This window comes from Balaenoptera ricei, chromosome X (genome assembly GCF_028023285.1).
Source record: "Balaenoptera ricei isolate mBalRic1 chromosome X, mBalRic1.hap2, whole genome shotgun sequence".
Classification (NCBI taxonomy): domain Eukaryota; kingdom Metazoa; phylum Chordata; class Mammalia; order Artiodactyla; family Balaenopteridae; genus Balaenoptera; species Balaenoptera ricei.
The window spans coordinates 32,847,492-34,000,924 of NC_082660.1; the positions used below are offsets into that span (position 1 = coordinate 32,847,492).

At 37.1% G+C, this 1,153,433-nt stretch overlaps 5 protein-coding genes and 4 pseudogenes across 5 annotated transcripts; 4 read left to right on the plus strand and 5 right to left on the minus strand.

The window, feature by feature from the left end:
- Positions 1–12,560: 12,560 nt before the first annotated feature.
- LOC132357037 (ubiquitin-conjugating enzyme E2 variant 1-like) lies at positions 12,561–13,039 on the minus strand (annotated as a pseudogene).
- Positions 13,040–178,756: 165,717 nt separating this feature from the next.
- Positions 178,757–179,134, plus strand: LOC132357546 (small integral membrane protein 12-like). The gene has a single exon (XM_059911094.1). It carries the CDS (start codon positions 178,775–178,777, stop codon positions 179,051–179,053), a length of 279 nt encoding a protein of 92 aa, XP_059767077.1. The 5' UTR covers positions 178,757–178,774; the 3' UTR covers positions 179,054–179,134.
- Positions 179,135–240,091: 60,957 nt separating this feature from the next.
- Positions 240,092–242,104, plus strand: LOC132357038 (melanoma-associated antigen B16-like). The gene is made up of 2 exons (XM_059910361.1): positions 240,092–240,202; positions 241,010–242,104. The coding sequence occupies exons 1-2, from the start codon at positions 240,092–240,094 to the stop codon at positions 242,102–242,104; spliced, it is 1,206 nt and encodes a 401-aa protein (XP_059766344.1).
- A 5,568-nt stretch (positions 242,105–247,672) lies between these two features.
- LOC132357039 (melanoma-associated antigen B16-like) lies at positions 247,673–250,222 on the plus strand (annotated as a pseudogene).
- A 71,247-nt stretch (positions 250,223–321,469) lies between these two features.
- On the minus strand, positions 321,470–337,503 carry LOC132357040 (serine/threonine-protein kinase MRCK beta-like; annotated as a pseudogene).
- Positions 337,504–429,980: 92,477 nt separating this feature from the next.
- CFAP47 (cilia and flagella associated protein 47) lies at positions 429,981–916,984 on the plus strand. The gene is given in 70 exon segments (XM_059910362.1): positions 429,981–430,175; positions 433,905–434,056; positions 437,452–437,567; positions 443,399–443,537; positions 445,714–445,942; positions 446,299–446,459; positions 448,491–448,535; positions 448,537–448,613; positions 451,211–451,446; positions 465,910–466,099; positions 466,837–467,050; positions 469,684–469,836; positions 470,471–470,654; positions 470,755–470,851; positions 478,575–478,791; positions 479,095–479,336; positions 489,650–489,780; positions 492,820–492,942; positions 494,222–494,371; positions 498,318–498,395; positions 501,402–501,461; positions 501,464–501,548; positions 506,050–506,144; positions 518,740–518,881; positions 530,078–530,172; positions 541,475–541,634; positions 550,687–550,882; positions 556,924–556,959; positions 557,239–557,293; positions 557,296–557,417; positions 584,403–584,503; positions 585,381–585,432; positions 588,108–588,232; positions 589,381–589,609; positions 600,172–600,393; positions 614,181–614,262; positions 615,168–615,296; positions 631,526–631,718; positions 647,215–647,312; positions 647,599–647,715; positions 654,205–654,339; positions 658,138–658,250; positions 665,806–665,956; positions 668,551–668,639; positions 680,678–680,764; positions 689,528–689,598; positions 690,873–691,018; positions 704,979–705,090; positions 705,834–706,060; positions 711,755–711,929; positions 741,451–741,507; positions 741,510–741,646; positions 742,129–742,272; positions 743,025–743,198; positions 750,877–750,988; positions 772,094–772,234; positions 778,686–778,783; positions 794,538–794,713; positions 796,271–796,378; positions 798,601–798,709; positions 805,731–805,887; positions 816,360–816,437; positions 847,028–847,187; positions 848,238–848,326; positions 848,863–848,955; positions 852,320–852,469; positions 864,258–864,429; positions 876,099–876,260; positions 909,948–910,116; positions 916,772–916,984. Coding segments are annotated over 70 exon segments (9,528 nt in total).
- LOC132357836 (leucine repeat adapter protein 25-like) lies at positions 452,152–452,633 on the minus strand (annotated as a pseudogene).
- Positions 916,985–1,040,488: 123,504 nt separating the features above from the next.
- Positions 1,040,489–1,042,111, minus strand: LOC132357387 (T-complex protein 1 subunit zeta-like). Its single transcript, XM_059910799.1, is given in 2 exon segments — positions 1,040,489–1,041,366; positions 1,041,368–1,042,111. Coding segments are annotated over 2 exon segments (1,599 nt in total). The 3' UTR covers positions 1,040,489–1,040,511.
- Positions 1,042,112–1,109,430: 67,319 nt separating this feature from the next.
- On the minus strand, positions 1,109,431–1,110,357 carry LOC132357271 (RNA-binding protein with serine-rich domain 1-like). The gene has a single exon (XM_059910586.1). The coding sequence runs from the start codon at positions 1,110,337–1,110,339 to the stop codon at positions 1,109,503–1,109,505; it is 837 nt and encodes a 278-aa protein (XP_059766569.1). The 5' UTR covers positions 1,110,340–1,110,357; the 3' UTR covers positions 1,109,431–1,109,502.
- Positions 1,110,358–1,153,433: the final 43,076 nt, after the last annotated feature.

Sequence of the window (1,153,433 nt, forward strand, 5' to 3'; positions counted from 1 at the left end):
GCCACTTTCTGATCTAGAGATTTCTGAAGATGAGAGTCCCATTGCAGGGGTCAAGACCAGCAAGGCTTTAAGAGATCATGGTGTAGGAGGGCTTGGAAAAAGTTTGGAGGCATCTTCACCTCACCCCAGTTTCCACAGTCCTTGGAGAAGGAGACAACACAGTTCCTATGGTTCCAAGAGGAGCTCCAGGGTTTCTCAAGCCACTGACAGGCCAAGCATTGGGATATTCAGCCCAGAGAAGGGATTGGGAGTATGGAGTATTGGCAGGAGGCCAGGGGGAGATAAGGGACTACTGCTCTCTAGGGGTCCTCAGCGATGGAGTGATCCTGGGTAAGGATCACTGATAACCTGAGTATCACCATTCCACCTACATACCAGTAACCACAGAAAGAATTAGACCAAATCAAAGTGAGAAATGGGGCTCCAAAAGGCAGCAGTTACATACAAACATCACTACATCCTGACTCTCCTCCCTGTTTCCAAACCTGGAGGAGCTATATGCTTAGGAGGGAAGTAGAGAGAATATCCCACCAACATACACACACACACACACACACACACACACACACACGGTGTCACATTGAGGGAAAGAAGTACGAGAAGGGGAACAGATCACAACCTCTACAACTCCAGTCCTTTTTAGATACAAACCCAGCATTAACTATAATATCTTTAGAATAACAACTGTGATATTAGAGTTTGAAAGAGGACTAGAGAAAAATTTTACTATTCAAAAATAAAGGATTTGCCCAATATTATATTATAAAGGAGAATTTGAGATTTCATGGTTGAGAGTAGTTAAAATAAAGACCATTTCACATTTACAATTTAAACAGTTCATATCAGAATATCAAGGTGGGGAGTGGGCGATAGGGGTGCAGTCTGCCTAGACAGGGCAAGCGATTTTATTACTGACGTTGTTTAAAATTACTGGACCCAGGCTGATAATAAAAAGCATACCTACTTTTCATTGGCTTAGTTATTGTTTTGTTTTCTCCTCCAGGGACAATGCACTCCTTGACTGCTTGGTCTTGGAGCAGGCCCTACCACACCTCCCTTGATACAGGAAGCCAGTTGAGACTCCCCAAAAATTCATTTGCACTGTGACCAGCCCAAAGAAATAAAACTTCTTTTCCTAGCAAAAGAAAATGTATTAAAGGTGGAGAATTTTGTAGACATTTTATAATTTCTGGCTTTGATTTAAAATCATTTGTATTTTTCTTTAAATTAGTTACAGGTTGAGGCAGATACAGTGGATCATTGGGGAAGCAAACATGGAGACAGAGTTGTGAGCACAGATGATTACTGTGGAATAATGCCTGAGAAAGATAAGGAGGGGGCAGGACTGGGCAGAGAGAGCCTTAGTTTACAATGCAGATCTGACAAAGTCTCAGCCAACCCAGTAGGGAGCTGGGAACAAGGATTACTTGTTAGTCCCCTGCATTGGGCAGAAATGGCCAGGTTCTAGTAATACTACTGCCCAGCCATTGACTGGGGGCTACCCAGGAAGACCATGGCATTTTCTGGAAAGCTGAGGCGGATCCTGAAGGCAGTGCAGCTAGAGGCTGTCAGCCAAGTGCATCCCTTGCAGCTGAACAGCACTTCTCTCTTGAAAGGAGATCTAAGTAGTGCATATCCCTGGCTGCCACACCTGATCTCAAGTTAAATATCTGCATCCCCAGCTTTTCTGTTAATTTTACAAGTGTAATAAGTGCTTTGTGATGCCTCATTAGATATTCATCCACCACTTCTATACAGCCAAGTACCATTTGGACACCCAGCATGTTCAAGTGTTAAGAAGAGTCAATTTAGTAAACATGGAACTGGAGGCACTGTGTGACTTGGCTCGATTCTGTGTCACATTTCAGCTTCTTTTTGGTCAAATAAAGTGCTGATTCTCTGACAACAAAGGAATATCTTTTATTCATATTTATATCTTCTCACCCCCTACACAAAAAAATACAGGGCCTGACAGGGCATCTGTTGCCCAGGAGGATGACAGTAAATGTTGTATGTAATAGAATGACTGATTACAGAATGTTTTCCCTTCTTTCCTTTACTCCATGTCCATATAAACAGTCTTTGTGTGACTTGGTATTGCTGGTGGTTCTGAATCTGGTTTTGAAATCAATATATTTTGTCAGTCTTCTTCTTTATGAAAGAAGGAATAAAAATCCCCAATGGTAAGAGATAATTCAAATAAAACCATGCTAAGAAGAAGAAATGCTGTATATAAAAAAGACAGAAGAGCCATTTTCCGGGACCTGCCACTCCAGTGACATCTCCAGCAAGCTAACCTTCCTCCCACCACACTGGAGAGCAAGGCTGGGAGCAAGATATGTTACAGATTGAGGGAGCCAAGCCCTCATATGTCAACACAAATTCAGAAAAGAAGGAAGGGAAGAAAGAAGGAAGAAAAGGAGGACGGTTATAGAAAATAATTATTTAGAAAAATATGAAGGTTGGAAGGCTCCTTTGTGTAAATTTAATAACAACTTTCATTTTATCAGTGGACTGAGGACAGTTTTATGATTGGGGGAAGCTTACTTCCATGATGAGGACATCTAACCACAACAGGGAGGTCCAGGTGGTAGCTAGGATGAAACGTGAATGTCAGAACCTTTAGCAGCCGCCAAGGAAGAACCTGTCCTTTTCAAGTCTGGCGAGTCATGAGGCTGCCATTAAACCTAAATAAGTGAACAGAAACAGTTGTTTCAGAGGATGTGGCTTCATCTGCAAAGGTGTCCACTGATGGATGCCCTTCTGTGCCAGGAGACAGCCGTTGACTCCTGACTTCCCGAGGGGAGCCGTGGAGAGCTGCCAATGGGGAAGCTGAAACAGAGCCACACGGGGGCTTCCTGGAAGGCTCTTTGGTGCAACTGATTATGATGTTCTGCGGGATAATTCACTTGTTTCAAGTGCATGATGAATGGGATTATTATTCATAATTAGGAATTGCCCAGAGAGCAAAGAACACAAAACAATGTCCTGACTAGCTGTCAGTAATTGTCAGGCACACACGGATAATGCCCAGGAAATGAAAAGGCTCCGGCATTTTCCTTTAATTTTGTTTAGGAATGTGATTTCCTAACAGCAGTCGAGTGCTGTGGGCAGTGTATGTCCTGCCAGTTATGCCGCCTCCAAGCACCACTGCTCACGGCATCCCTTGCAGCATACGCAGAGGAGGCCCGTCGGGTAGTCTTCCTTCCTTCCTGCATTGTGGCCTTTCTTGTAGGCGCCTTTGTAAACGATATCCCCTCTTCTCCTTCCCCATCTCCTCCGAAAATTGCACGTGCTGCCGGTCCCTTTAGGAGACACACTATATTGGAGAAACTGAATTCTGTTAGCTACCAGCTTAGCCTGTAATGAGAAAGCTTTATAAGGCCAATCAACTCGGTTTGTATGAAATGTCTTCTCGTGTAGTTGGGGAAAAAAAAAAATCTTAGAGCAGAAAGCTGTTATTTCTTTTGTTTTCTTTACCACAAGTGATCAAGATACTGTCATGCTCACCATTGCAAATTACTGCAAATTGCAATGAGCTGTAGAAAGACCACAGTCAGACTGAAGGACCATTTGTAGAGGCAGTTGCCAACTTCTCCAGTGGCATATCTTTGGGACTACAGTGATCAGAAAAGCCTGGGCTCCCCTGCGCAAGTGTCCAAAGAAAATAAACAGCGATGAGAGGGAGGAGATAACGGGCCTCAAACACATTTCACAACTCGCTTCTCATTTTGAGTGTGTTCTGTTGGATTTTCAGAAGAATGTATAGCTGCTGTGCTGGGTGCAGCTGTTTGAGTTCTTACAGTTCTAGGAGCAAGACAGGGAGGAGGCAGAGTGCATTAGCGAGGACCAATTCAAAGCAAGCTAAGTGCAAAAAGCTAAATGTGGCCATTTGGGCAGCAGGAAGCGAGAGCCCAAACTCTCTGCACAGTTCACACACGCACACAAAAGATTATATTTGGTTCTGCCTCAGAGCACCTAAAGCTATAGTTGAACTGCACAATTTTATCCCCAAATGGGTCACTTTTGCCCATGCCAAGCTGAAACAGAAAATGGAACGGGAGAAGGGTTAAGGTAGCTGGTTCCTACCGGGGCTCTGGGCACAATATTTGTCCCTTCAGCGTATCTAGCCGCTCGCTACTCAAACTATGGTGCATGGTCCAGCATCACCTGGGAGCTTGATAGAAATGCAGAATCTTGGACCCCACCACAGACGCACTGAATTAGAATCTGCATGTTAACAAGATACCCAGGGGATTTCTATGCATATGGCACTTTGGAAAGCCCTGGCCTAGGGCACTTGCTGAAGTTACCTCTGCAGTTTAGAAGGGAGGAAGGTCCATACTGAACTTCATGAAAAATCAGAATAAATCTGTTCAATATCTTATTTAACTTTCTTTCTATAGGAACTTGATTTCCTTTTTAAAACAACTCGATTCCCAAATTTTTAAAAACATAAGATGTACCGTGGCGATGACAAGCATTAGATTTTCCATAACTGGGGAAAAGTTTTAGTGAACAATGGGCTATTTTTAGAGCAGATTTTATATTGTTAGCCCCAGAATTACTATAAATAGTGGGATTCCTCTTCTATGCAGTTGTGGCAGCAGACAAATTCATGGGTACTGCATACTTTATCTCCCAAGGTGCTGAAAATTCTTTTGATCACGTTAAGAATAAATGGCCAGCAGTCTGTTCTCTTTACCTCACTTGAAGTTTTACTATTTTCCATAATATTTATCACCAGAAATTTACTTACTCTATTTAGTGTTTGTTTTATGTCTACCATACCTCCCACTGCTCGAAGAATGTTAACTCCAAATAAGTAGATATCTTGCCTGTGACAGCACTTGGCATATCATAGATGCTCAATCAACTTGTGTTGAATGAGTGAGACTCTGTTGTAGGATAGAGATATTTCTTGGGTCCTTCCAATTATTAGGCATAAATCCCCCTAAACTGTTTTACTCACATTGTTCTAGGTTTATCCTCACAAAGCAAATTCATGTATACTTTGTCTTCCAGGATGTCTGGAGAGTGAAAAAGGAATCTTTGGATTGGATAGTGTTGTTGTTGTGTGTGTGTGTTTTTTTTCCTTTGGCTGCGCCACACGGCATGTGGGATCTTAGTTCCCAGGCCAGGGATTGAACCCGTGCCACCTGCAGTGGAAGCACGGAGTCTTAACCACTAGACCGCCAGGGAAGTCCTGAATCTATGGACTGTTGTTGAATACATCCCTCTTTGGCTTTATTAGACATGATGGTCTCTGGGGAAACTATTGCCCATTAACATTAACAAATTGGCTTCTCTTTCACATAATAGTTTTGTGTGATTTAGTGTGAATCCATTGCAGTGACTAGTCTTTGGGTATATTTTTTTTTTTTTTTAAGATTTTTTTTAAATTAATTTATTTATTTATGGCTGTGTTGGGTCTTCGTTTCTGTGCGAGGGCTTTCTCCAGTTGAGGCAAGTGGGGGCCACTCCTCATCGCGGTGCACGGGCCTCTCACTATCGCAGCCTCTCTCGCTGCGGAGCACAGGCTCCAGACGCGCAGGCTCAGCAGTTGTGGCTCACGGGCCCAGTTGCTCCGCGGCATGTGGGATCTTCCCAGACCAGGGCTCGAACCCATGTCCCCTGCATTGGCAGGCAGACTCTCACCCACTGCGCCACCAGGGAAGCCCAGTCTTTGGGTATATTAATTGCATTCATTTCTATGCCCGAAAAGCTGAGACCAGATGCCAGCACAACATGACTTACACAAGGTGATAATCCTGAGAGGGTGACCAGTTTGCAGCTTTATATGACATCCACCTCTGCTCCTCACCTCTCCCTGGCCCCCACAGGCATGGCAGACACTGTATGCAAAGGGACTTAAGATTTCTTATTCTGCAGTGTAACCGAATGTTGGGAGGTTAAGCATCCCTTATTGTAATTAATGGCACAGACCCACAGAGCATGCTGACACACTGAACAGGTTTAGAAAGTACCATGCAACCACGACGGGGTTCATGCTATACAGTCCTTTTCTGTTTCTTTCTCTTCTTTCTGCCCCTTAGCCTTGGATTGCCCCAGGGTTCAGTCCTTGGTCCCAACTTTATATTCAATGTTATACTCAACTCCTTCCCTGTCCCTGCCCCTGGTGAACTTAACTCCCATGGCTTTAAATACTATCTAACTACACTGACTACACTGAAATGTATATCCTAGCTTTGAACTCCATCCTGGACTTCATAGTTATATATACAAGTTGTACATCCAACAGTTCTACTTGTTTAACATACATTTCAAATTGAGTGTGTTCTTTTTTAATTTTAATTTTGTTATTGAGTTATGATTAACATACAATATTATATTAGTTTCAAGTGTGCCACACAGTGATTCAGTATTTTTCATACATTATGAAATGATCACTGCAACAAGACCAGTTACCATCTCTCATTCCTTGTTAAAAATTTCACTCCCCAAACATACTTTACTCACCATCTCAGTTGAGGGCAATTCTGTTATTTCACTTGTTCAAGCCAAAAACCTTAGAGTTGCTCTTGGCTCTTCTTTTTCCTTCCCAAGCCTCATCAAAACTGCCAAGAAATTCTGTTGACTCTAACATCAAAATACATCTGCTATATGCCCACTTTTCTCCAGCTTTACTGCTATCCTGGTTGGAGCCACGGTTATTATCTCTTGCCTGGATTATAGTAACAACCTCCTAATTGGCCTCTCTGCTTCCAATCTCAGGCCCCAATAGATGATTTTCAACAAAACAGCCAGAGATATCCTTTAAAAATTATAGATTACATCACTCTGCTTATCCCCTCCAATGCCTCCCTAGTCCATTCTGAGTCAAAACCAAAGTTCTTACGGGGTCTGGCCCTCTGTGACTACTCCAACTTCATCTCCTTCTCCTCATCCTCTCTTACTCCACTCCTGTTGCCCTGGCTTCTGCATTGTTCTTGGAACACACCAAGCACACTCCTGCCTTGGGGTTTCGCTCAGTGGTTTCTTCTGCTTCGAACATTCCTCATCCCAGACATCCACACGACTTGCTTCCTCACCTCCTTCATATCTTTGTACAAAGTTTACCTTTACATTGACCACCCCTTTTTGAGTTGCAACTCACTTTTCCCATGTGGTACTCCCATTGATTCTCTCTGCCCTCATTTTTAAAAATTATTTTTTACTGAGGTAACATTGGTTTATAACATCATATAAGTTTCACGTGTACATTATATTTCTCCTGTTTATACTACAGCATGCTCACTACCAAAAATTTAGTTTCCATTTATCACCATACAGTAGACTCCCCTTTACCCATTTCACTTTCCCCCTGCCCCTTCCCTTCTGGTAATCACTATTCTGTTCTCTGTACCTATGTGTTTGTTTTTGTTTGTTTTTTTCATTTATTTTGTTTCGTTGTTTGTTGTATTCCACATGTGAGTGAAATCATAATTTGTCTTTCTCCATCTGACTTATTTAGCATAATACCCTCAAGGTCCATCTATCATGTTGCAAATGGCAGGATTTCATCTTTTTTTACGGTTGAATAGTATTTCATTGTATATATATATACATCATTCATTGATGGGCACTTAGGTTGTTTCCATATCTTGGCTATTGTAAATAATGCTGCAATGAACAGAAGTGTGCATATACTTTTTCAAATTAGTGTTTTTGTATCTTCGGATAAGTACCCAGAAGTGGGATAGCTTGATCATATGGTAGTTCTGTTTGTAATTTTTGAGGTATCTGCATACTGTTTTCCACAGTGGCTGCATCAATTTACATTCCCACCAACAGTGTATGACGGTTCCCTTTTCTCCATATCCTTGCCAACACTTGTTATTTATTACATTTTTGATAACAGCCATTCTAACAGGTGTGATGTGATGTCTCACTGTGGTTTTAATTTGCATTTCCCTAATAATTAGTAATGTTGAACACCTTTTCATGTGCCTGTTGGCCATCTGTATGTCTTTTTGGGAAAAAATGCCTATTCAGCTCCTCTGCCCATTTTTAATCAGGTTGTTTGTTTTTCTGTGGCTGAGTTATATGCATTCTTTATTCTCTGCATTCCTTTTATCATTGTTTAATTGTACTTAGCACTCCCTAGCATGCTACATAGTTTAGTTATTATCTTTATCGTTTATCGTTCGTGTTTCGAAACCGAAAATGAAGCCTCATGAAATGCAGATTTTGTCTATTTGGTTCACTAATAAATGACAAGCATCTATAATGGGCTGGGTTACTTAGCAGGTGCTTAATAAATTTGTTAAAGGTGTTAATATTTACTAAGTTCCACTTTTACACTGATTGAGAATTTGCCTCCCTGCTATCCTGAAAAACTGACTCCTATTTTGCCCTCTAAAAGAACACAGGGAAAGCTTGCTCTGAGTTTCTCAGGATAACCCCTGGCCAGAGAGTGTACGTGGCTTTTCCCACATACAAATCAGATGCATTTTGCCTGGAACTTTTCATTTATTCCAATGGTGTCTATAATTTTATCCCAGGCCTACCTTGCCATACTTAAGGTAAGCAGTGATGTTTTCCTAACTTTATGATCAATACACAGGCTTGTGTTCATGAATATGATTATGATTTTTGATCCATTAATCTCTGGTCATTATCACCAAAGCCAGGAAGGACTGAACTATTTGAATAGTTTTGCCCAATTGTTGAGGCCATCAGAGACAAGTAGGCCCCAAATAACATTAAATCCAAGGGCATTTGCAAAAACCTTGTGAGTCAATATTTTACAGCTCATATTTCCTTCTTCTCCTTCTGTAACTGATTTATGTAGTCAAGTTCCCTGTGAGTTGAAAGCTTACACCTAGCTGAAAATGACCCACGTGTAGAATCTTGGGCTTTGCCCAGAATATCTCAAGAGAACATAGAGGTTGAGTTGAAATACCAGAAACAATTTAACTCATTATCAACTCAACCAGTAACAGGCATGTCTGGGAAGGAAGCCGCCTAAACTGCATGTGGCCTGTACCAGACCATTAAAGGCTGTTCATGCCCAGAATGTGTTTGCATCCCCAATATGTCAAAGGTCCCTTTGAGGAACTTAACTATTTGAAATATTATTTATATGTCACACATCCCAGTGTCTTAATTTGGGAATACAGGATAGAGTTCTGAAGGAGAAGTAACTGAAAGCTCTTGCTAGAGAAAATGATGGTGCTAACTCTATTGCATCAAATATATATTTACAAATATTTACAAATTATAAACCTCAAAGTAGCCTGGATAGTCATACTATCTATGAAGAAATAATTGCTTAATATAGACTGAAGAGTGTTCTATCATATTATATCAGACTCATAGAAAGAGCAATGCCATTTCCACCTCTGAGCATTGTGAACTTATTTCCAGAATATTCTTATAACAAAAATCATTTAAGTTTTAGAGGTCTTTTACTTTTCAGTTGACACAGTATTTCCAAATATATAGTTTCAGTAGTCTCATGGAGATGATTTCATCTTTGTTTTGCGGCTGAAGATAATGAAAGTTACAAAGTGAAAGAACTTGCCTAAGACCAAATACCCAGTCTGTAGCACACACAGTCTTGTTGTTCTTGGTCCAGTATGCCTTCCTCCATACCCAGGTGCCTTCATATGCAAGTCTACAGTAGAGTTCTGGAGGGAAGAGGTTTCTGGAAGTTCTTGCTAAAGGAGGTGAAGATGATAAACTCTACTACAGCAAATAATACTTATTTCCATATCTGCCTTTCCTATTAGATGGTAATTCTTCTTAAAGACAATACATTAAATCTGCGTTCCCCCATACCTTGCACAGTATCTAGAATGTAGTCAGTACTAGAAAGATTGAATTTAAAAAGGCTTAATGAGTACAAATGTCATACTCTCTCAGGTACACCGTGTCCTGTCACTAAGAGCAGAGACCCGTCTCCAGACCTGGGAAAATGTTACAAGGTACATGGGAACTGAGTTCATTCATTTAAAAATAAACTACTTACTGAGCATCTACTGTGTGCCAGGCACTGTGTTAGGCAAAAGGCATAGTACTGCAGAAGACAGACATGGTGCCTATACTCATAAGAGCATCCAGAGACTTGGAGCTGAGCCTTTAACTCTTGTTATAAAGTATGGACCAGTGATTCTCAAACTTGAATGTGTGTACGAATTGCCCAGGGACCTGGCATTCTGATTCAGTAGGTCTGGGGTGGGCCCAAGAGTCTACATTGCTCACAGACTTCCAGTTGATGCTGATTATGCTGGTCCCAGGCTCACCCCTTGAGTAGCAAGGACCAATGTTATAAAATTTTATTCTCTTGAAACTCTGTCCTGTATTACTTTCCCTGCAAGATTTCCCCAGTATTACTTGTTCATGTGTGTGTGTTTAGTTCTATGCAATTTTGTCACATATGTAGGTTTGTAGATTCACCATCACAGTAAACATACAGAACAGTCTTATCACTGCCAACACCCCATCCCACAACATTGCTCACCTCTGGCAACCGCTAATCTGTCATCTATCTCTACAATTTTGTCATTTCGAAAATGTTATATAAATAGAATCATACAGCACATAACCTTTTGAGATTGGTGCTTTCACTCTGTGTACTTTTCTTTTTGCCTGTATCGATAGGTCATTCCTTTCTATTTGAGAGAAGTGTTCCATGGGATGAAAGTACCACAGTTAGTTTAACCCGTCACCACTTGAAGGATATCTGGGTTTTGTCCATTTTCAATTATTACAAATAAAACTGCTCTGAACCTTTCTGTACAGATTTTTGTGTGAACATAAGTTTTCATTTCTTTGGGATGAATAACCAAGATTGCAACTGCAGGGCAATATGGCAGTCTCATGTTTAGATTTATAAGAAAGTGCCAAATTGTTGCCCAGAGGGGCTGTAAAATTTTATATTCCCACTAGCAAAGTTTGAGTGTTCCAGTTTCTTTTCATCATTGTCAGCATTTGGTGCTGTCACTATTTTTTTTTAATATTAATGCACACTTCTTTTTATTGTATTAAAATCAGGCAATGGTCTGAAAAATGAAAAGGCTGCTTATGGAATACTGTTATGTTCAACTTTACTTACAGGACGTTAAGTCCTTAGAACTAAGGTTTTCCCCAGAAAAAAGATTAATGGCAACATCAGCTGCTTTTCAGACTTGATGGTTGCTGCTTCTAAAGGTGGTTTTACACAAACACTAAAAAAAAAACCAAACAAACCCTTAGAATACAATGAATTGCTTTTATTTTGGTATGCATCCACATCTCAGCATTTAGTGGTCCTGAACAGAAAAGTGGAAAAACGCAGCAATTTGCCAGGAAGTCAAGCCCACCAATTTTGGGGATCCACTTGGGGTGCAAACAAGTTCTTTCTTATCCCTGCTGAGGGCCGTGAGAAGCAGCAGCACTGAAACCAAAGTATGCACTGAATCTAAGGTTCTTTTTGTTCCAGTTGTCAGATTCCAAACTAGACCCAAATGGATTGCAAGGATGATCCAATGAGAGCCCTGTTTAAAACTTCTTCAAATTTTAACAGCAAAAGCAATTACAGGAAAAGAAAACAATTCATTCAGAGGGATTGTGTGTGCCTACAAGTGTCTTCTGTGGCCTTTCTCCAAGTTTAACCACCAAGGACTTCGAGAGCTGGCAGGTCTGTGACCCTGGTGACTGTTCTTTTCACCTTATCAAAACCTGAGCTAAAAAAATGCATCAGCTGATGACGACAGCAGAGGGTGGCAGGGCTGAGCACCCAACATTCATTTCCCAGGCTGGTGGAGAGTAAAAAGTGTGGTTCCAAAACTAAATGAGGGAGGTCAGAGACACTTTCCAACCTTACCTGATGGCTTCTGGCCAAAGCAAGGAAGTGTCATGGAAAGTGCTGGGTGGTGATGGTGCAAAAAGGGACTTGAGGAGGAGGAAGGACAAAGCAGCACCCTCGATTAAGGTGGAGGGAGAAGATATGGGGAAAGCCCTGAATTCCTCACCGAAGGCCAATTTCAGAGGGGAGCCGAGGGGGTTACAATCTATGCTTCACCAAGGGTGGTAGTGGAGAGTGGGAAGAGGATGGTGGCTTGGAAGGGGGGCACCATTTAAGACTTAAAGAAAGAAACCAGGGGTGCAGACGAAGCACCCCACACACACCCAGCAGTAGTCCCACAGGCTGTGACCTGAAACCCTCACATCTACTCTAAGAAGCCACCCCCAGCTGGAGGGCTGTTGCAGGGAGGGAGGAGGCAGGGGGAGGGAAAGGGGAGAAGGCAGAGATCCCAGGCCATGTAATCAGCAGCAAGGTGATGGCGTGATGTGTCTTTTCACAGTTGAGTTAGATGTGCCCCACCGGTTATGATGGGAATCGATTTAAATACACTTTCTTGACCCCAGAAGTTCATATGTGGATAGTGGTTACACTTGACAGGATGATTTGTTATGGCACAACTTATATATTTCAAATGGACAAAAAAATTAGTATCACATTTACAGTATCTTAAGATAAACTGCCTTTGAATGGGAGTTTCCTTTCCAGTACTTTGAGGTATACAAGATGTATCTAGAAAATTTACTACTGTGGAAAATGAAGACTGTTTAAATCAAATGGGGGTTAAGGGAGGGCTGGTGGTTTTTCTTTTTGAATCACTGCTGTAACACTGTCCTTCAGGCGGCTGAGGGAGTTTCATATTATCTTTAGACATCATTAGGCACTGAAGCTCTTGCAGGACAACTTTGATGCTATATGAATTCTGCCATTCTGCTAGCACTGATTTGGCTCTTGGGTCCACCACTCCATTAGAACTATTAACTCCATTCATATTAATTTTTGTTACAAATCTTACAAAGGGGGGTGCTTCTAGGTATTTAGCTCCACATTCTATTTTAAGGCTGTATATTTGGTTTTCATAAATTGTTCTTGGGGGCTCAATTATCACCCCTGTCCATCTTGTGTCATGTCTTCATCTTCTAGACCCCAGATAATTGTACCATCTCCTACTCCTTTCTGGCCTTTGCTGAGTTCTTCCAGCAGTTGGAGATTGCAAGGGACTTTTAGTCGCGAGCCTGCAGTGGCTGCCATCTTGTGTTGCTGTCGCTCCTTCACTATCTTTTTTTTTAATTTTAGGAATTCTAATAGACATGTAGTGATATCTCAGAGTGGTTTTAATTTGCATTTCCCTAATGGCTAATGACGTCAAACATCTTTTTTATGCTTCTTTGTCATCTGAATATTATCTTTGGTTAAGTGTCTGTTTATGTTTTATCCCAGTTTCTAATTGGATTTTTCCTTTGTTGTTTCCATTGAGTTTTAAGAGTTCTTCATATGTTCTGGATACTACTACTTTGTCATATTCTTCTTTAGAAATATTTTCTCCAAGTCTTAAGCTTGTATTTTATCTTCTTCACAGGGTCTTTTGCAGAGCAAAAGTTTATAATTTTAGTGAGGTCCAATTTATCATTTTTTCCTTTTATGGATTATGCTTTGGTTATCAAGTTTAACAACTGTTCACCTAGACCTGATCCCAAAGATTTTCTCCTAGTATTTCTTTTCTCATAAAGGTTTTATAGTTTTAAGTTTTACATTTAAATGCATGAACATTTTGACTTTTTTTTTTTTTTTTGGTATAAGGTGTGAGATTTAGATCGGAGTTTATTACACCTGTTGAGGTGTAGCATGAGGTCCAGGTGGGGGTTATGTTCAGTTTCCCACTGGACCCGACCAGCATCACCCTTACAAAAGAAGAAGAGAGCACTTACACCTCACTGCAGACAGTTGAGGTGGAAGTTCAGCCAGCCCTTCCCTCTGCTGACATCTTCCCAGCAGATGTGTGACACTGACTTTCACTGCCTCGTTGATGCTGAGTGAATGTGGAAGCTCAGCTTCCCGCTGGACCCCACTGACACTACATGAGGAGAGGGAAACAGAGTGTCTCCCAGCTCCACCTCTCATCACCTCATCTACCTCATTGCTCCTGGTGGGGGGAGTTGAGAATCTGCTCCCCACTGTGTTCCACAGACACAGGGAAAGGACTGCAAAGCCTAGTGGGGACTAGCTCTGCCTCATACCACCTCATTTCTTCCAGGAAGATGTGGAGAGTCTGTTCACTGCTGGATCCCACTGACACCATCCTGGGGGGGAGGGAGAATGGTAATAACGCCTGCTTCTGGCCGGTGGGGGAATGGAAGATCAGATCTCCACTCAGCTTCGCCAGTACTCTTCCTGTAGGGGAATTGGTGCACAGCCTGCCTATGCTGGGCAGAGGATAGATGACCAGCACCCACCTCAGCCCTGCCAACTCCACTGGGCAGGGGAATCAGAGGGCTGCCACCTCTCTGTGGTGCAGGGGGGAGTGGCAGAGTGAAAAATCTGCTTGTGCTTGGCTTCAGTGGAACTTTGGGGAAGGGGTACAGTTTTTCCAATGTTGCATTTATTCTGCGCTGGCTTCAGTGGAACTTTGGGGAAGGGGTACAGTTTTTCCAATGTTCCATTTATTTTGCACTGGAGTAGGGTAGCTATTGCCGAAATGGATTCTGTTGTTAAGGTACCCATTTTCTGGGCCTTTAGCTAGGGAAAGCAGGTTTTTGTTTTGTTTTGATTTGTTTTAATCTGTGCTTGTTGGCAGTTCTGTGTTGGAAGCTTTTGTAGCATCCTGTCACAAAGATGTATGGAAGTGATAAAAAAAACCCAGGAAACTCACTGCCATGTTGTTCCTCAAGCCCCCTGCAATCTAAACCTACAAATAACAGACCGCTCTGGGAAGGAATTGGCTTCCTCTGGATTGTGACTGAGGACTGACCCCTTTTCTCAGCCCTGGATATTACGTTCTCTGAACCCTGAGGGCCCAGTCACATGACGCTTTCTTGGTTTCCCATTAAATTGCTCTTTAATAATGATTGAAAGGAACAAGGCTTCAATTCTGAGAGCGACCCTGGTGGCTTCAAGTCTCAAGAAGTGCTATCGGCATCTGGGGGGTTACATGGGATGACAGCAAAGGAAGCTCTGGCCTTCCTCCTTGTAGCTTGATCACATCTGGAAAAAAAAAAAAAGAGACCTCCTGGCTTCTCTCTCTGCTTCTGAATGTGGTCTTTGCTTATACCCTTCCAAGTCTAACATGCCTCATGTTCCTAATTACTTAGCTTATATTTTCAAATGCTCAGCTCCAGAAAGGTCCTGGCAATTGATGGTGGGACTTCATAGAATTTATTCCTAACTTCTGCCCCTCAGTTCATGTCCTCTCTGCCCACCCTAAGGATAACTCAGAGTGCCCCAAGTTTCATGACACTGTGCATTTTTAACATCTTTTCATGAAATAGAGGAATGTGGCAGACTTGCAGAAATATGTGACAAGCTTTGGTGTTTAAAACACCTTTAAAAACACTTTTAAGATTCATACTAAGACTTTATTAATAAATAGTTATAACTCAGAGCTTACATGTAAATTTCTCAAATGTATTTTAGTTATAGAAAGTATAAGTTCTCACTCTGTATCAAATATAATGCAGAATCATTAAAGACACAAGTAAATCAACCCAAGTCATCTAGACTTAATAGTAAAATCCAAACACCAATGCCCTTTATAATGGGAAATCTGAAATATTTTCTGTTTATGAAATGATATTATATTTTCTAACTGCACTTGGAGATGAGGGCCCAAAAGGTCACACAATCCAGACTTCATTTGGAGATGAGGAAGCAGGCTCAGAGACGGTAAGTGGCTTGTCCAAGATCACAAACCCAATTAATTCTGAATTACAATTCATATCTCTTAACTCTTGGACCAATATTATTTTCATTACATCAGTGGTTCTTACATTTTAGGGTGCATTAGAATCACCTAGAGGGCATGTTTTAAAACAGACTGCTGGGTCCCACCCTCAGAGTTTCTGATTGAGTTTTCAGAGTGGGACCTGAAGATTTGCATTTCATACCAGATCCCACAAAGCTGCTCATGCTGCTGGTCTCAGGGACCACTTTTGAGAACCACTGAATTGCAGCATTTTCCTCTATTTCTATTCTATTTTACTTCAATGAACATCTTTAACTTTATATTTTGGATAATTTTGAAAATACACAAAAGTGGACCCAAGACTATGTATAAGGAACTCATAAATCCATTGAACACCAACAACCATCCAACAATAGCCAATCTAAAGAACTTCTTAACATACCACTTTATTTTTTATGCATTCTTCTCTTGGGGACAGGTATTCTTAGATGTCCAAAATGTCTAATGAGAACAAGGTCTTGTATTGTTACTCTAGTATTTTTCATTTTGTGGTTTTATTTAATGTAGATTATCTTTACAACTTTACGAAAAGGTAGAGACAGTTGTTTACCAGCTTCTTTATTACAATGAAGGAAAAGGAGGCTCACATGCTTCTTAAGTGATTCACCCAGGACTCATACGGAAGTCTGACTCCAGAATTTACCTTGTTGATCATCATCATTCAGTTGCATTAATTAAAGCCAAACTCATCTGATTTAAGGCAAAAGCACTCTCTTAGTCCATTCAGGCTGCTGTAACAGAATGCCATATGCTGGGTGGTTTAAACAACATTTATTCTCACAGTTCTGGAGACTGGAAGGTCCCAGATCAAGGCTCTGGCAGATTCGTTGTCTTGTGAGAGCCTATTTCTTGGCTCATAGACAGCCATTTTGCTGTCTCAAATGGTAGAAGGATGAGGGATCCCTCTAGAATCTCTTTTATAAGGGTACTAATCCCATTCATGAGGGTTCTACCCTCACGACCTAATCACCTCCCAAAGGCCCTACTTCCAAATACCATCATACTGGGGATTAGGATTTCAACATACGAATTTTGGGAGGATGCAAACATTCAGTCTTTAGCAAGCACAAAACTGGCTGCACTTATTTCTATATATGTAGCCAGTAACAGTGACACAATGTTAGTACTTGTGGGCAAATGTTAAGTGGTTAGTGGCCCAGTAAGATTCAGACCTTCTGGTGGAGTGGAGGTGGCTGTATTTTCAGTCAAACTTCCAGTGACATTAATTGCCATAAGGATTTCAACATCACCACCTGATTCAATGTTCATGCTAGAGGATGGAGTTCTTCATTTATGACCTAAGTCTCACTGAGACTGTCTCTTGCTTTCAGAAATGTGGATAGTCTTTGCCATTTATGTGCCTCCAACAAACTGTGAAGTTTAATGAACTATCAAGAGCTTTTTAGATGAATATTCATATATAGTACCATGTGTCTCTAAATAGTTCTCTATATTATACATTTATGAGTAATTCATATGCAGTTATGATCCAGTACTCAGAAATATAAAAGTATAAAATACCTACATGTGTCAAATAAAATGCCACTTAACATTGGCATCTTATGAAATTTTATCCTAAACTCTAAACCCTTACACTGCTCTAACAGTTATCACCTTTTGAGATATAACTGATATACGTAGTGTGATAATGTACCTCTCTGATTATTTGTGACAGACATTATACCCTGGACTTTCTATGATTAGCACAGAATAAAAAACAAAAAGAGAAAAGCTACCTGAGATGAAACTTGGCAGTTATAGTACTTTCTTATCACTGACCTGTGGCTTTTTAAAATGTGATTCTGGTTTCTTTTGTTCAAGTTTATTAATTTGGGATAATAATGAATAGTTTTAGGAAATTTTGTGAGTTGACAGCTGTTTTTATCTAAGATCTAGAAGAAAAATAAAAACATCTACTTTATGGTACTTTTTATATTAAAAGATTTGCATCCAACACAGATTGATTAGCATATGAAAAGTTGCTCAATATTATTAATCATCAGAATTGCAACTGCAAACCTCAATGAGATATCACCAGAATAGTTAAAATTAAAAGGACTGACAATGCCAAGTGTTGGCAAGGATGTAGAGTAACTGGAATTCTTTCACACTGCTGGTTGGAAATAAATTGGTAAAACCACTTTGGAAAAATGTTTAACAGCAATTGGCAAGGCTAAAATACAAATACCCTAGGATCCAGTAATTCCACTCTTGGCCACATACACAAACATAAATGTGTACACATGTACCAAAATGCATGGACAAAAAATGATCTTCCCAGCCAAAACCTGAGAACGACACAAACGTGCAACCATGGATGAATGGATAAATACATATGATATATTCATACAATGGGATATAACTCAGCAATAAAAAGAATACACTACCGATATATGCAAATACATGGATGAAACTCACATACATAGTATTGAGCAAAAGAAAGTCAAACACAAAAGAGGACAAACTGTATAATTCCTTTCATATCAAGTTCAAAAAAACAGCCAAAACTTTTGGGAGTATTAGCTAGGAGAGGGCACAAGGGAGCTTCCTGGAGTGCTAGATATGTTCTATATCTTGATGTCAGGTGCTGGTTTCATGGGTGTAAAAATCCATCAAGCTTACTATTATCTACCTGGAAAGGACTATCCTACAAAGGTACACAAGATAGGATGGTGCTCTTGACCTGAAGAGATTCCGGCTATGAAGACATCTGCTGAGGTGTTGCATTTTGCTTTTGCTAAAGTACTGCACCAGCCTCTGTTGCCCCAGATACAAAATGACACAGGGAATTAATTCCCAGGAATGAAGCTTAAGTCATGGGTTTTGTTTGTCTTTGGAATGCTTTTTCAGCACTGCCTTTCTGATCTTTGAAATGGAGCAAACCCTTGTTTCCTGGAATTAATTTTTACACCAGAGGACATTCTTGAATATCATTTTTCTTTTGAGAGGGGTCTGTCCTTCATATTGTGGTCATGACATCTTACTAAATGTATCATCTCTCCCAGTTAGAACAGACTGTTACAAGCCAGGTGCTACTCTTAGGATAGAGAGAGTAGCTGAATGGCTGAAACAAGGTAGAATATAAAAGATGTTTCATGTCCATGGAAGTGGTAGAGGCAGAAAATGAATTGGATTCCTTTAAGATGAATCTTTTATGGATCAGCAGATCTATTTGGAGTTACTTAAAAAGGAGTTATTTCATTAGCAACTAAATCTGATCTATGTCAGCAATAAGGCATCCTTAGGTCATTTATTTCAGTATAAGAAGTCACTGCAGAAGAAATGTGATTATTGACTATCTAAGATGGAGATAAATATTGAGGCAAAACTAAGACTTTTTTTACAGAATTATGGATATTACACTTGATTTTAAGCTTCATTTAATCAAAGCATTTGGCTATTATACTTTGGTGAGTAAGTTTATGATCAGGAAAGATGAAATAATTATTTTTTAAAGAACACTAAAGCTAACACATTTTTGCAAAGTTTTTAGCAATGATTTAAGTACATTGCTTAGAGCTATTATATAAGGAGTATGGGAAATGCTGGTTGCTCAACTGATTTTTGACAAAGATGCAAAAGCAATTAAATGGAGAAAAAGTTACCTTTTCAACAAATGATGCTGGAGCAATTGGACATCTACAGGCAAATATATAAAATGAACTTCAGCCTAAATCTCATACCATATACAAAAATTAACTCAAAATGGATTACAAATTTAAATATAAAATTTAAAACTATAAAACTTTTAGAAAAAACAAAGGAGAAAGCCTTTGGGATCTAAGGCTAAGCAAAGAGTTCCTAGACTTGACATGCTCAAGGACAGTCCATTAAAGAAATTCATTAAAGAAAATACTAATAGCAGATTTCATCAAATTTAGAAACTTTTGTTTTATAAAAACACTGTGTTAAGTGGATGAAAACACAAGCTACAGACTGAAAGAAAATAGTTGTAACCAAACCACATATCTGCCCACAGGATTACTATCTACAATATATTAAAACTCTCAAAACTCAACAGTAGGGCTTCCCTGGTGGCCCAGTGGTTAAGAATCCGCCTGCCAATGCAGGGGACATGAGTTCGATCCCTGGTCTGGGAAGATCCCACATGCCGCGGAGCAGCAAAGCCCGTGCGCCACAACTACTGAGCCTGCGCTCTAGAGCCCATGAGCCACAACTACTGAGCCCGCGTGCCACAACCACTGAAGCCCGTGTGCCTAGAGCCCGTGCTCCACAACAAGAGAAGCCACCACAATGAGAAGCCCGCACACCGCAACAAAGAGTAGCCCCCACTTGCCACAACTAGAGAAAGCCCGTGTGCAGCAACGAAAACCCAACGCAGCCAAAAGTAAATAAATAAATTTATTAAAAAAAACACAAACTCAACAGTAAAACAACAACCAGAAAAAAAAAATCTGACTAGAAAATGTTAAAAAGATATGAAGAGGCACTTCATGAAGAGGATATATAGAGGGAAAACAAGCATATGAAAAGATGTTCATCATGAGATGTTACAACAATGCAAATTAAAACCACAATGAGATACCACCATGCCTCGATCAGAATAGTTACAATTAAAAATATTGGCAACGATATTTCTAGAGAGGCTGTGGAGAAACCTGCTCATACAGATGTTGCTGGAGGAAATGTAAAACGGCACAGCCTTTCTGGAATCAATTTGGCAGTTTCCTATAAAACTAAACATACAACTGCCATACAGCTCAGCATTTGCACTGTTGGCTATTCATCCTAGAGAAATGAAAATTTTTGTTTTGCACACAAAAACCTATACATGAAAGTTCATAGTAGCTTTATTTGTAAGTCAAAACTGGAAACAACTCAGATGTTCTTCAACAGGAGAATGGTTACACAAACTATGGCACATCCCTACCATGGACTGCTACTCAACAATAAAAAGGAACAAATTGTTGATACAGTAGTCTGGATGAATCTCCAGAGAATTGTTCTGAGTGAAAAAAGCCAATACCCAAAGGTCACATACTGTATGATTCCATTTATATAATCTTCTTGAAAAGATGTAATTGTAGAAATAAATGGAGAATAGAATAGTGGTTGTCGAGTTTAAAAGAGATGGTAAGAATGAGAATGAGGTAAGCTTGGCCACTGAAGAGCAGCATGAGACATCTTTGTAATGATGGGATTAGTCTGTATCGATGTCAGTATCCTGGTTATGATATCATACTATAATTTTGTAAGATGTTACTGTTGGGGAAACTAAGCAAAATGTATATGTAATCTCTTCATTTTTACCACTACATGCGAATCTACCATTTCCTTAAAATCTTTTTTAAAGTTTATTTAAAAAAATCATATTCACAATGTGTCTGTAAATTGTGTCAGAAATTGCATTCAGAAATATTATGAATGAGTAATACTGAGATTCTCTTGGACGAAGATACCATAAATCTCCACTAAAAAGCATTTCTCTCATATATAGAAAAAGGACATTACATAGGTATTTGTTCTCTCTATGTCTGGTTTCACCACCTCACCCCAGATTGTCTGACCCTGGTGTGGTAAAAGTGGAGGCCATGAACCTTCTGTATCCCTTATCCATATCCTAGTATTCTTGTGCTTCTTCTTTAAACAGATTCAGAAGGAAATCCATCTGGTAAGCTCATTCAGAGTAAAGAATTAGTGCCTGAATTTTAAATGTAAAGAAGAAATCTGTCAGAAGGATCCAGGTATAATACATTAAACCCAAAGATATGCAATACAGACAGACATCCCCAGTGATACGAACAAGCCACTGGAATGGTATTAGTAAGCAACACACATCATAGCAGCTGCAATTTGTCTCTCTCTGTACAGTTACCTTATCTCTCTGTCTGAAGGCGGGACTTATTGATGGTTGTCATCATTTATTGATGCATACATTGCCGTCTCACAACTCCCAAATTTACCTAACTGAATATTTGGTACCAAAATAGATTCTCCCATCACAGTGCCAAATTCCTACGAAAGAATCTTATGGTTTTTTCCAAGGTCAGTTCCCTGCCCTTTATCCAGTTAACTATGGGGTCATGCAGGAGGATGAACATGGATATTGAGGACTTAGATCTAGAGTCCAGTGGCATTTAGCTTTTGAAAGCTATGATGCACTACACAAACAAATTGGTAAGAAGAGAATCACAGGCATGAATGAGGCACATAACTATAGATGAACCCTTTCTTGGAGTCTGAAAAATACCACTGCCTGGATAGCTTATACATGGAGTGGGGATGCCCTCACTATGTGTTGTATAGATGGCAAACGTTTCTGTATCAGTAGTAGGGGAAGAAAGTCATTCATCAGCCTCTGTTAGTATCTCCCCTGTACTCCCTCAACAGTCAATGTCAAGCACCTGACAACCATGCCTCACTGCAAACTTCTGCCTAAAGACTTTCTTTCACACAAGTGTAAGTTAATGCCCCTAGAAAGATAATGCTACTAGGGAACAGCCCTAAGCCATGACAAATGAGAAGCGGAGGATAAATACCAGACCTAACTCAAAGGAGGGGGGCAACTCTGAGATGTGTTCTGTTCTGGCTTCCAGACACATCCCCTACCCCCAGCAAAACTGAGCCACACTCGTACATATTACTAACCTCTAATAGCATGTATTTCCTGTGGCTTCCTCCCCTTCCTGTCTCCTGTCTCATTCCCCCAATGGCGCTTCCTGTCATCAATTACCAAATAAACTACCTGCCCTCAAGTTCCTAAGGTTTTCTTCTTTGGTATGCAATGTAAGACAGGGGCATAGGACATAAGTTGCCAAATGCTCATCTTCAGGGCTGGCATGATGGAGGGAAACAGGAGAGGCCAATAGTTGGCAAAGGTAAGAGAGAGAAGCAGGAGCCGTGAGAAAGCTTCAGGTCTACCATGGACCTGGCTGAGTTGAGTCAGGGTGCACAGTGTGAATACAGCTTGAACACTGGAGGAAGATCTGATCTTTGCAGAGAAGGAAAAAAGAAGCATTGGAGAAGAGGGGGCAACGTCCTCAGCTAGATCATGGCGCAAGATCAGTAACAGACAAGCTAAGTAAGACTCATCCCCTTGAAATCTTAGCAGATGGGAACACAAAGGGAGCAGGGCCTTGTTAGCTTCCGGGAGACACTGGATTCATGTGGTCAGTGACCTGAGGTCAGGGGAACCTTTGAGGTCCAGGGGTGTGAATTAATCCATCAATCATACAGTCATCCCTCCTCTCAGTATCCATAGGGGATTGGTTCTAGGACCCATTCCAGACACGAAAATCCAGGGATGCTCAAGTCCCAGAGATGGCCCTCCGGCCAGCCCTCCATATCTGCAGGTTCTGCATCCACAGATTCAACCAGCCATGAATCATAAACGTAGTAGAACCCGTGGGTGCAGAATGCCCAGAGGGCCGACTGTAGTCTTAGTTCATTTGACTAATTGCTAACCTCTCTAAGCATTAAAATGCAGCCATACCCACAGCCACATTAGATTACTGGCTAATGTTTTGCTTTAGATTAATGAGCTTTTTATAATACAGAAGAACTGTCTCCCTGTAGATATAATTTTAAATAAGGCCCTCAGTTTAAAAGCTCTATAAAACACAATATTTTAAGTCTTCACAACAGAGTTTTACTCAGGAACGTGTTAATTTATAAGCAGAGATATGAAGATCCAACAATTTGATATTCAGTGAGGATATGCTAACCCTGGCAGAAAAGGGCATAGCAAATTACTTAGCTAATCCTAAAATGTGGAGACCAAGTCTCTTCTCAGTGATAGCTGATGAGGAGGAACCAGTTCCAATATCCTTAACTAGTTGATTGAATTGGAAAATTTTACATAGCTCTTTAAATGTTAAGCATCTCCTAAAACAGAGCAAAATAATTTTAGTAACTGATTATCATCTATATGTGTAAAATTCTGGAAACTCCACAGCCATTTTCACTTGAAAGTGGTTGGATTTCCTTCATCAATTAATTTGGCAAAACTCGAATAGAATGTGTAGTTTAAAATTACCCCAGAAACACCAGGAAAAATGGCACACATTCTGTCATTGATGTATCCCCTTTTACTCTACAAACTTGTCAATGAAAGATAAATTATAAAAATAAAAAAAGAATCGAAGAACCTTAGATAAGATAAACATCTTCACAGACCAGAGACAAAACAGAAAGCTGGAATTATAAAGTGAGGCTGAAGATCCATATTCCGAAGCAGGCAGTGGGAGGTATAAATTCACCTCCTTTGGGAAAAGAAGGACTAGCGGTCTTCCATGTGAAATGGAAAAACAGAGTCAGCTTCACTGCATAAATGCAGGGGCTATAAGTCATAAAAGTAAGGTGAGAAAAATACTGACAACTGCTGCCTGGGGCTACAACTACATGAGGCTGCCAGGTAATGTAACCCTGAGGATATGGACATAGCCTCAGGACAGAGCTGCCTGTGGCTCACTAACCATTTCTGTATATTCTTCATACCCCTACCAGGGAGGAGGCCCAAGCCTTCATTATGAGAGCTGTTTCTCAACTAATGGCCCCAGGACATTCATGGAAGTAGCCTCACAACTTCTTGTCAGTGAGGAAGGAACCTAGAGAGAGAAAGAGAAAACAATGCAAAGCAAAAAAAAAAAAAAAAAAGAAAGTTTCCCTTAGATAAGCCTGTGATCTGGAACTCTAAAATGCATGAAGAAATCTAATGTTAAGGAAGAGCCAAAAAAAATAAACCTTAGAACAGGAGTTATTTTCTAATGATGTAAATGTTATGAAATAGACAAATGTTTTAAAATAAGCATGGTTGGGATACTCAAAGGTGTGAGGACCTAACATCCATAAAAAGAACAAGAAAATATTACACAAAAATTTACATACATAAAAGAAGGTGGGTGTAAAAAAGAATTAAATTGAAATATGGGAAACAAAAATATAATAAAAATAAAATTAATAGACAGGATAAACTCTAAACAGAACACCACTGAAAAGATTAATCCTGAATGATAGCACTGAACACTTCACCTACCACATAGTAAAAAGATAAAAGAGATACATGCAAGAGCAGTTAATATTCCCACAAGATCTATTGAGTTCTTTTACACTTAAACTTCACTAATCTCTTTGAAAACATGTCCTAGCATACAGACAATACAGACAATGGCATGAAAAGAATATTTGATATTAGCTGAGAATTTTCTGACATTGAAGAGAGACAAAAGTGTTCAAATCAGTAATGCACTTTGAGTACCAAGCAGAAGAGTAACAATAAAATAATAATAACAGAGACTTCCCTGGTGGCGCAGTGGTTAAGAATCCGCCTGCCAATGCAGGGGGACACGGGTTTGAGCCCTGGTCCGGGAAGATCCCACATGCCGTGGAGCAACTAAGCCCGTGTGCCTCAACTACTGAGCCTCTGCGCTCTAGAGCCCGTGAGCCACAACTACTGAGCCCACATGCCACAACTACTGAAGCCCATGCACCTAGAGCCCGTGCTCTGCAAGAAGAGAAGCCACCGCAATGAGAAGCCCAGGCACTGCAATGAAGAGTAGCCCCCGCTCTCCGCAACTAGAGAAAGCCCACGTGCAGTAACGAAGACCCAACACAGCCAAAAATAAATTAATTAAAAATAAATAAATGAATAAATGTTTAAAAAAATAATAATAATAGATCCACAGGTAGATACATAATAGAGAAATTTCAAGAAATCAAGGATAAAAGAAAAAATTTAAAAGCTAGAATAAAGAAAAATCAGTTTATCTAAATGGTAATGGCAATTTGACAGACAGTGTATTTCTCATTATCAACAAGAAAGGACAGAGAAAATGGAATAATAGCCTCAAAGTTCTGAGAGGAAAAACAATTACTATATGAACCCAGAGTTCTATACCCAGCAAATTGTAATTCAAAAGTAAGGGCAAAATGAAGACCTTTTTAGAAATAAAAAGACTAAATGATGTTGCCATAAACAAACCTTATAATATTGACTTTGGTTAGAAGGAAGACCCTAAATAAATGCCATTTTTTTCTTACTGCAAGTAAATTTCAGTAAGATATTTACAGGGAGATTAGATAAGTCTCAAAACTTTCCCCAGACTCTTTATAATCCCCTCTTAACCTTTTCCTTCCCGGGGTGGGGGAGGGTTGGGGGGGCAGGGAATACTCCATGTTGTCCAGTCTGTTCAGGATCTATGCCTTGCTGTGGTTGGCTTAGTGGGGACAGGACCCCTGACTGATGTACCCTCACCCCAGAAGCAGAATCTAGATATTTCTCATTCTAACCAGTTTCTTCTCAGTTTACACCACTGCCTCTTTTTCTGTCTGTTCACTGCTCTTTAAATGTCTGTTTTTCAGGGTTGTATTCGTGCCCTATTTCTCTCATTGAATATTTTGTCCCAACGTGAACTTTTGAATCACCTGGAGAACTTGTTAAAATATAGATTCTTTAATCTAGCCCCACATACACTGAATCGCAATGAAAGAGAGTGAACCTTATACCTGCATTTTTAGCAATCAACTCAGATCATTCTAATGCATACTAGAGTTTAAGAACCACCACTTTTATAAACTTTCTGTAAGCATTATCATGTATAGCTTTGCTTTTGACTCATAACAATTCACCAGTAAGTCACAAAATTTATGTCAGAATCAAAGCCATGTTCTAAGTTCCACCTGCTAACTGGCCATTTCAATATAAATGTCCTATATTTACCTCTCTTCTAACCCCTTTATTTCCTGAGCTAAGAATGTGAATTACCTTAAACTCCTCTGTTCCCACCTACATTTGTTCCCATGTTTTCTGTCAATCCCCAACCCATTTATCCTGAGCTCCAACCATTGCTTTACTGGTTCCCGGACATGCCAGTCTGAGAGTTCACATGGAAGACTTCACATCCAGGAATATTCTTTTCAAAAGTAATCTTTTCCTTGAAGTCTTTTCTCATTCCCCAGTCAAGCCCCCACCTCCATGTTTCCACACCAAGGTCTCAATCACAGCACTTTCTATATGATCTGGAAACTACTTGCTTGCACCTGTCTTCCCCACCAGTCAGGGAGCACTTGCAGGAAAGGTTTGATCAGGGCTCACTTGTTTTTATATCTCAAGGTTGAGTACAGAACCTAGCTTGGAGTAGTACTTAACACCTGTTTTTTAAGTAAGGGTATAAACACATGAGCAAACTGATAGATACCTGACTAAGGTGCACTGAATCTACAAATTCCAAATCAGCATATGTATTTTCTTAAAGGATAGCGTACGTTTCATGTGGATAAGATTCCCAGAAAACTCGTATCTTCCATTCTGCAGGAAATTCACATAGTAATGAACAAATTGGTGACCCTCAAAGAAGAAACTCCAAGTAAAACCTTTTATTGCTTTTTCAGATTCCTTTTTCAATATGAAGCAACGAACATCAACACAATATAGTGTTTTCCTTGTCCTCTTAAGAAGAAGTTTGTGGACATGGGTAGACCTCTTCCTGGTTACTCCCCCTACTCCCCAGTGTAACTGCTCTAATCTCTGAATTGATCTGATGCCCTTTGATTTTAAGAGCCATTGATATTCACAAGTGTTGGACAAAGAAATAGTGAAAATATACAATGCAAAGCTTTCCTCTCCCTGAATCATTTCCCAACACCGCTGGATTCTTAAAGTAAAAACAAGGACTGGTCGTGCTTGAAGACTCTTTAAAGTTTTACTGATCTCATGTTGCTCCATAGGTTATCATAAGAACTAGGACCATAGCTATATAAAGACAGACATTCTGAACAACATTTCTATAGGAAACTGAAAAAAGTAAAACTGCCAAAGGAACATTTTAAACTCCTGATCTAATTTCAAATCCCTTACAATATTAAAATAATCCACAAATGATGGGTGAGCAGAGAGCATTTGACACTATGACCTTGCCTCTTATGTCTTCGTGACACTTTTTGTGCCTTGTGACATAGATCCATAAGTCTTGAGGATTCAGATATTTCTTGCTGTCTGGCTACACTGGGGACCATTTCAGATATTCAGATAAATATCAAATTTATAAACTAGGCAAAATATGAAGCCCAAATATCATAAAACAAATAAAGATTGAGAGTTATTTGCTATATGGTTCTGACAGTGACTAGGACTTTGGGAGATCACTTGACAATAAATATTAACTAGAATAGCTTGTACTTCAGATGCCTGCCAGTGGAGAGAGGAATCCAGAATCACCCTCCAAGTCCAAGAGAAGTTCCCACATTTTAAAAATTATGGTATTGATTTACTTCTCTCCCTTACTGCTAGATGCTATTTACATTGACATAGGCCAAATCTCCCCACACCAGTCATCTCAATGGACTGTTCTGGGATTCAAGAACAACTCTTGCATGTTACCTTTTAGAAAACAGCAAAGAAGTAAAAAAAAAATATATATATATACATATATATATACACACACACACACACATATATATAGTATATTGAATATGTAGCAACAGTGTGTGACTGTTTATTCATCTTCTTGATGAATACCTTGAAAATCCCACGTACACATGTACCAAAATCACTTTTACAAGATATACATCACAACCAATTAAACTACCCTGACATCCTATGTTCTTCTCAATGCAACATGACTAAAAATTGATTGATCATCTCGTGTCTATATAATAATCACTCCCTAGTGTATGCATAGAAGGGTTCATTAGTGTCAGATCAAAATTCAAAGACCACCATTGCTGATAAAAACAAGCAGAATTAACTGCCCTCCAGGCCAGTGCCTTGAGAGCCAGGAATATCACTCAAGAGACAGGTTCACAGGGTCTCACCAAGTTAAAAGCAAGGCTGGATACAGCGTAAAAACAGAAAGATTTTCACAAACTAAGGTTCTGAAGGTCATGATTTGAATGAATAAGGAGAGGATGGTAAAGTCTCTTTGGGACTGGTCATGGCACCGGTTTACATCACAAAAGTGTGGGCCCAGAGATCATACATTTACATTAGCAGAGATAATCATTTTCCACTTGCATGGCAGACTACAAGCTCATGGGCCCGGACTTTGTTTCAATTGGTTCTGCACACCAACACCATACCCCTTGTGTCATGCTGGGCGCGTAATGACTGTAAAAAATAATTTTTGAGTAAATGAATGCATGCACATAGGTTATGCAGATGCCACAGCTTTGTATCATCCTCAGAAATATTTGCCTCCATGAATGATTATTTCCAAGTTGAGCACAGTGCTACGCTTTTCCATGTCAACGCTTTCTCTCCAGGAGATTTTCTACTTTGTTATGGGTCTTTGCATGGTTTATAACTGATTCTTTGTCTTCACTTTATTTTCACACTGTGTTCTCTCTGGACCCATATATAAATACAGTACAAAAAGGCCTTTTAAATGAAAATGATGTCAAACACTGAGAGAGTGTCCCCTGAGGACATACATTCTAGTCCACTGGATTAAGGCTAGAATTTCACTCTGTTTTTATCTCTTTTTCTCAATTCCCATCTTGTTTCTGTTTTTAGTCAAGGATGTTAAGGCTTCTTCATCTTTCTCTCACGTGTTCATATAGCAAACTAAATTAAATACCCACTATTAATCCTTTTCTCTCAGCAGTTTGTCTATCGAAGAGCTGCTTAAGCAATCCAATAAATACTTTTAGGGTGCAGGGCTAAGTACAGGTCTGACTGATGCTCTTTGGCTTAATAAGCACTTCTGATACATCAATAATTCTTATCTAGGTCTCTAATAATCATATCATCCCTGCATATGATAAGAAGTTAAGATTCCTCCCTCTTTTGAATGTGTCATCTCTCATCCTAAAGAAGCATGGGTGTGTGGGGAGTAAACCACAGTGTGGCATAAAGGAACAGTGAAAAATGGGGGATGATGTCAGAAGGAGAAATAAAATCAAGAGCCAGGTGGAATATCAAGGTGTCAGTTGGAAGAGGCTATTCAGAGGGCAGAACAGGTGAGGCCTGACAGCAACAAAAGCATCAGAGAATCCAGACAAGAGCGGCTACTTGAATTCCTTGCACGGGTGAGCGTGCGAGCGGCTGGGAGTTGGATAAAGGCGGTCATTCTCAGAGAACTGCCTGAACCCCTGAGGCAGAGCTGTGGACTCATCTCATATTGTGATTGTAGCCCAACCAAGGAAAAGTGAGGGTGGACAAAGAACCGAACTATGGAGGGCACTGTCCCGAGCTGTATTACGAATGGTGCTTTTGATAAACATATTTAAATCCATGGTAATGTCTTGGAAACTGCTTTTACTGGTCCCAAATGTATGGCAGGTAGAAAAAGCCCTGAACTACTAATAGGGAGACAGATTCCAGGACTGCCTCTCCTACTCACTTAAGACTTTTGATGCAAATGTTAAATTCACTTCAAATAACAAGACAATTAATGAACGCTATGCATAACGAATAGCAGTAGGTAATGTGGCAGATACAAAGATGATTAAGTTCCTATCTTCTAAGGGCTCAGAAATAAAGTGAGGGAAACATTCACCCCCAAGTGATAATGAGGCACAGTGTGACAAGAACTGCAATGGTATAAAGCACAGAAAGAAAGAACTCGGATAGAAAACAAGTTAATTCAGATGGAAAACATCTGACATCTAAAAAACTTTATGCTGGAAGAAGAATTTGAGCAGAGTTTTGAAAGACGGAACATATGTTGCTGGGCAGGTATGAGACAGAAGTGTACTTTAAGCAAAAGAAACTGCACAAGCTAAGTTACTGGGCAAGAGATTCACTGTGACCTAAGCTCTGGCTTTGAGGCAGAAGAGGGCACAACATTGTGGAGATAAGACAGTGCAGGGAATGGGGGAAGACTGTTGAATGATTTGGATTTCAAGCTGAGGAAGATGATCTACACTGTAAGTGATGAGAAAACCTTCACAAGTTTGTGAATATGACGAATATTATAAACAAAAACTGTGAATGCATTGGAAAGTGACAAGCTATAGCAATCTAGACACGCTATGGTGTCTGACCAAGGCAGGTGCAATGAGCCTAGGAAGAAAGGGATCGTTACTCATGATGCTAAAAAGGATGAATCAACAGGATCTGGAAAAGAAAAAAAAAAATCAGAAAAGAGAAAAAGGAACTTTTTGGACCAGTTATTAAGTCTGTGGCTTTTAAATCACCTTTGGAGGGCTAGGTTCCATCTCTAGTCTCATGAGTCAGGTTGGCTTGAAGAAGAGGCTGAGAGGCGGGCTTCCTGCTGGAGTGCAGAATGCAGTCAGCAGGTAGTGGGTCCCTTTAATGCTCTCAGATATTGTTATCTGCCTCTTTCCAGATCTCACCCACCCCTGAGCCATGGAGGTCCCACCTCAATACCCTGGGTGCTGCAGTAGTGAAATGGGTTTCTCCAGCAGCATGGCACACAGCTGGGGAAGCAGGGCACCCTCTCACCCCCTCACCAACTTCTCTTTCCTCCCCCCCAGGAGAGGTCAAGGTGGGCAAGTTCAATCACGTTGTGCCACCTTGAGGGAGGGGCGGTGCTGTCAAAATTCCACTTACCTTGTCTAATGCGTCCAAACTCGTTACTTTTTTTTTTTTGCTGCAACGAAGTGCTGGAATCTCTTTTCAGGAAACCAGGACTTCTACGATGCTCTCTCGTCGTCCATAAGTCAGTGCCCTCCAGGTATTCCGGGACCACAGCCAAGAGGGGCTGAAGTGGGTTCACAAGGCTCCTGCTGGTTCCACAGCCTCTGTCAAGGTCTGTCTGCCTGTTACCCGATTCCCCCCCCCCACCGCCCCCGCCGAGTCTATGGCCGTATGGTCTGCATCTCACAGCTCCCACAGAGGCACTTTTGTTCGTAGATGGATGTCGTTTTAGTTGCTAAAAGGTGGGAGGGGGGCAAAAAGCTGGACGTTTTACACCACCATCGCTGCTGACGTCACTCCACAGTTCCTGTTTTAAATTTTTTATTGGGGCTTGACCTTTCTTTGACCTCAAATAAGTACTGTGAAAAGATTTCGATCTAAAACGGACGGAACCGGAGAACCTCACGCATGCGCCCTCAAAAGAATGGAACTTAACTGAGACTGGCTTTCTGGAAATGACTGATTTACCCAAGACCGAGACTTATGTCCTGACCAATGATCATCCGCCGTGAATCTCTCCCCATCCTCAAGCCAATGAACTTACAGCTTACTGGCTGGACTTCCTGCTCTTTGTGCTCCTTCGCGATAAATACAGCCCATCCTGAACTCTTCACGGACTGGCCTGTAACTTGCAACATTGTGTCTTCTGGAGTTCTGGTTCCTCTGCTCTTTCCGAGTGAACTCAAGTTCAGGTAATTGGAGCTTGCTTCAGTTTACCTCTTTATTTAGGTTGACAGTACCTTATATTCCCTTAAACAAGTTAATTTTTAAGTAGTGGTCGTGTGACAAAAGTAAAAGCAGATCTCCGGAGTTTTGTAGGAAAGGCTAGGAAAAAAGGAATGTTCCTTTTAGACATTAATCATGATTTTATTTTCTGTATTTTATGATGTTTCGATATCTTAAAAATCTTGCTGGCTGGAGAGTGACTCCCCCTCCCAGGGTTAGCCCTTTCTTGGAGATAGCAAAGCACTCTAGCCAGGAGAATATCTTTTATATACAAACCAGCCAGCCCTGAGTCTGTAGCCCGAAACACCTCCTTATCTGACTCCCACTGCCAAGCCGGTATTTCCTCTGCCTCATCCTAGGGCCAAGTACAGATAGCTAGAGACCACCCTATAGCCCAGATGCTGCCATAATTACTCAAAGTAGCCAATTCTAAACAACTTTCTCTGCTTTCTCTCACTTTTCCTTCAGAAACCCCATTAAAGGCTCTGGCCTCGAGTTTCCTCTTGCTCCTGTCTTTGCCACCCGACCGAAACCTGGAGCTTCCTCTTTGGCCCTGCACGGCATGCAGTGACTCCCCTCTGGAATCTGTGAGTTTTATAAACTTTTTCCTTTCAAGCCTGGTTCTCATTTCCTCCTGTGGCCACACTCACTTTTCCGTACCATAGCCAACATTTACGTTCTTAGAATGCTTTACCCATCTACTTGAAGCTGAAAGGATGGAACAGGTGTACTGAAATGCCCCATGAAGGAAGAAACTGGAACTGCTAGGCAGTCGCGTGTAACCTTGAAATGGAGCTTACACGGAGCAGGAGATGAAAAGAGATTCAGTCTTAATGACTTTGTTTTTATTCTAAATCTAACCGTGGTTGAAGCTGCTTCTTGAGTTTTCAGTAATGTGAGCGAAAAATTCACTTTGTTATTTAATCCAGTCTGAGTTGGGTCTGTTGCCAATTGCACCACAAACAAACCCAGCTGAGGGAGTGCTGAATGTGATGGATCCTACATTATTCAATTAGCTAAGCAGAAGTTAGGTGGAAGCCATTAGGAACTGATATTTTGCTTTGGTATTTGGTACTTTTAAAAACTAATAGTAAGATAGTAGGTTAACGTGTTACTTGTTTTATTTGGCACTAAAACCATGCCAGTGAGGCTGCAGCATCTGGGGTTTGGAAGTAAAAATTCAGGATACACCTTGGAAAATGTTGCGTAGGTTTTTTTTTTTAAATCAGTTTCATGTGGAATGTACAGTGAACATTCAAGCTGTAAATATATGCATACATATATATCTCAATGTAAAACTTTAGTTCTCACTTGTTGTTTGAGCCCAAGCCTGCCAGATATATTCTCCTGGATATATCTCTCCAAAAATGATGTGAACAAACTCTAGATGAACAGAAACAAAATCATTATCTACTTCTCTGTTTCCAGTCTTTATTAATGGTACCAGCACTTTACAACTAACCTGGCTCAGAAATGTAGAGACAGGTTTGACTGATGCCTCATATTGCCTCGAATGGCCTATAAGATGAAATCTCCATCTTTATTTGCTGTCTTTTTCTTACATTGATAATATCCTCATGTCGTAGCCATATTAAAATTCCCTAATGCACAATTGCTTTAATTGCTCTCCTGTTCAAACATCTTTTGATATCTCCCCACAGCCAATAACACCAAAAAATCAAATATGTACATTGTAGTCTGCCAGTTGAGCTTTTGCATAATATGACCATATTTGAACTGAATTGTCTCCTACTACTCTTCCATGCATACCCCCGAAGAGAACTATTCACGGTTTGACAAAATCACCCCAGACTTTTCCTGCTTCTGTGTACACTGTTCCTTCTGTCTCAAATGTGTCCCCTTTCATCAGTCTTTTATCCTTCAATGTCTAATTCATGTTTTATCTCCACTAGGAACCCTGTTCCATTTCTGTCTCAACTTTTTTTTTTTCTTAAAGAATCTGAGAGGGGAACAGCATTGATTTGTTTTTCTTTTTAATTAATTAATTAATTTATTTATTTTTTGGCTGCATTGGGTCTTCGTTGCTGTGCACGGGCTTTCTCTAGTTGCGGCGAGTGGGGGCTACTCTTCCTTGCGGTGCTTCTCATTGCAGTGGCTTCTCTTTGTTGTGGAGCACAGGCTCTAGGCACGCAGGCTCAGTAGTTGTGGCTTGCAGGCTGTAGAGCACAGGCTCAGTAGTTGTGGCACACGGGCTTAGTTGCTCCGCGGCATGTGGGATCTTCCCGGACCAGGGCTCGAACCCATGTCCCCTGCATTGGCAGGCGGATTCTTAACCACTGTGCCACCGGGGAAGTCCCTCTGTCTCAACTATTAATGGCAATTTGTACCTCTCCCAATGTTGGTTGTCACATTCTGATTTGTAATTAATGTTATTTTTTATTTTACTCCCCCAAACTATAAATACCTATAGGATAAGAACTATAGGAGCTATGTCTTTAAATATGCTTCCCAACTCCAAATTAATGCTTTAGAATTTTAACGAGTTGTTTCCATAATATTTTATAGGCATATTTAAATAATGTAGGCTCTTGACAATTTCAAAAATAAGTTAGGACTATAGCATACTCAGTTTAATGTGTGAGTGTGTGTGTGTTTATATGCGTATGTGTGTCATAAACTGATTCTGAATGTCAATTCAAAAAGTGAAGCTACATATAGTGTTTTGAACAATTGAAATATTACTGTATGTATTATTTCTGAGTGTATAGCAAATGCAGTGTCAAGAAGATAAAATGATTTGCAGCAAAGCTTCAAAATTAGAGTACTCAAACAAGGCTTCATTGCTGAGGTGAGCCTTGAAAAATCAGTAGGCTTTGGATAGGTAGAGCAGAAATTGGAGAAAAAGTCAGGGGAAAAAGGAAAGGCATGAGCAAAAGTACAGAAATGAAAATAAATGACGATGGTCATTTTGAAAAGGAATAGGAGGAGCCTTGTCTGCTGACAACAGAGACTAAATGTGAAGGAGGAGGCGTGGTAAATAATGCTGGATGAATAGCATGACGTCACGTTTTAGAGGGCTTTGAAAAATGGTAGAGAGATTTGGACTTGATGTAATAATAATTTGTTATGCTTGTAAAATGACTTATAGTTTACAGTGCACAATAGATTTTTTTCCATTTAAACTTTAATTTGTGACAGGCATTTTTGTTTGTTTGTTTTGGATTAACTTTTTTTTAATACTTTTTTTTTGCTTTTAAAAAGAGTTTTATTGAGATATTTTACATAGCATAGAATTTACCCATTTTAAGTGTACAACACAATGAATTTTAGTATATTTACAAAGTTATACAATCATCTACCAGAATCTAATTTTAGAACAACTCCATTACTCTAAAAAGAAGTTTGTGCCCATCTAATCACTCCCTATTCCCACCTCTAGCCCTAGGCAGCTACTAATTTTCTTTCTTTCTTTCTCTATATATTTTCCTTTTAGGATATTTCACATATGTATTATAGATGAGGAACTAGAACCAGAGCAGTTAAGAACTGCTGAAAATCACGCAGCTAATAAAATGCAGGACACCTGACTTACTACTCAATGTTATTTTTGTGTCTGCACCATGTTATCTTCTGCATTTTTAGGGAACAGATAGAAATAACTGGTATTTTAGGAAATGTGTTCTCTCTATATTGGAGGTAACTCTATTGGAAATATCCAGTTTACAGTATAGAGGCTAAAGATATTTTCTATGTCTAAAACAAAATAGAGGTTAATGGGGCAGGAGAGTGAACACAAAGATGGTAGAAGTTGATGAATGAGATTTTCGTAGGGGGTATCATTTGGAAACAAGAAACAGTTTCTTGTGGTGGCTACTTCCGTGGTTATAGCAAAGCAACATTCCTCTGCATATCACAGTCAGAATGTGTAACTACGTTTCCTTTCTAGAATAGTGATTAATATCAAAAAGATAAACCCTGTCCTGTTAAGAAAGCAGATATCAGCACTTAGGAGAGGAAGAAGGCATTCCATAAAATCTGTAAGTCAGATATCAGTGTGGCTTTGGTGTAGCATTGATAGAAAAAATAAAGGAAAATATTCCTAAAAGTTTATGAGACTTTTGCTGGGGTAAAATGTGTTCCTCTATATTGGAAAAGACAAATGAATTCTTCCATCAAACACTGAATCAAATGCAGGTAATGAGCAGTTGAAATATGAAGAGAGGGCAAAAGGGAGACAGGGTGCTCTGGGGAGCATAGATGAGTCAACTTTTTCACAGCAATAACATTGCTACCAGTGGCAATAAGCAGAATGTGTCAGAGGACTGAAATGGCAGCCTGATATTGACAGTCCCTATCAGAGAGTTATAGCAATAAAATGGATTAAATAAATAAAAGTAAACAAGATAAAAAGATATTTTAGTGCCTCTAGAATCAATGAGTGGGCTTGTTTGGTAACTTTTTTTTTTTGGTTTTTTTACTTGTTAGTTTTTTAAAACTTTTAAAAATGAAAATACATGTCTAGAGAATAAAATAAATGAGTATTAAAATGATTATAGGGAATACGGAATTTAAAGTTACTCTTACAAGCCAATTTTTAAGGAAGAAAGAACGTAACAATAGGGGTGCACTGTTTTCAGATCAATAATTTTATTTTCTAATTTCTTATTTAAAAGATGGGACTCGCATAAAATACCAGTAGCTGAAACTTTCTGAGGCTATTATCAAAAGTGACAGCAATAATAAAGTCACTTCTGATACATTTTAATAGAAGAAGAGTCACAGTTGGAAAAACTGTCAGGCAATTTTGAGATCCTGCTTTTTTTTTTTTTTTTTAATTATTTATTTATTATTTTAATTTTTGGCTGTGTTGGGGCTTCGTTTCTGTGTGAGGGCTTTCTCCAGTTGCGGCGAGTGGGGGCCACTCTTCATCGCGGTGCGCGGGCCTCTCACTATGGCGGCCTCTCTTGTTGAGGAGCAGAGGCTCCAGACGCTCAGGCTCAGTAGTTGTGGCTCACGGGCCCAGTTGCTCCGCGGCATGTGGGATCCTCCCAGACCAGGGCTCGAACCCGTGTCCCCTGCATTGGCAGGCAGATTCTCAACCACTGCGCCACCAGGGAAGCCCGAGATCCTGGTTTTTAAAGCATAATCCTTGACCTGAAATTCTATGAATTAACTACTTTTCAGCAGCTATGCACCAAGTTACTAAGCATTTAAAGCATATTGCACAATTTCACTGAAAATCAATCCAGTTTATCAGTAACCTTTCTTCATTGATTATTTTGACTGATAATGACTAGAAACAGTGTTAATATGTGATAGCATAAAGAAAGATAATTTTCATTATTTGATACAAACATGTCAAAAAGCATCAATAACTATAATCTCTGAATGAGTTCATGTACTTTTTCCCCCCCTGGATCCTGAAGTGTGTGCTAAGATAATCAATTCCATGATTACATCTTTTGTATCCTAGATGCCAGACGTTGGCAATTTAAAAGGCAGATCCTAAAATATGATGAATTACTGACCTCTGACATGGCATTTTCGTTGTCTCAAGATAAACAGTATCTAATAGGGATACTAAAAATTTGTTATTTAGAGGAATAATCTCTGATCCATCTTTCAGAAATCACTATCAGCATATAAGGAAAAATGGTAGGCTACAGTTTCTAACCTAATATAAAGTTTTTTTGATGAACTACATTTTGGGAGAAGATGAATACATTCAGAGTTACTGACATAAAACTAGTAATAGCTTACATCTCAGTAGTATAGATGTGGGGAACATTGCTGTGTGCACTCAGATACCACCTCAATGAAGGACTTAATGCCCCAACTGGTAAAAGTGCTGTAGAAAGAATGTCTTTGGCTGTTAGTCCCTTAAGGAACTGCCTCAACTGCAGAGAACGACCTCCTCTAAGGTTGCATCCCTTTCCAGATTGATCTACATCAAATATCAGGTCAATATAAGGGTGTAAATTCCTGGCCATATCAGCCCTACTCCAGACAACTCTAAAGGTATATTCTAGCAGCAGAGATCCTCATGAGGTTGGTCAAAGTTGTCTTTGGGACTGCGTTGCAGCCTAACTTCTTCCTTTATCTGGTCCTGCTTCCTTACCTTTACTTACACGTGTCTTGAGTCTAAAGGTACTCCTTACTATCTCCTGCACGGTAAACCCCATCTCAGTATCTGCTTTCCACAGGACTCAACTCACAGCAATTGTCATTAAAAAATAAACCTTATCTTCCTCAAGAATTAGCTAATTACCTTAATAACTCAAGCACAAATTGAAATACTTTTTTCTTTCTTCTATATGTGAGAAAAAATTTATGTGATTAAAAGTTTAAACCTGAGAGGACCTTCAAGATGGCGGAGGAGTAAGACATGGAGATCACCTTCCACCCCACAAATACATCAAAAATACATCTACATGTGAAACAATTCCTACAGAACACCTACTGAATGCTGACAGAAGACCTCAGACTTCCCAAAAGATATATATATATTTTTTTCCTTTTTCTCTTTTTGTGAGTGTGTATGTGTATGCTTCTTTCTGTGATTTTGTGTGTATAGCTTTGCTTTTACCACCATTTGTCCTAGGGTTCTGTCTGTCCAGTTTTTTGTGTTTTTTTTTTTTAGTGTAGTTTTTAGTGCTTGTTATCATTGGTGGATTTTTTTTTTTGGTTTGGTTGCTCTCTCCTTCTTTCTTTTTTTAATGACTTTAATTTTTTTATTTTTAATAATTTTTTTATTTTAATTATTTTATTTTTTATATTTTTTTGTTCTTTTTTCTCCCTTTTCTTCTGAACCATGTGGCTGACAGGGTCTTGGTGCTCCAGCTGGCTGTCAGGCCTGAGCCTCTGAGGTGGGAGAGCCAAGTTCAGGGCGTTGGACCACCAGAGACCTCCCGGCCCCATGTAATATCAATTGGCAGGAGCTCTCCCAGAGATCTCCATCTCAACACTAAAACCCAGCTCCAATTAACGACCAGCAAGATCCAGTGCTGGGCACCCCATGCCAAACAACTAGCAAGACAGGAACACAACCCCACCCATTAGCAGAGAGGCTGCCTAAAATCATAATAAGGCCACAGACATCCCAAAACACACCACCAGACATGGTCCTGCCCACCAGAAAGACAAGATCCAGCCTCATCCACCACAACACAGGCACCAGTCCCCTCCACCAGGGAGCCTACACAACCCACTGAACCAACCTTACCCACTGGGGGCAGACACAAAAACAACGGGAACTATGAACCTGCAGCCTGAGAAAAGGAGACCCCAAACACAGTAAGTTAAGCAAAATGAGAAGACAGAGAAATACGCAGCAGATGAAGGAGCAGAGTAAAAACCCACCAGAGCAAACAAATGAAGGGGAAATAGGCAGTCTACCTGAAAAGGAATTCAGAATAATGATAGTAAAAATGATTGAAAATCCTGGAAATAGAATGGAGAAAATACAAGAAACGTTTAACAAGGACCTAGAAGAACTAAAGAGCAAACAAACAATGAAGAACGACACAATAAATGAAATTAAAAATTCTCTAGAAGGAATTAATAGCAGAATATCTGAGGCAGAAGAACAGATAAGTGACCTGGAAGATAAAATGGTGGAAATAACTGCCACAGAGCAGAATAAAGAAAAAAGAATGAAAAGAATTGAGGACAGTCTCAGAAACCTCTAGGACAATGTTAAATGCACAACATTCGAATTATAGGGGTCCCAGAAGAAGAAGAGAAAAAGAAAGGAACTGAGAAAATATTTGAAGAGATTATAGTGAAAACTTCCCTAATGTGGGAAAGGAAATAGTCAAGTCCTGGAAGCACAGAGAGTCCCATACAGGATAAATCCAAGGAGAAACATACCAAGACATGTATTATTCAAACTATCAAAAATTAAATACAAAGAAAAAATATTAAAAGCAGCAAGGGGAAAGCAACAAATAAACTACAAGGGAATCCCCATAAGGTTAACAGCTGAACTTTCAGCAGAAACTCTGCAAGCCAGAAGGGAGTGACAGGACATATTTAAAGTGATGAAAGGGAAAAACCTACAACCAAGATTACCCAGCAAGGATCTCATTCAGATTCGACAGAGAAATTAACACATTTCCAGACAAGCAAAAGCTAAGAGAATTCAGCACCACCAAACCAGCTCTGTAACAAATGTTAAAGGAACTTCTTTAAGTGGGAAACACAAGAGAAGAAAAGGACCTACGAAAACAAACCCAAAACAATTAAGACAAGGGTAATAGAAACATACATATAGATAATTACCTTAAATGTGAATGGATTAAATGCACCAATCGAAAGACACAGGCTTGCTAAATGGATACAAAAGCAAGACCCGTATATATGCTGTCTACAAGAGACCCACTTCAGACCTAGGGACACATACAGACTGAAAGTGAGGGTATGGAAAAAGATATTCCATGCAAATGGAAATCAAAAGAAAGCTGGAGTAGCAATACTCATATCAGACAACATAGACTTTTAAAAGACTGTTACAGGAGACAAGGAAAGACATTACACAATGATCAAGGGATCAATCCAAGAAGAAGATATAACAATTGTAAGTATTTATGCACCCGACATAAGAGCTCCTCAGTACATAATGCAAATGCTAACAGCCATAAAAGGAGAAATTGACCGTAACACAATAATAATAGGGGACGTTAACACCCCACTTTCACCACTGGACAGATCATCTAAAATGAACATAAATAAGGAAACACAAGCTTTAAATGGCACATTAAATAAGATGGACTTAATTGATATTTATAGGAAATTCCATCCAAAAACAACAGAATACACTTTCTTCTCAAGTGCTCATGAAACATCCTCTAGGATTATATCTTGGGTCACAAATCATGCGTCGGTGAATTTAAGAAAATTTAAATCGTATCAAGTATGTTTTCCAAACACAATGCTATGAGACTGGATATCAATTATAGGAAAAAAACTGTAAAAAATGCAAACACATGGAGGCTAAACCATACAGTACTAAATAACCAAGAGATCACTGAAGAAATCAAAGAGGAAATTAAAAATACCTAGAAACAAATGACAATGAAAACACGATGACCTAAAACCTATGGGATGCAGCAAAAGCAGTTCTAAGAGGGAAGTTTATAGCAATACAGTCCTACCTCAAAAAACAAGAAACATCTGAAGTAAACAACCTAACCTTACAACTAAAGCAATTAGAGAAAGAAGAACAAAAAATACCCAGAGTTAGCAGAAGGAAAGAAATCATAAAAATCAGATCAGAAATAAATGAAAAAGAAATGAAGGAAACAATAGCAAAGATCAATAAAACTAAAAGCTGGTTCTTGAGAAGATAAACAAAATTGTTAAACCATTAGCCAGACTCATCAAGAAAAAAAAGGAAAAGACTCAAATCAACAGAATTTGAAATGAAAAAGAAGTAACAACTGACACTGCAGAAATACAAAGGATCATGAGAGATTACTACAAGCAACTATATGCCAATAAAATGGACAACCTGGAAGAAATGGACAAATTCTTAGAAATGCACAACCTTCGAAGACTGAACCAGGAAGAAGTAGAAAATATAAACAGGCCAATCACAAGCACTGAAATTGAACCTATAATTAAAAATCTTCCAACAAACAAAAGCCCAGGACAAGATGGCTTCACAGGTTAATTGTATCAAACATTTAGAGAAGAGCTAACACCTATCCTTCTCAACCTCTTCCAAAATATAGCAGAGGGAGGAACACTCCCAAACTCATTCTACGAGGCCACCATCACCCTGATACCAAAACCAGACAAAGATGTCCCAAAGAAAGAAAACTACAGGCCAGTATCACTGATGAACATAGATGCAAAAATCATCAATAAAATACTAGCAAACAGAATCCAACAACACAATAAAAGGATTATACACCATGGTCAAGTGGGGTTTATCCCAGGAACGCAAGGATTCTTCAATATACGCAAATCAATCAATGTGATACACCATAGTAACAAATTGAACAATAAAAACCAAAACCATATGGTAGTCTCAGTAGATGCAGAAAAAGCTTTTGACAAAATTCAACACCCATTTATGATAAAAACTCTACAGAAAGTAGGCATAGAGGGAACCTACCTCAACATAATAAAGGCCATATATAACAAACCCACAGCCAACATTGTCCTCAATGGTGAAAAACTGAAACCATTTCCACTAAGATCAGGAATAAGACAAGGTTGCCCACTCACCGCTGTTATTCAACATAGTTTTGGAAGTTTTAGCCACAGCAATCAGAGAAGAAAAAGAAATAAAAGGAATCCAAATCGGAAAAGAAGTAAAACTGTTACTTTTTGCAGATGACATGATACTATATATAGAGAATCCTAAAGATGCTATCAGAAAACTAGTAGAGCTAATCAGTGAATTTGGTAAAGTAGCATGATACAAAATTAATGCACAGAAATCTCTTACATTCCTATACACTAACGATGAATAATCTGAAAGAGAAATTAAGGAAACACTCCCATTTACCATTGCCACAAAAAAGAATAAAATACCGAGGAATAAACCTACCTAAGGAGACAAAAGACCTGTATGCCGAAAACTATAAGACACTGATGAAAGCAATTAAAGATGATACAAACAGATGGAGAGATAGACCATGTTCTTGGATTGGAAGAATCAACATTGTGAAAATGACTCTACTACCCAAAGCAATCTACAGATTCAGTGCAATCCCTGTCAAACTACCAATGACATTTTTCACAGAATTAGAACAAAAAATTTCACAGTTTGTATGTAAACACAAAAGACCCCAAATAGCCAAAGCAATCTTGAGAAGGAAAAACGGAGCTGGAGAAAGAAAAATCAGGCTCCCTGGCTTCAGACTGTACTACAAAGCTACAGTAATCAAGACAGTCTGGTACTGGCACAAAAACAGAAATATAGATCAATGGAACAGGATAGAAAGCCCAGAGATAAACCCATGCACAGATGGTCACCTTATTTTTGATAAAGGAGGCAAGAATATACAATGGAGAAAAGACAGCCTCTTCAATAAGTGGTGCTGGGGAAACTGGACAGCTACATGTAAAAGAATGAAATTAGAACACTCCCTAACACCATACACAAAAACAAACTCAAAATGGATTAAAGACCTAAATGTAAGGCCAGACACTATAAAACTCTTAGAGGAAAACATAGGCAGAACAGTCTATTACATAAATCACAGCAAGATCCTTTGTTATCCACCTCCTAGAGTAATGGAAAGAAAAACAAAAATAAACAAATGGGATCTAATGAAAATTAAAAAGCTTTTGCACAGCAAAAGAAACCATAAATTAGACTAAAAGACAACCCTCAGAATGGGAGAAAATATTTGCAAATGAAGCAACTGACAAAGTTTTAATCTCCAAAATTTGCAAGCAGCTCGTGCAGCTCAGTATCAAAAAAACAAACAACCCAATCCAAAAATGGGCAGAAGACCTAAATAGACATTTCTCCAAAGAAGATATACAGATTGCCAGCAAACGCATGAAAAGATGCTCAACATCACTAATCATTAGAGTAAAGCAAATCAAAACGACAATGAGGTATCACCTCACACTGGTTAGAATGGCCATCATGAAAAAAATCTACAAACAGTAAATGCTGGAGAGGGTGTGGAGAAAAGGGAACCCTCTTGCACTGTTGGTGGGAATGTAAATTGATACAGCCACTATGGAGAACAGTGTGGAGGTTCCTTAAAAAACTAAAAATAGAACTACCATACAACCCAGCAATCCCACTACTGGGCATATACCCTGAGAAAACCATAATTCAAAAAGAGTCATGTACCAAAATGTTCATTGCAGCTCTATTTACAATAGCCAGGACATGGAAGCAACCTAAGTGTCCATCAACAGATGAATGGATAAAGAAGATGTGGCACACATATATAAAATGGAATATTACTCAGCCATAAAAAGAAACGAAATTGAGTTATTTGTAGTGAGGTGGATGGACCTAGAGTCTGTCATACAGAGTGAAGCAAGTCAGAAAGAGAAAAACAAATACCGTATGCTAACACATGTATATGGAATCTAAAAAAAAACAAAAAAATGGTTCTGGCGAACCTAGGGGCAGGACAAGAATAAAGACGGAGACGTAGAGAATGGACTTGAGGACAGGGAGGGGGAAGGGTAAGCTGGGACGAAGTGAGAGAGTGGCATGGACATATATACACTACCAAATGTAAAATAGATAGCTAGTGGGAACCAGCTGCATAGCACAGGGAGAGCAGCTCGGTGCTTTGTGACCACCTAGAGGAGTGGGATAGGGAGGGTGGGAGGGAGACGCAAGAGGGAGGAGATACAGGGATATATGTATATGTATAGCTGATTCACTTTGTTATAAAGCAGAAACTAACACACCATTGTAAAGCAATTATACTCCAATAAAGGTGTTAAAAAACAAGCAAACAAACAAAAAGGGCTCCAGTATTAAGTCAAGCTCAGCCAGGAAAACCTCACTTTTGATTAACTCAAGGACAATTTATTAGGAGCCTTTATTACATCTGCAAAATCGCTTCACCTTTGTGATACCAGGTAACCTAATCAAGGAGAGACATCTCACTATATAAGTCCTGCACACACATTCAAGTGGAAGGGATTATAGAGGGTCTGTGTACATAGTGCAGGAAGGGGAATTTCAGAGTCCATATTAGAATTCTGCCTACCACAAATTGGTTTTGTGTTTGGAAACGCCACATTTTCACATAAATTAAATAACTACACATATCTACTTGTCTCAACCCAGGCTTTAGAGCTTTGCAGGGTACTTGACATACATTTTATCTGGTGTGTATATATGTGTGTATGTGTGTGTGTGTGTGTGTGTGTATGTGTGTGTATGAATTATCCAAAATTAGAGGAAAAATGTGTGTGTGTGTGTCTTGGCAGGTATTTAATGTCCTTTGAATATTATAGGAGTCACAGGTCCATCTAAAGATTATTTAGAAGAATGAACTTTGACTCACTGTTTACCATTGATTAAGGTTCCCAGACATCATGATGATCCATGTTAAATTATAGATTTTCTTTTAGTATAGGTTCAAATAATTGGTAGAAAAGATAACCCAGAAGTTATAGTTTATAACCATTTGAGTCAATAACCAATTGTATATGTAATCTAGCAATTTTTATATTCCTTTATTAAATTATTTCTATATAGTTCCTCAATTTCTCTTTTAAATGAGTCTCAAAATTGTATTGGTCCCCTCATTCATAAACTACTTAAATAAAGCTTTGACCTCATATATTTACATGAAGGTTATCACAATTACAAGAACTATTTATATAATCCAGCTATTCACCTGAGACTTGGATATGTTTTACACTCTCGCTGCCAAAGTCAACCTGAGTTTGAGCAACATCAGTAATGGGGATCTATTTCCCCATGCTTCCTTTTAATTTTAAGTTGACAGAAAGTCCTTCCTAGAATGAGGGATGATTTCAAAATAAGATGGATTGATGGATAGATGAGTGTGATAAGCAATGGTAAATGTTAATTATAGATTAAGTGATAGGTATATGTATATTCCCTGTATAATTATTTCAATTTTTCTACTTCCTTGAAAATATAATGCAGAAAAAATTTTAATATGGACCCAAATTCAAATTTCTTATACTATATATGTTTTTCTACAAAAATAACAGCTATTCCTTACTAAAATTACTTTAGTGGAATAGTCTTATGACACATCAGAAATGTGCAGTGTAAAAAGCAATATTTTCGGGCTTCCCTGGTGGCTCAGTGGTTAAGAATCCGCCTGCCAATGCAGGGGTCACGGGTTCGAGCCCTGGTCTGGGATGATCCCACATGCCTCAGGGCAACAAAGCCCGTGTGCCACAACTACTGAGCCTGCGCTCTAGAGCCCGTGAGCCACAGCTACTGAAGCCCATGTACCTAGAGCCCGTGCTCTGCAGCAAGAGAAGCCACTGCAATGAGAAGCCACTTTACTATGAATAATAAATATGAAGGCAAAAGTAGTTCAAGTACACTTGGAAAAGTATGCTTAATAACATTGTCAGACCAAAGCTTATAAATAACCAATAAGCAAAAAATCTAAAAGAGATTGTACAGATCCTACTGTAGGCCCAGAACTATGCAGTTGTAAGGCATGCAAAAAATCTTTAAGGAAAAGACTCTGCCTTCCTGAATTTTGTCACCTGATTGAGAGAAATTGGAAGTGATAACATAAGACACTTGGATGTTGGTACAACCACAATAGAATTTGTATGATTTATTTAAAATAGCCCCCGAATTAAGTGGGCTCTTAAACACACTGAGCATGATACAGATAATAAAGTTTCTGTTTTTTTAGTTACTTTAAAATTTTTATGTTTTCTTTTATTTAAATAGAGCTATAATATTTCCTGTTAAGGTCAATTCTCTGATTTAGTAATTCACCAGAATAAATAGATGTTCAGAATAAGAAGGCAAGGAGAGCTCTGAAACAACCTTTGAAAATACACATCCGTGTTACTTTGCATGGTGTTTGTGAAGCAATAACACTAGTTGGGTCTACCAGACGTTCTAACACTTGATCTTAGATTGATGAATACCCTGTATATTGTAATAAACTCTGACTTAACAGTCACATAAGCCTCAGTTAAAATTCCTGCTCTGCCACTCACAAGCTATGTGATCATAGAAAAACTACTTTATGTCTTTGAGTTGGCTCTTTCTCTCAGGGTAAATCACATCTATTTTTCAGAGTGAATAAATAAGAAAATATGTCTGTCATAGAACAATTCAAGTACTTATTAAATGGTAGTTCTTTTCCTTATGCCTGCTTCATCAGAATTAGGTTTAAAACACATTTAGTTTTTTCCATCAATATGGCAGAGTAGATGCCCTGGAAAAAGAAAGAAAATAAAAATTATTAGCTAAGTATCTATCAATACTTGGTTAAAAAAAATGTAACAAATGCAGAGATGAACATGTTAAATAAAGAGATAAAAGAATCTCATAGGAAATGTCAGAAATAAACATAAAAATGAAGGTTAGAAAAAACAGAGATAAGCTAGGGCAGATGCTAAGTCTATGTTGGGGGCTTTTTGCTGATCTTAGTAACCAGATTTTAACAGCTGTGTCAGTAGAGAAGCAAGTCTCCACACGGCAGGGAGTCAAAGATGAGCCTCTAATTTAAAGCCAAGGGCCTTGGAGGGCTATACCCTCAGTGAAAGTGTAGACTAGATACAGTCTATATGCCAGAAAAGTATGATTAGGAAAATTGAGAATTTATAACCACATGCAAATCCTCATGTTGTACTGTTGCTTGAATGTACAATATCACTAGGATTTGAGAAGTGCCCAAACTAAGATAGTACCATAGATTTGACTCAGGTTAACAATGTTAAAAGCAAATTCTTTATAATGGGACACATCTTCAACCAAGGTCATGCAGTATTCCCACAGTTAGAGTCCCGCTAAACACCAGATCACAAACAAAAATTATAAACAAATGAAAAAATAAGCCATAAGCACAAAAGTTAGAAAAATTTTAAACAGCAGAAATAAAATTTCAGGAACTACAATTAGTTGAACGTAGCTAGATTTCAAGATATGGCATAGAAGTCACCCAGTTGAAAGCTGGCGATGTGGAATTATGTTTATTTTTATTATAAACAAGGCATGAGCAAAGCTCAGAGAAGATAAACAGGATGTTCAGTTTTGCTGAAAATAAAAGGTATAATGTGTGTCAGTTATCATTATTGACATCACCCTGATAGTATTCTATAATATAGTAAGTACTGGGACTCAGTGTGAAATCCTGGCTGTGTCAAACACTAACTCTATGGCCTTGGGAAAGCTACTTTTACTATCTGTGTCATTGTTTCCTCACTTGTAAAATGAGGATAATAGAATATCTGAGATTAGTGTTTTTATGAAGAAAGAAAGAGATTATGAAAGCATACAATTAGTTCTTCAGTACATATCAGTAAATATTCAACAGGGATATTTCAGTGTATTCATATTATTCAAGTGTGCATTCAAAACATTTTACTATGTGATAAAGTGTTAAGCATTGGTGAACAAAGCTGGTTAAGAAAAAAATAAATGGTCAGGTGGGAAAACTATGCATATAAACTAGCAGTTACAATGCAGTGATTTTTTTTGCATTATTACAGATGCATATAAATTGAAACTAAAATATGGAAGAGTGAAAAGACTTTATCATGATATAGTCAGCTTCACATGGAAGGAAATACTCAAGCTGAATCAAAAATGGTAAATAAGATGCAAACTATTATATATAGAATAAATAAACAACAAGGTCCTACTGTATAGCACAGGGAACTATATTCAATACCCTGTGGAAAACCATAATGGAAAAGAATATAAAAGAATATAAAAAAGCATATATATATGTATAACTGAATTACTTTGCTATACAGCAGAAATTAACACAACATTGTAAATCAGCTATACTTCAATTTAAAAAAAATGGTTAATAAGAGGAATGGAGACAACAATGTGGGCAAAGTAAAAAAAAAAAAAAAAAAAAAATGTGGGGCATACAAGATTGTACTCCAAAAATGGCAAGTAGTGCCTTGAGGGTCAAGTTTACTATATTAAAGGGAATATGGAAGAAAATAAAGAAAGTAGACTAAAACTAGATTGATATGGCTTTGTATGTGAATCTTAGGAGACTACAACCAATATTAAGCATTAGGGGATTTTAATTCATTTTTTAAATTATTTTTCATTTTTTTTGAATTTTTGAATTTTATTTTATTAATTTTTTATATAGCAGGTTCTTATTAGTTATCCATTTTATACATATTAGTGTATACATGTCAATCCCAATCTCCCAATTCATCACGCCACCACCCCCACCCCCGCCACTTTCCCCCCTTGGTGTCCATATGTCTGTTCTCTACATCTGTGTCTCAATTTCTGCCCTGCAAACCGGTTCATCGATACCATTTTTCTAGGTTCTACATATGTGCATTAATATACGATATTTGTTTTTCTCTTTCTGACTTACTTCACTCTGTATGACAGTCTCTACAAATGACCCAATTTCGTTCCCTTTTATGGCTGAGTAATATTCCATTGTATATATGTACCACATCTTCTTTATCCATTCATCTGTCGATGGGCATTTAGGTTGCTTCCGTGACCTGGCTATTGTAAATAGTGCTGCATTGAACATTGCGGTGCATGTGTCTTTTTGAATTATGGTTTTCTCTGGGTATATGACCAGTAGTGGGATTGCTGGGTCATGTGGTAATTTTATTTTTAGTTTTTTAAGGAACCTCCATACTGTTCTCCATAGTGGCTGTATCAATTTACATTCCCACCAACAGTGCAAGAGGGTTCCCTTTTCTCCACACCCTCTCCAGCATTTGTTGTTTGTAGATTTTCTGATGACGCCCATTCTAACTGGTGTGAGGTGATACCTCACTGTAGTTTTGATTTGCATTTCTCTAATAATTAGTGATGTTGAGCAGCTTTTCATGTGCTTCTTGGCCATCTGTATGTCTTCTTTGGAGAAATGTCTATTTAGGTCTTCTGCCCATTTTTGGATTGGGTTGTTTGTTTTTTTAATATTGAGCTGCATGAGCTATTTATATATTTTGGAGATTAATCCTTTGTCTGTTGATCCGTTTGCAAATATTTTCTCCCATTCTGAGGGTGGTCTTTTCATCTTGTTTGTAGTTTCCTTTGCTTTGCAGAAGCTTTTAAGTTTAATTAGGTCCCATTTGTTTATTTCTGTTTTTATTTCCTTTACTCTAGGAGGTGGATCAAAAAAGATCTTGCTGTGATTTATGTCAAAGAGTGTTCTTCCTATGTTTTCCTCTAAGAGTTTTATAGTGTCCGGTCTTACATTTAGGTCTCTAATCCATTTTGAGTTTATTTTTGTGTATGGTGTTAGGGAGTGTTCTAATTTCATTCTTTTACATGTAGCTGTCCAGTTTTCCCAGCACCACTTATTGAAGAGACTGTCTTTTCTCCATTCTATATCCTTGCCTCCTTTGTCATAGATTAGTTGACCATAGGTGCGTTGGTTTATCTCTGGACTTTCTATTGTGTTCCATCGATCTATATTTCTGTTTTTGTGCCAGTACCACATTGTCTTGATTACTGTAGCTTTGTAGTATAGTCTGAAGTCAGGGAGTCTGATTCCTCCAGCTCTGTTGTTTTCCCTCAAGACTGCTTTGGCTATTTGGGGTATTTTGTGTCTCCATACAAATTTTAAGATTTTTTTGTTCTAGTTCTGTAAAAAATGCCATTGGTAATTTGATAGGGATTGCATTGAATCTGTAGATTGCTTTGGGTAGTATAGTTATTTTCACAGTATTGATTCTTCCAGTCCAAGAACATGGTGTATCTCTCCATCTGTTGGTATCATCTTTAATTGCTTTCATCAGTGTCTTATAGTTTTTTGCATACAGGTCTTTTGTCTCTCTAGGTAGGTTTATTCCTAGATATTTTATTCTTTTTGTTGCAATGGTAAATAGGAGTGTTTCCTAATTTCTCTGTCAGATTTTTCATCATTAGTGTATAGGAATGCAAGAGATTTCTGTGCATTAACTTTGTATCCTGCAACTTTACCAAATTCATTGATTAGCTCTAGTAGTTTTCTGGTGGCATTTTTAGGATTGTCTATGTATAGTATCATGTCATCTGCAAACCGCGACAGCTTTACTTCTTCTTTTCCAATTTGTATTCCTTTTATTTCTTTTTCTTCTCTGATTGCCGTGGCTAGGACTTCCAAAACTATGTTGAATAATAGTGGCGAGAGTGGACATCCTTGTCTTGTCCCTGATCTTAGAGGAACTGCTTTCAGTTTTTCACCATTGAGAATGATGTTTGCTGTGGGTTTGTCATATACGGTCTTTAGTATGTTGAGGTAAGTTCCCTCTATGCCTACTTTCTGAGGGGTTTTTATCATAAATGGGTATTGAATTTTGTCAAAAGTTTTTTCTGCCTCTATTGAGATGATCATATGGTTTTTATTCTTCTACTTGTTAATATGGTGTATCACATTGATTGATTTGTGTATATTGAAGAATCCTTGCATTCCTGGGATAAACCTCACTTGATCATGGTGTATTACCCCTTTAGTGTGCTGTTGGATTCTGTTTTCTAGTATTTTGTTGAGGATTTTTGCATCTATGTTCATCAGTGATATTGGCCTGTAGTTTTCTTTCTTTGTGACATCTTTGTGTGATTTTGGTATCAGGGTGATGGTGGCCTCATAGAATGAGTTTGGGAGTGTTCTTTCCTCTGCAGTTTTTTGGACGAGTTTGAGAAGGATGGGTATTACCTCTTCTCTAAATGATTGATAGAATTCACCTGTGAAGACATCTGGTCCTGGACTTTTGTTTGTTGGAAGACTTTTAATCACAGTTTTAATTTTATTCCTTGTGATTGGTCTGTTCATATTTTCTATTTCTTCCTGGTTCAGTCTTGGAAGATTATACCTTCCTAAGAATTTTCCCATTTCTTCCAGGCTGTCCATTTTATTGGCAAAGAGTTGCTTGTAGTAGTCTCTTATGATGCTTTGTATTTCTGTGGTGTCCTTTGTAACTTTTCATTTTTCATTTCTAATTTTATTGATTTGAGTCCTCTCCCTCTTTTTCTTGATGAGTCTGGCTAATGGTTTATCAATTTTGTTTATCTTCTCAAAGAACCAGGTTTTAGTTTTACTGATCTTTGCTATTGTTCTCTTTGTTTCTATTTCATTTATTTCTGCTCTGATCTTATGATTTCTTTCCTTCTGCTAACTTTGGGTTTTGTTTGTTCTTCTTTCTCTAGTTCCTTTAGGTGTAAGGTTAGATTGTTTATTTGAGATTTTTCTTGTTTCTTGAGGTAGGCTTGTACTGCTATAAACTTCCTTCTTAGAACTGTTTTTGCTGAATCCCATAGGTTTTGGACCATTGTGTTTTCATTGTCATTTGTCTCTAGGTTATTTTTGATTTCCTCTTTGATTCATTCAGTGATCTCTTGGTTATTTAGTAACGTATTGTTTAGCCTCCACGTGTTTGTGTCTTTTACATTTTTTTCCTTGTAATTGATTTCTAATCTCATAGCCTTGTTTTCAGAAAAGATGCTTGATATGATTTCAATTTTCTTAAATTTACTGAGGCTTGATTTGTGCCCCAAGGTGTGATCTATTCTAGAGAATGTTCCGTGCACACTTGAGATGAAAGTGTAATCTGCTGTTTTTTGGATGGAATGTCCTATAAATATCAATTAAATTTATCTGGTCTATTGTGTCATTTAAAGCTTGTTTTTCCTTATTAATTTTCTGTCTGGATGATCTGTCCATTGCTGTAAGTGAGGCGTTAAAGTTCCCCACTATTATTTTGTTACAGTCGATTTCCTCTTTTATAGCTGTTAGCAATTGCCTTATGTATTGAGATGCTCCTGTGTTGGGTGCATATATATTTATAATTTTTATATCTTCTTCTTGGATTGATTCATTGATCATTATGTAGTGTCCTTCCTTGTCTCTTGTAACATTGTTTATTTTAAAGTCTATTTAATCTGATATGAGTATTGGTACTCCAGCTTTCTTTTGATTTCCATTTGCATGGAATATCTTTTTCCATCCCCTCACTTTCAGTCTGTATGTGTCCCTGGGTCTGAAGTGGGTCTCCTGTAGACAGCATATGTATGGGTCTTGTTTTTGTATCCATTCAGCGAGCCTGTGTCTTTTGGTTGGAGCATTTCATCCATTCACGTTTAAGGTAATTATCGATATGTATGTTCCTATGACCATTTTCTTAATTGTCTTGGGTTTGTGTTTGTAGGTCCTTTTCTTCTCTTGTGTTTCCCACTTAGAGAAGTTCCTTTAGCATTTGTTGTAGAGCTGGTTTGGTGCTCCTTAATTCTCTTAGCTTTTGCTTGTCTGTAAAGCTTTTGATTTCTTCGTTGAATCTGAATGAGATCCTTGCCAGGTAGAGTAATCTTGGTTGTAGGATCTTCCCTTTCATCACTTTCAATATGTCCTGCTACTCCCTTCTGGCTTGTAGAGTTTCTGCTGAGAAATCAGCTGTTAACCTTATGGGAGTTCCCTTGTATGTTATTTGTCATTTTTCCCTTGTTGCTTTCAATAATTTTTCTTTGTCTTTAATTTTTGTCAGTTTGATTACTATGTGTCTCGGCGTGTTACTCCTTGGGTTTATCCTGCCTGAGACTCTCTGCATTTCCTGGACTTGGGTGGCTATTTCCTCTCCCATGTTAGGGAAATTTTTGACTATAATCTCTTCAAATATTTTCTCGTGTCCTTTTTCTCTCTCTTCTCCTTCTGGGACCCCTATAATGCGAATGTTGTTGCGTTTAATTTGTCCCAGAGGTCTCTTAGGCTGTCTTCATTTCTTTTCATTCTTTTTTCTTTATTCTGTTCTGTGGCAGTGAATTCCACCATTCTGTCTTCCAGGTCACTCATCCATTCTTCTGCCTCAGTTATTCTGCTATTGATTCCTTCTAGTGTATTTTTCATTTCAGTTACTGTATTGTTCGTCTCTGTTTGCTCGTTCTTTAATTCTTCTAGGTCTGCGTTAAACATTTCTTGCATCTTCTCAATCTTTGCCTCCATTCTTTTTCCGAGGTCCTGGATCATCTTCACTATCATTATTCTGAATTCTTTTTCTGGAAGGTTGCCTATCTCCACTTCATTTAGTTGTTTTTCTGGGGTTTTGTCTTGTTCCTTCATCTGGTGAATAGCCCTCTGCCTTTTCATCTTGTCTGTCTTTCTCTGAATGTGGTTTTTGTTACACAGCCTGCAGGATTGTAGTTCTTCTTGCTTCTGCTGTCTGCCCTCTGGTGGATGAGGCTATCTATGAGGCTTGTGTAAGTTTCCCTGATGGGATGGACTGGTGGTGGGTAGAGCTGGTTGTTGCTCTGGTGGGCAGAGCTCAGTAAAACTTTAATCCACTTGTCTGCTGATGGGTGGGGCTGGGTTCCCTCCCAGTTGGTTGTTTGGCCTGAGGCGACCCAACTCTGGAGCCTACTGGGCTCTTTGGTGGGGCTAATGGCGTACTCTGGGAGTGCTCATGCCAATGAATACTTCCCAGAACTTCTGCTGCCAGTGTCCATGTCCTCACGGTGAGACACAGCCACTCCACGCCTCTGCAGGAGACCCTCCAACACTAACAGGTAGGTGTGGTTCAGTCTCCTATGGGGTCACTGCTCCTTCCTTTGGGTCATGATGCACACACTGCTTTGTGTGTGCCCTCCAAGAGTGGAGTCTTTGTTTCCCCCAGTCCTGTCGAAGTCCTACAGTCAAATCCCACTATCCTTCAAAGTCTGATTCTCTAGGAATTCCTCCTCCTGTTGACGGACCCCCAGGGTGGGAAGCTTGACGTGGGGCTCAGAACCTTCACTCCAGTGGGTGGACTTCTGTGGTATAATTGTTCTCCAGTTTGTGAGTCGCCCACCCAGCAGTTATGGGATTTGGTTTTATTGTGATTGCACCCCTCCTACCGTCTCATTGTGGCTTCTCCTTTGTCTTTCGATGTGGGGTATCTTTTTTTGGTGAGTTCCAGTGTCTTCCTGTTGATGATTGTTCAGCAGTTAGTTGTGATTCCAGTGCCCTTGCAAGAGGGAGTGGGAGCATGTCCTTCTACTCTGCCACATTGAACTAAAATCTCTCTTATTTTTCATATAGACTTCAGTTTTTAGAGTTCAGAGCAAAGTTGAATGGAAGATATAGAAACTTCCCACATATCCCCTGCCCACTACACATGCATGGCCTTCCCACCATCAACATTCTGTATCAAGGTGGTACCTTTGTTACAATCAGTGAATCAACATTGACACATCATTGTCAGCCAAAATCCATAGTTTATACATTAGCATTCACTCTTGGTGTTATACATTCCTTGGGCATGGGAAAATATATAATGACATGTATCCACCATTATAGTATCAAACAGGATAGTTTCACTGCCCTAAAAAATCTCTGTGCTTTATCTAGTCATTCCTCCCTCTCTTCCTAACCCCTGGAAAATGCTGACCTTTTTACTGTCTCTTTATTTTTGCTTCTTTTCCAAATGCCATACAGATGGAACCAATTATTTCAGATTGATTTCTTTTACTTAGTATTAGGCATTAAAGTTCCCTGCATGTTTTTTCTCGGCTTGATAGCTCATTTCTTTTTAGCACTTAATAATCCATTCTTGGACTTCCCTGGTTGCGCAGTGGTTAAGAATCCGCCTGCTAATGCAGGGGGACACGGGTTCAATCCCTAGTCTGGGAAGATCCCACATGCCACGGAGCAGCTAAACCCATGAGCCACAACTACTGGGCCAGTGCTCTAGAGCCCACAAGCCACAACTACTGAGCCCATGTGCCACAACTACTGAAGCCTGTGTACCTAGAGCCTGTGCTCTGCAACAAGAGAAGCCACCACAATGAGAAGCCCGTGTACCACAACGAAGAATAGCCGCCACTCACTGCAACTAGAGAAAGCCCGTGCGCAGCAACAAAGACCCAACGCAGCCAAAAATAAATTAATTAATTTTTTAAAAAAGAGTATACACAATTATTTTTAAAAAAATTATCCATTCTCTTGATGTACCACAGTTTATTTATCCGTTCACCTACTGAAAGACAGCTTGGTTGCTTCTAAGGTTTGGCAATTATGAATAAAGCTACTTTAAACATCCATGTGCAGGTTTTGTGTGTGGACATAAGTTTTCACCTCCTTTGGGTAAATACCAAGGAGCACAATTGGTGGATCATATGGTAAGAGTATGTTTAGTTTTGTGAGAAACTGCCAACTGTATTCCAACGTGGCTGTACCATTTCGCATTCCCACCAGCAATGAATGAGCGTTCTCTTTGCCCCACATCCCTGGCCAGCATTTGGTGTTGTCAGTGTTATGAATTTTGGCCGTTCTAGTTGGTGTATACTAATATCTCATTGTTGCTTTATTTTTCCCCAGCTTTATTGAGATATAATAGAAATATAACATGTATAAGTTTAAAATGTACGACGTGATGATTTGATACCTATATATATGTGTGTATATATATACATATATATATATATTAGTGAAATGATTACTACAGTAAGATTAGTAAACGCCTCTATAAACTCACATAATCATCTTTTTTGCTGTTATTTGAGGGAGTGAGAACATTTAAGATCTATTCCCTTAGCAAATTTCAAGTATATAATACAGCATTGTTAACTATAGTCATCCATGCTGTATATTAGATCCCTAGAATGTATTCATCTTATAAGTGGAAGTTTGTACCCTTTGATCAACATGTCTGCATTAACCCTACCCCCTAGCCTCTGACAACCACCATACTGCTCTCTATTTCAATGAGTTGGCTTTTATAGATTCCTCATTATAGGTGAGATCATACCCTATTTGTCTTTCTTTGTCTAATGTATTTTACTTAGCATTAATATACTCAAGGTCCATTCATGTTGTCACAAATGGCAAAATCTTTTTTTTTTTTTTTTTTTTTTTTTTTTTTTTTAAATTATTTTATTTTATTATTTTATGGCTGTGTTGGGTCTTCGTTTCTGTGCGAGGGCCCTCTCTAGTTGCGGCAAGCGGGGGCCACTCTTCATCGCGGTGCGCGGGCCTCCCACCATCGCGGCCTCTCCTGCTGCAGAGCACAGGCTCCAGACGCGCAGGCTCAGCAACTGTGGCTCACGGGCCCAGTCGCTCCGCGGCATGTGGGATCCTCCCAGACCAGGGCTCGAACCCGTGTGCCCTGCATTAGCAGGCAGACTCTCAACCACTGTGCCACCAGGGAAGCCCGCAAAATCTTTTTTATGGCTGAATAAAAGTGCATTTTATTATTACATTATTATTATATATCTACTATATTTTCTTTATTCATTCATATATTGATGAACAGTTAAGTTGTTTCCATGTCTTGGCTATTGTGAATAATGCTGCAATGAAAATGGGAGTGCAGGTATCTGTCCAAGATAGTGATTTCAATTCCTTTAGATGTATATGCAAAAGTGAGATCGCTGGATCATATAATAGTTCTATTTTTAATTTTTTGAGGAACCTCCATACAGTTTTCCATAATAGCTGTACCAATTTGTATTACCACCAACAGTATACAAAGGTTCTCTTTTCTCAACCTTCACCAACACTCGTTATCACTTCTCTTTTTGATAATAGCTATCCTAAGAGGTATAAGGTGATATCTTACTGTGATTTTGACTTGAAATTCCCTCGTTATTAGTGATGTTGAGCATCTTCTCATGTACCTTTTGGTCATTTGAATATCTTCCTTGGAAAAATCCCCATTTAAGTCCTTGGCCCACTTTTTAAATTGGCTTATTATTCTTTGTTGTTGTTGTTGTTACTGCATTGTGTGAATGCACCTTATGTATTTTGGATATTAACCTCTTATCAGACATATGGTTTGCAAATAATTTCTCCAATTCTGTAGGTTGCCTTTTCATTTTATTGATTGTTTCTTTTGCCATGCAGAAGCATTTTAGTTTGATGTAGTCCCACTTGTGGATTTTTGTTTTTGTTACTTGTGCTTTGGGTATCATATCCAAAAAAAATCATTACCAAGATCAGTGTCAAGTTGTTTTCCCCTGTAATTTCTTTTAGGGGTTTTGTGGTTTCAGGTCTTAAGTTTAAGTCTTTAATCTATTCAGAGTTAATTTTTGTGAGTTGTGTAAGATAGGGGTCCAATTTCATTCTTTTGCATGTGATTATCCAGTTTTCCCAGCACCATTTATTGAAGAGATTATCCTTTCCCCATTGAGTATTCTTTGCTCCTTTGTCATATGTTAGGTGACTGAATATGCTTGGGTTATTTTGTGGCTCTCAATTCCGTCCCATTGGTCTATGTGTCTGCTAATTCTTTTGTCTGATGTTTCATATTTGCTGTTGAATGCCTGTAGTGAAACTTTCATTTTAGTTACTGTATTTTTCAACTCCAGAATTTCTGTTTGCTTCTTTCTTATAATGTTCACCTCTTTATTAATTTTCTCTATTTGATAAAACATGGTTATCATACCATTCTTTACTTCTTTAATGATGGTTTTCCTTAGTTCTTTGAAATGTATAATGGCTACTTTAAAGTCTTTGTTAAATCTAACATCTGGTTGCTCTCACAGGTAGTTTCTGTTGCATACTTTTTTTTTCCCCCAGTAGATGAGTTATACTTTCCAGTTTCTTTGTTTTGGGGATCAAGGCGGGGCTGCCCCAAAATATGCCGAAGAAGCATATTGATTATTTTGAACTAAATTTTCTTAAGAAACAACCAATACAAGAGGAATACTCTGACCCTCTTCTCTGTCTCCCTGAAAGCAGGAGTTAAATCTCTCATGTAAAAGGTGCTCTCCCTGTATCGGGAGGTAGAAGGATACCCGTATCGCCAAAGACAGGGAATTCAGGGCCAAGAAGCCTCTATAAACAAACTTTGTTACTTCTTTACTGGTGACTGCCCAAGCCCAAACTTTGCTTAAATTCTTTACTAATTAAGTACCCAAACCTAAATTTCTTTGTCCTATCAATTCTTCTCAAATTTATTGTTTCTTTGCCAAAAATGTATAAAAGCTGCCCCTCCTAGGACTAGGAAGTAAAGCTGCCCCTCCTAGGACTAGGAAGTACTGGGGCGTGAGGAAGCTGTGTTTTCTTCCTTACTCCAGTCTAAAGTGGAGTGTCCATCTCATTGACCTTGACCAGGGGAGGGAAGACATGGATCTTGGTTCAGATACCAAAGACTCTCATAATTTTTACCATGCTGTAGTAGATTTTCTTGGATAAGTGTTCTTTATTTGTAGTTCGCCCTTAGGGCCATTTTCTGAGATATTAAACGGTTGTCTTTTTAAGTAATTTTTTGCAGTTTCAATGGCAGGTGGGTCTGTGGAGCTCCTCACACTGCCATGCCAGATGTGGAACCTCAGTTCTTTTTTTATCATGACCTAATTTAATAATGTATTTTATGTCATAATCCAATCCAGTAAACACACACACACACACACACACACACACACACACACACACACACACAAAATCAGATTTTACAGAACAATACTTTTCCTTACCAAGTGTGATTCTTGTCAATATTTTTCTATTCTATTTTGCTTAATTAAAAACTGTACCAGTTGGCAATATCTAGATTGATTTTCCACCCACTAACAGATTGAAAAATACTGTTCAAGTTGATTTGCAGTCTTTGTTTATTTGCCCACTCATTCATTCTTTTAATTCAATCTATAATAATTTAGAACAGTAGTTCAATTTTTATTTTTGAAAGACCCACTATGAATGAAATACGATTATTTATTCAGAGGAGCTTAAAATCTACTTGGGGAGCATGTTAAGTGTGAAAATGCTATTGACAAGAGACATACTGTTGGAAGTTTTTGTAACAGGAAAGAGCTAAATCAGACTCCACATTGGATCTGTTTCTTTGACTTTAACTTTGCTTTTCATTGCTTTGGTTATTCTAATCATACATAATGGCCTGCCTCAGGGAACCCTGCCCCTCTGCTGCTCAGCTCACAGGGAGACAGTCTGACCCTGACCACCTGTGAATGGCTGCAAGAAAGAAGAAACTAACATATCCCCTCATGGAGGCTGGCCATTCCAGGGAATATTTGCAAGACTGATGGCCCTTTTTACTTTACTTCTTCACCGCCTCTCCCTCTCTGAGTCTGTAAAAGAAACTGGCATCCAAACCCCGATAAGATGGTTTTTCAGAGACACTAGTCTGCCATCTTCTCAGTCTGCCAGCTTTCCGAATAAACTTGTGTTCCTTGCCTCAACACCTCATCTCCAGTTTATTGGCCTGTCATGCAGCAAGCAGAGCGAGCTTGGATTCTGTAACATTTTTAACCAGAGGAGTAATGTAATCATGGCAATGTTTCAGTAAGTTAAATCTGGTGGTGGTGTAGAGGTTGGATGGGGACGGGTGATGGGGAGAAACCACAATCTGTTATATTGGTTTGGAGGCTTTTGCATTAAGTCAGTAAACATGGTGTGAGGACTTCCCTGATGGTCCAGTGGTTAAGATGCCATACTTCCACTGCAGGAGGCATGGGTTCGATCCCTGGATGGGGAGCTAGGATCCTGCATGCCCTGTGATGCAGCCAAAAAAGAAAAAAAAAAAATAGTAAACATTGTGTGAACCCAAATTTAAATATTATGGTAGAATCAGATAAGAGAAAGTTGACGGATGGGAATATAAGAGATATGTAGCAGATAGAGCCAATTAAATGCAGTCATAGGTGGACTTTAGAATAAAGAAGTTTCTTGTACAGTGGAGGGTGCATGCGGCCTTATTAACTTGAGGTGGGAATAGGAGGAAGGAGGAATATGTTTCGAGGAAGTGGAAAAGAAAGTTTCCTTTTGTGCTGATAATTTCTTCATAATTGAGAAAATATGAACTGTTGTTACCAAGTCCAAGCTCACTCTGCTTTTTGCAGCACGACAGGCCAATGAATAGGAGATGAGGTGTTGAGGCAAGGAACGCGACTTTATTCGGAAAGCTGGCAGACCGAGGAGATGGCAGACTAGTGTCTCTGAAAAACCATCTTATCGGGGTTTGGATGCCAGTTTCTTTTATAGCACAGAGAGGGAGAGGAGATGAGGAAGTAAAGTAAAAAGGCCATAAGTTTTGCAAATATCCCCTGGAATGGCCAGCCTCCATGAGGGCATGTGTTAGTTTCTTCTTTCTTGCAGCCATCCACAGGTGGTCAGGGTCAGATTGTCTCCCTGTGAGCTGAGCAGCAGAGGGGCAGGGTTCCCTGAGGCAGGACATGATGTATGATTAGAATAACAAAAGCAACGAAAATCAAAGGTTAAAGTCAAAGAAACAGATCCAATGTGGAGTCTGATTTAGCTCTTGCCTGTTACACTGTGAGGAAAACATTAACTAAAAAGTCCAGTAGAAATTGTAGGAATTTAACAGAAAGTGATCCACCACTGAGTGAAAATAAAAATTATTCAGTAACCCTGATATTTATGGAATTAAAGAATTTTGACTTAATATGTATTATGTAAATGTTTGGTATTATTGTTTTTGTGTCTTTTAGTATAGTGCATATTGTCACTTTCATTTTAGTGAAGAGTAGTAATTTATTTAAAAAGAAAGCATTAATTTAAAGAGTTAAGGTAAATTATCTAAAGTACAATGATTACATTTGAAATCATTTATGAACTAAAAAAATAATTTGCAAGAAAAGACCATGATATCAATACATTTTGACTTTAGAATAATAATAGTGAACTATTTTAAAATAAAGTAAGGGACTAAGTTTAGACATTTACTACAGTGCTCTTGATGCTTCTGGGTCCATTAAAAGCAGCAAAAAATAATATTCATTTGTACTTGTTTACTGTAACAAAAATAACATCTCCTTTTTTTTTTTAACGTTTTTATTGGAGTATAAATGCTTTACAATGGTGTGTTAGTTTCTGCTTTATAACAAAGTGAATCAGTTATACATATATCCCCATATCTCTTCCCTGTTGGGTCTCCCTCCCTCCCACCCTCCCTATCCCACCCTTCTAGCTGGTTACAAAGCACCAAGCTGATCTCCCTGTGCTATGTGACTGCTTCCCACTAGCTATCTATTTTACATTTGGTATTGTATATATGTCCATATATACACTACCACTCTCTCACTTTGTCCCAGCTTACCCTTCCCCCTCCCCGTGTCCTCAAGTGCATTCTCTAAATCTGCATCTTTATTCCTGTCCTGCCCCTAGGTTCGCCAGAACCATTTTTTTCTTTTATTTTTAGATTCCATATGTATGTGTTAGCATATGGTATTTGTTTTTCTCTTTCTGACTTACTTCACTCTGTATGACAGACTCGAGGTCCATCCAACTCACTACAAATAAGTCAATTTCGTTTCTTTTTATGGCTGAGTAATATTCCATTGTATATATGTGCCACATCTTCTTTATCCATTCATCTGTCAGTGGACACTTAGGTTGCTTCCATGTCTTGGCTATTGTAAATACAGCTGCAATGAACATTGTGGTACATGACTCTGTTTGAATTATGGTTTTTTCAGGGTATATGACCAGTAGTGCGATTGCTGGGTCGTATGGTAGTTCTATTTTTAGTTTTTTAAGGAACCTCCATACTGTTCTCCATAGTGGCTGTATCAATTTAAATTCCCACCAACAGTGTATGAGAGTCCCCTTTTCTCCACACCCTCTCCAGCAATTATTGTTTGTAGATTTTTTGATGATGGCCATTCTGACCGGTGTGAGATGATATCGCATTGTAGTTTTGATTTGCATTTCTCTAATGATTAATGATGTTGAGCATTCTTTCATGTGTTTGTTGGCAATCTGTATATCTTCTTTGGATAAATGTCTATTTAGGTCTTCTGCCCATTTTTGGATTGGGCTGTTTGTTTTTTTAACATCTGCTCTTGATCACATAGTTAAGAACCAGTTTCAGATTCCCACACAGTCACTTACTACATGAAAATGAAAAGTAATCTTTTCTTTAAACTCTGTTTCTTCATATAAAAGCGAAAAGTAATACTAGCTCCCTCCTAGAGTTGTTGTGAGGATTTAATGCAGGAGCTAAGTAAAGGGATCAGCACCCACACCTGGCATTTAGTAGGTACAAATGAATGAGATACAAAGAAAGACCTGCATCCACACCACAAAGTTAGTACAAATGAGTGACCTGCTACATCTGACTGCACACAGGATTTCTGGAAGCAATGCAAGAGAAGCAGTATTCCTCCAGTTTAATAGCTATGTTATGGTGCCGAATGACTAATGTCTTTGATGTGAATAATATTATTGCTCAAGTCATGTCATTTTTAGTTAACAGTAATGGCTATAATGCACAAAATTTGAGGATGAAGATAACTACATTAGAAACTACTGCCCAGTTGAATGTTTAACCATTAAAGTGGTTTATATATTCCTATATTTTCAGTAATTCTAAGCATTCCAAATAGCTCATATCCTTAGGAACTGCTTCATAATTAGCAGTTACTAAAAAGGGTCAATTTTTGTTAAATGATTACATGTGGTGGTACTAATATATACAGAACAAATTCTCAAATGCAAATTTCTATTAAATTAGTTGTGTGTATGTTAAAAGTGAGAGCAGAAGCAAGAAGAACTATAATTCTGCAGCCTGTGGAAGGAAAACCACATTCACAGAAAGATAGACAAAATGAAAAGGCAGAGGACTTTGTACCAGATGAATGAACAAGATAAAACCCCAGAAAAACAACTAAATGAAGTGGAGATAGGCAACCTTCCAGAAAAAGAATTCAGAATAATGATAGTGAAGATGATCCAGGACCTCGGAAAAAGAATGGAGGCAAAGATTGAGAAGATGCAAGAAATGTTTAACGCAGACCTAGAAGAATTAAAGAACGAGCAAACAGAGACGAACAATACAGTAACTGAAATGAAAAATACACTAGAAGGAATCAATAGCAGAATAACTGAGGCAGAAGAATGGATGAGTGACCTGGAAGACAGAATGGTGGAATTCACTGCCACAGAACAGAATAAAGAAAAAAGAATGAAAAGAAATGAAGACAGCCTAAGAGACCTCTGGGACAAATTAAACGCAACAACATTCGCATTATAGGGGTCCCAGAAGGAGAAGAGAGAGAAAAAGGACGCGAGAAAATATTTGAAGAGATTATAGTCAAAAATTTCCCTAACATGGGAGAGGAAATAGCCACCCAAGTCCAGGAAATGCAGAGAGTCTCAGGCAGGATAAACCCAAGGAGTAACACGCCGAGACACATAGTAATCAAACTGACAAAAATTAAAGACAAAGAAAAATTATTGAAAGCAACAAGGGAAAAATGACAAATAACATACAAGGGAACTCCCATAAGGTTAACAGCTGATTTCTCAGCAGAAACTCTACAAGCCAGAAGGGAGTAGCAGGACATATTGAAAGTGATGAAAGGGAAGATCCTACAACCAAGATTACTCTACCTGGCAAGGATCTCATTCAGATTCAACGAAGAAATCAAAAGCTTTACAGACAAGCAAAAGCTAAGAGAATTCAGCACCACCAAACCAGCTGTACAACAAATGCTAAAGGAACTTCTCTAAGTGGGAAACACAAGAGAAGAAAAGGACCTACAAAAACAAACCCATAACAATTAAGACAATGGTAATAGGAACATACATATCGATAATTACTTTAAATGTGAATGGATTAAATGCTCCAACCAAAAGACACAGGTGCAGTGAATGGATACAAAAACAAGACCCATATATATGCTATCTACAGGAGACCCACTTCGGACCTAGGGACACATACAGACTGGAAGTGAGAGGATGGAAAATGATACTCCATGCAAATGGAAATCAAAGAAAGCTGGAGTACCAATACTCATATCAGATTAAATAGACTTTAAAATAAAGAATGGTACAAGAGACAAATAAGGACAAAATGATCCAGGGATCAATCCAAGAAGAAGATATAAGTATTATAAATATATATGCACCCAACATAGGAGCACCTCAATACATAAGGCAACTGCTAACAGCTAAAAAAGAGGAAATTGAACGTAACACAATAATAATGGGGAACTGTAACACCTCACTTACAGCAATGGACAGATCATCCAGACAGAGAATTAATAGGGAAACACAAGCTTTAAATGACACAATAGACCAGTTAAATTTAATTGATATTTATAGGGTATTCCATCCAAAAACAGCAGATTACACTTTCTTCTCAAGTGCACACGGAACATTCTCCAGGATAGATCTCATCTTGGGTCACAAACCAAGCCTCAGTAAAGTTAAGAAAGTTGAAATCATATCCAGCATCTTTTCTGGCCACAACGCTATGAGATTAGAAATGAATTACAGGGAAAAAAATGTAAAAAACACAAACACATGGAGGCTAAACAATACGTTACTAAATAACCAAGAGATCACTGAAGAAATAAAAGAGGAGATCAAAAAATACCTAGAGACAAATTACAACAAAAACACAATGATCCAAAACCTATGGCATGCAGCAAAAGCAGTTCTAAGAGGGAAGTTTATAGCAATACAAGCCTACCTCAAGAAATAAGAAAAATCTAAAATAAACAATCTAACTTTACACCTAAAGGAACCAGAGAAAGAAGAACAAACAAAACCCAAAGTTAATAGAGAAGAAATCATAAAGATCAGAGCAGAAATAAATGAAATAGAAACAAAGAGAACAATAGCAAAGATCAATAAAACTAAAAGCTGCTTCTTTGAGAAGATAAACAAAATTGATAAACCATTAGCCAGACTCATCAAGAAAAAGAGGGAGAGGACTCAAATCAATAAAATTAGAAATGAAAAATGAAAAGTTACAAAGGACACCGCAGAAATACAAAGCATCATAAGAGACTGCTACAAGCAACTCTTTGCCAATAAAATGGACAGCCTGGAAGAAATGGGAAAATTCTTAGAAAGGTATAATCTTCCAAAACTGAACCAGGAAGAAATAGAAAATATGAACAGACCAATCACAAGGAATGAAATTAAAACTGTGATTTAAAATCTTCCAAGAAACAAAAGTCCAGGGCCAGATGGCTTCACAGGTGAATTCCATCAAACATTTAGAGAAGAGCTAACACCTATCCTTCTCAAACTCATCCAAATAATTACAGAGGAAGGAACACTCCCAAACTCATTCTATGAGGCCACCATCACCCTGATACCAAAACCAGACAAAGATACTACAAAAAAAAGAAAATTACACCAATATCATTGATGAATATAGATGCAAAAATCCTCAACAAAATACTAGCAAACAGAATCCAACAACACATTAAAAGGAACTTATACCATGACCAAGTGGGATTTATCCCAGGGATGCGAAGATTCTTCAATATGTGCAAATCAATCAATGTGTTACACCATATTAACAAATTGAAGACTAAAAACCATATGATCATCTCAATAGATGCAGAAAAAGCTTTTGACAAAATTCAGCACCCGTTTATGATAAAAACTCTCCAGAAAGTAGGTATAGAGGGAACCTACCTCAACATAATAAAGGCCATATATGAGAAACCCACAGCAAACATCATTCTCAATGGTGAAAAACTGAAAGCATTTCCTCTAAGATCAGGGACAAGACAAGGATGTCCACTCTCACCACTATTATTCAACATAGCTTTGGAAGTCCTAGCCACGGCAATCAGAGGCGTAAAAGAACTAAAAGGAATACAAATTGGAAAAGAAGAAGTAAAACTGTCACTGTTTGCAGATGACACGATACCATACATAGAGAATCCTAAAAATGCCACCAGAAAACTACTAGAGGTAATCAATGAATTTGGTAAAGTTGCAGGGTACCAAATTAATGCACAGAAATCTCTTGCATTCCTATACACTAATGATGAAAAATCTGAAAGAGAAATTAAGGAAACACTCCCCATTTACCATTGTAGCAAAAAGAATAAAATACCTAGGAGTAAACCTACCTAGAAAGACAAAAGACCTGTGTGCAGAAAACTATGAGACACTGATGAAAGAAATCAAAGGTGACACAAACAGATGGAGAGATATACCATGTTCTTGGATTGGAAGAATCACTATTGTGAAAATGACTATACTACCCAAAGCAATCTACAGATTCAGTGCAATCCCTATCAAGTTAACGGTGGCATTTTTTACAGAACTGGAACAGAAGATCTTAAAATTTGTATGGAGACACAAAAGACCCCGAATAGCCAAAGCAGTCTTGAAGGAAAAAAATGGAGCAGGAGGAATCACGCTCCTGGAATTCAAACTATACTACAAAGCTACAGTAATCAAGACAATGTGGTACTGGCACAAAAACAGAAATGTAGATCAATGGAACAGGATAGAAAGCCCAGAGATAAACCCACGCACCTATGGTCAACTAACCTATGACAAAGGAGGCAAGGATATATGGTGGAGAAAAGACAGTCTCTTCAGTAAGTGCTGCTGGGAAAACTACACAGCTACATGTAAAAGAATGAAATTACAACACTCCCTAACACCATACACAAAAATAAACTGAGAATGGATTAGAGACTTAAATGTAAGACAGGACACTATAGAACTCTTAGAGGAAAACATAGGAAGAACACTCTTTGACATAAATCACAGCAAGATCTTTTTTGATCCACCTCCTAGAGTAATGGAAATAAAAACAAAAATAAACAAATGGAACCTAATGAAACTTAATAGCTTTTGCAAAGCAAAGGAAACTACAAAGAAGATGAAAAGACCACCCTCAGAATGGGAGAAAATATTTGCAAACGAATCAACGGACAAAGGATTAATCTCCAAAATATATAAACATCTCATGCAGCTCAATATTAAAGAAAAACAACCCAATCAAAAAATGGGCAGAAGACCTAAATACACATTTCTCTGTAGAAGACCTACAGATGGCCAAGAAGCACATGAAAAGCTGCTCAACATCACTAATTATTAGAGAAATGCAAATCAAAACTACAGTGAGGTATCACCTCACACCAGTTAGAATGGGCATCATTAGAAAATCTACTAACAACAAATGCTGGAGAGGGTGTGGAGAGAAGGGAACCCTCTTGCACTGTTGGTGGGAATGTAAATTGATACAGCCACTATGGAGAACAGTATGGAGGTTCCTTAAGAAACTAAAAATTGAATTACCATATGACCCAGCAATCCCACTACTGGTCATATACCCAGAGAAAACCATAATTTAAAAAGACACATGCACTGCAATGTTCATTGCAGCACTATTTACAGTAGCCAGGTCACGGAAGCAACCTAAATGCCCATCGACAGACGCATGGGTAAAGAAGATGTGGTACATATATGCAATGGAATATTACTCAGCTGTAAAAAGGAATGAAATTGAGTCATTTGTTGAGACGTGTATGGATCTAGAGACTGTCATACACAGTGAAGTAAGTCAGAAAGAGAAAAACAAATATTGTATATTAACGCATATATGTGGAACCTAGAAAAATGATACAGATGAACCAGTTTGCAGGGCAGAAATAGAGACACAGATGTAGAGAACAAACGTATGGATACCAAGGGGTGAAACTGGCGGGGGTGTAGTGGTGGTGGGATGAACTGGGAGATTGGGATTGACATATACACACTAATATGTATAAAATAGATATCTAATAAGAACCTTCTGTAAAGAAAAATAAATAAAATTAAAAAAAATAAAAAAATAATAAAAGTGAGATCATTATGTATATGGAGTTGTGGATGCCAAAATTTTTAATATATTAGTATCTTAACATAAAGTATGTTGCTGCATAGAATATTTCCTGATAAATTTGAATAATATACTTTTGGGGATTAATATATGAAACTATCTGCAAGGGCCCATTGGAAATAATAACCTGTAAATATTCTAATTTTAAAGCCTGAATTGTGTGCATTTCAATTAAGTTTCAACTGATTTTACATTAAGAGAACTATATTTTACATCTATATATATTTATCTTTCTATTTATATGATATGATGTGCTAGATATGGTAGTAGATGACGCTAAGCATAAAATGTAGTTCAAAATAGACCAGGGGTATTTCATTTTCTCATATTATTAGAAGGAATGACTTACAGTGGTGGAGTCACAAAATCAGTTAGTAGAAAGTTGACCATATCATTAATCCAATACACTATGTGCTAATAAGCAATACAAGGTTTACTTTATAAAAATAAAGTTAAAAAAATGAAATAAAACGTCTTATATGCCTTTCAGCTAGTTATCAGAGAGATTCACCTTTCCCACCACTTCACCTATAGGGTTTTAAATGTAATCCTGTTACTCATAAACACTTCTCCAAGCCCTCTGAGATGTCAGTTGGACAGACAACTGTGGGCAGTGACAACCAAGCAGCCTGTTGCCAGAGAAGAAGAATGATACTCCTGCTCTAGGGGTTCCTGGTGTGGTGCCCTTGGAGCAGTATCACTGTGTAATTTCCCTTTTCGTTAGCCCTGGTCCTGGAGCAAAATGACTATGGGAGAGGAAAAGAGATAGGGAATATATAAATAACTTGTGTGATATAGAAGTGTGGTAAATAAATATGTATACTTACTTGACCTCTATTATGCCCTTTTTTAGTCTGTGCTTTTGGAAGGGGGTAGGGGGCAGAAGATAAAGACATAACACTTGGGATTTTCAGACATGTCCATGGCAGCAGGCAGGGCTTCCAGCAGAGCTTCAGGTCCTCTGGCCCGTCCAATGCTCTGGGGCCTAGCCAGTCACTGTGAATCTCACCCATGCACACACACACACACACACACACACACACACACACACACACACGGGGATGATGCCAGCCACTCCCTACTTTTATTAACCCCTCCAAATCATAGTTCTTATACTGATATTTAACATTCTTTAATCAAATTATAAATAAAAAACAATCACTCCCACGCATGCATTTTGGGGAAGGAAATATTTTCCTCTACCATGTTTGGCTGAAATAGTTGGGAGCCTGAGGACAAACTGACCATAGAGAGATTAACAGGAGAAAAGACAAGGTTCATAAGGTTCATTTACATGTGCACATAGGGGTTGCTCAGTAATGAGCAATTTTGATGAACAATGAGAGATAAAGTTCCATATGCCAGTTTAACAAAACTCTGAGGTAGGGCTTCAGTGGGAAATGTAAAAGCTTCTGTTGGGCTTTTTGAGGCTAATGCCCAGCTTAATTCGCACTTCCCAGTGCTAAAAGTCAGTCTTTGCCCAATCAGGAAACTGCCTTGGGGTCAGTGGGGAGGGATATGGCAATAGCAGCTGCATTTTGGGGAGACTCTCCTTAAGTTTAGATGATGCTTCTTTAGTGGCTGATGATGATTTAGATATTTTCAGTTTAAAGTAATTTTTGTACCACTTTGGTGGACTATGAATCCCAATATTTCCCCCATCTGAAATTTCTCTAAAAGTCTCAAAACAAGTTGCTGGATGGATTGCTGTGGAGAGAGGAATTGGGTTGGAAGTTAGGAAGTAAGAGATCTATAAAGGGCAAGATGAATAGAAATTAGAACAAGGAAATAGGAAGAAAAACAAAGATTAATGATTGGAATCGACTGTAAAACAAGTTTCTGAGTCCATATATTGCAGGAAAGAGTGGGGCATGAGAGGATGGTCACATCCCAGGGCTCAGGTAAGTCCCTGGGACAGGCCAACAGGTGTGGGTTCTTGGCTTCATGCAGGAAAGAATTCAAGAGCTAGCCATAGTAAAGTGAAAGCAGGTTTATTTAGAGAGATGCACATTCCATAGACAGAATGCGGTCCATCTCAGAAAGTGAGAACAGCCCTGGGAGAAGCACGCTCCACAGACCGAGTGTGGGCCAACTCAAAAGGCAAGAGGCCCCAAAATATGGGGTGGTTAGTTTTTATGGGCAGGGTAATTTCATTGGCTAATGAGTGGGAGGATTGTTCCAACTATTTGGGGGAATGGGAAGAGATTTCCAGGAATTGGGTCAGCACCCACTTTTTGGCCTTTTATGGTTAGCCTCGGAACTGTCATGGCGCCTGTGGGTGTGTCATTTAGCATATGCTAATATATTCCAATGAGCATATAATGAGGCTCAAGCTCTACTGGAAGTTGAATGTTCCTCCATCTTAGACCTGGTTATTTCTGACCAGTTTATGTTGTGTCCTCAAAAACTATGTCATTCTTTTAAAGATTGTGCCCTGCCTCCTTCCTGTCTCACGTAGGGAAGCCAGTTGAGAAGATATCTAGATGTTGGGCTTGAAACATCTTTAAATGGTGGAGTGAGGCATCAGTGTCACAGTCATGGTTATTTCCCAGAACAGAGCATGGAAGATGTGGATGATCTGGTGAACTTCTTAAGTGGCCCGAACTGTTGTGCTGGGAAGTCATTTGAAGTCTAGATTGCCTTGTAGCTGCCCTTTGCCTGAAGGCCTACAAACTGAAGCTACATGACTTGATATAAACTTCAAATGACTCAGTAAGGATCTGGGCAGTTAGATTTCAGTTTTTAGTGACACCAAGTCAGGAGAGTGGGAGGAAAAATTAGAATCAATTAATTACTGGCAAAATGTTGCTGAACGCAAGTTCATGGGCTCTATGCACAGTGAGGCCAAACAAACAGAAATGTCGGAATTTGGAGCAGAGAAAGGATTATTGCAGCCCAAGCAAGGAGAACGGATGGTTCGTGCTCAAGAGACCTGAGCTACCAGATGGTTTTCAGGGAGAAGTTTTTATAGGCAAAATTTGGGGTGCGGGCTGCAGGGTGTGTGACTTTCTTCCGATTGGTTGGTGGTGAGGTAACAGGGTGGTGCTCCAGGAATCTCATGCTCAGCCTGAAGTTACCATCCTCCACCTGGGTGGGGTCCTTAGTTCCTGCAGAAGAACTCAAAGATATTATGTGTATCCCTTGAGGAGGAATCAGGACCCTGCCCCATCTCTGCACTATTGTTTCTTGTCTGCTCCTCCTTTGCTTCTGTGTCCCCTCCCTTCCCTAATTAGCAACTGTTTGAATCTGCATAGGGAAGGTCTAGGAGGCTGAAGCCTTCTTCCTGCAAACCAAAAAAATGGGGACACGGAAAGGCTTTTGTACCTAGGAGGGCCCCACAGGGTCTTGCTTAGTTTCAAAACTGCAGAAGACAGCAAGATTAAAATGAAAGATTGTGGTGATCATTTTGTAATGTATTGAAATATTGAATCACTATGTTGTGCACCAGGAACTAACATAGTGTTATAAGTCAATTATACTTCAAAAACGAACAAACAAACAAACTCATAGAAAAAGAGATAAGATTTGTGGTTACCAGAGGCAGGGTGGAGGAGGGGGAATTGGAAGAAGGTGATCAAAAGGTACAAACTTCCAGTTATAAGATAAATAATGCCAGGGATGTCATGTACAACATGATACATATAATTAACACTGCTGTATGTTATGTATGGAAATAGTTAAGGATAAATACTGAAAGTTCTTATCACAATGAAAAGTTTTTTTTCCTTTATTATGTATCTATATGAGATCATGGATTTTCACTAAACTTATTGTGATAATCATTTCATGATGTATCTACAACAAATCATTATGCTGAACACCTTAAACTTATACAGTGCTGTATGTCAATTATATCTCAATAAAATTAGAAGAAAAATAAGGATTATAATATTACAGTAATACTCATTAGATAGTGATTTAGTTTTTAAATGTGTGTTCTTATTTGTCTTCTGAGACAGCATGGTATTGTTGTTAAGACCAGGCTTTAGGGTCAGACAGACAAACTTTGAACCCTCATTTTTATGATTCTTGGTTTTGATATACATAATAACTTGAATGAATCTCAAGGGTGGTATGTTTAGTTGTAAAAAGCTAATCTTAAAAGGTTACATAGTATATGATTCCATTTATATGACCTTCTCAAAAAGACAAGAGTATAGAGATAGAGAATAGATTAATAGTTTCTAGGGATAGGTAGGCAGTTACTGGGTTGGATTGGACTGTAAAGAGTAAGCACGAGAGAATTCCTCTGTGGTAATAAAATAGTTCAGTTACTGAACCAAAAACTTGGGTCTGCTTGCCCTCGTGCAGTAAAGCTAATCTGCTGACACCGGGTTGTGGTGAAGGAAAGTGCAGTGTTTATTGTAAGGCATCATACAAGGAATCCAGGACAGCTAATGCTCAAAAAGCCCAAACTCCCCAATGAGTTTTAGGGAGGCCTTTTTAAAGGCGAGGTGAGGGAGGGAAGTCACTAGTATGCAATCACCTCATACACAATTCTCTGATTGGTTGATGGTAAGGTAACAGGGTGGTGTCACAGGGGTTTGGGGGCTAGGTCCTCATGGTCATCAAATAGTTAACTTCTTCCATTTTGTGGGGGTTTTAGCATCTGTAAAACAACTCAGGAAATGTGCATCAGATACTATTATCTAGGTACTTCAGAGAGGAACTAAAGCAGAGGACATGGAGGGGCCGGAAGGTCCCATAGGGTCCTGCTCTGTTACAGTTCTGTATCTCTGTTGTGGTTGTCATGAAACAAATCCATATGTGAGTTCAAATTGACTAGAAACACACATATACACTCACAAACAAATGCGTGTAAAAAATGATGAAAATGGGATGAAGTCTGTAGTCCAGTTAATGGTATTTTACCAATGTAAATTTCCTTGTTTTGGTATTGTACTACAGTTATACAACATGTCACCATTGGGGACAACATTAGGGTAAGAGTTCACAGGACTCTACTATTTTTGCAACTTCCTATGAGTCTATACTTATTCTAAAATGAAGCTTAAATAATGTGAGAATTATAAAACAATTGAAAATTTGAACACTAAATGTGTATTTTATGTGTTAATATTAAGTAATTATTGTTAATTTTTAGATGTGATATTGGTTATGGTTGTGATTTTTGACTTTTAGAGATTAGGAAATATTTGCAGGTGATAGGATGTCTGGGATGTTCTTCAAAATAGTATGGAAGGTAGGGAAGGGAGTGGGTATCTGAAGCAGGATTGGCCATGAGTTCATAAGTATTCATACTGGATGATGAGTGTTTGGAGATTAATTATTCTATTTCTGCACATATTTGGTTTTCCATAAAAAAATAGAATCAACAAAATAGTAATTCCTTAAGCATGTTTCAGTCTCAATTTTCCCCACGTAAGCTTTTTTCAAATTGTTCAACTTCAGACTAACTGCAAACGTCATGTTCTCAGTCAATGCCATATACCAACTTATTGTCTCACAGGAAACCTTCAGTTCTGCTGCCTGTGATTTAATTGTCATATCAATACAGGGAAGCCAGGAACATATTTTATTAATAAATCCTCATAAGTAGTTAATTTTAGATATGTCCATTGTGTGTTAGATAAAATAAACGTCATTTTAGTTTGCAAATCTATCTTTAAGAGATTATTTACGCTCCTTAGAAGGAAAGTATATCCTCTTTTCTTAACCAGCAAGTACAACATGATCACTTTAAATCAAGTATCAGTGCAGGCAAAGGGCTATTTGCAACAAGGCTCCAGAAGTTTTATATTTTTATTACCTGGTTTGTAAGAACTCTTAGAAAGATGAAAAACAGCAATAATTTTCTCAAGCTATATTCAACATTTTTCTTTCCTCTGTTCATGAAAACAGTAACAACATATTTTTCTGCACATGACACTGCCTAATTAGTGTCTAACAGTTTGGTAATCACTTTGGCACCAAGAGTTATATCTTGAAACATGTCTTTTGTGCCTATGCTACTGAAAGTAGACACAGGCAATAGGCATCTTTTCAGAATTAATTTGAAAGTTATCTTTAACCTAAAAGTTCTTAGTAGAATATATGTGGGAAATTTTATACAGAAATTTTGCCCACTTGTGGAATCTGCAAAACTGTATTTTCCTTTGCTATTAATGTAATGATAGTTTAGCAGACTTTTATATTAATGGCTCATTTTATACTTATTATTTCAATTCAAAAAAATTTAATCTTATATTTAATTTTCCTCAACATTTCAGACTCAATTTTTTGCTTACAATACCCTATGCCTTAAAAAAAGATTCCAAAATCTATATCTCAAATCACCTATACTTTAAAAAGTCCTTGGGGCTTCCCTGGTGGCGCAGTGGTTGAGAATCTGCCTGCTAATGCAGGGGACACGGGTTCGAGCCCTGGTCTGGGAGGATCCCACATGCCGCGGAGCAACTGGGCCCGTGAGCCACAACTACTGAGCCTGCGCGTCTGGAGCCTGTGCTCCGCAACAAGAGAGGCCGTGATACTGAGAGGCCCGCGCACTGCGATGACGAGTGGCCCCCGCTTGCCACAACTAGAGGAAGCCCTCGCACAGAAACGAAGACCCAACACAGCCAAATAAATAAATAAATAATAATTTTAAAAAAGGTGCTAAAGAAAAAATAAAAAAATAAAACAATAAAAAGTCCTTGAGAACATATGTTATAGAAAGATAATATTTTAATATTAAACCTTTCCCCCCTAGTTTGTTTAATGCTTTTAGTGACATCAAACATCCTTGACTATTGCCTTTATAGAAGTCCCCTGTATTACTAATGTTGCTTTGTATTTTCTATTGTACATTCAAGGTTTAAAACCCACATTGATGAGCATTCCTTCAGTGTCAAATGGAAGAAGTTCCCCAACCTGAGGCTTTACCAAAACTCCAGATCGCTACCAGGTAGGAAGTTTGTGGTGAATTGCTCAGCAAGTCTAGAAAAAAAGTGTAAATATTGACCTGTTAGATTTGGTCATTACCCCATTCTCTTTGTGAGACCTTGATGACTGGAGACTGTATCCTGCTGCAATAGCACTTAGCAGCTGTGAGCCTGATACTTGTTACTGATGCCGAAAATTCAGCCTCTGTGCATCAGTGCCAAGTTGAATATTGGAGACAGAGTTTTGGGTGAAGTAGAAAAGAATAGCTGTATTGCTGTGCCAGGCAAAGGGGACCACAGCAGGCTTGTGCCCTCAAAACTGTGTGTCACAGCCCAGGGGGATTTGGTGAGGAGTTTTATAGCAGTGGTTCAAGGGCACGGTTACTGATAAAGATCAGTGTGTGCAGGGCCTACATTCCTTTAATCTGGCCTCAGGTGGTCTCCTGATGAGCTTCTGTGGTTCTTGAGGTTATCCAACTGTGACCTTCTCTCTGGAATGAACAATGCTTCATCAAGTAGTTAACATCTTCCATTTGTTGGGGGTTATAGTTCTGCAGAAGAGCTCAAAGATATTGTTATGTGTATCCCTTGAGGTGGAACCAGGATCGTGTCCCAAGGCTGCACTATAGTTTCTTGACTGTTCCTCCCTTGTCTCTGCATCCCCTCCTTTCCCTGATTAGCACCTGTTCAAACATGCCCTTTGGAACTCAGGAAAGGTCATGGAGGCTGGAGTCTATTCCCTACACACAAGACATAGGGGATAAAGAAAGGCTTCCATGCCCAGGAGCCCCACAGGGTCCTGCTTGGTTTCATACTTTATGGGATACTTACAGAATAACAGTCAAGAGGCATTTTTTAAATTACTGAAAGGTGTTATTCTTCCCAGAGTAACAAAATGGAATCCTAAAGATTTTTTCACGTATTTATAGTGTACAGAGAAAAAATGTCCCTGTAAAAGAGGGAAGAACTCAATGTCCTATATGAAAATTCAGTCATTTGTGAATTCATATATAAAATGACTGACCACAACAGCTATCGTAGTGTTGCCAAACACAAGTTCCTGTGCCCGACACACGGTGAGGCCAAACAAACGGAAACATTCAAGTTTGGAGCAGAGAAAGATTTATGGTAGGGCCGAGCAAGGAGAATGGGTGGCTCATGCTCCAAAATCCTGAACTCCAGGATGGTTTTGAGGGAGAAGTTTTTATAGTCAAAATCTGGGGAGAGGGCTGCAGGGTGTGTGACTTTGTTCTGATTTGTGGGTGGTGAGGTAACAGGGCAGTGCTCTAGGACTCTTGTGCTCAGCCTGAAGTTACCATCTTCCACCTGGGTGGGGGCCTTAGTTCCTGTAGAAGAACTCAAAGATGTATCTGTCATGTATATTCCTTGAGGAGGAACCAGGATCCTGCTTTAATGGCTGCACTATTGTTTCTTGACTGCTCCTCCTTTGTTTCTGCATTCCCTCCCTTCCCTGATTAGCAACTGTTTGAATCTGCCCTTTGGAATTCAGGGAAGGTCAAGGAGACTGGATGAAGCCTGTTTCCTACAAACAAGAAATGGGACCATGGAAAGGATTGGTACCCAAGAAGGCCCCACAGGGCCCTGCTCAGTTTCAATAAGTTTTTTGTTTTAACTACTATTCCATTGTGATATTTACTCACTTCCCTTTAGCTCTCCATTTGCTAACTGAGATGGAAGCACTTTACAGGCTACTTGAGAATTCTTGGGCCTGAAGATGGGTTAAAGTGATCTGAAGTGAAGTGAGTGACACTTAAGACTCAAGTGACCATCTTCATGCCAAGGTTAATTACATTTGGGATGAAGACTGTGAAAGAAGTTGAGGAACTTCTTTGTCGAATAAAGCAGGGGAGGAGCATACTGTGTGGGAGGTTGTACACAAAGGAATTTAAAATTCAAACTGATGGGAGATGTAGGTAGAAGGTAAAGTGCAGCCTTCAAGAATGGGTACAACAGTAAAACAAAGAAAAAGAGACAGGGGACATTTATGTTTGGACTCTCTGATCCATTGAGCAAATGTGTGTTGAGTATTATGGCAGAGGTTTTGATAGTGGACTGTGGATATGGATGGCCTGGATTGGAACCCTAGTTCTGTCAAGAGGCATGACTTCAGGTCATTTACTTAATGTGTGCCTCAGTTTTCTCATCCGTTAAATGAACTTAACAACCCATGTAAAGCCATCACATTAGTGCTTGATGTGAAAAGTATCGAGGATTAACCAATATTACTATGGTCATTATTGTTGTTATTGTTTTAACATTTCATTACCAGTGCTAGGCAATGATGCATGATCTAATAAATGAGAGATGAATAAGACAGAGTGTCCATTCTCAAGAAGCTCAATCTAGTGCAGTATTTTAAATCATTGATTTAAAAGCAAAAAATTTCTTACATACATTTCTAAAATGTAAAAGATAAATGTAAGGTATGTAAAATATAAGTGAATTGTTGCCATTAAAGTTGTAATAGGGATCCAATTAGGAGATGTTGTTGTAATGTTTATTTGTTTTCTAGTTATCTAGTCATTAAGAATAGAGTTTGTGGCTTGGGGTAACCCAGTGCTTCCTAGTATTTTGCTGAGATGTTTTCATAATCACGGTGTAAGAAGTTTCCTGTCTCTGAACTAATTTCATTATGTGTGATTTCCAATCTTTTACAGTCCAACAGAAAAATATGCAAAATATCCAAGAAACTTAAACAAATAAAATCTTAACTACAAAAAATTAGGAACTGAGAAGTCCCATAGATCTAGTACATAAGTATTAGTGACATAAGAATTACTGATATCAGAACTATATTCATATACCCATGGGCTCTATAGCGCATCTCTATAATAGGTTCATGAATAATAAGGCTTCTTTATTAACAGTTTTAAAAATTAACATGTTAACGTGCAGGAGGAAAAGTAATTTTCCCTCTACCCTTCTAGGTTATTGGCTGAGATACCCTGTAATAAAAGATTAAAAAGAGAAAAACAGAAGTTTAATAACATGTATACCTCCTGAATACATGGGAGAGCCCTAGGAAAACTGGGTAACTCTGAAATGGCCCAGGCCACCACCTTAAATACCATCTTTAGCTAAAGACAAAGAAGATGGTGGCGGGAGGTGGGGAGTGGGGGGTGGGGAGCCAGTTTGGGGAGGTAACCGGGAAAAGCACAGTAAACAAGGGTAAGAGTCACCCTTTTCTTCCTGGTACAGAGGAGGAGACACCCTTACAAATGGACATTTCCCTTATAAATGTAAATGTCTCTTACAAAATGGGAACTTGTACTCAGTTTTCATATCTTATCCTGTATCTGCTATTTTTTTTTTAAAAAGTAATCAAATTACCTAAAGTAATCCTCATGCCAAAAAGGCATATTTTGGAGTGATATAGTTTCTTCCCCTTCATTAATAAGGAAGCTTTGTGTTATTTATAGCAGAAACTTAAAATTCGGTATAATTCTAAAAAGCAACTGTTTTTAGAAAACTATGACCCATTTTTCTGTATTTCTTAAAGTTGAGGCACAGAAACCAAGTCCGGGATCTTCAGGAAAAAAATGTTTATGGTGTTAAAAAACAAAATTCACCTGAGTAAATCTGAAGATCTAATTTGCTTTATTCAACAATATGTGAATCAGGAAGCATTACATCTAGCAAGTAGAAACATGCTCCAAGGAGCTGTACAAAATGAAGATTTTTAAAGGCAGAAAGGGAATGGGGCAAGAAAGTAAAAACAAAAGAAAGGACTATTTCAGGCAAGGTCACCTTCCTTTGGGGGAAGGGTGGGAGTCTGTCATGTAGATTACCTCACTAGTGTTGATCAGGAAATTCCAGACTGGTTTAAAATTTCAGTTGTGTAAAGACTAAAACTGCAATTATGTTAGGTATTAAGTTGTGGTTTGCTGACATGGGGCTTAGCACAAGTGACTCCATTTGGGCCCTGTGGTTTCTTTTTTTAAACAATGGACATCAGTGAGCTATGCAGTTTGTTCTTCTTCAATACATTCTGCTATTTTTTTTTAAAACAAAATCCAAGCAGAACATTAAGGCTATGCCTGGAACTGAGGAAAAAACATCATTGATGAATGGCTCTATGCATGGATAATAAAAGTAATAGCCATCATTTATTAAACTTCTGTCACATCAGATTTCAATCACATCTCTTAAATGAACTTGGAAGAAAGCTTTAACCAGAAATGGGGACAATTTAGACTGGTTTTCAGGAGGGAGAAGGTCAGACAGAAGCCTGGGGTCTAGAACTATACTTCCTAGGGAAATAGAAGAAACTACAAGTATACTCTCTTGATAATGAGTGAGATGGGCTGATGGATTGGGAGATTTAGTCCCAGGCCAGATGTGGTTGTCTGCCCTTGACACACAATAGCACGTGCTGGTTGTGAAAGCAGTCATCACCACTTGGGGAGAAGTCATTACCTAACAGTGGTAGCACAGTGTTCCATTACTCTCTCCATTATTGAACTGAGGTTCGGCTGCTTACTGCTGGAAAGTCAATACTCAAGAGACAAGTGTTGCTTGTAAAAGAATGTTTGCTTTGTTTAGGAGGTCAGCAACCAGGGAGAAGGTAGACTCATGTCCAAAACCCAACTCTGAAGATTCTGCTTGACCGTGGAAGTTTTTAAAAGGGAGAAAGGGGAAGTTAATTGCAGTTAATCATTTGGGGAGGGGGTCAGAATCTTTGTTATCTTACACTGTATGCAGACTTTCTTCTGACTGGTTGGTGGTGAGGTAACAGGGCGGTGCTCTAGGGATCTTGTGCTCAGCCTGAAGTTACCTTCCTCCACCTGGGTAGGGGCCTTAGTTGCTGCAGAAGAGCTCAAAGATATTGTTATGTATATTCCTTGAGGAGGAACCAGGATCCTGCTTTAATTACTGCACTATTGTTTCTTGACTGCTCTTCCCTTGTTTCTGCTTTCCCTCCCTTCCTTGATTAGCAACTGTTTGAATCTGCCCTTTGGAACTCAGGGAAGTTCGAGGAGGCTGAATGAAGCCTATTTCCTACAAACAAGAAACAGGGGACGTGGAAAGGATTTGTACGTGGGAGGGCCCCACAGGGTCCTGCTTGGTTTCATCTCCTCTGTGGTTATGCATGTATGCAAGCTTCTCCAGGCTCCACTGGAATCCTTGGCCCCTGTCAAATGAGGAGAAAGCCTGAGCAGGGGTGGCATTGGCCTTGAGGAAGGCAGAAATATGAACAGACAAAGGACTCTTCAGGAAGCTCACAGGGCCTCAGAGCCATGTCCATCCCCCAAAGGCAGCATGGGAAGGGGAAGAGGATGGCAAATATGAGACACCTCAAAAATCCCCTCCCTTTTAGAGCTAGAGAGAAGAAACAGGAGGAGCCCAGACTCAGGAAAATAGATGTGGTATAAATATATATCCAGCCTATAATCTTAAATTCAGGTTTTACACAGATCCCTGTCACACAGACAGCTACTAGCATATTAGTTATTATTATAGTTTTGCCATTATGATGTTCAGACCTAATTGCTTAATGATAGAATTATCTAGATTTCCTTTGTGAGACAAATCTTTTTAAATACCTGCTTTTAAACTGACTTCCCAGTTTACACACGTTTGTTCCCTAGTACTGACAGATATGGTTTGTGTAGTCTCAGGGATTCATGAGCAGCACTGACATTGTACTAGCAGAGTGATCTGAATAGAGACAAACATTTGAATTATACAGACTGAGGGAGAAGTAACAAGTCACTGAGCCTGTCCTATCCTTGAGCAACCCTAGCGAAATAATGTTCTGTCTTAGTCGTCCCATATGCAATAATAAATCAGTGTTTTATTTTGAAAGTACGTCAAAAATTAAAGATGTCAGCTATTGCCGATGATGGGCGAGGATAAAAATTGAAGCAATTAGTCAAATTTGACTTTTAGAAGAAATACAGAAATGCTGGTTGCATTAGATAATGCGGTGTTGAAGCAGTAGCTTCAACTTGTTATATATGATGTGAATGGGCCTCCTGCAGTTATAGTGAGGAAACAAAAAAATAGGGGGTTTTCTGAAATGACTTTGGTGGATGCTCTGGTCTATGCAAAATATGCTCATCCAATTAAAAAAAACAAAGCATTAAAGAAAATTGGAGAGTCGTTTTAATTGAAGTTCGGGAAATGTATAACTTTTCAAGAGAAGTACAATTCCAGAGACACTCAGCAGGTATTCCTCTATCATCATTACTTCCATTTCATTACAATCAGCTAAGTTCATCTTTAACCTCACTAGAGTTATAATATGCTATAAGATTGGGTATGAGAGTGGCAAAATTCGTTTCAATCGATTTACAGAAAATGTATCCTATATTTATAGAATCATTGAGAGTTTTCAGAGATTGATTTTTGTTTGTTTGTTTTCCTTACAATGTACCATACTTTATGGGGGAAATGATATGCTGGAGTTATGGTCACAATATTGGAAATGCAAGAGCTTAAGACATCCCCATCTAGAATATTAAGGGCATGTATTACCTCTAGTTATTTCATTTATTGCCAAATATACTGAGTCCCTATGTTTGTTACATATCCCTAATGGGGGATAGTAACAAATAGAAGTGTAACAAATAGTTCCTGTATTCAAGTAGCTTGGACTCTACTTGGGAAAATGAGCCATGTAGACAAATACCTGTAAAAAAAAGAACCAATTAAAATTTGAAAAGATACCATATATCAACAACTAAATAAATGCTGTAGAAAATAAGGATTTTAGGAACTCACAGGAGAAAGGAATCTATGAGGTGGACTGGTCAAAGAAATAGTAGAAACTTATACTTTAAAAGAATCACTCTGGCTATTCCAAGAATAGACTAGGTAGAAAAAGAACAGTGAAGAAACTTTGCAGTAATACAGGCTGAAGATGTTGGTTGTTAGATCAAGATGGCAGTAGTGGTAGTGGTCAAAAGTACTTGGATTTTGTTTCTATTTTGTAGCTTACGTCGACAAATTTGCTAATGGATCAGATGGGGAGTATCAAAGTTTGCTCAAAGTTTCTTGGCCTGAAAGAATGCAATAATAAAATTGCCATTTACTGAGATGGGAGGACTTTTTTAAAAAATCACTTTGGGGAAAAATTCAAGAATCTGTTTTTGGCCATATTATTGATAAAGATGAATATTAGCATACAAATAGTGATGTTGAATAGGTAATTGGTTATATGAGCCTGAAGTTCAGGGAAGAGGCCTAGACTGCAAGTAGGATTTTTGGTTTCTCCAGAGTACAGATGGTAAAGTCATTAGAATGGTGAAATCACCTAGAGAGGGAATGTGGATAAAACAAAAGTCTAAAATTAAGCCGTGGGGCATTACAATGTTACAAAATTAGGGAAACAAGAAAGGATAACTGATGGAATCTGAGAAAGAGTGGCAGTAACAGAGGAGGAAATACAAGAAAGTGTGATGCTTTGAGGGTGGTATGAGCACAGTGGTTCAAGAAAGAAGGAGTGGTGAACGGTACCAGATGATGGACACAAGTTAAGTGAGATGAGGAGTAAGAATTGATCTTTTATTGAAAGCATGGAGAGAGTACAACAGCCCAAGAGGCAATGGTACTTGGATGCCTCATCTCAGGGGATGTTGAAGTCATGGAGAGCCATGCCAGGGATGGTACAGGGGAGTGACATTGAACTAGGTGCTAAGAGGGAGTTATTACAGTGTCTTTAAAATGACAGTATCAAGAAAGAGTAGAGGTGGCAGACAACATAGAGTGAAGTTACCTGCCCAACACCAGGCCCAGTGATCTCGGAGTCATGGGGATGGGAGGTTTAGTACTCCTCCTCCAAGGCTTTAAATGTCTGTAATACCCAACCAAACACTCCCCCATGAATTTTTAAGTACCCTCTAAGACGGGTATTATGACCCCTGGTTGAAAACCACTGGACCTAGTTCCAAAGCTCATTTGCTCGCTTTTTGTTGGCGCTGCCTCAGCTCTGTGACCTTTTCAAACTTGTAAAGTTCTGTGCACATCTACACCAAGATTATTTTTACATAGCAGCAACAGTCTGTTTTAATTGGGGTTGGCATGGTTTCTGGGAGATTCTCCTTTTTTCACCTGGTGTTTTGCAAGACTTCTGTTTTATTGATTTACATTTTTAGCCATGGACTCCTTTGTTCAAACAAGTTATATAGAAGACAAATGAATAAAACAGATGAAATAGAGCTTTTATTTTTAAATACTAATGGTTTGTGTGTGTTTTGGTGGCGGGGGTGTTGGTTGGGGGAGAGAATAGGGTAGCAGTTTTTTAAAATAACAACCTTAATACAAAAGATTACACTCCGAAAGAAGAATTGCAGACCCAGTATGTGATGACAGATATTTATAGAAATTATCCCTTCCTCTATGTGATATTCCTTAAATTATACTGCTCAGCAGGATACCTATTCTGCCAACATCTGCCAAAGCTAATGCTGGAGATACCTCTAATGGAACAGAGATGCTTAATAGCTTTCTCGGTGATTTTGGTATTGAAAAGATAGCTGGCAGATCTCCTGTGTTCTTTAGTCTACTACAGATCAGAATGGTCTGAATCTGAAATTCACAGAACACTAAGCTAGAGTAGGGATGTGAATAAGGGTGTTTCTATTGAAATGGAGCTGGAGGGAGGTGACAAAGACAATCCTTGACCAAACTTTAGACAGGTTCCTCTGTGCCCTCTTCTCAGCTAGGACTTGACCTTGGGCTTCCCCATCCATCCTTGCTGAGTCCAATCCTAGCAAGAATCCTGCTAAGTTGGTTTAGAGAGAATCTTCCACCCTTGCTATCTCATCACCTTGGCCTGCCTTCAGTAAGAATCCTGTTAAGTCAATTTAGCAAAAATCTCCCTACCCTTGATGTCTCCTCTTAGTAATTCTTCATCCGCTGATCCTGTCACCTTGCTCTTTGTCTATAAATTCCCACTTGTATTTGTAATTGAGCTCATTTCTATACCGAATTATCTTTTTCCCTATTGCAATAGTTTCTGAATAAAATTGGTCTTTACCACTTTAACTAGTATCTAGCTCTGGTTCTCTTTAACAATTTCTTGGTGTTGTGTCTCGGATCTGGATTGGAACCACCATCGGATCCTCAGACATGACACCCAGACCTCTCAGCATGCACCAAGGCCTTTTGTCTCCAGTCTGCTTGCTTATTTTGGTATCCAGTGGTGAATCTGATTCCAAATCCCAGTGCTCCAGATAAATATCCATTCAAGCATGGTGAGAACAGATTGATTTTAAGAATCAAATATACTCTAGAAGTTGCATTAGAGTCTCAGGCAAATAAAAGCTAGTCCTAGGCCTCTCTGTCCATAAGTATAAAGATATCATTAGTCAAGAACATGGAATATTCTTAAATTATTAAAAACCACCACCCCCCCCTTCTCAAACTCTTGCTGACTATATGCTTAACCACTACACTCTAATACTATCCACTTTCTTTCTCCCTGGCAAAGTTTACTAGACACTCATTTGAGCTGCAGTGGCCCCTCTGGGGTTTCTGGGATATCCCCAAATTAATCCACCTGAAAGGAGCCCTAGAGTAAAAGGTACAAAAATCTTGGACACAAAGTGGTCTGCTTATTTCTCTTGGTATGAAGAAGCTGAAAAATGGCTAAATAATTCAAGCCTCCCTCAAACTATTGAAATTTCTACAGAAAAAGTTTTTCTGACCCAGTAAGCTGTCTAGACTCCCTTCCCCTTGGCACCCAAATATTTCCCTCCTAGTTCTCCTCTGAATCCTTTTCCCCAGAATATCCTCCATCGTTCACACCCCAGCCCTTCAACTCCCTGTAACCATGAAGTTCACAAGGCCCCCATCTTTTGCACATGAAGCCTAGGGACCTTGGTTTTGCTTTGAATTACATGCCATCACCAAGGGCTTCTCTGACTTCCGAAAGGAAAGGGAAAGATTTACTGAACAATTTAGAATTGTTCTAGGAACATGTTCTCCTGGATTCCCCAATTTATATCAACTTATACACCTATTGGTTGGACCTGGAGATGCCTCCCTTTGGTTTAAAAAGCCAAAAGGCCCACCTTTAAAGACCTTCAGAGGTCTCAGACTACTCGATTCCCATTGGAAACTGAGGGAAGTAAAAGAAAAATTACTAGGGGGCATTCCACAACAAAGAGATAAAACTATGGCTATCACCATTGATTGAAGAGAACATGGAAAGGCATTCAGAGCTAGAAATGACTTCCCAAACAGCCTCTGACCACAAACTTCATAAATGGTGTCAGACCAGAGCTCCATGACACATTATAGGAAAATATTAACTGGCAAAATGCAAACACATCTGAGGTCCAGACATTAGCCCAGCATTACGAAAACAGTGTTTCTGAAAACGGAGAATACACAATGCAACCTTATGGCCTTGCAATTAAAACAGTCAGAAAAACCTGAAAAATTTCATCTATGGCAAGCTGCAAAATCACAGTTTCTCACTCATCAAGACACTTGCCAAAATTTTAAGGAAAAAAGACACTGGGTCTGGGATTGTCTAGACCTCAAGAGGAGGGGGAAGCCCGAGTCTTTTTCTCATCAGAGCATGACTGACTATCCTCGGAGGAAGTAAGTGCCCGCTGCCCTCAACTATCACTAAACTTGCAAGAGAAAAATAACCCTGCAAGTTGAAGGGCACCCCGCCAAGTTTCTCATTGATATAGGAGCAGCATGTTCCACTTTTAACATCACTTCATTTCCTGTCCCCCTTCCTCAGAGTCCAAAACTTTAACAGTGATGGGTTTGATAATTTACCTCATGATTTCTTCTGTTGCAACCTCTTAATGTTTCTACAGGACCTTTTAAAGCTCAAAACAACTTCCTTCTCAGTTCTACCACCCAAGTAAATCTGTTAGGGAGGGATCGTCTCATGAATTATGGTATCAAAATTTATTGTGCCTCTAAAAGACTCCTTCCTACAGGTCCTCAACTCCTCCCCTTCATGTGTATGTCCCCTAAGGGCTTTGTCCAACTTGCCTGAGTTTCTTTGCCCCCTTCAGCCTAACACTTATTTGAGCGAAGATTTAAATCAACTGTTAGATAAAATTCTTTCTTATTTATGGGCAACAAATTCCACTAATATTGGACACATGCAGGATGCAGAATCCCTCAAAGTGGAAATATATTCTTTCACACTCTTCCCCAGGATTCCTCAATATCATCTAAAACCAGAAGGACTTGAGAGGCTTTGCCCAATATTCCAGACTTTATTAGACAAAAAACTTTGTCTTCACTTTTGGTCCATGCAATACTTCCATTTTGGCTATTAAGAAAACTAATGGGAAAGGATATCAGTTCAGGGTCTAACATCTGTCAATAAAACTGTCAAATTTAGATTTTCCTTGTTGCCTAATCCTAACACTATCCTCTCTGCTATCCCTTACAGCACCCAATATTTCACAGTCGTTGATTATGTTCAGCATTTTTGTATTCCCTTTCACAAGGAATCCTAACACTTGCTTGCCTTCACTGGGGAAACCAACAATATACCTGGCCTGTTATGCCTCAAGAATTTACTGAGGCCTCTACCTTCTCTTGCATACCCTGAGTGTCAATTTGAAAGACTTAAAAAAAATCCCAGGAGACTCCACAGTAATCCAGTACATAAATGACTCCCTTATATGTTCTGACAGTTATGACAGGTCCCTTGTGGACACTGAATACCTTCTTAAGACATTAGCAAGAATGGGTCACACAATGTCTAGAGACAAAATTCAGTTATGCTCTCTGTATGTCTGATATCTTGGTCATGACATCTCAGCCACAGGAAAAACTATCTCCGCAGACCAAGAATTTACCATCCAACATTTTTTTTCTCCCTGAAACAAAATGACATCTGAGAGATTTTGGGGGTCTTGTGGGATATTATAAGGTGTAGATACCTAATTTTCCTATGATTGCTTCACCTCTCTATGCTGTGACTAGGGAGTCATCCCCAGACCCAATAATCTCGAATCTCCTATCCGAAGATGCTTGTGAGAACCTTATGGGATCTCTGCTTTCACCTCCCACCCTTGGACTTCCCAATTGCTCTCTGCCTTTTCCCTTGTTTGTTGATGAATGAGAGGGTCATGCCATTGTAGTATTATCCCAGAGGACTAATGGATACCAGAGACCCATGGGGTATTATAGCTTGGCCTTAGACCCAGTAGCTGAGGCAGCCCTCTTGCCTGTGAGCTGTGGCCACAACTGCCAAAATTGTCCATGCTACCTCTGATTTAGTATTAGGTCATCTGCTTGACATAAGTGTTCCTCATGGTATATAAACCCAATTTCTTAATGAATATACACAGTACTATTCCACATCTTGACTTACTATTTCTTCTTCTCTCTCATCACCATACATTCCTGTTAGAAACTTAACCTTGCCACCCTGTTTGCTTTATCCACTGACAGAATCTCCATGATTGCTTCACTAATACCAGATAATTATCTTATTGTAGGCTAGATTTATCAGAAAACTTCCCCCAAGTTGATCTCATTATTTATGTTCATGGTACCTCCCTCCAGAAGGAATATGGGACCTTCCAGGTTGGGTATGCCCTCAATGATCAACACAAATCTCTTGAATATAAAGCCCTGCTAAATGTTAAGTCAGCTCGGATGGCTGAATGAATTGATATCACTCAGACTTGCATAAAAGCAGAGGGAAAGAAGGTTAACATTTATACTGACAGCCGCTATGCCTTTAGGGTAGTTTATGATTTTGGTATGTTATGGAAACAAAGGATTCATGACAACAGCTGGTATCCCAGTCAAAAATAGACCCGAAGTAATAGAACTTTTAGAAGCATTGTTATTACCCCAGCATATTGCTATGGTTAAAACTGAGGGGCATAGTATAAAAAACTTAAGCAAGACCCAGGAAAACAAATTGTCTGATAAATATGCTAAACTAGCAGCCTCTTCCCATACCACCTAAGATATTCAAGTGGCTTCCGACTTGGGGCTATGCCCCTGGAGTCTGTTTCAAGGCCCTGCCTGGTGGAATTATTCACTTTTCCTTGAGGGAAACAAATTCTTTAGAATGACTCCCAAGGAAATAATAACAGATATCTGCATGACTCATATAACAGCTTCAGCCTCAAAAAGAACTGGATGGGAAAAGTGGGATGTTCAGTCTACTTGGATAGGCTTTGGAAACACCAAGATGGCCACTGGATGGCTCTTAAGTCTACTGCCCAAGTCATTGTGTATAGTTTACATGATATGACTCACCACGGAAAGGACAAAATGCTGGATATATTAGACAAACAATAGTTTGGGCCATTTAGCTTTTATTTGAACCAAGTAGTTGCCACTTGCTTCATATGACAGAAACATAATCCTGGAAAAACTGTGTGTCCTTTGTGGAGCAAGGAAGGGAAGTAGATCTTCCCCCACCAGACTTTCCTTCATTTGCAAATGGATTACATCAAATTACGAAAAGCACAAGGCTATCCATGTATACTACTCTAATCTGCATGTTTTCTAAATAGTTAGAGGCTGTCCCCTGCCACATACCTCAGCAACATCAGTTGCCAAAGTTTTTGTAGAATGAATCTTCCCCTCTACTATATCTAGTGACAGAAGATCACATTTCATTGACAGAATTATACAGGAAATTGAAAAGGCAACACGCATTAGTCAAAATCTCCACTGCTCTTACCATTCTCAGTAATCAGTCACCATAGAAAGAGCCAACAGTACCTCGAGACCAAACTAGCTAAAATATCTGAAGAATGGGACTTACTATGGCCATGAGAGCTTCCTATTGCTCTTATGACTCTCAGAATTTCACCCCTATCTATGCATAAACTATCTCCTTTCGAAATTATCATGGGAAGGCCCATGAGGATGCCTTATTCATTTTGGACTGCAGAAGATTCTATCCTGACACAGTCTGTCATCCTTAGATACTCTCAAGGGTTAATAAAATATACTCAATCCTATATCAGCAAATGAAGGCTGCCTTCCCCTTAGAATTTCCTGATTATCCTTTACATGACTTACAAATAGGTGATCTGGTATTCTTGAAATGCCACCACTGGAAAACCCACCTTGAGCCCAGATGGAAGGGATCTTATTCCAGTTTACTCTGCTAAAACTCCTGTCAAATTATCAATTGTTCAACCTTGCATTCATGTTTCACAATTAAAGAAATACAAGAGCTATTCAGACTGGAGAAGTATTTTAACCGGAGACCTGAAACTGAGGCTATATCAGGAGTTCCAGAAGCAGACAACAGCCAGAAGCAGACAGTCATCCCAAGAACCTCCGAATAAGTAGACTGATATCATAAGGTAGTCAGCTTCTGCCCAAGGGTCACAGAACAAGACTCACCTGGATTCCCCTTCCTTATCCCCTGCTTCTTTTTCCTTGTCATTTGCCTAGAGACTCTCCTGCTCTTTCCAACTCTTTTATCAAGATGTGTTTCTACCCACAATAACTTTCTACCTTCAACATGACCTTTCCTCACCTTAAACTTCATTTTTCTGCCCCTAAATTTAAGATTTTCTCCTCCTCCCTCTACTCCTTCCCCTTTTCCTACCTCTCAGTAAGACTTTTTCACCCACAGAACCTTTGGCAACCCTGGGCCAAACTTCACTAAAGTGAACATTACTCCATTGTAGCAGGCCTGCATATCCTTAACTCTTTTCTCATTGAAAGGTGGACCCTATGTTCCTTCTCTTCACTGTAACTAATAGAATGTGGCTGAAGTGATGCTGCCTAACTTCTGTGTCTAGGTCAGACAATGTCCTGTGTCTTCTGCCTGGTTCTCTTGGGATACATACTCTATGGGAAACCAGTCATCATGTAGAAAATGCATCTACCTGAAGGATGAATACATATTAGACTATATGTAGGCATTTTTGTTGACAGTCCCAGCTGAGCTGGCAGCCAACGACCAGCATAAACTGCCATTCATGAGAGTTAGCCAGTCAAACCTTAACATAACTGTGGACATGACCAACAAGGGATTGCAACCCTAATTATGAAAGAACCTCAATAATTAAAATGCACCAAAAATGCACCCCAAGCCTACACATTGAATGTAGTTAAAGGAGGAAAATCCCATTTGCTACTGAATATTTTTTAGTCTACCAGTATCAGTATGTATAAGGCTTGCATTATTACATTCTCAGAGCCAAAGTTATACAAAATTAAAGTCTTTATAAAATATTCTGCTGGCACTCTGGATTACTTGGTAATTCTAAGTAATTCACTCAGTATAAAAGGATTATCAGAGTTCAGGGCAGAAGAAACAGTTTTCTTTCATATTTTGAATTCCTTTGACATATATGATTTGATATCATAGAATTCCTGATAAATGCATTCTTTCCCTAGGAAAATGTTTATTGAAAATTAATGAAGTAGGTCTATTTCATATTTCTTTTGAGAGTGTTTTTAAAATTAGTACTTGCATAAATACCCCAGAATAAAAGATAAAAGTTGCTTCTAATTTGAAACAAACACCTCACAGTATATTAGGAATATTACTTAAAAATGAACTCAGCCATTAAGTATGAAACAAAATTATTGCTTTCTTTTTGTTTCTTCCATACAAATATTTTGTCATACTTGCTTCTTTTATTCTCTTAAAAAGATACCAAGGGCATAAGGAAGCAGACGTTATTACATAAGAAACTGAATCTTGTGTCATATATTTTCCAGTGGTACCCATAACTAAGTTACCACAAGGACATTAAAAACATGAAGATGTTCAGTGAAAATATGAAATTAAACCAAATGCCAATCTGAAGAAATTAATTTGTAATTGTCTTAGTGTTCTCTTAAAGGCCTAGGGAATGTAGAAATGTAATCTGAAAATCAACTTGGAATTGGATTGAGAAGAAATGAATAAATGTAGGAGAATAAAGAAAGCAAAAGTTGAGCTTCTAATTTATTACTCTGAAAAAACTGATCAAGACATGGATTCAAAATTATCACTTTTATCATAGAAAATAATATGTTCAGCATATCTGTAAAATATTAACATTAGTATTATTACTACTACAGTAGAGTCTATCAAAATTAGGATGATACCCCCCAAATTGAAAGCAAGTCTTACTGGCATCTGAATTAAATTATATATTCAGTAGGATGTGATATGCCCCCGTTCTTCCTCATCTTCTTTCTGAACCTAAATATGGGCCTGTGTTCTATGTCTCCAGTTAACTAACTCCAGGCAGAGTTCCCAGTCACATTTAAAGACAAATTAGACTAATGAATTTTTTTCAACTTAAAAATAATCACGATAGCATTCTTGCAGAAAAAAGCATTTCATTTCAAATCTTTATTGAGAGTTTTCCTTTGTGTCAACCAGAATTTTGAGACTTGTGTTGATTTCAATCTCTTATCACTGATGATTGAGTTACTTAGTTTTATCTGTCAAAAGCAATCACAAGGAGGCAATAGAGGATGGAACTTGTGTTATTTTAATAGAAATTATTTGGTTGCTCTGTTTTCATCAAATTACATGCAGTATACTATTACAGGATGATTAATTAACAAGGGCACAATATAATAGCTCAGTTACTCTGAACTCTATGGATTATTTTCTACAACCAGGAAAGAATAAAGAAAATTTTACTTGTTAAAGACCCATAAAAGTTATGAAATCAGTTTATTTTATTATATTTTAGGTAGAATACATCTGGTATATGTTTAGTTTATTTTCACCTACACTAGAAACTTGTGATGTAGAACATCTAAAATACACTCCTACTAGCAAACGCTCTGAACAAAATCCCAAGTGTTATGTAGGCCAGATGAACATACAGAACTGAATGAAGGAAAATCGATTTCCTACCCAAGAGGCAAATTTCTCAGAGTAAACAAGTATAGTACAATCTACTGACTGCCAAATAAGTAGAAATTCATTTTTGCACTCCTGATTGCAAAGGGAATATTTTCAACCTGAACAAACTGGGAAAGTTATGCAGAACATTTCATCAATTAGTGAAGGAGCAGAGCTCTCATTCATGCCCATAGCTGTGTTTCTTTGGCGCTGATTAACCCATTGAAAAATCCTGTTGTTTATGATAAACAATATACTTTGAAAAGACTTCATATATATAGATGTACTGGCTTTATCTAGTAAATAAGGATAAGGGTTGCCACAACATAAAACAAACATACAACTTCTTTTTTAAAAATACTTGAAGTTTTTCAAAATCTCTGATTAGAAAAAGTCATTAATTATATATGTCAATAAATTCCCAGAAACCCAAGAAATATACCAAGGCTCTCTTTTCTCCCAAGAGTACTTCAAGGCAGATTTATATTCAAGGCAGATTTATATTTAACAACAGTTAGCATCACCAACTTGTTTGTTAGTTATTGTGGAAACCAAAGTGCTTGGGAATTTTCATTCTTTCTAGGTATACTTATTAAGCATCTCTTACATGCTTCGCACTGTGTTGGTTGTTGGGGATACAGTGGGTGAACAGGGTGACCATGGTTCCTACCCTCATCGAACCCAGGCGCATGATGATAGCAGACATTGCACAAGTAAGGGCAACAACATGGATCATTACGAAAGAGAATGATGGTGTGGTGGTGTTATAGGAACATACTTCTAGCTCTCCAGTATGCTTCCAGAAAGAAACAACATTTAGGTTGAGACCTGAGAAATGAGTAGAAATCAGTAGGTGCCGGGGACACTGATGTTCTGCCCGGGTCACCTTTCATGAATGAAGGACCTACTCCCCCAGCTGATGAGAATGTAGCACAAAGCTGTCAGGCCTCTCCAGGAAGTACCCTCATCTGAAGAGAGCTACGTTATCCAAAGACACCCCTCCTTCCTTGGGGGACTACCTGTTAGTGACTAGCCAAGGGAGAAAGAGAAAAACGAGGCCTTCTTACTCCAAACTGGGATAAATTAGAAGAGTTAAGAGCTTGGATGAATCTTTGTTGGGTTTGCATCACAGAGCAATTTCTCCCTCTGCTAAATCCTGCATTTTTTTCTTTCTCCAATGTGTGTTGATTCCCGAGAACACTCTTTACACCATCTGGCTCTGACTGGCCTCTCCAGCAACTTGCTGCCTTTGACGTTTCCTTAGCTTCGTTTTCTCAGTCACACTGGCCTTCAGTGGTCCCATGTCCATGTCCTGCTCTCTCCCCACCAAAGGACCTTTGCCCATGTGGCTTTTTCTGCCTGCAGTCTTCTCCTCTTCCTTCGCCTTCTTACCTCTCTACAACCCTCAAATCTCTCTTCCTGGTAGAGTTTACCTGACCTACACGGAGGAACCAAATTTCCTTATTATATGTATTCAGAGCACTGTTTACTTCTTGTCTTAGTTATCACAGTTAAACTTTCACATTTTTTGTATGATATGTAGTTAATACCTTGATTGACTAAATTAATGAATGATAAAATAATTAATGGCTCACACAGGACAATTTTTAAAAACTTTTTCTTCTGCCGAACCTGGGTGAGATGATTTTAAATCTCCTTATTCTGCTTTTGACGTGTTTCTAGATGCCTTAGAACTTTTCAGTGACCTTCTTACAATGCACAATTCAGAATGAATCAATTATTGATATGTCTCTGAGCAGCAGTGTTGAAGCTACATGCTTCAAAATATCCAGATTTTTCTTCCTTATTGTTATGGCCATTTTTTCCAAATACTTGTGATTTCTACATAATTAAGTTCTTCCTTATGGGATAGAACTAACTGCAGAGGGTAGTAACCATTCTGAGTATAAACCCATCAGCGAGACAGTTAATTTAAGCAATGTGGCTAATAGTTGTTACTGCTCTGTCTTGCTTCCTGCCATTTTTTATTATCAGCACAAGGGAGTTACCTCCCATGGCTTATGTCCTGCCAAGTGACCTATAATGTAATTGCTTTTCTCATTTCTTAACCCAAACAAGTTGAGACCTGTTACCACACACAAAAAAAGTTATGCCTTATTACCTATTCATATATATTTGCCTGTTCTAAATATTACCCATTATTTTTGAGAAAAATCTTATGGTTTGAGGTTCTGTTTGTCACATGTGGTATAAATTGATCCAAAGTATTTTTTTGAAAAAAATTAACATAATCCCTACTATAATCTAAATTAATATTTATATCCTGTTCTTTAATAATGACAAAGACTAATAACTTTAAATACTTCTCAAATAGATGAATGATTTTTTTAACCTAAGAAATGACAGTCTTCCACCATGGTCTCTCTTTTCTCAGGTAACCACAATGATTCAGACTTGATTATACTTTTTTGGGGGAATATTAAGGTTCCACACAGCTGTCAAATGTCTACCAGCAAATTACATCCCACCAGTGAAACTGCCTCATTTTTGTTGCTCTCCTCTAAAAACACACAGAAAGTTGATCACATGTTCATTTTGCTATGAAGATTTTTAAGGTGCAGAGAAATCTTACCCACTTACAGCCTTCTCACAGTTCCAAATAGCCATTTTTAATTTACAATTTATAAAATAGTTTTTAAAAAATGAACAAGTACCCAGATAGATACTGAACCTATAAAGCAGAAAGAATTGAAATATATGAAAAAAGTTATAAACTGTGTGTAAATATAGGATATATGTATGTTTTCTTCCTCTTGTGATTTTTAAATACCTGATTAGGTTGATCCTCAAGAATGATCTCTTCATTCTAATTTCATAATTTTATTTGTGAATTGACTAATCAGTATTTCCCAAATCTTAATATGAGTCATTTATTCTACTAGGTGTTACGTCTTGTGCTCTAGGAACTCATATTCTTGTCAGTGAGAGAAATAAATATGATAACAGGTAATATTTGCTGTAGCTGTAACAAAGATCTTATGGGCACAGAGGACTAGAACAGGAGTGTGCATAATAGTTCTTTATCGAATAAATGAATGAAGAATATTGCCAAAATCAGTTGCCTTCTTACCAGGCCTGAAAAGTGAACTAATCATAGACTCTGGGGGCCCATATACTCATGTTTTTAAGGACTTCTCAATGAAAACTTATCCAGGCTCATCTGCTCCCAGTTTCATTGTGGTAAATAAATTCCAATAATTCGAACTCTTTGTGATTCTTCAAATAGAACATATTGTTTCATGTATCTTATGTCATATGTACACACTGTTCTCTCATCCTGAAATTCCTTCATCATCCTCCTATATATGCCTTGCAAGCAACTGTTTAATCTTCAAACCTGAGCTTTAAATGTCTGTTGACTGAAAGAATATATTGAGAAAGTAGGTGGTGAGTTTGCAAATATGAACAATATATAAACCCAGTGGAGCTCACATTCTATGGAGTTGTGGCAGATTATTTTTGCCAAAGCTGGCTGTAATAATCTTTCAACATGCTCTTGCACAGTACGATTTGGGCACCTCATCCTTTGAGAAGAAGAGTCTAAGACTACATCCCTTGAATCTGGGCAACCTTGTGACTATTTTGACAAAGTATGGTAAAATGATGCTGTGTGATTTCTGAGGCTGAGTAGTAAAAGGAGATTCAATCCTGAGATATTCATAGAACTCTGATACACTATGTAAGAAGTCTGGCTACCTCAAGGCTTCCATGCTTTGAGGAAGCCTGGGTCACATGGGGAGGCCACAGGTGATGATGTGGTAGATGCTAAAATCCCAGCTGACAGCTAGAATCAGCCACCAGATATGTGAGTAAACAAACATCCAGATGACTTCAGCCCCAATCATCAAGTCACTGCCAGCCTTTCAGTCTTCCCAGTTGAAACCCCAGACATGGTGGATGGGAGATGAGCCATCTGCACTCTCTGTTCAAACTCCTGACAGAATAAATAAACATAATAGAACAATTCTTTTTAAGGCACAAAGTTTTTAGTGGTCTGTTATACAACAATAGTGATATCACAAAGAGTAATACATATAATTATTATTTTTCCTTCTTGTTGTCTGATTTTCACAAAGCTTCATCTTCTTTGTATTTGTCTTTAGTAACTAGCATAGTACCTCAACTAAATTAACATCTATTGATTACCCACTATAAGTCAATAACTTACAGACATTTTTTAAAACATAAAAAATTGCATAGTTCTTTAAATTAATGGCCATATCACAGTTTTGATTTTGGTTTATTTTCTGATATTAAAGGAGAGTGACATCTTGTGTTTCTTATACATAAATATAGCAAATTTTTCTAATATTAAAATTATATCCTATTTGACTAAGTAGAACTTTTATCTTGGAATTTTGTTGAATAAATCAAAGAATGAATTATTTCTAAATTATTTTTCATGTATTGATTTCAAATACTAGATGATCTAAGATTACAAAAGATAGTGATAATTACAAAGAGAAATTGTATCTGTTGCCTAAGGAATGTTTCTAACTGGCTGAGGATATAAGTTATAGTCATTAAAAGAAAAGAAAGAAGTTTTCGTTTCAGTTATAATGAAATAAGTAGATTCAAACCTGTATTCCAACTGAATGCAACTAAAAACCCTGAGTTCATTAAGAAGTTATTGAAATAATCTGAAAAGTAATCATAGCAGGTAAATTGGGGTAGGAAACCCAAACTCAAAGTAATATGATTTAGTGGTGAGTTTGCTATTTGTTTTTTGACTCCATTAGGCTTAGCCCTGGAGCCAAAGACAACCAAAAACCCAGAAGTAAGCAGCACTTCTGAACAGAAATAGCTCCAAGGAATCCTCTCTTTTGCTTGTCCAAGAAATGAGCAAGAGTGCCACTGAGGGTTAGAAAAAGTAGAGAAGATGTGAAGTTTTATTTTAGTTTTTTTACCACTCTTTTCTATCACCCATGCAATCCCAAGGCAGCAAAGGAGGTGGCAATGGTGAAATCATTGGCACAAGACAGGCCTTACAACTCAGAAGGAAGGGAACCTTTTTCTGTGACCAGAGGAAATGTGATACCAAGACTGTGGGGAAAATCCCCATTGCTTTTCCCTCACTCTCCCCTCCCATTCCTTGGAAACAGAGGTAGACACAACCATAGAAGTGTATGAAAGAGCCCCAGTTTCTAACTAGACAGCCACACAAGATGGCCACTTTGAGCTGGGAAATGATAGTGAGGAAGGAGTTCAACAAAGCAGTGACACAAAGTTTGGTATAAACTCAAGGACTCACTACAGAAATGCTATCATTTCAGTATGATTATAAACAGTATATGAAAGGCTTTTAGATTGTACTGTGGGATAGATGACCAGCCAGGTCCAGACTGTCCATTGGGTGGTATATAGAACTGAAGATCACTGCAGACACTTTGAAAAAATGAACTGACCTAAGACTATCAGTCCATAGAATACAGTTTGGAAGTTGCAGTCTATACTGAAATAAAACGTCCTACTAAAATGGCAACAATAACAACAAACAATTTCTATAGAAATTAAACTAGACCTATAGACTGTGATAACATAGTATTCAAAATGTCCAGGATAAAAACTAAAATGACTTAACATAAAAGAAACAGGAAAATTTCAAAAACTTTCAAGGGAAAAGACAATTAACAGAAACCAATACTGACATGAAACAAATGCTGAAATTAATAAAGAGTTTAAAGCAACCATTATAACTGTACTATAAGTAAGAGAAGATACTTTTGAAATGAATTTAAAGGCAAGACATCTCAACATGCAAGTAGGTGTAAAGCAAGAGAACAGTAACAACAATTCACTCGAAGTCCTCAAGAACAGGATGGAAATGACAGAGTAAAGAACCAGTGAACTTGAAGATACATCAATAATAATCGTCCAGTCTGAATAACAAGCAGAAATAAATTGACAAACAAAAACCAGAGCTTCCAAAACATGCGGGGCAACACAAAAACGTCTAACATTTGTGTCATTGAAGTCCTAGGAGGAAAGGAGAAAGAGTTTGCTTCATAAAACATATTTGAAGAAGTAATGCCTGAAAATTTTACAAATTGGGAGGAATACAAAAACTTACAGGCTCCAAAACTCAACAAATCTTAAGCAGAATTAACCCACAGAAGCCTATGCCCAGGAAAATTTATAATCAAACGGCTGAAAACTAAATGGAAATAAAAAGTCTTAAATGTAGCCATAGAAAACTGATGCATTGCATGTAGGGGAATAACAATTTGAAGGACTGTAAACTTTTCATCAGAAACCATGGAGGTCAAAAGGCAGTGCAGATATATTTATGAAGTGCTGAGTGAAAATAAATGTTAACTCATAATTCTGTATCCATAAAATATAAATGCCAGGAATTAAGCTCAATTAAAGACATTCTCAGATGAAGGAAACTAAGGGAATGCTATAAGAAATTTTTCAAAAGAGAAGGAAAAAGATACAGGAGAGAAAATTGGGACATTATGAATGAAGGAAAAGTGACAGAAATGGTATATATCTGGGTAAATGTAATAGACAGTTCTTCTCCTTCTGAGTTCTTTAAAGCATGTATTATTGTTAAAAGCAGAAGTTACCACTGTGCTTGATGTAGGGTTAAATGTCTGTAGATGTAATTTATATGACAGCTCCAATATAAAGGGGAAGAGTGAAGGGATGTATATTGTGGTAAGGGATCTATATTTCAGTTGAAGTCGTAAACTATTCTATGGAGATTATGAAAAGTAAAATGCATAAAGTAATCTCTAGAGAAACTAGTAGTGTTTTCTTCAAAAATATATAGTGAAAAGGATTATATATTTTTATATATAATATAAAAGGATATGCTAAAATATTCAACTAATCTAAAAGAAGGCAAGAAATGGGAAACACAGAAAGAAGAAAAGAAGAGGGGTAGAAGGAGGAGGGGGAAGAGGAAGAGAGAGGAGAAGAACAAAGAAAAGGAGAAGAAGGAGGAGGAGGAGGGGAGGGGAGGGGAAGGGAAGGAGAAGAAGACCACCAATTCCATGACCACCACAACCAGTAGCACCTGAGGGATCAAACAAAATAACTATTAAAATGCTAGACCTAAGTTCAAATATTGTGATTATATAAATGTAAAATGTCTAAACAGACCAATTAAAAGACAGAAATTGTTGGAATTAATTCTAAAACATGTTATCTATAAGAAATCCACTTTAAACATAATGCTATATGTAGGATCAGATTAAAACGATAGAAAGAGAATGTAGCACGCAAAAGCTAAAAACTAATTAAATTAAACTTGGTTGGAATAGCTATATTAAAATCAGACAAAGTAGCCAAAGGCATTGCATAACAAAAAAGGGTTAATTCACCAAGGACATAATAATATAAAATGTGTATACATCTAAAAACAGAGCTTCAAAATACATGAAACAAAAATTGATAAAATGGAAAGGAGACTTGGACAAATTCACATTATATTTGGGGAATATATCAACGCCCTCTCAGTAATCAATATAGTAAACAGAAAATCAAGGATATATTCGAACTAAAAAAGATTATAAAACACTAACAATGAATCATCCTAAAAGGAAATGAAAAAAAAAATCCTTAACAGTAGCATCAAAAATAATAAAATATTAACAACGAATTTAGCAAGGAGGTAAGAGACTTGTACATTGAAAACTACAAAACATCCGTGAAAGAATTTAAAAAGACATAGTAAAATGGAAACATATTCTGTTATCAACAAACTCCAACTAGAAAAAACACAAAGAAATCTACACCTAGACATATCACAATCAAGTTGTGAGAAGATAAAACAGAATCTTGAAAGCAGCAAGAGAGAATTGACTCATCAGATACAGGGGTTTTAACATAAGATGAATAGCTAATGTTTCACCAGAAATAGTAGAGGCCAAAATGCAATGGGATGATGTATTCAAAGTGATAAAAGAAAAAAAAGATTGTAAACCAGGAATTCTATTTCCAGAAAATCTACCCTGCAAAAATGAAGAATTTAAGATATCCCCAGATATACAAAAACAGAGACCCATCACTAGCAGGCATGTCCTATAAGAAATACTAATGGCCTGGGGGGTGGGGGGGGTTCCATGCAGGCTGAAATGAAAGGACATTGAACAGTACCTTGAATCCACAGGAAGAAATAAAGAACACTGGTAAAGGTACATACACAGTCAAATATAAGATGCTGTATAAATGTATTTTGTATTTTAATGTTTTCTCCTATCTCATTTAAAAGACACCACATAAAGCAATTATAAATATTTGCTAATGGGCACACAATCTATAAATTTTTATTACAATAACAGCAGAAAGGAGGGGAAATGGAGGTACACAGAAGAAATTTTTTTGTACAATATTGAAATTAAATTGGTATTAATCCAAACTACATTGATAAAGGTTAAGATGTTGATAGTAATCCCTAGGGCAACCACTAAGAAAATAGCTCAAAAATACATAGTAGGATAAACAACATTTAAATGGCACACTAGAAAATATCTATTTAACACAAAACAGAACAGTATGGAAGAATGGAGGGTAAAGAGATACTAATCATACAAAAAACAAATAGCAAAATGACACATATAAACTCTAACTTATCAGTAATTAAATTTAAAGGATTTAAACACACCGATTAAAAGGCAGATAGAATTGATTTTAAAAAGGATGATCCAATGGAGCAGAATAGAAAGCCCTGAAATAAATACACTCATTTGCAGTCAACTGATCTTCAACGATGGTGCCAAGAACACACAACTGGGAAAGAAATAGTCTCTTTAGCAAGTGGTACTGAGACAACTAGATATCCACAGGTAAAAGAATGAAGTTGGACCCTTTTTCTATTACAGCCATTTAATTTCTAGTAATAAAAACGTCCTTCCCCACCCCCAGAATACTTAAGGCTAGATAGTTTCACTAGTGAACTCGTCAGACTCGAAGAAGAAATAACACAGATTCTACAAAATCTCTTCCAGAAAAAAAGAAGAGGAGGGAAAACTTTCCAACTCATTTTATGAGGCCATAATTATCCTGATACTAAAACCAAAGACAGTATAAGAAAAGTAAAATAAATACCAATATCATTCATGAACGTTGACACAAAAATCATCAAAAATATATTACCAATGAAAATATATGAATGGCAAATAATCACATCAAATGAAGTTCACCGTCATTAACAATTAGGGAAGATACAAAGTAAAACCACAAGGAATAACCCCTACATACCTATTAGACTGCCTAAAATCACCACCACCATCATCATCTAAATAACTGACAATACCAAGTACTGGGAATTATGTGGAGCAACTGGAATTCCCACACTTAATGGTGAGAATGCAAAATGATAAAGCCACTCTGGATAACAGTTTTTTTATAAAATTAAATGTAAACTTACCCAGAAATAGGGTCAAAACTAGAGTGAAACAAGTGAGGCATTCATCTGAAGAACAAAATTTAAGGGCATGTCAAAAAACTCAGTAATTGCAATAAATATTATTTTAATATAATATTTTAAAATATCAAAATTAATGCCAAAATACATAAAGAACAAAACAGCAAAATTTGAATTAGAGAAAGGATCAGTGTTACTGATTATCCCTTAGGCCTCTGGCTCCAGTGTGTCTCAGCATAGCCCTGCCCAGCAGTCTCACACCCAGGTAATTATCCCAGAAAAATGAAAATATGTTTACACATAAACCTGTATACAAATGTTTATAGCAACTCTAGTCATAATTGCCAAAACCTGGAGACAATACAAAAGTCCTTTAAAGAGTGAATGGATAAATAAACCATGGTAAATCCATGTACTGGAATACTACTCACAAATAAAAAGAAGCAAGCCATTAATGCACGTGACAATTTAGATGAATCTTAAAGGCATTATGATGAGTGAAAGAAGACAGTCTGAAAAGACTACATGCTATATAATTTCATTTATATGACCTTCTAAGCAAAGCAAAACTATAGGGATTGAGAACAGGTTGGTGGCTACCAGATATTAAGGATAGGAAGAGTGTTTACAAATGTGCAACAGGAAGGAGTTTTTAGCAGTGATGGGATTTTTCTGTATCTTTATTCTGGTGGCAGTTACAGGAATATATACCTTTGTGAAACTCAGAACAAAGCAACCAATAGTAAATAAGTGAGCTATTCAGTAAGTAAATACATACATACATACATACATACATACATACATAAAACAAGTTAACACTATATTGGCATCATAAAGTGAAGTGTGAAACTTGAAAAATAGAATTTAAGTATCAATAGATGGAAAGGAGGTAAGAAGGAAATTTTAGGAGCCTAAAGAAATGAAGGCAGCTGAGAGGTAGTGATGCATGAAAGAGGCTCTGGAAATAGTGACCCTTTGCATAGATTGAAGCAGAGGATCTGTATTAAACATTGGAGAGGAAACCTGGCAAGTCTGAGTAGCCTGGTACTATAGACAGCATTTATAAGTGGAATACTACTCTGCATAAGTGACAGGGAAACTTTGAATGATTTTGATAAGGGAAGTGACATGTTATAACAATGTACCTATAAGGGAGATTAGTTTTATGACACTCTGTAAGGTGGATTAGAGGTGAAAGAGACTAATTGTATTAGCTCAAACATGAGAAAAACATCCAAGCTAAAATGATATAATTGTGATTGAATTTTTTTTTTTAATTAGTGTAACAAATAGTTTCAACATCGGATATAATTTTAAAAATATAATTTCTTGTGACCTGTTTCAACTGTTCTTTGTTAATATTGATATTGCAAAATGTTTCTAACATTTGTTCTGGGGATCACAATGATTATTGGTAAAACCAGTTGAAAATATTTCCCTAAGCCTGAAAAACTCTTTTGAAGGTAGTAAATATATTTGGATTAAAAAAACTAATAATTTGCAATATTTGTAGTTAATTGAAAGAAAATGGTTTAATGACAATACTGTAACATATTCAAAATGGCTAACTGAGAGCCTTTGCTATCAAAGATGAGAACTCCAGTTATAATATTGATAGGCGATCAGACATTTCACTGCTCATTATTTTTGACTTAAGTCCATAGAATGCATTCATACCTACCCAGTGCCTTTGTAAAGTTCATTTCTATGGTAGATAGAGACCATCCTGAGATACCACAAAGCACAGACAGGCAAGTCATGCCAAAACCATTCTCTGGCAGTTGTAAAATGAAGAAAATCAATAAATTAGGTACTTCCCTCCCAAATTCGTACATCTCCCACCTTGTCTGGCACCAATGAGGGAAGTATTCAATATGACTTGGGAACATGAACCTCTTATTTCTCCACCCACTAAAGTTTAGCAGTCTGTGTTCAGTGGACACAATTAAACCTCATTAGGGAAAAATCAGCCTTATTCAAACAAAATACCATTTCTCTAGCATGCGGTGAAGAAACTTAAAATAATTAATACCAGTTCCTAGTCAGCATTTCAAATATAAAATAACAGGGAACATTTGTAGTCAACCAAAGTGTACTTAAAATATACTGTACATGTGCATGTGAGACAGGCTGAAATGTTGTCACGTAGCATATGATATTACAAGTACAATAAGGACAGTTATAGTAAAACAGGAAAATAAGATAGAAAATGGAATTAACGTGTCACCCAATCATCTCCACTTAGTTAAAGCATTTCGTAAGATAGCACTTTTTTTTTTAATCAGTCATCAATTTTATACACATCACTGTATACATGTCAATCCCAATCGCCCAATTCAGCAAACCACCATCCCCACCCCACCGCAGTTTTCCCCCCTTGGTGTCCATACATTTGTTCTCTACGTCTGTGTCTCAACCTCTGCCCTGCAAACCGGTTCATCTGTACCATTTTTCTAGGTTCCACATTCATGCATTAATATACGATATTTGTTTTTCTCTTTCGGACTTACTTCACTCTGTATGACAGTCTCTAGGTCCATCCACGTCTCAACAAATGACTCAATTTCGTTCCTTTTTATGGCTGAGTAATATTCCATTGTATATATGTACCACATCTTCTTTATCCATTCGTCTGTCGATGGGCATTTAGGTTGCTTCCATGACCTGGCTATTGTAAATAGTGCTGCAATGAACATTGGGGTGCATGTGTCTTTTTGAATTATGGTTTTCTCTGGGTATATGCCCAGTAGTGGGATTGCTGGGTCACATGGTAATTCTATTTTTAGTTTCTTAAGGAACCTCCATATTGTTCTCCATTGTGGCTGTATCAATTTACATTCCCACCAACAGTGCAAGAGTGTTCCCTTTTCTCCACACCCTCTCCAGCATTTGTTGTTTGTAGATTTTCGGATGATGCCCATTCTAACTGGTGTGAGGTGATACCTCATTGTAGTTTTGATTTGCATTTCTCTAATAATTAGTGATGTTGAGCATCTTTTCATGTGCTTCTTGGCCATCTGTATGTCTTCTTTGGAGAAATGTCTATTTAGGTCTTCTGCCCATTTTTGGATTGGGTTGTTTGTTTCTTTAATATTGAGCTGAATGAGCTGTTTATATATTTTGGAGATTAATCCTTTGTCTGTTGATTGGTTTGCAAATATTTTCTCCCATTCTGAGGGTTGTCTTTTCATCTTGTTTATGGTTTCCTTTGCTGTGCAAAAGCTTTGAGGTTTCATTAGGTCCCATTTGTTTATTTTTGTTATTTCCATTACTCTAGGAGGTGGATCAAAAAAGATCTTGCTGTGATTTATGTCAAAGAGTGTTCTTCCTATGCTTTCCTCTAAGAGTTTTATAGTGTCCGGTCTTACATTTAGGTCTCAAATCCATTTTGAGTTTATTTTTGTGTATGGTGTTAGGGAGTATTCTAATTTCATTCTTTCACATGTAGCTGTCCAGTTTTCCCAGCACCACTTATTGAAGAGACTGTCTTTTCTCCATTGTATATCTTTGCCTCCTTTGTCATAGATTAGTTGACCATAGGTGCGTGGGTTTATCTCTGGGCTTTCTATCTTGTTCCATTGATCTATGTTTCTGTTTTTGTGCCAGTACCATATTGTCTTGATTACTGTAGCTTTGTAGTATAGTCTGAAGTCAGGGAGTCTGAAGTCAGGGAGTCTGATTCCTCCAGCTCTGTTTTTTTCCCTCAAGACTGCTTTGGCTATTCGGGGTCTTTTGTGTCTCCATACAAATTTTAAGATGATTTGTTCTAGTTCCGTAAAAAATGCCATTGGTAATTTGATAGGGATTGCATTGAATCTGTAGATTGCTTTGGGTAGTATAGTCATTTTCACAATATTGATTCTTCCAATCCAAGAACATGGTATATCTCTCCATCTGTTGGTATCATCTTTAATTGCTTTCATCAGTGTCTTATAGTTTTCTGCATACAGGTCTTTTGTCTCCCTAGGTAGGTTTATTCCTAGGTATTTTATTCTTTTTGTTGCAGTGGTAAATGGGAGTGTTTCCATAATTTCTCTTTCAGATTTTTCATCATTAGTGTATAGGAATGCAAGAGATTTCTGTATATTAATTTTGTATCCTGCAACTTTACCAAATTCATTGATTAGCTCCAGTAGTTTTCTGGTGGCATTTTTAGGATTCTCTATGTATAGTATCATGACATCTGCAAACAGTGACAGTTTTACTTCTTCTTTTCCAATTTGTATTCCTTTTATTTCTTTTTCTTCTCTGATTGCCGTGGCTAGGACTTCCAAAACTATGTTGAATAATAGTGGTGAGAGTGGACATCCTTGTCTTGTTCCTGATCTTAGAGGAAATGCTTTCAGTTTTTCACCGTTGAGAATGATGTTTGCTGTGGGTTTGTCGCATATGGCCTTTATTATGTTGAGGTAGGTTCCCTCTATGCCCACTTTCTGGAGAGTTTTTATCATAAATGGGTGTTGAATTTTGTCAAAAGCCTTTTCTGCCTCTATTGAGACGATCATATGGTTTTTATTCTTCAATTTGTTAATATGGTGTATCACATTGATTCATTTGCGTATATTGAAGAATCCTTGCATCCCTGGGATAAATCCCACTTGATCGTGGTGTATGATCCTTTTAATGTGTTGTTGGATTCTGTTTGCTAGTATTTTGTTGAGGATTTTTGCATCTATATTCATCAGTGATATTGGTCTGTAATTTTCTTTTTTAGTAGTATCTTTGTGTGGTTTTGGTATCAGGGTGATGGTGGCCTCATAGAATGAGTTTGGGAGTGTTCCTTCCTCTGCAATTTTTTGGAAGAGTTTGAGAAGGATGGGTGTTAGCTCTTCTCTAAATGTTTGATAGAATTCACCTGTGAAGCCATAAGATCGCACTTTTAATTCTTACTGGAAAAAACCCCACATATGTTAAAAAATAAAATGCATTGGGTTGCCCATTGAAAACCAATAGAAAAATTTTCCTAAAGAATCAATATCTAGTTATTTCCTTTTGCCTCCAACTTTCTTTGGTCTTTACTTTGCAGACACTATATTTTAACAAATATACTAAATGTATAAAGTTTGAGCATAGAAGCCATGCTGCTCTGGCTTAAGCAGGAAAAGAAGGCATAATAGGATTTTCCATCTTAAATTTTGTTTCACAGTTGAGTGTAAATTGCATTAGCAAAAATGAGCCACATACTTTTTCTTGATATATTACCTTCTCTGACTTGTCAGCCTAGAGCCAGTACTAGATTACTTAAAGAAACCAAGCCTTTCAGTGTCAATGACACTATCCACTTCAAGTTCAGTGATGACCAACATTATGGGAAACTTCCAGATCCTATCATGCCCTCTATTATCAGTGTGACCTGAGACACTGAATAAAATAAGAGATGTGTAAAAAATGCTTGTGAGGAAAACAAAGAAAACCATAGCATGTTAAATCAATATCCACGGTGAAAATGTAAACCTTGAGATTTTGGCAAAGCCATTGTGGGTTTTCTTTAAAAGATGCAGGTGGCTATAAACTTGATTTCAGAAATAATTTTTATGCTACAGTTTAAATTGTTATGTTCCCTTCAGGGTAATCATTTTGTAGGGTATCTTATCTAGGCTCCATTTGTTTACTAAGAGCTGGTAGCTTGTATCTAATGGGTGCCACAGATATAATCAGCAGAAACTTTTATAAAGAATACAAGGAAAGATTTGGTAAATAAGCCCAAGTATTTGGATAATAGGCAGGATACATGAGGGTTTTTTGTTTAAAATGGCTAATTGTAAAATAGTCATTTTAACTCTTTCATCTCTTCACATAGAAAATGCATATTTTCTGTGAATACTTGCAAAACCTCGTGACATTACCTAAGAAAGATTTCTATTTTTTAAGTTAAATTACAATGACTGATGACCACAGACACATACCAGCATAACACCCTATTGTTAATATCACTTCAATGTGTTAAGGGAACTGAGAGTAGAGCCCACTGTACAGTAGGGCAAAACATTGTTTAGTTAAATTCGGCGGTTATGAAAAAGGGAGAAGAAGAAATTTGTTTGTTGACTGTTACCAGCAATTGAACTGATGGCTTTCTGCAACATCTTTTTAGGGACAGCATTCTTTTCCTAAGTTCACATTCCTTTGTGGACTTTCATACACATACTACTGAGACACACATCCCCAAACATGGACAGTAATTTGTGATGTCAAAGCCTAAGGACATGAGGGGAAGCTGCAAACAACATGTTTGGCCTCAGATGCAAACAGTACTTTCCCTACTGATCTGTCTGCCGTGGAAAATTGCCCCAAGAACTCTCATCAGTGTGGCAGGTTGGGTTTTGTGTAAAGTAAGTGCTTCAAGTGCTGGCTTAGCCTAACCAGGTATTTAAGGTTTGCCAAGATCTCCCATCACATCTTTTAAGCCACGCTTAAAGGAGAATCCCTTTTATAGTGACAATTTGTGGTCGTCCTTGTAACTTCTCTGTGTCTTCTGTGGGTGAACTGCTAGTCATGTCAAGGTTGGGAGGAACTAGAATTTGAAATTAGACAAAGATGGATTCTATAGTTTTGTGACCTACTGTATGCACCCTTAGAAAAGTTACATAATTCCATGCAGTCTTGGTTTACTCATATTTATATCAGAGATTTGTATGCAATTAAGTGGCATATGTAACACACACAGTGTTTGGCATATCATGAATTCTCTAGATATGTTAGCTTTCTTCTCTTTCTCATATCTTTTCTAGTGACAAAAAACAAAATACATCAAATTGTAAGTAAATGTGAAACTTAATTTCTGAATATGTAAATGAGTACCATCTGTGTATCTGTGAATCAGATTATGAATTGGACCTCAATCCCAGGTTATTGACATTCCTGATATAATTAGAATGGCTTTGGCAAATGGATGCCTTCCTTAGCTACCTTTCACTTTCTTTCTTTCTTTCTTTCTTTCTTCTTTACTTTTAAAAAATGAGGTACATTTTGCATCCACTGAAATAAGTTTCCTCATGCCCCTTCCCAGTCAATCACTCCATCCACAGGCAACCTCTCTTCTGATTTCAATTATCATGAGTTAGTTTTGCCTGTTTTACAGCCTCATATGAATGGAACCATACTCTTCTCTATTTTTTTCACACAGCATGAAATGTTTGAGATTCATCCATGTTGATCCACATAACACTAAGTTATTGCTTTTTATTGGAGAGTGGTATTCAATTGCATAAATATATCAGAGTTGTTTATCCATTCCCCTCCATTTTTGCCCTTATTTCTTTGTGTTTCAGTTTGGAAAGTACAGTTGATCATTTGAGCAGGTAAAAAGTTACAGGGGTTGTTAAGATAACTAGTATTTCAGAATATATTCCAAGATAGATGATATGTATGGGTCAAATCTGGCGCACCACCTGTTTTTATAAATAAAGTTTTATTGGAACACAGCTATGCTTATTCACTTATATATTATTTATACCTGCTTCCATGCTACCATGGAAGCATCCACAAAGTCTAAAGTATTTCTATTTGACTCTTTACGGAAAAAGTTTGCTGATCCCTGTTCTAGAATGATTATCAGACTGATTAATGCTATATGCATCTGCACCTAATCAAAATGTTTTCACTGACTTAAGTTATAATATTACGTCTTTGATTTTTATTTAAAATCAATATAAAATGACCAAAGGCCATGGAAATAATATTCCTCCATCTTTAATTAAAAAACATAATTTTAGGTCATTGACCATTATTATGTAGTACAATGTATCTTAAAATATTCAAACTAAAAGTTACCTAGAATTTATCAAAGAGATACATTGTTCTGAAGCAATGGTACATTTTCCTTTACCAAACCATGAAAATATGTAATGCATAGTATTTTCTACTTTGCCATTCAAGAAGAGTTAAATTTAATACTTTATGCTGAGGTTTTATTATAATTATTTATTCTGATTTTTTCATAATTTTGAACTATCGCTTTTATATTTACTGGTGTTATTTATGTGTATCTCTTCCAGTGAAGCAAATCAAATACATTTGCAACAAGGAATGACAGAAATCAATTAATATGTAAATATATGCATAAAATAGAATTGTTAAAATACATCAAAACGTCACACAACACTCATAGAAAATTATGAACCTCATGCACACAAATTGTCCTAACTTGGTTTCCAAATTCTTACCAAGAAGCTGTAAATCCAAAAAATTTGACTGAGTATAAATATGGGCATTGACTCTGCCCATATTTACCAATATTATCTCCTTCTCTTCTAGTATTTGCTGGTATTTTTTCATATCACTAAATTAACACAATTTTTAAAAGTGTGAACAAATACTAAAAGTTAAGCACAGAAAACTATGAAAATCAAAGATAAAATGGGGGTAATATTTCAGGTGTAGAGCAAAGTGATTCAGTTTTTTGTTTTTTTGTTTTTTACATCTTTATTGGAGTATAATTGCTTTACAGTGGTGTGTTAGTTTCTGCTTTATAACAAAGTGAATCAGCTATACATACATATATCCCCATATCTCCTCCCTCATGCGTCTCCCTCTCACCCTCCCTATCCCGCACAACATTGTAAATCAACTGTACCCCAATTAAAAAAACATATTTCAAACTTAAAAATAAATTAATTAAATAAAAATAAAATTTAAAAAATAGGGGTAATATTGATATTTATAGCTTAAGTTCTTTGTGTGTGTGTGTTTGAATTACCTATTTTCTGAAAGAGCATGATTCACAGAGTGTTAGAACAGAAAGACATGTTAGAAATTCTGCAGTTAATCCCCTCATTCTATTAGACGAAGAAGACAAAGCCCGGCAGATGTTCCCTGGCGCACCAAAGTCAGTGGGAACACCAGGGGCAGAATTAGAGCCAGTTTGTACTGTAATAGTTTATTATCATATCTTGTTGCCTTACCCTTCCTTCCTTCCTCCCTGAAGTATAGTTGAGTTACAGTGTTTCAGATGTACAGCAAAGTGATTGTTATACATATATATATGTGTAACATTCTTTTTCAGATTCTTTTCCATTATAGGTTATTACAAGATATTGAATGTAGTTCCCTATGCTATACAGTAGGTCCTTGTTGGTTATCTATTTTATATTTAGTAGTGTATATGTGTTACTTCCAAATTCCCAATTTGTCCCTCTCCTGTCTTTCCCCCTTTGGTAACTACAAGTTGGTTTTCTATGTCTGTGAGTCTATTTTTGTTTTGTAAATAAGTTCATTTGTATCATTTTTTTTAGATACACATATAAGTGATATCATATGATATTTGTCTTTTTCTGTCTGACTTACTTCACTTAGTATGATAATCTCTAGGTTCATCCATGTTGCTGCAAATGGCATTATTTCATTCTTTTTTATGGCTGAGTAATATTCCATTGTATGTATGTATGTGTGTGTGTGTGTATATATATATATATATATACACCACATCTTCTTTATCAATTCATCTGTGGATGGACACTTAGGTTGCTTCCATGTCTTGGCTATTGTAAATAGTGCTGCTATGAACATTGGGGTACATGTATCTTTTCAAATTGGAATTTTCATCTTTTCCAGAAATATGTACAGGAGTGGGATTGCTGGGTCGTATGGTAGTTCTATTTTTAGTTTTTTAATGAACCTCCATACTCTTTTCCATAGTGGCTGTACCAGCTTACATTCCCACCAACAGTGTAGGAGAGTTCCCTTTTCTCCACAACCTCTCCAGCATTTATTATTTGTAGACTTTTTAATGCTGGCCATTCTGACTGGTGTGAGGTGATACCTCATTGTGTTTTGGTTTTTTTTTTAAATATTTACTTATTTATTTATTTCGCTGTGTTGGGTCTTAGTTGCGGCATGCAGGATCTTTAGTTGTGGCATGCAAACTTTTAGTTGCGGCATGTGGGATCTAGTTCTCTGACCAGGGATCGAACCCAGGCCCCCTGCATTGGGAGTGCAGGTCCAGTGGCAGTGGGAGTCTCAGCACTGGACCACCGGGGAAGTCCCCTCATTGTAGTTTTTGATTTGCATTTCTCTAATAATTAGCAATGTTGAACATCTTTTCATGTGCCTGTTGGTCCTCTGTATGTGTAGGTCCTCTGCCCATTTTTTGATGGGGTTGTTTGTTTTTTTGATATTGAGCTGTAAGAGTTGTTTATATACTTTGGAAATTAATCCCTTGTCAGTTGCATCCTTTGCAAATATTTTCTTCCAGTCCATAGGTTGTCTTTTCATTTTGTTTATGGTTTCCTTTGCCTTAAAATCTTTTAAGTGTAGCCCATTTGTTTATTTTTGCTTTTGTTTTCATATAACTTATGTTCTTCTTGAAACTTGATTTTATTGCTGCTTTCTAAATATTATTCTGGTATCATTTAGTAATTAGGCATATATATTCAAGGCCATTTTGAGTACATTCATGACCACATTAATAGATACTTTATAGTCATAATTGAAAAACACAATAGATACTTTTGATGTTTTAGGGGATAGGAAAGCTCTTGCCCACCAATCCTACCACTTACTTTTCAGGAAAGATAAAATACCATATCACAAAATATATGAGGGCATTATGCTTAGTGAGATAAGTCAGACAGAGAGAGACAAATACTGCATGTTTTCACTTATATGGGGAATCTAAAAAATGAAACAAATGAACAAATATAACAAAACAGAAACATATCACAAATAAAGAGAACAAACTAGGGGTTACCAGAGGAGAGAGGGGTAGGGGTAGAGACAAAATAGGTGAATGGGATTAGGAGGTACAAACTACTAGTTATAAAATAGCTGAGTTATAAGAATATAATGTACAACACAGAAAATATAGTTAATATTTTATAATAACTTTGTATAATGTGTAATCTATAAAAATATCTAATTATTTTGTATACCTGAAACTAATTTTATATTGTAAGTCAACTATACTTAAATTAGAGAAAAAAAAATAGTACAGGTGAGAATGAGTTCCCTCCATTGAACAGGTCAGGACAGGTCACATATCCCTGAGCCTGGGGGACAAAGCTACCAGAAATTCTTCTGCTCTTGGAGGAGGAGGGTTCTGAGAAGAAAGGACTTAGACATACATGATAATTTTGCACCCAAAGAAGGCCAGATGCGTGCATGGATCTTTTCATGAGACCTAAAGTGATAGAATGGCTCAGTAATGGAGGGCAGCTTGCCATATCCTGTGACACTCTGTAGGAAAGGCAAAGGAAATCACACAAGTATCTTCCTTAACAGTCCCATATTCATGTTGTCTGTGGTGATTAAGTGTTCACAGTGTATCATTGGCCATATTAAATTAGCGTTCTTAATTTGAATGTTTTGGTTTGGTTGTTTTCTTTTTATTGAATTCATAAACTGATTATAGCCGCATAAAAGCTGTAAGCTAAAGATATGCTTTTTTAATATATTTGTTTGAACAAATTTAGTAATTGGCTAGTAAAAATAATTGAAGCCCACAGAGGGAGAAGAAAATAACTTTATTCTTTTCCTTAAATTGTCTGAACAGTGACCAAATTTGAGAAGCATGGCTTTCAAAAAGTAACAAATGCTATTAAGATGGTTCCCTTGACAACAGAATAATAAAAAATTGTCCTGCCAAAACAAGCTTGAAAATACAAATAAAAATAACACTGAGACATTTTCCCTCACCTATCAGATTGGCAAAAAAAAAAATCAAAGTTTGACCATTCACCTTTCTGTGACATTATGAAGTACTAGGCACTGTCGTACACTGCTAGTGTCAGTGCAAAATGGTACATCCCTATGGAAGAAAATCTGTCAATATCTATCAAAACTACCATTTGAGGGCTTCCCTGGTGGCGCAGTGGTTGAGAGTCTGCCTGCCAATGCAGGGGACACGGGTTCGAGCCCTGGTCTGGGAGGATCCCACATGCCGCGGAGCAACTAGGCCCGTGAGCCACAACTACTGAGCCTGCGCGTCTGGAGCCTGTGCTCCGCAACGGGAGAGGCCGCGATGGTGAGAGGCCCGCGCACCGCGATGAGGAGTGGCCCCCGCTCGCCGCAACTAGAGAAAGCTCTTGCACAGAAACGAAGACCCAACACAGCTAAAAATAAATAAATAAATTTATTAAAAAAAAAAAAAAACTACCATTTGATCCAGCAATCCTACTTCTAAAAATCTACACCTGCATATGCACCAGTTGACAGGCTTTTAGCTAGATCAATAATTCTGAAAGGAGGGGGAGGTGATTTTTGCCTTCCCCCAGGGGATATTTGGTGAAGAGTGGAGACTTTTTTGGCTGCTACAAATAGGGGAGGGGGTGCTATTCGTATCTAGTGGGCAGAGGCCAGGGCTGCTGCTAAACATCGTACAATGCATAAGCTAGGCCCCCGAACAAAGAATTATCTGTCCCAAATATCAGTAGTGCCAAAGTTGAGAAACCCTGGTATAGATCAGTTCTTTTATTTATATGATAAACTATGCTACTTTGTATAATTCATATCTTCTGTTTTGCTTTCAGATTTTAGGGACAGCTTTTACAGTTCTAGTCAGCATTTATGGTTTAGGTTTGTTTTGCTATGATTCCTCTGTGATAACAATGAACTTAGATTAGAAATATCTAGTAAGGGACTTCCCTGGTGGTCCAGTGGTTAAGACTTCACCTTCCAATGCAGGGGGTGCAGGTTCAGTCCCTGCTCAGGGAGCTAAGATCCCATATGCCTCAGGGCCAAAAAAACCCAAAACATAAAGCAGAAGAAATATCTAGTAAGTTAAAATATTTTAATAATTACAGCATCTCAAGGGGGAAGAAAGTCTACGTGCCAAAACAAAAGCAATTGTAAGCATTTACTTGCTGCCTCTTACTTAGCTTTTTGTATCCCTGCACTGAAAATCTAATGTAGAGCTTTGAAATCAGCAAAATACAATTAGATTTTCATCAGATACAAAAAGTCTAAAGGGTACTGTGTTACTATATCAGAGTTTCCTTTCTGTGAATATTTAAAAATTTCTGGAGGGTTCCTTGACACAAATGCTGCCTAAACAAAGTGACAGCAGCTTGAGGCAAAGAGGTCATGTACCTTCACTGAAAATTGTGAGCTGTATGATTTGCGCATGTGATCGCTGTACTTGGAGCCCAAAATCTTTTCAAATGTTTATGAAAAACAGCTAACACATAAAACATCAGAAAAATATAAACTGTTTTATGAAAGTACTGTGCTATGATAACTAACGCATAAAGTTTACATCTCTGCTTCTCAAAAAATGTGTATATATTTTATACCTGAAAAAATTTTAAGATCCTTTATCTTTGTTTCTCCAAAAATGGATTGTACAAAATCCTGTTTTTAGGAGATAACTTTCTCTCTCACTCTCTATAGAAAAAATATTTTGAAATTGAGAAAACCTCCACAAAAATTCAACCACTCCCTCATTTTCTTCTTCTCTCTTACTTCTGGATCTTTCCATTTCCCTTCAGCCTAATATTTCTACTGGATATACTAATCTACTTCCAGAGACATAAGTACTGTATATAGTTGATATCTGCATGTATTTCTGTTTAATTATTGAAGCCTTTATGAGCAGTGTCAAAATGAAGCTAAGAAATGAGAAGCTAATTTTAGTTTCAGAAGTATTGAACCTCCTGTGGGGATCTGTCTCTATGGCTGTAATAATTCTGATTATAAGAATATCCACTGGCAAAAGTAGAGATGTGATTGTCAGCTGTGGGCAGAGGGTGAGGCAAGTAATAACCAAGCGAGTATATTTTCATGATACATACATCCCCCTTGTATATAACTCAAATATATTGGATATAAGCCCCTAAGGAAGAAGGACAGCATCACAATTGACAAAAATTATGATAAACTGACATTTCACATTATGTTTTAAAATTGATCTGTTAGAGTTTCAGTATTTTATTTGAAAAGTCATATTCTTAATTAAGAAATATGCCATTCACTGTATTTCTAATTTGGCAGAATCTATATAGTGTGTGGATTGGGTTGATAACAGCTGTCATTGAATTATCATCTGGTTGTTAGATAAAATCAATCTTTTATGATAAACATAGCTGACAACTTTAAGAGAATAAATGTAGGTTTCTAAAATAGTACTTTTAAAATTCAAAGTTACAAGTCAACAGTCCTTAGTGCTACTGTTAACGAACCTTTTAATATTGGAGAAAATTTCTGCCCATCTTTAGCAAATCCTTAGAAAGACACTTCGTGAATATGTACTCAGAATAAGTATATATTTAACCTCAGTTGTGTTTGAACAGGGTTGTAAATATTTAGTAACTTCTTTGTTTTTCTATCTTACAATATAGAATGATTAGCACTGGTTTCTCTCCTCAAAGCACCTCCCATTGTCAGTTGTCTCCCATTCTCTGAAGAGCTTCAGGAACCACTGACTAAGACCTATAGATTCCACCACAGTTAAACTTTCTTATTGTGGCTAAATTCATAAATATGGGATAGATAATTTTTTCTACAGCCAATATCTAAACATACTTTAAAAATATATTTCTTATGATTTATATTTTCATTCCTTTATTCATTCAGCAAATAGTAATTGAGGGCTTTCATTGAAATGAGAAGTATCATTCTTGTCCTCATGGAGCTTATGATCACTAGAAAAGAAGTGACAAACTGCCAATAACACAACTTGTTTTAGAATGATTACTGTGGAAATAAATAAATAAATAAATAAATAAGATTACTGTGATAACTGTTACCATGAACAAGTCAAGGAGGCTATGAGAGCATAGCATAGGGTCCTGGGACCCTGACTACTAAAGATCCACCATGAGAAGACCAATACACCAAACCTGAAGGGTGAGTCAGAGTTAGCTGGACATGGAGACGGAAAAAATGGCCTTCTAGGCCTCAGAGAAGCATGCGGGAATTTTTCATGGTGGAAACCAGCTTGGCCCGTTTGAGCAAGAACTTATGTGGGTGGAGCAGAGGGAATAGAAAGAACTTGTCAAGAGATAAAGTAAGCAGGGACTTCCCTGGTGGTGTAGTGGTTAAGAATCCGCCTGCCAATGCAGGGCACACGGGTTCAAGCCCTGGTCTGGGAAGATCCCACATGCCGCGGAGCAACTAAGCCTGTGCGCCACAACTACTGAGCCTGTGCACCACAACTACTGAAGCCCACCTGCCTAGAGCCTGTGCTCCACAACAAAGAGAAGCCACTGCAATGAGAAGCCCGTGCACCGCAACGAACAGTAGCCCCTGCTCGCCGCAACTAGAGAGAAAGCCTGCACACAGCAACAAAGACCCAATGCAGCCATAAATAAATAAATTTATTTTTTTAAAAAAGAGAGAGATAAGTAGGCAAAGTTGGCAAGACCATGCAGGGTATGGTGAAGATTTGGGACTTCTAATAATAGTGGGGGCCACAGAATGTTTTAAATATGAAAATAAGAGGTTCTTTTAATGGTAAATTGAGTAAAGGAGATTCAAGGAGAAAAGTTAATGAGGTTTCCACAGTAGTTCAGGCCAGGTAGTGACTTGCACAAGGGTGAAAGGAACATGTTAATTAAGATCAAGTAATGCCCTGCTATGTATGAAGCAGGTGCTATGTGAGCAGTCATGACCGGTAACTAGAATCATCAATCATCATGAACTTACCACTTCAGTACTGAATTCACACCCTTTATATATATATATGTATATATATATTTTTTTTATTTAATCAAACAGGTTTCAGAGAATTGCAGAGTTATCTATCTACCTATCTATCTAACAAAATAGTGTCATAAAACAATAATGGTAATAATCATTTGGATGTGCCAGCAAACTCATTATACTGCACAAAAGGGGTAAGTCTCCTATCCAGGTATTGTCCCTGCATAATTAGTATTCAACCTAATGTGTATATTATAGTGCCAGCATATCGTGCAGTAGGAGCTATATTGGCCAAGAGTGCCTGTTATTTGGGTGAATCAGGAAGTGTGATTGAGTTTTAATCAATACAGTAAAATATTAGTAATTTTAAAAAACAGAGTACTTGATCAAACATGATAAATTTGTTAACTTTATGTATTTTAAATTTATTTTTGGCTGCTTTGGATCTTCATTGCTGCGCGCTCTAGTTGTGGCAAGCGGGGGCTACTCTTCGTTGTGGTGTGTGGGCTTCTCATTGCGGTGGCTTCTCTTGTTGTGGAGCATGGGCTCTAGGTGCGTGGGCTTCAGTAGTTGTGGCACCTGGGCTCAGTAGTTGTGGTGCACAGGCTTAGTTGCTCCGCAGCATGTGGGATCTTCCCAGACCAGGGATCAAACCCGTGTCCCCTGCATTGGCAGGCGGATTCTTAACCACTGCGCCACCAGGGAAGTCCCTGTGATGAATAATTTAAAATTCTACTGAATTATAAAAAATTATTTACAAAATCACTAAACATTTTAATCTATAAGAAATATTTTTTATGGCAAACAACAAAAATATCTCAATGATGGAGAAATAAATGTCAAGGTATAATGGAAATTGTTATCCACGTAATTTCCATGAATTTCTGTTGTTTTCTATGCTGTAATATAAAGCATATACATTTGTTTAACAGGAGAACTTAATAGGCATATAAGAAATTAATGGAATCACTGAAGGCACATTTGAAATAAGATAAAGATTACAAGGTACTCAGAGAAAATAGAGGATGATGGATGAACTACAAGAAGTTATTTTCTTTGAATATATAATTAAGTAATGCCACCTATATACTCTTATTATCTTTACAAAGTTGTGTATCTTTTTCAAGAGGTATTTCATTTACATGTTTTTACTTCACTTTCATAAGGTCATTTGAAAGACCAGACATTTTGATTAACTTAAAATAACTACATTTTCCTCTGCTATGGCTGCAAGAACAGTAAACAACAAAATAAAAATTCAGAGAGAAAAGTTGCTGCACATCTAATGCTCTTCTTACATGTTTTCTTCTAAAAAATGATACTAGAAATGAAAGATACGGGGACTTCTGAAACATAAATATTTCATCTGAGCTTTTAGCGATTAGCATCCAATTTCAGACTCTATCCACGACTTAGGCTTCATGTTTTGTACTTAATTTCATAGAGTATTCTTTTGTGTAATTCTGAGAAAACTTACCAAAATTAGAAGATGGGCACTCTAGTACATCACTGTCACAGAATACCAAACTAGAGCTTAAATGATAATAATGGTAATGTGTAACACTTATGGAACAGTCACTGGGAACCAGGACTTGCTAAGGATTCCATATGCATTTGCACCTTGAATATCCAAAACTAATCTTTGTAACAGATACTATCATCATCTCCCCGTTACAGTTGAAGAAACTGAGTTTATAGTGAAGAAATTTTCTCAAGGTCCTACAGAGACCAAATGGAAGAACCCAAGGCGTCTGACTTCAGATGTCACAACCTAGGATACCAGGCCTGTCATATGGCACAACTACTAAGAAGATGCCATCAGCATCATTAAATGTGCAGGATGTAACCTGTAACCTGTGCAATGGAGTATGGTGGCCCTCAGGGTCAGAGATCAGAGGAAGAGGTCAGAGATCAGAGGAAGAGGAATAGAAATGGAGAAGGGACAGCCAGGGTGATAATTAATAAAGCTAGTCATGAAAGCCAAGAACAGAAAGAACTTCAGCTGGTCAAACAGTAAATACTGCTGATGGGTTGAGTGAGCTCAGAACACAAATCTGACCCTTGGATTAGAGGCATAATAGACAAAGTTGGCAGTCTTGTCAAGGGCAGTCCTACTAAAATGAGGAGGACGGGAGCCTTAACAAAGTGAATTGATGAGAGGAAACAACGTGAGGGGGAGTGGAGCAAAGGGTCACAGTCTGGGAGCCAATGTGGGGTCATGGGAGGACCAATGACAGGTTTCTCAGGAGCTGTTTGTGATTACAGACCAAACCCGATGTTGGAGATTACATTCAGCTTGCAAACAAAGCACAACAAGATGACTGGCCTTCAGTGAAATGAGACCAGCATGACTCATAAATCAGCAAATCAGACGCAAAAAAAGACAAATTAGTCAAAGAACAACGTCCTCGAGCTACAGAACACCTGGGAAATGAAAGAAGAGTCATGAATCTGACATACAGTTAAACAGTAAAACCACTCCCACAGAGAACATCCCACAGAGAAAAGTAACTGAACTAATCCCCAGGGAGGCACAAAGAACACCTGGACCAAGAGTTACTTAGGAAGAAGAAATACAAGTATAGGGGAAATTTTGCCTGCAGAGAATGATTTGTAATCTTAAAGAAGTGACATGGCGAAACAAAGTCTAAATGTCTACTGAGAATAATATCCTGGCAAGGAAATACCAACTGATTTAAATAGAATGGACGCATAAATAAAACATGTTGGAAAGATGTTCATCAAACCTCTTGACAACGGAGTCTGTGTTTTGTTCATTTTAGCACCTGAGACTGAGCATACTATCTGGCAGCAAAGATGCACACTCAACTGTTGTTGAATGATAACAGTGTTAAAATGATCTATCCTGGTTAGTGCGAGCACATGTGTGTGAGGAGTGGGGATGGAGAGAGAAGAGGGGTCCTAGCATTTTCATTAAATGAGGCTTGATAGTTTTACTGGACAGATGGAACAAAGATAATGAAGATAAAGGGAGGCTGATGGAAAAGGAGTGGTGAGGATTCTTATCTCCTACTTACCACATTTACATATAAGAGCCTGTTCGCTCAGGAGGGGGAAAAGTATAGGAGAAAAAAAAAATCCCAGCTTCAACCTGCCTCCTCCCTCATGATTCCCCATGGGAGAAAAAGCAACGTATCAGTTCAGTGAATTTGGGTGAAGGAATGAAACATGAGCGGATGATTGGAGCCTTCTCTTTCTTTCCCAGTAACCTGAATCCAGGAATCCATCTTTTCTCCTCCTCCTCCTTCATGTGCAGGTTTTGTTTTGTTTTTTTTTTCCTGCAAGAAGTCTACAACTGGCCAGTTTGGTGTGAATACTTTCAATTTTGGTGGAAAGTATTAATAAGCCAGTTGTGTCCAAAGTGCCAAACCACCGTCCAATTCATCTTTATAAATAATTAGCTGACATTTTAATCTTCCTCTGCCTTATTTCTACATCTACTTCTCAGTTGGTTTTACACTCAGATGAGGTAAGGGTGTCATTAGTTAGTCCTAACACCTAATCACAGTCCAAGCCACAGAGTGAAGTATTTTCATTTCTACCATAAGGCATTTAAGAGACTATAAAAAGTACAAAATTGCACAGACAACATTACCCTTTTGGACACTATTTAATGTGCTGAGTAAACTGTAATTAAGTTATACTCAAGGGGGAGTATAGCTGGTTTGCCTCTGCATATGCTAAAGAATAAAATCCTATTCAGAGTTGTGACCAAACTCGTCCCTTCATACAAAAAATAGGTATTTTAGTTTCCACATCTAAGCAAAAATATACAGTATTTGTCTTTCTCTGTCTGACTTATTTCTCTTAGCATAATATCCTCCAGGTCCATCTGTGTTGTTGCAAATGGCAAAATTTCATTCTTTTTATGGTGCATGGGTTTATTCCATTGTGTGTGTGTGTGTGTGTGTGTGTGTGTGTGTGTATATATATATATATATATATATATATATATATATATATATATACATACACACCATATCTTCTTTGATACATTCATCTCTTGATGCACACTGAGATTGCGTCTATATCTTAGCTATAGTAAATAATGACGCTATGAATATTGGAGTGCATATATCTTTTCTAATTAGTGTTTATGGTTTTTGGGGTTTTTTTTTTGATATATACCCAGGAGTGGAATTGCTGGGTCATATGATAGTTCTATTTTTAGTTTGTTGAGGAACCTCCATAGTGTTTTCCACAGTGGCTGCACCAATTTACATTCCCACCAATAGTGTAGGAGAGTTCTCTTTTCTCCACATCCTCGCAGTGTTTGTTATTTGTGTTCTTTTTGGCAATAGCCATTCTGACAGGTGTGAGGTCATATCTCACTGTGGTTTTGATTTGCATTTCCCTGATGGTTAGTGATGTTGAGCATCTTTTCATGTGCCTGTTGGCCATCTGCATTTCCTCTTTGGAAAAATGTTTATTCAGTTCTTCTACCCATTTTTAAATCAGGTTGTTTGGTTTTTTGATGTTGAGTTGTATGAGCTGTTTATATATTTTGGATGTGAACCCCTTATCAGTCATATCATCTACCAATATTTTCTCCCATTCTGTAGGTTGTCTTTTCATTTTGTTTATGGTTTCCTTTGCTGTGCAAAAGCTTTTAAGTTTAATTAGGTCCCATTTGTTTATTTTTGCTTTTATTTCCATTATTCTAGGAGACAGATCCAAAAAAATATTGCTGCGATTTATGTCAAAGAGTGTTCTGCCTATGTTTTCCTCTAGGAGTTTTATAGTGTCTGGTCTTACGTTTAGGTCTTTAATCCATTTTGAGTTTATTTTTCTGTATGGTGTTAAGGAGTGTTCTAATTTCATTCTTTTACATGTAACTGTCCAGTTTTCCCAGCACCACTTGTTGAAGAGACTGTATTTTTTCCATCGTATATTCTTGCCTCCTTTGTTGTAGATTAATTGACCATAAGTGCGTGGGTTTATTTCTAGGCTGTCTCCTGTTCCATTGATCTATGTCTCTGTTTTTGTGCCAGTACCATACTGTTCTGATTACTGTAGCTTTGTAGAATAGTCTGAAGTCAGGGAGCGTGATTCCTCCTGCTCTGTTCTTCCTTCTCAAGATTGTTTTGGCTAGTTGGGGTCTTTTGTATTTCCATACAAATTTTTAAATTATTTGTTCTAGTTCTGTGAAAAATATGATTGGTATTTTGATAGGCATTTCCCTGACAACGTGAATGGACCTGGAGGGTATTATACTTAGTGACATAAGGCAGACAGAGAAAGATAAATACTGTATGTTTCCACTTATATGTGGAATCTAAAAAACAAAAAATTTGACAAAATAGAAACAGACTCACAGATACAGAGAACAAAAGAGTGGTTACCAGAGGGGAGAGCAGTGGGGGGTAAGGGAGAAATAGGTGAAGGGGATTATTAAGAGGTACAGACTACGAGTTACAAAATAAATAATTTACAAGATGTAATGCACAGCACAGGGAATATGGTCAGTATTTTATAATAACTTTGTATGGAGTGTAATCCATAAAAATATCAAATTACTCTGTTGTACACCTGAAACTAATATAACATTGTATGTCAACTATACTTTAATTGAAAGAAAAAGTAGGGCTTCCCTGGTGGCACAGTGGTTAAGAATCTGCCTGCTAATGCAGGGGACATGGGTTCAAGCCCTGGTCCGGGAAGATCCCTCATACCGTGGAGCAACTAAGCCTGTGCACCACAGCTACTGAGCCTGTGCTCTAGAGCCCGGGAGCCACAACTACTGAAGCCCGCGTGCCTAGAGCCTGTGCTCCACAACAAGAGAAGCCACCACAATGAGAAGCCCATGCACCACAACAAAGAGTAGCCCCTGCTCGAGAAAGCCTGCGCGCAGCAACGAAGACCCAATGCAGCCAAAAGTAAATAAATAAATAAATCTATAAAAAAAAAAAAGAAAGAAAAAGTAAACCAGTTGGTGGGGGGGGGGGGAGATCATAAGGGAAGGGTAGCAGGGGGACTTATTAAGAGTGCAGGCAAGTTGATCACACCCTTAGAATAAGGGTAGGGAAAGGAATCACATTATTGCCAAGTGCCTTTACGGAACCCAGACGAGGCAGAGGTCAGCTGATTTATCAAATATTCAGGTACCATAAAGACAGAGAAAAATATTAAAGTCAGGTGGGGACTGATCAAATCTACTTCCATATGGCAAGACATAGTTCCGGAGAACAAAAACGTTCACAAATTAAAGTGTCTTTAGCCATAAAATAATGAGCTTGTTGAATTTGGTAGCACCAAGCAGAGAAAGAAGTATTTCAGAGGGAATTATGGGTGAAGATATGCCTGTACTCTTTCCATATAGTTATTTTTAGCATTTAGTATTATTTTTCAGTATGAAAAGCAATGAAGCAGTAAAATTAGGACCATATCAAAACATGTATTTTCAAGAGCTATTTGAGAGAGATTATTTTTCTGTTTTGCCTTTCAAATTTTCAAAAATGATATTGGAATTTTCCTTATAGATCCTGTTATCTAGGAGAAAGTACAGCGTTTTTTAGGTAGTAACATAAAAAAAAAATTTTGTTTAAGTTTTATTGAGATTGCTGGGGAGGAGAAAATTTCCCCATTTCCCCTCTTGAGTTTTTGTGGTTGGACTAATAATAAAATTGACACAAGACAGATTAACAGGAGAAAAAGAAACAAATTTTAACTCATGCGCATGGAGGTCCGATAAAAATTGGACCAAAGAAGTGACCAAAGCAAACAGTTTTTATACTTTTTAGACAAAAGAGTTTGTGATGAATTGACCAGACAAAGAAACTTAGGTTTTGGGTGCTTAATTAGTGAAGAATCTAAACAGAGTTTGGATTTGGGGTAGTCAATTAAAGAAGTAACAAGGTTTGTATATATAGACTTCTCAGCCCGAATTCCCCATCTCTGGCGATAAGGATGTTCTTTTACCTGCAGATGCAGGGAGTGCATCGTCACATGAGAGATTTTGTTTCCTGCTTTCAGGGAGACAGAAGTGTCAGAGTGTCCCTCTTGCATTGGCCGTTTCTTCAGTAACTGTAATTCAAAATAGTAAATATGCCCTTGAGGTACATTCGGGGGTGGCCTACCATGGGCCCCAACAGAATATAATTGACATACAGTACTGTATAAGTTTAAGGTGCACAGCATAATGACTTGAGTTAAATATATTTGCAAAATGATTACCACAGTAACTTTAGCTAACATCTATCATCTTATATAGTTACAATTTTTTTTTCCTTTTGATGAGCACTTTCAGGATCCTACTACTCTCTTAGCAACTTTCAAATATTTTAGGTAGTATCTTTTAATCAATTTATCAGATTTAATATTTCTTTAGTTTACAACCTGAAAGCGTACAAGGCAGTAGTGAGTTACAATGGTTCCTACGTAAAAACATTCATTCGACCTTCCTTTATATATAGAACTGTTTTCCTTCCTCAGGATAGGTTTCCAATAGAAATAAAGCCTTAAACACTTAACCCCAGTTAAGTTTCTACAATGAAATTTAATCAACCATTAAACTTCACTTAGGTGTAGCAGGATGACACAAAACAATCTTTTCACATCTGAATGAGACTGGTCATTCCTGGGGTACTATAAATGTCGTTTGTCTGCTTATTAAAATTCGTTCCATTTTAATCATGAAATACTTAAATTTGTTTTAGCCCGTAAAATTGGCAGTCCAGTGTTACACATTTGAACTCGGAGGCAATCCACTCTAATATCTGCTTCCCTGATTTGCTTATTAATCCGTTTTTGCTGTTAGTTGAAGAAAGGAAGGCTTACAGGGTTCCATTTATTAAATATTGTATTTCTAAAATTTCTCTAATTATTTTACTAAAGCCAGTTCTGGATCCAGGTTATAATATTTCCAAGATAGGAGGGATTGGTTTCTATCTGTCCAATTTTAATTTGAGGAAATAATTCCATACATTAAAGAGTAAGTGAGAAAGTTGGCAATAGAATAGTCTGTACTTTCCATCTGGATATAGTCCAATTTTATTTATAAATTTAAGCCCTATGTGATTAATTTGGCCCTATTTACTCAAACAGATTAAAAGAAATAACAGCTATTAAAATTTAATTGTACAGCCTAACAATACTGTTTCCTTTTGCATAATGTGTATTACTATTATCTAGTTGGTAAATAAAAAGAATGTAATTTGTGTGAGTTATCAAACTTTTTGTGAAATTTCTAAGAACCTATGGGTTATAATTGAGTGCATATAATAGGAGATTTTCATTTCATAATTCTCTACTTTTAAGAAAAAATAATTATCTGTTTCAGTAAAGATGGGAGGAGAATTATTCTGACAACTTTTTTCATTTATTTACTTAATGAAATTTAATAGTTCCTAAACTCTACCATGTGTTTTTTCAAGACTATAGTTTGCAAGAGACAGCACCCACTGAAAGTTCTGTGTCCTGGGAAACGTTTTAGTCACGAGGAAACTGGGATTACTAGTCACCCTATTCCTATTCCAGTACACTGGAGCTTAGAAAAGATTTCTCATCTCAGTAGGGGATTTGACATACTGACCAGAAACTGACTGGGGCTCTATCCTAAAGAATGGGGACACCAACTTTGATGGTTGGAACGAGGTGGGAGTTTGTGAAGGCAAAAGCTTCCCTCACCATCATGTCACCAGGCACAGAAAAATACTTCATGTATAATAGCTTCTTAATAAGTACTTTTGGACAGATATATAGATTTTATAAATCCATAGTAAATAAAGTATGACAGATTCTGCTAAATGTTTCCCCAATATTTATTTCCTTCCTTCCCCTTTTTAAATATAGAGGGTCCCTCAATTCTATGAGGGCATGCCGAGAGACAACATTTCCCAGCCTCAGTTGCAGCTGGGAGCATCCATATGACTGAGTTCAGACCAATGGGATGCAGGTAGAAATGATGTATGCTTCTTCAGGTCATAGTTTAAAGGGAACCAGCTTGCTCTTCACTGCAGATGTGACTGTACAATTGACCATGTAGATGAGGACAACTTAGTAGGTGGTGGAGCAATAAGAAAAAAGGAACTAGAATCCCTGAAAATCTCAAGGGGCATAGGCACTACATTCCCTAACCCATGCACAAGTCCAGGCTTTCGTGTGAAAAAGAAATAAGCCTGTCTTATTTGTCACTGGTTTTTGGTCACTTAAAATAGCTGAAGTGCATTCCTAACCAACATGTACCGTGACTTATTTGTTTTCTGTTTAAAAAATGTTCCTGCCTCTCAAGTATTCATGGAAGCATGGAAGATCATGTGCCTAATTATTTATGGTATAACATTATCTGAGTTGGATTGGATTGAGTTGTGGGAGGAGGGAGCTATCCATATTACTTCAGCAACTTCTTGAATTGTTAAAAATGAAAATTTTAGTAAAGTAATAGAAGTAGCAATTATTATAAAATATTAAAACTACTATCTCTCTCTCATAACTCCTTCAGTTATGTCTCATTTATTTTCTTTTATCATTGAAATACTTAGAGACAGTGTTAATAAAACTAAGGTCAAAGTAAAACAAAATAGATATAAGTGAAGCAAAGTAGGGAAGATAGTTGTGTTCTTGCAAGGAATTGTATGTTCAATTTTGTGGTCCGCTTGCTTTTTACATAATATATAACCATAGATTTTTTTCCCCTTGAATTTAATGAAATACTGCTATAGGAATATCCCTTTTGATGTGGATTAGGCTCATTCCAATGTAGTTCATCTGGAAATCAATTGAAAAATAAAATTTGCATCATTGGGATTTGATTTTGCCAGATGATTATATTAACTTTTTGAGAAGTCTTAAGACTAAATGTCAGAGGGATTATGGGGGACCAAGTTCACTGTCTGAAATTCAAATCAAGATGGTTTTGTCTTTCTGTACTCGTGTGTGGTTTCTGTCCTTACTAAATTCACTTTTAGTCAAGTTTGGCCAAAAAACCTGAATCCTAAAGCTGAATTTGTTTAAAACAGACCTTTCACTAATTAGTAGCTTCTATCTGTGCTTAAAAACAAATGCTGCTTGCTGAGCACTGTACAGACCTCAGAAGAATGATCACTTTAGATACCAGAGGGAGAAAGTGATTGCCTTGCTGGTATCTTAGCACTTTGACTTTTATTTACTTTTTTACTGGTATTATACTAAACACAAACATTATGGTATTAAGCTTGACTTCCTAGCAGGCATCAGATACATCTAGCAATAATGACTTCCACAAACATAAATCACTCCACTACTACCAGGGTCAAAACATTTCATTACCAAAATGCTTACCTGAAAAGATGAAGTGCCCCAAATCAGTATCTTGATATATATTCAAAAGTACAAAACTTATAAGAGCAATCAGTAGCTTGTTCAAAATGCTGTGTCTTCCGTGTGGTTGGTGGTATATTTTTTTATTTCAAGTGAAAAATCTCATATTTGGAAAATTAGGTAAAGTATTTCAAATTATTTAGAGTCAAAATTAGATATCAACTTTATGAGTAAAAAGCTGTAATTTAAATGTAATGTATGCCTTATACTTAATTATAAAAAATGTTTGGGCATTATATCTAATTTGTGTCCATTTTTCTATTTCGTTAAACAAGAGGCATTTTATCCAAGCTTGTATTTCTAAAATTAAGGCTGTGACACATGGCCTCAATCATGTTCCTTAAAATCAAAAGGAAATCACAAAGAGAAAGGAAGAAATTAAAGTAGGCTGGAAGTAGAAATTGCAGTTATTAGATTTTCCTCTTTTCACTGCTGACAGAATCACAGTCTGTGTCTTATAAACCTGTTAATAATTTTAATTGCCGTCATTTGGGGGTGTTACCATGAAGTGAAGACAGCAAATGTAAGAACTGAGCACTCATTAAACACTACTCAAATGATGTATTATATTAAAAAAGTAAATGGACAGCACTCTGCAACTCAAGCAAACTGTGTTTTTAATGGCTTAAAGGAAGATTCATGATTGTGATTCTCTTACCCTTGACATCTTCATTACAGTTATCTGAACTCCTTTATAAAACACTGCACAGTCTGTCAGTTTGAGATAAAATTGTTCAAAAAAAAAATTCACCAGTGTGACTTCTACAGTATTCTCCACCTGATTCCTAGAGAGAAATTTTTCCAGTTACTTTGACTCTTAGTTTATATGATCATACTTGAGATATCAGAAAATAAACTATGTCATGAAATATAAAACTTCCTTGGTTTGTATTATCTGGTCATTTCCTGTGGTATTTATACATAAATACACAAATAACTATTATACAAGTATAATAGTGGGCCAAAAGGTTCGTTCAGTGTTTTCTGTAAGATGGCTCCAGTAGTACTTTGTCTTTAACTTCATTCAAAACAATTTTGTTAGATTGTGTGTGACAGCTGTCATATCAGCATGCATTTAAAAAAAGACTTATCAAAATTGGTGAATCTTTGTGTAGCCATTTTAATATTGAAGTTGGAAGAAAAAAAGCAACATTTTTGGCATATTATGCTTTATTATTTCAAGAAAGGTGAAAATGCAACCGAAATGCAAAAAAAAGATTTGTGCAGTGTATGGAGAAGGTGCTGTGACTGATCAAACCTGTCAAAAGTGGTTTGCGAAGTTTCGTGCTGGAGATTTCCTGCTGGACGATGCTCCACGGTCGGGTAGACCAGTTGAAGTTGACAGCAGTCAAATCAAGACATTAATTGACACCAATCAACATTATACCACGCGGGAGACAGCTGACATACTCAAAATATCCAAATCAAGTGCTGAAAATCATTTGCACCAGCTTGGTTATGTCAGTCGCTTTGTTGTTTGGGTTCCACGTAAGTTAAGCGAAAAAAATCTTCGTATTTCCGCACGCGATTCTCCACTTAAACGTAATGAAAACGTTCCGTTTTTAAAACAAATTGTGACGGGCGATGAAAAGTGGATACTGTACAACAATGTGGAACGGAAGAGATCGTGGGGCAAGCAAAATGAACAACCACCAACCACACCAAAGGCCCGTCTTCATCCAAAGAAGGTGATGTTGTGTATATGGTGGGATTGGAAGGGAGTCCTCTATTATGAGCTCCTTCCAGAAAACCAGACGATTAAATCCAACAAGCACTGCTCCCAATTAGACCAACTGAAAGCAGCACTCGACAAAAAGCGTCCAGAATTAATCCATAGAAAACGCATAATCTTCCATCAGGATAACGCAAGACCGCATGTTTCTTTGATGACCAGGCAAAAACTGTTACAGCTTGGCTGTGAAGTTCTGATTCATCTACCGTATTCATCAGATATTGCACCTTCAGATTTCCATTTATTTTAGTCTTAACAAAATTCTCTTAATGGAAAAAATTTCAATTCCCTGGAAGACTGTTTAGCACCTGGAACAGTTCTTTGCTCAAAAAGATAAAATGTTTTGGGAAGATGGAATTATGAAGTTGCCTGAAAAATGGCAGAAGGTAGTAGAACAAAAGGGTGACTGTGTTGTTCAATAAAGTTCTTGGTCAAAATGAAAAATGTGTCTTTTATTTTTACTTAAAAACCGAAGGCACTTTTTGGCCCACCCAATATATATATAAATATAAATTTATATATAAATATATGAACACACACACACATTCTGCCTGCAAAAAAAGGGATAACTGGTAACTGGTAAAGAATATACAGGATTATGGAGATGAATACTAAATAATATATAAAAAAGATGCTACTACAAAAAATATGTATGAAAGATATGGACTAGATTAAAGAAGACCAGATTAGTACATAGGAAATCTGCTCCAAAAATATAATTATATGACTAATTCAACTGCTCACTGTGAACATATGAATTTTGTCATTGTGACAGTAATAACCTCTATTTTTATAATAACTTTGTATTACTTAGTGTGACACTATAACAAATGTGCTTTATGTTTTTATGCTTTAAATATTTTTCTTATTCAAATAATTCCTTACTCAAACTACTTATTCAAATGTACCTTATTAATGTTTATTTAAACTAATTTTGTAAAATATTTTAAATTTTTATTTTTTGAATTGCTCTTCCATTTATAAAATTAACAGACTATTATGTTTTTAATTGTGAAGAAACAAATATAGTTGTAATTAATTATCTCAAAAATAAGCTTACATACAAGATTACATTTTCTGTTTTTTGATTTGTCTTGTTTTGTGGCTGTACCTTGCAGCATGCGGGATCTTCCCTGACCAGGGATTGAACCCATACCCCCTGCAGTGGAGGCACGGAGTCTTAACCACTGGACCGCCAGGGAGATCCACAAGATTACATTTTTATGGAATGCATATATATATTTCTATGTAGATGGAGGAGAAATTGTCAGTGATCTTGTGAGAAATAAAAACATAATTTATCTGGACAGACAGTAATTACGCAAAGACATGGTATTAATATTTTCCTTGTGCCTTAGCTCTCAAGTATTCTGGAGACATGTTAGAGTTCAAATAAATACGAATATGGTTCCTCACCAATATGTCAGGTATTATACTTTTATTAAGTCAGATGCACAGAAAATATAAATTCATTCTGTGGGAAAAGGGGAATTATAATACAGATAAGAGATTTTGAATTTATTATACTATGTTTTGTGGCGTAAATAATCATATATCCATCTAAACTGCAAAATTGCTAAGTGTGCTCAAATTTATGTGTATTTTCAATATAATATGTAGCACATTTGTAATATAATATCTAAAATTTATATTTATTCTAAAATTTACAGGTTGATATAGAACACTCTAGACCTAGATTAAATATGTGAAATAAACAATAAAGATACAGTTAGATGTAATTTGTGAGGATTGGAATGGCTGAGAATATGTATAAGCTTTTCTGATTATAATTAGCTTCACTGGCTTTTAAAGCATTAAATTGAAAATTAGTGTGATGAAAGTTACAGTATCATGTCACTGATCTTTTCCTATAAGTCCTTAAGAAATTAGTGCCCTGACAGTGGAAGCACCCACTCAGTCATAATGAATTCATGTTTCATTGTATTTCCACTGTGACAGGGAATAAGTCCTTTTCCAATAATCTCTCCCAGTGGGCAGAAGATAAGAGTGCACAAAGAGAAAAGGTGGCTCACAAAATAAAACCAAAAAAGGACCTTGGACCCCGTGTTTGCAGATAACATAGGTGATAGATACATAGAAATAAATAAATAAATAAAAGTAAAATATCAACAGATGATCCAGTTGAAAAGGAGAAGTACACAGCTAATCTCCAGTGATCTACTAAGTAAATACTGGGGACTGGGCTCTACAGAATGTCTATGATACATATCTGTACAATTACATCAATGTGCTTCTTAAGGACATTTATAGATTAAAAATTACTAATATATCTTTCAGTTCTTTGATAAAATGATTTAGTATCTAGTATACAATCTATTTCACAACACTGCCATTAATGCTTGTTTTTGCTACTATAATCCAGCATAGCCTTGATAAAGACCTCACATTTAATTTTATAATCAAGTAATTGCCAAGCCAAGTGAGTAAAGGGAACATGTCTACATCACCTATAACTTTCTGGACCTTGTGCTGAAACTTTCATGTAAAATGATGTGCAAGAAATTTATACTTTTGTGTTCTCATTGGCCTTGTTTTAGATGGAAATTTTCTCTTTTCATTTTTAATATGGGAAAAACAGTGTCTCCAGAAGACACAAGCAACATTACTGTTAAAATTCCAGTAGAGCAATAGCTAGGCTCTATTATATCACTTTGATTAGATGACTCAGTATTATAAATTTAAAACTTCTTCTCTGTGGAAACTATACAATCAGTTATCTTCTAGAGAAAAAAAAAAAACAAAAACATTTTGACCTGTTTCTGAAACATCTCGAAAATAATCTAGTAGTTAATGAAATATTTATATATGCTATATGTTTTTTTTGCCCAAAAGTAAGAGTACTACAAGTAAAAAAAGTGATATTATTGTCAAAAGTACTGCTAGAAATGTGGATTTTCACTCCATTTGTTAAAATTAAAACTGTATAAGCAATGGTTTGGGCTTCCATCCACGCTGGCTTTTAGAGAAGTTGAAAGGAGTTCTGCTTCCACCCTTACAGTAAAAAAGAGCCAGAACAACTTCAAATTGCATGGCATTTCTTGAGCTACCAGAAAGCTGAGGTCACTGGTCGCAAATCCAAGGAAAGACCATGACTGCAGGGAAAGATAAGAGATGCACATGCGCTCACCTGGGGGAGACATAATCAGGTCCCGATAAGAAGAGTTCAGCTACGAGCAAGGACAATTGGTGAAGACCAAGTGTGGCCTGTTGAGACAGTGTGAAACCCCTGAGAGCATTGGAAATTGGAGGAGTCCATGTCCCCTTGCATGTCCTTTCTCAGCAAACCCCAACAGGTGCTTGCAGAAAAGATTGGAAAGAGCCCTGAGGAATAGCCACTGCAGTGCAGGCCCTAGAGGGAAGCAACAGCCATATGGGAGGGGCAAGAAACTCTACCAGTGTTCTTTTCCTGGAGCTCCTATACAGAACAGTAGCCTGCCTCTGTGAGGAGAAGGGCAACAAGCACTGTTGATCTTAAAGAATTGGCGGACAGTCATGACATGTGGGATAACTGAATAGGTGTAAAAACCCTACTCATGGAGAAGAGGAATGATTACACATTCAACTTATGGCTGCAATTTGGAGAGAGGCAGGATAACCAAGAAACCACATCCCTGGCACTCGAGTAAGTTGTACATGCCTCTGACCCTTAGTCACAACAGCACCACCCCCATTGCCACAGTAAGACATTTTAAGTAACAAGTGACAGCGGACTACAGCTGGAATAGGACAGGAGAGGAATAAGTGTGCAAAGAAACTCTCTGAGTCACAAAGTGACACAGTATCCCCTAGTCATGTCAGTGTTTCATTAGGATTTCCATCACTTGGTGAATGCCAGCATCAGAAGTCTTATACTTTTCCCAGACATACCTGTTTGAGGTTGTTCTCTGGATACTGATTATTTATTGTCTTAGTAGACACTAATATCCCAATTTAAAAGGAATCTTCTTGCATGTCTCTGACTATGATTTATTGGGAATGATACTGACAGTTGAACTTGTTCATCACTTCAAACTTCAAATCAGCAATGGAATATACTATACTCAAAATAACATATTTTCCCCTTCTGATAATATAAATCTCATCATTTAAGACATCATGAAATAAATTCATCACCACAGAATCATGAATTTTATATTGTATATGCATAGCATGTAAAAGAAACCAATCAGATCAGTGTTAGTTAAAATAATTTCACCTCGATATTCTTATTTAAATGTTTTATCTCTATATCCAGTTCATCACAATCGTAAATTTACCATTTGCACTCATCATCTGAATAACTACCAGTGTTTTGTGTAATTTCATAAAGCTGGAGCTAAATAGTAACAGAGTATCTGTATTCTTAGAGGTAGTACATTTACATCTGTAAAGCATTAAAAATTAATTTTAATGTGATAAATATTTGCAGAATACAAATCTAGCAGCAGTAGTAAGTAATCTACTTCCTTTAGAGATTATCAATGTATCAAAATCACTTTTAGATTCATCTGGATATTTATCCAAAAGAATAGAAATCAGGATCTTGAAGAGATATTAGCATGACTATGTTCATTGTGGCACTATTCACTGTAGCCAAGGTATAGAAACAATCTAAATGTCCATTGATGGATGATTGGATAGAGAAACTGGGCTATATACAACAATGGAATACTATTCAGCCTTAAAAAAGTAGGAAATTATGCCATGTGCACCAACATGGAGGAACGTTGAGGACATTATGCTAAGTAAAATGAGACAGTCACAGAAAGACAAATACTGCACAATTCCACTTATATAAGGTATCTAAAATAGATTCATAGAACCAAAGTGTGAAATGGTTGCCAGGTGCTGGGAGAAGGGGGAAATGGGGAGTTACTAGTCCATGGGCATAAAATTTCACTTAAGCAAGATGAATAAGCTCTAGAGATTTTCCATACAATAATGCAACTATAGTCAACAATAATAATGTGTTGTGCACTTAAAAATTGGTTAAGAAGGTAGATCTCATATTAAGTATCCTTACCATAATAAAATAATATTTTTTAAGAAATTGGTTTTAAACAAAAATTACAGTATGATAAATTGCAGGTGTTCTGTTACCATTTTATCTCAAAAGATATCAATCAGCCCTATTAGAAAACAGTCAACCCTTACTTCTCTGGGAAATGTCATAAGGGACAGCTGGGGTTTCTGAGATAAGGAACCGTAAAACTCATGAGTCTATCTTGCTTCACAGAAAGAGAAATTACATCCAAATGCATTAGTTAAAGAAAAAACTTTCGTTTCTGGTGTATGTATTTCCACTGTAAAACAGGTCTGGGTCTCCATTTGAAGCCTCAAAATTGCTGCCAGTAATCACTGTTCATTTCCTTGACTGATCCAAGATGGAGATCAAAGCTTATTTGTAAAAGAAAGAGGAAAATTCTCACTCTTGTGAAAGCCAGAAGGCAGAATGATTGATAGCAGTTTCTTATGTCATACTAGATTAGGGTTTCTTAAACTTTAGTATGTATAAAAATCACCTATGGAGCTTGCTAAAAAGAAAGCCTGATGAGTCCCACCTCCTGAGATTCCGATTCATTCAATCTGGCTGGTGTCCAGGAAGCTGCCTTTTTTTTTTTTTTTAATTTATTTACTTATTTGGTTTTGGCTGTGTTGGGTCTTGTTTTGCTGCGCGCGGGCTTTCTCTAGTTGTGGAGAGCAGGAGCTTCTCATTGCGGTGGCTTCTCTTGTTGTGGAGCACGGGCTCTAGGCGTGCAGGTTTCAGTAGTTGTGGCACACGGGCTCAGTAGTTGTGGCTTGTGGGCTCTAGAGCGCAGGCTCAGTAGTTGTGGCGCACGGACTTAGTTGCTCCGTGGCACGTGGGATCTTCCCGGACCAGGGCTCTAACCTGTGTCCCCTGCGTTGGCAGGCGGATTCTTAACCACTGTGCCACCAGGGAAGTCCCGAAGCTGCCATTTTAAGGCACAGCTTTAATTACACACTAAGAGATTCAGAATCAAATGATCATGGGGGCATACTTTGAAAAACAACATGTTTGTGACAGGTATTTAGAGGTTGCAGAAGTTAGGAGTTTTTTTACTGTCAGTAACAGTGGGAAATTAAAAAAGAATGACATCTTCCTTCATGATACTAAAGTACTGTTGGCTGTATTTTTCTCTTATTCTTTCTAATAAGACATACGGTATTCAGAGACATTTCACCAAAGGTGATACTTTTTACTAAGCCATTAATAAAGTCAAAAAAAGAAAGAGAAATTTTCCCCAAATTAACATTCTTATAATCCCCCTAAATGTTAACTTTATTCCTTAATAAATGCGAATTTATCAAGTTCACTATTACTAAATATACCACAGACAGTAATTAATAGTAACTAATTATTAAGTCCTTAATATGTGCTGGTCTCTGTTCTAGGTATTTGGCTTATATCATCTCATTTAATCATCAGAAAACTTCATATGAGTTAAGTGCTATAATTATTCCCATTTTATAAATAGGAAATTGAGATAGTAAGATTAAAACATTTGCATAATGTCACAAATCTTGTAAGATACAGTAATTATATATTTTTTCAGAGATATCAATAAAAGAGTATGAGGTTAACTAGCATATCTATATAAGGCTTTTTATCTTCCAATTTGTCTTTATAAGCTCTATATTTTTCATGAATCATTGTTTTGTGAGATACCATACAGTTAATAAAAAGGGAACATTTTTTCTGAAAAATAAACATAGTATAAAATATTATGTTTGTCATTAAATTATACATGCACTAAAATCTTGGTATAGATCTGTAAGACCCACTTGACTCTTAAACCTTTTTTTTCCATTCTAATCAACATTTTACTTATGATTCTTGATCATTCATAGCAAAATAAGAAAGACCTTTTGTTAATAATTTAAAGTCTATAAATTCCCTTGCAGGGTTATGAAAGAATAATGTAGTTGACTTCATATTTCAAAGGTCACAAGTACAAATCTGATGAAGTATATAGTTTGTGAAAAAATCTGCCTCTTCTTTTTTCATTATACTACAATAATAGATCGGTTCTTTTAAAAATATTTTTGGAACACAAAACAGCAAGAGCTGATTCAAGTAAACCATGCATCTCAAAATAATCAAGTTTAGGAAATATCATTTAAACTGACAAGAGCTATTTTTCACTAAAAACATACTTTGACATTTATGTAATCTAAGGAGACAAAGCATAGATAAGGTTATCCATTCTTTATACCATGCTTGCTTATAATATTTTAATTAAAAAGCAGGATATGATGATGTCAAGACAAATAAGCTCATTTAAGTAAAAATCCAGTAACATGTTTGTGCCTATATCTATTTGCCACATCTAAAAGGAGAATCATAGTTTTCCCCTGAATTTACCATAAGACTTCTTTAGTTTTAATTATACTCTTAAAGGGTAAGAGTCAGTGTTCTTGCTAACCTGTGAAACTGTAGTGCAATGTTCACAACTTCTGAGAAATAATAAAGTCTTGAAATTGAAGATAACTTTGAGATTTTATCAAATTCATTTAATATCTCACTAATAATAAATATTCCATAACATCTGTGTATTTTCTGTTCTTCTTGGCAACATTCTGAACAGGAAAGTGGAGATGGGGATAATTTTGATGTAATATAAATGGAAGAAGTCAGTAGGCATGCATGTGTTCTAACAGTGAATAAAAAAAGCAACAGGACAACATGGAGATCCTGAAATGCTATTTGAAAGACATTGAAAATTGTAAATCAAAGAGATTGCAAACTAAAAAAGAGTTGAAAGAATTAATCTGAGAAGTGTTATGAGTTTTTTTCAAAGTAAAATATGCTTTTTCAAGGGAAAGCATGTCTTCTTAGCCGTTTTAAAGTCTTTCAGTTCAGAGCATGGCACATAGTATGCCCTGAAAGAATAAATGGATGAATGAATTCATGAGAGCTCTGCCTATGTGAGAGCAACCTGATACTGGCAGAGTTTGGAGAAAGAAATTGGAATAGTATTTGGAAATTTCAGAATGCTTTTGAGATCTTTCATTATCTCATCTTCATCATTATGAACATCATTTAGATTGTACTCCTAAGAAGACAGGTGCATAAAAACTAATTAAGACCTGGTAAAATAGCAAATAAACTTCCTAAATTATAAATATATATATATGTATTAATGTAACGTGGGAATGGAGGATGTAGATCACCACACAGTAATTACACAGGCAAAATTCTCATAATAAGTGATGTTTATATTCTAGCTGGCTTGAAAGTCACACTAAAATAAATAAACTCACTGTTGAGCATGGTTATTATCTCCAGAAAACCAGGGTCACAATGAGAATTACAGGAGTGAATGAAGATCCTGAAAAGTGTCTCCTCCTGTAACTTTTACTTTAAATATGAATGTATTTAAGTTGTTTCACCTTAAGAATCTCAATAAAACTGGAAGAAAAAAAAAGAATCCTTCGGTGGAGAAGACAGCAACCAGAAGTAAGGGAGGCTCACCTACATTTGGGATAATGAACATTAACCTACCTACAGTAATACTGTATGCCTGGCTTTATAATTCCAGGCTTGGGAAGGAGACTTCAGGGAATTGAGGAAGTACTATTGGATAGGAAAGTATTCTGTATGCTGCATGCAAACTGTGGAAATCGGAATGAAGAAATTAAATGGAAAGAGATGAAATGAACAAATCAAAATGAAGATTGTCAGATGGGATTTAAAAAAACACAATGTATATACTGTTTACAAGAGACACATCTAACATATATGGATACAGAAAAGTTGAAAGTCAATGTATAGGTTAAAAAATTCTCTGTAAATATGAACCAAAAAGAGTTTGTAAAGTTAAATTTATAGAAAACAAAGTAGACTTTAAGGAAAAATGATTACTGGAAATAAATGGGACTATTTTATAGTTATTAAAGATTAAATTGATGAGGAAGATATAATTCTAATTTATTAAAAAATCAATATCTATAAAAAACTTAACAAAACCATCAGGATACATAGATACATACATAATGAGGTTGGAATATATTAACAAAACCCTCTCAGCAGGCTTCCCTGGTGGCGCAGTGGATAAGAATCCGCCTGCCAATGCAGGAGACACGGGTTCGAGCCCTGGTCTGGGAAGATCCCACATGCCGCGGAGCAACTAAGCCTGTGGGCCACAACTACTGAGCCTACGCTCTAGAGCCCGCAACTCACAACTACTGAGCCCACGTGCCACAACTACTGAAGCCTGTGTGCCTAGAGCCCATGCTCCGCAACAAGAGAAGCCACAGCAATAAGCCCGTGCACCACAACAAAGAGTAGCCCCCTCTCACCACAACTAGAGAAAAGTCCACATGCAGCAACGAAGACCCAATGCAACCAAAATAAATTAAATAAATAAATAAATAAAATAAATTTATTAAAAAAAAAAAACCCTCTCAGTAGCACATACAACCAGCAAGTTAAACATTACTAAGGGTTGGGACTTCCCTCGTAGCACAGTGGTTAAGAATCTGCCTTCCAATGCAGGGGACATGGGTTTGATCCCTGGTCAGGGAACTAGATCCCACATGCATGCCGCAACTAAGAGTTCGCCTGCCGCAACTAAGGAGCACATGAGCCGCAACTAAGGAGCCCACCAGCTGCAACTAAGAAGCACATGTGTCACAAGTAAAGGAGCCGGCGAGCCACAACTAAAGGAGCCGGTGAGCCGCAAATAAAAGAGCCGGTGAGCCATAACTAAGAAGCCCGCCTGCCGCAACTAAGACCACTGGCGCAACCAAAATAAATAATAAAATAAAAATTTTTTTTAAATTACTAAGTGTTTACAAGATATAAGCAATGGTATTAAGAAATATAACCTAATATATCTGTATGGAATACCATACCCAACAATTCCTGAATTCATACTTTATAAGCACATAGGCAGCATTAACAAAAATTTGTCATATATGTCTCCATATAGCAAGTCTCAAACAATTTCAATTGATAAAACTCAGAGTAATTTTCTGATTGCAGTGCAATTGCAGTAAGAATCAATAACAAAAATAGAGGCAAAAATCTCCAAATGGTGATTATCAGGGGCTAGAGGGAGAGCGAAAAGAGGAATTGTTTTTAGTTGGGTATAGAGTTTCAGATTTGCCAGATGAAAAAGTTCTGAGGATATGTTTCATAACACTGTGAATATATTTAATGTTAAAGAACTTAAAAATGGTTAAGGTGATAACTTTTATATTGTATTTTTTACCACAGTAAAAAAAATTTGTGGGATAAAATTAAATCATAAATTAAAGAGTATTAATTTTATGTGAGAAAAGGAAGGCTGGATATTTTTTTAAAAATCTGTTGCCACAGGACAGGAATAAAGATGCAGACAGAGAGAATGGACTTGAGGACACAGGGAGGGGAAAGGGTAAGCTGGGATGAAGTGAGAGAGTGGCGTGGACATACTTACACTACCAAATGTAAAATAGATAGCTAGTGGGAAGCACCTGCACAGTACAGGGAGATCAGCTTGGTGCTTTGTGTCTACCTAGAGGGGTGGGATAGGGAGGGTAGGAGGGAGATGCAAGAGGGAGGAGATGTGGGGATATATGTATATGTATAGCTGATTCACTTTGTTATACAGCAGAGACTAACACACCATTGTAAAACAATTATACTCCAATAAAGTTGTTTAAAAAAAAGAATCTATTGCCAAATCTAAGGTCTTGAAAATTTACCCCTATATTTTCTTATAAGACATTTGCAGCTTTAGCTAGTTCATTTGGGTCTTTGTTCCATTTTGAATTAATATTTGTACATAGTGTGAGCTAGAGATCCCACTTTATTCTTTTTCATGTGGATATCCTGTTCCAGTGCCATTTGTTGAAGAGACTATTTTTCCCCCATTGAATGGTCTTGGCAGTATTGTCAAAAATCATTGTATGTATGGATTTATTTCTGGACTCAATTCTATTCTGTTGGTCAATAGGTCTATCCTTATGACAGTATGAAGCTGTTTTTGTTACTGTAGCTTTGTAGTAAGTTTAGAAGTCTGGGAGTGTGAGCCCTCCAAATTTTTTCTTTTTCAAGACAGTTTTGGATATTTAGGATTCCTTATGAATTCCATATGAATTTTAGGATCAAGTTTTCCGTTTCTGAAAAAAGATCATTAGGATTTTATGGGAATTGCAAAGAATCTGAAGATAACTGTGAGGAGTATTGCTATCTTAACAATATTAAGTTTTCAGTCCGTGAACCCAGGGTGTCTTTCAGTTTATTTAGGTCTTCTTTAATTTCTTTCCCAATTTTTTGTAATTTTCAGTGTATAAGTCTTACATCTACTTGGCTAAGTTTATTTCTAAGTACTGTATTTTTTTGCATGCTGTTATAAATAGAACTGTTTTGTTACCTTCCTTTTCAGATAGTTCATTGACGGTATACAGAAATGCAACTGAGTTTTTACATGCTGCTCTTATATCCTGCAACTTCACTGAATTTATTTATTAGCTCTAACGGGTTTTTTTGTGTGTGTGCATTCTTTAGGATTTTCTATATATATGGTCATATCATCTGTGAATAGAAATAGTTTTCCTACTTCCTTTCCAACTTGGATGCCTTTGACTACTTTTTTTTTCCTAATTGCTCTGTCTTGAACTTCCAGTATAATACTGAATAGAAGTGATGAGGTGAATTTCCTCATCTTGATCTTAGAGGAGAAGCTTTCACCATTAAGTATGATGTTAGCTGTATGTTTTTCATAAATGCACTTTATCATTTTGAGGAAGTTCCCTTCTATTCCTAGTTTGTGGACTGTTTTTATCAAGAAAGAGTGTTGGAGTTAGTCAAATACGCTTTCTGCATCAATCTAGAACATCATGGGTTATTTTTTCCCCTTCATTTCACTAATGTAGCTCCAGAGTAAAAGAGATGATCATCTGTGAAGTAAGATAAGTATGATTTAATAATTGAATTTGCCAACATGGGAATCATAGTGACCTGAACAATAGTTGGTTTGATGAAATGTAACAAATCTTGACTGAATCCAGGCTCAACAGGAAATGAGAGGTGAGAAATTAGAGCTCTCAGCTCTTGAGGTCTCTTCAGCTCTTTTGAGGAACTTTGCTATAAATGAGGGGTTAGGAAATGAGGAGGTATCTTGAAGGAGATGCAGTGGGTATGAGTTCTTTTTAAAGATAGGAGAAATTATAGCATTTTATATGCAAATAAGAATGATTTAGAAGGGGGGGAAATTGATGAAGCTAGTGTTAAAGGAGAATCACTGGAGCCAGTAAGGATGGTATCTAGTGGACAGGTCGAGAGAGTGACCTAAACAGAAGTTCTGACAGTTTCTCCACCATAAAAGGAGAAAGACCATATGGTCACAGGTACACGTGTCTGAGTTACTGAGATGTTGAGGGTTTTTAGATGTTCTCATTTGATTGCCTCTGTATTCTCAGTAAGTTAGAACTATCAACTGTTGAGACTGAGGATGTGGGAAGAGGTTTTAGCTGTATGAGGAGAGAGGAAAAGGTGTGAAATGGTCAGAGGGAGAAAGCTCAGGAAATGTGATATGATTGTAAGGTGTCATATGGGACCTGATATATATTATATAATATATACAAATATATATTATATACTTTATAGATTTCTATATATTATGTATATAAAAGTCTATATAAAAATTATATACATATAGAGAAATATGTGTATATATACTTATATATTATGTAATTATTAATGGTTCTATATTATATATATATATATATATATATATATATATGTATGTGGAGAGTTTGCAAATATACCCAGGAATTGAGTGCTTGGTACAAGATGAATGTCTCACCATTTGCCCTTTTCCTCCTATCAATTTTCCTTATGATAGAATTTGTGGTAAATATCAGCACATCATTTACATGTGATAAAAAGATAAATATAACTCAATGATTACTCTGTCTACTTCTAACAAGGAGGCAGTTGTCCCAGTACCTGCCCGGTTTCTATAGGAAAGGACATCTATTTTAGCTACCATAATTAAGGAAGAATAAACAGGAACAAAAAGTCATGAGTCGTTGTGCCCAAAGGAGGGAAATCTGAGAATAGATTTTTAAAAAATAAAATGTATTCACTATTTCCCTTATATGAGATGGCTAAAAAAATGTGAAACTAATCCATTCTGTAAGACTAAATTGACTTGCTCACAGAGCTGGTGATGGTAGAATTTTTAATTTGTGTGAATTCTTAGATATGACACAAAAAGCCAAACCTCTGTTATCTAAACCCCAGCTAACCCACACATATGGGTTAAAGTCTTGTTGTTGTAAATCACAGTTTTAAGGTGTTTTTAAATTTTTTTGTAGCACATTTGTAGCAATAACTGATGGAGCCACTGGGGGGACATGATCTTACTATTGAGATACCTACAGTATTCCACACACTTCTGTAGAGGCCTGATGACTAAATGAATGAACAATTAAAAAATTAAAACTTAGCTTCCACATTTAACTAACACCAATTGTGATTCCAGGAATCACATCTCTAATATAAATAATGCCCTTGAATTGTACCCCAGCTACAATGTTCCTTAATTAAATACTATTCATGTCCATTATATAAGTATCTGAGTTAGAAAATGTTACCCTTTTTTATCTGATAGTTTTGTACATATATTACTGGCTAACTTTATTTTTTGTTTTATTTAATAAACATTTATATTGAGCTTATATGTTAGATACTCTTCTAAGTAACCATAAAAATATTGATTTCCTCCTCATAGAATTGTCTGTGTTAGGTGTTGTTATCAGTTTTATTCTAAAGATAATTAAACTGAGGCTCATAAGTTTAAGCAGTTTGTCTAAAGTAATCAGATATTAAGTATTGAAGCTGGGTTTGAATACAGGCAGTCTGGCTTCAGGATCTGGGCTCTTACCCAATAAACAATACTGTTATAAATAAAATATAACAGTAAAAGTGGATAAATAACTAATAAAATGAAAATGTAAAACATTTGTCTGTATATCACTCAGAATTATCTTAATTAACACTGTTCAATGTCAGGGAGCATGCACTGAAAAGGAGATTAGTTTCCAAGAAGTTTATTAAGGAGTGCTTTCAGGAGCAGCACCTGTTGGGGAAGAGAATGAAACATGATTAAGCAGAAGGTGGGCTGTGATTCAGTCACACGCAGAAAAGTCTTAGCTGACCTCACGTGAAGAAGCTCTGAACGTAGAAAGACTCTTCAAAGTAGTCCTAAATTGAGGTGTTGGAATCAAGATTTTATATCCCTGCCTCAACCAGTCCTTGGATACAGTCTGCCGGCAGAAAAAAGGCCTAACCTTGTGCAAGGCTACTCTCTTCAATCAAGGGCAATTCTCCAAAAGGGCTGACAGCTGCAAGTTCTCTCTCAACAGATAGTACTTCCCACTAGCTGGGTTTCCATTTTGAAGCGTTTGCTGGGTGGTATATAATAGCCTCCACTACAATTTCCACAGGTATAGGAAACACAGTTTGGGTAGCATTGGCCTAAGCCATGATCTTTTAGAACACTTTACATCACACCAGGTCAAGAGTAATCTGTATTTTGTTAACTACCCTTTTTTACACAGGGGTAGTGAGCTTGAGGGATTTCGAGGCTGATCGAAAAGGATCTGATCAATAGGTAGCATACAAGGAGCTGTATTCAGGCAGCATTTGGATAGGTTGGATTCAAGGGGAAGTCCCTTACTGCAGGCCACCTTCCAGAGGCAGCAGCTCACGGGCTGCCCCCACAAGGGGAAAAGGACATGGGAACTCCTGGGGGAGATGGGGCATCAGGAGGTTTATGTGTGTAGGTGATATTGATTGCTCAGCAGCAAGGTGGGGAGTCTTTCAGTCAGAGAACTCTGAAGGGCAACAGTGACTAGGGTCTTTTAGAGCTACAGAGTTTATCTAGATTTAACAGATGTTGGGTGCAGTTTTGTGGAGGTATGCAAAACAGGAAAGGTCTCAATGGCTAACAATCTGCTTTATTTGTGGTATTTTAAAAATAATCAGATATATAAAAATTTAAGTTTGGTGCCGATAGGCTTTTGGCTACTGTAAGAAGTAAACAATGTAGAGCCAAGGCACATAAGCCATCTGACTCATTTATATAATACCTGCTTTGGCCTTTATCCAGGTACTAAAGCCTATATAACAAGACCACCATATGTATGACATTCAACTTAGTGGAATACAATTCCTGTATTTTAAAATTTAATATGAAAATACAACCAATGTAATGACATCAGAATATTTTTTTAAATGCTACAAATGAATATTCCATGTGGCTTAAGTTGTATTCTTTATTATAAAGTGTAAATTTTGCTATGTATCCATATGATCTACATTATTAATTTGGTATTTCATGTACTAGAGCCTTACTGAAGTATTAAAGTATCATAATATTAGTGTGTTTTTATCTTTTATTTTCTCCTCGTATCCCTTGTGGTTGCTCTGTTTTTATTTATTTATTTATTTATTTTTGGCTGTGTTGGGTCTTCATTTCTGTGTGAGGGCTTTCTCTAGTTGTGGCAAGCGGGGGCCACTCTTCATCGCGGTGCGCGGGCCTCTCACTATCGCGGCCTCTCTTGTTGCGGAGCACAGGTTCCAGACGTGCAAGCTCAGTAGTTGTGGCTCACGGGCCTAGTTGCTCCGCGGCATGTGGGATCTTCCCAGACCAGGGCTCGAACCCGTGTCCCTTGCATTAGCAGGCAGATTCTCAACCACTGCGCCACCAGGGAAGCCCGGTTGCTCTGTTTTTAGTGCATAGTTATTCGTAACTATTATATATACAATTTGATTATGACTTCAGTATTAAAAAGTGCCATTCTTTCCCATGAATAATGCTTTTGGCTCAAATTATACTTTATTTGATATCAGGTATTAAATCTTTGATTGCTTATTGTTTCCTTTTGCCTAGTACATCTTGGCATATTCCTTTATTTTAGCCTTTATGAATCACTTTGTTTAATACAGAATATACTTGTATCTTAGATTGTAAGTCAGATTGGATATTATTTTTAATACATGTGTTAAGCCCATAGTGTTTCTGACAGGGTTGAATTTGAACATTTTTTTGACTCCTAGTCAAGTGCTCCTTGTAACTCTATCAGTGGCTTCCAACCCTGGATCCTTAGAACCCTGGATGTCTAGGGATACTTGAAGGAAGAAATATGGGCATTATTTTAAAAGCTCAAGTAGAAATCAGTTATCCATTTCCCCATAAAAAGGCCATGTGGGTAAATGAAAAGGTGAAGTGTGGTAGCTGGAATTACAGGAACTCAGTGAGGAACATAGCTATTCCCTTACTCTTGAGAGAAACTCTATTGAATGATTTCATATTTTAATAAGAATAGGTAAATGAGGATTAATCAGTAAACACAACTTTTTTGAAAGCCAGCATCTTTCAGAACACCAGGAAAAATCAAAATAAAGGTCATCTTGGTTGAAAAAGGGTTGTGAACTGTTACACTGAAATATGCAGACCATTTTATACATTTTATTTTTACTGTCATGATATATATATATAACATGAAATTTGCCATTTTATCCATTTTTAATGTACAGTTCAGTGGCATTAATTACATTCACAATGTTGCATATTTATTATAACTATTTTCACCTCAAACATAAATTATGTAACCATTAATCAATAATTCTGATTCCCCCTCCACCCAGCTCCTGGTAACCTCTAATCTACATTCTGATTATATGATTTTTTTTCTTTTCCAGATATTTCATATAAATGAATCATATAATATTTATATCTTTGTGTTTGGCTTCACTTAGCATAATATTTTCAATATTTGTCCATGTTATAGCATGTATCAGAACTTCATTTTTTTATTATTTAGGGCTGAGTAATATTCCATTGTATGTATATCCATTTGTTTATCCTTTCATCTGTGGATGAACACTTAGGGTTTTTCTACCTTTGCCTATTATGAATGATGGTACAATGAACAATGGTACACAGTGTATGAGTGTTTTTAGTGATTTTGTGTATATAACTAAAAATGGAATTTATAGGTAGTATAATAATACTATGTTTACGTTTTAAGTATTCAAGTCCTTTGCACATTTTTTTAGTTGAGTTGTTTGTCTTTTTGTTGAGTTGTAATATTTTTTGTGTATATATATATTATAAAGCTATAGATATACACACACAAAAATATATGTTCTAGATATTAAAACTTTATCCAATACATGATTTATAAGAATTTTCTCTCATTTTGTGGGTATTTTCACTTCCTTAATAATGTCTTTCGAGGGACAAAAGCTTTTAATGAAGTCCAGTTATCACTTTTTTCACCTTGTGCTTCATGCAGATTTCAAAAATAGTTCAGCAGATTCAATGACAGAACTTTAGTTAGCAATACTGTTGGAATTCTGAAGTTGCCCAGGACTAATAATGCTATCTTAGGCTTTTAATTGATGTTCAAATCCTGACTTTTCCAGTGCCAGATTATTTCTGTGGGCCCTAAGGGCCTATGTCACTGTGAATCAGCATGATTGGCATGCCATAATTAAGCACAAAATATGACAAATAACTGTCATTCATTTTTACCAAAATATTTTTCTGCATACTGCTGACTTCATAAATGGGGATACATTTAAAAACCCAGGAAGGCAATTACAGAGAAACGTAAAGTGATAAAGTTGTGATGGAAGTATTAGCTAGTTTAAAAGTAATATCTTGTACTCTGATAGGCACCCTGTACATTACATCTGTTAAAATCAGACTGGCAGTTAGAATTTAAGAAAATAGGTTTGACAGCATAGCCAAATGCTCACCGATTACACAGATGACTCAATATGTAACTTCCTGGCATTTTGATAATTGCTGAGATTAATAAAGCACATCAGTGATTACCATAAATAATATAAGAATGTATTTTGAGCACTTATAGCTAGCTAGATTATCAAAAATTATTATACAGCTATTATAAACAAAGTTCTATGCTGTCTACCCAGCCTATTTTCGGGCCTGTAAGTAGGCACACCCTTATAACTTGATGTATCCACACAAACGCACATGCACACACACACACACCCCGCACTAAGAACATACTTCAATAACATAAGATAAAATGAGGTTTATGCACTTAAATGATTACACCTAGTGGCCATCCAAGAGCAAGAAGCTTTGCGTGCATTCTGTCATGCTTCAGCACCACAACCAGCTTGGAAGCGAAATTCCCCAAATGGATAGTCCAGAAGATAAATATTTGGTTATGGCTTATTGATGCGTCCTTGAATCTCCATCCAGGCACCCCATCCCATTCATGTTTTTTTTTGTTTGTTTGTTTGTTTGTTTGTTTTTCCATTCATGTTTTGTAGTTGGTAGGCATTAAGACATGTGTGGACCCCTGAAACATAATCTTTTCTCTACATTGCCTTGCATAATGCTCAACTGAAATTTCTTTCAAGAGCTTGCTATGTTTCTTTTGCTTTAGTTTGTACGTGTCCTTGCCTGGAGTCTTCTGTTCCTAAAGTGAATAAGACAGGAAAAATCCAAAAGAAGTTGAAAACTGCAGTCCTCTCCTATTGGTTTATCACGTCATGGGTAGGATATTTCCGCAGCAATCAAAAGTTTTGAAATAAACTATGGTGCTTCTTGGCTCATATGTGCATTTACTTATGCTTCATCTGTTACAGAAACTTTTAAAGGTATCACAAAGATACAAAACACAAGAAAAAATGAATTACAAGTAATTTTTTAGGAAGTTGAAACAAGATTAGAGACATCACGTGCAGTCAGGGATGAGATATAGTATGGTCATGTCACTTGCTCTGGAGAAGCCAAAATGTTTTTCTAGCAGCCAGTGTATGGAGGAAAAATGAAGAGTGGCACAATCATGCTCCATGGGATAAAAACCAACTAATTGCTTCAAAGAGTCAACTACTCCTGATACTAACATCTGAAAGCCATTTCTCCCTAAGTTTTCATTGAAAAGACTGGAAAGCCTTTGATAACATCCTTACCTAAACATCAAGATGAATCCCTTAGAATATTTCTGTGTCATCTGAAGTTGTGGGTAGATGACATCACAACACAGTATTCACTGAATGAAATCTTAGTGTGGTTGGGAGAAGACATAGTAGATTTTAGGTACAGGGCTCTTGGCTCAGTGATTTAATCATTGAGTAGATTTTAGAGCACCTAGAGGAATAGATAGATTGCAGGACTTTCCCCTAATCATTTACTAGTATTACTTTTTCAGTAGAGATTTTAGGTTTTGTGTATACCTAGGTGAGCAGTTAGTGAGATAGTGTTCTGTCTGTTTACTGAGAGACCATGTGCAAAGTGATTCAGAGACCCAGCTTTGCAGTCTTGGGTTTTTATGCCAGCAACATCACTTAATACCTCTGTGATCTTGAGCAAGTTGTTAAGCCTCGCTATGCCTCAGTTTTCTTATCTGTAAAAACAGAGATATTGCCTATTTGAAAGGGTTCGTGCCCTGGGTAGGCTGAGCAGGCTTTGACATCCTGAGAAAGCTCCTAGGAAATGAGTTGTGGTTCTTGGCAGTTGGAAGATGGCCCAGATAAATTCCATGCAGGAAACCAAAAATGTCCTGGGATAAAAATGAAGGGCTCTGTAGAGTGCCTGTCATAATTCCCATCTTAAATATCAGCTATTGTATATCACCTAAATTACAGCCGTTCAGTTACAAGTAAACAATATATACCGTAACTAACAGTTGAGTTAGAGGTTGAGTTCACATCCTCCTGTGGAAATTGAGGAGCATAATAAGGATTTATGCCTAAGTGGAAGGCAACCCACCCCACTCAGGAAGTTCTTGTGAATGGGGTCAAAATTCTCCTTAGGACATAGTTGTGAGCCTGCTTTAATGCACAGACCAGTGTGTAACCAAGGTCTCCAATTTCTGCTCCAAAAGCACAGCCAGGAAAATTTTTAACTTGGGATATTTTTTTTAAATTGTGGTGAAATTGACGTAACATAAAATTAACAATTTTTAAAGTGTACATCTGGTTGGTATTTAGCACATTCACAATGTAGTACAACCACCATCTCTATCTAACTCCAAAACTGTCACTTCTACAAAAGGAGATCTTGTACCCATTAAGCAGTTACTCCCTAAGGTCCTCTCCTCCAGCTTCTGGCAAGCACCAGTATGCTTTCTGTACTATGGATTTACCTCTGCTGGACATTTCATATAAATGGAATCATACAGTATCTGATCTTTTATATCTGGCTTCCTTCACTTAATGTTTTCAAGGCACGTTTATGTTGTAGCATTTATCAGTACTTCTTTTCCTTCTATGGCTGCAAAGTAATGCCACAGTTTATTTATCCATTGATGGGCATTTGGGCTGTTTCTACCTTTTGACTACTGTGAATAGTGCTATGTGAACATGTGTATCAAGTATTTGTTTGTGTATCCTTTTTCAATTCTTTTGTATTTAAACCTGGAAGTGGAATTCTTGGGTCATATGGCATTCTATGTTTAGGTTTATAAGAGCAGCTAAACTGTTTTCCAGAGTGGCTGCTGCATTTTACATTTCCACCATCTATTTACAAGGGTTCCAATCTCTCCACATCCTCACCAATACTTGTTATATTCTGTTCTTTTTAAATTACATGAAGTGGCATATCATTGTGTTTTTGATTTGCATTTCCCTAATGGCAGTTGACATCAATCATCTTTTCATGTGCTTGTTGGCCATTTGTATATCTTATCACATATATGATTTGCAGATATTTTCTTCTATTCTTTAGGTTGCCTTTTCACCTTCTTGATAATATCTTGTGATATACAATTTTTAAACATTTTTGTTAAGGTCCAGTTTATCTATTTTTTTCTTTTTTTGCTCATGTTTTAAGGTCTTATCTAATAATCCATCACCAAATCTGTAGTCACTAGGATTTCTTCTAATATTTTTATATTTTTAGCTCTAATACTTAGGTTACTGGTCCATTTTGAGTTATTTTTTTGTATATACAGTACTGTAAGGTAGAGTTCCAAATTCATTCTGTTGCATGTGGACATCCTTTTTTCTCAGCACCATTTGTTGAAAAGACTACCTCTTCCCCCATTGAATGGTAAATTCTCTCTTTCTCTCTCTCTTTTCCCCAAATGACCTGTGCATCTTTCTCATATACCTATGCATGCTCTTCTTCTGCCTTCAGTTCTTTTCCCCACATTTTCATCTGCCTAACTTTAGTCACCCTGTCTTCAGGTACCATCCTGTCTTCAGGTACCATCCTGTCTTAAGGTACATGACACCTCTCTCCAGATCTTCTCTGCATCTGCTAAGCCTGGAATGATTACTTCCCTTACTGGAATCATGTGGCAGCTGATACACACCTTTATTGCAATATTTGTCACTGTTATTATAGTTAATGTTTGTCTTTCCCACCATATTGTGAGATCTTTTGAAGGCAGGGTTTGTGTATTAGGCACTTGTATAGCAAATGGGAGAGAGCAGTCCTTCAGTGCTTCTCTGCTGGATGACTGGACCATGAATAAAGTATTATAAATATCTAGAAGTTAGAGTTAACAAAATAGAAATAAAGTGAAAAAGATTACTTGATTTTCAAAGGGCAATATTTCTGGGACAGGTGGTAAAAGTGGAAATAGCCAAGATGTCAGGAGGAAAAAAGATGTTAGAGAAATAAGGAATCTAAAAGTTTGATAATGAGTTTGCAACTCCAAAAATTATTTTCTTGGAAAAATAGTGGTGTGTGTGTGTGTGTGTGTGTGTGTGTGTGTGTGTGTGTGTGTAGAAGGGGGGCAGCCAGGCAAGATGCAGGATCTGAAATACTGTGAGATCACTAACATCCACAAATTTCCCATTTGCTGATATATCATGAACCTTACTCTCAACCTGCCACTAACAGAGATCCTGTGATTTCTGTACCATCTAAAGGCACATTCATATTGTCTGTTGAAAGACAGCAAGAGAGAACATAGTCCTCTCTTGAAATAATGTTAAGACATTTACAAGTATTTAAATGAGAAGTGATTAGTACCTTTTGTAATGAGTACATTTGGCATATATGTTAAACATGTTTATTCTTCCTGGCATCATGTTTCTCTATAGCCCTTTGACAATGCAGGCCACGTTATGAGGCTTTGTCACCAAGGAATATGAATACAACAAGATATGTAGTTGGTGCCTAAAGAAAAAACGAAAGACAGATAGTAAGTTATTAGAGAGAGGGAGATATCATTACCAAGAAAAGTTAAGGAAGATCCTTTTCATATAGAAGAGAGAGAGAAGATATCGGAGGTTGGTGTCTTTCTTTACTCCCATTCCTTATAGTGCATTTCAGAGGGGGAAGGCAAATGAGATTAGAAAAAAAGATAATTGTTGCAGAAAAACAGACCTCAGAGGCAATTTTGTGCCACATCGAGTTTGCGAATCTAGGTGAGGAGCACCTGACGGTGAGCAGCCTGTGAACACATGGTACCCACATCAGAGTGAAAGTAAAGTGTGAAAAGTAGAATTTCAGGCAGAAGGAAGATGAAATAGAACCGAAGGGTCTCCTGTGGCAGCTGTGTGCAATTGATCCATGAGTTCCTTATTGCCCTATTGAGGTCATATAAAATAACTGATGGTTTAGGCTAGAGGTGCAAGGAGATCAACAGAGTGCGTCAAAGAGCCCATCTGTTTGAAAGCTACTGGGCCAGTTCATGACTGTTCAGTGGTTCCGATGGGCGTTACAGTCAACCTCATGGGATTTCTCATGCTGAGATAAAGCCTGCTCAGCCCTTAGAACTTGTCTATGACAAGGGAATAACTCAAACCTTTCACCAGCCTTGGATTTAAAGAGAGAAGACCACCAAGGACCACAAGAATAGTAAGAGGATTCAGCTGTGAATGTAGAGCTACCTCTCCCATCACCAGAAAAGCACTCCAGCAGTACACTGTTCATTCCTACCCACACCACTATATGAAGAAAAAGGGAGAAGAAACTCTGAGAGTCTGAACATTTACCCTAGAGATAGTGAGTTTACTGGAAAGAAACTTTTGAACTTGAAACACATTGGTATTCTTTTGATTGGCAAGTTTACTGTTTTTTCTAGCTATGGAGTAGAAAGCAGTTTAAACCAATTGTGAGATATTAAAAAGAAAAACTATTTCCCAATTTATTTTTAATGTTAACATACTGATCCAACTGTATTTTCATAAATTTCATATTCATATAATGCTTTATTAAGTATTTGATCTCTTTGTTAAAAGTTTCCCCACAAAACATCTAAAACATTTAAGATAATAAATCATATTTGGTTACTATCAGATAGTTTAAATTATTTGTGTATATGATGCTAAGTGTGCATTTATAAAGTAACATGTATAAGTGAGATGTCCACCATCAACAGAATAAGGAAGGAGCTGGCACACTAGGGCCCAGGGGTCAAATGCAGCCCACTGCTTGTTTTTGTAAATAAAGTTTTATTGGAATGTAGTCATGATCATCTGTTTAAATATTGTCTATGTCTGCTTTTGCACTAAAACAGCAGAGTGGTTGCAACAGAGACCATGTGGGCTGCAAAGCCAAAAATATTTACTATCTGTCCCTTTACAGATAAAGTTTGTTGAGCCCTGGCATGAGGAATCAGTCATTGCAGATATTTGACATATTTTTATTTTATTGCAATACCAACAGTCTGTCTCTGCAGCTTCTATTTGTTAAGGAGCTTAACTCACAAATATGTGAAGATATTTTTAGAAGCACACTGAGTATCTGCATAATTATGTAAAGGCTTAGGTATAATTAGATAACAAATGGTTGCTTACTTTTGGGGTATTTTATGAAATAAATCCTGTATAACAGAAATCACGTAACTTGAAACCATCACGATGACAAGCTACAAAAAGAAGAAAGTCATGTTTTCTTGTTTCCCCAAGTGTCCTGGTATAATGGAGTTTTTCTGTGCTTCTCTGCTAAGACACATTCTGCAATTGAACACAATAAGCAGTGGAACACTAATATCCACTAATGCCCTAGCCATTGCTTAAATTATCCACTTGGGTGTAGAGAAGAAAATTAAAAAGTAACCTGGTGAGCATGTGCATTTTTAAAAAAACAAGTAACATTTTTAGCCCATCTTAATTGCAGTCTTCTAAAGGAGAGGCAGTAAAATCTTTAAAGCTTCAATTCCATTGTTTCTAAAAGATAAAACAAGTAGAGGCAGAGAGAGCAAATCTGGCTTACACATTGAGCAGAGCTCCAGGATGTCAAAACGTGCTGAAAATCAACAGAGCTTTGCATGGACACAGGCTGTGAGGACCATAGACTCAAGCTGGGTTATCAAAACACTTTGATTGTATATCTTCTTCCCTCATTTTTGCTATTCTGACCTTTAGGTGAAGAGAGTCAAACAATCAAGTAAGAATCAAATAAATAATGCCAACTCTTTGAAAATTAAAAATGGAACAACTGAAGACCAAGAAAGAAAATATCAGAATATAGTGTTTCAGACCAAAGAGAGCCCCCAATTCCCACATTTGTTGTTTATTACTGTTCCTTTTATCCTGTTATGCAGTAATGCAGTCTCATTTAGAGACTCTGGTAGCATAATAAGAGTTCATGATATTTGCACTTGTGGTATCTTAACCAAATTAATTTCAAGATTCAAAATCTACACAAAACAACTCTAGCCTAAAGATTTTGCAATGCAGAGATCTTTACATGAATCCAAGCCAGAAACAAATGAAGCGAATAGTAATCCATAGCCATTTTCCCTAGTTCAGGCAAGCGGCGTAATCAGAAATAGTTAAAGCTTATCCTATAAGCACTGCCATTTGTTGATTTTAGATTAGTCAGCAATTCAGATGTATGTGTCAGTTCAGATACATTTAATCAGTGAAATCAAGAGAAGAAATACAATCTGAATGAGGTTTTTTTTCATAATGGCTAAAAGTTATTTCAGACTCTTAGATCTAGAAAAATAAACCCTGAAATTTTATTTTAAAAAGCTCCATTAGATGTCTGCACTTACCTGATATATACTATATTTTCAAAAGTTCATTCAATTAACACTTTGCAATGAACTGCTTTTTGTTTGAAAAGAATGCCAACTAAATGAATTAAATAAAAGAAGAAGACCAGAATGATTCAGGGATGAAAAGGGCAGGACAGATTGCAAAGGTTAGAGCAATACATTGAAAAGGTTGAAGGAGTTTGGATCCAGCAGCTGAAAGGATGAGTTATTGATTCAAGTCTAGCTTCAGATGAATTGTTGGAGATTTGTTACATCTCATGAGAAGATACTCAGAATGAAATCAAGTACCAGTACTCAACTGGTCCACAAAAGATTTGAGTTGATTATTTACTTGTTTGATTTCTTTTGTGTTTGGTAGAGAATTTCAGCTTCCAGACTAGGATCTCCTAGTGCTATTAATATTCAGAACTGATAATCACCCTGCTGATCTATTTGTATAAAAAAGTAATCTCTTCTATATTTTCCCTTCTGTATGAGGATTACTGTTTTATTTATTTATTTATTTATTTATTTATTTTTTGGACAATCAAGAATATTTCTAAAATATTTGGTTGAGGTCATGTATAAATCAGTTACCTGTTAGTCTCAAAACAATTCTTTAAAACATAATTACATTTGGAAAAGGCAACATTTCAATTACCCACAAGCTATGCACTGATTTTAGGACTCCTGTATTATATTTGATTGCACTGCCTCTCAGATGGCAGAGTTATTAGAGTTCTTTGGTGTTCTCCAAGATATAAAGTGCATTCCTCCATTGACTTTCTTCCCCATCAAGATTTAAAGAAAAAAATGAATAATAATACCTTTAAGTACCGTCTACATTTTTCATTGGCAGTAAGAGAGTTACAATCGCTTGGCAAACTGTAGGTACCTGTGAAAAGTAGTCGTGAAGACAAACTTAAGTCAGATATCCTGGGTTCAGGTCTTGGCTCAGCCTCTTACTTGCTGCCTGATCTTAATTTCTCTGTGTCTCAGTTTCCTGATCTATAAAATGGGGTTGAAAACAATACTTCCAGTATAGGATTACAGTGAGAATGCACTGAGAAAATTCTTAGGCTGGTAGGTAGCACCTTTAGAGATGCTCAAAAACTGATTAACTATTGTTGTTTTTAAAAATTATTATTCAAGCATACTGTGCAGATGAAATGGAGTGAAAAATAACACATATGCAAAATCACACTCTCTACATTTTTATATTTATGTTCGTAAAAAGTTGAATAGTAAAAACCCAAGCCAGAAAATTAACATAAATGCCAGCAATTTGGCATTTACATTATAATACCTATCTTTTAAATCTGAGTATAGATTCTGGTTGATTCAAGCAATCTAGTGATACAAATATTTATTGATTTTAAAATTTAATTAATTGACTTGGTCTAAGAATACATTATCATATCTTAGCATAGTGGAAGTTGATTGGAGCCTGATGAATAACCTTCCTGAGTACAGAAGGATGAAACTGAACATATACCTCTACAGTGAAGTGAAGAGGTATGACCAACTGTGCAAATATGGAGAGAAGCAAAAGAGAACAAAAATCAATACTATTGTTTGAGTCAGCATCTTTGTGTACTAGGTATAGGCAAGGTTGATGTTCATGTGATTAATGTCTTGCCTTGCACACATTCTTCATTCTCAGCAGGCCTGCTCAGGATATTGGTAAAGCAGCCCTTGGTAAACAGTGTTTAGTGGTGTTCGAAGCACACTGACCACCCGGAATTACTGGATATATAAAAGGAAGTCAGGATTAATTTTTTAAGCTGATTCAGAGGCCCCAATAGAAATGTACCTTTTATTTTGAAGCCCATAGTGCACACCTGGTTCTTCATATCCATGGGTTCTATGTCTGTGGATTCAATCAACAGTGGGTTGAAACTATTAAGAAAAAAAAATTCCAGAAAGTTCCAAAAAAGCAAAACTTGAGTTTACAGCTATTTATATAGCAGTTACATTGTATTCACAGCTATTTACATAGCATTTACATTTTATTAGGTATTCTAAGTTATCTAGAGATGATTTAAAGTATACAGAAAGAAGAGCATAGGTTATATGCAAATGCTACAGCATATTATATAAGGGATTTGAGTATCTGCAGATTTTGGTATCCTTGGGGGTCCTGGAACCAATCCCCTGTGGATACCAAGGGATGACTGCATCATTCATCCAATGGTACATATCAAAGCACTGGGAACCAAAGGCTTGATGAAGTCAAAAGATTCTAAGCATAGATATGACTTTTTTTTTTTTACTATGCAATGAAGTTTTCCTTATTCTCCTATCACATACACATTCAGGGTACAAATATGATCAGCTGGAATAAATTGAGACTGTATGGTGTTAAATTAAGTTACCACTTTAGAAGTTGTGAAAGAAGCCAGCAACTCCATCACAACATAATGAGAGTGAGAGTATCTTCTGTCATCAAAATGCTACAGTGGGCATAATGTAATATTTAATATGAACATTTACAGAATGAGTGATACATGTTTGAAAAGTAAGCCAATTATTTTTCACTAATGTGTTTTGTCAGATAATGTTTCAAAAAATAAAATTACAATTTAGCAGTATAATTCAGTCTTTGTAAAATATAGCACTTGATACTCAAGAAACTTTGATAATTATCATGAAATACAAAGAAAACTAAATTTTTTATTTATAGCAGTGTCATTATGTATATGAGTGGTTTATCTACAGCAAGTATTTTTACCTCGTGCTGGCCTCCCTCTGACACCTCAAATATTACAGGGTTATCAGTTAGTATACACTTCAGGAATATAAATTAATTTTTATATCAGTCTTAGCCAAAAAAAAGTAAATAAGAAAATAATTGCACTCCATATATTCTTGCAGCTTAGCTAATATGAAAAAGAAAGTGGTGTGTGTAGGTATCTTTCTCTGTCTCTATCTCTGTCTCTTTGTTTTTCTGTCCATATCTATCTATATTTACTTATAGGGAGCCATCTATTTCATTGCAAAGAAGATAAATTACTACATGAACCTGTATTTTATTCTCGTTCTGCCACTTGTCAACCATGCAGTTTAAGTACTTTACCCTCTATGGCCTCAAGTGCCTCCTCTATAACTGTATGTGAGAGGCCTATGGTGTAGATTAACTGAAGTAGTGTAAATAACTAATCAGTAGTTCAATCAAAATCCTTTATTTTTGCTAAAAATTCATTGAAATTCACTGAAAATATATCTTCCATGGTTTCAAGGAAAGAAAGATAAATACCATTGACAGCAAACTACTGGATTATGGAAATGGGCTATATTTAAGATGCTAAATGTAGGAAATTTTCAAACCTTTAAAAATATTTTATTAAAAATAAGTGTCAAGAAGTGACATCAAAAGATGGTAGAGTAAGAAGACCTGGACCCTCCTTCCTCCCACAAACATACCAATTCATGGACAGTTCCCTTTGGAACTTTTTCCCTTCTGGAAAAATCCAGAAACTAATTGAAAGGACCCTGCATCCCAAGTGAATGCAAAACCAGTCTTCAAAGCCAGTAGAGAGATTCAGGACACCCATTCACTGGAGTCCTTTCCCCTGGCATAGTACCATACAATCAGGAAGAGACTCCCTATCTCCCAGATTCACCAGGGGAGGAGGGGAGTTGGTTCACATGTCCAGTACCCCAGCTATTCCCAGAGGGCTCCCTAGAGGACTGCTTAGCAAAGAAAGAAAAGATGAAAACTCCCAGCTCTCAGCTTTTCCCTTGGGGGGGAAAGGGTTGATCTAGATGTCCTGTGTCCCAATTTCTCCAGAGCTGCCCAAAGAATTGTCTGCTGGCCTGCATCTGAACTGGCATCTTGGAACTCTGATAAATATGGCAAAATCTAGACACCTGGGGAGAACATAGATGATGGTTTGGACAGGTAGATGCCATCAGTCCCCAACCACTGGATCAGCACAGAGTGAATAAGACATGACCACAGCTACCTGCTTCCTCCTGGAGAGGGAAGGATTTTGGAGGGGGTGGGCAGAATCTCTGGCTGGACTGATTGGTGAGGATCTTCTCCTGTATGAGGCCAGGACGGCTAGGAGAGGTGCCTGTTTTGTCTAATTTGCAGACATCAATACAGAAAGTCAAGGAAATTGAAGAATCAGGCAAAAATGTTCCAAACAAAGGAACAAGATAAATCTCCAGAAACCAATCCAATGAAAGTTATGATGTACCTGGCAGAGAATTCAAAATAACTGTCATAAAGATGCTCACTGAGGTCAAGAGAACAATGCATGAACATTGTAAAAATGTCAGCAAAGATATAGAAAATATTAAAAGGTACCAAACAGAAACCATGGAGCTGAACACGATAATTGAACTGAAAAATTTACTAGAGGGGTTGAGCAGAACACTAGACCAAGCAGAAAAAAAAATATCACTGGAATCAAAGACAGGTCATTGGAAATAATTCAGTCAGAAGCACCAAAACAAAACAGAATGAAAGAGTAAAGAACACTTAAAGGACTTATGGGGTCTAATAAAGCAGACCAATATACACATATGGGAGTCCCAGAAGGAGAAGAGAGAGAGAGAAAGGACAGAAAGCTTACTCAAAGAAGTAATGGCTGAAAACTTACCAAATCTGGGTAAGGAAATGGACATCCAGACCCAAGAATCTCAAAAAAACCCACTAAATTATATGACTCTAAAGAAATCCACACCATGACACATTATAATCAAATTTTCAAAAGTCAAAGACAAAGTTTAATTTGTGAAAACAGCAAGAGAAAGGCAACTTGTCATACATAAGGAACTCCCATAAAACTGAGCTGAATTTTCATCAGAAACCTTGTAGGCCACCAGGTAGAGGGATGATATATTAAATGTGCTTAAAGAAAAAAAAACCTACCAGACAAAAATACTATACCTGGCAAAAGCGTCCTCCAAAAATGAAGACTTTCCCAGACAAACAAAAACTCTACCAATGGACCTACCTTACATGAAATGCTAAAGGTTCTTCAGGTTGAAAAGGAAAGGGCGCCAAACAGCAACATGATAGTGTAAATGAGTATAAAACTCACTGATAAAAGTAAATATATAGACAGACACATAATACTGTACTACTGTAACTGTAATCAGTAAATAAGTTTGAATTTAAAGTTAAAACACAAAAGTATTAAACATTACTATAACTAAAAAAATATATTAAAAGATAATATGAATAGTGTAAATGGTGCCAACAGTAAGATAAAATATAGATGGGGGGAGAAGTTAAATGCAGAATTTGTATACAAGATTGAACTTGAACTTGTTTTTTTCAACTTAAAGTAGATTGTTATAACTGTAAAGTATTTTATGTAAGCTCCAAGGTGACCACACACACACACACACTCACTCACTCACTCTTATACATCTGGTAAATGAGAAAATACCCACATCACCCACCTCAAAATGGAGAAAAAAGCCTGAGACACTCACCGTAAAACCCTTTCTCAGCATAGTGCCATACAATTGACAGAAGACTCCCAACTCCAAGTGTCTCCCCAGGGAGTGAAGAATTTTGGGCACCACATCTAGAGAGGCCCAACTTTTAAAACTCCCATCTTAGGGACAGGACCCCAAAACAGTTAGCTCTGAAAGCCCATAGGGCTTGTGTCCATGAGGCCCACAAGGGTATAGCAAACAAAGAAACAGTTCCTAAAAGGGCTCATGAGGGCTTGCTGGGGCTATTACCTCAAGGCTCATGAGGACTTGCTGGGGCTATTACCTCAAGGCTCGGAGCAGCAGGAGCAGGCAAAGAAGCCTGCCTCCCAGTCTCCCTGAGAGAGGCCTGCTTACATACCTTAACAGCTACTGCCTGACGGTTACACTTCTACTTTAATATGCATCTAGGGACTAAGTGTGATTCTCCCAAGAAACCGGGGAAGACAGCGAACTCCACCTCTGCCTTCTCCCTTGAACCTGCCCCAGGTCTCCAATATCTTTCTGGAAGGAGCTTGCACACATCTGGCAGCCCAGCTTTTGTACCTGCTGCCCAAGGGATGGACCCCTAGATCACCTGGCTCTGATAGCCAATGGGGCTTGCATTCACCAGTCCCATAGGACTATGGCAAACAAAGAAACAGTTCTTAATCAGCTATCCTCACAGGGCTCCGGAGAGGGAACAGACAGTCTTTCCCTGAAAGAGGCCTATTTGCATACCTTAAACTGAAACTTCACTCCTAAGGCGGGACTCAATCTAGCCCAAACTCAGTTTGGGGCTGGGACTTGAACCCACCTGCACCTCAGATTGGGATTTGAACCCAGGATCCTGACTTAGGAGGGGACTCAAACCCACTGTCTTTCTTTTTCTTTCTTTCTTTCTTTCTTTCTTTCTTTCTTTCTTGATTGCTGCATTGGGTCTTGTTGCTGTGCCTGGGTTGCGGTGCTCGGGCTTCTCAGTGTGGTGGCTTCTCTTGTGGAGCACAGGCTCTAGGCACACGGACTTCAGTAGTTGTAGCAGACAGGCTCAGTAGTTGTGGCTTGCAGGCTCTAGAGCACAGGCTCAGTAGTTGTGGCACATGGGCTTAGTTGCTCTGCAGCATGTGAAACCCGCTGTCTTTTAATGGAAACTGCTCATCTGGTGTCAGGGCTTACTGAAGCTCAGGTACTTTTTGTCTAATTGCAGAAAGAATTCAGCATGAGGCAAAGTGGCAGGCAAAGAGTGAGTTTATTAGCATAGGACACTAGTGAGAGATACAAACGGACAGCTCTGCCCTGAAGACTGAGAGGACTTTATTTTTTGTATCTTTTTTTTTTAGATTTCGCATATAAGCAATATCATATGATATTTGTCTTTCTCTGACTTACTTCGCTTAGTATGATAATCTCCAGGTTCATCCATGTTGCTGCAAATGGCATTATTTCATTCTTTTTAATGACTGATATTCCATTGTATATATGTATCACATCTTTTTTATCCATTCCTCTGTCAATGGACATTTAGGTTGCTTCCATATCTTAGCTATTGTGAACAGCACTGCAATGAACATTGGGGTGCATGTATCCTTTCGAACCATGTTTTTCTCTGGATATATGCCCAGGAGTAGGATTGCTGGATCATATGGTAGCTGTATTTTTAGTTTCTTAAGGAACCTCCATACTGTTCTTCATAGTGGCTGTACCAATTTACATTCCCACCAACAGTGTAGGAGGGTTCCCATTTCTCTACACCCTCTCCAACATTTATTGTTTGTAGATTTTTTTGATGATGGCCATTCTGATGAGTGTGAGGTGATATCTCATTATAGTTTTGATTTGTATTTCTCTAATAATTAGCGATGTTGAGCATCTTTTCATGTGCTTCTTGGCCATCTGTATGTCTTCTTTGGAGAAATGTCTATTTAGGTCTTCTGCCCATTTTTTGATTGCATTGTTTGTTTTTTTGATATTGAGCTGCATGAACTATTTGTAAATTTTGGAGACTAAATCCCTTGTCGGTCGCATTGTTTGCAAATATTTTCTCCCATTCTGAGGGCTGTCTTTTCATTTTGTCTATGGTTTCCTTTGCTGTGCAAAGGCTTTTGAGTTTAATTAGGTCCCATTTGTTTATTTTTGTTTTTATTTCCATTGCTCTAGGAAGCGGCTTGAAAAAGATATTGCTGCAATTTATGTCAAAGAGTGTTCTGTGTTTTCCTCTAAGAGTTTTATAGTGTCTGGTCTTACATTTAGGTCTTTAATCCATTCTGAGTTTATTTTTGTGTATGGTGTTAAAAGAGTGTTCTAATTTCATTTTTTTACATGTAGCTGACCAGTTTCCCCAGCACCATTTATTGAAGAGACTGTCTTTCCTCCATTGTGTAGAGAGAGGACTTTATAAACAAAATAAAAATGGAGAGGGGGAGAAGACCACTTTCTTCCTTGTTCTTGGGTAAATGTCAAGGCTTATATCGTTAGTTCCTCCTTTGACCCTATATGGTTTAGCCAGGACTGTCTTGTCGCTATTTAAATCATATGTATATTAGCAGAAGGGTGGTACCATATACTAAAATATGGTAATTCATCCCAGGTTTTGGTATAATGTCCCCTTTCACCTAATTTTTTTCCCCTTTCACCTATATTTTTGTCTTGGCTACATGCAGATATGCTGCTCTTCAAGGGCTATTAACTCCCTGACTTCATGTAACAAGAATCAGACCCCATATCTATTGTCTTGTGTTTTAACTGTCAGGGTTTGTGGCTTGAATGTGTCTGGCACTTGGATGCACCTGGTCTTCCTTCAAGGTAGTATAGATTGTTGCTAGGTTACTGGATTCTTTTCTTGAGTGGTCATTAGCTTACAACAGTCTCCCAAACTCCCTTAAAATTCCCTTTTTGTCTTTAATCCCCTAGTGTGATTTCTAAACTGACTATTTAATTATCCTACTCTATCCCTATCAAAACTGCTAACTGAGGGCTTGGCTTCTAATTTAGCATACATCTACTGGCCCACTGTGATACTCCCCTGCGCTCTCTATCTAGCCTGGTCCAAGTCACCATTTTCTCCCTGAAAGGAGCTTATACATGCCTCTGGTGCCCCAGCTTTTGTGGATATATACCCAGAAGTGGAATTGCTGAATCATTATGCTAAACGAAATAAGCCAGTGACAGAAGGACAAATACTGCCTGACTCCATTTATATGAGGAATCTAAAATAGTCAAATTCATAGATGCAGAGAGTAGAATGGTGGTTGCCAGGGGCTGAGGGAAAGGGAAAATGGGAAGTTGTTGCTCAAAGTGTATACAGTTTCAGTTATACAAGATGAGTAAATTCTGGAAATCTGCTGTAGCACATTGTGCCTATAGTTAACAATAGTGTATTGTACCCTTAAAAATTTAAGAGGGTAGACCTTATTTTAAGTGTTACCACCACAATAAAAAAAAAAAAATGAAAGTAAAAAGTCACTTGCTCAGAGAATACTGATTGTCTCATTGGCTAATAAATAAAGAAAAATCCTTTATTCACATTTCTTTGAGAAACTTGATTAAAGAAATGAAAGTAACATTTTAAGCCATTTTTCCTTTTCATGTTTTTATTGATCCTGAAAGTAGCAACTGGAAGACTGAAGTTCAGTGGAACTCTAAGCTAACTCATAAGTCTGCAGCATAGGGGAAGGCATGATTTCAGGGTCAATCATGGAGGATGAGTCCTAGAAGAGACTTCAGACTTTCCACTGGAACCATGAAATAATCCCCTCTGAGATTAACAGTATAAACTTCAAGCATCTCAATTCCTGATTGGATTTATGTGATTTGGACTGCTGGCTCACCTCTCTTAGCTGATTGCTCTGTTGCATTATTATTATTTTTTTAATTAATTAATTAATTTATTTATTTTTGGCTGTGTTGGGTCTTCGTTTCTGTGCGAGGGCTTTCTCTAGTTGCGGCAAGCGAGGGCCACTCTTCATTGCGGTGCGTGGGCCTCTCACTGTCGTGGCCTCTCTTGTTGCGGAGCATAGGCTCCAGACGCGCAGGCTCAGTAGTTGTGGCTCACGGGCCCAGTTGTTCCGCGGCATGTGGGATCCTCCCAGACCAGGGCCCAAACCCGTGTCCCCTGCATTGGCAGCCAGATTCTCAACCACTGCACCACCAGGGGAGCCCTATTTTTTTTTTTTTTATGGCATGAAAAGAAACTATTCTCCAAGGTCACAAGTTACTTCTGGTATTGTGGTTGGTTGTGGTATTTCAGTAGTCAATCTCAGTAAATATCTCAACTCTAAACCTTTATCAGGCTGAAAACAAAACTAGAGGAGATACATGTATATAATCTTGTCATTACATGTAGTTTTCATAATAATTTTGATATAAAAGTGCAAAATTGTTAGAATTATATGGTTTAAGGTGCCCTGTTGGTAAATGCACTGTGACACGGTGCTCATTGTGATGTATTTTTTAACATTTTTTTTTTTTATGGTGAGGAGATTACTTCATCATTTCTTACTTAAGAAAAATAGTGAACTTGGCATTAACACTTGTTAAACTTAAGGAATTTTAATGTATTGTCTGAACTAACACAGGAAATGTAATTAAATCAAATTTGGTTTCTTGAATTGAATGCATGTATATTTTTATGTGAATGTTATCAAGTGACATATATTTCTGGAGGGCTCCGTTTATAATCAACATGTGTTCAGCTCCAGTGGAGAGAGCCTGTGACACACTAATATCTTAACTGTGCTGGTATCCCAGCTCCATCACTATTTATTTGTACAAATTTGGACAAGTAAATTAAGATCTACAAGCCTCAGTTCCATCATCTATAAAATGGGATGATGCATTCATACCTCTTATGAGTGCTGTGGGAATTTTCTGTGTGTATGTGTAAAATACGTGCCACAATGAAGATAACAGAGTAGACAGTTAATAAGTATTAGGTAAAACTATATCTTAATGTAGGCTGATAAAGAAAATACAAGATTTGGTCTTTGCTCACAAAGTTCATACAATCACATTGGGGAGATGCAGTTGAAAGCCACCCCCCCCCCAAATGATATATCTGTGTCAAATTCCTGGAACCTGTGAATGTTACCTTATTTGGAAAAAGGATATTTACAGATGTAATTAATTTAAGGTCTTAAGATAAGGAGATCTTCTTGAATTATCCCTCTAGGCCTTTAATACTATAAGAGTCCTTATAAGAGAAAGGCAGAGGGATATTTGAGATAGAAGGGAAAACAGAGAGAAAAGAGGTTGAGGCAGTGTGACCATGAGACAGATTGGAGTGCTGGAGATGCAAGCCAAGAAATGCCTGCAGCTAACAGAAGCCAGAAGCAGTAGACTCTCCCATAGTGCCTTCTGAGGGAGTGTGACCCTGCTGACACCTTGATTTCAGACTGTTGGCCTCCAGAACTGGGAGAAAATAATTTTTTTAATTAAAATTTTTATTTTGAGATAATTGTTGATTTCCATGCAATTGTAAGAAATAATACAGAAGGATCCTATGTACCCTTCACCCAATCTCCCCCGATGGTAACATGTTGCAAAACTTTAGTATAATATCACAACCAGGAAACTGACACTGATACAGTCAAAATATAGACCATTTCATCATTCCACATTCCATCACCATGAGGACCCCTCATTGGGAGACAATGAATTTCAGTTCTTTTGAGCCACCCAGTTTGTAGCAGCTCTAGGAAACTAATATGGGAGATGAGACAAGGCTATATATATTTCTAGTGGCAGTTTATCAAAGAGTGCCCATTATAATAAGTTATATACTTTTTTTTTTTTTTGCTTCAAATTACAAGATAGTTTTAGCCTTTAAAACTTGGCAAATTAAGTCATTTATTAGTGCATTTAAGTGGTAATTACTTGGTTCTGATAATATGACAGATCAGTGCTAGGGGAATAGATATGAATTATTATTACTCTGAAAGAGCTTATAAACTAACAAAGGGTGTTTTCATGGAATAAAATTAAATTCAATGTACAAATCATACCTAAGTCACTTGTGGACTTTAAAATAGCAGTAAATAATTTAGAGATTAATTTTGAAACACATATCATAAAGTTGATTTTATTAAAGTAATTGAATTACTCACGTGTATATACACACATACACACATATATATGTGTGTGTGTGTGTGTTTTCACAAGTAAATTTTTCACAAACAAATTAAATGCTAAAAGATCACCTGCTAACATTTTTTATTTAAATTTTTTCTTGTTCTCTAAACGGGCACTGTCTGATTACTGGAGAATTTAAGTGGAAATTAATTTTTATTAAGGGAATTGAATAGTCTGATCCTTCTCATATAATAATTTTCATTTGGTTCTATTTTTTGTTCTCAGAAAGTGAAATGGAAAAAAGAGGGGGGGGCATAAAGAGAAATTTAGGAATTATTTAATTCAGTATTCCATGAGGCTATTATTAGGCAGAAATCATTTTAATTTTAAGAAAGACCAGTTGTTCATAAAGAACATTTTAACGTAAGAAATAAAGAAGAGTGGCACTTTGGATATAAATCAGAAGTGGTAATGGATATAATTTAGAACAAAGAGATATTTTGACATTTATCAAATAACATTACAGAGGTGACAAGACAACTTTGATAATAAGGCGGTGACAGAAGAGATATTCACAAAGCACATCTTCAAAATGACCATTACAGCTTGGTCCGTAGGCATTTCAGAAGGCCCAACTCCCAGAAAGTATGCTTGGTTACCTCTGCAAATAAATAAGTGGGGGAATAATATGTTTTAGGAGATTAGAGACAAAATTTAGGGCAGTGAATAACATCTGGCGAGGAAAGATGGAAATCAAGAATATACACAAGTTTACAATTTAACTTGAGCAATTATAATTTATTATAAATAAGTTTTAATTGTAAAAACAATGGAAAAGTGCTTTCTACAATAGTTACAGGTGATGTTAGAATCATGGGTTCATAAGATAAATGGGCGCTCAAAGAACTACAGTAAAATATTCAATGCTTATAATTATAAAGAAGCAAAAATAAAACTATAAAAGGCAAAACACTGGACAATGACTAATTTCCTCGTCAACATGGCATATTTTATAAAATTGGTATAGGATTAGGCCTCCAAGGAATGTTTCAATGGTCAAGCAAATCAACAACTAAAGCAAAGGAATATGCCAGAATAACAAACACCATCAACCATATATTGCCCTAGAAACTTTGCCTAGGGTTTAAGAGAGAAAATGAGAAAATTAAAATGATATATTTGTGCCTAGGCATTTGTTCTGATCTAATATTCAGATATTTATTAGAGAAGAACAGTGTCAGTTCAAGAGAATGCTACAGCTTCTTCACGGAAGTGAAAATGCCAATGATTTTCAAAATGTTTTCACCCCAGAAGTATCACAGAATAATTCCTACCCTTACCACATGTGATGTTCTCTGATATTTTCTATTCTCTTTTACTGTAGTCTATTTCTTCAAAAATAATGCTACTTTTGATTCACTCATGGATTGACACGTGCATATTGTAAAATCCTCGTCGAAAGAGGAATAAAATACTGGAATATAGAATTGACTTAGGTCTTATCGTCACTTATAAGCCTTGAACACAAAATAAAACCACTAAAACCTACTCTTTTCTCTGTGAGCTGCAACCTATTTAATAGGAGCATGCCCTCATGTTACAAAGGTGTGAGCTGCAACCTATTTAATAGGAGCATGCCCTCACGTTACAAAGATGTTATAACATTCTATGGTTGGCTGAATCTTAAGAGTAGGAAATGGGGATAGCAGCTGTGGGGCTTATGTCACAGCTGTTCCTTGGCATCCTTGCCACATCCATGGCAAACATCACTAACTGATCACTCTAATCAGTAGGTCTGGTTACCCCTTCAAAATCCTTCACACAGCAACCCTTCAGATAGCCAGTGTTGATTGATTAGAGCTGCCAGCACAGCAATCTCTTGGGAATCCCTGGAATCTAATTCTCTAGGTTTTCTAAATAAGAAAGAGACTCACTAGAAAGAAAATTTTTCATTATAATTAAATGTTTAAGCTTCTAATTACAGTGACATCAGCATTTGGTAGAATAGGAAGCTCTCTCCCCATGGAAACAACAATTTAACAACAATGCTAATCGCCTTTAGGAGAAATCCAGAAACCAGTTACGAAGTTCCTGCACCTCAGGTGACACGTAGACAAGAAGAACCATATTGAGTCCAGTAGGAAAAGTTGTGGCATTTACTCTCTATAGTGCCTCACCACAGGACAGCACTACATGATTGGGAAGAAATTCCCAATTCCCAGCTTCTCACTGGAGAGGGAAAGAGAAGAGTGGAACATATATCCAACATTCAACATTCTTACTTTTTGAGTGGCTGCCTAAGGGACTAGTTTCAGTCTTGCCTGAACCTAAGTGCTGACAAGAACATGCAACTGGTTGGAGGCTTCTGAGAAATAAGATCATTGCACCTTAGACTAGCACCAGAGAGCCTGCAGTACCACAGACACACACTAGCCAAAACAAGTTTGAAAAAGATGATAGTCAGAGCCCTCACACTTCCTGTTTTGAAAACATACTACAAAATAACAGTAATCAAGATGGTGTGCTACTGGCACAGATAGGCCAATGGAACAAAACAGTTCAGAAATAAACCCTTGTGCCATGTGGTTAAATGATCTTCAACAGGGGTGCTACACAATGGGGAAGGACAAATGGTGTTAGGAAAAATGGATATCTACATGCAAAAGAATGAAGATAGACCCTTATCTTACACCACATACAAAAATTAACTCAAAATTTTACATCATATGCAAAAAGTTAACTCAAAATGAATTAAAAACCTAAACAGAAGACCCCAAACTGTTAAATTCGTAGAAAAAAAGCATAAGGAAGAAGCTTCACAATATTGGATTTAGCAAGGATTTCTTGGATATGACATCAAAAGCATAGGCAACCAAAGTAAAAATAGACAAATAAGACTACATTGAACTTAAAACCGAATTGCATCAAAGGAACAATTGATAAAATGAAAAGGCTCCCTGTGGAATGGGAGAAAATATTTGCAAATCATAATCTGATAAGGGGTTAATAACCAGAGTATGTAAGGAACTCCTACAGCTCAACAAAAATTTAAATAACCCAATTAAAAAATTGACAAATGATTTTAATAGACATTTCTCCAAAGATGATATACAAATGACCAAAGAGCATATAAAAAGATGCTCAACATGACTAATTGTATGAGGAAAGCAAATCAGAACTGCAGTGAATGTCACCTCATACCCATTAGGATAGCTACTATCAAAGGAAGAGACAATAACAAGTATTGGCAAGGATGTGGAGAAATTGGAACCCGTGTGTACTGTTCCTGGGAATGTAAAATGGTGCAGCCACTATGGAAAAAATTAAGGAGTTTCCTCAAAAAATTAAAACTAGAATTACCATATGATCCAGCAATCCTACTTCTGGGTACATATCCAAAAGAATTTGAAGGAGGATCTCGAAAAGATGTTTACACACCCATGTTTTCTGCAGCATTATTCACCATGGCCAAGAGGCGAAAGTAACCCATCAACCCTTGATGTCCATCAAGGAACAAATGGATAAAGAAAATGTGGTATAAACATACAATGAAATATTATGCAGCATTTAAAAAAGATGAAAATAATGTTACATGCTGCGACATGAGTGAACCACGAGGACATTATGCTAAGTGAAGTAATAAGCCAGTCATGAAAGGACATAGACTATATGATTCCACTCATGTGAAGTATCTAAAAGTCAAAATGATAGAAACAGAAAGTAGAAAGGTGGGTGGGTGCCAAGGGCTGGGAGAAAAGGAGAATTAGTGTTCAATTAGAGCTTCAGTTTTATAAGATGAAAAATTCTAGAGATCTGTTGCACAACAATGTGAATATACTTAACACTACTGAACTGTACACTTGAAAATGTTTAAGATGGTTGTTGTGATTTTGTCAAATTAGCACTTATTATTATGTGGAGCATAGGGTACCAGATGGTGAGCTGTAGTTCAGTAATAGACCACAAGAGGAATTGAAATAAAGAAATTTACTATTCACAGTACCTGGCAACCTCTAGGGCCCACACAGGGAAGTCAAGACAGAGTGCAGACAGAGAGAGGCAGGACCTGGAGCATATGCTTTTATTAAGGTCCATGGGTGGAGTGCTCTGAGGTTTCTTGGCTAAGGCTGGACTAGTCAATTCAAACCAAAAGAGCAGGGTTTTGGTAAGACCCACAGGGCTCTTATCTTAGGGATGCATAAGGCATATAGGTGCTAGAAGGCTGGGGAGACTCAATCACAGTGGTTGTTGGGGAAGTCATATCAGAAACTTATATTTACTTGTGACTCTTCTGGCTGCTACATAGGGCATGTGCTTGCATGAGGGGCTAGTGCCAGCTTAAGGCCATTGTAGGCCTCTTGACCAAACAAAATGGATGCTGAAGCAGCAATACCATGGCGTAGTTTAGCTAAACTCTTGACAATGGTAAATTTGTAATGCGTTTTCTACAATTGGAAAAAAAAAGTTTATACCTTCTAATTAACCACAATGAATCTCTATGAGGCTAAAAAAAAAAGTCAAACTTAACTATAATATTATAAAAATAATTTCTAAATTTAATTATGGTTTGAATATTATTTTCTTCCAAGTTTGAATATATAAACATATCTAAATCACACTTCTAAGCAATGTTATTATACTAATAACTTTTATAATAAATATCCATCTGCCAAAACGTTGTCACATCAAAACTAATTTAGGCAATGTTAGTTTCCTAACCAACAATATTTTTAATTCTAAAAAAATAGACCCTTTAGTTTAATGTATTTATTAGACTCAGTAAGTAAATGAGAATGACATTTTGTTATTCATCATTTTATGAGATGGCCAAAATACATATAAATTCATTCTTGGAACGTCTCCCTTATGTCAACTATATCATTCCAGAAATGCAGAAGTATCTTGAGCAAACACCATGCAAAATAAAATTTATAAAGAAAATTCCATATATAAAAGCAGTTTATCTTGTTGTCTAAGGTATCCTGCCCCCATCCCATTTAAGAGAAATGGGTCTCACACAGGAAGTACACCAAGTACAGTCTTTTGAATTTCTGTGAAAAGTTTAATATGTTTGGATATTTGGCTAGTATCTTGGCTTACTTTGATGAGTGGGCTTTTATTCTTCCACTTTGATGAGTGGGCTTTTATTGTTAATTTATGTTTATGACTGTTAGACCAATTTTTTTTAATACAGGTAAAATAATAATGACTGTACATGGTGACTTCAGAAAGTGTATTTCATCTTCATATGGACTCTTTTAGGTTCAATGATAGAGAATGTTGGGGCTCAGGGTGGGCTGCCCCAAAATATGCTGCAATGACATATTGATTATTTTGAATTAAAGTTACTTAAGAAATGGCCAGTGCAGAAGGAGCACGCTGATTCTCCTTTGTCTCCCTGAAAGCAGGAAATAAATCTCCATGTGAAAGGTGCACTCCCTGCATCTGGAGGTAGAAGGACACCCTTATTGCCAGAGATGGGGAATTCAGGCAGAGAAGCCTGTATAAACAAACCTTGCTACTTCTTTAATTGACTACCCCAAGTTCACACTCTGTTTAGATTCTTCACTAATTGAACACCCAAAACCTAAGTTTCTTTTTCCTGTCAATTCCTCATAAATTTTTTGTTTCTTTGTTTGATAAGTATAAAAGCTGTCTACTTTGGCCACTTCTTAAGTCCTATTTCTATGAGACCTCCATGAGTTTGAATTAAAATTTGTTTCTTTTTCTCCTGTTAATCTGTCTTGTATCAATTTTATTATCAGTCCAGCTACAAGAACTCAAGAGGAGTAGAGGGGGAAATTTCCCGCTCCTCATCATGAACATTCCTTTATAAAGCGGTTTTTCTCTTACATGTACTTAAAGAATAGATTAACCAGCATAATGACTTAACATTCTATGCGAAAGAATTTCTGCTTGTTCAAAGAAATTGCCTCCATTTCTCATAATCTTTTATTAAAGGACTATACCATGTATATTCAATCTTGTGGCATAGAAGGGCAGATTTTAAAACAAGGACATTCAAAAGATGTTGAAATTTAGAAAATTGAAAAAAAATTCAAGTAATCAGAAAAGATTGGGATACTATTTTAAAATATGAACAGACATATATCAAACTTTGCAAGTTATAAACCTTTTCAGTAGAAATTTTAATACCTTTAATACCTTTAATACATTTTTAAATAGATGTAAGGTATTTGCAGCAATTAAAATAGTATAATTTTTGTTATTATTTTCTTAAAGACAAGAAACATTTGAGAGGTAGTAGACTCTAGACACATATTGAATTAAATTATCCAGCTACAATTCCAGGGAACACAGTTAAGGAAATCCTGTGCTAGGATTTTTTTTTTTTTTTTAAGTTGAGTTCATTTTAATAGAAGTAAATGTGACTTCTTGATTATGCAGGTTTTTTGTACCACAGCCAGATTAAAACCCAGGTTCCTATATTCCCAGGCCAGGGATCTTCCTGTTACTCCACATTGTTTAAAAGTTTTAACAAAGAAGAGCAAATTGGAATTTTCATCTGTGGCAAAACTGCTTTTGGTATTTCACCTTTATTTTCTGCCATTTTATCACTTTGCTAATTACATGTAATTGCTCTTTGATGCATGATGATAAATAGTTACATAACCATGGTTATGTGGACATATAAATTATAATTGTGTTATTTTAAATATATTATCATATTTCATTTATTCATTTGTTTAGTCAGTAAATATTTATTGAATTCTGCTCTGTGCAAGGTGTTGTGATAGACACTCAGAATAGAGCAAATCAACTGGACAGTAATGACCCTGTGTTAGTGGCACTTACATACTAGCAAGGGAAACATTAAATATAATGATTAGTTTAATTATAATTGGAATTATTTAACTAGAGCAGTGATAAATTACAAAGGAAAAGTGCAGGCTGGTATGATGGCATACAACAGGGGACACTGAATAAGCTGGAGAGTTAGGAACGGCCTCTTTGAGGAACCGACCTCTAGAGGATGAATAGTAGACAAAAAAGTAGTAGGGAGCAGGGAAAATTAGAGCAGAGGTAAGAAGAACATTCATTTCTAGGAGAAGCTCTGTAAAGGTGCTGTGGCTAGAGTTGGAGACTAGGGGGAATGATCACAAGATTTTATGTTGGTGAGATGGGCAGGGGCTTTTAGGATATATTAAAGAGTTTGATGTTTATCCCAAGAACAATGCAAAGTCATTGCAGTGTTTTAAGGAGGAGACCCTCATCATTAGATGGATTATTTTGAAGCAGTGTAATGAATGCTACAGGGAAGATGAGTTGGAAGGAGGCAAGACTGATTTGATTGGATGTAGATGGTCAGGACAAGGGTCCAATTCAAAATATTTAATGATTGGTCCGTGGGTGCTACCAATCAGAACAGATGTCACCAATAAACAATAATCATGGCAGCATAAGTATGAACCTCCTGGATATAAGACCAGGCTGGTGAACTTCAGTGCATAGCTGTAACTCTTGCCGAGATGGGAATAGTGTGAATAATTTTGAAGAAACAGGTAAGGCTTAGAATAATGACTATTTTAAAAGCAAGTTAAAGAGACAAAGTAAAGGTATAACTGATTTCCCTTTATTCATTCTGCTATGAAAATTCCAATCAAGGAGGACACTGAAAGGCTGAATAAACCATATTCCATAATAATCTTATTTTTAAAAGGAGAACCTTCTTCTGAAAATTTCTGCTTGCTTAATATTCACTTCAACTAATTAAGCCTCTTGAGAGGGGATATTTTTCCTAAAAAAGAACTTAATCATTTTTGCACTAAAAATATTATGTCTATTATTGTTATAAAATTAAACAAAGCTATATGAAGCCATATTAACGCTGAGTTTAACAATGACTTTAGAGGTCACTGAAGAAGTCATTTCTGATGAAAAATTACAAGTTTAAAAATGACAGCATAGGATCCAAAGAAAAGTTAAAGTAAATTTTCAAAATACTTTGCTTTAAAAAATTAATATCCCAATATTATATCACTTATAGTTCCATGAAGTTTTCTCTCCCTTTCTAAACATTTGTTTTCCTTAAAAATTCTATTGTATGTTCAGATGAATTCATGTTATCCCTAAAATAGCCAATTTGGTACTCTATAAACATTTGACAAACAAATAAATGAAGCAAATGTGTTTTTTACACTATTTTTTTCTCCCTCTAATAAAAACAACATAGAACTCAAAGCATAGAAATCACAGTCAGAAAGCCTGGGTAACAGTAGTTGCACAGTATATGTGAACCACAGTTTCCTGATTTGAACACAATACCTACCTTTAAGGGATATTAAGCTGTACAGATCTTTACAGAATATTAATTTTTGTTATTATCCCTCCAGATGATTGAAAGAAATTATATTTACTGGTGTTAGTACTAAGCTCTCAAAGAACCATTGTTCCCACTCCAAATTGTTACCCAGAAACTTGTATAGCCCTCAAAAAAGGTAGTTACATGTTCAAGTTGGAACAGTAGAAAAATCACTTTGAGTTTTTGCATGTGGACATTGGTAGAGAGAGTAGAGCCAATAAAATAAACAAACACACACATTCAGGGATTGTTTTACCTTTTTTAAATTGTTGGTAAAGATCATAAATTCTGAGGATGTGCTATCCACTACTGTAGCCATATGCTCTGTTAAAATTGAGACAACAGGCACAAAATGGAGTCACTTATGCTAAGCCCCATATAACCAAACCCAGACAGCTTAATTACAGTTTCAGCTTTCCCAGAAATGGAATCTTAAACCAGTCAATCAGGAATAGCCTGATCAGCACTAGTTAGGTAATCTGCCTCATAGACACCTGCCATCCCCTAAAGGAAAGTAAGCTTGCAATAACTGACCTGCTTTTTTTCCTAGTGTAGCTTCCCTGTTTTTGCTCCCTTCTGTCTATAAAAGCTTTTCATTTTGTATAGCTCCTCTGAGCTCCTTTCTGCTGTACTAGCTGCTGCCCAATTTGGATTGATTTTTGCTCAAATAAACTCTTAAAATTTTTAATATGCCTCAGTTTATCTTTTAATTCTTAGCATTTGAGACATGACTAAATTGAGATGTATCATAAGTCCAAATACACACTGAATTTCAAAGACTTAGTATGAAATAGGAATGTAAACCATCTGCTGAATAATTTTAATGTAATCAACATCATATTGGATTATATTATTAATATATATTAATATTATAGTGAAATTATTGCAATGTTATATTGAAATTATAATATTTTGGTTATGTTGGGGTAAAGTGTTTTTTGAAATTAATTTCACTTGTTAATTTTTACTTTTTAATTGTAGCTACTAGAAAATTTAAAATTACATATTAAATTATATTTTTATTGGGTAATACTGTTCTAGAAGGCACAAAGGATAAAAAAAGAGGCCCCTACTTTTCTTCAAGCTGTGCCTTATACACCATCATGCCCAATTGTTGGTTTACACTAATGCTCTTACAATGTTTATATACATACATGAAGCATAATAAATGCATCTACATGAATTATGTTAATACCTAGAGATATTTTTCATGAATATGTCCTCTTCAGAATTATGTATTTTTTAATTCTGATAATAATCCCAAGAGTTTACCATCTTATCTTCAAATATCTCCTTGATTCGAGGTGAGAAGAATATGTGTGCAAACAGAAGAAAATGCATATTTTAGTTAATAAATTGTTCACACAGATATTTTAATTAGGAAACTTTGTCATAGCTTTCCCAATGCTGAAGACTTTGTGTACTTTTCATTCTGACTGTTGGGTAAATACTCTAACAAAGAATGTGATAGTAGAAATTATATCTCGTAACATAGCTGTCTCTATGTTGCTGTGATGGTAGAGAAGACAGTCTGATCCTGACATCAGAACTCCTTTGACAGATGTATGATCTTACCACATATTAATAAAATGACCTTGGTCAGCTCATCTCACCATCTGATACATGTTGATACATTAAGCTTGGTAACTTCTCTACCTTTGAGTATATATGGCCCACTCCTATGCAGAAGTAAGGGAGTTTTTCATGCAGGTAGTAACGTTATCTGGGCATCTCAATTTTCATAATAGAATGTCAACCCTACACCTGGCATAAAATTCTTCAGTAGAAGCCCCCATCAAGAAGTACAATCTCAAATTCTCTGCTATTCAGCCCCCATCAAAAGTTTGATACAGGAAAGTAAAACTTAGGCAACTTTATATAAAGCACTAGTTCTCAACTGCATATATTTTATGAAAAAAGTATAGGAATTATTATCGTTCATTGATAATAGCATACACCAATACTGCTGATAATAATATTTATTGCTAGAGTTGTTAAACATAAAATAATGTTGTTGACAAGGAAGTTTTTTTAAGAAAATCCATATCCTGTAGTTCTGTTTTACTCAATCTACTACCCAAGGCTATTGCTAATACGCCATGATGTACCATGATAGGGTATGTATGAGAATTGTTTGAGTTAGTAAATGTGTGAATAATTTGTACATAAGATCAAACTGTAGTAATGACAAGTATAAAAATAGTTTGTCATGGTAATTCTTGTTTTTTTGTTTGAATTCTAAGGATTTTTGCTTCAGACCAATGCTTTTAATGTCAGTCAGGTGATCCATGAGTATATAATGAGACAAGAGAGAGGGACTTGGTGAGCTGAACAGAGACAGAGGGAATTATGTCATAGTAAAATTTCTAGTTCTATTAAAATATAATCAGTTGAACCTATACAGTAACATTTTATGTTTCTGTTTCCATCTCTGTTTCTTAGAAATATCTCCGAATTAATACAACAGTACCTAAACCTGTATTTCATTTCCAGTTAGAATTTGATAGAGTGAATTGAATGATCTCCAAGATTTCTTTAATGACTATGATTCTAAGATTTTTCTCTAAAGATTTGATTCTCCATTCCCATTGCTACCCAATGCATAAAGTGTCTCCAGAGAATTCTTGCTGATGGCCCTTCCTCTGTATTTCTCCTTCCCCTTCTATTGTCCAATTTTTGACATATAATGTAGTGAGGATTTTACCTTGATGTCATTTTGAGCTTTTCACTTAAAATTACTCCAGGTATTCCTGTTGCCAGAAACTCTTCCCTTAACCAAAGGGCCTCTTATTCTACTTGATTTGGGACCATCCAGCTCTTACTGTATTTGGCAGTACTGCAAGCCAACCCCCATATAAACTGTCCTCTCTTTGGCCTCTATATCACTAAATATGCCACTTAATTTGCCTAGAAGTTGTCCCCATTTTGCAGTGTCAAATCATCTGCCTCACTCATTAAAAACTTTCTCAAGGCCAGTGATCCTAATTATACAATGAAACCTCTTTATCCAGCCTTTCACCAGTCTAAACACTTAAGCACTTAATGGGAACATCTATAATTGGCTGTATAAATGTTTTCTACATATGCATAATTTTCTTTGGTTCTTGTATCTCTCTCATTAAGCCAAACAACTGACTTCAGGAAACTTATCTTTTATTTCCCTTGAAACTCTTCACTGCATCCAGCAAAGGGTTCAGCATTCAGAAGATGTCTAACAAATATGTTGCCTAAGAAAATCAGCACTAGACCTTGATAAACTATTGCTCTCTGTGCTTCAGTTTTTTTGCAGTTTACAAAAAAGAATACTGTGAAGGTAATTTACCATTAGAAAAGTGTTTTGAAATCCTTGAACAGAGAGTACTCTTCAGCAATTGCACGAAATACTGCTGCAATTACAATGATTTCTGGATGCCACTCTGCTACAAATCTGCCACCTCAGAACAAAAGAAAATGCCGCTTGAAGAAAACTGGTTAACAAAGTGCTGTGCAAGGCCAAATGCCACCTCCTCCACCCTACATCAAAAGTAGACTTTGCTTTAGTTTCCTGATCCTAGAAAAAAATAATTTTAAGAAAATTTTAGCTAAGGAAAAACTCTTTGAAAAAAACAAAAGGATTATCTACAAAGAACAGCTTCATTCCAGCCTGGAATGCCTATTTTCTTTTTTTCTAGGTAATCTGATAGAATTTAAAAATTTCTAACAGATGGACTCTCTACTGTAAACCAGTTTAAATAAGTGGTCACTTAACACTATAAAAGTCTGTAAAATTTTTTGAATGAGTAGCTAGGAAAACATTCTACTAATCTAATGACAAGGAAGTAATTAGAAGAGAAGATTTCAAGGGCTTCCCTGGTGGCGCAGTGGTTAAGAATCCACCTGCCAATGCAGGAGACATGGGTTTGAGCCCTGGTCTGGGAAGACCCACATGCTGCGGAGCAACTAAGCCCGTGCGCCACAACTACTGAGCCTGCACTCTAGAGCCCATGAGCCACAACTACTGAGCCCATGTGCTGCATCTACTGAAGCCCGTCTGCTCTAGAGCCTATGCTCCGCAACAAGAGAAGCCACTGCAATGAGAAGCCTGCACACCGCAATGAAGAGTAGCCCCCGCTCGTGGCAACTAGAGAAAGCCCGCACGCAGCAACGAAGACCCAACACAGACTAAAATAATAAATAAATAAAAATAAATATTAAAAAAAGAAGATTTCAGTATTAAATGCTAACTCAAAATTGAGCAAATGATACAGTCAATTCATTACAATAAAAAAGGCCTGATTCTTGAAAGATTTTATAAAGAATACTTTAAATAATATGATGGTTTAATAATAAAAAAATGTTGACAGATTCTTGAAAAAAACTACTGATTTCCATTATTTAAAACAATTCTAATGCCCTGTAATGAAAAATATTTGGATAATACCTCTGAATTGCTCTTATTATCAAATTGCTTTTTTTTCTTTCTGGAAGGTTCCATATGTTTCACTCTTCCCCAGTTTAACTCCTTCTCATCTTTCTGATCTCAACCTGTTGTCACTTTCTCAAATTGGCATTTTTCTTAGCCCCCAAATATAACCATTTTTTTCCTGATCTCCTCTTCCATTGCATCTTTGTATATTCTTTCAAAACACTTATTGCAATTTATGATTCTGTATTTATTTTGTATTTATTTCCTTATTGAATTTCTCTCTGACTAAACCTTAACTTCCATGAAGGTAAGGTATCTGTCTCGCTTTTTTTTTTTTTTTTTTTTTTTTTTTGACGTTCCAGACCAGCATCTAGCACAATGCTCGGCTCTTAGTATGTGATCAGTAAATACTTGTTGAATGAACTGAAGAATAAAAAAGTGATAATCCCTCATCATGTTATCTGATATTTCCAAAACACTAATTCATTTTGAGAGATAAAAATGTAAATTAAAAGCACTGTCACATGATCCGGCAATTCCACCTCTGGGAGTATATCCAAAAGAAACAAAAACACTAACTGGAAAAGATATCTGTACCTCCATGTTCACAGCAGCATTATTTACAATAGCCAAGATCCCGGGCGCCAGTGGGCGGGGTCTGGGGCGAGGCCCCGAGGGCCGCTGGGACTGGCGGCTTCGGTGCTCCGGGAGTGGGAGCACAGGTGGCGGGTGGGGGCCAGACAGCGAGGTGTGAGCTGCGGCGCACATGTCATGTGGCCTGTGCTTTGGACCGTGGTGCGTACCTATGCTCCCTATGTCATCTTTCCCGTGGCCTTCGTGGTTGGGGCTGTGGGCTACCACCTGGAATGGTTCATCCGGGGGAAGGATCCCCAGCTTGTGGAGGAGGAGAAGAGCATCTCGGAGCGCCGGGAGGACCGCAAGCTGGATGAGCTGCTAGGCAAGGACCACATCCAGGTCGTGAGCCTTAAGGACAAGCTGGAATTTGCCCCTAAAGCTGTCCTGAACAGAAACCGCCCGGAGAAGAATTAATGGAGGACACAGGGCCCTATGGGTCCTTCTGGGGGCCAAGACTGGTCCTGCCACCATGTCGACTCAGCAACCAGAACCCACATCTGATTTGCTTTATTGTTTCTTCTGGCCCCTACCGCCCCACACAGCCACACACATACTGGCTGCTCTGCTATGGCCAGGCAGACACACTATTAGCTGAGGGGCCAGTGAAGAAGAAGGCCCATGAGGATTCTGGCCTGAAAGCTGCCTCTGCTGGATGGTGGCCACAACTGCTCAGGCTTCTGTGCTGCTAGGTGCACCACTGGGAGGACAGTGATGAAATGAACATTGGCTGTCAGTCCCTGTGGGGAGGCAGTTTGGCCTCAGGTGGGAGTGGCTGGGATTGGGGTGATACCTTTAGGAGGGGTACCTACATGCCTAGTTCTAGTTTGCACTGGGAAGAGTTCAGAAATCTACCTGGCTCCCTTAACTAGCTTGCTTTGTCCTTTGTGCTCATTTTCCCTGAAATCCTGTCCTGTCAGCTCAGGAAGGGGATTCCCCTGGGAAGGAAAGCAGTCTTCTGTTCTTGGGATCCCCGGCTGTTCACCTTGGGGCAGGTGAATTTGCTTGAAAACAATCACCGTCTTTCACCCCCACCCCGTCACTGTGTAGTGCAAAACTTGATTAAAGTGGCGTCTGAGAACCATTTTGATCTAATCCTATCTTCCAGGTGGTGCTGTGGTCTCCTAGGAGTTAGGCAAAGCAGTCATCTCCGGGTAGTATATAAAATTGGCCTTTAACTAAGGACTCTGGGGCCCTGGAAGCTTTGTTTTACTAGCGTGGCTGCATTGGATCCTGGAGGCCATGAGTCCTGGAGGCGCAGGTTCCCAAGGGCCTTTTTATCATGATGACATGAGGCTTATATACTTTCAAAGTCTACATTAAGAGTAGACCAGGGAGCTTAACAATTGCTATCAAATTTTCCAACTTCATACACACATGCACACATACTTTTCCCTATAAAAGTAGTATATGTACGTTAAATTTGGTAGGGGTTTAAAAAAGGTTACCCACACTCTGAGGGCTCTAGTACAGATAAAATGTTAACATTTTGGTATCTTTCAGTAATTCTTGGACTAGTTTTTTTAGATATTTATTACTGTACATTTAATTTTATATTCTTTTTTTTACATAGTGTTTCATATCATAATCACTTTCCTATCTTATCACATGGTCTTCATAATCCTGATTTGTTTTCATTAGCTGTATAATTGCCCATCAAGTGGGAATATAGCATAGTTTGTTTTTAACAGTTTCCCTATTGCTGGACATTTGGGTTGTTTCTGGTTTTTCACTAGGAGAAATAATGCAAAGAGTATCTTATATAAGGATTTTCCTGCATTTTTGGACTAAATGGTAGGAACAGTAAATGGCATTTTGGACGAAATGGGACGAACGGTTTTAAGGGCTTCAATGCATAATACTAAATGTCTTTCCTGAAGGGCAGTAGGAACTTATACTAAATGCTACCACTAAAGATGTTGTCGGTGAGGTTGGAAGGGGTGAGAGCAGAGAGCAGACCTGTTGCCTCACGAAGTCAACTGACCTTTAACCTGAGGGAGCAAAGGCAAGTAATGAGCATTTGATGAAGAATGAACCTGCTTTAAAAGGGGGAGGGTGTTTGCCTGCCTCTTACCTCAGGATCTGAGGTCCAGTGGTGTTAACAGGGGGTGAAGGTAGAATTCCTGAACAGATAGAGATGCCGGCTGTGGAGTGGGAGGAGCGGGGGGATGTGGAACGTGGTAGGCAGAGAAGGAGGGGGCAGGTCGAGTCGTGGCTCCCCGTCCGTCGCCGAGGCCTGGTGGGAATGTGGAGTTGCTGTTGCTTCTCAGGGCATAAATCCGATGGGGGGCGTGGGGAAGCAGGGTCTGCTGCTGAAGTGAGGATGACGTTTCTGGTTCTGAAAGGATGTGCTAATAAGCTCAGCTTGGTTACAGGCTCAGGCTGACGCAGGCCTCATGGGCAGACCAGTGCTGCCCCCCTGTGGCAGTCCTGAGGGCGACCAAGCCTGGGATCCCTTCACTGGGCTAAACCACCAGTAGCAAACTCTCTTGCCTACAGGGGTCAGTCAGGTGGCTTAAATGAGTGGCCAGGCCAGGTACTAGAAAGCACAGGCCTGCCTAAAGGGGGCAGTGGCTGTGCAGCTTCTTCCAGTTTGTGCTGCTTGCCCAGAGATACCAGATTGAACTTCTGATTTTTAAATGTTGACAATTTATTTTTTTAAAAATTCTAAGCATGCTAACATACCCATAGGGTTAATTTGACCCAGTGGCGGCCAATATGCCACCTGTCAAGCTGCCCCTTGCCTTCTAATGAAATCTGAGAGATACGCTTTGTTTTTAAGCAATCTAACAACTGTGGCAAACATTAGATCCCAGGGTTGGTTTCCCTCGAAACACTTTTGGGCATCCTGCACATATGTAGTTTAATATCAGCCTAAGCAAAACATTACAAGACAGAAAACCTACAGAAATAACACACAAAAAGTTTTCCCACAGACTAAGACATATTTGGGTTTTCAGATATTTTGGAATAACCCTGCCACCACTGATGTACGTCCTCCCAGTGCCTGATGGAAGAAGCACTATCTTTGGAAGTCCAAGTTGCTCCCTTTTTCTAGTCTCACTTTGTGCCCCTTTTAAATAATTTTATTTCCTCGGGCTTGCCCTCGCTGAATTTTTGCCTCCAGCAAGTCTATTAGTATTCTCAGCTGGCTCTTTCTTTCCCAGGGCTGGCTGAGCTCTGCTGCTACCGTGGGGCTGTGAAATCGTGCGTGCTTTCTTGCCTCTGCTCAGGTGTCATCAGGCAGCGGGGTTTCTGTGGATGGGGCAAAGGTGGGCCAGGCTTGCTGGGACCAACCAGGGCGTGGACTGCTTTTCTTCCACTCTTGCTGATTCACCTCGGAGGCGCGTGACCCTCTTTTGGATTGGCCCAGCAGTCACGATTCACTGAAACACAGTAGTAAGTAGATGTGCTTGGGGCTTTTACCCACCCCTCCTGGCCCCCGCCCTGGGTCTCTTCCCAGCCTGGTGATAGTGGTGGCTTTAGAGCTGCGTTATCCCGTCTGAGCATGGCAGGGATCACTTCTCTGCCCTCAGCGGCCCAGGGTCTGGTGCTTTTCCACTCTCTCTCGAGCCTTTCCTGTGCCTGTTGCTGTGTTAGCTCAAGTCAGCTGGGCAGCTGCCAGGACAAGCCTGCCAGGGGGCCCTTTGACTCCTGTCAGCTTCCCAGGGCCCCGGGCTGGTGAGGCCGTCGGCCGAGTGAAACACCAGGGGATTAGCCTCCCCAGAGTCACTTGGGAGCCAGACAGTGAAAATGAAAAGGCTCGTGCCTTGCCTCACTTTTCCTTTTCCACTCTGGTGTGGGTCTCTAGGCACTTGTAGAGTGGTGAGCCAGGGCGGTGTGGTACAGTGAAAATAAAGTGGATTCTCGAGTCTGACAGACTTATGAGTACTGCCTCAACCACTAGCTGAATGACCTTGGGCAAGTCACGTAGCCTTTCTGAGCCTCAGGTATCAGTTATCGTCATCTGTAAAAGAGGGATAAGAGTACCAATTTTTGCTGGGTTGTTGCAAAGTTAAGGTAACACATGTAAAGTTCTTAGCAGAGTCCATGGCAACAAGTAGGTGCTCAATAAATGTTGGCTGCTGTGGTTTTATTGCAGGAAAAACAGTTCCATGTAGCCTGTGATCCTAGTGAGCTAGGGATCTGGAGGGGAGAGCAGCCTTGGTTGGGAGGGTGATCACAGGGACCCACCCTCACAGGGACCCTCTCAGGCCTGGTGGTTGAGGGCTTCTTAGGAGTATCTTACAGGAAAGACTGCCTTGTCCAAGAACCAGGCTGGCCACGGGGATGCAGGCTTCAACCTGTGTTGCTAAGTAGTAGCCGCATCGGTGCCGTCTCAAGGTCAGAGTCAAGACGGGCGGAGCGAGGTGTGGGGGAATGCCTGAGAGTAGCATGCGTCAGGATGGGTAGAGGTGAGAGCCCTAGACTTAGAGGCAAGAGACTGGGGTGGCCTGGGACATGCCCCTTCACCTCTTCTGGCCTTGGAAGAATAGGGGTGCTGATATCCTTCCTGCTGTAGTGTAAAAAGAGTGAGAAGCCAGCTTAGAGCTTCGAAAACGTGCAAGTGCTGTTCTATCCCAGTAAAATCTCCCTTTTATCGAATCAGGATGGCAACCAGTCTGAATAATGGAATAGACATAAATGCTCCTTTATTCTTTTTCTGAACAGTCTCTTAAAGTATTTGCTAAGTAGAAGTCTTTGGGGAATCAGCTTTAAGAGTAAAGAGGAGTAATTAGTAATTAGTGTGTATCATTTTGCATCCTGTTCCAGTGGTACCTTGATGTACTTAAAAACAGTCTATTCTTTTTTAATTAAATTTGTTAACATTAGTTATCTGTTTATCAAATCCCTTTTACACAATGCAGAGATGAACCTTGGCTTTGTTTTTTTTTGTTTAAAAGTTCCAAATGGGTCCTCCAAATCTTTTTGAGATTTTTAAACATCTTTACTGGTGTCCCAGAAAGGGCAGTTCTTTCTCTAGAAGAGTCCAAAGTCCCTTGTACCCTTATTTCCCTCTCCACTGCCCCTTTTCCTTCACTTCCAACCCCAGGTCCACTGTCCATTTCTGTTTGCTTCTGGGCCTGAACTGTCCAGTGCAGCTAGAGAATTTTGCATAACCGTGTGGCCTGACACTCTCCATATATGGGTTCAGATGCAACCTTCAAGGTGATTTCTTACTTATTTGTCTTTTTTGGCTGTGCTGTGCGGCACGCGGGATCTTAGTTCCCCAACCAGGGATCAAACCTGTGCCTCCTGCATTGGGAGCGTGGAGTCTTAACCACTGGACCACCAGGGAAGTCCCTGATTTCTTTTTTCAACCAAACTTGTCAAGCCCTCAGCCCCATCCCTACACTCCTCTTAGCCCTTGCTGCTTGCTCTCAGCTTCCACCACTAAAGTGGTGAAACCAGTTTGGCTAAAAGCCTTTGTGATTTGCACTTGTGGTGTCCATTCCCAGTCATACTAATGCTTTGCAGTGTCCGGCACTCTTCAGTGAATTCTGTCTTGACTTCACCACCGCCTCTGTTTCCTTTTCCAGCCGTCTCCTCTGCCACTGGCTCCTCCTGTTCTCCTAACTGTGAGTGTTCTTCCAGTTTCATCCTTGGCTTTTTTCTTGCTGCACAGTTTTAGCCTCACCTGTGGCTTCAACCACCTGCTGATCTACCTTGAGGACTCCCAGATGCCTTATCTGTAGTCGTGAATTTCCCCCCAAGCTCTAGATCATTCTCTGAAACAGCTCACTATACATCTCTGTCTAGATTTGTATGACAGTTAAAGGTGTTGACCTGGGTTTGAAGCTTAACTCTGTAATCTAGTTTTGTGATCAGAAAAGTCACTTAACTTCTCTAAGCGGTCATCTGTACAATGGGGACGATTCTTGTGAAGATGGAGAGTGTTTGTAAAACACCTGGCCTGGTGTTTGGCATGGATTCCATCTCCTATCTCCTGTTGCTCAACTTGGTTCTGACTCCCCCTTCCCCCAACCTGTGGTGACCCACTTCTTCATCTGGAATTCATCCTCTGTTCTCCATCTCACTTCCCTGCCCTCATAATCTCTTTTCTAAACTTTTGGTCTCTTCCTGAAAATTCTTCCCGTTTCTGGCAGCATTTTCTCTCTAAAACACATCTTTAATGAGGTCACTCCTTAAAGACCTCCATGGCTTCTCTCACCAAAGGCCCTTGTGTGCCATGCAGATTCTTTCATCATCTTGCCCTAGCCTCCCTCCCGTCATCCCCAGGACAGAACATGCTTTGTATTGATACCATTTCCTGAACGTGTTATGCTCGTTCAGGTCCTGATGCCTCCGGGTGCACTATGCATCGGGCCTCCTTGGCTGCCTGGTGAACTCATTACACCACAGGACAGCCTAGGTAGCTAAGCAGAGACTGCCGTTCCCTCTGCCTCTCTAACCCTGTGTCCGCTCTCCTACTGCAGCATTTACACAAGGCACTGTGACGGTCGTGTGTCTGTTTCCCTAGACTGTGAGTTCCTTGAGGGCAGGGACCAAGCCTTGCACAGAGTCATTTCCAATAAATGTTGAATGAATTAAGAGAAGAAAAAAAATTAGCCAAGGTGTGCAAAAAACCTAAGTGTCTATAGATGCATAAATTCTTCAAGAAATTGATATCGATATATGTAATTCAGCCATAAAAAATTGAGAAAATCGTACCATTTGTGACAACGTGGATGGACCTTTAAGGTATTGTGCTAAGTGAAATAAGTCAGACAGAGAAAGACAAATATTGTATGATCTCACTAATATGTGGAATCTAAAAAAAAACAAACAAACATAGAAAAAAGACCAGACTTGTGGTTACTAGAGGTGGACGGTGGGGGGAAGGGGAATTGGAGAAAGATGATCAAAAGATACAAACTTCCAGTTGTAAGATAAATAAGTACTAGGGATGCAATGTACAATATGATGACTGTAGCTACCACTGCTATACAATATATAGGAAAGTTGTTGAGAGTAAATCTTGAGTTCTCAACACAAGGGGAATTTTTTTCCCTTTTTTCTCTTCTTTTTTCTTTTCTTTTTATTGTATCTATGTGAGAAAATGAATGTTAGCTGCACCTATTGTGGTAATCATTTCACAATGTGTAGATCAAACTATCATTCCTTAAACTTATAGATGAGGTGTGCCACTTATTTTTCAATAACACTGGGAAAAAAATGTATAATTCGAACCCTGTTTCTGATTTAGGAAGGATTATTCAGGCCCTAAGATACTCTCCAGTGAATGGTACCAATTAGATGGGCAATCTGTTTCACTTTCCCTTCTCATTCTTTTCAAGCCTGTCATAAATTGCATCATAAATTGGTTTATAGGGTGACAATTTTAGCTATGCATTTTTTATATAAACCTTCAGAAGCTGGATTTTATTTATCAGAAAAATTTTCCTCTGGGAACAGGTAATGCAGTATTCTTACTGACAATTTCCTACCCTCCTCCTGGGTACTCCTGCAAAAATAGGAAAAATGGATTTCAAGGTTGAGTGAAGCCACTACAGTACTATCTAGGCATTGCATCTCGTGGTTTGCACTTTTGTAATTGGCACTATAGCAGTTGCTATGTAGATTCCAGAGTTAAGTAATCAGTGATATTCTGGGAAGCTTCAATATTATGCAACTCAGTTCTCTCAATCTAGTATATACCAGTTCAGTCCAACCTTTCAAGTTTAGCCTATTTTTTCTCTCCTCTAATACCTGGCTCATCTAACTAGGAAGAAAAAACAAGCAGGGGAAATAAACATATAGTTTCTAATTTCCTACCGTCTCCTCACTTTTGCTGTTTATTTTGTTCACATTTTTATTTAGAAGCCTGTGGGATCAAAACATTTGCAAAAATGGCTAGGATTTACCATATATAAATACACACATTGACATTTAGCATGTAGAAGATAGTTTTTTTAAAAAATCATCAGGATTATAACATATATATATAGAGAGAGAGAGAGAAGGAGATATTATTCGATATTATGTTACGTTGGGTAATGGGAAGCCCTTTCACTTAATATAGTTGGTAATCATCAACAACGTTTTCTAGATTCCTAACAAAAATTCTATACACCATGAAGAGATTAGGAAATATAATTTAAGTTTTAAAACATAATTTTAGTTGACAGAGATCCCCATGATTAATATAACAAATGATTGAAAAGTAATATAAGAAGTAATGAATGCTATCTTTTCAAAATAAAGGAGTACCAAAACTAGACATTTATAGTACTTAAACTTAAGACAGTTTCAATTAATGAAACATATAGTTTGATATCTGTAAGGATTTCACTCAGTTGTTTACAAACGCACATTAGTTCTAACTTGCTCACTTTTTTTTCTTAAAATTAATCAGTACATTTATAAGACAAAATTCTAGTCTCCCTATATGTACTATAGAGCTGTGCTGTCTAATACTGGAGCCCCTAGCCACATATAACACTATACATTTAAATTAATAAAAATAAGTAAAATTTAAAATTCAGTTATTCTGTTGCCTTAGCCACATTTCAGGTGCTCAATAGTGATAAGTAGCTAGGGCAACCATTTTGGTGATACTGTATTTTTGTTGTTGTTTTATATTTTTTATACAATTTTAAAGGTTACTTTCCATTTACAGTTATTACAAAATATTGGCTATATTCCCCATGTTGTATAATACATCCTTGTAGCCCATCTTACACCCAATAGTTTGTGCCTCCCACTCCCCCACCCTATCTTGCACCTCCCTCCCCTCCCCACTGATAACCACTAGTTTGTTCTCTATATCTGTGAGTCTGCTTGTTTTGTGTTATATTCACCAGTTTGTTGTACTTTTTAGATTCCACATATAAGTGAGATCATACAGTATTTGTCTTTCTCTGTCTGACTTATTTCACTTAGCATAATGCCCTCCAAGTCCATCCATGGTGCTGCAGATGGCAAAATTTTGTTCTTTTTTATGACTGAGTAATATTCCATTGTGTATATATACCACTTCTTTATCCATTCATCTGTTGTTGATGGACACTTAGGTTGCTTCCATATCTTGGCAATTGTAAATAATGCTGCTATGAACATCGTGGTGCGTGTATCTTTTCAAATCAGTGTTTTTGGTTTTTTTCGGATGTATGCCCAGAAGTGGAATTGCTGGGTCATATAACAGTTCTATTTTTAGTTTTTTAAGAAACCTCCATACTGTTTTCCACAGTGGCTGTACCAGTTTATATTCCCACCAACAGTATACAAGGGGTTCCCTTTTCTCCACATCCTCACCAGCATTTGCTATTTGTGTTCTTTTTGATGATAGCCATTCTGACAGGTGTGAGGTGATATCTCATTGTGGTTTTGATTTGCATTTCCCTGATCATTAGTGATGTTGAGTATCTTTTCATGTGCCTATTGGCCATCTGCATTTCCTCTTTGGAAAAATGTCTCTTCAGTTCTTCTGCCCATTTTTTAATCAGGTTGTTTGGTTTTTTGATGTTGAGTTGTATGAGCTGTTTATATATTTTGGATATTAATACCTTATCTGTCATATTATTTGCAAATATTTCCTCCCATTCTGTGGGTTGTCTTTTCATTTTGACAATGGTTTCCTTTCGTGTGCAGAAGCTTTTAAGTCCCATTTGTTTATTTTTGTTTTCATTTCCTTTACTTTAGGAGATGGATCCAAAAAGTAATTGCTGTGATTTATGTCAGAGAGCATTCTGCATATGTTTTCCTCTAGCAGTTTTTTAGTATTTGGTCTTACATTTAGGTCTTTAATCCATTTTGAGTTTATTTTTGTATATGGTGTTAAAGAATGTTGTAATTTCATTCTTTTACATGTAGCTGTCCAGTTTTCCCAGCACCACTTAACAAAGAGACTGTCTTTTCTCCATTGTATATTTTTGCCTCCTTTGTCAAAGATAAGGTGACCATATGTGCGTGGGCTTATATCTGGGCTCTCTGTCCTGTTCCATTGATCTGTGTGTTTGTTTTTGTGCCAGTACCATACTGTTTTGATGACTGTAGTTTTATAGTATAGTCTGACATCAGGGAGCCTGATTCCTCCAGCTCTGTTCTTTCTCAAGATTGTTTTGGTTATTCAGTGTCTTTTGTGTTTCCATATAAATTTTAAAATTATTTCTTCCAGTTCTTTGAAAAATGCCATTGGTATTTTGATAGGAATTGCGTTGAATCTGTTGATTGCCTTAGATAGTATGGTGATTTTAACAATATTGATTCCTCCAATCCAAGAACACCATATATCTTTCCATCTGTTTGTGTCATCTTCGATTTCTTTCATCAGCATCTTATACTTTTTGGAGTACTGGTCTTTTGCCTCTGTAGGTGGGTTTATTCCTAGGTATTTTATTCTTTTTGATGTGAAGGTAAATGGGATTGTTTCCTTAATTTCTCCTTATAATACTTTGTTGTTGGTGATAGAAATGCAACAGATTTCTGTATATTAATTTTGTATCCTGCGACTGTACCAAATTCATTAAAGAGCCCTAGTAGTTCGCTGGTAGCATCCTTAGGTGATACAATGTTTTATGTGAACATTTTCATTGTCACAGAAACTTCTGTTAGAAAGTGATGCTATACCCCCAGAGATCCTGAGGTAACTGGCTCGGAGTTCAGCTTCCCTGGGCATGGTATTTTTAAAAGCTTCCCAAGTGATACTAACGTGCAGCTGAGGTTGAAAATCACCGCACTAATTAATAGAATAATAATGAATTGCCTAATCACAGAGAACACCACACGGATAAGATTATGGTTATAATTGGAAACCTATTAGTTCTGTGGAAAAGATATTTCTAAAGGATTGAAAAAATAATAAATTTGAAGTTTGTGTAATTGTAAAAAAAAAAAAAAAAAAAGAAAGTGATGCTATAGAGTTGATTTAGTGATAATCTAGGCATATGAACAATACGTTTTAATGCATGTTTATAGCTATTAATAACAATGTAAGATTTTTCTGATGTATTGCTGTTTGGATCAGTACTCAATTCTGATGTGTGGGGGGGGTGCCCTCACACCACCAAACAACTCAATTCTGACACTGTTTACCCAGAGATAGCATCAGATTCCACAGGTTAAGTGCTCAGTCCCAGCAGACTGCCTCCGCTCGCGTGCATTTGCATGCATACAAACACACACACACACACACACACACACACACACTTCAGACACACTTGCAAATCCAGGTTGTTATCTGTACTTCTGACTGGCTGTAAACCTGAGGTTCCCACAACCCCCTCCTTGGGTTTGATTAATTTGCTAGAGTGGCTCACAGAACTCAGAGAAACCTTGTACTCACTAAATCACTGATTTATTATGGTTTATTATAAAAAGATATAACTCAGAAACAGCCAGGGGGAAGAGAGGAGTACAGCAAGGTAAGGGAAAGAGCACGAAGCTTCCATGCTCTCTCTGAGCACCACTCTCCTCAAATCTCCATGTGTTCACTAACTGGAAGCTCTGGGCTCAGTCCTTCTGGGTTTTTGTGGAGGCTTCATTATATAGGCATGAATGATTAAATCATTGGCTATTGGTAATTGATTCAACCTCCAGCCCTTCTCCCCTCCCCAGAAATCAGGGGGTGGGACTGAAAGTTCCACCCCTCTATTTGTGGTTGGTTCCTCTGGCAACCAGCCTCCATCCTTAGGTGCTTTCCAAAAGTCATTTCACTAATATAAACCCAGTTGTGGTAGAAAGGGACTTGTTATGAATGATAACACACCTATTTCACTTTTATGGCTCGGAAGGGATTTTAGGAACTGAGGGCAAGAGACCAAATATTATAACAAAAGATATTCCATTGCTATTTTCTCAGGAAATTCCAAGGATTTTGAGAGCCGTGAGGCAGGAACTGTGGATGAAGACCAAATATATATGAGAAATAGATTTTGGTCATCTGAATGACCAAATATATATTTCTTATCAGTCACAATATTACAGTTGTAGAGTATAGAATACACAGATTTCCATTACTTGGGAACATAATTTAATTTTACAAGTAAAGTTTTATACAAGCTCTTAATTGGACATCAGATATACGAGAGTCTTGACAAAATATATTCACTCTTATAAATACATTGATTCTTTCCTCCAAAGGAAGTTTAAGAAACTAGTTGTGATCCATCAAAAAAAAAAAAAAAAGGTATTATATCCATTTTTAGGTCCTGTGTCTACCTACCAAGGACAACATCTCAGGTAACCAGAACCTCCAAGATACTAGTAAATCTCAAACTTGGAAGTTTTCCAACAGTCCAAAGCTTTCAGCTATAAGTAACATAGTGTCAAACATTAATTTGGATGATTTTACACAATTGTAGGCATAAAACCATAGTGATAAATATAGTGGTGGTGTACTTATGAATTAGTAATATAGATCTGAAGAACAAAAGCATACTTAAAAATAGAATAAGTATCTATTCTGGAAACCTGAAAGTAAAATAGTTGAAAAGCTTTCTTTGCCCATGAAGAAAGGTAGATGTCCAGTTTCCAAAATGCCTCATGATATATCTTTATCTTGGTGAATTAACTACAGTATTACCTATGCCCCCTGGTTTTACAACATATAAATATTTAGACTCACTATAGAAATATTTAAAATCACAAAGACTAAATTTGCTAGGTCAACTCACAAGACTCTGATGGCAATGAAGGGGAACAGAATTTTTCCACTCCAAAATATGCCACATCCCACATCAGCATGAGATTTGTTAACGCAAGTTCGTGTGCCCGACGCACAGTGAGGCCAAACAAACTGAAACGTCGGAGTTTAGAGCAGAGGAAGGTTTATTTCAGGGCCATGCAAGGAGATGGATGGCTCATGCCCTGAAAAGCCTCAAGCTCCCCTAAGCGTTTCAGCAAAACATTTTTAAAGGCCAGGAGGCGTGTCGCAGGGTATGTGATCAGCTTGTGCACAGTTCTCTGATTGGCTGATGGTGCGGTAACAGGGTGGTGTCACAGGGGTTAACATTACCAGTCCTTAGGTTCCAGGAGGCCTGGGGCTATGTGCTCATGGTTGTCAAGTAGTTAACATCTCCCATTTGGTGGTGGGGTTTTCACATCTGCAAAACAACTCAGGAAATGTGCATCAAATACTGTTATCTAGGTACTTCAGAGAGGAGCTAAAGCAGAGGATATGGCGGAAGCCCTGTCTCGGGAAGGCCCCATAGGGTCCTGCTCAGTTACAGATTATTTTGCGCTAAAGACAATGAAAACCCAGCAGATTCAGGAAAAATCCTTTACCTCCCCATCCTGAACTGCCAAAATTTGCATTGGAAAGGGGGCCTATACCAGGAAGAGAATTATTAGAAATACCTTTTTACTTACGAAACTTATCTGCATAACAGGGCAACCTTTGTTTTCCAGACATCTCCTCTGCCTTCCTGTGAATGGCCTTCTTTTCTTTGTATCCCCAGACCCCACTCCTTTCCTTATTAGCTCAGGATGTTATATAAGCTTCAATCACCTGGCTGCCTTTTGGGTCTCTTATTTTTATGGGAATCCCATGTGTATGAAATTACATTTGTTTTTTTCCTGTTAATAACATTTTAACTGTTTGACCTGCCACAGAACCTGGAAAGGTAAAAAGAAAAATTTTCCTCCCCAGCAACAAATCATGAGGAAAAATAACCTGTCCAGTGAAACAGAGATTTGCACTGAGTGATAAGATTAGCACATCCCCTTTCTTTAGATGGAAGGCAAATTGTCTGAAGTCTGCTTGATCAATACAAGATCAAGTTCAAGAGAAGATAGTGGCTTGATACAGGCATTTGATGACATCAGTCTCTGATAGATTAATATGCACATCTTTAGCCAAGCCAGTTGGGATTCTGTATCCACTTGCTGGAGGGGGCGGGGAGGGGCATCACCTTGTGCTTTGATAGACACTGTGACCATCTGATTCTCGTCAGAATTCTCTGCCTTTTGAGTGGAATAGTCCTTCTCTGTGCAAGCAACTTTGTTATTTTGGTTTTCACCACAAACACATTATCTTTCTTTCATTGAACTTTTTCTATCTCTAATTTGTTTTATGTTGCCTTTATGCTACCTCTCAGAACGAATGCGTGGTTGCTTATAAAACTCCTCCACTTCTGCTCTACATACACATATATCCAAATAACTTCTCCAGTGGAAAGTATAATAAAAGTGTCAATGCTGCCCAAAAGAGGGATGTATTTATAAAATCAGTATCAAATTATAAAATAGACACTTCTGAAAAATTTCCTTGAGATCCGGTATTTCAACTAAGATCAACAGTCTGTGTTTCTTAATAAGTCAAATATAAAACTACTTTACTGATGTTTATTCCATCAACACCATAATTAATTAACATTTGTGAATATTTTATTTCTGCATATATTTTTGAAACACACACTTCCTCTCACCAAGGAGTTTATGTTTGAAGATAAACATGTCATGATTAATGAGAGATGTTTACTGGACAGAGCACTGGATTGGAAGCAAGGGCTTTTGTTTCATTAGATGTAAAATGAGGAAGCTGGGCTGTGTTATTCTTGTCACAGCTTCTAACATTATGATGTTATATCCTTAATAAGAAAATGAGACAATCACAAGACACAGGGTTAGAAAATCAAATCAAAGTCAAATCAATAAAATGAGTGTTATTGTACCATCACATAATTCTGTTACATCTTGAGGATTTTAGTCTTTATAGTATCTTCTAAGTAAATCCTAATGAGTAAATAATCAGACTCCCTTGTGAGCTAAGGTGTTCTGTTCAGTGTGTTAATCTTCTTTCACAACTCTAGGGAATCATTTATTCAGGAAAATAATGTTCTAGAAGGGTAAATGGTATTCTAGTGGCCTTAATTTGTACAATCAAATTTCTTTAAGTGTGGAGAAATGTTATTGAGGCTTATGAAAACAGCAAGAATATTTAAGGAGGAAAGCAATTTTTTTTTCTTAAAATAATGTATAGAAAAACTGTTGATAAAACAATAAAATAGCTAGATAATTTATTTTAGAAAATCTAAGCCTTTTAATAAGAACTTTTTGGGGCTTCCCTGGTGGCACAGTGGTTGAGAGTCTGCCTGCCAATGCAGGGGACACGGGTTCGAGCCCTGGTCTGGGAAGATCCCACATGCCGCGGAGCAATTAGGCCCGTGAGCCACAGTTACTGAGCCTGCGCGTCTGGAGCCTGTGCTCCGCAACAAGAGAGGCCGCGATAGTGAGAGGCCTGCGCACCGCGATGAAGAGTGGCCCCCACTTGCCGCAATTAGAGAAAGCCCTCGCACAGAAACGAAGACCCAACACAGCCATAAAATAATAAATAAATAAACTGTGAAAAAAATAAGAACTTTTGCAAATAAGAACACTGACATGTGAAGGGAAACAGAATACACCACCCCCAAAATGTGCCACTTTGGCATGGGGATTATTTTGAGCTGAAAGCAATCAAGACACTGCAGGTTCATGAAGAGGTTTTTAGCTCTCCTTTAACATCCTAAAAGCATTTAAATAGGTGGCCTATACCAGAAAGAGAACTATTACCAGAGATATTTTTTTTTTTTTTTAGAAATACTTACCTGCATGGCATGGCAAATATTTGTATACCAAACATTTACTCCTCTCATCTTCTCGTGAATTGTCTTCCTCTCCTTTGAAGTTCTAAAACCCTACCCCCCTTCTCCTTAGCTCAGGATGTATGTAGGCTTCAATTACCAGACTGCCTGGGGGTCTTATATCTTTGTGGGACTCCCATAGGTACATAATTAAATTTATTTTTCTCCTGTTAACCTTTCTTATGTCAATTTCATTATTAGACCAGCCAATGAACCTAGAAGGGAAGAAGGGAAAATATTTCCTCCCCAACACATGTTATAAAATCCACAGAAGCATTTTGGGGCAAGGGGAGTTAGTCTGGAAAATAACTCCTTTCAGTTTGACAGTTCTCCTAGCTCAGCTCTAGAAACAACTGCAAAATTCTTCTCTCTCTGACTGGCTCTACCAAATCCTTATACTGGTGGAAATTTTGACTAACCTATGAAGGCCTAATATTTACACATGATTTGAATGGGCAAATGCTATTGAATCTGCTGGCTTTCCCTTCTTTGTCATTCATTTTTCAGATGAAGAACACTCCAAAACCTCTTAGTAGTTCTTATCCATTCTCTTTGTTGTTACAAAAGCCTTTCTTGGTCACGATGTTTCCTCATCAGAGGGCTGTGACATGGACTTAAAAAGTCTTAAAAGGCACATGAAGGCATCTAGAAGCAACTGGTACCTAAATAACTGAACTACTTTTGTGGAATTAGGACTCAAGAGCATCCCAGAAAAGTGTACTTTAAAACCCTCCTCTTCAGCTTTTCCTTACAAAGGACTGCTTATTGTGGAATGTGAGTTGTCATGGTGACTGAATGAGGTAGGATTTAAAGATTTTCAAGGCATTGTTAGTAGCTAAGAGCACTGACTTCTGACTTCAGAGCCAAGTTCCCTGAGTTTGAATCCAGGCTTAGCCATTTACTAGTTGTGCGACACTGGTCAAATCACTTAATTTCCCTGTGCCCCAGTTTTCTCATCTGTAAAATGAGGATAACGGTATTACCTCAAAGGGTTATTGTAAGAATTAAATGAGTTACTATTTGTAAAACATTTAGAATAGTGTTTGGCATATAGTTAGTGCTGTATAAATACATATTAAATATTGATAAAAACTAAAAATTGGAAAAAACATACAAATATACAAAATAAATTGGAAAAAATATACAAAACTAAAAATTGGAAAAAATATACAAAGTTATATTCCTTCTCTGAATATAACTTGAAATGGGGCAGAGCTTGATTTCATGGTCCTGGAGAGCATTATGAGAGCAATGAAGAATCCTAAAATTCAGTGTGCCTAATGTCTGTTGTTTTTTTATTGGATATCATAGAACATTAAATGATGATGGCAAGGTGGGGATTGAGGAAATGATTTGGTCTTATTAAAAATTTATATCTTAGATTAGATAATAATATTTTTACAGAGAACATAAATTTCACTCCTACATTTACAAGTTATCACAAAGCATAAATTAATGGAGTCCAAATTAATGAGGTTTAGCTGAAATACTTTAAGCTAGCAAGATCTGACACATTAAATTGAAATTATACATAAAATTAAAGCACGCAGAACTCCTTTGGGAAATGATTCATTCTTTTTTGTGTGTTGCCAAGGTTCTATTTAGCACATCAAAGAAGACTTTGCCAATTATTATTAGCTGTGTGACTTTGGGAGAATTACTCAGATTATCTAAAGTCCTTTTTTCTTCATCAGTAAAATGGAGTTGACAACAACTCCAGAGCTTGTCCCTCAATCCCCACCACATCCTACATCTCTCAGAGGGCAATTAGGAGCATAAAACAGTTTTGTATACAGTAGAACTACATGCATTAAATTGAGTGTGTATCTTAGTTTGGATCTTCCTAACAGCAGAGCATGCAGCAATTTGAGGGAATAGGATATTTATTTGGCAGGTTATCCATGGAAGGATAAAGGAAAGAGCAGGGAATGTAATGTCAGACTGGAAAACCAATAAGGAGCTGGTTTTCCCCATGAACAAATATGCTGTCTCCCTGTGTACCTTATGAGGAATTATATAGAATTCCCTATGGAATTGGCTTCCCGCATAGGAGAGGAGGCTGGAGCATTTCACTACAGACTCCCATCCTACACTGGTTGATGTGTTTCCTTGAGAGCACTAAAACTCTGATTGGACTTATCATCAGTCAGGAGGAAGCCTTGAGGCAGAAAAGCAGAGAGACAATGGTGCCCTTAAATTGGCATCCTGGGAGTTTGTAAAGTGTAGTCCACTATAGCTTTAGATGAGGTGAGAGGTGAGCAAAGGAGATGTGGTCCAGACAGTAACAGTATCTGCCACAGTGTGTATTACTATGCCCTTGTGAGTAGAATTAAATTTGAGGTATGGCATAGGGGGTAATAATTCACTCTGGTCCATCAGTGCCTTTTTGTTTGCTGGGTTGTATTGCAACAAAGTACTTACCCACTCTATTCTTCAGAGCAAGGCCAGGCGTCCCTCATCAGTTCTATGATCCTTTAATTCCTCTAACTTCTCAAGACAGATTCTTCCACCCTCACATGCAGGACGCCGAATTTAACAAGTCCACGTCCGCTAGCATCTGCCTTGCCCTGGCCACCATTATTAAAACTGGGATTCGGCATTATGTATTTACCTAGCTTTCCTCTGTTTTCATGATATTTATCATATTCTACTGTAGAAAGATATTTGAATTTCTACTTTTTCTTTCCCAACCTCGATCCATATTAGACTGTGAACTATTAGAAAGCAGTATCAATTAATTTTAAATGCAAACAACTAAATTTTCTACAATCTTCAGAATATTTTAAAAATCTATGTGGTGGTTAATTTTAGCTGTCAACTTAACTGAGCCACAAGGTGCCCAGATAGTAGATTAAACATTATTTCTGTGTGTGTCTGTGAGGGGGTTTCTGGATGGGATTAACATTTAAATCAGTAGGCTGAGCAAAGCAGATTGCCCTCCCCAATGTGGGTGGGACTCATCCAATCATTTTAAGGCCTGAATAGAATAAAAGGCTAAGTAAGGAAGAATTCTCTCCCTCTGCCTGGCTGTTTTTGAGCTGTAATATCAATCTTCTCTTGCCTTGGGACTCAGTCTTGAACTCAGCTTGGAATTTGCACTATCAGCTCTTCTGGGTCTGGACTTCTCTGCTTCCATAATCAAGTTAGCCAATTGCTTTAAAAAAAAATAAAATAAAATAATGCACTCACACACATTCTATAGGTACTGTTCCTCTGGAGAACCCTGACACATGCAGTCTACTTTAATTTCCAATAAGATTGAATAAGTTCCTCACCGACCTATAGTCTTCTATGGTCCTAGTTTTATTTTGTGAAAAATACCTATGGGACTCTAAGTAATTCTGCTTTATACCAAAAGAAAAAATATATATATATCTCCTAAATACTCTTTGATTTTATGTTCTTTTTTACCCACAAAATAGCCCATTCAAAATAAATGGAGTGTTAGAGCTGCTCTTACATATTGGCTAAAATTCCCAGCCAACAACTTCATTTCTTTAAATAAACAAAGACCTCTGGGACCTTTAGCAGGAAGATGGAGAATATTTTTCTTCTTTTAATATTTTCATAGCACAATATTCTGTTAAAAAGGCATGATAAATATTCAAACAAATATTCTGAAGTTATAAAACTCATGATGTAAGTGTAGAAAGAATTAAAATTTGGAAAATTACTAAATAAAATACAGTCATTAGTTGAAATTATTAGTGGACATCTACATAAAAGCAGGGATGCTATTTCGTGTTTCATAAAAAACAAGAGATATCTGGCTGGTGACTAAATAAACTGAAGGTGAATTATAGATGACCAGTGTCTTCTTTGTCTAATTTCAATATTCATGTTGTATATTTCAAAGTATTACAGAGAAGTGAAACACTTGGGATCAAAATTGTAAATACTTACCTGGAAATCAAATATTAATTTTTAAAAAATAACAAATATCATATTTTAAAAGTATCTTCAAGACGTATGGTAATGATTAAGATCACAGTGTTAGCTGCATCCAGTCAATAATTTTTCCTTTGAAAGATTACCAAATATTTCATCATTAAAATATATTTAAAGGTAGCGTCTATCTTTTTGTATGCTATATTACCCTCCAACAGTTATGCAAAGTTTATAAACACTATAAAGTTTAGATTTATTACTCTTATCATACCATAAACTCTGATAATTTTAAGCATATAAACATGAGTGAAAAGATGGATTATAAAACCATTCAAATACTATTATCCTGGATGGTGTGGCAAGTGGAGTAATATTCCCCCAAAGATGCCTATGACTTAATCCCCCAAACCTGTGAATATGTTCCTTTATGTGGCATATTTTTCAGATATGATTAAGTAGAGGATTCTGAGATGGGAAGATTATCCTGAATTATCTGACTGGACCCAATTTGATCACAAGTTTCCTTGTAAGAGAGAAGCAGAAGAATCAGAGTTAGGGAAGGAGATGTGATGATGGAAGTAGAGACTGAGATGATGCTGCCCAGGCCAGGGAATGCAGGCAGCCTCTTGAAACTGGGGGAGGCAAGGGATGGATTCTCCAGAAGGAATGCAGCCCTGCTGACACCTTAATCTTAGCGCTATGAGACCTGTTCTGATTTCTGACCTCCTGAATTGTAAGATAATAAATTTCTGTTGTTTTAAGTAACAAAATTTGTGATAATTTGTTACAGCAGCAATAGCAAACTACTATAGATAGAGGAATTAAACCTTCCATATTACAGTAGCAGTTTTTTATATTTCTAAAGATATCTTGCTTAGCTTGATTCAGACCCTGTACAGATATGAAATATATAATTGTTAGAATTCTAATTAGCAATCACATGGTTATAAAAAACACTCACTCAAACTACTTAAAATAAATAGGGGATTTATTTTACTCTCTAGTAGGAGGAGAATCTTACAAGGCCCAATATTTGGAAGTGTAGCTGAATTTTACAGAAACTAAAAAATCATCAGGCATATAGTCTTACACTTACTCTTTCACTCTCTGGCTCTTTTTCTTGCTCACACTCCCTTATCATCTTCCCTCTCTCTCATCCACAGTGTGCCATACCTTTGTTTTTATTCTGCAAGCCTACCCCAGCCTCCTTTCTGAACACTGACTTGCCCTGAAAATACTTAGGATTTGCTACCCCATTACTTTGGTTTGTATAGAGTTTTAAACTTCTATACTGCCAAATCTAGTCTTGATTCATTATGGCAGGTCTGATATCTGCAGACACAGCCTAAAATGTTATTCCAAATTCCCCAGAGAGGTATTCCGGTTGTCAAGTGTCCACTCTTGATCTAATCAGCTGTAGCCACAGAGATAGAATCATTTACCCCAAATATGGCTAAGACAGAATCTTTTATAAGAAGGGATGACAGTTGAGCCAATGGTATAAGCTTGACCTACAGATATTTTATAAGCGTATTTACATGGTGAGTATATTTTTATAGGTACAATGTGTATTGTGTTACTCAGCTACAGCTAATTCATTGAACCTTAATTATGTGAATTGATGCTAAGCTGTTGTGAATAGCACCAAGCACTGGCCTGCCAAGAATAGGACAGTAGTACATACCATAAATCTTTTAGTATAGAAGCTAGGCATCAAAACAATGGTGCAACTTTAATTGCTTATCATGTTACAAGTTATTCTAGTTAGATGATCCTCTCACAATGTCTGCTTCACTGGTAACTTAACATAAAACTATTTTCCAGGACAAAGTTAAAAGAATTATTTGGTAGCCTACAGTAAGCAAACCTTTGCTTCTGCCTGTAAAGTAGGGACATCCCCTGCAGATACAGACTAATAATAAAATGACTCAATAATTCCATGATGGAAAGAATCTTTGATAATAGTAACACCCAGAACGTATTACATCAATGCCTATCATGGGTCACAACCAAGCACAATGGAATCATTTACAAAATCTCTTTTAACATTCTCAACCATTCTTTAAGATAGCTATTTTTTAGTTCACATTTTATAGAGGATAAAACAAAGGCTCGGGAATAAAACAACTTACTCAAAGCAAAATGAGTAAGAGATATAACCCAGTTCTGAACAAGATCTGCCTGATTCAAAGCTAATATTCTATCCCCTATATTAAACTACTCAATGTTTGTCACTGTACTGATGAGAACATAATAGATTCTCCTTGTTGGTTATAAATAATAACTTATACACAGCTTAAAATGTACAGATTGTCATTCAGTGCTACTATAAACGTATTACAAAATGGACTTAAAGAAAAAGTAAAATCAAGATCAACATTTTTACAAGATTTACTATGGTATATTTACGCTACTCTCAAGTCACTTACTTAAATTACAGACTTAACTACACCATCTCTCTTTGCTTTCAGCCTAGTTCCATCCTTGTCCCAGCAGTGGCAATGAAATGGCTACGAGATAAAAGCACAGTATGTATCTGGAAAATTGGCAGTTCTGTTTAGGAGCTTAACTATGCAGCGGATGTTATAACAAAGGTAAGTAAGCCTGTAATCAGGCGCACTCGGGGAGAAATTCAGGTTTTGTGGCGCTTGAAACTTGTATGATATGCACAGCTTCTTTAAGAGAAGAGAATATAAAATTGAAACTAAAAAATTAGGTATTAAAAGGACTATGAAAATGGGAAAAGAAATCACAACGAATTATAAATTTTGAAAGGTGATAAATACTGTAAGCACCACAAAGTCCAGAAAAATAATATAACTTGATCAACTACTTGAGATACCTGTGAAATGCTTTTATATTTGTTATTTCTTGTCTATGTACTTTTTGATTCCCATGGCAATGGTTTTGTGGTATCATTTTCTAAACATATTCCACTTGTGCTGGTTAATTTTATATGTCAACTTGAATGGACTAAGAGATGCCTAGATAGCTGTGTCTGTGAGGGTGTTTCTAGAAGAGATTAGCATTTGAATTGGTAGCCTGAATGAAAGAGATTGCTTTCACCTTTCTATGTGGGCATCATCCAATCCACTGAGGGCCTGAATAGAACTAAAATTTGGAGGAAGGGTGACTTTGCTCTCTGCTTGAGCTGGAACGCCCATCTTTCCTGCCCTCAGAAATTGGTGCTCCTTGTTCTCTGGCATTCCTGGAACTGAGGCATACACCACTGGCTCCTCTGGTTCTCAGGTCTTCGGGTTTGGACTGGAACTACACCGCCAGCCTTCCTGAGTCTCCATTTTGCAGATGGCAGATTGTGGGACTTCTCAGCCTTCATAACTGCATGAGCCAATCCCTCATAATAAATTTCTTTCTGTATATCTATCTACCTACCTACCTACCTATCTATCTATCTATCTGTCTATCTATGTATATCCTATTTGTTCTGTTTCTCTAGAGGATCCTGTCTAATACACCAGTCATTCCACTAGCATGACTAACTTGTCAAATATGTCTTAGTCAGGTATATTTCATGAGTATTGAATGCAATTGTGCTCCTCTCTTTGGAGCCCCACTGCACTGTGGTGATAGCTTCCTAAGCTTCCATGTAAAGTTTTAAAGTTTCAAAATTGTTGAAGAATCTTCCAACCCTACTGATTCCAATAGGCTATATATAATTTCTCACATATTAGGAAAGCATTTTTGAAGAGTGCTTTGAATTTGAAAGAGTATCTAAAAAAAGGATGATGTATGAATAAAATAGTTTATAATAAACCCCTATATCTGAGATTCTTAAGTAAATGCTTTACATCAGAAATGTTTATCAAATCACATTTTCATTTAACTGTAAATAACTGGTCACAACATATAAAAATTCTTTTTTTTTTTCAGATTGTTTTATTTTATAGGTTATTACAAGATATTGAATATAGTTCCTTGGGCTACACAGTAAATCCTTGATGCTTATCTGTTTTATGCACAGTAGTTTGTATCTGTTAATCCCATACTCCTAATTTTTCCTCCCCCCTTCCTCGTTGATAACCATAAGTTTGTTTTCTATGTCTGTGAGTCTGTTTCTGTTTTGTATAGAGATTCATTTGTATTATTTATTAGATTCCACACATAACTACTTTCATATAATATTTGTCTTTCTCTGACTTCCTTCACTTAGTATAATATAATCTAAATCTAGCCATATTGCTGCAAATGATAATATTTCATATTTTTATGGCTGAATAATATTCCATTGTGTATATATATATATATTCTCCGTAAACCAGTCACCTGTTGATCGGCACTTAGGGTTATTTTCATGTCTTGGCTATTGTAAACAATGCTGCTATGAACATTGGGGGTGCATGTATCTTTTCAAATTAGAGGTTTTGTTTTTTCTGGTTACATACCCAGGAGTGGGATTGCTGGATCATATAGTATCTCTATTTTTAGTTTTTTAAGGAACCTCCATACTGTTTTACATAGTGGCTGCACCAATTTACATTGCTACCAACAGTGTAGAAATGTAACAGAAGGTTTCCTTTTCTCCACACCGTCTCCAGCATTTATTATTTGTAAAGTTTCTGATGATGGCCATTCTGACCAGTGTGAGGTGATACTTCATTGCAGTTTTGATTTGCATTTCTCTAACAATTAGTGATGTTGAGCATCTTTTCATGAGCCTGTTGGCCATCTGTATGCCTTATTTAGAGAAATGTCTATTTAGGTCTTCTGCCCATTTTTTGATTGGGTTGTTTGTTTGTTTGATATTGAGTTGTATGAGCTGATTATATATTTTGGAAATTAACGCCTAGTTGGTTGTATCGTTTGCAGATATTTTCTCCCGGTACATAGGTTGTCTTTTTGTTTTGTTGATGGTTTCCTTTGCTGTGCAAAAGCTTGTAAGTTTAATTAGGTCCCATTTGTTTATTTCTTGCTTTTATTTCCATTGCCTTGGGAGACTGACCTAAGAAAACATTGCTATGATTTATGTCAGAAAATGTTTGGCCTATGTTCTCTTCTAGGAGTTTTATGGCATATTGTCTTATATTTAAGTTTTTAAACCATTTTGAGTTTATTTTTGTATATGGTATGAGGGAGTGTTCTAACTTCATTTGTTTCTATGAGGCTGTCCAGCTTTCCCAACACCACTTGCTGAAGAGACCGCCTTTTCTCCATTGTATATTCTTGCCTCCATTGTCGTAGATTGATTGACTGTAGGCGTATGGGTTTATTTCTGGGCTCTCTATTCTGTTCCATTGATCTGTATGTCTGCTTTTGTGCCAATGTCATGCTGTTTTTTTTGTTTGTTTTTTTAATTTTATTTTTACATTTTTATTGGAGTATAATTGCTTTACAATGGTGTGTTAGTTTCTGCTTTATAACAAAGTGAATCAGCTATACATATACATATATCCCCATGTCTCCTCCCTCTTGAATCTCCCTCCCCCCCCCATCCCACCCCTCTAGGTGGACACAAAGCACTGAGCTGATCTCCCTGTGCTATGTGGCTGCTTCCCACTAGCTATCTATTTTATATTTGGTAGTGTATATACGTCCATGCCACTCTCTCACTTCGTCCCAGCTTCCCCTTCCCCTTCCCTGTGTCCTCAAGTGCATTCTCTACGTCTGTGTCTTTATTCCTGTTCTGCCCATAGGTTCTTCAGAACCTTTTTTTTTTTTTTTTTAGATTCCATATATATGTGTTAGCATACGGTATTTGTTTTTCTCTTTCTGACTTACTTCACTCTGTACGTCATGCTGTTTTGATTACTGTAGCTTTGTAGCATCGTCTGAAGTCTGAGAGGGTTGTGTCTCCACCTTTGTTCTTTTTCCTCAAGATTGCTTTGGCAATTCTGTGTCTTTTGTGGTTCCATATAAATTTTAGTATTTTTTGTTTTAGTTCTGTGAAGAATGTCATGGGTGTTTTGATAGGGATTGTATTAAATTTGTAGATTGCTTTAGGTAGTATGGTCATTTTAACAATATTAATTCTGATCCAAGGACATGGGATATCTTTTCATTTCTTTGAATCATCTTCAGTTTCCTTTATCAATGTTTTATAGTTTTCAGTGTATAGGTCTTTATCTCCTTGGTTAAGTTTATTCCTAGGTATTTTAATTTTTTTTGACATGATTTTAAACGGGATTTGTTTTTACTTTCTCTTTTTGATATTTCATTGTTAGTTTAAGAAATGAAACAGTTTTTTGTATATTAATCTTGTATACTGCTATGTTGCTGAATTCATTTATTAGTTCTAATAGTTTTTCTGTGGAATTTTTTTGGTCTTCTATATAGAGTATCATGTCATCTGCAAATAGTGACAATTTTACCTTTTACCTTCCATTTTGGATACCTTTTATTTCTTTTTCTTGTCTGATTGATGTTGCTAAACTTCCAATACTATGTTGAATAGAAGTGATGAGAGTGGGCATCCTTATCTTGTTCCAGAGTTTAGCAGGAAGGCTTATAGCTTTTCACCATTGAGTATTATGTTGGCTGTGGATTTGTCATAAATGGCTTTATTATTTTGAGATATGTTCCCTCTATACTCACTTTGATGAGAGTTTTTATCATGAATGGAGGTTGACTTTTATCAAATGCTTTTTCTGCATCTATTGAGATGATCATGTGGTTTTTGTCTTTTCTTTTATTAATGCGGTGTATCACATTGATTAATTTGCGTATGTTGAACCATGCTTGCAACCCTGGGATGAGTCCAACTTGATCATGGTGTATGATTCTTTTTACGTATTGTTGGATTTCGTTTGCTAATATTTTGTGGAGGATTTTCACATCTACATTCATCAAAGATATCAGCTTGTAATTTTCTGTTTTAGTAGTGTCTTTGTCTGGTTTTGGTACCAGGGTGATGTTGGCTTCGTAGAATGACTTTGGGCATGTTCCCTACTCTTCAGTCTTTTGGAAGAGTTTGAGAAGGATAGGTATAAGTTCTTCTTTGTATGTTTGGTAGGATTCCACAGTGAAGCCATCCAGTCTTGGACTTTTGTTTGCAGGGAGTTTTTTTTGGTTTTTTGGGTTTTTTTTCAATTACAGATTCTGTTTCACTTCTAGTGACCTGTCTGTCTGTTCAAATTATCTGTTTCATCTTAACTCAATTTTGACAGGCTGTTTTTAGAAACTTGTTCATTTTCTGTGGGTTGTCCATTTTGTTGGCATATAACTGTTCATAGTATTCTCTTATGATTTTTTGTATTTCTGTGGTATCAGTTATTATTTCTCCTCTTTCTTATTTTGTTTATTTGGGTCCTCTCTCTTTTCTTCTTGGTGAGCCTGGCTAGAAGTTTGTAAATTTTGTTTATCTTTCCAAAAAACCAGCACTTGGTTTTATTGATCTTTAGTATTGTTTTCTTGATCTCTATTTTATTTATATCCTCTCTGATATGTATTATTTCCTTCCTTCTGCTGATTTGGGTTTTATTTGTTCTTCTTTTTCTAATTCTTTTAGGTGGTAGGTTAGGTTGTTTAGTTTAGATTTTTCTTGTTTTTTTGAGGAAGGCCTGTTTTGCTATGACCTTCCCTCTTAGAACTGCTTTTGCTGCATCCCATAGATTTTGTAAGGTTGTGTTTTCATTGTTGTTTGTCTCAAGATATTTTCTCATTTCCTCTTTGATTTCATTGTTGATCCATTGGTTTTTTAGTAGCATGTTGTTAGTCTCCATGTGTTCATTTTTTTTTCTTCCATTTTTCTTTGTGGTTGACTTCTAGTTTCATACCATTGTGGTCAGAAAAGATGCTTGAAATAAGTCACAAATTTTTTTTTGATTGGCCGTGCAGGACACACACACATACACATATACACACACATGCATGCATGCACACACACACAAAGAGTTTTATCTACTCAATATAATTGCAAAACATATATTGGCAGTTCAACATTCAGATATAAAGACTTTAAGTAGAATGTCCAGTTTTGAGTCATCAGCCACTAGAACCTTCTTCCTAAAGCAACCTGAATTTATATTCAATAGAGCATCTACAGCCTGTCTTGCACTCCCAAGAAGAACTATGTCCCTAACACATGATCAAGAATTACAAATTAATAGTGTGCCAGTTAAATGTGGGTTTCACAGTAAACACTAGAATTGCAGGACTGTCTTTCCCTTCAGCTGGACAGAGTAGATGCAGTTGTCAAATTTATGCTTTTCTCCAAGTTTACAAATTTTCCTTGATCGTGTTCTTGTATTTTATTGCCCTCCCATTATTGCACTACTGAATACATCTTTTAATATTTAGAAACAATTTTATTTTTGAACTGTATTTTTTCTTTCACTTAATATTGACTGGATACCTGCTGCTGTATGCCAGATGTTGGTCTAGAGGCCAATGGTGGACTAGCAGATAAAGGACAGATCATCTTATGTAAAAACAGAAACTGCAGGATACATCATCACTCACTGATTTATTAACATGAATGAATTTTTCTCTAGCTGGTCATCTGAGTTGATGTTGGGTTACAATTGGTATACATCTTGATTTGATGGACAAGGGCAGGAGGAAAAGTTCTAGTGCTCACAAGCTCTGGAGGATAACACCATCCTGAAGGTGGCTAGAGCTATCATAAGACATCAGGGCCACCTGAGAAAGCAGAGATGGTAAAAGCAAAGAGGAGGGTCCAGAGGACCATGGCAGGATCCAAGCATACCTATTCTACTCTCTCTGAAGTTCTTCAAAGCCCTGCTTTTGAAAACCATTCTTGTCCTCTAAAAAAGCATGAAATGGTTTGTACCAACCGATACTTCAAAGACTAGTGGCACCTGATTGGTTTTTATGCTCCTACATCTATGTGACAGACCACACTGGTAATAGGAACAATACAGCAAAATACAAATTTGATTTCAGCCAAACTCTTGACATTACGCTTCCTGGCTTTCTTATTGAGACAAGCTAGGAGAGGGTGGAAGACAAACGGAGTCCAAAATCTACCATATACTTATATCATGTTAGAGAGTTTTCATAAAAGGGATGTATAGCCATCTGGCTATTCCCTTTAGGTGTTTGTTTGCCAAACTAAGAAGAGAATAGTGAGGAGAAGAAGATAGAAAAAGCAGAAGTTTACATTAGATAATACCTTATAATTTTCTGTGGTCTGTGGTCACTAGCTTTCTTTCAACATTAAAGAGAGACAATATGGCACATAGATGCAAAGACTGTGGAGACAAACTGCCATGGTTCAAATCTTATTTTTGCCACTGATGAGTTACGTGAATGTCAACAACTCACTTAAGCTCTTTTGTGCCTCAGTTTCCTCCTCTTTAAAACAGTGGAAATAATCTTACCTATATCAAATGTTTGTGGGGATTAGTAAAGTAGATAAGATACAGATATAGTGTTAGTAGTTATTGTTAATAAAGGAGCCATGTGTTGTTCTAATAGTTAGTTATTAGAACACATGAAAAAGTGAAACTGATCATCATAAGCAGATTTCTCATGAGCTTCAAATGATACACAGAGTTTTTTTCAGCGGTACAAGTAAGTGGTAGATTTACATTTGTACCATGCATCTTCTAAGCCAGTTTCCAAACAGATTTTCTCTAGGGCTTACTTTATTTAAAAATTAAAGAGTAAATTTCAGTTAACCCAGTGTTAGCATGCAAAGGATGCCCCTACATGATTTTTTTTTCCATGTTGAAAAAGACTGTGTTACCAAATGTGAGGGCCAGAGATGGGGTGGAGATGGGAGTTAGCATGTTAAATAAGAGTGATAAACATTAATTGAGCCCTAGTAGTTGTGTGCATTTCACTTATTCTCATTTACTGCCCATACCCATCCTGAAAGGTTAAATATTATCTGTATTTGACAAATAAGAAACCTGACATTTAGTGAGGTTAATTAGTAACCCAAGGTCACACAACCAGAGAATGACATAATTGGGAGCTGAAGTCATGTTTATTTGATGGTGTAAAATAATGAGGAGACCTAGCATTTATTTAGTACCTTCTGCATGTTCTGTGTTAGGGGCTTCATAGCACTATCACCCATTGATGGTATAACAGCTGATGACGTAGGGAGTATTTATGTTATCATTCCATGGATGAGGAAATTGAGGTTTAGGGGGTTGAATAACCTGGCCCAGGTCCCAGAGACAGGAAGTAGTAGGTAGGAGATTCAGAGTCTGTTCTTCACGTAACATGGAATTATAAAAAGTGATCATATTTTGATGATGGCTTTTGATTTTTCAAAAGCTACATCTTTGAGACAATATTACATATTCTTATGATACATAAAACAAACTAAAACTAGATTTTATGTAAAGTGATTCTTTGTTGTTACAATATTGTTGGAAGCCTTGAAATAGCTGTATGTCAGTTTAAATGACAGAAATCAAAGGATGGCTTGCTCAAGATATAAAAATTAGTGTGGCTTATATTCAAGAGAGAAATCTCTCATTAAAAAGAAAGTTTACTGATTTATTGATATTTTAGAAAATAATATTTAAAATATATTTTATAAAAGTAAAAATGGAATAAGCCTATTATATATGCTTTATATTTTTTAAAAAAGCCTTTCTCAGGCCAACTATTTTGGTTTTGGAATATTGTCTTAAGAAAAAGAATAAGGCTAAAAATCGATTGAAATATATAACCTTGGCTTTACCTTGAAATGTTTTCAAAGGGATATTTTAAGGCATTGAAAATGAATTATTTGACTTCTGAATAAGTTCTTTTTGCAATAACAGTTAAATAGGAAATTCTGAAATACAAGATGTGCAATTTTCCTGTTACAATGTGGTGGATAGAATAAATATCCTTCCCAAAGTTAAATGAAAATGCAAAATTAAATGGTAATACTTTTGTTGGCATTGCTTTCTAAAAAGGTACAGGGCAAGTAGTACTTCATATCACACATAATATTAGAAATCAAATTTTGAACTGAATTTCTCATTTTAAAGATGGCAACTGGTAATAAATGTGTTTCTGGAAAGTGTATTATTTCAGAGAGTGGCAGAATGTTGACTATAAAAACTATTTCTATCTTGCTTTAATATAGGCCTAACATAAGAACAACTTTTTTGTGCTCACATTAAACATTTTATTTAGACATTAAACAGAAGTTTTCTGATGTCAAGCCTTTACCAAAGCTGAATAAAAGCTTGTTTGCAGTTGTTTGCATGAGGCTTTCTTGTGCTATTGTCATAAAAGATTTCTTTCCAGTGTGCTAATTTCTGAACTGCAAATTTTTAGAGATGTGTCTTAGCTATAATTCACACTTGTAAGAAGTAAATGAATACAATCACTTTCCAGCAAGTAAAAAAGCACTTATAGCTGCTATTGAGCAGAAATACAGGGTATTTGTTGATGATGTTAAAACATCATTGTTACTTATTTTCTGGAGCTACAAGCTTAATTGACTATTTGTTACTATCAAAGGTCATGAATAATAGGATTGAACTTCAGACTAGTATATTAAGAATGTTCAGGGTAGAGATTAAATTTACTAATACGACTAGAAACCACCTTAATTGTAAATTCTCAGTATTTAGTTTTCTAATGAGGAGTAAACAGAGTTAAAGCACCTTGGTGACTGCACTGAACTATGTCCATGTAATGTTCTGTAACATCTAAAGATTTGCCCCTGTAAGTAAATGCTATATAAAAGTATTCTTGTTGTTCAATGTTTGGATATTATTTTAGGCCATCAGCCAAGATCAACATATTAAATTCTTAGAGTCCATTCTTTTCCAAAATAATCTACAGATTCAATATAATCCAAATCAAAGCTAAGCAAGTTATTTTTTGGATATCGACAAACTGATTCTAAAATTTATATGGAGAGGCAAAAATCCAGAATAGCCAACACAATATTGAAGCAGAACAAAGTTGAAAGACTGACACTGTGTAACCTCAAGACTTACTATAAAACTACAGTAATTAGGACAGTATGATATTGGTGAAAGAAAAACAAATAGTTCGATGGAACAGAATACAGAGCCTAGAAATAGACTCACGTGAATATTGTCAACTGATCTCTTATGAAGGAGTAAAGGTAATGCAATGGAGCAAAGACAGTCTTTTCAAAAAATGGTATGGGAACCACTAGACAGTCACACACACACAAAAAAATCTAGACACAGACCATACACCCTTCAAAAAAATGAACTCAAAATAGATCACAGACCAAAATGTAAAACACAAAACTATAAATCTAGAAAATAACATTGACAAAAACCTAAATGACCTTAGGTATGGCAATGACTTTTTAGATAAACACCAAATGTATGATAAACTGGACTTCATTAAAATTAAAAACTTCTGCTCTGTGAAAGCAAGTCAAGAGAATAAGACAAGCCACCAACTGGGAGAAAATATTTGCAAAAGTCACATTAGATGAAGGACTGTTACCAAAAATATGAAAAGAACTCTTGGGGCTTCCCTGGTGGCGCAGTGGTTGAGAATCTGCCTGCTAATGCAGGGGACATGGGTTCGAGCCCTGGTCTGGGAAGATCCCACATGCCGCGGAGCAACTAGGCCCGTGAGCCACAACTACTGAGCCTGCGCGTCTGGAGCCTGTGCTCCGCAACAAGAGAGGCCACGATAGTGAGAGGCCCGCGCACCGCGATGAAGAGTGGCCCCCGCTTGCCGCAACTAGAGAAAGCCCTAGCACAGAAACAAAGACCCAACATAGCAATCAATCAATCAATCAATCAATCAATAAATCTTTAAAAAAAAAAAAAAAAGAACTCTTAAAACTTTACAATAAGAAAACAACTGAATTGAAAAATGGACCAATGATCATAATAGACACCCCACCAAAACAGAAATACAGGTGGCAAATAAGCATACGAAAAGATACTCCACATCAAATGTCATCTGGGAATGGATATTAAATGCATATTAAAACAATGAGATATCACTATGCACCTACTAGAATGGCCAAAATTCAGAACACTGACAACACCAAAATACTGGCAAGATTGTGGAGCAACAGGAACTCTCATTCATTGCTGGTGGGAATGCAAAATGGTGTGGTCACTTTGGAAGACAATTTGGCAAATTCTTTGTCTTTTTTCCCAGGTTTATTGAGATATAATTGACATATAACGTTATGTCAACGTAAGGTGTACAGTGTGATGATTTGATATACGTATATATTGCAAAATTATTGCCACAATAAGGTTAGTTAACACATCCATCACCTCACGTAGTTACCATTATTTATTTTCATGGTGAGAACTTTTAAGATTTACTCTCTGGTAACTTTCATGTATACAATACAGTACTATTAATTATAGTCACCATATTATACATTACACCCTAGAATTTACTCATAACTGCTTACCTTATGTGAAACTGTACTATTACTTTGTCTCCTGTGTTTTGGGATTTTCTTTCACTACTTCTCTGCTCCTTCTCCATGTAGCACTCCCCCAAAGTTTTGTTTTTACCTCTCTGCTCTTCTCTCACTCTGCACATTGTCCTTCAGACGTCTTACCACACTCACTCACAAATCCAAATACCATCTTGTTCCATATAATTCCCAGCCTCCCACCCAGAACTTCAGTTCAAGACTAACAAGTACCTGTTGGACATTTCCTCAGCCATGATAGCAAGTAGTGAACATTTAAAATAAAAGACATAATGTGTCCTCCCCAAATATATTTTGACTTTACTTCTCTGCTTCTGTTTATATTGAAATAATTTTCATATTGCCTGACTAGAAAACATTATTAATGAGAACTTTGATTCTTTATCCAAATTCCACATTCATCAAGTCTTGATAATACATCACACTACCTGGTAATTTACCCCTCCCTCTTAAGGGGGGACAGTGACAGTGATATCTCAACTCAACCCATACTTCCTTCTCATGCTTTACTCAACCCCCGTCTCAGTTTCAAGCCATCTTGTTCACCACTAACAGGGTTATAAAGCTAAACCACTGCTCGGATCATACTAGCATGCTATCAGAAAAGTATCAAAGGCTGGAAAATGTCTATGGATTGAAGTCTAAGCTTCTTGTTCTCGAATTTACATTCCTTCACCATCTGGCCTCACTTGCATCAAAGAAATGCCCTCAGGGGAAGGATTTCATCGAAGTGGACTGAGCAGAAGAACCACTGGACTGACTTGCCAACCCCAAACTCACCACACATGTGGCTCTGGCAGAGGGCAGTAGAGCAGGGTGTGCCATGGGTTTCTCACCTAGCAGCCATGGTCCCCCAGAGGTTCCCATGTATAAAATTCAGGGGATGGGGAGGATGAAGAACTGGATGGAAAAAAATGACTTTTATGTTTTCATGAATGCCTCACTGAAATGTGTCATTTCCTTCAAGTATGAATATGGGCAACCAACCTAATAGGTAAGAAGTACCTATGACCAGGTCACCAGTAAACATCCCAGGTATTTTTAAACCATGCAACAGTCATATCACACATATTGAGATTATGAAATCACCCACTAAATCTTGTTGCTCAGTGCATTAAGGAGCATATATGCTCCTACTTCACAGATGCATTTCATAGTTATTTTGACAGCACTATTTTAAAATTACTGGTTTCCTTTGCTATCTTTTTTAAAATTTTTATTTTATATTGGAGTATAGTTGATTTACAAAGTTGTGTTAGTTTCAGGTGTGCAGCAAAGTGAATCAGTTATACATATATATATATATTAATTCTTTTTCAGATTCTTTTCCCATATAGGTTATTACAGAGTACTGAGTAGAGTTCCCTGTGCTATACAGTAGGTCCTTATTGATCATCTACCTTATATATAGTAGTGTGTATATGTTAATCCCAGCCTCCTAATTTACCCCTCCCCTACCACCTTTCCCCTTTGATAACCATAAGTTTGTTTTTTAAGTCTGTGAGTCTGTTCCTGTTTTGTAGATAAGTTCATTTGTATCATTTTTTTAGATTCAACATACAAGTGATAGCATATGATATTTGTCTTTCTCTGACTTACTTCACTTAGTATGATAATCTCTAGATCAATCCATATCGCGGCAAATGGCATTATTTCATTCATTTTTATGACTGAGTAATATTCCATTGTATATATGTACCATATCTTCTTTATCCATTCATCCACTGATGGACATTTAGGTTGTTTCCATGTCTTGGATATTGTAAATAGTGCTACAATGAACATTGGGGTGTGTGTATCTTTTTTTTTATAAATTTATTTATTTTTATTTATTTATTTTTGGCTGCATTGGGTCTTCGTTGCTGCACACAGGCTTTCTCTAGTTGTGGCGAGTGGGGGCTACTCTTTGTTGTGATGCACGGGCTTTCTCATTGTGGTGGCTTCTCTTGTTGTGGAGCACGGGCTCTAGGCGTGCAGGCTTCACTAGTTGTAGCACGTGGGCTCTGTAGTTGTGGTTCATGGGCTCTAGAGCGCAGGCTCAGTAGTTGTGGTGCACGGGCTTAGCTGCTCCATGGCTTGTGGGATCTTCCCGGACCAGGGCTCGAACCCAGGTCCCCTGCATTGGCAGGTGGATTCTTAACCACTGTGCCACCAGGGAAGGCCACATGTATCTTTCTGAAGTATGGTTTTCTCTGGATATATGCCCAGGAGTGGGATTGCTGGATTATATGATAGCTCTGTTTTTAGGGTTTTTTTAGATTTTTTTTTTTTTGCTATCTTATATATTATTATTTATATACAAACAGTATTCTGAGTATATTTTTTTAGACTGCCAAAGGTGTCTGTGTCAGAAAATAGGTTCAAAACTGCTACACTCTATACCGCATGGTCCAGAAGTAGGTAACTGATAACACATAAGAGTGGTTCTGGAGGTGGTTCTATAAATTTAAACCCATTAAATTTATCTGATTGTTGTTATTAAAATTTTATTTTTAAGGATATATTATGGCCCTGATATTCACAAGCTGGAGGGCCTTGAGCTGATCGGAGTGACATCCTCCTAAGAAATTTAGAACCGTCGTGCCAGAGATACACCTCAGACATATGGCTTTTATATAGATTATTAAAGAGCAACTGGAAAAAATTATTAGAAAAATGATGTGCAAGTTATACCACATTATACAACCTTTAATTGGTACAAGTTAATTTTCATAATACTGCATTAGGAGTGAGTTGTCTCTGTCTTATGAACATGCATGTTTTATAGCTATCTCTAAATTTTATTTATGAATCGTATTATTGCAATCAAAATAAATTTAAGAATTGCTGTTACTAAAGTATAAGTTAACCACTTAGGACAAATTATCTTCATCTAACTTTCAGTCTTGTGCAAAACAAACTTCTTCCTGAAGAAAAGTAGAAATGTACTTGCATATTTCACTACTTCATCTAAACAGCTGGCCACAGCATTGCATTTCTACAGTTTGTTACATATCAATCCTGTAATAATGGATGGTAAAATGAGCTTTTCAAATTATAATTTTTATCCAGACCAGAGAGCTATCTGTGTGGTTATGCAGGAAAGAATCTTAACTTTCATCATGTCTCAAAGCATGATATCATTAACATTATTTCTATCATGACCTTAAGAAAAATAGACTTCACACATAGTGTATTTGCTTGCTTGCTTTTGCTTCTTTTTTTCATTGAGATAATGTTAGGTTTATAAAATTAGTTTCCATATTCTCATGTCTAGATCAACTTAATTTTTTTTCTGAAATGTGTTGGCAAAAAAAGGTAATTTTGATCTCAACATTTAACTGAGTTTTTAATCCCTTTTTCCTCTTTAAATTGTGTCACCTTCCTTAGGGCTTCTCAATATCATTATTATATTTACCTCTTTTTTCTTCCTCATCTCCCTATATCCAATTATCACCAAATGTACCTGTGGTGGATACTCTCAGTCATCAACCAGGAATTATCTCCTCAGCTGGTGGGTTCCTGTGGAAAGATAGCTTTTGGCTGTCAGTCTTCTCTCAGGGCTTCCTTAGCTGAAGAAAACTGCTTCACCCAAAATCATGCTTCCTTCCAAAGCTAACCAACTTCCAATGAACAAACAACAGAGGGGTATAAAGACCTGACCCCCTTGCCCCAGCTCAGGATAATCCTGAAGGGTCAGCTCAGCTATAGCATTCCCCATGAGGTTGACTGAGCCCTTTGTTGGGGCTGCATCACAGCTCAACATTTACTTTCTCCAGTTCTATGTTATACCCTCTTCCCCCAACACACATACTTGTTGATACCAGTAGCACTTCCTAATAAACATCCTGAGTGCTAAATTCCCATGGAACCCAACCTGTGACAGAACCATTTTACCTTTTTATTTCTCTTGAAATTCTCTTCCTTTTTCTCACTGATCTAGTTCAATCTACCATTAACTTTCATTTTGAATGGTCACTCTTTAATTTTATTCCTTGCCAAGTGGGCTTTAAAATAAATATTGCTCCCACAGACACATGGATTTTGACTGGAGCTCACTGAAGGCATACATTTCCACTTCACCCTTTTCTTAAAACATTTCCCTACTCACCTATATGGCATTACACCCACTGAAGCATATACAGTTGGCTCTCTGTATCCATGGGTTCTACATCCGTGGGTTCTGCATCTGCAGATTCAACCGACCGTAAATCAAAAAAAAATGTTTTAAATCCAGAAAGTTCCAAAAACCAAAACTTTTGCCACAGGCCACAACTATTTACATAGCATTTACATTGTATTTACAACATTTACATAGCATTTACATTGTGTTAGGTATTATAAGTAATCTAGAGGTGATTTAAAGTATATGGGAAGATGTGCGTAGGTTAGATGCAAATACTATGCCATTTTATATAAGGCACTTGAGCATCCAAGGATTTTGATTTCCATGGGGGTTCTGGAACCAATCCGTTGCAGATACCGAGGGGCAACTGTACTGTGCTGAGCCCATATATCCTCCATAATGGTTCCCATACACACTCATGTCTTCCTGCATCTCTGATTGAAGGCATTGTTTGTCATGGGAACATATTTAGTCTGTTTATGTCAGAAACATCTGGGAGATAATATCTCAAGAGTGTTTCTCAAATAATGAGGCATGGATATAGTGAATACATACTCAGCTTCCTCACCCTACGATGTGACAGTTCTACATAGGGATATTCTACATAGTCTCTAACAAGGTCCTCAGTGAGGTACCCCAGGTTTCAGTAGCAATCTGTTTGTAATTCTATCCTTTATTGTCTTTCACTCTTCACTGTCTTAATTTCCCACTTCAGAGGGTTTCCTAAGATTACCTTCCAGATAAACAGATCCTTGTTTCAGAGTTTGCTTTCTGGGGAAACCAAAATAAGTTACTTATATTGATAAATGATGACCTAGGACAGGAGTCAACAGGCCTATGTGCCAAATCTGACCTGCCACCTATTTTTGTAAGTATTGGAACACAGCCACTCACATTCATTTAGGTACTCTCTGTGGCTGCTTTCACACTATAACAGTAGAGTTCAGTAGTTGCGTTAGAGACCAGATGACCCACAAGCATAAAATATTTACTATCTGGGCCTTTACAGAAAAAAAAAAAAAAAAAGTTACCTGATCTGAATTATTGCCAAAGGCCCCTAAATGATCACCCAGATCTAGCTGCCTTACTTCTCCCAGCCCATTTGTTTTATATATTACCTATAGATTTCTCTTTCAGAAACTATTGACTCATTACTTTTGCCTCCTCCAAAATCTTCAATGGTTCCCAGTGCAATAAGAAGTAAAACAAAACTGCCCTACAAATTCTGCCTGTATTCTTAACTGTATGTCACTCTGCATTCGCTACCACACACACACTCCAGACGTACCCTTCTAGTCATTATTTACAGAAATTGTCTTCTCTGTAATTGTAATAGAAATTGTCTTATTCTACAGTAAGGTTGTTTCATCTGCTACAATGCCATCCTTCACCCATATTGGCTCATCATTCAAGGTCCAGATAAAACCCAGTATCTCCTAAGAAGCCCTCTCAGCCCCCCGCTGTTGTGATTAATCTCTTTCCACCATGCTCCACAGCATCATGTTGAAATTTCCAGTCTATCGGAGTGTACTTTGTATTGAGAAGATTTATGGGTGTCTGTTTCCACCACCAGATATGAATTCCTGGGAGGCAGGAGCCATATCATATCTATCTTTGTATCCATTGCTATATTTGAAATAATTAACAAACATAGATTCGAGTTCTTACCAATCTGAAAGGATGCTGATCAAAGTCCTGAGACTCCCTGACACACTATGTGTTAACTCCTTAGCTGTCACTGAATTATTGGGAGATGCAGGGGGCTCTGGGGGAGGGGACAAAGTAGTTGGCCAAGGGTTATACTGTAGTAAAAGCCACTGTTACGATATTTTAACAAGCAGAGCATAATGCTTGAATGCCAGCCTTGTTTATGCTATGCTATGAAATATGCATGCATATGCTACTGCTATGCTTATCAAGGATTTCCTAATTATAGGCCCTCAGTAAATAACTGTTGTATACTTAAGAACGGAACTGAAAATTAGCACTTTTTTTTAAAGACTGCTCACACACACACACACACACACACACACACACAAGCTGATGCATATCTTTGACCAGCATGAATAGGGAAAATTTCACATATGTGTGAAATTTTTATATTGTAATTTTCCTCATATTATTTCAGATTAGCTAACAGCTGTTCAAAAAGAATTACACTTACGGTGTTTAAAAACATGTACAAGTCTTCCAATAGTAACATCAATAAAAATGGAATTAGCCCTTCCTTGACTAGCTCTCTTTTTCCAGAGCATAATGGCAACATTAATTCAACTCTGAGGGAAAACTCTGGGCACAGCTATCATAAACATGTTTTGCAAATGTTTTTCAAAATGATGAAGCCTGTAAAACCTCTTATGTAACCACCAGCATTTATCCTAATCCACCCTCACTTTGCGTTGGGCCCTGATTCGCCTTTAGTTCCCTAAATTCCTTCGAAAATCTTTCATACAATTATGTTAAAAGAGCACATATTTGCTTACTGTAAATATGTCTTGAAATGTATAGCCTCACAATTGCTGGTAAGACCAATACAAACAAGGTTATACAAAGGAAAAGCATATCAAATCCACTTATTTAATTCCTCTATTTATTTCAATAACTCCTAGCCCAGGAGTTTCTTTCAAGGTTGTCATAAACACTCCTAATTCAATAATGTTCCACAGTTCATGATGCCTCTTATGTTTCTTCTCCTAAGTAGTAGACCTTGCTGCCTTATGTACAGTAGGATACTGAAGTTCGTTCACTATGTTTTGTCTAAAAATAATCATGCCAATTCTGAGGGACCTGTTGCTCATTACAAAAGAATAGTTAAATTGCACAGCTGTCATTTGATGATCAAGATTAAAATTGAAATATAGGTTAATTTTTTGTTTCTTCTTATAAAATATTCCTTCATTTTATTTTATTTTATTTTTAATTAAAACATTGGATAAAATATCTCTTTGTAATTTAAAAAATACATTGTACTATTTACTAAGTAAAAAATCTTCTGAGGCAGAAAACCAAATGAAAGAGCAGTTTCCCTGGAGTCACTTGATGAACCCTGAGTTTTGAGTTTTGCTTTTAAAGAATTTTTTTTTTATTGAAGGATAGTTGATTTACAATATTGTGTTAGTTTCAGGTGTATGGCACAGCAATTCAGTTTTATATATATATATTGTTTTAAATTTTTATTTATTTATTTTGGCCACACCTTGTGGCATGTGGGATCTTAGTTCCCCAACCAGGGATCAAACCCATGTCACCTGCGTTGGAAGCACAGAGTCTTAACAACTGGACTGCCAGGGAAGTCCCCTATATTGTTTTTTAGATTCTTTTCCATTATAGGTTATTACCAGATATTGTAATAATTGCATCTATATTCATCAAAGATATTGGCCTGTAATTTTCTCTTTTGGTAGTGTCTTTGTCTGATTTTGGTATCAGGGTGGTGGTGGCTTCATGGAATGACTTTGGCAGTGTTCCCTACTCTTCACTCTTTTGGAAGAGTTTGAGAAGGATCGGTATAAGTTCTTCTTTGTATGTTTGGTAGGATTCCACAGTGAAGCCATCTAGTCCTGGACTTTTGTTTGCAGGGAGGTTTTTTTTTCCCCAGACAGATTTTATCTCACTTCTAGTGACCTGTCTGTTCAAATTATCTGTTTCTTCTTGACTAAATTTTGGCAGGTTGTATGTTCCTAGAAACTCGTTCATTTCCTGTAGGTTGTCCATTTTGTTGGCATATAATTGTTCATAGTATTCTCTTATGATTTTTTTGTATGTCTGTGGTATCGGTTGTTCTTTCTCCTATTTTCATTTCTTATTTTGTTTATTTGGGTCCTCTCTTCTTTTTGGTGAGCCTGGCCAGAGGTGTGTTGATTTTGTTTATTCTTTCAAAAAACCAGCTCTTAGTTTTATTGATTTTTTTTTCTATTTTTAAATCTCTTTTATTTATATCCTCTTTGATCTTTATTATTTCCTTCCTTCTGCTGATTTTAGGTTTAGTTTGTTCTTCTTTTTCTAATTCTTTTAGGTGGTAGGTTAGGTTGCTTACTTGAGATTTTTCTTGTTTTCTGAGGAAGGCCTGTATTGCTATGAACTTCCATCTTAGGACTGCTTATGCTGCATCCCATAGATTTTGTTTTGTTGTGTTTTCATTGTCATTTGTCTTGAGGTGTTTTTTGATTTCCTCTTTGACCAATTGGTTTTTTTTTTAGTAGCATGTTGTTTAGTCTCCATGTAATTGTTTTCTTCTTGTTTCTCTTTCTGTGGTCAATTTCTAGTTTAATACTGCTGTGGTCAGAAAAGTTGCCTGAAATAATTTCTATCCTCTTAAATTTGTTGAGGCTTGTTTTGTGTCCTGGTAGGTGGTGTCTCCCAGAGAATGCTCCATATGCACTTGAAAAGAATGTGTATTCTGTTTTGGGGGGGATATACTGTCCTGTAGATATCAATTAAGTCTACCTGTTCTGTTGTGTCATTTAGGATCTCTGTTGCCTCACTGATTTTCTGTCTTGAAGGTCTGTCCATTGATGTCACTGGGGTCTTAAAGTCTCCTACTATTACTGTATTCCCATAAATTTCTCCCTTTATGTTTGTTAGTATTTGTTTTATATATTTAGGTGCTCCTATATTGGATGCATATATGTTAATCAGTGTAATATCCTCTGCTTGTATTGATACTTTCATCATTATATAGTGTCCTTCTTTGTCTTTCTTTATGGCCTTTATTTTGAAGTCTGTTTTGTCAGATATTAGTATTGCTACCCCTGCTTTCTTGTCATTTCCACTTGCATTAAATATCTTTCTTCATCCTCTCACTTTCAATCTATGTGTGTCTTTCACAGTAAAGTGGATCTTTTGTAGGCAGCCTATTGTAGGTTCTTGTTTTATTATCCAATCTGCCACTCTGTGTCTTTTGATCGGAGCATTTAGTCCATTGACATTTAAAGTAATTATTGATAAGTATGTATTTACTGCCATTTTAAACTTTGTTTTCCAGTTGATTTTGTGTTTCTTCTTTGTTCCTTTCTTCTTTTTGTTTTTCCTTTTGTGGTTTGATGGTTTTCTTTTGTACTATTCTTGAATTCCTTTCTTTTTGATTTTTGCCTCTTTGTTGTATGTTTTTGATTTGAGGTTACCCTGGTTTTCAAGTATGTTGACCCATTACTATGTCTACTTGTTTTAGACTGGTAGTCATATAACCTCAAGCACATTCTAAAAGATCTACATTTTTCTTACTCTCCTCCCCTGCATTTTGTGATTTTGCTGTCCTATTTTACATCTTCATGTTTATCTTTTTGCTGTTCATTGTAGGTATAATCACTTTCACCGAATTGTTTTTATTGTTTTCTTAATATATGTGCTGGCTTATTTAAGTGATCTTCAGTCCTTTTATATATTTGCCTTTACTATTGTGATTTTCCCTTTCCTATAGATTCTTGCTTCTTTTCCATTTAGAGAAGACCTTTCAATATTCTTTTAGGATAGGTTTAGTATTGCTGTATTCTTTTAGTTTTTGCTTATCTGAGAAATTCTTAGTTTCTCCTTCTATTCTAAATGATAATCTTGCTGGGCAGAATTTTCTGGGTTGCAGTTTTTTGTCTTTCAGGAATTTGAATATGTCATGCCACTCCCTTCCAGGCTGCAGAGTTTCTGTAGAGAAATCAGCTGATAGCCGTAAGGGGTTCCCTCGTAACTGACTCTTTTTCTCTTGCCATCTTCAGAATCCTCTCTTTATCTTTAACTTTTGCCATTTTAATTATGATATGTCTTGGTGTGGGTCTGTTCGGGTTCATATTGTTTGGGACCCTCTGTGCTTCTCATACCTGGGTATCTGTTTCCTTTTTAGGTTTGGGAATTTTTCAGCCATAATTTCTTCAAGTACATTTTTGATCCCCTTTTCTCTTTCTACTCCTTCTGGGATCCCTATTATGTGTAGATTGGCACACTTAATATTATTCCATAGGTGTTGTATGTTGCTTTCCTTTTTTTTCTTTTTTTTTTTTTTTTTTAAGTCTTTCTGTCTTCTCTTCTGATTGGGTGATTTTCATTATTCTATCTTCCAGATGAGTTATCCATTCTTCTTCATTATTTAGTTTGCTATTCATTGCCTTTAGCTAGGTTTTTATCTCAGCAATTGAGTTGTCTAATTTTGATTGGCTCCTCTTTATAGCTTCTAGTTCCTTGTTCCAGTGATCTGCATTTCCATTGATAATCTTTTCTAATTCCTTAGCATTTTTATTACCTCCATTTTGAACTCAGCATGTGGTAGACTGGAGAGGTCTATTTGATTTTTTGTTCTTTCAGGGTATTTCTCTTAGTCTTTTAATTGGGAATAGTTACTCTGCTTTTTAATTTAACTTAGATTTCTTTGACTCTATGAAGTGAGGAGAAATATTTATCTACTGTGGTCTTTTTTTTTTTTTTGGCCGCACCACACGCAGCTTACGGGATCTCAGTTCCCCCACCAGGGATTGAACCCGGGCCACAGCAGTGAAAGTGTTGAATCCTAACCACTAAACCACCAGGGAACTCCCTACTGTGGTCTTGAAGGGCTGCTTTTATGTGGGAGCATCCCTATGTAGACTGTGTGAGTCTGAAATATTTGGTGTGAGGACTGTTTTTGGTATGGATGCCTCCCATGTCTTTCCTTATCATGTGCTGGCCATTGTCCCCTTGATAGGGGGTGTGTTTATTGTTGTGGTTATCAGAACCTGCACTGGATATTTGGTGGAACCTCCTCTTTGCTCTGTGGTTGTCACAGCCCTGTTGGGGACAGGATCTGCTCCCCAGTTCTTGAAGTAGAAGCCCCAGATCCAGTTCTAACCTACAGTTGAAGTAAGCAGGACTGGAGCACTCCCACTGAGAAAGGAGCTGCCGCATATTCCTCCACAGGAGCTGTCCACAGGGACGTGTGACTCTGTGATATCACCTGCCACCTGGTGTGTGCACCCACAAAGTCCACTGTTGCTGTGGGAGTGCTGGTAATTGGCTCTGACGTCCTCAGGTATGTGTACACTCCCAAAGTCTGCTGGCGGGAAAACCCACTGAAACCACGCCCCTGAACCCACCAGGGGAGCACTGGTAGTCGGCTCATATTTCAGCCCCATTTCCACATGTGCACTCCCAAAACCCGCTTCTGTCAGAGCCATGCCCTGGTGTGAGAATGCTGACAGTGAGACTGCTGTGGTAGATCCATGCCCCTCCCTTCACGCGTTGATAATTGGGCTTCTGTGACAGACCCATGCTGTGTCCTCTTGTACCCTCAGTTTCAGCCCAGACCACACTCCCAGCCCTTCAGTCTGTCTCCATGCAGCCAAACTGAGTCCTCTCCCCAGGTTTGTCCAATGAAGCCTGAGTTTCAGCACCCAGCTACTTTGAACACGAACAGGCTTCCAATGAAGCCTGAGTTTCAGCACCCAGGCATGTGTTTTGGTCTGGGAAGTGTGGCAATGTGGCAAGGACTGTCTGTACTGGCCTCTTTGTACACTGCCTGGCCAGAAGCCACCTCTCACACTGTCCTCTTAAGCCTCTGAAGCTCCCTAACTATCCCTGCAGACCTCCCAGCCAGTGAAGGAGGTTCCCAGGGTGAGGGGACCTTTCCTCTTTCACAGCTCCTTCCCAGGGGCACAGGTCCCATCCCAATTCTTTCTTTTTTTATTTTGTCCTACCCAGTTACATGGGGATCTTTCTTGCAGCTTTGGTTGTATGAAATCCTCTGCCAGCTTTCAGTAAGTATTCTGTAAGAATTGTTCAACGCGTAGATATATTTTTGATGTATTTGTAGGAGGAGGTGAGATTCATGCCCTTCTACTTCACCATCTTGATCTCCTCCCAAAACATGGGTTAATTTAATTAATTTTATATCCCAGATTATATGCAAAATGGTGAAATATACTACTTCATTGAAATATTTGGAATAGGTTTACTATAATCTATGATGAATTCTTAATGGACTTTGTAAAGCAAAATTCTTAAAAGTGATGGGAAGATTTCAGAAGATGCTAATGACTGTTGCTGTGGTGACGTTTGATGTCAAGCACACTAGAAGCTGAGGAATGAGCCAGTGGACTCTTCCATCACAGTATGTTTTGTTGCAGTGGCAGTGAATCATGGAGTCAAGCAGAGCTCCAACTTTATGCCAAGTTTATGCCTTTTAAGAATTTCCTTTCTACTTGATAATAGTATTTAGATTCAGTCTGCTATCTTTGCACTTCTTTCTTTGCTCTGGTTCTCTACACCTTTTATACCAGGTGTGGACTCTGCCCTCAAACAATCTTTGGTTCTCCCATTCTTACCCAGTTCAGTTCCTCAGTTCTCTGGTATCTTCCTGCTCATCCTGCTCAATACGCCATGTAACTTTGTTCCGAGTCACCCATATCTTCCCACTTAAGCTTGAATTGCTATTTCCTCAAACATTTCCTCAGTCATCTCCAAAATTTAATCTGTTTTCTACCCTTCCAGACTCAAAAGAAGGCAAACAGGATATGGAAGGACCTTCATAGATAATTTCAGACCATTATTCTTCCAGTCATTCATCAAAGATTTTAGAAATTCATAACCTGAGATTATCCCTTTCTTTATCATGTGTTTACTTCTCTATCACTCATTTTTTTTTAAAACACAAAATCCAAGCCCAGAATCAAGGTTTTCCTTGACTTGTCTCTTGCCATCATCCTTGGAAATTCAAGATAATGTAGTAATAAAAATTTCTGACAGTCACCTTGATAATTAACATGGATCTCATGGCCAGCTATTCTAAAACTGCCCTTAAATCTCCTACTTATTTGATCTGTTTCGTTGATACCATGGAACTTATCTAGTCTAGGCTGACCTTACCCTCCCATTGATTTTTTCATAATTCCTACAAAATGGTAAGGAAGTCACAAATAGGGGTTAGCCCTAAAATTTGGGTTGCTCTAACTGCCCTTTTTACTCCTGCTTAGCTGTATTTTATCAATCTCATATTGCCCTAACATGGCATTTTCCAAAGGGCTCTTCACATCTTTCCCTAAGCCCTTTAGTTCCCAAGTTTCATCTCTTCTCATCATGTTGAAGAAATGGTTTTGCTACCTATTTTCTGTAGTAATTACAGATATGCAAGATTTTGTATGTGAATGTTTACCTGGCCTCAACTCTGGACAGTTGGTTTAAAGAATCATAAGTTCCCTTCATACACACATACGTTTCCACAGACTAGACCTGATCTCTCTCAGCATGGGTTGCATTAACCCCCAAGCTGGTGGACCTCTGAGAAACTCTGAAAACCTTGAGGAAATATTTATACTCATATTTGTATCCTCAATCCAGTTTATGTCCTTTGAATTATTTAACTTATGTGAAAGTAAAACAAACTTGGTTTAAGTAATCATTTTGAGAGTCTTTATAACTGGATTAGTGTTTGTAGGCTGGCCTGGCATACAAGTCCTACCAAATATACATTCATTCATTCATTCATTCATTCATTTATTTATTTATCTATCTATCTATCTATCTATCTATCTACCTACCTACCTACCTACCTACCTACCTACCTACCTACCTCTGCCCCTATTTGTCCGTATCTATCCTCACCACTCTTGTCCATGACTTTGTGACTTCATGGCTAGACTACTGAAAACATCTACCACATCGATTCCATAAACTCAGAATAGTTTCTCTCTAATGTTAGACTGCTATATTAACTTTTTGGAAAACTATTTTTATGTTATACTTCCACATAAAAATTTCCCATGACTCCTCACTACTCGTTGAATGATGCAAAAAATCACTGACACAAGCCTACCTTTACAGCCCCAACTCCCCAAGTTTCCCAAAGGCTCAGTGTCCCAGTTAATTTGGAAAACTCCATATTCTGAGAATTTGCTTTGTCGTCCACCTTCCCTGAATTTATAGCCACATCCAAGTTTACGTATAAATGTACTACTCATTCTCTAAGTCTCAGTTATGATGGTAGCTTTTTTAGATAGTCTTTCCCTAATAGTCTAACTAAAAGAGATTCATCATCTTATGGATTCTTAACATTTATCACTTATATGGCACTTGCCTTTCTCTAGGGAGCTTCAACAGAACAGTACTCTAAAGGACTCTTGGCCACTTATTCTGGTGCATAAAAACAATATTTGGACTTTAACAAATATTCAGGCAAGTGGGGATGAAGAGACAGCACTCACCCGGAATTGCTGCTAGATGTGTGTTTCTCACATTACAAGTTTGCCTCTATTAACTTTGACCAGCCTTTGATCTCAGTCCCTAAGGCTCTTTCAAGATTATATGTTTGTTTATTGCATTACTCACCTAACCAACTTGCTTTCCTCTGAAGCCATCAGTGCTTTAATCCAAAGGAAACATGGACATTTTAAGATCTCTTGAAGCTTGTTGGAGAAGTAGATTTATACAAAGACGTTTTGGTAACACTGATATACCTACTTAAGACCAGCTGTAATATTGGCTGGCCGGAAGAAACTCGGTAGAGTTTGGCACTTGAACTCTCTATTTAGAAATATAGTAATATAGTTTACTGGAGCATGAGCATCCCTGAGAAGCATTTGTTATATTTCTTTAGTTAACATAAGATAAAAAAATTGCATTACTATTGGAATATTCTAAGTCAGCTCAACCACTGATGCCTGGGGGAAAAGTAACCTGTGAAACTGAGGCTGAGAGAGGGCAAGTAAATTGTTTCAAATTATATAACTAGTATTTGACTCCAAGGTCAGTGCTTTGAAATCTTTGTGATAAATCAAATACAGCATAGTATCCTTTTTTATATGGTGTTTTCTTTTTACTCTGATGAATTAGTAATAATAACAGCAGCAACAGCAATAATAACATTGAATTAGCATTTATCATGGTCCAGACACTGGCTTAAGTGCATTAAGTATATCATCACATGTTCTTCATTGAACAATCCCTGTCCCCATATGAGAAAACTGACTTGTCCCAGGGATAGTAAGTGATGGTGCTCGGGTATGAACCTTTTCCTGCTTCTGTTCTGCTTTACTGTCTGCCAAGCAAAAGGAAACATCCTGCTGTTAGCTTTTATGAAGTTAATATTCTGCTTGTTTGCTCTCTCATTACATTATAAACTTGACTCAAATTTAAAAGGAGAACAGTTACATTACTAATATTTCAACTTTATTAGGTTTCACATATTAGGTTTAACTATCTTCAAAATAAATTGCTTTGTTCTCTCATAAGGTCAAGATTAATGATCTGTTAATTTGAAAATTATTATTTTATCTGCTTTTGTTGAGCAAAATGTTATACGTACTGTGGAATGTTATTTTAAGTATGTCGTTTTTTTGCACATAATTACTGTTAATTAAACAATTTACCTTTAACCAAAATTCATGAGTATATTTGCCTGTATGCAGTTTCATCCAACTAGAGTAGTACAGGAAACACTGAACATGAGCGCCATACTCAAATTTTGCTTCAGTGTGTGCGTTTCATTTTAAAGAAAAAGTTTACGGTGTCATGAAATTCACCATGCGATGATATTGCCCTGTGTTTAAAATTAAGCATATAGTTAAATGTAGTCAGATAACATAAAGAAAACATGTTTCTCTCGAAGAGGAAAAACAGAAAATGTTATTAAATAGGTACACTAAAAGGGGTTTTTGAAAACTCCAAACAACATTTCCTTCCTCACCAAATATCTTTTTTCATAGTCACACTCTTGAGTTTCTTCGTATTCTTCTTCCTAATTGCAGGATGCACATCACTCAGTTTGCCATCTTCAGTTCTTAGTTCCTTCTTTCCCTAGAGAGAATATGGAGAATCATTGCCTACCTTTATTGCCCCTGGATTAACCTATCATAATTATATAGTTTAGTTTCTTGAAAGTGCTTAAAGTTCAATATGTCTGACTTTTTTTTTAATCTCCCATCTGTGCAGCAAAATCTTGGCAATTGCTGTTTTCTCAGACACAATTTCTGACTCCCACCATTTGTCCTCATTATACATTTTGGCATGTCTAGTGCCAAACACAGACTCCGGCACATAGAAGAACTCACCAACATTAATTGAATGAAAGAATAAATAATAAATGAATGAATGAATCGTTGATTTTCAGCATTTTAGCACTGCATTCAGAAATTTCTGCCCCCTGGACTGATCTTTGTTATACAATTTTCTAATTGGACTGTGGCCCCAAAGGATCCTCCAACACCTATAAGATAAACCCTTTCTACAATTTCCCAGTGACTTTGGCATTGATCTCCCCCACCCCGCCACTGTCCTATTTTATCTTCACCATAATATCTTAGGAGATTTTACTTTTCCTCCACTCCAGATTCTTGTTTTCCCTCTTATGTCTATGCAAACTATATTTTTGAGGATAGCACATAAATAATTTAAAACGCTGGTTTAATCCAACTGAGAGCAGGAGACAAGAACAATTTAATCTATTTTTATTAAAGTGTGCTATTATTTTTTTTAAGGAGAAACTCTGTCTTCAAGTCTCACTTCTAGACCACTCACAGGATGTCCAGTCTCTGCAGACATGAGTGTATGTATTCTTTCCTGCAAATATATCTTAACTAATACATAATTTATATCCAGTATGTATCCAGAGGTACTCAAATGAAGTTCTTCCTCCTTGATAGTTTTTTATATTTTGTGTTATCTAATTCCATACTAAGCAAAGAAACTGTCAAAGAATTTATGGCAAGAAGCCAATAAGCCTCCTCTATTTAAGTAATTGTTATTCACCATCCTGAAGCACTCAGAAACATGCATATTTGTTAAGCCCAGCTAAGCTGCTGAGCTGAAATATGTTAAATCTTGGATAATAGAGAATGAAGCATATAAATTTGGTCATAAAAAGTGCTTTGTTCACTTTCCAGTTTTCTTCAAGTCTAAGTCTACAACGGACTATCTGAATGTCTCAGATTACTGAATAATGATCCCTTTCCTTTAACGAACATGGAATTTGCCAGAGGGAGCGGAGCATGTTGCTAAAAAGGGTAGAAGGTGTAACAGCTGGACAACATAACTATAAAAAATTATCTTGCTCTACTGAAGACTTTTTTGTTACCCTGCTGTTTATCCATGGAGAGCTTTCCTGTTTCTTTAAGGCCCTGGAGCTAGTTAGGCAGGCTATCCTTTGTTTCACTTATCTATGCTGGTCTTTTCCTTTCAAGCAATGTCACTTTTCTCTGAAGGTTTCCATTTTTCTAATCTTAATGAAATCAGAGCATAGTTATAAAAACCTTCTCAACCCTAAGGTAGGATACAGTATAAAAGCATAATACAAATTTCACTATTGCACTTATCTTTCCATTTATTGCCAATATACGTAAGTAATCAATATATAACAACAAATGAGAAAAAAGTGTCCTAAGGCTTAATTCCATGTAAGGAAATTCTCCAGAAAACTAGAAAAAAAAGTCAAGCATATCAACCAGACAAGTATCATGACAATGAAACTAAATGGATATGATTTTTTTTTTTTTTTTTTTAATGGATATGATTTTAATTCACTACTGTGAGCAGCATTAAACAAATCAAATTTTAAAGATGGCAACTTTGTTTTCAAATGCACTGAAGTTTATGTGTCAAGAAAATCAGTCACTCCTGCAAGAATATTAAGTATGTTAAATCCTTTGTAAGACAAATTGAGGGTTTGTATGTGTTTATAATATGTTTTATATATGTACTATATTTTATCACAAATTAATTACATTTTACACATTAATTATACATTATATAGCACATATTATATATGACGTGCTGCTATATACGTATTCCATATTATAATTTTATATTATATACTAAAACACATTGGCAGTGGATCATAGTTGAAATTCATACTGTGTCTAATCAAAACCCCAAGACTCTCAGCTGGCTATGGGGCAAACAAAGAGTTACTCTCAAAGATTGTCAGAATATTGCTATTTTTATTCCATCCTACTCAAGTATAAATATAATTTTAGAATATAATTTTCTCTTGGCAAAAAAGGGCTCCAGGTACATTTTATCATCTTTGTTCACTGATTACTTTCATTCTCAGAGAAGTATTTGGGTTGTGGCAATCTCATTAGAGCAAATCAGGAGAAAGAATTGTTTGATCAAAATGTGTTGTTTTATTAGTAGAAATCTAGGGAAAAAATGCCTGATTTTTCTCGTGCATGAACAGATTGAAATAAAAACCTTTAGAATAGGAAATTCAAATAAAATGAAATGTTTAGAATAGGAAATTTAAACAACTCAACAGTAATTATTAATGTTATCAAAGACAAAGAATCACTAGCTTTTTCATAGTATACAAAAATAGAAATGTACAAGTTCAAGTATAAAGTTTCTGTCAAAAGCTTTATGTTATACACTATTTCCTTTTCCCTGAAAATATTCATTTCCTAATGATATGGAATCTGAAAGTGAAAGCCAACGACCTTCTTAAGTGTACATTTTCCAACTCATGAAATGTTCGTGAGCAAAAACCCAAAGGAATGCACAATGCCAGCCCCCTCCCTTACAAGTCCATAAAGAAATCCATCATAATAGTGGAATTCATGGAAAAGATGGTTCTATTTTTGAAGATGTATTGATAAAATAATATTTCTTTTCTTAAAATCCAAAATAATTTGATTCATATAAAAAACATAAATAGGAAGATTTTCATATGTTATAAATCAGAAGCCACTTCTGGGTTAAGAGATTCATCAACCAGTATCCACATCCCCTCAGATGTAAAATAGCAAAGGTAGAAACTATTTTGATCCTTAGAAGCTTGGAAATTTTTCCTGGCCACATTGTGCCAGCATACCATCATTCTCTTTTAGGGACATGTTTTCTCAAAGTTCTTTCCAATTCTGATCTGTAGCAGATGTCATCCATGCCCTGCCATGTCCCTTCACATTTAAATCTTCCCTGTAGGTCAGTGGCTTCATGAAAAACTTCTCCTTTCTCCTTGAGGGCTTTCTCTGTTCTCAGGAGGGTGCTCAGTCCTCACAGGCCTCAGGCCAGAAGTTGCAGTTAAAGCCTGTAGGAGCAGTCCTCAACCAATGATGGATGGAAATTGGTGGAAAAATAACCCATCTTCCTTGCCCTTTGGTTGGAATAACTCTGAGGTGAATTATTCCAGAGGTCCACAATGGGAATAAGCCCCAACTGCCCACAGTGGTAACCCGCTCATTAACACCCATTGAATTAGTCTCTTCTCTTCACTCTTAGTACAGAATGTCTACCAATTCACATGGCAGAATAAACTTTTATTGTATTAAGCGCTTTATATTTCAAATTTTGTCTGTTATATCATTTAGCAGACACTTTTTCTGGCTAAAACACAGCTACTCTTTCTGGTGTTAGGCTTATTTAATATTTTAATTGCTAATGTAACTGTAAATACATTCTTGTTGCAAGAAATTCTAACAATTTTCTCCCTTTACAACTCAAAAATTCTGTTCCTTCCTCAAAGGTAAACACATTTAACATCTGAAATATATTAATTTAAAGCTCATTCTAGTTGTTTTTTCATACATAGATATACCATAAAAATATGTTGTGCTGTTTTTCACATACGTGGGTTCACTGATCCTTTTTATTGTTTCAGTATCCAAACCAATGTATACTTTTATCTCAGACACAGTAGCTTTACCTCTTCACATTCATTCTGAATCTTCTCGTATCTTCTGTGTCTCCAACCCACTTAATTTTTATGTTGTTTATTGGGCATATGAAATATAGTTACGATAACTTTCAATGTCCTTGTCTATGCATTTTGTCACGTGTATCATTTCCAGGTCAGTTTTGATTGCTTAATTTTTTCCTAATTATTGGTTATATATTCCTGCTTCTTTGCATGCCTGGCGATATGTGGTTGGATGCCAGACCTTGTGAAATTGTGATTTTGCCTTGTTTACACTTGTCCAGAACAAATGCACAGTTTTGTTTTTTTTAATTTCAATATATCAATATTCTTAAGCTCTGTTTTGTAATGAATATTAAGTTACTTAGAAACAAAATAATCTTGTCAGTTCTTGCTTTCCAGCTTTGTTAGTTGGGACTAGAACAGCATGAACCATGGCTTACCTCACCTCACTTCTGAGTACTCTCCCTGATGCCCCATAAATGATAAGGGTTTATCACTTTGACAGGAAGTACTCCCTGCCCTGTGTGGGCTCCACAGTTCTTTCTCTGTGCAGCTCTCTCCTCTCTGGTACTCTTTCTTAGGAGCTCTAGCTGCATCGTCCTCTCACCACTCTCAGCTTCATCTTATCAACTCAGAGATACCACAGGCTCCACTTGAGCTCCAGGCAGCAAGCTGGGGTAATTATAGGCTCAGATCCATTCTTTCCCATGTCTCAGGGATCACTGTTTTCATGGTCTGATGTCCAGTATATTGAATAATGTTGTCGTGTATTTTATCTATTTTTTAAAATTGTTTCAGACAAGTGGGAAAATCCAGTCCCAGTTACTCCATCTTCAGCATACTAGAAGTTGTAAAAGTCATAAGTAAGATCTAAATTATTGCAGCACACAAATGTCATGAAAGAGTAAACCAGCATTCCAAACACATTAAAATTAAAATTGGAATATGAAAAACTGTGGCAAACACACACACACACATATACCTATATAATTTTAGCCTTTTGAGAATTTTATGTAAATGAAATTATAGAGTAGATAAGGTTGACCTGTAAGATTAGCTTTTTTCATTCAGCATTATTTCTGAAGATTGATTCCCGTTGTAATATGTATGCTTGTCCCCTTCTTTTTTATTGTGGTGTAATATGAATCAGTCTTTTATCAATTCCTCATCGTAGGTTGTTTGGCTTGCTTCCGCTTTTTGGCTATTACAAACAAAGCTTCTATAAAAATTCAGATGCTGTTTTTTTTGTGTGAGTGTAAGTTTTCATTTCTCCATGAAAATATCCAGAAGGGGCCTTTTCAAACTTAAGTAATAAGTTAGTTTTATCAGAAACATCCAAATGGTTTTCCAAAGAGCCTAGCTCATTTTGCATTCCCAAATCAGTGTATGAGAGATCTGATAGCTCCACAACCTCACCAGGACTTGGTATTTTTAGTATTGTCTTTTTTAGCCATTCTAATAGATACGTAGTGGCATCTCATAGCAGTTTAAATTTACATTTTCTTTGAGTGTGATGATGTTTAATGTATTCTCATCTCCTTATTTGGCAGCCATAAATCCTCTTTGGTAAGCATGTATTCAAGTTTTATGCCAATTTTCTAACCGAACTCTGTCTATTACTGTTGAGTTTAGAGAGTTCTTTTTATCTAGGGAACAAGCCCTTTCTCAGATATGTGATTTGCAAATATTTCTCGCAGTCTTTGTGTGGTAATTTCTTTCTCTTATCATTGCCGTTCACAGAGCAAAAATGTTTTAAATTTGATTAAGTCTAATATAGTGGGATGAATTGGGAGATTGGGATTGACATATATACACTGATATATATAAAATAGATAACTAATAAGAGCCTGCTGTATAAAAAAATAAATAAAATTCAAAAGTTCAAAAAAAATAAGTCTAATATAGATAGGTTTGATTTTATGGATTAAAGTCAGGTGTGAGAGCTTTTCACAGTGGACGGACTGGGCATGCTATGCAATTGTGGTGAGTCTGTAATCTACAAGAGAAGAGAGAAGACAAGATAGAGTAGAGGGAACATTTTAAAGTTCCCCCTTAGTTATTCCAAGTGTGGCTTGGTTCAATGGATTTCTGTTGCTTCACTGCAGGAATCTGAGGTGGCACCTGAAACCACAGCTGCCATCAACCATCAGTAAGGTCATTTCAGTAAAGCATAAAAGTTTGAGTTGCTTGAGGCGGTATGACTCCGGAGTGTACAATAACCACCTAAAGCCTCTTTAATGGGTGAGAACTGGCCTATTATTATTTTTATTTTAATAAAATGTAAAGAATAGACTAGGAATAGAATTGAGGATATCAGAGTAAATCGCACACAATAAGGCTGGGGTGGTTTTTTTATGAAACTCAGATAATATATGTATACATACACACACACACAAACTCTTGTTAGACATTCTTAATAGTTTATATATATTCTCATTATGAAGGATGGTAAAAAAAAAAAAAAAAAAAAAAGAGTCACTACACTAGACAATGCAATGTAAGATAATGCCCAAAATTTAGGGGCTCACAAAATCCTGAACTATCAGATTCTTCCGTATAGTAAGTACATCTTTAAGAACTAAAGGTCCTCAAGAGGCTAATTCTACAGGGTAAATGGAAGGAATAGATCAGCCTGTTTTTTCTCTAACAGCCCATCCTCCATTCTAAGGCTCCTACCTTGTGCTGCAGCTCCTCCATTGTGCTTAGATCCTGATCCATTTTGTGTAAGAGTTGGGCAAAAGTCTCAGAGCAGGCAGGAAGGTAATATTATCAATAGAATAAACTAATTAAAGAGCTGGAATTCCAAATACAGATATAGACCACCATGAGAAAGATCTGAAAGGACCACGTGCTCCAGAACTTGGGTAGCAAGGAGCAGAGATCTGTTCCTGCTTTCAGTCTGGAGAGGCTGTAGGCTGCTATAGCTGAGGTGAGATGTAGAGTTTGGGGGGTGGGGCGGGTTTCAGACTACCACTGTAGCTGAAGAAGAGTCCCACTCTTCTGGCTCTTATCTTTTCAAGGGTATTCCCCAGACTTACCTGTTTTGGGGACACCTGTGATTCTCCAAGGCCCTCCGAGAGCCCCCATCCACCATCACTACTGCTGTAGCTGTATCATGCACAAGAAGCAATAAAGGAGCTAACAGAGTCAAGAAAAGGAAAATTCAAGCACTTCATGGGCCCTGCCTGACAATAAGTGCTTGTGTGCAGACCCTGTATCGAACAAGGTGACTTTTTTAGTGTCGTTTCTGTTGCTCATTAATAAAATGAAAGCGCCCATCACAAAGACACATATGCTAATGAATGTCAACAACAGGACCACTTCCCTGAAATCAGGATAGCTTCTGAGTAGATGGAACTGGGTTTTATCACTGATTTGAAGAAAGTTGTCTCCATGGAGCGCTTCCATGCCCTTATTAGCAAAATGGACCTTACCTTTGATAGGAAACTGAGTAATGACAAGGACGTGCCCAAGGCCGGCCACTAGATTACTAAGGACAACTGAGCCACTGAGGAGGAAATCTGGGAAGAGATTAATGTAATGAAGGTATATGTTGAGAGGAATCACTTCTCTACTAAGAGCCCATGAATCTCATCTGATTCATGGATGGAAGAAAATACCTGATGCGCTGGAAGATTCTCAACAGTGATCTGCATGCTATGAATACGTGTGGATTCCAAAAGTCCATGCCGAAACCAGCACAATGAAAGTCTTGGTATTTTCCACCAGGGCCCATGTTATAGTCCCCACTGCACTCCCTTCCTGATATGAAGAGGCTCTAAGAGATGAGGAGGGGAAATCCCAAGGCAAAATTGCAGCCAGGGTTGGCTCTACTGCCATGGTCAGTGTACATTACAGGGCCAAGTTCAACAGCTTCTCCTGAGGCAGACTTTTCACTTAGTGTTTAAATACTAAGGTCAATATTCTAAGTAGCTGAGGTCCAGTATAGGGCTGGAGGGAAAATTTTATATCATTTTTGTATTCCTGATTTATGTGGTAACTTGGGAGTTTTTCCTTCCTTCCTTCCTTTCTTTTCACACTTCCTCCCTTTCTTCCTTTTCTCCTCTCTCTCTCCATCCCTACTTCCCATATAGCCTTGCTTTCTTCTTTCATTTATTTTTCAAGTGCTGTTCTTTTTATACATGTTTAAATAGCTTTAGAACCTATGTTTATGTATAATTTTGGTTGAATATTTACTGCTTTGTATCAAGATTGAGTAGGAGTTTCGTGACTGTAAAACAATGTTTGCAATCCAGAAGAGGGTAACCTGGTATTGCAGTCCATGTTTCTTAGGAAATCTGAAAGAACTCAGTAGTAAAATCATTTACCCCAAGAAATTGATGCAAATAAATTAAATGTTGGTCAATTCTTGTCTTTCCTAATGCTTTTTACTGTCATTTTGTAAAACCAAAGGTATCTATTTATATTTAGTTATAAAGAATATTGGAGAAATTAAATCTTAATAATTAGATACCAAGCTCATTCGTTCATTTATCTCTAAAACATTGAGCATCTGCTCTTTGGGAGACACTGTACCATTGCTTGAGCTGCTCAGATTTTTGTGTGTAGAAGTTGGAAGAAGTGAGGTAGCACGGTAAACCAGAGGGACAATTTTTAAAAAGGAGTTAGGAGGCATGAGTTCAAGTTAGAATAGTCATCTATAAATGTCCCATTGCATGGCCTTTTGCACATTCAGTAAGCTGCATGTCCTTCATGAGAGTGAAGTTTAAATTTAGCTTCGGAGTGGGCAAATCAAAGGTGTTGGATTGTTCAACAGATAACAGGTCCCTCAGATGGTATCTCACAGTTGAGAGACTAAAGCCTGGAATGCAAAATGGGTCTCAGCAATTAGTCTTGAATCCTGGATACACTAGAGAGGTAGGAGTTTGGCCCCTGTCTCAATACATTTGAGGACAGTTTGCAAAGTAATTGCATTGCATAATCAGTTATAAACACATATTCCCTTCCATAACAAATGAAGGATGACTTCAGGGAGAAACCTAGAACCCAGAGAGTGGCATTTGGAAATTTATCTGAAGGCCTTAAAATCTAATCAGGGAATTCACAATATATGCCCAACAGGCTTTCACAATGCTATGGGCCAGGGAGTGTTTATACCTTCCACTTTTCCTGTTTTGAATAAGAATGTCTATAGTTGCTGTCCTTTCCCTGTCCCACTATTATATATAGGGTGTGTTGGGGCCTGATAATTTGTTTCTTTTATTTCAAAGGTCCACAGAGAGAGAAGTATTGTGCCCCAGTTGGTATACTTAACTGTATGTTCCCCAAGAGCCTCATCTTCATAGGAGCGTATTTTAGGTGATGAGATTTGGATTTTAAATTGCTGTTGTAGTAGATTCAGATTTGGGGGGATCTTGGGAGAATATTAATGTATTTTGGATGAGGAAGAGACTTGGTTCATAGAGTTCAGAGAGAAATTGTGGTAGACAGAGTCTAAAGTAGTTACCATGATCTTGACCATTTGGTATTCATGCTTCTGTATACTACTCCTCTTGAGTATGGGCAAGGCCTGGGACTTGATTGTAACCAACAGAATATGGAAAACTGATATGTCACACCCATGATTACATTACATTTGATGCCAAAAAAGATGGGACATCATTCATTTGATTACAGACACCATATATGACTCTGTTTTGCTAAAGACTTGCTCTCACTTTCCTGCTGGCACTGAAGAAGAAATCTGCTATGTTGAGAACTTCCTATGGAGAGGGTCACCGGCCTGGAACTACAGGCTACTTTTAACCGTTTAAACTGATTTTACAAGAGTTTTTTTTGTTTTTTTGTTTTTTTGTTTTTTTAATTAAGCTCTTAGTTCTTCAGACAAGAGGAAATGAATTCTGCCAACAAACTGAGTGAGCTTGATACTGGATTTTTCTCTAGTCAAGCCTTCAGATTAGAGCAGAGCTCAGTAAATACCTTAATGTCAACTAGGAGAAACCCTGAATCAGAGAAGGCAGTTGAGCTATGCTTGGACTCCTGATACACAAAAACCATGAGAGAATTAAATTGTGTGTGTTTTTTTAACTGGTATGTTTGTGGTAATTTGTTACGCAGCAAAACAGAACCAATGCATGAAGAATAGTGTATGCTATTCTTCTGGATATAAACTCTTCTTTTTTCTCTTTCTTCATTCCTATATTTCATGTTTCAAACCTGAAGTGGTTATCTCATGACGAGCAGAAATAGATTCATATAATGTTTGAGTAAGTAGGATTGTTCCTTGATCTCAAGGGTGAAGGGAGCTGGAATGAAGTGTGTGGAGTAGAGATGGGTGTGTGCCTTGCTCTGGGCTAGTAATTATCATGATTGACGATGATCTAGATGGTGTCCTTCCTCTTCAAGTTCCCCTCAGCTTAGGACTCTGTGGAATTATTTCTTGGAGTCCCCTTTGACATTTCAGCATTGACTGTCAGACTAAACTCTCAAACCAGGAACCCAGAATACCATTTAGATGGTGGAAGTTTCTCATTTAGGCACTTTCAGGACCTGGCCTGTCAGGAGTGGTGATAATTTACTTTATGGATGAAGAGTCCCTCCCTCTGGGTTCACTAAGAGCTGCCTGCCCATTTTGGAATTAGCTCAGGGTTCCTGAGTCCTGCCCTCTCTTAAATCAGACTCTCCTTAACGTCAGCAAGTGGAGAGACCTGTGCCTTTCACATTAAAATACTCCAAAGCCCAGTCAGGGGCCTCTATAAGGGGGTCTCTGTGCTAAACAGCAGAATCTGCAGGACACTTTCACTTGGAAAATAAAGGAGAGAGGCCCAGTCCCCCAAATTCCTAACTTCCAGAAGGAACACTCATCCTGGTGGAAAACAGGTGGGATTCTATTCCCATCATATCTGGACACCCTGGCGTGGCACTGTATCTAGGTCAATAATGACCTCTTGGTTCTCAGTGTGTCTGTAATCAACAGGCTATTCCCTGGTGTCTCTTCTCTGGAACAGTACAGTACAGAGCATATAATTCTTGGAGGTGCAGAGCAACACAAGTCAGCATGGGGGATGATGTAGTGGGAGGTGAAATGAACATATCATTGGCTCAGATAGCATTCTCCCAATGCAGCATTCTCCCAAGTCCCAGTTGTCACATTTTGAAAGTAAAGGCCCAAGAAGAAAAACTACCTGTGGAACATGGGGAGAAAGAGCTGGCATTTCTTCTTCTGTCCAACTCATGTCATCTCACATGCTTATGTTACTGACCTGATAGATGTCCCCAGACTTTTCATTCTTTCTCCTCCAGATTTATTGATGTGCTCGATGACCAATGTTGCCAGCTCTTTACTTGATAGAACATGTGAAGATTTTGTATGTTGTTTCTTCTGTTATGTAAGATCTATATGACCAATAATTTATAAGTATTACCAATTACAAAAGAAACAGAAATAAGTAATAATAGTTAAAAATAGTGTATGAAATATAGGTGCAGAGAGTTAAGTATTTTAAGAGAACACTAACAGTATTTTAAAACAATACCTCAGCAAAATGTGGCAACAAGGAAAGGTTTCTGCCTATAGAAAATTTCTGTTAATAATTTAAAGATATGGTAGAATGAGAAAATTACCATGCTAGCCCGTAATGGAGAATGGAGAATGGTGATAATTATCAGAATGTGAAGATCACAAAAAAGGAAGACACATAGACATTATATATCTCCTAATGGAAGTATAAAGTATCACCTGTGGAGTGCTCTTGCCAAAAAAACAAACACATTGACCAAAAAAATACTGATATGATCAGACTTCTACTTATAACTATTGATGATGGTTATGATGAGTGTCAGGGAAACAGGGTTCATAGTACTGTTTTGTGTACTACACTAAATGTCAGAGAATTTCTATGTAAAATTATTTATTATAAATATCATGCCTTTAACTTTGAATACCCAAGAGAAATGAAGAGAAATGCTGTTTTTCAGCAAAACATATACTGCAAAGGAGGCCCATTAATAATAGAACATTGAAATCAGCAATCACAAACTGAAACACTAGGCCAAAGCCACACAGATCACATCAGGCTTAGAGGCTACTTGCACCATATAATCAGGGAAAACTAATCAGCATGTTCTGTAAACTTTTCCAAACCACACAAAAATACTTGAAATTACTCCACACATTTTAACAAGCAGGCTCCCCTTGATACAAAAACCAAATAGATGAGGAGACTCAAGAAAAGAATATTTAAGCCACTGTTTTAAACTGGACTAGAAAACAAAGCCACAGAGATAAGAATAGAAAAATAAACCAGAAGTATAAAAATGCAAATAGATAACATTCATCATCTGCATATGATTACTGCATATTACAGGTGTGGAACAACCTCATAAAACAGGGGCTTTCAAAATCATTCGTCTCAGTTGCTCCATGTACAAAATAAACTTTGTAGTGGATAACCTATGAAAGTGGCTAAGTCTGCCTGGTGAAAGCAGGAATAGATGGCTATGACTTTTCTCTGACAGCCCACCCCCCTGTCCTAGCCCCTGCCTGTCTTGTGCTCCAACTTCCCCATTTTCCATTGAGGCTGGAACATGACCCATTCCAAGCACTGCAAGGATTGTAGTAAGTGAACTCATCAAGGCTTTGCTGGGATCTGGCATTTCCCAGGAAGCCTTAAGTCATGAAAAAGGAGCCAAAAAAGAGAACCCTTTGTAATGAAAACAGAGGAAGGGCAACACCAAAGAATAAAGGGGGGGGTCACACGAAGACGGGCTAGCGGCTGCTTTTCACCCTAAAGGTCGGGCAAGGCTGTCTGGCTGAGACACGCCCTCAGTTACTCTTCAGGGTTCTCAGTGGCAAGAGGACCTTGGCATGAGGGTCAAGACCTCAGCTCAACAGAGGGAGGCAGCTAGAGCGCGGCAGCCAAAGTGAGGGCTGGGAGCCGGACCAGCAAGCACCTCCCTTCTGAAACTGAGCGCTGCGTGCGCAGTGCGCCGCCCCTACTGGTGACCCCGGGCGGTCCCAGGCAGGCCTTACCGGATGTCACGCCCCCTGACTTCCGCCTCCAGAGCGCAGGGCTGCGAGGGCTTTAGTCTGAGGCGCAGACTCCAGTCAGCAGCGCGAGGAGCCCCAGGTGCCGCTCGGTGTCAGGTGAGACTCTAAATGACGACTGAGGGGACCGCCGGCCCCAGAAAGGAGGACGCCCACCTGATGAGAGCCCCACCCCAACCCCGGGAGGCGCGGGCAGGTTCAGGCTGACCTACCACACACGTCCTGTTCGGCCATCTAATTGAGGTGGTGGCCTTTGTGCGTGGGGCTCAGGGTCCCCGACCTACGAGTCTTCAAGCAAAGGCCCCTGAGTGAGACCTGAGGGGACCCTCCCCCACAATAGTAGCGACTGACTGAGCCTCGGCCGGGAGGTCGGCCTTGGGAGGCCCCGGGCAAGAGCGGCCGGAAGTGGTGCTAATGACCTCGGCCATTGGAGTCTGAGGGAGGGGAGGCCTTAGTCTGGGACAGGCGGTGTCCTGTCACCAAAGGAAGGCATCTGAGGCCCTGCAGGAGTCCTGGTGAGGACCCCGAGTGAAGCCTTAGGGATCCTCAGACCCCAGGACGGCGGGTGTGCACAGTGTTCATCCCTGTTGTCAGCTGTGGATGTCCTGTCATGAGGTTCTCCTCACTTCCATTTTGGGGGTCTCACGGAGATGCGGCCTTGATTGGAGGGGGGCCTCAGGCAATAGATGGCGGCGGGCACCTTACCAACGAGGATCTAATTTGAGAAGCGTATGTGAGGATTGTGGGGCTAACCAACCCATGGCAGAGGGGGCTCCACAGCCCTGAGAGGTCCAGGGAGTGAAGCTGGCAGAGGCCACCCCTCCCTTCCTCCTCTGGGTCTCAGGAAGAGCCGCCACAGTTAAGTTTACCAGCTGAAGCCGCTCACATATGCCCTGTTTATCTTAGGTGGTGAATCTCATTGCCCACCGTCCTGTCCACGTACTGCTACCCACAAGAGTCATCATGTCTCAGCTGCGTCCTCAATACTCATATGATCAATGCCATCAGGCCTTCAGTGAGTCCCAGGGTCTGGAGGTTACACAGGTCTCCAAGGCTCTGGAGGAGACCCACCTCTCCTCCCATCCTCTAATGCCTGGCGGTTTGAAGGAGGCTTCTGGTGCTTGTATACCCAGCACTCCTCAGGGTCCTCAGAATTTCTGCTCCTCTTCCATTGCTATCAAAGCCACCTCACCCACCAAATCGGATGAGGGATCCAATAGCCAAGAAAGAGAGTATACTCTGAGCACCTCACAGGCTGTGCTAGACCCCGAGAATGTGCCCATAGATGCTCTAGATAAGCAAGTAGCTATGTTGGTAAATTTCTTGCTGTTCAAGTATCAAATGAAAGAGCCAATAACAAAGGCAGAAATGTTGAAGGTTGTCATCAAGGAGTGTGAAGTCCACTTTCCTGAGATCCTCCTGAGAGCCTCTGAGCGCATGGAGATGATCTTTGGCCTTGATCTGATGGAAGTGGATCACACCAATCACCACTATGGCCTCTTCATCAAATTGGGCCTCACCTATGATGGGATGCTGCATGTTGAAAGAGGCGTGCCCAAGACCGGCCTCCTGATCCTTATCCTGAGTGTGATCTTCATGAAGGGCAACCGTGCTACCGAAGACGAAGTCTGGGAAGTTCTGAATGTGACCGGGTTATATTCTGGGAGGAAGCACTTCATCTTTAGGGAGCCCAGGGAGCTCATCACCAAAGAATTCGTGAAGGAAAAATACCTGGAGTACCGGCAGGTGGCCAACACTGATCCTGCGCAATTTGAGTTCCTGTGGGGCCCCAGAGCCCACGCTGAAACCACCAAGATGAAGGTCCTGGAGTTTCTGGCCAAGGTTCATGGGACTGACCCAAGTTCTTTCCCATCTCAGTATGAGGAGGCTTTGCAAGATGAAAGAGAGAGAGCCCGAGCCAGAATTTCAGGCAGGGCTGTCTCGCCTTCTGTAGCCACTGCAAGTTCTAGTGCCAAGGCTAGCAGCTTCTCCCACACCTAGGGGAGTCAGGGATACTTTCTTCATGCATTGTTGGAAGAGGCAGTTAGTGCTGGTAGAATTTAGTTCTGAGGCGGGGGCAGAAAGGAAGACTATATTTGCCTATGTGTTCCTGTTTTGTATGTATAACTTGAAAGTTTATTCTCTTTTTTGATGTATGTATTACTCATATTTTTTAATATGAATGTAACTGGTTTCAAAATATCAAGGTTTATGAATGATACTGGTCATACATTTACTACTATCATGATGTTTAAAGCAAGAACTTTGTTGTTTTGTGAAACAGATTGTGACACTGTCCATCTTATTTTGTCATCTGGAATAAGAAGATGGCATTGCTATAGGCATTTATTTCCTTGCACATGTGAAAGGTCAGCTTTAAGATAGCTGGGATCAATAGAAAAAATAGAGAAGAATCTCTAAAAGATATTCAAAATTTGCTTTTCGTATTCCTTTTAGTTCTTGTTCTGTAAAATTAAATGATACATGCGTGGATTTGCTTAAGCTCTTTAAAGAATGTATAATAAATGTTAATAAATTAGACCTCATGTTCACTGGATCATTTATTCGACAAACCGTTATTGAACAGCTGCTCTTTGAAAAGAACTCTAGATAGTATTGGGAATGCTAGGATTAATGACTCGGCCTGCTCATAGCGTTTTAACATATAGGAGAAAGAATCCTTCATGGACAATAATGAGATCTTCTAATTCTTAAGGGACAAGTAAAATGAAGAAGTGAGTAGTAGGTAGAGGTGGACAGTCTTATGAGACTGTCAGCGTGGTAATGCAGTTAGGCGTGGCCATTTGGGGCTTTGGGAAACTTCAGGTCTTTCAGTGGGAGTTAATTTTACATGAAACTGGGTGGTGAGCAACATGAGGCTGAGGGCATTATGAGAGGGACCAGACCCTCTAATGGTCTGTCTGAGTTGAAACCCAAATGTCTGGAGTGGTAAACTGCTGTTAGCTGTTACTTTTGGATCACAAGTAAACCAGAGAGAAATTCTCACCTGGAACAGGAATGGAAGGTTACCTGAATCTTATTCCTGTGCAGCTGAACGCATGCACAAAGTTTTTTGTATATGTCACCTCTAAGGAGTTTCTGAGAAATATAAATACTTCTTTGAGATCAGACACCCAGAAGCTACTGGGCTGACAGTTGGCCATCGCCTAGGAGAGCCAGCGCTTACTTCATTCAAAAGAAAATTTAATTAAGGCTGTCTTCAGTCTAATTTGGAAAAAAATAAGCTAAAGCTTAATTTTTGGTGGGGATGAAATGAGTGAAAAAGTGGGGCAGCGTTGCATAAGGGAGGAAAAGTAATTTTCCCTCTATCCTTCTTGTTCTTGGCTGAGACCCTCTTGTAATAAAAAGAGTAACGGGGGAAAAACAAACTTAATTTTCTATGTCTGTATGGGAGCCCCACAAATATATGAGACTCAAAGAAGTACCAGAGCAGGAAGCTTTTATACCTTTTAGACAAAGAAACAATGAATTGAAAAGAACTGACAAAGGGGTTTAAACTAAGGCAAGTCAGTAGTGAAACAGTAAGAGGGTTTGTTTATATAGCCCTGTTGGCCCTAAATTCTCTGTTTCTGGTGGTAATGCCTTCTACCTTCCTGGTGCAGGGAGGGTACCTTTCACATGGGAGGTTTATCTCCTGCTTTCAGGGGAACAAAGGAGGGTCAGAGTGTCCTTCTTTCACTAACTGTTTCTCAAGTACCTTTAATTCAAAACAACCTGTATGCCAAAGTGGCATATTTGAGGGTGACATACAGTAGCCCGTCCTTACCCCAGTTTTGCTGTCCAAAGTTTTACTCACTGCAGTCCACCATGGTTTGAAAATATTAAATGGAAAATTCCAGAAATAACAATTCACACATTTTAAATTTTATGCTGTTCTAAGTGCTGCGATTAAGTCTCATGTGGCCCTGCTCCATCCAGCCTGAGATGTGAATCATCCCTTTGTCCAGTGTATCCCATCTGTTAGTCACTTAGTTGCTTTCTCTTTTATCAGATTGACTATCAAGGTTTTTCAGCACTTGTGTTCAAGTAACCCTTATTTTATTTAATAACAGCCCCAAAGTACAAGAGAAGTGATGCTGGCAATTTGGATAGTCTCTTACTGTGCCTAATTTATAAATTAAACTTGATCATAGGTATGAATGTATAGGAAGAAACATAGTATATATAGGGTTCAGTTCTAGCCACAGTTTCAGTCATCCGCTGAGGTCTTGGAACATATCCCACACTGAGAAGGGGGGACTGCTGTATTATGAACCCCTACAAACAGCAGCTGGGAGGGAGGCAAGGAGTTTGTCCTTGACACGGTATCTAGGACATTTGAATTACATCGAGATGAGGAAGACATTCCAACACCCAAATTCAAGAACATAAACTCTGAGGGTAAATTTTTACAAATTTTTTTTTTTTGCTGAGGAACATTTTTGTCTGATTTCATATACCATAGCACTTTATGTTTTCTGAGAAAGTCTAGATTTAGAGGAACACTCATTCACACGCATACACAGGTGAGGGGGTAGGATTTGGAATCAACAGTCACAGCAATAACTCTCATTCATTAAAGCCCTGTGATATGCCAGACACTGTGCCATGTGTTTTGTATACTTAATACACATTGCAATAGTCCCAGAAGACAGGACTTACCAAACCAAATTCACGTAAAAGAAGATCCTCAGGCTCAAAGACCTTGTGATCGTACCTGATTTCACATGACTAGACTGTGACAGAGCTGCCACTAGACCTCTTCTCTGAATTCATCTGGAACTCACTAGGTTCCACTCTTCCCAGCCTGAGTCAGACCTTCTGACCCTTTATCTGTCTTCTCACTACTCCTTAATACCTCTCAGGATACAGAAAGAAGAATGTAGTAGCCAGGAACTTAAAGCAGGTATAAAGAAGGAAGTTTGAAATAAGAAACACAATTTGGGGATTGTCTCTGAGCTTCATTTACCAATGTCTTGAGAGCTGATTCTGCCTAGGGACTGGCATTTCTATCAACTTCTGCTCTCTCTGCAACATAGTGCCTTTCCCCTGGGTCTTCTCCAGTGAGCCTTCTTGTTAACACTGGAATCTGACCTGCTGGCTAGCTCTGCAGTCCTCCTCTGAAAGCTGTACCTGCTCCCACTGGAACAATTAGGGCAAAGTTCACCTGCCTCCCCCTGACTTGGAGCATTCCAGTTCCCTGGTGGTCCCCTCCCTCACCTGTACCCCTGTGATAGCAACATCCTGTTCCACATAAAAGGTAACCTGATGTTGAAAGTTAGACCTGGCCACCAGTTTTGAGCATCTCTGCCTCAGTCTCAAAGCGTTTTCCAAAGTGCTGGTGAATTTAGTCCAGTTTGTCATACAATCTACTAATTTGGGGGATAGAACCCTGAAGTTGGAGAAGGGATTTTGAAACTACCTTGATATTGCAAAAGAATTTTGATGAGTATATATTTTTTTGAGACTGGCCATTGAACATATACACATATGTAATTACCTATGTGGTTAATAATCAAAGCTTTCTTGGGACTTCCTTGGTGGTCCAGCGGTTAAGACTTTGCCTTCCAATGCAGGGGGTGCGTGGGTGCGTATTCAACCCCCGGTCAGGGAGCTAAGAACCCACATGCCTCGCGGCCAAAAAACCAAAACATAAAACAGAAGCAATATTGTAACAAATTCAATAAAGACTTTAAAAGTGGTCCATGTCAAAAAAAAAAAAAAAAAAAGTTCTCTTCATAAGTGAGAAGTGCAAGAGAATTAAAGACCATGGAAATCACCGCAAAGCAAGCATCTACAGAGGATTAACATTCTTAAAGCCCTGCAGTCCTTCCAGGAGGTGAAAAATTGTTTACTGACAGACATGCTAACCTTGGGTGGCAGAGATAAAAATAATTCAACAACCTTCTACTGCCTCTTGTCTAACTGCATGATCCGCGAGAAAATTATGGATTTTCCTTGCGCCTAATGACACCTGTACAGTGTTGAGCTATATTCAGTCATCTTGAAGGTGGCAGAAATTCATAGATTTTGACCAGGCACCAATAGGAAGAAAACTTTCATCCCATTAAGATTTTAAAAGTTAAGGTTTAGGTCAGTGCAGGAAGGTACTACTGAGTGAAGAAGGCAAAATCTTTCTTCTGGTATTTTACAGGATCCTTTTTGAAAATTTGATGTGAGTCTGTGTCTGGAAGCAACTGTCACATAGTAGGACCTCAAAAATGTTGAAGAATTTCAAGGAAATTGAGCCTCCTCAGAAACTCTAACAGGAAATTAAGAGGGCTCTTGCGTAAATTTTACTAGTTGCATTTCTTCTATTGAGCACTTACTTTGTAACACTTAATGGGGGAGACTACAAGTGCTTATCCATATCTTGCCTTCCTCTCCTTCCTGGGCTCATCCGGAGATTATATTACCAAGTGCACTTGTAGTTACAAAGGATCATGTGCCCTAGCTCTTGCCATTGATCTGTGAGCAGAAGCAGTATTTGTCATTTTCAGGCCAAACATTTGTTATCCACTTTACCGCTTTCCATGTTTTTACTTGCATTCATCAGTAAACATGGAAATCATGGGTTTATGGGGTGAACCTACAAGAAGGACATAGCCTGGACCCCTGCATCACCTGTTAGTACAGAACGTCTGCTAGTCTGCATGGAGAGAGAAATGTTTATTGTATTAAGTTCATATTTCAGGCTCTGTTATTTATCAGTCACTTTTCCTGGCTAAGACACAGCTACTCTTTCTGGCGTTGGGCTTATTCAAATATTTTAATTACTACAATAAACTGCATATGTTGTTATTGCAAGAAATTCTAACAATACTGAGAAATCACAGTTGTCCCTCTTTATAACTCAGAAATTCTGCCCCTTCCTCAAAGGTAAATACAACTAACATCTGGTATATATTATTTTAAAGCTGATCCTAGTTTTTATTCTGTACATATGTGTACTATAAAAATATGTTGAGTATTTTCACATACATGTCTTCACTAATCTTTTTTATTGTTTCAATATCCGACATAAAAACACATCTGAGACGTTGTTTTCACCTCTTTGGGTTCACTTTGAGTCTTTTTATATCTTCTATGTCTCTAACCAGTTGAAGTCTTCTTGTTTTTTGAACATATGAAGTACAGTTATAATAACTGTTTTGATGTCCTTATTTACTCGTTCTGTCAACTGTGTTATTTCCAGGTCAATTATGAGAGATTAATTTTCTCCTAATTTTTGGTTACATACTGCTGCTTCTTTGCATGCCTGGTAATTTTTTTTTTAATTTATTTATTTATTTATTTATTTATTTTTGGCTGTGTTGGGTCTTCATTTCTGTGCGAGGGCTTTCTCCAGTTGTGGCAAGCGGGGGCCACTCTTCATCGCAGGGTGTGGGCCTCTCACTGTCGCGCCCTCTCCCGTTGCAGAGCACAGGCTCCAGGCGCGCAGGCTCAGTAATTGTGGCTCACGGGCTTAGTTGCTCCGCGGCATGTGGGATCTTCCCAGACCAGGGCTCGAACCCGTGTCTCCTGCATTGGCAGGCAGATTCCTAACCACTGCGCCACCAAGGAAGCCCCATGCCTGGTAATATTTGATTGGATGCCAGAGATTGTGAAATTGTGATTCACCCTGTTCACATTTGTCGAGAACTAATACACATTTTTTTTTAAATCTGCAATATAGTTTACATACAATATTATGTTAGTTTCAGGTGAACTACATAGTGAGTTGACATTTACATGTTAGGAGATGATCAACGTGAAAAGTCTAGTAACCTTATGTCCCGATAGAAAATTATTACAATATTGTTGACCATATTCCTTATGCTATAGATTACATCTCTGAGGCTTACTTATTTTGTATTTGTTTTGTTGTTGTTGTTGTTGTTTTGGGTTAAGACTGGGTAGATTTATTTATAGGGTTTTTTAAAAAAAAACAAAATGAACTTTAATATCAAAAGTACACTGATGCATAACTAGAATTTGGTTTTCTCTCTGTTGAAATAACAAAGTCTTTTTTTTTTTTTTTTTTTTTAATTTTTGGTCTGCTCTTAATAATAGATTGTAAAAGGTTTTTCTTTACCTTTTAAGTAATCCCCATAAGAATCAAAGATACTGTGTCTTATCAGAATAATTAACTATGCTTTATGTTAACCTTTATCGTGTCCTTACTTATTTTTTTCTTTTAACATCTTTATTGGAGTATAATTGCTTTACAATGGTGTGTTAGCTTCTGCTTTACAACAAAGTGAATCAGCTATACATATACATATATCCCCATATCTCTTCCCTCTTGCATCTCCCTCCCTCCCACCCTCCCTATCCCACCCCTCTAGGTGGTCACAGAGCACAGAGCTGATCTCCCTGTGCTATGCGACTGCTTCCCACTAGCTATCTGTTTTATATTTGGTAGTGTATATATGTCCTTGCCACTCTCTCACCTTGTCCCAGCTTACCCTTCCCCCTCCCCGTATCCTCAAGTCCATTCTCTAGTAGGTCTGCGTCTTTATTCCCGTCCTGCCCCTAGGTTCTTCATAACCTTTTTTTTTAAGATTCCATATATATGTGTTAGCATACAGTATGTTTTTCTCTTTCTGACTTACTTCACTCTGTATGACAGTCTCTAGGTCCATCCACCTCCCTACAAATAACTCAGTTTCGTTTCTTTTTATGGCTGAGTAATATTCCATTTTATATATGTGCCACATCTTCTGTATCCATTCATCTGTCGATGGACACGTAGGTTGCTTCCATGTCCTGGCTATTGTAAATAGTGCTGCGATGAACACTGTGGTCCATGACTCTTTTTGAATTATGGTTTTCTCAGGGTATATGCCCAGAAGTGGGATTGCTGGGTCATATGGTAGTTCTATTTTTAGTTTTTTAAGGAACCTCCATATTGTTCTCCATAGTGGCTGTATCAATTTACATTACCACCAACAGTGCAAGAGGGTTCCGTTTTCTCCACACCCTCTCCAGCATTTATTGTTTGTAGATTTTTTGATGATGGCCATTCTGACTGGTATGAGGTGATACCTCATTGTAGTTTTGATTTGCATTTCTCTAATGATTAGTGATGTTGAGCATCCTTTCATGAGTTTGTTGACTATCTGGATATCTTTTTTGGAGAAATGTCTATTTAGGTCTTCTGCCCATTTTTGGATTGGGTTGTTTGTTTTTTTGATATTGAGCTGCATGAGCTGCTTGTAAATTTTGGAGATTAATCCTTTGTCAGTTGCTTCATTTGCAAGTATTTGAGGACCTACTCCTGAGGGTCCTCAGAGTTTCTATGCATCTCCCACTGCCATCACAGCCACCTCATCCAGCAAATGAGATGAGGGCTCCATGATCCAAGAAGAAGAGCCTAGTCCAGGCATCTCACAGGCTGTGCTAGACCCCAAGAATGTGCCCATAGATGCTCTAGATAAGGAAGTGACTCTGTGGTGAATTTCCTGCTGCTCAAGTATCAAATGAAAGAGCCAATAACAAAGGCAGATATGTTGGAGATTGTCATCAAAGATTGCCAAGTCCACTTCCCTGAGATCCTCCTGAGAGCCTCTGAGTGCTTGGAGATGATCTTTCACCTTGATCTGAAGGAAGTGGATCCCGCCAACCACCACTATTGCCTCCTCATCAAATTGGGCTTACCTATGATGGGAAGCTGCACGGTGAAGTGGGCATGCCCAAGACTGGCATCCTGATACTTATCCTGGGTGTGATCTTCGTAAAGGGCAACTGTGCTACCGAAGACGATGTCTGGGAAGTTCTGAATGTGACCAGGTTATATTCTGGGAGGAAGCACTTCATCTTTGGGGAGCCCAGGGAACTCATCACCAAAGATTTCGTGAAGGAAAAATACCTGGAGTACCGGCAGGTGGCCAACACTGATCCTGTGCAATTTGAGTTCCTGTGGGGCCCCAGAGCCCACGCTGAAACCACCAAGACGAAGGTCCTGGAGTTTCTGGCCAAGGTTCATGGGACTGACCCAAGTTCTTTCCCATCTCAGTATGAGGATGCTCTGCAAGATGAAAGAGAGAGAGCCCGAGCCAGAATTTCAGGCAGGGCTCCTCTCCTTCTGTAGCCACTGCAAGTTCTAGTGCCAAGGCTAGCAGCTTCTCCCACACCTAGGGGAGTCAGGGATACTTTCTTCATGCATTGATGGAAGAGGCAGTTAGTGTTTGTAGAATTTAGGTCTGAGGTGAGGCTGAAAGGAAGACAGTATTTATGCCTATGTCTTCCTATTTTGTATGTTTAACTTTAAAATTTATTTTTTTGATGTATGTGCTATTCAAATATGGTTTCTTTTAATATAGATTTAACTTCCTTCAAAATCTTCAAGTTTGTGAATGGTGTTGGTCGCACATTTAATGTTATAATGAGGTTTAAAGTAAGAGTTTTGTTGTTTTGTAAAACAAATTGTGAAACCATCTTATTTTGTCACCTGTAACAAGAACATGGCATTGCTATAGACATTTTCTTAGAAATGTGATGGATCAGTTTTAAGACAGTTTGGATCAATAAGGAAAAATAGAGAAGAAAGTCTAAAGATATAAAGGCATTCTTATCTCTTTTAGTTCTTGTTTTGTAAAATTAAATGAACTGTACATGGATTTGCTAGTTCTTTCAACAATGTATAAGAAATAAATGTTAATAAATTAGACCTCACACTCACTGGATCAGTTATTCCCCGAACCTTCAGTGAACACCTGTTCTTTGTAAAGCATGGCAGTAGTACTGGGAATGCTAAGATTAAGGATTCAGAACCTGCCCGTAGATTTTAATATATAGAAGCAGTCATTTTTGGAGGACAATTGTGGGATCTTCTGTGTCCTAAATGACAAGTAAAATGAAGGAGTGAGTGGGTAGAGGTGGACAATCCTATGAGATTGTCAAAGTGTTACTGCAGTTAGGCATGGCACTTTGGGACTTTGGGAAACATCATGTCCTTCAGTGGGAGCTAATTTTACATGAAACTGGGTAGTGGGCCACCCAGAAGCCACTGGGCTGACAGTTGGCCATCACCTAGAAGAGCCAGTGCTCACTTCATTCAAAGGAAATTTTAATTAAGCCGTGTTCAGTGTAATTTGGAAAATAAGAAGGAAGAGTTAAATTTTTGGTGGGGATAAAATGAATGAAAATGTGTAACAAGGTTGCATGGAGGGAGTAGGGGAGGAAAAATAATTTTCCCTCTATTCATCTTGGTTCTTCCCTGAGATACCCTTGTAGGAAAAAGATAGATTAACAGCAGAAAAATAAATTTAATTATGCTTGTAAGTATTGGAGCATCACAAATATATGAGACTCAAAGAAATGCCTAGGGCAGGAAGCTTTTATACCTTTCAGACAACGAAACTATAAATTTGTGTTTATAGTTGAATTGACATGACCAAGGGGTTTGGACTAGGAGTAGTAAGTGCTGAAGAAACAACAGGGTTTATTTATACAGCCTTCTTGGCCCTGAATGTCTCTCATGGTAAGAATACCTTCTACCCTCTTGGTACAGGGAGGGTGTCTTTCATAGGGAGATTTATCTCCTGCTTTCAGGGGTACAATGAGGGTCAGAGTGTCCTTCTTCCATCGACTGTTTCTCAAGTACCTTCAATTCAAAATAACCTATATGCAAAGTGGCATTTTTGCGATGACAGACAGTAATCCCTCCTTATTCATGGTTTCAGTTACCTGTGGAACCACGGTCCAAAAAGATTAAATAGAAAATTCATGAAGTAAGTAATTCATTAGTTTTTTTTTCAGGTGTTAAATATTTATTGAACAACTATTATATATCATGAACATATAAGAAGTGCTGGGGATACATAAACTGATAAATTAGACATGATCGACTACTTATTTTTAAAATGTTACACCCAAAATTGACCAAATACATCAGATGATTTCACACCAGTGCAAAGTTCAATGGGACATTGATCCGACTGTACACTTTGAGGCAGACAAAGGAAGCAATAGATTTTTGGGGGCTATTTATTCAATGGTAGGTCATTTATGAATAATTCATTAGTTTTAAATTACACTCCGTTCTGAGTACTTTGCTGTCCCACTTCATCCTGTCTGGAACATGAATTATCCCTTTGTCCAGCATATCCTGACTCATTCCCTTTAGTAGCCTTCTGGGTTATCAGATCAACTGTCATGGTTTCACAGTGCTTGTGTTCAAGTAACTCTTATTTTACTTAATAATGGCCCAAAACACAAGTGTAGTGATACTGCCATTTTGGATATTCTTTTACTATACATAATTTATAAATTAAACTATGTCATAGGTATATATATGTAGGAAGGAATAAGCATAGTATATGCAGGGTTCAATACTGTCAGTGGTTCTAGACATCCACTGCTGTTCTTGGAACATATCACCTTGGACATGGGGGGGGGCTACTGTATTAGAACCCCTACAGAGTGCAGCTGGGAGAGAGGCAAGGAGTTGGTCCTTGTCACAAATTCTAGGAAATCTGAATTACATCCAATTGGGGATGACATTCCCACACCCGAGTTAAAGAACATAAACTCTGAGGTGAAATTTTTTTTGCTTGTTTGTTTCTTTTATTTTCTTGCCATCTCATTAAGATATAACTGACATACAGCACTGCACAAGTTTAAGGTGTTCAGCATAATGATTTGACTTATGTGCATCATGAAGTGATTATTACAATAATTTTAGTGAACATCCATCATCTCGTATAGATACAGAATTTAAGAAACAGAAAGAAATTGTTTCCTTGTGATGAGAATGCTTAGGATTTACTCTCTTAACTTTCATATCTAACGTACAGCAGTGTTAATTATATTTATCATATTGTACATTACATACACAGTACTTATTTATCTTTTAACTGGAAATGTGTACCTTTTGACCACCTTCATCCAATTCCCTCTACCCCCACCCTCTGGTAACCACAAATCTGATCTCTTTCTATCAGTTTGTTTGGGGGAAATTTTTACAAAATTTTACTTGCTGAGAAACATTTTTGTCTGATTTGATATACCATGGCCTATAGCACTTTGTGTGTTCTAGAAAAAAAAGCCTAGATTTAGAAAACATACTCATAAACAGACACACACACACAGGTGAGGGGGATAGGATTTGGGACCAACATAATCACAGTGATAACTCTCATTCTTTAAAGCCCTACAATAGTCCACGCACTGTGCCATGTGCTTAATATACTTCAGACACATTCCAACAGTTCCAAAAGACAGAACTTACCAAACCAAATTCACATAAAAGAAGGTCCTCAGGCTCAAAGAGCTTGTGATTGTACTTGATTTCACATGTCTAGTCCGTGACAGAGCTGCCACTAGACCTCTTCTGTGAATTCATTTAGAGTTTACTCTTCCATTCTTCCCAGCCTGAATCAGACCTTCTGTCCCTTAAGTTATTTCTCTTCTCACTACTCCTTAATGCCTCTCAGGATATAGAAAGAAGGATGTTGGAGCCAGGAACTTATTGCGGGTTTAAAGAAATAAGGTTGAAATAAGGCACACAATTTGGGGATTGTCTGTGAGCTTCTTTTACCAACATCTTGAGAGCTGACTGCCTAGGAGCTGGCATTTTTATCAGCTCCTGCTGTCTCTGCAATAGAGTGTCCTTCCTTTGGGTCTTCTCCAGTGCACCGTCTTGTCCAAACTGGAACCTGACCTGTTGGCCGGGTCTTCAGTCCTCCTCTGAAAGCTGCACCTGCTCCCAGTGGAGCAAACAGGGCAAAATTCACCTGCCCTCCCCCTGACTTGGAGCATTCCAGCTCCCTGGTGGTCCTCTCCATCACCTGTACCCCAGTGATAGCAAAATCCTGTTCCACATAAAAGGTAACCTGGTGTTGAAAGTTAGACCTGGCCACCCAACAATGATCATCTCTGCCTCATTCTCAAAATGTTTTCCCAAAGAGGTGGTAAATATGGTCTGATTTAGCATAGAATCTGCTAATTTGAGGGATAAAACCCTGAAGTTGGAGAGAGGATTTTGAAATCACCTTGATATTTGCAATATAATTTTGATGAGTTTTTTTTTTTTTTTTTTTGATTGCCCACTGAGCACATACACTTATGAGCTTACCTATGTGGTTAATAAGCAAAATTTCCCTCATAAGTGATAGTTGAGGAGAGGTGAAAGACCTTGGAAATCACTGCACAGCAAACATCTAGTGAGGATTAATTTCTTAAATTCCCTGGAGTCCTTCCAGGAGGTGAGAAATTGTTTATTGACAGACACAGTATCTTTGGTTAGGAGAAATAAAAATGTTTCAATGCAGTTTTACTGCCTCTTGTCTCACTATGTGACCCAAAAGAAAATCCTGGTTTTTCTTTGTGCCTAATAATACCTGTAAAAGTGTTCAGTCATGTTCAGTAATCTTGAAGGTGGCAGAAATTCATAGATTTTTTGACCAGAAACCAACAGAAAGAAGAAAATTCTCATTCCATTAAGATTTTAGGAGTTACAGTTTAGGTCAGTGCAGAAAGGTACTACTGAGTGAAGAAGACAAAACTCTTCTTGCTGCTTTTTATGGAGTCCTTTAGAAAATCTGATGTGAGCCTGTGTTTGGGAGCAACTGTCACATAGTAGGACCTCAGGAAAGTGGGAGAATTTCAAGGAAATCTGGCCTCCTCAGAAACTCTAACAGGAAATAGAGAGGATGATTGTCATAAAAATTCTACTAGTCATGGTGTATTGAGCACTAACTTTGTAACAACTTATGGGGAAAACTGCAAGTATTCATCCACATCTTGTCTTTCTCTCCTTCCTGGGCTCATGGGGAGACTATGTTCCCAAGTGCACTTGTAGTTAGAAAGAGCATTTGACTAGCCGTTGCCATTGATCTGTGAGCAGAAGCAATATTTGTCATTTCCAGACCAAAGCATTTGCTGTCCAGTTTACCACCTTCCATGTTTTTTCTTGCACTCATCAGTAAACATGGAAATTGTGTGTTTGTTCATGGACCCACAAGAAGGAAGCAGACTGAACCCCTTTGTTACCTGTTAGCACAGGATGTCTGCCAATTCACAGGGAGAAATAAACTTTTATTATATTAAGCTTTCATATTTCAGGTTTGGTCTGTTACATAATTTATCAGTCACTTTTTGTGGCTAAAGCACAGCTACTCTTTCTGGCATTAGACTTATTCAAATATTTTAATCACTACAATAACTGCATATGTGTTATTGCAAGAAATTCTAACAGTACTGAGAAATCAGAGTTGTTCCTCTTTATAACTCAGAAATTCTGCCCCTTCCTCAAAGGTGAACACATTTAACATCTAGTATATGTTATTTTAAAGCTGATTCTAGTTTTTATCATACATAGATATACTGTAAAAATATGTTGTGATATTTTTTCACATACATGGATTCACTAATCTTTTTTATTCTTTCAGTATTCCAATCCAATGCATATTTTTATCTCAGACATTGTAGTTTTCACCTCTTGAGGTTCATTTAGGGTCTTTTTATGTCTTCTATGTCTCTAACCAGTTAATCCTTCTTCTTGTTTTTTGAACATGTGAAATATAGTTATAATAACTGTTTTGATGTACTTAGTTACTCATTCTGTCAACTGTGTCATTTCCAGGTCAGTTTTGATTGGTTAATTTTCTCCTCATTTTTGGATATATATTTCTTCTTATTTCCATGTCTAGTAATTTTGATCAGGTGCACAATATTGTGAAATTTTGATTTTACATTTTCACACTTGTCCCGAAAAAATACGCATTTAATTTTTTTTTTACTTGAAATATAGTTGACATACAATAGTATGTTAGTTTCAGGTGAACTACATAGTGATTCAACATTTATATACATTACAAAATAATCACCACAATAAGTCTAGTAACCATCCATCCCCATAGAAAGCTATTACAATATTGTTGAACATGTTCCTTATGCTATATATCACATCCCCATGGCTTATTTATTTTATAATTGGAAGTTTGTACCTCTTAATCCCCTTCATCTATTTCACCCAACCCCTTACCCCTCGACCTTGGGAACCACTAGTTATCTGTATTTGTGAGTCTGTTTTCATTTTGTTTTGTTTGTTTTGGTTTTAGATTTCACATATAAGTGATATCATATGGTATTCTCTGACTTATTTCACTTAGCATGATACCCTTTGGCTCCATCCATGTTTTTGCAAATGGCAAGAGATCATTTTTTTAATGACTGAGTATTATTCCATTGTACATATTACCACATCTTCTTTATCCCTCCATCTATTGATGGACACTTAGGTTGCTTCCATATCTTGCCTATTGTAAATAATGCTGCAGTGAACACTGGAGTGCGTATACCCTTCTGAGTTTGTGTTTTGGTTTTCTTTGAGTAAAACCCAGAAGAGAAATTCCTGGATCATATGGTAGTTCTAGTTTTAATTTTTTGAGGAACTTCCATTAAGTTTTCCATAATGGCCATGCTAATTTACAGTCCCACCAAAAGTGTGCAAGGGTGCCCTTTTCTCCACATCTTCGGCAACACTTGTTACAACTTGTTGTCTTTTTGATGATAGCCATTCTGACAGGTGTCAGTTGGTGTATCATTGTAGGTTTGCATTGCATTTCCCTGATGAATAGTGATATTGAGCATCTTTTCTTGTGTCTGTTTGCCATCTGTATGTCTTCTTAAGAAAAATGTCTGTTCAGGTCCTCTGCCCATCTTTGAATTGTTTTGTTGGTTTTTTTTTTAATGTTGAGTTGTATGAGTTCTTTGTGTATTTTGGATATTAACCCCTTATCAAATAGATTATGGACAAATGTCTCCTCCCATTCAGTAGGCTGCCTTTGCATTTTGTTGATAGTTTTCCTTCACTGTGAAAAAGCTTTTTAGTTTGATGTAGTCCTTTTTCTTTATTTTTGCTATTGTTTCCCTTGCTTGAGGAGACAGATCAAAAAAAATATATTGCTAAGACCAATGTCAAAGAGTGTACTACCTATGTTTTCTTCTGGGAGTTTTATGGTTTCAGGTCTTACATTTAAGTCTTTGATCCATTTTGAGCTTATATTTGTCTATAGTGTGAGAAAGTGGTCCAGTTTCATCCTTTTGCATGTAGCTATCCAGTTTTCCCAGCACCATTTATTGAAGATGCTGTCTTTCCCCCATTGTATATTCTTGCCTCCTTTGTTGTAGATTAATTGACCATATGTGCATGGGTTCATTTCTGGGCTTTCTGTCCTGTTGCATTGATCTATATTTCTGTTTTTGTGCAGTGCCATACTGTTTTGATTACTGTAGCTTTGTGGTATAGTTTGAAATCAGGGCACATGATACCTCCAGCTTTGTTCTTCTTTCTCAAGATTGCTTTGGCTATTCTGGAAAACCCACATTTTAAAAAATTTTCAGTACATCAAGATCTCAAGCTCTCTTCTGTAGTGCTATGAAGTTACTTAGAAACAAAATAATCCTTTCCATTCTTGCTTTCAAGCTTTGTTAGTTAGGACCAGAGCAGCATGAACTATGGCTTACATCAGCTCACTATTGAGACAAAGCACTTCTGAGTACTCTCCCTGATGCCCCATGAATCATATGGTTTATTACTCTGACAGGAAGTACTCCCTGCCCTGTGTGGGCTCCTTTTCTGTACAGTTCTCTCCTCTCCAGTACTTTCTCTTAGGAACTCTCTCTGACTTGTCCTTACCAGACTCTTAGCTTCATCTCATCAATTAACAGAAACCCCAGGCTTCACCTGGGCTCCAGGCAGCAAGCTGGAAAAATTATAGATTCATATCCTTTGTTACCCATCTCCCATCACTGTCTTTTATGGTCTGATGTCCAATATATTGAATATTGTTGTTGTATAATTTATCTGTTTTTTAACTGTTTCAGGCAAGTGGATGAATCTGGTCCCAGTTACTCCATCTTCACCAGAATTAGAAGTTGTAGAAATAAGTAAAATCTAAATAATTGTAGCATGCTAATGTCTCAAAAGAACAAATCAACTTTTCAAGCACATTAGAATTAAAAATTAAGATTGAAAGACACTGGCAAACACACTAACATACATAACTATAATTTTTCCTTTTAAGAATTTTGTATAAATGGAATTATAGAGTAGATAAGGTTGAACTTAAACATTGGCTCTTTTTCACTCAGCATTATGACCTTGAGATTGATCTGGGTTGTCACATGTACATGTTCTTTTTTTATTGCACTATAGTATTCCATCATATGGATCACAGTCTTTTAGCCATTCCTCACTGAAAGACATATGGTTTGCTTCCAGTTTTTAGCTATTACAAACAAAGCTTCTATATACATTCAGATGCAGTTTCTTGTGTGTGAGATAAGTTTTTGTTTCTCTATGAAAATATGCAGCAGGGACCTGTTCAAACATAATTGTAAGTTAACTGTATTAGAAACTCCCGAATGGTTTTCCAGGGAGCTTGGCTCATTTTCCATTCCCACAATCAATGTAGGAGAAATCCAGTTGCTTCACATCCTTACCAAGGCATGGTATTTTTAGTATTTTTTTAGCCATTCTAATAGATGTTTAGTTGTGTCTCATAGGGTTTAAATTTACATTTCCTTAAAGGATAATGATGTTTAGTGTATTTTCATCTGCTTTTCTGGTGTCTGTATGTCCTCTCTGGTAAAGCTTGTGTTCAAACTGAAAAGGTTCTGCAAAGCAAATGAAACAGTCAGCAAAATGAAAAGGCAATCTATGGAATGGGAGAAAGTATTTCCAAAACATACATCTGTAACGGGTCAGTATCCACAATATTTAAGGAATTCATACAATCAATAGCAAAAAACAATTTGATTTAAAAATGCACGGAGGGCTTAGAAGACATTTTTCCAAAGACATACCTATGGCCAAGAAGTATAGGAAAAGGTGCTTAATGTCCCTAATCATCAGGGAAATACAAATAAAAACCACAATGGGATATTACCTTACCCCTGTTAGAATAGCTATTATCATAAAGACAATAGGTAGCAAGTATTGGTGAGGATGTGGAGAAAAGGCAACCCTTGTGCAATGTTCGTAAGAATGTAAATTAGTATAGTCACTATGGAAAAAAGTATGCAAATTCCTCAAAAATTAAAAATAGGACTACTATATGATTGAGCAGTCCCACTTCTCGGTATATACCTGAAGGAAATGAAAACACTCATCTCAAAGAGAAATATCTGTACCCAATGTTTATTGCAGCATTATTTACAAGAGTCAAAATGTGGGAACTACCTAAGGGTCCATCAGTGCATGAGTGGATAAAGATGTGGTGTGTATACACACATACATATATACACACACAATGGAATATTATTCAGCCTCAAGAAAGAAGGAAATCCTGCCTTTTGTGACAACATGGATGGACCTTGAATACACTATGCTAAGTGAAATAAAGAGTAGAATAGTGGTTGCCAGGGGCTGGGGGTGTGGAGGAAATGGGGAGATGTTGGTCAAAGGGTACAAACTCCCAGCTATAAGATGAATAAGATCTGGGGCTCTAATGCACAGCATGGTCACTATAGTTAATGGTGCTGTGTTATTTACTTGAATGTTGTTAAGAGGGTAGATCTTAAATGTTATCACCACACACACAAGAAAACTGGCAATTATGTGATGGGATGGAGGTGTTGGCCAATTATTTTAGTAATCATTTTGCAATATATACATGTAACTAATCATACATTGTACACCTTTAACTTACATGTTATCAATATCTCAATAATCTGGAAAAAATAAAGAATATAAAAGGAGGCAGGATCGGTCAGAAATAGAAGTTGGGATGAGGCATGGGAACGATTGAGCTTTTCAATCAGTGGTATCTCAGTGTCACCCTCATCTCTGTTGTTAGCTGTCTTAAATATAACTGAACCAAGTAGGGACAATCAAGGCTACTGACTTTTTGCCTCTTGTGAGTCCTGGAAATGGAAATGCAGATGTATTGTCTGAATTATGGCTTTCACCTGTGGGCTTCCAGAGCAACTTCTATTTGAGGATACTGTTGGTCACAAGGTATAATCCCACACTTCCTAAGACTTCCTGCTGCCTTCAAGTCACCTGTACTGGTTACTCCACTAAGGTGGCAACCCATGCTGAAAGTACAGACCACAATTCTATTCTCAACTCTTTGTTGCTCTCACCACAGGGGCACATGTGGATGTCAAAGGGAAGAAAGTGGAACTCCAGTCTTGAAGTCCCTTTCACTCCCAGGTAAAGAGTATGTATGGAACACATGAACTCTCTGATCAAATTGGACTTAACTTCTGGACAAAACATGAAGCAGAGCTTGTCTGAATATCATTTCGTAAGTGCTGTTTAAATAAAGCAGCTGTTTCAATTAGTGATGAACATTTGGGGATCAATAAAATTGCTCAAGGCATTAGCACACAAGATTAAAAGATGATACGTACATTTGTTAACGGAAGTATGGGTGACCCCAGCTCAACCTTTAAAAAAATGCATAATGGCTACCCTCTATTAAAGAATTTCATTACAAAGAGAGCTTGACTGTGGTTAAAAATTAGCCAGTTAAATACATAACAAAGGAGTCACCAGTGAATCTTCAATTTTTTTATGTACTGTAATAGTTCATAGTACAAGATATAATAGAAAATTTGAACTGGAAATAAAGGACTGTTCTATGTCTTAGTATATACATACACATCTTTGGAGTGGTTTGAAAATATGTCCACAATTTCTTTAATACTGCCTTGAATGTGGTGATATGCCGGGCCAGCTTTAGTGACAAATAGTATGCTAGAACATCCTAACAAATAGTATGCTAGAATGCAGCAGAAGTGAAGCAATGTGATTTCTGATACTAGGTCAGGAAATTTTACAAAATTTCTGCCTAGTCTTCTATCTTTTTGGCTTACTTGACTTTAGAACCAAATTGCCATCCTATGAAATAGCCCGGGCTACATGGAGAGGCCACCTGTAAGTATCCAGGCAAACAATCCCTGCTTGAGACAATTTGCTAAGTAGCCATAGGAGACTGATAAAATCTCCAAACCTCAGTTTGTTCCACACTTGCAATCTCCATTACTTCAATCTTTTTTATTATAGTGAGTAGAAAAACAGACTAACTTAAGCTTTATCTCCATTACTTTTCTTTCCCTATTTTGTTGGCAAGCAGCTAATGAAAGTGGTTTTTTGAATAAATCAAAAAATTGCTTCATCCCCAAAGGAGCCTCTCAAACCCAGGAAACAGAATTAAGTGTACTATAGCAAAAACGGGTTAGAAAATCTTTGAGAACCTAAGAATTTGTATTTACCTGTTTACAAAGCTAATTATTATCATTAGTGTTACTTAAGAGATGCCAGAATAAAATTTGATGAAATAATTTGTCTTGGGAAAATACTGTTTTTACTTGATTAATGTTCCTGGGTCTAGAATGTCAGTAATGAACATATCTTGTTTATAAAACCAGTATCATATGTACCCCGAAGATGGAACAGAAAACACCTTCATAATAGTGATACGAGATCAAGTTTTAGATTCATCCCATCTTTTATGTGTCCAAGAGTTCAAAAAAGAGACAAGTGGCCATCTAGAGGACAGTAAAAATGGGATGTTTGCTGCATTTTGTACTGCTTTACCTCTAGGAAATTGAGTATCTTAAGCAAGGAGCCCTAACCTGTAGTCTAAAAACAAAGTGGATATGTGAAATTCCAACTTTATTTTTACTGACTTTTAATTGCATTATAGCATTCCCAAACCACAGTATTATTAGTTGTACCTATAACTAGGCCACCGAAGAATCACAAATGTTTATATCACATTTCTGTTGTTTGAAATATTGTTTATATTCGTCACTACTTTGAAAGTATGACAGTCATTAGATCTGCCATTAGATCTTATGCATTGTGTTAATGAAGAAGTCTACATTTTATATAACAATTTTTACTTTTTGATAGTCCATTGGAATATTAGCTTCTTCCATAATTCTTGCATCTTATTTTATGTATTTTAAACACCCTATACTGTGAAGAAGCATAGGCTTCATCAAACTACCAAAGAGGCTGATGGCATAAAAAATAATTAAGTAACTCTGATCTGGAGTGAGAGGATCAAGGCAGCTTACCACTTAGTATATACACTTGCCTGTGATTTGCTCTGGTTAACTTAGAGACTTGCCTAATTCAAATTGCTAACTCAGTGCAATAGAATGAAATATTTAAAAATTGTGGCTCTCCAGAATCCAGCTTTTGGTGAGCTTTTAGTGAGGATCAGGACCCACAAAAATATCTCCATGAGGGCCTTTTTTCACTTGGCTGAGTATTCTGGATCAACCTACTCTGGGATACAAGCCTGAATGATGAAGCCCCTAAGTTCATGTACCATACAGTCTGCCATAAAATGCAGGCCTGCAAGAAATAATTACAATGCAGAATGATAAATACTTTAATATCTTTTCAACCTTCATTCACACTCTCCTATGTTGACCCTGTGGTCCATATGCACACACATATGGCTCGTGCTTCCCTTTGGCTACCCCCAATGCTTCTGTCATCTCCTCTTTCCATGTTCCCTTTTCTTGTATGGAACTTATTCCCCTTCTCTAGACTCTGACCATCAAGAGCTTATTCATTTTTCGGAGCCCGATTTGTATATGATCAATAAAAACAACAGAGTACAGTGTATATGTGAGAAAAGGGCTTAGTACCTCTTAATTCTCCTTAAATGTCCTCTCCTCTTCCATGAAGTTCTCTATCAGATCTAAATAGTGATATTCTTCTCCTATCAACTCATAGAGCATTTTTTTTTCATATAACGTATGATACCAAATGCATCCTGCCTTGTACAAATGCAAACACTGTGTAATTGTTTTTCACAATTGTTGATGGTGGGCTACTTGAGGACCAGATCTGACTTATTCATCACACTATATGTTTCCAGTACTAAAAAGAGTGCTTGGGGTGCCATTTAGTATGTATCTGTTGAATGAGTACATAATTCAATATTGCTGGTAAGAACGGCAAGTCGTATCAGGGTAGGAAATAATTTTCAAAGGATTCATTTCTGAGAACAGCTTATCCATCGATCAATTTTAAATTGTGGCTAAAACCAGTCTTTTATACTGATCCTTGCCAGCCAATTCTTTTGGGATTAATTAGAATAAGAATTTGCTAACTGTTCTTGCTTATGCTAATGCTTCATATTCTCATAAAGTAAAATGTGTGATAACTATAAAGTTTACCTCCCACACCATTTAATAAAGAACAGGTTACAGATAGAGACTTTAAAATTTTTCTTAGTAATGGCTTCTATTATATTTTTAACAGCATCTGAAAGATAATTTCAATACCATAAGGCTCATTTGGGAAGAGAAAATTTATTCTTTTGAGACACATTATGTTGCAGTAACAAGCAACATCCCAAATCAGTGGATTTGCATAATAGTTGATTTCTTCCTCATACTACATGTCCATTATAGATGGAGAAGGTACAATCAGAGACCTATGCTGAGGGAGACTCAATTTCTGCATGTGCTTCAGAACTCATTACAGCTGGGGAAAGGAATCTGAAAAATTGCCCAGTGGCACTTAAACGTGGAAAATAATGTACAGCACTTCTCACATGCTTTTGGCCAAATAAATTTTATGTTCACACATAACTTGAGCATTGGTGAGGAAATGCAATATTACCATGTGCCTAAAAAGAGAAGAACATGAATATTTTTTAAAAGCACCAGAAGCAATCCAGTCAGTTTATGGGGAATTTTTTTTTTTTACCTTTTCTTGTCTCCCTGCGTAACCCTGCTGGTTAAACCTAGAGACCAGACCTGGGGTTATTAATGAGACAATGTCATGTTATTACATTTTAGATTACATAAGAAAGTTAACTATAGAGGTACTATGCAGGACTTCCGTTCTAATTATGATTTTAAATGTGTGTTCTTATATTTTATTTGTGCCTGGAATTCTCTTCAAAAATAATAATGAGAGCTTTGAGAAAAATGTGATCTTGTAACATTACTGTTATTTTATTAAGAAATATTTAAATATCAGAAGGTCTCATTATGCCTACATAACCAGATAGCCCTCTAACCATTTTACCTTTCCTCCTCACTGACAAAACTTTGACTTTATTTAGGCATGTGAACATAGGTTCAGTCATCTGATTAAGATTTAGCCCATGGGCTACAAGCAGAAGTGCTGTGTTGTGTTTCTGGAGAGAAGGCACACTCTTTTCACTGCCCTTCCTATTTTTCTGCTGTCTAAAAGGTGGGTATTATTGTTGGAGTTCTGGAAATTTTCACTGAGCCTTGAGTAGGTGCATAGGATTTTTCCTGTTACATGACCCAGAGCCTGGAGGTGCCATAAAAAAAATAGTCAGGATCCCAGAAAAAAGAAGAGACTCTTTAGCCAGCCTTTTTAGTGAACTTGTGACTACTCTATCTTAATTCATCATATGGCTTTAGGGCTCAGCAATCTATGTCAGTTGCCAAATGACAAATCAAGGATTTGTATAAATTGGCCAAAGCCTTTTCCTTGAGAAATCCTCCTGTGGCTTTTGCCTTTGTAAGTCCCACCCTTGCCTTTGATCTGGGGGACAGTCTTCACAAAGGTATATGGAATAAATCCTCAATCCTTTAAACTAATGGCTCTGACTTATTCTTTGGGGGTTAGCCTGCAGGATAGTGACTCCTCTGTGTTGGATCATGTTCTTTCTGACTTCTGTTAGATCATGACTCCCTCACTCAGTGTTTCAGCACCTTTATGTTTCTTTTGTCACAGGGAGGGTTGAGAGAAGAACTGAGATACTCAGTATTATCACTGTAAATGGAAGAGACTATATGAGAAAGAATAATCAATAAATCTTGAGACCATAGTAGACGTACTTCTTAACCTGTACTTTAAGCTGAGTTTGTAATTATTTTAGATAAATACTTCTAAGGTTTCCTTTCCTGCCAAAATTACATTATAAATGTTTTTATACTCCATTTTGGTTTTGACTTGGCACATGTGCCATAAAAAGAAACATACCTCTACCTGTAACTTTACTGTCTATGGTTTCAATTACTTTGGACTTTGGATCTAGTCAAACACATTCCAGAACATTATATAAAGAAAAAAAAATGTTACAGTCTGTGAGACAGAATTCTTATATTGCATTCCAAATTTTGAAAGTAGACTCAATTTTGCTGTTCATTAAACTGAGTCAATTTTTTTGTTACTTGTGCTCACAGATACCTACAGCGTTGCTTTGAAGTTCACCTCTAGTTTAATAAGTGATATCATAAATTATTCAAAATAAAAAGTAAAGAAAATCTTTTGAGACAACTCAGGGAAAATCTACATGACAAAGCAACTGTTTAATCAAGAAGATGCAAGGGACTAAAAAGTTAAATTTCTAGAAGAACTGTTTACCAGTGTTTGGCAATAATAATATTTGATATCTACAAATAAGTTAACATAATATGCCTAGAATTGCCTGGTATGATATGGTATGGTATGGTTTGGTATGGTATGGTATGGTATGGTATTATAGGGGCAGAAGGCAGGCTGCCCCACATGTTGCCTCAGTGGCACATTAATCATTTTGAATTAAAGTTACTTAAGAAATAGCCAATGCGAGAGGGACACTTTGACCCTCCTCTTTGTCTCCCTGAAAGCAGGAGGTGAATCTGTCATGTGAAAGGTGCTCTCCCTGCATTTGGAGGTAGAAGGACACCCTTATCACCAGAGACAGGGAATTCAGGCCAAGAATCCTGTATAAACAAACCTTGTTACTTCTTTAACTGACTATTCAAAGCCCAAACTCTATTTAGATCCTTCACTAATTAAGCACCCAAAGCCTAAATTTCTTTGTCCTTTGGGTTTCTTTGTCCTGTAAATTCCTCACAACTTTATCGTTGCTTTGTCTAAAAAGTATAAAAGTTGCCTACTTTGGCCACTTCTTAGGTCCTGTTTCTATGAGACCTCCATGTGCACAAATGAAAATTTGTTTCTTTTTTCTCCTGTTAATCTGTCTTGTGCTAATTTTATTATTAGATAGTCCAGTCACAAGGGCTCAAGAGGGGTAGAGGGGGACATTTCCTCCTCCCCAGCAATGTGGTATAGTATTAAAGCTCAGCTCATCAATTCATGTCGTACTGATTATTAAAGCCGAGTGAGAAAACAAGGCTGTGAATGCCCAAGTTAAGCATAACATGACCATTAATAAAACAAATACAGTGAGACCAAATGGCATCTTCTTTCACAACTTTTCTCACAGAACAACCAATAAGGAAATCAAACATAATATATATAATTTTTATACTTTCTTAAAAATATTGGCTTGAGTACACTTCACTTTCGGAAATTAAAATACATTTATTTCAATCTTAGCAAGATTGGCCCAAGCATTGTAATGATTTCAGATAACTTTCACAATCCATGTTGTCAAAATTGCCCCAATTTTTACCTGCTGAACCTTTTTTACACCTAAAAGGATCACAACAGACAGAGGCAAACAAAAGTGTAATGTAAACTAACAGTATAGCAGTAAAGGTCAATATATAAATCCATTTCATTAATATAAATCTGCATTATTTTCTTTTGCCCTGACATTCCTTAACTGTCATAGCACTACTTTTTATTGCTTTACTGTCAATAGATTTCTGTAGTTTAAAAGATATTAGAATTATAAAGCAATCTAAGTTTTAAAAACTTTGCTTCTATATCCTGAATTCAGACTCTTTAAAAAAATCTATAAACACTGACTTCACAAATTAGATGGAAGAAATTTAAATATTAATGCTGTCAAGTGCATATTTATTCAGTTACCATGCACATGAACCTAGTAACACATAAAGAGATATATTTGAATAAAAATGTGAATAATGTAAATTAACCATTTTGAATAAATTAAAACCAATATGCAAATTTATAGTAAATTTATTCAGCGCAAATTATAGTGAATTCCCTCTGATAATTAAGAATTTATAAAATACAAATATTTACAGTGGTTCATGTGGTTAACTAACTGGCCAGGTTTAGTTAATTGTTATAGTAAAGATACAAACGTTGAGGATTCCACCAAAATGACACCGAAATAAATGAAACAAGAATTATTTAGAATTCTGCTTCACAGAAATCCACACAACCACAAAAAAATTCTTCCCTTTTTTTCCACCATTCATGAAAATTAATTATAGTCAGAATAAATTACAGTTTAAGGAGTCTAAGTCTTCTCATTCTACCACGCAAAACTTATGTTAGAAGAAGAGAAAGCACAGATTCCTGGGCCCCTCTTCTGGGAAGTCTGATTCAATTGGTGGAGAACGGGACCTAGAAATTTTTTTTAAAAATAGACATCGGGACTTCCCTGGTGGCGCAGTGGTTAAGAATCCTCCTGCCAATGCAGGGGACATGGGTTCGAGCCCTGGTCTGGGAAGATCCCACATGCCGCGCAGCAACTAAGTCCGTACACCACAACTACTGAGCCTGCACTCTAGAGCCTGTGAGCCACAGCTACTGAGCCCGCGTGCCACAACTACTGAAGCCCGCGGGCCTAGAGCCCGTGCTCCGCAACAAGTGAAGTCACTGCAATGAGAAGCCTGCGCACCATGACGAAGAGTAGGCCCCGCTCACAGCAGTGAAGACCCTATGCAGCAAAAAATAATTATTTTTTTAAAAAGCCATATCAGCTTCTTTAAAAAAAAAAAAAAACCAAAAAAAAAAGATATATCGTAAAATAGCCTTATCAGAGAAAGTTAAGAAAAAACGAGCTAGCCTCAAGAGGAGGTTCTGGGAAAACCCATAATCTACCTGACGCAGGATTCCAAAAGACAAGCTGCCCCTGTGCTTAGGATGCCAAAAGCCACCTCTGTGCCTCAATCACTCCTCGCCTTGTTCACTCCTGCTAGAAGAAAGATCTAAGGGTAAGTGGAGAAAGTTGCTTTTTCCAGCCAAGTTTCTCATAGTCATTTCACTATTCCTCAAGCCAGTATTCAAAGAAAAAGAAAAAAAAAAAAAAAAAGAAAACGGGGAAGGAGAAGCAGTAACATATATACACATGATGCTATGCTATGCCAAGTCACTTAAATGTTGAATTACTCATATCACCAGTTTATACTGTGTATTCTTTAATAGCTGTACTAGCAAACATTTAGAATAAGTAATATGATGACTTCTGAATGTAGAAAAATTGAATCAAAAACCAAGCCAGTACTAAGATTAAAGATTTTTTTACCCTTCTTAACACACACATGTGCATGCACACCACACCTGCACAACTGCAATATTTTTGTATATCCTGACACTTGAAAACTAACATCAGATTCTGTCCTTTTGTTTTAACTTGATATTTCTAATGCTTTCCTATTTGACTTGTAAGGTGTACCAATAGTGTATACCAGAAAATGTCCAATATATAAAATTAATCATAGTAAAAGGCAATCTATGAATGATGCAAGACACATGACAGATTTTCAGAGGTACCTATATCACTGTAAAGTTACAGTCAGGCAAATATGTAAGGAAGTGTTCCTCTCCAGAGAGTAATTTAAATTTAAAACCAGGCACTGAATTCTCATTTAAATTTCATAAAATTATGAGGCAAAAAAAAAGTCTCCAATGCTTCTCTTGATTTTAAAAAAAAACCTCCTTGATGACTGCAATTTCTAAAGCAGTGGTTCTCACATTTCAATGTATATAATAATCACCTGGGCTGCTTGTTTAAAGTTCAGATTCCCAAAGTTTTACCTGACAGGATTCTGATCAGATAAATCTGACATGGGTCCCAGGACCCTGCATTTAAAACAAGCTCTCTAGGTGCTTTTTATTTTTTTTTCTTTTTTAACATCTTTATTGGAGTATAATTGCTTTACAATGGTGTGTTAGTTTCTGCTTTATAACAAAGTGAATCAGCTATATGTATACATATATCCCCATATCTCCTCCCTCTTGCATCTCCCTCCCATCCCCCCCATGCCACCCCTCTAGGTGGTCACAAAGCACCAAGCTGGTCTCCCTGTGCTATGCGGCTGCTTCCCACTAGCTAGCTATTTTACATTTGGTAGTGTATATATGTCCATGCCACTCTCTCACTTTGTCCCAGCTTACCCTTCCCCCTCCCCATGTCCTCAAGTCCATTTTCTATGTCTGCGTCTCTATTCCTGTCCTGCCCCTAGGTTCATCAGAACCATTTTTTTTTTGATTTTTAGATTCCATATATATGTGTTAGCATACTGTATTTGTTTTTCTCTTTCTGACTTACTTCACTCTGTATGACAGACTCTAGGTCCATCCACCTCACTACAAATAACTCAATTTCCTTTCTTTTTATGGCTGAGTAATATTCCATTGTATATATGTGCCACTTCTTCTTTATCCATTCATCTGTTGATGGACACTTAGGTTGCTTCCATGTCCTGGCTATTGTAAATAGTGCTGCAATGAACATTGGGGTGTATGTGTCTTTTTGAATTATGGTTTTCTCAGGGTATATGCCCAGTAGTGGGATTGCTGGGTCATATGGTAGTTCTATTTTTAGTTTTTTAAGGAACCTCTATACTGTCCTTCATAGTGGCTATATCTATTTACATTCCTGCCAACAGTGCAAGAGGGTTCCCTTTTCTCCACACCCTCTCCAGCATTTATTCTTTGTAGATTTTTTGATGATGGCCATTCTGACTGGTGTGAGGTGATACCTCATTGTGGTTTTGATTTGCATTTCTCTAATAATTAGTGATGTTGAGCATCCTTTCATGTGTTTGTTGGCAATCTGTATATCTTCTTTGGAGAAATGTCTATTTAGGTCTTCTGCCCATTTTGGGATTGTGTGGTTTGTTTTTTTGATATTGAGCTGCATGAGCTGTTTATATGTTTTGGAGATTAATCCTTTGTCAGTTGCTTCGTTTGCACAAATTTTCTCCCATTCTGAGGGCTGTCTTTTCATCTTGTTTATAGTTTCCTTTGCTCTGCAAAAGCTTTTAAGTTTCATTAGGTCCCATTTGTTTATTTTTGTTTTTATTTCCATTTCTGTAGGAGGTGGATCACAAAGGATCTTGCTGTGATGTATGGCATAGAGTGTTTTGCCTATGATTTCCTCTAATAGTTTTATAGTGTCTGGCCTTACATTTAGGTCTTTAATCCATTTTGAGTTTATTTTTGTGTATGGTGTTAGGAAGTGTTCTAATTTCATTCTTTTACATGTAGCTGTCCAGTTTTCCCAGCACCACTTATTGAAGAGGCTGTCTTTTCTTCATTGTATATTCTTGCCTCCTTTGTCAAAGATAAGGTGACCATATGTGCGTGGGTTTATCTCTGGGTTTTCTATCCTGTTCCATTGATCTATATTTTTGTTTTTGTGCCAGTACTCTTCAGGTGCTTTTCATGTTACTTGTCCACGGATTCACCCCTGATAAATCCTGCCCTAGACCTGCCCCTCTCTAACTTAATTCTGCATAAAAATCCCCTGGGGATGTTGTTAATGTGCAAGTTCTGATTCAGTAGTTCTTGAGGGAAGGGTCTGAGGATTCTAACATGTTCCCAGGTGAGATCAATGCTTATGGTCCATGGACCACACTTTGAGAAGCAAGGTTTTAAAACCTAAACCTTTGTTAAACATAAACCAAGACTCTCAGAGATATGAGATATGACAGTTATAATACTTACCAGTAAGTAAATTAATGAAGTACTGGTGGTGGTGGTGGAGGTGATTTGGAGGTTTTTAGCTAGAAAGGGGGTTTCTTAGTGATTATGCTAATTAAGGATTGAAAACTAGCACATTAGAGAGGACTTGAATTGTCCATAGGTCTGTACGCATTTTGGATAAAAAATAAATCCTGCTATTTGTTGGACAGAAAAGCCCCTTCCGTTAGGTCCAGTAAGAGTCATTAAAAGATAATGGTATTTTTTCAGCTTCAGCTGGTTAGAACATTTTTGATGAAGCACAATGTTCAGTTTTATACCACCTAGACAAATGCTGCTACAGGTGGGGATTTTTCCTTTTAACACTACTAGTGGAGAATTTGCTCAGCAAAACAAGGCAGATAGATGATTATGAAGTCATAAAAGTTTGGTTAGCAGATTTATTTTCTCAAGTGCCTTTTTTCCAACATTAATTCTGTTTTCATCTTACATTAAGTAATAGATTCAACAGTTGCTAGAATTCAATGTCAGTCCCTTGATTCAAACAGCAAACAGACTTAATGCTGAGTATTATGTGTACGGTAGAGAAGGAACTCTCAGCTTACCGTTTATTTCCTTAAGTTGCACCAAGCAGACATGTTTAAAAGACACTTAAGTCTTTTAAACATGTTCAATTGCCAGAGCGTGTGAAATCCATGGTTCTTTTGGAAATCCATGAAATACAGATGGTAAGTTTAACCGAGTACATAATTTTATGCAATACCAAGGACTTTAGCAAATGTTAGTAAACATAAGTTTTGTTGAGTAGTGATAGTTTTTCAGCAAAGTGTTCTGCTGACTCTCTTAGCCAATATCAATCCTGGAAAAACTATAAAGAGTGGAAACATGTATTTCAGGAACTTAACCATCACAATAAACCTGGAGAGAGGGAAGGTTGTTTGGGACTGTTTGGGGATGGAGGGTCAGGTGAGAAGCTGCAGGTGGGAAGGAGGAGGCCATGAGAGGAAAGGTTGGAAAATCATATTAAGTTGTGTTCTGTGTCTGTCCCCTGAGTTGTCTGGGCACAAATGCTCCTGGTGAATGTAAGGTTCTTGTCCCATCGCAGAAAGAATTCAGAAACGAGACAGGGAGCTCAAGAAAGTAAAATGAGGATTTATTTAAGCAAGAATACGCTCTCAGAAAGAGAGTGGGCAGACAGGTGAGTAGCTGCCCTGGGTTTCTTTGGCAAGCCAGGTATGTGGGGCATACAAATGAAGGGATGGAAAATGTCAAATACTAAGTATTAGATATATGTGTAACTTCCAGGTCTCAACAAAAGTATTGATCTAAGGATTTGATTTCTGAAGCTGAGTGAAATAGAGTTCATAGTATTAACATTTGATATTTTCACTTATAATCTATCTTCTCCCTCAGCATGTAAAACTGTAGGAATTTTGACAAATTCATTAAGAACAGATAAGTTATTTTTTACATTGTGTCCATAAATAATATTCAAGCATTTTATTGTTTTTTCATCTCAAATGTATTTTTTTGTCGTTGTTGTTAATCTCAAGACAGGCACATGTACATTGAATGTGCCGTACTAATTAATCATGATGCCCTAAGTAAAAGTTCATTTCCTGTTTAAATCAATATTTCAGTTTTCATGTTTAACAGATGAAGTAAAATTAGAAGAAAAAAGGCTATTAGTTATAAAATTTTAAATATTGACAGAACACTGAATCTCAGTTATCAGAAAGACAAGATTTATAAATCTGAAGTAGTCTGCTTTGTGCAGATCAAACAACATTTCAAGGAAAATTGATTTGCCATGATTATTTATTCATTTTTATCTGATGATGCTTATAAGTTTATAGAGCTGTAAATACACATAATTTCTTTTCAAAGAGATGAAGAAAATTACATATTTCTCTTAAGAGTGAAGAATGCTAATTTCAGTGAGTTTATACCAAGACAACTTAAGTCCTCAGCAGTTTGGAAGGGGTTTTGACATTCACAGTGACTTCTTTCCATTGTGGTGTTTTGCGTTTTATAACTTCCCAAATAACAAACAAATAAAATATCTGATAATAACAAAAAGGAGTGTCTTAAATTAGGAACTATAAACTTAAAAAATATGCAAAGCATTTCATTGTAAATATTACACTGATATTAATTTATATAATTCCCGTTTTTCCACAAATAGCGTGCTGCTAAAATCTAGATGGGAACGGATAAAAATATACTTTATCTCATCGCCGATACACAGTACTGTGCTAACAACTAAACTCTTGGTCAAAATGATTTCTCCCAAACTGATGTCCTTTAAAACTGATTTTGTTAATGAATGAACATGATTTTGAATTTGTAATTAATCAAGCATCTATATCTATATCTATATATCCCTAATATGTATGACATAAGAAAGAAGCTGATGTGTGTGTGTATGTGTATGAATACCTCTGTGTGTGAGTGTGGCATGCCCGTGCTTATAATGTTGCGGCTACATTGGCATATTTGTACTGTAATAAAAGCACAGATATAAAATTAAAACTTCAGATTACCCAAATGACTTCCATGGAGGGAAACTTTTGAGGAATTCTGTATTTTTAGACTGATCATGTCTAAAATCTTCAGGTGTCAGCTTTTCTGCCCCCAGAACCATGTTAATGACAGGCTAAAATCAGCTATGTCTCTTAGCCACATGTTGCAAAGCAACGTCTTGTTTCAGAGGATTTCTTTGAGAGGGCTGAGAAGTGTAAGTGTTCATTATTCAGGAGGAAATCAGAAGATCACAGCACATATCTCAGTAACAATCAAGTGCCCACTTCCGGTTCTGTCATTATCTAATCAGACAGTCTGCTCACATGAGCATTTTGACACTTTCCTCACACATCTGGCCACTACTCAACCCTCCCAGTGTCATCCTCTCTGTTTCCCATTCTTGCACCTGCCTACCTAAAATTCTTTATAAATCTATATGAGAATCTAGTAACATAATGAATTTACTTGTTTTTTACCATACACATCCATGGTAGAAAATAATATTTAGACAAGATAATGGCTACAAAAGTCAATCATGATAATGTCACAGTAATTTTATTAAGATTTTAAAATCCACCCCTCCTTGAGCTGTAAACACTTAGAACTCTGCCTGGAACATCATCACTTCTCCCTAAATGCCAGCATTAGCATTATCTTTATAATGGATTTGCTCTACAGGACACTCAAGATAAATTGATGAACGCTCCTGTCAAAGAAGAGAAAAGTCTTCTTTTCTGCGTAAACCTCCAACTCTTAATCCAAACAAAAACACAGACAGGCTCAGGGACTGCTTTAACTTAAATCACAAGTCTCCATGACAAAAGGAAGTATAAGTTGCTATGTGTATAGTGAAAGACTCCTTCATGAAAAGCACAAATGTAATCCTAAAAAGCTGACTGTAAAATAACAATGCAAGTTCTTTTTTTTTTTTTTTAATATTTATTTATTTATTTATTTGGTTGCACCAGGTCTTAGTTGTGGCATGTGGACTCTCTTAGCTGCGGCACACGGGATCTAGTTCCCTGACCAGGGATCGAACCCAGGCCCCCTACATTGGGAGTGCAGAGTCTTAACCACTGGACCACAAGGGAAGTCCCTCAGTGCAAGTTCTTTCAACTTCTTTTATAAAACTGGAGACTTATTTCCACAGGAAGAGTAGCAGAGTAAGAATATCAGAGACACAAAAGCCAAGAATTGTGCACATGTAAGTATGTGCTCATCTATGTGTCTGTACACACACACACACATCACATCTTTATCCATTCATCTGCAGACAGACACTTAGGTCGCTTCCATATTTGCCTATTGTGAATAATGATGTGATGAACAAGGGAATGCAGACATCTCTTCAAGATAATGATTCCATTTCTTTACATAGGTGCCCAGAAGTTGAATTGCTGGATCATATGTTAGTTCTACTGTTATTTTTTTCTCAGGAATCTTCATACTGTTTTCCATAATGGCTGCACCAAAGTATATTTCCACCAACAGTACACAAGTGTTCCTTTTTCTCCACATCTTTGCCAACACTTGTTATGCCTTGTCTTTTTTATGTTAGCCATTCTAACAGGTGTGAGGTGATACCTGATTGTGATTTTGATTTGTATTTCCCTGATAATTAGTGATGTTCAGCATCTTTTCATGTACTTGTTGGCCATGTGTATGTCTTCAGGCCTATTCAGGTCCTCTGCCCAATTTTTTTTTTTTTTTAATAAATTTATTTATTTATTTATTTATTTATGGCTGTGTTGGGTCTTCGTTTCTGTGCGAGGGCTTTCTCTAGTTGCAGCAAGTGGGGGCCGCTCTTCATCGCGGTGCGTGGGCCTCTCACTATCGCGGCCTCTCTTGTTGCGGAGCACAGGCTCCAGACACGCAGGCTCAGTAATTGTGGCTCACGGGCCCAGTTGCTCCGCGGCACGTGGGATCTTCCCAGACCAGGGCTCGAACCCGTGTCCCCTGCATTGGCAGGCAGATTCTCAACCACTGCACCACCAGGGAAGCCCTGCCCAATTTTTAATTGGAGTGTTTGTTCATTTGCTCTTGAGTTGTATGAGGTGATTTGTTGTTAAGCTGGGTGGTGGAGAAGATACAACTATGAGAGAGGTGAGCAGGAGCCATATTCTCAGATGGTGTAACTCAGCGTTCAGAGATAAAAACCTGGAGTGAGAATTTCCAGCCGTTACTTTGAGATCATGAATAAAGGCAAGGATGGAAGGTGTCCTGTGCTTTTGTCCCAGCACAGTTGAACACATTGCAACCTAAATGTTTTATGCACATTATCTCCAAGGAGCGTTTGAGAAATAAGTATGATAGTCCCTTGAGATGATATGTGCAGAACACACTGGGCTGGCACTGTATATGTAGGGCTTGGAGGGCCAGAGTCCACTACATTCATAGAACATTTTAATCAGGTTATCTTGAATGTATGTTGGCAAATCTAATCTGGGGCTAGGTTTCTGGTAAGGGTGAAATGAATGAAACCCGTGGTTTGCATGGCATGCAGGGAAGGAGTTGGTCCCTGACACAAATTCTAGGATCGCTGAGTTTCATCCAGTTGGGATGACACCTCCACACCTAAATTATATAATAGACTCTTTGAGGGGAAAGTTTTACTTGATTTTTACTTGCCAAGTAACAGTTTTTATCTGATTTGATATTTCACGTCCTACAGCGATTCATGTACTCTGATACATCCTTGATTACTTTTTTAATTAAAAAAATAGGTAAAGGTGGTTCCGTTTGTGGTCAAAATAACCAAGAGTAATAATTCCTATTCATAAAGATTTAAGATATACCAAGCACTGTGCCAGGCGTTTTACATACATTACGTGCATTCCAAAAGACTTTTGACATAGTGTTTATTAGACCAACTGCAGAGATGAAGAAACTGAGGTTCATAGAGCTTGGGATGTGCCTGAATTAACAGAATAGTTTGTGACTATACTGGGACTAAACCCCTGATCTGAACTGGTCTAGAGCCCACACTGTTCCACTCCTGCCAGCCAGAGGTAAACCTTCTGTCTTTTATCAATAATTCATTTCTCTTCCCACTATTCCATAATGTGACCCAGATGATAAAAAAAACGGACTCTGTCACCAAAGTACTTTATGCAGGCTTAAAGTAGGAAGCTGAAAATGAGAATAAAATATAATTTAATGGCATGTGTAGTTTTTGTCCCCATCACGTGTCATTGGACTAGCCGTTGCTGCTGACATAAGAGAAAAAGCAGTTTGCCACTTTCAGGCCAAAGAATATGAGAGTCAGTATGCCACCTCTATGCTTTCTCTTTCATTCAGCAACATCCCGGAGAGTTTGTGTTGTGATGGTGGAACTAGAAGATGGAACAGCCTGGATCCATGGGTCACCTGATAGTAGTGTGGCCAGGACAATGTACATCAGATTTCCTCTTCACAAAAATAAATATCTTTGTGTTACTTTCCTACTACCTGGATTCCCTTTAGGATCATATTTTTATAATGAGTCCGTCTGTGTCTTCCACCTTCTTTTCCATTGTCTTGGTGGTCCCAGGTGGATTCGTTATCTGGGACCACTTAATTCCTTGGTCTGAAAGTAACACAAACTACATTGTTTCTGTTCTCTTTGTTTGCTTCCTCTCTGGCTTTTAAAAAGACATTGGCCTTTTCTGCCCCCGTTAAGAGTACATTGAGTAAATTGAGTAAATTATAGTCAAACTTAAGAGTGAGAAAATATTCTCACTAATATTTTGTATTTCCATGTTTTCTAATTAGGTTTAGCCGAAAATTATATTACAACCTCACTCATATTAAGCTGAATTTATACAGTGATTTCCTGAGTAACAGGATATTTCTTGGAATGCTTTAAAATTCTGATATGTCCACATGGTATTTCTCCTTCATGTGAGAAGCAAGGATTCGATCAGAATGACCAGGTGTCAAGGAATAGGGCCAGACAGGAAAATCTTAGCTAGTGAGGATCCAAGAGGACAGCATTATCCAGGGCCCATTGAGAGTCACATATGAAGCAAGTCCAGGGCCCCCAGTGTAGGATAGCTGTCAGGATTCTGAGTCCAGAGCTCAGCATTATGTGGGGAAAGCACAGGAAGTAGAGAAGATGGGGAATTTGGGGGCGGGGGGGGGGGGGTGGGGAGGGTCCGGGACAAATTACATGAACAGGTTTGGGAAATATCACCGTTGCCAGCGGAGCAGTAGGGACATCTCAGTGTGGTGAGTCTACTGGATGAGAGGAATCCTGACATGAAAGAGCCACCTTACCTTAGAATACCCCCTACATACCGGGAGTCCAGTGCACCCCTCGTGGTGCTCCAGGGCTTGTGGCTGTCGTGTGTGTGTGTGTGTGTGTAATAATAGCCCTTAACGTGAAATGTACTGTCTTAAAACATTTTAAAGTGTACATTACTTTTTGATTATAGGTACAATGTTGTACAGCAGAGGCTAGATCTTATCATCTTGCTTAACTGAAACTTTATGTCTGTTGATTGGTAACTCCTCATTTCCCCCTTCCCCTCAGCCCCTGGCAACCACCATTCCAGTCTTTAATTATGTGAATTTGACTATTTTAAGTAACTCGTCCAAGTGGAATCATGCAATATTTCTTTCTGTCACTGGTTTACTTCACTTAGCATAATATCCATGATGCTCATGCATATTGTTGCATTTGGCAGAATTTTCTTCTTTTTTTAAGGTTGAAGAGTATTCTATTGTGTGTATATACCACATATGTTACTGACCCTTTAGAGTCGGGCCCCAACAAGGGTCCTTCTGCCTAGTGTCTGTCCTTCAAGCCAATAGGAGGCAGAGTTCGGTTCAGAAGCAAAGGAAAGCTTTCTTCTTTGATCAAAGAGTGGAGAGGTGTGTGCTTGTGCTCTAGAGCACGTGCTCTCCCTGACAGGCCAGGCCAGGGGCGGGGCTGCTTTATTGGGAGCAGCGGGGAGGGGGCGGAGTTCTCACGGGAGGCGCAGATGTGTTGCTCGTGCTCCAGATCCCAGTGCGGGCGCCGCGTCTCTGCACACAACCCGCCGAGCTGAGGTGTCCGGTGCAGCCGTCTTGCACTCAGAATCTGGTCTGAAGTGCCGGGTACAAGGCCTCCGCACGTAGCACCATATGAGCAAGAGAAAGAAGACGAAGCACAGAGGAAAAGAAAAAAAAAAAAAAAAAAAAGGTTAGACTTTATCGTATTACCCAGATTCTATTTCCCAGGAATTGTTAGTAGCTTTGCTGGTGACAGTTCCCTCCTCTGCCTTTCGGCCGGCTCCTCATTCTCGAGGGGCGCTGAGGGGCGATGGTCTGTCTCCTGTGACTGTTTCCTGCTGATTTGGGGGGTGGTCATATCATAACCCCAGGGAGAGGAGCAGAGCTTCCCACAGCTGCCTTTAGTTAGTTTTGATTTCCCCCAGGCCTTAGCCCTAACTGTTTGCGTTCCTGAGCGACCACCCTTGGAAATTTTATAGATTCTAACCTTTTGGAGACAAAAGACGCAAGACAATTTGATACATGGCCCAAGTGTCAGCAGGAGAACAATGGTTATTAGGGGGCCCAGGAAAAGTAGAAACCGGCGACCCAGGGGAGGCCTTGTTTTACCCGGCTCCACATCTGTTCGGCCGGATGAGGCTGGCTGCCTTCTGTTTGGCAAGTTGCTGTTTCCAGTAGCCCGTCTGCACTTTCTTCAGTCAGGCCACTTGCACTGAAGTAAAAGCAACATGGCGTATTGGCCAGCACACAGACCCCTCCCTGGTCAGCTAAGAGACCTTAAAATCTCTGCTGCTCAGCAAGCCATATAGGGTTACTTATCGTTTGCCGTTTTCCGGAAAAGGAGTTTTAGGTTGGAGAAAGGTTCAGAAGAGGAGTCAGAAGGGTCCATTGTCTTGGGTTGTTTACTCTCAAGTGATGTACCCACGGAGGAATGCCCTGCAACAGAGTTGCGAGTCCCCATGGGCTGTTAGTCCAGATTCCCTTGCCGACCAGTTGACATTGGAGGGCAATAGCCAGTAAACGGGCTTGCGTCCAGGTCTTTTTATCCTGACTTTTTCTCCTCTGTATCTCAGTTTTTAAACAGCCAGTGGGCAACCTTAACGAGGCAAGAGGTAGGGGTATCTGGTTCTATTTCCAGTTTATGAAGTTTATGCTTGCTAGGGACACTTTGGGAAATGAAATACGACCTCAGGATTACATCCCCCTTCAATGACTCAGGGTCAGTGGTAGTATAGACTCCAAGGTATTCCCTAAGGCTTTAGGAATGCTAAAGCGTTTTCAGTTGGCTCATGGTTGAATTCCTTTATCTATTCCAATTGACAGGTTTCTTTCCTACTACCTGGATTCCCTTTAGGATCATATTTTTATAATGAGTCCGTCTCTGTCTTCCACCTTCTTTTCCATTGTCTTGGTGGTCCCAGGTGGGTTCGTTATCTGGGACCACTTAATTCCCTGGTCTGAAAGTAACACAAACTACATTGTTTCTGTTCTCTTTGTTTGCTTCCTCTCTGGCTTTTAAAAAGACATTGGCCTTTTCTGCCCCCGTTAAGAGTACATTGAGGGGGCTCTGCAAGTCAGCCCAGGTGGGGTCATGGGCCTGAAGGATTCCCCTAATCAGATACAGGAGCTCCTGTTGATCTTCCATCAACCCCATGCTGTGACTTTTCCAGTTATACAGATGAGAATTGGTAAATGGGACATATACCTGGATGAGTTCTTCTTCTCCATTGGGGACCTGCCTCAAAGACAGTACTTTTCTTGGTGGGTTGTTGGGCCTTGGCTGGTAATTAGTAGACCCATAGGCCAACTTTACCCATCTCTCAGCCGGTATTGGAGGCAGGCTGTATTACGTAGGAAGATTAAATGTTTTCAGTCAGGGGGTGATACCTGAAAAACTTCCAGTTCTGCAGGATACACCCTAATGGGCTACCCTTCGATATGGCAGATGTTTGGTTCCCCATACCTTAGGTGTTCTGTTTTGGATTTGTTACCGGTTACCGAGGGGGCGGTTGGAGTGATTTGTTGGTACACAAATGCCCCAAGATTTGACCCAAATAAGATTTCTGGTTTGGGAAATTTGGAACCAGCAACCAAACCATTAATGGATTCATTAAGAGACCCAAAGAGGCATGGGATCTGATACAGTTGGGGGTTCCCTTTGAATTCATAATGCCCTGTGCTTGAAATTGTCAGTCCTTCCTCAGTCAGAATGTCCCACAGGAGGTTGGACAGGAGTGCCTCCAGGCCAGAACAGCTTAGCCATGTTAGTTCCTAACCACCTTAGTCCTTAGGGAGTGGCGCAGCTGTCTGAGACGGGGCTCTTCTCTTTCCTCCTTTTGGCTGAAGAGGAGGAGTTTTCAGGCTTCTTGCCGGGTGAGAGCTAAAAGCACGAGGGATTCCCATGGGGTACTCACCAGATCACTGGGGCAGCTGGTATTCTGTGCTGATACCGGGAGGAGAGCCCGTGGAACCTCAGTCGGTAAAGAATCACCCAAGGTTCGCCTCCCATGCAGAGGGAGGAGCACAGGTCGGGCAGTGGGTGTTTCCTCTTCTTGCCAGCAGCTCACAGGGCTTCCCAGTAATGATCTTATGAGTGGCTCACAGGGCTCTCCAGCCCAGTTCAGACAAACTAGCACTGACCAGAAGAGGTCAAGACCCCGGTCGCATACCTACCTTGGGACCCATTTGCATTTGGGCATCTTCGGTGCCTTTTCCTGAGCTCAGATCGAGCATCCTCATTCTGTTTTGTCAGGTGGTCCTTATTACCTGGGCCTTGTTCTGGTCTCACCTCCTGGCTCACGGGGCTGCCCACTTTCCTTTACCACACTGAATGTGACTATGGAGAATGCTACTGTTGACCCCTGGAGGTGGGCGAGGAGGGCAGAAAGCCCTGGTGTAACTGCTACTGCCTTGTACAGGGGTCAGGAGGTCAGCACTGCTGGTGAGACAGCGGGCAAGACTGCCGTGGTTCCCTCTAGCCCACAGATCCTAACCGTCCCCAGGCGTGCGGTACCGAAGGAAGGCCAGCCAGAAGCAGCGGGCAGATAGGCACTGAGTTTCAGGCTCTGATCCCCAAGGATGCCAGGGTATGATCCCCTCAAAGGGTCACAGTCCGGATTACTCTGGGAGCTACGCTGTGTGCCCACCACACCTGGGTATTGGGTTGCTGGGCAGAGTTGCTCTGAATTTGGCCAAAGACTACTGCCATTTTACCCCATCAGAGTGTAGTCAAAGATCACAGTCAGTCATCCTCACGTGAACCTCCCAAACCCTCTGCCTTCCTCCCACTGGAGCTGGGATGAGCCTAGAGCCTAGTGGATAGGTGCAGGCAAAAAGGCCACGGTCCATCCCATCTGGGTCACCAAAATTTGTTACTGACCCTTTCGAGTCAGGCCCCAATAAGGGTCCTCCTGCCTGATGTCATTTGCTCCAGTAGAAGGAGAACAAGTTTGGTTAAGAAGCAAAGGAAAGCTTTATTCTTTGATTAAAGAATGGAGAGGTGTACTCTCACTCCAGATTGCACACTCTCCCCAAAAGGCCATCAGTGGGGCTGCTTTATAGGGTTCTCATCTGTGGAGGGCGGGGCAGAGTCCTTGAGGGTCAGGTGCAGCTGTTCTCCTCATGGCACTTCAGACTGAAGCACTGGGTGCAGCATCTCTGCACACGGTATGCTATTGCCATCTTGAATTGTGTCCTGCTCAGTACTTTTGCACACAGCATGCCAATTGGGTTATCAGGCACGGAGGTTCTGTACTAGGAGCTCTAATCTGACATGTTAGGAACAAGGCCTCTGCACATGGCCCTCTACTGGCAAGTGAAACTAGACTAAGCACAAAAGAAGTTAAACTTTATCTTATCACCTAGATTCCATCTTATTTTTCTCAGGGACCCCAGTGGGCATTGCTGGTGACACATATTTATCCATTCATCCACCCATGGATGTTTCAGTTGTTGCTGGGGATTGTCTTACTGCCTGCTGGAGATGGGTATTTCTTCCCATGTGGACAGTGGCGCTCCTCCCCTGATGCTGGGGCTATGTAGTAGTTGATATTGGTGAGTGATGACAGGGAAGACAGGCCAGGAGTCCCATGAGTAGTGGAAGTGGGTGTGCAGCTTCAAGTATGTCTTGTTTTTCCACTTGGAAATGAGAGGGGGGGATACATGGGTGCTAATTACCTCAGTAACTCAACAGATGAAAGGCTGGATGTGGAAGACATGTCTTCTGAATCAATCCAGATGGTGTCTTTAGCTCAGACTCTTTTCCATGGTTTCTGAGAGCTTGGCACACTACAGAGTAGGTGTTCTGTGGCTTTGATTGCTGGCCTACATTGGCACCAGTTACTGCCTGGAGTAGGAAGTTGGCTCAAGGTATAGACTTTGCAGGTTGGATGCAGAACCCATGAAGATGGCACACGTTCTTCTTAAATTGACTGGGGTAACATCGATGTGTGTAGTGCAATGCAGAAAGCATAATATATCATCCTGTTGTGCACACTCCCACCTCTAAGATGAAGAGTTTAGGGCCTGGGAATGAGATGTCCATTATGGCATTCAGAGTGATAGTTTCACATGGGAATTCTCAAGTTAGATGAGCAGCTGTGTTGCAGGAGAGGGAAATGTCACATCCTGGGACCCGCGGGAGTCCTTAGGACAGACTGCCAAGTGAGGTTCCTTGGCTTCGTGCAGGAAAGAATTCAAGAGCAAGCCAAAGAAAAGCGAAAGCAAGTTTATTTGATAAAATAGAGGGATACACACTCCATAGGCAGAATGCAGACCTTCTTAGAGGCGAGAGCAGCCCCAGGGCGTGGGGGTCATCTCAGAAAGTGAGAGAGGCCCTGGGGTATGGGATCATTGGTTTTTATGGGCTGAGTAATTTCATACGCTAATGAGGGGGAGGAATAGTCTTGCTGTTTCAGGGAAGGGTGGGGATTTCCCAGGAATTGGGCCACTGCCAACTTTTTGGCCTTTTATGGTTCGTTTCTGAACTGTCATGGCATAAGGGGGAGTAATTTTGAGTATTACAATTAAGGTATAATGAGCTAAATCTCAATGATGGGACTCTTCTCAAAGCCACCCTGGTTTCAGTTGTTTCCAGCCAGTTGGTTCCAGGTTTTTAATTGCATCCCAACAGCTGCGCCCCGTCTTCATTTACCTAACATTTATGTCCTGCCCCCTTCCCTCCTATCTCAGCGGTAGCACTTTGAGTTTTTTCAGTGGAGGCAGAGGTAAGGCTCTACATTTTGAATCAGGGAATGTGATTCTTTAGTACTTTGATTGATTCATTCATTCATTCAGCAAACACTGATTATATGCTGAGAGTGAAACATAGACAATGTGATCAGCAGGTGTAGAAAAAGGAACTTAACTACTTTCACAGTTTCACAAGAACGCTGGCAACTTCTGAAAAAAAAGTGTGTTATCAAAATTTCTACCTTCATTTTCTTGAGGATTTGGGCATCTCACGCTGCTCACTTGTACATATCAGTTAAAAAGGGGACCAAGGCTACCCCAGCAGGTTTTTTTCCTTTCAGTTAATTAACTAATTATTTTTTCTTTGGTGTTCATTAAGAGACAAGGTAATTTTAAGCCTCAGACATTTATTTGCAACATTATTTAGGTTGCTAATTTCTATTTTCAGGAAGTTTTGGTAATCATACTAAACCCAACATGAACTACTGCTGTTTGATAGTCCATAACCACTCCTAAGACCTTAGGGAAGCCACTTTGTCTGATTGTGTCTGTGACACAAAGGTATTGTGCTCACCTCTCTTCAAACTGTTCCGTCAATTTTAATAGCTATTACTTGAGGTTTCTTTTTAATCTGTTTAAGGGGTTTGAAAGTGTTGGTAAGAATGACATTCTGTGATTTAGGCACTACCATCTCATGATATTGGTTCACAGAGGTAAACTGTGCCAAAGAATCTCAGCAATTCCATATTAGTGATTTTCGTAAGTGGAATTTAATAACAAACTTAATAACAGAGTAATTCATATTTTCTATTGCATTTATTTCTAATTTCCTTCCTTTAAAGAATCTTACCTTACATTTGTGAAAATTATTGTCTCTATAATCTTGTCTATGTTCTTTAGGTCTAAACATTATTTCTAGTAAAGGGCTAAATAAATTAAGAAAGCATGTTTCCAGTCAAATATGCTTTAATTTGATGTTTACATCATAATTAAAATTTGTGTTTAAATATTAGCTAGCATAAATTCTTGTGCTTATGAAACTTATCTTGAAGTCAAAAGTCACTGCAATGTAATTACAGCTCTAAGCCTGTTAACGTCCTCAGTCCTTGAATGTCATTGCAGTTAGGGAATTATCTTAGTAAATACTGCTGAAGAAATTTTCATGTAACCTTTATATCTCTTCTGAGAAACACAGAAAAATAAAATCAAGTACAAGAGAACACATCTCAATATTTCTTAGCAGAAAATGGGGAGGGAGATGCTTTTCTTTCTCTAATCTGAGCCCTTTACCCTTTGAGACAAGAATTTAGTTTTTTTCCAATTTATAACTGAATCCTTATCAAGCATTACTCAAACCCACTTGCAGCCTACACAGTTTTTTTTTTTTCCTCAAGGAGATTACAGTTACAACTTAAAGTTTACCAGAACATACTTCTAGAGACCAGTATGAACAAGTTTTCAACATAAGAATAAAATTATTTTATCCTAATAAAAATGTGGATAAGAGTACATAGAACAGCCTGAAGAAATTAAGATGAATCAGATTAAAGTGGCAAAATATTTATTATACAAAATAAGATTATATCATCCCATAATGTGCTGAGAAAAAAAATCTGGTTGAAGATTTTATAAAAACTAGTAGAAGGGATAGTCTTAGATAAATATAAGCAATTTAAAATCATGTGCTAGAAAATATTTCTTAAGTCCTAATATGGAACAAATAATTTGGAAAAAAATGAGTTCAGTGTACCCTGACAAGTTATTTTCCCATCGAAGATGATACTTGGAAGACTTGACATAATTATTTAGAAATGTTATCAGCACACCAGGCTCAGAAATTTCATTTTCAGTTTCTTCTGCAAGTTGATAAATATATAGTTACATTTTTAGTAGTTCCAGCGTATACAAAAACCTTTAGTGGAAATCAGGTGGTCCTGGTCAGGAGACTTATTTTTATTACATCCCTTTTTACATCCTCATTTGAAAAACAAATTCATCTAGAGTGTAAATGTCTAAAGAAAAGCTGAACACACTCAGACCACTAGATTCCCCTTAGAGTGTCAGTCGTTTCAAACATGAAATAGATCTCAAGAAGCCTGGAGGCATTGGACCTTCAAAAGTACTTAACTCTCATTTCCCATGTCACCAAACTCCATTAATTTCATGAATTACAAAGGACTATGATTCATTGTTAGTGGTTATTATAATTAAATGTAAATGTTTCTTTCACTTATAAATCCTGCGTCTAGAAGAAGCATATTTGCTAAGTCATTCAATTTTAATAAAACTTATCATATTAATAATTGTTGTTAATTGGGCATATGAAGGAACAATCTAAAACCCAACTTAAGTGCTTGAGTCACATGTATTTTGGTCCCAAAGGTACTCATGCCTGTCTCATCACAGTGTCATGTAGAGTACAATGAAAGAATGTCACCTTCTTCGGGAGATGTATTAGTAATAATTCACACATGTAGACAGAAAGCATGAGCATTGGGATTGGATTTGGGTCACAAATGTCAGTGACCCACTTTCATAAAAGAAAAATATAAATTTAGAGAATATACAGATTAATTTAAATGTATAAAAATGAGTTAAAACATAGTACAGCAATCATTGCACCTTTTTTAAGATACTAATAGTCAATAGTGCTGACCTGTAGAAACAGCAAACTGCAAATTGAAGTAAATCAGAAAATATTGCCTTCTTTGTTGAAAGATTAATTAGAATTACTAAATGATAAATTAGTTGTGTTCTAAGTAGAACACTGACCTCACAGCCTCAAAGACTATAATAGCTAGTCAGAGGGCAGAAGAATGCTAGACTTTAGAAACAACTATAAAGTGACTAAGACACTATCCCCATCTTAGAGAATCATATAGTGGAGTAAAATACAAATGGCAAGTAGACAAACTTGTGCAATGAAGAAAGGATGGCAAGAGATTTTCAAGGAAAAGCCCATTAGAGGAGGCTGCATTTGAGATGTGCCTTGAAGAATGCTAGGTTACTGAATAGGTTGTGTTTGGGGCAAGGAAAATTGCGAATTCTAACAGAAAGGAAAAGCTGTGTAGGATAATATATAAAGATGTATAAAACTGTATAAAGCACTTTAAGGCAAGGAGATAGGTAAGCACAATGTTCAGGAAACAAAAGAAAGTAGAACTTGAATCATGCAAAAGATAAGAGGGGACAAGTAGTGGGTGAAGAAACAAAGGAGTATCAGGGCCTTATTGTGGAGGGCTGGATGTCAGAGTGAGGGACTTGGTATGTGAACAAGGAATAACAACAAGAGTAACAGTTCAGGCAGATCAAACAGAAGTGGTTGGGGAAAGTACTTTTCCCAGGAAAGACACATTGTAACAAGGTAGACATGATAATTATATTAAAAAACAGATAAACTAAAGATGGGGGGACTTCCCTGGTGGTGCAGTGGTTAAGAATCTGCCTGCCAATGCAGGGGACATGGGTTCGAGCCCTGGCCCGGGAAGATCCCACATGCCGTGGAGCAACCAAGCCCATGCGCCACAACTGCTGAGCCTGCGCTCTAGAACCCACAAGCCACAATTACTGAGCCCGCCTGCCACAACTAGTGAAGCCTGTGCGCCTGGAGCCCATGCTCTGCAACAAGAGAAGCCACCGCAATGAGAAGCCTGCGCACCGCAATGAAGAGTAGCCCCCACTCGCCGCAACTAGAGGAAGCCCGTGCGCAGCAACAAAGACCCAATGCAGCCAAAAATAAATAAATAAATAAAGATGGAGTATGAATAACTTTGAGATAAAAACCAATATAGAGGAATAACAAACGGCAGGGCCAATAAATATAGCCAAATGTAAGTTGGAGCCAAAAATATAATGAGGGTCAGAAAAAGGATGGGTTCTTTCTGTCAATTGATGTAGTGTCTAAGATCTAGAAAAGGGTGGAGGTACTGGGGGAGGATTATTCCTGGCGAAGAAGTACTGAGGTTGCTGTGAGGTAAGGATTAAGACACACATGGACACTAAGTGAACCATCATCTCTCTGCACTTCCATGAAATGAAGATTTGCTATGGCTTAAAAACATACATTCAAATTAGCGACTGAAGATGATCTGAGCCTAGCCTGGAAATGCAAATGGTAAAATGTTAGAGGAGACCTAAAGTGCCATGTGGAAGGAATGCACTTGATGATGATGTTTGGTAACAGTTATTAGAGAATAACACTATTCTCTCTGATAATCCAGTACTTCACACATTCTTATAAACTCCGCTCCTTCTTGTGAAGAAGGAAAGGGTTTGTTCTTTCACTTTTTTTTTTTTTTTTTTTTGTCAATAAGCAGTAATGTTTACCAATAAAAGTGCCTGGGGAAAGGATTGTTAGTTTAAAAAATAAATAAATAAATAAGGTAGCTGGCCTGCCTCAGCAGAGTAGAAAGCTGCTTGTGATTATGGTTTGAGAAAAACTAAGATATATACCAGGACCCCAAAGTTTCTCATCAGTATTCTGGGATTCCACATTTTTCCAGTAGAGACAATATTAGGCAACAGACATAGGGAAATGATTGCAGAGATGAACAAAATCAAAAACAAAAGAATTGGATTCTGAAGTTCACTTTTGTAGCCTAAGAATGTAAATTTCAAAATGAAAAATATGTCCCTGCTTGGCCCAGTGTGATGGACCAGCCTATAGGTTTGATCCAAAGAGGGCTGTTTGGGGTGATGGGAAATGTGTTTATTGGGGAAATGGGGAAAACCAGTAGCAGAAAACTCTGGGCTCAAGCCTGGGGCTAATAAAATTCTTTTGAAACTTGTCTTAGTATACATGACTTAAAATAGATAACAATATAAAACTTATTTCAAAAACGAATCTTTGAAAAGATATATATTGTGAACATGCAGTAATTTGGTAAATGAAAAAAAATGTTTATCTTAAAGGAAAAATATACTTGATAATTAAGACTATACAGTGGTAACCAGATAAAACTCTTTAAATGAAAGAACATTCATAACTTTCCTTATGATACATTTCAATGAAAAAAGCAAAAGAAATTACATTTTTCTCACTCCTACATTTAAAAAATATTAAACCCAAGTTTCTCCTAAACACAATTCGCATGTGAATTTTCTTGCGAAACATAAAATTTCCCTATCTCTCTTTATCCAAAAAGAACTAAGTTGTTTAGATCTTTGATTTTTTTCTTCTTGAAGATAGTGTTTTGCTGCTGGACTAGTGAAAGACAAAAAATTAAACCAACAAATGAGGAGAAAAAAATCTTCATAATAGAAAAGATGCTGGAGTCAAAATCTGGTAAACTCGAAGCAAGTCCTACTATTACACAGTACCATGACCTTGGATTGGATGGTATTGAATTGGGTTTCCTAGGCCTCGATTTCCTCATCAGTAACTAGAAAAGGAAAGATGATCATGAGCTTCATGGTGGATTTAGTTTGCTATGATTTCATGATATCACCAGCTTTCACACTTTACCTGAATTATAACTACCAGTACGCATTGATATACTGTAATCCTAGAGAGGACTCAGTTGATTACCTTTTTAACAGCCATTTCTCCTTTCTTCTTCACTAATAATCCCACTTTCTGTAGGTGTACCATTTCCTTTGTCAAAGCCTGGTTTTTCCACAGACATGGTACACAATTCTGAACAGTGAGATGCAAGGGGAACTCTGCTGCATGGCTACTGGGAAAGGTTTGCCTTCTGGAAAAAGAGAAGCACAAGGAGAGATACCATTTGTCTTTCACTAGGAATAGCTGAATGAAGGTGTTATGTAAGAACTTTGGTAGATTTTTTTTGATTTATTAGTGTATGTATTTAGAACAAAGCCAGCAGGCTGGGAATAGCTGGACAAAAATAAATCCCTTATTTTTATGATAAATTGAATAACTACTCACCTGATTACTTCTACCACCTGATTTAATGTACTACAAAATATTGAATTTTCCTTATTTTTAAACCATTTGTAATCATGAGTTCTGCTATTTATGGATGAAAAATCCTAAGTGACAAAAACAAAAATAGACAAATCTTTAAGGGCAAAATTAGAGTATCTAAGTATCTATTTACCTTTAACAGTACCCAGTGATCAGCATGTACTGTGTACTAAAATCTGTGTAAATGTTTATTTTTTTTTATATCTTTCTTTCTGCATGCATTTTGTGCATCCATACCTTCTATGGTGAATCAGAATATTTTGATGAATTTTTTTCTCTTAAAGAAAGCATGAATTAGCAATGATTAAGTGGAATTTGAAATTAAAAAATTCAGTATAATTTACAGGAGCACCTCCAAAATGAAATACTTAGGTATAAATCTAACAAAATAAGTACAAGATTTGTATGAGGAAAACTACAAAACTGTGATGAAAGAAATCAAAGGAGAACCAAATAAGAGGAGAGATATTCCATGTTCATGGATAGGAAGACTCAATAATGTCATGATGTCAGTTCTTCCCAGCTTGATCTATATATAGCCTCAATGCAATCCCAGTAAGAATTCCAGTAAATTATTTTGCAGATATTGACAAACTGAGTCTAAAGTTTATATGGAGAGGCAAAAGGTAGCCAGTAAAATATCGAAGGAGAAGAACAAAGATGGAGGACTGACACTAACTGACTTCGATTACTATGAAGCTACAATAATCAAGTCAGTGCAATATTGATGAAAGAATAGTCAAATAGATCAAAGGAACAGATTAGAAAGCCCAGAAATAGGCACATGTAATATAGTCAGTTGATCTTTAACAAAGAAGCAAAGGCAGTACAATGGAGCAGAGATAGTCTTTGCAACAAATGTTTCAGGAAAAACTGGACATCCACCAAAAAAAGAAAAAAAAAAAAATCTAGACGACCTAGGCCTTATACCTGTCACAAAAATTTATGAAAAATGGGTAAATGTAAAACAAAAAGCTGTAAAACTCCTAGATGATAAGAGGAAAGTGAGATGATCTTTAGTGTGGCAATAAAATTAAGATACAACAGCAAAGGATTGATACAGCAAAGGAGATGATAAGCTGGACTTCATTGAACTTAAAAATTTTTGCTCGGTGAAAAACACTGTCAAGAGAATTAGAAGATAAGCCACAGACTGGGAGAAAATGTATCCTCAAGACTTATCTGATAAAAGAGTGTTATCCAAAATATTTAAAGAACTCCAAAAATTCAACAAAATATACTCAAATTTTTTAATTTAAAATGTTGGCTACACAATAAAATAAACATATCTTGAGTCAACATATCTGCAGAAGTTTTATTAAAAAGCAAAGGAGTGAATCACAATGCAAGATGCTTGCAATGAGTTTTCTCTTCCTCAAGGGAACAGCTTATATATCATTGCGTTAAAGGAAGGTAAAAAAGTAGATGGTTCAAAATACAGTAAGTATACAAAATATTTTAGATCATTGTAATGGTGTACTGGATGTGAAAGCCCAAATAGAATTATAACTCAGAGGCCCAAATAAAATGAAACATACTATTACTGTAGAGATCTCCACACATTTTAACTTAAAAATATAAATGAGAAAACTGACATTTTAATTTTTTTCTACTGAATTAGGAAATAATTTTAAAATATATATGTGTACAGCTTTGCTCCGTAAATTCATTCATAGAGTTCTGTTAATGTTAATAAAACACTCACACTTCATTTATGTGTTATATGATACCTGGACCTTTCAACAGAATGGCTTCCTTCTTATTTACAGTTGAGTAAATACACACACACACACACACATACACACACACACATTTTTTGTAATGCATTCAATTTCTATGGAATCATTTTTCAGTATCTATACTATAGTAATATCCTATTGAAACCAATAGGTGTGGTTTTGGGGTCTCCAAGGAGCCTGGTCCTTTATGTCTCAGGGCAGAAAGAATTCAGTGAGAGGCAAAGTGATAGATAAGAAGTGATTTATTATAATAGGATGCTTGTGAGGCTTACAAACGGGCAGGCAAGCATTGCACTGCCCCGAGTACTTAGTGGGTTACATTTTTATAATCAAAGGAAGAGAGGGGAGGGGAAGAAGACCTTCTTTGTCTTTCTTGAGTAGATGTCACATTTCCATCATCAGCTCCTCCTCCAGGGTGGACAGGGGAGTTTTCTTGTCCCTACATGGTCAGGCCAGGACTGTCATGGCACTTTAGAAAAATTATTTCAGGTCTCAGTACAATGAGGGTCTTTCACTTTGAAATGTCACCTTTCCATAAATGACTTTTTTTGTGTGTGTACGCAGAGCATGTCCTGGGGGTCATTAACTTGATGACACCACCGGGCAGATTGTAGGCCTTATTCTCCACTATTGTTTTATTGTTTTGGGGGCACTGTGCAAAGAGCATGTTCTAGGGGTCAAAGAGCATGTTTTGGGGGCCATTAACTTACTGAGCTCACTGGGCAGGATGTGGGTCTCATGCCACCATTGTTTTATTGTTTGGGGGCATGTCTCGTGCTTCTGTTACATGGTTTTGTTGCTAATCAAGTTAGCTTGATTTTGTTGTTAAGCAAGCCAGTCTGGCTTTGATGCTAACCAACTTGTTCTGCTTTATGAGTCAAGCAAGTCCACATTGTTTCAGAATTTTCCCATTACTTTCTTGAGTGATCATTAATCTTATTGTGGTCTCCCAAAGCCCCCTAAAGTTCCCTCTCTATCTACAATCCCCTAATGGGGTTTCTAGCTAACTATTTGATTATGAAGTATGTTTCAATTCAGACTTTTACAATTTATGAGCAAAGTATTATTGTAAAGAAATAAAGTAACAGAGGATATTCATAAAATGTTTACAGATTGCATGATATAAAGAATACACCTGTATGTCTATGTCAAAGTAAATTTCACATAGAGTGTTCACACTGTGGGGGAGGAAAAATAATTTTCCCTCTTCCCTTCTAGGTTCTTGGCTGAGACACCCCAGTAATAAAAAGACAGATTAAAAGGAGAAAAACAGAAGTTTAATAATATGTATACCTGCTGTATACATGGGAGATACACAGGAAAATTGAGTAACTCTCCGAAATGCCCCAAGCCACCACCTTAAATATTACCTCCAGCTTAAAACAAAAGATGTTGGGGGTCGGGCAGAAGGTCAGTTATAAAAGGTTACCAGGAAAACACAGTAAACAAGGGTAAGGTTGTTATGCAGATTTAGGCCCACACCTCCTGCATAGGTAAATAGGTTTGTAAAGATTGAGTCATCTCCCTCTTCCTGTACAGCAAGGGCCATACCCTTACAAATGGAGATTTCCCTTGTAAATATCTCTTACTAAAGGGTAATTTCTGCGTGGTTTTCAGAGCCTCCCTCATGTCTGCTTTTTAAAAAAATGATCAGCTTAAAATAATCCTCACGTCAGAGAGGCGTATTTTGGGATAAATTCTGCTCCCTGTACAATGATCGGGCAATTGTGCACATACTGTTTAGGACAGTTCAACCTTTTGCATATATCTACCAAATGAGAGTCTGGGAAACACAATATTCAATCTTTTAGTAATAGAAGCAAATTGCTGCTTCATTAGCTTTCTTTGTAGTTCAATGAAAAGGTATTTGAAGGTTAACACTTAGGCCATTTATTGATACGTTAAATGCAAAATGCAAGAATAAATTAAAAAGCATTGATAGCATAGTTTGAGAAGAACTATGTGTTTGGTAGAATTCATCTGTGAAGCCATCTAGTCCTGGACTTTTGTTTGTCGTGTTTTTTAAATTACTGATTCAATTTCATTACTGATAATTGGTCTGTTCATATTTTCCATTTCTTTTTGGTTCAGTCTTAGGAGACTTGCATTTCTAGGAATTGGTCCATTTCTTCTAGGTTGTCTATTTCATTGGCATATAATTGTTCATAGTAATCTCTTATGATCTTTCATATTTTTGTGGTGTTGGTTGTAACTTCTCCTTTTACATTTCTGATTTTATTGATTTAGGCCTGATCTCAATTTTTTTTATCTTTTCAAAGAATCAGCTCTTACTTTCATTAATCTTTCTTTGTTGCAGTTTTTTTTATTTTTTAAATTTATTCAAGTATAGTTGATTTACAGTGTTGTGTTAATTTATGCTGTATGGCAAAGTGATTCAGTTATACATATATATACATCATTTTTCATATTCTTTTCCATTATGGTTTATCACAGGATATTGAATATAGTTCCCTGTGCTATACAGTAGGACTTTGTTGTTTATCCATTGTATATATAATAGTTTGCCTCTGCTAATCCCAAACTCCCAATCCTTCCCTCCCCTACCCCCATCACCCTTGGCAACCACAAGTCTGTTCTGTATGTCTGTGAGTCTGTTTCTGTTTCATAGATAAGTTAATTTGTGTCATATTTTAGATTCCATATATAAGTGTATATGGTATTTGTCTTTCTCTTTCTGACTTACTTCACTTAGTATGATAATCTCCAGGTCCATCCATGTTGCTGCAAATGGCATTTCATATATTTTTTTTATGGCTGAGTACTATTCCATTGTATATATGTACCATATCTTTTTTATCCATTCATCTGTTGATGGACATTTAGGTTGTTTTCATGTCTTGGCTATTGTGAATAGTGCTATTTTTTTTAAAATAAATTTATTTATTTATTTATTTTTGCTGTGTTGGGTCTTCGTTTCTGTGCGAGGGCTTTCTCTAGTTGCGGCGAGTGGGGACCACTCTTCATCGCGGTGCGTGGGCCTCTCACTATCACGGCCTCTGTTGTTGCGGAGCACAGGCTCCAGACACGCAGGCTCAGTAGTTGTGGCTCACGGGCCCAGTGGCTCTGCGGCATGTGGGATCTTCCCAGCCAGGGCTTGAACCCGTGTCCCCTGCATTGGCAGGCAGATTATCAACCACTGCGCCACCAGGGAAGCCTGCTGCTATTTTTTTGATGTGATTTTAAAAGCGATTTTTTTTTACATTTCCTTTCTGATATTTCATTGTTAGTGTAAAGAAATGCAACCAATTTCTGTATGTTAATCTTGTATCCTGCTACCTTCCTGAATTCTTTTATCAGTTATAGTAGTTTTTGTGTGGAGTCTTTAGGGTTTTCTATATATAATATTCTGTTATTTGCATATAATTACAATTTTGTCTCTTCCCTTCTAATTTGGGTACCTTTTATTGCTTTTTCTTGTCTGATTGCTGTGGCTAAGACTGCCAATACTATGTTGAAGAGAAGTGGTGAGAGTGGGCATCCTTGCCTTGTTCCAGATTTTAGCAGGAAGGCTTTTAGCTTTTCACCATTGAGTATTATATTGGCTGTGAGTTTGTCATAAATAACTTTTATTATGTTGAGTCATTGATGTTTTCTATTTTTTTAGTCTCTATTTCATTTATTTCTGTTCTGATCTTTATTATTTCTCTTGGTCTACTAACTTTGGGTTTTGTTTGTTCTTTTTCTGATTCTTAAATTTTAAGTGTAAGGTTAGGTTGTTTATTTGAAATTTTTCTTCTTTCCTGAGGTAGACTTGTATTGCTATAAACTTCCCTTTTAAAACTGCTTTTGTTGCATCCCGTAGATTTTGGATCATTGTGTTTTCATTTTCATTTGTCTCCAGATATGTTTTGATTTCTTTGATTTCTTCGGTGATTCATTGCTTCTTTAGTCATGTACTGTTTACCCTCCAAATTTCCAGTTATAAATAAGTACTTTGGATATAATGTACAACATGATAAATATCATTAGCATGGCTCTATGTTATATATGAAAGTTAAGAGAGTAAATCCTAAGAGTTCTCATGACAAGGAAAAATATTTTTTTCTGTTTCTTTAATTTTGTATCTATATGAGATGATGAATGTTCACTAAGCTTATTGTGATAATCATTTCATGGTGTATGTAAGTCAGATCATTTTGCTGCATACCTTAAACTTATACAGTGCTGTATGTCAATCATAACTCAATAAAACTGGAAGAAAAAATGTGTATGGAGTCTCAGAAAGGATGGGTTACTTGTAACTCTAAAGTTTCACTGTCGATTTCCTTCTTTGTTGAGCAAATTTTCATACATGTAGAACAAGTATATGGAAAGCTTGGCATAAATAAGAGAAATTTTATGGCTTAAGGAAGGCAGAATTATTTGACTTATGAAAGACAAGGCAGAATTAAGGAAAATAAAAGGAATTCTCAATTACAGAAAGTATCACTACATAGAGATTGGAACAAAAAATGAAACCTTCTGAATATTAAATAAATATCTGAGTGGAGGGAGGGTAACTTAAATAGTGGAAATTACTGCCAAGTTGAGTGGGGGCATCTCAGTAGTTAAAGAGTTTCCAAATTAGCCTAGCTTCTCAATGGGATGAGATGATTTCTTATATGAATGTGAAGGACACAAGTGGGTGATCTTCATATATCCATACAAATCCCATGAACCCTACTTGCTGTGAGGGAAAAACGATAGAATATACTCATTCCATGTTGTGATATTGTGATTTATAAGAAATACATATTTGGTCTTCATTGGGGTTCCAGGCTCACAGCTCCTAAAACCCTTGGAATTTCCTGAATGATAAGAGGAATGGGAACATCTTTTGTTAAAATATTTGGTCTCTTGTCCTCAGTTCCTGAAAATGCTTCAGAGCCATGAAGGTGAAATGGGTATCCTGTTATTCATAACAAGCCTCTTTCCACCAAAACTGGTTTATGTCAATGAGATGACTTTCAGAAAGCACCCAAGGATGGGGTGGGGGGGGGGAGGGCTTGTTGCCAGGGGAATCAACCATGTGATTAGAAGGTTGGAACTTTCAGTCCCACTCCCTGAGGGGAGAAGGGTTGAAGGCTGAATCCATCATCAGTGGCCAATAATTTAATCATTCAAGCCCATGTAATGAAGCTCCACAAAAACCCAAAGGGAGGGAGTTCAGAGAGCTTCCGCATTGGGGAACCAGAATGCCTCCATGTGCCACCATGCCAGGTCTCACACTCCATGAGGACAGAAGCTCCTTTGTTCAGGACTTTGCCCTATGTATCTCTTCATCTGGCTGTTGATTCCTATCCTTTAATATCCTTTGTACTAAATCAGTAATCCAGTGAGTAAACAGGTTTCCTGAGTTCTGTGAGCCGCTCTAGCAAATTAATCAAACTCAAGGAGGAGGTCATGGGAACCTCCAGTCCGTAGCTGGTGGGTCAGAAGCACAGGTAACAACTTGGCTTTGCAATTGGCATCTGAGGTGGAGGGCAGTCTTGTGGGACTGAGCCCTTAACCTGTGGGATCTAATGCTGTCTCTGGGTAGACAGTGTCAGAAATTAGTTAAATTCTAAGATACCCAGCTACTATCAGAGAATTGTTGGTATTTCCCCACACATTGGAAACTGGGTGACCAGAACCCTTACATGTGTATTAACTTCACAAACCAGGATTGCTTTACCCCTGAAATTTGAAGACTTAGTTTTCTCTAGAACCCCAAATGTCTTGGATGCTTCCAGAAACAGTACTGGTTACTTTTTCATCTGAGATGCCACACCCTTGAGCATTTTTATAGCATGTCATTTCAAAATCAGTCTATTCAAATAGAAGTTAAAATAGATAACCAACAGGACCTACACAATAGGGAACTCTGCTCAATATTCTGTAATAACCTAAATGGGAAAAGAATTTGAAAAAGAATAGATACATGTATATGTATAACTGAATCACTTTGCTGTACACCTGAAACTAACACAACATTGGTAATCAGCTATACCCCAATATAAAGTAAAAATTAAAAAAAAATCACTAGAAGTCTTAAGCTAATATACAAAATTAGTTGAAATTCTACATTTTCTGTGTTATAATTTTTTCCTGCTAGAAACCTATTAATATTTTTATGTCTAAGATATAATGCATCTCAAAGGAAATGATTTTAACATTCTTATTTCTATTTGGCCTAATATGTATGAACTAAACATGTTTCTTTTAATGTGTAATCAACATCCATGGCTTTCAATAACAATTGAGAGTTTCACTGTGTAGCCAACATTCATTTTCTGTGTACTGAAAACAAAAATGCCTTTTGGTTTGAAAAGAGCAATTTACTAGCTTTTTAAGGCCTTTACATATGACACTTTTTCAGGAAGGTGATAGTGAATGTTAGCAGTAGGTATAGACTGTGTCCTCAAAATATACCATCCCTACTTGCTGTCATCATTGTGTGAACCTAAATAATATTGAACCCAATTCTGGTAAGATGAAATGTAGGTTTGTAGGTATTAAGCAATTTATCCTCTCTCTTCTTCTCGCTCTCTCTCTGTTACCTGTATCTTTCAATGGCTTTTGAAAAAGTATTTTATAGTCCCATGTATTTGTACATACCTCAGAGTTTATTGGGATATATATATATATATGTGTGTGTGTGTGTGTGTGTGTGTATGTGTGTGTGTATATGTGTGTGTATGTGTGTATATGTGTGTATGTGTGTAAATGTGTGTCTATGTGTGTATGTGTGTGTATATGTGTGTATGTATGTGTGTGTATGTGTGTGTATATATGTGTGTGTGAATGTATATATATATGTGTGTGTGTATATATATATTTGCCTCCACTATTCTCATTGCAGAGGAATATTGGAAACTTTACTATGAATCAATGAAGCTAATTTTCAGTTGTGGTTATATGATTATTCTTATTGTTTTGAAGTCACATATAGTGTATTAATGATTTTTTTTTTCAGCCTGAGGAACTCAAAATTCAAAGATATCATACAGTAACTTAACCATTCTTGTAAGAACCAAATCCTATCCTTTTTTAAAACAGTTTTTCCAAGCACTTTTGCATCACTTCACTGTCATGATGGCCTCCTTAAGAATCCTAATTTAATCCGAAAACAAACATTTTTTGAGTGCTTACTATGTATCAGGCACTCTTTGAGGCTCTAGAATTATAGATAACAATCTCTGTCATCAGGTTGCAGATAGACTAGCGAGGAAGGCAGGTAAGCAAAGAGTTACACTAGTCGTGTGTAAATTCTAAATGACTGACTACATACAAAGTCCCGTGGGAGCAGAGTGGCACCATGCCTAATCTTACCTTGATCTTATCTGTGTTCGTTATTTATAGCTGTGTAACAAGTTAACACAAATTTAGCATTTTAAAACAATGCACTTTATTATCTCACAGTTTCCTTGGATTAAGAGTCCAAACAAGACTTGGCTGAGTCATCTGCTTAAGATCTCACACATTTTCAATCAAAGCATCAGCCAGACTTACCTAGTATATAGAGGATCATTTAAACATGAAAAATAATACAGAATATTAGATATGTAAAATAAACTTTAATTTTACACATAAAATTACACATATAATGATGTTGTATGGTAATAGTAAATCTTGTTTATCTTCTTTAAAGTAACATTTGGCTTAACTGAATTCTCCTATATAAAACTTTGTGAAAAAAATAAACTACAATGTGATCAGTGGTTTAATCAGACGCTTCTGAATCCCCTTGTTGTGTTTATTCATAATATAGCCTTAGAAAAATGCTAATAGCTTAGCTAATGCTCAGTGGCACAGTAATGAAGTCAATTTTATTCTTTCAATTAGACAATTGGAATATTAATATTTTACTCCCTAACTTTATATCAGTCAAAATATAATTACACTTATTTTGGCATCTAAATGTATTAAAACATGTCTTGATTACATATACTTTGTCTTGGTAGAAAAAGTATTAGGAAAAAGCGACAATCATAAAATTATATTGCTGTCAAATAAGAAATACTGCTCTCAATCTAATGGATTATATTGAATTGCAAATACTTATGTAGGAAATGTATCTACTAATTTATGTACTCAATTATATTGGTAAGCATATCGAAAAATGCAATAATGAACTTAAATATATAATCAGATCAACATCTAAGTCCACCTAGTTGGCTCTTATTCTAATTAAATGTGCAGTAACTTCTTTGCTATTATGAACCACATGTTGAAACCTGTAAAGTAATTAGGCCTCTTTTTGATGACTTTACATATGTATAACAGAAACATTTCTACTTTACACTGCTCTAAGGAAAGGCCATTTGTTTCATTTTAGCTCTTCTATTTGAACTTTCAAATACTATTGAAATAATTTATTTAAAAGCTCTTTGAAAATAGAAATGGTTCTACAGAACTCCCACTGAGATTCATAGAAATTCTAAAATTAGGGGAAAACCTACAAAAGCCTTGAAAATTCATGCTCTCAAATGCTACAAATCCAAACAAATTTCTGCTCATGCGTAGACAGGGGCAGATTGAATGGAGGAACCTGGAGCAGAATCATGACCCAGTCCCTGAGGAAATGCACTTTCTGGGAGGAGGTATTGACAGACCCCCACACAGAGCACACAAACACTGCACAGCACAAAGCCATGTACTGACACAACCCTGGGACTCTGTCCTCACTTTTGGTGCCCATGAGAACATCTGCTCTGTGTAGTCCTGGGTTCCAAAGTTGGAAACCACCCACATTGCTGGGCTTATCTCTATGGGGAAGGTAGAGGGGCCAAGTATGGGCATCGATTATTATCTGTATGCAGGGGAGGCAAGGGATCCTTGAGTTTGGGCTGGGTTAAGAGAGGGTTCCAGTTTGAGCCATTTGCTGTGGCCTAACCAGCCCTTTCCCACCAAATCTTGGGCCTATCTTTGAGGTATAACTAGACTCAACTTTCCCCCTAGTAGATTTCTCTTCCACGCCTTTTCTGTCTACAAATGGTTGTCAGAAACAATTCCATTATGTTCTTTGCTTCCATGAATTTGACTATTTTAGATACTTCATATATGTGGAACCATACAATATTTGTCCTTTTGTGACTGGCATCTTTCACTTATCATAATGCCCTCAAGGTTTATCCATGTTGTCTCGTATTCCAGCATTTCCATGTTGTCTCCGATTCTAGCATTTCCTTCTTTTTTAAGGTTTAATTCTTATTTTTAAGGTTTCCTTCTTATTTAAGGAATAATATTCCGTTGTATGAATATACAACATTTTCTTTATCCATTTATCCATCAATGGACATTCAGCTTGTTTTCACATCTTGGCCATTGTGAATAATGCTCCAATAAACATAGGAGTGCAGATATCTCTTTGAGATCTTGATTTCAATTCTTTTAGATATATACCCAGAAGTGGGACTGTGGGATCAGTGGTAGTTCTATTTTTAATTTTTTAAGGAACCTCCATACTGCTTTCCATAATGGCAGTACCTCAGATACCTTATACTAGATTAAAGAACAGTAGTTCCTATTTTCCCACATTGATGTTAATTTTATGGACCCATGTACTCTTGAAGGAAACCATAGAATATGGGGAAAGACTGTTGCAAATTTTTAAGTTTGCCATTTCAAGTTGAATTCTCAATAAGTTTATTATTGTGTTCACTCCTCCCAACAAAATTTAATTAATTAAATAGGGAATGTTAATGAATGAGAAAGAGCATGAACCCTGCGCTTAAGTTTGTCACAATCAAGTGAAGAGGGCAAACTTACATAGTGCTTCCCTATGGAGTAGGTGCCTCCTCCAGGTGGATGAGAAAAGCTTGCTGAGCATATATCAAATTTGCAAGAATAAGAAAAATGCATCTCTTGTTTCGGTGGATGGAGCCTTGTGCTGGGACAACCTTGCCCTCAACAAGATGCCCCTTGTTAGGCATAATCTTTACTAGTGTACATGGCATCCCAGAACATGGTTACTAATTTCTGTAATACAGTCAACCAGACAGACTGACAATTTCTGGAATAGAAGAATGCATTTCTGTGTGATGGTAGAGATGGGGATAGTTGATTAAGAGGAGTTTGATCAAGGAAGATGAGTAGAAATTTGCCAATAAAATAATGAGATGGCAAGGGGCAGATGTGCTTGGGAGAAGACTGTAAAAAGAGCAGCTAAGCCTGAAATTCCATGGACACTTGAGTGGATAATTCTGAGAATGGTTTACAAGAAGTGTCAATAAATTGGTTGCATGGGTAGGACAAAATGGAATTGAGGAGACCAGTAAATTTTAAATTGAATAACAGGTTTTGTTTTACTGAAAGCAGGAACTCAGTGGAAGGTATTGATCACAGGCAATATCTGTGTTTTAGAAAGGGTCTCTGGAGCCCATGTTGAGAGTACATTAAAAGTTTGGAGAAAGAAATCAGAGTCAGGCATACTGGCTAAGAAGCTCAGGCATTCTATTTCTACTGCCCTTTGGTTTTCCTTCTGTGATTCTGGCAAGGGCCACAATTTGATTACTAGCAGTAAAAACGAAGGATGTGAGGAGCAATAGTGAAAAAAGCAGTGACAGTATTGCACTTGGAGAAAGGAATAGGAAGAAGGACAGAGGAACAAGGGACAACTGTAAAGATGAATCTGGATATAAAGATTAATCTTCCATATGACCCAGCAGTCCCACTCCTGGGCATATACACAGAGAGAACCATAATTCAAAAAGACACGTGCACCCCAGTGTTCATTGCAGCACTATTTACAATAGCCAGGTCATGGAAGCAACCTAAATACCCATTGACAGACAAAAGGATAAAGAAGATGTGGTGCATATATACAATGGAATATTACTCAGCCATAAAAAGGAACGAAATTGGCTCATTTGTAGAGACATGGCTGGACCTAGAAACTGGCATACAGAGTGAAGTAAGTCAGAAAGAAAAACAAATATCGTATGTTAACGCATATATATATATGGAATCAAGAAAAATGGCATAGATGATCTTATGTGCAAAGCAGAAGTAGAGACACAGATGCAGGGAACAAATGTATGGATACCAAGGGGGAAAGGGAGGGTGGGATGAATTGGGAGATTGGGATTGACATATATACACTATTGATACTATGTATAAAATAGATAACTAATGAGAACTGACTGTATAGAACAGGGAACTCTACTCAGTGCTCTGTGGTAACCTAAATGGGAAGGAAATCCAAAAAAGACGGGATAGCTGGGACGAAGTGAGAGAGTGGCATGGACTTATATATACTACCAAATGTAAAATAGATAGCTAGTGGGAAGCAGCCACATAGCACAGGGAGATCAGCTCGGTGCTTTGTGTCCACCTAGAGGGGTGGGATAGGGAGGGTGGGAGGGAGACGCAAGAGGGAGGGGATATGGGGATATACGTGTACGTATAGCTGGTTTACTTTGTTATAAAGCAGAAACTAACACACCATTGTAAAGCAATTATACTCCAATAAAGATGTTAAAAAAAAAGGAGATATATGTATACGTATGGCTGATTCACTTTGCTGTACAGTAGAAACTAACACAACATTGTAAAGCAGCTATACTCCAATAAAAATTAATTTTTAAAAAGTTTAATCTTAATATCGGTTTAGTTGATATTCACAGTTGAAAGAAAGCAAATTTTAATTTACTTGCAGAGCAAATTGGTGGCATTTTTAAAAATAGAAACTCTTTTTTTTTTTTTTTTTTCCAAGAAATGTGGCAACAGTGAGGAGGAAGAGTATTAATTTTATCACCACAATGACTTCTGCAGTCTAGACACAGTTTCCTGGTATTTGCTGAGATAATGTCGTACAGCACACTACATTTTTATTAGGAAACCCATTTGTATGTTTTTCCATTTAAGTATACATTACCTTCTCAAGATGTCTGTGGAATCATCTCTGACGCATGCAATTAAGTTGGGTTAAGATTGTGTTCAAATGACTGAATTTTTCACTGCAGGCTTACAAATTTTTTTATGAATCTTTCACCTGCACTGAGTTTTCCAACACATTCCCCTGAGTTAATTATTATTAATAATTCAATTAAAATTATTCTTCTCAAAATAACAGCAATTATTCTGCCCTGGTCATGTTATATATAATTTTTTAAAGTCAAGTAGTCATCTTGAATGATTAATGGCCTTTTTCTAGAGTATGCAATTTAAAATTTTATAATTTCAGTTTAGCTCTCATTTGCCTCTCTAGCCTTCAAACTCGTGTAATTTGCCCACAGGATCTAGGCTCAAGGTAAAAGAATAAGTAGAATTTAAGATCTGTAAGACAATATGGATATCTGTCTAGGACAGTATCTTTTTATAAGATTGAGGTTATTTGTATCTAGAGGGCATTCACAACATGTCCAAGGTTACCCAGATAATTAGTTACAGAGCTAGGATTAGACCTTTTCTGCCCATTAAGTTTTCTGTCCTTCCTTTCTGGGTCATTAATAGTTGGTCTTCTTGCAAAGTTGCATGCAGCTGTGCTATTTGAGGAATGCAATTACCTAGATACACAGAATGAACAAAATATTTTCTGACTGTTTCTTAGTTTCTCCCAGGATAATATAATTACAGTAATCAAGTACAATAAAAATATGAAATTAAGAGCAGGAAGGAATTTGTACAGGTGACTCTAAGGACAGCTCACAATGGCAAGTGTCTGCTGTGTTTAAGAGAATTTCATTTCTCTGGCCGTGATCTCTAGACCTATAAATTAAAGAACTTTTTTCCCAGCATTACTGAGATATCATTGACATGCAACATTGAGTATGTTTGAGGTTTACAGTGTGGTGATGTGATAAATTTATATATTACAAAATAATTGTTACAGTAAGATTAGTTTACACATCTATCACCTCACATAGTTACAATGTGTGTGTGTGTGTTGAAAACTTTTAAGATTTACTCTTAGCAACTTTCAAATATACAATACAGTATTTTAAAAAAATTTTTATTGAACTGTATTTGATTTACAATATTGTGTTAGTTTCAGGTGTACAGCTTCAGATTATTTTCTATTATAAGTTATTGCAAAATATTGAATGTAGTTCTCTGTGCTATACAGTAAATCTTTGTTGTTTATTTTATATATAGTGGTGTGTACCTGTTAATCCCAAACTCCTAATTTATGTCTCCATCTCCTCTTCCCCCTTTGGTAACCGTAAGTTTGTTTTCTATGTCTTTGAGTCTGTTTCTGTTTTGTAAATAAATTAATTTGTATTACTTTTTTAGATTCTGCATGTAAGTGATACATTTGTCTTCCACTGTCTGACTTACTTCACTTAGTATGATAATCTCTAAATCCATCTATGTTGCTGCAAATGGCATTATTTCATTCTTTTTATGGCTGAGTAATATTCCATGGTATACCACACCTTCTTTATCCATTCATCTGTTGATGGACACTTAGGTTGCTTCCATGTCTTGACTGTTGTGAATAGTGCTGCTATGAACATTGGCTGCCTGTATCTTTTCAAATTGGAGTTTTTGTTTTTTCCAGATATATGCCCAGGATTGTGATTGCTGGCTCATATGGTAGCTCTATTGTTAGTTTTTTAAGGAACCTCCATACTATTCTCCACAGTAGCTGTACCAATTTACCTTCACACCAACAGTGTAGGAGAGTTTCCTTTTCTCCACACCCTCAGTAGAATTTATTATTTGTAGACTTTTTGATGATGGCCATTCTGACTGGTGTGAGGTGATATCTCATTGTAGTTTTGATTTTCATTCTTCTAATAGTTAGGAGTGTTGAGCATCTTTTCATGTGCCTGTTGACCATCTGTATGTCTTCTTTGGAGAAATGTCTGTTTTGGTCTTCTGCCCATTTTTTGATACAATACAGTATTTTAAACTATAGCCACCGTACTGTACATTACATCCCCAGAACTTTTTCTTTAAATCAATTAATTAATTTATTTTATTTTTGGCTGCATTGGGTCTTTGCTGCTGTGCACGGGCTTTCTCTAGTTGCGGCGAGCGGGGGCTACTCTTTGTTGCAGTGCGCAGGCTTCTCATTGCAGTGGCTTCTCTTGTTGCAGAGCACGGGCTCTAGGTGCACGGGCTTCAGTAGTTGTGGCACACAGGCTCAGTAGTTATGGCTCATGGGCTCTAGAGCGCAGGCTCTGTAGTTGTGGTGCACAGGCTTAGTTGCTCCGCGGCATGTGGGATCTTCCCAGACCAGGGCTTGAACCCGTGTCCTCTGCATTGGCAGGTGGATTCTTAACCACTGCACCACCAGGGAAGTCCTACGTCCCCAGAACTTATTAATCTCATAACTTCCAACTGTCCTTTATTACATTTGCATCCCCTTCTTAGTCTGATCTTATTTCAAGAATAGTAGAGAAAAATAATTACGTCAGACTACAGGTTAAAGTTGCCTGAATAACTTCTCTAACATAAGCAAAACAAGAATTATTTTCATTTATTTTAAGTGTTGTTATATAATAAGGAGAACATATTCAAAATGAACAAGTTAGGTAAAATAATTTTTAGAGAAATGGTAATATACCATCTGTGTAAGAAATGGAATTGAATGGAGACTAATTTATTGATATCTTCATAAAAATTGGCTAATCAATGGCTGGAAAACAGTTTATCATTTGTATTAGATTTTGGAAATAACAGTTTACTCCTTTTATATAGACAGTCATGGTTTGATACTCATTTGCATGAGGTAGACAAACTTCAGGTTTCATTCAGCCACACACAAAAACACTGAAAATTAGGATAATATTTTAATCACTGAGTCTAATTGCTTATGAACAGTATATTTTGGAGAAAAACAACTGAATTTTAAATTAGAATAGAGATGCCATGACAATTCAAATAAAAGTAAAAGAAGTATTTCTTGTTTTCTCAAGCCTCTGCTTTGTTGAGCTGATACTTTTGTCCTCTATTCTAATTACTATTGAGAATTTTCCATCATTATCATTGATCAGTCAGCTATATTTGTACTTTAGAAAAATGTTTTTTGCATCCTGCAAAATACATGGCTGCTTAGGAAATATTCTGTATTCAAATTATATAAAAATACTATGTATTTCCTGGAGTAGCTGAACTGAAGACAAATTGTGTATCTTAATTAATGAAATTCTAGGAAACTTCATCTTAATGTAAGTAGACCACTAAATGAATTATAATATAAACAAATGTCAGTTTGGGAAGAAGGTAAGGAAGCTAGGAATGTGACCTTACAAACAAATTATTGATTTCTACATTGTCTTCCTATTTAATTTTCAGTTTCCAGTGTTTTACTTCTTACCTATTTATACTATTTTGGAATATTTAAAAATAGATTGCATACTTAAAGATATCCATGGAATACTCTCTCAGGCATGCAGTTAATAGTGTTTTAAGATTGCCTCAGGGCACTTCAAATGAGTTAAAAGCCCTCCTCAGAGTTGGATTTGATACTCTGTTGGTTACCTCATATAGTAGTTATTTGTATGCCTGTCACAAGCCCATGTAGTTGCAAGATTCTACACTGTAGGCCCAAACCTGAATTTTCCAGCCTTTATTTTCATTGATCCTTTCTAGTCTTGGTCCTTCTAGACCTTTTGTGTCAGAATCTGCATTTCACAAGATCCCCAAGTGATGTGTATGCTCATGAAAGTTTATGAAGCCCTGCTCTCAAAGAATGGTCCCAGTCTATTTAAATGGATCCCTAAATACCTCATACGTGCCTGGAAAAGGGGTAGGTTTCTAATATGTGTTACTTCATGTAGTCCTTACCACATCCTTACTATCATTCTACTTCTTAAGATTTAAGGATTTTTTAAGTTAATTATTGAAAATATAAAATATATATAATTGTAGAGATAAAATAACAACAAACCTCTGTTGTATCCTCTACCCAGATTCCATTGCATGGCCACACATTTTTCATGATTATTTTGAAGCAAATCCTAACCATCACACCATTTTATCCTTAAATAGTGCTGTGTTTCTAAAACAGTCTCTCTATTTTTGACACAGCCATGCTGCCATTACTACTAAAAATATTTCTTAAGTTATTCCTTAGTATCCTCAAACATCCAGGCAGTGTTCATACCTCCGTAATTGTCTCATAATTGTGTTTGTCTTATAGCTGATGCTTCTTTTTAAGTAACTTTGTTTCAGTTAACATCTAAATAAAGTTCATCTATTGTGATTGTATGTTTTGTCTTTTGACTGTCTCTGTCTCTCTCTGCAATATGGTGACTTATAAGAAATATACATTTCGTCATTCATGTTAGCAGAAGAGAGTCTGGGGACCCCTCCTGCCAGGGCCTCTGTTCTTGGTAAGGACGCAAAGAAGAATCTGAGGTCTTACCCGTTGCAAGAGAGTTTATTGAAGATAAGGAGAGAACAGAGAGAACACCTCAAGAGAGAGGTGGACCAGGCCAAGGAAGGCAATGGCCCTGGAAGCTGGGATGTAGAGTTTTTAAGGCAAGGTCTTTGATTGACAGTCTTGATTGACAGCTGCAGGTTATATAACAAGAGGCTCTGCTGTGCATGTCCTTCCCATAATTGTCTGTTATAATCAGATGTATGTATTCATAGAATATTTATGAACATTTAATGAGCCTAAAGGCCACCAAAGGTTATCTATGGACATGATAGCGTGAGGTGCGCGCATGTGCCAGAGTGGGGAAAGTCCCTCCAGTCGGCCATTGGGGGATTTTTCTGGTCCCCTGACCATTTTGGAGTCCTGATGGGGGTGTGTTTGGGGCGGGGTTGGCAAATAGCTTGGCAGGATTTAGGCGGCTACTGGACGTTCAGCCGCCGGGGCCGCCTCTCATTGCTCATGGCTAACTTCCTGCCTAACGTTCAGATGATCAGAATCTATTTTTCATATATATTTGGTCTTCATCCACAGTTCCTGCCTCACAGCTCCCAAAACCCTTGGAATTTCCTGAATGATAAGAGGAATGAGAACATCTTTTGTTAAAATATTTGGTCTCTTGTCCTCAGTTCCTCAAAATGCTTCAGAGTCATAAGGATGAAATGGCTATCTTATTATTCATAATGTAGGGGAGGAAAACTTTTCCCTTTTTCCCTTCTAGGTTCTTTGGCTGGTCTAATAATTAAATTGACATAAGACAGGTTAACAGGAAAAACCAAGTTTAATTTTGTATGTACAGGAGCTCAAAGAAATAGGAGCTCAAAGGAGTGACTAAAGCAGGCAGCTTTTATACCTTTTAATCAAAGAAACAATTTTTTTGTGAAGAATTGACAAAGGCGTTTGGACTAGGGGTAGTAAATGGCCAAGAATTAACAAGGTTCGTTTATACAGTCTTCTTGGCTCTAAATTCCCTGCCTCTGTTGATATGGATGTCTTCTACCCTCCTGGTACAGGGAGGGTACCTTTCACATCAGAGATTTATTTCCTGCTTTCAGAGAGACAAAGGAGGGTCAGAGTGCCCTTCTTGCACTGGCTGTTTCTTGAGTAACTTGAATTCAAAATACTCAATATGCCAAAGTGGTGTATTTGGGGATGGCCTGTCCTGAACCTGATCAATAACAAGCCCATTTCACCACAGCCAGGTTTATGTTAATGAGGTGACTTTTGGAAAGCACCTAAGGATGGGGGCTGGTTCACAGGAGAACCAATCATGAATAGAGAGGTGAAACTTTCAGTCTCACCCCCTGACCTCCTGGGTGGGGAGAGAGGCTGGAGGCTGAATCAGTTGCCAGTGGCCATGACTTAGTCATGCCTATGTAATGAAGCCTCCATAAAACCCCCAAAGGACAGAGTTTGGAGAGCTTCTGGGTTGGTGAACACATAGAGATCTGGGGACAGGGGAGCACCTGGAGAGAGCATGGAAGCTCCAAGCAATTTCCCTATACTTTGCCCTAGGCATCTCTTTCATCTGGCTGTTCCTGAGTTGTATCTTTTTATAATAAACTGGTAATCTAGTAAGTAAAATGTTTCTCTGGGTTCTGTGAGCCACTCTAGTAAATTAATCAAACCCTAGGAGGCGGTTGTTGGAACCCCCCATCTATAGTTACCCAGGACAGGTGACAAACTGGGCTTTCCACTTGTGTCTGCAGTATGTGTGTGTTTGGGGGTGGGGACAGTCTTGTAGGATTGAGCCCTTAACCTGTGGAATCTGATGCTATCTCCCAGTAGATAGTGTCAGAATTGAGTTAAATTTTAGGATACCCAGCTGGTGTCCCAAGTATTTGCTTGGTGTTACAGGGGGAAACCCTCCCCCCATACATTAGAATTGGGCATGTAGAATCTAAATACTCTCCCTAAATCTCATTTAATCTCTAGGTTACTACAAAGGAAGGTATTTTTTATTCCAATTTACAGAGGACAAAACTGGAACTCAAATTAAGTACATTGCCTGAGATTAAGTAGCTAGTAAATGGCAGTGCCAGAAATGAAACCAGGCCTGTCCGCTTCCATTAATTCTTCTCTACATCATGTTACTGCCCTTACATTGTCCCAGTTTTATTTCTTCACTCTCATTTAGCTCACTGACTTCTTGCCTTTTCATTCTTAAAGATTGTTTGTACCCACACATGTCCATTTAGGAAGTCCACAGGTTAAAGTCTAGTTTCCTGGGAAATCAGACACACCCTGAAATGATGTCACTACCCTCCAACAATAAGTTACAGAATGAGGAAAAAGGGCTGTGTGTGTGTGTGTGTGTGTGTGTGTGTATGTATGTATGTTTTGGTTGCTTTCTTGATTGTTCATTAATTTTAAGGTTGCATTCTTTCAAAGATTATATGTGTCTATAAAGATTCAATTATTGTTGGTTCCATCCTGGGACCTTTTAAATCCACCCACCATGTTCTGGTTGCATGCAAAATTTCCTCCACACTATTGTAGGGCTATATTTATACCTGACCTTTTCTCCACCCATTTAGGACCTATATTGCATAATGTATGGATCTTACTGTTGCATGCTGACTCATTCTCAGGAACTGTTTAGTTCTGCCTTTAATATGGAAACAGTTTTGTTTTATGATTTATCATAATTTTTCTGAACTTTAAAAAATATTGTCAAGTTGTTATATATTGCAGAATTAATATACATTGTGCAAGGAACAAGTATGATCCCTCTGCCTTCCACCTTCCTTCCAAGAAATTTTTAAAGTTTACTTAACTACATCAGTATTCCAGAATACATTACAGTACATATACATTATATTTATTTATAATGCTGAGGGATGGGGCTGGTGTTCATATAGTCACCTAACCATCTTCATAGCAAAATTTTCCGGTATGTGATTGGATTTTGGAAGGCACCCTTTTAACTTTATTATACCAGCATGCATATAATAGAGCAACATTTCACCAATTTTAAAAAGTATTAATTATGGTGCTCTTGTAAAACTTTATTTTTTGATCTTAAGATTGATATCAAAATTTGGTATGTAAATTATTTACTCAGCAAAACTTTCCATTTCTCAAATAATTAGGAAACCACTGTATTCTCAAAATCTGTGTATTATGGTATGATCTAGAATTCTATCCCATGTTTTATTTGCTTGATTATTGACCACTAAAGAATTAAATATTAAGTGGTAAAGTTGTGACCAAATGTTCATTCACTATTGCCCGTTACATACCCTCTACCTTACCTTAACCAACTTTTAGTCAGGGTTTTCTCCACCCTACAGGCCCCTGAACTTTGGCTTGCCCTAGAGTTTAATCATTAAAATGCAGAACAGCCCCCCTTAACATCTCATCCTGAGAACTAGCTGACCGCATTGAAAAAGACAGCCCTGATCATGCTGTCTGGTCACTCCCACTCATTCCCCCATTTTCCCTTCAAAAATTCCTGCTAGCCCTGCTTACCCCTCTCTATAAGAGAAAAGCATTTTTAAGTTTGATTTTGAGACATGTTCAGATCCTAAGGTTGGAGCATCCTCCCTATTGCAAAACTTTTTGAGTAAAGTCTCTACTTATCCAAGTCCAGATTTGTTTTTATTTGACATTTGTTAGCATCTCCAACTCGTTATACTCTATTTCTTTACATTTATTTCTACTCTCCGTGCCTTCTAATGCCAAAAAAAAAGCATAATAGTCACTAAATTTTTTGAGCATGTTGATGATGTTTCTTTGAGAGAACTGTTTGACTAGAACACATACTTGATATTGTTAATAAAATGCCTCTTCTCTAATTCTTCTTGAATCACTAAATTAGAACTACTAGAAATGGGTTATCCATTTATATTACTCTGTTTAATGAAATTCGTGACTGCACTTTTATGTTTCATATCTCCCAAGTCCATCCTGGATAACAATGACAAGGACATAAATATTCACTCCAGTCACCAATGTTTTTGCTTCCCCTAGTATTTAATAAGGAAGACCTAGTTCTGTATTTGGAATGAGAGCTCCTTCAAATACTGGATGTGGAGCTCCAATTGCTGCTAATGAAGCCAAGGGAAAGACTTTGGCTTTTGAAGCATAGCAATAGATGTCACACATGAAGTCTGAGCAAAGGTTGATGACAGGCACTGTGGAGAGCAGTAGTATCCAAATGGTCATTGCCCTTCTGAGGCTGACCAAGGTCATGATGGGACTGGAAAATAAGTGATGCACTTAAATTACTCACTCATGAAAAATGTGTACACAACTGTCACCACTTAATCAGTACCAATATTTTTGATAGAAAACTTGGGGTTTACACGGAAGACTTTTTTTCCCCAGAAAGCTCAGTTTTTTTTTTTTTTAAACCTCACTAATAATATATTTGAACCAAATCGTTCTGCTAGGTAATTTTAGGCATTACAGTATGGTAGATATTTCACAGTAGTTCTCAATTCTGGCTCTACATCGGGATGCCCTGGAGAGCTGATCCCAGTGCCCAGGCCCCACCAGAACAATTCAGTATCAATCTCTGGAAGGGGGTAAGTGGGGACATATTCTAAAAGTTGTCCAGGATATTCTGTTGTTCATCCAGAGAGGATCATTTCTGGGGTCAGATTACCAGGCTGAGAATCCAGACTCTAACACTGTCCAGCTGTGTGACTGTGAGCTGGTAACTTAAAACTCCTCCAGCCTTGATTTTTACATTTGTAATAAGGAGATAATGGTCATTAATGAAAACTAAGTGAGATAATTATATAAATTTAGCACAGTACCTAGTATATAATAAGTGCTCTCTAGATGTATGGCATTGTTGCTGTTGTTACTGTAGACTCCATTATTACAGCTTGAACTCTATCTTATAATTGAAATAAAGTACAGTCGAGCTCCACAGAGCCACCAAAGCGATTCTTCTAAAATGGAAACCTGCGCCCTTTGCTCCTTTGCTCCCCTGGCTTTCCCAGCTTGTGTCAGAATGAAAACCAACATCTTTACGGTGGTCTTCATGACCCTTCTGGTCAGGCCCATCCCCTTCCCTGACCTCAGCATCTCCACTGGAGCCCATTTACTCCTGTCCCTCCCTGTGCACAGGCCTCCTTGCTGTCCTTCCAGCACCCGAGGAAGGCCTGCTCCCTGCGGCCTGTGCACATCTATCCTTTGTTGCTTTTCCCTGGACGTGAGAGGCTGCGTCCCTCAGTTACTTCAGGTCTACTGGAATGCTACCGCTGAGGTTCTGCTTTACCAACTTGCATTTTTATTTTTTCATTTAATTTTTATTTTATATTGGAGTATAGTTGATTTACAATGTTGTGTTACTTTCAGGTGTACAGCAAAGTGGTTCAGTTATACATATACATATATCCCCTCTTTTTTAAGATTCTTTTCCCATATAGGCCATTACAGAGTGTTGAGTAGAGTTCACTGTGCTATACAGTAGGTCCTTATTAGTTATCTGTTTGTATATATAGTAGTGTGTATATGTCAATCCCAGTCTCCCAATTTATCCCTCCCCCCCTTACCCTCCTGGTAACCATAAGTTTGTTTTCTACATCTATGACTCTACTTCTGTTTTGTAAATAAGTTCATTTGTACTCTCTTTGTAGATTTCACATATAAGTGATATCGTATGATATTTGTCTTTCTCTGTCTGGCTTACTTCACTCAGTATGACAATCTCTAGGTCCATCCATGTTGCTGCAGATGGCATTATTTCATTCTTTTTTGTGGCTGAGTAATATTCCATTGTGTATATGTACCACATCTTCTTTATCCATTCCTCTGTCGATGGGCACTTAGGTTTTTTCCATGTCTTGGTTCTTGTAAATAGTGCTGCAGTGAAATTGGGGTACATGTATCTTTTTGAATTGCGGTTTTCTCCGGATATATGCCCAGGAGTGGGAGTGCTAGATCATATAGGAGTTCTTTTTTTAGTTTTGTTTTTTTTTTTAAATAAATTTATTTACTTATTTATTTATTTATTTTTGGCTGCATTGGGTCTTCGTTGCTGTGCACGGGCTTTCTCTAGTTGCGGCGAGCGGAGACTACTCTTTGTTGCAGTGTGTGAGCTTCTCGCTGCGGTGGCTTCTCTTATGGCAGAGCGTGGGCTCTAGGCATGTGGGCTTCAGTAGTTGTGGCTTGCGGGCTGTAGAGCGCAGGCTCAGTAGTTGGGGCACACGGGCTTAGTTGCTCCGTGGCATGTGGGATCTTCCCAGACCAGGGCTCAAACCTGTGTCCCCAGCATCGGCAGGCAGATTCTCAACCACTGCGCCAGCAGGGAAGCCCTTTTTTTAGTTTTTTACGGAAGCTCCATACTGTTCTCCATAGCGGTTGTACCAATTTACATTCCCACCAACAAGGTAGGAGGATTCCCTTTTCTCCACACCCTCTCCAGCATTTATTGTTTGTAGACATTTTGATGACCACTCTGACTGGTGTGAGGTGATACCTAATTGTAGTTTTGATTTGCATTTCTCTAATAATATGTGATGTTGAGTATCTTTTCATGGGCTTTTTAGCCATCTGCATGTCTTTGGAGAAATGTTTATTTAGATCTTCTGCCCATTTTTTGATTGGGTTCTTTCTTTTTGATATTGAGCTACATCAGCTCTTTGTATATTTTGGAGATTAATCCCTTGTCAGTCACATCATTTGCAAATATTTTCTCCCATTGTGTGGGTTGTCTTTTTGTTTTGTTTATGGTTTCCTTTGCTGTGCAAAAGCTTGTACTTTAATTAGGTCCCATTTGTTTATTTTTGTTTTTGTTTTCATTAGGAGATGGATCCAAAAAGATATTGCTGTGATTTATGTCAAAGTGTTCTGTTTATGTTTGTCGTAGATTAACTGACCATAGGAGCATGCGTTTATTTCTGGGCTTTCTATCCTGTTCCATTGATCTATTTTTCTGTTTCTGTGCCAGCACCATACTGTTTTGATGACTGTAGCTTTGTAATATAGTCTGAAGACAGGGAGCATGATTCCTCTAGCTCTGTTTTTCTTTCTCAGTATTGCTTTAGCTATTCAGGGTCTTTTGTGTATCCATACAAATTTAAAAATTTTTTGTTCCAGTTCTGTGAAAAATGCCATTGGTAATTTAATAGGGATTGCATTGAATCTGTAGATTGTCTTGGGTAGTACGGTCATTTTAACAATAGTGATTCTTCTAGTCCAAGAACACGGTATACTTTCCATTTGTTTGTGGTGTCTTTGATTTCTCTCGTCACAGTGTCTTATAGTTTTTGGAGTACAGGTCTTTTGCCTGCTTAGGTGGGTTTATTCCTAGGTATTTTGTTCTTTTTGATGGGATGATAAATGGGATTGTTTCTTTAATTTCTCTTTCTGATCTTTCGTTGTTAGTAAATAGAAATGCAAGATATTTCTGTGTATTAATTTTGTATCCTGCAACTTTACCAAATTCATTGATGAGCTCTAGCAGTTTTCTGGTAGCATCTTTAGGATTTTCTATGTATAGTATCATGTCATCTGCAAACAGTGACAGTTTTACTTCTTCTTTTCCAATTTGGATTTTTTATTTATTTTTCTTCTCTGATTTCCATGGCTAGGACTTCAAAACTATATTGAATAAAAGTGGTGAGAGTGGACATCCTTGTCTTGTTCTTGATCTTAGGGGAAATGCTTTCAGCTTTTCACCATTGAGTATGATGTTAGCTGTAGGTTTGTCATATATGGCCTTTATTATGTTGAGGTAGGTTCCCTCTATGCCCACTTTCTGGAGAGTTTTTATCATAAATGGGTGTTGGATTTTGTCAAAAGCTTTTTCTGTATCTGTTGAGATGATCATATGGTTTTTATTCTTCAGTTTGTTAATATGGTGTATCTAATACGGTGTATCACATTGATTGATTTGCATATATTGAAGAATCCTTGCATCCCTGGGATAAATCCCACTTGATCGTGGTGTATGATCCTTTTAATGTGTTGTTGGATTCAGTTTGCTAGTATTTTGTTGAGTATTTTTGCGTCTATGTTCATCAGTGATGTTGGCCTATAATTTTCTTTTTTTTTGTGGTGTCTTTGTCTGGTTTCGGTATCAGGGTGATGGTGGCCTCATAGAATGAGTTTGGGAGTGTTCCTTCCTCTGCAATTTTTTGGAATATTTGCAGAAGGATGGGTGTTAGCTTGTCTCTAAATGTTTGATAGAATTCACCTGTGAAGCCATCTGGTCCTGGAATTTGTTTGTTGGGAGTTTTAAAATCACATTTCAATTTCAGTACCAACTTACATTTCTTCAAAAACCCCTACTTCCACCAGCCACTCCCCAAACCCTAAACTTCTTTCAGATTTCTCTGTAGTTAGCATTTACCATCTGAGAGTAGTATATTTATGTGTTTACTCTTTATCTCCAGCAAGGGAATTTGTGAGAAGATATTTGTTTAGTTAATTCTCATATCACTAGTGCCTACAAAAGTGTGCACTGTGCCAAAGGTAGTCACTAAATCTGGTCACTGAAGAAATAAATAGTAATTTAAAAAATCCTACTAGTTTAACATCAGCCTTAATCTACATAGGTTACAACAAAACCCTTGGCATTGTAGGCATAGTTTCTTTTGTATTTGTGAGAATGCCAGAATCAGTACAGGGGGAAAAAAAGTTTACCAACTATTAATGATGGCTTTTTAAGAATGTCCCAAAACATCAAGGCCTCAGGTTCTGATGCCCTCTTGATTGATCCATCCATTCTGTGCTTCTAAGAAGCTAATGGCTCTCTTCAGCTCATATGTAAAAGCCTACTTCTACTATAGAATAGTGCATTTGGGAAGGTTTATGTTCAACTTTCAGTGCACTATTACAGTAAAAATGTTCAATGAGTGGCCATTTTAAACTTTAAGCCTATCTTAGAGTGCTTTCTCACTCTCCTTTTAAATTCATTTTCTTCATTCTTATCTCTTTTCAAGAGATTTTATTGAAATGGAAAATGGTTGTCAGAGATAATTTTGTACAAGGACCAACTTTCTATGATGAATGTACTTACAGTCTGAATTTTCTCACTCTGTCTTTGGCTCTCTCCCTGGAACCCCGTACACTTATTGTGTTAATTACTGTGTCATTGCATCGATCAAATTATGTTTCCTGTTGATTTACTTTTACATTTACCTGTGCTGCCCACCAGGTTGTGAATTCCTAGAAATCTAAAGAGCTTTTCTTACGTATATTTTTGTCTCTCTCTCAATGTTTTGTGCATGATATGTGCTCTGTCATTGTTTAATTGAATTAAACATATGCCTGAACAAAAAATGGCTCTTTTAACCTACTTGACTCACACTCTTTGGGCTGGATTTATCTGCAGTGTCCCATTTTAGATGGAACTGTATTGAACTAGATTATGTCTAAAGAAGCATTATGCATGGGGGCATTATGTGGACGGGAGTAAAAATGGTGGACGGAATGGTGGATGGAAGTAAAAATGTCTAAACTAGATAAGAAGAATTTTGGAAAGCTATGGAGGGGTGGGAACTATTTGCTTTTACATATTTATAAAATTGTCATTAGTAAAAGAGGGGGGACTCACTGTGTACTGCTAATAAGAATATGTCTGTTGGGTAGATGTTAAGGAGCACAAGTTTCAACTCAGGCAAGAATGCACTTTCACAATATCATTCATCAGTAGAATGGTTTCCTCACAAGTCAATGAATTCCTCAACACTGAAAACATTAGAGCAGGAACATTAAGCACCTCTTGATAAAGTGTGGCTCCATTAGTTCTGTGAAATGTGTTGGTGTTATCTTCCAGTAATTAAATAAAATTTTGGCTAAAGAAATGAACCAGTTCAACCTCTTGATGGATCTTTTCTCCAAATATGAAGTCTAAGTACATAATGCTCTTTTTTGTTTTGTAAGTAAAAGTTAAGAGAATTCCATTCTGATTTTACTCTGTTTATTTGCAGTCCTTTATCCTCTTTAATCTCTCAAAGTTGAGGAAGCCTAAGTTCATTTTATACATGATAGAACTGAGCCTTCTAGGATATTTCAGTATCCCCAAGAAAATCTACATCCCTCAGATTCTGGAAATTCAAGCTACCTTGACTCAATACCAAGGAGTTAAACTTCAGAGAAAACAGGTTATTAGTAACATGCATAATGCAGTATCTAGTACTGTCCCTAGTACTGCAGAGTACTAAAAAAGGAGAGATTATCTTCACTAACAGGAGTTTGTAATATAATTGAGGAGAGATTCAGCTACTTGAATGCCAATTATTGAATGATATTTTACATTATAAATAAGCAACACATTACATCACAGTAACCTAAATTATATACTAAATTTGAGTGCTAAATACTGGTATTAAAATTTAAAGATGTGTCTTTCTTAAAGTATAGTTATCTGATAAAGACCATGAGTACATTTTAAGAGAAATGAGTTCTTGATCTGACAGTGAACTTGGTTGCAGACGTTGCGCTGGAGTTCAGGCTTAGGCTGGCTCTAAAGGATAGGAGGGATGTTGATGGCAAGAGCATATCAGAGGAGAGTGATGGATTATTTTTGAGTAATTTATCTTTGATCTGGACTAGAGCTTTTATTTATTGATTACTTACTTATGGTCTCCTGGTGCCCCTTTATTCTGTTTTTGTAATCTAGAAGAAATAAGCCAGATTTAATGTAAATGTTGATATATTATTAAATACAAGTGATAATACATAAACAATGTGGCCAAATATTTTTAACAATTCAAAATTCCCTTTCTTTTTTCTTACACTTCCTTCCAGACTGCTACATAATAACAGAAACATAATTTATTCTCTTGGGCTATTCCTAGACTGTACAGTATATCCAGTGTTATGGATTCTAAGTTATGTTTTCGCTATATTTGGTCTTGTTAAATTTTCATTTGTTATTCTAGGATGATTTATGTTAAATATAATATAGTTTCTAAGTCTCAAAGAGTGAAGGCTACAGATTATAAGTTACAGGGTATTCTGTTCACTTGAACTTCCCAGAGAAGTGGGATCCTAGATTCAAATGCTAAGTGGCCAAGTAGATAACAAAGATGTTAATATTAGGTCTAGTATAAGCAATAGGGGTGATGTAGCCTAGGGCAAATGGCAAATTGGAAAGTAGATGCCCTGACTGAATGTTCAAGTTAAAAGAAAAACTAAAAGCTTGGGCCAGCCAAACAATGATGGAGTCATATTTAGCTCACCAGCTGCCAGTTCGGTATCCCTCATCAGTTGGTTTTTGTTGGTTTGGTTTGGTTTTATTTTTGTTTTTAAACTTGAAAAATGTAAAAATGCAGTTGTCCTACCAGACTTTGTCTGACTTCTGCTACAGGCCTCAAATAGACTAGACTCAAGAATTAGGGAATGCATCCAGAAATATCTACTTGACTAGGATAACAGGGATTCCTAGATATAGAGATAAAATTTGTGGGAAGTGGCCTAGTAAATAATTTACTCTAATTGTAGATAACATTGGTGTGAACATGTTGAATGTCTCCAGGTGGCCTTCAGTGCCTCCTTAAAAATGAAGTCATCAATATAAAATAACTAGGGAAAAAAGTATAGTTTGGGAAATTACATTACGTCTGTAATGACAGGTGCTTTGGATAAGTGATGAACATTTAAACTGGAGCTGAATAATAAGAATGTCCAGGTATTCAATTCAGCACAGCCTAAAGTCAAGAGCAGCTTTAAACATTGAATGCAAGTTTCCAATTCAGTCACCCAAATCTCTTTACTGTAACACTATTCTCAATTATTAATCTGAAATTGTGGATAAATATTTGAGTCATTTATTCATTCAACAAATATTTATCGTGTATTGTGTGCCAGACTGTGTTTTAAGCACTCAGATTACATCAGAGACCGAAACAAAAATCCCTGCCCTGTAGAGCTTAGAGTCTAGCAAAGGGGTTACAGACAGTAAACAGTACACATAATAAAAGATAAATTTTCTTGTATGTTGGAAGTGATAAACACCAGAAGAAAAAAGAAAAGGAGCAGGGTAAGGTAATGGGGAGTGCCAGGGAGTGGGTGTAGTTGGCAGTATGATGTAGAGTGGTAAGGCGGGATCCCTTAAGAGGATGAGAACTGAGGGATGTGAAGAAAAGGAGTAAGTTAGACAGATATCTGGTGGAAGGGTCTTCCAGAAAGAGGGAACAGTTGTTATGAGATCATCAAGGGGGATGTTATAAGGAGGCTGGTGTGGCATAAGTGGAATGAGCAAAGAGAGAGGAAAGTAGGAGAAAAGGTTAGAAAGATAACTGAGCATTGGACCCTGTAGGGACTTTGAGGCTGGCTCTCTTAAGGATTTTTTACCATGAATGAAATGAGCTATTGCATGGTTCTGAGCTTGAGAAAGAATGAGGCAGCCACCAATTTATATCTATATCTATATCTATATCTATATCTATATATCTATATAAGTGATTACTTAAAAAAATTAACTGCTTTAACTTAAACTGTTAAACTTAAATTGATTGCATGATTCAGTAATTACAAAAACACAATTTACATTTAAAAAGTAAAAATGAGAATCCTAAACACATGCCAGACCCACAGAAGGTCCAGTAGATCAGGATAGGGCAGGCAGGTGCCAGGTGCGGAGCGCTTTCAGGCACGGAAGTGATGGCACCCGCATCACTCAGTGCCTAGTCATGGTAAGTGCACATGCTATACAGTGTTGCCAAGAATATGTCAACCAGTTGGAGAGCAGAGAAAATCCTAAGACAATACAAATTTAAGAAAATGACACCCCACTGTCTTCACAGTTGCTCAGAGGTCCTGAGGCCACAGATAACAAGCTGTGTCTGCTGGCCACAGTAAATTACCAACTTTTTTTTTTTTTTTTAAATAATGTGAGTTTTTTTTTGTTTGTTTTTTTGTTTTTTAAAAATTATTTATTTATTTATTTATTTTTGGCTGTGTTGGGTCTTCATTTCTGTGCGAGGGCTTTCTCCAGTTGTGGCATGCAGGGGCCACTCTTCATCGCGGTGCGCGGGCCTCTCACTATTGTGGCCTCTCTTGTTGCGGAGCACAGGCTCCAGACGCGCAGGCTCAGTAGTTGTGGCTCACGGGCCTAGTTGCTCCGCGGCATGTGGGATCTTCCCAGACCAGGGCTCGAACCCGTGTCCCCTGCATTGGCAGGCAGATTCTCAACCACTGCACCACCAGGGAAGCCCGTAAATTACCAACTTTTAATGAGATATGGTAAAAAATCTGATTACTAAACATGTAATACATGGAGGGATGATATTAATACATGTGCAGAATATCACTGCTGACCAAGGGCTGTGGGGAAATATAGAGGAGTATGCTAGATGATTCCACATGATCAGTGCTGGGTTATCAATCATGGCATCTTCATTCACGGCCAGGGACCAGGGAGCAGTGTGGGTAGTGAAATGTCCCATCATCTGCTTCATGGCTCCCTTGGGCTCTGGCCACCTTCTAGCCCCAGGAGTCCTCTAAGACCCCTGGGATATTCATTGGCTAAGAATGAGTATTTTTATGACAGAAATCAGGAGCTGTGGGAGTGACTGAGAAGCAGAGAATGCAGCCAGACTTCCCAATAGCAAGTAGTAGTGAAACTTCCTGATTGTGATGAAGGATGGACAGATACACGCAAGGGACCCAGAAGAGTGGGCTAGGAGGTAGGGATGACTATAAAGCCCACTGTTAGTGGGCCTCTACCCATGACTAAAGAATTGGTAGAAAGACTTCTGCAGCTTAATATTCAATAGCTAAGTGAATAAAAATACCACAAACTGACCTCTGTTGCTCTGTCTTCAAAATTCTAGTGTTCATGAGAACAGTAAACACTTTTGTATTCTCCTAAGACTTCAGGAAAATAGCTTCAGAAAATAGGAAAAATTATATTGTCTGAGGCATTATCCAGAGAGGCCACATTGTATATAAAAAAGTTTCCTTCAAATGAGACATGGAATCATCCATAGGCATAGTTGAGCACAAGCCCTAATAGGTATCTCAGTTTGTTCTGAATAGGAGGTAGACTGAACGGTGGCCTTTCAAGGGCAAACGTAACAGTGTTGCCTCGTAGCTATGCAGAAGAATGGATCTTGTCTACCACTATTGAACAATATGACCTAAAGCTGATCATTACAATAATATAATAAATATTTTCTTCCTTTTCATATTTACAAATCAATTCTACATTTCCTTAAACAACAATAAGGGTTCAACATCAGCCTTGGCACTGACCTGACCATGAGGGGCCATAGATCAAGGAGCTTCAGGTGTCACAGGACAACTGCTGCAGGCCTTCTAGTGGGAGCTGGCTCTTCTAGGGAAGGGTGGAGCTCAGTGGGCTGCTGGGGTTGGAGTTGAGTGTTTGTTGGAATATGAATGAAGCTCTTTGTCAAATTCCTGGTCAGGATTAGACACGTTTCTCAGAGATGTGGCCACTCCCATCTCTGATCCATTCAATGAGAACCTTGAAACGTACATTTTTTTTTTTCTGGACTTGAGTCTACTGAGAAAGATTGGCTGGAGCAGGATCTAGCCTTTCCTCCAGTGAGGGAAGCAAAACATTCAGAATGAGAGCTATGAGGACTTGCATTCCATCTCTAGGCCGTGTGTGAGTCATATAATTGAAATTGGCTAGGTTGGTATAGTTTTGGAGCTCATTCTGGGTCTCTAGGCATTGCTCACCCACGTTGTAATCTGTCTTGCTCTGGAACTTCTGCAAGTATCTGACACCCTTAACATCTCCAGAGGACTTGTTTTTAAAGTAGATTAAGCATGGAAGCTCACAGTTGAGGAGGTTTGATGGTATATTAAGAGTGTAGTGGTCTTATCCTTCTCAGACCAGTTATTTGGACCCATTCCATAGTCTTAACATCATCATTAAGATGTATTGATATCACACTCACTGTATACTGTGACATGGGGAGAGCAGTAACTATAAGTAACTATAGTTTGAGGGCCATATTAGCTCCTGCATACTTGACCTTTGATGTAAGTCTACGTGCAATCCCATATGGCTGAAGCATATGGGATAGGTATTCCTCATTATTGAGCTCCACAGAACAAATGTCCTCAAAAGATTACAGTGAGAGGAACATAACTGAGGGGCTGCTGGAATTTACCAGGCTTAGAGATTGCCCATTTTCATGGATACTCAACAGAGAGAACCCAGAAGAGTAGCCAACACAGAGCTTTTCCTTGAACATTGTCGTGCACTGTACAGTTCCTGGAGCCACAGTTTCATTGAACTGTCTGTGAGAAGGTTTAGTTCTATGGATTTCGTAGCAAAAGATCAGGCATTTCACTGCTACAAGCAGACAGGTTGAAGAACTCTTCCTACGTGTTGAGCTTAGGATGACTAGGCAGCCCTTTATTTCTGAAAGCTTGATGTCAAAGCTCCCTTCCACTGCCTCAAAGGAAGAGTATGGATAAAATGGAGCTTGGTCCTGATAAATTGAATATTTATAAATGGAATATTTCCTGCCATATCAATAAACAAAGGATGTCACAGTCACCAATGATTGCAACCCTCCAGTGTGAGCTGGTGAGCCCTGAGGAAACTCAGGGCTGAAAAGAATACCTGCCATCTAGCAACCATCAGACAGCAGCCACTCCCTGCGGTGAGCCCTGAGGAAACTCAGGGTGTGAAAATACAGGCCCCAGATAGCTGAGGTGCATATCAGAGGAATGATTTCAGTGAGTCCAGACTCTTGCATCTTCCCATACATAGAAAAGTGCTAAATTCCTTAACTTGAGATATCTGGTTTTCTTTATTTAACAATAATCGTTTGACCTTACCAATTACCTGCTCTTTATTGCAAAACTCCTATATATCCTGGCCCCTCCCCTCGCCTCCTGGGCTGCAGCCCTCATTTTGCCCCAAATAAAACTTAACTCACAGCTCTCACTTTGTGCATTTTTTTTAAAGTCAACAGTCCTAGCAACAAAGCTATTCCAAAAACAGAAAAGGGTTGTAGTTTTCTTCTTGGGGAGAGAAAGTTCAGTAATGGTACACTTTCTTACAAACAGTAGCTTAAATGATCACATCACAGGTAATCTCTATTATGTACACACTTTGCTTTAAACCGACTGCAATCTTAGATGATTTTCCATAACAAGTGTCAGAATTGCTTTAATAAGAGACAGTATCCTGTCATAGGCTTCTAGTGGAATATGCACAACATGATTTTTCAGTCTGTTTTTATGTAGGATAGATTGGAGTCCTTCTAGAAACCTAGCCAATTTCCTCTTTTCTTTCTCATTTTCTGTTAGAATTAGTAAAGAACTAGTCTTTAAGTTGTACTTAAGAGAGAAGCTGTCACCCTGAATATACAAGGAATATCAGCTCAGATCACGTATAACAGCTAACGCGAGGATAAAGCTCATCAAAAAATCCTCACCTCTAAGATACAAGATTGGCTCACAATAACTCCAGGCTGGGTGGGTTTTCTTTCAGGCAAATCATACAGAAAGAGTAGACAGTTATATACCAATACATAAATCTTTGTCATCCTTTCTCCACACTGGTATGTTTTGCACCTTAAGGTAAACTTTGTAGGGTGTTCCTAGGCCTTTCTGCACATCCACTTTAAGAGGCCTCTGGGACTGCCTAGAGGCTGTACAGACCTTGGGAGCACTGTCTTTGTGGGATACACACCTCCAAGCATTAGCCTTGTTAAATTAGTCCAACCATGAGTGAGGTGCAATGGCTACAGCAAGTAGGACTGGAAAAAAACTTGATGCTAAATCAATGACCTTTTGGCTTTGGTTCAACCCATAAGAGGGCCTGTGTGGTGACAGTGGCACAGCAGCTGGACTTTGCTGCAGCCGAGACATGACTTTTTTTTCTTAGATAATGCATGCTGAATATTTAGGGGTGTATGTGCCTGTGTGTGCGTGCACGTGTGCACATGCACACATGAAAATACCTTAAGAAAATAAATCACAAATGAAAGAAGACGAGAGAGGAAGGGAGAAAGTAGATATGGCAAAATGTCAACTGGTGAACTAATGGAGGATTATATGTGTTTCCTGTTCTAGTCTTCAACTCTTACGTAAATTTGGAATATTTTAAGGTACAGAGTTGGGGTGGGAGGAAGAAATCTTTAATAAGTATTGGATGGGTCTGAACATGAAAAGGATAAAAACTAAATAGTACATTCTGGGTATGTCTTCCTATGTATTATGGTATTTATCATTTGATTTATTATACTGAACTATCAAGAGTTTGTACATGAGAATCATATGTGAATCAGCATTAGACAGAAATTAGCCAGAATATCTTCTCATAGTCACATTTTATAGCATTTCTTAGAACTCGAGTACCTTTTTTTTTCTTCGAACTTTCTATCTTTGTAAGAATTTATCATGTGCTCCATAGAAGTACTTGGTCAAATAGTATGAGTGTGTTTCATGTTTGGTAATTGCAATCATTGTTGCTTTTGTTGTGGTCATCCATGTACAATGCTTGGTGTCAGTCTATTTATCTCTTGTAAAAATAAAATACAGTGTGTGTGTGTGGAAAAAAAAAAAAGTAAAAAAAAAAAAAAAAGTACTTGGTCAAGTCAATTTTGTAAGTATTGGTTATTCTTTCCTCTGGGAGCATTTAAATCAAATGTGTTTCTTCCTGGGAACCAGAGGAATATTTATAGCTTCCAAAAAATGCTGCTGTTTAAACTACTTTTTACTATGAACATACACAATTGCATATTTTTAGAACAGCTAGAAATTATTAAAATGAATGTTAGTTAATGATAAAGTTGAGAAAATAAGTTAGTGCAAAAAGGTTATAAGTGTTTACATTCATCATTGTCTCTATGGTTTTATTCAGACCTCCTAAATGTAGGCATCTGTGCAGCCACAGGTCTGGAAACTAACCATTTTCATGCAGTGACTAAGAACATAGCTTTGTTTCAGGCAGGTTGAACTTGAACCTGGCCCCACAATTTTCTACTTGTGGGACTTTAAACAATTAATGACCTTTTCAGGGCCTTGTTATCATAAATAAAGTCCGAGGAAGATATTACCATCTGCTCTCTGAGACTGTTAAGAGGATTTATAGAAATGAGATAGTGCACATTATGTATTCAAAAGAGTATCTGACACAAATAGTACAAGCCCATTACCACCACTTTTATCTACATCCACACCAGATCATCCTCCTTGTTGTCACCAGGAATGTCCATCCTGATTTATGCCGAGTAGAAACACTCTAAATCATTTATGCCAGAGGTGTGTTATTTAAATCCCAGAATGGAGTTGAAAACCATGGTGTCAGGTGCCTTTTCATTTTACTGTCACTCTAATATTGAGTATTTTTAGAATAAATTCCTTACCACTGATTGTTCCTTTCTGTACCGACTGGCATAGGAAATCCATAAATGTTACCATTGTTTCCTGATGAGGTACCATAAATTATCCTATATTCCAGGAAATATTTTTATTAAAATAAAATATTTTACTTAACTTTAAGTTTTTTTAATTTGACGATATTTATTATAATTTATAATGATATACTATTATGGCATAATATGTAAAATAAATATAAATTTATTTTTATTCAATATAAATTAAATTATAATTCATTTAAAATTAAAATATAATATTAAAACATAGAGTATTAGTGTTACCATCTGCGTGTCCCTTTTCTTTTTTAACATTTTTAATGATGATACCAATGTATAAAGTGCCCATATAGCCATGCAGTATAACTTGTTAAATTTCTGTATCATGTGCTTCATGGAAGAATGTGGTCAAGTCAATTATGTACGTATTGGTTATGAAACTGAGCAGGACCCTGTGGGGCTCCTGGGCACGGAAGCCTTTCTGTGTCCCCCATTTCCAGCCAGCCTCCATGACCTTCCCTGAATTCCAAAAGGCAGATCAGTTGCTAATCAGGGAAGGGAGGGGATGCAGAGACAGGGAGGAGACCACCTGAGGCCAGATTAAAGGAGTGCAGGTTCTGCACACGCCTTGATCCTTATCAGCAGCCCCGCCCTTGAACCATTACTATAAAACTCCTCACCAAATCCCTCCAGGTTGGGACACACAGTTTTTCAGGGCACAAGCCCTCTGTGTCGCCCTTTGCCTGGCAAAGCAATAAAACTATTCTTTTTTACTTCACCCAAAACTCTGTCTCCAAGATTCAATTTGGCACCAGTGCACAGAGGCTGAGTTTTTGGCATCAGTTATTCTTACTCTGAGGAGCATCTGAAATCAAATGCTATCTTAATTAATAAACTGATTTTGTGAAATTTTAGTCTCACAGTAAAATTTTCAACTTTTTTCCTTTAGTCCTTTACCATTTTACATCCATTCAATAGTGCTTCTTCCATCCATTCATTTGATAATTGTCATGGGTAGCTGCTTGTGAATTGTTCCTAAGTGTTGGAGGATTCAGGGGTATGTGGTTTGTTAAGGAAATGATCCCAGGGGAAAAAAGAAGTAATGGAGTAGGGGAAACAGGACAGAGAATCAGTCACCCTAAATAAAAGTGACATTTCAGTCAAAGCTCAAGCCTCACCCTCATCCTTGGGGTTCTCAAGAACTGAAATTGCACCACTGAGTTTTTGGACTATTTGAGGCAATGGAGCTGGACTTTTAAACTCCCATACTACATGGGCATTGGCTTGGACTTGCTACAGGGCACATAAGCTCCCAGGCACTTCAGGCTTTGAACAGCTACAGTAGCCCAAGGGAAGTTCTCTGAAGAAGGTTAGAGGTACCCACTTAGGACTGTCGACAAAAAATTAATCAGTCAATCTAAGAAAGAAAGGAAAATTTTATTCAAGCCATATGAAGGATTGTAACCCAAGAACAGCCTCTCAGAAAGCTCCGAGAACTGTTCCGCCATTTAAAAGTCAAAGCACATTTATATAAGTTTTTGAGACAGAGGGCTGTACATTAAATGACTTACTATCGACAGTTTACACAATCTAGGGAGTAGTGGGTCATGCGTCATCATGGCCCCTTTCAAGATTCAGAAGGAATGTTATCTTTTAAGGAGTTGTAAGGAGCACCAGTCTTACTGGTGCTAGGAGAATGTTGTTTTTTTATGGTTGAGCAGGTATTCCTGCCGATGGGGGAGGTTTGGTCGATGCATAATGCAGATACACAATGCACAGTAGAGGGGAAAGAGGAGGCCGAAGGGCAGAGAACATTTTTTATGTTTAAATTGTATTTCTTCTTCTGCCATAAAATATTAATTTTATTTCATAGGACTAAGCTTGTGGAAGCTGGAGGATAGGAGCATACCACAGGTGATCTGGGCTGAATATTGATAGCATTTGCTAGAGTGCTCTTTTTTTTTCCTGAAATAGATAAAACAAAATTTTTTGATTCTATGATAGCAATGATGATGATGCCATGAATAAAATATTTTATTTGATCTAGATAATTATGGTTGAAAACAGATGCTCAGGTAGTAGAATGTTTAATCATTAGGTTTAGCATAAATATACAGTAAGCAAAAGTAGTAATTCCTGATGTCAAGGAATTTTAAGCTTTATTTGTAAAGAGAACAACACATGAAATAATTACACATATTTGTTAGTTTCCTATTGCTGCCATACCACATAAGCATAACCTCAATGGCTTAAAACAATGCCCACTTACTATCTCACAGTTCTCTATGTCAAAAGTCCAATAGAGCCTGGCTGGGTTCTCTGCTCAGGTCCCACAAGCTGAAATCAAGGGATTAGCTAAAACTACAATGCTTATCTGAGGCTTGGGTAGGTCCTTTTCTAAACACAGTGGCTATTGTTAGAATTTGTTTTCTTGTGTTTGTAGGACTGAGGCCCCATTTTCTTGCTGGCTCTCAGGTAGAGGTGACTCTCATCTCTTAAAGGTCTCATACTCACAAGTCATCCCACAACATGGTACTTTATTTCTTCTTCCTTTAGGCCAGCGGGAGCACATCTCTCTCTGACTTCTGCACATCCAGAGAAAGTCTACTGTTTAGCTTCTCACCTGGTTGAGTTGGGCCCACCCAGATAATCTCCATATCTTAAGATAAACTGACTTGAGACTTTAATTACTTCTGTAAAATCTTTCCCCAGGAGGACATAAATTAGTGTTTGACTGAACAACCAGTGGACTGGAATCTTGGGGGACCATCTTTAGAATTCTCCCTGTCACGGTATACAAATGCAAATTAACACAACAAGGAAGTTTGATGTATGTGCTTAGGATGCAGAGAATAGAATGAATGGTTTGGCTAAAGGGTTTTAAAAAAAATTCTGAGTGTTGTGGATTTTGCACAAAGTTTTGAAGAATTTTAAATGTTAAAGATAAATGGATAGGGACTTCCCTGGTGGCGCAGTGGATAAGAATCCACCTGCCAATGCAGGGGACACAGGTTCGATCCCTGGTCCGGGAAGATCCCACATGCTGCGGAGAAACTAAGACCGTGCGCCACAACTACTGAGCCTGCCCTCTAGAGCCCGCATGCCACAACTACTGAGCCCGCACGCCTAGAGCCGGTGCTCCGCAACAAGAGAAGCCCCCGCTTGACTAGAGAAAGCCAATGCACAGCAACGAAGTCCCAACGCAGCCAAAAATAAAATTAAATCTTTAAAAAAATATAAAATAAAAAAGAGTACATCCTTAAAAAAAAAAAAAGATAAATGGATAATGCACTTTGTAAGGAAGGAATAGCATATGTAGGACCATGAAAGAAATAACAATTTAGTTATATGAAGCAGATGTATAGGTTTAATATCCCTGAAAACTCCTTATATTTGAGCTAAGATTTTTTTTTTTTGGTTCTGTGATGGGTGACTTTACATAGTGGTAGGAAGTTGGTGAGATTAATTTAGTTTTAAAATTAATTGATAAAATAAGTTTACATCACTTTCCTTCTGCAGTATGTGTACTGACTTCCTCTTTTCTTTCCCACATACACCAATCATATGTGCATATGCACACAAATGTGGACACTTGCATACATCTGTACACACATACACATTCACTAACTGTAACACAAAAGAAGTTTCTTAGTCCATTGATTACACATCTATCACAAGGCATCCAGTTGGAAAGTCATTCAGTGAACTGTTTCAATAAATAGATTGTTTCTCTGCTCAGTTACAAAATTTGTCAACCAGTGTATGGCATAATCCACAACTGAAAAAATAGATTGTTCTCATGTAAGGAAAAAGAGGAATGATAGGAATCAAAGGAAAGTTCTAGAGGAGCAACATAAAAAGAATTTGAAATTTTTCATCATGGCAGCAACAACATTGTAAATATTTGAAAGTTGAATGATGTTTCTGAAGGATATCAGAATATGCCACCACAAAATATGCCTCTTTGGCATAAGGATTATTTTGAGCTGATTGCTTTGAGAAATTGCAGACACTGGAGAAACTCTGAAAACAGAGTAGAATTTACCCTTTTGTAAGGGGAATCTACATTTATAAAGGAAATTTGCATTAAAAGGGGGGAATTACTGGAAAGAGTTATTATCAGAGTTAAATTTTTCACCTGAGAGACTTACCTGCAGGGCAGGGCAACCTTTGTTTACCACACGTTTTCTCCTTTCACCTTTCCATGAATTGCCTACCCCCAACCCCCAACAACATATTTCTTTTGTCTGTAGCTGAAGATGGAATTTAAGGTGGTGACTTGGGCAATTTGAGTTAGTTACTCTTTTCCTGGATATCTCCTATGTATGCAGGAGGTATACACGTTAATAAACTGTTTGTTTTTCTCTTGTTAATCCATCTTTATTACAGGGAGTCTTAGCCAAGAATTCAGAAGGGTAGGGAGAAAATTATTCAGCAAATACTTCATTCAGCAAAGAATTTTTTAATCATCCAATGAGTATGAGGACTGGAATAAAATCTGGCTCAAAATTAAGGACAAGATAATGGCAGGGGAAGCAACCATCAGTTAATCGGAGGAGGGCAATGAAATTACTAAAATGTCAGTGAATTGTTTCAGTCTGGCTAATGTATCTTATGTCTTAATGTAAATTAGTTTATAGACCAATTACTGTAAAATTCAGTGGACTGATTGGAAGATATTGGAGGACAGTGGTGAATCAATAATTGTTCTCGAGTCCAAGTCCCTGTGCCCGACACACAGTGAGGTCAAATAGACCTAAATGTTGATGCCAAAAGCTCAGCTTCTCTGTACACCACTGCCAAATCAAATCTCAGAGACAGAGTTTTGGGTGAAGTAAAAAGGATAGCTTTATTACTTTGCCAAGCAAAGGGGGACACAGTGGGCTCCTGCCTCAAAAAACTATGTGTCCCAACTTGGAGAGGATAGTCAGAAGTTTTATAGTAGTGGTTCAGAGAGGGGCGTAATCAGTTCATGGACATTCTTCTGATGGGTTGGTGGTGAGGTAAAGTAGGAGTCAGCATCATCAACCTTCTGGTTCCAACTGGTCTGGCGTCTGTGTGCTTGTGGGCAGCAGTTAACTTCTCTCTCCTGGAGGGGGTTTCATTATCTGCAAAACAGCTCAAAGATATTGTTGTGTGTATCCTTTGATGGGGAACCAGAATCTTGCCCCAAGGCTGCACTATTGTTTCTCTTGACTGTTTGTTTCTCCCTTGTCTCGCATCCCCTCCCTTCCCTAATTAACATCTGCTTGAACCTGCCCGTTGGAACTCAGGGAAGGTCATGGAGGCTGAATGAAGCCTATTTCCTGCAAAGGAATGGGAGATACAGAAAGGCTTTGTGCCCAGGAGCCCCACAGGGCCCTGCTCAGTATCAGTGTCTGAGTTTGGAGCAGGAAAAGGTTTATTGCATGGGCCAAGTAAGGAGAATGGGCAGCTTGTTCTCAAAAGACCCAAATTCCCTGATGGTTTTCAGGGAAGAGTTTTTAAAGTCAACATTTAGAGTTGTTATCAAATGCAAGTTTGTGTGCCCGATGCACAGTGAAGTCAAACAAACCAAAACCTCAGAGTTTGGAGCAGAGAAAGGTTCATTGCAGGGCCATGCAAGGGGAACGGGTGGCTCATGCCCCCCCAAGCCCCAAACACCCCCAAGGATTTCAGCAAAGCATTTTTAAAGGCAAGATGAGAGAGGGGCATCCCAGGGTATGTGATCAACTCATGCACAATTCTCTGATTGGTTGATGGTGAGGTAACCAGGGCTGTGTCACAGGGGTTAACATTATCAATCCTTAGGCACCAGAAGGTCTGGGGGCTATGTGCTCATGATCATCAAGTAGTTAATTTCTTCCATTTGATGGTGATTTTTAGCATCTGAAAAACTCAGGAAATATGCAGAAGATACTATCATCTGGGTAGTCAGAGAGGAGCTTACAGCAGAAGATATGGGGAGAGGTCTGTCCAGGGAAGGCCTTATAGGGTCCTACTCGGTTACAGGGTGACTGCTGCAGGGTGTATGACTTTCTTCTGATTGGTTGATGGTGAGGTAACAGGGTGGCATTCCAGGAATCTCAATCTTCTGGTTCTGGGGTCTCAGCATGTAGTTAACATTCTCCACCTGGGTGGGGGCCTTAGTTCCTGCAGAGCTCAAAGATATACATCAGATTGTTATGTATAGCCTTTGAGAAGGAACTAAGACTGTTTTTATCACTGAACTATTGTTTCTCGATTGCTTTTCCTTTGTTTCTGCGTTCCCTCACTTCCCTAATTAGTAGTAACTGCTTGAATCTGCTCTTTCGGACTCAGGGAAAGTCTAGGAGACTAAAGCCTTTTTCTACAAACAACAAATGGGGGACACAGAAAGGCTTTTGTACTCAGAAGAGCCTCACAGGGTCCTACTGTTAGAAGTCAGTAAAGCCATAGAATAGACTTAGAATTGGGTTGTTAAAAGAGGAGGCCCTAGAAAAGAAATGACTGATATTATCTGTTGTGATAAGTCTCTGTTTCCATGATCCATCATATTAATTACATTTTTCTAACCAAATCATTTTATTTCATAAAGTATAAAGTTCTCATACATTATAGCTTCCTTCAGAAATCTGAAGTAAAGGTAAAGCAAGGGCAAATAAATTTAGTTGACTAAAAACAAAAAAAATAGATGTCAAACATAAAAAAGCGAATAGACACTGTGTGATGCAATTGCATCCAGAGGTTATGACAGCAAAGGTCAGGAATAACACGTTTTCAGTATCCGGGCTAATTCTGTAATAAGTAATGTTGACAAGCACTCAGTATCCTGAAGATTATTAAAACACCAAGATTGAGTTTAAATGAGTAGCTTTCAATGATTAGACTGTCCCCATATCCATCCCAATGATCATTAAGAAAGAAAAATGTTTTTATAAAGTACCTGAGTTGACTGGTCATGTTTATTAGCTGATGGATGACTTGGAATATTTAAATCATCAGGGTCTTTGGAAACTGGAAGTATGCAAAGAAAAATCAATTAGGTTAACCAAAAGATGCAGATAATTTATGATTTATTTTGTAATTATAAATACAAAATATAATCCATTCCTTGTATAATTTAAAAGCTCATATAGATGTTTTCCACTTGGATGGCATTTATCATATATCTCTACATGGCTAACATTTGTTATGTCCATGGCTTCCCTTTATTACAAGACCCCATTGCATGTCCCCAGCTCATGGCTTCATTCTCAGCTCTGAATAACTTTCCCTCTACATCCATGACAGATTTGGTGGGAGTCAGTCTGTTAGGTTCACGTAAGCGATCTATTCTCAGAAAACAGCTCTGCAAAGAATATGAGTAAGTTTTGTTTCCATAAATTACTTGTCAGGGACCATGGACCTTTAGGACTTCCTACAGATAGTCAAATCAACAGTTTGTTAAATTAATTAATGCCAAGGCTTTTGTGATATATTTGCGTGTGTGTCTGTAAATGTGTGTATTTATATGGTAGTTATATGTCTACTGTATGGCAAGCAGACTAATAAGAGTGCCAGTCTGAACCTCTACTCCAGCACTTAGTAACTTCAGAGCTATGTGATACCAGGCAATTTTTTAAATGTTTCTGTGCTTCAGTTTTCTTTTAAACATGTGGATGCAAATATGCTTATAATGAGGGTTAAATATGCAAATGTACATAAAGCGCATATTCTTAATGTTCAGTATGCAGTAAGTGTTAAATAATAGATATTAATGTGTATATATAACATGTTTGTCATGTGTATATATGCATATACGTATGTGTAATAAACCCAAATGTACATATAAAAGGACCAGAAAGAAATTAACCAACATGTTAGTACAACTATGTTTATCTGATGGGAGTTTTCATTCTTCTTTATACTTTGCTGCAAATTTCAAATTTTCAACAGTGTGCATTTATCACATTTATAATCAGAGAAAAATGATAAGTATTTATTCACTTGGAAAAAAATGGTCTGACACATCAGAGAGCTGGTGTGGTTATCAAGAATAATTTCTTCATAATGAGACCTTTTAAATACTGGAATAGACTACTAGGTTTATGGAGTTTTGCTTTTTGGAAACCTTAACACTCTTCTCCTTTTTAATCCTAATTGAAGGAGGAAGAGTACATCTTAGGTTTTCAAAGCCTTGACAGCATGACAAATAGTTCTGTGGTTACAAACAAGTTAACTTCTATTACAAAAGGTATGTTTTGGGACTTCCCTGGCTGTCCAGTGGTTAAGACTCCACTCTTCCACGGCAGCGGGCATGGGTTTGATCCCTGGTCCGGGAACCAAGATCTCGCATGCCGCATGGTATGGCCAAAAAAAAAAAAAAAAAGTTATGTTTTATCAGTCAACACATAAGGAAGCAGAACTACTAAAGTACCTGGGAAATTGATGTTCTTTTTCTTTTTTCCAAGGAGTTTTCTTCAGAGTTGATTGATAATAAGGAAGCAGGTGAACATTTTTTTCCCCTCATATTTAACTCAGAATGGATATACTTCCAACCATGAATATTCAGATTTGATCATATATATACCCTTTAGCAGGGAGCATTTACTGAATAAAACAACCACAGTTTAAAAACACAAACCAAGAAGATCATTTCAATTGGATCCTGGGTATTTCAAATATAATTTAAGCTTGACCCAATCCAATAATTTCTGCATTTGATCTACTATAAGTAATAAAGATTACAGTTTAGAAATAAATGCAGCCTAATATATAAAGACCAAAGAGACAACTAGGAAAAGTACTTTTTTTCCCATTCTGTCTTTCTGAACTGGTAAAAATAATTGAATGCAAAAAATTCTAAAAATTACAACTGGTTAAAGATCATAAGTGCTTACGAAATTTGTCAACTCTTCTGGTACTGACACTGCTTGTTTTATTTAAGAAGAGTATTTGTCATGTTTAGCATCCATTGGTACATCATTTGGGACTTATTGATCCTGGAAGCATCATATATTTTGCTCATATTTATGTAAATATGACTATTCTCTGGGATTCTTATGCATACTTTATTTTTTAATTTATTTGATTTTTATTAGTTTAATTGTATACATTTTGCATTTTTATGAATTTGCTCTTTTGTTTCAACTTACGAAATATTTAAGGCACAAATACATATACAGAATAATTTAATAAGCACCTGTGTAACTAACACTAAAATTAAGAAATAAAACATTGCCAGTATTATTTAAGCACCCACTGTACCTCTCCCCAATAATACCCTGTCCCCTGGCCACCTTGTCAAAGGAAAATATTTTCCTGGATTTTGTGTTAAATATTCCCATTGTATTTTTATACTTTTACTATATGTGAAAATGTCCATAAATTATACATAGTATTTGAAAGTTTCTGTACTCTATTTTTCTGGGGTTTGACTTCTCCATTGATACTGTGTTACAGCCATCATCCGTGTTGACTATGGGTGCTCCAATTAATTAATTTTCTCTGTATTTAATATCCCGTTATATAATTGTAGCACATTCTCCATATAAAGGATGCTTACTTTGTTTCCAAGTTTTTTAGTATCACAAAGAGTGCTGCTAGGAACATTCTGATACATTTCTCTATGTGCACATATGCCATAATTGGTATACATACCCCAAAGTGAATTTAATATGTCATAGGAATTTGCATATTCAGATCAACATGTTATTGGCAAATGTTTGTATCAATTTACTCACCATCAACAATATTCTTTACCAATATTATCAGACTTGCCATTTGGGTTTCTTCTTTGGTAACTGACTGTTCATGTCTTTAGCCTATTTTTTGCTATGGGATTTATCTTTTTATCTTTTTCTGAATTGATTTTTAGATCTTTGTATACTCTGGACATCAAGCCATTTTTAGTTACATTCATTAAAAATAGTTTTTCTTGGACTATGACTTATCTTTTCACATTATTCATAGCTTTTTTTTTAATTCATTAAAAAATAGACTCAAGAGATGTTGCAGAAACAGTACAGAGTATTGCAATCACTAAGCTTAATCCATCTCTCAGCTTCTCTCAATGGTGTACAATCACCCAGTTTCCCCAATAGTGACATCTTATGTAACTATAGTACATTATCCAAACCAGGAAGTTGATATTAGTATAATGAAATTAACTACACTAGAAATGATACACACAGTTTGCCAGTTTTTGCTTGCAACTCTTGTTTTGGGGATGTCTTTTTTTAGAATTCTACAATGTATGTCTAGATTCGTATGTATATCTATATATATATTAATTCATATAACTCCCACCACATTCGAAATACAGAGCTGATCCACTGATACAAAGATGCTCCCTCATATTATCACTTTATAGTCACACACTCCTTCCTACTTTACTAACTCATGGCAACAACTCATCTGTTACCCATCTCTGTATTTTGTCATCTCAAGCATGTTATATAAATAGAATCATACTGAATGTAACCATTTATTTTGCAATAATTACATATTATTGCAAAAGAAATTGCAAAGATCATACAGAGTTCTCATGTAAATTTTACCCAGTTTCCCCCAGTGGTATTATCTTATATAACTATAGTACTTCGGTAAAATGTATTGGTTTAGACCTATGTCCTTTTATCACGTGTGTACATTTATGTGACTATCACTGCAGTCAAAATTCAGTACGGTTACCTAGTGTTACCCCTTAATAGTGGTGCCAACCCCCTTTGCCCAACCATGCCTAATACATAGCAACAACTAATTTGTTCTCCATTGCTATCATTTTATCATTTGGGGAATGCTATGAAAATGGATCATATGGTATATGACCTTTTGAGACTGCTTTTTTTTCACTCAGCAAGTATGGCCTTTAGATCTATCCAAATTGTTGCGTGTATCAATAGGTTTTTTTTCCCCTTTTCATTCCATTGCATAAATGTCCCAGTTTTTTTTAAACATTCACCTACTACAGGACATTTTGGTTGTTTCCCGTTTTCAGCTATTACAAACAAAGCTGCTATGAACAATTGTGTGCAGGTTTCTTTGTGGACATAAGATTTCATTTTCTAGGATAAGTATCCAGTTGTGACATTTCTAGTTCATATGGTGAGTGTATGTTTAGTTTTTTTTTTTTTTTAACTTTCCAACTGTTTTTTAGAGTCACTGTGCCATTTTACATTGTGTTGACAGAAATAATCAATAAACCAATATATAGTAGGAATAGAAAAGAGTTTTATTTGAGCCAAACTGAGGCCTATAGCCCAGGAGACATGATTCAAGAAGCACTTAAATTGTGTTCCACTGGACTACAAATGGGGGAGGCTTATAAAGGCAAAAACCACAAAATTACATAAGTTGTTTGTCATGAATTATAATTGGAGCTGGCAAGAAGTAACGGTGCTTGTTAAGCAAGGATTGGGGTCTGAAATGGTTGCATAGTTACACGGGGAGGCCCTGAGACCACAAAGTTGCAGCTGGCAGCTGTCAGCAGATACAGTTTTGAGAATGGCTGGTGGTGTCCTTGAGTCTGATACAGTCCAGAAAATTCAAGTTCTCAGTGATGCAGGAGCATGTCTGAAACCACATCCTTAGTGGCCACTCAGCTCCATTTTGGATACCTGAACCATAGTTGCTCCATTTTGATTTTTAAATACATTCTTTTCTTTAGTGGTTAAAAAGGATGTACAATGTATGTTTGATAGGCCACAAAGCAGGCTGTTCTAATTATCATAAGTTTAAGTTAAACCATGTATAAACCTGAACTACCTCCTCATACCTCAACATGTGAAAATTTCTTCCAACAATTTCCACCAGCAATGTATGAATGATCCAGTTTCTCTGCATCATTGCCAACATTTGATACTGTTACTTTTTTTTTTAAGCTGTTCTGATAAATATGTAGTGATATCTCATCGTCATCCTTAATTCACATTTCCCTGAAATCTAGTGAAGTTGAACTTCTTTTAATGTGCTTACTTGCTATCTGTATGTCCTTTTCAGTGAAATCTTTCTTCATGTCTCTATAAGAAAAAACTCAGTTTTCCACCTTCTTGTGTGAGGAAAAACCCTGTTTGTCCCTACTGTGTGTTTCTTTCCTATGTGTCTCCTTTACCACTCACATAGAACACTCATACTTCTGACATTCTGGTCACCAAATGTTTGGAAGTTTTTTCCCCCTCAAAAAGCAATTCTCTGTGACACCAGCTGGGTATCCTACAGTTTAACTAGGACACTATCTACCTGGAGAGAGCATCAGATCCCACAGGTTAAGGGCTCAGTCCCACAAGAGTGCCCATCCCTCCAACTCCAGATGCCAGTTGCAAGCCCAGGCTATCACTTGTGCTTCTGACTAACCGGCTATAGATTATACAGAGGTTCCAAAGACCCCTTCCTTGGATTTGATTAATTTGCTAGAATGACTCACAGAACCACTTACTTACACTTACTGGTGTATTAAAGGATTTGATAAAAGATCTAGATGAACAGCCAGATGAAAAAATATCAGTACATAGGGCAAGGCCTGGGAGGGTCCTGAGCATAGGCGCTTCTGTCCCCATGGAGTTGGGGTACATCACCCTCCCAGTGCAGATGTGTTCTCCAGCCTGGAAGCTCCCCAAACCCTGTACTACTGGGATTTTATGAAGTCTTGCTCATGTAAGCAGGATCAATTATTAACTCCATTTACAGTCCCTCTCCCCTCTCTGGAGGATGAGAGATGGGGCTGAAACTTCCAAGCTTCTAATCATGGCTTGGTCTTTCTGGTGACCAACCTCCATCCAGGAGCCCACCCAGACTCACCTCCGTAGCACCAACGATGCTCCTAGTGCTCTTATTACTTAGGAAATTACAAGAGTTTTAGGGGTCCTGTGTCAGGGATGGAGTCAAAGACAAATATTAGAGCAAGAGATGTTCCTGGTGTTCTTACCACTTAGGGAATTATAAGGGTTTTAGGAGCTCTGTGCCAGGAACTGGGGGCAGAGACCAATATATACATATACATATATATATATATATAATTTATTTATTTATTACTTCATAATGTCTTTTGTCCATTTTCTAATTGTTTCCTTTTTTAAATGTTTTCAGATGTCTTTAGATATTCTACATATGAATCCTTTGTACATATTTGGTTTGGCAAATATTTTCTTTGGCTTGTATTTTCATAACTCTTGAAAAGATTTTTCATGAATAATTTTTTTTTTATTTTGATGAAGTCTAGTTTATCAATCTTTTCTTTTATGGATGGTGTTTTTGGTATAATGTCTAAAATCTTCAGTAGATCCCCAAAGCTTGCTCCTACATTTTCTTCTAAAAGTTTTATAGCTTTACATTTTATATTTAACTCTTATGTAACATTGAATTTATTTTTGTATAAGATCTGAGATTTAGGTCAAAATGCATTTTTTCCCAGTGGATGTTCAATTGCTCCAGCACCAGTTTTTGTAAAGTCTGTCCTTCCTCCATTTAATTGCTTTTGCAACTTTGTTGAAAATCAATTTCCATACTTATATGGGGGTATTTCTATGGTCTCTTTTCTGATCTATTCGTCTAATGTCCACCCAGCCACCAATATCACAGTCTCGATTGCTACAGCTAATCAATGTCTTGAAATCTGATAAAGAGATTCCTCCCATTTTTACTCTTCTTTTTAAAACATTGTTTTAGCCGTTCTAGTTCCTTTTCCTTTGCATATAAATTTTTAGATGAGATTAACTAGGCATGGAAAAAAATCTTGCTGAAATTTTTATAGGAATTATGTTAAACCTGTTTATCAATTTGACAAAAATTGAGATTATTACTATATTGAGTCTTTTAATCCATGAACATACTATATCTCTCCATTTATTCAGATATTCTTTTATCTCATTCATTATTGTTTTGTACTTTTCTGCATACAATGCCTGTACATATTTTTTTAGATTTATACTTAGGTATTTCAGAGTTGTGTTGTTTTTTGAGTGAGTGTCAGTGGTATTGCATTTATAGTTTCCATGTGTTCATTACTACTATATAGAAATACAACTGATTTTTGCATATTGATCTTAAAGTCTGCAACCTTGCTGTGTTCACTTACTAGATCTAGGAGTTGTTTTGTAGATTTCTTGGGTTTTTAAATATACACAGTCATGACTTCTTCAAAGAGGGAGCGTATTATCTATTCATATATGATTCTTAAGACTTTTATTTCTTTTATTACCTTATTGTGCTGGCTAGACATTCTAGTACTATGTTAAATAGCAGTGGTGAGAGTGAACATTCTTGCCTTGTTCCTGATCTTATGGAAAAGTTATTCAGTCTTTCACCATTAAGTATAATGTCAAATTTAGGTATTTTTAGATGTTCATTATCAAGTTGAGGGAATTTGCCTCTATTACATCCTAAGAGTTTTGTTATACATAGGTGCTGAATTTTGTCAGTAATAATAATCATCATCATCATTATTTTCTGTCTGTACGACATTCTGCTGTTCATTTAAGACTGGTAACTTCTGTCTTCTCTCTTTTCTTCTTTGTCAGTCTTACTAGAGGTGTGTCAATTTTATTGGTCCTTCCAAAAAAAAAAAAAAAAACCCACATAAAAAAAACACAAGCTTTTAGTTTCATTGATTATCTCCATTTTTTTTGTTTTTTTGTTTACAATTTCATTACGTTCTGCTCTTTATCATTTTCTTTCTTCTCTTGCTTTTGGTTTATTTTGCTCTTCTTTATCTAGGTTCTTGTGGTGTGAGTTTAAATTACTGATCTGAGACTTTTCTGCTTATTTAATTTACTATCTTAGTGCTATAAAGTTCAGTCTCAGCACTGCTTTAGCTGTGCCCCACAAATTTTGAAATATTGCATTTTCATTTTACTTCAGTTCAGCATATTTTAAAATTTCTTTTGAGACTTCTCTGACCCACGGATGATCTAAAAGTGTTTTTTAGTTTCCAAATATTTAGAGTTTTCCTGTTGTCCTTCTGTTATTGATTTCAATATTGGCTCCATGATCATTAGAGAGTGCACTCTATATGATTGTAATTATTTTCAATTTGTTACGGTTTGTTTCATTAACTAGGATATAGTCTGTCTTGGTATATGTTGCATGAGGTCTTGAAAAGAATGTGCATTCTCCTTTTTTTGTGTAGAATGTTCTATAAATGTTTGTTAGATTTTATTGGTTGATGGTTCTTCTATATCCTTGCTGATTTTGTACCTGGTTGTTGTATCATTTGTTGAGAGAGAAGAATGTTCAACACTCCTGGTATGTCTTTGTTAAATTAACATATGTTAAAAGGAACACAAGTTAAGGGTGCTGAATGGTGAGCAGTGGTCCAACAACAGACCACAAGAGAAATTGAAATAGAGAAGTTCATTACTCACAGGTCCTGTGGGAAGTACATCCAAGCCTCCAGGGGCCACATGGGGAGATCAAGGCAGAGTGCAGACAGAGGCAGAACCTGGGACACATGCCTTTATTAGGGTCTGTGGGTGGAGTGCTTTGGGATTCCCAGGCTAAGGCCGGATTGGTCAATTCAAAACAAAAGAGTAGAGTTTTGGTAAGTTACATGGGATCTCATCTAAGAGGGTGGCCCTGAGAGGCAGAGGAGACTGTTGATCACAAGGTCTATTGCAGAAGTCATATCAGGAACTTAATTTGCTTGTGACTCTGTGGGACGCTATCTAGAGCATGCACGTGCATGAGGGGCTAGTGTCAGTTTAAGGTCTCTGCAGGCTGCTTGGCCAAACAAAATGGATGCCAAGGCAATAATACCGTGGAATAGCTTGCTAATCTTTAATAACTCTAAACATAATTATAGATTTATCTATTTTTCTTTTCAATTCTATCCGGTTTTGTTTCACTTATTTTTCAGCTCTATAGTTCAGTGAATCCACAATGAACACTGCAGTATCTTCTTGGTAGATTGACCCTAAAACTTGCAGAAAGTAATGTAGTCCTGTCAACACATTGATTTTTGCCTCACAAGACTTATGTCAGACTTTGGAACTACAGAACCATAAAATAATAATTTGTGTTGTTTTAAACTGCTAAATCAGTGGTATTTGATAAAGCAGGAAAGGAAAACTATGCTAGTATAAGCAATTAGTGCTATAAATTCTTCTAATCACTGCCTTACTTGCATCCCATAGATTTTGATATATTGCATTTTAATTTTCATTGATTCATTTGAACATATTTTTAAAATTTACCTTGAGAAATCCTCTTTGACCCATATATTCTTTAGGGGTATGTTAGTTAATTTCCGATAATTTGAAGAGTTCCCTGTTGAGTTTCTGTTACTGATTTCTAGTTTCAGTCCATTACATTCAGAGTCCAATCACACTCTGTGTGATTTCATTCTTTTACCTTTGTTAAGGTTTTTTTATTACACAGGGTCTAGCTTGTGAATATTCTATGTGTGCTTGAAAACAATGTGTGTTCTGTTGTGTTGGGTCGTGTTCTATAAACACTAATTGTATCCTGTTAGATTATGATGCTGTTCAGTTCTATATCCTTTATACTATATTCATATCCTCTGAATCCTTGATGAGTTCTTTTCTACTGTTACTGTTGATCCCTTAGGGAAAGGTGTTTAAATCCCTGACTATAAGTGTGGATTTGCCTACAAGTCCGTTCAGTTCCCTCAGTTTTTGTTTTAGTTTTTTAAGCTCTTCTTTGAGGGCCTACATATTAGGATTGTTGTGTCTTTATAATTTCTGTGGTCAGCCCTTGAAGACCCTGGGCCAGACTGTCAGGCTAAGCGTCCTATTCACTTCTTTATATCAGGTCTAAGGGGATGATGGTGTAGCCGTTGGTCACCAAAGGGAGTAGTCCCAGGAGCCAAGGTGAGGATGCTCCTTCAATAATTAGGAACCAAGTATCCCAGGACAGAGAGGGACCAACAGAATAGTCAGTACTAGGTATCCCATGGTAGGGGTGGTGGTTGACACACCCCTTGACTTCCTTTTCCTGGGGCCCCGTGGAAGTTAACTGCTTTGGTTTGAAGTGTCAACTTCACAGCAGCAGAGAGGAGGGGACACAAGCCTAGCTAATATGATGATCTTGAATGTGAACTAAGAGTATGACTCACTGTAGAACAGAGGGGCCCTGAATGCCAGCCCCTGCTCTCACCCCAGTGCACCTCAGGCAGGGCTGGAAGGCCTCATCCTAAGACTCCGTGTAACTTCCTCCCTGGGTGTATTAGCTTCTAGGACTGCCAAGACAAGTACCACACATCTGGTGGCTAAAATAACCAGAAATTTATTCAATCACAGTTCTCTAGGCCAGAGGTTTGAAATCAAGTTGTTGGCAGTGTTAGTTCCTTCCGGAGGCTCTGAGGCAGAACCTGTTCCATGCTTTAGCCTGGCTTCTGGTGGATTGCCAGCAATATTTGGTATTCCTTTGGCTTGTAGAGGCATCACTCCAATCTCTGCCTCTGCCATCACATGGCCTTCCTCCCTCTGTGTCTCTGTATCCAAATCTCCCTCTCTTCTTCTCTTACAAAGGTATCAGTCATTTCATTTAGGGCCCACCCTATTCCAGGATGACCTCATCTTAATTTGATTACATTCGCAAAGATCCTATATCCAGATACGGTTACATTCGCAGGTACTGGAGAATAAGGCTTGAACATATCTTTTGGGACACACAGTTCAATCCACTACACCAGAGATCTTAGGGGCAGGAAGAAGAACAGGAGCCCTGCAGGTTCCTAGAGTAATGCCCTCAAAGAAACCTGCGAAGATGGTCTTTATTATAGCTACAGGATTATCTCCCTGCTGAAGATGAGCACACCCTCTATCCTCCTTCCTCCACTGGACTGGAATTACCTGCTCTCCTGCCCACACTTACGCCTCATGACCCTGGCCAGTGTCACCATGCCTTGGGAGCAGAGCAGTAAGAAATGTGGTGAGAAACACTACAAATCCCAAAGTCAGACACTTGCCCTTCTATTTTGGGGGATATTGCCCAGAGCCACCCCCCTGCTGCTGGCATTCTTAGGAACCTCAGAGAGCCACATCCACTACCATTGCTTCTGCAGGTGTTTCATGCATGAGATCAGATGAAGGTGCCAAGAGCCAAGATGAGAAAAGCACAGGCACCTCTGAGGCCCCGCTCTCATTTCAGAGCTGACCCAGACGCCTTCTAATGAGGAAGAATAGTGCAGTTGACAGCGCAGTTCCTGCTGCACAAGTATAAAATAAGAGACCCATTACAAAAGCAGACATGCTAAAGACTGTCAACACAAAGTACAATGCAAGCACTACTTCCCTGAAATCTTCAGGAGAACCTCTAAGTACACGAAGCTGATCTTTGGCATTAATGTAAAAGAAACCAACCCCAGAAGTTACTCTTATGCCCTTGTTAGCAAGTTGGACATGACCAGCAAAGAGAGTTTGATTGGTGGCAGGGAGGTGCATGAGACAGGGCTCCTGATGCCTCTCCTGGGTTTGATTTTCATGAATGGCACTTACGCCACTGAGGAAGAGATCTTAGGATTCCTGAATAGTGTAGGGGTATATGCGAGGAGAAGGCATTTAACTTGGGGGGAGCCCAAGAAACTCACCACCAGAGATTTGATGCAGGGGAAGTACCTGGAGTAGGGGCAGGTGCCCAGCCGTGATCCTCCAGATGTGATCTGTGGGGTCCAAGAGCCCAGGTTGAAACCTGCAAGACGAAAATCCTGGGAGGTTTGGCCAAAGTCAACAAAGCTGTCCCAGTGCCTTCCAGCCCTGGTATGAAGAGGCTTGGAGAGATGAGAAAGAGAGAGCCTGAGTGAGAGTTGCAGCCAGGACTGGCACTACTGACGTAGTCAGTGCAAATTCCAGGGCTATGTCCAGTAGCTTTTCCTGCCCCTAGTGAAGTCTGAGGTAGATTCTTCATGTGGATGAAGAGTGAACGTTCTTAGTAATGGAGGGCCAAAGTGGGCTGCAGAGAACACAGTGGATAAGATCTTTCTGTTCCTTTTCTGTATGGAGAACTTTCACCTCTTTTTTTTTTTTTTTTTTTTTTTGTATTTTTCAAATGTCATTTTTATGAAAGGCTTATTTAGCATCAGAATCTAAGTTTATGAATGACATGGATCACACATCTGTTGCTGTTGATCAGGTTTAAGAGTAAGAGTTTTGGTATTTTCTTGGAAATACGAAAGAATCACATAGTGAAATGTCAGTAATTAGGATCACAAAATAGAGGCAAAAATAAAATGGTTAATTATTGTTTTTTTATATTTTAGTCTTTTAGTAAAATTAAAGACACAGATTTGCTTAGCTTATTCAAGGATGTAGGAGAAATAAAACCATTGTTAATTAACCCTTAGGCCATAGGCCCTTTCATCCTTCAGACATTATTGGGCATCTGCTCTTTGGAAGACTCCTTATTAGTACTGAGGATGCTAAAATAAAGAAGATCCAGTCCTTGCCTATGGAATTTTAGAGTCTAGGAACCGCTTTCACATGATGAAGATGGTGAAATACTCTGCACAAATAAAATATAACAAATAAAAAAGAGTTAAGCAGGATGGGCTCCAGATGAGAACAGTCAAATGTAAATGTCATAAAGCAAGGAAGTTTGAGGTTTTGGACCCTGCAATTTCTCCAGTGGGAGGTACTTTTAAGTTAAGTTGGCTGGTGGACTAGGTGAGGCTCTCAGTGTTGTGAGCAGAGGCCAGACACTCAACCGTTGTATCTTAGAGTTGAGAGACTAAGCCTGGAATGAAAAACTGTTCATAGCAGTTACTTTGGTATTTTAGGTAAACTAGAGAGAACCTCCATCTGTGGCAGTAATGGAATGGGTCCTGCGCTTTTCCCAGTTCAGATGAACCCAGTACAGAAACTAGATGTTTTATATATATTGTGTCCAGAGAGTTTCTGTGAAAAAAGTTTGTCACTAGATTGAGGTAAGATGTGAGGAAGACACTGAGCTGTCACTCTTTGTCTTTGTGCTAAGAGTCAGAGCCTGCTCCATTAAAAAGGGCATTTGAATGTAATTTTGTAAATCTACAAATGGGGGCTAGATTTCTGCTTGTGGTGGAATGAATGAAAATAGGGGTGGTTTGGATGGAAAGGCAGCTGGGAGGGATAGAAGAAGATGGCCCTTCACACAAATTTTAGGAGTTTTGAGTTGCATCCAATTGGAGAAGACTCCCCAGCACTCAAATAATGTTGTTACTGAACAATTTAAATGATACATTAAACAAGATGGACTTAAGTGATATTTATAGGACATTCCATCCAAAAACAACAGATTTCACTTTCTTTTCAAGTGCTTATGGAACATTCTCCAGGATAGATCATATCTTGGGTCACAAATCAAGCCTTGGTAAATTTAAGAAAATTGAAATCGTATCAAGTATCTTTTCTGACCACAATGCTATGAGACTAGATATCAATTACAGGAAAAAAAAAAAGCTGTAAAAAATACAAACACATGGAGGCTAAACAATATGCTACTAATAACCAAGAGATCACTGAAGAAATCAAAGAGGAAATAAAAAAATACCTAGAAACAAATGACAGTGAAAACACAACGGCCCAAAACCTATGGGATGCAGCAAAAGCAGTTCTAAGAGGGAAGTTTATAGCAATACAATCTACCTCAAGAAACAAGAAACATCTCAAACAACCTAACCTTGCACCTAAAGCAATTAGACAAAGAAGAACAAAAAACCCCAAAGTTAGCAGAAGGAAAAAAATCATAAAGATCAGATCAGAAATGAAGGAAACGATAGCAAAGATCAATAAAACTAAAAGCTGGTTCTTTGAGAAGATAAACAAAATTGTTAAACCATTAGCCAGACTCATCAAGAAAAAAAGGGAGAAGACTCAAATCAATAGAATTAGAAATGAAAAAGGAGAAGTAACAAGTGACACTGCAGAAATACAAAGGATCATGAGAGATTACTACAAGGAACTATATGCCAATAAAATGGACAACCTGGAAGAAATGGACAGATTATTAGAAAAGCACAACCTTCCAAGACTGAACCAGGAAGAAATAGAAAATATAAACAGACCAATCACAAGCACTGAAATGGAGACTGTGATTAAAAATCTTCCAACAAACAAAAGCCCAGAACCAGATGGCTTCACAGGTGAATTCTATCAAACATTTAGAGAAGAGCTAACACCTATCCTTCTGAAACTCTTCCAAAATATAGCAGAGGGAGGAACACTCCCAAACTCATTCTACGAGGCCACCATCACCCTGACACCAAAACCAAACGAAGATGTCACAAAGAAAGAAAACTACAGAACAATATAACTGATGAACATAGATGCAAAAATCCCCAACAAAATACTAGCAAACAGAATCCAACAGCACATTAAAAGGATCATACACCATGATCAAGTGGGGTTTATCTCAGGAATGCAAGGATTCTTCGATATATGCAAATCAATCAATGTGATACACCATATTAGCAAATTGAAGGATAAAAACCATATGATCATCTCAATAGATGTAGAAAAAGCTTTCGACAAAATTCAACATCTATTTATGATAACAACCCTCCAGAAAGTAGGCATAGAGGGAACTTACCTCAACATAATAAAGGCCATATATGACAAACCCACAGTCAACATCGTTCGCAATGGTGAAATACTGAAAACATTTCCAGTAATATCAGGAACAAGACAAGGTTGCCCACTTTCACCACTATTATTCAACATAGTTTTGGAAGTTTTAGCCACAGCAATCAGAGAAGAAAAAGAAATAAAAAGAATGCAGATTGGAAAAGAAGAAGTAAAGCCGTCACTGTTTGCAGATGACATGATACTATACATAGAGAAACCTAAAGATGCTATCAGAAAACTATTAGAGCTAATCAATGAAGTTGGTAAAGTAACAGGATACACAATTAATGCACAGAAACCTCTTGCATTCCTATACACTAATGATGAAAAATCTGAAAGAGAAATTAAGGAAACACTCCCATTTACCACTGCAACAAAAAGAATAAAATATCTAGGAATAAACCTACCTAAGGAGACAAAAGACCTGTATGCAGAAAATTATAAGATACTGATGAAAGAAATTAAAGATGATACAAACAGATGGAGAGATATACCATGTTCTTGGATTGGAAGAATCAACATTGTGAAAATGACTCTACTACCCAAAGCAATCTAAAGATTCAGTGCAATCCCTATCAAACTACTGATGACATTTTTCACAACACTAGAAAAAAAAATTTCACAATTTGTATGGAAACACAAAAGACCCCGAATAGCCAAAGCAATCTTGAGAAAGAAAAACGGAGCTGGAGGAATCAGGCTCCCTGACTTCAGACTATATTACAAAGCTACAGTAATCAAGACAATATGGTACTGGCACAAAAACAGAAATATAGATCAATGGAAAAGTATAGAAAGCCCAGAGATAAACCCACGCACATATGGTCACCTTATTTTTGATAAAGGAGGCAAGAATATACAATAGAGGAAAAACAGCCTCTTCAATAAGTGGTGGTGGGAAAACTGGACAGCTATATGTAAAAGAATGTAATTAGAACACTCCATAACACCATATACAAAAATAAACTCAAAATGGATTAAAGATCTAAATGTAAGGCCAGACACTATAAAACTCTTAGAGGAAAACATAGGCAGAACACTCTATGACATAAATCGCAGCAAGATCCTTTTTGACCCAGCTCCTAGAGAAATGGAAATAAAAACAAAAATAAACAAATGGGACCTAATGAAACTTAAAAGCTTTTGCACAGCAAAGGAAACTATAAACAAGACAAAAAGACAACCCTCAGAATGGGAGAAAATATTTGCAAATGAAGCAACTGATAAAGGATTAATCTCCAAAATTTACAAGCAGCTCATGCAGCTCAATAACAAAAAAACAAACAACCCAATCCAAAAATGGGCAGAAGACCTAAATAGACATTTCTCCAAAGAAGATATACAAATTGCCAACAAACACATGAAAGGATGCTCAACATCACTAATCATTAGAGAAATGCAAATCAAAACTACAATGAGAGGGGCTTCCCTGGTTGTGCAGTGGTTAGGAATCCGCCTGCTAATGCAGGGGACACGGGTTCGAGCCCTGGTTCAGGAAGATCCTACATGCTGCAGAGCAGCTAGGCCTGTGTGCCACAACTACTGAGCCTGTGCTCTAGAGCCCGTGCACCTAGAGCCGGTGCTCCAAGACGAGAGAGGCCACCACAATGAGAGGCCTGCGCACGGCAATGAAGAGTAGCCCCTGCTCACCACAACTAAAAAGAAAGCCCACGAACAGCACTGAACACCCAATGCAGCCAAATATAAATTAATTAAAAAAAAAAAAGAAACTACAATGAGGTATCACCTCACACCAGTCAGAATGGCCATCATAAAAAGTCTACAAACAATAAATGCTGGAGAGGGTGTGGAGAAAAGGGAACCCTCTTGCACTGTTGGTGGGAATGTAAATTGATACAGCCACTATGGAGAACAGTATGGAGGTTCCTTAAAAAACTAAAAATAGAACTACCATACGACCCAGCAATCCCACTACTGGGCATATACCCTGAGAAAACCATAATTCAAAAAGAGTCATGTACCATAATGTTCATTGCAGCTCTATTTACAATAGCTAGGACATGGAAGCAACCTAAGTGTCCATTGACAGATGAACGGATAAAGAAGATGTGGCACATATATACAATGGAATATTACTCAGCCTAAAAAGAAACGAAATTGAGTTATTTGTAGTGAGGTAGATGAACCTAGAGTCTGTCATACAGAGTGAAGTAAGTCAGAAAGAGGAAAACAAATACCGTATGCTAATACATATATATGGAATTAAAAAAAAAAAAGGTTCTGAAGAACCTAGGGACAGGACAGGAATAAAGACACAGATGTAGAGAATGGACTTGAGGACACGGGGATGGGGAAGGTTAAGCTGGGACGAAGTGAGAGAGTAGCATGGACATATATACACTACCAAATGTAAAATAGATAGCTAGTGGGAAGCAGTCACATAGCACAGGGAGATCAGCTCGGTGCTTTGTGACCACCTAGAGGGGTGGGATAGGGAGGGTGGGAGGGATATGCAAGAGGGAGGAGATATGGGGATATATGTACATGTATGGCTGATTCACTTTGTTATAAAGTAGAAAGTAACAACAACAACAAAAAAAACCAAAGGCCTCTTACTCACATGAGCAGGGGTCTCTTTATTAAATAGAACATATGTTTTTACTTTTGCCACAGTTAAAACAAATCACCACATGTTATGAATTTTCAAACATAGACTAGGTTTTTAGTGTTTTTTATTTGTTTCTTAACGTGGTTCCCAGCAACCATCTGTAGTTAGGAAAGGAAATTTCTCCAAAGTGGATTTGACTGCCTGGTACCTTGTGCTCTTGGGCAAGTCCACAGAAGGCTCAGGACTAAGATACTTCAATTGGTTCTCAGTTCAGCTGCCAGCTGGAACACTGGTTCTATCACAGTCTCCAGCTCATTCATCTCCCATGACTTTTCAATGCTGATATTTTAACAGTTGGTTTTCTTTATTTAGAAGTAAACAGTTTGCTTAAAATAACTGTAGGTCTATGAGTTATTCTTTGACATTTCAAACTATCTTTTCTTTTTTTTAGATCTACTCCTCAACCCTTCTCTTCAAGAGACATCCTCTCATCTTTCTTACCCATATTGATCATCTCCATTCTTTAGATTTCTTCAGTTTTTATCATTTCTACCACTTGCTTTAGAGACTTAACAAATATACAGCCCTGAGCGACCACTTAGCTGTTTCCTGTGTACAGTTAAGTCCCTGATTGAATTGCAAACAGTGGAGACCATATATTATTATTTTTTTAATCTATCTCTACAATTTGAAGTGTTATTCAAAATAAATCTAAGATCCGGATTTTTGATACAACTGTTTTTGTTTTTAATAGTCACCTTCCTCGGCCTGTACCCTTCTTTTTTGACACATTATCTCTTGTGTCCTATGAGACTACTCTTCCCTTCCCTCCCTCCTTCTACCACTCTGTCTTTTCTTTCTTGCTCCTTCATGGAATTATCCTCTCCAACTTTTCCATTCTCACTCTTTATATTCATCCTAGAATCTTTCCATGGCGTTTATCAGATGACTCCCAAACCCATCCCAATAACTTCAACCTCATTCCCACCTTTCAGAATGTTGCTGCATGGCTCTAGCTCCAATTCAACATAGTCCAAATGCAGCTCATCATCTTCAGCCCCAAGTCAGTTCCTTTCTTTCACTCCTTCCAGTGACTTACTCCAGATAGCTCAAGCAGATCTTTGACTCTCCTTCATATTCTGCCTCCCAACAGTGGTGAATTTCCATAGATCTGGACTTACAACCAGGCCCACATTTGTTTTCTCTTTTCTGTCTCTAGTTACACCATGAGCCTTCTATCAGTATGCTCACTTATGTAATAGTTGTTGAGCTGATTGCTACAAGCCCCATCCAAATGCTCCTTCTTACTGCCAGTGGACTAGTTACCCTATAATATGACTCTGATCCTGTACCTTCCTAATGAGTTAGTGAAAAAAATCTCTTTAGCAGTCTCCATAATGTAGTCTTAACTGATCTTTAAAATCTCTCTCACTACTTCCCATATTTGTGAAATGATTTAATCGATCTGTATTCTAAGCTGCCAGTTAAATGTGATGCAACTTCATTTACCACCTGCTCTTTGCTTATACTGATTTTTCTACCTCAAATGATTTCCATGTAATCCCCACATGTCAAGATGCCACTGAGGCTCCTTCCAGATATTTCCACATCCAGGCAGCTCTCCTTTAATCCTGTAGTTCCTTGTTTCTACACTTTCAGCAGTCATTGTGTTTTCTGTATATTATATTTCCCAGGTAAATACTTCATCCTGGGTTTTTATTTTTCTGATAGGGGTGTTTGGGGACAGAGGCAAACTTACTCAGTTTTCTAGACTCTGGAGGACCTTGCATAGTTCCTCACATATGCAAGATTTTATTATGTTGAAATTGAAGATACTAAAAGTATACTAGAAGAATGGATGATAAATACCCTGTACTTCAAAAGGAACATGAAAGGCTTTTTGTCAGAAGGAAGAGTTAGAGGCAAAAATTAGAAGGCATAGGGCCATAAAGTGTGTCACTTGGCCTGCCAAACCAAAAGCTCATCTAAAGCAATTATACCATTGCATGTTTAAGGCAAGTGAGAGATGGTGAGAGAATCATGTAGCAAAAGTAGGTTTGTTAAATGTAGATAGTGCTTTGTTCCTTAGAATGCACTTGTGATCAAGAGTTCCTGAGTTTTCAGTCATTAAAATCTGTCCTTCTAAGCAATCATATCTTGGCACACAGTTTTAATCCTGGCTGCTTCTAAACAAAAATATATTCTAGTCCTAAAAAAAAAAAAAATCACAGTGATTTATTCCTTCTCTTCACCTCCTCTTCATAAATTCTTTTCTAAAAATTAATTTTCTACAGGGAGAGACTGAGATGAATGATTTTGAAAGCCCCTGATGTTTTGGGGTTATTTGACATTGAATATGCACCCACTTTTCTTCTCCAGTACTATGTGGTCTCAGTTCATTTAATAAGAGTACCAATGTACACCTTATTTTAAAAGAACATCAAAACCCTTTCTCCTACAATTATTGTAAAAGAAAAGATAATAATTTCCTGTTCTGCCATGAAATCTGGAACATGACCACAGGTTAAGGGAGATTATCAGCAGTGAAACCAGTGGTAACATTAGTGACTGACTGAAGATAAGGAAGGGGTGCTAAGAGAGAGAGAGGGAGAGAGAGAGAGAATTGGGGGAGGGGTAGAGAGAGAGAAAGAAAGAAAGAAAGAGAATGAATGAGAATACTGTCACATCTGGGGGGGAAATGGTTCTCAGGGTTTAATGTACATTAGTAACACAATGGTAAGTTTGTTAAAAAGGAGATTACCAGGTGATAAACCCAGAATGTCTAATTTAGACCGTCCTGGGTAAAGCCTCAGAATTGCATTTTAACAAGCATTCTCAAGTGATTCTATGCCTGAAGTCTGTGGTGCATATTTTGAGTTAAAATTACTTTAGGTTCTGGCCTTGCACTAATTCCCACATCAGCACCTCCTAAGTCCTAGAGGCATAGTTCAATAACAGAAACCATTCCATTTACATGAAGATATATCATAGGTTTAATTTTTTAACCTGGACTCCACTGAATATTCTGACGAATTTATTAAAAATCTCTCCATTTGTGTGCTCTAAATCACCTTCAGTAATTTTACTCTAAAATGAGCAAGAGGTACAGCTAGTGTTGGCCACAGACCTGATTTTGGGCTTTTTACTTTATGTCATTGGAACTCTATTTGGTTTTTGGCCATGGAGAAATGTTCAGAAAGAACCAATTTTAATGTCATTCCATAACATTTTAAAATGTCCACTGAACAAGAATTCTGAGCTACCTAATCATTTTATTTTGTAATGCAGTCCATGGTACCTCCACTGGCATCTAGCCAACACACCCGGGCTCTTTAATCAGTACATAGTTAAATATATTTTAATGACATGTCTGTTGAAACTGTTATTATAAAATATAACTGCAACAGTTCTAGCTATGAACAAATTTAACCTAATATATACTACATGGCCTATGTCAAAATAAAGTATTTGACAAGGGAGAGGAAAAAAGAGACAGATTGACTGAGATTTGTTCTGACTCTAAAGAAAAGGTCAGAGTTATTTGATCTTGATCTCCAGATGGGAAACTACAGATTTATCTCTTATTACATGTGCTTATTTTTCTGCAAAATCTGTGATGAATGAATTTTTGTGAGGATAGTCACATTTTAAGTTCACAAGAATGCTATCAATGGCTTCAGTAAAGATAATAATTATCCTAATTTTGTGTCTGTTAACCCCTTTATATATAAATCCACGTTTTAACTGTCAACTTTATTTTTACAGCTAAACTTGTTTGTAATATTATTCTTTATTTCCTGCCATTTGTAGATATTCTCAACAAAGATAAACCATAATTTCACCATGGCAATGCCACCTTCCAAATTTGCCTGTCTGCACATAACACGTCAAATTTTACTCCATTACCTTCTCATCAAAGATACTGTGCTGGTGCAATCCCTTGCCAAATAATATTGACTTGTTTAATGTTTGTTATCCTCATAGTAATTTTTTAAAGGAGGGACGCCCAGGAGGTGTAAAATTGTTCTTTGACATTTTTGATAATTTATTTTAACTGAGCTAAAATTTACCTCACCTACAATTCACTATTTTAACAATTTTAAAGTACACAATTCAGTGGCTTTTAGTACATTCAAAATGTTGTGTAACCATCATCACCATCCAATTCAAGAATATTTTCATCACCCCAGAAAGACAACCCATACTCATTAAACAGTCACTCACTATTCCTCCCCTCCCCTCAGCTACTTGTGACCACTAATCTGTATTCTACATCTGTGAATTTGCCCCTTATGGACATTTCATATAAACAGAATCATAAATTATGTGTCCTTTGGTCTTCTGGATTCTTTCACTTAGCACAGTATTTCTAAGATTGATCCATGTTGTAGCATGTATCAGTACTTCATTCCTTGTTATGGTTGAATAATATTCCACTGTGGGAATATACCACATTTTGTTTATTCATTTATCAGTTGAGTTGTTTCTACTTTTTGGTTATTATTAATAATGCTGCTATGAACATTTTTGTTTGAGCTCCTGTTTTTGGGTATATACCTAGAAGTAGAGTTTCTGAGTCATATGGTAATTCTCTGGTTAACCTTTTGAGGAAGCTCCAAAATTTGCAGAGCACTTCAGCATTTTACATTCCCACAGCAACACATAAGTGTTCCAATTTCTCTACATCCTCACCAGCACCTGTTATTTTCATTTTGTGTTTTTAATTATTGTAGCCACCCTAATGGGTATGGAGTGGGATCTCATTGTGGTTTTGATTACTTGCTTTTCCTCAATGGCAAATATTGTTGAGCATCTTTTTATGTGTTTTGGGGCAATTTGTGTATCTTCTTTGGAGAAATGTTTATTTAAGTCCTTTGCCCATGTTTAATTTAGCATTTTTGTCTCTTTTTTTTTGAAATTTTTATTGGACTATAGTTGATTTACAATGTTGTGTTAGTTTCTGCTGTACAGCAAAGTGAATCAGTTATACATATACACATATCCACTCCTTTTTAGATTCTTTTGCCATATAGGTCATTACAGAGTATTGAGAAAAGTTCCCTGTGCTATACAGTAGGTCCTTATTAGTTATCTATTTTATATATAGTAGTGTGTATATGTCAGTCCCAGTCTCCCAGTTTGTCCCACCCCCCACCCCCTGCTTTCCCCCTGGTAACCATAAGTTTGTTTTCTACATCTGTGACTCTATTTGTTTGTCTTTTTTTTTTTTTAATAAAATTTAATTGGCATTTTTGTCATTTTAAAAATTGAGGTATAACTAATATACAAAAAACTGCACATATTTAATGTATACAATTTTATGAGTTTGGATGTATGCATACACCTGTGAAACTATCACCACAATCAAGGTAATAGACATATATATCACCTCCAAAAGTTTCCTTGTGTCCCTTTGAATTTTTTTATCATAAGAATACTTAACATGAAATCTACCCTCTTAACAAATTTTTAAGTGCACAGTACAGTACTGTTGACTACTGCACTATGCCATAGAGCAGATTTCGAGAACAAATTTATCTTGCATAACTGAAATTTCATACAAATTGAAAAAACAACTCCCCATTTCCCCCTCATCCCCCCGTCCCTGGTAATCATGGTTCTAATCTCTGCTTTTATGAATTTGACAATTTTACGTACCTCATATAAGTGGAACCAAAGCAATATTTGTCTTTCTGTGACTGGCTTTTGTTGTTGAATTGGAAGAATTTTTAATATATTCTGGATACTAGATCATTATCAAATATATGATTTGCAAATATTTTCTCATATTCCATGGATTGTTTTTTCACTCTCTTGATAGTATCCCTTAATGTACAAAAATGTATGATTTTGATTAAATCAACAGATCCATTTTTACCTAGTTTTCTTTAGTCACTTGTGCTTTTAGTGTCATATCTAAGAATCCATTGTCACATCCATTGTCTTGAATGTTAACTCCTATTTTTTCTAAGAGTTTTATAGTTTTAGCTATTACCTTTATCTATCTTGAGTTAATTTTTGTATACGGTATGAGGTAAGGGTCCAATTTCATTCTTTTCCATGTGAATTGGTTGTCTCAACAACATTTCATTAAAAAGACTATTCTTTCCCCATTAATTGTCTGTCACTCTGTGGAAAATCAATCAACCATAGATGTATGGCTTTATTTGTGGACTCCCAATTCTTTTGATCTATATGTTTACCTTATGCCAATACCACACTGTTTTGATTATTGTAGCTTTGTAGTAAGTTTTAAAACTGAGAAGTATATGTCATTTAACAGCATTCTTCTTTTAAAGACTATTTTAGTTATTTGGGGTCCCTGGTAATTCCACATAAATTTTAAGATCAGCTTGTCCATTTCTGACAAAAAGGCAGTTGGAGTTTTGGTACAGATTGCATAGAAGCTACAGATCAGTTTTGGAGTGTATTACCATTTTAACAATATTAATCGATGAATGTGGGATGTCTTTCTGTTCATTTAGTTCTTTCGTTTATTTCAACAGTGTTTGGTAGTTTTCAGTGTACCAGTCGTGCACATTCATTGTAAATTTATTCGTAAGTATTCCGTGGTGTTATTGTAAATGAAATAGTTTTCTTCATTTCATTTCAGATTGTTAACTACTGTAGAAATAAAACTTATTTTTGTATGTTGATCTTATGTACTGCAACTATGCTGAATTTATCTATTATCTCTGACAGTTTCTTAGTAGACTTTAGGATTTCCTCTATATGATATCATGTCATTTGCATATAGAAATTGTTTCACTTTTTACTTTCCAATTTGCTAATGACTTTCTTTTGATTACTTCATTTACCTGCCTAAAACTTCCAGTGCAGTGTTGAATAGAAATAACAAAATGGACAGCCTTATTTTGATCCTGATACTAGGGAGGGAACTTTCCATCTTTCTCGATTTAATGTGTTCTTAGCTGTGGGTTTTTCAGAGATGCCTTTTACTGATTAAGGATGTTGCCTTCTATTCCTATTTTATTGAGTGTTTTCTTATCAATAAAGGGTGTTGCACTTTGTCAAATGTTTCTTCTGCAGCAATTGAAATGATCTTTTTTCTTTCATTTTATTAATATGGTGTATTAAATTTATTTTCATATGTTAACTCACCCTTGTATTCCAGGGATAAATCCTGCTTGGTCATGGTGTATAATCCTTTCAATATGCTGCTAGATTCAGTTTGCCAGTTTATATTGAGGATTTTTGCATCATATTCTTAGGGGACATTGGTTTGTAGTTTTTTGTTTGTTTTTAATGATGTCTTTGTCTAGCTTTTGTACCAGAGTAGTACTAGTCTCATAAAATGAGTTAGAAGTAATCACTCCATTATTTTTAGGGAGAATTTGAGAAGGATTGATGTTAGTTCTTCTTTAAATGTTTGACTAGAAAAGCCATCTATCTGGTCCTGGGTTTTTCTTTGTTTGAAATTATTTGAATGCTGAGTTAATCTCTTTGCTTATTATAGGTTTGTTTATGTTCAGTTAATTCAGATCTGTTTTGTGAATAGGCAATTGATGGGGTTCAGGGCAGGCTGCCCTAGAATGTGCCACTTTGGCATGTGGATTATTTTGAGCTGAAGGCAATCAAGGCCCAACAGACTTAAGAAGAGCTTTTTACCTCTCCCTTAACTGCCTAAGTAGACTTTAGAAAAGGAGCTTATACCAGAAAGAGAGCTATTACCAGATGTAACTTTTTACTTTAGAAAGATTTATCCTCATGACAGGGCAAACATTTGCTGTTCCCATCTTCCTGTGGATTGCTTTCCTCCCTTTGAAGTTCCAGATCCTTGCCTGCCCTCTTCTGCTTAGCTCAGGGTGGCATATAAGGCTCAAGTGCCTGACTGTCAGGGAACTTTATATTTTGGGTGCTCCCGTACATACGAAATTTAATTTGTTTTTCTCCTTTTAATGTGTTTTATGTCAATTCAACTATCAGGCCGGCCAAAGAGCCTAGAAGGAAAGAAGGGAAAAGTTTTCCTCCCCTACACAAAGAAAAAAGATGATGATTTCAATCTTTGCATTGTCAAAAAAATCTCTACCTTTACTTAGACTATTTAAGTAGTTGGCTTGATTTTACAGTATTATCTTGAATAGTCTTATTCTGGCCAGAAGGAAATGATTAATTGCCAGTTTGTGACCTTTCTTTTAGACTTGGGAATGCCTGAGGGCTTGGCATTTAGTTGGAATCTCTTTACACCTTTAACTCCAGGAACTTAGAGGAGTATGCCAGATCTAAGTTGAGAACCCAGTTGAGGATTGTGTACTGGGCCAAGCAACCATACCTCATTTTCAAGATTGTTTATTGAGTAATGGATAATTACTCATTACCCCAAGGGTGTTGCTTGACTATGTAAAAATAAAAACTGAAAGGATGTCAGACTTGAAGGCATTCCTGAGTTGAAACGATCCATGCCCCCATCTCTTGTGATCATTTGTGACTTGAGAGTGGAGTGAATAAGACATTGAAAGCTATGCCTTGAGTCAAGCACACTCCACTTTTCAATTGTTGTGCATTCTGTGTGGTTACCAAATTGTATAACCACAGGTCACTTAATATGCATTCAACAACCACAAAGATTGTCAATTTTGGTAATTAAAACAAGATTCAATATAATTTTAAATATTAGGGAAAAGCATTATTATAAAAATAGTGATAATAATAATAATGGCTTCATATCAGTGGGAGGAATGATATTGTTAGAGTCTCAAAACAGAACATATTTATTTACCTAGGTGGTGGATACATTGAGCTTGTAGATCACTCTACATATTCGATGTTTATTTTTCCATACTCTATTTCTACTAAGCATGAGAAAATACTCTCTCACAATTATGGGTTAACAAAATTGGTGGTTCTGGAAGATAGTTCTGGATATTCAAATGAAACATGAAGTGAAGCATTCTGTGGAGGTTTCTCATGGAAATCTACTATCCAGATTCCATCAGATGCTAAGCTGTGATGACAAGCTCAATAGCAGAAGGTAAAATAGAGCGGGATAGATAAAATAGGGATAGCGTGGCAAAGATAAGAATAATTTTCAGTGTTATTCAAAGTTTCTTCAGATTCTGTTACCAGAACTTTATTAACCTGTACAAAACACTTATATAATTTTTTTTAAGTGTGCCTCAGTCCTCTCAGAATTGACATAATCCTGTATTTACAGTTGACCGTTGAACAACACAAGTTTGAACTGATGCGTCCATTTATATGCAGATTTTTTTCAATGAATACATACTGCAGTACTGCAGGATCCACAGTTGATTGAATCTGCAGATATGGGACCATAGATATAAAGGGCTGACTGTAAAGTAACATGCAGATTTTCCATTGTGCAGAGGGTCAGTGTTGCTCAAGGGTCTATTGTACCTGGTTTTACCTGATGGTATCTTTGTGCAAAGAAAGAGTCATCTGTTCCTCTAGTCAGGCACAGCTTTAAATATGTGTATTGACTTAGCAAGTAGTATGTAGGCTAGATATCAACATTTATAACCTCAGTTGTGAATGAATGACATACCAATAAATAACAGTTATGTCCATTAAGTATTTGGAATTTGTAGCCTATATCTTCAAAGAGCAAATGAAAATATGTAACTCAGTATTCTCAATTTCACCATTTCATTAACACCAAATAGAGAAAAGTAATTGCCAACATTTTCCTGTGAATAAGGTTTCAAATGCAACCTCCCTTATTCACATAAACACTCTCTTCCTTTCTAGCCTCATGGCTCATGCTCTATCATACTTATCCCGAAATCTCTTCTCTGTATCGTGCGTTCATTTTTAACTTCGTGACAAAAATGACTGGTATCATATGTGAGTAGTTGTTCTTCCACATTGTATGTCAATAGTATTGTGGAACATCTTACAGAGACATTTAAGAAAATGCTTTCACCAATTGCATCTTCTCCAGAATTATATTTTGGAATTGATATTGCAATATGAGGCCCATGTGTTATTTTTATTTTATTTTGTTTCATTTCATTTTTGCTGCATTTTTATAAACCTCGGTATGCCTCTGTCGTTTTGTTACCGAGTCCAAGCTCGCTCTGCTTGCCTCACAACAGGCCAATGAATCGAAGACAAGGTGTTGATGCAGGGAATACGACTTTATTTGGAAAGCCGGCAGACAGCGAAGATGGCAGACTAGTGTCTCTGAGAAACCATCTTATCAGGGTCTGGATGCTAGTTTCTTTTATAGCACAGAGATGGGGAGGAGATGAGGAAGTAAAGTAAAAAGGCCATAAATTTTGCAAATATCCCCTGGAATGGCCAGCCTCGGTGAGGGGATGTGTTAGTTTCTTCTTTCTTGCAGCCATCCACAGGTGGGCGGGATCAGATTGTCTCCCTGTGAGCTGAGCAGCAGAGGGGCAGGGTCCCCTGAGGCAGGCCATTATGTATGATTAGAATAACCAAAGCAACGAAAAGCAAAGGTTAAAGTCAAAGAAACAGATCCAACGTGGAGTCTGATTTAGCTCTTCCCTGTTAGAGTTTTTGTCTCATCTCCCTATGTTCAGCAACAAAATGCATCAATTTAATTCTATAAAACATAATTTAATACTGGTTCTGAGGAAATTTCATTGATTTACCAGAAGGATCCCTATTCTTTGTTTGAAAATATCTAACTTTACGATGGAATTGTGCCACTATTTGACAAAACTTTATAACAGACAATACCTGGAAGAAATTAGTCAACAATCTAATTAAACCTGCCTTTCAGATATTTATTGCTATATTCCCATCACATTTTTCTTTTCTAGCTCCTTCTGTAAAATCATCATAGGCACAGATGCTCTTCTTTAATCACATGCAGATTTATCCTTTGTATTCATGTGGTAGCTCTATTTACATTTACATTCTGAATTCATGTGTTTCTATTATCCTTTTTTCATCTCACTTGTGCTTCATGAACAATTTTTCAGTTATCAATGTGTTTTTTGATGAATTCTGGAATATAATGCAAGACAATGGCTGTAATTGAACAAGCAAATTGAACAAGCAAAAATAACCAAATGACACAAAATCAAATTGGGTGAGACAAGCTATATCCTGTTATCTAAACTATTAGTCAAGGAGAACTGCAAGGACAGCCCTGGAAGGCATGCATGATCACTAGGAAAGAGACAGAACTTAAAAGGATTTGTGTCAGAATCACAACATTCCTTGTCTTTTTCTTTAAATCACTTATTGAAGTGTGATATGCAAAAACTTGGACATTTGATGTATACAACTTGATCCATGCAATCGTCATCGCAGTCTGTGCCATAAACATATCCAACACCTCTAAAAGTTTTCTCCTGCCCTCTTTATTTGTAATTATTTTTGTGTGTGATAAGAGAACATAAGTTCTACCCTCTAGCAAAGTTTTAAGTGTACAATACAATATTGTTAACTACAGGTACTGTGCTGTACACAGAATAAGTTCCATAGGACTTACTCATCTTGTGTAGCAAACTTTGTACTCTTTGACTAATACCTCCCCATTTTTCCCTCTCCCAGGCCCTGGCAACCACCATTCTACTCTCTGCTTCCAAGAGTTTGACTATTTTAGTTTCCTCATATAAGTTCCTCATGTAGTATTTTTTTGTCCTTCTGTATCTGGCTTATTTTGCTTAGTATAAGGTCTTCAAGATTCATTCATGTTGTCACGAATGTCAGGATATCCTTTTTTATAACTGAATAATATTCATGTGTGTGTGTATACATATATGTGTGTATATATATATCACATCTTCTTTACCCATTTGTCTGTTGATGGACACTTAGGTTGTTTCTGTGTCTTGGCTATTGTAAATAATGCTGCAATGAACATGGGGTACAGATATCTTTTCAAATTCGTGATTTCATTTCCTTTGGATAAATACCCATAAGGGAAATTGCTGATCATATGGTAGTTCAATTTTTAGTTTTTGAGGAACCAACATATTATTTTCCATAGTGGCTGTACCACTTCACATTCCCACCAACAGTGCCTAAGAGTTCCTTTTTCTCCGTATCCTCACCAACACTTATTATCTCTTGTCTTTTTGATAATACCCATTCTAACAGGTGTGAGGTGACCTCTCATGGTTCTAATTGAGCATTTAATATGATTTACTTTTTTCCCTTTCTTAGCATATCAACTGTACTTCTTTTCTTTTTTAACTTTTTTAGTGTTTGCCTTGAGTTTACAATACACATTTATAATTAATCCAAGTCCACTTTCAAATAACACTATACCACTTTACAGGTAATGCAGGTACATTATAATAATAAAATGTTTCTAATTCTTCCCTCTCGTCCCCTGTATTAGGTAAATATATATATATATATAAAGTGATTTTTTTAAAAGAGACTTCTAAGTCACAACTGTTGGGTAATGAATTCTTAATGCCCAATGAATGATTTCCCCCAAAATGAAAGTACATTATTAAAAGCTACTTAAAATATGTAAAAATTTCAATAAATCAAACAGAAAATTAAAGTTAGAATTAATTCCTGGGGAAAAAATTCCCAGATTAAGGTAATTTTATTATCAAGTCTTTACATTTTCAAGATATTTGCTGGTTAAATTTCCCACTGTATAGAAACTTGAAATATTAGTATTAGTTCATTAAATCCATGGAGCTGGGTTTGTCTTATTATTCAAAAATGGAAAAGAATAATATATAAGAAACATATAGAACTAGCTCAGTTTAGCTTGCTCTTGAATATAGATGCAGAAATTCTAAATATAGCCATTCTATTTATAGTGATCAAGACTCACATCTAATGTGTCAGCAGATTACCTTGGTGGTTAAAATTATGGTAGAGAATCTCTGACAACCCACCACACCTGCCATCTTGTAACTATCAATGGGACCCAAATTCCTATTTAAATTAACAACAAACATACATGGCTTGATGTAACCAATACAATGTAATTATTTTTGACATGCTAAGTAATAAAACAACACAATTAATTAATTAATTGAGGTAAATATATTGTCAAAAAGAAGATAATGTCAAAAAGAAGATAATGTCAAAAAAAGTGACTGCTCCCTGCTCATTAATACTATTATGTGTCTACTTGACTATATGCTAGATTTAAGGTAGATATTTTATTTCTATAGAAATGTGCAGCTTCTAAATTTTGCATGTTTAAATGGACTCTTCTTAGTTCTAGTTCAACTTTCTCATTTTACAAGTGAGGAAACTGAAACTCAATTTTTCATTGCTTGCCTAAGTCACAAGATGTTTAGAAAAAATGAAAAGTATGTGGATATTAAACAATTTATATTTGCAAATTTTTGGTCTTCTTAACAACTCCCTCATAATTTATAGTTTAGCACAGAATAAATATAGAGTAGAATAATAAAAAGAAAAGAAAACAATTAATATATGTTTAAGATGATTCCAAAGGATACACTATATTTTATTATATGACACAAAGCAAGAGATTCGGAGAAAGGTGTAATAGTCACCTTCTTATTGGCTCTGGAATAGAAAGGGAATGGAGTCTTTGGGGCCAGCTTAAGTGACTAAATCAGGACTGAACTGCATCTACAAGATTCTGAAAGAAATTATATGCCTTTTTTTGTCTTTTTTCTCCACCTCTTCCATATATCTGTCACCTTCTTTCTTTGATGATTTATTTTCCTCCAAATTCAAATTTTCATTTAATATATCAACAACTAAGTACTCATAAGTATTGGTCAAATAAGGTTCCTTGAATATTATAAAATATTCTGTTATTACTACTTGTATGTGACAAATAGATCCCATTATACTTATTCTATGTTCTTTAGGAAGAAATTCTAAGTCAGTTAGCTGTATCTTAAAAGGAATATACCTCTTTTCAAAGATCTAACAGAAATGTCCAGAAAACAGGTCAATTTTAACAAACAAAACCATTTAATTTTTCTTATCATCATAATAGTATGTAGAAACATCCCCTCCAAAATATTCTTTTACATTCAACTACTTTCAAAACATCTTGAAACTTCCTAGCATTCTTAATTAGCCTGAATAAGACTTTAGCTGCAGACATGACAGAGGCAAAAGCAGCTTCAGATTCAAAATAAGTTTATATCCAAATAAAATAGTTGAAACAGAACATTTTCTGAGTTAACAATATTTTCTAGACCAAAATATGATTTAATCACAATGTACATTCACACACACACACGTATGTCCATCTCTTCACAAGACAAGCAATCTCCTATCTAGCTAACTCATAGTAGCTATAAGCATAAGCTTCTCAACCTCTCTAGGATGTAGTTTCTTAGTCTGTAAAGTGGGATCAATAAGGTCATCTAATTCAGAGCTGTTGGGAGGGCTAAGTGAACCAATAAATGTAAGGCACATAGCAGAGCACCTCATACCAGGAAAACACTAAATATATATTAGTGATTATTATTACATGTATTTCTAAAGTTATTTTAAAATAGTTAAGAATCATGATGTCCATCTTTAGAAGTATTTCTCCAAATGGATGCATTATTTTTAACCCATAGACTTCTTTCCCAATAATCAAAGAAAAACAAAGATTTTATTCATATAAGAATATTATTTATTGTAGTGCAATTCCTCATTTGTTTTTGTGGAAGCATCTTATGAAAAAATGTAACAGTAAAAAAGCAATAATAACAGTTATAGCAGCAATAATAATAAAATTATAGTAATAACACCTTCCAACTTTTTACAGTCTATGAGTCCTCACAAAAGCCTTCAAATAAATAAAACAAACATTATAAATATCCTGTTACCGTACCTACCAATGTGCACATTTTGTTTTAATAACAGATGAGAAATTTGAGGCTCTAAGGGATAAAGATAAAATTATACGGCAGATTGGTGAGGTGAGCACACAAAATAGAATTTCCATCCAGATTCTGTAACTCTTCATCTATTGCTCTTATCACTGTTATCTGAAATCTTCCTTCTAGTATATTAGAATGCAACATTAGGATTAGTCAGAAAATCCTTTTTATTTTGACAATGTTTGTAAAATTGTGATAGGAATAGATATATAGATATAAAAGTCCCCTCCTGCCAGCAGGATTATTCAATAAATTCCTTTAAAATCAATGTCCTGTCATTCAGAACACACTATTCCACATAAAATCCACTCCCTTATGAAACTGCATTGCTAAGGGGTATGCCTTCCTGGTAGTCCATAATTCAGACTATCCATTCTATAGCATTGATTGAATACGTTTTATATGCTGGGCATGGTGCTAAGCACTATGGATACAAGGGTGAAAAGGGGAGATACGGTTCCTGCTGTCACTGAACTTACAGGTATCAGTATTTAGAATGGATATGGATAATAGGACGGTTAAGTCACAATGTGGTTAAGGGCCATACAGGAGAATTGCAGAGCTATGAGGGTGCACCAGGGAAACATAAGACCCCCCTACATGCAGAGGTATGGTTCTCCTGTATATGTATAGGTTGTGGTAGGGGAAAATGCCCCAGTTATAAGAAAGACCATCAGCAAAAATATAGATGCTGGAAGAACTCAGTGAAGTATAATGTGGCTTCGACATAGAGGAAGATAACCAGAAGTGAGAATGAAGTCATTGGCTGGGGCCATGCCATTAGGGCCTTGTAGACTTCCTCCTATTAGCAGTGAGCTTCTGTGGACAGATTTTAGGCCTGGTAATGACAAGACTGGATTTCAACTTAGAAAGACCACTGTGTCCAGAGTGTGAAGGATGGTGTGGGAAATGTGGGGAACATCGTAGATGGCAGAAGAACAGTTTGGAGACCTTTACAGTGATCCTGGCCTGCCTGAATGTGGGGAGTTGGAGAGGGAGTGGAGAGGGAGAGAAGTGAATGCATTTGATAGATATTTAGGAGACAAAAGGGATGGGAATTGTGGACTGGAATTGGAGTGGGAGAGAGAAGACATTGTTTAGGATGGCACTCAGCTTTCTGGATTGGATACCAGGAGGGATAGTAGGTACAAACACAGGGTTGGGGTGTTTGGAAGAAGATGGTTTCAGAAAGGGGAATTCATTTTGTGCCATGTTGTTGAAATGCCTATGGGAATCCAAGGAAAGATATCCAGAAGGCAGTTGACTATAGATTCCTGAATCTCTGGATTGGGATCTAGGTTGGAGATATAGCCCAGGAATTATAACTGAGATCATGGAAGGGAGAAGAGAAAAGGAGCTAGGAGAGAATTCACATTGACATAAAGAATTTAAAACGGCAGGTAGAGTAGGTGGATCCCATGAGGGATACTCAGAAGGAATAGTCAGAGAGATGAGAGGAACCCCAAGGCAGTACGGTATGTGGAAGCCCAGAGAGATTTTGAAGAAAGAATAGTCACAGTATCAAATGCTGCTCAGAAGTCAAGTTATAATGGAGGAATGTGTTATCCTTACCTCTAACATTTCCTTCCAGTTAAAGGGGAGCTAAAGTATGTACTCTAACTGCCTCGTTCCTCTGCTAGCTTTCTCTTTCTTCCTGGGAAATACAGTGATTTATTTGATTGGTAAATTTGGAAAGAGTAAATTGGGCATGTATGGCCTGAATCAGCCCCCTTTCCTGTCTGGGAATGAGCCTGTCCACTGAGGGAAAAAAGTCACTTCTGTCCTTCCTGCTGCTATATCTGGACACTCTCCCAAAGAAGCCTAGATGGAAGCAGAAGTTGAAAGTTAAGAGTGAGCAATGATTTGAAATGAGGCCTTTGGGTAAAGGGATTCATTCCATTAGGGGAAGGAATGACCTAAGGCAACAGACAGTTCAGCTCCCTGCTTTGTGACAAGAGCCAAAGGACAGATAATAGGTTTCAATTAGTATTTGGTAGTTGAAAATTCAGAGTATTCCTGCTTAGTGGTCTTTATTTGTTCTAAAATTTAGAGAAAAGGGCATCCCCTGAGCTTGAGGAAGAAGGATGAAACAAATTTCATAAGAGTGGTAAAGAGTTGAAGAAAGTATGGACAATCAGAAAACTGGATAAGAATACAGACACCTTCCAATCAACACTGAACATGAAGGCCTTGACAATCTACATTCTCAGCAGCTGGGAGAAGGTCTAAATTTTCAAAGATCCATGGGTGGAGTTTTACCAGACAACTGTGAGTAAAAACTGTGAAGAAAGGGGACTCATGTACTGTAAAGAGAGACAGTAAAGTGATAGGCAATGGAATCTAACTTGGCAAGAAATGGGGTTAGAAGCGAGGGATTCATAGGTAAGAGAACTGGAAAAATGGGAATTGCCCAATGAGAGTGAGAGGACGAGGGTTTGGAGTCATAAGTATGAAGGTATAAAGTATGAATGTAGTCTGTCATACAGAGTGAAGTAAGTCAGAAAGAGAAAAACAAATACCGTATGCTAACACATATATGTGGAATCTAAAAAAAAAAAAAAAGGTCATGAAGAACCTAGGGGCAAGACGGGAATAAAGACACAGACCTACTAGAGAATGGACCTGAGGATATGGGGAGGGGGAAGGGTAAGCTAGGACAAAGTGAGAGAGTGGCATGGACATATATACACTACCAAACGTAAAATAGATAGCTAGTGGGAAGCAGCCGCATAGCACAGGGATATCAGCTCGGTGCTTTGTGACCACCTAGAGGGGTGGGATAGGGAGGGTGGGAGGGAGACGCAAGAGGGAGGAGATATGGGGATATATGTATATGTATATGTATAGCTGATTCACTTTGTTATAAAGCAGAAACTAACACACCATTGTAAAGCAATTATACTCCAGTAAAGATGTTAAAAAAATAAAGTATGAATGTTATGATGTCAGAAGTAGAGCAGTTCTGGGGAGAGGTGTGATCTATGATACCGCCATGGAATTGGTGGTGAAGTAGAACATTGGCAGTTAATAAATAGAGTCCTGAAAGTTTCTGTCATCTGGAGTGTGGCAGGAATCAGCATAAAGACACAAAGAGCAAATGTGCAGCTAGTTATTCAATGAATGGAGTGAAGAGACTGAGTTGGTTGAATCCAGGAATGAGATTTGTAGAGGGCAGTAGAGTCAGAGGGCTTGAGACAAAATGCAACAGGAGAATTTAGATAACATTAGAGGTGAGTTTGTGTGGAAGTAGCAATGGAGTTTAAAGGGGAAGCTGATCCCACTTCCTGGCATAAAATATCTGAAGTTTGGGAAACAAAATGCTCACCTCATGAAAAGATGGCGTGTGACTTTGTAGAGGAGCTGGGGGAGGGGGGTGGAAGGAGCTTTCCATAAAAATTGAGGACCGAGTTGGTTCGCACACACATGTATATTTTAAAATTCAATAGCTTTGTGTGCCCATAGGCACTGTATATGTAGATAACTGTATACAGATAGGCAGAGATAATCCAAAATACTAAAATATTAACAGTGGGTATCTTAGAAAGGTGGTGTTATGGTGAACTTTTCCTCTATACTTTTCTATAACTTCCAAATTGTTTACAATGAATATATACTACTTTTACAACCAGAAAAGTAATGCCAGGGTTTTTTTTTTTTTTCAGTTTATATTTATGAGTTTCCATAGCAATATCATGAACAAGATCGGTTACTTTAAATTTGTTCTAACTAATCAAAAGTACTTGATTTGGATGTGGTTTACAAGAGGGTGTATGATAAACGCCATCCAAACAGTACAAATCTATACGTACTTGTAAATTACTCAGGGAATATATTACATTTAGTATTTATAATTACAAAATAAATCATTTGCATTTTTTGGTTAACCTATTCTTTCTCTTTGCATACTTCTGGTCTCCAGAGCCCTTAATGATTTAAATATGCTAAGCCATGCTTCAGACATAAACATGACCAGTACACTTCAGGTGCTTTATAAAAATATTTTTCATTTTTTATGATCACTAGGATGAAGATGGGGATGCTCTCTAATTAATGAAAACCATTCATTTAAACTCAATCTAGATGTTGTAATTGTGTCTGTAGAGTATTGAGTGCTAATGAACATAGCTTATTACAAAATTAACCCAGAAATTGAAAACCTGTTATTCCTGACCTTTGCTATCATAGCATCTGGATCCTAGCATTTTGCTATTATATCACCAAATTTCCTATTCTCTTTTTCACGTATGACATCTATTTTTTTTTCTTTTTCTGTCAACTGAATTAAATCACCCTGGCTTTACCTTTCCATTAAAGATTTGTTCTTAAGAAAGAAAAAAATGCATGAGAATTTAAATTTATATTTTATAGTAATAATATGCCTTGGTTAGAAAAATAAAATAAAACAGATGGTTCACAGAAGTAGGACTTACCATAGCAGATCAAAGTAGTCAGTTATTTTGTAGGGCCTCTCCCCTTCCTTTAACAACCAAATTCTTAATTCCAACAGTTCATCTTGTATCCCTGATCCAATATTGTCTTCAAATCCCCTCCAATTACTACTAGTCCATTGAATTTTACAAGAATTGTTTTATTAACTAGTTTACATTAAGACATAGGCTTACACATTAGCCAGATTTCACACCATCATAATTATTTGAAAGAAGCAGTTCACACTGAGCTTTCAGTGATTTCATTGCTTTCCTTTATTTCCCTGCCATTTGCTTGTCCTCAATTTGGAGACAGGTTCTATTCCATTCCTCACACTCCTTTTGATGATAGCTAGTAAGTTCCTCTTTGTTGAATAAAGAATCATTCAACTTCCAAATATTTTAAGAGATATTGATGCTGTCATCATGAAAAATGTCAAATTCTGTTCACACTGTCCCTCTAGAGCATGCCTTTGATACCTCTATTTCCTCTTTGTCATTATGTGCGCAACGTCTGTTTTGCCAGTACTGGAGTATATCGGGTACTAGTTGATGGATTTTGTAACTGCACATAGAAATAATGTATTTATTAAAATGGTTCACTGAGTGATTCTGCAACTGGATGTCTTACTGTAGTTGTATAATTGGTGGGCTAAGAAACTTCCTTTGTGTTCCAGTTAGTGTAGGTGTATGTGTGTGCATGTGCATGCACGTGTATGCATCTATCCACATATATGTGTACATACACACACAACTGGTATATGTCTGTGAGAGGGAGAGGAGGAGAGAGATTAGTACACATAATACAGAAGGAAAGTGATTTAAACTTATTCTATCTAATAATTTAAAACCTAAATTAATCTAATTTCCTAGCACTATATTAAGTCCACCTATCACAGAACCAAGAAAAATATCTTAGCTCAAATATAAATAGTTCTCAAGGATATGAAAACTATGCACGTATTCTATATAACTGAATTGTTATTTCCCCCTTGGTCTGCCAAATATTTCTTCCTTGTAGAATACATTATTCATTTATTTTTAACATTTAAAACTCTTCAAAAATCTTTGCAAAATCCACATACTTAAAGTTCTCCTTTTAAACCATTTATCCAAACCAGTCATTCTATTTACTGCAGCCTAAGCACATACATCAGATTTCGTTGTTGAGTGCTAATTTGCATTTGCATACTGTAACAGGCAGAATTCTAAAGATGATCCCCCAAGATTCTAGCCCCCTGGCTATTCAATCAGTGATGTATATCCTGCTGGAAAGAGACTTTATAGATATAATTAAAGTCCCAAATCAGTTTAGCTTAAAATATGGAGATTGTCTGGGTGGACCTGACTCAATCAGGTGAGAGGCTAAAGAGTAGAGTTTCTCTGGATGTACAGAAGTCAGAGAGAGATGTGCTCCTGCTGGCCTAAAGGAAGAAGGAATAAAATGCCATGTTGTAAGATGGCTTGTGAGTAGGAGGCCTTTATAGCCACCCCAGCTTGACAGCCAACAAGAAAATGGGGCCTCAGTTCTACCAACACAAAGAAAACATTCTGGCAACACCCACAGTGTTTAGAAAAAGATCCAAGCCTCAGATGAGCATTGTAGGCTGTTTGATAACTTGACTTCAGCCTGTGGAACCTGAGCAGAGAATGCAGCCATGCCACACTGGACTTCTGACCTACAGAACTGTGAGATAATAAGTGGGCATTGCTTTAAGCCATTGGATTTGTGCTAATTTGGTATGGAAGCAAAAGAAAAATAATACATATGCGTAATTATTTTATGTGTTCTCCTATTTAAAAATGAAACTTGAAATTCCTCGATAGCAGGAATTATTGCTTAAATAAGTTGTGTGTCTATGCTAAACACTGATAGATCAAAAATTCTGTTAACTGACCAACTGTGTTTAACCAGTAATTACCTCGATTATATACATTTTTTTATTCACAGACATCATCATCATTGATATCGTAGACTCAAAAGTGTTATTTTGGTTTTAACAGTGATTCCAGAAGAAGGGGGGAAAAACAAGAAGGACAATTTTAGTAAATGCTTTGGATACTCTGCTCTTATATGCTTATCCCCTGGCATCCAGTTTACTTGTGCTGTCCTTTTATTGGGGGGAAAGAATTTTCCTCTACCGTTCAAAGGTTCTTTTGGCAGGTCTAATAATCAAACCAACGTGAGACAGATAAACAGAAGAAAAACAAATTTAATTTTATATGTACAGGAATCCCACATGCATGAGAGGGTCAGAGACAGAAGGGTAAAATGAGATATATATGTCATCCCAAGCTAAGGAATGGGACAGGGGCCTGGGGCTTCAGTGGTTCCAGTGTGCAGGTACTGAGTTACTCTCCAAAATGGCCCACATCATCAACTTAAATACATTTGTCCCCCAGTACCTGCAGGAGTTTGTTTTCAGGAGCCCCTTGGATACCAAAATCCTTGAATGCTCAAGTCCCTTATATAAAATAGCATAGTATTTGCATATAACATATGCACATCCTCCTGTATACTTTAAATCATCTCTAGATTACTATATAAATAGTTACCAGAACAAGGCAAATTCAAGTTTTGCTTTTTGGAATTTTCTGGAATTTTTTTTTTTTTTTTGATCCGTGGTTGATTGAATTCACAGATGCAGAACCTACACATATGGAGGGTCACCTGTACCATTTTCAGCTAAAGACTGGGGGAAGTGAGGAGGCCAATTATGGAGGTTATCAGGAAAAGCACAGTAAACAAGGGTATGTTTGTTCTGCAGATTTAAATCATTGCTTTCTCCATTGATAAGAGTTTCTAGAGATTTAGAGTCATTCTCCTCCCTGGTACAGAGAAGGAAACACCCTTACAACTGGGGATTTCCTTTGCAAATGTCTCTCACAAAAGGTCAACTTCTACTCTTGTTTTCAGAGCTTCTCCTGTGTCTGCTGTTTATTAAAAATAATCAGCCTAAAATAATTCTTATGCCAAAGAGGCATATTTTGGGGTGAGAAATTCTGCTCCCCTTTAGTGGGTTACCTATAACTTTCTTCAGAACTATCATTGCACTGCTGAGGTTGCTGAAAACCAGAAGTAGCTGGTAGTTGATGTCTCCTGGGGCAGGCCCAGAACCAAAGGCTATGTGGGGTGGGAGTTTGAAAGCCCAGCTCCCTTGCCTCTAACAGAAAAGAAAAAAAAAAAAAAAAAAAGCCACTGGTGTCGTTTCAGCGCCAGAGAACACCATGGAATCAGGCTAGGGCTGATACATTGCCTTAAATCCCACATTTCTTTGGAATATCTGATTTGCTCTTCTGCTTCCATCCCCACTTACTTGTTTTTCCTGGAATCATTTCCTTAATAAATCACATATCATTGAATCCTCATCTAAAGATCAGCTTGAGGACAATCCTGTCCAAGAAAAATACAAAATGAGCAAACAAAAGAAGCATTGGAAATTCAATCATTTATAAAAAGGTAAGGGATTAATGAAAATAATGGTGAAAATGAGAATTTATTCTGAGTATCAAATGGGGAGTAATATACTAATACGTTGTTTTGGTTTTTGTAGAAAACTACTTTCTTGAAGATGATTGCATTTGATTTCAGATGCCCCCTCAGAGTAAAAAATAATTGACATATACAAAATTGACTTGGCCCCATTCTTCCATGTAGCACATGATACAGAAATTGAACAAGTTATACAACATGGCTATATGGCCACTTTATATATTGGTGTCATTAGTATTAATAATATATTAAAATAGAAAAGTGACCTGTAGTTGGTAATACTAATATTCTATATTTAAATAAAAATATTTCCTGGAAAATATATGATACCTCATTCAGGAAACAGTGATAATATTAATGGATTCCCTTTGTCTTTCCAAACAGATAGGAACACTAGCAGTATGGTCTTTACTGTAAAAATACTCAATTTAGAGTGACAGTGAAATAAGAGGGATACTCTGGCACTGTGGGTTTCAATACCATTCTGGAATTTAAGTATCAGCTTTCAACCATTAATGATTTAGAATGGTTCCACTGTGCATAAATCAAGTTGGACATTTTGGGTGACAAGAGGGTTGATGATTTGACAAGATGTTAATGAAAGTGATGGAAATGCGCTTATATGATTCATACCAGGTACTGTGCTGAGCACTGAACATATATTAGTTAATTTCCATAAATCCTCTCAACAGTCTTAGAAATTATGTATTATTATCTTTCTCAGCCTTTAGTTATGATACCAAGGTCCTGAAAAAGTCAGTCACATAATAGAAAGGAAGGAAGGGAGGAAGGGAGGAAGGGAGGAAAGAAAAAGTCACACAATTAGAAAATAAAGGAGCCAGGTTCAATATCAGCCTGTTTGAAATAAGTTTATATTCTTAACTACTACATGGGAATGGTAAGCTACCAGATCTGTCTAGTGCATCTGCTCAAATTTAGGAAGTCTGTACAAAGCCATATAGACGATTAATTTAAGCACTTAAAACTTTTCACTAACTTATCAATTTGTCATTAAACAAAATACATTTTAATAATATATCCCTGTTCTAATAATGTACAATCCTATTTGTTCATATTAGAAAGTAGTTTAAATTAAAGCTTCATTTTTGGAAGCTATAAATATTGTTCTAGGTGCTCAGGAAGAAACATATTTGATTTCAGATGCTCCCCATAGTAAACAGTAAGTGGCAAATACAAAACCGACTTGGCCAAATATTTATGTGGAGCACATGATAAATTCTTACAGAGGTGGAATGTTTGTAGTTTTATACAGAAAAAGAGGTACTCCGTAACCATACGGAACATTGTTAAATAAATACAGAGGAAATCATGGCCAATTCCCATGTCACACTGCTTCAGATACAATTCTCATGAGCCAGTTACTGATATTTCAGCGTAAAATTCAAAGAACAAATACTGTAAAAAATAGGCATATATCAAGTGCACTGTTTATTTTTTATCCTTTACCGTTTAAGCATACGCAGCACTTGTTATTAATATTCCCTCATCCCAACTATGTAGTTTAAAATACTCCAAACTTAAAGAAAAATTGAAAGACTAGTATAATAAACACACATATATCCTTCACTAGTACACCAATTAGCATTTTGCCACATCTGTTCTCTCTCTTCTCTCTGTCTCCTTTATTTGCAGTTTATTTTCTTAATGTATGTGCATGTGTGAACATGCACGCACACAGATTCACACCCAGATATTCAGCATGTATCTACTAAGAATGAGAACATTTTCCTATATAATAGTAATCCCATCATCACAACCAAGAAATTTAACAATGATATGACAACATTGTCTAATTTATAGTCCATATTCAAGAGACCCAATTATGTCAGGGTCCAAATTAGAATCACCCTATAAATTTAGTCTTCTTTTTTTTAGCTATGTATAATATGCTTTATTTCTTTTTTTTCTTTCAATTTTATTGAGATATTATTGACATACATCACTGAACAAGTTTAAAGTGTACAGCATAATGATTTGACTTACATACATCATGAAATGATTGCCACAGTAAGTTTAGTGGTTATCTATAATCTCTTACAGACACAAAATAAAAGAAAGAAAAATATTTTTTCTTGTGTTGAGAACTCAGGATTTACTCTATTAACAAATTTCATATGCAGTATACAGCAGTGTTAATTATAGTAATCATGTTGTATATTACATCCCTAGTACTTTTTTTCTCTTATAACTGGAAGTTTGTATCTTTTGACCACCTTCATCACCATACAAAGATATTACATTATTTTTTTAATTTATTAAAAATTTTTTAAATTTTTTATACAATTTTTAAAGATTACTTTAAAGTTATTACAAAATATGGCTCTCCAAGTCCATCCATGTTGCTGCCAATGGCAAAATTTCATTCTTGTTTATGGATGTAGTATTTCATTGTATATATATACCATATCTTTTTTTTTTATTGGAGTATAATTGCTTTACAATGTTGTGTTAGTTTCTGCTGTATAACAAAGTGAATCAGCTATACATATATATATATCCCCTCCCTCGTGGACTTCCCTCCAACCCCCACCCCGCCACCTCACCAATCTAGGTCATCACAAAACACCGAGCTGAGCTCCCTGTGCCATACAGCAGGTTCCCATTAGCTATCTGTTTTACACATGGTAGTATATATATTTCAATCTTAATCTCCCAATTTGTCCCACCCTCCCATTCCTGCCCCACCCCCCATGGCCACATGAACATTCTTTACATCTGCGTCTCTGTTCCTGCCCTGGAAATAGGTTCATCTGTACCATTTTCTAGATTCCACATATATGTGTTAATATACAATATTTGTTTTTCTCTTTCTGACTTACTTCACTCTGCATGACAGACTCTAGGTCCATCCATGTCTCTACAAATGACCCAATTTCATTCCTTTTTATGGCTGAGTAATGTTCCATTGTATATATGTGCCACATCTTCTTTATCCATTCATCTGTCGATGGACACTTAGGTTGCGTCCATGTCCTGGCTATTGTAAATAGTGCTGCAATGAACATTGTGGTACATGACTCTTTTTGAATTATGGTTTTCTCAGGGTATATGCCCAGAAGTGGGATTGCTGGGTCATATGGTAATTCTGTTTTTAGTTTTTTAAGGAACATCCATACTGTTCTCCACAGTGACTGTATCAATTTACATTGCCACCAACACTGTAGGAGGGTTTGCTTTTCTCCACACCCTCTCCAGCATTTATTGTTTTTAGATATTTTGATGACGGCCATTCTGACTGGTATGAGGTGATACCTCACTGAAGTTTTGATTTGCATTTCTCTAATAATTAGTGATGTTGAGCCATCTTTTCATGTGCCTCTTGGCCATCTGTATGTCTCCTTTGGAGAAATGTCTATTTAGATCTTTCACCCATTTTTTAATTGGGCTGTTTGTTTTTTTTGATATTGAGCTGCATGAGCTAATTGTATATTTTGGAGATTAATCCTTTGTCCGTTGCTTCACTTGCAAATATTTTCTCCCATTCTGACAGTTGTCTTTTCATCTTGTTTATGACTTTAGGAGGTGGGTCAAAAAGGATCTTGCTGTGATTTATGTCAAAGAGTGTTCTGCCTATGTTTTCCTCTAAGAGTTTTGTAGTGTCCGGCCTTACATTTAGGTCTTTAATCCATTTTGAGTTTACTTTTGTGCATGGTGTTAGGAAGTGTTCTAATTTGATTCTTTTACATGTAGCTGTCCATTTTTCCCAGCACCACTTATTGAGCAGGCTGTCTATTTTCCATTTTATATTCTTGCCTCCTTTGTCATTGATTAGGTGACCATAGGTGCGTAGGTTTATCTCTGGGCTTTCTATCCTGTACCACTGATCTATATTTCTGTTTTTGGTGCCAGTACCATACTGTCTTGATTACTGTAGCTTTGTAGTATAGTCTGAAGTCAGGGAGCCTGATTCCTCCAGCTCCGTTTTTCTTTCTCAGGATTGCTTTGGCTATTTGGAGTCTTTTGTGTTTCCATACAAATTGTAAAATTTTTTGTTCTAATTCTGTAGAGAATGCCATTGGTAATTTGATAGGGATTGCATTGAATCTGTAGATTGCTTTGGGTAGTATAGTCATTTTCACATTATTGATTCTTCCAATCCAAGAACATGGTATATTTCTCCATCTCTTTGTATCATCTTTGATTTCTTTCATCAGTGTTTTATAGTTTTCTGAGTACAGGTCTTTGGCCTCCTTAGGTAGGTTTATTCCTAGGTATTTTATTCTTTTGTGTGTGTGTGTGATGGTAAGTGAGATTGTTTCCTAAATTTCTCTTTCTGATCTTTTGTTGTTAATGTATAGGACTGCAAGAGATTTCTGTGCATTACTTTTGTATCCTGCAACTTTACCACATTCATTGATTAGCTCTAGTAGTTTTCTGGTGGCATCTTTAGGATTTTCTATGGATAGTATCATGTCATCTGCAAACAGTGACAGTTTCCTTCTTCTTTTCCTATTTGGATTCCTTTTATTTCTTTTTCTTCTCTGATTGCCGTGGCTAGGACTTCCAAAACTATGTTGAATAAGAGTGGTGAGAGTGGACATCCTTGTCTTGTTCCTGATCTTAGAGGAAACGCTTTCAGGTTTTCACCATTGAGAATGATGTTTGCTGTGCGTTTGTCATATATGGCCTTTATTATGTTGAGATAGGTTCCTTCTATGCCCATTTTCTGGAGAGTTTTTATCATAAATGGGTGTTGAATTTTGTTGAAAGCTTTTTCTGCATCTATTGAGATGATCATATGGTTTTTATTCTTCAGCTTGTTAATAGGGTGTATCACATTGATTGATTTGTGTATATTGAAGAATCCTTGCTTCCCTGGGATAAATCCCACTTGATCATGGTATATGATCCTTTTAATGTGTTATTGGATTCTGTTTGCTAGTATTGTGTTGAGGATTTTGCATCTATGTTCATCAGTGATATTGGTCTGTAATTTTCTTTTTTTGTGATATCTTTGTCTGGTTTTGGTGTCAGGGTGATGGTGGCCTCGTAGAATGAGTTCGGGAGTGTTCCTTCCTCTGCAATTTTTTGGAAGAGTTTGAGAAGGATAGGTGTTAGCTCTTCTCTAAATGTTTGATAGAATTCGCCTGTGCAGCCATCTGGTCCTGGGCTTTTGTTTGTTGGAAGATACTTTATTACAGTTTCAATTTCATTACTTGTGATTGGTCTGTTTATATTTTCTAATTCTTCCTAGTTATTTGTCTGTTTCTACCAGGTTGTCCATTTTATGGGCATATAGTTGCTTCAAGTAGTCTCTTCTGATCCTTTGTATTTCTGTGGTGTCAGTCATAATTTCTCCTTTTTCATTTCTAATTTTATTGATTAGAGTCCTCTCCCTTTTTTTCTTGGTGAGTCTGGCTAAAGGTTTATCAATTTTGTTTATCTTCTCAAAGAACCAACTTTGGTTTTATTAACCTTTGCTGTTGTTTTCTTTGTTTCTATTTAATTTATTTCTGCTCTGATCTTTATGATTTCTTTCCTTCTACTAACTAAGGGTTTTTTTTTTTTTTGTTCTTCTTTCTCTAATTGCTTTAAGTGTAAGGTTAGATTGTTTATTTGAGATGTTTCTTGTTTCTTGAGATGAAACTGAATTGCTATAAACTTCCCTCTTAGAACTGTTTTTCTGTGTCCATAGGTTTTGGGTCATTGTGTTTTCATTGTCATTTGTTTCTATGTATTTTTTATATCCTCTTTGATTTCTTCAGTGACATCTTGGTTATTTAGCAGAGCACTGTTTAGCCTCTAAGAGTTTGCATTTTTTACATTTTTTGTTCCTGTAATTAATTTCTAATCTCATAGAGTTTTGGTTGGAAAAGATGCTTGATACAATTCCAGTTTTCTAAAATTTTCCAAGGCTTAATTTTTGACCCAAGGTGTGATCTTTTCTGTAGAATGTTCCATGTGCACTTGAGAAGAAAGTGTATTCTTCTGCTTTCAGGTGGCATGTCCGAAAAATATCAATTAAATCTATCTGGTCTATTGTGTCACTTAAAGCTTGTGTTTCCTTATTAAATTTCTGTCTGGATGATCTGTCCATTGGTGAAAGTGGGGTGTTAAAGTCCCCTACTATTACTGTGTTACTGTCGATTTCCTCTTTTATAGCTGTTAGCATTTGCCTTATATACTGAGGTGCTCCTATGTCGGTTGCATAAATATTTACAATTGTTACATCTTCTTCTTGGATCGATCCCTTGATCATTATGTAGTGTCCTTCTTTGTCTCTTGTAACAGTCTTTATTTTAAAGTCTGCTTTATCTGATATGAGTATTGCTACTCCAGCTTTCTTTTGATTTCCATTTGCATGGAGTATCTTTGTCCATCCCCTCACTTTCAGTCTGTATGTGTCCCTGGGTCTGAAGTGAGTCTCCTGTAGACAGCATATATATGGGTCTTGTTTTTGGATCCATTCAAGCCAGTCTGTGTCTTTTGGTTAGAGCATTTAATCCATTTACATTCAAGGTAGTTATTGATATGTATGTTCCTATTACCATGTTCTTAATTGCTTTGGGTTTGTTTTTGTAGGTCATTTTCTTCTCTTGTGTTTCCCACCTAGAGAAGTTCCTTTAGCATTTGTTGTAAAGCTGGTATGGTGGTGCTGAATTGTCTTAGCTTTTGCTTGTCTGCAAAGTTTTTGATTTCTCCGTCTAATCTGAATGAGATCCTTGCTGGGTAGAGTAATCTTGGTTGTAGGTTTTTTCCTTTCATCACTTTAAATATATCCTGCCACTCCCTTCTGGTCTCCAGAGTTTCTGCTGAAAAATCAGCTGACAGCCTTATAGGGATTCCCTTGTATGTTCTTTGTTGCTTTTCCCTTGCTGCTTTTAATATGTTTTCTTTGAATTTAATTTATGTTAGTTTGACTAATATGTGTCTACGTGTGTTTCTCCTAGGGTTTATACTGTATGGAACTCTCTGCACTTTCTGGACTTGGGTGGCTATTTCCTTTCCCATGTTAGGGACGTTTTAGACTATAATCTCTTCAAATATTTTCTCAGACCTTTTTCTCTTTCTCTTCTTCTTCTGGGACCCCTATAATTCGAATGTTGTTGTGTTTAATGTTGTCCCAGAGGTCTCTGAGACTGGCCTCAATTCTTTTCATTCTTTTTTCTTTATTCTTCTCCTCAGCAGTTATTTCCACCATTCTTCCTTCCAGCTCACTTATTCGTTCTTCTGCCTCAGTTATTCTGCTATTGATTCCTTCTCGTGTATTTCTCATTTCAGTTATAGTGTTGTTCATCAGTTTTTTTGTTCTTTAATTATTCTAGGTCTTTGTTAAACATTTCTTGTATTTTCTCAATCCATGCTTCCATTCTATTTCTGAGATTTTGGATCATCTTTACTATCATTTCTCTGAATTCTTTTTCAGGTAGGTTGCCTATTTCCTCTTCATTTATTTGGTTGTGTAAGTTTTTGCCTTGCTCCTTCATCTGTAACATATTTTTTTGTCATCTCGTTTTTTTTGATGGGTGGGGCTGTGTTCCTGTCTTACTGGTTGTTTGGCCTGAGGCTTCTAGCACTGGAATTTGTAGGCAGTTGGGTAAAGCCAGGTCTTGGTGCTGAGATAAGGACCTCCAGGAGACCTCACTCTGATTAATATTCCCTGGGGTCTGAGGTACTCTGTTAGTCCAGTGGTTTGGACTCAGCACTCCCACCACAGGAGCTCAGGCCCAACTCCCAGCCTGTGAACCAAGATCCTGCAAGCCACATGGCATGGCAAAAAAAAAAAAAAAAACAAAAAAACAGAACGTTAACAAAGAATGAAAAATAAAGCACAAATAGAAAAATTAAAATATATTAGAAAAAATAAAAATATAAGTGAAACAACAGCAACAAGGTAAAACAGAGCCACAATAGCAAGAAAAAAAAAAAGGCCGGAAAAGGCCTTGGCTGAGAGGGGATGGGGCTTAGGTGGGGGCGTGGCTTAGGCAGGGGTGGTGTTAACATAGGGGTGGGGCCTATGTCAGGACCCACACAGCTGGAAAAGGCCCTCAGGGGTGGGGCTTAGACCCAGTGTGGCCAGAGGGGGCCTCAGACTGTGGATGTTTAGGCCCGGGACCCCAGCAGGCTCACTGGGGCCCGAGTGGGCATTCCCTTCCAGTCAGTGCTGATTCCCCTCACCCTGAGTGGGCCCTTCCTGAGCGTGGCCCCTCCTCTCCCCAAGATGCCCCTCAGGGTCACAGATCTGGTCTTGCCTCTACTTTTCCTCCCCCCCCCACCGTCCCTCCCACTCCTGCAGTACCCTTGCAGCTGGAGGGGACCTCAGAGTGTGGAGGATCAGGCCTGGGACCTCAGCAGGCTCCTCAGGACCTGAGTGGGCAGGGGAAACACTGGCCATGTTCCCTTCCGATACTCCGATCCCCCGAGGGTCTCTCCCTGTCCCTGTTGATCCCCTCACACTGAGTGGGTCCCTCTGAGCGTTTGAACCCCTCCCCTCCCCTAGCCACCCCTCAGGGGCGCCAGTCCCATCCTGCCTCCACATCTCCCCCTTCACTCCCTCCACATCTCCCCCTTCACTCCCTCCACATCCTACCTGGTCACTCAGGGGTTCCTCCCGTCCCCGTAAGTGTTTGATGTCCCCCACCAGCCCCTAGTAGGTGCCCTAGTTGTGAGGAGATGCGAACTCCATGTCCTCTTACTCCGCCATCTTGACCCCGCCCCCTATACCATATCTTTATCCATTCATCTGTTGATGGACCCTTAGGTTGCTTCCATATCTTGGCAATTGTAAATAATGTTGCTGTGAACGGTGGGGTGGATGTATCTTTTTGAATTAGAGTTTTTGTTTTTTTTGGATATATACTAGGAGTGGGATTGCTGGGTCATATGGTGGGTCTATTTTTAGTTTTTTGAGAACCCCCCACACTGTTTTCCATAGTGGCTGCAGCCATTTACTGACTATATTCCCCACTGTACATTTCATCTTGGGACTCATTTATTTTATAATTGGAAGTTTGTACCTCTTAATTTCCCTCACCTATTTCACTCACCCCCCCCCACTTGTTTATTCTCTGTACCTATGACTCTATTTCTGTTTTGTAATGTTTGTTCATTTGTTTTATTTTTTCGATTCCACATATAAGTGAAATCATATGGTGATTGTCTTTCTCTGTCTGACTTATTTCACTTAGCATAATACCCTCTGAGATCCATCCATGTTGTCAAAAATGGCAGGATTTCATTCTCTTCTATGGATGAGCAATGTTCCATTGTATATGTGTACCACATCTTCTTTATCCATTCACCTGTCAGTGGGCACTTAGGTTGCTTGCATATCTTTGAATTTAGTTTCCTTTAATCCGGTACAATCAATTGTTTGATCTTTCATGGCATTGACATTCTTGAAGAGAGGAAGCCAGTGCTCTGATTTTCCTCTCATGACTGGATGAGTTTAAACTTTTATGGCAAGAAAATTCCCTATGGGCTATGGTAAAATTCACATAGCATCTCATCAGGAAGTACTGCAGGTCACAGTGCCACATTATTAGTGATGCTGAGTTTTGTCATGAGGGGAGCAGAATTTGCCACCCCAAAATATGCCTCTTTGGAATAAGGATTATTTTAGGCTGATTATTTTTAATAAACAGCAGACACAGGAGAAGCTCTGAAAACAGACTAGAAGTTTCCCTTTTGTAAGAGACTTTTATAATGTATTTATAAAGGAAATCTCTATTTTGTAAGGGTGTCTCCCTCACTGTACCAGAAAGAGAAGGATGGCTCTAAATCTCTAGAATCTCTTCTCTGTGGAGAAGGCTGGGACTTAAATCTGTATAACAACCTTACCTTGTTTAATGTGCTTTTCCCAGCAACTTCCCATAAGTGGCATCCACCCCACCGCCCAGCATTTTCTTTTGTCTTTAGCTGGAGATGGTATTTAAAGTGGTAGCTCAGACCATTTCAGGGAGTTACTCAGTTTTCCTGGGTCTCTCCCATGTATACAGGAGGTATACATGTTATTAAACTTCTGTTTTTCTCATCTATGAAAGGATTTCTGTCTAAAATGGAACCACAGGATTTGATATGGAGAATGTCATGCATGCATCCTCAGAAGAATAGAGTTTAAGAGCTGAGAGACTGATTTCCCATTAACGCCTGATTTACAGAAGACTAAGCCTTACCTCTCTTTTTTTTTTTTTATAAATTTATTTATTTATTTATTTTTGGCTACGTTGGGCCTTTGTTGCTGCACACGGGCTTTCTCTAGTTGCGGCGAGCTGGGGCTACTCTTCGTTGTGGTGCGCGGGCTTCTCATTGTGGTGGCTTCTCTTGTTGTGGAGCACAGGCTCTAGGCACGCAGGCTCAGTAGTTGTGGCACTCAGGCTCAGTAGTTGTGGTGCACGGGCTTAGTTGCTCCGTGGCGTGTGGAATCTTCCTGGACCAGGGCTCGAACCCGTGTCCCCTGCATTGGCAGGCGGATTCTTAACCACTGCGCCACCAGAGAAGTCCTAAGCCTTATCTCTTGACCAGTGAACATCCACCAAGAATCTCTCCCCATCCTCAAGCCAATGAACTTACTGCTTACACTTTGGCTGGACTTCCCCTTCTTTTTGCTCCTTGCCCATAAATATAGCTGACCCCAAACCCTCAACAGACTTGCCTGTTACTTGCTATAGCACGCTTTTCCCAAATTACAATTCCTCTGCTCTTCCCAGATAAACTTGATTTCAGGTCATTTGAGCTTCCCTCAGTTTACCTCTTTGTTTAGGTTGACACCTGATAACCTGTCCTTTATTACAAGGGTGTCTCAGCCAAGAACCTAGAAAGGTAGAGGAAAAATTATCTTTCCTATCCCACAGTTATCTGGTTATGGTATAAGATAACAGATATCTTCATATTAAAGCTATCTTTCCCTTTGGTAATTAATAACTAACGTGTGGATGAGACTTTGAGACTGTGTGAACATCCACTTCCTTATCAACTTTTGCCTCAATGGTCCTGCATATAAAGTATACACTCTGTGTCTGGGTGGTTTAAAGCCTCTGGAAGGGCTCCTCCAAGCAGCTAGGTCAGTGGTTCTCCAGGCTGAAAACTACCCAGTCAGACTCCAAAACTGAAAAGTGCAGTGCAGGGCAGCAGCATCAGAAGATGGGAAAGAAACCAGATGCTTTTTGGGAATTCCCTGGCGGTCCAGTGGTTAGGAATCTGTGCTTCCATTGCAGGGGGCCTGGGTTTGATCCCTGGTCGGGGAACTAAGATCCCACAAGCCCCACAGTGCAGCCAAAAAAAATAATAAATTAATTAAAAAAAAAAAGAAACCAGATGCTTTTTATAGCAGTGTGAGGAAGTGAGTGTGTAAATTTGTTTTATGCATTATAAATTTACAGAATCAGTATGTCTTTTAAGTAAAACAGCCAGAAATTATTATTACTCTTTTTATGAACTTCAGGCCCTGCATGTAGACCTCTGCAATTTCTCTACTTTCCTCCAACAGATTGTCTAAGAATAGTAATATTTTAGAACCATATAAAGCTAAGAATTATAGTGATAATTGATCTATATCTATGCAAATCAATTATTCTTATGTTAACATGTTTACTATGATACATCCTTTCTGTATAACTTCACTTCCAAATATATTGTGTTAATCTTTTGCTGGTTCATATTTTATAGGATTAGAGTTAGTTCATCCAACCAAATCATTTGGCTTGGCTAAGTTCTGCTAAGAATTCAATGACAAGAATCTGTTGGTTTAATTTATATATTCAGGAGAATGTGAAACTTATACCACTGATTGTTAAAGGGCTTTAAAAGCTTTTTATTACATTTGGTAACAAAATTCTAGGCTTAGTTGTAAAATCCTGGGTTAACTATCATTTGGAAATTTAAATATACATTACAGTAAACATTTAGAAGATGTTTTTCTAAAATGTTCCATCTAGGTCAATAAACTTGTCTGTAGAAGTCTTTTATAAGGATAAAAAAAAAGAAAAAAAAAAAAAAGAATCTGTTGGTTTCCAGTATAAATCAGTACACAATAAATGCCATTGACTCACAGCTGGGATGATAGTTCTAATATCACAGTTCTAAAAATGTACTTTTATAATTCTTTTTCACAGCATGGATGCTCTCAATCTCCTATGAAACTCAGAAAGCTAGAATTAATGAACACTGCTTTTAGAACTCTCATGCCTTAAAGTAGTTATTTTTCTTACATAAACAACACAAGAAGAAATTAAAATATGAAAATACAAATATATTTCAAATAGCATCAGTAACACATGGTTTCTGAATGAAATTTAAGAGCTATATAAATCAGTAGGTCATTTTATACTGCTATTATGAAAATCTGATTTCTTTGCTTCATTTTTATCTATAGAACTTATTATTTTAGCATATTGTTCTAATGTCTATGAAAATCTTAACCCAAAACTGTACATTTTAAAAGTTTATTTCCTTTTTAATTGAAGTACATTTGATTTACAATATTATATTAGTTTCAAGTTTCAAATATTAGATTCAGTATTTTTATAGATTATATTCCATTTAAAGTTATTACAAAATATGAGCTATACTCCCTGTGCTGTACAATATATCCTTGTAGCTCCTCTTAATCCCCTACCACTATCTTGTCCCTCCCGCCTTCCCTTTCCCCACTGGTAACCAGTAGTTTGTTTTCTATATCTGTTTTATTATATTAATTCATTTTTTGATTTTTTAGATTCCACATAAAAGTGATAGACAGTATTTGTCTTCCTCTTTCTGATTTATTTCACTAAGCGTAATACCCTCCAGGTCCATCAAAGTTGTTGCAAATGGCAAAATTTCATTCTTTTTTATGGTGAGTAATATTCCATTTGTGTGTGTGTGTGTGTGTGTATACCATTTCTTCTTTATCCATTAATCTGTTGATAGACATTTAGGTTGCTTCTATATCTGGCCTTTTGTAAATAATAATGCTATGAACTTTGGGGTACATGTCTCTTTTCAAATTAGTGTTTTCATTTTCTTCAGATATATACCCACGAGTAGAATTGCTGGATCATATGGGAGCTCGATTTTTAGTTTTTTGATGAAGTTCCACACTGATTTCCATAGTGGCTGTGTCAGTTTACATTCCCAGTGTACTAGGGTTCCTTTTTCTCCACATCCTCCCCAGCATTTGTTATTTGTGGTGTTTTTGGTGATAGCCATTCTGACAGGTGTGAGGTGATATTTCATTTGGTTTTGATTTGCATTTCTTTGATGATTAGTGATGTGAAGCATCTTTTCATGTGCCTGTTGTATGTCTTCTTTGGAAAAATGCCCATTCATATTTTCTGCCCATTTTTTAATTGGGTTTTTTGTATCTTTGATATTGAGTTGTATGAACTGTTTATATATTTTGGATATTAACCAGGTTTTGGTCTTAGCAGTTGCAAATATTTCCTCCCATTCAGGAGGTTGTCTTTTCATTTTGTCAGTGGTTTCCTTTGCTGTGCAAAAACTTTTAAGTTTAGTTAGGTCCCATGTGTTTATTTTTGCTTTTGTTTCCATTACTCTAGGAGAGAGATCCAAAAAATATTGCTACAGTTTATGTCCAAGAGTTTTCTGCTTTTGTTTCCTTCCAGGAGTTTTGGGGTTTCCGGCCTTACATTTAGGCCTTTAATCCATTTTGAGTTTATTTTTGTATGTGGTGTGAGAGAATGTTCTAATTTCATTCTTTTACATGTAGTTGTCCAGTTTTCCCAGCACCACTTATTGAGGAGACTGTCTTTTCTCCATTGTATATTCTTGCCTCCTTTGTTGTAGATTAATTGACCATAAGTGCATGGGTTTATTTCTGGGCTCTCTATCCTGCTCCATTGAGCTATGTGTCTGTTTTTGTGCCAGTACCATACTGTTTTGATTACTATAGCTTTGTAGTATAGTCTGAAGTCTGGGAGGGTGATAACTCCAGCTTTGTTTTTATTTCTCAAGAATACTTTGACAATTCTGGATCTTTTGTGGTTCCATATAAATTTTAGGATTATTTGCTCTAGTTCTGTGGAAAATGTCATGGGTATTTTGATAGGAATTGCAATAAATCTGTAGACTGCTTTGGGTAGTATGGTCATTTAGCAATATTAATTCTTCCAATCCAAGAGCATGGGATATCTTTCATTTCTTTGTATCATCTTCAGTTTCCTTTATCACTGTTTTATATTTTTCAGTGCATAGGTCTTTTACCTCCTTGGTTAAGTTTATTTCTAGGCATTTTTTTTGGGAGGGGGGGTGTTGTGTGTTTTTAAACGAGATTTTTTTTACTTTCTCTTCCTAATATTTCATTATTAGTATAAAGAAATGCAACAGATTTCTATATATTAATCTTGTATCATACTTCCTTATGGAATTCACTTATTAGTTCTAATAGTTTTTGTGTGGCGTCTGTAGGGTTATCTATAATAGAGTATCATGTCATCTGCAAATAATGAAAGTTGTACCTCTTCCCTTCCAATTTGGATACCTTTTATTTCTTTTTCTTGTTTGATATCTGTGGCTAAGACTTTCAATACTATGTTGAATAGAAGCAGTGAGAGTGGGCATCCTTGTCTTGTTCCTGAATTTAGTAGGAAGGCTTTCAGCTTTTCACTGTTGAGTATTATGTTGGCTGTGGGTTTGTGTAAATGGCCTTTATTATGTTAAGATATGTTCCCTCTATACCCACTTTGGTGAGAGTTTTTATCATGAATGGATGTTGAATTTTGTCAAATGATTTTTCTGCATCTGTTGAGATGATCATGTGTTTTTTGTCTTTTCTTTTTTTAATGTGTTGTATCACATTGATGATTTGCATATGTTGAACCATCCTTGTGACCCTGGAATGAATCCAACTCATTCAATGTGTATGATCCTTTTTATGTATTGTTGGATTCAGTTAGTTAATATTTCTTTGAGAACTTTTGCATCTATATTCACTGGAGATATTGGCCTGTAATTTTCTTTTTGTGTAGTGTCTTTGTACGGTTTTGATAACTGTGGCCTCATAGAATTAATTTGGGAGTAGCCCTGCCTCTTCAATTTTTTGGAATAGCTTTAGAAGGATAGGTGTTAGCTTTTGTTTACGTGTTAGGTAAAATTCTCCTATGAAGCCAAGAGGTCCTTGATTTTTGTTTGCTGGGAGTTTTTTAATTACAAATTCAATTTTACTACTAGTGATCAGTCTGTTTATATGGTGTATTTCTTCCTGGCCCAGTCTTGGAAGATTGTACTTCTAGAAATTTATCCATTTCGTCTAGGTTGTCCAGTGTCGTGGCAAATAACTCTTCATAGTACTCTCATGATTTTTTTGTATCTCTGTGATATTGGTTGTAATTTCTCCTCTTTCATTTCTTATTTTGCTTATTTGGGTCCTCTCTCTTTTTCTTCTTGATGAGCCTGAGTAAAAGTTTATCAATTTAGCTTATCTTAAAAAAAAAAAAAAAAACAGTTCTTGTTTTCATTAATGTTTTCTATTTTTTTTTTTTTTGGTCCCTGTTTATTCATTTCCTCCCTGATCTTATTATTGCCTTCCTTCTGCTGACTTTGGGGTTTCTTTGTTCTTCTTTTCTAATTCCTTTAGATGGAAGGTTAGATAGAGATTTTTCTTGTTCTTTGAGCCTGTATTCCTATAAACTTTACTCTTAGAACTGCTTTTGCTGCATCACATAGATTTTGGAAAGTTATGTTTTTATTTTCATTTGTGTCAAGGCATTTTCTGATTTACTCTTTCATTTTTTCATTGGCCCACTGGTTTTTTTGGTAGCATGTTGTTTAGTCTCCACGTGTTTGTGGTTTTTTCCCATTTTTCTTCCTGCAATTGATTTCTAGTTTCATACTGCTGTGGTCAGAAAAGATGCTTGATATAATTTCTATCCTCTTAAATTTGTTGAGACTTGTTTTGTGTCCTAGCATGTCATCTATCCTGGAGAATATTCCATGTTCACTTGAAAAGAATGTGTATTCTGCTGTTTTTGGATGGAGTGTTCTGTAGATCTATTAAATCCAACTACTCTAATGTGTCATTTAAGACCACTGTTTCCTTATTGATTTTCTGTCTGGATGATCTGTCCATTGATATAAGTGGGGTATTAATGTCCCCTCTTACTATTTTATTGTCATCAGTTTCTCCTTTATGTCTGTTAATATTTGTTTTATATATTTAGGTGCTCCTGTATTTGGTGCATATATGATAATGTATGTTATATCCTCTTTATCATTATATATTGCCCTTCTTTGTCTTCTATTGTAGATTTTGTTTTAAAGTTTATTTGGTCTCATATGAGTATTGCTACCCCAGCTTTCTTGTTTTTACCATTTGCATGAAATATATTTTTCCATTCACTCACTTTCAGTCTGCGTGGTATGTCTTTAGCTTTGAACTGAGCTTCTTGTAAGCAACATATAGATGGGCCTTTTTTTTTTTTTTTTAATCCAATCAGCCACCCTCTGTCTTTTAATTGGAGCATTTAGTTCATTGATGTTTAAAGTGATTATTGATTGGTATGTAGTTATTGCCATTTTGTTACTTGTTTTCTGGTTGTTTTAGTCCTTCTTCTGTTCTTCTTTTAGTTTCTTCCCTTGTGGTTTGATGATTTCCTTTAGTGGTACGCTTGTGTTCCTTTCCCTCTTATTCTTATATATCTATTGTAGGTTTTTGATTTGTGGTTACCATGGGGTTCATATATGTTGACCTATTACTATATCTACTTGTTCTCAACTGGTAGTCATTTAAGTTCAAACACGTTCTAAAACATCTACATTTTTTTACTCCCTTCCCTCACATTTTGTGTTTTTGATGTCATATTTTATATCTTCATCTTTATCCATTAACTGTTTGTTGTAGTTTTAGTTGATTTAACAATTCCCTCTCCCCACAACAGCACCTGTGCCCCTGAGGGGAGCAGGGCTGGAGCAAGACAGACTCAGTGTGGGCCAGGTCACACCACTTAGAGCTTGAGACAGCTCCCGATTCACCACCTCTGTACACACAAGTGTAATGGCTGCTCTCACTCTGTTTGGATGCCATACCAGGTCATAGCCGGCTCTGTCCCCTACAACTGTGTACTCTCTTCAGCAACAGCAGCCTTTACCATGTTAGGGAGCTGCAGTGGAGCAAGAAGGCCTGGAGTGGGCACTCAGCATGGGCCAGGTCGTGTGCTGGGGCAATGCTGGTACATCATTCAGAGTTCCATACCACTCCCAATTGTCACCTCCGTGAACTCCAGTAATGGCTGCCCTCACCCCATGTGGATGCTGTGCTGGGTTCAAGCCAGCTCTCTGCCCCACAGCTACAAACTCTCCTCAGCAACATCAGTCTTTGCCCTCGTGTATAGCTGCACTAGAGCTAGAGGGGCTGTAGCAGGCACTTAGCATGGGCTGGGGCATGCACTGGAGCAGTTGCAGGAAATCCACCAGAGTCCCAGACAGTTTTTTTGTTTGTTTTTGTTTTTGATAGAGAGCCATTCACTTCTGTTTAACCACAAAGTTTACCTCTTTCAAGGAGTCTGTACACAGTCCATTAGACATGTTTCTGTTATAAATTTTTCCATTATACTGATTTAAAATCTTCAAACTTTGATGTCCAAACTAGAAACAGAGACTCACAGTGGCATAGGATAGAAAAATCCATACATTAGTGGACTTTCATTCAACTTTTCTTTCATTATTCTTGTAATGCCCTTTAGTGAAAAGAGCTAACATTTGAGCATGGACAAACTTGGGTTTGAATCCCCAGCAATGATACATAAAAGCTATATATACTTGAGCAAGCTACTTCACTCCTCTGGGTTTCAATAATCTCTTCTATGAAATCAGGATAATTATTTATTTTAACTATGGAAAAGTACACATAACATAAATTTTACCATCTTAAACATTTTTAAGTGTATAGTTCAGTGGCATTAAGTACATTCACATTGTTGTACAACCATCACCCTCATCTGCCTCCAGAACTTTTCCATTCTGCAAAACTAAAACTCCATACCCATTAAATAACTCCTCAACCCCTCTTCCCCTCCACTGGCAACCACCATTCTACTTTGCCACTGTGAGTTTCACTATGCTAAGTACCTCATGTAAGTGGAATTATACAGTATTTTTCCTCCTGGCTTATTTCACTTAGCATGATGTCTTCATGGTTCATCTGTGTCATAGGATGTCAGAATTTCCTTCCAGGCAGTTTTAATCTGATTCTTTGCCTTGTTCCTGGCAGTAAGCAAGCATATGTGCATTTTTGATGAGTGGAGTCTCAGTTTCTTACAGTCCTCCTGTTAATTCCACTGGTTTTCAAACCACGCAAGGGAATTTATCTTCCTGGTGTCAAACCCCAGGGCTGGGGTGCCAAGTATGTACTTAGAACCATTCACTCCCCAGGGAGGATTTCAAAGCCCATGTAATCGCCTCCTGGTCTTTGTCCCCTGCTAGGAGCACAGGTCCCTATCTGACTGCTTTTCTTCCTTTTCTACCCAACTTCATGTGGATCTTTCTTTGTAGCCCTGGTTGTATGAGACTCCTGCCTGTCGCCAGTTTGTTTTTAGTAAGAATTGCTCCCAAAGTAGATGTATTTTAGATGTGTTTGTGAGGGGAGATGAGCTCTGCCATCTTGATCTCCTCTCCCCAAATTGTACATTGTTAAAAACAAGACAGCAGGCCCAAAATTGAGTCACTTATGCTGAGCCCCATGTTACTAAGCCAAGATTTAACTTAATTACAGTTTTAACTCTCCCAGAAATGGAAACTTTTTTTTTTTAATTTAATTAATTTATTTATTTTTGGCTGTGTTGGGTCTTTGTTGCTGCATGTGGGCTTTCTCTAGTTGCATCAAGCGGGGGCTATTTTTCGTTGTGGTGCACGGGCTTCTCATTGCAGTGGCTTCTCTTGTTGCGGAGCACAGGCTCTAGGCACATGGGCTTCAGTAGTTGTGGCACGCGGGCTCAGTAGTTGTGGCTCACGGGCTCTAGAGCGCAGGCTCAGTAGTTGTGGCGCATGGGCTTAGTTGCTCCGTGGCATGTGGGATCTTCCGGGACCAGGGATTGAACCTGTGTCCTCTGCATTGGCAGACGGATTCTTAACCACTGCACCACCAGGGAAGTCCCAGAAATGGAATCTTAAACCAGGCAATCATGAATCATTTGATCAGTACTAGTTAGGTAATCTGCCTGATGGACCCCTGCTATCCCCTAAATGAAAATAACCTTGCAATAATCAATTTGCTTTTTGTCTAGTATAACTTCCTTGTTCCTGCTCCCTTCTACCTATAAAAGTCTTTCATTCTGTACAACTCCTTGGAGCTCCTTTTTATCTGCTGGATTAGATGCTGCTCAATTCATGAATCATTGAATAAAGCCAATTAGAGCATAGAGAAAACACCACAACAGCTCATGTATAGACAACCTTCATGCCCATTGCTGTGTGGGCCACTCAGAATGTTCACTGGAACACTGGATGACATCACCAGAGGCATTCAGACTGGGTTTATACTTTGCTGCAAACCTTAATCTTTGTTTTTCTTTTGTTTCCATAGAAATATCTCTTATTAAATACCTCACTGCTAGCACCATACAGGCCTAACTTTGGGAGCCCACCTGTAATACTGCCTTCTGAAATGAGACACAACTGTTTAACTGAACTGACCTATTTTCTCAAGACTAAGAGAATGGTTTAATGAAAATACAGAGTGATTTACCAACTCAGTTTCTGCATTGTGAAACTTCTTGGGAGTTTCAGAGGTGGAAATGAGGGGGAACAGAATATGCCACCCTTAAATATGCCTCTTTGGCGTGAGGATTTGGGGGACTGATTATTTTTAAGAAATATTAGACACTGGAGAAGCTCTGAGAGCATAGTAAAAGTTACCCTTTTGTGAGGGACATTTACATTTATAGGGGAAATCTCCATTTGTAAGGGTGTCTCCCTCTCTGTGTCAGGAAGAGGAAGATGATTAAATCTCTAGAAATCCTTATCAGTGGAAAAGACAGAGACTTAAATCTGCATAACAACCATGTTTACTGTGCTTTGCCTGGAAACCTCCTATAACTGGACTCCCCTTCTCCCTCCATCTTCCTTAGTCTTTAGCTGGAGATGCTATTTATGGGGGTGGCTTAGGCCATCTCAGGGAGTTACTCAGTTTTACTGGATCTCTCCCATGTATATGGTGTTGTATACATGTTATTAAATTTTTGTTTTCTCCTGTTAATCTGTCTTTTTATTACAGGCAGGTCTCAGACAAGAACCTAGAAGGATAGAGGGAAAATTATTTTTTCTCTCCTATGTATAAAACATTACAGAAATCTCATAAAGTCTCTCTATTCATCACTTCACTCATTACCAGAGGAATACTAACTCTCTAATCTCAAATCTCCCATCCTTTCTTCACGATTAGTGAAGATAAGAGACTTCGTCTTTGCAAATTATTTTAGGGATGGAATTTTGAAGTTTTATATTGAATTTCTGTGATAAATGGCACTTACAATATCATATGAAGTCCTGTGATCTACTGCCCACAATATGCCAAGTACCATAAGATTGTTTTGGTATGTTTATCTTTCTGATCTTAACTAAGTTTATTCTCCTACATATACTGTTAGAAAACAGATCTTGTGTTCAAAAAATAGTTCGATTGAAAATGGTTTTAATTCATAAAAACAGAGGAAGAGAAAGGAACAGGGTTTCATGGTGCAGCTTCTAGAAACACGTCTATCTGGTCTTAATATGATTGCCTATATAAACCTTTTTCCTCAAGGCTGCTAAATCAAAAATTACATGTTGGCAGAATTGACCGTGGCTGTGAAGGATTAGTGAAAGAGTTTACTGCTAACACTGCTTTGGATTAGTAATTTACAACTCTATTTATAGAATTGAAAAAAAGTGAAAAATAGGAAAATAGAAAGAAAAAATGCATGGTCAGCCCTTTGAAATTGCTATTCACTGTGAAAGCCACTACTACCAACAAAACCATCTAAAAAACAAGTTGCTTTTTACTATCCATATAGTTTTAAGTAAAGACTTACAGTCAATGGAATGATTCTGAATGGCTGTACTTGCTTAAGGGAGTGTAATTACAGAAAACAAACTTCTTTTAGCAAGCTTTCTGAAGCTTCTTTTATATCTATACCTATCCAAGTTTCTTACTTTAATAACTGGTGACATTATTATTTGCATCTAACTTTATTTACGTAAAAGAGCTCATGTTTCTTTAAATATTTAATGTAGCTAGTATATTTTTGTTGGTTAGGTCAATCTATGGGACAAATGAATTTTAATGCTGATGATGTACTTTTTATATTTATAACTGTACAGCTCATCCACAATGTTGTAACATGCAAGAGTGTACCTATCATGTGTAAGGACATCAAAACTTGTTTTTTTAGTCAGTGATCATCTTTCAGAGTTTCAGTGAGTTTATTTCTTTTTAATGCATTAAAGACACTCATAAGATTCCCTGTCATAATGTAACTGTTACTCATTTGTGTTTCAGTATCCTTGCATGAGGGAGATAAGAGTAGAGTTACAGCTACTCTTCTAGGCATTACAATAACCCAGACTATATGTTATGTGGAGCCCAAAAAATCACCGTTGTTTATGAACATGAACGTTTCTTGAGGAAGTGTTAATGTACTAAGTTAGTGCCCTAAAATTGTTTTTAAGTTTTATCTAAGTGTGCCTAAGTCCCTGCAAGTGAAAATCTTCTAATGACTTCATTACAGCAGAAAAAGATCTTAGAACATGTCTTTAAACCATCTACAAGTTCCATAAATATTCACCATGTATAGTAATATATGTCCATATATTATCCTTATCAAAACCATAAATTATTTTCACACAAATCATCTCTTGTGTTGGATACCCAATAACCTGGTAAGTAAGAAAAGACTACAATTTATATAAAACATTTGAGAAATTGGAAAATCTCTGTTAGGGCCTACTTTCACTCTTTTTTTTAAAAAAATATATTTATTTATTTTTTTGGCTGCGTTGGGTCTTCGTTGCTGTGCGTGGGCTTTCTCTAGTTGCAGCGAGCGGGGGCTACTTTTCATTGCGGTGCGCGGGCTTCTCATTGTGGTGGCTTCTCTTGTTGCGGAGCACCGGCTCTAGGTGTGCAGGCTTCAGTAGTTGCAGCATGTGGGCTCAGTAGTTGTGGCTCGCAGGCTCTAGAGCACAGGCTCAGTAGCTGTGGCGCACAGGCTTTTAGTTGCTTCGTGGCATGTGGGATCTTCCCGGACCAGGGATCGAACCTATGTCCCCTGCATTGGCAGGCAGATTCTTAACCACTGCACCACCAGGGAAGTCCCTACTTTCACTGTTTTAAATTATTACCTTTGATTAACATCTATCAGTGCATATTTTCTTTCCAAGAGAGTATACCTATGGGAAAAATTCGTAATCTATTGTTAACACAGTTTAAAATAGTTTCCAGGAATGAATTGTGACAAAACTGAAAAATTACCATTTCTTAAACATACTTAAGTTTGGGCCAAATCCTGTACATGTGTGTATGTATATGTATGTACTTGTATGTATACTCTAAATTTATAAACTTTTTGGCTTAATGTAATGGATATATATAAATAAATATGATTACAAAAATATGCAAGGGCAAAACATAAATATTCAGAAAGACATACAGATTACTGCAAAACGGTAAATATCATTGCCTTAGCTCTCAAAGAGTAGAACTTCTATATATGGTAGATTGCTCTCGTAATGCAATCAACCTTATAACGTCCAATAAAGCTGAGTTGAAACGTTATTTGTAAACCATATGAACCATTAGCTGTTCTGCTGTTTACATCCTTAATGGTTAGTTCCAAAGAATTTCTGAGCAGAGGCAACAGCCTTTAAATATATTATGTGAATCAACATCCTCACCCTGCTGGTAACAAAAAGCTGAAACTTCCACTGTGATGGCATGAACACACATAAACACAGCAAGCTCATTTTCATTAAGCTATCTTTAGAAATATGTAATGTACTTTAATTTAGAAGACAGCCATGAACTAGCTAAAACATAGACTAGGTACTTTTCATAGATTATTTTCATCTTACCTCTTACGTTTCAGGATGTCTTCAATAAACACAGAAGAAGGGATAGTTATGTTTTGAAATACCTGGAATCAATCTATTCTAATGCAGAGATTTTTAGAAACAGGTAGTAACACAGACTAATGTCAGAGCTGGACTTAAAGGAGACCAGCAATAAGGTGTTAAGACGGAGTTCCCTCTGATGGAATCCCTTGTTAAAATGTATTTCCTTAATCATCTGGGCAAATACCTGAAATATCACCATAAAATGTGTGTTCTTATTAGTTACAGCAATGCTAAAGATGAATTTTTAGTTGACTGTAAATTACTAGCTTGAAGGTTAAAATGTGAATGCCTAAGCAAGGGGACAGCTGGGCCATGATGAAATGAGCACAGGGACTTGGGAAACCAGAAGACTGTCTGGCATCACTTTCATAAGGAGTATGGTTGCAAAGGATGAGGGCAGCTGGGGACCCCTCATAATAGAGGAGTGGCTCACAAGGAAAGGGAAAAAGTAAATTAAGCACGAACTATGATGTACCAAGACATTGGCATAAGACACAAGCATAAGACATTCTTAGCTTATTTATCAATAATATTTCAAGTTACATGATCTCTTTCAGAATACTCCCGTTGTATGTAAGTCTAATGTTAGGAAACTAGACAAATTCATTTGTATTGCATTGTTTTGTACATTTCTAATAAGGTGTCAGTGAAATCCATCCAAAATATCTCTACTCAATATCAATAACAGACTTGTAATGGTAAAATTACCAACGGGTTTCCATCATCTATGAATATGGAGCCCTAACTCTAGGCTGCAGACAAATGAGGGGCAATAGAAATATAACCAGTTGAGGATCTGTATGTCCTTAGTTAGGAACAACAAATAGTCAAAAAAATAGTTTGTCAAATACATGTTTTTAAACATGATGTTACAAATTGTCAGTGCCTGCTCTAATAGTTAATAAAATGAAAATTTTAAGTGCTGATGAATTTAGAGTAACTTTTGACCTATGTTTTTTCAAACAGCAGAGTAAAATGGAAGCATTCTAATGTAGAGGGTCTAGTAAATGATTTGAGGCTAAAAGTGCTTATAGAACTTGAAAAACATGGAACCACTGCTCTTCAGTGTGAATCTAGTCTAAAATAAAGCACGATAGGATCCCACTAGTTTACGGAAAACTGAGATAAAGATCATTTAGAATAGAATGAAGATAAGTGTCATCACAAGCATTAAGGTGGAATTCTGAACTACCTTTTGTATTTTAGTAGGGGAGAGATGAATTCAACTTCTTTCCATTGAGGTTTCTTTCTGACATATCTAGTAGTAACAGGAAAGCAGTACTATGTCTAGCAAGCTATTGGGAAAAGTCAGATTCCGATATCTACAAACAATTATGTGCTGGCTACAAAATGCAGTTGGAGACTGATACCCACAGTTACAGGGGATATGTTTTTTAACATCAGGGAGCTAACTTTTGCTGAACTTGGATACTGGAGAATAAAACCCTTAAAATATAATAAACTCTGAGGTTAACTACCACCACTGTAGTTCTGTCCCTCTTTCCAGCATCAATCTGGTTTATTTGCTATCAATCTTGTTTATTTATTTACAGATATCTCTACTACTGCCCTTTGTCCTTTCTTAGTCAACTTGCACATAAATATCTCTTCCATCTGGCTGAAAGCTCCGTTAAAGAGTAGGATTTCTCAGCTTGAGAATTTTCTAAGCTATATGCACCCTAGATGTTTGGCTTGTGAAACATTGGGGCTATTTACAAGAGAACTAAGAAGCTCTGAGAACAAGCTTTCCAAGGGGTGTGAAAGTGTAGCCACACAAATGTGATTCAAGAACAATGGGTCAGAAATGGAAGAGGTTGGAGATTTGGATACAGCTCAAGGTGGGTCATATAGGGGTTCATAAGAAGCCTCCCCCAAATGTGCCACTTTTTCATGAGGATTATTTTGAGCTAAAGGCAGTTGAGACCTTGTGGGTTCAAGAGAAACTACTGCCCCTCCCTTAGCTACCTAGAATTTAAATTGGGAATATTTTCCAGGAAAGAGTTATTACAGGAGATAAATTTTATCTAAGTGCCCCAGCTATATGGCAGGGCAAATATCTAATTACCAAACATATGCTCTTCTTCTTATCGTCCTTTGAGTGACACTGCTGTCCTTGGAAGCTCCAGTCCCCTATCCCTTTCCTTAGCTAAGGTTGCTCTAGATACCTCATTTTAGCTTTTTGTCTCTGAACCTCTTGTATACGTGGGATTCCCATTCTACAAAATTAAATTTGATTTTCTCTTACTACTCTGTCTCATGTCAACTTAATTCTTAGACCAGCCAGAAGAACCCAGAAGGGTAGAGGAAAGTTTTTTCCTTCCCGACAGTCACATATATATCCCTGTCCCAGCATTCTGGCCCCCATGGGAATCCAATGAAGGGGCAAGAAAGAAGGAGTGAAAAATAAAACCTACCACAGTTAAACTCCTGAAAGCCCTGAGAGTATAAGGCAGCCCTGCTTGGTGGCCAGTCTAACAGTCTAGTCAAAGTGGAGATAAAGTGTATCTGGCCCCCTTAAGGATAATATTAATGGCAAAAGTTGCATCTACATAGCAAAGGTTGTGTCTACAAGGCAAAGGAAATGGAACATTTCCATTTAAGGGGACATCAAGGCCTTGATCATGGCATGGGACAGGAGGTTCACATCACAGCCAGATTAGGAGAGGAGATAATGGCAAAACAGAAGCGTAATCACTCATCAGTACATGCCAGAGGGAAGTGGCAGATGATATGTGACAGCTCAAAGAACAAGGGTAAGACTCCACCATGTGTAATTGGAAGGAATTTTTAAGTCAGTTAGAGACCCACAGTTCTCAGTCACAAGGGGAAGGGAGAAAATACACAAGCTCTTTTCTGTGCTATTTATGACACTATTTTTACTCCTGGGCTCTTGTGACCTGGGAGTGAAAAGGCAAAGTTATATTCATAATATTATTGGAGTCATGGTTTGAACACAAGTGGGATGTCATGTAAAGGGACTGGGGAGGGATAGGATTTAGGGGAACTGGAAAACTGAATTTTAATTTTAAAAAGTAAAATGGTGCTGTTGAAGGTTGTTAAGTAGAGAATTGGTCTAGTCTAAGAGCTTTGGTTCTCTTTACCAAAACAAACAATTGGAAAAATTTTGATTCATCTGAGGTGTGCAGATGCACAGAAATATTTCTGGTTTCTATGCTTTTTAGAAGGGAATGACTACTGCAATTTGTAACATGAAAGATAAGGATCCATTTTTCAAAATCCTAAAGTGAGTTATAATTACATGTTAAATAAAAAATTAATGTTCAGGTTGTTCATCTATGGCAATAGTACAGAGTTTGGTGAGAAAGGGCAACACCCAGGTCACTCCATCTTGAATCTAGGATGTATCCTGGCCTTGCCATCACCATGGTAACCAAGGTAGTTTATTATGACTGCTTCCGCCAGTGCCCCTGCCATCCTGTTCTCTGCTCTATTCCTCCAACACTTCAACTACCAGACTACTTTTCTGAAAGCATACCATGAATCTTTCAGTCTCTTGCTCAAGAACTTGAAATGGCTCCTAAGTGCTTACTAATCAATTATGGCAAATAAATGGCTCGATAATTCCTAATAAAATGTATTTCCCATTTCCTAGCCCCTTATATTCATTTCCACCAAGTCCATTGCAAAGTTGCTTCCACCTATTCCACTTTTAGGACTATTTAAAAACTTGCCCAACCTTTTCCCTCCACCTTCTAAATCTCGTCCACACCCCCCCTTTTTCAGTAGGTCATCTCTGATAAGCTGGGCTCTTTATACTATAGGGGAGCAAAATTTGCTACCTCAAAATGTGTCTCTTTGGCCTGCAGATTATTTTGAGCTGAAAAAAATCAAGGCCCAAAAGAAGCAGGAAGAAACTTTGACCATCCCCCTAACTGCCGAAAAGAATTTCCCAGAATAGAGCTATCACCAGAGAAGTATGCAAAGTACTTGGGCTAGGTATGGTGGAGAAAACTCAGCAGGGCCTAGAGATGAGAGTTCACCCTGTGTCCCATTGTCTCTGCAGGGCCCAGCAAACATTTGTTTACCAAACATTTGCTTTTCCATCTCCATGTGAATTGCCTTTCTCCCCTTTGAATCCCCAAACCACTAACCCCAACATCCTCTTAGGTGAAGATGGTATTAAAGGTGAGGATTTCAGCCATTCTGGTGAGTTAGTCAGTTCTCCTGGGTCTCTCGCATGTATATAAGTTATTAAACCTTTGTTTGATTTTCTCCTGTTAGTCTGTCTCACGTCAACTTAATTCTTACACCAGCCAGAAGAACTTAGAAGGGTAGAGGGAAATTTCTTCCTCCCTGACACTTCCCTGTACTTCCTCTGTGGTTATGAGGAAATACCACACACAATAGCAAGTAAGTAGTCTGAGTGTTTCAAGTTTACTTGGTTACCGTATGCACCAGTTTCTTTAAAAACAATTGGAGGACAAGGACAAAGACTGTATCTTACACGTTTGTCACAATCTATATGAAACCCAACACAGTGCAAGATCCATTGTATTGAAGGGGAGCAGAATATGTCACCACCAAATGTGCCTTTTGGCCATAAGGATTATCTTGAGCTGTTTATTTTTGAGAAATAGCAGACACAGGAAACGCTGGAAACTGAGTAGAAGTTGCCATTCTGAAGGAGACATTCACATTTAGAAGGAAAATCTCCATTTGTAAGGAAGAGGAGGATGACTAAATCTCTGGAAAAGCTTTATCAATGGAGAAGGCAAGGGATTTAAATCTGCATAACAACCATACCTTTGTTTACTGTGGTTTTCCTGGTCACCTCCCATAACTGGCCTTCCCTTCTCCCATCAACTACCCTTGTCAATTAGCTGGAGAAGATACTTAAGGTGGTGACTTTGGCCATTTGGGGAGTTACTCAGTTTTCCTGAGTCTCTCCCATGTATACAGCAGATATACATGTTATTCAACTTCTTTGTTTTTCTTCTGTTAATCCGTCTTTTATTACAAGGGGGTCTCAGCCAAGAACCTAGAAGGGTAGAGGGATAATTATTTTTTCCTCCAGTATAAGATACACATAGGAAATAATCATTTTTCTGGGCTTTCATTCCTTACAGACCTGGCACTTGACTTTTTAGCTTCTTCCCTTTTAGTGGTGTTATGTCTCCAAGTTATAGCTTCCTCATAATTAAAATGGGCATAAGACCTATTCTCATCTGAGGATATAATGTGACACTGTATGCCTGACAAATAATGAGTGGTCAATAAATGTGCTCTTAGTAGCCTATAAAGATACAATTGAAAGCATTGTTTTTAAAAGCCTGGTCCAGTTGCAGGTGAAAAGAGACTTTTACCACATTCTCAACAGGTAATACATACCTACTGCTTTGCTCAAAGATGCTCTGGGGACAGAATCTGACAGGTGTGAGAAGAATGGAGGTGGTTATATGGATATATGTAATCTGATATCAGTAAACCCTCTCCACTGAAAAATTATGATTCTCACAAGCAACTCCAGCCTGCCCTCCACATTGGGGGAAATATTTAGAAGGCATTTATTTGCCACAGTCCTGGTCAAAGTTGTCAAGAACTGGAACACAGGAGATAACATTAGGAGTAGACATAAGGAATGGAACCAAGAAAGTCAACAAAGAAAGAAAGGACAGGACTTGCTGTTCCAGAAGTACCGCTTAGCACAGCTAAGAGATTAGCACTAAGCTAAGGGAAATATTTCTTCTCTTGATTAGAAAATCGGAGAAGTTTCCCAGAGTATTATGACATTCAAGTCTTGGACTATATTCTAGAAATAAGGGACAGTGTTTACAGCAGTCACATAATAGTAATAAAATTATATTTCATTGCTGAGCTATCACTCTGTTCCAGATCTGTGCAATGTCTCTGAGCCCTCACAACACCTCGAAGATGCAGTCACTACTATTACTCCCTATTACAAATGAAGAAACAAAGCCTGGTTTACAGAGGTTTAGTAATTTTCCTAAAGTCACATAGCTGGTAAATATTAGAGGCAGGACTTGATTCTGGGTCAGTCCTACGCCAAAGCCTGTGCATTAAACTGCAGTTATTACACTTGCCAAGTTGTATCAGATGATTGGCTCAAATGGAAATTGCGATGCCCCACCGCTCATGGTTTCTTCCTTTTTCTCATCTTTATCTATATGTGACTTTAAAGGCTTTCCGTTTATGCAAGTTTTTCAAGCAGCAATAACAATAACAAACATTTATTGAGACTTACTGTGTGCCAGAGATGATAATGTTACTGAACCAAACTTGGGTCCACTCAACCACACAAAGTAAAACCAATCTACTGACACCAGGTTGTGGTGAAGGAAAGTGCAGCATTTATTGTAAGGTACCATATAACGAGTCCAGGAGACCTAGTGCTGAAAAAGCCCGAACTCCCTTATGTGTTTCAGCAAAGCATATCTAAAGGCAAGGTGAGAGAGGGGGGTTGCAGGGTATGTGACCAGCTTGCGCACTATTCTCTGATTGGCTGATGGTGAGGTAACAGGGTGGTGTCACAGGGGTTAACATTATCAGTCCTTAGGCTCCAGGAGGCCTGGGGGCTGTGTGCTCATGGTCATGAAGTAGTTAACATCTTCCATTTGGTGGGGTATTAACATCTGTTAAACAGCTTAGGAAATGTGCATCAGATATTATCATCTAGGTACTTCAGAGAGGAGCTAAAGCAGAGGATATGGGGGAGGCGTCTATCCTGGGAAGGCCGCATAGAGTTGTGCTCTGTTACAATTACAGGTACTTTTTCTGTGTTCTTTTGTTTAATCTTCACAGTCAACCTTCAATGTAGGCATCACCATGCATCACTGTTATCACCATCATTCACACTCAACAAATGAAGAAACTGATGCACAAAGAGATGTGTCATTGCTAAGGACTCACTGTCAGATAGTGTTAGCACCAGTATTCAAACCCTGTCAGACTGATCACTGAGCCTGTACTCTAACACACAAGACAAAAAATTATCTTGCCAGGATTTTGTCTTTTTTTTCTTTAATTCAATTTTGCCTTGTTAGTTTCAGTCCATTATTCCAGTCCATCAAGAAGATTTGAATCTTGATTCTCTCATCCATCTATTTTATTAGGTAGCCTGCCAAGCTCTCCAGCATCTGCAAATTTGAGATTTAAGTTGCACTTTTTTTCCTTAGCTTTCTTGAGGTATAATTGACAATTAAAATTTGTATATATTTAAGGTGTACGGCATGATAATTTAAAATATATATACTGTATTGTGAAGTAACTACCACAGTCAGGTTATTTAACACATCCATCACCTTACATAGTTAACATTTGTGTCTATGTGCGCACTTAGTAAGAATACCTAAGGTTTACTCTCTTGGGACTTCCCCGGTGGCACAGTGGTTAAGAATCTGCCTGCCAATGCAGGGGACACGGGTTCGATCCTTGGTCTGGGAAGATCCCACATGCCACGGAGCAACTAAGCCCGTGCAGCACAACTACTGAGCCTGTGCTCTAGAGCCCGCGAGCCACAACTACTGAGCCCACGTGCCACAACTAGTGAAGCCCTTGCATCTAGAGCCTGTGCTCCGCAACAAGAGAAGCCACTGCAATGAAAAGCCCGCGTGCAGCAGTGAAGACCCAACGCAGCCAAAAATAAAAAATTAATAAATAAACAAATAAATAAATTTATATATATAAAAAAAGATTTACTCTCAACAGATTTCAGGTATACAATACAGTATTGTTAGCTATAGTCATCGTAGATCCCCAGAACTTATTCATTTTATTACTGAAAGTTTGTACCCTTTGCCCAACATCTCTCCATTTCCCCCACCCCCCAGTCTCTGACTACAACCATTCTAGTCTCCGGTTCTATGAGTTTGACTTCTTTAGATTTTACATATAAGTGAAATCATGCAATATTTGTCCTTCTGTGTCTGGCTTATTTCACTTACCATAATGTCCTCCAGATTCATCCATATTGTCACAGTGGCAGTATTTCCTTCTTTTTTATGGCTGAACAATATTCCATTATATATCACATTTCTTTATTAATTCACTCATTGATAGACACTTAGCTTGAATTGCATTTACTCTGCCTAGCAATAGGATTGAATTATGAACATTAATAAAGCCAAAATAAAATTCTCTCTCTCTCTCTCCTTCTCTCTCTCTCCACATACACACAGACCCCATACTTAAGACACTCATACACATGCACAGAAGAAACTAAACAAATCACTGGACACTGTATGGTATAAGTGACTAAGATCTTGGATAATTTATCATTCACAATAATCACAAATTAATTTTATTCTATGTTTATATCTGACAAAATTCTGTATTAGAATCTAACAAATTGAGTTGCTAATAGGTTCCAAAATTATTCAGGTATAAAGCTACCATGACATCTCATTTCCTAAGGCTGAGAATGTATATTTTATATTTGACTTTTCGGACTTAAAGTATCTTCATTGCATCTCCATATATATCATTAGGTTATTTGTAATATCTCTGTGATTTGGGCATTTGTTAGAGTATCTTAAGATAGATGATAGTGTTTAGTTTTGAACATATAATGATGTTCAAGTGACAATTGCTATGGCCTGAATACATGAACAAGCAATATGCTTTTATTTTTTAAATTTTTATTTGGAAATAATTATAGACACACAAGAAATTGCAAGAATAATACAGAGGTCTGTGTACCCTTCCTCCCTCCAGATTCTCACAATGACTATATCTCACATGATTATAATGCAATATCAAAACCACAAAATTGACATTGGTACCATGCAATTAAGGACACTACAGGTTTATTCAGATTTCACCTATTTTTACATACATAGATTTGTGGTATGTGTGTGTATGTATGTATGCAGTTCTATGCATTTTTTCAAATGTATAGATTCATATAACTACGATAACAATCAAGATTCAGAAAATCCCATCACGACAAAGAAATTTCCTTTTACTACCCCATTATAGTCATATTCTTGCCTACATCCCTAAGCCCTGGCAACCATTAATCAGTTCTTCATCTGTAAAATTTTGTCATTTCAAGAATGTTATATAACTGTAATCACACAGTATTTAACTTTTTGTCTGTACCTGTTGGCTTTTCTGGGCTGTGAACTTCTCTAGCACCCTGTCTGGGGCACACAGGAGGCAAAATGAAAATGAAAACCCAGGGAACTCCCTGCCGTGCTGTTCTTCAAGTCCCAAGGACCCTAGCAAATTTGCCTCAGTCTCCCCAACATTTTGGAAGGTCTTTTTATGTTTGTTTTATGTACTATATATAGGGGTTTTAGCTGTAGGAAGAACAGAGAGAAATAAGTCCATTTTACCTTTTCCAGAATTGGAAGTCCAAACTTGCTTTTAGAAAAAAAATTATATTTGCCCTTTGATGACAGCTCACACACACACAGGCGCACGTAAGGAGAGCTGTTAACAGTGGTTGTGTTAGAGTGGCAAGATTATTCTTCTCTTTTACCAGTATTTTACCACGGCATTTACATTACTTCAAAGAAGACAAAATTAAATTTCTTTTTTTAAAAACCACTTTATTGAAGTAAAATTGATGTATAGAAAACTGTACGTATTTTAGTGTATATAATTTGATGAGTTTGGACATATTTATAATGTGCTTCCAAAGTGTGTTTTATGGTTTTTATTCATCTAAATACTCTTTAGCTAGACTCAGCTTTGCTTACTTTCCTACCACCGGTGCCAACTTCTCTATTTAGCAGCTCACAGCTGATTTTTCTTTTGAGAACGTTGATATATTTAAAGAAGTAAAATACTCCATCTTTTCTGGTGTGTCAGTCAAGGTCCAGCCAGAGAGGCAGGACCAATAGGAATTAATGTTAAGAGATTTATTGCAAGGAATTGGCTTACACAGTTGTGGGAGTTGGCTAGGCAAGTTCGAAATCAAAAGGGCTGACCATTAGGAAAGGCAGACTGAAACTCTGGAACATGACCTGAAGCTGCTGTATGCAGGCAGAATTTGTTCTTCTTCAAGGAAGGCCGAGCTCTGCTTTTAAGGCCTTTCAGCTGATTAAATGAGGCCCATCCCAATTATCTTTGCTAATCTACATTATTTAAAAATCATCTGTTTATGGACTTAAATCACATGTACAAACTACCTTTATAACAACATCTAGATTAATGTTTAGATAAATGGGGACGTTAGCCTAGCCAAGTTGACACATCCAAAAGACAACACACTGAATAATCTAATACAAAATTTGCTGCTAATAAATATTTTATTTCAAATATTTCAAAGCCAAGTATCAAAATTGTATCAGAGAATAGATCATGTTGAAAATGTTAGTTGAAAATGAAGAATGTTATTTAATCATTGTATGTGTACAAGATGGGGCAGAAATTGAATTCTGGGATAACAGATTATTTTATGGTTTTGAGATTTTTTAAAAACAGGAAAATGATATTGTGAAAAATGCCTACAAAATTTTCATTGTAATCAATAATATTGTCTTAGCTATCTTTTTATCAAAATTAGTGTCTTATGTAATCTATGAAATTCAGTATTTTTAAAAAATTAATTTTAAACAATTACACTTACGAAATATTTTAAATAATAACGTGATTTTCAGTTAAAAATATAAGATGCAAAATTTTATACATATGTTATAAACTCAATGTTAATAATAATATTAACTATTGCTAAAAACCCATAATCAACACTTTATATTAGGCCTCCTAATATGTGCCAAGTACTCTAATAAGTGTTTTATATAAAATATATCTAATCCTCATAACAGCCCTATTAGGTATTATCATCTCCCTATTGAAGATGAGAAAATTGAAACTCCAAGAGTTTCAGTAGCTTGATGGGATTAAATCTAATCCTTTCCATGTTATATGTTCTGGTGCCGATTATCAATTTATTACCTCTCAGTTCCAGATGCACCATTTTAGACTGCTCTGGGAAAATGAATGTGGGTAATTTTTCTTTTGCCGGCTGACACAGAATCTTTCTCAACAGAGGGCGCTAGAGATACACTGCAGGAGGAACCGTTTTGCTTCCGGGTTCCAGTGTGCTGGGTCCTCTGGCTCCTATAACTACAGCACAGGCTGTTTCTCCAGCGCCCAGCTCTTGCAGTATGTGGTGGGCAGCAGAAGGCAGCAGTAAGTAGTTTCCCCGCACCCTCCCTCAAGCAGTTGTGTAGCAGAGTGTCTGAAGAGACACTAAGCCATGAACTACTTTTCTCCTCACCCTAGAGGGAAGATTTCCAGCAAGTGTTTCTGCCAGTGTCCTACAACAGCAGATTCTCTGCCATTTATTGACCCACGCCTGCACTCTCTCCAAGAAGGTCTGGATCTCAGCCCTGGGGGAGAGGCAACTTCCTGGTGTGCTCTATCTTAGCCTTAGCATAGTGGCTGATTTTTTTAGCATAGTGGCTGAAATTTATATATAAATTTCCATATTTTTTAGTTATCTTTCCTCTTTACTAGGTAATCCATCATCATACCAATCCCATTATAGTTAATGATTCTTTATATTAATCTTTCCCTGTTCAAATTACTGTCTTGCTTCCTTCTCTTGGTTGAATCTAGACTGATACATACTTGGTACTTGGTAGTGATCCCAGGAGATAGATCCTCAAAGATAGGATTTTGGTTTGGTCATTCCTTTGGGCTTGGGCACAGTGCTGAGTTCTTTGCCAGTGGGCAACAGGATGCTACTAAAACAGCATGCAGTGGCTTCACAATTAATCCAGCTTTCGCTTGTGGTTGATTGTGATGAAATGCCAAATGAAACTTGTGCTTTGGGGGCCCAAGTGGCTGCTGCACTTGATTATTATGGCAGTAATGACTACTGAAGGGACTATAATATGGGATAGATTCTTTTGAGTTCGCTTGCGTGCTCACAAAGAGAAAATGATGAGAGTTTCCTTGTCATTCCTAAAAGAAGCTTTTACTTCTGTGGTCACAGGGTTGATGCTGCTGAATATCAAATGCAAAATTTCATTGTGTGGGTTACTGAATCACACTGACAGTTAGTCAGAGGCTTACTAAGTTTCTCATGTGAAAGTCTGGGCACTGATTGACAAAGAATGGGATCCTGAAACTTGGAGTGAAAACAATAGGCTGGATCCATATGAAACTGACCATCTCGAACTCCAGCCTTGGGCTTTCTAAAGCATCCATCACAAAACCTGTGGGCAAGAGCCAACAAGCCAGGCTTGGAGGTGCATGTGATGAAAGGGACCATAGGCTACAGACTTTACACCTGTAGTGCTCTTTGAACATTTTCAGAGGTGGAAGGTATCACCTTATAGGATCAGTTCCAGAAACTTGTCAGTGGATAAGAAAACTCTGAGAGAGCGCATCTCTCGTGAAGAGAAAAGAGACCTGTCTTCTGTAGGATAAGTAGAGGAAGAGCCCTGAGGAGGGCAGAGAAATAAGATGAAATAGGAGAAAGGGGTCTTGTGGAAGACAAGGTAGGAGGGTGTTTACAAATCATAGAAGGAGTCAATGGTATCAAATACAGCAGTAAATTCCATTAGCGAAAAGACTGAAAAGTATCTCCTGGATTTGCCCTTGGTGACTTTTGCAGAGTAGTTTGAGGAGAGTGGAGTAGAGGGTGGAATGAGAGACGAGGGGGTAGAGATCCAGACTATAGTAAATTAACCCTGCTGTGATAAATACTCCCTTTGAGTTTGCCACATGTTTCTTCAACTGGCACAGTAATTCTGAAATACTATAAGCATTTCCTTCCAGGAAGCAACAAGGTCAGGATGCCTAACATCAACACAAGGATTCAACATAATTCTAGATATTCTAACCATAAAGACGAAGAAGGAGAGAAGAAGGGGAAGAAGAGGCAGAATAAGGAGGAGAAGAAGAAACATTAGTCAGTTACCATTTTATGAGACTGATAAACTGTTTACTTAGAAAACTTTGAAGAATAACTGAAAATATGCCAGAACTAATCAGAGAAGTTCAGTAAGAGAATCAGATGCACGATGAAATGGAAATAAATAAATTAAGCTGTCTTTTGGACTAGGAATAACTAATTAAAAAGAATAATGGAAAAATATTCTCTCAACACCTATACATATAAAGATAAACTTAAATGGAAAAACACGCTTTCTTGAATGGGAAAACTCAGTATTTTAAATATATCAGTTTTCCCAAACTTATGCATACATAAGGTCATCCCAATTCAATATCATAAAGAGCCTTTTTTCTTGAAACAGGAAAAAAAATATTCTATTGTTTATCTCTTTTCATCTAGACAAGTAAATGGGTGAGAAGAGTCAAGAAATCTGTGTAATGGATGTCTTTGAGGTAAGAATTTTTGTACCAAGTAACAAAGAAGAGTCTAAAATTGCTGAAATTCAAAACGAAAAATTGAAATGCCAGGATTTCAATGGACTGATAGATCAAAAGATATAATTAATTTGGATTCTATGAACAGACCTAAGTACATAAGAGAATTTAGTGTATCATAAAGGAGTCATTTTAAGTCACTGTAGACACTGAATGTTATTTGATAAATAGTGCTGGAATATCAGAAAATTTAAGGAACAAATATTGCTAGATCCCCACCCCACAGCCTCCATAAGAATAGATTTCAATATTTCTATTATAAATGTGTATGTGTATGAGTTTCCTCTAAGTTCTAAGAAATTAGTCATAAGGAAAACATATAGAGAATTATGAAAACAAACGTCAATAAAAAGCTACTGATCGTGGTTCTAGTATAACACTAAATAGATGGAGACAACCTAAATGTCCAAAGAGAGAATTGGTAAAATATATTAGGGTATATCTATAAAACTGAATAATATAGAGCCATCAAAATGATTATTTAGATATGTATATATACATATTTTTATAAAAATGTATAAAAGTATGTTTAGAAAAAATTCAGAATGCTGATAGTGATTACAGTTCAGAATGCTGATAGTGATATAATGCCTGTGATATTTGTGCAATTTCTCCCTTATATTTTTTGATATAACTTTTCATTTATATGAAGTAACAAATTTATTTTATAAATGACAGTAATACATTATATGGAAACCATTTTTGTCCATTAACAGAAGCTGTATTTCAGATTATCTGTAAAGAAAATATTTGTATTAGTTAGATATTGCTGCATAACAAATTATCTCAAAATAATCAATTACTATCTATCATAGTTACTATGGATCAGAAATTCGGGAGTGGCCTAGATGGTCATTTCTGCATTTGGGTCTCCTATGTTGTCTCAGTCAGGACTCAGACTGCAGAGCTTGAGTCATGTGAAGTCTTGACCTGGACTGAAAGACCAGATTCCAAGGTGCCTCACTCACATGGCTGGGAAGGGGGTGCCGGCTACTGGAAAAAGACCTTAGTTCCTTTCCTCATGGGATTTTCCACAGGGCTGCTTATGTGTCCTCAGTATATACCTGCCAGCTTCTCCCACAATGAGCAATCCAAGAGCACAAGGAGGAAGCTGCAACGCCTTTTATGACCTAGCTTGGAAGTCACAGTGTTGTATCCAAAGTACCCCCTGGGTCACAGGTTTGCCCTAGTCAATACTGGAGGGGACTAGATAAAGGCATGGATATTGGGAGGTGAGGATCATTGGGAGCCATCTTGGAAGCTGACTAACATAATTATATAAAGAAAAATAAAAATTAAAGAAATATCTAAAAATCGTAAGATATAGAATATTTATGTTGTACCAGCATAGCAAACTGATGAACCTTACGCATCAACTGAAATTATTAAAAGTGATAATTATAGAGAAAATATTTTAAAATTAATATTAGGTAAATAAACATACATATAAATAAATATCAATATATAGGCTATTACCTACTATTTCAAGTGATCAGCAGACAAAGATTGAGGTAAAATGAAGAAATTCAAATGATTATATTTGAGGGCAGGATTATGGGTAGATAAAAATTTTTCTTTTCTACTTTTTTTTAATGTTGCATTACTATTTTTTAGTAAGACGTATTTAAAACAAAGAAAATTAGTAAGTATTATACTAGAGTTTAAGTCATTAAATATTAATTCTGTTACTCTATAGTTGAAATAATGGACTAGTAATTCAAAAATATATTAAAAATATTTTAAAATACAAAATACTAAAAATCAATGGCATCTAATTTACAAGAAAATCTTACAGACATCAAAGAGCAAATATAACCCAGTGATACATATGAAAAAACCAATATTGAGTATGCTTCTACAAAATTTAAGGGTTCATCTCTAATAGCTCTTTAAAATATGAGTTGGTCTCAATCCCCAAATTCTGAACGGAAATTTTCTCCCTCACTCCAAGCTCCTTAGAGAAGAATTAATAATTGAGGAATTAGGCAGAGTAACAAAAGCCTATTAGTCTGCCTTGACACTGGGGGAAAGATGAAGGTGAATATTCTTTCTCTTTCTCTGTGTGAGGACTAGAGAGGAATTCTATCCCAAAATCTCAACTTTGGAAAGTTAATACCATTTACCAGACCCACTATTCTAGTGACTGACTTAATTTTCTTATGCATGTGCTAGCTTTATTTAAACCTAACACATTTAGGTTATGTTAAAATTAAGTTTAAAAAAATCAACTCTGTAAGTCTTTTTTCATGGTTCCTTGGTCAGAGTCTAAAAGTAGGAGGAGGAAAATGAGAAAGAATGACATATTTCAAGAGTGGGAAAAGGAAGAATAATAATACAGCTGACACACCTAAGCCTTCAAGATCATAATAAGCTTTGATGGGTTCAGAGATACATATAACCAGTGTTGTGCTATACTCATAAATTCCATGCTAACATCCTGAAAATTTTTTTAATAAAATGAAGAGCTAAATAATATAAAGGGAATACTTTCAGCTCCAGTCAAACGTATTGCCTACTGGGCAAAACAGTTGAGTTTTCATTTTTGTTTTTATTTAACATGAACTGGTCAATTCCTTCTCTTGTCATAGAATTTTTTGGAAATAGTTTGTTCTCATAACAGAGTTATAGAAACATAAAATATCAGAGCACTTATTACTAGTTACATAGTTCTTAAAATATGGCTGTTGCGATGGAGGAACTACATTTTTTTTTCCCCAAAGGAATTCCTTTATTTTTATTATTTATTTATTTATTTTTGGCTGTGTTGGGTCTTCGTTTCTGTGCGAGGGCTTTCTCTAGTTGCGGCAAGCGGGGGCCACTCTTCATTGCGGTGCGCGGGCCTCTCACTATCACAGCCTCTCGTTGCGGAGCACAAGCTCCAGATGCGCAGGCTCAGTAGTTGTGGCTCACGGGCCTAGTTGCTCCGCGGCATGGGGGATCTTCCCAGACCAGGGCTCGAACCCGTGTCCCCTGCATTGGCAGGCAGATTCTCAACCACTGCGCCACCAGGGAAGCCCAAGAGGAACTACATTTTTTATTTCACGTAATTGTAATTAATCTAAGCTTTCATTTAAATCGTCACACATGGCCAGTGGCTACCACGTAAGGACGCACAACTCTATACACTGACCCAGGAGACATGCGAGTGGCCCACAAGGAAAGGAGGGGCTTGAGTAACTTAGAGTAAACAAGCCAGTCCAGCCACAATACCAAATACAACTGCAGTTGTCCACCAGTCCTTTTCATTGTACCCAAACCTGATGCAGCGTAGGAAACGAAAGGTTACAACGAGAAATAAATCAAGTCCTTTATTGCTGATGTGTCATTTTCCTGCTACACAGGTCAACCAAGAGAGCACCCACTGGCTATTTACATTTCCACAAGAAAACAACAGACAACTTACAGCTAGCTATAAATATAGGGAAGGACATCTGAAACGACTAGAAACCAGATAATCAATTTGCCTCACTGGCACAAATTTAGTGAGCAAATTCTCACAGGGTGTGCTGTCTCTGCAGGATTTTATATGTTCTTCTCACTGTCTGGCTGAATTACACTCTTATACATGAAGTAAATCTCCCTCTAAATGCACAACAAAAAATGGAACGATTTAGAATTTTGAGTAAAAGTGTGACACTCGCCATACAAAGTATTGTAAACAAACGCATTGAGTTTCTTTATTTTGTTTTTAGATCTCATGTACACTTTATCCAGATATCCCAATGGTAACATTTTGGGGTGGGGTAGGGAATTCCATAAAACTTTTACTTATTTGCATTTATTTAAAATTCTATTTTGTTTAAATTTTATTTAAAATTTAAATTTTGTGTTAAGAGATTTGTAGAGTCACATGCAATTGTAAGAAATAATACAGAGATGTCTGTGTAATATTTTCCTAGTTTTCCTCAATGGTAACATTTTGCAAAACTATAATATCATAACCAGCATGTTGACATTGATATAAGGCATTGATTTTATTCAGATTGCCAGTTCTACCCATATTCATTTGTGTGTGTATGTGTGTGTGTGTATTCAGTTCTGTATAATTCTATCACCTGTGTAGGTTCATGTATCTACCACTACAGTCAAGATATTGAACAGTTCCAACACCACAAGGATCCCTCCTCTTGCCCTTTTAGAATCACACCCAGCTCTCTTCTGCCTTATCCCATACCTAACCACTGATATGCCCTCTATTTCTGTTATCACTTTAAACATGTTATATAAAGGTTACATATACTATGCAACCTTTTAGAATGGATTTATTTCACTTACCATAATCCTCTGAAGATTTTTCCCAAGTTGTTGTGTGTATCAATAGTTTGTTTCTTTTCACTGTTGAGTAGTATTCCACAGTATGGATATATCAGAGTTTATTTGCCTGTTGAAGGCATCTGGACTGTTTCTAACTATTATGAATAATGCTAGTATGAACATTCAGTTATTGTGTGAGCCTAAGTTTGCATTTCTCTAGGATGGATGCCTATGAATGCAATTTGTTGGTCATATGGTAGTTACATGTTTAGTTTAATAAGAAAATGCCAAACTGTTCTACAGAGTGGCTGTACTATTTTATATTCCCACCAGAAATTTATGAATGATTCAGTTGCTCTATTCTCACCAGCATTTTGTGTTGTCATTATTTTTTATTTTAGAAGGTGATGATTTAGTAATCTCATCAACCAGCTCACCAGCACATACATACGCCATTTTCCTGATATAGTTATATTGTAATTTTGTTTGGATCAATATTCTTCTTTTATATTATTATATCTCAGTAAATAATAATCACTTTTAAGTAATATTGGTTTTTTTTTAATTAATTTATTTTATATTTTTTATTTTTGGCTGTGTTGGGTCTTCGTTTCTGTGCAAGGGCTTTCTCCAGTTGCAGCGAGCGGGGGCCACTCTTCATCGCGGCGCGCGGGCCTCTCACTGTCGCGGCCTCTCCTGTTGCGGAGCACAGGCTCTAGACGCGCAGGCTCAGTAGTTGTGGCTCACGGGCTTAGTTGCTCCGCGGCATGTGGGATCCTCCCAGACCAGGGCTCGAACCCATGTCCCCTGCATTGGCAGGCAGATTCTTAACCACTGTGCCACCAGGGAAGCCCTTAAGTAATATTTTAATTTTCATTTTCATACTAAGCTTTTCATTTTTCCAAGTAATTAATGTTATTTTTATGTTTTTATTTTGCTTCTATGTGTTTTTCACTAATGTATTCCTCCCAAACCTCCCCTAGTTGTTTAAATAATTTCTCAACACATTAAAACTCATCAAGCATTCTATTCATTCACTCTTCTTGGAGACATCTGTTCTGTTGCCCTCTGACCTTCAATCTTCAGTGGATCCTTGCTAGGTTTGTTGCATATCTATCATCTCCCTGAGGTTTTCTATCACCACTCTTAAGTTGGATGCCTTATTTCCTAAATACTATTTTTGTTTTCCTTGGCCTTGTTTGAGTAGAACATAATCTGTTAGTTGGTTTCCTGGGAAAAGGGCCTGTGAGGTAAAGTTAAGGCCTTGATTGACAGAAAATACTGTCAGTTTACCCACACATTTAATCAGTAGTTTAATTTCATATATAATTCTCTCTTAAATCTTGAAGCCGTTGCTGCAGCATTTTCTAGTATTCAATATTCTGCAGAAGAAGGCCAAAGCCATTTTGATTTCTTGTTCTTTGCTTGTGTACTTTCCCCCCCCACCACCTGCTTCGGGAACTCTTGGGATTTTCTCTTTACTTCTTTTCTTTGAAATTTCCACATTTTTACCTAGTCATAGATGTGTTTGGATCCATGGTGTTGAGAAATAATGAGACCTTTCAATCAGGAAAATCATATCCCTAAATTCCATAAAATCGTCTTGAATATGCCTTTGATTATGGCCTTTTTTGTTTTGTTTTTCCCTTCTTGGAACACCTACTATGTGGCCATTGGACATATGGATGTCTTCTAATCTTATTGTGTTTTTCTGCCCTTTTTTTCCCATCCCTTAGGCTTTTGAAAGTATCTTCTAGGTTAAAGATTAGCAAACTGCAGTCCATGGGTTAGCCACCCATTTTTCTAAGTAAAGTTTTATGGGAACCCAGCCACATCCATTTTGTTACAACTGCAGAGTTGAGCTCCAACAGAGACCATATGCCTTGCAGGCCTAAAATATGTAATATCTGGTCATTTAATACAAAGCTTATTGACATCTAAGAGATTTTTTTTCCAATTTTGTCTTCCAGATTTTCTATCGAATTTCTCATATCTATGTTCATATTTTCAACTTCCATTCATTCTATTTATAGCATCCTGTTCTTAAGTCATGGCTATAATAGTCTCTATTATCTTTCTGAAGATATAAATAATCTTTTCTCTGTTCTTAAGATTTTATCATCCAGTATGGTCTCTCTTTCCTTTAAGTTGTTTATGCCTTATGTCTTTGGTCTCTGTAATGTTAGCACTTTTAAAATGATTATAGGAGAGCCTTGACTACTTGCTCATATTTAAGAGTGAGGTACTAAAATGCTGAAATTTCTGTACACATAGATGAATATTGTAAATTGTGAGCTTTCCAGAATGGCAGTCTAGTAAGAGTGTTTTCTTAGGGAAATGCTGTACTCAAAGGCAATGCCCAATGGCAGTATTTCCCCTTGGAGTAGTCAGATTCCTTCCAGCTTTTATAAGCTTGCTGCCATGATATCCAAATGAGGTAAGAGGACTGAGAACTTTTAACACTCTTTTTAGTATAGTACTCTGCCCTCAACAATGCCAGGTGCCCCTCAGTTGGGAAGTCTCTGTTTTATACTCCTCTGGAAATAAATATTCAGTCTTATGCCTGAATACGGGTCAGGGTCAGGAGATCTAAATCTTGTAAATCCCTAGATTTAGACAAATCAATAGATCATATTTTGTTGGCCTGTTTTATTTTACCAAAATTTTTGTTAAATATTTTTTCTCCAATATTAACATTTTTCAAAGTATTTTATCCAGGTTTTAAACTTATAATATGTTAAAGCTGAATGATACTACCACTACCCTCCTAAACCAGGACACATTCAATTCCAAGTATCAGAAAATTCAATGCAAGCAAAATTAAACAAAGGGCATTATTGACCAGCTATAATATAGACCTATTTTTTTATTTGATTCAGTAGATCAAAGATTGCAATAAATATGTGTAACTTATTTCAGCCCCAGCTTCATGATGTCAGTTGCATCTTTAGAATGCCTTTCTTCTTGGTGACAAAATGTCTAGAGCAGTTCCAGTCATCACATCCACCCACCACAACATCCAAAAGGGAAGAGCAATGATCCCTTCTGGTAATTCTTTCAAATAGCATAGACATTGTATTCCAAGAGGCCCTCAGCAAACCACTAGTTGAACCTTAATGACCCAAATAGAGTGCTGAACCAATCTTGTCAACTAGGAGAATATCACAAATTAATTGACTTTCCTTGGGATATCTGAATCAGTCACTTTGGCAAGGAAGCAGAACAATCCTGATTGGCTTTCACCAATCACTGTCTGCTCTTAGAGCCTTGGATAGGTTCAATCCCTTCCAAACCATGTGATTTTTATACCGTGACACAGTGGGGTAGAAGGAAATGTATTTTTGGGAGTAATGACAATATTCACTTTACTCCCCATCTTTCTCCAAATCAACAATTATAGGTGAACATTTTAATACCTCTTGGCCAATAATTGATAGACCATGTAGGCAGAAAATTGATAAGGATATAGAAGCCCTGAGGAGTGCTATCAGCCAACTTGTGCTAATTGACATTTATAGAACAATCTACCCAACAGCAGATTGCTCATTTTTCTTCATGTGCACATGAAATATTTACCAAGATAGGCCATATTATGGGTCATAAAGCAAGTTTTATTCAATTTAAAGGATTCCATTCATACAAAGTATGTCCTCTGACCACCATAAAATTGTTAGAAATCAAAAACAAAAAGTCTTGAAAATCTCCAATTATTTGAAAACTAAGTAATATACATAATCCATGTATCAAAGAAGAAATCAAAAGAGAAATTAGTATTTTGACCTTTATGAAAATGAAAAAAAGAATGTATTATACTTGTGTGATGCAGCTAAAGCCATATTTAGTGGGAAGCTTATTGAATTCCGATATTAGAAAAGAAAAAAAAAATGTCTCAAATCAATGTCTTCAGCTTCCACTTTAAGAAACTAGAAAAATAAAAGCTAATGAATCATAAAGTAAGCAGAAGAAAGGAAATAATATCAGAACAGAAATCAATGAAATTTAAAACAGAAAAAAAATAGAGAAAACCAGTGAAACTAAAAGCTGGTTATTTGAGATGCTCAAGAAAAATGATAAATTTGTGTCCAGGCTGATCAGAAAAATAGAAGAGACACAAATTTCCAATGTCAAGAATGAGAAAGGTGGCATCACTACAAACTCTACAGATATTAAAATGATAAGGAGTTATTATAAACAACTTTATGCTAATAAACTCAATAACTTATATGATTCTATAAGTTCCTGAAAGACAGAAACTACCAAAGTTCACACAAGAAAAATATAACCCGAATAACCCTATATCTAGTAAATTAATGGAATTTGTAGTTAAAAAGCTTCCCACAATGAAAACCCCAGGTTAACATCACTTCCCTGGTGAATTCTGAAACATTTAAAGAAGAAGTAAAACCAATATCAATAATACCAATTATGCAAGAACTCTTTCCACAAATTGAAGAGGAGGGAATTCTTCTCAACTCATTCTATGAGGTCAGCGTTAATCTGATACCAGAAACTAGAGAAAGACACCATAAGAAAGAAAATTATAGGCCTATATCTCTTATGAACTTATTTATTCATTCTTTAGCTTTCAGGAAAACATTCATCACCTCTTCAGGGCAGCCTTTGTGATTTCTTTGACTAGTTAAATCTCCTTAATTTATGGTCTTGTAGCAACATGTACCTCTTCTTCATTAGACTTATATCAAATGTATTTATTTTATGATAATACGTAATTAGAATCTTTCTCCCACACTAGACTGTAACGTTTTGTTAGGGTGAGAATGTTCCTAGCCTGCTTCTGAACATTTTTTTCACAACTGTTTAGCAGAGTATCAGGCACATAGAAAGTGTTCAGTAACATTAAATATATATTTTTGAATTAATGAATGACAAGTTGTTGATGAGATGCTATTGCCATCTATTATGCATAGTGGTGATCTTGGGATGTGTATAGAATGGGATGAAGGTAGTGAATGAGCTAGGGACATAGCTGGTTGGTTACCATTTTATTAGTTGGGTAATTAAATTCAATATATTGAGTGCCTGGGATCTCTTTGGTGGTATTGATTGCATATGTTTTCTGATATAAGTAACAGAAATCCATACTAACAGGGTCTTAAACAAGTGTGGGTTTTCTCAAGGAGCATGAACTCTGGAGTAGGCCATGCTGGCATTGATTCATCTGCTAAACTATTCCATCAAAGATTCATGCAATTTCTATCTTTCTGCTCTCCCATACTTAGTGTATTCATCTTTTTTCTTTATGCTTGTTGACTCATGGCTGAAAGATGGCTATTGCATCTTCAGCCACTGTACCCCATCTTAAATTAAGGTAGGAAGGATGAGGAAGGGTGGCGCCAGTCAAATTTGACCCTTTCATAAACAAAACTTTCCCAGAGGCCTCTATATTTCTTCCAGATTTAATCTTAAATGGTATTAACTCAAACTGGTCTCATAGGTCAAGCCTAGATGCAAGGTAGACTGGAGAATTGATGATCTAAAGAATATGTTTGTCATAGTTGCACAGTCTATGACCAATCATCAGTCATTTACTAGGGCTTGGGAACTAAGCCCCAAGCAACTCTTCATCGAATTCTTTTTTTTTTTTTTAAGCAAATAAAAATTTAACAATGAAGAAGTTTGTTTATCAATTAATTGGGTAAGCAAGTAACAATGTTGGCTACTTTTGCTCAGGTACTGAGTAGGGCTAAATTCCAAGGGCTTTCATAACTTTCACCTGGTTGGGTCATGGTAAGCACAGACAAATATTTTATTCAAAAGTGGTTAGAGAAGGGAAGATAAATTCTTAACCTGGATTTGTGTGTACAAAATAAATGGCTTAGGTTACTCATGTTAATAAGTATAAAACATAATAAGTAATAATAACATATTACTACAATATGTTATCTTAACAAGCATCAAGTAAGCCTATTGTATATCATAAATAGTGGTCAAAAATTGCATGTATTACATTTTATGACCTCTGTCCAACACAATAAGACATGACATACATAACATGTAATTCAAGGCAGGAAAATGTAGAAAAAGGTCAGTAAGAGTTGAGCACTATTTCTGACCATAGTTTGGTGGGCTTGAGCTTTAATATATTAAAACCTTAAAATATCTAAGTAGGAACAAAGCCTATTTATAATCATGTTAAGTGATCAAGAGTAGTATAATATATATTTTAATGCATAAGAATATGTATTAAGACTATGTATTAAATATGTATTGAGAATATACTTAAAAACATATTATGAATGCATATTATAGTGTATATATTTATAACATATAAGAATATATTAAAGGAGGCAAGCATATACAGTGGAGAAAAGACAGCCTCTTCAATAAGTGGTGCTGGGAAAATTGGACAGGTACATGTAAAAGTATGAAATTAGAACACTCCCTGACACCATACACAAAAATAAACTCAGAATGGATTAAAGACCTAAATATAAGGCCAGACACTATCAAACTCTTAGAGGAAAACATAGGCAGAACACTCTATGACATACATCACAGCAAGATCCTTTTTGACCCAGCTCCTAGAGAAATGGAAATAAAAACACAAATAAACAAATGGGACCTAATGAAACTTAAAAGCTTTTGCACAGCAAAGGAAACCATAAACAAGACCAAAAGACAACCCTCAGAATGGGAGAAAATATTTGCAAATGAAGCGACTGACAAAGGATTAATCTCCAAGATTTACAAGCAGCTCATGCAGTTCAATAACAAAAAAACAAACAACCCAATCCAAAAATGGGCAGAAGACCTAAATAGACATTTCTCCAAAGAAGATATACAGATTGCCAACAAACACATGAAAGAATGCTCAACATCATTAATCATTAGAGAAATGCAAATCAAAACTACAATGAGGTATCATCTCACACCAGTCAGAATGGCCATCATCAAAAAACCTACAAACAATAAATGCTGGAGAGGGTGTGGAGAAAAGGGAACCCTCTTGCACTGTTGGTGGGAATGTAAATTGATACAGCCACTATGGAGAACAGTATGGAGGTTCCTTAAAAAACTAAAAATAGAACTACCATACGACCCAGCAATCCCACTACTGGGCATATACCCAGAGAAAACCATAATTCAAAAAGAGTCATGTACCAAGATGTTCATTGCAGCTCTATTTACAATAGCCAGGACATGGAAGCAACCTAAGTGTCCATCATCGGATGAATGGATAAAGAAGATGTGACACATATATACAATGGAATATTACTCAGCCATAAAAAGAAATGAAATGGAGGTATTTGTAATGAGGTGGATGGAGTTAGAGTCTGTCATACTGAGTGAAGTAAGTCAGAAAGAAAAACAAATACCGTATGCTAACACATATATATGGAATCTAAGGAAAAAAAAAAAAAAAGGTCATGAAGAACCTAGTGGCAAGATGGGAATAAAGACACAGACATACTAAAGAATGGACTTGAGGATATGGGGAGGGGGAGGGGTGAGATGTGACAGGGTGAGAGAGTATCATGGACATATATATACTACCAAATGTAAAATAGATAGCTAGTGGGAAGCAGCCGCATAGCACAGGGAGATCAGCTCGGTGCTTTGTGACCGGCTGGGGGGTGGGATGGGGAGGGTGGGAGGGAGGGAGATGCGGGAGGGAGGAGATATGGGAACGTGTGTATATGTGTAGTTGATTCACTTTGTTATAAAACAGAAACTAACACACCACTGTGAAGCAATTATACTTCAATAAAGATGTTTAAAAAATAAAATAAATAAATAAATAAATAAATAATAAAATGCTTTTGAAACTAAAAATAGAACTACCATATGACCCAGCAATCCCACTACTGGGCATATACCCTGAGAAAACCATAATTCAAAAAGAGTCATGTACCACAATGTTCATTGCAGCTCTATTTACAATAGCCAGGACATGGAAGCAACCTAAGTGTCCATCGACAGATGAATGGATAAAGAAGATGTGGCACATATATACAATGGAATATTACTCAGCCATAAAAAGAAACGAAATTGAGTTATTTGTAGTGAGGTGGCTGGACCTAGAGTCTGTCATACAGAGTGAAGTAAGTCAGAAAGAGAAAAACAAATACCGTATGCTAACACATATATATGGAATCTAAAAAGAAAAAAAAAATGGTTATGAAGAACCTTGGGGCAGGACAGGAGCAAAGACGCAGACGAAGAGAATGGTCTTGAGGACACGGGGAGGGGGAAGGGTAAGCTGGGACGAAGTGAGAGAGTGGCATGGACGTATATACACTACCAAATGTAAAATTGATAGCTAGTGGGAAGCAGCCGCATAGCACAGGGAGATCAGCTTGGTGCTTTGTGACCACCTGGAGGGGTGGGATAAGGAGGGTGGGAGGGAGACGCAAGAGGGAGGAGATATGGGAATATATGTATATATATAGCTGATTCACTTTGTTATAAAGCAGAAACTTACACACCATTGTAAAGCAATTATACTCCAATAAAGATGTTAAAAAAATAAAAAATAAAATAAAATGCTTTTGAAACCCAAAAAAAAAAAAAAAGAATATATTGATCTCTCCAACTGGTCTTATTCATAGGCTAAGTGGCTAGCTACCTACATAGCATGATTTATGAGATTCTAATAGGATGCTCCTTCTCTACTCTGACATAGTGTTTGTCCTATGATAGGCAGCATAATGTAGTGATTATGGAGAACAAAGTCTAGAGCCATACCATCCAGCTACAAATCCTGGCTTTGCTACTTACTAGCAGTGTGACCTGGAGCAATGTATTTAACCTCTTTGTGCCTCAGTTTCCTCTTCTGTAACATAGGGATAATAACAGTACTTCTATGGGGTTTTATGGAAGAGTAAAATAATTATTTTTTCATAAAGCACTTAAATAAATGTCTGATGCACAGCAGGTACCATATAAATATTTGTTAAATGAAATAAAATTTAAAATATCATTAAATAATTGGTGGCAATTATTAAGGTATACAGTCAGTTATTGGGACCTCCTGGTTGAGTGCTTATCCCATTACCCACCTACAAATTGGGGTCAAATTCCAATTGAAAAAGCTGGCTTTCATAGGGTGCTAGCCTTAGAAAGAGACAGTATTTATTTCTCATTTATGTAGATTGCATTTGGACTATATTTATCAGTGAATTGCCAAGAACACTAATTTCCTCAACTGATTGCGTCCATCTGCAACATCTCATTAAATAAGAATTAAAAGAATGTAGTGAACTCTCTTCCATGTCCTCCCAATACAACGGACATTTAAGTGGAATAACTCTTTCAGTCCACTGAAATCAGACTTATTAAAATGTTGTGGGTAATCACCTTACTTATTCCCTAGATGTGAATTTAGGGTCTGAGAAGACCCTGGTTCTATAGGCCTTTAAGTTTATGTCTATGGCTGAAAAATTCCATAAGGGGACAGAGGAGGTGAAGGGAGGGCGATCTGGGAATCTCAGGAGAATCATTAGCCAAAGACATATGACATGACATATATACTCTTTTTAAAGAATAATGAAACCAATGAAAATTTATATCAAAATTATCTTAGTGCATGTGCATGCATACACACACAACCCCCAAAAAGAACCCAGTTCCCAGAACATAGCCACTTGTTGAATGTGGAGTAAGAACCTAAGCTAAGACAATTTCCCGTAAAAGTATCTCTTCTCCAGCTTTTTTTCAGAATTGACAAGTATACTGCCTCCTATGCTCCCAAACAATCTCTTAGTTTCTTTTCCTAAGGTCTTGCTTCCATTCTTCTTGTCAAGGTTGAGTATAACTCTTCAAGAGAGAACAGCTGGTGTGTGCTGTACCTACTCTGAAGACCTTAAGGAGGAACATTGCCATAGGTGATATTTGGAATATTTAAATGTGGTACAGAAAGGTTACCAATCAATCAGAATGGATACCAGTTGGAATGAACCCCCTGTGGGTACGTGAAGACTGAAGTTTAGTTCCAGATAAATTAATTCCCAGCAGCACAAAGGAGATCCAGGCTGTGTTTTTAACTAGACTCTACTGAAGCCTTATTGTTAGGGGAGATTGCTTTCCTGTTTTCTTAAAGAAGCCACTTTTAGGGCCCCAAGAACCGGTCTTGTTCTTAAGCTTCAGCCTCATTCCATCAGGTCTTCACACAGGGTGGTGGCTCCGTTCTCACACATGGGATTCTCCAGGCAGCCTCACCCATGTGGGAGGCCAGGTCTATCTGTTCTTTGGCCCTACAGAAAGATGTAAATTCTTCCCTCTCTGCTGTCAGAACTCACCTCCTCCTCTATACTAGGATTATAAATGTTTAAGTACATCTCACTCTTCAATGGGATGTGGCTTGGCCCATTCATGGGTTGACCAGGTCAGTCACAATGATCAACAACGCATTTCCAAAAATCTGGCTTATTCAGCTTTAAATGAAACCATGTGCGGAACATGAACAGTTCAGAACATGATGTCCTGTGGCAAATGAAGTGAAATAACTTGTCAGAAGATTCCCTTCATCATGAGGAGAGAGAACATGAGGTCTGATAATATCAAATTGCTATTAATGTGGCTAAACTCTTCCTTTCAATTTCTGTACTTATCATGGACCAGGAACAAAATGTTCATGGACTGAGGCCCTTCCATGGACCATACTTTGAAATGCGCTACTCAAATATCTTTATCTCTAATCTAATACTTGGATAAGAGCACACACACACACATACAAATTTCCCAATAATGAACAAAATTTTTCAGGTAAAGGACCGATTTTAGGGGAAAAATTCCATTTTAGAAGGGGCAGATCCACCTAATTCCCATCACTAAATAAAGAAATTAACATCTCAGTTTGAAGAAGGATTATTTCACTGGTTCAGAAATTCCCTGCAAAGAGGCTTTCCAATCTATTTTCATATTGTGGCACACATAGAAAGTACTATCTGTAAGTCACTTTGAGATGTGATACCCTGAATAAAAACATTCTTGTCAGTGGGTAATTCGACTCCCTCTCCTCCCCCTATTCTCTTTCTCTTTGTGTGTGTGTGAACATATGTACATGCAACACATACACACACACATATGTTTCTGTTGAACACTGGAGATTGAGAACTGAATTTTAAAGCTTCTGATCCCAGAAACATTTCTCTTTCTCTTTTTCTCTTTTTCCAGCAGCTTTTCTCTTATCAGAAATTTTAAAATTATTTTACTTAACATGTATCATAGGATCCCTTCACATTACATCAAGAAAGTCTTGGTATCATAATTTCTTATTTTATTAATATAAAAGAAATGTCTGTCAATTGTGAAAACTGTACGTAAATCTGGTTGCAAGAGAGATTATTGAAGGTTAAGCTAAAAAAGAAAGGGTAATAAGGAGGAGAAGGGGGAGTGGGAGGGTTGGGGAGATGAGGAAAGAGACAAAATAAAACTTTCAAAAGCTCCTTCATGGGGGTGGGAGGACAGAGGAGAGAGTTTCTGCTATATGCTTACAGGGTTGAAAAAGGTAGTTTATACAACATTGACTTATATGATGGAATTGGATACACTACAAGTTATATTTTCTCCAACTATTTAACAGGAACAGAACTTCCTTTTCTCACCCTCACCTCCCCATGCCTGCCCCAAAGTTGTAATTGCTGGAATTCCTGGCAGACTTTAGTCTCAAAAGTGTCCTTTTATTTATGCGTATTTTTAATATTTATTTATTTGGCTGCGCTGGGTCTTAGTTGCGGCCTGCGGGATCTTTGTTGTGGCATGTGGGATCTTTTAGTTGCGGCATGTGAACTCTTAGTTGCAGCATGTGGGATCTAGTTCCCTGATCAGGGATCGAACCCAGGCCCCCTGCACTGGGAGCACAGAGTCTTAGCCACTGGACCACCAAGCAAGTCCCTCAAAAGTGCCCTTTTAGAGACTTGCTCTTTATTATGAAAAATCAGCTATTTATAAATTTATAGATAAGGGAAGCATACTGAAAATGAATATATCAAATCATATGTACATAGATACATATTTCTTTTAGAACCAGTAATTGAAAAGATTTTTTCATTACCTGTTTTACAGGTTTTTCCTCCCCTTTGGTTACAGAATGGGTTTTTTAAATGTTCTCATTCATTTTGCCAGTCTCATAAGCCCTTTAGAAACAGATTTTTTAAAATTCTATTTCAAATAAGTAATACCAAAGGGGTTTTTGGGATTCACTGGGGTCAAACAGGAAAATAAAGTACATATAGAGCTATAAATGAGTTGAGGAGTGAAAGAATCTTAAATCATTTGATGAACAATACCTTTCATAATCACCCCTTTGGGACTTTTTTTCACATTGATTTCAGCCATCAACTAGTCACATTTATCAGGTCCTGATTTGATGGTGGTTACATTTTATACTTCAATAAACATCAATATCTTATAGCCCAATAAAATTTGATACAAAGCCTATACTACGAGACTAGCCCTGTCTAAAGCCCTGGTGTTATGTGGTTCACCAATCAAATACTGAACTCAAATAAAAGAACAGAAAGAAATGGCAGTTTTTACTTCAGCAAAAGCATAAACTTAAAGGGAGAAATGATGAAAATGGAATTGAAAATGTAGGACAAAGGGAATGAGCAAAAATGCAGAGTATGTTGAAACTGTGAAAAAAGAGTGGAAAATAATTAAAATAATAGTAATTATTATTAATAAAAAATTTCAAGCAGTTTCCTAGATATACTAAATGATAACAGAGAAATGCAATTATGAATACAAATGGAAGAGAAAAAATAGATAAATCAGTGTACAAAAGTGGTAATGTATTTGACAGAAGTACTGAATCTCAACAAGAAATTCCCAGGATAAAAACAAGGGAAAAGTACTATCGAGAGAATTTATGTTTAGTTGTTAACTGCAGCTAACCCAGCACTAAATAAAACTTTTGAGGGACCATATTTTGAAATTCTTATTGGAAATTATTCAATAAATGATGTTGGGGTTTTCTGGATTGATATCTAACTTTTATACCAGGATAAATTTCATATGGATATAAGATGTAGATGTTGTAAACAAAACAATAAAATGCCAGAAGAAACCATGGAAGAACTTGTATATAAGGAAGGCCTTTCTAAGAGCAAATAAGAATACCTTTTAAAATCCTGAAGCCATAAAGCAGAAAGCATTAAAAAGTATTAAAAAGCGAAAATATATTATAAATTCAGCCGAGTTCTTTCCTAACTCTCATATTTTCATACTGGAAATGCATGATTTTAGATTGTTTTATTTTAGATTGTTTGTCTTCTCCTTGATTCCTTTAGATGTCCTTATCCAACTCTGCTGAATCTTTCTTGAGATTGATCAACATCACTTCAGGTAGGATGGGAGATGGTCCTGAAGGAGGGTGAGATAATGCAGTAGTGACTATCCTGTTGCCGCCAAGTGAGGCCTGTTCTGCTGAGATGTATTATACTGGGTAATTGACTTTTAATTCATTGTTTCACTCAGTAACCTGCAATTACTCAGAAAGCAAAGGTATTATTTGACACCAGGTATTTGTGCCCAGTAAGCATGAGGGGCAAAGGCAGAGTCACCACAGCAGTTTGGTGGTGAGAAGGGTTGGTAGGAGTTTTAGATGGCTAAAACAAGGTTTTGCAAAAGTTACAAAGCTCTGTCTACTAGCATAGTGTTATTGAAACTGGTCCTCTTCATGGGAACATGTCCTTCTGAATTCCTGCCCTGTGTTGTTGTCTGTATTGATTAGGTTCAGCTATTCTAAAGGGACTCAAACCAGTAGTGGATTAAACAAGATTTAGTTTTAACTGTCTCGCAAATAAAAATCCCAGCTGGGTTGGTGGCTTTGCTATCCAATTTCAGGGCCCAGGCTTCTTCTATCTACTTAGTATATTTACCTTAAAGTGATCAGATGAACCACTGTCATATTTACACTGAGCCAGAAAAGCAGGATAAGAGGAAGGAGAAGGCATCTCCCTTGATTTTAAGGCACTACTTTAAGGGAATAATTTAGAAGCAGTGCACATCAGTTCTACTCATACTCAGAACTTATTTGCATGGCCATATTCAGCAGGAAAGGAGGCTGTAAAATGTAGAAAATGTAGTCTTAACGTGTACAGCCGTATGTATATATAAAAATTCTACCACTAAAGAAAAGGAAAATGGATACCAAGGCACAATTAGCAATCTGCAATGATGTCTGTGTGTAGTAAGACACACTTGTTGTTAATGATAGAGAAACTTGTGTCCTTTGACCTGGGTCAGGTGGTGGCTTTCTATCATTCACTAAATGCCTTGTGAAAATAATGGATAATTTTTCTGTTAGTTTATGTTACTGCCATCCAGTTCATGCTATTCTACTATATCCAGACATTAGTCTCATCAATCTATTCTTATTGGCATGGCTCTTCATTATCTGGAAGAACTTTTAATCCTATGTAATCTTAGTGAATTTCATTTTATACTATCCACTTTTAGATTATTTTATAAACACGATGGTTACCACACTTTTAATACTCTTCTGCTTAAAGAAGTTCTTTTTACCCTCTTTCAATAACTCCTGTTTCTAAGTCAGTACTGTAACCACTGTAATAGATTTTCCTGGACTTCACTCAGACTCTTTTCCAAAAATAATTTGAACTTTTGAAGATTTTAAATCGTGAAAGTAATATCCACTGTTTTCCCTTTTTCCCTTTGTCGTCAACTTTTTCAGTCCCTTAAACATGTCTAGAAGTAAACATCCAAAAATTGTACTAGGGATCATTTCGCTTGCTTCCTCATTGTTACCCCTTCCTTAGTTTTCAGAAACTCTACCCACCATTAGAGTTTCCACCAGTTAAGTATGAAGTAGGACTTCTGATGTCTTTTTCACATGGCAAAATTTATAGGTAATTGATAGGAGTTACGTTTTTTCTCTTAAATTAATTCAGAGTAGAAGTATGGCAAGTCTGCAGTGGATGTTTAGCGTGTCTCTGCTTAACATTCAAGTCCCCATTATAGTATAGTTCACCATTTATTATAATGAGGAACAAAATTTAACCTTGTTTATAATATATAAAGTATTCCAGTCAGAATGCCTACTTTGATTTTTATACAGGAGCCCTTCCAACCATGCTGCCTTGGAAATCTGAACAAAGATGAGCACAGACATTTCATCCATGATACGTAACGAGCATTATTCTCCATGAAGCTATATTAGAAAATGATATTAGAAAATGATATATATAAGGTACTATTTATCTTTTGAATTACTGTTATGTAAAAATCTCTTGTTGTTATGTTATTTGTCCAGCCTTAAACTAACTATATAATCATGCAAAGTTGAAAATTTTGGCTAAAAACAGCTTACAGTTCACCAAAATATGCCTTTATATGGCCATTGTTTGATAATGGAAATTGGACAAGACATTCTGGAGTTAAACAAGTAATGCAAATGTTACAGTACTTCATCTTAAGTTTACATTTAAGGTAGATAAAGTAGGTAAAAAATCAAGGAGGCTTAATTATAGTTACTAAGGGCAATGGATTGAGCTCTAGGCTTGGGGAACTTGGAGAGAGCTATGTGACACAGTTGATGAGAGTATGAACAGGACAGGGAAACAAAATTGTTCTCCATTTGATTTGCATCACTGTATCTTTAGGATCTACGCAGAAATCTAGACTTGAACCCCAAAATTGCCTACTGCCCAGAATGGGCAGTCAAGTTCTTTGGGCCACTGTTGTCCTCTCAGTGCTGTAAAATTGTCCTGCATAGGGGCTCAAAGATATGCACTGGGTTTGTACTGTGATATCATAGTAGTGATTAGCGTAAAAATCCAGGTGTGACTCACATCTCCCACTTCTTAAGTCAAATATATAGAATTTCAAAAAATGATGCAGATGCTTTTAATCAATCATTTCATAAGAATTTGCAAATAATAATGTCTACCACCACTACTTCCACTGTTTTCAACTATTGACGACAACAATTCCAAGAAATTTTAAAGCTTCTCTTTATAGTTACTTTATAGTAAAGTAATAACTTATCAATCATCTTGGTACTGTGAGAATCTTGTAAAACAATTGTGGGAAAGTTTTCTACAAGGATATTTAGGTCTTGAAGGATGAGTAACTGTTTGGCCAACAGATGGAAAAGCTAGTGCCCTCAGAGTGAAAATCATGTGCCATGGCAAGGAGGAAATGAAAGCACCGAATTATATACAAATTTTAATGTGAGTGGGGAATTCTATATAGTTTTTAAAACAAGGGAGGGGGAAAGCCATTTCTGCAGTGCTTGGCTCCAGATAGTAAAGGTCAGTGGAAGAAACTTGTAAAGTTATGATAAGAGGCAAATTTAAGGCAGGGAAATACCACTCATCTAATATGCTTAGAAACCAAGGACCATCACAGCAGATGAAGGATGATGACAGACAGTAGGGACTGGGCAGTGTGAATTTGGACCTGTTGGAAAGGTGCTCATCTAGCTATGAAGATGTCTGATCTCAGTCTTCTGAGCAGTACCTTGTTTCACAAATGTAGGAACTTAACCTAGAGTAGTTAAAGTTCCTATAGCCTCTCTACTCAGTGTGTGGTCCCTGGACCTGCAGCACTGGAATCACCTGGGACTGTGTTTCAGATTCTTAGGCCCTGCCCCAGATCTACTGAGAACAGACTCTGCATTTTAACAAAAGACCCAGAGGATTGCTATTAGATTTTTAGAAACGCTAGCCTAAAGGTAACTGAGCCGGACACCTAGGGGGCTCTGACTCTGCTTCCATTGAATTCCTCCGTTACTGTTATATGTTGCTGCTTTGATAGACCCCACGGGCACATTACTTCCACTGCTCTTTAAGCTTAATCTTAAGAGAGGTCTAGGAAAGTGCCCAGCCCGCCAGTGACATCTTAAAATCCTGCCAGCCAATGGCAAAGTGAGATCCCTCTGGGATTTCGGCGACCAAAGCAAGTTTTCCGGTTACTCTGACGACACCTGCGATCCTGGGGTTCTTTCGCCAGACGCCTGCAGCTTCGGTTGAGGTTTTCAACTCACGCAGCTTGGGCGGCGTCCATGCTAGTCATCGGTCAAATCTGCAAAGGTTTGTGGGATACCTAGAGCACGGCTATGGAGTCCGAGAGGAGCTCGCTCATGGCCCGGGACTTGGAGACCCCAAAGAAGGATATGCAGCTGCGGGTGATCCCGTCGGAAGTGAAGTTCCTGGACGCGATGGCAGGGAGGGTCTACCGCCTCCCAATTACCGTGCACAATCTAGGCCGATACAGCCAGAAGATTCGGTTTCAGGAGCCTGTCAAGCCACAGGTAACACAACCAGGGGTGTTCAGAGCAGGACCTCAGGGGGGCCGCCGTCCGAGAATGCCTACCCACCTGGGCACCTGCTTTGTCCTGAGGAGTAGGAGCCCGGCTTCTGCGGGGGGTGCGGGCAGGATTGAGCTTCCTGGGGAGCGGCGATTTAGTGTGCTGGCCTTTTTGTTTTGTTTTGATGTTTTTTCCTTTCTGCTTGGTGCTGGGAGACAGGGTGGAGAAAAGTCGATCTGGAACCTCCCAATTTCTTCATTGGGAGTTTGGAAAGAAGGGAAGAGGATTTCACGTCTGTCTCCTCTTAACAGCCCAGAATCTATGCTTCATGATACTATAGAATTATGACAACAGATTCTCTATTAACTACCCTTTGGATCATAAAGTGCCTGTTACTCCAGATACTGTAGGATAGTGGAAAGGTTTATTATTTCGTATTCTAACAAACATTTGTTGAGAACCTGCTACAAAATAGGCAGTAAGTGTTAGGGATGTAAAATGGAGAGAGTCCTGCCCTCATAAGACTTAGAAACTAATGAGGGAGTTAGTACTAATAATCAGCAAAATTAATGTTCTGAGAGGCTATCCCTATCTTCTGATTTAAAAGTTGACAAGAACTTCATCTCTATCTCACTGTTATTTTAGATTATCTGTGTAAATGGATGGATATTAGTTTACTGTGATCATCTGTTATAGGACAGGTGAAACGAATTTTTGATATGTAAGTGATGAATAACTGCATTTTTTTGTGGGATAGTTCTAATGATAATGATATTGAATGCAGCTGGACTTCTAGATACAGAAATGGAAAGGTATCTATGATTTAATTAAAATCGCACATATTTGTTTGTATAGATAAATGTATGGTAGTGATTAGGAGGGCAATGAGAAAAAGGACTTTTATGTTCTACTTTTTACACTTAGAAAATTGATGTACTATTTACCTACACTAAAGTGCACAAATCTTGAAAGTAAACCTTGATGAATTTTTATATACATATATCTCCACGTAGCCACCACTTGGATCAAACCATAGAATATTTCCAGCACTCCAGGAGGTTCCCTATAGCACGTGGAGTAATCACCCCATGGAGGTGACCACTATACTAATTTGTAATGAACCAGATTAATTTTGTCAGTTCTTGAGTTTCATATAAATGGAATCATTCTTTATTGATTTTTGTATGTACATGTTTTAACAACAGTAATGTGTTTATTTTGTAATAAAATTGTATATCACAGAGACTATTAACTACTCTTTAAATCAAGAAGTACCTGATTACTCCAGACACTGTAAAATTAGGGGAAAAGTTTATTATTTCATTAACTCACTACCTATTTATTGAACAATTGAATGTATATCTGAAAATATTTTCTTTTAAAACTCAAGCTGGCAGCAAATCCCAGATGTGGGCAAACACTATTTTATGTATGTCCAGGAGACACTTGTATGGATGGTTTTTATGCAGTCAGAAGAAAAATAATATAATTAGTTTTACTGTGGTTTTTATTTAGACCACAGGTCTTGACATTGGCAAGAGAATGGCCAGACAGGTTTACTAGTTAGAGGCCAAGGCCATGAGTTCAGTATCTGTTGCAAGATCATGATATGCACTCCTGGTCCTTCACAGGCATAAAGGGAATTAGGGAAGGGATAGATTAGCAAAAAGTATATTAACTGTCTTGGAGGAAGAAAGAAAAAATAAAAACAGGGCGCTACGTAAAGGGCATTGTCATCATCACTATTGTAATTATTTAGGAAGTGATTCTCTTAACACACAGCAGTGCTTGTTTTCCACCCCGTTTTCCAAGATCCTGCCTTGCCTATGTATTGAGTACCCACTATGTGCCATATGCAGCGCTAATGCCACCTACTGTGGGTTGCTGTTAGAAAATTAAGACACAGTCCTTATCTCCAGTGTTTTGCTGACTCGTGTGGCCTTTGGTTCTGTCAGGCCAGTCTTACTTGTAATTGTCCTCTTACCCCCATGGCTCAGACTTCCTTTTCTTTTGACCCATGTTTTCATTCCTCCCTCCTGCAAGAATCACCGCCTTCCAAATCCCACCCATCTTTGAGGGTCAAAGTGAGTTCTCATTTTCTGAAACAAGTCTTCTCATATTATCTCCAAATTATTTCTCCCCTACTGGGTACTAATTGCATTTACAGACATTCATTATAGTTTGGACTTGTATCCAGATGGCTCCTGGTAAGTGTTACTTTCACCTCAATGGTCAGTTCATAAGCTCCTAAGAGAAGGGGTGGTGCCTTACAGACCTTTGCAGACCACTCAGAGTGCTGAGAAACTTGTAGTTTGGGCACATGCTGCTGAAGTACTAGTTGCCCTTCTTTTTTAAAGGAAGATGGTCAAACCTGTTATGTGGACTTCCAGCACCCAAAGACCTATGTGGGGAATAATCTATCCCTTGTTTTCTTACCGTTTGGTGATGGATGGGGGTTGAGAGTTGGGCTGTGGTAGTTATGAGGTGTCAGAATCATTGTTTGCTGGAAGTATGATGCTTTCAGACCAGTGGTATCAACACATCACTCCGGTTCTCTGTATCTCTCATTGCTGGAAAGCCCTGCTTAGACTCAGTCTGACATTAAAAGCCCTGAATAATTAATTTCAACTTGACCTCCATTGTTACTTATTGAAGCTCTTTGCCCAGCGAGGCTAGCTTATTAGCTGCCTGCTGAGAGATTATTTTGCTTATTCTTTTCTCTGCGTGTGCCTGAGATATTCCCGCCTCCATAGGGAGCACCTTTCTTGCTTCTTCTCCACCTTTTACATCCATCCTCTAAGCCTGTGGTGTTGAGTGTACTCCTTCTTAGCCCACAGTAATCATGTTCTCTCATGGATTTTCATGATACTTATGTCTGCATCACTCATATGACACTTGATTAGTCCCTGGCTTACATTATTTAATTTTCAAGGGGTATATAGTCTGCTTCTTTAAAGAGATTATATATTCAGGAGATTCTTTCTAGTTGTGGGGAAAGAGCTTAAGTTTTAGAGTCAGACAGATGTGTGTTTTGAGTCCTCACTGACACAGTGACCTTAGGTATTAATTGCACCTACAGGTCCCAGTTTCTCATCTCTACACTGGGAGCCTTAATATCAGCCTTACAGGGCTGTAGAAGTGTATTAAGTGAGCTAATAGACATCGAATGCTTCACCTACCAGACGTACTCAACACAAAGCAGTTCTTCTCTTTCCCCCTTCAGATTTTTCCTGGAGTCTAGCAAATGTTTTTCAAGAACAAAAGTTCTTTTTCCTCATTGGTCTATTCCTTTTTATATTTCCTCCAAGTTATGAAGTCCAAGTCCTTATGTAGAAAGTATATAAAATGCTGTATGTATTTATGATTGTATGTATGTGTGCATGTTTATATTGTGTATGTATTTAGACTGAGTAACATTTACATTAGATTGCTCTTCCCTTTTTTTCTGTATTCTAGTACCTCACACTTCTAAAGGAGCCCATGAGCATTTACATATTTCTTGACTGACTGCATTTTCACTTTCAGTTTGTGTACCATTAAAAGCATATCTGAAGCATCTAGAATCTGATAGGTATAAATATGGTCATTAAGTCTTTGCCTTTAGGGCCGGAATATTGCCTATGTCTTGATATATCTCTTGAAATAATGTATACTCCTAACTACAGTTGCTCATACTATTTTCTTATTAGGACTTAAGATGTATAATTTGATTTTTTTTTCCTCCCACTGAAGTTCAAACTGATTTTGACCAATCTGGATAAAGCACTTGCTTCTGGCCTTCAGACGACAGCTATGGTGGAATATCATCCTGATAAGAATGAAGACACTTTTGACCAACTTCTTATTTCAATAGGGAATAAAACAGTAGAGATCCCTCTAATTGGGTATGTATTCTTCATATTTCATGCTAATATTTTGAGCACTCTTCAAATATTAAGGGTCATAGTAATATTTTGTATTTTCTATGACTAATAGGGCTTTTTGTATCTACAGTTTCCTTACAACTGAACTTAAAGAACAAATTTTTAGCAAATTGTAGTGTTCAAAACAAATGGAAGACTAGTTTTCCGTTATTTTTTAATTAAAATCATTAAAAAATGTCCAACAATTGCATGTTTTCTTTTTTTCCCCTTGAAGTCGCACCCTATTTTATTTCCACCATATTTTCTGTAACTTTTGATAGCAAGATTTATTAAAGAATGCTATTTTTGCTGTCTCTACAATCTTACTTTCCATTCTCACTCCAGCAAACTCCAGAGGGGCTGTTTTCTGCAGCTTTCCAGTGAAGTAGCTCTTGCATATTGCCAGTCTGTTGGTACCTCCTTTGTCTTTATCTTACTCCATTTCTCAGAAGCATTAGACACAATTAACCATTACTGCCTTTGTGGGCCACTTTATTCTCTTGATTTCCGTGCTACTACACCTCTTCAATGATTGTTCCTTCTCATCCTATGTTATTTTTTTTTAATTGAAATACAATTGACATATAACATTGTGTAAGTTGAAGGTGTACATGTTGATGTGATACATTTATATATTGCAATATATTACTACCATAGGGTTGGCTAACACCAGTATCACATTACATAGTCATCATTTCTTTCCTGTGGTGGGAACAATTAAGATCTAGTCTGTTAGCAGCTTTGAAGTTTATAATACATTTTTGTTGCCTATGATCACTATGCTGTATGTTAGCTCTCTGGGACTTATTTATCTACTAGTTCCCAGTTTGTACCCTTAAACAGTATCTCTCCAATTCTCCTACCCTCCAGCCTCTGGTAACCACCCTTCTACTTTCTGTTTTTATGATGGATGTATTCCTAAATGAATTATTGTGAACCCATATTCACATTTTAATTTAATTTTAAATTATTGTCATATTTACTTCACAGAATTTTAAATAATACAGATGTTTGGCTTCAAAAAAATCAAAATGGTGTTTTTTTGAGATTGGCTGAAAAATACGGACTGACATAATGAATATAATACAGAACTAAGTAACTGGTTTGCAGATTAACTTTAATACAAATAATTTATTTGACCAGGACATTGTGCTTTTAATTTTATATTGAAATAAGTATAGTTCTGTTCATTATAAAATTACTTGTTAGAGCTACTGTTAAAATTTTTGTGTTTTTTTTCACATACATACATGCATGATCCTTCTTTTCCCCAGCAAAATATGATTCCATAGGTGTTATTCTTTTGTCTCTGTCCAGCACCAGCAGAATTAATATTAGAATATTAATATTTAATATTAATATTGGTATTAGATATAAGTCTTTTTATAATTTCCCTTGCATTTTTTCATTTTCATAAACTAAATTTAGATGTGCAATTATTTGGGTTCTCAGTGTTGTTGAGAAGTTCTGCTTTCGCACAACATCCCATTCTGCATAGGAGACATGTTAGGAAAGGAATAAGCTACTCCTTTGCATCATTGGAAGGTATTTATTTAGCTATCAGAGCATCCCCGAGTTTGGAGACCACTGGTACTTGGCATTAGTGTGTTGGTCATTCCCCTCTCCAGAATTTCCTTCAACTCTGATCCTTAGTCAGTGTTCAACTGGTAACTCATCTTGCAGAGAGCATTTGGAGTCAAGAGGCACTTCTTCTGATAGGTGGCTCCTTTATTGTCCTCAGAGGTCAACTGTCTTGACGTGTTGTGGTGCATATGGGGCCAGAAAAAGTTTTTTATACAAGGAGAAGAGAAACCAGTAGGAAAGCCAGAGAAACTGTTATATATTGCCATTTTACCACACCCTTACTGCTAAGGTTAAACCATATATATGTATGTGCATGTATGTACATGTATATGTGTGTGTATGTGTGAAGATTCTTAAGAAATTCTTCTTAAGATACTTTTCCACATCTAGCTAGAGAAAAAGTTTGAAAAAACGTTCAGCTTCACATCTTATATTGTTTGTGTAACTGGTTCCTCTTTTAGATCCTGTAAACTATTAATGCAATTATGTATACACATATAAATATATTGTAAAGAGATGTACAAGGTCATTGATCTTTTCCTGTCAAAAAATTACAATCTCTGTGAGAAGAACATGGGTATTTCTTAGACTATGCAGCATAAGTAGGACATTCCTGGCTGATCTCTGGAATGTCTGTACCTATCCAGTAATACACAAACACATATAAACACAGATCCCAGAAAGAAGGCCCAGACCACCAATGTATAGGCAGTATTTGTGAATGTTTTGTTCAGGTATTTTTATTTATGAATTTTGGTGTGTTCGTATGTATATGTGATTATATGTATGTATGCATTTATGCTTTGGAGGTTGTATCCTAAGTGGAGTAAATTACTTAATTCATGTGTCTGGCACATAACCTTAGGACTCAATAAAGATTAGTTATTACTATATTTATTACTGATGCTGTTGTTATCGTTGTTAGGTTTCTAAGGTAATGTACTTGAAGTCTAACAAAATGGATTCAAGTTTAAGTTCCCTAACGTTATATCCAGATAATTCCTTAGATAAATCATTTAAGCTTTTTAAGTCTTTGGCTTTTCATCTGTAACCTAGGAGCCGTAATATTTACCTACCTTTCAGGAAATTTGTTAATATCAAACAGGATAATATACTTAATGGTGCTTTATAAACTATAAATTATTATCCAGATATATATGTATATGTATATCATTATAAGATGTGTATTTAGGATTAGAATGGATTTTTAAAACGCTTATGAAAACATATGCTACAGGCACGCTACAGTGAGTCCTTTAAATTAGAGACACACATGGAAAGTCAATTGTATCCTTTTGTTCTTAGACCTTGTTTTAGTCCCCAAGTGATATTTTATAGTATCACAGCTTCTTTTATTTCATCAGATTTGGCATCATCCAAACTAGTTTACTTTGTTCAGATAACTTGCACCCTTTTGGGGTCGGGGTGGGGGGCAAAAGAATGTATTATAGGCTTAGGTGGAGATTCCAAAATAGAGTTCCAAATATATTTTGAGCTATAAAAATATTGAGATATGTGAGTAACCTCTCAAGGTGAGTACTTGGGAAGGCATACCATGTACTTATGCATAAAGTCTGATTTCTTTATTTAAAATGTGGCTCATTATCTTTTTTTCGTGTCTTTATTTTACAGTTTGTTTTACTGACAGATGTGCCACCAGCAGACCTATAAGGAAACTGAAATATCTTTTAAGGAGTTAAGATAAAAATATCTATGTATGTCCCCCTGTGGATTTAACCATGAGGTTATAGTTGTTAAAGTTCATCATATGGTCCTCTTTTCTCCTCTTCTAGGTTGATTCTATCCTGTCAACTGGAAATTGAGTCAGAAGTTAATTTTGGGACATTGGTTGCCAATAGTAAAGTATATTGTAAAGAGATTAATATCATTAACCATGGCAGAGTGCCAGGTAAATACTTTCTGCCATATAAATTAACTTACACTTTTGGAAGAAAATTGGTACTGTTTGAAATATATACCTTCTGCAATTAATGGATTCTCTGATTCACCCTACCCCTCCAAAAAAATTATGTTATTTGAAAAAGCTCAAAACTGAAGGTCCTTAAGTAGGATGACTGTAAAAGACTGATAGGCAATATCAGGAAAGATGAAGCTACATCCTTATGATTGTTATTAACACAACCTGACTCTCAGATGACTGATGATCTCCCTGAGGATAGAAGGCAAGGTGGTGTCGTGGAAGTGACATAGTCCTTAGAGCTTTCCAGAGATAGAATCAGGACACAGTGCCTTACTAGCTGTGTGATCTGGGGCAAGTATCTTTAAGGACATTGAACTTCAGATTCCTCATTTATAAACTGGCTAATAAAATATACTGTGGTTAATTATGTATATACTTAAGGTTGTAATGTGGTACTTGACTTACCACAAGCACTCAGTAAATATTTGTTTTTTCTCGATCATATTCAACTTTGAATTAACATGATGATCCCTAGAAGGCTCTTACTAATATTTTGTTGAAAGAAAAAGTGCTTCTCTCTTCTCCATACTGGATTATTTCTAGACATTCTTACTGTGACCTAAGAGTTTCCATAAAGGCATAGGTGTGCCTGTGTCTTTGTGTGTGTGTGCACACGCATGTGTGTATGCACACTCTTCATTGATGATATACTGTAGGCATAAAATCACTTATCCTTTCATTCACTTGATTGGATGGTCAGCATCTGGGATGATAAGACTAACATTTTCCCCAAGCTGAGATGAGGACTAGCTCCAGACAGGGAGGGCATTTCTCTCTGAGACTGCTTGTTGGATACATAAAACAGGTCTTAAATCCAAACCCGTTTTACCGTAAGTGAGGACGTTCTTCGGGGTTGCTTGAATGAGCAGTGGGAATTATTAAGACAAAGGCAGTCTCTCACTTTACTGATTTGTTCTGGGGTATGAACAAATAAAACTGATAGTTGTTCCTCACTGAATGTTACTCATTTCACTTTCCATGCTTTGGTTTTTTTTTTAAAACACTTTTTTATTATTTATTTATTTATTTATTTATTGGCTGTGTTGGGTCTTCGTTTCTGTGCGAGGGCTTTCTCCAGTTGTGGCAAGCGGGGGCCGCTCTTCATCGCGGTGCGCGGGCCTCTCACTATCACGGCCTCTCTTATTGCGGAGCACAGGCTCCAGACGCGCAGGCTCAGCAGTTGTGGCTCACGGGCCCAGTTGCTCCGCGGCATGTGGGATCTTCCCAGACCAGGGCTCGAACCCGTGTCCCCTGCATTAGCAGGCAGACTCTCAACCACTGCGCCGCCAGGGAAGCCCCATGCTTTGGTTTTTAAATGGCTGAATTTCTGATGCCTGTCAGACTGTGGAATATTAGGCTCATTTGTGGTCTGACTCCAGTGTTAAGGATGAACTCTCTTATGGTGATTGACTGTGGGCTGTATGGTCCTTCAGATTGTCTGGTTATAGAGCAGTGATATGTAATTGAGAGAATTTTATTTGTATTCTTTTACTTTCCAAAATCTCTCTTAACTGTTGTCCATTCCAAAACCTTTAAAGTTTTGATCATATCCTCTCTTTATTCTAAAATCTCACCAAATTGTACAGTTTTATTACTTATAAAAACTCTCTATAAGTAAAAAATATATAATTTTAATTTTAATTGAATATTTAATATTATTTTACTTAATAAAAGTATATGTGTGGACCTGAGTCCCTACATTTTAGGAAAAGTAATCCACATTGATTTTAAGTATTGTATTAATATTTTGTGTGTGCATAGTATTTGTAGCTAATACTATATTGGTAAATTATAATTGAGTATTATGAAATGTTAATTACTCTTAACTTACTAACTGAAACATATTGTTATCAGTGAAACACATTTTCTTAGTGCTGACTTTGTCCCTCATTTTTGGAGTTGAATGATATTATTTTTTCCACCCTTACCAAAATTGATAGTATGTTTTATATTCACAGTAGCAAGTGCCCGTAAAGTGTCATAAAGTCCTCATTACCCACAAGCACAATATATAAATATTCATGAGAATTATAATGTATTTTCATGAAGAAAAACACTTAGGCAGAAAATAGATTCAGCAACCAAAGATGATTTTAATAAAATTTTCAAAAAGGATTTTATGTGACAAATACTTTATAGTTTTAGAGTCAAAGATCAAGTGTTTACAAACATATATGTGTACTTAAGAGGACATTAAAAAGCCACATTCAGCAGATTCATGATTTGTATAGCTTTGTTTTCTCTCTCTGGTAGTGTCACTGAGGTTATTATCTTCAGTTTTATAGAAGCCAGAGTTTATGTAACAACTTCATGATGTTTTATTTGAATAGTCTATTACGGAGTAACCATCCCTAGATTTAGCTGAAAGTTGTTGAATATATTTTGTTGTCTTGCCCTTTATAAGAATGTTTCCTAAATTTACAAAGTAGTGCTTGTCTTTTCATCTTGAAAAGACATGGTTTAATCTTTAAGATGTTTCTAATATTAGTGTTTTGTGAGCTGGGGAACTCCATGTTCTCTTTTATGTCTTTATTGTTTCTCAGTTTTTATCATTGAAGATTGAAAAAACCTTATTTTAGCATGCCTTGAATTGCACACATTTCCCTCTTCCCCTCTTGAATCTTTGGGTACTTTTTCTACTACTGTGTTATGATGTAGAGTAGTCTTTAAAGTCCCTAGTGTGATCTTTACACACCATTTCTGGGTTTGAACAGCTACCTTAGGACTCCTTTAGGTTTTTTGGGGTTATTTTGCCCCAAATATATGACCTTTCTCTTGCTCTTAATGTCTGCTGTCCCTCTTCCCCTGATCATCGGCATCATCTCTCTACATCACTGTCTAGAAAAGCCTGGCATCATCTGTAAACCAGAAAATTTGCTGAAGTGGACCAGACCCAGGAGTGGTCCTCAGAATCCTCTCTAACTACCAGAGAAGCACCCACTACTTATTGTCAATGCATTTTTTTTGTTTTGTTTTCATGGAAACTGATGTCATGAAATCTCAACATACTTTTCATGCATAACACAATGTTGGGCATATACCAGGCATTCAGTAAGCCTTCATTTAATTGATTTGACCTGGAGCGAGGTGTTCCAGGTCCCAAATCTTGGTTACAATATTAACTGGCTGGGAGGCCCCAGGCAAGGAATTTACACTTCCCAAACATTCATTGCCTCCCTTATACATTAAAGATAAACATAGCGCCTTCCTCCTCTAATTGTGGTGATGATTAATAAAATGCTTAGCACACTCTCTGACATATATTAAGTGTTCAGTAAATATTCATTATTGATGTTAGAATTCTTCTTCTTCTCCCTCCTCCTTAATTCTCTTTTGTGGACTGCTGTCCCTTTTTTCAGTACATTAGAAGTGGGTGTTCCTTAGGATTTGTCATAGACCCTCATGTTTCCTCAGTCACCCTGTTCTCCCTAGGCAATCACTTCCATTCCTGTTACTTCACTGAAGTCTGTACAAGACTTTGCATTTCCTTCAGGTTTTTCAAAGTTAACACGTCTAAAACTAAACTCCTCAACGTCTCCCCCAAACTTCTCCTTTTCTGTTTTTCATTGAATGTCACCACCATGTATATGGCCAAGTCAGAAATTTGACAAATCCTTGACACCTCCCTCCTTTTCACCCTCTACCCCCTTACTCAGTCAACTATTAAATCCTGTCTGTTCACTTCCTTATAGTGTGAGTAATCCTACTTTTCTCTGTCCCATAGTCACTTTTTTACAACAGTCCATAATCTTCTCTTGCCTTATAATTACATCAACCTAAATTATTTGTCTGGAGTCACCTCTTATCTCCTTCTAGTTCATTCTCTACACATCAACCAGTTTCACATCTAAAAAGAAATGAAAATTTGATGACAGAAATTCTTCAATGACACCCTTCTCCTTGCCTGGTGTTCTTGCTCCTGTTGTTAGCAATTAAAAAACCAGTCAAATATTTCATTATTACTAATGATATTAAAGTTACATAAGACACAGTAATGTTTGTCAGCTCACTGTTTTAATATATTTAAAAGATTGAACAATGTTCTTTTGTTAGGGGTTGTTCCTGAATAAGCTTTTGAACCATTCACTTAAAACTCTTTTGTCAAATTACAGAAAAGTGGTTCCAGTATAGAAACTATTTCACTGACTCAGACTTAACTGAACTCATATAGTTTTCTTTTCCTGGAGAATTGAGTCAATAATATTTATTCATTATGGATATAGTTTTATAGAGTTTTGTTTTATATTATGACAGGAAAAAATAAGCCTTAAATATTATGTCATTAGCAAGTCTCTAAAAATGATTGGATTAACAAATTTTGTCACTGTTTGCCTTTTTCATCTGGTCATCTCTGGACCTAAAGTTTTATTATCTTTTATATTTTCAGTACTTTTATTACGCTAATATTACATTCTCCGAAGTTAAATGAGTAATTTTGGAAAATGTCATCAAATGTGATTTAAAACTGGTAAATTAGGAATTTTAGTTGTTTAGTTGTTTAGGAATTAGTTGTTTATGTTGGCAGCATGCTCATTTGTGTTAATATTGTATAATGATATCAAAGAAACTCATGACTGGTTACCTCCCATTTATTGGACATTTTGAACACTGCTTGGTGCTAGGCGCTGTGTGGGGTGCCAGGACCACAAAGATGAAAAAGAGATAGTATCTGATCTCACCTGCATGCTCTAAGATAGGCACCAAACATTACCATAAATTATGGACCATTTCTGCTTTCAGAACAAGAAATTTTTGTGGCCTCCTCATATGCTGTTTGAGTCTAGAAACCCATTTCTTTCACCCTTTCCCTATGTGAACTGCATTAATTCATTTATAGAGTAGTGGTAGTGGCTAGAAGTGTGAGCCCTGTGGTCAGAAACATCCAAGTGAAAATCCCAGCTCTATTAGTTAGTTACTAGCTGTAGTAGTAGTCAACTATTGCTATGTAACAAACCATTCCATAATTCTATATCTTAAAAAAGTAATTATTTTTTTTAGTTTCTCATTCTTATGCAGATTAGCTGGAATTTGACTAATCTAAGCTGTGTGACTGCTTCAAGCTGAGGCAGCTGGGGCTGATCTGTTACTCACCGCAGGTCTCTGAGTCAGCAGGGTGGCTCTGCTTCACATTTGCCCATGCTGGGGCGCACAGGCCAACGGGACAGCAGTTTCTTAAAAGAAACACTTTCCATGGTAGAAGAGCAAGAGAACATCTGGGGATGGAGCTGACATGTTGTCACTTCTGGCCCCATGCTATTTGCCAAAGTGAATCACATGATCAGGCCCCGTCAAGGGGTAGGAAAACATACTTAGTCCACGGGAGGGTAACAGTAAGGATGCAGAGAAGGTTAAAGAATTGGAGTTGATGATCTAATCTATCATAATAGTTGTGTATTTTTGGACAAGTTACTCAACCTTTCTAAGTGTCTATTTCCTTATTTATAAAATAGAGGTAATGATTGAGCCTGTATCATAGATTTCATTATGAGGACTAAATAGAATAACATATGCCCAGCTCTTAGCATAAGTGTCTGAACACAGTAAGCAGACAGTAAATTTTAGCTATGAATGAGGGTTGAGTCCTAACACTAGGCTCACATTTATTGGATGACCCTAGAGACAAGACTTACAATCAAAGCTGTGATTCTTGGTCCACAGTAGACCATATACTCTGTAATGTGTCTCTGTCCTCTACTAAGAGTGTGAATGTTAACATTATAAGGATCCAAATGTAAACCATCTGCTCTTGTTCTCCTTAGGTATGTTTAAAACAGAATACCAGGGTCAGTTACCCATTGTCATTTTTCCAACCAGTGGTATTGTGCAACCCAAGTCATCAATGGTTATTAAAGTGGATTTATGTGCAGACTGGCCCATAATTGTAAATGAAGTGGCAAAGTGAGTATATACTATGGTTCTTAATTCTAGTGTAGTGCTTAATACTTTCCTGTTTCACTTTTCATATATGCCTGTTGTCTTTGAATGTATGTTAGCTTCTTCTTTCAGTCAGCATTCATTTATTGAGTATCTACTATTTGCCAAGCACTAGGGACTGAAAAATGGGAAGAACCAGAGAATGGCATATGGGTACACCTAACAGGAGCTCCTAGTTTGGATTTTGTTGGGGTGAGGGAGTGGATCAAGAAAGAGCTCCACTAAGGAGGTGATAGTTGAACCAAACACCTGTTGTTGAGTAGAAATTAGCCAGGCAAAGAGCAGTGGTGTGATTTGGGCTGAGTGTATGTGTGTATGTATGTGTGTGTGTGTGCAGGGGAGGTGGGTATTGGTGATGAGAGTGGGTTAAAGGAGTGATTTCAGGCAGTGCAAGTAGAAGACTTGAATTCCTACAGGTTAATGTCGACAGTGTTACACATCTAGAGATCTGAGGCAAAGAGATGGAGGTGAGGAGTGATGAGAGATGAGACCAGAAAAACAGAATGGTGCAGGGTCCAGTTAAGGACCCCATAGGACAGCATTTTTTAATGCTGTATGTCTCAGTTCATTAGCAGAATGTGCAATCACTATAATGGGCCACCACCAGTATTAAAACAATGAAATAGAAAACATCAGAATGCATCTCACATGGTAAGGGCAAGTGGCGTTTTGTAAAATTTGTTTCGTGTGTGTGTGTGTGTGTGTGTGTGTGTGTGTGTGTCTGTCCTGCATTGTAATGTAAAATGCATTTCTAACTGAAGGTCACAATTAAAAAAATGTTTGAGAAACAGTTGTGAGCCCCGATAGGAGCTTAGGTTCTATTGTAAAGGCTGTGGAATCTCAGGAAGGTTTTAAGATGGGAGTGTCTTGATTAGTTTGCATTTTAGAAAGGTCATGTTGATAGCAGTGTACAAAATCGAGGAGTACAGATGTGGAGTGGATAGCCTGACTAGAAACTCTAATAGTAAAGCAGAAGAGAAATAATGAAGGCCTCAGTTAAGGTACAAATTGGGAGTATGGAGGGAGAGAAGTGTGCAGATTGGAGATATGTTATGGAGGTAGATTTGACTACATTTAGTGACTGGTTATAGAAAGGGAAGGTAAGCGGAGGTTCAGGTCTGTGGGAGAAGATCTTGAGTTCTGTTTTGGAATGCTGGAATTGATTTGCTTTGCAGAATCCTGTGGAGCCTATTAGATTTACTTATCTTGAGTCCCAGAAAATAATTTGGTCTAGGTATGTTGGTTTGAGAGTCGTCAGTTCATAAGTTGTAGATGAAGCATGAAGTGTTGAAAATAAGTTTGAGAAGGAGGGTAGAGTATAAAAAAAGTAGGAGAGAAACAGCATTATTCATGGAATTTACAAAATATCCAAGTCTTAGAAGAATGAGAAGGCAGAGTCTAAATAAGTTAGAAGGAAAGCCATGAAAGTATGGTGTCAAGAAAGCTAAGGGAGGGGAGATGTGGAAAGAGATGGTATCAACCGTGCCCAATGTGACAGAGATACACAGAGATACAAAGTTAAGGACTTTGGTGATGGCTTGGATTGGTCAGTGATCTGTGGTATCTGACAGGGTGAGATTCAAAAGGATTGCATTTATGCCAGAGAGGGATAAATGCGGGATGGAGGGAAGTTGCAACAGTGAATTCAAATTAGTCTGGAAAGTGAAGTTTTATGAGGGAGGATATTCATTTCAGCAAAGAAGTGGAGTTTTGCTGAGATACTTCACTTTGTAGGGAATTGGGTTATTAGGATGGAGATGAAGTTAGCTGTTGGACTTGGGGGAATGGGATGAGTTAGAAAAGAATCTCAGAATTCTAGAACTAGAGGTGACCATGTAAATCACTGGTGATATGGAAATATCAGTAAGTGATTTTGGGGGTCAGTTCATGCCGTTGTTTTCCATCTTTGTTGTTTCCTGGAGACAATGAATTAGGTTGCACATATGCTATTCTACTTTGCAGATTCAGACAGACAGAAGGACACGACAGTCTCTGGCACATACGTGAAAGGAACTGCTCTTAGGCCTTTGAATTTTAATTATTATGTGATTTTATAAAATTTCTGTTTATATAAACAGGAGAAAAATAAAATATATAGAATTCTAATTAAAATGTGTGTGTATAATTCATTATCTTGTAGAGTGAGTTTGCAAGATCGTCCAGACATATTTTTGAATATCAAAGCTCATGTTGTTGAGCAGATTATTGAATTGTTAAACATGAGTAATGATAAGAAGTTGGAATGCATAAGCTTTGGTTCTGTTTTCTTTGGAATGTCAAAGATTGAACATGCACTTCCATACAATAATAGCCCAGAACCTATAAATTGGGTAGCCATAATGCAAGATGATTCTGTTGGAGAAGAATTGGTAAGTAAGTAGTGCAATTTACTAATAACCAACAAGCTGTTTAATTATTCTAAATATGTTTTAACATGAAGATAGATATGATTTCATTTCATGTGTCTCCAAAGGTGACCTAAAAAAGTTCAGTAAATTAAGCTGACATTGATAGTAATCTATATCTCTTCTTATCAATTTTTCAATAGTTCTTTTAATTTTATGAGGTGCCTTGATCAAATTTATGTATGTTACTTCAGAAACATACATATTCTCTATATCTAGACTCTGGAATTTCAATAATTATTTTATGACCTCATCTTAAAATATTTTATTTTGTTTGTGTTTTGCCTGAATACTCTTTTATTTCTGATTTTATATTACAGGGTACAAATGTTCAACAAAGAACAGATGTTGCTTTAAATAATCTAACCTACTTAAGGAAAATAAAGAACATAGATATTACCACATTTATCTCCTATGTTCCTAATGAAGGGAGGTTACAACCTTATCAAAACATTTTAATTACATTTTGTTTCAGCCCAAAGTAAGCAAAAATTAATTCCATTATGATGTTACTTATTAATGGAAAGTATATTAACCATACATTCATCAGATTGACTTTAATAGTAAAACTTGGTGGGCTTCCCTGGTGGTGCAGTGGTTGAGGATCCGCCTGCCAATACAGGTGACACGGGTTAGAGCCCTGGTCCGGGAAGATCCCACAGGCCACGGAGCAGCGAGGCTGCCACAGCTGCTGAGCCTGCGCTCTAGAGCCTGTGAGCCACAACTACTGAGCCCGCGTGCCACAACTGCTGAAGCCCGCGTGCCTAGAGCCCGTGCTCTGCAACAGGAGAGGCCACCGCAATGCAAAGCCCGTGCATCGCAACGAAGAGTAGCACCTGCTCGCCGCAACCAAAGAAAGCCCACGCACAGCAACGAAGACCCAACGCAGCCAAAAATAAATAAATAAAATAAATAAATTTATTTAAAAAAAAAAAAAAACTTGGCAGAAGGCACAAATTGGGTTTTTCTTATTATGGTTCTAAATATTTCTAACATGGTTAATATTATTTCCAATATTTAAAAATGTTTCTAAATACTTCATTTTAAATTAAAAATCTCTCCAGACAGACCTTGTGGAAATGAGGTGATGGAAGTTTTGGGTTGCTTTGGATTTTGGCTGCAAACCAATCTGTTCTACCAAGACCTTGTTGTTCCTGCAGAAATAGTCAGGTGATGGCCAGGGGCATGCAGTATGTTCTAGACACCTCCAAAGAGGATGCAGTGCTCTTGCCAGGGCCAAATGCTTACTGAGTATCAGGAATATTAAGCCTATAGCAGCTGCCGGGATCAACCACACTTGCTTGCTGAAACTCATACAGATGTTTCGGACTTTTGCCAATGTATATTTTTCCCTGTACTTGGTTTGATTATTTAGTTTGAAAATATACTTGGCAATGCTGTTTTAAATATATAGCAGCAATTTCAGCTACACTTGACAGGTTGCAGTGTGTGACAATAACCAATCCAATTGTCAGTATGTTTACCCTTGTTTGTAAGAAGGCAATGTTTAATGTACTTCTCTCTGTGGCAACAGGGTCACCTGGTGATACCAACTGTCCGATGAAGACTGAGTTGTGGTTTAATTTAAGGAGGGTAGTAAATCAAGTAATTGTTCTATTTGTACAACCTATAATTGCCTTATTAATCATCTCTTCATGCAGGAAACTTCTTTGGTGAATCTATAAGATTCTGTTTAATACACAATCTTTGAAATTCTAAATATTCTTTTCATGGCAACATGTTCATTTTATTTGAGAGTCTAGCATGAACACATAGGAATAAATGTGATTTGTAGTCTTAGTTAAAGATGTTCTCACTATGCTATTTTGTTTCCTATGTACTATTTCACATCAGCCTTTTGGGTGTATGTTTGAGTATCCGCTGCTAAAAAGCTGAGCTCTAGGTAAGGCAAGTAAAGATTGCCAGTGCACAAGCCTGTGATGTAACCCATCTCTGTCTTTGGTCCTACTTCCCTTCTTCTCATCTTTCCTTTGCTTTTCTCCTCTGCCAAGATTTGGCTGTTACCAAATCTTATTCTCCAAATTACTTGTTCTCCTCTAACAAGAATGTGGCTAGCAATGTGTGCTTAGTCCATGGGAGGAGACAGGTACGTACGAGAGGTTTGCAGTTTCACCCTGGTGTAAGAAGGACTGTTGTAGAGAGTTGAACAGAGACCTTAGCTAGCAGTGAAGTTTGCCTGGAAAGAAAATCCTGTACATAGAAAGTGGCGGTGGAGGCAAGACCTTGACAACCTAGTATATTTAAATTCCTCTTATCTTACAAATATCATTGTGAAGTCATTTTTTGGATCTTCACATAATATGAGTATGGCCTTCTTTTTGGCAAGTCTCAATGTCTTGTGCAGTAATTTTGGAAAATGGATCACAGTTACCTTTTTATTCCTGAATTTCATCTGTTTGCAGAGATTTAAGTATTGGGTTGAAATTCCCTTTTGAGAGATAATAAAGTTATCATCTTTGCTTTAGAAATAACTGATTGTGATTTTTTACAGGCTAATCATTAATGGTCAAAAGGATGATCCTTCACACAGGCAAGACTGCTCTCTTTCTGAGATTTGAGTCTGTAGGAAGTAAAGATGGATTTTTGAGAGATGATAACAATAAAACCATCAAAAGTAAGTACGAAATGAACATTATCATCAAATGTATAGCTGTTTAAATTGTTTAAAAGTTTGGACAGCAATATTTGTAGAGGCAGTTTAATAAAAATATATAATTCTGGACTAGAATAAAAATGTAAACATTCGAGAGACCTTAACACGTCTTCTGTGGAACGTTGAGAAAAGTCAGCCTCAGCATCACTTACATGATAATTTTCCAAGTTAAAATTTAGTTGACTTTATTATTTTAAAAAAATATATTTATTTATTTATTTATTTTTGGCTGCATTGGGTCTTCGTTGCTGCACACGGGCTTTCTCTAGTTGCAGCGAGCGAGGGCTACTCTTCGTTGCTGTGCGCGGGCTTCTCATTGCAGTGGCTTCTCTTGTTGCGGAGCATGGGCTCTAGGTGCACAGGCTTCAGTAGTTGTGGCACATGGGCTCAATAGTTGTGGCTTGCGGGCTCTAGAGTGCAGGCTCAGTAGTTGTGGCGCATGGGCTTAGTTGCTCTGCGACATATGGGATCTTCCCGGACCAGGACTCGAACCCGTGTCCCCTGCATTGGCAGGCAGATTCTTAACCACTGTGCCACCAGGGAAGTCCCGACTTTATTATTTTAAAATAACGTTAGATAAACATGATGATGTAGAGTTAAGGGAATTAAAAAAGAAAAAAACAAAAAAACAACCTGCCTTCTTTTCTTTGTAAGCCTAGGTTTTCTCTTAGAGATTAATATGGGAACAAATGACCTATTTCATCTTTATCAAACCTTTTGCTCTCTTAGAATCTGTATAAAGTGACAGTCACTTTATTTACTAGTCACCCTGTTTACTAGAGCTCTAGTAAATAGAGTGTAATATCCTGCTATAGGATATTGATAAGTGCATGTGCTTTGCAGGCCACATGTAAAGATGCAAGGCACTTTTTACATTTTTGGGTAATATTGCATGCATTGCAGTGAGGAAAATGGAATTGGACTTCAGTTTAGCAAGAAAGATCAAAGAGAAAAATATAGGCAGATGAGAGATGAAATCCAGAAAGATGAGCCATGGCAAGTCAAGAATCTAGAAGATTTACATGTTGGTACAAGTGAGGTCATTGAGCAGAGTTGAACTGTGTTCCTAGGGCAGAAATTGATTGCTCTGTTACTATTTATGCCATGGTTGGTGATATGGAGCTCTGTCTGCTGATCATAGACAGAACATTTATTCTGGGCTTGCAAGTTAATCTAGTTTTCAATGGCTAGAGATACAGATGCTAGGTTTTCCTCAGAGTCTAGGATTGGCTAGTAAGACCAAGAGTGAAGAAATATAAACTCTGTTTATGGGATTCTAGTTACATTGCTTTCTCTGCAAAACAGTTCTTTCACTCAATTAGAGCTCACAATTCATAGGTACTAGCTTCTTTCTAGTATCTCCAAAACTTCATATTTATGTTATTGCTCAGCTTATATTCCACCATCCATTATTTTAATCACCTTTCCCCAAGTATATGTAAATCTCTTGGCTCAACTCCCATTTTGGCTGAGTGGAAAACCTCTAATCTGATGAAATTCAACTCTTAGCCTACTCTAGCGCTGCACCTGGGAAGCTAATTGCGCTGGCGAAAAACACAAAACCAGGCTGTGAGGTTTCACTTTATATCTATAACCACTAATCCCAACTGAGTCCTGGTGTTTGCCATTCCTGCTGTGTTCCTGCATGCATTCACTTTCTCTCGATTTGAGATTAGTATCACACAGCTTCTCTTCTCCCCTCAAAACTCCAGTCCTTCCTCCTTTATCTTCACTCTAAGGTTACAAATATATTAAGTGACCTAATAAGACATTTCCACTTGGATGTCTACTAGACATCTCAAACTTAACATGTCCAAAAAAAGAACTATTGGTTTCCCTATAACCTATCCCTCCTGAAGTCTTTCCTGTCTCAAGAAATGAAAATTCCATCACTTCAGTTGCTTATGCCAAAAACCTTAGCATTATCATTTATCGTGTTCAATCTCCTATTCTACATGCAATCCGTCAGCAAATTTTGTTAACTGTACCCTCAAAAGTATATCTTAAGTCTGATCATTTCTCACCATTCTTCAACTGCTCTTCCACAGCCATACGACTTCGTTCCTGGGGGGTTTTTTTGAGCATGCCAGGCCATTCCTACCTTAGAGTCTCTGTACTTGCTGTTTTCTCTGTTTAGAATACTTTTTTTCTGGATTTTTCACATGATTTTCTTCCAGAGTCCCTTATATCTTTGCTCACACATCTCCCTATCAGAGAGGTCCTTTGGGACTTCCCCATATAAATGAGCAGCCCTCAAGACATTGTACGCGGTCTTACTCTACCTTATCTATTTATTTTATTGTCAGTGTCACCTCACTAGAATGTAAAACCCATGAGAGCAAGGACATTGTCTATTTTATTCACTGCTGTACTCCCAAGGCCTAGAAAAGTCCCTGGCACAAAGAAGGCCCTGGCACTCAATAACTTTGTTGAATGAAAGATTGAACGAGCTACCCATGTCTCATCAAGTCTTTCAGATGACACTATTTGGACTGAGCAAATGTATTCTGGAGTCCCAAAACACTTTTAATGTTAGAAAGCTATTATTGCTTTTACAGGTGATCGATTCCAGAAAGTGGAATTAGCCCTGACAGGCTCAGGACTTCCTGTCTTATTACAGTTTGATCTGGGAAGGGTCCTTAATTTTGCACCTTGTTTCATGGTTGGACGTTCAGAGATTCAGTGTATTATGCAAAATCGATCCAAATCACTTCCTGTGATGTACCGCTTTAAAAAAACTGCCCATTTTAAAATTGATCCTGAAAAGGGCAAGATAGATGAAGGATGTATGCAGGTAAGATAATCATTCTGTGCTTTCACATGCTTTAAATATTTTAAGGTTGGCTTAAAAGCCATGCAGAGGATTAAAAGCTACATTTGTTGTACCAGTGTTTATAAATTGTATCTCTTTTGTGGCCTAGTTATGAATACTTTTGTATTGGTACCTATACAATATCCGTAATTATTTGTTAAGTGCCTTTCATGTGCCAGGAAAAGCACTTGACACTGTAGGGAATGTAAAGTACAAAACATAGTTACTGCTTCTAAGGAGGTTGGCCCCTAAACTTAAGTATCCAGCATGGAGCTTTGGCCCTCCCACACGAGGGTGGATGCAGGAATGGGTCCTGGAGCCCTTGTCTAGGGCAGTAGAACCCAGGGACCGGAGATGGGATGCACCCGAGCCAGCGGCTGCTGATAGCAGCAAAAGGTGAAAAGGAGGTGGGAACCAGAAACTCATCCCAACCGCAGAGCTGCCGAAGGTTGGTCAAGCTTGGGTGCACACATGTGGGAGAAGTGGAGGTCCAGTGCCATGTGCAGAGGCTGGAGCCCAGGTGTCCGCTCCAGTGCCAGCTAACTCAAGACAGGAGAGAGGGGGTGGTGGCAGTTTTGCCACCAAGAGGCCCAGGTCTTACACTCCTGTGAGGTGAGGTGGTAGAGGGGAAAGCGGGCACTGTAGTCTGAGTACTTGCTGAGGGATGCATCCCCCAAGGCCAGCTCTTCAGAGGCTGGTGTGGAAGGCGCCCTGCAACCACTGGTCATGGGCATAGTGCGTCTGGGGCACAGTGAGGGGTGGCGGGTTGAGGGGCAGGCTGGTATCAGGAGGCTCGTCGTCATCAGGCCAGTGTCGGGTGGGTAGGAGCTGAGTGCAGGGAGGACCAGTCTTGTCACAGGTGCTTGCAATAGTTCAGGATTGACTCGTACAGCGCCCCAGCTGGCACAGCAGGGATGCGTCCGCCCACCGTCACTTACGGCAGCGCGGCAGGCGGGGTCAAGGTGGGCGGCGTACAGGGGCTGGTCCCGGACGCCGGAGGCTTGGGCGCGCTCGTTGCGGCTGCGGCTGCGTGGGCTGTGGATGCGCCCCAGCTCCGGCCACGAGCCCCGCGCGGTGAGCGAACCCATGAGGCCGTGCGGTAGCGGCGGGAGCCCGGCCCGGACGCAGCCCGCGCCGACCGGCGCCTCGGCCCGGAGCAGCCCGTTCATGGCTCGGCGGATGAATTTCTATGGCTCCTCCTTCCCTCCGACGCTCCGCCAGGTAAGAATTTTTTAATGCATTAAGGAAGTGTAAGACATACACACAAACAGGTAGGGTTCAAGAAGAATGCAAAGTATCTTAAAACAGATCTGTAACAAGGTGATATAGAAACTACAGCCAGGTAGAAAGGTCTTCCAAGATAGTTAACATATGAGCCAGACCTTGAAGGTTGAGTAGAATTTTCTAATTGGAAACAGATGACACTTAATTGACCGAGGCCTTGTACTGCTGGTGCAGAGCAGAAAAGTTGAATGACGAAGCACACCTGTGAACACCAGGACAGCTTGTGGATGTCAGGGTCTGCTTTGCTCTTTCTCACTACTCAGACAGCTCTTTCCCAGATCCTCTAAACCAGGGGTTGGCTGACTATGGTCCACAGGCGGCCTGCCGCCTGTTTGTTGTTGTTGTTGTTGTTTGTTTGTTTTAAGTAAACTGCTATTGGAACGTAGCCCCTCTTATTTCTTGCCTATTGTCTATAGATGCTTTCATGCTACAAGGGCAGAGTTGAATAGTTGTGAGAGTTGTATGGTTTCATAAAGCCTAAAATATTTACTGTCTGGTAATTAACAGAAAAAGTTTGCTGAGCCTTGCTCTAAACAGTAGCAAACATGAGTGCCTTCAGTTTCACCTCAGGTTCTTATGTTATCATCTTTCCTCCAATGCATAGTGATATGGTTCATAAAGTTATTGATGGAAGCTTTCTCCCAGTTGCAGTCAAGAACTGTTGTAAACATGTTTAAATGCATGCAGTTCATATGTATAACTCTTCCTGCTTCATTAGAATGACACTCCTGCCACAGTTTTAATAGAGCTAATTAGTCTTCACAGAATAACAAGTGTTAACCACATTATGCAAAACGCTTTCTTTTAAATGGTTTCTTAGACTTTAGTCTAAGTCTCTTTATCCTACCAGCATAATTCATTTTCTCCAGTAACCTGCATATCTTTCAAAACATAGCTGATTTTCTCTGATCAGAGAAACTGACAAGGATCACAGGAATCTGGTCAATTTCTCTTAGCAGTCAGCTCCAAGTGTTAAAGACTTTGAAAGACACCAATTACCAGTTTCCTACAGAAGCTCTTCACACCAGGATAAGAGAGTGGAGGTGGAAGTTGAGAAAGAAACGAAGTGGTGAGAGGAGCAAAATGAGTGGAAGATTGAAAATAGCAGTGCTACAGAAAAGATGGGAAATAATAGCACAAAGGAAACAGAGGCTAAGGTGAATTTATAATGTGGAAGGATTACATCCTTTGTGATGCTTTACTTTTGCTAGTTAAAATGTTTCAGAACCTATTGTGGCATCCAACCTCAATTTGACTAGCATTATCTTAAGAAAGGGCTAAGTACCCAGGAAATGAGAAAATTTACAGCATGAAATATGTAGTGGAAAATGATAGCAATAAGATGTTTTTTAATATATGGTAGGCATAAAATTAGTAACAGTAGATTAGGGATGGGCTGTTCCTAGTGGTTATGTTGAGAAAATGTGTAGGATGGCCAACAATTTAAGTGGACATGATATGAAAAGGTTAATTCGGTTTGAGTGTAGAGGGGGAGTCTGAGTGTTTCGAGAAGATATATGGGTGACAGCTGATAAATATGTGGCTGAGCAGATAATGAATCACTGTTGAGAAAGAAACATTTAAAGAGGGTATAATAAGGGGTCTTTCCTTTCATTATTAAATGAAAATTGTTCTGTTCACAAAGGTTTTTAATTTCTATAATGCAAGACAGACCTGAAGTATATTTGCCACTTAAATTTAGGTCAGCATATAATCTTCTGGGCATAAAAAGAAATATATACTTTTGTGCATCTCTGAAACCAATTTGGGAATTTCACATTGAGAGGGGCTCCTGGGAACACCCTTTGCTATATAAAATTTTCAAACTCAAAAAAGAACCCCATAAGGGACTTCCCTGATGGTCCAGTGGTTAAGAGTCTGTGCTTCCACTGCAGGGGACATGGGTTCAATTCCTCGTCGGGGAACTAAGATATCCTGCATGCTGCGTGGCTTGGCCCAAAAAAACCCAAAATACCAAAAAACCAAAAAAAACCCCATAGCTGATAGTTACGAAATGGCAGGTATACAATATAGTATTGTTAACTATAGTCATCATGCTGTACATTAGATCTCCAAAATTTACTCATCTTGAATAACTGAAACTTTGTACTCTTTTGACCAACATCTCCCAATTTCCGCCCCCTCCCCGCCCCGTCAGCCAACATTCTACTCTCTCCTTCTATGAGTTTGACTATTTTAGATTCCACGTATATGCCACATATAAGATTCATGTACTATTTGTCTTTCTGTGTCTGGCTTGTTTCACTCAGCATAATGTCCTCCAGGTTCATCCACGTTGTCACAAATGGCAGGATTTCCTTCTTTTTTAAGGTGGAACAATATTCCATTGTGTGTGTACAATATTATCTATATTCATTCATTGGTGAACATTGAGATTGTTTTTCACTCTTGGCTATGGCAAATAATGCTGCAATGAACATGGGAATGCAGATATATCTTGGAGATACTGATTTCATTTCCTTTGGTTATATACTCAAAAGGGGGATTGCTGGATCATATGGTAGTTCTATTTCTAATTTTTTGAGGAGTCTTCATACTATTTTCCCTAATTGCTGTATCAGTTTACATTCCCAACAACAGTAAATAAGAGTTTCCCTTTTCTCCATAACCTCACCAACCTTTGTTATCTTATTTTTTCAATAAATGACCATTTCAACAGGTGTGAAGTAATAGCTCACTGAGGTTTTGATTTGCATTTCCCTGATGCTTAGTGATATTGAGCACCTTTTCATATACCTGTTTGTCATTCATATGTCTTCTTCAGAGAAATGTCTATTCAGGTCCTCTGCCCACTTTTTTTTAGTAGATTTTTTTTTTTTAACATCTTTTTTGGAGTATAATTGCTTTACAATGGTGTGTTAGTTCCTGCTGTATAACAAAGTGAATCAGCTATACATATACATATATCCCCATATATCTTCACTCTTGCATCTCCCTCCCTCCCACCCTCCCTATCCCACCCCTCTAGGTGGTCACAAAGCACTGAGCTGATCTCCCTGTACTATGTGGCTGCTTCCCCCTAGCTATCGATTTTACATTTGGTAGTGTATATATGTCCATGACACTCTCTCACTTTGTCCCCCCTTAACCTTCCCCATCCCCGTGTCCTCAAGTCCATTCTGTAGTAGGTCTGCGTCTTTATTCCCATCCTGACCCTAGGTTCATCAGAACCATTTTTTTTTTTTTTTTAGATTCCATATATATGTGTTAGCACACGGTATTTGTTTTCCTCTTTCTGACTTACTTCACTTTGTATGACAGACTCTAGGTCCATCCACCTCACTACAAATAACTCAATTTTGTTTCTTTTTGTGACTCAGTAATATTCCATTGTATATATGTGCCACATCTTCTTTATCCATTCATGTGTCGATAGACACTTAGGTTGCTTCCATGTCCTGGCTATTGTAAACAGAGCTGCAAAGAACATTGTGGTCCATGGCTCTTTTTTTTTTTTTTTTTTTCGTGGCTTTTTTTGAATTATGGTTTTCTCAGGGTATATGCCCAGTAGTGGGATTGCTGGATCATATGGTAGTTCTATTTTTAGTTTTTTAAGGAACCTCCATACTGTTCTCCATAGTGGCTGTATCAATTTACATTCCCACCAACAGTGCAAGAGGCTTCCCTTTTCTCCACACCCTCTCCAGCATTTATTGTTTGTAGATTTTTTGATGATGGCCATTCTGACTGGTGTGAGGTGATACCTCATTGTAGTTTTGATTTGCATTTCTCTAATAATTAGTGATGTTGAGCATCCTTTCATGTGTTTGTTGGCAATCTGTATATCTTCTTTGGAGAAATGGCTATTTAGGTCTTCTGCCCAGTTTTGGATTGGGTTGTTTGTTTTTTTGATACTGAGCTGCATGAGCTGCTTGTAAATTTTGGAGATTAATCCTTTCTCAGTTGCTTCATTTGCAAATATTTTCTCCCCTTCTGAGGGTAATCTTTTTCGTCTTATTTATGGTTTCCTTTGCTGTGCAAAAGCTTTTAGGTTTCATTACATCCCATTTGTTTATTTTTGTTTTTATTTCCATTTCTCTAGGAGGTGGGTCAAAAAGGATCTTGCTGTGATTTATGTCATAGAGTGTTCTGCCTATGTTTTCCTCTAAGAGTTTGACAGTGTCTGACCTTACATTTAGGTCTTTAATCCATTTTGAGTTTATTTTTGTGTATGGTGTTAGGGAGTGTTCTAATTTCATTCTTTTACATGTAGCTGTCCATTTTTCCCAGCACCACTTATTGAAGAGGCTGTCTTCTGTCCACTGTATATTCTTGCCTCCTTTATCAAAGATAAAGTGACCATAAGTGCATGGGTTTATCTTTGGGCTTTCTATCCTGTTCCATTGATCTATATTTCTGTTTTTGTGCCAGTACCATACTGTCTTGGTTACTGTAGCTTTGTAATATAGTCTGAATTCAGGGAGCCTGATTCCTCCATTTCCATTTTTCTTTCTCAAGATTGCTTTGGCTGTTCGGGGTCTTTTGTGTTTCCATACAAATTGTGAAATTTTTTGTTCTAGTTCTGTGAAAAATGCCAATGGTAGTTTGATAGGGATTGCGTTGAATCTGTAGATTGCTTTGGGTAGTATAGTCATTTTCACAGTGTTGATTCTTCCAATCCAAGAACATGGTATATCTCTCCATCTATTTGTATCATCTTTAATTTCTTTCATCAGTGTCTTATAGTTTTCTGCATAAAGGTCTTTTTTCTCCTGAGGTTGGTTTATTCCTAGGTATTTTAGACTTTGTTGCAATGGTAAATGGGAGTGTTTCCCTAATTTCTCTTTCAGATTTTTCATCATTAGTGTATAGGAATGCAAGAGATTTCTGTGCATTAATTTTGTATCCTGCTACTTTACCAACTTCATTGATTAGCTCTAGTAGTTTTCTGGTAGCATCTTTAGGATTCTCTATGTATAGTATCATGTCATCTGCAAACAGTGACAGCTTTACTTCTTCTTTTCCAATTTGGATTTCTTTTATTTCTTTTTCTTCTCTGATTGCTGTCGCTAAAACTTCCAAAACAGTGTTGAATAATAGTGGTGAGAGTGGGCAACCTTGTCTTGTTTCTGATCTTAGTGGAAATGGTTTCAGGTTTTCACCGTTGAGGATGATGTTGGCTGTGGGTTTGTCATATATGGCCTTTATTATGTTGAGGTAAGTTCCCTCTATGCCTACTTTCTGGAGGGTTTTTATCATAAATGGGTGTTGAATTTTGTCGAAAGCTTTCTCTGCATCTATTGAGATGATCATGTGGTTTTCCTCAATTTGTTAATATGGTGTATCAAATTGATTGATTTGCATATATTGAAGAATCCGTGCATTCCTGGGATAAACCCCACTTGATCATGGTGTATGATCCTTTTAATGTGCTGTTGCATTCTGTTTGCTAGTATTTTGTTGAGGATTTTTGCATTTATGTTCATCAGTGATATTGGTCTGTCATTTTCTTTCTTTGTGACATCTTTGCCTGGTTTTGGTATCAGGGTGATGGTGGCCTTGTAGAATGAGTTCGGGAGTGTTCCTCCCTCTGCTGTATTTTGGAAGAGTTTGAGAAGGATAGGTGTTAACTCTTCTCTAAATGTTTGATAGAATTTGCCTGTGAAGCCGTCTGGTTCTGGGCTTTTGGTTGTTGGAAGATTGTTAATCACAGTTTCAATTTCAGTGCTTGTGATTGGTCTGTTGGTGTTAAAGTCCCCTACTATGATTGTGTTACTGTCGATTTCCCCTTTTGTGGCTGTTAGCATTTGCCTTATATATTGCAGTTCTCCTATGTTGGGTGCATAAATATTGACAGTTGTTATATTTTCTTGGATTGATCCCTTTATCATTATGAAGTGTCCTTGTTTGTCTCTTGTAATAGTCTGTATTTTAAAGTCTATTTTGTCTGGTATGAGAATTGCTACTCCAGCTTCCTTTTGATTTCCATTTGCATGGAGTATTTTTTTCCATCCCCTCACTTTCAGTCTGTATGTGTTCCTAGGTCTGAAGTGGATCTCTTGTAGACAGCATATGTACGGGTCTTTTTTTTTGTATCCCTTCAGCCAGTCTATGTCTTTTGGTTGGAGCATTTAATCCATTTACATTTAAGGTAATTATCGATATGTTTGTTCCAGTTACCATTTTCTTAATTGTTCGGAGTTTGTTATTGTAGGTGTTTTGCTTCTCTTGTGTTTCTCACCTAGAGAAGTTCCTTTAGCATTTGTTGTAAAGCTGGTTTGGTGCTGCTGAATTCTCTTAGCTTTTGTTTGTCTGTAAAGGTTTTAATTTCTCCATCGAATCTGAATGAGATCCTTGCTGGGTAGAGTAATCTTGGTTGTAGGTTTTTTCCCTTTCATCCCTTTAAATATGTCCTGCCGCTCCCTTCTGGTTTGCAGAGTTTCTGTTGAAAGATCAGCTGTTAACCTTATGGGGATTCCCTTGTATGTTATTTGTTGTTTTTCCCTTGCTGCTTTTAATATTTTTCTTTGTATTTAATTTTTGATAGTTTTATTAATATGTGTCTTGTCGTGTTTCTCCTTGGATTTATCCTGTATGGGACTCTCTGTACTTCCTGGGCTTGATTAACTATTTCCGTTCCCATATTAGCGAAGTTTTCAACTATAATCTCTTCAAATATTTTCTCAGTCCCTTACTTTTTCTCTTCTTCTTCTGGGACCCCTATAATTCGAATATTGGTGCATTTAATGTTGTCCTAGAGGTCTCTGTGACTCTCCTCAGTTCTTTTCATTCTTTTTTCTTTATTCTACTCTGTCGTAGTTATTTTCACTATTTTATCTTCCAGGTCACTTATCCGTTCTTCTGCCTCAGTTATTCTGCTATTGATTCCTTCCAGAGAAATTTTAATTTCATTTATAGTGTTGTCCATCATTGTTTGTTTGCTCTTTAGTTCTTCTAGGTCCTTGTTAAACGTTTCTTGTATTTTCTCCATTCTATTTCCAGGATTTTGGATCATCTTTACTCTCATTACTCTGAATTCTTTTTCAGGTAGACTGCCTGTTTCCTCTTCATTTGTTTGGTTTGGTGGGTTTTTACCTTGCTCCTTCATCTGCTGTGTGTTTCTCTGTCTTCTCATTTTGCTTAACTTACTGTGTTTGGGGTTTCCTTTTCACAGGCTGCAGGTTCGTAGTTCCCGTTGTTTTTGGTGTCTGTCCCCAGTGGCTAAGGTTGGTTCAGTGTGTTGTGTAGGCTTCTTGGTGGAGGGGACTAATACCTGTGTTCTGGTAGATGAGGCTGGATCTTGTCTTCCTGGTGGGCAGGTCTGTGTCCAGTGGTGTGTTTTGGGGTGTCTGTGACCTTTTTATGATTTTAGGTAGCCTCTCTGCTAGTGGGTGGGGTTGTGTCCCTGTCTTGCTAGTTGTTTGGCATAGGGTGTCCAGCACTGTAGCTTGCTGGTCATTGAGTGGAGCTGGGTCTTGGCGTTGAGATGGAGATCTCTGGGAGATTTTTTCTGTTTGATATTACGTGGAGCTGGTGGACCACGTCCAGCTGGTGGAGCTGGTGTTTTATATTACCATTGCCCTGCTGGATCAATGTCCTGAACTTGACTCTCGCATCTCAGAGGCACAGGCCTGACACCTGGCCAGAGCACCAAGATCCTATCAGCCACATGGCTCAGAATAAAAGGGAGAAAAAAAGAAGGAAAGAAAGAACAAAAAATTTTAAAAAAATTAAATTAAATAAAGTTATTAAAATAAAAATTATTAAAAATAAAAAATTAAAAAGTAATACAAAGAAAGAAAGAAGAGAGCAACCAAACCAAAAAACAAGTCCACCAATGATAAGAAGTGCTAAAAGCTATACTAAAAAAACAAAAACGGGCAGACAGAACCCTAGGACAAGTGGTAAAAGCAAAGTTATACAGACAAAATTATTCACAGAAGCATACACATACACACTCACAAAAAGAGAAAAAGGAAAAATATATATATATTGTTGCTCCCCAAATCCCCCGCCTCAATTTGGGGTGATTCGTTTTCTATTCACGTATTCCACAGATGCAGGGTACATCAAGTTGATTGTGGGGATTTAATCCGGTGCTCCTGAGGTTGCTGGGAGAAACTTCCCTTTCTCTTCTTTGTTTGCACAGCTGCTGTTGTTCAGCTTTGGATTTGGCCCCGCCTTTGTGTGTAGGTCGCGTGAGGGCATCTGTTTTTGCCCAGACAGGACGGGGTTAAAGGAGCAGCTGCTTAGGGGGCTGTGGTTCACTCAGGCCGGGGGGGAGGGAGGGGTATGGATGCGGGGTGAGCCTGCGGCGGCAGAAGCCGGCATGACGTTGCAGCAGCCTGAGGCGCGCCGTGTGTTCTCCCGGGTAAATTGTCCCTGGATTACGGGACGCTGGCAGTGGCGGGCTGCACAGGCTCCCGGGAGGGGTGGTGTGGATAGTGACCTGTGCTCGCACACAGGCTTCTTGGTGGCTGCAGCAGCCTTAGCGTCTCATGCCCGTCTTTGGGGTCTGTGATGTTAGCCGTGGCTCACACTCGTCTCTGGAGCTCGTTTAAGCAGCGCTCTTAATCCCCTCTCCTCGCGCACCAGGAAACAAAGAGGGAGGAGAAAGTCTCTTGCCTCTTCGGCAGCTCCAGACCTTTTCCCGGACTCCCTCCCGGCTAGCTGTGGTGCACTAACCCCTTCAGGCTGTGTTCACGCCGCCAACCCCAGTCCTCTTCCTGCGATCCGACCGAAGCCCGAGCCTCAGCTCCCAGCCCCCACCCGCCCCGGCGGGTGAGCAGACAAGCCTCTCGGGCTGGTGAGTGCTGGTCGGCACCGCTCCTCTGTGCGGGAGTCTCTCTGCTTTGCCCTCCGCACCCCTGTGGCTGTGCTCTCTTCCATGGGTCCGAAGCTTCCCCCCTCCGCCACCCGCAGTCTCTGCCTGCGAAGGGGCTTCCTAGTGTGTGGAAACCTTTCCTCCTTCACAGTTCCTTCCCAGTGGTGCAGGTTCCGTCCTTATTCTTTTGTCTCTGTGTTTTCTTTTTTCTTTTGCCCTACCCAAGTACGTGGGGAGTTTCTTGCCTTTTGGGAGGCCTGAGGTCTTCTGCCAGCGTTCAGTGGGTGTTCTATAGGAGCAGTTCCACGTGTAGATGTATTTCTGATGTATTTGTGGGGAGGAAGGTGATCTCCACCTCTTACTTTTCCGCCATCTTGAAGGTCTGTCCAGTAGTAGATTTTTATAGAAAGACCTTAAGCCATCAGTGTCCAGAGGTCTATCTCATGCTGAGGTTGGCTATCCTTATGCAGTAGGAGACAGCTTATCAAACTGTGGTCTTGTGCCAGGACTCACCACTACCGAGGCACACTGCAGGTGCAGCGGCAACACGGAGCGGCTCACTCCCTACCCGCCACCATGTTTCCGCTGCACCTGCCCATTTTTTTAATCGGGTTATTAGTTTGCTTTTGATTTGTATGAGTTCCTTATATATTTTGCATATTAACCCTATATCAGTTAGATGGTTCACAAGTATTTTTCCCATTCTGTAGGATGTCTCTTCACTATGTTGACTGTTTATTTTGCTGAACAGAAGGTTTTTAGTTTGATGCAGTCTTGTCTAGTTTTCACTTTTGTTGTATGTGCTTTTGAAGTCTAATGCAAAAAATTGTTCCCAAGACCGAATATGTGATGTTACATGGCAAAGGAGTTTTACTTAGTGGTACATAGTGTGAATAATCCTTTGTATGTGTTGCTGAATTCAATTTGATAATATTTGGTAGAGTTTTGCATATATATTCATAAAGGACATTAGTCTGTAGTTTTTTTTTCTTGAATGTCTTTACTTTTTACATTAGAGTAAAACTGGTATCATGGAAGGATTTGGAAAGCGTTCCCTTTAATTTTTGGAATAGTTTTTGTAGAATTGGTGCTAAGTCTTTAAATGTTCAGAAAAATTCACCATCAAAGCCATCTGGTTCTGGACTTCTCTTTGTCAGAAGTTTAAAAATTCCTACTTTAATCTCTTTACTTGTTATCCTAGGCTATTCAGATTTTCTGTTTCTTCTAGAACCATTTTCAGAAGTTTGTGTCTTTCTGAGGATTTGTCCATGTCATATAGGTTATCTAATTGGTTGGCATATGATTGTTCATTGTATTCCTTCATACTCCTTTTTATTGATGTAGAGTTGGTAAAGATGTCCTCTCTTTTATTCCTGATTTTAAGAAATTGAGTTTTTATTGTTGTTGTTGGCTTGGTGTGTCTAGCTCAAGTTTTTTTTTCAATATCATTAATCATTTCAGAGACATAGCTTCAGGTTTGTTGATTTTCTCTGTTGTTTTCTATTCTCTATTTCATGTATTATATGACAAAGGCCTTTGTCTTTTTTAATATAGGTGCTTACTGCTATAAATTTACTTCTAATCACTGCTTTTGCTTCATTCCATGAGTTTTGGTATGTTGAGTTTTAGTTTTTCTTCATCTCAAAGTATTTTCTAATTTCCTTCGAGATTTCTTCTTTGACCCATTAGTTGCTTAGGAGTGTAGTGTTTAATTTCCACATATTTGTGAGTTTCCTTACATTCCCTTGTCTTTATTTGTTCCTTTTAACAATTTCTGTACTTTATTGATGTGCTCTATTTTGTGAGATGTTGTTCTCATATTTCCTTTAAGTCTTCAGACATGTTTTTCTTCAGTCCTTTGAACATATTTATAGTAGTGTACTTACTGTCTTTGTTTAATAGGTCCAACAGTTGTTTTTCCTCAGGGACAGTTTCTGTTTACTGCCTCTCTCTTGTGTATTGGCCATAACTTCCTACTTCTTTGAGTGTCCAGTAATTTTTTGTTGAAAACTGAGCATTTTAAATAATATAATTTGACACCTCTGGAAATCAGATCTCCCACAGGATTTTTACTCTTTGTTGTTGTTGTTTTATTTGTTTAGTGACTTTCTAGACTAATTCTGTAAAGGTTGTTTTCTTTGCTGTGTGCAGACAATCAAGTGTTGCTCAATTAATTTAGTGGTCAGCTAATGATTGGGCAGAGACTCCCTTAAATTCCTTGACTCCATATGTCTCACAGCCTTTGCTGAGTACCTCTGTATAAATGTGTTGGGTGGGCCATGACTTCTGTCTTCTACCAGGTAGTTTGCAACTCTTTCTGGCTTCAAGTCCTCCTTGTACAGAGTCCCAAAGTCAGCCAGAGGTGACAGATTAGATCTTTCTCAAATCTTTCCTGGGGATATACACTCTCTTGCACATGTGTGTGGTAATCTAGATTGCCAGGAATATGTCAGAGCTTTTCTAATACCCTCTGAACATTTTTGGCTTTGTTTGTTTATCCTGTTATTTCTTATTAGCCTTAAATGCTAATGCTGTCTCAGGTTGCTGTGATGTTCAACAATTGCAGCTGATTCTTTTTCAAGGGGAGGGTATCAAAACCCTAGGGAGAGAGTTGTTCATACAGAGTGAGCTCTGAATCAGGTCAGTTAAAGCCATGTTCTCAAACTAGGCTTTTCAGCTAGCTTTCAGACAGAACACATATGAGCACTTCTCTGGGGATGGGGTTTTTGGAGAGTTTTAAACCCATTCTCCCTCGATGGCTGCTAGGCTAATCATTTTCACAGTTACCATAGTTGCAAGGCTGTTGTTTTTCAAGGAGAGCACGAAGCTGGAATAAGAGGATGTGATTACAGTAGGTAAAAATGCCACAAAGCCTGTTACTTGTTTAGAATTCAGCCATTTAAAAAAAAATAAATACTCTTTGGACTTTAGCAATATTTTAGGTAGTTTTCAAATATCCCAGAAGTTGATTTTGACAATTTTCCTAGTGTTCTCTTTCTGTTTGTGGATGAGTAACTATTTGGAGGTCTTTAATCTGCTGTTCTGGAAGTGCTTCAGTACCATTTATCTTAATTTTTTCTTAGATAATTTTCCAATAATGTGTATCTTAAAGGTTTGTCAATGCTGTATAGGATATTTCTAAAGACTTTCATATCACCACGATAAACTACCTTTCCTTAAAGTTTTATAAGCAGTATTTTTTGATCTGCTTTTTATTTTGTCCTAACAGTACAATAGTTTTTCTTAATCCATTTGGGCTGCTGTAAGAAAATACCATAGACTGCACAATTTATAAGCAACAGAAATTTATTTCTAACAGTTCTGGAGGCTGGACGTCCCAGATTGGGGTGCCAGCATGGTCAGGTGTGGGCCCTCTTCCTGGTCACCGACTTCTTGTGGTATCCTCACATGGTGGAAGGGGCTAGGGAGCTCTGTGGACCCTCTTTAATAAGGGCTCTGATCTCCTAGTTCTATCCTATAGGGCAGTGGTCCCCAACCTTTTTGGCACCAGGGACCGGTTCCATGGAAGATAATTTTTCCACAGATCAGGGTGGGGGGGGGATGGTTTCGGGATGATTCAAGCGCATTTATTGTGTACTTTATTTCTGTTATTATTATGTTGTAATATATAATGAAATAATTATACAACTCATCATAATGCAGAATCAGTGGGAGCTCTGAGCTTGTTTTCACTTGCCACTCACTGATAGGGTTTCGATATGAGTCTGCAAGCAATTAATTTATTATGGTCTCTGTGCAGTCAAACCTCTCTGCTAATGATGATCTGTATTTGCAGCCGCTCCCCAGCGCTAGCATCACCACCTCAGCTCCACCTCAGATCCTCAAGCATTAGATTCTCATAAGAAGCGTGCAGCCTAGATCCCTCACATGTGCAGTGTACTGTAGAGTTCGGGCCCCTATGAGAATCTAATGCTGCTGCTGATCTGACAGGAGGCGGAGCTCAGGCCGTAATGCGAGTGATGAGGAGCAGCTGTAAATACACATGAAGCTTCGCTTGCTTGCCCAACGCTCACTTCCTGCTGTGCGGTCCGGTTCCTAACAGGCTGTGGACCGGACTGGGACCAGTACTGGTCTGCGGCCCAGGGGTTGGGGACCCCTGCCATAGGGCATTAACATATGAGTTATTAACATATGAGGATTTAACATATGAGTTTCAGGGATTTCCCTGGCAGTCCAGTGGTTAAGACTCCACAGTTCCACTTCAGGGGGTGCGGGTTCAATCCCTTGTTGGGGAGCTAAGATCCTGTGTGCTGCGTGGTGTGGCAAAAAAAAAGGCAAAAAACAAAAAAAAAATATGAGTTTTAGGTGTTCACAAACATTCAGCCTATAGCAATTGGTCACTTTTCTTTTTTCAGAATGTGACATGTTTATTCATTCCACATCAAGTTGGAGTCTTTAAAGTGAAGCAATTTATAGAGATTATTGGCTCAGTGACAGATGAAAATTTGCAGTCTTCGTCCCTGAAGCCTTTCCATCAGATATGTTTATATTTCAGTAGTGTCTGCAAACCTTCCACCAAGAAAGTTGTGATGAAAATTAATCCTGGTATGCTACTGGGGGTGCTTACCATTTATTTATCTATTTTTGGTTAATACAGGATTATTTTAACATACTAATGCTTAGCTGTATATATCAAATGTGGTCTAATCTAATGGTTCTCAACTTTTGCGTGCATCTAGGCCTGTTAAGACATATCACTGTCCTATGTCCCAGCGTTGATTATTAAGTAGGTCTTTGTTGGAGCCCAAAGATTTGTATTTCTTACATGTTTCCAGTAGATGCTGATGCTGCCATTTTGAGGCTCTCACTTTGACTAGCACTGGTTTAGTGATCTATAAAATTTATTAAATATTTTAATGGTTTTTATATTTTATTCTTTTACTTCTTTGTTTGAGTCTGTAATGTTAACTGGTTTTGACCATTCCATGGATTTTCTGGTTGCTGCTGTTCCAACTAATTCTCAGTTATCTCTTATACATTGAACCATATGAAATTGCTGATACTCAACTCTCTTTAACGTATAAAAATTTCAGTTTCATGTGTGCCAACCCAGTCCTTCAAGTTACCATGTTTTAGTTTTTTTGCATGCATTTTTATTACTTATGCATGCATTATTTTGCTAAATTGTTTTATGTAGATCCATTTATTAAATGAATTATTCATATTTTCTGAATTTGCTTAGGGATTTAGCTTTAAGTTGGAACCAGTGGTCTAGTGTAGTAATTAATTCATGGAAATTCAAAAAAAACCATATTTACACTTAATATTCATTTCTCTAAAAGGTATATCCCCTTTGATCAGTAATCCTATGGGACAGTTTGTGGTGAAAGACTTGGCAAAATACAAGGACCATGCACCTGTCGCAATGCTTCAATCAACCACGGCACACATTCACAATCATAACACAAGTAAGGAGTTAATAAAGGATGCTCTGATAGCCTTTCCCAATGACCGAGCTGCAAGTATCCGGTCTGGAGAAGAGCATAAACATTTCAGGTAATGTGCTATATTAAAAACCTGAAATTTTGTAAGATACAATAACCAGCATGACATGCAGAGATCTTACCAGATCCTGCTGTAACAAATTAGTGATGGTAATAATAATAATAGTAGTAAAATTAAATTTTCTCTCTTTTTTTTTTTTCTCTTTTACATCAGAGGAGTGGTTGCTGAATGCTATTATCTAACCTCTCATCTCTATTGCGTACTTGCCAGGACTTGTGAATGGTTTACCAGATGATTCTTAAAATATGCTGTTAACAAGTAGAGAAGAATAATAGAAATAATCACTTTTGGAAATGTATACAGTCCTCAGAGTAGTCATGTTCATTAATTATGGCTAAGAGCCTGAATTTATCTAAGATGAAAAATTTTAAACTGTGATAAACAAGTTGTTCTCGTCTTCATTGTCATTATCTTCATCCCTATGCTATCATCTTTGTTCAATCCCCTCAAAGTCACATTTCCAATAACCTTTCCCAAAGTGAACTAAAACCTCCCCAATTATAAGGACTATGAGTGATAGTAAGCCTCAATTTAAAAATTACCCCATTTTCAAGAAATTACTACCATGTCAATGCTTAGTGAGAATAAACCCAGTCAACCTGACATCTTTATTTGGGCCATTAGCTCAGGAATGGTTTTTATACATTTGAGGATGAACTGGGTTTCTTTTCTGCCTACTTGTTTAACTGTCTATACTTGACCATGTCCCTGGGCTTTCTCTACTTGTCTCTTTACCTTTGGTGAGTCTTCAAGTTCACTTACTTTTATAGTCATTTTCTTAAAATACCATTTGATTTTTTAGTCCATAATTGTTTTATTATCCACAATTGGAAAATTCTGGGTTTTTATATAGTCTATTTTATGATTTTATTTTACAAATTCCATCCACAGCAGTCTTTATATCTCTTTTTTTACTTGACAAGTACCATAAAACACACAAGCATAAAAATTATGCAGACTCCATTTTAAATAATTATACAGTATAAAAAAGGAAAACTCATCCCACCCTGCAGAGGTAGCTGCTGGAAATAATTTTTAAATGTATCATTTTCAGTTCTTTCCTATGCTTATACAAATATATCTATATAGAGATATAATGTGTTAATTTAACAGTAACATTTTGTTCCTGTCTAAGTATTAATCAGATGATCTCAAAATGCCAGGATTTTTTTGAAGAAGGCTAACGTAAGTGTCCCATGGCCATAATTATTTTTCTCAATTTACTCTTTTCCATGCTAACAGAAATACAAAATTTAGTCCAGTTATTTTCTGGCTAGCAAATAGTAATGAAAATTTAAGTAATGAAATTTTATAGTGTATTAAGTTGTTGGTAATTATAATTGCTGTTTTATTTTTTAATGCTTTTTACCTTTTCAATTTTTGAGAAGAAAATAAGGTAAGAATTTTTGTCTAGTTTTATTTAATGCAGTATATATGTCTTGTGTTTAGTGTATAGTAGGCATTCAGTAAAAATTTTTTTAATAAATGAGGAAAAATGCTTTATTTACATAGTAATTTTTGTTGTCTGTACTTTGCACATTAAAAAAAAATCACCTACTCAAAGTTGCAGAGGTATTTCTTAAAGTTTATTCTTTAAGGAGCTGATAAGCATTTAGATATGTTAGTAACCAGCTCTTTGTCACTTCAGGCACCTCCTGTACTACTTCTTTTTAAGTCCCTCCTTTTCTCCTTGTTACAGAGATAGGGACTTCAGATATAGGAATTATTTCTAGGTTCTAAAGGTGGTTAAGGATCCCAGAGCCTGAAGGGAGATTTGAATGTATCAACAACTATCTGAGTAACAAAGCATTTGTTTCTCTCTTATTGCCTCACTCTCTTAAAGACTTTAACTCAGTTCAAGCTGTATTACTGTTACCACTGAGGAATTATCAAAAACAGGAAGAAATATTCGATATTGGATTAAATTTCATTTGACTGTATATGACTACTAGGTTTATACTTAGGAGTTAATTATTAAGGGTGAGAATCTCAATGATTACTAAAACTTGCTGAAGACTGAGGTAGCCTAAGGCCAAAAGATGTGAATAATTGTACTTTTTCTTTTTATGGAAAATATGTGGTAGGTGAAAGGAAGTGCATGCATCCAGTTGAGTGAATGTGAGATGTAGAGTAGTTTGCAGTTCTTCTTTTGATTTTTTTTCTCTGTATAGATTTATTGCTGATGGTTATTTCATAAGCTCTGAGATATTAAGAAAGCATGATTTAACAAAAGGATTCATTATTCTATATATTCTTTTCTGATTTTGATCACAGTGATCTAAAAGTAATTAACTGTTAGGAAACACTAATCAGCTTCAGATCTAGTTGCATCTGTAATCTAGAACTGCCCAAACTGCCTACTTGACTAATACTCCAAGAGTGGGTTTAGGGTAGGTGCTACTTCTTCCCAATGACCTTAGGGATTTCCTGTGATTAGGTTAAGAAGAAAATTAGATATCATTCTATTTCTACATGTAATAATGTCTTGGTATATAAAAGGACTAGAATCTGTCCTGTTCACCATTCTGTGCCCAACTCCTGGCACAGGAGGCACTCAGTAAATACTGATTGAATAAATGCATATATATACACCTAAATATTAACATGTCTTGCTCATATTGTAGGACGATTTTCACAAAGATTCCAAGATATAACTATGTGGATCCTGATTCTGCATATACTAAATTTGAAAAAATAGAAAAGAAAGCACATGAAAAGCATTATGCAGGATACATTAAATATTTAAGAAATGTGCGCCTGCAGAAAGAAGAACAGAGGTAAAGTTCACTTCCTCAAACAGTGTGGAACAGAGCATGGTGCCTGTAGAGCCAGAATTTTTTTCTTTACTCTTTAGGTTGTTTTTAGTGATTTAAATGACTTTTCATGTATGAAAATAGCAAAACATTGAACTACTTTAACTGCATTTATTTCCTTTTCTACTTTTGATTTGGGAATGTCTTGGGTGGACTTCCCCAGAAGCAGATTCTGAGACAGGAATTCCAGCACATGTGATTTTTGGAGCATGTTCTTTTGGGAGACACCTGCACAATATGAGGAAAGCAGGAGAGGGCAGAAGAGAGAACTCAGAAATAATGTGTTTCAAATAAAGTTTACTCTCAGCCTGATACCTAGGGTCTTTTGAGCATAAATTATACCATGTTGTTGTTCCTGCCTTGAGTCATTGACTGTGAGCTGTCCTTGGGTATGGTAGGGTGGGCGTAGCTTCCTTGAGGAGGTGTTTGAGAATGGGGTCCCCTCAACAGAGGGCAATTTTATGCAGGTTAGTGCTTCTGTCTGCTTCAGTGGATCTGAGTGGGTCAGTAACAGCATGTACTATGGGGAGTATTTGGATTTACTGATGTATTTTCTAAAAGACTTAGCCTCAGTTAATTATTATTATGATTTCACTAGGAAACACATGTACTCATATAATGATACAGACATAGGATTACAGCCAGCATCGGGTCTAAAGTCACCCACACTCTCAAAAGCGGAAATAGAAGAGTTATCTTCAGCACAGCGTCGGATCAAATGTAACCAATTGCTAAGTACCAGAAATATAGCATCCACAGAGACAGAGTCTTTGAGAAGAAAGGCCTGTGCAATATTTTACATTTTATTATACCATGAGAATTCTTAAAATATCTTTTGCTAATATTGAACAATTAATTTTGGAATAATGTGATTTCTCACAGGTTCTCAAAGGACTTAAAGCAGACCCATCCTCACCCCATGAAAAACATGATTGCAGCTTAATCTTGACACCAAAGCAAATTCATCAAGTAATTGTTGGTAAGAATCTATAAAAAACTACTGAACAATTTTTTTTAACAGATTTATTGAAGTATAATTTATATTACATAAAATTCACCAGGTCAAAGCATGAAAATCAATGAATTTCAGTGAATTTACAGGTTTATGCAACCGTCATCACAATTCAGTTTTACAGTGCTGCCATCACCCTCATGTCTATATGCAAGTTACTCCCAATTCCCAGCCCTAGCCCCAGGCAACCATTAATTAGCTTTCTATCTCTATAGATTTGCCTATTCTGAACATTTCATGTAAAAAGAATCATATAATATGTGGTTTCCCTTATATTGTTTCTTTAGCTTAGCATAATGTTGGTAAGGTTTATCCATGTGGTAGTAGGTATAAATATTTTGTTCCTTTTCGTATCTAAATAGTATCTCATTTTATTAGGAATACCACATTTTGTTTATCCATTTACCAGTTGATGGACATTGAGCTATTTCCAGTTTGAGGCTATTGTGAATATTTCTGCTATAAACACTCACATATAATTCTTCGAGTGAACATATGTTTTTATTTCTTTTGGTTAGATTCCTAGGAGTAGAATTGCTGAGTCACATGGTAAGTTTGTGTCTAACTTTTAAAGAAATTGCCAAAAATTTTCCACAGTGACTGCATCAAGTTACAATCCCTCCAACAGTGTATTAGGGTTACAGTTTCTCCACATTTTCACCAGCAATTGTTATTTTCTGTCTTTTTGATTACAGCCATCCTAGCAGGTGCAAAATGTTCTCTCATTGTGATTTTGATTTGCATTTCCTTTTTGACTAAGATGTTGAATATATTTTCATGCATTTACTTAGAGGTACAACTATTTAAATTGTATATCTTATTTGGAGAAATGTCTTTGCCCAATTTTTAACTTGAATATTTACCTTCTCATTATAGAGTTGTAGGAATTGTTTATGTATTCTGAATACAAGTTTTTTATCAGATATATGATTTCCAAATATTTTCCCTAAGTCTGTGGCTTGGTGTTTTTTTTTTTTTCTTTTCATTTTCTTAATAATGTTGTTTAAAGCACAGAAATTTTTAATTTAAATGAAATTGAATTTACTAAATTTTTTACTTTTATAGATCATGCTTTTCATATCATGCCCAACAATCTTTAGCTAGCTCAAGGTCACAAATATTTTCTCCTATTTCCTTTTAAACATTTTATATATATATATATTTTTTCAGTACTTCATTCTTTTTGCTTCCTGAGTTGTAATCCATTGTTTGAATATATCACAATTTATTTATCCTCTGATAACTTTTTTTTAAATTATTATTTATTTATTTTTAAATCAGTCATCAGTTTTATACATATCAGTGTATACATGTCAATCCCAATCGCCCAATTCAGCACACCACCATCCCCACCCCACCGCAGTTTTCCCCCCTTGGTGTCCATACGTTTGTTCTCTACATCTGTGTCTCAACTTCTGCCCTGCAAACCGGTTCATCTGTACCATTTTTCTAGGTGCCACATACATGCGTTAATATACGATATTTGTTTTTCTCTTTCTGACTTACTTCACTCTGTATGACAGTCTCTAGGTCCATCCACGTCTCAACAAATGACTCAATTTCGTTCTTTTTATGGCTGAGTAATATTCCATTGTATATATGTACCACAACTTCTTTATCCATTCGTCTGTTGATGGGCATTTAGGTTGCTTCCATGACCTGGCTATTGTAAATAGTGCTGCAATGAACATTGGGGTGTATGTGTCTTTTTGAATTATGGTTTTCTCAGGGTATATGCCCAGTAGTGGGATTGCTGGGTCATATGGTAATTCTATTTTTAGTTTTTTAAGGAACCTCCATACTGTTCTCCATAGTGGCTGTATCAGTTTACATCCCCACCAAAAGTGCAAGAGGGTTCCCTTTTCTCCACACCCTCTCCAGCATTTGTTGTTTGTAGATTTTCTGATGATGCCCATTCTAACTGGTGTGAGGTGATACCTCATTGTAGTTTTGATTTGCATTTGTCTAATGGTTAGTGATGTTGAGCATCTTTTCATGTGCTTCTTGGCCGTCTGTATGTCTTCTTTGGAGAAATGTCTATTTAGGTCTTCTGCCCATTTTTGGATTGGGTTGTTTGTTTCTTTGATATTGAGCTGAATGAGCTGTTTATATATTTTGGAGATTAATCCTTTGTCCGTTGATTCGTTTGCAAATATTTTCTCCCATTCTGAGGGTTGTCTTTTGGTCTTGTTTATGGTTTCCTTTGCTGTGCAAAAGCTTTTAAGTTTCATTAGGTCCCATTTGTTTATTTTTGTTTTTATTTCCATTACTCTAGGAGGTGGATCAAAAAAGATCTTGCTGCGATTTATGTCAAAGAGTGTTCTTCCTATGTTTTCCTCTAAGAGTTTTATAGTGTCCAGTCTTACATTTAGGTCTTGAATCCATTTTGAGTTTATTTTTGTGTATGGTGTTAGGGAGTATTCTAATTTCATTCTTTTACATGTAGCTGTCCAGTTTTCCCAGCACCATTTATTGAAGAGCCTGTCTTTTCTCCATTGTATATCTTTGCCTCCTTTGTCATAGATTAGTTGACCATAGGTGCGTGGGTTTATCTCTGGGCTTTCTATCTTGTTCCATTGATCTATGTTTCTGTTTTTGTGCCAGTACCATATTGTCTTGATTACTGTAGCTTTGTAGTATAGTCTGAAGTCAGGGAGTCTGATTCCTCCAGCTCCGTTTTTTCCCCTCAAGACTGCTTTGGCTCTTCAGGATCTTTTGTGTCTCCATACAAATTTTAAGATGATTTGTTCTAGTTCTGTAAAAAATGCCATTGGTAATTTGATAGGGATTGCATTGAATCTGTAGATTGCTTTGGGTAGTATAGTCATTTTCACAGTACTGATTCTTCCAATCCAAGAACATGGTATATCTCTCCATCTGTTGGTATCATCTTTAATTTCTTTCATCAGTGTCTTATAGTTTTCTGCATACAGGTCTTTTGTCTCCCTAGGTAGGTTTATTCCTAGGTATTTTATTCTTTTTGTTGCAATGGTAAATGGGAGTGTTTCCCTAATTTCTCTTTCAGGTTTTTCATCATTAGTGTATAGGAATGCAAGAGATTTCTGTGCATTAATTTTGTATCCTGCAACTTTACCAAATTCATTAATTAGCTCTAGCAGTTTTCTGTTGGCAGTTTTAGGATTCTCTATGTATAGTATCATGTCATTTGCAAACAGTGACAGTTTTACTTCTTTTCCAATTTGTATTCCTTTGTTTCTTTTTCTTCTCTGATTGCTGTGGCTAGGACTTCCAAAACTATGTTGAATAATAGTGGTGAGAGTGGACATCCTTGTCTCATTCCTGATCTTAGAGGAAATGCTTTCAGTTTTTCACCGTTGAGAATGATGTTTGCTGTGGGTTTGTCGTATATGGCCTTTATTATGTTGAGGTAGGTTCCCTCTATGCCCACTTTCTGGAGAGTTTTTATAATAAGTGGGTGTTGAATTTTGTCAAAAGCTTTTTCTGCATGTATTGAGATGATCATATGGTTTTTATTCTTCAGTTTGTTAATATGGTGTGTCACATTGATTGATTTGCGTATATTGAAGAATCCTTGCATCCCTGGGATAAATCCCACTTGATCGTGGTGTATGATCCTTTTATTTTATTTTATTTTATTTTATTTATTTATTTATTTATTTTAAACATCTTTATTGAAGTATAATTGCCTTACAATGGTGTGTTAGCTTCTGCTTTATAACAAAGTGAATCAGTTATACACATACAATATGTTCCCATATCTCTTCCCTCTTGCATCTCCCTCCCTCCCACCCTCCCCATCCCACCCCTCTAGGTGGGTATGATCCTTTTAATGTGTTGTTGGATTCTGTTTGCTAGTATTTTGTTGAGGATTTTGCATCTATGTTCATCAGTGATATTGGTCTGTAATTTTCTTTTTTTTGTGATATCCGCCATAAGATTTTTAGATCTTATGTTTAGCACTGCAATTCCTTTTTATGTTTTAAAAATTTTTGTTTATGGTATGAGTTGCGTCTAAATTCATATTGTTATATATGGATATTCAATGGTCCCAGCACCATTTGTTGAAAATACTATCATTTCTCATTGAATGCCTTGACACCTTTGTCGAAAATCAAATGACCAAATGTGTCAAGGTTTGTTTCTGGATTCTTAATTCTGGTCCATTGATCTGTATGTCTATCCCAATGACAATTCTATACTGTCGATAAGTAGCTTTATGGTAAGTTTTGAAATCAGTAAGTGCAAGTCCTCCAAATTTGCTCTTCTTTTTCAGGATTGCTTTGGTTATTCTAGGTATAAATAGGATCTTATTAGACCCACTTTGTCTGTCTTGTTCTTGTATTTCTGTCTTAATATTTCTGGCTCACCTCTGTATTGCTTGCCTCAACCAGTACTGAAACCTCATAATTCATGGGACATTGAGGCAGAGTACTCAGGAAGTTCTTACCTCAGTAGTGGAGAATAATTATTACTCTTTAAAGCACTGCTCTGGACCCGGGTAACATTCATAAAAGAAAGATCTGGAAGGACCAGTCTGGTTTTTTTTTTTGTTTTTTATTTATTTATTTATTTATTGGAGGTGTTGGGTTTTCGTTGAGGTGCACGGGCTTCTCATTGCAGTGGCTTCTCCTGTTGTGGAGCGTGGGCTCTAGGTGCACGGGCTTCAGTAGTTGTGGCACACAGGCTCAGTAGTTGTGGCTCACGGGCTCCAGAGTGCAGGCTCAGCAGCTGTGGCGCATGGGTCTAGTTGCTCCGCGGCATGTGGGATCTTCCCAGACCAGGGCTCGAACCCGAGTCCCCTGCATTGGCAGGCGGGTTCCTAACCACTGCGCCACCAGGGGAGTCCCAGACCAGTCTGTTTTAAGGTAACTTCCTTCCAGAGCAGAGCTCAAGAACATTATAGAAATATGAAAAAGTATCCAGTACCTAATGAGGTAAAATTTACTATATTGACATCCAAACAAAGATTACAATACATAAGAAGAAGCAGGAAAATACAACCCATAATAAAGAGAATTATTAATCAGTTAAATCTGATTAATACTGATACGTAGGTTAGAATTATCAGACAATGACACTAAAACAGTTATTGTACCTGTATTCCATTTCTTCAAAAAGTTATGCAGAGACATAGAAGATATGCAAAAACGATCCATATAATCTACAGATTCACCACAGTTCCAACCAAAATCCCATCAGGATCTTTTGTAGAAATTGACAGGCTCATTTTAAAATTCACATGGAAATGCAATGTAATTAGAAGAGTCAAAACAGTTTTGAAAAAGGAAAACATGTTGGAGATAAAACACTGCTTGATTTCAAGATTTATTATAAAGCTATAGTAAGCCAAACTGTATGTTATTGGCATAAATATAGACCAATGAAACATAAGTAAGGTTCAGAAATAGACCTATATATATTGGACAATTGAATTTTGACAAAGGTAAAAGGCATTGAGGTTCAAAAAGGTGCAGAAAGCATAGTCTTTTCAATAAGTAGTGCTACAGACCTACTAGAGAACGGACTTGAGGATATGGGGAGGAGGAAGGGCAAGCTGTGACAAAGTGAGAGAGTGGCATGGACATATATACACTACCAAACGTAAAATAGATAGCTAGTGGGAAGCAGCTGCATAGCACAGGGAGATCAGCTCGGTGCTTTGTGACCACCTAGAGGGGTGGGATAGGGAGGGTGGGAGGGAGGGAGATGCAAGAGGGAAGAGATATGGGAACATATGTATATGTATAACTGATTCACTTTGTTATAAAGCAGAAACTAACACACCATTGTAAAGCAGTTATACTCCAATAAAGACGTTTAAAAAAAAAAAAAAAAGAATGTGACCATATACAAAAATTAACTCAATATGGATCAAAGACCTAAACTTAAGAGCTAAAACTATAAAACTCTTAGAAGAAAACAGGTGAAATTTTTCATGGCATTGGGTTTGGCAATCATTTCTTGGATATGACACCAAAAGCATAGGCAACAAAGGAAAAAATAAACCAGATTTCATCAAAATGAAAAACTTTTTTGTGCATCAAAGGACACAATAGAGTGAAAAGACAACCTTCATAATATGAAAAAGTATTTGCAAATAATATATTTGATAAGTGATTAATGTCCAGGATGTATAAAGAACTCCTACAACTCAACAACAAGAAACACAATTAAAAATGCACAAGACTTGAATAGACATTTCTCCCAAGAAGACATACAAATGCTCTGTAATAAGCACATGAAAAGATGCTCAATATCATTAGTCATTAGTGAAATACAAATCAAAACCAGTGAGAAACCACATCACATGTGTTAGTATGGCTGTGATTAAAAAAAAAAAAAAGTAGTGCTAGAACATGAAAGTCACACACCAAAAAAAAAGAAAAAAAAGGAGTTTGTAGCCATACCTTATATCATGTGCCGAAACTAAATCAAAATAGATCATAAGCCATGTGCTTCCTTCCTTATAGAAGATATGACAAATAAGCACATGGAAAGATGCCCAACATTGTTCATTGTAAGGGAAACACAAAATAAAACCACAATGAGATACTGCTATTATTCTATTAGAATGGCTGAAAAACTTACCATTTCAATTGTTGCTGAAGATGTGAGGGAACTGGGACTCTTGTACACTGCTAGTGGGAATGTGAAATTATACAACCACTTTAAAGCAGTTTGGCAGTTTCTTAAACATTTAAACACACATGTACCATATTACCCATCCATTATACTCCTAGATATTTATCCAAAAGAAATGAGGGCATATTTTCAAACAAATACTTGTTCGCAAATGTTTTAGCATCCTTAATTTTAATAGGCCATACCTGGGAAGAATCGAAGTGTTAACAGGTGATATATAAACATTCACCTATAATGGACTACTACTTAGTAATATAAAGGAATGGACTGTTGACACACGAAACATCTTAAATGGATCTCCAGAGAGTTTGCTGAGTGAAAGAAATCAGAGAAAAACCATACATGCTGTATTATTCCACTCATATAAAAGTCTAGAAGATGCAAAGTGATCTATAGTGACATAAAGCAGATGAGTGGTTGTCTGGAAAGAGGGAATACAGAGGATGGTGGTAGGGAGAAACTATAAAGGGGCCAAGAATACTTTTTGGAGTGATGGATGTTCACTCTCTTCATTGTGGTGATCGTTTCAGGTATTTTACCTGTATACAGGTGTATATATATGTCAACACTTACGGAATTCTGTACTTTAAACATGTACAGTTTGCTGTATACCAGTTAAAATTAAGCTGTTAAAAAAGCAGGATAAGACATAATGAAGATTGTTATGATGTAAAAACTTCTAGCATTTAAAGGGGAAAACTTAAAATTTAAACAGTGAGTCATGGGAAGTTACCAATTTCTGTAAATTCTGGATAAGTGAACATAAATGCATTTATGGGAGTGGAGAGGGTGTAGGAAAATGCAAATTCATGTACTGAGTTATAATTAGTGCTAATAATTTTGTCATGTAATTTTCCATATAATCACAATATGTATTGAATTTTGGCCAATCACCTCAAATTATGGACATTTAGATAAAAAGCTCTGTTAATAATTTCTGATATTATAGTAAATATTTTAAGTACTATTTTTAACGAATTAATCGATCAGCATATAGTATGGAAACTTAAATAAGTCAATGAACACATTTGTCAACATTAAACTTAGTAACTTTTCATTTTTTCAAGGCCCTCTGTCCTTAACTTTGGTGATGTTTGTGTGAACTCAACAAATACTCATCTACTACATGTTATTAATATGCTACCTATTCATATTTTGATCCAGTTAGATGTTAGTTTGCAAGAACTTCAGAAAACCAACCAATTTTCATATGTGATTCCACCTACAGCTAGTACTTATGTTTCAGTGATATTTGAATCTCCCACTATTGGAAAATTTGGGAAGTAGGATTTATTTTCAAATTTCTGTTTGCTAGAATCAGAATGTCCTTTTGTATATTTACCCCAATTATTGTAGTATATATTATGTTTGGTCCCCAAACATAGAAACTACATGTGCAGCAATTTGTAGATTTGTAGATTCATATTTCAATGGTAGTCTAATTACCTTTCATAATTATTTTGATATTGTTTACTAAGAATTGTTGATGTCAATCAATAATATATGCATTTTTACATGTAACTGAATTCTACCATTCAGTTAAGAGGTGTTATCAGTTAAATTTGGATGCCTTTGCTGTGTTACAGGTCTTTCACCTTTATAGTGAACAATATGCCTGGTGGGCACATCCTAGTGATGGCAGTTGTCTTGCCAGTAAAACTTGAGCTATCTGCTAATGAGCTAGTACTGAGACCACAAGGCTTCTTGGTGAAAACATGTTTTAGGGGGATGGTTAGGTTGTATAATCCTCAGAATTATTTTGTCAAATTTGAATGGCAACCGATAAATACAGGAAAAGGGATGGCATTTTCCATTCGTCCAGCTAAAGGTGATAGTTTATTCTGTTTGTTTGATTTAGACATTCATTTATTCATGTATTCAGGCATTAATCATATCTGGAGTGTGTACTGTATAACGGTGATAAGAACGTAGAAGTAAATCACAAATGGTCTTGGGACAATGGGACATTCCTTTCCTCCTTCCTTCCTTGCATCCTTCCCTTCCTCTCCCCCTCCCTCCCTCTTTATCTCTAATTTAGAAATAGTCTTCATTTGCGATCTAAGTAGACTATACTTCAGGTCACAGAGGAGTCCTGGTTTGTTGAATTCTTGCCTTAGGTGCTTTTCCTGTGAATATCAGTCATTCCCAAATCATGACTTCTATATAACTCTACCAGTGTTGGTAACAGGGAGTGTTATAAACAAGCTCGAGTATTAATTTAAGTTCACTTAATCTTAGTGCAGATATAGGTGGAGATGTTGACAAATTTAACAAGTGGAAGAGGAGGACTGTCCCTTTATTGCTGGAGATCATTGATATAACCATATTTAATCTTTTTATTAATCTGGATAGATTTAGCACAATCCCAGATTATAATTTATTAAGCATTCGAGGTATACTTCTATCAATATTTAGCAGATTCATTTGACCAAGCTCTTTTTTGTTGTTGTTGTTATTAATACTGGAAATACTGGGTCCTGCCCCAAACTAGAAAAAAGTGGAGTAAATGATCAGAGAAGAAAAAGAAAATATTTCTGCAGATTTCAGAGATTCTAGATAAACCTTCTCCAGTCTTTTTGAACAGATATCAATTGTAGTTATATTATCTGCATTCCAGCTATAGGTTCTGATCAAGCACGTGATATGGCACTAAGGGTGTCAGAAAAGCACAGTGCCCAGGTACTTTTCCTTGTATTTCTGCATCCTAGCCAGTGTTGAGTGGCTGGGCTTGTGGCTGCCATGGAAATACTGTGAAACTGCTTCATTTGTCAAAAGTGGAATTACAATGTTATAAACTTCTCATGGTTTTTAGTACTCTATTTTTACAGGGAGGTTTTAGTATTTTCTTTTCTTTGGGTTGCTCATAACACCTCTTACATTTTGTTAAATCAAAGCAAAAAACACAGAGACATTTAATTCCAAATACAGTGTTAACATGAATAATACCATTAGCCTTTAAGTACTTGTAATTTTTTTAGAACACAAATGATACAATACTTGAATCTATTTGATATAGCATCGAGGAAAGTATGCATAATTTATATTATATACCTAGATTTCTCTAATGTCATTTTCCTTCTGCTGCTCAGAATATTCATACAATAATTACTCACTTTTGTTTTTGCCTCTTTGTATAAATCTTTTTGTTTTTAACATCTTGATTGGAGTATAATTGCTTTACAATGGTGTGTTAGTTTCTGCTTGATAACAAAGTGAATCAGCTATACATATACATATATCCCCATATCTCCTCCCTCTTGCGTCTCCCTCCCACCCTCACTATCCCACCCCTCTAGGTGGTCACAAAGCACGGAGCTGATCTCCCTGTGCTATGTGGCTGCTTCCCACTAGCTATCTATTTTACATTTGGTAGTGTATATATATGTCAATGCTACTCTCTCACTTCGTCCCAGCTTACCCTTCCCCCTCCCCACGCCCTCAAGTCCATTCTCTATGTCTGCGTCTTTATTTCTGTCCTGCCCTTAGGTTCTTCTGAACCATTTTTATTTTATTTTTTTTAGATTCCATATATATGTGTTAGCTTACGGTATTTGTTTTTCTCTTTCTGACTTACTTCACTCTGTATGACAAACGCTAGGTCCATCCACCTCACTACAAATAACTCAGTTTTGTTCCTTTCTATGGCTGAGTAATATTCCATTGAATATACGTGCCACATCTTCTTTATCCATTCATCTGTTGATGGACACTTAGGTTGCTTCCATGTCCTGGCTATTGTAAATAGAGCTGCAATGAACATTTGTGGTCCCTGACCCTTTTTGAATTATGGTTTTCTCAGGGTATATGCCCAGTAGTAGGATTGCTGGGTTGTATGGTAGTTCTATTTTTAGTTTTTTAAGGAACCTCCATACTGTTCTCCATAGTGGCTGTATCAATTTACATTCCCACCAACGGCGCAAGAGGGTTCCCTTTTCTCCACACCCTCTCCAGCATTTATTGTTTGTAGATTTTTTGATGATGGCCATTCTGACTGGTGTGAGGTGATACCTCACTGTAGTTTTGATTTGCATTTCTCTAATGATTAATGATGTTGAGCATCCTTTCATGTGTTTGTTGGCAATCTGTATATCTTCTTTGGAGAAATGTCTATTTAGGTCTTCTGCCCATTTTTGGATTGGGTTATTTGTTTTTTTGATATTGAGCTGCATGAGCTGCTTGTAAATTTTGGAGATTAATCCTTTGTCAGTTGCTTCATTTGCAAATATTTTCTCCCATTCTGAGGGTTGTCTTTTGGTCTTATTTATGGTTTCCTTTGCTGTGCAAAAGCTTTTAAGTTTCATTAGGTCCCATTTGTTTATTTTTGTTTTTATTTCCATTTCTCTAGGAGGTGGGTCAAAAAGGATCTTGCTGTGATTTCATAGAGTGTTCTCCCTATGTTTTCCTCTAAGAGTTTGATGGTGTCTGGCCTTACATATAGGTCTTTAATCCATTTTGAGTTTATTTTTGTGTATGGTGTTAGGGAGTGTTCTAATTTCATTCTTTTACATGTAGCTGTCCAGTTTTCCCAGCACCACTTATTGAAGAGGCTGTCTTTTCCCCATTGTATAGTCTTGCCTCCTTTATCAAAAATAAGGTGACCATATGTGCGTGGGTTTATCTCTGGGCTTTCTATCCTGTTCCGTTGATCTATATTTCTGTTTTTGTGCCAGTGCCATACTGTCTTGATTACTGTAGCTTTGTAGTATAGTCTGAAGCCAGGGAGCCTGATTCCTCCAGCTCCGTTTTTCTTTCTCAAGATTGCTTTGGCTATTCGGGGTCTTTTGTGTTTCCAAACAAATTGTGAAATTTTTTGATCTAGTTCTGTGGAAAATGCCATAGATAGGTTGATAGAGATTGCATTGAATCTGTAGATTGCTTTGGGTAGTATAGTCATTTTCACAATGTTGATTCTTCCAATCGAAGAACATGGTGTATCTCTCCATCTGTTTGTATCATCTTTAATTTCTTTCATCAGTGTCTTATAATTTTCTGCATACAGGTCTTTTGTCTCCTTAGGTAGGTTTATTCCTAGATATTTTATTATTTTTGTTGCAATGGTAAATGGGAGTGTTTCCCTAATTTCTCTTTCAGGTTTTTCATCATTAGTATATAGGAATGCAAGAGATTTCTGTGCATTAATTTTGTATCCTGCTACTTTACCAAATTCATTGAATAGCTCTAGTTGTTTTCTGGTAGCATCTTTAGGATTCTCTATGTATAGTATCATGTCATCTGCAAACAGTGACAGCTTTACTTCTTCTTTTCTGATTTGGATTCCTTTTATTACTTTTTCTTCTCTGATTGCTGTGGCTTAAACTTCCAAAACTATGTTGAATAATAGTGGTGAGAGTGGGCAACCTTGTCTTCTTCCTGAACTTAGAGGAAATGGTTTCAGTTTTTCACCAGTGAGAATGATGTTGGCTGTGGGTTTGTCATATATGGCATTTATTATGTTGAGGTAAATTCCCTCTGTGCCTGCTTTCTGGAGGGTTTTTATCATAAATGGGGGTTGAGTTTTGTCAAAAGCTTTTTCTGCATCTACTGCGATGAACATATGGTTTTTCTCCTTCAATTTGTTAATATGGTTTATCACATTGATTTGTGTATATTGAAGAATCCTTGCATTCCTGGGATAAGCCCCACTTGATCATGGTATATGATCCTTTTAATGTGCTATTGAATTCTGTTTGCTAGTATTTTGTTGAGGATTTTTGCATCTATGTTCATCAGTGATGTTGGCCTGTAGTTTTCTTTCTTTGTGACATCTTTGTCTGGTTTTGGTATCAGGGTGATGATGGCCTCGTAGAATGAGTTTGGGAGTGTTCCTCCCTCTGCTATATTTTGGAAGAGTTTGAGAAGGATAGGTGTTAGCTCTTCTCTAAATGTTTGATAGAATTTGCCTGTGAAGCCATCTGCTCCTGGGCTTTTGTTTGCTAGAAGATTTTTAATCACAGTCTCAATTTGAGTTCTTGTGATTGGTCTGTTTATATTTTCTCTTTCTTCCTGGTTCAGTCTTGGAAGATTGTGTTCTTCCAGGTTGTCTATTTTATTGGCATATAGTTGCTTGTAGTAATCTCTCATGATTGTTTGTATTTCTGCAGCGTCAGTTGTTACTTCTCCTTTTTCTTTTCTAATTCTATTGATTTGAGTCTTTTCCCTTTTTTTCTTGATAAGTCTGGCTAAAGGTTTGTCAATTTTGTTTATCTTCTCAAAGAACCAGCTTTTAGTTTTATTGATCTTTGCTATTGTTTCCTTCATTTCTCTCTGATCTGATCTTTATGATTTCTTTCCTTCTGCTAACTTTGGGGCTTTATTGTTCTTCTTTCTCTAATTGCTTTAGCTGTAAGGTTAGGTTGTTTATTTGAGATGTTTCTTGTTTCTTGAGGTAGGATTTTATTGCTATAAACTTCCCTCTTAGAACTGCTTTTGCTACATCCCATAGGTTTTGGGTTGTCGTATTTTCATTGTCATTTGTTTCTAGGTATTTTTTGATTTCCTCTTTGATTTCTTCAGTAATCTCTTGGTTATTTAGTAGTGTATTGTTTAGCTTCCATGTGTTTGTATTTTTTACAGATTTTTTTCCTGTAATTGATATCTAGTCTCATAGCGTTGTGGTCAGAAATGATACTTGATTCGATTTCAATTTTCCTAAATTTACCAAGGCTTCATTTGTGACCCAGTATATGATCTATCCTGGAGAATGTTCCTTGAGCATTTGAGAAGAAATTGTATTCTGTTGTTTTTGGATGGAATGTCCTCTAAATATCAATTAAGTCCATCTTGTTTAACGTATCATTTAGAGCTTGTGTTTCCTTATTTATTTTCATTTTGGATGATCTGTCCTTTGGTGAAAGTGGGGTGTTAAAGTCCCCTACTATGATTGTGTTACTGTCGATTTCCCCTTTTGTGGCTGTTAGCACTTGCCTTATGTATTGAGGTTCTCCTCTGTTGGGTGCATAAATATTTACAACTGTTATATCTTCTTCTTGGATTGATCCCTTGATCATTATGTAGTGTCCTTCTTTGTCTCTTGTAATAGTCTTTATTTTAAAGTCTATTTTGTCAGAATTGCTACTCCAGCTTTCTTTTGATTTCCATTTGCATGGAGTATCTTTTTCCATCCCCTCACTTTCAGTCTGTATGTGCCCCTAGGTCTGAAGTGGGTCTTTTTTAGATAGCGTATATACGGGTCTTGTTTTTGTATGCATTCAGCCAGTCTGTATCTTTTGGTTGGAGCATTTAATCCATTTACATTTAAGGTAGTTATCAATATGTATGTTCCTATTACCATTTTCTTAATTATTTTGGGTTTGTTATTTTTGGTCTTTTCTTTTCTTGTGTTTCCTGCCTAGAGAAGTTCCTTTAGCATTTGTTGTAAAGCTGGTTTGGTGCTGCTGAATTCTCTTAGCTTTTGTTTGTCTGTAAAGGTTTTAATTTCTCCATCGAATCTGAATGAGATCCTTTCTGGGTAGAGTAATCTTGGTTGTAGGTTTTTTCCCTTTCATCACTTTAAATATGTCCTGCCACTCCCTTCTGGCTTGCAGAGTGTCTGCTGAAAGATCAGCTGTTAACCTTATGGGGATTCCCTTGTATGTTATTTGTTGTTTTTCCCTTGCTGCTTTTAATATTTTTTCTTTGAATTTAATTTTTGATAGTTTGAATAATATGTGTCTTGGTGTGTTTCTCCTTGGATTTATCCCTTTTGGGAGTCTCTGTGCTTCCTGGACTTGATTGACTATTTCCTTTCCCATATTACAGAAGTTTTCAACTGTAATCTCTTCAAATATTTTCTCAGTCCCTTTCTTTTTCTCTTCTTCTTTGGGAACCCCTACAATTTGAATGTTGGTGCGTTTAATGTTGTCCCAGAAGTCTCTGAGACTGTCCTCAATTCTTTTCATTCTTTTTTCTTTATTCTTCTCTGTGGTAGTTATTTCCACTATTTTATCTTCCAGGTCACTTATCCATTTTTCTGCCTCAGTTATTCTGCTATTGATTCCTTCTAGAGAATTTTTAATTTCGTTTATTGTGTTGTTCATCATTGTTTATTTGCTCTTTAGTTCTTGTAAGTCCTTATTAAACGTTTCTTGTATTTTCTCCATTCTATTTCCAAGATTTTGGATCATCTTTACTCTCATTACTCTGAATTCTTTTTCAGGTAGACTGCCTATTTTCTCTTCATTTGTTTAATCTGGTGGGTTTTTACCTTGCTCCTTCATCTGCTATGTGTTTCTCTGTTTCCTCATTTTGCTTAACTTACTATGTTTGGGTTCTCCTTTTCACAGGCTGCAGGTTCGTCGTTCCCGTTGTTTTTGGTGTTTGCCCCCAGTGGCTAAGGTTGGTTCAGTTGGTTTTGTAGGCTTCCTGCTGGAGGGGACTGGTGCCTACGTTCTGGTGGATGAGGCTGGATCTTGTCTTTCTGGTGGGCAGGACCACATCCGGTGGTGTGTTTTGGGGTGTCTCTGACCTTATTATGATTTTAGGCAGCTTCTCTGGTATTGGGAGGGTTTGTGTTCCTGTCTTGCTAGTTGTTTGGCATAGGGTGTCTAGCACTGTAGCTTGCTGTTTGTTTAGTGGAGCTGGGTCTTAGCATTGAGCTGGAGATCTCTGGGAGAACTTTCGCCATTTGATATTATGTGGAGCCGGGAGGTCTTTGGTGAACCAGTGTCCTGAACTTGGCTCTCCCACCTCAGAGGCACAGGCCTGACACCCGGCCAGGGCACCAAGACCCTGTCAGCCTCATGGCTCAGAAGGAAAGGGATGAGAGAAAAGAAAGAAAGAATAAAATAAAATAAAGTTATTAAAATAAAATATTTTAAAAAATTAAGAAGTCATTAAAAGAAGAAGAAAGAAGAGAGCAGCCAAACCAATAAAAAGTCCACCAATGATAACAAGCTCTAAAAACTATACTAAAGAAATAAAACAACAAAACACGGACAGACAGCCCCCTAGGACAAATGGTAAAAGCAAAGCTATACAGACAAAATCGCACAACGAAGCATACGTATACATACTCCAAAAAAGAGAAAATGGAAAAATATATATATAACTTTTGGGAGGTCTGAGGTCTTCTTCCAGCGTTCAGTAGGTGTTCTGTAGGAGTTGTTCCACTTGTAGATGTATTTCTGATGTATTTGTGGGGAGGAAGGTGATCTCCACGTCTTACTGCTCTGCCATCTTGAAGGTCTCCTGTTTAAATCTTTTTATTGAGTTATTTTTCTTACACCCCTTTTGTTATATCGTGTTGGAAAAGAAGTTTTCTTCTACCCTTAGGTTCTTCTAGTTGGTGTAAGAATTAAACTGACATGGGACAGATTAACAGGAGAAAATCAAACAAAAGTTTAATAACATGTATCCATGAGACAGACACAGGAAAACCCAGTAACTTGCCAGAGTGGCAAAATCCTCACCTTAAATGTCATCCTCAGCTAAAGACAAAAGAGGGTGTTGGGGGTAGTGGATTGGGGCTTCAAAGGTGAGAAAGGGAATTCACATGCAGATGGAAAAGCAAATGTTTGGTAAACAGATGTTTGCTGGGTCATGGTATACAGAATGGACTTGATCTCTAGGCCCAGCTGAGTCTCCCCTATCACAGCCTGCCCATATTCTTTGCATGTATCTCTAGTGATAGCTCTATTCTGGGAACTAGCCCTTTATCTAAATTCTTTTAGGCAATTAAGGAAGAGGTAACAAGAAAAAACTTTCTGAGTCTTCTGTTTCTTAAAAAATAATCAACTTAAATTAATCCTCATGCCAAAGAGACACATCTTGGGGTGGCAAATTTTTGTGCCCCTTGAATTGGTTTTACATACTACATAATGCATTTAATCATATCCCTCTCTATATTTTTGTAAACTAAAGTGAATAGTTATAATTTAAGTTTTATGTTGTGATTGTCCTTTCTTCCTGAGGCATGATACATTTTGGATTTGTATTTGGATAGTGGATATTATAAGGGGAGAATGGAAGAGTGGATTGATGTTTTCTAAGATAGAATTGGTTTCTCATTTGACTTTTTCATTAGATATTGTTTATGTTTCTGCTTGTTTTGTTATGTGTTCATCCTTGTTGTCTTTAACCATACTGAACTCTTGAGTCCACTCAATCCTCAGACTTGTCTTCAGTCGGTTCACTCTCATTGTCTTTCTCAATTCTGTCACTCCTTGGCCATTTGTAGTACCTTCCCTGCCAATCCCAGCCGTGCTCAATTCAGCCATCCAATTTATTTCTCCTGTCCCATGATATACATACTATTCCTATATAAAAATATATAGCCATGCTGGTTGAAGGGAAAATATTGACCTCAAGCTAACCCTCTCAACATGGATCTATAATCCTTGTGCTGCTCTCAACTCTTCTCTGAAAGCTTAGGTGTCTTTATAAATAGCATTGACTCTTCTTTGTCAGATTTACTTCCCATCACAGTCTTCTCTACACATCACTCTCTTCTAGTACCATCATTTGACTTCGACATTTCCTGCAGACTTTGTTCTCCTGCAGAGTTCCTGCTCATTCTTCAGTCACAACTCAAATGCCATCTCCTTATGATGAAGTTTCCTCCACTTTCTTGGACTAATTTAGAACTCCCCACCCAACCTCTTTTCCACTCCCATTGTGTATTTGTTACGTCACCTACAGTTATTTGTTTATGTCCATCTCCTGTTGTGTTAGATGTTACTAAGCCCATATCTGATATCCATTCCCCTTCCTTATGGGACCCTCATTTTGTTTGGGGAAGCAATGTTCTTATTTACATATCTCTTTTCCCCAGCCTTTCTTGCCAATGAGATATGGACAGAAATTTCTTTTAGCTTCATCCCCCTTCTATATGCCAGGTACTGTTTGAAGTACTTCTGCTTATATTAGCTTATTTAATCCCTACATCAATTCTCTAAGAAACAGTTGTTATCCCCACTTTATGTATGAGGAATCTGTGTTACATAGGTTTAGTAAATCGTCCAAAGTCTCAGCTAGTAAGCGTCAGAGCTGAAATTTGAACCAGGGAGTCTGACCGGAGAATTTGTGCTCTTTTTAACTACTGTGCTTTGATACCTTTCCACACTGAGGAAGGCCATGTGATAAGGAATGGCAGTGTGGGAAGCTAGGAGCATTGCTCCTTGAAGGCATTGTCAACCTGTTAAGGCAGCCCTGGAATACCTGCCCATGGACTTCTGATTGCATAACATAAATAAACTCGTATCTACCTAACCCACTGTAACAGGACTTATTGTTACTTATAGACAAATATAATTCTGATGGATCCCAACTAGACTGTTAGCTCTTCCATGAATAGTTTCTCTTCTTTTTATAAATTATTGTGCCAACCATAGTATTGGCATTCAAGAGTATTAATAATAATATCTGACACTGGGTGCTTTCTGGGCATTACACACTATGTTAATTCCTTTATGTGTGTTGTTATCTCCCTACCTGGCCACTGCAAAACTAGGAGGTAGGCAGTATACCTTTTTCAAGGCAAAGTTTGTTGTGATGGTCATGCATCTCTCTGTTCAGTATCCTGTGCCTTTGAATCTCAGATGATCCTCTCTTCCTGATGGAAGAGCTTCTAAGTCATTCTTTCCATCAAGTATTATTTTCTTAGACCAAAGGAGATGATGAATTTAAACAGGTAAAGCAGCTCACAGCAAATGTGCCTTATACCCCCCTGGGTTCTAAGTACATTTGAATTATAGAAATGTGTTAATTACTAATAGCTACATCAGAAGTTATATCTCTAGGGATGTGAACATTAAAACAAAAAAAAGCCTCTGGTAATGATAATTCCTTCCTCCAAAAACTGAATGAGTGTCTGGTGTGTTTCAGAGTGTTGAGAAATGTGGAGGGGACATTTGATCAGGGATCGCAGATGGTTTTCTACTGTCTAGATGTAAAGTCATCTCTAATCCTAGAGTGTCGCTTCATTGATAAATTTTAAATTTTTTGCTATATGTTGGCATACTTTTTGTCAGATATTTTGATCTGCCTATTAAAGTTGGAGCATAAGGTATTCCCTGTATTTTGTTTAATTTAAATAATTTGTTATAAAATGTCATTACATTTTTATGCCATCTCTTATTTTGGATATTAAAAAATAAATATAGTTAAAATGCGGTAAATTTCTTGTCTTCTCTAAATTCTCTGTAGGCGCTGTTGAACCATACTCCCTATTGGAATGTGAAGTGACATGGCAGCCGGGTTTTGATTCTCCAGAAAGGGGAGAATTTATTCTTCACATCAATGAAGGAAGCACACTGACACTGAAATGTCTTGCACATGTAATGATTTCCCTTGAATATTATTTTTATTTTGAGGGCTATAAATTGGTTGAGTATGCATATGTGTATATAGTTGCGTATATATACTATGTTAGTAAAAACTGATTTGACATGTAATACTTAGTTAACTAAACTGTCTTAGCATCTTCTTGGAGCCACTTCTCTACCATAAATGAAGACTTTGCTAAAAAATGTGTTGTATTATCTAGAATTAACTCAGAAATCCAAGGCTTTTGTGCCAACAATACTACATTGTTATTAGAGACTCTATAAATATATAATACCATGGGAGCCACTTGAAATTAAATTATTTCTTTAATAAATGCCAAAGAAAAATAGAGAAAATTATATTATTGCATTTTTCATATTTAGTTGTAATTAATAATTCAGTATGAAATGGATCATGTGATTTATATAGCAAGGAAATATAGAAAATTCTTCCATATTCCATATGGAATATACTTATAATAAAAATGTAAGTAAAGTGAAGGCTGCAATATGTAATTTTAATTTTCTTTCTGTGGTAGAACGCAGAAGACCTTAACTTCATGGCTTTTAATTACCAAGGATATGCTTTACATGTGTACCAAATTCCCTTCCCAACATTCTTAGTAATTTAACACAACCCAGTGCTGTTTTACTAAATCCCATCTCTGTCTCCAGGCCATGATCATGTTCTTACATATTTTAGCTATGAAGAAGCTTATAGCCTTAAGATATAAGAGATCCATCCACTTTTATGATGGCAAGTGGCAGTCAGAAATCAGTAGGGTCTTTCCTTTGCCCCAGGCTTGAAATAAGCTACTGCTTTCACTATGTTTAAATCACTTATTAATTCTTTTTAAAACTTTGTATTGAAGTATAGTATACTGCAGAAAGGTGCACATATTATAAAGTATGTATCACTCAATTATTTTTTACAAACTAGTAACACCCTTGTAACTCACACCCAGATCAACCTGATCAAGAAACAGAACATGACTAGCATCACAAAAGAACCCCCCCTAGTCCACACTTCTAGTCACTGTGTGTCCCTCCCAGGATCATCACAATCCTTACTTCTAAGAGCATAGATTAATTTTGGTTTTAAAGTTTATATAAATGTCATCACACCATATGTTCTCTTCTATGCCTGGCTTCTTTTGTTCATCATTAGGTTTGTGGGATGCATCTGTGCTGATACATGTGGTGATAGATTATTCATTCTCACTCCTGAATAGCATTCCATTTGATTAGACTGTACAGTCAGTTTTCCATCACACAGCTGATGAGGGTTTGGATTGTTTCAGATTTTTGGCTAATGTAATAGTGTTTCTGTTAACATTCTTCTGTCTTTTGGTGAACATATGTATACAGTTCTTTAACTGTTATTTACATAACTGTGTTTGACAAGTTTACTAATATAAATTTGCTCATATACTCACCCCATGTGTATTTTTTCTAACAGATAAAAGATGAGCAATTTAGTAATGTAGACTTAGCATTAATAATAAGTATCATTTTTTAAAAAAATTTATTGGAGTATAGTTGATTTACAATGTTGTATAAGTTTCAGGTGTACAGCAAAGTGAATCAGTTATACGTATACATGTATCCAGTCTTTTTTTTTTTAAGATTCTTTTTCCATATAGGCCATTACGGAGTATTGAGTAGAGTTCCTTGCACTATGCAGCAGGTTCTTATTAGTTATCTGTTTTATATATAGTAGTGTGTATATGTCAGTCCCAATCTCCCAATTTATCCCTCCCCCCCCTTATCCCCTGATAACCATAAGGTATCATTTAATATTGTGTCTCAGGTACGATGCAAAATGGCGTTCTTGTATTATCTCATTTAATCCTTACAACAACTCTATAAAGAATGTATTAATAACTCAATTGATGGGTGAGGAAATGGAGCATTAGAATGGTTAATTATCTAGTACAAGTTCACACGTGCAGTAAATGCCCTATTGGAATTTACATCCAAAGTGATCTGCCTCCACAGCCTTTGCCGTTACCCTCTCATAAAATTTGTTTTCCGCTTTCCCTACACTAGGATTGGTTAAGAATTAAACTCTGAGATATCAGTATACTGAACTAGATTATTTCTGGCCAATTTTTCAAGCCCTTGAGGTTAAGTGAACTTACTTAAGAGTAAGTGAAGTGTTACTCTTAAGAAAGTAAAGAAGGAGGAATGTGAAACAATTAAATAAAATGTTCATTTAAGGTTTTTCATTAATTATGAAGGACCTAATTGACCATTTTATCTTTTGTTAGCTTTGTTTGAAAGTTTATTTTTCCAGTTATCCGAATCATGTTCTTCAACAAATTATACGAATGTATTAAAATCTCCTAAGACAATAAGAAGTAATATGTATTATTTATAGTAGGGTCTATTGTAAAGAGCACTGAATGAGGAATTAGAAATCTTGGGTTCTAGTTCACCTTGGTTACTGTTTGCTTTCCTGTAAAATGGGAGAGGTGGATAATATCAACATTTCCAAAAAGTGTTCTATGTTGCCGTTGTTCTGTGAAGTGGTTTGTGTAGGACGGGACGAGGGAGTCCTGTGCCTAAGTAATTCTGTGAATCACAGTGTACTACCTCCCCATTCTCAGATAAGCAAAGTGTACATTATCAGCATATTAAGCCCTATGAGAAGACTTCTAGTAGAAACATGCCTGGATAATCTCTTTTGGCATGTTATTTCCCATACTTACATGACCCTTGAACTTTTTCCTTTTGTGTAGCACATGGTAACACCTTGTACGTAGTGGGGCAGATGATCTCTAATATCCCCTTCAGTGACTAATCTACATGATTCTCAGTCATGGATTTACTTCCTCCTTAGAGTTATCTTACTCTCTCTGCCTTCCTCAGTTTAGGAGTACATTGTAAATATTCCACTCTTTTCCTTTCTCTTAAGCACACCATAAAATCTGATAACGCTTCGTATTTTAGAAATTTCTATGAAGCTGACGAAGTTTGAGTTGTCTGGTGGGGGATAAAAAAATGTTTACTGTTATTTCAATTTCATGTTCCCTTTCTTCCTCTTATTAGCTTGGTCACACCAAGGTCGTTCTTTTAGAGCCAAGGATACTCTTCAGTGATAGCCCTCAAGGTTTAACAACTTGGAGGAAAGCCATTCTTCACAATGTAGGACAAAACCATGCTTATTTCAAGGTAATGTAGAATCTGGAAATCTTACTTGGATCAGATCACATTATAATTTGAACTATTTATTGCCATGAGTTCTATGCCGTTAATACTTTAGTCTTTATAGATTGACTAATGCTAATATTTAGGTATTTCATAGCAGATTTATCTGAATACATTTCATCTACTTTATCCTTTTAATTTCCCATAAAATTTGTCTCTATCTCTCCCTTCCTTCCTTAATCTCTCCCTTCCTTCTCCTCTTACCCCTCTTTTTCTTTCTTTCTGTTATTTTGTTTTATTGGAAAAAAAAAGATGATTTCAAAAAAACTAACATTTAAAAAATATACATTGTTTATGTTACATTCAGTATTTAATTACATGCTTTTCCTTTTTTTCCTCATTTTCACTCTGTCATCAAGACTGTTATGGTAGCAACTGGGACCTAGATCAAGGCCATTCTAAAGATATTCTATTTATAGTTGTTACTCCTGATTTAAATTGTGGGGCGGGTGGTGTTTAAATTGGTGATAGAGGTTGTTTTTTTTTTTTTTAACTGAGAAACATTAAGATCTCCTAATAGTGACAGTAGAGGTTAGCATTTGAGATCTTTCTTTCAAGCTTGTATTTACATGTCTGCTGCCCAAACAAGCAAAGGAGGATACCCTTTTCTACTCTGTTGCTTCAGAATTAGTTCTGAAGTCTGTTTGTTCCCTCATCCCCTAAAATATGTTAACCAATTTCCCTTCAAATTATTCTGACTTAAGGCATGATAGATAAGCCTAAATTGGCCTCTGACAAACCACACCTTAACTCTTTTGGTAAGTTACTTTTTTGAAGGTCAAAATGATATCTTAGACATTAGGCTATAAAGGAAATAATAAAGAAGAGTAGGTTGCTTTATCATCTTGCCTCCCCACTAACTTTGCTTTCAGTTTTTTAGGATCAGGGAAAAGACAGGCTATCAAAATAGTATCTAGAATTTTGGCATCTCTCCAAGAGATACATCTCATCCTTTCCTTGTAAGTTTTGCAAAGTCTTGAAAACACTTCAGATAAGAAGCTTCATCGTCCTGTTTGAATTGGAAGATGCCATTGCCAAAAGTTCTGTTTGCTGGGTTAGGGGTGCAAATCCTTGTTGAAGTTCAAATTGTTTGTCTGGTGTTTGAAAATCTATTTCAAAATCATCTCATGCTATGTGCCTATAGGTCCTCTCTCTATGTAGTGGTCTGGAAGTTTTCCTATGAAAGCTTTGGAACAATAACTTTAAAGGATAATGTGGCATTTCTGCACATTTTTGATTATAGGTTTGTGACCAGAGTCTTTTGTCTGTGATTGACGTTCCATCACAAGGAATCATTCCATTGCGGGGGCTAACTGTTCTCAATATCTCCTGTACTCCTACCGTAGCAGGAAAATTTGATACAGGAGCCAAAGGTATGTTTATGCATAGGTGTGTTCGCTCTTTATATATGTATCTGTGGATTTGTTTGGTTATGATATTTATAATAGTAGGTATAATGCTATAAAATGTTAAATACATGTTTATTCTTAGAAAGGTTGTTTTAATGATTTCTTCTAATGGGGATGGGTTTTAATATTATGACACTAAAGAGGAATTTTTAAAATTTCTGTTATTTTTCTATTCTAAACTTCTAATTGAGTTAGCTCTAAAGAGGTGCAGTTTTTAGAAATCTAAAAAATGAACAACCTTACTTATACATCTGTTGTAAAAATGGTTAGCAGAACTTGGCAAGAGGATTTGTAGAAAATATTTTTGGTGGAAGTTGCTAATGGAAGTTTCTACTAAGTTGAAATGGATACATTTCATTGATATGAGGCATTTTTCACATGAACTTGGACTATTTGGCATCTCTAACTTGTGACAAGCCCTCACTAGTCACAGAGCAAAGGATTGTTTTTTCCATGGTGTTAATTAGATACCTAAGGAAAAAATAATCAGTTTTGGAATGCTAATTTTAAATAGCTTTAATGACTATAGGAATTATAGGCAAATTGTATATGAGGTTAATATCTGTATAGCACACATAAAATGTTTTACTATTTTATGTTCTGGGAATTATGTAAATGAAAAGATATTACCTTGATTTTAGGGACGTCTCTAAGTGTTCATTAAACAGAATAAATAAAACATGTAAGACCAGTCTGTAGTAAATTTTACTTATTATAAACTCATGGAATGGAATGCTCTTAATCTTCAATTTGATGATCAACTGTGTGCATTCACTCACATTAAAAAAGTAATATGTGCACTATCATCAGATCAAAATGAATGGCTTAAGACGTATCCTCCATTTTATCCTTCAATTTCCCATAACCATTAGTTCTTAAATAACATTTAGCTTAATATAATAAACACCAATTTGCCTGGCCCCCAAATAAACAACCTAATAATTATATCTTACTTTTATAAAGAAGTATAGGGGGCTTTCCTGGTGACGCAGTGGTTATGAATCCACCTGCCAATGCAGGGGACACGGGTTCGAGCCCTGGTCCGGGAAGATCCCACAAGCCTCAGAGCAACTAAGCCCGTGCGCCACAGCTACTGAGCCTGTGCTCTAGACCCCGCGCGTCACAACTACTGAAGCCCATGCGCCTAGAGCCCCTGCCCCACAACAAGAGAGGCCACTGCGATGAGAAGCCCGTGCACCACAACGAAGAGTAGCCCCCGCTCGCCACAGCTAGAGAAAGCCCGTGCGCAGCAATGAAGACCCAGCACAGCCAAAAATAAATAAATAAAATAAATAAATTACAAAAAAAAAGTATATATTGAAAGATATTTATAAAGTGTATATTGTGGTATACGGTCTGATATTTGGGCAGAATTTTTGTATATTATTTTGGAATAAATAAAAAACATAGCCACTAAAATATAGGTTTTACTGAGATTAGTTTCCACTGTATTTTAGAGAACCATGCTGTTTTTACAAAGCTTACCTTTTTAACAGTATACTATAATGAGATTCCTTTATTCATCCATTCCATGCGTACTTACTGGGCACATATTATGTGTTAGGCTCTGCTGCAGTTGCTAGGAATGCAAAATTGAACAAGATAACTAGGGTCCTTGGTCTCTAAGAGTGTACAATATGATGGGGGATGCAAACAACTCAAAATTAAAAGATAGTGTAATAAGTACTATGATGGAGAAATACAGTAGGCTGAGGGCGTACACGGGAGAGGTTTGCAACCCATGCTTAAATGGTCAGGGGCAGTTTCCTAGGGGAAGATACATCTAAAAGACACCAGAGTTAAGAATCAGCCAGAGGAAAGGGATAGTAGTGGGGTGAGGGAGGAGAGGAGGAAAGAGTATTCAAGGAAGACAAAATTGAATGTGTTCAGGCATGGGAGGAGAGAGAGAGCTACAAGGCAGATATGAAAAACTTAGTTTAACATGACTTGGTTATAGATTGAATGGATGATAGTGGGGAAAGATGTATTTAGAGACCTGTATAAATTTTAGTCATACAGGTCCTTAGCAACAACTTAGGAAGTCAAAATTTCATCTTAAGAGCTTGGAGTTTTTAAGGATGGAGAGTTTCACAATCAGATTTGCATTTTTCAGACATCACTTTGGTTATAGAGCAGTGTTAAACTGGGACCAGTGCAGAGTTATTAGTCTGCTGATGATGTCCAGGCAGGAGAAGATTGTGTTCTCAGGAGGTAGGATTCTAGACAAATTCTAGTCAAATTTAGGAGATGAATATTTAGGGTTTGATGGTTGAAAGGGCTCACATATAAATAAAACAGGTAAGTCAGGTGTGAGACAGGTGGTAACAACATTCGAAGAAAGATTAGAGGATGAGTAGCAGATTTTAGAGGGAAATCATGAGTTTGAGGCACCTTTTGCATCGGTCTGAAGGCTAAGGATTAATCTTAGAGATGATAGAGGTTATTTCTCTTACCCCTGTGAAAATCAAGATGAGTATAAGTGGATCGAATATATTGATGAGAAGTTGGAATGATAAACTTTGTTGAATAAAGGAGAAAATGGAGACAGGTAAATTGGGGCTGATCAGGAAAACATCACACATGTGACATCGTGGAACTCTTGTCTCTGAAAATGGCTGAGAAAGCAGGGATGAGAGAGGGTTGTGAGAAAGAGAGGGATGGATGAATGTATGGTTTCTGAGGCCATGGATTTGTGACGGATGATATTGTCCAGGGTACAGATTAAGTCTCAGGAGATGAAAAGGTCAAGTGAGCAGTTGGTGAGGGTAGTAAATAGGTTATGGCAGCCTGGAATCTTCAGTTACCCACGAAAGGAGAAGTGAGTAAAAGGCAGCCATGGGGGTGTTGAGACTTACATACGGTGTTCATCAGTGAAGCATATATTGATTTGTAATTACTTCTGAAGCATTGAGTTATGCTTCTTATGATTTTAATCAAGTATTTTAGGTACTATATATTCTGTAAATAAAATATAGAAATCATATAGTAGTATGAATTAAGCAGTTCGGTTAATAAGATTGTCTAGATGGCACTCACTTTCCTTAATAATTCTGAAAAAATGGTATTTTGTGGTTTCTTTACCTATAAACAATGTCACTGATTCTATCGAAAGAGTGAAATACACTCATATATCTTTCTTTAATATACATTTAGATTTAAATCTCGAAGTTGACTGCTAACCTATTCTTATACAGGTAGGGCTTTCAGGGAATGATATTTTTGTGCTTCTGAGATTTTGATTAGACAATTATATGTTCATGTAATCTATAGTTCTTATTTTGTAGGAGTTATATGACTAAATTCTTATTTCACTGTCTTAAATTTCTTGGAAGAAATTGAGTGCTCAGGCGGTTCTTGGTTCAAGTTTAGCCACTGCTGCTTTCAAGTTTTGTGACCTCAAGCCCCAGTTTTCCTCACTTGGAAATTAGAGTATTAACAGAATACTGAAGATTAAAAAGGAGATAATGTATTTAGCAGTATACTTGGCCCATATACTCAGCAATTTTTAGCTGCTCTCATTAGAATTATGGTCGTTTTGGATATTAGTATCTTTCTATGTTTGCACTCAGTTTCTTGCTTGTTTTAATTTTGAATATTCCTTTGGAATTAGGTAAATACAAAAGGCTCACACAGAGTTTGAAGCAATAATGTCAAGGCAAATGGGTAGAACTCTTCAGTCAAATTCACAAGCTGTCAGCTGGTCCCCTTTGTGATGGAAGTTTTTAAGAGTTGAAAATTCACTCCTTTAGGAATATCAATTCTACATCACAAGAAATGAGATGATAACTGCCAGAATAAATCTTGTGACATTTATAATAAGTTATGATTATTTAAATTATAAAATGTTATATAAATGCCAGGTAATACTTCAGCAGTACATGAGTATATTTTAGTGTGGTTTCTACAGAGTTTTATGTTTTTCTTAAATAGATTGCTATTCGCTATGCAGAAGACATAGACCTTAGGTTGGGTGGATCTGTTGAGATTGCTGATGTCGAAATCAATCCGGTGAGTATGTTACCTATTTGTATAATCAATTTATGAGTGTGGTGATTTTTATTTATGTGTCCCTAGTCAACCCATTTAGGTTAAAAAATTTTTATTATGTAGTAATTTGTCACATAGAAATTAATATATGTAATATAAATATAAGTGATGAAGCAGAGTGTTAAGCCAATTAATGAAGGCTTAAGAATTCACCACTGAACTTAAGTAGCAGAACAGTACCAGTACCGTTAAATTATCTGTAGGCTTCATCATGGTCCTACCCCTCTTAAGAGATAACTACTTTCCTGAATTTTGTCATTTTTCTCCCTTTACTCTTTCTAATTAGGTTACCACATATGTATGAATTCCTTAACGGTTCCTTATTTAGTTTAGTTTGTTCATTTCTGAGCTTTATAACAAAGATATATTATCTTTGATGGGTTACTTTTAATTGAATATTATGTTTTTAAACTTCACCTAGGTTATGTGTAGCTTTATGTTATTCATTTTCCCTGCTGCTTAATAGTCCATTATGTAGACATACTGTAATTTGTAGACTCATTCCATTGTCCATCCAATTAGTGTCTGTTTTTTTGGTATTACAAATACTATAGCTATGAACATTCATGTACATATCTTCTAAGGTACTTATGAAAGAGTTTCTTTAGGAATGGAGTTGCTGAGATGCAGATTATGTACATATTTGACTTCACAAGATTATTTCCATATTTTCTTCTCAAGTTTCCATTGATCCACATTCTGTTGCTCCATAAGTTGTATTATAAGACACAATGTTTGCCAATCTATTGAGTATAAAATACCTCACTGTGGTCTTGATTTACATTTTCTGAACTATAATCAAATTTATTTTTTGAATTATTGTTCTGTACCCTAATAAAATTTTGTTCTACAGTTGATAGAGCACACATACATGCTTTTCTTTTTTTTTTTTTTCCTGTCCAGGCTTTCAGAGTTAGATCTGGTCTTACCTACCTAAAGAAACTTTCCCTGATCCTTCAAAGCAAGCCCATATGCCCCTCTCTTGTGACATTTATTAGATGTCACAAACATCTTAAACTCTGGGAACATCTCCATTGTAGCAATTGTCATATTATTTTCAGGTTATCTGCCCTTTTGTTTTTCTATCCCCAGTACCTAGTACCATTCTGGTGCTGAACTAAATTGAGTAGAAATTGATAAGGCTGCTGGTTGCCTCAGGTAGGGCCTTACCACTAGTCTGCACTTTAACGGCATCACCACAAATCTAGGCTTTAAGTTACAATTTTCTAACCTTTCTTTTATTCAGTGTTGAAGGCATGGTAAGTCCAGATAGACTGATGGATACTAAGCTAGCTTATCTAAGACAATGGTGATTCCTGTAGTATCCAGAGTGCTTTTTTTCAGTTGATATGGTGTCCCTCCTTGAACACTGTTAGACAAAGATGGAGACTTTAAATATTGCATTTCCTAGTCCTAAAGATATTTGTGGCAGGCTTTGCATGTTATGGTACAACTGAGTAATTTATAAGACTTTAATATGTATTTATCAATATTTCTTAATTATGTTGGATTTTTAAACATTGCTGCCTAGTTACCTTTTAAAAACAATATTCTAGTATTACCAGATATTGTTAGCAATATATCTAATAACTGTGTGGCGTTGACTGTGTGTCTTAATAACAATTAGGAAATTTTATCCAAATGAACCTATGGGAAAGACCAGAAATGGGATAAGAGGAGTGATTTTTTGCATATGAAGCATCAAACTTTCACTACCTGTTTTGGATTTCACAAATTTCACCTGTAGAACTGGGTTGATATTTTAAGTGAAGCAAATAGTGGACAGTTGACCTTAATGCCATGTTTTTCTCAGCATTAGGATACTGTTGCCTCTTTCTCTTTTAATGGTGTATGTGATTCTTTTACTAAGGAACTGTAGAGTATATATAGCTACTCTGCCAGAAGAGGAATCCTGCAGAGCTTTGTGGTGTACACATGCCTGGCATATAAGCTAAAGTTAAGATACATTCAATAAACATTTCTTATATATTTAAGCTAGATGTCAGATAGGTGCTAGAGATGTAACAATGAATTAGACTTAAGGTCCACTAGAAGAGACATAAATAGACAAATAAATGGACTTTATGATGTCATAATGTGAGTAAACATAAGGAACAGAAGTAGTCCTGATCATACTGTAATTAATTGTGGCTTATCCAACTGGCGTTTGAAGGATGCATAGTATTTTATCAGGCAATTACAAGTTAGAGAAGGGCCTTCTGACAGAAGAGACACCTTGATAAAGACACAGAAGGGAAAAGCGTCAGGTATTGGTTGGAAATGACAAGTCATACAGCTTGCTGAAATATGAAGTCATAGGGGTGAGAGTGGAGCTAGATGAGGCTGGAACATGAGGCAGGGGAAGGTCATGGTGAACTTTATGAGCCCTGCTAACAAACTTGACATTGTCCTGTAGATCTCCTGTAGAGGAGAATCATCAAATTTTAAGACAGCAAGTGATGTGGTCAGATTTTTAATTAGTTTAATTGTGACTTAGGTGTGGAAGGGAGAATTGGAGAAAGTCAAATCTAGCAATGAAATGAAAAGTGATGAGTTACTAACTTTATACAATTACAATAAAGATAAGAGGTGAAGGAGTCAGAATTAATGGGATTTGGTAACTGATTACATGCAGGAGGGAGGGGGAAGAAGGAAAATGTAACTAATTTGTATAGAATACTACTGTAATAATGTCCTTGATAAACATGAGTATAATTTTTTATTGAGGTATAATTGACATATAACATTGTTAGTTTCAGGTGTACAATATAATGATTCAATGTTTGTATATATTGTGAAATGTTCACCACGGTAAGTCTAGTTATCATCAGTCACCAAACATACAGATTTTTTTCTCATAATGAGGACTTTTAAGATCTACTGTCTTGCAATGTAATTTTTAGTTTACATTATTTTCATAAATTGTTACTCTACCTTCTAATTATGATTTCTTTTTTTATATTTTAGGATGTATTTAATTTCAGTGGCACCTATGTTGGTGCTACCCAGATTATTCCATTTTTAGTAAAAAAAACAAAGGTATAACACGTGCCGGAGTAGAGTTTAATCTGGAAGACTTTGAAGGTTTTTCTGTGGATTTTAAAGACAAATCAGGTATATATTTTATACCATTATGATATTATTGTAAAAGTAAAACAGTTTTAAGTTTGCTCTAAGGAATAATGTTAAGCAAATACTGTAAGTCAAGGGCAATTATTCTTAAGTATTTTTAATGACTCAGTGCATATTGTTCTTATATCCTATAAACCATCATGGTTCTATTTCTAGAAATACATGTATGTTAATATCAGAAGACTTTGATAATGCATGACATATAACTGTGCTTATTAACTGATATAATATAGTAGGTTAAGTATGTTATACATAAGTATATACTATAAATTAAAATAAAATTGCTAGTTTTAATTGCTTAAGAATTTCAGGTAAATGTTTTGGAGGGTTCTCTGTGTTTACCTATATATTAGGTATCTTTTTTTTTTTTTTTTTTTTTTAAGGATAATCTATTTTCTGTATCAAAGCCAGTAGTTTGTTGGGGGTTTTTTTTTTTAAATTAATTAATTAATTAATTAATTTATGGCTGTGTTGGGTCTTCGTTTCTGTGCGAGGGCTTTCTCTAGTTGCGGTGAGCGGGGGCCACTCTTCATTGCGGTGAGTGGGCCTCTCACTATCGCGGCCTCTCTTGTTGCAGAGCACAGGCTCCAGACGCGCAGGCTCAGTAATTGTGGCTCACGGGCCCAGTCGCTCCGCGGCATGTGGGATCTTCCCAGACCAGGGCTCGAACCCGTGTCCCCTGCATTGGCAGGCACATTCTCAACCACTGCGCCACCAGGGAAGCCCTAGGTATCTTTATGTTAAATTAAGTTTGAAAAAAATGCACTTTTATAAATGTATTTCATTTGTTTACTCCAGGTGTCGGCAAACTAAGGTCTATGGGCCAAATCTGGCCTGACACCTGTTATTTTATAAATAAGGTTTTATTAGAACACAGTCACACTCATTTGTTTGTATATTGTTTCTGTATGCTTTCATGCTATAATGGCAGAGTTGAATAGTTGTGATAGAAACCTTATGGCTTGCAAAGCCTAAAATATTTACTATCTAAACCCGTACAGAAAAATGTTTGCCAACCATTGGTTTAGTCATTTCTTCTTCAGTACATACTTGTTGAATACCAATTATAGGCCAGATACTAGACTTTGAATCTATAAAGATAATAAGACATCTTACTTGTTCTCCAAAAGTTAACAGTAAGTTTATCAGTCAGGGTCTTAGTAGTAAACAAATGACTCAAAGCATTTAACTGAAGATGATTTAATGAAGGAATTATGTATGGACCTGGGAGCCAGGTTAAAAGAAAACTGACAAGGGATGGAAGCTGCTTCTACCTCTAGGCCTGAAGGAGCAAGAGGAGGCAAGATATTATTGAAGCCCTGAGAGTGGTGAAACTCTGGAAGAGAGGCCATCTAATAAAAGCTATAACTGTAAAAAAAAAAAAAAAAAAAAAAAAAAATGATGTCCTTGCCAGAATTGTAGCCAAGGCAGGGGAGACGTGAGGGCATAAATACCTCCTACTCTCTGATATCTTACTGGCATTTCCCTGTGGTTGAACCAAATCAGAGACAGAAGAGCAAGGGACCTAGATGAATCAGTCTGTAGAGGTCGGGACAGAGGAGAGCAGAGAAAGATGGCTATTGGATCTAAATGACAAATGGAGACCACCTATATAACAGTAGGAGAGAGAGACAAAGAATTGGGTTATTACCATATAGCATGTGGATGCTACAAGACAGGTCCGTACCTGGTGCTAAGGAAGCATATGCTAAGGGAAACTAGCTGAGAATCACCAATAGGAAAGATTTCTTGGAGAAGTTGATGCCTAATCTAGATTTAGAAGAATAAGGAGAGAAACAGAGAAGGGGATATGAAAGAATGCAAGTTAAAGGCCTAGAAATGAGTCAATATGGCAAGTAGTTTGGACTGTCTAGAGTATAGAGGGACAGGACTAGAGGGGCAAGTGAGACCCAGGTAACTAATAGTTTTTTCTGGACATTTATCCTAGAGGTTAGGCAGCACAATTAAAGGATTGATATCCAGGCAATGGTGTGAGTAGGCTTGCCCTTCACTAATTTTCCTTTTGGAGGAAAGTTGAAAATGGGCTGGGGGAAAAGGTGGGTATGGGAAGGGCAAAAACGGAGACAGGGAGATCAGTTAGGTGTGGTGGCCATAGAGGTGAGAAGTGATGACAGCCTGAGCTCAGACATTGATACCAGGGACGGGAAGGAGGAGAGTACAGAGGTGCTGAGAAATTAGAAATGCTTCGATGTGGTTACCAAGTGGACATCAGTATTAGGGAAGAGGAGGAAGTCTTGGATCGCTCCCAGTTTTTGACTCTAAGAGGTAGGTGATGGGAGGGACAATTCATAGTTGATATAATGTGAGGGAAGGAATAGATCTAGGAGAGCATGCTATGTTTGAGGGGACTGTGGAATAGCCCAGGAATCATAACAGTAGGCAGTTGGAAATCCATATGAGATTTATATTCATTTTTGGAAAATCTGGATGTTGAAACTTTAGTTGCCTTAACACTTTACTCTGACTGCCTCATATGCATTCATGTACCTTGTTAATGGATCACAGACTCTTCCTGGTTATTCTGCAGAGCTACTCGGCAAGATGCCTTTCTTTCCACGATTCTGCCTTAGCCCTAGCTCAAGCTTCCCTTCTAGGTCACTGGATCATCTTTTAAAATGCTTTCCCTGCTTCCAAGCCTTTATCCTCATATGCCTATACCAGAGAGTGATCTCCTTCAAGCAAAGATCTTATCCCATCTGCCCTCTGCTTGAAAAGCTTTGCTGGTTTCCTGTTACCAGTAGCAGTGGGTCTCAACAGCAGGCTGCTGACACAGTCTAGGATGTATATAAGTTGATCTTAACGATTATTAACAATTTGCAATAAAGTTTATACTTAAAATGTCCTGAAAATGTATTTTATGAGTATGTTAAAACATAGATGTCCTTCTGTGACAAGGTAGACTTGGTTTTTCACATTATCGTTTCAGGACAAGAATGACTTAAGGGGGAGGAAATACTGAGATCCATTTAGCTATGACGCCACCTTTTCTTTCCAGTCACCTCTCCCATTGTAGGCTCCATCAGCTGTCTCTACTGCAACCAGACTGTGTTACACATTTCCTCTGGCACTGGGCTTCCCTCCTCCTAGGCTAGTTCCTCCTCTTCTGTCCCTACTGCCTGCGATTCCACCCTCTTTTATAAATTAGCATCAACCTCCTGCATCCTATAAATCATTAGCCCCATTCGTACCCCTATCCAATCGGTTGAAATTATTTTTTTGCCTTTGCTCCTTTAGGACATTAGGTAAGTTTTATTATAGCACTGACCAAATTGTACCTTGTATCAAAAAGAGCTTTGTACTTGTTTGTCTCCCTTACTACGCTGTGAGCTCCATGAGGTCAAGGACTATAGTTCCAATTTTTGTTTTCTGCTAGAGTTGTGTGATATAGTTCTCTGCACATTATAGGTGCTCAATAAATATTTATTGATGCTGTCTTGGATTATTGCATTTCACAATCTATATGTTTATATATACTTCAAATATATTTAAGATTATCTATTTTTATTATATTTTATGTATTAGAGATATATATCCATTCTAGGTGGATATTCTTTGCTGTATGTGTATTTTTTCCCACACCACAAACATGTTTGTGTTAATAAACACTTAATGGATCCTTTTTGTTCATTTGTTTAAAGGTTTTTATATCATACATCAAGCTGAGAGAAATTGAGTAGGGTGAAGGAGAATGAAATGAGTTATTTAAGTTTATTTTGAGACAGGGTAATTGAAATTATTATCGTTCCTTGGATTAATCAGAAAACTTTAGGGAGAAAAAAGGATTTTTAGAATTGTTTAGATGAGGGCAGAGGTTCTATTGTAGCTAACATTTGATCTTGCAGGAACTTATTTTAGAAGTGTATTTAAGTGCTTATAATTTTTGACCCTGAAGTTTGTGTTACTATTTGACAATTGTTTCTGTATCTCCACCCAGTGCCTTTGTATCTGGAGTGATACCACTTTGTTGAAAAGTTGTCTTGTACAAAATTGTGTTTATCTTCTTTGTGAATTCCGTAAGGCATCAGAGGAGGTCTGGGTTCTCCCTGTTCCATCTTCACTGGAGAGGGAGTCTCAATTTTCTCAGACCTAAGATTCAGTCAATTATTTGACCTTGACCTTTATACCTTTTTATATTCATCTGAATATGACTGTGATATCATTCTTGAACTTTGGAGATTTTAAAAAATAGGTTTACCCTCTCTGTTTTGCTGATTGAATATATGTTTGTTCCATTTTTGGATACCAGTTTTGCTGATTAGTATCTTGGCATTAAGAGTGATTCCTTAGCCTAGCAACCTTATGCAGCCCTGCACAGATGTTTTAGCAACTGTTTTTTGATTGTTGTGAACATTTTGATGAGGTTTCTCAAAGTTTCATTTCCACAGTTAACGATAGCATCATAGATATGTATCTGGCTTAAAAAATAAATAAATAAAAAAGTGTCCTTTTTCTGGTTTTATAGGGGAATTCACAGACCCTGCATTTCCTGACATATGTTCCTTGGAGTTAGAGAGAGAGACATCTCTGGAGTGTGGCCTAGCATTTTCTCCCAAAGAAGTAAGTTAAGCTTTCTATTACTCACATTACTGGAGAGTTGTGGAGTTAAGATAATCCTAACTAAGAAGCTATCAAAGATCACCTAAGTTCTTTTTGTAGTGGGTCTTTTTCTACCTGTGAGCATGTCTGGGTATACCCTTTAATTCAGTAAAATGATCGCTGGAGGTGTCTGGCTTCATGCTTGCAGTATATCTCAAGAGGTGCAGAGGGCACACACACGGAACCTATGTGGTCTCATGGTTTCAGTTATGCTCTCTAGAAAATTCAAGATATGACATGTGAAGAAGAGGAAAGTTGAGGCTAACCCCAAAATCGCTTATATTTGAGCCAGCATGTGCTTTCTACTTATATTTGAGTGGGGTACGCTTGACATTCTTAGAATCATCACCTGAAATCACCAAAGACATGCTGTGAAGATTTAAGAGGGGTTGCTATGACACTGGTTCTTGGGTAGTGTCCCTCGATGTTTGGTGATTTTAAAACACCAACAAAAACAACAAACAAAGAAAATCAAAGAAAAAAACCTTTCCTAGAATGTGCCCAGGAGGAAGGGATACCACTGGCAAAATTTCAGGGGCAATCTCTGATATGCTTTTGCTTTGAAAGTGATAGACGTGCCAAAGAGAGAGCATCTTGCTACCTATGATATGGAAAGGCGTGTCGCCGCATCCTCCCGAACGAGAATCAAACTGCTAAATGGCAATTAGAGTATGAGACTCTTTTGTCAAAACATTTTTTATATTCCAGCATAACTAGCATGATGCCTTGTACCCAGTAGGTGTAGAATAGAATCAACTAAATGAAAGGAATTAAAACACAACAAGAAGGTGTATTGAATGCTAACAAAGTACGTCTTTAATAATCCATTTTTTAGTAATGTTACTAAACTACAGAGTTTACTGAGATTAAAGTCTTATTTTAGGAACAATAATAACTGTTATTTAGCTTTCAGGAGGAAAAAGTCAAGAAAATTTAAGGACACATTCAGATTTAAGAAAATGCTAAAGATTAATTTTGCCTTCTTAGGTGCAGTACATTAGTTGGGATGTATTTTGTGGGTTTTGTGCACATATGGTTCACATGGAATGATATTGTCTACAGAGTTCACTCTTTTGTCTGTTCTAGTTTTTGACAAGCGTAGTGGATGAGATATCAAAGGTTACTCTTCCGATATTAAAGAAAATGAAAAATTTTAATTTTATATACAACATTAAGTTGTATTATACAACATTAAGATGTAAAACATACTATATTTGATTTCTGCAGGTTTAGTGTGTAATAATTATTCATCTACATTCATGAACCAGTGACATTTAGATAGATACTCTTTATTTAGCAAGGTTATCCAGAAGAGAGAGAACATCTTTGCCTTTTTTTGAAAGTCATTTTAGGAATAATTTCCTTTGGCCTAATTTGGGCTATCAGATAATATCAAACTACACGTATTATTTACATTTTCCTTTTATCTTTTCAGCAAAGGATTTTGAAGTGCATGAAATATTGTCAAGGTATTACAGTTACTTGTTGAATAATACAATCTGTGACTTGTCTTTCTACTCCAGACAAAAGCATAATTAAAAAGTTATTTGAAGAGATTCAGAGGATGTTTATCTTTTTAATTTTTACAGTATTTTAATATCTTTCAAAGCCTACTCAACTCCCACATATCCTAACGATTTGCAAGTTTTCTCAGCATCATCTTATATTTCAATCTTGCATATCAGTGATATTCTCCTCCCGATTATTAAAGTCTATTGTCAAAATTAAATGGGAAGTTTAGAAGAGCAGAAAGAAAGAATAAACAATAAATAAATCCTAATACATAACAATGACCTCTGTTTATATTTTGGGGTATCTTTGTTTTTTCTCCTTCTATCTCTATACTTATATTTCTATATCTATAATTATAATGAAATAATACTTTATGAACATTTTTAACCTGCATTTTTTTTTTTTTTTTTTGCTGAGTGTATTCATTTAAATGTTATCAATTGCTTTTTGTGTCATTAAGTATTCTAAATGCAATTTAATTTTTTAGGGATAATATTTTATGGCTCTACTGTTATAGTTATTAAACTAATCCTTCTTACTGTACACTTAAGATTTTTCCATTTTTTGACTCTATAAATGATTCTGTAAGAAACATCCTTGTAAATAACTGTTTGTTTTCACATTATAGGTGTTCATTATATCATCCTAGAAGTAGAATAATTGGGTCAAACTCTATGCACATATTTTAGGCTATTGATATGCGTTGTCAAACTGCTCTTCAAAAAAGTTATACCGGTAGTATTAGCCACTAGTAACAGTGTAAAATGTTGCTTACTGTCGCCTTTCTTTGTATAACTAGGTTGCATCCATTATATATGTATGTATATGTAATATTCTGCCAACCTCAGAGGTGAAAGATGAATTTTAAATTGAACTTAAAATTCTTTGATTCTTCTTGCATAACAAGCCACCATACAAAAGTAATGATTTATTTGCTAACAATTTGTTCTGGTTGGTACTATTAAAATTCTTTTAATTCTCTGGTAGGATAACTATATTCTTTTCCTTTTAAAATATCATTGGCCATTTTTCTTGATGAACTTTAGAATCTTTTTCCCGAGTTTATAGCTAAAACCTCTATGGTAATTTTGGTTTGTGTTGCATTAAATTAATAAAAAAATTTAGAGAGAAGTGATTTCTGTATAAAATTGAGCTTCATATTCAGAAAAAAGATAATGCCGTTTATGTTATTAAAGCATTTTATACTACTCAGCAAAAGCGTGGAATATTTTGAAGTAATTTTTCTATGCTGTTTTGTGCAGTGTAAATGATTGGGTTTTATTATTTTTATGCTCTCATATCAATATTTTGAAAATAAATTATGTTGATGAGGTGTAAAACTGTTTATCTTACTTTAAGCATCAGTTACTTTTAATTATCCTTCAATTTATTTTAGATTTTTTTAGGAATACCGTAATAGATTGCAAATATTATTGTCTCTTCCATTTTAATAATGATAATTTTTACCACTTTTTTCTTATACTACCTTGTTTAGAATTTCTAGAACAAGGTCAATTATTTTTCTTGGCTTATCTTATTCCTAATTTCCTATGAAGCAATATGCTTTAAGGCCATGTTGGGAAATACCTTTCACATACTAATTTAACACACATTTTTAACCCAGAATAGATGTCATTTCTTAATCTAGTCAGATATCTGTATGCCATCAATCATATTATTATTCAAAGGAGGAAAACAGTATGATATATAGTTCAACATTATATTTGTAGCATTAATATATTTTTTGACACACATCAGACAATAAATATTCAATGAGTGAATTAAAGTGCAGTGAATAAACTGGCATGTTCATATCTGAGAACTTGTTCTGTTGTTTCTTTTGGATATTTAGAATTGGAATTGGTGAGGAAAGGTTATGTGCATTTTAATTATTGGTACATATATCCACATTGTCACCACAAAACTTGTATCAGTTTATATTTCCATCAATCATCATCATTCAACAAATGTTTATTGGGCACCTACTAGGTATCCTGCGTTATTCTTGACTTTAGGATTATAGTAGAAAGCTTACATCCTATTGTGGCACCAAGCTGTATTTTCTTCACATCGTCTTCACACTGGGTATTATCATCTGCTAATATAAAAGACACATGTGACAAAAGTCCCATGTATCTCTTTTTCTTTTGTCACTTGTGCTTTTTGGTGTCATATCTAGGAAGCTATTACCTAACTCAAGTTATGAGATTTCTATGTTTGTTTCTAAGAGTTTTATTTAGAGTATTAGCTTTTACATTTAGGTCTGTAATCCATTTTGAATTATTTTTTGTGTATGTGTGATATGAGTCCAGTTTCATTCTTTTGCGTGTGATGTCCATTTTGTCCCAGGACCATTTATTGAAAATATTATTTTACCACATTAAATTGCCTTCAGACTCCTGTCTAAAATCAATTAAACATAAATATAAAAGTTTATTTCTGGACATTCAATTATGTTCCATTGATCTATATGTCTATCCTTATTCCAATAACACAAGGTCTTGATTATGATAACTTTGTAGTTTTTATAATTGGAAAATGTGAGTCCACCAATTTTGTTCTCCTCCAGTAGTATTTTTGACTACTTTGTGTCCCATGCATTTCCATATGAATTTTGGGCTGACCTTGTCAATTACTGCAAAAAATCTGGGTGGGATTTTGATAAGGATTATGAAGTCTTTAGATCAATTTGGGGAGTAGTGCCATATTAACAATATTAAGTCTTCTAATCCATGAACATAGGATGTTTTTCCATTTATTTAACAAATCTTTCTTAATTTTTTCAACAATGTTTTGTAGTTGTCAATGTACAAATTTCCTCTTTCCTTATTAAATTTATTTCTAAATAATTATTTTTGATGCTCTTGTAAATGGAATTGTTTTCTTAATTTTATTTTCAGATTATTCATTTCAAGTGTATAGAAAAACAATTGATTTTAAACATTGATCTAGTTTTTCTGCAACCGTGTTGAACTTATACATTAGTTCTTACGGTTTGTTAGTAGATTCCTTAGAATTTCCTGTGTGCAAGAACATGCCATCTGCAAATAGAGCATTTTATTTCTTCCTTTCCAATTTGGATGCCTTTTACTTGTTTCACTGCCCGATTTCTAGAATCTTCAGTACAATGTTGAATAGAAGTAGCAAGAGCAAAGATCTTTGTCTTGTTCCTCATCTTAGGAGGAAAGCATATGTCTTTCACTTTTAAATATGATGTTAGCAGTGTTATTTTTAAAAATGTTTTGTTGATTCCCTTTATCAGGTTGAGAAAGTTCCCTTCTATTCCTAGTTTGAGTATTTTGATCATGAAAGACGGTTGCATTTTGTCAAAAATTTTTTTGCATGCAGTTTGATGATCACATGATTTTGCCCATTATTCTGTTAATGTGGTACATTATATTGACTGATTTTTGTATGTTAAATCAACCTTACATTCCTGGGATAAGTCTCCCTTGATCATGGAGTATAATCCTTTTTATATATTTCTAGATTTAGTTTCCTAGTATTTTCTTGAGTTTTGCATCCCTATTCATAAGGAATATTGGTCTATAGTTTTCTTCAACTATCTTTGTCTGGTTTTAGTATCAGGGTAATATTGACTTCTTAGAGTGAGTTGAGAAGTGTTTTCTCCTCCTCTGTTTTTGAAAGAATTGTGAAGGATTGTATTACTTCTTCTTTAAATTAGTGATATATTTCATCATTGAAGTCATCTGATCTCAGGCTTTGCTTTGTCATATGTTTTCTAAATTACTAATTCAGTCTACTAGATCTATTCAAATTTTATATTTATTTTAAAAATTATAATAACAATCCTTTAGTTGATAATTATATAGTACTTAGTTTGTAAAGTGCCCTCATATCCAATGTCACGTAATTTCCATATGAATCCAATAAGACAAGCATTGAGACCTTAGATTTTTCTCTTTTTTCCAGTTTTAGAAGCCAATGCACAGTGAGGCTAGGGGACTTGTCAAGGCTAGCTGCTGGTGATCTGTAGAGCTTAGACCATAAATGTTATGTCCTCAGCCTCCTGGCCTGTCATGATACCATCTTAGGGATCCAAACATGATGAAGAATAGTATATATTTCTTTAGCCTATAGACACGAAATTTTCATATCCTTTCTTGAGGCGTATTACTTTCCTTCTAGTCATTAGCATTCAGAATCTTCAGTTTCATAAGGTTGCCATCATCAAAATGTCAATGACCATTTTTATATAGTCCCTTTTTTTCTGTTCCACTTTCCATATCCATAGGGGGAAATTTGCAGTCACAGTTTGTTTCTTCTGGGATTAAGTTTGGTTGGGGGATAATTACCATATGCTTAAGCCTTTAGTTACATATACAAGGGTATTTGTAGAAACTAATAAAATATAACGCATAATAAAATGGAAAGAAAAGAAATTGACAGAAATTGTCAGGATTTTGTAGAATATTGGGAAATACTATATTGAATTAAAAAGATACAAATCTGAACAAGACAACTCAAAAAACCAAATCTATGTCATTGAAAGTGGCATGATTTTATTACTTGATATAGTGTATCTGTCATCCCACTCCTTAAACATGAATAGCATTTCTGTGTCAGGTCAAATCATGGGTAGCCTTTTCTGTTTTTAATTTTTGCATATATTTCTCATAGTAAAAATTTATAGCATCTGCAACAAAAGGAGAGTTCTTCTTTCTCATTTCTCAATTCTTTCTCTGTCAGTATTGCCTCTTAGATTTTATATAGATTTCACATGAGTTTCCTCTGTGTAATGTCCTGCTTTGGATGGAGCCCAATGAATGTTTGTTTAATTTCCTATTACTCATTCTGATATGACCTGATGTTCCTTTAGTATTTATATTTTCTCTCTTGGGAACTTTCTGTTTTGCTAAAATTAGTACTCCGACTTCCCTTGAGTAAACTAAGGCCAATAGTTCTTCCCTACTCCCCCACCCCCCAGCTTCATCTATATTTTAATAGTTTTCTCTATACTTTTTCCAGGTGAGTTTCCATGTTTCTTTCTTTCTTTCTTTCTTTTTTTTTTTTTAATGAGACCTATAATTATGAGACTAGTATTTTCTTTCTTTTTCCTAATAATTTTATTTATTTATTTATTTATTTAGGCAGGCAGTGCCAGGTCTTAGTTGTGGCCCTCAGGATCTTCATTGCGGCATGCAAGCTTCTTAGTTGCTGTGTATTACATCCCCAGGACTTACTTATCTTGTAACTGGAAGTTTGTACCTTTTGACCACCTTCTCCCCACTTCATGGGTAAAGGTGATCAAATTTTGTATTTCTTCCTGAGAAATTTTGTCTAAGTTATCTAATTTAGTGGCATACAATTATTCATGGTGTTCTCTTACTACTTTTATTTCAGTAAGGTCGGTAGTAAAGTTGCCTATTTCATTTCTGATTTTATTAAATTATCTCACCTTTCATCTTAGACTATCTAAAGGTTTGTCCATTTTGTTGGTATTTTTAAGATTCAGCTTTTGGTTGATTTTCTGTACTGTTTTTGATTTTTGATTTTGTTCATTTTCACTTTGTCTTTTATTATTTACTTCCTTCTGCTTTCTTTGAGTTTAGTTTTCTTTTTTCTTGTTTTTTAAGGTAGAAGGTATTGATTTGAGATTTTTCTTAATTTTTTACATAGGTTTTACAGCTATAGATTTCTTTCTAAGCATTGCTTTACCCATATATCAAAAGTTTTGGTATTTTGTGTTTTCCATTCATCAGAGTTTGCAATTTCTCATGTAATTTCTTCTTTGACCTATTGGTTATTTAGGATGTTATTTAATTTCCACATATTTGTGAATTTACCAAATTTCATTCTGTTATTTATTTTTAATATAATTACATTGTAATTAGAGAATATTCTTTGTATTATTTAAATAGGTTTAAATTTATTGAAGCTTGTTTTATGACACTCTATGTAGGTTATTTAGCTGTGTTGAGGTAAATCCAAAAGAAATAACTAGGAGAGTCGAAAATGATTGCATCTGGATTTGTGTGCGTTTGTGTGTATATGTGTGTGTGTGTGTGTGTGTGTGTGTGTGTGTAAGTAAGTATACAATGGTGGAGGGAAGGGAATGCTGATTTTCAAAATAAGCTTTGTAGGATTATTTTTCTTTTATTTCCTCAAGTATGTACTCTTATAATTTTGATAAAAACAAAACCTCAAAATTAAAAGAAAATAATCCTTTTGTGACAAATTATTTTGAAGCATTGAAGTATATCATTCTCTTACCCAATGCCTGCATCTTCATCTTTCATGTGTACAGAGGTATGCAGACAGACACACACACACACATACACACATTCTTCAATAAGGAAAATAAATGAGTTTGAGCAGTAATTTAATCTATAGGTTTTTAATTTTGCTGAGATCAGGTTATATCTTGTCTTAATAAGTCGATACTGTGATTTTATATTTTCATACAGTGGAAGTATGTACTATGTTTTTAATGTCATCCTTTATCCACAAAAGCATTTAGCTTAAGGGTCACTAAAAGTTAGAACAAATACATAATCCAGTTTAAATGTTACATGACTTTTGGGGAGGATGCATATGCAATTTGATAATTTTTCAGTCCAGTTTACTATTTAACACTTTGAACAGTTAAAAGCTTAGAAATCTATTTCTTAATGTTTGGAATGTGGCTCTTCTAGTGTTCTAAAGTTGATTATAAAATTAAAATAAATTATATATATTTATAGTTTTCTGGAGTGCTGCACATTGCTTAAGATTTTGAATTGTTCAACATTTACTAGGTAGTTTAAAGGGAGATTTACCTAGTGTATAGAAGTATAATTCAATCCGACAATAAGAAGAACATAAAGAACCCTGCAGAGACAGCACACCCTGTGAGATTTTGCTCACTAAATTTGTGTCAGTGAGGCAGATTGATTATCTGGTTTCCCAGCATTTCATATGTCCTCCACTATATTTATAGCTACTTGTAAGTTATCTCTCTTTGTGTGTGTGTGTGTGTGTGTGTGTGTGTGTGTGTGTGTAGATGTAAATTGCCAGTGGGTGCTCTCTTGGTTGACCGTATGCAGCAGGAAAATGTGAAATCAGCAGTAAAGGACTTGATTTATTTCTAGTTGTAACCCTTCCTTTCCTACGTTGCACCAGGTTTGGGTACAATCAAAACTGCTGGTGGACAATTGCAATTGTATTTGGCATCCTTGACTGGACTCGTTTGTTTACACTAAGTCACTCAACCCTCTCCTTTCCTTGTGGGCCACTCACATGTCTTCTGTGTCAGTGTATGGCATTACTTGAGTTTAAAATGAGTTCATATTATATGAAAAAAAGGAAAGAATACGATAGTAACCTAAAAAATAATATAAATACTATTAAAATATGTGAGAGAGAAAGTATTGATTTCTATTAATATAATAAATAAAAAATGAAAAAAAAACCAGAAGAGGAAAAACAGAAATGAGACAAAATATAACTGGTTGTTGATGACTAACAATGAGAAATTCCAGGAGGAATAAGATCAAACAAAGTTTTGTTTTGTTTTGAGAAAGATATGAAAGGGTAGTATTTGGACATGAAGTATATCTTTTTTCAATTTACTCCTTGACACCTGTGTGCTGGTATCACTGCAGAAATAGATTATCATGGGAATGAGTTGCTTGCTCTGATTTGTCAAGATAAATGAAACATCCATGAAAATAAAACATGTTACAGTATTTTTATGCTTCTATAGTTCTGTTATGGGAACAGATTATTTACAAAAGATTCTATGACGGGAGATGGAATTGGCAGTGACATGGCCATTGTCTTAGTCTGTTCAGGCTGCTATAACAATATACCACAGGCTGGGTGGTTTATAAGTAACAGAAATTTATTTCTCACAGTTCTGGATGCTGGATGTCTAGGATCATGGCACCAGAATGGTGGGGTTAGGGCCCCTTCTGAGTCGCGGACTTCTTGATGTGTCCTCACAGGATAGAAGGGGCTAGGAATCTCTCTGGAGTCTCTTTTACAAGGCACTAATTATAGTTATAAGACTAATCCCAGTCATGAGGGCTCCATCGTCATGGCTTAAGCACTTCCCAAAGCCCCACCTCCTAATTGTATCATCTTTGGGGGTTAGGATTTCAACATATGAATTTTGGGGGGATATTTTCAGACCAGAGCAGCCAGCTAATACTAAAAAAAAAAAAAAAAAAGCCCAAGAGTTTGCCTAGTAGGGTAATATGCATGGCAAGCTGTAACTATACATTTTTTTATTATTTAGCTCTTCATTTTATTTAAAACTTATTTTTTATTTCTCTAAAATCTTGAGATCATCACATGGTAGATATCTGGGGAATTCCTGGAAACCTCTGATTGATTTGTCCTCATTTATTTTTTAAAAAATAATTTATTGAGTGGCAATTTCTTTAACATAAAATTAACTATTTGGAAGTAAACAATTTAGTGCCTTCACAATATGGTATAACCACCCCATCTATCTCATTTCAAAACATTTCCGTCACTCCAAAGTAAAACCCTTTACCCATTAAGCAGTTTCTCCCCAGCCCTCTTCCCACCAGCCACTGGCAGCCACCAATCTGCATTCAGTCTCTATGGATTTATCTATTCTGGATATTTCATAGAAAATCACCTCTCCTAAATTTTTCTTGTCCCTATTTGTAGTCACCTTCTCCCCCAGCTTCAGTTCAGGGCAAAAACTGATGTCACTTTGTTTGTATAATTTTGCCTTTTCACTTGTATATGATATGAATGAAATCATAAAATAGGTTGCCTTATCAGTCTGGCTTCTCTCACTTAGAATAATACATTTGAAATTCATCCATATTATTCTGTGTAACAGTAGTTCATTCCATTTTATCGTTGAAAGCTGTTGGATGCATTTACCATAGTTTGTTATCCATTCACTATTTGGAGGGAATTTGGCCTGTTTTCAGGTTTTCACGATTATGAATAAGGCCACTAAAAACATTTGCATGCAGGTTTGTGTATGAATAAGTTTTCATTTCTCTTTGGTAAACACCTAGGGTTGGGAGTTCTGGGCCTTATGTTAAGTATTTATTTAATTTTCTAAGAAACTAGAAAACTTTTCCAAAATGACTATGAAATTTTGCATTCCTATCAGCAATTCATAAATGTATTAGGTGCTTACATCTTTATCAGCACTTGGTAATATCATTTTTATTTAAGCATTTTGATAGGTATGAAGTGTTATCTTCTGTGATTTCCAATTGCATTTCCCTAATATCTGATGATGTTAAACATCTAATTATGTGGTAATATGTCATATGTACATTTTCTTTCCTGAATTGTCTTTTCAATACATAGTTTTTCATTGGGTACTTTGTTTTTTATTAATCTTTGTGTGTTCTTTATATATTTTGGATGTAAGATGGATTGTTTTGTCAGAAATATGTTTTTGGCTTGTAATTTTTTTTTTTAACATTATCATTAACAGAACAGATATTTAAAGTTTGAGAGGGGCTTCCCTGGTGGCGCAGTGGTTAAGAATCCACCTGCCAATGCAGGGGACACGGGTTTGAGCCCTGGTCCGGGAAGATCCTACGTGCCGCGGATAAACTAATCCCGTGTGCCACAACTACTGAGCACACACGCTGCAGGTTCTGAAGCCCGTGCGCCTAGAGCCCGTCCTCCACAAGAGAAGCCACTGCAATGAGAAGTCCGTGCACTGCCGCGAAGAGTAGCCCCCGCTCGCCACAACTAGAGAAAGCTCGCGCAAAGCAACGAAGACCTAACGCTGCCCAAAATAAATAAATAAATAAATTTAAAATTTGATAAAGTACAATTTATTTTTTTATAGATGATTATTTTTGTATTGCACTTAAGAAAGATTTTTCTCCTACATTTTCTTCTACAAGGTTTATAGTTTTAGGTTTTATATTTAGGTCTTTGGTCCATTTTGAATTAATAGCAATTATTTTTAATATTTTTATTTTTTTAAGAATTATTTTTGGACTCATGAAAAATAAGCCAAGTCTTATTTTGAAAAAAAATATTCTTTCAATGTCACATGATAATTTTCTTTTTGAAACTGTCTTTTCTTTAGAACTGCTGTTTTGCTAAATCCATAGTATCTCGTTAGATCTCCAGAACTTATTCGTCTCGCATAACTGAAACTTTGCACCCTTTGCCCAACATCTCCCCATATCTCCCTTCCCCCCAGTCCCTGGCAACCACCATTCTACTCTCTGCTTCTATGAGTTTGACTGTTTTAGATTCTACATGTAAGTTAGACCATACATTATTTGTGTTTCTGTGTCTGGTTTATTTCATTTAGTATAATGTCCCACAGGTCCATCCACGTTGTTGCAAATGGCAGGATTTCCTTCTATTTTTAAAACTGAAAAAATATTTCATTGTATGTGTATACCACATTTATTTTTTTATCCATTTATGAATATGTAGGTTATTTCCATATCTTGACTATTGTGAATAATGCTGCAGTGAACATAGGAGGGCAGGTATCTCTTTGAGATCCTGATTTCAGTTCCTTTGAGTAAATATCCAGAAGTGAGATTGCCGGGTCATATGTTAGTTCTGGTAACAATATTGTACTTTATACTTGAAATTTGCTAGGAGGGTAGATCCTAAGTGTTCTCTCTCTCTCTCTCTCACACACACACACACAAGAAGGTAACTATGTGAGGTGATGGATATGTTAATTAGCTTGATTGTGTTATTTCATTATGTATATGTAAATCAAATCATCAAGTTGTAAACTTTAAATATGTACAATAAAAAATAGTATTGGTTGAAATAGGTGAAGGGACTAAAGAGATACAAACCTCCAGTTATAAAATAAATAAGTCACGGGGTGTAATATACAGCATAAGGAGAATGGTCAATAACATTGTAATAACTTTGTATGGGGACAGTTGATTACTAGACTTATTATGGTGATCATCTCATAATATATGCAAATGTCAAATCACTGTGTAGTACAACTGAAACTAGCATAATAATGTATGCCAACTGTATTTGAATTTTAAAAAATCACAATTTTTATAGCAAAAATAGTCACATTTATAATGTATTTTTTGTCTGTCAGGTGGCAACTTACAACTTTAGCATTCAAGTTCGAATTAATTTCTTCGCAGCTTCAGAACTTTACACTCAGTGTTGTTTGTCAGACTCTCCTATGATTCCACAAACGGCACCACTTACTCGACCATGTTACGTTCAAGCTACTGGTATGTAATATGAAACATTCAATTGATGTGCATAAACCAAATATTTATGCTTAAGGAGCTAGAAGTTTAAAATATTAGAGCATGATATTTATTTTTTAAAAATAGAAATATTAGAAAGTAAATTTATGATACGATTCTTGTGTGTTTGTGAGTCTGTGAGATTGAATTTTGATAAATAGCCTGGATATAATCTCACATGATTTACCTTTGCTTAAAAAAATAGGATATAGGGACTTCCCTGGTGGTCCAGTGGTTTAAGACTCTGTGCTCCCAATACAGGGGGCCCAGGTTTGATCCCTGGTCAGGGAACTAGATCCCGCATGCCGCAACTAAGACCCCGTGCAGCCAAATAAATAAATAAGTATTTTTTTGAAAAATAAGATATAATAAAAAACAAAGGTCAGGTTAGTACTTTGTTTATTGTGTGGGCAATTTAAATGATTAAATCAAAATAGAAATTATTAAAATAAAATACATTGGTTATAAAATAAAATGATGAAAATTTTATTTAAGGAAATGTTTTTCACCCCAAAGGGATGGGTTACTAAAGAACTAAGTACAAGTAAAGAAGGATAAGTATATTAAAATTTTGAATTATTTATTGAATATTTATTCATTTTCTCCAAGAGTTCAAGTATAAAACTGATGCCCTCTGTAAACCATACTTCTGACTGGCTTTGGCTTTGCATAGTATTATATGTGCTTAAGTATTTTTCTTGAAAAGTTAAGTCTAGTTTATATTATACTATGTTTTTATGGTTCTGACATTAATTGTCTTTAATAATAAAATAATGATCAGTTAATAATTGTACTTGGCACATAGTAAGAGAAGCCTCATTAAAGTAGCACATATAGTATAGAGATTTATTTCACTCCCATTTAAAATACAGAATGAGAAATTCCACTACTGGTAGAGAGGCTCCATGAAGTTAAAAATTTCTCCCTTGTTTTAAGATATCTTTTTAGGGAAAGAAAATAATTATTGTGTAATTTTTCTGAATTAGGTAAGTTATTTTAATGAAAAAGAAAATAAAATTTACAGATTTTATAATTAAAAATTAATGTATCATCATTAAGGAAAATTGGAAAATGTAGAAACACAGAAAACATCACCTGGAATGCGAATATTTAGAGCATACTCTTATTAATATTTTGGTGTCTTACTCTTCTTTTATTCTCTATTTTGCTTTTATTAGCTTATTTATAACATAGTTGGGATCTTACTGCCTATGTTAAGTTGAAACCTGATCACTCAATAGAAACTTTTACTTGGATGCTATAGACTCTTATTAATTATATAAATTAACACTGACAACTATTGTAGAGTATTTCATCCAGTAAGTCTCTCTTATAGATTACTTAAACATAATCACAAGCATTTTGGTTGTTTCCTTCTTTTATTTTCTTGTTAGTGTAAATACTGTAGTAGTGAACATTTTTGTGTATAATACTTTTTCCCTATTTAGATTTTTTTGAAGGTGAGAGTTTCTGAATTGCCTGCGTTTTTTCTAAAGTATGTATCAGTACATATTTGCAAAAGGGCTTTTGTAAAGAGCTGTGTCAGTGTCATTTCACCCCTCCTCCAGTGTCAACTCTAACCAGCATTGAATGAAAGAAATTGGATCTCTTTCTTTGTGATTAAAAGTTCTTCATTTCAATTTTCATTTCTTTGATTGCTCATGAGAATTAAAATTTTCTATCTTTGCTGTTATGTAAATTATCTGTTCATGAACCTTGCCTTTATCACTGAGGTTTTGTATTTATCCAACAGATGTCAGTGACCTCTTTATTGATAATAATTTTTTTCATGTTTACTGTGAATGTTTTCTAAGATTTGTTGTTTGCCTTTAGTTTTATTCATTTTTCAATAGATCTTTTAAATAATTTTATGGTGAAACCTATCTATCATTTCCTCTGTGATTTCCAACATTGCTTTAAAGATTAGATCGTCTTCCCCATCTACAGGATTGGTAAATATGTAATTCTGGTTTTTTCCCCTATTTTTAATGGTTTAAAATTTATTCAATAATTTTTATACTTACTTAATTTATAAAAATATTATTGTATTTCCACCAACAGTTGAAACGTCAAAGCAGACTTAATTATATAACTTATCAACACCAAAGTTTGCTAATTATTCAAATGATACAAGTAAAATTAGACAGAGATGTAATATTTCTTCCTGTAGAACTTGGCATCTTCCAACCTGTCCTTTGATCCCTCCTTAGGATGCCTTTGGTTTTGAAGTAGCAGATGACTTTTGAATGATATTTGTAGAAACCTTGTTCTCAAAGGATGCCGTTTTTGTTTGGAGCTCTGCATTGTTTTTTAATCTTCATAGTTATACAGATAATGCCTATGTGATAAATACCCATTCTCCTAGGAGCAATGCCCCATAAATCCCAGATATTTTTAATTGGCTATTTGGACAGATAATGTATGCCAAGTTTCTTCTTTGAATAAGTCCACTGGTCAATACCATTTTTATGTTTACAAGGAGGTATGATCAAATCCGTTACTCTCTCAGCCATCACCTCGGTAGGATGATGATACCTAAATTGGAGGCTCACAAGCCTGCTGTTATCTCTTTACTCCCAAATTACATGCGTTCATTTTTGAGTTAAAATAGTGCTAATCCAGAATTGCAATCCATTATCTCTCTCCTCCTTGAGGCTTATCCTGCACCCTAGAGGCAGTGATTTTCCTCGTTAATTATCTAATGAAAACACTTATTTGATGATAGGCAACTTGACTCACTGGAAGCTCTAACTCCTCTTATCCTTTTTCCTAATATAATTATACCTTTAATTTCAATTAAACTTTTTATCAGATTTAATTATTATGATGATGGATTGTACATTGTTTAGCCAAGTAATGTATCATGCAGAGTTATTTTATTTCCTTTATTTCAACTTTTTTTTTTTTTTTTTTTCCTGGAGCTAATAATTGCTTAATTGTCCTTAGGTATTTGACTAAATCCTCCCATGCCATAAAGCTCTATAATATGCCTTTCAGGACAATATTCCACATAGTCTAGTCTGTCAGATAATATGTCATGTCTTCTTATTCTCTTGAAGCAACCCTCCTGGAGCACATCAACTTCCTGTTCCAACATGGACTAGATGCTTTCTTTCCCTGTGGCAGAGTTGGAGACTTCCCTTCATTCTACTTGTAGGGATTCCTTTTGACTCTCTTTTACCTTGAATCTCCCGTTTCTTCAATTTCTCACCTTCCTATTTCTTGGTTTACTTCATTGTACTGATAGATTACATCTTCCAGGAGCTTCCAAAGAAAGGGTGCAACGGAGTTACCTTTTTACAAAATCCATGTCTGAAAGTATCTTTGTTTTTCCTCCTACACTTGAATGATAGTTGAATGTGGAATTCTAGATTGAAAATAATTTTCCCTCAAAAATTTGAAGGTGCTATCATTATCTTCTAACTCCCATTGTTGCATTTAGAAGTCTGATGCCATTCTTCTTTCCCACCCATCATATATTACCCACTGTTTTTAGAAGGTTATAGAAACTTTTTTATCCCTGTACTCCATTATTTCCCATTTATGACTTTGGTGTGAAGCTTTTATCTTTACCACTGTCCTAAGTTCTTGTGGAGCTTTTCACTCTAGAAGCTTATGTCCTTCAGTTCTATAAAGTTTTCCTAAATTGTTTCCTTGAAAAACTCCTTCCCATTGTTTTCTTATTTCTTTCTCTGACTCCTATTGGTTAGACTCCTATTTGTACCTCTTTGATTATATTATATATTTTAATTATCTTATATATTCTCCCTTATTATCCTTTTCCTCATCTTTTCATTTTATTTCCCAGGATATCTTTTTCTGACTTGACTATTTTATTTCTTAAAAAGTTATCTTGGTGATTTCAAACTGACAAGATTTTTCAACTTTTTTCTGACTATTTCTTTACTTATAGACTTTTTTTTTTAAATGAAAGCAACACGTTTTATCTGTAATTATATTATAAATTATTTGAACTTCTGTTGACTACATTGTCTCAATTTTTGCTGAATTATTTTTCCTTTATTTCTGTCTCCCTCATGTTGAGGAGTTCCTTAAATGACTATTGATTCTTGCCTATTATGTTTCTTAGTGAGTCTCACAATGCTGGCTTCAGCTTCAACTATTAACATCATTTCCTGACAATCTGGATGCCAGTGAATGTTTTAATTTAGGGGGGGAACCAAAATATTAGTATGTGAGACTTTAATCTTGAGAAACAGTTTCTCCAGAAACTTTCTCCAATAATGTGTTGGGTAGAATGTAGCTTTATATAAATGAAATAGAGATATCTAAATGGTGTCATAATATGGCAGAACAGTACTTTGTTTTTAAAGCTATAACCAGTCTATTATTTCACTGATTATCCCCAGTTGCCAAATTGCAAATAGGCAGAACATCTTAGATGTGCTATTTCTTGTAGTGTGCCATAATATCGTCTTTTCCTAGGATTTCTCATGACAAGAGTTGGGGGTGACACAATGATGAACACTATCTACACATTTCTCCTATTCCACATGTCCTAACTCCCTGCCAAAGCATCTATTAATTCCACTGGTATAATAAAAGCACTTGTAAGATACATGCGTTTTTGCATCAGAAATTGGTTTCTTTCCAGGGACTTACATTCCCATAAACTTGTAAGATTCTTGAGTTTTCATTAAGGATTACAAACGTCTCCAAGGTAAGTTTCAAACAGTATAGATTTTCAATTCTGGTCTCTGGTTCAGTGTGTAAGAGGCTTGGAAGTTACTGCTCCATCCTTACAACAAGTACAAAAGTTAAACAAACTGAAAAATCAACAAATAGTTTTAGATCTATAAGAGAAGTGAGGTCACAGGGCAGATTCATGCTCCTGAAAATCGAAAGAGTCATGGGCAAATACAGAGAATCACAACTTGCTGGAATGGAAGTTACTTCAGGAATCAATGCTTGAGGAAGGAAACCTGTACCATAATTGATGAATTGCTGGAGGTTCAGCATGGACAAGTCTGAGAGAAAATCTCCATGGATCCCCAGTCATTAGGGGCTCTGATAGTTTTGTGAATTTTACGTCCAGGAGCTTGACTTGATTCTCTCAGTGAATATAGGAGAAAAATCCCCTCATGTTTCTGGCAGGGGTGAGGAAAAGGAATAATTTTGAAATATGCCAGAGCATTCTGTTCTGCTTAACAGGGACTGCCCTCAGGAAAAACTATTTGACCACATCCTGCTAGGGTTTTATCAGAACCTCACTGATCTCAGGGAAGGGAAATATCCAACTCCAGCCTCCCGTAACCTTCTATGTGGGAGAAGAGAAATACCCAACTCAGCCCGCTCTAGCCGTTTAGTCCCAAAGTGGTGGTGGTGGGGCACAGATTGAGAAGCACATGTAAAGTTCACAGTCTAGAGACACAGGCTCACCTAAAGACTGAGATCTAATCACAGGATTATAGAATGTTTCCCCTCCCCCCACAACTTACTACCACATTACTAAAGGTCTGTTTTCAGCAGTTCCTTTTACCCAGTACATCATGTCTAAGTATCAAGAAAAAAGTACAAGACATACTAAAAGGTGAAAAACATAGTTTGAAGAGACAGAACTAGCGTTGAAAACCAGATGCTGATATGGCAGAGGTGTTGGAATGATTGCATTGGGAATTTAAAGCAACTATGATTAATATGCTTAGGACTGTAATGGATAAAGTAGACAGCATGCAAGAACAGATGGGCAATATAAGCAGAGAGGTGAAAATTCTAAGAAGATCCAGAAGAAGTGCTATAGATCAAAAACACTGGAACAGAAATGAAGAGTCATTGATAGGAGTATTAGTAGACTGGACATGGCTGAGGAAAGAATCTATGAACTTGAGGATATATCAATAGATATCTCCAAAGAAAAGCAAGGATAGAAAAGACTGAAAAAAAAAAAAAAAGAACAGACTATGTACGTACTGTGGGACAACTACAAAATATGTAATATATGCATACTGGAAAGACCAGAGGGAGAAGAAAAAGTAACAGAAGAAATATTTGAAACATAATGACTGGAATTTCCTCCAAATTAATGTCAGACACCAAACCATGGATCCAGTAGGCTCAGAGAATACCACACAGAATGAATGGCAAAAACTACACCTAGGCATATCACTTTCAAACTGCAAAAAAAATCAAAGATTAAAAAATCCTGAGAATTCATGCACCCTGATGTTCATTGCAGCACTATTTACAGTAGCCAGGACATGGAAGCAACCTAAATATCCACTGACAGAGGAATGGATAAAGAAGATGTGGTACATATATGCAATGGAATATTACTCAGCCATAAAAAGGAACAAATTAATGCCATTTGCAGCAACATGGATGGATCTAAAGATTGTTGTACAAAGTGAAGTAAGTCAGAAAGAAAGACAAATACCGTATAATATTTATGTGGAATCTAGAAAAATGGTATACATGAACTTAATTGCAAAGCAGAAATAGAGTCATAGGTGTAGAAAACAGACTTATAGTTATCAAGGGGGGAAGGGGGTTGGGATGAATTGGGAGATTGGGATTGACATATATACACTACTATATATAAAATAGATAACTAATGAGAACCTACCATATAGCACAGGGAATTCTACTCAGTGCTCTGTGGTGACCTAGATGGAAAGGGAATTTAAAAGAGTGGATATATGTATATGTATAACTGATTCACTTAGCTGTACAGCAGAAATGAACACAACATTGTAAAACAACTACACTCTAATACAAATTAATTTAAAAAAATCCTGAAGTAATTCAGAGGAAAAAACACCTTACTATATTGAGGAGCAAAGATAAGAATTATATGTGACTTCTCAGAAACTATGCAAGCAAGAGGAGAATGGAGGGAAATATATAAAGTGTTGAGAGACAAAAAAACACCAATCTGGAATTCTGTACCTTGAGAAATTATCCTTCAAAAGTGAAGGAGAAATAAAGACTTTTTCAGAAAAACAAAAATTGAGGGGATTTGTTGCCAATAGACCTGCCTTGAAAGAAATATTAAAAGAAGTTCTTTAGCGAGAAGAAAAATGATATAGGTGAGAAACTTAGATCTATATAAAGAAAAGAAGAGCACTGGAGACTAAATAAATAAAGGTAAAATAAGAGTTTTTATTTTTCATATTCTTGATCTGACGTTTAAGTTTATTCAACATAATGGCAACAGGATATTTATTTATATATATGTTTATGTATACTTATATGTAAGTGAAATTAATGACAATAATGAAACAATGACAGTCATCAAACAATTACGCTATAAGTATGTTAAGGAAGGTAGGGAGGAATTAGGATTATTTTGTTATTAAGAAGGTCCTTGCAGATAAAGACAAATACTCTGTTATCACTTGTATGTGGAATATAAAAAATAAATGAATATACTGGGTTGGCCAAAAAGTTCATTTGGGTTTTTCCATAAGATGTTATGGGAAAACCCAAATGAACCCTTTGGCCAACCCAATATATAACAAAACAGGAACAGACTTACATATATAGAGAACAAACTAGTGGTTACCAGTGGGAAGGGGAAAGATAGAGGTATAGGGGTATCTCATGTATGCAAGGCTGGTTCACATTCAAAACTCAATTAACCAGTTTTCTTATCAGTAAAAAAGGACAATTGGTAGCTTCCTTGCATACTTGGCAAAGTGGAAAGCACTGTGCAAAGTAAAAGCACTAGAGGAATTGAAGGTACATTTTAAATCAGCAAACTATAACTTAAACCAGTGAAATAATATATATTATAGATACAACCCCCAAATAACAGTTTTCTCTGTTAAGAACATTCCTTAGGAATTTATCCTAAGAAAACAAAGCAATATATAAAGATGTTCATTAGAGCATTACCAATGATGGTGAAATACTGGGAGTAACTTAAATGTCCAGCAATAGGGGATTGGCTAATTAGATTATACTATGAGTTTATTAAGGAATGCTATACTTCCAAGAAAATTCATGATATCTTGTTAAATTAAAAAAAAGTGTAGATTACAAAACGTGGTTATATGGCCCCACTTTTGGGTTATGGAAATATATATGTATATAAAAAATTGTATGTAGACAAAACATAAACAGTAATGATTTTTGAGTGGGTAGAGTATAGATAATTTGGGGGGGGGGTGATTTTTTTGTGTTCTTACTGTTTTCTTTATGAAGAACATACAACTTTTTTATTAGAAAGAAAAAAAATTAATCCATCACATTAACAGGCTAAAGAAGAAAATATCACATGATCATATCAGTAGATGCAGAAAAAAAGCATTTTACAAAATCCATTACCCATATATTAAAAAAAAAAAAAATCAGTAAATGAGTGATGGAGGGGAACTTTCTCAACTTGACAGAAAATATCTACGAAAACCCCCCACAGCTAACATCATTCTTAATGGTGAGAAACTTGAAGCTTTCTCACTAAGAACAGAAACCAGGCTAGGATATCCCCTCTCACCACTATTTCTCAACATTGTACTGGAAGACTTAGCTAATGCAATAAGACATAAAAAGGAATTGAAAGGTATACAGATTAGGAAGGAAGAACTAAAACTGCCTTTGTTCACGGATGACATGATTGTCTATAGAAAATCTGAGTAAATTAAAAAAAACAAACTCCTGGAACTAATAAGCTATTATAGTAAGGTTGCAGGATACAGGCTAATATACAAAAGTCAGTTGCTTTCCTGTATACAAGTAATGTAAAATGGAATTTAAAATTAAATACAAAATACCATTTATATTAGCACCCAACAAAAATGAAATACTTAGGTATAAATTGAACAAAATACTTAATAAGAGCTATATGAGGAGAACTACAAAACTCTGATGAAGGATATCAAAGAAGAATTAAATAAATGGAACAATATTCCATGTTAATGCATGGAAAGACTCAGTATTGTCAAGTTGGCAGTTCTTCCCAACTTGATCTAGAGATTCAATGCATTCCCAATCAGAATCCCAGCAAGTTATTTTGTGGATATTGACAGACATATTGATTCAAAGTTTATATGAAAAGGGAAAAGACCCACAGTGGCCAACATGCTATTGAAGGAACAGAACAAAGTTAGAGGACAGACACTACCCAACTTCAAGACTTACTACAAAGGTACAATAATCAGGAGAGTTTAGTATTGACAAAACTAGACAAATAGATCAATGGAACAGAAAAAAGAGCCCAGAAATAGGCCTGCATAAGTATAGTCAACTCATCTTTGACAAAGAAGTAGAGGCAGTACAATTCGGAATAGTCTTTTTAAAGAATGGTACTGAATAACTGGACATCCAAAAGCAAAAAAATGAATCTAGACACAGACTTTATACCCTTCACAAAAATTAACTCAAAATGGATTGCAGACCGCAATGTAAAATGCAAAACTAAAACTCACAGAAAATAACATAGGAAAACATCTCTAAAATGACCTTGGGTTTGGCAGTGACATTTTAGGTACAACAACAAAGGCAAGATCTATGAAAGAAAGGATTAATAAGCTGGACCTAATTAATATTAAAAATTTCTGCTCTGCAAAAGACACTATTAAGATACCAAATGACAAGCTGCTGACTGGGAGAAAATATTTGCAAAAGACATATACAGAGAACTCTTCAAAATGCAACAATAAGAAAAACCAATTAAAACATGGGTCAGAGATCTGAACATACACCTTACTAAAGGAGATATACTGATGGCAGATAAGCATATGAAAAAATGCTCCACATCATATGTTATCAAGAAAATGCAAATTAAAACAACAATAAGATACCACTATACACCTATTAGCATGGCCAGAATCCAGAACACTGAGAATGCTAAATGCTGATGAGGATGTGAACAACAGGAACTGGTGTGAATGCAATTGCTAGTGAGATTGCATTGCTGATGGGATTGAAAGATAATATTGCTTCTTTGGAAGACAGTTGGGCATTTGGTGGTTTCTTCCAACACTAAACATACTCTTACAATACGATCCAGCAGATCATTCTCCTTGGTATTTACCCAAAGGAGTTGAAAACTCATATTCACACAAAAGCCTGCGTGTAAATATTATGGCAGCTTTGTTCATAATTGCCAAAATTTGGAAGCAACCAAGATGTCCTTCCAAATCTTGTTTATCCAAGTAGGTGAATGGATAAACTGTGGTACATCCAGACAGTGGAATATTATTTAGCACTAAAAAGAAATGAGCTATCACGTCATGAAAAGACATGGAAGAACCTTAAATATACATTACTAAGTGAAAGAATCTAATCTCACAAGCCTACATTACTGTATCATTCCAACTGTATAACAGTTTGGAAGATGTAAAACTATGGAGGCAATAAAAAGATCAGTGGCTTCCAAGGGTTGTGGGGGGAGAGAGACAAATAGGTAGACCACAGAGGATTTTGGGGGCAGTGAATTTCCTTTGTATGAAACTATAGTGGTGGATAGATGTCATTATACATTTGTTCAAACCTAGAGAATGTACACCATGAATGATCACTAATGTAAACAGTGGGCATTAGCTTATAATGATGTGTCATTGCAGGTTCCTGTGTAACGAATGTACTGCTGTGGTAGAGGATGTTGATAATGGAAGAGGCTGTGTGTGTGGCAGTGGTGAGGGGGTTATATGGGAAATCTCTCCTCAGTTCTGTGAATCTAAAATTGCTCTAAAAATCTATTAAAAATATAGGAGTTTCCAGCAGATAATATCTTCTCTAATGTATTTTTACATATGATTCCATTCCTAATCTTCCATAGAATAGCCATTTTCTCTGTAGAGCTTTTCTGTTTCATGTATAAAATGTTTTATTATATGCCATCTATATATTTTCCCTTTATTCCAATAATTTTTCCTTCTATATTTCTTTACACTTCGGTACTTCTGCAATGGTGAAACTTTACTGTGGAGATCATTTTAACTTTGTCTATTTTTTTCCTGAGGTCAATATTTAGTATATTTTATACTCTTTTATTGACTCAAGGGTACATTTTATACTTTACTTGTAATTAACTACCATTACAAAATTGGAACTTACAGATGTGATAAACCAAGATATTCTGAAATGTTTTTAAACATAATTTTGTTTTCTGGCTGGAAATACAAAAATAGGTAGAAAATTTAAATGTAAAGTAAAAATTATCTGTGAGCTTATGTCTATTAGTATTTTAACAGTGTATTTGCTTTTCTCTCACAGTGTTGCAAGCACCAATGACATTTTCCAGCACTGATTTTATATTTGAAATCCCATTACATACTATGGATCCTAATAAAAGTGTCACAAAAACTCAGGTGTGTATAGAGAATTGATGCAATTTATAATTTTTTTCTGATTATGGTTTTCAGTTTATTAAGGTGATTATTCTGAAGCATGTGTTGTAAGAATACTTTCATTTTAGAGAACTTGCATATATATATATATATGTATATATAGACCGTATTTCTCAGAAGTAATAATCAGTATACAAACATATAAAGCCACTTACTTTATATATATATATTTTAATAGGACTATTCAAAATATATTAAATTGAATGGTTATCCCTCTTTCTTTATACAAATGGGAGCTATGATTAAAATTAACATGAAATATGTTCCATACAGGTGAGGAAATGTGAGAGGCAATAATAAAAATTGAAAAAGTCCAGATATATAATACAGTCACTTCTATGATAATCTACTCTTTATTTCTTATATTTCTGCCTCTCTTCTAACTATGAATCCATCTGGAAAGAAAAAAAGAGAGACATGCATAAGAAAGAAGCTCAGGCATACATTGTAGAAATTTGTATTTGTAGTGCCCCTTTTTTTGTCTTTTATATCAGTTTTCCTGCATTTGTAAATACAGTCCCTTATACTGTAAAAGATACTTTGCTGAGGTATAATGTAATTAGAATAATGATCCTGAGCATGGGAGATTACCTGAGATTACGTAGGTGGTCCCAGTCTAATCACATGAAGAGTTAAAAACAGAGAACCTTTCCTGACTGTGGTCAGAAGGATATGTGATGATAGAAGAGGGGTCAGAGAGATGTGATGTTGCTGGATTTGAAGATAGTGCAAGGAGGCCACCAGCCAAAGAATTTGTCTGAACTCTAGAAACTGAGACTGGCAAGGAAACAGATTCTTCTCTAGAACCTCTGGAAAGTATCATAATTCTTTCTAACACCTTGGTTTTAGTCCAGTGATATCTGCATTGACCTTCTAATCTACAAGACTGTAATGTGATAAATTTGTTTTGTTTTAAACCACTAACTTTGTGGTAACTTGTTATGGCAGCAATAAAAATCCTAAAGTAAGCTATATCAGCACCACATTTAGAATAGGCTATAACTATTAGAGAAAATTGAAATAAGAATTGGTTAAAATTGGTTGCTTCTGGGAAGCACGACTGTTGATGAGGAGGAGCTGAGTGGGCCAACTTTTTTATAAGTGTATTTCAACTATTTGTGTAAGCTATATACATGTATCATTTTGATGAATTTATAAAGAAAAATAACCATACTACACATGCTAAACTAATTAAACAATGTTTCTCCGTAGAGGAACAGTTCAATTCTTAGGACAGGATATAGAAAGTGGATAGTATGTTAGAGATCTTATACCTTTTCCTCAATTTCAGAATGAGAAATATGAGGCATTCACATAACTAGTATGATACCATGCTCACCTTCTGTATTAAGAGATGTTTTCTTTATTAGGTGCAAATGAACTTCGTTATAAAGTACACAAATATTAGAGCTAAATAGATGTCTCAGTACTTAGAGACATCTGGGAGTAAAATCGCCTCATTTTTTTATCCTGAATATTTTAAATCAATCATGCTTTAGAAGGAAACAAAGTATATTATTTTGTTGTGGTGACAATTGCATGGATCATTCTACACACTTCCAATTTGGAAGAATAAAGTTTAAAAAAACCTGGTTAAAGCTTTTATTTTCATAGCGGGTTGCACTGGAAAGATGAGTTTGCACACAAGTCATGTACATAGCTCCCATATTTATAGGAACATCACAAAGACAGTGCAGAGACTTTCTGCATACACTTTACACAACTTTCTCTAATGTTAACACCTTATACAACCGGAGAAGAATTTTTTAACACTAAGAAATTAACATTAGTAAAATATTATTAACTAAACAACAGACTCTATTCACATTTCACCAGGTATTTACTAAGGTCCTTTTACTGTACTAGGGTCCAGTCCAGGATACCATATTGCATTTAGTCTCCTCTAATATATGACAGGTTCTCAATCTTACTAATTTTTTATGACCATGTTAATTTTAAAAAAATACTGGTCTGGCATTTTTTTTTTCCAGAATGTTCTTTAATTTCAGTTTGTCTTATATTTTCCACCTGACTAGGCTCAGTTCTTATTTTCCATGGACTTTGGGGAAGAATGTCACAGAGGTGAAATGTGCTTTTTGTCATATCATGTAAAGGGAGGACATGATATCAATATACATGCCAGGTTTCTCCACTGTAAAGTTGGAGAAACTATTTTTCCCTTTCCACACTCTATGCTTTGGCAGTGAGTCATCGATTTCAGCCCAGACTCAAGGGGTAGGGTCAAGCTCCACCTTCTGGAGGGGATATTTACATATATTATTCGGAATTTTTCTGTTAGAAAGGTTATTTCCTCTCTCCATTTATTTATTTAGTTAGTTAGTTAGTTACTTAATATATCTGTGTGAACTCACATACATTTATTCCATACTTTTAGCTTTAATCCAATGTTACCTTTTTTATTTTGTTGCTAAAACTGTTCCAGCTTTGGCCATTAGGACCTCTTTTAGATTGGCCCTTTGATATACTCCCTTCTTTATGATTTTAAAGCATTCTCTTACTTCCTTTGCTACAAAATGGTCCAGGGTCACTTTTTTTTTTTTTTTTTAACACCTTTATTGGAGTATAATTGCTTTACAATGGTGTGTTAGTTTCTGCTGTATCACAAAGTGAATCAGCTATACATATACATACATCCCCATATCGCCTCCCTCTTGCGTCTCCCTCCCACCCTCCCTATCCCAACCCTCTAGGTGGTCACAAAGCACCGAGTTGATCTCCCTGTGCTATGCGGCTGCCTCCCACTAGCTATCTATTTTACATTTGGTAGTGTATATATGTCCATGCCACTCTCTCACTTCGTCCCAGCTTACACTTCACCCTCCCCGTGTCCTCAAGTCCATTGTCTACGTCTGCGTCTTTATTCCTGTCCTGCCCCTAGGTTCTACAGAATCTTTTTTTTTTTTTTCTTAGATTCCATATATATGTGTTAGCATACAGTATTTGTTTTTCTCTTTCTGACTTACTTCACTCTGTATGACAGACTCTAGGTCCATCCACCTCACTACAAATTACTCAATTTCCTTTCTTTTTATGGCTGAGTAATATTCCATTGTATATATGTGCCACATCTTCTTTATCCATTCATCTGTCGATGGACACGTAGGTTGCTTCCATGTCCTGGCTATTGTAAATACAGCTGCAATGAACATTGTGGTACATGACTCTTTGAATTATGGTTTTCTCAGGATATATGCCTAGTAATGGGACTGCTGGGTCACGTGGTAGTTTTATTTTTAGTTTTTTAAGGAACGTGCATACTGTTCTCCATAGTGGCTGTATCAGTTTACATCCCCACCAACAGTGTAGGAAGCTTCCCTTTTCTCCACACCCTCTCCAGCATTTATTGTTTGTAGATTTTTTGATGATGGCCATTCTGACTGATGTGAGGTGATACCTCATTGTAGTTTCAATTTGCATTTCTTTAATGATTAGTGATGTTGAGCATTCCTTCATGTGTTTGTTGCCAATCTGTATATCTTCTTTGGAGAAACGTCTATTAGATCTTCTGCCCATTTTTGGATTGGGTTGTTTGTTTTTTTGATATTGAGCTGCATGAGCTGCTTGTAAATCTTGGAGATTAATCCTTTGTCAGTTGCTTCATTTGCAAATATTTTTCCCCATTCTGAGGGTTGTCTTTTTGTCTTGTTTATGGTTTCCTTTGCAGTGCAAAAGCTTTTAAGTTTCATTAGGTCCCATTTGTTTATTTTTGTTTTTATTTCCATTTCTCTAGGAGGTGGATCAAAAAGGATCTTGCTGTGATGTATGTTATAGAGTGTTTTGCCTATGATTTTCTCTAAGAGTTTGATAGTGTCTGGCCTTACATTTAGGTCTTTAATCCATTTTGAGTTTATTTTTGTGTATGGTGTTAGGGAGTGTTCTAATTTCATTCTTTTACATGTAGCTGTCCAGTTTTCCCAGCATCACTTATTGAAGAGGCTGTCTTTTCTCCATTGTATATTCTTGCCTCCTTTATCAAAGATAAGGTGACCATATGTGCGTGGGTTTATCTCTGTGCTTTCTATCCTGATCCATTGATCTATATTTCTGTTTTTGTGCCAGTACCATACTCTCTTGATTGCTGTAGCTTTGTAGTATAGTCTGAAGTCCGGGAGCATGGTTCCTCCAGCTCCCTTTTTCTTTCTCAAGATTACTTTGGCTATTCAGGGTCTTTTGTGTTTCCATACAAATTGTGAAATTTTTTGTTCTTGTTCTGTGAAAAATGCCATTCGTAGTTTGTTAGGGATTGCATTGAATCTGCAGATTGCTTTGTTAGTATAGTCATTTTCACAATGTTGATTCTTCCAATCCAAGAACAGGGTATATCTCTCCATCTGTTTGTATCATCTTTAAATTCTTTCGTCAGTGTCTTTTAATTTTCTGCGTACAGGTCTTTTGTCTCCTTAGGTAGGTTTATTCCTAGGTACTTTGTTCTTTTTGTTGCAGCGGTAAATGGGAGTGTTTCTTAGTTTCTCTTTCAGATTTTTCATCATTAGTGTGTAGGAATGCAGGAGATTGCTGTGCATTAATTTTGTATCCTGCTACTTTACCAAATTCATTGATTAGCTCTAGTACTTTTCTGGTAGCATCTTTAGGATTCTCTGTGTATAGTATCATGTCATCTGCAAACAGTGACAGCTTTATTTCTTCTTTTCTGATTTGGATTCCTTTTATTTCTTTTTCTTCTCTGATTGCTGTGGCTAAAATTTGCAAAACTGTGTTGACTAATAGTGGTGAGAGTGGACAACTTTGTCTTGTTCCTGATCTTAGTGGAACTGGTTTCAGTTTTTCACCACTGAGAATGATGCTGGCTGTGGGTTTGTCATATATGTCCTGTATTATGTTGAGGTACGTTCCCTCTGTGCCTACTTTCTGGAAGGTTTTTATCATAAATGGGTGTTGAATTTTGTTGAAAGCTTTTTCTGCATCTACCGAGATTATCATAAGGTTTTTCTCCTTCAGTTTGTTAATATGGTTTATCACCTTGATTGATTTGTGTATACTGAAGAATCCTTGCATTCCTGGGCTACACCCCACTTGATCATGGTGTATGATCCTTTTAATGTGTTGTTGGATTCTGTTTGCTAGTATTTTGTAGAGGATTTTTTCATCTATGTTCATCAGTGATATTGGCCTGTAGTTTTCTTTCTTTGTGACATCTTTGGTTTTGGCATCAGGGTGAAGGTGCCCTCGTAGAATGCGTTTGGGAGTGTTCCTCCCTCTGCTATATTTTGGAAGTGTTTGAGAAGGATAGGTGTTAGCTCTTTTCTAGATGTTTGATAGAATTTGCCTGTGAAGCCATCTGGTCCTGGGCTTTTGTTTGTTGGAAGATTTTTAATCACAGTCTCAATTTCAGTGCTTGTGTTTGGTCTGTTTATATTTTCTGTTTCTTCCTGGCTCAGTCTTGGAAGGTTGTGCTTTTCTAAGAATGTGTCCATTTCTTCCAGGTTGTCCATTTTATTGGCATAGAGTTGCTTGTAGTAATCTCTCATGATCCTTTGTATTTCTGCAGTGTCAGTTGTTACTTCTCCTTTTTCATTTCCAATTCTATTGATTTGAGTCTTCTCCCTATTTTTCTTGATGAGTCTAGCTAATGGTTTATCAATTCTGTTTATCAAAGAACCAGCTTTTAGTTTTATTGATCTTTGCTCTTGTTTCTTTCATTTTCATTTACTTCTGATCTGATCTTTATTATTTCTTTCCTCTGCTAACATTGGGGTTTTTTTGTTCTTTCTCTAATTGCTTTAGATGTAAGGTTAGGTTGTTTATTTGAGATTTTTCTTGTTTCTTGAGGTAGGATTGTATTGCTATAAATTTCTGTCTTAGAACTGCTTTTGCTGCATCCCATAGTTTTTGGGTCATCGTGTTTTCATTGTCATTTGTTTCTAGGTATTTTTTGATTTCCTCAGTGATCTCTTGGTTATTAAGTAGTGTATTGTTTAGCCTCCATATGTTTGTATTTTTTACAGATTTTTTCCTGTAACTGATATCTAGTCTCACAGCGTTGTGGTCGGAAGACATACTTGATACGATTTCGATTTTGCTAAATTTACCAGGGCTTGATTTGTGACCCAGGATATGATCTCTCCTGGAGAATGTTCCATGAGCACTTGAGAAGAAACTGTATTCAGTTGTTTTTGGATGGAATGTCCTATAAATATCAATTAAGTCCTTCTTGTTTAATGTATGATGTAAAGCTTGTGTTTTCTTATTTATTTTCATTTTGGATGATCTGTCCATTGGTGAAAGTGGGGTGTTAAAGTCCCCTACTTTGACTGTGTTACTGTTGATTTCCCCTTGTATGGCTGTTAGCATTTGCCTTATGTTTTGAGGTGCTCCTACATTGGGTGCATAAATATTTACAATTTTTATATCTTCTTCCTGGATTGATCCTTTGATCATTATGAAGTGTCCGTCTTTGTCTCTTGTAATAGTCTTTATTTTAAAGTCTATTTTGTCAGAATTGCTACTCCAGCTTTCTTTTGATTTCCATTTGCATGGAGTATCTTTTTCCATCCCCTCACTTTCAATCTCTGTGTGTCCCTAGGTCTGAAGTGGGTCTCTTGTAGACAGCATATATACGGGTCTTGTTTTTGTATGCATTCAACCAGTCTATGTCTTTTGGTTGGAGCATTTAATCCACTTACATTTAAGGTAATTATCGATATGTATGTTCCAGTTACCATTTTCTTAATTGTTTTGGGTTTGTTATTGTAGGTGTTTTCCTTCTCTGTGTTTCGTGCCTAGAGAAGTTCCTTTAGCATTTGTTGTATAGCTGGTTTGGTGCTGCTGAATTCTCTTAGCTTTTGCTTGTCTGTAAAGGTTTTAATTTCTCTGTTGAATCTGAATGAGATCCTTCCTGAGTAGAGTAATCTTGGTTGTAGGTTTTTCCCTTCCGTCACTTTAAATATGTCCTGCCACTCCCTTCTGGCTTGCAGAGTTTCTGCTGAAAGATCAGCTGTTAACTTTATGGGGATTCCCTTGTATGTTATTTGTTGTTTTTCCCTTGCTGCTTTTAATATTTTTTCTTTGTATTTAATTTTTGATAGTTTGATTAATATGTGTCTTGGAGTGTTTCTCCTTGGATTTACCCTGTATGGGACTCTCTGCACTTGCTGGACTTGATTGACTATTTTCTTTCCCATATTAGGGAAGTTTTCAATAACAGTCTCTTCAAATATTTTCTCAGACCCTTTCTTTTTCTCTTCTTCTTCTGGGACCCCTATAATTTGAATATTGATGCGTTTAATGTTGTCCCACAGGTCTCTGAGACTGTCCTCAATTCTTTTCATTTTTTTTTCTTTATTCTGCTCTGCAGTAGTTATTTCCACTATTTTATCTTCCAGGTCACTTATCTGTTCCTCTCCCTCAGTTATTCTGTTATTGATTCCTTATAGAGAATTTTTAGTTTCATTTATTGTGTTGTTCATCATTGTTTGTTTGTTCTTTAGTTCTTTTAGGTCTTGTTAAATGTTTCTTGTGTTTTCTCCATTCTGTTTCCAAGATTTTGCATCATCTTTACTATCATTACTCTGAATTCTTTTTCAGGTAGACTACCTATTTCCTCTTCATTTGTTTGGTCTGGTGGGTTTTTACCTTTCTCCTTCAGCTGCTGTGTTTTTCTCTGTCTTCTCATTTTGCTTAACTTCTTGTGTTTGTGGTCTCCTTTTCTCAGGCTGCAGGTTCGTAGTTCCCATTCTTTTTGGTGTGTGCCCCCAGTGGGTAAGGTTGGTTCAGTGGGTTTTGTAGGCTTCCTGGTGGAGGGGACTGCTGCCTGTGTTTTGGTGGATGAGGCTGGATCTTGTCTTTCTGGTGGGCAGGACTGCGTGCGGTGGTGTGTTTGTGTGTGCCTTTGACCTTATTGTGATTTTAGGCAGCCTCTCTGCTAATGGGTGGGGTTGTGTTCTTGTCTTGCTAGTTGCTTGGCATAGGGTGTCCAGCACTGTAGCTTTCTGGTCGTTGAGTGGAGTTGGGTCTTATCGTTGAGATGGAGGTCTCTGGGACAGATTTCGCCGTTTGATATTAAATGGAGCCAGGGTGTCTCTGGTGGACCATTGTCCTGAACTCAGCTCTCCCACCTGAGAGGCACAGACCTGACAGCCAGCTGGAGCACCAAGACCCTGTCAGCCACATGGCTCAGAAGAAAAGGGAGAAAAAAGGAAATACAGAAAAAAATAAAATATAGTTATTAAAATAAAAAATTTTTAAAAATTACTAAAAAGGAAAAAAAAGAAAAATAAAAAAATAGAAATGAAGAGAGTAACCCAACCAAAAACCAAATCCACCAATGATAACAAGTGCTAAAAACTATACTAAAACTAAACAAAACAAACAGAAAAACCAGACAGATAGAACCCTAGCACAAATGGTAAAAGCAACGCTATACAGACAAAAATCACACAATGAAGCACACACATACATGCTCACAAAAAGAGAAAAAGGGGAAAATGTATATATATATCGTTGCTCCCAAAGTCCACCTCCTCAATTTGGGATGATTCGTTGTCTATTCAGGTATTCCACAGATGCAGGGTACATCAAGTTGATTGTGGAGATTTAATCTGCTGCTCTTGAGGCTGCTGGGAGAGATTTCCCTTTCTCTTCTTTGTTCGCACAGCTCCTGGGGTTCAGCTTTGGATTTGGACCTGCCTCTGCGTGTAGGTCGCTCTCTGTCTTCTGTTCCCCACCCAGACAGGAGGGGTTAAAGCAGCGGTTGATTAGGGGGCCCTGGCTTGCTCAGACCTGGTCACGTGAGGGGTATGAAATGCGGGGCGTGCGTGCGGCAGCAGAGGCCAGCATGACATTGGACCAGCCTGAGGTGCACCGTGTGTTCTCCCGGGGAAGCTCTCCCTGGATCACGGGACCCTGGCAGTGGCAGGCTGCACAGGCTCCCGGGAGGGGAGGTGTGGAGAGTGACCTGTGCTTGCACACAGGCTTCTTGGTGGCGGCAGCAGCAGCCTTAGCGTCTCATGCCCGCCTCTGATGTCTGCGCTGTTAGCTGTGGCTCACGCCCATCTCTGGAGCTCGTTTATGCCGTGCTCTGAATCCCCTCTCTTTGCACACCCCAAAACAATGGTCTCTTGCCTCTTAGGCAGGTCCAGACTTTTTCCCGGACTCCCTCCTGGCTAGCTGTGGCGCACTAGCCCCTTCAGGCTCTGTTCACACAGACAACCCCAGTCCTCTCCCTGGGATCCGACCTCCGAAGCCCGAGCCTCAGCTCCCAGCCCCCACCCGTCCCAGCAGGTGAGCAGACAAGCCTCTCAGGCTGGTGAGTGGTGGTTGGCACCGATCCTCTGTGCGGGAATCTCTCCACTTTGCCCTCTGCACCCCTCTTGCTGCGCTCTCCTCCGTGGCGCTGAAGCTTCCCCCCACCACCCCCCGAACCCCCCCCCTTCAGTCTCCGCCCGCGAAGGGGCTTCCTAGTGTGTGGAAACTTTTCCTCCTTCACAGCTCCCTCCCACTGGTGCAGGTCCCATCCCTATTGTTTTGTCTCTGTTTTTTCCTTTTTCTTTTGCCCTACCCAGGTACGTGGGGAGTTTCTTGCCTTTTGGGAGGTCTGAGGTCTTCTGCCCGCATTCAGTATGTGTTCTGTAGGAGGTGTTGCACATGTAGATGTATTTTTGATGTATTTGTGGGGAGGATGGTGAACTCCCCATCTTATTCCTCTGCCATCTTGACGATCTCCCTCCCAGGGTCACTTTTATTTTAGTTGTTCCAGCTCTTGAGTCAACATTTTTTCAAAGAAACCTCATTATCTTTTACAGGAGAATGGTTTTTAGAAACCAAGATCTGTACACTAGGTGTGCTAGCTGCTACTGTGGTGTCACGTGTTCTAGGCCCTTTTGGCAAATAGAGCCAGGAACTATTTGTATGTGTAGTAATCCATGAATACACATATATTGGTAATTATCTATCTGTCTATCTACCTATCATCTATTTATATCTGTCTTTTCCTCTCTTTCTATCTAAACATGAATTCAGACTGATAACTCTGACTCTAATCCCGCACCACAAGGTTCATTTCAGTCTTTCTCCCTTGTTCATTTTTAACTCATTTGTCTGACAGTGAGAAATCTGACTCCCTTATTTGTAATGTATTTAGTTATTTTTTAACCCTGGTAGACTTAGTAAAGAAGTTTCAGAATTTTTAACCTGTACCCTTTTAGAATTATTAACATATTTTCCAACTAGGGTACAGTGTTTATAAAGAGTATCTTTTTGTCTTTAGCTTTATAGTTTCCAGTCAAAACACAGTTTTCCAGAATTACTTAGGACACTCCTTACCACCCACAGTACTGTAGATTGTCACAGTCTACAATCCATGCTGGGATCCCCAGCATCTTGGTTGATTGTTTTTAATTTACATACCTTTAAGTTCACTCTATGCAGTATACAGTTGTATGAGTTTTTAAAAATGTATAGAATAATTTATTTACTACTTCAGTGCCATACAGAACAGTTTCATTACACTAAAAATTCTCTGTATAACCCCTTAGCAATCACCTACTTCTCCTTACACTGACACTTGGCAGCAATTGATTTTTTTTTTTCCACCCACAAAATTGTGCATTTCCAGAATGACAGGTAATTTAATTATACCATATGTAGAAATTTGGGTCTGACATCTTTTACTTAACAAAATATATTTAATATTCACTTATGTTTTTGCATGAATTAATATTTTCCTTATTTTGTCACTGAATTTTATCCCACTGTATGGATGTACCACAGTTTGTTTATACATTCATTTGTCGATGAAAATCTTGTTTGTTTCTACTTCCATTGGTTGGTGATTATGAACAAAGCTATTATAAATATTCACATGCAGATTTTTGTGTGAACATAAATTTTCAATTTACTTAAGAAAATACCTAAGAGTAGGATTACTGCGTCACTTGGTAGACATATGTTTAACATTATAAGAAGCTGTCAAACTGTCTTCTAAAGTGACTGTACCAATTTGCATTCTCACCATCATGAATGAAGGTTCTTGTTACTCTGCGTCCTTGCTAACTAGCATAGCTCCCTTGAGTACTTTTCATAGTTGTTAACAGGCTGTGAACATATTTGCATACCCCTTTGTTTGCCTAACATCACTTTTAAAACATTTTATCTATGATTACCACTTTTAATTGCTTGACTTTGTGCCTAGGACTATCAATTTGCTACAGCAATACAAACTAAATTTTATATTGCATATTATAATCTTTATAAATCTCTTCTTTTATTTTTTATGTGTGAACAGGATCTTGTTTTACATATTACTTCAAAAAAAGATGTAGAGTGGAATTTGGATATTAGTAATACTGGTATACTTTTCGAAGATGGCATATTCAAATTTAGCGTACTCAGTGGGACTCTGCGACCAATTGAAGAGTGTAATGTTTCTATAAATTTCTGTCCAAGTAAGTAGTTTTTTCCTTTATTTGTTGTTGTTTCTATATCAGTTTATCCTTCACATATTTTATTTTATCAAGTATATAAAAGTTTAGATTATTTATTATATGTTCTTAAAACAGATTTAAGAAATTTCTTACTAAAATTTTCTGGTAACCGTCATTATAAATGACACCCAATGATCCTTATCTCCTGGTATTCATGGTGTTATGTAGTCCCCTTCCACATCAAATAGGGCTAATATATGACCCATGGGATATTATGGATGGATGGTGTGTGACTTCTAAGATCAGAAAAGACGCCGCAACATCTGACTTCTCCTCTTGGATTGCTTGCTTTGGGGGAAGCTGGCCAGGATGTCTATTTATCTATATTTCCACTTTTCTGTTTTTTTTTTTTTCTAATTACAAAAAGTTTTCTGTACCTTTTAATAATTGGTATGGCGAATTTTCTTTCATTAAACATATATTTCAAAAATTTTTGGCAATTCTTATACATTTACTTTTCTAAATGAACTGTAGATTATTTTTTCCAGTTTCTAGAAAATGCATATAATTGAGTTTTTCCCTTCAAAGAATAACATGCTTTTACAGTAACTAAGGTGTCATTCTATATGCATCATTATATAAAGAACAAGAATATCTTTTCCCCACTAAATTATCTCGGTACCTTGTTGAAATTCAATTGACCATAAACAGAGTTGTTTATTTCTCTTAACCTGGTCTTAGAGAATGGCTTGTGAAGTATTCCTTCCATTTCTGTTTTTGTGAAGATTGGTATTAATTCTTCATGAAATGTTTAGTACATTTCACCAATGAAGTTGTTTGGGCTTTGGCTGTTCTATGTGAGAAGTCTTTTGACTCCTACTTCGATCCCTTTCTATAAGTCTATTCAGATTTTATATTTCTTCTTGAGTCAGTTTAAGTAATTTGTGTCTTTCTAGAAATTTGCACATTTCTTCTAGGTTATCTAATTTGTTTGTATACAGCTGTACATTGTGTTTCTTTATAATCCTTTTATTAAATTTCTGTAAAGTTAGTGTTTATTTTCCCTTTTTTTAATTCATGACTGTTGTAATTTGAATCTTCTCTCTTTTTTTTTTTTCTCTTGGTCATTCTTGCTAATGGTTTTTAAAATTTGATAATGTTTTCAAAGAACAACTTTTGATTTTCTTAATTTTTTCCTATACTTTAATTCAGTTAATTTCTGTTCTAATATTTATTATTTTCTCTATTCTACTTTGTTTGGCTGTAATTTGTTTTTTTTTTTTCCTTGTCTCTTATGGTGCAAGATGTTAGGTACTGATTTGAAATATCTTTTAGATAGAGGCATTTATAGCTATAAATTTCACTCTGAGTACTGCTTTAGGTGCATCCCATAAATTTTGGTATGTTTTGTTTTCCTTTCAATTTAAAATTATATTTAAAAATTTACTTTGCCATTTCTTAAGAATTAGTTTTTTGGGAGTGTGTTGTTTAATTTTCACGTATTTGAGAATTTCCCAAATTTTACTTTATTATTGATTTATATTTTTATTCCATTGTTGTTGCAGAACATACTTTGTATAGTTTCAGTCATTTTTAATATACTGAGGCTTACCTTACACTCTAAAGTATGGTCTACCCAGGAGAATGTTCCACATGCACTTGAGAAGTGTATGTATTTTGCTCTTGTTGGGTGGAATGTTCCATAGATGTGTGTTAGGTCTAGTTCATTTATAATGTTGTCAAAGTCGTTTATTTCTTTAGTGATCTTCTACCTACTTGACTTACCCACAATCGAGAGTGGAGTATTGAAGCTTTATAGGGTTATTATTTAATTATTTATTTGTCCTTTCAGTTCTACCAGGTTTTCCTCATGTACTTTGTGCACTGTTAAGTGCATATATGCTTAAAATTGTTATATCTTCTTGATGGTTTATCCTCTTATCAGTACATATAATGTCCTTATTTATCTATAGTAGCAATTTTCTTCTTAATATTTATTTTTTCTAAATTTATCATAGCCACCACTGCTCTCTTTTAGTTATTATTTGCGTGTATATCCTTTCTTCATCCTTTTACTTTCAACTGAATTGTGTTTTTGAATCTAAAGGTGTCTCCTGTAGATGACATGAATTTGGATTATTTTTTAAAGTTTATTTTACTTATCTCAGCCTTTTCATTGCTGTACTGAATTATTTTATATTTACTGATTAATTACTAATGAAGTTAAGGAAAGATTTACACCTGTCTTTTTTTTTTTTTTTAAATGATTATTCTGTGTTTATTTTATTTATTTTATTAATGGCTGTGTTGGGTCCTCGTTTCTGTCCGAGGGCTTTCTCTAGTTGTGGCAAGTGGGGGCCACCCTTCATCACGGTGCACGGGCCTCTCACTATCGCGGCCTCTCTTGCAGCGGAGCACAGGCTCCAGACGCGCAGGCTCAGTAATTGTGGCACATGGGCCCAGCCGCTCCGCGGCATGTGGGATCTTCCCAGACCAGGGCTCGAACCCGTGTCCCCTGCATTGGCAGGCAGACTCTCAACCACTGCGCCACCAGGGAAGCCCTACACCTGTCTTTTTGCTATTCATTTTCTGTATGTCTTTTAGTTTAACATTTAACTTCCCTTGTTGTTTCTTTCATAATAAAATTCTGAGGTATTTTCTTAGTGATTTCCCTGAAAAATACTAGTAACATCTTACTTTTTAAAATGTAATTGAGAATAATACCAAGTTCATTTCAACAGTATGCAAAAACTTTGCTCCAATATAGCATCCCCTTCCTTTGTACTATTATTGTCATGCAAATTACATCTTTGCACAATATAATCCCATCAACACAGTTTTATACTACTTTCTTATACTTTTTTTCTGTGTAGTTTTAAGGTTTTTTTTCCTTTTATTGACGTTTAGTTGTACGATATTATATAAGTTACAGGCATATAATATAGTGATTCACAATTTTTAAAGGTATACACCATTTATAGTTATTATAAAATATTGGCTATATTCCCCATACTGTACAATATATCCTTGTGGCTTATTTTATACCTAATAGTTTGTACTTTCTAATCCCCTACTCCTATATTGCCCCTCCCCCCCCCCCCCACCACTGGTAACCCTTAGTTCGTCTCTATATCTGTGAGTCTGCTTTTACTTCGTTGTATTTTTTTTCAGATTCCACATATGAATGATATCATGCAGTATTTGTCTTTCTCTGTCTGACTTATTTAACTTAGCATAATGCCCTTGAAGTACATCCATGTTGCTGCAGCCACTGTGGAAAACAGTATGGAGGTTTCTCAAAATACTAAAAACAGAACTGCCATATTACCCAGCAGTTTTACTCCTGGGTATAAATGCGAAAAAAACAAAAACACTAATTTGAAAAGATACATGCACCCAAATGTTTGTAGCAGCATTATTTACAATTGCCAAGATATGGAAGCACCCTAAATGTTCATCAACAGATGAATGGATAAAGACGTGGTATATATATACAATGGAATACTACTCAGCCATAAAAAGAAAAGAAATTTTGCCATTTGCAGCACCATGGATGGACTTGGAGGACATTATGCTAAGTGAAATAAGTATGCATTTAAAAAAAAATCAGATAGTCAAGGAAAATAAAAACAAAACTACTTTTATATTATCATTTATATTTACTCATATATTTACCTTTACCTCTTTATTTCTTTCTGTGATTCAATTTACTGTCTAGTGTCCTTTTATTTCAGTTTCAAGGGCTCCCTTTAGTATTTCTTCTAGAAAAGGTCTGCTGGTGATGAAGTCTGTCAGTTTTTGTTTATCTGGGAATGTCCTAATTTCTTCCTCATTTCTGAAGGATAATTTTGTTGGATATAGAATTCTTGGTTGATAGTCTTTTTCTTTCAGTACTTTAAATATGTCTTCCTACTGCATTCTGGCCTTCATGGTTTTTGATAAGTCAGCTGTTCACATTATTGAAGATCCCATATATATAATGAGTCACTTTTTCTGCTTTGAAGACTCTCTTTCCTTTGGTTTTTGGCCATTTGACAAATGTGTCTGAGAGTATATCTCTTTGAATTTATCTTACATGGAGTTCATTGAAATTCTTACATGTTTCAATTAATGGTTTTCATCAAATTTTGTACGTTTTTGGCCATTATTTCTTCAAATAGTCTTTCTGCCCTTTCTTTCTCTATCTCTGGGATTCTCGTTTTATGTATATTGGTTCACTTGATGTTGTCCTGTAAATCTTTGAGGCTCTGTTCAGTTTTCTTCATTCTGTTTTCTTCTGTTCCTCACACTGGAGGAACTCAACTGACATTTTTTTCATGTTGGCTGATTCTTTCTTTAGTCAGTTTAGATCTACTGGTGAAACCATGTTGAATGAATTTTTCATTTCAGTTATTGTACATTTCAACTCCACAATTTATGTATAATATATATTTATATATAAATGTGTGTGTCTATGTGCAATGTTTGAACTTTCTCAGGGACAGCTCCTACTGACAGTCTTTTTTCCTGTGTATAGATCATTCACTGTTGGTGTTTTGTGTGTCTCAAAATTTTATTTTTGAAAATGGGGCATTATAAGTAATGTAATATGGCTACCATGGAAATGAGAACTTCACCTTCACTCAGTAGTTGTTGTTGCAATTTTTGGTTTGTTGTTATTATTGTTACTGTTTGTTTGTTTAATGACATTACAGAACTAATTCTGTAAGATTTGTATTCTTTTTCTTATGTGTCCACTGAACTCTCAATTTAGTGCTCATCTAATCATTAAACAGTGATTTCCTTAAATGCTTTAAATCAATAAGTTGCCCATACTTTGCTGAGGGATTCTGTGCACATGTTGGGGCATGTCATTGATGGATGAACGGACAAAGAAGATATGGTATATACTTACAATGGAATATTATTCATCCTTAAAAAAGGGGACTTCCCTGGCTGTCCAGTGGTTAAGACTCTGCGCTTCCACTGCAGAGGTTGTGGGTTGGATCCCTGTTCGGGGAACTAAGATCCCACATGCTGCAGGGCACAGCCAAAAAAAAAAAAAAGAAGGAAATCCTGTAATGTGTGACATGTTTGAATCTTGAGAACACTATACTAAGTGAAATAAGCCAGTCACAGAAAGACAAATACTGCATGATTCTACTTATGTGAGATACTAAAATAGTCAAACTAATAGAAACAAGGAATAGAATGGTGCTTTTCAGGGTCTAGGGAAGGGGGAAATGGAGAGTTGCTAATCAGTGGGCATAAAGTTTCAGTTATGCAAGACGAATAAGTTCTAGAGATCTGCTGTACAACATTGTGTCTACATATAAAAATACTGTAATGTACCCTTAAAATCTGTTAAAATGGTAGATCTCATATTAAGTGTTCTTATCACAATAAATTTTTTAAAATGTGGGGATAAAAGGTATCTCTCTGCATCTGTACATTTCAAACAACTAAAAAATTCCTCCAGTCTTTTTTTTTTTTTAAATCAGAAAACTGTTAGGACAAATTAGTTTCCTTTTGGACAAGTTACAATGGTAGCATTTTGATTTTTGACTCAAAGTCTGTTTTTCTATCCACTCCTGGCCCCACACCGAATCCCCTTGTCCTAAATCTGATCCATTGTCTAACTTTTTTACACCCCCCCCACTTATGTGCAAACCATGATTCCAATAATCTTATTAACATAACTTCTCACCCACAGGTCACAGGGCTTTGGAAGGACAACGTAATAAGCAGCACAGAAAGCAACTTGTTTACTTTTCCCAGCCTCTTGAGAGATGTGGGTCTCTAATTGACTTAAGATTTCTTTTAATCACACCTAGTGAGATCTTGTCCTTGTTCTTTGTGCTATCCTGTAGCATCTGCCGTTTTATTCTAGCAGGCATTGGTGATTGATTACACTTTTGTTCTGCCATTTTCTCTTCTTGTAATCTGACTGTGGTATAAGCCTTTTATTTCAAACCATGGTCAGGGCTTCTATGTCTCCTATTTCCTTTGCCTTGTAGATGGAACCTTTGCCATCAGTATCACTTAAAGTAGGGCAAATATATTTTATCTCCACTTTGGGTAGACCCTGTTATACTGCTAACCAAGCAGGGCTCCTTTATACTGTCAGGTCTTTCAAGAGTTTGAGTGAGGTGGGTTTTAGTTTTCACTCCCCCTTTATTGCTCTTCCTTGGACTGCCACAGGGATAGAGGCAGGCCTGTGATAGTATCTGTTATCCACACTGGTATGTAGGCAAATCATCAATCCCTTCTGAATCTGAACCACTGGTCTTGAATCTAATTTGTGTGGCTAGACTCTCACTCCCCTTGGATAAGATTGTTCTTAGTTCTCATGTAAATACCCTCAATGTTTCCTGAGCCTGACACCCAGTATGCGCATATCTTAGAAGATTCTCAACATGAGAATCCGTGCTACATTAAAACATAGAATTTTTCAGATAATGAGCTTTAGGAAGTGAAGGTATGGCATCTAGCATTTTTAAGCACACAGGAGCAAAGGAACAGCAGGAAGGTGCTTGAAAAAACATCTATGCACTTTTTTTTTTTTTTCTCTCTTTGAGGAAGTCTATACTACTATTTGTCTCTCATTAAAAGCATCTGCTTAAGTACCTTTATAGTTTATATACTATAACTAAAGCATACCAAATGTCATTTCCAGACTATTTTTCTATTTAAAAGGGTGTTATAGTAACTTACCTGTGTTTCTTCCTAATTATTCTTACTTATGAAGCAATGTTAGGATTACAGGCTCTTGTATATGCTATTTGGGCCTATCCAGATTCCCATTACTGGGCTTTTCGATCCCTCTCTCAGTTGTGGGTGTTGGCTCCTGGCAGGTTATGTTTGTCCCTTTCTCCAGGGGATTGCCCTTGGCTGGAGGAAGATACCTCATGAAGAGATAGCAAGGAGATTAAGTCTAACCACCACTGCTACCTCAGGTGACCCAACGCGCTCCCTCCCACCCCCTCCCCCTGCTCTGTCCGACATCCCAGAGCTCCCTGTGGAATCAGGTTGAATCGATTCTAAAACTACAGCTTCTCATAGCTTCTTGCCCTGCCCTGTTCTGCTTCCCTCCTTTACCCACAGGTTCCTCCTGAGAGCACTCCCTCAGTAAATCACTTGCATTAGGATCTCTCGGACACTACTATGTTTTACACATGTGGCAATCTAATAAAATACCCGCGGCTAGCTATGTTAACAATAGAAAAGGCAGAATAAGAACCTCTTAACTGCTTTTAAGCTTTTTAGAGAGTTCATTGAGCTGTGTGTTTGCTCTCTCCATAATATTCTGTTAGCACGGTATTGCATTAAATCTATGTCCAGCACATCTCTTAGCCTGGCCTTGTATATGCACTTTAGACTTATATGTGAGAGACAGTACATAGGATACTGTGGTTATATTTTTTAAATGTTTCATCTTTTACTACCTCTGTTTAGAACTCTGAAAAGATGATAGAAAACATCAAATATTCCCTGCATTCTGAAGTTTACTTTATAAAAATTAGTAGGTTTCATTATATATTTCTTTGTATTTCTTCTTAGTGTCTAATGTGTCTGGTCCTAAAAGAAATAGTATAAAAGTTAGTCCAGCTAAAGCCACCACCTGTATTTCTATACAGAGCTTCTCCTTTATGTCCTTATCAACATTTATATCCAGATGAAATGGACTGAATCATCTAGAAGGAAATAAACATTTCCATTTGCCTTTTCCTTCAGTATGGGGCTGAGCCCAAGCAGTCAAACCTGTAGGTTCCTTCCTTAGGATCTCATCCTAACTCTTAAAAAAAAATTAAACATGCCTATAACACCTTTATATAACTTATATCTCAGATGAGAGAGAAGGCATACCTGAGCTTAAAAACATGTTACTGAATCCCCAGTAAGTCTTAGGTTACACAAGGAACCCCCTTCTCCATTATCCCAGAAACCTTTAACACTTCTAAAACCCAGGAATAACCTCAAAGCAATCCATTCAAAACTCAGAATTCAGTAAGTTTTTTTGTTTTTTTTTACTTTTTTTTTTTTAAAGGAAATCCTTTATTTTTATTTTTTATTTATTTATTTATTTATTTTTGGCTGTGTTGGGTCTTCGTTTCTGTGCAAGGGCTTTCTCTAGTTGCGGCAAGCGGGGGCCACTCCTCATCGCGGTGCGCGGGCCTCTCACCGTCGCGGCCTCTCTTGTTGCGGAGCACAGGCTCCAGACGCGCAGGCTCAGTAGTTGTGGCTCACGGGCCTAATTGCTCCGCGGCATGTGGGATCTTCCCAGACCAGGGCTCGAACCCGTGTCCCCTGCATTGACAGGCAGATTCTCAACCACTGCACCACCAGGGAAGCCCCTCAGTAAGTTTTTGATTTCTAAAATATAACCTTGAATTCATACTCATGAGATCACATTTTTCTGCCTGTGAGACTTATGTTTGGGGATTTGGGTCTTAAAAGGCATTGGCAACTGGCTCTGATGGCACCTGTTGTCCAAGACCAGCCTGCTGCTTCTGTGCTGAGCCTTTTTCTCCTACACAAACTGCCTTTCCTCCTGTAAGTTGCCATGTGGCAATTTCCTGTTTTTTCCTACCAGGTGAAGTTGGCCAGTCGACCCTGATAGCCTTACATAAACCTAAAAATCTGCAAGAAAGCACATTCCTTTCCTCTCAGCATATCCATTTCTCAGTATTCCCTGAGATCTTTATGGCAGTTATCTGACCTCATCTTCATGCTGCATATACTAAAGGGATGGGCAGCTCCTGTTAAGGCATGGAAAACAGTTTAAAAAAGAAGTCCTGTTGTACTGTTTCCCCAAGGTATATGTATTTTCCCATAATAATGAAAATCTACTGTAAGGAGACGTACTCTATTTCTAGACAGAGTGCACTTTAAAAGATTTTTATTTCAATGACAGCTCATTACAAGTCTTAAGTTCCTTGGCAGGATAAATCCAGTTTCTGGGTAATCTATTCTGCTCCATTGAGCTGTAACTTCATAGTACATCTTAATATTTAGTAAGGTTTAAATTATGTAAATGTTTTTTGGTGTGTGTGAACTAATCTAAAATACTTAAAAAATGTTTTTCTTTCATTAGGACAGCCTAGAAAATACACAGCTGATATTCCTATACATTTAAATGATAATCCAGTTTGCTTTCGAATGTTATGTCTGGTCGGAGAGGTAAAATTACCCAAGTTATTGTTTGATCCTCCTTTCATATTTTTTACTCCTGTTCCTTTGGGTGTAACAACTGTGATGGATGTCAACATTTTACCTCAGAACTATTTCAGGTAGATGCCTAATGTGAATTGACCACATTTTCTTTAGATGCTTTTTTCTTTCTGTCTGTGTTATATGAGTCATGAACAATGTCTGACTTGTTTCTATAGTTGGAGTGAACTACTAAAATATTTAACTGTACATTTAAATTAAAAATACCCCCAAAAAGCCCATTTAGTTGTCTCACCGTTAGTCGTTCAATTTTCTGGTAAAAATTTTTGGTATATCTCTTTTTGTGGTATGAGAAGCAAGCTTAAAAACTCAGTGTATTAGTTTTCTTTTGCTGTGTGACAAATTACCACAGACTTAGTGCCTTAAAACATGAATTTGTTCTCCCAGTTTCTTTGGGGGGGTAGGTGATGGTTGGGTCAGGAGTCCAGGTTAGTTTAGTGTCCACTGCTCAAGGTCTCAATAGGCAGAGCTCAAGGTGTGGGCTATAGCAGCAGTCTCATCTGAGGCTCAGTCCTCCTCCATGCTCTCTGGTTGTTGGCAGAACTAATCCTTGTAGTTGTAGGACTCAGACATCGTTTTTTTGCTGGCTGTTGGCTCGGATAACTCTCAGCTCTTAGAGGCCACCGTCAAGTCCTAGACATGTGGTCCCCTCCTCACAACATGGCATTTAACTCATTCAAAGCCAGAAGTACACCATCTCTCTGACTTTTCTCTCTCACCTGATTAAATTGGATCTGCCCCTGATTATCTCCCTTTGCTTACTCAAATTCCATTGACTAGGGACCTTCATTACCTATGGAAAGTTCCTTTACTATTGCCATATAGCATAACTTAATCACCAAAGTGATGTCTCATCATATTTACAGATCCTGCCACCCAAGGAGTGGGAACTCTGCAGTTTGTACACTAAGGAACAGGACTCTTGGTGGCCATCACAGAATTCTGCTTATCATGTGCACACAGTATAGGGAATGCAATCTGTTTTCGTTTTTTAAAAAATTTATGAACAGCTCAAATCCCAGGACTGTACTGGCCTAGATATATTATGAGCCCTCACATTACAAAACAAATAGAGCTTGTGTTTGTGTGTGTGTGTGTGTGTGTGTATATGTATGTATGTATTAATATATATATATATATAACTGCTGGGCTGCTGAGAAGTGTGGGAGGTCTCTAAAGGGTATCAGATCAAGCCAAACCAGAATACATTCTTATAAGCTGAAACCAGAGCAGGAGTGGTGAACTGTAATAACATGCCAAATGCAAGCTTGTTCTTAAATTGGGACAACTTCAAGATAGGAAAACTTAATCTCTGATTCCTGGATTAATCTGGAAGAAGCTAAAATGGTTCCACGTGAGTAAGTCCTTCTATCTTTCAGCAGAAGCAAGCAAATCTTCTCTAGATCAGTGGTTCTTAAACTTTGGTGTATATCGGAATCCGAATTTCTGTATAGGAAATTAAAAGAATGTATATGTAGATATTTAAAACTATGAAGATCATTTATCAAGATAGACAAATATAAGTCCAATATTTAAAATTCAATAGCATTTCAGCATACAACATTTAGAACGTGCAACTGTAAAACTACTATTCATAAAAACATTAACAATTAAAGATAATAGGAAGAGTTGTATGGAACTGTATGGAGAAAATTATAAAATTTAAGTCAAAGAACTCATAAATAAATGAAGATTTACACATATTCATGAATTGGGGTACTTAATATTATAAAAAGGACAGTTTTCTACAAATCAATTTAGATATTTCATGCAACTGAAATAAAAATTCAAATAAATTTTTTCATAGAGATTGACAAATAAAATTCTAAATTTTATATGAAAAAATCAAGGGTCAAGAGTAGCCAAGCCACCCCTGAAGAAAAAGAATAAGGTGAGAAGGGCTTGGCTTCCCAAATATCAAGACTAATAAATCAATGTGATAGTGGTGCAGTGATAGAGAAAATGTGCAAAGGAGTAGAATAGACTTAAAAAAGGCCCACACATGGATGGATACCGAATATATGACAAAGGTAGTATAGATCTATGGAGCAAAGAGATTACTATTCAATAAATGGTGCTAGAATAATCGACTGTATAGAATATTTCAAACTGGATTCCTGTCTTAATACACGAAAATTCATTACACATGGATTGAAGGCTTAAATGTGAAAGGTCAAATGTAAAAAAAAAAAACTTAGAGGACTTCCTTGGTGGCACAGTGGTTAAGAATCTGCCTGCCAGTGCAGGGGACATGGGTTCGAGCCCTGGTCCAGGAAGATCCCACATGCCATGGAGCAACTAGGCCCGTGCACCACAACTACTGAGCCTGTGCTCTAGAGCCCACGAGCCACAACTACTGAGCCTGCATGCCACAACTACTGAAGCCCCTGTGCCTAGAGCCCATGCTCTCCAACAAGAGAAGCCCGCTCACCACAACTAGAGAAAGCCTGCACGCAGCAACAAAGACCCAATGCAGCCAAAAATTAATTAATTAATTTAAAAAAAGGCAATTTGAATATAGGCAAAAAAAAAATTAGAGAAAACAATTTTAATGTCTGTGGGTAGAGAAAGATTTCTTAAGCCTTAAAATCATGCTAACAATAGAATAAATAACTGATACAAATTAATCAGAAAAATATCAAGTAACTCAACAGAAATGTTGACAAAAAGTTTCAATCGCTATTTCACAGATAAAATGGAAAATAAACACATGAAAACATATAATTGACCTATTTGTAAACTTGGAAGTAAAAATTAGTGACTGCAATAAGATAGCATTTTGCTTGTCCTAGGTAGGCAAACATTAATAAATCAGGTTACTAGTTACAGTGTCAGTGAGTAGGACCACACTGGATAATACTATGTAAAGTGTAACATCAGCATATTTCATAGCCCAACATTTACACTTCACAGTATATACAAGAAAAACTCATCAGGGAAATGCAAATCAAAACCACAATGAGATATCGCCTCACACCTATCAGAATGGCAGTTGTCAAAAAGACAACAAATAATAAGTGTTGACGAGGATGTGGAGGAAAGGGAACCTTAGTTCACTGTTGGTGGGAATGTATACTGGTGCAGCCACTATGGCAAACAGCATGGTGGGTCTTCAAAAGATTAAAAATAGAGCTATCATATGATGCAGCAATTCCAGTCCTGAGTATATATATAAAGAAAATAAAAACACTAGTTAGAAAAGATTGATGCACCCCAGTATTCACAGCAGCATTATTTACAATAGCCAGTGTATGGAAGCAATTTTAGTGTCCATCAACAGATGAATGAATAAAGAAGATGTGTATATATTCTACATATTCAATGGAATATTATCCAGCCATAAAAAAGAATGAAATTTTGCCATTTGCAACAACATGGATGGACCTGGAAGGTATTATGCTTAGTGAAGTAAGTCAGACAGAGAAAGACAAATACTGTATGTTTTCATTTATATGTGGAATCTAAAAAATAAAACGAATGAATATAACAAAAGGGAAACAGATTCATAGATACAGAGAACAAACTAGTGGTTACCAGAGGGGAGAGAGGTAGGAGGAGGGTCAAGATAGGGGAAGGGGGTTAAGAGGTACAAGCTACTATGTATAAAATAAATAAGCTACAAGGATATATTATACAACACAGGGAAGATAGCCAATATTTTATAATAACTTTTTTGATTTTTTTTTTTATACAGCAGGTTCTTGTTAGTTATCTGTTTTATACATATTAGCGTATATATTTTAATCCCAATCTCCCAATTCATCCCACCAACACCACCCACACCCCACTTTCCCCCCTTTTCCCACTTTTTCATATGTTTGTTCTCTACATCTTTGTCTCTGGTTCTGCCTTGTGAACCAGTTCATCTGTACCATGTTTCTAGATTCCATATATATGCGTTAATATACGATATTTGTTTTTCTCTTGACTTACTTCACTTTGTATGACAGTCTCTAGGTCCATCCACGTCTCTACAAATGACCCAATTTCGTTCCTTTTTATGGCTGAGTAATATTCCATTGTATATATGTACCACATCCTCCTCTTCCATTCGTCTGTCAATGGACATTTAGGTTGCTTCCATAACCTGGCTATTGTAAATAGCCAATATTTTATAATAACTTTAATACTGAATCACTGTGCTGTACATCTGAAACTAATATAACATTATAAATCAACTATACTTAAATAAAGTGCACATGTGTGCTACAAGGTATGTTTGAAATTAGTCATAGTTGCATTATTCAGAATAGCAAAATCTGGGAACTGCACAAATGTCCAGTGACATGTAAAGGGATAAATAATTTGTGATATATGTGTACGTGAATATTCTATAGCTGTGAAGTGGAGGAACTTCAACTAATGAGACAACTGTATTATGAATCCTAGAAAAGAAAATATTGAGATTAATAAAAAGTTAAGAGAGACTACGTATATTGATATCCTTTATATAAAATGACAAAAAAGGAAAGCAAAACAAATTTTTATTTAGAAATATACGCCTGTCTATATATACAAAGAAATAGATGTAAAGAGTGGCTGGTTTACATCTTAAAATTATATAAATTGTGAGGATTTATATACTGATGTGAATTGCCTATTAGCATTACTTTCATAAACTACCAGATCTTGGACCCACCTCAGAGCTTCTCTAGTTCAATACCTTATTTTACAGTTAAGCATTCTGAGATCCAGAGAAAATGAGTTCCATGTGTGATGTAATGGTTGGAAATAAATGAAAATTGTCCAAGTTGAGGAGCATAGAACGGCCTTTAGTTTCTAACATTTGGCCTGCAAGATACGATGAGTGCTTACTTAGGCCTCGGGGGCTTACTTTAAATGCCATTTTGTGAGAGAGTGTAGTTCCTCAACATTAACTTTACAACTTTGGGATTCACAGTTTTTCCAAGACCCTATGTTGTAAGCAGACACTAAACTTTGTTGCTTAAATAGGAAATAGACATGACTTGAATTACATTGTACTAGAAAGTACTTTTTTCTTGGTCAAGAAACGTCTCATATATGAATTAATCTTTTAATCTTTCAGCTTTTAAGTTAATGTATAATGGTATCAATTTTAAAAATACCTCAAGTTAAAAGCTGAGTCTTACAAAACATGGTATAATGAAATGAGCATGTAAAAGGGACTGTAGAGATGATGTAACCTATTCTCATTATATATACAATAAAGTCAATAGCATTAATGACTTATCCAATGACAGTTAATTAGCAACAGAATTGGATTCAAACCTGATTTATAAACTGCTTTTTCATGTTTTATCCAGTGAACCATATGAGTTTAGCTAATTCAAGTTGAGAGCTTTCTTTACTTTTTCTAATTAGCTGAATCATCTTCATTCTAATTAAAGTACTAGGGAAATATGATTCCCATTTGATAGCACTTCTTATTTGCTATAGGAACCTACATATATAATAAAACAAAGTAATATGGTGAAATATTTATTGACAACTAAAATTTACCAAGTATTAATTAGAATTGAGGTGAATACTACATACTATGCTATTAAAAATCACAAACATTTTAGATTGGCTAAGTAAATTATAGTATATAATGAAATATGCAAACATTTAGTAGAATATTTTTAATAGTAATGATTGAAAAAATATTCATGATATATGTGTACAAGTGCTTAATTGTACCCAAATTAAAGAAAAAATATGTGTATATGCATTTGTTAATATTTAGTCTACATGCATTAAAGCTTTAGCTGTTTTAAGCAATAATTTCCAGTAAATTTTTGTCAGGACATATTTAAGGACAGTGCTTTTAGCATGGCTGTGGTTAAAAACACATTGCACCTTATCAGGCATTTTAACCCTGTTATTTTAATCCTGACAGGTCAAAAGGAACTTTTGATCACCTCATGTAGTTCTTGGTTAAATCAACATATTATCAATTTTACTTATATTGTGACCAGAAAACGAGAGATGATACAAAAATATCTTTAGTAGTTGGGCATATTATTGTAAATATTTATTGTTTTAATTTTTCTAATGATTCAAAAAACAGAGGAAACCACATTTAAATCCAATTACTTGTACATGTTTTGAGCTAATTTTTTCTTTTAATTTTAAACAGGGATTCAACTTTCAGTGTCCAGATTTCCCCAGCAAGGCTTCTTTTTTTTTTTTTTTTTTTTTTAACATCTTTATTGAAGTATAATTGCTTTACAATGGTGTGTTAGTTTCTGCTTTATAACAAAGTGAATCAGTTATACATATACATATGTTCCCATATCTCTTCCCTCTTGCATCTCCCTCCCTCACACCCTCCCTATCCCACCCCTCTAGGTGGTCACAAAGCACCGAGCTGATCTCCCTGTGCTATGCAGCTGCTTCCCACTAGCTATCTATTTTACATTTGGTAGTGTATATATGTCCATGCCCCAGCAAGGCTTCTTGATGGTGACGTGATTCAACCTCTTTCTGTGAATTTTCCAAAAGGCAAATAATTTTCATTATGGGCTCTCCCAGTGGAATTAATGCTGCGCTCACCTGCCATCTCAGCTTCAGTTCATCTAAAGCCGTGTCATTTTTCACCAGTGTTCTCTTCTGCGATAGCAGGGATAAGTGGTAAGACATTTAAATGGTAAGACATTTAAATGTAGATTCATTTGTATCCGACAGTGAAGAATAATAGATTTATATTCTACACTATTATAAAATGTTAAAAAGAGGGACATCTAAAATAATGACTTTCGACATAAGGGTTTTTTAAGGAAGTTCCAAATGCAGTGTTGCTTTTACGAGAAACAGGGTGATAGTGGCTGCCAGCCTATACTCTGGAGCTAGGCTGCCTGGATTTGAATCCTGGCTCTGTTAACTTTGGTGAAGTTATGTCATCTTCTGAGCCTCTCAGTTCCCTCATCTGTAAAATGGAGGTCATAGCAGAGCCTATCTCATCTGTAATAATGAGGAATTCATTGAGTTAATTTTTATTGAGTAATTGTACAGGAACTGGCACAAAGGAAATGCTAAGTCAGTATTAAATGAAAATGAGAAACATCAGCATAACGAGTTTCCAGGCAATATGATTTTGTTACACGTTCCTTTGACAGACTCAAGGAAATTAAAGTACACCTTGGTTAAACCATGTTTCTGGATTTCTTACCTTGTAAGACCAGAAATTTCCCTTTTACATTATACCCTGAGATGATTTGACTCTCCAAAGGGCCAGAGGTGAATGTATAGAGCAATAAAGTTTGTTAAAAATGTTTACAGTGTAGAGTGAATTGTATACTAAAGATGAGTATGTACTCTGTGTGATAATTTATTAACTTTTAGTGAGGTCATTACTATATAGCATATTTATAGTCTAAGAATTGATTTATGCATTAGGAATTAGAAGGGTGAGAGAGACAGATGGTACTGGAATGTTGCATCCAAGGCAAAGCGTGGCTGTATCCAGGACACGGTTCATGGAGTTCTGAGCTCCAGCTTCCATGTCCCTTTCTCACATATGTTGATGGATAAAAGTATCTAAATTATACCTCTCAGACTCCTGTTTTTCTCTTTTGATGCGCACAGTCCATCTTTTGTTGACATTAAAAAAAAAAACCCTTTTTTTTAATGGCGTTGCTTTAGGCTCCTATCAAGAACTGAACTCCATGCCTCCATCCTGGGAGGTTTTCTGTCTTTTTCTGTGTTACTGACCTTGTTCATAGAAGTTTAACTTTACTTTCCTCTAGTCCACAAATTCAATGCCAAAAGCACTAAGTAAGGTGTACCTTTGAGCTCACCAATAAAAATCATGAATAACTTATCCATGAATGTCTTCAAGCTAATGAAGGCTCAGACCACGTTCACAGGGTGAGGAAGGAAATAGCTTCAGTAAGTGCTGTGTGAACTAGATGGCTTCTTGGACGGTGGTACAGTTGCCTCTAAGAGAGGCATAAACAGGTTCCACTGTTACAGTGTGTTGACGTCTGGTCAGCAAACAGGATGTAAGGAGACCTGACAACAGTCTCCAGAAAGAGGAGGGTCATATATTTGATGATTTTCTTGTCTTTTTGTTGTTGTGTGTTTCCTTTCAGCCTTGAGACTCGTTTGCTCTTCAGTAGATTTCCCCACCCTTCTTCCCTTACCCTAAACTCCAATTCAACATTCAGCAGGTTTGGGATAAGGTAGAGCTTTTGGAACTAATTTAGAACCTTTGGAAATCATAAATGGGCTACAAAAGACTTTTCCATGTACAAGGAAACATTCCCTGGAACCTTAATACTGACAAATCCTTTTACTGATGCCTTGTTAACTCCTTATCTGGTTACCCGTAGTGCATATGATCAGCTCTTCCTTCTCAACTCTCCGAAGCTGTCTTTGCCTTTCTCTCACTACACGTTTTCAATCCCATTGAGATAAATGAGGTGTTCCAGCAAGAACGTCCTCAAAAGCCTCCCTTTCACCTCAGCCTGTTTGGAATAAATTTGATTCTTTTGATTCTTTTATTGCTTTTTATCTGTTAGTTTATATTTATTTGTGAGTAATCCTTGTGAGCTCTGCCCAAGGTACTGGGTAAGCAAAGATTAAATAGAAAGTGGCTTTTCCTTGATGGAGGTCAATATAGTAGGGAAGGTAGACTTTAAAAAAGTGTTTGGTACCAATAGAGGTAGAGAGAAAATGCAACACAAAAGGAGCAACTAATAACGTCCTGGGGTGGGGGTGGGACTGGGGACGGCTGCATGGGCTTCTGAGTAAAATCTCAAAGGACAAATTATACTTGCTGATGTTTGTCCTAAATTAAAGACTTTATTTGCATCTGGTTTGTCCGTGTTGAGGCGCATGGGTGCAATGAAAAAATGAAACACTCATTTCTTCATGTTTTGGGTTTTTTTTTTACTTAGGTAAGACCATTTCATACCGTGGCTCCCCTTGGAGGTGAACATGCTTGGCTTTTTATTTTGTTTTCTTCTTTTGACTTTGTCACATTTGGTTTGGCTCACCTGGCTGTAGAACTATTAATTATAGCCTGCTAACGTGGCTGCTGGTCTCCTCCACACTCATGTGTCTTCAGCTTGGTGGTTGCACATCCTGCTTTTCTTTTCCCTAAATTTCCAAAAAATCTGGGGTTTGAGGTTGTATATATCTATGGGAGGGATGGTGATGTGGGCAGAGTATTACAAGTTGTAAAAAAAAAAAAAAAAAAAAAAAGCACTGGATATGGAGGCTGAAACAGGCTTGTATTTGGGGAATATTTTTGGGTTTTTTTGGTTTGATGGATACTGGCCAGGCAAAGCTGAGAGATGAAGGTGAAAGAATAGCAGGAGCAGATTATGAGAGTCTTACACACTCTGCTTTGTTATCCATGAGTAAGACATAGGACAAGAACTGGGAGAGGCTGATTTTATGGAAATCAAAGCTTGGATAAATACAGGAATCATGAGGTCAACAGCTATCAGTTAACACAGGTCAAATTCTAGGTCATAGGCTGGATATCATGGAATCCACACAACAGCCCTGAGATGTGGATGTTTTTAGATCTTCTTCTCTGTTTTACAGAAGAGATATAAGGCCCATAGTGAGATAACTTGCCCAAGCTTACTCACATGTTAAGTGGGAGAGCCAGGAATTTGAACCAAGTTTCTGTTTCCAAAGATTATGCACTTAGTCACCTTGTTTTAACACCACTTAGATTGTATAGAATCATATAGAAATTTTATTATAGGTACACTCTTTCGAGAATAACACTGTCATATGTCAGCTATAGACTTTACAAAGAATAAGAAAAGGAAACTTTACATTTTCCTCTTTTCCTATTCCTTTGCATCTCTCATCTTTCTCTCTCACACACACACAACCCTATCTTCTAAGTACCCTTATATAATAAATTTATTTTTAACTAAATAACATTTTAGTTTCTATATTGCCTTTAAGTACCAAGAAATTTAGTTTATAATTAAGTGCATTTTGAGTTACAGGTCTTAAATAGGCTATATGCTCTAGAATTAGGGAAGTGATCAAGAAATATCCCCTGAATAGAATACATTAATAAATATTCCATGTCTGATATATAGTAATGATAGTAATTAAAGTTACTCAATAAAAACTGGGAAGTTATTCATTTATTTTTATTGATATATTAATTTATTGATGAGGCAAAAACCCATAAATTGTCTCCATAGTTATAGGATGAAGTGAATGTTTATAGTTTCACTGAAGAAGCCTGTTTTACAACTACCATCAGTAAACAACTCTACAGAAGATATTTACTTAAAAATAAATTTATTATATATGGGTACTTGTAAGATATCATATAACTATTTTAGATATTTTAAATTAATAGTGTTTGCAAAAGGCTTCAAATCAACTTATGAAATTGAAACCCAATATCAAAACCAATGCTAAACTGCTCTTTTGAAATTGTACATTTCACATCAATAAAATTTCAAAATGAAAAACATATTCCTTGTAAAAATTAAAATACTTTCTTTTCCTACAAAAAAAGCATGTACTTATTACTGAAACAAATTTATATCTTATTTTAGAAGTTTATGATTTTATGTGGGATTTTTGTGTCCATTTATAGTTGCTTAAATGATATTAAGAATGGTTTTTGTGATTTTCAAAAGAAACAAAGTCTTTGTTTGCAGAACCAGAATGGATATTCCTAGCCACTGTGTTTCTAAGATAAATTATTTAGAGTTTTCTTTTGTTTAACATCACCTAGATATTGGGTAGCACCAGTAAAGTAACGTCCTTGTTTATGCTGAATTATCTGATTAGCTATGATATTCTAAATACAGAAGACACTGGTTTGTTGCACTTTCTGTCTTCCAAAATTAATAACCAGCCTTTCCATCTATTTCCTAAGTTATAAAAAAGTATTATTTTATGGTAAAAAAAAAAAAAGAATGGTTTTTGAGGGAGTCAAGGAACCCAATAGTAAAATACAATTCCCTCCTTGCTGCTTTTCTTTTTTTTTTTTTTTAACATCTTTATTGGAGTATAATTGCTTTACAATGGTGTGTTAGTTTCTGCTTTATAACAAAGTGAATCAGTTATACATATACATATGTTCCCATATCTCTTCCCTCTTGCATCTCCCTCCCTCACACCCTCCCTATCCCACCCCTCTATGTGATCACAAAGCACCACCTTGCTGCTTTTCGAATTAACCTCTATTTTAGATTAACTGATTATATTCCTTATGTGCTCATCAATTTAATTTTTTCTTCTTGAATTTCCTTATTTTTACTTTTGGCATATGAAGTAATACTGTAGGGGTATGTGTGTGTGTGTGTGTGTGTGTGTGTGTGTGCGTGCGTGTGTGCTAGTGAGAGAGAGAGAGGGAGAGTGAGAGAAGCAATATATATGTATGTATATATATATATACATATATATATATATATATATATATACACACACATTAATTATCTGAGTAAAATGGCTAGAATATGTTTTCTGGTTTTTTGGGGGTTTTTTTGAGTATCTAGAATATGTTTTCTGTTTGTTTTTTTTTTTTTGAACTTAACATTTTAGTTTCTGTATTGCCTTTATGTACCAAGGTATTTAGTTCATAATTATATGAAGTACATTCAGAGCTACAAGTCTTAAATAGGCTATACTCTCTAGAATGATCCTGAATAGGATAACAGGAAGTCCGTTACATAGATAAGACTTGTGGAAACCATCCTGAGAAATAATCTGCCTTGAATAGGAGGCATTTGTTAAATGTTGATAAGATTAGTGAACTTCCAAAATGAATGCAGGTGACTCCTCAGCCTCTTTATTTATTTTTTTATTTTATTTTTTTTAATTTATTTTTTTATACAGCAGGTTCATATTAGTGTATATACGTCAATCCCAATCTCCCAATTCATCCCACCACCACCACCACCACCACCGCCCCCACCGCTTTCCCCCCTTGGTGTCCATACATTTGTTTTCTACATCTGTGTTTCTATTTCTGCCTTGCAAACCTGTTCATCTGTACCATGTTTCTAGATTCCACATATATGCATTAATATACAATATTTGTTTTTCTCTTTGTGACTTACTTCACTCTGTATGACAGTCTCTAGATCCATCCACGCCTGTACAAATGAACCAACTTAGTTCCTTTTTATGGCTGAGTAATATTCCATTGAATATATGTACCACTTCTTCCTAATCCATTTGTCTGTCAGTAGGCATTTATGTTGCTTCCATGACCTGGCTATTGTAAATAGTGCTGCAATGAACATTGGGGTGCATGTGTCTTTTTGAATTATGGTTTTCTCTTGGTATATGCCCAGTAGTGTGATTGCAGGGTTGTATGGTAGTTTTATTTTTAGTTTTTTAAGGAACCTCCATACTGTTCTCCATAGTGGCTGTATCAATTTACATTCCCACCAACAGTGCAAGAGGGTTCCCTTTTCTCCACACCCTCTCTAGCATTTGTTGTTTGTAGATTTTCTGATGATGCCCATTCTAACTGGTATGAGGTGATACCTCATTGTAGTTTTGATTTGCATTTCTCTAATAATTAGTGATGTTGATCAGCTTTTCATGTGCCTCTTGGCCATGTATATGTTTTCTTTGGAGAAATGTCTATTTAGGTCTTCTGCCCATTTTTTGATTGGGTTGTTTGTTTTTTTGATATTGAGCTGCATAAGCTGTTTATATATTTTGGAGATTAATCCTTTATCCTTTGATTCGTTTGCAAATATTTTCTCCCATTCTGAGGGTTGTCTTTTCCTCTTGTTTACAGTTTCCTTTGCTGTGCAAAAGTTTTTAAGTTTCATTAGGTCCCATTTGTTTATTTTTGTTTTTATTTCCATTACTCTAGGAGTTGGGTCACAAAAGATCTCGCTGTGATTTATGTCAAAGAGTGTTCTTCCTATGTTTTCCTCTAAGAGTTTTATAGTGTCTGGTCTTACATTTAGGTCTTTAATCCATTTTGAGTTTATTTTTCTGTATGGTGTTAGGGAGTGTTCTAATTTCATTCTTTTACATGTAGCTGTCCAGTTTTCCCAGCACCACTTATTGAAGAGAATGTCTTTTCTCCATTGTATATCCTTGCCTCCTTTGTCATAGATTAGTTGACCATAGGTGCGTGGGTTTATCTTTGGGCTTTCTGTCTTGTTCCATTGATCTATGTTTCTGTTTTTGTGCCAGTACCATATTGTCTTGATTACTGTAGCTTTGTAGTATAATCTGAAGTCAGGGAGTGTGATTCCTCCAGCTCCGTTTTTTTCCCGCAAGACTGCTTTGGCTATATGGGGTCTTTTGTGTCTCCATACAAATTTTAAGATATTTTGTTCTAGTTCTGTAAAAATGCCATTGGTTATTTGATAGGGATTGCATTGAATCTGTAGATTGCTTTGGGTACTATAGTCATTTTCACATTATTGATTCTTCCAATCCAAGAACATGGTATATCTCGCCATCTGTTTGTGTCACCTTTGATTTCTTTCATCAGTGTCTTATAGTTTTCTGAGTACAGGTCTTTTACCTCCTTAGGTAGGTTTATTCCTAGGTATTTTATTCTTTTTGTTGCAGTGGTGAATGGGATTGTTTCCTTAACTTCTCTTTCTCATCTTTTGTTGTTAGTGTATAGGAATGCAAGAGATTTCTGTGCATTAATTTTGTGTCCTGAAACTTTTCTAAATTCATTGATTAGCTCTAGTAGTTTTCTAGTGGCATCTATAGGTTCATTTATGTATAGTGTCATGTCATCTGCAAACAGTGACAGTTTTAGTTCTTCTTTTCCAATTTGCATTCCATTTATTTCTTTTCCTTCTTTGATTGCTGTGGCCAGGACTTCCAAAGCTATTTGAATAAGAGTGACAAAAGTGGACATCTTGGCCTTGTTCCTTATCTTAGAGGAAATGCTTTCAGTTTTTCACCATTGAGAGTGATGTTTGCTGTGAGTTTGTCATATATGGCCTTTATTATGTTGAGGTAGGTTTCCTCTATGCCCACTTTCTGGAGAGTTTTTATCATAAATGGGTGTTGAATTTTGTCAAAAGCTTTTTCTGCATCTATTGAGATGATAACAAGGTTTTTATTCTTCAGTTTGTTAATATGGTGTATCACATTGATTGATTAGCGTATACTGAAGAATCCTTGCGTCCCTAGGATAAATCCCATTTAATCATGGTGTATGATCCTTTTGATGTGTTGTTGGATTCTGTTTGCTAGTATTTTGCTGAGGATTTTTGCATCTGTATTCATCTGTGATATTGGTCTGTAATTTTCTTTTTTGGTAGTACTTTTGCCTGGTTTTGGTATCAGGGTGATGGTGGCCTCATAGAATGAGTTTGGGAGTGTTCCTTCCTCTGCAATTTTTTGGAAGAGTTTGAGAAGGATAGGTGTTAGCTCTTCTCTAAATGTTTGATAGAATTCACCTGTGAAGCCATCTGGTCCTGGACTTTTTTTTGTTGGAAGATTTTTAATCATAGTTTCAATTTCATTACTTGTGATTGGTCTGTTCATATTTTCTATTTCTTCCTGGTTCAGTCTTGGAAGGTTATACCTTTCTAAGAATTTGTCCATTTCTTCCAGGTTGTCCATTTTATTGCATAGAGTTGCTTGTAGTAGTCCCTTATGATGCTTTGTATTTCTGTGGTGTCCTTTGTAACTTCTCCTTTTTCATTTCTGATTTGATTGATTTGAGTCCTCTCCCTCTTTTTCTAGATGAGTCTGGCTAAAGGTTTATCAGTTTTGTTTATCTTCTCAAAGTAACAGCTTTTAGTTTTATTGCGCTTTGCTGTTGTTTTCTTTGTTTCTACTTCATTTATTTCTACTCTGATCTTTATGATTTCTTTCCTTCTGCTAACTTTGGGTTTTGTTTGTTCTTCTCTCTCTAGTTCCTTTAGGTGTAAGTTTAGATTGTTTATTTGAGATTTTTCTTGTTTCTTGAGGTAGGCTTGTATAGCTATAAACTTCCCTCTTAGAACTGCTTTTGTGCATCCCATAGGTTTTGGATCATCGTGTTTTCATTGTCATTTGTCTCTAGGTATTTTTTGATTTCCTCTTTGATTTCTTCAGTGATCTCTTGGTTATTTAGTAACGTATTGTTTAGCCTCCATGTGTTTGTGTTTTTTACGTTTTTTTACCTGTAATTTATTTCTAATCTCATAGTATTATGGCCGGAAAAGATGCTTGATAGGATTTTAGTTTTCTTAAATTTACCGAGGCTTGATTTGTGACCCAAGATGTGATCTATCCTGGAGAATGTTCCGTGTGCACTTGAGAAGAAAGTGTAATCTGCTGTTTTTGGATGGAATGTCCTATAGATATCAGTTAAATCTATCTGGTCTCTTGTGTCATTTAAAGCTTGTGTTTCCTTATTAATTTTCTGTCTGGATGATCTGTCCATTGCTGAGAGGTGTTAAAGTCCCCCACTATTATTGTGTTACTGTCGATTTCGTCTTTTATAGCTGTTAGCATTTGCGTTATGTATTGAGGTGCTCCTATGTTGGATGCATATATATTTTTAATTGTTATATCTTCTTCTAGGATTTATCCCTTGATCATTATGTAGTGTCCTTCCTATTGTGACATTCTTTATTTTAAAGTCTATTTTATCTGATATGAGTATTGCTACTATAGCTTTCTTTTGATTTCCATTTGCATGGAATATCTTCTTCCATCCCCTCACTTTCAGTCTGTATGTGTCCCTAGGTCTGAAGTGGGTCTCTTGTAGGCAGCATATATATAGGTCTTGTTTTTGTATCCATTCAGTGAGCCTGTAACTTTTCGTTGGAGCATTTAATGCATTCACATTTAAAGTAATTATTGATATGTACGTGCCTGTTTCCATTTTCTTAATTGTTTGGGTTTGTTTTTGTAGGTCTTTTTCTTCTCTTGTGTTTCCCACTTAGAGAAGTTCCTGTAGCATTTGTTGTAGAGCTGGTTTGGTGGTACTGAATTCTCTTAGTTTTTGCCTGTCTGTAAAGCTTTTCTTTTTTTTTTTTTTAAAGATTTAATTTTATTTATTTTGGCTGCATTGGGTTTTCTTTGCTTTGTGTGGGCTTTCTCTAGTTCAGTCAAGTGGGGGCTATTTTTCGTTGCGATGCACGGACTTCTCATTGCGGTGGCTTCTCTTGTTGCAGAGCACAGGCTCTAGATGCGTGGGCTTCATTAGTTGCAGCACGCCGACTTAGTAGTTGTGACTCGCAGGCTCTAGAGTGCAGGCTCAGTAGTTGTGGTGCACGGGCTTAGTTGTTCCACGCCATGTGGGATCTTCCCAGACTTGGGATTGAACCCATGTCCCCTGCATTGGCAGGCGGACTCTTATCCACTGCACCACCAGGGAAGTCCTGTAAAGCTTTTGATATCTCCTTTGAATCTGAATGAGATGCTTGCCGGGTAGAGTAATCTTGGTTGTAGGTTCTTCCCTTTCATCACTTTAAATATATCATGCCACTCCCTTCTGGCTTGTAGAGTTTCTGCTGAGAAATCAGCTGTTAACCTTATGGGAGTTCCCTTGTATGTTATTTGTCGTTTTTCCCTTCTTGCTTTTAATAATTTTTCTCTGTCTTTAATTTTTGCCACTTTGATTACTATGTGTCTCGGCGTGTTTCTCCTTGGGTTTATTCTGTATGGGACTCTCTGCACTTCCTGGACTTGGGTGGCTATTTCCTTTCCCATGTTAGGGAAGTTTTTGACTATAATCTCTTCAGATATTTTCTTGGGTCTTTTCTCCTTCTGGGACCCCTATAATGTGAATGTTGGTGCATTTAATGTTGTCCCAGCGGTCTTGTAGGCTGTTTTCATTTCTTTTCATTCTTTATTCTGTTCCGCAGCAGTGAATTCCACCATTCTGTCTTCCAGGTCACTTATCTGTTCTTCTGCCTCAGTTATTCTGCTATTGATTCCTTCTAGTGTATTTTTCATTTCAGTTATTGTATCGTTTATGTCTGTTTGTTCATTCTTTAATTCTTCTAGGTCTTTGTTAAACACTTCTTGCATCTTCTCGATCTTTGCCTCCATTCTTTTTCCAAGGTCCTGGATCATCTTCACTATCATTATTGTGAATTTTTTTTCTGGAAGGTTGCCTATCTCCACTTCATTTAGTTGTTTTTCTGGGGTTTTATCTTGTTCCTTCCTCTGGTACACAGTCCTCTGCCTTTTCATTTTGTCTCTCTTTCTGTGAATTTGGTTTTTGTTCCACAGGCTTCAGGATTGTAGTTCTTCTTGCTTCTGCTGTCTGCCCTCTGGTGGATGAGGCTATCTAAGAGGCTTGTGCAAGCTTCCTGATGGGGGGGGGACTGGTGGTGGGTAGGGCTCAGTAAAACTTTAATTTGCTTGTCTGCTGATGGGTGGGTCTGTGTCAGCCTCTCAATAGTGATACCATTGGCTAAGAATGCTGGGGGCACTCACCTGGTCCCTTACTACTTATGGCAGCCCCCACAGGCATTTCCCCTTTCAGAGTCAATATTGTGGCTGGACCTGCTTTTGTGGTTCCTATTATGATTGCAAGATATATCTCAGCAGTAGCCATCAGGGAACTTTGAAAAATCAAGGTCTATTACTCATAGGTACTGGAGGGTACCTGGCATGCCTAGGGCCATGCAATGGGCGGGGGGCGGGGTGGAGGTGGGGAACAAGTGCACACAGGTCTGGGTTCTGCCTTTATTGGGATCTAGAGTGGGATGCCTAGACTTTTGTATGTTCACTCTTTATTGGTGAATTTAAAACATAAGTGTGGGAATTAAAGCTCAGGAGGGGAAAAACTAGCCGACAATCAGTCTGGTTGGTTATCTAGGTCTACCAGAGTTTTCTAAGAAGGGGAATTTCTTGGGTGGGGCAGCCTGGCTCTTCATGTATTGTGGAGATGAAGTGTGTTTATTCTAAATGGTTGTTTTTGAAGTGGATGCCTCAACAATCAAAAGTTTAATGTGAGGCACTTACACTGTAATCAGGAAAGCTCATTGTCAAGCCCTTAAACTACGTGTTAATATACACCTCCCTTTTACAGTATAGGGTTCATTGATATTCAAAGATGGATATTTTGATTATCACCCCCATTTTCATATGAAATGTGATTGTCTTTCCAAAAAGCATAGTTAACGTACTTCTACGAAATCAGGAACAGGGGTCCTGCACATTTGCTGTTGGCTGGTGTTCAGAAGCTTCAGTGTCCTTAGCTCTGAAGCTGCCACAGAAGTGTCTACTCTATAAATTTCTTGGCACACAAACTCCTGGGTAGTGATTGATTTAGTTGCTCAGTTGAAACCAATACAAATTTGTTCTTTTCTTAATCATGAGCAAGATATGGTTTAGCAGAATTCATGGCCTTTTCTTAAAAATAACCAGTCACTGTCTTTTGTTTTGCCTTACTGATTTTAAGGTACTGGGTTATATGTATCTTCTGACATTTAAACAAGTGCAGTAAGGACTTTGCATATACAGATAAATAAATGCATTAATAAGAGTATGATAAATTATAATTTCTCCCTTATTCATTGATATATGTTAGCCATTCCATTCTAACTTTAGAGGTGAAGAACATAGTCTTAATTCCAAATGTAGTGAACATTTTGCTGGTGGAGAAATAATGTGCAGACCTGTTGTTTAAAACTGAGAACATACAGCTCTTAATTATATCAACTCTTTTTCTATATACAGTAGAATTTTATCAACTTGTTATGGATTAAAAAACATTTTGATGCATAATAAAACTAGTTTTGCTTACCTCATTAACGTAATAGGGCATTGACAGTAACTTAAATTGAAATTACCTATTTTTGAAAGCATTCAGTATAATAAAAAGGAAATGAGGACTAATGAAAGCTGATTCTAATGATTATTTACTCAGTGCATAATTTGGTATTTGTGTAGGGTATACTTGGCAACTTTGGGTCTGTTTCCAGTATTTTAAAAAGTATTATTATCATGCCTCTTCCAGGGACTTTACTATTAATTTTGAAAGGGTAGGAACCTGCATCACATGAAGGAAACCAGCAGAGAATGAATCAGACCCAGAGGCATGTGGAGCATTAATGCATTCAGGTTGGCAAGGCCACCTTAGTAACTATAGTGTGAATTAATATCTGCTCTTTTTTTTTTTAAGAGAAAGGTAATTTTAAATTTATTTATTTATTTATTTATTTATTTATTTTTGGCTGTGTTGGGTCTTCGTTTCTGCGCGAGGGCTTTCTCCAGTTGTGGCAACTGGGGGCCACTCCTCATCACGGTGCGCGGGCCCCTCACTACCGCGGCCTCTCTTGTTGCGGAGCACAGGCTCCAGGCGCTCAGGCTCAGTAGTTGTGGCTCACGGGCCTAGTTGCTCCGTGGCATGTGGGATCTTCCCAGACCAGGGCTCGAACCCGCGTCCCCCGCATTGGCAGGCGGATTCTCAACCACTGTGCCACCAGGGAAGCCCTAATATCTGCTCTTAATGTGCTTTTCTGGGATATTTAGATATTTAAAATAAGGATGTAGACATATATTTAAAATGATATTTAAATATTTAAAATACATATGGAAAGTGAGTCAAGAACCTCTAAGGGACACTACCAGATAGCTAGAAGCAACTTTTGAGTTATTCAGTGCTCCCCTTACGGATTAAGAGGAGCAGTATTTAGGACGTGTTTGTCTTCTGGAGACTCCATTCTTAGCACAAACCTGCTGCCCATGGACAATGAACCACCTAGAGTTTTAGCATTGTGGCTGCTGAAAGGCAGGTAATTGGAAATCTCAAGAGGATTTCAGTAATCATCTAATAGATGTAACTGAAGGTAGTGTTGAAATATTGCCCTAAACATTATTTGTCGTGTTTTGGGGGTCTGGGTTATGCATGACAGCATGTATTTATCCACCTTTCTTAGTGGTTTGTGTGTAGGTATAATAGGCAGTAAGGGGGGGAGTAAACTTCATAAGGAGCCATGCTTTGTCCTGATATAATCATCTGTTCCTTATTGCTTGACCTAGTTTTATGGAAGGCTATGTGTAATGGCACCTTCATTCTCTGAAGAACATTATTTTCATGGTAAATCTGTTAAACCAAATCGCAGGATTGTAGCACAGTCTCAATTATAAAGTAGAATGCTTCCTTATATTTAACTAACACATAGGATAGCAGTGTATTATAATAAACTGTAAACAGAAAAATATTCATAATTATGATTTGTTTGTCATGCACTTGTGGCAAAATGGCAGTGTTTAAAATTTGTATGGAGATTGCAAAAGCCCAAAACTTCCAAGATAATATTTACCATCTCATCTCAGATTATTAAAATCATACTGCTTTTAACACCAGGTTGCAGACTAAAGAAGTTAACCATAGAGGATGTGATTTCTCTCTTTTCCTCCTTTTTCTTCTCCACTCCCCCACTCCCCTCGCCATTCTCTTTGGAGTCAGTGGTGGTTGGAGGGCCTCTGCCCTGCTGAGAGATTTTTCATTTTGGAGGAAGTTCCAGTGTCTTGCCCTTTGTCTCCCCCTTAGTGATTGTGAGCACTTGCCTGGTTGCTGGTCTTCCCAGAGCTTCTGGAAGTTGGATGCAATTGGCAGAGTCCTCTCCACCTCTCCTTCCTCATACCCTGTCTACCCAGTTCCTCAACTATTTATAAATGTGAATTGATTAATCAGGAAACTAATGGGATTATAATATTTGATTGCAACATTTACTTTATGCATAGAATATCAGGCATTTAAATAACAAAAAGGAATGCATGCTCATTATAACAATTCACAATGCAAAAGTTTAAAAATACCATTAATCGTTAACTACTCCACCTTTCAGTTTTACACAGTCACATCATGCATTAAAAATGTGGTATCTTTTCATATGTTACCTTAGTTATACAAATGTATGCAACACTATGTATGTGTGTATATATGCAGAAATATATATATATGGATTATTTTTAAGATAATGTAATATTATACATATTAATTGTGGGTTTTTTCCCCTGCATATGCCACACAATATAATGGAGTGGGAAGGCAGTCTGGGGCTTGTGGGCCAGCTCCATCATTTTTTTTTTTTTTTAATTTATTTATTTTATTTTTGGCTGCGTTGTGTCTTCGTTGCTGAGCGCGGGCTTTCTCTAGTTGCGATGAGCAGGGGCTACTCTTTGTTGCGGTGCACAGGCTTCTCATTGCGGTGGCTTCTCTTGTTGCGGAGCATGGGCTCTAGGTGCGCGGGCTTCAGTAGTTGTGGCACGTGGACTCAGTAGTTGTGGTGCACGGGCTTAGTTGCTCCGCGCAGCTCCATCATTTTTGACACACGGCTTCTGAGTTGGCTTCCTGCTGTTGTCATTCCTAGGCTAATGGAATAGAATGCAGAGAATGTAGGACAAAAATTTTTAAGGAGATGAACCAGAACAAGCACTCATTACCTTTGCTAATCTGTCACTGACCCAAGCTAGTCCCATGGGCACGGGTAGGTGCAGGTGTGGGTACATGCGTGGCTATGTGTTCTGCTGACACTTGGGAAGGGGATTCTGTTTCTATAAAGAAGAGCATGGCCTCTGGGTGATAGCAGACTCTACTGCAAGTAGTAACAGCTCTTTCTCCTTTTCAGTACTTTGAATATTTTATTAAATTTAAAATTTTTAATGTTTTATAAACCCTTCTCGGTGTTCTAATTGCATTTCATACAGTCAGTCCCTTTAGTCAATTGCATATTTGACCTTCTTCACCAGAAGTTCCACAAGACCCACAAGGCTCTGACACTGGTGCCCAGTCTGTACCGTCAGGCTTGGTAGTTGTTTTACCAGGGTCTGTGTGGAAGAGGGTGGCATGAATGCATGTCGGCCCCAACTTTCCTGAATTTTCTTTTTGCTGCTCAGATATGTTCCTCCTTTTGTGTTTGTATTAAATCCTTGGATTTGTTTTTAAACATATCCTAACTTCTAGGTTTGTCCATTCTGCATTTCACATTCCTCCAAACAAATATACTGGTATAATTGTATACTGATCTATTATTAATAAAAAGAGGTTTGTTCAGATACTTCATTGTATGGCACTTGGGGTTTTTCTCTACTGACAGCTAAAGGTTGCTTCTTGCAGTCTTTGTCGATTATAATCTTCGTTTGGTGATAGTGTGGGGAGATATTTGTGCTAACATTCCCAATTCTTAACTGCCAGCATTGATTCCACATTTGCAAGGAAACTTCCAATCTCTTCTAAATTTGTACTCAGAGGAAGTGATAATTCCACGGTGATAACTTTCAGCTCCCCCAGCAGTATCAATTTGAGGACATTTGGTTTACAAGTTGCTTTTTGGATTGTTTGGCTTGTTCTGAAAAAAATTTTTTTTTTCTTGAAACAATACAGATCAAACTATGTAAAACTAATTTGCATGTTTTAACAAAGTAAAAGTAAACCTTCTTGTGTTTACCACTCTGGTCAGAAAATAGAACATCAGTGACAGCCTCAGAGATCTCTTGTGTATGTATCCTTCCAGGTCATGACCTGGTTTAAATTCTGTAGTCATTAGTTTTCTATAACTATTGCCTTCTATAATTTTGGGCATTTCATGTTAGATAGATTGATCTTCAAACTCATGCTTTTTATGGTTACAGAGGGTGTTATTAGAAAGAAAAATTCATTTACTTCCCTCAAGTTAAAAAGAAAGGCAGAATGTGATACAACTAATTGAAATATTTTTTCTGTTTACAAATTTCTATTCGACGTAAAGCTAATGATATTACTTTCACTCCTCATTTAATTACTTTTATTAAATGTATTGAACTGTTTCAGAATTTCTGCAGACTGCTTAAAATTCATCATTTAAATGCTTGGATTTTATTTAAAGATGAATGTCGTTATAGTGAATCTTAAGAGGATGTTGTCATGCCCTTACTTTCGAAGGAAAAGTATTGTCTACTTGCATTCAGTTGGTTCCCACTTGATAAAACCATAAATTTAAATACCGTACTGTATCACCTTGGTGGCCATTAGGTATTCAAATAATAGTTATTGCAGAAGATGAGTGATATGTGATATATACAGAGAGTTCATACTAATAAATAAATGCTGGGCATGAGGAAAATTGACTAAGAAGTGCATTTCACATTTATAGCCAATAGAATTCCAATAAGAGCCTCAAGATTCTGTGCTCTCCAAAGGGCTTCATAGATTTAGGCGACATGAAGTCCTTGACTGGTCACTCAGTCTTTCCTTACTTAAACAGGGCTGCTTAAATGAGGTATTGACCTATGTGTCTCTCCTCTGTCGTAAAATACACCAAGAGTTTTAGGTTAGCAGTTTGTAGAGCTTGCTATACCAGGTGATCATCTCACCTGTTAGAGTTTTCTGTTTCAGAAATCAAGATCAAAGTGCGTTGGGAATTCCCTGGCGGTCCAGTGGTTAGGACTCTGAGCTTCCAATGCCAGGGGCCCAGGTTCGATCCCTGGTTGGGGAACTAAGATCCCGCAAGCTGTGCGGCCAAAAGAAAAAAGAAAAAAAAAAAAAGATCAAAATGGGAAGACATGGGACTGCACATCCTAGTGCCCCTTCAAAGCAGGATTTGCTGCTCAACTATGTGAAATGAGGTCAGCCGACTGCCTGCATTTGTCAGGAGGATCTGTCTTATCTACAGGATCTGTCTTATCTACTTGGTACCACTTGGCCTGAGGTTACACCCTGCCAGGCAAGCCGGCATCCCACTAACTGATTGAGGCAGGTTTAGAGAGCCAGGCATTTCAGCCTAAAGCTAGAAACTCTGAAGGGCAATCCAGAGCTGCCTGCCCAGTTGGCCAAAGCCTCATCAGGCCTGCAAAGCTGTTCTACATCATCCTGTTCTCCACACCCTGCAGCCCTGCCCCTTCTTCCTACTCTCTTCTCCAGCCTGCTTCCTTCCCCTTCCTTATACAGATGTTGATCCTAATAAACATCTTAAACCCCAGACTGTTTTCTTCCAGTAAACCCAACCTATGGTAATTAGAGATTGGGTATTATGCTTCTGGGGTCCTGATGATGGCTATGAAGTGGTATTTTCTTTTAGTTCAGGTGGATCTTGATTGCAGATGTCAATCACTCCGTCCATCCGTCCATCTGCCCATGTGTGCAGTCAAAACTCCCAAGTATTTTTTATGTGCTCTGTGCTGGTCTTTGCCTTTAAGGAGCTTTAGCTAGATGAAAGAGATAAGCTATTTATGTGTTAGGTGACTATGAAAACACAAAGACCAGAAGTAGAGAGATCAATAGATAAGCTCTCCCAGATTGATGCTGTGAAGAGGTACAGAACTATAGTGGTTGTAGTTAAAATGAAAAGAAAGCAAATGGAAAAGAGTGATTTTGATTGAATAAATATAGGGACATGGTGACTGATGGCACTGTTGGACTTCAACAAACCTTTGAAATGAAAGAGAATTAAAAAGTAGTATATATGAATGTAAATTAGGTGCTCCGCCTTCACAAATCAATCTTTGTAGCTGGCTGTACTTTGTTTTGTGTAATTGAATTTTTAAAAACTTTTATTTGTAAATGAAATGTTCTTTATCCTACTAATCTCCCACGTATAGCCCTTGTAGTCATTAGTAAAACTCCAAACCTTATCAGTCAATTTATTGAAATGGCCATGCAAGTTTATTATGTTTTATACTCTCTTTGATGCTTTTCGTTCCTCCCACTCTCGTACTTTATTGTTCTCTTGACAACTGTTTACCTCAGTGTTATGATATTTTAAGGGTTTTATTTTCTAATTTTCAAATCCAGCAGCAGATATTTGCCCTGTGATCTTAATAACATATTCCCTGTGACTGTGTGAGTCAGTCTCCAACTGCGTTTTGTAGCCGTCACATGGGTGTTTGTAGATGCTGGAATTTGATCTTTTCCAGGGTCTTTCTGGACATAGTGTTTACCTATTACTACTAGATAAGTCTATGTAAAGAAGTATCAATGACAAGAAGTTGGATTCATTTCTTCCATGCTAAGATGAAAAAGGTGGTTCAAGGTTCTACTTTAGGGTTTGACATGACAGCTCTATTTCATGCGCTCTGAATGATCTTTATCTATCTTGCATGAACTAATGGGATGCTACTGTGGTCTATTTTAGACTATATTCAACTTGAAGAGCAGTGGTTTCATACTTTTCAAGGACTGCACATTTAAACCATTTCCTGGACCCTCTACATGAGAGTACTTATATTTTACTCCATTTATTGAGAAAACATATTACCAAAAGTTACTCTAAATTCAGGAACATTTTAAGGTAAAGTTTCTTTTTATTAACTTAGAGCACATACTGAAATCTGCTAGTTGATTTTTTAAAACAGATGTGAGAGTCTGCAGCCTAAAAATCGGGAACCATTTCCATAGATTATGGAAACCTATTAATAGTTTTAGTGTTCCAAGTCTGTTAATGATATCGAAGAGATACCTTTGGATGAATTTTATTTACCTTTTTGGAAGGGAATAAAACAGTGAAATTCAAATAAAATTTTTCTGTTTTCCTATTACTGGACTTACATCCAATGGGAGTATTCTGATAGAGATCATCTAACTTTGGAATATTAAATGAGAGAAGAGTGTTTTATGCTGTACTTAGTACATTGTAGTTCCTGGTTAGTTTACTTTTCCCCTTCCCTCTGGACCACTTTTCTATTGCCAGGAGTCATCAGCTGATACCACCCTGTGCAACCATATTCCCTTTGAAAGCAATGCCAGGCTATTTCCTGGTTTCTCAAACCCTTGTGATCATTTCATCATATCCTAGTTTATCACTAATAAGTGTTCCCTTGCCTAGGTGTTAATATTTAACTTCCAAGCTACTAATTTATAATCAACAAATATTCTTCTGGATTGCATTCCTCTAACCAATGAGAATACATATTTCATGGTGGAAACTTAGGCCTTTGGCCAGATGATTGGGAAAATGATTTTTCACAAGGAATTCTATTAGAGGAAGTTCCATCATGACACAGAGATGGCCTCCAATTCTGACCAATTCCAGACGTTTCAAATCACAAATATCCCTTCTTTCCTTTTAGATTCATTAAAAAAAAATATATATATATATATATATATATTTTTTTTTTTTTTTTAATATTTATCTCTTAGAAGATTTCATGGAGCTTCAGTGTTTCATTTCTAGAGTGATATGGGATGACAAGCATAAGAGTCTCTTATCTTCACTACTGCTTGGGACAGAATTAGACATGTGTAATTAGAGTATTAATTATTCACCAGCTAATGACTGGAGAGATGAATGATGAGACTTTCCACACCTTATTTAATGAATTAATGTGGTCACCATGCCATTCGGTATCAAAATTGTGATTTGTAAAAATACAATTTGCATCTTATTGGTTATTCTCTGATGTAGACATAAACATTCTTATTTGACTTACTTTTCTTTCTCTAATTTAGCATTTCTTTTTTGTTGGTTTTACCTTTGTTAGCTTGTAGTGGCTTCCTTCCTAGAATCCAGTAGTGTGGAGGATAATCAAATAGGACTAAGGCAATAATGGCTGTTTGGGTATGGAGAAAGGTATATAGTGTGTGATGTGTGTGTATGTGTGTGTGCATATGTGTATACATGTGCACATGCACTATGTGTGTATACATTAGATTAAGGGAGACAGATGTATTAGGCCAATTTTATGAAGTTGCCAGTATCATAGGTGAAAACTTATGAACAGTGGCAACTTCATTTCAGTCAATGGGGTGTTTAAAGATATTTTTATGATGCCTACAGATTTAGTAAAGATCAAATGATGCCAGTGACACTATAGGAATATCTTGTTCTTAAACTTGTAGCATTCAGAGGCATCCTTTCTGTGGTAATAGAAAATAAAGATAAGTACAAAATAGCATCATGAGAATGTTGAAATGAAAGTAAATGAGAGTTCCTTTATGATCCTGAAACTTGAATCAGTTTTGATTCATTCCAAAAAAATAAATCAATCACAACTCTGGAACTTTATGACTATACTGCCATATACTTATTCTCTTATTTTCTCTTAAATGATTCTTAAAAACACTTGCACAAAACAATATAGAATTGTATAGTTGGGCTAATAGCATATAGAGATATTTTGTAAATAACATTACAAAGCAGGGCAATAGAAATGAAGCTATATCGGAGTAAGGAAATGACACTGTATAGTAAATTGAATCCACAGAAAGAAAAGATGAGAACCAGAAATGGTAATGAAATGTAATATAAAAAACTATATAAACAGATTTTTCCTTTCTTCTCTTAACATCTTTAGAAGACATAAGGTTATATAAAATAACAATTATAACACTAGATTATTGGGTTTGTAACACATAAAGATGTAATTCTGTGTGACAGTAAAGAAAAGGAATGGAGCTATATTGGAGCAACATTTCATAACATAGTAGAATTGAGTTAGTATAAATCTGGAGTAGATGCTAAGTTGAGATGCATATTATAATCCTGAGAGCAACCAATAAGAAAATAACTTTAAAATGCAGTTAAAAATCACTGAGGAATCAACATGGTATACTAGAAAGAATCCACTTAATATAGAAGAAGACAATAAAGAAGAGACAAGAGAAAAAATATGAAGCATACAGAAGACAAAGTAGCAGATATAAATCCAAAAATATCAATAATAACCCTACATGTGAATGGATTAAACAAGCTAACCAAAAGACAGAAATTGTCAGGCTTGATTTAAAAAAAAAAAACTACAACTGTATGCTGTTTACAGAACACACACTTTAGATTCAAAGATATGATTAGGTTGAAATTAAAAGGATGGAAAATGTTATACCATGCAGTTACCAACCATTAGAGAAATGGAATGGTTATACTAATATTACTAAAAATAGACTTTAAAACAAAAAGTGTTGCTAAAGAAAAAGATGGATATTTTATAATGATAATTATAAATTGTCAATCCATCAGGACCATATAAAAATGATAAACATAAGCACCTAACAAATGATCCCCAAAGTCTATGAAGCAAAACCTGACATATATGAAAGGAGAAATAAATAATTCAGAGATAATTGTTGGAGACTTCAATACCCCAATGTAGATAATGGAGAGAACATCTAGACAAAAAATCGACAAGGATATTAAAGACTTGAAAAACACTATCAACCAAGCGGTCTTAATAGACATCTATAGAGCATACGACCTAATAGCAGCAGAAAACACATTTTATGTCAAGTGCATATGAAACATTCTCTAGGATAGATTATATGCTAGGCTATAAAACAAGTCTCAATATTTTTAAACACAATTGAAATCATACAAAATATGGACTCCAACACAACGAAATGAAATTAAAAATCAACAGCAGAAGGAGATTTGGGAATTTCACAGATGTGTGGAAATTAAACTACATACTCCTAAATAACCAGTGGGTCAAAGACTAAATCATAAGGTAAGTTAGGAAGTATTTTGAGATAAGGGAAAATGGAAACATACAATATCAAAATTTGTGGGATGCAGCTAAAGCAGTGCTTAGAGGGAAATTTATAGATTTAAATGCCTATATTAAACATGATGAAAGATTTCATATCAATAGTCTAACCTTCCACCTTAGAAAACTGGAAGAAACTAGAAAAAGAGGAGCAAATTAAATTGAAATAAAGTAGAAAGAAGGGAATAATTAATCTGTATGCCAACAAATTAGATTTAGATGAACTGACAATTTCCTAGAAAGATACAAACTATCAATACTGACTGAAGAAGAAAGAGAAAATCTGAGCATTCTTATTATTCTTGTTAAGAAGTTGAATAATTATTTAAAAATCTTCCCACAAAGAAAAGTCCAGTCCCAGATGGTTTCATTGCAGAATTCTACTAAACATTTAAAAAATCGAGACTAATTCTTCACAAATTCTGTCTTGCACTATGCTTTTCAGTTTGTTTTTTTTTTTAATTAATTAATTAATTTATGGCTGTGTTGGGTCTTTGTTTCTGTGTGAGGGCTTTCTCTAGTTGCGGCAAGTGGGGGCCACTCTTCATCGCGGTGCCAGGCCTCTCACTATCGTGGCCTCTCTTGTTGCGGAGCACAGGCTCCAGACGCGCAGGCTCAGTAGTTGTGGCACACGGGCTTAGTTGCTCCGCGGCATGTGGGATCTTCCCAGACCAGGGCTTGAACCCGTGTCTCCTGCATTGGCAGGCAGATTCTCAACCACTGCGCCACCAGGGAAGCCCCTGCTTTTCAGTTTTGAGACCTGCCTCAGTGGTTGTCAACCTTTAGAGCCACTGACCTATCTGCTTGGAGGAGCCCTTCCAGAAGGCTTTGCACAACCCAAACACATAGTATATACTTTATATACATTGGGTGAAAGGTTGATGAGGATGAGATGTTCACATGGTCTCAACATTTCATCCACAGATTACTTATTACTTGCTTTTAATTGCAAGTAATAATTCTAAATTAATTAATGTCCAGGATAGGCAAATCCATAGAGACAAAGTAGATTACTGACTTCTAGAGTCTAAGGGGAGAGGCAAATGGGGAGTGAATGCTAATGTATATGGGTTTTATTTACAGGTGATGAAAGTATTTTAAAATTAGGTAGGGATAATATACAACTCTGTAAATATATTAGAAACTGTATTATACATCTTAAAAATAATGGATTTTATGATATGTAAGTTATATTTTTAAAAATATTGCTATAAAAAATGACATCTGTTGGACACCACCATATCAAATGACCATACTCAGCATCACAAATAATGAGGAACAGTAACCTACTGTGCTTCCTGATGCAGTTAAATGGGAACTGTGCCATAACACATGAGGTTTTCTTGCCAGAAATGTTTAAACCTTATCCAGTCATGAAAGGACAATCAGAGCAATTCAGACAACTTGACTCTTAAAAATGTCAATGCCATGAAGCATCAAACAAGGCTGGGGAACTGTCCTGGAATAAAGGAGACTAAATTCAATGGGTGATCCCAATTTGGACCCTGGCATTATTGGGACTCTTGAATAAGGACTATAAATTAGATAATATTCTTGTACTAATGTTAAATTTGATGGTAGTGATGATAGAATTGTGATTATATGGAAGAATGTTCTTGTTCTTAGGGGATATATGCCTAATATTTAGGGGTAAATTTGTGTACACACACCTTTTAAGAAAATTAATTGCAAATAAAGAAAGAGAAATCAACAAATGTGGCAAAATGGTAATTGATAAGGGATACATATGTGTTTATTTGTCGTTCACTTTTTCTGTAAGTTAGGAAAAACTTAAAGTACATCGTTGGAGGCAGAGGAAAGAAATCATTAATGAGAAATATTGAGTGAGCCTGAAATAACAGAGGAAAAAATAAATCATGTACTCCATATATGACTTTCCATACATTATGGTATTTACTGCTTGATTTATCATACTAAAATATCAGTAGTTTGTACATAAAAATTCTATCTAAAAGAGTGGCCAGAGTTTTTCTTATTGCATTTTGCATTGTTCCTTAGGGTACAGCAGTACCTTTTGTTTCTATATACACCACTTCACGATTTCCACCTCTAGAAGAATTTTCATGTGTCTAACGGGAGAATTTGTTTACATTGACTTTGTAAATGCTGGTTATGGTTTACTTAGAAGAGCATCTGAAGTCAAATGCTTCTTCCTGAGAACCCAGGAGAATATTTATAGCTTCCAAAAAGGCTTTTATTTAAACCAGTTTTAAATAGGAACTTTATGTAATTTAACACTATTAGAATAGCTAGAAGTATTACAGTATATGCTGTTTAATGAGATAATTAATAAAAGATGCTAGTGAAAAACATTTGTGTTTACATTCATCATCATCTATATGATTTTATGCAGACTTCCTAACTTTGAGCATCTGTGCAAGACAGATCTGGAAGCTAACCATTCCTATGCAGTGGCTTATATCAGAGCTTTGTGTCAGGCAGATTGAATTTGAACTTGGACCCTCTCTTTTCTAATTGTGTGACTTTAAATAATTATTGACTTTTTCTGGACCTTGCTATTGTAACCAAAGGCTGAGAAAATTAATAATACATATCCTCTAGGACTGTTGAGAGGATTTATGTAAATGAAATAATGCATGTTAGATGCTCAGCACAGTAGCTGCCACATTTCCACCATGTTCATCAACATCTGCATCATATCAACTCTGTTGTTACCAGGAATGTCCATCCCAATTTTGGTCCAGTGGAACCATTCTAAATCACTCATGCCTGAAAATTTCTATTTAAGTCCCAGAATGGAATTGAAACCCATAATGTCAGAGTGCTTTTCATTTCACTGTTACTGTAATATTGAGTATTTTTAGAGTAAATCCTTTACCACCATTGGTTCCTGTCTGTATGGATTGGCATAGAGAACCCATAAATAATACCATCTCTGATAAGATACCATAAAGTACTCTATTTTCCCAGAAATATTTTTGTTAAAATGTAGTGTATTAGTATTACCAACTGCCAGCCCCTTGAATTTTTAATAATTATGATATCAATGTATAAAGTGTCCATATTCCCATACTGTATAACTTGTACAATTTCTATATCATGTGCTCCATAGAAGAATGTGGTCAAATGAATTTTGTACATGTTGGTTAGTCTTTAAGGAGCATCTGAAATCACATCCTACCATCTCTGACAAACTAGTTTTATAAGAGAAAAAAAATTGGTATATTTATTCTCATTTCATTCTCAGAGTGAAATTTTATTTCATCCTTATTTTCCTTAGTTTTGTACCATTTTATAAATGTTTCAAGTGATAGTACTTCTTTTGTTTGTTCATTTGGTAGTGGTCTTGGGTAGGGTTGTCCACAAGCTAACTTTTAGGTGAGGACTCATGGATATGTGAGAAAAAAGCAAGTAAGGAAGTAAGCGAAGCAGAACCAGGGAATCAGTCATCCCAAATAAATGTGAAATTTAAGTCCCAACCTCAGCTTGGTCCCCAGGATTCTCTGGAGATGAAGTTACCATTGCACAGTTTTTGTCCTATTTGAAGTAAAGTTGCTGGGCTATCAAACTCCCACACCATACAGGCATGGACTGCAGGATTACTCTAGGGACCATAAACTCTTAAGGCAGTTGAGACTTGCAGCAGCTCCAGTAGCCCAGCAGTAATTCTCTGAAGAAGGTAGCAGTTACCCCACCATGCCCACCCAGAGGATGGGAGCCCAACACAAAGGATTACATCCTGGGCGATAAAGACTTAAGGGCCGAGCACCCACAGCATTTGCTAGAGTCACCTTTTTTTCTTTCCTTTTTTTTTTCTCCTCCTGTAATCACTGTTAAAACAAAATGACATTTTTGGTTCTAAGATAGCAATGATGATGGTGTCTACAGATAAACTATATTATTTAATCTGAAAAATATCATTAAACATAGTTGGTCAGTTAATGGACTTTTGATTGGCTGCTACGTTTAGCATAAATGCATAATATGTAGAAGTAATGATTCACGCTGTCAAGGAACTTAAAATTGCATTTTAAGAGGGAAATCACGTGGAAAAAAATTACATGTAAAAATACAACTTAATCCTGAACAGGGCAATCTAATGCCCTCATCCTGTTTAGGATGAGGCAGGGGAATGACTAGGGTTGGTTAAATAAGACAATGTTGAATCTGTTTATTTTGCATAATATTTTAATACCCACTAAATGATAAAGATAAAAACAATGCATTCCTTATGGGAAAATATCATATGCAGAGCTGAGGTGAAAATCAATTCATTTACATATAACATGTTTATTTTAATGTCCCTTGACAACTCATTATATTTCAGCTACAGATTTTTATTAGTCTCATCCTATTCTATATTTTACTTGCATTAACTTGGATTATAACATGGGATTTTGTCATTTCACCTTGGCCAGTAACCATAAGCTAGATAGAAGAGTGAGTATGATAGATGATTCAAGAGTAGAATTATCTTGATATGCTATAATGCAGAACTGAAACCAATAAGGCGGTATTACAGTGGTATAGATATAAAATATAGTATTTATATTAAAAAATCAATTGCACAAGGACAGAGTTGTCATATAAATTAGACAGGTAAAAATAATAAGACTATTTCACAATGCTTTCATAAAATAGAGTATGCAGATTGTGGAAGGTAATAGTACTCTTTACTGGTTGAATAACTTTTAAAGTATTACTTTCAGTGCTCAGACACATTTAAAGAAGGAGAAACACAAAACAAAAGATCATCTAAAGAAGTTAGATGGTATGTGAAATATTTAGAGACCTTGCAGTTGAAAGAACCCTTGAACATTCTAGATGTTTGCAATATGGAAAAGAGAGTTTAGAGAAGATATAGTGAACTGTCTTTAAATATTTGAAGGAATGTAATGGGGACTGTAGATTGTAGATTTTGTTCTGTGTTGCTCTGCAATAGGATTTATGAGGTTACAGTTCTCCAGATATGAAAGAAGGTGAGTAAATTAACTCTGAAGCTCCTTCAACTCTAAAATTTCCTGAATCTGTTTGTGAACCTGCATAAGTACAAGCTGTGTTCTAGAGCACACTAGACAGAGAAATTTACCGTCTCTGTTAAAAGCTTTAAAAGTAAATATTCTTAAACCATTAAAATAGATACAGTAGGTGGTTAAGAAAAACAAAGTAGATGGAAAGAAAAATCATGAATAATTCATGTCTCGATCATTATAGGCATCCAGGATACTTAAAAAAATCTTTCATTGTATTTACTGCATCTGAAAATTTTATTTTATTGAAATGCAGTATTTTCACTTTTAGGTTTTTACTTCCAGTTACCGCAACAGCAGAAAACTGCATTCTTACTCTCTATTTATATATGGCAATTCATCTTGATGAGCAAAAAATTATTTTAAAGAATGGTAAGTTATACATGACTATTGTTTTGAACTCTCGCTGTATATGTTCTTTTTATCCAAGGCTGACATCTAGAAATAGAGTGATTTTAAGATTAACAGATGTTTATTAAACTCCTGTCAGTACCGGGGGGTGTGTTTAGCATTGAAGGTAGATTATGGCAGTGTCTCTTAATTGCAAAAGTTGACAGTCTAGTGAAAGATACATAAACAAATTAATACAAAGATTGAATTAAGAGCTCTGTATATGAGCCAAATGATTTCTTGGGAACGTGGAGGGGGGGGTGCAGAGGTTAATGCTGATGTTGGAGGTTTGGATGTCTTTATAGAAGAGATGACATTTGTGTAGAGTTTGACAAATGATCTTGAATAGGACAATTTGGACAAAAAGGCAATATAGCAAAGGCATGGGGGTGTGATGGGAGACATAAGGCAGATAGTGTGGGTATGGGACCACACCACTGCACCCTCTATTCTGTAATAGTGGGGACCTTCTGTGGCTTTTGAGGACATTGATCAGTGTATTAGAAAGGAAGCAATTGTTGAGATGTGAGGCGAATTCAAGTGGATGGAGAGTGATCAGTAGACCAGCTAGGAGTTGCTCCAGGAGAAATGGTGAGAGAAGCTAAGAACAACAGAAGAGAAGCTGCAGAGTAGGGAGAAATTTGAAATGTAAGACACAGAGAAGGATGCTTACTGAAGTAAATTTCAGAGGGAGAGAACAGTGGAGAGTGGGAAAAAATTCTCTGTGTAGGTTGTCAAGGCCTTAAGTTTCAGTGCTAAATTGCAGGTCTTTCCTGGGTTTTTAAGTTTTCTCATCTTCTCCACTTGCTTGAAATGTTTACCACTCCTATGAAACCTTTTCAATCCTGTTCTGCCTCAGTCTCAGGGGATGAACTTTTCTCTAACTTTTCAGAAGAACTGAAGACCACCAGGCAGGAACACGCTGATTTTCCACATACCAAACATGCCTTTAAACCCATCATCGCTCCCATCACAAAGCCAAGGAAAGAAGACTCTCTCCTCCTTAGGCTGTTCCTTTATCTGAATCTCATTATCCAGAGACCTTGCTTAATCAACTAACCGTGCTTACTCTTGCCGTTCAACTTCTGCTTCCCTCTCTTAGCTACTTTGGGTGAGTGTGCAGGTTGACAATAGGGAGGAAACAGGAGACTATCCCTTCATTGGATAGGCTCATTCCCAAAGAGGAGAAAGAGTGAATTCAGGTCATGCTTGCCTAATTTACCAATCCAATAAACCACTCTATTTCCCAGAAAGAGGGAGGGAAATAGCAAAGGAAGCTAAGATTAAACTGTTGTCACTGCACTACTGAACACTGAACAGCAGTTTACACTATTGACCCGCCCCCCTCCCCTCATCAAACTCTAGGCTTCTACATACCATACTTCCCTGGGTCACTTCTCACTTCTCTGATTGTTCCTTCTCAGCACGTATATATTACAAATTTTACACACATTCTCAGAATTTAAAAGAATTTTCTGATGAATCCTGATGTTATATTTTTATATTCTTCTAGTATTGTGGATGGGTGGGGGGGATTTCAGATAACAGTGTAATAGAAAGAGCAGAGGATGAAAAGTCACAGAACCTGGGTGGAAATTCTATTTTGTGTTCTAAACTCACTATTTTGCCATATGCTTTTATCTTTAGTTCTCAGATCCTTAAATATCTGTTATTAAACAAAATGTGCATGATGGGGGAGTAGCACGATACTAACGATATCTGTTTATCTATAAAAAAGGCTTTTGTGAAAACTCATAGACTATAAATAACTGGAAAGTATTATTATCACTTCATCATTATTGCTATTATAACTTATTATTGCTTTACCACTCTTTTATATTTTTCATAATATCTCTCCCACCCCAAAATAATGAGGAATTACTGTACAAAATACTGCTATCTCTTTAGAATGAAAAAAAATGAATGAAGTCTTTGTGTTTGTATGATAATTGTTTAAAGTAATACATCCATTTGGGTAAATATTACTATGGAAAGATATCATGATTCTTAAATATTCTAAAATATTTTTAGAAATATGTATAACAATAATTTATAACATATATTTAGTGCCTCCCAGGCATATGATGCTCTTCTGAGTGCCTTATATTTGTAATTTCATTTAGTCCTCACAACAACTGTGGTTCAATACTCTTATTAATCTCACTTTACAGATTAAGAAACTGAGTCATAGAGGATAAGCACATTGCCACAGGGAATTCTAACCAAATTTGTGAGATCTCAGAGCATACATACGTAGCTACTGTGCTCTAGAGTATGATATGTTCATTAAAGGTGAAACCTTAAAACATACTAAGTATATCCAAAAGTAAAGAAGTATGATTTACTTGTTATACTTAATATGCTAATTAAAAACCTATCATACCGATTTTAGTTGCAGGGTACAGATGTGGGTTTGTACCCCACTAGGAACTTTTTGTCATTTGATGGTGAGTTGAAAAGGTACTGCCTAATGCAGTATGATTATGTCAAAACGAATCATTCTGTCATTGAATTTCCTAAGGCTCACTTCTATGAAGTCTGTAGTGGCTTAGCATTCTGGAGATATGCATACTTAATTGGGTAAAGGTTCACTGGCAAATTCTGAATGGCTTTGTACTGAAAGAGTGGAAGAAGCTTAGTATATACCAGCTTATTTATATGTGTTATTGCCTATAAAGTAATCCTCAAAACAAACACATGAGCTCAGAACCCTTGGTTTCATTTTATGGTTAAAAACAGACGTTTCAGAGAACTTGTATAATGTACTCTTGGTTTAATAGCTCAGGAGTTAGTTGTGGTGCCAAGCTTTCAAATTAGATCTTTTTAACTGCACAGGCCATGCTTCTCCGACAGAATAACATGAATATGTGTGTGTGTTCATATATATACATACACACATATATGTACACACATATGTAGATAGATAGATAGATAGGTTGATAAGCAGATAGGTAGATAGATAGATATCTGGCCGTCGGTTACATCTGCTTCCTTTTCTTGGTCAGCATTGCCGGTGGTTGGGTTTGGATTACCATGCTGGCAAACTCTACTGTATGCACAGTGGCTCTAACTGGAATAGAGATCAAAAGCTGTACAAAATGATATCAGCTCATAACCAAGCAGTGCTTTCATTTCAGAAAATCAACTAGGAAGAAATTACTTTTGTTAGTGACACTCTTCTTATATTCGATTTTGAGCACTATATATAATAATTCTAAAAATTTGGGTGTATAAACATTTTAAAAACTTTACATATCTTTGTTCATGCTAAAGTTGAACATTGTTCATTCTCCAATAACTTTGAAATACCATAATTTCCTTATTAATAAAGTTCATTCAATTCAGAAAACCATATCACCCTTTATTTTATTTTTTCCTATTTGACATCTTACTTCATGTGTAATGGGCACTTAGACATTTTTCTTTTATTTGGTACTGTGTACAGATAATAATGTTTGTATATATATACACACATATTTACTATATATATTTATATATTTGAAATTATGAAATTCAGGTTCAGTAACTTGATAGTGAATTCACAAATGTTTGTTTGACCTACTATGATCCAATGTGTCGTTTGTAGAAAAGGATGCCAGTTCTGTGAAGGCCGGAGCAAGGTTTTGCTTGCCAATCGAGAAGCTGGATTACCCTCTCCTGCTCCTAGTAAATTTAGTGATGCTGAGCCTGAAAAGGGAAGATTATTTGTTGGTATGTGGCAAATATATAGTGTACCACCCAAACCCAATCCAAAACATTATCTGTTTAATATTATTTGATTCACAACTTAGACTTTTTCAGATAATAAGAAATCCATGAAGAAAACTGAATTTGTCATTAGTTTTGAGTGGGTCATCTGCTTTGGGAGCTCTTTCCAATGATTTAGAGCAGAGATTCTCTAATGTTTTTGGTTCATGATGTGCTTAGTATCTTAGTACTTTTCTGTTAGGCCAAAAGATGTACCAAGCAGTTCCATTTATTAAATTGTTTGGTAGAAAAACCTAAGAGTAGAATCAATAGTTTATATGATATCCAACAGATGTTGTAGTGGTATTTAACTAAAATGTTAAATATCTGGCAGAGCCCCTGTGAATTTGCTGTGACCCTCTGTACACAATTCGGGAATTCGGGGTTTGTCTCCTAATTATCTAGCTGGATCCAATGTTGCTTATCTTAGAAAGAGATGCATGCAGATAAATATGTGAATTTGATATTATTATTTGTAATTAACTATTCAAATATTCCTTTCTCTATTGAAAATTTTGAAAATTTTCCTTTTTAATGAATGGACCAAACCAAATTAAATATTGAGAGGTTTTGAAATGAGTGTGTGCTTGTGCCATTACACAACCAGATATTTACAAAAAAAACAACAATAAAATCATTTTATATTCTTGAAAATTTCTCTAGTTCAAACATGTTTTGTTTTACTGAAGTGCTTCATTTGGATAGAATGTCATTTTGAATCTGAAACCAATATTTTGTTTTTATAAGTTTTTCAGCTAAAGTTTAATTCTGTCTAATAAGTAAAACTGAAGAATTGTCTAAATATTTTATATATGTAATACTAAATGAAAGTTTCCATTTTAGAGAATGTTTTCACATACCATTATGGCAAGATGAAAATTTAATGGTTTTCTTTATTGAAATTCATCTCTCTTTAAAGTATTTCTGTTGGGGATTTGAAAATAAATGTCTTCTTTATGTTAAGGTACAGTAAATTGACTCAGAGTTTCTTTGAGAACATAGAATAATTTGTAAAATGAGCTTTGTTTGTCTACTTACAGATAGCACTAGCTGACAGACTATTTTACTCTGTAGTCAAGTAACCCTTCTTCATAAACAAATTTGAATTTTAGGAATGGAAATAATACCTGAAAGATTGAACTCAGGAAAAAGTGAAATGTCAAAGAAAAGCAACAGATCTATGGAAAAGGAGGTGAAAGACGAGCAGTTCTTTTCTCCTGAAGAAGGTACAAAGACATATGACTTCTTTAAGAAGGTTGTAAATGCAGCTCAGACCTGGTTCAGTCTCTTCGGCTGGCCTGAAGGACCCCATTCTCTTTCTATTCCAGAGACTATAAGAAGGTGACAACTATATGTTTCTCTAAATCCCTTGTCTTGTATCATATAATAAGATATCTATTTATTGGGGTTGTTTGAAGTAAAATACAATTGTTAATTTATTCTAAACTGATAAATTATGAGGAGGCTGTTAAGAAAAGCAAAAGGATGCAAATAGAAATTCTTGAGTATGCGTGTACTTTTTAATTTCTTCTAAACATCCAGTGGTTTTAGGCAAGCACTGAAAGTCTCTGAACCTTGGTTTCCTCATCTGTGAAATGAGAATGGATGAACTATGGGTAGGAAATCCTTTTAAACTTAAAAAACTTAGTAACCCCACGTTTCTATATAAATGAAATTCAGCTGTCTATCAAGAGTATCATCAGGTAGTCAGATAGTAAATTGTGTTAGTGAAAAGGGAAGACGCAATTTCTTTGATCCTATCTCCCGTTTGACAGTATCTTTACCTAACTCTTTCATGTGTTGTTTTATTACTCAGAATGTCTAAAATAGTTAACTGCATTGGTCATATCAAGTCACTTTATTATGTTTTTAATTTTAACAGGAATTTAGGCACCTCCATTTTTATAACTTTACTGGTGTAGTGGTTCTTAGAGCTTTCCTACCTCCTTTTTCATCACTGGGGTAACTTGCTGGCACCATAGGGGCAAGTACTAATCTATGTAACTAGAAGGGCTGTATTAGAATTTTTGCATCTATACTCAGGAGCAAGCTAGGTTATTCTAAGTCTATAGTTTTCCTATAAGTTATCTTTTTCAGTTTTTTAAGTAAGACAATATCAGCTTCATAGAATGAGTTAGATAATATTTTCATCTTTGCCTACGCTGAGGGAAAATTAATACAGCAGATACACTGAATATTTACAGACTTAATCATAAATCATCTGACTCCAGGGAATTTTTTAGAGAAGTTATTCTCTTATAACCTTTCATTTTCTGTTTTGGTGTTTTTTTCTACTGAAAAGTGTATCTATTTTTAGTATATTTTAATGGTTTATTTTCATTTTCAGAGAAATCATTGATTGGGCATTTACAATTCATTATTTAACAGTTGTGACTAGTAGTATTATGGTTTATATGTTTAAAGTCTCTTCATTTATAATTTTAATTTTATTTTTTCTTGATTTAGATATTTTACTTTTATGTCTCATAATGAATAAGTTCTTTGATTTATTCATCTCTGTTAAATAATGCTGGTTTTTTTTCTTTATGATTTACTTTTCCTTTAAACTTGAATGGTTTGCTTAATTATTTTCAGGTCTATAAATTTATCTCTATTCCACTTTGGATGGATTCCAGATTTTTTGCTATTAAGCATTCTCATTTTTGTTGTTTTTTATAGAGCTTGTGATTTTAACTTTCATTTTCTATATTTTTTACTATATTATTGATTGCTAATTTGTTGTATAATATGTTATTGTCTTCATGCGTCATTATTTATTTGCCGAGTCTCACTAATTGTTGGGCGTTTACTTATGTTATTTTGTTCTGTATTTTCTTAAAAACAATGCCAAGATTGAACATACCTGTTTATAAATGGTAGCAGATATTTCTAGATGTTACATAGGAAGGTTCTCAGAGGTGAGATCACTCGATCAAATAATATAAGCTTTTAAAAATCTCTTATATTTTCAGATGATTTTCTAGTAAGTGTTCTGTTGTATATCCCTACTAATGAATCACATTGTGGGTCTGGTTGTTTCCTGATGGAATTGAGAACTTTGCTGTTTTGATACATGAGAAACAGCCCATGCATACAGCCTGGGGAAAGGCAGTTCTGGAGGAGTAGGAGGGCCTCTCTAGCCCTGGGAAGGAAGCTGCCCACAACCAAAAAACTTGGAATTGTTACTTTGTCCAAGTAACAGTGTTATTCAGTGGTAATTCTTCATTTGGAATCTTTGGATCATGGACTCCAGGCTAAGAAGATATTTTTTCAAGATCATGTAATGTTGCCAATATTTGAGCCCCTTCCTCAATGTCTCCTACGTTACCCCGTCCGCTAGATCATTCAGTGTTTCTAATGAGAAGTCTGATGTTGTATTTTGTGAGTACCATGTTCATTCTCTCAAACTTATTTTATGGTTTCCATTTTTTTCTGCTAATCTCCTATTCTGCAACTTATTGAAATAAAATCTGAGTGTGCAAACATTTTATATCATTCAATCTGCTTGGCATTTAGTAAGCCCTTTCACTTAGAAAACTCATCTTTTAACTGTTTTTCCCTACCTCATTTTCTGCTATTTCCTTCCCTTTGTTTTCTCTATTTTCTCCGTTCTCTCTTTCTTAATCTCCTCTTGGAATGATGGTGAACCTGCATGACTAATCTATATCGCTCTCAGTTATGTCTTATGTTTTTCATCTTTTTCTATATTTTGCTTTCTTATACTTACAGATCTCCTTCACTTCCTCTTCCAGTCTTCATTAAAATTTTAAAATTGATATTGATAGTTTTGTTTTTTTAAGAACTCTGTGTTATACTTTAATTATTTCTTCCCTCCTTCCCACCCTCCTTCTTTCCCTCCCTCCTTCCTTCTGTCTTTTTCTTTCATAATATCATCCTATTTTTATGTTATGGATGCCTGCCTTCTCAAATACCTCTTCCATATCTAGTACTTCTATTAATCATCACGATACTGTACCCCAGGTCACTTCCTCCCTCTGTCTCTGCCAACTCTAAGTTTGGAGCCTCTCTTCTGTTCCTCTAGGAAAAAATGGCTTCCTTTTGCCCTGTAGCCTACCTACTGCTGTGCAGTCCATCATTTTGATCTATTCCTCAATACAATTCTATCCATTCTCTGTCTTCCAGATATTCTTCAAAGTTTCTAGTACACTAATGGTCCTTTTCCCAATGTCAATGTTGTTGTAGGTTTATTCCCTTTCTCCAGTCTTTCTGATATTTCTGAGAAGATAAAGGATATATGTTCATTTTGTTGTCCTGAACAGGAAATTGCCCTTCCTCCTCATAGTTTTGTACACTTCTCTTCCAGTTATCTTCTTATAGTCCTAACTTAATGACTCATCATTTCTGTCACTGCTTTCATTATTGAGGTCTAATAATCCATGCTCTACTGAACTTGCTTTGCAATATCTCTCTTACCTTGTTCCTTTGAAAATAATTTAGTGATATTTTATTAATAATAATGATTAATATATACTAGACTCTTACTATAAACATGGCATTATTGTATGTATCTTGTGGGTATTTAATTCATTTACTCTTTATAACTACCTTTATAGGTACTATAAAGTGAGGTAGGTACTATTATTATCCCTATTTTACTGATGAGAAACTGAGGCAGAGAGAGAATAAATAACTTTCCCAAGGTCATTCAGCTGATGAATAGCAGAGCTAGGATTTGAACCCAAGCATTCTTCTCCCAGAGCTAGTACTTTTAGGCATCGTGCCACTTGCCAGTTACTGGGGGATCAGATGAAGAATTAGGAAACTTTAACACTTGAAAGACGTGAACTCCACTACTTGGCATTTTCATCTTTGGCTTTAGGCTGGACACTCTAAGTTCCTCTGGTTATGTATATCAGTTCAAGGAGAAAAAGAATACAGTAGTCTGGAACTGAGGATAGTTATGTAATCCTAATGTTTACGGATTAAACTGAGGATTTCAGACCAAGTGAAGCTTAAAGTCCTGGGAAAGCCATGAATTCTAGTGAAGTCATGCATGTTCACAGGCAAAGTGGAATTGCCTGGCCTTCTGTGCAATAACCCCCGGCTGGAGAGTCATCCACTGCAAGCAGCATTACCTGGAAAACGAATTCATTGTGAATTACGGTGTGAATGTCAAAAAGTTTCTGTTTTCTTTCCAACATTATTGAACATTTTCGAACACACATTTTTGAACACACCTTTTTTGAACCTGAAGATACAGGTTGTTAGAAATGCTGCTTTATTGATGTTATCTCAGGTAATTTCACTCTTTATAATAACAGTTTGCAGCAGCAAGGCAATATATTGCCATTTCATTTGTTGATTTGAGAGCGATTTAGGTGGATTAGCAGAAGCCAAAGGAATTATTTGAGGAAATTACCTATTTATTGATTAATTATTAGTCTGTTTTCACTTCTTAGAGGCTCTCAGATATTATTTTCAGCCCTTCCCCAAATCAACAAAAGATGGAAATAACTATAGAAAAATGAGAGACCACAAAATTTATGTTTCAGAAATCATCAGTCGACTAACTTTAAGTTGGATGAATTATGGGAATTAACGTTTTCTCCAAACACCACAGGTCACAGTATCATTTAAATTGTACTGGAAATCCCACTTCATCTGGAAGGAGTGATTGTTGTACATTTCAGTGCTAGTACAAGCTTCTGCCCCAGTATGTGTTTCCCTGAAGCTGTCACACACTAAGAGCACGTATAGGAATGCCAGTCAGGAAGCTTAGGAGGAAGAATTCAAATTGTTCCAAAGCTAGGCATTCCCTATCATAAGGTCTCATTTAGTATATAGAATCTCACAGAAAATCAAATTAATCAGTGGAATGTTCTACAATTCATAACAAAAGCATGAAAAATAAGGAAAATATTTTCTCTATGCCTCCATTTCTTCATTTGTACAAAGGAGATAATGATGTTACCTACCTTATAGTGTTGTGATATTTAAAAGAGGTAATGCCTTTAAATCATATAAAAACAGAGCTTAGGACCTAGTAAGTGTTCAATAAATGTTAGCTATTATTAAATGTAATTAAAATTACGTTAATCGTGTTATGTATTTCTGATTTCATTCATCATATTCACCAATTCTTCTTCTATTTAACAGTGGAAGGTAAATTTAAAGCTTATTGTTTCCAAGCACTTACCCAAGTGATATTTCATTAATAATATTTCTCCTTCCCTTGCAGGATCTTTCCCCAGCTTGATTTAGGAACTTTTGACATATAAAAAATAGATGTGTATGTGTGTATATGTATATATATATATATATATACACACACACACACACACATACAGATACACACGTACATATGGCATGTTTTTGTCTTTGTGACTTTGAGCTGCTGGCAAGCTCATTGATAAACTTAATAATGTAAATGTAAAGCATAACCTCCATTTCTGGGCAGTCTGCCTATTCATATTGCCAACAGGGTCCAACATAGTCACAATATTGTGTCTTTAGATTGAAACAATGTGTTAAAATGAAAGTGGTTATAATAACTGATTAGAATTGAGTTCCTTGAGTTCTTTTCACTTCTCCCCATTACTATAACAATAATGAACATTTTACAATTCTTATTTTCGGAATAGTTTTCCTTCTTTAACCATTTTACTACTTGCTTGCTGGTGATAGTGGCAAGTAGAGGGTGGTTTCTTTACAGGGAAAGATAGATCATAAGTACACTGAGCTTTTAGGTGTGCATAGTTTGTCTCCAAAGCAGGGGGACTCTCATAATTGAAAATGAAACTTGAAATCATTAATATCTTAATACTGAAGAGGAAAAGGAATATGGTTAAAAATTATCAAGTTATCAAGTAATATAAAGTTCACATTTGTGGGATATGCATACATGTAGATAATAAAGAAAAGACTGTGTAAGTTTTACATCATAATTTGTTCTCCCAATGGGCAATTTAGTTATTGACTAACAGTGTAACCTTTTTCTCTAACAAACCTCTGGACACTAAGTTAAACTAGCTAATTTCAGTCAATCTTCATGTGCTAAAGGAACTTTGAAGACCCAAGCTGTTTCCTCTTGACTTTTAAAATCTTGACAGAAAACACAAAGAGAAGGGTTCACAGCTAAGTGCAACCCCTCAATTTACTCCTAGAGCAAACCTCTGTGCAGGCATCACTTTGCCAGCACCCCAGGAGCCTCTTGTGACCCTCACAACACTACCAAATCTCTACAACTGAAAGGAAACTACTAGCCTGACATTTATGGTAATCATATCCTTGCCTTTTTTTTTTTTTTTTAAGTTTTATCACCTAAGCATAGATCTGTAAACTCCAGAGTTTAATATTTTTGCTTGAATTTTAATAGTTTTTATCACCATGTGACATACATGTATAGCTAACACTTACACCAAAAAAATAGAACATTGCTTGTATCTCCTAATCACCCCCACCTCCTGCATCTACTTCCACCTCTAAAGGAGGCAAACATTATCCTGAATTCTAACGCTAAATATTAGTTTTGTCTGCTTTGAACTTTATATAGGAAGAATCATACAGTTTACATTTTTTGTGTGTGTCAGGGTTCTTTTGCTCAATATTATGTTTATGCGGTTCATATATATATATTTGCATTTAGGAGAAATTTATTTTTAATGCTGTACACTAGGCCATTGTATGAATATTCTATAGTTTATTCATTCTCCCATTGATAGGCATTTCGCCACCTCCCAGATTTTTCTATTATGAATATTGCTACCATGAAAATGTTAGTATAGGGGCTTCCCTGGTGGCGCAGTGGTTAAGAATCCACCTGCCAATGCAGGAGACATGGGTTCGAGCCCTAGTCCAGGAAGATCCCACATGCTGTGGAGCAACTAAGCAGGTGTGCCACAACTACTGAGCCTGCACTCTAGAGCCTGTGCTCTGCAACAAGAGAAGCTCACGCACCACAATGAAGAGTAGCCCCCTCTCGGTACAACTAGAGAAAGCCCGTGTGCAGCAACGAAGACCCAATGCAGCCAAAAATAAATATATATATAAAAAAGAAAATGTTAGTATATGTCTTTTTGTACACATATTTCTGAAAGACATATATATAAGGGTAAAATTGCTGAATCATAAGATAAAAATATCACTTTTAGGGGGTACTTACAAAAAATTTTGCAAGGTGGCTGTACCAATTTCTACTCCCACAGATCACAAATGACAGTTCCAGTTGCTCTATATCTTAGGAAATATTTAATATTGTCAATCTTTTCAATATTAGCTCCTTCTGGTGGGTGTGATTTGAATTCATATTACTGGTATTGATATTAAGAAAAATTGTACATGTTCTTGGTCATTTAGAAATACTTTATCATAAAGAGTCTGTTCATGATTTTTCCCCATTAAAAATAAATTAGATTCCCTTTTTCTTATTTGTAGGAATTTTATGCATTTTGTAAAATTTCAAACACATCTGCAAATAATCCCTCTTTTTTTCTTTTTCAGTTCTTATATCTTTGATTTCTTTTTCTTGCATTATTGCATTGGCTATGATCTCCAGTTAAATATTGAATAATAGGCATCTTCCTCTTAATCTCAATCTTAGTGAGAAAAACCTTTAACACTTACCATTAAGTATGACGTTTACTCTATGATTTCTATAGAAACACTTTATCTGTTTATTAAGTTTATTTCTAGTAGCTATGAGTTTTCAAATGAAAACATTTAATTTTTAAACTATAGATTTTCTTCTAAAGTTGTCTTTACTATCTAAATTGCGTATTTTTATATGTAATATGTTATTTCCATTCCATTCATATTTTTTTCTAATTTCCATTGTGATTTATTTTACAAAGGTTATTTAGAAGCTTACATTTGGTGATTTTGTTGTTGATATTCAGCATAATTTCACTGAGGTCAGAAACGATCCCCTTTGAAATTTTTGGGCATTTGTTTATTGGCCACCATTTATTTAGATTTTATAAACATTTCAACTTGAAAATATTGTGTATTTTATAGTTATTGAAAGCTGTTTTCCATGTACACATGGTACACGTTTGCTTATTATACTCTTTAAATGATATATGTGCTCACTGATTTTTAAGTTATCAATTACTGAGATAAATTTGTTAGTCTTCCTTTGTGTATTTGACTACTTCTTTTTCATTCAGTCAATTTTGCTTTATATATTTTGAAGCTGTTACCTAGTACATTCAAATGTGCAGTTGTAATACCTTTGTGGTGCATTGCCCATGGAATTTCTTTCTTTATACTTAGTAATGCTTTGTGCCTTAAATTCTAACCTGTCTTTTAGTAATATAGGCACATTACTTCTGGTTAATATTTACATAGGATTTTTTGAATCTTTTACATAAATCTTTATTTCCTGTGTTTTTGGTTATATCTCTTTTTATACCCTATATTTAGCTTGTTTCATATTATTCTTTCAATCTTTTTCTTTTAACTTGAGTTTATGGTTTATATAAATTTAATATAAATACTGTAAATTTAGATTTAAATCTATGATGTTTTTAAGTTCTACTTTTCTGTCTGCTCTGTGTTCCCTTTCTCTCCTTTTTTGCCTTCTCTTGGATTGATGAAAATTCTCTCCTTATTTCATGATTTATCCTCTACTAGCTTAGAAGTTAAGTACACTTCTCTTATTCTTTTAACAATTACTTTATATATTACAGCATACATTCTTAATTTATTAAATTATTGTCGAATTAATAATTTTTTCCTCTTCCCTGATGTTACAAGGACTTACGATATTTTTAACTTTATTTTCTTCCCTCCAACATACACTATTGTTGTGTACTATAATTATATATTTTATATATATGCTATATATATATATATATATAAATAATATCTGGAGTATATATATATACCCCAGATATTATTATTTAATCAGTCAATATTTGCCCATATATTTACCAATTTAATTTTTCTTCATTCTTTTTGTATCTTTGATCTTCCAAATAAGATGATTTTCTTCCTCTTGAATAATTATCTTTATATCTTTTCATTAAGGTCATATGGTAACAAATTCTGTATCTTGTTTCTGAAAATAGCTGTATTTTTTTCACCTTTATTCTAATTGTATAGTTTTGTTTGGTATAGGATTCGAGGTTGGCAGTTATTTTCTTTAAGCATATTTAAAATATATAATTTTTTTCCTGTATTCTACTGTTTGTGTTAAGAAGTAATCTGAAATTCTAATTTTTACTGCTTTGAAGGTGTTTTCTTTTTGGGAGGAGGGGATCACTTTTAAGAGTTTCTTTTTATATTTGGTTTTCAACAGCTTTACTCTGAAGTGCCTAGGTAACTTTTCTTTGTAGTTATTCTTATTGGGGTTCATAGTGATTCTTTCATCTGTGGTTTGATTTTTTTATTGTCAGTTTTGGAAAGTTCTCACTCTGTATCTTTTCAAATTATATGACTGCTCCATTCTTTTGGGCTCCTCTTCTTTGCTCACTCTTCTGTATTTCCCATCCTTTTGTCCCTCTATATTGCAGTATGGATACTTGCCTATGGCCTGCATTTCAGTGCATTACTTTGCTCTTCACTTGACTTAATCTGCTGTTAAACTCATCCATTGCTCTCTTAATTTTACTGACTGGATTTGTTTATTTGAAAATTTTCCATTTAGTCATTTGTTATATAATTTATAGCTCAGTGACAAAATTCTCAATTTTAAACGTAGTCCGTGCACTTAATTTAAAATCTGTGTCTTACAACTATAATAAATGGAGCCCCTGTGTGTCTGTTTATAGTGTTTATTGTTTCTTTCCATTTGCACTCATCTTATTGCTTTTTTTTTTCCTTTTACTTGGTCATTGGTTATGTTTTAATTCTGTTTAGACCATTTATCTTCTTCATAATTTTTTGTAGAACTATTTTAAAGCCTATGATGGTGCTAATTTTCTCCATGAAATATTTGGTTGATTTGTTGGTAACTTCAGGATATACTAGGTTTATTATGTACATTACTTTTCAGGAGGTTGAGGAAAGAAAGGTCAAGTTACTTCCATAAAGTCATAGAGTAAGTGGCAGAGCAAGGGTTGGAGGAATGGTAGTCAAACCCTTACTTGTACTTTTTCTTGTATATGCTATACAGACCTACTAGCTACTAAACTGGAGAACTGCCATTCACAATGGCCCCTTGGGTACTTTTTATTTGTCAGTGTAAGCGAGTGATGCATTTGTGACTCTCATTGCTAGCAAACAAATAAGCAGTGTAGTATTAGATATTTGATAAACTGTAGGCAGCAAGAATTAGTTGGAATTTTTTACTCCATTTAAAAATTAACATGCATCACAACTTGGTATGGGAGATATCAGGAAATAGAGATTATATTGTGTTATTTAAAAAACAGAAAAATATGTGGAAACAATAGATTTCTGGACTTTATCTTTAAAATGAGAATCTCCACTCATGCAGCCAGTGTGCAGCATGTGCCCTTCTGACTATTAAAGTATAAATATTGAGAAAATATATATAAATTTGTATATATTGATATATGTATGATGAACGTTTGAAATCATTCTTGGAAATTATTATAGGCATTATTATCTCCAATTTATAGTGTACAAAATTGAGTTCATTAAGTTTAAATAAACTCATTATACTCACACAGTTGGTAGGTAATGAGTCCAGAATTTAACCCTTATTCTGTTTTTCCAAAGCACTTAACATTTTCTAATCACAATCCAATCTTTTGGACTTGACAGTAGCAACATTAGATAATGATGTGTGCTTAAAACAAGATAATGGAAAGCTCTGAGGTTATAAAAAAAATCTAATTTTTACTAACAAATAGGTAAATGAAGTGAATTTTGTAGTTTCTTCTTTGATTTTAAATAGAATTTTATTTAGTCATTGAGAATAGTTTTTTTTTTCTATAACATTGTGAGACGTTTATAATTTTAAAATTGTTTTCCCATAGGAATGTGTATAAAATACAATTCTACTCATCAGCTCCATCACCCAAAAAATTTTTCAGACAGAGTGACTTTTCCAAATGTAATAAGACCATTTATGATGTGATGCTCCACTTGAGTGGAAAAATACCACCTGGAATTACTTCAAGTCAGTCTTTACCTGTGGATTACACTGAAAGGGTGATTCAACTTCATTTGCAACATTCTTCACTTCGTGACTTTCTCAGGTAAGAGCATGGATGTACTAATTTAAAAATGTAACTGTGGCATGGATGGATAGATAAGTAAGTAGATGGGTGGGTAGATAGATAGACAGGCTTTGATATTATTTGTCTTTTTATAAAATATTTACTAAGTTTCTACAATATACATAACCCTGTAATACGTACCTTAGAGAAATAATAGAAAATAAGCATTTTATGACCTATTGAATTTATAATCTAAGGCAGTCATTCCCAAACTTTATCATGCATCCAAATCATTGTGATGGTGTGTTAAACAGGTACAGGTTCTTCCTCACAGAGAATATGATGCTAATTTGCATTTATAATAAGTTTGCAGTGATACTGATACTTGTGGTCCATGAACTCATTTTGAGAACCTTCAGGTAAGACAAATATAGAAATCTATTGAGTTAAAAAAGGGATGAAACCAATACATTTATTCCTCAGATTACTGTTAATATAATCTCAAGTCCTGGATACTGTGAACTATTAGTCTGCATATTAAAGTGTCTTAATATTCAAATAATAAGCATATGAAATTTTCCAAAAATGGTTGATAGAAAATACTGGAAAAATACTTGTCATCATAATGTCTGTGTTCCTCTGCAGACATTAAGTGGCAATTGACCAAGAAATGGGAAAATAATGTTCATTAAAAGAGTCAGGGGAAAGGAACTTCTCTAGGCAGGAAACACAAGAGAAGGAAAAAACCTACAAGAAGAAACCCAAAACAATTAAGAAAATGGTAATAGGAACATACATGTCGAGAATTACCTCAAATGTAAATGGAATAAATGCTCCCACCAAAAGACATAGACTGGCTGAATGGATACAAAAAGAAGACCCATATATATGCTGTCTACAAGAGATCCACTTCAGACCTAGAGACCCATACAGACTGAAAGTGAGGGGATGGAGAAAGATATTCCATGCAAATGGAAATCAAAAGAAAGCTGGAGTAGCAATTCTCATATCAGACAAAATAGACTTTAAAATAAAGACTATTACAAGAGACAAATAAGACACTACATAATGATCAAGGGATCAATCCAAGAAGAAGATATAGCAATTGTAAATATTTATGCACCCAACATAGGAGAACTTCAATACATAAGGCAAATGCTAACAGCCATAAAAAGGGAAATTGACACTGACACAATCATAGTAGGGGGCTTTAACACCCCACTTTCACCAATGGACAGATCATCCAAAATGAAAATAAATAAGGAAACACAAGCTTTAAATGACACATTAAACAAGATGGACTTAATTGATATTTATAGGAGATTCCATCCAAAAATAATAGAATACATTTTCTTCTCAAGTAGTCATGGAACATTCTCCAGGATAGATCATATCTTGGGTCACAAATCAAGCCTTGGTAAATTTAAAAAAATTGAAATCGTATCAAGTATCTTTTCTGACCACAACACTATGAGACTAGATATCAATTACAGGAAAACAACTGTAAAAAACACAAACACATGGAGGTTAGACAATATGCTACTAAATAACCAAGAGATCACTGAAGAAATCAAAGAGGAAATCAAAAAATACCTAGAAACAAATGACAATGAAAACACGACAACCAAAAACCTGTGGGATACAGCAAAAGCAGTTCTAAGAGGGAAGTTTATAGCAATACAATCGTACCTTAAGAAACAAGAAACATCTCAAATAAACAACCTAACCTTACAGCTAAAGCAATTAGAGAAAGAAGAAGAAGAACAACAACAAAAAAACCCAAAGTTAGCAGAAGGAAAGAAATCATAAAGATCAGTTCAGAAATAAATGAAAAAGAAATGAAGGAAACGATAGCAAAGATCAATAAAACTAAAAGCTGGTTCTTTGAGAAGATAAACAAAATTGATAAACCATTAGTCAGGCTCATCAAGAAAAAAGGGAGAAGACTTAAATCAACAGAATTAGAAATGAAAACAGAGAAGTAATAACTGACACTGCAGAAATACAAAGGATCATGAGAGATTACTACAAGCAACTATATGCCAGTAAAATGGACAAACTGGAAGAAATGAACAAAGTCTTAGAAGAGCACAATGTTCCGAGACAGAAGCACGAAGAAATAGAAAATAAAAACAGACCAATCACAAGCACTGTAATTGAAACTGTGATTAAAAATCTTCCAACAAACAAAAGCCCAGGACCAGATGGCTTCACAGGCAAATTCTATCAAACATTTAGAGAAGAGCTAACACCTATCCTTCTCAAAGACTTCCAAAAAATTGCAGAGGAAGGAACACTCCCAAACTCATTCTATGAGGCCACCATCACCCTGATACCAAAACCAAAGATGTCACACAAAAAAAGAAAACTACAGACCAACATCACTGATGAACATAGATGCAAAAATCCTCAACAAAATACTAGCAAACAGAATCCAACAACACATCAAAAGGATCATACACCATAATCAAGTGGGGTTTATCCCAGGAATGCAAGGATTCTTCAGTATATGAAAATCAGTCAAGGTGATACATCATATTAACAAATTGAAGGATAAAAACCATATGATAATCTCAATAGATGCAGAAAAAGCTTTCAACAAAATTCAACACCCATTTATGATAAAAACTCTCCAGAAAGTAGGCATAGAGGGAACTTACCTCAACATAATAAAGGCCATATATAACAAACCCACAGCCAACATCGTTCTCAGTGGTGAAAAACTGAAACCATTTCCTCTAAAATCAGGAGCAAGACAAGGATGCTCACTCTCACCACTATTATGCAACATAGTTTTGGAAGTTTTAGCCACAGCGATCAGAGAAGAAAAAGAAATAAAAGGAATCCAAATGGGAAAAGAGGAAGTAAAGCTGTCACTGTTTGCAGATGACATGATACTATACATAGAATATCCTAAGGATGCTACCAGAAAACTACAAGAGCTAATCAATGAATTTGGTAAAGTAGCAGGATACAAAATTAATGCACAGAAATCTCTTTCATTCCTATGCACTAATGATGAAAATCTGAAAGAGAAATTAAGGAAACACTCCCATTTACCATTGCAACCAAAAGAATAATATACCTAGGAATAAACCTACCTAAGGGGACAAAAGACCTTTATGCAGAAAACTATAAGACACTGATGAAAGAAAGATGATACAAATAGATGGAGAGATATACCATTTTCTTGGATTGGAAGAATCAACACTGTGAAAATGACTCTACTACCCAAAGCAATCTACAGATTCAATGCAATCCCTATCAAACTACCACTGGCATGTTTCACCGAACTAGAACAAAAAAATTCACAATTTGTATGGAAACACAAAAGACCCCAAATAGCCAAAGCAATCTTGAGAACGAAAAAGGGAGCTGGAGGAAAAAGTGAACCCTCTTGCACTGTTGGTGGGAATGTAAATTGATGCAGCCACTATGGAGAACAGTATGGAGGTTCCTTAAAAAACTAAAAATAGAACTACCATATGATGCAGCAATCCCACTACTGGGCATGTATCCTGAGAGAACCATAATTCAAAAAGAGTCATGTACCACAATATTCATCGCAGCACTATTTACAGTAGCCAGGACATGGAAACAACCTAAGTGTCCATCAACAGATGAATGGATAAAGAAGATGTGGCACATATATACAATGGAATAATACTCAGCCATAAAAAGAAACGAAATTGAGTTATTTGTGATGAGGTGGATGGACCTAGAGTCTGTCATATAGAGTGAAGTAAGTCAGAAAGAGAAAAACAAATACTGTATCCTAACACATATATATGGAATCTAAAAAAATAAGTAAATAAATAAATGGTTCTGATGAACCTAGGGGCAGGACACGAATAAAGACGCAGACGTAGAGAATGGACTTGAGGACATGGTGAGGGGCAAGGGTAAGCTGGGACGAAGTGAGAGAGTGGCATGGACTTATATACACTACCAAATGTAAAATAGATAGCTAGTGGGAAGCAGCCGCATAGCACAGGGAGATCAGCTCAGTGCTTTGTGACCACCTAGAGGGGTGGGATAGGGAGGGAGGGAGGGAGACAGAAGAGGGAGGGAATATGGGGATATATGTATACATATAGCTGATTCACTTTGTTATACAGCAGAAACTAACACACCATTGTAAAGCAATTATACTCCAATAAAGGTGTTAAAAAATTTTTTTTTAAATAAAAGTTTTGTTCATATAAAAAAAAAGTGTCAGGGGAGTGTTGGTAAACTTATACCACTTCCTCTGCCTACATTTGCAGTATCCTTGTCCACTGGAACTCTCCACATCCATAGGCAGCCTTATTACTCCATCATCCATGCTCCTGTACCACTAAATAGCATTTGTTACTTGTAGTTATTTATGTAATGTGGTTAATATATTTTGAAATATCATATTTTTATGTTTCTTTTCATGTGGAATTTACTCCATAGTTGGCCAGAGGTGTTCAGCTCCTTTAGCAGGAATGGGGATGAAGGGTAAGAAGAGGGCACTTATAGCAGGAATGCAAATGAAAGTTTCAGTGTTCATTTTTTTTTTTTTTTTTAATTTCCAAATCAGAATTTTTCTGTCCCTAGCAATACTGTGGTCTTAAAAATTAGACATGGTACTGAACAAAATATTTTTTCTTTGCGTCTTAGGCTCTCACTGTCATGTCAATAGCCAAAACTGGCTTAAGTTTCTTGTGGTTGGAAGGGATATAGGAGTTTCAAAGTCACTGAAGGTGACTGAGTTAAGACCCAGGCAATCTTTTATGGAGCCTGACTAAATGAGAGGGACTCCATTGAATAGGTAGAAGAGTAGGAGATGGCTGGCTCTGCAGCCACAGCATTAATGAAAAATATATGATGACTGGGAAGTGGCTGAGTCAGTTATGAGACCCTCTTGGTCCTGGGTGGGACTAAGAGGAGAGACTCAGGATCCCTATCTCAGGCCTCAGTATCAGATGGCAACATGTCAGTAGGCTCCAGGTAGAGAGGGGGCATTTCCACAGAGACTGAGGATCCAGAAAAGTAGTGACAGATGCATGTACAGACACAAGAGCCCGTCTCCCCTACCTCATGAAAGCCCACTGCAGGGCTGATCCATGTTCTGAGAGGCCTTAGACAATTTGGAGATCCCTTCTTTATAAAATAATATCAAATTCTAAATACAAAAATTACATACATAGCTTTAGAAGAGGCTCATAAAAGTGAGGAAACCTGAAGTTGAAGCTTTATTTAGTAGAATATAAATCTGCCTCTTCCCAGATGCCATCTTGTTGGGGGGATGGGAAGGTCTGAAATTTTGACTATTTATCCCATTTTGACTATTTATCCCAAAGAACAGAGTTACTGTAAAGAGACTGTTCAGGTTAGAAGAGACTAAGATATGTGAAGATCCAAGTCTACATTTCCCCCTGTTCCTCTACAGCCAGTCTGGGTGGGAGAATGAGGAAGATTCTGTTAAGGAAAACAGCACAGCTGTGTATAACAATGTAAATTATTTTCAACACCACTGATTTATTCATGAGTCTGGTTACCCCACTAATTTTTAAGCATGCTGAGGACAGGAAGCACATCTCATTCATCTGGCATCTCTAACACCCAGAGTCATTGATAACATGGAATGTGGCCAATGTTCATTAAACATTTATTTATTAACATTGTCACTCACAGAGCTTTCGTTTTTGAGCTTATGTGGTGAAAGAAATAAAACTTTGAAATTGGATCTCAGGACAGTCATAAAACAGGAATATTTTGTGAAATATAAAAATTAGGGGTAAAAGAAGAAAAGGTAAAGGATTTGCATTCTAGGAGAGATTCCAGTGAGAGAGGGTCAAGTTGGAGAAAGGTGGGGTATGTACTATGAATGTCATACATTGAACATTATGTATAATATTAAACTATAAAGTCTTAAAAATAACTTTAAGTCATTTATTCCATAATACCTATATTAGTTTGCTAGAAAAACCATAACAAAACACCACAGACTGGCAGCCTTAAACAACAGAAATTTATATTCTCACAGTTCTGGAGGCTGGAAGTGCAAGATCAAGGTGTCTGCAGATTGGTTCTCTTCTGAGGCCTCTGGCTTGGCTTGCAGATGGCCGTCTTCTCTCTGTGTCCTTACATGGTCTTTCTTATGTGTGCACACCCCGCTGGTGTCTCTCTGTGTGTCTAAACTCCATCTTCTTATAAGGACACCAGTCAGATTGGATTAGGGCCCACTCTCAGGGCTTCATTTTACCTTAATCACCTCTTTAAAGGCCTTAACTCCAAATACAGTTACATTCTGGAATACTGAGGGTTAGGTTTTTAACATACGACTTTTGGAGGTACATATTTCAGATCATAACAATGCCATGTGTCTTCTATTATTAAAAAATATATATAAATTGGGTGTTATATTTTACAATAAATTTTATATTGCTGTATTTGAAATAATATGCTTAATGTTTCCTGTCTTTTGTGCCTGTTATAGAATGAATTGTGTCTCCCTAGAATTCACTTGTTGAAGCCCTAACCCCCATTATGACTGTATTTGGAGACAGGACCTTTAGGATGTAATTATGGTTAAAGATGTCATAAGGGTGGGACCCTAAGCTGCCTTCTTAGGAAGAGAGGTCTCACCAGAAACTGAATTGGCTGGCACCTTGCTTGTTCTTGGACTTCTTGCCTCCAAAACTGTGAGAAAATAAATTTCTGTTGTTTAAGTTACCCAGCCTATGGTATTCTGTTATGACAGCCTGAGCAGACTAATATATTACCTAACATCCTTTTATATAATTTCATTTGTTTATAACCAGTAATCATTTTTATGATGTGATTTTTATTTAAAAAATAAACTTTTTTGATTTGTATTTTTCATAATATAAAACTCAAAATAGAAGCAGAATATAAACATCATATACCCTTCATTGAAACTGTAAAGTAGGATATCACATAAGACTGCTATAACTGTTACTTTCTAATTCCATTGATTTTTTTTTAACTTCGGTTAACATTTTACTGTATTTCCTTCAAGTCAATTTTATGCATATTTATTTCTTAGTTGAGATTCTCTTCTAAACATATTTTAATCCTGCTTTTTTAACTTAGCATAAACATTTCCCTGTTTTGTTAAAAACTCTTCACAAACATCACTTTTAATTACAAAGAGATACCGTTGTTTATGGAACCATTCCCATTCTGTTGGACTCATTGATTTTTAAACAAATTGTTCATACACCAAAATAAGTATACTTAGAAAAACTAACCCTCTTCCCTTTATAAGTATTGGGTTGGCCAAAAAGTTCATTCGGTTAAGGACTACATTGTTCAATAAAGTTCTTGGTGAAAATGAAAAACGTCTATTTTTACTTAAAACCGAACAAACTTTTTGGCCAGCCCAATAAATTTATTTCCATTGATTTCACTTCTTTTATCTTTAAAAACTTTATATCCTTCTTACTTTTGCATGACCATTATAGTATCTTATTTAATGGAGTTTCATCTAAGAATGGAAATATTTCAAAGCAACAGCATAAGAAGTGATTCTGGAACAGTGCAGTGAAGTGGATTAAAGAGCATGACTTTTGAATCAGATGCAGACTTCAATTCTAGCTCTTTTGTACTTTTGTGACTTTGTACAAAGTACTTAACCTGTTTAAGCTCCAATTTCAATATCTGTAAAATTGACAATGATAATTCTTAAACTTCTTTGGTTGATAAAAAGTATTAGAAATAATAAAATGTGTATTACATGATGCATAGTAGATTATTATTATTAATTTAAATAAATTATGATCTATGGCTTTCATATGCCAAAATGTTTTCTTAAATTATTCCAGTGTGATAACCATTAGTGGCATACTGAAAACTGATTCTTGTGATATTATTTCACGAAATAGAATATTTTAAAAATCTGTTATATTAGAAATAAATGTTGTTATAAGAATGCCAGAAAACCAGTATTTGTCAAGTGTGTCTTTTATTTTTATTTTTAAAAAATTTACTGAAGGGGGTGGGATGAATGGGGAGATTGGGATTGACATATATACTCTTGATAGTATGTATAAAATAGATAACTAATGAGAACCTACAGCACAGGGAACTCTACCCAGTGCTCTGTGATGACCTAAATGAGAAGGAAATCCAAAAAAGAGGGGATATATGTATACGTATAGCTGATTCACTTTGCTGTACTGTGTAAACTAACACAATATTGTAAAGCAACTATACTCCAATACAAATTAAAAATAATAAATAAACTGGAAATGAACCCAAAGATCATCTATTCAACCCCACTCACTTTTCACATAAGGAAAAGACTGTATTTTTCTTTAGAAAATAAGATCTTAATAGAAGTTAATGGCATTTTACATACATATTTAACAAGTTTCTAAGCGATTACTCTAAAGAGACTTCAATTTGGTGTTTTTTTAACATTACTTTTTCATATGAAAGTTATTATTTTCTAAAAAATTTTTTTACTGAAATATAGTTGATTTACAATGTTGCGTTAATCTGTGTTGTACAGCAAAGTGACTCAGTTGTATACATATATATGTGTGTGTGTATATATATATATATATATGTATATACTTTTTCATATTCTTTTCCATTATGGCTTATCACAGGATATTGAATATAGTTCCCTGTGCTATACAGTAGGACCTTGTTGTTTATCCATCCTGTATATAATAGTTTACATCTACTAATCCCAAACTCCCAATCCTTCCCTCCCCCACCCCATCCCTCTTGGCAACCACAAGTCTGTTCTCTATGTCTGTGAGTCTGTTTCTGTTTCGTAGATATGTTCATTTGTGTTGTATTTTATTTATTTTTTAATAAATTTATTTATTTATTTATTTATTTTTGGCTGCCCTGGGTGTTCGTTGCTGCTTGTGGGTTTTCTCTAGTTGTGGTGAGCGGGGGCTACTCTTTGTTGCGGTGCGCAGGCTTCTCATTGTGGTGGCTTCTCTTGTTGCAGAGCATGGGCTCTAGGCGCACAAGCTTCAGTAATTGTGGCTTGCGGGCTCTAGAGCTCAGGCTCAGTAGTTGTGGTGCATGGACTTAGTTGCTCTGTGGCATGTGGGATCTTCCCGGACCAGGGCTCAAACCCGTGTCCCCTGCATTGGTAGGCAGATTCTTAACCACTGTGCCACCAGGAAAGCCCTGTGTCGTATTTTAGATTCCACATATAAGTGATATCATATCATATTTGTCTTTCTCTTTCTGACTTACTTCACTTAGCATGATAATCTCTAGTTCCATCCATGCTGCTGCAAATGGCATTATTTCATTCATTTTAATGGCTGAGTAATATCCCATTGTATATATATCCCACATCTTGTTTATCCATTCATCTTTCAATGGACATTAAGGTTGTTTCCATGTCTTGGCTATTGTAAGTAGTGCTGCAATGGACATTGGGGTGCATGTATCTTTTCAAATTATAGTTTTGTCTGGGTATATGCCCAGGAGTGGGATTGCTGGATCATATGACAACTTTATTTTTAGTTTTTTGAGGAACCTCCGTACTGGAGGTTTTCATAGTGGCTGCACCAATTTACATTCCCACCAACAGTGTAGTAGGGTTTCCTTTTCTCCACACCCTCTCTAGCATTTATTATTTGTAGACTTTTTAATGATAGCCATTCTGACTGGTGTGAGGTGGTACCTCACTGTAGTTTTGATTTGCATTTCTGTGATAATTAGCAATGATGAGCATCTTTTCATGTGCCTGTTATCCATCCGTATGTCTTCTTTGGAAAATTGTCTATTTAGGTCTTCTGCCCATTTTTTGATTGGGTTGTTTCTTTTTTTGTTATTCAATTGTGTGAATTGTTTGTGTATTTTGGAAATTAAGCCCTTGTGGGTCACATCATTTGTAAATATTTTCTCCCAGTCTGTAGGTTGTTGTGTTTTCATTAGATAAAATGGGAATTTTATTTAAATTTTTATGAGTTTAAAATAGAAAGCACAAGACTTTTAATTTTACCACTTCCTACACTTGGTCCTTAATGGTTCATGCGATAAATTAAATGCTCCAATTCAATAAGGCAAAAATTCTAATGGTCTTCTTGTTTTACAAAGTTCGTTGTGCTTTTAAAATCTAATGGAGTATTAACTGTGAACAAAAGAAAGAAGTTTCGTTACTTAAATAAATCCTTATTGTTTGTGCATTATAAAAATCAGTTTTCTGATAGCATCATTAAACTCTATGGTCCTTGTGATCGTCATGTTATTCTTGGAGCATTATTATTGTCACAGCTCCCAGTAGTGTTAACATTAACATGGGTGGTTTCTGTTTTGACATTTTATGGTATGAGGATGCAGGTATGGAAGAATGATTTTGGAATTAAAGCCAGGCTATTCAAATTTATTGCTCTTTTATCAGCAAATACATGCCTATCAGGATATGTTGGCTGTGATAAAATTCTTCAACATTTAGAAAGTGACAGTATGGTTAATAAAATTGGGTTGTTAATCCAAGATATGTGCGTATGTTTCATTATGGAAGTAAATGTATTAAGGTTCAAAATAATCATAAATGTTATTAGCTTTCCCATTTAAATTTGATGTGAGTGAGGAGTTCTGTACAAGTGAAATTATATGTTTTACACAGTAAACGAGAAAGTATAATTTTGCAGATTAAGTTTAGAATTTAATAACTCATTTCAATTAATTTTCTTCTACTCTGTAAACTCAGAAGAAGGTTCAAATAGAAAACCTAGCATAAATGTAATCAAATGTAAAATGTAATCAAATCAATTATAAGAGTCAACTCTATAAAACTACTAACCACACATAAAATCTATTGACAAAAGATAATTGTAAATATTGTCTTATCGTTTGATGAAGTTAGGCCTTGAGATATATTCAGAATGAAAAGAATGAAACAAGTCTCATGTAGAGGAGGAAAACGAATTATTCCTTTACCCTTCTAAGTTCTTGGCTAAACCCTAAGAATAAAAGATTAACAGGAGGAAAAAAACCATACTCAATTACCTATGTAAGTAGTATGGTAGCCTCAGAAAGATATGACTCAGAAGGCAGCCAGAGGATTGAGGTTTATGTGCAGTCCTGACCTAAGGTGAACAGGGGTCTAAGGCTTCAAAGGGTGGCAGGGGGGTGGAATTTACTGGAAGGTGAGAGGAGGCAATGTTTGGTAAAGAAAGATTGCCCTGCCAGATAAGTCTCCTCAGTGGAAAAGTTATCTGTAGTAACTTAAAGGGGATGCAGGCCCCCTTTCTAATGTAAATTTGCTTTACAAATGTAGATTTCCCTTACAAATGGATAACTTCTACTCTGTTTTCAAAGCTTCTCCTGTCTCTGCAGTTTCTCCAAATAATTGGTATGCCAAAGAGGCATATTTTAGGGTGGCTTATTCTGCTACCCCTCACTTCAAAGCAGCCTCTGTAAAGTGCTGTTAAAGAACAAAATTCAGCTGAGTAAATTTTAAATATCTTCCTGGCTTTCAGCAATTCATCAGTCAGCATTCAATCTAGCAGATAGAAAGGAGCTCTGAAGAGGTATAAAAGGCAAGAGATTTTTATAGGCAGAAGGGGGCAAGAACAGGAAGTTGAACTGAGGCAGTGAGAGGGAACAGAATATGTCACCCCCAAATGTCCCCCTTTGGCGTGGGGATTGTTTTGAGCTAATGGCAATTGAGAACCAGCAGACTCATGAAAAGCATTTTACGTCTCCTGTAACTGCTTAAAAGAATTTAGATAGGGGGCCTGTCCCAGGAAGAGAGCTGTTACCAGCAAGAACTTTTTACAGCAGAAAGACTTATTTTCATGGCATGGCAGACATTTGTTTACCAAACACTTGTACTTCCCATCTTCCCGTGAATTTTCTTCCTCCTCTTTGAAGCCCCAGATCCCTACCCCCTTCTCCTAAGCTCAGCATAGTATGTAAACCTCAACTGCCTGACTACCTTTGAGTCTTCATGTCTTTGTGGGGCTCTCCTAGGTACGTAATTAAATTTGTTTTTTTCCCCTGTTAATCTGTCTTATGTCAATTTGATTACTCGACCAGCCAACGAATTTAGAAGGGAAGAAAGGAAAAGTTTTCTGCCTCTACAGCAAAAAAAGCAGATTGGTTATTCCAGGCTTACTTTACTTTAGGGAATGGCAGGTGTCTGTCAGGCAGATAACGTAAGTAGTGCTGATCAGGCGATTCCTGATTGACTGGTTTAAGATTCCATTTCTGGGAGACGCAAAACTGTAAGAAGTCTTGATTTGGTGAAGTGGGGCTTAGTATAAGCAGCTCCATTTTGGACCTGTTGTCTTGTCTTTAACAATGCAAAAATGCATTCTTTGGCCTCAATTTGCTACTGAGGGCCTACTCTCTGCTGAGCACTATGGAATACTCAAATGAATACTGTGTGGTCTCCCTCTTCAGGAAACTCTCAGTTTAGTGGTTCCCTGATAGTTTTCCTTAGGCTGTCAGTTGCATTTGATAGAAGCAACTATTTCCTCTTGAGATCCTGTCTTAGCTTTGCATGCAAGGAAGTATTCCAGTTTCTTCATAAGACTCTGAGCTGTTTGTTTTACCTCTAGGATTTCAAGTTAATGGACATCATCTCATTGAATTCTTACATAGGCTTTAGTGCGGCTACTTCTGCTAAGGAGTGGTGTACCATTAAAATTAGATTTTATTTAAACCTATAGTAATTCCAGTGTAATGAAGATACACAGGAATAATGCAAATGCAGATGGGAAATGCGTCAAAATCAGAGAAGGAATGATGTTTGTTTTCCAAACAAAGGAGCTTTATGTATGCAACATGATTTCTTCCACTAGCTTTGACTGGCCCAGGGCCACAGCAAACTTAACAATTCTGGAACCATGCTGTCTGCTCCCACTCCCACAAACATGGCCTTCCTCTTCTCATTCATCTGTGCTATCTTTAAGGTTTGAGCTTTCAGAGTCATCTTTCTGCTTTTTCTTTTTCCCACTTTTCACTAGTTACAGGACTGCAAACTGCTGAGGGTGTTTATAGAGTTAAGTACTAGATCTGGCATTCTCTGTTAAATGCTTATGGTAAATTCTCTGTTAAATGCTTACGGTAAGTGGCCTTCTCTGCGCACTCAATGAGTTAGCCCTAAACACCCAAATCCAAATCCCCACTGGAAAACACTCCTGCCAGATTTGTATTAGATGGCTATAGAGTGATTCTGGTGGTAGTGGACATGCATATGAAGACTTCGGATAAAAACATTTCAAGAAATATGACAGTGAAAAAATATATTTTAAAATATAAATTATATACATGTATATGCTATTACATGTATATAATAATATAAATAGATATTTGCTGCTTCAGATACTATAAATTTATATAATCAAAGAGGCCACAATTTTTGGATGTTCTCTGGAAAAATAGGCAATGGATTATATTACATTGGAGTTTTCTATATTCAGGCATACGTGGTGATAGGCATTCCATGAACATAGGGTGATTAATGATCTATCTAATAGATGTTCTATTGTGTTCAAACGTTTTGCAGGTATTTTTCAGTTTTATAATATTATAACAACAATAAATGGTCTTGACAATAGGGTCCAAGTCATATAACTGTCTGTGTCCCATTAACATGTAAAGGTAGATGTGTATGGTTATAGGCACTTAGTAAGTTCTTTCTCATTATTAATCCTCCAAAGGAAACATTATATGCACATTTCATTGTTAAGGAAAGTTTTAAATTAATTGTATAAATTTTAAATTTGAAAATTAAAATTCAATACATATATAAACTATGACATTGAAATAATTTTATCGAAGTTCAAATGCAAGTAATAGATCGATCATATTATGCTATAATAATATGTTTTTTTCTTTTTTTCTTTTAGTGCTCAAGGAGCATGTATTTCTCATGTACTGCCAGAATTTCTGCTTGAACCAGAAGATTATAAGAAGTGGATTGAAATTACAGTAAGGGAATTTAATTTCTTGGAAAAATCTGCACTGTTATTGAATTTACTGGTTTTTGGTCTTTGTTAGATTTTATTTTAGAATCTTTGATTTTTTATTTATGAAATATCCTAAGGATTATGCCTCTCTGGACAGTATATATTTGTATTTGTCTAAAAATCTCTGTGGAGTTCCCATGCAGAAATGATTACATGGTTTCCTTAAATATACAGGTAATTGCTTCTTTTAAGGGATTTAGAAATAAAGAATGATCTGTGCTTATTTAAATTTTTTCTTAAAATACATCCTTAGACTATATATCTTTCAAAGAAAATACTGGTTTATTTTCCCTGCCACTTGCCACTTCCTTTCTTTAGTTTTAGAGAAGAATAGGGAGAAATTAAACAAGATATTCATTTTTTTTTCAAATTATACAATTCATTTTATGAAAACCTATTGAGAAGAGGAATTATCTTGAGAAGCCTGTAGGCTTTGAGGCAACGCTCCTTTAGTTGTGGCACTGTTACTATAGTCACCACATGACATTAGTAGAAGAGCCAGGGGCCTGTTCTTTGGCAGTCTGCTGAGTTCCTGTGGCTTCATCCAAAGGGTGTGGCTCTTTTGGGGGTTCAGAATTCAGAATAATTTTGCATCTCATTCTACCACTTCTGCCACAGAGTGAGCGAGTAGGTACATTGTTTGAATAAATCTACAACCTGAAATAGGGGCTATGAGTTCCAGAAAGTTACCTGTGTTGATAGTTTCTATTACTGGCACATGGGGAATTAGAGATCTGGATGAGTGGGAAAAAAAGACATGTAAAGGTTTTGAAAAGAAAAAAATTGTATGCTAACTAAGTAGTTAAAACTTTGTACTTACATTTGCCTTGCATTGTAATTAACGTTGTGATATTTTATTTCTTATAGTCTTCCACTAATACCTTGCCCAAGTTTTCCAATATACCTAAGGAAAAGCATTCTATTGTTATAGATATTACAAAGTTTGAAGCCTGGAGTAAATGGGCATGGACAGATGTATTCCTTCAGACTTACCAGGTAACTTTTCCACTTTTGTTCACTGCTAGGGGTTTTTTTTGGTTGATTTATATGAATAGTGTAGTAGTTAAGGTATAGGTAGTGCTTCTATAAAAGATTAAAAAGCACAGTGGCCCAAATAAGATAGAAATATTATTTTTCTTTCTCATGGAATTGTGGAGAAGTGGTTTAGAAATAGTGGGTGTCTCTTCCATCCTCAGTACTGGACTTTCATTTCTGGATCAGTTTCTCAGAACAGGGAAGAGCAGGTTAAAGAGTAGAAGACAAGTAAATACCTTTTAAGGATGTCATCTGAAAAATACATCATTTCCATTTCACCTTCCATTGGGCAAAATTTAGTCATGTGACTGCACCTAGCTTCAAGGGAAGTTGAGAAATGTAGTCTCTAAAATTGGTAGGTACAGACATATTCTGGTACATAAAAGGAAGGATTAAAGAATAGATGTTGGGGGACTTCCCTGGCGACCCAGTGGTTAAGACTCTGCGCTTCCAATGCAAGGGGTGCAGGTTCGATCCCTGGTCGGGGAACTAAGATCCCACATGCTGCGTGGCGTGGCCAAAAAATAAAGAAAGAAATAAAGAAAGAAAGAATAGATGTTGGTGAAAATTATGGTCTCTACCTCTAATGCTTAGTAGACTCTTGCTATAAAGTTATCCTGGAGAGATATTTACTAGGAATCATACAGCTATAGGTGAGACCAGGTGTTGATGAGATCCTCCAGTTTGCTTCATGTTAAGTTCCATATTTGGGTAGATTAACGTAGCATAAATTGCACCTTCACACCCTATATCTTTATTGCTTAAACAAGTCCTGGTTTCAGTCTTTGAAATCATTCCCTAGGTTTCCAAATATGGCGCTGTGGATCTTGCCCACTAAGACCAGTAGAGGCTTTTGCTCTGTCCTCATAGATTACAACCACAGATAGGGTGAACTGTAGGATAGGGAGTTGAAAGAAGGAAGAAGTCAAATAGAAGCAGCAATTAGTCACTCAAAGGAAAGGATAAAATGAAAATCTAAATAGTGAGTAATATATGTAAGACTTTTGTCACAAAATGCTTTTTAAATGTGATCTTGTTTAGTCTTCACAACCAGTAATATCCCCAGTTTAGAAATGTGGGTACAAAGGTTCACATGCATACATACTTTCTTCCAAGATCACCTGATTTCGGCCATATAAAACCATCTGATGTAGGTAAAGCTTATTTCTTTCTTGTTCTCCGCTGGGGCCCAGGAGCCCAGGTCCCTCTTGCTGGCACTCTAAATCCTCCACTGCAGCCAGCCACCCAAGCCTACCCTCTGGCGAGGTCCTTCTGCGGCTTGATTCCCAGTTACTCCCCCTCTCTACCTTTTCCCAGTAACCTGCCCTGTCTTTCTTGCTGGATGTCAAGAGGAGAAATCCTGTATATTTTTAGTAATTCCCAGAAGAATGTATGGGGGAATTTGTGACTCTCACCCAAACTTAGATTTGGGAAAAGACAATTTTCTTCTTTTCTTTCTTAACTCCAGGCTGCCTCCTATATAATTTTGTCTACTGATAAAGAGGAGCACCTCCATAACAGAAGAGCTGCACATGTCCTAGTTTATGGACAAGCTAGTACTAATCTTGGTTTGTGGGCTTCATTCACTCACCCATTCACTTATGCGCTCCTGCATGCCTTCATGTATATGTCTCATTCATTTAACCCATTTTCCCCAACCTATAAGTCTATGAATTTAGATACCAAGTATCACTTGTAAACTCAGAACTTAATAGTGTGTCAGCTACATAGTAGGTGGCTCAACAAATATTTGTTGAATGAATTTATTCAACAACTATTATGGTCCAGGTACTATACTAGGTTCTGGGGGTATAAAAGTAAACTTGATATAGTCTGTCTCTTCAAGGATTTTGTGTCCTGGAGTATGTAAGCAACTAAATATATATAATTACAGGGAAGTATGACAAATGTTACAACAAGGTAAGCCCAAAGAACTAAGGATGAGTGGACGTAGAGCGGAACCTAACTTTCCTGTGTCTTGGAGAAGGTTTCTAGGAAAAAGGTAGATTTAAAATGAGCCCTGAGCAATGAGGAGGGTTTGGCAGGCAAGGTGGGGCATAGATTAGAGAGAAAGACAGTACAATTTGTGTGAAGGAGGTGGTAGGTGAGTTTTATTGGGGGGGTGGGGCAATAACATTTTTCCAGATAAAGGGAATTCAGTGTGGAAGTGCCTGTGGTTTGATAGAGCATTGTACGTTCTGAGAAATAAAAACAGTATGGCTGTGGGTAAGAGGAGTGGACTATGAGCCCGGTCAGAAATTAGACCGTGGTTGACTTCATAAGCCAAACCAAGGCATCTGGACTTTATGGATTTTAGCACAAGGTCAGTACAGAAGTCCTGAAGGATTTTAAACACAAGGTTGATATGATCAGTTTTGCATTCTAGAGAAATCACTCTGGTACGGTGTGGAAACTGTTTGTGGATTGATTTACAATGTTATGTTAGTTTCAGGTGTACAGCAAAGTGATTCAGTTTTATAAATATATATATATATTTTTTTCTTTCTTTTTCAGATTCTTTTCCCTTATAAGTTATTACAAAATATTGAGTATAGCTCCCTGTGCTATACAGTAGGTGCTTGTTGGTTATGTATTTTATATATAGTAGTGTGTATATGTTAATCCCATTCTCCTAATTTACCCCCCCCTTTCCTCCCCTTTCCCCCTTGGTAACCACAGGTTTGTTTTCTATGTCTGTGGGTCTATTTCTGTTTTGTATATAAGTTCATTTATATCATTCTTTTTTTTTTTTTAGATTCCACATATAAGCAATATCATGTAGTATTTGTCTTTTTGTCTGACTTTCTTCACTTAGCATGATAATCTCTAGGTCCATCCATGCTGCTGCAAATGGCATTATTTCATTCTTTTTTATGGCTGAGTAGTATTCCATTGTATATATGTACCACATTTTATCCATTCATCTGTCGATGGACATATAGGTTGTTTCCATGTCTTGGCTATTGTGAATAGTGCTGGTGCTGGGAATGCTTGTGGTAGTAGGAAAGATGAGAAAGGGGCAGCTTTCATAAATATTAGGAGTAGAACTCAGTAGGAGTTGGTGAATGACTACATCTTATAGGGGTGAAGGAGACAGAGAAGTCAAAGATCACAATGGGTTCCTTGCTCCGGTGACTGAGTGGAATTTGATCCCAGTCACTGAAATACAAGACAAGGGATGATAACAGGATTTTGTTTGGGGAAGACAAAGGGACACAGCAAGAGGGCATGATGAATTAATTTTGGTCCTACTGTATCATGGTGCTGTGTATGATTACCAGGTGGGTTGATCCTGTAGTCAGGAGGTTGATCTGAATGGTAGCACGTGGTTGAGATTCTTCACTGATTCAGTGACAAAGTCATAGGCATGGATGATTGCCCAATAGATCACCTGTAGAACTGTGTTTCTCCATATATTGTGTCTAAAGCATGGGTAGCTCTAGGCATTCTACTAAATCAGTAATGGATTGACAATTTGACTTAAAAAAAAAGCAAGCAGTGTTGTTGAGATGAGTTTTACAAGTTAGAAATAGAAGATTGTGATTTTCACAAGATTGTGATTTTCACACAAATCCCTTTAGGTTCTAATTGTCTCTTTCCTAGAGGTCATTCGTGCATTTCAGGAATGCCTTTGTCAGTTCTTCTTTGCTAATAGTTTTAATAAGAGGATATAGCTTGTCTTAACCAATTTGATTTTGTGTCATTTGTGTTACTTTTGCTTGTTAAATTTACATGTTTAATTGTTGCTATTTTCTTTCATTATATTCCCAATTCACAAAAATGTATTGATGGCTAAAAAAATGGGTGATTGAAACATAAGGGAGGTGAAAACAGTAAAAGAAACACTTAAACTCAGAATGCTGTTCTAAATGTAAATTATAAATAGGGCTCTCATGTGGATATAAAGGATGAATATGTATGTGCTGAAAGAAGTGAATGTGATAATTTTATACAAGAATCTGGAAGAGAAAAAGATGATCAGAAATAAATATCTCAATAATAATTTTAATTAAACTGTTTATTCATTTGTTCCCAGTGTATTGTCTATCAGAAAGGTTTTTTTTTTTTTTTTTTAATAGTGGCACAGTTCTGTCAAATATATTGATATTTTTAAACAAAGAGCAACAATCTTTCTGGTTAATTAAACACATTTTCCCCATACCAGTTTAAATTCTCCCTATAATAAAATTGGAATATTTGTTGCTAAAGGAGGTAAGATATCAATTCTACTGAATATTTTAAATGAGCTTCAATAAAATATGATTGGCGAGAAAGCATAATTGGTGAAGTTCTTTTATTAAATGGATTTGTAGGATGTCCCATAATGTCCCTGGAATGCAGTGTGGAAACACGATTATTCTCACAGTTTATTTGGATTTAACCATGTATAGGGAACATACGAATAACTCTTTGCACATCTGTAATAATTATATAGTTGCCCCTGGGTATCGGGGATTGGTTCTAGGACCCCCCCACAGAAACCAAATGCTAGGATACTCAAGTCGTTTATACACAATGGCATGGTATTTGCATATTACCCAGGCACATGCTCCCATATGCTTTAAATCTCCCATATACTTAAAATCATCTCTAGGTTATTTGTCATACCTAATACAATATAAATGCTCTGTAAATAGTTGTAAATACAGTTTAAATGTTTTGTAAATAGTTGCCAGCGTGGGGCAAATTCAAGTTTTGCTTTTTGGAATTCTGAATGTTTTCTGTCTGTGGTTGGTTGGATCCAGGGATGTGGAACCCACAATGGGGAACCAGTGTATATGGAGGGTTGACTGTATATGAAAGAAGTATATGATAACATTTTCTTCTCTTTATCAGAGTAAAGCCCATGCTTTATGAGGAGTGATTCTTTGTTATTTAAAGATTAATTTGTAAGGTACGTGGAGAAAATCCATCAGTGGTATATATTAATAGAGAATGAGCCATTGGTCACAACAAGAAAAGGTGTCACAAATGAACCCTTATTCATAGGGAAATGTGGGATTAAAAATATGCTTCTGTTCTGAATTCAGTGTAAAAAGACATAGAAAAAAATTGTAAACACTGTCAAAGTAAGGCTACTGAATTATATAAGTTTATTGTGATCTCTGTGAATTCAACATCCTTCTTTCCAATGTTGAGATGTACTAGTTATGCAGGGATGGTCGCTCTCATGCATTTTTCCAATGGGAGTGAGATTAAAAATAATATTTTCATAGCACTGATGTTTTCTGTGTATACCATTTCCATTATTTTAAGTGGCTGGCTCAAATGATGCATCAAATGATGCTTTCCATGTCTTGGATACACTGCACATATACCTATAGGATTTGAATATCATGGTTTTTGATGTGGTACAAATCACTAAGCATTAAGAGTTTGACCGTTTCCAAAGATTTATTGGAGAAAAAAATGTATCCCGTTGTTGAAAGGACAGATAAACTGAATATGATTGTGTAGTTTCTGTACAGCTGAATTGATGAATGGGTGCTGAAATCCAGTCTACATGCTGCTTTCTAAGACTGGGGACCCTGGTCTAAGCTGTGTCTCACCAAAGTTGGGGGTGGGAGCTCTTAATTTAAATGCAGGTACCATCAGGACATCATGCTCTCAGAGGGACTGCCATTTTCTAATCTGCACAAAGACACTATAAGTTTATTCAGGTCCTGGGAATGAAGGCTGAAGAAAGTCTTCCCCAAGATGAATGCTATTGAGGAGTATTATACTATTTGCTTTAATGTTATTTTCCAAGTTTAGTTTTTTTACCGTCTGCTTTTGAGTGTGATATGCTCATCAACCACCTTAGCATTTGATTAGTATTTGAAAGTAGATTTTAAAGAAAAATATCTCTATTATTTCTCATTTCATATTGGGCCTGACTGTCCATAACAATCAAAATGGGCACCCATTCTGTTAACTTATGATTATGAGTTATGATTTTCTCATTTAGTGGAAACAGAGTAAGAAAAGAAACTTACTGAATATATAAAGTGATACAGAGCTGAATATATTCATCATCTTGATAAATGTGTATAACTTGATAGAGATTTAACAGTATCATTCATCTCACTGATATGAAGCTATAGTTTTTCTCATTACTACCACTAACAAGTATTTTAAATATTGTGTTGAATCCTATTTTTTGAATTACGAAAATTGGTGGTCTGCGTGGTTTCTTAATGCAAATTTAGTGGTTTATAGAGGATAAAATTGGGATAAACACAGCTATAAAGTGAAAAGACAAGACAGCATAGGTTAGAAGCCCAGTGTCAAAGAAACCCATTATTTAAATAGAAAAGGAAGAGAATCCTGCAAATGAGCCTGAAATAGGCAAAAGGATGACAGTAACACTTTATGATATCATGAACAAGTACGAAGGAGAGCCTTTGAGGGAGGATGTGGTTAACAGCATCAGATGAAATTGAGAGGTTGCTTAAGATAATGATTAAAAAACTCTTCTGTTATTGGACAGCAAAGATGCCAAAAGACTTTCAGGGCATGGTGGTAGTGATGAGTTAGGGAAGGTCATTAGGTGTGCCTTGGTTTGATGAACAAAAGGAATAAATGAAAGTGGAGACAGTGAGGGTAGAAATCTCTTTCAAGAATTGTAACTGGTAGAGGGAACAGAAGAATCAAGGAGAATCCAATTTTGGGAGAACTCTCTAAAAGCTGAGTATAGTGAGCATGTTTTGATATGGCTGAAAAGGAATTGGTCGGAGGGAGAAGTTAAAGATCCTAAAGCTAAAGAAGACAGCTGATGTAGGACAGTAACAAAGAAGATGAGAAAGGCTGGTGTCTAGTACAAGAGAAGGGAGCGCTCATCCATTGTGGCTGTAGAGGAGGAAGAAAAGTGAGTGCAAATGCAAGAACTTTTAGACACGTGGTAGGACACTGACATGTTCTCATTAAGATGTCATCCTTTTGCTCTTTGACATAGAGATGAGGGATTTTCTGAGAAAAACTAGCATATAGGCTGAGAGGGGAGGAGGTTTGATAAAGATGATTAAGGAGTCAGGAGCCACCATGGATAATGTGAGTGAGAAGACAAGGGAAACGGGGATTTTTCTGGGCCTGCAGACTTCATCTTTCACTCAGGCACAGGTGCCTCTCAGGTTTCCTGGAAGCCCTGGCAGTGACCCCCTGGATGATGCTGTGCACTGCTGTAGAGCTGAGATCAGATCGATGCCGTGTCTTCTACCACCGGAAAGCTCCCCTGTAGCCTCAGTCTCTTCTTGGAGCTTTCTCTCCACCTCCTGTCTTAACTGAAACTTGCATCTTCTCCTCAAAGTCTCTTCTTTTGTTGTCCTCTTTAATAGGGGCTGTTGATGAACAAACTTGAATGCTTTTTAAAAAAATTTTTCTCTCTTCCTTTCTTTTTTAAAAAAACATTATTGTTTTCTTTTTTGTAGTTCTTACCTTATGGAATTAAATTATATTTTCTTTACAACACATTTGTGATCTTGATAGTATTTAGACTTAAATGACAGTAATAAGTTTTGTTATGGTGATAAGCATTTATGGTGTATTCAAACATTGTTTATTATGTCCTTCCACTTAAACAATCTGATCAGTGGAAATGTAAACTTCTAAAAGTTAAATCTGATCTGATTCTTGCTGATTCCTACTGAAAATAATTGTGCCCCAAAATATTTTTTTGAATTAAGATTTACTACAATAATTTGTACACAGGTTAGAACATTCAGTGAAATTGTAACAGATTAGTAAAATTAAAATTTGAGCTCATGTCATGATCTACATTTTTTTTTTAATGAGTCAGTACTTCACATTTCTTCATTTCTATTCTATTTATTCATTATGAGACCAATCTTTATTTTAAAAATATTGTTTTCTTTAAACGTGGTCTAAACATATAAGAACCATTTCCTGGTGGAATAACAGCTTGAATTTTAGATCAGGAAGAAACACTGACAAATGCAGGTGTGATAGGCCTTATTCCTTGGAAACTTTGGAAAAGGAGTTAAATTTGGTAGCATTTTTTTTTTCATTCTACTTTTTATACTTTACCTTTTTTAAAGATTTTGCAATTCAACCATTTAGGATTAAATATCTTTCTAAATATACTTTAACTAGAGATTGCATTGTTGCATTTGCCATGTTTCTATTTCTAAGTACAGCAACTGGCTTTGTATTATGTACTCAGTGTGTAATAATTGAATAAAGGAGTAGACATAGGCCTTCTTTCCTCTTAAATAGAATATGGTTTGAAATGGTTGAAATATTTGTATCACCTCAGTATCCAGTATAGTGCTCCACAGGACTGTATACAAGCCTATTTCTCCTCTAAGTGGTGCTGAGATGCTTGGATTATTATTATTTTTTTTTTTGTGGTGGGGGGCTGAGTTGGGTCTTCATTGCTGTGCACGGGCTTTCTCTAGTTGCGGTGAGTGGGGGCTACTCTTTGTCGTGGTGCACAGGCTTCTCATTGTGGTAGCTTCTCGTTGCAGAGCACGGGCTCTAGGCGCACGGGCTTCAGTAGTAGTGGCACTCAGGCTCAGTAGTTGTGGCTCGCGGGCTCTAGAGCGCAGGCTCAGTAGTTGTGGCACACGGGCTTAGTTACTCTGTGGCATGTGGGATCTTCCTGGACCAGGGCTCAAACCTGTGTCCCCTGCATTGGCGGGCAGATTCTTAACCATTGCACCACCAGGGAAGCCCTTGGATTATTTTTTTAGCTTTTAATAGTTTGTTTCTTTATTCACATGTCATATGACTATATCCTCTCGCTTTTTATTACTGTTATCAATGCATCTACTTACACAAGTTCCTTTTCCTAGTACTTGTAACTTTTTTGTGGCCTAAGAAACCAGATATTCAAGTTTATTACTTTTTTTTCTATAAAATAAAAGCAAATAGGCACTGCCTTAAAGTACACAAACAGGTTTTTATAAATTAAGTGGAAAAAAATTAACTTATAGACTTTGAGACTTCACAGATTGTAGCTCAGAATATTTACATATGTATTATGTGCTTGCTGGCTTGCCTGCATGAGGTTTTCAGAGGTAGCTGAGATTTGGATAGTGAGTTATTTACTGCATGTGCTCTGATTTTCATCTTTATTGCAGCACAATAAAAATCCATAGTAGATATGATTTTTTAAAATCTACTTTACAGACATACTTAAGGATGCTCAAGTTCTTTAAATCCTTCAAGAAAATTTCCCTCTGTTGATCACAAAGATTATGGGAAGACTCAGCTCATTGCTAACTGATCGCTAATGCCTAACGTATCCCGGTCCATAGGCAAAAATATATTGGAAGTGTTATCTTTTGCATAGTCAGTCATATAGGGCCTACTCTGCTTCACCAGCAGCATGGCCTTGGGTTTGGTTTGACAATCAAAAGTGGAAAATACACTGGACTTCACATAGCAACATGTTAACTTAGCTTTAAGGAAGTGTACAAGATAAGTAAAAAAGAGAATGCACAGTAACAGCAAAGTTGGAGGGCTTATCACTCATATCGTCACTTCTAGTGTCCCACTCACTCCACACTCAAATCAGAAATGTACACAAAGATGGAGCCCTAGTGGCCATGGACCATTTCAATTCAGGGAAGCCTTCAGTCTGAGGTCCTTTCCATTTTCTAGTCATGCAGCACACTCAGGGTGATGAGTTTAGGGATGGAAAAAATTTCCCTTCTTCCCTTCTAGGTTCTTTAGCTGGTCCAATAATTACATTGATATAAGACAAACAGGAGAAACAAGTTACATACATACAGAAGCCCCATGAAAATATGAGACAGTCAGAAAGTTGAGGCTTATATGCCATCCTGAACTAAGAATAAGGGGGTAGGGGTCTGGGGCTTCAAAGTGGGGGAAGACAATTCACAGGAAGATGGGAAGAGCAAATGTTTGGTAAGCAAATGTATAGGCTCCCTATCGAAATTCTTTTAGGCAGTTAAGGGAGAGGTAAAAAGTTTTTCCTGAGTTTGCTGGGTCTCAGTTGCTTTCAGTCAAAACAATCCACATGCAAAATTGGCACATCTTGGGGTGACTGTATTCTGTTCCCCGTCATGACTAATCATTCATTAACTGATACAAAGTCTTGAAAATGATGTCTGGGTGCTTGGTCCAGTACACCAATCCTCAATTGGATTCTCAATTAACTCGGATCTGGCATACTCCTATAAGTTCCTGGAGTTAATGGAGTAAAGAGACTCCAACCAAGTGTTAACCATCAGGCATCCCTAAATCTAAAATAATCATCATAAACTGGCTATTGATTCTTTCCTTCTGATCAATGTAGGCTGATTCGAGATGATTCTTCAGAACAAATCAAACTATCTGAATAGTCTAAGAAAATGCAAAGATTTTTTTATGGACAATGAAAAGATGAAAATTGTCATCTCTATGTCAATTGGCAAAATAGATTAAAATAACACATAATTTTAAAAATCTGTCATTGAAAAACATTAAGTCACATGTAATAGTGAAAGTCATGTGGAACTAGAAGTGCATATGACAGTGGTTGGATAGCACTCAATATATGTAATGAAAGAATGTTACCGAGTCCAAGCTCACTCTGTTTACCGCACGATAGGCCAATAAATCGGAGATGAGGTGTTGAGGCAAGGAATACGACTTTATTTGGAAAGCCGGCAGACTGAGAAGATGGCGGACTAGTGTCTCAAAATTACCATCTTACAGGGGGTCTGGATGCCAGTTTCTTTTATAGAATCAGAGAGGGAAGTAAAGTAAAAAGGCAGAATAGAGAGGGAGAGGGGGGAGGAAGTAAAGTAAAAAGGACCATCAGTCTTGCAAAACATCTCCTGGAATGGCCAGCCTCTGAGAGGGGATGTGTTAATTTCTTCAGCCATTCACAGGTGGGTGGGATTCCCTGAGACAGGCCATTATGTATGATTATAATAACAAAAGCAATGAAAAGCAAAGGCTAAAGTCAAAGAAACAGATTCAACATGGAGTCAAAATTGGCTCGTCCATGTTACAATACTGTGATATTGTGATTTGTAATAAGAAATATAGATTTGGTCTTCATTGCCATTTCTGGCACAGAGCTCCTAAAACCCTGGGAATTTCTTAAGTGAGGAGAGTGGTGAAGGTGTTTTTTGTTATGTTAATGAGGTGACTTTTGGAAAGCCTCTAGATCACCTAAAGGTGGGGGCTGGTCACCAGAGGAACTATCCATGTGATTAGAGGGTTGGAACTTTCATCCCACCTCCTGACCTCCTAGGAGGAAAGAGGAGCTGGAGGTTAAATCATTTGCCAATGGTCAATGATTTTTTTTTTCTTTTTAAATTTTATTTTATTTTTTTATATAGCAGTTCTTATTAGTTATCTATTTTATACATATTAGTGTATATATGTCAATCACAATCTCCCAATTCATACGTTTGTTTTCTACATCTGTGTCTCTAGTTCTGCCTTGCAAACCGGTTCATCTGTACCATTTTTTCTAGATTCCACATATATGTGTTAACATACGATATTTGTTTTTCTCTTTCTGACTTACTTCATTCTGTATGACAGTCTCTAGGTCCATCCACGTCTCTACAAATGACCCAATTTCGTTCCTTTTTATGGCTGAGTAATATTCCATTGTATATATGTACCACATCTTCCTTATCCATTCGTCTGTTGATGGGCATTTAGGTTGCTTCCATGACCTGGCTATTGTAAATAGTGCTGCAGTGAACATTGGGGTGCATGTGTCTTTTTGAATTATGGTTTTCTCAGGGTATATGCCCAGTAGTGTGATGGCTGGGTCATATGGTAGTTCTATTTTTAGTTTTTTAAGGGACCTCCATACTGTTCTCCATAGTGGCTGTATCAATTTACATTCCCACCAACAGTGCAAGAGGGTTCCCTTTTCTCCACACCCTCTCCAGCATTTGTTGTTTGTAGATTTTCTGATGATGCCCATTCTAACCAGTATGAAGTGATACCTCACTGAAGTTTTGATTTGCATTTCTCTAATAATTAGTGATGTTGATCAGCTTTTCATGTGCTTCGTGGCCATCTGTATGTCTTCTTTGGAGAAATGTCTATTTAGGTCTTCTGCCCCTTTTTGGATTGGGTTGTTTGTTTTTTTAATATTGAGCTGCATGAGCTGTTTATATACTTTGGAGATTAAGCCTTTGTCCGTTGATTTATTTCAATGGCCAGTGATTTAATCAATCATGACTATGTAATGAAGCCTCCATAAACACCACAAACAAACAGGGTTCAGAGAGCTTCTGGGTTGGTGAACACGTGGAGATGTGGGGAGAGTGGAGAGCCCAGAGGGGCATAGAAGCTCCTCACCCTTTCCCACGTACCTTGCCCTAAGCATCTCTTCCATCTGGCTGTTCCTGCATCATATCCTTTTATAATAAACTCATGATCTAATAAGTAAAATGTTTCTCTGAGTTCTGTGAGGCTCTCTAGCAAATTAATTGAACTCAAGGAGGGGGTCGTGGGAACCTCTGATTTATAGCTAGTTTGTCAGAATTATAGCAACCTAGACTTTCAGCTGGCATATGAATTGAGTTACCAAGGAGGGTGTCATTGGAACCTCCAGCGGGTAGCTGGAAGGTCAGAAACAAAGGTAATAGCCTGGACTTGCAGTTGGTATTTGAATTGAGGGAGGAGTAGTCTTGCAAGACTGAGTCCTTAACCTGTAGAATGTGATGATGTCTTCTGGTAGATAGTGTCAGTTTTACATTAAATTGTAGGATGTCCTGCTGGTGTCTGAGAATTGCTCATTTCTGTGGGGAAGCTCTGCCCCCTCCACATGCTGAAATTGGGTGTTGACCCAAAAGATATACTATTAGCAGTTTTGTCATTGTTGTTTCGAGTCTTTCAAATACTTCGTGTGGATTGAATGTTAAGCAAAAAATAGTAACACTTCTTACACATAGTGGATTTGGGTTTGCTTGTGATGGGGTCTTATATTTTGTATGTTCTATTCTGCATTTCATTTGTCTAGGAATTTATTTTTAGAGTATTTGACAAAATTAGTGTTTTGTGGCAGAGTAAAAACTAACGGGTCTTTCACTGCCGATAGTTGGAGAAGCGCTGCTGTAGAGCTAAGTACTCAGGGTGGTGGCTCTTCTTGTGGTAAAGGTCACACGCATCCTCTGTGTGGGTCCATCATTAAATCCATATTTGTAGTCCGGGGTCACTTGTAGATCTTGTCTCATTTGTAGAGTGGAGGTAAGAGATGACAGATGAATCCTGAGCCAGTTCAGGTTATTAGCCTCAAACATTTATCTCAGCTGTTCTCAGGTGTTTCGTCATTTGGTAATCCCTGAGAAGGGGAAAAGGTTCTTTTCAAAGGCTTTTAATTGCATTGTTACAGAATATGTCATTTGAAGCCTAGGAACCCTAAGTCGCATAACTACCAGAAAGAAGGAGGAAAGAAGTTTTGTTACACTTCTGTCAAAAATGCTTAAATGATGCAAATCACATTTTTTAATGACTATTCTTACTAGACATATGCCAGATAATTATTCAGAATTCAGACATGGATTTTTTGATGGAATTTTAAAATAGTTCTCATTGTGGCAGAGTTAAGAATAGTTCTGGCACTCTTGTAGATATTTTAATACTTTTTAAACTGTAGCCATTTAAGACACTACATAGTGTAGATATGTTATATGTAAAGAAATGAGCACTTTTTCTAAAGTTAGAATTAACGTATACTTGACTAGGAAAGTACCAATACTTGTCTTAGACTGCATTCTCCTAGAAGCAGGCTCGGAGACAAGGTTTGAGTCCAAGTAGTTTATTTCAGAGGGGATCCTAAGAAGCATGGGTATTAGAGTAGGGAGTTGAATCAGAGAACGTGAGGAAGGCTGATAACAGATGTGGTTTCAAACAGGTTCCACTGTGGGCAACTGAGGCTCAGTTCCACAGGGGATCTGTAGGAGCACTGAATAATAGATCTCAGAGTCATCCCAACTGAGTGATGAGGAAGCTGGAGTATTTATCTACCAGTTCCCTGACCATTCTTGGTAGGGGGCTGCTTCAAGGGTCATTAATCTTCTGGCACTCCTGGCTGAGTGTGCTCCCGTGTGCCAGAGAAAAAGCCCTCCAGCAGAGATTTGTAGGTCTTTACCTACAAAGTAAGTAGGTGAGTAGCTTTCCGAATGAGAGGTGAATGCTGGAGAGATATGGTCAGGCTACCGACAGTATCACTAAAGCATATCGCTCAGATTGTGGTCTTCACACCCATGCCTGTCTATTACAGGTTTGGGGTGAACCAAGGAGCTGAGTTTGTACAGTAATGTAAACCAAATGCTCTGACTCCTTCATTGAGAAAGTCTTGCTGTATATATGTAGGTTCTGGGTGGGATGAACAGCTTGTGATCTACTACCTCGCTAGTAGAGCAGCGCTTTTGAGTAGCTCATTGCTATATTACACTACTGATCAGACACTGGTTTCTTTACTTGATCTTAATATTGCTTAATTATTTTTAAACTCAGATGCGTAGCTTCATGATCAAACATGTGGTGTATATGTAGTGAATGGTGCTATGATGTAAAGACACCAAATTTTATGATATAGGATACAAACATGCCAAATTTCAAAATCGTATACATTTTTGTTGTCTTAAAAACAGACCTCTTAAATAAATATCATTATCACAATCAGTTGTGACTTGATAGCTTATTCTTTGATTTTCTAAATTTTACTTTTATAAGTTATATAAGCTGGCAAAGAAATGAGAAAGGAATTTCAAATCCTTGTGTTTTTTTTTGTTTTTTTAAATTAATTAATTAATTTATTTATTTATTTTTGGCTGTGTTGGGTCTTCGTTTCTGTGCGAGGGCTTTCTCTAGTTGTGGCAAGCGGGGGCCACTCTTCATCGCGGTGCGTGGGCCTCTCACCGTCGTGGCCTCTCTTGTCGCGGAGCACAGGCTCCAGACACGCAGGCTCAGTAGTTGTGGCTCACGGGCCTAGCTGCTCCGCGGCATGTGGGATCTTCCCAGACCAGGGCTCGAACCCGTGTCCCCTGCATTGGCAGGCAGATTCTCAACCACTGCACCACCAGGGAAGCCCCAATCCTTGTGTTTTTAATGAAATGGCACTTGAAAAAAATTGTCCTCCAATCAGTAAATTTTTTAATTAGGTAATGCAATATTATGATTTATAAGAAATATATTTGGTCTGACCAAATACATATATTTCTCATATATATTTGGACCAAATATATATATTTCTCATATATATTTGGTCCAAATATATATATTTCTCATATATATTTGGTCCAAATATGTATATTTCTCATACATATTTGGTCTTCATCCATGGTTCCTGGCTTAGAGCTCCCAAAACCCTTGGGATTTCCTGAGTGATAAGAGCAATGGGAGCATCTTTTGTTATAATATTTGGTGTTTTGTCCTCAGTTCCTGAAATCCCTTCAGAGCCATAAAGTTGAAATGGATATCTTGTTATTCATAAGAAGCACCTTTCCACCACAACTAGGTTTACGTTAATGAAGTGACTTTTGGAGAGCACCTAAGGATGGGAGCTGGTTGCCAGGGGAACCAACCAAGAGTAGAGCATTGGGAACTTTCACTCCCATGTCCTGATTTCCAGGGAGGGAATAGGAGCTGGAGGTTGAATCAGTCCCCAATGTCTAATTATTTAATTAATCATTCCTGTGTAATGAAGCCCCCCATAAAACCCCAAAGGAGGGGGGTTCAGAAACCATCCAACCAGAATGCTTCCACAAGCCACCGTGCTGGGTCCCAAACTCCACGAGGAGAGAAGCTCCTTTGTTCAGGACCTCACCCTATGTATCTCTTCATCTGGCTGTTAATTCCTATCTTTTAATTTCCTTTGTAATAAACCAGTAATCTAATGAGTAAAAGGGTTTCCTGAGTTCTGTGAGCTGTTCTAACAAATTAATTGAACCCAAGGAAGGGGTCGTTGGAACCTCCAACAGATAGCCCATTGGTCAGAAGCACAGGTAGCAACCTGGGCTTGTGATTGACATCTGAAGTGGAGGACAGTCTTGTGGGACAGAGCTCTTAACCTGTGGACTCTGATACAACCTCTGTGTAGATAGTATCAGAATTGAGTTGAATTGTAGGACATCTAGCTGGTGCCAGAGAATTGCTTGGTGGTGTGTATTTACTCTTTGCTTGGTAGTATTTACTCTTTAAATACTAGTTTTTATTTTGCCATTCAGGTCTAGTAACATTTCTTTCTCTCTCTCTTACCCAAATTTTAGGCTCTGGTACTATACCGAGTTGTACCACATAGCATCAATAATCTGCCCCCTGTACATGTGCAAAATTCACCAAAAGTCAATCCTTGTTTTGCATCCAGCAACATGTATTCTAATCCTGAAAGGATTCTGCTTAGTTGGATGAACACAAATTATGAGAACAGCTGACATGTTATTTGGAAAAACTGTCCCAAAGGTGAGAAATTTTTTTCTTTAAATAAATTATCACAAATTGTAGTCTGACAATATAGAAGGAACCACAGAACCAAACACAGAATCCATAGATTCTAGACCTGACTACAGCATTTACTCTGTTCTACAAATAGGATGTCCTATAACATTTTCAAGATCAGTTTCCTTACATGTGTCAGGGAGGGGGAAATTTCCCCCTCTACCTGTCTTGAATTCTTGTGGCTGGACTAATAATAAAATTAACACATGACAGATTAACAGGAGAAAAAGAAACACATTTTAATTCATGCGTATGGAGGTCCCATTAAAAATTGGACCTAAGAAGTGGCCAAAGCAGGCAGCTTTTATACTTTTTAAACAGAGAAATTGGTGATGAATTGGCAGGACAAAGAAACTTAGGCTTTGGGTGCTTCATTAGTGAAGAATCTAAGCAGAGTTTGGGCTTGGGGTAGTCAGTTAAAGAAGTAATGTTTTGTTTATACAGGTATCTCTGCCCGAATTCCCTGTCTCTGGTGATAAGGGTGTCCTTCTGCCTTCAGATGCAGGGAGTGCACCTTTCACGTGATAGATTCATCTCCTACTTTCAGGGACACAAAGAGGAGGGTCAAAGTGTCCCTCTTGCACTGGCTGTTTCGTAAGTAACTTGAATTCAAAATAATCAATATGCCATTGAGGCACATTTTGGGGCAGCCTGCCCTGGGCCCCAACACATGTAAAATGGAAATACTAAAAGATGCTTCTTCAATTTATTTTGAAGAATAAATGGTAAAAATTAAGTAGAGATGCTCTACAAATGAAAGATCGCCTTAACACTGCTGGCATTTTCAGCTTTATAAAGTACTAAATTTAGGTGACACTGCTGAAACCTTGTACATAATTAGTTGAGACCAAGTGAAAATTAACTAGAAAACACCTTACATGTCATTGTGACAGTCATGTTGGTAATCACTAAGTGTGAATTTTGAGGGGGTAGGTCATATTAAGTCCATATACCAAGACCAAGACAAGCGGGTGATCATAGATAGACCTGCTCCAGTGTTCAGGAGGGCACTCCCTGGTTCTGTCATTGAGGAATGAGGCTTTATAAATTTCTACCCTGAGAGCCTTACATTCTTTGAAATAGTTCCAATTGGCTAGTATAGCTGTGCATTTTTTTCTTCATCATAAGCATTGCTTGTATTGAGAAGAGGACATGTGCACGTTGGTTGTTTCTTTGGCTTCCATTCAGCTACCCTCTTCCAAGTACATACAAACCTGTCATGTTCAGAATGGGTTATGTTTTATTTTTTATACAGAACCCTCAGAGTTTAATCTAAACTTTAGAAGTAATGGGAAGATTAAAAGTATGATTTAAAATGAGACTTTGAATTACAGTTGCTCCTAACTTAAAGGCATTAGTTTAGCAAACATAGTGACATCAAGATTGAAAGACATATATTGATATATTGGTATTAGAGAACAGTAAACATGGAATATTTTATTACCTTCTAATTGACATGCTGATAATATCAAGCAATTTGCCTTGAAACTGCAATTTAATAAGATTCAAATCTTATAAACATGTATTTGGCCCATTCAAAGATGTAAAACAAGGTGTTAATAAGTAGTTTGATTACTGAGGAATAACACTTTAACCAGAGTGTTATACAATATGTACATATATTAGAAATGAATATGTTCTTTTGTTGTAAAATTATTATGGTTCTATTTTTTACCAACAAAATGATGTACACAAGTTGTTTTCACAGAGTTTGCTGCATTTTTTAGAATAATGCATTATGGGCACTGGCCTATTTTCTGCTTTTTAAAACACTGTGTCTCATGCCTTTGCAAAGCCCTTGCACTTCCTGTTCCCTCTGCTTGGAGCTTCATTTTCTTGGATATCTTCACGATTCATTTTCCCACTTCACTCAAGACCCTGCTCAAATATCACATTATCTGAGAAGCTTTCCCAGTACCCTCTCTAAATTAGTACATCCTTCAGTCCTTCTCTTTCTTGCTTATTTTTCTCAATAGTGTTGATCCCCAGTCATATTTATACCCTGCCTTCTCCTGTAGAATGTGAGCTTCTTAACAGGAACAATCTATTCTGTTTTGTTGTTTGCTGCTGTAGTCTCAGAAAAGTGCCTGGAAAATAACAGATATCAAATATTGTTTGAGTAAATAAATAAATGAATGAAAAAATGAGTGAACAAAGGGGCACACTCAGGTTTTATATATTTCTCTACCCTATTTCAGACAATTGAGTGTATATTAGCTTACTAGTTTGTACCTGCTAGTACCAATGTAGGGATCAGGTCGAATGGTTGAGTTAGAAAGAGGCACTTTCCGTGTTCAGTATGTACCTGAGTACAGGTCTGCATGGTTAATAACTGTGGCGGTCCATGAGGAGAAGCTCTCTGAAGGGCTTTGCTTAGGTTAACTTGGGCTGAGAAAAAGTCATACTCAGTGCCCCGGATTTTTACTTCTCAACATTGACACTTACTCCACTCATCCCTCTCCATTGGTAAAGTCTCACCATGGTTACAGCTTGGTGCAGTGGTGTTGTGCAGGGTAGATGGATAGAGCTGCACTTCACACCTGTTGATTAAGAAACTCTGAGGATGGGGCCTAGCAATCTGTGTTTTAGTAAACCCTCCATGTGATTCTGACGCACTCTAAAGTATGAAGCAATTAGCCCATAGTATCGCAAAAAGCAATTAGTGCTTTTAAATTGTTCACAGAATGGTATTTATTTACCAGTTACATTTGAAAAAGAAGTCCCTTCTTTAAACAACAATTCCTTTGAAGTAATAATGACTGAGAACTTCTCCAAATTAATGTCAGACATCACACCACAGATCAGGGAAGCTCAGAGAATACCAATCAGGATAAATGCCCCAAAACCTTTATACCGAGGCATATTATATTCAAACTGCAGAAAATCAAAGATAAAGAAAGAATCTTGAAAGAAGCCAAAGGAAAAAACACCTTACCTGTAGACAGACAAAGATAAGAATTATATCCAACTTCTCCTCAGAAATCATGCATTCAGGAAGAGAGTGGAGTGAAATATTTAAAGTGTTGAGGGAAAACTAACCTATAATTCTGTACTCTGAAATTATCCTTCAATAGTGAAGGAGAAACATTGCAGAGAATAGATAGTGGGCCTCGATTACACACTTTTTGGGTAAACTGATCAGATGGCAGCTTGTAGAGTCAACCTTAAGGACAGTGTGTCCTTGATCAACCTGATGGGGCAACAAATAAAGAATTTTTCGTTGATAACGGATTTCTCAGAAACTCTTGTGAGTTTAGCATTGGAACCAACATGACAGGTTGTTTGCATATTGCGTATCTGCTGAGGTCTTGCTACCAGCACCTCTACCTCACTTAGGACAGGGCTGATACATTCCTTTTTTAAATTATTTTTTATTTTTTCCTTTAATTTATTTATTAAAATTTTTTTTTTATTTTGTTGAGGTAACATTGATTTATAACTGATACATTTCTGTCATTAGAATTTTTAAAAAAATTTTATTCACTTTATTTAAACAAAGCAAAACAAAAAACTGTTCAGCCATTTCTTTTACCTCCGTACCCCCTACCTCTTGTAATCACCAGCCTGTTTTCTGTGTCCATGAGCTTGGTTTTTGTTGTTGTTGCTTTAGATTCTACATAGAAGAGAGATCATATGGTATTTGTCTTTCTCTGTCTGACTTGTTTTACTTAGCATAATGTCCTCAAGGTCCATCCATGTTGTGACAAATGGAAAGATTTCACTTTTTTTATGGCTGAATAACATTCCATTGTGTGTCCGTGTGTGTGTGTGTGTGTGTGTGTGTGTGTATGTATACCACAATTTCTTTAGTATTTATTTATCTATTGATTTATCCATTTATCCATTAATGGACATCTAGGTTGTTCCCATGTTTTGGATATTATAAATAATGCTGCAGTGAACATGGGGACTCGTATATCTTTTCAAATTACTGTTTTCATTTTCTTCAGATAAATACTCAGAATTGGACTTGCTGCATTGTATGGTAGTTCTCTTTTTAGTTTTTTGAGGAAGCTCCATACTGTTTTACATAGTCAGTGCACCAATTTACATTCCCACCAACCATGCACAAGGGTTCCCTTTTCTCCACACCCTCGCCAACACTTGTTATTTCTTGTCTTTTTGATAATAGCCATTCTAACAGGTGTGAGGCCATATCTCATTGTGATTTCGATTTGTATTTCCCTGATGATTGGAGATGTTGAGCATCTTTTCATGTACCTGTTAGCCACCTGTATGCCTTCTTTGGAAAAATGTCTGTTTACATCTTCTGCCCATTTTTCAGTGGGATTGTTTAGGGGGTGTTTTGCCATTGAGTTGTATGAATTTTTTATATATTTTGAATATAAGCTCAGTGATTTAATTATTCATGCCTATGTAATGAAACCTCCATAAAAATTCGGAAGGACAGGGTTCAGAGAACTTCTGGGTTGGTGAATACATATGTTGAGATATGGAGAGAGTAGTGCACTTGGAGAGGGCAAGGAAACTCTGCCCCCCTTCCCATATACCTTGCCCTGTGCACCTTTTCCATCTGGATGTTCATTTGTATTCTTTATCATGTCCTTTTATAATAAACTGATAAATATAAGTAAATTTTCCCTGAAATCTGTGATTGCTCTAGCTAATAAACTGAATCCAAAGGGGAAGGAGGTCATGGGAACCTCTGATTTATAGCTAGTTGGTCAGAAGTACAGGTAACAATCTGGACATGTGACTGGCATCTGAAGTGCACGGAGGGATTCCTTGGAATCTTCAATCTGTTGGTCAGAAGAATCAGTGTTAACCTGGACTTGCGATTGGCCTGTGAAGTAGAGGGCAGTCCTGTGGGTCTGAGCATTTTACCTGTGGAATATGATTCTATCTCAATTCTGATAGTGTCAGAATTGAGTTGAATTATAGGACACCCTGCTGGTGTCCTGAGCATTGCTTGGTGGTGTGGGACCCCTCCTCCCCAACATGCACACACATTCATGTTGGAATTGGTCTCAGAACAATTTTACATTTGTAAATAGATAAGAGCATATATTTTTAAGAGCAGAGGTTAACAACCATTATCCCCTAACATTTACTTTGTTTAAATAATCAATATTAAAATATATCTGCTAATAGTTTACAGCTTAACTCTTTGTCCATTGTGGCAGTAGAAACTGTAATCCTGTAACTGAGTACTGATTTGTCTGACTCAGTGTTGAGTCAGTATTGACTGACTCAGTATTGACCGAGGTCTTAAGTGTCAAGAGCCATGAAATTAGCGTCAAGTCCCTTAAAAATGTAAAAGGGTTGATAAATCACAGCACAGAGAGAGAACGTTTTTTTTTCTTTTTAGGGCGAGGAGAGTTGTTGGTCTTGAATTTGTTGACTTCAGTGACTGTTCTTTAATTTATTATATATATTTTATAATTTCTTTATTCCTTAGCTGAATGATAGACATATATATTGTTTCCATTTTGTGGCTATTATGAAGAAAGCCTCTACAAACATTTATATACTAGTCTTTTATAGACATATGTTTCTATTTCTCTGAGGTAAGTATCTAGGATTGGAGTTTCTGAATCATATGGTAAGTGTATTTTTAATAATTTATCAAGATATAATTCCAATACCATAAAATTCATCCATTTACAGTATATGACTTAATAGTTTTCAGTATTTGATAGATTTGTGCAACCATCATCACAATCTAATTTTAGAACATTTTCATTGTCCCCCAGTGGGTACGGGATGTTTCTATTAGCAATCACTTCTCACTCCCCCAGCACCAGGAAAACACCAGTCTGCCTCATCTCTATGGATTTACCTATTCTGGATATTTCATGTAAATGGAATCATATAATAAATATCTTTGAGGCTGATTTTTTTCACTTATTCCAGGTTCAGACATTTACAAATAATATTCCATTATATGCCTGTACCACATTGTGTTTATCCATTTATCATTTGATGAATAGTTGGATTGTCTCTACTTTTTGGCTGTTATAAATAATGCTGCCATGAACATTCATGTAAAGGTTTTTGTGGACATATGTTTTCATTTTACTTGAGAATGACATAGGAGTGGAATCTCTGGACCATATGATAACTGAATGTTTAACATTTTGATAAATTTCTAAACAGTTTTCTAAAGTGCCGGTACAATTTTACTTTCCCACCATCAATGTGTAAAGGTTCCAATTTGTACACATCCTCAACAACACTTGTGACTGTTTTTTTAACTATAGTCATTAGGTGTGTGTGAAGTAGTGTCTTATTTGGGTGTCAATTGCATTCCTTAGTGATTAATGGTGTTGTGAATTCAGTATTTTCAATTTGTAATACTTTTTCTTCAACTTTTTCTTTTTATTATACTTTAGTATGTGATAATATAAGATCCTCTTACCCCTGTCCACAACTGTGTTCTTCTAAAATTAGATGGTTTATTCGCTTGCTAGGTTTCCAAGGTTGGCATTGTAATAACAAAATTTGGAAAAAATAATACAGAGAAAATGTTAAAGGAAACATATGACAAAAAGTATTCAATGACTAATATTAAAAATATTAAAAAAGAATCAGGAATATTCATAATTGTAGTCAGCACAATAGGGGACTCAGAACAATGAAAGCATATTATAGAATTTAATATGGATGTGACATTTCAAAATCCATAATAAATATATTAGTTCATTTGGTAAATAGTGCTAGATCAGTTGGCTGACATTTTGTAATTAAGGTAAAGTTAACTCTGTACTATACACTATATACTATAAATGAATTCTAAATGTATGAAAAAGTATTAAGTATAAAAACAGACTATAAAATAACTTGAAAAAAATAAGTTAATCTTTATGTGAGTTTACTGTGATAATTCATTTTTTAAAACTCTAACAAGAACAGAAGCAACTGAAAATATTATTTGTTTAGCAAATATTTATTAAACACCAATTTATATGCCCAGCACAGTTCTGGGGATTAAAGATGCAGCAGAGAACAAAAAAGCCCAAATCCCTTCTAACATTGCAGTTATATTCTAGTAGAAAGAAGTTAGCTGCCTGGGCCTTGGAAATAAATCTAGTCTCTCTTAGGTGGCAGGTGAGAATTTTTTTGTCACTCCCAACATCTTCACAAGTTGATTAATTAAAACCCTATTATCTTTGTGATTGGAGCCCTTAGTTGCTCACTGAACTGAAAAAATAGTTTAAGAAATAGAATCATAAACAGTATATATACATATATGTATGTATATATGTGTATATATATATGTGTGTATATACATATATAATATATATACACAAGTAATTTAGCATTTTTAAAATACAGAACAAGTACATAAGTAGATATACATCAATTCACCAACTGTTTTACCATTGTTTCCACTCCAGTGATTTCCTATTCAGTCGTCTTCTGTTCCTAGCCCCATGATCAGGACAAACTGTCAGTTACCATTTCTGATGGTCCAAGAAGGATCAGTGCTTGTGATATCACTGTAACAGGAAGTTAAGGAATGAGGCAGACAGCCAACCATCCTTTTCCGTAATGCTCAGAGTTATTGTATAGATAATTCATTAGGGGAAAGTTCGTATCTTTTTTTTTCAGTATTTCATAATTTTGGCTGTAACATTAAAGTGACCTTCAGACAGTCCCAGACATTAGGTATCTGATAAGAATTCTTCTAATATTTAGCTTTTTTCAAAATGCTCTAAAAAGATTCACAAATATTATTCATCTCTTTGAAGGGAGGGAGACAAGACTCTTTATAAAATAGCTAGTAAGGGATTTTCAGCCTTGTGGAAGGAAAACATGTTTAAAATAGGACAAAATGAAAAATAGATTCAGCTAGCATCTTCTCTTCAATGTAGTGGACCACAGTTCTAATTGGACACTTGACAAAACCATGATTAATAATAATAATAGCCCACATTTGTGATATGCCAATTAAAGGTCTAAGAATTTCACATATATTTGTTTATTTAATCTTCAAAACAAGCAACTTGATCAGGTAACTGTTATTACTGTTATTTAATTTAAAAAAATAAATACCAAAGCAGAGAGGTTAACATATTTTCCTAGGTGAGGTTGTGGCTGGGATTTGAATCTAAGCGGTTTGACTCCAAGGCTCATGTTAAGTAGCATTGTGTAATGCTGTTTCTTCAAAATATTAATTCTTCAGTAACTTAGATCTGTCCAGTTCTTGCTAATTCTTTTCAGCTATTCAGAGAGAGATCTTGTTTTCTTTTTCATCCACAGCAGTGGATTTTCAAATCTGGATTCCCATTGGAATCACCTGGGGAATTAAAAGAAAATTCTGATGCCGCCACCTCAGGCCAATTGAAATGGAATTTTTTGAGGTGTTGCCTGTACATGTGTAGCTTTTCAAAGCTCTTCAGGTGGTTCTACTGAACAGTGAAGGTTAAAAACTAATGTGTGCAAATACAGAAACAAGGAATAAGATTAAATAGTGCAGAAGTACCATATAACGTAAATACTTGTCCACCACAGGAAATAATATTTCCCAACATATACCTCAACTTTAAAAGAAGAAATTTATGAATAACATTGAGTTCTGAGGTTTTCTTCGTTTTGTTTTGTTGCTATCTGTTTTGATTTTACATAGCATTGATAGTCATTGCTCTGACAAGTGAGGTAATTATTACTCTCATTTCCTCTCACCTTCCTGCCCGAGTATCATCATTTTGTTAGATTTATTATACCTACATTGTCAATGCTTGTAACACGCATATCCACTCTATCAGTGTTCGACTGTGTGTCATTTTACCAGAGTTCTCCATTTTTAATTATTTTTGACTCAGCTGTTGGATGGTTGGATTTCATAATTATTTTGTCTTTCTAATTATCATTTCAGGGGCTCTAGTCTCTGAGTTCTCTTTGTAAACATCTTCATTTTATTTACATGTGAATGGCATCTTGACTGAGAATCAGACTTGGGAATCACTCTTTATTTTTCTCTGAACTCTATGGATGGTACTCCATTGTGTTATGCCTGCAAAACAGCTTTGAAAAATGAGATCAGCCTGATAACTCGTCCCCTATAAGTGAATTGCTTTCTTCGGCTTTAGACTTTTTATATTCTCAAAGTAGGTGAGGTGTTCAAGACTGTGAAACCTGTTCTAAAGCATTTCCTTTGTAAATTTGGCATATGACGTATTTTTTGTACTCCTTTTGAAGTGTAAGATATTGGTTGAAACTGAGCCATGAAGAGACTTTTTCTAACCTTCTATTAGCATAGATAATCTTGTATTATACCTGATCTTCTTCATATTTAATCTTAGAGTATATTCCACATTTCATCAGTAACTGTGATATTTACTGTAGGATTATTTTGCAGATTATGTTCATTGTGTTCTGGAATTTATATCCTCTCCTTAGTTTTGTAGGAATTTTTATAATGAATACTATAGAATTATCTGGATAGATAGCTAGATAGATATGTATCTATGCATTTTAATATGGTAAGTTAAATTGATTTTTAAATGTAAACTAAACTTGCAGTCCTGGCACAAATTCAATTTTGCCATGATAGCTAATCTTTTTTTAATACCTTTCTAGAATTAGTTTACTAATATTTTAATTTTTTGCTTCAGTTTACAAGTGATAATTTGTAAATATTTTCTGTACATTTTAGTTTTTTGTGTGTAAATCTCTAATTACTTGAAGAGTCCCTCTTTTGTAAGGGTCTCTATAATAGTGAAATTGGTTGTTTCTTAGATTTTGTAGAATTTACTGGTAAAACCATCTGGGCCTATTATTTCAAAAGGGATGATTAAATAACTAAATCAATTCTTTAATTATAGCAAGATTATTCTTATTTTCTATTTTCCACTGAGTGAGATTTTATAACTCACTTTATGGAATTAATGAATATCATCTAAATTTTTAAAATATATTAGCATAATATTATTAATCATTTGTGTCTGTTCTGTTCTATGTAGCTGCTATAATTTCTTTCTTTCTTGCATTTGATATTGTTTTCTTACACCTTCTTGTATTGGGTTGGCCAAGAACTTTTTGGACAACCCAGTATTTCTAATCAGTCTTCTCCATAGTAATTATCACCCTGGTACAGAAGAGCCTTCACTTTCTTTCTAGTTTAATGATGCACTTATATGGAGGTTCTACCAAGTATTATATACATTATCTCAATCTCATGTGGCTGACCTGATAATTATTTAGAGTTCACATATCCTAATAAATCAACTGCCTTTAGAAGCAAGATGACTTCTACATTAAAGCATATATTACATAGCATTTCCAAAGTCTTTTAAAAAATAATTTAAAATGTCCTGTGTTATCTGTTATGAATATAGGCACAGAAATTCTCAAAAATACTAGCCAACAGGATCCAGCAACATTTTAAAAGAATTAAACAAAATTACTAGATGAAAGATATCTCAGGAATGAAAGATTGGTTTAGCGTGTAAATACCAATCAATGTGATACACCATATTAATAGAATATAAAGGAAAAAAACATTTCAAAGGACACAGCAATAGCAAAATCACATATCTAGCAATGATTTTAACAAGAATATATAAAAAAACATTTAAAACTCAACAATAAAAAACAAATAACAATTAAAAAATGGGCAAAGGATTTGAATAGACATTTTAAAAATTAGAAGGTAAGTAAATGGCGAATGAGCACATGAAAAGATGCTCTATGTAATTAGTCATTAGGGAAATGCAAAGCAAAACCACAGTGAGATAGCACTTGTCACCAACTACTATGACTTAAACTATTTAAAAAAAAAAAAAAAAAGAAAGGAAGTCATATTATAGCAAGTATTGGTAAGGGTTTATAGAAATGAGAACCTTATACATTGCTAGATAGATTGGAAAACAGTGCAACCACTTTGGAAAACAGTTTAGTAATTTTTTTGAAATATTAAAAGTAGATTAACAATATCTTCTAGCAGTTTCACTCATTGGTTTATACTCAAGATAATTGAAAACATGTTCACACAGAAACTCCTATATAAATGTCTATAGCAGTGTTATTTATAATAGTCAAAAAGTAGAAACCACCCAAATACCCATAAACTCATGAATGGATAAACAAAATATGTATGTTCATAAAGTGAAATATTATTCAGCCATAAAAAGGAATGAAGCACTGATACATGCTACAGCCTTTAACCTTGAAAACATTATGCTAAATGAAAGAAGCCAGAACAGAAGGGGATACATATTTTATGATTCCATTTCTATGACATGTCCAGAATAGACAAATCATAGTGACAGAAAGTAGATTAATTTTTTCCAGGGGATGAGGGAAGAAGGAAATGGGAAGTGACAGCCAATATGTTTGGGATTTCTTTATGTGTTCATAAAAATATTCTAAAATTATATAGTAGTGATGATTGCACAACTCTGTAAAAATAATAAACAACAATGGACTGGACAATTGAATTGGGTGAAATTTATGATATGTGAATTACATATTAATAAAGCCATTATAAAAATGTACTATTATAATACCTAAAATATTTATATAATAATTATGATATTCATAAAAGTAAGTGAATGTACTTATTCCTTCAGTATATAAAATGATTCAGTTTTATGTGTAACAGCCATATCTCTAATTCATAATAATATTAGGACCAGCATTTTTATTAATATTTTAATATTTCTGAATATTTGGAGTGATATAATTGAAAAACAGATAAAAATATAACTTCTAAATTAGAATTTTAAAACATCTGTGAAACATCACTTGACTTTTCTGGTTCCTGACAAATGGGGACCAGATTAGACCACTGGTTCTCTCGCTGAAAAACAACCCTAGATCAACACTTCTCAGACAGTAATGTGAATATAAATCGCTCGGAGATTTTGTTAAACTGTTTTTATGTTTCAGTAGGTGTTGAGTGGGGCCTGAAAGTCCTCATTTCCAACAGACTTTCAGTTGATGAAGGTGCTGCTGATTCACAGAGCGCACTTTGGAGAGCAACATCTTCGTGGGAGTGGAGAAGAGAGAGTAGCTTAGATCAAAGGAACTAACATAAAAGCAGAGAAAATCCTTGGCATTCCTAAGACTGTGGTACAGTGTAATGGGGGCTTGTCAGCAGCCTTGTGTATGAATGACAGGATACAGGCATGGGATCAGAGACAGGAGAAGAGCTTTGAAGTTTGGTTCTTACCTTTTCCCAATATTGTCCTGGAGAATTATGGCCAACCTATTCACACTTTGAGCAGCAACAGTCCATGCCAACAATTGTTTGACAAGTAATATCAAAGCAGTTCCAGGGTTATGATGGGTTGACCAAAATTAGGTGCTGCTGGTTTCCACTCAGGGAGGTAGAAGACTGGAAAGAGCTTTGCTCCCACCCCTAAAATAACAGTGACAGCAAAAGCCATGCAAAGCAAATTCTCAGTTTTTTTTAAGCTCCCCTAGAAAGCTGAAGCTGGAGGGCAATAAAGTGGCCCAAAGTTCAAGGAGGAGTAGGTGCTTACAGGAAGAAGTGGGATGATAGCAATTTTCTTCTTGTGGTAGAGATAGCTAGGTGCCGAGAAGAAGAGTTAAGGTGGTTGGTGAATTGGTAGAAACCTAGTGTACTCTGATGAGAGAGCATGAAGTCTCTGGGGGCCAGAGTTAAAGGGAGAGTCTGCATCCTCTTGAAGGTTTTTACTCCGCAAACCTCCCTGGTTGCTCACAGAAAGGACTGGAGTGAGTCAGGAGAATGTGCTCCCTGTAGCGCAGACCTGGGGGGAGGGGCAGGCAATTTGCCCAGATTCCTATATTCCCTGTAGAACAAAAGTGTTCATCTGTGGGGAGAAGAGCAACACATACTGTCATCCTTAGGGCCCTGGTGAAAGCTCATTGCAGCTTCAAAAAACCCTTAAAAACAAAAAACCCCACCTCTCCCCCTGGGAAAGAGGCTGGAATTTGACATGACAATCAAGTAGAAGATCCCAAAGAATCTACAGAAAAGGTCCTAAACTAGTATAAGTGTTTATCAAGGTTGTAGGATGGATATATGATCAGTATACAAAAATAAATTCTATTTCTATGTAATGGCAGTAAACAATTGGAATTTGAAATTATCTATTTATATTTATACATATATATAATTTATCATAGCACCATTAAATTCTTAAGTGTAAACCTAACAAAATATGTGTAGAATATATGTGCTGAACGTTACGAAACACTGATGAAAGAAATCAAAGATAACTAGATAAAGAAATACACCATGCACATGGTATTGAAAGACTCAGTATTGTTAAGATGTCAAAATGATCTGTAGATTCAATGTAACCCCAGTGAACATCCTACCACACTTTTTTTTGTAGATATCAATAAGTTGACTCTAAAATGCACATGAGAATTTTGGAAGTGATGAAACTTTTCTGTATGGAAATGTGATGGTGAATACATGATAATGTATCTCTCAAAATCCTAAAAGTGTATCCCTCAAAATCCAGAAAGAGTGAATGTTAGTGTATATATGTATTTTAATCAACCAAGACATAGAAGTAGTAATCCAGGATGGAATGCAGACTGTGACAAATGAATCTAACTGCATTACAGATGTTTGACAACCTCACTGAATGTAATGGAGGAGAAAGGAGCTGACTTAATTCTCTCTTGAATATAGTACCATGACTGCATAATGTAGAACTAAAGACAAATAGAACTGTACATATACAAGTTACTCTAGTTTCTTACAGGGGGATGGGTTTGCAATTCTGAAAGTACTTTATATGTATACTGTGGCTCAACAAATAAGTAAATCTATTTTCGATAGTGAGAGCCATGTTTTTCACTGTTGAAAGAAACAAGTTAGAAATAGGCAAAGGGGGAAGGTCATAATGAACCCTGTGATGCTGGATTGCAGTTGGTGGAATTGGAAGTGACAGTATAACACTTAGGTTTTGCTATATTGTTATCTATTCATTAACTTCTAGTTAGGAAATATTTCATTAGTTTTCCTCTTGTGGTGGTTATCTTTCCTCAGTAAGATGTTAAATTCTTTCAGGGGAATTTCTGTCCCTTGTCTGATGTCGGTACAAGGTAAGGATGAGATACTTAGAGGTCACAGTCTATATCCACTGCCAACTGACTGTTTCACTATAAACTTAAAAGGCTAGTAAATTGCCTTTTTCAGATTTAAGTTAGAATTATTGTTTCTAGTTCATAGAAAAATGAATTTTGGCTACAAATTGAGACCCTTTTTATTAAAAGCTATGAGTGGCAAATATACATCAAGAAGTACATTTAGACTATAATTATTCAGACAACTAGAAATGTACATTTTACAATAATTACTTTGGTTGTATCGCATCTTATATCAGACATACAATTATTTATAGATTTCTGCCAGGAAAAAAAATACTTTCAAAAATATAGTGCAGAATGTTGTTTGCTATGTGTTAGTTGAAAATTCCTAGTGATCTTTGTTTGCTAGACTAATTTTGCAATAATATACTATAGAAATCCTCTAGAAATGTTCAATGTTGCAGCGTCTCAGATGAAAAAGTACTGGGCACTGTTTCTGTGAAATATCCGGGACATCTGTGGTTCCAGAGAAAATTAAGTCTTCCAGTTCCAGACGTAAAACAATCCTACTTTGTGAAGTCATATACATGTCATGAACATATCCCATCATGGTTTCTTCTTCACGGAAAACAAGAATCAAGGGATTTGAGGGGGTTTATGAAGATCACCAATTTTTCCCCCTCTTTTCAGACAAGAAATTATCCCAAACCATTAAGAATCTAGGCCCTTTTGGAAACATTTTAAAAAAGTAAATGTCACATTCATCACAGCAATAATTTCTGATGTTTAAATCATCTTTCCTTCCTCCCAAATATAGGACAGGTTTGTTTTTTTGTTTTTCACTAAATATCCAGATACTTTCACTTTTTTTCCCTAGTCTCAGCATAGTAGTTGTCTCTGTAACTGAAAACTTCTTTTTTTTGAAAACTTCTTTTATTATTCCTCCATCTTGTATTATCTTTTATAGGTCATTTCTGGTTTCTTTAAGCCATAAATCTCCAGCCCCTTTCACATACTTACCCTACATGTGGAGGATTTTCTGCAGCAAATAGTGAAACTGGCACACTAAAACTTTAGAGTTACTGGAAACCTCATGCCTTCCGAGCCTCCTTACCCATGTTGATGATCATTGATCAAACATTTGAACTTCACGGTACTCAACAGAATGAGTAATTTTGATATATCAGATTTTTTTTCTATTACTGCATGGTCGTATATTCTTCAAAGTGGTTCCAATAGAAATAAAGGAGACAGCTTGCAGTTGCCTGTAATACCTTACAGATATATTTCATGTTACTAAGCTTCTGAGGTTTATTTATTTATTTTTTATTTCCAAAATAATATGTTTTTTCTTTTCCAAGCTAAGGCAAATTTCTCTTTGACTGTTGCTCAAATTTCCATAAGAGATATTGTTAGAAAAGTAAAACTATTATGATATTTACTTTCTCTCTCTTTTTTGGAGTAGATGCTATTCCCTCTGAGAGATGGATAGTAAATTTTGACAGAGACCTTTTAGATGGCCTTGTTTTTGCAACTCTGTTAGGAGCCTATTGCCCATTTTTGGTAAGAGTCCTTTTTATGCAGAGTGGTCTTCTCTTATTTGAAAGAACTTAGTAATTAAAATTTGAAATACTTTCTGCAAACTGATTCTTTTGAAGTTTTAATTTTAAGTCATACCTACATCTGAATGGCTAGCGTTCCCTTTTTATTTATTCTTTTATTTTGATTATAATAATCTCCTACTGACAAATGTTAGTATTTAAATGATTCTTTGCTGAACTACAGAGAACAGTTAAAAAGCAGTAATTTTTATTCTGTTACTAAAAGATTTGATTGTTGTCTTTTCCAGATTGAGTTTCATTTTGTAAATATGTACACACAACCGAAAAGTTCTGAACAGTATCTGCACAATTGCCTGATTATTGTGAATGTTCTTCGTGAAATTGGCTTTGACATGGACATACAGGTGGGTGCCTTAAAATCACACATTCTATAAATATTTTATGAATTTCTTCTCTTACTTTTTCCAGCTTTTTAAGTTACGGCTGGCAAATAAAAATTGTGTATATTTAGCTTGTACAATGTAATTTTTTTTGTGTACAATGTGATGATTTAACATACATATACGATGTGAAATGATTACCATGATCAAGTTAATTAACACGTCAGCATCCATCACCTCACGTAGTTACTTTGTTTTTTTGTGGTGAGAATACTTAGGATCTACTCTCTTAGCAAATTTCAAGCGTACAGTCCAGTATATTATTAACTATAATGACCATACTTTACATTACTTCCCCAGAACTCAGTCATCTTATAATTAAAGATTTGTACCCTTTGACCAACGTCTCCCCATTTCCCCTATCTCCATCCCCTGGCTACTACCATTTAACTCTCTGGTTCTTTGAGCTTGACTTTTTTAGATTCCACATATAATTGAAATCATACAGTACTTGTCTTTCTGTGTCTGGCTTATTTCACTTACTATAATGTCCTCCAGGTTCATCCATATTGTCACAAATGACAGGATTTCCTTCTTTTTTATGATTAAATAATATTCCATTGTAAGTATATACCACACTTTCTTTATCCATTCATCTGTCAAGAGACACTTAATGTTGTTCCTGTATTTTGGCTTTTGTGAATAATGCTGCAGTTGAACATGGAAGTGCAGATATCTGTGATGTAACTGATTTTATTTCCTTTGGATATATACCCAGAAGTGGAATTGCTGGACGATGTAGTAGTTCTATTTTTAATTTTTTGAGGAACCACAATACTGTTTTCCATAGTGGCTGCACCAATTCACATTCCTACCAAGAGTGTATGTGTTCCCTTTTCTCCACATTCTCACCAACTCTTGTCATCTCTTATCTTTTCGATAATAGCCATTCTAACCAGTATAAGATGATCTCTCCTTGTGATTTTGATTTACATTTCCCTAATGGTTAGTGATGTTAAACATCTTTTATGTACCTGTTGGCCATTTTTATGTCTTCTTTGGAAAAATGTTGATTGACTCCTTTATAATATTCCTTTGTTCATATATTTTACAGGTTTTTTTGTTGTTGTTGTTTTGTTTTTTTAGCCTAGCTTTATTTATTTATTTATTTATTTATGGCTGTGTTGGGTCTTCGTTTCTGTGCGAGGGCCCTCTCCAGCTGCGGCGAGCGGGGGCTACTCTTCATCACGGTGCGCGGGCCTCTCACTATCGCGGCCTCTCTTGTTGCGGAGCACAGGCTCCAGACGCGCAGGCTCAGTAGTTGTGGCTCACGGGCCCAGCCGCTCTGCGGCACGTGGGATCTTCCCAGACCAGGGCTCGAACCCGTGTCCCCTGCATTGGCAGGCAGACTCTCAACCACTGCGCCACCAGGGAAGCCCTGTTCATATATTTTAAATCTAAATTGAAACAGTCTTTTCATGGGATATTGCTAAAATGTGGAAATTGAAGTATGACTTCATAGAAATCTACTGGCTGTTTTTAAATGTGTGTAATTATGTACATCTGACTGTGTAATAAGCACGCAGTTCTAGCGATAGGTCCAGTTTTCTTAAACCCCAACAATGAAGTTTAAGTGCTTTATTAATATTATCTGAGCTCTAAGAATGAATTAAAGGAGCAGATTGTTTGAATATAGATGTTCTATTATTGTTTTCCTATTTGGTAGCAAAAAAGAAGAATTTTCACCTTAGTTTTAAAATAAATATTGATGTAGAGGTCACAATGTCAATACAGAGTTTTATTATATTTAGACCTCCAAGTTATAATTCCATCTGGCCTTTCACATCGTCCTCTATAGCAACAATCAAAAACATATTATATGCTTACTATTTTCTGAGACTTTAGTTTGTTATTTTAGAGTAATGAAGTAGTATAATAAATTATTCCTGACTTCAAAGAATATGCAAACTCATTGAATTATCAAGATATATGCAAGTTAAATGATAAATAATGTTCTACTGATTTAATTGTCAATGTAGGAAAAGAATAAAGCGTAGAATTCAGATAAAAGAAGAGATCAGTGTGATCTAGATTGATCCACCAAAGACTTTGTGGAGAAGGCAGGACTTACTTGGGGTCTTGAATGGTGGGTTGGATTTGGATTGGTAGTGGTAAGAGAGGGTGTTTATTCAGGCATAAGCAGAATGTAGAATGTGGATAAATGACATACATTAAGGAAATTGTGTGAATAGTTTGCCTTAGTTGGAGTTTGGGATTGGAAAAATAGACATAGGGCATATACTGGGATCTTGGGTATCAGCATAAAAAGTCAGGAGTTTACTATGTGGTTGTTGTGGGAATAAAGGTGTTTACTCTTACAGCAGTGGTGAGGATGGACCTAGACAAAAGGCACTGGAAGCAGGGAACACAGTACAATAAAAATGCCATTGCAGTTGGTCAAGGAGAAAAGTAGTTTCTCTACTCATATCATTTTAATGGGGAATTAAAATAATAAACTGATGGGGGAGATATTGTGAGGTTTGTGAGACCTGGTGACCAGACACAAAAGGACACAAGAGGACAATTACAACAAACTCTGAGTTTTCCGTTCTGTGATTCAGAAAGATTGATGATGCCAGTGCCCACTTGTGACTTGGTACAAAGTGCTTCCTTACACCTGCTGGAGAAATGATGTTTCATAACGGCTTGCTTTTTCCTTGTATTAAAGTCACTTATATGTTAAAGTCAGTTTGTACCAGGTCTGACATTTATCTTTTATATTGGTAGAGCTATAAAGAGATACTGTAATCAAGGGTTTTGGCCAAAGAGTTCTTTTGTAAGAGTTTTAAAGATAAACTCTAATTAAATACTTTAGTGTGGAAGAAAAAAATATTATAGTTCCCGTCAATTTGACAGGTTGAATATCCTCCGTGAAATATGCTGGATAGACCCTGCAAGGGATACAGATATGGTGAAACCATACTCATGCCTTCAAATATGTTACTGACTAACAGTTGCACATATAAAAAATGTAGAGAAGATGTCTAAGATTTGATGAATGGAAAAATTGACAATTAACTTAGCTGATAATTACCAAGCTTTAACGAGCCAGTTCCAGTTCCCTACCTTTTTATCAGCCTGAATTTACCCACTGCATTAAATGTCAAAGTTTTAAAAATATCACTCTTAAATTAACATAACCATAGTGAATTAATGCTGATGCTTAGCACTGGTCCACATTTGAATCTTGTGAAATTCACCGCTGGACTTATTTATAAATGTTTAAGTTCCTTATTCATCATGTCCTTCTTTGCAACTATTGAATCAGTTGGATAAGTTTCTGTGCCAGTGTTATGCCCTGTTGGTGGAATCCTGCCAGCTGGAATGTAACAATTATTACATATTCTCCCTTTTAAAGCAAAGATATTGTGCAAATTATTTGGACTCAGCATAGAATGTATTTTTATTCCCTCATGTAGAGAGAGAGAGAGAGATTCTCCTACACATAATTCACTGAGTAGTGATGGAAGCTAAGGGTGAATAGATAATCTAACTTTTCTCTTAAAAATGTTGTTACTTTATATCAACTTGGATGCTTTCAGCCTTAATAACAGAATTCATGAATAAAAGTGTTTTAAAAGTAAAGAAAATCAATGTTTTATGTAAGATGAATTCAGGCAGTAGAAGATTGTAGGGATAGTTATTCATTTCCTCAACAAAGTTATCAGTGATTCATTTTTGCTCAGCCCTTCTCAGCCTGCTGGCTTTGTTTTAAGCATGTGCGCTAATAACCACAAAGTTCCTACTGAAAATCTTACATAACACCATTATACAGCTGTTCTTGGTCTGGTTGAATAGGACCTCTTCTTGTGCTTCTCATTTTCCATAAAGTAAACTTTCCCAATGGTCCCACAGCATACTTCCCATCGTATATCATTGACCATAATTGCATCCCATGTTTGTAGTTAAACCAGTGTTTGAGAAAGGTAATGGAACAGCCACAAAAATTGGGAGTCTTAGTAAAGAAGAAAGGAGAAAATTGCTGTTGGCAAGGCAACCAGTAGTGTTCTCTGTAGGATTATGGTATGTCATTGGGTACTACTAGTTTTGACTGGTATCTAGTTTGAAAGCTGGGATATCTTGAAGTCATAGCAAATTAAACCCAGATGAAGACATTGAGACCTAGAGAAACCAATTGATTTAGTAAAGATTATGGCACTTTGTGGTAGCAGGACTTGATTTTAGTTTACTAGATTTTTACTCCACCATTTTCCTCTATTATGGCATTTTTTAAAAAATTCCCTGTCTTTTGTTAGTCCAGTTTGAAAATATCATCACGGGAAAAATGGATCAATACAAGTGAAGTTCTTCTAGGTTAGAACTGTGTAGAGAAAGTGATGATTATCTTTGAAATATATCTCACATGAAAATCTTGTTTTAAACAAACATAACTTATTCTGACATTTGGCTTTTTAAGCCTAGGATTGACTAAAATGCAATTTCTTTAGGTTATTTTCATTGAAATTTATCATAAAGGTAAGACTGTGCTTTTCTGTGGTTTTTCACTCTACTACCCTGATTATCAAATATATTTTTCAATTAAGATAAACATTTTTTTTTCATTTCCAAAATACTACCTCTTCATCCTATTACATATTTTTCAAAGGTGAGTTTTTGGAATAATTTTGTATTGCTGCCTATATATTTTATGCTGTAGTCACTGTAACTGTTCAGAAGACTTTTACTGGCCTCAGACTTGGGAACCAGAGTATCCTGCCACTAGTTCTACCCTTTCCCCAATGAACACATTTCCCATCACTGTAGATAGCTCTCTTTGGATCACGCCCAGAGGCTGGCCCATATTCTTCATTTCGTGGGAATTAAACTCTGTATTCCATTTTTCAGTTTGTCCTTATGTTGAATAATTTTCCTATATATGTTGACTAACGTTGTCTTTAGTGAAGAAATGTGAGATGACAGAATACTGATGAGAAACTTTGAGGTCCTGATATATTTCTCAGTTTTCCTCACATCATACTCACTAACAGTTTTCTACCCTGCCAAGGCTCCCCCTTTTTCCCCTAATAATCTCCTCCCCAGGCACCTTTATTGGTTAGCCTTACTGCTTATTGACAGAACAAGAAAGAATAAACCTTTGTGTTCTTTCAAAGAAGGAAAAGAATGTATTCGGGAATGTGGGCTAACAGATGATCAAAGGGGCTGTCATTATTCTGTGCTAACTGCTGCCAGATTTCAGAATCAAGTGCTTTAGTTCCACATAACACTTTAGATATCCTTAGCTCTGGCACTATTTGTGTTTCCAAGCCAGGCCCAGATCATTTTCAGTTGCTAATGTGAATGTGTGCCATTAAGTCATAGTAGATATTCATTTTTGGGAAATGTTAGGAGCTCCCTGTTGACTAACAATGACAGAGCTGCTTGTTTATCAGTGGTGTTTATATGTCTTTGAGTCTTTGCCTCAGACCAATCCCAATACTTCATTGCTATGAATAATTCTTCCCCGCTACTTCTGCCTTTTTCTAGGAGATCATAGGCACTACATAAACTGAGAGAAAGAATCCTTCCTCCTCCTGCTCCTGACTCTACATTTTGGGTTTAATGCACATTCTGGCTATGTTGATTGTCCTGCTGTTATTCCTCTCTAATTCTGGATTTTCTCTCAAATCTCTTCCAACAACCAGCACTAATTTATCTTGTTTATCAGTATAATTACATTTTCTGCCTTACTGTGATTTGTTCTAGGCAAAGTACTTCCCCAGCCACCTCCCCCTGCCCCTACCTGATCTGCCCGAATTGTTGCTCTTGTGTTATTCCTTGTTCTGAAATCAAGTCCTTCACCCTGGCATCCACACCCTCCTCTGTGTGGCCGTGGCAATCTTTAGTCTTTTCTTCCACAACTGGCCCCTTCTGATCTAATTATGCGTGATTCGGATTGTACTTTTTCTTTCCCGAATGAACACTATACTTCCTATATCCTTGTCCTAGAGTTCTTTACCTTTCTGATAGAATATACCTTTCTCTCACTCCAAACACCAGCTTATTTAAAATCCAAGCATTCTTCAAGGCCATCCCATCTGCTACCTCCTCCTTTGGGCTTTTGCTTGAAAACCTCTTGCTATCTTTTACCTTAGTAGTTTGTCTACTATTACCTTTTACTGTATTATATACTTTAAGTCAGGGATGGTATCTTAATCACATTAGTATTTCTAGTGCACAGTATTTTTTCTGACTTCTGACTAGCTTTTATGATATCTTTGAGGCTGTGAGGTCATTGTTATATTTAGAATACATCTAATTTATCTTTTAACACATAGGTGAAGCTGTTCTGATTCACAGCAATATTTTGTTTGCTCATAGCAACATTTCAGTGTCATTGTCAATAACATTTAAAGATGTTTTAAGTAATTCAACAATTGATGTACTGTGCTTTAGCTCTTTTTATATATTTTATCTGTATTTCCTGTAATTTATAATTCTCTTCTTTGAAACTAGGCTACTGACATCTGTGATCCCAATCCAATCCCGATGCTTATGTTTTGTGTCTGCATGTATGAAAGACTTCCTGCATATCTCCCCAAGAAGGTGGTGCCCTTTCATTGTACTCTACATGACACTGTGTTGAGAGAGGTAAGGATATCTTTGGGGCCAAAATATACATGGAGTTAAATATTTAAGTGGGTTTTAGATATTTCTTTCTCAACCCAAAATTAACAAAAGTATCAGTATGATAAAATAAGCCTTAAATGTTTTTCCTTCTAAACTAAAGGTATAGCAGAGTGAAAGGGAGAATTTTTCCTTAATAGCAATCATTACCTGCAATGAAATAATGACTCTTTCATTCATTTGAGGAATGGGGTGGGGAGATGGAAAATGAAAGTTAAGCACTTTGAAGGGAAAATCATTCAGGAAACTTGAGATCCATTTCATATAAAAGAAGACTGACGCTGTAAGTAGAAACTTGTGATCGGAGTATGCTTGGCTTTCCTTTAGGGAACTTTACACATCTAGATGGATTTTGTTCAAATGAGGATATGGAAAGGGAAGTAATAATGAAAGCACTCCTGACCAGGGCCACCATTAATCCCACTAAAGGATTTTATATATGCTGGAGCTGCTAAATGTGTAACAATGAATTTTTTAATATGCAGGAAAAATTAAAAATGAAATTTTCAGTCCTGTGACCATGACAAAACTATATAAATATGTCCATGTTTTGCAAGTGTTTTCTTTGATTGAGAAATATCTTGTCAGGGATCATCAGCATCACTTTGGTTTTCAAACAATATGTTTCATATGAATACTTGTGAAATATGTTGAGCATACAGTTTTATTTCTTATATTTGTTTACGACTGTTCCTTCTACTAGTTTTCATAAAATCTTCAACCAGATTTATAGTTCTCTCCTTTCTCAGGACAGTCTGGGCTGTTAGAATCTTACTATGTACAGAAGTTAATTTACCTCTTTGGTCAGATAATTTTTATTCCTTGTCCTCAGGCTGTTTTATGTATTCCTCCTCATGTTAAGCTGGGGGAGTGGTAATTTGATACTTTTGATGCAAAACATGTCCATATTTGGTCTTCAAAAGATACATCCTGGTGTTTTGTAGATGTAACCTTTTTGAGAAAATAACTGTGCAGGCTCTGTGACTGTATGAGTGATGGTTAATAAGGATTCAGTTAAAAATCAGGAAAAACTCAGGTCCTTGTCTCGAAGTGTAAAGGGCTCAATTTAGGGAAAGGAAAGCCACTTCTACTGATTTTCTGTTAGCAAACATTGAGATATGATCCCTTTATTTATTTATTTATTTATTTATTTATTTATTTATTTATTTATTTATTTATTATTTATGGCTGTGTTGGGCCTTCGTTTCTGTGCGAGGCCTTCTCTAGTTGCTGCAAGCGGGGGCCACTCTTCATCGCGGTGCGCGGGCCTCTCACTATCGCGGCCTCTCTTGTTGCGGAGCACAGGCTCCAGACGCGCATGCTCAGTAATTGTGGCTCACGGGCCTAGTTGCTCCGCGGCATGTGGGGTCTTCCCAGACCATGGCTCGAACCCGTGTTCCCTGCATTGGCAGGCGGATTCTTAACCACTGCGCCACCAGGGAAGCCCGAGGTATGATCCCTTTTTAAAAATTTTATTCCTTTCCCTTTTTTGTTGGAAAAAGAGATACAAAACTCTTCAGAGAACATTTTCAACAGTATTTTGTACGGTAATTCACTACGTGCAATGATAATTAAGGGCCTTGGGTACTCACTGGCCTAGAGCTGTAATTACAATGAAGAGGACTTTTGACTTCAGAATCAAATTTCTGAAGAGTTAGAAATGCTTTGCTTAAGCCTGCAGAAGATAGGAGAGGTCTGAATTAGATTTAAGCAGTGATTTATTTCACTTAAGTATTATTACTAGTTTTCTAATTCTGTACACGTTTGAATTTCTTTATGCCATTTGATTATTATTTTGAAAAAGTTAATAACACAAGCTAATTTTTAAACATAAATTTTATTTGTGATGTTAAAAATCAGATTAAAGCATAATAAAATGGAAACATGATTTCTTTCCACACTTTTTACTAATAATAATGTTCATACTTTAAGATTATAGATGCGATTCTACATAGAGCTTTTATTTTTCACAAATATAATAAACATCTTTTGAAGGAAACAATAAAAATTAAATAGAAATGCAAAATAAAATATCAATTACAACATGCTTAGATTTTGTATTTCATTCAAGAAAATCACTGATTTGGAAATTGCTGAGAATCTATGGCATAGTTTGCCCGTATGCATCAACACCGTAAATGACAGTGCCTAAGTAGTAGAATGTCATTCTTATCAACCCTTTCAACCTTCCAGTATAAAGAAAAATCTCAAGAAACGGCTACTGTAGTTGAAAAAGTATTTTTGTAGCTATGTGTCACAAATAGACTACTGGGACCATTAAACAATATAATGATCAGTGAAAAAATGTAGAGTGCAGTGATTTTCTGAGATACTTTTAAAAGCAATTGAACTATCTTTTTTTTTTCCTTTTTGAAACAAAATTTACACAGGAGCACAATAGTTAAAGAATGGCTGTCATTGCAAAAGGAGAATTGAGGTTCCAAAACTTGCTTTCTTTCCTTGAGCAGCTTTCCCTTCTCCCCATCTACCACTCACATGACCCCTACATGCAATCCTGGAGTTGGGTGGAATAATCTGACCACAGATGGGCCCTATGCCTTTGCATCATTTACTTATTTATTTATTTTTATATAAATTTATTTGTGTGTGTGTGTGTGTGTATGACATAATGAGAATGAGTAGCTTTCTTCAGATTTCAGGGCTGGTTATGGAAGTTCCAGGACTATAAACCAGTAACAGTTCATAGTACATCTACTATTATTTTCAACATTTCCTTCCAGAAAATGGAAATTAGCTCTCTGTGACTTAAAATCACTAGATCTGTTAATTAATACTTGAAATGCACACATACATACATAAAAAGTAAGACACTAGAGGAGTCTTGCTTCGATTGTTACTGAGATCTGTAAGCAGGTAAGCAACATGAGAGCCCCAAATTTGAGGGTAAACAAAGGGTAGAAACTCTTCGGCAACAACGTACTTGTCTTGGTGGTTACCAAAGTTCTTATTGAAATATAAAAGTAGTTAATTTATCTTTCAACAGATGTCTACCATATTCTATCTATGACTATAGTTCCTGGACTGCCTAAGTGCTGTCACCTTTTCCTTACTCTAATTTGGCCAACCATTCACTTCCCTCAGGTCTTCTCCATCCTCTGGATCAGTACTTTCCATGATAACTCTGTGTCGTTCTAATGTGTATATTTTTTAATCCCCATTATATTCTGCATAAACACTTATATACTCACATTTTTCATGAAATGCTCTCTAAAAATGAAGTAACTCATTCTCGAATATTCTCCATATCTTGGCATCAGGAAGGAAGGGACAGCCAACCCTTAGCTCTACTACCACTTCTAGATGAGGCCACCATTGTTTTCAGCCTGGACCTCTGATACTAAACCTATACTCCTTATAATGCTTTCTACCCTGAGCAGCCAGAGTAACCTTTTTGTAAATTGGATTATGTAAGTTCTCTGTTTCAAATTCTTTAAAGATTTCCCTTTGCAGTACAATTAAAATCCAAGTTGCTAACTTTGGATTTCAAATCTTCGATGATCAGGTATTCTTACATCTGTCATTTCCTTGACTGATAGCTCTTTCTCCCTGCCCACTTCTGGAAAAAAACCAATAATACACACACACACTGTCTTTGAACACAAATTCTGCTTTCTTCCAGTTACTACACTAGGAGTAAGTATTTTCATGATTAAAATATATAACTCTTTGATAAAAAATAAGAAATGTTAAGTTGTATATTTTTAAAATTCATGATCTCATTTATACTCTTCTTCAACATAGATTCTACTGCAAAATTCAAGCTTGAAAAACATAGTATATAATGCTACAATTATCGGAAGAGATGCCACTGACTTCTCCCTCTCCCAAGGGAAGGTTGTGACAGTTTCTCCAAAGTAAGTGTTTTTTTTCTTTTAATTTTGCTTCATTGAACATATCAACCCTAGAGATTTAATGTGTGTTATAATTACAAAAGAGTGACCTGGATTTGTTTTTTTGTTTTTTTGTTTTTTTTAAAAAAATAAATTTATTTATTTTATTTATTTATTTTTGGCTGAGTTGGGTCTTCATTGCTGCGCGAGAGCTTTCTCTAGTTGCGGAGAGCGGTGGCTACTCTTTTCGTTGCAGTGCGCAGGCTTCTTATTGCGGTGGCTTCTCTTGTTGCGGATCGTGGGCTCTAGGCACGTGGGCTTCAGTAGTTGTGACTCCCGGGCTCAGTAGTTGTGGCTCGCAGGCTCTAGAGCGCAGGCTTAGTAGTTGTGGCGCACGGGCTTAGTTGTTCCCCGGCATGTGGAATCTTCCCAGACCAGGGCTTGAACCCGTGTCTCCTGCACTGGCAGGCGAATTCTTAACCACTGTGCCACCAGGGAAGTCCCTGGATTTGTTTTTAACAGATATATATGTATAATGAAAAGATCGCCACTGCTGATATAGATAAGTTATTCATATGTTACTGAGATTTCTCACCAATTTTGTTAAAACAATTCTAACAATATAAAGCATTTGCTTTTTATGCATGCATTTAATTTTAGTTTATTTTGCATGCATATGGTCCGTAGAGAATAGCCTCTAAGTTCTTTATGTACTATAGTCCCAGTCCAGGAAACTGGAACCAGTGTGTGCTAAATATATATATATATATAATATTTAGTTGTTTCTGATTATAAATGCACTTCGTGCTCATTGTAAAAATTTAGAAACTATGAAAGAATGAAGAAAAATAAAAGTAAAGGCTAAAAATCTTACCTCAAAGATACCCCCAATGTTTCCATTTTTCTCTGTTGCTTCATAATCATTGTATATTTATGTATGGATGTATACATACATGTACACTCTCAAATTGTGATGATATTCTATATAGTCTCATTTTTATTTGATTCTGTTCACATGATACTTGTTTAGTGTTTCAATTACTAGCCCATTCTCAAAAATAAGGAACAAATGAAACCCTCAGAGAATAGTCTTGAGAAATTAAATACGAGCATAATATATAATTCTTCCTAGATCAACAAAGCCTACTTCATATATAATGTGTTAATAATGACAAATACTCTTATTACATATTACAACGATGATATGAGAATAGCTATGTCAGTACCACAGGAGTTGACAGATTTGATAACCAGTAATGGACTTTAACCAGTCTTAAATTTTAGTCATTGTCTTTGTATTCAATTATTTTTTCCTTGTGCAAAGCAACAGACTATAACTGCTAATTATCTTTTTGGTTTTTGAACTATACCTTAACCTGAATTACTTTTCACATGTAGTCTTTATTACTTCTGATATATCAAACACAGAAATAATTGGAAATGGGAGCCAGCTTTAATTGTATTTAAAATACGAAGAAACCCAGTTGCAGTAGTACATTTGACTTGTGTCATTAGCCTCTGTTCATTTTCTTCAGTTGCTGCTCCATGCTAAAGGAGTATATAATTTATAAAATCTGAATATTCATGGTTGAGACTATATCCAGATTGAATTAAATATGAGAAAAACAATTCTCCACTCACCTCTATGTATATTATAAATCAAATCCCAGAATAAAACTCTTTGTAAAAACAGCCCATTCGTTTTCCAAGCTATATTTCTTATATGTCTGTTATAAAACACAACTTTGGTAATACAAATTCATTTGGACATTGTCACAATACCATTTGTCTTCCCTCAGGACTTGATAAATGATCTCTTCTCTGCCCTTCAAATAGGATGATACAAGTGAAAAGGATTAAAGTCTCCCCCGACCCTTTGTTCACTCATAAACCTGATAGCCTCTTCCAGTATTTCAAAGTTCTCATGATGTGGAAATTCTTCCTAACAACCACACTAAACCTCTGATGTCTTAGCTTAAGACCATTATTCTTGTTAGTTAAATTAACAATTAAATTTATAGTTTCTATTATAAATGTAAAACCTGTATACCTGCATTGTTGAAAATTTGCACTTAACAGAAAAGTATAAAGAGGAAAACAAAAATTGTCTAGAATTCCATCAGATAAACACATTTAATTTATTCATTTCTTTCCAGTCTTTTTATATGAACAAGTATGTGTTTATTATAGCATATGCATAATTAGATGTTTACAAAGTAAACACATTATATATGTAAATATTAAAACAATATATGTTAAATATTTGTTATGTATGAAATCTATATAGCATACACTTTTATGTACCTTTTCATATTTAATCATTCTTGCAACCATACTAGTGTCCTCGTTTTACAAAAGAAGACATTGGGCACAGAGACATTAAATCATTTACCCAATTTTCCCTGCTATTAAATGGTGAAATAGAGATTCAAAACCAGCCAATGTAAATCCAGAGTTAGTACTCTTATTAAACTAACACCTGCAATACTGTGTGTGTGTGTTTGTGTATATCATATTCATACAAAGCCCTTGGCATTCAGTGAAATGTGACTTTGACTATTTTGTAAGAAATCCTGAAGATCCATGACATGTAATTATATCATTTTTGTTTCTTCAGGAGCTGGTTTGTGAGAATATTTCACTTGGGTGAACGTAATTCCCATTAATTTCTCAGCAGTGCTTTTTTCTTTGTATTCACCATTATACCTTTAATGGTCTGCATCAATATAGACATATTTATGAATATTAGCTTCTTGAGGTTTTTAACACATGCCAAGTGAACATTAACTGACCATATATCCATGTACACTTATACATGTAATCATGAATATATGTATTCATATTTTGACCATATTGTACATGTACATATATTCTTGTTTTCAACTTCTTTATCTTTTTTTAATCAAAATTTGATTTGCATCTGCTTTAACAACTCAAATACAGAAGAGTTTAACATGCAAAGGAAATCCTTCTCCCCTCATATTCCCATCTCCAGCGATCCACTTCTTGAGTGCCTACTTTTAACTCTTTCAACTATGTCTAGTTTTAGTTCTTCCAATGGTTACCTCCATAAATATAAATAATCTGTATATCTTTGCCAGTATTTTTATTATGTCAATTTCAGAAATAATGTCTTGACATATAGCTATAATATTTGATGGTCTTGCTTACTTATTCCTCTAGATGGATCACCCTCCCACCAAACATCACTAGTTTTATCCTCTGTTCATTACTGTTCCAAGAGTAAAAATGTGTTTTGTAAATATTTCTTATGCAATCAGTGTACAAAGCATCTTTTGATTCTTTTTTTAAGCTGAGAAAATAAATTCTAAAGAAGTGCATAAAATCCTTCCTTCAAGTATACCACATTCTAGAGCACTGTACCTTTCATTCTTATTTGGACTGAGTGCTTTCCAGACCTACTGAAGAGCTTAGTATTGGGCATTCTATATTTCTCTTTGGATAGAAACTAATATCCTTCTCTTTCTTAGTGTACTCACTTATTTACTAAAAAACTTCCTTTATGAAACCTTCTAATAAAAAGTATGGGAGAGGTAAATTTCCTAAAATTTTTATTTTTAAGCATGTCTTTTGACTACCCTTACACTTGATTTATATTTTGCTTGGTATATTTTTCCAAGATGAAAAGGTTTTTCCTCATAACTCTTGAGATAATTGTTCCACTTGCCTCATGGTATTCAGTATTTGTGATGAGAAAGTCTACTATAATTCTGTTTTCCCACACCTCTGGACATTTTTAGGATCTTCCATTGTGTTGTGATATTGTTCCAGAATGCATCAAGGAGGGACTTTTTAAATTCACTATCTGGGTGCACAGTGAGTTCTTTAATTATGAACTTGTTTTTCATAAGCTCTGGAAAATTCTCTTAAATAATTTCTTTCATCATTCTCTCCCCTCCATTTTCATTGTTCTCATTTTCCAACCTTTAGTTGTTGGATACTACCTGTTAATTGGATCCTCTGTATATCCTATCTTATGACTCATATTTTTCAGCTCATTGCTTTTTTCTCTCTTTATCAACAAGCCTTCTTTTCCAACTGTTTCCTTTAGGAGAGAGAGAGATAGATAGATAGATAGGTGATCTCCTATATATATTTGTAAGAATACTTTCTTTTGCATTGAGTATCTCTATTTCATAGCATCCTGTTCTTAAACTGGAGTTATAATATCTTAATAAGCATCTCTGATTTTTATATTCTGACTTTTACATTCTCATCTATGACCTGTATTATTTTTATTTTCTTTGAGATCAGTCGGTATGTTTGTTTATCTTGGTCTCAGTGATATAAAAATATCTTTTTAGACTAAATAATTTAAAAGACTTTGGTTTTTACACATAGGGTTCAGAAAATATTTTCTTTAAAAAATCTGTAGGTTTATCATTATCAGATATTATATAATTATATATGTGCACCATATCCTGTCTTAGATTCTGTCTGAATCATGATTAATAATGGCTCTTTCTGCCAGTTGTGGATTTAAATTCCCTGAGATATCATTTATATAGAAAAGATTAAACAGCTATACCAGCATATAAACAAACATTTCTGCATCTAACTTGATGACTAAATTTAGCTCTAATCATAGAGTGACTGTCATAAAAATGAAAGTATACTTTTAGAAAACCATTCTGTTTCTTTTTTTCCTCATTATTCTTATTGAGCCATCTGGGCACTGACATTGATGTGTAATATATTTATTTTCCATCCCTTCCAAAAGCCATGTTGAAGTAGTTTATGAGGTACGTGTAATATCAAGGAGACTTTTTTTTAAATGAGGGGGAGGCAGTTGGAACAAAAGGAAAATAAAAGATAAGAAAATTAAGATAAAGTCCATAATTATGATACGCATCTGGAGACATAAGACACTTACCTGAAAAGGACAACCCACTTGATTCTGAAATTTCTAACACGCTCAGGAAAGAATCCTGGTCATTTCCGTGCTTAAATATGACTACAAAATTTATAAAAGGAATATCTATACTCAGGAGAAGCTCAAATCTTGATGGTCTTAAAACCAGCTGTTGGCTTCATAAAAAGGATGCTCTATTTTAAAATGTTCCATAAAACTTAAGTATAGTTTCATAAATTTATTTACTAAGTGCATGTTATTTAGCTTATGGTCATTCTTGAACTCCATTTTTCATCACCTTCCATGGAGAGCCCATCCATTACCTCATCCTATTGATTTTACCCAATATATCTTAAATTTGACATCTTTCCCCTTATCTACGTCTTCTATGCTAATTTGATGTACTGTCATCTTTAAACTGGGCTACTACAATAGATTCTTAAAAGGCTTCTCTGCAATCCATTCTTTATATTAGAATGGCAATAATTTTTTTTGATGTAAATTTGGTCATGTTACTCTTCTGCTTAAAATATTCCGATAGCTTTTCATCACCATTAGGATATAGACTGAATATCTCAACATGGCCCATGTGGCCTTTCATGGCTGGCTTTTAGCTACATCTTGCATCACTAACACCCTTGCTCTCTAAGCTTCAGCACCACTGGCCTTTGGTAATTTCTTCGAACACATCATAATTCCTCATTTTAGAGGCCTTGGATGCCTTCTTTCATCCCCTACAAATTCTACCTAACTCATTCTCGTCCTCCATATCTTACCTAACATATCACTTCCTCTGATCCTTCAGACTGTATCACACTCTCCATTATGTGCCCTTCTATCACTTCATAGCACATACATAATTTGTAATTTTCACATTTATTTTATGATGACATAATTAACGTCTGCCATATCCTATAAAATGAAAGATCCAGGAGATCAGGAATAGTGTATTTTTTTTCTAATTACTATATCTCCAAAACCTAAAACAACATCTGGAACATTATAAATTATAAATATTAATTGAATGAATGGCTTTATCTAGTAATGAATTTTAGAATATCTAGAAAAATCCTAAATCACTCACAGGTATCCTAACACAGAGTTTGAGCCTATACACCCAAAAAAAGATCTCAAGGTCAAATATTCTTTGTTTTCAATTAAATTTAAGCCCATGAGCTTTTCGTAATAGCCAAGAAAGTGTCCTTTTGCAGAGGTTGAGGAGGTTAGTGATATTATATCTGAATAAAATCATCCCCATTCCTGCTGGTTGTGAGTGGTAATTTTCCCTAAGAAACAATTTTGAGAATATTTCAATTGATTTTGAAAGTCCTCCATTCATTTTACTCTATGCTGCTCCCTAAACTCACCCATTTAACAGAGATTCCTCAAAGGTTCTGGGGAAGTTAAGCCAAAGTATAATGCCGAGAGAATCTATTCCCATCTCCATTCCCAACTGTGTCTATCCTAAGGGAAGGTAATAGGTGATAGTTTGTACAAAGAATAACCGTGATATGATGTATAATGCTAACTGTGCTAAAAGCCAGCGAAAAAGCAAAGGTAAAAGGTCCCCACGGTTTACCACCCACAGCTGTGGCAGCAAGGCAAGGCAGAAAGACTCAGCCATTAAAGAAACATTGAGCCCATTTTTTATTCAGAGACCTCATTACTTATATAAACAGTGAAAGCAAGAGTTATCAAAGGGGCCAGATCTCCATGTCCCTTATGCAGAGCGACACCAAAACAACAGGGACCAGATGACTGCAACATGCATGGTAGGACACCTGTTGCTGACAGTCAATTTCATGCTGCAACTAAGCAGTTTCTAGCCTGTAACTCTACCCTGTAGGAGGATAGGCAGCAAGCCTCAGACCTCATCAGAATCTAGGAGGCAGTGAGAAACTGTCTGGTGACAGCCTCTCAGGGAAGATAGGGAGGCAAGTGAAAAATGTTCTTGTAGCAGTGCTTCCTGAAGCTCCGTGCTCTTATGTTATGGGAGATCACAGAGCTTTCTGCCAAGACTTACATCCACTGCAGTTAAGCCTTGCATGTGTGTGGCCTGTGTTGTTATGCAGGGCTGCCGGGGTGCCATGGTTGACTCATTCCCCTAGAAACTGGGAAGTAAAATTTCCGAATCCATCGATTCTTTAACCATTTTACTATGGTTTAGACTAGAAAGTTGAAGATTAAATGAGATGGACATGTTTTCTTTATTCTTTCTTTTAATTAAGTCTATCTTTCAAATAAAAGTCATGCTACTTATATACCGTTATTTTGATTTGAGGTTCGAATTTTATTTTCAACCACAGTTTTAAGTATTTTTTGAATTCTTTGTCTTTCTCATTTTTTCCTCCATGTAATCAAAAGTCATTGATATAACTAAGAATGTGCCTAAACAGTAGCACAGAATGTCGTATGAAATTCACACAAAAATACATATATGATTTCCTGTGGCTAGCCCTTAGAAAATCCAGTATTGAGTAGATTGTACATACATTTGGAAGTTAACTTTAGGTTTTACATACTGGATCAAGATGTTTTGACTGACAGCAGTAACTAGATTGTAGGCTTTCTAAGATCTGCAACAATCTTTAATTTTATTGTAGAAGTGAGTATTTTGCAGGGTGTGGTTACTAGGCACATGCACTGAATAGATGCTTGCTGTCTTTTTTCACTACAATATTTTCGTTTTTATCTTTTGTTAAATAGAAACCGAATTACTGTCACTCTGAAATTTACCAGTCGCTTCCTCCATCCTGCTGAAGCTTCACTGCTATTAATTTCAAAACCTAAGAATGGAACAGGAGGTACTACGATGACTTTTGCTCTCAAGGGTGAAGTCCTCAATTTTAAAGCCATCGTAAGTAAATGTTACCTATTTTATATGTTTCTGCTTTTCTCAGGCCATGGAGTGTCCCAAGCACAGCTGTTCTTCTAAGTTTCATCTCCTGGCAGCTCTTGTTCTTTGAGATCATGTGTGTATACAGACACAGATGTGTACTTACTTACATTTGCACAGTTTTTGGCTTCTGTATCTCTGATATTTTTACTTTGATACTCTTTCTTTGGAAATAAGTCTCAATTTTATAATAGAAGTTGAAAGGACTTGTATTTTTTTAATTTTGTTTTTTAAATGTTTTATACAATTTTTAAAGGTTACTTTCCATTTATAGTTATTACAAAATATTGGCTATATTTGCCGTGTTGCACAATACATCCTTGAGCCTATCTTACACCCAATAGTTTGTACCTTCCACTCCCCCCCCACCTCTAGTAACCATTAGTTTGTTCTCTGTATCTGTGAGTCTGTTTCTTTTTGTGTTATCTTCGCTAGTTTGTTATATTTTTTAGATTCCACCTATAAGTGATATCATACAGTATTTCTCTGTCTGACTTATTTCACTTAACATAATGCCCTCCAAGTCCATCCATGTTGCTGCAGATGGCAAAATTTCATTCTTTTTTATGGCTGAGTAGTATTCCATTGTGTGTGTGTATATATATATATATATATATATATATATATATATATATATATATATATATATATATATATATGCTGGACACTTAGGTTGCTTCCGTATCTTGGCAATTAATTGTAAATAATGCTGCTATAAACATTGGGGTGCATGTATCTTTTCAAATTAGTGTCTTCATTTTCTTCAGATATGTACCCAGGAGTGGAATTGCTGCATCACATGGTAGTTCTATTTTTAGTTTTTTGAGAAACCTCCATACTGTTTTCCACAGTGGCTGCACCAACTTACATTCCCACCAACAGTGTACAAGGGTTCCCCTTTCTTTACATCCTCACCAACATTTGTTATTTGTGTTCTTTTTGATGATGGCCATTCTGACAGGTGTGAGGTGGTATCTCATTGTGGTTTTGATTTGCATTTCCCTGATGATTAGCAAGGTGGAGCTTGTTTTCATGTGCCTGTTGACCATCAGCATTTTGAAAGGACTTGTATTGAGTGCTATTTTAAGTTCAGCTTTTTAGGATTATATCTGTGCTTTTTATCAAGGAGTCATTCACTATACACATAGCAATTTACATGCCCTTCTGCCATGGAGACTTGTGATTTAAGTTAAAGCAGTCCCCGGGCCTATGTCTGTTTTTGTTTGAATTAAGGTTTGGTGGTTTACACAGTATAGAAAATGTTTCTCTTTTCTGATAGGAACATTCATCAATTTATCTTGAATGTCCTATGGAGCAAATCCATTAGAAGGATTACTAAGACTGGCATTTAGTGAGAGTTGACGATGTTCCAGGCAGAGTTCTAAGTGTTAATATCTCAAAGGGTGGGGGAGAAGGATTTTTAAACCTCTGTAAAATGGTTGTGATATTGCTTTGATTGACTTTGTGTAGCCATTAGTTTGTCTAAATATTATTTTCTACCGTGGATGTATGGTAAAGAAGTAAATTTATGTTGCCAGATTTCCATATGGATTACAAAGAATCGTAGGTGTGCAGTGGCTTGAGTGGGAAGAAAAGAGAATGACTCTAGTAAAGGCCACTTGTGTGAGGAGAGCATTAAGATGCTCACCTGGACAGAATGGCTTATTCAGTAAGGACACCCAGGACAGGGAGCAGGCATTTGATTGTCACTGAGATGTATATTGTGATCTTCTGATTTCCTCCTGAATAATGAACTCTTACACTTCCCAACCCTCTCACACAAGTTCTCTGAAACAAAACATCGCTTTGCCACATGTGTCTAAGAGACACGGATGGTGTTAGCGTGTCATTATCATGGCTCTGGGGCAGAAAAGCTGACACTTGGAGCTTGTGTGATCTCTGTTTACTTCTCCATCTGGCTACTCATGGTCTTAGACACCAGGAAATAGTTTGGATAATAATGGAGAAATAAGGTAAGAATATGATTAGTCTAAAAATGTGGAATTCCTAGAATCTTTTCTTTCATGGAAGTCTTTTGGGTAATTTGAGTTTTAGTTTTATATATTTGTGCTTTTATTATAGTTAAAATATGTCAGTGTAGCCACCACATTATAAACGCAGGCGTGCCACAGTCACACACATTCCAACACAGATGTTCTTGCACTCACACACCAGTGTGCACATGCACACACACACATACACACCTGCCCCTTCCTTATGTCATATGTATTAGGTATATATAAGATTGATTAATTTGCAAATGTAAAATCATACTCAGTCATTAACAAAATGAATTTTAAGGAAATCAATTTGGGAGACACTATTGTGACAGATCATTCATTTGTTAGCATAGTACTATGGATCAGTGATGAGGTATAATCTATTTTTATTTTTTCCCACCCAGATTTTAACAGTATAATGTTTATATAAATTAATATCACTATGGTATTTAAATGGACAGTTTTTTAGGTAATTTAAGTTTGTTTTTTATAATTGAGGATATTATTTTTTGTTATTATCATATTGTATGTTTTATTTATTTTTTTTTACCTTAGGCAACTATAAAATGCAAATCTCCGTGTTATAAATGGAAAGAAGTCACTGTGAATGTTAAAAATCCCTTCCACCCTGCTGGGGATTTCAGGTAAGTTATTGTTTTGACATAAATTCATTGCAATTAGCCATATTGAATCTTAAGAGAAGTATGTAATTTTCTTCAACATGAACTGTTTTGAGCAGAAATTTTATATATTTACATTGCTATAAATTTATAAGCATCAGCAGATAAAATAGAACAAATAATGAAGGTAAATCAGTTTTCCTTGAAATGCTATTTGATCTCTACAAAGCTAAGGCTGATCATATTAAATTTATGAATTTTGTCTATAAGCTTTCTGTTTATTGAGATTTACAATTCTTTCATTTTTCAAAATTTATAATTAATAGACTTTTTAACTTCTAATTTTATCCTATCTGTTAATTTACAAAAGTGAAATGTTGATTCAAGCGGAAAATTTATTTCTACCTAAAGCATCATGATTAATTAAAACTGCACATTAAACGTGCTTTTGTGCATCTTGAGATTTAGCAAGAACAATAACAACAGCATATATTTGAAATTAAAAGAGAATAAATTGCTTAAGTATTATTTAAGGTCTCAAGTAGAAAAATATCTTTCTATAAATTTACATATAAATTTACCTTACGTATTGCTTAAATTATGAACTCTGTTTCCACCAGCTTTAAAAATCAAATCCTTACAGCAATACTTGTGTCGAGACTAGAAGTTGTATGTATGCTTATTATTTTAGTAGTTGATAATTTCCAGTTTTTAAATCACTATATGTCTAGGCTTTTGGTAATTTCTTATTAACAATATCATTTATTGTTGACAAAACAAAAATTCTTTTTTTAAAACAGTTACTGGTGAATTTATGGTTCCCATGTTCAGTGAGGGAGAATTTTTTTTACCCTAATTTTATTAAAGTGTTATATCAGAATGTAAGGAATAAAAAATACAAGAATATGTGGCATTAATCCAGTATTAAAATATGCCCTTAAATGAACCAAATGACTGCAGTTTTTCAGAGGAAATCAGGATCGAACATGTTTAGACTTATTCTAGTGGTTGAACTGAAAGTAAATCTCAAAGTTCCTGGAATTGGTAGAATATTATAATTGTATGTTTCTCAAAAAATTATAATATTTTATTGTTATTTTATGGTTTATCTCAGATTGAATTAAAATTGTTACTTCTTGTGAGGAGTGCATGGTTTGATAGAGGACAAGATTGTTAATTGGGGACTTTTGACTCCTTCCTCTCTTATTTGAATGTGGCCCTCAAACTTAGGCAATGGGCATATGAACTCAAAAATTTAAGGCCAATCACAAAATTTGTAAAATCAATATTTTACTGTAAACATATATTACTTTTAAAGATAAAATATAATAAAAGAGAATGAATAAGAAAGGAAATTTAAAGCCAAATAATTCATATAGAGATTATTTTAATGTTATAAGCAATATAACAATAAATGACCTAGTTTTTCATATTATACTTACAAAAATGATCAGGATTTGCTTATTATTAATAATCTCATATTAAGTGTACTTTAAAGTAAAATTTTAAATTTCATATATTTTCCAAAAATTTATATGCATCACAGTGATCAGATTTGATTCTACTTTGTCAAAATTTAATATTCTTTTTAACAAATAAGGTGACCCAGTCTAGATTTTAAAAAAAAATTTTTTATTGAGCTGTGGTTGATATACAATATTATATATTCTGGTATACAGTACAGTGATTCACAATTTTTAAAGGTAATGCTCCATTTATAGTTATTATAAAATATTGGTTCTATTCTCTTTGATGTACAATATATCCTTGTAGCTTATTTATTTTATACATGGTAGTTTGCAATTCTTAATCCCCTATCCAGTCTAGATTTAACAGAAACAGGATTAGCTCCCACACCTCTGTGTACCAGATCAGTAGTTCTCAAATTCCTCTTTAGCAGGATGCAACTATTTCATGCTGTATAATTCTTTTTTACGTGTTGTAAGATTTGGTTTACTAGTATTTTGTTGAAAATTTTGCATTTATAACCAAAGGATTTACTAGTGTAATTTTCTTGTGATGTCTTTATCTGCTTTTTGTATCATCAGTACTACCCTCAGAGAAAGATTTGGGAAATGGTCCTTTCCATTCTATTTTTGGGGAGAGTTTGTGAAGGATTGGTATTAATTCTTTTAATGTTTGGTAGAATTCACAATTGAAGCCATCTGGGTCTGAGCTTTGCTTTTTGGAAAGTTTATTTTATTACTAATTTCATCTCTTGTTATGGCATACTCAGATTTTCCATTTCTTCTTGAATCAGTTTGGTAGTTTGTGCCATTGTAGGAATTTATACATTTCCTCTAAATTATCTAAGTTGTTGGCATGGAAGTTTTCACAGTATTCCCTTATAATCCTTTTTTTTCCCCCTGCAAAGGCAGTAGTGATGGCCCTTCTTCCATCCCTTACTTTGATTTTTCTCTCCTTTATTCTTGATCAATCTAGGTAAAGATTTGTTAATTTTATTGATCTTTTGAAAGACCCTTCTTCTAGTTTCCTTGATATTTTCTATTGTTTATCTTTTTTTAAAAAAACATCTTATTTTGAGGTATAGTTGATATGCAAAAAAACTATACATTTAAAGTATACAATTTGATGAGCTTGGACATATGCATGTACCATGATACTATCACGACAATTAAGGCAATAAACATATCCATCACTTCCAAAAGTTTCCTTGTGTTCCTTTTCTCTTTTTTTTTTTTTTTTCCTTTTTTGTGGTAAGAATTTTTAACGTGAGAATTGCCCTCTTAACAAATGTTTTAGTGCACAATACCATGTTGTTATTTATAGGCGCTATGTTGCATAGCACATCTATAGTACTTATTCATCTTGCATAACTGAAACTTTATACAACAACTCCCATTTCATCCTCTTCCCAGCCCCTAGCAACCACCACTCTATTCTCTACTTTATGAGTTTGACTGTTTTAGATACCTCATGTAAATAGTAACTTGATTCCACTGAGATTCACAAAGTGTTACTCTTACATAGCTCTATTCCCTTCCCCCTATTTTGTGTTTCTTTTGGTCATATGTATTATATCAATAATGTTACAATAATCAGTAATATTACATAATATTTATGAATATTTCTTTTTATTTATTTTGTATATTTGTTATGATTTTAAGAAAACGGAGAGAAAAAAGGACAGTATATCAATTTGCTAGGGCTGCCAGCACAAAATACCGTAAGACTGGGTGGCTTGAACAACAGAAATTTATTGCTCACAGTTCTGGAGGCTAGAAGTCCAAGATCAAGGTGCTGGTAGATTAGGTTTCTTCTGAGGCCTCTCTCTTTGGCTCACAGATGGCCACCTTCTTTCTGTGTCTTCACGTGGTCTTTTCTCTCTATGTGTGCATGCCTGGTGTCTCCTTGTATGTCCACGTTTCCTCTTATAAGAACACCAATCAGGATGAATTAGGGCCCACCCTAATGGACTCATTTTAACTTAATCACCTTTAAAGGCCCTATCTTCAACTATAGTCACATTGTGAGGTGCTAGGGTTAAGGCTTCAACATATGAAGTTTGCGGAGGGGGGGGCACAGTTCAATTCATAACAGAAAGTACATATTTATAGCCTTCATTATATTAGTCTTCTTATTTATCATTTTTGTTTTTCTTTAATTGTTCTTATAGATTCATGTTACCTTCTGGAATGATTTCCATAGCCCAATCCAGCTTTGTTCTCACCCACCTCACTTCTTCCTTCCTTCCTTTCTTCCTTCCTTCCTTCCTTCCTTCTTTCCTTCCTTCCTTCTTTCCTTCCTTCCTTCCTTCCCTCCTTTCCTCCCTCCCTTCTTTCCTTCCTCTCGTTCACAGAAGAACAAATGTATCATTTAATAAACTATTATAAGGTAAACACTCTTGTATTTGAGTCAAGAAATAGGACTTTGTCAACCATCCCCAAATCTCCTCTTTCTTTCTTGAATAAACTGCTATCTCGGCTTTCATGGTAATCAAGGAAGTGACACACACAAGTGTGAATTTCTGGGCACTGGAGTTTACTCTTGCTGATTAAAAAAAAATCATGTGCCTTTTAAATGATTTACAGGTTCCTCCTCCATTTCTTTCTTTTCCTTACAATCATCAGTTGAAGAACATGAGCTGATTGAGCTGCAGTTTCCCATGTCTGGATTTTGCTGATTTCATGTTTATGGTATAGGTTCACATGTTCTTTTTTCAGTTGTATATTTTGTAAATTCACAGCTGGATACAGAGGAATGATTAGACTCAGGTTCAGTTGCTTTGGCAAGATTAAAGGAAATGACATATTCTTTCTTTAGGAAGCATATAATATCTTGTCTCTTTTTGGAATGTTAGTAGCCATTGATACTCAGTGGGTACCTCCATTATTCATGGGTGGTTACAAAATGGTGATATTCCACTTCTATCATTTATGAAATGTATTAGTTGGAATATTTTTACAAAGAGAACATCTTCTCATCTCTTTGGTTATCCAGTGGTACAGTTCATATAAGAAAAGTAAAATAAATGTTTAACTTTTTCCCTTTATTTTTCTTCTTTTTACCTTTTGACCCCCTTCACTCATTTATCCCACCCACCCCATCCCCCAACTCTGGCATCCACCAGTCTGTTCTCCATATCTATGAGCCTGTTTTTTTCAAGATTCTACATATGAGAGAGATTATATTGTATTGTCTTCTTCTGTCTGATTTATTTTACTTAATGACCTTGAGATCCATCATGGTTTTGCAAATGGCAATATTTCGTTGTTTGTTATGGCTGAGTAATATTTCATTGTATATATACACCACAATTTCTTTATCCATTCATCTGTCAGTGGACACTTAAGTTGTTTCCATATCTTAACAATTGTAAATAATGCTGTAGTGAACATGGAGGTGCATGTATCTTTTAGAGTTAGTGTTTTTGTTTTCTTTAGATAAATACCTAGAAGTGGAATTGCTGGATCATATGCTAGTTCTAGTTTTAATTGTTTGAGGACCCTCCAAACTATTTTCCATAGTGGCTGCACCCATTTATGTTCCCACCAACAGTGCAGAAAGGTTCCTTTTTCTCCACAACCTCACCAACACTTACTATTTCTTGTCTTTTTGATAATAGCCATTTTAACAGGTATAAGATATATCTCATTGTGGTTTTGGTTTGCATTTCCCTCATGATTAATGATGTTCAGGACTTTTTCATGTGCCAGTTGGCCATCTGTATGCCTTCTTTAGAAAAATGTGTATTCAGATCTTCTGCCCATTTTTTAATCAGCTTGTTTGGATTTTTGCGATTTAGATACATGGGTTTTTTATATTTTGGATATTAGCCCCTTATCAGATATTTGATTTGCAAATATTTTCTCCAATTCATTAGGTTGCCTTTATATTTTGTTGATGATTTCCTTTACTGTGCAGAAGCTTTATTTTAGTTTGATGTAGTCCCATTTGTTTATTTTTGCTTTTGTTGCTTTTCCTTTTGGTGTCAGATTCAAAATATCACTAAGACCTATATCAAGGAATTTACATAAGCCTGTGTTTTCTTCTAGGAGTTTTATGGTTTTAGGTCTTATGTTCAAGTCTTTAATCTATTTTGAGTTAATTTTTGTGTATGGTGTAAAATAGTGATCTAGTTTCATTCTTTTGCATGTGGCTGACCAGTTTTCCCACAACCACTTACTGAAGAGACTGTCAGTACCGCATTGTATATTCTTGGCTCCTTTGTTGTAAATAATTGACCATATAAGTGTGGATTTATTTCTGGGCTGTCTATTCTTTTCCATTGATCTATGTGTCTGTCTTTATGCAAATACCATACTGTTTTAATTACTCTAGCTTTGTATTGTTTGAAAGTGGAGAGTGTGACACAGCTATGTTCACCCATCTCATTTTTCAAATGTTTTTTCTTTTCCTTTCTCTTTCTCCTCTCTTTCTGTTAATTTCATTAAACATGTGTTGGTCCGTTTAAGTGTGTACCATATATATGTGACTGTTTATTTTTCTTTTTCTCTCTGTTTTCAGACTGCATAATCTCTGTCAATCTTGAAGTTTGTTAATTCTTTTTTTCCTGCCAATTCAAATCTCTTGAGCCCCTCCAGTGATTTTTTTATATCTGTATTGTTGTTTCCAAATCCACAATTTCCATTTGGTTCTTTATTAATTTCATTCTGTTTTGATATTCTCTATTTGATGTTACATTGTCATCATGCCTTCCTTTACTTCTTTAGTCATAGTTTCCTTCGTTTTTGAAGACATTTACAATGGCTATTTTGAATTAGTGTTCTGTTAAATATGGTAGCTGATCACTCTAACAGGCAGTTTTTCTTGCATGCCTCTTTTATTGTTTCTTTGCTTGTTTCATAATTGTTATGTTGGAAACTGGACGTTTTTGAAAATATATTGAGTTCTGGTCCCACTTCCCACAGGATTGTTAATGTTGTTTGGTTGTTTGTTTACTGAGTAGCTGGCTTATTTTAGTGATGTCTACTCCCCATCCCCCTCCCAAAAAAACCCCACATACATAGTGTGAACCTTCTAATGTTGCTTCTAGGAGATACAGCCTTGGGTATGCTCACAGTCACTCTGGGTTAACAGTGGTTTTGGCAGGGCTTTCTTTGACTATCTGTGTCTCTGTCCACACCTAGCTATTAAATTCCCCTAATTCCAATTCTATGGAAGGCATAAATTGCTCCTCAGGCCAATTCAATCAAATCCAGCTCCTTTGAAATAATAATTTGTTAGGTCAGTGTTTGAGATTTATTCTGTCCCCAGGAGGGCTCCTCCCAGTGGTCTCTTGCCCCAGGTTTCTCCAACAAACTAGCAGGGATTCTCCCACTTGCCTTTCACTACAACTTCACTTTTTTTTTTTTTTTTTTTTTTTGGCTGTGTTGGGTCTTCATTGCTGCACGGCTGCACGCAAGCTTTCTCTAGTTGTGATGAGCAGAGGCTACTCTTCATTGCGGTGCGTGGGCTTCTCATTGTGGTGTCTTCTCTTGTTGTGGAGCATGGGTTCTAGAGCGCAGGCTCAGTAGTTGTGGCGCACGGGCTTAGTTGCTCCGCGGCATGTGGGATCTTCCCGGACCAGGGCTCGAACCCGTGTCGCCTGCATTGGCAGGTGGTTTCTTAACCACTTTGCCACCAGGGAAGCTCCAACTGTACTATTTTTAAGAGCACCCTTGATCTTCACGTTTTTGAAAATGGAATCAGTTCCTTTGTGAAGAGACTAAGAACTATATGCTTTAAGGTCAGCTTCTCCCTCTTGGCAAAATCTCTGAGCCACGGCTCTCTTGGTGGAAGTGGGGACAGTGGTACACTTTTCTTGGAGAATCAGTCCCACATTAGGAGCTGAGTGCTAGGTGGGATGGGGGACAGTAGCTTCAGGTCTTCCTGGCTTGCTTCTCCCAGCATAGATCCACCACTTTATAAGGTAGGGCAATGGCGATTTCACATCCATGTAGAGCCTGTGGTCCATGATTTGGTGCTGGGCAGAAGAAGGGAGCCCCTTGGCTCCTCTCAGCTGCATTTGCCCAGAACTTAGCCTCAGCAACATGTACTTGGGGCAGGATGAGAAATGTTGATGTCACACATCTCTCAGAAAGATAGTTCTTTATCTGGGAGCTAGGGGAGGAATGAGCCCTATATTCTTAGCTGTACTAGTCTAGAGTAGAGTTTATGTCTTAATTGGGTGAGGAAGGAGGAGGAAGAGAGTGGTCTTGGTTCAAATGCCACAGGCTACATCTTTTCTTACTGAATTTAGTAAATATTAATGAAGAGGTGTGGGTTTTTTTGTTTTTTGGGGTTTTTTTTGCTATATGCCCTCAAAATCATTTCCAGAGAGTTTATATAGTTGATTTTTATATTTTAACTCATTTCCCTGGTAAGTAGTCCGTGGAGCTTTCATGCTGTCATGCTGTGCTAGAACAATGTTTGCTTTAAGTTCTGTTTTGTCTGTTATTAATATAGCCACTCCAGTTCTCTTTTTTTTTTTAACTGTTTGCATTGTATTTTTTGTTTGTTTGTTTGTTTTTTAATTCTTTTGTTCCCAGTCTGTGTCTTTGAACCAATGTTTGACTTTTTCTAAGCTATTTTTTCCATTTTGTCAATCTCTGCCTTTTGATTAGAGTGTTAATCCCTTTATAATTAATGTAATCTCTGATACAGTAGGGTTTATGTCTGCCATTTTGATACTTGTTTTCTATAAGTCCTGTATCTTTGTTCATCTGTTTCTTTATTACTGCTTGATTTTGTTTTAAATATTTACTTTTAGTGTGCCTTTTAAAATTTTTGTTTCGTTTACTGTATGTTTTCTTAGTTTTTTTCTCAGTAGTTATCCTGAAGATTATAATTAGCACCCTAATTTAAAATAATCTAGCTCAGCTTGATACCAATTTAATTTCAATATAATTCAGAAACTTTGCTTCAGTGTATCTCCTTTTCCTAGCCTCTTGTTAGTGCTATTATTGTTATACCCATTACATCTTTATAAGCTATAAGCCCATAAAACAGTTTTACATTTATTGTCTCACACTGTTTTATTTTAAATCAGAAAGGAGAACAAAAAGGATTGCAAATAAAGTACATTTATAGCCTATTTGTTTTATGTATTTACCTATGTAGTTACCTTTACCTATGCTTTTTATTTCATCATGTGGTTTAGAGTTAACTTCTAGTGTTCTTTTACTTTAGCCTGAGGAAATTCTGCTAGTATTTCTTGTAGGGTGGGTCTGTTAGCAATTAATTCTTTCATTTTTTTGTTTGTTTGGTAATATCTTAATTTTTCCCTAATTTTTGAAGGATAGTTTTGCTGTATATATTATTCCTTATTGATAGTCTTCTTTCAGCATACTGTATACATCATCCCATTGCATTCTGTTCTTTAGGGTTTAAATGGGAATTCTATTGTTAATCTTACTGAGGAGCAACATAGGTGTTGAGTCAATTTTGTTCTGCTTCTTACTGTGTCTTGGCCTTTCAGTGACTTGACTCTTATTGTCTACCTATGGATCACCTTGGGTTTATCTTGCATAGAATGTTTTGTACTTCTTAGATGTGTAAATTAATATTTTTCATCAAATTTGGGAAGTTTTCATCATTTATTTCTTCACATTTTCTGTCTGCCTCTTTTTCTCTTTTCAGGATTCTGATTAGGCTTATGTTTGTCTGTTTGAAGGTTTCCCACAGTTCTCTGAGGCTATGTTAATTTTTCTTCATTCTTTTCTCTTTACATTCTTTAGAATTAATCATTTTACTTGACCTATCTTCAAGTGTACTGGTCCTTTTGCCACCTCAAACCTGCAGTTGAGTCCTTCTAGTGCTTTTTTATTTCAGGTATTGTACTTTTTAAGTCCAGAATTTATAATTCTGGACTTAATTCCTATATATAGGGATATATGTATATATATCCCTATATATAGGCATTATATATAATTCCTATATAACAAATAGGCTATAAATGTAGTTCTTTTGTATAATATCTCTTTATTGATATCCTTTATTAATTGTCTCCATAAGTGGGGTTGAAGGTCTTTGACATATATTGGGTCTCTACTAAGCTATGGCGACTCTGCCTATGGGCATCTTGTCCCCAGATCTTCCTTTTATGTTTTGTCAGGCTCTTATTTGATCCAATTGCTGTTGCAGCCTCAGGCATAATTGCTACTGATTGTTTTCAACTAACATCTTGGGGATAGGTGTTTTCCTTTGAGTCAGTTTGATTAAAGACAACATCTTGCATATTGAGCTCTTCTAGGGAACTGTGAGACGGGTTACACAGGAACAATGATCAGGGATGGGACTTTTTTGAAGAGCTCCAGTCTCAGTCTCTTCCCTCCTGTGGCTGCAAGCCTGAGCATTTTTTAAAACTACCTTGGTTGCAAGGCTGTCAGTTTTCAAGGCTACTATAGAGCTATGGAAAGGAGGAGGGAGAGTTACACCATGAAAGTTACAAGGCCACAAATTCTACTGTTCTTGCCAAGGTTTGGCAGCTTTTCTTGAATAAACACTACTTAGATTGCTGCAAGCCTTTCTTTAGTGAACTAGAATTCTGAAAAAGTTAATTTGGACAGATTTTTCCAGTATTTTTGTTGCTTTTATACAGTAGTGAATATATGGTTGTTCTAAACCATTCCCTGCTTTTCTTTTTCTGGTGGCCTGGTTTTATTATTTAAAATATGTGGGTTTTTTTTTGTTTTAGATTAGACTCGTGCTTCTCAAAATGTCATCCTTGAGTCAGCAAAATCAACATCACCTGGGGGCTTATTAGAAAAACAGACTCTCAGGCCCACTCCAATCCAATTGAGTTAGAATCTGCATTTAACAACATCACCAGAGTATTTGTTTGTACATTAATGTTAGAGCAGTGCTGGTCTAAGTCAAGATTACTCAGAGTTTAATCCATAGACAGGCTATTTTAAAAACACCTGGAGAGCTTGTTTTAAATGGAATCCATGCCAGACTAAGTCAGAATTCATGCAAATAGAAGCTTGGGAATCTGCATTTTGAACAAGCACTCCAGATAATAATAATGCACGCTGAAGTATGAGAACCACTGATTTAGAAACTGCAGTAATGAAACAAGATCTTTTTCCATTTTAATGACAGTTTATATTTCATTTTACAATTAATATGTCTATTTTGAGGAAAGCATGTTCATTGTAATTAAGCAGGGATTTTTCAAACAGAAGCATACAGAATGCTATTTTATCTCAAAAATGGTGCATGTATAGTATATGAAAAATGTAATATTTATTATATTGGTTTAGTTTTTTATTTGTGTGTCAAGTAATATTATCCTTGTGATTGTTTTTTAGCCAGAACAAATTATCACCAAAATAAATTGCCCAATGATTCACCATGGATTTATAGAAATAAAAAGAAACATTATGTTTTTTGCCTCATAATTTTATAATATTTAAATGAGAATTTAGTGTATGACTTTACGTTTAAATTGCTCTCTGGAGAGGAATTATTCCTACATTTGCTTAACTGTAACTTTACAGTGATATAAGCAAATCTGCTAGTTTGATACATAGCTTGCATTGTTCATAGTTTACATTTTATTACAGTTAATTTTGTCTCTTTAAAACTTTTTATTATTTAATATTTATAAAATTCCTTACAACCCTTATATGAAGGCACCAGAAATATCAAGTTAAAACAAAAGGACAAAAACTGATGTCAACATTCAAATGTTAGGATATATAAATGTGTTGCAGTTTAGTTCATATATGTGTGTTTGTGAATGTGTGTGTGTTTTAAGACTAAAACATTTGATTAATTTTATTACTGATCTGGTTTTCATTGTAAAGCTAGTATTGTGAGATATTAATAACTGTTACATAATAAAAAAGCTTTCCTTTAACAAATCAAGTTTGGGTAAATCTGTTCTTAACAATATTATACAGATTCTGTTCAACTCTGAAGGAGGGATTAGGCATTCCTGAAATGAATCTTCATGATATCTTTCACCTGCCGCTAGAGTGTCATTTCTCTACATTGTGGGGGGCTGAGATGATAACATATTCATGTTTGTGCTTTTCAGTACCTAGTCCCACACCTAACACATAATGGAGTCTCCAAAACTGTTTCTTGAAGGAATGAGCATTATTATATAGGAAGGACGGAATTTCTGTGTGATTCCAGATGATGGCATAATTATTAATGCACTGATTTAACTAGGTACCCAAATCTCATGTCCACTCCTGAAAGAAATGTTTCTCTTTTCTGGAAATAGGATTAGAAATTATTAAATGTGTATAGCTCTGACAGTGTATTAAGACCAGTGTGTAATTTCCTCTTTCTTTCTGGAATATAATTTGGGTGGTCATTTTTGCTCTAAATTTCCTTGTTATGAGAATTCAGTGTTGACTTTCCATATAAAAATAGCATTTTTTACCTATTTCCATTCCAGATCTTTTCTTTCTAGCCTATGTTTTGAGTTGCAGAATGAGAGCACATGGACTTTTTGAATTGTAATTTATTCTGATTCTAATTATAGTTTATGAATGATGGAAAATAATTTAAAAGAAGAATGTTTTGTGGTCATCTGAAATTTGTTACAGTAGAATTCAAAATAATCCTTTTTTCATTTATTTTAGTGTAATTTTTGTGGAATCTTCAACATTTATCTCTTTGCCATCCCAATTAACTGAAGTTGGAGAATTTGTTGACCACATGAACGATGGGTAAATGTCTATATATTTTATGCTCATAATTATCTGAGGCAAATTTCTGAGAAATTAGCATTCAAGTAAACTTGTTATATAATTACACAGTAGTTTTCATTTATTTGAAATACTTAATTTATATTATATTATATATATAATTTATATTATTCACACTGTTATTCTCTTTATATATTTCTAGGTTTATGTGCATGAAAATTGAATACATATGCACTTTATTAAATGCACTGGATTCTCATTATTCATGGTAGTTATGTTCTATAAAGTTGCCATAAACACTCAGTGAATATTGCACCATTACTCCAAGGAGAAGTATATATAACCACATAGATTATAATTGTAAATCCTAAAAACCACCTATCCTGGTAGATTCCACTTTTTTTTACTTTACACAGAGAAAATGAAGTTCAGAAGTGTTAAATGACTTGCCTGAGGCAGTCCCACTAACAGGTACCAGAGAAGGGTTTTAAACCCTGTCCTCCTGATCTCAGAGCTAGAGCGGCTTGTGCTTCTTTTTTTTTTTTTTTTTTTTTTAATTTATTTATTATTTATTTGTTTTATTTTTGGCTGTGTTGGGTCTTCGTTGCTGCACGTGGGCTTTTTCTTTAGTTGCGGAGAGCGGGGGCTACTCTTCATTGCGGTGCGTGGGCCTTCTTATTTTGGTGGCTTCTCTTGCTGCAGAGCACGGGCTCTAGCGCATGGGCTTCAGTAGTCATGGCTCTCAGACTCTAGAGCACAGTCTCAGTAGTTGTAGCACACGGGCTTAGTTGCTCCGTGGCATGTGGGATCTTCCTGGACCAGGGATTGAACCCGTGTCCCCTGCATTGTCATGTGGATTCTTAACCACTGCGCCGCCAGGGAAGTCCCTCGGCTTACACTTCTGTACTTGTGTACTACCCCCTACAGTCTCCATCCTCTGCTTATCTATGCTGGAAAACTGAAATAGAAAAGCCCAGTGTCACCTTATTCGACCTCAGCTGGGAACTTGTGTGACCAGCTACTGGAACTTTCCACCATTCTGCACATGCTTGCGAACAATTGTGAAAGTGCCATAAGTATTGATTTGTGGGTTACAAATCAGTTTTAGTGAGGAGGTGAATTTGCAAATACGGGATTGGTGGATAATGAGGATTGACTGTATTTAAGCTTATTTGACCCATGTTACGAAGTCTGTATTTAGTATAGAAAGGAACTTTGACTTCTCAATAGAGAAGTAGAATTTTTTAAAGTTAGATTGCCTCATATGTCTCATCTGTTTTAAACTATAAAATAGCTGTTTAAAGTGAAGTAGAATAAAACAATGTTATAAAGGTTGAAGAAAGTCAGGCAGAAACAAAATAATGCAGGTTTCTATTATAGAGGTGCACTTGACCGTTACTACTGTGTTTTAGTGTATTTTATACCATTGTCTCTGTGTAATGCTTGACAGCATCAGTGTCATCCTTTTAGCTGCAAAAACATTCCAAGAGGCAGGGATTTGGCAGTGTTGATACATTGAGCTATAAGGCAACATTATAGATACCATAGGAATGGAATATTGTAGGCATTTATGTTAATTTCTTTGTAGTATGAAATGCTAGTATTGCCAAAAAAACTTCGGTAAACAGTTCTCCTGGATTTTTTTTTTTTCCAGTCCCTTGCTTCTTGATCAAGAAGTTGCTTTGTGGTCACAGATTTTGCCTGAATGGCTTTGAAACAATTTCTTCACATTAATTGCAAATAATTTATAGTATCACATAATTAAACTAGAGTCAAATCTCAAAGAAATGCTGTAGGTATCTGTGAGCAGAAGTAACTCAAAGTGGGTCTGTTTAATGAAGAGCAAAAATATTGAGTCTACCTTCATAATTTGGAACACAATATGGAAATTCTGTACCCAGATTTTAATATGATTTTTCTTCATACAATGTTCTGAAGTGGTTTTAGTTAGACCCAAAGTTCCAGAATTATTGAAGCCATAGAATCTCAAACTACAGGTAAAGATATGTTTTTAAGTTATGCCTTTCAAATCAAAAACAAAATAGAATCAACAAGTATGAAAGCATTTGTAATTTAATTTAGGAAAGGAAGGAAACTTTGGAAATACTCATGCAAAATAATTCCCAATTCAGCGTGAAGTATCGATTAAGAAGTGTGTCTACCACAGTGTCAAACTTTATTGATCGTTATTTCTCATATAGTCTCTTCCATTTGTATTTATAATACTGTGCTGTCTTAGTTCTTCTCTCAAATCTTCCTGTGAGAAAAGAAACATAAAGATACAGTGACATTGAGTGTTGGGTCAGGGAGAACATAGAGTAGTCAGGCTTCGGCAGATTAGCTCTCAAAGAAAAATTCAGAGCCGTTAATTTAAAGGATCGCAGATTTACTCCTGTGCACCTCTGTAAAGACTGTCTCCCAGATCAAAGGCAGGGGTGAGACAAAGGCGAAAGCCACACGGTTCCTCAAGGAAAAGGGCTGGTCCTTGGTATGTCATTTCAGCACTGACATGGATTGAATACTGAGCCCCAAATCCATATGTTGAGTTGTGATAGAATAGTCTCAAGTTCACCAAAAAGCTTGCTTTTCTGACAATTCTGAACAGATTTATTAGAAGCATTACCGTGGCTCCTTCTTCTAGGGTCCTGACTGCTTTCTGTGTAACACCTCCAGGCTCCGGTTCATGTAACAGGCAAGCCTTTATTCATTTTCTCAAGGATCAGCTGAAGTATCCAGAACTCCAGCAATCAAGTCCACTTTATAGGCAGCAGAAAGGATAAGAGTGTGCCCTATTTCTGGAAGGGAAGCTTCCTAGAAATACCACGTAGCACTTCTGCTTGTAGCCCATTGATCCAACCTTAATCAGATGACCAACCCTAGCTGGAAGGAAGACTGAGAAACTGCCCTTCTCCACATACACATCAAAAGAAAATGAGGGTTTTGTCAGGGAGGAGGGAAGGGCCAGTGGTTATTGGGATAGGCAACCAACAAGTTCCACCCTGAGGGGAACACAAAAGAGCGTTTTTTCCTCCAAATAGCACAATGTTATCTAATATTTCATCAATCTGGCTTCATCAGCATAATGAGGCCTTTTGATCTTTAATCTTAATAAAACAATACTTAATAATGTGACACATCCTGTTTTTCTTAAAGCTCTCCTTAATGTTTGTCTTGAACAGATTTCCAGACACAAATAAAATTTAAGAACATGCATTTTCAATCATGACCAGAATGGAAGTCTGGTGCAGTACCTCTATGATTAACTTTCATGTGTAATACACCATATAATAAGTATTACATTATCTCAATAAAGCCCTGGTCTGGTCTCTAGGTTTAATCATCAAGGTAACATAAGAGAACAAGAAAATGTTTTTAAAAATCTCTATAAGCTAACTGGATTATTTTTAGAGCTTTTTTACAAATATCCTTGTTTTCCTCTTTTAGGCACATGGTAATATTGCACTTCCCCACTAATGTTGAAGTTATCCATGAACACATAACTTAATCGGCCAATGGCATGTGAGAACTGCTGACTATTTTTTCCAGGTGGTAGCTTTAAGACCCAGTGAGCAATTTTTCTTGTCCCCTTTCCCTGACACAGTTATGAGAGAGGCACATTTAGAAATGGAGGCCTCCTTCACCAAGGATCACTACATGTGTGAGCAAGAAATAAACTATTGTGTTAATCCACTGAGATGTGGAGTTGTTACTGTAGCATGACCTAGCGTATACGAACTGATACTCCTCTTCAGAGTCACTTCTGTTAATATCTCCCCACATGATAAATAACCTCTTCTCAAATGAGCCAGAAAGTGCTGAAATTATCTTTCAGGTGGCATAAAAATGGATCTCCTATTTAAAAATGTAAAATGTCTCTGTAAACTGGTCTTCTTTTTTTTTATAAATTTATTTATTTATTTATTTATTTATTTATTTTTGGCTGTGTTGGGTCTTCGTTTCTGTGCGAGGGCTTTCTCCAGTTGCGGCGAGCGGGGGCCTCTCTTCATCGCGGTGCGCCGGCCTCTCACTGTCGTGGCCTCTCACTGTCGTGGCCTCTCCTGTTGCGGAGCACAGGCTCCAGACGCGCAAGCTCAGTAGTTGTGGCTCATGGGCTTAGTTGCTCCGCGGCATGTGGGATCTTCCCAGACCAGGGCTCGAACCCGTGTCCCCTGCATTGGCAGGCAGATTCTTAACCACTGCGCCACCAGGGAAGCCCTAAACTGGTCTTCTTAAGCAACAGATACATATAAAACAACACAGTTGAAACCACATGGATGAGGAAACTTTATGTTCATCACATATTTTACTTTATGGGAACATGATCCCTGAGCATAAGCAAGAACAGTTAAGAAGTTTTTATTCTAATTAAATCCCAAGGATTATCAGAAAGGATCAGGACAGGAGACTGATTTTAGCCACACTTTAAAACTGAGTGATGGATCAGCAGTGCTCAGAAATGGGCAATTTGTAAACAATTTCCTACAGTGATATGACTTGCAATTTTTTTCCAGCAATTTTGAATTATTTATCACTCCATAAATTTTTACTAAGTGGCACCTTAAGTACTGTTCTTAGTACTGGAGAAATATTGGGATAAATAAGTCGCAGATCTGGCCCTAAAGTTGCCAACCATGAAGCAGAGAAGAAGAAAAATCTACACAAATGGAAGCAATTGTACAGGGCAGAATGCATTCAGTAGTATGTGTTATACCAAAAAATAATATATATATATATGTATATGCTCTGTGAGCTGATTGGCAAGGAATATCACTATGTAGATATTATTGAGATCTTCGTGAAAGATAAAACATTGAAGGAGAAAAATGAGGTCCTAGTAACCTTTTTTTCCATGCATACACCATGTTCTCCTTTATCATATACAAATTGGGATCTGAAATATGAGTATGATCTTGATGGCCAGAATCTAAAGCAGGGGCAGAACTTTCCTACAAATATCCTACAAATATAGAAATATCATAGGAAGAGGGAATTGCAGAAGCATTGGGGGGAGTGGGGGGCAGGCAGGCAAGGGGAAGTACAAGGCATACGCTTATAAATATGGACTATAGGATCAGCATAGGAAAGTGTGAATTCAAGTTGAAGAGGTATTGAAGTGTTTATCATTCTGCTTTGTACTTATTTCTTGTAGAGCTACTTTGCATGGCAGACTGGATACTCTATGAACTGAGGGGTTTCATCATTCGTCATTGTTCCCAGTATAGCTTGGCCCAGAATAGCCACCCAAATGAAAGAAGGCCCTGGTAGAGATATGTTTCTGAGTCCTGATTCTTGTTTAAAAAAAAAAGCTGGGTTCTGGAGAGCCATGATTTTAAAATATTTCATTCTGCTACACTGAATAATTAGTAACAGTTAGAATTAGGCAAGTCTGTAAGGAAAGCAGTCTTATGAAGCCTATTCTACTTCACAGAATAGTGTTTTATAAATACATAAAATAAGATGCAAGGATTACAGAGTGTCTTAGTCTACTTGGGATGCCATAACAAGATACCATAGACTGGGTGGCTTAAACAACAGAAATTTATTTCTCACAGTTCTGGACACTGGAAAGTCCAAGGTGCCAGCAAGTTAGGTTTCATTCTGAGGCCTCTTCTTTTGACTTATGGGTGGTAGCCATCTCACTGTGTGCTCACATGACCTCTTTGTGCACACATGGAGAGAGAGGTTGAGCTCACTGGTGTCTCTTTCTATAAGGATGCTAATTCTGTCTTATTAGCACCCCACCCTTATGACGTTATTTAACCTTGATTGCCTAACAATATGCCTTCTCTCCCAATGCAGTCATTTTGGGAGTTAAGGCTTCAACATACGAATTTAAGGGTGACACAGTTCAGTCCATAGCATAGAAGAAAGTGATAGTCTAGTAGATTATCAAAATATTTAAAAATTGTAATATGTTAAAATATATACTTCTTCATTATCACAATACATAGTAAGATCTACTGGTAGAGATTAACTACCATACTTTAAAAGTAGCAATGAAATAAATGACCGCTCAAGATATGTGCAAGAACTGAAACGTGATGTATACATATTTGTGATTGTTTGGTGATCAAGTCATAGTACGGTTAACCACTACTACTGTGGTTTGGTTTAAATTGCTATTAAGAGTTAGTGGACATAAAGATGAATTTTTCCCCATTTAAATTCACAGATTCACTCTGTCCTTGTACCACAGGTTAGCACCCCTTGCTTTAGAGACTTCTCAACTGTTCAGGAGCCAGAGTGGTACAAAAAGCAGCAAACATTCCATTTTAACAGCCCTCCAGATGGCCATGGGGCCCTATTTTGACAAACTCATGGACACATGGAGGATGGAATGAATCTAAAAATTGATCCTCGGGCTTCCCTGGTGGCGCAGTGGTTGAGAGTCTGCCTGCCAATGCAGGGGACACGGGTTCGAGCCCTGGTCTGGGAGGATCCCACATGCCGCGGAGCGACTGGGCCCGTGAGCCACAATTGCTGAGCCTGCGCGTCTGGAGCCTGTGCTCCGCAACAAGAGAGGCCGCGATAGTGAGGGGCCCGCGCACCGCGATGAAGAGTGGTCCCCGCTCGCCGCAACTGGAGAAAGCCCTCACACAGAAACGAAGACCCAACACAGCCATAAATAAATAAATAAATAAATAAAATTAAAAAAAAAAAAAAGACGTCACTTCATTTAAAAAAAAAAAATAAAAAAAATAAAAATTGATCCTCTTATATTCCTTCCTGTGATGCATAAAAACTAGACTTGAACCAGATCATTTGCTGTTTGGTTTGGATGCAGCCCTGAATGCTAACCCAGAAGTATGAAAGCTTATAATAAAAATCTTCCTTCCCTGTTGGAGAAGCTTGAGAAGGAAGCCATTCTTGGAGCTGATTTATTCATGCCCTGACTAGAACCAGTTCAATATCGTTTTGATTATTTTAGCTTGAAAAGAGCTGTATACCACTATTGCAGAGGAAAAAGTAATGCCATCCCTTCCCACCTCATAAGTAAGTTCTACTCTCTGACTTTGGCCTACTACTAAATTAGCAGAAAATATTCCATTGCTTGATCTACAGTGTTTTGTATAATTTTAGCCTTTTTTGATGCTATTCTTCCTTAAGACCAAGGCTTTGAAATGCTCCCTCTGCCTTAACTTCAACAATAATCAATGAGCATTTAGGAAAATGGTAGCATGGATTGAGGTATGGGGATTAACAAAAGGGTAAATGAATTGTTTTCTTTTCTGTCTTTGGAACATGCAAGATACTGGTTTTGTAATCAAGTTGGGTTTGTCATCAAATTTCTAGGGTCAAGAACATTGATCAGGTAAAACAGAATTTTCCTGAGCCAGATTATTTTATTAAATTATTTTCTGATGTCTCTGAATTAATCATGACAATCATTAGCTTTATGAGCAAGTCAATCAAATTCTTAGGTCTGTAAATTATTTTTATTTGTCTTTACCATAAATAGTACAGGTAACTCAATTTTTTTGGGTTTGAGACTTTCCTTTGAGGATAAGACAACTCTGATTTATTCAAAAAGGCACTTTCATTAGCTGTTCTCCAACAAAATAGGTAAAGAAAAGAAAAAGGAGACAAAGCCCAAATTGCTCTGCTTTTCTATTCACTATGAAAAAATAAAAATGACTGAAGTGCTAGTGATTGCAAGTACTGAACAAAATGAGGTTTGGAGATTATCTGAGCATTTTAATCAGGCATTCTACCCAGAGCTCCATTATCAAAGCGATGGCATCAGAGCGGTACATTGAGAAATAAGCATTCTTTGTTGTTCTTTCCACTCTTTGTATAGTCTCTCTTATAAATGCTAAAATATCCATCTGCTATGTCTAGCATAGCCTTCAGGTATCTATCAAATGCTCAAATGACATAAAAGTATTAAATGTTCTTTTTAAAAAAAGGGGATTACTGAAACCGATAGTCAGAATGCCTGTGAGTAGAAGTAAAGCACAGAATAATGACAAGATGTGGTAAATAACCTTATTAAGAATGTGGTGTAAAGAAAAGACAGTGTTTGGAGAAAAGGAATGGATATGGTTGGAAGAACATTACTTAGAAATAGTATATTTTTACAGCATCAAATTCAGACAAATCAGCTGGCAAGGTGAGAAAATACGGGATTTTTATAATCTCAGAAAAAAATCAGGCAAACAATATCTTAGAGCCTAGGTACTAATTGACAGCAAAATAATCATGAATACCAAGAGGAGCAATTTGGAGAAAATTGATGGGTTCTGGAAGCCATGGAACCTTTCAAGGGAGGCCCTTGCTTCAGGCTGTGATTGGCTAATTTTCAGGAGTGCAACAAGAGATTAAACAGCTGCCCATGTCTCCTTCTACCTTTATGGGAAAGAAACAAATGTGGGGACAGTTAGCTTAGAGAAGACAGTTTTTCAAGAAATCAGGTTCTAGAACCATTTTTGGAGAGACTACCTATGTAGTCCTAAGTTGAGACACCCTCCTTTGGGGTCTGAGGATTTGGGTTTTTATTATTATTATCAACTGTTTACTTCTCTACAGTATTTGCAAGTAAAAAGGAATTGTTTTTACCAAATTTTTAGAAAAGCAATGGTGAAAATATAAATGATTTTTCTTATTTTTAAAATTTCTAAAACAATATAAACGTAAAAATGATCTTGGAAATACATCTGTGGTCTTTGCATATCGTATTGTAGGTAGCCATAATTTTTAAGGATGTGTAAGATTGAATTAAGATAGAATATTGTTTTTGAGTCTTGTTTGTGCTGTTGATGTTGTCTTCCTGTTCCCTTATGACAGCGGTGCTGTGAGTAGCAGTGAACATGATGTTGCTGAGGGCTGTTCCCAGGCCCCAGATGCCTTAAAAACCTGTGAGTGCTGCAAATAAAAGCTTTTATTTGTTTGCATTTCTTATTTTTATATATAGAGCATAATATGAAATGAAATAGTCAATAAATCCGACTGTAGACAGAACGGTAAGCCCTGGGGATTGCTAGCCACGTGGGAGCCCGAGGTGTTGGTCCTCAGCCTTTTCTGCACCATGACCCTTTGGAAAACTCTGTCCACATCTTGCCTTTCACTGCTGGGTCTTAGTTTCCTCGCCTGTACAATGAATGTATTTCGATAAGGGACCTTTATGTTTCCTTTGGCTTATTCTGAACTGTTTAAACCTATTTAGGTGACAGGTCTCACCATGTTTAAAATGTTAAGCAGAAGACAGATTTACTTTGTTTAATGAAATAACTATAGATTTAGAAAATGTGGATAGAATGATGGATAGGAAAATGGATATGGGGATGTGCTGGTGATCTCTAGCTACAGAACAAACCACCCCAAATGTAGTGGTATTAAGTAACAAAAATGCCTTATATTATTATCTCTCACACTTCGGGGGTGACTGGCCTCAGCTAGGTGACTCTTGCTCAGGGTCTCTCAGGCAGTTGCAGTCAGATCGAGGGTGGGGCTGTTGTCTTGGACGCTTACATGTGGCCTCTCTATGTGGCCTTGGCTTCTTCACAGGATGGCAACTTGGTTCTAAAAGCAAGTGAACCAGGAAAGAGAGATGATTAGGAAGAAGTTGTATTACATTTTCTGATCTAGTGTCAGAAGTCATACTGCTTGATTTTGCTGCATTCTGGCATACTCTCCGTTAGGATCAGGTCACTAAAACTGGCCCACCGTATCTCCACATTCAACACAGTATTGAGGAGTTTGTGGATATGTTTTAAAAACTAACAAAAAGATAAAACTATAAACAGTCCTTTATTTCCAGTTTAAGTTGTCTGTTACACCCTGTAATTTGAATCATTGCATAGTCCACAAAAAAGCTGAAGATTCTGGAATGATCTCTTTGCTATTTATTTTTATATGTATATCCAGGCTAATTTTAAACACTAGTGAACTTCCTTTTGTTTTTTAAGGAATCTTTAATAGAGGGTCATAATTACACCTTTTTATTATGTCAAGCTTGGGCTGGGGTCCCCCATACTTTCATTAACAAATGCATCATCTAATTTTGTGTGCTAATGCTTTGAACATTTTTAAAATTCATCCCCAAACTCTAATCACTAATTGAAACAGCTCCTTTATTTGAACAGCACTTACGAAATGATATGTAAACAAGCACTACTTCATGTTTTGGCAGCAATTAAGTCCAATTTCATCAAAGAGTTCTTCTGCTCTACACATACTCTTCACTTGGGAGCGGAAGGGACTTCAAGCCTGGAGCTCTTCTTTCTCCCCTTTGGCATGCACACCCGCTACTGTGTCATCATCTTCAGCAACAAAAAGGTGAGAATGGAACTGTGGTGTGTGCTTTCATCAAGGGCTGGCACTTTAATAGAATAACCAATGCAGGCAACTTGAAGGCAGCTGAAGACTATAGGAATGTAGATAACAATGTCAGCCCTCTAGTTGCTAAACAAAGAGCTTATCCTCAAGAATAAGCAAAGAGTTACACTAGTTGTAAATTTTATTGGGTTGGCCAAAAAGTTCCTTTGGTTTTAAGGTAAAAATATAAGGCACATTTTTCATTTTCACCAAGAACTTTATTGAACAAGGTATTCAGCGTTTTGTTCCACTACCTTCTGCCATTTTTTCAGGCAACTTCATAATTCCATCTTCCCCAAACTTTTTATCTTTTTGAGCAAAGAACTGTTCCAGGTGCCTTTTACAGTCTTCCAGCGAACTGAAATTTTTTTCCATTAAGAGAATTTTGTAAAGACCGAAATAAATGGAAATCCGAAGGTGCAATGTCTGGTGAATACAGCAGATGAATCAGAACTTCCCAGCCATGCTGTAACAGTTTTTGCCTGGTCATCAAAGAAACATGTAGTCTTGTTGGAAGACTATCCATTCTATAGACTTCCATTCTATCCTGATGGAAGATTATGCGTTTTCTGTTGACTAATTCTGGATGCGTTTCATCGAGTGCTGCTTTCAGTTGGTCTGACTGGGAGCAGTACTTGTTGGAATTAATTGTTTGGTTTTCCGGAAGAAGCTCATCATAGAGGACTCCCTTCCAATCCCACCATGTACACAACATCACCTTCTTTGGATGAAGACCGGCCTTTGGTGTGGTTGGTGGTGGTTCATTTCGCTTGTCCCATGATCTCTTCCATTCCACATTGTTGTACAGTATCCACTTTTCATCACCTGTCACAATTTGTTTTAAAAATGGAACATTTTCGTTACGTTTAAGTAGAGAATCGCATGCGGAAATATGGTCAAGAAAGTTTTTTTCACTTAACTTACATGGAACCCAAACATCAAAGCAATTAACATAACCAAGCTGGTGCAAATGATTTTCAACAATTGATTTGGATATTTTGAGTATTTCAGCTATCTCCCGTGTGGTGTAATGTTGATTGTTCTCAATTAATGTCTTGATTTGATCACCATCAACTTCAACTGCTCTGCGCAACCTTGGAGCATCGTCCAGCCAGTAATCTCCAGCACGAAACTTCGCAGACCACTTTTGACACGTTCAATCAGTCACAGCACCTTCTCCATACACTGCACAAATCTTTTTTTTGCGTTCCAGTTGCGTTTTTACCTTTCTTGAAATAATAAACTATAATACGCCAAAAACGTTGCTTTTTTTCTTCCATCTTCAATATCAAATTGGCTACACAAAAATTCACCAATTTTGATAAGTTATTTTTTAAATGCACGCTGATATGACAGCTGTCACAATACAATCTAACAGAATTGTTTCTAATGAAGTTAAAGACAACTAAGCACTACTAGAGACATCTTATGGAAAAAACCAAATGAACTTTTTGGCCTGCCCAATATAATGGTTGGATAAGGAAGTCCCATGGGAGCAGAGTGGAGGCAAGCCTGACCTGCTGGGCCCTATCTGTATCAGTTATGTATGGCTGCGTAACAAGTTACTAAACATGGGGCTTAAAACAATCCGTATTTATTATGTCACATTTTTCACAGATCAGAGATCCAGACATGACCTAGATAGGTCCTCTGTTTTAGGTCTATCAAGTCTTCAATCAAGGGATTGGCCAGTGCTGGGTTCTCCTCAGAGGCTCAATTTAGGAAGGAGCTGCTTCTAAGCTCTCTCAAGTTGTTGACAGAATTAATTTTCTGGCTCTGGGATCCATGCATCTTGCTTCTCTAAAGCCAGGGAAGGAGAGAGACAGAGAGAGGAGAGGAGGCAGGGGAGGAAGGAGAGAGAGAGAGACAAAGACAGAGAGAGAGAGAGAAAGAAAGAAGACAGGCTTAGAGGAAACGTTTTACGGCATTATTTTTTTATTTTTTATTTTTGTTTCACACACACACACTGTATTTTATTTTTACAAGAGATAAATAGACTGACACCAAGCATTGTACATGGATGACCACAACAAAAGTAACAATGATTGCAATTACCAAACATGAAACACACTCATACTATGTCATAATATTGACTTTCAGTCCAGTAATCCTCCACTGTAACAGCTCCTTTACTTTGCAGTGAAAATTGATTTGTATATTCTTTGCCTCTGAGTCCTTGTGGGATTTTTTTTTTTTTTTTAATTCAGACAGAAAGTCACAAAAATTATACTCATCCTCATCAGTTCACTCAGTCCCATGTAATTAATTTTTTTTTTCATCTTGATCTTTTGTTAGCACTTTTATGAGTTCATCAGTTTTTCATTAGAGTTCTGAAAATGCTTATTCATTCAGTTCAGCAGTACAGTCAGTTACCAGAAACCTGTACTTGTCAGAGTCTTTTCCATGAATTTCTTGAAGATGAAACCCTTTTATAGGAACATATTTGCAAAATCATCAGAGTACACCCAGAACTGTCTGTAAATGACAAAAGACTTAAAAATGACCACGGTTAAAGATTTGATGAAAGTTCATAATAATGCAGTTGACAAGAAAATTAGTTATTTCTGAGATATACATTTTAAAGTAATAACTAGGATTATTACTTATAACATTATACCAGAACATATAAGATTTTTAGAAATTTCATGTAATGTCTGAAACATTTATATTAACATATTTCCATACATATTTCCATACCAATACAAATATAAGATTTTTAGAAATTTCATGTAATGTCTGAAACATTTATATTAACATATTTCCATACAAATAACCCAATGAAAGTTTAGTATTAGTTGTTTTGTTTGTATTTTTTATACTGCAGGTTCTTATTAGGCATCAATTTTATACACATCAGTGTATACATGTCAATCCCAATCGCCCAATTCAGCACACCACCATCCCCACCTCACCGCAGTTTTCCCCCCTTGGTGTCCATATGTCCATTCTCTACATCTGTGTCTCAACTTCTGCCCTGCAAACTGGCTCATCTGTACCATTTTTCTAGGTTCCACATACATGCATTAATATACGATATTTGTTTTTCTCTTTCTGACTTACTTCACTCTGTATGACAGTCTCTAGATCCATCCACGTCTCAACAAATGACTCAATTTCGTTCCTTTTTATGGCTGAGTAATATTCCATTGTATATATGTACCACAACTTCTTTATCCATTCGTCTGTTGATGGGCATTTAGGTTGCTTCCATGACCTGGCTATTGTAAATAGTGCTGCAATGAACATTCGGGTGCATGTGTCTTTTTGAATTACGGTTTTCTCTGGGTATATGCCCAGTAGTGGGATTGCTGGGTCATATGGTAATTCTATTTTTAGTTTTTTAAGGAACCTCCATATTGTTCTCCATAGTGGCTGTATCAATTTACATTCCCACCAACAGTGCAAGAGTGTTCCCTTTTCTCCACACCCTCTCCAGCATTTGTTGTTTGTAGATTTTCTGATGATGCCCATTCTAACAGGAGTGAGGTGATACCTCATTGTAGTTTTGATTTGCATTTCTCTAATAATTAGTGATGTTGAGCATCTTTTCATGTGCTTCGTGGCCGTCTGTATGTCTTCTTTGGAGAAATGTCTATTTAGGTCTTCTGCCCATTTTTGGATTGGGGTGTTTGTTTCTTTGATATTGAGCTGAATGAGCTGTTTATATATTTTGGAGATTAATCCTTTGTCCGTTGATTCATTTGCAAATATTTTCTCCCATTCTGAGGGTTGTCTTTTTGTCTTGTTTATGGTTTCCTTTGCTGTGCAAAAGCTTTGAAGTTTCATTAGGTCCCATTGCCTTCCAGAAAGACACTGCCATGTGTTGATTTGAGGAAGGAATTTATAACCCCCAGGAGATAGTCCCAAATGTATAAGTTATGTATCAGTTATGTACTATATTGAATGCATATTCAATGAAATAATGGTAACTGGAAAGAGGTATTATATTGACCTGTTTTCTATAGGATTATTTACACCTGAAAAATAGTATAGCTTCTTAAACATGTAAAAAATAGTTTAATTTTACACTGAAAATGACCATTTAGGAAGAAAAAATGCTATTTTATAGTAATGCTAAATCTTGTTCTTCATTTCTTTTAAAAAAGTTTAGGGTTTAACTGAATTCATCTATATCAAAATTTGTGAAAAATAATAACTATAGTGTGACCAATAGTTAAAATGTTTCACAATCCCTTTTTTTAATATCAATTTATTATATAGCCCTAGAAAAATGCTAGGGTTAATTCTCAATAGCATGGTAAGGAGTTTGATTTTATTCTTCAGATTTTTTTTTTTTTTTTTGCCCACGCCTCACGGCTTGCGGGATCTTAGTTCCCCAACCAGAGATTGAACCCAGGCCCTCAGCAGTGAAAGCACCAAGTCCTAACTACTGGACCTCCAGGGAACTCCCATTATTCTTTTAATTAGACTATTTGAATATTAATATTTACTTCCGTAAATTTTATCTAAATTAATCAAAATATAATTACATTTAACGTGGTATCTCAGTTTATTAAAAGTCTTTTGATTACATATATTTTGTTCTTATCAGAAAAAATATTAAGAAAAACAATGATCATGAAATTATATTGCTATCAATTGAGAAATAATGCCCCTAATCTAAAGTATTGCATTGAATTACAATTACTTAAGTGGGGAAACACATCTATTAATTTACACGTTCAATTTTATTGCTAATTATATTGAAAAATGCAATTACACGCTTAAATAGATAATCAAACATCCAAGTCCACCTAGTTAGCTCCTTTTCTTATTGAATGTGTGATAACTGCCTTGCCATTAAGAACCACCTGTTGAAAACTGTAAAGTAATTAGGCCCCAATTTGATAGCTGTCCATGTGTGAAACAGAAACATTTCTACTAAAACTGCTATCAAGGGTCAGCCATTTGTTTCATTTTGGCTGTTCCTTTTGAACTTTCAAATAAAACGAAATGACTTATGTAATAGCTGTTTGAAAGTGGAAACAGTTTTACAGAACTTCCATCAGTGTTCGTAGAAATTCCTCAATTAGGGGAAAATCTACAGAAGCCCTAAAAATTCATGCTCTTAAATGTAGAAATCCAAAGAGATTTCTGCTCATGCGTAGACAGGGGCAGATTGAATGGAGGAACCTGGAGCAGAATCATGACCCAGTCCCTGAGGAAATGCACTTTCTGAGAGAAGGGGTTGACAGACCCCCACACAGAGCACACAAACACTGCACAGCACAAAGCCATGTACTGACACAACCCTGGGACTCTGTCTTCACAGTGGTGCCCATGTGAACATCTGCTCTGTATAGTCCTAGGTTCCAAAGTCAGAAACCACCCACATTGCTGGAATCATCCTTATGAGACAGGCAGGGGCATCAGGCAGGGATCCTTGACATGGGGCCTGGGTTAAGAGTGGACTCCATCTGTAGCTACTTACTGTGGCCTGGCCAGCCCTTTTCCACCAACACATGAGCCTTTTTATTGAACCACACCAGACTCCTTCTCCCCCCCAGTAGTTTTATCTTCTAGTCCTACATTGTCCTTTTTCTGTCTACAGAATTTGGTCAAAACAAATAGAAACCAAAGTCCATATCTTGCTGACTTGAGGAAGTGGGAGTCAGAATCCCTGAGCAACTTATGCAATGCAGATTGGTCCTGTTCCACACCAAAGAGAGCTCCAGCCTTGCCAGGTCAAATCAAGAGTTGAGAGGGCAAGGGTGCCCACTGCCTGGTAGAAGACCCCGCAAGGTCTTCTTGTTGATTTATGGTTTACAACAATTTAGTCTAAGGCCGTGCCATACCAGTTGTTAAATATATTGTATGTCACTCTGTCCATCTCCCTTAGATTTGCGTAAATAAGTGGAACCCCTCGCGTGACTTTTTGCACCGTCACTTGTCTCATTCTCCCTCAGTCTCTCTGTCTCTGCTGATGCAGAGATTAAGCTGGCAGTCTCTGTTATGTATATTTGTAACTATTCTGCAATCAGTGTGCAAGGTTTTCAATCATAATTTAAGGTGCAGACTTAAATAATACTGATTTTTGCGTAATTTTACAGACTGTCAAGGTAAAAACCTTAAATTATATTATGCTAAAGTGTTTGTATAATTTAACATTTAGGCAAACTAACTTCAGTTTTATGAAAGTTATTTTTATAGCTGGAGGGACCGAGTATTATTTGCGGGTGGTTTCTTTTATTTTCCATGATTTTTAACAGCAAACCACATTTCATTCGCCCTTTGATTTTTCTTTCGATTTGTTACAACTGCATTTTTTTTTCTATTGGTAACTACACTCCTTCCCACAGACCATACCCCTGATTTGTTCCCTGGGAAACATAGAGAAGATGAAATCCCGTCTGGCTCATAAACACTTTGAAACATTTATTAACCACAGGATGCCTGCTGGCAATATGGGGGCAGGTTAGGTGAACTTTGAAGTTTTCACCAATGTGGTAAATGTTCTCAAAGATATGCATAGCTTGAGCCCCTCCACACTGCAAGGCCTTCTCCTGCTTCACCTACCTTCCTTGCCTCTGTTACTGTGAAACCACCAGCATACAATAAGCACTGCAGCCTTTTTCAAGAAAAATATGAGAAGAAAATCTGAAAATGAGAATTTTGTACCCAATGGTAGTTATTTATTTTCGGGGGTCTCCTCTGGGCTCCTTATCAATGATACAACCAATTAGTCTGTAAAGATTCCGCATACCTCTGGGGTACCAGTATGTTAGCTCCAGGAGACTGCACTTCAAATGACATGTAAAATTATGAGGAAACAGTAATTCCTATTTTCCCAAATCCATGTTAACTTTATGGACCCTCTCATCCTTTTGTTCTTATTGAGATATAATTGACAGATAACATTGTGTAATTTTGAGGTGTACACCATGTTGGTTTGATACATTTCTATATGGCAATATGATTACCACAGTCACGTTAGCTAATGCCTTTATCACATCACACAATTATTGTTTCTTTTTTGTGTTGAGAACAATTAAGATCTAGGATCTTAGCAACTTTGAAGTTTATAAAATACTATTTTTGACTATAATTACTGTGCTATGCATTAGATCTCCCGAACTTATTTATCTGATAGTTGCAAGTTTGGAACCCTCTCCTTCTTGAAGGAAACTGTAGAATATGGAGTATGGCTTCTTGTAAGTTTTAAAATTTGACACCCTCAAGCTATATTCTCAGTAATTTCGTTTTATCATTCAGTTCACTCCTCCCAACACAGTTTAATTCACCAACTGTATAAAGCCAAATTTCTAGGTATGGAGAGAGTGAACACACAGAAAAGGCAGGAACACTGAACTCAAGAGGGACTTATATTCCAGTGGAGAAAACAAACCTGCACAAGGCTGGCTCAGCTCACACAGAAACTTTGTGTTAATTTGAAGTAGGTGCTCCCTCCAGGTTTACAAAACATGCTTGCTGAACTTATGGCACATTCATAAGAATTAGAAAAATACATTCCTTCCTTCGATGGATGCAACCTTATGCTGGGACGACCTTGCCCTCAACAAAATGCCCCTTGAAAGATACACTCTTTTCTTGTGTGCGTGGTGTCCTGGAACGTGTCCACTCATTTCTATAACATAGATTGTGACCATTTCTAGAATAGAGGGAAGAATGCATAACAGAGGCAGGGATAATTGATTAATAGAGGTGTTTGGGTAAGAAGGATGAGTAGAAATTTGCCAATAAACAGAGTTTGGGGAGAGAAGTGTGCTCAGGAGAAGATTCTAAGAACGTTAGGTAAAAGAACTAAGCGTGACATTTCATGAATACTTGAATTGCCAATTCTGAGAATGGAATGTTGGAAATGACAGAAAATGGGTTGGATGGGTAAGTCAGACTGATAATGAGGAGGGCAGTGAATTTTAAGTTGAATAACTTAATTTATTATTATTGAAAGCGGGAACCCAGTAGAAGGTATTGAGCATAGGCGTGATCTGATTTCATTTTGTTTTAGAAAGCATCTCTGGAGCCAAAACAGAGAGTAGATTAAGAGTTGGAGACAGAAACTGGTGACTGAGAGACTGGCTAGGAGACTCTTGCAGTCTATTACACTACTCCACACACCTCCATTTTCTACTGCCCTCTGCTTTTCACTTACTAGCCGTCAAATAGAAGGATGTGAGAAGCAGTGGGGAAAGAAGAGGTGATGATGTCGGATTTGGGGAAAAGAAGGGGACAAGAGAGAACTGTGAAGAATATTGTTATAAAGATCAGTCTTAATGGCAGTTTCAGTGATGTTCACACTTGAAGGGAAAGCAAATTTTCATTTATCAATACTTGCAGAGCAAATTGGTGGCAAAAAATTTGAATAGAAACTTCTGAAAAATATGGTGATAAAGGCAAAGAGAGATTGTTAATCTCATTGCCACAGTAGCTTCTAGAGTCTAGGCCCAGCTTCCTGTTTATTTGAGAGATGTTTTCCTACAACATACCATGTGTTTTTATTAAACAATCAGTTCGTATTTTATGCCATTTAAATATATGTTGCCTTCTCAAAATGTCTGTGGAATAATCTCTCAGGCATGCAATTAACAATGTGTTAAAACTGTGTTAAAAAAGTTGAAATTTTTAGTGCAGGCATATAAATCTTTTCATATGCCTTCTTCTCACCCTCACTGAATCTCCTAGCTCAATCATTCTATGAAAAGTAGTATTTTAAAAGAACAGCAATTATTCTTACTGATCAGTTTCATTTTATAATTATTACAAAGTCAAGTAAATAGTCACGTACAGTGATTAATGATCTCTCTCTAGTGTATGAAATTTAACATTTTAGAATTTTAGCTTAGGTCTCACTTGCCTGTTTAGTCATCAAAGTAATATAATATTGTTCAGCCAATTCAAATACACAAATTATAAAACCTAGCAAGATCTAGTTCCAATATAAGAGAATAAGTAAAATTTAAGACCTGTGAAACAACATGGGGACTTGATTTTCTGTCTAGAAATGCTTTTTTTTTTTTTTTTTTTTAAGATTGAGGCTGTTTGTATCTGGAGGGCATCCATAACTTGGCCAAGGTTACCCAGCTAATTAGTGGCAGAGCTGGGATTAAAACTTTCCTGCCAATTTAGTGTTTGTGTTCTTCCTTTCTGGGTCATTAACAGCTGGTCTTCTTGTAAAGTTGCATGAACTGTATTGTTTGAGGACTGCATTTAACTAGATACATAGGAAGAACAAAATCTCTTTTGTGAGGGTTTCTTACAGTTGACAGTGGGCATTGGCATCTTTCTGGAAAATATAAATTCAAGTAAACATGCCGACTGGAAAATATAAAATTAAGAGCAGAAAGGAAATTTAATAGGTGACTATTAGAATAGCTCACATTGACAACTACCTATTATGCGTCAGATAATAGGTACTGATGCATACTGTCAGTATTCTTGTCACTGCCTCTACACTTGAAATGAAAAGTGCATCTCCACTTTAAAAGAGTTCTTTATTGCATTTGTATTCTTCCCTGGTCTGATTTTATTTCAAGAAAAGTGGAGGGAAATAATTAAATGATACTACAAATGATTTCCCTAAATAATTTGCTGGAACAGGCATTATTTTCAATTAAATTGTTTCTTTTTAATAAAAAAGAACTTTGAAAGTGAACAAGTTAGACAAAATACTTTTTTGAGAAACGATAACATATTGTCTGTTTAAGATGTAGAGTTGAATTGAATGGAGTCTTAGTAACTGATATTTCAAGTGGCTAATCAATGGCCAGGAAGCTGTTTATAATTTACATTTTAGAAAAATATTCTGGAAAATAACAGTTTACTCCTTTTGTATTAAACCCTGTGAGTTGGTATTCATTTTCATGGCGTAGACAAGCTATATAGATCTGGTTTCATTCAGGTACACATTAAAAAAATGCAATTATTATAACTCTATACTCACCAAGTCTAATTTCTTATGAAGACTATGTCGACACAAATCATCAATTAACAATCTATAGTAGGAATAGAAAAGAGTTTTATTTGAGCTAAACTGAGGACTGTAGCCTGGGACACAGATTCAAGAGGCACTTGAATTGTGTTCTCCCAGACTACAAAATGTGGGAGGCTAATATAGGCAAAAATCAAAAAGTTACATAAGCTGTTTGTCAAGAATTAGGATTGGAGCTGGCAAGAAGTAAGGATCTTGTTAAGCAAGGATTGGTTTGGAGTCTGAAGTGTTTTCACAGTTACAAGAGGAGACCTTGAGACCATAATGTTGCAGCTGGCAGCTGCTAGCAGGTATTGTTTTGAGAATGGCTTGTGGTGTCCTTAAGTTTGAAACAGTTCAGAAAGGTCGAGTTCTCAGTGATGCAGCAATGTGTCTGAAACTACATCCGCAATAGCCACCCGCATCCATTTTGAATGCCTGAACCACAATTACTCCAATGATTTTTATTCTTTTCTTTAATGGTTAAGGCAGATGTAAAATTCATGTTTCACAGGCCATAAGACAGGCTATTCTAGTTAGCATAAAGTTTGAGCCAAATCATATATAAGCCAGAATGATTTCCCCATACCTCAACATGTGAAAATTTCTTCTATCAACTACACTTTGGGTAAAACAACTGATTTTTAGATAAAAATAAACATGAGAAAAAAATTAAAAGTAAAATTTTAACATATTGTTTTCTCCAGTCTCTGGTGAACTGATACATTTGCACTCCAATTATCATTGAAAAAAAATTTTTTGGCCGCACTGTGCAGCTTGCGGGATCTGAAAATTTTATAACGTTAGTATCGATCACTGGGTTGTATGTAGTAAAACACACACATACACAGTAAACACATTTCAGATTGCTAGCTTGCATTTATGTTTGAAAAGTACATGGCTGCTTGGTAAAAATTACTATATGAAAATTATATATAATATACTATTTATTACCAGGAGTGCACAGATTTAAATGCTAAGCAATTTAAAACATTCAAAGTTTTCCATATTCCATTTTTCAGCAGGAACTAAAGATAATTGTGGATTGTAATTAATAAAATTGTATTGAACATTATCATGAAAGTACAAGACAAAATTAATTTTATTATAAACAAATCTAATTTGGGGAGGGATAATGAAGCTTTAAATAAATTGTCCTCACAATCAGAAATTGTTCATTCTTATATTGTTTCCAGATTTTTACTTCACTTGTTATCAAAGATATTTACAATATTTTGGTATATTTTTATTATGTAATCAGTTTACTTTTATATCATTTATGTGTGTATTGCTTGTTCAAAGATATCTTTGGAATAGTCTCTCAAACATACAGTTGAGATTATTTTAAGACTGTGGAACAGTTCAAACTAGTTACAATCCCAGCTTCGAAGTTAGGTTTCCTTTTGCTTGCCTGGTAGTTAGTTGCATGCCTGTTACAAGCCCATTCTGGTACAAGATTATCCATTGTGTGGCTTAAACCTAAATTTGTCAGTCCATGTTTTCACTCATCCTCTCAAGTCTTGGCTCCACCCTAGATCTTGTTTTTGGTTTTTTCTTAAGTTAATTTTTATTTTAAACCCTCAGGTGATTTACATGCACGTGAAATTTGGGAAGCCTGCTCTCACTCCATTTAAATGGATCTCTTAAGTGCCGGTACGTGCCAGGCAAAGGGTTAGAGATTATTCTAAAGATGTCTTTGAACAAGCAACGTATATGTAAATGATATAAAAGTAGACTAATCACATAATAAAAATATACCAAAAAATTATAATATCTTAGATGACAAGTGAAATGGCAACAATTGTTGCATTACCTCCTGTAGTCTCACCACATCTTTACTATCTTTCTACTTCTTAAAATATCAGCATTAAAAAAAAAGGCTTTCAGACAGAGAAAGACAAATACTGTATGATATCACTTATATGTGGAATCTAAAAAATACAACAAATGAATGAATATAACAAAAAGAAACAGACTCACAGATACAAAGAGCAAACTAGTGGTTACCAGTGGGAAGAGGGAAGGGGAAGGGGTAATATAGGGGTAGGCGATTAAGAGGCACAAACTACTATGTATAAAATAAATAAGCTGCAAGGATATATTGTACTACACAAGGAATAGAGCCAGTATTTTATAATAATTATAAATGGAGTATAACCTTTAAAAATTGTGAATCACTGTGTTGTACACCTGAAACTTATATTAATATTGTAAATCAAATATACCTTAACTTAAAAAAAGAAAAAGAAACAAAGAAAAGACTGTATTATGGAAAATATAAAATACACAGAATTGTAGAAATAAAACTGTAGTAAATCACCCCCTGTATCCTTTGCTCAGTTTCAGCAGTGCATTGCCAAGCAAGTTTCATGAAGCAAATCCCAGTCATCACAACATTTTATCCACAGATAATTCAGGAAGTGTCTCTACAACAAAAAGACTCTGGGTTTGTTTTTTGTTTTGTTTTGTTTTTTTGACATAACTGTGATACCATTACTACTAAAAATATCGTAATTTTTTTTAATAGCATCAAAAATCAAGGCATTCTTCGTATTTCCCTGATTGTCTCATTATTGTTTTTATGTTTGTTTGTTTGTTTTTATCATTTCATTTTAAGTTTCTTTGTTTGAAATACAGGGGAGGAAAAATAATCTTCCCTCTACTCCTCTGAGTTCTTCTTGACTAAGACCCCTGTAATAAAAGACAGATTAACAAGAGAAAAACGGAAGTGTATTAACATGGATACCTCATATATACATGGGAGATACCCAAGGAAAAAGGAGTTAATTCCTTGAGGTGGCTTAGAATTCAGGCTTAAATACCATCTTAATAAGGAAAGGGGAGGGGGGGATGTCAGCCACTTAGAGGAGAGTAAATGATTTTTAGGAAAAATGAATAGGCCCTTAGAAGAGTAGATAAAAGATATGATAGTTTGTGACAACGTTTGGTTGTGGTGTCAACTTCTAGTCTCTTCTTGTGACAAGGGTCAATCTTCCCTAGTTGATGAAACTCTCAGGGAGGGGATTTATGACAATCGAGTTCCTTTTGGAGGATCTGTCTTAGGCAGATAAGGGAAGTTCAGAGAAAGCTCTCCCTGTTTTTCAGGTGCCTACAGCTCAAAAGAATCAATATACCAAAGCAGCATATTTTGTTGTGGCACATCCTGAACTCCTACAGTCATGTTTTGGGATAGCATAGTCTGCTACACTGAAGAATCAAGATCTAGATGATATTTATCCATTGTGATTGTATGATATGTCTTTTGAGACTTTCTCCCTCTCCTTTTTCATTTAATCTCTGGGTTCCTAACATAAAAGTGTTGTTCATCCCATTTTATAGAGGAAGAAACTGGAACTCAGAGATTCAGTAAACTTGCCTGAGGCTTATTAGTAGGTAGTAAGTGCCAGTGCCAGAATTAAAACCAGGCTTGTCCACCTCTGTTGGTCTTTCCCTATATCATGTTGTTGCCCTTGCATTGTTCCCACTTTTATTTTCATGCTCTCTGTTCAGTCTTTTGTACTTCTTGCCTAATCACTTATTCTAAAGGATCTTCAGACCATCACATGCACATTTTGAAACCCCCCACTTTAAAATATAGACTCTTAGGGACTCAGACACCCTGCAAAAATGATGTCACTCCCTTCCAACAATAAATCACACAATGAAGGAAAAAATTTTCTCATTTGCTTGAATTCATTTGTTTTAAGCTAACAGTCTTCCAAGGATATTTGTACCTATAACGATCAACTGCTGTCAGTGCCGCCCTGAGACCTTCTCAATCCATCTCTGTTCTGGTTGCATGCAAAGTTTCCTTCATACTATATTAGGGCTGTATTTAATCCTTCCCTTTCTCCACCCATTTAGGGCCTATGTTGCTTAGTAATGCACGATACATGTTTCTATAGTACAAAGATTTTTCTCATAGGTGAAAGATTTATCCTAATTTTTTTCTGAGCTTTTAAAATTTAATATTATTATGTGGTTGTGTTTTAGATTGGAGAATTAATATATGTTTTGGAAGGAATAGGTATGATCCCCTTGCCTTCCAGATTCTTTCTGATGGATTCTTCAACTCCGCTTGACCACAGCAGTTCTCCAGAAGAAGGTAGAGTATCCGTGCATTTTATTTCATTTCTAATGTTGAAGGATGGTACCATTCCTCATATAGTCACCTAAGCACCCTCACAGCACATTTTTCCAATATATAATTACATTTCTGAAGGCTCCCTTTTAACTTTATTATGTCAGCATACATGGAATAGAGTACCATTTTAACAGTTAAGAAAATGTCGATGGTGATTCTTTTTTAAATCTTTATTTTTTTTAGTCTTCAGGTAAATATTATAATTTGGCATTCAAAATATTTACTCTGCAAAATTTTCCATTTTCCAAGTAACTTGGAAATAACTACAATGTCAAATTCTATAATATAACCTGTACTTCTACCCAGTGTTCTATTTTAAAGTGTAAGGTTATTACTGAAAGAAAATGGCAGTTCTTGCCCGTCCTTGAGAGATGTCTTTCTTTACATTTCTTTCTGTTCCTCCTACCTTCTAATCACTGATAGGAGCACAATGGCCACTGGAGTTTTTAGCAAGTTGATGATGTTTCTACGAAAGAACCACTTGACTAGAACCCTTTGTAGAGAAAAATATCTTTAATTCCTGAAGACTTACTCTTGAATTACTGAATTAGGACTACTAAAAATGTGTTGCCTATTTCCTTCTACTCTGGTTAATAAAGGCCATAACTGCAGTGTTATATTTCAGACCTCCCAAGTCCATCCTGGATAACAACGTCAAGGGCGTAACTGATCATTGCAATCATGAATGTTTTTGCTTCCCCTAGTGCTTAATAAGGAATATCCAGTTCTGTATTTGAAATGTAAGCTCCGTCAAATCCTGGATGTGGACTTTAAATTGTCACTGACTAATGAAGCCAAGGAGAAGGCCTTGGCTTTTGCAGTACAGCAACAGATGTTGAAGATCGAGTATGAGAGAAGGTTGATCACGGGCACTCTGGAGAGCAGTAGCGTCCGCGTGGCCATCGCCCTCCTGGGGCTGACCAAGATCAAGGTGGGAATGGAGGACAGAGGATGTGCTGAAATTAGTCTCTCTTTAAAAATGTAGAGAGATCATAACAATGTTTTTACATATAAAAATGATGAAAGCTGCTTTTCCTCAGAAAGACAGTTCAGTAGCTTTTTTCCTTTTTACCTTGTTAAATAATAAATCTGAAACAAATTGTTCTGCTAGGTAATTTTAGGCATTACAGTATGGTTGATATTTCACAGTAGTTCTCAATTCTGACTCTGCATTGGGATGCCCTGGAGAGCTGATGCCAGTGCCCAGGTCCCACCAGAACAATTCAGTATCAATCTCTGGAAGGGAGTGAGTGGGGACATATTCTAAAAGTTGTCCAGGGTATTCTGTTGTTCATCCAGAGAGGATCATTTCTGGGGTCAGATTACCAGGCTGAGAATCCAGACTCTAACACTGTCCAGCTGTGTGACTGTGAGCTGGTAACTTAAAACTCCTCCAGCCTTGATTTTTACATTTGTAATAAGGAGATAATGGTCATTAATGAAAACTAAGTGAGATAATTATATAAATTTAGCACAGTACCTAGTATATAATAAGTGCTCTCTAGATGTATGGCATTGTTGCTGTTGTTACTGTAGACTCCATTATTACAGCTTGAACACTATCTTATAATTGAAATAAAGTACAGTCGAGCTCCACAGAGCCACCAAAGCAATTCTTCTAAAACGTAAACCTGCGCCCTTTGCTCCCCTGGCTTTTCCAGCTTGTGTCAGAATGAAAACCAACATCTTTACGGTGGTCTTCATGACCCTCCTGGTCAGGCCCATCCCCTTCCCTGACCTCAGCGTCTCCACTGGAGCCCATTTACTCCTGTCCCTCCCTGTGCACAGGCCTCCTTGCTGTTCTTCCAGCACCCGAGGAAGGCCTGCTCCCTGCGGCCTGTGCACATCTATCCTTTGTTGCTTTTCCCTGGACGTGAGAGGCTGCGTCCCTCAGTTACTTCAGGTCTGCTGGAATGCTACTGCTGAGGTTCTGCTTTACCAACTTGCATTTTTAAAAGAATCCCTTACTTCCACCAGCCACTCTCCAAACCCTAAACTTCTTTCAGTTTTCTCTGTAGGTAGCATTTACCATCTGAGAGTAGTATATTTATGTGTTTACTCTTTATCTCCAGCAAGGGAATTTGTGAGAAGATATTTGTTTAGTTAACTCTCATATCACCAGTGCCTAAAAAAGTGTGCACTATACCAAAGGTAGTCACTAAATCTTTGTTCACTGAAGGAATAAATAGTAATTTTTAGAATCCTGCTCGTTTAATGTTAGTCTTGGTTTACATAGGTTACAACAAAACCCTTGGCATTGTAGGGGTGATTTCTTTTTTTATTTGTCAGAATGCTAGAATGAATATAGTCTAAGCACCAATTTCTAACAATTTGTGGTGATATTTTATGGATGACCTGGATTTTTAAGTTCTGATAAGGTCAGAAATATCAAGGCCCAAGGCTCTGATATCCTCCAGACTGACCTGTACACACTGTGCATCTAAGAAGCCAATGGCTCTCTCTTCAGCTCATACCAAAATGCTTACTTCTACTATAGAGCAGTGCATTTGGGAAGGTTTATGTTCAACTTTCAGTGCACTATTACAATAAAAATGTTCAATAGGTGGCTTTTTTCAAAATTTATGCCTATTATAGTGCTCTCTCTCTCTCTTTCTCTCTCTCTTTTCTTTTAAATTGTCTTCATTCTTACCTCTTCTCCAAAATTTTATTTAAATGAAAAAATGCTTGAGGGAGATGGATTTTGTCTATGGATCCCTTTTCTATTATTTATGCATGTATATAGTTTCTATCTTTCTCCCTCTTCTTTAACTTTCTCCCTGGAACCCAGCACACTTTTTGTTTCTTATTGCATTTACCAAATTATGGTTTGTATATGATTTTTTTTTTTATTTACCTATTTTCCCCATCAGATTGTGAATTCCTAGAAATCTAAAAACTTTTGTCATGTGTTTTTTTGTCTATCCCTCAATGTCTTGTGCATGAGAAGTGCTGTCATTGTTTAATTGGATTGAACATGTACCTGACAAACAAATGGTACTTTAAACCTGTAGTCTTCGTTGTATAGGCTGATGTCAGTCCAGGTTGCCTCATAGCCTGATTTTTCACAAAGTCATCTTGCTGTTTACTTATCCTTATTTCCCTCCCACCTTTGCAGGATGGGTATATGTATGTCTCCACTTCTCCGAAACTGTTGGCGGAAATAGTAATAATTATTATTATTTATGATTAAATCTTGACTTCTTTAAAATTTAAATGTTTTAAGTAGTCTGTAAATTTAAAATGAAAAGTATTTTTTCACTTGAAGATTACAGTTTTCTTTGAAGTCTACAAATACCATGAATTTTTTTTTTATTTCAGCAAAAACTCTCTAAATGCAAAAAATAACTACAGAAGGGTTGACTATGCCAGTTTAAGAAAATCAGCTACACCAAATCAGAACATATAGGCACATCTTATTCTGCTGATATACATGTAGTCATAGAGTTTTCTTTTCAAGTGCAATTATCACTGCACTGTTGAAATATAATAACGCTAATACAGCAGAACAATAAACAGGATTGATTTTAAAAGTGCTCTTTCTTTGTATAATATTTGACACCTTTTTTTCCCCAAATACTTTTATGTGCACCTTTCAAATTATTTCCATGACCCCATGGAGAAGTGGAGAGAAGGTAGGATTACACTTGTAATACAAAACAAGTGGAATGACTGAGGCGTAAAAAGATCTAAGTTGCCCTCACTGACAGGGCAGAGATTACAGCCTAGATCAGGGTAGAGACATTATTGTATTTTAAAGCTGGAAAATAAATAACGCTGAACACTCAGAGACACATAGTACAACCTCTTACTTTTACAGACCTGTAAACCAAGACCCCAAAATAGTAAGATAGTAGCCCAAGGTGACACCACTGATTTGTGACAGATTAGAAATGGGCCTAGGTTTTTACCTCCCAGAGTCCATTACTCTTTTCCTTGCCCTGCATAGCCTCCAGATCGTATGTTCATTTCTTAGTTTACTGCCATGAAATTGTATAATGGAATAAATGAAAGTCTAGAATTCTCTGTTATAGCATAAAATAACTATATAACAAATAAAATCTAAAATTATCCTTGAAATAAATCTGTTTAGAACAAAATCGAATTGAATAAATGTAATTACTTTTCTACCAAAGAAAAGTGACATGCCTAATTTTTTATTATACAGCCATGTGCAATTTGAATTGTTGAAATATTTATAAGGTAATAGCATTATGATGTATCTACTTTATATACTGTGATAGACAGGATCTTTTGTCAGGAGCATGAATATCTGGCACTTAACACTTAGCACTCAGGTATTGAATTCATATTCTCCTGACCATTGATAAACTAACTCTAGTGATAAACTCATTGGTAGTAGGAAGATTCAGAGCTTGCAAGGGAGTTTCCTTATGTTTTCTATTAACTTCCTCAATTTTATGTTTTAAAAGCCATGCTTTGTACTCTGGGATAAATGGTGAGGCAACTCATTGAAATTTTGAAATTTGACATTTTTAAAAAGGAAATCTGAAAGATCCCCTTGGTGAGGATTCGGTAGGGTAGAGAAAAGGTTTTTGTATTTGTATAATTTAAGTGCACTTCAAATCCTGAAGTAAGTACCTGTCTATACTGTCAAAGATAAACAAAGCCAGACACTAGTTAAAACAAGCATAGACTTTATTCAGTAACTGTTGCATCAGGGAGGAGGATCCAGCATGAGCTGAACTCAGGAGAGAGAATGAGCTGGGGCCTGAGAAGTGTCAGGGAAGTGAAGTTTACAAGAAGCAGGAGGGAGTTGGTCACAGCAATCTGGACCTGTTAATTAACGCTTATAAAGAGAAGCAAACTTCTGGAATCTTTATGACCGAAGGGAGGTAGTGATGCAAGTTAGAACTAAGTACCCACCTGGCTGGGAGCATTGTCTCCTTGAATTTTTGCATTTCAAAGGGAGGGCTCTGAGGTCCTTGAGAAGACAGTTCTGAATGGTAGATTTACATCTGAAAAGGTGAGAGAAGGGAGTTATAATTGCAAGCTTTCTAAAGTAACTGCTCTAGGAGGGGTTCAGGAGCCTATCTACCTATCACCAGATTTTGACTGGAACAAACAGTAAATTATCCTAGCAGCATTGGACTTTCCCAGATAGGGACCTTAAGGGGGACTGGAGTCGTCCTAGGAATATGGCCTTGAGCTGTTAGCAACGTTGCTGGTGCTTGTTCAAGTCTCTTAGTGTGTGTGTGTGAGGGAAGGGTGGACAAAATCATTTGTGCTGAGAATCTGCATTTTTTATAGGCTAAAGTTGAGGCCTGGTTGAGAAGATGGCTTGGAGGAGGCTGACTAGAGTTTGATAAAGAAGAGAGTGTGTATCCGCATATATTATTTTGAATGACTTGCAGATATAGAAGGCAGATGATCCACTTCGGGGTAAAGAACTAGTTGCTGATATGAATAGATAATTTGTTCATGATAACTAGCAAAATAAACCAAGCCAAAACAGTGGTAAATGTAAATGAATTAATTTACCTTTCTGAGTTTACATGATTTTAATTGTCAAAATAAAGTAGGTGGAAAATGTGGCTTTGTGAGAAAAAAAAAAAAAAGACTTGTGAATTTTATAGATAATGAACTAGCGAATGAGATAATTGCCAGAGGAACTAAAGCTTATTTTTGCTGAGTAATGATATGGTCACAATCGTGATGATGGCAAGGACAACAATGGTGATGATAATGACAGCCAACATTTATTGAATTCTTAAAATATGCTCCAAGGACCTGGCATTTGTTTATACTTTAAATATACCAGGGATAGGCAATGTGTACTATTATTGCCCATGTTTCACAAATGAAGACTTTGTGGCTTTGGTTAATAACCTAGCCAGGCTTGTTTAGAATTGGGGTATAAATTCAGGCAGTCTGGCTTCAAGAAGACTTGGTCTAACCCTTAGGCTCTACTATGTGTTTAGCAGTAGAAGGTCCAGATAAAACTAAACGATTGCCTACTTCTGTGCTCTGCATTGCTTGGTTCATACTTAGGGAGCTGGGTTTATCTTAGGAATGACAATATTGAACTAGATTGTGTCTAGAGAAGCATATGCATGGGGGTAAGTTGTAACCCACATTGTATAAGTAAAGGTTGAATGGACTAAAAATATCAGACCTATTTGAAAGGGATGTTTGGAGGTTTGTGGAGGGGTAGGACCTAGTTTTATAGATACATATTTTTTTCCCCAAAATTGTCATTAGCAAAAGAGAGGGGACTGACTGTACTGCTGATAAGAACTAGAGCTGATGGGAAGATGTTAAGGAACACCAGGTTCGACTCACGGAGGGAAGTGCTTTCTCAGTGCTGTTCACTAGTGGAATGACTTCCTGAGACAATGAATTCCTCAACGCTGAAAGGATTAGAGCAGGTGACATTGAGCATCTCTCAATAAAGGATGACTCTTTTGAGTCTATGAAACATGTTAGTGTTGTCTTCTACCAATTAAACAATAGTATGTCTAAAGAAATGAACAAATTCAATCCCTTGAGGGATTTGTTTCCCCCAAATATGGAGTCTAAATTCATAATGCTCTCTTTTTTGTTTGTTTGTTTTGGAGGCAACGGGTAAGAGGATTACAGTCCAATTTTAGTTTCTATTTATTTGCAGATTTGTATGCTCTTTAATATCTCAAAGTTGAAGAAGCCAAAGTCCATTTTATACAAAACAGAGCTGAGCCTTCCAGAACATTTTGATATCCCCAAGACAATCTGCATTCCTCAGATTCCGGAAACTCAAGCTAAATTGACTCAATATCAAGGAATTAAATCTGCAGAAAAAACAGGTAACCAATAAAGTGTAGACTGCAATATCTAGCACTGTCTCAGGTACCTGCAATACTAAAATACAAAGAAGAGATTATGTTAACTAATAGGATGTTCGTAATATAATTGAAGAGATAGTCCAGCTACATAAATACCGATTGTTGAATGATACTTTACATTATAAATAACCAATATACTACATCATAGTAATTTAAATTATGTACTGAATTTGGGTGCCAAATACTGGTACTGAAATTTACTGAAATTTGCCAACCTGTCTTTGTTAAAGAGTGGTTATCTGATTAAGACAATAAGTGCTCTTTGAAGAAGGTGAGCTCTTGCTTTCACAGTGAACTTGGTTACAGAAGTTGCGCTGGAGTTGAGGCTTAGGCTGGCTCTAAAGGATAGGAGGGATATTGATGGCAAGAACATATCAGAGGAGAAAAATGCCATTTATGAGTAATTTATCTTTCATCTGGACAAGGGCCTGTTTTAGTTGAGTACATACTTTTGGTCTCCTTTATTCTGTGTATTTGTAATCAGGCAAGACTAAGTCATTTAACAGAATACTAACATATTTATATTATTAAATACAGTGATAAGATGTAAAAACTGTGACAAAAAAGTATTCAAAAAGTTTTTTCTTTTTCCTTTTTAATTGGAGTATAGTTGATTTACAATGCTGTGTTACTGCTATACAGCAAAGTGATTGTGTGTGTGTGTGTGTGTGTATATATATATATACACACACACACATATATACACATTCTTATTTTCTTAATATTCTTTTATATTCTTTTCCATTATGGTTTTTCATAGGATATTGAATATAGTTCCCTGTGCTATAGTAGAACCATGTTCTTTACCCATTCTATATATAAAAGCTTACATCTGCTAACCCCAACCTCCCATTCCATTCCTCCCCCATCCCCCTCCCTGTTGGTAACCACCAGTCTGTTCTCTATGTCTGTGATTCTGTTTCTGTTTCATAGATAGGTTCATGTGTGTCATATTTTAGATTCCACAAATAAGTGATATCGTATGGTATTTGACTTTCTCTTTCTGACTTACTTCACTTAGTATGATAATCTCTAGTTGCATCCATGTTGCTGCAAATGGCATTATTGCATTCTTTCTTATGGCTGAGCAGTATTCCATTGTGTATATGTTGCACATCTTTATCCATTCATTTGTCAATGGACATTTAGGTTGTTTCCATGTCTTGGCTATTGTGAATAATGCTGCTATGAACATTGGGTGCGTGTATCTTTTTGAATTATACTTTTGTCTGGATATATGCCCAGGAGTAGGATCACTGGATCATATGGTAATTCTATTTTTAGTTTTCTGAGGAACCTCCATAATGTTTTCCACAGTGGCTGCACCAACTTACATTCCCACCAACAGTGTAAGAGGGTTCCCTTTGGTCCACATCCTCTCCAGCATTAGTTATTTGTAGACTTTTTAATGATGACCATTCTGACTGGTATGAGGTGGTACCTCATTGTAGTTTTGTTTTGCATTTCTCTAATAATTAGCAATGTTGAGCATCTTTTCATGTGCCTGTTGGCCATCTGTATGTCTTCTTTGGAGAAATGTCTATTTAGGTCTTCTTCCCATTTTTGGATAGGGTTGTTTGTTTTTTTGTTGTTGAGTTGTGTGTGCTATTTGTATATTTTGGAAATTAAGCCCTTGTCTGTCACATCATTTGCAGATATTTTCTCCCATTCTGTAGGTTGTCTTTTCATTTTGTGTATGGTTTCCTTTGATGTGCAAAAGCTCGTAAGTTTGATTAGGTCTCATTTGTTTATTTTTGTTTTTATTTCTATTGCCTTGGGAGACTGACCTAAGAGAACATTGGTATGATTTATGTCAGAGAATGTTTTGCCTATGTTCTCTTCTAGGAGTTTTATGGTGTCATGTCTTATATTTAGGTCTTTAAACCATTTTGAGTATTTTCACGTATGGTGAGAAGGTGTGTTCTAACTTCATTGATTTACATGTGGCTGTCCAACTTTCCCAACAGCACTTGCTGGAAAGACTGTCTTTTCCCCATTGTATATTCTTGCCTCCTTTGTCGAAGATTAATTGACCGTAGGTGTGTGGGTTTATTTCTGGGTTCTCTGTTCTGTTCCATTGGTCTGTATGTCTGTTTTTGTGCCAATACCATGCTGTTTTGATTACTGTAGCTTTGTAGTATTGTCTGAAGTCTGGGAGGGTTATGCCTCCTGCTTTGTTCTTTTTCTTCAGGATTGCTTTGGTGATTCTGGGTCATTTATGGTTCCATATGAATTTTAGGATTATTTGTTCTAGTTCTGTGAAAAATGTCATGGGTAATTTGATAGGGATCGCATTAAATCTGTAGATTGCTTTGGGCAGTATGGCCATTTTTACAATATTAATTCTTCCAATCCAAGAGCATGAGATACCTTTCCATTTTTTTGAGTCATCTTCAATTTCCTTTATTAATGTTTTACAGTTCACAGCATATAAGTCTTTCACCTCCTTGGTCAGGTTTATTCCTAAGTATTTTATTTTGGGGTGTGCAATTTTAAAAGGTATTGTTTTCTTTTACATTCCCTTTCTGATATTTCATTGTTGGTTTACACCAACAATGCAACCAATTTCTGTATGTTAATGTTGTATCCTGCTGCCTTGCTGAATTTGTTTATCAGTTCTAGTAGTTTTTTTGTGTGGGATTTTCAGGGTTTTCTATATATAGTATCATATCATCTGTATATAATGACAGTATTACCTTTTCCCTTCCAATTTGGATACCTTTCATTTTTTTTTTCTTTTCTGATTGCTGTGGCTAGGACTTCCAATACTATATGAATAGAAGAGGTGAGAGTGGGCATCCTTTCTTGTTCCAGATTTTAGCAAGAAGGCTTTCAGCTTTTCACCATTGTGTATTATATTGGCTGTGGGTTTGTCATAAATAGCTTTTATTATATTGAGACATGTTCCCTCTACACCTACTTTGGTAAGAGTTTTTATCATGAATGGATGTTGAATTTTGTCAAATGCTTTTTCCGCACCTATTGAGAGGATCATGTGGTTTTTGTCTTTTTCTTTTGTTAATGTGATGTATTACATTGATTGGTTTGCATAATGTTGAACCATCCTTGTGAACTTGGGATGAATCCCATTTAGTTGTGGTGTATGATCTTTTTTATGTCTTGTTGGATTTGGTTTGCTAATATTTTGTTGAGAATTTTCACATCTATATTCATCAAAGGTATTGGCCTGTAATTTTCTTTTTTGGTGGTGTCTTTGACTGGTTTTGGTATCAGGGTGATGGTGGTTTCATAGAATGTCTTTGGGAGTATTTCCTCCTCTTCAGTTTTTTGGAAGAGTTTGAGAAGGATTGGTAATTCTTTGTGTGTTTGATATAATTTGCCTGTGAAGCCATCTGGTCCTAGACTTTTGTTTGTAGGGAGTTTTTTTCTTTTTTTTAAAAATTAATTAATTAATTTATTTTTATTTTTTTGGCTGTGTTGGGTCTTCGTTTCTGTGCGAGGGCTTTCTCTAGTTGTGGCAAGCGGGGGCCACTCTTCATCGCGGTGCGCGGGCCTCTCACTATCGCGGCCTCTCTTGTTGCGGAGCACAGGCTCCAGACGCGCAGGCTCAGCAGTTGTGGCTCACGGGCCTAGTTGCTCCGCGGCATGTGGGATCTTCCCAGACCAGGGCTCGAACCTGTGTCTCCTGCATTGGCAGGCAGACTCTCAACCACTGCGCCACCAGGGAAGCCCAGGGAGTTTTTTAATTATATATTCTATTTCACTTTTAGTGATCAGTCTGTTCAAATGATCTATTTCTTCTTGATTCAACTTTGGTAGGCTAAAGTATTCAAAAGTAATTTACATTTTTCTTTCACTTTTTTCCTAGTTGGTGGATAATAGTAGGAATATAATTTCTTTATTAGGGCTTTTTACTTGTTATCTTCCTATGGCTTTGTGTTAACTATACAATTTTTCTAAATCTGAAAAGGTGATTGCAAATAATAAGGTACAGGGTAATCTGTTCACTTTGCCTTCCTAGGAGATCTGAGAACCCAGATTCAAATGCCAAGTGGCCAAGCTGGTAACAAGGATTTATGAATTGGGTCTGGTCTACAGCAATAGGGATTATGGGGCCTATGACAAACTGAAGAGTAGATGCCCTGTCTACACATTCAAATTCCAAAAATAAAAATAAAAATAAAAATAAAAATAAAAATAAAATCCTGAGCTAGACAAACAAGTGTGAGGTCATGTTTGACTGACCAGCTGTCAGTTTGAGACCTTTCAGGTTAAGTTGTTGTCTGTTTTTTTTAATCTTTATTACCTCCAGCTTTTCTATGTGCTATTAAATTTTTAAATGAAGAATTTATTTTCATAACATTTTAATCCCTTTTGAGATAACTGGATAAAGCTGTGTGCATTATAAACCTGGCTAGGATTGTCCGTTCAGGCCACTCATTTATTCATTCAACAACACTGTTGATTCAACAGTGTTCTGTTCATTCAACAACACTGTTGTGCATTGATTCCTTTGGGCAAAATGATGAAAATTGCCATATTCATCCCTTTGAAGGACTAATAGATAAGTAGCTCTTGTAATACAAAGGGATAAGTATTGATAGAGAGGCACTTATATAGAGTATGTTTACAAATAAAACTAACATTAATACAGTTGATTATAGAGGGTAATTCAAATTTAAAAGAATTTTCATTTTGAGAGAACAAATAACTAAGGATACATAGCATAGGCTTGCCATGAAACTCACAGTATAGTCTTACAAATGAAGACTGTGGCATATTAAGATGCTGTTTAATTATAAATAAGCATGAAGTGGTTTATATTTGAAAGTCTTTTCACTCAGATATTTTTCTAAGACTAATATGTGTCATTCATATCAACTGTTAACTATCCATTTTAGTAAGAAAATTATTGTGAAAATTAAGAAAAAATAGAACTGCACAGAATTTTAAAGGATTATCATAAAACTTTTACAATGTAATTAGCCAATCATGGTTCATGTCTAACTTAATTGTTCATGCAGGTGAGTTTATAGAGGAAGCTTTAAGCCCAAGTTTCTGTTTTCATTTCCTTCAGCATACATTTAAATAAAGTAAGTTTACGTAAAACAGAATATTCTAACTCAGGATAGTAGCAGGTCAAATAAAATACATACCCTTAGCAATGTACATTCTATTGTGAAGCAGTGGACTTGATTAATGAAAAGGAAAAGAATGTAAGCATTTTTACTTTAATAAATAACCATCTATTAGAATTTGAAGCAAAGAATATTAGATTTAAGGGTTTAAAAAACTTATTTTTATGGTATAAACTAATTTGAAGAGACCAAACCAGCAAATTCCTAGCAATAAATACAGTAATGTAAAAGCAAATTTTTTTTTATGGGTGGCTTAGAGCAAGAAAGAAATAACAAGTGTTTATGTGGAGAAGTGGAGGTAACCCAGTCTTCCTGCTAATTTCAAGAAAGGGGTGGAAGTAGAGTCATATAATCTCTTGAAGTTCTAAACTCATTAAAAAGAACTAGTTTTGATGTATTAAAAAATGGCTGACTTCGGCCCTCTCATATTAATGTTGCCTATCAGTCTTTACCTTTTTGAAATTCGTAAATAAAATTCCACATTTCTGATTACATAGCTGTTACCAAAATTATTAAAAATAATCTACTTAAATCTGTGTTTATTTCAGCCCCATCATTTAGAAAAATATTATATTTTCCACTCTACCATTTAACATTATAATGCTTTCATCAGAAGGAAATGAAGCTGTAAAGAAAGTGCATGTGCACATAGTAGGTGCACCAATCTCTGTAGATATGACAGATATACATATATGACAACAGTTTCCCATAGAAAGGATACATCACTTGTCCGACTTCACAGATCTCAGAGATCCTGTGACTCCTTTATGATAGTGGACTGGGGTAGGTCTAACGTTTGTTGAGCACCGACAATACACAAAGCACTGCAAGGGTTGGTTTGTGTACATTTTCTTTCTTTTTTTTTCCTCCAATTTATTTATTTTTTAAAATAAATTTATTTATTTATTTATTTTTGGCTGCACTGGGTCTTCGTTGCTGTGCACGGGCTTTCTCTAGTTGTGGCGAGCAGGGGGGCTACTCTTCGTTTGCGGTGTGTGGGCTTCTCACTGCAGTGGCTTCTCTTGTTGCGGAGCATGGATTCTGGGTGTGCGGGCTTCAGTAGTTGTGGCACGCGGGCTCAGTACTTGTGGCTCGCAGGCTCTAGAGCGTAGGCTCAGTAGTTGTGGCTCACGGGCTTAGTTGCTCCGCAGCACATGGGATCTTCCTGGACCAGGGCTCGAACCCATGTCCCCTGCAGTGGCAGGCAGTTTCCTAACCACTGCGCCACCAGGGAAGTCCTGTGTACATTTATTCATTTAATTCTCCTGATAGATATTTCTGTCTCAGACCCTATTTAGGCATTAACTTCTATTTGCTAATCTGTGTACTCTTGCATTTCTCACAGCAATCTTTCCAAAGTGTTATTAGTCTTTTCAAACATCCTCTTCACTCTAGTCTTTTCCCCATCTCCAACCTCCACTGGACAATGACTGCATCTACTCTCTCATGGAGGAATAGGGGCTTCATGAACATATACTCTTCCTTAACCCCCTTATTGCTTTCACCCCAGTCTCTGAATAGTAGGAATCTACTCTATCAACCTTCCAATGTGTATCTTTTATCTTATCTCAGAACCTGTTCTTGGGCTCTTCTCCATCATTTATCACAGCTTTGTCTTCTCTGTGAACAGTTCCTTTACTTTTGGCTCCCAAGTGTTGTCAAACTTCAAAAACTAAAGAAACTCCTACCTTTCCCTTGGCAAACATATTTCTCAGTAGAGGGATCTGCATTTGCATTTTCTATTCATGCATGATGTTCTCAACTTCTCAAATCTGGCTTCTGCTACCGCTGTAGCAAAACAGCTAGTTGCTTTCAGTGGACCATTCTCAGTCTACATCTTACTGAATCTCTATAGCATTTAACCTGGATGATTAAGCATCTACTCTTAGAATTCTAGGCATTTGAGATCAAGGCTTTATCCTTGCTTCCTGCATTTCTTCTCCATCCCCTTGACAAGATTTCTTCTTAGTCTCTTTGTGAGTTCTTCCATTTACCCCATCAATATGGGAATCTTCAGGGTTCTTCTTGCCCTAATGGGGCTATTATTACTTTTTACCCATCCCTTAGGGGATTTTGTACACTCCCATAGTTACAACTACCATTTACATCACCAATAATTATCTCTATTCCTAACCTTTTCCTTCTGTTTCCAACTTATATATTCAGAGGCAGACTAGTCATGCCTACCTAGATATATATGCAAATAGATATACAAGTAGATAGATAGATAGATAGATAGACAGATAGAAAGATATAGAGATATATCCCTCTAACTCAAAATGAATGCATTATTATTCTCCATTTATTTGTTCCTCACTACATAATCTTTATAATTTCAGATAGTGGGACTTGACCTGTCTCTTACATTAGAAATCTGGGCACGCTACTTGAAGCTTTTTTCTTCTGAGCCCATACCTGAAATTCATCTTGTAGTCCTAAATTTTCTGTAGTTTATTTCCTTTTCTTTTTCTCTACTCCCACTGTTATGATTCAGGTGTTCATCATCACTTCACAAAATGAGAAAATAATCACATCTCTCTCTTCTCTCTTTGGTGCAAATTTAAGGAGATAACATTATGTCAAGAATTAAATGCCTTATAGTATACCTAATAAATGTTGGCTATTAATAATATTCTAATCCCATCACCCTTTTTACACTTCACCTCTAGGCACAAGAATTATTAACTCTGACTGTGAAATATTACTGAAACATTTATTGATTTTAGGTACAGACTTACTCTGATTCTAAAGGAGCATAAACTTTATGAGTCTTCACTTTTTCAACCCCCCTTTCTAGACCCTGTACCTACTTTTATGTTTGTAATTTTACATTCTTTCTCTTGAAGAAGGCCCCCTAAATTGTGAAAGCCTCAGGCTGCAGAAAATTTGGACTTTTCCCTGGTTGTAGATATTGACTTAAAATATCATCTACTTGTGGTTCTGGGGATGTTGAAATTTATGAACAGGATGAATTCTATGGACGTTAAATAGGTATAGGTAAGCAAGAAAACTCCAGTGGATCCAGGAGCACTTATCTAAGTCACCTCCCCAATGTCGAAGGTCTTATGTGTTCTGTGCCACCCATGAAAACTCTGTTCAAGGGCACTCAAACAAAATGCTCTGGGCTGATTTTGCTGATCAACTTAAACAGAGCTCAAATCCTCATTCCTAAAGATTATCACTTCAGTTTCTAGCACTTTGTGCTATTGACCCAGTTTCTTCTTCTCTCCCAAGGGATACATGGCAGACATATTGGAAATGCATATTGTAGGAACAGTGTTTTCCTTCTTTCCTTCCCCCATCCAATTCCAGTTTTCCTAATTTTCTAATATTTACTAATAATTAGCAGTCAAATAGGTGACAAATATCTACTAAATCCTTCCATGACAATGATCATGTAAAGTGATCATAAACATGTAGTAAACATTTGCTAGTAATAACTAACACTGTAGGTATTTCTACCCATTTTACTAAGATTAAATGCATTATTGTAATGCCTAAATTATCCTTCAGTATGAAAAAGACTATAAAATTGTCGCAATAAAATGAACCTAAATTCCTGCTTAAAATTTATTAAATATTCTTTGAAAAATAAACCCTACATCTGCATTATATCAAATAACCGCAAATGTATTTCAAATAGAATAAAAAATAAATTTCATTTAACAGAGTATCATTTTAAAATGTTAGTTTTAGTGATTAAACTTAATTGAAACAATCTACTATATTTTCAGCATTGCCAGTGGTTACCTAATTTCAAAAGTGTTCTTTAATTAATTTTCATCAACATATCTTGAGTTAAACTTGTATTATTATTATATTACATTTGGTTTTGGCAAAAGCTGTTTTCAAATTTGCAAAGGCTTTTTGAAATAAAATTACTTTAATTCACTTAGAAATATAATTCAAATCCTCTGCATTTTCCACATAGGATCACAATTGTAAGCCATCAAGTTCGATTACAGTGTATAAAAGAATGGGAATAGATTTTGGAAGGAAATTTGTAATCCATATACTACATCGAAATCTCTCAAGAAAGGCAAGGGACACACAGCTCTGTTATTAGTCTTTAACTTTATATTTCATTACGAATATAATAGGTTCTGTTATAGTCTAGCTTCTGAGAATACTTGCAAGTATAGTCATATAAGTTAATACCTGTCACTTGAATTTACGTCAAGTGAAAACTAAAAGGATATTCACCTATATTAATTCTCAAAACTTTATTCTCCTATTTATTTAGGTATTCCATTTCTAACAGCTTTATTGAGATACTATTCACATACCATGCAATTTACCAACTTAAAGTATATAATTCAGTGGTTTTTAGTATATTCATAGATACATGTTACTATTACCACATTCAATTTTAGAACATTTATATGACCTCAAAAAGAAACACAGTAACCTTTAGCTCTCAACCTCTTATCATTCATCCCTCCCTCTAGCCCTAAGCAATCTTTAATTTACTTTATCTATATATAGATTTGGTATTCTGGAGATTTCATATAAACGGCATCATATAATATGAGGTATTTTTGTGACTGGCTTCTTTCACTTAGCATAATGTTTCTATAGTTCATCCATGTTTTATAATGTATCAGAACTTCATTCCTTTTAATGGCCAAACAATATTTCATTGTATGACTATACCATATTTTGTTTATCCATTCGTCATTTGACGGACATTTGGGTTGTTTCTGCCTTTTAGTTACCATGAATAATGTTGCCATAAACATTAGTGTACACGTTTTTGTGTGCAAATGTTTTCATTTCTCATGGGTGTAATACATATACATACACACACACACATACACACACACACATGCACACATCCATAGCTGGGAGTAGAGTTGTTGAATCATATGGTAACTCTATGTTTAAACATCTGAGGAACTGCCAGACTGTTTTCCAAAGTGGCAGTTCCATTTTACGTTACACCAGCAGTGTATGAGGGTTCAAATATCTCCACATCGACAGTAACACTTGCTATCGTCTGACTTTTTTATTGTTGCAATCCTTGTGGGTGGAAATGATATCTCATGTGATTTTGATTTGCATTTCCTTGGTGTCTAATGATGTTGACCATCTTTCCATGTGCTTATTAGCCACTTATATATTTTATTTGTACAAATGTCTAGTCAGATCCTTTGCCTATCTTTTAAGTTGAGTTGCCGTTTTATTATTGAGTTGCAAATGTTCCATGTATTCTAAATACAATACCTTATCAGACATATGATTTTCAAATATTTTATCCCATTCTATTGGTTGTCTTTTCATTCTCTTGATAGTATTCTCTGAAGCAAAAAGTTTTTAATTTTGATGAAGTCCAGTTTATCTTGTTTAGTTGTTCCTATTGTTCTTACTTTTGATGTCATATCTAAGAATCCACTGCCAAATTTGAGTTCATGAAGATTTAGTCCTCTGTTGCTTCTAAGAATTTTACAGCTTTAGTTCTTGATTTAGTTCTTTGATCCACTTTCGTTAATATTTGTATCTTGTTTGAGGTAATGTCTAACTTCATTCTTTTGCATGTGGCTATCCAGTGGGCTTGTCACCATTTGTTGAAAACACTGTTCTTTTGGCATTAAATGATCTTGGCACCCTTGTTGAAAATCAACCGTTTATTCCTGAATTCTGTTTTATCCCATAGGTCTGTAGGTCTATCTTTATGCCAGTACCACACTTTTCTTAATACTATTGCTTTGTAGTAAATTTTGAAATCAGAAACTGTGAGTCCTGCTGCATTGTTCTTTTTGAACCATATTGTTTTGGCTGTTCTGGGATCCTCACATTTCCATATGGATTTTAGAATCAGCTTGTCAGTTTCTACAAACAAGCTGCTGGCATTCTGATAGGTATTGCATTGAATTTGTAGACCAATTTTGGAAGGAGTGTCATCTTAATATTGTCTTCTGATGCATGACCATGCAATATCTTTCCATTTCTTTAGGTACTCCTTAGTTTTTTTGTAGTTTTAAGAGTGGAAATTTTGTATTTCTTTTGTTAAATATCTTCCTAAGTATTTAATTCCTTTTGGTAACATTGTAAATAGAATTGTTTTCTTAATTTCATTTTTGGATTATTCATTGCAAATGTATAGAAATACAGTTGATTTTTGTATATTGAAATTATATCATGTGACCTTGTTTACCTGATTTTTGATTCTAATATGTTTTACTGGATTCCTGAGGATTTTCTATATACAAGATAATGTCATATGCATATAGAGATGGTCTTACATCTCCCCTTCTAAAATGAATTCTTTTAATTTCCTTGCCTAATTGATCTGGTTAATATGTCCAGTATGTTAAATGTAAGTGATAAGAGGGGACATCCTTGTCTTCTTTCTGAGCTTAGGAAGAAAGAATCCAGTCTTTAAATTCTCATGATAGCTGTAGGTTTTTCATAGAGGCCCTTTATGAGACAGAGGAAGTTTCCATCTATTCCTAGTTTGTGTCGTTTAAATTATCTAATTTTTGGCATACAATTGTTTATAGCATTCTCTTACATTCCATTTTTTTTCTGTAAAACAGAAGTAATGCCCCCACTTTCATTTCTGATTCTAATAATTTGAATATTTTCTCTTTTTTCCTTGGTCCATTTAGCTAAAGGTTTATCAATTTTGTTTATCTTTTCAAAGAACTAGCTTATAGTTTCAGTGATTTTTCTCTATTGTTTTATCTTCTCTATTTCATTAATTTCTCCTTTAATCTTTATTATTTTTTTTCATTCTACTTTTTTAAAGCTTAGGTTGTTCTTCCTTTTCCAGTATCTTAAGGTGGAGGGTTAGGCTTAGATTTTAGATCTTTCTTCTGTTTGTAATAGTCATTTACAGCTGTAAATTTCCCTGAAGCACTGCTTTAGCTGAATCCCACAAGTTTTTGTATGTTCTATCTCCATTTTCATTAATTTTAAAATATTTTCTAATTTCCCCGGTTTCTTCTTGACCCATTGATTAAGAGTGTATTAAGAATAATAATAGAGGGACTTCCATGGTGGCGCAGTGGTTAAAAATCTGCCTGCCAATACAGGGGGCACGGCTTCAAGCCCTGGTCCAGGAAGATCCCACATGCCGCGGAGCAAGTAAGCCCGTGTGCCACAACTACTGAGCCTGCGCTCTAGAGCCCACGAGCCACAACTACTGAAGCCTGTGTGCCTAGAGCCCGTGCTCCGCAACAAGAGAAGCCGCTGCAATGAGAAGCCCGCGCACCGCAACAAAGAGTAGCCCCCGCTTGCTGCAGGTAGAGAAAGCCCGTGCGCAGCAATGAAGACCCAACTCAGCCATAAATAAATAAATAAATAAATTTATTAAAAAAGAAAAAGAATAATAATAGATATTTTGAAAGGCAGGTTGAAATATTATGAGCCATGCAATATATAAGTTAGATAAATGTAAAGCTTCTCTGTTCGAAACTAGAGAAGATGCTCCAGAGCTCTGTTCGCTTGTCCTTCCCTGCCTCCTATTGTATCCCCAGTAGTGGTTCATGAAGCAGATTCTCATAAGGCTGGGGTTCTGGTGAATACAGGTTTTAAGCCACTGATTTGCTCCAGCCTCCACATTTATAGATGAGGAAATTAAAACACAGAGAGGTTCAACAGTTTAACTAGGATCAAGTAGTTAGTGACAGAATTTGTTACCAAGTCCAAGCTCATGCTGCTCTCCCCTCAACAGGCCAATAAATCAAGAGACAAGTTGTTGGGGAAAGGAATAGCAACTTTATTCAGAAAGCCAGCACACTGAGAAGATGGTGGACTAGTGTTCCAAAGAACCATCTTGCCTGAGTTAGAATTCAGGCTTCTTTTATACTGAAAGAGGAGGGAGTAGCGTCAAACATTTCCTGGTTCTGGTCAGCCTAAGGAGGGGATGCGTTAATTTCTTCCTTCCTGCAGTTATTCACAGGTGGGCCTGGTCAGGATGTTTCCTGTGAGCCAAACAAAGGTATTTTAACTTAACACTCATTACGTGGGATACAGGGTTCCCAGAGATGGGCCATTATGTGTAATTTAAGCTTATAGGTAAAATCCCTTTAGTGATTAACTTGTAATAGAATGCCAAGTTTCTTCCCTATTACAAATTCACTCTTGAACATAAATCTTCACCTTCTTTGAACAAAGATGCTAAATGATGCGATACTTTATTCAACAAATATTTATTGAGAGCCTGCTGTGTGTAAGCAGTGTTCAGGCACCAGAGATATAGCAGTGAACACAATAGAGAGGGTCCCTGTCTTTTAGAAATTCGATACGAAAAGTTGTCCCTAGTGTTTGCCATTCTTGGGACATATGTTTTGAATGGCATTTTCAGTACTGGTTCCTGCTCTTCTGTGACTCATTCTTTCATTCCATCTTTTTGACTAAGGGTATTACATTTTTGGATAATTAGCTGGTTAGACATACTGAAAGTGGTTGTAGCATAGAGAAATATGACAAGCCATGTGAGAACTTAACCCAAATTTTTACTTCAGTAATATTGTTTTTTTTTTTTAACATCTTTATTGGAGTATAATTGCTTTACAATGGTAGTAATATTGTTTTAATAAAAAGGGTATTGCCTCTGGTTTTCAATTTTAAATGGTCTACCAATTATTAGTGGCTAGGTTGACCTATTACATGTGTATAATTGTCAGCTCTGTTCATAACTCTCAGCCATTTATATTTTAAATCAATTGTTTTTACCACATAATATCTGATTGAAAATAACTGCATGGTCTTCTTCCCCTATTTGATCAACTTTTCATGTAATGCTTGAAGGTTCTGGTGCAATAGTCACTCTTTATTTTTCAGAAAAACAAAATGAAGGTGCAATTTTTTATGAAGTCCATTTTATATTTTCATGCATGGTGATTCAAAAGGGATTTAATTAAGGTGTATTAAATTTCATGCACAAGACTTTAGTATAGTGACATTTAGCAATCAGGAAAGTAGTTAGGTAAGTTAACCGTATTAACATAGTTTGGAAAATCTTCTGATTTTGCTTGTCACTGCTATATCATTTTATTTTTTGGTGAACAGAGTATAAAACTTTTTTTCATTTTTGAAAAATAAAAGTCAGTAGACAAATAGTGGCTGAACCGGAATTTTGTTTTTAAGTTTGTGGGTGATTGTATGCTCATTTGAATGCACAGGATGCTAACTAGTGGCACATTCCACTGTAATATACACATGGGTGTCATAAAGCGTAAAGAAGGTATATGAAGTCAGATTCTTTTAAGCATTGTGTCTATGATTATTTACCATTCCTATGTTTAGTAAGTTTCTGGATTTTACCACTAAACATAGAACCTTAGAGACTCTTTATTTGTCTTTTATGCTTCAAACATTTTGATCTTTGTCTTTCGTGTTTTAATAAGTATCATGACAGATACTGTCATGATAGTTCTTGTGGAAGGAAATAATTATGCTGTCTTTCCTCAGAGAGGTGCCTCCTGACCACCTCTGGGATGTGAAGGGCTTCCCCAGGCACACCTAACCATTAGACTTCATGTTGAAGCGTATTTGGATCTAACATTAGGAAAAGGGGGGTCTGGTGATGCAGTAAAAGAGGGGGTGATGTTAGTTTCAGCAGTTGGTAAGTGAGTAGTTAAAAGGTAAAACCATGAGCACCTTATCTACACATTTCTAAGTCTGACCATTGATACTTATATTTTAGTGATTACTCTGCTTTCTATCATGCTTTTTATTCTAATCTGAGTCAATGACATGCATTACCTTTGGAGAATATGTTCAAGGGCAGTGACAATCCTCTGCTCCCATTCCCTAATCATACTTCAGGGTTCAGGGGTCAGTCCCATTGATCAAAGTGTTGTCCTCAATTCACAAGGGTGTCTAATGTCACTGCTCACCCATTCCTTGGCTGAGTCAGAAAATTGGTCATGTGCTTTTGTAATCTGGCCGCAATGGTGGGTAAATGATTGAGCTGCTGAGAATGATCACTCCCATCTCTTTCCATTTCAGGGTTACTCTTTTCCATTTCATTTCTTTGCCTCACCTGTGGGGACACTGAGTTTCTCCCTTCTGTATGAACTCCCTTTTACAAACATCATGTTGTTCTTTTCATTTTATTTCTAGCCATCAACCTCGGTGTTTCTCAGAAAAAATGATTTTAGACTTGCAGTTAATATTGTGATTTTTGAGATGAATGTTATACGATAATATATAAATCTTTACCAAAATATGTGAGCTGTAATTACGCGATTCCAACAAATCTTAAGATAACAGGAAAGAAAGAACTGGAAATGCTTACTGAAAAAGTTAGGAAGGAATTTCTGTGGAGGATTGATAGCGTGGATTGACTTGGCATACTACATGTTATCTCACTTATAAAAATAATTTAATCAATAATCCATACCTATATTCATATCTAAGCTGTGTTCTATTTCACTTAATTATTATTTGTCCTAAAAATTTATCGTTTAATTGTAGTATTTGTACCTCTTCCATTCTTCATGTTTCGTTACTTTAAAAAACTTATTTTTGTTAGAAATTTCATTATATTTTATTGAAATTAAAGAGTTTTGTTCATTCATTTGGATTTGTTTTCAAGGGATTCAAATGATGAAGAAATCTAAGTTCTTATCCTCAGGAAGCTTATAGACTAGTGTAAGTGACAGCAGTGGGCACATAATAACCATAATATACAATTCAAACTGATAAATGCTTCTCTGTTACCCAAAAACTGGGTTCACCTCTTGGTGGGTGTTGAATCTAAAGACACAGCCAAGGCAAAGATCGGGAGAAGGAAGGATTTATTACTTGCAGCAAGTAAGGAAAACACCAAGGATCTTTCCCAAAGAAGTTTCTCCCTGAACATCAAAATTGGGGACGTTTTAAGCTAAGGGTACATGCATATTCATGAAGGGACTTGGGTGGTGTATGCATATTCATGAAGGGTCTTGAGCAGAGGAGAATTCAGCATAAAATCTGGGCAAAGGTTGACAAAGTCCAAGCTTTAGTTGACTGAAGTCAGAAAAGGTCAACGTCTGTCTTAAAGGACACTAGTCCACGCTTCGCCAGCCAGAGGGGCCAGCTGGACTCCCGGGCTGTTGCAGTGATCTCCATGCGCCCATAGAGGGGACCAACCTGGCAGGCTTCAGTGATGCTGGCAATAAACACTCCTTTGGCAGCCCACCCACGCCAAAGAGAAATGCCTTTTCAACAGTTTTTATTCTTATTCAATTAAGCTATTTCTGACTTGAAAAATCCCTCTTCTGCCAATGAAGTGTCCTCTTCCTTCCCACATGGTGTGGTCACTTGCTGTGAAAACTGGTCACGTCAGAAAAGGTAAAGCTGGCTGTCCACAGACCCCTGCTTCCTCCCTTGGGGAGACAACCATGGTGATTTCAGTGTGTTTTGTTTTTAATTTTCACAAAGCTTTTATCTGTGATTCTTTCCTTTCAAGTACAGTGTTGTTATCGTTTTGAAAAAAAAAAGGAAAGGTCAACATCATCATTCCATCCTCTACCTGGGAACTCAAAGATATGTATCATATTGTTATGTATATCCCTTGAGGAGGAACTAGAACTCTGATCACTGAACTATCGTTTCTTGACTGCTTTTCCTTTGTTCCTGCATTCCCTCACTTCCCTTAAGAAAATGAATTACGGAGACCTGTTCAAGGGTAAGCACTGTGGCCAGGCTTACATCACAAAATGGCCTAGGCCAAAAATGGCTTCTCTTACGTCAAGAAAGCCATGCCTGCTTCTTTTTCTCTGGAGACCCTCTACCTCATCTGCTTACATCTCTTCTTAGCTTTCTGGTCCCTGGAGTGTTTATTCACCTGGTTACAGAAATGGTTTCAGGGCTTGAGTTGACCACAGTTGATTCAGGGAGAGGCAAACTTGGGACTTTTGCTGGAATTTTGGGAAAGGGATGGCTTTTTTTTTTGCCAGTTTTTGGTAGGATAAGTTGGGAGCGTCTACAAGAATGAGGTCAGCACAGAGGAAAGCAAAATCAAAAGGCTGAGAAAGAAAGATGATATCTCATGATCTCAGGTGTGTCCCTGGATGCTCTCATTGTTAAAGTGGCCATTCCGTCTGTACATGCCAGTTACTGAGTCAGTAAATTACCTCTGTGGCTCCTGCTAGTTTGGGATGGGTTTCTGATGCTTATAAATGAAAGTGATTTGAGAAACGCAGAATCCAAAGCCTGTGCTCTTTCCACATTGCCAGTAGTTGCCAACCCTGGTTGTACATCAGTGGCTCCTGGGTATCTTTTAAAAAATACAGATTTCAGGCCCAAATCTAGACCTACTGAATCATTCCTAGGTTGGAAAAGGTATAGGAATTTGTATTTTAAAAGTTTCCCTCCAGATCACTGTCATTGTTAACCCGCATGTTAGAATTGGGAAACCACTGCTCCACAGCATAATGCTACCACTTTACAAGTGGAGAAAGTCAGACTCAAAAAGTTTAAGTCCCTTCAGGAGGCCATGTAAGCTGGTTGCATCAGGTCTCCTGAGTAAGCACTTAAGTCTACTAAGTCTTTGTCTGTTGCTGTTTCCATTGTGCTATGCTATATAAAATAGTCACACTGCTCTTTCTTCTTAGGTTAGTAATTGTCTCAGTTTGAGTCCCCTAGAAAATGAAGTCTGAGGCAAGAATTAGATACTGATGCTTTACTTGTATGGTGCTGTCTGGGAGGAAGAAATTTTCTTTTACTCTTCTAGGTTCTTCTGGCTGGTCTAAGAATTAAATTAACATGAGACAGATTAACAGGAGAAAATCAAAGTTTGATAACATGTAGACATGGGAGAAACCCAGGAAAACCGAGTAACCCACCAAAATGGCCGAAGCCCTCCTCTTAAATACCATCCTCAGCTAAAGACAAAAGAGGGTGTTGAGGGTGGGGAGAGTCAGTTGTGTGAGGTGACCTGGAAAAACACAGTAAACAAGGGTGATTGTGATGCAGACTTAAGTCATTGCCTTTTCCATTGATAAAAGAGTTTCTAGAGATTTGGTCATCCTCCTCTTCCAGGTACAGAGAGGGAGACACCCTTTCAAATGGAGATTTCCCTTACAATGTAAATGTTTCTTACAAAAGGGCAATTCCTACTTGGTTTTCAGAGCCCTTAGCAGGTCTGCTGTGTCTCAGAAAATAGCCAACTTAAAACAATTAATATGCTAAAGAGACATATTTTAAGGTGGCAAAATTCTGCTCCCCTACTGTGCAGACTCAGGGTAGTGAGTGTGAGAAAAAAGAGAAACAAGGAAGGGAAGAATGGGAAGCAAAGCAATGAATGCCACATGGGCTAATACCTTAGTGTCCACTACTTACCTCTAGGATGAGATGCAACAGGTCACTCAGCAGGTGTCACTTTTGAAAAGCTACGTGAAAAGAAAGTGCCCCTGAGCAGTCAGTGTGAGAGAGGAAGGAAAGGAATATCTCCTGTCTCCTGCTCCTGTTTGCCAGATTTTACTCCATGGGTGTTAAGGGTCCTAGGCTTCAAGGTGGCATTCCCTGGCCCCATGGAATGCCAGGTTCTATGCCCTATCATGACAAGAGAAGCCCAAAATTCTGAGATTGGGACTGATCTACCTGTGTGTAGAGCAGCAGCCAAGGGGTTGACTTCATTAGTTCTAGAGGAAGTTACAGGTCATCCTCAGGCAGAGGAACACGGAGGTGGGACAAGTGGTTGAAGTTGCTGGAGGTTGTGGAACCAAGGGAATCTCAGGAAGCACATAAAATTGTACCCCTTATAGCAATGTTATCTTACTGTTAATATTTTAGAGAATTCTACTAGATAAACTGTCTGCAGCTTTCAAGAAAGACACTGTCCAGTTTCCTTCCCTTTCCCCTACCATCTCTGCGGACATGCTTCAATCACAGGCCCTGAGCCAAATCTCATCTCAGACCCAGCACCTAGGGGCCCATCTATGCTGACCCCCCCACCCCCACCCCAGTCTCCAGTGTCATCCATGTTGTCTCATGAGTACTATTCCTGTTACTGAGCTGAACTTGAGTCCGCTCGCCTGCACAGTAAAGCCAATCTACAGACACCAGGTTGTGGTGAAGGAAATGCAGCATTTATTGCAGGTGCCAAGCGAGCAGTCCAGGCAGCTCATGCTCAAAAGACCCAAACTCCCTGATGGGTTTCAGGGAAGGGGTCTTAAAGGCCAGGTGAGGGAGAGAGTCACATGGTGCATGATCAGCTTGTGCACAGTTCTCTGATTGGTTGATGGTGAGGTAACAGGGCAGTGTCACAGGGATTAACATCATCAGTCCTCAGGCTCCAGCTGGTCTGGGGACTATGTGCTCATAGTCATCATGCAGTTAACTCCTTCCATCTGGTGGAGGTTTTAGTATCTGCCAAACAACTCAGGAATGTGCATCAGACTGTTATCTTTGTCCTTTAGGGAGGAACTAAAGATTTTGTGACCATTATATGACCGATTTATCATTTAAATTGTTACCAGTTCTCCTGGCCTAACTGCTGGTTTTTTTTGTTGTTACTATATGTTTACATACTTTCAGTCATTAATTCTTGAGCCAGCCTTTTGAGACTCAGGGCAGGCCTGGGAAACTAAAGCTTTTCTACAAATAAGAGGCAGGTGGAGGACATGGTGGGGGGGGGGGTGTCTGTCCTGGGAAGTCCCCATAGGGTCCCTCTCGGTTCCATTCTGACATTAAATCTGGCAGCCCTGGCTCCTCATTCATATGCTGTCATCCTTGTGATGCATCTCCCTCTTTCTGGTGTGTTCCATTACCCAGGCATAGGTTTCTACTTTATTTCTTAAAATCCAGGTGTGTTGTTTCCAGACTCCTTCCCTGGGTACTGGTACACTTTTCCTGCCATCCACGCTTGTTCTGACAGCCCAAAGCCCCTCAAACAAGAATCTTGCCCCTGAACTTGGGATCCTGGGTCTTTCTTGACTGCAGACTGGCCTCTGACATCAGCCTGACCTAGTTCCTTTTTTCTCTGGACCACTTACGTGATTATAATTTCACTTCCTACTTTTGAAAATCCCAGTCATAACTATTGTTTGACTAAAATGACTTTCTTATCTGGCTACCTTCCTATACCTGTCCTCCCATAGTCAGAGTTTACAGCTTGTTGAGTTGCCTATACGTGTCCTGTCCTAACGCTTGGGTTTTTGCCAGCTCCAGCTTCTTTCTTTTTACTCTGCACCATGCAGTAATGAGATGTGATTGTGTCCTATGTTATCAATGAAAATATACTTTAAGTCAAATAATTTGCATAACCAAGTCAAAATAATTGTAATATCCATGACTGTGTATATTCTTTATCCTTATAGTTTTAATATAAGGTATTTTCAGTTTGATAAATGTCTTACTTTGCCTTTTATTGTTTTATAGCTGTGGACATAAAGCCTGCAAGTAAAAAAAATGTGAATTTTAAGCAGTGTCTTATTCTTCCTATTAGGTGTTCAATAGTGAATATATGCTGTGCAATAGTACGTTTAGGGAGTCATTTAATCAAAAATTGTATAACCTTTTCCCCTGGTCTAAGTCCTAGAGAATGTGCTTTTTATTGGCTTCCTAACAATTCATTCAGACTAATTTACACACTTAGTAAATCAATCTATGAGAATTTAAAACTCAACTCTGTTCAAAACATTTTATATTTAATACAAGACAATTAGAGAAAGTTTATGGTATTCAGAATTAAAAATGCAAAACACAAAGTTAATTTGCTGTCTGCAATCTCTTGCTTCCATCCCCATGGAGGGGTTAATTAGAAAGTGAAATCTTATTTTAGTTCTTTTCTTTTGGAAATTTTGTCTTCTGAGAAAAGTTATATGAAAAAGACAACTTCCTAGTTTAAATACCGGCAAGCTACAATTCCATGATAGGCTGTCTCCTAATTTTCCATTAAATGATCCATGAAGACATACAGAAATTCAGAAATTCAATATCAATGTAAAGTAAAGATAACAGCCACTCATTTGCATAAATCCTATGAGGAATTCCCAGTAGTGACTGAAAGGATGTGGCCTGACTGAAAAACATATTTAATAACCTCCATAGGCTCATGCTCAATTAAAACATAATTTAGGTATAAAAAGAAAACAGTCTAGTCCCATGATCTGCCTTTTCCTCAGAAATTTATTTTCTGCAACATACCAGAAAACTAGGAAGCTGCCTCCTAATTGCATACCTCCTGGTACATAGTAGGTGTTTTAAAATATTTTTCTAATGAATGAATATAGGTGAAATACTCTCCAAGGTGATCCTCTATTAACACTTCTTTGTTTGCACCTCTCTTAAGAAAACAAACCCCCTGAACTTAAAATGACTGTAACTGTAAGAGGAAAATGTGGAAGAACATCATTCTATCATAGGGATGTATAGAATCTAGCATGTAGATCTGGTGGTGGTGACAGAGATTGGAAGAGTCCAAGTGATTTTTGGTACATGTTGTTGGTGGGATTAGAGTTTATCCAGTAACAGGAAGTTCATGAAATTTTCTAAGATGTAAATTTTCCCTTAGGTGATTTGAAACCTGCCAGTGGATATAAAAAATATCCCCCCTACATCTAATAGACATATGCTTGTTTGATACAGGAAATTGACCCAGGGTATGCATTGAGCTACCTCCACATTTAGATCTAAGAGATCGCTGCTGAATGAAAGGCGAGTGAGACCCTGTACAAGTGACCACTTAGGAAAGATAACCCTCTCCTATTTATAGAAGCAAATGAAAAAGGAAAAGACAGAATGGTTTTTTAAATGCTAGAAGTTAAAAGAGTGACACCTAAATTCACACTTAAATAGTTTATCGTGAAACAGTTGAATGGCAAGGACAAGAGAAATTCTGAAAAGCAACAAGAGAAAAAGACATATTAGTTTCAAAGGAACAAAAATTATACTGAAGGCAGAATTACCAACAGGAACAATAGAAGCCAGAAGACAATGGTATTGTAGTACTGAAGCAAATTAACTGTCAGCCTAGAATTTTAAATGCCAGTAAACTATCACTCAAGAGTAAGATTGAAATAAAATTATTTTCAATTCAACAGTGAAATTGGGACAATTTAAAACTCACAGATAGTTGCTAAAAGAACAAAGGAGGATTTACTTATGGATGAAGGAAATTGAATTCACAAGAAAAACTTGGAATCAAAGAGCTGTGATTAATAAAATAATCACAAAATGAGATATTAAACATATCATTAATCATGATAAATATAAAATTTGATATTTTCACAATGGAAAGTGAAATACAGCTTTATGCTGTTTACAAAATTACCTGGTAAAATATCCAAAAACTTATGCCAGGTATTAGCTAATCAAAAAATAGCTGGCATAAATATAGAATAAGTAGACTTTAGGGAATCCCCTGGTGGTCCAGTGGTTAGGACTCAGCACTTTCGCTGCCGGGCCCGGGTTCGATCCCTGGTCAGGGAACTAAGACCCCACAAGCCGTTCAGTGCTGCCAAAAAAAAAAAAAAAAGAATAAGTAGACTTTAAGGCAAATAAATGTGTTAATTTAAAAAGGAATACTCCAATGTAGAGAGAAATTTTGAACTTATTTCCTCCTAATCACATAATCTCAAAATGTACAAAGCAAAAATTGGCAAATATGGAAGAAAAATGAACAAATCCACAGAGCAGGAGTTTTATTACACATCTCTCAATAATTGATACATCAAGCCAACAGAACATTAGTAAGGCCCTACTAGTCTTGACCAATGCAATTAATAAGATTAGGTATTCCTGTACCTATTAAACCTAGCTTGACTGTGCTGGAAATAATTGGCAGTTCTTGCCATTTACTTATTATAGTACTTTGATATCCCTCTCTGGTCTTTTTCCTGTGCTTTAGGGCACCTGGGGGGATGTATAGGTATTGCCTTTCAGCAAAATCTGACAGGGAGCTGCATACCAGGCTTTTCTGCTTGCAGATACTTAGAAACTTCATGGGGCAACAAGTCTGAGGCTCTCAACCATTTGGAGTTGGTTAGGAAAGGTCACATGCCATTCTCCTAGCATCCCCCAAACATTCTTTTTCCTTCCTCAATTCCAACTTCCCTTTCTCCTTTATTTTTGTCCTCCTTCCATCTTCCTTTCTTCTTTTTTTTCCTTTTCCCCTTTCCCTCTCTCTTCCTATCTCTCTCTTTCCTTTCACCCTTAAATATTGTTTTAGATCTTCCTGGTGATAGAAAAGCAAAAGTAATTCAGCCAGCCTCTTTTGAAGTGATAAGACCCATTTTAACCAATATTTCAAAAATTGAATTTGTCAGTAATTAGTATGGGTTTCTATCATTTTAAATTATTGTTATTTTATTGAATAGTATACTAAATTTGACAGTTTAAGCAGTGAACCATTTCAGAAAATAGTTTTACCTGAGTGGATGATGCTAATGAAAACATTTTAGAAAATAAATCAAGCACACTCTTAAATTGCAATTGCTGAACTTTTTTCTTTTTTATATGAAGTCTTTTGGCACACTTCATGATTTTGATATTAAATGAGTAAACTCAATAATGAGAAATCATTAGCACACAATGAATCTATCACTTACTTTGCCAGAGTATTCATGAGGTAGATGCTCATGTGCCGAAAAGAACATAATAAAGTAACTAAAATGGGTAAAATTCCAACTAGCAAGTGATTTGGTCCTTTACTTGTGTAATAGGAAAAAAATCTAGACTAAATCTTTCCAGTAGTAGATGGAAGTGGGATTAGCAAATAGGCCAAAACATTATTTGAAAATATAATTACTCATACATTAATTTATAACAAATAAATATCTGTTTATTATAAGTTCATTTTATAAATGAATTCATATCATAAATTTATTCATTCTCTCAATACCTCATTTTCTGAATTAAGGATTTCTGACTATTGTTTGCTAGTAATATCCTTATATAATTAACTATAGAAGATAATGACCAATTTACTGTATTACTTAGTCTCTTCCACTTTTCTGATGTACTTTCATATAATCATGGAATGTTAAAGCAGAAAGAAACCTAAGAGATCAGTTAATCAAATTATATTCTTTAGAGCTGTAACATTCTTCTGAAGTGCTTTGGTTTGTCTGTAGGGAGGCTGTGGAAGTGAATAGGAGCTTCTAGTGTCTTACTTCAACCAGATTGACTCTAGGTTAATTTGTTTTATATACTGAGATTCTGTCTTAGGTATTGTTCGGATACATTCCCCACCCTGCCCTGCCCCACCAAGCCAAAAAATAAAATGTTTGAAAGCTACTGACCAAATCTCACTCCTTAATTTAAACAGATTAAGAACTTGAATTCTGAAAAAGACCTCTAAGTTGTTTGCCCAAGATCACACAATGTAGAAGAGGAACTAAAACTAGAAAACAGAACTTTTAACTATTAGTGGATTGCATCTTTCACCTCACCAGTTTAATGCATGTATCTTGCTTTGGAGTTAAGACATGGTAGATTGTTTCAGTAAAAGCCCAGGTGGATCCTATCTGCCTGTACACATTGTTATATGTGGTCTCAGCTCCCTGGTCTTGGCCATGTGACTTGCTTTGGCCAATGGATTGTTAAGGAATTCGAAAGAAGCAGATATATGATAACCATTTGTGCCAGGGCTCTCATTCTTTTGGTACTGGTAATTCTTCTGTACTGTATGAAAAATATTGGGCTCATCTCATAGAAGATTAGAGAGCTCATGGACAGAATTCCCAGTTGAGGTCCTAATGCATGAGTGAGCCCAGCCAATACCACATGAAGCAGGTAAACTTTCCCAAATGAGGTTAGGCCACAGAATCATGAACAAATAAACGGTGGGTTTTCTTTTTAAAACCACTAAGTTTTGGAGAGTTTGTTATGCTGTTTTAGCTGACCAAAACAGTGGTATTGATTTATTGTCCCAACCATGACCTATTCTAGGATCTGAAATTGCACATTTTTTTTAACAGCAAAATTTTGCAATTTGTTGGAAAAGACTGAATATAGGACATTTAGGGCATCCTGACAAAGTCAACACATGCTTCAGGAAAAAATCATGAAATATAAGGGCATGTTCTGTATAGAGAGAACGCCTGGAAACCCTGTGACCCATGGACACCCCTCAATACAAGCTTTTTCTGTCACTGATTTTTTTTTTTATATTGAAGTATAGTTGATTTACAATGTTGTGTTAGTTTCAGGTGTACAGCAAAGTGATTAGTTATATATATATATTTTTATATATATTCGTTTTCATATTCTTTTCCATTGTAGTTTATTCCAAGATACTGAATATAATTCCCTGTGCTATACAGTAGGACCTTGTTGCTTATCTATTTTATGTATGGTAGTTGGTATCTGCTAATCCCAAACTCCTAATTTATCCCTCCCCCACATTTCCCTTTTGGTAACCAGAAGTTTGTTTTCTATGTCTGTGAGTCTGTTTATGTTTTGTAAATAAGTTCACTTGTATCATTTTTTTTAGATTCCACATATAAGTCATATCGTGTGATATTTGTCTTTCTCTGACTTACTTCACTAAGTATGATCATCTCTAGGTCCATCCATGTTGCTGCAAATGGCATTATTTCATTCTTTTTTATGGCTGAGTAGTATTCCGTTGTGTACATATACTACATCTTCTTTATCCATTCATCTGTCGATAGACAGTTAGGTTGCTTCCATGTCTTGGCTATTGTAAGTAGTGCTGCTATGAACATTGGGGTGCATGTATCGAATTAGAGTTTTCTCCAGATATATACCCAGGAGTGGGATTGTTAGATCGTATGTACTGGCTGCCCATTTTTATGGGTTATTTTAAAAACGGTAGATCACACTGACTTCTTCCAGTAGCTAAAGTTACATAAAAATAAGTATTTTTCATTAGAGAGATTCTCTGTTTATGTTCCTTTATTTTCTTTAGTAACTATAATCTGGTAAATTTACGTACCTTTGGTTATCTTTCATTACAGAACCCTAGCAACTCCCATAGTTACTAGGATCACCTGTAAAGAAAAGGCCCCAGGTGAGCTACATCTAGTAGAGTAAGGATGGAAGGGACAGGTCCAGATTGTCCCTGACATTTGTAATGCCCAGGTCAAAAGTACAAAGGGAAGCCCATATACCATATATCTAAATTTTAAAAGTGGTAAATCAAACTAACAAAGTTTTAAATAGAATATAGTCTATTATTCCACCTTGAGAAATAAAGCTTTATACCAACCTAGAAGACCAAATTTGAATTTAGAATTCTTGGCCTCCTCAGAGTTTTGCACTAGAACATGAAAACACAGGATAGCTGGGCCCTGGGCATGTGCCCACCCCATTCTCTTCTTTCCTTCACATCTAACATGTATTGTAAGAGGGCTTGTGTACAAATTTGTAGGTACCTCAGCCCACATAATTAATCTTGCTTGACATCTTCCCCTTAATAGCCACCTCTTAGTTAGAGGTGGCTATTCTAACTTAGAATTCTTCAATTCTAAGAGTCTTCCAACAGGAGGACTGACATAGGGAAGAGTTCTGTGCAGGCACTGGAAATGGGATCAAAGCACTTTGGATTGTGAATTGTGACTTTCCATGAACTTGGAGCAAGGATGGGGCTGGGCTCAACATAGGCCTGTCCCAGTGGGCCCATGTCCTCCTTGCATATGCAGAGAGACAATGACAGGAGATTCAGAGTAAGGCTCTAGAAAGCATGAGGCCCAGGACAGCAAGCTCTCTTTCCTTGGTCTAAGGGTATGCGTTAGGTTGGGGATCCCCAACAGCAGACCCTGAGACCAGGTCTTGAGAGCAAGTAGTTTGAGAAGTGATCTCAGGAACCGTAGGTAGAAGTGTGAGAGCGTGAGAGACAGCAAAGAGAGGAAGCCAGTTCAGGGAGTGTTCATGAGCAGTTGTCACTGTGAGCAATTTGGGCTCAGTTGCACTGGGGAATCTCTGTGAGTTGGTGTAGAATTCACCTCAGAGTTATTCCAACCCAAGGATAAAGAAGCTAGGTTATTTCTCTACCAGTTTGATACATTATTTGTTGAGAACTGCAACTGCAGGCATCAACTGTCACTTCTGGCCTGATCCATGTGAGGATTAAGCACCTTCCTATGACTAGAGGAAGCCCTCAAGGAGAAAGGAGCTGTTTTCCATAAAGCCACTGGCCTGCAGGGAGGATTAAATGCCAAGGGGACATGGCAGGGCATGGATGACATCTGCTACAGAGCAGAATTGGAAAAGACTTTGAGAAAACATGTCCTTAAAGGAGAATGATGTTAAGGTGGCACAGTGTGGCCAGGAAAATTTCCAAGTTTCTAAATATGAAAAGTCTCTACCTCTGCTATTTTACATCTAAGGTGATGCGGATACTGTGTGATGAATACCTTAATCCACAAGTAGCTTCATGTTGGTAATATATGATAATATTCCTACTCTTTTTTTCTAGCATGAATTAATTAAATTATTTCAGATATTTAAGAAAAAGAAATATTGTTTTATCAATATATCTTCAACAAAACCATCATTTCCATGAATTCCACTATTATGATGAATTTCTTTTTGGACTTGTAAGGGAGAGGGGCTTGCATGGCTTATTTCTTAGGGTCTTTGCTCATGAACATTTCATGAGTTGGAAAATGTACACTGAAGAATGTCCTTGGCTTTCACTTTCAGACTCAGTATCAGTAGGAAGTGCATATTTTTAGGGAAAAGGAAATAGTGTATAACATAAAGCTTTTGATAGAAGCTTTATACTTGAGCTTGTACATTTCAATTATTGTTTACCATGAAATGGCTAGTTATTCTTTATCGATGATGAAAATAATAATTACTGTTGTAAAGCAATTATACTCCAATAAAGATGTTTAAAAAAATTACTGTTAAGTTGATTAAATTTCGTATTCTAAGCACTTTAATTTTATTTAAATTACCTAATCTAAGTATTTTAATTTCAATCTATTCATGAAAGAGAGAAATGTGGTTTCTTCCTTTCTGATAATAAAGCAACAAATTTTAATCAAATAATTATCTCACCTGTTTTGTTCTAATGATGTTGCCACAATTCAAATACTTTTCTCAGAATGAAGGTAATCAGTGAACAACAGATGATAAAATGTGCCTGGAGTCCTTTTTGACAAGAAAAAAATTGTATTCTAAAATTAGATTTGTACTTGAATAGGACGGAATAAAAATTACAACATTCTGACAGCCTTTGTGTCCTCCTTAGACCAGCTGAGAATCTTGGACTTTGGTTAGATGTAATATAGATTTCAAGTGTGATCCACTGTCAGTGTTTTTTAACATATAACTATGGCATTATACATAATATATGACATATACAACACATAATATATTCTATATAATATATGATGAATATATTTTTAAAATATGTAACACAGAACATAAAACACATACATACACATCTTCAATATGTTTTAAAAATGATTTAAAACAGTTAATGTTCTTGCAAGAATGACTGGTCTTCTTGGCATATAGACTCCAGTGTATTTGAAAACAAGTTTGTCATTTTTAACATTTGAGGTGTTAAATGTGAGTGAATTAAAATTATAGCCAATTAATATCATAATACTTGTCTGTTGGTTGATAAGCTTGATTTGTCTTCTTGGTTTCGGAGAATTTCCTTGCACAGAGTTAGGCTTCTAAACATTTTTTTAGCACTTGTTTCTCATCTATAACTTAAATACTTTGGCTTTAGCAGTGAAATTTGTATTATAGTATTATACTGCATCCTACTTTAGGGTTGAGAGATTTTTATAACTATTTTCTCATTTCCTGGAGAATAAGAAAATTGTGACCTTCAGAGAAAAAGTAGTATTGCTTGGAAGGAAAGGACCAGCATAGACAGCCTGCCCCCATAAGAAATGATATTAGCTATTAACTTAAGGTATATGGTATAACAAGGTGATATGAGAAGTATTCATTGGACATGCCTCTTTTGGCTTCCCTTGGTTATTAACTATGAAAAATTATTTCTATCTGCTGGTCAAGTTGCAACTTATTTTGATTGCTATGGGACAGAACATTTCTATGTCATAGAAATGTGGCAGATAATAATGCTTGCCAAATATTCCATATATCTCTCAGTTCTCAGCCCCTGTCAGCTGAGATAGAACCGTGTGGTTGGGTCTGACCAGTTAACTGTGATGTGTGTTAACTTTGGGCTGAGCACTAAAAAGCCCTTGAGCAAACTTTCAGTTACTCTTCCCTGACCTGTAAACAAAGGAGGAGTGGTGTGCCTGGGTCCCTCAGTGGCTTTATGGAGCAGACCTTCCTCTGTCCTATGCAGGATATATTCTGTCATTAATAAAAAATAAACTTGCTTGTAATGCCCAGGAGATTGAGGGATAATGTGTTACCTTGCTATAATCTAGTCTCTTCTGGATTATATAATACAATTAAATACAAAAAAATAAAATATTGCTTTACCTGAAAATGAATCTTAGGATTTACACCATCAAAAATGATTAACCATTTTTTAATTGTTTTGATAGTTACAGATGGATCTGTTCCAGTTCCTTTACGATTTGTTCCTCTCAGTCCTGGACGCTACTTTGTAAAATCTTGTTGACATCAAGGTATGATGTGCGTGTCTATTGCATTGAAGGTGTGGTAAATGAAGAACGTCCAGAGGCCAGATTTGATTTTGAAACACCAGCATTTGAAGCCCTTACCCAGAATATTCCAATAGTCAGCACAAACTTTTTTTTTTTTTTTCGTACTTTTCATTCTCACTGCCACTGTCTCAATTAAAGTCCTTCAAACCTTTCATCTGAACTCTTACCGATTCCTAATTGCACTATGTGTGGCCATTTGTTTCTCCATATTGATGTCACAGTTTTATTCCCAAATATAAATGTTATCATATTACTTACCTGATTAATCACTTCTGCTGGATCTCTTTGCTTAAAAAATTAATTCTAACTTCCTTAACCTATCATCAAACCAAGCAGAGTCATGGTCTCTCAGATCACTGCTCCAGATTCAGTTGTGATCTTAACACTTGATTAAGATGGGCTCATAGGCACTAAGAACAGTGAATGGCTGTAGCTTGGCTATTAGTGGGTGATAATAGCATCAAGGAAGGTAATATAATTGTAAGGAATTTTGAATTTTTTACACTGATATTTTTCTGTCTCTGATATTTTTCTGTCTTTATTTTCATGCTTTAGAATAATAAAACAAAGAATGAATGGAAATGTCAAGTTACTGTAGAAGGAGAATGGTTTTATGGGCCTCCTGTTTTACATGTTGGACCAGGTGAAACTGTGAATTATCCTCTCACATTCAAACCTATTTTGGAATGTGAGATTATGGTATGAACTCACTGATTTTTTTCCCTAGCTTTAATATGTCAATAAACCAATGTGTGATGTTAACATATATAATTAATGATAAATTTTCTTGCAGAAAAGTTATATTTTCTGGGGGAGGGAGTGGTGGTGTGATGAATTGGGAGATTGGTTGGGATTGACATATATACACTAATATGTATGAAATGGGTAACTAATAAGAACCTGCTGTATAAAAAAATAAATAAAATTAAACTAAAAAATTTTTTTTAAAAAGTTATATTTTCCATGAATTTGATCATTAGTGTTCACTCTGCTTGAAACTTTAATAAATGTTGTAACTTGAGGGATAAATATTCTGAAAGTCACAATGTCATAGGCTGTCAATATTTATGTCTAGATTATTTTTACATAATATGTTTAACAAAGTAAAATCATTGCTTTGTTTATATTCAGTAAGGAAGTTTGTACTTCAGAAAATATTGTCTTAAGTCATATTTCTTTGAGAAGGATGTAAACAGGCATATAATTGCTATGTATGAGAATGCCTATTAAACTGTCACTTAGAGAAAGTGAAAAGAAATGAAGAGCTTTTCACAGGAAATTCATCTTTATTCGTTCAGTAGAAGTATTTATATATAAACTGGAAAAGCTAATGACTAGCACCTCCTTGAAAGCTCATTTCATTGATCAGATTCAAAATTACTAAAATAGAAGAGATTGTTGGCATCCAACTGTCACTCCTGTAGAGCTGAAATTTGGCTGATTTGTCACAGGGCAAACTTACCCTACAAAATGAAGTAGATGGTATGGAGCATATCTTTGACATAAAAGGGATTGGAAAAAGACTGCTGGCCTTGGAACACATCACCATAGACTGTCAAGTGGGGGAGATAACAAATAAACCCATAATGGTGCCCAATTATACAACAAGCATCCTAACATTTAAGGTAAGATTTTGTTTTTGTTTTTGTTTTTTTTGGTATGAAAGTGTTTTCAGAAGGAGTATCTTGAATTATATGATATTTAAAAACATTTAATTTTACTTAACTAGGTGAAGCACTGTGACATAAGGAGATGGTTAGAATTCTCCTTTCTATTAGTCCCAACAGCTTTTAAAATGCCATTTCGATTATAAAGTTGAATTAGCACCAAACAAGTTTTATATCTAAGTATTAGTATATAATCATAAAACACATTAAAATTTACTTATTTGAGTCATGTGTATTTTCACTTGAAGAAATTGTACATGACAATGAAAGATATTTTTAAAAAAACTTTTAAACAGCTTTTAAAATTGTAATGTGATATCTGCAGGCATGAAATTTCAAAAGTGTATGCTATCATTTACCAGTGTGAATAATAGTGGGAATGTGAAGGAATGCATAATTATTTACATCTTTATTTTTTATGAGGTTTTGTACTTGGCCCTCCTCACTTGATTTGTTTAAGCAAATCTGAAAATAAATTTTTCTACTCCCCACTCCCATATTTATCTACAAATTATGTGCCCAGTAGAATCCTCAAAGAAGCTTCAAATATCTATCCATCATAGATGCCTGAATCTAGTTTTAGAGGGTACATCAGAAGTTTAGAAATTCTCTGGGTTTGTCCTCTTTTTTTGGTAATCTTGAAAAATATGTGCTTTGATTTTCTTCTTCTTTCCTTACTGGATTGCAAATAGAGTGAATATTATGAATGAAAATCTCATCTTCTCACTCCCCTGCTAAAACTCTTCACTGTCATCTCTTGCCTTCAGGATTGAGTCCGGGCTCCCTGAAGTGGCTTTCACGTGTTTCAAAAGCCTATCTGCTCAGCTTGCTCTCTTAGCACTCCTGGCTCCAGCCACACTTAGGCCATTGTATATAGTATTTCCTTTTACTACAGCCTGGAAATCTCTATCCAATTCCCTATCTTCCACTTCTCTGTGTATGTCTAACTCCTTTTCATTCTTTATGGCAAAGCTTAGATGCCACTTTTCCAAGACTCCTTCTACAGCCCCATAAACCTGGATTAGATGCCTTTCATGTGCTTCCACAGCATTTTTTTTTACTTTTCCCACCATCATGTACATTACATCCTATTGCTATTACCTGTTCTCCACCAGATTATTCTTCTCCACCAGATTATGAACTGTGAGAAAAGGGGCATGCCCCTCGTATCCATACTTTTGTACTTAGCATAAATCATAGTATCAAGCACATAATAGTTTTTCAAGGAAGATTTGTTTAATGAACAAACATAATGGATGGCTTTTCAAATGGAAGGAAGAAAGGAAGGAAGGAGGGAAAGAAGGAAGGAAAGAAAAGAAAAGAGCATGACTACTTGCACTTGCTATAAATAGGAAAAAAATCATTTTTCCACCACTCCCTTTCCCCTTCCAGAATTTTCTGGTGAGCAAGAAATCCTGTCTATGAGTTTGATGAAAACAGGTTAAAGAAAAAAATTGCTTAATTTCTTAACATTGGTTATTTCATTTTGTTGTTATGGCAGAGGTGATGTCTGTAGGTTGTAAAATTTTTATTCTTCAGAATGAATGCATTTTAAAAAAAATGTAGGCCTTTAAAAATAATAATTATGCTATATTAACTATATTTTTCTAATTAAATGTAGAAGTGGAATTCTATTCATAACAGAATTATACTTACAGGAAATAATAATCAAAGTCTATATTTCTATGGTTTCAATACACAAATAAAACTGAAGAATCTGGTTGATTTTACCTTTAGAGTGTAAGTTTTCAGTGAGGCCTTTCCTGTAATTAAAGATACTACATATTAAATTAATTAAATGTCATTTCATTAAGATATTAATAATACTGTTCATGTATTCCAGTTCTTCTATATTTCTATATTTAAATAGCACCAACAATTATAAAAGAACAGAAACATGTTTAAGACTGAAGAAACATTTGTCCCTAGAGATATTATGAATAAAGTATCACCTTTCTTAATTTGAAAATCACCATTATTTTTAATCAGCATATACTAATGAGCATTACCAATCTGCCCTTTCTTTTCATTCATAATATTTAGTTTATTGCTGGTATTTCAATGGAAATTCTATTGAGAAACAACTGAGATGCTGCTAAGGAGAAAGGCTAGACTGAGAAACTTTGCTTTATAGTGTCAGGATTCATCTTGCACTTCCTTTGAGACTACTGAAATGCTTCTGATTCTCCATCTTCATTCTTCAGTGTGTAAAATGAAGTTGGCTTCTGTGCACTCAAGGCTGATTCTCATTCTTTTCCCCCCTCTCTTTCTTTCTCTCTCTTTCAATACCTTCCTCATCGTTGGATTATTTTTCTTAATCTATAAATATTCTCAAAGATTTTCCATTATAAGATAAAACTTGTCTCTAACAATAGCCCTTCAACTATTACCCTCTATACTTTCCGTGATTGCTAAACTTCTTGAAAAAGCAGTATTTACATGATCACTTCTTATTTCATGGTGGTCTATTTGTATCTCCTCTACTCTGTTGAAACTTCTGCCACAAAGATCACCCATAACTTTTGGTCAAGAAAAATCAGTTCTTTTCCCAAGTTATCTGCCTCAAAACTCCTATAATGTTTGGCACTGTCTATCTGCCTTCTTAACACTCTTCACCCTTTATTTTACATCATTCTATATTCCTCATTTCCATGCCATTTCTGGATTGTTACTTATCTGGTCCTTTTATTCCTCTAGCCTTCTCATTTCTTTTCAAGTTTCCACCTTCTAAAGCATTCTTATGTCTGTACAGCATCCCACTTGGCAGTTTTTTGGCTTCAAACTATCAACTAGGTACAAATGCCAAATTCATACTTTTACTCAAGATGTATTAGCTTCAGCCCCTCATTTTTGACTGCTTGCTGTACACCTCCACTTTGACAGTCTGCTAACAACTCAGACTCAGTATATTCTTTTCATGTCTTTTCCTTGTTCTATTTTTCATTGCTGTTAGTATTGATTTTTATGATGCTTTGTATTTTTTTAAAAAAAGCCTTTTAACATATATTTAATCTCATTGCTACAAGAATAGTTTGCAATAGAAGGTTGAGACTGCCCTAACAGGAAAGAGAATATAAAAAAATCAGAGAATATAATTGAGATACAGGTAAAATGCTATGGCATTTTATCAAAGTGACCAAGGAGTAGGAAATAGCTATGCAATAAAGAAAACAGGAGACCTGGGACTTCCAGAATGGTGGAGCAAGGGGTTTCATAAATCTGTTCCTCCTTAAAAGCAATAAAAACACTGACAAAAATTGTCAAAATGAAAATTTTTAAATCTTGAAATTAAACAAAGATTTCAAACAATCTGAGGAGTATTTACTCAAGAAAAACTCTGAATCCTGGTAAGAGCAGGATGATTTGTGGCATTTTGACTTGACCCATTTCTATCCCCCTCTCCTCAGCTCTGCAATCTTGCAATCACAGTAGCTATGAAAACTGCAACCTTGCAAACAAAGGAAGAGGCAGACTGAGTATGGCTCTCCTCACAATTCCCATCCCCAGTACACTGTCACAACTTGACCTTTCTCGTAGCTCTCTAGCAACACCCCACCCCATGAGCAAGGTGTTGTCATCTTTTGATTTGTCTCATATCTTGCTCAGATGGAAAGGCCCTATCCTCAGGACATTTGCCAAAAATATTCAGTAGTTTGACGTTGCAGTTGCCTGAGGCTACAGTAACAGTCGTGGCCAACTAGAACTTGGCCAAAAACTTGAAAGGAAGATCTGGGGAATAAGATGTCCATAGGGGATTTTAAAACTCTGACATATCCCTGGGGAACAAGCCAGCCACGTGCATGTGCAGAGTGGTGCGCTTGCCCAGGGAAGGCAGAGAGGGTGCCAGTTTTTTCATCTCTGGCTGATGGAGAGGTGCTGTGTGAGCTGGAAGTTAAGGCTAAGGTAGAGTTGTAAACTACCTGAGTGATGAAGGTATGCCACAATATGTATGCAGTGCTCCTTGACAAAGGGTAAAAGATTTATTGTTTCAGACATGTAAAGAAACCTGTGACAAACTACAGGCATACCTTGGAGATATTTGGTTTGGGTTCCAGACCACCACCACAATAAAGCAAATATCACAGTAAAGCAAGTCACACGAATTTTTGTTTCCCAGTGCATATAAAAGTTATGTTTATGTTTACACTATACTGTAGTTTAAGTACACAATAGCATTATGTCTAAAAAGAACAATGTACATACCTTCATTAAAAATACTTTATTGCTAAAAAATGCCAAAACAATTACAATAATAACATCAAAGATCACCGATCACCATAATAAATATAAAAATAATGAAAAAGTTTGAAATATTCCAAAAATTATCAGTGTGACAAAGTGAACAAATGCTATTGGAAAATGGCACTTATAGACTTGCACGATGCAGAGTTGCCACAAACCTTCAATTTGTAAAAAAAAAAAAAAAAAAAAAATGCAATAAAGCAAAGCACAATAATGCTAGTATGCCTGTATTACTGACCACTAAGCTATTTAGTGGACAAATACTACAGTGAATGCAGAATTTACAGAGTTCATCCAGAAAAATCACTAAATCAGCAAAGAACAAAGCAACAAAAACAAGAACAACGTAAACTATGGGGAGGTAGTGATCTGATTTCAAAAATGGCTACATTACCTTATATAAAATGTATATTTTTCAACAACAAAAATTATGAGACAAAGAAAAAGGAAACAAAGAAACAGGAGAGTATGGCCCATATACAAGAAAATCAGTCACTAGAAGTTGTCTCTGAAGGGGCCCACATGTAGGATTACTGGACAGAGACTTTATAATAAAACCTTTGTAAATATGTTCAATGAACTAAAAGAAATGGTATCTGAAGAATTAATGAAAAGTTTCAATAAAGAGATAGTATCAGTAAGTATTAATATATAGAAATTATGAAAAGATAAATTCTACAGTTGAGAAGTACAATAAAAAAGGGAAACATTCACTATATGGGCTTGAAATATTTTCTAATTTCCCTTGGGATTTCTTCTTTGACATATTGGTTATTTAGGACTACGTTATTTTAAATTCCACCTATTTAAGGATTTCCCAAATTTCTTTCCATTTTTGATTTCTAATTTAATTCTGTTGTTGTCAGAAACATACTGTGTATGATTCCAGCCCTTTTAAATTTATTGAGGCTTCTTTTATGTCCTAAGACATGGTCTACCCTGGAAAATATTCCATGTGTACTTGAAACATGCTAAAAGGCATCCATGAAAATCCCACAACGAACATCATACTTAATGGTAAAACATTGAATAACTTTCCCTGTGGTCAGGAGCAAGACAAGGATTTTCCACTCTTGCCACTTCTATTCAACATTGTACTAGAGGGTACTAGCTAGTGCAGTTAGTTAAGAACAAGAAATAAAGGCATGCACAGTGAAAAGGGAGAAATCATACAATCTGTATTTACAGATATCATGATCTTATAAATAGAAAATTATACAGAATCCACTAAATATACTATCAAAACTAATAAATGAGTTCAGAAGATTTGCTGGATATGAGATCAATATACAAAAATTAATCATTTCTATACACTAGTGATGAGCGATACAAAATGAAATTAATAATCATTTATAATAATATCAAAAAGAATAAAATGCTTAGGAACAAGTTTGACAAAAGTAGGTCAAGATTTATACACTGAAAACTACAAAACATTATTGAAGGAAATTAAAGAAATTCTAAATAAATAGAAAGACATCACATGCTCATGGGTCAGAAGACTTAATATTGTTTTGATGGCAATATTAAAAAAATTGATATACAAATCGAACACAATATCAAAATCCTAACTGACTTTTTTGCAGAATCTTACAAGGTAATCCTGAAATTCTTATAGAAATGCAAGGGACACAGAAGAGCCAAAGCAATCCTGTGCAATAAGAAAGAAAGTAGATGACTCACACTTTCTCATTTTAAAACTTACTAGAAACCCTTAAATACAAAGCTATAATATTAAAGAAAATGTACTGGCATAAGGTAGACATGTAGGTGAATGGAATAGAATAGAATGTGCAGAAACAAACCTTTATAATAATGGTTAATCGATTTTTGATAAGGTTACTAAGAGAATTCAGTGAGACAAAATAGTCTTTTTTAAAAATCATGCTGAGACAACTTTATAGTCACATACAAAAAAATGAATTTGGACCCCTTAACTCATACCATGTGCAAAAGTAAACTCAAAAAGGATCATAGACTAAAATTTAGTAGCTAAAACTATAAAAATCATAGAAGAAAACATACAAGTAAATTCTTCATGACCTTGGGTTCGGCAATGATTTTTTTAGATATGACATTGGTGTGACAAAACAATAAATACATTGAAAGTTGAAATGTTTGTGCTTCAAATGATACCTTGAAGAAAGTGAAAAAACAGCCCACAGAATGAGAGAAAATATCCACATGCCCAATATCTGATAAGGGCCTTGTTTCTAGAATATATAAACATCTCTTACAATTTAATAATAAAATGACAAGTAACACAGTTTTTTAAATGTGTGAAGAGTTTGAGCAGAGTCCCCTAAAAGGATATGCAAATGAACAATAAGCACATGAAAAGATACTCAACATTATTAATCCTTAGGGAAATGCAAATCAAAATCACAGTGAGATACCACTTCACACTCATTAGAATGGCTATCATAGAAATGACAGACAAAAACTTTGAGAAAAGCTGTAGAGAAACAGGAACCATCATTCATTGCTGGTGGGAAAGAAAAATGGTGCAGCCATTTTGGAAAAGAGTTTTGGAAAGCAGTAATTTAAAAGCTTAAACATCTGGTTATCATATGTCCCAGCAATTCCACACCAAGATGTATGTCCATAAGAAAAGAAAATCTGTGTCTACTCAAAAACTTGTACATGTTTTCATAGCTGCATTATTCATAATAGACAAAAATGGAAACACCCCAAATTTCCATCAACTTGTGAACGGATACACAAAATGTGGTTGTTATACAATTTAATGCCATTCGTCAATAAAAAGAAATGATGTGCTGATAAACACGACAACATAGATGAACCTTGAAAACATTATGCTAAGTGAAAAAAAGCTAGTCACGAAAGACCACATACTGTATGATTTCTTTTTTATTGTTCAAGATAGGCACATCTATAGAGGGACAAAGTAGATTAGTGTTTGCCTGGGCAGTGGCGGGGGGAAGGGGGGGTGGCAAGATGAAAGTACTCACTAAGGTGAAAGTTGAATCTGGCCAACAAGAGTTGTGGTCAAATGCTGCTTAAATATTATTTATATGCTGTAGTAATTTTGATGTAGAAATTCATTGAAATGGTTTATCTTTTGTACATCAAATTGCATAAAGAAAATTCTGCATGGCCTATAAAAGCTAGTCTGATTGTCTAAGCATCAGTGATCTTGCTACAAGTAGCAACAGAAAATAAACATTGTTCTTTTGTTCTATTTTTTCATATGTCTCAGATTTTTCTTCTACTGTATGTATCATTTTTCTGGTTTGCTTTTCATTTAAAAGTGAACAGTTTTAATGGAGGTATTTAAGTTAAATTTCAGCTTTTCCTGTGCTTTAGCTTATTATACTAATTTCATGGAAATGTTGACATTATATAATTCATGTTTTTGAATACTCTTTTCTAGGTGTCCTCAGATCTTCCGATGGTGTGGGGAAACTCAGACATCACCATAGACCCTGATAACGCAATTTCCTATATTCTACACGTATGCCCTTGGAAACGTGGTGTATTCAAAGGTAACAAAATCGTTAATGAAATATTATTAACTACCATACTGGGAAAGATGCATGATGAGAAGAAATTAAAAAGTAACTTAAATTTCCCCTTTCTAATAAATAACCCAGAGGGAAATTTAGTTTTCCATTTCAGTCATTGCCTTTCTAAATAATCAGAGCTTTGGGGCATACATTTTATGTCTATAGTGCTATACTCTCTTGTCCATTTTTAAAAATTTATTTGTGGGGCAAATTCCTGGAAGTAGAAATATTTAGTTAAGGCATCTACATTTAAAATTGTGGTAAACACTTTCAAATAGTTATATCAATTTATGAGCCAGATAGCGTCCTATGAGAATATCTCTTTATAGGACTACGTATTATAAAAACATGTACATATACTTAATTGAACATGAAAAATAGGTTAAAGTCTTTGGTATATGTGAAGTTTTCTTTGTTTCTCTCTAGTAAAGCATTCATTTATACAAATTGCCTGATGGTCCCTGAAAAGAATTGCTTGCTTGGGAATGGGAGTGAGGGGTATTCCTACAAAGCTTTTGATGAGAGAGGAGGTGAGAGGTGTAGAAGACTAACAGGGAAGAACTGAGGGACTGTAATTCATCAAAGGAATAATTGTTCTATTCGGGAGAGAATTCAGTGTCCCGTGGTGGTTAGATCCTGCTGAGGAAATTATTAAAATGTTGGTAAATGGATACAATTTAAAAATGTAGAAAGCATACAGCCAGTAGCAATCTTGTACTGCCTGGGAGTACTAGCCCCTCATCCTTGCTTGCCTCAACAAAGAATGTTTTAGGAAAAGGTCTGTACCTAGCATAGGAGGTGTAGAGAGCTGCTCCAAATAAGAAAGTACATAGAGAGTAGGCTGAATGCCAGCGCTGTTAACAAGCAGAAGGGAAATTTCGGAATGGCAACCACAGTGATCCAGTTACTACCACTGTGATAGAATATGCTATGGGCGAAGAGCCAACCCGCGCATCCCCACTCTCTGCTTCTAGTTGGCTTGACCTCAAATGTCACCACAGTCATAGCTGTTGGCATCCTGTGAAATCTTCCCGTCACTCTTCAGACATTTGACTTTACAAAGCCCATTAATAATTCTCCATGTGATAGGCAGATTTTGAACTAGAGTGAGCCTATTCCAGGCAATTCAATAAAGTAGCGTATTTTTTGCCATTTTTAATGTAATTCACAGGATAGAAATGTAAATTTCAGTTTTCATTTTAATCATCAAATGACACTCTTAATGTTCCTTAGTTTTAGAATTTTAACTAGTCTTTTGTAAAGGGTAGCAAGTGATTCAGAATTGCCATTATTATTTTTTATGTAAGTAATAAATCTGAGTTTCCTGTTCTATAAAAGGCAGTGAGGTTTGCTATGTGTGAGAAGGAACATAAGAGGAACTTCAAACAGTAGAACATTGTTGAATTAAGAGTGTTTATGACTCCTTTAAGCAAAACGGAGCTGCTGTTCCATGAATCAGACTCTTAAAGTTATAGAAATGGAGCTAAGAAGAATTAAATAATCAGATTGAATATATCTTTCCTTTGTATAGTCATTTTTGTTGATTTTGGCAGCATTTCTGAGACCATAAAACTTCAAAACGTATTTTCACTGATCAGATAAGGACTCTTAGCATGCTGATTTGAAGGACTTCAGAAGAAATTTGGGGAACTTAAAGGCAACTCAGGATACGTCGTTAGGTGAGGATGAATTGGTAAGTATTGCTGGCTACTCAAGAGCTTTTGCAGCTTCATAATTTTGAAAAATATTTGCAAGACATGTTCATGATTGTTCTTCCCAGGGCGGTCCCTTAAATTTGAATCAATGTTGCCATTATGATTTGGACAAGCTGAGCCTGTAAAGAAGGCAAACTCCGTTTTTATTGATATTACTGTTGGAAGGCTGCTACAATATTTTAAGCAGTGTAAATGTAATTGCTTCTGAACAGTTGTTAATCTGTTGTAATATAAAGAAAACTAGACTAAAATTTTCATACATATATGAGAACGTTCCTATTTGTGCTGGTTAAAGAAGTATGTCAATGTACATGTGTATATCATCCATCTTAAAAAGAAAAAAACTTTGTACACATTTTCAGTTCTGTCCTTAATTATATAAACAATTATTTACAAAAGGCCTATAATTTGGAAAGTCTTGATAAGTATAGTAGTTATAAATAAAGCTGATCTTTAACCACGCTCTGTTAAAATATTTTCACAGATGCTTTTCCTCATATGTTGGCAAATACTCAATTGTTTGAGCTCCACTTAGGTGTAACTTTTGATCTCTAGCCACCACAGCCCCTCCCTTTGCCCCCCACCCCGACTTCCCAACAATTCAGCAACAAATAAAGGGTTAACACATGGCTCAGGACTTGGATCCAGTGTCCTTCCTGACTGGTCAGAGCTGGAATATAGGTTTGTTAATTATTTCAAATATTACCACTGGATGCAAAGATAGATGCCGTATGGCTCCTGCCTCCTAGGAATTCATATCTGGTGGTAGAAATAGATATCCATAAGTCATCTCAGTACAAGGTACACACTGATATACCACGAGTTTAAACATGGCACTGCAGAGCATGATATTGGGAAACGTTAACCCTAACAGTGGGAGTCCAAGAGGGCATCTTAGGGGATAATGGGTTTGATCTGGACCTTAAAGGATGAACTGGGATTTATCAGCCGATATGGTGGGGAGGGCATTCTAGCAGAGGAAACAACCTTATTGAAAACACAGAGAAGTTACTTTCTGTAAATAATGAATAGAGGGGTGTGTCTGGAGTGTGTGTTTGTGGTAGCCAATGCAGAGTGACATACAGTTAGAAAAACAGGCAGACTTTGTTGGACAGAGTTGTGTTTTACTTCTTATTGCAGTTGGAGCCATTGAAGATTTCTGAGCGGCATGAGTCAACTGAGTTTTAGAAAGAAAAGTCTGGAGGTAACATATAAAATGGATAGGAGGTACAAGAGAGGGTGGATAGATCTGAGAGATCATTTAGGGGCCTTTAGCAATATACTGGTTGATTAGTTCTCAATATTAGTTTGTGCCTCTTCTCCCAAAAGCAGACCCTGAGAAAAGAGTTTAATTGCAAGTAGTTTTTTTGAGAGGTGATCACAGGAAGCACGCTGACCAAATGGGGAAGTAAGATGCTGAAAGGAAAAAGTCAGAAAATGAGCTAGATATCAGATTACTGCTGAGACCTGGGGAACCTCACTGGGAACTTTCTGAGAGAATTGTCAGGCTGAAGGGTAAGGAAATTGGGGTAAACATCCTCTGCCTCCTTTCCCTCAATGATTAAAGTTTGTTCTTAGGGCAGATTCCCATGGCAGTGAATTCCCACTGGAAAAGAGTCATAGGAAACCACTGGTGTGAATGCGAACTGTCTGCAGAAGGGATTTTCATGGGGCACTGAGTCATATGTGGCATATACTAAAGTAGGTGTCATGGCATATTGATTGGTAGGTAGAAATTTTGAGAAATGGATGGAACTGGAATTAACACAGGAGCCTGCAGTGAACTACAATCATGTTTCAGGCGTGCCTATATGGAGGTTTAAATTTGAATGCCTCTTTGGCCATGGAACAAAAAGTTAAGGTTGACCATTTAAATGAACATTAAGGGCAGACCAAACTAGGCCAGTGATAGTGGGTTAAAAAAAACAGAAGTGAGTTTCAAGAAAAGTAACAATGGAAAATGATGCTGTAGCAGCTTGGGTTTCCAGGGAATCAGACTCTGAGATGGGAGATTAGTTTATAGGACATTTATTAGGGAATGTGTTGTGATCAACACTTTTGAAAGGAAAAGGTAAGAAAACATAGTGACCGGAGGGAAAAGTTGAGTTTCCGGACAGGCGGAGTGAAGGCTTTTAGTCAACTCACTGGGGCCTCTGAAGCTGGGATGGTCCTCTGGACTTGTCCCAAGTTAGGAGAAGGGGACTGGGCCTTTCTGCTGCTGTGCTGATCAGTCATTGAAAGTGGAGTACATGTGGAAGGAGGTTTGACCTTGGGTGAGGCTTTTTTTTTTTTCCACTCAATGCACGATGCCTAAAGAGGGCTTGACCAAATAGTCATTTTCCAGCATTATTTCTAGTAGCAACAGAAATAAGTCCTTCATTCCTGAAAAGGAAAATGGTTGATGTAGCATAATGTCTACGAGAGCTGCATTTGATCAAGATTGAATAAGGAGAGAGAGGGAGAAAGGCGAGTCAAGTGTACTTCTGATAGTAAGCAACGCTAAGGAAGGTGATACCGTTAACTGAGAGAGAGAGGGGGGTTGGGGGAGGGAGGGAGGAAGGGAGGGAGCGAGAGAGAGAGAGAGAGAGAGAGAGAGAGAGAGACGATTAGCAGGATTGATTTACTAGTTAGGGAGGGAAAGCCCAGTTCTATCTTGATTTGAAGATTATCTTTTCTGTGTCAATAAATTTCAGAAAAATGGAAAAATATTGAATCAGTCAACCTAGATATGAAAGCATAGAACCTTAAAGGGAAACAGACACACAAAACCAAGCAAACAAAAACACCGTGTGTAAAGGCAGAAATGTGTTAATGACTAAATGCATTAAAACGTAATGGCCTAATTCTCTCCTTAACAACCAGAAAATGACCTCTCTGGTCATTAGAATGCAAAAAGCTAATATTACTGTCCATTATTACAGGATTAGTATGTAACAAAATATAGAAATGTAGTAATGGCCTGTGGCTTATTTGTAGTAGTGAAATAAGCAACTAAATTTCCATTCGTCTCAGGTAGAAACTTGATTTTTTGTACAAGGCCAATATTGAGTGAAGATGATTAGGCATTAACGGTTAGCATATACTTTAGTAAGAATAATCCTTAAATTTATTTTGGTTGCAATAACATGATTCACAAATATGATTTAGAGATGGCTATAAACATGCATGTTCACAACATAGAGCAACTCACTCCTAATATAGCACTAAGAAAATGAACTTGTAAGAATTAAGGTTATACAATTTGATATAACCTACATATCATTTTTTTCTAATAGTTTGCTCCATTTGCTCTTCAATAATCTACATGGAACACATATGTCTCTGGCATAACTGTTCTGAGTTTCTTATGAGGAAATCACAGTAATCAGCTCAGTGCCCTCCAGCTTGTGAATATCAGGGTGATAATATAACTTTAAAAAGCAGATTTTAGTAAAAACAAACAGGTGACTGTGTAAACTTGTGGGGATACCACTAGGGCCCCCTTTCTGTGAAGAGAAATGAAGAGTTATGAAGCTAAATAATTAATTTGGGGTTTGGTAGTCCAAAAATATAATGTGAAATCGGGACCCCAAACCATGCAAGCCTGGGCTCTTTGACAGGTTTGTTTTCTGATTCCCAATTATGACCCTGAAAGGCAAGACTCCAGGATACCACAGAGTAGTTCATATTCCAGAACAGATATCATCTCCAGTGATGGCTCAGTGTAGTGGATTCCTGCTTTCTTAGCTTGTGTGTGTGTTTAACTTAAAATTGTCAGTTGAGAGAGGATTCTCTTCCAACATATTATGGAAATGGCGATCCCTAGATATCTTTAAACAGCTTTTATCTTACTGTTAACCAATGCAGTTGATTTATCTAACCTAAGCATAAGACTTCATAATTATCCCTTATGATCCCCCAGTTGTGAGGAACATACTTTCATCTCCAGGGAAGAAGTCTTCAGAAATCCTTCCAATTGTTAATGACATTTATTTGTGATCAAAAAAAAGAGTGGGGGGTTGGGAAACTTGGGTAGTTGAATATCTTATCTTTGTCTACAGAGTCGTGGAAGTCCACAAGGACTATTTATTGAACTATGAGTCATTTAAATTTATGAAGTGTAATCAGACTGAAATAATTTAATATGTTGATCATGGCATGGTAGCCTAAAATGACCTCTAAACATTAAACAAGAGTATTTTTACGCCTAAAACTAATATAATGTTATGTGTCAATTTTATCTCAATTAAGAATAAATATTTAAAATTTTTAAAGGATATTTTCATAAACCATTCACTTACAGTGTCAAGTATTTAATTGTTCAGGATACTACATGGACACAGTTCAATACCGTGCTTTAATTGTTTATTCTACAGTAGAAAATTAAATGCTGAGAATTCGCATTTTAAGATGGTTTCCAGTCATGTTAGTAAATTTAGTCTCTACCCTGAACATTCATGATAAAGTAGTCTTAAATTCTCTCTTATGTCCGTGCCCCTTGACAAGCTGATAGCTCTAGAAAGTTGGTAACAATGGTGATTTTGATGTAGCCCACAATTACCTTGTATTTTTTCAGCAGCAGCCGAAAGTGCTTTTTCACTTGCTGAAAAGTGATTGCATTTATTCAGTTCAACACAACTGTAAATTAGAGCTAAGATTTATTTCTGCAAATTTGCAATTCAGAAGTCCTTATGCTAGAATGAGATCTATTATGACATTGGCACAAGAAAGCCTACTCTAAATGATTGCAAACAAGCTTTTAGTCAGCTCTGCTAAATATTTTTAAAAATTTATTTTCGATGAACTTCTGCTTAATGTCAAAACGAAATGTTTAATGTGTGCATAACAAAGTTCTTATGTTAGGCCTATGTTTAAACAAGATAGGAATAGTTTTTATATCTGGCGTCCTGCTACTCTCCACTATCTAGACAGATATGTATTACCAGTTGCCATCTTTGAAATAGAAATTCAGTTCAAAATTTGATTTCTAATGTTGTATGTGATGAGAAGCCTGCTTGTCATGTGTATTTTCAGAATGTGATGCTGAGCAAAAGTAGTGCTATTTAAATTTGCATTTTTTTCATTTAAAGTTTGGGCAGTATATTCATGCTAACCAGCACATCACAATGGCAAAATTGCACATCTTTTCCTTTGCTGTCTCTTATCTTACTGCTATTGTGTTGCAAAGGAGCACGTTTGGAGGTCACGTGTGACTTCAGCCTCCAATTATATCATTCTCTGGTTGGGCGACCTTGGTAGTAAACTTAACATCACTGATTATCAGGTTTCTTACATGTTAAATATAGATAATACTTAACCTTTCCTTAACCTTAACCCAGGGTAGTTATGGGCATAAAATGGGAATATATGAAAAGTACTCATCTAGTAGGTGCTCAACTAATGTTTATCACTCTTATTTAATATGCTAACTCCCATTTTTGAAAATTCCCTGATATGATATGGATATATGGGAGGATTTAGGACTTCTTTTGTCTCCACTCTCTCCTAGTTTGTCTCAATGAAAATGCCAGAGAAAGTGCTATCAAAAGCTTGGCTGAAACTGAATTTGGATCTTGCTGGCCTGTTCCCACCAGTGTTGTAGACTGTGCACAGTTATAGGAGCATAGAAACCAATTAGATGCCACTGGTCTTGCAAAACAAATGTTGGCTGCTTTAAATGCCATAAAGCATTTTCATGCTCTTTTAGGTGAAAAATGTGGTTTACAAAAAAAAAACAGGGCCTGGAGGCACTGCAGAGAGAATGAATTGGGTTTGTTTGGATCCTCTCATGGTCTTCTGGGCTTTCCTCTTTGCTTTCACCATCTCTGCTTTCCCAGACAGCCTCTGCTCTGATGTTTCGTAAAAGCTCTAGCCACCTGCATGGTATTACCCTGGGGGGCTTGTGAACGCTAGATTTGTTCTTCCTGCCCCTGACCCCAAAATCAAAATCAGTATTAACTCTAGTCTCAAGGTCTACTCAGATGATTGGCTAGAGATAAATTCATGCACGTTAATAGATCAATGAGCGACGACAAATCTTGCATTTTCTGCCTTTACACAGGATGATCTGTCCTTTGAGTGCCAGACTAGCATTGGCCTGCAGACCAACACCTGGCATATAGCAGCAGGTATCCGGTCAGTGTCAAATGGAAGAAGAAATACATTTCAAAAATAAACTTATTTCTAAAATATTTTTTAAATTGCTTAGTAGTGCAGTAATAGGAGTGCAGTAAAATATGAGAACAAGGAAGATTTACAAACTTGAAGAAAAACATAAATTTGAGAACTGCATATATTCTGTGAAACTGAAGGAAGACACTCTTGCAATTCCAGTGTTTGCCGTGGGGTCATGTATCAGAGACATAGTTCTCCCTGGGGGTGCAAGGTAGGCCGTAGATGCTCTATTGAATATGAATTTAGGTTGCTTTCAGAAGAAGGCTCTAGTGGCTTCCCAATCCACCCATGATATTCTGGTTAAAAGCTTCATATTTGAATTTTGAACTAGTGATATATATATATATATATATGTATATGTATATATATACACACACACATATATATCATTGTTATTAAGAAAATAAAACTTTCTCCCTCATTTCGCCACCTCTCTCTCTCATCCCCCCTCCTGTGTGTGTGTATGTTGTATGTGTGTGTGTGTGTGTGTGTGTGTGTGTGTGTGTGTGTGTATCCTGCTTTACTAGTCAAAAGAATTTGTGTATTTTGTAAGGAGTTATTTATAGTAAAATGAAAATATGATTTGGGAAGTCATTGGCTTTTTAAAATTTATTTATTTATTTATCATTTATTTAATTTTTGGCTGCATTGGGTCTTCGTTGCTGCGTGCGGGCTTTCTCTAGTTGTGGCGAGCAGGGGCTGCTCTTTGTTGCGGTGCGCGGGCTTCTCATTGCAGTGGCTTCTCTTGTTGCGGAGCACGGGCTCTAGGCGCGCGGGCTTCAGTAGTTGTGGCTCACGGGCTCTAGAGCACAGGCTCAGTAGTTGTGGCTCACGGGCCTAGTTGCTCCACAGCATGTGGGATCTTCTTAGACCAGGGCTGACCCGTGTCAGCCTGCATTGGCAGGTGGATTCTTAAACCACTGCACCACCAGGGAAGCCCCCAAGTCATTGGCTTTTCTCATGTAAAACTTTTACTGAAGAATCTCAGAGAGGGGGGTTTATTGTAAATAATTTATTCATACATTTTTGAAAAAAATTTTCAAATTCAAAGCATCTTTCAAAGAGGCTTTCTAATATGTGAGGAATTAAACATAACCTCTTGGAATTAGAAGGGTTAGAAGAACATTCAGAAATTATGAAACTTTAAAACTATTTTTTGTCTTTTAAATATTTTTTCTTCTTTTATTGAAGTATAGTTGATTTACAATGTTGTGTTAATTTCTGTTGTACAGCAAAGTGATTCAGTTATACATATATGTACATTCTTTTTGTAATATTCTTTTCCATTTTGGTTTATCACAGGATATTGATTTTAGTTCCCTGTGCTATACAGTAGGACCTTGTTGTTTATCCATCCTATATATAATAGTTTGCATCTGCTAACCCCAAATATAATAGTTTGCATCTGCTGACCCACCCCGGCAACCACAAGTCTGTTCTCTATGTCTGTGAGTGTGTTTCTGTTTCAGAGATAGGTTCATTTGTGTCATGTTTCAGATTCCACATATAAGTGATATGATATGGTATTTGTCTTTCTCTTTCTGACTTCACTTAGTATGATAATCTCTAGCTCCATCCATGTTGCTGCAAATGGCATTATTTCATTCTTTTTAATGGCTGAGTAGTATTCCATTGTATATATGTACCACATCTTCTTTATCCATTCATCTGTTGGTGGATATTTAGGTTGTTTGCATGTCTTGGTTATCGTGAATAATGCTGCTGTGAACATAGGGGTGCATGTATCTTTTTGAATTATACTTTTGTCCAGATACATGCCCCGGAGTGGGATTGCTGGATCATATGGCAACTCTATTTTTAGTTTTTTGAGGAACATCCATACTGTTCTCCGTAGTGGCTGCACCAACTTACATTCCCACCAACAGTGTAGGAGGGTTCCCTTTTCTCCACACCCTCTCCAGCATTTATTATTTGTAAACTTTTTAATGATGACCATTCTGACTGGTGTGAGGTGGTACCTCATTGTAGTTTTGATTTGCATTTCTCTAATAATTAGCGATGTTGAGCATTTTTTCATGGGCCTCTGGGACATCTGTATTTAACTATTTTTTCTTAACATGGATCTACTTCAAAAAGTTTTGTGAATACTGATGAACATTTCCCTCTTAACATTCTGCAGTTTTATAAAATGTGACTCCTGTTTTTATTGTGTGGATGGGGTCTAAGGATGCTTTTTAATGCTAAAATCCATTTTTATCTCATGCAGAAATTAATCATAGAAATAACTTGAAAATAAACAAAAAATGAGGGCTTTACATGGAGGCTTAAGAAGCCACCTTCACAGTGCAGTGAATCCAGACAAATGAGCAAACAATTATATTTGATATCAACGAAACATGCATAGCTTTATGGAACAAGAGGAGATATAGATAGAGATTTAAGATAGATAGATAAAAGTCTTCTGGCTATTTAATATGATGGCTTCATTAATTATCCTGTATTAATTATCTTGCACATGACATTGCCTTGTGCTGGAAAGATACTCATTGGTGGCTGTGAACTTCTCTTAAACACATCCTGCTTATACAGTACTTCCAATTTGGGGAGACAGTTCTCAACTTCTGTCAATATTCTGCTCAGAAGTGGTGGGTATAATATCTGAAATACACTGTATTTTTTAACACCTTTATTGCAGTATAATTGATATACAATAAGTTGTACATATTCAAAGTACAATTTGAGAATTTTTAACATATGTGTACACCCATGAATCCATTGACACAATTCAAATAATATATTTTACCCCCTGAAGTTTCCTTGTGTTAATTTTTAATCTTTTTGCCTCTGCTCCCTTCCTGCTCAATGCCACTATTGCCCTGGACAACCATTTATCTGTTTTCTGTCACTTTATATGCATCTTATAGCATTATATATATATATATATATATATATATATACACACACACACACACACACACACACATGTATATATATACACACACATATATATATACACACACACTATATATATAACTGTATACATATATATACTATATATATACACATAATATATATACATAATATGTAATATTTTATATAGTATACTAAATATATAATAAATATTTATAAATAATATATTTATATAAAATTATATAAATATGAATATTTATAAATATATAATATAATTATAATATATATAATAATATATTGTGTATTGTATATATGTATGTTGTGTATTGTGTATATTGTATATATGTGTATATATACACACTATATATATTGTGTATATATATATTATATATTATATAATAACACATTGTACACCCTTTTTTTGGCTGTTTTCTTTTGTGCATTGTAATGTTTTTGAGATCCATCCACACAGTGTATCTATCAATAGTTTATTCCTTTTATTGCTGAGTAATACTCCATGGAATGGATATACCACACTTTGTTCACCTATTTACCTATTGATGGACATTTGGGTTTTGGCATTTTTTGGTAATTACAGGTAAAACTGATATGAGCATTCATGTATACATCTTTCTATGGGCATATACTTTCATTCCTCTTGGGTAAATCACTTATATGTTGGATGGCTGGGTAACATGGTTGTTGAATTTATAACGTTTAAAGAAACTGCTAGACCGTTTCTCAAAAAGATTGTTCCCTTTTCCATTCCCACCAGCAGTGTATGAAAGTTCCACTTTCTCTACATCATTGACCATACTTAGTAGGGTTAGTCCTTCCAATTTTTTCCATTTTAATTTGTTGTAGTGCTATTATAGTGTGGTTTTAATCTGTATTTCCATAATGAATAATAAATAACGTTGAACATCTTGTGCTTGTTTGTCATCCATACAGCTTCTTAATTTAAATTTTTTTTCAAGTCTTTTGACCATCCCCCCCATTGAGTTGTCTGTTTTCTTATTGTTGAAATTTTAGAAGTTTTTAAAAATATATTCTGGATATATTCCCTTTATCAATTATGTGCTTTATAAATTTTTCTCCCATATGTAGTTTTCCTCTTAATTTGATTAACAGTGTCTATTAAATAGCAGAAGTTTTAATTTTTTTCCAGCTTCATTGAGGTATAATTGACAAAAATTGTATATATTTAAGATGCACAATGTGACGATTTGATATATGTATACATTATGAAATGATTATAGAAGTTTTTAATTTTAATGAAATGCAGTTTATCAGTTTTTTCTTCTATGGATCAGGAAGAAGCATGCAGTTTTAATTGCAATCTAGACTATCATTGCTTGCTCCAGAAATGAAAGCATAGGTTCTTGTTAAAGTTAAAATGTAATCAACCATTCTCTGCAACAGAAATCTGAATCCTATAGATTTTAATAATCCTTTATAATCCTTTCCTGTCGTCTTTAGTGTCTTGATATACTCATGCCAAAATGTATTATAGAAAGAACAAACAGTATAATTCCATGCACACAAAAAAATGGAGCCTTTAGTACTACCATTGGGTGCTAAACTGCTGTACATTTTATCGTAAAAATTAAGCATTTAGAAAGAGTGGGAGACAAGAGCTCTATTTATGGCAATTGTGGCCCCAGCACTGGGTTTCTTTATCTCTGTTTTTTATCAGCCACATAATTTTGTTTTTCCACCTTGCCTTTTGGTCCCCTAATGAAGGGGAAATAAAACAAAAGAAAGTGAGTTAGAAATAAGGTTAAAATGAAGAAAGAAAAAGATAAAGAGAGAGAAGGAGGAAGAGGGCTAGTAGAGGATTCCTTAGGCTTGCTACTCAAATTTTAAAGGGTCGTATGATATTAGAGAAACAACAGTTAAGATTAATTTGATCATGTGTAATATAACGTGCATAGAGCAAATACTTACGAAAAAACTTCTTGACGGAATTCATGTGCCTCCAAGAAATTCACAAGTGGATAAAATCCTAGCCATACGGAGATTTTCCATAACAGTTCTCCTCATTAGGGAGAAGGAGTGGTGAAGGTCCAGTGGAAGGAGCAGGAAGGATGTGAAGGGACCAAGTGCAAAGAGGTCAAAGACCTTACCAGGTTTAACTGTTGCCATGGAATCTTGCTTTTGCAGGTTTTGTAAGGGATAAAATAGTTTAGGTGATCACTGAGCAGTATCTGAGACCTATCACTTTAGGTCAAAATAAATAAATATTTTCAAAGTATACGAATGATTTTACTATTTTTCTGATCAAAAGCCCATTTATTCCATGCTATTTACACATGACTTAATGTGCCATTTCCCATATTCTGTGTCAGGTAAATGTACATGCCTTTGTCACTTACTAACTGTGTGACCTGGAGTAAGTTATCAAACATTCTCTACAGCCTGGGTTACTCAGCTTTAAAATAAATCTAATGAGTAATTAACTCATATGTTTATTAAAGTGGTTAAATAGATAATGAATGTGAAGCATTTAGCATCACCTAACACAGAATAAGCATTCAATAAATAATTTTCCATTATTTTCAAAAGAAATTAATATGAAATTACATTGCTCAGTCTATAAACTTGAGTCTGATATTTACATTTTACAAGAGAGTATGAAATTAGAGAAAAATAATTCCTAATTTTTTAAAATGACTTAAATACTAGGGAATATTTGTTTTTTGACTATTCAGACCCTTAGAGTGTTTAGCAGAGGAAAATAATCCATTTCTCAAAATACAAGCTTGTGCTATTAAAAATATAATAGCTATAATTATGATTCCTATTAGATTTTTTGTAACACTCTATTCAGACAAACTGAAAATCTCCATTAAATCAATGATGTTACATTTTAGAGAGTTGCTTTTGCTCACTACTATTATTTCTGTTATACCTATAGTTTTTCCAAAGCAGTCTAATAATTTTCCTATCACTCTGATAAACTCAAGCACAAATAATCAAGCTTTTATTTATTTTTGTTCCCTTTTGGATTGGTTGGTGTTGGCCTGAACAGAGGAATACAGGGAACAAAGTAATCACATGTACATATAGTGTGGCAAAATATTATCATCTTTTGAAACACATATTCTTCTCATAATTATTATTTACTGCATTTGGTTTGAAGTTTCATTGCTACCAGTCATGCCGCTGAGTCTAAAGTTATTCCTTGTAATAAAAGTTTACAGGAATTCGACCACTTGTCTCTTCTACTGTAGCTAATTAATAACCAAAATAAAGATGTAATTTAAAAATGTAATTGTTTAGAATTAAAATGAAAATTACATTGCCAAGAAAAGGGTTTTTCACTGGAAAAAAATGTATATAAGTTAGTGGTATAATTCTAAGATGCATTTTTAAAAGTCTACTTTCAATTAAAACATAAGCTACTATATAGGCCTATAATTTCTTCCATAGTTCTCTTCATCCATTTCTATTTTTGAGATAAATATGTAATTTCTCATTCTGGTATATAATATATGGTCTTATATAGGCCTTTTGAGTTGTTTTACAAGTGATTGTCCAATTTCTATTTGCTATGGGATAATAAAAATGCAAAAATGTTTAAATGGGTGTGTTGGAGGAAGAAAAATATGCTGAGTATATAAATGAACTGAAATGAGAAAGAATGGAGAAAGTGTACTTTTAATTCTTGAGAATATTTCATAGTATTTGAAATATTGATTAGGTTTCCTTATTATTCAGTGCACACATATTAACATATATAAGGTTATCCAAATAATGGTTTTATTTAACTGAGTTGTTTCCTTAGTTTTCTAATTGTTCATTGCTAGTGTACAGAAATTTACCCTTCATTCATTCATTTATTCATTCATTCCTGAAATGAGTCTCATTTGATTATGGTATGTAATCCTTTTGATATGCTGCTGAATCCAATTTTCTAGTATTTTTTTGAAAAATTTTGCATCAGTGTTCACCAGGGATATTGGATTTTACTTTTCTTACACTGTCTTTGTCTGGCTTTTGTATCATGGCAATGCTGGCCTCCTAGAGTGAGTTAGGAAGTTTTCCGTCCTCTTCAATAATTTGGAAGTGTTTGAGAAAAAACCTTGTAAATTCTTCTTTAAATATTTGGTAGAATCAAACAGTGAAGCCATCTCATGCTGGGCTTTTCTTTGTAGGGAGGGTTTTGATTACTGATTTAATCCTCTTACTAATTTTATGTCTATTGAAGTTTTCTATTATTCATGAGTCAGTTTTAGTAGATTGTGTGTTTTTAGGAAATTGTCCATTTCATCTAAGTTATCCAATTTTTGGCACATAATTGTTTATAATATTCTCTTTACATATATATAATGCTTTTTATTTTGGTAAAAACAATAATAATGTCCTACTTTAATTTGAGTCTCCTCTCCTTTTTTCCTAGTCACTCTAGCTAATGGTCTATCACTTATGTTGATCTTTTTAAAGAACCAACTTTTGGGTTTTTTGGTTTTCTCTGTTGTTTTTCTATTCTCTATATCATTTACCTCCATGCTAATCTTTATTATTTCCTTCCTTCTGCTAGTTTTGGGTTTAATTTGCTCTTCTACGAACTATACTAGTTCGTATAGTGTACATTTAGGTTGTTGATTTGAGGTTGTTCTTTTTTTTTAACGAATTCATTTACTGCTATAAATTGCCCTCTTAGCACTGCTCTTACTGCATTCCTTAATTTTGTATACTGTGTTTTCATTTTCAATTGTCTCAAGATATTTTCTAATTTTCATTGTGATTTCTTCTTTGAAATATTGGTTGTTTAAGAGTATGTTGTTTAATTTCCAAATTTATAAATTTCATTCTTCTGTTATTGATTTATAATTTCTTTCCATTATGATGAGAAAAAAATGCTTTGTACAATTTCAGTATTTTAAAATTTATTAAGATTTGCTTTGTGGCCTCACATGCGATCTAGCCTAGGCATTGTTCCTTGGTCATTTGAGAAGAATGTGTATTCTGCTGTTGTTTTGTGGAATGTTCTTTGTAAGTCAGTTAGGTCTAGTCATGTTACAGTATTGTTCACCTCCTTTATTTCCATATTTGTCTTCTGTCTGGTTGTTCTGTCCATTAATGAAAGTGGGGTATTGAGGTCTCCAGCTATTATTGTAGGATTGTCTATTTCTCCTTCCAGTTTTGTCAATTTTTGCTTCATATATTTTGGGCCTCTGTTTTTAGGTGTGTATAATTTTTATATATTCTTGCTGAATTGAATCTTTTTTTTGATTTGATAATTGTTTATATTGTAAAATGATCACCACGATAAGTCTAGTTAACATCCATCACTACACATAATTACATTTTTTTTCTTGTAATGAGAACTTTTAAGATCTATTCTCTTAGGAACTTTCAAATATGCAATACAGTATTATTAACTGTAGTCATCATACTGTACATTACATCCCCCTGACTTATTTTATAACTGGAAGTTTGTACCTTTTGACCCCCTTCACCCATTTCACTTATCCCACCCCGACCCCCTGCCTCTGGCAACCACCAATCTGTTCTCTGTATCTATATATAAGCTCAGTTTTGTTTGTTTGGTTTTTGATTTTTTAGTTAATTGAATCTTTTATTTATATACAGTGTCCTTATTTGTCTCTTGTAAACTTTTTGGATATCTAATAATGAGTGGTATCCAAAATATATTTTAAAGTACTAAAACTCAACAACAGTAAAATAACTCAACTTTAAAAATTGGCAAAAGATCTGGAGAGATACCTCACCAAAAAAAATTCTGATAGCAAATAAGCATACAAAAAGATGTTCAACATCATATGTCTTTAGGGAACTGCAGATTAAAACAACAATGAGATAACACTACATACCTATTAGGATGGCTAAATTCAGAAGCCCTGACAATACCAAATGCTGACAAAGATGTAGAAAAATTGGAACTCTCATTCATTAATGGCGAGAATACAAAATGGTACAATGGTACAGGTGCTTTAGAAGACAGTTTGGCAGTATGTTACAAAACTAAACATATTCATAACATGATCCAGAAATCACAAGCCCATTTGGTACTTACCCATATGAGTTGAAAATTTATGTCCACACAAAAATCTGTACATGAATGTTTATAACAGCTTTATTCAAGATTGCCAAAATGTGGAGGCAACCATGATATCCTACAATAGGTGAATGGATAAATAGTGGTATATCTATACAATTGGATATTTTTCAGTGATAAAAATAAATGACAAAAAGACCAGAGGAAGCTTAAATGCATGTTGCTTAGTGAAAGAAGCCAATCCGAAAAGGCCATCTATACAGCATTCTGAAAAAGATCAGTGGTTGCCAGTCCCTTGGGGAGGTTGGGAGGGAGGGATGTATGAGTGGGGTACAGGGGATTTTGGGGGATATGAAAGTATTCTCCATGATACCGTAATGGTAGATAGATGAAGTTTTACATTTGTCAAAGCCATAGGATGTATAACACAAAGAGTGAACCAGAATGTGAGCTACAGACTTAAGTTAATAATGATGTACTCTTATTGACTCATCACTTATAAGTAATGTACCACCTAATGCAGGATGCTTATAATAGGGGAAACTAAGGGAGGTATATGGGAATTCTCTGTACTTTACACTCATTTTTTTGTAAACCTAAAACAGTTTGAAAAATAAAATATATTAATTCAACAAAGAGTGTGAACTTTAAATCACAATGCTCATGTTCAAATTCCAGCTGTATTATTACAAGCTGATTGACCTTGAGCAAGCTACTGAACTTTCTTGTGTCACAGTTGCGCTTCTTTAAAATGAGGATAATAATAGGACTAATTTCATAGGTATGTTTTGTAAAAATTTGTCAATTTTTGTAAATCCCTAGAACAATGCCTAACATACAGTAAGTCCTACATAAGCATAAACTACAGTCATTTAATCCTCAAAACAACTAGCACCATTTTACGAATGAGGTAAATAACATGTTCAAGGCTAAGTTAGCAGTAGTAGAACAAGAGTTTGAATCCTCATTCTGTCAGAAGCCTGTGTTCTTTCCACTAGATACCCTGTCTTTCCACAATGTGTTTGTGAGCATATACCAAGCTCCTATGTAAACTAAGAAAGCCATGTTTATAGTAGGACCTGAAATTTAACCTATAACTTAAGTGACTGTCATATTTCAAAATAAAGGAATTGAAAATGATAAGATAGTAGTGACATCAGTAAGATGGCAGAGTAGAAGATCCACCAATTGTATCCCTCTTCAGCACAGTCATTTGGAAGCCATGCAAGGACAAAAGTGCCATTGTGGGAGCTTTGCGATCCAGGTAGGAGACCATGAAACCTTGGTGGAGTCCAAAACCGAGGAGGGCCATTTTGAAAAGGCAGACTCATGCTCAGATGACAGACTTGCCAACTGTGGTCCTGGCTACAACCAGGAAACAGCCCTGTGGACTGTTATAATCCCATTTGACTTTGGTCCTGCCATCAGCACTATCTGCCAAGGAACCTGTCAGGAGTCATGCCTGCCCATGCCCTGTATAACAGGCCCACATAATTCAGTCCCATGTGTGGACCCTGAAGTGGCCCATGACCCAGCTTCAGCCCCTCTTAACCACTATTTCTACCCATCTGGGGACCAGGTGGAAGACACACCTGTCTGCGCCCCTGTGACAGGCCCTCCGACTTTGTTCCAACTGCAGATCCTGAAATGACCCTGTAACGTAGCTCCAGCTACTCTCAGCCATGGTCTGGGAACACTCCTACCGTGAGACAAGCTTGTCCATGCCCCAGAGGTAGGCCCACTGACTATGTTCTGTCTGTACATCTGGAAGCATCCCTATAATCTGGCTCCAGCCCCTCACAGCTGCAGTCTGGGAGCAGTTCTGCCTGCCCAGGGACCTAGTGTCTTAACCACTGATATCTGTTGAAGTGATCCTATTTAGAATAGGGTCTTTGAAGATATAATCAAATTAAGATGAGGTCATGCTGAATTAGGGTGGGCCTTGAAGCAATGTGACTGTTGTCCTTATAAGAAGAGGAAAATAGACATGGATAGATATGGGAGAAAACACCATGCAAAGGTGAAGGCAGAGACTGGAGTGATACGTCTACAAGCCAAGGAATGCCAAGGATTGCTGGCAAACAGCAGAAACTAGGAGAGGGGCATGGAACAGATCTCCCTCAGAATCTCCAGAAGGAACCAACTCTGCTGGCACCTGGATTTCAAACATCTAGCCTCCAGAACTGTGAGAAAATAAATTTCTGTCCAAATGCCAATTCATATTTGTATATATCTTTTAAACACACACACACACACACACACACACACACAAATATACACACACACAGTCCCCCCACACACAATGGGCCATATGAGACATAAAACTCTGTAAATGGCTGCTTTCACTCATATTATCATGGATGTATTTTCAGTTCGGTTTTCATAGGTTTTTCTTTTGACTAGATGAACAATAATCCAAATAAATGTTTATCTGAATTCATGTAACTAGTCATGCATAGGTGGAAATCAAGTTCCTCTTTTTTTCTTTTTTCTTTTTTTTGTAATTACCGATAATATTGCAACAGCATCTTTGTAAATAACTCTGCTAGTCTACCTATGGGGTAAGATTTAAGATATAAGGTATTTATAGCATAAAAAAACAGAACTGACATGTCAAAGGAGATGTGCAACAACTTGGTGGATGTTGCAAAATTACCCCCCAAAATATGTAGTACCAATTTTTACTCTTACCCACAGTATCTGAGATGGGGGTTGTTAACTCAGCACTCTCATCAAAAATTAATGTTATCAAAAGTGTTAAGTTATCAATTTGAAAGAACAGTACATTTTTTATTTTTAATTCCTGGGCTTTTTTGGGGGGGATAAGATTTTTGAATCTATATTCCTATGTATTATCTCTATTAAATTTTGGTATGTGTTATTTTAGCTTTAAACATTGAACTGTGGGACTTCCCTGGCAGTCCAGCGGTTAAGACCTTGCCTTCCAATGCAGGGGGTGAGGGTTCAATCCCTGGTTGGGAAGCTAAGATCCCACATGCCTCGTGGCCAAAAAACCAAAACATAAAACAGAAGCAATATTGTAACAAATTCAATAAAGACTTTAAAAACGGTCCACATCAAAAAAATCTTTAAAAACGAAAAAAAATTGAACTGTAACTTTATCTCCTATTTTTCTTTATCTTTAATTCTCTCTAAAAATTTAAATTTCATGGCAATATTTTGTTCTTTGCCAATTTGAAAGTCATTGATTAAACCTGCTTAGATCGGTGCCAAGATATCACTTTGAATTTTTTTTAATGTATTTATTTTATGCCTTGAATCATTTTTGTGATTTATGTTGTGTATTTCATCCTGATTTTAGTACTAAGCCTAACATGGTATTACGTAGTACGTGTGTGTGTGTGTATACACAAAAACATATAAAAATACATAGATTTACACATACACATTAGATGGAGAGAAGGCTTTTTGGAAGTTGGGTGTTATTACAGCGTGTTTCAGAGGGAGAATTGAAGATGCAGAAGGGAGTGGGGAACATTGCAGTAGCCAGATCCTTGGGTAGACTAGAGTAGATGGGATCTAGTGCACAGGTCCAAGGGCTGGTCCCAGGTAAAAGTGTATCAATCATTCTTACAAGAGGAAAGCCAGAGGATGAGGTCACCATTGTGGAAGGGTTGGTCAGTGTGGTGGTGGGACTGTGAAGGAATTCTTTCCTGGAAGTGTCCAGTTTCTTAGTGAAATAGAAACAAGATGATCAGCTAGGAATGAAGAGGGAGAAGAAAGTATTGGAAACTGAAGGGGAAAGAAGATTTGAACCATCCTCTAAACATGGATAATAAGACTATGAAAATAGCAAGCTGGTATTGAGATATCAGGACCAATTTCTGAATTATTTCTATATGTATGTTAGCTTCAATTTAAGAGTTAATACCAATCTTTTATAAGTCAATTTTAGTATAACAGAAATTCCAGATAAAGAGTACCAATTTTTGACACTAACAGTTTTTTGTAACAAAATTTAGTATTTTACATATTAAATGTTTAAAGGAAAGTTCATGCTTAGAATATTGTATTAAACAAAGTAAATATTTTAATGAGGTAATAAATGAGTGTTAAAAATGACTTAAGAAGAAAATATGTAAGAATACTCACCCAAGACCAGTACGTTTTCTGAAAGCTGTTACAGTTCTGTTATTTGCTGCATTTTCTTAATTACTATGAGAAAGCTGTTTAAAAATTACCATTTTAATGGACATTTAAAAATATTTCCTTGAACTTTCCATTAAGTTGTTCTGTTTAATTGTTAGTTTAGAAAACTAAACACTGGTTAATCTGACATCTTGCACCTATATGTTGTAGGTACAATTTCGTTTTCCGTTAAAAGCAGACAAAATGGTGATTCTCAGGAAGACTCAGATGAAGATAAAGATAGACATCTAATACCCTCCTTTGAGAAATCATTATCAGAACCATCTGACAAGTTTGATGAGGAAAAACCAGGTAAATTTATTATTATGGAGAGTTTCATGATCAATTTTCATAAGCCCTCATCATTTACTTATAAATCAATAGATACTTTACATTCATAATACGTATACAAATGTGTATTTCATATATCATCTGTAAGAATTGTATTATTTCAGGATTAACTTGATGTAGTTCACTTTCTGGATTTGTACTGCTATTAAAATTAGTAGATTATAATACTTCAGCTTGAAGGCTGCCTACTCTTTCATAAGTGAAAAACTTTACACATATTTCTGTTACTAAACAAAAAATTTCAGTCAATTTCTAGTAAAATGTTAATGAGTATATCATTTTAACAATGTAATGTGTTCTCCTTTTTTAAATATAGGAGATGGTAGCAGTCTTCCTCATATGCAAAAGAAAGCAAATGCTATTATTTCCCATTCCTGTATTATAAAGCTTTATTTGAATGTTGTTAAACATCGTATCGTTTCAGTAGAAATTCAAAGGAAAATGAGAGTATGGAGAGTTGGAATAGACAGTGCAGGTTTCTTAGAGAGTGGGTAAATGAGTTCTCTTATGGGTGAGTAGCAGGGACGGAAGAGGGCAATAGAGAAGAGTGGGGCAATAGAGAAGAGTGGGTCAACAGGGGCAAAGTTCTAGAAACAGAGGTGTACTGAAGAAGAAATCTTTATTGAATGAATTTCTGTTTAATCAGGATTCTTCAGAGAAACAGATACCACTATGATATAATATAATATAATATAACGTAATATAATACAATACAATATAATGCAATACAATATAATATAGTACAATATAATACAATAACCTATATCTGTAGAGAGAGAGACATTTTAAAGAATTGGCTAACGTAACTGTGGAGACTGGCAAGTCCAAAATCTATAGGGCAAGCGAGCAGGGTAGACAATTAGGTAAGAGTTGCTGTTGCAGTCATGGGTCCAGATTCCCCAGGGCAGACCGGGCAGGCTACAAGCTCAAGCAGGGTTTCCATGTTTCAGGCTTGACTAAGAATTGCTTCTCCTTCAGGTCACTTCAGTCTTTGCTCTTAGGGCCTCCAACTGATTGGAGTTGGCCCATTCACATTAAGCAGAGTATTCTGCTTTACTCAGAGTCTACCGATGAAAGTATTCACATATGTTTTTAAAAAATACCTTTCCAGCAACATTTAGATTGGTGTGTAATCAAACAACTGGACCCCATAGTCCAGCCAAGTTGACACATAAAATGTACCATCACAGAATACATGGATTAAGAGTGATATTTAGGCACTATTCAAAATAGTTTGGGAAGGGAAGAGCAGTTGGGGCAAGCTCGCCACTGCAACAGCTAACTGGGTTTGAAGTGAAGAGAACAATGTTTTTTAGGGTGGTGATGGGGATAGAGAAATACCATGAAAGATGGAAAACATTTCAGAGACTAGCATTAGATGACTCTCTTGAGAGAGAAGACAGAAAGTGAGAATTGATTCCAAAAAATAACAAGTTTTCTTTGTATCTTGTTTGTATCTTGAGGATCTTATCTAAGGGCCGCACAAGGGGAAGGCACGAGAGGCAGGGGAGAGTCCTTATCAAAGTCTGCTGATTCAAGTGTTCTTTGCAGGGGAGGTTGGGGGAGTCATGTTAGGAATTACATCTACTTGTGACTGTGTGGGCTGTTAAATTTTTTTTTAATTAAGTTTCAATTATTCAACATAATAAATCATAAAAGAAACATTCTTATATTAAAATATTTGTGCATATCATCGATTATTTTATTCCAACAAATTTCTTAGAATGAAATCATTGGCTCGAACGGGATAAGCAATTCTTAAACATTTTAAACATGTTAAAGCACTCTTCAAATTTTTATTGATTCAGATTTCCATTATAATGTATAATATTATCTCTTCCAACCTGACCCTCATTAAAGCTGGGTGTTACCATTATGTTTCATATTTCCCTACTTGGAAGGTTAGAAAATTCTTATTTAGTTGTTTTCATTTCTTTCTGTCCCAGCTTTACTGAAGTACAACTGACTATTAAAAATTGTACATATTTCAGGTGGACAACTTGATTAGATATACATATACATTGTGAAATAATCACCACAATCAACCTAATTAACATATTTATCATCTCACATAGTTACCACTTTTTCATGGAAGAAGGTGAAGACACTTATGATCAACCTTCTAAATGAATATTGTTAAAATGTCCATGCTATCCAAAGTGATCTATATTCAATGTAATGACCTATCACAATCCCAATGGCATATTTAAAAATATTTAATTTTTAGGGCAGTTTTAGGTCCACAGCAAAACTGAGAGGAAGGTTCAGAGTTTTCCCATATACATCCTGCCCTAACACATGGATCGTCTCCCCCATCGTTAACATCCCCCACCAAAGTGGTACGTGTGTCACAATTAATAAGCCTGTATAGACACACACACATACACACACACAAGATCTACCTTCTAAGCAAATTTCAAGTATACACTACCACCCTATTAACTGTAATTACCTTGCTGTACATTAGATCTCCAGAACTTACTCATTTTGCATAACTGAAATTTCCCTAATTGAAAAGAAATGTACTACTGAGCAATCAGTAAGAAAAAGACCAAAGTATTACAGGGAATGGAAAGGTTAATTCTGTTTGAGTAGGAATATGGGAAGGCCTGTCTGAAAAACTGCAGATACCTGTACATGCATTTTTCCTAGCTCTTAATCTATCTTGCAACCTGTCATCACACAGCTTAGATTTTTTTAAATAAAATGATCAGCGATATGCACAAATATTTTAATATAAGAATGTTTTTATATGATTTATTATGTTGAATAATTGAAACTTAATTGTTTTAATTTTTAAATTTGATTAATTTTTTTTTTTTTCTTGGCTGCGTTGGGTCTTTGTTGCTGCACGCAGGCTTTCTCTAGTTGCGGCGAGGGGGGGTTACTCTTGGTTGTGGTGCGTGGGCTTCTCACTGCGGTGGCTTCTCTTGTTGCGGAGCACGGGCTCTAGGCGCACGGGCTTCAGTAGCTGTGGCACATGGGCTCAGTAGTTGTGGCTCGCGGACTCTAGAGCACAGGCTCAGTAGTTGTGGCGCACGGGCTTAGTTGCTCCGCAGCATGTGGGATCTTCCCAGGCCAGAGCTCGACCTGTGTCCCCTGCATTGGCAGGCGGATTCTAAACCACTGCAACACCAGGGAAGTCTCGATTTAAAGTGTTTTTGAATAGGTATTATCTGCCCATAAATTTTTTTCCATTTTTATTGAAAAATAATTGTCATACATCACTGTATAAGTTTAAGGTATACAGCTTGATGGTTTGATTTACACATATTGTGAAATGCTTACCATAATGGGTTCAACTAACATCCATCTTCTCATATAGATACAATAAAAAGTAAAGAAAGAAAAAAGAAACAATTTTCTCCTTATGAAGAGAACTCTTAGAATTTACTCTCTTAACTTTCCTATGTATCATACAGCAGTGTTAACTATAGTCATCATGCTGTACATTACATCCCTAGTACTTATTTATCTTATAACTGGAAGTTTATGCCTTTTGACCATCTTCCTTCATTTCTCCCTACCCTCACCCTCTGCCTCTGGTAACCACAAGTCTGATCTCTTTTTCTATGAGTTTGGGTTTTTTGTTATTGTTTTGTTTGTTTATTTTAGACTACACATATAAGTGAGATCATACAGTATTTTTTCTTCTCTATCTGACTTATTTCACTTAGCATAATGCCTTCATAGTCCATCCACGTTGTCACACATGGTAGGATTTCCTTGTTTTTTAATGGCTGAATAAGATTCCATTGAATATACTATAACTTCTTTATCCATTCATTCGTTGATGACACTTAGGTTGTTCCCATGTTTTGGCTATTGTAAATAATGCTGCTTTGAACAGGAAGGTACAGATATCTTTTCGAGTTAGTGTTTTCATTTCCTTTGGATATATTCCCAAAAGTGAGATTGCTGGATCGTATGGTAATTCTATTTTTAATTTTATGAGGATCCTCCATACTGTTTTGTATAGTGGCCATATGAATTTACAATCCCACCAGCGTACACAAGGGTTCCCTTTTCTCCACATCCACGCCAGCATTTGTTATCTCTTGTCTCTTTGATCATGGCCATTCTGACAAGTGTGATATCTCATTGTGGTTTTAATTTGCATTTCCCTAATGACTAGTAATGAACTTAAATTTAATAGTGAATATTCTCTGAATGATAGAAATGTGTATATACAAATGCACATGTATATATGGATCTATTAATTATATATAATGTGTATATCCCAGTGTATTTATATATGTATATGTCTATATATTTATGTCTTTATTGATATACTACTCTTGAAATTTTATACAAAAAAATAAGTACTCTTGGTCATGAGATGGTGAATAATTTTTATTTTTTAAAGTTTTTCTGTAATTTCTTAAATTGCTATAGTGAATACTCCTAATTTTATAATTAGAAAAAAATTTTAATATGTTTAAAGCTTGTAGTTAAACAAAGTTTAATAATTATTATTTTTGTTGTTCATCTCATTAATAAATTATCACTAATCCCACTCTCACCAATAAATTCATATTCATTGTATGTTTTTAGCTCTGTAGGAATTAAATTAGCTTCATCACAATACTACCTTATGTGATAGTCACAGCAATTACAAATAGGAGGTGTTCTTGTCCCCGTGATAGTTAATTTTATGTGTCACCTTGACTGGGTCATGGTGCCCAGATATTAGGTTAAACATTATTCTGGATGTTTTTGTAAAGGTGATTTTGTATGAGACTTACATTTAAATCTTTAGACTTTCAAAGAAGGTTGCCCTCCATAATGTGGGTGGGTCTTACCTAACCAGTTGAAGGTCTTAATAGAACAAAGGCTGACCTCCGCAAAGCAAAAAGGAATTCTATTGGTAGACTGCCTTTGGACTTGAACTCCAACTCTTCCCTGGGTCTCCAACCTGCTGGACTAACCTGCAGATTTTGGACTTACTGAGCCAATTATTTGAGCCATGCAATACAATTCAATATATTCAATGTAATTCAATAATTCAACATAATACAATGCAATGCATTGCAATGCAGTGCAAAACAAAACACTTTTTCAGAAGAGAGAGTCTGAGAACTGCACTGGTCTGGGCCCCTTATTTCATAGATAAGGAAATTAAGGCCCAGAGAGGCTTAGTGATTTACCTAAGTAAGTTAATCAAACATTGCAGTTCTTGGAGTCTTTAAAACTTGACAGTACTGATACGATATGCAAACAATTAACTGAAACTGAAGGTCATCTTAAACTGTAATCTATCTCAACATTGGAGAATAAAGAATAAAGAATATCAAACTGAGAAGCTGAGCAGATGAGAACAAATAGAAAAAACGTGGGTTTGATGCCAGTACAAACCCTGCTGCACAGGGCTTTTATGGTTGACCAGGGTTCTGGTTTCAGGATTTAAGGGTGTGACTTTGGACATCACCGGCAGCAGAAAGGCCTGTTTTAAAAAAAAAAATGTTGGAAAACCCAGATGTAAACATTACTTTCTCACCGCTTAGTCCTGTTAAAAAACAAAATTCAGTTGAGTAAATATGAAGATCTAATTGGCCTGATTCATCAATTCATTAATCAGGCAGCATCCCATCTAGCAAATAGAAAGCTACTCCCAGGTTTTATAGAAATGCTGGTGGAGGGGGTGGGATATGGACAAGGAGGGTATTAGCAGAACAAAAGAAAGGATTGTTTCAGGCAAGGTTACCTCACTAGAGCTGACCAGGAAATTGCAAAAAGTCCATTCCTGGGAGAGGTTGAAACAAGTCTTGGTTTACTGTCCCAGAGGCAAGTGGCTCCACCTTGGGCCTATTCTTTCTTTCTTCTTCTTTTTCTTTTCCCCCTCCCCCCCTTCTCCTTTTTCTCCTCCTCCTTCTTTTTTTTTTTAACAGTCCATACCCCATTTCAGCTTTTTTGGGCTAAATTGCTAGGATCCTCTTTCACACTCCCAAAAAACCAGAAATTTCATGAACTATTTCTGATTTTTTCCTTAGGCTTAATTTTTATGGTACTGGAAATGTAGCCTTGTATATTGTAATACCATAGTTAGATATTTCTACGTATAATATGTAAATACTTTGGGAATTAAGGGGGAAAGGTTAGTTATTTCTTTTGAAATACTAATCCTTAAAAGTACAACACTCTTATTTTTGTGGGGAACTTAGTGAGTTACGGGGCAGGCATGAGGCAGGGAGCTTTCACAGCCCATTCTCATGGCCATGCAGTCTGGGACTTCTCTTATTGCTCAGAAACTGTGATGAAATCAGCTTTTCACCTTCCTCACAGATCTCTTGACAAATGAGTCCATCAGAAAGAGTTTGAAAATGATATATAATTCATGTTTCTCAAATTTTTATGTTAAATATGGTTTTCTGAAACCTAAATTAAGATGTGCTATGTTTTTTTCTTTTTTCAGATGATGCTATTAGCAATTTACAAATCTGGTATTATCTTGAGATCCATAGTGCTCCTGGACCACCCTTAAACACTATTAAAGTGAAATGTATTGCTCTGGTAAGAGCCCCATTAATTGTTCATAGGCTCCTTTTCGCAAATATTTGGGGCATTTGTTGTAAACCTAAATTGCTATTCCTAAAAAATATCTATATTAAATGAGCATTTTGGGATAAATTTTTCAAATTACAGCAATTTTATTTTAAATCCAGTAAAATGCATCTTAAATGCTTATAGAAAACATCTTTTAGTTCAATGGTATCATAGTGGCTGCCCCAATAAGCATTTTACCTGCATGTCGCAAGAATTACTAGAGCAAAATTAACCTTAGCCTACATGCTTTCCTCACACATCTGATAAAAGCAGGATTGTGCTCTCTGGACTCTTTCAGTATTGATTCTTCCTAGTTTCTATAGCAGGCCTTTCACTCTGAAATATATTTCGAGCAACTGGCATAGATTTGGGGTTTTAAATAATAGTGACAAAGAATAGGATTGTCTTATGTGAATTATTAAAGTATTACTAAATCCATGTCCAGAATTATTTGATAAAGTCAAATATTGAGTCTTCATTTAAATAAGATATGAGGACAATATTGTTATTAATCACATTTGGATTTAATTAATTTTCAATTGTTGGTACTCATTTATTTAAATCAAATGTTTAAACTTATGATAAATAATGGTTATTTTCATTTTTAAATACGCAGATGAATTTCTTCATAGAATGATTATTGAGAATCTTCAACTTTCGCTCCAACAGAAAATAAATTATTTCTGTCTGTAAATCAATTATTTGCTCACCTAATCTCTGGGTAAATCTCCATTGAGACATAGAAAATGGATGATTAAACTATTGAAATGCACTCAAGTGCCACTTGCAAAAGCTTTCTCTTCTACCTAGAAAATTATTTAATGGGATGACGATAGGATCATTTCACTCAGTGGAAATGTCCTATTTCCGTGACCCTGTTATCACTGCAGAATCAAATCTTTATTAAAGATTATTTTTAAATGACATAACTTTAATTATGAGACCACTTGCATCTTTAGCTATAGTCAAAAGAGGATGTTAAGGGTAGTGTTTTGGGACTTCTCAGAGGAGGAAGGACACTCACATGAAGATAGAAAAGCAAATGTTTGGTAAATAAGTATTTGCTGGGCCATACAGAGACAATGGGACACAGAGAGAAATTTTAACAAACAGACTTTGCTAGGTTCTTCCTGTCTACACACCTAGTTCACACTAGTCTGTGGTGACAGCTCCCTTCCTGGAATAGGTCCTCTCTCTACATTCTTTTAGGCAGTTAGGAGGAAGGTCAGAGTTCCTTCCTGAGTCTTTTGGGCTTTGATTGGTTTCAGTTTGAAATAATCCACATGCCAAAGAGACATTTTGAGGCGGCAAATTTTGCTTGAGTACAATAGTTATCTCTTTATTGGGACACAGGAGAAAAAAAAAATTTTAAATGGGTCCAGGAGAAATTGGGACCATGAGGTGGCACCTCAAAAAGGGAGACATTGGCTTCCTTACTAATAAGGAGCAAGACCTAGCACCATCAGATGCTAGATTGCTCTCTTTGCAAATACAGGCAGATGTGCTGAACTAATTAAATGTGCACTTTCAACAGAAGTTGGTGGAGAAGGGGAGTCATTTTCAAGTAACTCTGCCCAAATAGGCTACCAATGACAGTGATGTTGCCAAGTTACTAAGTTTTCCCACCTTTCTAATAGTAATTACCTAAGGTGAAAACTTGTTAGCTCTATAACTTTCGGACATGAAGATTTAGTCTTTGGAGATGGTATGGGTTGTTTTAAATAATCCCATCAAATAAACCTTTGTGCACTTCTTGAAGAACATGCTTTCTGAATACTTTCAGAAGTACACAAAAATGGCTGTCCACACCTATATATAGTTTCCTAATATTTTTGACTGCATTTGCTGTGTTTGCTAAACTTTTGAGAAATACTATACTTAATCCTTAGATCATCAGATGTGGCAGTGAAGGTTTCAAGACACTAAGTCTTCTCTGATTTTCCATCTGTATCTCAGCTTTTGTTACATTCAACTCAATTTCCACACCTTCCCTAGAGATGAATGAATGGTTAGAATCTCTTTAAATAGGGTTTTGTAAGAAATATTTACATCCTCGAGGCACATAAATTTGGTTACTTCTTACAGCAGGTTCCAAAAATCAGGTTATATTTATAATAAACAACAATTGGTTGATAGTAGTCCATTCTCTTTTGTGTAAACTATTTAGGATGTCTTCTTGAATCTTTTTTCTTCCAGTTTTATTGAAATATAATTGACATACAGCACTGTATTAGTTTAAGGTGTACTGGATAATGGTTTGACTTACATACATTATGAAAGTTTAGTGAACATCTATCATCTCATATAGATGCAAAATAAAAGAAAAGATTTGTATAACTGAAAATAAAGCAAACAAGCATACAGAGTGTACAAACCTTAAAAACAAACAAAACACCCTAACTCCCACAATAATAGGTGAAAGTGGAATCCTGTATGAGCTTTTAATTCTTTGCTTATTAATGACCTTGATCATTGTTCTCTCTGTACGATTGTTGGGCATTTATATTTCTAGTTGTGTGAATTTGCCTTTAAATTTTAGGTTTTGCTTTTATAAGTAATCAAACAAATTGCTCTTTTCCTACGTGATTTTTTCCCTGTCTTTTCCTGTCAAACATGGAGACCCTTGGCAATCTGAGGATTTAATAAATATTCATATCCTTAAAGAAAAAAAAAAGAGAAGAAAAGTTTTTTCATTGTGATGAGAACTCTTAGGATTTACTTTCTTAACAACTTTTCTATAAAACATACAATAGTGTTAATTATCTTTGTCAGGTAGTACATTACATCCCTAGTGCTTATTTACCTTATAACTGGAGTTTTGTACCTTTTGACCACCTACATCCATTTGCCCCTCCCACCACCCTCTGACTCTCGTAAACACAAATCTGATCTCTTTCTCTTTGAGTTTGTTTGTTTGGTGTACAACATAGGGATTTGATATTTTTATACATTACAAAATGACTACTACTGTCTTGGAAATTTTAATGGGTAATAGCTGCTATTCCAGTTTCTTTGAACACAAAAATCTCTTGTGTATCATATAGTTTGGGGGTGGCAGAATGATGAGCATAATCTACTGTCTTCCCACTGACAGTCAGTAATTTCAGTATACAGCAATGAGCTGAAAACAAATCTTAAGTTTGTGAATAAAACCTTATAGGCTTTAAATTTTAGGTCAGTCATAGCCTTCATAATATTTGTTCTCTGGTCAGTGAAAATTGCATGACCATTTCTTTACGTATTTTTTCATTCTATAATCAACCTTCAATTAAATTCATTATATTGTTAATGGCGAGGCCCAGAAACCTCTCCATAAGTTAGTAAGAGAGAAGCAGAGTTAAAAACACTATTAATCCACTTGGTATCAAATATAACAACATGTATCAGTTGCCAACCATTTCCAATAAGTTTTTAGTTTAAAATTTTAGCCTCCATCATATGAAAACTGTATTTTGAGGTTTTCATTTTATGTATTTTCTTCTTTCCTTCAGGTTTTTATATTCTTTATTTTTTTCTGTGTTAAAGATAATATATCATGAGTATTTGTGCATGTTATTGAAATTTTTGATCCTCATGAAATGTTGAAGTAGCAAAAAATAGCATTCTGCTTTGAATTTATCTTGACAAGTTGTGAAAAATTCTTAAATAGGATTTTTAAAAAATCTCATGGCCTATTTATGTTAAATCAAATATATATATATAGCTGTGCCACAGATAGATAGAAAGATAGATACTGTCTCTCCATATATAGATAGATACATATATGCAGGTAGATATGAATATATCATTATATCTAAATCTTTTTTTTTAACATCTTTATTGGAGTATAATTGCTTTACAATGTTGTGTTAGTTTCTGCTGTATAACAAAGTGAATCAGCTATACATATACATATATCCCCATATCCCCTCCCTCTTGCGTCTTCCTCCCACCCTCCCTATCCCACCCCTCTAGGTGGTCACAAAGCACCGAGCTGATCTCCCTGTGCTATGCAGCTGCTTCCCACTAGCTATCTGTTTTACATTTGGTAGTGTATATATGTCCATGCCACTCTCTCACTTCATCCCAGCTTACCCTTCCCGCTCCCCGAGTCCTCAAGTCCATTCTCTACGTCTGCGTCTCTATTCCTGTCCTGCTCCTAGGTTTTTACAACCATTTTTCTTTAGATTCCATATATATATGTTAGCATACGGTATTTGTTTTCCTCTTTCTGACTTACTTCACTCTGTACGACAGACTCTAGGTCCATTCACCTCACTATAAATAACTCAATTTTGTTTCTTTTTATGGCTGAGTAATATTCCATTGTATATATGTGCCACATCTTCTTTATCCATTCATCTGTCGATGGACACTTAGGTTGCTTCCATGTCGTGGCTATTGTAAATAGAGCTGCAATGAACATTGTGGTACATGACTCTTTTTGAATTATGGTTTTCTCAGGGTATATGCCCAGTAGTGGGATTGCTGGGTCGTATGGTAGTTCTATTTTTAGTTTTTTAAGGAACCTCCATACTGTTCTCCATAGTGGCTGTATCAATTTACATTCCCACCAACCGTGCAAGAGTGTTCCCTTTTCTCCACACCCTCTCCAGCATTTATTATTTCTAGATTTTTGATCATGGCCATTCTGACCTGTGTGAGGTGATACCTCATTGTAGTTTTGATTTGCATTTCTCTAATGATCAGTGATGTTGAGCATCCTTTCATGTGTTTGTTGGCAATCTGTATATTTTCTTTGGAGAAATGTCTGTTTAGATCTTTGCCCATTTTTGGATTGGGTTGTTTGTTTTTTTGATATTGAGCTGCATGAGCTGCTTGTAAATTTTGGAGATTAAACCTTTGTTAGTTGCTTCATTTGCAGATATTTTCTCCCATTCTGAGGGCTGTCTTTTTGTCTTGTTTATGGTTTCCTTTGCTGTGCAAAAGCTTTTAAGTTTCATTAGGTCCCATTTGTTTATTTTTGTTTTTATTTCCATTTCTTTAGGAGGTGGGTCAAAAAGGATCTTGCTGTGATGTATGTCATAGAGTGTTCTGCCTATGTTTTCCTCTAAGAGTTTTATAGTGTCTGGCCTTACATTTAGGTCTTTAATCCATTTTGAGTTCATTTTTGTGTATGGTGTTAGGGAGTGTTCTAATTTCATTCTTTTGCATGTAGCTGTCTGGTTTTCCCAGAACGACTTATTGAAGAGGCTGTCTTTTCTCCATTTTATAGTCTTGCCTCCTTTATCAAAAATAAGGTGACCATATGTGCATGGGTTTATCTTTGGGCTTTCAATCCTGTTCCATTGATCTATGTTTCTGTTTTTGTGCCAGTACCATACTGTCTTGATGACTGTAGCTTTGTAGTATAGTTTGAAGTCAGGGAGCCTGATTCCTCCAGCTCCATTTTTCTTTCTCAAGATTGCTTTGGCTATTGGGAGTCTTTTGTGTTTCCATACAAATTGTGAAATTTTTTGTTCTAGTTCTGTGAAAAATGCCATTGGTAGTTTGATAGGGATTGCATTCAATCTGTAGATTGCTTTGGGTAGTATAGTCATTTTCACAATGTAGATTATTCCAATCCAAGAACACGGTATATCTCTCCATCTGTTTGTATCATCTTTAATTTCTTTTATCAGTTTCTTATAGTTTTCTGCATGCAGGTCTTTTGTTTCCTTAGGTAGGTTTATTCCTAGGTATTTTATTCTTTTTGTTGCAATGCTAAATGGGAGTGTTTCTCTAATTTCTCTTTCAGATTTTTCATCACTAGTGTATAGAAATGCAAGAGAGTTCTGTGCATTAATTTTGTATCCTGCTACTTTACCAAATTCATTGATTAGCTCTACTTGTTTTCTGGTAGCATCTTTAGGATTCTCTATGGATAGTATCATGTCATCTGCAAACAGTGACAGCTTTACATCTTCTTTTCTGTCTTGGATTCCTTTTATTTCTTTTTCTTCTCTGATTGCTGTGGCTAAAACTTCCAAAACTATGTTGAATAATAGTGGTGAGAGTGGACAAACTTGTCTTTTTCCTGATCTTAGAGGAAATGGTTTCAGTTTTTCACCATTGAGAATGATGTTGGCTGTGGGTTTGTCATATATGGCCTTTATTATGTTGAAGTAAGTCTTCTCTATGCCTACTTTCTGGAGGGTTTTTATCATAAGTGGGTGTTGAATTTTATCAAAAGCTTCTTCTGCATCTATTGAGATGATCATATGATTTTTATCTTTCAGTTTGTTAATATGGTATATCACATTGATTGATTTGCGTATATTGAAGGATCCTTGCATTCCTGGGATAAACCCCACTTGATCATGGTGTATGATCCTCTTAATGTGCTGTTGGATTATGTTTGCTAGTATTTTGTTGCGGAGTTTTGCATCTATGTTCATCAGTGATATTGGCCTGTAGTTTTCTTTTTTTGTGACATTTTGTCTGGTTTTGGTATCAGGGTGATGATGGCCTCGTAGTATGAGTTTGGGAGTGATGAACACCATTTATTACGAAGAAAATTTTCCTCCACTGAGGGCTCCCTTATCAAATAATTGATCATATATGCATGGGTTTATTTCTGGGCTCTCAATTCTGTTCCTTTGGTCTACGTGTCTGTGGGTAAGGTTGGTTCAGTGGCTTGTGTAGGCTTCCAGGTGGAAGTGACTGGTGCCTGTGTTCTGGTGGGTGGGAGTGGATCTTGTCTTTCTGGTGGGCAGGGCCACTTCCAGTGGTGTGTTTTGGGGTGTCTGTGAACTTATTATGATTTTAGGCAGCCTCTCTGCTAATGGGTGGGGTTGTGTTCCTGTCTTGCTAGTTGTTTGGCATTGGGAGTCCAGCACTTGAGCTTGCTGGCTGTTGGGTGGAGCTGGGTCTTAGTGTTGAGATGGAGATCTCTGGGAGAGCTCTCGCCAATTGATATTATGTGGGGCCGGGAGGTCTCTGGTGGTTAGTGTCCTGGACTCGGCTCTCCCACCTCAGAGGCTCAGGCTTGACACCTGGCTGGAGCACCAAGACCCTGTCAGCCACATGGTTCAGAAGAAAAGGAAGAAAAAATATCAAATCAAATCAAATCAAAAAAAAATTTTTTTAATAATAAAATTTAAAAAGTAATAATAAAATTAAAAAATAACAAAATAAAAAAAAAAAAGAGAGCAACCAAACCATTAAACAAATCCACCAGTGATAACAAGCACTAAAAACTAAACTAAGATAAAGATAAAAATCAGAAACAAATCAGTCACAGGCAGCAAACCCCAAGTCTACAGTTGCCCCCAAGTCCACCACCCCAATTTTGGGAACATTTGTTGTCTATTCAGGTATTCCACAGATGCAGGGTTCATCAATTTGATTGTGGAGATTTAATCCTCTGCTCCTGAGGCTGCTGGGAGAGATTTCCCTTTCCCTTCTTTGTTTGCACAGCTCCCGGGGTTCAGCTTTGGATTTGGCCCCGCCCTGCGTGTAGGTCACCTGAGGGCATCTGCTCCCCACCCAGATAGGAGGCGGTTAAAGCAGCAGCTGATTTCGGGCTCTGTTGCTCAGAGGCTGGGGAGAGGGAGGGCTGTGGTGGTCATAATTGAAGTGCGGGGCAAGCCTGCAGCGTCAGAGGGCAGCGTGATGTTGCCACAGCCTGAGGCGTGCCATGTGTTCTCCCGGGGAAGTTGTCCCTGGATCACGGGACCCTGGCAGGGGCGGGCTGCACAGGCTCCTGGGAAGGGTGTGGGTTGTGACCTGTGCTTGCACACCGGATTCTTGGTGGCAGCGGTAGCAGCCTTAGAGGTTCATGCCGGTCCCCGGGGTCTGAGCTGATAGCCGCAGCTTGTGCCCATCTCTGGAGCTTGTTTAGGTGGTGCTCTGCCTTCTGTGGGCACACGAGGAAGGAATCCCCTCTCCTCGCACACCCCGAAACTGTGGTCTCTTGCCTCTTCGGCAGCTGCAGACTTTTTCCCGGACTCCCTCCCGGCTAGCTGTGGCGCACTAGCCCCCTTCAGGCTGTGTTCACACAGCCAACCCCCATCGTCTACCTGGGATCTGACCTCCGAAGCCCGAGCCTCAGCTCCCAGCCCCCGCCCGCCCCGGCCGGGGAGCAGACAAGCCTCTCGGGCTGGTGAGTGCTGGTCGGCACTGATCCTCTGTGCGGGAATCTCTCAGCTTTGCCCTCCGCACCCTTGTGGCTGCGCTCTCCTCCGTGGCTCCGAAGCTCCCCCCTCCGCCACCCCCAGTCTCTGCTGGCAAAGGGGCTTCCTGGTGTGTGGAAACCTTTCCTCCTTCACAGCTCCCTCCCACTGGTGCAGGTCCCGTCCCTATTCTTTTGTCTCTGTTCTTTCTTTTTTCTTTTGCCCTACCCAGGTACGTGGGGAGTTTCTTGCCTTTTGGGAGGTCTGAGGTCTTCTGCCAGCGTTCAGTAGGTGTTCTGTAGGAGTTGTTCCACATGTAGATGTATTTCTGATGTATTTGTGGGGAGGAAGGTGATCTCCATGTCTTACTCCTCTGCCATCTTGAAGGTCCCCTCTATATCTATATCTTGAGAGGGAGAGCCTATATTAAACAGGCTAAGCAGGAGGGTACTTCCTAGATATTTGTCCCTGTAATTAGACATGTTTCTATTTGTCACTGCTTTTCGTAGTTTTTCCCCCTTCAAGGTTGTGGGAAATGTCTGAATACACGTGAACAAACCTATAGACTCTGCAGGAGTTTCTGGCTTTTTCACAACTCCTCAGTGCCTATCAATGCATCCTCACCCCACATCACTCCCAGTCTGGAATTATCTCCCACTTTGATTGCACCTCTGCAATCTGTATGCCTCAGATTGGATGGCGAAGGACTGGAGTTGGTGAGGGGGGATGTGAGGCATGACTTCCATAGACACAGTGACATGTAGATGGCGGTAGCAGAGGCATGACAATTGTGCTTGTAGTTTACAGCTGTCTACCTGATTCCTCTTGAGTCCTGAACTGCTAGCACTGACTTTTCAATTTAGAAAAATTACTAGGACAGACTATAGTTATCACTTCTTCTGAATTGCATGGTACACTTCAAAATCCCCTTTGGTACAATTTATTTATTGACTTGATAATGTTTTCAAGTTGAATAAAATTAAAATTCCTCAATAATATGCCTTATTTAAATTAATATTATTGTGGTTTTGGACCTCAGAAATAATCCTTTTATAATGAACTCATGATTATCTTCTAGGAGAGGATATGGTGAAAAATACTTCCTGCTAGTGCATATTGAATTGTCATTGACTCAATTAGGCTTTTATGGGCAAAAATAATAATAATCTTCATTTTCTCTGACCCATTAAGAATAGGAATTGATGAAGTTTTCAGTACAAATACTCAGTGAATTAAATTTTTCCTGTTCAGAGAAGGTGTGAACCAGCAACCAATTGATAAAGTTAACCCAGTGTCTTTCTCCCATCTGAGGCAGCTGTTCTTTCCCAATAACTTTCATGAAAGAGGTCAGCTTGAGTTAACTTGATATTTTTAAACTCCTCCTGAGTCAGATTTTATCAGTGTTTTTGCTGTATTATTTAGTTCAGTGTTGTGATTATCCAGAATATTAGACATATTAACAACTAGATTTATATACAAACATTAAAGCCTCTTACAAATTGCACATTTTCTTATTTAATGAATATTTATTGTCTCTGGTATCCCTGGCACTATTCTAGATGCTGAGGAAAGTGATGAACAATACAAATAAGGCTCCTGTTTGCATGGAGCTAATATTTTAGTTGAGTTAGAGAGGAAACAAAAATAAAATTGAAATGGGATACTCTATGTGAAGTTTTTCTGTTGTCTTAGATTTTCAAGTAAAATACAAACCTGAGAACTATAGATAATTCTTTCTCCATGCTGTGAAAGGTTTTGCCATTTATTTAGGACTCACTAAATGTATAAGTTAGGGCATCTCTAGCTGATATAACAAACTCCAGAATTTCAATGGTTTAACACAATCAAAGTTTTTAATAATTGTAACAGTCTGGTTCATTTGTTCCTGGTTAGTGGCTGGTGTCCTCCATGTTGAGATCCCAGGATTCAGACTCCTCCCATATGGTGAATCCATCACCCTTTAGGGACTCAAAGGTTCTTGCACATAGGTGGAGAAAGAGAAAAGAGAGGAGAGAATTCCCGCTAGTCACATAGAAGTGGCACACATCACTTCCACTCACATACTATTGGGGTGATCTAGTCACACAGCTATGCCTGGGTGCAGGAGGGTCTGGGAAGTGTAACCTCTGATTGGATAGCTGCTACCCAATGATATCTTTATATTATGAAGGGGAGCACAGAATTTTGCTGGAGAAATGATATTTCTGCTGTGTCTAGGGAGATGAGAAATCTTTAGCCTGTCATCCAGTTTCTAGCCTGTGTATGCCACGGCCAGAACACAGAGAGTGGCGGTGTTTTCTTTAAGGAGTGGAAACTAACAGTTTAATGCCCATTAGATTTTGGTGAGTTCCTGCCCACAGATTGGACCGTACGTAAAGGGAAAATGGCTAGAGTGAAAGCAGCTACCCTTCCGCTGACACATGATAAGACCTTCTGGATCAAAATGGATTTTACTCTATGGAAGGAGACTGGGCTTAGACTGTTTTAAAAGAATCTGCCTCAAGGTACATTCTACTAGAGTGAGAAGAACCCAGAAGAGTCTACATGGGGGTAATGCTAGAAAGAGTAAGAAAGAGGGACCTAGAAAGTCAGCTGGAGAAGATCACCCAGCATCAATTAAACAAATGGCCTTTGTTCTTTTACCTCTCATCCCATCTACATCCTGTAACCTGAAGGATCCATATTAGCACAGTGATTGCAGGAGGAGAGGAAGTCAGAGCAGGAAATTGAAAAGAACATATCATGTGTACCTTCTTCTTCACAGGCAGTCTGAAAAATCACTAGATAGTCCTGGAAGTGGGGACGGTGTGCCAGGGAGAGAAATCAGGAAAAGTATTCGTTGGATGTGAGATGAAAGTGTTGATTGATTTTGTATTTCTTTACATATCTGACAGTGAGACTGCTCTAGCATTGCGAACCATCCTAAGATAACAACAGGAGTGGGGAAAGGGAGATCCTGCCTGGTTTGGAGAGCAGGAGTGGGGGAGAGAAACCGTTTTCAGATTACACTCCACTAAGTTTAGTTCACCAGGTGAACCCATTACCATGACAATAAATGGACAAGGTGAATTTAGACAGTGATAATTCTACAAACGAAAATAGTCCAGGGTTTCATTGAGGATGACACAAAGACTGAAGCAGTACAACCAGGTAGAGAGACTAACCAACGTATAAGCCCTCGGGACAAAATCAGCTTGGTGGGAAGGGACCTACCAGGAAGGAGCCCAGGCACTCCAGGAACAGAAAAGAGGCTTGTGAGGCTGAAGCTTGGACAGAAGTGGTAAAGGTATGATTTGCGATCAGAGGGGTCTATAGGACGCCATCTTGTAGGATCTCAAAAGGCAAGATGAGAGTTTTTATTCCTTGTGCAATTAGAAGCCACTAGAGGGTGTGAAGAAGGGAATGACCTGATCTAATTTATGTTTTTAAATCTCTCAGAATGTTTCTTCTATTTTAAGAAAATAATAAACATATAGCATGTATTTAGATGCCAGAAATATTTTATATTTGTTTTAAGATGAACACAGATAGTCAAATTCCCTCTGAAAAGGTTTATAACTTAACAAAATTCAGTACAATTGTTTGTACATATTTTAAAATAGTATTCCAGACTTCTCTGAGTATTTGAACTTTTTCAGTAGTCTAAATTTCAGCATCTTATGAATGTTCTCATGCTTTAAAATCTTTACCTATATTCCACAGGATTAAATATACCCAATTTGGTCTCTCTACAAAGGATTGTGAAAAATGGAAGCAGTTTCTCTAAACAGTCATTATGTTAGCTAAAATATTCCTTAAGTACAATCAAGAGAAAAATACTAGACAACTTATGAAGGAATACTCTCTATCATTGAACCTAAAAGAGGCCATGTGAAGATGAAAGACAACTTTTGAAGTCACCATATACAGTCATTACTATTTTACTATTTTTCAAAAAAAAAAAATCAGTCGAAACTGATTTATATTTAATTCTAAACATAAACTGAAAAAAATCCACTCATCAAAGTGGAATAAAATGCCATTGGCAAGATATATACTAGCCCATTATTTCAAACTTTTTTAATATATCAAGTTCACAGAAATTTAACTGACTTTGTACTTCCTATTGAATAAGTTATTTATCAAAATATGGAATGGGGGTGGTAGGATACCTTAGGCAACAAGACTATTAACCATTTTTGCAGAGTAATTTTTTATACATTTTGTTTTGTATGTTATTTACTCAAAATAGTTATGTATTTCTGGATTACGTAGATAACACAAAGGAGGTGTTCCAAGAATAAATTTACAAATTTTGATCATCTTGTAAAATGGTGAATGACAAAAATTTCTTTTCTTTAACTTACTGAATGCATCAGATATTTAAAGAAATATCTAATTATTATGGCCTTAAGAAATCTAGTTGTAAAATTAATCTTTTCCAAATTAATTTTGACATTATTTTGGCAGATGGGTATTTAATAGAAATTATTTATATGATACCATATATGAAAGGTATCATTTAGGGATTTTTATCTGTTTAAACTTTGAAGAAAATGATATTCAAACCATAATGAAAGTTAGAAATTATTTTTTATAATATTGTAGTTAAATTTGACATATATTTTACCATGGTAGGAGTACAGAACAATTAATTGGAAACTTCAGTCATTCTAGTATAATGAAATATTCATTTCTATTGAGTCTGTTGCTATTTTCAAGACTCCAAAGAATTTGGTTGCAGGGATTCTCCAGAGGTTGCCGTGGTACTTAGTGCTGGTAAGCAGTTGATGATTGCTCTCTGGAAGGCTGCTCTGTGAAGAATTTTAAGGGGGCATCCAGTCCTACTGGATAAGAGTGAAATGATCAGGTAGTGATACTTGCAATGGATGTGTCAAGGAGGAGCTGTGACAGAGGTGCCCCTTAGCTGCCATCCACATTTCCCAAGAGATTTGGCCAACTGTGTAGAATGTCATCACACATTTGTAACACAAAGCATGCTTCTGTTATATGGCTTGTAGTTCACAGAGGAAACAGTAGCTTTAAAGTGGTTTTGTTTTATTTTGTGTTCATAGTTTACATGTGATAAGACATAAAGCAATTCCATATTCCAGGACTTTTTTTCCTTTTTAGACCAGAGTTTTTCAATGTACAGGTCTCAAAATGTGACTGGGTCAAAATGAGCATTATTTTTTAAAGAGATGACTAGAATAGAGTAGAGTAGAATAGAATAGATCATAGAAATCACATGTGGTAAGAGTAGGGACTGTTTTGTGAAACTTCCTTTTCAGTAGTATGTGTATATGAGCTGATGGTGATATAAAAATGAATTACTCTGATAATCAGTGGTTTTGATCTTAGCATTTTTACTACTTTGAAGAAGCTATAGGACTTCCTTGGTGGCGCAGTGGTTAAGAATCTGCCTGCCAATGCAGGGGACACGGGTTCGAGCCCTGGTCCGGGAAGATCCCACATGCCACGGAGCAACAAAGCCCATGCATCACAACTACTGAGCCTGCGCTCTAGAGCCTGTGAGCCACAACTGCTGAGCCCACGTGCCACAACTACTGAAGCCCGTGTGCCTAGAGCCCGTGCTTCGGAACAAGAGAAGCCACCACAATGAGAAGCCCACGCACCGCAACAAAGAGTAGCCCCCGCTCACCGCAACTAGAGAAAGCCCGTGTGCAGCAACGAAGCCCCAATGCAGCCAAAAATTAAAAAAAAAAAAAAAGCTATAGCAGTGTCTTAAACTGACACTTTCTCTGAAGAATATCTGAGTAACAGACCAGGACACATATCTAGTCCAAGATGTTTCATTTCAATTTTCTGTCCAAAGACCTGGGCAAAGTTTCTAGGCTAATATATGGTGGTTGGTATTTGTTATCATGGCATATTCCTTTGGGTTAGTTGTTGATTTGCTTGACCCTCAGAAACTTCCTAGGAGGCTCTGTTCTGTAACAGTCTTATAAAATATCTCAGGTTTGCCTAAGAAATAGTAAATTTTGTGATGTAATGCCACTGTTGAGTTTTTTGCATGTTATATCTTATTTTTCCTTCTTTATAATTATGAGCATGGGTATTTTACTGTAGGAATTTAATGACCATTTATTTTAGGAATCCATGATTCTAATATCTCCTGAAACTATTGTAGATGGCCATTTTCAATTGCATTCATAATTAAATCTGATTTGTAATAAATAATATCTACTCTCATCTAGTAATTATATCCTTGTGTATATCCTTGATTTCCATCTTTCCTTGCCAGATGATGTTCACCACACTAAATGCTTTTTCCATCCCCCTAAAGTATAATACTTATCCACTCATTTATTTATACAGAGGTAATGAAGCAAATGCTTTTTCATGGACAAAGCTGTAATGTCTATCTTGAAGATACATTGTGTGAATAACTCTCTCCCCATCACCACCTGTCCCCACCAGCTCCTGTAATGTGACTTGATAAATTTCAAAATAGCTCCACGTCCCAAAGTACATCCATTACCCAACTTTAAATTATGACTAAAATGTCCAACATTCTCCATTTAATTAGGTTAAGGCATTATAGACAATTGGTCTTTGTTAAGATTGAGATATGTCCTATTTAATCACCTTTGACACATTTGCTTCAATTAATGGCTTTTACTGTAGTGGAGATCATGGCTGTAATGGGATAAGATATAAGTCACTACATGGAGAACAGACTTGTGGTTGCCAAGGGGAGGAAGGATGGGAGAGGGATGGATTGGGAGTTTGGGGTTAGCAGATGCAAACTAGTATGTATAAGATGGATAAACAACAAGGTCCTACTGTATAGCACAGGGAACTATATTCAGTATCCTGTGACAAACCATAATGGAAAAGAATATGAAAAATAATATATGTATAACTGAATTACTTTACCATACAGCAGAAATTAACACAACATTGTAAATCAACTATACTTCAATAAAATTTTTAGAAAAAGATATGTCATTAGCCAGAATGGTTCAGAATGAGAATCAGGAAATGTCTTGGAACGTGAAGTGTGCCTTCCTTGGCTGAGTGGATGTAGCTCGGGAGGCAGGACAGGAGAAACCAGACAGAAGGGAGGAATCTAAACAGGAAGGTAATCATGTCATCAGCATAATTTGACTTCTTAGTTCAGATTGTCTCTAGAACTTGATACTAATGTACAGAGCTACTCGGAATCAGCAGCAGCAGCCACAGCTTTTTAGAAAGATAAATTTTCGGGCCCCATCCCAGATGTACTGAATCAGAATCTTTGAGGAAGAGGGCCAGTAATCTATATTTTAGCAACCTCTACGGATGATAAGTCTGAGTACCACAGCAAGAAGAAACATTGACAGACAGACCTCATAATAATAATGGTACTGAAGACAAATATATTTTAAATGTAATTTTGCAGTTTCCTTAGCATTTAGCTAGGTGGATCTCTTGGACTATTTGTTGCTGAAAAAAATATTGTCACCATTTAGCAAGGCTAAACGAAGAAAATATATAAGAGTTTAAAAGAGAGTGAGGTACATTCAGTAGTGGGTCAAGGAAAAAATAAACTTTTATACATTTGGCCATTGTTTTATCGGCTTCCATAGGCCAATGACCCTGTGCTGACGCTAAGAGCTAATTTTATATTTCTTATGTAATTCTAGGAGAGTGTTTGTATTGAAATACGTCTCTTTAATCCAAAAGAGAAACTTATTCACTTAGATGTGCAGTTATCGAGTGCTGCCGTTAGTGAACTCAAGGAACTTGTACTATTTCCACTAGATTCTCTCAACTGTGTTGTACGGTATTCTCCAGCGACTACAGGCTATAGAGAAGAAAGGTATGGTTTGAGTGTGGCATTATACTTATTGTTGATCCTTTGAAATTAACCTTTAAAATTATTTCTTTGCATGGTATAATCATTGAGATTACACTCGCTCATAGTTTTAGCTTTGTTTAATACCATTCATTGGCAAAATGTACTAATTTAGAATTACCATTGTTTTCTTTAATGCAAAGATATTATTTATTAGAATATCAAGTTAAATAATTCCTAAATTGCCCCTTATATACTCTCTTTCACTTCGCTTTTTGTTAACTGTATTTTTCTGGGTTGTACCAAGTGAAAATGATTCTGTAAGAACTAGGGGTTAAACTTTCAATTTTCATGATAAAAATTCACTTATATCTTATATTCTCAATTAAATGAAAATCACATACACCCATACACACACATATATTAACAGTGCAATGACGAGTGTTCTTATAGCATAATTATGAAAAACTTTGCACTGTGTATTCTCACACAGAAACACATAGCTTCTATGCTCACGATTAACTCAGTCTATAGTAAAATAATCAACTTTCTTTGTTTTAACAGTAATATCCAATTTATTTGTTATAGTTTTAAAGACTGTACTTAGTATTGGTGTGTACAATGCATTCCATTACTCCATGAAGATGTCTTTTGCTAGTTTATATGCTCTTTCAGAGTTAGAATAATTCTTATTTTAATGAATGATGAATAAATAAATATATTTGTGAAATTTTAAAGGATAAACATTTTTATAATGTGAAACATGAAAATTAAGACCATAATGTATATAAAAGACACTATTTTGCTAGATTACCATTAGAAACGTGTTCTCGTCTCCTCTCTGCATTGTGACTATAGAGGCTTTGTGAACACAGACTGAATCTTGGATTTTCTTTGTCAGCATACATTAAAAGACACACTTTGGGCTGATACTTACTGACTGCTTTCTCTGTTGTCATCACTGGAGCATGTATTTTACATACGTACACACCTAAAATTCTCACAGTAACCATAAGTGTTCCCATTTTATAAATGATGAAATTGAAATTCAAAAAGTTAAGTGACTTGTTCAAGGCTGTACAAATAAAAGATGACAGAGCTGGGATACCAGCCTAGTTTTACTATTAGACTGTCACACACTCTCTGTCTCCCCAAAGATGAGCACGTGCTGATGATAAAGGAAGCTCTCCAGAGCTGCATGTCACTTGATAACCTTCATATGAAAACGCACGTGTGTTCGATTCAACAAACTACATTTGGTTTAACCACAGTTCAAATGCAGGACTTTACTTGTTCTAGCTCCTGCAAGATATTTGAATCACCTATGTTTAAGCATTTTTCATTGATTCAACAGGCATTTATTAAACAGATATTAATGATAATACTTCATCTTGAATACAAAGTGATTTTCTCACCAAAAATGAAAAAAATTTAAATAGATCTACAAGAGTAAGCTGTATTACAGAACAATTGTCAAATGTTGTATTTGGAGCCACCTATCTGGCATTTATTTTTTCTGCCAAATTTATTTTACATACAAACTAAATTGCTGACAAGATTTTGTATATTTCTCTCCACCAGCATTATTTTTCAGCCTGATACAGCTCTAGAGTTTTGGTATTTACTGAAAGTAACTACTGACATACCAAAACCAACCATAATGCCAGAAATACATTGTGACCTTGGAAAGTAAGTTCTATTTAATAAATAAAATTATTTCATGGAAGAAAAAAAAGTTTATCTAAAATAATATTGTTATAATGCATTTAGTATTTTAAAATAAGACATAAATATGTTTTTAGTAATTGATTTTCTTCTCCAGGGAGGTTTGATATTTAAACGACCTTGTGGAAAACTTGTGTGAAAAGAAAAACAAGTCAGGACTTAGTAAGGAGAGGCTTTTATTCAAAATGATTATCGCAAGGGAGGAAAAGGGACTATTGAAATAGTTGGCGGGGTACTATTGCAATTTGGAGATCATTCCCCTCTCAGAAATCTACAAGCTACTCAATATCAAACCGAGCAAGCTTTTTCTTTTATAGGCTAAAGGAGGGGCAAGCAGAAATAAGCAGAATCTTTGGAGGGAAAGCTGGACAAGGAAGGGAAAATGACCGGTGGGGACTGATAGGAAAAAGGGTTCTGCCGTGGTCAGTTGATTCCCAAGAGAAGCCCAGAAGGGAGGCACATTTTACTTTTTTGGTGCTTGCTCAGGCTTGGGGACAAGCAGAGTTCAGGGACCTATGGGAAAGATAGAAAGCGGACTAAAGTTTGGTCAAGGCAAAGCAGAGGGTAAGCATTGGGCAATTGAGAATACTTGGTCATTTGGTTAATACCATATGCCCTTGAAATATGACCTTTATATTTAGGTGATTGAGTTCCTAGTACATGTCTGGCGTCAAGTTTGGTGCTGATGCATAGGGGTAATCAAGTCACATTTCCTGCTTTTAAAGAGTACGTGTACCAGTGGGCAAATCAGTGCCTTCTCATTAATGTCTCTCCCTCAGCACACCAAAAGAGTGTTCAATTCTCCCAGTGCCAGATCTTGAGCCAAAACATCACTGCAAGTGATTTATTAAGGAGGTGTGATCCCAGTAAGAAAAATTAGTAAGAGAACGAGGGAAGCAGAATAAGCAAAGGGAAGAAGCTAAGCAAGGATGTGATTGCAGGTACAGTCCCAGACTTTATCTGTTCCTGTGGAGAGCTTTGGAGCATAAATCACATTTCAGAGTTTGTCTTGTCTCGATGCCAAGACTCTGGGCTTTTGAACTCCCATACTAGTCAGTATAAGCTTCGTCTGGATGAGCTATAAACTCCCAGGCACTTCTGCTCTAGGGCTGAGGACTTCAGGATCCCAAGGCAATCATCTGAAAGTCTCAGCTGGAAGATGAACAGCAAGCATGCGGAAGTTGGGGGATGGGGGCAAGAAACTAGGTGGAGCACCGACAGTGTCTGCTACAAGTTATTTACAAATTTATTTCTAGATTTAAGTTTTTCTTGTTTTAAATATATACCAATATATGAAAACTATATATATATATATATATATATATATATAAAACTATAAACTAGATATATATACAATTGTTAATAAATGTAAGTCAGTGTTGTGAAAATATTTGGCTCAACCAATTTTACAGTCATGTTTCTTTTCATTCTACCTAAAAGTGCTAGCCTTTTTTCTTTCAAGTTCTTGTTGTTCTTTAACATTTTTCTAAAACAACTACTTTTTATCTAAGTCATACTGTGTATAATTTAAAGATGCATAATATTAAAAGATGTTTGATAGTTACTGTATTTCTAACCAGTCTTGTGGATCTTTTTCCTCTTCCGAAGTTTGCATGGTCTTTAATTGTACCTAATGTCCTTAAAATTCGTAATGATATGCATTGGTGTGGCTCTATTTTCGTACATTTTTCTGTGTAGTTGGGGTCTCTTTCAATATGGAAACACTGAGATATTGTTTCACACTTGTTAGAGTGGCTAGAAGTTTGACATCAGGGTTTCAGCAGGACCATGCTCCCTCTGAAACCCAAAAGGGAGAATCCTTCCTTGGCTCTTCTGGCTTCTGGTGCTTGCCAGCAATCTTTGGTGTTCCTTGAGTTGTAGATGTATCATTGCAATCTCTACCTCCCTTCTCGTATAGCCTTCTCATGTGTCTTCACATCATCTTCTCATAAGGACACCAGTCATGTTGGATTAAGGGCCACCCTACTCCAGTGTGACCACAACTTAACTAATTACAACTAATTACTACTCTGCAATGACCCTGTTTCCAAATAAGGTCACATTCTGAGGTACTGGGCGTTAGAACTTTACTATATCTTTTTGGGGGATGCAGTTCAACCCATAATAGTCATCAAGTTTGTGAAATTATCATTGAACAACTTTACTAGCTTTGTTCTTCCTTCCAGGTTTGTCACTCAGATAATTCCTTTAGATAATCCTACACACGAAACCTTAGAATTGCAAGCAACAAACAGTAATCCTGATAATTTTGTCCTGGAGGTTAACAGATCACCAGTAAGTATATTCAGAAAGCCGAGTAATCTACCACTACTAGAACATTTTCCAGTTCTGATTTTGGGACACCATGGAGTATTAGCAATTGAATTATTAATAAGGTTTCAAATGCTAAAACTTTTAAATATAACGTATACATTGCCAATTTTAATTTATCAAGAAAATCAGTATCATGTTCATGTAAATGTTTGAAATTATATATGCTAGATTCATGCTCATTTTCACTGAACCCTAAATAAATTGGTTGTGCTTTATTTCTGACTGCTTTGGTAACCAGTTTTTGCAATAGTTAGTTTCCCAATAATATAATTATTTTTTTCTGATTTTAATTGAAGTGGTCTTTTTTTTTTTTTTAAAGAAACAATTGTTTAGAGCAGTTTAGGTTCACAGCAAAATTAAGCAGAAGGTACAGAGATTTCCTATATACATCCTGCCTCAGTCTCCCTCCCACCCTCCCTATCCCACCTCTCTAGGTGGTCACAAAGCACCGAGCTGATCTCCCTGCGCTATGCGGCTGCTTCCCACTAGCTATCTGTTTTACGTTTGGTAGTGTATATGGGGCACAGAGAATTTGCTTTTCTAAAAAGTTCTCTTGCTGCTGCTGCTGCAGCTGGCGAAAGACCACACTTGAAGAACACTGATTAAGATATGTACAGTTTGGAGAGTATCTCAAAGGAACATAAATTCAGGGAATATTCTTAGGCAATTGGCTATGTGGCTCTGAAATTCAGGGTAGAATATTAAGCTAGAAATGAAGACTTGGGGGATCATCTGCACCAAAATAATAACTGAAATTTGGGGAGTATATGGGGGGAGGTCTGTGTATATAGAAAAGTAGAAAACCCCCAGCCTCACTGACCCTTGAGTGTAGAGGAGTGAGAAGAGTCCACAGAGGAGACCCACCCTCCCTCTTGCGTCTCCCCAGCTATCAACGTCCCCACCAAAGTGGTGCATTTTAGGAATATGATTTGACTCAATGGTTATTCTATGTGTCCAGGTCCCAGGACGCCAGTTCTTTTTAGCTTTTCCTTAGTTCCTACCCATCACCCCCTCCCCACAGACAGTGCTGACAGCTCTGCCCCTCTCTCTTTTTCTCTGCCTCATTTTCTCATTCCTTCATTCCTGGGAGAGACTAGAGCCAGTCAATGGGCCTCAATCACTTTATCTTCCCCCAAGTAGCAAAACAAGATCTGAAGGTTCAGCATCCCTGTCTGTATTTCCAAAGCATACGATACCAAATATGTATAGTGAATGCCAAAACCTTGCTTTCAAGTAAACTTCGAAATGATAATTGCAATAGATTATTTTCTTCAGAGGACCTCACAGTAAATCGTGGTATTTAGAAAAAGCCTTTTACTATTTGCTGTTTGGTGATTGTTTAACGAATCTACAATGTGATTTCTTTATTTATATTTTAATACCTGTCTCTTGTCACTCACTGGTTGCCAACTAATATCATGATATGAAATTAGTTCTTAACTGCCATGGTGTGTCAAATCAGATATCGCTAAGTATTGCATTGCTAATATTGGTGTATATAGTGTAATCTTAGAAACATTATTTTAAAATATACATGTATGTTTGTATTACTTAACACCATATTTTCCATAAATTAAACAGAATACGATGTTCAGGCTATAGTTTACATTTAACAGAAATTACTCATTAGTGATGTTTTAATATCCTTCGTATCACTACTTTTACAGAGAATGTAAACTGTGGTACAAGGGAAAACAAATGCATTGTATTACAGATGCCATCTTACGTTGCATAATGAAAAAGATGGTCTCGGCTTTAACATTTCCAACCATGGTTTTCTAGTCCATTCATTCTTTCGTACACTTATCAAATATTATTGACCACAGAATATGCAATTAATTTAATATTTGGAAACAGCTCAAAAATAAATTTACAGGTGAGAAAAATACTATTATATGTTATAGAACAAATAGGAACATACATTAATGGTAATGATAATAAATGGAAAGTATATCATATATATATGTATATACTTTATATAGATATGTATATATAACTTTATTCCTGGTTTTGTTGTGTAATATTCATGTTTACATAGGTAAGGATTTTTAAATATTGGTGATTACCTGTAAATGCTTCAATAAGTAAGCATAGATTGATAATCAAGGCAAATAATGATATTAAAAATTTACTGTCCTCCATCTATATATTATGAGAAATTTCAAAAAGATACAGAAGTGGAAAGAATAATACAGTGCACAAACTTATACCTTCTATCTTGGTTCTTATAGTAACAATTTGTTACATTTTTTCCTCTCTTTTCTCTCTTACATTTCTTACTGTTCAATTTAAAGGTAAATTGTAAATGCTATTTTAACAGTAAATACTTTAGATTATATTTCGTAAGAGCATATTAGTCTCCTCCATCATCTAATATCCTGTCCATATTTCAGTTTACCTGTCGCAAGAATATCTTTCCCTCTTGAACTAGGATCTAGTGTAAGCTCAAACAGGGGAATTGGTACTCCTGATGACACTTGCTTGTAATAAAATGTTTTTAAGTTTCAAAAGCTGATATGTTTAACATATTATTTATATATCCCATTACACTAAACCAGTAGGTTTGCTACAGTTAAGTTCCATCCAACCGTGTTTATCTTTTTTTCCTTGAAACCAGGGGAGATGCATTTTTCAGTAAATTTTAGGTGGAAATAAAGGAATTGAGTTATTGCTTGGTTGTATACACTACCTCAGTTTTCACCACATGCCTCTGACATATATTTATAGAAAAGGAATTTGAAGCCAGAGAGGCTAAAATATTTAAACCACATGATTAGTCAATGGTAGAACTAGAGTTAAAAATCTAAGTTAATATAGTATTATACATTTTTCCAATGAAATGGGTGATTTCTTTTATATATATATGGGGGGAGGAAGAGAAATATTTTTGTCACATTTGCTAAATTGAAAGAACATATGAACTGCAACTTTTCTGGGTTTTTTTCCTTTGCTAAAGTTAATTCTGATATTAATTTGAACTCCTTAAATGTGCATTAACTGATAATGTCAAAACTGATAATGAAGTATCAGAGGGACACCCAGCCTGAGATAAAAAATATTTGCTGTAGATAAACCACATGTATAGTAAGGAGGTAACTCTGTTCTAAAATTAAGTTTGTATTTTTTTTTCATGGTCGTTTTCAGAGTTTATTGAAGAGCAAGTGCTGTATTCTACAAGGATTGAATGACTTTGCCAAATTGCAAGTGTTCTTTTTCAAAAGTTATCTGGCAAAATACATTAGTGAAAAAATAATTGACTTCTCAAATGTGCCACTCATTCTGTCATTCTGTAAGGATTGATAATAAATATTACATTATTCACAGTGTAGCTTTTTGATTACTTAAGATCTTCAAGCCTTCATTATATTGTGATGGAGTTTCTAGCTTCTTTCACAATCTCTAAAGAGGTAACTCAGATTAATACATTTCAGACTCAAGTTATTCTAGCAGGTCACACCTTGAGGGTCTATGTAATAGGACAAGGAAAAAAACTTCATTGTACAATAAAGAAGCATGTCTTACATCTGCACTTAGACTCAGTTCATTTCTTTTGACCTTGCCAACACTACAAGTTAGGTTCCCAGTGGTTTGACATGTATTTTGGGATGGATAATAAGCTATGGGTTCTTTAAATAAAATGTACATTTCTATTATTGGGGATTCCAACTCAGATTAAAAAATTCATCCTGATTTCCTTTTATCGATCGATGTGGTCATTGTCTGGGGGAAGAGCATTGTGTGAGCGCTAATAAACCCTGTTTACTATGGGCTGTTTTCACCAATATTCCCCAAACAGGCATACTGAGAATGGTTAATGTGTATAAGGCAACATGTTAATCACATGAACATCAACCTGGTATACACCTAGCACACAAAGATGCTGACTCAAACAAAAGTATTGATTTTTGTTTCTCTTTCTTGTTTCTTAATTTACACAGCTGATCATACCACCTCACTCCACCAAAGTCATATGTGTAATTTAGAAAAAAGTTTTTGAGGCTAATAAATTTTTTACATGATTACTGACTTATACATGACCTGAAGCAATACTGTGGAAGTATGCTTGACTTTCAAAGATATTAAAGAAAACAGACAAACCAGTAATCCTTCTCATAAAGAAGGGCAAGTATAGTAGAGATATTTTCTTTCACAAAAATAATTTTAACACAGCTGATCTTTTAAATCATTGCTTCCTAGCAGGGTCAGGCCTTTCGTCTTAATTCTTGGAGATAACTTAGTTGCTTGCATTTCTGGTGGAAATTACATCTACTCAAGGTAGTCTGGCACATCAGCAGGATAGTGGTCACTTCTCCATCTTAAAAGATTTAGAAAATCCTAGCCTAGAGGCTGAACTCAAAATTCTTTATCAAATACCAAAGAACTCAAACAAGTAAGTAATCCACTCAAACCTTTTTGTCAATCACTTTAACACTGGGGCTTCATTTCAGTCACTCTAAGCCTCTCCTTCCAAGTTGTAGTAAATCTCCAAGGCTTTATCTCTGGTTAGACTTAAATCAATAATTCATTCTTTTAGCTACTGAGTTCAGACCGCTTCAACCTTTTCAATGTATGCCCTAACCTTTGTGATATTTCTTGCCTTTTCTTTTTTATTTTTTTGCCTTTAATTTTTTTTTTTTCCTTTCTATCCCTGAATAATTCAGATCTTCCTCTTCTTTTAATTCATCTAGTTGACATTCTTTGCAGGCAAAACTGGTTTATCCTAAAGTATTAATTGAATGAACTTTTGAAAATGCAGTATATATTATGTATGTGTAGGCATCTAAAGAAGATATTTTTAAGAAGAAAATTTTAGGGCTTACTTTTCTAAGTCTGAGAGTTTGCAATTAGGTTAACCACTAGGGAAAAACTCACATAGGCTTCTGTCCCTCTCTTGATTTCACTGATAAATATATCTGAACTAACACACACAACTAAGTAGCTGATTAATCAAAAATCTAGTATGGTAGTGCTTGTAGGATAAGTTTTAACTATTTCTGAATATGACTCTTTGCTGAACTTAAGGAAATGGCTATTGTTTATTATTTGTTTCATTTGTTTCCAGTTTGTATCCATGTGAAGAACTCTGCATTGTAAAAAATCTAACTTTAGGCTAAAGTTGTTTGTATAGATTTTGAATCCTGAGATTAATTTGGTTAGGGCATCACAACTGCGAATATCATAAACTCATAATATGCTACCAGAATCTCTCAATGAGATTGTTACTGCATAACAGCATAAGAGGAACAATAGTAAGCAGCAAATGTGATAAACAGGCCTTCTCTGATATCAAACATTATGTTCTGAGATTTTCTCTTGGTTTTCAGTCGTTTCATTTTTATTTTCAAATAGTTGCCATTATTTATTCCATTTATACTTGATGTGGGACTCACTGCATCTAAAGGTCAGAACAGTGAAAATAAAGGAAAACGAGATAAAATCAGAGTGATTTTTATTACCCAGCAGGTGTCTATGGTCCTTGCAGCCTGTGTCTATGGCAGACTCTCTTGATTCTTAGCAAGCTCAAATGCCCTTGAGCTCTACTCAGTGTGCAAGCCAGATCTACTATCTTTTACCTCCACTTGTTTCTTCTTTCAGAAACATTGGAATTGGATCTTTAATGGTTTTACTCTGTCTTCTTTCAAAGAAGTTTGAGATAAAGATGGACTAAAAATGTTACTTTTTTTTTAATGCATATGTTCCCTGGGGTACTTTTTAATTTCCCTCTGTGAACCCAGGTGGATAATTTAAGCAATGCTACCGTAATTGTTGGATACTAGTGTCCAGGAATGGTAGGATATGGTTTAACTTAGAACCTCCAGTATTCCAGGCCACTTGGCAAAACATGAAAACATGACCTTCTTGTTTTTGTAGTTTGGCTTATTTCCAGTGGTTTAAATTAACCTAATTTCTGTCATCCATGATTTATTTTATAAAATAGCCAAAAAGTAAGTAATTTACATAAAACAGTTGTTACTATAATTGAACCCTGACACTTGGTTCCAGGCAGTCAATTACGTGTGATCAAGTTCAGACATCGTAAGTGAAAATATAGTGAATTTATGCTTGTAGACTCTCTAACTAAAAGTAATGCAGTCATTTGAAGACATATGCAGATAAAACTTGCCTTTTCATCCTCACTTACTTGAGACAGCATTTTATGAATTTCCTGTCACCACCCATCCTACTTTGGAAACAATCTTAAAGCAAGTTTCCCCCTTTTATTGGAACTTAAGCTTGGAAACATCTATGTAGTTTGAGAGGTGATAAACCAGGACATTGTTCGCTGGTTTTTGGTTAATGACCTCGTCATTCATCGGTAATGTTAGCAAAGTGTTCGGTGTAGAACAGAGTCTCAAGGGACTTTTATTCTAAATGAATACAAAGGGAACATTTTCAAGCAGAGCTTTGCAGGCTTATGAAACACAGATAAGAACAATGGCCACATTGAATCTTCTTCACATAATTTTTGAGCCATTTTTTCATATCATGTGATAAAACATACACTGTACTAGATGATGGGCGTAAATAATATGGCAATAAGTTGTATATACTTCTTTTTAATGGGACTGCAATCTGTGTCTCACCTTCTTTGCCTTCCTGTGATAAATATTTTGGAAACTTCATAGAGCATTTAGTACCCAGTTTGTTAGACAAATTGATTTTTTAAAAACTCTTGAGCAGAAATGCATGGCTTTCATTAAATTTTCTCTTTTATGTTGCTATCAGTAAGCTTGTGTGTATTGAAATATGTTTAATATTTGAACATTGGCCTTTTGCCTTTTTTTCAGTGTAAAAACACATTGATTTTTTCAATAAAATCAAAAGGAATTTGGAAAAAGAAGGAAAGATGAAAACAGTGCATGTTAAATGTTAACAAAAAACTTATCTGCCAAATTTTTTATGTGTACTATATTTATTAAGTGGTACAAATAAAAAGTATGTAATTAGGACATATATGTTATGGATGTTTATCTTTATACAGTTTAAAGAATGGATATTCTACATCTCTGGAAGAGGACTATTCCCCCAGCCTCTAGAAATAGAAAGAATGACCACATACCTTCGTCTTCAATCATCTGTTCTTATACCTTTCCAAAATCCCACCAAAGAAGATGTTTTAATCGATATCATACTAACAGGTAAGTTGTTTTTCTTTTACTTTACATATGTTATTTTGTAATTATTAATCACACTTATTCTATTATAGAGTCCAAGCATTTTAGAGGTAGTGGACACTTCAGGGCTCTGTTAGTTCAACAACATCATTTTATTAAAGAGAAAGTATACATGTAAGAGATGAAGTATCATGGCCAAAATCACAACTCTAAATCCAACTCTAAAAGCGTAACGTGTAAGAGATGAAGTATCATGGCCAAAATCACAACTCTAAACTCCTGGATCAGAAATTAGGAATCTGTGTACCAAGTCAAGTTCTTCTAATTTTATCTGGAAACCTGAATATGTAAATCAGTAAATTTGTACAATTCTTATGATATTACTCAAATATGCCAATGTTTATTCCTCAAAGTTTATAGAAATTCCAGTGTTCTAATTGTGTTTCCTTTGCCCCTTTTCTATATAAATAGACAGCATATTTGGATTAAATTTTGGCTCCAACCAAGCTTGTTCCTTTTTTCGTGTCATATTGAAGATGCATGTTTTTAAATTCAATTGTGTGAAGTGTTTGATCACTTTGTATTAAATGACCAAATAATGTGGGTCTGAAATAAAAATCAACTCATTATAAGTTTTCTGAAACACATTTTAAATGTAATGTTGAACATTAATAATTTTAACTTTTCATCTATTTTTACTACTTCTACTAAAATTACAACTACTGTGATCCATTTTATAAAGTTCAATTTCAGGGCTAAAAGGAACACATATGTTAAGGGTTTTGATATAAATAACCAATTTACTCTCCTGAATGGTTATCCTATTGCACTTCATGCTGCCATCAGGAGTATATTACAGACATAACTGCCTATTTTCTTGAACCTTGTAAGCCCTGAGTATCAGCATTCTCCTTAATTTCCAGCAGTCTCATTGTGGGAAAATTGTATCTTATCATCATTGCAAATTTTCTATTTTTTATTAATGCTGAAGCTGAACACTATCATTTACCTGTTAGAGTTCTCATCTTTCCTGATCATCTCTTCATGCTTGTGGTATGAAATAAGAAAAATTAAGAACATAATGTCATCTCATGTAAAATTCCCTTATGAATACTTTGGTTATGATGAGAAGGAGAGACATGCTGTTTAGTAAAACTTGACTGCAGGCTCAAGGAAGTCAGTACTTTAATGTGGAAGAGACTTGAGCATATATATAAGCAGAAGGAAGAAGCCAGGGTTGAGAAAGAGTTAAAGCTATAAAGGACATAGGGTTTAACCAGTGGGCCAAGGCTATGGGAGGACTGGTATCAGAGTTGAGGTAGAAGGAAGAGCTATGAACAGGAGGGGCATTTCTACTTTTGAACAGGTGGAGGTAAGCTAAAACAAATGTCAATGTAGATAAATTGTAGGTAGTAGAGGGGCTTTGGAATTAAGAGCAGTTGGATTTATATTTTCATCTGCTGAGAAAAGGAGATACAGTAAGAGATTTGAAGAGTGGCACAGTGGGTTGAAATAACTGCTGGAGGGAAAGGAAGATGGAACTGACAAAATTCAAATAGAAAAGGTATTGTATTTGGCTGGAATTGGAAACCACAAATTTAGGTAGGCGTCAAGAAAGTATGTGTTTGTAAACTTTGTACCAGTTGTAGGGCTTAGAATTCCTGGTGTGGGAACACACAAGGCTGATTAATGGAACTTTCCAGGGAATGGAATTTTCAAGGCAGCTGCATAGCTATAAGAGTGTTATAAAAGCATATTAGGTCAATATTTTAACATTAAAATAAATTGTGAAATAATTTGTGGCTTCTTGATTTTCTTTAATTGGTAAAAAATTTTTTCTACTATGTAACAGAAAAAAACAGTAAGCTTGATAATTAAAAATGTATTAGTCTTTTGTAGTTTAAAACAGTCTTTTTTAAGTAAACTCACTCTCTCGGGTGAATGTTTAGACTCTTAGGTTCTCCCCCTTCTTCCTTCAACCCATGGAGTCTGGGGAATAAGAAAGACACTGACCTCTGATATCTTTCTCTCTTCCACTTTCTCCATTAGTTTATGAAAAGATTCCTCCTTTCCTTTTCTTGGTGATGGAGTCTCTCTGTCACTCTGTCATAACCTCCTCCTTCTTTCTTTTGTGGACTCTATTTTTTTTTTCTAGCCACCATGTACATGTCTTCTTGTAATCATATTTCTTGGCAACCTGGCCTCATAATTTGGCCTGAATTGTTGAAGGGCCACAAGGAAATATGACTGACAAGAAGAATAAAAATATTTAACACATATGCCAAATATACTCATTAGAGAAAGTACTACATTAATACCTTCTCATTTAAATATTTGTAAATGTCTTAAAATTATTTCATGGTAGGACGATGGAATACCTTGCTGTCTTTCAAAAGAAGATGTAAATGTTCCTGCAGATGCTACATAATTCACAGAATCCCCTTAGGGAGGTTGATAGGAAGACTCAGTATAGCCCCAAGAGAGTGGTTGATGCGTGTGAGAGATCCCACAGTATTTCAGATCCTGCATTCCTCATCTCTCTTTCAGATAGATAGATAGACAGACAGACTTTATAGATATTTAAGATATATAGATGAAGATATCTTTCAAAAGGCACTGTTTTTCCAAGAAGGCAACATTTTTAGAATTGTAAACTCATCATCAAACTTTTATATTGCCCAATTCTCTAACGTCTTTTCTTCTGCTATCTTGGCTGTTTTCATTTTAATCACTTCTCCCAGATATATTGCCCTTTGATATTCAAATAATCTATTTATTATCTTTAATTAAATTCTATTTAATTTTTTAATTCTACTGTGTGTTGTCTATACATTCTTTCAGTTGACCATTATGCAAGGCAAGGTATCAAAAAGATTATATTTGAGGGATCTATTCATATCTGAATCTATGCCAACTTAAAAAAGTAATGAGATAGGGAGGCTAGAGAGGAGATGGCCTAAACACCTGGAGAATACTAGAGATGTGTCCAAAGCACACCATTAATGAGTCCCACGAGGACCAGAATGCTACAGAAAAGCTTTCAAATAGCATAGAAAACTAGGATTTGTTATGCATCCACTATGTACCACACTTAAGCTCTATAAATGTGACTATACCCAATCTTTACAAAATGACTCTTGGAGGTTTTGTCAATGTGGAACCTGAGGCTTAGAAATTTCCTAAAGCCATGCAGTGGGTAAGTGATGGAACAGGTTCTTGAACTCATCTTCTTCAGGACCACCTCACAGTCTTTCTAAGTTGTCTGCTTACAGATGGTGCTTTAAAAGCCCCATACTGGATTAACAGATGCAAACTATTATATATAGAATGGATAAACAACAAGGTCCTACCGTATAGCACAGGGAAGTATATTCAATATCCTGTGATAAGCCATAATGAAAAAGAATATGAAAAAGAATGTATATATACATATAACTGAATCACTGTGCTGTACAGCAGAAATTAACACAACATTGTAAATCAACTATAGTTCAATAAAATAAATTTTAAAAAATAAATAAAAAAATAAAAGCCCCATACTGATAAGGCTCTAAAGAAAGGCACTTGCCCTTCTTTTTGCTTCCTCCCCCCAGATCTCAGGGAAAGAGGCCTCCCTGCATCCTATCAAAGGACCTCAAGAAATGCCCCTGACTACCACTCCTTTCACATTTTCTCAGCTCTTCGGGACTCTCCTTTCTCTTTTTCACATTGCCATCAGACCCTAGCTCACATATGCTCGGATTTCCCATCTTGGCCGCCTTATTCGGCCAGGACACATTCCCTTCCTCAGCGACTGGTATCCATGGACTCAATTCCCACAATCCTCTCTCGTCAGTAATTATGCCCTCCACCCCAGCCCCCTACTCTTAAGTTTCCTTCCTACTTAGCTGGAAGTAAAAGTGTAAAAAGGGAAGGTAGCTGTGAGTAGGAAGCAAGCATCTGAGTTGAAACATTAGAAATTAGGGCCCAGTGTATACCTTAAGAATTTAAGGACCCATCTCCATTATATGTATGTGTGTGCCCTTGTTCATATAACCGTATTCCACACCTGCTACTTTATATGCTTGCTAATGTCAGGGGTTATATTAACTCATAGTTTTGCTCCTAACTAAATGAGTATTTCAGTGTTGGCATGTATGTTGATAAAGCAGGAGTTGAATATTCAGTCACTGTTTATTGAGCATCTGTTTTGTGCTGAAAACTGTCATATGTACATTTCAAAGCTACCTCATGTGTGGGATATACGTACACACAAAAATATATACACATTGCATTTTGATTTTGTGTGGTATTCTACTTGTGAAATATCACCATGGGTTATATACCTAAAAGTTGCATAAATGAATGAAGCAGTAATAGATGTATGCAGAGTAGTTGTTTTGATTATTTCTGTTAAAGTAGCTGTAGTCTTGAGATTATTTGATCTTTTACTTAATACAAATTTAAATGCAATATTAGTGATTTGATTCAAATGTTTAAGTATAAGTGGATTCTTTTCCAGACATTAGTAGTTTTATTGAAGAGCAGAACAGAATAACAGCAGGGATAAAGGTATGCATACCAGTTAACATATTAGTTTTACAAATATCAACTTCCATTTTGAGGGTTGATAAAATATAAACAAGGTACTATGTTGAATTGTTGTTGACTCAGGTTGATTATGACCATGGTGTTCACTAGTAATATAGTAATAAAGCAAACAATATAACACAGTTACGATAAGTTAATCACACTTACGGGATATGGAGAGGCAATACCCAGTGCATTTGATTTCACATGTTTGAATTAGTTTATGAAAATCTTGCCCCTGGAGGCCCTCTGAATCTTATCTGAAGTACCTCCAGAGTTGAATAAATATTTATGTTAAATATGTAGTGATCATTGTACATTGCCAGTCAAGGTGTGCATAGCTTAATACATAAGAGAGAGAAATAGGTGTAAGAAAAAGTCCCACGCTCTCAAAATCTCTCCCAAATTCAGACAGTCAACTATTTAAATATTTGAATTAATAAACCACTGGGAGATTTGAGATTGGTGGGCAGGAAAGTTGGAGTATCAAATATATAACAGTCTATTTATACCTTAGTTTAATTGGATTATTTGTCTTAGTTTGATTTGCTCATAACAAATAGCTAACACTCATACTATGGAAAAGTAGACGTGAAATTACTGTTATCGCCACTTTTCAGACAAGTAATCTGAGACTCAACTTGCTTATAATTACTTTAATTATTTTTAGATACTGTTTGGGAGCCTTAATATTTGGAATTCCTTTTTTCTCACTTAGTAGCTTTCAAAATTCAGTAAGCAGTAATTGGAAACTTATCAAAATTTAGATTCTCAGGTTCACAGTTACTCTGATTCATTACGTCCGGGGTAAGACCCTACCATCACAAGTTATTCCAATGTAGGTTGTCAGAAGACAGCACTTTCAGAAATATTGCTCTTTACACAATGGTCTTGTAATATATTTTAATATCATACACCTCAATTAGTAAATATTTTTCAGCATTCACTTCAGTGTATGCATATTTACTTGTGAAATATTTACATATAGCATCATCACCTCATATATTTAATGTCAGTAAAGCTTATCTCCTTTCCATAGAGAATTAACTATAATTTATAATGTTTCCCCCATGACCCAGTAGTTCAACTTACACAAATCCCATTTTAAAGATAACAAAATGTGCTTCCATTTAATTAAAGCTATAGGAAATTTTTTTTGCATTTAGTCTTTAGTCCCTCCCCACAAGACACAACTTTTTATTTTGAAAAATGTCACACCTACAGAAGATCATAGTACAATGAATAGTCCTATATTTTTCATACAGATGCATCTATTTCATCATTGGTAACTTTTGTGGAACTTGCTTTATATCCTATCTCTATCTGTAGGTATATAATTTTGTCTCTAAAGTATGTATGGCCTTAGAAAAAGGACTTTCTCCAACATAATTGCAATGCCATTGTCATACACTAAGATTTAACCTAGATACATTAATATTTTTAAAATATTAAATATCCACAGTAAAACTTCTCCAATTGTCCCAAAAATGTTCCTTATAACTTTTAAAAATGTTATCTTTTTTCCAGTCTGGGATTCAATCAAGGATTATTCATTTCATTTGGTTTCCAATCTCTTACATCTCATTTAATCTAAAAATTCCCTCCTACCTTGTTTTGTCTTTTAAGGTATTGGTAATTTGGAGAGTCCAGGCCAGTTGTCTTGTAGAATATTGCATGTTATGGATTTCTTTATTTTTTTCTGTACAAAAATTTCTTTGTCTTTATTTCATATTATATATCTTGGAGGTCATATGATATTAAAAACTACCTAAATATATTTACAGCTCCATAATGTTACACTGCATTGATGTACTTTGATTTATCTTATCTTTGTTTCTTCATTATTCAATTCAGGTTAAACATTTTGGTAAGAATATCACATATCGTGTACTTCTCATTGCAACATGTCCGGAGACACAAAGTCCCATTATTGGGGATACTAAGTTTATTCACTTGGTTAAGGTTGTGTCTGCCAGATCTTTATATTGTAAAGATTATCTTTTCCCTTTATAACTAATAAATAATTTGGGGGGGGTGTGATAATTTGAGACAATGTGAATAACCTCTTCCCTTACAACCCTTCATTTGATGGTTTTAATATCCTTTCAGATATGCTACCAGTATCAATTATTATGTCCATTATCCTTGCTATTTTTTATTAGCTGAGATTTTTAAATTAAAGAAAAAAGCTTTTTCTCTGCTTCTCGCCTCCCCCCAACTCTCTTTATTTTTAAGTACGAGTACAGATTCATGGATTTTTTTAATCTTGTATATTTCAGCATTTATTGTTTTCAAATCCCCATCACATTATCATATTTAATCACTGAACATTTAATTTATAAAAATGTGAGGGGACCTAAATTCAGAAGACACAAGCTGTGTGACCTTGGGTAAGGAACTTTTATTTTTTTGGCTTTTGTATCTCCTAACACTGGGGGAGGTACCAGGTAATCTCTGAGTTTGCTTCTAGCTGGTGATTCTATGATTCTTTGACCACTGCATGTGTATTGTTTGATGGCCCACTCTTTATTCAGGGGAGGCTCCTTGATTTCTATCATTATCATTATATTTCTGAGTAATGTCCCTGAGTTTGGAAAAACAAAAACAAAGCCAGATGTTAACAGAAATGACTTTGACACCTACCTCTTCCTTCTCTGGATTTCTCTGTATCCAGATCTCTAGGAGGAACTTGTGGCTCTTATGAGTAATTCAAAAATACTAGAGCTAATATTTGTATAAATCCATAGCTATTATATCAATAGAAAAGAATAATCTCTCACTCCTTTTCCTTTTTCTTCTTGCATTGAAGACTATTGAACTTTTTTGACGCATTTTTGAATTATAGCAAATTTTTATGGTTTTTGAAAAGACATTAATTCAAAGAGTAGTGCCAGAGGGACTTCCCTGGTGGTTCAGTGGTTAAGACTCTGCGCTTCCACTGCAGGGGGCATGGGTTCTATCCCTGGTGGGGGAAGTTCCACATGGCCTACTATGCGGCCAAAAAAGAAAAAAGAAAAGAGTAGTGCCAGAGCAGACTGGGAAAAGACAGTTCCAGACCTTTTTCTTTTTTATTTCTTTCTATTACTGATTCCCTTATGGTCCAAAGAACACAATCTGTATGATTTAGAGTATTTTAAATTTGTTGAGGTTTGTTTTATGACCCAGTATATGGTATCTCTTGGTGAATGTCCCATAGGACTTGAAACAAATAAGTATTCTTCTGTTGTTTTATGGAGGGTTTACATATCTCATTCAAATTCTCAGTTAATTTTGTTATTTGGGTCTTCTGTATCCTTGCTGATTTTCTGACTAGTAGTTTTACCTATCACTTGGTGAGAGGGGGATATTAAATCACACAACTATAATGGTATATTTATTTCTTCTTTCCCCTCTATTGAATTTTGCTTCATATAAGTTGAGGCTTTGTTATTTGTTATAGACACATTAGTATTATATGTCTTCCTGGTGTATCCATATTTTATAATTATGTATTGCCCCTCTTTGTCTCTAGTAATTTTCTTTTCTCTGAAGTTTGCTTTACAGGATAGTGATGTAACCATTTTTGTTTTTTAAAATTAACATTTTCATGGTACATCTTTTATCATCCTTTTTCTTTCAAACTACCTATGTCATTAAATTTGGAGAAGTCTATTTTAGACAGAACATTGTCAGACCATGTTATATATAAATATTTCAACTCTACCCTGGCTAGCTACCCTTTCCCTCAGCCTGCTACCCCAGCAAGAGAATTGGAGAGCCGCCTGTTTCTACCAAGCAAGAGATAGAAGATCAGCTCCCCTCCCCTTTATTTTTCGGCCCCCCTTAGTTGATCTGGGTTGGAGACTTGTTCAGTGCCTTGTCCAGTATATATGAGAGGCAGTATGGAAACCTGGAAACTCACCACCATGTCGTTCCTCAAGTCCCAAGGTCCCTAAGCAGGCTGCCTTCTTTCATATTTCAGAGTCTCCCCATCCTTGTCTGTTGTGTGTTATGTCTGGCAATTTTTATTTGTAAGAGGGGGAGCCTAGGAGGAATGGGGCTACTTCATTTTTGTGGATTTTTATTATTATTCTTTTGGACACTCCCTAATTTGGCCAGTGGGACCCTTTACAAGACAACCCCTAAGTCCTTTTGATCGTCTTCGTTAGTTTTTGAATATTTTGTTACTTTCTGGCAGTATAAGATGTTCTAGTTTCACCTAGCACTCAACTTGCTGTAAAACTAGAATTCGGCATTTTTCAGTGGTTTGCTATACAGAGACAAGGTATTCAGTGTCCCAGATATGGGCACTAGACGTGCTCATTGCTGCTAGGATATTCCTTTCAGGGGACAGAACAAAGAAGTATAATTATTAAAATAATTATTAAAGACAATTATCTCATACTGATACCTCCTATTCCAATCCTACACCATAGGGTTCTTCCTCAATTCACCTCACTTTCTCTTCTCCCATGTGAAAAACCTCACTCCCAACACATCAATTCAGTACCCATTTGCTCTATCATACCTATATACCCCTTATATTTTCTAAATTACTATATTCTTAACTACCAAAAAAAGAGAGAGAGAGAGAGAGAAGAAAAGAAAAAGGAACTGAAAACTACTAAATCTAAAGCTATCTTTGCAGTTGATTTTTCCTCCTGGAATATATTATACTACAATAGAACAGTCAGAGAACTATGGCCAAAATATTCTTTAATTAATTCTTTATTCTGTATAGTTTTGTTGTCAATTTATATAAAGATGGATTCTTTAATTTTTAACTTGAATTCAGTTTTAGCTTTGCTTTTTCACACTTTCTAAATTTATTTTTGAATTTGTAAAACACGTATTGTTCAAAACTCAAAGCTATGTAAAATGTTCTACTTAAAGAAATCCCATTCCCATAACTCAACCATCCACCACTTTCTCAAACAATCATATAGATGACCATCATCATTTGATTCTGATTTATCCATACTGTGTTTATTTTTGCAAAAATGAGTATATATGAATAAATGCATATGTACACACATGGTTCTGTTTCATTCTCTATCTTACACAAAGGTAGAATACTGTATAATTTCTTTTGCACCTTGCTAACTCCACCTAATTATATGTCTGGAATCCTAGTAAAATAGTTAATAGACATCTTTCTCATAGATTTTTATGATTTTTTAGTACCTCAGTTTTTTTCCTGCACTATTGTTTATACACAACTAGTCTCCAGTGCATGGATCTTTTCATTATTTCTAATAATTTGCTATACAAATACTGCTATGCAAATAATGCCTTTGTATATTTAAGCTGTATTTCTACAAGTAGTATTGATGGGCAAAATGGTAAATATATATACAATTTTACTATATGTTACAAAAATCCCCTTCTTAGAAGTTGTGACACTCCCATTCCTTTCCAAGGCATCAGCTGATATCTAGTTCAATATACTTAAAATTATAAATTTCTGTGCTGACAGAGATTTTTACTTTTTATACATGGTAGCACTAAAAGCAAGTACATGTTATGTAGCCCATAAGCACGTTTTGAAAAATTGATTGATTTTTGCATATATTAGTTTAAATTATTAACATTGCAAAAGTGTATATTTATACATGTATAAATATTAACTACTACAATCCATTTTTATGTGGTAGGTTCAAACAGGCTCTCAGTAATATCTTTTATTTGAATAGTTTAAATTAAAATTCCAAGAATTTATGAGTTGATTTTATATTTTTTGAGTATTATAGAGAAAATCATTAATAGTGTTGAATGTGTTCTTCAAAAATGCCATTTAAATCTCATCTTAAAATGTACTTTGAAAATGATCATCTCAGAAATTTCCCATTAGAAGGAAGTTTTGATTCTGTTTCAATCTCCACTGATGTTTTCCCTCTTGAATGTGACATTGAAGTGTAATATCTCTTTATATATTTTTTTTTGATTAGGTCAGGAGAAGCACAAGCGTCTTGTCCTGGCTCCATACCGGGACAGCTTCAAGCTTAGTGGTCTGAGTCACACAAAAGGTACAGTATTTCTGCCTTATCTTCTGTCATTCTATATGCTATCGCATTTCAGAGATGATGAAATATATGTCTTGTTGTCTTAATAAATATTTAATGAAAATTAAATGTACAAGTTAAAAATTTTGACACAAATTTTAGTAAGTTGATAGAAAAACATGGAGAGTATAACCTTTACATATAGTCATTATATCTTCACTTTTTTTTTTCATTCCTTATCGCATGAATACAACTTGCAAAAAATCTTATCTCTGAGATTGTGAATGGTTGAGTGTCATGCCACTTAATACATAACTGTGTGAGTCAAAGAAGATTTTGGAAAATTAAAAATACCTAGTGTGCTAAAGCTGCTCGCACTTATGAAAATAATTCCATCTTTGCAAAGCTGACAATTCCCTGAAAATGTATTATAGGGTGTACATGTATTAGTAATCCCAGCTGCATATTGATGAATAGGAAAAAAAAAATCTAAGGCATAAGAAATAATGAATTTGCTTAGAAATCTAAAGCTCACAAAATATGAATTTGCTTAAAATACTTTTCATTACAAAAAACTAATCATAATAATTATTGTACATATAAAATACAAATTATCTTAACATAATTATTACAAAAATAATAACTAAAATCAGTAACTACTACTAACATTCCAATATAAGTGGGTTCATGACTTTCGTTTATATTTACTATAGTCATTTTTATTAGCATCCTGAACCTCATTAATTTATTTCATTTGATACTCACAACAACTCCATTGTATAGGTGTTATTATTATTATTATTGAATCAAGGAGATTGCAATTCAGAAAAATTAACTTACACAAAATCAAAACAGTTGCTTACTGGCAAAGCCGAACTACCATATGTCTGATTTCAACATCTTTGTTTTCTCTTTCTTTGCAATGTATTAAAAGGAGTATGAACTGCAGTTCACAAAAGAGGAAGTACCGCTGTCCAAATAATGACTGAAAATATGTTCAAAGTCCCTAATATTCAAATAGATCTTGATTTAAATGATAGCCAGCTAAGTTTTCTTTTTCCTTTTTAAAAAAATTTTTCTGTTTCAATTAAACTGTGATGAAATTGGAACAAACACTGATTAGTGGAGTATAAATCACTACATAATTTCTGAAAAGCACTTTGTGTAATGTATATAAAGAAACTTAGACATTATCACGTTTTGGACCCAGTAATTCCAATTCCGGTGAGATCTTTACAAGAAATAATCAAAAGATGGATTATTTATCCACAGAGATGTTTGATATTGAATTATTTATAACAGCAAAAAATTGGAAATCACCTCAATGCCAAATAACAACTTTGTTGTATTTGTAGTAACTATTTATATGTCTGCTTATATTTTAATTTTACTTATCCATTAAATATATGAGACATTTTCTTTTTTTTTTTCATTTTTTCCATTGATTCTGCACTTTCAAAGCCTTTCTACATTTGAATCAATTGAAACTTCACCTCTATTTTCTTTTTTTCTTCTCCTTTGTTTATAATGGGGAAAGAGTTATAGGTAGGTAGGTATCTTTTTCATTTGTTCCTTTAATTCATCCAGATTTTGCTTTTTTGCTCTGTAATTACAATCTAATTTGATTCCCCCTTAATTAGCAAGATTTCCATCTTTTAATTGAATAATAATTATTATTCTGTTGTTATTTATTTTTGCAATGTGACATCCTATATTCAATCATCTGTACTCTGTTACATAGATCTGTATTTCCGGTCTTGTTCCAGTGCCATATGGTTTAAATCCTACAGGTTTATGTTTTCTTATTTTATTTCTATTTTCTCATTATCATTTAAATCATTTCTTTCCTTTTATCATCTATTTATCCTTCTGGAAAAAAATTTAGAGCAACTTTTTAACAAGTTCTGAAAAGTCCCAGTAAACATTTGATTGAAATTACATTAAACCTATAGACAAATTTGGGAAGAACTACATCTTTACAATATTTAATCTTCTTATCCATAACCACTTATTTCCTCAATATTTTTGAGCACAGTATTTATAAATATTAATAAAGTTCATTTTTCCATGAAAAAAACATAAAGTTTCCAGTGGCAGTACTTTTATTTAAATAATACAAATAATGGGTAAAGGTGGTCAAGAGGTAAATAAATTAATAAAATGGCAGGGAATCATTCACTCTAAACATAGAGTATGGGAATTATGGAAATTATTGTTTCTTTTACCAAAGTCAACAATCTTATTGCATTAGTTTATAAAATTTTCATCTTTGTTTACTAATTTTGGACTACTTATATATTGAAATGACTGCTTATTTTTTGTTTGTTTGTTTCTTTTTAAACTCCTGGTTCTTTATTCTGCAGCAAATGATTTTTAAGATATTTCCAAATTAAAAACTAACTAAATAATCCAGTTAGCAATTATATGTAATGTAATTTCTATGCAACACAGAGACCAACATTTTGTGTTCCATTTAAAAATTTTCAAATTTGAAAAATTATAAATGTACTTTCTTTTTTTTAAATTTTGCTTTGTATATTTTAAGGCAATGCCGTTTGGTACATAGATATGTATTTATTTTTTAATATTTATTTATTTATTTGGCTGTGCCAGGTCTTAGTTCAGCATGTGGGATCTTCATTGCCATGTGCGGGGTCTTCGTCGTGGCATGCGGGATCTTTAGGTACGGCATGCGGAATCTTTAGTTGCAGCATGTGGGATCATTAGTTGCAGCATGTGGGATCTTTAGTTGAGGCATGTGAACTCTTAGTTGCGGCATATGGGATCTAGTTCCCTGACCAGGGATCGAACCCGGGCCCCCTGCATTGGGAGAGCAGAGTCTTAGCCACTGGACCATCAGGGAGGTCCCTAAGCATACTTTCTTAATTATAATTTATATTGTTCTTGCTGTCTTCAAATGGTTTTCAAATTTAATGCCATCTTTGCTTTATTTTTCAACTAGCAATGGACAACCCTGGCTGTGCAGTGGGTTGACAGTTCCAAATATATTCTCTGCTTCTGTATATAATAAAATCTCCAGAGGGGTTTGTTTATTTTCAAGAAATTTGTTATTTGCTCTGGTATTCTTATATGTTATAATATTAGTGTTATGGATATCCCTGATGATTTGGGGAGCATAAACAGTAAGGGTACAACAGAAATGGGATCTCTGTTTCTTACACTGCTATCGACATTTTTAGACACTTTGGGATTCATTGACCATATTGTAAAAATTGCTTCTAGGGAAAATCTCATATACCATATAAAGCATTTGTATCCTTAAAACTAAGTCTTTCTACATCTACATGATCTCAGGTGAATTGATTGAGTGGAGAGGTTCTAAACTTGTATCATCCAGTTTGCCAAGTAATGTGACAGTGCATTCAGTTCAATTCAGTTAAGTGCTAGGCATTAAAGGGAAACCAAGTGATAGCTGGTAAGACTAGTATATATTCCTCAAATGTGAATGCTGCTGCTTCAGTCCATGGTAAGCTGGTCTATGCATCATCCAGTCACAGCCTGACTTTACCAACATTTTGCTCTATATATGACAAAAGGACATGGATAAAAATAATTTCTGCAAATACTCCTCATATTAACTTCTTTCTGAAATTTTAAGTTCCTTTGCATTTATGAAATCCCTTAATAAAAATGGATGGGTGGGCGGGTGGGTGGATGCATCGATAGATGGACAGATGGATGGATGGATAGATACATACATAAATACGTACATACATACATACCAAGACAAGAACTCTAGCCATTGACACTACTTTTTTTACATTGGAAAAAGATGTTCACATCCATTTCATTCCTCCAAGGAAACATTTTTGTTTTCCTACAATTTTTCTTCCTTAGAATGAGTTCCATACTAGGCTATAGATAGCTAAATACTTCATTTTGTTTTTAGTAGTTTCACTGTTATTTTCATTATCTTTCTTTCAAAACTGGTGACAGAAACTAGGCAGGAGTTTAAAAAAAAAAAAAAAAAAAAAAGGGTCTTCCTGTCAGCGAAGAATCTTAACCTGCCAGGTTTTCAGTTTGAAGCTCATTCTTGTCTACACATCTAATTAGGTCGAGTAACCAAAAATGAGACACGAGTATAGGTGAATTGTGATCTCAGAAGCCATCCTTCTACAACGCTGATACATGTATAAGAGTTGCAGTGTTCCTTTTCTCTTTTACTAGGAAGTAATCAAATGTCACTGAAGCCAAATCAAGATTAAACTCTTGAGAAAAAAATCTTAGCTGAAACATTTTCCTGGGTCCTCTGACTGTGATAGTTTAAAAAAAAATGGGGGCGGGTGGATTAGCATTATTATATATCATAGTGTAGCGCTGGAGAGTAAGGTACTAGTTTACAAATCTATATATGTATAAAATTAGATGTAGGACTTTAGTAAAGGAGTCAAGCTGCAGGGATAGGGCATTAGACTTGCAGTGTGAGAATCTGTGTTCTAGTTATGACTGTAATGTGGAAAAGCTGTGTTAGCTTGAGCTGGTTTCTGTACTCTCTAGACCCTGTTTTGGACATCAGAAGAAATGAAAATCAGTTTCACCTAATAGGATATTTTTTGAAGAACAAACGCAGTTGTGCATGTGAAGAAATGTCTAAACACTAAAGGTATATACAAGTATTGTTTATTAGTATTACTTGTATAGGTGACAATAGGTAAACCCAAAGGTGGATTCCTGATTTTCTTCAGTTTTAGATGAAACAAGACCTAGTACACTGCCAGTACATGCCAGGAAATATATTTCTGAAAAATGAACAAAGAAATACATAGCAGTTATTTTTCTTCTGAAATCCATTTGTTCTTTAGGTGACACAGTTATGAGACAAATGATTTTAATTTTCATCAACTACTCATTGATGAAACAGTCTTGTTACCTTGGTGAATACCTTTTCTAGAAAAGGATATCTTACAGGACAGTAGATATCTATTTCTGTATTTATATCCATATTTTAAGAGTATCCAACTTTGTAGATATCTATATCTATAACTATATTTAAAAAATAATTCAAACTTGTTCTTCCTTTTGATATCCCTAATCCTTTACGTATTCTATTCATTCAACATTTTAATTTTAAAAAATCAGCAAATTCATATACCACTTTCACAAATTTTGGCATTCCCTTGTATCACCTATATAATAATTTACCTAATTGTATTTTAATAGAAAGCAGTGTCACTTGTCATGAGCAGTAGCAATGTACTCTGTTCCAGGAACTATTTTAAGCACTTTACAAATATTAATTCATTTAGTCTTCACAACAACCCTATGAGATAGATTCTATTAATACCCCTATGTTAGAGATGAGTATACTGAGACGTGTAGGAGTTATATCCAAGATCACACCCACAGTATGTGCTGGAGCTTGTGCTTGAATGTAGGGCTTGGGCTCTTACTCAACTACAAAATACTGTTATAAATAGAAGACAGCTTTAAAACGTCAATCAGTAAATAATAAAATAAAAATTTTAAATATCTGTCCAACTTTCACTCAGAAGTATCTTAAATGTCACTGTTGCAAAAAAGGTTTTCCTGGGAAGCAGTCTCTGAGAAGGAGGTGAGCATGCAGGAATTGTATTAGGGAGAAGTGTATGAGGATCAACAGTACTGGGGGAAGAAGAGGATGAAGCAAAATTGAACAGAGGGAGGTGGGGACGAAGGTGTCATTTCACACCCTGGCAAGCACCAAAACTAGGATAGTTCTTCAGAGTTTCCCCAATTTGGGATGAGGAAGCCAGGATTTTATATCTCATTTCCTCACCCACAACCCTCCCACCCCCCATCCCATCAATCCATCATGAAATGTAGTCTAATGCTGGAAAGGAGTTTAACCTTGGTCAGGTGACTCTCTTCGGCTGAAGGCAATTCTCCCAGAAAGTTGATATCTAGGTACTGTATACTGGCAATAATCTTAATAGCTTGGGACATAAAGTCATGAAGATATGTTCCTCTTTTTACTAGAAGCATTATTCAGTTTTCCTGATACTTTTCTCAATAATTTTAAATATGATAAGATATCAGAGTCAAGGTTCATTTTATTCATTATGTGTACCTAATTGTCCTAGCACCATTTAAAGAAAAAGCCATCCTTTCTTAAATTGCAGTGACACTTTTCTCCTAAATCCATTGGCAGAATGTGTATGAGTCTCTTTCTGTACTCTATTCATTTCTAGTTGCCTATTCATATATTTTTGCACCAATACCATATGTCTTAAATACTATAGCTATATGGCAAGTCTTAACATGTAGTAACGTAAATCCTTCAAATTTTTCCTCTTCTTCAAGATTTTCATAGTTATTCTAGATCCTTTGCACTTTCATAATAATTTCAGAATCAGCTAGTTAATTTCCAAACACACACAGGAACACAGATACACACACATACCCCCGTGAGGACTTCGAATTGTATTGAAACTATACATTGATTTGGGGGCAACTGGCATCTTAGAAATACTGACTTATTGAGTCTTTCAATCCAAGAACATGGTGTTTCTCTCCACCTAATTTACCCAAATGGCTATCTATTTCTTCAAGATTTATTTAAAAGCCCATCTTATCCCTACTGATTTGACATGCCAACATTATCATAGACTGCCATATGTACTTGGGTTCTTTCTGGGTTATCTCTACTATTCTACTGATCTGTCTTTTAGAGCCAAAACTACACTGTTTTAATTAGAGAGGCTTTATAATGTGCTTTAATACGTGGTGAAGATGGCTCTCTCATATTGCTTTTCCTTTCTAAGATTTTATTGGCTGTTCTTCCCTATTTATTTATCTGTAGGAACCTTATAATAAACTTGACTACCTCCAGAGAAAACCTGATAGAATATTTACTGGAATTAAATTTATAATTTAAATTATAACTCTATACATGTAAGAAGAAATGACATTTCTGTGATATTGAATCTTTGTATCAATGTCATTTTATGTATTTTCACTAGTTCAGCAGCTTTGTGCCTTCAAAAACATTTAAATTTTATTTTTTAAATGTTTTTTGCATGTGTTCTAATGGACAAATCATGCTTAAAACCACTTTAGATCACCTTTTAAAAAAGTGATAGTATTAACAATATATCTCATTATTTTTGTGATATTAGAGCAACAGAAAATATACAATTTGTTGTCACATAATATAAGCTACCTTTATGATCATTTATACTTAATATTTTATTACTGATTTTAAGTGTAACAGCTCACTATTATATTTTCTCTTATTGCTTCCCAGATAACAAAAAAGGCTTTGCTTAAAATAACGCTTTACTCAAGAATAGAAAACCTTTAGTCATTTTAATGAGAAAGGGTAATATAATTAAAAGTACTCATATAATGACTATCATATCGCTTTAGTACTCTTGATATTCCATGATGCAATGGTAAAAGGATTAGCACACTATTCAAAACATTTTACACAGTGTAAATAATTTCTGTAAGGACTAATGAAATTTTATCTTCAATTTAAAAGAAAATATTTAGAGCCTTAACTTAGATTGTTGTCCACAGAGTAATTGCAATGTTAGGGAATCCTACTTCTGGTTAGATAAAGATTCCTGGCAGAAAAGCACATAGGGACGATACATTTAACTGTGTTGCTCTATTTATATTTTTCTTTAAAACATCAGGCCTTGTTTTTCCACATAATTTTCTATATCTAATTGAAACTAATCAGATATGATTTTAGTTAGTGTCATTTTTATGTGACTTTTAAAAATGTCAGTATTCTATTTTAGCTTTATTTAAATATAGATATGTAGGTAGACAGATAAATGTTAGGTAACATCCCCTTCTTTGAAAATTAATGCCTCTGTTGTCAACATGAAGCCATTCAGCTGGCTAATGTAAGAAGTCCATTGGGTTCCATGAAGCAGAACTTTCAGATCTAACATTAATGTTTACATTTGACTTTTTGTAAATTGCATTTTCATAACTTTTGCCAATTTTTAATGATACTACATTGTTTTATATCTGCCATTAATTTGTAAAACTTTTCCATATCATTAATTTAAAAACTTTTTAATTGAAGCACAGTTGATTTACAATATTGTGTTACAGTTGTACCAGCAAAGTGATTCAGTTATATATTATATATATTATGTATTATCTTTCTCTGTCTAACTTATTTCACCTAGTGTAATGCCCTTGAGATCCATCCATGTTGTTGCAAATGGCAAGATTTCATTCCTTTTTATGGCTAAATACTATTCCATTGTATATACCACGTTTTCTTTATCCATTCATCAGTGGGCACTTAGGGCATTGTGCTGGGTTCCCTTTTGTCCACATTTTCACCAACACTTGTTATCTCATATCATTTTGATGACAGCCATTCTAACAGGCATGTGGCTATATCTCATTGTGGTTTTGATTTGCATTAGTGATGTTGAACATCTTTCCAGGTACTTATTAGCCATCTGTATGTCTTCTTTGGAAAAATATCCATTCAGATATTCTGCCCATTTGTGATCAGATTGTTTTGGGGTTTGTGTTTTTTGTTTGTTTGTTTGTTTGCCATTGAGTGTATGGATTCTTTATATATTTTGGATATTAATCCCTTATCAGATATATGATTTGCAAATATTTTCTCCCATTCAGTAGGTTGCCATTTCATTTTATTGATGGTTTCCTTTGCTGTACAGAATGTCTTGACTTCTTTTTCTCCAATTCTCAAACTCTCTTCAGTGACGATTTAATCTTGACAGTTTGACTGAAATTGCCTTTGTCTAGGAAATCATGACTTTTATGTTTCATTATCTGTAGGTCAGTGCTATGTCCTTATCTTACTTTATCTCTCAGTAGCCTTTGGCGTAGTTGTCTTTTTTTCTCCTTAAAATGTTATATTCACTTAGCTTTAGTTTTCCTCCGATGTCATTGTTCAGTTCCTCTAAATCTTCTTTTCTGTCTCTTACCTGCTATCAGAATTCTAGATGTTGGCTTGATTTAGGGCTTATCCCAGTCTCTTCCCCAGTTATAATATCTTCCTGGACTTTTTTTTTTCAGCCTTGTGTATACCATCTATACATGGCCTCTTAATTTATATCTCCAACTCTAAACGTCCTCCTGAGTTTCAGCTGCATGTTTTCATCTTCACATGGATATCTTACAGGTATCTCTTACTAAATATTATGCTTGATATACCTGTCTCCTCACCCATGCTAGTTTATTCCCCAAATAATTCTTCATCTTAGTCAATGACACCATTATTTATCCAGTTTATCTTTCCAAAAACCTAGGAGTCATACTTGATTTCTTTTATTTTCTCATTGCAAATTTCCAGCCCATGAGTAAATACTGATAGCAAAGCCATAAAAATATATCCCATTTCTGATCACTTTTTAGCACCTCCACCCTAGACTATACCACCTGAACTACTGCAACTGCTTCCTGTATTTCAGTCTTATACCCCATACTCTAATCTGCACACAGAAGACAGAGCGATTTCTGGTAAAACAAAAATTGGGTCGTATCACTATGCTGTTTAAAACCTTCCCATGTTTTCCAGTTCAACATTAGGAGGTGAGGTCAGAAAGGCCCGCCATGACCTGGTCCGTGCTTTTCTTTCTGACCTTACCTTCTCTACTCTTTCCCACCCTTCACTGAGCTACTGACTGCATCAACATTCTGAGCCAATTCCTATTTAAGCTTTTACATTGCTCACACTTCTGGTTGCAACACTCTTACCCAACTTCTTGTTTAACTTTCTCCAAATCCTTGAAGCCTCCACTAAACGTCACTTCTTTAGAGAAGTTTTCTCTGAAAGCACCCTCCACTAATTCTCCCTAAATAATTAACTTGAAATCTATTATGCAGTTATCTATTTATTCTCTTCTTTTTCTCCACTAGAAGTTAAGTTCCATGATGGAAGAGATATTTTCTGTCTCATTTCCTACAGTATCCCCAGCAACTAGAACAATTCCTTGCTGAATCCATTTAAATACTAATATTTATTAAGAACTACCATATGCTAAGATCCCGTTCTAAGTTCTATAGATACACAGGGAGCCAAATAGACAAAAATCTCTGCCTTCCTGGGATTTACATGCTCATGGAAAGAGACAGACAATGATCAAATAGGATGGGGGGTGAAATTAGGCAGGGGAAGGGGTTAAAGACAGTCATAGTTGTTGGAGGTGCAGTTTTGAATAGGGTGGCTAGAAAAGTCCTTACCGAAGGGAAAAAGTGAATGCATGAATCAACCTGCACTGACGGCTATAATAAATTGCTGACAGAGTCTTGTTGGAGTCCATGTCATCTATGTCTTACGTAAAACCATAGACTATTTAGCAACTTTATGTATTACAAAAAACAGGAAGAGAAAGTCAGTATGCTAGAATGCCAAATGTATAATTAATCTCAATATTCTACAATGTTTGACTGTGGTCTTCAAGACATAGTATTTTGGAGATCAGAATGTCTCACGTGTGGGTTCAAAGCACGAGTAGCATAAATTGAATACGTGGTGTGTGGCTTGGGAGCACATTGTTGGGTTTGGCTTACCTCTTTCTTTTTTTTTCAATTAATTAATTAATTTATTTATTTATTTATTTATTTTTGGCTGTGTTGGGTCTTTGTTGCTGTGTGCAGGCTTTCTCTGGTTGCGGCGAGCGGGGGCTACTCTTCGTTGTGGTGCGCAGGCTTCTCATTGTGGTGGCTTCTCTTGTTACGGAGCACAGGCCCTAGGCGCATGGGCTTCAGTAGTTGTGGCACACGGGCTCAGTAGTTGTGGCTTGTGGGCTTAGTTGCCCCACGGCATGTGGGATCTTCCCAGACCAGGGCTAGAACCCGTGTCCCCTGCATTGGCAGGCGGATTCTTAACCCCTGCACCACCAGAGAAGTCCCTTCATTCTTGGTAACATACTTTGTAGTAAGATTATCTACAAATGTAAAGTAAATTTCAATCATGATAGTAAAATTGCTTTTCTCAGGTATGAGAATATAGGTAATTGCTATGAACTAATTAGATCACACCTAGATAATTTTGGGTCTATTAAACATGCTGTCTATTAAGATATTAGAAAATAGATTGCTTCTTTGCATGGATATTGCTTGATGAAGGATCCTTTGTCATATCTTAGGAAATGGCTAGTAAATACCTGATAAATAGCTAGACAATTCTACTTGTAGCCAAAACCTCCAACTAGACCTATTGATTGAATTTACACTGGTGCTGCAGAAACCAGACATAATTATACCTGTTAGGAAAGAGTGAAATTGGAAATTTGGAAAATCTTGCATTAAGGATAAAGCAACAGACAACATGTTATAATCTAGGTGTAAGTGGTGATGTCCTAATGGGCAGGTAGTCCATGGAGTTAGAAATTCAAGGACAGTATTTAGAGATCCAGGAAATCATTCATCATAGGTGAAATATAACACATAGCTGAGCTTACCGGTTTTGGACCGCCTAGTAAAGGACCCAGCAGAGACAAGATAGTCAGGATGTTAAGTCCTTGAAAATCTGAATAACTAGCAAGATACTGGCAAACATATAGAACTGGGTCTAGTGCTTGAGGGGATAAATTATAGTGAGCTTGGAAAAATAATTTCTCCAAGTGTGGAAGACAAGAGTTTAATTTTCTGTATCCCTGCTGAGGGCAGAACTTCAACCTGAGACTGGTTAGTTCTAAGCAGTGGAACTAGGGGCTCAAACAAGGAAAAACCTTCTAATTTTGTTTCACTGAGTACCATAAGAAATAGGAATTCCTCATCAGATGATGGGTCCAAATGGTTCCTGAGGGGCCGTCTTGCATAGACTTCTTACAGTATGTTGCTACACTCATTGGGAGGTTATAAATGAGGACCATTAAGTTAGAACTCAAAGATTCTATCATTCTGTATTGGTAACATTAATAAAAACTAATCTATATAGGATCAGGATAATTGTTTTGGAACAATTATGCTAATTTCGATGTTAAGTTTAAAATATTTTCTTAAAAAAATGGAACCCTTTTTTCTTTAGGTGCTAGAAAAGGCATAAAAAAGAAAAATTTAGAATAAAAGTGCTCAGAAGTAAAATGAAAAGTCAATTATATACTTTTCTACTAGTTTTGGAATACAACAGGACGTTAGTTAGAGAGAGAAATTTTGTTTTGTAAATGGAATATACTCTTTCATATTTTACTGGTCTAATGATGTTTTTATTATGTTCGGATCAAGTATCAAGTGCCTGTCTTGGGGAAACCATAAAACATGCTTAAAACTGGGCATTTATCCACATATATGAGATAGAGAAGAAATCAGGGTAAGACTGTTGAAGATCACTGGCACAGAATCCATGGGTATGGAAAAACATACAATGCATTAGCTTCTATGCAAGAGCCTCAAGAGATGGAAACTGTAAATAAATTGTGGAGAGAGAGTAACAGTGGTGACAGCTTTAGCACATTTGGGTCACTTTTGAGAAACAATGCAGTTTTGTAGACTTCACATTTTTGTTTTAATTCTTAGACTCTGATAAGTGAGAACATGTTTTAAGCCATACCTTATGACCTGTTTGGTGCATTCTAAAAAACAAAATTCCTGCTTTATGCTACATAAATATGATATTTCTCATTATGTTTATTTTGTTTGAAAAAATATAATATCAGACTCCAATTCCAGGGTAGGTATTACATTGTCAGTGAAGTTAATTAAAATCTTCTATCACTTCAAACCTTTATTTAATTTAAAGCAAAAAATTCCAGAAATAACCAAGTATGTTGGATAAGAAGAGCTTAAAATGAAAATCAATATGCATCTGTCAAATGTAATCAGAGCTCTGATATGTCAAAAATCCAATTACACCTGAACTGAAATTGTTATTTTTCTTCTTCTTTTAGCTGACACCCCTATTTATATTTAAGTTTAAAAGGAAAATCAGATGGATATAAGTTGTCATGGTCTCCATGTGTAGGAAATGAGTACACAGTCGAAACTCTACTGTCACCAGCTCTGTGGACAAGTCAAAATTTAATCTTACAAAAGGATTAGATTTCTGTTTTTTCAGTTATCTCATAAAAGGAATATGGTGAATGCATTTTAGGAAAACATCCATTCTAGGATTTCCCTATTTTGACTAGGCACAACCATTCATTACCTTTTGCCACTTGTGTTCTTCCTGAATTCTTGTAGCTCTAATTGATTTCTTTTCCTGTAGCAAGTGGGCATGCTCTGAAATCCCTAACCCCTCTATAACAGCAGAAGACGCCAACTTTGAGTGTTATTTATCTTATTATCAAATATAAATGGTGCCGTAATCTTTATCAAAACTTCTTATCAGGAAGAAACTGATAGGAGGAAAATGCAGATGCTGAGACATTTGTCTTGCAGACAAGCACTCAATTCATGAGTACGTTAGCAAATTCAGCATTTGGTATTAGTTTGTTATTTATGAGACCTGAGTTTTAAGAATGCTAAGCTTATATATAGCAAAGTATATGCCTATGTTTAGGTAGTTAGAGAATGTTGAATAATTGATGGATTATTTTTAAGCCATTAGCAAATCCTTATATGTAATGTATATTTGCTAAGTTATCCGTTCTTTTCCACCTCTAAAGTCTCATCCCCATAGTGCAAGTGTGAGATCTTACCACCACCATCTATCTTTCTTTCATCAGGAAGTATATAAGTATGTATTTATCCTTTTTTGTATCTGTTACCATATGAGCACCTGTTCTTCCAGGTCATCCCTCATTCTCACCATTCATATCCCCAGTGGCAGTGTACATCACTTTTTTTTTTTTTCTTAACCACAACTTCCACTCCTTTCTAAATCCTAAAACTTTACCACACCATCTTCTAGAATTTGTGATCTATCGTAAGGAAAATACCCTCTATCCTAAACCTGCTTAGTCTTCCCATGAAAACCACAGTGAAGGCTCTTGGCCATTCCCTCACCCCATGACTAATTTTGCTGATTCCCCATGTGTCCCTGCATGGCATACTGTGCCTCCCGTTCCTAGGGATATGTGAGTATAAAACTTCTTTCTTCATGACAGTCATTTCTGTGTCTGTATGTCTCACCATACCGGATTAAAACAAATCCTGAGTACATTTTAAAACATAAGGTACATATTGATACATTTCATTCAATTAAACATTGATACCTATGGAAAGCAATAAGTTGCGTATGTATATTGAATTACCATTTTAAACAACTAAGAAAATTGTATGAAGTGATAGGCTCAAAAACACTATAAATCAGTTAAAATCCTAAAATATGTTCAAGTAACCCATGGCAACATCACTACAGATAACCTAAGACATTAGAAAAATAAGGCAGTATTATGAACAACTATAAACACAGAAATTCAACAGCTGAGGAGAAACTGATCCATTTCTCGTCAATTCCAAACTACCAAAATCCAGCAAAGATGAAATACATCATATGAGTAGTCATCTATTAAAGAAATTAAATTAATAATTGGGAAACTTCCAAGGCGAAATCTTTAGGCCCAAATGGCATCACTGGCAAATTCTACCAAACATGTAAAGAAGAATTAACACCAATCTTTCTCAAATTATTCCAAGATGGAGAAGAGGAAAAAACACCTTCCAACTTATTCTATGAGGACAGCATTACCCTGATACAAAAACTAGAAACACATCACAGTTAAAGAAAGCTACAGACTAATACCGTTCCTGAAATTAGACACAAAAATCTTCAACAAATATTAATAAAATGAACCCATCAAAATATATAACAAAAAAATATACCCATGAGCATATGGCATTTATTCCAAATGTAAAGGCTGGTTGAACATTTGAAATTTCATTAATGTAATCTACTCTCTTAAAAAGAATAAAGGAAAAAGATCACAGGTCATTCAGTATAGAAAATATAATGTCACCTTCAGTTATGAAACATTGAATACTTTCTCTCTAAAATAGGGAGCAACTCAAGGATGTCACTCTCAGCGTTTATCATACTGTTGGAAGTCCCAGCCAGTGCAATAAGGCAAGTAAAGAAAATGAAAGGCAAATAGAATGAAAGAAAGAAATGAACTGTCCTTATCTTCATATCACATAATTATCTACCAGAAAATCACAAGGAATCTTAAAAAAAAAAAAAAGCTTGTAGACGTATTAAGTGAATTCAGCAAGGTCATGGTAAATAAGAACGACACACAAAGAATCAATCGTATTTATATATATTACCAACGAAAATGTGGAAGCTGAAAGTTAAAATCTAATATTGTTTGTAATCTCTCCAAATAAATAAATTACTTAGAAGTAAATCTAATAGAGCATGTTCAGGACTTGTATGCTGAAAATGACAAAATCAAATGACATTTAAATAAATAGAGAGATACACTCTCTTCATGAATTGGAAGACTCAATATAGTAAAGATGTCAGTTCTATCCCACTTGATTTATAGGTTTAATGCAATTCCAGCCAGGATGCTCAGACCTTATGCAAAAATTGACACAGTGCTAAGCAAATAGTTCTTGCTTTTAACCAATAACAAATCCCATAAGAGGAAAAATTAATAAATTGGACATCAAACTAAAATATTTTTCTCCATAAAAGCCCGTGAGAAGACGATAAAGTGGAAAGCTATAAACTGGGAGAAAATGTTTGCAAACCACATATGTGACAAAGGGTTAGTATCTAGAATATATAAAACATACTGAAAACTCACTAATAAAAATACAATTTTTAGAAAATAGGCAAAGAATATGAATAGACATTTCACCAGAGAAAATATACTGATGGTTAATAAGCACATGAAGAGATGTTCAACATCATTAATCTTTTAGAGAAATGCAAAATAAAAACACAAGGAGTTTTCACTACAAACCTATCAGAATGGCTAAAATAAAAAATAGTGACATCAAGTATTAGGAAAGATGTAGAGAAACTGGATCACTCATACATTGCTGGTGGGAATGTAAAAGGGTACAGCCATTCTGGAAAACTGTTTGGTTGTTTCTTATCAAAGTAAACATGCAATTACCCTACCATCCAACAATTACACTCATGGGAATTTATCCCAGAAAAGTAAAAATTTATGTCATACAAAAATATGTGCCTGAATGTTCATAGCAGATTTATTTGTAATAGCCAAAGTCTGAAAACAACCTAGATGCTCTTCAAAGTGTGAATGGTTAAACAAACGGTGTTATATCTATACCACTGTGTAGTATTCAGCAATAGAAAGGAACAAAGCATTGATAAGTACAACAACTTGATTGAATACCCAGGGTATTATTCTGAGTGAAAAAGCCAATCCCCCAGATTTATATACTATATGATTCCATTCATAGAATATTCTTGATGTGACAAAATTACAGAAATGGAGAATAGTAGTATTCAGGGTTAGAGTAGTGGGGGAGGTAGGGATGTCTGTAAAATGTCAACCAGAGGGATACTTGTGGTGATGAAACTTCTTTTTTTAATTTTTATTTTTATTTTTATTTATTTATTTATGGCTGCGTTGGGTCTTTGTTGCTGCGCGCGGGCTTTCTCTAGTTGCGGCGAACGGGGGCTACTCTTCGTTGCGGTGCACGGGCTTCTCATTGCGGTGGCTTCTCTTGTTGCGGAGCACGAGCTCTAGGCACGCGGGTTCAGTAGTTGTGGCGCGCGGGCTTAGTTGCTCTGCGGCATGCGGGATCTTCCCGGACCAGGGATCAAACCCGTGTCCCCTGCATTGGCAGGCGGGTTCTTAACCACTGCGCCACCAGGGAAGTCCGAAACTTCCATATCTTCACTATTTCAATGTAAATATTTTGGATTTTGTGTTGCATTATAGCTTTACAAGATGTTACCATGGGAGATAACTGGGTAACGGGTACTTTCATTTCTTACAACTGCATGTTTATAATTATCTCAAATGTTTTTATAATGGATAAGGATTATATCATATTATAATAAGAGAGAATAATCAGAAGGATAATGATATACACTGTGTTTGGTATCTATAATATCTACTTTTTAAAAGATAAAATATACATAATTTATGTGATTGTTAATAATTAGAGGTAAATAAGCATTTAGAAAAGAGATGTATGTTTTTTTCCTTATGGGAGATAATTGCTATGTCTCGTGTTGATTTTAGTTAACATATATCATGCAGTTTGGCAATGAATAATAAAAATATTATATGCAGAAAAAAATGTTTTTTCAAATTCAATGTTGCTACTTGTGAGTTGGAAAACGTCTTCAAGAACTCAGTGTTTAGTGGCATTTAATGTGTGCTGCTGCCTGACGTAAAGCATACCCAGGTCTCCAGATAATTGTCATGAATGTTTATTAAATTATGTTGGCAGCTGAGCATAATTTCATGTTTTTTGTAAAATTTCCCTTCCTATTATGTCAGATGACCAATTTTCCACACAAATGAGCTCAGGTTCCAATCAGACAGATTTGTAATTACGATTTTTAGCATAAAGCAAGCAGATTTCTAAGCTAATCAGTGAAGCTGCTGATTTTATTGTAAAACACAAAACTATAGCTCTTGTTATGCAAAGATGCCTGGATGCCTGCCCTTCAGAAAAATCTCTATAACCTGAGATTTAGACCTACTTCTACCACTAGAATGTTTCTATGAAGAGAATGAAAATCGAACTAATTAAAATATTTTATATGGTCTGGGCTTGTAAAATGGAACCCAAGGCTCACAGTACCATTTCTCTTTTCTGTCATTTTATACAATTTTCTTAGCTTCAGAAATATAGATAAATATTCTAACAGAGAGAGGACTAATATCTTCTTAGGATTTAGAGAATTTGGGGCTTTTACAATAGGCAGAGTGGTTGATGGATGTAGACATGGATAGATAGAAAGGGAGATAGAGAAATAAGTAAACTGTGAGTGAATGATGAACTTTTGATGACACATTCTTTTCCTTTAGTAAAATTTCCTACAGTGAATTGAAACCTGATGACTACTACTGACATTCAGCATTTCCTCCCCTTCTCTCATCTGATATTCTTTCTTCCTATTTCATTAAGAATATAGAGTCAAATCAGAATCTGATTGTCTGGTTCTTCCATTACATCGACCAGCCTAATTTTATTTTCATCCATGTGCCTTGCCTCTCCTCCCATTACATTGGAAAAGCTCTTTGTGTTCTTATGGCCAGCCCTCTACCTGTTCACTGAATCCCACGCCTACTCAACTATGTGGAGCTCTTCAGCTCTTTCCTATGTCTTCTGTGTAATAATTCTTGTGGGATTATGCCTATCAACATAGGAAGCATGCAGTAATACCTCTTAATGTTAAAAGACATGCCTCTCTTTACCCCTTATCCCTGCCAGGTACTATCCCATTTCTCTGATGCCTCTTTATGGCAAAACAACTTGAAAGGTTGTCTATACTTATGGCCCTCATTTCTTATACATTATCTTTTTTTTTCATTTTTTTTTAATTGAGGTATGGTTGATTTACAATGTTGTGTTAGTTTCAGGTGTACAGCAAAGTGATTCAGATATATAGATATAGATATGGATAGATGGATAGATAGATTCTTTTTCAGATTATTTTCCCTTATAAGTTATTGCAAAAGCTAATCTTACTTTATTCCCCATCATTCTACAGACGATTCTGCTCTTTTGAAGTTCATCAGTAACGTAACATTGCCGGATCTGATCATCTGTGTGCATCCTCATTTTGCTCAACCCATGAGCTCAACTTGATACAGTTGATCTCTCACCATTTTGGGAACAGTTGGCCTCCAGGATTCAATTCTCCCTTGATTCTCCTTCTATCTCTCTAGTAAGGCCTCCTCAGTCTTTTTTGCATGTTTCTCCCCTGTTCCTATCACCTGAATTCACAGAGGCCCAAGGCCCTGTCCTCTCTTTTCATTTCTATCCATACTTGTTCCTGATGAGCTCTCATTCAGTCACAAGTGAATTCAAACAACTTTTAAATTGATAGCCCCAGCCTCAATTTCCCCTTAAATTCAGACTCATATAGCCACCTGCTGTCTCAGTATTCCCACCATGGATGTCTGCAAGGCTCCTCAGACTTCCTTAGGTGCTTTGCTCAAATGACACCTATCAGAGAGGCCTTCCTGGACCACCCTATATTAACATCCACATCACTCTCTAACTCTTTATTGTTTACTTAACAACACCATACATATAATACATTTTATTTATTGTTTGACTTCTCACCCCCAACACATTCTGGAATGCATGATCCAGAAAAACAAGGGATTTATTTTCTTCACTATTTTATCCCTTATTACAATGCATGGCACAGAGTATTTTCTGAATGAATAAGTGAAAGAATAAAATAGTGTACAATCAATGTATACTGTACAAAATGGGATTATCTGGATGGAACTGAAGTAGTACCTTTACCATAGCAAAATCTTGATATGTATATTATATTCATATATATATATATATATATATGCTTCCTTTTTCATATGAGGAAAATCTCACTTAGAAATTTAAATAACCTTCACAGTTTCCCAGAACTAATGAATATCAGAGCATAGATTTGAACTTGTAAATCTCAAATGCTTTACATTATATCATAGAGTATTCTTACAGGTGAAGAGAGAGATTTTACATACACACAAACACAACTTAGCAGTGCAGAGAACAAGGAAGACATGGTAATTGATCAATAAGGGATATTATTTTAATTGAAATTAAGATTAGTTACTTTCTAAGAAAATATTCAATTTCCTGACATTAATTTTTAAAACCTTAGTTATCTTTTCTATTTATAAGGAAAAATGTTATCATAGAATATTAAGACTGGAAGGCATATTAAGATATTCTAAATATTCATGTAAAGCTCAAAACCCTTCTCTTGGTTATCACTGTCAGTGGTTATTAGCCTGTGCTTGAAGGCCTTCAATAACAGAAAACTCTGTCCTTTACTGTGTCTCTGGTCAGGAGGCTCTGATAGTGGACTTTTCACTCATTTTTGACCCAGCAATGGAATGTTTACATTGGAATCAGTATTTCCTTTAAGTTTTATTTGTTTATTTTTTACTAATGTATTCTTAGATTTTTAAAAAAGCAAACATAGAACTTTAACTTACAGGTGCTTAGTTCCTGATGTAAAACTTACCTTAGCAATCATATTTGTGTTGAATAACCCCAAAAATCTACTTTAAAAGCATTATATGTCTCAAGCTGAACATTTTTTTCTAAGAAGCAAGGATTTGTATCTATTCCCCAATGACCTATACGAGTAAATGTGACCTTCTACTTAGTGCTCACTTTTTGTACACTGGTTCTTTTAATGGTGTCTTCTTTGGACAAGTTCTTTATTAAATCTCAGACATTAGCTAGCTCTATAAAAGATGGAAGAGTAAAGCAGCAGCAGTCTCTAATCCTTCATGAAGGAAATTCCATCCCTGAAATGCCCTTCTTGCTCTTCAATAGATGCTTCCATTCAATACATGCACCTCAGTCAGCAAGATACAGGTTGGAAGGGAAGACTGCTTCGTCCCTAGCTTTTCCATGATCATAGCAGCCAAATGGCAGTCAGAGTCAAATTTCTCTATCTGTCCTGTTTTGAGAGCCTGGAATTAGAAATTCTCTAAGCAAGTTCAGTGGCACCCCTTGCCTCAGCCTCTGAGATAACATAGAAGGAAAGATAATTTCATGTATCAGTTTGCTAGGGCTGCAATAATAAAATACCAGTCTGGGTGGATTAAACAAAATAAATTTATTTTTTCATAGTTCTGGGGGCTGGAAGTTCAAAATCAAGGGACCGAGATATTTGATTTCTTCTGAGGTGTCTCTATTGGGCTTGTAGCTGGCTGCCTTCTCACTGTGCCCTCACATGGTCTTTCCTTTGTATGTGGGCATCCTTGGTGTGTGTCTGTGTGTCAGAATTTCCTTTTTTTATAAGGACACCAGTCAGACTGGATTAGAGCCCACCTTAACAGTCTTATTTTAATTTAACCACCTCTTTAAAGGCCCCCAACTTCAAATACAGTCACATTTGAGACACTGGCAATTAGAACTTCAACATATGAGTTGGGGAGGGGGGCATAATTCAGCCTTTAATATCTCTGAAGAACCAATGAAAGGACTCTTCTCCAAACTACCACATTAACAATTCTGTTCTATTTTTTAGTGATAATTTAAATTAAATCAGTTATTGAAAATATAAAGTATTCAAGTAGATAGTGCACACATTTCATGTGTGAAAGTGGTTGATGAAAAGTCACATTCTTGATGACTTGATGTTTTAAAAATAAAAGCTTGCTTTCTTATTTAAAATAAACCACTATAGCAGCAACATGGATGGACCTAGAGATTCTTGTACTAAGTGAAGTAAGTCAGACAGAGAAGGACAAATATTATATGATATCACTTATATGTGGAATCTAAAAAAATAGTACAAATGAACTTATTTACAAAACAGAAAGAGACTCACAGACATAGAAAACAAACTTATGGTTACCAAGGGGAAGATGGGGGAGGGATAAATTGGGAGTAGGGGATTAACAGATGCACACTACCATATATTAAATAGATAAACAACAAGGTCCTACTGTATAGCACAGGGAACTATAATCAATATGTTGTAGTAAACTAACGGGATAGAATCAAAGAAAAGAATATAGATATATACACATATATATGTATAACTGAATCACTTTGCTGTACACCTGAAACACAATATTGTAGATCAACTATATTTCAATTAAAAAAAAACAGACATTTGAAAAAAGTATAAATAAATAAATTAATTAAAGAAACCACTATAACAAAAATAATAGCATCACTTAGGGAGCTAGAATGTTTAGGTATCTATTTGATTTCCTGACATGGGCTATTTCTAATTCCATGCTAAATATTAGAAATTATGCTGTGGGGAGCAGTAGTGTAATACCACTAAAGTGATTAAAAATTAATCTCCCCAAATGAAATATTTTCATTACTAAGATGAGTATTATGCTCACTTTACGCTCTTGAGAAGATTTTCTTCTAAGAAGGCAAGTAACCTCATACCATTAAAGTATTGTACAATTTCTATATTTCAAATTGGAGATCAGTGCATAAATATTTCTATTACGTTTAATCAAAAGAGCAGTCAAAATAGCAGTATTAGAATACACTGAATAAAATTTGAATGTTAAGTGCAGCTAGGCCACAGCAGATTTCAAAAGCAAAGCAACAATAATAATAATACAATGAATGCCACTCTTTTTAATATTTCTCAGATGCTAAACATGACGTATTATCAGGGTCTCAAAATTATATAAATAATGTATACTTCTCTCATAAAATATATAAGTACCTAAAATCAGTTATGTAAAATAAAATGTGCATATTTCCCCCTAGATGCTTATTAGGATTTTGAATCCCCGAATGGTAACTGTAATAGAAAAAAGTAAATACATCTGTAGTTACTTTGTGTACTTACTATATGGAAATGGAGTAAAACAGAAAAAGATAAGCTTAGAAAATGTTTTGAGTTTAGAATATGTTTTATTAGATTGTTTAACCTAATAGATGTAGTACTCATCACACAAGCTAGATTTCCCAGTCAGAAGATAGAAACAACTGACGTGGTTTCTCCCAGCTTCCTGCTAAACACATATGAAGATGCTGAAATGAGCCTCCAGCAACACTGAAAACTAACACTGGCTGAAAACCTATTCCAAGAACCTAGAAGCACTTAATATAATGCTCAAATGAGAAAAATAAAGGCCATATCCTTGCTCTTGAATAGATCGTGAATTGACAAAAATGTCAGTGATCCCTAAAGCGTAAATGTGGGGCAGTCCCATTAAAAGAACTGTTTGCCAGGCCATCCCCTTCTTGGAGCTAACTGTTCATTCCAAATTTAGAAAAATTCTTTTAAAAAAATGAGCTGGAGGAGGAGACAGTTCTAGTAGAAAATAAAGCATCTATAATTAAAACAGTGTGGTACTTACACATGAAGAGAAATCTAGGGACTCCAGAAAAAGGCCAAAATATATAAGGAAATGCCATGTAGGTGGCATTTCAAATCATTGAACTTTTAAATAAGTGTTTTTTGGATAATTAGTCTCATATAGAAAATCAACAACATTGGATACATTCTTCATTCCTTACATATGGATAAATTACAAGTGGATTGAGTATTTAACTATAAGGATGAAAATATATAGATATTAGAAGAAAACATAGGTTAGATTCTTTATAAGATAGAAGTGTGGACGGCTTTTCTGTCTCTACTCAAAGTGTTGCAAAGGACAATGGGAAAACCGCAGGAAATATAAATTATTTGTGAGACACGAAATGAATTTGATAAATTCTCAAAGTTCTTTTCATTGCTAAGTTTCAGTGATTTCTTGGAAGTTTATTAACATTGCAGTGACTTACTATTCAAACATGTAATAATAGTTAAAGAAATGTATGGTGAATTCAATAGGGAACTATAGTTCTATTTGTAGACTGGTAAAAAGTTACAGCCACAAATAACCTACTAGATTTTAATTAAATGGGCTTATTGGTTATAGCATTATCTTTCATTTCAAATATTATAAGAAAGCATGATGTTAGCAATGAAGTACCCTTTTGTATCTTTGTCTTGACTCCTTACACCATCTAAATGTCTGGGTTTATTTTTAGTTATAATATAATCTATTTTTAGTGGTAATATACTTTTGTAAGGTTAAATGATCATTTCTAAACTTTTCCTTGGAGATGCAATGTATGGTTTATTTGACTCAGCTCTGCTTTTTTTATCATATTCCAGCTCTTTATCCTATTTTATTTTGGCTCTTACTGTTTTTACTTATTTGAATGCAGCAATTCGTTGAAAATACAGAACTCATAAAGGCAAAGTTGAAGATAGAAATTTTTCAGATATCTTGGTAAACAACATGATCTTTCATTGGGACTTTGGGCAAGTTGTTTAACCAAATTGTCTCAATATCTCCATCTCTAAAATGAGAAACATAATAACTCTTGTTTATGGTGATTTTCTGAGAATGAAATGAGATATTGTGTGAAAAATACTTAGCACAGAGCCTGGCATAGAGTCAGTAGTGAATAAATATTAACTAGTAATCATATTAATTACTAGTTATTGTTAAGTGTGACAATACACCTTAGAAAATTTTCATTTCCTGAAGGAATAAACTTTAAAATTTGAAAATTTATAAGAATTTTGAGTTGGGATATTTTGCAGAGGGGCCATTTTCTATTTTCTTTCTTGATGTTCTTTTTTTTTTTTTTTTTTTTTTTTAATGTCTGAAACATTTATATTAACATATTTCCATACATATTTCCATACAAATACAAATATAAGATTTTTAGAAATTTCATGTAATGTCTGAAACATTTATATTAACATGTTTCCATACAAATAACCCAATGAAAGTTTAGTATTAGTTGTTTTGTTTGTTTTTTTATACTGCAGGTTCTTATTAGGCATCAGTTTTATACACATCAGTGTATACATGTCAATCCCAATCGCCCAATTCAGCACACCACCATCCCCACCCCACCGCAGTTTTCCCCCCTTGGTGTCCATATGTCCATTCTCTACATCTGTGTCTCAACTTCTGCCCTGCAAACTGGCTCATCTGTACCATTTTTCTAGGTTCCGCATACATGCATTAATATACGATATTTGTTTTTCTCTTTCTGACTTACTTCACTCTGTATGACAGTCTCTAGATCCATCCACGTCTCAACAAATGACTCAATTTCGTTCCTTTTTATGGCTGAGTAATATTCCATTGTATATATGTACCACATCTTCTTTATCCATTCATCTGTTGATGGGCATTTAGGTTGCTTCCATGACCTGGCTATTGTAAATAGTGCTGCAATGAACATTCGGGTGCATGTGTCTTTTTGAATCACGGTTTTCTCTGGGTATATGCCCAGTAGTGGGATTGCTGGGTCATATGGTAATTCTATTTTTAGTTTTTTAAGGAACCTCCATATTGTTCTCCATAGTGGCTGTATCAATTTACATTCCCACCAACAGTGCAAGAGGGTTCCCTTTTCACCACACCCTCTCCAGCATTTGTTGTTTGTAGATTTTCTGATGATGTCCATTCTAACAGGAGTGAGGTGGTACCTCATTGTAGTTTTGATTTGCATTTCTCTAATAATTAGTGATGTTGAGCATCTTTTCATGTGCTTCGTGGCCATCTGTATGTCTTCTTTGGAGAAATGTCTATTTAGGTCTTCTGCCCATTTTTGGATTGGGGTGTTTGTTTCTTTGATATTGAGCTGAATGAGCTGTTTATATATTTTGGAGATTAATCCTTTGTCGGTTGATTCATTTGCAAATATTTTCTCCCATTCTGAGGGTTGTCTTTTCGTCTTGTTTATGGTTTCCTTTGCTGTGCAAAAGCTTTGAAGTTTCATTAGGTCCCACTTGTTTATTTTTGTTTTTATTTCCATTACTCTAGGAGGTGGATCAAAAAAGATCTTGCTGTGATTTATGTCAAAGAGTGTTCTTCCTATGTTTTCCTCTAAGAGTTTTATAGTGTCCAGTCTTATATTTAGGTCTCTAATCCATTTTGAGTTTATTTTTGTGTATGGTGTTAGGGAGTATTCTAATTTCATTCTTTTACATGTAGCTGTCCAGTTTTCCCAGCACCACTTATTGAAGAGACTGTCTTTTCTCCATTGTATATCTTTGCCTCCTTTGTCATAGATTAGTTGACCATAGGTGCGTGGGTTAATGTCTGGGCTTTCTATCTTGTTCCATTGATCTATGTTTCTGTTTTTGTGCCAGTACCATATTGTCTTGATTACTGTAGCTTTGTAGTATAGTCTGAAGTCAGGGAGTCTGATTCCTCCAGCTCCATTTTTTTGCCTCAAGACTGCTTTGCCTATTCGGGGTCTTTTGTGTCTCCATACAAATTTTAAGATGATTTGTTCTAGCTCCGTAAAAAATGCCATTGGTAATTTGATAGGGATTGCATTGAATCTGTAGATTGCTTTGGGTAGTATACTCATTTTCACAATGTTGATTCTTCCAATCCAAGAACATGGTATATCTCTCCATCTGTTGGTATCATCTTTAATTTCTTTCATCAGTGTCTTATAGTTTTCTGCATACAGGTCTTTTGTCTCCCTAGGTAGGTTTATTCCTAGGTATTTTATTCTTTTTGTTGCAATGGTAAATGGGAGTGTTTCCATAATTTCTCTTTCAGATTTTTCATCATTAGTGTATAGGAATGCAAGAGATTTCTGTGCATTAATTTTGTATCCTGCAACTTTACCATATTCATTAATTAGCTCTAGCAGTTTTCTGGTGGCAGTTTTAGGATTCTCTATGTATAGTATCATGTCATCCGCAAACAGTGACAGTTTTACTTCTTCTTTTCCAATTTGTATTCCTTTTATTTCTTTTTCTTCTCTGATTGCCGTGGCTAGGACTTCCAAAACTATGTTGAATAATAGTGGTGAGAGTGGACATCCTTGTCTCGTTCCTGATCTTAGAGGAAATGCTTTCAGTTTTTCACCATTGAGAATGATGTTTGCTGTGGGTTTGTCATATATGGCCTTTATTATGTTGAGGTAGGTTCCCTCTATGCCCACTTTCTGGAGAGTTTTTATCAGAAATGGGTGTTGAATTTTGTCAAAAGCTTTTTCTGCATCTATTGAGATGATCATATGGTTTTTATTCTTCAATTTGTTAATATGGTGTATCACATTGATTGATTTGCGTATATTGAAGAATCCTTGCATCCCTGGGATAAATCCCACTTGATCGTGGTGTATGATCCTTTTAATGTGTTGTTGGATTCTGTTTGCTAGTATTTTGTTGAGGATTTTTGCATCTATATTCATCAGTGATATTGGTCTGTAATTTTCTTTTTTTGTAGTGTCTTTGTCTGGTTTTGGTATCAGGGTGATGGTGGCCTCATAGAATGAGTTTGGGAGTGTTCCTTCCTCTGCAATTTTTTGGAAGAGTTTGAGAAGGATGGGTGTTAGCTCTTCTCTAAATGTTTGATAGAATTCACCTGGGAAGCCATCTGGTCCTGGACTTTTGTTTGTTGGAAGATTTTTAATCACAGTTTCAATTTCATTACTTGTGATTGGTCTGTTCATATTTTCTATTTCTTCCTGGTTCAGTCTTGGAAGGTTATACCTTTCTAAGAATTTGTCCATTTCTTCCAGGTTGTCCATTTTATTGGCATAAAGTTGCTTGTAGTAGTCTCTTAGGATGCTTTGTATTTCTGCAGTGTCTGTTGTAACTTCTCCTTTTTCATTTCTGATTTTATTGATTTGAGTCCTCTCCCTCTTTTTCTTGATGAGTCTGGCTAATGGCTTATCAATTTTGTTTATCTTCTCAAAGAACCAACTTTTAGTTTTATTGATCTTTGCTATTGTTTTCTTTGTTTCTATTTCATTTATTTCTGCTCTGATCTTTATGATTTCTTTCCTTCTGCTAACTTTGGGTTTTGTTTGTTCTTCTTTCTCTAGTTTCTTTAAGTGTAAGGTTAGATTGTTTACTTGAGCTTTTTCTTGTTTCTTTAGGTAGGCTTGTATAGCTATAAACTTCCCTCTTAGAACTGCTTTTGCTGCATCCCATAGGTTTTGGGTCGTCGTGTTTTCATTGTCATTTGTCTCTAGGTATTTTTTGATTTCCTCTTTGATTTCTTCAGTGATCTCTTGGTTATTTAGTAACGTATTGTTTAGCCTCCATGTGTTTGTCCTTTTTACGTTTTTTTCCCTGTAATTCATTTCTAATCTCATAGCGTTGTGGTCAGAAAAGATGCTTGATATGATTTCAATTTTCTTAAATTTACTGAGGCTTGATTTGTGACCCAAGATGTGATCTATCTTGGAGAATGTTCCGTGCACACTTGAGAAGAACGTGTAATCTGCTGTTTTTGGATGGAATGTCCGATATATATCAATTAAATCTATCTGGTCTATTGTGTCATTTAAAGCTTCTGTTTCCTTATTTATTTTCATTTTGGATGATCTGTCCATTGGTGTAAGTGAGGTGTTAAAGTCCCCCACTATTATTGTGTTACTGTCGATTTCCTCTTTTATAGCTGTTAGCAGTTGCCTTATGTATTGAGGTGCTCCTATGTTGGGTGCATATATATTTATAATTGTTATATCTTCTTCTTGGATTGATCCCTGGATCATTATGTAGTGTCCTTCCTTGTCTCTTGTAACATTCTTTAATTTAAAGTCTATTTTATCTGATATGAGTATAGCTACTCCAGCTTTCTTTTGATTTCCATTTGCATGGAATATCTTTTTCCATCCCCTCACTTTCAGTCTGTATGTGTCCCTAGGTCTAAAGTGGGTCTCTTGTAGACAGCATATATATGGGTCTTGTTTTTGTATCCATTCAGCCAGTCTATGTCTTTTGGTTGGGGCATTTAATCCATTCACGTTTAAGGTAATTATCGATATGTATGTTCCTATGACCATTTTCTTAATTGTTTTGGGTTTGTTTTTGTAGGTCCTTTTCTTCTCTTGTGTTTCCCACTTAGAGAAGTTCCTTTAGCATTTGTTGTAGAGCTGGTTTGGTGGTGCTGAATTCTCTTAGCTTTTGCTTGTCTGTAAAGCTTTTGATTTCTCCATCAAATCTAAATGAGATCCTTGCCGGGTAGAGTAATCTTGGTTGTAGGTTCTTCCCTTTCATCACTTTAAGTATATCATGCCACTCCCTTCTGGCTTGCAGAGTTTCTGCTGAGAAATCAGCTGTTAACCTTATGGGAGTTCCCTTGTATGTTATTTGTCGTTTTTCCCTTGCTGCTTTCAATAATTTTTCTTTGTCTTTAATTTTTGCCACTTTGATTACTATGTGTCTCGGCGTGTTTCTCCTTGGGTTTATCCTGTATGGGACTCTCTGTGCTTCCTGGACTTGATTAATTATTTCCTTTCCCATGTTAGGGAAGTTTTCGACTATAATCTCTTCAAATATTTTCTCTGGTCCTTTCTCTCTCTCTTCTCCTTCTGGGACCCCTATAATGCGAATGTTGTTGCGTTTAATGTTGTCCCAGAGGTCTCTTAGGCTGTCTTCATTTCTTTTCATTCTTTTTTCTTTAGTCTGTTCCGCAGCAGTGAATTCCATCATTCTGTCTTCCAGGTCACTTATCCGTTCTTCTGCCTCAGTTATTCTGCTATTGATTCCTTCTAGTGTAGTTTTCATTTCAGTTATTGTATTGGTCATCTCTGTTTGTTTGTTCTTTAATTCTTCTAGGTCTTTGTTAATCATTTCTTGCATCTTCTCAATCTTTGCCTCCATTCTTATTCCAAGGTCCTGGATCATCTTCACTATCATTATTCTGAATTCTTTTTCTGGAAGGTTGCCTATCTCCACTTCATTTAATTGTTTTTCTGGGGTTTTTTCTTGTTCCTTCATCTGGTACATAGCCCTCTGCCTTTTCATCTTCTCTATCTTTCTGTAACTGTGGTTTTTGGTCCACAGGCTGCAGGATTATAGTTTTTCTTGCTTCTGTTGTCTGCCCTCTGGTGGTTGAGGCTATCTAAGAGGCTTGATGGGAGGCTCTGGTGGTGGGTAGAGCTGACTGTTGCTGTGCTGCTGGTGTTGGGGGGTCTCCTGCAGAGGCGAGTGGTGGCTCTGTTTCACCGTGGGGATAAGGACACTGGCAGCAGAGGTTCTGGGAAGTTCTCCTTGGCGTGAGCCCTCCCAGAGTCTGCCATTAACCCCACCAAAGAGCACGGGTAGCTTTCTTGATGTTCTTAATAGTTTAGTACAGTATTCTCATCTGAGACAAAATGACTTAGAATATCATCAATCTTATAACAAAGAATTTTAAAAAAACAATATAGTCAATAATCCCTCATTTTCTTGTAAAGAGTGTTACTCTTCAAAATAAAGGAAGACACCGATCACTTGGAAATCTTCACTGTTATAAATGGCTAGAAGCTCACTACTCTTCCAACCTCTCAATACTTGTCCAATAGATAGAGGGTTTTTTTCTAAGTATGGTCTCATGATCACCTGCTTCTGGATCTCATGAGCTGCTACGTAAATATGCAGCTTTGAGGTCCCAGCCCAGACTGAACAAATCAGAATCTCTGTAGTTGGGCCTTAGCAAACTCCATGTCTAACAGGTTTTTCGCAGGTGGTACTTATTCAAAGCAAAGGTTGAAAAATTCTAATCCTCTAGAACACAAGAAATTGCTGTCTGTTTTTCTGTCTTCTGATTTTTACAACCTCTGAAGTGGATGCCCCTTTCTTTCACAGATAAGCTTTGGTTTCCTTCGTGAATCAGTTAAAGAAATGAACAGTTTACTGGTAGCAATTCTGGGGCTCCAAGCAGAAACATGGAGCTGTTATGGTCTAGAACAAAAATATGCAAAGAAATGAAAGGGTCAGAAATTGCTGTACTTTGCCTTATGCAAAATGTGGTAAGACTTGAAAAGATCCATGGGTTTTATGGGTTTTTTATCACTCTGGGAAACTCAAGCCATCACTATCAACATTTCTTCAATTCTTCCAGCCTCTTCAGGAGAACCTTCTTGGCTCAGGATAAAATGTGTTTTTTAAAGAATTTTGGTGACATTTGAGGAAAATTAGTGAAGCCAGTGAAGTGCACTTATAATTTAGCATAATGTGTTTTTTTGTTCAGGAGTGATTTTGAAAAATTTAGGTGATCAGTAAGGAGAGGTTACTTTCTGTGGTTAAAATTATTATATTCTAAAAACGTTTACCACATTAAAGCTTATTTTTGTGTGTTTTTTTTTTTTTTTTACAGGAATTGCATTGCCTCCTAAAGGGACTGTAGATATCCAGGTGTTACTTATGCCCCAGGTTATGAAATTACAAAAAACAATGGTCATTGTTCAAATGAAGAAGGCAAGTGGAGAAGGGTGGCCTATTGACAATTTTAAAGAATTGCGCACAGAGGTGAAAAGGTAACATTTACATAGCACATTGAAGGAACATGATTTCATTTTGGCTGGCATTGATATGATCGGTTTCTTTTATATGTTATGCAATGTAAAGTTCATGAAGTGTTGAAATTTACATGGTCAGAGGGGGAAAATATATTTGATATATGGGGATTGTATATATCATTGCTGATTTGAATTTCAGAGTGAGGAACAAGTCAATCTAAGTATCGTATCAGTGAATCATAGATACATGCAAAGGGACTCCTTTTTGAGTCTGTATCTAGAGAACAACCTGGAACAGCTTGTCTGGGCAAAGCATAGGACTTCTGATGCTCGCATTCACCAAGTGATGGCCCTGTGCCCGGTATATGACGTCCTGATGAAATACTGCCATGACTAGGGTGTGCTGTCGTTGCCAGAATGCAGGTTACTTGTCCCCTCTTTGCTTAGCTGAAATTTAAGCAGACTCCAGTGATGATGCAAAATTTAAATGTTTTCTCTGCTTTTATAATTTTAATTAAATAATTGTCTAGAAACCTTAATTAAAAAGAAATTCTTACTTTGTCCTATATGTGCATATTTCTTCTTCACTTTCAAAAAATTCTTTCCTGCGGCCTCAGTGTCCATTCTGCCATGTTTTTCACCACTCCTGCAATCAAGACTGCCGACGTGATCTGGGTAAAATGAAAATGAGGAGGCCCTTGTTCAAAAAGTGTTAAGAATTTCAAGACATTAAACAAACATGAGCAATTCCAAGTGTGGAGTTCTTGCATACGTCACATGCCCATGAAGCTGGTCCTGCCTGTCGTGTCATATGTTCCATTTTTCATAAGAAAAGCCTGTTTTCAACAACGACCAGAATCATTTTCTAGTATTGCTGTTCTGATGGTGTATGATGGACGTAGAATAATTTTACAAATGCCCTTTTTCTTTTAACTGGTAGCCTCCAAAAGTAAATTCCTGATAACTTTCTGAAGTCCTGTACTTAATGGCATTTTTTGTGTTTTGTGCTTTGCCCATCCAGTTTAGAATATAACCCATGGAAACTGTATTACCTCTGATTAATCACAGTTTAGTCACATCAGTAAATACCAATACAGTCGTCCCTCAGAATCCATGGGGTATCGATTCCAGGACCCCTGCAGATACCAATATCCATGGTTGCTCAAGTCCATTATATAAAATGGCATAGTATTTGCATATAACCTATGCACATCCTCCCATATACTTTAAATCACCTCTACATTACTTATAATTCCTAATATAATGTAAGTGCTATGTAAATATAAGTTTTGCTTTTTGGAACTTTCTGGAATTTCTTTTTTTTTTTTCTTTAAATATTTTCAGTTCACAGTTGGTTGAATCTGTGGATTCGGAACCCACAGATATGGAGGGCCAACTGCTGTACCAACCTTTGAATGTAGAGAAAAAAATTCTTCAGTTTTAACTTGCGTCTCACAATGGTTGTATTACATTTTTCTTTGTGACAGTTTACCAGTGTTTGGTTTGAAATGGTTATAAAATCAACATTTGCAGAAAATATTTTGTATTTCATACTTAGTTTTTCTCTGCCAAAGTTTAAATTCACAAGCTTTGCTAAAATACCATTAGGTTACTAAAAAATATGTCATTTCATGCTAATATTGAAAGTGTTTATGCTTTTGTTCACTCTTAATAATTTAATTTCCAATTACAGCTTTGGGGATAGACAGTGAAGAAATCCCAGGAATATGCTGGATATACCCTATTCTTGGATTCCCACAGGCACCACATCCTAAATGCCCCCAAGGTAGGTATATCTTAGAGTCAGAGAACACCAGGATTTTAGGTATCTTAGAGACCTTCTAATCCCATCTCTTCTTTGTACAAGTAAGAAAATCCAGGTCCAGAGAAAGTAGGTTGTAAAGTGACCCAGCCCTATTGGTGGAAATGCTAGGACTGAATCTGGTCTCTTAACAATAAGTCCAATGATCTTTCCACAAAACCATACCATTTCCTGTTGTTTTCCTTGTTGGTGAAACCTACAAATCAACTAAGATTGAAATAACATTAAATTCAGACCCCTTTATTTCATATTCTTTGATGTGCTCAGAGCCCTGCACTAGATCTGTAAGATTCCTGGGTACTTGGGTTCTTGGATCACATTTAATCACCATATTCCAGCTTCTGTGTAACTCATGGGGTCAATGATTCCTCTATTAGTTGTCCCAGATACAAAACTTTTATGATGTTCTCCAAAAACCAGTCAGAATGTACTACAGATTTTAGGGAGGTGGGCTTGGCCACCACACATGCAACGTAAAATCCCTACTCTTAAAATGCCTTTTTTTTCCGCAATGACCCCTTTTTTCCTCCACATACTCCAGGCTTCTCTCAAGTTTCTGTATGTTCTCTTTCCTCAACACTCTTCTCACTTCTTCCGCATACTTTCATTTTCCCATTTTGTTCCCAGGGTCAGCATAAGAATCACAACTCCTCTTAGATAACCATAAGGTGAAATTTAGTATCCCAACCTCTTACCAGGCTCTAGGCATAGTTCTTCATAACTAAGAATCACTGAATTGCACAGCAAAGGGATATCTATTTTTGATCTCCACCTTGAGCAACACAGATAAGCTAAAAGAAGTCTTGAAATTTTGAATTTTTCTTCTCCCTCCAATACCAATCTTTGCTAGTGAAAAAGAGCTAGTCTTTACTGATGCAAATTATGTCACCACACTTAGAAGAGAAAATAGTCAGTTTTGCTTATGAATAACAGCATTTCCCCAGAGACACTGGTTATAAAGGAAGGCCAAGATGATATATTTCCTTATGTAGTTTAATTTTAACTAGAGTAAAAATCCACTTAACTAACAGTACCTTTGACAATAAATGTCATTTGTTTTACTTGAAATATTTTTACTCTTGAGTTAAAAAATTATCAACACATAAATATTTCAAATATACTAAATTGTCTTCAGAATGCTTCAAAAACATGTCAAAATGTTTTTTTTTATTTCCTTCAAAACATAGTTGTTTGTATACTTTCCGAAGAGCTGAACAGTTTAAAATTTATAATAGTCTTCTGATCAAAGTGATGTAATACAGCCTAGACATTACTCTGTTGGAATTCTAACAGCAGTGTTGCTCGTATCTACCCCAGACACTGCTTGTTTTTTTCCCAGATTAAAGAGTTAAAGCAGATTTTTTAAAGTCTAAAATAAAGCCTATGAGAAAATAAAAACAGATTTCTTGCACAGTTTTCTTCAAAGAAGGTTAAGTATGCTCCAGAAACATAGAAATTTTCTATCAAGTCACTTTTGATAATTATTAGATTTTTAAAGTAAATGTGAGTTCTGTAAATAGCCTGTGTTACATTAGCACAACCAAGTAGTAACATCTGTGTTCTGAACAGATTGTGTACTAGTTATTAAATCATTTTACCAAAAGTCTAAAACCTATTCTAGTAATTCTTTTTCTCTACAAATGCCCTTGAGAAACAAGTGGGTATGATTTTATAAATAAATATTATTTACTTTCGGTACAGTCCATTCTTCATTCTTAAGAACACATCAGAAATAACCCATTGCTTTCCCTGCTCAACTGTGTCATCATCAATGTTTGTTGTTTCTTTTTTTTTCTATGTATCTATAACCCAGGTTATTCTCAAGCCCAGGGTACTTTTGTTGCTCTGTGAACCACCTTTTCTCCTGTCCTTTGGGGTAGATGATTGGAAAAGGGCTGTACTCCCTATTACAGTGTAAAGACAATGGAATGTGAATCCGTTGTGGTTTAGTAATCCTGGCATTGCTAGGGCAGTAATTTCCTAAGGACTTACAGGACAAGACCAATGACATGATACTAATTGTAACTTTGATCACACTAATTTCCAATTTAATGCTTTAAGACTGAAGCTAATTATAACCAGAAAAGCTTGTACATTTTCCTCAGCCATTTCAACCCACTTAATTTACATCTAACTTTGTACCCTTGTTGTACATTTCACATATTAATTCTAAGTCCAAAATGTTCAGTATTAACCTGTAAATTTAAGAATTAAAAATAAATTTATTTTAAACATTTCTTTACTATAAATGTGGTCTATACTGCGAAAACACATAAATCTGAGGACATTGTCCAATCTTGCTGTTCAGATGAACATATTATCAATATTATTGATGCCACGAAAGCATAGTGTAATCCATTTCAAAGCTTTTTTTAGTATTATGACTCCCTTTTTATCTCATATTCAATTTATGTCCTATGTGCATCTGAACTGATAAAAATATAACAGTTAATATATTTTGGAGAAATAATATTCTTAAATATGGACTCTAGCATACATGGCCCCATAATATTATACAGCTAATGCCAATATATTAATATTCCTTTATATAATTAGTAGTTGATATAGACATAATATTTTGGTTGCTCACAAGATCATTAACAACTTCTTCTGCACTTTATATAAGAAAATGTTGGAATTTTTTATAGAGAGAGGGAAATATGTAAAGTTACATATTAATTTAATGTTTTGGTGCTGTATGCTAAATTAATATGTAATAACATTTTAATATTAATTTTAAATAATTCATTACAATTTTTAACTACTAAATAGTGTATTTTGTAAATTTAAAAGCAATTCATAAATGGAAATCAAAATATTTTACTTAAATAATTTAAGTGAATTTTAAGGTGCATGTAAATAAACTAATATTTTTGGTTTAGGAGATATTTTAATAAAATATATTTTAAGAGTGTTATTACAAAATAGATATTACAGAACTTATTTTTTAAATTATTTGAAGGTATTTGCTGTAGTATTTTTATATAAGTAAAGTTTGGTATTTACCACAATGAGTACAGCTAGCTGAAAAATCCAGTCCCTGAATCACATTTCTACATCCTAATGTAATCTTCTGTACTTTGGTGTATCTTCTAGATTTATCTCTTGTCATGCTATTTTTACATATTATTTAATATTCATGTTGCTTCCAAAATGTCAATGTATGTTGATACTGAATGAGTGTATGTGTGTTAATACCAGATGCAGTGACATGTCAAAGTATGCCAAAGGAACTTTTATTTTTCATAACATAATTCATTTTTTTCTATCTCAAGAACGATCATATAACCCAATAGTCAAATTAACTGAAAGTATTTCTCTCCTGTAGTTGTCATAAAATGTCAGTCCAGGAAGCGGGTAGAAGAGGAGGTGGAAGTCACACTGGATGGAGATTTTTGGGGACAAAATCCTATAGAACTGACAGACTTTGTAGTGATTCCAGAAAGAAAGTCATATGATTCTTATGAAGATATCAAAGGTAAGAGAACCACAGTCATGGGTATAAAAAATTATAATAAATAAAAACTCAGTTTTCCTTAAATTTCAGGTTGCTGATTACTCAGTTGCATGAAAATCCATTCCCATTTATTTTTCACATACAATATCATTAAAATAGTGCCCGAGTATTCGCTTATGTTTGTTCTCTTCACATAGAAGTTTTCTCCAAAACGACAATAATTATGGTTATCAGTGGATTTATAAAAATAGGTTGTGATTTTGTCATCAGTGAGGAAAGAAAAAGTTACAGTAACTGTAATTTTCATTTCCTTTCAACTTTAATTTCTTCCTTTACTCTCTTTTTCTGATTTAAGGAATATGATTGAAGCCATGGCTTCAGCTTTAAATTTGGAAGCAGAACCTTGAATAAAATGTTTCTTATTTAAAGAAATAGAAAAATTGACATAAATTAGATGTAATACCCACATATATTTTGTACAACTACCCCTCTGACATTTAGAGTCTTAAATAAGACTTTTCAAAAAGTTAGTATTATGGTCTGGCAAAATCAAATCTCAGTGATGCAAACTTTATTTTTCAGCTATCTCCCAGATGAACTAAAGTAGAATGCTCCTATTCACACTGAAAGGGAAATTCCCATAGCAGTGTTTTATTAGAATCAAGGGGAGAAATCTATGTTTATGTATTATTTAAAAAGCAAATTAACCACAAAATTAAGTATGAAATTCCATGCAGAAACAAAATATCTTCTCTAGTTTTCTCATTTATATCTATAGTTTTTTACTTTAATCTCACTATTATCATCTAATTATTTCAGTGATAAGAGAATGTAAATGAGGTATAACTGAAGAGAGAGAGAGAGTATACAAGAGTATAGAGAGAATATACAAGAGATAGTAAAATAGTTTTTTATAATTTTATATTATAATTTAATTTAATTTATATTTAATTTTTATTTTTAAAATTTTTATATTTAATTTAATTTAATTATAATTTAATTTAATATAATATATAATTATATTATAAGTTTTTATAATAGCAGCTATTTCTACTAAGTAATAAATGCTCATTTTAAATGGTTCAAGAAATTCCTGAAGTAATATGGATAGCAGCCCCTCAACTCAATTCAGCCCCACTCAGATGGTGTTAGAATATAATAAACTTGATATATACCCTCTCATACTTCCAGCCATACTTGAGTGATGGAAACATGTTAGGAATTTAACCAGTTATTTTAACTAAGACCAATTAACAGTGACAAACAAGACAGGCGTATTTCTCTTTCACATGTAAGCCTGGACTTGTGCGTGGTTTAGGCAGTGTAGTGCCTCTGCCCCTTGAGATTATCAGGCATTCAGGTTCCTTTTCTCTTGTTGCTCCACCATCCACTAAGTTGTCCTCATCTGCATGATCAATTCTACAGTCACGTCCACAGTGAAGAGCAAGCTGGTTCCCTTTAAAGCCATGACCTGAAGATGCATATGTGATTTCTACTTGTATCCCACTGGTGAGACCTTACTCATATGGGCACACCTAGCTGCACTTGAGGCTGGGAAATGCCTCTTGACAGACCCAAATAAAATTGGGGGGCATTCTATTATGAAAAAAGAGGAAAAGAGAGAAAGTAGATATTGGGGAGACAATTAGCAGTCTCTGCCATATTTTATTTGCTGTGAACTGTTAAAATCTATCATCAGTCCATCCGAAAGTACTTAATGAGGACCTATTATACATCAGGTGTTTTCCTGGGCATGGAAATTCACACATACCCCTATCCCTCTCCTACCATCAGACTGGTATCCCCACTGTGTAGGATAGAGTTCCAGTCAGTTTCTGGTCAACATCTCAAATCGCCTACTGAGATGAGGATCCAGGTTTAACTGGCTGGCTCTGCACAGCCCCTGTTGCCGTGAACCGAGTACCACCCTCCATTCTCCAGTTCTCTCTGCCACCTATCTGATATAAAGTCTTGTCACTCTGTCCGTGCCTTCTACCATACCCCAAACCCGGATTAGAACCTTTCTGATATCCATGCTGGTTTATTTATTAAGCACTTAGTCTTCCAAGAACAATGCTAAGTGTTTTATGTTTTGTACTTATTATATTATTATAGGACTTATCATCAAAGAAACCCTATGAAGCACATAGTATCCCTATATTTTTATTTTACAAGTGAGGAAATCTAAGTAAAAGAAGTTTAGTGACTTGTCCAGGGTCCTACAATGCAGCAGTGGAAGGGATAATGCATGAATCCAGGCCTATTTTTTAAAACCGTTTTAAAAAATACTTTAGATTTAAAACCTAAAGATGAAATAGTAGGTTCTGAGCTGTTCATATTGGCATCAGACCTAACCTAATTGCTTTTTCTTTTAAAGCCCTGTAGAAATCAAAAACTTCTACAAGGGAAAAGCTCTCTAAGAGGTTCCCTAACATAAGGTATAATGCCTGGTACAAAGTGGCCAATCAATAAACAGAGTTGTTTCAGCTTTCCCTTTATTATCACACTCTCTTCTATTTCACTTTGTACCCTGTTTTATCCTGTTGCTCTTTTTTTCAGTAGTAGTGTTTACACATTGCTTGCTGAATAAAAAATGACTTTACAACATATAAAAGCACCAATACCCATCAATTTTTCACCTATAAAAATATCTATTCCATATGAAATGATATTTGATCACTTTTACCTACTAAAATGTTTTTGAGGTGATTCTATCTATATAAAGTAATCCTGAATTACATTCACCATTTGTTCCCTACTGTCATTCCAGCCTGTTTATCTTTATTTGCTGAAGCTGTAATGTGTAGAGCTAGGGAATATTTATTTCTCTGCTTTTCTATGCAGGCCTGCTTTCTCCTCTCTTTGCAGGTCTCCTTTCTCTGCCTGCTCATCGACTTATACACATGACTCCATCATGCTTAATCAACATTTCCATTTGCTTCATGAAACCCTTGGTGTCTTCCAAAAAAGATTATTCAAACTGGGGTTCTATTATTTGCAAATAACATTCTAAGAGTAAATGTAGAAGAGGATCTAGAAATAATAAATATTTCTTAAATGAATTACAAAAATGTCAGAATAATCTCCGCTATACACTTTCACTATAAAATTTGCAAGGCAATATTTGAAAAGCTGGAGATGGAATTATGAAATGAGTATCTATGTTATATGTATCCAATGCATTTCAAAAGATCTTTGGAATTCCAAAAGTATTAGTTCACCCTAACTGTGTTCTTTTTATTTACTGGCTAGTTATTGATAGTATGAAGTATGTGAGAGTAGGAGATAGTAATACAGTTACTAGGTTGCACAATGAGATATTTAATTCTTAATTATATTAACTTATTACTTATTTTTTCCCTTTGGTTGAATTTTAGTTTTATCATTGCAAAATGCCAGTGTAATCACAAACTGCTTAAATTTATAAAAAGTAAAATAAGTTTATATGAGGAGAGGGGAATTTTCCATTTCAATGCCTGTTCAGTTACTCTCTATTTCAAAGAACTATCTATTAATAATGGAATCAGACTGATACAAAGCATTTCCATTTATCTCAAAAAAGTTATTATAAATTGGATATAGATTTTGCCTTAGTGAATCATGTAATGACATTAGACAAATGTAGGAAATGTAATCTTTAAGTAAATGAAATTCTGTTGGCTTTCTTTTCTTCAACCGATAGCCAATACTCAAAGAAAATTCTGATTGTTTATGCATATCAGGGACAAGAATATTAGTGTAGATTAACCTCAGAATTCAGATGTGTAATACAACTTCTAATTTCCAGAGATAAATAAATGTAAGTACTTTCTTATTAAAATAGAAAATAATTTTAATAAGCAGCCAACCTATAATAATTGTACCCCAGTGAATGTCCAGTTTCCTTCCGAAGTGAAACCATTGTTTTGTGTGTCATCCTGCTATGCTTCAGTGAATTTTTTTTTAAGGGGGTGTTCTTTATTCTTTTTTTAAAATAAATTTATTTATTTATTTATTTATTTATGGCTGCATTGGGTCTTCGTTGCTGCGTGCGGGCTTTCTCTAGTTGTGGCGAGCGGAGGCTACTTTTCGTTGCGGTGCGCGGGCTTCTCACTGCAGTGACTTCTCTTGTTGCAGAGCACGAGCTCTAGGTGCGCGGGCTTCAGTAGTTGTGGCTCACAGGCTCTAGAGCGCAGGCTCAGTAGTTGGGGCGCACGGGCTTAGGTGTTCTGCGGCATGTGGGATCTGCCCCGACTAGGACTCGAACCCATGTCTCCTGCATTGGCAGGTGGATTCTTAACCACTGCACTACCAAGGAAGTCCGCTTCAGTGAATTTTAATAGTTTAGTGTTCAAGCCTTGATTTTTATTTGAAATCTATCCTGTTGAAGGCACAATGTTGATGCTTCTATGACATGAAGTGGAAAGGAAGGTAAAGAAATGCTTATATCCAGGACTCATCTTAATATGTTCTTGCTACTTTAAATTGCTTAAATTGTACTCTTGTCAGGTTGCAAGCTAAAGAAATTATAATTCTGATAATAGAAATTGATTAAATCTTATTACCTGAAAAAAATCCACTTCCTCCTAGATAAGCAGGGTCTATAAGGAAGCTGCCAACATCATTTTGAGAGGTTTGAAAGGCATGTTAGGAAAACTCTCTCTCTCAAATAGCTCCTGAAAATACACCTTTTGATATGGTTCATATTTTACTGCTTCATTACTTTTCGTGATGAAAAATAATGCTTACTATTGAAAATAACTATTTGGAAGGTTTGCAGGCTTATCTCTTCCCATCATTCTCTCTAAAATAGCTTTTTCTCTGCTCAGTACCACCAAATGCAAGAAGCTAGCTATTTTTTGGCAAAAGACATTTTAATTTGTGAACGTTTATTTCTGTTCTGAAGCATGTCTTGCTATACAGAAGTAGGTTTGTTCAGTCCCCTCTCAACTTTAATGTTTTTCTCTGTCTTAGTGTCTTTTCTCTGAATATTTAATAAATCAGTTGACCTCTCTCTTTCCTGAGTTCCTTAAAAGCATCTGGTAATAACTGGATTCCTTTCACTGCTGTTATTCCAAAGATGTAACCAACTTACATGCACTCTCTGTAATTCTTCCTGCTCGCCCTTCCTTCTCACCTATTTATTTATGGAGGGACGAGCCTGGTCACAAGTCTGAATACTATTTTAGACTTTGTGCAAAGGCAAACCAGCTGTTTTCACCTATGTGTGTCATTTAGTTATAGTTTACTCAACACATTAAATAGAATTCAAAAGAATCATGTTGTTTATGCCATTTTGTACTTCCTATAGTCTCTTAAATCCCTTATGGTGGAAATTCGAGCACTTAACTCTGTGGCTTGAACTTTGATGGGGCTTTTTTAGGTGTGATCATTAGTTACACCCTGTATTCCCTCATCCGAATTTATAAGCATCTGAGAAGTAGATGTAGAAATAAAGCAGATGGAGATCAAAAGGTACCTTTATATAAAGGTGAACTGGAAAATGACTTTGGATTCGTTTGGGCTTATTAATACCTTCCACCAAAATCAAGTGCATTAACCCCAACCTAGCCAGTTGTAGATTCCCTACAGGAATAAACAACCAACACATGAAGAAGGAAGAGAAAGTGTACATCCTGGATTCAGGACATCGGGAAAGAAAAAAAAGGGTCTGCTCATCTGCTCATGCTTCATTTCTTCACCCAAATTCACTGATCGGATGTGTCGCTTTTCCTCGGATGGCAAATCATGATGGAGGAGGCAGATTGATGCTGAGATTTTTTTTCCTCCTATACCTTTCCCTTCTAGTGAGTGGATAAGCCTCTCTATGTAAACATGATCAGTAGGAAATAAGGATCCCCACCACCGCCTTCCCATTATTTCCCTTTATCTTCATCATCTTCTTTCCCTGAGAGTCCAATAAAACTATCAAACCGCATTAAATGAAAATACCAGGACCTCTCTGTTCTCTTTCCACCCTGACTCCTCACACACACCATTGAGTTAATGAAGATTGATCACTTCCATATCTTTTTTATTCAACAACAATCTAGGGAGCATCTTTGCTGCCAGGTATTATGCTGAGTCCCAGAGATGCCAAAATTAACAAGACACAAACCGTTGTGAAGGAATTCAAAAAACATCTATCCAATATGTTGGATTTATGCACCTTACTATTTAAATCAATTGGTGTTGCCCTACTGGGATATTATAATACTTGTATTTTTAGACTGTATTTTGAAATGTCACTTCTTTAAGACTACAAACTATACCGTGTGGGCAGAATTTCCCCTATAGTTGTGTTTATTCTTCCTAAGTAACTCGTATTCCATGCCGTCTTTGTGCCTCTCTGGAGTTTAGTTCGGTGACTCTCTCTCTATGGGACTTTTTCTGTGAGAGTAGTTTTGCCATTGAACTGCATAACAGATTCATGCCTCTTCCTGTTATTTCCCAGTGTTCAGTAGCTTGAGGCTGTTTTTCTTTGATTAATCTATTGTCTTTTTTTGTGCCTGATTTATGTGTCACAGTGGTCGCATTTCACCCCCCAGGCCAGTCATCTTGTTGCATGTTGTTTACATGTTGAGTGTAAACACCCATGTTGGGTTTGGTCTGTGATCACAAACAGCTCCTGAGAAGCTCGTCATTGGTCCTCCCATGACCCCACATTGGCCTCTAGACTTGATCCTTTCCTCTGCTTCTCTTCATTTTGCTTTCTCTACTCAACTCACTCCATGAAGCCTTCTGTCCTAACTACTCTAATGAGAGTACCCCTGACAAGATTGTCAGCCTTATCCAGTATGCCTAATCCAGTGGTCAGATTTGTGCTCTGAGCTTACTCATCGGCAGCATTTACCAGTTGACCCAGTTAAAGAACTTTCTGCTCTGGGCTTTCAAGACTAGCTTTATTTATCTCTCCCTTTTCCATCTCTGTTGTTGGCTCCTCTTCCTCTGATCAGGATCTAAATGTTTGAGTGACCCAGGCCTCTGCCCTGAGGGCCATCACACCCCCTTGCGCAGGTGATGGCCTGCACATTTCCAGATGCAGCTGCTGATGGCATCTTCTCAGCAGTTGTGCCACTTGACAGGCCTGGTATCCTAGGTTGTGAAATCTGAACACAGACAGCTTGGGTTCTTCCATTTAGTCTCTGTAGGGCCTTGACAAAGTTACTTTAGTTCTCTATAAACTTTGTTTCTTCAATTGTAGTATGGAGACAGTAATGGTATCTATTTCATAGGATATTTTTTTAAGATTAAGTGCAATGCATAGAATCCGTAAAAGTGCCTGATTCTCAGTAAGTGTCTCAGAAGTGTTAGGTATTACCATTATTATCATTTAAAGCTCTGGTTACGCATTCTCTGACAGTGATGTAACTAGAGGGCCCATCTTCAGTCACTGACAAATGACATGTTGAGATGGAAAAGTGATTCTCTGAATGTCATTCAGTGGAGTTTCTCATTAATACACAAAAGAATATTCTATCAAAAAAGAAAGTACAAAAATATGGTACCTAAATCTTAGAGTCTGAAATTGGGTGCTAATTGCTAAAAGCTTAGATAAAATATTTATGTTACAAGAAGTTCCTTTATCTTTTATTTCTGGTTTCTTGTTTAAAATGAAACATGTAAGAAGAGTATCAGCTATGTGGCCACTTTCTTCCTTTAATTTTCATTTTGTAGTTTACTGTACTTGCAGTTGTATCAAAGGAACATGCAGTTATTTTAAGTTAATCAAAATATTTGGTCTATTAAATGACCTTATGAAAGTGAAGTAAAGCATGTAAATGAAATACCCCTTCAAAAAGGTACACAATTTTGTAAAAAAATAATAAGAATGTGCAGATGGCACATTCTTCATTATCTGTTCAAAGAAAATAGCTTTAGGTAGTTTATCCAGTATCCTCTCTTTTCTTTGAATACCTTGTTGTCGTCATCCTATTTCAGATTTGTCTTCGGTACTCCATTCATTCCTTGTATGATTACTATGTTCTTTCAAACAAATGTAGATGCCTGTTATTAATGAAGAGACAACTATAGAAATTTAGGGAAAGAACATGAATAATATTGTTCTTTATACTTTGATATTAATTTCTCTATAATTGAGACATTTTGGTTCGGTTTGCTATGAAATGTATTTCTTACAGATTAAAATATATATGGTATAAATACATAATTTCAAAGTACATTTTGCAAATAAATTGGTTAAAATTCAGTACTTTTTGATTATTTATCATATTTAATCAAGGGTTCTCTTTTTAAAAATTACTAATATTCTTCCACATTGAATAAAATGCAGTCATTGCCCTGAGAAAATTCACCCAAGTAATAGGCACCCTTGGCCAACATAGTGCCCGTTGCATGATTTATGGGCATGATGATGCAAGCATTAGGCTGAATGATAATTATGCAGGGATAATATCTGGATGGAGACATACCCCTCTTATTCAATATAATGACCTTGCTGTCATACCCAAATGATTATTACCAACATTATTTTATGAGACAGTGGATGATCGATAGATAGATAGATAGATAGATAGATATAGATACAGATACAGATACCTCATACTCTACAATTCTCTGAAACCTGTTTGATTAAATATTTTGTATGTATCAATATGTTAAGGGTATGAATACAGTACTGAAGTGATAAGCTCATGATTCTAGTTACCAGTCAGGACTGCTCATGTAGCTGGCACTTCACACATCACAGGGCATTGCTTGAGCTTAATCTACATCTTCCTCTCACCCTTGTGAAAGTCACCACATGGCCTGAACTACTGCAGAAACTTCATTACCTTCTCTCCTAATCCCCTTTTGCTCAATTTACCATTCAACGATCACATCACTTCCATACTTAAAACATTCAGTAGGCTCTTGTTATTCTTAGAAGCCCCAAATCGTCACTGTACCCTGCATGGTCTTGCCTATTTTGCCCATTTCATCTCTTGACAAGTTCTTCCCACTCCCTTTTGCTCCACCTGCTTAAGTTCTTTCTCAAATGGGCTGAGGTGGTTTCCACCACGGAAAAATTCCCCAATGCTACTCTGATGCCTAGGAGGCATTTACTTTCTCTCTACATCCAGGAAACCCTTATCACCTTTCAACTTTGGTGTACTGGTCTCCTCCTCAGGACCTTAGAAGTCAAGTTCCCAGGACCTTTGCTCTCATAGCCTCTTCTGCTTCTCCATAGTAGCCGTTATCACAGTAGTCATTTAAAAACTAGTGATATAATTGGTAGTTTATTGGCAGTTTTTCCCTCCCAATCATAAAGCTCCATGAGGACAAGAACCTTATTTGTCATTTCAAGGAAAGCTTTCAATTATTATTCATTGAATGAATAAAGAAATGAAAATATAAATGATAAGAAAAACGTTTTTAAAGCCTGTTTAGATGTTGGCTGTGGAAACAAAATTATCTGCCTCATATTCATGAATTTAGCCATAGCTAGGAAGTTTTACTGGGGCAAATTCTACAGGTCTTAGTGAGCAGTTTATGAAAATCTTCAGAGAATGGGAGACCATTGAAAATGGAAAGTGCTTTTAGACAAGCCTGTGATAACCATTATATATTGTAAAATACAGAAAAAAAGAGGTTAGTAAATATTTCAGTACCTGTTAAAACACAATTAAAATTAAATATATATTTATCATATTAATTTCATGAGTTCAAGTGTCTTTTTAAGGGATTGCTAAAAAAAAGGACAGAATTTTCCTCCTGTATTTGTTACAGTAGTCCCAAGAACTGTTGACTTGTAACTTTGAAATTATAAACTGTATTAAGAGAAACTACATTTATTTAGATATTTTTTTAGAAATGTGCAATTATTCTCTTAAAGTTATGAGCTATGTTTGTCATGAGTGATTAATTTTATACAGCAATCAGATGATAATTAATTTACACTGGCCTCACTGATTTAGCTCTTATCAACCATGTCCACATAAAAGTACTATACAGATTCTCTTCCACTTAGCAAAAGGCATGTTTTTAACTTGATAATATGACTTTTCAAGTAAAATGCAGAGACTCTAATATGATAGCTTTAAGACACGTTACAGAATGTCAGTTTATGATTTTGTACAACCCAATTCTGTCCCTCTCCCTTAGGTGCTAGTATCAACATATTCGAGTTACAGGTAAGGGGGATATGTGTAGTTTGAAAAAATACTAATGTTCCTAGTTGCCTCACCCCCTGTCCCTTGCGGATAATCATGTCTGTATTTTGTACCAGTGGGTTTTCTTATGATGGGAATTATGACATCCATAGAGACGGATTCCCCACAAGGGGTTCAATGCTTCTGAAACTAAATTTAGCTTCTCATTTCCTATCTTCATTCTGACACAGCCATTCCCATAAAGGCTTCAATAATTAAGCAGAAACAGATGCATATCTCAACTACATACAGTATTTACTTTGAAAACTATAATGTCATTTGAATGCAGTGGAAATTTCATCTCCCACTAAACACTCTAAAATTCTTAAATACTGCTTCTCTGTATGGAATGCTGCTTCCTATACATTTCCATATCCCGTCCCCAAAACAAGTAGACACATTAAAGTAGACATGTTGATTTTGCTACAACAAAGAATGGTTATTGATAGGAACAACAGTTGCCGATTTTGTCAACAGGATGAAAACTAGCAATTCAGGAGGTCAGAAATTTATTTTTACGTGTGGGGAAAAAAAAGATCTTGTAAGGGTGTGGGTCAGTCAGTTATTTTACATTAATAAGGTTTGCTGAGTAATCATTAAATGTGACTTGGGCTTGTTACAGCCAAGCTATTTTTCAGAGTTCTGTGGCAGAAATTATAATCAGCTACTTCTGAAAGGTGGTCTGGTTTCTGTTAGGATTGCTTAGAGGTGGCCGTCAGTTCTGTGAATCCAAGGATCACGTTTACCTTTACACACTAGAGACAGACTTTAGAAATTAGCTCAGCTGTGGACCAGGTCAAGTCATGGTTCTCTGGAGCTCTCTTCCATGATCTATATGCAATAAACTTCTTGATTTGCAAGTTGGGCTCCTTACATGGACATGGAGCATAAATATAATAAATGATTGTGCTTCTCTTCTACATGCCAGTCTTGAATTTAAGATATTTTTCACATGTACCTAACAAAACCCTGCTATAAGTAACTTTCCTCTGGTAACCTACTGCTTAAGAAAATACGGCTAACCATATTGTCTATAATAACCCAAGACTAATGAAGAACTCTCTCTTGTATTAAACTTTACCAGGGAATTGCCTGGTAGTCCAGTAGTTAGGGCTCCGCGTTTTCACTGCTGAGGGCACAGATTCAATCCCTGGTCCGGGAATTAAGATCCCGCAAGCCGTGCAACACGGCCAAAAAATAAAAAATAAAATATACCAGTGTTTGAAAATCCTACCCTAGTAGACTGGGATGCAGTTGTAATATTGTTTGAACTTAATTCAAATCGTTCTTTATAAATTACAAGTCTATAGGCTTTTAATATATTTACTATAGAGAGCACGTCATTATTTTTATTTTATAGTAAATATTGATTTTTAGTTTCCACTTGGCTATTTCTTGTTTTATAAGTCTGAATTTTAAGGATTTAAGATGGTGGGATTTAAGGATGATGGGTGCATGTATTTTTTTTTATGTTCATTCATTTATTTACCGTTTAACAAAAGCATACTGAGTACTATTATATATCTGGTAATGCACTAGGTATTATGAACACAAAGCTAAATAACATATACCATCTTCCTCCCTCTAAATACTTGTGTATGATTAATGCTGACATAATTGATTTTCAACCTATACATACTTAATTGAATTAAAATGCATTTTAATCTTAATTTTCTTAGATATACCTGTAAAACGTGAATTTGAATATGAAATTCAATTTGAATCTGAAGTCACGAAGGCTAATTTGGAATCCTGCGTGGCTTTATATTACATAAAAAAATCTTATAATATCAAGGCTGAAAGGGCAACATTGGTCTTCAGTCTGATATTTGCACCAAAGAAACCATTGAGGTAATAAACCTGCTTTTACCCCTATTTTCTTTAAACAATATTATTACTCTTTTAAACTAAATAATGTGATATTTTCTTTACATCTTTCTATATTTCAGTTGCATTACTTTGATGCTGTTGAGGTGAATAGATTATTTCTTTTTTTTTTAACATATTTATTGGGGTATAATTGCTTTACAGTGGTGTGTTAGTTTCTGCTTCATAACACAGTGAATCAGCTATATATATACATATATCCCCATATCTCCTCCCTCTTGTGTCTCCCTCCCACCCTCCCTATTCCAACCTTCTAGGTGGTCACAGAGCACCAAGCTGATCTCCCTGTGCTATGCGACTGCTTCCCACTAGCTATCTATTTTACATTTGGTAGTGTATATGTCCATGCCACTCTCTTACTTCGTCCCAGCTTACCCTTCCTCCTCCCCATGTCCTCAAGTCCATTCTCTATGTCTGCGTCTTTATGCCTGTCCTGCACCTAGGTTCTTCAGAAACATTTTTTTTTTTTTAGATTCCATATATATGTGTTAGCATACGGTATTTGTTTTTCTCCTTCTGACTTACTTCACTCTATAGGACAGACTCTAGGTCCATCCACCTCATGACAAATAACTCAATTTCGTTTCTTTTTATGGCTGAGTAATATTCCATTGTATATATGTGCCACATCTTTATCCATTCATCTGTCGATGGACACTTAGGTTGCTTCCATGTCCTGGCTATTGTAAATACAGCTGCAAGGAACATTGTGGTACATGACTCTTTTTGAATTCTGGTTTTCTCAGGGTATATGCCCAGTAGTGGGATTGCTGGGTGGTATGGTAGTTCTATTTTTAGTTTTTTAAGGAGCCTCCATACTGTTCTCCATAGTGGCTGTATCAATTTACATTCCCATCAACAGTGAAAGAGGCTTCCCTTTTCTCCACACCCTCTCCAGCATTTATTGTTTGTAGATTTTTTGATGATGGCCATTCTGACTGGTGTGAGGTGATACCTCATTATAGTTTTGATTTGCATTTCTCTAATGACTAGTGATGTTGAGCATCCTTTCATGTGTTCGCTGGCAATCTGTGTATCTTCTTTGGAGAAATGTCTATTGAGGTCTTCTGCCCATTTTTAGATTGGGTTGTTTGTGTTTTTGATATTGAGCTGCATGAGCTGCTTGTAAATTTTGGAGATTAATCCTTTGTCACTTGCTTCATTGGCAAATAATTTCTCCCATTCTGAGGGTTGTCTTTTGGTGTTGTTTATGGTTTCCTTTGCTGTGCAAAAGCTTTTAAGTTTCATTGGGTCCCATTTGTTTATTTTTGTTTTTATTTCCATTTCTCTAGGAGGTGGGTCAAAAAGGATCTTGCTGTGATTTATGTCATTGAGTGTTCTGCCTATGTTTTCCTCTAAAAGTTTTATAGTGTCTGGCCTTACATTTAGGACTTTACTCCATTTTGAGTTTATTTTTGTGTATGGTGTTAGGGAGTGTTCTAATTTCATTCTTTTACATGTAGCTGTCCAGCTTTTCCTGGCATCACTTATCGAAGAGGCTGTCTTTTCTCTGTTGTATATTCTTGCGTCCTTTATCAAAAATAAGGTGACCATATATGCATGGGTTTATCTCTGGGCTTTCTATCCTGTTCCATTGATCTATATTTCTGTTTTGGTGCCACTACAATATTGTCTTGATTACTGTAGCTTTGTAGTATAGTCTGAAGTCAGGGAGCCTGATTCCTCCCGCTCCATTTTTCTTTCTAAAGATTTCTTTGGCTATTCGGGGTCTTTTGTGTTTCCATACAAATTGTGAAATTTTTTGTTCTAGTTCTGTGAAAAATGCCAGTGGTAGTTTGATGGGGATTGCATTGAATCTGTAGTATAGTCATTTCCACAATGTTGATTCTTCCAATCCAAGAACATGGTATATCTCTCCATCTGTTTGTACCATCTTTAATTTCTTTCATCAGTGTCTTATAGTTTTCTGCATACAGGTCTTTTGTCTCCTTAAGTAGGTTTGTTCCTAGGTATTTCATTCTTTTTGCTGCAATGGTAAATGGGAGTGTTTCCTTAATTTCTCTTTCAGATTGTTCATCATTAGTGTATAGGAATGTAAGAGATTTCTGTGCATTAATTTTGTATCCTGCTACTGTACAAAATTCATTGATTAGCTCTAGTAGTTTTCTGGTAGCGTCTTTAGGATTCTCTATGTATAACATCATGTCATCTACAAACAGTGACAGCTTTACTTCTTCTTTTCCGATTTGGATTCCTTTTATTTCTTTTTCTTCTCTGATTGCTGTGGCTAACACTTCCAAAACTATGTTGAATAATAATGGTGAGAGTGGGCAACCTTGTCTTGTTCCTGATCTTAGAGGAAATGATTTCAGTTTTTCACCATTGAGAACGATGTTGACTGTGGGTTTGTCATCTATGGCCTTTATTATATTGAGGTAAGTTCCCTCTAGGCCTACTTTCTGCAGGGTTTTTATCATAAATGGGTGTTGAATTTTGTCAGAACTTTTTCTGCATCTATTGAGATGATCATATGGCTTTTATCCTTCAATTTGTTAATATGGTGTATCACATTGATTGATTTGCATATATTGAAGGATCCTTGTATTCCTGGGATAAACCTCACTTGATCATGGTGTATGATCCTTTTAATGTGCTGTTGGATTCGGTTTGCTAGTATTCTGTTGAGGATTTTTGCATCTATGTTCATGAATGCTATTGGCCTGTAGTTTTCTTTTTTTGTGACATCTTTGTCTGGTTTTGGTATCAAGGTGATGGTGGTGTCATAGAATGAGATTGGGAGTGTTCCTCCCTCTGCTATATTTTGGAAGAGTTTGAGAAGGATAGGTGTTAGCTCTTCTCTAAATGTTTGACAGAATTCACTTGTGAAGCCACCTGGTCCTGGGCTTTTGTTTGTTGGAAAGTTTTTAATCACAGTCTCAATTTCAGTGCTTGTGATTGGTCTGTTTATGTTTTCTGTTTCTTTCTGGTTCAGTCTTGGAAGGTTGTGCTTTTCTAAGAATGTGTCCATTTTTTCCAGGTTGTCCATTTTATTGGCATATAGTTGCTTGTAGTAATCTCTCATGATCCTTTGTATCTCTGCAGTGTCAGGTGTTACTTCTCTCTTTTCATTTCTAATTCTATTGATTTGAGTGTTCTCCCTTTTTTTCCTGATGAGTCTGGCTAATGGTTTATCAATTTTGTTTATCTTCTCAAAGAACCAGCTTTTAGTTCTATTGATCTTTACTATTGTTTCCTTCATTTCTTTTTCATTTATTTCTGATCTGATCTTTATGATTTCTTTCCTTCTTCTAACTTTGGGTTTTTTTTGTTCTTCTTTCTCTAATTGCTTTAGGTGTAAGGTTCAATTGTTTATTTGAGATGTTTCTTGTTTCTTGAGGTAGGATTGTATTGCTATAAACTTCCCTCTTAGAAGTGCTTTTGCTGCATCCCATACGGTTGGGTCATCGTGTTTTCTTTGTCATTTGTTTCTGTGTATTTTTTGGTTTCCTCTTTGATTTCTTTTTCTTTTTTCTTTTTTTTTTTTTTTCTCTTTGATTTCTTTAGTGATCTCTTGATAATTTAGTAGCGTATTGTTTAGCCTCCATGATATCTGGTCTCATAGCATTGTGGTCCAAAAAGATACTTAATATGATTTCAATTTTCTTAAGCTTACTAAGGATTCATTTGTGACCCAAGATATGATGTATCCTGGAGAATGTTCCATGAGCACTTGAGAAGAAAGTGTATTCTGTTGTTTTTGGATGGAATGTCCTATAAATATCAATTAAGTCCATCTTGTTTAATGTATCATTTAAAGCTTGTGTTTCCTTATTTATTTTCATTTTGGATGATCTGTCCATTGGTGAAAGTGGGGTGTTAAAGTCCCCTAACATGATTGTGTTACTGTCGATTTCCCGTTTTATGGGTGTTAGCATTTGCCTTATGTATTGAGGTGCTCCTATGTTGGGTGCATAAATATTTACAATTGTTATATCTTCTTCTCGGATTGATCCCTTGATAATTATGTAGTGTCCTTCTTTGTCTCTTGTAATAGACTTTGTTTTAAAGTCAATTTTGTCTGATATGAGAATTGCTACTCCAGCTTTCTTTTCATTTCCATTTGCAAGGAATGTCTTTTTCCATCCCCTCATTTTCAGTCTGTATGTGTCCCTAGGTCTAAAGTGGTTCTCTTGTAGACAGCATATATATGGGTCTTGTTTTTGTATCCACTCAGCCAGTCTATGTCTTTTGGTGGGAGCATTTAATCCATTTACATTTAAGGTAGTTATCGATATGTATGTTACTATTACCATTTTCTTAATTGTTTTGCGTTTGTTACTATAGGTCTTTTCCTTCTCTTGTGTATCCTGCTTAGGGATGTTCCTTAACATTTGTTGTAAAGCTGGTTTGGTGGTGCTGAATTCTCTTAGCTTTTGCTTTTCTCTAAAGGTTTTAATTTTTCCATCGAATCTGAATGAGATCCATGCTGGGTAAAGTAACCTTGGTTTTAGGTTTTTCCCTTTCATCACTTTAAATATGTTTGCCACTCCCTTCTGGTTTGCAGAATTACTGCTGAAAGATCAGCTGTTAACCTTATGGGGATTCCCTTGTATGTTTTTTGTTGTTTTTCCCTTGCTGCTTTTAATATTTTTTCTTTGTGTTTAATATTTGATAGTTTGATTAATATTTGTCTTGGCATGTTTCTCCTTGGATTTATCCTGTATGGGACTCTCTGTGCTTCCTGGACTTGATTGACTATTTCCTTCCCATATTAGGGAAGTTTTCAACTATAATCTCTTCAAATATTTTCTAAGTGCCTTTCTTTTTCTCTTGTTTTGGGACCTGTATAATTGGAATGTTGGTGGATTTAATGTTGTCCCAGAGGTCTCCTAGACTGTCCTCAATTCTTTTCATTCTTTTTTCTTTATTCTGCTCTGCAGTAGTTATTTCCACTATTTTATCTTCCAGGTCACTTATCCATTCTTCTGCCTCAGTTATTCTGCTATTAATTCCTTGTAGAGAGTTTTTAATTTCATTTATTGTGTTGTTCATCATTGTTTGTTTGCTCTTTAGTTCTTCTAGGTCCTTGTTAAACGTTTCTTGTATTTTCTCCGTTCTATTTCCAAGATTTTGGATCATCTTTACTATCATTACTCTGAATTCTTTTTCAGGTAGACTGCCTCTTTCCTCTTCATTTGTTTGGTCTGGTGGCTTTTTACCTTGCTCCTTTATCTGCTGTATGTTTCTCTGTCTTCTTATTTTGATTAACTTACTGTGTTTGGGGTCTCCTTTTCACAGGCTGTAGGTTCATAGTTCCCATTGTTTTTGGTGTCTGCTCCCAGTCAGTACGGGTGGTTCAGTGGGTTGTGTAGGCTTCCTGGTGGAGGGGACTAGTGCCTGTGTTCTGGTGGATGAGGCTGGATCTTGTCTTTCTGGTGGGCAGGACTGCATCTGGTGGTGTGTTTTGGGGTGTCTGTGACCGTATTATAATTTTAGGCAGCCTCTCTGCTAATGGATGGGCTTGTGTTCCTGTCTTGCTAGTTGTTTGGCATAGGATGTCCAGCACTGTAGCTTGCTGGTCGTTGAGGGAAGCTGGGTCTTAGCATTGAGATGGAGATCTCTGGGAGAGCTTTTGCCGTTTGATATCCCATGGAGCCAGGACATCTCTCATGGACCAATATCCTGAACTCGGGTCTCCCACCTCAGAGGCACAGGCGTGACACCCGGCTGGAGCACTAACACTTTGTCAGCCACATGGATCAGAAGGAAAGGGAGAAAAAAAGACAGAAGGAAAGAAAGAAAAAGATAAAGTTATGTTAAAAACTTTTTTTTAATTATTAAAAATAAAAAAATTACAAAGTAATTTAAAAAAAGGAAAAGAAAGAAAGAAGAGAGCAACCAAACCAAAAAACAAATCCACCAATGTTAACAAGCGCTAAAAACTATACTAAAAAAAAAAAACAATAAACAACAGACAGAACCATTCGACAAATGGTAAAAGCAAAGCTATGCAGACAGAATGAAACAAGGAAGTCTACACATACACACTCACAAAAAGAGAAAAAGGAAAAAAAAACTTTATATGTAAAAAAAAAAAAAAAAGGAAGAGAACAACCAAATCAGTAAACAAATCTACCAATGAGATAATAAACTGTAAGTACTAAACTAAGATAAACATAAGACTAGACACAAATTAGATGCAGAAAGCAAACACCAAGTCTACAGTTGCTCCCAAAATCCACCACCTCAATTTTGGGATGATTCGTTGTCTGTTCAGGTATTCCACAGATGCAGGGTATATGAAGTTGTTTGTGGAGATTTAATCCGCTGCTCCTGAGGCTGCTGGTAGAAATTTCCCTTTCTCTTCTTGTTCACACAGCTCCTGGGGTTCAGCTTTGGATTTAGCCCCTCTTCTGCATGGAGATCGCCTGAGGGCGTCTGTTCCCTCCCCAGACGGGACAGGGTTAAAGTAGCAGCTGATTAGGGGCCTCTGGTTCACTCAGTCCAGGGGGAGGGAGGGGTACGGAATGCGGGGCGAGCCTGTGGTGGCAGAGGGCCGCGTGACATTGCAACAGCCTGAGGCATGCTATGTGTTCTCCTGGGGAAGTTCTCCGTGGATCACAGGACCCTGGCAGTGGCGTGCTACACAGGCTCCCAGGAGGGGAGGTGTGGATAGTGCCCTGTGCTTGCACACAGGCTTCTTGGTGGCTGCAGCAGCAGCGTGAGCATTTCATGCCCGTCTCTGGGGTCCGCGGTGATAGCCACGGCTCACACCTGTCTCTGGGGCTCGTTTAGGCGGTGCTCTGAATCTCCTCTCCTCGCGCACCCCAAAACAATGGTCTCTTGCCTCTTAGGCAGGTCCAGACTTTTTCCCAGACTCCCTCCCGGCTAGCTGTGGGGCACTAGCCCCCTTCAGGCTGTGTTCACGCAGCCAACCCCAGTCCTCTCCCTGGGATCTGACCTCCGAAGCCCGAAGTCTCCACTTTGCCCTCCACACCCCTGTTGCTGCGCTCTCCTCCGTGGCGCTGAAGCTACCTCCCGTCACTCCCCCTCTCCACCAGTGAAGGGGCTTCCTAGTGTGTGGAAACTTTTCCTCCTTCACAGTTCCCTCCCAGTGGTGTAGGTCCCGTCCCTATTCTTTTGTCTCTGTTTTTTCTTTTTTCTTTTTCCCTACCCAGGTACGTGGGGAGTTTCTTGCCTTTTGGGAAGTCTGAGGTCTTCTGCCAGCATTCAGTAGGTGTTCTGTAGGAGCTGTTCCATATGTAGATGTATTTCTGATGTATTTGTGGGGAGGAAGGTGATCTCCACGTCTTACTCCTCTGCCGTCTTGAATGTCTCTCCCGAATAGATTATTTCTAGCTATCAAGCTGTGAAAAGTATTCCGATGAATAAAATATTCTAAATTATTAGAAATCTGAGATATCCTTCAGGAATTGTGACCTCCCCAAGGTCATTAGGATATGCTATTAGCAAAACAGGGCTGTCTACTTAAAAAAAAAAAATTTAATTACTGACTTGGTGCTGTATATTGGTAACATGATGTTTCTTGATACTACTTCTCACAAACAGTTGATGAAAATGCCTAAACTATGTTCTCCTTTGCAATTGCTGTCATTACCATTTTACCACCCAAAACCATAGCATTGCACATCCTTTAGTAAAGTTTAAGAGGGTCACACTGGAATCTGTGAGAATAGTAAGCTTTGAATGTCTGTCTCTGAGAAACCTCATCCAGCATCTTTATATTTACTTTTTAGGCAACTGATATTTAGCACCTACAAGTACTGTATGATAGGTCACATCCAAAACAGGACTTTATTTATGTCTTAATGCAGAGATACTGATCAGTAGCACATATAAGTACAAAATACAGCCTGGCAATGAAAAAACAATTGAAAGTATTTCTTGTGCTTTTAACCATTTCTGTAATTTAACTATGTATTGGATGTAGCCATGCATGTATTTACAGTGGCTTTGAGTATGTTGTTCAGTAACTAAAAGATACCAGGGTCATCTTGAGGAAGCAGTAACAAAATCAGACTGCAAGAAGCAAGTATACTATAAACATTGACCCTCTTTTATCTTCTCTTTCATTTTCATAGTATTCTATGTTTATTTGTTAGTATTTTTTCACATTTATCTTAGTATTATGTTGATTTAGTGACATGAAAATTACCAGCAAAAACCAGAAGGGGAAAATGGTATCATTAGTGGATATGAGCAGAACCAATGTAAATTTATATTCATTCCACATTTTGTGGATTTAGAGCTTTTTAGTGAATATTTGAGAAACTGATTTAGGACAACTTATATTCATGATTTATAAATTTTTGTGAGTGTTTTGTGGTGTTCTGATGTAGTTCAATAATTCTGTTTTGTGCACACATATATATACCTATTCATTTGCTTTTGTCATTCCTTCTTCCATATGTATTTGGGATGGTTCACTGCAATACACACCATTAAATTAGAAAAAGCAAAATAAGACCAGTAGCTCTAAATTTTGAAAAAGAACAAGAAAATAATTATACCCAAATCATACTTTACCTAGATAATTTAAGTAAGTATTAAATTTAATTCTTCTCTTCCTGATTGACAAGGTAAAAAAGACAACAAAATTTTCATGTTTTGGTTAAAGAAAATGTAACATTGTTTCACAACAGTAAAAACAAGGTAATTTTTCACATTCATCCTTTCACAGAATAGTGCTGACATAATAAAAGTAATGGTCAGGGCCCTAAATGGTGGTTTTTTTTTTTTTAAATAAATTTATTTATTTATTTATTTATTTATTTTTGGTTGTGTTGGGTCTTCGTTTGTGTGCGAGGGCTTTCTCTAGTTCCGGTGAGTGGGGGCCACTCTTCATCGCCGTGCGTGGGCCGCTCACTATCGTGGCCTCTCTTGTTGCGGAGCACAGGCTCCAGACGCACAGGCTCAGTAGTTGTGACTCACGGGCCCAGTTGCTCCGCAGCATGTGGGATCTTCCCAGACCAGGGCTCGAACCCGTGTCCCCTGCATTGGCAGGCGGATTCTCAACCACTGCGCCACCAGGGAAGCCCCTAAGTGGTGTTTTTACAAAAAATAAAATATAATTAAAAATAAGAATATTATTCCTAAATGTCTTGACCTTTCCTTCTTTAAAATTTGTATTGGAGTATAGTTGATTTACAGTGTTGTGTTACTTTCTGCTGTACAGTTATACATATACACATATCCACTCTTTTTTAGATAAAAATCAAGGGTCTAATACCAAAACTTATAGATCAATAGCTAATATTGTCATGAATCAGTCTGATGATTCTAATTTAACACAGGCCTGAACTTCTTTTTTTTAGTAGAGAAATTATAGATGTCATTTGTCTTAAGGAATGTTTAGAAATAATAATTATCTTAGCCTAACGTTTTCATGGAACTTTTTATCTGCTCAAGAGATGAACAGAATGAGAACCCAAAGTTCCTTTTCACAGCGTTTGGGACAGGCAGCTTGGCATAGGGAATATCATATATGTACATTGTTAGGAATCCACAGTATTGACTATAAAATGGTTCACTGTGTCATCCCTGAAATTGAGTGGTCTTCGTCACTGTGGGCCAAAAAGGTTGACTCAGTGGCCTCCCACTAACTCAAAGAATTGGCTGCTGAATGAAATTATTCAACATTGTTCATTTGATCATGTTTATTCATTTATTCAAAAATCATTTAACATCTACAAAAGAGACAAAATCCCTGCACTTTTGGAATATTTAGTCTAGTGAGAGTGATAGATGAGAGAATTAAATACATAAATAAACAAGAACATTTCAGATTGTCTGAGAAGGAAATAAATAAGGGGAAATAGAGAGCTATGGAGGATGTACACCAGATAAGGTAGACAGGCTTCCATGAAGAGGTGATGTCTGAAGAAAGACCTTACAGATGAGAAGAGCTTGGAAGGGTATTTGAGACAGAGGAGGTAATAAATGCCGAAGCCAAAGCCGTAGCACAGGAAAACGTTTGGCATGAACGATGAATAATAAGCAGGCAAATCTTTCTCTAATGCAGTGAGGAAAGGAGAAAGTAACTAATTGGAGGAGAGTTTGGCCAGGATCTGATCACATAAGGTCATGAGGCTATGAATTTGTCTTTTATGCTAGAAACAGTTGGAAATGACTGAAGGATAAATATTTGAGAGACTGTTTTAGGACAACTTGTGTATGTGATTCATAAAATTCTGTAAGTGCTGTGTGACAACCTGGTGTAGTTTAACAACTCTCTTTTGTGCATATGTGTACATATTCATTTACTTCTGTGATTCCTTGTTCCACGTGAATTTGAGGTGGTTCAAATGTAGACATAAAGTTAAAAAGAAAAACTAAAATAAAACAATAGCTCAAAGTTGTGGAAGTCCTCTCCTTCTTGTGAAATGGCAAGAGTAGGACCGGGTAGACCAGTTATTGAAATAGTGCTCTTGAAATAGTGCTAATAGAGGAATATGGTTTCATTCACTAGGACAGGACAGTGTGAGAGAAGTGTAGCTTTAGAGTTTATATTTTGGATATAAGTTTAAGATGATATGTCAGTCATCATGGACTTCATTATACTGAATAATATTTCACTGTTTCAATGCAATACACTTTATTGTTACTAGCACTCTATTGAAGGAATATTTTTTAAATTTTGGTACCAGTTTTTTGATAGTATAAATAATGCAGCAGTGGACATCCTTATACACATTGCTTCTTGAAATCTTTGAGGTAGACCTCTGAGGGAAATTACTAATAGTGAATTAGCTGGGTTAGTGTGTGCAACTTTTCAAATTTATCTAATTGTTCCCCAAATGGTTGAGTAATTTTACGGTCCAATTTAAAGAGGGTAAGAGTTCCCAGAACTGTTCTGACAGTTTTATGTAAGAGGATTGTGATTTCTTGGTCCAGTCTGACATATGATATGATATTGCAACAACACCATTATACGTTTGAGTCATTTCCACCCTAAGCAAGCAAACACATTGGTAACCATTCCTCAACTTCAGCTACTGACCTTTATCTCCACTCTTCTTCAGAGCCAAGTGCTTAGAAAGGCTATCTTTACTGTCTCCATTAATTCAACTGCCACTCAATTATATGTTATTGCGTAAAGTGTTCATGGTGTTTATCATTCGCAATTTAATTTTTTAAAGCTTCAGTTTAAGTTAATTTTGGGGGCTTTATAAGTGTTCACAGAAAATGTAATTTTTCTATATGAAGCAAGAGTTCAAAAAACTTTCTCACGGTGTTTCATTTTTTTTACAGAAAATCCCCATATGGAATACCTTTTAGTATAATAGTTGGGTCCATTTGCCAACCTCTCCTCAGATTCTCAAATAATATGATATTCTATGCTGGTTACAGAAAATTTGCAGAGTCAATTCTGCATATGTTACTGGTTCTTAGTAAATAACTAGAGAGTAAATAAGATGCCCTACAAAATCATTACCTCAAAGGGAAGATGATAATATGGACTGTGACCTACAAAATTATTCCTAAAATGTAATTAACAGTCATCTACATTTTTTTAAAGAATTAAAAGTCTCAGTATTCTACTGAAACCATAGGTTTACTTACATTTTCACCTTAGATGTTGATCTGCTATACTGTATTCTCTTTGCTTGTTTTCCTGTAGTATCCTTTATAATTCTCTTTTTCTATTGAAGGTCTCAAATTACACTGAAAATAGAGTGCATAACAGATGGAATCTGGAAATTTCCCATGATGTTGGTTGCTACTGAGCCTGATGTGGATGGTGTCATTGACATAGAAGGGGTTGGTTTATTTAAAGGATCTACTGTTGACTTCAGGCTGACAAGTCAGACAAGGTAATATATCAAACAAAAGTATGTAACTGGTTTTGTGAATGTAATTTATGCTGAACTGGGAAACAAAATTTAAGATGAAAAATTCTATTATGTCATCTTTTTCTGGTTAAGCCAGAGCATTATTGCTTCCATGAATCAAAACTTTATATATTTCGTATTTTTTATTTAAAACTTGGAAAATAGAATCTACAAAGTGAAGACCAAAAAACAATAAGAAAAAGTAAATAGACACTGAAATTTAGAATAATACTTCTATTTGTTTTTCAAAGGATGTTTTAATGTATTTTTTCAAAGATAGATGGGATGTTTCTAGTAAATTTTAACAGTTTTGGGTTTTTAAGTGGTTTAATTAAGTAGAGATGATTAGGCAACCTATTTTGATTCCATTTTCTGTATTATTCTGCTCAACCATAGCTATCTTTGTTATACTTGTGATAACCTAGGCAGCATGACAATAATTTTACCTACCTCACATGTAAAATATATTTTTACAGCTTCTTTTGAGATATAACGTACTTTCCATAAAATTCACCTATTGTAAGTGTACATTTCAATATTTTTTGAAAATGAATAGAATTGCAATCATAGCCACATTCTAGGTTTAGAACTCTTCCATCTGCCCCCAAATTTCCCTCAAGCCCCTTTGCAGTCAATCCCCACTCCCATCCCCAGTCTCAGGCAACCAGTGATTTGCTTTCTGTTTCTACAACCTTGCCTTTTCTGGATATGTTATATAAATAAAATCACCCAGTGTGTAGTGTCTTTTTTAAACTGTTTTTAAGCAGTTTAGGTTTCCAAAAAAATTGAGAGGAAGGCATAGAGATTTCTCATTTACCTCCTGCCCCCATACATGTGTAACCTCCCCCATTATCAACATCATTTACAAGAATGGTACTTTTTTTTTTTTTTAAATTTATTTTTGGCTGTGTTGGGTCTTCGTTTCTGTGCGAGGGCTTTCTCTAGTTGCGGCAAGCGGGGGCCACTCTTCATCACGATGCGCGGGCCTCTCACTATTGCGGCCTCTCTTGTTGCGGAGCACAGGCTCCAGACGCGCAGGCTCAGCAGTTGTGGCACACGGGCTTAGTTGCTCCGCGGCATGTGGGATCTTCCCAGACCAGGGCTCGAACCCGTGTCCCCTGCATTGGCAGGCAGATTCTCAACCACTGCGCCACCAGGGAAGCCCGGTACATTTTTTAATAAGGATAGACCTTTGTTGACACATGATAATCATCCAAAGTCCGTAGTTTGCAATAAGGCTCACTATTGGTGTTGTACATTCTATGGGTTTGGACAAAAGTATGATGTCATATATGCATCATTATAGTATCACACAGTATTTTCACTGCACTAAAAGTCCTCTGTGCTCTCCCTATTCATCTCTCTTACTCCACCCTTGGAAACCACTGATCTTTCTATTGTCTCCATAGTTTTGTCTTGTACAGAATGTCATATAATTGGAATCATACAGTATGTAGCCTTTTCAGATTGGCTTCTTTTGCTTAGCAATATGCAATCAAGGTTTACCCGTCTCTTTTCATGGCTTGATAGCTTATTTCTTTTTTTTTTTTTTTTTTTTTTAAATTTATCCATCCATTTACCTATGGCTATGTTGGGTCTTCGTTTCTGTGCGAGGGCTTTCTCCAGTTGTGGCAAGTGGGGGCCACTCTTCATCGCGGTGCGCGGGCCTCTCACTATAGTGGCCTCTCTTGTTGCAGAGCACAGGCTCCAGACGCGCAGGCTCAGTAATTATGGCTCACGGGCCCAGTTGCTCCGCGGCATGTGGGATCTTCCCAGACCAGGGCTCGAACCCGTGTCCCCTGCATTGGCAGGCAGATTCCCAACCACTGCGCCACCAGGGAAGCCCAGCTTATTTCTTTTTAGCATTGAATAATATTCCACTATCTGGATGTGTCAGTTTATTTGTCCATTCACCTACTGAAGGACATCTTCCTTGCTCCTAAGTTTTGGCAATTATGATTAAAGATGATATAAACATCTGAGTGCAGGTTTTATTGTAGATATAAGTTTTCAAGTCTTTTGAGTAAATACCAAGGAGCACAATTGCTGGCTCCTACAGTAAGAGTATATTTGGTTTTGTCAGAAATTGCCAAACTGTCTTCCAAAGTAGCTGTAACGTTTTGCCCTCCCACCAATAATAAATGAGAGTTCTATTGCTCCACATCCTTGCTGGCGCTGGATGGTATCGGTGTTCTTGCTTTTGGCCATTCTAATAGAAGTATAGTGGTATCTCATTGTAGTTTTAGTTTGCATTTCCCTGTTGACATATGGTATGATGCGTCTTTTCAGATGCTTGCTTGCCATGTGTATATCTTCCTTGGTAAGGTGTCCAATAAGATATTCTGCCCATTTTTAATTGGGTTGTTTTCTTGTTTTGAGTTTTATAAGTTCTTTGTATGTTTTGGATAACAGTCCTTTATCAGTTGTGTCTTTTGCAGGTACATTCTCCCAGTCTGTGGCTTGTCTTCTAATTCTCTTGATACTGTCCTTCTTTTAATGAAGTCCAGGTTATCAGTTATTTGTTTCATGCTGTGTGTCCTTGCTATTGTATCCAATAGGACATCACCATACCCAGAGTCATCTAAGTTTTCTCTTATGTTATCATGTTATCTTCTAGGAGTTTTATACTTTTGTGTTTTACACTTAGGTTTATGGTCCATTTTAAGTTAATTTTTGTGCGGCCTGTAAGGTATGTGTCTACATTCTATTTTTTTTTTGCATGTGATGTCCAGTTATTCCAACACCATTTGTTAAAGAGACTGTCTTTGCTCCATTGTATTGCCTTTGCTCCTTCATCAAAGATCAGTTGACTATATTTATATGGGTCTATTTCTGGGCTTTCTATTATGTTTAATTGATCTATTCTTTAACAAATACCATCCTATCTTAATTACAGTAGCTTTATAGTAAGTCTTCAGGTCAGATAGTATTAGTACTCCAACTTTGTGTTTTTTCTTCAAAACCGAGCTGGCTGTTCTGAGGCTTTTGCCTCTCTGTATAATCCATTTGTTGATATCCATAAAATAACTGCCTGGGATTTTGACTGGGATTGCATAGAATCTATAGGTCAAATTGAGAAGAACTGCCATGCTGACAATATTGAACCTTCCTATCCATGAGCATAGCATAGTTCCCCATATATTTATTTATTATTTACTTTCATTCATCAGAGTTTTATAGTTTTTCTCACATATATCTTGTACATATTGCTAGATTTATACCTAAGTATTTTATTTTGAGGGATGCTAATGTAAATGATCTTGGTTTTTAATTCCAAATTTCACTTCTTCATTGTTGGTATATAGAAAGCAATTGAATTTTGTATGTTAATCTTGTATCCTGCAACCTTGCTATAATAGCCTATTAGTTCCAGTAGTTTTATTGTCCATTCTTTGGTAATTTCTACATAGATGATCTGTCAACTGCAAATAAAGACACATTTATGTCTTCCTTCCCAATCTATGTAACTATCATTTCCTTTTCTTGCCTTACTGCATTAACAAGGATTTCCATACGATGCTGAAAAGGAGTGGTGAGAGGGGACATACTTGCTTTTATGAGATCATAGTGGCAAAGCTAGACGTTTCTCACCATTAAATATGATGTTAGCAGTAGGATTTTTGTAGATAGTTTTTATCAAGTTGAGCAAGTTCCCCTCTATTCCTAATTAACTGAGAGTTTTTATCATTAATGAGTGTTAGATTTTATCAAATGCTTTTTCTGTATCTATTGATATGACCATGTAATTTTTTCTTTTTAAGTCTGTTGATATGATGGATTTCATTAACTGATTTTCAAATGTTGAACCAGCCCTGCATACCTGGGATAAATCATATTTGATCATGGTGTATAATTCTTTTTATACTTTTTTGGATTCAGTTTGCTAATATTTTGTTGAGTATATTTGCATCTGTGTTTACGTATGAACATGAGAGATATTGGTATGTAGTTTTCTTGTAGTGTCTTTGTCTGTTTTTTAGTATTAGAGTAATGCTAGACTCAAAAAATGAGTTAGGAAGTAATCCCCCTGCTTCTATCCTCTGAAAAAGATTGTAAAGAATTGGTATAATTTCTTTCTTAAATCTTTGGTAGAATTTACCAGTGAACCCATTTGGACCTACTGCTTCTTGTTTGGGAAAGTTATTAATTATTGATTCAATTTCTTTAATAGATGTAGGCCTATTCAGGTCATCTGTTACTTCTTGTGTGAGTTTTGGCAGATTGCGTCTTTCCATGACTTAGTCCATTTCATCAAGGATATCATATTTGTTAGCATAGACTTGTTCATTGTATTCCTGTATTATCTTTGTAATTACAAAGGGATCTGTAGTGATGTTCCATCTTTTATTTCTGAAATTAGTAATTTGTGTCCTCTCTCTCATTTTTTTTACCGTTTGCCTGGCTACAAGCTTATCAATTTTATTGAGTTTTCAGAGAACCAGCACATTGTTTCATTGATTTTTCTCTGTTGATTTCCTGTTTTCAATTTCATTTATTTCTGCTCTAATTCTTATTTATTTTCTTCTTTTTATTTTGGGTTTAATTTGGTCTCTTTTTCTTAAGTTTCCTAAGGTGGAAACTTAGATTATTCCTTTAAAATTTTTCTTCTTTTCTAATATACGCATTTAATGATATAAATTTCCCTCTAAGCATTGTTTTCACTGTATCCCACAAATTTTGTTGTGTTTTCATTTTCATTTTGATAAAAATATTCCTTAATTTCTCTTGAGATTTCTTCCTTGACCCATGTGTTATTTAGAACTATGTTGTTTATTTTCCACACATTTTGAGTTTTTCAAGTTATCTTTCTAGTTAAATTCCACTGTAGTCTGAGAACAGACATTGTATGATTTCTATTCTTTTAAATTTGTTAAGGTTTGCTTTATAGCCCATAATGTAGTCTGTCTTGGTGAATATTCCATTTGAGCTTGAGAAAAATGTGAATTCTACTGTTTTTGGATGAAGTAGTCCATAGATGTGAATTATATCCAGTTGATTGATGGTGTTGTGAGTGCAACTATGTCCTTACTAATTTTCTGCCCACTAGATCTGTCCTTTACTGGGAGAGGGGTGCTGAGGTCTCCAACTGTGACAGTGGATTTATTGATATCTCCTTGCAGTTTTATCAGCTTTTGCTTCAAAAGTTTGATGCTCTGTTGTTAGGTGCATACATGTTAAGATTTGTCATATCTTCTGGGAGAATTGACCCCTTTATCATTATGGCATGTGCTTCTTTATCCCTGATAACTTTCCTTGCTTTGAAGTCTGCTCTGTCATTCTTTTTCTGCCTTATGTGGTTTTAATTAAACATTTTATATGATTCAGTTTCTCTCCTTTATTACGTTATATTTCTTTTTTTTTTTTAACTGTTTTTAGTGTTTGCCCTACAGTTTGTGATATATATTTATAAGTAATCCAAGTCCACTTTTAAATAACGCTGTATGCTTCACAGGTAGTGTATCTTATAATAACAAAATAATCCTATTTCTACCCCTGTCGCTTGTTTCATTGCTGACATTTATCTCTCTCTCTCTCTCTCTCTCTCTCTCACACACACACACACACACATATACACATATATATACACATACATCTATATGTATACATAAGCATACACACATGCACATACACAAGATATATACATAAGCATGTATAATTGAATATATCGTTGCTATTATTATTTGAACAAACTGTTACCTGTTATATTAAGAATAAGAAAAATAAAGTTTTTATTTTTTCTTCACTTATTCCTTTTTGCATGTTTTTCCTTTCTTCTTGTAGATTCAAGTTTCTGGACTATATTATTTCTCTTCTCTCTACAGAACTTTTAACATTTCTTGCATGGTAGGTCTACTGGCAACAAATTCTCTCAATTTTTGCTTGTCTGAGAAAGTCTATTTCTCCTTCATTTTTGAATGATATTTCCGCAGGGTTCAAAATTCTAGGCTAGTGTTTATTTGTTTTTGGTTTTTTTTTCTGAAAACTTTAAATATTTCACTCTACTCTCTTGCTTGCATGGTTTCTGAGAAGTTTGATGTAATTTTTATCTTTGTTCCTCTTTATGTAAGTAAGGTGTTTTTTTGCCTCTGGATTCTTTCAATGTTTTTTCTGTATCTTTGATTTTCTGTAATTTGAAAGTGACATGCTTAGATATAGTTTGTTTTTTGGCATTTATCCTGCTTTGTGTTCTCTCAGCTTCCTGCATCTGTGGTTTGGTGTCTGTCATTGATTTGGGGAAATTCTCAATCATTATTGTTTTGAATATTTCTTCTTTTCTTTTCTCTCTTCCTTCTCTTTCTGCTATTTCCATTACATATATGTTACACCTTTTGTAGTTGCCCCATAGTCCTTGGATATTCTTTTCCTTTTTTCACTCTTTGTTCTCTTTGCTTTTCAGTTTTCAAGGATCCTATTAATATATCATCTGGTTCAGAGATTATTTCCTTAACCATGTCTAGTCTACTAATAAGCCCGTCAAGGGCAGTCTTCATTTTTGTTAGCGTTTTTGTCTCAAGCACTTCTTTTTGGTTCTTTCCTAGGATTTCCTTCTTTTTGCTTATATTACAAACATTAAAAATGAAAAAACTACCTTGAGTATGTTTATCGTGCATGTGGCAAACAAGACCTTAAACCACAAGATTTTACTTTCAAATAATGAATAATATTTAGAGAATATTTAATATATCAATGACACTATTAATTATTTTTGTCGTCATAGGACTAAATTTGTTTGGGTCAGGAAATGAGTAAAAATTATATTTTTGCCATTATTCTATAAAATTATCAGACTAGGTAACTTAGTCTTTAATATTAAAGATTTATTTCCACACAGCATGCCATAAGGGATTGCTGAGGATCTTATATGTAATGCAAAATGGACATTGTTAAGAGCAGGCCCTGTAATACAAGAAAGGGTAACAGATTATAGCCTGTGCCAGGAAATTCATGGAAGTTGTGTAGTGACTGGCTCATAAACAGGTACCCCATAAACATTAATTGAAGGAATAAGGTGGATTAAGAAGGAAAATTATTAGAACAATATTTATGTCTTCATCTGCTTAGTATAACCATGTAGAACATACGGAGAACAAGCAAAGTGTTATTTTTCCCGTAAGAAGACAGAAATCTATTGCATACACCATTGGGATTTGGTATAAGTAGATAATATTGAAGCATTCATTTCTCATAGACTTTATTTTTAGAGCCATTCTTCAGGTATACATAAAAAATTGCACATAAAGTACAGAGAGTTCCCTTATACCCCCTTTCCCCAATCCCCAACACAGTTTCTCCTATTAGTAACACCTTGCATTGGTATGTTACACTTGTTACTATTGATGAACCCGTATTAATATATTATTAACTAAAGACCATAGCTTACATGTAGGGGTCACTCTTTGTGTTGTACAGTTCTATGGATTTCGACAAATGCATAATGACACGTATCCACAGTATGATACGAAATAGTTTCAACTGACCTAAAATTCCCGTCTTCCACCTATTCATTCCTCTCCACTCACCTCCACCCCCACTCACCCTCCTCTCAAACCCTTGGCAACCACTGATCTTTTTACTGACTCTGTGGTTTTGTCTTTTCCAGAATGTCATGTGGTTGGAATTACACAGTATGTAGCCTTTTAAGACTGGCTTCTTTCACTTAACAATGTGCATTTAAGGCTCCTCCAAGTCTTTATTTTATGGCTTCATAGCTCATTTCTTTTTATAGCTGAATAATGGACATCTTGGTAGATTCCAATTTTTGACAAGTATGAAAAAAGTTGCTGTAAACATTTGTGTGCAGCATTTTGTGTAGACATACATTTTCAAATCATTTAGATAAATACCTAGGATTATAAATGCTGGATTGTATAGAAAGCCTATGCTTAGATATATAAGAAACTGCCAAATTATCTTCCAAAGTGGCTATGCCATTTTGCATCCCTACAACCAATGAATGAGAATTTTGTTGCTCTGAATTTTCACCTGCATTTAGCATTGTCAGGTTTGTTTTGTTTTGTTGTCATCGTAGCCATTCTAATAGTGGTATATCATTGTTTTTGTTTTTTTTTTAAAGTTTGCATGGATTTGCTTTTTTTTTTTTTTTTAATTATTTATTTATTTATTTATGGCTGTGTTGGGTCTTCGTTTCTGTGCGAGGGCTTTCTCTAGTTGCGGCAAGTGGGGGCCACTCTTCATTGCGGTGCGCGGGCCTCTCACTATCGCGGCCTTTCTTGTTGCGGAGCACAGGCTCCAGACACTCAGGCTCAGCAATTGTGGCTCACGGGCCTAGTTGCTCTGCGGCATGTGGGATCTTCCCAGACCAGGGCTCGAACCCGTGTCCCCTGCATTGGCAGGCAGACTCTCAACCACTGCGCCACCAGGGAAGCCCTATGTCATTGTTTTAATATGCAGTTTCCTAATGTCAAATGATACTGAGCACATATGTCCTCACTTGCCACTTGTTTATCTTCTTTGATGAGGAGTTTGTTAAGATCTTTTACCTATATTTTAGTTGTATTGTTGGTTTTCTTTTTGCTGAGTTTGAAGCATTATTTGTAAATCTTTTATCAGATATTTGTTTTGAAAATATATTCTCCCAGTCTGTGGCTTGTCTTTTCATGCTCCTGACAATGGTATATATTTCCTCCCATTCCATAGGTTGCCTATTCATTTTGTTGATTGTTTCTTTTGCTGTGCAGAAGCTTTTGAGTTTTATGTAGTCCCACTTGTTTATTTTTTCTTTTGTTGTCTGTGCTTTTAGTGTCATATGCAAAAGAAATCATTACCAAGACCAATGTCAAGGAGCTTTTTCGCTATGTTTTCTTAAATTTAAGTCTTTCATCCCTTTTGAGTTATTTTTTGTGAACATTGTGAGATAGGGCTCCAATTTAATTCTTTTGCATGTAATTATCCAGTTTTCCCAGCACCACTTATTAAAGAGACTGTCCTTTCCCCATTGAGTGATTCTTGGCTCCCTTGTCAAATATTAGTTGATCATATATGTGAGAGCTTACTTCTGGGTTCTCAATTTTGTTCCATTACTCTATGTATCTATTTTTATGCCAGTACCATACTGTTTTAATTATTATAGCTTTGTAATATAGTTTGAAATCAGGAAGTGTTACCCCTCCAGCTTTGTCATTCTACTCAGGATTTCTTTAGCTATTTGGGGTCTTTTGTGGTTCCATATGAATTTTATAATTTTTTTTCTTTTTTTTTTTTGGGGGGGGGAAAAATGCTCTTGGAATTTTGATTGAGATTGTGTGGAATCTAGATGACTCTGGGTAGTATGGACATTTTGACAATATCAGTTCTTCTGATCTGTGAACACAGGTTATCTTTCCACTTACTTGTGCCTTTTTCTATTTCTTTCATCAGTGTCTTATATTTTTCAGCGTACATGTCTTTCACCTCCTTGGCTAAATCTATTCCTAAGTACTTTATTGTTTTTTATGCTGTTATAATATGATTGTTTTCTTTATTTCTTTTTCAGATAGTTCATTGTTTTCTTATTGTATAGAAAGCCAACTGATTTTTGTATGTGGATTTTGTATCCTGCAATTTTACTGAATTCAGTTATTAGTTCTAGTAGTTTTTTGGTGGAGTCTTTAGGATTTTCTATATATAAGATTATGTCATCTGCAAACAGACAGATTTTACTTCTTCCTTTATGATTTGGGTACCTTTTATTTATTTTTCGTGCTTAATTGCTCTGGCTCAGACTTCCAGTACTATGTTGAATAGGAGCAGTGAGAGTGGGCACACTTGTCTTGTTCCTGATCTTAGAGGAAAAGCTTTCAACCTTCCAACATTGAGTATAATATTAGTTGTGGGCTTGCCATATATGGCCTTTATTGTGTTGAGTCACATTCCTTCTAAATCCAGTTTGTTAAGAGTTTTTATCATGAAAGGATGTTGAATTTTGTCAAATGTTTTTTCTACATCTATTGAAATTATCATATGATTTTTATCTTTCACTCTATTAATGTGGTGTATCACATTTACTGATTTGCTTATGTTGAACAATCTTTGTATCCCAGGGATAAATCCCACTTCATTGTGGTGTATGAGACTTTTAATGTACTATTGAATTGAGTTTCCTAGTATTTTATTGAGAATTTTTGCACCTATATTCATCAGGGATATTGGCTGGCAGTTTTCTTTTCTTGTAGTGTCCTTATCTGCCTTTGGCATGAGGGAATTGCTGACCTCATAAAATGAGTTTAGGAGTGTTTCCACCTCTTCACTTTTTTGGAAAAGTTTAAGAAGGATTGGCATTCATTCTTTGTAAAATACTTGGTAGAATTCACCAATGAAACCATCTGGTCCTGGGTTTTTTTTAGTGGGAGGGTTTTGATTACTGATCCATTCTCCTTACTCATTGTGTTGCTGTCTTCTCATTTGAAGTAGTAGTCACCTCCTCCGATCTTTGCTGACTGTCTTCAGGAGATAATTACCTTCTTTCAGTCCTACTTGGGATTTCAAGGATTTCTCGGTCCTTTTCTCTGTGTATGCCTGCTCCACACTTCTTACTCCATCTCATGGCAGAATACTAAAGCTTGTATGCCTTCTCTTGATCCTGTCAAGCCAGTCCTAGTGCTGACAGCCTCCCTTTTGCTTTTCCTAGGGCAGTGCTGAATGTTCAACTTTGTGTTTCTTGCAAGCCCTCAGAGTTGGGCTCTGTGTTTCTACAAATGCTCAGTAGCCATCTGCAAAGCCTCTGTCTTGCTGCTCTTGGGAGCACACACCAGAAACCAGCCACAGGGATAGGGTGTGTGCAGGTAGGGCACCCAGAGTGCTGAGGGTGCCTGTAGGCCAGCTGGGGGAACTGCAGGCAAGAAGTTCCCATTGTCTAGTGGGTGGGCCTTCTTGATAGAGTCTGTGATACAGTTGGTAGGATCCATGTCCCTTTAATGCCCTCTAAGAGCCCTATCCTTTGCTCTTCCAGCAACTCCCTGGCTGGGTACTCACTTACATATTCTCACTTTCCTAAGTGGGAGAAATCACTAGCTGAGAAGTTCTCTCTGGGCATTGGGCTGTTGCACCCTGGGGGAGGGCTCACACTGGTAAAGTGAAATTGTTTTTCTTACCCTATCTAGCCAATGTGTCCAGTTTAATTTTTTTTTTTTTTTTTTTGCTCCAATGGTGTGCTGGGACCTCTCTCCTCAACTCCTGGACTTCCACAAAGTCTCTCTTGTCTGTCCATGGGTAATTGTCTGAATCAGTGCTCTCCAGGGGTGATTCCAGGATCATGGCCAAGAGGGGCTGGAGCTGGTTCACAGGCCACTTAAGGGTCTACAGCCAGGACTGAGGGCTGTATGCCTATTAACCTACACATGGATGTGTGCCTCCTCCTGGGTTCTTTGGCACATGGTGCTGGTGATAGAACCAAAGCCATATTGGGCTGTAGCTAAGTCCTCAGGGGTATGGAGTTGTTTCCTTGCCTGTGGCCATGGCCATGGTCAGCAAGTCAGCCACCTGGGTGTGGGCCTGCATTATCAAAATGGCTCCCCTCGTTCTTAGACTGCACCAGAATTTCACAATCTCCTACCTAGATCCCAAAGCTCCCACAAAGGTACTTTTGTCCATGGATGGATACCGAATTATTGTTGTGGAGGATGTGAGTAAGGGACATGTTATTCAGTCATCTTGCTGATATTACTTCTATTTTGATCTTTATTATGTGGTTTCTTGAAGTGGGAGCCTAGATTATTGATTTGAGATCTTTCCTTTTTTTTCTATTGTATTTTTTGTGATAAATTTCCCTCTGGGTACTGTATTAGCTGCATTTCACAAATTTTGATATATTGTATTTTCATATTCATTCAGTTATAAATGTATTTTTAAAATTTCCTTTGAGAGTTCCCATTGACCCATGGGTTATTTAGTATTGTTTAATTTACAAATATTTTGGAGGATTTCTGTTATCTTTCTATTATTGATTTCTGGTTTGATTCTTTTCTGGTCAGAGAACATACTCTATGAATTCAATCATTTTATATTTGTTGAAAAGAATGGATATTTTTCTTTTGTTGGATGGAGTGTTCTGTACATATCTATTAGAGCCTGTTGGTTGATCATATTTTTCAATTCCTTTGTTTCCTTGCTGATTTTCTGTCCCATAGTTCTCTAAATTGATGAGAGAGGAGTGTTCAAATCCCAGGACATAATTATGCATTTATTTATTTCTCTTTTAAATTCTGTTTTTGCTACATATACTTTTGAAGTTCTGACATTTGGTACATGAAAATACAAGATTCTTGTGTCATTTTTGGCATACTTACTCTTTGTCATTATATAATATCTCTTTTTGTCTGGTAAATGTATTTGCTTTGAAGTCTACTTAATCTGATATTTATATAATCACTCGTGCTTTACTCCTGCTTTTTATTTTTTTATTACTTTTTTAAAAAATTTTTTAAATTAGTTTATTTGTGGCTGTGTTGGGTCTTCGTTGCTGCATGAGAGCTTTTCTCTAGTTGCAGCGAGCAGGGGCTACTCTTTGTCGTGGTGCGTGTGCTTCTCATTGTGGTGGCTTCTTTTGTTGTGGAGCACGTACTCCTGCTTTTTAAAAAATGAATATTTGCATGGTATAATGTTTTTCATGCTTTTATTTTCAGTCTACCTGTATCACTAAATTTGAAGTATATTTCTTATAGACAGCATATAATTTGATCATCCTTTTTAATTCCCTTTGCCAGTCTCTTAACTTCCATTGGTGTGCATTTACATCACTAACATCTAAAGTAATGATTGATATATTAGGTTTATTTATGCAATTTTATTATTCATTTTGTTAGTTCATTTTGTTTCTTTCATCTGTTTTCCTTTTCTTGCCTTGTATTGGTAACCTGAACTGATTTTAGAATCCATTGTTATTTATCTATAGTATATTTTAAAGTATATATCACTGTATAGTTTGTTTTTAATAGTTGCTGTATGCAACATATTCATATGCAACATATCACGGTCTACTGCTATAGACATTTTGCTACCTCAAGATAAGTGTGGAAACTTTATTTCCATTGGTTCCTTTACTCCCCCCACTTTCTAAATATAAAGTCACAACATACATTGAATACCATGTCTGATGATGTTATAATCTTTGCTTTAGTTGTAAAATATAAAAACTCATGAAAAGGGTAGTTCATTATACCTACCCCTGTTTTTACCCATTCCATTGTTTTTCTTTCCTCCTGAAGTCCCAGCCTCCTCCTATTTTAATTTTTTTTGTTCAGGGAACTTCCTTTAGCTCTTTTTTAAGATTAGCTCTGCTAGTGACACATTTTCTTAGCTTTCCTTAATCTGAGATTACTCCTTCATTACGGAAGAATATTTTTGCTTGATATAGAACTCATGATTCAGAGTTCTTTTCCTTCATCTCTTGAAAAATGTGCCACTTCCTTCTGGCTTGCATGGTTTCTGAGCAGAAATGTGCTGTCATTTGAACTGTTGTTCCCCTATAGGTAACATTTCATTTCTCTCTAGTTTCTCTCAGGATGTTTTGTTTGATTTTAGTTTTCAAAACTTTGATTATGATGAGTCTTGTCATATAATATCTGCTGTCACTATTAGTCTGAGTTCAATGAAGACAGGGACAAGGACTGTCTTGGTCAGTGCCAGATATATAAGGGATGCTTGATAAGTATGCCCTGAAAGAATGAAAATCCCCAGGAACTTTGGTTTCCATGACAATAAGTAACAGTTATTATTGGATATAAATTTGCCTTGATGTGCTCTTAGGGGCGAAACAGAAGCTTGGTGTATTTCTTAGGTTTCTGGGATTTAATGGCACATAGAATTATTTGCTGTTTCTGTTGAGATACCGTTTAAAACTCTTTAAAACCATTTTTAAAGTTCATTCATAGTTCTTTAAAGTTATTTGTATCCTTAGGTACTGCATAAAACTATTACATCAATATATTTGGAGTCTTTTCAAAGTAAATTGTTCATTGTAACCAAAATTTTTAATAGGTTAAGTAGCTCCAAATAAACGCAGTTATGGGCATGATTAGAGCTCTGCTCTTTTAGTAACTTATTAAGTATTCTTAACTGATTGGCCTGTACAGCTCTCTCAGTTGGTCAGTTTTAAAATATTCCCTTTGCAATCAGGAGTGCAAAAATGAATTTCTATTTATTGGCAGGCAGGAAATTTTAATATCATACTTGTTTACTTTGAGAAAGCTGCCTCTTGGGCTGGAAATCAATTTTCCTTCGTCCAGTTTTTTTGTTGTTGTTGTTTTTTGGATATTTGCTTGGCATTTATTTGGGGTACCTGTCTGTGATTCATTCATAGAGTTTTAGGTTAAAAGTCTGAATTACTTCATCCAGTTTTATATGTGCATTTGGCCTACACACTTGGGCTTTGCTACTACAGATCTGTTTTACATAATCTACAACACATTTCCCAAATAGGTGAAAATTAACTAAAGAGAGGCAAGGTAGATGCTACCTAAAATATGAGAAAGTGAACAGATTTCATAACCTGTATGTGCCTTTAATGAGTAAAATTAGCTTTCTTCTTTCTTGGTTATAGAAAATAAATAATCCATAGAGTTCAGAGTATCTGAACCATTATATTCTGTCCTTGTTGATTAATTACTTTGTAATATTATCCTGTGTTTAATTTAATAGAAACATAGGAACTAAAGCATTTGAATTCAAGATAATACAAATTCCACCCTTCATTGCCTCACTTGTGATTGCTTTTGACTGATACAATTATATAATTTAATCATCAGTTATAAGAGATTATAATAAACAAATCTGAAAATTTTGGATAATACTCATAAAGGAAAACACTCAATAAAAATATAAAATGAAATGTATGAGTTTTCTGAAAGAATATCATGATTATTTCTGTCTAAATAGAAAAATAAATCATTTTCATTAGTCTACTTTATTTCTTAATCTAATTGGAAAGTCTGCCTTCATTTAGATAGTTTGAGACGTAGACCAAGGCCCATGTTTACTGTCAGAAAGAAGGAAGAACAGGAACATGTTACATCCTGGTGAATAAACACTTTAATTCAGAAACCAATATGATTCATTCCCCCAATGTCTTGGGTAATGTCATCCTAGGTTGTGTAGACTCTGACCATAATAATACTAACGTTAATATTTTATAGATATGCTGAACCTGATATTTTTGATAAAATGATAAAAGGTCAAGATTATATCTATGTCTCACTCAGCCTTTTCAAAGAAATAAATTAGGAGCTTAGTTCTCACTTTCTTGATTCCCCTACATTTATTAAATTCTTCTTAATCCATTTGCAATAGATTTGCATCATACCTTTATACTTTGGCCTGGCCTTTGGAAAAATATAAGATAATTGCAAAGTCACTTTCTTCAAACTACCTTTAAGTTTATTTTTGTATCTTTACTGGGTATCTTGATTTCTAAATGTCATTGAGGTAAGTTTTTATGGGTACAACCAGAAAATATATGACATACAATTCAGCCTCTAACACAATAGTCTGTTTCCTTATGCCCTTGTATTTTCCTTTTTTTCCCAAGATTTTAATAACTTTTTTAAAAAAAATCAGTGATTTATTATTTTTCTGTTGATGAACTAGTTTTTAAATTTTTGGAGGGGGTATAGTTGCTTTACAATTTTGTTGGTTTCTACTGTACAGTGAACTGAATCAGCTATATGTATACATATATCCCCTCTTTTTTGGATTTCCTTCCCATTTAGGTCACCACAGAGCATTAAGTAGAGTTCCCTGTGCTATACAGCAGGTTCTCATTAGTTATCTATTTTATACATGTTAGTGTATATATGTCAATCCCAATCTCCCAATTCATCCCACCCACCCCTTTCCCCCCCTTTGGTGTCCATACATTTGTTCTCTACATCTGTGTCTCTACTTCTGCCTTGCAAACAGGTTCATCTGTACCATTTTTCTAGATTCCACATATATGCATTAATATACAATATATGCCCTTGTATTTTTCTATTAATGTTAAAAGAAAAGAAAAAAAAGGCAATTATGGCAGTATATTTGTGTAGAAGAAGCAAAAGAGAAACAACCTGCTTCATTACAATCACAATTATCTGAGTTCATTTTTAATTAATACTGCAAATATTCTCCTAGATATTTTGTTTAAAATTAGAAGCAGCTAGTATCTTTTATTCTGATATATTTCTGCAAACATTAAGTTCTAAGAGAGTATCAAGAGAAATATGAAATATACCTCCTCCTTTAGATTTCAGTAAACATTTTCCTAGTAGATGAATGCATTTATCAGAAGTTCTAGGATATACAGTTATATTTGTCAGATGTGCTCACAATATGAGATAAAATTTGATTCTTACGTCCTGAAGTCTGATAACCCTCCTATATTGAGTAAATGACTTAAAATTACTGAGAAATCTAAAAATGCCAACAGAATATTTTCTAAAGTATAGATTTTGATTTTGTTCAGTTTTGGTTCTGAGGATATAATAATGCATGCCTTATACTATGGGCACAGGAGGGTTTTTTTTTAAGATTTAACAGAAAATAGTGCAAGTTTGGGGTGCATATGTGGTACGTCTTAATGACTGAGGCTCCCTCATGAGGCTGTAGTTACATGTTGGCAATGTCCACAGCCAATTTAAGGCTTGATTGAGCTAGCTGATCAAAATGGTTAACTTAACTGGCAGTTAATGCTAGTTGTTGTCTAATAGTGCAGCTATTATTGGCTAATGGTGCCTACATGCAGTCTCTATATAATGTGTGTCTGAAGTAGTTGGATTTTGTACACAGTGACTAGTTTCCCACAGTGTGTATTCCAAAAAACTGCAGGGCATTTTCTGATACAGACCTAGAATTTATGCAGCTTCACTTTAGCTACATTCTGTTGGTTACAGGAGAGTCACTATGTTGACTTGGATATATGAAAGGGAATATAGGCCCCACCTTTTGATGGGAAAAGTGTCAAAAAATGTGCAGGGCTGCCACGGTGGAATCTGCTTACTTGAGAATGTTGAGCCTCCTCTAAGTCAATAAACTCTCTTCAGAGTCCTCCTAGTTATTATCTTCAGCTGGAATTCTTTGAGGGGCAAGGCTCAGATCATGGTGGGTAACATCCTAAACTGCCAAAGGGGATGAATTTATTTTCTCTTCACGGATCAATTCTGGGGAACAATTCAAAACTACCCCATGCCAAGTCTGTCTTAAATTTATTTTAGATGACTCAATGGTGTAAATAAGCTCCTGAATATATCCAGTTTACTTTCCATCCCTGGGGAGACTATAGCTAGGTAGGTATTAGAAATCTCAAGTCATTCAAAAGACCTATGAAACTAGTGGGGAACATGTCAGATAGGCTGACCTAATCACATTTAGTGTTTGACCAGCTTCCCCACGAACAAACTCAACACTCAACATCTCGTTTTTCTCTCTGACCAAGAGTAAAATATCAATAAGTTCTGAAGAGAAATGACTATGCCCTGGTGACTACACATTCTTCGTGTTTACTGGGCATGTGGGGAGGGGAAAAGAGGAGAAAAAAATGCATGACAAGCCATGAGGTGGTGGCTGTTCTATCTTCTAAATTAAATGATCTCGGGAGGAGCTTCAAGATGGCAGAAGAGTAAGATGCGGAGATCACCTTCCTCCCCACAAATACATCAGAAATACATCTACATGTGGAACAACTCCTACAGAACACCTACTGAACACTGGCAGAAGACCTCAGACCTCCCAAAAGGCAAGAAACTCCCCACGTACCTGGGTAGGGCAAAAGAAAAAAGAAAAAAGAGAGACAAAGAATAGGGGTGGGACCTGCACCAGTGGGAGGGAGCTGTGAAGGAGGAAAGGTTTCCGCACACTAGGAAGCCCCTTCGCCGGCGGAGACTGCGGGTGAGGGCAAAGCGGAGAGATTCCCGCACAGAGGATCGGTGCTGAGCAGCACTCACCAGCCCGAGAGGCTTGTCTGCTCATCTGCCAGGACGGGTGGGGGCTGGGAGCTGAGGCTCGGGCTTCAGTCGGATCCCAGGGAGAGGACTGGGGTTGGCTGCGTGAACACAGCCAGAAGGGGGCTAGTGCGCCACAGCTAGCCGGGAGGGAGTCCGGGAAAAAGTCTAGAGCTGCCGAAGAGACAGGAGACTTTTTCTTACCTCTTTTCTTGCCTCTTTGTTTCCTGGTGCATGAGGAGAGGGGATTCAGAGTGCCGCCTAAACGAGCTCCAGAGATGGGCGCGAGCCGCGGCTATCAGCGCGGACCCCAGAGACAGGCATGAGATGCTAAGGCTGCTGCTGCCGCCACCAAGAAGCCTGTGTGCAAGCACAGGTCACTGTCCACACCTCACCTCCTGGGAGCCTGTGCAGCCCGCCACTGCCAGGCTCCCGTGATCCAGGGACAACTTCCCCGGGAGAACGCACGGCGCACCTCAGGCTGGTGCAGCGTCATGCTGGCCTCTGCCGCTGCAGGCTCGCCCCGCATCCGTAACCCTCCCTTCCCCTGGCCTGAGTGAGCCAGAGCCCCCGAAGCAGCTGCTCCTTTAACCCCGTCCTGTCTGAGCGAAGAACAGACGCCCTCAGGCGACCTACACTCAGAGGCAAGTCCAAATCCAAAGCTGAACCCCAGGAGCTGTGTGAACAAAGAAGAGAAAGGGAAATCTCTCCCAGCAGCCTCAGGAGCAGCGGATTAAATCCCCACAATCAACTTGATGTACCTGCATCTGTGGAATACCTGAATAGACAATGGATCATCCCAAATTAAGGAGGTGGACTTTGGGAACAACGATATATGTATTTCTTTCCCTTTTTCTCTTTTTGTGAGTGTGTATGTGTATGCTTCTGTGTGTGATTTTGTCTATATAGCTTTGCTTTTACCATTTGTCCTAGGGTTCTCTCTGTCTGGTTTTATTTGTTTGTTTGTTTTATTACTTAAAAAATTTTTTTTCTTAACAATTATACTTTATTTTTCATTTTAATAACTTTATTTCATTTTATCTTCTTTCTTTCTTTCTTTCTTTCTTTCTTTCTTTCTTTCCTTCCTTTTTTCCTCCCTTTTATTCTGACTCGTGTGGAGGACAGGCTCTTGGTGCTCCAGCCAGGCATCAGGGCTCTACCACAGAGGTGGGAGAGCCAAGTTCAGGAAACTGCTCCACAAGAGACCTCCCAGCTCCACGTAAGATCAAACGGTCAAAATCTCCCAGAGATCTCCATCTCAACACCAAGACCCAGCTCCACTCAGCAACCAGCAAGCTACAGTGCAGGACACCCTATGACAAACAACTAGCAAGACAGGAACACAAACCCACCCATTAGCAGAGAGGCTGCCTAAAATCATAATAAGGCCACAGACACCCCAAAACACACCACCAGACATGGACGTACCCACCAGAAAGACAAGATCCAGCCTCATCCACCAGAACACAGGCACCAGTCCCCTCCACCAGGAAGCCTACACAACCCACTGAACCAACCTTAGCCACTGGGGACAGACACCAAAAACAATGGAAACTACGAACCTGCAGCCTGCGAAAAGGAGACCCCAAACACAGTAAGTTAAGCAAAATGAGAAGACAGAGAAACACACAGCAGATGAAGGAGCAAGGCAAAAACCCACCAGACCTAACAAATGAAGAGGAAATAGGCAGTCTACCTGAAAAAGAATTCAGAATAATGATAGTAAAGATGATCCAATATCCTGGAAATAGAATGGAGAAAATACAAGAAACGTTTAACAAGGACCTAGAAGAACTATAGAGCAAAGAAACAGTGATGAACAACACAATAAATGAAATTAAAAATTATCTAGAAGGGATCAACAGCAGAGTAACTGAGGCAGAAGAATGGATAAGTGACCTGGAAGATAAAATAGTGGAAATAACTACTGCAGAGCAGAATAAAGAAAAAAGAATGAAAAGAATTGAGGGCAGTCTAGCAGACCTCTGGGACAACATTAAACGCACCAACATTTGAATTATAGGGGTCCCAGAAGAAGAAGAGAAAAAGAAAGGGACTGAGAAAATATTTGAAGAGATTATAGTTGAAAACTTCCCTAATATGGGAAAGGAAATAGTTAACCAAGTCCAGGAAGCACAGAGAGTCCCATACAGGATAAATCCAAGGAGAAACACCTCAAGACACATATTAATCAAACTTATCAAAAATTAAATACAAAGAACAAATATTAAAAGCAGCAAGGGAAAAACAACAAATAACACATAAGGGAATCCCCATAAGGTTAACAGCTGATCTTTCAGCAGAAACTCTGCAGGCCAGAAGGGAGTGGCAGGACATATTTAAAGCGATGAAGGAGAAAAACCTACAACCAAGATTACTCTACCCAGCAAGGCTCTCATTCAGATTTGATGAAGAAATTAAAACCTTTACAGACAAGCAAAAGCTAAGAGAATTCAGCACCACCAAACCAGCTTTAGAACAAATGCTAAAGGAACTTCTCTAGGCAGAAAACACAAGAAAAGGAAAAGTCCTACAATAATAAACCAAAAACAGTTAAGAAAATGGTAATAGGAACATACGGATCGATAATTACCTTAAATATAAATGGACTAAATGCTCCAACCTAAAGACATAGATTGGCTGAATGGATACAAAAACAAGACCCATATATATGCTGTCTGCAAGAGACCCACTTCAGACGTAGGGACACATACAGACTGAAAGTGAGGGGATGGAAAAAGACATTCCATGCAAATGGAAATGAAAAGAAAGCTGGAATAGCAATTCTCATATCAGACAAAATTGACTTTAAAACAAAGACTATTACAAGAGACAAAGAAGGACACTAAATAATGATCAAGGGATCAATCCAAGAAGAAGATATAACAATTGTAAATATTTATGCACCCAACATAGGAGCACCTCAATACATAAGGCAAATACTAACAGCCATAAAGGGGGAAATCGACAGTAACACAGTCATAGTCGGAGACTTTAACACCCCACTTTCACCAATGGACCGATCATCCAGAATGAAAATCAATAAGGAAACACAAGCTTTAAATGATACATTAAACAAGATGGACTTAATTGATATTTATAGGACATTCCATCCAAAAATAACAGAATACACTTTCTTCTCAAGTGCTCATGGAACATTCTCCAGGATAGATCATATCTTGGGTCACAAATCAAGCCTTGGTAAATTTAAGAAAATTGAAATCGTATCAAGTATCTTTTCCGACCACAATGCTATGAGACTAGATATCAATTACATGAAAAAATCTGTAAGAAATACAAACACATGGAGGCTAAACAACACACTATTTAATAACCAAGAGATCACTGAAGAAATCAAAGAGGAAATCAAAAAATACCTAGAAACAAATGACAATGAAAACATGACGACCGAAAACCTATGGGATACAACAAAAGCAGTTCTAAGAGGGAAGTTTATAGCAATACAATCCTGCCTTAAGAAACAAGAAACATCTCAAATAAACAACCTAACCTTACACCTAAAGCAATTAGAGAAAGAAGAACAAAAAAACCCCAAAGTTAGCAGAAGGAAAGAAATCATAAAGATCCAGATCAGAAATAAATGAAAAAGAAATGAAGGAAACAATAGCAAAGATCAATAAAACTAAAAGATGGTTCTTTGAGAAGATAAACACAATTGATAAACCATTAACCAGACTCATCAAGAAAAAAGGGAGAAGACTCAAATCAATAGAATTAGAAATGAAAAGGGAGAAGTAAAAGCTGACACTGCAGAAATATGAAGGATCATGAGAGATTACTACAAGCAACTATCTGCCAATAAAAAGGACAACCTGGAAGAAATGGGCAAATTCTTAGACGTGCACAACCTTCCGAGACTGAACCAGCAAGAAATAGAAAATATGAACAGACCAATTACAAGCACTGAAATTGAAACTGTGATTAAAAATCTTCAAACAAACAAAAGCCCAGGACCAGATGGCTTCACAGGCGAATTCTATCAAACATTTAGAAAAGAGCTAACTAGACCTATCCTTCTCAAACTCTTCCAAAATATAAGAGAGGGAGAAACACTCCCCAACTCATTCTATGAGGCCACCATCACCCTGATACCGAAACCAGACAAAGATGTCACAAAGAAAGAAAACTACAGGCCAATATCACTGGTGAACATAGACGCAAAAATCCTCAACAAAATACTAGTAAACAGAATCCATCAGCACATTAAAAGGATCATACACTTTGATCAAGTTGGGTTTATCCCAGGAATGCAAGGATTCTTCAATATATGCAAATCAATCAAGGTGATAAACCATATTAACAAATTGAAGGAGAAAAACCACATGATCATCTCAATAGATGCAGAGAAAGCTTTTGACAAAATTCAACACCCATTTATGATAAAAACCCTCCAGAAAGTAGGCATAGAGGAAACTTTCCTCAACATAATAAAGGCCATATATGACAAACCCACAGCCAACATTGCCCTCAATGGTGAAAAACTGAAACCATTTCCACTAAGATCAGGAACAAGACAAGGTTGCCCACTCTCACCAGTATTATTCAACATAGTTTTAGAAGTTTTAGCAATCAGAGAAGAAAAAGAAATAAAAGAAATCCAAATCGGACAAGAAGTAAAGCTGTCACTGTTTGCAGATGACATGGTACTATACGTTAAGAATCCTAAAGATGCTACCAGAAAACTACTGTAGCTAATCAATGAATTTGGTAAAGTAGCAGGATACAAAATTAATGCACAGAAATCTCTTGCATTCCTATATACTACTGATGAAAAATCTGAAAGTGAAATTAAGAAAACACTCCCATTTACCACTGCAACAAAAAGAATAAAATATCTAGGAATATACCTACCTAGGGAGACAAAAGACCTGTATGCAGAAAATTATAAGACACTCATGAAACAAATTAAAGATAGTACAAATAGATGGAGAGATATACCATGTTCTTGGATTGGAAGAATCAACATTGTGAAAATGACTCTACTACCCAAAGCAATCTACAAATTCAATGCAATCCCTATCAAACTATCACTGGCATTTTTCACAGAACTAGAACAAAAAATTTCACAATTTGTATGGAAACACAAAAGACCCCGAATAGCCAAAGCAATCTTGAGAAAGAAACACGGAGCTGGAAAAGTCAGGCTCCCTGACTTCAGACTATATTACAAAGCTACAGTAATCAAGACAGTATGGTCCTGGCACAGAAATAGAAATATACATCAATGGAACAGGATAGAAAGTCCAGAGACAAACCAATGCACATATGGTCACCTTATCTTTGATAAAGGAGGCAAGAATATACAGTGGAGAAAAGACAGCCTCGTCAATAAGTGGTGCTGGGAAAACTGGACAGCTACATGTAAAAGAATGAAATTAGAACACTCCCTAACACCATACACAAAAATAAACTCAAACTGGATTAAGGACCTAAATGTAAGGCCAGACACCATCAAACTCTTAGAGGAAAACATAGGCAGAACACTCAGTGACATAAATCACAGCAAGATCCTTTTTGACCCACCTCCTACAGAAATGGAAAAAAAAAAAACAAAAAACAAATGGGACCTAATGAAACTTCAAAGCTTTTGCACAGCAAAGGAAATCATAAACAAGACGAAAAGACAACCCTCAGAATGGGAGAAAATATTTGCAAATGAAGCGACTGAGAAAGGGTTAATCTCCAAAATTTACAAGCAACTCATGCAGCTCAATATTAAAAAAACAAACAACCCAATCCAAAAATGGGCAGAAGACCTCAATAGACATTTCTCCAAAGAAGACATACAGATTGCCAACAGACACATGAAAGAATGCTCAACATCATTAATCATTAGAGAAATGCAAATCAAAACTACAATGAGATATCATCTCACACCAGTCAGAATGGCCATCATCAAAAAATCTCCAAACAATAAATGCTGGAGAGGGTGTGGAGAAAAGGGAACCCTCTTGCACTGTTGGTGGGAATGTAAATTGATACAGCCACTATGGAGAATAGTATGGATGTTCCTTAAAAAACTGAAAATAGAACTACCATATGACCCGGGAATCCCACTACTGGGCATATACCCTGAGAAAGCCATAATTCCAAAAGAGTCATGTACCAAAATGTTCACTGCAGCTCTATTTGCAATAGCCAGGACATGGAAGCAACCTAAGTGTCCATCAACCAATGAATGGATAAAGAAGATGTGGCACATATATACAATGGAATATTACTCAGCCATAAAAAGGAACGAAACTGAGTTATTTGTAGTGAGGTGGATGGACCTAGAGACTGTCATACAGAGTGAAGTAAGTCAGAAAGAGGAAAACAAATACCATATGCTAACACATATATATGGAATCTAAAAATTAAAAAAAAATGGTCATGAAAAACCTAGGGGCAAGACGGGAATAAAGGCGCAGACCTACTAAAGAATGGACTTGAGGACATGGGGAGGGGGAAGGGTAAGCTGAGACAAATTGAGAGAGTGGCATGGACATATATATACTACCAAACATAAAATAGATAGCTAGTGGGAAGCAGCCGCGTAGCACAGGGAGATCAGCTCGGTGCTTTGTGACTGCCTAGAGGGGTGGGATAGGGAGGGTGGGAGGGAGGGAGATGCAAGAGGGAAGAGATATGGGGACATATGTATATGTATAACTGCTTCACTTTGTTATAAAGCAGAAACTAACACACCATTGTAAAGCAATTATACTCCAATAAAGATGTTAAAAATAAATAAATTAATTAATTAACTAATTAAATGATCTCTAAGACATAAGGTCCTCTGGAGAGGAAGAAAGAGAGATGGACCAAAGGAAAGCTATTTTAAGGAGTCCATTTCACTTTGTATTTTCATTATTTAAAAGGACCAGAGTTTGTCAACGGTCAATTTTAGGTATGAAGATTCAGGGATGAGAAGTACTCTGAAGAGTTAGGATAAACACATGATAGAGTTTAAAGTATCGAAACAGCTCAACTATTATTCTTAATGATATTGTTGTTTTAAAAATACTGAAAATAATGTGTTTCTAGTAAAGATCCAGAGCTGTGTTAAATCTAGGACAGTAATGAGCCTACTTGAGTGATTATTCATGATCATCACATTTTTCTTATCCTCTTTTCTGCCCTACCTAAGAACAACACAATAAACGCAATAGTAAATATGTGTTTCATGCCTACTAAATATGTTGCATATATAGCATTATTTAATTTAGTTTTTTAAATACTAAATAGATATTGCTGTCTCCAATTTACTTAAGACCCACACATACACACACCCACCCACACACACATACACACACACACAGACACACACACACACACACATCTTAACACAGTCACAGCAAAGAATGAAGTAAATTACAAGACTTGGTAGTATGTAGTGGGCAGGGTGTCCGTTTAGGTAAGATGCCTCAGCTCCTGTCTCCTCTCCTCCAAACCCATCTCAACAGAGAAACCTTTGTTCACATCCCTATCTTAGCTTAGGATCCTGTGAACCTCAAATTCAGGCCATTCTGAACTGTGGTAGGGTAAAGTATATGTCAGACCCTCAAGCTATATTTTCAATATCAATAGCCCTGGGAAAGCTGATAAAAATTTCTGTTCTTTTAGAAGGTTAAATACGGCATTAACTTTGACAGATGTAAGCAGTATAGGTACCCTACTGGACAGTGTAATGTAAGAAATGCCACATAAAGAAAGGAAAAATTTCTGTAATTATCTGTTATCACTGAGATTTGAAATTCTCCAATCAGAGGCTTATCCTTTTGTATTAAGGTATTTTAATTTTTTTTTATTTTTCCAGCTATACTGAGGTATGATTGACAAATAAACGTTGTATATATTTAAGGTAAACAGTGTGACGATTAGATACAATATATATTGTGAAATGATTCTCCCAATCAAGGTAACCTGTTCAACACCTCACGTAGTTACCTTTTTGGTGTGTGTGGTGAGAACACTAAAGATTTATCTTAGCAAATCTCAAGTGTACAATACATTATTATTAACTACAGGCTCCATGCTATACATTAGATCTCCAGAATTTATCTTATAACTGAAAGTTTGTACCCTTTGCCCAGTATTCCTCTGTTTCCTCTAACTTCCATCCCCTGACAATCATTGTTCTACTTTCTGCTTCTATGAGTCCAGCATTTTTAGATTCTGCATTTAAGTGAGATCATGCAGAATTCTTTTTTCTCATCTGGCTTATTTCACTTAGCATAATGCCCTCCAGGTTCATCCATGTTGTCCCAAATGTCCCAAAACTTCCTTCTTTTTTATGGCTAAATAATATTCCATTCTGTGTATATACCAGATTTCTTTATCCATTCAACTGTAGACAAACACTTAGATTATTTCCATAGCTTAGCTTTTGTGACTAATGCTACAATAACATGGGAATGCAGATATATCTTTGAGATACTGATTTCATTTCCTTTAGATATACAATCCAGAAGTAGGATTGCTGTATCATATGGTAATTCAATTTTAGCTTTTTGAGGAAACTTCATACAGTTTTCCACCATGGCTGTACCAATTTTAAATCCCACCAACAGTGTTCAGTGGCTTTCTTTTTTTCCACATTCATGCCAGCACTTATTTTTTGACTTTTTGAACAGGTGTGAGGTGATGTCCCACTGTGGTTTCAATTTGCATTTCCCTGATGATCAGTGATGTTGAGCACCTTTTCATATACTTGTTGGCCATTTGTCTGTCTTCTTTAGAAAAATATCTATTGAGGTCCTGTGCCCATTTTTTAATAGGGTTATTTGTGGGTTTTCTTGCTATTGAGTTGTATGAGTTCCTTATATATTTTAGATATTACCCCCCTATCAGATATATGGTATGCAAATATTTTCTCCCAGTCCAGAGGTTGCCTTTTCATTGGTTGATTTTTTTTTCCTTTGCTGTACAGAAAAATTTTAGTGTGATATAGTCCGACTTGTTTATTTTTGCTTTTGTTGCCAGTGCTTTTGATGTTATATCCAAAAAGTCATTTCTAAGACTAAGGTGAAGGAGCTTTTCCCTTGTTTTCTTCTGAAATTTTTACTTTTGATTTATACAGGGTTTAGGTCTTATGTTTATATCTTTAATCCATTTTGAGTTGATTTTTGTTAGTGGTATAAGATAGGGGTCCAATTTTTTTTTTTTTTTTGTATATGGTTATACAACTTTCCTAGCACCATTTATTAAAGAGACTGTCCTTTCCCCATTGTGTATTTTCAGCAACTTTGTCGAAGATTAGTTGACTGTATATGTGTGCATTTATCCCCAGGCTCTCTGTTCTGTTCTGTTGGTCTATATGTCTGTCTTTATTCCTGTATCATTCCATATTGATTACTGAAGCTTTGTAATAAATTTTGAAGTTACTAAGTATGAGGCCTCTAGCTTTGTTTTTATTTCTCAAGATTGTTTTGGCCATTCAGAATCCTTTAAGATTGCATATGCATTTTACAATTTTTTTTATTATTTCTTCAAAAAATTCCATTGGGATTTTGCTGGGGATTGCATTGAATCTGTAGACTGCTTTGGATAATATGGACGTTTTAACAATATCGATTCTTCCTGTCCATGAATATGGAGATATCTTTCCATTTATTTGTGTCTTCTCTAATTTCTTTCATCATTGTCTGTTAGTTTTCAATGTACAGATCTTAACATTCTTGGTTAAATCTATGTCTAAGTACAGTTGACCCTTGAACAGTATGGGAATTAGGGGTGCTGACCTTACAGCAGTCAACAGTCAGCCCTCCCTATATGTGACTCCACACCGACAGATTGAACCAATCACAGATCGTGTAGTACTGTAGTATATGTATTTTTAAAAATCCATGTATAAGTGGACCTATGCAGTTCAAACTTGTGTTGTTCAAGGGCCAACTGTATTCTTTTTCATGCTATTTTAAATAGGATTTTTTTTTTCATTTCTTTTTTCAAATAGTTCATTGTTATTATATAGTAATGCAACTGATTTTTGTATGTTGATTTTCTATCCTGCAACTTTACTGAATTCATTTATTAGTTATAACACTTTTTCCTGGAATCATTCTACAAATAAAATCATGTCATCTGCTAACAGAGATAATGATCTCAGAGGAAAAGCTTTTGGTTTTTCAACATTGAATATGATATTAGCTGTGGACTTTGCATATGTGGCCTCTATTATGGTGAACTAATATTCTTCTATTCCTAGATTGTTGAGGTTTTTTTAATCATAAAAGGGTGTTGAGGGCTTCCCTGGTGGCGCAGTGGTTGAGAATCTGCCTGCTAATGCAGGGAACACGGGTTCGAGCCCTGGTCTGGGAGGATCCCACATGCCGCGGAGCGGCTGGGCCCGTGAGCCACAATTACTGAGCCTGTGTGTCTGGAGCCTGTGCTCCGCAACAAGAGAGGCCGCGATAGTGAGAGGCCCGCGCACAGCGATGAAGAGTGGCCCCCCCTTGCCACAACTAGTGAAAACCCTCGCACAGAAACGAAGACCCAACATAGCCATAAATTAAAAATAAATAAATAAATAAAAATTAAAAAAAAAAAGTTTAAAAAAAAAAAGGGTGTTGAATTTTGTCAGATTTTTTTCTGCATGTCTTGAGATGATCATGTGTTTTTTATCCTTCATTCTGTTAAAGTGGTTTAGCATATTAATTGACTTTCTTATGTGGAACCTTCCTTGCATCCTATGGTTAAATCCTATTTGGACATGGTGTATGATCCTATTAATGTGCCATTGAGTTCAATTTGATAGCATTTGTTGAGGATTTTTGCATCTATATTCATCAAGGATATTGGCCGGTAGTTTTCTTTTTTTGTAGTGTCTTTTTCTGGCTTTGGCATCAGGATAAATTATGCTTGGAAGTATTTGGAAGTATTCCCTCCTTTTCAATATTTTGGAAGAGTTTAAGATGGATTAATGTTAATTCTTCTTTAAATACTTGGTAGAATTCACCATCTGTTCTTGGGCTTTTTCTTTGTTGGGAGGATTTTGATTACTGATTCAGTGTGCTTAATATTTATAGATCTGTTCAGATTTTCTGTTTATTCATGATTCTGTCTTGGTAGATTACATTTTTGGGGGAATTTATTCATTTCTTCTAGGTTATACAATTTTTTGATATGTAATTGTTCACAGCAGTCTCTTATGATCATTTTTATTTCTGGGGCATCAATTGTAATGTGTCCTTTTTCATTTATGATTTTATATATTTGTCTTCTCTTTTTTTCTTAATTAGTCTAGGTAATTTTGTTGATTTTGTTCTTTTCAAAAAACCAACTCTTAGTTTCACTTTTAGTTGATTTTTGTCTATTGTCTCTGATTTATTTCTGCTCTACTCTTTATTATTTCCTTCTTTCTGCTAACTTTGGATTGAGTTTTTCTTCTTTTTCTAATTTCTTGAGGTATAGAGTTAGGTTGTTTATTTGAGTTCTTCTTTTTTTTTTAATGTAGGCATTTATCACTATAAACTTCCCTCTTAGTACGACTTTTGCTGTATTCCACAAGCAATGTTGTGTTTTCATTTTCGTTTGTCTCAAGGTATTTTCTAACACCTTTTTGACTTCTTCTTTGGTTCATTGGTAGTTCAAGATTTCATTGGTTTTTTTAAAATTAAAATTTGATTGTTTAATTTCCACATATTTGTGTATTTCCAATTTTCCTTGTGCTATTGATATCTAGTTTCATTCCACTGTGGTGGGAAAAGACAACTGGTAGGATTTCAGTCTTCTTAAATTTGTTTAGACTTGATTTGTGACCGAACATGCAGTCTGTCCTTGAGAATGTTCCATGTGCCCCTGAAAGGAATGTAAATGCTGTTGGTGTTGAGTGGAATGCTCTGCGTATATTTGTTAGAACCATTTGTCTATAGAATTGTTCCTGTCTTCTTTTTTCTTATTGATCTTCTTTCTCGGTTTTCTATCCATTATTGGAAATGGGATTTTGAAATCTCCTATTATTATTCTATTGCTTTCTATTTCTCCTTTCATTTCTGTTAATCTTTGGTACATATATTTACATACTCTGTTGTTGGGCATATGTATAGTTATAATATGTATAATTGTTATAGCATTCTGGCAAGTTGATCTGATATAAGGTCCTTCTTTGTCTTCTGTGACAGTTTTTTATTAAGTCTGCTTTGCTTAATATAAGTAAGGCCATCCATGCTCTTTTGTTTACCATTTGCCATCTTTCTTCCCTTTAAAACTTTCAGCTTATGTGTATTTTTAAACCCAAAGTTAGTCTCTTCTAGACAGCATATACTTGGATCTTGTTTTTTATCCTATCAGCTACTGTCTCTTTTGAGTGGGGAGTTTGATTTACATTTAAAGTAATTATTAATAGGGAAGGACTTAATATTGCCATTTTGTTGTTTTCTTTATGTCTTATAGCTCTTTTGTCCATCTTTTCTTCTCTTGCTGTCTTCCTTTATGTTGTATTGATTTTTTTTCTAGTAACATGCTTTGATTCCTTTCTCATTTTCTTTTGGGTATCTTCTGTAGGTGTTTTCTTTGTGGTTACCATAGGGCTTACATAAAACATCTCATAAGTTTAACAATCCATTTTAAGCTGATAACTTGACTTCAACTGCATGCAAAATCTGTACACTTTGTTAGTGATGTACAAATTACGTATTTTATATTGTGTATCCATTAATATATTTTATAATTATAGTTATTTTTATACTTTTGTTTTTTAACTTTTATGCCACAATTAAAAGTGATTTATGTACCACTGTTACACTATTCAATTTGTGTATTTTTCTATATATTTACCTTTACCAGTGAGCTTTATACTTTCACATGCTTTTGTGTGGCTATTTGGCATCTTTTCATTTCAACTTGAAGGACTCCCTTTAGCATGTCTTGTAAGGCAGGTCTAATGGTGATTAGCTCCCTCAGCTTTTCTTTGTCAGGGAAAGTATCTACTTCATTTTTGAAGGATGGTTTTGCTGGTTATATTATTTTTGTTTAGCAGTTTGTTTTTTATCACTTTAAATATATCATCCCTCTCATTTCAGGCTTACAAGGTTTCTGCTGAGAGTCTTACAAGGATTCCCTTGTATGTGATAAGTTATTTTTCTCTTGCTATTTCCAAATTCTCTTTTTGGCTTTGTTGACATTTTGATTATGCATCTCATTGTGGAGTTATTTGGTTTCATCCTATTTAGAGCCTTTTGGACTTCCTGAATCTGATGTCCATTTCCTTCCCTAGATTTGGGAAGTTTTCGGCCATTATTTCTTTAAATAAGCTTTCTGCCTCTATTTTTCTCTTTTCCTTCTGAGACTCATAATGTGTATATTGGTCCTCTTGATATTGTTGTGTAAGTCCCTTAGATTTTCTTCACTCTATTTTATTTATTTTTCTTTTTGCTCCTCTGACTGGATAATTTCACATGACTTTTCTTCAAATTCTCTGATTACTTTTGTTTGATCAAATCTGTTGAACCTCTAGTGAATTTTTCATTTCAGTGAATTTTTCAGCTACGTTCCTCAGCTCCAAAATTTGTTTGGTCTTTTTTTATATTTTCTATCTCTTTGTTGAAATTCTCATTTTGTTCATGCATTGTTTTCCTGATATTGTTGAACATCTTCATGATAGTTATTCTGAATAATTTGTCAAGTAATTCCTATACCTCCATTTCTTTATGGTGTGTTTCTGGAGACTTATTTTATTTCTTTAACAGGGTAATTTTTTTCTGTTTCTTCATATTCTTTTTAACTTTGTGTTGGTATCTACACATTTGAAAAAATAGCTACCTCTCCCATTCTTTACATACTGGCTTTATACAAGGAAAGGTCTTCACCAAGCAGTGCAACTAGAGACTCAGGGGGCCTCTCAGATCTTTTCTGTGAATATGTCTTTCTCATCTTGTGTATGAAGATTACTAATTAGAGGGGCTTGCCAGCTTCTGTTTTCTCAGGAGTTTGTAATCTCTTGCTGCCTCTGGTGTCTGTCTTCTGTAGTGTGAGTACTCTGAAATAGCACACTGCCCAGATCTTTTTTTCAGCAGCCTCTAGGCATCTAGAGTTTGTCATGTTCTGTCAGTTCCATAAGACAAGCAATACAGAAACCAGAACCTTAAGCAGCCCACTGAAAAGCCAGAAATTTGGACGCATGTTCCACTCTTCTTTTTCTGCACTTATGGAGAGCCTTCTGAGCTATATCAGTTTCTGTCTGCCGTACCATGAGACCTCTGTAGAACCAGTACGCTGTCCAGCTCTTTTTTGTTCTCAGAAACTACCATGCTTCTAGGGTGTGTCAGGTCTCATCAATACTTCAAGATATGCAAGACAGAAGCCAGTCCCCCAGTAGCCCCACACCTCCAATATCCAGTTGTTGGATGTCTGGTCCACTCTTCTCTTTTCTTCACCTGGGAGAAGTGAGACCTGAGAATTTCCTCCTAATCCTGTGGTACTGTGCTCAGGAGGGAGAGCTTGTGGTGACAGCATCCACAAATTTTCCTAATAGCTTCAAAGCAGCTGATTTTGCACTCACCTGGAGGGCAGAAGCCTCTTAACTGGTTTCAGAATTTCTCACAATGGAAATTGGCCTGCATATTTTTGAATCAGTGTCTCCATGGAACTGATCTGGGGCTTCCTATTCTGCCATCTCCCTGACATCACCCCTCTGGATATTCTGTTTTATACATCTCTTATTTATTGGATCATGCATCATTGCCTAGCACTGGTAATAAAATGTTTTAAAACAATAACAATCATAATGACTATATTAATATTAATTAGTCCTTGTCAGGTACTTTCCATGTGCCAGGAAAGATAATAATCTTTATGGGTATTATTAATTTAACAGAATGAAAACTGAGGTTCAAAAAGACTAGGCAAGTTGCCTGAAGTCATGCTCCCAGATAGAGCTAAGATTCCAGTCTAAGCCATCTGTATCCTTAGTCCACTTTCTCAGACCACCTGCTATGATACTCAATACACATTTACTGAAAGGATCAATGAGTGCCAACCTGAATCTCCCATCTGCTCTTCTATGTTTCACTGTTGGATCTTTTCTAGGAAACTGTTCTTTACCTTCTGCCTGTATCTCCCCTGTCAGTTTGGTTTTTAAATTCCTCACAACCTCCCATGTACTGTGCCTCTCTCCTGCTTTCTTCTACCAAGAAGTTCCTCAACTTCTTTCACAGTCTTCATCTCAAATGTAATCTACCTTGACTTCAGGATGGTCACTTGAATCTTAAATGTCACTCAGTTCACTTCAGATCATAGCAGCTCATCTTCAGGCCCAAGAATCTTTAATGAACCTGTGAAGTATTTATGTCTTACTTAGCAAGTGGAAAACTGAAGGAGAGTGAGCAAATATCACATTGGAATAATAGTAAAAACAAAGGCTTTATGATAGCTGCTGTGGTCAGGCATTTTACATATTAATTTATTTAAAAATAATTGAATTTTCATTTGGGACATTGAGTTCTTCCAGTTTTTATAGGGACAGCATTGTATTCTTTGTACACTATAAAAATAAAATGTGATTGAAAATATCTTTAAGATTCCATTTTTGTCACCCTGCAAAGAATGACACTTTTCGGTAATTTAAAAAATGCCTCCTCACTATTACTCTGTAAGCATTCCATCAAGTAACAAGTATCAGACTCACAGCTGCATAGCAGCATTAATGTTTAACTGTAGTCCTATGCAACAGGATATAAACCAAGCCCTACGCATCAAGTTCTCATAAAGAGAACAGGGTAATGATACAATTTTAAAGGTTGATATTATATTTTTGTTCCAGAAATCCCGAGCCATTCATGGCATACTTCCTGCCTGGCAGTGATCCTGAGTTTTTTGTAAAACCTCAGGTTGGAGAACGTCTTCCTTTTGACACTGAAGGAACTCTAATCGTTGTGGGTTTTAAACCCAAAATGTACAGCAGGATATACACAGCAACATCAGCAATACAGGTGAGTTCTACAAAGGCAGTAGTCAAGAATGTTTGATGTCACAAAAGTCATTAAATGACTTTGGGAGAAAAGGTTTCACCCAATGATCACAGATAAAGAATAGCAACGTTATCTTGCAAAAGTCAACATATTTCAACTGCTCTGTCTTGTTTTAATTTCCTTTTGGTCAATAAAGAAATTTTAAATGTGCAGTATAACCAAAAATATTGTTATCACCAGTGAAAATAGGAAATTATTTCTCTTCCATATTAAGGAATTGTGGAAGAGATAAATAATGACTGTAAAGTGATTTGTATAGTCACATATTATTTTCTGTAATAACCTATTCAAAGACTTTAGGTGATTTGCGATAGAGATTTTGAAACCTTTGATTAAGGGATAAGATGCTTTCAAAATGTTAAAGTCTAAAATGAAGTAAATTAAATAGAAGATAAAATTTATCTTGAATTGGAAAAAAAGAACGATGTGAGATGGGTCATTAATGTAAAATAATGTTAAAGTGATCATTTTATTAAAAGTTAAGGTAAGTACAATTCTGAAAATTTATCCAGTAAGCAACACTTCTCCATAAAATTTCCCACATATATGCCACTAGGAACTTTTTGGCTTAAGATAACTTTCAAGTTATTTCTGAAAAGATGCCTATTGCCACTGTCTGTTTTCAGTAGCACAGGCACAAGGGACTTGTAGTCATGTTTTGAGACACAACTACTGATGCCAAAGTGTCTACTAGACTTCTGAATCAGACACTAATTAAGCAGCACCATTGGCAGAAAAATGTGTTGTTACTGTTTTAATGAATAGAGAAAAATGTTGAATATTGCTTGAGAAAATTATTTTTATTTTTCATCTTAGAGTCCTTACAACCCAGGTTAATAAAAATATAAAGCCTCTGGAGCCTTGCTGCACATAACCCACTCCTGTGTTAATATTTGATTTTAAATGATCATGTTGATGTATTTCCTTCTTAAAATGATATTTTTAAAATAGATTTGTGAATAAAATTATATTCAGTTTATAGCATATGGTGGACATTTCTGAAACTAACTACTTAAGAGGTTTTACCAACAAAATTCTGTTTCTGATTTCCCTATGCAGAATTGACAATTAAATCAGTGGCAGCAGAATTGAAGGGTTTCTGTGAAAGAATAAGTTAGTATATAGGATCAACTGAGAATATAACATTTTCATTTAGTCTGAAGTAATATAGTTTGATAAAGTATATACGGGGAAAATTGAGAAATCACTATTTGGATTTAAGAAGTCACTATTTTGTTGATCCTATTTTTATTATGGAAAATTCCAAATACGTGTAGAAATGGAGAGAATAATTAATCCACACGTGCTCATCATCCCATCTGAACACTTATCAACTCAAGGCCACTCCTGCTTCAAATATATTCCCACCCCCCTTCCTGACTTCCCATATTATTTTGAAGAAAATGCCAGACATCCTACTATCTGCAAGTATTTTCTACTAATCTCTAAAAGACAAAAATCTTAACTGTAATACCATTATCACATCTAAAATTTAACAATAATTCCTTAACATCAGTACATACCAAATATCCATTTAGTGTTCAAATTTTCAATTGACTCATAAATCTCATATTTTTTAATTTAAATAAATATGTAAAGACATAAAAATAGTACCCAGAGTCCTATGAATCCTTCCCCCAGCTCTCCCAATGGTGACATCTTATATAGCTGTAGTAAAATATCAATACAAAGATATTAACTTAACAAAATAGTGTTAACTAGGCTAGAGACCTTATTCTATTTTTTAGATTTTTCACATGCATTTGTGTGTGTTTGTGTGTGTGTGTGTGTGTGAGTGCATGTCTGGTTCTAGACAGTTTGAACCCATGTATAGATGTGTATAACTACAGTCACAAGTGAGATGGAGAACTCTTCCATCACAGCAAGGGAACTATGTCTTGCTAACCCTTTCTAGTCATGTCCAATACTGTAACTCCCTCTCTACCCCTGGCAACTAGTAATCTTTTCTCCATCTCTTTGATTTCATAATTTCTAAAATATTATATAAATGGAATTATATGTAACCTTTTGAGATTGGCTTTTTATGCTAAGTATAATGCCCTTGGGGTTCATAAAGGTTATTATATATATATCAAATCAATGATTTTGAAATCATGGTTCAAACATTGTCTATCTGACTCCAAAACCCTGCTATTAATGATAACACCATGATGTCTCACATGATAAATGTGAAGAATTTTAAAAGTTAGTTCATTATCTAAATAAAAATTATTGTTTACATTATTATCTTTTGTAAACTGTTGGTTTTAAGCATTAAGTCAATTAATACTTGTAACATATATGAAACCTATGGTCTTCATTGTGCTTTACTTGGAAATAAAAAGTAGGATTCTTAAGAACAGTTTAGTTAAATATTACCCTATACAAACTTCAACAACCATGTTAACAAGCTTCATAAGTTCTCTTTCAATTAAACCATATTTAGAATGATTAAAAAGTGTCTCTTCCCCACTGTTATACAAGGCATATAGCTTTGCTAGACTTAAGTTAACTTGGTCAGAGTATTACAAAAAGCAGTGTGACTCAAAGAGAGTCGACAGTCCACTCAACTTCCGTGGTGGACATGATGAATCTTAAATAATTTATATAAACTTCTGAGGGCTATCAGAATTACCCAATATAAAACATATAAGGCTTGTACAAAAGAAATATTTATATGTAGAGGGACCTGGTATAACTAGAGACATAGCTAGGCATAGGCATAAGTAATATGTATTGGTTTTAAAGGAATTGGCCATTGCCATGAAACTGTGGGATATATATATATATATATATATATATATATATATCTTGGTTTGTATTTTCTCATAAGCAGATCCTGAAATAAGGATTCAAGTCCATGTAGCATATTTACCATGTGATCACAGGAAACAGATGTAGAGAAGCCAGGATATGAGACACAGAAGGAATAGAAACCAATAAAGGGTGCTTTTATCAAGGCAATTACCAGAGTGGGCTCCTGGAATTTAAAGCCATGGGAGTTCTCTGGGAAATCATGTGGAACTCACACCTCAGAATATTCACACCTGAGGGGGCCAGGGAATTGGAGGGTTTATACACCAACTACTACTGTTCAATCATTGATTGAGGAATGTTCCCAGGAATTGTTAATTCCCTGGCAGCACAGAAGCCTTCTGGAGTTTCTGAAAAACTTCAAGTCAAAGAGGTGCAGATACTGGCAATTGGAAATTGGGCGGCAATGAAATGGAAACGTCTGAGGGATGTACCTGGGTACAGGCCACATCAGCTAATGTTGTTTCCATTCATAAGAATGTGCCCTTTAAAACATAGCTTTGGGAATTTATTCCATGAGTTCATTGGCTTTGGTTGATTCCTTTTCAAACTAGAGAGATATTATTTAAATATGGAAATTACATCTGTTTAAAAAATACTTGTTTTTTAAAATTCATTTAAATAAATAGTTGAGTATAATTGTCAGTTTGGCATTATTTTATAAGAATCAGCACAGTGATTCTTTCACACATTAGCTACATGGAGGTATTGGTTTATTCTTATATTATTTTCACTTCTGCTTTTTTATTTATATTTTCAAAGGGAGATTGAGTATAGAAGATATAGAGCTATATCTTTAAAATGTTTTCAAAAACATGAGTTCTTTTCACAATTGGAAGAAAGTTAACTATAGATATAAGAACTGTAATATTTAATCTTTATAAAATAAATATGTTCTTATTACTATCTAAAGTATTGAAACAAAGGACATGAACAACTTCTTAGGAATATATTTATATTTGGATTATATATACTATATGTATACAAACACACACAGCATCACTTATTGCAAAATTATTTGAATTTTTTTATCAGTTAATCAATTTTATTTTATTTATTTTTGGGAGGTTGGGATTGACATATATACACTATTGATTCTATGTATAAAATAGATAACTAATGAGAACCTATTGTATAGCACAGAGAAAGACATTTTTTTTAAGTTAGAGTATAGTTGATTTACAATGTTGTGTTAATTTCTGCTGTACAGCAAAGTGGATCACTTATACGTATACATATTTCCACTCTTTTTTAGATTCTTTTCCCATATAGGTCATTACAGAGTATTGAGTAAAGTTCCCTGTGCTATATAGTAGGTCCTTATTAGTTATCTATTTTATATATAGTAGCGTGTATATGTCAATCCCAATCTCCCAATTTATCCCTCCCTCCCCCCTTTCCCTCCGGTAAACATGTTTGTTTTGTACATTTGTGACTCTATTTCTGTTTTGTAAATAAGTTCCTTTCTACCATTTTTTAAGATTCCACATATAAGAGATATCATATGATATTTATCTTTCTGTTTCTGACTTACTTCACTTAGTATGATAATCTATAGTTGCATCCATGTTGCTACAAATGGCATTATTTCATTCTTTTTTTTATGGCTGAGTAATATTCCATTGTATATATGTACCACATCTTCTTTATCCATTCATCTGTCGATGGACATTTAGGTTGCTTCCATGTCCTGGCTATTGTAAATAGCACTGCAATGAACATTGTGGTGCATATATCTTTTCGTATTATGGTTTTCTCTGGGTATATGGCCAGGAGTGGGATTGCTGGATCATATGGTAGCTCTATTTTTAGTTTTTTAAGGAACCTCCATACTGTTCTCCATAGTGACTGTACCAATTTACATTCCCACCAACAGTGCAAGAGGGTTGCACTTTTCTCCACACCCTCTCCAGCATTTATTGTGTGTAGACTTTTTGATGATGACCATTCTGACAGGTGTGAGGTGGTACCTCATTGTAGTTTTGATTTACATTTCTCTAATAATTAGTGATGTTGAGCATCTTTTCATGTGCTTTTTGGCTATCTGTATGTCTTCTTTGGAGAAATGTCTATTTAGATCTTCCACCCATTTTTTGATTGGGTTGTTTGTTTTTTTGTTATTGAGCTGCATGAGCTGTTTGTGTATTTTGGAGATTAATCCCTTGTTGGTAGCATCGTTTGCAAATACTTTCTCCCATTCTGTAGGTTGTCATTTCATTTTGTTTATGGTTTCCTTTGTGGTGCAAAAGCTTGTAAATTTGATTAGGTCCCATTTGTTTATTTTTGTTTTTATTTTCATTACTCCATGGGGTGGATCAAAAAAGATATTGCTACAATTTATGTGAAAGAGTGTTCTTCCTATGTTTTCCTCTAAGAGTTTTATAGTATCCGGCCTTACATTTAGGTCTTTTATCCATTGAGTTTATTTTTGTGTATGGTATTAGGCAGTGTCCTAATTTCTTTCATTTACATGTAGCTGTCCAGTTTTCCCAGCACCACTTATTGAAGAGGCTATCTTTTCTCCATTGTATATCCTTGCTTCCTTCGTCATAGATTAGTTGACCATAGGTGTGTGGGTTTATCTCTGGGCTTTCTATCCTGTTCCATTTATCTGTATTTCTGTTTTTGTGCCAGTACCATACGTCCTGATTACTGTAGCTTTGTAGTATAGTCTGAAGTCAGGGAGCCTGATTCATCCCGCTCCATTTTTCTTTCTCAAGATTGCTTTGGCTATTCAGGGCCTTTTGTGTCTCCATACAAATTGTAAAATTTTTTTGTTCTAATTCTGTGAAAAATGCCATTTGGTAATTTGATAAGGATTGCATTGAATCTGTAGATTGCATTGGGTAGTAGAGTCATTTTAATAATATTGATTCTTCCAATCCAAGAATGTGGTATATCTCTCCATCTCTTTGTGCTGTTGATCCTGAATACTTAACTACCATGAGCACTGGATAAAAGAGCCAGTTACGATTAAAACAGGGCCATTCCAGTGGCAAGAAATTCCTGCACTTAGCATTCGGTGATAGATATCACATTACACATTAAACCCTGATGTTACTGCAGTATTCTCTTGGCCCGAACGTCTCCTGAATGAACGTACATGGTACAACTCTTATGTGAAGAAGATGGCCTAGATAAACACAGGTAGCATTAGAAAACTCTGTAAGAGTGATGGGATTTAAGTATGAACATAAATGTGCAGAAAATGCTAGACTGCCTCACTCAATATTGCTATTCTGTACAAAAATGCAGAAGAAATGAAGGATTTTTAAGTAAATCCCTGTATAAGTTGTACTGACCTGGTTTTAGATTATGATTGTCATTAATGAGTTTGCATCATGCTCAGTAATTACAAATAGTTATATTAGTGATGTGCTTTCATAATCTAAAAAACAGAAGCTTGGCATATTTACCAGTCAGTTCTATAGCCACACTGAAATTCCCATAGATAAATCTTGTGACGTATTATTTCCATTACATATAGTTTATGCTGGGCAGTGGTCTCATGCAAACCAAGTAGATGGCTTCCCTTTAGATCAGATGGATGCTTAGTTCATCCAGAGGGCAGACCTCTAAGTACGAGAGACTTTTTAGTGAATAGTTTTTAATTCATAAAGCCAAATGCTTTCCTGAATTTATTTTCCATGTTAATTATTTATTATCAGTGCAGTTTCAGTTTTGTGCCCTTCCTGTACCTTTCATGGAGAAGAGAGAAGGTGTTAATTTGGTAAACTTTTTCTTACATTTTTCTCAGTCCCTGGATATTGCATATAAAATCTCTTCCTCTCTTTGTTTCCAGACAGCAGATATGTACTGGTTGTATGATATTAATGGGTTACCTCAAGTTACCATACCACCAGTGAATGTAAAAGCCAAAGTTGACACTACTAACAAGATGTTTGACAAAAAGCCAGCTCATCGGCACAATTTTATCTATGAAAATGCTCAAATCACAAGGACAGGGGTATCCTCTACCATCAAGGGTGCTCCTTTGATGTTGAAGAATAAATAAAAAAATGTTTTTCCCAAAATATTTCTTGGTCTTAAGTAGAATTGAATATATTTTCACGAAGATTATTTCGTTTCTTAAGAAAACTATTTCAAGTATAATAGGCCTTCTATAGTTTCTTTTTGTGAAGCCGACTAAATCTATTCTCTGAATATGTTACACTTAATTTTTGAGTTATGTATGTGTTATAAAATGGACTGGTTGCAAATACTGGGATTAGTTCACTTTTAAAGAACAGGAGTACATTTGTAGTAAAACTGAAAAATGATTTCAACTTACAAATCCATGCACATAAGCGTATATACTCCATATGATCCTATACTGACCCTTTAAATAATAAAGATATATTTCAAAATGATCCAGGAGAAAGCTTATTTTCTTAAAGGAGAGTATGTCACTTGGTTCTTATCATTGAGGGGAAATATAATAATAAAGAGCCAATTTAGACCATCTTTAAGACAGTTTGACACAAAATGACTAGCTCTGCCAGAGGTCATTCATGTGATTTTAAACAAGTCACTTACCTTTTTGTGCCCTATTTCCTTGTGTGCAAAATAAAACAACTGTACTAGGAACAAGAGTTGGCAAACTATAGCTAAGTCTAGTTTACCACCTGTCTTTGTGCAGCCTACTAGCAAATAATGATTTTTATATTTTTAAATGGTTGAAAAAAATCAATAGAGGAATATTGAGTAACACCAGAAAATTATATCAAATTTAAATTTCATTGTCTACAAGTAAAGTTTTATGGGAACACAGCCACATTCATTTTTTAATATATTGTCTGTGGCTGCTTTTGTGCTATAAAGGTGAAGTTAAGTGGACAGAAATCATATAGCTGAAAAGCTTAAAATATTTACTCTCTGGTACCTTATAGAAAAAATTTGGCAACCCCTGTACTCGGCCAAGAATGACCTCTAGGAACCACTGTCAATGGATTGATCATAATTTCTTCACATGGTGTTAATCTTGTCTGCAGTTATTGAAGTAGAGGAGAGTGGAGGCTCACGTACCACAGATTTGCCATCCTGGAAAGGAGAAGAATTAAAATTAAAATTCTAAAAGCCCTTCTTGTTCTCTGGCCCTCTGAAGATGTTTCTTTGAGTATAGAGTCATAGATCATTTGTCTGTCCTTTCCTCTGCTGTGCTGTTCTGAGGAGGGGTGGTGTCAGTCTCTGAGTATATTTCTGACAAAGGCTTCATAAAACCTCTCCAAATCCTTAAGAAAGTAGAATCGCATTAGCCGTTAATATACTTAGAGATCTAATTGCTTTTATATTTTGTTGTTTATGGTAATGCGTAATATTTAAATAATCTTAAACCTCCTTATATTGAGCCTTCTGAGAGTCACAATTGCTCTCCTATCTGAAATGCTCCAGTAATTGAAATTAGACACCCAGAATAGAGTCCATTTGGATTTGACTTTTCTCAGTCAGAGAAGGGAGTGTGAATGAGAACCTGGGAGACATGCTATTAACTATGTCATGTGTGAACATTTCAAAAATGCTTAAAATTGTGATGCTAGATTGTCATGTTTCAGATCTTATCCTGGATATTACCTTCTTCAGAAGAGGTATCTGTAATTGGAAATGTCAGTGCAAACTATTATTTGTCCAAATGAAAATGGGGCAAGAGCAGCACAAGTAGACAAAACTGAATAGTGAATAAAATTCTTAGAATCTAAAGGTGTTTGGAAAGGATTCAGGGAGAGGAAACTGTTGCTTTGTATATTTTAGATCATTTCTTAGTCCAGCACTTGTGAATATCAGTGGCTCTTAAAATCAAAGGGCATCATCCACTCTCACTTCTATTCAACATTGTGTTGGAAGTCCTTGCATGCAATCAGACAAGAAAAGAAGTAAAAAGTATCCAAATTGGAAGGGAAGAGGTAAAACTGTCCCTGTTTGCAAATGACATGGTACTCTCTATAGAGAACCCTAAAGTCTCCACACAAAAACTATTAGAACTAATAAATGAATTCAGGAAGGTAGCAGGATACAAGATTAACCATCCACCTCTCTAGTTTATTGTTTTTTAAAATTTCTTAATCAATATTTTTTATTGAAGTATAGTTGATTTACAATGTTGTGTTAATTTATGCTGTACAGCAAAGTGATTCAGTTATACGTATCTATATATTCTTTCTTTTATATATTCTTTTTCATTATGGTTTATCATAAGATATTGAATATAGTTCTCTGTGCTATACAGTAGGACCTTGGTGTTTATCCATTCTATATATAAAAGCTTACATCTGCTAACCCCAGTCTCCCACTCTATCCCTCCCTCAACACCCTCCCCCCTGGCAACCACCAGTCTGTCCTCTATGTTTGTGATTCTGTTTCTGTTTCATAGATAGGTTCATTTGTGTCATATTTTAGATTCCACATATAGGTGATATCATATGGTATTTGCCTTTTTCTTTCTGACTTAATTCACTTAGTATGATAATCTCTAGTTGCATCCATCTTGCTGCAGATGGCATGATTTCATTCTTTTTTTGGCTGAGTGTTATTCCATTGTATATATGTACCACATTTTCTTTATCCATTCATCTGTTGGTGGATATTTAGGTTGTTTCCATGTCTTGCCTATTGTGATTAGTGCTGCTTTGAACATAGGGGTGCATGTATCTTTTTGAATTATAGTTTTGTCTGGATATATGACCAGGAGTGGGATTGCTGGATCATATGGTGATTCTATTTTTAGTTTTCTGAGGAACCTCCATATTGTTTTCCACAGTGGCTGCACCAACTTACATTCCCACCAACAGTGTAGGAGAGTTCCCTTTTCTCCACACCCTCTCCAGCATTTGTTATTTGTAGACTTTTTAATGATGGCCATTCTGACTGGTGTGAAGTAGTACCTCATTGTAGTTTTGATTTGCATTTCTCTAATAATTAGCAATGTTGAGCAACTTTTCATGTGCCTATTGGCCATCTGTATGTCTTCTTTGGAGAAATGTCTATTTAGGTCTTCTGCCCATTTTTCATTGTGTTGTTTGTTTTTTTTGTTGTTGAGTGTTATGAGCTGCTTATATATTTTGGAAATTAAGCCCTTGTCAGTCGCATCATTTGCAAATATTTTCTCCCATTTTGTAGGTTGTCTTTTCATTTTGTTTATGGTTTCCTTTGCTGTGCAAAAGCTTATAAGTTTGGTTAGGTCCCATTTGTTTAGTTTTGTCTTTATTTCTATTGCCTTGGGAAACTGACCTAAGAAAACACTGGTACAATTTATGTCAGAGAATGTTTTGCCTATGATCTAGGAGTTTTATGGTGTCATGTCTTATATTTAACTCTTTAAACCATTTTGAGTTTATTTTTGTGTATGATGAGAAAGCGTGTTGTAACTTCATTGGTTTACATGCGGCTGCCCAACTTTCCCAACACCACTTGCTGAAGAGACTGTCTTTTTCCCACTGTATATTCTTGCCTCCTTTGTTGAAGATTGACTGTAGGCGTGTGGGTTTATTTCTGGGCTCTCTATTCTGTTCCATTGATCCATATGTCTGTTTTTGTGCCAATACCATGCTGTTTTGATTACTGTAGCTTTGTAGTATTGTCTGAAGTCTGGGAGGTCTATGCCTCCTGCTTTGTTCTTTTTCCTCAGGATTGCTTTGGCAATTCTGGGTCTTTTATGGTTCCATATGAATTTTAGGATTATTTGTTCTAGTTCTGTGAAAACTGTCATGGGTAATTTGATAGGGATTGCATTAAACCTGTAGATTGCTTTGGGTAGTATGGACATTTTAACAATATTAATTCTTCCAATCCAAGAGCATGGGATATCTTTCCATTTCTTTGAGTCATCTTTAATTTCCTTTATTAATGTTTTATAGTTCTCAGCGTATAAGTCTTTCACCTCCTTGGTCAGGTTTATTCCAAAGTATTTTATTTTGTGGGGTGTGATTTTAAAAGGTATTATTTTTTTTATATTCCCATTCATTCTTGGTATAAAGAAATGCAACCGATTTCTGTACATTAATTGTGTAACCTACTGCCTTGCTGAATTCGTTTATCAATTCTAGTAGTTTTTGTGTGGAGTCCTTAGGGTTTTCTATATCTAGCCTCATATCATCTGCATACAATGACAGTTTTAGCTCTTCCTTTCCAATTTTGATAACTGTATTTCTTTTTTCTTGTCTGATTGCTGTGGCTAGGACTTCCAATAATATGTTGAATGCAAGAGGTGAGAGTAGGCATCCTTGTCTTGTTCCAGATTTTAGTGAGAAGGCTTTCAACTTTTCACCATTTGGTATTATATTGGCTGTGGGTTTGTCATAGATAGCTTTTATTATATTGAGATATGTTCCTTCTATACCCACTTTGGTAGGAGTTTTTATCATTAATGGCTGTTGAATTTTGTCTAATGCTTTTTCCACATCTATTGAGAGGATCATGTGGTTTTTGTCTTTTCTTTTGTTGATGTGGTGTATCACATTGATTGATTTGCATATGCTGAACCATCCTTGTGAACTTGGGATGAATCCCACTTGGTTGTGGTGTATGATCTTTTTTATGTCTTGTTGGATTTGGTTTGCTAATATTTTGTTGATAATGTTCACATCTATATTCTTCAAAGGTATTGGCCTATAATTTTCTTTTTGGTGGTGTCTTTGTCTGGTTTTGGTATCAGGGTGGTGGTGGCTTCGTGGAATGTCTTTGGGAGTGTTCCCTCCTCTTCAATTTTTTGGAAGAGTATGAGAAGGATTGGTATAAGTTCTGCTTTGTATGTTTGATAGAATTCGCCTGTGAAGCCATCTTGTCCTGGACTTTTGTTTTTAGGGAGTTTTTAAATTATAGATTCTATTTCACTTCTAATGATTGGTCTGTTTAAATTATCTATTTCTTCTTGATTCAATTTTGTGGGCTGTATGTTTCTAGGAACTTGTCCATTTGTTCTAGGTTGTGAAATTTGTTGGCATATAATTGTTCATAGTATTCCCTTATTTTATTTTATTTTTTTATTACTGCAGTAGGATACAGGATTAATATACAGAAATCTGTTATATTTCTTTAAACTAATAATGAAATATCAGAAAGAGAAATTAAAAACAATCCTGTTTAAAATTGCATCAAAATAAAATAAAATATCTAAGAATAACTTTAACCAAGAAGTTTAAAAACCTGTGTGCTGAAAACTGTAAAACACTGATAAAGGAACTTGAAGATGATGCAAACAAATGGAAAGATATCCCATGCTCTTGGATTGGAAGAACTAATATTGTTAATGTGGCCATACTACCCTAAGCAATCTACAGATTTAATGCAATCCCTATCAAAATACCCATGACATTTTTCACAGAAGTAGTAGAACAAATAATCCTAAAATTTATATGGAAGTACAAAAGACCCAGAATTGCCAAAGCAATCCTGAGGAAAAAGAACAAAAAGCTGGAGGCATAACCCTTCCAGACTTCAGACTGCACTACAAAGCTACAGTAACCAAAACAGCATGGTATTGGCACAAATATATAGATCAATGGAATAGAACAGAGAGCCCAGAAACAAACCCACACAGCTACGGTATATTAACCTATGACAAAGGAGACAAGAATATGCAATGGAGAAAAGACAGTCTCTTCAGCAAGTGGTGTTGAAGACAGTCTCCTTAGCAAGTGATGTTGGGAAAGCTGGACAGCTACTTGTAAATCAGTGAAATTAGAACACACCCTCACACCATACACAAAAATAATCTTAAAATGGTTTAAAGGCCTAAATATAAGACATGACACCATAAAACTCCTAGGAGAGAACATAGACAAAACATTCTCTGACATAAATCATAGCCGTATTTTCTTAGATCACTCTCCCAAGGCAAAAGCAATAAAAGCAAAAATAAACAAATGGGACTTGTTCATACTTAAAAGCTTTTGCACAACAAAGGAAACAATCAACAAAAGGAAAAGACAACCTATGGAATGGGAGAAAATATTTTCAAACTATGTGATCAACAAGAGGTTAATATCCAAAATATACATACAGCTCATACAACTCTGTATCAGTAAAAACAAACAATGCAATGAAAAAACAGACAGAAGATCTAAATAGACATTTTCCCAAAGAAGGCATACAGATGGCCAACGACACATAGAGAGATGCCCAATATCACTAATTATTAGAGAAATGTAAATCAAAACCACAGTGAGGTATCACCTCAAACCACTCAGAATAGCCATCATCAAATGTCTGCAAATATTAAGTGCTGGAGGGGTTGTGAAGGAAAGGAAACCCTCATACACTGTTGGTGGAAATGTAAATTGGTGCAGCCACTATGGAGAACAATAGGGAGATTCCTTAAAAAACTAAAAAAAGAGTTTCCATATAAGTCAGTAATCCCACTCCTGGGCATATATCTGGAAAAGATGAAAACTCTAAATAGAAAAGATACATGCACCCCAGTGTTCATAGTAGCACTAGTTAGTTACAGTAGCCAAGACATGGAAACAAGCCAAGTGCCCATCTACAGATTATTGGCTTAAGAGTATGTGGTGTGTGTGTGTATATATATATATATATATATATATATATATATATATAATGAAATATTACTCAGCCATAAAAAAAGAATGAAATATTGCCATTTGCAGCAACACGGATGTTCCTAGAGAATATTTTACTTTGTGAAGTAAGTCAGAGAAAGACATACTACATGATATCACTTCTATATGAAATCTAAAAAATAGTACCAATGAATCTACATACAAAGCAGAAGCAGACAGATACAAACTACTATACATAAAACAGATAAGCAACAAGGATTTATTGTAGAGCGTAGGAAATTATATTCAGTATCTTATAATAAGCTATAATGGAATATACTCAGAAAACACTCACTGAATCACTGTGCTGTGTACCTGAAACTATCACTATAGTGATAGTTTTGTATCATAGATAGTATTGTAAATCAACTATACTTCAATTTAAAAAAATCGAAGGGCACCAAATCAATTCAGAGACTAGAGCAGTTACATGAGCAGTAGGGGGAGTAACCAGATAAAGAGCTAACAGTGTCCACAAACTTCTTTCTTAACTCTAGAGGACACAGAACATGCTGTTGATATTTGTAGCTTCATATTTAAAAAGAAATATGAAAAAGCATTAAAACATTTTACTTGGAGTTTCTTATTTGAGGATCTCAATTTGCTCATTAGTATGTGAATTTTCTGAAGAATGGAATGTAAGAGTTTTCTGAGATTCTGAAAGTTCCATATGAAGCTGACACTGTACAGTTTAAAAAATACATATGCTGATTTGGAATTTGTGAATGTTGGCCAAGTATCTATCAATTCACTTGTGTGTTTATGCCCTTACTTAATAAGCACATGCTGAGTACTACTCCAAGCTAGGTTCTGTACTGAACCTTGAGATATAAAAACAAATGAGCACTGATCAGACCTTCCTGCAAGTGCTCCCTGACTGGTGTAAATAGGTAGTTTCCAGACCACATGGAAAATGCTGTGATTGAGACCTTGGTGTAGAAAGACAGAGGTGGGGACCTGGCTGGGGAGTAAGAAAAGGCTTCACAGAAGACATTACATTTGACCAGGATATTAATGGAGTCGTTGTCTTCTGGGTATAGAAAGAGAGTGTGGCCTCTCAGACTGGGAGCAGGGACATGTGCCAAAGCATAAAAATGTGACAGTACATAGCATGTCCAGGAGTAAGCAATGGTTGGAGCTCAGGATTATTGGGTTGGGGATTGACAGAAAATGTGGGAACAAATGTTGGTGGGAATACATTCTCAGCAAAGGGACTACATAGAGTAAAGGGGTAGGAAGATGGGTAAATAAAGGACATTTATATTGAAATGGCCAGTTAGCAGGTGAATATATGTATATGGAACTCAGAACATGGGTTTGATTCTGATAATTTTGTGACTTATTGGTATGAGTCAAAAGCAAAGCATGATAATGTTTATAGTAAGCTTATAAAAGCAGTGGTTCTCAAATCCTAGTATGCATTAGAATTGTCTTAGTTGATTGCTAAAAATGCAGTTATAAGGTTCACTCTCCTCCATTCTGATTCATTATTTGAGGCTAAATGCAAGAATCTACATTTTAACGTGTGTTTGGGTGCTTCTAATGTTCACACGTTAAGACAGAATATTCAGTAAGAGAAGAGGGCCATGGATATGACTCTGAAAAACAAACATTTAAAAAGTAGCAAGCAGAGAGAAGAGGCAGTGGTGTAAACTAAGAAGAAGTTAGTTAAAGAGAGGAATATCTAGATCCTGCTCCTGATGTTGGGCACAGCAATCCGAGGTCTTGTCCCCACTGAGCCAAACAACCACATAGCAAGGATAGTTCCTGGAGAACAGACTGGGCAACATGGGGTATTTACCCTGGGAAGGAAAGAGTTAAGCTGGGATTGTGAGGAGCCTGGGGAAGTTTTGAGTCCTATTCCGCCTCCTTGTAAACAAAACACATGGTTGAAACATACAAGCAGGAAGAAAAAAAATTGTCATTCAGTTAAGATTTTTCTTTTAACCTAAATCAATATTGTAAGGGTTTGTTTGTGACAACTTCTTTTAGTCTTTTTATTTCTAGAGATGTCTTCATTTTGCCTTTACTTTCAATTTACACTTTCTCTAGGCGTAGATTTCTGGGTTCATAACTATTTTTCCCCTCAGCACTTTGAAGTTATTACCCCATCTTCTTTGACTTTTCTTGTTGATGAAAAATCTGTTATATGTCAAGTTTACCTAAAAGGTAAACTGACTTTTCTTTTTAGCTTTTAAGGTTTTTTTCTTTCATTCTTCATTTCCCGAAAATTTCTCTATTATGTATCTAGCAATGGGTCTATTATGTTATTTTATTATTGTTATTATTATTATGGTTATTATTCTGCTTGGTACTCAAAGTGTGCTATCATTTTGAATACTTATATCTCTCTTCCATGTCAGAAAATTCTCAGCTAATATCTTATCAAATATTCCTTCTTTTCCTTGCCTGCATTCTCTGTATTCTGGAAAGAGATCCCAAGAGCTTAGGGCCTGAAGCTTAAGTGTAAAGGATCTCAATCGATCTTGTGGGAATATTAACAGCTTGTGCATATATTTTACCTCTTTTATCTCTTTGCTGTGTGGTAGATGAAGTGTTCAGTGCTATCTTCCAAGTCAAGTAATAGTCTTTTCAGTGGTGTTCTGTTTAGAGTTTATCCTGTCTATTGATTTTATTGTTTATTGCGATGATATTTTTTATTTCTTGTATTTCGATTAGTTTTTTTTATATTCACCTTTTAAATATATGTAACTTCTTGTTTAATGTTTTCTTGTTCATTCCTTAATAAGATTTTATCTCTGAGTATCATAGCAGTGTTTACTATAAAGTATTTGTCAAAATATTCCATAAAGTTAATATCATGAGGAGATAATTCCTGTTCTGATGTTTATCTTATTGATTGTCTTTCTTAGCATTAGGTTTCTTCATGCATTTTAGAATGGTGGATCACAGGCTTATCTAAGGGGAATATTTTTTTTTTGCTTTGCATTGTTTTCTTTTTCTTTCACTTTCTGGGCTCTTTCCTCTCTGACAAGGAGTTATGAGGCTACTTCCAGGAATGTCCTGGTGCCCTCAGTTAACAAGTAGCTCTCATAATGAAGGCTTGGGCCTCCTCCCTGGTAGGGATATGAAAGATATACAGGACTGATTAGTGAGCCTCAGGCAGCTTGAGCTTACTTACATTGCCTGCAGCTCTGTGCAGCAGTTACCAGAATTTTTTCACCCTACTTTTAGAAATCATAGCCCCTGGATTTAAGCAGTGAAGCCAACTCCTTTTCTCCATTTCACATGGAAGATCTCTAGTCCTTCTTATCCCAAAGAGGTAAATTTGCATCCCCCACTGCCTGCTTTGGAATATAGACCATCAGCTCCATTAACCACTCCAGCTTTCTATATTGTCTTTTGTGTACGAAAATGCTTATTTTGTCTAAGTCTCTTTGATTCTTTATTTTTTTTAATTTTTTTTTATTGATTTATTGATTGATGGATTGATTGATTGCTATGTTGGGTCTTCGTTTCCATGCTAGGGCTTTCTCTAGTTGTGGCAAGTGGGGGCCACTCTTCATCACGGTGCGCGGGCCTCTCACTATCGCGGCCTCTCTTGTTGCGGAGCACAGGCTCCAGACGCGCAGGCTCAGCAGTTGTGGCTCACGGGCCCAGTTGCTCTGCGGCATGTGGGATCCCCCCAGACCAGGGCTTGAACCCATGTCCCCTGCACTAGCAGGCAGATTCTCAACCACTGCGCCACCAGGAAGCCCTGACTCTTTATTTTTATATTGCTAAATTTTTAGAGCCAAAGGGTATACATCAAAGAAGCAACAGAGTGCCTTTTTCCTAGTGTCTCTGGGTTAATTTTTAACTACAAATTTTATTAGAATGTTGGAAATATAATTAATAAAGGAAATCCAATCACTTTCAAGTAGAAATAGCTATGGAGTTTCTAGAGGTTTAATTATATAGATTATAATCAGTTACTAAAGTTTTTCTTTTTTTTTTTCCCCTCTGGAAATACTTAGCTTTGAAAGAGTTATGTAAAACTTTGCAATTCAGTCAACTAGTGAAGCATATTGGAACTGGTTCTTTCTCATCAGCTATCACTGAAAAGAACCTTGGTGTCTACAGTTTAGGATTAGATAAGTAATTTCTATGCTTTTTTTCTGTCAGAGTTACTGTAGTCTCAGTGAATACATATCAGATTGTTGGATCTTTATATGTTTGCTTATTAATTAACATGTTCCTGAGTAAAACTCTGAAGTTCTCTCTGTTTTTAAGCCTTAAAATATGGTGTCTTATTAAGTTTTCAAATGAAGGCCTTATCTTTTTAAAATTATATCTGCAAGGAAAGGATTCTTTCCTCTTACAAGAAGCACTTTACTGAAGTGAAACATTAGGCAATGGTTTCATTTGTAAGGCGCAGTATCTTTATATTGACTGGTTAACAATTAATTACTCAAGTGAAAACTAAGAATATATTAGTGGATTGTTCATTCACTCCTCTGGATCTCAGCTGAGAAGTTTCCCTAATACATCTCAGGTTACTGACCACATGAATCCCATGTCTCCAGGAAGCTAACAAGGCCCTGCTCCCTTTGTGTTCCCATCTGCTAAGATTTCAAGGGGATGAGTCTTACTTAGCTTGTCTGTTACTGATCTTGCGCCATGATCTGGCTGAGGACGTTTCCCCCTCTTCTCCAATGCTTCTTTTTTCCTTCTCTGCAAAGATCAGATCTTCCTCCAGTGTTCAAGCTGTATTCACACTCTGCACTGACTCAGCCAGGTACACGTTAGACCGGAAGCTTTCTCACGGCTCCTGCTTCTCTCTCTTACCTTTGCCAACTACTGGCCTCTCCTGTTTCCCTCCATCATGCCAACCCTGAAGATAGGCATTTGGCAATTTATGTCCTATGCTCCTATCTTATGTTGCATCCCAAAGAGGGAAATCTTTATATGGTATGTGATAGGAGGTAGTTTATTTGGGCGTTGATCACAGAAAGCAGCATTAGGGGAAGAAGATAGTGAGATGATATGTGGAAGGGGAGGAAGCCCAAACGAGGGTGAGTTATTAACAGGTTTGTTCTATGTCCAAATGGATATCACTTCTCCTCAGGATCTCTGAAGTGCAAGATAGAACATGCCTCAGAGTAATCCCCCTTCTTTCTCAGAGCCAGTGGGGTCCATATTCATCCTCCAGTACTCATTTGTCATTGCTAAGCGCTGCTCCATAGGAACATTTACTTTCTAAGGGCATTAATTCACAAGTATCTGAAAGAAAGCCCTTCGGCAGAAATTTGCAATGGACCAGGGTTGTCTATGTACTGGCCAGTGAGTGTTGAATGAGTATGGGAGAGGTACGAACAGGAACTGATGAATCACGCCCATCCTCTAATACTTATGTAGGAACTGTTGACATCTGCATCACACAGGTGAGAGAGGTGAGGGCATCCCCACTACACGCATAGGCTGTCCAGGCAGTGGTATTTGTGAGGCACCAAGAAAGGGTTCATCCAAAGTTATCTGCTTCATTCATGCCTGTGGTTCTCCCTTACCAATAGCTTCATTTCTTTCAAAAGACAAATGTCACTGGATTCTAGATCTGAGTCCTCAGTATCCGTATTCATCCTCCCACATGACCGCACAAATCAATTGGAAAAAGAGCATGGAACTCACCTGGGCAAAGCCATCAGATTCTTTCTCTAGGAATTTGGCTTTGGGACGGGAGAAGCTCTTTCGGTCTCAATTATTCAGTTAGGAAAATTTGGGAGCCAAGGTATGACAGTGTATGCAGCAGACAAAACATCAATAAGTCTGAACTCCAGATAGAGAAATAAGGTAAACGTACAGAGAGAAACAAACTGGAGCTGCTATGCTGTGTCTTGCTTACTAATACCATTCGAGTGGCTTGATCATACCGCTGGGGAAGTCTGTCTATATTGCTTATCCCTGGGTTACACCTGAATCCTGACATTCATTTTTACAATTTTGTGTTATGTGTGGTAAAATACACAAAACTTACCATTTTAACCATTAAGTTTACAGTTCAGTGGTATTAAGTACATTCACATTGTTCAGCTATTAACACTATCTATCCCAGAACACTTTTCACCTTTCCAAACTGAAACTACATACCCATTAAACAATAACTCCCTATTCTCTCCTCGCTACAGCCCCTGGCAACCACTATTACACTTTCTGCCTCTATGAATTTGACTACTCCAGACACCTCAGATAAGTGGAATCATACAGCATTTGTGCTTTTATGACTAGCTTATTTCACTTAGCCTAATGTCCTCAAGGTTCATCCCTGTTGTAGCATATGACAGAATTTCCTTCTTTATAGAGCTGAATAATATTCCATTGTGTGTCTATATATATATACCACATCTCGTTTATCCCTTCATCCATCGATGGACACTTGGGTTGCTTCCACCTTTTGACTATTGTGAATAATGCTGCTATGAAAACAGGTGTACACGGTCAGAATGACCATCATTAAAAAATCTACAAATAAGAAATGCTGGAGAGGGTGTAGAGAAAAGGGAACCCTCCTATGCTGTTGGTGGGAATGTAAATTGGTATAGCCACTGTGGAAAACAGTATGGAGGTTCCTTAAAAAACTAAAAATAGAGTTCCATATGATCTAGCAGTCCCACTCCTGGGCATATATCCAGAGAAAACTCTAATTTGAAAAGATACCTGCACCCCAATGTTCATAGCAGCACTATTCACAATAGCCAAGACATGGAAACAACCTAAATATCCAACAACAGAGGAATGGATAAAGAAGATGTGGCACATATATACAATGGAATATTACTCAGCCATAAAAAAGACTGAAATAATGCCATTTGCAGCAACATGGATGGACCTAGAGATTGTCACACTAAGTGAAGTAAGTCAGAAAGAGAAAGACAAATACCATATGATGTCACTTATATGTGGAATCTGAAATATGACACAAATGAACATTTATGAAACACAAACAGACTCACAGGCATAGAAAACAAACTTATGGTTACCAAAGGGGAAAGGGGGCGGAGGAGGGATAAATTAGGAGTTTGGGATTAGCAGATACAAGCTACTATATATAAAATAGATTAACAACAAGGTCCCACTGTATAGCACAGGGAACTATATTCAATATCCTGTAATCAACCATAATGGAAAAGAATATGAAAAGAACATGTTATATATGTACTGAATAATTGTGCTGTTCACCAGTAAATCAACTGTACTTCAATTAAAAAGAAAAAAGAAAATGGGTGTACAAATATGTGTATGATTCCTTGCTTTCAGTTAATGGGTATATAGCTGGAAGTGGAATTGCTGTAACATATGGTGATCCTATTATTTATTTTTTGAGGAACCGCCATACTATTTTCCATGCACCATTTTACAATTGCAACAGCAGTTCACAAAGGTTCCACTTTCTGCACATCCTTGCCAATTGTGTAGACAAATGTACGTGTGTAGACATTTTTGTATTATTCCCTTATTAACCTTCTGATGCCTACAGGATCTGTAATGATACAACACGTTTCTTACCTAATAGAAAAATGCCAATCTTCTCCCTATTTTTAAGCATTTTATTTTTTTTAATTTGTCTTTGTTCACTCCATTTTTTGTTTCTCTGTTTATGATCCTGTCTTGCTGTGGTTTACTTGTAGATTTTTTAAGTCCCATTTTGATTCATCTAAAGTGTTTTCTAAGAGTAGCTCTTTGCATAAAATTTTCATGATAGCTTACTTATTGTATTATATATTCATAACTTCTCAGTCTACTGATGTCATTTTATCAGTTTGAGTGAAGTACAGCATTCTTACCTCCCTTTACGCTCCCTTGCTTATTATATAATTTAAAAAAATATTTCCTCTACAGGTATTTAGAACCACATCAGAGAATGTTATAATTTTTTCTTCCAACATCAATCATAATTTAGAAAACTCAAGAGAAGAAGGAAAGTCTCTGATATTTACCCACATGTTTGCTCACTGCATTCTTTCTTCCTTTCTTATGTTCCAATATTCTTGCTTTTATAATTTTCTTTCTGTTTAGAGAAATTCTCTCACCTTTAGAGTCAGTCTCTAGGTGACAAATTCCACTAATTTTCCTTTGTCTAAGAATATCTGGGCTTCCTTTCTGAACAATATTTCCACTGGGTATAGGATTCTAGGTGGACAGTTCTTTACTTTCAGCACTGGAAAAAAAAAAAGTGTCACCTCCATGGTTTCTAATAAGGAATTCATTGTTATTCTAATTGTTTTCCCCCTGTAGGTAAGGTGTCATTTCTCTGAGCTGCTTTCAAGATTTTTACTCTGTTTTCATTTTTCAGAAGTGTGACTCTATTGTGTGTTGTTATTTCTTTGGATTTATCCTATTTGGAATTTTATCAGTTTTTAGAAACTGTAGGTATATGTCTTTTGCCAGATTTTGGAAGTTTTCCTCCATTATTTCTCCAAGTACGTTTTCAGCCTTATCCTTTTTTCCCTCTCTTTCTGGGATTCTGATGACATGAATATTAGATTTTTGTTATAATCTCACAGATCCCTGAGGCTGTCTTCATTTTTTAGATTCTTCTCTGTTATTCAGATTAGAATTAGAATTGTTCTATCTTTCAGTTCACTAACCCTTTTTTTTGCCCCCCTCCATCGTGCTGCTGGTGTCCTCATCATGAGCGAGAGGTGGTGAAAGTCTTGTCTCTCCACCACCCCAGTTGGGAGGGGCAGGAGCGTCTTGTTGCTGCAGGGTGTGGGTAGATGTTCAGGCTTTCCACGCAGCGGTCTCCCCTGACAGTGTTGAAGGCAGAGCCTTATTACCACCTAGCAGGGCTGACTATGAAAGCCCTGGCCCCTACTCAACCTTCTCTGACACCACTCCAGTGGAGAATTATGGCACTTCCTTACAGCCTAGCAAATGTGAGTCTGAAAGTCTTAGGCCCCCATTTGGCCTTTATTGGTGAGGGTGATTGTGAGGCAATAGTTTTTTCTATAGTATTTGGCTGGAGTAGAGAAGCTGTTGTTTAAGTTTTCTCTCTGCTAGGCTGACCTTTTCTGAGTCCTTTCTCTAAAGAGAGCAGACTTTCCTTGGGAACTCACAGCCATGTTGTTCCTTGAGTTCCAAGGTTGTCCTTAGTCCATCTGCCTTCTCTCCATCTTTTAGAGTAATATACATATTTATACATACATACATATATATACTTACATATATATGTATATATGTGTTTTAGTTGTACTTATTGGGAGGAAAATGGACAAATACATTTAATCCATTTTCCCAGAAGAGGAGATGTAGCTTCATATTCACTTAATTAACTCAGAGAAAAAAATGACATGAATGCTTTCAGTTTATTCCAGCATCCTTGTCATCCACTTATTTCAAAAGTCAAAAGGGGTTCAGGGCTCTTTACCTCTCTATTCTATGAGAAACCAACTTTCAGCATGACTCATAGACCCCTTTGGGATTTTTCTACTATCTGCTTCCATCTTGTTAATGCCAAAAGAGATTCTAAAGTGTAGGGGCTTGAGGTTAGGCCCAACGCAGTCAAGGTGAAGGCCACTCTGCATTAATAAGCCTCTGAACGCTAACCTCTCCAAGTTTCCCCAGCACTTGAGGCCAGGCATCTCTTCATGTCTGGTAGTATCCCTGTCCTACAACACAGGCTTGGGAAACTCCAAATAGCATCTCCCATCCCTTCAAGCAATAGCTCCAACCATTTGTTCCTGAAATCATTGCTATGAACTTTGTGAAAATATGTTAACATTACTGTTCTTTTTAAAAAAAAAAATCATTTACCTTTCCCGATCATAAACTTACAAAAATAAAACAAATGCTTTGATTAAATGAAGCAAAGAATCAAGCATAATGTTCATAATTCTATAAGAAAAATGACCTAGTTTTACCTCAGTATTTATTTGCCTTTTAGAGATTCAATAGCATTTTTTCCTCAAGTGACTTCTTGTGCTAAAATAAATGACTGAAGAGTATCTTATTGCTGACACAGATCACAGTTTGTTGCTAATGGAATGTTAACTGCTTTTTAAGTAACTCTGAATAAATCTGCTGATCCATAAAAGATTCATCTAAAAGGAATCCAATTCATTTTCTGGCTCTGCCACTTCCACTGATGTGAAAAATCTTCCTCCATATTCCACTTTATTTCAGCCATTGCAATGCTGAGAGCGGCACCTGGCTTGTAAAAGGATATTTTAATTGGGAGAGGTGACACATTTCATAATATGTCAAGGTTACCATTTAAAAAACAGTCACTCTCCAAAAGAAAAATGATATTTAAGCTTGTCCTCTGGTATAAAAAATCATCTCCAGAGTATGAAGGTTTGCTCCATTTCCAAGATCAGAAAGGCAGGACTGAAAAAGAATCCTGAGATTTCCAAAGATAAACAAAACCTGTGACTTCAGCTTCATCCCTGAGAATTAATTCCCTGTGTAATTTTGTATCTGGGACAGCCACGACAGAGGATTTTGCAAAACTTTAGCAAAACTAAAACTCAACACCTCAGCAGATGTCTTTGTGGCCTGAATCTCCTGTGTCTAGAGCACCTTCCTGCCTTGTGTGCCTTTGTAGAATAGTTCAGCTTGGGTAGAAAATAGTCCCATCCAGAGTATGGTTTGGAAATAGGGGCTGTATCTTTCTTCCAGGTCTGCATGTTATTTATCATTCTTTGAAACAACGATGTGTCTGAAAATAAGGCATATATTTAAAAATTGTGAAACAAGGTATTTATTAGACATTTATTTTTGTAAATCTCAAAAAAGATAAATATTTTTTTAAGCAAAGCTCTTCTTTTAGACTTATACTGCAGTACTCCAAGAATAGATACACCTTTGCAGTTACTTAAACGATAGCTTACAAGGAGTTGTATAAATTGTGGCTACATAGATGTATACAGGCTGTAAATTGTTTTCAAGTTGTTACTTCTGTGTTTAAGAAAGAAAATAACGGGGCTTCCCTGGTGGCGCAGGGGTTAAGAATCCGCCTACCAATGCAGGGGACACAGGTTCGAGCCCTGGTCCGGGAAGATCCCACATGCCGCGGAGCAACTAGGCCTGTGCGCCACGACTACTGAGCCTGTGCTCTAGGGCCCACGAGCCACAACTACTGAGCCCGTGCACCACAACTACTGAAACCTGCACGCCTAGAGCCGGTGCTCCGCAACAAGAGAAGCCACTGCAATGAGAAGCCCGTGCACCGCAACGAAGAGTAGCCCCCGCTTGCTGCAACTAGAGAAAAGCCCTCGTGCAGCAATGAAGACCCAACGCAGCCATAAATAAATAAATAAATAAAAATTTTTTAAAAAGAAAGAAAATAATGAGTTATATGACTGAGTGACATTTCACAATGAAAAGAAATGATACTAAACCTACATTTCAGCATCACTTGCTCTAGGTCACTATGATTTCAAATGCTATCATTATGGAAGAATTGTGGCTCTTTTGAACCTCATATAGATGGAATCACATAGTTTGTCCTCTTTTCTGTTTGCCTTTCTTTCACATAATATTTTGTCTGTGAGATTCATCCATGCTTTTGCATCTATCAGTAGTTTATTCTTTTCATTGTGAGTTATATCCTGTTATATGAATCACATTATATATATCACATTATTACATTGTATGAATGTATCATATGTAGTTTTCCTTTCACTTGTGGTTGGACAGTTGTGTTGTTCCCAAGTTTTGGTCTTTATGTACAAAACTGCCAAGAACATTCCTGTCCATGTCATTTGGTGCACGTGTGTAGACATTTGTGTCGTGTATTCAGCTAAATAAGCTTCCCAGACTCAATTCCAATGTGTGTATGTGGATGCTTTCCCACACCAACAAGCAATTCTTGTATTCTAGCAAGGTGTCCAAGAATTCAACTGAATTCTGACACTACCTACCCAGAAATAGAATGAGATTCCACAGGTAAAGGGCTCAGTCCCACAAGACCACCCTCCACTTGAGACACCAGCACAAGCCCAAGTTTGTTACCTGTACTTCTGGCAGGCCATCTAAAAACTGGAGGACTCAACAACCCTCTCCAACTCAGACTGCCAATCAGAAGTCCAGGTTGTCACCTGCACTTCTGACCAACTGGCTCTAAATCAGAGGTTCCCACGACCCCCTCCTTGGGGTCAATTAATTTGCTAGAACAGCTCACAGAACTCAGAGAAACATTTTACTTACTGGATTACTGGTTTATTATAAAATAATAATCTAAAAAACTGAACTTATAAAAACAGAGAGTAGAATGGTAGTTACGAGGGTCTGGGGGGTAGGGGAGGAAATTGGGGAGATGTTGGTTAAGGGCAGAAACTTGCAGCTAGTAGATGCATAAGTCTTGGGGATCAAATGCACAACATAGTGACTATAGTCAACAATACTGTACTATAAACTTCAAAGTTGCTAAGAGACTAGATCTTAATTGTTCTCAACTAAAAAAGAAATGATAATTATGTGACATGATAAAGGTGTTCGATAACACAACTGTAGTAATCATATTGCAGTATATAAACACATACACCTCAAACTTACACAATGTTATATGTAAATTATATCTCAATAAAATGTATCATAAATTAAATATTTTCATTTTTCTTCATAGATCTTAGATAAAAATAGATGTCATTTCACAAATTCCCTAAAACCATTCTTTACTATTCCATTTTAATAAACTTGAAGAAACCGGAATCACATTTTAAAAAGTCACAGGTCATTGTTAAGAAAGTATTGTAACTGCCAAGCTTTATCTCAGACAGCTTTTTCTACCTTTTCTGTTTGTTCTGTTCTAATCACAAAATGTGCAGAGCACCATGTCCATCACAAATAGAGACGCACGTAACAACACTGACTAAATCAGTTATGTCTCAAAGATAATAACTATTAGAACATTGCAAAGATTAGCAGTCTAGGATAAGATTTCATTAACCATGATCAGTGGCATTTTATTTGACATACATAGATGTTTTAAAATTTTGTGTGAGCATTGAGTCATAAATGCAGATATATAACTCATAATGTATATGCATATGAATATGTATGTGTAGTACAGAGAATTATTTCAAGACCATGCTACTATAAATGAGCATTCATCTAAACAGTTCTTAATTCATTAAGCCTCACAAGTCATCTGAGACACACAGATGACAAAAACTATGCATATTTCTGAAAACAAGAGGCAACAGTCTGTAGGTGAGAAAAATTTGGTACCCCAAAATATATCTCTTTGGCAGATTAATTATTTTAAGCTGGTTGTTTTTTAAGAAGCAACAGATAAGGAAAAAACTCAGAAAACCAAATAGGAGTTACCTTTTTGTAAGAAACATGAACATTTATAAGGGAAATCTCCATTATTAAGTTATGTCTGCCTCACTGTACCAGGAAGAAGAGGATGACTCTAATCTCTAGAATTTCTTATCAGTGGAGAAGATGATGACTTAAATCTGCATAAAGATTGTTTACTGTTCTTTTCCTGGTAACCTCTCCTGACTCTCGCCTCCCTCAACATCCTCTTTTGTCTTTAGCTGAAGCTGGTATTTAAGGTGAGGGCTTCAGCCATTTTGGCGAGTTACTCAGTTCTTCTGGGTCTCTCCCGTTTAGACATGTTATTAAACTTTTGTTTGATTTTCCCCCATTAATCTGTCTCATGTCAATTTACTTATTAGAACAGCCAGAAGAACCTCGAAGGGCAGAGGAAAATGTCTTTCTACTCGACAAGTCCCAAGGAGACTCAGGTCCTAAAGGAAGGAAGAACTCCAACTCTGGCATGAAGAATGAGTCAGGTGATGGTGTCTAAATCCTAATAGCAATTAACCACATTGGGAGTTTGAAAATGCAGCCAGTACATTCCGCCAGGAGGTCTGAATCTTCCCGGGCCACTAACCACCTTAACACTCGGCCACAAGTGCTTAGGTTGTGTCACCATTACCGGCTACACATATGAAAGTAAGTGCAGCTGAAATGTGCTTTTGCCTTAAAATCAGGTGAGTTTGACTTTAACTGAAACAATTGAATATAGTGTCTGTCATGATAAGTTCTGGAGTTGGACTTAAGTGTGAGTCCTGGGTGAGTTGCTTAATGACCATCTGAGCCTCCATTTCCCTCATTGTAACATGGAAGCTGGGAAACCACTGTCTCCGACTTAGAGTTGTGGAGACAGTGTACATTAAGTAACACTGCAAACTAAACATTAGCAGAGTAATAATACAAAACAATTTTTGTTAGCATCTTGGAAATTATGAGAATGCCTGTCTCCCAGGAGAAAGTATAGAAAAAAATAAAGTGGCATGTTAAGAAGTCCTTTAGATGGCCCATTGTTGGATGGTTGTCCATACTCAATAGATTTGTGAGGGTTCCTTATATGTATCTGTCCACTTTTGTGTATTTACAAAATTCTCCCAAATAAAAAGTTTTTAAAAGTCCTTTAAAAGTAAAATACTACATAAACATAAGAGGAAACCACTGTAGTGCCGTGGTTCTCAGAGTGGTCCCTGGGACCAGCACCATCAACAGCTATCTGGAATCCTGTTTCCAATGCATATTCTTGGGTCCCACCTCAGGTAAATTGCATCAGAAACTCTGAGGGTGGGAGCCGGCTGTCTGTGTTTTAACATGCCCTCCAGGTGATTCTGATACACCACTAAAATGTGAAAATCATTAATATAATGAAAATAGGATCAGTCTGTGTTGGAGGTTGGTCCCTAATGGAGGCTAGACTTGGGCAATCAGAGGCTCCTTACACCCCACCCCCACTCCGAGGAACTACTTCAAGGACGCAGCCTCAGATCATAATACGTTATTGAAACCATCTGGGCATATACGTGACGGAACCTCGTGAAAGCCTCTATATAAACTTTTCTTTTTTTAACATCTTTATTGGAGTATAATTGCTTTACAATTGTGTGTTAGTTTCTGCTGTATAACAAAGTGAATCAGCAATATGTATACATATATCCCCATACCCCCTCCCTCTTGCGTCTCCCTCCCACCCTCCCTATCCCACCCCTCTAGGTGGTCACAAAGCACGGAGCTGATCTCCCTGTGCTATGCAGCTGCTTTCCACTAGCTATCTATTTTACATTTGGTAGTGTATATATGTGCTTTCTCTTCTTTGTTCGCACAGCTCCTGGGCTTCAGCTTTGGATTTGGCCCCACCTCTGCGTGTAGGTTGCCCTCTGACATCTGTTCTTTGCCCAGACAGGAGGGGGTTAAGGGAGTGGCTGATTAGGGGGCTCTGGCTCACTCATGTCAGGGGGAGGGAGGGGTACAGTAGTTATAATTGGAATGCGGGACAAGCCTGTGGCAGCAGAGGCCGGTGTGACTTTGCAACAGCCTGAGGCACGCCGTGTGTTCTCCTCCTCTCACCGGACAGATTCCTGGAGTCTTCCTCTCAAACGTTCAGAAGTGCTCTATATAAACTCTTAAGATTCTGGCAGGCGGGTGAGGAGATCATCTTAAGGCCGCCGGAGAGAAACTTCACATGTAAGTTCCCTTGTTTTTTGTTTTTTGTTTTTAAAACTGCCACCTACCAATCTGGAGTGGTCTTCTTTCTCTGGTTTCTCCTTGCTCTCCCTGTACTGGGGCCAGTTTCACATTTTACCCAGGGAACGCCCAAGGTTTGAAACCAACAGTCCGGGAGTTAAGAGGTCGGAATTTGAGTCTAGGGTCAACTGGTTTTATTACCGTGGACAAGCCACTTACCTTGAGCATCAGTTTCCTTATCTCTTAATGAAATCTGAGTTTTATGGCCTCCTGAGCCCTTTCTAGTTTGGCGTTTGAGGATGACTCTGGTACACACAGCTTAAGTGAGAAAATGTGGTTTCTGGGAAGCTGATCTCTGAACTTGGAAAATTATGAGCCTTGGTTAACTATGCAAACTGCTAATAATTAAACAATTGTCTTTAATTAATGGATTCTCCGTGTATAGCTGGGAGAGTTCATTTTCATCTCCAAATACAGTTTAAAAGTGTAAATATTGTTTCACAAATAGAAAGTATTTCATGTTTTTCATTACAATAGTCATTGGTGTTTAGATATTATTAAGTATAGATGACGAGGTAATTTACTTGTGTTTTTATAGCTTTGCGTTCTATTTGCAGAGGAGGGATTTAGACTTTCTAGAACACATTTAAGAAACTAACAGTATGCTCTTAATTATAACTATAGATAAGAGTTTGTTGTGAATCTAAAAAGTGTTGTTAAAGGACTTTTTAGCACCTAACCTTGTCAGGTATTTGCCCAATTCAATCACTCTCCTTTGGTTCACAAAAAGATGTTAAAATTTACAAGAGTCATGAAACTTTGGCCACTCCGAGTTATCTTTAGGGACGGCAGAGATTACATGAACTGGGGGGGGGGGGGTGTCAAGAGTTAAGAATAATTTCTATGAAGTGCCACAATTAATTGCCAGGATACTCTTGAGGCTAAGCATTTAAAAACAGGAAAGTAATGAGGAAAAAAAAAAAAGGCATACTGGACTTGAAAGTATGTTGCTGAATGCCACGTTGGGAAGCAGGAGAAGACAGAAGCTCATTTTCTCAGATGTGATTCAGCTAAAAGGAAGAAGGCCAGATCTTCTTTTGTTATCACATCCTGCAGCTCCATGGATGATAGTAACATTTCTGGGGTCCTTGAGCCACCAGGGCACCTCTTAGTGTTACTGCTCACCCCTTTCAGTCAATATTAAACAAAAATTTAATGGGAGACCAGAGAATACAGTATCCAGGCCTGAGAAAAAGATCAAACATCCTCCTTAAAAATCCACAGGAAGCACCTTGCATCCCATAGTGGTCTATTATTTACAGATTTAAAGTGTCTTGTGGATGAAGGAGATACTTAACTTTTAAAAAAACAAAAAATCAGTATTTAATCCTTGCAGATACTGACAGCAATAGGCTGGAATTAAGTTGCACAAGGGACAAATGTAAGGCTTGCAGTGCTGCCACTATGGAGATTTATAACAAAGGCACAGATGAGTTTTGATGTGCCGTAAAGCAAGTTAAATCCTCATGGATGCACGAACTAGCAAAGAAGAAACAAGTCTAGGTGTTTGAACTGGTCAGGGTCTCTAGTTGGGTATTACTTAGGGAGTAAATTAAAAGAGGAGAACAGTGAAGCGGGGACTGAATCTGATGGTTATTTTATTCCCATTCATGCTGAGCATATAGCGATATGAACAGGAGGGTCACAAAAGAAACAGCTAATCCTGACCCATAGCTGACACATGCCTATTTCATTTGATCCTTACAAATTGGAAAGGGTTTACATAATGTAGTCATCCTGTACTTCTGCCTGGTGACCCTTAGCAGGAGACTTCTGGTTCCAGCCAAGTTGGAGAAGTCCCCTTTCTTCTAGGTCTTCAGTCTTAAAATGAAAAATCCTAAACCTGACACAGTAAAAAAGCATAGGAAGACTTTGAAAGGCAGAAAGCTGGTGAGATGACTAGGAACGTTGAGACTTGAGGAACAGCATGGCAGTGCTTTCCCTGGTGTATTAGTCTATCTGGGCTGTCCTAACAAAGGACCAGACTGGGTGGCTTAAACAACAAATTTATTTTCTCAGAATTTTGGAGGCTAGCAGTGCAAGATCAAGGTGCCAGCAAGCCGGTTTCTTTTTATTACTAATTTTATTGTGGTTAGAACACTTAACATTTAACGTAAGAACTTAAGAACACAACAAATTTTTAAGTGCAAGATACAGTATCATAATCCATAGGCACAGTATTGTTCAGCAGATCTCTACAAATTATCCATCTTGCATAACTGAAATTTTATAACTGTTGATTATCAACACTCCATTTACCCCTCTACTCACCCCTGAAAACCACAATTCTATGGTTTACTTCTATGGGTTTGGCTATTTTCCATATCTCACATAAGTGGAATTGTGCAGTATTTGCCCTTCTGTGACTGGCTTATTTCACTTAGCAAAGTTGCCCTCCCGGTTCATTCATGTTGTCACGTATTGCAGAATTTCCTTCTTTGTAAAGACTGAATGATAGTCTACTGTATGTGTATACCACATTTTCTTTACTCATTAATCTATCTATGGACATTTAGGTTGTTTCCACATTTTGGCTATTATAAATAAGCTAGAATAAACATGGGAGTGCTAATACCTCTTCAAGACCCTGATTTCAATTTATTATGGATAAATATCCAGAAGTGGGATGGCTGGATAATATGATTTTCCTAATTTGAACTTCTTGAGGAACCTCAAAAAGTTGTTTGAGGTTTTTGAAAACAAAAAATAGTTTTCAAAAGTCACTGCACCATTTTGCATTCCCATCATCAGTGTAAAAGGGTTCCAGTTGATTCACAACCTCATCAACATTTGTTGTATTTTGTTCTTTTGATAATAGCCATCCTAAGAGGTGTGGGGTGATGTCCCATTGTGGTTTTGATTTGCGTTTCCCTGATTAGCAAGGTCAAGGATCTTTTCATATACGTGTTGGGCATTTGTATGTTTCTTTGGAGAAATGTCTATTCAGGTTCTTAGCCCATTTTAAAATCACATTAATAGGTTTATTTGCTACTGAGTTACAGGAGTCCTTTATGTTTTTTTGGAAATTAACCCTTTATCAGATACATGGTTTACAAATTTTTTTCCTATTTCTTAAGTTGGCTTTTCATTCTATTGATTGATTCATTTGTTATACAAAAGCTTTTCAGTTTGATGTAGTCTGTCTTGTCTATTTCCGCTTTTGCTGCCTGTGCTTTTACTGTTAGAGCTATGAAATCATTAGATCTATGTCAGGAATCTTTTCCCCTATGTTTTCCTCTAAGAGTTCTATAGTTTCACATATTACATTTAAATCTTTAATCTATTTTGAGTTGATTTTTGCATATGGTGTAAGTGAAGGTTTCAATTTTATTCATTTGCATGTAGATAACCAATTTTACCATCACCATTGGTTGAAGAGACTAGTCTTTCCCTGCTGTGTATTTTTGGCACACTTGTCAAAGATCAGTTGAGCATATATGCATGGGTTTATTTCTGGGCTCTCTATTCTGTTCCATTGATTTATATGTCTTTATGCCAGTGTGATTACTAGAGCATTATAACATATAGAAATCAGGAATGTAATGCCTCCAGCTTTAGGCATATTTTTCAAGATTTGTTTTGCCTATTTGAGGTCTTTGTGGTTCCATATGAATTTTAGAATTTTTTTTTTTCTATTTCTGGGAAAAAAGTACCATTGTGATATTGATAGGAATTGCGTTGAATCTATAAATCACATTGGGTAGTATGGCTATTTTAACAAGAGTAAGTCTTTAAATCCATGAACACAGGATATCTTCATTTGTGTCATTTTTAATTTCTTTCATCAGTGTTTTTTAGTTTTCAGTGTACAAGTCCTTCACTTCCTTAATTTTATTACTAAGTATTTTATTTTGATACTGTTATAAATTAGATTGTTTTCCTAATTGCCTTTTCAGATAGTTTATTAGTGTATTGAAACACAATTGACTTTTGTGTGTTGATTTTGTATTCCAAAACTTTTCTGAATTCATTTTTCAGTTCTAACAATCTTTTCTACAGTCTTTGGGGTTTTCTTTATTATCATATCATCTGCAGACAGGGACAGTTTTACTTCTTTGTTTGTAATTTGTATGCCATTTATTTCCCCTCCTTGCCTAATTTCTCTGGCTAGGACTTGAAGCACTGTGTTGAATAGAAATAAATGGAGTGGGTATCCTTGCCTTGTTTCAGATCTTAGAGGAAAAGCTTTCTGTTTTTCATCATTCAGCATGATGTTAGCTGTGGGCTTTTCACTTAAGGCCTTTGTTATGTTGAGGTAATATCCTTCTATACCTAATTTGTTGATATTTTTATCATAAAAAATGTTGAACTTTATTATATGCTTTTTCTGCATCTACTGATGATCATGTGAATTTTATCCTTCATTCTGTTAATGTGGTGTATCACATTTACTGATTTTGATATGTTGAATCATATTTTCATGCCAGGGATAAATCCCCCTTGGTTATGGTGTATGATCCTTTTAATGTGCTGTATTTTGCTAGTATTTTGTTTGCTAGTATTTTGTTGATAAATTTTGCATCAATATTCATCAGGGATATTGACCTATAATTACTTTCTTATGGTTTATTTGTCTGGTTTTGGTACTGGGGTGATTCTGGCTTCATAAAATGAGTTTGGAAGTGTTCCCTCTTCAATTTTGGGAAAGTTTGAGAAGGACTGGCATTAATTCTTTTTCCAGCTTTATTGAAGTATAATTAACAAAAATCATATAAATTATATATATTTAAGGTGTACAACAGAATAATTTGCTGTGCATGTACATTGTGAAATTGTTACCACAATCAAGCTAATTAATACACCCATAGACTCACATAGTTACCTTTTTTTTTGTTTGGTTTAGTGAGAATACTTAAGATCTACTTTCTTAGCAAATTCCAAGTGTACAATACAGTTTAATTAACTGTAGTCATTAATGCCTATCTAAATGTTAGGCAAGTTTTGCTAGGGAAGCCATCTGGTCCTGGGCTTTTTTTGTTGGGAGGTTTTTAATTACTGATTCAACCTCCATGCTAGCTATAGGTGTATTCAGATTTTCTATTTCTTCATGACTCAGTCTTGGCATTTTGTATATTTCTGTAAGTTATGCATTTCTTCTGTGTTGTCCAATTGGTTGCTGTATAATCATTCATAATAGTCTCATGATCCTCTTTATTTCTGTGGCTTCAGTTGTAATCTCTTCTTTCATTTCTAATTTCATTAACTTGAGTCTTCTTTCTTAATCTAGCTAAAAAAATTTTTTTTCAGGAAATGATGCCACACATCACCTGGTCCATCCCTTCATGTTTTACAGTGGAAATATGTCAGGGGAGGTGACTTATTGGATGCCAAACAGTGCAGGGCATAAACTTACATATCTTCACCTGGTGCTGGCTCTATTACACCAAAAATTATATTCTTAAACAGCTCAAATATCATCAGCAGAGGCTAACAGGCAGAGCTCTCTCTTCCTATATTTTTTACCCCAGAATCTTTGCATAGGAGTTGATCTGTGGCAGTGCGAAAGAGGATGGAATTCTTCATATATTTTATGTCAGTTAAATATGACCCATGTGTTAGAAGTCCTTAGTCTTGAGATTGACACATAATATTGTTCTTCTCTTTTCTGTATGTTCAGATTTTTTTTTTTAATTTTTATTGGAGTATAGTTGATTTACAATGTTGTGTTAGTTTCAGGTATATAGCAAAGTGAATCAGTTATACATGTATCCACTCTTTTTTAGATTCTTTTCCCATATAGGCCATTACAGAGTATTGAGTAGAGTTCCCTGTGCTATACAGCAGGTTCTTATTAGTTGTCTATTTTATATATAGTAGTGTGTATATGTCAGTCCCAGTCTCCCAATTTATCCCCCCCTTATCCCCTGGTAACCATAAGTTTATTTTCTACATCTGTGACTCTACTTCTGTTTTGTCAATAAGTATGCAGGATCTTAGTTCCCTGACCAGGGATTGAACCTGTGCCCCCTGCAGTGGAAGCTCAGAGTCCTAACCACTGGACCGCCAGGCAATTCTATGTTCAGATTTTTGCCATTGAATACTTAGCCTGAGTCCATGGATAATTATTGTTCATACAGATGATGATTGATAAAGGCAAATGCCCTTAGTTTGTTCTCAAGATGCATTGTCATTAGCCCCACTTCTCTTGTTTCAGCTGCCCCATCCATCTTCACACACCATTTGCTCTGTAAGTATAAAGCTACTTTTCGTTCTTTCAAACCTCCATGCCTTCACATGCCATCATGACTTTGCAAATCCAATTCCCATTGCCAGAAATGTCCTTTATCCTTGTCTTCCTAATGAGTTGGAACTTCTAGACTCAGCTCACACTTTACCTTCTCAATGAAAATTTTTCTGATTGTCCTTCCCCAAAAGAGTTAGCCTTCCTGTGCCCCTGTTTACCTCAGCCACTCCCATCTCCCTCTGTGCATTGTAAGATCCTTGGGCTGAGATGTAACATCACTCTTCTGCCACTCATTGTCCTCCATACTCAGCAGATGTATTTAAAGACTTTACATTGACTAAATTAATCCCTTTCATAGAAAGTCAGATCTATCTGATTAGGTGACTACAAAATCATGATACAGATATTTATGATAGGGAAAGTATACATTGTATGAAGAATTCGTGAACTTGACTAGTACCTCAATGGCTAGGGTCAAAAGAAGTAAAATAATCTGAGTAATTCTGTGTGCAATGCAGTTCAAAGAAAGGTGGGGAGGTGAATATATCAATTAAAGTTAAATATAATACCAGTTTATAGTCACCTTTTAATCCTCAGAAGAAACATATGAAGGAGGTACCATTTTTATCTCCTTTTAGATAAAAGAAGTGAGGCCCACAGCTACACTGCTAGAATATGATAGAACCGAGATTTTAATCAAGACCTCTCTGACTCTAGAATAATATGCTAAAATAATATGCTGTTTTTGTCCATTTGGACTTCTAAAACAAAAATACCATGCACTAGGTGACTTAAACAGCAAACAGTTATTTCTCACAGTTCTGGAGGCTGAGAAGTCCAAGATTAAGGCACTGGCAAATTTGGTTATCTGGTAAGGGGCTCTTTTTGGTTCATAGACAACCATTTTGTTGCGGTGTCCTCACATGGTGGATTTTGCGGGGACACAAATATTCAATCCACAAGGCAGGCTAACTCCTGAAAGAAGTGTTCAAACAAATATTAAAGCAACATTACATGAAATGAACAGAGAAGCTAACTTTGGTCAAAAATATCTTTGATAAATTGAAAGTTATTCTGATCAGCTCACTTAGCTAAACACCCTATTCTTTGAGGATAAAATCTAATGGTAATATTATGAATCATTGGTAACTTCCTCACTTCTATCATTCAGAAGTTTGCTGAAACGTATAAGCAACCATCTGTCCATAAAAACTGTTTAGTTCTGAGTGTTCTTCCTGCCGCAAGTTTCAGCGTCAGGATCTGGACTGAACTAAGAACTCTAGGAGGTCTGCCCTCTTTCTTGGCAGTGCACCCCTCATGCCTACAAGCCCTCTGTCACGGTGCAGTGAGGCCAGGCATGAGGAGGGTGTCTCGTTCCTGTCAACAGTGATAAAGGTAGCACCTATGGTCTAAACCTGCACACCTGAAAATAGACACTGGCTTGAGGATCCAGTTGAAATCCCAATTCCTGGTTAACTATGTTGCCAGGAACTTGGCTACAGTAGTTTTGTTTCTCTAGCCCCTGTATAGGCAGACCTTGTTAATGTTGCGGGTTTGGTTCCAGACCACAGCCATAAAGAAAGTCACATAAATTTTTTTGGTTTCCCAGTGTATATAAAAGTTATGTTTATACTACATGTAGTCTATTAAGTGTGCAAAAGAACTATGTGTTAAAAATGTACATACCTTAATTTATAAAGTACTTTACTGGGACTTCCCTGGCGGTCCAGTGGTTAGGACTCTGAGCTTCCACTGCAGGGGGCACGGGTTCAATCCCTGGTCAGGGAACTAAGATCCCGCAGGGAACTAAGATCCCGCATGCCACGTAGCCAAAAAAAAAAAAAAAAAAGTACTTTATTGCTGAACAATGCTACCCATCACTCTGATAATGCAGGGCTGTCACAAACCTTCAGTTTGTAGAAAACGCAGTGTCTGTGAAGAGCAATAAAGCAAAGCTCAATGAAACGAGGCATGCCTGTACAGCTTTAAGCCACTCACCTGTTTAATATTTGTTTAATGTTTAATATTAGGATTAAAACCAGGAAACATAACCAACATATGACACCAGCATTAATCCCATCTCCTTGAAGTCACACTTGTCAGGGTGTCCTCTTTATGGAATGTTCTCCAAAGGGTTCTTGGGAACCTCAACGGCTAGTGCATTGATGAAGAGCATTGAGTGAACCCCACTCATTGCATGGAAATTCCCAATAAGCTCTTAATGCCCACTAGCCATGTGGATCTGATGTCACTTTTTTTTGTGTTCTTAGCCAGATAACCCACACTAACCAGGGAACATCATTCCTTTCCATTCTATTTAGAAGTGCATGGCATAGAAATACACAGTCTTCCTTCACAGATAGGGCTGTGTATTAGTGGAGGAAATAAGTCAGTGTGGCAATGGCATGATCCCATGTTGTCCAGCCCTGCCCTTGTCATTTGGCAATAATAGTGGGTCCCTTTTGTTCGGACATATTAAGTGATTTTCTAGGAAATCTGTTCTCCAAGCCAACATTAAAGAGAATGAATGGTAGTCTTGCAAACTCTTGAATCAATAATATAATCAACTAAGGAAGCAGGATCATGTTACAAGTCCTGGGAAAGATACAAGCAGAACAGAGGGCTAACTTATTTAATTGATATTTACCCCAAATCTTAGGGAGATCACTCGATCACCCATTTACAGCTTCTGCATCAGAAAAATACTGTCCTGATAACTTATTATTACTTACAAGAAATACTAGGTATTGGAAATAATTCCTTGCTTGATTATGCTGTAACATGTCAAAGTTTCTGATGCTAGGTCCTTAGATGATGCAGTTGAAATATTAGAAAATAAAATTATTTAAACTTGATTTAAGCCGGTCTTAAGTATGCAGAATTCTTCAATTTCATATTTTACTATACATGTGTACCTCGGCACAGGATATGTGTAGCGCCATTTTAAACCCACTGCATTGTTTCATGCATATGTATCTTTTCACACCCTACACTAGCTCCTTTTCTCCTCCTGTCACCTAAAACTTTATGAATCCTCAGTGTTACCTGTAACTCGCATGTCTATCAATAGTTCTTTAGTTTCACCTCCACTTGGCTTCTGCACAGAAACCTCAAATTCCTTATGTTCAAAATTAAACTGATAAGTGTGCATGGGTACACACACACTCGAATACTCAGTGAAAAATATACTAAAATGGTATAGCACAGGGAACTCTACTCAATACTCTGTAATGACCTATATGGGAAAAGAATCTAAAAAAGAGTGGATACATGTATATGTATAATTAATTCACTTTGCCGTACACCTGAAACTAACACAACATTGTAAATGAACTATACTCCAATAAAATTTTTAAAAAACACAAAATGTTCTTTATTTAATTACATCTTACAGTAACTGAGAATAAAATGTTGAAAACTGAAAAGAAAATATATATATATATATATATATATATATATATATATATATATTACATTGTTTACCAGATTCCACATGTAAGGGAATAGGTCACATGTATTAGAGGGGGCAACTGTAGGAGAGAACAAAATGGGAGCACAAATGGGGAAAAGGTAAAAATTAAAAAATATACTGGAGAGGTGACTTTCACAGATGAGGAATGTCAGTGCATTTTAAGATGAGAAGTAAATGAACTATTCAACTTTCCAAACCTGAGATTCGGCCAGGTAGAAAGAGTCCACAAATACTCTCAGTAAAATGGTTAGATGGCTGACTTTGCCTAGGACAACAAATATGTCAACAGGGCTATCTTATGGGCCCATAACTGACATAGAAACTAAACTCGTGACCTCATAAGTTACACATAAACACAGTAAGGGAGCCGTAGCCCTGACATCCACTGCCCTGATGCAAAACCAAAGTGGAGGAAACAAAAGAGCTTACCCAAGACTCACTTTCTCCTTATAAGACATCCGGTCAAATTCTCTTCATCTGTTTATAGCAGGCATGCCTGAGAGAACCTACCATCATGATCTCTCCTCTTCCCACCCTTACCTTTAGGAATCCAGCCGATTTAGATTCCTAAATCTAAAGGAGATTTATGAATCTCCTTTCACTCGACCTTCTCTTGGGGCTGATTCCCCAAGTACACACATACAGGACGCTTCCCATCCTTACTTCTTAGGAATCCAGGTTAGGACGCCATTCAGTTGGCTTTTTCTTGGATTATTTTTCCCCAGAGAGCACATTTGCAGGCCCGTTCTTGCTCTTTCCACTTAGAAATTCTGTGTAGAACTCGCTTTCAGTTGACCTCTTGGGACTGATTCTTTTTTTTTTAATTTTAATTTTTTTATTTATTTATGGCTGTGTCGGGTCTTCGTTTCTGTGCGAGGGCTTTCTCTAGTTGTGGCAAGCGGGGGCCACTCTTCATCGCGGTGCACGGGCCTCTCACTATCGCGGCCTCTCTTGTTGCGGAGCACAGGCTCCAGACGCGCAGGCTCAGTAATTGTGGCTCACGGGCCCAGTTGCTCCGCGGCATGTGGGATCTTCCCAGACCAGGGCTCGAACCCGTGTTCCCTGCATTGGCAGGCAGATTCTCAACCACTGCGCCACCAGGGAAGCCCGGGACTGATTCTTGAGGCACAAATGTGAGGCCCTTCCTGCCCTTTCCGTTTAGGAATCCAGCCAAGGACTCTTTCATGTGGCTTCTCCCTGGGCTGTTTCCCGAGTGCACACATGCAGGCCTCTTCCCACCCTTTTCTCTTGGAATCAACCCTAGGACTCACTTTCTCTTGACTTTCTCTTGGGACTGATTCACTGAGTGTACACAGACAGGACACTTCCCATCCTTACTTCTTAGGAACCTAAGTCAGGACCATGGGAAAGCACTTGCCTCTGCTCAGGCTTTTCCCCTTAGAGCACATTGCTGGTGTTCTCCTTCCCTTGCCTCTTAGTAATCCAGCAGAGAGTTACTTTCACTTGGCCTTCTGTCAGGTCCGATTCCCACGTGCAAACATGCAGGTACCTTTCTCTCCTTAAATCTTAAGAATCATGCAGCGGACACCCTTTCACCATGCCTTCTCTGGTCTGATTCCTTAAGCACACATAAGCTGGCCCCTTCCTGTCCACGCTTCTTAGGAATCCAGCACACGATTCCCTTTCACTTGGCCCTCACTTGAGGTACATTCCGTGAACGTACATATATAGAACCATCTTAACTTTCTCCTTAGGAATCTTGTGTAAGACTCAAACTTGGCCTTCTCTAGGGCTTGATTAAAGGAGTGCACATATGTTGCGGGGCCTCATCTCCATGGCACATGTGGTAAGACAGAATCTGAAGTATAATCAGTGTCTTCCTGTTTTACCATACACTAGAATTGTTTGCATAGTAAATCTTGGTGGCTTTTTGCATAAGGTGACCCCCAGTGTCCCTGTTTTGTTGTTGTTGCATCCTGAGATTGATTTAGATTTGTGATAAAACTTTTTCCATTCCTAAAAGCAGCTTAATTTAACCCACGAGGACCTGGAGCTCAGGCTATGCGGAGCAATCCTATTTGTTATTCAAATGTAGCACCTAGTGCCATCTTTTCCTGAAAATTTGAGATCTGAATCTCCTTTGCTTGGTTATTGCACATCTTGTTCCACTCTCTGCCTTAGGCATACTTCCAAAATGCACTGCAAAACTCAAATCCTAGATCCCAATTCCTGGTTCTACATGATCTACGTTTGCTAATGCCAACAAGTCTTAGAGGTCAGAGATAAGAAACAATTCACTATAATAAATCAGTGCAGTCTCTTGAGAATCTGTGAACTTGTAAGCAGTATGGTTTGTTATGGGGACAGAGAATCTCACGCACCAAGTCAAAAACTGATAACCTGGTCCAGATTACAGTGCCTGCAACCTAGGACATGAGCATAAGACTTGAAGGAGGCCCTGTGAGTCAGGCTTTTCTTCAGGCACACTGAGCACAAATAGAAGACCTTGTAATCACTGTGGAAAAACACAAGTAGGAAATTTGAGGAAAATGAGAAGCAGGATATACAAATGAAAACTGACTTTGACCAGATTTATTCCAGGAGACCATTGGCTCACTGCTTTGTACCACGTGGCCCTGGTAGCCTTGTGAGACAGAGCAAGGACTGCCATGAAACAATGCCTCCAGCATTCAGGGTACAAACTATGCTATCTAGACTCAAGCCTTCTTGATTTGGGGCATTTTTTTAACCCTGTTTTTTTAATCTTCTACAATAAATACTTTCGGAGCAAATGGATAGCTTATTTTGACAAGAAATGGAGTAATTACCTTGCCAACTGATGGCGGTGTTCAAGGTCAGTTTCTTTCTGAGTAAAGGTAAGTTAGCCTCTGCAGATGTCTATGTGCTGCTTCAGAGGACTCAGAAGAGGGAAATAAAAACCATGCCAAGTAGACATTTAAACTGTGGAAGTTCACAGCTATACCACTCTGGTAGTAAAATCTGGGCATGTTTTCTGATGATCAATTTCATTCTTCCCACAATAGCCAGCAGTAAATTTTTTTCCAATTCTAACTGTAACTGATAAAGCCCTCTTTACATTCTACCATTGCGAATAAGGTCACAATGATTTTAATGATAAAGTCAGCATTTCTATGAAGGTCCTATTAGTGTTGCAAGACTATCCACTGCTTCCCTCATTGGCTTATCACCAGGATCATCTCACTCCTGGTATATGGGTCAGAGACCACTGACTGGAATATTGTATTCTGTGGGAACTACCTCATGTCTGGAGCTGAAACCCAACTAGAAGTTGAGCAAGTCTGCTCATAAGGGGTTAATACCTAAAATAGGTAATGAACTGATACAACTTACGTGTGAGATGATATCTCATCCTGGTTTTGATTTGCATTTCCCTGGTGATTAGTAATCTTGAGCATCTTTTTTATGTACCTGTTGGCCATTTGTATGTTGTCTTTGGGAAACTGTCTATTCAGTTCCTCTGCCCGTTTTTTAATCAGGTTATTTGTTTTTTTTGCTATTGAGTTGTATAGTTCTTTATATATTTTAGCTATTAACCTCTTATAAGATATCTTTTGAAAGATATCCAGTTCTATAGGTTGCCTTTTCATTTTGTTGATTGTTTCTTTTGTTGTGCAGAAGCTTTTCAGATTGATGTACCACTTCTTTATTTTGATTTTGTTGTTTGTGTTTTTGGTGTCGTATCCAGGAAATCACTGCCAAGCCCAGTGTCAAGGAGATTTTTATCTGTTTTCTTCTAGGAGTTTTACAATTTCAGATCTTATTAATATATTTAACTCTTTAATCGTTTTTGAGTTAATTTTTGAGGAGTTTAAGATAGGAGTCCAATTTGATTCTTCTGCATGTGTTATAAACACCATTTATTGAAGTCTATCCTTTCCTCATTAAATATTCTTTGCTCCCTTGGCAAATATTAGTTGACTATATATATATGGAGGTTTATTTCTGGGCTCTTGATTTTGTTCCATGGGTATATGTGTCTATTTTTCTGCCAATATCATACATTTTTGATTACCATAGATTTGTAGTATAATTTGAAATTGAAAAGTGTGATGCCTCAGGCTTCGTTCTTCTGTCTTAGGATTGCTTTGTTATTCAGGGTCATTTGTGGCTCCATACAAATTTTAGGATTGTTTTTTCTATTTCTGTGAAAAATGCCATTAGAATTTTGATAGGGATGGCATTGAATTTATATATGACTTTGGGTAATATGGACATTTCAATAATGTTCATTTTTCCAGTCCATGAACACAGGATATCTTTCTATTTCTTTGTCTTCAATTTCTTTAATCAAAATCTTTTTTTGTTTGTTTGTTTTTGGTTTCTTTTGCCTGTGCCACTCAGCATGTGGGATCTTAGTTCCCCAACCAGGGATTGAACCCACACCTCCTGCAGTGGAAGAGTGGAGTCTTAACCCCTGAACCGCCAGGGAAGTCCCTTTTTAATCAAAATCTTATAGTTTTCAGTGTACAGGTCTTTCACCACATTGTTAAACTTATTCCTAAGTATTTTATTGTTTTTGATGCTATCGTAAGTGGGATTTTTGTTTCTTTTCTGGATATTTTGTTGTTAGTGTATAGAAATGCAACTGTTTTCTGTACGTTGGTTTTGTATCCTGCAACTTAACTGAATTCATTGATTAGTTCTAGCAGGTTTTTTAGTTGAGTCTTTAGGATCTCTATGTATAAGATGATATCGTCTGTAAACAAAGAAAATTTTATTTCTTCTTCCTCTCTGATTAGGATGCCTTTTATTTTCCTTGGCTAATTGCTCTGGCCAGGACTTCCAGTACTAAGGGACTTCCACCACTAAGAGTGGTGAAAGTAAGCACACTTGTCTTGTTCTTGAGCTTAGAGGAAAAGAGATCAACTTTTGAGCACTGAGTATGATTTAGCTGTAGGTTTATCATATATGGCCTTCATTGTGTTGAGGTACATCCCCTCTATACCCAATTTGTTTACTTTTTATCATGAAATGATGTATCTTACATGCTTTTTCTGCATCTATTGAGATCACATGATTTTTATCTTTCTATTAATGTGGTGTATCACATTGACTTTGTGTATGTTGAACCATCCTTGCACCCCAGGGATAAAACCCACTTGAGCACGGTGTATGATTCTTTCAGTGTTTGGCAATATTTTGTTAATTTTTGCAGCTGTATTCATCAGGGATATAGGTCTGTAGTTTTCCTGTAGTGCCCTTTCTTGGCCTTGGTATCGGGGTAATGCTGGCCTCATAAAATGAATTTGGGAGTGTTTACTTCTCTTCAATTTTTTGGAAGAGTTTGAGAAGGATTGGCTTTAATTCTTCTTTAAAGATTTTGTAGAATTAGTCAGTGAAACCATTTGGTCCTGCGCTTTATTGTGTTGGAGTTTTTTGATTAATGATTAGATCTCCTTACTTGTTGTTTATCTGTTCAGATTTTCCATTTCTTCATGTTTCAGTCTTGGTAAGTTTTATGTTGATAGGAACTTATCTGTTTCTTTTAGGTTATCCAGTTCATTGGCATATAATTGTTAATAGTAGACTCTTAGAATCCTTTGTATCTCTGTGGTATCAGTTGAAATGTCTTCTCTTTTATTTCTGGTTTTGAGTTCTGTCTCTTTTTTTCTGAGTTAGCTAGCTAAAGGTTTGTCAGTTTTGTTTATCTTTTTGGAAAAAACAGCTCTTAGTTTCGTCTTTTCTATTTTTTCTGGACTACATTTTATTTATTTCTCTTCTGATATTTATTTTCTTTGATAACTTTGGGCTTGGTTTATTCTTTCTCTTGTTCCTTGAGGTGTAAAGTAAAGTTGTTTGAGATCTTTCTTGTTTCTTTTTTTTTAATTGAGATACAATAGACATCCTTCTTGTGTAGGAATTTATCTCTATAAATTTCCTTCTAGAACTGCTTTTGCAACATCTTGTAATTTTTGGTATGTGGTATTTTTATTTTCATTTGTCTCAGGATATGTTTTGATTGCTCTTATTACTCTTTGACCCATTGGTTGTTCAGAAATGTGTTGTTTAATCTTCACATATTTGTGTATTTTCCAACTGTCCTCCTGTTGCTGAACTGTAATTTCATACCATTGTGATCAGATATTTGGTATGACTGCAGTCTTCTTAAATTTGCAGTGACTTGTTTTGTGACCTATCATGTGATCTGTCCTTGTGATGATGTGTGTGTGCTGCTGCTATTTGATGGAATGTTCTGCATATGTCTCTTAGTTGCATTTGGTCTGAAGTATGATTCAAGTCCAAAGTTTTTCTGTTGATTTTACTGTCTGTATGGTCTTGGATTGTTGTCTGTTTCTCCCTTTGGGTCTGTTACTGTTTGCTTAATATATTTAGCTGTTTCAATGTTGGGTGCATATTTTTTTATGATTATTTTATCTTCGTGTTGAATTGACCCCTTATCATTACGTAATGATGTAAGTATAGCTACCTCTGCTCTCCTTTGGTTTCCACTTTCATGGAATATCTTTTGCCATCCCTTCACTTTGAGCCTATGTGTGTCCTTAAAAATGAAGTGAGTATATTGAAGGCAGCATATAGTTGGGTCTTGAGGTTTTGTTTATTCGTTTGGTTGTCCATCCAGCCACTCTGTGCCTTTTGATTGGAGATTCAGTCGATTAAAATTTAGAGTACTAGTTAATAGGACTTACTAATGCCATCTTATTGATTTGCTGGATGTTTTATACTTCCATTTTTCTTTTCTTGTTGCCTTCCTTTGTAAATTGATGATTTTCTGTAGTGGTATGCTTTGATTTCCTTCTCTCTACCTTTTGGGTACCTATTGTAGATTTTCGCTATGTAGTTCCCATGAGGCCTATATAAAACATTTTATATATATGTAACAGTCTATTTTATGCTGATAACAATTTAACTTCAAATGCAGACAGAAATTCTATCCTTTTGCTCCCCCATTTTGTTTTTGATGTCACCATTTACATTATTTTATGTTGTATATCCAATAACTAATTACTGTAGCTATAGTTATTTTTAATGCTTTATCCTTTAACCTTTATACTAGAATTAATTAGTTAATACATCACCATATTACAGTATCATGGTATTCTTAGTCTGACTATCTACTTACTTTTTCCAGTGTGTTGTATATTTTCACATGTTTTCATGTTACTAATTAGCATCCTTTTGCTGCAACTTGAAGAACTACTTTGAGCATTTCTTATAAGGCAGATTTAGTGTTGAGGAATTCCCTCAGCTTTTATTTGGAAAAGTCTTTATTTGACCTTCAGTTCTGAAGGACAACTTTGCTGGATAAAGTATTCTTGGCTGGCAGTTTCTTTCTTTCAGCACTTTTTTCTTTTTAAGATTTTTTTTTTTTGATGTGGACCATTTTTAAAGTCTTTATTGAATTTGTTACAATATTGCTTCTGTTCTATATTTTGGTTTTTTGGCCCTGAGGCATGTGGGATCTTAGCTCCCCAACCAGGGATCAAACCCACACCCCCTGCATTGGAAGGCAAAGTCTTACCCACTGGACCACCAGGGAAGTCCCTCTTTCAGCACTTTGAATATATCATCCCATTCTCTCCTGGCCTTTAAGGTCTCTGCTGAGAAATTGTCTGATAGCCTATTTGGCATTCCCTTCTCTGAGTGATTTTTTTTCTCTTGCTGCTTTTAAAATTCTCTGTCTTTTGACAGTTTTATTATTGTGTCTTGGAAAAGATCACTTTAAATCAAAAATTTTAGGTGAGCTGTTAGCTTCATGAACTTGGATATCCAAATCTCTCTGCAGGTTTGGGAATTTCCTAGCCATTTTTAAAAAAAAATTTTTGGAGTATAGTTGATTTACAATGCTGTATTAGTTTCAGGTGTACAGCAAAGTGATTCAGTTATACATATACATATATTCTTTCTTATTTTTTTAAAGAAGTTTTCTACCCCTTTTTCTCTCTCTTCTTTTGGGACTGCAGTGATGCAAGTATTATTTCTTTTGATGGTGTCGCATAAGTCCTATAGGCTTTTATCATTTCTTCTCATTGTTTTTCCTTTTTGTACCTCTGACTGGATAATTTTAATTTATCTGTCTTATACCTCATTGATTTTATGTTCTGCTTGTTCAAGTCTGCTATTGAAGCTCTATATTGAATTTTTTTGTTCAGTCATTGTACGAAGCTCCACATTTTCTGTTTCATTCTTATGTTTCTTATTTCTTGGTAGAACTTTCCAGTTTTTATTGTATCATTTTCTTATATCATTAAATTGTTTATCCATGTTCTCTTGTAGCTCTCTGAGCATCTGTAGAACAATTACTTTGAGTTCTTTGTTGGGCAATTCCCAAATCTCCATTTCTTTAGGGCTAATTACTGGAGGTTTACTGTATTCCTTTGGAACACATTTCCCTGATTCCTTGTAATCCCTGTAGTCTTGTGTAGGTGTCTGCACACTTGAATAAGCAGTCACCTCCTCCAGACTTTATGGATTGAATTCAGTAAGGGAAGACTTTGACCTGTGGGTGGGAGCATGCTGGCTCAGGCTGTGACCCCGAGTCTCATGATGTAGTGTACCAAGTGCAGAGGTGTGTGGTGGCAGTGGGTTGAAGAGGGCGTGAAGTCTCTGCAGCTCAGGCTGCTATAGTCCACGGCATCAACAACTGTGTGCATCCTGATGAGCACTGCCGGGGGATTTCAGTGGCTACAAGGGCTGTTGGGGTCTTAATATGTGCCTCCAGGTCTGGTAGTTAGGGATCAGGGCAAGCAGCAGTGGTGGCTGGAGCCAGTGGTTTTCACACACACAGCTGTGAGGGTTATCTGCAGGTGCCTATGTAGTGGCAGGGACCAGTTGCAGAAACATTCATAGTGATGGTGGGGTGCCAGGGCAGGTAGCAAGGGCCAGGGCCCACTATGGGCTCACTGGCTATCGGCATGCTCTCCTGTAGATGTACACTATCCCCCTGAGTGTGTATACTGCAGTATAGTCCCATGGTAGAATTTTGGCTGAGGGGCATGCAAGTGCACAGCTGGAGGGGCTAGCTACAGGTGGGCACATTGGTGCCAGCCAGTGAAAGAAGGCAGGACCTGATCTGGACAAAGCAGCTGCTGGGGCCCTGGTTGTCAGTGCGTTCTCCTATAGCTGTACACTCTCCCTCCAGGCATATACACAGAAGTGGAAGCCAGTGACTAGTGTCAGGCCAGTGGCATGCAGGTGCATAGCTTAATGTGCTAGCGCTGGGGGCAGGCCCAGTGGTAGGGTTCAGCCAGGGGGACCAAGGCAGGTGTCTTCACTCTCATAGCTGTAGAACCAGATCTGCCTGCACGTGTGGCTCACGAGCTCCAGTGGGGGTGGGGAGGGACCAGGCGGTTAGCATCTTATACTTGCACAGCCGCAGAAACTGGATTTCTGCCAGCAGTTTCTGGTCTCCACTTGGAGGAGGGCGGTGTGGGAAAGGAGCCAGGAGAGACTCAGGCATGTGGCCTCAGCAAACATGAAAACCTGTGGGACAAGAGTTGGAGAGATTTTTGGTCATCTGTGGTAGTTGTGCTGGCCTTCAGCTTCATAAGTGGTGAAATCTGAGTTTGTCTGAAGAATAGGTGTCTGCGAATCAAGATCACTCCCACTGCATGTCTGCTAATAATGACCTCTACTTTCCCTCCTTGTTCCTAGCCGGCTCAATACTATCTCAGCTTTGCCAGCCTAGGTTGGGTGAAACCAAACAGGACACTCATGCAGTGTCCTGAGAAGCTGGTCAGTCACCCTGCTTTTCCTTTTCTGGCCAGAGGAACTCTTTCTAGCTGGGAAGTTCCTTCTTGACTCTGAACAGTGCCAGCTTGGGGGATGGGATGATGCAGGCAAAATGAAGTTGTAATCTTTTCCTTCTTGTGCAATTATTCTCAGTTTTTTGTTCTACTGTGTTGCTCAAACTTCCTAAGTGGACGCTAGACGTCTCCCAGAGCTGTTTTTGTTTGTGATTAGCTGTTCAACCATTGATATTTGGTGGGGGGCGGGGGGCGGGTAGCTGGGTTCTCCTATGTTGCCATTTCTTTCCTCGCAATCCTGGAAAAGCCAAAATTTGCACAGCCTGAAGTAGAGCTTTCTTTAATCACACAAAGGTGCTGTGTTGGCTAGAAATTGTATTGATCACTTCATTATTCTTTAAATCTGTTATATATGGTATACATGCTAGTTTGTATGTATAATGTATGATGATGATGATAAAAGCAAACAGTCTTATTTTTTAGCAGCTAAATTATGCATATTCCTGCCTCAGGGCATAGAATGGGAGGTATTTTAGGCTGACCACCATGAGAAATCAGTCAACCAGGGTCAACAGCTATATAATCAAAAATAGTAGAGAAATACCCTATTGCTGTGTGCTAGTCCCTACCAAGAAAGAATGAAATAAGCATGAAAGGCTATCATTGATCAACACATGATATGGCCTTGGGGACATAGATTACTTGTGATGAATCTATATGTTCACTTAAATACCAGTTTGAATATAATAATGCAGTTGTAAACATAGAACAGTAGTTCTTACTTTCACTGATATTTCAAATCAAATCTACAGTCCTAGTTCACATAAACTTTCACTGACTGATGAAAAATAAATAATTGGGGGAATATTTACCTTTCTTCCACTAATTAGAATTGGGGGAACCAACAGAAATTAAATGGGATGGGCAGGATGGAGAAAGGGTCTGAGAACAAATAATACAATTTAGTGCAAAAGCTAAGAGGTCAGTTGCAAGTTTGGGTCTAGATTTTGTGGGATCTGAAGTTTATGCAGCTTGGGGATGCATCTATAAGGATAATGATAGAAGATTATGAATACAAAATTAGGCAGAAAATGGAATAATTATTTGTAATGGCAAAAGAAATGACAACATTTTGATTGTCTTGGAAACTCAGATTTCTCTGAGAAAAATTAGGAAATTTGCCAGCAGTGCTTCTATAGACTGGTTTCCTTTTGGCAAGGTAGCTTCCTTCCCCCATCTAGAACACTCTAAATCTCCCCAGAAACTCCCAGCACTCCCAAGAGCCCAGGCTATTGAGAGGCCCTGATGATGCTGAAGCATCCTTTGCTTCCTGGGGAATCTACCTCTGGTCAGTAGTAGGTCTGATTATATATTTGCCCCCCCAACTGCCATCCCCCAGGTATCTGTACCCAAGGACCTGGGTTCTGACTCCTCTGTCTCTGGGAGCTGCCAGCGCTGACCCTAACCCCTGGGGGCTTCTGAGAACAAGTGATGGTTTCAAACAAGCACATAGGCACCTCCCACAGCTCCTCTCCTGGCCCAGCACAGACAGCAGCCACTAAAGCCCAGCTCCCAAGTTCTTCTTGAAAGGACTTTGCCTGCACATTTAGCACCCAAACTTTTCTGGCTGCTACCCCAGAATCTGGCTTCTAGCTTGCCTGTCTCTGAGAGCTGACAGGGCCTGACAGATGCCAGGTCCTGGAGGCTACAGGGAACAAAGCAGCACTTGGAAGGATCTTGGGGGCAACGCTACAGCTCTTTCGCCAGCTCGGGGCAGAGCAAAACAGGTGATAAACTCCAGATCCAAGCTTTTCCCCTAAGGATCAAAGGAGTTGGGCCACAGTTCCAGAACCCCAACATTTCCTGCTGCTGTTCCAGGGACCGATTTCAGTCTTGCCTGTCTCAGAGCACTCACAGGACCTCGCAGACTCTAGAGGCCTGGGGGCTGCTAGGAACAAGACAGTGCTTCGGAATAGCACAAAGGTTTGAGAAACACCCCAGATCTCTGGCTGAGCAGATTGAATGTCTTCTCCTGTACAAGGCCAGTCTGTGAAGACTGGGAGAGGTGACTCTTTTGTCTAATGTGCAGACCCCAACACAGAGAGTGAAGGGAAAATGAAGAAACAGGGAAATATATTCCAAATAAAAGAATAAGATCTCCAGAAACCAATCCTAATGAAACAGATATATGTGAAATACCTGACAGGGAATTCAAAGTATTGATAACGTAAAGATGCTCCCTGAAGTCAGGAGACCACTGCGTGAACCTAGCGTGTGCATGGGTGCGTGTGTGTGGTGTGTGTGTGTAACTCCTAACAAGGACTGATATTTTTCAGTTGTTTAAGATTAACACAGATCTTGCATTAGCATTTTCACAACCTCAGGAGAGTGATATATTCAGTAATAAGGAGGGCAAACATTGATATTATGGTAATTAGGTGCCAAGCCATGTTCTTTATTTGTATTTCCTTATGTGATGCTTACAACAACCTGATGAGGAAAATTCTATTCCCATTTTACATAGGAAGAAGCTAAGGCACAGAGAGCTTTATTAACTTTACTAACATCACAGAGCTAATAATGTGTGGCGTTGGGGGGGCGCTCTGGAGACTGTGGGCTTAATTGCAACATTCTACTACCTCACCAGGCTGCACCAACAACTAATGGGTATGTGATGTTTATGCCATGGGGGTCCTCAGCTATAAATGGTCGTTCTTTCACCCCCTGTGGAAGACCACTTATTTCATATCTTATCACAGTGGTTGTAAGAGAATGTGGCTGGAAGTATACTTCCATTTTTTATCTCTTGCTAATATGTTTTCTTTCTCTTTTTTTGTAGTTCTTTTTCTTTATATTGGAGTATAGTTGATGAAGAATGTTGTGTTAGTTTCAGGTGTACAGCAGAGTGATTCAGTTATACATATACATGTATCTATTTATTATTTTACAAATTCTTTTCCCATTTAGGTTATTACAGAATATTGAGCAGAGTTCCCTGTGCTATACAGTAGGTACTTGTTGGTTATCTATTTTAAATATAGCAGTGTGTACATGTCAATCCCAAACTCCCTAACTATCTTTCCCCCCCACCCTTCCCCCCTGGTAACCGTAAGTTCGTTTTGTAAGTCTATGAGTCTGTTTCTGTTTTGTATATAGATTCATTTGTATCATTTCTTTTTAGTTTCTGCATATAAGTGTTATCAGATGGTATTTGTCTTTCTCTGTCTGACTTACTTCACTTAGTATGATAATCTCCAGGTCTATCCATGTTGCTGCAAATGGCATTATTTCATTCTCTTTAATGGCTGAGTAGTATTCCATTGTATGTGTGTGTGTGTGTGTGTGTGTGTGTATGTATATATATATATATATATATATATATATATATATATATATATATATATATATATATATCACGTCTTATCCATTCATCCATCAATGGACATTTAGGTTGCTTCCATGTCTTAGCTATTGTAAACAGCACTACAATGAACATTGGGATGCATGTAACCTTTTGAACCATGGTTTTCTCCGGATAGATGCCCAGGAGTGGGATTGCTGGATCATATGGTAGCTCTATTTTTAATTTTTAATGAACCTCCATACTGCTCTGCAGTAGTGGCTGTACCAATTTACATTCCCACCAACAGTGTAGGAGGGTTCCCTTTTCTCCACAACATCTCCAGCATTTATTGTTTGTAGACTTTTGTATGATGGCCATTCTGACTGGTGTGAGGTGATATCTCACTGTAGTTTGATTTGCATTTCTCTAATAATTAGTGACGTTGAGCATCTTTTCATGTGCCTCTTGGCCACCTGTATTTCTTCTTTGGAGATGTGTCTATTTAGGCCTTCTGCCCATCTTTTGATTGGGTTTTTTTTTTTTTTTTTGATATCAAGCTGCATGAGCTGTCTGTAAATTTTGGAGATTAATTCCTTGTGCACTGCATCTTTTGCAAATATTTTCTCCCATTCTGTAGGTTGTCTTTTCATCTTGTTTATGGTCTCCTTTGCTGTACAAAAGCTTTTGAGTTTAATTAGGTCCCATTTGCTTATTTTTGTTTTTATTTCCATTACTCTAAGAGATGGATTGAGAAAGATATTGCTGTGATTTATGTCAAAATGTTCTGCCTATGTTTTCCTCTAGGAGTTTTATAGTAGCTGGCCTTACATTTAGGTCTTTAATCCATTTTGAGTTTATTTTTGTGTATTGTGTTAGAGAATGTTCTAATTTCATTTTTTTTACATGTAGCTGTCCAGTTTTCCCAGCACCATTTATAGAAGAGACTGTCTTTTCTCCCTTGTACATTCTTGCATCCTTTGTCATAGATTACTTGACCAAAGGTGCGTGAGTTTATTTCTGGGCTTTCTATCCTGTTCCATTGATCTATATTTCTGATTTTGTGCCAGTACCATACTTTTTTGATGACTGTAGCTTTGTAGTAGAGTCTGAAGTCAGGGAGCCTGATTCCTCCAGCTTCACTTTTCTTAAGATTGCTTTGGCTATCCAGGGTCTTTTGTGCCTCCATACACATTTTAAAATTTTTTGGTTCTAGTTCTGTGAAAAATGCCATTGGTAATTTGATAGGGATTGCACTGAATCTGTAGATTGCCTTGGGTAGTATAGTCATTTTGACAATATTGATTCTTCCAATCCAAGAACATGGTATATTTTTCCATCTGTTTGTGTCATCTTCGATTTCTTTCATCAGCCTCTTACAGTTTTCTCGCTAATACATTTTCTAAGAAAACTTCTCCAGCTTGTGTGTCTTCCTTAGTTTCATTTTTTTCCCCAGTTAGTTTGTGCTTCATGAGGTCAGAGACCATGTCTTCCATTTCCTATCAATCTTCCAGAATCATGGCATGGGGCTAGGCTCATAAGAAGGGAATAATAAACATTGGTTTATTCACTGTTACTTTTTTTAATCCACAAGCCACTACTGACAGTTACCTGTAATTTGCATTCCTTCAGACAAGATTTATTGAGGGCCCATTATGTGGTAGAGATACAGCAAGAATAAAACCATTCTGCTGCCATTGAGGAACTTACAGTGTAATAGGAAGAGACATGTGAACAAATTATGCAGTGATGTGATATATCAACAGATGTGTGATGAGTAAATAAACTTAGTTTCAGAGGGGATGGAGTGACCTAATGCTGATTTTGGTAAGAGAGATCTGACTCACACAATCTTGGAAGTGAAATAAACTCTTAGTGATTATTTTGTCTGTTCGCTCATTTTGTAGATAACAAATTGGAGTAATGGAATGTTGAGTGGGATTTTCCCTGTTAGTCCAGGCTTGGCAATGAAGAAAAACAGTTTGTTAAAAAAAAAAAAAAAAAAGATTATGAATAAGCTTAAAGTCAAGAGAGCCTTTCTCTGAACACCATCTTCTTCAAGGGATTTAGAGGCAACAGAATCAGCTCTACTTCTGTCATGTACCCTCTCATCCCAGAATTGGCCAAGACCTAGAGACAGGAGGAAAGAAAGTCATGCTGGACAGTTTTTGGAGCATGCAGGGTGTCCAAAGAAAGGCTCCTTCTTTACCTTTCCTTTTCTGACTCTCCTCCTAAATCTAAGTGGTTACAGTGATGGGTTTGTTTTAAGAGAATTGTGCAAATTTTGGCTGAGTCTGCAAGAAGGGGAGACTGTGTTCTCTTTTCCTATTTTCTCATCTGGATGTCCTGGTCCCACAGCCTAAGGGGAGTCATTAGAGACTTTGGGGAATAGTTAGATAGGTGTTCTCTGGAGGTTCATGGCTCAGTGAAGAGAAAGATCGATGCCACTTTCCGACCTAGAGATTTCTGAAGATGGGAGTCCCACTGCAGTGGTTGAGGCCAGCAAGAGTCCTCATGGTGTAGGAGGACTTAAGAAAAAATATGGAAGCATCTTCACCCCATCCTAGTTTTCCATAGTCTTTGGAGAAGGGGACAGTAGCAGTTCCTGTGACTCCAAGAGGAGTTCCAGAGTTTCTCAAGCCATTGACAGTCCAGGCGTTCGGCTATTCAACCCAGAGAAGAGATTGGGAGTATGGAATATTGGCAGGAGGCCAGCGGGAGATAATGGACTACTGCTCTCTAGGGGTCCTCGGTGCTGGAGTCTTTCTGGGTAAAGCTGATGCCCACCCTGAGTATCACCCACACCACTTACATACCAGTAACCACAGACAGAATCAAACCAAATTATTGATAGAATGAGACATGGGGCTCCAATAGGCAACAGTTGCATATGAGTTTTTCTATGCCCTTGATTTTTCCTCCCTGTTCCCAAACCTGAAGGAGCTACACATGTAAGAGCAAGGTAGAAGGAATATCCCAGACCCAGACCCCATCAACACATAAACACACTCATAAAGTGCTACACTGACGGAAGGAGGAGTGAGAAGGGGAACAGACCACAATCCATATCACCCCATTCCCCTTGACACACAAACCCAGTGTTAACTGGAAGATCTTTAAAACAGTGTGATATTAGAGTTTTATATAGGATAAAAATTTAATATCTAAAAATAAAAGATTTGCCCAGTTTTACAATAAGGGACTGGAAAAGGGAGAATTTGAGATTTCATAGTTGAAAGTAATTAAGACTATTTCACATTTATTTTTTAACAAGTTCACAAGTGTACCATGGTGGGAGGTGGGAGGCATGGAAGGCTTCCACCATGACAGGGAAAACTATTTTATCACTGACATTGTAAAAAATTACTTGGCATATGCTGATGATAAAAACATACACACTTTTAGTTTTTCTTATTTTTAATTTCTCCGGTGGCAATGCACTCCCTGCCCTTGGAACAGTCTCTACCAAACCTCCCTCTTGTTACACCACTGCCAATTGAGATTCCCCCAAAATACATTTACATGGGCTTGGTGATTTGCCCAGAGAAACAAACCTTCTTTTCCTAGGGAAGAAAATTTATTTAGGGATAGATAATTTTGTAGACATTTTATAATCTCTGGCTTTGATTTTAAGTCATTTATATTTTTCTTTAGTTACAGGTTTAGGCAGATACAGTGGAGCATTGGGGTCCTTTGGGAAGCAGACATGGATACAGAGTTGTCAGCACAAGAAGATTATTGCAGAATAATGCCTGAGAAAGATTTTTCTTAAAACAAGAGAGGGAGCAGGATTGGGTAGAGAGAGCCTTAGTCCACAATACAGACCTGACAGTGTCTCAGCCAACCCAGTAGGGAGCTGGAGAATGAGGATTACTTGTTAGAAGACTCTTGTAATAGGCAAGAATGACCAGGCTTTAGTAATCCCACCCTGGACGGCCCTTGACTGGGGGCTGCCCAGGAAGAGCATGGCATCAGCTGGAAAGATGTTACAGTCAGTTCAGGCTGCTCTAACAAACATACCACAGACTGAGCTTAAACAACAGACATTTATTTCTCACAGCTCTGGAGGCTGTTGAAGTCCAAGATCAAGGTGCTGGCAGATCTGATGTGTGGTGAGGGCCCACTTCCTCATTTGAAGACAGCTACCTTCTCATTGTATTCTCACATGATGGAGAGCAGAAAGAGAGGAAATAATCTCTTACGTATTATGTATGATACGGTATATAAGGGCACTAATCCCATTCTTGAGGGCTCTTCCCCCATGACTTAATCACCTTCCAAAGGCTCCACCATCTAATACCATCACATTGAGGGTTAGGATTTCAACATTTTATCAACATTTTAAAAGGACACAACATTTTAGGACACAAGCATGCAGTCCCTAACACCTTAGGTGGATCCTGAAGGCAATGTAGCTGGAGGCTGTCAGCCAAGTGTGTCCCTTGTACCTGAACAGCAAGCTCTTTGTTGAAAGGAGATGTAAGTGGTATATATCTCTGGCTCCCACACCTGATCACACATTAAGTTTCTGCATCCCCAGCTTTTCTATTAATTTCATAACTGTAATAAGTGCTTTGTGATGCCTCATTAAATATTCATCAACCACTTCTCTACAGTCAAATACCATTTGGATACCCAGCATGTGCAAATGTTTAGAAGAGTCAATCTAGTAAACACGGAACTGGAGGCACTGTGTGACTTGAGTCAATTCTCTGTCACATTTCAGCTTCTATTTGATCAAACAAAGTGTGAATTCCCTAACAAAAAAGAGTACCTTTTTTGTCTTCATACCTTCCCATTTCCTTCTCACCCCACACAAAAAAATTACAGAGCCTGGCAGGGTACCTACTGCCCAGGAGGGTCATGGTAAATGTTGTATTTAATAGAATGACCACTTTCAGAATGTCTTACCTTCTTCCCTTCCCTTCCACTTCATTGTGAGTGCAGATAGCCTCTGTGTCACTTTCTGTTGCTGGTGGTTCTGACTCTGGTTTTGAAATCAATTCGCTTATTCTGTTCTCTTCTTTATGAAAGAGGGAATACAAGGCCCAATAGCATGGGGTAATAAATACTGAGAAGAAGAAATGTGTTATTAAAAAAAAATTGAGCTACCATTTTCTGGGACCTGCCACTCCAGTGACATCTCCAGAAAGTTAATATTTCCAGCACCACCCAGTAATGGCCGGGAGCAAGACATGTTACAGATTGAGGGAGTCAGACACTCAAAATGTGAACACAAATTTAGGGAGGGAGGAAAGGAGGAAGGTTATAGAAAATAATTGTTTACTGAAACTTGAAGCTTGGGAGGCTTCTTGGAGTAAATTTAATGACAACTTTCACTCTGTCAGTGGACTGAGGATAATCTTATGACCGTGGGATGCTTACAGACAAGATCAGGACACCTAAATACAACAGGGAGGGCCAGCTGGTAGCTGGGATGAAATGTAAATGTCAGGAATCCTTAGTAGCCACCAAAGAAGGACCTGTCCTTTGCAAGCTTTGGAAAAAGGAGCAAATGGTCACTGTCGGCCTATAGCAAACTCTGACGGTCGCCTGCAGGGTAAGTCTGGTGAGTCATGAGGCTGCCATTAAACCTAAATAAGTGAACAGAAACAGTTGTTTCAGAGGATGTGGCTTCATCTGCAAAGGTGCCCACTGATGGATGCCCTTCTGTGCCAGGAGACAGCCGTTGACTCCTGACTTCCCGAGGGGAGCCGTGGAGAGCTGCCAATGGGGAAGCTGAAACAGAGCCACACGGGGGCTTCCTGGAAGGCTCTTTGGTGCAACTGATTATGATGTTCTGCGGGATAATTCACTTGTTTCAAGTGCATGATGAATGGGATTATTATTCATAATTAGGAATTGCCCAGAGAGCAAAGAACACAAAACAATGTCCTGACTAGCTGTCAGTAATTGTCAGGCACACACGGATAATGCCCAGGAAATGAAAAGGCTCCGGCATTTTCCTTTAATTTTGTTTAGGAATGTGATTTCCTAACAGCAGTCGAGTGCTGTGGGCAGTGTATGTCCTGCCAGTTATGCCGCCTCCAAGCACCACTGCTCACGGCATCCCTTGCAGCATACGCAGAGGAGGCCCGTCGGGTAGTCTTCCTTCCTTCCTGCATTGTGGCCTTTCTTGTAGGCGCCTTTGTAAACGATATCCCCTCTTCTCCTTCCCCATCTCCTCCGAAAATTGCACGTGCTGCCGGTCCCTTTAGGAGACACACTATATTGGAGAAACTGAATTCTGTTAGCTACCAGCTTAGCCTGTAATGAGAAAGCTTTATAAGGCCAATCAACTCGGTTTGTATGAAATGTCTTCTCGTGTAGTTGGGGAAAAAAAAAAATCTTAGAGCAGAAAGCTGTTATTTCTTTTGTTTTCTTTACCACAAGTGATCAAGATACTGTCATGCTCACCATTGCAAATTACTGCAAATTGCAATGAGCTGTAGAAAGACCACAGTCAGACTGAAGGACCATTTGTAGAGGCAGTTGCCAACTTCTCCAGTGGCATATCTTTGGGACTATAGCGATCAGAAAAGCCTGGGCTCCCCTGTGCAAATGTCCAAAGAAAACAGGGATGAGAGGGAGGAGATAACGGGCCTCAAACACGTTTCACAGCTTGCTTCTCCTTCTGAGTGTGCTCTGTTGGATTTTCAAAAGAATGTATAGCTGCAGTGCTAGATGTACATATTTGAGTTCTTGCAGGTCTGGGAGGGAGCAAGACAGGGAAGAGACAGAGTGCATTGGTGTTGATCAGTTCAAAGCAAGCTAAATGCAAAAAGCTAAATGCGGCAATTCAGGCTGTAGGAAGAAAGCCCAAATTTTATGCAAAGCTCAGAAAAAAGGATTGTACTTGATTCTGCCTCAGAACACCTAAAGCTGTAGTTAAACTCCATCATTTTATCCCAAAGTGGGTCACTTTTGCTCATGCCCAGCTAAAACAGAAAATGAAAAGTGATAAAAGTTAAGGTAGCTCATGCCTTCCAGGGCTTTGGGCAGAATATTTGTCCCTTCAGCATGTCTAGATGCTGGCTACTCAAAGTATGGTGCATGGTCCAGCATCATCAGGAAGCTTGTTAGAAATGCAGAATCTTAGCCTCCGCCTAGAACCACTGAATCAGAATCTGCATGTTAACACCCATGTTTCTATGCAAATTGCAGTTTGGAAAGCCCTCGTCTAGGGTACTTGCTAAAGTTACCACTGTAGTTTAGGGATGAAGATGTATAATGAGCTTCATAAAAAGCAAGAATAGATCTATTTAATATCTTATTTAACATTCTTTTTTAAAAAAATTTTTTTCTACTTGTTCTTTTTTTTTTTATTAAATTATTTTTGGCTGTGTTGGGTCTTCATTGCTGCGCGCGGGCTTTCTCTAGTTGCAGCGAGTGGGGGCTACTCTTCCTTGCGGTGCGCGGGCTTCTCATTGCGGTGGCTTCTCTTATTGCAGAGCACAGGCTCTAGGCGTGCAGGCTTCAGTAGTTGTGGCACGCGGGCTCAATAGTTGTGGCGCACAGGCTTAGTTGCTCCACGGCATGTGGGATCTTCCCGGATCAGGAATCAAACCCGTGTCTCCTGCACTGGCAGGTGGATTCTTAACCACTGAGCTACCAGGGAAGTCCTTTATTTAACTTTCTTTTGATAATTACTTTCTTTTTAAAACAACTTGATTCCCAAACTTTTGAAAAGATAAGTTGAAATGTTGTTCTGTGGGAAAGATAAGAGTAAGACTTTTCCATACCTGGGTAGTATTTTTAGTGAACAGTGGGCTATTTTCAGAGTAAATGTTATGTTGCTAGCCCCCAAATTACATGAAATATTATGAATAGTAGGATTGCTTTTTTTTCTTTTGGGGCAGCAAGCAGATAAATTAATGGGTGCGGCCTACCTTATTTCACAGGGGTCTGAAAATTACTTTGATCACATTAAGGAGAAATGGTTAACACACAGCAGGTTTCCTTTAAAAATGAGGGTTTGTTGTGCAGAGCAATATAAACAGTTTCCAGGGGTCGAATATTAAGCATGAAATATTAAAGAACATTCCAACAGCAGCAGAATGCCCATTCTTCTCAAACACACATAGAATATTCTCCAGGATACATCATATATTACTCTTAACAAATTTCAGAAGATTGAAATCATACCACCTATCTTTTCCAACCCATAGTATATGAAACTAGAGATCAGTAATAGGAAAACTGGAAAATTCACAGATATGTGGAAATTAAATAACACACTCCTGAACAACCAGTGGATCAAAGATGAAATCAAAAGGGAAATTAAAAAAATACCTTGAGACAAACAAAAATGAAAATACAACATACTAAAGCTTAGGGGACGTTGCAGAAGCAGTTCTTGAGGCAAGTTAATAGTGATAAATGCCTACATGAAGAAAAAATAAAGGTCTCAAACAACGTAAATCTACAACTCAAAGAACTAGAAGAAAAAAAACTAAAAGTTAGCAGAAAGAAGGAAATAACAAAAATCAGAGTAGAAATAGAGAATAGAAAAACAATCGAGAAGATCAGTGCAACTAAGGGCTGTTTTTTTGAAAAGGTAAACAAAGTTGAACCTTTGCTGAGATAAATTAAGGAAAAAAAGACTCAAAATCAGAAATGAAAGAGGAGACATTACAACTGATACTGTAGCTGTACAAAGCATCATAAGAGCACTATGGACAATTTTACACCAACAAATTACATAACCTAGAAGAAATTCCTAGAAACATAAAACCTACCAAGAGTGAGTCTTGAAGAAAGAGAAAATTGGAGTAGTCTTATAACTAATAAGGAGATTGAATCAGTAATCAGAAATCTTCCAACAAAGCAAAGTGCTGGATCCAGTGACTTCACTGCTGAATTCCACCAAACATCTAAAGAATTAACATCAATCTTCTCTAACTTGTCCAAAAATTTGAAGAAGAGGGGACTCTTCAAACCTCATTTTAAAAGACCAGCATTACCCTGATACCAAAGCCAGACAAGGATTCTACAAGAAAAGAAAATTAATCAATGTCAATAAATGTGATACACATTTATGTGATACACATTTATGTGATACACATTTATGTGATACACATTTATGTGATAATTAATGTCAATAAATATGATACACTGCATTAACAGGATAAAAAGCATATCACCACAATAGATGCAGAAAAAGGATTTGACAAAATACAACATCCTTTCATGATTAAAGACTTTCAACAAATCAGGTATAGTAGGAATGTACCACAAAATAAAGACCATGTTTGACAAGCTCGAAGATTACATTATACTCAAGGATGAAAAGATAAAAGCTTTTTCTCTAAGGTCAGAAACAAGACAAGGATGCCCGCTCTCACTTCTATTCAACATAGTACCGGAAGTCCTAGCCAGAGCAATTAGGCAAGCAAAAGAAATAAAAGTCATGCAAATCAAAAATGAAGTAAAATTGTCTTTGTTTGCAGATGATATGATTTTACATACAGAAAATCCTAAAGACTCCACCAAAAAAAAATGGTTAGAACTGATAAGAAATTGAGTAAACTTGAAGGATACAAAATCAACATACAAAAACCCGTTGCATTTCTATACACTAACAAAATCTATCTGAAAGAGAAATTAAGGAAGAAATCCCATTTATATGACCATCAAATACAATAAGATACTTAGGAATAAATTTAACCCAGTTGTTGTGCAAGACCTGTACACTGTAAATTATAAGACACTGATGAAATACATTGAAGAATGTGCAAACAAATGGAAAGATAATCTGTGTTCTTGGATTCAAAGAATTAAAGTTGTTGAAATGACCATACTTTGTAAAGTGAACTACAGAGTCAGTTCAATCCCTATGAAAATTCCAATGGCATTTTTCACAGAAACAGAGAAGAACAATCTGTCAAAAAAATATATGATTTAAATTTTTTTTCCAATAGGAATAAATTCTGGACACACTGACACCATTTCTCATTTTTAAGTGCTTATCTTTAAGTTAGGTATTAAGAAAGCAGCTAGGTGCACTAAATAATATGACCATGACAGTATTATTTTTAAAATAGTGTGTTCTCATAATCTCACATGTAAGAAGGAATATCAAGTAACAACCATACATGCTACAGAATTGCAAAGAAAACAAATCTTTCCTATTGCTACCTTCGACCTCAGCCTCTAAATTTTTATTTCAAATTGAGTTGAGATTAAGTTAGCATCAGATCCTCATAAGGTAGAAATGTGGTCAATGCAGCTTTCTCTGTTTTCAATAGAATGGTGTGAGGTGGGTATGTTTTACTAGGTTTTCCTACATGCTTTCCCTGAAGACTTACTGACCCCATTTTGTCCTCTCCCCTATAGGGCCAGGATGCCTTTACACTTACGATGCTTTTTATTATTCAGGAAAGCAACATTTGAGCCCTCAAATAAAATGAGTTTTAAAAGACTGAAGAAACAGATGGAAAATTTTAAAGAAATTGTTATCCTTGCAACACTTTTCATTCCCAGTGGTTCATGTAGTCAAATAATAGCAATTTTTTGAACCAAAATTACAGATGGAATGTTTTTAATTAAGGTTCGTGAAAAAGGTAAATTCTGTGGAGAAATGGCTGTGGGAAATTCTAGGAACTGTTGGTAAAGAGGCAATTGTGAGTTAATACTTTCTAAGTAGAAGATTCCCCACTCTTATAGCCATTACTCACCTACTTCCTTGTGTCCAAAATAAAAAACTTTCCATTAAATGATTAAGGAGAATTCAAACACTCTTAGGAGAGCTTATGCAACTAATTTATTAATAATTGAAGTCAAGATATTTCCTGACAGTGGGTCTAAGTAAGGGTAAAGTAGGAAAGACTGTATTTGAATGAGACAATCAAGGGTTATCCCAAGATTTAAGAAATGTTGATTGATAAACATCTTGCTTTTATCTGAGTCTATATTGATGAATCAGGTGAAGATATGACTCAGGGAATACAGAGGCAAAGACTAAGAAAATGAAAAAAAATTTCTCCTACAAGTGATACTTAAAATACCTGGGTTCACCTATAGAAATATATATTATACATAATAAGATGTGAAGTCCACAGTGCCAGCAGACCAAAGCAGGCGGGACTTCTTCCTTTCAAATATCTTTTAAGCTGCACATCCATCTTGTGAGATCTTTTATTCTTAAATGACATAATTCATGTTTACTGAAAAGAAATTATTATAAGATATATATGATTTACTCTGGGGCTGATGGCCTAGAGGGATGTTACTTCCCATCTAAGGGGCTTTAAAAATTCCGCAGTGGAAGTGTGTTTCATAGGGTTCCCTAAAAGCGGAACCTGAGACAAGTTTTTTATTTGAAAGGTATTCCTTGGAAACTCTTTTAAGGGATAGTGAAGTGAGACGAGAAAAGGAGGAAGCCATAAACAGTGTGTTAGGAAGGTAGTTACTAACGTGAACAATTGGAGCTCAGCCCCACTAGGGACCTCTGGCTTGCCCATCGCTGGTTGAGAGCTGCTTCTTGGGGGTACTAACTCTGTTGGGCACTTTGGTCTGCCCACTATGGAGACTGAGCTAACTCCGGACAAAGCCCTCATGCACCCAGTAGCAAGTGTTGGCCGTAAGCAGCCTTTTGCACACTGGGGTGAATACCAAGTGTAGAGGGATAGGATCCTAACAGCATCTGTTAAGGGGCCCAAATCAGATGAGAACACAAAAACTTTCATTTACCACTCAGAACAATCTAGACTGCCATGACAGAAATCTTTGAAAGCTTCTCTTCTTCTGCAAGGCCAGTCAGAGTGCCAATCGTGTTTCCTCTGACAAGTATCATGTAGAAAGGAGACGGAGGCCAGGTCCAATCTTGTGCAGAGTGTGTTGGCATTTCTACACTCTTTGACAGAGACACACCCATTTAGGAAATTGCTGCTCAGTAAGTATCCTACCAACATCTCAGGGGCTTGCTGGGAATTGCCAGTGTGACACTTCCTGAGCGGCACACTTAGTGCACAGTAGAAGGTTATTGTTCTGTATCATGGTTCCGTGCTTAAAACAATCTGTCAACAGCCAGAAGGATGGTTTTCTCCCCCACTGAGTCTCAGATGTGAAACTTACCCAACATTATTGTAGACATTATTGTGGACATTATTGTCTCCGTAAGTTGATTTTCCATCAGAGTGAGAACTGTGGGGAAAATAGGTTCTAGCTTTTTCCCCAAAGATGAATCTCAGTGGTGGTATTAACACATTCCACTCAGATAAAAAAACAAAACAAAACTTTGTTCTTATTGCTGCAAATATGAGCCATTTGCAGTATCAGTAAACTTATTTCTCTGCTGCGTGAAGATTCTTTTCGGAATTTTAACAACAGGTTTAGTAGTATTTCAGTTGCTAAAAACATGAGTTTTATTTCAGCATTGTTATATGAAGGGAGAAGAGTTAATTTTTTCATCCCAGGAGCAGCATGAGTTTTCCTTTATTTGTGAATCTTATGAAAGGCTAAACTCTGGTGACGATTTTTGATTATTTATAATAATTTCATAACCTTTGAATTGTGACACTCAGTATGGCTCGTGAAAACAAAATCTCCACTTGTTGACTTCCTGCCTAAATTTCTTAAGATCAAGGACATTTTATTCCATAACTGTAATGCAGTTACCAACTTCAGATAAGAAAACTGAGGTATAAAAAATTGAATTTTTCAAGGTCACCAAGTTTTATCTATAAAAAGGATAATGGAACTCTATAAGCGTGTTATGAACTTAAGTGGGTAATATTTATGAAGAACTGATAGAATGAGATCTATATAATTTTAATAAAATAAATAGCTAACTAAATCAGCTTCCTTTTTCTTCCTTACTTATTTTCTTGCTTCCCATTTATATTAGATGCAAAAAGGACCTGTGAATTTTTCTACGAAGATGTTGTATAAATTAAAGAACATTCATTTTTATGTAAGTTGCGTGCTTTATGACATCATTAGAACCAGGCCTGAGGTACAGGATCGTGTTTAAAATTGAATTATGAATATTGCCCTTATCCCGGTAGCTGGTTTTGTGAAATGGAGCTTTCCAGATTGTTTCACGTTGTCCATCTATATTTAATTTTTTTTAATATTGAAATATAGTTGATTTATAATATTGTGTTAGTTTCAAGTGTACAGCGAAGTGATTCAGTTATGTATTTTCTCAGATTGTATTCCATTATAGCTTATTATAAGGTATTAAGTATAATTCCCTGTGTTATAGGGTAAATCCTTGTTGCTTATCTATTTTATGTATAGTAGTTTGTATCTGTTAATCCCATATTCCTCATTTGTTCCCCACCCCCTCCCCCCACCTTTGGTAACCACAAATTTGTTTTCTATGTCTGTTAGTCTGTTTCTGTTTTGTATATAGATTCATTTGTATTATTTCTTTTTAGATTTCACATGTGATACAGTATTTATCTTTGTCTAACTTCACGAAGTATAATATTGTCTAGGTCTACCATGTTGCTGCAAGTGGCAATATTTCATTCTTGTTTATGACAGAGTAATATTCCATTGTGTATATATATATATACCACATCTTCTTAAGCCAATTGTTTGTTGATGGGCACTTGGGTTGTTTTCATGTCTTGGCTGTTGTAAATAGTGCTGCTATGAACACTAGGGTGCATCTGTCTTTTCGAAGTGGAGTTTTCGTTTTTTCTGGATATAAAATCAGGAGTGGGATTGCTGGATCATATGGTAGCTCTATTTTTAGTTTTTTTTAAGGAACCTCCATACCATTTTCCATAGTGGCTATGCCAATTTACATTCCCACCAGTAGAGTTGGAGGGTTCTCTTTTCTCCACACCCTCTCCAGCATTTATTGTTTGTAGACTTTTTTTTTTTTTTTTAGAATTTTGGTAAGAACTTTATAAATTTATTTATTTATTTATTTTTGCTGTGTTGGGTCTTCGTTTCTATGCGAGGGCTTTCTCTAGTTGCGGCGAGTGGGGGCCACTCTTCATCGCAGTGTGCGGGCCTCTCACTATTGCGGCCTCTCTTGTTGCGGAGCACAGGCTCCAGACGCGCAGGCTCAGTAGTTGTGGCTCACAGGCCCAGTTGCTCTGCGGCATGTGGGATCTTCCCAGACCAGGGGCTCGAACCTGCGTCCCCTGCATTGGCAGGCAGATTCTCAACCACTGCGCCACCAGGGAAGCCCTGTTTGTAGACTTTTTGATGATAGCCATTCTGAACAGTGTGAGGTGATACCTCACTGTGGTTTTGATTTGCATTTCTCTAATAATTAGTGATGTTGAGCATCTTTTCATGTGCCTTTTGGCCATCTGTATGTCTTCGTTGAAGAAGAGTCTATTTAGGCCTTCTGCACATTTTTGTTTGGGTTGTTTTTTTGATATTGAGTTGTATGAGCTGTTTCTGTATTTCTGGATATTAACCCTTGTTGGTCGCATCGTTTGCAAGTGTTTTCTCCCATCGCGTAGGTTGTCTTTTTGTTTTGTTAATGGTTTCCTTTGCTGTGCAAAAGCTTGTAAGTTTGATTAGGTCCCTTGTCATTTGTTTATTTTTGCTTTTATTTCTTTTGCTTTGGGAGACTGATCTAAGAAAATATTGCTATAATCTATGTCTGAGAATGTTTTGTCTATCTTCTAGGAGTTTTATGGTGTCATGTCTTATATTTAGATCTTTAAACCATTTTGAGGTTGTTTGTATTAATACATGGTGTTGAGGGAGTGTTCTCATTTTATTGATTTACATGTAGCTGTCGAGCTTTCTCAACACCACTTGTTGAAGAGACTCTGTTTTCTCCATTGTATGTTCTTACCTCCTTTGTGATAGATTAATTGACCATAGGTGCATGGGTTTATTTCTGAGTTCTCTATTCTGTATCATTGATTTATATGTCTTTTTGTGCCAATACCATGCTGTTTAGGTTACTGTAGGTTCATAGTATTGTCTGAAGTCTGGAAGGGTTATTGCCTCCAGCTTTGTCCTTTTTCTCAGGATTGCCTTGGCAATTCTGGTTCTTTTGGGCTCCGTATAAATTTTAGGATTATTTGTTCTAGTTTTGTGAAAGATGTCATGGGTATTTTGGTAGGATTGCATTAAATCTGTATATTGCTTTGGATGGTATGGCCATTTTAACAATATTAATTCTTCCAGTCAAAGAGTGTGGTATATATCTCCATTTCTTTGATTCATCTTCAATTTCCTTTATCAGTGATCTATAGTTTTCAGCATATAGGTTTTAACCTCCTTGGTTAAGTTTATTCTTAGGTTTTTTTTTTTTTTGATGCAATTTTATTTAAATGGGATTATTTTTTACTTTCTCTTTCTGATATTTCATTATTAGTGCAAAGAAATGCAGAGATTTCTGTATATTAATCTTGTATCCTGCTACCTTGCTGAATTCATTTATTCTAATAGGTTTTGAATGGAGACTTTAGGGCTGTCTATAAAGAGTGTCATGTCATCTGCAAATAGTGATGGTTTTTTTTCTTCCCTTCCAATCTGGATACATTTTATTTCTTTTTCCTGTTTTGTTGATGTGGCTAGGACTTCCAATACTGTATTGAATAGAAGTGGTGAGAGTGGGCATCCTTGTCTTGTTCCTGAATTTAGCGGGAAGACTTTCAGCTTTTCACCATTGAGTATTATGTTGGCTGTGAGTTTGTTGTAAATGGTTTTTATTATGTTGAGATATGCCCACTTTTTATTATGTTCCCTCTATGCCCACTTTGATGAGAGTTTTTATCGTGAATGGATGTTGAATATTGTCAGATGTTTTTTCTGCATCTGTTGATATGATCATGTGGTTTTTGTTTTTCCTTTTGTTAATGTGGTGTATCACATTGATTTTGCGTATGTTGAGCCATCCTTTTGACACTGAGATGAATCCAACTTCATCATGGTGTATGATACTTTTTTTTAAAATTTATTTTTAATCAGACATCAATTTTATACACATCACTTTATACATGTCAATCCCAATTACCCAATTCAGCACACCACCATCCCCACCCCACCGCAGTTTTCCCCCCTTGGTGTCCATACGTTTGTTCTCTACATCTGTGTCTCAACTTCAGCCCTGCAACCCAGTTCATCTGTACCATTTTTCTAGGTTCCACATACATGCGTTAATATACGATATTTGTTTTTCTCTTTCTGACTTACTTCACTCTGTATGACAGTCTCTAGATCCATCCATGTCTCAACAAATGACTCAATTTCGTTCCTTTTTATGGCTGAGTAATATTCCATTGTATATATGTACCACAACTTCGTTATCCATTTGTCTGTCGATGGGCATTTAGGTTGCTTCCCTGACCTGGCTACTGTAAATAGTGCTGCAGTGAACATTGGGGTGCATGTGTCTTTTTGAATTACGGTTTTCTCTGGGTATATGCCCAGTAGTGGGATTGCTGGGTCATATGGTAATTCTATTTTTAGTTTTTTAAGGAACCTCCATATTGTTCTCCATAGTGGCTGTATCAATTTACATTCCCACCAACAGTGCAAGAGGGTTCCCTTTTCTCCACACTCTCTCCAGCATTTGTTGTTTGTAGATTTTCTGATGATGCCCATTCTAACTGGTGTGAGGTGATACCTCATTGTAGTTTTGATTTGCATTTCTCTAATAATTAGTGATGTTGAGCATCTTTTCATGTGCTTCGTGGCCGTCTGTATGTCTTCTTTGGAGAAATGTCTATTTAGGTCTTCTGCCCATTTTTGGATTGGGTTGTTTGTTTCTTTAATATTGAGCTGAATGAGCTGTTTATATATTTTGGAGATTAATCCTTTGTCCGTTGATTCGTTTGCAAATATTTTCTCCCATTCTGAGGGTTGTCTTTTCGTCTTGTTTATGGTTTCCTTTGCTGTGCAAAAGCTTTGAAGTTTCATTAGGTCCCATTTGTTTATTTTTGTTTTTATTTCCATTACTCTAGGAGGTGGATCAAAAAAGATCTTGCTGTGATTTATGTCAAAGAGTGTTCTTCCTATGTTTTCCTCTAAGAGTTTTATAGTGTTCAGTCTTACACGTCCTTCTACTCCTCCATCTTGGTTAATCTTCCGTATGATACTTTTTATGTACTGTTGGATTTGGTTTGCCAAGATTGTATTTAAGATTTTTGCATGTATATACATCAAAGATACTGACCTGTAATTTCCTTTTTTTGTAATGTCTTTGTCTGGTTTTTGTGTCAGGGTGATGGTGGTTTCATAAATGATTTTGGGAGTGTTCCCGCCTCTTCAGTTTTTTCGAATAGTTTGAGAAATTTCCATATAAGTTCTTCTTTGTATGTTTGGTAGAATTCCCCAGTGAAGCCATCCGGTCCTGGGCTTCAGTTTGCAGGGAGTTTTTAATTACAGATTCTGTCACTTCAAGTAATCAGTCTTTCAAATTACCTGTTTTTGCTTGACTCAGTTTTGGAAGCCTGTATGTTTCTAGGAACTTGTCCATTTCTTCTGGGTTACTGAGTTTGTTGACATATAACTGTGAATAATATTATGATTTTTTGTATTTTTGCAGTATCAGTTTTTTTCTCCTTTCATTTCTTATTTTGTTTATTTGGCTCCTCTCTTCTTCTTTATGACCTGACTAGAGGTTCTTCAGTTTTGTTTATCTTTTCCAAAAACCAGCTCTTTCTTTTATTGATCTTTTCTATTGTTTTTTGATCTCTATTTTATTTCCTCTCTGATCTTTATTACCTTCTATCTGCTAATTTGGGGTTTTGTTTATTCTTTTCTTATTCCCTTAGGTGGTATTTTAGGTTGTTTATATGAGATTTTTCTTGTTTCTTCAGGAAGGCCTGTGAACTTTACCCTTAGGACTGCTTTTGCTGCATCCCATAGATTTTGCAAGGTTGTGCTTTCATTTTTACTTGGCTCATGGTATTTTATGATTTATTCTTTGATTTCATCGACCCATTTTTTTTTTTTAGTACCATGTTGTTTACTCTCCATGTGTTTGTTCTTTTCCCATTTTGCTTTTTTTTTAACATCTTTATTGGAGTATAATTGCTTTGCAATGGTGTGTTAGTTTCTGCTGTATAACAAAGTGAAGAATCAGCTATACATATACATATATCCCCATATCTCCTCCCTCTTGCATCTCCCTCCCACCCTCCCTATCCCACCCCTCTAGGTGGTCACAAAGCACCGAGCTTATCTGCCTGTGCTATGCGGCTGCTTCCCACTAGCTATCTATTTTACATTTGGTAGTGTATATATGTCCATGCCACTCTCTCACCTTGTCCCAGCTTACCCATCCCCCTCCCCGTGTCCTCAAGTCCATTTGCATCTTTATTCCTGTCCTGCTGCTAGGTTCTTCAGAACCATTTTTTTTTTTTTCTGATTCCATATATATGTGTTAGCATACAGTATTTGAATCTCGGTCCATCCACCTCACTACAAATAACTCAATTGTGTTTCTTTTTATGGCTGGGTAATATTCCACTGTATATATGTGCCACATCTTCTTTATCCATTCATCTGTCGATGGACACTTAGGTTGCTTCCATGTCCTGGCTAATGTAAATAGAGCAGCAATGAACATTGTGGTACATGACTCTTTTTGAATTATGGTTTTCTCAGGGTATATGCCCAGGAGTGGGATTACTGTGTCGTGTGGTAGTTCTGTTTTTAGTTTTTTAAGGAACCTCCATACTGTTTTCCATAGTGGCTGTATCAATTTACATTCCCACCAAGAGTGCAAGAGGATTCCCTTTTCTCCACACCCTCTCCAGCATTTATTATTGGTAGACCTTTTGATGATGGCCATTCGAATGGTGTGAGGTGATACCACACTGTAGTTTTCATTTGCATTTCTCTAATAATTAGTGATGTTGTGCATCCTTTCATGTGTTCCTTGGCAATCTGTATATCTTCTTTGGAGAAATGTCTATTTAGGTCTTCTGCCCGTTTTTGGATTGGGTTGTTTGTTTTTTTGATATTGAGCTGCATGAGCTGCTTGTAAATTTTGGAGATTAATCCTTTGTCACTTGCCTCATTGGCAAATAATTTCTCCCATTCTGAGGGTTGTCTTTTCGTCTTGTTTATGGTTGACTTTGCTGTGCAAAAGCTTTTAAGTTTCATTAGTTCCCATTTGTTTTTTTTGTTTTTATTTCCATTTCTCTAGGAGGTGGGTCAAAAAGGATCTTGCTGTGATTTATGTCATAGAGTATTCTGCCTATGCTTTCCTCTGAGAGTTTTATAGTGTCTGGCCTTACATTTAGGTCTTTAATCCATTTTGAGTTTATTTTTGTATATGGTGTTAGGGAGTGTTCTAATTTCATTCTTTTATATGTAGCTGTCCAGTTTTCCCAGCAACACTTATTGAAGAGGCTGTCTTTTCTCCATTGCATATTCTTGCCTCCTTTATCAAAGATAAGGTGACCATATGTGTCTGGGTTTACGTCTTGGCTTTCTATCCTCTTCCATTGATCTATATTTCTGTTTTTGTGCCAGTACCATACTGCCTTGATTACTGTAGCTTTGTAGTTCAGTCTGAAGTCAGGGAGCTTAATTCCTCCAGCTCCATTTTTTGTTTCTCAAGATTGCTTTGGAGTCTTTTGTGTTTCCATACAAATTGTGAAATTTTTTGTTCTAGTTCTGTGAAAAATGCCATTGGTAGTTTGATAGGGATTGCACTGAATTTGTACAGTGCTTTGGGTAGTATAGTCATTTTCACAATGTTGATTCTTCCAATCCAAGAACATGGTATATCTCTCCATCTGTTTGTATCATCTTTATTCTTTCATCAGTGTCTTATAGTTTTCTGCATACACGTCTTTTGTCTCCTTAGGTAGGTTTATTCCTAGGTATTTTATTCTTTTTGTTGCAGTGGTAAATGGGAGTGTTTCCTTACTTTCTCCTTCAGATTTTTCATCATTAGTGTATAGGAATGCAAGAGATTTCTGTGCATTAATTTTGTATCCTGCTGCTTTACCAAATTCATTGATTAGCTCTAGTAGTTTTCTGGTAGCATCTTTAGGATTCTCTATGTAAAGTATCATGTCATCTGCAAACAGTGAAGGCTTTACTTCTTCTTTTCCCATTTGGATTCCTTTTATTTCTTTTTCTTCTCTGATTGCTGTCGCTAAAACTTCCAAAACTATGTTGAATAGTACTGGCGAGAGTGGGCAACCTTGTCTTGTTCCTGATCTTAGTGGAAATGGTTTCAGTTTTTCACCATTGAGGACGATGTTGGCTGTGGGTTTCTCATATATGGCCTTTACTGTGTTGAGGTAAGTTCCCTCTATGCCTACTTTCTGGAGGGTTTTTATCATAAATGTGTGTTGAATTTTGTTGAAAGCTCGTTCTGCATCTACTGAGATGATCATATGGTTTTTCTCCTTCAATTTAATATGGTGTATCACATTGATTGATTTGCATATATTGAAGAATCCTTGCATTTCTGGGATAAACCTCACTTGATCATGGTGTATGATCCTTTTAATGTGCTGTTGGATTCTCTTTGCTAGTATTTTGTTGAGGATTTTTGTGTCTATGTTCATCAGTGATATTGGCCTGTAGTATTCTTTCTTTGTGACATCTTTTTCTGGTTTTGCTATCAGGGTGATGATGGCCTCGTAGAATGAGTTTGGGAGTATTCCTCCCTCTGCTATATTTTGGAAGAATTTTTAGAAGGATATGTGTTAGCTATTCTCTAAATGTTTTGATAGAATTTGCCTCTGAATCCATCTGGTCCTGGGCTTTTGTTTGTTGGAAAATTTTTAATCACAGTCTCAATTTCAGTGCTTGAGATTTGTCTGTTTATATTTCTATTTCTTCTTTGTTCAGTCTCGGAAGGTTGTGCTTTTCTAAGAATTTGTCCATTTCTTCCAGGTTTTACAATTTATTGGCATACAGTTGCTTGTCGTAATCTCTCATGATCCTTTCTATTTCTGCAGTGTCAGTTGTTCTCCTTTTTCATTTCTAATTCTATTGATTTGAGTCTTCTCCTTTTTTCTCTTGATGAGTCTGACTAATGGTTTATCAATTTTGTTTATCATCTCCAAGAACTAGCTTTTAGTTTTATTGATCTTTGCTATTGTTTTCTTCATTTCTTTTTCATTTATTTCTGATCTGAGATTTATGATTTCTTTCCTTCTGCTAACTTTGGAATTTTTTGTTCTTCTTTCTGTAATTGGTTTAGGTGTAAGGTTAGGTTGTTTATTTGAGATGTTTCTTATTTCTTGAGGTAGGATTGTATTGCTATGAACTTCCCTATTAGACCTGGTTTTGCTGCATCTCATAGGTTTTGCATCATTGTGTTTTCATTGTCATTTGTCTCTAGGTATTTTTTGATTTCCTCTTTGATTTCTTCAGTGATCTCTTGGTTATTTAGTAGTGTATTGTTTAGCCGCCATGTGTTTGTGTTTTTTACAGATTTTTTTCCTGTAATTGATATCTAGTCTCATGATGTTGTGGTCGGAAAAGATACTGGATACGATTTCAATTTTCTTAAATTTACCAAGGCTTGATTTGTGACCCAAGATATGATCTGTCCTGGAGAATGTTCCATGAGCACTTGAGAAGAAAGTGTATTCTGTTGTTTTTGATGGAATGTCCTGTAAATATCAATTAAGTCCATCTTGTTTAATGTATCATTTAAAGTTTGTGTTTCCTTATTTATTTTCATTTTGGATGATCTGTCCATTGGTGAAAGTGGGGTGTTAAAGTTCCCTACTATGACTGTGTTACTGTCAATTTCCCCTTTTATGGCTGTTAGCATTTGCCTTATGTATTGAGGTGTTCCTATGTTGGGTGCATAAATATTTACAATTATTATATCTTCTTCTTGGATGGATCCCTTGATCATTATGTAGTGTCCTTCTTTGTCTCTTGTAGTAGTCTTTATTTTAAAGTTTATTTTGTTTGATATGAGAATTGCTACTCCAGCTTTCTTTTGATTTCCATTTGCATGGAATATCTTCTTCCACCCCCTCTCTTTCAGTCTGTATGTGTCCCTAGGTCTGAAGTGGGTCTCTTGTTGACAGCATATATACGGGTCTTGCTTTTCTATCCGTTCAGCCACTCTGTGTCTTTTGGTTGGAGCATTTACATTTAAGGTAGTTGTCGATGTGTATGTTCCTATTACCATTTTATTAACTGTTTTGCATATGTTATTGTAGGTGTTTTCCTTCTCTTGTGTTTCCTGCCTAGAGAAGTTCCTTTAGCATTTGTTGTAATGCTGGTTTGGTGGTGCTGAATTCTCTTAGCTTTTGCTTTTCTGTAAAGGTTTTAATTTCTTCATCAAATCTGTATGAGATCCTTGCTGGGTAGAGTAATCTTGGTTTTAGGTTTTTCCCTTTCATCACTTTAAATATGTCCTGCCACTCCCTTCTGGCTTGCAGTTTCTGCTGATAGATCAGCTTTTAACCTTATGGGGATTCCCTTGTATGTTATTTGTTGTTTTCCCCTTGCTGCTTTTAATATTTTTTCTTTGTTTTTAATTTTTGATAGTTTGATTGTTATGTGTCTTAATGTGTTTCTCCTTGGATTTATCCTGTGTGGGACTCTCTACGCTTCCTGGATGTGATTGACTATTTCCTTTCCCATATTAGGGAAGTTTTCAATTATAATCTCTTGTAACATTTTCTCAGTCCCTTTCCTTTTCTCTTCTTCTTCTGGGACCCCTGCAATTTGAATGTTGGTGCATTTAATGTTGTCCCAGAAGTCTCTGAGACTGTCCTCAACTGTTTTCATTCTGTTTTCTTTATTCTGCTCTGCAGTAGTTATTTCCACTATTTTATCTTCCAGGTCACTTATCTTTTCTTCTGCCTCAGGTATTCTGCTATTGACTCCTTCTAGCGAATTTTTAATTTCATTTATTGTGTTGTTCATCATTGTTTGTTTGCTCTTTAGTTCTTCTTTGTCCTTGTTAAACGTTTCTTGTATTTCCTCCATTCTATTTCCAACATTTGGATTGTCTTTACTATCATTACTCTGAATTCTTTTTCAGGTAGACTGCCTATTTCCTCTTCATTTGTTTGGTCTGGTGGGTTTTTGCCTTGCTCCTTCATCTGCTCTGTGTTTATGTGTCTTATTTTGCTTCACTTACTGTGTTTGGGGTCTCCTTTTTGCAGGCTGCAGGTTCATAGTTCCCATTGTTTTTGGTGTCTGTCCCCAGTGCCTAAGGTTGGTTCAGTGCATTGTGTAGGCTTCCTGGTGGAGGGGAGTGGTGCCTGTGTTCTGGTGGATGAGGCTGGATCTTGTCTTTCTCATGGGCAGGACCGTGTCTGGTGGTGTGTTTTAGGGTGTCTGTGACCTTATTATAATTTTAGGCAGCGTCTCTGCTAATGGGTGGGGTTGTGTTCCTGTCTTGCTAGTCGTTTGGCATAGTGTGTGCAGCACTGTAACTTGCTGGTTGTTGAGTGGAGCTGGGTCTTAGCGTTGAGATGGAGATCTGTGTGAGAGCTTTCACCGTTTGATATTACGTAGAGCCGGGAGGTTTCTGGTGGACCAATATCCTGAACTTGGCTCTGCCACCTCAGAGGCACAGGCCTGACAACTGGCCAGAGCACCAAGACCCTGTCAGCCACACGGCTTTTGGGAAATCTGAGGTCTTCTGCCAGCGTTCAGTAGTTGTTCTGTAGGAGTTGTTCCACATGTAGATATATTTCTGATGTATTTTTGAGGAGGAAGGTGATCTCCACGTCTTACTCCTCCACCATCTTGAAGGTCTCCTGCCATTTTTCTTTCTTTGGTTGATTTCTAGTTTCATTCTGTTGTGGTCAGAAAATATGCTTGATGTAATTTCCATCCTCTTAAACATGTTAAGGCTTGTTTTGTGACCCAGTGTGTGGTCTATCCCACATAATGTTACGTGCATGTTTGTAAAGAATGTGTGTTCTGGTTTTTATTCTTTGTTTTTGTTTAGAGGTAGTGTCCTGTAGATATCTATTAAGTCCAATTGGCCTATTGTTTCATTTAGGACCTCTATTGCCTTACTGATTTTCTGTCTGGATGATTTGTCCATTGATGTCAGTGAAGTGTTAGTCTCCTACTATTATTGTATTATTGTCAAGTCCTTCCTTTATGTCTGTTAGTATTTGTTTTATATATTTATCTGCTCCTATATTGGATGCATATATGTTAACGAGTATAATAGCCTCTTAATGTATTGATCCCTTTATCATTATATAATGCCCATCTTGCCTTTCTTTATGGCTTTTGTTTTAAAGTCTATTTTGTCTGATATGAGTATTGCTATCCCCACTTTCTTGTAATTTCCATTTGGATGAAATATCTTTCTATCCCCTCACTTTAAGTCTGTGTGTGTCTTTTGCCATGCGTTGAGTCTCTTTAGGCAGCATACTGTAGGTTCTTGTTTTTTTTTAATCCAATATGCCACTCTTTGTCTTTCAATCGGAGCATTTAGTCCATTGACATTTAAAGGAGTTATTGATAGATATGTATTTATTCCCATTTTAAACCTTGTTTTCCAGTTGTTTTGGAGTTCTTTGTTCATTTCTTCATTTTGTTTTTGTGGCTTGATTTTCTTTTATCCTATGCTTGAGTTCCTTTCTTTTTGGTTTCTGTGAATCTGTTGTATGTTTTTGATTTGTGGTTACCATGGAGTTAAGTATGTTGACCCATGACTATATCTACTTGCTTTAAACTGATCGTGATTCAAGTTTAAACACATTTGAAATGATTTACACTTTTATACTCCCCTTTCCCACATTTTGTAATTTTGATATGCTATTTCACATCTTCATGCTTATCCTTTTACTGTTAATTGTAGTTATAATTGCTTCTACAATGTTTTACTGTTTTTTAATCTATGTACCAGCTTATTTAAATGATCTTCAGTGCTTTTATATATATGCCTTTCCTACTGTGATTTTCCCTTTCGTATAAATTCTTGATTCCTTTCTATTTAGAGAAGACTCTTCAATATTTCTTTTAGGGTAGGCTTAGTATTGATGATTTCTTTTAGTTTTTGCTTGTCTGAGAAATTCTTTATCTTTCCTTCTATTCTGAATTATAAACTTGCTGGGTGGAGTATCCTAGGTTGCTGGGTTTTCCCTTTAGGGACTTTGAATATGTCATGCCATGCCCTTGTAGCCTGCAACATTTCTGCAGAGAAACAGCTGGTAGCCTTAATGGAGGGTTCCCTTGTAACTGACTCTTGGTTTTTTTCTCTTGCTGCCTTTAGAATCCTCTCTTTAACTTTGCCACTTTAATTATGATATATCTTGGTGTGGGTTTGTTTGGGTTCACTTTGTTTGGGACCCTCTATGCTTCCTGTACATGGATCTGTTTCCATCTTTAGGTTTGGGAAGTTTTCATCCATAATTTCTTCAAATACATTTTCAATCCCCTTCTCTCTCTCCTCTCCTTTTGGAACCCCTGTTATTCAAAGGTTGGCATGCTTTATATTATCCCATAGGTCTCGTATGTTGCTTTCATTTTTTTCATTTGCCTTTCTGTATGCTGTTCTGATTGGGTGATTTCTGTTATTCTCTCTTCCAGATCACTTATTTGTTCTTCTGTGTCATTTAGTCTGCTATTCATTGCTTCTAATTTGAATTGAATTGTCTGTTTTTGATTGGTTCATCTTTAGTATTTTGAGATCCTTGTTACAGTGATCTGCATTTCTGTTGATAATCTTTCTTAATACTTTTAGCATTTTTATTACCTCCTGTTTGAACTCAGTATCTAGTAGACTGGTGAAGTCTATTTCTTTATTTGTTCTTTCAGGGTATTTCTCTTGCTCTTTTAATTGGGAGTAGTTGGCCTCTTCCTTTCCATTTTACTTAACTTGCTCTGGCTCTACGAATTTAGGAGAAACAATTGTCAACTATGGTTTTGAAGGGGTGTTTTTATGTGGGAGCATCCCTGTGTAGACTGTGTGTCTAATATTTTTGGTTCACGGGCTGGTTTTGGTATGGATGCCAGCCATGTCTTTCCTCAGAGTATGTTGGCAGTTATCCACTTTGCAAGGGATGTTGTTGATGTTGTAGTATTTAGAATCTGTGCTGCATGTTAGGTGGGGCTTCCTCTTGGCTCCATGGCTGTCACTGCTCTGTTAAGGACAGGGTGTGCTCCCCAGTTGTTGGAGTAGAAGCCCTGAGGTTCACGTTTGATCAAGCTCCATTGCCCTTGAGTGTGTGCCCTGCCCCAAAGGAGTTGATTGCTGAAGCAAGTGAGACTTATGTGCTCACAGAGGACCTATGTGCCAACTGTGCAGGCATCTGTGGTTCCTCTCTGAAGTAGCCCAAAGTCACATCCCATTCTCTGTTCTGTTTGTCTCAGATCTAGTGCAAGGCTTTGGTGTCAAGTAGACTAGAGCTGTGGGTTGGGGCATTGTGGGGCATTGTGCCTGCAAGAATTGAGGTGGAAGCACTGCTACCTGAGATCTGGGCTTCCTCCATAGCAGACTTCTCCCAGGAACTTTCTGCCCCAATTCTAATGCTAAACTGCAGTGTGTAGTGGGTGGAGCCAGAGCACTCTCTCTCTGGGAAAGCTGCATACTCCTGCCCAGGGCTTGTCTGCCTGAGATTCAGTGCTTAGCTCCTGCATGTTCTGGTGGTCCTGCCCCATGCACCTGCTGACAGTGGCCTCTTCAGCTCCACCCAGGTCACACCTGAGTTGCCCTGGACTGTTTCTCCATAGCTAGACCAAATCTTTGCCCTGATCTCACACCAGGCTGTAGTGTACAGTGACTGGGGCTGGAACGTTCGCCGCTACAGATTGGGAAGTGCAGCGAGGCACAGCTCCCAGTGGAAGGCTCTCTGCGCCCTGATTGTTAGCAAGCCATCATACATGCATTCCTTGCAAGCAGAGTCTAGGCTTCTTCAGCCCTCCAGTCTGTCTCAGCAGATTTCCCAGCAGGCCAGAGGGAACAGACTCCTCTGTGCAAGACCCCAGGACTGGGATGCCCAGACTATGGCTCAACCAGCTCACTCCCCAGGGCCAGGATCCTCCCCTATGGTATTTTTGATGTGTTTGTTGCGGGAGATGAGCCTCCCGCTACTCCATCCTCCTGCTCTGCCATCTTGATCCCCCTCTGCTCCATGTTGTCTGTCTTTAAATTGAAGTCAAGTGCTTTAATGGAAAGAACACTAAAATATGACCTTGGTTCAGTCCCATTCGGTCATTAGTTGGCTATGGGACGTTAGCAATTTGCTCTTTCTCTCAATTTCTATAGATTATAAAGAATTCTGCTAGTTTCCTATAAAATGAAATGATAAATTCACAAAGACCCCTTCTGTTTCTAATAATCTATGTTTTTGTACATGCAAGTTTTTGTGTTTTGTTTTGGTCTATTAGTCACCTCGTGTTGCCATAACAAAATACCATCGACTGAGTGGCTCAAACAGCAGAAATTTATTTCTCATGGTTCTGGAGGCTGGAAATTTCAAGGTCAGGGTATCAGCAAGGTAGGTTTCAATTTAAGACTTCGCTTGGCTTATAGGTGGCCACCATCTCACTGTGTGCTCACATGATCTATTCTTTGTGCACACATTGAAAGAGCAAGGTCTCTGGTGCCTCTTCTTATAAGGGCACTAGTCAGGTCGTGAGGGCCCCATCATCTAACCTTAATTACCTCCCAAAGGCCCCATTTCAAAATACCATTACATTGTGGGTTAGGGCTTCAACATGTGAGTTTTGAGGGGATATAAACTTTCTGTCCATAACAGTCTCTTACATCATTTATTCTGCACCCAGTTCATAAGCCTCCTCCTTTTCTTTTTTTTCAGCTTCAATTTACAACTCAATGGATTTGATAATACCCAGTTTATGATGAGCAGCTCTGATCTCTTAGCCATTTGGTATCAAAGTGCTCAGTCTTTACAAGAGTCCACTAACATACCAAGAGCTGATTTGGGTTTTTTTTAAGATGAATAGTTCTTTGCTGTATAGAATATAGCTTATTGCCAGAACTCCAGGGATCTGCTCTGCAGCTTTCCTTTTGAGCTGGCCATAGACTTCACATAATATCATTAACCACATTAGATACCTTTAGCAACATCAGATCTAAGTCATGTGATCCAAGTGTTAATGCAAACTGTACTTCACACTGGACTTGCTGAAGACCTCTATCTCAAAATATGCCCCACTCAAAAGTTATGAGTTATCAGATATATGGAGAGCAGCAACATCCCCAGGTGCAATACATACACCAAAGCAAAAACAATATATGGTGCTTTGTCCTTAATAGCTTAATATGCAGAATGTAGGATTGGCCCATTTCACCATCACTCTCGTGGACCCACTTTGGAGTCTTTAGGTCTGCCAGATAACAATACATAGTTCCCAGAGTGGGAATAAACTGACAGGGACACATGAAGAATTCCACTGACTTGGAAGGTACAATTACCACCTCTCACTTTGGGGCTCCTTACAACAGTGGGAAAGCAAGCAAAGAGTTCCTTAACTGGGTGATGGAATACACTTCAATTACTATGAAGAGCAAAGATGCTACTGCATTATAGGGGCAAAGGCAAGTGTATACTGAACCCAGGGGCATCTCTTGATGCTACTATCCCAAGAGATTAGTACAAATGGGCAATTTTAGCAACACGAGCTCAAAAAGGGAAAGGCTAATAAGGGCATAGACAACTTGGAAACAAAGTTCTGGTTCACCCTACCAGGCAAGCAACCCAGATGAGACTTAAGTGCTGGCAGATGATGATGGAAATCTGGAGTAAGGATAGAAGATGATGAATATTTATTACAGCCTTAAGGCCAGGTACAGCAGCAGTCGTAAAAGTATTTATGTTTTTAGGAGATTATAGCTGGCAGGGATTAGTTTTCCAACTTCACTCTTAGAGTGCCAGTAGATTGGAGGTATACAATTAGGCAACCTGGATTTTGTACTTCACCAGATTCTCCTGGACCATATGACCCCACAATCACTACTTAAAGGCTTTTCCACCTGCTTAGTGGAGAGCCTCTTCCATCACTTTCATGGATACATCTCCTAACATTGCCAGCTGTCTCAGCCTCTCAGGGTGATACTAGGCTTCTACATGGTCTAAGAGCAGGAGCCACCACAGCTTGGACAATCCAGGGCTACAACCCAGAGAAGCTATTGCTCCTCCAACCCCTTCTTGGTTTATATGATGTCCTGCATTATGGATGAGCAGATTTGACTTTTCTAATGGTTACCAAGAGGAGCTTAGTAACACACCTGCAGGCTTAGGGAATTAACGTTCTGTTAAGCTTGAACCAGTGTGATACAGTAAACAAGATTTTGTTAGATAATTCCTACCCATTTTCTTCTTCCCACATACTCTTCTGAGGTACAGTGGCTTCATGTAGCCTCTTAGAGGATGGTCTGTGAGATCAAGCAAACAGCTACAGTTTCTTATGAAGCTGTGGCCAGCTTGATGATACAACCCATTACATTTATTTTCCTTTCTTTTTTCTGTATGTGTTTTCTTTTTTGCCTCAGTTCTTCCCCTGTCACATCCCTTGCTTCCCTGGGATTTCATTCTCCTCCCACCCCATCCTAAATGAAACATTAGACTTTAAGCTTTGTTATAAGCTCCATAATCTAAGCAACATGGACCAAGATAAGGATGTTTAACAAATCTGTGCATGCATGCAGTGATCATATATAAGAGTGAATCCTGGAAAGATGAAAGACTCTTGTGAACAGGAATAGGAGGTAAATTGTAAGGAAAATCACAAAGAGAAATGAGGGTGATGTGAATTGCATGAAATAGAAGAAGAAAACAGGAACATGAATATCATGAAGGAGGGAAATTACTCACCAGGTTTAAGCATTAAGCTTCCCTTGAGCTTTTTCTTAGGGACAAGGAAGGATAATGAATCTAGAATATGAAATGAAGCGTGTCGTTGACAGAGAACAAATATGTACTCCCAGAAGAGAGCAGGCTGTCAGGAATCTGTCTTCCTTCTTTGCCTTTGATTTTTTAAAAGAATCCAGTGCAGATATTTATATTAAGATCAACACTGTTAAATATTGCGATAAAACAAAAACATTGGTGTGGCTTTGGTTATTTACTTGTAAAGGGAACAAGAAGCAAACAATATAAAGGAAGTCAAAGAATAATTACCATACAATGGCCTTGTGGTCTTGGCTCTTTTAGGGTTTTTGTTTGTTTGTCTGTTTGTTGTTTTTTACAAGTCTGTTGGATCCTGGTTTAGAGACAACATCAAGTTAATTTCCAAAGTTTTCTTTGGCCAAATCAAGTTGAAAACTTCTCTGGGGTCAGAGTGCAAATATAAAAGTCTATATCTTCAAAAAAAGAAAAAAGTCTATATCTTCTATATTAGTGATTTTCAAACTTTAGTAGGTATCTAAATCATGGGTTTACTAAAACATAGATTGCTGGGTCCCACATCCAGAGTTTCTAACTCAGTGGTTCTGAGATAGTGCTGAGAGTTTGAAATTCTAAAAAGTATCTAGGAGATATGGATATGGCCAAACTGGGGACCAAATATTGGAGGAGTGATACTATATATGAGTCTAAGACATTTTAAGATCTATGAAAGATCTATGACTGCAAGGAAAACTGTAAAGAATTCTCTTACTGAATATCTGTGAGAGGCTGTCGGAGGAACAGATGTGAAGTTTAGAATCAAGATTTGCTGGAGAGATTGGCATTGGAATGCTAAAAATTATTACCCACTTAGCTTCTTTGAACATTTGAAAAAATTTTTAAATAGGTGTTTCATAAATAGTTCGTAGTTGCATCATAATTCTGTATGTAAAAGGTCCATCCTACAGCAATTTTTTTCTGCTACATAGGCATAAAGTAAATCTTTCTGGAGAACTTTCTAGGTAGATTAGCTTCCATACCTTTTTTAAAAACAACTTTGAGTATAATTGATAGACTAAACTGCAGATATTTAATGTATACAATTTGAGTTCAGAGATATGCTTATACTGCGAAATTATCACCACAAGGTAATAGACATATCTATCTTCTGACTTCCTTCTGTTCCATGGAGGCAAAAAAATGCTGAAGCCTGTATGTACCTCTTATTCTTTTTCTTAAGGCAAATCTGATGCCCTCAAGCATTTCTCTGAATATCTTTTGTAAGGAATCAAAGAGGCATTGAAAAATTGCTGTTTGGAATTTATCAAATCAAAGCAATAACAGCTGTATCATAGGGTAGAATTTGTCTTAAAATATAGGCTAAATAGATTATGAGACAAATAGGTTTTTTTCTGTGATTCAAGGGAGTTAGATAAAAATGGACTAGACCAAAGGTGTATATCTTGGCTGCATATTCCAGCTTTTAAAAGCCCAACTCCTGGCCTTATTCCAGATCAATTATTGTAAATCAGTCTGGAGACAAGACTCAGGCATCAGAGTCTTTTAATATTCCCAGGTGATTCCTGTGAGCAGACAGTTTGAGAACCAGTTGTCTAAAAAGAAAACAGGTTCTTCTCACAGAAAGTGTTATTCAGTCTGTTTCCAGCAGCACCAGAGTGCCATTTTGCATGAAGCAAAACAATCTTTGGCTCTTTCTGAAAAGACAATTTGTGTTTTCTTAAATTAAAACAGCTTTACTAAATTTATTAAGACACTTGAAAAATGCCGAGAGTGCATTTTCATTTCATAATGACCCATAGTAAGTGGAAAGATCTATTTGAGAGATTGGGACTGGGAAATGGTGAGGCTCCACGCTTTGTCTTTTAGGAATTCCTAGGAATTGAGGGATAAAAGAAGTAATGGAGGAAAAGTCATGAGAAAGGAGAAATCAGTGGGGCTTCGGAGGAACAGGCCCTTGAACGGACTGTCTAGTTGGAGTGAATGATAATGCAGCAAATGGCCAGGACATTTGGGCATTGGTAAATTGCACAGGAACCCTGTTGAAACTGAGTCATCAGCACCCACTGCCAAACCCCTAATTTCAAGGCACCTTACATTGCCTGGGCTCTGGGGCTGAAAAACCATCTGAGAAGGACTTGTTATCAGAGCAGCCGTCACTTCACCTAAAGACCTCTGGGCAAAAGTGATGCATGTTCATACCTTTGGCTTTCCTGTAGTCCACATCCAACTTCCTTGCTATGAATGCTCCCATCGAAAACTCTCAGATTCTATTTCCTGGAAAGAGAAAATGGGTCTTTGACTTAACTGAGGGGTTGTAATGATGGAAGAGAGAGCCCAGCACCTTTACTTCAAGCCACCTGGGATGGATGAAGGCAGCATGAGAATCCCGAAACCAGGCAAAATCAAAGCACAGTCATTCTCATTTTCCCTTTGTAACCCCTCTGCCTTCCAAAGAAGAAAGCTCTGACATAGATTATTGGCTAGGTGATATATGGGAGAGTTCCTGAGTGAAAGGATAGAAAATCAAGGATCTTAGTTTAAGCCAAAAGTTAGACTCCAAAAACAATACCCCAAAGATGGAAGGGGGAAGGGAAGACTAGTGCTGGGAGATCCAGGATGGGGACATGGCTAGAGCCAGTGTGCCTGGTGAGGCTGCATAGCGGGAACTAGGGTTGGTGACGTGGTTGACTTCCAAAAAGGAACATTGTGTCAGAAGAAAGATGTTTACAGGTACAAAGGACACTATTTCCTGGGTGTCCTACCATTTGAGGCAGTATTGTGCTCTCTCCTCTTTTTCTTCATAGTGAAACCTGATATGACAAAGGACTTCAGTCATTAATACGTGGTGGGTGTTTCATCTCAAATTGTTGGTTCTCTAAAGATTATATGCATTTCCATGCCTATCCTCAAATTATAGAAGGAAGGCTTCATTTGGTTTAAAGCAATTTTAGCTGCCAAAATGAGTTATCAGTGAATTCTGAAAAGAAAGAAATTTCCCCAAATGTTCCGTATTATATCACTTAGGAACTTGTATGTGTTAATTTTTAATTTTTATTTATTTGCTTGTTTGTTTATTTTTACTTTCTGGCTGCATTGGGTCTTCTTGCTGCGCCCGGGCTTTCTCTAGCTTCAGTGAGCGGGGCTACTCCTCGTTGCGGTGCGCAGGCTTCTCATTGCGGTGGCTTCTCTTGTTGCTGAGCATGGGCTCTAGGTGCATGGGCTTCAGTAGTTGTGGCGTGCGGGCTCTAGAGCGCAGGCTCAGTAGTTATGGTGCACGGGCTTAGTTGCTCCGTGGCTTGTGGGATCTTCCCGGACCAGGGCTCGAACCCGTGTCCCCTGCGTTGGCAGGCGGATTCTCAACCACTGCACCACCAGGGAAGCCCTGTGTTAATTTTTTTGAAGAAACATTATTGTTATATATAAAGAAGATTCATAGCTTCAAGATTATATGTAGAAAATATAATAGAGCAAATAGGAAAGAGCGAAACCATAAGCAAAGCATTGCGTCAATTAAAATCTATAGGAAATGGAGCCTTGAGAAAGGAATGTGAAGGATAAGAATAAGTCACTTCTGAATTACATTTGCAGTAAGTAGAATAAGAAAAGAGATGGGATGATGTTATGCTAATACATCACAGAAAGAAAACCTCATCTCATGTCACTTAAGGCTTTTTTCTTTTCTTTTTTTTAACCCACCACGTAGAATGATTTTTAAAGCGAAAATTGATGAACAAACATATGAATTAAAGAAAAATTCCAGACCACGAGTTGCTAAAGTGTTTCAAGGAGAACAGTTCCCTTTCCTCTCCTAGTGTTCTGCTGTCAGATTAAAATGCCCCTAAGAATTAAGTGTGAGAATTACTCCAAAAATCAAATTCATCTATAAAAAAATTTTGCTTTATAGAGTAATATGTAATGATGTAATGAAAAGAGTTTTAAAGTTCTCTGAAGAATCAGAAAAATGTGGAAATTTGCCCGAAGGTTAGATATGTATACATACATTTCCAGTTTTCAGTTTGGGAAAGAGAAGAAATTACAGGATCTATTGTCCTGTTAGAGTAATACCATTAGAAAGCCAGCCATTATTGTGGATAAATAATAGAATTTTAAACTACTGGACTTTTGAAAGTGAGCCCTAATCACAGGAATCTTGCGTAGGCTCACTAAGAATAAATTATGAAAAGTCAAAAGTTTTTGAAAGAACTAGGCTAATAAATTGCAGAATATATATCTGGATTTCAAAAAGTATTAGAATGTTCTATTCTCCTCCTAGGGGAAAAAAGAATAGGAAAACTATAGTTAAATTATCCTGTATTTAAGTGATTTATAACTGGCTGGTTTATCATGGCTAAAACGCTGCTTATAAATGATTTGGCCTGGCTGCAGCAGAAAAACAACCTGGAGGCATTTCCACCGGCCTCTGAGTTCAGTACTTCCCTCTTCATTTATGTCAGTACTTTGGGTGAAATCTTAAAAGGTTTGTTCCTTGCGTGTACACATGACAGTATTTGGTGTGAAATAGGCTATGTCCCATGGCAGCATAGAAATCCAAAACAACTTGGAAGTTGGAAAGGTGAAATGCACCTACACATACTCCTATTTGTATTTATTTTTTAATGCTACAGAGAGACAGGTTACACACACACTAAGAACTATTTTAAGGGTAGAATTGATTGCTCTGAGAGGCAGTGCTTTCCTCTGGCATTTGTTGGAATATAATTGGGTTAAAGCCAGCTAGTGGCTGATAATGAGAAAAATCAAGGACTAACAACATGGCTTAACTAGCAGGCTTTAAGGAATCTTCCAATTCTGATAATGTTCAATATTTCTGAAGTGCCTACCATGAGTAGGTCATTACTTCCAGCCTTGTAGTGGATTCAGACGAGCACAGAGCCTTGGCCTTTATCTCTCCCTCATGCTGTTCCATGAGGATGCCCTGTCAGCTCTGCCTTCACAAGACACCCAGCGTCTGACCACTGCTCAGCATCTCCCCCGTCACCAACCTGGTCTGAGCTCATCTCTGGTCTGAACTCCCGAGTTCTTGTTCCTGAACAGAGCCCCCCACCTCTTCCACACCCCCTTCCATCTGATCTCAACAAGGCAGCTTCCTGACTGTTCTTCAAACATTCCAGGCAAGCTCCCAACTTAGGACCTTGGCTTTTGCTTTACCTGAAATGCTCTTCTGCCAGATGCCTGCCCGGCTCCTTGATCCCTTCCCTCACGTCTCTACTCCAAAATCCCATCTCTCTCTCGACTTCTCTGGCCACACGAACTTAAAAGCCACCTCTCCGCACTGACATGTCACAGCTCCCTCTTTTTTTTTTTTTCTCTTTAGCACTAATCACTACCTGGTATACTATAGATATTATTTTAAAATCTTATTTGTGTGTATTCCCACCAGCATGTAAGCACCATGATTTTTATCTGTTTTTATTTTCTGTTGTATTCCCAGTGCTCAGAACAGTGCCCTGCACGGAGTTGGCAATCAATACACGATTGTCAAAGGAATGGAAGAAATGATAAAAGTCCATAATGGCCCTCATCAAAAAGTTTACAAATAATAAATGCTGGAAAGGGTGTGGAAAAAAGGGCACCCTCCTACACTGTTATTGGGAATGTAAATTGGTGCAGCCATTATGGAGAACAGTATGGAGGTCCCTTAAACTAAAAATAGTTACCATATGATCCAACAGTCCCATTCCTGGGCATATATCCAGAGAAAGCCATAATTTGAAAAGATACATGTACTGCAATGTTCATAGCACTATTTACAATAGCCAAGACATGAAAGCAACCTAAGTGTCCATTGACAGATGAATGGATAAAGAAGATGTGGTATATGTGTGTGTGTGTGTGTGTGTGTATACACACACACACACACACACACACACACACACACACAGTGGAATATTACTCAGCCATAAAAAAGAATGAAATAATGCCATTTGCAGCAACATGGATGGACCTAGAGATTATCATGCTAAGTGAAGTAAGTCAGAGAAAGACAAATATCATATCACTTATGTGTGGAATCTTAAAAAAGTGAACTTATTTATAAAACAGAAACAAACTCACAGACATAGAAAACAAACTTATGGGAGTGGGGGGAGGGATAAATTTGGAATTTGGGATTAACAGATACACAGTACTATATATAAAATAGTAAACAACTAGGACCTACCTTATAGCACAGGGAACTATATTTAATATCTTGTAATAACCTATAATGGAAAAGAATCTGAAAAAGGACACATTACATATGTATGTAATTGAATCACTTTGCTGTACACCAGAAACTAACACAACGTTGTAAATCAACTATACTTCAAAAAAAAAAAAGTCCATAATGGAACCACTCATATTCATTAAGCACTGGTTCAGGGTCTGGCACAGTGCTAAGCACTTTGCATGCTAATGTGTCCCTGAGTCCTTGTGACAACTGAGCCCCAGGTAACAGGTGAAGAAACCGAGGTTCAGAGAAGTCAAGTAAGTTGTCCTAGGTCCCACAGCTGGTCAGTGCTGGGCCAAGATAACATTCAAGGGTTCACAGTGCCACCGTTGCCCAACTCACTAAATCAAAAGTGTATCCCATCTCACTCTTCTCATCATCCTCAGCTTAATCAGAGGGGTGAGGCACGTGTCGCCCAGGGAGAGCAGAACTGCTGACTGTGATTCTTTTACGGAGGGAGGGATTGAAGGTATTTGCTAGGTGGATTTGGTAGATTTTACTTTCTGCTGCATCTCAGGAAGGTCAGAACCTCCAGGTTGCCATGGTAACGAGAGCAGCTGCTCCTAAACTCATTTCCTGTCTAGTAATGATCCCTTCTTTAGTTTAAGTTGGAAACAAATCTGGTAATTTATGATGTGGCTGTCACTAATGCTGCTGATTCTATTTACACCTAAGTCTGATTTTTTTTCTTTTTCGTTTTGAAAGTTAGTTAACCACATTACAGAAAATTTGGAAAAGATAAAATTCGTAATCGCACAACCCAACACAACCTCATTGTCAGGGTTTTTTTTTTATTATTGAAATATAATTCATATGCCATAAAAATCATGATTTTAAAGTATACAATTGAGCAATTTTTAGTATATTCAAAGTATATCTACAAGGTTCTGCAGTCATCACCATTATCTAATTCCAGAACATTTTCACCACCTCAATGAGAAACTGTGTTCATTAGCAGCCACTCCCCATTCCCCACTTCTCACAGCCCCTGGCAACCACGAATCTACTTTCTGTATCTACAGATTTATCTATTCTGAACATTTGATTGAATGGACTGGCTTCTTTCACTTAGCATAATATTTTAATGGTTCATTCATATTTTAGCATGTGTCAGTACTTCATTCCTTTTAATTGTCAGATAATATTCCATTATATGGATGTACCACATCTTGTCTATCCACTCATCAGTTGATGGAAATTTTGGTTCTGCCATTCATTCTGATGTTTATTTTTCAGAGAGCAATTCTGACTCCACCATCTTTTAGCACTTTAGCACTGAAAAAATGTCTTAAATGTTTATGAGATAAAACAAACCTCTTAAACTCTCAATTATACTAATAATCTCTATTTCATAAGGTTTTCTTTTTAACTTTCTCTTTTTGTTGTTTTTATTTTTGAGGATTAATGAAATAAAGTATGCATATAGTCTTGTATGTAGGGGCTTCCTAGGAATATTTGTATCTCCCCAGAAGTTGCCTTCTTTTTTATTATGTTGTTCCCTGCCCTGCTCTCCTACAGGTAGCACTACGTCTAATAAGCACTCTTAGAGGTACATTTAAATTTTTTTAATTTTCAGAAAATAATGTGTAACCAATAGAAGGATAACACTGATAGACAGAGCTGAAAGTCTTCTCATGACTTTGACTAACCCAAATGACAATCTCTTATAAAATCTCTGCCTCTCTGCATTGTCAGTGTTAACACAGGGCGTCTGAAAACACCAGCTGAAGTTCATGAGCCAGTCTCACCTACCTACCTACCCTACACTCAGAATCACCATTCCCAGAACTTACTTACATATACAAGTATCTCATGTCCTCTACTCTGTGTTCAATCTCCTCAAAACTCTGAAAGCTCTGTCTCTTATTAGCTGTGTGAACTTCAATGTCTTTGTTTCCTCAGCTGTAAAATACAGATGATAATAGATGTAAGTTCATAACTGTAATTGTTAGGATTAAGTGAGATAATGCCTGAAGGTGCTCCGCAACACAGCTGACAGACTGACTGTTCCAGGAATGAACACCTGAGGCCTCAGGAGAAAATAGAAATATTCGACCCATTTCTATTCTTTTTTAAAAAATTGAAGTATAGTTGATTTACAATATTGTGATAGTTTCAGGTGTACACCATAGTGATTCAGTTATTTTTTTCTGATTATTTTCCATTATAGGTCATTACAAGATACTGAATATAGTTCACTGTGCTATACAATAGGTCATTGTTGTTTATCTATTTTATGTATAGTAGTTTGTATCTGTTAACCCCACACTCCTAATTTGTCTCTCCCCCCTACCTTTCCCCTTTGGTAGTCATTAATTTGTCTTCTATGCCTGTAAGTCTGTTTCTGTTTTGTATATAGATTCATTTGTATTATTTTTTAGATTCCACATATGTGATATTATACAGTATTTGTCTTTCTCTGTCGGACTTACTTCGCTAAGTATAATATTCTCTAGGTCCATCCATGTTGCTGCAAATGACATTATTTCATTCTTTTTTATGTCAGAGTACTGTTCCATTGTATATATATACCACATCTTCTTTATCCATTCATCTGTCGATGGACATTTAGGTTGCTTCCATGTCCTGGCTATTGTAAATAGTGCTGCAGTGAACATTGGGGTGCATGCATCTTTTCGAATTAGAGTTTTCGTCTTTTCTGGATATATGCCCAGGAGTGGGATGGCTGGATCATATGGTAGCTCTGTTTTTTAGGTTTTTTTAGGAACCTCTTACCATTTTCCACAGTTGCTGCACCAATTTACATTCTCACCAACAGTGTGCCCTTTTCTCCACACCCTCTCCAGCATTTATTATTTGTAGACTTTTTGATGGTAGGCATTCTGACTGGTGTGAGGTGATACCTCATTGTGGTTTTGATTTGCATTTCTCTAATAATTAGTGACGTTGAGCATCTTTCCATGTGCCTGTTGGCCATCTATATGTCTTCTTTGGAGGAATGTCTATTTAGCTCTTCTGCCCATTTTTTGATTGTTTGGTTTTTTCAGTAATGTATTGTATGAGCTCTTTGTATATTTTGGATATTAAGCCTCTGTTGGTCACATCATTTGCGAATATTTTCTCCCTTTCTGTAGGTTGTCTTTTCATTTTGTTGATGCCATTTCTATTCTTATTGTTCTTAACAGAAAGCAAATAATTTCCTGCCAAGCCTTTGGACCATTCCCAATTTTCAGTCTCTGTAATAATTTTCCCTATTGCCCCATCACTACCACTGCACCCATGCATGCACACACACATACTACTTGGCATCATATTTGATACTATTTGATATTTTCCTGTAATATAAGTTAGATTTTTGCATTAAGAAACTTTATTCCTATTCTTATGTAACCAGCCATCTATGTTTAATATTTAGTTTATGATTGTTTTACTTTAATAAATGTTACTATGATGAACAAACCTGTAGCTAAAGTTTGTGCATGTTCATTATTATCTGCTGAGACTAAATAGCCAGATTTTAAATTTCTTAATCAAAGGGCACATATTATTTTAAGTCTTTTGATAACACATTGTTGAATTGCCTTTCAGAGAGTTTGTATCAATGATCAGCAAATAAGACATTTCATCATCTTTCTCATTCATCACCCACCACAGGGAGCAATAAAATATTTGCTATTTTTATAGGCAGAAATAATCTAATTGTTAAATTATTCTGACATGCTTTATAACTAAGAGTTAACATAACTTTATACTGTGATTGAACTTTTGCATTTACTCTGCCAGGAATTGCCTGTACATTTTGAAATTCATTTCTCAACTGGAATATTTTCTCTCTTTTTTCTAATGGATGTTAAAGATACTGAATACTGAACTCTTTCTAGGATACCATTCTGGCATTTCTAGAAGCATCAGAGAATTAATAAGCTGGGGATTGATTGACTGTCTTCTTTCTAGGGATTGTCAATAAGCTGTTCGCAGGACAAGGTAGGGTATGTGTAAAGCACTAGCTGGTCAACAATTCTAGATCTGGAAAGAAAATGCTTGTTAACAACACAAAGCAATTTTGTGAGTGAACTTGCGAGTGAATTTGGCCTTTACTCTCTTACACTAAAAATACTTATTAAATGCCTTGTTGCTTGCCATGTGCTTTTTTTGGCACTGGTTATCTTTGAGAAGGTCAGCCAAGTTTCTTCCCTTTTTTAAGCTTAATTCTGGTAGATACTCACAGTCCTCAGTGCTCACATACTTTTTGTTCCATATCCTTCCCTGGTTTATGACATCCCTCTGCCTTGGGTCCCATCCTCATAGGATATTTATTTATGATCTAGAACTCAACACCTAATCCAAACTAACATGCTTTAAAGTGTTACCATTTCAAAAACACTCCATTCAGCAAACATTTATAGGGCCCCTGTTGTATGCCAGTCTCTGTATTAACCCCTCTCTATACCATATGTTCATTTTCATATGGCCATCAAGAAAATAGTACTTTAAACCCGAAAGATATCAGTTGAATAATTAAGACAGGCTGGTAAAATAAATATTCAGATCAGGCAGGGAGGCGGGTAGAGTAGGGTAAACTTCTTAAAATTGTTTTTTAAGCCTCATTAACTGACATTACTCTATTTCACAATGGGTTTGAGAACCCCTGACGCCATATGTCTTTTTGAACTGGAAGGCATAAGGGCTACGATCAATAACAGAAAATGAAATGATCATTTCCAAAGTCAAAGAGGGTCATGTCATTCCAAAACAAACAGGAGATCCAAAACATTCAAATGGCATTTGTTTAAACTATAATGCTTGCCCAATGTACAAAAAAGACAGTTGTTGCCAGTGAGGTTATTAATCCTGCTCGCTTGAGATATTAACTTGAGGAATCATACTGTTACCAATCAAGTATCCATCTTGAAAATATCTCCCCTGTGTTGAAATTGGTGGCATATTAACACTGCAGGCTAAACTAATTCTCTTGCCATCTGAAGTTCTAAAACCCACCGTACATTAAAAATTCTATCTCAGCTTCCATCCTCGTGTAAGATTTGATGGGGGGGGAGCAGCACATAAATGGAGTGTTCACTCCATAAGTTCCGATGTTAATAGGATAAAATCACTCTAGGTAAATAAAAGTAATTGTGCTCTCTTATAATTGATGCTCAAGAGCTACCAACTTCTTTCATATGGTGAGACTATAATAAGTTAGTGTTGCTTTCAACTTGTGTGGGATGCTCTCCTGAGAATGAATAATTATTTGACATTCAAAGGTTTTTTATTTTGTTTTGTTTGCCATTTAACCTCTGTCTGTCTAACTAGTTCCATAAGAGAATTAAGCCAGGAATGTTGGTGTGCAATTATCAGACCCAATTTCCCTTAAAGCTAAAGAAGTATCCTTGGGTTCCTGACTGGCCTCCTCATCTTCACTGTGGTGGACTGCATCACAGACATTTTAAAATAGTGCCTTGGAACTCCTTCCTGGAGGTGAAGAACAAAGGTTAAGGTTATTAATTACTGATTCAATTTTTAAATTTGATATAGGCCTATTCAGATTGTTGATTTCTTCTTGTGCAAGTTTTGGCAGATTGTGTCTTTCAGTGAATTGGTAGAGTTCATCTGTGTTATCAAATTAATGGGCATAAGGTTATTCATCGTATTCATTCATTACCCTTTTAAGAACCATGAGTTCTACAGTAATGTCCTTTCTTTGATCTCTGGTATAGTAATTTGTGTCCTCTCTTTTTTTCTTAAGTTTTTTGGCAGAGTAAGTATCAATTTTATCAGTCTTTTTAATGATCAGATTTTGGTTTAGCTGAATTTCTCCCTTGATTGTTTTCTTTTAAATTCGATTGATTTCTGCTCTAGGTTTTATTATTTCTTTTCTTCTTCCTTTGGGTTTAGTTTGCTATTATTTTCCTAGGGTCTTAAAATGGAGACGTAGTTACTGATTTGGTATCTATCTTCTTTTCTAGCACGTGAAGTCAGTGCTATAAATTTCCCTCTTAGCACTGCTTTCTGGGCTTCCCACACAGTTTGCTAAGTTGGATTTTCATTTAGTTCAAAGTATCTTTGATTTCTATTGAGATTTCTTGTTTGACCCAAGTATTATTTAGAAATGTGTTGTTTAATCTCCAAATGTTTGGTGGTTTTCTTGTCTTTCTGTTTGCTTTCTAGTTTTATTCCTTTGTGGTCTGAGAGCAAACTTTGTATGATTTCTATTCCTTTAAATTTGGTAAGGTATGGGGTATTTTTGGGCCCAGAATATGGTCCATCTTGGTAAATGTTCCATGTGGGCTTGAGAAGAATGGGAATTCTGCTGTTGTTGGATGAGTAGTATATAGATGTCAATTACATTCAATTTATTGATAGTGCTCTTGAATTCAAGTATTCCTTTCTAATTTCTGGCTGCTGGATCTATTTCTTTTTTTAAAAACTAAATTTATTTATTTTATTTTTATTTTATTTTTGGCTGTGTTGGGTCTTTGTTGCTGTGTGCAGGCTTTCTCTAGTTGTGGCAAGTGGAGGCTACTCTTCGTTGCAGTGCACGGGCTTCTCATTGCAGAGGCTTCTCTTTGTTTCGGAGCACAGGCTCTAGGCGTGCGGGCTTCAGTAGTTGTGGCACATGGGATTAGTAGTTGTGGCTCGCAGGCTCTAGAGCACAGGCTCAGTAGTTGTGGTGCATGGGCTTAGTTGCTCTGTGGCATGTGGGATCTCCCTGGACCAGGGCTTGAACCCGTGTCCCCTGCATTGGCAGGCGGATTCTTAACCACTGCACCACCAGGGAAGCCCAGATCTCTCTATTTCTGAAAGAGGGGTGTTAAAGTCTCCCACTATAAATTTGGATTCATCTATTTCTCTTTGTAATTCTAATTTTTCCTCACATATTTTGATGTTCTGTTGTTAGGCACATACACATTAAGAACTGTTAGGCCTTCTTGCAAAATTGACCCCCTTTTCATTATGTTGTGCCCCTCTATAACTTTCTCTGCTCTGAGATCTGCTCTGTCTGAAATTAATATAGCTACTGCCACTGTCATTTGATTAGTGTTAGTGTGGTATATATTTTTCTATTCTTTTCATCTATATGTCTTCACATTTAAAGTGAGTTTTTATAAGCAATATATATCTGACAGTCTCTGTCTTTTAATTGGTATATTTGGGCCATTAATGTTTAAAATGATTCTTGATATAGCTGGATTAATACCTACCATATTTGTTACTGTTTTCTATTTGTTGCCCTTTATTTCCTATTTTTGTCTTCCACTCTTTTCCTGTCTTTTGCAGTTTTAACTGAGCATTTTATATGATTCTTTTCTCTTTACTTAACATATGAATTATACTTCTTTACTGTTTTTAGTGGTTGCCCTGGAGTTTGCAATATGTATTTATAACTAATCTAGGTACATTTTCAAATAACACTATACTGCTTCACATGTGCAAGTACCTTATAAAAGCAAAATATTCTTAATTCCTCCCTCCAGTCTCTTGTATAATTGCAATCATTCATTTTACTTATACATAAGCATACATAACTATATAGACATGTATGTATATATGCGTACATAATCATATCTATTGCTGCTATTACTATTTTTAACAAATTATTTTCTGTTAGATAAATAAAAAATTTAAAAATTAAAGTTGTATTTTACCTTGAGGAGCTACCAAACTGTTTTCCATAGTGTTTGCATTATCTTACATTTCTACCAGCAATGCATAAGAGTTGGAATTTCTCTACAACCTTACCAACATTTGCAGTTTTCCTTTTTTTTGATAATAGGCATCACAGTGAATGTGAGGTGGTATCTCATTGTGGTTTTGATTTGCATTTCCTTAATGACTAGTGATATTGAACATCTTTTCATGTGCTTATTGAAGCTTTGTATATCTTCTTTGGAGAAATGACTATTGAAATCTTTTGTCCAGGTTTTAATTGATCCTTTTTGTTGCTGTTGGTGAGTTGTAGGAATTCTTTATATATTCTGGATATTAATTTCTTATCAGATATATATGATTTGCAAACATTTTATCCCATTCTATGAGTTATCTTTTCACTCTCTTGATACTGTCCTTTGCTTCCCAAAGGACAGGTGTTAACTGTGATTAGTTGTTAACTGTGATTGAGTCCAATTTACTTCTTTATTTTAACCGTGCTTTGAGTGTCATATTCAAATAAATCTTTACCAAATCCAATATCATAAAGATTTTCTCTTATCTTCTTCTAGGAGTTTTATAGCTTTATCTCTTATATTTGCTTCTTTGTTCCATTTTGAGTCAATTTCTGTATATGAAGTAAGAGTCCCACTTCTTTTTTTTTTTTTTTTTGCATGTGAATATCCAGTTTTCCCGGCACCATTTGGTTAAAAGACTGTCTTTTCCCTACTTAATGGTCTTAACAGCCTTATCAAAAATCATTTGACTCTATGTGAAAGGATTTATTTCTGGGTTTTCTGTTATATTCCATTGATACATATGTCTGTCTTTATGACAGTACCATACTATTTTGAGTACTATAGTTTTTTTTTTTTTGTAAGATTTGAAATTAGGAAATATGAATGCTCCAACTTTATTCTTGTTTTCCAACATTATTTTGGCTATTCAGGGTCTCGTGAGATTCCATATGAATTTTAGAATGAGTTTTCCTGTTTCTACCAAAAGTCATTGGGATTTTGATAATTACGTTAAATCTTTAGATCTCTTTGGGTCACATTGTCATCTTAATAATATTAAGTGTTCCAATCCATAAACACAGAATGTCTTTCCATTCATTTATGTCTTCCTCAGTTTATTTTTATTTATTTATTTATTTATTTATTTTTGTATGTTTATTTTTATTTATTTATTTTTTCTTATTAGTCATCCATTTTATACACATCAGTGTATACATATCAATCCCAATCTCCCAATTCATCACACCACAACCCCCACCCGCCCGCCGCTTTCCCCCCCTGGTGTCCATACGTTTTTTCTCTACTTTGGTGTCTCAATTTCTGTTCTGCAAATCAGTTCATGTGTACCATTTTCTAGGTTCCACATATATGCATTAATATATGATATTTGTTTTTCTATTTCTGACTTACTTCAGTCTCTATGACAGTCTCAAGATGCATCCACAGCTCTACAAATGACCCAATTTCATTCCTTTTTATGGCTGAGTAATATTCCATTGTATATATGTACCACATCTTCTTTATCCATTCCTCCATTGATGGGCATTTAGGTTGCTTCCATGACCTAACTATTGTCAGTAGTGCTGCAGTGAACATTGGGGTGCATGTATTTTTGTGAATTATGGTTTTCTCTGGATATATGCCCAGTAGTGGGGTTGCTGGGTCATATGGTAGTTCCATTTTTAGTTCTTTAAGGAACCTCCATACTGTTCTCCATAGTGGCTTTATCAATTTACATTCCCACCAACAGTGCAAGAGGGTCCCCTTTTCTCCACACCCTCTCCAGCATTTGTTGTTTGTACATTTTCTGATAAAGCCCATTCTACCTGGTATGAGGTGAAAGCTCATTGTAGTTTTGATTTATATTTCTCTAATAATTAGTGATGTTGAGCAGCTTTTCATGTGCTTCTTGGCCATCTGTATGTCTTCTTTGGAGAAATGTCTATTTAGGTCTTCTGCCCATTTTTGGATTGGGTTGCTTGTTTTTTTAACATTGAGCTGCATGAGCTGTTTGTATATTTTGGAGATTAATCCTTTGTCCGATGATTCATTTGCAAATATTTTCTCCCATTCTGAGGGTTGTCTTTTGGTCTTGTTTATGGTTTCCTTTGCTGTGCAAAAGCTTTTAAGTTTCATTAGGTCCCAGTTGTTTATCTTTGTTTTTATTTCCATTACTCTAGGAGGTGGATCAAAAAAGATCTTGCTGTGATTTACATCAAAGAGTGTTCTTCGTGTGTTTTCCTCTAAGAGTTTTACAGTGTCCGGTCTTACATTTAGGTCTCTAATTCATTTTGAGTTTATTTTTGTGTATGGTGTTAGGGAGTGTTCTAATTTCATTCTTTTACATGTAGCTGCACAGTTTTCCCAGCACCACTTACTGAAGAGACAGTCTTTTCTCCATTGTATATCCTTACCTCCTTTGTCATAGACTAGTTGACCATAGGTGCATGGGTTTATCTCTGGGCTTTGTCCTGTTCCATTGATCTATATTTCTGTTTTTGTGCCAGTACCATATTGTCTTGATTACTGTAGCTTTGTACTATAGTCTGAAGTCAGGGAGTCTGATTCCTCCAGCTCCATTTTTTTTCCCTCAAGACTGCTTTGGCTATTCGGGGTCTTTTGTGCCTCCATACAAATTTTAAGATTTTTTTGTTCTAGTTCTGTAAAAAATGCCACTGGTAATTTGATAGGGATTGCATTGAATCTGTAGATTGCTTTGGGTAGTATACTCATTTTCACAATGTTGATTCTTCCAATACAAGAACATGGTATATCTCTCCATCTGTTTGTGTCATCTTTGATTTCTTTCATCAGTGTCTTATAGTTTTCTGCATACAGGTCTCTTGTGTCCCTAAGTAGGTTTATTCCTAGATATTTTATTCTTTTTGTTGCAATGGTATATGGGAGTGTTTCCTTAATTTCTCTTTCAGATTTTTCATCATTAGTGTATAGGAATGCAAGAGATTTCTGTGCATTAATTTTGTATCCTGCAATGTTACCAAGTTCATTGATTAGCTCTAGTAGTTTTCTGGTGGCATCTTTAGGATTATCTATGTATATTACCATGTCATCTGCAAACAGTGACAGTTTTACTTCTTTTCCAATTTGGATTCCTTTTATTTCTTTTTCTTCTCTGATTGCCGTGGCTAGGACTTCCAAACCTATCTTGAATAAGAGTGGTGAGAGTGGATATCCTTGTCTTGTTCCTGATCTTAGAGGAAATGCTTTCAGTTTTTCACCATTGAGAATGATGTTTGCTTTGGGTTTGTCATATATGGCCTTTATTATGTTGAGGTAGGTTCCCTCTATGCCCACTTTCTGGAGAGTTTTTTTATCATAAATCGGTGTTGAATTTTGTCAAAACTTTTTCTGTATCTATTGAGATGATCATATGGTGTTTCTCCTTCAGTTTGTTAAAATGGTGTATCACATTGGTTGATTTGCATATATTGAAGAATCCTTGCATTCCTGAGATAAATCCCACTTGATCATGGTGTATGATCCTTTTAATGTGTTGTTGGATTCTGTTTGCTAGTATTCTGTTGATAATTTTTGCATCTATATTCATCAGTGATATTGGTCTGTAATTTTCTTTTTTTGTAGTATCTTTGTCTGGTTTTGGTATCAGGGTGATGGTGGCCTCATAGAATGAGTTTGGGAGTGTTCCTTCCTCTGCAGTTTTTTGGAAGAATTTGAGAATGATGGGTTTTAGCTCTTCTCTAAATGTTTGATAGAATTCACCTGTGAAGCCATCTGGTCCAGGACTTTTGTTTGTTGGAAGATTTTTAATCACAGTTTCAATTTCATTATTTGTGATTGGTCTGTTCATATTTTCTATTTCTTCCTGGTTCAGTCTTGGAAGGTTATACCTTTCTAAGAATTTGTCCATTTCTTCCACGTTGTCCATTTTATTGGCATAGAGTTGCTTGTAGTAGTCTCTTAGGGTGCTTTGTATTTGTGTGCTGTCTGTTGTAACTTCTCCTTTTTCATTTCTAATTTTATTGATTTGAGTCTTCTCCCTCTTTTTCTTGATGAGTCTGGCTAATGGTTTATCAATTTTGTTTGTCTTCTCAAAGAACCAGCTTTTAGTTTTATGGATCTTTGCTATTGTTTGCTTTGGTTCTATTTCATTTACTTCTGCTCTGATCTTTATGATTTCTTTCCTTATGCTAACTTTGGGTTTTGTTTGTTCTTCTTTCTCTAGTTACTTTAGGTGTAACGTTAGATTGGTTTTTTTTTTTGGAATTTTTCTTGTTTCTTGAGGTAGTCTTGTATAGCTATAAACTTCACTCTTAGAACAGCTTTTGTTGCATCCCATAGGTTTTGGATCGTCGTGTTTTCATTGTCATTTGTCTCTAGGTATTTTTTGATTTCCTCTTTGATTTCTTCAGTGATCTCTTGGTTATTTAGTAACGTATTGTTTAGCCTCCATGTGTTTGTGTTTTTTATGTTTTTTCCCTATAATTGATTTCTAATCTCATAGTGTTGTGGTCAGAAAAGATGCTTGGGAGCTTCCCTGGTGGCGCAGTTGTTGAGAATCTGCTTGCCAATGCAGGGGACACGGGTTCGAGCCCTGGTCTGGGAAGATCCCACATGCCGCGGAGCAGCTGGGCCCGTGAACCACAACTACTGAGCCTTTGCGTCTGGAGCTTGTGCTCCGCAACAAGAGAGGCCGCGATAGTGAGAGACCCGTGCATTGCGATGAAGAGTGACCCCCACTTGCCATGACTAGAGAAAGCCGTCGCACAGAAACGAAGACCCAACACAGCCAAAAATAAATAATAAATAAATAATAAATAAAATTAAAAAAAAAAAAGAAAAGATGCTTGATATGATTTCAATTTTCTTAAATTTACTGAGGCTTCATTTGTGACCCAAGATGTGATCTGTCCTGGAGAATGTTCCGTGTGCACTTGAGAAGAAAGTGTAATCTGCTGTTTTTGGGTGGAATGTTCTATAAATATCAATTAAATCTATCTGCTCTATTGTGTCATTTAAAGCTTGTGTTTCCTTATTAATTTTCTGTTTGCATGATCTGTCCATTGGTGTAAGTGAGGTGTTAAAGTCCCCCACTATTATTGTATTACTATCGATTTCCTCTTTTAGAGCTGTTAACAGTTGTCGTATGTATTGAGCTGCTTCTATGTTGGGTGCATATATATTTATAATTGTTATATCTTCTTCTTGGATTGATCCCCTGATCGTTACATAGTGTCCTTCCTTGTCTCTTGTAACATTCTTTATTTTAAAGTCTATTTTGTCTGATATGAGAATTGCTATTCCAGCTTTCTTTTGATTTCCATTTGCATGGAATATCTTTTTCCATCCCCTCACGTTCAGTCTGTATGTGTCCCTAGGTCTGAAGTGGGTCTCTTGTAGACAGCATGTATATGGGTCTTGTTTCTGTATCCATTCAGCAAGCCTTTGTCTTTTGGTTGGAGCATTTAATCCATTCACGTTTAAGGTAATTATCGATATGTATGTTCCTATGACCATTTTCTTAATTGTTTTGGGTTTGTTTTTGTAGATCCTTTTCTTCTCTTGTGTTTCCCACTTAGAGAAGTTCCTTTAGCATTTGTTGTAAAGCTGGTTTGGTGGTGCTGAATTCTCTTAGCTTTTGATTGTCTCTAAAGCTTTTGATTTCTCCATTGAATCTGAATGAGATCCTTGCTGGGTAGATTAATCTTGGTTGTAGTTTCTTCCCTTTCATCACTTTAAGTATATCTTTCCACTCCCTTCTGGCTTGTAGAGTTTCTGCTGAGAAATCAGCTGTTAACCTTATGGGAGTTCCCTTGTATGTTATTTTTCGTTTCTCTCTTGTTGCTTTCAGTAATTTTTCTTTGTCTTTAATTTTTGTCAGTTTGATTACTGTGTGTCTCGGCATGTTTCTCCTTGGGTTTCTCCTGCCTGGGACTCTCTGCGCTTCCTGGACTTGGGTGGCTATTTCCTTTCCCATTTTAGGGAATTTTTCAACTATAATCTCTTCAAATATTTTCTCTGGTCCTTTCTCTCTCTCTTCTCCTTCTGGGACCCCTATAATGTGAGTGTTTTTGCGTTTAATCTTGTCCCAGAGGTTTCTCAGGCTGTCTTCATTTCTTTTCATTCTTTTTTCTTTAGTGTGTTCCACAGCAGTGAATTCCACCATTCTGTCTTCCAGGTCACTTATCCGTTCTTCTGCCTCAGTTATTCTGCTATTGATTCCTTCTAGTGTAGTTTTCATTTCAGTTATTGTATTGTTCATCTCTATTTTTCTTTAATTCTTCTAGGTCTTTATTGAACATTTCTTGCGTCTTCTCGATCTTTGCCTCCTTTCTTTTTGCAAGGTCCTGGATCATCTTCACTATCATTGTTCTGAATTCTCTTTCTGGAAGGTTGCCTATCTCCACTTCATTTAGTCGTTTTTCTGGGGTTTTATCTTGTTCCTGCATCTGGTACATAGCCCTCTGCCTTTTCATCTTGTCTGTCTTTCTGTGAATGTGGTTTTTGTTCCACAGGCTGCAGAATTGTAGTTCTTCTTGCTTCTGCTGTCTGCCCTCTTGTGCATGAGGCTATCTAAGAGTCTTGTAGAAGTTTCCTGATGGGAGGGACTGGTGGTGGGTAGAGCTGGCTGGTGCTCTGGTGGGCAGAGCTCAGTAAAACTTTAATCCGCTTGTCTGCTGATGGGTTGGACTGGATTCCCTCCCTGTTGGTTGTTTGGCCTGATGCGACCCAAAACTGGAGCCTACCCACACTCTTTGGTGGGGCTAATGGCGTACTCTGGGAGTGCTCACGCTAAGGAGTACTTCCCAGAACTTTTGCTGCCAGTGTCCTTGTCCCTTGGTGAGCCACAGCTTCCCCCCGCCTCTGCAGGAGGCCCTCCAACACTAGCAGGTATGTCTGGTTCAGTCTCCTATGGGGTCACTGCTCCTTCTCTTGGGTCCCAATGTGCACACTACTTTGTGTGTGCCCTTCAAGAGTGGAGTCTCTGTTTCCCCCAGTCCTACTGAAGTCCTGCAATCAAATCCCACTAGCCTTCAAAGTCTGATTCTCTAGGAATTCCTCCCCCCGTTGCTAGACCCCCAGGTTGGGAAGCCTGACGTGTGGCTCAGAACCTTCACTCCAGTGGGTGGACTTCTGTGGTATAAGTGTTCTCCAGTTTGTGAATCACCCACCCAGCAGTTATGGGATTTGATTTTATTGTGATAGCGCCCCTCCTACCATCTTATTGTGGCTTCTCCTTTGTCTTTGCATGTGAGGTATCTTTTTTGGTGAGTTCCAGTGTCTTCCTGTTGATGATTGTTCAGCAGTTAGTTGTGATTCCAGTGTTCTCGAAAGAGGGAGTGAGAGCATGTCCTTCTACTCTGCCATCTTGCACCAATCGCCTTCCTCAGTTTCCTTCAGCAATATTTTGTAGTTTTCAGTAAATAAGTCTTCAGTTTCCTAGATTAAGTTTATTCCCAAGTATTTCATTCTGTGTTTTTTTTTTTTTTTTGACTGCTTTGGGTCTTTGTTGCTCCATGCAGGCTTTCTCTAGTTGCAGTGAGCGGGGGCTACTCTTCGTTGCAGTGTGCGGGCTTCTCAGTGTGGTGGCTTCTCTTGTTGCAGACCATGGGCCCTAGAGTGAGCAAGCTTCAGCAGTTGCAGTGCATGGGCTCTGTAGTTGTGGCTCTCAGGCTCAGTAGTTGTGGTGCACAGGCTTAGTTGCTCTGCAGCAGGTGGGATTGTCTCAGACCAGGGATTGAACCTGTGTCCCTGGCATTGGCAGGCAGATTCTTAACCAGTACACCACCAGGGAAGTCCTGTTTCATTCTTTTTGATGCTACTGTAAATGGAATTGTTTTCCTAGTTTACTTTTTGAATTATTTGTTGTTAGTGTATAGAAACACAACTAATTATTGTTTGTTGATTTTGTATTTTGCAACTTTACTGAACTTATTTATTAGCTATCATGCTTTTATTCATGGTATATTTAAGGTTTTTTACATATAAGATTATGTCACTTGAAAAGAGAGAATTTTACTTCTTTCTTTACAATTTGCATGCCTTTTATCTTCTTGCCCTACTGCTGTGTCTAGAACTTCCAACTATATGTTGAATACAAGTGGCAAAAGTTGGCATATTTGTCTTGTTCCCAATCTTAAGGGAAATTTTTTCACTTTTTCACTGTTAAGTATAATGGTAGCTGTCATTTTTTCCATATATAACCTTTCTCATGTTGAAGAAGTTTTTTTCTTCTATTCCTAGTTTTTGTTTTTGTTTTTGTTTTTTTTAAATCATGAAATGGTGCTGAATTTCATCAAATGTTTTTCTCAATCTACTGAGATTACCATGTGATTTTTTTTTTCTTTAACCTGTATTACATTGATTGAATTTTTAAAATTATTTATTTATTTTTGGCTGTGTTGGGTCTTCGTTTCTGTGCGAGGGCTTTCTCTAGTTGCGGCGAGCAGGGGCCACTCTTCATCACGGTGCGTGGGCCTCTCACTTTCGCAGCCTCTCTTGTTGCAGAGCACAGGCTCCAGACGTGCAGGCTCAGTAGCTGTGGCTCATGGGCCCAGTTGCTCCGTGGCATGTAGGATCTTCCCAGACCAGGGCTCAAACCCGTTTCCCCTGCATTGGCAGGCAGACTCTCAACCACTGCGCCACCAGGGAAGCCCCATATTGATTGAATTTTGTACGGTGAACCATCCTTGCATTCTAGGAATAAATACTAATTGGTCATGCTGTATAATCCTTTTAGTATGCTACTGAATTCTTTTTTTTTTTTTTTTTAAGATTTATTTATTGATTGATTGATTGATTGATTGCTATGTTGGGTCTTCGTTTCTGTGCTAGGGCTCTCTCCAGTTGCGGCAAGCAGGGGCCACTCCTCATCGCGGTGCGCGGGCCTCTCACCATCGCGGCCTCCCTCGCTGCGGAGCACAGGCTCCAGATGCGCAGGCTCAGCACCTGTGGCCCACGGGCCTAGCCGCTCCGCGGCATGCGGGATCCTCCCAGACCAGGGCTCGAACCCATGTCCCCTGCATTAGCAGGCAGACTCCCAACCACTGCGCCACCAGGGAAGCCCCTGAATTCTTTTTGATAGTACTTGGTTAATGATTTTTGAATCAGTATTCTTAAAGGGATATTGGTCTGTAGTTTTATTTTCTTATAGTATCTTTGGTTGGCTTTATCAGGGTAATGTTATCTTCATAGAATGAGTTAGGAAGTGTTCCCTCCTCTCCAGGTTTTTAGAAGAATTTGAAAAGAATTGGTGTTAATTCTCCTTTAAATATTTAGTAGAATTCACCATTGAAGCCCTCTGTTCTGAGACTTTTATTTGTTGTGAGGCTTTCATTACTGATTCATTCTTTTTTACTCTTCAGTAGTTATTGGTCTATTCAGATTTTTCTGTTCTTTATGGTTCAACTGTGGTAGTTGTGTTCCTCAGAATTTGTCCATTTAATCTAGATTATCCAATTTGCTTGTGTAAAATGGTTTACAGGTTTTTTTATAATTCTTTTTATTCTGTAAAATCAGTATTGATATTCCCACTCTCATTTATGATTTTAGTAATTTGAGTCTTCTCTCCCTTTTTCTTACTCAGTCTAGCTAAATTTTGGTTAATTTTGTTGATCTTTTGAAAGAATTACTTTTTACTTTCATTGTTTTTCTCTATTGTTTTTCTATTCTTCATTTTATTTACCATCCCACTAATATTTATTGTTTCTTTCCTTATGCTACTTTTGGGTTTAGTTTGCTCTTCTTTTTCTAGTTCCTTAAAATGTAAGGTTAATTACTGATTTGAGATCTTTCTTCAGTTGTGTTTACAGCTAGAAATTTCCATCTTAGCACTGCTTTCACTGCATTCCATAAGTTTTTGTATATTTTGTTTTCTTTTTCATTTGTCTCCAGGTACTTTCCAGCTTCTCTTGTAATTTCTTTTTGTCTAATTGATTTTTTTAAGAGTAAGTTGTTTAATTTCCACTTATTAGTGAATTTTCCAGTTTTCCTCTGGTTACTGATTTTTTGTTTCACTTAATCGTGATCAGAAAAGATATTTTATATGATTTCAACCTTTTAAGATGTCAGTTTTGTGGCCTAATATATTGTGTGTCCTAGGGAATGTTCCATGTATACTTGAGAAAAATATATATTCTGCTGCTGTTGGGTGGAGTGGTCTGTATATATCAAAAATAATAAAAACACTCAAAATTCAGAATTGTATCTCTATTTTTCTCTTGGGGACTCTCCTCTGCCCCCTCTTTATGCTAAATTTGTACTTCATGGTTGTTCTGAGCTATATTAAACATTTAGGAAATATATAAACCTAATTCAATACTAGAGTATATTTGCCATTGCCAAACTAATAACCTGAGATTTGTGCTGTACAATTTCATGATATCCTGTGGGACTACTTCATAGCAGACATACATTTTCACTGAGAATTTTCATCAGTGCTGAGTCAGTTTGTGTCTGATGTGCTGCTTATTTCTTAGCAGCGAGATTCTAAAGATTCTTACCTGCAGCACATGAGTGTCATCAATGATAACGTAAGTTTTCAGAGAAGCTAGAAATGAGAATACTCTCTCCCATGATGCTGTTTAAGATCCTGAGGGAAGAACGAGCCTCAACTTGAGGTGCAATTTAAGAGACAACAAGGATTTTCCAGCTTAGTAGCTAGAATGGAAAGCTTGATTTTCCGAGATCAGGAGCTGGCATCACTGGGTGAACCATGGCATGATGTTTCCAAGGTGCATCAGTGATGTGTTAGCAGTGCCCTGGCATATGAGGGAGGAGAGGATTAAATGGCAAAAGGTCATATCATGACCCTCTGACTTGCAGAAGCAAATATGATTCATACTTCATATTATAAAGTTGAGTTCACTAAATTATATGTCATTAAATCCAGGTTCAGTTTACTGCAACCTTTGTAAACAGAGGAACTATGATCTTCCTATCAATAGCCAATGCCTAACAGACAAAGTATCATGATGAAGAATAGATTGTCCAGATGGCTCTATTTATGTTCTTTCTAGTGACTTCTTATTGTTGTACTTTTGATTCATACTTAGAAATACCAACCACATTTATTTTTCCAAGAACACAGCTGTTCTTTTCAGGTAGCCAATATTTTTTTCAGCCTTAATACAGTCAAGCTACAGTTATTTGACTTAGACTGATGTGCAAAAGGTTCCAGAAGGATGAAAACTAATAGGCATACAAAGGGCTTGAAACATGTAGGGGAATTCACATATTTCAAATCAGTCAGAACTTTGCAGCTGTCTGATCTTGGCAAATTCTTCAGCTTTGCTGAATTTTCAGTCCTATTTTTAAAAATTCCAGTTGTAAAATGCACCACATCTAAGTGCTATGAATTTTAAATTAAGATAAATAAAAAGGATATAACACTGTCTCAAAAAATATACATTTAATAGTCACTCAGGAAATTTGTTTAAAATAGCAATTCCATGTTCTTACCCTGTTATAGGTTGAATGTTTGTATCTGCAGAAATTCACAAAGATGGGGTCTTTGAGAGGTAATTAGGTTTAGATTACATCATGAAGGTGGGATCCTCATCATGGAATTAGTGCCCTTATAAGAAAAGGACAAGAGATATTCATAGTTATTCTACATGCCAAGGAAAGGCCATGTGAGCACATAGTGCAAGAAGGCAGTTATCTAAAATCTAGGAAGTGGGTTTTCACCAAACACCAACTCGGCCAAGACCTTGATCCCCTGGACTTGGCAGCTTCCAAAACTATGAAAAATAATCTTCTGTTGTTTAAGCCAACCAGACTTCAGTATGTTGTTATAGCTGACTAAAACACCCCCACCCTCGGTATGTCTGGAACATGGCCCAGAAATCAGCATTTAACAAGATCCCTGGGAAACTTTAGTCTTATAACAATTAGGACATGCCACTTAATGTAGATAAACATAAATAACAATGATAATTTTTTAATTATAGAAAAAACAAATGAGCAGATATTATTTCAGTAGCTTGAAAAACATAAGAACAGTTGCACAAGTCTAAATTAGTGTGACTACCTCTGGACTTGCTCATGTGCCTTTTCTTCATAATCGATTGGAGCTTCACAAAAAAGCCCAAAATATATAAATTGTGCTTTTCTAGAAATAGACTCTGTGCTAAGATTCTCTTGAAGAATCCAAAGTATTTAGGATGAGCCATGTAAAATCACCTATATTTGAATCATTTTCACTTGGCAAATGGCAATTTTTTTTCTTTAATTTTTTTAAACATCTTTATTGGAATATAATTGCTTTACAATGGTGTGTTAGTTTCTGCTTTATAACAAAGTGAATCAGCTATATATATACATATATCCCCGTATCTCCTCCCTCTTGCATCTCCTTCCCACCCTCCCTATCCCACCCCTCTAGGTGGTCACTGAGCACCGAGCTGATCTCCCTGTGCTATGCGGCTGCTTCCCACTAGCTATCTATTTTACATTTGGTAGTGTATATATGTCCATGCCACTCTCTCACTTCGTCCCAGCTTAACCTTCCCCCTCCCTGTGTCCTCAAGTCCATTCTCTACGTCTGTGTCTTTATTCCTGTCCTGCCCCTAGGTTCTTCAGAACTTTTTTTTTTAGATCCATATATATGGGTTAGCATACAGTATTTATTTTTTCCCTTTCATCACTTTAAGTATGTCCTGCCACTCCCTTCTGGCTTGCAGAATTTCTGCTGAAATATCAGCTGTTAACCTTATGGGGATTCCCTTGTATGTTATTTGTTGTTTCTCCCTTGCTGATTTTTAATATTTTTTCTTGGTATTTAATTTTTGATAGTTTGATTAATATGTGTCTTGGTGTGTTTCTCCTTGGATTTATCCTGTATGGGACTCTCTGCGCTTCCTGGACTTGATTGACTATTTCCTTTCCCCTATTAGGGAAGTTTTCAACTATAATCTCTTCAAATATTTTCTCAGTCCCTTTCTTTTTCTCTTCTTTTTCTGGACCCCTATAATTCGAATGTTGGTGAGTTTAATGTTGCCCCAGAAGTCTCTGAGACTCTCCTCAATTCTTTTCATCTTTTTTTCTTTATTCTGCTCTGCAGCAGTTATTTCCACTATTTTATCTTCCAGGTCACTTATCCATTTTCTGCCTCAGTTATTCTTCTATTGATTCTTCTAGAGAATTTTTAATTTCATTTATTGTGCTGTTCATCATTGCTTGTTTCCTCTTTAGTTCTTCTAGGTCCTTGTTAAACATTTCTTGTATTTTCTCCATTCTATTTCCAAGATTTTGCATCATCTTTACTATCATTACTCTGAATTCTTTCTTAGGTAGACTTTCTATTTCCTCTTCATTTATTTGGTCTGGTGGGTTTTTACCTTGCTCCTGCATCTGCTGTGTGTTTCTCTGTCTTCTCATTTTGCTTAACTTACTGTGTTTGGGGTACCTTTTCACAGGCTGCAGGTTCATCGTTCCCATTGTTTTTGGTGTCTGCCCCCAGTGGCTAAGGTTGCTTCAGTGGGTTGTGTAGGCTTCCTGGTGGAGGGGACTGGTCCCTGTGTTCTGGTGGATGAGGCTTGATCTTGTCTTTCTGGTGGGCAGGATTGTGTACGGTGGTGTGTTTTGGGGTGTCTGTGACCTTTTTATGATTTTAGGCATCCTCTCTACTAATGGGTGGGTTGTGTTCCTGTCTTGCCAGTTTTTTGGCATAGGGTGTCCAGCACTGTAGCTTGCTCGTTGTTGAGTGGAGCTGTGTCTTAGTGTTGAGATGGAGATCTCTGGGAGAGCTTTCACCATTTGATATTATGTGGTGCCGGGAGTTCTCTGGTGGACCAATGTCCTGAACTCGGCTCTGCCACCTCAGAGGCACTGGCCTGACACGCGGTCAGAGCACCAAGACCCTGTCAGCCACAGGTCTCAGAAGAAAAGGGAGAAAAAAAGAAACAAAGGAAAAAGATAAATAAAAGAAATACAGTTTTTAAAATAAAATTTTATAAAAAATTATTAAAAATAAAAAAATTAAAATGTAATTAAAAAAAGGAAAAAGAAAGAAAGAAAGAAAGAAAAGAGCAACCAAACCAAAAAACAAATCCATCAGTGATAACAAGTGCTAAAAAGTATACTAAAACAAAAAAAAAAAGACCAAAAAGGACAGACAGACCCTAGGACAAATGGTAAAAGCAAAGCTATACAGACAATATCACACAAAGAAGCATACACATACACACTCACAAAAAGAGAAAAAGGAAAAACTATATATATATATATATATCTATATATTAAGGAAAAAAAGGAAGAGAGCAACCAAATCAATAAACAAATCTACCAATGACAATAAACTCTAGATACTAAACTAAGATAAACATAAAACCAGAAACCTGTCAGTCACATAAAGCCAACCCCAAGTCTACAGTTGCTCTAAAAGTCCACCTCCTCAATTTGGGATGATTCGTTGTCTATTCAGGTATTCCACAGATGCAGGGTATATCGAGTTGATTGTGGAAATTTAATCTGCTGCTCCTGAGGCTGCTGGGAGAAATTTCCCTTTCTCTTCTTTGTTCGCACAACTCCTGGGGTTCAGCTTTGGATTTGGACCCGCCTCTGCATGTAGATCGCCTGAGGCCGTCTGTTCTTCACTCAGACGGGACGGGGTTAAAGGAGCAGCTGACTCGGCGGCTCTGGCTCACTCAGGCCGGGGGGAGGGAGCGGTACGGAGGAGGCGGGGCGAGCCTGCGGCGTCAGAGGCCGGCGTGACGTTACACCAGCGTGAGGCGTGCCGTGCGTTCTCCCGGGGAACTTGTCCCTGGATCACGGGACCCTGGCAGTGGCGGGCTGCACAGGCTCCCGGGAGGGGCGGTGTGGATAGTGACCTGTGCTTGCACACAGGCTTCTTGGTGGCGGCAGCAGCAGCCTTAGCGTCTCATGCCCGTCTCTGGGGTCCGCGCTGATAGCCGCGGCTCGTGCCCGTCTCTGGAGCTCGTTTAGGCGGCGCTCTGAATCCCCTCTCCTCGTGCACCAGGAAACAAAGAGGCAAGAAAAAGTCTCTTGCCTGTTCGGGAGCTCCAGACCTTTTCCCGGACTCCCTCCCGACTAGCTGTGGTGCACTAACCCCTTCAGGCTGTGTTCACGCCGCCAACCCCCCGTCCTCTCCCTGGGATCCGACCGAAGCCAGAGCCTCAGCTCCCAGCCCCCACCCGCCCCGGCGGGTGAGCAGACAAGCCTCTCGGGCTGGTGAGTGCTTGTCGGCGCCGAGCCTCTGTGCGGGAATCTCTCCGCTTTGCCCTCCGCACCCCTGTGGCTGCGCTCTCCTCCGTGGCTCCGAAGCTCCCCTCCTCCGCCACCCGCAGTCTCCGCCAGCGAAGGGGCTTCCTAGTGTGTGGAAACCCTTCCTCCTTCACAGCTCCCTCCCACTGGTGCAGGTCCCGTCCCTATTCTTTTGTCTGTTTTTCTTTTTTCTTTTGCCCTACCCAGGTACGTCGGGAATTTCTTGCCTTTTGGGAGGTCTGGGGTTTTCTGCCCGCGTTCAGTAGGTGTTCTGTAGGAGTAGTTCCACGTGTAGTTGTATTTCTGATGTATTTGTGGGGAGGAAGGTGATCTCCATGTCTTACTCCTCCGCCATCTTGAAGGTCTCCCCGGCAATTTCTTATGGTTGAATCTAATAGCTTTTCATGTGTCTTCGAAGCTTTTAAAATATTTCCAACTCTATTAGTCTCCGAGATTCTTCAGAATACTGACTGTTTAAAAAGTATCAAAATGGACTATGCTAGAAATGTGAGATCCCAAGTTGGAAAACAATGAATTAAAATAATTTGTAGGCCTGTGTGTGTTGGGGGTATGAATCATTTAATAACATAGGGTGCTTTTAAAATAAATTTTCCAAATGCCACTTGGACAGTCTTATTGCTTTGAGTCATGTGATGCTCAAACATTACTTAAACAGGTGCATTTTTATAGTTAGAAAAGGAGTAAGAATCAATTGAAAACAACTCTCTACATGGCAGTTTTCAACCTAGGCCATGGTTAGTCAGCCATGGATTCCCTTCTACGTCTGTAAAAGATGACATAGTTCTCATCTATTCCTTTTCCTTTTCTCACATGCAACCGGATTCCTTAAGATAGTTTCTTCCCTTTTTTTCCTACACAGGTGCAGGAAAACAATCTATTCCTCTATGAGTGCCACATCTCAGCCGTTTTACTTTGAACGTCTGTGGAAATAAACAGGAACTGATTCCATGTGGACTCAGGTAATCACAGCTTCCTCCTGGGAGCTAACTGTCTCTCTACCCCATCTTGTTCAACCAGATAGCACTTTCCTTGCTGACAGAGTTTTGTGAATCCCCATCCCTGGTTCCAGCTACTGATGTAAGATCAGACTCTCTTCAGGTAGAGACATCAGTGCCCTTGATGTGCCCCCTCCCTTCCAGATTCTCTCACACACATTTGCTCAGCTGTCAGCCAGCAGTAGGGCTTGTGTCCCTAGTTACCATCCACTGCCTGGGTAGTTCAAAATGCCCAGCTTTCTCCTCTCCCCAACTAGCTCAGCAGACCTCCTATAGAGCTTACCTAGGAATCTTTTATTTCTGGTTATAAGCATGAGAAAAGATTTGACTTACTGGGGGAAAAGAATGAGAAGCATAAAATGGTAGAATCCGTAAGAACTTGACAATTCATGAATATTCACTAATGCAAAGTGGGGGTAAGTATCTAACACAGACCCCTCTCCTGCTATATAGTGTTCGCTTTACCTGTGTTTTGTGAATTTTTCATGACATTATGAGGTTGCTATGTTCATACTGGTTTTACAGATGAAGAATCTGGGGCTTAGAATGCTAATTACAAAATGGAGGTGAGGAAACATTTTTGAGGTCATTGACTTGTGCATTATCTGGACTGTGATAATGGCTTTATGGATATACTCACGTACCCAAGCTTATCAAACTGTGTTTTAAACACCTGCAGTTTATTTTATGTCAACTACACCTCACTGAAGCTGGAAAAAACAAACAGCATGCTACATAACCTGTCTAGGACAACACAAACAGAACAGTACTTCTACCGTCTCACCTCTGAAACCTAGGTTCTTACTCAGCAAGCCTTGCAGCAGAACACTGGGGGAAGACGTCACAGCCTAGCTGGGAGGAAAGGAGATGGAGTGAAGAGGAAGATGCGCACGCATTTTGGTTTCCTTAGAATATTAGCACCTCCTCCTGACCTGCAAACCAACTTCAGGAGAAACTGAAGCCCAAACTGCGGTCTTTGGATTCTAAGTTGCCCAGGTGGATCTGCTGTGTCGTTTGTTTCTGGGGTAGAGACGCTGGCAGCCTTGGCCCATTCACCCCCAATAAGATCACAGCTCTAGTATGGAGGCAGCTGTGAGTCCAAGGAGGTTGGGATGACTGTCGGCCTTGGAAGAAGGAGAAAAAGTGCAAACTCAAAACCGCTAAGCGGTGATCTCTGCTGGGGCTCAGGTTGTGAATGTCCCATCACAGTTGTAACCCCCCTAGCACTCATGGTGTGTAGTAGATGCTCAATAATTAAATTGAAATAAATGACCCAATGAATCACCAACTCTAAAAAATTACATCCAAGTGGCTCTTTTGCCGTTAGATTTATATGGAAAAGTTACAACACTATAGATATGGTACAATAGTTATTTTGGGAAAGGTAGAGATAAATATCTAAAATTAAAGTGTGGAAATGATCTAAAGATTTCTATTACCTATGCTTCCCCTCTGGGCTAAAATCATATCATTTACATCATAATTAACTTTCCTCTGCAACTGCTTTTTGCAGTAAACCTCTGGCTTTTATTAGGGGCAGACTGATCTGCATTAGCAGACAAAATAACATCACATTAGCGTTTAGCTTGCTCTGCTTATTTTCCCACAAAACTCAGCTCATCATAACTTCTCTAAAGAAATAACACTTCCATTTTTGCCAATATTCATAATTAGTTGTATTTACATATTCATTGATGGATAATGGACATTTTAGACAGTCTAGCTACATTATACATTATAGGACATGAATCAAGTAAATCACAAGGTGTGTGTGCCAATGTAATTTCAAAAAATGTAAGAAAATTTTACTTTCTACTACCCCGCTATAAAATTGTTAGTTCAGTTAAAAGGGGTCATTTTATTCCTTAATGATGGAGACTTACAGAAATTGAAAGGCTATTGAAAACCTGGCAATTGGCCCAGGTTTTTTCCTTGTCAGTTCCACAGGTCACACATGTTTGTGTGATAGGTAATATGAATTCACTGCGTTGGGAGGTCTGAAGCTGCTAACTTTCAAAACCTCTCTTAGCAGACAAGTTCAATCAGCATGAAGAACACAGTGAGGCACGGAACTGTTATGTTGCATCAAGCAGCAAAGTAATTTATTCCTTGAAACACCTGAAAATGAACAAATGCATTTCTGAGGCATGAGAACATGTGTTCTACATTGTAGGCTAAGATTCATTTAGCCTGACCAACAAAGTTTCAAAATCATACTGGGAAGTATGCCTGATTAGATGGCTTGGGTGTAAAGTTTATGATATTAGAAGGGAATAGAGGATACTAGGCAAGAGGTAGCCAAAACAGGACAGAAATCAGGGATTTCATAGTAAAGAACCCCTTACTGTGAAATTATTGAGACCCTTTTCTCTCCTGTCCATGCTGGGGAGATTTTGCCGTTCCATAAGTTTTTCTGTTTAAAAATGTACTCATGGTGGAATTTGAACTTTTGATTAAAAAAACAAATTGGATTGTAAAAATCCATCAGATTGGCTCTATAATTCCTTTGAAGGAACAGTTCAACTGTTTTTTTGTTTGTTGTCTCTTTTGAATAATAACAATGTTAGGCTTCTTTATTTTTTTCCTTTGCCATTTTCCTGCAGTGAGATTCTTTCCAATTTAATCCTCTTTCATCCGTAATTAGTAGTGGATAACAACAGCTTGATATTCTCTCTCTCCTTCTGTTTTGCCTAAACAAAATGGTGTGATTGGCAATATGCATTTAGTAATCCATTTAGGAAAATGTGGAATGTGGAAGAATTTGTTTTTTTGTCCTGCCTGGCTTCCCTATACTAATCCTCCTACCCCTTACCAAAGGGGGAAAATTAAGGCAAAGATAGTTCACTTTTGATACTGAAGGGGCCAGAAGGTGTGCTGTGGAATGTAGTTTTAGCCTTAAGTAGACCATATTTGTATGGACGAAGCCCATCAAAATGAGAAGGAAGGAGGGGAGGGAAAGGCGATGAGGAGAACCCATTTCTCCAGCATTGAAAGTGGACGCTGGTGCTCTGAGTATGTTTATCAAGGCGCCTGGGGTGTTGAAGTTACCAAGAGGCCAACAGAGGATGTTCAGTGGGAAGCCGATGTGCAGTGCAGGTGATGCCGATGAGAGAATAAGCTAGAAAAGAGGCAATTACAGCTGAGGATGACAAGCTGACAAGCACAACTGAGAATGTGCAAATGCACAGACAGCAGCCAACGCAGCGTCTCCACAGGCCGTGGCCAGAGACTCGGGCTCCTCCCAGCGCGAGTCTCCCGGGGCACGTCCTGAAGCCTCATGTTAGATTCAAACAAGTTGCCACAGCTCCATCTTCCCCTCTGGAACTACTGCCACTGCACTAAAACACAGTCGCACTTGACAAAGGCCGAGATGAAGCCGGCCCTGCAGCCCCTTTGCTGGACAGCTGACTTTCTCTCTCACACGCCCATTTCAGTTGGCAGGTCCAGCAAGTGACTGAATTAAAGAGACCTGCCTGTGAAATTCACGAGGGGGCCTCGCGGGCGCTGCCCCTTCACCTCTCAACATCCGAGCAAATCATGCCTGTCTAGACCGGCAAGCACCACAGAAAACTGCTTCAGAGGCTGTGTCTGCCGGGTGTGAAGGGATAATGAGGAGACCTCCGGTTTGGGTGAAATGAGCCCTGTTTACGGCATCAGACTAAGTGAAAGGAGGAAACTGTATCCTGCCTCAGGGAGAATTTTCACAATTACATCACATCACCTTCGCTCCAGCGTCCTTATTTCACCCTGTGTCCCCAGGATGAGGGCTCCTCTGCAAACCAGACTCCTCTGTTGTGCTCCCACCTGGTGATTTTCACAGCATTTGAATATTAGCACTTTTAATAATGTGTTTGGTTAGCACACAGCTTAGGAATTCATAGCATCGTTAACATTTAAAAGTCTAAACATGGGTCTTTTAAAGATTCCAAATCTTTTTACTTGGCTTTCGCTTCCTAGGAAAAAAATTGTCTGTTAAAATAAGAATCTCACCAAATATGAAAATATTATAAGATATATGTGAACTATAATACATGAATGCATATCTTATAAGCTACACAAGATGCATACATGTAAGGTGTATATTACAAAATATGTAAATATATATTAAGTATATATACATGATATAGAGTAAATATATAGTAGATATATGTGGTAGATTTAGTATATGTGTGTAATATATGAAAATATTAAAGATATATATAAGATATATGCATATATATGTGATACATTTTAGTATATATACGTCTCTGCATATACAATACAATATATACATAAAGCCCCACGATGTGAAAAGCCCTTGTTGGGTGTCCTAGATAAAATTATAATACATGATAAAACTTTCCTCTTTCTTGGAGGAGTTTAAATTTTATCTGGGTGTGTACATAAATACTTAAATTGAGAATTATGTGGCAGGGCAGTATGAATGATAATTATTGATTAGAATAGTACACATTTTTCTTTATAAGTCACCTTTGCTTATTCATATATACATTGAAATATTGCCAACAAACTACCCTCTTCTTAAGGTTAATATTTTACAAGTTATTTCTCATTTTATTTAACAAGAATAAAAAGCAAATCAAAATAAAGGCATCTTTTGTCCCTTGCAAATTGGTGTAAAAACCTCTTCAGTGAGCCCCATCAATCAAGTAAAAACAGGCTATCTGCTCCTTTATAGTGGTCCTAACTACTATCACAAGTTCCAATCTTTATTTTTAAATGTCAGAAAGACCCTAAAAAGAGAGAGTCTTACATCCTTGTGGGATGATTTAGTGTGCAGATTCCCATAAACTCCTACAAGAAGGTAGTGAGAATAAGGAGAGAGAGGAAACATTCCTCAATGTAGTTGTTATATCCTAGGAAAATACAAGAAGCAAAATGGGACCCCGGGCTAAGAAGGAAGGGACCATCAGTGAGGGACCAAGTCATCAAGAGTGTTCTTATTACTCAGGTGGCTGTGAGATGATGCATCCAACTCAGCAGTCAGGGGTGACTTGCACATTATTCAGGACCCTGATTTGTGGTGCACCGAAGCAAGGAAGCGTACATGGAGCCCCAAGAGAGATTCCTGTAACCCTCGTGTGCCTCATCCTCACAAACGGCAGGTAAGGCTTCCCAAAGGAAAAGAAGATCCTGTTACAGAAGGGGTGAAAATTAAAGAGAGCGATACTCCTGAGCATATGAATAGTGTAAAACATGTAGCTGGTTTAGGAAGGCATTTTTTTGCTTGTTTTAAATGATGTTATTATAAGAGCCATCAAACTTATAAAACCAGGGCCTCCACAGTTTTTTTCCAGAAGAAAATGTTTTCACTTCAGTCAAGGGGAAGAAAATGACCAGTAAGCTGGGAATGGGTACAATGGCTGTGCATAACCTGGAAGGACATCTAGGGAAAGGAAGGCAGAACTGACCCTGTCCTGAGTCAGCTCGCTATGAGAAAGGCCAAGAACCAGCAGGTGGGATGCAAGGGTGGCTGTGGTCACGTCTCCTAGAGGAACCCAGTCTGCCTTAAAGAGTGAGCAAGTGGTCATAAGTAACCATTAGAAGGGTATATTGTAGAGGGGGTTAAAATTACAGAAAAAAGAACAAGTCTTATTCTTGTATTATTTTAGGTGATCCATTTATTATATGAAATTTAATGGATTAGCGGGAATATTGATCATGTTGACACCAAAAAACATATGGATTTTACCCATAATATGTATTTTTCCAGCCAGTAAAATATATGAAACCTTTAATTTTTATGTGGTACTGTCTAGGTATTATTCATAATAGTACATCAATAGCGAGTTATCCATCCAGTATTCTCCTTGGTTAAAGAATCTCTTTGGTTAAAGAAAACTTGATGGGTACAGACTTAATAGACTACAAATTTAGGCCTTATGTGACAAGATGTAACTTTTCTTTCTTTTACACAAATTAATTTCTATCACAACATACTCTATACCAGTCCCTGGTTCTCTCTGATACAATAATGACATTATTATTATTATTCGGATCTTACCACTTCCAGATAAGCCTAGTTACTTTGGTGATTTTTCTCAGTCATTTCAGCTTTAACTCAGAAAAATTCTGTACTTGGACTCTTTTTTTTCTTTGGGATTGATGTTAAATCCTACTGGCCTACACAAACGCCACTGTCACCGATGGGAAGTCAGCGTTTTTCTCCATCTTGCTCTATGTCAGTCTCCTGCTGGCATCTAAAGTGATATAACTCATGCAGTCTGGCCTTTGGGTTTGTCTCCGCTCACCCTGCCATCAGCAGAAATTCACAAAATCGACTGAATCCCAAAGCCAGTGCAAAATGCACCCTCTGTAGTAACATTCCCTTGAACTAGTTTCAAGACATATACAGGTCTGCCGGCAATTTCTCTCTAAACTAATATTCTCTTGGGGTATCACTTCAGCTTTTGGATGTTCTGTTATTTGTTTGAAACCATAAGACCCTTAGGAGAGTAAATGGAAGGCTGTTGCCCCTTATGCCTGGAACATGCCACCCACCATTTCTAATCTTGTGCTGGATCTCCATGATTCTTCAGGATACCTTCTACAAGACTTCCCATCTCCCTCAGGTTTGCCAAGGAGGCTATTACACATTGAATTGTGTTCCCCCAAAATTCATATGTTGAAGTCCTAACCCTCAGTGTTCTTATTCGGAAATAGTCTTTACAGATACAATTAGTTAAGATGAAGTCATTAAGATGGGCTCTAATCCAATATGACTGGCGTCCTTATAAAAAGGGAATTTTGGAGACAGACATACATACAGGGAGAATGCCATGTGAAGATGAAGGCAGAGATCAGGGTGATGCTTCTTAGAAGCCAGAATTGCCAGATTGCCCCCAAACCAGCAGAAGCTAGGGGAGAGGCTTGGAATAGATTGTCCCTCACAGCCCTCAGAAGGAACCAACACTGCTGATACCTTGATCTCGTACTTCTAGCCTCCAGAACTATGAGACAATACATTTCTGTTGTTTAAGCTACTCAGTTTATGGAACTTAGTTACAGCAGCCTTAGCAAACTAATAGAGAGGCCTATACTCTCTTTCTACCTTTGTATCTCCAAATTTAAAAGATTCGTTCCAGTTTCCCACTCATCAAACTCAAAAATGGGGTGAAGGTGGGTCTCCTGCAATGCATTTTACAAGTTGTCTTCCTTTCCAGAGTCTCCTGGAGATCAGAGCATTTGTTCAACAAATATTGAGTGCTTCCTAGTGCCAGGCACTATTTTAGGCAATGTTACCAAATATCGTGGTAAATAAGACAGCCAATGTTCATGCTTTGGGGCTCACAGAATATTGGGAAATTACAGTAAATGAGTGAACAAATAGTAGAAACTACAGTAGAGAAAAGGGAACAGAGTAAAAGGGATGGGGGTTATTTTTATCGGTGGTAAAGACAAACTCTTTCTGATAAACTGTCATTTGAGAATCTGAGTGAAGCAAGAAACAAGCTATGCTGTCATCTAGGTGATGAGCAGAGGAGATAACCCATAACCAAGTCTGGTGCCCGTTTATTGTGTCTCAGGGTGGGAGTTTGTGATGAAGTGGCAGAAGAGGCATACTGAAAGTACGGGTAAATATGGGTAAATATTTGGATGAATAAGCATACCCAGGAACTGTTTTTATTCACTTGTTTGTAACATATCAGAGTGTTTGTACTTTGATCAGAGAGTAACCACAAGACTTAAAACATAAATTCTCCGAATTAAAAGGGGGAAAAAAAAAGGTGTCACAGACAATTGGTGTCAGTCACTGTCAATATTGTATAAAGTATTGGATTTCATCAGAGTGTAGAGAAGATGGCAGACATTAACCGGTAGGAGTACAAGTGGAAGAAATGAGCAAAAATCCACAGAGGTAAAAGGGAGTAAAGCAGCTATGATATGGATGAGATGGTGGCATGCCTAATATATTTTATACGTGGAAAAGATCATTTTTAAGACCGCATTTATCTACATAGAAAAATATTGTCAGTAGTCATCGTAAAACAAAAACTATCAATATATAATAGAAAAACAGAGAATGAAATATTTATTATTGGAATTTTTTTATATCAAATCATATCTGGAAACAATTAGGGAACTGATTTCTTTGTTAATTGTTTTAAAGCTAAAGAACAAACAACTTTAGAAGAGTAAATCTCAATAATAAAGATTTAAGTTCATAAAAAATAGTTCATGTGCAAGTCAAAATGTTTACTTAACAGAAGAAAATCATTATACTTTGCAGTTCACACTATTTTTCACTGTTTAAAATGTTAAATACATGTGAAAATTCCAACTGGTAGCTTAAAATGACAGAATTGAAGTAACTCAAGTTATGTTTCTTTGCTTGGTTGCTCACTGTGCCTGCAGAGTTCAATTTTAATCTCCTGTTCATGTGCAAGAAAAGGCAAGAGCCCAGGGATGAGTGACATGAGCTCTGAATAAAGCAAGCTCACAGAGCTCAGAACATTAGGAACTCTCTCAAACAACACATGTAGTTGAGTCCCTGTTTGTTGAGGGATGACTGTGTAATGGGGATTTTCCCAATTAACTCTCGATGTTTATAAGAGGATAAGAAAGAAAAGTGTTTTAATTTAAAGCTTTCATCTCTAGTATTAAATTTCAACAATGACCACAGAACTTAGACCAACCAACAGAAGATCTCTTCAGATAGGAATATTTTATCCCAGATATTTAGAATTGCCCATCCTACATAATGGACAGCTTACGTAAAAGACTTTTAGTTGGTTTTGTTATTGTTTCTGTTAAAATCTCCAAACGTTGTATCTTCTTAATGCTGGCACTTGGAGCAGACAGACTGCTCCCAGGGCCAGGGATAAACTGCAGCGTTCAGTTTTATCAGTTATTCCCTGACCATGGGAGCTATTATACTTCCGCATCCATTACCCTCAAGACTAAAAATGGTTTGCATTTGGAATGTTTGCATTTGGGGGAGCTATGCCTCCATCTTTGAAAACGGTATAAAAACCAGTTGACTATATATATATTATATATATATATATATATATATATATATATATATATATATATATATATATATATTTGTTTTTTTTCTTCATCTGGTAAAAAATAATGCAGTCAACTTGGCTTAAATAGTTTCTTGTCTGAAAATCTCTGAGTGGAAATATGAGGAAGTAATAACCCGTTCTCTCTCTCAGCTTGTGTTTTTGCTGCTGGATATTTCACAGACTCCTCTACACCTCAGCAGCTTTAGAGTGAATGTCCTGTATCAGGCTCTTCACTACTTTCCTATCTTTCTCCAGTGTAGACAGATAAGAGGGGGGATGGAGTGACAGCCTTGTTGGAAGGTGACCCCTCCACTGCCCGCATGTGCCTCCCTAACTCACCTCCTCTCCAAGTTCTTCTTTGTTCTCACAAGCAGAATTGATATCATTAATTGGACTAGCTGTTAACCAGACACTAAATAGAATTTCCTTTTCTTGGGCAGATATCTTTGATTAGGCCAGTATTATTAGACAGAATGTCCCTAGACTTTTTGGATCCTTGCCTAGGAAGTTTGGTTGATAGAGGTCAGTGTTGCTGTTTTACTGGTGACATCCTCTTTTTTTTTTTTTTTTAATCAGTCATCAATTTTATACATATCAGTGTATACATGTCAATCCCAATCGCCCAATTCAGCACACCACCATCCCCACCCCACCGCGGTTTTCCCCCCTTGGTGTCCATACGTTTGTTCTCTACATCTGTGTCTCAACTTCTGCCCTGCAAACCGGTTCATCTGTACCATTTTTCTAGGTTCCACATACATGCGTTAATATACAATATTTGTTTTTCTCTTTCTGACTTACTTCACTCTGTATGACAGTCTCTAGATCCATCCACGTCTCTACAAATGACCGAGTTTCGTTCCTTCTTATGGCTGAGTAATATTCCATTGTATATATGTACCACATCTTTATCCATTCATCTGTCAATGGGCATTTAGGTTGCTTCCATGACCTGGCTATTGTAAATAGTGCTGCAATGAACATTGGGGTGCATGTGTCTTTTTGAATTACGGTTTTCTCAGGGTATATGCCCAGTAGTGGGATTGCTGGATCATATGGTAATTCTATTTTTAGTTTTTGAAGGAAGCTCCATATTGTTCTCCATAGTGGCTGTATCAATTTACATTCCCACCAACAGTGCAAGAGGGTTCCCTTTTCTCCACACTCTCTCCAGCATTTGTTGTTTGTAGATTTTCTGATGATGCCCATTCTAACTGGTGTGAGGTGATACGTCATTGTAGTTTTGATTTGCATTTCTCTAATAATTAGTGATGTTGAGCATCTTTTCATGTGCTTCTTGGCCATCTGTATGTCTTCTTTGGAGAAATGTCTATTTAGGTCTTCTGCCCATTTTTGGATTGGGTTGTTTGTTTCTTTAATATTGAGCTGAATGAGCTGTTTATATATTTTGGAGATGAATCCTTTGTCCATTGATTCGTTTGCAAATATTTTCTCCCATTCACATCCTCTTTTTAACTTTTAAAAATCATACACTATTTATGGAGGCTGATGAAATGTTTAGCATCACAGAATTGTTGAATAATATTATATGTAAATGATACTTCATGCTACCATTTTGGAAAATGACTATATTTGATAGAAAAAGACATAGAGATGTTACAAAGGAGATTCATTTGGAAATTCAATGAACTTTAGTAACATTAAATATAAAGAAAGGTATTATAGACCAGTGAAATTCAAGACTGAGGCCTACTACTCACAGAAAGACTGTTAAATAAAATGTAATGGTGAGGTATGTAATATAGGAGTAAATAAAATGAATAACAAAAGAAATAACCAGGTCAGTTAAATCAGTAAAGAAATTTTCAGCTGGGGAAAATTTCCCAGAAAAGTTTGTTAAACCCCAGCAGACAATCTTGTTCATTTTCTCACTAGTTGAGTTTTAGATTCAGAACAATATACAAGCTAGTCATTTCTGATATCAAGAGATGGGGGTTCAAAAGGAACTTGCCAACAGCTTTACTGACACTTTTTTTTTTCCGGCAGAGCATATCACGGAAAAACAGCAGGGGCCATGCAACTTCTTTTTTAGCATATTTTTTTTAATCAACTTTATTGAGACACAATGGCATATAACAGTGTGTAAGTTTAAGATGTACAGTGTGATGCTCTGATAAATATATATATTGTGAAATGATTACCACAATAAGGTTGTTTAATACCTCCATCATCTCACATAATTACCACTTTTTGTGGTGAGAATGTTTAAGATTTATTCTGTCAGCAGTTTCAAGTGTATGATGTAGTATTGTTAACTATAGTAATCCTGTTGTACATTAGATCTCCAGAACTTATTCATCTTATAACTGCAAGTTTGTACCTTTGACCAAAATATTCCCATTTCCTACACCCCTCAGCCCCCTGGCAACTAGTATTTTACTCTGTTTCTATGAGTTCAGCTATTTTAGATCCCTACATATAAGTGAGATTATAAAGTATTTGTCTTTTTTGTTCTGACTTATTTCACTTAGCATAATGCTCTCTCAAGGCCCATTCAGGTTGTTGCAAATGGCAGGGTTTCCTTCATTTTTGTGGCTGAATAATATTCCATTATATTATATAATTATAATAATATATATAATAATATAATAATTATATATACATAATTTTCTTTATCCATTTATCCATTCATCCATCAATGGACATTTAGTGGACATTTAGGTTATTTTCCTATCTTGGCTATTGTGAATAATGCTGCACTGAACATGGAAGTGCAGCTATCTCTTCTAATAGTGATTTCATTTTTTAGGATATATGCCCAGAAATGAGATTGTTGGATCATATGGTAGCTCTATTTTTAGCTTTTTGAGGAATCTCCATACTGTTTTCCATAGTGGCTGCACAAATTTACATTCCCACCAACAGTGTAGGAGGGTTCCTTTCTCTCTACATCCTCGCCAACACTTGTTATCACTTGCCTTTTTTATAAAAGCCATTTTAACACATGTGAGATGATATGTCATTATGGTTTTGATTTGCATTTTCCTGATGATTAGTGATGCTGAGCATCTTTTCATGTACCTATTGGCTGTCTGTATGTCTTTGGAAAAATGTCTATTTAGGTCCTCTGCCCATTTTTTAGTTGGATTGTTTTTTGTTGTTTTGCTACTGAGTTATATGAGTTCCTTATGTATTTTGGATATTAATCCTTTATCCGATATATGGTTTGCCTATATTTTCTTCCATTCTGTAGGTTGCCTTTTTATTCTGTTGATTGTTTCTTTTGCTATGCAGAAGCTTTCTGGTTTGATGCAGTTCCACTTTTTTGTTTTTGCCTTTGTGGCTTGTGCTTTTGGCACCACATCCAAAAAGTCATGGTCAAGACCAGTGTCAGTGATATTTTTCCCTTCATCTTCTAGTAGTTTTATAGTTTCAGGTTTTACATTCAAGTCTTTATTCCATTTCAAGTAAATTCTTGTGAATGGTTTAAGATAGAGGTCCAATTTCGTTCTTCTAGCGTGTGAATATCCAGTTTTCCCAGCACCATTTATTGAAGAGACTATGCTTTCCCCACTGAATACTTTTGGTTCCCTTGTCAAATATTAGTTGGCCATATATGCATGGATTTATTTCTGGGCTCACAATTCTGTTCCATATGTCTATGTGTCCACTTTTGCCAGTAATACTGTTTTGGTTACTATAGTTTAGTAATGTATTTTGAAATCAAAAAGTATGATGTCTTCAGCTTTGTTCTTTCTCAAGATTGCCTTGAATATTTGGGGGTTTTATGGTCTCATACAAATTTTAGAATTGTTCTTCTGTTTCTGTGAAAAATGTCTTTGGAATTTTGATACGGATTGCATTTAAATCTATTGGTGGCCTTGAGTATTATGGGCATTTGAATAATATTAATTCTTCTGATCCACAAACAGGGGATATTGTGCCATTTATTTGTGTCTCTACATTTCTTTCTTAAACATTTTATAATTTTCAGTGTATGAATTTTTTGCATCCTTGGTTAAATTTATGCCTAAATATTTTATTGTTTTTGATGCTATTGTAATTGAGATTGTTTTCTTTATTTCTCTTTCAGGTATTTCATTGTTGATGTATAGAAATGCAACTGATTTTTTTAATATTGATTTTGTATCCTACAACTTTACTTAATTTGTTTATTAATTCTAACAATTTTTTGATGGAGTCTTTAGGATTTTCTATATATAAGATCAAATTATCTGCAAACAGAGGTAATTCCATTCAGCATTTCTTGTAAGGCAGGTGTAGTGGTGATGAACACCCTCAGCTTTTGTTTATTTGGTAGCATCTTTGTCTCTCCTTCATTTCTGAAGGGCAACCTTGCCTGGTAAAATATTCTGGTTACCACTTTTTTTCTTTCAGCACTTTGGCTATGTCATTCTATTCTCTCCTGGCCTGCAAAGTTTCTGCTGAGAAATATGCAGATAGCCTTACAGGAGTTCCCTTGTGTGTAATTTTTTTTCTCTTGCTACTTTTAAAATCCTCTCTTTCTCTTTGATTTTAGACAGTTTTTGTTCTTTTTTTGTTTTTTTGTTTTTTTTAATAAAGTGCCTTGGAGAAGATTATCTTGTTTTGAAATTTTGGGGCAGCCTAGGAATTTCATAAACTTGGATGTTCAGATCTCTCCCCAGACTTGGGAAGTTCTCAGCCATTAATTCTTTAAATAACCTTTCTACTCCTTTTTCCCTTTCTCCTCCTTCTGGGATGCCAATAATGTATAGATTATTTCTCAGTGATATCATTAGATTGCTTCTCTTAATAATTTCCTATAGTTCATGTAGGCTTTCTGAACTCTTTTTCATTTTCCTTTGTTCTCTTCTGACTGGATAGTTTCAAACGATTTGTATTCTACTTCACATATTTTTTTCTTCTGCTTAATCCACTCTGACATTGATGTTCCCTATTGCATTTTTCATTTCTTCATTGTAATATTTAGCTCCCAAGTTTGTTTCATTCTTTTTTATTATTTCTATCTTTATATTAACCTTCTCATTTTGTTCACGTATTGCTTTCCTGATTTCATTGTATTGTCTTTCTGTTTTCTTGTAGCTCACTGAGTTTTGTGAAAACAACTCTTTTGCTTTATTTTTTCATACAAGCATAGTTGATATTTAACATTATATTTCAGCTATACAATGTAATGGTTCAGTATTTTTTTTTTTTTTTTTTTTTTTTTAGAATTTTAAGTCATTACAACAGTTGCCTCTTTTTATTTATTTATTTATTTATTTATTTATTTATTTATTTATTTATTTTAGGCTGTGTTGGGTCTTCGTTTCTGTGCGAGGGCTTTCTCTAGTTGCGGCGAGTGGGGGCCACTCTTCATCGCGGTGCGCGGGCCTCTCACTATCGCGGCCTCTCTTGTTGTGGAGCACAGGCTCCAGACGCGCAGGCTCAGTAGTTGTGGCTCACGGGCCTAGTTGCTCCGCGGCATGTGGGATCTTCCCAGACCAGGGCTCGAACCCATGTCCCCTGCATTAGCAGGCAGATTCGCAACCACTGCGCCACCAGGGAAGCCCCGGTTCAGTATTTTAAAACAAGTATTTTAAATTCTTTATCAGGCAAATCGCATATCTCCATTTCTTGGGTCAGTTACTGGAAAATGTGTTCCTTTGGTAGTATCATGCTTTCTCAATTTTTTTCATGTTCCTTGAAGTATTACATTACTGACTTTGCATTTGAAGAAGCAGTCACCTCTTGCAGTCTCTACTGACTGATTTCAGGAGAAAAATACCTTCCTTCAACCCTATTAGGGATTCTGCAGCTTTCTCAGATCTTTTCTATGGGTATGCCTGTTCCACAGTTCTTATCCCCTCTTGTGGGGAGACTCTTAAACTTGTATACCTTCTATCAATTCCACAAAGCCAGTCCAGGTGCTGATAGCCTCCCATTTGCTCACTTTCCAAGCATGTTATTGTTATATTACTCATTGCATCATGATATATTTGGTTTTATTTATTTATTTATGTATGTATATATGTATGGCTGTGTTGGGTCTTCGTTGCTGCGCGCGGTCTTTCTCTAGTTGTGGCGAGAGGGGGCTACTCTTTGTTGTGATGCAAGGGCTTCTCATTGCGTTAGCTTCTCTTGTTGCGGAGCATGGGCTCTACATGCACGGGCTTCAGTAGTTGTGGCATGCGGACTCAGTAGTTGTGGCTCGTGGGCTCTAGAGCGCAGGCTCAGTAGTTGTGGTGTATGGGCTTAGTTGCTCCGCGGCATGTGGGCTCTTCCTGGACCAGGGATCGAACCTGTGTCCCCTGCATTGGCAAGTGGATTCTTAACCGCCATACCACCAGGGAAGTCCATGATATATTTGGATAGGAAGGCTTCTTCTTCCCCAACCAGATGTGATCTCATTTAAGTCAGGCCTGTGTCGTCATTTTTTGTATTCTAATTCATGGACAGTTCCTGGCACACTGTAGCAGCTGCTTTATAAATATTGGTGGAATAAATAAAATAAAAATTCAGAATTAGAAGCAACCTTAAGACAACAGTTGTATCATCATTTGGAGATTTTTCAGAAACCTGTCTATGGCGTACATTCATTACTGACAGAGTGCAAGTTGATGTTAATTCTCTGTAATTCGATTTTGCAATATGTATCAAGAGCTTTGAAATATTATTATTTGAACCCTAAGTTCTACTTTAAAAAGTAGTCTTCAGAAAGAAATTATAGATGCCAAAATAAACAAAAGTTTTTTCAATTGTGACAGTTACCCAGCCCAAAATAATTTAAATGAAAAGTGGAAATGTGGCTGTTCCTAAAGCTAGAAAAACTACAAAGGAAATTCACAAAATTGAAGGAGGAGTTGCAATCCCCAGGGCCCAGGGTCAGGCAGCAAGGACCAGTATGTGCCAGGACATTCCTGCACTTCATCTATCATTTCTCTCTGCTTGTTTTACTTGACTTCACTCTTCAGATGGATTTCCTCTCAAAGAAGAAAATACGAACCCCAGCAGCTGCAGGTTTCCACCCTGTCTGCTTTAGCAACTCCAGAGATAAAAGAGCATTTCTTCCCCTATTTTCATAGCATCTCTCTATCAAACCAGAAAATGTCTTGGATTGACCTGCACTTAGGTCACGAAAACACCCTGTGACTAATTATTGTTTCCAAGATAGTGTGATAGAGAGTGTTGGTGAGCCAAGACAAGGATGCTAGATGATTTAAAAGAGAAATGCATGAAGTGTGTATCTCCTGTGAGTTAGAGGATTATATTCCAGCACATGCACCACATTACAATATTAAAAAATGTTTAAAACAGGTTCTTCACTATAGCAATGTGGTTAAATAAATTATATATTACCTGAATACAGTAAAACATTATACAACCATTAAAATTCCTTTTACAGAATGTCTAAGGATATGAAAAGGTGTTCATGATAATATAACAAAAGCAAAAAGATAAAAAATATTTCTAGGAAACACACCAAAAAAATGGAAGTTATCTTTAGAATATAGAACTATAGGTTATTTTATTTTCTTCTTTACAATTCTGGATTTTCTGAATTTTCTACATGGATCATTAATTTTACAATAAAAATATTTTTAAAATACCTGATACATATCAGGAAGTAGGATATACTGGCTGATCTTAGGGCTGTCAGATGAGTTTGTAGGCCTGGTAGAGAAGCTGTATGGAAGCACAGTAGTGTTGGTTTCACCATCCTTACTTCTGGGTCCAAAGTAGTGATTGAAACTTGGGTTTATAGGCGTGATATATGTTTGTGTTTCTTATTAGAACCTATTACAGGAGTATGTGGGTGTTGCCAGAGTCTGTTCTGGAATCGACCTTTGAGCTAAGTCATCTAAGAATTAATATCCTGTTTGTAACATGTTCAAAAACAAAGCCAAATTATCTATGTTTATTGACAGTGCATGCTGAGGAAAATTTTTATATTTAAATACATTGCATATCTACTGGTAGTGCAATCCTGGGTCTCACTGCCAAATGGAAACATTATGAAGCAATGAACCTGTATTTTATTTTATTTTATTCCAGCTTTTTTGAGGTATAATTGACAAATTAAAGTTGTATACATTTAAGGTATACAGCGTTGCAACTTGATATATATATATATGTGTGTGTGTGTGTGTGTGTATATATATATATATATATATGTATGAAATGATTACCACAATGAAGCTAATTAACACATATATCACCTCACATAGTTACCATTTTTTGTGTGTGGTGAGAATACTTAAGATCTACTCTTTTAGCAAATTTCAAATATACAATATAGTGTTATTAACTATAGTCACCATGCTGTAGGTTAGATCCCCAGAACTTATTTACCTCACAACTGAAAGTTTATACCCTTTGACTGACACCTCTCCATTTCTTTCACCCTCTAGCCCCTGGTAATCCACTGTTCTACTTTCTCCTTCTGTGAGTTTGACTTTTTTTTAAGATTCCATATGTAAGTGAGATTATATGGTATTTGCTTTATCATGTGCACCAAGAATACACAATGGGAAGTTTATACCTGGAAGTTTATACCTTTTGACCACCTTCATCCATTTCTACCTTCACCCATTTCACCCAGTTATAAAATAAATAAATCATGGAGAAGTAATGTACAGCATGGTGACTGTAGTTAATGATACTGTATTGCATACTTGCAAGTTGATAAGAGAGTAAGTCTTTAAAGTTCTCATTACAAGAAAAAAAAGTTGTAGCTATGTATAGTGACAGATGCTAACTAGATTTATTGTGGTGGGTGATTTCACAATATATACAAATACCAAATCATTCTGATGTACACCTGAAATGAATATAATGTTTTATGTCAGTTATATCTCAATTTTAAAAAAGGATACACAACGGGGAAAGGATAGTCTCTTCAATGTTGTTTGGGAAATGGTATACAGAAATGCAAAAGAATGAAATTATACCTTTATCATACACCATACACAAAAATCAACTCAAAATGGTTAAAGACTTAAATTTAAGACTTGAAACCATAAAATTCCTAGAAGAAAGTGTACAGGAAAAGCTCCTTGACATTGGTCTTAGCAGTGAATTTTTGGATATGACACCAAAAGCACAGACAACAAGAGCAAAAATAAACAGGTGAGACTACATTAAACTCAAAAGCTTCTGCACAGCAAAAGGAACAATCAACGAAATGAAAAAGCAACCTACAGAATGAGAGAAAATACTTGCAAATCATATACCTAATAAGCAATAAACATTTTAAATGTCAAGCCCTCATTTACGGAAGTCTTATATTTTCCATTGGGAGAAATAATATAAAATCCCATGGTCTAACGACATAAGGTGAAAAGTATGAAAGCAGGTGAAAGAAATCAAGTTACTCTTCTGACAAACTCAAGAGAGAACTAAAGGTGTTTTTAATCCACTAACTGTAAAATATGGTTGTAAGTTTGGCAACCACAAGAAATTCAAATTGCTCAATATTTATATCTCTGTGAATTATACTGACTTTAGGGGAGGAAGATATTGTTAAGTTTCTCAAGTATCTAGTTGAAAATTTTTTGAAAGTGTGAAAGCCTTAGTCATAAACATGTCTTATTTCACTAGAAGCATGGCAGAAATCCCAGCTATAAATTAGCAAAAGGATGTCATAAAGATGAGAGAGCATTTAGTGGGAAGGAGTGCCTGTGTGTTTATGCTGAAACTAAAGGAGTTTTCTTTTTTTTTTGGTGGTGTTGTTTTCTAAGGAATATTTAATAAGAAGGTAGATAACATGTGCCTATCATGTATTTTTATATCACTGAAGCTAAAGCAAAACATCCTGTTTATTGGCAAGTATGGCCTGTATGTGTACACTACAGTGCAATTTTTAAAATACTGTAATTATAATTTCAGAACCTCAGAATCTGAATAGGTGCCAGTGTTCTCTTCTTTTTTTATATGGGAGAAGAAAATCCTTTGAAAATCATTTGAAGCTTGGACAAAAATTCCATAGCTATATTCTTAGGATCGCTCTGTAGAGTCTATGATTCAGATGATACAAGGGAAGCTTCAATTCAGCTTTTTAGAGAAGACATTCCAGCTCTCATGATCTCATCAACCAGGAGAATGTTGGTGGCAATCACAGTGCAGGAATGAAGAAGCTGTTTCTTTACACAATAGTTACCCCATACGCCTACTTCTGCTGCTACCATTGGCTCACCTGTATTCAAGTCTACACCCACAAGTTGACCTGATTCTGAATGTTCTGCTTGAACTTTAACTAGTGTTTCCTGAAGGTCAAAAACAGAGTTCTGAGCAAGAACCTTGGGAATCATGAGCAATGCATCAGCAAATGCTTGAACTCCAAGTTGGGCCCTGCCCTTTACACTGGGCTTGTATTTAATCAGGGCTTCTGCCATTGCCACTTCCACTGCACCAGCACCTGGAACTACACAGCCATCATCAATAGCATTTTTAACAGCCCTCAAGCCATCTCTTATTGCATCTTTGATTTGAGTAAGTGTGTGCTTATTTGATCCTTTGATCAATAATGTGACCGAGCAAGGATTGTTACATTTCTCAATAAAGGTGAACTTCTCTTCTCCCAATGTATATTCATAGACAAGTCCTGCATGTCCCAAACAATCAGGATTTAGGTCATCAAGAGAATTTAGGGCTACTCCACCACAAGCAAGAGTCAGCCTTTCCATATTTCTCCTTTTAGCTCTGTGCAGAGCTACCATGCCTTCTTTTGCAAGAGCATCTAAGGAAAAGGGGTCAATTCCCTTTTGATCAATAACAACAAATCCTTTATCTGAATCACCACGGACTTTCGTTTTCAGGTCTATCATTTTTTTAACTCTGTCTTCAATGAATTTTCTTTCGGCTTTCACGAGTTTCTCTCTCTCCTCTGCACTCTTGTAAAAAAAAAAAACCAGAATTCACTTCTGTTTTTCCATATTCTGATGACACATTGCATGTGAGGATGTACGCATCTTCTACTCTCTTTTTCATATCAGGATGCCATGCCCCATGGTCCAAAACAAGACCTCTGATTAAGCTTGCATCAGTTTCAGATTTATGTTTCATCTCCATGATCTCAACCATGAAGAGGTCAATAGGTTCATCTTGTTTTTTAATGGCTAAAATGGAATCCACTACAGCCTCTGTTAAGACATCAGCAAGTTCAGCATGAACTTTAGTACGTAGAGATGTTCTGGCCACATCTATAAGTGTTTCCCTGTCCATCTCTTTGCTTAGTTTGACTTGTTCCAAAAACTGAAGTGCCTTTTCCTTTGGAGCTTCAGATCCTTCTGTAATTATTCTGGGATGAAGACCTTCAGAAATGTAGAGATCCACCTGCTTCAGGAGCTCTCCAATGATTAGGACATTGGAAGTAGTACCATCACCAGTTATGTCATCCTGGGCTGTTGCTACTTTGGCTATTAAGGAGGCTGTTGCGTGTTGAATTTGCATTTCATGAAGTAGCACATTTCCATCTTTAGTGAGCTTGATGTCTCCAGCACCAGAAACAAGCATCTTCATGGTGCCCTTAGGCCCCAAGTTGGTCCTCAGCACGTACTGCAGCCCCCAGGCCACGCTGATGTTGAGGGCCAACACCGTGTGGGCTCAGGCCACCTCAGCCTTGGGGTTCAGGGTCTTCACAGCCGCCATAGCTGACCCAGCAGAAGAAAATGAGGGAACCCAGCGTCTGGAAAGCCCAGAGCCGGTTCAGCGTGGCTGGGAGGCACTATCCAGGTCTTCTGGAGAGGGAGTTTTCTTTTTTATTGTTTGAATATTTAAATAATGTTAATAGCTTGTGAAATTTCTTTTTACTTAGGTCACTGATAATAATAAGAAAACCTTCCAAATACAAGTGAGAACTATTTCTTCTTTTTTTATTATTTATTTATTTGTTTGTTTATTTTGGCTGCACTGGGTCTTAGTTGCGGCATGTGAGATCTTAGTTGTGGCATGCGAGATCTTTAGTTGAGGCATGCATGTGGGATCCAGTTCCCTGACCAGGGATCGAACCTGGACCCCCTGCACTGGGAGCGCAGAGTCTTACCCACTGGACCACCAGGGAAGTCCCTGAGAACTATTTCTTAGACATTTGCTTTTCACCTCTATTATGTAAAAATTGAAGCCGTATGAGGATTCAAGCTGAATTATTTACTACCTCAACTCAGTGGACAGTCGCCACTCCTCCACTACAGTTTGGGCTTTAAAGATCTAGTATAAGGTAAAATGAAATACACCTCAACAACTCTGTAGGGAAAATGGGTCAGTCTTATAGTTCAATCCTTTTGGTTTGAGATCCCTTACAGAACTCATATCCCCTTTAAATACAGCTGCCACCAGTCGATATGATTTTTTTAAATTCATTTTTTCCTGGTCCTGAGTTACTGAACTTTGGCCACAAATTGCATTGTATTTAGGGCCTCTCCATCTCACCTCTAAACTTGGAGCATATGTCTAGAAGAGAACAGAAACAAAACAAGCAAAAATCAAAATAAAATAAAAACCCAAACTAAAGAATCACCCTTCATCTTTCTTTACATTCTTGCTTGTCTGAGTCCTTACTTACTTTTATGGCTCATGACCTGTCCCATCTCCAAACATTTGATATCTGTTGCCACTTTTTAATCATATTTACCTCATACATCTCATCAATAGTTAGGTTGACTAGTTTGTTTTCAAATCTCAGTAATTACTGTCCTTCATTGCATGATGACTTGAGAACTAGTTTTTCATATATTTTGGCCAGTTTTTTTTAAGTTTGTTTTATGTGAAAACGTAAATCTAATCCTTATTAATATATCTTGACTGGAGGCATAAGTATGGTGCCATTTTTTAAAATATGATCTTTTATGCCTCTAATCTCACTGAAAGTCAGGCTGGTCAGTTCTCTTTAATGTTCTCTGGGGCCATCCCTCCTTTCTGAAGCCCTCAATTAAGTCTGAGTTCAAACCACCTACAGGAAAATGGCTCTTCCACCATTTACATCTCCCTTTGCAAACCTGCCTTAAACAATATGACCCCGATCAACAATCCTAGTGACCTTGAAGAGAGACAGCAGTGTGTGGTGGCTTGAAGCGAGATCTTAGTTCCTGCCCAGGAAATGAACCTGGGTAGCCTGGCTGAAAACCAGGAATCCTAGCCACCAGTCCGCCAGGGGCTACAGGCTAGAAGCAAAGTTGGCTTTTGCTGGCTTCGCCCCTGTTGAAAAATGAATTTCTCAGGGAGGCAAAAACTGTAAAAACACATACAAAGTTTATAATTAGAGACACTGCACAAGTGGGAGAGCACACAGAGAAACAGTTCGTTTGGTTAAGACAGAAGCAAGGCAGAGATGCACACCCAGAGAGAAAGGGTGTGGGCGTCCTCCCTAATGAGGAGGAGCGCACCAGAGAGGGGACTCAAATCACTCATATAGGGCGGTTCTTCCCGGGCTTTGTTTACCTTTGGCTAATTATCTCACTTCTTTTTCCACACCTGACCTGTCTTAGATCCCTTCCCGACATGTGTGCGCATCTTTTTGTCAAGAGGGATTCCAGCACAGAGGACTATGGGGAGGTTGACACACCTATTATGGGGTGGTGCCCCCTCCCTTTTTGACCCCCGAGGAGCCTTTCTGCGGATGTGTAGTCAGGGAGGTCTCCTTGACCTCAAGAATGAGAAATACATGGCCTCTTTATCTTTTGTCCAAGCAGGACTCAGCTCCTCCTTGCTCCTGCCATTATCTTTATCTTGGAATATCTGTCCACAGGGGACAGATTCCAGCTGCTCAGCCTGGGGCCCATCCATCTCCTGCTTCACTAGCACTTATGAGTTCCAACAGTCACAATAGAAGAAGCAGTGACCATGGAGGATATGCTGTGCAACAAAGAGGTTTCTCTCTGACTTTCGGTTGGGTCTCTTGATGCAAAGCAAGATGGAAAGTGGAGGAAATCCTTTGACTAATTAAGCCAAGAAAACACCATAGCCTCCATTTGTTGGATGTTTCAGATAAATAGTCTTTGAGCTTGATATGTGTGGAACAGCTACAAATGCTCCATTTTGCAGCTCACTTGTGGGAACAGATCAAGCCCTCAGGTTCCCCTGATGTGTATGTTTCTTACTGAAAGTAGTGTCTTTACTTATTTTTATTTTTTTCTTCAGATTTAAATAACATAAGCTTAAGAATGTGGAATGGGGTGGGGAAGAGCCAAATATGTAATTTTATGAGTAAAAGCACTGAAATTAAATCATCCCGGGGAATTAATTTGCATAGAAAACTGACATCTACAACTTGATTTGACAAATATATGCCAGTTTCTGGTTGACTATGTATTTCTTAAGCATATACTATAGAAGAAGTTGTTTGTAGTATTTGTATTTCTCATGTCTAGGGCATTGGGTATCGTGTTTCAGATGATCAGTGAATGCTGAGTGAAAGAAATAAGTGGATCATTGTGGTCCTCCTCTCATTTTTGTGGACTTCAAAAGACTAAAGGGATTTTTGAGCAGTTTATATATCAGTGATCCATGAATTCATTAGTTTATTCTCACAGGAAAATATTAGAACAACCCAGTGAACATTTGGTAGATTCAGCTTCTGCTTTTTTCATGTGCTCTCTCTTCCAAAAACTTTTTAATAAGAAAATTACTCAGGCGGAGACAGCATATTCTAAGGCTCTAAGCTAATGTTGGTTCCTAAGCATCCTTCAAATCAACTTCAAGTATGTCCTGGTAGATCAAGGGGGACTATGTAGATGCAGATATTGGCAACTCTGATCTCCATAGAACAGGAGTGAGTTCACTGCAGAGTTTGGCCCATTCCTAACTCCGCCAGGGAAAATGAAGGGCTTCTGCTGCTCTGACTGGGAAACCTGCCCTCACTTCTCAGTGGAAGAACAGATCATACGGTTAGCTCATTTTATATGTGGTGATGTGACAAGGCATAAAGCACTAGAACTACAGGGTTTTATTTTCAGGATTACTGAGCAAGTCCCTTTAATAAAGGAGGAGAGAAATATGTCTCTTTGCAACTTAACAGGTAAAAATTTATTTTCTCATCTTTAACTGTGTCCTGTGTGCTTATGGATGGAGAGACTGAGCTCACAGGTGACAGCCTTGAACATGGCGTATCACAGAGGCCAGCATCAGGCCCTGCTGTAACTACACTGGCTGGCCAGCCAGGGCTTGCAAGGCAAAGCCAAGGGCTCGCCTTGGGAGCCATTCAGGTTTCATGTTGGAGCATTTAGAAAGGGGAAAGCCAGAGGTACAGAGACACTTTAAAGACCATTTAAGATTGCGAACATACAGGAGGGGAATACAGTGTGCTGAGAATTATAAGAACTTTGGTCCTCTCACATTTTCCACAGCCTTCATGAGAGGGCCGTAAGAAGGGAGGGCAGGAAAGGGACACTGCTCACTAGGCTTTGGCATGAACGCTGAGTCCGAAAGCCCACGGCTATTCTCTGAAGAGGCTCTAGTAAATCATCCACTTGGGCTCATATCTCTGTTCCATTTCTTTGGTCTAGCAAAAGAGAACAAATGGTGGCCCTCAAAAGATGAAAACTAAGATGTTGTGACTCCAGTTTAAATTATGGAAGCACTTCGGTACTGTCTTTTAAGCTCTAGTCTTCCTTAGCCTTGTAGAGAGTATAAAAACCAAGAGGCAGTACTGTTAACTTATCAAGAAAAATCGGTATCCTTGGTGTGGTTTGTAAATGAGGCACGTATTGTCTGTGAGGTGAGGGTGTGAGAAAAGGAAAATTTTTAAAATAATAATAGAAGCATAGGGAAAATGACAGTGTTATTAAGTGGCCTGAGAGATATCTCAGAGTTGTAGCATTTTTTGTAAACAAGTAGTCTGTATGTGTTGTCAAAATGCAAAGGAGGCTCACATATCACTCCATGCCCAGATCTGGAGGATGATATAAAAGCAAAAGGAAATAATTGAGAATAAACTTTGGACCCCAAATTAATAAATATTTTAAAGAATAGTAGAGATCTCCTTCTTCCTTGGGACCATGGAACCTGCTGACTTGATCAATGCAAATCACAGACGGTTGCTAAGCAATGCCTGTCCTGATGCCAGTCAGGTGATTGTATTATTCTTTGTAGAGTTTCTCTCTGCTTTCTGAGACTATCTATGGCATTTTGTTCTCCAAGAATGCAATAATACTCCTTTTTTAAAAACCATTTAGCACTATGAAATCTCAAACATATATATTTTTCTTGAGAATGAAATATGTCTATTCCTGTCAAAACCAGATCATAATGTTTTTAGAAAAGAAGATAAAATAGAGAAATGTCAGTATTGGAGATGGCTTTCCATAAGCCGATTAGGGAAATGGGGATTAACACTGATGCTAATGCAATTTGTGTGCAGAACTCCTTTTAACATACGTCCCTGGCATCCTCCAAGGTCTCATGGTCTCCAGGGGACAAACCCCATTACTCAGTGCATTTCAGAGTGCTGAGGACAGAAATCTAAATGAATATATGGAAAATTATTTCTGAAATTGTACTTTCATATTGAGGATCACCTCATTCTTCCCATAACACCATGCTCGTATTTTTTTTATAACATATGTCATATTCTTTATTCACTGGTCTATCTCCGACTGAATGTCAGCTCCCTGAGTTTGGTGGTTTTATCCTTGTGCTTCCTATATTGGTGGAGCCCAGCATCATGTTTCATACACAGTCTGGGGTATATAAGTGTTTGCTGGGAACCAAGTTCACACATATGCAATTATACTAGCATAAATTTAGTGCAAGCTTAGTTTTATCTCAGCTCTGCCATGTATGTTTTCTTTGGACCTAAAACGTTCTTCCTAAAAATATTTTAACTTTGAATTTTAATTTTGTGAATAAACTAGAATAAATTATACATTTTATATCTGACTTCGTGGTTACAAATAGCCTAATCTATACATAGAAACATTTGCACTTCTAGTTTTAGCACAAACACATAAAGAGCAAGTCGTCATACCGATCCTTACAATCAGAAGAAGCTGGACAGACTGGAAATTAATGACTTTTCTTGGACCCACCAAAGAACTAATGTCACAGGGCAACTTGCTACTCCTAAATCTGAAGAGACAAGCACATCTAGAGAAAGAGAGCCAAGATCTGTTTACCTGGAGAAGTTAATAAAAAAGAAGACACAAATTAGCAATATAAGAAAAGGAAGAGAGGTCATCACTACTGATGCAAGAATACAGGCATACCTTGGAGATATTGCAGGTTTGGTTCCAGACCACTGCAATAAAGCAAATATCACAAAGTGAGTTGCACAAAAAAAAATTTTTTTAATTCCTAGTGCATATAAAAGTTATGTTTACACTATACTGTAGTCCATTAAGTGTGCAATAGTATTATGTCTTTTAAAAAGTATATAACTTTGGGACTTCCCTGGTGGTGCAGTGGTTAAGAATCCACCTGCCAATGTAGGGGACACGGGTTCAAGTCCTGGTCCAGGAACATCCCACATGCCACGGAGCAACTAAGCCCGTGTGCCACAACTATTGAGCCTGCGCTCTAGAGCCCACGAGCCACAACTACTGAGCCCACATGCTGCAACTACTGAAGCCCGCGCGCCTAGAGCCCGTGCTCCTCAACAAGAGAAGCCACCGCAATGAGAAGCCCGCGCACCGCAGTGAAGAGTAGCCCCCGCTGTCCACAACTAGAGAGACCATGCACAGCAACAAAGACCCAATGCAGCCAAAAAAAAAGTACATAACTTAATGTAAAAATACTTTATTGTTGAAAATTGCTAACCATCATCTAACAACACAGGGGTGCCACAAACCTTCAGTTTATAAAAATGCAATATCTGCAAAGTGCAATAAAGCGAAGCACAATAAAATGAGGTATGCCTGTATTAAAAGGATAATAAAAGACCACTACAAAAAACTATGCCCATAAGTTTGATAACCTGGATGAAGTGGACCAATTCCTTGAAATACACCAACTACCAGTGTTTTCAAAAGCTGCCTTTTGAAACACTAATTCTATGGGCAAATACATTGTGAGTAAAACAGATGATTTAGAAATGGGATTTGGGGACATAATGTATTTACAAATTGGAGTCAGTCTCTAGTTGGATTTTTAGTTGAATATTGGGGTTGACATTGAGAGCAGTATAAACATGCAGCAATTCAAAAATAATTATAATAATAATGATAAGAAGAAGAGGAGGAGGAGGAGGAGGAGGAAGAAGAGGAAGAGGAAGAAGAAAGTCATCCTGAAAAGATTCAGCACAAGAGGGGCTTAGAAACTGCCCCTCTACCTCAGTCTTCAACTTCTTCCATCTCTCTCTGGATTTGTGCCTATTTTAAAGCAATCACATGCTTGGTTCAGTTTTTTTTCCATTTCATGCCCACATTCATGGGAGAATAGAGATGTTTTCCTGTGCCTTGTTTGCAGTGGGATTATCTTCTACCCCCTGAAAACATTTGAACACTCTACTGAGCCAGGTGACCTATAAGGTTCCAGATTCAGACTCACTAGTCTATCTTCAATTCTTTCAGTGTCATAAGGTCCCTCAAACCTCCAGGTCTTTGGTCATGCTGTTCTACCTGCTGGAATTTCTTTTCCCCCTCTTCTGCCTGTATGCTAACTTTTCTGGTTAATCCTTACTTGTCCCTGAAGAATCAGCTCACTTGATGCTAACGGGTCCCCATAAGCATCTTCACAGTCCTCAGGCTGACTCAGAAGATGCTCCCTTTTCATCTCATCATACAGTATGACAATGACTGATGTTCTTCCACATGTCCTCTTCTCTATGCTGAGCATCTTGAAAGTCAGGGCTGCTCGGTGCCTGGCCTTTAATATGTACGAAATGAGTGCATGAGCCGGCGATGCTCAGGAATGAGAGGCTATGGGTGAAGGTTTAGGAAAACCTTCAAAGTGCTCTTGGAATGAAGGAACGGAAAGTCCACAAGAAGGAAAAAAGTCAACAGGGAATGAATAAACTTGCTTGGGATAGTCCACTAAATTTCTACACCCTTTTCAGAAAAAAAATGGTTTGATGACACAAGTGAAAGCGTAAGTTGCCAGAATTGATGGGCCCAGATCCAGTTTTATTCCCCAGGAATAGAGTATTAAATTTCATTGTAAGAAGAGCAACAGGAAGCCTTATCTGCTGGTCATACCTATTGGTAGGTATTTGCAGGGATGTTCTTATGACTTATTATTCATCAATTGCTTCTTATGAACAAGCAATTCCCACCCTAACCAGGCACCAGCAGCCTATTAGTTGGCATCTGATGATAGCTTCACATCTACTAGACCGAGAAGGAAGGAAGTGGGCTTTCTCTGCTTCCCTGTAAAGGACCCACGGACATTTACTGCCATAAGGGGCTGCTATACTTGCTGTGCAGTCATCAGTAAGCCAGGCTCTGAGGTCTTGACTTTTATCTCCTCACTGCACTCACAAGTGATTCATCTTTTCACAACCGTCTGTAGCAAATCAAGAGTAAAGTAACAGAACATCACTGGTAAAACCACTTGGGAGTACCAGGGAGAAAACAAGGATTCATTGGTCGCAAGAGATTATACCTAGAGAGGGGAGAAGTGAAAGCTGTGAAGCATTTGCAGATTCAGCCTATATGGCATGTTTCCTCAGCACAAGCTCCTTGAGGATGTTTCTGTGATGCAGAAATCAATCTGTGGCATCCAAGTTGGCCCTTTATGACCTGTTCAAACACCCATCATACGGAGCTTCACCTTTTCGTGTGCCCTATCGTCATGCAAATACCTCAGCACACTGTGCTGCTCAGCATTTCAGATTATCCCCCTTTGGTCAAACAAACCAAAATGCTATTTCTGGGATTCTTTTCTTCCCACCATCCAGATTTCTCCCTCATTCTGCTACATCCTCCAGTGAATTTTTTTTTTTTTTTTTATTGCTTTAGAGTTCATGGATAATATTTCTTTTGGAAAGATACCAGTAAATCTTCACATTTTACTTTAGCACCAAACTGACATTATACAAGAGAGAGAGATCTGCAATCCATCATAGGAAGGGAAATTTAAATGAATGCCATATAAAACATTCTACAAAATGAGATAAAATCTTCCCACGTGCTAGGGCGGGACATGGTTTTCTTCTTCCTGTGGAGAAATAAGTTAACAGAATTGACCCAAATAGATGCCTAGACATAAAACATCACAAGCAAAATGCAGCCATGGATTGGGAGGAGGAAAAGAAGGAGAGAAAAATGCAGGATACCAGCAGTAATTTTAAACCAAGAACTTACAGATGATTATGCTTATGTCCGGATGGAGAAGTAGTTATATACTCCAAACAAGGCTGCTTTAAACTGTCTCTTTGAAAGAGAATAATAGATGGGTGAAAAATAATTTTGAGAAATGCCTCAGGGGATAATATTTGAATCCATCCATACCTTTTTGCCTTGCTCAACTAACCTAGGCCTGGGGGGAGGGGATTCTCTTCCAAATCTATTTTTGATCTAACAAAATACTTATTAACATTCAGAACAGGCACACAGCTCAGTCATTTGTGCTCTCACTGCAACAAAGGATCCTGACAGAGGCTGCCAATCACAGGCGTGCATCTTCCTAGACACAATGACGGGTACAGACTCTGTGCCAGGGAGTCAGAGCGCTTCTCTGGGATTTGGGCTCTGCTCCGCCCCTCTCTGATGGTGAAGCTGTGAGGACAAGAGCTGTGAGAGCCAGGCTGAAGACCGTGTGGAAGACGCTGGCTTACAGAAGATAAAGGAGCCCACCGCAGAGAAACAGAGCCTGGCAGAGACAGCACCACTGTTCCCACTGTCTCAGAGGCCTGGCCGCACCACTGCCCACCTTGCCTTGGCTACTGCAGCAGATCGAGTCCCTTTGTGCCTCAATTTGTTCAAGTTGAGTTTCTAGGACAGTCCCTGACTAGGATCTTTAAGATAAAATTATCGACTGCATTTGTTTTTCCTTTAGTTTTGTTTTGTCTTGTTTTAATCTACTGCTCCTAATACAGTGTTTGGCATGGAGTAGAACCTCAAAAACATAAAAAGTAAAATAAAATGAAAAGTAGCCTAGAACACTGACCCCTACACATCTTCTTTCTTGAATGAATATTCATGGTAAAGTGGTATGCTAAATACACTAATAATCCGAATAAAACAATTACTTCTAAATGAAAATGAGACATTCGACTTTACAAAGGAAGATAAGACTTATATTCTTTACTCTTTCAGCAAATTTTCATAGAAGATAAGGGAAGTCTTTGAGACAGGCTTCAAAGAGGCAGAAGAGGCAATAGGCAAAAAGATAAAACGAATCCAGATAGGAAACTAATGTTAGGATGAGGACACTCAGTTCATGTTTTGTTCTGTTTTGGTCTGGTTTTTGTTTTGTGTGATATACTTTTGCCATTACTAACACTGGAGGTACATTTTACTGTACCTTCCCTAGTTTTAGAACTGGTGTATACTGAAGGGGACCAGAATATGCCACCCCAAAATATGCCTCTTTGGCGTAAGGATTATTTTGAGCTGCTTAATATTAAGAAATAGACACAAGAGAGGCTCTGAAAATCAAGTAGAAGTTACCCTTTTGTAAGGTAAATTTAAATTTATAAAGGAAATCTCCATTTGTAAGAGTTTCTCCCTTTCTGTACCAGTAAGAGGAGAATGACTAAAACTCTAGAAACTCTTATTGATAGAGAAGGCAATGACTTAAATCTGCGGAACAAACATACCCTGTTTACTGTGCTTTGCCTGATAACCTCCCATAACTGTCTCACCCCCACCCCCAATATGTTTTGTCTTAGCTGAAAGTGGTATTTAAGGTGGTGGCTTGAGCCATTTCAGGGAGTTACTCAGTTTTCTTGGGTCTTTCCCATGTATACAGCAGGTATACGTGTTTTTAAACTTCTGTTTGTTTTTCTCCTATTAATCTGTCTTTTATTACAGCCAAGCAACTAGAAAGGAAGAGAGAAAATTATTTTTCCTCCCCCAAAATAGATTGCTCAAAGAGTTAATTATAGCTACAGGTTGGTGTAGCATGGAGAAACAATTGTGGTTTAGACCATCATCTGTTGACTGAATCTTCAGAGTTGTGTACTTTTCTTATAAGCATCTCTTAAAGAAATTTGAACTCTGTTATTCTCAAACATTTGGCACTGAATGAAAAATTCAAAAGACAAAGGAAATGGAAGTAGTGGTAAGTTCAAGGAGAAGAGACAGAGAAATCGTGACAAAATGCTGGCATAGGAATAGAAGGGAATAGATGAAGTATAAATTTTTAGAGCTTACCCTAGCATGAAATTTTCTGTTTTTATTGTGTTAAAAAAAAAAAAAAGCACATAACAAAATTTAAAATCTTAACCATTTTTAAGTGTACAGTACAGTAGTGTTAACCATAAGCACATTGCTATGCAACAGATCTTTAGAAAATTTTCATCTTATAAAACTGAAACTTTATACCCATTGAAAGTGTTAAGAAATGAAATTCAACTGAGTAAATTTTAAAGATCCTATTGGCTGTATTCAATGATTCATGCATCAGGCAGCACCCAATCTAGCAGATAGAAAGGAGCTCTCAGGAACTGTACAAAATGAAAGACTTTTATAGGCAGAAGGGAGTGGGAACAAGGAAGTTATACTAGGCCAAAAAAAAAAAAAAAAAAAAAGTGGGTTGATTCTTGCAAGGTCTCTTTCCTTTAGGCAGTGTCTGGGGTCTCTCAGGCAGATTATCTAACTAATGCTGATTAGGTGATTCCTGATTGACTGGTTTAAGATTCCTTTTGTGGGAGAGCCAAAACTATAATTCAGTTAAGTCTCAGTTTGGTGACGTGGGGCTTAGCATGAACGACTCCATTTTGGGTGTGTTGTCTTGATTTTAATGAAAGACAACTCCCCTTTTCCCCATGCCTATAGCTCCTGGCAACTACTGTTCTGTTTTCTGTTTCTAAGAATTTAACTATTTGGGATATCACATGTAAGTAGAATCAAGCAGTAATTGTCCTCTTGGCTTATGTAACTTAGCGTAATATCCACAAGGCTCATCCATATTGTGGCATATGATGGGATTTTCACGTTTTTTAAGGGAGAATAATATTTCATTGCATGTATATGCCACATTTTCTCTATCCATTTATCTGTGATGGATATCCACCTCTTGGCTATTGAGAATAATGCTGCAATGAATATAGGTGGGCAGATTATCTCTTTGAAATCCTGTTTTCAATTCTTTTGGATATATACCTAGAAGTGGGATTCCTAGGTCATGTGATAATTCTGTTTCTAATTTATTGAGGAGCCTCCATACTGTTTTTCACATCAGCTGCCCCATTTACATTCCCACCAACAGTGTACAAGGGTTCTGCTTTCTCTACATCCTCACCAACACGTCATTTTCTGGGGTTTTTTTTTGTTGTTGTTGCTTTTCTTTTTTAACAGAAGCTCATTAAGCTTCCAAAAGACAGTTATTTTGAATTATTTGTCAATTAATTCATAGATGTCTGTTTCTTTGGGGTTAGTTTCTGGAGATTTTTTTTTTTTATTAATTGAGCCATGTTTCCCTGTGTCTTCATATGCCTTGTTGGTTTTTGCTGGGATTTGGGTATTTGAAAAAAAAAAAAAAAAATCCACCTCTTCCAGTCTTTACAAACTGGCTTTGTACAGAAGACCTTCACCAGTCAACCTGGCTAGAGATTCTAGGGGCCTCTCAAACATTTTCTGACGATGTGTCTTCTCTGTGCTTGTGCATATAATTTCCCGACTGTACAGATTTTCCAGTTTGCTTTTCAGGATCTTGTAATGTCTTGTTCCCTCCAGTGTCTATTATGGTTCTCTAGGTGCTTTGTTGCTACAACAAGCCCCCAAGCTTTACTTTGTTCTCAGCAGCCCCCAGGGTTCAAAAGTAAGCTGGTTCCCCATCAGCACTCCAACTCAGGGGAGACAGAAGCCAGTCCCTCAGGCAGCCCCCTGAATGGCTGGAATACTGGGTATACGTTCCACTTTTCTCTTACCCTCCAAAGGACAAGCACTGAGTTGAGTGTTTTCTTCCAGTCACCCCAAGCTGTGCTGGCTTTGGGGAAGGGCTATCATGGGTGAAATGTAACAATTTTTCTTACCCATTTCAATGTGACTGCTCTTGGCTTTCCCCTTTCCTGGGGTGCTGAGTCATCTTCAATGGTTTCTGGAGTTCTCATAAAGGCTTTCTGGGCCATATATTGTTGGTAAGTCAGTGCCTCTGTGGGGAACAAGGTCTGAGGGTTCCTTTTCTGCCATCTCACTGACATCACTCCTAAATCTCCATTCGTGTTTTATGATAAGGATCAAGTCACTGGGAGAAGAGAAATGAGTTTTATATACTGAATAATTATTATAATCGTTAACTTTTCTTTAATGCTTACTATGAGGGTGACACATGGTATACAGATGGTCCCAACTTAACGATGGTTCAACTTATGATTTTTCGACTCTATGTTGGTGCAAAAGCCATACGCGTTCAGTAGAAACCGTACTTTGAATTTTGATCTTTTCCCAGACTAGAGATATGCCCTATGGTACTTTCTTGTGATGCTGGGCAGTGGCAGCGAGCCACATGTCCCAGTCAGCCACACCATCATGAAGGTAAATAACCAATGCACTTATAATCGTTCTGTACCCATACATCTATTCTGTTTTATACTTCCAGTACATTATTCAATAAATTACATGAGTTATTAACACTTTCTTATAAAATAGGCTTTCTGTTAGATGATTTTGCATAACTGTAGGCTAATGTAAGTGTTCTGAGCATGTTTAAGGTAGGCTAGGCTAAACTATGATGTTTGGTAGATGAGGTGTATTCAATGCATTTTCAGCTTATGATATTTTCAACTTACGATGGGCTTATAGGGGCATAACCCCATCATGAGTCAAGGAAGATCTGTATGATAAAATTCTCACAACTGTATCAATAAAGATTCCAAATACCACTTCCCTCTCCCAATTTACCCAATAAGAAAACTAAAAAAGAGGGTGGCCTAAGGGTGCTTTTCTAGTCAATAGTAGGAATGGGGTTTGCACCAAGGCAATCTAAATCCATGGCCTATGGGTTTAACAAGTTGCTTCAAAGTCTTTAGTATTTGAAACTGTAGGATTATATAAAAGCCAAAAACAAACAAAAAAGCAAAACAAAACCCAGGAAGTTATTCAGTTTTGTGAGTTAACATGAATTTTATTGTTTAACATCATAGGAAACCAAAAAAGTCACAGGTAATAAAGCATTAAATAACATAGCTACACATACAAAACATTTTCAGAAATTCTTAGACTTTGGGGGAAGAAGAATGTTTAACCTAAAGTTGACTTAAATCTGATAAGTATACCATTCAAAGAGAGATTGATTTCCACCAGTTTCTGCATGGGATCATAGTTCTGTCTCTGAAGTAATCCCAGATGCTCATTAGAAGAGCCTTGACTAAAACATATTAACAAGCCCTAAATTTGTTTAGTCAACGGAAACCTCCATACACGCTCAGGGGGTAGTTTTCCAAACCCAGTCAGATGTAGGGATTTATGGCATATTAGCTCCCTTCAGGATAACTTTATGTTCAACCCCCCAAAACCCAGCAAAACCCTACAAGCTGGTTCCATCACCCCCTCACTAACATCTCATTCAACTTTCCCATGGTACACAGTGATTTGTGGAATTTTATCTCTTCCAGTGCTCAAGATTCAACTTTGCCATGGTTTCTTTATTGCAAGTAATAAGAACAATTACTTTTTTTTTTGGTTTTAAAGTGACAGGATCAGTTTTATTTTTTTATATTTTTAATTTTTTTATATTTGTACTTTTTTTTACAGTAGGTCCTTGTTGGTTATCTATTTTATACATTTTTAAAATTGATTGATTGATTGATTGATTTTGACTGTGTTGGGTCTTTGCTGCTGCATGTAGGCTTTTTCTCTAGTTGTGGTGAGTGGGGGCTACTCTTCATTGCAGTGTGCGGGCTTCTCATTGCAGTGGCTCCTCTTGTTGCGGAGCACGGGCTCTAGGCGCATGGGCTTCAGTAGTTGTGGCACATGGGCTCAGTAGTTGTGGCTTGCGGGCTCTAGAGCACAGGCTCAGTAGTCGTGGCGCACAGGCTTAGTTGCTCCACGGCATGAGGGATCTTCCCGGACCAGGGCTTGAACCCATGTCCCCTGCACTGGCAGGCAGATTCCTAACCACTGAGCCACCAGGGAAGTCCAGTTATCTGTTTTAAATATAGCAGTGTGTACATGTCAATCCCAAACTCCCAATCTATCCCTCCCTCTTACCCTTCCACCAGGTGGAACAATAAGAACAACTTCTAAGGCAGATCATGTCAATAAATTTTCTTCAACTACCTACTTTTTCTATATTACTCATTTTGCTTTCTCTTTTTTTGTGTTTTTGCAGTTTTAACACTTCGTATAAGATGAGAGAGAAAGCTGAAGGGTATTGGCCAGATATTTTCTTTGTAAAATACTTGTTCTAAAGTTCCAGTACTTAGAAAAATGTTAACCTCATTTATCATATTTTTAAAAAGCCAATAAAAACTAAGATAAATCTGGGTCACACATACATACACACACGCACACACACACACACACACACAAAACAGTATATTATGTTTCTTATTTATAAGTCACGGCTTTCTTGTTATCATTCACCAAGGACTTACCTGATTCATAAGCTAGCGGCCTCCAAATTACCCTCCCTGCCTACGGCTTCTTCCCTTCCAATCCTTTAAATTAAATTGCATCAAGTAATAATCATTGCTAAGGGTAAAAGAATAAAAAATTAAAACAGTTTCCCTAAAGCACAATTTCTAATAAGCAAAGCATAGATGAGAAAGTAAATGTAAATGGAAGGTACAAATGCAAGAGGAAAAAAAACCAACACTAGAGCAAAATCTCAGTAGAACTTCAGATGCAATTATTCGCTATTGCTGAGCAGTCAGGGCTCATTAGTTCTGGGGAAAAGTAAAACTATGCATGAGGGCAAATAAAGTTGGTTGATTCCTCATAGCGCTTCCTGTTCCCTCGGCAAATATTACCATTTCACTCCACTTAAAAAATAAAATGAATAATGCTTTTTACTGGCCTTTGGAAAACTTCCTCTATGCATTGAATGTCATTTAATTTGGCTCATAATCCTCCATGAAATAGTGTAAGGGTGTATATTACTAGTTTTAATATTAGTGGGTAGGACTATGGCTAAGTAACTTTTTTCCAGGTTACTGAGAGGCTTAGTATTCAAGTCTTCTGCCTCCTAAAATAGTCACTTGGCAATACAAAAATAAAATTATAATTATGGATATGTCTACACAATACCAAAGTAACAGATGGATTTAGCTAGAAAAACAACATGCACATTTATGGAATTGTATACTCAAACAAATATGAACTGACAGATTTTTCATATTTTCATTTTAATTTGGGTGTTGTGAGCATATAGCTGAAGTGTGACAAAGCCCATGATAGTAATTGAAATTCAGAGCAGTCAGTTTTAGAAAACACTTACTGTGTTGATCATCTACACGTATTGTACTTTTTGACACATACTTATTAACAGAATTTGTTTCCTATCACTCATGTCTGTCCTCTTAGTGGCCATCACAACCAAGTATTTCCTATGCCTGAAATACAGCAGAGTGTGAAGTGCCACTAATTTCCTTTGATGTCATAATTTCAGAGCCATGTAGAGAGAGTAAGTAGGAGCTTCATTCAGTGTCATGGTGACAGCTTGGCTCTCTTCGACTGTACATAAATCTAAACTAGGGAGAGTGTGTGTGATGTGGAGACAAGAGACCTGGCTTGGGTGACCAAAGGAATTATCTTTGTCCCAGCTCTATCATCACCTTCATGGAGGAAGTTGGAAATGTCAGCTAGCCCTTTTTAGCCTCAGTTCCCTCAATTTCAGGAGAGAAGGAGGAAGGAAGGGAGGGAGGGAGGGAGGAAGGAAAGAAGGGAGGGAGGGAGGGAGGAAGGAAGGAAGGAAGGAAGGAAGGAAATGAATGGGGGGGAGAGAAAGAAATGTGGGAAGGGAAGGGAAGGAAATAAATGGCAGAGGGACAGAGGAAAGAAACAATAAGGGAACAAAGGGACACAATTTCTGAAATATGAGTGTTATTTCATGTGCCCATAGAATTCATATCTCATCTCCTGCCGCCCGCTACCCTTCCACTTGAATAGAGACATTTTCACTATGTTCATTCACTTAACAAACACCTACCATTTGTAAACATTATGCTTTGTGCCGGGAATACCACAATAAATACCACATCCTGCCTCCATTCAGAGTTTTCAGAGTGCAGTGAGGGTAATATACATTAATTTATATAACAAGACAGTTATATCGCTGTCACTTCTGTGAATAAAACCCGTCACAAAAAGGATGACATTTTTTCCATAAGAAAGTACTTTTTGTTTTGTTTCCTTTCCATGCTCTTCAGGTATCACTTCTTTTATGTTTTCTGACTTCTCTGCTATCTTTAGGCTTCTCTGGATCTGGAGCAGACAGCAAAGCAAATCAGTAGGCCAAAATAAGGTTGGCCAAAATAGGATTTCCTTACTGTCTTGCCAGGATCACCTTTAATTTTGCAGTTTCATCTTCCAGTTCTTTTTCTGTTTTATTTCTCTTACTCTTCCCCCCCGCACCCTGCCCCCAGCCCATTCTCTCAGGGTTTCCTCCCGCTGGATGTCAATCTATTGTTAAGGAGGCTACCCTAATAATTACCCCAACAGAGGCATTTCTCCTAATGGTTCTCACCTGCCTTGTCTGGCAGCACAGGCTGCAGAGCTCACCACACAGATTTTTGGACTCTTTATCTCCATATTCCCAGGGATTCATGCAAGGAGCCAAGGAGGAATGGTTTGGACCAGTACCTAGGCTCATCCTGCTGCTGGACCTAGTGTGATACATCTGTCCTCTGTTTCACCTGCAAAATAATTAAACTACAAACAAATTCTCTAGGTTACCAGAGCTGTTAAGGTCCAAATACGCCTGCCATCTGTGTTCCCTGAAAATTACTGAGTGGCAGATTGTGCTTGGCAGGTATTTTCTGTTCTCCAAACAGGCATTTATCAATCAGCAAATTCAGTGCTTTCAAACTCACCACTTAGTAAACATCACAGCTCATTTTATAGATTTGGAAGTGTTGGTATTTCTCTGAGCAGGCTCAGAAATAGTTTGGGAAATGCTTTTACATGCCGTCCTGCCAAATCCCCCAACAGACAAGTAATTCTCACTTCCTACTCACTGCCAGACTATGTTCCAAAGCCAAGACTGGGAGACAGACTGTTTGCAGCCTCCAAAGGAAGGAAGGTTCAACTATTAGAGACAAGCGATTGAATAAATAAACCCTACAACCTAAACCGATTTGTTCACGCACAGCTATTAGTTTGCTTTTGGTAGATACACAACAAGAGCAGCCACAGTTCTGATGTGGGTAACGGCTGAAGAAGCCCCAAAGCCTCACTTCCAGGTCATACTAAAAGCCAGCTTTGAATCAAACTCTAGCATATACCCATTTATTAATTACCCATTATCACGTGTCCATAAAGCAGTTCAGGCAACTTGGGAGTGGCACCTGATAAGTGCGTTTTTAACAAGCATCTTAGATGATCCTGAAGCACACAACAGTGTTAAAACCACTGCCTCAAGCTGTACCTACATCAGAGCTAATGGCTACCTTAGTTCCCCCCTTTTGGTCTTTTTTTTTCTTTTTTTTAATTGAAGTATAGTTCGTTTACAATGTTGTGTTAATTTTGAGTGTACAGCAAAGTGATTCAGATATATATATATATATATATATATATATATATATATATATATACATATATATATATATATATATATATATACACACACACACACGTATTCTTTTTCAGATTCTTTTCCATTATAGGCTATTACAGGATATTGAATATAGTTCCCTGTGCTATACAGTAGTTCCTTGTTGTTTACCTATTTTATATATGGCAGTGTGTATATGTTCATCCCAAACTCCTAATTTATCTCCCCCACATACCCTTTGGTAGCCATAACTTTGTTTTCTATGTCCTTGAGTCTCTTTCTGTTTTGGAAATAAGTTCATTTGTATCATTTTTTAAGATTCCACATATAAATGGTATCATGTGATATTTGTCTTTGTCTGGCTTACTTCACTTAGTATAATAATCTCTAGGTCCGTCCATGTTGCTGCAAAAGACATTATTTCATTCTTTTTTATGGCTGAGTAATATTCCATTGTATATATGTGGCACATCTTCTTTATCCACTCATCTGTCGATGGACATTTAGGTTGTTTCCATGTCTTGGCTATTGTAAATAGTGCTGCAATGAACATTGGGGTGCATGTATCTTTTTGAATTATGGTTTTCTCTGGATATATGCCCAGGAGTGGTATTGCTGGATCATATGGCAAATCTATTTTTAGTTTTCTAAGGAACCTCCATACGGTTCTCCATAGTGCTGCACCAATTTACACTCCCACCAACAGGGTAGGAGGGTCCCCTTTCTCCACGCCCTCTCCAGCATTTATTATTTGTAGACTTTTTAATGATGGCCATTCTGACTGGTGTGAGGTGATACCTCATTGTAGTTTTGATTTGCATTTCTCCAATAATTAGCAATATTGAGCATCTTTTCATGTGCCTGTTGGCCATCTGTATGTCTTCTTTGGAGAAATGTCTATTTAGGTCTTCTGCCCATTTTTGGATTGGGTCGTTTGTTTTTTTTTGATATTCAGCTGTTTGTATATTTTAGAAATCAATCCCTTGTCAGTAGCATCGTTTACAAATATTTTCTCCCGGTCTGTAGGTTGTCTTTTCGTTTTGTTGATGGTTTCCTTTGCTGTGCAAAAGCTTTTAAGTTCCATTTGTTCATTTTTGTTTTTATTTCCATTATGCTAAGAGACGAATCCAAAAAAATATTGCTACGACTTATGTCAAAGAGTGTTCTGCGTATGTTTTCCTTTAGGAGTTTTATAGAATCTGGTTTTGCATTTAGGTCTTTAATCCATTTTAAGTTTATTTTTGTATATGGTATTAGAGAATGTTCTAATTTCGTTCTTTTACATGTAGCTTTAGGAGCTAGAAGAGACTGGGAAAAAGCTACTGGAAGGCCGTCGAGGGAAGGTAATATTTGGAGCCGATTGGATGTGTATTACACATGCTCTTCAGCTTTGTTTATTTTACAAAGCATAGAAATTATCTGTGGAAGTTGATTTTCAGTAGAGAGGCATGGAAACTAACCCAGGCCTGGTGAACCTGCATGCATGCTGTGGGAGAGTCGCATGTATTTTGCAAAAGATCTGTTGTTGATTCTAATGCACAGCCGTGTTTGTGAATCATTGATATGGAGCTAGCTGTGTTGACCTAAAGCAAGTAGACTGCCAGGTCTTTCTCCAGCGAAGATGGGTTTATTCAGGATCAGCAGAGAATTGCAATTCTGGGCCTGCACCCTGGCGAGCCTTGTGCAAGTGCTCGCCCAGCAAGGGAAGGAAACTGCTTTTATAGAGGGGGGAAAAAGAACTTGGGAGGCCCATAGTAAGCAAAGAGTCCATGGCTTTTCATTGGCTGAGTCCTTGCCAGGAAAGAACAGGAATCTTTCTTCTTTCTACCTGCTGGACTCTGTAATCATCGTAGGGCATGAGAGCTCCCCTTTTGGTCTTCCGACTATTTAATTGAGGTTTCTGTTTATTAATTTTGTACAGCTAGAAGCCACTTTCTGTTTCTTCAATCCAAGTTTAGAGCTTCCACCAACAGAAAAACACTGCACATTTCTGTTCCCAGAGTTGCTATTAATTAGCACTGCAGTCTCAGACATGTCACTTAATATATCAGAGCTTCGGTTTTCTTACAAGAAGTCACTTTAAATACAAGCTAATACAGATATTCTGATAAAATGTTATCCATTTTATCCCAGTCATTCAAAGGCACAAGTCTCTGTTACAGGTATAGCAGGAGGCAATATTTTGACAATAACCAAGGTTTTCTTTTTCCTGTTATTTTTAACAATCTTGGGCACACCACCCAATTGGGTCGCCGGTATTCCATGAGTCAGGAAAGGGCTAACTCAGCTGGGAATTAAAGAAGTTAAGTGAGTTTCTGAGTAGATTTTATAAACTCATAGAACACAGGTTGTGAAAACCTGACATTGTGGAATGCCAAGAAACTCAGCCTTTAAGGAAGCAGACCTAGAGTTTATGCCATATGTATTTAACTCAAAAGATTGTATGAGGATGTAAGAACAGTTTCCTGCCTATGGGCAGGTAAAGAACCCATGTATTTGGCAGAGGTAATCAAGGGAGTTAAATTGTGGATTAAATATTCCAGGGTTATGTAACAGGGTTTAGTGTGTGTGAGAAATCTAGACAGAGTTAGTGGGACCCAAACATAAAGAGGGGTTAGTGAAAGGCCCCTGGAGAAGTCCCAAAGCCACTTTGGCATCTGAAATCTATAGAGTAGCAAGTTGTAAGTGCATGTCCCTCAATGTAGTAGGTCAGAGAGCATCTAAAATGGCATCTTCCCTTCAGAGGGATATAAAAATGAATAAGAGTGGCCTGGAGACTTAGAAGCCTCAAAATGACAGGAAAATGAAGGCACACATCGGCTTGTAATAAATTGGGCATGGCAGAGCAGAAAGAATATGGTCATTTGAGCCACAGAGGTAGTTGATAGATGTCAGTCATTAAAATTGATTAAGCTTATACATCTCAGCCAAAGCCAGCATGGGTTCTTATTTCTAATGTTAAGTTATACATTATCTATCTATCTACCCATCCATCCATCCATCCACCCACCCACCCATCCATTCATCCATCCCAAATGCCAGCTTATTTATAAATCCCCCTGGAATATAGATCAGGACAAATAGAAATAGAAGGAAAGGGAAAACAGGAAATTCTACCTTAGGAGAGACTGAGTTTCAAACCAGAACTTACTGAATGTACCTTGAATTTGAAAGATTAAATTTTCTACCACTGAGTTGAAATGAAAGCTCAAGTTCAAAATTTTGTTTAGTTACAGAGGCAAAAATATAGGGACATGTTTGCTCTCCTGTGGTTGGTGACTGTATCCAATAAATATTTCTCTACCCTAGGACAGCATTGCTTTCCTCATTAGAGACAAATTATTTACTTATTATCTAATGTCTCTACCCTTTGATGAATATGGTAATTAGGTCTCTGTCCAGAATTTAGTATCCTAAAATAGTGACAATCTGTATAAATAGTGACAAAACAGCTCATGGTTGCCTGGGTAACAGATTACATCCCCAGCACCCACTGCAATCTGACTTAGGCCTATTTGGTTTTTGCCCAATGCTTAGTTTATTTTTGACAGACAGTGCTGCCCAAAAGTTGGGTGTGGGTAAGGGTAATTGCTTTCTCTTAACTTTTCTGTCAGGATATCTTAAGTCTTAGAACAAATGCTGCCATAAATACAAACATTGATTATCAAGCAGACATAAAACGGTTCATACAGCCTATTCTGTGGATTCCATGAAGTCCAGAATTCTGTCCCTCTAGGTACTTCAGCTACCTCCTTGCATGAAAGGGTCCTAGACAGATCCAAAACCATTGCAGAGGCTGGAATCTGCAAACACTATAATAATTATCACTATATATCCTCTCAGACTCATGGTTCTCAAACTTGGGTACACATGGGGATCACCTAGGAAGCTTTAAAAACCCCTAATGCCTGGACTGCTGCCCCAAGGATTCTGATTTAATTGTTCTGAGGTGTGGCTTGAGCATTTGCAGCTTTTTAAAGCATTCCAAGTGCGTCTAATGTGCAGCCAAGTTTAAGAACCGCATTCCTAAACAAATAGCGGGAGAAATGATCTTGGGCTGCATTCCAAAGGGTAAAGTCTATCAACCTTATTAGATTCTTAAAAACTCTTTGTGCAGGGATGGGCAGTAACTTCCGCCCTAGATTCATCCAGTCCATAAACCTTAATTACTTTTTATTTCACCTATGCGAGTCCATTTACAAAAAAACATCATTCTAGACAACATGCCTATATCACCAATAAAATTTCATTTCTGGCATTTAATATGTTAATTTGCAAAGCCTAGTTTGTTGACTGAAAAACAAGGAACAAAGGCACTCTCAGTAGCTGCCTCTTGTGTATGGACTTCCTACTTGAGTGCCAGCTGACCACACTTAGACTGTACATTGATATCTGGACCCAAGTTAGTATTTGAACTTTTAAAATAATACATATAAAATATATGTGTGTGTGCGTGCATCTGTATGTGTGTGTAGAATATTTTTAAGTAAAATTAGTATATAACATTATGTAGTTTTCAGGTGTACAACATTATAATTCGACATCTGTATACTCTATAACGTGATCTTCACCAAAGGTCTAATTACCATCCATCATCATGCAATTGACCCCCTTCACCCATTTTGCCCACTCCTCAGCTCCCTCCCCCACTAGTAACCACCACTCTGTTCTCTGTATCTATGAATTTGTTTTTGTTTTATTTATTCATTTCTTTTGTATTTTTTTTACATTAAACACATGAATGGAATCATATGGTATTTGTCTTTCTCCATCTGACTTATTTCATTTAACACAGTACCCTCAAGGTCCATCCATGTTGTCACAAATGGCAAGATTTCATTCTTTTTTATGGTTGAGTAGTATTCCATTCTCTCTATATACCACATCTTCTTCATCCATTCATACCTTGACGGACATTTAGGTTGTTTCCATAACTTGGCTATTGTAAATAAAGCTGCAACGAACACGGGGGTTCATATATCTTTTTGAATTAGTGTTTTCTCGTTCTTCATATAAATACCCAGAAGTGCAATAGCTGGATCATGTGGTAGTTCTAGTCTTAATTTTTTGAAGAATCTCCATACTGTTTTCCACAATGGTGGTACCAATTTACATTCCCACCAACAGTGTACAAGGGTTCCTTTTTCCACATCCTTTCCAACACTTGTTATTTCTTGTCTTTATGATTACCAGTCTAACAGGTGTGAGGTGATTTCTCACTGTGGTTTTGATTTGCGTTTCCCTAGTAGTGATGTTGAACATCTTTTCATGTGTCTGTTGGCCATTTGTATGTCTTTTTTGGAAAAATGTCTATTCAGATCCTCTGCCCATTTTTTAATCAGGTTGTTTGTCTTTTTGTTGTTGAGTTGTATGAATTCTTTATATATTTTGGATATTAACTGCTTATAGTCCCACTTGTTTATTTTTGCTTTTGTTTCCCTTGCCTTTGGAGTCAGATCCACAAAAACATTGCTAAGACCAATGTCAAGGAGTTCCCTGCCTATGTTTTCTTCTATAAATTTTATGGTTTCAAATCTTACATTCAAGTTATTTTTTTGTGTATGGTGTAGGATAGTGGTCTAGTTTCATTCTTTTGCATGTAGCTGTCCAGTTTTTCTAACAGTATTTATTGAAAAGACTGTCCTTTCTCCATTATATGTTCTTGGCTCCTTTGTCATAAATTAGTTGTCCATATATGTGCAGGTTTATTTCTGGGCTCTATTCTGTTCCAGTGATCTTTGTGTCTGTTTTTATGCCAATACCGTACTTTTTAATTACTATCACTTTGCATCAAAGTTTGAAATTAGGGAGTGTGATACCTCTAGCTTTGTTCTTTCTCAAGATTGCTTTGGCTATTCAGAATCTTTTGTGATTCCATACAAATTTTAGATTTATTTGTTCTAGTTCTGTGAAAAATGCCATTGGAATTTTGATAGGGATTGTGCTGAATCTGAGGTTGCTTTGGGTATTATGGACATTTTAATGATACTATTTCTTTCAATCCATGAGCGCCGAATATCTTTCCATTTTTTTGTGTCTTCTTCAGTTTCTTGTGTGTAAAATTTTAAATAAATTGTAGACAGTATAACACCTCTGCCCTCTGTCATCATATAGGTCGCCTGGATCCTGGGTGCCATTTACAACTCCTTCTACTGGGAGGGAATGTTCTCAACTTCTTCCATTGGAAGTCAATATTTGTTTCTCCCAGAAGACTGCATTTCTAAGCACTTGCTTCATCTTCCTCTCACCTCAACAAAGAATTTTTAATCCCGATAATAGTAGTGTTCAGTCTTAAATGGCCTTGAGAAAACAGCATAGAGTGTTGTCTTTGTTTGGAAAGTTCAGTTACAATAGTCTGATTTCAAAACACAAATCTCTGGCCATGCTTTCTTGTCTAGAGGAGAGTCGTGGTCTGTCTCTTGGCATTAACTGTCTGGCTCCGAAGAAACATAGGTAAGAACAGCTCTCAATCTGTCTCAGTAATATGTTGACCCTACTCCTGAAGTCACTTGGACCTCAGTGACCTCCTAATCCTGCCTCACCTTCCATATTACTGGTCACGTTATCTTAATAGTTATAGCTTATTACATAAATTTTTGTTCTGCTTTTTTTTTTTAAGGGAATACAGAGAGTAGGATGCTGTGGTATAATGAGAGCTTCAGTTGTTGTGGAAATGCTCTACCATTTCTGTGATATTGTGATTTATAATAAGAAATGTATGTGTGGTCTTTGTCTCCTGTCTGGCGCAGAGCTCCTAAAACCCTTGGAATTTCCTAAGTGATGATAGCGATAAAGGTATCTTTTGTTACACTAATGAGGTGACCTTTGAACTGCACCTAATGATGGGGGCTGGTTGCCAAGGGAACCAATCATGTGATTAGAGCATTGGAACTTTTAGTCTCACCACCCTGACCTCTGGCGTGGGAAAAGGGACTAGAGGTTGAATCAATCACCAATGGCTAAGGATTTAATTAATCATGCCTGTGAAATAAAGCCTCCGTAAACACCCAAAAAGATGGGGTTCAGAGAGCCTCTGGGTTAATAAACCCATGCAGGTGCTGGAAAGTGGTACTTCTGGAGAGGGCATGGAAGCTTCGCACCCTTTCCCCATACCTTGTCCTGTGCATCTCTTCCATCTGGCTGTCCTGAGTACATCGTTTTATAATAAACTGGTGATACAGTAAATGTTTCTCTGAGTTCTATGAGCTGCTCTAGTAAATTAGTTGAGCCCAAGGAGGGGGTCCTTGGAACCTCCAATCTATAGCCGGTCAGTCAGAAGCACAGGTGATAACCTAGACTTGCCACTGGGATTATTACCCAAAAACTGGGTTCACCTCTTGGTGGGTGTCAAGCCAGAAGACACAACCAAGTCAAAGACCAAGAAAAGGAAGGATTTATTACTTGCAGCCAGTGAAGAGAGCACTGTGGATCTTTCCCAAAGCAGTGTCTCCCTGAACAGCAAAATTGGGGAAGTTTTAAGCTAAGGGTACATGCATATTCATGAAGGGGCTTGAGCAGAGGAGAATTCAGCATAGAATTGGGGCAGAGGTTGACAGGGCCCAAGCTTTAGGTGATTGAAGTCACGAGGATCAGTAAAGGTCAACATCATCATTCCTCAGGTTCTGGCCAATCTGGGGTCTCAACGTGTAGTTACCATCCTCCACCTGGGTGGGGGCCTTTGTTCCTGCAGAACTCAACGATATACATCAGATTGTTATGTATATCCCTTGAGGAGGAACTAGGACTCTGTTTTATCACTGAACTATTGTTTCTGGACTGCTTTTACTTTGTTCCCACATTCCTTTGTTCCCTTAAGATCATTAATTACTGAGACCTGTTCAAGGGCAAGCATTGTGGCCAGGCTTAGATCACAAAATTACTTAGACCAAAAATGGCTTCTCTTATGTCAAGAAAGCCATGCTGCTTCTCTTTCTCTAGGGACCCCGTACCTTCTCTGCTTACAGCATCTGCAGGAGGGGGGCAGTTTTGTAGGATTGACCCCTTAACCTGTGGGGTATGACACTATCCCCACTTAGATAGTGTCAGAATTGAGTTCAATTGTAGGACACCCAGCTGGTGTTGGAGAATTGCTTATTGGTGTGGGAACACCCGTCCCCACACACATACACCCACATGTTGGAATTGGTGACCAGACCTTTAACTCCCAACCCAGGGACTGACTGGGCTTTTTAGCTCAGGTGTGGACTCCTACTTCTTCCTGGAAAACCGACATTGTCAGGTAACACACTTATACCCTGAGCTGAAACGTCTTTTCCTTTCTGAGAAGAAGTTTAGTACTTGTAGGAGCAACTCAGAGTTGACATAGAGGCATTCATGATATTTTCCCATAGCCATCCATAGTGTTTTTCCTTATGCTGACGTTCCTGTGTCAGCCCTGGAGATGTGATGCATCATGCAATACTCTTACACTCAGGCTCATTACAACCCATTGTTTGCAAATCATTAAATACTTCTGAGAGTCTCATTTCTCTCGCAAGGTGGGAGTTTGGCCTCAAGCTAATCACACCCCTTCCCATCCATTAGTATTAGTCCTTGAGGCAGATGTATTGACATATTGCATAAAAATTCTTTGGAAGCTCAGACCAGGCCTCATTTAGGGTACTACAAATACTAAAATCATAAAATCTGGTGTACACTTATGCAACTTGTGTTACTTTTTAGCACACCTCATTTTCCATTTCCCATTTCCCAATTTGCGAAGGAAAGAAAACAAACCTGAACATTTATGGTAAACTCAGCCACTTCTAGATTTCTATCAGTATTATTTAGAGAGGAAATTCTGGATTTTAACCTTCATCATCTTTTTTCCTCTGGGATACTTACACTGTGGATGATGGTAAAGGAGAGCAGAATTTGCCACCCCAAAATATCTCTCTTTGGCATAAGGATTATTTTAGGCTGGTTATTTTCAAGAAATAGCAAACATAGGAAAAGTTGTGAAACCTGTTACCCTTTTGTAAGAGGCATTGACATTTACAAGGGAAATCTCCACTTGTAAGGGTGTCTCCCTCTCTGTACCAGGAAGAGAAGGATGACTAAATCTCTGAAACTCTCATCAATGGAGAAGACAATGACTTAAATCTTCATAACAATCTTACCCGTGTTTACTGTGCTTCCCCCCCCCCCCAAAGCCTCCCATAACTGACTTCCCACTCCTCCCCCACAACATCTTCTTTTGTCTTTAGCTGGAGGTGGTATTTAAGGTGCTGGCTTGGGCCTTTTGAGGGAGGTACCCGGTTTTCCTGGGTATCTCCCATGTATAAAGGAAGTATACATGTCATTAAACTTCTATTTGTTTTTTTTCCTGTTAATCTGTCTTTTATTATAGGGGTCTCAACCAAGAACCTAGAAGGGTAGAAGGAAAATTATTTTTTCTCCCTACGGTAGAATACCTTATATTGTCATATTAGGCTTTGTATTTTGTCCCTGTCACTTCCTGCACACTATGGCCTCTGCTGAGATGCTTCTGAATTTGTCATCAGTCCCATGAAGACATGTTGATGTCTGCTCTCTGATATCAGATCTACAAAGGGCATATGTCATCTTCCTCATCTAAAACACTGAGTCCCTTCACATCCACTGAGTCTTCCTCAGACTCTCTCCATACACCTTTCAGGTTCACCAGAAATCTTCTCTGGTTCAAAACCTGCAACATTCTCAGATAGCCATCATAGACTGAAAAAAACTTGGGAATGCAAGCAACTTGGGACAGTCTCAGGATTTTTCCACAATGACACTTGACCTATGGCCATTTCTACTGTGAGGCTGTAGATGTTAACGTGTTGCACTCTTGGAGTTCTAAGTAGGAAGTGGGGAATAAATCATGTCTGTGAGCCTATTTCATCTCAAATTGGGAGCTCTGGCTCCACCTAGTGGCATCCTCTTCTGGACCTACATCAGTGTCTCTCTTCTGCTCCTTTCCCAGTTCTATCTTCTCTTCCAAAGAGTTATATTCCTAGGGTAGGAAAGACCAGCTCTTTCATCAATATGCGTTCTTCCATAACTGTTGTTCTGTGCTTTGGGCCTTACCTCTCACTGTTCAAAGCGGAGATTTTGGAAACCAGGAAAAAAGTTTCCTTTTTGAAATGCTAGGGTAAACACAAACCCAAAATAAGGAAAAAATTAAATTTCCATGATATAAAAAAGGAAAGAAACTTTCCCATCCCTTTTTTTAGAATATTTCCTGTATAAAACATATGTATATATATTTTTTCTGCTCTTCAAAATGTAAATATATAAGGCTTTTAAAAGGCTAAATAATACTCTTGCCAATTTTACAACCCAGAGATATTTTTCTTAAAGGCCTGAAGACATCTCTTTGAAATGTAAGCATTAAGAAAGGGGCTTCCCTGGTGGCGCAGTGGTTGAGAGTCTGACTGCCAATGCGGGGGACACGGGTTCGGGCCCTGGTCTGGGAGGATCCCACATGCCGCGGAGCAGCTGGGCCCGTGAGTCACAATTACTGAGCCTGCGCGTCTGGAGCCTGTGCTCCGCAACAAGAGAGGCCGCGATAGTGAGAGGCCCGCGCACCGCGATGAAGAGTGGCCCCCGCTTGCCACAACTAGAGAAAGCCCTCGCACGGAAACGAAGACCCAACACAGCCATAAAAAAAAAAAAAGAAAGATACTACCCCATCTTCTAGTCTCCCTGAGAGGTTGACCTAGGCATCTGACACCAGGTTGTAACTACTTACCTGTTATATACGTGTGAGGAGTTGTACTATTTCTTTGGATAAAAGCAATTAGCTGACACAGATGGCCACCTCAATTACCAAGTAAACTTAGGATAAATTATGTGTAACAAATGGCACCGTCATGTCCTCTTAAGGATTAGTTATCATTTATCTTAAGAACATATATGTAATGGTTATATCTGTTTGGCTATGAAAAATGGTAAGATTTCTGTCTTTCTAATCACTTGAGCTGATGTCTGTGATGCACATCACAGTCTTATTTATTGCTTATTTAATAATAAAACTGTTTTCTTTCTCCTGTACTTCTGTAGAGAGTTTTTCTGGATTGGCAGGAAATTTTGTTTCTAATTATTTCCTCAATACAAAGAGCTCACCTCTTATACTCAAAAGCCTTGGATATCAAGAATATTTTGTCTGAGTTTTTTAAATTCCATGGATAAACAAGTATTTTTGTTTGTTTGTTCCATGCTAGAATGCCGTATCTGTTGAATTTTGGTTTCTGGTAATGGTAGGCTAAATTATTTAGATGAATTCTCCCACTAGAAACAACTGAAAACTTGGGATAAAAATTTTAAAACATCACTTTGAAAGCATCACAGAGCAAGTAAGACTATAGAAGAATTTCCAGGCCAAAGTTATACTTTAAAATGAGAACCCAGGGAGTTTAGCAGAACACAGAACACTCAATTCCCCTCCCCCTCCCCCTCCCTCATACCCAAAGACTTTGAACTTCCTTCATTTGGGGTTAGATTCTCTGGCTTGAGTAGGGATGAGGGATTATAGGCAGAAATTTTTTTCCTTCTTCCCTTCTCATTTTGTTGGCTGGTCTAATAATTTAATCGACATAAGACAGATAAACAGGAGAAAAACAAACTTAACTGTGTAGACACAGGAGCCCCACAAAGACATGAAGATTCAAAGATAGTCAGGTCATTGAGGCCTATATGCCGTCCTGAGCTAAGGAGAAGGGCGTAGGGGTCTGGGGCTTCAAAGCGGAGGAAGATGATTCACAGAAAGGTGGGAAGAGCGAATGATTGGTAAACAAATGTTTGCCCTGCCCTTCAGTAAGTCCTTCTGATGTAAAAATTACCTCTGGTAATAGCTCTCTTCTTGGTACAGGCTCCCCATCTAAATTCTTCTAGGCAGTTAAGGGAGAGGTAAAAAGCTTTTCATGGGTCTGCTGGGTCTCCATTGTCTTCAGCTTCATACAGTCACCATGCCAAAGTGGCACATTTTGGGATGACGTATTCTGTTCCGCCCTTAAGGGAAAGAAGGATGGAGGGGTACAGAAGTAAGGGCCCAGGGCCTGCCCAAGCAGGAAAGTCCAGGATCCCAAAGGGTTACGACCTTAGTGTTAAAGTAAACCAGAGTTAATTTCATCCCCAGCGGGTGCAGAAAAGTCATCTTGGTGCTGAGCAGAGTGGGAAAAAAAGGGAAAGCAAAAAAAAATCCAGGACACATCGTCATGAGTCAGCCCTACTGTAAATTAGCTAGGGCAAAAAAAAAAAAAAAAAAAATTTACAGGAGATAAAGAGAAATAAACAGAGTCAGTTCATAAAGATGAAAGATTCATTTCATTAAGAAGATAAAACAAATTAGATATATAGACAGATCTAAAAGATGCAAAATTCCAATGAGAAATGGGTAAACTCAGCAATCACTGTGGGACTTTTTTTTAGGATGGGATGTATTTTATTGGATTTTAAAAATTTTTATTGGAGTATAGTTGATTTACAATGCTGTGTTAGTTTCTGGTGTACAGCAAAGTGAATCAGTTATACATATACATATATCTACTCTTTTTTAGATTCTTTTCCCATATAGGTCATTACAGAGTATTGAGTAGAGTTCCCTGTGCTGTACAGTAGGTCCTTATTAGTTATCTGTTTTACATGTAGTGGTGTGTATGTGTCAATCCCAATCTCCCAATTTATCCCTCCCCAACATTTCCACCCTGGTAAACGTAAGTCTGTTTTCTATATCTGTGACTCTATTTCTGTTTTGTAAATAAGTTCATTTGTACCATTTTTTAAGATACTACGTATAAGAGATATCATGTGATATTAGTCTTTTTCTGTCTGGCTAACTTCACTTAGTATGATAATCTTTAGGTCCATCCGGGTAGCTGCAAATGGCATTATTTCATTCTTTTCTATGGCTGAGTAATATTCCATTGTGTATATGTGACACATCTTCTTTATCCATTCCTGTTGATGGTGGGACATTTTAACATATGCCTCTTTTGGTAATTGTCACACAAAAAATCAATTAGGATATAGAAGATTTGAACTCCATTAACAAACATAGCTTAACGGTTATGTGCGTGTGTGTGCATGCACCAACAACATGATACACGTTATTTTCACTCACACATAGAGTACTTATAAATATTGACCACAAAGTGGACAAACTTAATTTTTATAGTAGCAAACAGAGGAAGTGATTACCATGAAAGTCAGGGAAGGCTTTACTCTGGTAGGGGAAGTTGGGAGGGTGGGGTAGGGGTTGTGATCAATAGGCAAATAGGATGGTTATGCAGGTATTCACTTCCAGTATTCCATGAAACTATGCTTTAATGTTTTATGGATTTTCTATATGTTTGCTATATTTCACAATAAAGTTAATTTAAAAATAAGGACAATATTTTTACCATCTTCCCAGATAATACAGTAAGCTTATATACTTGAATTAATCTCATCCTAACATGTAATGCTGCCCTGCGTTTAATTCTATTTATAAACCTATTAGACATTCATAATAATTTAACACAGTCAATGTGAATACACTTGTATTTACTATTTTTTGTTCTTCCTCCTTGCCTCTTGGATCTTTCACCTGGAATCTTTTCCTCTCTCTTAGAGTATACCTATAGCCTAAAAGTTCTGGTAAGGTTCCAGTTTCGACTAGATGTTTATATTTCAATCATTTCTTAAACTTTACATTTATGTTTTTTGTATAATTCTATATGCAAAAATTAATAAAATTAAATATTTTTAAAAGAATAACTTTAAATTTTATGTCTAATGTTCTTTAGATATACTAGTTTTACTCTGGTTCCATTGTTGGTTGAGTATAACATAAGTATTTTCCTTTCTGGTATGTACTTTGCCTCACAGTGAAAATAGTTTGTTAACAAATTATGATGTTTTCCTTAGACACCACAGTATACAAAGAGATACACAGAATTGATCAAGAAAATGTGCTGTATTTTTGAGGGTCACGGATTTGGAATCAAAGTTTTAGGTTCAGGTCTAGATGCTGCCATTTTAGTAGGTGTCTCACTTTATAAAAGTTCCTTTTTCATTTTGAATTTCAAATAATTCATCTATAATGGAGACAATAATACAATTTGGCCTATTTCACAGAACTGGTGAGAAATACTAATGAATCAAAATATGTGACTAGTCTTCATAAAATGGGTAACACATGAGATCTTTTGTGTATACTGAAGATGAGGATATGTATAGGTACATAGTAAAGCGTTATGGTATAATAGAAATAGTAGGATGTTTTGATTCAGATATAATTAATTGGGAGATTTAAGTTTCTGCTCCATTGCCCGCTAGCTCTAGAATCTCCTGCAATTAACTTTTCTGAGTCTCAGTTTCCTCATCTATAAAATGGAAATTATAATGCCTCACTGATGCCTCATTTACTGTGAAGACCGAATGGGACACTGTGTGCGTTGTGCCTGGAGCACAGTAAGTGCACTGTCAATGTTAAGTCTTTACAATGCAATTTGAGTGAAAAGAATGATGAGAATAGAATGTGATTATAGTGTTGATAGAAAATGGTCTATTCAGATAATATTCTCCCCAGGAAGTGAGAAGGACCTGATAAAACTAAATTTCAAAATAATACAACTATAAACTCCAGGAGCCACTGGGATTTTTATTTTTTTTTTATTTTTTTTTTATTTTATTTTTTATTTTTAAACATCTTTATTGAAGTATAATTGCCTTACAATAGTGTGTTAGCTTCTGCTTTATAACAAAGTGAATCAGTTATACATATACAATATGTTCCCATTTCTCTTCCCTCTTGCATCTCCCTCCCTCCCACCCTCCCCATCCCACCCCTCTAGGTGGTCACAAAGCACCGAGCTGATCTCCCTGTGCTATGCGGCTGCTTCCCACTAGCTATCTATTTTACATTTGGTAGTGTATATATGTCCATGACACTCTCTTACCCTGTCACATCTCACCCCACCCCCTCCCCATATCCTCAAGTCCATTCTCTAGTAGGTCTGTGTCTTTATTCCCGTCTTGCCACTAGGTTCTTCATGGCCTTTTTTTTTTTTTTTTCCTTAGATTCCGTATATATGTGTTAGCATACTGTATTTGTTTTTCTCTTTCTGACTTACTTCACTCTGTATGACAGACTCTAACTCCATCCACCTCATTACAAATACCTCCATTTCATTTCTTTTTATGGCTGAGTAATATTCCATTGTATATATGTGCCACATCTTCTTTATCCATTCGTCTGTCGATGGACATTTAGGTTGCTTCCAGGTCCTGGCTATTGTAAATAGAGCTGCAATGAACATTGTGGTACATGACACTTTTTGACCTATGGTTTTCTCAGGGTATATGCCCAGTAGTGGGATTGCTGGGTCGTATGGTAGTTCTATTTGTAGTTTTTTAAGGAACCTCCATACTGTTCTCCATAGTGGCTGTATCAATTTACATTCCCACCAACAGTGCAAGAGGGTTCCCTTTCCTCCACACCCTCTCCAGCATTTATTGTTTCTAGATTTTTTGATGATGGCCATTCTGACCGGTGTGAGATGATATCTCATTGTAGTTTTGATTTGCATTTCTCTAATGATTAATGATGTTGAGCATTCTTTCATGTGTCTGTAGGCCATCTGTATATCTTCTTTGGAGAAATGTCTATTTAGGTCTTCTGCCCATTTTTGGATTGGGTTGTTCGTTTTTTTGTTATTGAGCTGCATGAGCTGCTTGTAAATCTTGGAGATTAATCCTTTGTCAGTTGCTTCATTTGCAAATATTTTCTCCCATTCTAAGGGTTGTCTTTTGGTCTTGTTTATGGTTTCCTTTGCTGTGCAAAAGCTTTGAAGTTTCATTAGGTCCCATTTGTTTATTTGTGTTCTTATTTCCATTTCTCTGGGAGCTGGGTCAAAAAGAATCTTGCTGTGATGTATGTCATAGAGTGTTCTGCCTATGTTTTCCTCTAAGAGTTTGATAGTGTCTGGCCTTACACTTAGGTCTTTAATCCATTTGGAGTTTATTTTTGTGCATGGTGTCAGGGAGTGTTCTAATTTCATACTTTTACATGTACCTGTCCAATTTTCCCAGCACCACTTATTGAAGAGGCTGTCTTTTCTCCACTGTATATGCTTGCCTCCTTTATCAAAGATAAGGTGACCATATGTGTGTGGGTTTATCTCTGGGCTTTCTATCCTGTTCCATTGATCTATATTTCTGTTTTTGTGCCAGTACCAAACTGTCTTGATTACTGAAGCTTTGTAGTATAGTCTGAAGTCAGGGAGCCTGATTCCCACAGCTCCATTTTTCGTTCTCAAGATTGCTTTGGCTATTCGGGGTCTTTTGTGTTTCCATACAAATTGTGAAATTTTTTGTTCTAGTTCTGTGAAAAATGCCAGTGGTAGTTTGATAGGGATTGCATTGAATCTGTAGATTGCTTTGGGTAGTAGAGTCATTTTCACAATGTTGATTCTTCCAATCCAGGAACATGGTATATCTCTCCATCTATTTGTATCATCTTTAATTTCTTTCATCAGTGTCTTATAATTTTCTGCATACAGGTCTTTTGTCTCCTTAGGTAGGTTTATTCCTAGATATCTTATTCTTTTTGTTGCAATGGTAAACGGGAGTGTTTTCTTAATTTCACTTTCAGATTTTTCGTCATTAGTGTATAGAAATGCAAGCGATTTCTGTGCATTAATTTTGTATCCTGCTACTTTACCAAATTCATTGATTAGCTCTAGGAGTTTTCTGGTAGCCTCTTTAGGATTCTCTATGTATAGTATCATGTCATCTGCAAATAGTGACAGCTTTACTTCTTCTTTTCCGATTTGGATTCCTTTTATTTCTTTCTCTTCTCTGATTGCTGTGGCTAACACTTCCAAAACTATGTTGAATAATAGTGGTGAGAGTGGGCAACCTTGTCTTGTTCCTGATCTTAGTGGAAATGGTTTCAGTTTTTCACCATTGAGGACAATGTTGGCTGTGGGTTTGTCATATATGGCCTTTATTATGTTGAGGAAAGTTCCCTCTATGCCTACTTTCTGCAGGGCTTTTATCATAAATGGGTGTTGAATTTTGTCGAAAGCTTTCTCTGCATCTATTGAGATGATCATATGGTTTTTCTCCTTCAATTTGTTAATATGGTGTATCACATTGATTGATTTGCGTATATTGAAGAATCCTTGCATTCCTGGGATAAACCCCACTTGATCATGGTGTATGATCCTTTTAATGTGCTGTTGGATTCTGTTTGCGAGTATTTTGTTGAGGATTTTTGCATCTATGTTCATCAGTGATATTGGCCTGTAGTTTTCTTTCTTTGTGACATCTTTGTCTGGTTTTGGTATCAGGGTGATGGTGGCCTCGTAGAATGAGTTGGGGAGTGTTCCTCCCTCTGCAATATTTTGGAAGAGTTTGAGAAGGATAGGTGTTAGCTCTTCTCTAAATGTTTGATAGAATTCACCTGTGAAGCCATCTGGTCCTGGGCTTTTGTTTGTTGGAAGGTTTTTAATCACAGTTTCAATTTCAGTGCTTGTGATTGGTCTGTTCATATTTTCTAGTTCTTCCTGGTTCAGTCTCGGCAGTTTGTGCATTTCTAAGAATCTGTCCATTTCTTCCAGGTTGTCCATTTTATTGGCATAGAGTTGCTTGTAGTAATCTCTCATGATCTTTTGTATTTCTGCAGTGTCAGTGGTTATTTCTCCTTTTTCATTTCTAATTCTATTGATCTGAGTCTTCTCCCTTTTTCTCTTGATGAGTCTGGCTAATGGTTTATCAATTTTGTTTATCTTCTCAAAGAACCAGCTTTTAGTTTCATTGATTTTTGCTATTGTTTCCTTCATTTCTTTTTCATTTATTTCTGACCTGATCTTTATAATTTCTTTCCTTCTGCTGGCTTTGGGGTTTTTTTGTTCTTCTTTCTCTAATTGCTTTAGGTGCAAGGTTAGGTTGTTTATTCGAGATGTTTCCTGTTTCTTGAGGTAGGCTTGTATTGCTATAAACTTCCCTCTTAGCACTGCTTTTGCTGCGTCCCATAGGTTTTGGGTCGTCGTATCTCCGTTGTCATTTATTTCTAGGTATTTTTTGATTTCCCCTTTGATTTCTTCAGTAATCACTTCGTTATTAAGTAATGTATTGTGTAGCCTCCATGTGTTTGTATTTTTTACAGATCTTTTCCTGTAATTGATATCTAGTCTCATAGCGTTGTGGTCGGAAAAGATACTTGATACGATTTCAATTTTCTTAAATTTACCAAGGTTTGATTTGTGACCCAAGATATGATCTATCCTGGAGAATGTTCCATGAGCACTTGAGAAAAATGTGTATTCTGTTGTTTTTGGGTGGAATGTCCTATAAATATCAATTAAGTCCATCTTGTTTAATGTATCATTTAAAGCTTGTGTTTCCTTATTTATTTTCATTTTGGATGATCTGTCCATTGGTGAAAGTGGGGTGTTAAAGTCCCCTACTATGATTGTGTTGCTGTCGATTTCCCCTTTTATGGCTGTTAGTACTTGCCTTATGTATTGAGGTGCTCCTATGTTGGGTGCATAAATATTTACAATTGTTATACCTTCCTCTTGGATCGATCCCTTGATCATTATATAGTGTCCTTCTTTGTCTCTTGTGATAGTCTTTATTTTAAAGTCTATTTTGTCTGATATGAGAATTGCTACTCCAGCTTTCTTTTGATTTCCATTTGCATGGAATATCTTTTTCCATCCCCTCACTTTCAGTCTGTATGTGTCTCTAGGTCTGAAGTGGGTCTCTTGTAGACAGCATATATATGGGTCTTGTTTTTGTATCCATTCAGCCAGCCTGTGTCTTTTGGTGGGAGCATTTAATCCATTTACATTCAAGGTAATTATCGATATGTATGTTCCTATTCCCATTTTCTTAAATGTTTTGGGTTTGTTATTGTAGGTGTTTTCCTTCTCTTGTGTTTCTTGCCTAGAGAAGTTCCTTTAGCATTTGTTGTAAAGCTGGTTTGGTAGTGCTGAACTCTCTCAGCTTTTGCTTGTCTGTAAAGGTTTTAATTTCTCCATCACATTTGAATGAGATCCTTGCTGGGTAGAGTAATCTTGGTTGTAGGTTCTTCTCCTTCATGACTTTAAGTATATCCTGCCACTCCCTTCTGGCTTGCAGAGTTTCTGCTGAAAGATCAGATGTTAACCTTATGGGGATTCCCTTGTGTGTTATTTGTTTTTTTTCCCTTGCTGCCTTTAATATGTTTTCCTTATATTTAATTTTTGACAGTTTGATTAATATGTGTCTTGGCGTGTTTCTCCTTGGGTTTATCCTGTATGGGACTCTCTGTGCTTCCAGGACTTGATTAACTATTTCCTTTCCCATATTAGGGAAGTTTTCAACTATAATCTCTTCAAATATTTTCTCAGTCCCTTTCCTTTTCTCTTCTTCTTCTGGGACCCCTATAATTCGAATGTTGGTGCGTTTAATGCTGTCCCAGAGGTCTCTGAGACTGTCCTCAGTTCTTTTCATTCTTTTTTCTTTATCCTGCTCTGCAGTAGTTATTTCCACCATTTTATCTTCCAGGTCACTTATCCTTTCTTCTGCCTCAGTTATTCTGCTATTGATCCCATCTAGAGTATTTTTAATTTCATTTATTGTGTTTTTCATCATTGCTTGATTCCTCTTTAGTTCTTCTACGTCCTTGTTAAATGCTTCTTGCATTTTGTCTATTCTATTTCCAAGATTTTGGATCATCCTTACTATCATTATTCTGAATTCTTTTTCAGGTAGACTACCTATTTCCTCTTCATTTGTTAAGTCTAGTGTGTTTTGACCCTGCTCCTTCATCTGCTGTGTATTTTTCTGTCGTCTCATTTTGCTTATCTTACTGTGTTTGGGGTCTCCTTATCACAGGTTGCAGGTTTGTAGTTCCCGTTGTTTTTGGTATCTGTCCCCAGTGACTAAGGTTGGTTCAGTGGGTTGTGTAGGCTTCCTGGTGGAGGGAACTAGTGCCTGAGCTCTGGTGGATGAGGCTGGATCTTGTCTTTCTGGTGGGCACGTCCACGTCTGGTGGTGTATTTTGGGGTGTCTGTGGCCTTATTATGATTTTAGGCAGCCTCTCTGCTAATGGATGAGGCTGTGTTCCTGTCTTGCTAGTTGTTTGGCATAGGGTGTTCAGCACTGTAGCTTGCTGGTCATTGAGTGATGCTGGGTCTTGATGTTGAGATGGAGATCTCTGAGAGATTTTTGCCGTTTGGTATTACGTGGAGCTGGGAGGTCTCTTGTGGACCAGTGTCCTGAAGTTGGCTCTCCCACCTCCGAGGTACGGCCCTGATGCCTGGCTGAAGCACCAAGAGCCTTTCGTCCACACGGCTCAGAGTAAAAGGGAGAAAAAATAGAAAGAAAGAAAGGAAGGAAGGAAGGAAGGAAGAAGGAAGGAAGGAAGGAAGGAAGGAAAGAAAGAAAGAAAGGAAAGAAAGAAAGAAGCTATAATATAGTGAAGTAAAATAAAGCTATTGTAAAGCAAAGCTATGCAGACAAAATCTCCCCCAGAAGCATATACATATACACTCACAGAAAAAAAAAGGAAAAGGGGAAAAATTAATATATCCTGCTCCCAAAGTCCACCTCCTGAATTTGGGATGATTCGTTGTCTATTCAGGTATTCAACAGATGCAGGCACATCAAGTTGTTTGTGGAGTTTTAATCCGCTTCTTCTGAGGCTGCTGGGACAGATTTCCCCTCCTCTTCTCTGTTCGCACAGCTCCTGGGGATCAGCTTTGGATTTGGACCCGCCTCTGCGTGTAGGTCGCCTGAGGGCGTCAGTTCCCCGCCCAGACAGGACGGGGTTAAAGGAGCAGCTGCTTCGGGGGATCTGGCTCGCCCAGGCCGCGGGGAGGGAGGGGTACAGAGGAGGCGGGGCGAGCCTGCGGCGTCAGATGCCGGCGTGATGTTGCAGCAGCCTGAGGCGCGCAGTGCGTTCTCCCCGGGGATGTTGTCCCTGGATCACGGGACCCTGGCAGTGGCGGGCTGCACGGGCTCCCGGGAGGGGCGGTGTGGAGAGTGACCTGTGCTCGCACACAGGCTTCTTGGAGGCGGCAGCAGCAGCCCCAGCGTCTCACGCCCGTCTCTGGGGTCCGCGCTGATAGCCGCGGCTCCCGCCAGTTTCTGGAGTTCGTTTAGGCGGCGCTCTGAATCCCCTCTCCTTGCGCGCCGCGAAACAAAGAGGCAAGAAAAAGTCTCTTGCCTCTTCGGCAGCTGCAGACTTTTTCCCGGTCTCCCTCCCAGCCAGCTGTGGTGCGCTAACCCCTTCAGGCTGTGTTCACGCCGCCAACCCCAGTCCTCTCCCTGAGATCCAACCGAAGCCCGAGCCTCCGCTCTCAGCCCCCGCCCGCCCCGGCGGGGGAGCAGACAAGCCTCTCGGGCTGGTGAGTGCTGCTCGGCGCCGAGCCTCTGTGCGGGAATCTCTCCGTTTTTCCCTCTGCGCCCCTGTTGCTGTGGGATCCGCGCTGTTAGCCGCGGCTCGCGCCCGTCTCTGAAGTTCGTTTAGGCGGCGCTCTGAATCCCCTCTCCTCGTGCACCAGGAAACAGGGAAGAAAAAGTCTCTTGCCTCTTCGGCAGCTGCAGACTTTTTCCCGGACTCCCTCCCAGCCAGCTGTGGTGCGCTAACCCCTTCAGGCTGTGTTCACGCCGCCAACCCCAGTCCTCTCCCTGCGATCCTACCGAAGCCCGAGCCTCAGCTCCCAGCCCCGCCCGCCCCGGCGGCTGAGCAGACAAGCCTCTCGGGCTGGTGAGTGCTGGTCAGCGCCGAGCCTCCGTGCGGGAAGTGCGGGAATCTCTCCGCTTTGCCCTCCGCACCTCTGTGGCTGCGCTCTCCTCCGTGGCTCCGAAGCTTCCCCCCCTCTGCCACCCGCAGTCTCTGCCCGCGAAGGGGCTCCTAGTGCGTGGAAATCTTTCCTCCTTCACAGCTCCCTCCCACTGGTGCAGGTGCCGTCCCTATTCTTTTGTCTCTGTTATTTCTTTTTTCTTTTGCCCTACCCAAGTACGGGGGGAGTTTCTTGCCTTTTGGGAGGTCTGACGTTTTCTGCCAGCGTTCAGTGGGTGTTCTGTAGGAGCAGTTCCACGTGTAGATGTATTTCTACTGTATCTGTGGGAAGGAAGGTGATCTCCGCGTCTTACTCTTCCGCCATCTTCTCTCCTCCCCTGGGATTTTTAAAAAACAGTCCTTAGGTACACCCCTGACCTTTGCTGAAATTTGCTTAATCAGCTTGTTTCAAGATTCATTTCCTTTTCTCTCCTCTGACTCCTGCTGCTTTGACAGGAAATATTTTTGCCCAGAAAGTCAGCCTAGAGAAGATTTACACTTGAGCTCTCAAGGGCAGGAATGATGAGGAAGGGGGAGTGTTTGCAGGCAGCCCCTACCTCCAGGGGTGAGATTGCCCTGATAGTCACAGATCTGAGTGCAGAACCCAACCTGGAACTAAGAGATCCAGAGCCAGCTTCTACCTCACAGCCTCTGGAACACCCTCCTTCGACTCTGCTCTCCCTCCACCTCTCATTCCCATAAGGGGAATATTGTCTATGAAAACAAACACACAAAACCTGCAAATATCCTTCATTGCTTCTGCCTTCTATTCGTTTTCCAACCACTCCCCACCTACCCTTCATGCCCAGCTCCCCATCCAAAAAGCAAACCAATAAACAATCAAATTAAAAAAAAAATCCATACTAAGGTAATTTCTTTATCTGGAATAAAGTTGAATAAAGAAAGGGATAGTGCAAGAGGGACTAGACTATTGCAGTAGGGAGAATGCTTTCATCGTGAGCTCTGCAAGCCTCTCAAGGGTTAGGCACAAAGGGTTTTTCTTTTATGGGGAGAAATAAACATGGCTAGAAATAATTAGGTGTGGGGAAGTTGGATGAAAGGGAAATTGGGCATTAGATCAGAGAATATTTTACCCTGAGGCCATTCTAAACACAGGAGGGATTATATGTTAGCTCAGGCTGAGGATGGGTCAAAGTTCCGGGACCTGGGGAAGTAGAGAAGCTTAATCAAAGTCTGGTTAACAAGCATTTTATTCTAATTGATCAGTAGGAAAAATCAGTTTAGCTCATCTTTTATGAGACAAAGAATGGGAATTTGGAGGGTCTGAGTCTGGCCTTGTCTTAGAGAAACAAAGCGAGCATTGTGAGTCTTTTCCAAGTCATTTAGGGAAGGGTATTTCTCTGCAGTAAGCCATATCCTTGAACACAAATGGATGGGAGAGATTTCTTTTACCATCCGTATTTTCCAGGAACACAAGTTTCAGATAACATTCAACGTTGTTAAAAACAAAACAAAAAACAAACAGAGTGTAGAAATTTCTTCACCAATTGAGATTCTCTTTACCTTTCTGTTCCCAAGCGTAACCAATTACTAAACTGACAGCCTATGTCTTGATGCCATTACCTAGGATGATCCTTACACTCAAAGGGAAAAGCAACACCAGACCCATGATTCAAACTGCAGAATTATGTTTACTTTTATTCACTGTGGGATGTGATCGAGGCACAATATAACAAAAGCTGGTGTTTGGTTGTTATTTCTTTGACAAGCAAGTGCTCAGGGCACCTTGGGGAAGATCTTGTTCAGAGATGCAGACAGACTAGCAGACATTGGGACTCGGAGAACTCTCAGCAGGTGCCAGACACCAGCCATAATCTTGGGTTTCTGGTCAGGACACCAGTACTTAGTAAGGGAAATAGCGAGAGTATATACGGCCCCAAGTTCTAAAGTGGGGGCCTTGATATTTGTAGGCGATTACTCTAGAAAGGTAGGGATAAGGATTAGGACAAAGCCCCAGGTTCCAGCAGGACAGTTAACTCAATTATGGGTCCTGGTGACTCTGCTCTCATTATTCCATCAGACTTAGAGCAGTTGTCAAATGGTAGAAGGGAGAACAAGTAATGAAAGTATAACTAGCCACAGTCAACATTGGCTTTGTACACACCATTCATTGTAGAAGAAAGAATCTCTGTGTTTTGTTTTGAGATGGGTGTGTTAGAGTCACAAATTTCTTTTTTTGCAGACAGGCCCAAAAGGAGAAATTTAACCTTAGAAAGCTTTCTCACGGACAAGTAAATTTACGCCACATATATAGGAGACGTGTTACCACATTTACCAAGGACACACATAGATACTGAGTTAAACATCAGAGGGCTAGTCTGTACTTTACAATTTTGTTGAGTAAATCCAATTTCCTGTCATACATACGCTAACAGATGACAGTTTCTATAGAAAACAGGTACGAGAAGCCCCTTGTAATTATAGTCTTGAGGTTAAAGATTATATTACACTAGGGATAAAAATAAAACTCTGTAAAAGAAAACAGAATGTTACAAGAGAGTTTCTTCCATTTGCAACAAACTTGGCCAAAAATCAATTTTACAATGATGGGATAAAGAATATATATAGATTAAGCTAAATCAGTACGTGGCTAATGCTTTTTATACCTTGTGCCTTAATGATAATTGTTTTGCAAATATTTCCCAGCCTTCTCTATTATCTTTTCAATAAAGATTAACAAAGGGCCCTGTATGGTGCATTCCCCAATGCACTTGTACCAAAATCAATTATTTCCTCTAACATTTTCTTATTAAATACTATTGAAATATTTAGTTTATGGTTTTGTTCTAACCAAAGTGAGTCACAATATTTGGTGCTTAAACATTTCCAATTCCGCACTATATACGCTAGACAATTTTCTTAAGTATTTTTCAAGTATTATTTTATTTGACCTTCCTTTAAACTTTATGAACTAGGGATTCTTGTTTCCATTTTATAGATAAGGAAACTGAGGATTAGAGAGGAGTTGCTCCTCTAGCATGTGCCAGAGCAGGGATTGTAACCCAGATCCTCTTCTTTCAAAGCCCCGTCAAAGACGTAGGGGAGGGTGGCCCAAGATAGCATGATGGTAGAGTCTGAGGCCCAATTTGTAAGAGTGCTTTTGTTGTACAGCGCTCCACATGGAGTATGGTCTCAGTAGATCCTTTGAATAATGTAGTAATGCCGCCTGTGTACAGTGGTACCTGGAGAATGACTGGTTTTATAAGCAAAATTGTTCCTGGTGCTTTTGTTAGTTGGCTTACAAACTGTTGGGAACTGATGGCAGGCACCAGATCATTGAGTAGCCTGCTTCTCTTTTGCAGAAATATATCTAGGCTGATTTTCACAGCAAAAATCCCAGAGAGAGAAAAAAACAAAAAAACCTTCTACCACATAATGACTCATTAGGATTAAATGAATCCTTGGCAACCGAGACAATTCATAAGCATCTTTTAATGATACTGCTCTTTCTAAGACAGTAATGAGTTTTTAAAAATTTTAGAATGGATACGTTGCTGACAGATTATATCCCATTTTCCATTTAATTTTTCTATAATATAAAAGAATGTTTGTGCCAAGATATAATAATATACCCCTTAAGAATGAAACTCACTTTCATTTATTTAAAGGGAAAGATGATAATTTGGGGATGACATTTGAATAATACTCTAATTTACTATATGTCTGTTTCAGAAATTAATAGCTTAAAGTCTGTGCAGAACACAATAGTTCTATCCACTCAAAGAACAGAGGCACTAAGTGATCTTTGAGTGTCCCTCAGCACCTCTAATTTTATGATTATATTTAAAGAAAAGGTAGGCATATAGGAGTATCCATAATAGAGCAAGGGAAGGAACACAGTGCTGGGAATCCAGAAACTGATATTCTAATTCTAGGATATTTACAATAACTGAGGAATCAGGAGCAAGCCATGACCTCATCTGACCTAAGTCTCCTTTATTCAATATGAGGAGACTGAAGTAAATCATTTTTAAGATGACTACAGGCTATAAAATCCTATAACTTTAATGCATTTGAATCTCATTGCATAAAGATGATTTGGGATCAAGTTACTTCAAAGTTACAGTTTTCAAGTTTCAGATCAACAATGTAAAGAAAATATAGAAATAAATCCATTTTCTTTATAATTTACATACCTACACATCTGTGAATAGAATTCTGGGCTATATTTATAGATAAATATAGTTTAGACAACCAAAAAGATATAAAAATGGATTTATACAACCAATAAACTCAAGTACATGCAACCTGGGAATTATATTTACATGAAGATGCCGATAGTCTAGGGAAAATAAAAAGTCTAATATGAATACAAAGAATATCTCTTCCTTGCTCCTAAAAGAAAACTCCATAAATGGTTAAGAGTTTTCATCAATATTATTGGATGTACAAAGAAATATTTGAACGCCTCCAAATAGTGCCCTGCACAAGCCATTGGATATTCTAACTGAGAGCAAACAGTTTCAGATTTTCGAGAAATCTCCCAAATTAGAGCACATACGTTTATGGATGCCTGTTTTCAGGATGTTTCCCTAACGTCTTGTCATCACGGTGCACTAACATTTCCAGAGTCTTCCTTGATCACCTTGAGGGCAGTCTAGGTCACCCTGGCATTGACAGCCCCGTGTGAACCACATTATGAGATGGTCAACAGCACTTTCTTGTCCTTTCAGGCTAAGTCTGGCATTATTTGAATGTGGTCTCAACATGAACTCACTTAACTCTAGCAGGGACCAAGTAGGATTAGACTCTGGCTTTAGAAATTCACATCAAAAAATATTTCCTAAATCAACTATTCTGTTGTTATTGACTGAATTAACGGCATTTTCCCCTAACTCCCTTCTGTATGCCTCCCCATCTTGTCTGTCTGGAAAATTTCTATTTACTGTTCCATGCAAGATCAAATGTCACCCCTTAGAGGAAGTCTTCCAAATTCCCCCAGGTTCGATCAGTTGCCTCCTTTCTTATCATCCCACAGCATATTACACATAGCTTCATTAGAGCACTCACATGCTGTATAACACTGTATGTGCTTCTCACTGCTCAGAATTTGATTGAGGATTGGCCCATCAAGACACATTCCTGGAGGGTGTCAAGGTATGAGGGCTTGATAAAACACCACTAAAATAAATTGGAATTGGATTGGTGGTTAATTAACGCTTACCAAAAACTACTTGCATAAATCATGTTATATAAACTAGACTAGCCTGTACTTCAGAGTAGAAATTAAAAAAGAAAGGAGAAAAGGAAAAAAATAAAGGAAGGAAGGAGGAAGGGAAGGAAAAAAGAGAAAAGGAAGGAAGAGAGGAAACCATTGTCAGTTTTTAATTATTATATTTGGTGTCACTCGTATGTGATTTCATGATATAGCCACATGCCATCTCACCAACCCAGATATAGTAAACTTGTTGCAGTATTGAACAGATTATTTTCACTAAAGATAAAATTATATTACGTGAATATAGTTGCAAATTGTCAATCCAAGATGCTTAAAACTTTTTCGTCCTGATTTTCTATTTGGCAGTATATTTCTAAATTTACCATAGATTTTCTGATGTCCAGTTCTCCGTTTTTCTTTCTATCCTTCAGCTTTATTTCTTGTTTTATTTTTTTAACTAAACACTCTAAAATCATATTACAAGATTTTAGATAAGGTAGTAAACTAAGTCATTCATTCACAGTAAAAAAAAGGGACTTCATTTGGCATTCCTTGATTTCAGAATTTCATATGTCAAAGTTTTTTAAATGAGCATTCCTTTGCAGAGAAGTTCAATATTCCATACATTCAGTGGAGCATGGGATTGGTATGGGATAAATGTTATTATGATAACAGGTCAGAAAAACAAGAAAGAAAAGTATAATTTTATGAAGTATATATTTAGGACAAGTAAAACGTTTTTATGAAGTTCTACGTATTAATTTTATAAAAGAGACAGAGAGATTTCAAAGTAACCCTGTCATCACCCTTCCCACATGAAGTTAGTCCTTTCTGTGTCATTGTCACATGGATCATTTTGCCATTCCACTTAGTAGCCTAAGTAGAGTCTTCTCCTTGCAATGACTTCTGGGTTAACCTTCACATTTTCTGGCTTCATGTTATATCTCAAACACATTGAGACGAGGGTCATGCAGCATTTTTATCAGTGTTTCCTCTATGATATGTATATTTTTCTGGCAGAGCTGATCGTGAGGATTTGGGAGGCAATCTCATAACTCCTCTGATTAATGATGTCGCCCCAGGTTTCATTCATTTCTTACTATATGACATCCTTCTTTGATGCGAATTTTGACCTGTACAATGAATTACTCTGCCTTCCTTTCCTGAGGTGGGCTGCTCCCTTTCTGCAAACAAACTCCCAGATGTTGGCTTTATTGCCAGCTATTGCTGATGTTAATGCTGACATTGGTGATGTCTGTGAGATTTAAGTTCCACAATGGGCAGCAATGCCAATATCCAGTGGAAAGGAAGTGGTACCTATTAGAGAACAAAGGGGATTGTTCTCACCCAGAAAGCAGACGCTGATGTTAACCTCTTCCAGGAGAGTACGCAGTGTTGTGCATTATCAGTTTGTGAAGAGGTAGTAACCTGTTTCATCACATCAGATTTCAGGATTTTCATTAATTTATATATGTTAAATCTCTTTTGTTAGATAGGTAGTAGCTTACACATTGCTTATAATTTTAAAAAATAGTTTTATAATCGAGATTTATCTTCTAACCTTCTCCCAGTCACACTACTCTAACATTACCCTCAGTCATCAAAGGCAGCAAATGCCATAAGTTTCTTCTAGAGTTATACCAGGGAATGGATCGATGGATAGACAGATAGATAGATAGATAGATAGATAAAGATATCACACACAGTATTATACACATGTATATCTTTACATACTCATATATATTATATCCATATATTACCCATCCATTTTCTGTGTATTTCCTTTTTCATCTAAAACAATTTTGTAGGACAGCCCTCAACCTATGGAATCTGATCCTAACTCGGGATAGATGGTATCAGAATTGAGTAGGACACCCAGCTCTTGGTACTGGGGAAACCCCCCACATTGTAATTGGGTGAACAGAACCCAAATAATATATTGGAGAAATGTGAGAGAATGAAATGTTATGCTTTATAGTAGAAAACCGAATTCATGGTTTTCATGCAAGAATCATCCCCAGGTTCTAAACCTAGTGGGTGAACATCTACAGAGCAATAAGATATTGACATCGTTTCAAAGAATCTTCCTCCAAAAAGGAAAGAAAAGTACTAACTTTATAATGGAGAACGCTGGCAGATATCACTTTAACCAAGAGATTAAAAGTAACATCACTAGTCATGTGCCTCCTGATATGATGCACTGGAAAGATACACATCACTACTGTAATCTTCCTGGAAAAAGAAATGCATATCATGATCTAATGATGAGGAAATGGCACAAAACCCCAGAGTGAGAGAAATTCTACAAAATGACTGGACTGTATTCTCCAAAAATATCAGTGTCCTAAAGCAAGTCAGAAACAGTTTTTTGAAATGTGTACAGTTCTCCACTGCAGATGGCATAGTCTTACTCCAGAACCCCAGGAGTCTGTGTTGTGAGTCTTCCATTGGGGTGTGTTTTGTCACCTCTGGTACCTATACTAACATAGGGTCTCCCAGATGATATGGGCCAAGCAGTAGGACCATTTGCATTGCACCCTGTTTCTGATGCAGAGCACTCTTCTGTCCAGGTCCCCACTCAAAGCTGAGACCATTTTATGTCACCAAATATGTGGGGTGGAACAGTATTACCAGTTATGGATTATGCTTTGTCCAGATCCCAAAAGGGCTCCTCTGGAATATTACTTTCTTCTTTGTGGAGGAATGTTTGAGATGCAATAACGTGCCCTTTACTTTGGAGGACATGTACTGGCATATCCCAGACCACTGGGCCCTTAAGATTTTTACCAATGTGGAGGGCCCCTCTCTTTGGGGTGCATGCACTTTAGCAGGACTTTCAATGTACTTTACACTTCTTACTGGTCTAGTTAGTGAGATATAATCAGTATGTTGAAAAATTGTGATGTTCTACAGAATGTCCAGACAGTTCAGGGGTCTTCAGAGGATAGAAGACTTAATATAGACCTAGAACAAGACTGTAAACGTATATTGTTATCTGTTCCAGTAAATGCAAACTATTTATGATCCTCCCTTCTGACAGAAACAGGAAAGAATGTGTTAGCCAAATCATTGAGTGCTCACCATGTCCTTTTGGTTGTGTTAATCTGCTCTAGGAGAGACACCTCTTCTAGAATGGTAGCTGCAACTGGGGATCTTAAATGTTTGAGCTTGCAGTAGTCCACTAATATAATTTGGAGTGTGTTTTGGGTTTTCAAAGCTCGAGATTTGTGAACTAAATGGAGACATGATAGGAAACACTAATCCTGCATTCTTTTCTTTCTTTTTCTTCTTCTTTTTTTTTTTTTTTTTTTTTTTTTTTGGCTTGTGGGATCTTAGTTCCCTGACCAGGGATTGAACCCAGGCCGTTGGCAGTGAGAGTGCAGAGTCCTAACCACTGGACTGCCAGGGAATTCCCAATCCTACATTCTTTATATTGTGCTACCCTTGGAACATAGGATTGGTTTTTATTTACAGTCTTGGTTGAGCATTGGGGTAGTTTCTAAAGTTTTTACTTGGCCTTCCACACTATCATAACTCTTACCCTACAGGCCAAGGAACCAATGTGGGTTCTGCCAATTACCAACACTATCTATTCTAATTGCATATTTCATACTATCTACCTAATGGATTAACTGTGAGATGGACCTGGGCTAGGACTACATTCATTACCTGGCCATTACACGTCCTAACTCTTACAGGGGTCCGTGTGATGCTTTGAATTTCTGGATTCCAACATCAACTTGAAACTTATATCCAATAATTCTTGAGATGTTTGTGTATCTATTTATCTTAGGGAACAGCTACTTAGGTAAATGGCCATAGTTCTAATTGGGAAAGCACTGGAGGAATTATTATTGCACACACTTGTCATTGTTTTAAAGGGCCCTTCTTCCTGGAGATGAGGACTCTCCTTCAATCCTAGAGTTATGGGTCATAAAACTGGCTCCGTTCTGGAAACTGAGCAAGGAATGGTAACATATTGGGCAATAAGTCTCATAATCTATCCTTTTGATTGTACTGATTGAGCAGAACCCTCGTCAGTTGTCCATCTATTTGGCTCCCAGAGATGCTGTATTCTGATAATCATCTCCATAACCTTCTACAGGTCAGACTTCCCTGGCTGCCACTTTGTCTTTTCTGCTCAAAACAATGATTTCGTCTATATGACTTCTGATAGTTATACACTGCTACCTGTTTTTTGTTTTAAGTCCCTACCACCTTCTTGGCTGTCATAAGCCCAGTATTTAGCATCTCTTACCATCAGCCTTTCCCTACAGAAGAGAACAACCACTAACATTTTTAGTGGTGTGACTGTTCCATCACCAGCATACTTCTTATCATTTGTTATAAGGTGTACCTCTGGGCCCTAATGTGAAGCATCTTCATCTGGAGGGTTTTCAGATATTACATAATATACCCATTTTAGTATGCTCACTTTATGAGCATTTTAGTACCTCCCTCCACTGTCTACAGTGTTATATCTACTTTCTCTATCTCAGTTATAAAAGCTATCGCATTTCCCATGCTTCAGCATGTTCACATGATAGCTATGGGTCCTTGTCAAGGTGTTAAATCCTGTATCCCAGAAGAGTGCTCACAAATCAACAAACTTTCCATTTTCTAACTTCATGTTCTGCCCACACTTGATCTAGTGCCCTCTGATTGTAGTCCTATATTGACTATTACAGCTCTTTGTGTTATATGTTGACTAGGTACTTCAGATTTTTTATAATATAGTTTATTTCCTCCTTTATTATACCTAGAATGTATCTTAATGAGTAATGTTGTAAATTAAATCTAGTTATGGATTAGTATCTAAGAGAAAAGATAAGAACAGTTCCTGGGGAGCGTGGTGCATATTGCCCTACAAAGAGGAAACTTCTGTATCATCTTCAAATCCTTGTCAAAGAAGGGTGTAGTGCTAGTCATTAAGAGGTAGGAGTGGACCACTTCTGTAGGTTCAGAGAATTCAGGGAAAATTGGAGATTCAGGAATTTTGGTTAAGATGTCTATAGGTTAAGAGTTTCTATTTTCTAATATTTTATGTAGGATTTTTGCATCTGTGCTCTAGAAAGAGACTGACCCATATTTTTCTTTATGGTAATACCATTTTCATTTTTGGCACCAAAGTATTCCATCTTTTGCATATTATTGCTGTTATTTTTTTCATTAAGTATTTGGTAGAGTTTATAGGTAAAACCATCTGGGGCCAGACAATACCTTTGTGAGGGTGGGGGTGGGGGTGAGGTGATTTTAAATTACAAATTTAATTTTTTTTAAGATATAGAAATATTTGGGTTTTCTATTCCTTCTTGTATCAGTTTTAGTAACTTGAGTTTATGATTTTTTCTATATAATCAATCTTCAAATATATTGCTAAAAAGCTATTAATATCTTCTCATATGTTTTTTACTTTATTTTTTAATTTACTTTTTTATTGAATGAAAGTTGTTTTAAATTCTATAGTGCTTTACAATTTTTAAAGTTTCACACACATGATTTCATATACTCCTATAATAACCCTTTTTTTCCCCCTACCCCTATGCTGCCCCTCCCTGCTTCCCTCTTTTCACTGGTAACCACTAGTTTGTTCTCTGTATCTGTGAGTCTGCTTCTTTTTTTGTTGTTATATTCACTAGTTTGTTGTATTTTTTAGATTCCACATTTAAATTTTATATCATACAGTATTGGTCTTTCTCTGACTTACTTCACTTAGCATAATGCCCTCCAAGTCCATCCATGTTGCTGCAAATGGCAAAATTTCATTCTTTTTTATGGCTGAGTAGTATTCCATTGTATTTATATACCGCATCTTCTTTATCCATTTATCTGTTGATGGACACTTAAGTTGCTTCCATAACTTGGCTATTGTAAATAATGCTGCTGTGAACATTGGGGTGCACATATTTTTTCAAAGTACTGTTTTTGGGTTTTTTTCAGTTATATATGCAGTAGTGGAATTGCTGGGTTATATGGTAGTTCTATTTTTAGTTCTTCAAGAAACCTCCATGCTGTTTTCCACAGTGGCTGAACCAATTTACATTTCCACCAACATTTCATATGTTTTTAATGCCTTCAAGGTTTGTATTGTTGTCGTTTTTTAAATTTCTGATATTGGTAATTTTACCTCCTTTCTTTTTTTCATGACGAAACATGCTTAGTGCTTATTAATTTGTATCAGATGTTTCAAAAGACTATTTATTCCCTTTATTCTCCACTGTATGATTTTTTCTATTTAATTAGATTCTGTCTCTTCAGTAATTGTGAAATAGTATGTTTTCCTTATCTTCTAATGACTATTAAACAATATAATCTTTGAGGTAGAGTCCTCCCAAGTTCGTAATATATTTCAAGCAATGATAATAACATATGCATTAATTCAGAGTTCATGTGTCTGTCAAGTTTCCTAAGTAGCTGTATATACACAAGAGCAGTGGCAGAGTAGTAAGCATCTATCATAAAGTTAGAAAATCCTCAGTTTGAGATCCAGATGGATATCTTAACAGCTATATTAACATATGCAAATTAACATAGTTCAACCTCAGTTTTCTTGTCTGCAAAATGGAGATACAACATATTCCTATTGAGATTATTGAGAGAATTAAGTGAGAGAACATATCTAAAACTCAGCCCTTTCTAGGTTCATTGTAAATGTTGGTCTCATTTCACTTTGTTTTATCATTTTTATTTTATTTTTTAAAATGTATTTATTTTAGGCTGTGTTGGATCTTCGTTGCTACATGTGGGCTTTTCTCTAGTTGCAGAGAGTGGGGGCTACTCTTCGTTGCGATGCGCAGGCTTCTGATTGCAGTGGCTTCTGTTGTTGGGGAGCACAGGCTCTAGGTGCACGGACTTCAGTAGTTGTGGCACACGGGCTTAGTTGCTCCACGGCATGTGGGATCTTCCCAGACCAGGGCTCGAACCCGTGTCCCCTGCATTGGCAGGCAGATTCTTAACCACTGCGCCACCAGGGAAGCCCCTTATTTTGTTTTTTTAATGCAGAAATTAATAGCTCCTACAAGGTAATATGTAAATTAGTAATTAAATGAGACTAGAATTCACACTTCCTACTTCACTGTTGAGCTAAAATTTTCCCACTTGGAAAATTACTTATGAAAGAAGAAAAAAGCAATTAGCCATTTTCAGTGTTTGCTCTGAAATTATCACATAGAGGCTAGTTTTCACCTTTAAGTATTTCTTATAAAGCTAATATACTTTTTCCAATTTACGCATCATTATTTTTCCAACAGACTTGCTTTTTTACATTGCAATGGTTTTTAATCCACTTGCCCCTTGCCTTCAGCTACAAAATTATCTGGGTTCTATTAACCCTTACCATTAAGCAAAACGCAGTTGCCCTGCAAAAAATTAAGCAACAAACTCTAATTTATAAATGTCACCCAAATCCTCTTTGGCAAAATTACGTTTGCAGTTGTCCACTTCGGTATGCCCCTTTCTTGGCTGCAAGGCATTGTTTTAGGAAGGAACCATTTTGATCCTGAAACACATTAGAAGGATTAGGGGAAAGAGTAATATCAGTGCTTTGCTGCCTGGATTCTGCATTTTATGTTCAGGATTCTATAAAAGTTTTGTTGAATTATACATTTTAACATAATATTAAAATGTTTTAAAATGGTAATAAAAGCAAAATACATTAGTTCAAATGTATAAAAATTGTAATGCATTGGATTCTATCAGATCTTGTACCAACAAACTTAACTGATTTTGGGTTCAGACCTTAGAAACGCTTTTCTTTTGTAACTTCGTATTGATTATAGTTTATAGATTGGCAGTTCTTTTTAATAGGGAGGGAGGCCGGAAAAAAGCAAGGTAGCATGATTACATACAATGGAGTACGGGATAGTCCCCTATCAGAAAATAGAAACCCTCGGAACAGAGGCAGTGGAAACGAATGCTGACCATGAATAACAGGAAACAATGACTTGGGGCCATCAGCACAGCCTCACAAACAATCATTTCGTTTGTCAGTGATCTAGGACACAAAGAACGATTGGGAAGGTAATACATTTTGAGTTGTAGGGAAAGGGACAGATGCATCCAAAGTAAGAGGCGTTGTTAAGGGGCACAGTGCGGGGCTTGTGGTACAGACCAAATAGGAGGGGAGTTTGGAGCATCACAGAGGATTGGTGCCAGAGAAAGACAGTGAAGCAAAACCTACACAGATCTGCCTTCACTCTTTCTGGAATAATTTCTCATTAATCATTAAAGAGGCCGAATGAGACCGATCTATAAAATTATTTAACTTCTGATGCAACTTTTTAAAGTTATCACCTATTTTAATCAATGATAGAGAAGATTATAGTGTTCTACTCTTTAAGGAAGTAACTCATCATCAAAGAAGTACCTTACATCATCTTTTAGAGGTAATGGGGCACTACAAGAAAGCACCTAAAAATCAGAATCTATTCGTAATATCCATGATGAAGCTAGGGAAATCCTTTATCATGGCTGAGTTTATGGTCACTTGTCAAGATCTTTTGCTTTATGTTATCTTCTTCATTATATATCCATTGCCTATGGAAAGATTATGAATATCAGAATTTAATCTAAGGTACTGTTTCTAAAGAATTCTCAATATATCAGTGATTGTACTTAGCAATAAAAATGGTATGGGACTTCCCTGGTGGCGCTGTGGTTAAGAATCCACCTGCCAATGCAGGGCACACAGGTCTGAGCCCTGGTCTGGGAAGATCCAATATGGCACGGAGCAACTAAGCCCGTGCACCACAACTACTGAGCCTGCGCTCTAAAGCCTGGGAGCCACAACTACTGAGCCTGTGTGCCACAACTACTGAAGCCCACGTGCCTAGAGCCTGTGCCCTGCAACAAGATAAGCCACCGCAATGAGAAGCCCGGGCACCACAATGAAGATTAACCCCCTCTTGCTGCAACAAGAGAAAGCCCATGAGCAGCAATGAGGACCCAACACAGCCAAAAATTTAAAAATTAATAAATAAATAAATTTATTTGAAAAAGGTATAGCTTCATAAGACTTTAGAGTTATTCTCAAAATAATTTAATCCATCTCCTTCACATAAGCAGATCTTCCTTAAGAGATTAATTAACTTGACCAAGGTCACTGAAATTTTTCCAGACTCAGGTTCAGCTGCCACTTGAAAGCCAATACTTGAGAGACAAGTCTTGGTTGGAAAAGGAAAGGTTGCTTTATTCAGGAGGCGGGCAACCGGGGGAGAAGGCGGAATCAGGTCCCAGAACCAACTCTGAAGATTCTGCTTGGCCATAAAAGTTTTTAAAGGGAGAAAGAGGAAGCTAGTTTCAGTTAATCATTGAAGTAGGGTGTCAGATTCTCTGCCAACTTTCATTGTGTGGGGGCTTGTTGAATTCTTTTTTTTTTTTTTTAGCTCTTTTTAACATCTTTATTGGAGTATAATTGCTTTACAATGGTGTATTAGTTTCTGCTTATAACAAAGTGAATCAGCTATACATATACATATATCCCCATATCTCCTCCCTCTTGCATCTCCCTCCCATCCTCCCTATCCCACCCCTCTAGGTGGTCACAAACCACCGAGCTGATCTCCCTGTGCTATGCGGCTGCTTCCCACTAGCTATCTATTTTACATTTGGTAGTGTATATATGTCCATGCCACGCTCTCACTTCGTCCCGGCTTACCCTTCCCCCTCCCTGTGTCCTCAAGTCCATTCTCGACGTCTGCGTATTTATTCCTGTCCTGCCCCTAGGTTCTTCAGAACCACTTTTTTTTTTTTTTTTAGATTCCATATATATATTTTAGCATATGGTATTTGTTTTTCTCTTTCTGACTTACTTCACTCTGTATGACAGACTCTAGGTCCATCCACCTCACTACAGATAACTCAATTTTGTTTCTTTTTATGTCTGAGTAATATTCCATTGTATATATGTGCCACATCTTCTTTATCCATTCATGTGTCGATGGACACTTAGGTTGCTTCCATGTCCTTGCTATTGTAAATAAAGCTGCAATGAACATTGTGGTACATGACTCTTTGAATTATGGTTTTCTCTGGGTATATGCCCAGTAGTGGGATTGTTGGGTCATATAGTAGTTCTATTTTTAGTTTTTTAAGGAACCACCATACTGTTCTCCATAGTGGCTGTACCAATTTACATTCCCACCAACAGTGCAAGAGGGTTCCCTTTTCTCCACACCCTCTCCAGCATTTATTGTTTGGAGATTTTTTGATGATGGCCATTCTGACCAGTGTGAGGTGAATACCTCATTGTAGTTTTGATTTGCATTTCTCTAATGATTAGTGATGTTCACATGATCCTTTCATGTGTTTGTTAGCTATCTGTATATCTTCTTTGGAGAAATGTCTATTTAGGTCTTCTGCCCATTTTTGGATTGGGTTGTTTGTTTTTTTGATATTGAGCTGCATGAGCTGCTTGTAAATTTTGGAGATTAATCCTTTGTCAGTTGCTTCATTTGCAAATATTTTCTCCCATTCTGAGGGTTGTCTTTTCATCTTGTTTGTGGTTTCCTTTGCTGTGCAAAAGCTTTTAAGTGTCATTAGGTCCCATTTGTTTCTTTTTGTTTTTATTTCCATTTCTCTAGGAGGTGGGTCAAAAAGCAACTTGCCGTGATTTATGTCATAGAGTGTTCTGCCTATGTTTTCCTCTATGAGTTTTATACTGTCTGGCCTTACATTTAGGTCTTTAATCCATTTTGACTTTATTTCTGTGTATGGTGTAAGGAAGTGTTCTAATTTCATTCTTTTACATGTAGCTGTCCAGTTTTCCCAGCACCACTTATTGAAGAGGCTGTCTTTTCTCCATTGTATATTCTTGCCTCCTTTATCAAAAATAAGGTGACCATATGTGTGTGGGTTTATCTCTGGGTTTTCTATCCTGTTGCATTGATCTGTATTTCTGTTTTTGTCTTGATTACTGTAGCTTTGTAGTATAGTCTGAAGTCAAGGAGCCTGATTCCTCCAGCTCCATTTTTCTTTCTCAAGATTGCTTTGGCTATTTGGGGTCTTTTGTGTTTCCATACAAATTGTGAAATTTTTTGTTCTAGTCTGTGAAAAATGCCATTTGTAGTTTCATAGGGATTACATTGAATCTGTAGATTGCTTTGGGTAGTATAGTCATTTTTACAATGTTGATTCTTCCAATCCAAGACCATGGTATATCTCTCCATCTGTTTATATCATCTTTAATTTATTTCATCCATGTCTTAAAGTTTTCTGCATACAGGTCTTTTGTCTCCTTAGGTAGGTTTATTCCTAGGTATTTTATTCTTTTTGTTGCAATGGTAAGTGGGAGTGTTTTCAATATTTCACTTTCAGATTTTTCATCGTTAGTGTATAGGAATGCAAGAGATTTCTGTGCATTAATTTTGTATCCTGCAACCTTACCAAATTCATTGATTAGCTCTAGTAGTTTTCTGGTAGCATCTTTAGGATTCTCTATGTATAGTATCATGTCATCTGCAAACAGTGACAGCTTTACCTCTTCTTTTCCAATTTGGATTCCTTTTATTTCTTTTTCTTCTTTGATTGCTGTGGCTAAAACTTCCAAAACTATGTTGAATAATATTGGTGAGAGTGGGCAACCTTGTCTTGTTCCTGATCTTAGAGGAAATGGTTTCAGTTTTTCACCATTGAGAATGATGTTGGCTGTGGGTTTGTCATATATGGTCTTTATTATGTTGAGGCAAATTCCCTCTGTGCCTACTTTCTGGAGGGTTTTTATCATAAATGGGTATTGAAATTTGTCAAAAGCTTTTTCTGCATCTATTGAGATGATCCTGTTGTTTTTATCCTTCAGTTTGTTAATATGGTGTATCACATTGATTGATTTGCGTATATTGAAGAATCCTTGCATTCCTGGGATAAACCGCAGTTGATCATTGTGTATGATGCTTTTAATGTGTTCTTGGATTCTGTTTGCTAGTATTTAGTTGAGGATTTTTGCATCTATGTTTATCAGCGCTATTGGCCTGTAGTTTTCTTTCTTTGTTACGTCTTTGTCTGGTTTTGGTATCGGGGTGATGGTGGCCTTGTAGAATGAGTTTGGGAGTGTTCCTCTCTCTGCTATATTTTGGAAGAGTTTGAGAAGGATAGGTGTTAGCTCTTCTCTAAATGTTTGATAGAATTTGCCTGTGAAGCCATCTGGTCCTGGGCTTTTGTTTGTTGGAAGATTTTTAATCACAGTTTCAATTTCAGTGCTTGTGATTGGTCTATTTATATTTTCTATTTCTTCCTGGTTCAGTCTCAGAAGGCTGTGCTTTTCTAAGTATTTGTCCATTTCTTCCCAGTTGTCCGTTTTATTGGCATAGAGTTGCTTGTAGTAATCTCATGATCCTTTGTGTTTCTGCAGTGTCAGTTGTTACTTCTCCTTTTTCATTTCTAATTCTATTGATTTGAGTCTTCTCCCTTTTTTCTTGATAAGTCTGCCTAATGGTTTGTCAATTTTGTTTATCTATTCAAAGAACCTGCTTTTAGTTTTATTGATCTTTGCGATTGTTTCCTTCATTTATTTTTCATTTATTACTGATCTGATATTTATGATTTCTTTCCTTCTGCTAACTTTGGGGTTTTTTTGTTCTTCTTTCTCTAATTGCTTTAGGTGTAAGGTTAGTTTGTTTATTTCAGATGTTTTTTGTTTCTCTAGGTAGGATTGTATTGCTATAAACTTCCCCCTTAGAAGTGCATTTGCTGCATCCCATAGGTTTTGGGTCATCGTGTTTTCATTGTCATTTGTTTCTAGGTATTTTTTTATTTCCTCTGTGATTTCTTCAGTGATCTCTTGGTTATTTAGTAGTGTATTGTTTAGCCTCCATGTGTTTTTATTTTTTTACAGATTTTTTTCCTGTAATTGATATCTAGTCTGATAGTGTCATGGTTGGAAAAGATACTTGATATGATTTCAATTTTCTTAAATTTACCAAGGCTTGATTTGTGACCCTAGATATGATCTTTCCTGGAGAATGTTCCATGAGCACTTGAGAAGAAAGTGTATTCTGTTGTTTTGGGATGGAATGTCCTATAAATATCAATTAAGTCCATCTTGTTTAATGTATCATTTAAAGCTTGTATTTCCTTATTTATTTTCATTTTGGATGATCTGTCCATTGGCAAAAGTGGGGTGTTAAAGTCCCCTACTATAATTGTGTTACTGTCGATTTCCCCTTTTATGGCTGTTAGCATTTGCCTTATGTATTGAGGTGCTCCTGTGTTGGGTGCATAAATATTTACAATTGTTATATCTTCTTTTTGGGTTGATCCCTTGATCATTATGTAGTGTCTTATTTGTCTCTTGTAATAGTATTTATTTTAAAGTCTATTGTGTCTGATATGAGAATTGCTACTCCAACTTTCTTTTGATTTCCATTTGCATGGAATATCTTTTTCCATCCCCTCACTTTCAGTCTTTATGTGTCCCTAGGTCTGAAGTGGCTCTCTTGTAGACAGCATATATATGGGTCTTGTTTTTGTATCCATTCAAGCTTGTTGACTTCTTGTGATCTTTCTTTATATGCTATCTTGTTCAGACAGTCTGCCTGCAGGATTACTGAGGGGGAATCTGGGGAAGAAGTCTAGTCATCCATTACTAATTACTTATTCATCATTCCTACTTCTTTAGTCTAAGAGTCAACAGGTTAGACAAGGCATCGTATGATCAAAAGATTTGAGAGGTATGCTTGGGCTGGAGGTTAGTGAAGCATGGAGGCACCTGGTGTAAAGGGTAAGTTAAAATACAGCTTGGTGGAGTCTATTATCTGTTAGATTTTAGGGGCTGCTAACAAATCCCCACTGTCAGAAATCATTCTATTTCTGTGGGATCAGGGGCAAAGGTCGATCTTCTGTAGCTGCTTCAGGCTGAGAAAGAGCATTGAGGTCTCTGAGTGGAGGATGTCGACATGGGTTTGTAGCATCTCCTTGCTGATAACATCAGTTGCCCGCTCACATATAGGGGCAGAGCAAATCAGAATTTTTTTGATGCCCACAAAGATACAGATTATTATGAGCAATAGTGTTAATCCTTTTATCTTGAGGCCAGTTCTTGGAATCATGCTAGCCATAGATTTAGTACTGCTCAAGATGGAGCAGCTTATGTCATGGCTACAGTCTGGTCATCATGCGGTTAGCTTTTTCCCTCTGGTGGCAGTTATAATGTCTATAAAACAACTCAGGAATGTGCATCAGACACTGTTGCCTAGGTCCTTTAAGGAGGAACTAAAGATTCTGTGACTCTATTGTTCTAATAATTAACTGCTTGAACCTGTTCTTTTGTGCCTCAGGGGGAGCTGAAAGACTTCAGCTTTTCTACAAATAAGAGGCAGGGGACTCGGAGGGGCCTTTGTCCTTGGGGTGACCCCTCAGGATTCTGCTCAGTTTGAAAAACAACATATATTGGAATTAGAAGGAGAATCCACTTCTTGTTTCACAATTTAATGTCTCTCGTGCATTAGTTTCCTACCTAAACTGTTTCAGTGTTTCAAGTCCTTTTTCACGCACACACACATCAGGAACCAAGGAACTAGGAAAACAAAGACATGTCTGTATGATTGAAACCAACTACTTAAAGTGATATAATTATAATAATTCCTGTGTGTGTGTATGACCATGGGCAAATTAAATTCAGGTACACATAGAGCTATGAAAGCAGACAGTGCTAATAGGAGTTGGCATTAGATTATAAGAAATAATCATCCCAAAAACCTTATGGCTAGTTTTATGGACTAACAAATCAAAGACAATGTGTAGACATTGTGTACCTTTCTTTCATAAAAAATTCTAATGAAATTTGATGATTACTTTATGGACAATGTGGAAAAGATGCTGGCAGGAAGAACAGCACATCTAGGCAAACTAAAGACTGTCTGAATAGCCAGAACACGTGGAGATGTGGTGGGAGTGGCGCACCTGGAAAGAGCAAGGGAGCTTCGTGCCCCATCCCCTATACTCTTCTCTATGCATCTCTTCCACCTGGCTGTTCCTGAGTTATATCCTTGTGTAATAAACCAGCAACCTAGTAAGTAATATGTTTCTCTAAGTTCTGTGAGCCATTCTAGCAAATTAATTGGACCCAAGGAGGGGGTCACTGGAACCTTAGATCTATAGCCAGTCAGTCAGAAGCACAGGTGGGCTTGCAACTGGCATCCGAAGTAGGGAGGGTGGCAGTCTTGTAGTACTGACCCCTTAACCCGTGGAATCTGATGCTATTTCAAGGTCGGTAGTGTCAGAATTGAGTTGAGTTGTAGGACACCCAGCTGGTGTCTGGAGAACTGCTTATTGGTGTGAGGAAACGCTCCACATCCCCTCCCCTCCACCACACTGGCATTGGTGACCAGAATACTTCTACCGGTATAAATGCATGCTTTGACTTCCTATTTGTACGTATAGTCTTCCAAACGACACTGACCTATTTAGCAGAGATGAATGTTCTTCCTAATCTTTTAATCTTATTATCTGTTTTATATGTGAAGATGTAATATATATCACAGTTACCAAAGAGAGACCAGAGCTAAGCATTCATTCAAGTTATGAACTCTGAATTTATGTGAATTCTTGGAAGCCTGCATCCCAACTCACTTGAAATTATTCATCTTTGCAAATAAGCCTTCACCTTTGTTTATGCTTCATATTACCAATGTAGTAGATAAAACAGAAATGAAGAAAACTGGGTAGAACTATACTGTCAGTTTTGTTTTCTTTTTTTTAAATATCTTTATTGGAGTATAATTGCTTTACAATGGTGTGTTAGTTTCTGCTGTATAAGAACGTGAAGAATCAGCTATACATATACATATATCCCCATATCTCTTCCCTCTTGCGTCTCCCTCCCACCCTTCCTATCAGTTTTTTGTCAAATGAGAGCATATTCAGGAATACATGACTGAAATAAAGCAGATTTCCTGTGTGGTTCTGAGCAATTCCTTTGTCTGTTAATTGCCCCCACCTACCAGCATAAACCAAACTATTAAATTAAATTTGGGGAGTGGGACTGGGTTTTACCAATGTTTTCTTGCCAAGCCTACGTCTTGATACATTGTGCACTTGGACGTATTGCTGACTTTTTGCATGAAAAATGTAGGGAAGTCTCTACTCAAGGGCACAGAGTCCTTTAGGATATGGATTAATGAACTTCTCAGAGTCTATGTAAGAAATTCTGCTTTAAGGCTACTCAAAATTTATTGAAATGTCGACGTATTTTCCAAAAGGCTTAATCATGAGATAAATGCAAATTAAATTCAAATTCCAAATGCAATGACAAACAAAGAACCTATTTAGAAATCTCTTTTGTGATAAACAGGTCTGGGGGGTGTTTGTTTTGTTTTTGTTTGTTGTTTTTTTTGCTTGTTTCTTCTATTTTGTTTTTTGTTTTAATGTATGATAACTTTAATAGCTGAACGATTTTCAACTGGGGTAGAGATTGGTTTACTTTGCTTAGCTGAAATCATTGCTAATGACTGACATTGGCTATATTTTCTGTGCTAATAGACCAGTGATGGGGTTCGGGGAAGGCCACCCCCAGATGTGCCACTCTGGCATGTGAATTATTTTGAGCTGAAAATAAGCAAGGCCCAAAAGACTCAAGAAGAGCCTTGTACTTCCTTCTCACTGCCTAGAAGAATTTAAGATAGGAGGCCTGTCCCTGGAAGGAGCTATCCCCATAGGTAACTATAATAAAGTTGGTAGACAGAGAGAAGCATGGCAAAGCCCGTTTGATAAGTGTCCTCTCTGTGTCCTATTGTCTTTGGGATGCCCAGCAAACATTTGTTTACCAAACATTCACTCTTTTTATCTTCCTGTGAATTAGCTTGCTTCCCTTTGAGATCTCAGACCTCTACCTCCTTCTCCTTAGTCCAGAATAATATATACACCTCATCTGGCCTTGCTGTCTTTGGAATTCTTCAAGCTTATGTGGATTCTCTGTGTGCATGTAATAAATCTGATTTTCTCCTGTTAATCTGCCTTATATCGTTTTAATTGCCAGCCAAAAGAACTAAGTGGGGAAAGGGGAAAATTCTCCCTCCCCACACAAGTTTGCAATTCATATCTGTTCCGTATTATTCCTTTTCCAAATATTCATCTCTGAGACCATTTCAGTTAAAAGGGAGGGAAGATGGATTGCCATTTATTCTCACAAATATGTATATATAAACATTTTGTTAATGTTTGAGGCATTGGTGACTTGCCGAAGATTACATAGTCTCTCCATGTAAGAACTTGAATTCTCTCATGGGACTGACTACCTTAGAGGTTCTCTTCCCATTCTGTCCCCACCTGTCACACTTTCCTACCTTATCTGAGCTGCCTCTTCCCTCACTATGCTCAATCATGGTTTCTGCTCACAAAAACCATGAGAGGTTTTCATAAACGATATCTTCAACACACATTGCTTTTGTGTTTCCTTCTTCTAAACTTGCTAGATGTATTGGTCTTTTACCCTATATCTGTTCCCCAAATTTATCTCACGTGTATAATATCAAACCTCAATTTGCCCTACTGATAAAAAGGAAAGGAGGTGGTTATTGACTTTTTTAAGTATCAAAAATTTCAAAATAAATGTATTTGCTTCAAACAGCACACTTTTAGTTAATACTAAAATGTTATTACAATGGCGCCATAACCAGCTTGATGTCAACAGCCCCCCAGATTAAAAGGCATAATCTATTTCAAGCAGAGCTCTGATCTCCATTTGTCAGCCCACCTGCTCTACTCTGTACTTGTCTGTTGAGTGGGGGGAGCAGAGGAGACATCAGGGAGAATCAAGAGGTGTTCCAGGGTGATCTGCAAAAGAACTGATGCTGGGTGCTTCATTCATTAAAGGGTAAACAATTGACTGCAGGGTCAGAGGAGGATTGCAAGATGTGGTCTAAATTAGAGCCAAACACCTTCTAACCCCTCAGAATACTATTAACCAGGCTAGTATTGAGTAAATATTTATTCATCACCTACTAGGGAGAGGCCCTAGGTGGCTACTGGGTTGATAAGATTAGTCCCCACCCTTGAAGATCTAATGAAGAATCTTATGATGAAATCTTGATCCTTCATACCCAGGGCTCACATAGCTGCAATTTAAATAGATACCCAGCAGAGAGAGAAAACTCAGAGGTCAAAGGGGCAAATTCATGTTAGGAAAAAAGTCACTAAAATGGGGGGAAAATAAGAGGGCCTAATACCATCACTCCTGGATAGTTTTCCCTGAGCATGGAATATTTCAAAATGTCCCTGATTTGCTCTTTTATCCTAAAGCGCTATATTTCCTAAACTTTACTGCTAATACAAGAATCACCTGTGGCCCTACCCCACATCCACTAGACCCGAACCTGTGTGAAATGAGTCTGGGAAACTGTAGTATTAACATGTGCCTCTGGGTGATTTTATCAGGAAGTTTAGGAAACATTGCTGTAGCTGGTGGTGCCTGAAACTCCACCATCTGAGCTTATCTCTTTGGTTTGCGCAGCAGATCTCAAACTTTAGCTTGAACAAAAGAACTGAATCTCCTGCACTATTTGAATGTAATCCCTTTAGTTTGACAGATCCTCTCAAAGGTTAGGGGACATTCATGCTAAGAATGTTCAAGTTACTGCACCCCACCCTCTAGAGTTTAATTGAGAGGGCCTGCTGTGGAACCCATTAATCTTTGGACAAGCATGTTAAGAGATTCTGATGGAGATTTTCTGAGAAAAATCTTTGAGAAATTTGACTTAATTAGAATTTATTCCTCCTGAGAATAAACACATTTCATTCTTCCATATAAAATAAGGATTTGGGGATTGGATTTAAATCCAGATTATAAACCCAGTAGAATGTAAACTCTTGTGAGGACAGGGATTTTTTTTTTTTTTCTGTTTTGTTCAGTGTGATACATGCCCAGCACCTGGAAGAGCGCCTTTTACATAGTAGATGCACACAAACTATTTGTTGGCTTAATGAAGGAATTCAAGGTATAAAGACACGTCTCTTACTCTTGCATTCTCCCCATACCTTCTAACACGTGTTATAATCAGAAATAATTCACAAATAAATTTACAGAACAGCAGAAAGGTGGTGACAGGAGTAGAGGGGATAACTCTGAAACACTGGTACCTCAAAAGGGAGAAGTAAGGGTTGATAAAGAAAGGCCAGAATGGATAAAGTTACCTGGCAATTCTGCTGATCTCACAAGTTATCTAGGGCCATCCTAGTCTTGATCATTGTGTTCCTTCCTTAGGCCCGCTGTAACAAAGTACCACAAACTGTGTGCCTTAAAAACAGAAATTTATTGTCTCACAATTCTGGAAGCTGTAAATCCAAGATCAAGGTGTTGGCAGGGTTCCTTCTGAGGAATGTGAGGATAAAACTGTCTTATGCCTGTCTTCTAGCTTCTGTTGGCTTGCTGGCAATCGTTGGCATTCCTTAGTTGGTGGATTCATCACCCTAATCTCTGCCTTCATGTTCACATGGTGTTCTTCCTTTTTCTGTGTCTGTCTCTGTGTTCAATTATCTTTTTTTTTTTAAGGACACAGTCAGGGTTTCCCTGGTGGCGCAGTGGTTAAGAATCCGCCTGCCAATGCAGGGGACATGGGTTTGATCCCTAGCCTGGGAAGATCCCACATTCCACGGAGCAACTAAGCCCGTGCACCACAACGACTGAGCCTGCACTCTAGAGCCCATGAGCCACAACTACTGAGCCCGTGTGCCACAACTACTGAAGCCTGCACACCTAGAGCCCGTGCTCTGCAACAAGAGAAGACACTGCAATGAGAAGCCCGTGCACCGCAGCCAAAAGCAGCCCCTGCTCGCTTCAACCAGAGAAAAGCCCACACGCAGCAACGAAGACCCAATGCAGCCAAAAATAGAATAACATAAATAAAAAAAAAAGGACACAGTCATATTGGATTAGGGCCCACTTTGATGACTCATCTTAACTTGAATGTCTGCAAAACCCTATTTCCAAATAAGGTCACATTCGTAGGCGCCGATCACAGATTGTCCTTGAAGGCTTTGGGTTGCCCCCTCTGATGAGAGATGATATTACTGGAGCTATAGCATGGGAATCCCAGAAGACAAAGTGAGGTTCTTATGAGGAAATATACAAGAAGCGAAACTGTAGCTTTCTCCTCCCCTTCCTCACTTATTTTCTGAGATTTCCCTACACCTGTTGGTGTTTCCCAGCCCTTTCCAGATTCTTGGACAGCAATACCATAGAAATGAATATCGCTTCACACAAGACTCTTAAGACAAGCAAAGCTTTTTATTAGAAGAGGTAGCTTGTGCACAAGGGAGAAGGCAGGAAAAAAAGTGCCAGCTCCCCACGTAGAAGGGGCGAGTTGCTTTTATAACAAAAGGGAGGGATTGTCTCTTGATCACTGATAATTTCCGGCAATCGTCAAACTCCTTTGATCAGCAGCAGGCGGCTCCATGGTAGCTATCAGGAATATGGGGAAAACACAGGAACAGATAAGGTTAAAATTTATAGTTGAGCTTCTTGTCTTGTGGCAACTAGCTATACTCCTTAGTGTAACAGAGATAAAGTTAATTTTTTTCTTGTTGCCAGCCTGGTTTTTGTCTCTGGGACTCAGGTCCCCAGGGCCTTTGTTCTTTAGCTTACAAGGCGTGTTTTGCCCAAGGTTGTTCCCTGGTCCTTTTCCAAAATGGCTGTGCTCTTGTCTTCCTGTCTCATTGGGACGTACAATCGCATTTGGTGTGTCAGCAGGTGGGTGGAGCCATGGTATCACATGAGTTGAGTTCACTACCCCACCTCAGTTCTTTTCAGTCCTGTATGGAATCCTGTGTCCCTTTATTCAGCGCCTGAGTATTCACTTGCTCCTATGTTAGGGAAGGAAAAACCTTGAGTGTTAGTGACCTCGCCAGCTGAAAAAAAAAATCCAGCCTTGATGTGTAGTTCTTCTACTTTCTACGAGGGCTGCTGCCAGCAAGAACTGCTTCCAAACGGTTAGAATTGTCCTTTGCAGAGACACTATCTCTTTCTGCCTTAGCTGCAGCGTTAGAGAATTGTTACAGGGACACTACAGTGGCTCCGCCCAGCTGTTCCTGGATCTGGACCTGTATCCTTTGAAAGCTGCCTATTTCCAGGAGTTGGGGGTATAGAGATTGTAAGTATAGGATTTGGAGTCTAACAAATCGAATGTATAGCAGTGTGTGCTGTAATCACAGGAGATAATCTCCCTCTTCCCCAATTTTTTTTTTTTTATAAATTTATTTATTAATTGATTGATTTTTAGGTGTGTTGGGTCTTCGTTTCCGTGCGAGGGCTTTCTCTAGTTGTGGCGAGCGGGGGCCACTCTTCATCGCGGTGCGCGGGCCTCTCACTATCGCGGCCTCTCTTGTTGCGGAGCACAGGCTCCAGACGCGCAGGCTCAGTAGTTGTGGCTCACGGGCCTAGTTGCTCCGCGGCATGTGGGATCCTCCCGGACCAGGGCTCGAACCCGTGTCCCCTGCATCAGCAGGCAGATTCTCAACCACTGCGCCACCAGGGAAGCCCCCCAATTTTTTTTTTTTTTTTTTTTTTTTTTTGAGCTGCACTCTAATCCTAGGTTTATTCAACACAATTCTTTTCTCTACACAACAAAGTACAAACACAATATTATCTAAAATGCTACAAAGTTACAAAACTCAAAACAGAAAATGTATAGTACTGACTGTACAATAAAAGCCAAAAAAGCAATGTACACGTTGCCAAGGTAACCTGCACAACCACCATGAATACCAACACAACGGGGGGTTCTGCGATGACCCGACAGAGCTGGCTCTCAACTTACCAGTTTCAGAGAGAAAGGGAGATGTGGGTTTGTGGGTTTGTGTGTCTGTGTGTGTGCACGCACATGAGTACATGTGAAAAGAACCATTTTGGGTATTTGGCCCTAGAGGTCAGAAGAGGACTCGAGCAGGGGAGCAGGGCCAGGCTAACAGGAATGGTAGCTGCGTAAAAGCACACCCTTTCCTGTGGGACCCTGCAGGCCAACAGGTTAGGGCACGACCAGCCCACCAGATGGGCCCCACGGCATCTGTGAAATGGGAAAACATGCTCCCAGGCTGGGGCTGTACCACTGCCTGGAGCCCCCTGCTCATCCCTGCTGGCTTTGCCACTAAACTGACTCTTAGGAACTAGAAATGTGGAAGCTTTCTAGCCAGAAAACTGGAGGGCATCTTTATAAGCACGACCGCAAACCAACAACACTCCTGCAGCCGGAACTCTGCCGCCAGGGGAAATGTAGCAATTAACTGCCTTCACCTTCGAAGCCTGCCCCTGAGTGAGGGATTTCTTTCCTACCGATCCTCCTTCTGCTAGGAAAGTGGCAAAAGTGAGTTGGATGGGATACAAGTCACAGGGCAGAGCTTCGGTGGCCCTGCTTATCGGGAGGAGTTGGAGCTGGAGCGGCTCCTGTGGCGGCGGCGGCCAGGGGAGCGGGATCGCCGGCGCAAGGGGGACCTGCGCCGAGGGGGACGTGACCACCTCCTCATCCGTGGGGGTGACCTGCGCCACGTGGGAGGCGGTGGCAGCATTCTCCTGGGAGGGCTGAATCGCCTGGGGGGTGGCCGAGCCCAGGGGGCCAGCACAGCAGTGGCAGTGATCTCCTGGCCATCGATGTGTCCTCCGTCCATGTGCTTCAGCACCTTCTCGGCCTCATCTGGATTCTCAAACTCCACACATGCATAGCCTTTAGACAGATGGGGGTGCATCCTTTCTACAGGCATGTCAATCATTTTAATTTTCCCATAGGTGGAGAATATCTCCATGATGTGATCCTTGGTCACATTCCTGGTGAGCCTTCCAATGTGCACTTTGGTGGGGTTAGGGGAAGGGCTCCGCCTTTTCCTTTCCTTTTCATCTCTTTTGGGTGGTTTGGATTTGGAGCGGGAACGCCGCCTGTTGTCATGCCTGCGCCGAGAAGGACTCGGAGAGCCAGAGGAGCTGCTGGAGCTGGAGCTGCGGGATGTGCTGGAACTTCCTGAGCGGCTTGATGCTGAAGATGAGCTTGAGCCCGTGCTGGCGCTGGAGCCCGAGCTGGAGGCAGAGCTGGACCGCGACCTGGTGCTGCTGCTACCACTGGAAGCGCTGCGCCTCTTTCGAGTTTTATCCCTGCCACGATCCTTCTCGCTTGACTCCTTGGTGGCCCCCTTATCTTTAGAGCGATCCTTGGACTTCTCGTCAGAGCGGTCTTTGCGTTTGGTAGGAAAAGGAGCCATCTTCCCACCGCCGCGACCTCCTCCCGCTCTCCTCAGTCTCTGAGGCGGGCGCCGCTCTGGCGTCCCCTCTTCCCCAATTATTAAGTGCCATGTGAGGGATGAGGGGAAAAATGGAATGGGATACATTCAGTGGCTCATGTTCATGCAGCTCTGTCCTGATGCTTTCTGAACATATTAACTCTAAGAAAGATTGTACAGGTGTTGTTCTTACGGATTTTCCATGACAGGGACTAGGCCGCCTCTGGGAATATGTAGGATGCCAGAGAGTTTCTCTTTTTTTCTACAAAGATCTGCACTGTGCGTGAGGCTCCCCCAGACATAAAAAGCCTCCTGTCAAAGCTTAGTACAGTGTATCTTTTATAGTTATGAAAGAAGAGGCTTGTGGATGACACAGGGAACACAGGTAGCTCTAATTTTCAGAAAACTGGGCTTGATCCTCTGTCATTTCATTCTTGATAGCTAACTTGGGCAACCACTTACTTTAGAACAATTATAGTCATCCCTCAGTATCTGCGGGAATTGGTTCCAGGACCCCTGAAGAGACCGAAATCCACAGATGCTCAAGTCCCTTATATAAACTGGTGTAGTACAGTTGGCCCTCTATCCCACGGTATCTGAATCCATGGATACAGAGGGCCAACTGTATACCATTTGTAGGGCACTTGATAACTTACCCAGCATCTTCACATGTGTTTTATGTTTTGAACCCCACAATGAAGTTGAGTGCCTCGATTTATTTTCTGCTTGTTACAGTACAGAAGAGAGGCTCAGATTTAAAAGAAAATTTTCATGACAGTACTGCCGGTGAGTAGCTGAGCAGACACCAAATACAGATCTTAACCCAACCTAATACTCTTGCCCCAGTAGCAGCTCGAGACTGTTACAATGAAGGGGGTGTAAAATCCCAAATTTTGGCTAGAAAGTTTGGATAGAAGATGCTGGAGTATTGCTTACACTGGCATTTGTATGCCTAGACAAATGAGGCAATGAGCCAGGTTAACTGAAAGCAGTGGTTCTCAAGGCATGGTCCCTGGATTCGCAGCATCAGTTTCAACTAGAAATGCAAATCTCAAGCCCATCCCAGACCTACTGGATCAGAAACTCTAGGGGTGGGACCCAGGAGTCTGTGCTGTAAACCAGGTGATTCTGTTGCATGCTATTGTTTGAGAAATTCTGACTTGAAGGATACAATCTCACAAAGTCCCTCCTATCTCTCCCCTTATCCCAAAATGTGGCTATTAGTTTGAAAGCCTTTTCTGATATATAATAAGCACTTTCTTGTCATTTAGTACATCAGGAAGGTTTTTTTCTCAAACAGTTAGTGAGAAATAGTCACAAATTCAATAAGAGTATGGATAGGTGAAGAGGATGAAGAGAAAAATTGCGGGTTCAGAGCATAAATTCTTCTAGGAGGGTGTTGGGAGACTCAGATCTCTAAACCTCAGAGTTGAGAAGAGATAGCAGTGAAAGCAAACACAGGAAGGACTGAATTCTAAATTTACACTTCCCAATTGTGTTCAAGATTAATTCTATAACAGTCAGTTGCTTTTCCTGAAATGCTATTGTCTTTTTAAATTGATAATTCCAGCCCACTGTTTCAACCAATCCATTGATCCAATCTACTAAATTCAAAAACAAAAGCAAAAACAGTGAGTGACTCTCACAGCAGAAATAATTTTTCTTAAGGAACTGAATCCCCGTTTAACTCTGGATGGGACTTGGCTAAGATGAAGTAAGAAGTGCTTGTCTGCTGAATCTACTGAATGTGTCCAGGCCAGCTCCTAAGAGGTCTACAGATATAGCACTCAGCGAGATTCTGTGGCTTTGGGGGAGCTAATATTGGAGCACAAAGCAATAACCAAGAGTTGATTATGCCCCATAAAGCCCAACTTGCACGCAGTGAGCCCTCTTTATGGATGTTTTCCAGTCCTCAGCTTGTTTCATGAGTATTTGCCATACAATTTAATGGTAACACCCAAAAGCTTTATGAGATAGAAATCACCTGGATCATCTTTTCTGTACATTTTTTAAAAATTAAAATTAGAGAAGTGCCATGTTTATACATAGCAGTGAAAACCCTTCTGCTGTTTACTTTGGTCCCTATTTAAGCCAGGGTTGGAGTCTAGCTGGCAGGGTACTTTTTACTACTTAAAAAGTACCCTGAATTCTGAATCTTAGAAGAAAGTCACCACTTGCTAGACTTTTGGTGTCTCTAAAACTGAATGGGAATCATTTACATAAGTAAATTATGTCTGATAATATAGACTTTTTCATCTTATACGGCAAACAATTCTCAGGGACCACCCCATTTCTGAGCAGCGAGCTATAAATTTGAGGATTCACATGACCTGCTCAGGTTCGATAATTCACTAGAACAACTCACAGAGCTTGCTGAAAGCTCTATTTTAATGGTCATAGTTTTATTATAAAGGGTATATATAGGACATGGTTTGATAGGGTCTAGAATACAGAATTTCCATACCCTCTCCCTATGGAGTAAGGGCTCTTCACCCCCCACCCTGCACATCAGTGTGTTCACTAGCCAAGAAGCTCCACTTAGCTTTCAACTCCAGAGTTTTTTTTTAATTTTTTTTTTTTAATTTTTATTTATTTATTTATGGCTGTGTTGGGTCTTCGTTTCTGTGCGAGGGCTTTCTCTAGCTGCGGCAAGCGTGGGCCACTCTTCATCGCGATGCACGTGCCTCTCACTATTGCAGCCCCTCTTGTTGCGAAGCGCAGGCTCAGTAATTGTGGCTCACGGACCTAGTTGCTCCGCGGCATGTGGGATCTTCCCAGACCAGGGCTCGAACCCGTGTCCCCTGCATTGGCAGGCAGATTCTCAACCACTGCACCACCAGGGAAGCCCCAGAGTTTTTATTGAGGTTTCATTACTGAGGCCTGATTGATTAAATCATTACTACATGATTGAACTCAATCTGTAGCCCACTACCTTCCCTGGAGGTTGGACTGGCCCAGAGTTCCAACAGTCTACTCACATGGTGGTTGGTCTTTCTGGTGACCAGCCCCCATCCTGAAGCTACCTAGGGGCCCACCATGAGTCACCTCATTAGGATCACAAAGACAGTCCTATCACTCAGGAAATTTCAAGGGTTTTTTTTTTTTTTTTTTCAAGTTCTGTGCCAGGAATGGCAGGGATGGGGTGGTAGACAATGAATACCAGATATATTCTTTATTATACCACACCTTGCTTTAATAAACTTATTAATTTTTCAAAGCTGTAGACAAAAATTAGAAAGAACACTTCTGCTCTAGTCAAATACCCTTAATTTCAGAAGCAGGCTTCATTTCTTTCTAGCACAGTAGATCTTAACTCATGACATTATCCTTTGGCAAAACTTTTCATGTCACCTATTGATGGCAAATGAAAAGGTAAAAATGATCAGCAGGCTCTCTCTCTTTCCCCTTCTCTGTGCTCTCCATATCTTATTGTTTGTTTTTTAGATCTTCTGATTATTTCGTAAGAATGTAGACCCATGGATCATTTTTCTTCGTTTTCCTGATTTGAGATTTAGCTAACACGTTTTGAGATATGAGAAGAGAAATAATTATATTAAATCAGCAGAATAATGGAAAGTGATTTTTTTTAATCAAACATAAATTGGTTTTAGACTTAAGTGATAATGATTCCCCATTCAAGTCTACATACTTCATTTATTCAGCAACTTGCCATGATATCCAGGCACTGAGAATAAAATAGTGATAGAGACAGACAAGGGCCTTTGTTTCATGAAGTTTATTTTCTGGTGGAAAGAGACAGAAAAGAAACAAGTAAGCAAAGGAATGGGCAAGCTAATTCCAGAGAATGATGCATGCAAAAAAAAAAATTGGATAATGTGAAAAACACTGTCTACTTGGGGATGGGACAGGATAATCTAAATTGAGCAGGCAAGAAAAGTCTTATTGAAACAGTGGTCTTTGAGTAGAAATTTTAAAGGAATGAGAGAATGAGCCATGGAGAAATCATGGGACAAACTGTCCCTTTAAAAGGGAATAGAAAGTACGAATATTCTCAGGTGAAAGATAGACAAAGAGGGGCACTAGTTAAAGCAGTGAAGACAAATTTTATTCAGTAATAACTATTGCAGTAGGAGAGAGAACACTGTGTCACCTGAATTTAACTCCACCAAAACAAAAGGCAGGAGACTTCAAAGGCTGGGGTGTGCTAAAGAAAAGGCACTGAGGGCATTAAGGGGGGATTTGGTCCATATGACGAGGCCATCTGGGTTTACTAATTGGGGCTCATCCGGAGGAGAAACAAACTTCTCATACCTTTATGAAAAGAGCCAATGGTACAAGTTGGAGCAAGGTACCCACTAAAGTTAGGACCTTACCCTCCCATGGAGACTGAGACCAGGATTAAAATTCATCTCCTTGAATGTGTGCATTTCAAAGAAATGGCTCTCAAGTCATTGAGGAGACAGTTCTAGGTGTTGGAAGATTTATATCTCAAAGGGGCAGAGAAAGGATTTATAATTGCAAGCTTTCTAAGTAATTGCCCTAAGGGTGGGGGGGAGGGTTATGAGCCTATCTGCCTATTACCAGCTTTTAGCTGAAACAAACAGTAAATTCTCCTGACAGTCTTGAGCTTTCTCAGGCAGGCATTTTAAGGGACACTGGAGTCATCCTAGGGACATGGCCTTAAGCTCTTAGAAGCCATGCTAGAGTTTGGTTATGGCCTTAAGTTCTTAGAAGCCATGCTAGAGTTTGGTTAAGTCTCTTAGTGCAGGGGTTTAAATCCAGTTATGTACCAAGAGGTTTTTTGTTTTATGTTTTTTGCAATTCTCGGTAATAATAAGAGTGAATCTCAAAAACATTATGTTGAGCTGTGTATTTCATATTATGGCATTTTACTGTATATGTGGTTTGACCCAATTTCTAAAAATGGCTAGTTATAAGAAAGATGTCAAGATAATGGGCAGATCTTTGGCATTCTGGAAATTGTTCCATCTCTTTAGAACTGTAATCCTTGTCCAGAAATTCTCTTTCTTGTCAATCAAATTCTTGAATTTAGGCTGCCACCTTCTCATTTTTCTGCTCCTGATTTCTTTTTTGAAGTCCCCAGGAACTTGATTTCTTCATTGATATGGGAATGTATTTGCACTGCAGGCAGCATTATTCACATAGATTAGGAAGGGAAGCACTCCCACTGGAGATCTGCAATAACAGCTGGCACCTTCCTGCATAACCAAGCCTGGAGCTGATGCAGGTTTGACTCAAGTCACATGTACAACTAAGCAAGTATAAGACTTGTAGCTAGTACTCTTTTTGCTTACAATATAATGTAGTATAAAATTTCCATATGTGTTTGGGTTAAGATAAATAGATTCCTACAGTATCTTGTAATATAAAGTCAAGAGATTTATAATGAGGAAAATTTTATTCTATTTTTCAAGTAAATAAAAATTCAAAAAAGTTAACTCAGGCATTTTACATGATCTTATTTCTGCTTTTAATTTTGAAATACTCAATGTATGAAAATGATTTAACTTATATATGTTTCATGCTTTTAACAGTTTGGCCAACTCTTTCCAGGCTTAACTTTTATCTTTACTACAACCTTTCCATTATAATCTATGCTTATTTGAGCTTTAGAACTCTAAGCTTTCCTCCTCCAACATCTCTCTCATTAGTGTTCAGGCAGGTTCCCATAGCCTGAACCTGGGTCAAAGTGAACTGAATATTGACGTTAATCATGTGAGCTTTCTGAGGACTAAATCTAAAAGTCAGGTTGAGTTGTATGACACCTGGATCAATATGGAATATCCAGAAGTGGGATATTTGGTAAGAGGAATCAGACACTTAGTGAGATTATGCTTAAGAGAAGTTAGATCTTTTCCTGGTTTGAATTTTCAGGTTCTCACAAATTAGCAAGTAATTCAGATGCACTTCTTTTTTGAAATATATGAAAATATATGAAATATTATCCTCTGTAGCATGCACTACATTCAGAGCTCTTCTTGTATCTGCCCTTGTTCACATTTGTTTCTCAGGCAACCAAACGTATTTGGATGCAAATAATCACCTTTAGTTTCCTGCTATTTTCTTCTGAGTTTCATGAGTTGGGAGGTAAAGTCCTTGAATAAAGCAGAAGAGGGAGTAGATGCAAGAAGGGAGAGGACTATGATTGGTTCATGGTTTGGTTCTCTTGTGGTGGGGAAAAGAGTCATGTTCTTCTGGCCACTGCAGCCTGGAAGCCTGGAATTAGGTTCATACCATCTTTGGGAACATCTGCCTTGTTCTAGTTCAGAGAATGTGCTTCTCAATTCACCCTGCTTGGTGGTATTGTTAGTGAAAATTGAAATTGAAGAATATCGCAGGCAGAGCAGGGGTGTAGAATGCCTCCAGCAGGAGATGCATGGATGAGGTTTCAGCTAGTATAGGGGACATTGTACCAGAAGGTGCATGGGTTAAAAGTGTAGCCAGGCTGTGGTAAGACCGGGTAGAATACGCAGCATTAGAGGTTGCAGCCAGCCTCTGTCAGAAACCAGCAAGATCTGGGACAAGTGAATATTCAGACTAGGTGAGAGCTTGGCCAAAGGTGCCTGGGTGGGGGTGGGGGGGGATATTCATCCTATGGCAGGACAAGTAGTTGGTTTATGGGTGGAGTGAGCATCCAGCCAAGTGGCAGACCAGAATGTAGCTTGTGGGAGAGGGGAGCAACTAGCCTGGTGGAGAACCTGGCGTCAGGTGCAGTCAGGGAGTTTATATCTAGCGTAGGGAAAGCCACAGGAAGTGCATGAGTGAATCATGTAGCTAGCCTAGGGAGAACATGGAGCTAGCCTATGGAGGTGAATAGATGGAGAAAGATTGCAGGCTAGAAGACTATTCTGTTGCAGGTGCGTCGGAGGGTGCAGCCAGAATAGGTAGGACATTGCCAGTGGTGCATGAGTTCTGTATGGAGGTGATGTGTGAAGGATCTGGAAGGAGGTGGTGTGTAAAGGCAGCCTAGGGGGTGAGTAGGTAGAAAGTGCACGGATGTAAGGAACTTTATGTCTAGGGAGGGACTAGGTTAGCCTTCATGCTTGGTGCGGGGGAGGGGAAGCCATCCAAAGGGGATTTCTGGCAGTAAGTATGTAGGTGGAGAGCATCCAGTCTAGGAGAGGCTTTGGGAGTTCGTTAAGGTGGTTACAAACAGCTTAAAGGAGCACATGGTAAGATGTGCATGGGTGGAGAAGGCCTGAATCTTGGGATAAGAATCTGGAGGAGACCCATTAATGTACAGGACAGCCAGCCTAAGGCAGCACATTGCAGTAGTTGCTTGTGTGCATGGTACAGCTAGCCTAGGGGAGGATCAATAAGAAGTGAATGATGGATAGATCATCCACCATATGGAAGGGTATAGGTATAGAATGAAGCCAGCTTATAGGGTGCCAGCAAGAGATGCATGAACGAGGTTCCAGCCAGCACAGGGAAAGTTCTGGCAGGAAGTGCATGGTGAAAGGTGTAGCCAGGCTATTGTAGGATCAGGTAGGAAGTGTGTAGCTGGAGTTAAAAATACACCAGGATGTGCATGGGAAGAGGAAGCATCCAGACTAAGTATGGTCTCAGCAAGAGATGCAAGGGAGGAGGGAACATATAGCCTGTGGGAGGACCAAGTGGGCAGATCATGGGTGGAGGGAGCATACAGCCAAAGAGAAGACCAGAAGTTCATGACTGGAGGGTGAAGCCAGCCTGGGATAGGACACGTCAGGGTACACAGATGTGTACACCGCAACCACCCAAGGGGAGGTATTGAAAGATGATCCATGGGTGGAGAGTGCAGCCATCCAAGGGACCAACATATATGGAAGCGCATGGGAAGAGGGAAGACCCAGCAGAAAAGAGGAAATTACAAAAAACACATGGGTGGAGAAAACATCCAGCTTATAGTAGGATCAAGTGGGCTCTTCATTGGTTGAGGGGGAATCTAGCCAAGAGGAAGAAATGGAAATAGTTACAAGATAGGAAAGTGAAGCCAGCTTAGGAGGAAGGCCTGCAGGCAGTGCATGGGTGAAGTAGGCAGTGAGCCTATGAGAACCAGCAGGAAGTGCATGAGTGCTTGTGGAGCCCATCATCAGCAGATGCACATCTGGAGAATTCAGGAAGCCTAGGGAAGACTAGGCAGGAGGTGCATGGGTGGAGGGAGCATGCAGTCAAAGGGTGGAATGGCAGGAAGCAGAAGGCTTGAGGGAATATTCCAGTCTCCTTAAAGAACCAACAGCACGAGAATCAGTGGAGGGAGGAGAAGATTCATGGGAAGAGGTGTAGTATTCAGCCTAAGGTAGGATTGGTAGGAAGTTCACGTGTGTAGGAAGCAGCCATTCCACGCAAGGATCCAGCAGGTACTACGTGCATGGAAGATGCAGGCAAATTATTGGAGGAATCAAAAAGATCTGTGAACATGGAGGGTGCAGCTAGAGGAATGGGCTGAAAGTGCATGGCTGGAGGAATCTTTAGGAGGTATGTAGATACAGGGCGCAGCAAGAGTAAGACAGGATTCGGCAGAAGGTGAAAGGGAGCAGGGTACACTCAACCTAGGGAGAGGAATTGTCAAGTGGTGCACGCACTAGGGAGCGTGCAGCCAGCCAAGGGGAGGAATAGACAGGCAGTGCATAGATGGAAGGAACATGTAGCCCAGGAAAGGACATGGCAGGAAGTGCATGGCTGGAGAGAGCATCTACCCTAGGGGAGGTCTTGGCAGGAGTTGCAAGGGTGGGGTGTGCAGTGAGTGTGGGGCATATCTGGCTGTAAGGTCGCGGGTAGTGGGAGCAGCCAGTGTAAGGAGGACCCAGCAGGAAATGCATGAGTCAAGGTATCAGGTTTGGCGAGGACGGTGCAGGACGTAAATAGGTGAAGGGAGCATGTAACCTAGGGGGTGACATTGAAGGAAGTGTATGAGTGGAGGGTGCAGACAGCCTCAAGGAGGAGTCAGCTATATGTGCATGGGTCCAGGGAGCATCCATCCTAGGGTTGGACACAGTCAGAGGTACTTGGGTACAGCCAACCTAGGAAGGACCTGGCAGAAAGTGCATGGATGGAATGCAGGAATCTAAAAGAGGACCTAGCAGGAGCTACATGTGATAGACTGTTCAGCCAGCCTGGAGAAAAACCAGGCAGGAAGAGCTTGGGCGGAAGCAGCAGACAGCAGAGGGGAGGACATTGTAAGAAATGCATGAGTGAAGAAAGCATCCAGTCTAGAATGCGACTCGCTCACCCTAGGTGAGGACTCAGCAGGAGGCTCATGGGTGAGGGGTGTCATCAGACTGGTGGAGGACACAGCAGAAGGTATAGGGTTTTAGTGACTTTCTAACCTGGGGAGGAATAGGAAGAGATGCGTGAATGGACAAAGGGGAACCCATCCTAAGGCAGAGTGCAGCAGGATGTGTATAGCTGGAGGGACTGCCTAGCTGAGAGGAGGATATGGCCGGGTGTGTACGGTTGAGGATGCACAGCACGTGTTGTGTGGTGCAGGGTGGAGCCAGCCTAGGCTCAGGCCATCAGGAAGTACATAGTGGGAGAGAAGAATCAAGCCTAGGCAAGGACTAAGCAGGAGATCCATGAAAAGAGGGAGCATTTAGGTTAAGGGAAGACTTGATAGAAAGTGCATCAGTGGGTGGTTATGCTAGCCCAAGGGAGGACGTGGCAAGTGCTTCATAGTTGGAGAGTGCAGTCAGCCTAGGAGAGGAAATGGCAGGAGCTGCATGGGTAGAGGAAGCATCCATTCAAGGAGGACTCAGCAGGAGCTGCGTGAGGGTTGGAACATCCCCCTAGAGGGTAAACTGACAATCTATGCAGCCAAAGAGGTCGCATCTAGCCTGAGGGAGAAGTAAAGGAGGGGCATCAGTGCAGAAAGCAGCCATTGTAAGGGAGGACCCAGCAGAAAGTGCATGAGTGTTGGTTTCAGCTAGCCTAGAGGAAGATTCGGAAGGAGATGCAAAGGTGGAGGTTTCAGCCAGTCTAGAGGAGGAATAGGCTGGAAGTGCATGAATGGAGGCAGTATTCTCTTTAGGGGAAGACTGACCAGGAGGTGCATGGATGGAGGGTGTAGTCAACCTTGGGCCATACTTGTTAGGTGATGCATGGGCGGAGGTTACAGCCAGCCCAGGGTAGGACTCAGCAGGAGAAGCATGGGAGAGTGACCACCCACTTAGGAGACAACTCAGCTGGAGGTGTGTGGCTGGAAGGTGCAGCTAGGGGAGGCTCGGTTCTAAGTTCATCATGGTGGGACAGCCAGTCTAAGGAGGATCCAGCAGGTACTCCACGAGTTAAGAGAGCAACTAGGTGTGAAGAGGCTAAGTGCAGAGGATGGGGATGCTTCAGCCTAGAGCAGGACATCGAAGGAAGTGGAAGGTGGAGTGTGCATCTGTCCTAGGGGAAGATATGGCAAGAAGTGCAGGTGTGGAAGGTGCAGCCAGCCTAAGGGAGGGCACGGCAAGAGGTGCATGAGAGTACAGTCCATCAGCCTAGGGAAGAATCTACCAGGAGGGCCAAGAGTGGAAGGAGTATCCCACCTAAGGCAGAGTTGAGCAGGAAGTACATGGATAGAGGGGAAGCCGGCCTTGAGGAGTCACCAGTAGGCACCCAGGTAAACACGAATGGTTGTATCAAGGCTATCTATTGATAAAAGGGACAACACAGTATTTGATAAACTCAGTATTTAAATAAACACAAATCCTTAACACTTACAGTAATGTAGGGTATTTGTTTATCTTAAGAGTAAGTGAGCCTGTAAATTAGAAACAGAATGTGTAATGTCATTTTGGTGCGACACAGAATCTCTTTTTGAACATATTACCATGTAAGATGAAGAGCGAACTTTCACAGCGTCTTATTAAGAGCAGAACAAGACTACAAGGACTTTACTATTTTCAGAGAGGACACCAAATTTTAGGTTTGTATCACTGTAGTATTTCATTCTAAAGGAACCACAAACTCTGTTTTATAATTTTATGAATGAACCCATCAAACCTGAGCCATGATTACTGTAGCTTTGTGGTATAGTCTGAAGTCAGGGAATCTGATTCCTCCAGCTCCGTTCCTTTTCCCTCAAGAATGCTTTGGCTATTTGGGGTCTTTTGTGTCTCCATACAAATTTTAAGATTTTTTGTTCTAGTTCCGTAAAAAATGCCATTGGTAATTTGATAGGGATTGCATTGAATCTGTAGATTGCTTTGGGTAGTATAGTCATTTTCACAATATTGATTCTTCAAATCCAAGAACATGGTATATCTCTCCATCTGTTTGTATCATTTTTAATTTCTTTCATCAGTGTCTTATAGTTTTCTGCATACAGGTCTTTTGTCTCTCTAGGTAGGTTTATTCCTAGGTATTTTATTCTTTTTGTTGCAATGGTAAATGGGAGTGTTTCCATAATTTCTCTTTCAGATTTTTCATCATTAGTATATGGGAATGCAAGAGATTTCTGTGCATTAATTTTGTATCCTGCAACTTTACCAAATTCATTGATTAGCTCTAGTAGTTTTCTGGTGGCATTTTTAGGATTCTCTATGTATAGTATCATGTCATCTGCAAACAGTGACAGTTTTACTTCTTCTTTTCCAATTTGGATTCCTTTTATTTCTTTTTCTTCTCTGATTGCCGTGGCTAGGACTTCCAAAACTATGTTGAATAATAGTGGTGACAGGGGACATCCTTGTCTCGTTCCTGATCTTAGTGGAAATGCTTTCAGTTTTTCACCGTTGAGAATGATGTTTGCTGTGGGTTTGTCGTATATGGCCTTTATTATGTTGAGGTTGGTTCCCTCTATGCCCACTTTCTGGAGAGTTTTTATCATAAATGGGTGTTGAATTTTGTCAAAAGCTTTTTCTGCATCTATTGAGATGATCATATGGTTTTTATTCTTCAATTTGTTAATATGGTGTATCACATTGATTGATTTGTGTACATTGAAGAATCCTTGCATCCCTGGGATAAATCCCACTTGATCGTGGTGTATGATCCTTTTAATGTGTTGTTGGATTCTGTTTGCTAGTATTTTGTTGAGGATTTTTGCATCTATATTCATCAGTGATATTGGTCTGTAATTTTCTTTTTTAATAGTATCTTTGTCTGGTTTTGGTATCAGGGTGATGGTGGCCTCATAGAATGAGTTTGGGAATGTACCTTCCTCTGTAATTTTTTGGAAGAATTTGAGAAGGATAGGTGTTAGCTCTTCTCTAAATGTTTGATAGAATTCACCTGTGAAGCCATCTGGTCCTGGACTTTTGTTTGTTGGAAGATTTTTAATCACAGTTTCAATTTCATTACTTGTGATTGGTCTGTTCATATTTTCTATTTCTTCCCGGTTCAGTCTTAGAAGGTTATACCTTTCTATGAATTTGTCCATTTCTTCCAGGTTGTCCATTTTATTGGCATAGAGTTGCTTTAAGCTCTTAGAGGAAAAGATAGGAAGAACACTCTCTGACATAAATCATGGCAAGATTTTTTTGATCCACCTCCTAGAGTAATGGAAATAAAAACAAAAATAAACAAATGGGACCGAATGAAACTTAAAAGCTTTTGCAAAAGAAAGGAAACTACAAAGAAGACAAAAAGACAACCCTTAGAATGGGAGAAAATATTTGCAAACGAATCAACGGACAAAGGATTAATCTCCAAAATATATAAACAGTTCATGCAGCTCAATATCAAAAAAACAAACAACCCAATCTGAAAATGGGCAGAAGACCTAAGTAGACATTTCTCCAAAGAAGACATACAGATTGCCAACAAACACATGAAAAGGTGCTCAGCATCACTAATTATTAGAGAAATGCAAATCAAACCTACAATGAGGTATCACCTCACACCAGTTAGAATGCGCGTCATCAGAAAATGTACAAACAACAAATGCTGAAAAGGGTGTGGAGAAAAGGGAACCCTCTTGCACTGTTTGTGGGAATGTAAATTGATACAGCCACTATGGAAAACAGTATGGAGGTTCCTTAAAGAACTAAAAATAGAATTACCATATGACCCAGCAATCCCACTACTGAGCATATACCCAGAGAAAACCATAATTCAAAAAGACACATGCACCCCAATGTTCATTGCAGCACTATTTACAGTAGCCAGGTCATGGAAGCAACCTAAATGCCCATTGACAGACAAATGGATAAAGAAGATGTGGTCCATATATACAATGGAATATTACTCAACCCTAAAAAGGAATGAAGTTGGGTCATTTGTAGAGACATGGATGGATCTAGAGACTGTCATACAGAGTGAAGTAAGTCAGAAAGAAAAAAAAAAATATCATCGTATATTAACGCATATATGTGGAACCTAGAAAAATGGTACAGATGAAGCAGGTTGCAGGGCAGAAATAGAGACACCAAGGGGGCAAGTGGTGGTGGTGGTGGTGTGATGAATTGGGAGATTGGGATTGACATGTATACACTAATATGTATACAATGGATAACTAATAAGAACCTGCTGTATAAAAAAATAAATAAAATTCTAAAATTCAATAAATAAATAAATAAATTCTGTCCCAAGTGATGGGATAAAATACCTAGGACTCGAAATTAAAGATGATACCAACAGATGGCAAGATATGGACTCGAAAGCACACACAGTTCTTATAAACACTCTTATGTGCTAAGTTAAAAAAAAAATTGTCCTGTCAAGTGATGTATACTAATTCCTCTCCTATCTGTGTCAACATGTGGCATTTTCTCCTGTTCATCATATGCTGAAGGGCAGCAGAGAAAGGCGGGGGAGAAAGTGGGAGATGGGATTGACATATACACATTACTATATATAAAATAGATAACTAATAAGAACCTACTGTATAGCACAGGGAACTCTACTCAATACTCTGTAATGGCCTATATGGAAAAATGGTACATTGTCATACATATTCCATTGTATATGTGTACCACATCTTTATCCACTCCTGTGTCGATGGACATTTAGGTTGCTTCCATCTCTTGGCTATTGTAAATAACGCTGCAATGAACATTGAGGTGCATGTTTCTTTTTGAATTATGGATTTCTCTGGAAATTTGCCCAGGAGTGGGATTGCTGGATCATATAGTAGTTCTATATTCAGTTTTCTGTTCTCCATAATGGTTGTACCAGTTTACATTCCCACCAACAGTGTAGGAGGTTTCCCTTTTCTCCACACCTTCTCCAGCATCTATCACTTGTAGATTTTTTGACAATGGCCATTCTGACCAGTTTCAAAGTGGCAGCTTACATATCTAATTTGGACCGCAGATGGGTTTGCTAGTCCTACACAAATGTTTTTAAAGAAAATTAATTATCTGTTAACATTTAAAAATCACTAACGTTTTATGTGAATAAAGGTCTTGGCAGAGGAGATGTAGTAAGCCTAGTTGAGAATCTAGCAGGAGGTGCATGGGAGCTTGAAGCAGGCAGCCTAGGTGAGGACTCACCAGGAAGTTCCTGAGTGGAGGCTGCAGCCACTCTAGGGGAGCTATCGGAGGATGGTGCGTGTGTGGAAGGTGCAGCCATTCTGTAGGCTGATGGATTAGAAGGTAAATGGGAAGAGGGAGAAACCAGCCTAGAGGAAGATTTGGCAGGAGTTTCATGAGTGATGGAAATATCCGTCCTGTGTTAGGACCTAGAAAGCTATGCATGAGTGGAGGGAGCATCTAGCCTCCAGGAGGACTTCTAGGCTATGAGTGAGTAGAGGGAAAGCAGCCTGGTGAAGTATGCAACAGTAAGTGTAGTAGCGGGCAATGTAGCCAGCCTAGGAGATGACCCTCCAAGACGTTCTTGAGTGAAGGGTGTAGATACCCTTGGCTAAGGCCTGAGAGGAAGTGCAAGGGAGGAAGGAGTATTGCAATGGGGAAGACTTGGTAGGACCTAAGCAGTGGATGGAACATCAACCCAAGGGAAAGACACAGAAGGGAGGTGCATGGAAAGGTGGAGCATCTAGTCTATGGGAGGAGTGGATGGGAGGTGCATGGGTGAAATAGCCATTCTAGGGGAGGATCATGTAAGACTGTGTAAGTGAAGGATTCAGCCAGCCTGGGGGAACAGTCAGCAAGAGGTGTAAGGGTGGAGAGTACAGAGGAGCTGGCGGGGGGGTCCTGATAGGAAATGTGTGGCTGGTAGGAGCGTGCAGCCCAGGCGCTTACTCAGCAGGAGGTTCATGGGTAGCAGGCTGTGATAACTTACTTAATAACTATTTTTGGTATTCTCTGATTGATGATTTGACATCTTGGAATCATTGGGCTGTGCCAGTGGCCCAAGGTTGTTTACATCTCCACCATCCCAGCGTTTTCGTGAGCATGAAGGAATCTTATTACAAACCTTCAACAACAAGCTTCAGCCTGTTTTGCTTCTGGCCCAGTAGCCCAGTAGAGCTACTTCTGACTACTGTAGGGATAAAAGCCCCAGTTCCTCTTTCTGTCTCTCTGCTTCTCCCTGCACGTGACCTCATGTGGCCCTGTGTGGCATGTTGGGCCTCCTGTCCACTGAGCAACCCTTTGTAATCAACTCTTCTTTGAAAGGCAGGTGTCTTCATGTCCATACCTTATCAAATGCGATTAAAACAAATCTTGAGTGTATTTTAAAACGGTCGGTGCAGAGAGCAGGGTAGTGGTGACAGGGGTGACATGGCCTCTGGGTTTACTAACTGAATTCATTAGACAGCAGATACTATGTGGGAAGGCACTGGTGGCTGTTGGCCAGCTTGTGCTTCAGTGGCCATTGCATTGTGTTGTGTTTGTCTGGTCTTGCTGTGGTTCTCCAATCTATGTTGTAGCAGAGCCCAAAAAGCTGAGCCCTCCCCGAGCAGCTGTCTAGCTCAGAGTGCTGTGGTCTGGGCAGAGTGGTCTCCAGTTGGTTCCTTAAGTCTTTTTAAAAAAATTTTATTTATTTATTTTTTTATTGGAGTATAGTTGATTTACAATGTTGTGTTAATTTCCGCTGTACAGCAAAGTGATTCAGTTATATACGTATAAGCATTCTTTTTTTATATATTCTTTTCCATTATGGTTTATCCCAGGATATTGAATATAGTTCCCTGTGCTGTACAGTAGGACCTTGTTGTTTATCCATTCTATATATAATAGTTTGCATCTGCTAATCCCAGCCTCCCAATCCATCCGTCCCCCTCCCCCCTCCCCCTTGGCAACCACAAATCTGTTCTCTATGTCTATGAGTCAGTTTCTGTTTCATAGATAAGTTCATTTGTGTTATATTTTAGATTCACATATAAGTGATATCATGTGGTATTTGTCTTCCTCTTTCTGACTTACATCATTTAGTATGATAATCTCTAGTTGCGTCCATGTTGCTGCAAATGGCATTATTTCATTCTTTTTTATGGCTGAGTAGTATTCCATTGTATATATGTACCACATCTTCTTTATCCATTCCTCTGTCAATGGACATTTAGGTTGTTTCCATGTTTTGGCAATTGTGAATAGTGCTGCTATGAACATAGGGGGTGCATGTATCTTTTTGAATTAGAGTTTTGTACGAATATATGCACAGGAGTGGGATTGCTGGATCATATGGCTGCTCTATTTTTAGTGTTTTGAGGAAGCTCCATTCTGTTTTCTCTAGTGGCTGCACCAACTTACATTCCCACGAACAGTGTAGGAGGGTTCCCTTAAGTCTTTATGATGCAGCTAATCTGGGCGTGGTCCCTAGGAGAGTCTAGGGTAATTAGCTATCGTACTATGTGGAAGTCCTCCCAAAGGAATAAGAAGTGGTTACCGCTCTCCTGGTACAAGTGAGTCTAATCCACCAAACCTTCACTAGTGCAGAAGGCCATAGAGGCTACTCAACTAAAACCAACTCCCTTCCTCATACGTGTGAGCCCCACGGGCCTGTCTCTGTGGATAGCAGGGAACTGCCTAACTAGATATCCCTACACTGAAAGGACCTGGTGACCAGTGATGTGGTCTGCTCTTTCCCCTGAGACCATGGCTCCCTGCAAACATTGCCGTGTCGGTCCCAAACTCCTCTGCTATTGTCTGCCTTGCTGTTACTGTACTTTGTCCCCGGACCCTGTGGATTCTAAGAGTTTGTATCCTTAGAGGCCTTTGGCACAATAGTGAATGAAAAAACACAGAAGCATATGGAACATCTTGTCCTGGCACCTCCAGAAACTCCTGCTGATGTGCTCGATTTGATTAATACTTGTGAAATACCTCGAGAACACTCTGGAGTGCTCTCAGCGCCGCAGCGTATCAGCACTCCAAGAACTGATTTTAGAAACAAAGCATAGGAACAGATCAGGCAGTGCCACAATTGCCCTCTTGCAGGCGGACCCCAACACTGTGGAGGTCAACTGGGATGCCTTAGAACGGGAGGCCGACACCAAACCACTGCTGCAGGTATTTCTGGTAAACACCCAACTGGTAAAAACTGTTGGGAGTGAACAAGAAATTGAGATGGACAGTTGAAGTTTCATAAGGCTAGAAATACAAACCATCTTAAGGGCCTTTGTACAGAGCGTTCAGGAAAAGGGCACATAGTGGTTTGTAAGGGTCTTTACGTAATCTAGGCTTCACACTCGGGCTCATGGTCTTAGAAATGAGGCAGTCGGTGGGAATAGCCTGAGACCCCTAAATACATACTGTACTCAGGGATCCTCAAATTCTCTGAGATGAGTTTTTACATAGGGTTGGACTCCTCCCTGTCCGCTCTGGCTAGCCTCACACCTGTACTCAGCACACCTGTCAAACAGATGAAAGTGCCACTGATCAGCCAGATCAGAAGAGCCCCTAGAAAATCGCTATGTGGAGCAAGCCCCTTCTATTATTACAGTGGATTTTTATGGCCTGGGAATGGGCTTATCCTAGCATAGCCACAATCACTGCTAAGGCCAGTGATAAATGGCAAATAGTACAGGAGGCCAAAACATTATTACACAAAATTGGCATGGTTGGGCCAGCTTATTATTTTGTAGAAAACCCTGACCCTGCAGATCATAAAGCCATTTTGAACCCAGAGTCTGCCCTCCTTGACCCACAGTCCAAGGAAGTTTTCCAAGGCCCCTCCCCTCCCTCCCACCAAATTATAAACCTGCCTTTGTTTCTCTTATGGCTCAGCCCACACAGTCCAGGAGACGCTAGAGGGAATAGCTATCCCAGTTGACTTGAGAACAACTCACCCAACAATTAACAGGTTTTAGTTTATCAGAGCCAGCACTGGCTTGACCCTCTAGGTGTTTTCTCCCTCTGGGGGGCGACCTCTACTTCCTGACTGTCTCCCTCAGGGACCCCCAGATAAATCTCTCCTTGGGGATCAGTGGGTAATGGTAGTTCACCAAGACCTCATAGTTGGGCAGCCATTTCAAAAACTCAAACTCTGGAAAGGAGGCATTTCTCTTCTTTTTTAAAAATTTATTTTATTGAAGTATAGTTGATTTCCAGTATTGTATTACTTTCTGCTATACAGCAAAGTGATTCAGTTATACATATGTTTACATTCTTTTTCATATTCTTTTCCATTATGGTTTTTTAATTGAAGTATAGTTGATCTACAATGTTGTGTCAATTTCTGCTGTACAGCAAAGTGACTCAGTTATACACATATAGACATTCTTATTTTTATATTCTTTTCCATTGTGGTTTATCACAGGATATTGAATATAGTTCCCTGTGCTACACAGGAGGACCTTGTTTATCCATTCTATATATAACAGTTTGCATCTGCTAATCCCAAATTCCCACTTCATCCCTCTCCCACACCTCTTCCCCCCTTGGCAACCACAAGTGTGTTCTCTGTTTGTCTGGTTTTGTTTCATAGATAGGTTCATTTGTGTTATATTTCAGATTCCACATATAAGTGATATCGTATGGTATTTGCCTCTGTTTCTGACTTACTTCACTTAGTGTGATAATCTCTAGGTCCATCCATGTTGCTGCAAATGGCATTCTTTCGTTCTTTTTTATGGCTGAGTAATATTCCATTGTATATATGTACCACATCTGCTTTATCCATTCATATGTTAATGGACACTTAGATTGCTTCCATATCTTGGCAATTGTAAATAATGCTGCTATGAACATTGGGGTGCATGGATCTTTTTGAATAAATGTTTTGGTTTTTTCAGATATATACCCAGGAGTGGAATTGCTGGGTTGGCATTATTTGTCTTTTTTTATGGCTGGGTAATATTCCATTGTATATATGTACCACATCTTCTTTATCCATTCCTCTGTTGTTGGACATTTAGGTTGCTTCCATGTCTTGGCTATTGTGAATAGCGCTGCTGTGAACATAGGGGTGCATGTGTCTTTTCGAATTATAGTTTTGTCTGGTTATATGCCCAGGAGTGGGATGGCTGGATCATATGGCAACTGTATTTTCAGTTTCTTGAGGAACCTCCCTACTGTTTTCCACAGTGGCTACACCAATGTACATGCCCACCAACAGTGTAGGTGTGTTCCCTTTTCTAAGAAAGGAGGCATCTCTTAATTTAGGACCTTTTCCTAATCCACAGTCAGCTTCTGCTGAGACACCTCAAGGCTCTCAACTATCATCCCGACAAACCTATCTGTTAGCAACTTGGAGACGGGCACCCCTCATGAAAAAAATTGGGGCTAATCCATCTATGAAATCCAATGATTAAAAAACCTGCTAGATGTCTTTGGAACTCATACAGGAGGGAGTTCCCTTTGTTGGATAGGGGAAGTCCCACGCAGCCAGAGGGAGGCACTGTCAGTTCCTAGTTCTAGGGGCCCTAATGCCCCATGCCCTGCCCTGCCCTTCGACAGTAACAGTCACCTAACCACCTCCCCTAGGATGATGGCAACTCCCTGGAGCTTGTCCCACTGCCTGGGGATAATCACACATAAACTACTCTCATGGTCCGTTGGATCCCACAAAGTAACCAACTTTTCCTGGCCCTTTTAGATACTGGGGCACAGGTCACAGTTAGTCTGGGTAACTCCTCCCTTTTCAAAAACTGTGGTAACTCAGTTAAAATCCAGGGCGTATTATGTCGCCCCATTCAGGGCATATAGGTCCTGCTCGATGTTATGATCGGATCTATCAAATTAACTAAATTCCCAGGGCTAGTTGCCCCTCTGTCTCTGGTCCATCTAGTCATAGGCTTGGACACCATTTTGGGAAATCTCTTAAAGTGGAACAAGCCGAAATCGGTAGCACTTGCTGTGGGACTTGCTTGGTGGGAACCTGTGGACTTTCCGCCTCCCATTAAGATTGTCAGTATGTCTCAGGATAAGTTACAACAAGGTCCGGCTGGACAGAGGCCCATTACTTCAGATCTTTTTAAAGCTGACGTCGTGGTTCCTACCATCTGTCCTATTAATAGCCCTGTCTGGCCATAGCTAAAGGCAGACAAATTAGGGTGTAGATTACACCTAACTCTAGATGATCTCCATCTCAGTGCAGTCGTTCTGTCCATCAAGGCACCCCCTTTTTTTTTTTTTTTTTTTTTACCATTATTGAGGTTATTAATGACATGCAGAGTGCACCTGGTCATTTCTTTGTAGGGCATAGAGGAAGCCCAGTGTATCACTGGAGTGGAGCAACTGGGTGGGCAATGTGAAGGGGGCAAAGAAGAACCCTTCACCATCAGTGTAGTGGAGTTATGACACAGTGTGCACAGGGCCAGGAGGACGACTGGCCGTCCATCAATACATTGGTTTATGCTGGCAGTGAATATGCATGAGGATACCTGCACTATGGGTGCAGTGGAGTAAGAAAGAAGGGAATACATATGAACATTACAAAGAGGAGGAGTCATGTGCTATCAGTGCCCTGGGGCATCTTGGTAGAAGATGTGATTGGGAAAAAACGGATCTTGCACAATCAGTGCACTGGTGTAGTTAGAGTATGTGAACAGAGCAAAGAAAGGAGCTCTGTCCAATGTGCACAGTGTTGTAAGGGAGAGGGGATGTGAACAAGGCAGAGGGGAGGAGCCCTATCCCAGGAGTAGAAGGCCAGAAATGGACAAACGATGTGGACGGGGAAAGAGAAGGCCCATCCTTTCAGTCGAGGGGAGTAACTAGGAAGGCTACTTGACCAGGCTAACAAGGAGGACCCGTGCACCATCAGTGCATTAGTGGCAGATTGTGAACAAGGCAAAGAGAAATTGAACAGTCCATATGAGCAAGGCAGTGAAAACGAGCCCCCCCCCCCCCATCACTGCAGTGATGTACTTGGCCAGGGGATGTAAAAAGGGGAAAGGAAAAGGGGCTTCCATCATCAGTTCATTAGAGCAGCTGGACGGAGGATATGAATGTGGCAAATAGTAGGAGTACTGTCCCATAAATGCAGTGGGTCTCTAGACAAGGCATGTAAGTGAGTGGGGTAAAGAGGGGAAGCCCTAAACCAGATGCAGTGATGTAACCGGACAGATTATGTGAAGCTGTAAAGAGGTGCTTCCCTGAACCTTTAGAGAACTACTGCAGCTGGGCAGGAGGAGAAGTGACCAGGCCAGTCAGTAGGACCCCTGCACCATCCCCAGTCAATCAGTGCAGTGGTGTAGCTTGAGGAGCTTTCTGAAAGGTGCAGAGATGAGAAGCCCCAAACATTGTGGGTACGGCAAGGGGGACACCCACGCCGTCAGTTCCCGGATGGAAGAGGTGTACGGGAAGTGAGACACATGCTCATACCATCAATGTGGTGGTGACTCTGAACAGGGAACAGGATCATGGCAAAGAAAAGGAGCCCAGCATCATCAGTGTGGGTATAAATGACAAGGGGTGTGAAGGGCACAAGGAGAATTAACCTCCCTCTGTCATCGGTACAAAATACAGTGCAGGGCATGCTAACGGGGCCACTAGGGGGAGCTCTGGATCGCTGCGTTAGTGCAGTGTTGTAAATGGACAGGGTATGTGATTGGGGCCAAGTGAATAGGGCCTGCAGCAGCAGAGAGTGTTGCAAGTGTACAGGCGATGTGAACTCGGCAAAGGGAAGGACCCAGCACCATCTCTCACTAGAGGAGAAGGGGAACAGGGCCCAGGGCACAGAGATGTGATCAGGACATAGAGGAAGAGCCCTGAGCAGTAACCAGTGGTGTGACTTGGCCAAGAATATTAACGGGGCAGTAGAGCAACCCCCCACCATGAGTGTAGAAGGATAGTTGGACCGGGGATATGATCAGGGGATGTGATGCATTCTGGCAGCATCAGTGTACTGATGTCACTGAGCAGGGTATTCACATGGGGCAAAGAGATGGAGCCCTGCCTCAGCCATATGCTGGTGTCACTGGCATAACTGACCAGGGTATTCTGTGCAAAGAAGAGTAGCCCAGTGCCATAACTATAATAGCATCAGTGGCCAGAGGATGTGAACACAACAAAAGAGGATGAGGTACCACCCATGAGTACCATGATGTACGTGGGCAGGGACGTGAACAAGGCAAATAGAAAGAGCCCCGCACGCTCGGTGCAGTGGGACAACTGGACTAGAGAAGCGAACGGGGAAAGAGGGTGATCCCTGGTCTGTCCGTGCACAGATGGGACTGACGTGGGAGGCGAGAAGGGCAAAGAGGGGGAGTTCCTCCCTTCCTCCAAGGGGACGTGAACAGACGAAACGGGAGAATCCTCGCACCCTTCGTACCGAGGGGGAAGGTGAGGGGCTCCGCGAGCTCAGGGCAAACCATGAGTCCAGTGATGTACCGTGGCGGGGTTATGTGAGCGGGGCCACGAGGAGGAGCCCCGCCGCAGCAGCGCGGTGGTTACCCTGCACAGGACGTGAGCGGGACATAACCAGTGTGCGCGCAGCAGCCTGCAGCGTGGTTCCTGGGCTGCTGATGTGAACAGGGCAGAGGAAGGCATGGTCGGTGCAGCGGGGGAAGCGCAAAGTGGATGCTGGCGAGCAGAGGGCCGTCCTCCTCGCAGCGTCGTCACCTTGGAGCGCACAGACGGGGCGTGTGAAAGGGGAAAGAGGAGAGTCGCCGCGCTCCGTAACTGGCCGGGGTGTGAACAGGTTAGAGGAGAATCTACGCAAAGGGAAAGGCGAGTTGCCAGGAGGGGCGGCCGCTCGTCCTCGGTGCGGCTGTGGGAGCGGACAGGGAGCGTGAGCAGAGCAAAGCGGACGAGCCTCCCCCGGTCGCTGTGCTTGGCCGGAGGGGAGACCAGGCCGAGGATGAGCACGTCCAGACTCGCCGCAGGGACGGGTCCAGACCCGGTGCGAGCAGGTCACAGAGGATGAGGGCGACCCCTCAGGGCCGTGGTGGACCTGTCCCGGGAGGCGGAGCCTGCACAGCCCCTGATGGTGTGAATGAGGCGAACAGGAGGAGCGCGGACCACCAGGGCCGTGTGTAACTTGGGAGGGGACGCGACAGTGCAAAGAGGAGGAGCCCTGAAGCGTCGCTGCTGGGGTCTAACAGGGGGCACTTCTGAGGCAAATAGGAGCCCCTCGACATTAGTACAACGGAGAGACTGGGCTGGATATGGAAACAGGCAGCCAGGAGGAGCCCCGCCCCGTGCACTCGGTGGGGTCCCTGGGAGGCGCCTACCTGCCCGCTCTGACTGGCCCGGCCCCTGCCCCTGGACCCCCCGGGGGAAGCCGGGGTGACAGTCCCTCCCGAGTCAGCAAGGGCTGGAGCGCTGCTCTGCAGGGCCCCTGGGGAACTGCACGTGTGCCTTCGAGATGGTGTGATTTACAGTCACCGTGTCATAAAGCATTTCATCCGCAATGGACGATCTGCTTCCCAGCGTGTGATGGCACCTGACAGACACCACTGAGATAGCTCCTGGAAAACCAGTTCTCCTGCCGTCCTGCTCAGAGCCTGTCATGTATCTTGTAATACATATCACTGAACACTCTGAAAGCAGAGGCCTGAAATCTTCAGACATCGTAATTGTCCAAGATACATACCCTGATATAAATATGCACAGTGGTTACACTCTAGAACATTAGGTAACTAATGTGGGAACCAAGTCGATGACCCAACTCCAGCCCAGGCCATAGTGACAAAACATCGTCCTGGACTCTCTGGCAGCCCTGACAAATTGAGTTTCAGCAGAAAAGAGAATGGATCACGCAGCAACCCCTGCTACAGTCGGCACCTTATTGACATTTCTGCAGCTGTGGCCAGGAAATCAACGGGCTGTGAACACTGAATTATCCTCTTACACCTGGAAGCGATCCCTGCAGGCTGAGCTGCAGGACATTAGCAGAATGACATGCAGAAGTGTTCACCATTCCTGGCTGCTTCTCCTTCTGCTCTGGGAATGGAGGGGCTGCCTTGAGTTCAAGGTTGTGGACCTGACATTGGGAAGAAGCACGTTGTTCACCTTGGAGCCCTCTCTTGGGCCAACTGTCTCTCTCACCACACGGCTGTGCTACATTAAATGTGCCAAAGTTAAAATAATTTGAAAAAAACAAGCCAAATCAATTGCGGCAACTGGAAACTCTAAACTTTTAAACATATTTACCTGGGGGGTGGTGCTCAAGGAGGAAAGGAGAGTAAGTTTGAGGGATGGAGTGGGTTAACCTTAAGGAGTGTCACCCTTTATAATTGTAACAGGCAGTGTGACTGCATGTGTGTAATCACAGAGTCAGATCCATTGAATAATGCACAGCCTCAGGGCTATCTTTGGCCCTGCTTAATCCCTATGGGTGCTATTCTTATGCTCTGGATTGAAAGCTTCATTATTCCTTTTATTACTTATTAAAACTGCACATACCACCCAAATGGAGATTGTTAAATGCAGGTGTGAGGGTGCATGGGAGGGAGGATATTCCAGCTTTCTTATGTCCTATTTCATTCGTTTGAAAAGCATCATGTCTTTGTGTTGTTGTGTATAACCTGTTAATTAATACATCATTTTTGAGAGTTGCAAGGTAGTTTGCTCTATCATCCAGCCATCAACAGTAAAAGAAAACTGCCTTAGGGTCCAATTTCCTACCACTTTCTCTCCTGGATTAAATGACGTAAAGGATTGATTATATTGTAATGTATGTCTATGAAGGGAGTTCCTTTTATTCGTATTAAAATGAACTAAATCTTTTAGAACCTAACTGAAGAGTTGTCTGGTTTCTTCTTTCTACTATAATGTGATTAGAAGAGTATTTCTTGAAAGTTCGAATTTAGCACAGAAATGATTTCATTTTTTTATCCCAACGATCAGAGTATCAGTGTATGCTTCCTGACCAATTTGTCAATGGCTACCATGGGGGATATTTTAGGTGATTCCAATGACTCTTCCAAACGCGTGGGAGTTGAACTAGGATACAGCCAAGTGGTGAAGCATCTGGGAAATGGTTAACACAGGTGACCATTCTGTCTGAGAGAAAAGACAAAAACATTGCTACTAGCATTAAACATAGGGGTTATTGGTTTTTTGAAACCCTACCTTTTCACTGTTCTTAAATATCCAACTTAATGTGTCATTTTTAGAAGAAGAAAATTTTTCATAAAACTCACTTTGGATCCATGGAATTGAGAAAGAAGGGTAGTAGTTAATACTGATAAGAAATTATCAGTATACACTAGTTACTAGTGATAAGAAATTATCCAAGGTGTGTAGATTTGCCAGGAGAAATGTGGGAATCTTCCAGTAGTAATTGAATAATCCTTCTGGAGACAGAGAAGGAAGTGTTTTGGATAGCATTCGATTCCATTGTGCTTCTCAAGCAGTTAAGTTGCACTAAGGATTCCTTCTGTGGCTCCTGTCTACCATTGGCATCTCTCCAAAATTTGTTTGTAGCTCAGAGAGGGAAATGTGGGCCACAACTTGGGAAAAGTGATCCAAGAAAAATGATCCAGCTTTTATCCTTTTGATTATTGTGGTTATTGTTATGACATGTATAATATCAAGGGAATCAAATTTTAAATTGATTTCCTTGATACATTGTACGTATTTTGCCTTGATTAAGAAATCCTTCCCTAACTTAAAGTCTCAAATACAAATCCAGTGCTGTACTTCTTTAGAACTTTTTTAATATTCATGTTTTAATCTTCCTGTAACTGCTTTATGGGTAAGGTGTAGTGATTCTAATTTAATTTTATTACTTCATTTGGGTAATTAATTTCATACAGATAAATAAGTAACCCATGTTCCACTGATTAATTATTCTATCTCTGTCACATGTACAGATCCTGTTTATTTCTGTGTATCTTTCTGTACTCTGTATTCTTTGTTGTCTGATTTTCTATCCTTTTGCCAAAACGTTACTTTCTTAAGCACAATGAATTTTTGTGATATGTTGTAATAATTGAAAGCACGAGTCTCTGTCATTGTTTTTTCCGTAAAGTTGTCTTCATTATCATTAGTCTCTTGCTTTTTCAAATAAGTTTAAAATGATATTCGTTAAGTTTCATGGAAAAAAGAAACCAATGGGATTTTTACTGGAACTGTCTTAAAATTATAGATTAATTGAAGGATAGCTGATATCACATATCACAATATGGTGTCTTTCCTAGAATATGATTTATAATTCAAGTTATTAAACTCTTCTTAGAACCTTAAAAATATTTGGTAATTTTATCCATTCAGTTCTTATGCACTATTTGTTAAAGTTATTTATACTTTGTATATTTTTCTGATGTTAGGAGTTGAATCTTTGCTTCAGCCTTATCAGTAATAAAACAATTACTTTGATTTTTTTTCTCCATTAGTTTCCTTTGCCTGTCACTAAATTAGTTTCTAACTTGGGTGAAAGGAATAAGTGTGCTATTCATCAGCAACCTAATACCCCAACGTCTTGGCCACATTGGCTGGAAATCTTGAACTGATATTTTGGGGAAGAAAAGATCCATGCTTCTGACACAGCCTGGGCAGGGGGCATCAGGTTTCAAGGCTTTCATAAGTCATGTGATTTTTCACCTTGGTGGGTTGTTTTTTTTTTTTTTTTTTTTTTTTGGAGTATATTTGATTTACAATGTTTGTTAGTTTCTGCTGTACTGCAAAGTGAATCAGTTATACATATATGTACATATATCCGCTCTTTTTTTTTAGATCTTTGTGGGTTTTTGAGTGGCTCAGGTGGGACAAGCTTCAGTAAGCATAGACAACAGAGCTTCATGTTGACCTCACCCTGGCCCACATCAGCTTAGGTTTGAGCCAAGCAGTCTGTGCTAACACAAGGATTAAATGACCGAAGAAGAAAACCATTTAATCCTAGTTAATGCCTATATCAAAACAAGCTGAGCTTTCTAAATATTTGGACTTTCCAAGTATTTGTGCATAGGGCAAAAGGAATAAAAGAGAGATTGAGAGTGAGAACTTTTGTTATTTTCCCAGCCAGATATACATGCTGAAATTTTTAAACTTCCAATAGCAGAATGAATCGTGAGGGATACAGACCAACAGTGTGTGTGTCTCGTGCCAGGCATAGGTAAGTTATGTTGGTTCAGAAGCCCAATGTTTTTGGTCCCTCTTAATGTAATGTTGGACTTTATTCAGGGCTCATTGTTTATTGCAGCAGAATGAAATGAAGTTTGGAAAATGTTATAGAGCAAGATCATGACTTAGGTTTGTCTAATTGGACCCTCTCTTGGTATATTGAATCTTTAGTGAATCATCAAGGATGTGGATTGTTCATTACAATTATTCATGTAATGTACTGTTCCTGTTTCTATTCTATTCTATCCTATCCTATTCTTTTCTATTCTATTCTATTCCATTCCATCCTATTCCATTTCATTCCATTCCATTTTAAAATTCTGGTCAGGACTCACAAATTGACTTCCTATCTCATTATAAGCCCTTACCTGAAGTGTGAAAAATACTGAACTAGACTACTAGCGATACAGGATTTCTGATGCAGGTTTTCCAGCTAATTCCTCAGGAGTTACCTAGATTTTTGTTTCTTTTCCAATACTGGTGCTGTCAATTCTGTGAGCTCTACATAGGATTCCACTAAATTACCTTTCGATCTCAGCCTAACTCAGTTTCTGCTTATGACTCAGAACTCAAGATGGTTCATAACTTTAAATAGAATAATGCTTATGACAGTGGAAATGCAGTTGGCACTTGGATGACTATTTCTCCTAAAACAAATGTGTAATAAGGGCATAAGTTTAAATTTGCTAGCATGCAACTTTGAGAGAGGGGCAAGTGATGGGATGTGGCAGTGTGATTCAAGCTGTGAAATTCAAGAAGTGAAAGACACATTTGTTAATTTATGAAGTTATTACTACAATGATAATAAAGCAAAATTCTTATGAAAAAATCTTCAGAGAATCAATTACAGAGAAAAATCATTTAAATAACAGGCTTATTGTTCTGCCTTAAATATGAATATCTATAAACCTTTATCTAATGTTTCTTAAATGCCTACTGTATCATCAATTATATATATACGTTATATACCTAACATCATATATATGTATATATACATACACATATATTGATTGCTTAATGATAGTAATTACATGATGGCTTTGATTCATTTAGTATCACTTAGTAACCACACATACCCACAAATATTATAAGAAATCCTAACAACAAACTGGATATTCTCCTCTGCATTCATACTCGATGCAGCAGTGCATCAGAGATGTTATAATCTCATAGCTAGTAAGTGTCAGACCCAGGGTTTGCTTTGAGGTCTATTTAATTCTAAAGCCTGAAACCTTTCTATCAATTCACGGTGTTTCTTTAGCAACAGGAATAGGAAATTGAAGATCAAAAGAAAAAGTTGACTATTGTCAACTACTTCCAAAATTCCCTTTGCATTTAAATATTCTTTTTCACAATAAGTAATACAAAACTGTATGTCAACTCTCTCCATCTATCTCTAACTTCAGCTCCCTCTCCTTCAAAGGAAAATTTGCATTGCCTGTCTAGTTCAGAATCCCGTCTAGCTCCAATTTTATTCATAGGCAGATTTACATTAAGAACTAAATCTCTGAGAGTTTCTGACAAGTCCACTGCTGTTTCTTTGTAGAAGTAGCTGTTTCGTAATAAGTAAAAATGTGATGCTGAATAAATGTAGCAGAAACTCTGTTAATATGGCCTCTAGTGAATATATAATAAAAAATGAATGTGAAAGAAAAACGTATCTGGGATGGACTGTTATAAGCAGATTTACCATTAAACTAATGAAGCTAAATCTTCAGGGCCCTTAACTTGAGCAGGCTGCTTCCGAGGCTCTGACTGGTTATGATAATGTTATATGCTTTTTCCTAAAGAGTCCCCCATGCCAGATTATATTAGCTTCATGTTCCAGAACATGTAGATTCTCTCCTAGGAAATTTGGACAAGATATGGGTATCCCTGGCTCAAATATAAGATCAAGATAAAAAAAAGGAAAAAGAATACAAAGGGAATTAATATAGAAAAATAAGAAAAGCAATAAAGGGCAAAATGACAGAGTTGTTAAGAAAAAGAAGGTTTGCAGGTCATTGAGAAATTTCTTGGTACTATTAAGTGAAGCCCAAGGAACATGGGATTAGAGATATTTGTCTTCTCTTTTCACCTGGGAATATTCTCTGCCAATAAAACTCCCACATCAATCCCCAACACAACAGGCTTCAAATATACTTAGTTCCAGTTTATAATTAGAAAGAGTGTGCAAAACCCTTAAGCAGTAAATAGAAGTACATGAAGCTGTAATTAATAATTTACCTTACCAACAAGAAAGATCATTTCTCAACTGAAAATTTTCATAAGATCCTAGACTCTTAGGTATTTAAAGAATCACCTTTCAAAGCAGGAGAAAGAAAGACTGGATTAGAGAGGCGAGGAGTTCATAAATTAGGAATAGATTCATCCGAATAGAAAAGAAAACTAAAAGAACCTCCGTATCTTTAAGAGATATAAAGGGTTTGGAAGAGTGGGGAGAATTTATGAGGATATCAAAGGGAAGATTAATTTCACTCAAAACTGCAGAAAGTGCTTAGAACATGTGCATATGAATGGAGCAATGAGAGGGACCTTGAGGTATCTCCCTGAAAGGGAGACTGTTTTCTATGTGGGGAAGAAGTGAAAGAGACATATGATGACCAGAAGTGTAGACTAGTAGAAACTGACTACTCACCAAAACTATACCCTCTTCTTAGGCACGCTGCTAAAACTGTATTCCCCAGACTCCTGGAATCTATTTGGAATCATATAACAAGTTCTTGCAAATGAAAAGCAGGTGGCAGTAGTATGCTATTTCTGGATCGAGGCATTTAAAAGTGGGTGTGATTCATGTTCACTCTCCACACTTGCTGCCAATGGATGGTGTAATGGCAGTCTTGACACCATTTGTTTAGGATGTAGCTACACAGACTTCCGTCACCTTTGCAGAAGAACCACATGACCAGGCTTTGTATGAATGAGAATTAAACCATTATTGTGTTAAACCCCTCAGATTTGTTTGTGACAAGAATGAATGTTAACTATCCAGACTGGACCACTACAAATATAGTGTTGTGCCCATAATACATGAATGCACTGTGTTCTTCCTTGACTGGTTCTTTCTCCCATTTTCACACATTTGTCTTCTGTCAACTTACATATTGTAAGTTCCTTCAGAATAGGAGCTATGTACCATATTTCCTCTCTGGCCCTAGGAAGTTGTATGGAACATGGAAGTATCTAGCAATGTTTGCTCAATGAATGAGTGAATGCATATTTTCCACTTTTTTTTTTTTTTTTTGCTAATCTTTTTATTTTCCTTTTTTTAATCCATGAAAACAACAGATTTATTGATAGTGGCAGAGTCTGGGAGTTAACTCTAGCTTTTGTCACAGATGACTTCTAAAATGGTAAAGTACTGTAAGGCATCAGAATGCAGTAATTTGAAAATGTGGAACTAACAGGGAAGACCATGGGCTTAAGTGACCATTTTCCTGACAATTTCTTACTTAATGCGTAAGTTGCATTTCATTGGAGACCCTTAACAAGACAACTGAGCCCTCGATACCTCATGAGTGGCAAAAGGTAAAGGTAGTTAGGACATTTAGAACCCAGCACCAATATAGTTGATTTACAATGTTCTGTTAGTTTCAGGTGTACAGCAAAGTGATTCAGTTACACACACACACACACACACACACACACACACACACACACATATATTCTTTTCTTTTCTAGATTCTTTTCCATTATAGGTTATCACAAGATATTGAGTATAGTTCCCTGTTCTATAGAGTAAGTCCTTGTTGGTTATCTATTTTATTTATAGTAGTATGTACCCCATAATCCTAATTTATCTCCCCCTTTTCCCCTTTGGTAACCATAAGTTTGTTTTCTATGTCTGTGAGTCTACTTCTGTTTTGTAAATAAGTTCATTTGTATCATTTTTTTAGATTCCAAATATAAGCAATATCATATGATGTTTTCTCTGTCTGACTTCACTTAGTATGATAATCTCTAGGGCCATGCATGTTGCTGCAAATGGCATTATTTCATTCTTTTTTATGGCTGAGTAATATTCCATTGTCTCTATATACCACAGCTTCTTTATCTATTCATCTGTTGATGGACACTTAGGTTGCTTCCATGTTTTGTCTATTGTAAATAGTGCTGCTACAAACATTGGGGTGCATGCATCTTTTTGAATTAGAGTTTTCTCCAGATATATGCCCAGGATTGAGATCGCTGGATCATATGGTAACTCTATTTTTAGTTTTTTTAAGGAACCTCCATATTGTTTTCCATAGTGGCTGCACCAATTTACATTCCCACCAACAGTATAGGAGGGTTTCTTCTTCTACACACCCTCTCCAGCATTTATTATTTGTAGACTTTTTAATGATGGCCATTCTGACAGGTATGAGGTGATACCTCATTGTAGTTTTGATTTGCATTTCTCTAATAATTAGCTATGTTGAGCATCTTTTCATGTGCCTTTTGGCCATCTGTATGGCCTCTTTGGAGAAATGTCTATTTAGATCTTCTGCCCATTTTTTGATTGGGTTGTATTTTTTTTTTATGTATATTATACTGTATGAGCTGTTTGTATATTTTGGAAATTAAGCCGTGTTGGCAAATATTTTCTCCCATTTCATAGGTTGTCTTTCAAATTCATTTTCATTAAACAAAAAGCTATGTTTTTCCTCTTGTCATCTTTCTCTGATCTGTACTAAATATCTGGCGTTAAATGGAATGACTAATGTGGAGCTCCTGAAGATGACCACAGTTGATGTTTGGGCTCATTTCAATGACAACAGAGCATATTGAGGATTTTTTTTCTTTTATAAAAGGAAGAACAACAACAATATTCACACTAAGTTTAGAATCATCTACATTTAGTTCTCTCCAGTATAAGTGATTCCTATATTTAAATACCATTAGGGAATTCCCTGGCGGTCCAGTGGTTAGGACTCCGTGCTTTCACTGCTGAGGGCCGGATTCAGTTCCTGGTAGGGGAACTAAGATTCTGCAAGCCATGCAGCATGGCCAAAAACAAAACAAAACAAAACAAACAAACAAACAAAAACCCCATTAAATATCATGAGCCATCATTTAATTTTTTTTTCACACTAGCAGGAAAAGTTTAGCTTCTCCTTAAAGCTGAAACAAAGAAAAAAAAGCATATATATATATTTGTGGACACACACACATTTTAGTATGTATTTAAGCAGTAGGCTCTATAGACAACACAGAGGTTGGTGGTAACTGCCACACTGTGTAGCCAGCTAATCAGTGTATTGGAAACTAATTAGTGTTCACCCTCCAAGCTAGGAGGTAAGGTGGAAAAAACAGGAAGCTGTTATGATTAGCCATTCCTGTATAGTTTGGGCAAAACATTCCTGTAACTCTCAGATGAGAAAGAAAAAGAATCAGGAAAGAAAAGCATATAAAGAAAGGAATACGGAGGCAATCCAGTGCAATACCCAACGTTTCTTGCTCATTCATTCCAGTCCAATGACTGTTGCTTTCATGCTTGTTCATCCCTTCTCTCCCTGATGAAGGCTGCTTGTCTGGTATTAGTGATGACCATGTAGTAATTCTGACTAATAGTCTCTAGAGCTGTTTCCTTCAGGTTAGGGGTGACAAGAAATAGCAGGGAGATTTATCAAGACTGGAGTAGAGGGAATAAGAAAGATGGATTTGAGCACAAAAGACAGAAAGGGGGAGCGCAGTATGAAAAAGGATGCTCACGATGTTAAAGATTGATGGATGTTACAGATCACTGGATTCTAGCCCTTTGTCTCCATTTGGGGAAACTGAGACACAAAAGTAATAAAGGGATTGCTGAAGCCCACAAGAATTTTGTAGATTTGATATATATTTCATTACTCTAAGTTACCAATAAAACTGTGGCAGAGAACTGTGGTGGTGATCCCATGGTAGTTTCCACATAGCCAATGATTCTACCACTAAGGAAGAGTTTCACTCTTCAAAATATTCTTTTCCTGTGTTCACTCAAATGTTCTTACTTTCTCTTTCCAACTCTCAATGATCAATTTTGAGTAATTCTGCTTAATAGAACCATCATTCTAAAGGGCTACTTTTGCTTAAGGCATCAGAATGCTACAAAACTGCCTCATTCCTTAACATTATTTTACTTTTCTATACTTGAGAAAAAGCCATTTGAAACAAATAGATAGATAGATAGATAGATAGATAGATAGATAGATAGATAGATAGATATAGATACAGATACATAACTGTGGTGATTTTGGGTTGCTTTTGGCTTTCAAAATCACATTGAAAATGTTGTTCTTCAAATACTGCTGGAAAACCAGATCTGTGTGAATTAGTGCCAGGGTACCACCTCTGGCATCTGTACTACCACAATCATTTCTCTACACTGAGGGACAGAAAACTGGACAGGGTTGAAAACTGGGACTCCCAGGCCAACCCCATGGTGCATGGCTTCCTTCTCTATATCTGCCTACTTTGATGGGCACAGTTAAACCTGTTTGTTTCCCCTCTATCGAGATCCAGTCGTTCCAGTATCTGCCGTCTGAACACTTTAATCCTTCCTAATGATGACAATCCAACGATTTCTCTATGCCCACTGGTTATGGAACTCTAGTCAAACTCCTCAGTGCTGTTCAGACTCTAGTTCTAACAGAGATTTTGATTCTGATACTTGTATTCATTGCCCTTGATATTGGCCTTTGTTGTCTTTTACCTCTTTTGGGTGACAAAATTTTGGGAAAAGGTTACTCTGTTTTCTTTTACCAAGATCCTTTATCACTAATACCTTAAAACTTCTTAAACTATACTGATGGTATAATTTTTCATTTCAACATATGGCCCCACTATTCTCTATCTAATTGGAAAATAGAAAGCTCCCCTAGTTGCACTGTGCTTCCCGATACTAAGTTCTCGAGAGATTTGTTAAACCATTGGGTTTAATTGAAATGGTTGGTTCCTGGTCTAATAATCATGAATTATTTAAAGTGTTCTAAGACCGTATATTCACTAGCTGTAAAGGAAAAACAGAGAGGTATACCTGCAATACCAGAATGAAATAGGAGTTTAAATCAAATAGTGCTAAAATAGTCACTAACTTTTCTAATTTCATTCTTTATTTCACTGAGTAATTATTTTAAGAGAATCAACTATTGAAAGTTACTACATTACTAAATCTTAGATTTTTTTCTCTGACAAATGGATCATCTAAAGTGTAAATTTGGTATTGTGTATACAGAATAACACCTACACTATACATTTACCTTGGTTATAACTAAAAGAAGAAAGGCAAGATTTATTCTTAATATGTTTAGTTTCTTTGAGGATAAATAAAGAATATATTATTTGAAAACTTTTTGCATTCATAAACTTTTTTTGCATGCAAAAACCTTTTTTACATTTTGATGAATAATTAATTGCTTGAGAGTTTTTGGAAGGTGTAAACTTTTAGGTGATCTTCAAACATGAAGCCAAAACTTTTAATAGTCTATTACGACTTCCAGTATCTCAGTCTCACAGCATCTGAAGAGAAAATTGCAGTGCTCATGACTCAATTTTATAAAATATTCATGAAATTTTGATGATCTTGTGAAGAATGACATTTTTATTGTCTAAAACTGAATTGTGGTTCCTCTTAAAGACAGCTAAACTTTGTAAAATAAAGGGTTATTTCAGAAGTCCACTTTTAAAAATCATCAAAAAAGAATACAATTGACTATGGGAAGCATTGGGCCCAGGAGTGACAGACCCACACAAAAAAGCACTCTAATATCTCTACAGTAGTGAAAACCTATAACTGACAGAAGCTTATTTTTTACTTTGGACCACTGTATTTACCCATTTTTCTAGCCCAATGTTTATCAAAATGGTGACTTTGATAATTATGTATTCATTCTACTATCCATTAATTTTAAAATTATTGAAACCTACAATAGGCCATTTCCCACGATAGCCAATATGAATATCAAAATGAATATGTCCTGGTTCATGTTTATGAGGAGTTCATAGTTTAAGGGAAGAGGCAGTTACGTGAAAAGATGAATTTACAATATATGATAAGTGCTATGGGAAGGTTTCTGTAGCAAATACTATGGCTGCCTGTCCAACAGATATCTCTCTTTATCCCTTTCTTGTGATTAAACTCTGACTCTGAGCAGGTGTTGGGTAGAGATGCCTTGATCTCAGGTAAGAGTCAAATCTAGGATCCAGCGATGGCACATGTATTATCTTCTTATTTCAGCTGTAACTAATTACCATCATTTTAGTGGCTTAAAACAACTCAAAGTTAATATCTTACAGTTCCTGGGGTCAGGGGTCTGACAGAGGTGTCATCAAGATATGGATTTCAGTTTCGTTGAATATATACCCAGAAGTGGAATTGCTGGATCATATGGTAGTTCTATGTTTAAATTACTTGAGGAACTGCCATGCTATTTTCCATAATGGCTGTACCAATTTACATTCTCACCAACAAGGGATCTCCTTTCTCTACATCTTCATCAACACTTGTTATCTTTTGTCTTTTTGATAATGGTCATTCTAAGAGATGTGAGGTAATATATCATTGTGATTTTGGTTTACATTTCCCTGATAATTTGTTAAGTTGAGCACCTTTTCATATACCTGTTGGCCATTAGTATGTCATTAATAGAGAAACGTCTATTCAGGTCCTTTGTACTTTTTAAAATCAGGTTATTTATTTTCTTGCTATTGAGTTTCATGAATTCCTTACATACTTTAGATATTAATCTCTTATCAGATGTAGGATTTACAAATATTTTCTCTAATTCCATAGGTTGCCTTTCCATTCTGTGGAATTTTTCCTTTGCTGTGCAGAAGATTTTTAGTTTGATGCAATCCCATTTGTCTCTTTTGGTTTTGTTGCCCATGCTTTTGGTGTCATATCCAAAAAAATCATATCCCAGGCCAATGTCAAGAACTTTTCCCCATCTTTTCCTCTAATAGTTTTACTGATTCAGGTCTACATTTAAGTCTTCAATCCATTTTGAGTTGATTGTTGTATATGGTGTGAGAAAATGGTCCGAATTCTTTCTTCTGCATGTGGATATCCAGTTTTCCCCCATAACATTTTGTGTTCTTGACTCCTGTTGAAGATCGATTGAACATAGATGTATGGATTGATTGATTGATTGATTTTCTCTTTATTCTTTGTTCCATTGGTCTATATGTCTGTTTTTATGCCAGTGCCATACTGTTTTGACTGCTAGGCTTTGCAATATAGTTTGAAATCAGGAAGTGTGATGTCTCCAACTTTTTGTTCTTTCTCAGGACCACTGGCTATTCAGTGTCTTTTGTGGTTCCATATGAATTTTAGGATTGTTTTTTCTATTTCTATGAAAAATGCCTTTGGAATTTTTATATGGATTACATTGAATTTAATAGATGGCTTTAGGTAGTATGGACATTTTAACAATATTAACTTTTCCAATCCATGAGCATGAGATGTTTTTCCATTTATTTGTTTCTTCTTCAATTTCTTTCATCACTGTCTTATGGTTTTTAGTGTATAGATCTTTCACCTCCTTGGTTAAATTTTTTCACAAGTATTTTACTGTTTTTGATGTTATTGTGAATGGTATTGTTTTCTTTATTTCTTTTTTAGATATTTTGCTGTTAGTGTATAGAAAAACAAGTGACTTTTGTTTGATGATTTTGTGACATGCAATTTTACTGAATTAGTTTATTAGTTCTAGCAGTTTTTTGTTGAGTCTTTAGAGTTTTCTGCATATATGATCATGCCATCTGCATACAGAGATACTTTTACTTCTTCCTTTCCAATTTGGGTGCCTTACATTTCTTTTCTTTGTCTAATTGTTCTGGCTAGGACTTCCAGTACTGTGCTGAATAGACATGGTAAGAGTGTCCATTCTTGCCTTGTCAAGATCATAGGGGGAATCTTTCAGTTTTTCCCCACTGATTATGATGTTAGATGTGGGTTTTTCATGACCTTTATTCTTTTGAGGTAAGTTCCTTCTATACCTACTTTGTTGAGAGTTTTAATCATGAATGGATGTTGATTTTTGTCAAATGTTTCTTATGCATCTATTGAGATGATCATGTGTTTTGTTTTGGGTTTTTTTCATTTTGTTAATGTGGGTATCACATTGATTGATTTGTGGATGTTCAACTTTCCTTGCATCCCAGGGATAAACCCCACTAAGTCATGGTATATGATCCTTCTAATGTGTTGTTGAATTCAGTTTGCTAGTATTTTATTGGGGATTTTTGCATCTATGTTTATCATAGATATTGGTCTATAGTTTTCTTTCCTTGCAGTGTCTTTGTCTCATTTTGGTATTGGGGTGGTGCTGACTTCATCAAATGAGTTTATTAGTATTCACTCTTCTTCTGTTTCTTTAAAGAGTTTAATAAGGATTAGTATTAATTCTTCTTTGAATGTTTGATAGAATTCACCCATGAAGCTATTTGGTCCTTTGATTTTCTTTATTGTAGGGTTTTTGATTACTGATTCAGTCTTCTTATTTGTTATTGGTCAATTCAGGTTTTACATTTCTTCTTTATTCAGTTTTTGTACGTTGTATATCTCTCGGAATTTATGCATTTCTTCTGGGTTATCCAATTTGTTGGCATATAATTGTTCATAATAATCCTTTATGATCCTTTTTATTTCTGAGACATCTGTGGTAACATCTCCTCTTTCATGTTTTTATTTTATTTATTCAAATCTTCTTTTTCTTAATTATTCTAGCTAAAGGTTTTCCAATTTTACTTTTCAAAAAAAGTCAACTCTTAGTTTTGTTGATTTTTTTTCTATTTTTATTCTCTATTTGTTTTATTTTTGCTCTCTCCATTTGATTTATTATGATTCTTTCTTTCTGCTAACTTTGGGTTTAGTTTGTTCTTTTTTTCCATTTCCTTGAGGTGTAAAGTTAGGTTGCTTATTTGAGATCTTTCTTCTTTATTAATGTAGGCATTTATTGTTATGAACTTCCTTCTTAGTACTGCTTTTGCTGCATCCCATAAGTTTTGGTATGTTGTGTTTTCACTTTTTAATTTATCTTTTGATTTCTTCTCTGACCCATTGGTTGTTCAAGAGTGAGTTGTTTAGTTTCCACATATTTGTGAATTTTTTCCATTTTATTATTGTTGTTTTCTAATTTCATTCCATTTTGGTCAGAAAATATCCTTGGAATGATTTTAATCTTCTTGAATTTGTAAAGACATCATTTGTGATCTAACATGTGATCTATCCTGGAGAATGTTCAGTGTGCACTTGAGAAGAATGTGTATTCTTCTCCTGTTGGGTGGAAAATTCTGTATATGTTTGTCACGTTCGTTTGGTCTATAATTTGTTCAAGTCAGCTGGTTCTTTATTGATTTTCAGTCTTGATGTTCCATCCATTATTGTAAGTGGGATATAGAAGTCCCCCACTATTATTGTATTGCTGTTAATTGCATGCCTGTTGTGTTAGTATGAGTGTAGCAGCAGCAGCACCAGGAAAAGGAGTGGAGGATTGGCATCTCCAGCCAGAGGAGGATGCTGTGGCGTGGACTCCAGGCAAGCTCCATCAGCTGGGGTCAGCATTGTCAAAGACTGAGAGGGGGTCTTGTATGATAAAAACTATAAGTGTCCACAGCATTGCTGAGCTCCTAGGTGGGAAAGAGTGCTAGCGTCCTCCTGGTCTCTTTATTCTCCATGAGGGGAGGTCGTGGCCAGTGTGGTACTTCTTGGCCCCATGCTGGGCTGGGCTGTGGGATAGGATGACATAGGTAAAATGATTCCTATGCTTTCCTATGTGGACATCCTCAGTTTTTGTGCTCCCTGGGTTGCTGCAGCTTCTTCACTGTACTCCAGAACTCTCCCAGAGTTATTTCATTGGTGGGTAATTGTTAACTTTTTAAAAAAATATTTATTTATTTATTTGGCTGCACCGGGTCTTAGTTGCTGCACGTGGGATCTTTGTTGCAGCATGAGGGATCTTTTTAGTTGCGACATGTGGGATCTTTAGTTGTGACATGCAGGATCTTTTTAGTTGTGGCATGCGGGATCTTTTTATTTGCGGCATGCAAACTCTTAGTTGCGGCATGTGGGATCTAGTTCCCTGACCAGGGATTGAACCTGGGCCCCCTACATTGGGAGCACAGAGTCTTAGCCACTGGACCACCAGGGAAATCCCAGTAATTGTTAAATTCTTTTCTGAGGGGGGACAAGGGCTGGGAGCTCCTACTCTGCCATCTTGCTGACATCACCCAACGTGCTGTTTTGTTTTTGTTTTTGTTTTAATATTTATTTATTTATTTATCTATGTATCTATTTATTTATCTATTTATTTATTTATTTATTTATTTATTTCGGTGCACCAGGTCTTAGTTGCGGCACACGGGGTCTTTGTTGCCACATGCGGGATCTTCATTGCAGCATGCAAGATCTTTAGTTGCGGCATGCAGGCTCTTAGTTGCAGCACGCAGGATCTAGTTCCCTGACCAGGGATCGAACCCGGGCCCCCTGCATTGGGAGCGCAGAGTCTCAACGGCTGGACCACCAGGGAAGTCCCCAACATGCTGTTTTTAAATGCAGCTTTGTTTTTAGCTGAGGACATTCAGATTCTTATTTGGACTATTGCCTTGGCCTCCTAATGTCTTTCCTCCTTGGGTCATTCCAGTTCTCTACTGATGTCAGATTTATCTTTCAAAATGGAAAAACTGATCATGCCTTAGCCTGCAGTGATTTCCCAAATGAATGAAGTTCAGACTCCTTAGCCTTACTTACAAGGCTTATTCCTTGGGCCTCATCACTTGCAACTCCCCAATTTTCATTCTGAGAGTTGAGTCTCTGCCAAGCCACCTGCACTGTTTGCAGGTTATATCTGCTTTTCCCTCTTCCTGGAGTTTCCTTATCCCTTTCTTTCCGGTGTATTCCTTCACATTTCAAAAATCAACTCAAATATAATTTTTCTCAACAAAGATATTGATGAGTGCATCAGGAAAGCGTTGGCATGGCCTTTGCTGTGGTCCCATAGCATCCTCATACACACAGCGATTGCAGTCCCAATTGAATGTGTTTATTTAAGTGTGTTTCTTCTTCTCTATATTGGAAATGTCCTGAGAACACATATTGTATCCTCACACCTGGGTCAATTTTTGGAAAATACCAGGTATTCATTGAATAATTCTGACAAAAGTAATTGAATCAGTCCACCTTTGTAACTTCCAAGAACTTCTGCTTTGGACCCAGAAACATAAACTTGGGAAATACATTATGTGTTTTAATCTAAATTTCTTCTGCACTCATGAAGATCATTTACACTTTGGAGATCTAGACCAATTGTAACATCTTTATTCCTCTACAGTGGAAACAGTAAATGTTTCCACAAAGAGTTCCTTTTACAACTTTGTCCCCATTTTCATTTTAATGTTGAGAATGGATTTAGTTTTGAAGAAAAATGAGTTCAAACTCATTTGGTTAACTCATGGTTCCCCAAGCTGAATTGATATGTGATGTATTTAGAATCTGAGTCATGCCCTGAGAAGTAGGTCTAAAATAAAGCCTATAATCCTTAAAACTAAGCAATGTAAGAGTTTGGGATTTTTATGAATTCTAGAGATATGGGGCACTGATTAAATTCTAACTCCACCAGTGTTTTAGATGCTAAACCAAGTTTTATATGGTAAGTGTTCAAGAGAGTTGTCAGTAAGAAATATACTATTCCACCTCCTTCCCCACCTTTACTTTCTTTATTTCCTACCACTGAGGTAAAGAAATGAAAAATAAGGGATAAAGAGCAAAGAGTAGTGGGAAATTGCTTTGGCAAAGTAAGCACCTGGGATGATTCAGTGCTTCATCTCAAGTTATACAGATTTCAGAAGTGCATACATTTGGGAAATAAAGATTTTACAGAAGTGCTAAGGTTCTTGAGGAGTAGAACTGAACTCTTATTTAATATTCCAGTAATAAGTAGCATGTGTAACCCCATCAGAATTTGGGAATATAAGGCTAAGACCAGTTACAACACTAAATACTATAATAGCATGAAGCCCTCACTGATGGGCTTGTGAGAGCTCTTTAAAGGACTGCTGTGCCTCCCCACCACCTCACTGCAGAGTGAAAATCAATAGAAAATGGCCCTTCAGCATGCACTTTAGTGAATATTAAATATCAAATACTCCCAATGCTGGCAGTGAGTGAGCTGCATTGATTTTTTCTCCTGACTCCACTGGCATCCTGCTCATGATGACTGCCTCTGTGGACTTTTACTGCACGTGCTAACATGCACCACGGGAAAGATGCATCATATCAGAACACCTAGCTCTGAGAGCAGTTTGTGGACAAAGGACATGTGCTCTTAGAACCACAGTCCCTATCAAAACATCTGACTTAGGAAAGAATCACACCTGCCACAAATTCATATCTTATCAAAGTGAGTTTGCATCTTTGGAGGTCTGTGTTATGTCAGATCTATTCAGGTCTATGTCCATTATAGAAACACAAACTACTGGAATAGATGATTATGAAGGGATAGTCCTCAACAAGGCTTTTCTAGCTGCAAACTGTTGTATAAAGCAGTGATTCTCAAACTTGGCTGCACATTGGAATCACCTGCAGAGTTTATAAAACTCTGGTGAGTGAATTCCCTGGCGGTCTAGTGGTTAGGACTCTGTGCTCACTGTGCTGAGGGCCCAGGTTCAATTCCCTGGCTGGGGAACTAAGATCCCACATCCCACTAGCTGCAAAGTGCAGCCAAAAACAAACAAACAAACAAAAGCAACAAAAAAACAAAATTCTGATGACTGGACCCAACATCCAGGGATTCTGATTTAATGGTTTGTGTCGTGGCCTTAGCATCTGGATTTTAAACTATTTTCCAAGTGATTCTAATGGTCAGTCAAGGTCAAACACTACTGATGTAAAGAGTATGTGCTCTAGTTCAAGTCTAGAGAAGGTATTCTTCCATCACGTTAGTCACTGATTACGATTATATTTGTTTGTGCCCTGGCTCCCTCACACTCACATTCACACGCTTGATATGCTTACCCAGCATATAGTACTGATAGTGCGTGCGTGCATGTGTGTGTGTGTGTGTGTGTGTGTGTGTGTGTGTGTGTGTGTGTGTGTGTTTAGGGGAGGGGCATGTGTACCACCAGAATTTGAAAAGGAGCTAGTCATTTAGAGTATTTTGCTTTGTTCATACTTAACTTGATACTTTTCTGGAAACTTAAAATGAGCATAGACTATTACAGAAAATGTTGGTGACAGACGGTCATCTCTTTAGACTATTTATTGGTATAAAACTGGAATTGATTGTCAGCTTGAACAATGAGTAGGCTCGTCATTTAAAATAAATGGTTTGGGATAGCAAGAAGTGCTTGGTCTACTTCCTGGAATTCACCATCTGGGTGCTCAGTCGACTATAGAGGAAGATGGCTTAGAAGGGTAGAGAGACCCTTCCTACCTATTTCCAGTACCGTCTGGCCTGCTTTTCCTAGAATCAAAATATATACTGACTCTAATGAGGCCATAAGAGGGTCACAAATGAATCAGATGATTGTTCCAAAACCAAATAGATTGGGATGGGGTGTGGGTGGGGAAGGAACACAGTCTAGCACCACTGCTGTACTGCACACAGAGACACGCCATGCTGCCTGGGTCACTGTGAGCTGTGGGCGAAGGATGGAAGTAGAGGGATAGCGTCATCCAGGGACACTCCGTAGGCCTCCTCAAGCAGATACATAATTCTTCTTGATGCGCCTCACTTTCTCATTCCAACTCCTTTCCCTCATCTTCTCTCATTCAGCATTTGGCTTTTTGTGCTTTCACTTGCCCCAAAGCTAAAAGTACTGTATCCAATGAGGAGAGTCAGCCATGGAGCACGTTAACATTTGAGAATATTCCTGATCCAC

Coding starts and splice junctions, on each gene's coding strand:
- LOC132357546 (XM_059911094.1), top strand. CDS start 178,775: ATGTGGCCTGTGCTTTGGACCGTGGTGCGTACCTATGCTCCCTATGTC.
- LOC132357038 (XM_059910361.1), top strand. CDS start 240,092: ATGTCACGCCCCCTGACTTCCGCCTCCAGAGCGCAGGGCTGCGAGGGC. Junction 240,203..241,009: donor CAGGTGCCGCTCGGTGTCAG/GTGAGACTCTAA, acceptor TGTTTATCTTAG/GTGGTGAATCTCATTGCCCA.
- LOC132357271 (XM_059910586.1), bottom strand. CDS start 1,110,339: ATGGCTCCTTTTCCTACCAAACGCAAAGACCGCTCTGACGAGAAGTCC.